Source organism: Pinus tabuliformis, chromosome 7 (assembly GCF_031772625.1).
Source record: "Pinus tabuliformis cultivar Carrire ecotype Pingquan chromosome 7, CPIR1, whole genome shotgun sequence".
NCBI classification, from domain to species: domain Eukaryota; kingdom Viridiplantae; phylum Streptophyta; class Pinopsida; order Pinales; family Pinaceae; genus Pinus; species Pinus tabuliformis.
This window is the reverse complement of record NC_142293.1, coordinates 1,389,350,352-1,390,503,784: the sequence shown is the minus strand read 5'-3', so window position 1 is coordinate 1,390,503,784 and position 1,153,433 is coordinate 1,389,350,352. Positions and strand designations below refer to the sequence as shown.

Here is a 1,153,433-nt window from a genome sequence, read left to right as displayed (position 1 = left end):
AGCCAAGAATTTTGCAAAAACCTGTGTTTTCTTCTAAAAAGATAGCTCATTGCCCCTCTTGTAAACTTGTTATTGCTCCTGGAATTTTCGTGTTTTTCACAACAACAACTTCCAATTTTTTCTCTCTTCAAACTTTTCCAACCTGAATTTGCTACTTAGTTTTTTGAAAAGAAATCAATTTTTTTTTTTTTTTTTGACAAAACAGAGACCAAATAACATAGTTTTTTTCCTTCTAGAAAGTGGTCAGTCTTGCAAATTCATTCTTTCACACAAGCCTAGTTCCTATGGTTGCATCTCTCTTGTCAGAAGAAGGTGAGAAGGAAGAAGCCAGGCTTCGAATGCAGAGGAAAAAAGTACTGTGTAGAACTCAGAAAATATGCAAGCAGACTTTTCACATTTTTTCAATGTGCAGGCAGACTTTTCCTCTCATTTTTAAAATTTAATTCCAGGTTCAATTCACCATTTTGCACCAACAAATCATGCACAATGAAGCTTCCCCACTCCTACCTTGTTTGGAGCTTGAAATTCGCCGAAAATCCCAGGTTTTCTTTTTGCATGGTTGTTTTCTGCGTTTCGTGTAGAAGACTTCTTGTAGAAACGCCTGTAGGGTGTCTCTGCGCCTTTGAATGATCTTGGTATGCGGGAGAATTTTTAACAAGCTGAAAGACTTGGCGAAGGACGTCCGTTTAATAGAATTCAGAGGCAGAGGATTCAGCTGAAGAGGTTTGCAAGTGTAAATGAATCAGCAGTTAACGTGAGTCTTCAGCCAAGCATTCCTTTAATTACTACGTGATTTGTGGTGAGGTGGCAGAGACATGTGCTGCTCATGCAAACGGTTGGTCCCCTGCAGTGCCATCTGCCTGTAATCCCTTACCATTAGTGGCACTGGAGTTTAAAATATCCACAACTGTCTGTGTTTTTTCAAATTTCACGTGAGTTGTCTAACACATACGTTGCATGATTCTTGGCTGATTGATAGAGAATTGGACAAGGAATTATCGGCTTAATCCGGCTATATTCGTGGCTCAATTCCACCATTCCATTCATTCATGCAGTTTTTAAATTAGATTTGTGCAATAGAAGAACGAGTTTCAGTCACGTACCTGAAGTCAAATGGTTGCTGTGAGGTGCCGAGGCTAGTCATTGCTGCATGCATTGGTTTCTTTGGTTGCATGAGGGCTTGGCTGATGATTTTTGGTTGTTTTCCTTGTGCAGGTGTCCTCTAGCCGGATGCATGCTGCAGGAGTTCATTTCCATGCTCAGATCTGCACCTTCAAGCTGCTGCTGCTGAATTTTCACCGGACCAGAACTTGTTTTTGCCATTGCTCCCAAACGATAGATCGGATCGATCTGAAAATTTCTGAGCATGTTCCTATCATCATGATGCACCTCCCATAGAAAAATCGTGATCAATGGATGCACAGATTTCGAGAAAAATGGAAAATGGCTGAAGATTTCAGAGATCAATTTCTTGGAAACCGTGCATCGGAATCGGCTGAAACTACTTGGGTAGGCTACTATCACCCATGTGCATATCCCCATGAAACAGGTTTTGAAACGGATGCACGGATATGGAGAAAATGCAAAAATGGCTGATGGTGATGGAGGCGAATTTCTTGGAAACCGTGCATCGGAATCGCCTGAAACTACTCGAGCATGTTGCCATCATCCCTATACAATTCCCTATAAAACGGTTTTTCAAATGGATGCATGGTTTTCAAGTTAGGGCAAAAACAAATTCTGTTCTAGGTATTTTTGCTTCAAGGCATTTTGCAGTTTTGTTGCATGGTAAGAAAAATGAACTTGGGCTGTGATGCAGGTATGGAGATGATGGAGGAGGAGTTTTAAGATTGCAGGAGGACTTCTGAACCCTTGAGGAAGCTACCATGTTCGCCAAACCGCCTTTTTGAAATCCATTTCTAGCTTCCTACAATTTCTACAGGAACTTCCTGTAGAAGCACAATGAAGAAGCACAACGAGGTGGAAAAGATGATGGAAAAGGGTGAGGAATGGGAACATGGATGCTTGCAGGCATAACCAATGGATTCCAAGCTTTAGATCCCCTTCCAAAATCGAATCTGGCTCGCTTGAAGGTTCTACAGGATGTTTCCTGTAGAAATATAGAACTTCCTCTAGAAGGCACAAAAACTCCTTTGTCTTTGTTTTGAGTGATCCTCCTGACCTACAATGTCATTACTGCAACCTGAAATTATTCAATGGAAATTAGATTTATTTTTCTTTTTCTTTTTCTCTTTTTTTTTTTTTGAAAAACAACTAGGGCGCCTCATGGAGGTTTTCACCATAATTGCCTGCCCTGGGCGCCTCCAAGGGAGGTTTTCACCCAGAGATCTTATTCTCTTTTCTCTTTTTTCCCAACCCATTGACCGCCTCACGGAGGTTTTCAATCAATGAGCCAATCTAAGGCGCCTCTGAGGAGGTTTTCACCTTAGATTTTTATTCTCTTCTTATTTTCATTTTTTTTTCTCTTTTTTCTTTTTTTTCTACCCTACCCTACTTGAAAAACAAAATCATTCTCAAGTATAAGAATACTTCCAATGGAGCCATGTGCACATCAAGATTAGAGACAAAATGATGTGAAGGCTCGAAATGCATGCTTTGACAGGTATCCGGATTTCAGAGACCAAATGATCTGACTTTGAAGGGATCAAACATAGCTGAGGAAGAGAGTACTGCTGCAACTTAGTGACTGTCTGGAACCATGTCTCAATATAGCTTTGATATCCTTGGTCCTTTTGCTGATCTGGATCATTCTTCATGTCACCTTCTATCATGACCTTCTCATCTTCCTCTTTTTGCTGATCTTTCTCTTGAGTACATGGAGGATTTGATAGTAACCATGAGGGAACTCTCTCGATCTCTGATTTTGATCTCTTCTCTTCATCAAGTGCAACCCATGGTTCTTTGATCTCCTCTCTTGAATCTTCTTTTGCTGGATGTGATCCTTCAGTGCTTTCAATATAGTCTCTTTTTTGCAATACTCTTCCTGAGCTATGGTGAAGATCATTGAGCTCAAGAGGAGTTGTTCGGACATGTTGTGCCTCAGCTTTGCAATTAGGTTGAGATATTCCAATGTGCGGGTTTGGAAATGGTGGTATGGGTAGCTGAGTGGGGGTGTATATTTGAGATTGATGTGGATGAGGTTGTGGTTGGGTAGGCATTTAGGGTTGCCTTAGTGGAGTAGGAGGTGATGGTTGTGGTTGAGCAGGTGGTGGAGGAAAAGAAGTGGGAGGAGTGTTGTATTGGGGCCTCCACCCCTGATGAGGTGCATTCCACTGAGGCTGTGGCTGAGCATAAGAGTGAAACGAATGAGCAGCTGGTTGGGCATAATATGGATCTGTGAAGGAACAAGGAGGAGGTGTGAACCGGGAAGGATGAGCAGGGGGACCCCAAGAAGGCATGAAAGTGGCTTGATAGGGGTCATAATAGGTTTCGTGTGTCCCTTGCAGTTCCTGCTGGTAAGATCTAGGTCCATGTGGCCTCCTTTGGTTCATATAATAGAGTGGTTCAGTGGCTCCTTTGGCTCTCTGATATGCACCTTTAATTCCGGGCAAGGAAGGGCACTGATCTGTAGGATGGTATTCTTCACAGATGAAACACACTTCTAGGGAGTGCATTGGACATTCGTTCCTAGGATGCTTTCTAGTGCACCTGGGACAAAAGATGACCAAAGCCCTCTTGGCTCCCTCTTGCTTCTTTTGGATCCACAGGGTATCGAATTGCATGGCAAGAAACTGCCTCATATCACTCTTGAAATCTTCTATCTGATCTTCAAATTCGCCTTTGGACAAGGGACTGCTCCCAACATTTCTGCTTGTAGCCATTTGCTCCAGAGGAATGGTTCCTTCTTCTTCTTCCCTTAAGGTTCTTCAAATATGTCTTGCTGTCCACCTAAGGGTTCTTTAATCACAGCCATCGAAGAAGAGAGAATGTTGGCTGTGTGAAGCAGTGGGGGTGTTGTGCAATCATTTTTGTAACTTATCTCTTCTCCTACAAGGCATGAAAGGAAATATTTTTGGTTGTTTTTTATTTTTTTTTTGCTTGTACCTGTAAAAACTAAAATAGATTGAACTGCAACTAACTATACCTGCAAAAACTAAAATAGATTGAACTGCAACTAACTATCTTGCTGAAATGAAAATGTGGAATTGAAATGAAAGTAGGAAAGGACTAATCTATTTTGCTCAAATGAAATTGCAGGAATGAAATGCTAGGCTATGCTTGCGGAATTGAAATGCTAATCTATGAAAGCGAGAAATGCTAATCTACGTTTCCAGAAACGAAATTGCATAATGGAAATGAAATAAAGTACTTAGCAGAAGATTGTAGTGGAAAATAGAAGAAAAGTGGCAATCACCACTACTCTGACGCTTCCCCGGCAACGGCGCCAAAAATATGGTGAGCCCTAGTATTGCAGCAATAATGCTGCAACTCCTGAGACTCCCTTCTTTAATTTTATCAACCCGGTTGTTCGTAACAAACTTGGAAGCGACGGTGCTGTATGCACAAGTACTAGCTCTTGCCGCAGCTGTCACTTGGTCAGCTAGCACAAGTCCGCTAGGGGCTTAAGCCAACTTCTATGAGCTCTTAGAAGAAGCTTTTTAACTGATGGATGAAAGCTAACTCAAAGGAAGCTAATCTACTTGCGGAAAGAAACTGAAAGCCAAAAAGAAATGCAAACCCTAACAAACCCTAATTCTACCAGCTAGTCCTACTGATGCAAAGATGGGAATGCAAACTACTGAAAAAGATGCCATTACTTCTATGAAGGTAAGATACATGTGTCTAGACTACCTCTACCTGAAGAAAACATCTTTTTGTATTTTTGAATGAGTTATTAGAATTATCATGCATGTGCTTTTAACTGGCTTTTGACTGTGCAGAGGTGGATCAAGGAGGAGAAATGCTTGGAAGAGGTCGGGAAGGTTCAGAGAGGGTCTAAGGAGTCCCCAACACCCTTCCAGAGAGTTTCACAAAGTTTGGCTGCCAAGAAACCGCGTTTATGAGCTTCTACAAGAAGTTTGCAGGGGTTCTACAAGATGTTCTAGGATTTCTACAGGATGTTCTGCAATTTTTCTACGGGATGTTCAGAAATGGGGTTTTGAGGAATGGATGGAGGGAAAAAGGTGGAGGAATGAGTATGGAGGTGAAATAGGGGTGTAGGGGAGTTCAAGACTTGGAGGATGGAGTTGAGGAGTGGCGTAGATGGTGAGATTTGTTCAAGGAGGGATGAAACGATGTTGCACAAGAAGATGAGAATCATGGAAAAGTAAGCGAATGAGGCAAATGTAAGGTAAGGGTTCTGAGTGAAGGGTGAAGCAGGTAGGTTGGATGGAGTATGGGTAGGTAAGGAAGGATAACAGGTACTCTGCAAGGGGTTTTTCGAACTGAACAAACAAACACTTATAAAACCTATGACCTAGTTACTTCACTCTAATCTGACCTAACAGCAAAAGGAAATGAACGGAAGTTTATTCGAAATGAAATACGTGAAATAACTATGCAACTAAGCAATCATAAACTGAAGCATGCAATCAAAACTGATATCAAGTTCGACAACTAAAAATCCGACACTACTAATTGCATGGTGAAGCAAAAAGCCAGTGTTTTTGTTGGCAGCAAAGTCACATTGGTCCCAGCTCATGATTCCACTGAGGGAGAGGTGAGATCCAAAGTACTTGGTAGCCTTTTTCTAAATATATTCCCTGTGATTAACCAATCAAGTAAATCTGAACATGAAGAACCTTTTTAATCATCAAGAGCAACTTAAATAACAACACAACAGTTAAATCTAAATAGCAGATTTTATTCTAAGAATGCAGCAAAAACACATAAAGATAAACAAAGGAGGTATTGGGCACTTGAGATGGGCCCAACCCCAAGAGCTATAGCCTCCTAAGAGAGATTTAGAGCTGGTGCAAAGCTGGTTTCATCGTTATTGAGCAGGAAAAGAATGTTACATTCCAAAAACTGTCCACAAGGAGAACTTGAAAATGTGCTGAAAGCAAAGCTAATCTACTGCCTAAAAATCGAACTACAAAATGACTACAAAATGAATACAAAATGACTAACTACTGGCTACAAAATGACTAACCACTAGCTAACCCAAATGAGGCCCTAAGCCTTCTTATTTATACAAATTGAGGACCCCAACAGTCCTCCTAAACTTTAGGGACTCAGCTGCCCAAAACTTGTAGTTAACAGCAGTCCTACTTGACATGCTTGGCTGCCCTTGTGCTAATTGATTTGGTGGCCCTTGAACTCCAAGATGATGGTGGAGAATTCGAGGTAAGGGCCCATAAATGAAGGGGACACCTTCCTACAAATCCTCTCCCTTGTTCTCCCACGAATTTGGCTGCCAAGTGCTCATTAAGACCTTCAATTTTGTCTCCAAATTGACCAAAAAGGCTACACAAAGCACCCATTAGACTTGTCGGCATAATGACTAACCCAATTCACTCTATTAGCATAAATATAATAAAAAACATGCAATAAACTAATGAGAATGGTGGATTAAGTCGAATTAGGAGGTTGAATGAGCCCAAATAATCATCCATTTTTGGGGCTCATCACCAACCAACCCCTAAAACATTGTTTGAGGAGGTATTTATAAGAAAAATATCTACAAAACAGATCTGATAAAAGATCTCAGGAAATAACTGCGATTAACCTAACTTCTACTGCAAGTAAAGCAAAAATATCTATTTTGAGCTGCGTTGGAGGCAGTTGCATCGAAACATGAGTTAATATGCATCCTTTTGGCTCTATGCTGTTCATTCTACAATAATTGCTTCTTGATCTCTGATCCGCTGCTCTTAGGTGGCTTCAATGTGCATTAACCTCGATCTGATGAGCCTTCAATGGCTTTAACTCTCCACTGATACTCTTTGACTTGCTGCGATCTTCTTTAATGCTCATCTGCTTTGGCATTAAATCTTCCACTGATACTCTTTGACTTGGATCAAGGCTCTTTATTGCTTATCTGCTTTCGCTTTAACTCTTCCATGGATACTCTTTATCTGATACACTTTTCGGCTGCTCTGATACACTTTTCGCTGCTAAAACGCCCCTGCTTACCACTTTTTGGCACAAAAGAAATGTTGCGGTGCTTTCTGCGGGCTTCAGAATTGTTTCGGCACTGAATGATATCAAAAAGAGGAGGATGCATACTGGCAACTTTGGCTGAGAGCGAGCTCATTGTCCAGAGCTATTCTGGGCTGAGGCGATCAAAAATGGGTGAAGAATGGCCATGCTTCCTTTGAACTGGAAGTGCACGCAAGCACAAACTAAATAATATGTGAAAATAGCCCTTTTTCCCTTTATAAGGTAAAAACACTAAAAGCGGGAGATTTGATGAAAATAGAGGGCGGAAGTGACACTGAAGCAAAGAACATATCAAGGTCATTGGATCTAGTGAGGGCAGATCCAACGACTGTGATTAAATTGCAATATAGCATCGGGGGTGTGCAATGGGGCAGAGGCTTTTATATACATGTGGCTTGCGATATAGCGATCGCGATATCGCATCGGCGATCAGATATCAGGGGAGGAATGGGCGATGGCCTTTGAACAATAGCGATGAGTGATAGCGAAATATATATGATGGGCAATGCGATAAAATATGGAGCGTTACATGGGTGGGGGTTTGATCGGACGGCTGACGCGCAATCACAATATCGCGTCGGCGAGTTTCCATCGGGGCACAATGCAAAGGGGCCAACACTACTGTTGCGATCTCAGACAGTGATATCGGGTCGGAGGGGGGTCTAATGGAATCGAAGGAGGGTTTATCAGGTCGGAGAAGGGTTCTTACTAAGTTTCAAGTAAACTTAGTAATTCCCGAAAGACAATACTTATGGTTATATTTCAACCAATGGCGGGGATATGTAAATATTGGGGATCTTTATCATATTTTTAATAAGGGGAGGGAAATAACATGGGATTTATATAATAGAGTTAGAAATTAATATGAATTTTGATCAGAAAGCGCTAAGCATAGAAATATTAGGCTACAAAGGAGAAATAGGACTTGTAGAAGAAATATGAGCACCCTTAAGCAAAGCAGATCTTTACTTAGGCAAATGCTATGGAATATGATGAATTTTTGAGATATTAAGCAGATCTTAACATCTTTAGGGGAAATTAGTGAATGATTTGGGGAAAAGGATGAAGGGGAAGTTAGTCATGCCTCACTTGAGCTGCTCCAAGGGAAAATTGCCTTGCACTTGTGATCTAAGTAGATTTAACACTTGGAAACACAAAATTGATCACAACTCTTCATTCTACAACCTCAAAACTGCCTACCCAGCCTACTTACCTAACATTTTTTCTTCTTTTTGTTTGGGTGCACTTAGACTAGCAAACCCAACTTTTCTTCTTTTCTTTTGGCTATCCTCCTATCTAAATCTATCCTTATTTCTTCCTGGGGCTCAGATTAAGCTGTTGAGCACCCTTGATTCTCTACCTATCTACTAATCTGCCAAGATTAAACAGTTTGGATAGATCTTCGTTCTCTATCTCTAGAACAAGCAATTTAAACCTAGGGAGGCCAAGATTAACCTGTATGGGCTTCCCTTAACTGTGACAAAATTACTGATTGCATAATTTTGAAGTTCTTCAAATATGGAACTTTTGCAGCATGGGAAAGATGAACATATTTGGCACTTCCACTGTCAATCATGAAATATGAAACCTATTGTATAGGAGGCTAACAGTGGCTCCACTTGGGGATGGCTTTTCCTTGTGAAAAGTCAAGAACAGCAGGTCAGATGGCCTTATCTTCAACTATTTGCTGTAAACTGAAAACTTCCCTTTGCTGGTTGCCTTATTTATGAACATGACAGCATACTTGAGGAGCTTAGGGCCTTCTCTTCGGGCTTCAACTGCAGCAAGTTGCTATCCAAACAAAAAACCAAAAATCCTACCTACTTACTCTATTTTATTGAAAACCAGGCTGAGTTAAACAACACAAAAGTGCCAATAAAGCCAATCAAGCAATTGCAGAAACAAATGAACTACTTGACTGACAGTCAGTGAAATCAGAAACATTATTCGATCATGTGCCCTCATAAACAAAATTGTGACATAGCAAGGCCACTGTTGATGTATTTGGTCCTCATAGAGAAAACATGTTAAAGATTTTGAGTTGAGAAGAAGCTCTATGTAATCTACTATAGGATCAACAAAAGCGTAATGTGTGATAGTTTCTTCTGGGCCTTCTTGGTTTGATTGAATAGCTGTATCCTTAGTAATAAACATTGCAATTAATTTTTCAGTCTTTGTCTTGAAAGCATGATTATCCTCAATCTATAAGTCAGAAGGTAGTACAATTTCCTCATGACTTGGAGAAGGAAGATTTTGTAAGAATTCTTTAGGATCGTGAAAATCATATGACTGAATTTGAGAATGCAAGAGTTCAATCTCATTTTCATATTTTTCAACAACTAAATCAAGAAAATACATTTTGACTTTATGAGGGACTTCTGCAATTTTGACCGCTAACAACATCAATCCTAAAAATTCCTCATTAAGCTCAAATTTGGATAACCCCTCCCTGGATTCATCTAAATCTTCATCAAATGAAAGATCTTCCACAAACCCAGTCATTCTGTCTGACTATTAATTCTTTGGAATATGGACTATTTGGTTGTAGAATTGCTCTGCAACTTAAAGATTTCTCTTTCAGGTTCGTTCCTCTAGTGGAGTCTTGATTGTAAAAATGATGTGGAGTCACCAGGTGGATGATTTAACCTTTGGTGTGTCTAATCCCTGTCCACCAACACAGATCAGATCTAAACGTGAAATAATTCTGAAGAAAAGGAGCACTTTCTCCAGGAAACAAGATATTTTCGAGATTTTTATGATTATTTTGATTTTTTTTTTTGTGATTTTTTCAAAAACGATTGTATTTCAGTCAAGGAACTAATCAAGTCTTTGGATTTGGAGTAATAAACAAATGATTCAGATCCCCAGTGGAGTCGTCAATGATGTTATGGAATATGGCCGAGGTAACCACAAACCAATCTTAGGATTGCAGGTCCTAGCCTACCTAAAATCAGAGAGGGCTCTCTCTTTAAAATTTAGCTTTGTTTTGGGGTGATTTTAGGCTAGTTATGATATTCATGAGTTTGTTTTGAGTTTGGCGGGATGGGTGATGTTTTCAAATAGAGATGGCATGCAAAGTGTGAGAATTTCAGACCATTGGGCATGGAGTCAATGAATATGAATTGCCCGGGTGTGTTTTCTTTGGTAAAAGAGAGGAACACAGAGCAGGATAGCTAAACATGGAACAATCTTCAAAGCTGGAATTAAGATGAAATGGAGGTCAGGGAATGAAAGGCAATTAAGAATCTTTCATTCAGCTAACAGAGGGAAAGTGAATGAATAATATCTAGGAGCAATGAAGGATTCCTAAATAGCATTCAGAAATGAGGGAACTAGCGTAAACATGATCAATGAAGTATACATATTCATGACTAATTCTGAAGAAAACATAGAGAAATCACAGAAATTGAGCACATAGTACACAGAAGTAAAGTCTGAGCTATTCTTTCTTTCTGCAACTTAGATCATGGTACATAGATGATATAGACACATAGAAACTGAAAACAGAGGTAAGAAAGACTTATTGAACCATGAGGAAGCACGAGAATTCCATATTTTGCTCTTCAGCCATTAAAACCACAACCAGCCAGTTCAAAAGCAAACATTCCAGCAATCTTTGATCATAAAAGTTCCCAGGCTTACAACGCAAGTCTAGAATGACTTAATCAACCAACCAACCAACCCTTAAAACATTGTTTGGGGAGGTATTTATAAGAAAAATATCTACAAAACAGATCTGATAAAAGATCTCAGGAAATAACTGCGATTAACCTAACTTCTACTGCAAGTAAAGCAAAAATATCTATTTTGAGCTGCGCTGGAGGCAGCTCCATCGAAACATGAGTTAATATGCGTCCTTTTGGCTCTGTGCTATTCATTCTGCAATAACTGCTTCTTGATCTCTGATCCGCTGCTCTTAGGTGGCTTCAATGTGCATTAACCTCGATCTGATAAGCCTTTAATGGCTTTAACTCTCCACTGATACTCTTTGACTTGCTGCGATCTTCCTTAATGCTCATCTGCTTTGGCATTAAATCTTCCACTGATACTCTTTGACTTGGATTGAGGCTCTTTATTGCTTATCTTCTTTGGCTTTAACTCTTCCACGGATACTCTTTATCTGATACACTTTTCGGCTGCTCTGATACACTTTTCGGTGCTAAAACGCCATGCTTACCACTTTTTGGCACAAAAGAAATGCTGCGGTGCTTTCTGCGGGCTTCAGAATTGTTTCGGCATTGAATGATATCAAAAAGAGGAGGATGCATACTAGAAACTTTGGCTGAGAGCGAGCTCGTTGTCTGGAGCTATTCTGGGCCGAGGCGATCAAAAATGGGTGAAGAATGGCCATGCTTCCTTTGAACTAGAAGTGCGCGCGGGCACAGACTGAATAATATGTGAAAATAGCCCTTTTTCCCTTTATAAGGCAAAAACACTAGAGCGTCTTAAATAAATGAAAAAAAACGATGGAGCTAGGGTTTACTCTGTGCAAGAACGATTTACTGGATGCGGCCGCCATGCCCCTGCCTGCTGTTGGCCTGTGGGGCTGCCATGGAGGCCAGGAATCTTGGCGGCATTGGGGGTTTCTCTACCACATGAGTGCATTGTTAACGAGTAATCTACCTGGCGCACATGGGCTCTCGGAGTTTTGCCCTCACCGGATGCCCTGTTTCTTGTTGAAACAGACGGGTTTGGGGGCACAAAGGAGGCAGTGGGTATCTCGCCATAGTTTGAATCATGCACAGGAATCAGGACTAGGAGACTATATACCCAATAGCGTTTCAAGGCCTGAATGGGGACTTTTGCTCGCCCAAGGTATACAGCAGGGGGTTGCGACGGGAACTCCCGGAGGCTTTTCGAGCCCAGGGATGGTCGCTGGACGGACTCCCTTTCTAATCGTCTCACTTGCCGTCATGGGCATTGATGCTATCTATCTGTTGGTTGCTGAGAACCTCGCAGATACAGGGGAGGTGATTTTTAGTATTCTTTTGAACCAGATTAGATATAGGAATACCATGAAGCAACAGACCTGCACATTGAACTTGGCAATGGAGGCTTGGTTGCAAAATCTCTTGCATAACAATAACTGTTCAGTGCGGCCCTCGGCGGTTCATGCCCTTTCCTTTGGCGCGCGCCCTGGGGGTCACAAGCGTGAGGAAGACACCAGAGCCCAGGCTGTTCATGGTACCGATTTAGAGCTATACTCTGTATCGACAACCTGGAACTCATCTGGTCAGCGAAACCCCAGCAAAGTAGTAAGGGGACGGCCCACAGCGGCTACTTCTGCGTTGAGAGCAGAGACTGGGAATAATACAAATGAGGCGCATAAAAACAGGGGAGATAAGGGAATGACACAGATCACATATAACCCTCAGAAGCTCACCCACAAGGCGGCTGAATGCTACCAGGAGGAAAACAGGATTCAAATATTTATAAAATCTACTGGGGAAGGCCATCGATGCATGCGACTTCGTATGGACACAACCATACAAGAGCTTAAGAAAGAAATACAGCAACAGCTTGGAATACCATTGAATCAACAGAACCTGATCTGCGCTGGACGATGTCTACAGGACCAGCATACTATTCAGGAATATGGGATCAGTCAAGATACAACCATACTTCTCAACCTAAGGTTGCGTGGTGGAAGCAAGGGCTCTGGTTCAAAGGCACCAGCTTCATTTCGTGACGCAGTCAAGGGCAAAGAAAAAATGCAGAACAAACCAGAGACACTAACAGAGCTACCAGGCCCATATATAGTAGATAAAAAACTGGAATCCCCAAGGCTCCAAGTTTCAATGCCAGAGGTAACAGCTCTACACTCTGCTTTCACTAAAACTGCTATAATATGTAGATTCAATGGCTTCTGGCCAAAATCTGATGCATTACATCAGTGGATTTATTCCAATTGGACTACAGAATGCGATATACATCTATGCTCAAAAGGCTTCTTCATTGTTGGCTTCCATACAGAAGAAGAAAGGGATAGTATCATTACTGATGGGCCTTGGTTTTGGGGTAATGCTGGTCTTTTTGTTACCCCTTGGTTCGCTGATTTTGATGCAAACACTATGAAAATCACAACTATGCCGGTTTGGGTGCGGCTTCATAATCTCCCACTACATTTCTGGCATCACTTAGCTTTAGCAGCCATTGGGAATACCTTAGGGAAATTCATAAAAATGGACGAGGACAGATTAAGCAGAGGTATCTTCTCTTTCGCCAGAATCTGCGTTGAAGTGGATATGAGTCAGGGACTGCCTGAACATATCACACTGAACTTCAATAACTCTCAGCGGGTTCAGCCCCTTGACTATGAAAATACCGCTTTCAGATGTCACAGCTGCAGGCAAACTGGACACCTCCATCTTGACTGCCCCCTGGTTAAAAAGAATCCCAAAGGAAACAAGAACAGAAAAAAAAAGCCCAATGGTTGGCAACACACGGAACCGCTGGAAGAAGAGGACATACCTTCAGAACAGGCAGTCAACCAAGAGGAATTGGACACAAATATGGAACAGCAGGCTACACATAAGGATATCACCCCTAATCCTCATCCGGAACCGCCCCAATTTCAACCACAGCAAAATCCCCAGCTGGATGTAGGGGGCATCAAAAGAACTCATGGTTCGGAAGGCTCTAAATCCGACAAGGATTCACCAGTGAACAATCTGGAATCCACGCGGGCTCTCATTGTTTCCTCCCCTGACACACAAGGTTGGCGTAGAGTGGAGAAGAAAAAGGGCCGCAAAGATTAGCATTGCGGCTATTTGTAAAATATTTTCTTTTTTTTGTATCTGTCCTCCTCATGGACGGCTTTTTGCATATGCTACTAGCATCTACAACATGTAATTTTCTTCATTTTATGAATAAAATTACGAACTCTATTTTCCCCGGAAAAAAGAAGAAGGCAAAAACACTAAAAGCGGGAGATTTGATGAAAATAGAGGGTGGAAGCGACACTGAAGCATAGAACATATCAGGGCCATTGGATCTAGCGAGGGAAGATCCAATGGCTGTGATTAAATCACAATATAGCATCGGGGGTGTGCAATGGGGCGGAGGCTTTTATATACATGTGGCTTGCGATATAGCGGTCGCGATATCGCATCGGTGATCGGATATCGGGGGAGGAATGGGTGATGGCCTTTGAACAATAGCGATGAGTGATAGCGAAATGTATATAATGGGCGATGCGATAAAATATGTAGCGTTACATGGGTGGGGGTTTGATCGAATGGCTGACGCGCAATCGCAATATCGCGTCGGCGGGTTTCCATCGGGGCACAATGCAAAGGAGCCAACACTACTGCTGCGATCTCCGATAGCGATATCGCATCGGAGGGGGGTCTAATGGAATCAGAGGAGGGTTTATCAGGTCGGAGAAGGGTTCTTACTAAGTTTCAAGTAAACTTAGTAATTCCCGAAAAATAATACTTATGGTTATATTTCAACCAAAGGCGGGGATATGTAAATATTGGGGCTCTTTATCATATTTTTAATAAGGGGAGGGAAATAACATGGGATTTGTATAATAGAGTTAGAAATTAATATGAATTTTGATCAGAAAGTGCTAAGCATAGAAATCTTAGGCTACAAAGGAGAAATAGGACTTATAGAAGAAATATGATCACCCTTAAGCAAAGCAGATCTTTACTTAGGAAAATGTTATGGAATATAATGAATTTTTGAGATATTAAGCAGATCTTAACATCTTTAGGGGAAATTAGTGAATGATTTGGGGAAAAGGATGAAGGGGAAGTTAGTCATGCCTCACTTGAGCTGCTCCAAGGGAAAATTGCCTTGCACTTGTGATCTGAGTAGATTTAACACTTGGAAACACAAAATTGATCACAACTCTTCGTTCTGCAACCTCAAAATTGCCTACCCAGCCTACTTACCTAACATTTTCTCTTCTTTTTGTTTGGGTGCACTTAGACTAGCAAACCCATATTTTCTTCTTTTCTTTTGGCTATCCTTATTTCTTCCTGGGGCTCAGATTAAGCTGTTGAGCACCCTTGATTCTCTACCTATCTACTAATTTGCCAAGATTAAATAGTTTGGACATATCTTCATTCTCTATCTCTAAAAAAAGCAATTTAAACCTAGGGAGGCCAAGATTAAGCTGTTTGGCCTTCCCTTAACTGTGACAAAATTACTAATTGCATAATTTTGAAGTTCTTCAAATATGGAACTTTTGCAGCATGGGAAAGATGAAAATATTTTGCACTTCCACTGCCAATCATGAAATATGAAACCTATTATATAGGAGCCTAACAGTGGCTCCAATTAGGGATGGCTTTTCCTTGTGAAAAGTCAAGAACAGCAGGTCAGATGGCCTTATCTTCAACTATTTGCTGTAAACTGAAAACTTCCCTTTGCTGGTTGCCTTATTTATGAACATGACAGCATACTTGAGGAGCTTAGGGCCTTCTCTTCGGGCTTCAACTGTAGCAAGTTTCTATCCAAACAAAAAACCAAAAATCCTACCTACAAAACCAGGCTGAGTTAAACAACACAAAACTGCCAATAAAGCCAATCAAGCAATTGTAGAAACAAATGAACTGCTTGACTGACAGTCAGTGAAATCAGAAACATTATTCGATCATGTGCCCTCATAAACAAAATTGTGACATAGCAAGGCCACTGCTGATGTATTTGGTCCTCATAGAGAAAACATCTTAAAGATTTTGAGTTGAGAAGATGCTCTATGTAATCTGTTATAGGATCAACAAAAGCGTAATATGTGATAGTTTCTTCTGGGCCTTCTTGGTCTGATTGAATAGCTGTATCCTTAGTAATAAACACTGCAATTAATTTTTCAGTCTTTGTCTTGAAAGCATGATTATCCTCAATCTGTAAGTCAGAAGGTAGTACAATTTCCTCATGACTTGGAGAAGGAAGATTTTGTAAGAATTCTTTAGGATCGCGAAAATCATATGACTGAATTTGAGAATGCAAGAGTTCAATTTCATTTTCATATTTTTCAACAACTAAATCAAGAAAATACATTTTGACTTTATGAGGGACTTCTGCAATTTTGACCGCTAACAACATCAATCCTAAAAATTCCTCATCAAGCTCAAATTTGGATAACCCCTCCCTGGATTCATCTAAAGCTTCATCAAATGAAAGATCTTCCACAAACCTAGTCATTCTGTCTGACTATTAATTCTTTGGAATATGGACTATTTGGTTGTAGAATCGCTCTGCAACTTAAAGATTTCTCTTTCAGGTTCGTTCCTCCAGTGGAGTCTTGATTATAAAAATGATGTGGAGTCGCCAGGTGGATGATTTAACCTTTGGTGTGTCTAACCCCTGTCCACCGATGCAGATCAGATCTAAACGTGAAATAATTCTGAAGAAAAGGAGCACTTTCTCGAGGAAACAAGATATTTTCGAGATTTTTATGATTATTTTGAATTTTTTTAATTTTTTTTGCGATTTTTTCAAAAACGATTGTCTTTCAGTCAAGGAACTGATCAAGTCTTTGGATTTGGAGTAATAAACAAATGATTTAGATCCCCAGTGGAGTCGCCAATGATGTTATCACTCAGGTTGTTCCCTTTGACTCCTAAGGGAATACGGCCGAGGTAACCACAAACCAATCTTTGGATTGCAGGTCCTAGTCTACCTGCAATTAGAGAGGGCTCTCTCTTTAAAATTTAGCTTTGTTTTGGGGTGATTTTAGGCTAGTTATGATATGCATGAGTTTGTTTTGAGTTTGGTGGGATGGGTGATGTTTTCAAACAGTGATGGCATGCAAAGTGTGAGAAGTTCAGACCATTGGGCATGCAATGAATGAATATGAACTGCCCAGGTGTGTTTTCTTTGGTAAAAGAGAGGAATACAGAGCAAGATAGCTAAACATGGAACAATCTTCAAAGCTGGAAAGATGAAATGGAGGTCAGGGAATGAAAGGCAATTAAGAATCTTTCATTCAGCTAACAGAGGGAAAGTGAACGAATAATATCTAGGAGCAATGAAGGATTCCTAAATGGCATTCAGAAATGAGGGAACTAGCGTAAACATGATCAATGAAGTATACATATTCATGACTAATTCTGAAGAAAACATAGAGAAATCACAGAAATTGAGCACATAGTACATAGAAGTAAAGTCTGAGCTATTCTTTCTTTCTGCAACTTAAATCATGGTACATAGATGATATAGACACATAGAAACTGAGAACAGAGGTAAGAAAGACTTATTGAACCATGAGGAAGCATGAGAATTCCATATTTTGCTCTTCAGCCATTAAAACCACAACCAGCCAGTTCAAAAGCAAACATTCCAACAATCTTTGATCATAAAAGTTCCCAGGCTTACAGCGCATGTCTAGAATGACTTAATCAACCAACCAACCAACCCCTAAAACATTGTTTGGGGAGGTATTTATAAGAAAAATATCTATAAAACAGATCTAATAAAAGATTTCAGGAAATAACTGCAATTAACCTAACTTCTATTGCAAGTAAAGCAAAAATATCTATTTTGAGCTACGCTGGAGGCAGCTGCATCGAAACATGAGTTAATATGCGTCCTTTTGGCTCTGTGTTGTTCATTTTGCAATAACTACTTCTTGATCTCTGATCCGCTGCTCTTAGGTGGCTTCAATGTGCACTAACCTCGATCTTATGAGCCTTTAATGGCTTTAACTCCCCACTGATACTCTTTGACTTGCTGCGATCTTCTTTAATGCTCATCTGTTTTGGCATTAAATCTTCCAATGATACTCTTTGACATGGATCGAGGCTCTCTATTGCTTATCTGCTTTGGCTTTAACTCTTCCACGGATACTCTTTATCTGATACACTTTTCGGCTGCTCTGATACACTTTTCGCTGCTAAAACGCCCTTGCTTACCACTTTTTGGCACAAAAGAAATGCTGCGGTGCTTTCTGCGGGCTTCCGAATTTTTTCGGCACTGAATGATATCAAAAAGAGGAAGATGCATACTGGCAACTTTGGCTGAGAGCGAGCTCGTTGTCCAGAGCTATTCTGGGCCGAGGCGATCAAAAATGGGTGAAGAATGGCCATGCTTCCTTTGAGCTGGAAGCGCGCGCGGGCGCAGACTGAATAATATGTGAAAATAGCCCTTTTTCCCTTTATAAGGCAAAAACACTAAAAGCGGGAGATTTGATGAAAATAGAGGGTGGAAGTGACACTGAAGCAAAGAACATATCAGGGTCGTTGGATCTAGCGCGGGTAGATCCAATGGCTGCGATTAAATCACAATATAGCATCGGGGGTGTGCAATGGGGCGGAGGCTTTTATATACATGTGGCTTGCGATATAGCGAACGCGATATCGCATCGGAGATCGGATATCAGGGGAGGAATGGGTGATGGCCTTTGAACAATAGCGATGAGTGATAGTGAAATGTATATAATGGGTGATGCGATAAAATATGGAGCGTTAGATGGGCGGGGGTTTGATCGGACGGCTGATGCGCAATCGCAATATCGCGTCGGTGGGTTTCCATCGGGGCACAATGCAAAGGGGCCAACACTACTGCTGCAACCTCTGACAACAATATCGCGTCGGAGGGGGGTCTAATGGAATCAGAGGAGGGTTTATCAGGTCGGAGAAGGGTTCTTACTAACTTTCAAGTAAACTTAGTAATTCCCGAAAAACAATACTTATGCTTATATTTCAACCAAAGGTGGGGATATGTAAATATTGGGGCTCTTCATCATATTTTTAATAAGGGAAGGGAAATAACATGGGATTTATATAATAGAGTTAGAAATTAATATGAATTTTGATCAGAAAGCGCTAAGCATAGAAATCTTAGGCTATAAAGGAGAAATAGGACTTATAGAAGAAATATGAGCACCCTTAAGCAAAGCAGATCTTTACTTAGGCAAATGTTATGGAATATGATGAATTTTTGAGATATTAAGCAGATCTTAACATCTTTAGGGAAAATTAGTGAATGATTTGGGGAAAAGGATGAAGGGGAAGTTAGTCATGCCTCGCTTGAGCTGCTCCAAGGGAAAATTGCCTTGCACTTGTGATCTGAGTAGATTTAACACTTGGAAACACAAAATTGATCACAACTCTTCATTCTGCAACCTCAAAACTGCCTACCCAGCCTACTTACCTAACATTTTTTCTTCTTTTTGTTTGGGTGCACTTAGACTAGAAAACCCATCTTTTCTTCTTTTCTTTTGGCTATCCTCCTATCTAAATCTATCCTTATTTCTTCCTGGGGCTCAGATTAAGCTGTTGAGCACCCTTGATTCTCTACCTATCTACTAATCTGCCAAGATTAAATAGTTTGGACAGATCTTCATTCTCTATCTCTAAAACAAGAAATTTAAACCTAGGGAGGCCAAGATTAAGCTGTTTGGCCTTCCCTTAACTGTGACAAAATTACTGATTGCATAATTTTGAAGTTCTTCAAATATGGAACTTTTGCAGCATGGGAAAGATGAACATATTTGGCACTTCCACTGTCAATCATGAAATATGAAACCTATTGTATAGGAGGCTAACACTTAACACATACTTAAAATACCTTAAATACAAAATTTCTGAACCTCAAAACCCTAAGATGCATCAGACACACACACAGACGCATCATTCAAAAATAATTATCTCTAGTTCAAGAATCTTGGGTATAAATATAAATTTAGTTAAAATCCAAATGGTTCTCTTATCTCAAGTGGTGTTTGGTATAATTGGGCCCTCATAGTAAAGAGAATCCTTATGACTATTTCTAGGTCATTTATCCCCATAAAAATATCTACAGAATAATCCAAGGAACATGAAAATATCTTAAGAAACTAAGTTAATACATGAAATGGGGAAAGATAAAACTATTGTATATTATAGAAGCAAAATCATTCATAGAATATTACAATATATAGACATAATTCATCCATAAAGATTGGTGAGAAAATGGCTTCTCAGTATCAGTCATGAAGAATAAATTTCTCTTACAACATACTTAAAATCCCTCAAATACAAAATATGTCAACCTAGATACCTTAAGACACAATACACACACACATAGTTCCAAAATAATTTCGTTTTGTTCTAGATTCCATGACTAATCATGAATATAAATTTGGTTCCTAGATCTCACATCTGGATAATAATAAAAACCTCAACAATCCAAAAGAAGTGGAGTAGTAGTGTTGCACATGATAGACATGTGTTATCTCACTAGCTTTCTCATGGTAGTTTGATTTCCTTCACATGAGGAGGGAGTGTAAGACTCATGGCCACTTTTCACCTCACAATGTCTTGACGAATCATATCGGGTTCCTTTTGGCTTTCTTTTAAGAATATCAAGTAGATAATTATTTTGTTCTCTATCTTTGGTATTATGGTTTTCACTTTCCCTCCTTACTAGTATTTTACTCTTTCTCAAGTTACCTCCACAATTGCTTCTATTCCTCCTACCTTTATCACTTGGTAAAAAAGTAGTGATTAGATTGTATAAATTTTGTGATTAATAGAGAATCCAAATTATTTGACTAAGTACAAAGTATGATAGGGATAACACTTGTAATTTAGATCAAAATTATTTTTCTTCCAATGATGATTAAAGGATTCTTTGGATTTGAATATGAGATTAAGGAAACATATCATACTAGGGGCCATGCAAGATACAAATCACTGATTATAGTTATGCCATTTAAGTTGGAGCCATGCAACTTTTCAAGTATAATATTCACCCCATCTCAAGTTACACTAAAGATATTTCAATGTAACATATCTCAATATCAGAGTCCTGCAAATATTCATCCATGCCTCTTTTCCCATTATAGAGCCACTAAAATCCCATGTTGTGATTTTCTCTTCGAATTAGGGATATAAGGGGTATATGTTCTAAGGTCCCTCATACCCTTCATATGTGGGTCTGAGGCTAGAGATTATACCATGGCGTGAGGCAATAATATCTTGTAGCCTATTTTGTACTCTATAGTGTAATACATGATCTTATAATTCTTCCCATCTTTATTAACTTGACACAAGTTCCATTACCACAACTTAAGCTTGTTCATCGGTTTACCTAGAAGAATATTCAAGTTAGCTGTAAATTTCCTATAGTGGTTGGGCATTTCAAGGGAAAATATTGTTGAACCAGTGTATGTAGACATAGTAAAGTGTATTCTCTCATATATTAATGAACATTTGAGGTGAGGAGTGAACCAATATGGAGGCTAGTTAAAAAATTATAGGTTTAACTAGTATCCTATCTAACAAGTATGTCACTTTCTGAATCTCCTAACCTTACTATATTTCCTTATAAATTTTCATGTGAAGGGAGGCTTTAATATTTACACTCTTGAATATTTGAACATTACCTGATGATCAATGGGAGGATTTGATTGTGTGAGTTATCTCTTTCATAAATGTTCTTGGCATAGGTATCTAGTTTCCTCAAACACTACTAAGGTAACCTTATCTCATGGAAACACCTACCTCATGGGAGATGACCTTGATGAATGTGGGATAAGGATTTTCATGCAACCAAAGATATTTTGGGTCTTTGTTTCACTTTGTTAATGTAGGGCTTACATTACTACAACATATGGCGAGAATGTAAATAAATATATCACTGGGCGAATGTGTCCTGGACACACTACATGAGATAAAAAAAATGTGAAAGTGTAATTTGTGTCATTGATATCCCTTATACATGTGGATGGTGTCACCGACATGTCATAAAGAAGTCATATGAGAATGTAGGTACTATAATGACAATGGGGATTAGAAGCCACATGCACATTCAAAGGATTATAACACGAAGAGAATCACATATTGTTGGTGATGAGGTAGGATATGGTTCACTTAAAAGATAAAATACATAAGAGGAGGACAAGGGTATGAAAGAAAAAAGAGAGAAATGTAAATTGGGCACTCTGATTGTGAAAAACACTAGAAGGCATACATATGCATGACTAATGATTATATGAATGACATCAATTGATAATGGTTTTCCCAACCTTTGGGGTTTCATAGGGCATACACATGGATTTGTTTCATGATATGGAACTTAGACAAGCTAGGAATTTCGATTCTAAACCATGGAAGATCACTCAATAGTGAGAATATCATCAACCATACATATGGACAATTAGAGGGGAATTAAACAAAAGGGCTCTTTGGAGGAAAATAGAGGCACATAAGGTGAATTCTTGTAGAAATATCCATCATCCAAACATATGGATGACTAGAAATGATTCATGGATAAGGGTGTTGAAAGACCGACAATTGTTTTGAAGTGGAACATGTGATAGTGGAAGCTGAACCAACCATCTAGGTGGATGATTGATGGTGAAACGATGGATGGAGAAATTTAAGAATTAAGTGCACTTGGAGAGAGGAATGATAGAGAAAGTGCCACTAACCCTACACATTGACAATCAAAGAAAATTTGGAGTATTGGTAGTTTGAACACTTGATAGGGACTTAAGGAAAGGTATGCATATAGGCAAATACTACTAGGTTAACAAGTGAATGGTTAGAAAAGATACAAAAATAATTTTTTAGATAATAAGTATCTATCATTACTTATACTTTAGAGAACTCAGATATGGAAAAAGACAAAATTAAGTGGAAAAGGTCCACAAAAATGGCATAATAACACATTACAAATAACACATTAAGAGCATGTTAGTCAGTTAACAAAACAAATGAAAATCATAAACAAAATAGGTACCTTAGAAAAAATCAAAGTGGCATATATTTATTTATTGTATTAATGTTTCAACACATCTATCTATTCCTAATTTATAAATGAAAAATTACCTTCCTGCAGCTTTAACTCTGAAAAATGTGTATGCAATAATCTCTATCAAAATTATGCATATTCTAGAAACTAGGATATAAGTCATTCTTCATCTTAATCAATGAAGGACATGGATGGATTGAACCAAATTATAATCCATCAAATACCTTTACAAGGACTATACCCTTTCCTCTTTCTGATTTCTAAGATGAAAGATATCCTTTATGGAAATCGACAATGTTTTCCTTCTCTACTCCTATCAAACAAGCACAATTAATCTTAGAGGCCAACTTCTATTACTTATAGAAGAAAACCTATCAGAGATTAGTTTCTTTTATATAGGGAATATATAGTACTAATAATTGTGAGAATATATGAACCTTAAAATTACAAATTTGATGCTCTCATCAATTTGTGTATAAATCTAGAATTATGAACTTTGCTATTTTCCCATTTTCTACATATTGCTTTAAGAATATTGGATGTATTCTAATTGAGAATTTCTAGAAGAATTTCACTAAGATTCTTTTTTTTGGAATGATGATTAGGGAAAATGTGGATTAAATAAAATTTTGTAGTTTCGGGAAACAGGTCACATTTCATGCTCTCAAAATTTTAAAAATCCCTCGAAAGTGGCCTAGAATAGTAGATTTTGTTATGTCTTTGACACCCCAACTCAAGACCTCTCTCACATTCACCAAACCATTGCTATGTATTTTCATGTGTTCTTTTTGGATTAGCTATAAAAATTGATCTTCATGTGGCTCTTTGCCAATGAAAATTTTAGGGGCTAATATTTGCAGGTGGGTTAGGGGCTAATTTATCTTCATGTGGCTCTTCATCAACAAAAATTTTACAATTTGCATGTTAGATACTAATAAGATCCGCCAAGGTTTCTAAGCCTGAAGATAAACTTCCATCCTTGAAATTTTCCCTAGTCTATATCACTACGTGAGATGTGGTTCATGAAAATCCATTAATTTGGATATTTTATAAATTTTAAGAAACATTAGGAAATAGCCCTCACTTGTGCTTTTATTTTTGTAAAATTTGTCGACTTAACTCCAAATTGCCATCTAATTTTAATGTGATCTACCCATGTTATGCCCAAAACATGTTTTTAGCTTTGGCATTTTTTAATAAAACAATCATTTTATTGATATGGAAATTTAGCTAATGTACTATAGAAGTCCAATTTTCAGTCCCTAATTTAACAGTTTCTTCACCCCTATCAATAAGCCAAAAAAATCTCTTATAAATGATCATTAAATTCCACCATCGATGATTAATGGAAACATTTACATGTGGCCTCTAAAATATTTCCTTTATCATACCTTTTGGCCAATATGCGATGGACATTAGGAATTAGCCAAACCCATGGAAAAACGATGTTAAATGCATGAAATAACCCAATCATGCATGGTTTACCACCATCATTTTTGGGAAAACACCATTGGTGAAGAAAGAAACACTACTTTCCAAGCACAAATGCCATTGGACCTCATCTTCAACCATTGAAGTTGCCATCACATTTTTGTGAAGTATTGTTGGATTGACATGTGTCATGTCCTTGTCGTCATCCATAGAACTATGTCACCATCACTACCTTGGCTTGTGGCTATGTCCCATCATGGTTGTACTGCCACATCATCACCATGTGTACTACCACTTGAACCTTACCATATATTTATTTGTACAAATTGGAAGAAACCATGTTGAACACTGAAAAAGAGAATTCATTGAGCATTGACATAATCCTTCATCATCCGATTGATGATTTCAATGAAAGTATTCATTAACGATTTTAATTAAAACTTCCAATTGACTATTTCATTAGAAGTCTTCATCAACTATTTTTACTAAAAGTCACCATTGGTGATTTCTATTGATGTTTACACGTGTGATTTCCATTGAAAGTCCTTCATTCATGATCAACCCATTTCTTTCATTGACAAACTTAGGAGTTCCTCCTTTGTAGCTGTAGAAATTTTGAATAATTTAACACATATTCATAGAGATTATCCTGATCATACAATTATAAGCGGAACATGTATAATACATAATCTCCTCTACGTTGATCATCAATTTACAGAAGCAAAAACATTCACAGGCGCACATAGAAGCATCAATCACACATATCAACACAGTGTTTTCCCAAGGAAAGCATCTCGCTAAAAACCCCAACTATCAGTATATTATAGTGATTGAATCATGTAACATTACAAAGTACAATGCTTATCACAAGCAATCCAGTACCAGCTCCACCTGTTACACACAATACAGCTCAGATCTGACCTCCAAATCTATTCCACTGCTTGCCTGCCTCCACTGCTCAATACCTGCTCAAGAACTGATGAGAATAGCTTCCCAAACTCGTTTTTCACCTGCAAAATAGTCACTCACTCTTTGTGGACGTGAGAAAAGGCTAAAATGTGGGCCAAATACGTGAGCAAACTCATTGGCATACTCAATCCCTTGATTGTGCAAGATCTGGTGCACAACTATAGTCACAACTGATAGCAATCTGATTCTCTACCACTTGTCCCTGTTGAACTGAACATGCACTGACATGCAACTGAGTTAACTGATGTATTCTTTAGTTGTATTATGAGTTAATAATTAGTTTAACAACTCATCATTAGTCTATCTGCAGTTAGACTAACTACAACTAGTTTAACTAAGTCAAACTGAACACAACTCCATCAACTGTACCTCCAGTCCACTAAACTCAACTCACTTGAGTTCTAACTGAAGTCATGCATGCAACAACTCAACTGACTCATAAGAAAAGCGTATTTCCTTCTGACAGCTGCATGTGCCACTTCTGTAGCTCAAACTGAAGTGCTCCAAGAGAATAAGATTAAGTTTATAGTCCAAATATTATTGTGAGATGATAATATTTGACTTTTCTATTTTTGACAGCCAGTCTAGAAATAGACTTTGATCACTCACACTGTGATCACTCACACTTTCATCAAAAATAGAAGTCCATCTATTTTTCCCAACTTGATCAATCATCCATAAACATAGACATGATCCATATGTCTAAAAATAGACATAGTCTAAAAATAGACTTGCGCCAAAAATAGCCTGCGGGCCCACTTAGTGAAGGCGACTCTTTTCACTAAGCTCCATCATCTTGTTGTATTCTCAACAAGCATTTCTTGTTGCACACTTTTCAACACTCCCTCTCAACAAGAAAGGCTTCCTCTCAAACCCGATCCTGTAACTCTGGAATGTTCTCCATGCAGCACATCTGGCTGGTCCACTTGCTCTGTCATCAAAGTCTCTGACTGCTATTGCCTCTGTCGATTGAAACTCTGCATCTCTGTGCTCTTCAGTATCTGACTACTCTAGCCTCTGTCACTTTGATCTCTGACTGCATCCGTGCTGCTGCTGGTTCTATCTCCCAGCATTGCATCCGCACTGCACCTCCCAACTGACCTCCCTGTTGGGATAGAAACACCCTCTGATGCTGAAGCTCTACCTGCTGCTTACAAGTGCTCCCTCTCTGACATCTGCGCTACTGCAACATCTCCATGCATCTCGCACCATTGCACACTTCTCTGTACCACCTAGCACTGTGCAAAACACTTGCGCCTCTCGCATTGCTACAGCCTGCTAGCTATGCGCTGTCCTGGGATTCCCTGCATTGTCGCTCTCTCTGCCGCTCCATCCGCATCTGTCTCTACCCAATCAGTTAGTTCCTGCTACTACACATCGGGGCTCCCGTAGCAAGGTCTCATCCAAGAGGTTGGGTACCTCAAGGATCCTGCCCCTCCTCCTTGGGACAATCAATCCACATCACCCCACCTCCTACCTGGAGGTATGGCTGCATGCGATCCCTCAGCCCACCTGGCTTGAAGTTTCCCCCTACTGGAGGTCTCTGGATGAGTAGATGTCTCTACTCGATCTCCTCTCAGCTTCCCCTGTTTTGGCTGCTCCACAACCTCTTGAAGCTGCTGCACGAATCGTGGCTCCTCCACAATCGTCTGAGACTTCTTCTGGCTCTGCACGTTGAGAAGTAATATACGCTCCCTCTCAACCACCAAGTCTCCATCATGACAACGAAATCATTTCACCTTCGACTTGTCAACCTTCTTCCCATCACTGGAAGAACAAGATTCGGAAAGAGAAACCTTCTCCTTCCCCTTCTTCACCTTACTCGCTAAGGCACAGTTCTCCTCATCCTGCATGGATGAAGAACCGTCTCTGGTGCTCTGTCTAATCTCCTCCTGCACAAGATCCGACCAAAGTCTCTCCCATCCTGGCAGTTTCTCCCTTCCATTCATCGAGTCCTGGTAGCTATGCCAACTCTTAGGAAGGTCAAGGAGTGCTAGACTCGCCATCCTCATCCGACAGTCACCCCCACACTTCCTAGCTCATCCCGGCATTGGGTGAACTTCGTGAGATACTGGGGCATACTGTCTCCATTCTCACACTGAATGTTTCTGAGTTTTATCTCTTGCTTTGGAATTAAATTCGAATTCCACCAGCTCAAAAACTCAACCACTTCCGATCTAGAATTCGTGAGAACAAAGTATTTCTTGTACAGAGATCGACTGTATGGGCATTCACCGGATATCTCACCTTCCAAAAGAAGGATGAATCCAGAGGCTACCTGGCCCGATTACAGACTCTGCCTGAAGAAATAAATTGTAAACACTTTCTGAATAGTAGATCTGATGATCAATCCTCGCTTGATATCCTGTAAAAATTTCTTCTACAAATCAAGCAGCTTCGATACCATGTAGAAACTTTTTCTACAATTATCTAGCTCGCTCCGATACCATGTAGAAAATTTTTCTATAATTATCTAGCTCTGATATCATGTAGAAATTTTGAATAATTTAACACATATTCATAGAGATTATCCTGATCATACAATTATAAGCGGAACATGTATAATACATAATCTCCTCTACGTTGATCATCAATTTACAGAAGCAGAAACATTCACAGGCGCACATAGAAGCATCAATCACACATATCAACACAGTATTTTCTCGGGGAAAGCATCTCGCTAAAAACCCCAACTATCAGTATATTATAGTGATTGAATCATGTAACATTACAAAGTACAATGCTTATCACAAGCAATCCAGTACCAGCTCCACCTGTTACACACAATACAGCTCAGATCTGATCTCCAAATCTATTCCACTGCTTGCCTGCCTCCACTGCTCAATACCTGCTCAAGAAATGATGAGAATAGCTTCCCAAACTCGTTTTTCACCTGAAAAATTTTTACTCACTCTTTGTGGACATGAGAAAAGGCTAAAATGTGGGCCAAATACGTGAGCAAACTCATTGGCATACTCAATCCCTTGATTGTGCAAGATCTGATGCACAACTATAGTCACAACTGATAGCAATCTGATTCTCTACCACTTGTCCCTGTTGAACTGAACATGCACTGACATGCAACTGAGTTAATTGATGTATTCTTTAGTTGTATTATGAGTTAATAATTAGTTTAACAACTCATCATTAGTCTATCTGCAGTTAGACTAACTACAACTAGTTTAACTAAGTCAAACTGAACACAACTCCATCAACTGTACCTCCAGTCCACTAAACTCAACTCACTTGAGTTCTAACTGAAGTCATGCATGCAACAACTCAACTGACTCATAAGAAAAGTGTATTTCCTTCTGACAGCTGCATGTGGCACTTCTGTAGCTCAAACTGAAGTGCTCCAAGAGAATAAGATTAAGTTTATAGTCCAAATATTATTGTGAGATGATAATATTTGACTTTTCTATTTTTGACAACCAGTCTAAAAATAGACTTTGATCACTCACACTGTGATCACTCACTCTTTCATAAAAAATAGAAGTCCATCTATTTTTCCCAACTTGATCAATCATCCATAAACATAGACATGATCCATATGTCTAAAAATAGACATAGTCTAAAAATAGACTTGCGCCAAAAATAGCCTGCGGGCCCACTTAGTGAAGGCGACTCTTTTCACTAAGCTCCATCATCTTGTTGTATTCTCAACAAGCATTTCTTGTTGCACACTTTTCAACACTCCCTCTCAACAAGAAAGGCTTCCTCTCAAACCCGATCCTGTAACTCTGGAATGTTCTCCATGCAACACATCTGGCTGGTCCACTTGCTCTGTCATCAAAGTCTCTGACTGCTATTGCCTCTGTCGACTGAAACTCTGCATCTTTGTGCTCTTCAGTATCTAACTACTCTAGCCTCTGTCACTTTGATCTCTGACTGCATCCGTGCTGCTGGTGGTTCTATCTCCCAGCATTGCATCCGCACTGCACCTCCCAACTGACCTCCCTGTTGGGATAGAAACACCCTCTGATGTTGAAGCTCTACCTGCTGCTTACAAGTGCTCCCTCTCTGACATCTGCGCTACTGCAACATCTCCATGCATCTCGCACCATTGCACACTTCTCTGTGCCACCTAGCACTGTGCAAAACACTTGTGCCTCTCGCATTGCTACAGCCTGCTAGCTATGCGCTGTCCTGGGATTCCCTGCATTGTCGCTCTCTCTGCCGCTCCATTCGCATCTGTCTCTACCCAATCAGTCAGTTCCTGCTACTACACATCGGGGCTCCCGTAGCAAGGTCTCATCCAAGAGGTTGGGTACCTCAAGGATCCTGCCCCTCCTCCTTTGGACAATCAATCAACATCACCCCACCTCCTACCTGGAGGTATGGCTGCATGCGATCCCTCAGCCCACCTGGCTTGAAGTTTCCCCCTACTGGAGGTCTTAGGATGAGTAGATGTCTCTACTCGATCTCCTCTCAGCTTCCCCTGTTTTGGCTGCTCCACAACCTCTTGAAGCTGCTGCACGAATCGTGGCTCCTCCACAATCGTCTGAGACTTCTTCTGGCTCTGCATGTTGAGAAGTAATATACGCTCCCTCTCAACCACCAAGTCTCCATCATGACAACGAAAGCATTTCACCTTCGACTTGTCAACCTTCTTCCCATCACTGGAAGAACAAGATTCGGAAAGAGAAACCTTCTCCTTCCCCTTCTTCACCTTACTCGCTAAGGCACAGTTCTCCTCATCCTGCATGGATGAAGAACCGTCTCTGGTGCTCTGTCTAATCTCCTCCTGCACAAGATCCGACCAAAGTCTCTCCCATCCTGGCAGTTTCTCCCTTCCATTCATCGAGTCCTGGTAGCTATGCCAACTCTTAGGAAGGTCAAGGAGTGCTAGACTCACCATCCTCATCCGACAGTCACCCCCACACTTCCCAGCTCATCCCGGCATTGGGTGAACTTCGTGAGATACTGGGGCATACTGTCTCCATTCTCACACTGAATGTTTCTGAGTTTTATCTCTTGCTTTGGAATTAAATTCGAATTCCACCAGCTCAAAAACTCAACCACTTCCGATCTAGAATTCGTGAGAACAAAGTATTTCTTGTACAGAGATCGACTGTATGGGCATTCACCGGATATCTCACCTTCAAAAAGAAGGATGAATCCAGAGGCTACCTAGCCCGATTACAGACTCTGCCTGAAGAAATAAATTGTAAACACTTTCTGAATAGTAGATCTGATGATCAATCCTCGCTTGATATCCTGTAAAAATCTCTTCTACAAATCAAGCAGCTCCGATACCATGTAGAAACTTTTTCTACAATTATCTAGCTCGCTCCGATACCATGTAGAAATTTTTTCTATAATTATCTAGCTCTGATACCATGTAGAAATTTTGAATAATTTAACACATATTCACAGAGATTATCCTGATTATACAATTATAAGTGGAACATGTATAATACATAATCTCCTCTACGTTGATCATCAATTTATAGAAGCAGAAACATTCACAGGCGCACATAGAAGCATCAATCACACATATCAACACAGTATTTTCCCGGGGAAAGCATCTCGCTAAAAACCCCAACTATCAGTATATTATAGTGATTGAATCATGTAACATTACAAAGTACAATGCTTATCACAAGCAATCCAGTACCAGCTCCACCTGTTACACACAATACAGCTCAGATCTGATCTCCAAATCTATTCCACTGCTTGCCTGCCTCCACCGCTCAATACCTGCTCAAGAACTAATGAGAATAGCTTCCCAAACTCGTTTTTCACCTGCAAAATAGTCACTCACTCTTTGTGGACGTGAGCAAAGGCTAAAATGTGGGCCAAATACGTGAGCAAACTCATTGGCACACTCAATCCCTTGATTGTACAAGATCTGATGCACAACTATAGTCACAACTGATAGCAATCTGATTCTCTACCACTTGTCCCTGTTGAACTGAACATGCACTGACATGCAACTGAGTTAACTGATGTATTCTTTAGTTGTATTATGAGTTAATAATTAGTTTAACAACTCATCATTAGTCTATCTGCAGTTAGACTAACTACAACTAGTTTAACTAAGTCAAACTGAACACAACTCCATCAACTGTACCTCCAGTCCACTAAACTCAACTCACTTGAGTTCTAACTGAAGTCATGCATGCAACAACTCAACTGACTCATAAGAAAAGCGTATTTCCTTCTGACAGCTGCATGTGCCACTTCTGTAGCTCAAACTGAAGTGCTCCAAGAGAATAAGATTAAGTTTATAGTCCAAATATTATTGTGAGATAATAATATTTGACTTTTCTATTTTTGACAGCCAGTCTAAAAATAGACTTTGATCACTCACACTGTGATCACTCACACTTTCATCAAAAATAGAAGTCCATCTATTTTTCCCAACTTGATCAATCATCCATAAACATAGACATGATCCATATGTCTAAAAATAGACATAGTCTAAAAATAGACTTGCGCCAAAAATAGCCTGCGGGCCCACTTAGTGAAGGCGACTCTTTTCACTAAGCTCCATCATCTTGTTGTATTCTCAACAAGCATTTCTTGTTGCACACTTTTCAACTGTAGCCAATGCCAAAAAATACTTTCTATCATTTCAGTGAACTCTTCTTTAATCATTCTCAATTGTTTGATCCAAACTTTCAACTAGTCATAGTTGTTAGGGTTTGAAATTTCATAATCACTATAAATTGATAGAAATTTAACCTCTCAAGTCAAAACTATGTGGCAAAGCAATTATTAAATTCATGTATGTCTTTAGAGTCTAGTGTTGAAACATAACACTAACACCAGCCTATAACACACCCAACTTACTTATTTGGCACTGCTACTAATAAATGAAACCCCTTGTAGCAATTTTAAATGTAAATATATGGATAGCATACCACTCATATGTAAACATAGACAATGGTTTTTGTCATTGTTAATGCAATTGACAAAACATGCATAGTATAATCAAATGCACAAAATAAAAATTAATCATTCAACCTAATGTTTGCACAATAAAGAATGTTGAGAATATATAACTTGTCTTTTAAATGATTTACACAAAGAACTACAAATGTTGGACATTCCACACAATTGTAGACTATGATCTCTAATTCTCTTAGCAACGAGTCATCCTTGGAACGGAGACTATGAGTGCACATACATACAAGATCCTAAGAAAGTCTATTGTCTACTTTTAAAGCCTAATACCTTGTAAAAACCCATCAGTGTGACTACAACCATTCTAATTCCCTAATTTTACTCTGCATTAGTTTGCACAAAACATGGGATGAGATTTCCTTCTCTACAGCATAATCCCTTATACAATCTTCATCTCCTTCAGAGTTCAATCACTAGATTAGTTAAGAATTCGTGAGTTAGGGAACTCCAATTCAAACCATTATAGAAATGCTCATAAAAACTTTACATAGCCTCCAAAAAGAAAAAAAAAAAAAAAGCTCTCACAAATATACCAACCTAGTTATCAACTTAATTACCAACTTCCACAAATTATCCTAGACAGATAATCATGCCTTCCTAAATTTTTCGTTTACACTCATTTGTTTTCCTCCCTGGTTACTATACACCCCTCAAAAAACTTCCTTCTCGTTAGACCTGAATTTTCCTTTTTCTCATGCATAATTGCCTTACTCTCAATTTTATCAAAAAGTGATTGTGTAATTACTCATGATGCAATAATTAGCTGAAATACTCTTCCACCTATGTCACATGCAATAAATGATTAGTATTTAATAAGTTAAATTGGAATTACATGTTAATCTCAGTTAATTTGTAAATTGGGATTACACGGTAATCTCAGTTAATTTGGAAACATATCATAGAAATGTGGACACGTGGATTTGTCTGTTAGAAACTTAGAACCCACTTTGAAGGCCATCATTTGTGAAATCACAGCCCGCCATAACTGAGTCTATGCCAGTGTTGCTGGTTGTGGTGTAATTCATTTTATTATTTTCAATATACAATATTTAACCTTTGGCTATTCAAAATATATACAATTTATATATTGTTAATCCGGTACCAAAACTGAGTGTTACAAAATCAATAGATTTAGAGCGAACAGAACTGCCAAATTGCTGGGTGAGGAGACCTCTTTGGAAGGTGTGATCTGTATTGCAAAGAGTTTAGGCATCTGCTAGAATAGAAGCTAACCTCATCAATGTATATGGACGGCCAGATGATATCTTTCAAGAACTACACTAGTGTTGTTGCTGATTCGTCAACTTAAAAAATACACAACTTAGAAAGAAGATTCAGAAAAAGCATCCTTTGCCACTACCGACAATTACATAAAAATTTCTGTGGCATTCAATTGAACGACATTGTTGTTTTCTCGTTTTTCATCTGCCAACGAGAGAGTTATATTCGCTTCTGCAATTAATGCCTATTTATATAATAGGTTTGGTCGAGCTAAAAAGGGTTTATGATTAAAATTAGACATTATAAAAGGGTTTATAATGTCTTGCATAAAAGTGTGGTATGAGATAATGAAATTAATAAAAACAATACCGAATTGTTTATGAATTCACGTCGAAGATTCTTAGCGTTATCGAAGATTTTGTCATTAGCAGATCTTAATATCGCAAATAAAAGAACAAATCCCTAAACCGTATCCCTGTCAATCGTTGACTATTTATAATATTAGAAATTTCAGTAACCCATTTTTTGCATCTTTCTTTTCGGCACTTCACTTCTAGGAATTGCAGACACCAATTCTCGCACACAGACAGTGGAATACGTCTCTTATCCAGTTCACTAACCTATCAAGTTCATTACTTTATTGATATTGATATCACTTTATTGATATTGATATTATGTTAGTAGGTTTGTTTATTTTGGACGAGAGGTTTTCAAATTTTAGTTTAATTATGTTAATTATTAGGTGGATGGTAAATACTTAAAAATATTCACAAATCAATTGTGGAGATTCATCTCACAATCAGTGATGTTTTTTTTTAGTTAATTTAAAAAAAGGTCACGTGAACCAACTTTATATGAAATGAGTTATGGTTCTTTTGGTCATTCTACAACTTAGTATCATGTGCAACTCTCTTAGTCACCTGACTTGAAATTTTGTTAGTGTCTGTCAAAATAAAATTTTAAAAAAATATATAAAAGAAAATTAGCTATACAAAACATTTAAATAATGTCTACTCATAAAAAAAAATTGCACATGAAGAAAATGGATCCCTCTAGGCTCATGTAAGATCCATATTTAAGATAGATTTATGGTGGTATTGTAACAAAGGCTATTTACTGATTAGGGATTTCCACATTATAATGAAGTGAATCTCCATGGTTAAGAATCTTGCTATATGTTCTTTTTAAATATATATATGTTTAGTTTATATATTGATTATTTCTTATAATTAATAATAATAATATTGTTTTTAATTGAAAATTATATTGCTCCTAGGGGAAATCGAACCCTATTCACTATCCAACCAAATGCTTACTCAAAAGAAAAAAAACCATAATATTGACAGTACCCATACATATACTACTATCTTGGTAAAGGAGCCTCGGAATTATCTTGAATCTTTCCAAGAATATATTTTTCCTTTTCTCTTAAGGACATGAATTTTTTCCAAGGAGTTATCAAGAACTTATGTATATGATACAACGGTTGCATTTCCTCGAATCATATCCTATTTCAGGGGGCCAAAAGTTATAGTTTCTTATTTATCACTATTGGAGTGATCTAATTAATGGAAACATTTGTACTCATTCATTGATGAAGCTAATACCACAATTGTGTCTTGTGTGTCTCAGTTGGGGTAAGTCACGGGCTCTAAAGGATGAGATGGATCTGTATGTGGTTGATTTGAGGTAGAAGGACTCGGTTTAGATGTAGAGATTTTTTTTATGTTGAATGTTATCTAGTTGGTTTGCTATACTACTCGAAATTTTGGATCTTGCCAACCTTAAGGCTTATCCTTGTTATTAGGAGGAGAAGTGTGTCCTTGAGAAGAAAGGTAGATGTTCTAAATATTATCAGGATATTTACATATAGTACAATAGAAACTTGTATTTTCATAGTCCACTTGCTACGAAAGAACAATGCCCCTCCAGTTGAGGACGATTTTATCTAGCAGTGCTCTAGTGAGGTCTATCTCAACGCACATGTGAGGAAATGTTACAATTCCTTTATTGAGAAAGTCTGTGTCTACCTTGATGAAATGGAAAAGTGATTTTTCCACATCAGCTAAGATGTTTGGATGAAGCATGTAGAGACACATATTCAACATTCTAACTCAACCATGAGTGGGAAGAGAAGAGGGTTAGAACAAGTAAACCAAGGCTTCATGGATATCTTACATCTACCCCAAAACTAGTGTATTTGTTCTAAAACCCTATGATAACACTAATGATATTTAAAGTGTCTGATGTACCCATTCCAAAAATGTAGAAGCTGAAGGCCAAAACACATTAAAATGACATATAAGGGAAGTCTAGAAATAATCACTATAGGAAGTGTCGTATTGTGAATGATCCCCTTTGATAATTGGAATCTCTTCAACCTGACCCATGATGAAGGTTGGCCCTGAGAGCTCTTAAGGATTTGGAAGAAAAAATTGGCTTAAGGGAATCCTTAAAGGACATATCCTGAGAAGAAGGGAGTGCACCCCAAACTTTGGCCCCACCATTTAATCTTGAAATGTGGGAGATGGTAGCATTCTTATTTTTTCATAATCTTCGAGTAAATTTCCTTCACGAGTTATCCTACCATCATGAAGGAGATGCATAAAAATGGAAGGGATTCATGTATAATCTCGCATTTTACTAGCGAACGTTGATACTAGATCAAATGATTTTACCTAAATACAAAATTTTCCACTAGAGATTGGCCTCATGAAGACTAATAAAGCCAAGATATTTGGAGAAAATCCCTCAATAGGGATGCAAGGATAACACCATGACAAAAGGAAATTACCCTCATTAACCAAATAATTTTTCCACTTGTGAGAATTGGAAGAAGTGGAGGATTACGTAAGAGCATCAGAGACATAACCATTGGTCATGGTGGTAGCGATAAAGGTTAGCTCAAATATGTCATTAGTACAGGTAGAGTTTTCCATCAACATCAAAGAATATTAATAGTAATTTAAAATAAAGTATAATTTAGTAATTTTTATGATTTTATAAATTTTAGCAATGTGAGATGTATCATAAAAAAAAGTGTTTTGATTTTTATCATAAATTAATTCCTATTGAAATCTTCTAGTCATTTATAATTTATATGGCTGCATTAGTCTAAAGAGAATCATGTAATAAATTTATGTGGTTATTTTAATGAAAATCATGTAATTTGAAACAATCCATCATCAATAATATGTAAGGGAGAAAACTTTTCATCTAGAACTCAAGCCATTAATCTATCTAGATTTTGAGTTATTAACCTATCTTTACATCCAAAGAACATGATCTAAGCCAAGCAGAAGAAATTTTGAACCAAATTACACAACTATATTTTATATTAATATAGATACATCTTATTCCGTAATATCATTAGAAAAAATATTTTATTTAACAAACAATGATTTTTCAAGTCATATTTCAAAGTGTTACATAAATAAAATGAGGATTTCTTTAATATTTTTTAATATTTTGAATAAAATTAAATAAAAAAAATACATATTTTGATGTATATATATAATGAGGATGACTATTATTGAAGTTTATTTATATTAATTTGGTTTATTTAATCTTAACCAATGTAATGGTTTTCTTAATTTGTTTTACAATTTTATATTCGTGTTTAAGGAAATATTTTTAAATCGTAGGGTTGGTATTATAATAAATATTTTTAAATTTGTATTTTTTGTCAAGTTACACACAACATATCAAGAGAATTCATTCTTATTATTCTGATTTATATTTGTGTTTAAGGAAACATTTTTAAATCATAGGGTTGGTATTATAATAAATATTTTTAAATTTGTATTTATTGTCAAGTTACACATAACATATCAAGAGAATTCATTCTTATTATTCTGATGCTAATGATTTTCTTCTTTAGTCTAGTTAAAATAGAGAGATATTTTTGTTTTTCTAGATTAGAATTGATGAACTGAAGGTATAATATTTTAATTTTCTGTCGTCCTATATTTTTTTATGACACCACAATTATCCTTTAATTTATATGTAATAATATTCTCAATACTACTGTTATTTTTTAAAGTGCCCTCTTCCTTTGATTCCATAATGATTTAGCCAAGCCTTGGCATCTTTATGTCAACCCAGATTGAGCTATGTGTGATTAACCTAAACCTTTTAAGCAATTGTAGGAATCCTATTTCCTTACATGATAGAGACAATGCAACCATAAAATCTACAATCATATAAGTTAATATGACTGATGAGATTCTCAAGGTTGAATTTATTTTTATATGAAATCCATAGGACCACTAAATTAAACTATTTACAATACTATAATAAACTTTCTACCCTTCATTTATCCTTTTCTCAATGCTATATTTCCAGTTAAACTTGTAATATAAATGCATTATGAGATATTTGTATGAATTTAGTTCCTCAAAATTATTTTTGTCATACTTGGAATTCATGTGAGAGTTCTTTTTTGATTTATCAAAACCTTTGTTTTCATAATGCAATCAACCAAATCCTTATTAGGGTAAAATTCCTTGAGAACATTTGGTAACTTGCCAAGGTCACAGGGATTGTTTTCCAAAAGTAAAATGTCATCAACATAAAGATGAAGATGATTGTACAAGCTAGAGTTGTGATGGCACAACCTAACTATTTCAAACAGATATCTAACCTGTAGATGTGTATGCGAAAAATTCTAGGGGATATGACAAACCATTAACCCCCATTTTACCATTAATTTCTTCTAACCATATCTTAGTGTCCCTAAAGATATAAATGATATGTCCATATAACATTAATGTAACAACTCTCAACATGCACATATTTTTAAGCTTGTATATTTTTTCCAAAGGCTATGTGTTGACACTATGTGAAGTATTGTTTTAAAGTCAATGAAGTGACACAAGAGATTCATATTCTTATTTTAATGCTCCTCAAATAGTATCCTAACCACAACAAGGTGGTCCATAGTTGAATGATAGCTCCAAAATCTACCTTGGCCTTTAGCTCTCTTTTGGTAGCTTTCCAATCATACAATTATCCTCTATTAAAAGTAATTTCATATTACTTGGATTAAAAAGGAATATTCATAATGATATTATAATTTTATGGATTGGTTTTATCCTTTCCTTTAAAAATAGGAAGAATGAGGCTTCAAATCAAAGGTCTAGGAAAACGTGCTTAATTTCCAAACTGAAGAGCTTGTGGATGTGAAGGATAGGAATATGCCTTCCAATTTTAAAATTTTCTATATGATAGCCTTGGATATCCTTACCTTTCCCTTTGAGAGAAACTTATCCCAAAATTCTATCTCTTCGAAAGAAACACTTCGTCCTATTTATAAAAGGTATTGAATGTTTTCCATGATGTTAGGGAATCCATAAATACTTTTAAGGTAGGAATTCTAGTCACTTGAAGAAATAATTTTGTTTTCTAATGGTTTACAAGTTATAGTCTACCTCCAAAATTTCTGAGGATCTAGCTTAGAGATATGTTAAATATCCTCTCATCTTTTTATTTATATAGTACCTTTTCTGATTTAGGGTTTTATACCTATTTATATTTTTATATTTCAAGGACTCTTGAGAAGGATTTCTAATGGATTTTGTAGCAACCACACTCTTTCTCATACTAAATGATAGTTATTATATTCCCTTTGCTACACAACATCCCAATTCAAAGCTTGTTAGTGGAAGTTAAGAGGGCCTTCATGAAATTATAATATAGGTCTTCAATATTGTCCTTATTTTAATAGGATATTTAAGTCATTATCTAAACCATTAAAATAATATCAACATCTTTTTTGTCAAAAATCGTGTACTTTGGGCTACGAAAATTATCTTCTATGGGTTTCTTGGGCATGCCAAAGCCTTAGATTTAGGGTTAAAATTCTACTATTAGAGAAGGTAATGGTTGCTTAATATGTTAATATTTACGATTTTTTTGTATATGAGGATGTTATATGTCACATAATGTATGGTACTATTTATAATTCCATGAATATAAGTAATCTATTTGGATTTCAAGAAATTTAATAGACCATGGAAATTTATTAGATATTAACAATTGTAGATATTGAATAACTTTGTATTGAACACATTATGAGCGATATATTCTAATATATTCAATATAAATACACATAAAAAAGTGAAAATACAATCATATATTCCATAGATAATAGTTATGAGAACAATGTTAACAAGATCCAAAGTAGAATACTTTTATTATTAAGACAACACTATTCGCTTTCCTCTTTAAAGGGGAAGTCTCCAGTAAAGTAAAACTAAATGACAATAATTCTACAATTAATACTTTATGAGGATTCTATTTCATTGTAACTAGTTTATAGCCAATAAGAACATACATGACCTTCCACTTTATAAGTGTTTTCTACTTAAGGCCACAGATGTGAATTTGCTACAGGGTAAAATCGACTCTCATACACCATCCCTAAGTTTTTTATCCTTCCATTGGATTAAAACTTCCTAAATTGTGCACTGATAAAAATGACACTCATGACATCCAAGTTCAAATTTTTGCAATACCCATATGAATACTTTTTTCATCTAGTTCTTTCGTATTAGTTTGAACTCGGCAATTCCATCCAATCACTTTCTTTAGATAGGAGACACGGAAAATGAGATGGATCTTAGAGTTCCTAGGAAGTGATAATTTGTAAGTCACGGGCCCAATGCACTTGAGGATTGTATGGGGGGCATAAAATTTTGGAGAAAGCTTTTATTGTAGGCCTTATATGAGGGAGATTTACATATATGATTGCTAATGAAGAAAGACTTGGTCCACTTCAGAAAAATGGTGTTCATAGTGATGTTCATTATCTTTTTGGTTCATTCTATTATGAGCCTTGGACAAATCATTATGTGTAAAAAGTTGGCCTAAACTATATGAGTTTTTTGAACACCCTATAACTTGGATATGTTAAATAAATATGACAATATTGATTGTTTTTACTAGTGATACATTGCCTTAATTGAACACATGTCACTAGCACCATCATAAGTTATATTAAGCCACCATCCAACAAGGGCTAACAACTTAACCCACTAAGATAGTATTTCAGATGCAAAGCACAACACATAAGCTTCCAAAAACTTGTTGACAATCTTTGTCTCACCATTAATATGGAGATCATATGCAGTAATAAGGTGAAATTGGTACAATAGATTTATAATTTGTTTTACTAGGATTTATTAGAATAAATGGGATCTCAATTTATGACATTGATTGTGGTGTACCATGAAGTTTGAATATATGATGAAAGATAACTTGGCCCATAATGGAATATTTAAATAAACGTTGGAGAGAATATAAATGCACATATTTGGAAATGCTATCAACCATCACCATGATGATGATTTACTGCGAAATTTAGGTAAGTTGGAAATGAATTCCATAGATATATTTTTCCATAATGTAAGAGGAATATAAAGAGGTTGTAATGCTCATGGATTTTCCATTGTTTCTTCCTTGGAAGTGTTATTAACCACAAAGGTGCATATATCCTTATCCATTCATTAGGGGAATTTTGATGCTAAAATTGGGTCTCAAAACAAAGAATCTACTAATAGAATTAATCATAAAGGAATCAACAGGATTCAAGGTAAAGATGTTGTTCCTATGGTTACATATTTTTGGAGAAAAATAAATGAAATGCTATTTTTTAATGCATTTGAACTTATCTCCTTATAGATTTACTCACATGTTAATATTTGACATACATTGGATGCATAATTAATTTTTTCATTTACTGAGTACCCACTTTGGATATCTTTGAGTAGAACCATGTGAAAAAATGGAAATACATGAATAAAATGCGTCTACATACAACACGTGGCTACAATTGACATTTGAGTAAACCTATACGAAGATAAGATAAAAATACAATTAAAAATATATTTTTTTTCCTTTTAATTAATTAATTAATAATGCTTATTTCATTATTTTCCTTACGAGGACAATTTTAGACCTAAAAACTCTTCCTCCTTTCATATGGTTTACAAAATATAGAATGCCATTGTATGGGAAAGGGATGGAATTAAAAAACATAGTGGATTTAAAACTAGATCATGGAATAAAATACAAATCACATTTACATTGGAGCTACTCATTTTTTAAATGGTAGCCTAGATGTGCCTAAGAATCCTACTAAAGTTGGAGTATTAGGTTAAATGTCTTTGAATCTTGCAACCATTCATGACGAATCACATTAAGGAAATTGAATACAATAGACGGAAGTGGAGAAATGTAACCTTCCACTTCATATATTCTAGAAATTGAATAACCTACCCCATTCTATTTCCCCTTTCTTACAACTCTATGATAATATATTAAGTCCCTAGTAAGTTTTAAATATTAGTTTATTATTTATGATTAGATCAAGGTAGTTGTAGGTTACGTCATACCACTTTATATCATATTTATAATATAGGAGATTCAATCTTCATATATAGTCCTATAGGTTGGATTTATAGCATAAGGACATTTTATCTTCAGGTAAGATTGTATTCATAATTTTTTTGTCATTTTCAAGGAATTTGGTTCATAACATTAGGTATAATAGCTATGGTCATGTGGTTTTTTTTTATCGAATGAAGACATCTTGGAATTTTTAGTGTGACATTTGTAGAATACGAATTTTGAGTATAGTGAGGAGAAATATCAAGGTATAGTTCATGAAATTTTCAAGTTCTAATCTCTATTCACTTGGAGATATAATATATGGATTATAGTGGTGTTTTTTTTTTCTCGCTAAAAAACTAATCTATTATATACAGTAACAGGAAAGACATTACAATCATAGAGTTTCATCCCCAGAGGCCAAACCTTGGCACTCTGGACTGTAAGAGATCAAAAGAGCCACCTTCGCAGAGGTGCCATAACTAACCAAAACATCCCACGCAGGGGTTCCTTGTCCTTCAAAAAAGAGCAACCAGTTCGAACTAGATAGCCCGCTCAGGGGCAGCAGATAGCCAACAACATTTTCCCACGCAGGGGCCCCAAAAAACATGACACGAACAAGCATTAAGACCAAATAACATAAACCGAAAGCCGAAGCAAAACCTGAGTGTTGCTGGAGTGGGTAATGCTGCGCGGAAGGCCAGCTACTCCTCCGGCTCCTCTTCGACGATCGGGCACCACCCAAATTTTTCCATTTCCTCCACAGAAGGGAAGGGGTCCAGGTTGATGTCGTCCTTCTTGGACGTGGGCGCTTCCTGAGGCTGGGGAAGGCTGGGGGCCTGTTCTGCATCCTTCCCAGGCATGGCCTGGACAAATTCTGACCTTTCGCCCTGTTGCATCCCTTTGCCGCGGAGCTCTTCGCTGTCGGATTGTGCTTCCTCCAGAAAAAGTACCGAAACATGGGCATTGATACGGGGTCTGTCCATCGAGCTGCTAAAGGTAAAAATGGTTGAACCAAAGGCTGGCGAAGGAGCTGAGTCAGGGTCTGGGCTGCTAGAGTCCATGAATTGTCTGGATTGGATAGGATTGGCTGCAGTAAAGCGATGGCATCGGCAGCAACAAAAATGGGAGTGAGGATCATCAACAGGAGGCCGAGAGGACCCTCCGTGCGTAGAGCCTCGACGGCTGAGCAATCGCTGTCGAGGCCTGACCATTTTTGCAGGAGCGCCGAGGGAAATGAGCAGAGCGGGGTGGGGAGGTGGAATTGACAAAGAGGCGAGCGGGCGGCAGGTATTGACACAGAGGCGGGATTGACACCGAGGCCCTTCAAACTTGAGATTGCATACAGTAAACAGAGGGACTACACGTATTGTCTCCCAGAGAGCCAAAGACCAGGGGAGGGCCTGAACAGTGAATGCCAAACGCTGAGCATGAAGCAGCTTATGCTGAGCCCCCCCATCAATCCTCGAATGCCATAACTACTCGTTGCAGTCGAGCCCACAGCTTGAACGGAGCAATGAATGCAAACCTGCGATAAACCTTACCATATATTCCTTGGCGGCGATCGGGCATTGAATGCCAACCTTACACCTGAGGCAGCACATGTCTGGCATGTGGCTCCTCGTAGCTTACCGTCGTGTCACCCGCATCCGGGGATATGGATTATAGTGTTATGATAAATCCTTAAATAATTTTCTTTATTAAAGTCATCCTAGAATTGTTTCTATAAATTTATTTTTGGCAAGTTTGTAATAGGAAAATTTTGTGGAGACGAAAGAAAAAGATCATACCACATATGAAAATAATTTTGTTTTCCAATTAATTATGCTTTCAAATATATGATATGTGGAATATATGTTTTGTCACTAATCCTAAAATTATCTTTAAAAAAATATGGGATTCACTATAATTTTTTTTTATGCCATTTCAAATTCTAAAATTACTAGAATCCTAGGGTGACTAGCGATTTATATGTGTAAAAGTTTTGAAAATCTAAATCATTTTATCTTATGATACATATATGGTGGAATTTTGGTTTCTTTTACTAGTTATTTTCTAATTATTTTATAATTTTTTCTGTGGTTAGTAAGCTCATTTTCTCAAAAGCAATTGGAGACGTGTTCCAAAATATTTTAATTTAACATAATGATATTTAATTTGGTAGGTAAAACAATGGTTGGGGAAGAATACACACAACAATTGCACATGCTTTCATCTAGTTGGAAACTCCTATAACCCTTGTTGTTACCCCTTCAAGTAGTACAACATCAAATAATGTTTGTATACAAAATATCACTTCCATGTGTTTTTTAGTATGTAAACCCATACTTATACCTAAAACCATATTTAGATAAACTAATTGACCTTCTTTTTCTATAGTACACTGAGAAAAACACTTGGGTAGGTCACTCTTTAGTATTTGGAAAGCTTGTAGTATGACAAAGGGTACGATTGAGCCTCCTTAGTTAGTTCCTTAAGATATTTGGTTGTCTACTACTATTGGAGCCTACAAATATATTAGAAAACTATAACACTTGACAATTTGTTGTGATGGGGAGCTAGTATCCTTTTCCAGCAAGCTCACGTAGAAAGGTGAACCATCCAAATAGTCTCAAAAGTATGTTTTAAAAGTATACAAGTTACAAGTGGCATTAATTTTGATTCAAATATCTATTGGTGGTGATGAAAAGATTTTTATAACGAGATAAAGTGAATTATTATTATTTCTATATATATGGCTTGAGACGCAGCTCTAAGAGTTACGTCACCAATTAATACTTCAAAAATATCATCAATGGTGTTTGATGAAAATAAAGATTAATAATATTATATATCCAAATTGGACAAGAAAATTAACAAATTAAATGATAGGTTAGCAAACAAATTGATTTAATAAGTATACAAACAAAAGAGAATGAAATATTGGTAAAAGGATAGAACAATTGAAATAGAAGATAGATGAAAAGTTGAAATAGATGGAATATAATATTATAGAATCCCTAAATTGGATGCTCCATAAAATTGATATTGTGACTAAAGGAACTCAAGGAAATAAATATATTACTTAGCTTGAGCAACTTACTAACAATGAATTGCTCCAAACAGACGCCAATTTGAGCCTCCTATCACCCTTATATTTAACCTTATGTGATTAACACTTTTTTAAATAACACATTTTCTTCATGCTATGATTTTTCTTTTCTTACTAGATATTTTCCATAAACTAAAAGAATGTTGAGGGTTGGATCCATTAATTAAACCACATAAATTTTGAAGATTTCATCATTTTTGTCCTTTTCTAGTTCTTTTCCAATATTTTGATAGAGATTGGATGTCCAAAGAATATAGAATTTTGAAATTCATTTTATTTATAAATTTAAAAAACGTTTGAATATTGATGGCAGAATCTTCAAAATTTTGGATGTCATAAAATTAATCTAGATATCAGAAAATGAGGATTATATTTTGGAATCTTTTCTTGTTAAGGGATGCAATTAATACATTATTTTGAGGCCAAATAGGAAAATCAAGTTTTTTTATTTATTAATCCTTTCGAGTAACCTAGATGTGGAAATAACTTTAAGTATCTAGCATTCTAGAAGTCATCTCTCTAAGTCTAGATGTCCAGTCGTCCTCTATTTATTAAAGTATAGAAGTTTGGAGCTCCTCAATTTATATAAATCTTGATGTCTATAAGGCTAGAATCCTAAACATATTTTTAATGTAACTTCTAGAAAATCCATACATTCATATCTAGATTCCTTTCTAAAACTCTGGATTGCTATGGAACTCCTAATTCAAATTAGTAGAGATTTAAAGTTTTATGAAAGTGAAATTTATGAAAAAAATCGGTGCTTGAAGTTTGAATTGTCTAGAGGGGTAGCACCCTTCCCTAATTAACGCTTCACCTATGCACATATCCTATGTTTTTAGTTATGAGATGGGTGATGGAGGGAATTAGGGAAAACTTTAAGGATGGAAATTTATCCTAAAGTGTAGAAACCTTGGAGAGTCTTAGTGGTCATTAGTCTGCACACTGTAAAATGTTTGGTGATGTTTTTGTAAAAATATTCAAATTTATAAGTGTTTTATATAGTATCTATGGAATCTTGGTGAATTTTAAGCTAAAATAATTTGATCCTATAATATTTGGGTGTGATATTTAAAAAAAAAAATGAAATTAGAGAATCTTTTAATGGGAAAAGATGCAAAATTATCCCATGTATGAAATTTAACCCCTAAATTGTTCCCTAGAGGAAATGGATACATTTGGCTTAATGTTTGTGTAATGAATCAACCCTACTTCGCAACTGAGTTAACTCAGCCACCTATGTTTTCACTCACAATACTTTCCCAAATATATACAATTTATATAAATTCGAAAGAAATTCATGAAATACACACAAAGACAATCCACACTGTATATATAAGAATAATCTACAAATTGAATTAAACAGAAATTTTTTCACAGAAAAAATAGTATGTGATCATATGTTGTATTCATTAACACTCTACAAACATGTCCTCTAGATACGCATTTTTTCTTTCTCTCAATCTCCTAATCCTTCTCCTTCTCCTTGTTTTAAGTTTGAAAAAATATGAGGAATCGATTCGACCCCTAGGATGACCACCTCCTATCCTCCAATATTATAGAAAAGATAACAAATGTCCTATATATCCCTAAAATAACTTACCACTTCTAAATAATTACTAATATGATCATATTTGGTTACATTATGTGGAAATGATAGAAAATTTTTATGTTTTAATAAACATGCAAAAACCTCTAGAAATATTGAAAACTTAGGAAGATGCAAATTAAAATGATGTTTCTACATCAGAGTGCCAAGGATATGAGACATTTTCATGGGCTACTAGTCATGGGTTCTCCAATATAATTTCTAAATTGAGAAATTTCTACTTTTATCATCCATATGGCATGTTCAAGTGGTTCTTTCCTCCACTTGATTATGTACTAAAATTACTCTTTTCCTTTTGTATTATTTATGTCTTTACATCTAATATTGATGAAATCTATCTTTGAGATGCGCTAGGTAGATATTTCTTTGATATTACAATGTGAAGTTCATCCTTTTAGGTGCATGTATTGAAATTCTATTTGCTCTATTGTAGGGATACACATATGAAACATTAAAAATTGGAAATATCCCAATATTAATTTGAAGCTTTATTTCATATGCATTTAAGGAAACATCTCAAAATTTTTCATGGTTCAATTTTTTAAGTTTCATTTTATTGTACTCTTCATTGGGAAATATTTATTTCCTTACATCTTCTAATACCAAATCCTAAACTTCAAAACTTATCTCTCTTCTATTCAAGTGTTCCCTCTATTTTTAATCTCTCTACTTGTTTCCTGAAGCTATTACTTAACTTTATCAAGTAATTTTTGCATAACTATTACAAAATTTTCACCATCTACACTTCTTGTCTCCTTCTTTACAAAACATGTCAACTCATAAATTACTCTTAGATGTATTATACATGTAATCAAGAATGGAGTCAATCTAAAGGTTCTATTAGGTGAATCATTATATGAAAATTTATCTTTTTCAAAAACGTCATCCCATTGTTTGGATTTTTCACTTACCAAACTCCTTAATATATTTCCATGACTCAGATGAACACCTTTGTTTATCCATCAGTGTGAGAAATTTATGAGAATTTGAAATTGAGATTGGTTCTTCAATTTTTGCATGTGGTTGTTCAAATATTACCAACAAATTTCTTATCTCCATCAAAAATAATATTTCTTGGTAACCATATAACATGAATACTACATTAAAGAACAAGTTTGAAATGTTAGTTGTATCATATTTCTTACTACAAGGTATAAAATGGTGCATTTTAGAGAATCTATCGATGACAACAAAAATGGAATCATCACCTTTTCGAGCTTTAGGAAATCCTAATAAACATTTTGTACACATTGAATCACATTTATTACTAGGAATCAACAATAACTCATGCAATCCAAGATTCTAGATTATTCCTTTTTCATATTGACGTACCTTCCAACTTTCAACAAACATCATTGCATCATCTTATGTTTAAAGTTTACATCTATTTAAAAGTATTTAATTTGTAGTCCTTTTGAATAAACTTAAAATCCAAGTTTATGAAGGTAACAAAATAAAATATGTATTACTAACCAAAAACATAGATATACAAAGATAGAAATACTTGTATTAGATAATGGAAAATTTTTAAAACCGTATATAAGTACAATCAAAGAAAACTAGCTTATATGATTCTAGCTTATCTCTAAGAAGAGATGTGATAGCTATGTGCCTTTCTAAATTGTATTACAATGAGGCTCCAAGATAATTTTATCATGAATAATAAATCATAAAACCTACACATCAAAAAACCTAACCCTAGGAGATGAAATGCCAAAGGCTTACAAGCCTCGATGGGGTAACCGAGAACATCAACTTCAAGGGGTCATAACTTTGGTATTTGATATTTGTATGGAACACATAACAACCTATTGAAAAGGTCTATATAAGGAGTACAATTTATGATTCCCAACAAATAATATGACTGTAATTTCCACATTTCCCAAAAAACACCATGTATTGCCTCAAAATGGATCTACAAATTCAGGACCTGAAAACTGCCAAAAATAGAATTTTTCAAAATAGGAAATTATGGTCCAAAATAGGAAACTATGATGTGATACAATTGGAATAGGTGGATGGAAATGGATAACCACTTGGATGAGTCCTCCCCCCTTAGGAGGTAATTGTATCCACTGCATTGAGTGGGTCATTACATCGAGAAACTTAGGTTGAAATTGGTACGTAGTGAGCCCCAGTTGCCTTGGTGTAGGTGCTAGCCTACTTTGGAAACATGATACAGTCATGGCCTCTATTTCTGAGTGATTTTAAGCTATGTGTCCATGATCTGATGAACTTTGGCCTATTCATTACAATCTTGGTTTATCTCTATCAGTGTCAACTTCTTTTCCATTTATAATGTCTCCAACAATGATGGAGAGTATGGATGAAGGTGATCCACGTCAAACATCTAGTGTAGGAAAAGAAAGGGGGGAATAATTATTTATAAAGTGTTATATCCCACAAGCTTGGTGATGGTGTATGTTCCATACAGGAGAGGTCAAAGCTTCCGATGGGCCCCTACAAGACATTCCTTCTGCAAACATAATCAAACCTTGCTTCCCACCTCAAACTTATGTGGCACCGGATGCTAATCATGGAAATGTTTGTACTTAACATTAGATTTTCCCATGATATCATGGACCTACAGGTGGATGTGCTCAATTCATTCAATAAAATTGGTATCTTTCTTGGATTTATATTAAACATGTGTGTATTCAACTTGTGCAGTAACAAAGGGTAGCGCGACATTGATGCTACATAATGGTTGAAATCCCATGCCCACCGGAAAAGGGTTGTGGCCAGTTGAGATATGGAGGGATCTATTGTATATGTTCCAAATGTAAGGGAGACACTCACCCCATGTGTCTTGAATGCTTGGAGTTTTACATATGCAAACATGCATGTTCATCCTATTAACGACCTTTGTCTAGGCATTCATCTGGAGGTCGAAGGAAGTTTATTTGGTGATATGGGTGTTTAATAAAGACAAGAGTCTCAACTAGAATTTTCTTAGAACCCTGTTATACCATTTTGATATTATTTTCTTAAGGATCGCAAAATTTACCTATACCATTTCGAAGAAAAGTGTTATGCAACAACCTCACAAAATAGAAGAAAAGATAGATCAACGACTTAAAAATTATCCTCTTTGAGGGGTAAACCTCATTTACATTACATAAATGAACAATTCTTGGATTATACAAATTAAAATACCTCCTTTGCATATATAGGAATCTAAGGCATCATAAGATAATTAGAGCCTACATAACAATAATAATGTAAGGGCACAATAACAACAATAAATGAGCTACACTAACAATAACAATAAGGGTGCTACACTAGTATTATAGGGACCTAACATGCTCCTGTCCTTCAAAAAAGTTTTTTCCTCAATGCTTGAATAGTTTTGGATGCTTATGCATAAAATTCTCATCCTCTCTTAAGGAATCTGTAGCGGGTAAGTTCTTTCACTTAATGAGATGCTCTGAAATTGATTTATTTCATAGTTGTCGTGATCTTGTTTTCGTGACTGCTTCGGGCTAAAATAGGATTTTTCCTTCTTTTTCAAGTTCTAAAAGCACTGTTTGAACTATAATCTTGTCACCGATAACTATCTTTAAGCATGGAACATGGAAAACTTGGTGTACTCTAGAAGATCGAGGCAACTCCAATTTGTGTGCCATAGTACCAATATTTTGCAACACCTTGTAAGGGCCATAGTACTCTGCTGATAAGTTATCATCCTTCTAGCTATCCTGAGAGACATTTGTTTGTAAGTTTGTGGCCATAATAAAATCCAGTCACCTACATCAAAACTTCTTTCATTGTGATGCTAATATGCCTATTGTTTCATTCCATTCTGCCCCAGAGTGCGGTTATCCTTTAAGAGTTGGAGAACTTGTTGTTCATGCTCGATGTGATCTTCCACTACTTGAAACTTAGAATTTTCTCTTAAAGATGTTTTGATGGATGGTTGATGATATCCATAAAGTGCCAAAATGGGGTCATTTTTGCTGCAGTATGGAAGGAAGTGTTATACCAGCATTCAACTAGAGGTAACCAGTTAACCCATTGTGTTTGTTAATCAGATACAAAGCAACAAAGATATCCTTTCAAACATTCAGTCACTATCTTATCTTTGACATTAGATTGAGGATGATAAGATGAGATATGAGCTAATTGAGTACCAAGACAAGAAAATAATTTTGTCCAAAAATTTCTAGTGAAAATGGGATCATTGTCACTTACTATAATCTTTAGGTTTCTGTGAAGCTTTTGAATTATTTCCATAAATGCAGTAGAAAATGTACATTCTTTAAAAGGATGAGATAATTCACAAATGTCTGCATACTTGGTAAGTCTATTTACTACCACCACGATGACACATTTTCCTTCAGACTTTGGTAAACCTGTGATAAAATCCATTTACACCTCCTCCCAACGCTGACTTGGAATACATAAATGTTGTAAGGGACCTGGGGTCTTAATTGTCTCAACCTTAATTTGTTGGCAAACCAAACATTGTCCCACAAACTTTTGAATATCTTATTTAAGGCCATCCGAAAAAATTCTTTCTTGACTGTATGGTAAGTTTTTAAAAATCTTGAGTGTGGTCCTAAGGGAGATAAGTGTAATTCTAAAATAATATTTTTCTTGAGCTGGGAATTCTTACAAATATATAAGCAATATTTGTACCATAATGAATCATTTTTCCAGCTAAATGTATCATATGTATTGAGATCTTGCTGCAACTTTTGAATGAGTTTTCACACCTCTTCATTATTCTTCCATTCATCCTTTTCTTTAGTTATCCACTCAAGTTGGATAATAGAAATGACACAAAGAAATGCTTCCACATCCTCATCCTTTCTTGAGAGTGCATCTGCAACAACATCTTTCTTCCCTTTTTTGTAGATTATTTCAAATTCATAACCCAAGGCCTTTTTCACCCATTTTTTCTACACTTCTGAAGACAATAGTTGTTCCAAAAAGTATTTAAGGCTATCATAATTTGTTTTTACATTGAAGTGTCATCACATTAGCTAATGTTGCCATTGCTTTAGTGCATGTAGTATTTCAAACATTTCTTTCTCATAAATAGGTTTGTGTAAATACTTTCCTTTGATTGCATGACTTTGAAAAGAAATGGGTATTCCTTCTTGCATTAAAACAAAACGAATTCCATTTCCTGAGGAATCACATTCCACAATAAAAAATAAAATAAAATTGAAGTGTGGCATAACTAATACTAATGCTTGGCACATTTGCTCTTTAATATGTTAAAAGGAATTAGTTTCTTCTAGAGTCTGAGAAAACTCATCTTTCTTCAGTACTGATGTTGGAGGTGCCACTATTCTCCCATAATTCCTAACAAACTTGCGATAATACACTGTCAACCCAAGAAATCCTCGAATATGCTTTATGTTTGTGCGGATTTTCCAATCCTTAATGGTTTTAATTTTGTTAAGGTCTACCTTAACACCCCGTGTTACATAAAAATATCGTCACCATGATTATTTGCAGTAAGTATGGGTCTATCATCACCTGTACTGTCCTCCTAAGCAAGTCTAAGACCTCAGCTCTTCAAATCAAGCTTTAGAAGTGGGAGAAAGACATTAAATATCAATGTAACTCCGGTTCTGCACTTTCTCTCATGGTCACCTGCGGTCCCGCACCTTCTGTGTACAAAAGCTGCATACCTACCTGCTCTGTTCCTAACGGTGTAGGTGCGGACCCCTGTGAAAGTAAAAAGGCGCAAGTTTTATCTTAAAAAACTCACTTTGGGTTAATTCTAGAGTTTTCTAGAAGGAATTTTGACGTGGATTGTTCGCTCTGAGGTGGTTCATGCATCCCAAAAGAGAAGGAGCTAATCCCTTGACTAAAGGAGCTATCCCTTTGAAGGAGGACCTAGTAACTTCCCTCCATTGCGCTATAAATACAAGCATTGGGGTGAGGACTAGGGAGGTTAGAAGCTGAACATTTTGAGGGTAAATGCTGGTGAAATTGAGACTCTTTGGTTGAGCTTGAGAGGAGAGATCACATACCTCTTGGTTCCATTGGAGAGTGAGTGAAACTTGTCAAAGTAGAGGAGACATCTTGTTGGACCCTGGGAGGAGCTTGTATAGCATCAAGGCAAAGGTTGTAAGGTTCTTCTTCTTTTGAATTAATACAATCAAACTCATTTTTCTCAACAAGTATCTTATGTTATTTGTTTCATGGACTCCTTGACTTTCATGTTAAATATGTTTTATGAAATTGGCTTTTCAGGTGCTATTTAATTTGTTTTCCTTGTTTGTGTTTGTAGATTCGCGAAAAGGAGCTCATTTGGATCAAAGGAGCGAGGGCATCCACAAGCTTGCGTTGGACCAAAGGTAGGACCTAAAAACACTTGTTTGCTATTGTTTATTGAAGCATATTTGGAGAAAGATAGTGTCTGGTTGGTTTGCTTGTCGTTAGGTCTTCTTTAGATTCTAGGAAGGTCTATCTTGTCCGCAAGATCGACTCATTCCATGCGACAAAATGGCGACTCCGCTGGGGACTTGATTGTTTTCTTTGTCTATACTTTGACCTGAGAAACTGTATTTTTTGTTTCTGTTTTTGACTTGATGATTGTGGGATTGGGTGAATTTAGTTAATTTTGAGTTAGTTTTCATTTTTCATAATTTTGGGAGAGGTACGCACCCTCTGAGTTAAGCACAGTGCGTACTTGTACGCACTTTTGCTTTGTGCACAGAGCGTAGACGCACCTGTGTAAACAAGTTGCCTGCGTACCCTATCAAAAATTTGAAAATTTTTAAATTTTTCTCTTTTTTATCAGTTTAGAATTTGTTTATAGGTTTTAGCCATTGCCCAGACCTGCTTGTTCCCTGTCAAAAACTTTCCTTGGTTTAATTTCATTAGCATTAGGGTTTTAGGTGGAATTCCTAGGAATTTTGCTTGTTGGGTTTGTTTTTCGTTTTTGGTTGTGTAGTGGCTCTGAGCTTAGAAGCCGTAGGGACCTCAGATTACCTTGGTGTCTACCAGTCTTCTTATGAGTTTGACCATTGATGAAATCTCCCCTTGTTGAGGAATTCGCTTTGAGTTTTCTCATTTCAAAATTGCGAAAAGCTTGTAGTTGAAAGTTTGGAATTTTCATTTTTAAAAAAAAGAAAACGAAAGATTGGTTGTTTTTTGACTAATTGTGATTTTGCATAAATTAGTCCTTAGCTCACGTATCGCTAAGTAAAACATCCTTCAAAAGACTTTTAGTAGGCTTTGACTTCAAGTAGTTTTTTACAGTTTGTAGCTCTCAAAGTTAGTCATTTTCATCAGTTTTGAGTGTTTTATTTACAAATATAAAAAACAAAATCTCTTTTGGAAAAGTTTGTCTTTTGTAGTGATTGAGCGCTTTGAAAAGAAAAGGGAAAATTGTGTGAAATAGCTAGTTGTCTCGTCGTTGAGTGCTTTGGAAAGGAAAATCTCTTCTTTTAATTTGTTTAATTGAGAAAGATTTGTGTTTACAAAGTATTTGCATTCTCAAACTCTTTCTTAGTTTAGAAGTTCATCGAAGAGAAAAGATTGTTTAAATCATCTTAGGTGCATCTTTTTAGTGATTTCGAGTCGAGTCTTTACACCACGAGTTTCATCTCCGCCACCTCTTGACTTAAGCAACAACCACTAAATTAACGCTTAAAGTAAAATTCACCTAGTAACATTTTATTTCTAGGTCTCTGATACACCAACTTAGCTTAGACTAGTGTCTTGGAGTAGGAGAGTGATTAACTCTCCAAGACAGTAAAAACAAACAAGTAGCTGTATCTTGTGGTAGGAAGAAATCCAATTATTGCATTTATGCTCTGGGAAAGCTCCTCTTAAAGGAGAAGCACGAGATCGTGTCCGAACCAGTGTGGGAATCAATCCTTCCTCATTGGGAACAACGCCAGATATTCACGTATTAAAAACGGTAAACCTCAGATTAACCATTGTCGAGGAGCCTGGGGTCACTTGTTGGTAAACCTTGGATTATGTCAAGGAGCCTTCAAGGGGATTGAGCTTGCTACTCTGCCCTTGCGTGCGTATCGGATCGTAGACTATTCCCCCAGGTGTATTTGTCTCAGTTGGTAGCCTTAGTGACCATATTCTTTAGGATTCTTCCTAAGGTGACAGTGGTGGGAAGATCCCACTGTACCTGGAGCAGATGTCGGCTAGACTCACTTGGATTTTCTGGGGGGTTCACTTCACTCGAGACGGTTAAGTGGAGGAACTTGGTCCAGTCTATTCATTAAGCAGGTTGCTGGGGTAACTGTTCCAACCGCCATTTGTGTACTGAATTCTGCGACGTTGGATTTCATCACCAACTAGTGTTTTCGGTCCGGAAAGTTACTGTTTGTGTGTGTTTGATCTCTAGATTCTTTAGGCGTGTGATTCAAATTTGTTTGGTTCTTTAGAGGTTTTAGGTGTTTTTCATTGAGATTTTACTTTGTTTGCATGTGAAGTAGTTAAAAGTTTTTAACTGTGGCTGAATTACCAAGACAGTCCCGTAGACCTCGGGGCCAGTCTCCTGAGTTTGTAACCGTGGCTGATTTATTGAGGAAGTCCCGTAGACTTCGGGGCCAACCTCCTGAAGAAGTTCCGAGCCATCTTGAAGGCTTGAAAGTTCTCGTAACTCCTAGTGGCAGTAAAGTTGGTTCACCTGAAGAAGGAGAGTCTTCGTTGGTTGTACATCCTGATTACCAAACTCTAGAAACAGGTTATAATCCTCAACCTATTTCGGTTTCCGAATTTGCTTGTAGCTTTTCATCTACTAGTGATATAGGTGAAGAACCTGAGATATCTGAACCTGTTACTCCAACATCGGGGTTGGTCTCTCCAACTTCTAGTGGTCCTAATTCACCTAGGGTAGAAAGAGTAATCACCGAAAATCTTCCTTCTGGTTTGATAGCTATTGAAGAACTTGCTCCGGAAGAAGAAGTAGGCATCCCTATCCCTGAAAATCAACCTGTTATTGATCTAAGGGAGCGTGAATCAATTTTTTACAGTCCACCTAGAAGTACTACTTGGTATCTTTCTTTGACTAATTATTTGGAAAACCCAGCGTTAAGTTTTTCACCACCTCGTGCTCCTTATCATCCTAGAGGTTTTTATACTCCCGTAAATATGTCAGGTCAGTCGTCCATGTTTACTCAATCGCCTGAATCTTTTTTGTACGGCGGTCCTTCTGTTCCCTCTGGGTATCAGTCACTTTCTGGTACTTTTTCGGGAGCATCTCCTCAACCCATTGAACAAGGGTTATTCACTGGAAGCAATGGTGCAAAGCCATTGAGCGTAGAAGACATTCTTATGATGTCAGGTTCTATTCCCAATTCTCAACCTCAAGGTGGCCAGTTACCGCCTGGGGGGCAGCCTCAATTAATGCCTGGGGGGCAACCTCAAGGTACACAATTTGCATCTGGGGGGCAACCTCAAGGACAGTATGTACCTACGGTACAATACGTTCCTCAAGGTCAACCCCAGACTCAATATGTACCCCAAGGTCAACCCCAGTATCAATTTATACCTCAAGGTCAACCCCAGTATCAGTACGCGCCTCAGGGGTATCTACCCCAAGGTCAGTACTCGAACCAAGGTTTCCAACCACCCCAAGGTCAATCTTATGTTCAAGGAACAGGAAATGTACCTTTCAATTATCAATCCTACCCTCAACCTGGTTATGGTCCTCAATATCCTCAACCTGTTATGGGTCAGTACCCCAGAATGAACATAGTGTGGGATCCATCGCAAACTCAACAGGTGTTGCAGCCAAATGTACAGTTGTCATCTCAAACTGGACAACCCTTAGTTTATGGTTCACCCCAGCAACCAGTCCAGTCTAATATTCAAACTTTTGTACCTTCGGTAGTTTCTCAGTCTGGGCCTACTGCGCCTCGTACTCCATCTCAAACGACTGCTGCAACTGCCGCAACATCTGTTCAATCTACCCCACCTACTTCTGGAGTATCGACAGCTCCGGTTTCTACTGTTCCTGTATCTACTCCTCAAACATCTTTACCACCGTCTGGATCCACGATTCAAACTACTGTTCAGATGTCTGTAGGACAACCTGGTTTAAGTACGGTTGTCACAAGTCAACCACAATTCACCTATCAACCGTACCAGGGACAGTACCAATTCGGTCCTCCTCTCCAACAGCCAGTTTATCAGTATCAACCGTATCCTGGGTACACTTATCAACAACCTCAACAACCCCAGTACGGTCCGGTTAATCCTGGTTTTTCGGGAGGATACAATATCCCAAACGCAATTCCTATTCCTAGTTATCCTGGATATCCTCCTCCTGGGGCTGGTCTCATGACCCAGAGTTTTAGGGATCCTAATCGGCAGTTACCGTTTATCGCAACTTTGGACTTACCAGACTTGTCGCGCCTAATGAATGATCCAATTAATTATCTTCCGTTTTGGCCGCCAATGCCGAATAAGTTGCCCAGTGACATTCCCAAGTTCGAAGGTAAATCTGGAGAGGACCCGTCGAACCATGTGATGACTTACCACCTCTGGTGTGCGTCTAAGTCCATCACAGATGATTCGATCCATCTTAGACTTTTCCAGCGCACTCTAATTGGTCTCGCGGCCAAGTGGTACATTGAGTTACCGCGAGGCACTTTTTATAATTTTAGTCAGTTAGCTACCTCGTTTTTAACTCATTTCCAGTTGCCAGTCCGATATGACAATGGCACGGAATTGTTAACTTCGCTAAAAAAATCAACATCCACGTATATTTCAGATCATATTCATGAGTGGAGACGTCGACGACGTTTAGTGAAGGTATTTATTCCGGATCAAATCTTGGCTGAGTGGTTTGTAAAATCTTTGTTTCCAAGGATCACTGAAGATGTTGCTAAAGCCAAAGTTGTTACTGAGGAGCAAGTGATTGCTCAAGCACAATACCTTGACTTGGTCTATACTCAGTCAGGTACGTTACACGAAAAGATCCCCGATCTTCCCAAGTCAAATCAAATCACTGCAGCTCCTTCGGGATCTCATGCCGCTGACGGTATGATTGGTACGGTTAACACTAAAAGTAAGAAGAAGTCTTCCAAGAATTCTTCTCCTATCATAACCTTACCTGATTCCCCAACAGGAGATTCTTCTGCAGAGGTTTCCGCCGATATCCACGTTGTAGAGTCATCTATGGCTAAATCAAAATCCGGTGGGAAGAAGAAAGGAAAGAAGAAGAATAAAACGGACAAAAGTTCAAAGGAGAAACCTGAAAAGGTGGAATCCAATGATGAAAAGCGCAAACCTCGTTATCCATGTCTCATTTGTGACGAAGAACATTTTACAAGAGACTGCCCTCATCGAGCAGAGGTTGCAAAGATCGTCAAAGGTTCCCAAACTCCTGCTGTCTTGAAGGATCCATTTCCAAGTCAAGACAGTAAGATGATAGGTTCTTCCTCGAGTGCCAATGAAGAACCCATATTGATGATGTCCCATGTAAGGATTGCGACTCGATCGCAAGATTATGGTAGTAAAAGTCCTGTTGATGGCAAAGAAGCAGAATCTTCTCATTCTAATCCATCAACCTCAGCTCTCGGTTCCGATCCACTACAGATCGAGAAACCTAATCCAGACTTAGTAATCAAACCACCCGCCAAGGGTATACTTCGAAAGTCAGCTTTCAATCCACATGCGAGAGCGGCTCAGAATTATAACATTGTTGAAGATTTAGCTGTTTCACCCTCAGCAATGTCGGCTTTGGAAGTGCTGCAATCATGCCCAACACAGCGTAAATTACTTTTGTCGGCTATAGGAGCTGTTGATGTTCAGGACCCGAACCAAATAATCTTTGATCTAGAAAATAGTACACCGCGTTTGCCTCATCAAATGGCTTTCCAGATCCCAGCGATAGTAAAAAATAGGCCTATTCATCAGACTGTAATTGATGAGGGAGCTTCAACGTGTATTATGTCGATACAGTGTTGGAGATCGCTTGGTTCTCCTTCACTGAATCAATCCCTGACAATTCTTAAGGCCTTTGATGGCCGTGGGTTTCATCCTTTTGGCATTCTACAGGATTCCCCTATAGGGGTTGAAGGAAAAACTGTTAGTCTAGATGTGGAGGTGGTTGATTCCCCTCTAGACTACAACCTTCTCCTGGGTTGAAGTTGGTCTTACGCTATGACAGCGGCCGTTTCATCGGTCTTTAGAGTAATAAAGTTTCCACATAATGGAAAGATCGTAACAATAGACCAGCTGGCTTACTTTTCATCCGACCCAGCCTCTTCGGAGAGTATTCAGCATGTCGGTAAAATGACTATCCCATATAAGGATGTTGGAGTAGGATTAGTTAAAGATGCTGGTTTACTGGGAACTTTTCCTTTTCCTCCAATCAACGCATCATCTTCATTTGCAACCATTCATATGATTACATCAGACACTATTTTTTATGACGATCCTTGGATCGTTCCTTCTGAATCTGAAATAGACTCATTTGGTAATTCCATGCCTTTGAGTCCATATGAAATTGCCTATGAATCCGTGCAGTCTTTTGCCGACCCGTGTTCAACCGAAAATGACTTAATGAATGTGGTCCGTGAGGAATCACTTTTCACATCAACCTCGGATTTAACTACGTTTTCTGAATTTGTTCACTCTGATGAGCAAATTCGTAAAATCCTATGTGTAGATGATTTACCATGGGAAGATCTCCATCACAGATCTTTGTTTTTACCTGAGGATGATCATTTTGAAAATGATTTCTCATCAATCTTTATGACTGAATATGTCAAGGAACCTCAGAATCCAATGAAACATCCCGATTCAGAGTTAAACTTGGGAAACATCTCTCGAACTATTCCCATTGACATTTCGTTTAAACTCGGAATTGTTGAGAACATTCATATAGGTGCCTCGTGTACAGATGACGAAATTCAATTATATAAGGCCCTATTTCAAGAATTCCGCGACGTGTTTGCCTGGTCCTATGAGGAAATGCCAGGAATCGATCCCGCGATTGTTGTTCATGAGATCAAGACTTACCCGGACACTAAACCCGTCCGGCAACGTTTGCGTCAAATTCACCCACGAAAAGCTGCTGCAATTAAAGCAGAAGTTGAAAAATTGTTGAAAGCAAGTTTCATCTATCCGATCCCGTTAACGGATTGGGTATCGAATATTGTTCCGGTTAACAAAAAACAGGGGACAATAAGAATATGCATCGACTATAGGGACATTAATCGAGCCTGTCCAAAGGACAATTATCCAACTCCCTATATCGATCAAATCATTGATGATTGTGCCGGCAGCGAAATATTTTCCTTTATGGATGGTTTTTCCGGATACAATCAAATCAACATTCTACCTGCCGATCAACCAAAAACGGCTTTCATTTGTCCATGGGGGACGTTTGCTTATTGCAAATTACCTTTTGGGCTTAAGAATGCCGGAGCAACTTTTCAGAGGGCGATGTCTTATGCGTTTCATGACATCAAGCACATTGTGCAACCCTATCTCGATGACTTGCCTGCTCATTCATTACATCGAGCTGATCACCTCGTCCATTTACGAGCAATCTTTATGAGGTGTAGGCATTATCGTATTCGGTTGAACCCACACAAATGTGTCTTCTGTATAGAAACAGGTCGATTGCTGGGATTTGTAGTTTCGAAAGCCGGCATTCGCGTTGATCCCTCGAAGGTCGAAGCTATCATCAATTTGCCTCCTCCTTCGAGTCTTCGCCAACTCCAAAGTTTGAAGGGGAAAGCAAACTTTTTACGATGATTCATTCCTAACTACGCCGAGGTTACAAAGGGTTTTACATGGTTGTTGAAACAAAACACTCAATTTTCTTGGGATGAGATAGCTCAGAAATATTTTGATGCACTCAAACATGCGTTGACCCATGCACCGTTGTTGCATCCTCCCAACTACAACCAGGATTACTTCTTGTATCTCGCCGCCTCCCATTCCACCATTGGAATGGTCTTAGTTCAGGAAGATGAATTCGGAACGGAACATGTGATATATTACCTTAGTCAGACGTTAAATCCAACTGAGCTAAAATACTCACATGTGGAGAAATTGGCATTGGCACCCGTTCAAGCTGTCCAACGTTTTCGTCACTACATTTTACTACGTAAAACTACGGTAATTTCAGATTTCAACCCTATGATCTACATTTTGACCAAACAATTGCTAGGGGGCAAGTACTCTAAATGGATTGTTATCCTGCAGGAGTTCGACTTGGAGTTTGAGAAATCTAAGTCTAAGAAATCTTTAGTTTTTGCAGAGTTAATGTGTGACTTCCCGCGTGCTGACACAGAAACTGTGGCAGAGGAGCCTATTGTGGACGAATCTTTGTTTCTAATCAGCACTTTAGATCCGTGGTATGGGGATATCATCGTCTATCTCCAAACCCAATCCTTTCGGCCAAAAATTTCAAGGTCGGAACGTCGGAAAATTCTCTTCCAGTCCCAACAATTGAAAATTATTGGAGATACTCTTTATCGCCGTGGGGCGGACTCTATTTTTCGACGTTGCTTAACTCACGAAGAAGCTGAAAGGGTTCTAAATGACTGTCACTCTGGAGCATGTGGCGGTCATATGTCTGGGTATGCCACAGCCCAAAAGATATTGCGCGCTGGCTATTTCTGGCCGTCCTTGTTTAAAGATTGTATTACGGCGGTCCGAAAATGCCACAACTGCCAGATTTTTGATCGTAAGATGCGCACTACACCTACTCCTCTCCACCCTATAATTCCCGTCGGTCCTTTTGCCAAATGGGGTATCGATTTTATTACATGTAACCCTCACTCGGCTGGGGGGCATGCGTATATCATCCTTGCGGTAGATTATTTTACTAAGTGGGCCGAGGCGATGCCTACATTCGAGGCAGACGGCAAAACAGCTGCAATTTTCGTGTTCAATCATATAATTGCTAGGTTTGGTGTCCCATAAGTGATAATCACTGATCATGGGCGTCATTTTCGAAACATTATGATGACCGAACTTACAGGCCAGCTTGGTTTACGTCATGATAGTTCAACTCCTTATTATCCACAAGCAAATGGTCTGGTTGAGTCCATCAACAAAGTTTTAGTTGTCATGATCCGACGAATCATTGGGATTCATCGGTCGAATTGGCACAACATGCTATTTTTAGTGCTTTGGGCGTACCGAACTTCAGTAAAAACATCAACAGGGTTCACTCCTTTCCAACCAGTCTATGGTTTGGAAGCTGTGTTACCCATTGAGTGCGAAATCCCGTCACTGCAAATGGCCATCGAGTTACTTCCAGCTACTTCCGAAGAGGAAAAGTGTTTGTTATACTTAGCTCAATTAGATGAGAATCGACGTGATGCTGCATTGGCGATCGAGACTCACGCAAAACGTATGAAAGCTCAGTATGATCGGAATGTGACCCCTCGAAATTTTTCGGAAGGAGACCTAGTGTTATTGTATGATCAAGCTAATGATAAATTAGGCGCTGGGAAATTCGTTCCTATGTGGCATGGTCCCTATATTGTTAAGCGAAAGCTAGCAAAAGGGGCCTATGAATTGGTAGACTTTGATGGGGACTCTTTGGGTAAACCCAGAAATGGCCTTTACTTGAAGAGGTACTATGCTTAAAAGAATGGGGTATGGAGATTTTAGTTAGGATAGTTTTTCTTTCTAGCTGGTGTGTTTTAGTTTACAAAGTGTGCTTAGTTTAGAGAGTGTTTTTTCCGTCATTATTCCTGCTCATCTTGGTTTTACTCTTGATATTGCAGATGTCGATGCCTCTCCAAAAATACATTGGATTTGCTGATGGTGCTTGTCGTAATACACGAAACACCTCTTCCGCAGCTTGGGTTATCTATTCGCCCTCTGACGAGTTAGTTTCTATGCATGGGGTAAGCCTCGGTCAAACAACAAACAACATTGCAGAGTATAGTGCAGTGATTGAGTTATTATCTGAATCTATTTCATTTGGGATTCGGAGTTTGATAGTGAGGTTGGATTCTGAACTCGTTGTATTACAGCTTAATAGAGTGTACGCCATTAGAAATCCAGTGTTATTAAGATTATTTTTGAGAGTGCGTCTCTTGGAACGTGAGTTTGATTACATTGAATATCAGCATATTCCAAGGTCTTTAAATACATTAGCAGATGCAATTGCTTCTCGAATGTTAAATAGACATTTGCAATAATCATACATGTAAATTTAAAACCATTCCATAACATGATTTACAAGATAAGTCGGTAATAGTGATATATATATATATATAGGAGTGTGTCAAAAAATACATCGTCTTCGATCATAGGTTGAAAAACACCTTATGATCGGCAAAAATGATAAGTACAAAAAACAAAAATGTCACATGTGCCCACAAAAGGCGATCATCCTATCACTGGTGATGATCTCTATAAGAAACCACTGCCCGAGCCACCTTGCAAAGGAACCTCCTAAAAGGTCCCGGGACTCCAATCACATAGCGCTGAAGTCGACGAGGAATGTCGTCTATAGTGGTCTCAGGAATATCCCCTGTCAAGCGCTCAAGATGACCCTCCAACTCGGCCAAAACCTCTGCTGATTCGTCCTGTGGGGCTGGCGCGGGTGCAACTGGTTGCCTCCTCTCGAAAGGCCGGAGAGCGGCTGGTCGCTGTGGACCCACATCTGCATTTGAAATTTTTACTATTAGTTTTGAGACGATGAAAAATATAAAAAAAAATATTAAAATAGGAAAAGTTGAAAAGGATTTTACCTGACTCGTCCCACTGCTCTCCTGGTGGAAGAGCCATGTCTGGGTCACCACGGAAATCTATCCCAGCGTAAGGGAAATCCTGAATGGAAAAGACCTGGTTTTCCAACCATTGGAAATACTCAGGTTTGAACCGAGCAACTTCTGTCCTCTCGTCTGGGTGACGGGCCATGACTGCGACCCATCGCATCAGTTTGGGCTCTCGAGGAAGCCCAGCTCCAACAGTAAGGTGTTGTGGGATCAGCATAGGAACCCTCTCCAGGCCAAAACTCACGACCAAAGCCCCATAACCAAAGGTCTTTAGTCGTCCGCTCTTGGCCCTGGTTAGTTGGCCTTTCACATTGGCCAGCACAGCATTGCACCAGTTGAAGATGGTGCCTCGAAAGCAATCAACTGCCATACGCATCTGGGATCCGGTGGCAACATGTAATGCGGCAGCTCCGCAAAGTCTGGTGATGGTAAACGCAATCACCATGAGCTCAGGACGGGATATGGTCTTTATGTCTATCCCTTTGTCTTTAGCCTGGCTGTTGTAGTACTCTAGCTGGAGGCTATCGACAGACTGGCCACCTGGCCTAGTCCCAAATAGAGTCAAGTCTTCGCCTCTCTTAGGCAAACCAGTCAAGAAATAAATGTCCTCTGGCTCGATTTCGAGCCGGTGCCCGCTAATGAAGAAGCACTGGTCCTGTATGCTCCATCTGTCAACCAGCCACTGCAAAAAATCTACCTGAGCCCTCATGCCAGGAATGGTCCAGAATTTGTACAGTCCACATGCCCTCAAAGCATCAAGTGAAGGCTGATGATTCCATGCGGCAGTATCCACGTCCTCATGCTCCCGTTCATGCCAATCTAGCATGATATACTCTCTGCATCAAGTATAAAGATTAATTAGATTGCTAGAAAACATTTTGATTGGTCCATTTTTGAGAAATTTTGGGTTCAAAACCCTTGCTGCGGGGTACGCACCCTCCACGTTAGACACAGTGCGTGGGTCCGCACTTTGTCTACACGGAAGATGCGGACCTCGAGCTTTTTCCCAATGGAGAAAAAGTCGGGGTCCGCGGGTCCGCAATGGTAAACCTGCGGACCCCCGCGCGCGGGTTTTGCGCCTAAAAACCCTCCCAAAAAATGAAATGAGGGACTAAATCAAAAAACTAAATGGTTGAAAATGAAGAGTAGGATGATGTGGATTACCTGGAGAAGACGGCGCTCGATTCCGACGGTTGGATTTTCCACAATCTTCACGGGAAGTTTTCTAAGCAAAAGCACTATTTTCTCACCCAAACTCGAACGGTAAAAATGAATTGACAAAGGCCCTTTTTATAAGTTTTTTGAGTAAATAAATCGCAAATTTGTTTATGTTTCACTTTGAAAAGTTATTTTGCAACGCTTTTATCCATTTCAAACATGTATGAGTAATGTTTGTGTTTCTGTGCAGAATAAAGGATTATTCAGGCGAAATCTATCATTTTCAACGAAAAAACAAGTAGAGTCATCTTTAAGCCCTTTTCTGACTCCTAAAATATGAAAAGATTGCCGAGCGTTTCTTTTACACTCGTTAAAACGGAATTAAAAGACGGTCCACTTACATCTCTTTTCCGACCGTAAAAACATGAAAAGATTGCCGGATTTTTTTCGTTTCGAATTCGATATTGGTTATAAAACGACGTCTCGTTGATCGCTTTTTTACTTTTTCGGATTAGTGACACTAATAACGAAAAGTACTCCTTGGTCGTAAAAGATCAAGCGGTTCTCTCAAGTATTATTTTATACTTTTTCGGGCTTGGGAGACACAAATTTACGAAAAAGGTCAACCCTGGAGTCTTCTTAAGTTTTTTCAGACTCTCTAAAATTGAAAAATGCCGAGTTTCTCCTATACTGGACTCGTTAATATTTCACAGTAAAGGACCTGTTCAATTACAAACAGGAACGAACCACTCCTTCTTAGGGTTCGAATCTAAACTAAGTTGGACTCATCCGAAGGATGAGCTTATAATCAAGCAAATGTTATCCTCCTCAAGCTTGTCAAAAATAAAGAGGTACTTGCCAGAAATGGTGGGGGAAAAGAGAGAAAAATAAGTCTGTTTGTCATACCTTGTAACCACTCTTGAACACGACACTTTTATTCACCTGGGTTGGGAAATCCTTTGCCTAAAAGTTGATCAAACCACATTGAAAGTCTTCAGCCAGTTTCTGGGTATTAACTTTGGGTCAATTGTCACCAAGCCATCTGTCGTGTCGTTATGTGTTCAAGAGGTCACTGCCAATAAGCCATTCATCTGAAAAATATCTGTCATCCATCTTGACCATCCCTGAGTCAGTCCTTGCAACTAAATTTCTTCAACTTGATCTATGATTTCGTGTTGTGGGCTTGCCTACGACGGATCACTTTCTATCGACATCAGCTCATTATCTAGAAAGATGATCTAGAAATCGTCAGTACCTTGAGATCTGCATGCCTCAATGGCAGGTTTCTCGCCTTTGACGACAGTTTACATCATTGACTTTCGATTGAAGGATTCCGAGATATGTTCGACATCAACACATTTATTCACATCTCATGGATTGTACTGGGTACTTTGAGAGCCATTGACATCACTGGTGGTTTCTCTCACACTTGTTAACAGTTTACATCATTGACTGGTAATCAAGTGGTTTCTACCATGTTCGACATCAACACATTTATTCGCATGGATAGAATCGTACTATTTCGGGAAGTAGAAATGAAGACCCTGGATCTAGCCATCCGTTGTGGACTATTTATCTACATATGGCTGCGTCCATACTGTGTTCACACGAGTCTATACTTATGATGTTACAAGATCATTCCTATATCAGAGCAGTAGATAGTTTTCTAGTTAGTTTTGATCTGAGTATGGGAATGCCTACCTCAGCGATGATATGATCTCATATATATATCTTGCATTGAATGTTTTTACAGGTTCCGACCAGGCTCTCCACAAGATGATCCTCGAAATGATAAAGTACTTCACTCTTCCTATATGATAAATGAAATCCTCATCTACTACAGACTTCGCACTTTAGGGGGCAATCTGTTACATAAAAATATCGTCACCATGATTATTTGCAGTCAGTATGGGTCTATCATCACCTGTACTGTCCTCCTAAGCAAGTCTAAGACCTCAGCTCTTCAAATCAAGCTTTAGAAGTGGGAGAAAGACATTAAATATCAATGTAACTCTGGTTCCGCACTTTCTCTCATGGTCACCTGCGGTCCCGCACCTTCTGTGTACAAAAGCTGCGTACCTACCCACTCTGTTCCTAACGGTGTAGGTGCGGACCCCTGTGAAAGTCAAAAGGCGCAAGTTTTATCTTAAAAAACTCACTTTGGGTTAATTCTAGAGTTTTCTAGAAGGAATTTTGACGTGGATTGTTCGCTCTGAGGTGGTTCATGCATCCCAAAAGAGAAGGAGCTAATCCCTTGACTAAAGGAGCTATCCCTTTGAAGGAGGGCTTTATCCCTTTGAAGGAGGACCTAGTAACTTCCCTCCATTGCACTATAAATACAGGCATTGGGGTGAGGACTAGGGAGGTTAGAAGCTGAACATTTTGAGGGTAAATGCTGGTGAAATTGAGACTCTTTGGTTGAGCTTGAGAGGAGAGATCACATACCTCTTGGTTCCATTGGAGAGTGAGTGAAACTTGTCAAAGTAGAGGAGACATCTTGTTGGACCCTAGGAGGAGCTTGTACAGCGTCAAGGCAAAGGTTGTAAGGTTCTTCTTCTTTTGAATTAATACAATCAAACTCATTTTTCTCAACAAGTATCTTATGTTATTTGTTTCATGGACTCCTTGACTTTCATGTTAAATATGTTTTATGCAATTGGATTTTCAGGTGCTATTTAATTTGTTTGCCTTGTTTGTGTTTGCAGATTCACGAAAAGGAGCTCATTTGGATCAAAGGAGTGAGGGCATCCACAAGCTTGCGTTGGACCAAAGGTAGGCCCTAAAAACACTTGTTTGCTATTGTTTATTGAAGCATATTTAGAGAAAGATAGTGTCTGGTTGGTTTGCTTGTCGTTAGGTCTTCTTTAGATTCTAGGAAGGTCTATCTTGTCCGCAAGATCGACTCATTCCGTGCGACACCCCCATGAGATACAATATGGCCCAAATATTCCAGCTCATGTACTCCAAAGAAACACTTGGAGGTTTTAGCATATAATTATTTGTCCTCCAATAATTTTAGAAACTTTTCAACATGTTGAAAATCATACTTCCAATACTTGTTGTAGATTAGTATATCATTGAAAAATACTAACAGAAATTTTATAAGGAAGGGTTTGAAAATGGAATTCATCAAACCTTGAAATGTGGAAGGTGCATTAGTAAGGACAAAAGGCATGACCAAAAATTCATAATGACCCTCATGAGTTATGAATGTTTTTTATAGAGTATCTTTAGTCCCCATTCTATTTTGATGATATCCTGAATGAAGATCCAACTTGGTGAAGTAAACTTCTCCATGTAATTCATCAAACAATTCATCAATGATAAGAATGGTAAATTTATCTTTAATAGTGAGCTTGTTGAGCTCCCTATAATACAAACACATATGCCATGATCCATCCTTCTTGTACAACAATACTATTGGGGAAGAGAAAGAAGTTTGACTAGCTTGAATTATACCAACCTCTAACATTTATGCAACCATACATTCAATTTCACTCTTTTGGGCATAAGGATATCTGTAAGGCCTGATGTTTGGAGGAAAACTTCTTGGAATAAAATGAATAGCATGATCACGATTGCAAATAGGTTGTATGTCTTTGGGAGTCTCAAACACCTTGGAATGAGTGTCCAAGACTTTTGGAGATCTGTATAGATAGATGATTTTGATGTTTGAACCTCTAGTGAGGATAATTGTGCAATTGCGCCCAAGTTTTCTTTATTCACAAGTTTTTTCATGCCATTAGAGTTGATTATATTTCCTAGTTTCCCTACAATACCCCTTAATTCAAATGCCTTTCCTTCCAAAAAAAATTCAAGAAAAGTTCTTGAAAATTTAAAGCTATCATCCCCAAATATTGTAACCATTGGACTCCTAGTACAAAATTAGCACCACCCATTGGAATGGAAAGTATTGGACCATTCAATACATATTGCCACATGGTTATCTTGATATTATGGCACTTTCCTAAGAAATTTATAGTTCCTCCATTTGTAACCATCACTTGATGCTCTAGTGCTAGATATAAAAAAAAATTCAATTCCTTGGTTATCTTACAATGAATAAATTGTGGGTGCTAACCCGAATTAATCAACACTATTAGCTTTTTATTCTTTATATATCCTTCTATCTTTAGAGTTTGAGGAGTGGAAATTCCTTCCAATGCATTACAAGATATTGTTAGATTCATTTCTTCTTTCTTTGGTGTTGGTTCTTGGTGTATATCCTCCACTTTTGATATGTCTTGTTCCTTTTCTTCCTCCTCTTCACAATCTATGTAGAATAATTACTTCACAACACACTTACGACCTTTAGTGTATTTTCTATCACAATTGTAACAAAGTCCTTTTGTTATTTTTTCCTCCAACTTTTATGGTTTCAATCTTATAGGTTGTGGAAGAGTATGAGCAAAAACACCTCCATATTTATAGTTGTGAGGGGTAGACCTATTTGTCACCATATTTTTGCTCCGATACAAAATGTTATGTAACCAACTCACAAAATAGAAGAAAAGCTAGATAAAAGACCTAAAAGTTATCTTCTTCAGTGGGGAAACCATTTTTACATTACATCAATGAACAATTATTGAATTATACAAATGAAAAAACCTCCTTTGTATATATAGGAGTCTGAGGGGTGACAATATAATTAGAGCCTACATAACAATAATAATGTAAGGGCACAACAATAACAATAATGGGCTTCTATGGGGTAGACCAATAACAATATGGGGGCTACATGGGCAAAAAAATAACAATAAGGGGCTACACTAACAATAAAAATAATGGGGCTACACTAGTATTATAGGGACCTAACAAAAATATTGGTAGTTTCATCTACTATGATACTCTTCTTGCATGCAGTCAGAATGGTTATCTTGGAAAAATTATCAAAGACCACAAACACATATTCATTAACATGCTTGATATTAGGAAGGCTAGACATGTATTCTATCAAGATCAATTCCCAAGGTTGATTAGGTGTATATAGAGGGATGTACAAGACTTACTTCTTAATGGTTGGTTTGGTAATGATGCAGGTGGTGTAGTATTGATATACTTTCCAACATACTGTTAAATTTTTTGCCAATAAAAATACTTTGTAGCAGTGCAACTATTTTCTCGACACAAAATTTCCCTACTACATGACCATAATATACTTCTTATATTAGCTTAGCATGCTTGCTTGAAGGAACAATAGGTGTCCTAGGTAGAATACCAGTGCATAATGGCGGTGTAAGTGTATAACTTACTTTCCTTTTATCGACATATGCTATGTGGTAGCCAATTTTGAGTAATTGTTGTATAGTTGTGGCTAGCTAGAGGTCTTGTGTCAACAAGAGTTGAGAACTATGGTCAGTGCCATAATTGATGGTTGACTAAGGAAGTATGTGACATGATAGATGTTATGCTTCTTGTATTTTATGTTTAAATGATTTTTTTTACATAGGTGGACGATTTTTGATGATGTTCATTGTCTGACCTCCCTTATGTCTACATAAATTGAATATGCCTATGATCGTTGTGGATGGTCATCTTCTACCCCATAATATAAAGTTTCCATTACTAACAAGCTTGCTTAACGGAATACATCTTTATAGGTGGCATATGTCTAGACAATGTCAGAGAGTGTTTCACTATGATAAGCCACCATGTGTCTATGCTAATTGAGTTTTTCACCAATAACATAGTCATAGGAATTTATCTCGATATAAATGAGTTGTTTTAGGTATAAGTATTTCAGGAATAGCATAGACTAATTGCAATATTTCATCTCATCAAATTCCTCATATTATGATTTAGACCAAGGAAAAAATGTATTTTCTCTACCCTTGGTTACTTGACTTAAGGTTCAAACTATATAAGAGAACCCTAATATGAACCTTTCGAAGAGGCTAATGTGGTCTAAGAAGTTGTAAAGCTCTTCTAGATTCATGGGAGTTGGCCAATCACGAATGAGTTTGATATATGTTCGATCCACATGAACTCCTTTCTCATCAATAATGTAGCCCAAATATTGTACATTGTTTATGTCGAAAGAGAATTTTTCCAAATGAAGATATAGCTTTTGGTTTCATAAAGTGTGGAGGACCTGTTGAATATGCTACAATTTTCCTTCCAAACTCCTTTTAAAAATGAGGATATCATCTAGATATACAAACACAAACAAGTTAGTGAAAGGTCACAACATATCACCCATCATCTTCATGAAAATTCTTGGGGCATTTTGCAGACCAAAAGACATGACCAACCATTCAAAAAGGCCCTCATTGGACTTGAAAGTAGTCTTCCACATATTATCTAGTTCTATTAGGACTTAGTGGTAGTCATAATTCAAATCAATATTACTAAAATAGTTGGCCCCCTTAATCTAGTCAATAAGTTTGTTAATTTAGGGAATCCGGTATTGGTTCCACACAACAATTTTTTTCATGGCCTCATAATCAATGGAGAGTCACCAAGTCCCATGTTTCTTTTTCGCAAGTATAATTAGGATTCTACAAGGTGAGGAATTCAATTGGATGTTCCCTTTTTAGAGTAGCTCTTTAATCAATTACTTGATTTCCTCATTCTTGAGGAGAGAGAAATGGTATATTGACCCATTTGGTAGTGATGTATCATTAGTTAAGTTGATTAAATGCTTGACTTGACAATGCAGAAGTACCCCTGTGGGTGACGAGAACATGTCTCTATACTCTTCCATGATATCATTAACTTATCGTTGCTACTTACAGGAGACTTGTGCGGAGTGCATGGATGCCACGACAATCTTCCCATTGCTTTGAAAAGGAACCAAGAGGAAGAAAAAAAATCCCAGTCTCGTAAATGTTCTTACCGCATTGATGATCATAGATCAATGAAATGATAGTAGGCATGGATATCGATGGTATTTTGTATAGTTTGCTACCCAAATTAATAACAACACTGTGAGGTATAAACTCATAGAGAACATGCCACTTCCATAAATATGGTTGGCCTAACATAACATCACAAAATTCAAGATGAGAAACATCACACAATACCTTTTCCATGGAAATATTAATGATTTAGCATAGGTGAAGTTTTTGGCTAACACATATATGTTTCCCTTGGTGGAAACAACCGATGGTGTATGGCTATGGGTGTGGAGTTTTTGATAGGTGAAACTGCTTAATAAGATCTATTGAGATGAGGTTCGCTTGACTCTCTCTATCAACAATGAAACAAGGTAGAGAACCCTTCACCCACATTTTTTGGTGGAATAATTCACCTTCCTCTAGATATTAAAGCTCACTCTATTATACTTTGGTAGTGGAAATGGTGGCACTAGGTTCTACATCAATGAAATGTAATCCCTTGTCTAGTTCGGGTTCAAGGACATAATTTGTATCTAATTTTGAAGTTATTAGCTCAAGCACTAGTGATTTCTTTGTGTAACTTTCATTAGTGTTATGAGTGGGGCTGTTGTGGTCTCTCACACCACATTTCCATGTCTTTCTTAATGCTCCTAGTACCATTGTTTATTTGTGGCTTTAATGGGTTCCCTTTTGGTTGCATAGCCCAACTCTATCTCTTGTTATGTTGTTTTGGGATGCCCTTGCCATTCTTATGCTATGAAGGGTTCATAAATCCAAAGTATCTCTTCTTTTATTTAAATTTTTGCTCAATCTTGACAAAATAATCGTATGTTCACTAAGCAAGGAGATTTATAGGAACTACACCTTTGTCTATATGTACCTATGCCAACAATAATGGTACTTAATTTCTATATGTCACTCAGTGTATTTGATACCTATCTCAGTGCATAATGTATGAATGATATTTTTGAACTATCACACTACTTAGTCCCTTTCCTTCCACAATGTGGTCCATCTCACGTACTCGTCCTCATAACTTCTAACAAGGTAATATTGTTTCTTATAAACATCTTCAAAAGAGTACCAAGTGGGTGAAATTACAAATAATGGCGATTCCTCCCTGGTTCTTTGCTCACAGTAAGTTTTCCACTAATACTTGACGTGGGGAGTGGCCTTAAGGGGTGCAAAGGTGATATTTTCTTCGTAAGAAAAAATATCAACTAAAAAATATGCTTCTGGCATATTTAAACAATTCTCTAGAGCATATGCATCTATCTTAACTTCAAATATGGGAATATCAGAATTATGTTCTACCTTGAAGGGGATGGTTTCTCTAAGGCAACCACTTCATTGAGATTTGTCACCCATTGTCATCTATCGAAAGATCTAGAAAAATTTATTTATCATATTGTTCCTTTGTTGCTTAAGGGATTCTTTGAAAAATAGTTTAATGTGATCTCCTTATCCCTCTTCTTTCCTTTATTCTTCCATGAGAGGATATTTGGGTCCATGAGGATGGTCCTGTAAGGGATAAAGAAGTTCAATTCTAACTCCTTATGTGTCGACCTTGTTGGGGACATGCATAAAAAGAGAGAGAGAGAGAGAGAGAGAGAGAGAGAGAGAGAGAGAGAGAGAGAGAGAGAGAGAGAAGACCACTCTAATACCACTAATTCTAGTTTATGAATGGAATAAAATGAAATATATATTAATAAAAAAAATACAGAGATACAATGAAACTTGAATTTAATTAACTGGAAAAAAATGTTGAAAATTGTATACAAGTAGAATGAAAGAAAGGTAGCTTGAATGGTGTTATTTTTTCTCCCAGAAGAGATGTGACATGTACATGCCTTCCGAATATATATTACAATGAAGATCCAAGGTCTTTTTATCATGAAGAATCAATTAAAAAAAAAGAAAAACATAGAAAACCCTAACTCTAAGATATGAATATCCAATGGATTGTGGACCCCGATGGGGTAAGTTAGAATGTCAACTTCGCAGGGTCGTAACTTTGGCATATGATCTTTGTTTGGCATGCATGATAACGTGTTATAAAGGTATATTTGAGGAGTGTAATTTCTGACTACCAAAAGAGTATACAATTTTTGTTGGCCTCTTTACCCAAAAAATGTCATTGAGGGCCTCAAAAAATCTCTAAATGTTCATGATAAAATAAAATCCAAATATAGGAAGCTTCCCAAATATTAAACGATGCTATTGACCAAGTGGAATAGGTGGGTGGCAACTTATATCCACCTAGATCGAACTTTCCTCTTAAATTTTTGCTATTATATTCCATCTATTAATCTTTCCTTTCTCTTTGTTTGTTCACTATACTTGCACTCCATCCCACCGTAGTGATGTGTGGCCCTTCAATCCATTCACAAAAAACTTTAATTTATTATCATTCTCTACATTTTCATAGTTAAAATAATTGTATAAAGCATTGATTTATTCAACCAACTCTTCAATATTAAAGTACCTTAATAAAGAAATACTTTCATTTTTGGTCAAGAACTTCCTTCCATAGCTACCCTGATTAGTCTCTATTTAGCATTTTCTTCTTTAGACTCTACTTCTTCAACATCATGCTCTATCTAAGGTTCTCTCTCTCTTCATCATTGAGAGTATTTCTTTTAGGTTGACTTAACTCCACTAGTGGAGTTACTTATGGATGTTCTAAAAAGGGTATAAAACTTCCCAACATTAAATTCAATAAGTTTGATGGAACAAATGTTTTTCATGTGTAAAAAAAATAGAGAAATGTTTTGAGTTATGCAACATTATGGATGATAAGAAAATGATTTACATAGAATCTTTGTACATTGTTATAAATCCCAATCACTCGTAGCCATGGATGGTTAAAAGGAAGTCCCATTCATATTACTATACTTTTGGTTTGTTTACAAGAGATTTAGAAGCACAATATGAGAAAGTTTGGAAACAAGATAGACCATGAGAGCCTAAAGTACTTTTTGGAATAAATATTATGATTAGAAAAGGAAATATTTATTTGGAGTAAAAATTAAAGGGTTTGATTTTGAAATAATCTACAATGATGGAAAGGTTGAATGTAGTAGTAAATCATCCTTCAACAATATAATCCTAGAATGCATATGTTATGACATTTTGTATTCCTATATGGAAAGAAGAAGCTCACCAAATTTGAAAAAATGACAATAGTACTAGATAGAAAGTACAATGTATAAAATAGTATATTGAAAATGGAAGGAATATATAAGTTGGTACATTCAAGGTTCCTTAAATCATATGAAAGGATAAAAAATAAAAAATAAAAAGTGAAAGAATAAAGAAATATTTTTGAATTCCTATAAGAGAATGTCTGTTTTTCCAAAGAAATAAAGGGGAGAAAGTAAAATATTGAGCGTTACTTTAGTCATTCCACATGCCTAATCAAGAATTGAAAGAGATATTAGTCACGATTTCATCACTCGTTTACAAAAATAAAAAGGTAAGGATGATATTTTTGTGGTCATTTATACACTAATAAAATATGCATATTTTTGTGAAATTCAAAGACCATATACAACAAGAAAAGTGGAAGCAATTTTCATGAAGGAACTTTATAGAACTCATAAATTTCCTCAAGTAATTGTAAGTGATAAAGCTAAAAAATCAACGTGAATTTTTTGGAAATAATGGTGTAAAATGTATAAAACTAGTTATGAGTTTAGTAGATCATTCACAAATAGATGGTCAAACAGAAATAGTTAGCAAATGTCTACAGGGTTATCTATGATGTTATTGTTTAGTCAATCAATCTCAATGGGCGAAATCGATTTCTCTGATAGAATATTCTAATACCATCTATCACATATGTACTAAAATACACCCATTTGGGGACATTTAAGGATAGTTTTCTCCTATATCACATACTTTTTGTAGGATAAATAAAAAATACAAGTAATAGAGGCATATATGTAGAAGATTAAAAAATCACTTACCATTCTTAAATAAAACCATTAAATAACACAAAACATGATGAAGTACTAAGGAAATAAACATCATACTCAAAGACAATTTGAGGAGGGTGTCTAGACAGTTTTGATACTACAATCTTATAAGCAATGTACACTCAAGCAAAACAAGGAGCATAAATTCGCTCCAAAAATTTATGAACACTACAAGATTATTGAGAAGAATCGACAAGTAGCTTATTAGTTACATTTTCCTTGTTATGATGTTCATAATGAACAAAGTTACCAAGTTAACAAGAATTTGACCCAAAAGTAAGAACTCTATCCTCGAAAATCCATGCTTTTGAATAAAAAAATGAAAAAACACAGTTCAATAGAAAACTTAAGTTATTGGTTGCATCAGTTTATTTTATGGATGAAATTCCAACATTTTGAACCATGGAATTAGAAATTGAATATCATGACTATGGAAAATCATAAAATTCTATCATTTGTCTACTATAACATTAAAAATCAAATATTATAACCATGGGAAAAATTGAAAATCAATGCCTAAAACAATAAGTGGTTATATCAAGAGAAAAATTTTTAAGCTTGAAATTATAGCTCAACTGAAATCTCAGCCTAAGAAAACTTGGACCATTATAACCTAAATTTTAAAATCAATCATTTAATTGAAATGCGCTACTAATAGTAAAAAATCAGTAATGACCCTTTTCAATTGGACATTAAAATTATAACATTCTCTCACTATGATCTAATAAATCATCATTGGTGTAAGCAAAAAAAAATAAAAAAAAAAAAAATAAACTAAACCGACATCCTTTTTAGAAAAACAATTACAATGACACAATTTTTGAAAAATTTGAAATAATTAAAAATATATAATTTGGATAAAATATAAAATGACCTATTGAAGAAAATAACAACCTTTTCAAAATAAAATAAAAATAAAAAATAATTAAAAAACATTTTTTCTAGCCATTTACAACTGAAATTTTTATAGAAAATGAAAATAAATAAATCAAATGTTAGAAAAAATCAAATTAAATGAAAAATAACTTAAAAATTAAAGACAAATTAATGATAATAAAAATTATATTTTTAAAGCCCGAAGGAGTTGGATCATATGGTGGAAAGTGAGGAGCTTGTGACCATTGGATGATGTTCAATTCCCATCAGAGCTTTCCTCAAGCTATGGGGGTGCCTTAAAATAGTGGTTGAACATGTGGTTGTAACCAAAGAGACCATATTAAATGGTTTCATGACATGTGCACACGTAAATGGATCAAAGTCCACCCACATCTCCTTTATAAAGTCACGATTTCATTGCCTGTGCACACATAAGTGGATGAAAGTACATCCCATGTCCTTCTTTAGAAAGTCATGGATTCATGTCCTATGCACATATAACTAGATGAAACTCCACCCTGATTTCCTTCTTTATAAAGGCAACAGATCTTAACTCGATTGGTTTGGTCAACAATTCATTTCCCTAGATATGTGGGGTTATGTCTCCATAGACATGTTGTAATTGACTAGTTTGTGGAATTTATGAAATAGTTGTATTTGGTGTAATGGAAACATTTGATCTTTCCAAGTTACCTATTATGTGGATCAAAGTCCACCCTTATGTCCTTGTTTATAGACTAATGGTTTTATGACCTGTGAACAGATAAGTGGATCAAAATCCACCTTCATGTCATTCTTTATAATCTCAAAGGATCTTAGCTCTAGTGCTTTCATGAACAATTCATCTCTTTAGTTATGTGGGTTCAAGTCTATAAATACATGTTGTAACTAACCAATTTATGGTAGTTATGAAATAGTTTAATTTCGTGTAATACTGGCAACTAATCTTTGAAAACTACCTATTCTCTAGAAATTCTCCTTCGAGTTAAAATAAAACTAAATTTAAATGATGATAATAATAATAATAATAACTAATATCTAAAAATAAATAAAAGTTATATTGTAAAAATAAAACATAAACAAAATTTTCTATATAAAAAAGGTCATTTTTGTGTGTGGTGTGTTTCCTTCGATTCCACTTCCTTAAGGTGACTTAGGAGGTTGAATCCCAATATAGTGGTATCTCGTCACATATTTACCCTCGTTGAGAAGTTACTTGGGTAGATGTGGGATGAGGGTTTTATAAAAGTACTAGATTATATATGGTATTTATGGTTGTTGTATCCTCATTATTTCTTTTGTTTATATGTTGGTTATGAATATGTTTTACGACAATGAATATGTATGCTTCTCATCATGTTTTGATTTGTAAATGATTGAGAAATGAATCTATGATCTAATAGATGATAATAAAGCTAATGTCATAAGGCATCAATGCTTCCTTACGAATCTCAGATAAGTATGAGACCCATATGCTCAGATCTATTATTACGACTTGTAGGTTACCTGTGCATGATGTGTTTGAGAAAATGTCTGTCATGGTTAGGCTTTTTTAGGTCAATTTCTTGATCAAGTTTGTAGTTAAAGGTGTTGTCTTAGTGTCATTATTTGTCTTAGAAGGTATCATCAAGTTCTAGGAAGTGGTATGGAGACTAGCCTTGAAAAAGTGTCTCAAATATCGCAATCTCTAGCGCAGAGATCGTTGAAAAAGGTTGTGGTCTCTCCCTTGCAGGTATTGTGGGAGCGACTGGAGGGTCCCAATCACATCCATGCTCATGTAATGGGAGCGAATGGGGGTTTAATTCATTGAAAGGATAGGTTAAATCATGGGTTGGGAACCTAGAGTGGTATATTATCTCTTGGGGGTCCTGTAGCACCTAAGGGAGGTTTGTAACATGTTAGTTCATTGGTTCCACTTCTTTAACTGCACTTAGGGAGTTGAATCATATCATAGTAGCTCTTCATCACATGTTTACCTTAGTGGACCAGTTAGCTTGGGTAAATGTGGGATGGGGTGTTAGAGAGTGGTATAAAAACATAGTTCAACAATTGGACTAGATGTGCAGAATCTGTTTTTCATGCATGCATGTAGGTTGTATATGTGCTTATTATGTATGCATGGTAGTAGTCATTGTTGTAGTTTTGTTTTCATGTAGAAGTTGATGATGTTGTTATTGAGATGAGTTGGTCATGAACGCATGTCGGCTATATATGGATTTGTTATGCATGTCAATGTCTATGTGTTGTTATGCATGCATTTTCATGGTTAGCATTGTTGTCCATGAGGTCATTGTATGAATTTTAGGTCATAATGATGCTATTGGTATGTTATGATGTTGATGTGTTGGTTGAGATGGAGCAAGAGATGGAGATCATCAAAGAAATGTTGTAGCACTAGACTTTGGGGTAAGAGAACACCGTCATGCATGTATTCTACATTTGGCATGTAGGTATGTTAGTTAATGGATTTTTATATGTACTAGGGTTATATACATGTTTGCCATTTTATTTCTGTTATGGTTACATGCATGTTAGATGCTAGTGAAACAGTGTGGTCATATGCACTTGTCGAATAGTCATGCATGCTAGTAGCTTGGTGTTATATGCATTGTTGTTGTTGTTGTTTTATGTTAGTTAACTTGATAATTATGTTATATGTTAACTTGTTGATTGTTATATGATAGTTAACTTGATCATTATCTTATATGTTGTTGATGAGTATGTTATATGATACCTTGTTGTTGTTATATGCTAGCTAACTTGATGATTAGGGTTATTTAATTAAGATCTTGATGTTGTATATATTTCATTGATCTGGATTGGTCTACCTACATGGTTATGGTTATGACATTCAGGTATGAGATGATATATTTGTGATATTGCAATGTACTAATCTAGACCAACTGTGTATATGTGATTGTGATGCATGAATGACAATTTTTTATGAACTTATGAGATGAACATCTTAGCTAGTTATTGTTAGGGATATGATGAACTTCTTTATGTTTATGTTGATATGTTGTGAAGTTATATCATGCTAAACTATATTGATTGTGCAAAAAATATAGCCTCCCTTGACATACATCAAGGTATGAATTTGATTATGTCATTTATCTAGTGTTTAAGTGTCTAGTTGATTTATTTAACATGGTATGTTTGCAAATTATTTGAATGTTTACTTAATTGCATGATATGAGTATGTGTCTATAAAATTGCATGAACGAATGATATTGTTTTAAGATGGTTGTACTAATACATATATGTTGAGAGAACTGATATGTACTTCAATGTAAGTAGCTGATAGTTGTAACATTATGTATTATGAACAATGAAAGTGAGTTGATTTTTTCTTATGACATGGTTGTCATAATCTTACTCATATAGGTATTGTATGTTTGACATGTAGGTATGTTAGTTAATGGATTTTTATATGAATTAGGGTTATATAAATGTTTGTGATTTTATTTTTGTTGTGGTTACATGTATGTAGATGCTAGTGAATCAGTGTGGTCATATGCACATGTGTCGAATAGTCATGAATGATAGTAATTTGATGTTATATGCATCATCGTTGTTGTTTTATGTTAGGTAACTTGATCATTATTTTATATGTTAACTTGTTGATTGTTATATGATAGTTAACTGGATGATTATGTTATATGTTTTTGATGAGTATGTTATATGATAACTTGTTGTTGTTATATGTTAGTTAACTTGATGATTAGGGTTATTTCATTAAGATCTTGATGGTGTATGTATTGTGTTGACATGGACGGGTCTGTGTAGATGGTTATGGTTATGACATTTAGGTAGGAGATGATATCTTTGTGATATTACATTGTACTAATCTAGACTAACTATGCATATGTGATTGTTATGCATGAATGGCAATTGTTTATGAATTTATGAGGTGAAAATGTTAGCTAGTTACTGTTAGGGATATCACGAACTTATATATGTTTAAGTTGATATGTTGTGAAGCTATATCATGCTAAACTAGATTGATTGTCCAGAAAAGGTTGCCTCCCCTGAGATACATCAATGTATGAGTTTTATTATGTCGTATATTTGGTGTTTGAGTGTGTGATTATTACATCTAGTTGATTTATTTAACATGGTATGTTTGTAAATTGTTTGAATATTTGATTAATTGCATTATATGAGTATGTTTCTATAAGATTTCATAAAGGAATGATCTTGTTTTAAGATGGTTGTACTAATACATATGTGTTGAGATAGATGATATGTACTTGAGTGTAAGTATGTGACAGTTGTAGCATTATATATTATCAACGATGAGTGTGAATTGATTGTTGATTATGACATGGTTGTGAGACATGGTAAAGGCTAATTTGAAATTAATATATATGTTGTCTTAATCTTTCGAACATGTGATGGACATGTGTGGCAAGTTAAAGGGTAATATGCTTGGTATTAACATGACAAGGTGACAATTAATATGTTTACATAACTAATAGTTGGGTGATGTGATAGTACATAGTAAGACTCAATTGCAACAAGGGAAGCAAAAAGTAAGAATGTGAAAATTGGTTGGGTAGTTGGGTCCATTGGACAGTGGCAGGACAATCATGAGAGAGGTGACATAAAAGGTTAAGAAAAAATATTTGAAGCGTTGGATTCCTTAGTTATGTTGGGAATTATTGTTCTCGATGTTATGAATGTGTTTCACAGATAAAGGGAGTTCTCTTAACCTAGACCTTATGATATCTAGTAATTATGTTGTGACCATGATTATGCTAATGTCTATATATGCATACACGTATGTATGTATGTCATTGTTTGATAGGTTCATCGGAAATCATGATTGTTTAATGATTATATTTATATGTATATATGTATGTATGTATGTATGTATGTATGTATTTATGTCATTCTTTGACAGGGTTTTCAGGGATCATTCTGTGGAGGAATGATTGCTTATGTAGTTGAAAGGCATGAAACAGGTTCCTGGTCTTATGGGGAATCAAGTGGGAAGAGTAGCCTCAAAAAATATATGAGGTTAGTATCATGTGGATATGAATTTATATTATGTGATTATATTATGTATATGTTATGGAAGGTAATTGTAAGGGGTACATCAAAAGAATGAAAATAGTGTGAACTACAACATGGATGGTGGAAAGATACTTGAAATAAGGTTTACTATTTGAGACAGCGTGGTCCCCGAATTCGTGGTACTACTGTTGTGCATATGTTGTATATGTTGTACATGTTGCATTTATGATGTTGTGTGCATGCAATGTTGCATATATATAGTGTGTGTATGATCTGAATGGAAAATGGCATCAACCCATGGTATTCGTCCACCTTTGTTGTTCATCCACCCATGGAATTTACCCATGATATTGTAAGTGGAATCCACCCATGGAATTTACCCATGGTATTGTAAGTGGCATCCACCCATGGAATTTACCCATGGTATCGTAAGTGGCATCCACCCATGGTATTTATTCACCCATGGTATTGTAAGTGACATCGACCCATGGTATTCATTCACCCATGTAATTGACCCATGCTATTGTGACATCCACCCATGGTATTCATTCACCGATGAAATTGACTAGTGGTATTGTGACATCCACCCATGATATTCATTCACCCATGGAATTGACCCATGGTATTGTAACTGAAAAATACTATAAGTAACAAGTCACATTTTGTAAAAGGACAGTTTGTCTGCCACAATGTAGCTTTTACAATTATTCCCTATTTTAATAACAAATTCTTTGTGGTTTTGTTTATTGGTCATTCTCTTATTTTTCTTCTGGCATTTCAATTTTTTAGACCTTGGGGGCCTCTCCCCCAAGATCTGTTTCAATCTTTTAGATCTTGGGGGCCTCCTCCCAACGTCCGAATCAATGTACATGTTGTTTATGCAACCTTATGTATAGGCTAGTATATATAGTGTTGTGTGTATATTGCATATGTAGTGCTATGTATAGATGGTTTTATGTACATGTTGGATATGCGGTGTTGTGTACATATTATACTATGCACATGATGGATATGTAGTGTTGTGTGCATATGGTGTTGTGTGCATCTTGGATATGCGGTGCTGTGTACATATGGTGCTATATACATGTTCTATATGTAGTGCTATGTACATATGGTGTTTTTCCCATGACTGTACATGTGGTGTTGTGTGCATGTGGTGATGTGTACATGTTGTACATGTGGTGTTGTGTGCAGGTGGTGTTGCATACATGTGATGCAAGTGGTGTTGTGTACATGTAATACTGTGTACATGTTGTACATATGGTACTAATGTACATGTGGTATTATGTGCATGTCATACATGTTGTGTTGCAAACATGTGACACTATGTATGTGCATTGTGTAGTTGTGCTATTGTGACATGTGTACTCGTTGTGTTGTATTGTGTGTAGTACATGTATTGCATTGTGGTGTACATCAAGTGTAGGTGTATGTGTCGTGTTGTACACCGCGTGTAGGTATATATGTTGTGATGTACATTGTGTATGTGTATGTGATTGAGGAAATGAAATCGCACTACGTGTCGTAACCGATTTGATGTGCATACGGAAAGGAAAAATGAAAAAGGTAGAAGTAAAGGACCAATTAAAGGATAAGTATCAATATTTTATTTTAGTTTTATTATGCGTGTGATCTCTGATTATGATTTATGATGGTTACATGTGATATATTATGGTTTATGATTATTGCATTAGATTCATGAATTTGATCCATGATGGTTGTGTTTTGAGCTAATCGGATGTGTTATGTTTATACATAATGATTTGATCAAAGATGATAGTATGACTTGTTGTGAAAGGGAGTAAACAAGATTTCAAGTGTCCCATAATGAGGTATGATGTGAATTTATTTTAATTTATTTTAAATCTAATGGAAGTTATGTGCTTCGTACAGGAAACACATAAATTCTGGGTTGGGCAGTTGAAATTGACTGTAAGGATTAGCGATGGTAAGAAAAGGAATTCGAACAGGCAGCAATATGCTCATAAAGTACTTCAGAAGTAGGGTCATTATGGGACATTGGTGCCCAATAGTGTCCATTTATTTCCATGAGCATACTATGACCGTTATGATGGTTTTTAGGCAGGTATATGCCTTGGCTATTTGAACTTTCGATGCGAGGAAACATTGCCAAGGGATGGATCACCTGGGATGGGGGATGTTGGGGAACATGGAAGGGGGTGACCATATTTTCTGAGGGACTATGTACTAGAGAAAGGAAGGTCAGGGATGGATTTTTTTGTCTATAACATTGCCATATGGAATCAAATGCACATTGGGAGTGTGCCCTAGAACAATGATTCAGTATTTGTTCACTGAGGGGACATGTAGAGCAGGATGGCGGCACTAGACATTGGAAGAAGATTTCATTTGGATTTTGGACTTCCTAGGAAGGAGGTGAATATTGGTACTACTTTTGAGGGTGGTGGTGTAAGTCCATTGATTCCCTTATTGTAGATGCAAACATCGTATCCTTTCATTTTCTGGATGAGAATATGTGCATATGTGTATATGTGTATATTATTTTAAATATTGTATCGATCTATATTTACAAATATCCATAGAGAGTATGATTATTTGTTGGTTGAAGCAAATGTGCATAAGTATATGTGTTTCTATTGTAAGTATGGTAAGGATTTGTGTTATAAAGCTCCAGTAAATAGTATGTTCGTCATTATTTTCAGCAGTTATTCACTGTAAATACTGCAACAAGCTCTGTTATAAAGACTCAGGGGAAGTATGTTTTTATTTCAGAAATATTGTTGGTTGTAAGTGTTATTGAACATGGAGGACAGTGTTCCCCCAAGGGGGAGGATTTTGTAACAACCCTGGTTAAAAATTCATGGAAAAAAAAATATAAGACCAGGGTCATGGGACACATATTTCAAGCTAAATGGTGGAAAAGCATCCCAGTGTATGCTTATTTGGTTTATTATGGCTAAGGAAATCGACAAAGGAAATGGATAAGGCATGGGAAAGGAAAGAGGAATTAATTGGCATTTTATTTATGAGAATAATGGAAATTAGGAGAAAAGGAAGGTGAAAGGTCACAAGTTGCATGTGAGGAAGAAAATGAAGGAAAATAATGGAAATTGAAGAAAATAGAGGCCTCTGTTGGGTATCAAATCGGGCTATCTTTCTGTTGCATTTCCATCACCCTTTTTGACCTCTTTTCACTTATTTACCTATGTTTACTATGCTAAATCTACAAGGTAATTACCCCCTTTTTTGTCTATTGGAATATTTTATTAATGAAGTAAAGTCACAGGGTTTGCATATTCGCAGCGCTAAAACGTATGTTTGATCGTAGCTTCTGGAGAACAAGAACTAATGCTTCAGCATCCCACATCAACTTCGCAATTCACAACAATGACCAGCCATAAGGAGGCCGCACACCTAGAGTGGCAAATCCCTAAACCATTCTTGGGCCTTTCACTGATCTTGTCTATCTGGTGTTGGTGTCGTTCCAAACTAATGTACATTTCTAGGTGTATGATTACTAGGTTTTGGGGAAAGATGTTGTTCCCCCTCACCGTGTATAAAGGACAGGTTATTCCTATAAATGGGGGACTCCCCATCGATATTGTAATAGCCCTTTATAGATTAATAAAATATCATCTCTTCTACTGCTCCATTCTCCGCTGTGATTGACGTAGCCCTGATCAGGGAGCTGGGTCCGCTCTCCTAATCAGGTGTTGCATCCTTTTGTGTGTGTTATTTGTTATTTTATGCTTGTTATTACAGTTCGTTAATCCTTGTAATTGCTTTACTAGAGTTTTTTATTTAGTTTAGTTTTATAGCTATGTTTTGAATCTTAATCGTAAACCCTTGGTTGGAACGGACTGTACTCTTGCCCCTGCATATACCTTGCCTGTTGCCTTGAAAGGATACACACCCGGATTGATAAATTAATGTAGGAAAAGGGTGAATAGATTGTTCATTCCTGGACCCCAACATTTTGGTGCCATTTCTGGGGAGGCTAACAAGGTGCAAGACAATGATCCGGACCAACCAGAGGGTCAATCTCTCATCTTGGGGAGAGAACGAGTTTTCTCACTCTGCTTTAGGTCCTGAGCATGGGTGTTCTTTCCGCTTGTTTTTTTTCATTTTGCTTTTCTGTTTGATTTGGACCACTCTGTTTTCCTGGGGAGGGAGGAGTCTTTTGACGCCCTACTTCAGGCCTTGAGTTAGATTTATTTCTTTCAAACCCTTGTGTGTTTTAATTTTGGGAAACCCTAGCATTTACCCTGGGGAGGGAGGAGTATTTTGACGCCTTGCTTCAAATCTAGAAGTATTAGGTCTTCTCGGAGGTGTGTGTTTGTTCCTGGTTCTTGTCCTGGGGAGGGAGGAGTCCTTTGACACCCTACTCTGGGCCTTGAACCATAGATTCCTATTTTTTAGCTGTCTCTCTTTTTGTAAGTTCTTTCGTCTTGGGGAAGGAATGGTCCTTTGACACCTTACTTCAAGACTAAAGCATTGTAGGTTGATACCAAGACCTTCCGTCATATCAACATTTGTATGAACAGAGAACCAAATAAGAGTGGCAAAGGAAGAGCCCCAAAGAGGGGAGGACTGGACTTGGGAAGAAAGACTTATATCCAGCAAATTATAGCAAAGGCAAAATCAGAAGCATCCTCTCACGCAGCCGTGAGACCAGGTGCATGGAGAGTAAAGTTCGAGGGACAATCAATAGATCAACCAGTGCTATCTACAACATTCTTTGGTGATTTGACACAACAGGTCCCTCCAGCAGTTCAAGAAACATCCAGTAGTATACCTGACCAAGGAAACCTTATGCTGGTAATAGAAGGGGAAGAGTTCACAAGCAGAAAATCGACAGGGTCGGACCACTCTAGTAAGGGAAAGGAGGCTATAGCTGAGGGTTCAAGTCATCAGGATGGAGGAGAAGGAAACGAAGGGGTACTTGCATCACCAAGGGACTGGGGAAGTGTTGTTAAAGCAACTCGAATCCGAGTGGTAAGGAATCCTCAACCATCTTCCACAGAGCCTGTTGAAATACCTAGTGGTTATTGGAGGATATTTATGGCTCCCACAATCTCCACCATCAATTTTCTGATTGGGGATCTAGGAGTTGGTGTGCCCACAAATCCTATTCCATTAGCAACCTTACCAAGCTTTCATGGGCTTGTTTCGGAAGACCCCAACACATTTTTATTCAAATTTGACATAGTGTGCCAAGGGTATGACTACATGATGGATGCTAAGAAGTTAAAACTTTTCCCTGCTACATTGAAAGGGATGGCTCTGCGATGGTTCATGGGCCTTGGAGGAAGCTCCATTTCCACATGGGATGATATGTAGACAACTTTTCTGGAAAAATACTAGGATTACTGCAAATCCTGGAACATAAAGGAGGACCTTTTAAGTTCACACAAGAAGAAGATGAGAGCTTGGAAGATTGTGTGGAACGATTTAAGTACACCTTACAGAGGTCAGGTCACTCCAAATTGGATAAGGAAATTTTAAAAATTATCCTCCTCCAAGAATTTTGTGAGGACTCCTTGGAACTGTTGAACATCATAGGAAAGGGAGACATCTCCAAGGAAAGCTTCGAAGTTATTTGCGGACTATGCATTCAGTGCTCAAGAGGGCTCGCAAGAAACAGACAAGGGATTTTCTCAACAAAGGTGTCTGGCGGGGTGTTATGAAGGCAGAAATCGGAAACCTACTAGACAACTTAAGAATGGATATCCTCAGTACTCTGTCAGCATAGATGGATATGCTACAAGTAAAACAAAAGCAGCTGGAATTGGACAGGACCATGGCTATATTCTGCCCAAAGTGTAGAAAGAAGCATCCAGAGAGGGAATGTCCATTAAACTCCATAGAGAAATGTGCAATCTGCGAGTTAAATCATGCGACAAGTTCATGTCCCTCCTTGCCAGGCCTGAAAGCAGTGTTTCAAGGGAAAGGAGAAGACATGGAGCAACTGTACCTCATGGGGTCTAGAAAACCATGACAGCCTCGACCACCAATGGTAAATCAAGGTATGTACTTAGATCCATCTCAATATTTCAATAATTTGAATATGAATCCACAGTCCATGCCCTATCCTCCCATGTGGCCACAACACCAGTTTCCACCTTGGCAACAATGGAACCCTCAAGCCAATTCGAGCTCCCCATGGGCTCCAACTTGCCAAGGATCCTCTCCCAGAGGGTTTCCTCAACTGATGCAACAACAGTGACTCTAACTGCCCTCTAATGTGCCTCTTGGTAATCAACCTACCCATCCTTAGCTTCCAATCTAACCCATCTCGAATCCCAATAATAAGGGAGTCCATCAAACCAACACTCTTAACCTACCTTCATATAGCATTTCTACTGTAGAGTTGTATGAAATGAATTTGAGATCAGGGCGGATAGTCAATGTTCAACCTCTTCTAGTTATCATTGAACAAATTGATAGTGAAGGTAAGGAATCAGAATTAAATAATGAAGAACCAAAACATGTTGATAGAAACCAGCCACCTCCTGCAAAACAATATCAATCTGAACCACCTTATCCCGAGAGACTAACTTTGAGTAAACCAAGCTCTTAAGCTTAATTCGATTTATGAGGTGAATTAAAAAACTTATTTGTCAAAATTCCCCTATTACAAGCTATGAAGTATGTGTTGAAATATGCAAAGACTCTCAGGGAATACGGTTCAAAGAAACCTGCAAAGAAATCCAAAGACCCCCTTACTATTCATGTTATGGGAAAATTGTTAGATTTCATGATGGGAAAGTCAATGCCTCTAAAGTATGGAGATCTAGGGAACCCAATTCTAACAGTACAAATTAATGGGGTAGAGATTCTGAATGTACTCGTAGATCTGGGTGTTGCCATTAACGTTATCACCATTGAAAATATGCATATATTAGGTCTTCATAACTTGAAACATACACCTACAGTGTTGGAATTGGCAAACCGATCTACAGTAAAACCTATAGGGAAGTTGGAAGATGTAACAATTTCAATGGATTCATGGCACTATCCCATAGATTTCCTTGTTTTACATACGCAATCTTTGGTGGGCGGCCATCCTTTGATTTTGGGCAGACCATGGCTGGCTACTGCGGATGCTTACATTGGGTGTCGTTCAAGGCACATGGTTATTTCAAATGGGCACAACACTAAGAATCTAGTGTTATACCCACCTACAGATCCAAACCCATCCATAAAACCAATAGGTAGCAAGAAAATTTCATCTAGGAAAGAGTCTGAAAGGGAAAATGAGGAATTGAGACTGGTCCTCACTATTGGACAGGCCCTTTAGTTAAAAATGGGATCAGAGGATGATGTAATCACCTATTTCATGGTTGATCCTTGCTCCGTTTCAGAGCCAATTCAACAAATCCTAGAACCTATCCTAAGCTGTGAGACACAAGAAACTATTGAAAAAGCAGAAGGACCAGAGGAGCTACTTGCTGATGCACCCCATGGAAGCATCCCAATGGAATTAGTACCAAGAAAAACCCTGAATATTAATCCAAACCTGTTAGAATCCCAGAAGAAGCAGCTTGTAGATGTCCTTTGGAAACATAAAGAAGGCTTCACTTGGAATTACTCAGACATGAAGGGGATTCCTGTTGATTTATGTACCCATCATATATATATTAAGGAAGATTTTCGTCCTATAAGGCAACCTCAGAGAAGAATGAATCCCGCATTGAAAAATGTTGTGAAAGAAGAACTTCATAAATTACTGGACGTAGCTTTTATTTACCCCATTTCAGATAGCTAATGGGTTTTTCCATTAGTAATGGTCCCCAAGAAAAATGGTAAATGGCGGATATGCGTGGATTATAGAGAATTAAATAAGGCAACGTAGAAAGATCATTTTCCTTTACCGTTTATTGACCATGTTTTGGACACACTGGCTGGCAAAAGGTTGTTCTCCTTCCTAGACAGATTTAGTGGGTATAACCAGATCCAGATAGTTCCTGAAGATTAGGACAAAACCACTTTCACATGCCCCTGGGGAACATTCACATACCGGGTACTTCCTTTTGGCCTTTGTAATGCACCTGCAATGTTCCAGAGAGCAATTTTGGGGATCTTCTCTGATTTGGTGGATGATAGTGTTGAAATTTACATGGATGACTTTAGTCCATATGGGGATTCATTTGTAGAAGGGCTGAAAAATTTAGAGAAAGTTCTTGAAAGGTGTATACATGCACGTGTCTCCTTAAGTACAATAAAATGCGATATGATGATGGAGGAAGGAATTGTTTTGGGACATTTTCTCTCGGCTAAAGGAATCCAAATGGACCTATCTAAGATAAAGGTAATTCTGCATTTCCTGACACCCAAAACGCCCACACAGGTACGCAGATTTATTGGTTGTGCTGGTTATTATAGGTGTTTTATAGAAAATTTTGTGAAAGCAGCACATCCAATTTTTCAATTGCTAACAAAAGATTCATATTTTGTGTGCACAGGTGACTGTGATACAGCCTTTATGAAAATAAAGGAATTAGTCTGTAGCGCTCTGATCCTTAGAGGGCCGGACTAGGAATTACCTTTCCATATTCACACGGATGCTTCCCAAATAGTGATTGGTGTAGTATTAGGACAACAAGAGGATATGATACCATATGCAATTTAGTATGTTAGTAAGAATTTGGCTCCTGCTGAATTAAACTACACAGTGACTGAAAAAGAGTTCCTTGCTGTCATCTACACCATCAACAAATTCTGGCACTACATTACTAGGTATCCTACCTTTGTACATACTGATCATGCAGCTATCAGGTATTTAATGAATAAACATGTTACCCCTAGTCGCATTACAAGATGGCTATTGCTACTACAGGAATTTGACATTACTATAGTAGATAAACCAGGGAAGGACAATGTGGTTGCAGATTTCTTGTCTAGGATAGAAAATGATGGTAAGAATACATCAATTGACGATAATTTTCTAGATGAACATCTTTTTGCAGTTTTTGCTAACACTCAGTGGTATGCAGATATTGCTAATTATCTTTGCTATAGGGAAGGTGCCTCCTCATCTGTCGTATAAGGAGCAAAGGAAAATTACTCATCAGAGTACCCGATATTCATGGATGGCAGGATATCTCTTTCATACAGGGGTTGACCAACAGATTTTGTGTTGTGTGGCAGAAGAAGATATCTATGAGATATTAAAGGCTGCACATGATGGACCTTGTGGAGGACATTTTGTAGATAAAAGAACAGGTCACAAAGTGCTGCAAATGGGATATTACTAGCCTTCCATCCTTCATGATGCTTAGGATTATGTCTGAAGGTGTGATAGTTGTTAATGGATGGCACAACCTTGGAAAACATATGAGATTCCTCTACAGCCCCAGATAGTCCTTGAACCATTTGTTTGGCAATTTAATTGCTTAAATTGCTTTCATTAAATTATCAACGAGGGATACTCATAAGCTTGTGATGATGCCAGCAAAATATATGCAGGAGTAGGCAACTAACTCTATGTCTAACTAAATGATTTTTGATTCAATATAATATGCAAGGGAAGAGGCTCCTAATTGAGGAGGTCCTGGTTGTCCTTCCCTACAGTATTATAGATTGAAAAGAAATCATTGATTACATAAAGCCAGAAACTTGAAATAAAGACAAGAGAATGAATTTTAATTGTTGTTCAGATTCAAATAGAGGCAGAAACTAACTTAGTCCCTTGATTTTCCCCTCGTATACTGATCCAAACTAAACTAAGATTCATTCATAAGCATAAGAAATGAAATAACTTGAAACTTAAAATCAAAAGAATGAATTTCAATTATCACGCAAATCAAATAGAGAGAGAGCCTAACTTAGACCCTTGGTTGTCCCCTCATATGCTGATAAGATTTTAATTTAAAACCCATTCATCGATCACAAACAAATACTCAAACATCTAAGCAAATAAATGAAATAAGATCTATTATGAAATAAAATGTTTCTTTGATCTTTTCAGAGTGAGCTCAATTCTCTTAAGAACAAAGTGACAAGATATTCCATAAATTTATATACTACATTAACACAATTTATATCTAAAACTATAGAAAGAAAATTTATGTGGAATGAAGCTTTATTCTATTCCATCATAAGTTGGATACATGCTCCAAGGGTCCTCCTATTTATACAAAAATTTAAGCAACTAACTCATTAATGGGGATCCACTAATCCCTCATATGGTTACAACCAATATGAGACACATATTCCTTTATCTACGATTTTTTTCCATGAGATATGCTTGACCCCTATCCCAAATCTCTTTCAAATCTTCAAGAGAATTCGAATTTGAGTCTTGGAGGCCACATGAGAGTATCTTGGAACCTTTCAAATCACCTACACATGTCACCAAACTCATTCCACCTTTAGGTATAAGCAAATACATGTTATTTTTCTAACTTTTAATCATAAATTCACCTTAAATACTTGAAATTAATAACTTTGGAAAATGAAAATATAAACCCATATGGTAATGGAAATATAGGGTTATGTAATGATAATGTAATGAAATGAGGTGACAAAATGAGGATAAAGGTGAAAATGGAGTGAAAATGTATGTTATTTTGGTAGCCCAACATACCCCCCAACTTAAGTTATTGCATATCCTCATGCAATCTATTACATTGATCATGATTTGATCTAGTACAACAAGGAGCAAGGAGTAAGAAACTGAGAATTGGTACTAATGAAACAAATTCTTGAAAGAAAATCCAAAAGAATTTTTACCTGTCTCAAAACTAGTGCCTCATTTTACCTGTTATGTCTTGTCAGCAATTTCTTCATTCTTGAATTGATTCATTCTTGAAAATGTATGTTAATTTGGTGGCCCAACACCATTCGAGAAATGGGTCATAGATTTTGTTGGACCCTTCAACCCAACTTCTCATCAGAAAGCTTACATCTTGGTCTGCACCGATTATCTGACCAAATGGGTGGAAGCCAGAGTGGTCACAAGAGCAATAATGAAAGTGGTGGCAGACATTCTCTTTGAAGAACTCTTTGCCTGATACGATACTCCAAGGGAAATTGTGTGAGATGGAGGATTTCAATTCACATCTCATATGATAGGGAAGTCGATGCAAAAATATGGGGTCAAACATAGAGTGACAACCCCTTATCATCCTCGGGCGAATGGACAAGTAGAAAGCACAAACAAGTTATTGGAAAATATCTTGATAAAACCAGTAGTAAGTCATCGCTAGGACTGGGCACAGAAACTTCCAGAAGCTTTATGGGCATATAGAACAACATGGCGGAACACAACTGGGTTTTCTCCATTTGAGTTAGTCTATGGGAAATCCCCCTTGTTTCCAGTGGAATTTGAGATCAGTATGCTCAGAACAGCTTTAGAAGTAGGTCTAGACCTGTCAAAGGCACACAAACACTGACTAGAATAGCTGAATGAGTTGGATGAAATTCGATCAGTAGCTATCTAGAAGACTACTGCTGTTCAAAAGTAGAGAATGGAATGGCATGACAAATTTATCAAAAGTAAGGTGTTTCATGTGGGGGATTGGGCATTACTTTATGACTCCCAATTTAAGGACTTTAAAGGCAAGCTTCGCACTCGCTGGATGGGACCATATGAAGTGGATGCAGTGTTCAACAATGGAACGGTTAAACTAGTTACAATAGATGAGAATCATACCTCGTTCTTAGTAAATGGACACCGTCTAAAACTATACCACTGTCTAGCTTCTAAAGATGCCTTTGTCAAACACCTTTCTGATTCATCTAATTTAATGGTTGTTGGAATAAAGGACACTCTCACTCTGCTCTAATATATAAATATATATATTATTATTACTTACTTGTTTGTATTTTGCAGGAATAATAAAGGAATATGGCCAGGAGAAATGTAACACTCAGCACTGTTACACCACCAGTGCTACTATTAAACTGTTGTTGTTACTCCGCCAGTGTTGTTATTTCGTAATTGTCGTTACTCCACTGGTGGTGTTACTCTGCAACTATTGTTACTCTACCAATGCTGTTATTCCGCAACTGCTATTACTCCACTGGTGTTGTTACTACACAACTACTGTTACTCTGCCAGTGCTATTACTCCGCAACTGCTGTTACTCTGTTGGTGCTATTACTCCGCAACTACTGTTACTCCACTAGTGTTGTTACTCCGCAACTGTTGTTACTCCACTGATGATGTTACTCTGTAACTGCTATTACTCTGTCGGTTTTGTTACTTCGTAACTGCTATTACTCCGCCGGTGCTGTTACTCCACCGTTGCCATTACTCCCTGTTGCTATTACTCCCTGCTGCTGTTACTCCCTTTTCTATTAATCCATCAGGCATGTCATTGTTACTCCATCAGACATGTTGTTGTTACTCCATCAGACATGTTTCTGTTACTCCGTCAGACATGTTGTTGTTACTCCGTCAGACATTTTGTTGTTACTCCACCACAAGGTATGTCCCCAGGTACGTCTCCGATGACTTTTACGGATATAATTAAAATATTCCAAAAATAAATTAATATGTGTCATGGATGGCTGTAATTAAGTTGGGGGGAACAGTCATAAGAAACGACGGCGTACCACGAAAATGCATTCATGACACATGATTCATACTAAACTAAATCTAATAATTATGGTACTCCGTAATCACTACCTCGACGCATTGGAATGCGTATTCATACGCGAAGAGTCATAACCAGTCACCTCACCAACACGCTGAATTAAACCACTGAAATATCCAACAGTACCGCCATAACCCGCCATCATTCCCAAACGTACTAGTACTATTTTCATTTGTTTCCCTAAAGCGACCATGATGTTATTACAGCTGCCAATGGTTTGGGTCCCTGTCATTCTCCCCTACCAACTAACTGTATTTGTCGTGCTGATCCCGCCTCTACAGCGATGGGTGGACCATCTGTGCGGCATGAGCCAGAAGATACAACGAGAGTTCAAAACAGTCAGGAGGTATGGCAGGTCTTTGAAAACGCAGGATGGAATGTCTACTTTGACAGGTTGAGGGGGTTGAATGAGGAAATTGCAGCAAAATTTGCACTCAACCTGGGAGAAGAAAGCTCTCAGGTCCATGGGATAGAAGTCCCTGTTACAGAAGAATCCATTGCAGAAGTTAGCGGGCTCCCTCAAAATGGATAGTGATGGTTCTCAAGAAGGACTTCCCTTCCGGAGTTTCCTGAAGCCTTTTTGCAGGCGGGAGAAAGCATCATGCAGAAGGGTCGGGGATATGACCGAAACTCGCTACCGCATCCATGGGGAGGAGTAGTAGAGTTTGTCATAAAATATATAACCTGTGAGGGGAGATGCTCCACCATATTCAAACACCATCTCCGAATATTAGCTCACATCCAATTTCCCCAAGCAGATGATTTTTCACTAAATATGCCTTATTTCTTACTAAGAAGTCTCCATCTGATGACACATTTAACTCAAGGGTTGCAACAGGTGTTAGCAGTCATTACCCACCATGGGTTGATCTAGCTGTTGCTGATGAATGCCATCAAACGAATCCTGATTCCGTGGAAACTGTTTCAGGATTCCACAGAGGAAGAGATAGTAGCCGCTGTGGCCGCCAGGGAAGATGAACCAGAAGCCATGGAGGAAGAAAATGCAGGAGAAGATGATTATGTTGACCAGGAGGAGACAGAAGAGATGGAGTTGGAAGATGAAGAATTTGAAGAAGAGGTTGCTCCCCAAGAGCAAGCCAAAACCATGGAACGAATGGAAGATGCAGGGGTCGACACAGAAAGGCCCACTAGTACCATGGCCGAGGCTGACCCACAAGAACCAGCCTCGACTGTGGAACTAGCAGAGCAAATAGATAGCATGACAATAATAGAGGCAGTACCACAACAAGCAAGGATGGGTGAATTGGTCGATATTGGGACCGAGGATACCCCACAAAGGCCTCCTACCACCATGGAGCCGATGGAAGAGGATAACCCGAATGAAGAAGAGGTCATGACCACCCCGACCATAGAACTGATGGAAGAGGAGGAACTAGGGCATGAGGCTAGCACTGCCCCACAAGAACTAGCATCAACCTCGAGACTGAATGTTGAAGATCCCTGCCAGTTTTCTTTTTTCTCCTCTATCCCAAGGGGAGTAAGGGTAACTCATTTCCCTCGGTGCACAAAATAATATCTCGCCATTCCTCTTGATTTAAATGTGTCACAAAGACCACAACTGTGTGGGGTGGATGCTACTCAGGTGATAGGCACTTTGGAGCCTAAAAGGAGAGAAGAGGCAGAGGTTCCAGAGGTAGGGGAACCCGGAAGGGTTCCAGTAGACACATTAACAAGTGAGCATCTCACAAGGGCACCACCAGTCGCAGTAAGCACACAACAAGGGGAAGTAGCCACTGGGGAAGAGGAGGGACCAAGCAAAGCAGTCCCAACGAATGAGCCAGTGGAAATGCCAGGCAAAAAGGTTGTGAATCAAGAATTAATCGAAGAAGAAAGAGCAGTGGAGGAGAACCTGATAGTCAGCATGGCATAAGCTGTCACGGGGGATTTGCCTCCAACTACTGAAACTAAGAATGTTTTGGTTAAGCAAGAATTGGTAGAGCTGTGTGAATAGCGAAAACTCCCCATCAAGCAAAAAAACTAGCTGCAATTTAAAGAGACAATGCGGCTTAAGATGGAGGTCAGAAAACTAAGGAAGAAGGTACACAACATGTAGAAGCGGATGAAGAAATACCAGTGACAAGCCAAAAATTCCAAAGCCATAGGAGTAGAAGCAGAGACTCAGGTGGACAAGATAGCCACAACCTCTGCTGCCACTCAAACAGACCCGGTTGAGTGATTGTTTGAAGACCGTGAGTATGCCTTAACGGCCAAAGTGCAGACTTGGAAATCTACTGCATCTCGGTATCAAAATGAGGTCATAAGAACTTAGGAATGAGCCTCCACAACCATTTTTGAATATGTGGAGTGCATAGATGTCATGAAATTGAGGCATGTGAAGCAGCAGCTCAAGATGGAGTAGCTGGAAAAGCAAGTGGCAGAGCTGAAGACTGATAAGGAGCAGATGTTTAACTTGGTGCAAGAGGTGATGGCATGTCATCCCCCTGCTTCTTGTTATTCTCTATTCTTGCATGAATGTTTTCATTTATTATGCATGGAGAGCATTAAGAATGAAATTAGTCATGAAATAAAGGATGGTGTACAATTCCTCCACATAATGAGGAGCCATGATGTGCCAACTCAACATTTGATGTGTGAGTTTTACCTGCATGGGTATCTACTGCACATGGACAAAGAATTTAACCCAGCCCCATATGTGGGGGACATTCATTTAAGGGACCTCACCTCTTATACTTTTAATCAGATCAGCTGGCAGAAGGCCTTTAACACATTTGAGTCCAAACAGGTCATAGAGCCATTTATAGTAAGAGGAGAACATGAAAGGTCAATCACCATGTCCAATAAACACAACACCTTTTTGGGAATCAAGGGGAACAGGGAAAGAATGTTGACGACACAGAATTGGTGCCTTGATCTTTGTGTCAAACAATTGGTCACATTTCAAGATGAGGCCCTTGATTGCTATCAGAAAAGGTGGATGATGTCACCTATAGCTGTCCGGAATGGGGAACCTTTTGGGGCACCAAATTTTGCACGAGTGCTCCCCAAAGTGCCCAGGTATGTGGCATGTGTCTGAACATGCGGGGTTTGGTGGATGGGGATCTGGTTTCAATTACCCACTATCTGGTTGCCAGTAGACGATTAATCCCCAGCATATAGTGTTTTGGGCAATTGGTGGAAGGAAGTTCTCCTCTCAGATGGTTTTAAAGTTCCAGGGATAGAGATGGCCGAAGAGTACGATCTCGCCCAGCTCGAGGAGGCCAACAGTCTACAAAACCTAGACCTGCAGAGACAGTGAATTGCATGAGGGCATGCAAAAGGCTAGTTGGGGGGAGATGTTTGGTACCAAATTGGGCTATCTTTCTGTTGCATTTCTGTCACCCTTTTTGACCTCTTTGCACTTATTTACCTATGTTTACCATGCTAAATCCGCAAGGTAATTACCCACTTTTTCTGTCTATTAGAATATTTTATTAATGAAGTAAAGTCACGAGGTTTGCCTATTCACAACACTAAAATGTTGTTTGACCGCAGCTTCTGGAGAAAAGGAACCAATGCTTCAGCATCCCGCAACAGCTCTGTAATTCACAGTGATGACCAGCCATAAGAAGGTCGTGCAGCTGGAGTCATAGATCCCTAAACCATTCTCGGTCCTTTCATTCATCTTGTCTATCTAGTGTTGGTGCCGCTCCAAACTAATGTACATTTCTAGGTATACGATTACTAGGTTTTGTGGAAGGATGTTGTTCTCCCTCGCTGTGTATAAAAGATAGGTTATTCCTATAAATGGGGAACTCCCCATCGATATTGTAATAGCCCTTTACAGATTAATAAAATATCATCTCTTCTGCTACTCCATTCTTCATTATGATTAACACAGCCCTGATCAAGTGCTGCGTCTTTCTGTGTGTGTTATTTTTTATTTTATGTTTGTTGTTATAGTTCGTTAATCGTTGTAATTTCTTTTCTGGAGTTTTGTATTTAGTTCAATTTTATAGCTATGTTTTGAATCTTAATCACGAACCCTTGGTTGGAACAGACTATACTCTTGCCCTTGCATATACCTTACGTGTTGTATTGAAAGGATATGCACCTGGGTTGATAAATTAATGTAGGAAAAGGTTAAATAGATTGTTTATACATGGAACCCAACAGCCTCATTAATCAAAATGCTTCTTAAGATCATTTGATAGCTTTTGTGGAGAATTTTTTCAGTTTAGTTTTGGAGCTCTCTCAATATTTTGTCTCTCTCACACTCTTAGACACCTGGATTTTTCTTGGAGAACTTCAAAATTGGATCAAAGAAAGAAAATAAGGAAAGACGAAGAAAATATCAAAGAAGGAAGAGCAGGATCTAGCAACTACCTTGAGATTATTTGTAGATATCAATTGACATGTGTGATTTCCTTGATAGATTTAGCATGCATGGTTATGTGTGTGTTCTTAGTTCTCTTATTGTCATGGGCATGGGTTTTTATAGGTGTGATAGTGTTTCAGCCTAGCCTTACCATTTCTGGATAGAAATGGTGTGGTGGGTTCTTTTGTATGTGGTTGAGCTAGTTTTTCGAATGGACTAGAAGCCGAGTTGGGTGGTCCTAGCATTATTCACCATGCCTAAGAATCCCAAGATGGGATACATGGTAAATAATGAATGTGAACATCTCAATTGAGCCTAGGAATCCCTTAATTGGTAATGGTAGGATACATGGTAAAGCTCAATGGTGACTACCCTTAATTGGGCCTAGGAATCTTGTGATGGGATACACGGTAAATCTCAGAGGGTGGAGACCTCATAGCCCTAGGAATCCCTTAAACACTAATGTCAGGATACACCGTAAGGCCAAGAGTTTGGGATGGAAAAATTCCTCACGGTGTAGGTTGAGAGATCTAGTGCCATCAATGCTTGTTTTGGCCTAGTGATTTGGTGACGATTGTGGTAAAGCATGGTATTATATGTTTATTATTTATGGCCAAGTGATTTAGTGGGGATTGTGGTAAAGTTTGGTTCTATTTTTGAGAGTGAGGTGATGTAGCCTCAAGAAGCCATGGTTGATTTTGGTTATAGTACCGAAATTCATATTTGGAATATGGCACGATGGTGATTGGTTAAAGAGAGATTTCACTCAGCCAATCTATGGTCAAGTGGATGTGGTAGTCCCATACCAGGTTTTCTTCTACATTCATTAATAAGAGTTACTTTCCTTGGTATTTTCTATGTAAAAGTATTGGATTATATGTGGAATTAATGGTGGTTGTATCCTTATTATTTCTGTTGTTTATATGCTTGTTATGAATATGTTTTATGACAGTGAAAATGTATGGTTCTCATCTTGTTTTCAGTTATAAATGATTGAGCAATGAATCTATTACCTAATAGATGATAACAGCTAGTGTGATAAGGTATCAATGCTTCCTTACGAATCTCAGATAAGTATGATACCCCTATGCTCAAATATGTTGTTATGGCCTATAGGTTATGTGTGCATGATGTGTTCAACAAAATGTCTGTCATGGTTATGCTTGGTTAGGTCAAGTCCTTGATCAAGATTTATGTTAGAGGATTTATGTTAGTGTCATTTATTGTCTTAGAAAGCCTCATCAAGTTCCAGGAAGTTGTATGGGGACTAGCCCTGAAAAAGTGGCTTAAATATCATAGTCTCTAGCAAAAAACTAGCTAAAAGAAACTGCATTTTCTCCCTCACAAGCATTGTGGGAGAGACTAGAGGGTCTTAGTCACATGCATTCCCGTGTCATGGAAAATACTAGTGGTTTCATTCATTGAAATGATAATGTTAACTCAAGGTTTGGGCACTTGGAGTGGTAGATTAGCTCTTGGGGGTCTTATAGCACTTGAGGGAGGTCTGTAAGGTGTTGGTTCATCAATTGCACTTCCCTAACTATACTTAGGGAGTTTAATCATATCATAGTAATTATTCGTTACGTGTTTACCTTGGTAGACCAGTTAGCTTGGTTAAATGTGGGAGGAGGGTGTTACACTCTTTCTCAAGTGACCACCTCAGTTTCGTATATTCCTCCTACTTTTATCACTCGGTAAAAAAACAATGATTATATTGTATAAAATTCTATGATTAATATAGAATCAAAATTAGTTGACTATGTATGAATTATGAGAGGGAAAACAATTGTAATTTAGATCAAAAATAATTTTCTTCTAATGTTGATAAAAGGTTGCTTTGGATTTGAATATGAGATTAAGGCAAAAGATCATACTAGGGGACACTCAAGAGAAATCTTAGCAAGATTGATCCAAATTACTCATTATAGTTATTCCATTTAAGTTGAAGCCATGCAACTTTTCAAGTATAATATGCACCCCATATAAAGTTACACTAGGAGATATTTCAATGTAACTTATGTCACTATTAGAGTTGTGCAAATATTCATCCATGCCTCTTATCCCATTGTGGGATCTCTAAAATACCATGTTGTGACTTTCTCTTCAAATTAGGGATATTAGTGGTATAGGTTCTTAGGTCCCTCATACCATTCATTTCTCGGTATGAGGGTGGAGATTCTACGATGGGGTGAGGTAATAATATCTCATAGCCTATTTTGTACTCTATAGTGGCATACATGATCTTATAATTCTTCTCATCTCTACTAACCTCACACAAATGCCATTACCACTACTTAAGCGTGTTCATGGGTTTACCTAGAAGAATATTTGGGTTAGTTGTAAATCACCTATAGTGGCTTGACATTTTTGGGGAAAAGATTGTGGAACTTGTGTAGATAGACATAGTAAAGTGTATTCTCTCATCTATTAAGGAACATTTGAGGTGAGAAAAGAACCAATATGGAGGCTAGTTGAAAATTTATAGGTTTAATATCTTATCTAACAACTATGTCACTTTTTGAATCTCCTAACCTTGTTATATTTCATCATAAATTTTCATGTGAAGGGATACTTTATTGTTTACACTCTTGATTATTTGAACCTTATTTGATGATCAAAGGAAGAAATTGATTGTGTGATTTCTCTCTTTCATAAATGTTCTTGGCACAGGTATCTAGTTCCCTCAAAAACTACCATGGTAACCTTATATTATGGAAATGTCTACTTCATGGGAGATGGCCTTAATGAATGTGGGATAGGGATTGTTCTACCACAAAATATATTTTGGGTCTTTGGGTCACTTGGATAATGTAGGGCTTACATTACTAGTACATATGGCGAAGAATTTAAAGAATATATCGTTGGGTGTATGTGCCATGGACACACTACATGAGATCAAAAAGCGTTAAAGTGTAATTCATGTGATTGATATTTGCTAGACATGGCGATGGTGTCAGCAACATGTCATATAGAAGTCATATGAGAATGGAGGCACTAGGACAATGATGGGGATTAGAAGCCACATTGCACATTGAAAGGATTAGAACACGAAGAGACTCACATATCGTTTGTGATGAGGTAAGATATGATTCAATTAAAGGAGAAAATACATAAGATGAGGACAAGTGTATCAAAGAAGAAAGAGAGAAAGGTAAATTAGGTACTCTGGTTGCAAAAAACACTAGAAACCATACATGTGCATGCCTAATGATTATATGACTGACTTCAATTGATAATGTTCTACCCATCGTTTGGGATTTCATCAACTATATACATGGATTTATTTCATGATATGAAACTTAGAGATGTTGGGAATTTCCACTCTAAACCATGGAGGATCACTCAGTAGTGAGAGTGTCATCAACTATACATGTGGAAAGTTAGAGGAGAATGAAATAAAAGGGATCTTTGGATGCAAATTGATGCACATAAGGTGAATGATTCTAGAAAGCTTCATCATCCAAACATATGGACGACTAGAAATGAGTCATGGATAAGGGTGTTGAAAGACCGAGAATTGGTTGGAAGTGGAACATGTGATAGTGGAAGCTCCACCAACCATCTAGGTGGATGACTGATGGCAAAACGATGGATGGAACAATCAAATAATTAAGTGCACTTGGAGAGAGGAATGATAGAGGAAGTGCCACTAACCCTACACATTGACAATAAAAGAGAATTTTGAGTATTAGGAGTTTGAACACTTGATAGCGACTTAAGGAAAGGTAGGAATATTATGAAATACTACTAGGTTAAGAAGTGAATGGTTGAAAAATAAACATACATAAATTTGGAGAGAATAAGTATCTATTGTTACTTCCACTATAGAGAACTTGGAGATGGAAAAAGACAAAAGTAAATCGAATAGGTCCACAAAAATGGCTTAATAACACAATAGAAATGACACATTAAGAGCATAATAGTCAATTACTGAAACCAATGAAAATCACAAACAAAATAGCTAGATGAGAAAAAAATGAAAGTGGCATATATTTCTTTATTGTATTAATGTTTCAACACATCTCTTGATGAGCCCCGAATTGGGTAACTTATTGGGCTCATTTTGCCTAATTGTCCTTGATCAATCCACCATTTTTCAAATATTATGCATGTTTTTTGAGTATGTTTATGTTATTTGAACGAATAAGGGTGGTCACTTTACCAAGGAGGCTAATACGTGGTTATTTCAGGCTTTTTGGACAAATTTTGGAGCAAAGACAAGCAATAATGAGCTAGGTGACAGCCAAGCTTGAGAAAGCAAGGGTGAGGATTCATAGGGAGGTTGTCTCTTGCATTGAAAGGCCCTTCCTAAAAATCTCCACCCTCAGCTCGGAGCTCAGCAGGCCACCAAAATGAATCCTAAAGGCAGCCGAGTAGCTTTGGGAAGAGTGACTATTTACTGGCAGTTTGAACAGCCGAGTCCCTTGAGTTAAGGAGGGCTGCTAGGCTCCTCGTAGTCTATGAATAGGAATGCCTCAGCCTTCGTAGTTTACTTTTGGAAATGTTGGGTTTTGCACTATAGTGCTCTCATTGTCTCAGCTCGTTTTTGTAGCTACTGCTGTATAACTTTCTTGTGACATGATTATTTTTGGGTAATGAAAAGCAGCTCTATTTGGCATCAGCTCTGAGTTCTTTATAGGAGCCTGTAGCTCTTGGGGTTGGGCCCAACCCAAGTGCCAAGGCTTCCTTATGTACTGTTATTTTCTTTTTATGTCTTTGCAAAATAATTTATGTTAAGTAGATTAAAATCTTGCTGATTATCTAGGTCACTGTTGATGATTAGAAAGACTTTTGTTGTTTAGATTGAGTTGATAGGTTATTAACAGGGACAAGCCTCAGAAAAAGGCCATCAAGCACCTCTGATTTCACCTCTCCCTCAGTGGGATCAGGAGCTGGGATCAAGGTGACCTTGCTGCCAACAAAAACACTGTCTTTGCTTTGCCATGCAATCATTAGTGTTCGATTTTTTTATTTCCAGAAGTTGGTTACATGTTCAGATTCTTGATTGCTTCGTTGCATAGTTAGTATACATGGTTTCATTGCAATTAAACTTCTGTTCATTCTCTTTACTGTTAGCTAGATCAGATTAGGTTAACGTAACTAGGTCTCTGATTTTCCAAGTCTTCGTTGGTTCAGTTGAAGAAACAACTTGCAGAGCACCCGTACCACTTCTCTATCTGCCCATACTCCATCAATCCCATCTGCTCCATCCCCTAATGTGGATTCTTGCCTCACGTTTTCCATTTGCTCACATAACCCTAATTTTTGTGCAACATTGCTGCACTCCTCCTTGAACAAATCCAGCCATCTTCATCTCTCCCCAGCTCCATCCACCAAGTCTTGGACCTCCTCACACCCTTGCCCTACCTCCATACTCACTCCTTCACCTTTCTCTCTCCATCCATTCTCCAAAATCCCATTTCTGAGCATCCTGTAGAAAATTACAGGCATCCTGTAGAAATTCCAGAACATCCTGTAGAACCCCTGCAGACTTCCTGTAGAAGCTCACGAATGAGGCTTCTTGATAGCCAAACTTTGTGAAACTCTTTGGAAGGGTGTTGGGGACCCCTTAGGCCCTCTCTAAACCTTCCCGACCTCCTCCAAGCATTTCCTCTTGCCAATCCACCTCTGCAAAGTCAAAAACAGTTAAATCGCATGCATGATAATTCTGACAACTTATTCAAAAATATAAAAAGATGTTTATTTCAGATGTTACTGCAGAAGTAGCTTAGACACATGCATTTTACCTTCCTAGAATTCAATGGAATCTCTTTCAGTAGCTTCCATCCTATTTCTTGCATCAGTAGGGCTAGCTGGTAAAATTATGGTTTGCTAGGGTTTACGTTTCCTTTCAGCTTTCCAGTTTCTTTCTGCAAATAGATTAGCCTTCTTTGAGTTAGCTTTCATCCATCAGTTAAAAAGCTTCTTCTAAGAGCTCATAGAAGTTGGCTTAAGCTCCTAGCGGACTTGTGCCAGCTGACCAAGTGACAGCCGCGGCAAGAGCTAGTACTTGTGCATACAGCACCGTCGCTTCCAAGTTTGTTACGAACTACCGGGTTGATAAAAGTAAAGAAGGGAGTCCCAGGAGTTGTAGCATTATTGCTGCAATACTGGAGCCCACCATTCTTTTTGGCACCGTTACCGGGGACGCATCAGAGTATTCGTGATTGTTGCTTTTCTTCTATTTTTTCTACTCCAACCTTCTACTAAGTAGTTTATTTCAGTTCCATTCTGCAATTTCATTTTTGTAAAAGTAAATTAGACATTTCCTGATTTCATAGATTAGCCTTTCAATTCCTCAATTTCAATTCTGTAAGCATAGAATAGCATTTCAATTCTGCCAGTGTAGTCTAGCATTTCATTCCTGCAATTTGATTTCAGCAAAATAGATTAGTCCTTTCCTGCTTTCATTTCAATTCCGCATTTTCATTTCCACAAGATAGATTTTAGTTATTTGCAATTCCATTTGTTTTAGTTTTGAAAGTACAAGCAGAAAAAAAAGCAAAAGCAACCAAAAATCTTTTCACGCCTCGTAGGAACAGAGATAATACTGGAAAATTCCTACCCAACACCCCCACTACTTCACTGAGTCACCCTTCTCTCTTGTTTGGCGGAAGTGACCCAGAAGAACCTATAGATGAACGTCTTGAGATATACGAAGATCCTATAATAGAAGAAGAGCAAGAAAACATTCCTTTTGAGACCATGGTTGAAAACAAAAATGGTAGAGAAGATGATGAGAGAATAGAAGATACCTTCCCCATCCGAGAGACCAATGGGGACATGAAAATGAAGAACATAAGTCCCTCAGCCTTACCTCATTTCCATGGATTGACCACTGAAGACCTTGATACCTTCCTGTTTGAGCTTGTTGTCCTTTGCCAAACTTATGACTATGCTGAGGACAAGCAAAAGTTGAAGCTCTTTCCTTCTACCCTCAAGGATGCAGCACTCCACTAGTTCATGGGGTTACCTGGAAACAGTATCACCACTTGGGCTCAGATGCAGCAAGCCTTTAACAACAAATACCGGGACTACTGTAGGTCCAAGGAAACAAAGGGAGAGATCTTCCAGATGACCATGGGAAATGACAAATCTTTAGAAGACTACGAGGAAAGGTTCCAACTCAGTTATAAACGGGCTAGGTGCACACTTGACCCTGAATCTCTAAAGCTGGTTCTACTCTGAGGAGTCCCTGAAGACCTTCTAGATACCCTTCACATGCTAGCTGGAGGAGATGTTAACACCCAGGTTGTTCCCTTTGACTCTAAGGGAATATGGCCGAGGTAACCACTAACCAATCTTTGGATTACAGTGCCTAGCCAAACTGTAATCAGAGAGGGCTCTCTCTTTATAATTTGTCTCTGTTCTGTGGAGATTTTAGGCTAGCTATGAAATGAGTGTGTTTAGTTTTATGCTTTGGTTGAGGGATGTCTTTCTGTACTTGAAGTGTGAAACTCTGCAGATGATTTTATTTCATTGGGCAATGGATTCTGTGGCTACAAGTGTTTAGAAATCTTGAGATGATTTACTAAAATTACAGGGCCATTTAAATACTTCATATAACAAAGTTAGATTATGATGGTGACATGTGAACAACCAGTGAAAAGCATTCAAGAATTTTCCACTAAGCTGGGGTGTGGGAAAGAGATAGATGCCTCAGGAGCAAACTTGAATTCCTGAAAATATTTATCACAGTGAGAGATATAGCTTGAAAGTGAAGCAATTAAGAATTACACCTTATTTACTCTATCTGGAAGAAAACATTTATAACGCCTTAGATTGAGTTCAGGGTAATCTGTGATTAAATCCTGGAACTATTCTTTTGCTTTGCCATTAAGTGTAAAACTAACAAACATGAAAGAAGATGAAAGACTAGAAAACATATAACACAGAGTTTTAAAGAAGACTTATTGTGCTATGAAACATGCAGGAATCCTGTAACATTCAACCAGCCACCACAGTGCATCAAGGAACACAGAGCTTTGGAAATTCCATCCACCTTTTGTATTATTTCTCTGAGAGTTGTACAGCAACAGAACTATAGAAATGAAATCAACAACAACCCTTTGCAAAATCATGCGAAGGGGACTTTATAGAAATGTTTATACAAAATATCTCAGGCATTGAGTCATCTGAGAGAGAAATATCTTCATTACTTCGTACAAAAAAGTAGAAAAGAAGTTATTACAGCTTTGAATACAACATAACTGCTCTTTAAGTCTGTCAGAGGATATTTTGACCTTTGGAGGTCACTGAGTCGGTTGGAACGCTTTGCTTTAATGCTGGAGAATGTGCCTTTACGTTTGCTGCGCTGTATTTTCTCGGCCCTGCCACCTGTGACTTTTCATCTTGCTTTGTTGGCTGTAGGTTCTGCTGAGTTGGCTCAGCTTTCATCTTTAATGCATGATGATTTTATTAAACTGTGCTGTGCATGACAATTCATATTTTTATGAACAAAATTTGGTGAATGGCTCACTGTTTACAAAATCTTTTGTATTGCCTTGGTCCACCAGTCCTGTGTAGGTAATTGATGCCTGAGGATTGCATCCATAGTCTCCTCCGCCTCTGTATACTTATAAAAATTTGGAGCTACTGCAAACAAGTGTTCGATTTCATTCATTATAAAAAATAAACTTTCCACTTTGTTGTAGAGAGTTTTCCCTGTAGCTGGCCCTGTTTCTTCTGAGGTGCTGGGCTTCTCATTGATCTGACTTGTGGCAAATGCATTCACCCTTTTGGCATACTGTTCATGTGTGAACAATTTCCCTGCGCTGTTCAGTAAGCTAGGGAGCCCTCTGTTTTCTAACACCTGGAACTTCTCCATAAACCTGTTCACCTCAGTCTGCATGTCTTGAGTTCTTCTCTCTAATGTCTGCACTAGATTTCTCAGAGTAAGAACCCTCTTGATCAATTGAATGGTCTTAGTCCTATTGGGAATTCCCATGGTAGCTAACTGAGAACTTGTCTTATGATTAAGCACATTAATCATTCTGGTGGCAACTTTAGGCATATTGCTCAGGGCATTCCTTGATCTGTGAATCTCAGCGTGTGCCTTTGGAATGAGCTCTAGCTGCTCATGGATGGTTTCAATATACGGCCATTGGTCAGTAATAGACTGGCCAATATTAGCCCACAACACTGTTCTAAGCTTAGCCACAATTTTATCTAACTTGAGCTCATTTTCCAGCTCTTTGATCTTATCTTTGAGGGCTTTTACTTCCCTGCCCTTTTCTGCCACAGCCTGCTTTGATTTGTCATATCTATCATTGACTTTGGCCAATTTCTCCCTGGTCTCATTTAATTATGTCATTTGAGCTTCCAGGGCTTGAATCTCAGTCCTTAGCTTCTGCATATCCAGGCTTTGGGCCTGTTCTATTGTTGGTGGTGCTGAAGTAGAAGGTGCTGCTTGATCAGTCTGCTGAGGAGGAGTAGTAGTAATGGGAGCAGTTTCCTCAAGATTAATGATTTGAGGAGGAGGCTGAGAGGTCTGGCATTCTTCTCTTTGATTCAAGGTCGCCTGTAATGCTGCCTGTGCAGCCTCTGATTCTCCCAACTTTTCTTGTACCTGGATAAGCTGCTTATAGAGAGTCACCAGCAGAGATGTGGCATCTTTATCATGCCTTTGTTGAGCTACTTCATCTGTTTGAGGGTGAATCGTGGCTGGGAGTTTGATCTTTCTCCTTAGAGCTGCCATATCAGCATCCCTCAATTTCAATATTTCCTATATTCCCTTGATATCTTTAGGATCATGCCCAATCTCAATAATTATATCCTCTAAGGACCTTATTCTGTTGTCCTTTGCCTGGGATGATGCTCTCTCCAACTCTAGTTGAGAGGCTGTATTATTAAGGCTACTTTGTAGCCTGTAGTTGTCCAATGTTTGGTCTGCCAGGGAAGCATACACCATCTCACCTGTCTGCTTGTGCAATTCAATTTTATCCATTGGGTGAATGTCCTTCGCAAGGACCTCAAGATTGGTCCTTAAGTAATCAGCATGGGACTGTGGATGCAATGTAGTTGGCATGAAGTGGCTCATGATCATCTTGCCCTCACTAACATCAAATGCAGACATTAAGCGTTGCTGGTTGGTGGGAGCCATTTTCAACAGATGGTTATATAGCTGTATTTTTATTGGCTCACTCCTCTTCTTAATTTCAATGAACTGCTATTTGATGCTCAGTTCACCCTCCCTCTGCTGGCTAGAGGAGCTGACTTCTCCTCCCATAGTTATGTTCTGTTCCTCTTGGAAGGAACTTGCAGATGCTTCCTTGCTTGGTGGACCCATGCCTAATGACTGCCTTATTATCATATCCTCCTCAGAAAAATCATTCAATCTTTGCCTTTTTTCTCCCTGATTTATAGAAGATGTTAGGGGAGTCTCTCTGTCTCTCTTTCTGCTTACATCCTTCTTTTGTGGAGTTTGGAGGATTGATGCATCAACTGATGTTTCTTGCCTTGGAGGCACAGTTTGCTGTGGCTGTTGCTCAGTGGATTTTGGGGCTTCTACTGTTTGTTCTGGCTGCACAGGCTGTTCCTGCCTTTGTTCTTCCTGTTGTTGCCGTTGTTGCTATTCTTCTTGTTGCAGCACTTCTCCCTGCTGCTCCATCTCTTTATCTGTTTGTTCTTGAGTCATAGGAGGTAGCTGTTCCTCCTCCACATGCTTTCCTTTGTCTTTGCTGGATGGTTGCTGAGTTTTCATGGCCGCTTGCTGATGTGTTGTTGAAGATGAGGCAGCTTCTCCAAGTTGCCTTTGGTATGAGAAAGAGACCTGTCCACAAGTTTCCAAGTCAGCCTCCTTTTGTAGATTTCTAGCTTCAATCTCTAGCATCTGCTCTTTACTAATTGGCTCTTCTAGAGTGCCTTCTTTCCAGCTCAAGGCATTAGCATACTTCTCAATATGGGGCAACTTCAGATGTGAATATGTGCCTAGTTTGTGTTTTATTCTCCTGAGGGAAATAAAGTGATTACGGTCATAAGGTGACCATCTGAAGCTGGTTTGAAATCTGAGGCTCTCTAGGATTCTATCTGCCTCCCTCCATCCCTCTTCTCTTTTGTTATATAAGAAAGGACCTAGCTGGCTCCTTACCTTCAGTTGCACCTTCTTGTTTTTACTTTTGAAATGGATGTAGTCAGTATTTCCAAACTGTCTGAAGTATTCTAGGGCAAAGAGCCTCATGGGGACATACCTTGGAAGCCTAAAAGGGTCCAATTCACAGCCATAAATTCTGATTACTGTGTGGTGTTGGTAGAAGTACCAATCACCAATGCTGTAGGCTTTAGAGAGGTGGAGGACTCTTTGCATCTCATCAGTTAGCCTTGGAGGAGGTACACCATATAGCAAGGTCATTACTGGAAAAATGAACAAGTCTATGAACTCACAGTATGTGTATGGTGAGAGAGAAGCACAATGAAAAACTGAACACCAAAAGACAACTGATCTTGGAATTCCCTGAGCATTTAGTTTCTTGAGGGGAACAGGGAAGCTGTCTGGTTGATAGAACAAGAACAGATGGTAGATGTATGAAGTGAATCTGAACACTCTTTCCCTTGGTAGATTCATTAGCTGCTCATGAATCTTTTCTGCAATATAGGTAGCATAGTCATAGTGTACAGCAGGAGGCATTCCCGGGGAAAATATGGACAGCATTGCCATTATGGTGTCATCAACATCTTCAATTCCTTTATACCCCAGGACATAACTGATCAAGTCCACTAGCATTCTGCCCAAGTCATTCAGGTACTCATATCCAATAGGAGGAGTTCTTACAGTTTCAGAACCTGAATCTACAAACAACTGGTTGATCTTGACAATCTGGGCATGTGACAAATTAGTTCCCTTCTTTACTAAATCCAGCATGGACAAGGGAGTCAATGGTCTTGCAGTGTGGAAGTGGAGCATCTCATTAATGGTTTCTGGAGTGATGTAGAACAACACTGAACCTGTAGGAGTAAGAACAACTCTTTGGCAAGGATCATAGCACTCCTGGCACTTGTGGATCAAGTCTGGAAGGGGATTGACTTGAGGGAGGTTGTAAATGGGAAAATTTGAATCCCAAATTCCTAAAATATCAGCCCCACTAAGGTGCTGGGCTTTTATTTGATTGATCATATCAATATTATACTTGGAGCCCATTGGAAACCAATCTAACATTTGATAATCCAGGTCCCCCAGGGGTTTCCAATTTATCTCCTTTTGAGGGGCATTCAGAGGTTGGATGTTTAGAGCTATTGGTGTCTCCATGACTACTGAGGCTCTTGATTTGTATGTAAACCGGTTCCAATTGAACAGAACGACACAGAGGAGAGTTTCTTTGCAAGGGAGGTGAAATATAAGAAGCAGAAGGCAAATTGAGTAAAACAGCAATTGAAATATTGTTTAAAGGACTTATAAAACAGTAGCAGGACTGAGCAAAGTGTTTTCTGTGGTGAATTTGGTCAGTTAAGGTTCCTAGTTCACGACTGCGCGAACTAGCTGTGAATTTCAACTCAATTTGTCAAATGCAGCCCTGCCGGAGTTAAATGGCTTCACTAGCTGGATATAAGTGCAGGTCACTGGTGTTTAACGGTGAAAACAGAGTTTTAACGTCTGTTAACAGTTCATTCGCGGAATTATGGATAAAACCAAGCTTATGGGATGATTTTGAAGAATACCTGGTGAATTCGTCGGCAAGAGTTGCGAATGCAGGTGCAATGGAGGCTCTGGCGGTCTCGGAATCGACTTTAGCAGGCTGGTGCTGGTTTGGACGTGAGCAGCATGCAAAAATAACAGTAGTGTCTTTTGCCAAAAGTGGAAAAAACACGAGATTTTGGCCTAAAAATAGATTTTTGGCAATATTGGCGCGTTTTTGGGATGACGTCAGCATGACGTCATCGGGTGGGGTCGGAGTCGGATGACGTCAGCATGACGTCACCGGGTGATGTGGCAGGTCCTGGTTGGTCCACGGATATGCTGAAGTGGCGGACATGTCAGCGAAGGGACGGACGAATGAGGTGATGCGACGGCGGGGTGGCAGCGACGTGGCTCTGACGCAGAGATGACATAAGCCCGGCAAAACTGGCGGTAATCAACGAAGGCGGTAATGGTTTTCTCGGACCGCCTACGATACGGCGGTGGTTTTGTCAGAGGGCAACCCGAGAGACTGAGAAGGTGACGCGTGGCCGAGGACTGACGTAACCCTTCGTCAGTTTCTCGGGTACTAACTGTCGGGCGTCGGGACCAACCCGATACGTATAAGGGCCGTCCGATCAGAGGCGCTCGATTGGACGGCTGACGGGTTGATGAAGTGATCGAGCAATACGGAAGGGGGGCGGGATTTAAAAAATATATTCTTTGGGATGCGCGCTTATCGGAAGAACATTGGGGTATGGAGGATTTCGATGGTTTTTTAATATATTTTCAATAAAACCAATATAGCGCCCGAACCATTGGATAACATAAAATGGGTTTTTTATGAATATTTTTGTAAAAATACGCCCGGTGCTTAGACTTTGGGTAAAGGAGAAAAGTGGGTTTTTAGAGTATTTTTGCAAATGAAGCGGGTTAAAGGGAAAAGCGGGTTTTTAGTAAGGTTTTTTGGGGATTTTTTTTTTTTGGGTTTTTCTGAGCAGAGGGAAGGTGAGAGCTTAGGGGAAAGGTTGTTGCTCATAACCAGAGGTTAGAGCAGCCCCAGGACAGGGTTAACCACAGCCCCAGGTGGACTAAAGTTTCCCTTTAGACAGACATATTTAGCTATAATGCTAAAAGGAGGATATTTATAGAATGCTTGGGGTTTATACACCATGGTGTTAATAATACTAGGGAAAGGGTAACATAGGGGAATTACATAATAGAGTTAGAGTTAATATGGGGGAAAATGTGAATGAGGGGGGAAATCACTAAGTTTATTTGAAACTTACTTAGTTTAGGGAGTAGATCAAAATGAAAAGAATTTTTAGACAAGAAATGTGGCTTCTAAAAAGATTAAGAACCACCATGAAACCATAATTTCTTCCATGAATCTCAACTGATGAGGGAGTGTTAGTAATGAAATGGAAAAAAGGGGAAGAAGGGAGGTTAGACATGTTTCTTTGCTTGCTGCAACTTGATGAAGAATAACACCTTCTCAATTCATTGATTTTTGCTTTGGTAAACAAAGTTAGCACACATGCAACTTATAAGAAATGACCTTTCTGCAACCCCAACTGCCTACCCATCTATTTGCCTAGCATTTTTTATTTCTTCTTAGAGGGTGCATTTAGGCTTGCAGAACCTTACTTGCCTTTTCTTTTCTTTGGCTTTTTCTTTTTTTTTTTCTATCTACTTCTACCCTTATTTCTTTCAAGGTCCCAGATTAAGCTGTTGGGAGCCTTTTCTTCTCTACCTGAACTACTTGTCTGCCAAGATTAAACAGTTTGGACAGACTTCGTTCTCTATTCTACAACTGAAAATTCAAAACATGGCATGATCCAGGTTAGACTGTTGGACCATCCATCAAAATTTGAGTCCATATCAAGCTATAAGCACAGATTGTATTCTCTTGGAAATATGTGATCTTTGAATCATCAAAGCAGAGCATATTTGGACCTTTTCATTGCCAATCATGAAATATGAAACCTATTGGTATAGGTAGCTAACAGTGGCTCCACATGGGGATGGTTTTTCATTTGAAAGACCAAGAACAACAGGTCAGATTTCCTTGCTCCTTGACTGCTCTTGCCAACCTTGAAGTTTGCTGCTTTGAAATGCCAAAATTGTGTGCTTCTCTTCTTGGTAGACCTCTGATTCTATTTACCTTTTGCTGGCAGTTTTAAGAAAACTTTGAGAAATTGCATCTTCACATGTTGACAGAAAATGATATATACATCTGGATATGTACAAGGGAAAATTCAGGCTGCACTTATGGGTGGTAGTCAAAATAGTGCTTCAGCATACTGCCATTCACAGGACCTTCATCCAAATCAGTTTCATTAAGACTCTTAAGGAAATAAGTGTTGTTTCCTTGTACTGCTTGGACAGCAAATGGTCCTCTCCAAAGGGAATCAAATTTTCCATGCTTTCCCTTATCCTCTCTTCTTGAATCCCACTTGAGGACTTTGTCACCAATGTTGAAATCTTCTGCCTTAGTTCTCCTATCAAAGGCCTTCTTTAATTTTTCTTGTAGAACTTGAACTCTGCTGAAAACTTGGTCTCTCGTTTGCTGTAAACATATGATTTGATTGATTCTTCTTTGCATATCATTTGGTTCAGCTTGGCTTTCTTGAAGAAGTTTCATAACAGGTACCCCTAATGATGAGGGAAATTTGGCTTCTAATCCATAAACCAACTCATATGGGCTGGTCCCAATTGATCTTTTGGTTGTCAGTCTATCTTCCCATAGAGCATTTATAAGCTTCTTATGCCAATTCTTTTTGTTCTCTTCTAGCACTTTCTTTATGATGTTCACCAGACTTTTATTTGATGACTCAGCAAGGCCATTTCCTTGGGGATAGTATGCAGTAGAATGGCCCAAGGTGATGTGAAATTTATGGCAGAAATTCACCATCTTCTTGGATCTGAAAGCAGTAGCATTGTCTGTTATTATTTTATCAGGACAGCCAAATCTAGCCAATATGTTGTTCTCCAAAAACTGAATGATAGTGGAATCATTTGCTTGTCTGCATGGAACAGCTTCAATCCACTTGGTGAAGTAGTCTGTGGCTATTAAGATCCATCTATGTTGGCCTGAAGATGATGGATGAATTTCCCCAATGAAATCCAAGCCCCATTGTTGAAAAGGTCTCTCTGTTGCAATAGGCCTCAAGGGAAGTGGCAGCAACTGTCTCTTTCCCTCAAACACCTGACATTTGTGACATGAGGTAGTGAATTTCTTGACATTAGAGAACATGTTGGGCCAGTAGTAACCAACCCTTAGTATTTTATCCACAGTGGACTTCCAGTACAAGTGTCCACCACAGTCACCTGCATGAAATTCCTTTATGATATTGTCAGTTTCATTCTCAACTAGGCAGTTTAGCAATATGCCTTCATGGTTTTTCCACAATAGATTTCCATCCATAACACAGAATTTAGAAGCTTTCATTTTTAAGAACCTACATTTAGGTCTGGACAATCCTGGGGGAGCACACAGGTTTTGCAATACATAACATATATCAGAGTACCAAGGGGATTGTTCAAAGGCTACATTGATCTTTGGAGTCGCCAGCTCCGGTTCACTGTCCAGCTGGTTGATGTCTAAGGCTTGGAAATTTGATTCTGTCATTAATTTGGCCAAGCCTTGCCCTTTTATTAGTTTTGTAGGTTTTATCTCAATATCAAATTCCAAGATGTTGGCAATCCACTTTCCTCTTCTGCCCTCTAAATTTTCTTGGGTGAGAATGTCTTTGACAATAGGACTTGGCACGTATGCTATAACATGGGAATAAAGGATATACATCCTAAAGTCTTTAATGGCTTTGACCAAAGCATAAGCTTGCTTTTCCATGATTTGATACTTTAAAGGTGCATCTCTAAGAGCTCTGCTAAAGAAAGCGATTGGCTTCTCATTTCCTTGGTCATCTTTTTGCAACAAAACAGCAGCAATAGTATGCTGGGAGGCAAAAGAGAAAATGATAAATTCTCTGTCAAACTGAGGATTGGTCAACACTGGGGTTTGGGTAAGGGCCAGTTTTATACCTTCAAAGGCTTGATTGGCTTCAACAGTCCATTTGACTTTTGAATCTTTCTTTAGCATGTTATTTAATAATCTGATTAGTTCTGCTAAGTTTGGGATAAACCTTCTCAAGAAATTGATTTTTCCCAAGAATCCTTGCAACTCTTTGACATTTCTTGGGTGGGGCATTTTTAGGATAGCCTGTATCCTATCTGGGTCAATTCTAATGCCATCTTTAGAAATGATGTGGCCCAATAGATTACCTTCTTCTAAACCAAACAGGGATTTCTTGGGATTCAAGGAAATTCCATATTTTCTACATTTTAGGAAGATCTGTCTCAAATGTTTTATATGTTCTTGGTCTGATTTTGAGAAAGGTGTAAGGTCATCTAGGTAAATGACAAGGAAGTCATGAATCTCTTTGGAAAAAGCAATATCCATTGCTCTTTGAAAAGTTGCCCCTGCATTTTTCAATCCAAAAGGCATCTTTACATATTTGAAAGTTCCCCGTGGGGTAGTGAATGTTGTTTTGTCTTGATCATCAGGGTGCACCAGGATTTGATTGAAGCCTAAAAATCCATCCAGTAATGAGATCCTTGAGGCCCCTACCACTCTTTGGAGAATGTGATCCATCTTGGGTAAGGGATAGTTGTCTTTGAGGGATACTTGGTTCAGATTTCTTAAGTCCACACACAGCCTAATTTCACCAGTCTTCTTTCTTGTAGGGACTAAGTTGGAGATCCATTCAGAGAATTTGATTGGTGCTATGATGCCTGCCTTGAACATTTTCTGTACTTCTTGTTCCACTGCTGGGAGAAGCATAGGATTGATTCTCCTCAACTTTTGTTTAAAGGGCTTTTGATCAGGTTTGAGAGGGATTGTATGCTGGATAACAGAGGTGTCATAGGACTTTAGGTCCTCATAACTCCATGCAAAGACATCCTGGAACTCTTTAAAGAGGTCAATGTATTTAGGCTTTTGGTCAGGAGGTAAAGAAGCAGACAATTTAATTATTTTGGGTTTGTCAATTGTACCTATGTTGCATTCTTCAATGGTTGCATTTAAGGGCTGCATTTTTGGTTTTCTGGGAATATCATTTGAATCAAAGATGTCCTCTAGTGGAGTTAGGCCTGTTGGTAGAAAATTGTCTTTCAGCTCTATGATGTCAGTTTCAGCATTGGCCACTTCCTCACAATTGATTGATTGAATTTGCTGAATGTTGTCCTTGTTGAAAATAGTTGGATTTAGGATTTGTTTTGCTGTTCTAGGTGATATTGGGTGAGTAATTGGTTGAAACTGTATTTGTGATGGACTTGCTCTTTCAAGTATTTGTGATTGACTTGCTGTATCAAGTATTTGTGATTGACTTGCTGTATCAAGTATTTGTGATTGACTTGCTGTATCAAGTATTTGTGATTGACTTGCTGCATCAGTGTCAATATTTAATCCTGCAAATTCTTGCTGCAGAGTTAAAAAATGGTTTATTTGCTTGTCATCCTCAAATACTTGCCAATCATTAACATTGTTTGGAATGGAGGGTCTGTGTTTTACCTCAGCTGTAAAACAATGATGGGGCTCAAAAGGCAACTTGCATGTACTTGCAAATGTGGCTAAACTATGAGCATGCAGATTGTGGGTTCTAGGAATTTTAGTGATTTGGAATTCAGAGAAAAAGTTTAGTACCTCAGCAAGAGCAGACCTATAAGTCCTTAGTCTTTTGTCATTGGTGACAAAATTTCCCTTCACTTGTTGGATAACCAAATCTAAATCACCCATGATTGAAACCCTGGCAGCTTGCATGTACTTTACTAACTTGAGGCCTAGTAAAAGAGCTTCATATTCTGCCATATTATTAGTACATCTGAAGTTTAATCTATAGGCTCTGCCTTCTGCATGACTATTTTCTTTGTTGTGTACCCAAACTCCAGCTCCTGCCCCTAACTTGTTGACTGAGCCATCAAATTCAAGGAACCATAGAATATCTTGTTGTGAAGGAGATTTAACAATCTGTTCATGGGCTGGCAAAGTAAGTTGAAGTTGTGGTTTTTCATTTGGCTTGTATTTTAGGACAGTCTCATCATTTGATTGGATATTCTTAACAACTAGGGCAGCAGCAGCATCTAGTGTTTGATTGACTATCGCTTCAATTGAGTCTTCCTCCTGTATGAGTATCTTGGTTTCAACCTCACCTTTTGAGGGAGTTGTGCTGTCATTGAAGAGAATGTATGAGTCTATGTCTGAATGGACAGCATATATGGGAAAGTTTTGAGGCTTTTCTTCACTGTTGACCATGTATTTCATGAGTGTTTCTCTGTACAGTCTTTTTGGTTGCCCAAAAACAGAGATGGTGGCATATGACATGTCTAATTGTAGGGAACCTTGGAGTTTAGCTCCCCAAGATCTTGATAACAGCATCCCATGCTTAGGTGGAATATCAGCAACTACCACATCCATTAGGATTGTCTTGTTTGGGTATTGAACCAGGGACACACATAAATCTTTTATGAGACCCAGACACTTGACTTGGCTGGAGTCAAAGGAAAACAGGTCCTTGTATGGTCTTGTTATGTCTAGATTCAATCTCTCCATGACTGCTTTTGGCATGAGATTGTGGGAGGCTCCTGAGTCAAACATTGCATTATGTAATATTTTATCATGAATATGCAAGCTGACATAGAAAGGTAATACCCCTGTGACTACCATTTTTCCATCCACTTCTGGGCCGAACAGTAATTCTGGGGTGTCATCCAGCACATTGACATCATCTTTGTTGCTAGTGAGTTGAAGGGACTTCTTGATCTGTAGTTTATAGATGTCATGCTTGGCTAGTTCTGAGAGAGGGATTGCTATTTTTAGTTTGCCAATTTCAGTTTCTAGATCAAAGGGTTTTTCAGATTGGGTCTTGGGGTTATGGATAACAGTCCTTTCCTTGTTCATTAAATCTTCTTCTTGATTTTTATCTTGACTTTGGGACTTGCCTCTTTTACTCATCTCTTGGGGAGTAACATTCAAATTAGGTTGAGAAGGTGAAGTGGCCACAGGCTGCTATTTTAAGGACAGTGGTTCAGTGATCTCTTCAATAATCACTTCTTCTGCAGTTGAATTTGTTTTGTCATTAGGCTCTGTGACTATGACTCTTTCAACCTGCTGATTATCCTTTATCTTATCAGGCTTATTTACATTCACAGTTCTGCTCCTTAGCTTGTATTGTTTATGGACTTCATAGACAGCAGTGTCATAGCCTTGTTTAAAGTCAAAGGATTCACCTGATTTAGTTTGGAACAGTTTGATTTCATCATCCTCATGATCTTCTTGTGTTAAGAAAACTTGACTTTCACCATCTAGACCCATTAAATTAATTTCAGGATCTTCATTGGGCTCTGTTGATGTGGAAGTTTCTGCATAATTTTCTTGGAAAGGGCGTCTTATGTCTTGATCAGCACTGGCTTTGCCAATGCCCGGGTTTTGACTTCTCCTAAAATTTGGATTCCTAGGAGGGTTGTTTTGTGGTGCTTCCCATGATGATTTTCTTTCAAACGATTCCACTCTATCACCCAATCTTTTCATTCCAGTGAGAATTGCATCTAGCTTTTGATCAAAGGCAGAGGGTTCCTCTTTGAAAACAGTCCTATTTTCAAACCTTGCCCTGTTTCTTTTGGAAATTAGGTTGGCTTCCACTGTAACAACAACCCTTTGGGCCTCTGCAAGGGATTGAGGATCTCTTTCCTTCAACTGATAGGCCATGTCAGGGTCAAAACCATCAGGGAATTTGTACAAAGCTAAATCAGGAGGAGGTCTTAAATTTTGTGGGATCGCATTATATACATTGTTAAATCTTGCACAATATTCCAAAACAGTCTCTTAGGGACCTCTTTTGATAGTGTCATATTCCCCCAGTATGTGCAGAGGATCCTTCTTCTTCTCCCATCTGCTAGTAAAGGCTTGATACAGTTCATCAGGAGTTGTGATGGAATTTGCATTCAGGGACCTAAACCAAGTTCTTACATCCCCAGTTAGGCTTTGAATAAACATCCTCATTCTGACACTGTCATCATCTATTTCATAGGTCTCAAAATGGTCTTGCATCCTCTTAGCATGCTGAACAGCTGTCAGAGGGCCATTGGAGTCAAAATATGAGATTTTGGTTTGGTAATCTTGGGGTAGAGCTGTAGCATTAGCTGGTATCTGTAAGGGTGCATATCTGTTAGCCATATTTACAGGGTTTAGAGGATTAACAGGGGTAGCTGGGATAATAGGAACAGTGGGTACCACTGGGGTGATAAGTAAGGGTGAACCTAGAGTGTTGGTCAAGGGGATATGTGCAGTGGATGAGGATGTGAGAGGAGGACTTTGAGATGTGGATGGTGAACTAGGGGAACTAGGGGTAGACCGGAAAAGGACCTTGCATGGGGTAGAGATAAGGCTGGGATGATCTGAATCTGAGGTTAAATCAGCAGGTTGCTCCTGCCTTTGCTGCCTCTTAATGTTTCTAGGGATGGTATTTGGATTATCAACAATGATGGGTGGATTAGGGTCAGGATTTGCCCTAGTATGCCATGGATCTTTCTTGGGAGCCAGCTTCTAACTGTTTTTTAGGATTTTATAGGAAATTTTTATATCTGCAAGGACTGGATGAAGATTTTGAAATGGCTATATATGTTTCAAAGCTAAGAAGATTGACTGAAGCAGCTCTTCCCTAAAGCTGTTAATGTAACACAGAAACAGTTTTGAAGGCTTCCTGACTGATATACAGGCTTGATCTATAGCTTTGGGAGATAGATAAAAATTGGAAAATCCTAAATAGTCCCCAGTGGAGTCGCCAATTATGTTAACACCCAGGTTGTTCCCTTTGACTCTAAGGGAATACGGCCGGGGTAACCACTAAAAAATCTTTGGATTACAGTGCCTAGCCAAACTGTAATCAGAGAGGGCTCTCTCTTTATAATTTGTCTCTGTTCTGTGGAGATTTTAGGCTAGCTATGAAATGAGGGTGTTTAGTTTTATGCTTTGGTTGAGGGATGTCTTTCTGTACTTGAAGTGTGAAACTCTGCAGATGAGTTTATTTCATTGGGCAATGGAGTCTGTGGCTACAAGTGTTTAGAAATCTTGAGATGATTTACTGAAATTACAGGGCCATTTAAATACTTCATATAACAAAGTTAGATTATGATGGTGACATGTGAACAACCAGTGAAAAGCATTCAAGAATTTTCCAATAAGCTGGGGTGTGGGAAAGAGATAGATGCCTCAGGAGCAAACTTGAATTCCTGAAAATATTTATCACAGTGAGAGATATAGCTTGAAAGTGTAGCAATTAAGAATTACACCTTATTTACTCTATCTGGAAGAAAACATTTATAACAGCTTAGATTGAGTTCAGGGTAATCTATGATTAAATCCTGGAACTATTCTTTTGCTTTGCCATTAAGTGTAAAACTCAGAAACATGAAAGAAGATGAAAGACTAGAAAACATATAACGCAGAGTTTTAAAGAAGACTTATTGTGCTATGAAACATGCAGGAATCCTGTAACATTCAGCCAGCCACCATAGTGCATCAAGGAACACAGAGCTTTGGAAATTCCATCCACCTTTTGTATTATTTCTCTGAGAGTTGTACAGCAACAGAACTATAGAAATGAAATCAACAACAACCCTTTGCAAACTCATGCGAAGGGGACTTTATAGAAATGTTTATACAAAATATCTCAGGCATTGAGTCATCTGAGAGAGAAATATCTTCATTACTTCATACAAAAAAGTAGAAAAGAAGTTATTACAGCTTTGAATACAACATAACTGCTCTTTAAGTCTGTCAGAGGATATTTTGACCTTTGGAGGTCACTGAGTCGGTTGGAACGCTTTGCTTTAATGCTAGAGAATGTGCCTTTACGTTTGCTGCGCTGTATTTTCTCGGCCCTGCCACCTGTAGCTTTTCATCTTGCTATGTTGGCTGTAGGTTCTACTGAGTTGGCTCAGATTTCATCTTTAATGCATGATTATTTTATTAAACTGTGTTGTGCATGACAATTCATATTTTTATGAACAAAATTTGGTGAATGGCTCACTGTTTACAAAATCTTTTATATTTCCTTAGTCCACCAGTCCTGTGTAGGTAATTGATGCCTGAGGATTGCATCCATAGTCTCCTCCGCCTCTGTATACTTATAAAAATTTGGAGCTACTGCAAACAAGTGTTCGATTTCATTCATTATAAAAAATAAACTTTCCACTTTGTTGTAGAGAGTCTGCCCTGTAGCTGGCCCTGTTTCTTCTGAGGTGCTGGGCTTCTCATTGATCTGACTTGTGGCAAATGCATTCACCCTTTTGGCATATTTTTCATGTGTGAACAATTTCCCTGCGCTGTTCAGTAAGCTAGGGAGCCCTCTGTTTTCTAACACCTGGAACTTCTCCATAAACCTGTTCACCTCAGTCTGCATGTCTTGGGTTCTTCTCTGTAATGTCTGCACTAGATTTCTCAGAGTAAGAACCCTCTTGATCAATTGAATGGTCTCAGTCCTGTTGGGAATTCCCATGGTAGCTAACTGAGAACTTGTCTTATGATTAAGCACATTAATCATTCTGGTGGCAACTTCAGGCATATTGCTCAGGGCATTCGTTGATCTGTGAATCTCAGCGTGTGCCTTTGGAATGAACTCTAGCTGCTCATGGATGGTTTCAATATACGGCCATTGGTCAGTAATAGACTGGCCAATATTAGCCCACAGCACTGTTCTAAGCTCAGCCACAATTTTATCTAACTTGAGCTCATTTTCCAGCTCTTTGATCTTATCTTTGAGGGCTTTTACTTCCCTGCCCTTTTCTGCCACAGTCTACTTTGATTTGTCATATCTATCATTGACTTTGGCCAATTTCTCCCTGGTCTCATTTAATTCTGTCATTTGAGCTTCCAGGGCTTGAATCTCAGTCCTTAGCTTCTGCATATCCAGGCTTTGGACCTATTCTATTGTTGGTGGTGCTGAAGTAGAAGGTGCTGCTTGATCAGTCTGCTAAGGAGGAGGAGTAGTAATGGGAGCAGTTTCCTCAAGATTAATGATTTGAGGAGGAGGCTGAGAGGTCTGGCCTTCTTCTCTTTGTTTCAAGGTCGCCTGTAATGCTGCCTGTGCAGCCTCTGATTCTCCCAGCTTTTCTTGTACCTGGATAAGCTGCTTATAGAGAGTCACCAGCAGAGCTGTGGCATCTTTATCATGCCTTTGTTGAGCTACTTCATCTGTTTGAGGGTGAATCGTGGCTGGGAGTTTGATCTTTCTCCTTAGAGCTGCCATATCAGCATCCCTCAATTTCAATATTTCCTGTATTCCCTTGATATCTTTAGGATCATGCCCAATCTCAATAATTATATCCTCTAAGGACCTTATTCTATTGTCCTTTGCCTGGGATGATGCTCTCTCCAACTCTAGTTGAGAGGCTGTATTATTAAGGCTACTTTGTAGCCTGTAGTTGTCCAATGTTTGGTCTGCCAGGGAAGCATACACCATCTCACCTGTCTGCTTGTGCAATTCAATTTTATCCATTGGGTGAATGTCCTTGGCAAGGACCTCAAGATTGGTCCTTAAGTAATCAGCATGGGACTGTGGCTGCAATGTAGTTGGCATGAAGTGGCTCATGATCATCTTGCCCTCACTAACATCAAATGCAGACATTAAGCGCTGCTGGTTGGTGGGAGCCATTTTCAACAGATGGTTATACAGCTGTATTTTTATTGGCTCACTCCTCTTCTTAATTTCAATGAACTGCTGCTTGATGCTCAGTTCACCCTCCCTCTGCTGGCTAGAGGAGCTGACTTCTCCTCCCAGAGTTCTGTTCTGTTCCTCTTGGAAGGAACTTGTGGATGCTTCCCTGCTTGGTGGACCCATGCCTAATGACTGCCTTATTATCATATCCTCCTCAGAAAAATCATTCAATCTTTGCCTTTTTTCTCCCTGATTTATAGAAGATGTTAGGGGAGTCTCTCTGTCTCTCTTTCTGCTTACATTCTCCTTTTGTGGAGTTTGGAGGATTGATGCATCAACTGATGTTTCTTGCCTTGGAGGCACAGTTTGCTGTGGCTGTTGCTCAGTGGATTTTGGGGCTTCTACTATTTGTTCTGGCTGCACAGGCTGTTCCTGCATTTGTTCTTCCTGTTGTTGCTGTTGTTGCTGTTCTTCTTGCTGCTGCACTTCTCCCTGTTGCTCCATCTCTTTATCTGTTTGTTCTTAAGTCATAGGAGGTAGTTGTTCCTCCTCCACATGCTTTCCTTTGTCTTTGCTGGATGCTTGCTGAGTTTTCATGGCCGCTTGCTGATGTGTTGTTGAAGATGAGGCAGCTTCTCCAAGTTGCCTTTGGTATGAGAAAGAGACCTGTCCACAAGTTTCCAAGTCAGCCTCCTTTTGTAGATTTCTAGCTTCATTCTCTAGCATCTGCTCTTTACTAATTGGCTCTTCTAGAGTGCCTTCTTTCCAGCTCAAGGCTAATGCATACTTCTGAATATGGGGCAACTTCAGATGTGAATATGTGCCTAATTTGTGTTTTATTCTCCTGAGGGAAATAAAGTGATTACGGTCATAAGGTGACCATCTGAAGCTGGTTTGAAATCTGAGGCTCTCTAGGATTCTATCTACCTCCCTCCATCCCTCTTCTCTTTTGTTATATAAGAAAGGACCTAGCTGGCTCCTTACCTTCAGTTGCACCTTCTTGTTTTTACTTTGGAAATGGATGTAGTCAGTATCTCCAAATTGTCTGAAGTATTCTAGGGCAAAGAGCCTCATGGGGACATACCTTGGAAGCCTAAAAGGGTCCAATTCACAGCCATAAATTCTAATTACTGTGTGGTGTTGGTAGAAGTACCAATCACCAATGTTGTAGGCTTTAGAGAGGTGGAGGACTCTTTGCATCTCATCAGTTAGCCTTGGAGGAGGTACACCATATAGCAAGGTCATTGCTGGAAAAATGAATAAGTCTATGAACTCACAGTATGTGTATGGTGAGAGAGAAGCACAATGAAAAACTGAAGACCAAAAGACAACTAATCTTGGAATTCCCTGAGCATTTAGTTTCTTGAGGGGAACAGGGAAGCTGTCTGGTTGATAGAACAAGAACAGATGGTAGATGTATGAAGTGAATCTGAACACTCTTTCCCTTGGTAGATTCATTAGCTGCTCATGAATCTTTTCTGCAATATAGGTAGCATAGTCATAGTGTACAGCAGGAGACATTCCCGGGGAAAATATGGACAGCATTGCCATTATGGTATCATCAACATCTTCAATTCCTTTATACCCCAGGACATAACTGATCAAGTCCACTAGCATTCTGCCCAAGTCATTCAGGTACTCATATCCAATAGGAGGAGTTCTTACAGTTTCAGAACCTGAATCTATAAACAACTGGTTGATCTTGACAATCTGGGCATGTGACAAATTAGTTCCCTTCTTTACTAAATCCAGCATGGACAAGGGAGTCAATGGTCTTGCAGTGTGGAAGTGGAGCATCTCATTAATGGTTTCTGGAGTGATGTAGAACAACACTGAACCTGTAGGAGTAAGAACAGCTCTTTGGCAAGGATCATAGCACTCCTGGCACTTGTGGATCAAGTCTGGAAGGGGATTGACTTGAGGGAGGTTGTAAATGGGCAAATTTGAATCCCAAATTCCTAAAATATCAGCCCCACTAAGGTGCTGGGCTTTTATTTGATTGATCATATCAATATTATACTTGGAGCCCATTGGAAACCAATCTAACATTTGATAATCCAGGTCCCCCAGGGGTTTCAAATTTATCTCCTTTTGAGGGGCATTCAGAGGCTGGATGTTTAGAGCTATTGGTGTCTCCATGACTACTGAGGCTCTTGATTTGTATGTAAACCGGTTCCAATTGAACAGAATAACACAGAGGAGAGTTTCTTTGCAAGGGAGGTGAAATATAAGAAGCAGAAGGCAAATTGAGTAAAATAGCAATTGAAATACTGTTTAAAGGACTTATAAAACAGTAGCAAGACTGAGCAAAGTGTTTTCTGTGGTGAATTTGGTCAGTTAAGGTTCCTAGTTCACGACTGCGCGAACTAGCTGTGAATTTCAACTCAATTTGTCAAATGCGGCCCTGCCGGAGTTAAATGGCTTCACTAGCTGGATATAAGTGCAGGTCACTGGTGTTTAACGGTGAAAACAGAGTTTTAACGTCTGTTAACAGTTCATTCGCGGAATTATGGATAAAACCAGGCTTATGGGATGATTTTGAAGAATACCTGGTGAATTCGTCGGCAAGAGTTGCGAATGCAGGTGCAATGGAGGCTCTGGCGGTCTCGGAATCGACTTTAGCAGGCTGGTGCTGGTTTGGACGTGAGCAGCATGCAAAAATAACAGTAGTGTCTTTTGCCAAAAGTGGAAAAAACACGAGATTTTGGCCTAAAAATAGATTTTTGGGAATATTGGCGCGTTTTTGGGATGACGTTAGCATGACGTCATCGGGTGGGGTCGGAGTCGGATGACGTCAGCATGACGTCACCGGGTGATGTGGCAGGTCCTGGTTGGTCCACGGATATGCTGAAGTGGTGGACATGTCAGCGAAGGGACGGACGAATGAGGTGATGCGACGGCGGGGTGGCAGCGATGTGGCTCTGACGCAGAGATGACATAAGCCCGACAAAACTGGCGGTAATCAACGAAGGCGGTAATGGTTTTCTCGGACCGCCTACGATACGGCGGTGGTTTTGTCAGAGGGCAACCCGAGAGACTGAGAAGGTGACGCGTGGCCGAGGACTGACGTAACCCTTCGTCATTTTCTCGGGTAGTAACTGTCGGGTGTCGGGACCAACCCGATACGTATAAGGGCCGTCCGATCAGAGGTGCTCGATCGGACGGCTGACGGGTTGATGAAGTGATCGGGCAATACGGAAGGGGGGCAGGATTTAAAAAATATATTCTTTGGGATGCGCGCTTATCAGAAGAACATTGGGGTATGGAGGATTTCGATGGTTTTTTAATATATTTTCAATAAAACCAATATAGCGCCCGAACCATTGGATAACATAAAAATGGGTCTTTTATGAATATTTTTGTAAAAATGCGCCCGGTGCTTAGACTTTGGATAAAGGAGAAAAGTGGGTTTTTAGATTATTTTTGCAAATGAAGCGGGTTAAAGGGAAAAAGGGGTTTTTAGTAAGGTTTTTTGGGGATTTTTTTTTTTTGGGTTTTTCTGAGCAGAGGGAAGGTGAGAGCTTAGGGGAAAGGTTGTTGCCCATAACCAGAGGTTAGAGTAGCCCCAGGACAGGGTTAACCACAGCCCCAGGTGGACTAAAGTCTCCCTTTAGACAGACATATTTAGCTATAATGCTAAAAGGAGGATATTTATAGAATGCTTGGGGGTTTATACACCATGGTGTTAATAATACTAGGGAAAGGGTAACATAGGGGAATTACATAATAGAGTTAGAGTTAATATGGGGGAAAATGTGAATGAGGGGGGAACATCACAAAGTTTATTTGAAACTTACTTAGTTTAGGGAGTAGATCAAAATGAAAAGAATTTTTAGACAAGAAATGTGGCTTCTAAAAAGATTAAGAACCACCATGAAACCATAATTTCTTCCATGAATCTCAACTGATGAGGGAGTGTTAGTAATGAAATGGAAAAAAGGGGAAGAAGGGAGGTTAGACATGCTTCTTTGCTTGCTGCAACTTGATGAAGAATAACACCTTCTCAATTCATTGATTTTTGCTTTGGTAAACAAAGTTAGCACACATGCAACTTATAAGAAATGACCTTTCTGCAACCCCAACTGCCTACCCATCTATTTTCCTAGCATTTTTTATTTCTTCTTGGAGGGTGCATTTAGGCTTGCAGACCCTTACTTGCCTTTTCTTTTCTTTGGCCTTTTCTTTTGTTTTTCTATCTACTTCTACCCTTATTTCTTTGAAGGTCCCAGATTAAGCTGTTGGGAGCCTTTTCTTCTCTACCTGAACTACTTGTCTGCCAAGATTAAACAGTTTGGACAGACTTCGTTCTCTATTCTACAACTGAAAATTCAAAACATGGCATGATCCAGGTTAGACTGTTGGACCATCCATCAAAATTTGAGTCCATATCAAGCTATAAGCACAGATTGTATTCTCTTGGAAATATATGATCTTTGAATCATCAAAGCAGAGCATATTTGGACCTTTTCATTGCCAATCATGAAATATGAAACCTATTGGTATAGGTAGCTAACAGGAGACATCTACCAACTACCTTATGAGGACATAAAGACTGTGTTTAGAAACCACTCTAGGGCAGCCTGGAAAAGAGGTAGGGGGAATCCACTTTCCGCTAGTACCACCTTCTCCAAGCATGAGTTTGCTAATCAAATGGAAGACCTCAAAAGTGAGATGAGACAGACCATTGCCATGCAACTTAATACTTTCTGAATCCAACAAAAGAAGGAGGAAGGTGAGAGGGCTTTGGCCATTTTTTGTCCTAGATGTACGCGGAAGCACCCTAAGAATGAGTGTCCATTGCACTCAGTAGAGGTATGTTTCGTTTGTGAGTAAAACCACCCCACAAACCAATGCCCAACCTTGCCCGGATTTAAAGCCCTGTACCAAGGGACTGAGGCAACCACTGAACCTCTCTACTTCCTCAACCAAAGGAGGTCGCATGGGCCCAGACCTTACCAGCAGGGGATACAAGGGACATCCCAAGCTTATTATAGCCCCAACCAATCTGCTCACATACCTTCTTGGGGTCCCCCTGCTCATCCTTCCTGGTCCGCACCTCCTCCGTGGTCTTATCCATCTCAATAACATACTCAACCCACTGCTCATTCGTTTCACTCACATGTCCAGCCACAACCTCAGTGGAATGCACCTCAACCAGGGTGGAGGCCCCAATACAACTCTCCTCCCGCCATTCTGCCTCCACCACCGGCTTAGCCACAACCATTACCTCCTGCTCCTCCAAGACAACCCCAGATTCCTACTCAACTGAACTCGAATCCCAACAACCGACAGGCCCAGCAGGTATACACTGAGGAGACAACATGCCCTACCTATGCTGTGGAGATCCAGGAGATCAACCTGTGATCTGGGAAGACCCTTCCAGATCACCAACCTCCTCCCCTAGAGGACGAGGAAGAGAAACAGGAAAGTGAACCCAAAGCCATTCCACCCTTTCCTGAGCGACTAACAGTAGCCACGCAACCAAACCCAGAGGAGACTGAACTTCTGGGAGAACTTAAACAATTTTGTGTGAAAATACTACTTCTCCAGGCCATAAAAGATGTACCAATATACAAGAAATTGATTAAGGAGAAGTGTTTCAGGCATCCATGTAGGAAAAAGAGAGATTCCTCAACTATCATTGTCATAGGACAACTGTCCGATCTAATGTTGGGGTAAGTAATTTTTCCAAAGTATTTGGACCCTGGGAGTCCTGTAGTTGATGTCCACATCAATGGCACTATAATCCCCCATACCTTGATTGATCTAGGGGCTGCCATTAATGTGATGAACAGGGACACCATGCTTAAACTCAACCTTCAGAGTTCCTTAAGGAAGACCTTGACAGTCCTACAGTTAGCAAATTGCTCCACCGTGACTCCCGAAGGGATTGTGGAAGATGTCTTGGTCTCTGTTGACTCTTGGGAGTACCCTGCAGACTTCTTGGTCCTTCAGCCAAAGGAAAAGCTCACTGGATACCCCCTCATTTTGGGAAGGCTGTGGTTAGCCACTGCATATGCTTACATCAATTGTCGAGCTGGAAGCATGCCCATCAAGAATGGGCCTATGTCTAAGCAGCTAGTCCTATACCCTCCTGCCCAACCTCTACTAGAACATGACTTACCACTCTGGTTGGAAGAGGGAGATGAGGATGAGGTCTACTCTGCACCATTGTGCACAGTAGAAACCACTAGGGGAGGCCCTCAAACCGAGGATGACTTGTTTTAGAATTTGATTCAAAATCCACCCCCCAGTGCACTATCCTTAGAGGAGTTGGTGGAAGACACCCAAGCCAGCACTTTAGTGGACCTCTGTGTGACTGATCCGACCTTTCCCAGAGTTAAGAATGTAGAATTTGGCCCCGAAAGAACCTTAAAGATCAGCTCCTCCCTATCTCCCTCCCAGGAGGAGCTATGTAGCTTACTAAAAAATCATCTGGATTCTTTCGCCTGGAGCTATAAGGAAATAAAAGGAGTCCACCCTTCGGTCTGTACCCATCACATTTACATTAAAGAAGATTGTAAACCAGTCAGGTAGCCTCAGAGGAGAATGAACCCAGCCCTTAAAGACATTGTCAAAGAAGAATTGCAAAAATTATTGGATGCAGGATTCATCTATCCCATCTCCGATAGTGAGTGGGTCTCACCTCTAGTGCTTGTGCCCAAGAAGAATGGGAAGTGGAGAATCTGTGTAGATTACTGAGAACTTAACAAAGCCACCAAGAAAGACGATTTCCCTGTGCCTTTCATAGATCAAGTGTTGGATGGACTGGCAGAGAAGAAGTTCTTCTATTTCCTAGATGGGTTCAATGGGTATAACCATATCCAAATAAGCTCGGAGGACTAAGATAAAACCACCTTCACTTGTCCATGGGATACCTTTGCCTATCGAGTCCTTCCCTTTGGGCTATGCAACGCTCCTGCCACTTTCCAGAGAGCAGTATTGAGCATATTTTCTGAGTTGGTCCATGATTCGGTAGAAATCTATATGGATGACTTTACTGCTTATCGGTCCAACTTCCAAGAAGCATTGACTAATCTAGGAAAAGTTCTAACCAAGTGCATTGAGATGAACCTGTCCCTCAGTCCTAAAAAATGTGAATTCCTGATGACTAAAGGGACCGTGCTAGGTCATACCATTTCTCGGCAAGGATTACAGGTGGATCCTAACAAGATTGCTATCATCCAGAAGGTCCCACCTCCTCAAAAGGTGAGAGATGTTCGGAGTTTCCTAGGCTTAGCAGGATATTATAGAAGATTCATTAAAGATTTCAGTAAGCTAGCGTCGCCATTTTTTGGCCTCTTAGGGAAAGATGTTGAGTTTAAATGGACTGACAACTGTCAAGGGGCTCTGGATGAGTTGAAAGATAAGCTGGTGTCCGCCCCGATCTTAAGAGGTCCAAACTAGGCCCTACCTTTCCACATCCACACTGATGCATCGAACAAAGCCATAGGGGCAGCCTTAGGACAAGTTGAGGAGAAACTACCATATGCCATATACCTCATCAGCAAAAACCTGTCCAAGGCAGAAATGAACTATATTGTAACCGAGAAAGAGTTCCTAGCTATAGTCCATTCCCTAAACAAGTTCAGACACTACATCACTGGTTACCAAACATTCGTACACACTGATCATGCTGGAATTAGATACTTAATGAATAAGCCTGATGTAAATGCTGATATCATTAGATGGTTACTTTTGTTGCAGCAATTTGATTTGACTATTGTCGACAAGCCAGGTAAAGAAACTGTTGTTGCTGACTTCTTGTCTAGATTGGATTTGCCTGCAGGTGAAGAAGGGATAGTGGATGACAAGATGCCAGATGAACACCTATTTTCTATCTCAGTACTCTCTCCATGGTTTTCTAATATAGATTTTGAATTACAGCGCAATTCATGGGGAGGGGGTGAGGTGGCCAGGCCGATCCATTATCCAACGTCACGGCCATCATTCCTCTGCGTGTCTCTGACCGCCATTACCTTTCCTACGCCATTAACCGCCGCCACCACTGCCAATCCCGCCGATTCTCCCCGATTGGACACTTCCCACGTGTCGGCTACACATCTCTTTGGTGAATTCAAACGTAACCGAGCTCGTTCGGATCCCATGAGGCCATTCGACTAACTGTGGGTGGTTAGTTGACTAGCCACCAAATTCGTTCAATCCGAACCATTCACAGACATGCAATTTTCGAAATATAGTCTATGCAATTTGAAGAATAAGGTTAGACACTTACCTGTGTGGCCGTGGACGTGTTCTACAGGCTTCGGGACTTGGAACAATGGCTTAGCTCGCTGCTGCTTCGTGCACAGGTGTTGGAACTCCTTCTTTCATTGGTTAACGCTGTATGCATGGCTTTGGGACCCGATCCTTTGGTTGTAAATGTTACACACACAGGTTCTGTCTGGTTTCAGCTGTCGAGGATGTGTTCATCTCCAAGCAGAGCTTTTTACATGTCCCCTGTGTTGATTTCAGCTGCTACTGACTCTAGAGTATGTGCTCCAGACGGATCAGCTGCTACAGGATTCCTGTAGGATATCCTATAGCTGCTTCTCCTCCTGGGATGCATGCTTAAACGAGCAGGGTTTTATTTGCTGATGAAGAGTCCTAATGGAGCTTTGACAGGTAGAGTGTGCAAGCCTTTGTGTGCTTGATTTGTCACTTGGGAAAAAAAATTCAATCTGAGGAAAACAGTATTTCTTGCATGACTGCAGGAACACATAACCAGATGGTTGCAATGGCGGTGGAAAGAGATGAAACAGGTGATGGATGGAAGAGAGGGGTGGCTGCAGGCCTAATCAATAGACTTCAAGCTTCAAATCCCCTTCCAAAATCGAATTTGGCCTACCCGAAGGCTCTACAGGATGTTTCCTGTAGAAATGCAGAACTTCATGTAGAAAGCCCCAAAACTTCCTGTAGAAAGCCCAGAACTTCCTGTAGGAGGTGGAATCTCGACCCGAATGTGTTCACATCTTGGGAAAAGTGAGTGGCTATGGAGGGAGTGTCTGTAAGGATGTCCTATACCTTGGTATGGAACCCTGTCCTTATTTTGCGCGACCTTCGTTAACTCCAATGTATTCCCTGCAACCTGCAATAATTTTCCAGAGATTAGACCTGTTTCTTTTTCTTTTTTCTTTTTTCTTTTTTCTTTTTTCTCTTTTCTCTTTTTTTCTTCCTCTTTTTTTTTTTTTTGAGAGAGAGAGACAGCAAGGGCACCTCCATGAGGTTTTCACCCCCACTATCTGCCCTGGGCGCCTCAGAGAGGTTTCACCCAAGGATCTTTTTTTATTCCATTTCTTTATTTTCTGAGAGATAGCTGGGGCGGCTCCATGAGGTTTTCACCCTCATTGTCTACCCTGGGCACCTCAGAGAGGTTTTCGCCCAGGGATCTTTTTTATTCCTCTTTTTTGTTTTTTTATTTATTTTTGATGATCAAGGTGTGGGCGGAATAGAGGCAGAACCCTGCTCCACTACCAGCACTGATTTTTCCAAAGTTTCAATGAACTCCTGCCTCGAAAGGGGTTTCCTGTAGATTTTCAATTGATGCCCATTGACAATCATGGGGATGGCTTCTTCATCAATGGTCCTGATAAGGACTGGACCATTGTCATTGCATTTCTCCACTATATATGGTCCTAACCATCTTGTCCTCAGCTTTCCTTTGAAATCCTTGTATCTTGAGTCATACAGCAGTGCCCAATCTCCCTGCTAGAATTGCTTTTCATTAAGGTGTCGGTCATGCCATATCTTCCTCTGGAGTTGAACTACTTCTAAGTGGAGGAGGGCCTGCATTCGCTGTTCATCTAATCCATTCAGTTGCAGTAATCTTTCACGTTGAGCATGGCTGAGATCTAAGTCCAGATAGGCTGCCACCCTCAATGTATTGTACTCGAACTCTATGGACAATAAAGCTTTCTTCCCGTAGACCAGCTCATAAGGTGTGAAACCTGTCGTAGTCTTCCAAGTGGTGTTGTAGGCCCAGGTGGCCTCAACCAGGCGATCTGCCTAATCCTTTCTGCTGCTGCTCACTACCTTAGTCAAAATCCCTTTCAATGCTCTATTAGTGACTTCCACCTGCCCATTTTCTTGAGGATGATATGGGGTGGAAGTCCTGTGCTTGATCTTGTGATGAGCGAGCAAGTCTTCAATCAGGTTGGAGGTGAATTGGCTTCCTTGATTGGTGACTAACTCTCTTGGGTAGCCAAACTTGTAGAAGATATTTTCCCTTAAAAACTCAGCCACCTTTTCTTCTGTTGATGCTTTGATTGCCTTTGTTTCTGCCCACTTTGTCAGATAATCGGTGCACACAATGATGTAAGACCTTTGCTTTGAAGGAGGGTTGATAGGACCCACAAAATCCATGCCCCACTTCTCAAATGGTTCAAAGGTCACTTGAGGTTGGAGAGGCATTTCATCCCTTGGAGTCGGTTTCCCCATCATCTGACATCGGTCACACTGGCTGATGTATCTTTTGACATCTTGGTGAAGAGTAGGCCAATAGTAGCCTGCCTATAGAATTTTGAAGGCCGTCCTTTTTGCTGCAAAGTGGCCTCCACAAGGTCAGTCATGACAGGTTAGGAGGATGTCAAAGACTTCCTCCTCCCTAACACAACGCCTCAAGATATAATCTGGGCCAAGTTTAAACATGTTGCCCCTGATCCAAGTGAATGGGGCGCTCTTCCTTACAATTTTTCTCTTCTCCTTTGAGGATAGATGCGGAGGGAACTGCGCTGAGACTAAGAAATTTGTTGCTCGGCCGAAGAACTCACATTAACCGTTGTCATTTACACTTGCAACCGTTCGTAGTGAAGTACGCGTCCTCGTCCTCCACAGTCTATTAGCCCAAGCTTCTCAGCCTGTTTCAAAATCCTCCCGCATCCCAGGCTCGTTTAGAAGCGCCGTGACATCCTCCAAAAGACGGCAAAGTATTCTACAGGAAGAGGCTCTACAGGAAATATAGAATAGCCTTCTGGAGCAGAGCAAATGGATTTTTCTTCGACAAATTTGGAGTCCCGAAAGAGGTAGGCTCGAAAACCACTCTTCCCTGCATGGTATATTTCGAAAGGTGGTGAATTGAACTGTCTGGAGTAGGAGAATTAGAGACAAGTCTGCCTGTTGGTCAAGAATAGTAGTTTTCCTGTGTGTTACATGGAAATTTTCAATTGGTTCTGTGTCAAATTCTCCTCCACAGTTCTTGTTAAGAAATTCCTCCGCTAGAAATGATAAACCACTATGAGGGCTAACTTGTGCATGAAGAATGTGAATTTTACATGGTTATATGTATGTTGGAGGGTGAAAATTGAGATCTATGCCCTATCTGTGAAAACCTGATTCTTCCTTTTACATTCGGACAGCCGAGTTTTAGGCAGCGAGATTTTAGAACCAGGGAATTGGTGCAGGTTAAAAATTTAAACACCCGAGAGATCTTTCCTTGAAGATTCAGGGAGGAAACCATAAACAGAATTCCCCTTACTGATCAGAGCACAAACCAAAACAGAGCACTCTCACCATGCCAGGAGGGTTTATCAGAAAGGAACCCTCGGATTCCAGAAAATTGCGTGAAACTCCCGAGGTGGTGAACCTATTCACCCGTGCCAATTGGATGACCTTTTGTGACAGAATTCAAGGTCATGACGATGAGGTAACAGAAGAATTCTTAATGTCCCTACAGCCTAAATCAAAGACACTGGCCACTGTGAATTTCAGAGGGTTGACCCTAAAGCTTACCCCACAACTCATTAGTTGAGTTACTGATCTGCCATTAGGGATACCCTGGAGCAAAGAGGAGAGGGCATTGGGCCAAAAAGCCAAGAAAGAATTCTTCCTACCAGAGGAACAGTTTTTAGAAGATAAGAATGGGGTCTGGAGAGCCAGCCTACATCCTTTTTGGAGCGAGGTCAGCCTTCAGATCATGAAATACATTACCTGTGAGGGGCGGTTCAGTATTGTCTACGGTTATCACTTCCGGTTGCTAAGTGAACTCAGACATGGGATGGATTTACCCCCAGAACAGAAGTTAAGCATCCCCTATTTCCTCCTACAATCATTAATTGAGTGTCGCACAAAATTGAAGGAAGGGAGACCAGATCAGCTAGCCCATCATGGGCTTATCAAGCTTCTAGTGGAAGATGCCCTCCATACCTACACTGTCCCTCTCTCCTGGGAGATTTTCCGCAACATGTCCAAGGACGATGATATTCGAATTCTGGCTGAGGAACTCACTTCATCAAGCAGTGAAGAAAGGGAGCACATTGAGGAAGAAGAGAAAGCCAAGTGTAAGGAAACCCACGACAGACCACCACAGAAAGAACAAGAAGAGAAACGAGGGAAAGGCTAAGCTACTGAGCCCAAAATTGTGGGTGGAACAAAGGAAAAAAAACCAAGGGAGAAACGATTACAGAGCAGGGCAGAGAGGACTGAAAAAGTCCAAGCAAGTGAGGACACAACCAAGACAACCACACCAAAATTGAAAGGGAAGGCACCCCCAGCTAAGCAGACCAAAAGAGTGAAAATAGTTTCTACAGGAAGCTAGAAAACAATGTCTACAGGAAGCCAAAAAACAGTTTCTACAGGAAGCCAGAAAACAGTCACCACAGGACTTTCTACAGGAAGCATGGAGATAGGGTAACAAAACGAAAAATCACCTAAGATTTTAGCCAGGGAGGCAGCAGCTGTGCTGGCCACCCTAAGCACATCTCCAAAGCAAAAAGGGAAGTGAAAGAGGGAGCCTTCCATGTATTTTAAGGAAAGAAGGAGCATGAGGATAAAGACTAGCAGACCCCAGCCACGTCAAAAGATCCAATCACGATTTTAGACACCCCAGCTACACAAAAGGAGAGGTCTCCCTTAAAGCCATCCATCACCTATGAACGGGGAAGCCCGAAGACATCCACCTGGAGAGAAAGAACGAAAATGTTGGACACAAAGGCCTCTCTATAGGATGTTGAGACTGTTCTACAGGAAACACTGGCTAGGCTAAAGGAGACCGAAGAAATGGAAGGAGAGGCAGCTAAATCACCATAGGAGGAAGAAAAACTGGAGAACATTATGGAACCTAGTCCCCAGCCCAGTTTGGGCTCCTACTATAACTTCTTAGAGGCCGGAAAGATCATTCCCCAAAAATTCACAGTGCCACTTTTCCTTGCACTAGAGGAAGAGAGAGTGAGGACCCACACTTGGATGAAGATCGCTAAGTCCAAGGGTGTGGCAGATATAGGTCCCCTGGAGGAACAATTCAAAGAGGCGAGAAAGGAATTGGCTATGGTACAGCATGTGGAGAGCAGCCAGTGGGCCAAGCTACAGGAAAAAAATGAGCTGCTTAAACAATAGTTATAGCTATAGGGACAGAAGAAGGAAGACATGCCTCACATCTTGGGAGAACAACAACAACAGGAGGAGCCCACAACAGACAAAGAAACCCCTGATGAATAGCAGAAGAGAGATGGGTTGCAGGCTGAAATTGAGACACTAAATAGACAGCTACAGGAGAAGGAATTGCAAGCAGGCCAAGAGATACAGTCTCTGAAACAGCAGGTACAAGAAAAGGACGCCCAACTAGCCTACATGGCCAGCTAGGCGATGGAAGCTCTGTAGTATAGGCAGTCGGCCAAATCATACGCCCTATACCTTAAGGATTAGTGGTTGCAGTTTCAGATCAACACCTTGGCCCAAAGGGGCATCACTCCATTTCAAAATTATCATCAATTTGCAGCTTTATGTGGCAGTAGTTCATCAGAGGATAGGGCCAAATTATCAGAGTTTTATTTGCAAAACTTAGCCCTTCCAAACATGAATGCATGGGGTCCCAACACTGTGATAGGAGATGTCCAACTTATGGCCATGGCCTCTTGGATGAATCATGAGAAAAAGAGAGCAGCAGAGGTCCGCAGTGTTATGAGCAGAGAACTCAGTGAGCCAATAATGATCAGAGCAGAGCAAGATGACCCCTCAGCAGTGATAAGCGCCCACTAGCACTTAGCCAATAGCCCTCAGGATTTACCAGAATACATTGAGCAACAGGCTCAAGCTATTGCCCACTTTGAGGACATGGAGAGACTGTTGGGGGAAAAATGCCTGCATGCCTGCACAAGGAGGTGCAACACCCTGACTCACAGCTTGAGGATAAGAGAATACCACTCTCCGACTAGGATGAGGGAGGCCTTGGCAAGGGTACCTCTCTACAAACAGTTGATGAAAAATCTACAGGCCAATTGGATTGGCCCGAAATTCAGTCCTCCTTTTCTTTGGGATTGCTAGAAGGAGTTAAGGAAGAGGAGGAAGATAGACAGTGGGAGGAAGTGGAAAAGAAAGCAGGATTTCATGACCGAGAAGAAGATATCACCGCGGAGGCCTGGGACGTGAGGGAGGCAGTCAAAGCTATAAAGGATGATGAGCTAGACTAGTTGCTCAGAGGATGAGCAACCCACTTAGCAGAGGGGTGATGATGAGCCCCGAATTGGGTAACTTTTTGGGCTCATTTTGCCTAATTGTCCTTGATCAATCCACCATTTTTCATAGATTATGCATGTTTTTTGAGTATGTTTATGTTATTTGAACGAATAAGGGTGGTCACTTTACCAAGGAGGCTAATACGTGGTTATTTCAGGTTTTTTGGACAAATTTTGGAGCAAAGCCAAGAAATAATGAGCCAGGTGACAGCCAAGCTTGAGGAAGCAAGGGTGAGGATTCATAGGGAGGTTGTCTCTTGCATTAAATGGCCCTTCCTTGAAATATCCACCATCAACTCGGAGCTCAGTAGGCCACCAAAACGAATCCTAAAGGCATCCGAGCAGCTTTGGGAAGAGTGACTGTTTACTGGCAGTTTGAACAGTTGAGTCCCTTGAGTTAAGGAGGGCTGCTAGGCCCCTCGTAGTGTATAAATAGGAAGGCCTCAGCATTCGTAGTTTACTTTTGGAACTGTTGGGTTTTGCACTATAGTGCTCTCATTGTCTCAGCTCGTTTTTGTAGCTACTGTTGTATAACTTTCTTGTGACATGATTATTTCTGGGTAATGAAAAGCAGCTCTATTTGACATCAGCTCTGAGTTCTTTATAGGAGCCTGTAGCTCTTGGGGTTGGGCCCAACCCAAGTGCCAAGACTTCCTTATGTACTGTTATTTTCTTTTTATGTCTTTGCAAAATATTTTCTGTTAAGTAGATTAAAATCTTGCTGATTATCTAGGTCACTGTTGATGATTAGAAAGACTTATGTTGTTCAGATTGAGTTGATAGGTTATTAACAGGGACAAGCCTTAGAAAAAGGCCATCAAGCACCTCTGATTTCACCTCTCCCTCGGTGGGATCAGGAGCTGGGATCAAGGTGACCTTGCTGCCAACAAAAACATTGTCTTTGCTTTGCCATGCAATCATTAGTGTTCGATTTTTTTATTTCCAGAAGTTGGTTACATGTTCCGATTCTTGATTGCTTCATTGTATATTTAGTATACATGGTTTCATTGCAATTAAACTTCTGTTCATTCTCTTTACTGTTAGCTAGATCAGATTAGGTTAACATAACTAGGTCTCTGATTTTCCAAGTCTTCGTTGGTTCAGTTGAAGAAACAACTTGCAGAGCACCTGTACCACTTCTCTATCTGCCCATACTCCATCAATCCCATCTGCTCCATCCCCTAACGTGGATTCTTGCCTCACGTTTGCCATTTGCTCACATAACCCTAATTTTTGTGCAACATTGCTGCACTCCTCCTTGAACAAATCTAACCATATTCATCTCTCCCCAGCCCCATCCACCAAGTCTTGGACCTTCTCACACCCTTCCCCTACCTCCATACTCACTCCTTCACCTTTCTCTCTCCATCCATTCTCCAAAATCCCATTTCTGAGCATCCTGTAGAAAATTATAGGCATCCTGTAGAAATTCCAGAACATCCTGTAGAACCCCTGCAGACTTCCTGTAGAAGCTCACGAATGAGGCTTCTTGATAGCCAAACTTTGTGAAACTCTCTAGAAGGGTGTTAGGGACCCCTTAGGCCCTCTCTGAACCTTCCCGACCTCCTCCAAGCATTTCCTCTCGCCAATCCACCTCTGCACAGTCAAAAACAGTTAAATCGCATGCATGATAATTCTGACAACTTATTCAAAAATACAAAAAGATGTTTTTTTCAGATGTTACTGTAGAAGTAGCTTAGACACATGCATTTTACCTTCCTAGAAGTCAATGGCATCTCTTTCAGTAGCTTGCATCCTCTTTCTTGCATCAGTAGGGCTAGCTGGTAAAATTAGGGTTTCCTAGGGTTTACGTTTCCTTTCAGCTTTCCAGTTTCTTTCTGCAAATAGATTAGCCTTCCTTGAGTTAGCTTTCATCCATCAGTTAAAAAGCTTCTTCTAAGAGCTCATAGAAGTTGGCTTAAGCTCCTAGCGGACTTGTGCCAGCTGACCAAGTGACAGCCGCGGCAAGAGCTAGTACTTGTGCATACAGCACCGTCGCTTCCAAGTTTGTTACAAACTACTGGGTTGATAAAAGTAAAGAAGGGAGTCCCAAGAGTTGCAACATTATTTCTGCAATAATGGAGCCCACCATCTCTCTATTCTTAATTTATAAATGAAGAATTTCCTTCCTACACCTCTAACTCTAAAAACTGTGCATGCAACAATCACTATTAAAGTTATGCATATTCTGGAAACCAGGTTATAGGTCATTCTTCATCCTAAACAATGAAGAAACATGGATGGATTGAGCCAAATTATAATCCATCAACTACCTTTACAAGGAGTATACCCTTGCCTTATTCTGAGTTCTAAGATGAAAGACATCCTTCATGGAAATCAACAATGTTTTCCTTCTCTACTGCTATTAAACAAGCACAATAAATCTTGGAGGCCAACTTCTATTATTTATAGGAGAAAACCCATCAGAGGTTAGTCTCAAGCTTCAAGTTCAAAATGTGACACTCCAATCAATTTGTGTATAAATCTACAATTGTGAACTTTGCTATTTTCCCATTTTCTACATATCTCTTTAAGAATATTGGTTGTCTTCTGATCGCAAATTTCAAGAAAACATTCACCAAGATTATTTTTTTTAGATTGATGATTAGGGAAAATGTGGAGTAAATAACGATTCAAAATTAAACAAGAACACAACAAAATACACATATAAGCACAAATGCATAGATGGTGCACAAATAACACTCCATTTCATTAATACCAAAGAACTAAAATATTCTTACAAACAAAATGGAAATAAACTAGCTCGGGTGATGGTAGCTTATCTCTGAGCAGAGATGTGGCAGCTACATGCTTCTAAATTGTGTTACAACCATCATGCAAGGCCTATTTCTTATTGAGAAATAATGGAAAACCTAAAAAATCGAAAAACCTAACCCTAGGGGATGAAGCGCCAAAACTGTGGGCCCTGTTTGGGCAAATTGGTACATCAATTTCCCGGGGTTGTAACTTTGGAATACAATCTCCATTTGACACGAAAAATAGCTCGTTAGAAATATGTATCTGAGGACTACAACTTCCAATAGTAGACATGATTCTAAGATTCATGGTTGTCACTTTTTCAAAATGACGTCACTTTGGGCCTCAAAACGGCTCTAGAAGTTCACAACCCGAAAAAGTGCCAAAAATAGTAAACTATGCTACAATTAAGGAAATTGAAAAACTAAAAGAAATAGTGGTGGGTGTCGAAGTGGAATAAGTAGGTGGCCACAAATATCCACCTGGATTAGTCCTCCCCCCTTAGGAAGCGATGATCCCCATTGCATTGAGAGCCTCCGTGAGATGGGGAAACATCTGTTGAACTTGGTCCCTGATGAGCTAATTGCCTTGGTGTCGAAGTTGGCCAGATTTAGTAATCCGATACAGTTGGATCTTCTATTAGTGATTGTTCTTGATCTGTTTGTCCATGATTCAATCAACTGTGGCTTGTACCATGTAGTGTCGGTTTAACTATGTTTGTGTGATATGTTCTGCAATGTCTCATGTGTTTAGTGATGGCGGAAGGTATGGTTGATGGTGGTCCACATGGAACATTGAGTGTAGCCTTAGGATAATGTAATGCCAATATCAAAGAGGGAAAAAGTTGTGGTGGGGCCTAGAGAGGCATTCCTTCAGTAAATGTGGCCAAACTTTGTCATCCGCATGCAACTTCTATGGCACATGATGCTGGTCATCATGCTACTTATACTTAGCATTGGATTTGTCCAATATATCATGGACTTGTTGATGGATGTGCTGGATGTTATCAATGAAGTTGTTAGCCCTGTTTGCCTCAAACTAGACATGGGCTGAAGTTGCATGAGTAGCTACAAATGGTATGGCCACATCAATGGGAGGTAGTGGCTGGAATACCAACCCCATCTGAAAGGCGTTGTGGCCAGTTGAGCTATGGAGAGCTCTGTTGCAGCTGTGTTGGAAATAGGGGAGGCTTTCATCCCATGTGCATGGATGCTTCAAGTTGTACATGCACAAAATGTGTACGTTCATCTTGTTGACAACCTCTATTTGGATATCAGTTTGGAGGTGGAATATCGTGGAATTAGTGGAATTACTTAAGAACCTATTGTCCTGATATAAGATAATGAACTGTGGGATGCCAAATTTTACCCATACTTGTTCAAAGAAGAGCTTAGCAGTGGCTTCTGTTGTGATACTCTTCTTGCAGGCTGCCGTAATGGCCATCTTAGAGAATTTGTCAATGACCACGAAAATGCAATCGTTCCCATGCATAGTAGAAGGGAGGCCCGACATGTGTTCCATGGAGATGTATTCCCAAGTTCAACTAGGAGTAGGCAAATGAGTGTATAGGCCTTGCTTCTTGATGGTCAGTTTGGAAATGGTGCAGGCAGTGTAGGATCTGATGTACTTCCCAACATCTTATCGAAGGTTTGAATAATAAAAATACTTTTGCAACACTGCCACTATTTTCTCTACTTCCAAGTGTCCAGCAACCCGATTGTAGTGTGCCTCCCAAATCATCTTGGCACGCTCTCTTGAAGGAACGCAAAGATGTCCCATGTGACATAACAATGTATCCCAGACGTGAAAATTTGGAACTTGCTTCCCTTGTAGGAGGATATGGTATGCGTTACTGAATTCTGGATCGCTCTTGTATAAATTTGGTTACCTCGAAGTCTCGTGCCCACAAGAGTCAAGCAGAGTGGCCAGCCCCAAGACTGGTGGTCGCCTGAGGTAGTTTGCAACATTATTGGTATTTCCCTTCTTGTGCTTGATGTTCGAATGGAATTTTTACAGGTATGTGGACCATTTATGATGGCCATCGTTCTATAACTTCCCTTGTTTTTTTATGAACTATATGGGTTGATGGTCTGTGTAGATAACTATTACCTTCCCCAGAATGTAATGCTTCCATTATCGATAGGCCAACACAATGGAATACATATCTTTGTCATAGGTGGGATACTTTAGGACTGTGTCTGAAAGTGGATCACTATGGTATGCCACTAGATGCCCCTGCTGAGTAAAAATTGCACCAATAGCGTAGTCGGAGGCATCTGTGTCAATATCAAATGGTTGATGCAGGTATATTAATATGAGAACTAGTGCAGAGAAGAGGCGATGCCTCAACTTGGAAAATGACTTCTTTTGGGTTTCAGACCAAAAGAATTTTTCTTTTGCTCTTCCCTTGGTGACTTAACTCAAAGGCCAAGTGATATGATAGAACCCCAACATGAACCTGTGGTAGAAATTGGCAAGACTCAGAAATCTGCAGAACTCCGATAGAGTGGTTGGGGCTCACCAATCCCGAATGACTTGTATCTTGGTTGTTTCCACATAAGCACCCAGTTCATCAATGATGTACCCTAGATATTCAACTTGGGTCATACAAAAATTTAATCTCTCCAAATTGGCACACAACTTATGTTGTTGTAGAGTTTGGAGGACTTGTCGAATATGGAAAAGGTGCTCTTCCCAACTCTAGCTGAAGATCACGATGTCGTCCAAATAAACCACCACGAATGAGTTGGTGAAGGGTGACAATATGTCATCCATAAAACTCATGAAAGTTGTGGGCATTCATCAACCCAAAAGGAATGACCAACCATTCGAAAAGGCCCTCCTTGGATTTGAAGGCAGTCTTCCACAGATCATAGGATTTGATTGTTACCTGGTGATACCTAGACTTCAAGTCAATCTTGTTGAAATATTGGTTGTCTTGAGATGGTCTAGAAATTCATCAATCTGTGGGATTGGATACCTATTCCAGACCTCACACGAAGATGCCATCAATGGTTGGTGATACCTATTCCAAGTGGGTTAGACTGAGAATAGTGAGGGTTCACTCTCGTCCCTCTTCTCATAGTAGGTTTCCCATCATTCCTTGCAGTGCAAAAGTAGTCTTTTCCCAGTTGGAAAAGTCATGAATAGATAAATATCCTTCTAAAAAATTTAACCATTATTCTACAATATTTGCATCAATCTGACCTTCAAATATGGGGATGTCAATATTAACTTGTACCTTAAATGGATTGGTGCTCCTAGAGTGGTTGTTGAAAGAAGATGTGTCACCCGTGGCTAGCCTTCGAAGGATCTCAGAAAAGTTGTCAATCACTAGGTTTCTTTGTTGCTCGAGGGCTTCTTCGAGCAATGTTTTGAAAGGATCTCTTGCTTCCTCATCTTTCTTTTCTTCCCCCATGGGAAGTTGTCAGGGTTTACTAGACTAGTTTTTCAAGGGTTCAACTAGTTCGAGTCATAACTCCTTATATCCCAACTTGATTGGGGACATGTAAAGAAAAACAAAGAATGAGACAACCGCTCTCATACCATTCATTCGAACTTAAACATGAATGAAAAAAATATAGATATAACCACAAATTCAGAGATGAAGTAGGAATAACACTTCATTTCATTAATACCAAAGAGCTAAAATATGCTTACAAACAAAATGGAAATAAATTAGCTCGAGCGATGGTAGCTTACCTCTAAGAAGAGATGTGGTGGCTACATGCCTATGAACTATGTTATAATGAGGCTCAAAGGCCTATTTATTGGTGATAAACAATGGAAAACCCTAGACATCCAAAAACCTAATCCTAGGGGATGTAGTGATAAAATTGTGGACCTCGATTGGGTAAATTGGTAAATCAACTTCCTGGGTTGTAAATTTGACATACGAGCTTTGTTTGACGTGCACAATACCTTGTTAGAAATATCTATTCGAGGACTAAAAATTTTGACTAAAAACATGCATCAAACTTTCACGTTCTCCCACCTTCCAAAAAAACGTCGTTTAGGGCCTCAAACCAGCTCCAGAAGTTCAGGACCCTAAAAATTGCCAAAAATAGTAAAGCATGCTACAATTAAGGAAATTGAAAAATTGAAGAAACAGTGGTGGGGGTACAAGTGGAATAGGTATGTGGCAACCAATATCCACCTAAATCAAATAAAATGTTTTCGTTTCAAGAAATAGGTAGCATTTAATGCTCTAGAAATCTTAAAAATCCCATGAAAGTGGCCAAAAATAGTAGATTTTGTTCTATTTTTTACACGCCAACTCAAGACCTCTCTAATTTTCAGCAAACCATTTCTAAGTATTTTCATGCGTTCTTTTTGTATTAGCTATAAATATTTATCATCACGTGGGTCTTTGTCACTGCGTAATATGTGGTTCATGAAAAGCCATTAATTTGGATATTTTAGAAATTTCATGAAACATTAGGAAATGACCCTCACTTGTACTTTTCTTGTCCTAAATTTTGTTGACTTAACTCCAAATTGTCATCCAGTTTTAAAGTAATCCACCCTTGTTATGCCCAAAACATGTCTTATGCTCTCGTATTTTTTAATAAAACAATCATTTTATTGACATGGAAATTTAACTAATGTAGTATAGGAGTACACTTTTTAGTCCCTAATCTACCTATTTCTTCACAAAAAAAATCTTACCAAAGCTCATTAAATTCCGCCATCTATGATTAATGGAAACATTTACATGTCGCCTCTAGAATGTTTCCTTTGTCATGCCTTTTGGCCAATATGCGATGGTCAATAGGCATTAGCCAAACCCATGGTGAAATGATGTTAAATACATGACATAACCCAATCATGTGTGGTTTACAAAAATCATTTTTTGGAAAACACCATTGGTGAAGAAAGAAAGCACTACTTGCCAAACAAAAATGCCATTGTACCTCATCTTCAACCATTAAGGTTAACATCATGTTTTTTTGAAGTATTGTTGGATTTACATGTGTCATGACCTTGTCATCATCCATAAAACTATGTCACCATTACTACCTTGGCATCATGGTTGTACTGCCACCTCATCACCATTTGTACTACCACCTAAACTAACCACAAATTATTTGTAGAACCTGGATGAAACCATGTTGAACAGTGAAAATGAGAATTCAATGAGCATTGTCATAATCCTTCATCATCACATTGATGATTTCAATGAAAGTATTCATTGACTGTTTTCATTAAAACTTCCCATTCATTATATCATTAGAAGTCTTCATCAACAAATTTTACTAAAAGTCCCCATTTGTGATTTCTATTGATGTTTACATGTGTGAATTCCATTGAATGTAGTTCATCAGTGATCAACCAATTTCTTTCATTGACAAATTTAGGAGTTCCTCTTTGTAGCCAACCCCAAAAAATACTCTATCATTTTAATGCACTCTTTAATCATTCTCAATTGTTTGATCCAAACTTTAAACTAATCTTAGTTGTTAGAATCTGGAACTTCATAGTCACTATAAATTGATAGAAATATAACCTTTCAAGTCAAATTCAACTTTGCAACCTCCATTTGATTTTGCAAGCAAATTCACCATGAATTTACTTAAAATTTTGGGGATTTTTCTGCATCTGCACCAAATTGAATGAAAATCAGAAGAACTATGTAACAAAAAAATGATTAAATTCATGTATGTCTCTAGTTAAGATCAGTCTAATGTTGAAACATAGCACTGACACCCTGTAACACACCCAACATACTTGTGTGGCCATGTTACCAATAAAAGCAACCTCTTGTAGTAATCATAAATGCAAATATATTCATAGCATGCCACTCATATGCAAACACAGACAATGGTTTTTATCTTTGTTAATGCAATTAACAAAACATGCATAGTAGAATCAAATGAACAAAATAAAAATCAAACATTCAACCTAATGTTTAGACAAAAAAGAATGCTAAGAATATATGACATGTCTTTTAAATGACTTACACAAAGAACTACCAATGTTGGACATTCGACACAGTTGTAAACTCTGATCTCTAATTCTTTTAGCAATGAGTCATCCTTTGAATGGAGAATATGAGTGCACAAAGACATACAAGCTCCTAGGAAAGTCTATTGTCTATTTTTAAAGCCTAGTACATAGTAAAAACTCAATAGTGTGACTCCAACCATTCTATTTGCCTAATTCTATCCTGCATTAATTTGCACAAACCATTAAACGAGATTTCCTTCTCTACACCATAGTCCTTTATACAATCTTCATCTCCTTCAAAATTTGAGCACAAGATTAATTAAGAGTTCCTCAACTAGGATACCCAAATCCAACCATTCATTATAAAATGCTCATAAAAACTTTACATACACTCAGAAAAAGCTCTCGCAAATATACAACCTAGTTATCAACTTAATTACTAACTTCCCCAAATTATCCTTGACATATAATCATGACTTCCTACATTTTTCCTTCACACTCATTTGTTTTCCTCACTTGTTTCTATGAAAGATAACTTACACCCTCTTAAAACAAGCTTCCTTAAGTATCTTTGCCACTATACGCCACTTAAAGAAGATTCAGAAAAAGCCAACGTGAGTATGCTTTGACACTACCGGCATTTACATAAAAAATTATTTGGCATTTGGCATTCAATTGAACGACATTGTTGTTTTCTCGTTTTTCATCTGCCCACGGTCAAGAGAGTTATTTCGCTTCTGCAATTAATGATTAAAAAGAGAGCCATAAAAAGGGTTTATGATTAAAGTACAACAATGGCTTTGCATAAAAGTGTGGTATGAGACGATGAAATTAATAAAAACAATACCGAATAGTTTATGAATTCACGTCGAAGATTCTTCGCGTTATCTAACTGCGCATAAGATTTTGTCATTAGCAGATCTTAATATCGAAAAGAAAAGAACAAACTCCAAAACCGTGTCCCGGTCATCGTTGAGTATTTATAACATTACAAATTTCAGTAACCCATTTTTTGCATTTTTTTTGGACACTTTACGTTTAGGAATTGCAGACACCAATTCTCGAACACCGACCGTTGAATGCCTCTGTTTTCCACTTCAATACAAATTCTGAGTCAAATCGAAATAAGGACGAAACACTTTATGTTATCCACATGGTCTGCGAAAATAATTACTGTTTTTGTTAGAAAGTCGGGTTAGCTTATCTGAAAAATATTGAATTACAAAAGTTAAAAACAAAAAATTAATAGTCTCATAAACTATGAACATTAAAATATCATTCATTTTGATTTAAAATATCATTCATTTTGATTTAAAAATAGCTATTAGAAATTCTCTTTGTAATTATGTTTGGTAAGTATTATAATAGTTCATTTCGATATTTAGGAGTGACCTTGAACATTTCAAATTTAAAACGAGGAGACGGAGTTTTTTGTTTTAATTATGTCGTCGATTTCTTATGTGTGAATTTTCCCACGCAATCTGGTCACTGCTCGTTGAATTTGAACAGGAACGTAAAACACTGCGAAAAGAATGGCTAATGCTTATCATTGTAAATCTTTATTGGCGTACCTACCTTTAAATGTCTGCGAAAATGAAATGGTACGCCCATGAAATATTCCTCTGGATTGTGCAAATGAAACACATCGCTAGAAGATACTGGGGGATGGGCTTCACCACCGAAGCGGTGACAACAGCACTTAAAATGGGATTCAAAGAATTGCAGGGAGTGAAGAGAATTGAAGCTCTTGTGCTCCCTGAAAACGTGGCGTCGGCGCGAGCTCTGGAGAAGGCCGGATTTGTTAAGGAATCTTTCCTTCGTAACTACGTCCACCTGAAAGGAACCGATATTCACAACTGCCGAGCTGAAATGGGTTACGCCATCGCTAGAATATACTGGGGGATGGGCTTCACCACCGAAGCGGTGACAGCAGCACTTAAAATGGGATTCAAAGAATTGCACGGAGTGAAAAGAATTGAAGCCTTTGTGCTCCCAGAAAACGTGGCGTCCGCGAGAGTTCTGGAGAAGGCGGGATTTGTTAAGGAAAGTTTCCTTCGTAATTACGTCCATGTGAAAGGGGCCGTTGGAGACTGTCTGCTCTTTAGTTATGTTGTTTAATTATCGATAACAATCTGAGAGTGATTTCGATTCCTGTAATCCATCAAGCATGTTTCGAAGAGTATAGGTGCCTTGCAGGTTACGAGAGTTATATAATAAAAATAAGTAGATTCTAATGGTTTTAAATAATAAAGGATTGCTTTAAAGAAATCATTTGTTATATAAAATCTCAAAGATGTGTAGTTGAAATTAATTGTAAAATGGTATAGAAAAGTTTGAAAGTGTATTTTATGTTGAATAATTTATATGAAGAGAAATCTCATGTGAAATTATTAATAGGGAGTATGTTTATTATTCTTATATAATATAATATAAATTTATTAATAGGGAGAGTTATTATTGATTGTTATTTATTAATGTATATTTATTATTATTGTTATTGATATTGATATTTACATTATGTTAATAGGCTTGTTTATTTTGGATTAGGGGTTTTGAAAATTTAGTTTAATTATTGTTAATTATTAGGTGGATGGTAAGGACTTAAAAATATTAGCAAATTAAAGGTGGAGATTCATCTCAACTAGTTATGTCTTTTCCTTTTTTAATTTTAATTAAATTAGTTAATTAAAAAAAATGTCATGTGAACAAATCTCATATGAAATGAGTTATGATTTTTTTGCCATGTCTTCATGAAAAGCATGGTTGAGCCAAGAGCCTCATTGTACAACCAAGTATCATGTGTAACTATGTCTATCCATCATCAAAGTTGAAATTTTGCTCATGTCGGCCAAAATAAGAATTTTAAAAAATCTAAAAAAAATTAGCTATACAAAACATTTAAATAATGTCAGCTCATAAAAAAATTTCACATGAAGAAATTGGATCCCTCTCGGCTCATGTTAGATCCATATTTAAGATGGATCTATGCTGGTATTGTAACAAAGGTTATTTACATATTAGGAATTTCCACATTATAATGAAGTGAATCTCCATGGCTAAGAATCTTGCTATATGTTCATTTTAAATGTATATATGTTTAGTTTATATATTAATTATTTTTTATGATTAATAATAATAACATTGTTTTTAATAGAAAATTAGATTGCTTTCTCATGAATCAAGGAGCAAGCCAGGAAATTGGCTTGGTCAGTCTTAAGGGAAATCTAACCCTATTCACTATCCAACCAAAAGCCCAGTCAAAAACCAAGAAATCATAAGATTGACATTACCCACACATATACCACTATCTTGGTAAAGGAGCCTACGAATTATCTTGAATCTTTCCAAGAACACATTTTTCCTTTCCTCTTACAGACATCAATCTGTTCCAAGGAGTTATCAAGAACATATGCATATGATACAATGGTTGCATTTCCTTGAATCAATTCCAATTTCATGGGGTCAAAAGTTATAGTTGCTTATTTATCACTATTGGAGTGATCTAATTAATGGAAACATTTCTGCTCATTCATTCATGAAGCTAATACCACAATTGTGTCTTGTGTGTCCCCGTTCAGGGGGTATGTCATGGGCTTTGGAGGATGAGATGTATCTGCATGTAATTGATTTGAGGTATAAGGACTCAGTTTAGATATAGAGATTCTTTTATGTTGAATGTTATCTGGTTGGTTTACTAAATATTTCTTAGATACTACTTGAAATTTTGGATCTTGCCAACCTTACGACTTATCCTTGGCATCAGGAGGAGGAGTGTGTCCTTGATAAGAATGGTAGACATTTTAAATATTATCGGGATATTTATAGATACTGCAACAAAAAAATGTATTTTCCTAGTCCACTTGTTGTGAAAGAACAATGCCCCTCTAGTTGAGGAGGATTTTATCTAGCAGCGCATTAGTGAGGTCTATCTCAACACATATATGAGGAAATGTTACAATTACTTTGTTGAGCCTGTCTATGTCTACCTTGATGAAATGGAAAAGTGATTTTCCACATCTGCTAAGATGTTTGGATGAAGCATATGGAGAGGCATATCCAACATTCTAATGCAAACTTGAGTGGGCAGAGAAGAGGGTTAAAACTAGTAAACCAAGGCTTCATGGATATCTTAGATCTACCCCAAAACTAGTGTCTTTGTTCTAAAATCCTATGATAACCATCATGATATTTAAAGTGTACCACAAAAAAACCTTTCGAGCAAAAAAAAAAAATTCTGCATTTGGGGTTTAAACGTGATGCACCCATTCCCAGAATGTAGAAGCCAAATGCCAAAATCCATTAAAATGACAAATAAGGGAATTCTAAAAATAATCACTACAGAAAATGTCATATTATGTATGATCCACGTTGAAAGTTGGAATCTCTTCAGCATGACCCATGATGAAGGTTGGTCCTAAGAGCTCTTAAGGATTTGGATGAAAAAATTGGCTTAAGGGAATCCTTAAAGGACATATCCTGAAAAGCAGGGAGTGCACCCAAAATTTTGGCCCTGTCATTTAATCTTGAAATGAGGGAGATGGTAGTGTTCTTATTTTTTTCATAATCTTCGAGTAAGTTTCCTTCCTAAATTATCCTACTGTCGTGAAGGAGCTACATAAAAATGGAAGGGATTCATGTCCAATATCACATTTTAGTAGTGGCCGTTGATACTAGATCGAATGATTTTACCTAAATACAAAAAATTCCACTAGAGAATGGCCTCATGAAGACTAAGAAAGCCAACATATTTGGAGAAAATCCCTCAATAGGGATGGAGGGAGAGCCCCACGACCAATGTAAATTCTCCTCATTAACCAAATAATTTTTCGACTTGTGAGAATTGGAAGAAGTGGAGGGTTGCATAAGAGCATCAGAGAGATATCCATTGGTGTTGGTGGTAGTGACATAGGTTGGCTCAAATATGTCAGTGGAAGAGGTACTTTTTTCCATCAACATTAAAGAATATTAATAATAATTTAAAATAAAGTGTAGTTTACTATTTTTTTTTATGATTTTTTAAATTTTAGCAATCTAAGTTGTATCATAAAGAAAGTGTTTTTTATTTTTACCATAAATTAATTCCTATTGGAATATTCTAGTCATTTATAATTTATGTGATTGTATTAGTCTAAGGAAAATAATGTAATAAATTTATGTGCCTGTTTTAGCGAAAATCATGTAATTTGAAATAATCCATCAGTAGTACGTAAGAGAGAAAACTTTTCATCTAGAACTCAAGCCATTAATCTATCTAGATTTTGAGTTACTAATCTATCTTTACATCCAAGGAACATGAGCTCTAAGGCAAGCAAAAGAAATTTTGGACCAAATTACACAACTATATTTTATATTAAAAAGAAATTTTAGACCAAATTACACAACTATGTTTTATATTAATATAGATACATCTTCGTTCGTAATATGATTAGAATACATATTTTATTTAACAAACAATGCTTTTTCAAGTAATATTTCAAAGTGTTACCTAAACAAAATAGGAATTTTTTCAATATTTTTTAATATTTTGAATAAAATTAAATAAAATAAATACATATTTTCATGTATATATATATATAATGAAGATGACTATTATTGAAGTTTATTTATATTAAATTGGTTTATTTAATGTTAACAAATGTAATGAATTTCTTAATTTGTTTTACAATTTTATATTTGTGTTTAAGGAAACATTTTTAAATTATAGAGCTAGTATTATAATAAATATTTTTGAATTTTTATTTATTGTGAGGTTACACACAACATATCAAGAGAATTCATTGTTATTATTCTAATACTAATGATTTTCTTCTTTGGTCTACTTAAAATAGAGAGATACTTTTGTTTTTCTAGATCAGAATTGGAAAGTGAAGATATAATATGTTAATTTTCTCTCATCCTGTATTTATTTATCACACCACAATTATCCTTTAATTTATATGTAATAATATTCTCAATACTATTGTTATTTTTTAAATCAGCCTCTTCCTTTGATTCCCTAATGATTTAGCGAAGCCTTGGCATATTTATGTCAACCCACATTGAGCTATGTGTGATTTAACCTAAACCTTTTAAGAAATTGTAGGAAACCTATTTCCTTCCACGAAAGAGATAATGCAACCACAAAATTTACAATCATATAAGTTAATATGAGTGACGAGATTCTCAAACCTGAGTTTATTTTTATCTGAAATCCATAGGACCACTCAATTAAACTTTTTACAATTCTATAAACATTCTACCGTCCATTTATCCCTTTTTCAATGCTATATTTCTAGTTAAACTTGTAATACAAATGCATTATGCGATATTTGTATGAATTCAGTTCCTAAAAATTGTTCTTTTCATACCTGGAATTAATGTATGAGTTCTTTTTGGATTTATCAAAACCTTTGTTTTGATAATGCAAAAAATAAAATCCATATTAGGGTAAAATTCTTTGAGAACTTTTCGTAACTTGTCAAGATCACAGGGACTCCTTTCCATAAGGAAAACATCATCAACATAAAGAAGAATATGATTTTACATGCTAGATTTGTGATGACACAATCTAATTATTTCAAACATATGTCTAACTTGTAGATGTGTATGCCAAAAATTGTAGGGGATCTGACAAACCATTAACCCCTATTTTAGCATTACTTTATTCTAACTAAATATTATTGTCCCTAAATCTATAATGATATGCCCATATAACATTAATGTAACAACTCTCAACATGCAAGGATTTTTAAGCTTGTATAGTTTTTTCCAAAGGCTATGTGTTGACAGTATGTCAAGTATTGTTTTAAAGTCAATGAAGCAACACAAGAGATTCATATAATTATTTTAATACTCATTAAATGTTATCCTAACCATAACAAGGTGGTCCATAGTTGAATGATAGCTCCAAAATCTACCTTGGCCTTTAGCTCTTTTTGGTAGCTTTCCAATCATACAATCATCCTCTATTACTTGGATTAAAAAGGAATATTCATAATGATATTATAATTTTATGGACTGGTTTTATCCTTGCCTTTAAAAATAGGAAGAATGAGGCTTCAAATCAAAGGTTTAGGAAATCCATGCTTGATTTCCAAACTGAAGAGCTTGTGGATGTGAGGGATAGGAATATGCCTTCCAATTTTAAAAGTTTCTATATGATAGCCTTGGATATCCTTACCTTTCCCTTTGAGAGCAACTTATCCCAAAATTCTATTTCTTCGAAAGAAACACTTCCTCCTATTTATAAAAGGTATTGAATGTTGTCCATGATGTTAGGGAATCCATAAATACTTTTAAGTTAGGAATTCTAGTCCTTGAATAAACAATATTGTTTTCTAATGGTTTACAAGTTATAGTCTACCTCCAAAATTTCTTAGGATCTAGCTTAGAGATATGTGAAATATCCTCTCGCTTTTTTATTTATATAGTACCTTTTTTTTTTTAGGGTTTTATACCTATTTATATTTTCATATTTGAATGACTCTTGAGAAGGATTTCTAATGGATTTTGTAGCAACCAGACTCTTTCTCATACTAAATGTTAGTTATTATATTCTCTTTTCTACACAACATCCCAATTCAAATATTGTTAGTGGAAGTTTAGAGGGCCTTCACAAAATTATGATATAGGCCTTCAATGTTGTCCTTATTTTCATAGGATATTTAATTCATTATTTAAACCATTAAAGTAATGTCAACATTTCTTTTGTCAAAGATCATGTACTTTGGGCTACCAAAATTTTCTTCTATGAATTTTTTGTGCATGCGAAAGCCTTAGATTTATAGCTAAAGGTCTACGATTAGAAAAGGTAATGGTTTATTAATATGTTAATATTTACCTTTTTCTTGTATATGAGGATGTTATATGTCACATAATGTATGGTAGTATTGATAATTCCATGAATACAAGTAATATAATTGGAATTCAAGAAATTTATTAGACCATGTGAATTTATTAGATATTAACAATTGTAGATATTGAATAACTTTGTATTGAACACATTATCAGCCATATATTCTAATATATTCAATATAAATACACATAACAAAAGTGAAAATACAATCATATATTCCATATATAATAGATATGAGCACAATGTTAAAAAGATCCAAAGTAGAATACTTTTATTATTAAGAGCACACTATTCACTTTCCTCTTTGAAGGGGAAATCTCCAATAAAGTAAAACTAAATTACACTAATTCTACAAGAAATATTTTACAAGGATTCTATTTCATTGTAACTAATTTCTACCCAGTAAGAACATATATGCCCTTCCACTTTAACAATATTTGTGTACTGAAGGCCTCAGATGTGAAATTTCTATAGAGTGAAACCGACTATCATACACCATCCCTACGTTTTTTATCCTTTCATTGGATTAAAACTTCCTAAATTGTGCACTAATAAAAATGACACTCATGGCATCCAAGTTCAACCTTTTGTAATAACCATATGAATACCTTTTCATCTAGTTCTTGCATACTAGTTTGAACTGGGAAATTCCATGCAATCACTTTCTTTACACAAGAGACATGGAAAATGAGATCGATCTTAGAGTTCCTAGGAAGTGCTAATTTGTAATTCACAGGCCTAATGCACTTGAGTATTGTATGGGGGGACATAAAATTTTAGAGCTAGCTTCTATTATAGGCCTTATACAAGGCACATTTCTATATATGACTACTGATGAAGAAACACTTGATCCACTTCAGAAAAATGGTGTTCATAGTGATGTTCATTATATTTTTAGTTCATTCTATTATGAGCCTTGGACAAATAATTATGTGTAAAATGTTGGCCTAAGCTATAGGAGATTTTTGAACAACCTATAACTTGGAGATATCAAATAAGTATGAAAATATTAATGGTTTTTACTAGTGATACATTGCCTTAACCAAAGACATGATACTAGCACCATCATAAGTTATATTACGCCACCAGCCAACAAGGGCTAACAACTTAAACCACTAAGATAGTATTTCAAATGCAAAGAACAACAAATAAGCTTCCAAAACATTGATGACAACCTTTGTCTGGCCTTTAATATGGAGATCATATGCAGTAATAAGGTGCAATTGGTATCGTAGATTTATAATTTGTTTCACTAAAATTTATTAGAAAAAATGGGATCTCAATTTATGACAATTGATTGTGGTGTACCATGAAGTTTGAATATATGGTGAAAGAGTACTTGACCCATAATGGAATATTTAAATAGACGTTGGAGAGAATATAAATGCACATATTTGGAAAGCCTATCAACCATCACCATGATGAAGATTTATTTCCAAATTTAGGTAAGTTGGAAATGAAGTCCATAGATATATTTTTCCATAATGTAAGAGGAATATGAAGAGGTTGTAATGCTTGTGAATTTTCCATCATTTCTTCCTTGGAAGTGTTATTAGCCACAAAGGTGGATATATCCTTATCCATTCATTAGGGGAATTTTGATGCTAAAATTGGGTCTCAAAACAAAGAATGTACTAATAGAATCAACGATAAAAGAACGAATAGGATTCAAGGTAACTATTTTGTTCCTAGGGGTACTTTTTTTTGTAGAAAAGAAGATACAATGCTACTTTTTAATGCATTTTGAACTTATCTCCTTATAGATTTACTCACATGTTAATATTTGAAATCCATTGGATGCATAATTAAATTTTTCATCTAGCAAGTACCCACCTTGGATATCTCTGAGTAGGACCATATGAAAAAAAATGGAAATACATGAATAAAAAGCATCTACATCCAACACGTGGCTAGAATTGACATTTGAGTAAACCTATACGAAGATAAGATAAAAATACAATTAAAAATATATATATTTTTCCTTTTAATTAATTAATTAATAATGATTAGTTCATTATTTTCCTTACGAGGACAATTTTAGACCTAAAAATTCTTCCTCCTTTCATACGGTTTACATAATATAGAATTTCATGGTATGGGAAAGGGTTGGAATTAAAAAAACATAGTGGATTTAAAACTAGATTATGGAATCAAATACAAATGACATTTACAGTGGAGCTACTCATTTTTGCAATGGTAGCCTAGATGTGCCTAAGAATCCTACTAAAGTTGGATTATTAAGTTAAATTTCTTTGAATCTTGCAAGCATTCATGACGAATCACATTCAACAAATTGATTACAATAGAGGACAGTGGAGAAACATAACCTTCCGCTTCATATCTTCTAGAAATTGAATAAGCTACCACATTATATTTCCCCTTCCTTACAACTCTATGATACTATGGTAAGCCCCTAGAAAGTGTTAAATATTAGTTTATTATTTATGATTAGGTCAAGCTAGTTGTAGGTTACATCATACCACTTTATCTCCTATTTATAATACAGGAGATTCAATCTTCACATATAGTCCTATATGTTGGATTTATAGCATAAGGACATTTTATCTTCAGGTAAGATTGTATTCATAAACTTTTTGTCATTTTCAAGGAATTTGGTCATAACATTAGGTATAAGAGATATGATCACATGGTTTTTTTTTATTGAATGAAGACATTTTGGAATTTTCACTGTCACATTTGTAGAATATGAATTTGGAGTATAGTGAGGAGAAATATCAAGGTCCAGTTGATGAAATTTTCAAGCTCGAATCTCTATTCACTTGGAGATATAACATATGGATTATAGTGTTATGATTAATCCTCAAATAATTTCCTTTATACAAGTCATCGTAGAATTGTTTCTATAAATTTATTTTTGGCAAGTTTCTAATAGGAAAATTTTATGGAGGCTAAAGAAAAAGATCATACCACATATGACAATAATTTTGTTTTCTAGTTCACTATGCTTTCAAAGATATGATATGTGGAATATATGTTTTGTTACTAATACTAAAATTAGCTTTACAAAAATGATCTTGGGATTCACTATAATTTTTTTTTTATGTCATTTCGAAGTCTGAAACTTCTAGAATCCTACGGTGACTAACAAGTTATATGTGTAAAAGTTTTAAAAATGTAAATCATTTTATCTTATCATACATATATTGTGGAATTTTTGTTTTTTTGACTAGTTATTTTCTAATTATTTTAATAATTTTTTCTATGGTTAGTAAACTCATTTTTTTAGAACAAATTAGAGACGTGTTCCAAGATATTTTAACTTAACACAATGATATTTAATTTGGTAGGTAAAACAATGGTTGGGGAAGAAAACACACAACAAATGCACATGCTTTCACCTAGTTGGAAACTCCTATAACCTTGTTGTTACCCCTTCAAGTAGTACAACATCAAATAATAGTTGTATACAAAATATCACTTCCATGTGTTTTTTAGTATGTATACCCATATTTATACCTAAAACCATATTTAGATGAACTAATCGACCCTCTTTTTTCTATAGTGCACTGAGAAAAACACTTGGGTAGGTCACTCTTTAGTATTTGGAAAGTTTGTAGTATGACAAAGGGTACGATTAAACCTCCTGAGTTAGCTCCTTAAGATATTTGGTTGTCTACTACTATTGGAGCCTACAAGTATATTAGAAATATATAACACCTGAGAATTTCTTATGATGAGGAGCTAGTATCCTTTTCTAGTGAGCTCACACAGAAAGGTGAACCACCCAAATAGTCTCAAAAGTATGTTTTAAAGGTACACAAGTTATAAGTGGCATAAATTTTGATGCAAATATCTATTGGTGGTGCTCAAAAGATTTTGACAGCGAGGTCAACTAGAATTATTATTATTTCCCTATATGCCTTGAGAGGGAGCTCTAAGAGTTACGTCACCAATTCATCCTTCAAAAATATCATCAATGGTGTTTGAAGAAAATAAAGATTTATAATATTATATGTCCAAATTAGACAAGAAAATTAACAAATTAAATGACAGGTCAGTAAACAAGATTGATTTAATAAGTATACAAACAAAACATAATGAAATCTAGGAAAAAGTATAGAACAATTGAAATAGAAGATACATGGAAAGTTGAAATAGATGGAATATAATATTATAAAATCCTTAAATTGGATGCTCCATAAAATTGATGGTGTGACTCAAGGAACTCAAGAAAATAAATATATTATTTAGCTTGAGAAACTTACTAACAATGAATTGATCCAAAACGGATGCCAATTTGAACCTCGTATCACCTTTATATTTAACCTTTTGCGATTAAAACTTTTTTTAAATAGCACATTTTCTTCATCCTATGATTTTTCTTTCCTCACTAGATATTTTCCATACACTAAAATAATATTGAGGGCTGGATCCATTAATTAAACAACATATTTTTTTAAGATTTCATCATTTTTGTCCTTTTCTAGTTCTTTTCCAATATTTTGATAGAGATTGGATGTCCAAAGAAGATATAATTTGGTAATTCATTTTATTTATAAATGAAAAAAACGTTTGAATATTGATGGTAGAAACTTCAAAATTTTGGGTGTCAAAAAATTAATCTAGATATCAAAAAATCAGGTTTAGAGTTTGGAATCTTTTCTTGTTAAGGGGTGGAATTAATACATTATTTTGAGGCCAAATAGGAAAAAATAAAGTTTTTTTATTTATTAATCCTTGGGATTAACCTAGATGTGGAACTAACCTTAAGCATCTACAAGTCTAGAAGTCTTCTCTCTATCTAAGTCTGGATGTCTAGACGTCCTTTATTTATTAAAGTATAGAAGCTTGGAACTCCTCTATTTATATGAATCTTGATGTTTATAACTTTAGAATCCTGAACTTATTTTTAATGTAACTACTAGAAAATATATATATTCATATATGGATTCCTTTCCAAAAATCTTGATTTCTATGGAACTCCTAATTCAAATTAGCAGAGATTCAAAGTTTGATCAAAGTGAAATTTACAAAAATAATCGATGCTTGAAGTTTGAATTGTCGAGAAGGGTAGCACCCATCCCTAATTAACGCTTCACCTATGCACACATTTTATGTTTTTTTGTTATGAGTTGGATAATGGAGGGAATTAGGGAAAACTTTAAAGATGGAAATTTATCTTAAGGTGTAGAAACCTTGGAGAATCTTATTGGTCATTAGTCTGCAAAATGTAAAATGTTTAGTGATATTTTTGTAAAAATATTCAAATTTATAAGGGTTTTATATAGTATCTATGAATTTTTTTGTGAATTTTAAGCGAAAATAATTTGATCCTATAATATTTGGGTGTGATATTTTTATAAAAAAATGAAAATAGAGAATCTTTTAGTGGGAAAAGATGTAAAATTATCCCATCTATAAAATTTAGCCCCTAAATGTTTCCCTAGAGAAAATGGATACATGTGACTTAATGTTTTTATAATGAATCAACCCTACTTTGCAACTCAGTTAACTCATCCACCTATGTTTTCACTCAGAAGACTTTCCCAAATACGCACAATTTATATAAATTCCAAAAGAAATTCATGAAATACACACAAAGACAATCCACACTATCTATATAGGAATAATCTACAAATTGAATTAAATAGAAGATTTTTCACAGAAAAATTAGTATGCAATCATATGTTGTATTCATTAACACTCTACAAACATGTCCTCTAGATAGACATTTTTTCTTTGCCTCAATCTCCTAAACTTTCTGATTCTCCTTGTTTTAAGTTTCAAAAAATATGAGGAATCGAATCAACCCCTAGGATGACCACCTCATATCGTCCAATATTATAGAAAATATAACAAATGTCCTATATATCCCTAGAATAACTTACCACTTCTAAATACTTACTAACATAATCATATTTCGTTACATTACGTGGAGATGATAGAAAAAACTTCTCTTTTAATAAACATGCAAAAACCTCTAGAAATATTGGAAGCTTAGGAATATGAAAATTAAAATGATGTTTCTACATTAGACTACCAAAGATATAAGACATTTTCATCGGTTACTAGTCATGGGTTCTCCAATATAATTGCTATATTGAGAAATTCCTACTTTTATCATCCATATGGTAGGTTCAAGTGGTTCATTCCTCCACTTGATTAAGTACTAAAATTACTCTTTTCCCTTGGTATTATTACATATTTACATCCAATATTGATGAAATCTATCTTTGAGATGTGCTAGATAGATATTTCATCAATTTTACAATGTGAAGTTCATCCTTTTAGGTGCATATATTGAAATTTCGTTTTTTCTTTTGTAATTATACAGATATGAAACATTAAAAATTGGAAATATCCCAATATTAATTTGAAGCTTTATTTCACATGCATTTAAGGAAAAACACCTCAAAATTTTACATGGTTCAATCTTTTCAAGTTTCATTTTATTGTACGCTTCATTGGGAAATATTTCTTTCCTTGTGTCTTCTAATACCAAATCCTAAACTTAAAATCTTATCTCTCTTCTATTTAAGCATTCCCACTATTTTCACTCTCTCTACTTGTTTCATGAAGCTATTACTTGACTCTCTCAAGTAATTTTTGCATAACTATTACAAAATCTTCACCATCTACACTTCTTGTCTCCTTCTTTACAAAACTTGTCAACTCATAAATTACTCTTAGATGCCTTCTATATGTAGTCAGGAATGGAGTTAATATGAAGTTTCTACTAGGTGAATCGTTATATGAAAATTGATCTTGTTCAGATACTTCATCCCATTGTTTGGGTTTTTCACTTACCAAACTCCTTAATATATTTCCATGACTCATGTTCAACACCTCTGTTTATCCATCGGTGTGAGATTTTTATGAGAATTTGAAATTGAGATTGATTCCTGATTTTTTGCATTGGGTTCTTCAAATATAACCAACAAATTTCTTATCTCCATAAAAAAACAATATTTCTTGGTAACCATGTAACAAGAAAACTACATTAAAAGAAAAGTTTGAAATGTTAGTTGTATCATATTTCTTACTACAAGGTATAAAATGGAGCATTTTAGAGAATCTATTAATGGCAACAAAAATGGAATCATCACCTTTTTGAGCTTTAGGAAATCCTAATAAAACTCACATTCAATCACATTACTTACTAGGAATCGACAATGACTCATGCAATCCAAGATTCTAGATTCTTCCTTTTGCATGTTGACATACCTTGCAACTTCCAACCAACATTAGTGCATCGTCTTATGTTTAATATTTTACATCTATTTAAAAATATTTAATTTGTAGTCCTTTTGAATAAACATAAAATCCAAGTTTATAAAGGTAACAAAATAAAATATGTATTACTAAACAAAAACACAAATATACAAAAAAGAAAATTCTTCTATTAAATAATGGACATTGAAAACCTATATAAGTACAATAAAAGAAAACTAGCTTAAATGATTCTAGCTTATCTCTAAGAATAGATGTGACATCTATGTGCCTTTCTGAATTGTATTACAATGAGGCTCAAAGGTAATTTTATCCTGAATAGTCAATAATAAAACCTAAATATCCGAAAACCTAACCCTAGAAGATGAAATGCCAAAGGCTTATAAGCCTCGATGGGGTAACCTGGAACATCAACTTCTAGGGGTCGTAACATTTGCATTTGATATTTATCTGGCACACATAACAGCCTATTGAAAAGGTCTAACTAAGGAGTAAAAGTTATGATTCCCAACAAATACCATGACCATAATTTCCCCATTTCCCAAAAGAGCACCATTTATTACGTCAAAATGGATCTACAATTTCAGGACCTGACAACTGCCAAAAATAGATTTTTTTCCAAAATAGGAAGACGTGGTCCAAAATAGGAAACTGTGATGTGATAAATTGGAATGGGTGGATGGAAATGGATAACCACTTGGATTAGTACCCCCCCCCACCCCCTTAGGAGGCAATGGTATCCACTGTGTTTAGTGCCTTCATTACATCAGGAAACTTAGGGTGAACTTGGTACATATTGAGCCCCACTTGCCTTAGTGCAAGGGCTAGACTGCTTTGAAAACATGTTACAGTTGTAGCCTCTATTTTTGAGTGATATTAAGCTATGTGTCCATGATATGATTAAATTTTTCCTATTCATTACAATCTACATTTATCTCTATGAGTGCCAACTTCTTTTCCATTTATAATGTGTCCAACAATTATGGAGAGTATGGACGAAGGTGATCCACATCGAACATCTAGTGTAGGAAATGGAAGGGGGGAATAAATATTTTGAAAGTGTTGTCTCCCACAACCTTGGAGATGGTGCAAGGTCCATACAAGAGAGGTCGAAGCTTCCGATGGACCCCTACAAGGCATTTCTTCTGCAAACATAATCAAACCTTGCCTCCCACCTCAAACTTATGTGGCACCCGATGCTAATCATGGAAATATTTGTACTTAGCATTGGATTTTTCCATGACATCATGGACCTACAGGTGGATGTGCTGAATTCATTCAATAAAATTAGTATCTTTCTTGGATTTATATTAAACATGTGCATATTCAACTTGTGTAGTAACAAAGGGTAGCGCGACATTGATGCTACATAATGGTTGAAATCCCATGCCCACTGGAAAAGGGTTGTGGCCAGTTGAGATATGGAGGGATATATTGTATATGTTGTAAATGTAAGGGAGACTTCATCCCATGTGTTTCGATGCTTGAAGTTTTACATGTGCAAAATATGCATGTTCATCCTATTAACTACTTTTGTCTGGGAATTTGTCTAGAGGCGGAAGGAAGTTTATTTGGTGATATGAGTGTCTAACAAAGACAAGAGGATCAAATAGAATGTTCTTAGAACCCTGTTATACCATTTTGATATGTTTTTCTTCAGGATCCCAAAGTTTATCTATACCATTTCAAAGAAAAGTGGTATGCAACCAGCTCACAAAATAGAAGAGAAGATAGAGCAATGACTTAAAAATTATCCTCCTTGAGGGGTAAACCTCCTTTAAATTACATAAAGGAACAATTCTTTGGTTACACAAATGAAAATACCTCCTTTGTATATATAGGAGTTTAAGTGATCACAAGATAATCAGAGCCTAAATAAAAATAATATTGTAAGGGAACAAAAATAACAATAAAGGGGCTACACTGACAATAACAATAAGGGCACTAGTATTATAGGGACCTAACATGCCCCTCTCATTCAAAAACATTTTGTCCTTAATGCTTGAGTAGTTTTGGATTCTTCTATATAAAATTCTCATCCTCTCTTAAGGAATCTTGAGCAGGTAAGTTCCTTCACTTAATGAGATACTCTGAAACTGATCGATTTCGTAGGTGTCATGATCTTGTTTTCATGACTTCTTCAGGCACAAATAATATTTTTCCTTCTTTGTCAAGTTTTGGAAACATTGTTTGAACTAGAAGCTTGTCACCGATAACCATCTTTAAGCATGGAAAACTTGGTGTACTTGAGAAGATCGAGGAAACTCCAATTTGTATGCCATAGTACCAATATTTTGCAACACCTTGTAAGGACCATAATACTCTGGCGATAATTTATCATCCTTCTTAGCTTTCCTAATATACATTTTTTTGTAATTTTCTCACCATAATAACATGCAATCACCTATGTCAAAACTTCTTTCATTGCGATGCTAATATGCCTGTTGTTTCATTCCATTATGCGCCAGAGTGAGGTTATCCTTTAAGATTTGGAGAACTTATTATTCATGCTCGATGTGATCTTCCACTGCTTGAAACTTAGAATTTTCTATTAAATATGATGTGGTGGACAGTTGATGATATCCATAAAGTGCCATAAATGGGTCCATTTTTTCTGCAGTATGGAAGGAAGTGTTATAGCACCATTCAACTAAAGGTAACCAATTGACCCATTGTGTTTGTTTAACAGATACAAAGAAACGAAGATATCCTGCCAAACATTTGGTCACTATCTTAGCTTTCACATTAAATTGAGGATGATAAGATGAGCTATGATCTAATTGATTACCAAGATAAGAAAATAATTTTGTCCAAAAATTTCTAGTGAAAATGTGGTCATTGTCACTTACTATAATATTTAGCTTTTTGTGAAGCTTTTGAATTGTTTCCATAAATGTAGTAGAAAATTTACTTGCTTTAAAACGATGGGATAATGCAAAAATGTGTGCATACTTGGTAATTTTATTTACTACCACGATGATGACACTCTTTCCTTCAAACTTGGGTAAACCTATGATAAAATCCATTGAGACCTCCTCCAAATGCTCAATTGGAATGGATAAAGGTTGTAACAGACCTGGGGTCTTAATTGTCTCAACCTTACTTTGTTGGAAAACCAAACATTCTCCCACAAACTTATAAATACATGATTTAATGCCATCCCAAAAAAATTCCTTCTTGACCCTATGGTAAGTTTTTAAAAATCTTGAGTGCCCTCCTAAGGGAGATGTGTGTAATTCTAAAATAATATTTTGTTTGAGATGGGAATTCTTATAAAGATATAAGCGATATTTGTACCATAATGAATCATTTTTCTGGCTAAATGTATCATATGTATTGGGATATTGCTGCAACTTTTCAATGAGTTTCCACACCTCTTCATTATTCTTACATTCATCCCTTGCTTCCATTATCGACTGTAGTTGGATAATAGAAATGACACAAAGCAATGCTTTTACATCCTCATCCTTTCTTGAGAGTGCATCTGCAACAACATTTTTCTTCCCTTTTTTGTAGATGATTGCAAAGTCATAACCCAAGAGCTTTGCACCCATTTTTTCTACTCTTTTGAAGATAATAGTTGTTCTGAAAAGTATTTTAGGCTATCATGATCTGTTTGTCCCTTGAAGTGTCTTCCCATTAGTTAAGGTCATCATTGCTTTAGTGGATGTAGTATTTCCAACATTTCTTTCTCATAAATAGGTTTGTGTAAATTCTTTCATTTGATTTCATGACTTTCAAAATAAATGGGTATTCCTCCTTGCATTAAAACAACACCAATTCCATTTCCTAAGACATCACATTCCACAATAAACGTTTTTGTGAAGTCTCGCATAGCTAAGACCAGTGCTTGGCACCTTTCCTCTTTAAGATGTTAAAAGGCCTTAGTTTCTTTTGAAGTCCAAGAAAACTCATCTTTCTTCAGTAGTGATTTCAGAGGTGCCACTATTCTCCCATAATTCTTAACAAACTTGCGATAATACCGTGTCAACCCAAGAAATCCTCAAATATGCTTTATGTTTGTGGGGATTTTCCATTCCTTAATGGCTTTAATTTTGTTAAGGTCTACCTTAACACCCTCATGAGATACAATATGGCCCAAATATTCCAGCTCATGTACTCCAAAGAAATATTTGGAGGTTTTTGCATATAATTATTTCTCCTCAAATAGTTTGAGCACCTTTTCAACATGTTCAACATGATCCTTCTAATACGTGTTGTAGATTAGTATATCATTGAAAAATACTAACATAAAATTTTCTAAAGTAGGGTTTGAAAATGGAACTCATCAATCCTTGAAATGTGGAAGGTGCATTAGTAAGGACAAAAGGCATGACCAAAAATTCATAATGACCCTCATGAGTTCTGAATGTTGTTTTCAGAATGCCTTTAGTCTACATTTTATTTTGATGATATCTTGAATGAAGATCCAGCTTGGTGAAGTAAACTGTTCCATGTAATTCATCCAACAATTCATCAATGACAAGTATTGGAAATTTATCTTTAATAGTGAGCTTGTTGAGCTCCCTATAAAATTAACACATACACCATGATCCATCCTTCTTGTGTAGCAATACTACTCGGGCATAGAAAGAACTTTGAGTAGGTTGAATTATACCAGCCTCTATAATTTATGAAACCATGCATTCAATTTCACTCTTTTGGGCATAAGGATATTTGTAAGGCCTGATGTTTGGAGGGACACTTTCTGGAATGAAGTGAATCGCATGATAATTATCATGAAGAGGTGGGATTCCTTTGGGAGTCTCAAAAACCTTGGAATGAGTGTCCAATATTTTTGGATATCTGTAGAAAAAGATGATTTTGATGTTTGAACCTCTAGCGAGCATTATTGTGCAATTACGCCCAATTTTTCTTTCTTTAGATTTTTTTTCATGCCATTAGAGTTGCTTTTATTTCCCAATTTCCCTGCAATACCCCTTAATTCAAATTCCTTTCCTTCCCAAAAATATTCAAGAAAAATTTTTGAAAAATGAAATCTATTGTCCCCAAAGATTGTAACCATTGGACTCCTAGTACAAAATCAACAACACCCATTGGAATGGAAATTATTGGACGATTCAGTACATATTCCCCCATGGTTATCTTGATATTATGGCACTTTCCTGAGAAATTTAGAGTTCCTCCATTTGTAACCATCACTTGACACTCTAGTGCTAGATATCAGAAGCAATTCAATTCCTTGGTTATCTTACAATGAATAAATTATGGGTGCTACCCGAATTAATCAACACTATTACCTTTTTCTTCTCTATATATCCTTCTATATTTAGAGTTTGAGGAGTGGAAATTCCTTCCAATGCATTACAAGATATTGTTAGGTTCATTTCTTCTTTCTCTGGTGTTGGTTCTTGGTGTATATCCTCCTCTTTTGATGTTTCTTGTTCCTTTTCTTCCTCCTCTTCACAATCTATGTAGAATAATTTCTTCTCAACACACTTACGACATTTAGTGTACTTTTTATCGCAACTGTAACAAATTCCTTTTCTTCTTTCCTTATATGTTGTGGAAGAGTAGGAGCAACAACACCTCCATATTTATAGTTGTGAGTGGTAAACTTATTTTTTGCCATAATTTTGCTCTGATACAAAATGTTACACAACCAACTCATAGAATAGAAGAAAAGCTAGATCAACAACTTAAAAATTACCTTCCTCGATGGGGGAACCTATTTTACATTACATCAATGAACAATTCTTGGATGATACAAATGACAAGACCTCCTTTGTATACATAGGAGTCTAAGGGGTCGCAATATAATTAGAGCCTACATAACAATAATAATGTAAGGGCACAAAAATAACAATAGTGGGCTTATATGGGGCACACCAATAATAATATGGGGGCTACATGGGAACAACAATAATAATAAGCGGCTACACTAACAATAAAAATAAGGTGGAGACACTAGTATTATAAGGACACAACAAAAATATTTGTAGTGGCGTCTACTATGATAATCTTCTTGCAGGGAGTCAAAATGGCCATCTTGGAAAAATTATCAATGACCACAAACACATATTCATTAACATGCTTGATATTAGGAAGGCTACACATGTATTCCATCAAGATCAATTCCCAAGGTTGACTAGGAGTATATAGAGGGATGTACAATACTTACTTCTTTATGGTCGGTTTGGCAATGATGCAGGTGGTGTGGTACTGATATACTTGCCAACATCCTGTCAAAGTTTTGGCCAGTAAAAATACTTTTGTAGCACTACCACTATTTTCTCCACACAAAATTTCCCTACTACATGATCATAATATGACTCTTATATTAGCTTGGCATGCTCTCTTGAAGGAACAATATATGTCCTAGGTAGAATACCAGTTCATAATGGAGGTGGAAGTGTATAACTTACTTTCCTTTTATCGACATATGATATGTGGTAACCAATTTTAAGTCATTGTTGTATAGTTGTGGCTAGTTAGAGGTGTTGTGCCAACAAGAGTTGAGAACTGTGTTCATTGTCATAATTAATGGTTGGCTAAGGAAGTATGTGACATGATAGATGTTATCCTTATTGTCTTTTATGTTAAAATGATTTTTTTAAATAGGTGGACCATTTCTGATGGTGGTCATTGTCTAACCTCCCTTGTGTCTACATAAATTGAATATGCCTATGATCGGTGTGGATGGTCATCTTATGCCCCATAATATAAAGTTTCTATTACTGACAAGATTGGATAATGGAATACATCTCCATAAGTGGCATATGTCTAGACAATGTTAGAGAGTGTTTCACTATGATAAGCCACCATGTGTCCATGCTAAATGCGTTTTTTACCAATAGCATAGTGAGAGGAATTTGTCTCGATATAAATTAGTTTTTTTAGATATAAGTATTTAAGGAATAGCATAGATCAAAGGCAATATTTGATCTCATTGAATTCCTTATCTTATGATTCAGACCAAGAAAAATTTGTCATTTCTCTACCCTTGGTTATTTGACTTAAGGTTCAGTACTATAAGAGAAACCTAATATGAACCTTTGGAAGAGGTTAATCAGGCCTAAGAAGTTGTGAAGATCTTCTAGATTCATGTGATTTGGCCAATTCAAAATGAATTGGTTCTATGTTCGGTACACATGCACTTCTTTCTCATCAATAATGTAGCCCAAATATTTTACATTGTCTATGTCGAAAGAGAATTTTTCCAGATAAAGGCATAGATTTTGGTTCCCTAAAGTTTGGAGGACATGTTGAATATGCTACAACTATTCGTATGAAAATTTAAAAAAAAAGAGGATATCATCTAGATATACAAACACAAACAAGTTAGTGAAAGGTCACAACATATCACCCATCATCTTCATGAAAATTCTTGGGACATTTTGCAGACCAAAATACATGAACAACCATTCGAAAAGACCCTCATTGGAATTGAAAGTAGCCTTCCACACATTAGCTAGTTCTATTAGGACTCAGTGGTAGTCATAATTAAAATCAATATTACTAAAATAGTTGCCCCACTTAATCTAGTCAATAAGTTTGTTAATTTAGGGAATCAGGTATTGGTTTCACAATGATTTTTTTCAGGGCCTCATAATCAATGGAGAGTCAGGAGGTCCCATGTTTCTTTTTCACAAGTACAATTGGGATTCTACAAGGTTAGGAACTCAATTGTATGTTCCATTTTTGTTGTATATTTTCAATCAATCACTTGATTTCCTCATTCTTGATGAGAGCGCGATGGTAGATTGACCCATTCGGTAGTGATGTATCGTTGGTCAAGTTAATTTAATGGTTGACATGACAGTGTAAAGGCACACCTGTGGGTGACGAGAATATGTCTGTGTACTCTTCCATGATATCATTCACTCATCGTTTCTACTTGGAGGAGCCTTTTTTGGAGTCCATGGATGTCACCACAATCTTCCCATTGCTTTGAGAAGGAATTAAGAGGAAGAAAAAAAGCCTAGTCTGAGAGATGATCTTACTGCATTGATGATCAGAGAAAAACGAAATGATAGTAGGCATGGCTATCTGGCCTAACATAGCATCGCAAACTTCAAGATGAGCAACATCACACAATACTTCTTCCATGAAAATATTAATGATTTAGGGTAGGTGAAATTGTTGGCTAACACATAGATGTTTCCCTTGGCGGAGCCATCCGATGGTGTATGGCTGTGGGTGTGGATTTTTCATAGGCGCAACCACTTAATGATCTCTATTCAGATGAGGTTCTTTTGACTCTCGCTATAAAAATTAAACATAATAGAGCACTCTTCACCCACATTTGTGGGTGGAGGAATTCACCTTCCTCTAGATATTCAAGCTCACTGTGTTATACCTTGGAACTGGAAATGGTGGCACCGGGTTTTACATCAATGAAATGTAATCCCTTGCTTAGTTCGAGTTCAAGGACATAACTTATGTCTAATTTTGAAGCTATTAGCTCAATGGCTAGTGGCTTCTTTGTGTATCATTCATTAGTGTTATGAGTGGATCTATTGTGGACTCTCACACCACTTTTCCTTGTCTTTCTTAATGTTCCCAGTAACATTGTTTGTTGGTTCCTTTAATGGGTTCCCTATAGGTTGCATTGTTATGAAACCAGCTCACAAAAAGATAGAAAATATAGATCAACACCTTCGAAATAAGCCTCTTCTAGGGGGAAACCTCCTTTACATTACACAATTGAACAATTCTTGGATGATACAAATGAGAAGACCTCCTTTCTATATATAGGACTCTAACGGGTCATAATATAATCAGAGCGGACATAACACTAATAATGTAAGGACACAATAATAACAATAGTGGGATTCTATGGGGCACAATAATAACAATATGGGGATGACATGGGCACAACAATATAATAAGGGGGTTGTACTATTAACAATAAGGGGTTACACTAGTAGTATAGGGACCTAACATGCCCCTCTCCCTCGAAAAGTGTTGTCCTCAACGCTTTAGTAGTTCTTGATGCTTTTGTATAAAATTCTTGTCCTCCCATGTGGAATCCTCAGTGGGTAAGTTCTTCCAGTTGATGAGATACTCTAAAATTGATCGATTTGGTAGCTATCAAGTTCTTGTTTCTATCGTTGCTGTAGGTTCCAATATGATTTTTCCTTCCTCGTCAAGTTTTGGAAATATTGTTTGAACTGGGATCTTCTGCAACTTTTGAATGAGTGGCCACACTTCTTCTTCCCTCTTCCATTGATCCCTTGCATCATTTATCCAATCTGGTTGGATAATAGAAATAGCACAAAACAATTCTTCCACGTCCTCATCCTTTTTTGAGAGTGCATCTGTAACAAAATTTTTCTTCCCCTTTTTGTAGATGATTTCAAATTCATAACCCAACATATTTGTGACCCATTTTCTTTGTTCTTCTAAAGATACTCTTTGTTCTAAAAATTATTTAAGGCTATCATGATCCATTTTTACCTTGAAGGGTCTTCCCATTAGGTAAGGTCGCCATTTCCTAAATGCATGTAGTATTTCCAACATTTCCTTCTCATAAATAACTTGCTTGGGACGTAGCCATAAAAATACCCAATCGCCTACGTCAAAACTTCTTTCACTGCGATGTTGATCTCCCAGTTGTTTCATTCGATTCTGCACCAAAGTGGCGTTATCCTTTAAAATTTGGAGAACTTGTTGTTGATGCTCGATGTGATCTTTCACTGCATGAATCTTTTTCTTCTTGATATGTCCTTCTATTTGGAGAGTTTGAAGAGTGGTAATTTCTTCCAATGCATTACAAGATATGGTTAGATTCATTTCTTAATGCTTGATGTGATCTTTCACTTCTTGAACATTTTTCTTCTTGATATGTCCTTCTATCTTGATAGTTGGAGGAGTGGTAATTCCATCCAATGCATTATAAGATATGGTCGAATTCATTTCTTATTTCTTGATGTGATCTTTCACGTCTTGAACCTTTTTCTTCTTGATATGTCCTTCTATCTTGAGAGTTTGAGGAGTGGTAATTCTTGCCAATGTTTTACAAGATATGGTCGGATTAATTTATTCTTTCTCTGGGGTTGGTTCCCAGTGTATATCCTCTTCTTTTGATGTTTCTTGATCCTTTTCTTCCTCCTCTTCAGAATTAATTTAAAATAATTTCTTCTCAGCACACTTATGACCTTTAATGTATTTGTTATCACAATTGTAACAAAGTCCTTTTTCTCTTTTTTCTTCCAATTGTTGTGGTGTCAACCTTGTAGGTTGTGGAATACTAGGAGAAACAAAACTTCCATCTTTATAGTTGTGAGGGGTAGACTTCCTTGTTGCCATAATTTTTCTTTCCACTTTTCTTGCCAACCTCAATGCCTTCTCCTATGAATCAGGTTCACAAAGATGAACCTCATGTTGAATGTTATCCTTTAAAGTCCCTATGGAGACATCAATCCTTTGCTTCTCTCGAATATCATTTTCCTTCATTTTCAATTTTTGAAAGCCCTCAATGTGCTCTACCATTAAACACTTTTTTTTGAGATTTATCAATTGGCTAAAGAAGGTGCTTCTCTTTGTATCATCATAATGGGCTATCATTTCCTTTGTGAAAATTGACGACGTAACAAGTGGTTTACAAGAAAAAAGGCCTTTATACCATAAAAATTGATCCGGTTCTAAATATGAAGATTCAATATGTACCTTTTGTAACAGTTGTACCTCATGTAGATCAAAATATTGCTCCATTTGTAGTATCCAATTTACCGAATCCTTGCCATCAAACTTCCTAACATCGCATTTTCTTGATTTTAGGAGCTCGCTCCTGAAACAACTGTAACTTAGTAATTTCAGATCTTCTAGTTCTGAAATCGGGACCTGCAGTAGCCCTATGTGTCCTCTTTCCAATTCCACTAGTTTGATTGAAATTGGATTCTCCAAGAAAGAGTTATGCACAATCTCCCAAGATGACTTGATTATATACCTTGTCAAAATAGAAAAATTGTATGAAGTTCCACGTGTCACTTTTTTGACCTTTGGATCTGAAAAATATATACAGAAAGCTACAGTCCGTATTATTTCTATAACTTCTGATGAACTTTCAATCTGATGCTCAGAGAGATAGTTATGACGATTTTTCCTAGGTCACCTATTTTGGATGTAATTCGGGAGCCTACAGGAACCCTAAATGTCTTGGATGGTATCTTTGAAATTATAGTGAAGCAAGATTTGAAATTTGGGCCCAAGATTCCCCACAATTTTGGCTCAAATGGGTTTTAATTTTAGAGTCTTAAGCTTTGCAGAAAACAAATTATAGTGAAAATTCCATGATGGCCTGTTGGCGATGAAATTTTGGAGCTTTCCAAAACCCTAACTTCCTCAAATCATATCTCTGAAACTATAGTGAGACAAGATCTGAAATTTGGTCCCAACGTGCAGAACGATTTTTTCTCAAATGGGATTTTGTTTTAGCTTCTGAAACTTCGTAGCAAAAAAGTTATAGTGAAACTTCCACGATGACCTGTTTGGAGTAGAGAAACCCTAGAATCCAAAGCTCTGATACCAAATGTTATGAAATCACCTCACAAAAAGATAGAAAAGATAAATCAATGCATCAAAAATAAGCCTCTTCAAGGGGGAAACCTCATTTACATTACGCAATTCAGTAATTCTTGGATTATATAAATGACACAACCTCCTTTCTATATATGAGAGTCTAACGGGTCATAATATAATCAAAACCGACATAACAATAATAATGTAAGGGCACAATAATAACAATAGTTGGCTTCTATGGGGCACAATAATAACAATATGGGGACTACATGGGCACAACAATACAATAAGGGAGTTCTACTAATAACAATAAGGGGTTACACTAGTAGTATAGGGACCTAACATGCATAGACCAACTCTATCTCTTGTTCTTTTGTTTGGGGATTCCCTTTCCTTTCTTCTGCTATGAACAATTCATAAATCCAATGTATCTCTTCTTCTATTTAAATTTTTTCTCAATTTTGACAAAATACTGGTATCTACACTAACCAAGGATATTTCTAGGAACTGCACTTTTGTTTGTATGTACCTATGCCAAAAATAATGGTACCTAATTTCTATATGTCACTAAGAGTATTTGATACCTAACTCTGTGCATAAGGTATGAATGATGTTTTTGAACTATCACACTACTTAGTCCCTTTCCTTCCACAATGTGGTCCATCTCATGTACATGTCTTCATAGCTTCAAACAAGGTAATATTGTTTCTTATAAACATCTTCAAAAGTGTCCCAAGTGAGTGAAATTATAAATAGTGGGGATTCCCCCATGGCTCTTTTCTCACAGTAAGTTTGCCACCAATACTTGATATAGGGAGTGCCCTTAAGGAGTTGAAAGGTGCTATTTTCATTATAAAAAAAAAATCTCGACTAAAAAATACGCTTCTAGCATATTTAACGATTTCGCTAGAGCATCTACATCTATCTTAACTTCAAATATGGGAATATCAAAATTAAATTTTTACCTTGAAGGGGATGGTTCCTCTAACACAACCACTTGATTGAGATGTATCACCCATTGGCATTCGTCGAAGGATCTAGAAAAAAATATTTATCATCCCGTTCCTTTGTCACTCAATGGATTATTTGAGAAATAGTTTAATAGGATCTCCTTATCCCTCTTCTTTCCTTTCTTCTTCCATGAGAGGCTATTGGGGTTCGTGAGGATGGTCTTGTAAGGGATCAAGAAGTTCAAGTCTAACTCCTTATATGTCAACCTTGTTGGGGACATGCATACAAAAATAGAGCGAGAGAGAGAGAGAATACCACCTTAATACCACCAATTCGATTTTATGGATGCAACAAAATGAAATGCAGATTAATAACAAAAAACATAGAGATTCAATGAAACTTGACTTTACTTAAGTAACAAAATTTTTTGAAAATTGTGTACAAGTAGAATGAAAGAAAGATAGCTTGAATGGTGGTAGATTTTCTCTTAGAATAGATCTGACATATACATGCCTTCCTAGGATATGTTAAAATGATTCTCTAAGGACTTTTTATCATGAAGAATCAATAAAAAAAAAGTAAAACATAGAAAAACCTAACTCTAGGAGATGAAGCTCCAATGGATTGTGAGCCCCAATGCGGTAAGTTGGAACATCAACTTCATGGGGTCGTAACTTTCGCATATGATCTTTGTTTGGCATGCATAATAGCATGTTAGAAAGGTATATCTAAGGAGAATAATTTCTGATTACCAAAAGAGTATACAAATAAAAATTGGCCTCTTTACCAAGAGAATGTCATTGAGGGCCTCAAAATAGCTTTGAATGTTCACGATAAAAAATAAATCCATATATAGGAATTTGCCCAAATATTAAACTATGCTATCGATAGGTAAAATAAATGGGTGGAAATTAATATCCAACTACATCAAACTTTCCTCTTAAATTTTTTTCTATTATATTCCATCTATTAATCTTTCCTTTCTCCTTGTTTATTCATTGTACTTGCATTCCATCCAACCATAGTGATGTGTGACGCTTCAATCCATTCACAAAAAACTTTAATTTATTATCATTCTCTACATTTTCATAGTTAAAATAATTGTATAAAGAATTGGTTTATTCAACCAACTCTTCAATATTAAACTACCTTAATAAATCAATACTTTCATTTTTTGTCAAGAACTTCCTTCCAGAGCTTCTCTGATTAGTCTCTATTTAGCATTTTATTTTTTAGACTCTACTTCTTCAACATCATGCTCTATCTAAGGTTCTCCCTCTCTTCATCATTGAGACTATTTCATTGGAACCTTTTCTTTGTGCAATATCAATGCATTACATTTATACAGAAACTTTCCTCAATTCTTCAAGTAGGAATTTATATACAAACATTCCTCCTAGTTTGAAATTTTAGAAGTGCTTTATTTATTCATGTTTGGAATCCTGAAAATCAAATATATATAACTTATTTTTAATTTCAATTTTGGAAAAATTCAAATATATGGATCTCGATTCCTTTCAAAAAATCTAGACATTAAAACCATGCTTTGGAGCTTTTGATGTAAAATTTGTCCTAGTCTCCAATTAGAAAAACCTTTCTGTGGAACTCTTGATCAGGATTAATAGATATCTAAAGTTTCCTAAAAATATATTTTATGAAAAAATTGGATGCTTGATGTTTGAATTGCCTAGAGGGATAGTAGCCATTAATTTTGAGATAATTAATGATCCTACATAACTCATGATTTATGCATGGATCCATGATTTGTTTTATTAGTTGGATGTTATGGGGAATAGATATTCATGACTTAACATACATCTATGCAATAATCACCTCTCCTTCACCACAAAACTTAATTAATTCATACACCTAAAACTTCATTGTCTAAATTCATCCAAATATGAACAATTTAGGGAAATTCCAAAGGGTTTCATGAAAAAATAGATAGAAGCATTCCATGCTCTATATATAGGAATGATATTCTAGTTGAACTAGAAAAGATAATTTTCATATAGAAAATGAGTTTTTAATCATATATTGTATTCTCTAACACTTTGAAAACATCTCCTCTACATCTTTTCTTACTTTCAATCTCCCTAACTTCTCCTTCTCCATGTTTTCAGTCTAAAAATGATTTATTTATAGAATATGAGGAATTGACTTGAGCCCTAAAATGATAAATTCATATCCTCCAAGTTTAATGAAAATAAAAGAGAGAAACCAAATTCTCTCTTCATAGACACACTGAAAACCTTTACAACTATTACAAACTTAATGAAATACAAATTAAAACAATGCTCCTACATTACTTTCCAGTAATATTTTTCTTTTCGGTTGACTTAACTCCAATAGTGGAGTTACTTATGGATGTTCTAAAAAGCATATAAAACTTCTAAACGTTAAATTCAAGAAGTTTAACTGAACAAATGTTTTTCATGTGTAAAAAAAATAGATGAATGTTTTTTATGCAAAATTATGGATGATAAGAAAAGGCTTTACATAGAAACTGTGCACATTGTTATAAAGCCCAATCACTTGTAGCCATGGATGGCTAAAAGAAATCCCCATTGATATTACTATACTTTTGGTTTGTTTACAAGAGACTTAGAATCACAATATGAGAAAGTTTGGAAACAAGATATACTATGATAGCCTAAAGTAATTTTTGGAATAAATGTTATGATTAGAAAAATAAATATTTATGTGGAGTAAAAATTAAAGGGCTTGATTTTGAAATAATCTACAAGGATGGAAAGATTGAATGTAGTAGTAAATCACCCTTCAACAATATAAGCCTAGAATGCATATGTGATGACATCTTGTATTCCTATATGGCAAGAAGAAGCTCACCAAAGTTGAAAAAATGACAATAGTACTAGACATAAAGTACAATGTATAAAATAATATATTGAAAATGGAAGGTATATAGAAGTTGGTACATTCAAGGCTCCTTAAATCATATCAAAGGATAAAAAAATAATTGTGAAAGAATAAAGAAATATTTTTGAAATTTTGTAAGAGAATGTCAGTTTTTCCAAAGAAATAAAGGGGAGAAAGTAAAATATTGAGCGTTACTGTAGCCATTTCATAAGCCTCATCAAGGATTGGAAGAGATATCAGTCACGACTTCATTACTAGTTTACAAAAATAAAATGGTAAGGATGAGATTTTTGTGGTCATTTATACACTCATAAAATATGCATGTTTTTGTGAAATTAAAAGTACACATACAACAAGAAAAGTGGAAGAAGTTTTCATGAAGGAAATTTATAGAATTCATTACTTTCCTCAAGTAATTGTAAGTGACCAAGCTAAAAAAATTAATATGATTTTTTTGGAAATAATGGTGTAAAATGAATAACACTAGCTATGAGTTTAGTAGATCATTCAAAAATAGATGGTCAAATAGAAATAATTAGCAAATGCCTATAGGGTTATCTATGGTGTCATTCTTTATTCAATCAATCTCAATGTGTGAAATTGATTTCTTTGATAGAATATTCTAATACCATCTCTCACATATGTACTGAAATATACCCTTTTGGGGACATTTTTGGATATTTTTCTCCTATGTCACATACGTTTTGCAAGATAAATCCAAAATACAAGTAATAGAGGCATATATGGAGAAGATTAAAAAAAAACTTACCATTCTTAAATAAAACCATTAAATAACGCAAATCATGATGAAGTACTAAGAAAATAAACATCATAGTGAAAGACAATTTGAGGAGGGTGTCTAGAGAGTTTTGAGAATACAATCTTATATGCAATCTACACTCAATCAAAACAAGAAGCAGAAATTGGCTCCAAATATTAATGGATAGTACAAGATTATTGAGAAGACTAGACAAGTAGCTTATTAGTTACATTTTCCTTGTTTTGATGTTCATTATGAAAAAGTTACAAACTTAACAAGAATTTTGACCCAAAAGTAAGAACTCTTTCCTCGAAAATCCATGGTTTTGCATAAAAAACATGAAAAAACACAGTTCAATAGAAAACTTAAGTTATTGGTTGCATCAATTTATTTTATGCATGAAATTCCAACATTTTCAACCATGGAATTAAAAATTGAATATCATGAGTATGGAAAATCATAAAATTCTATCATTTGTGTACTATAACATTAAAAATGAAATATTATAACTATGAGAAAACTTAAAAATCAATGCTATCCAGAGTAATTTTTTTAAGCTTGAAATTATAGCTCAATTGAAATCGTAGCCTAAGAGAACTTGCACCATTATAACCTAAAATTTAAAATCAATCATCTAATTGAAATGTACTACTAATAGTAAAAAATTAGTAATGGCCCCTTTTGAATTCGACATTAAAATTCTAACATTGTTTGACTACGGTCTAAGAAATCATCATTGGTGTAAGAAAATAAAATAAAAAATAAAAAACTAAACTAAAAAAATATTCTTTTTAGAAAAACAGTTACAATGACACATTTTTGAAAATTTTGAAATAATTAAAAATATATAATTTGAAGAAAATATCAAATGACCTATTGAAGAGAAGAACAACCTTTTCAAAATAAAATAAAAATAAAAAATAATTAAAAAACATTTTTTCTAGCCATTTACAACTACACCTTTTATAAAAAAATGAAAATAAATCAATCAAATGTTAGAAATAATCAAATTAAATGAAAAATAATTTTAAAAATTAAAGAAAAAAAATAATAATAAAATTTATATTTTTAAAGCCTGAAGGAGTTGGAGCCTATGGTGGAAAGTGAGGAGCTTGTGAGCATTGCAAAATGTTCAATTCCTGTCAGAGCTTTTCTAAAGCTATGGGGGTGCCTTCAAATAGTGGTTTAACATGTGTTTGTAACCAAAGACACCATATTAAATGGTTTCATGGCATGTGCACACGTAAGCGGATCAAAGTCCACCCACATCTCCTTTACAAAGTCACAATTTCATGGCCTGAGCACACGTAAGTGGATGAAAGTACATCCCATGTCCTTCTTTAGAAAGTCATGGATTCATGTCCTATGAACACACTACTAGATGAAACTCCACCCCAATTTCCTTCTTTATAAAGTCAACAGATGTTAACTCGATTGGTTTGGTGAACAATTCGTTTCCCCAGCTATGTGGGCTTATGTCTCCATAGACATGTTGTAACTGACTTGTTTGTGGAATTTATGAAATAGTTATATTTGTTGTAATGGAAACATCTGATCTTTCCAAGTTACCTATTATGTGGATCAAAGTCCACCCTTATGTCCTTGTATATAGAGTAACGGTTTCATGAATTCTGCACACATAAGTTGATCAAAATCCACCTCCATGTCTTTCTTTATAATCTCAAAGGAACTTAGCTCTAGTGGTTTGGTGAACAATTCATCTCTTTATTTATGTAGGTTCATGTCTCTAGAGACATGTTGTAACTAACCAATTTATGGCATTTATGAAACAGTTCAATTTGGTGTAACACTAGCAGCTAATCTTTGAAAATTACCCATTCTTTAGATATTCTCGTTCGAATTAAAAGAAAAATAAATTTAAATGATAATAATAATAACTGATATCTAAAAGAAAAATTAAAAGATATATTGCAAAAGTAAAACATAAACAAAATTTTCTATATAAAAAAATCATTTTTCGAATAAACCAAAAAAAAAAACAACTAAAAAATGCATGTAAAACAAGTATATATATATATATATATATATATATATATATATATATATATATATAACTATTACTATATAATTCTATTTTTATTTGTTTCTTAATTATTTTTAATAGATTTTGTCTATTTATAAATTTTCATATTTTATAGTTTCTTTAATATTTTTACTAACTTTATTTTAGTTTAATAATTCACTTTTAATTTTACTGATATATTTTTTAAATTATTTTTATTTTTTTATATTTTTTTCGAAATTATGTAATTTCTTTTATTTTTTAATTTAGTTTTATTTCTTCTTATTTTTATTTTTATTTAATTAACTAATTATAACTTATATTTGTTATATTTTAGAGTGAAATATTCTATTCTTTTTTTCCTTTTCTCTGTCTTTTATTTTTTTGTTTAATAAATTTTAAGGTGTTTGGAAAAAAAAATGTGTTTTTTTATTAGTTAATTTTCTTCCCTCTTTAAAAAGATATATTTGTTAATTTGATAATTTCACTCCATTTTTTGGTAATTCAAAGAGTTTATTTTATATCAAAATGTAACCGGCCTCAGTTTTGCTAGATTGATTAGCCAATAGGTAAAAACCAAAACTTATAGTGAGTTTTCATTCAAATCTTATTAACTAGAACTGAAAAGGAAAGTGAAACCAAAAGACATTCAAAATCAAAATGCATCCGACAACCATTAAGGATCATAAGAGTTGTCTGATGCAGGATTCTCTATTCTAGAGACAAGTTATGAAGGAGGTATGAAGTCACAATGGACATGTCTTTCAATATTTGCAAGCTTTCCTTCCAGGTGTTTTACTTTCTCATATATTCTCGTTTGACATGTCTGCAAGTATAAGACCCTCCTCTCACATCGACCCAATAGGGGTAAACATGTGGTGAGAAGTCACTATGATATGACTCAACCTCCTAATTCACCTTAAGGGAGTGGAACTAATGGAAACACACCATACAAACCTTCCACATCAAGAACAAGACTCTTAGGAACCATCCCAACCTCTCAGGTAACTGACCCATGGGTCCCACTAATTTTTTTACCATTAAAATCCCAAATGATCCCTTGATATGGGCATGCATGCGTCCAGAGGGCTTTGGATGCTCCCATTGCATGGTAGCCCAACGTTCAGAGGATTTTTTGCCCAACATTGTGCCTGTGTCCCGGAGGTCTAGGCCACTTTTTTAGACCAATACCCTAGGTCACTACCCAAAATGATACCTTCAAAAGAAAAAGATAACAATGGAATGATGATACAAAGAAAATTACTTAAACAATCCCTTGACTAGACCCCTACTGGCCATGACAGGCATTTCATCAGACATATCACAAATATGTAATCTACAGGTGTAAACAATAGATCTAAGCATAGGGGTCTCATACTGATCTAAAAATCACTAAGGATCATTGAGGCCTCAACACATTAGTTGTAGTTTCATCCATTAGGCCATACATACATTGCTCATTCATTTAAAGTTAAAAACATGATGAGAGCCATACATAGTTATTGTCATAATACATGTTCATAACTAATATAATAGAAACGGAAATACCAAGGAAACAAAAACCATATAATCGACATATGAACAAGTATAATACTCATGAAATAAAAAGGAGAAATAAACGCATATTAATCATACAAAGGCCAACTAGTTGTGTGACTTCCATGAACCAATTGACCATTGACATGGCTGAGCAAAAACTCTCTTCAACCAGTCACCCTCATTCCATATTCCAAGAATGAATTTGGGATCTCACAAAACACATCAATGCAAAAACGTCTAGGGATTCCATAGGCCAAACCACCTCAACCCATCAAATAATGATTCCACCTCATTTTCGGACATCTCAAAACCACCATAATATCGGTCTCTACCAAGTCTTCCAGGGCTCCAGAGTGTTTGTTTAAACCAAGGATTCCAGGACTACTAACTCAATCCCTAGCTGCCACCGCATTTCCAGAGCATTTTTCCAACTAGCACTTCTATGAGTAGTAACTCAACCCACCAAGGGTTTCCAGAGAATTTGCCCAACCAAGGCTTCTAGGACTAGTAACTCAATCCAAGTTGTTATAGGGATTCCAACATGTTTTTCGAACCAAAACTTCTAGGAACTACTAACTCAAGTCAAGCTAAAGGAAACATGACAACCAACTAGAAAAACAAAGAAATGAACCAATGACACCATGATTATCAACGAAACGGAAAGGCTAGGGAAATCCATTGTCAATCTAGGCAATCCTCCATGATAGTGATGACTCATAACCACTAAACCACATTCATATGCCATGCATGCCGAAACTAGTGAGGAAAACATACATGCAACTCGGTTACCTACAAGAAAAACTCATTGTAGTTGTTGATCTCGATGTCCTCTTATGCTTTCCTACTCTTCCTTTTCATTCATTCTCCAAAACTCCAAGTATGCCACACTCTCCAAGAGTTCTCCAAGAAAACTCTAAGTATCCAAGAGTATGAGAGAGAGAGAATAGAGAGAGAGATCCAAAATTGAACTGACAAAAGTTTGTGTACGGATCCTCAAAGGCCTTTCTATTATCAAGGCCTCTATTTTCTTCATTTTCCATTATTTTCCTTTAATTTCCTCGTCACATGACATGTGACCTTTTATCTCCCTTTTCTCCTACACTCCGTTATTTTCATAAATAAAATGCTAATAAATTCCACTTTTCCATTGCCTTTGCCATCTTCCTTAGCCATTAATGAATCACCAATGATCCCCATCACTATGCTTTTAGCCAAAATTCAACTTGGAATAAGTGTCCCATGAATCATGGTTATTATTTTTCCTTTGTTAAATTTAGAGAATAGTCTTTCGAATTAATCACATCGCAAGGATTGGGTTGACATTTTGAACCTTGTCCTGAGGATGAACCACATTAGTTGGTTCAAAATGTCGACCCAATCCTTGCGATGTGATTAATCCGAAAGACTATTCTCTAAATTATGGATCACAAAAGTCTTAGATCTAACTTTATTAAATTTATTACATGGAATTTTCACCAGGGTTGTTATAGAATCCTCCCCCTTGGGGAAACAACATCCTTGATGTTCAACAACACCTATAACCAATGAATTTTTTGTAAGAAAAACATACTTCCCATGGAGCATTATAACTTAGCTCATCACAGTATTTACAATCATCCTGTTGCTGAGAAGAAAACCAATGTGACAACATAATAATTATAACATCATAATGAAATGACACCCATACCACTTATTGAAGCTTTATAATATAGCTCATGGTGGTATTTACGTCCATATTCATATCTACATATACCAAAACATCACCAAAGAATGTACCAAAAACATATAGCAAAACATCTGCTCAACCAACAAATAAGGATACATAGCCTGCATCTGATCTTCCATATCCCATGTATCTTCATCAGGCCCAACGTGCTTTCATTGCACCTTAACCTGCTCGATTGCTCAGTTCCAGAGCATGAGCATCTTTCTCTGCAATATACACTATGGTTTTGTCTAGAATTCTCCTTCAAGCTCCACCTGCAAAAGAGACCAATCAATCACATGATCAACATCTTTAACATACTTCTTAAGCAATAACACATGGAAAACATCATGGAATTCTACTATCATAGGAAGTGCAAGTCAATAGGCTACTAGCCCAATCCTCTGAATAATCCTGAAAGGACGACAAAACCATGGTGCCAGCTTGGAACACGATCCAATCCACAAAGGATCTCTTATTTGGTTTGATGTGAAAGTACACTTGTTCTCCAACATCAAACTCCTTGAACAATTTGTTCTAATCTGCATAGCTCTTCTGCCTATCTTGTGCTACTTTCAAAATATTCTGTACTACCTGCATTTCCCACTCAGTGTCTTCCAACATGTTCAGTCCAATGAACACCCTATTAATAGGATCGCTCCAACTGATGGGAGTATTACAAATCCATATGGATAATGCCTCAAATGGACTTATCTTCAAATATTCTTGATACCCTTTATTCTAAGTGAACTCTACCATTTGAAGGTACTCTTCCCACTTCCATTGTTGATGCATCACATACATCCTCAACAATTCCTCCAATATCCTGTTGACTCTCTCTATTTGTCCATCTGTCTACAAATGATAAGTTGTATTAAGTTCAACTTTGTGCCCCAACCTAAAAATAATACCTTCCAAAACTTGGAAGTGAATTTCACATCCCTGTCTGACATAATGTTCTTTGGAACACCATGCAATCTAACCATGTCCCCAATGAAGACCTGTCCTACATCATTAGCTGAGAATGTAGACTTCACTGGAATGAAATGTGCTACCTTTTTGAATTTGTTCACCACTACCATGATAGACTCATGCTGTCTGACTGTCCTTGGCAAACCTGTAATGAATTCCATGGAAATGACCCCCTATTTCTACTCTGCAATCGAAATCGGCTGCAGCAATCCACCTGGATTCTTACACTCTACCTTCACCTACTGACAATCCAAGTACCTAGCCACAAACTCTATGACATCTATCTTCAAATTTGGACAATAATAGAATTTATTCATTATTGTCAGTGTGTTCTAATATCCTCGGTGACATGAATATAGTTTCACATGAAGCTCCCTCAAGATCACCTTCTTGAGTTCACTACTCTCTAGCACATATATCTTGTCCCTAAATCTAACTAATCCATCTGTCGTGAGACAATAGTCTACATGTTGTGCACCTACACATGTACCTGTACCACCACCGTTACCTGTACATGTACTTGTACCACCAGATGTACCACCACGTGTATGTGTACCTATACCATTACAGCACCTGTACCTGTACAACTATCAGAACTCTATTGCAACCTATGCACAATCTCCATATACCTAACATCCTACTAACCTGCCTGCAAGATCCTATCTTTTAAGTATGTCCTAAAGGAGCTCATAGTTGTTATGTGATTTACCTATATCTGTCTGTTGAGAGCATATGATGCCCTGTTCTCTTTACCTTTGATATACTTGATCTAACAGTCCAATTCACTAATCATGGAAAACCACCAAGCCTACCTGCCATTCAAATTCAATTGGTCAAATAGATATTGCAAACCATTGTGATCACTCATCAATATAAACCTCCTTCCAAGAACATAGTGCATCCATATTTTCAATGCATGTATAATATTTGTCAACTAAAGATCATGTGTGCGGTAGTTATGCTCATGCTCATTTATCTTCTGTGACTCATAGCATACCACCTATCCATCCTTCATAAGAACTCCACCAAGTCCTCTCTTGAAAGCATATGTACATACTACAAACTCTTTGTCTGGATCTGCAAACTTTAACACTAATGCATGTGTCAAGAAATGCTTAAGCTACTCAAAAATGGCCTCACACTCCTCTGGCCATTCAAACTTCTTACCTTTCCTCTACAATGTGGTGATAGGAAAAGCAATCTGCGATAAGTTCCTGATGAACCTCTTTTAATAACCTGCTAACCCCATGAATGATCTCACCTCATCCACATTCCTTGGAGCTACCCACTCCATGATATCTCTTACCATTTCTAGGTCCACTGTTATAACATCCATGGAAACCACATTTCCTAAGTAGTGTACCTCAGTCTAAAAGAAACTACACTTGTTGAGCTTAACATACAACTGATTCCCTCTCAATAATCTCAACATTGTTACTAAGTTCTTGGCATGCTCTTCATTTTTAGAATATACCAATATATCATCAATGAACACAATACAAAACTTGTCCAAGTATGGTCACAACACAATATTCATCAAGCACAATAGGTAGTTGTAGCATTAGTTAAATGAAATGGAACTATAACAAACTCATAATGCCCATACCTGGTCCAGAAAATTGTCTTGTAGATGTCCTCTTCTTTAACACGTATGAATGATATTTGGATCTTAGATCAATATTCGAGAACATCACTTCTCCCTTCAATTGATCGAATAATTCATCAATCCTTAGTAACAGATACCTTTTCTTGATCCTCACTTTGTTCAATTGCATGTAGTTAATGCATAATATGAGATTACCATGTTTCTTCTTCATAAACATTACCGGTGCACCCCATGGTGATACACTTGGCCTAATGTATCCTTTTTCCAACATTTCTTTCAACTGTAGCTTCAACTCTACCAATTTAGGTGTACTCATCCCGTAGGTGCTTTTGATTCTGAAGTTGTCCATGGCACCAACTCAATAGAAAATTCAACTTCCATGTGAGGTGGAAACTCTGAAATATCATCAAGAAATACATCCTAAAATAGTTGTAGAACTGGGTATTTTCTCAAAGCATATGCATCGTTAACTTCCTTACATTTGTCACTAACACACACCTTTCCCGACAACTACGCTTGGCCTACATCGCTGTCACCATTCTATCTGATGTTGATTTCTTCTTACCTCACAAGACTCTTGGTTCTCCATTGTCATCCAAGCACTAAATAAATTTTTCCTAACAATCCACCTTGGTTCTAAGAAGGTACAACCAATCCATGCCCAAAAACATATTGTATGATCCCAATGGTAATACATTTAAATATGTTGAGGTAGGCATACCATTCAAATCAAATGCACAATCTCTTAACCAATGATGAACTCACTTCTTTGTACATGTACACAACTACACTAACCAAGGCTCTGCATGCACTACTTTATTCAAACCATACTTATCCACCAAGTCAAGACTAACATAACTATAATTAGATCCAATATAAATAAAAAAATAGAAAGAACTTCATCACAAAGATTACCATCCATCTCAATGATGGATGCCTGATGGTCTTCTTATCTATTATCTAGTGCTTCATCGATCCTAGGAATACTCTTCCGAACATCCCCAATAGTCTACGCCTCATGTGCACAATATATTTGTGGCCTACCACCCTGATCCTACAGAGAATCTCTCCTGCGGTGATCTTTGAGATAAGTCCAATACTCTATAGGCTTCCATTCGACATCCTTACTCTACTCCTTAGATAAATGTCCCTATCCTCTATCAGATGCATTGAAATTATTTGATGGCATTCCATTCTCTTTATTAAAAGTGCCCTAGGGTCTCACTCCTTTCTTGTCCCCCTTTCCTTTTTTCTTTTCATTACCTTTCTAATCCAACTTAATCTCAGACCCACACTTCTATTGTTCATAGAAATGCTTTAGATTCCAGATTTCCTCCTCTAATGATCTAGGATCATCAAACTCAATTTGATATTTGAATGTAATTAGTAATCCACTTATGAATCCCTGAATCTTGGCCTTCTCCTCCTTGAGGTAAGGCACATGCCTTAGTAGCTCCAAGAACATGTTAGTGTGCTCTTCATCTGTCATTGATCACATCTTTAGCTCATAGAATTCTTGTTCCCTGTCATCAAAGTATCTCTCTGATAGGTACTTCTTCTTGAATAGTCTCTCGAACTCATTCAAAGTCAAGTCCTCATCATGAATGCCTCTAACATTCTTCACATAATCCCACCAAATATATGCTTTACCTTTGAGACTGAATGTAGCTATTTTGGCTTTCATGTTCTCTAAATAATCATGCAACCTGAAGAACCTCCTCATACCAAGAAACAATCCCTCTACATCTTGTTATTTATTCATCTCTCTATCAGAAGTATGTAGCTTTCCTTTCTTAAACTCATCTAGAAAATATCCCCTATTACTCCTCCTGTAAGGATGATAATGATGACGATCAAAATGCCTATCTGAGCCAGAACTATAGTAGTACTTATGTCCATCGCCTCTCCTATCCGAAGTATCCAATAACCTTCCATATCTCACTATTTCATCCCTATCTGACCTATGACCACCACAATACCTATACCATATGCCCCATTAGTTATGTCCTTTTTCTCATGACTCATCCAAAGTGGTTGTTGTCACTGCAAATCTGAAAAACTCTAAAGTACCACCACATTTACCTCTTCTTGTTTCTCCTATGCCTCTACGATTCTATCATTGTCTGACTTACAACTTCTTATTTCCACCTGTAAGCTTCTGAATGTTTCTACCAATTCAAAAGAACATCCAATGCCATGCTGTTGATCTGATCCACAAGGAGATTCTTGGGAACTATAGTCTACCATCTTACTAGTCATCTTTGATATTCTTCCACCGAGGTATATCATGTTAGCTAAACCAAATCACAATAAACCAACATACCTTAGCATAATTCGGGGAGGATACCTCGTCCGCAAGTTAAAAAAATAAGTGTAATAAATGTATAACATAATCATGACAACATATAGAAATATAACACATAACCATATAACCATCATTCTAGCTAGAGTCTAGTCATCAATGCATGACCTTATCAACAACACATACCATGACCTCATGTATGGAAAAAACCACTACATTATTCTACACTTGACCACATGTGGATACTAATGTGCATAAACAATGCATAAGCAACCATACACTTATGATGGCATAATCCACAAAAGTACCATCGACTTCCCATGGCGACATCTCTACAACCATGACCCATATCATACAAATGCAACAAGCACGTGGTCCTACAACACAAGAGATGAATATGCAACTGAAATGAATGCATGACCAACACACAAATCATCCAGTACATGTTGAGAATGCAACAAGATGATGGAGCTTAGTGGAAAGGAGTCGCCTTCACTAAGTGGGCTCGCAGGCAAATTATGGCGCAAAGTCTATTTTTAGACTATGTCTATTTTTAGACATATGGATCATGGTCTATGAGTTACAGGATGTTGTTTATGGATGATTGGTCATGTTGGGAAAAATAGATGGACTTCTATTTTTGGATCACAACAGGAGTGATCAGAGTCTATTTTTAGACTGCTAGTCAAAAATGGAAAAGTTAAATATTATTGTCTCAAAATAATATTTAGACTATAAACTTTATCTTATCCTCTTGGAGCACTTTTGATTGAGCTACAGTTGTGGCACATGCAGCTGTCAGAAGGAAATACACTTTTCTTATGAGTTAGTTGAGCTATTGCATGCAGGACATCAGTTAGTACTCATGCATGTGAGTTCTGTGGAGTTGGATGTGGAGTTGATGGAGTTGTGTTTAGTTTGACTTGGTTAAACTAGTTGTAATTAGTCTAACTGCAAATAGACTAGTGATGAGTTGTGTGAATTAATTGATTAAATTAATTCACTAATTATTAACTCATAATGCAACTAAAGAATACATCAGTTAACACAGTGCATGTACAGTTCAATGGAGACAAGTGTTAGAGGTTGAGATTGCTATCAATTGTGACCATAGCTGTGCATGAGATCTTGCACAAGCAATGTATTGAGTATGCCCATGATGATTGCCCAGTATATGCTCAGTGATATAGTCTGTGCTCACGTGATTTCCAGGGTGAGTGATTTTCACTTGGTATTGTGCAATAGAGGCAGGCAAAGCAGCGGAGGAGATTTGAACCTATGACTTGTTCGGATCTGAGCTAGTTTTGTGTGTAACAGGTGGAGATAGTGCTGGATACCTGTGAGGAGTATTGTACTATGTAATGTTACATGTTCTCAATCATTAATATACAGATAGTGTGGGGTTTTCAGCTGTAAGCTTTCCCCGGGTTACATATTGTGTTAATGTGTGCATGATTGATGTTTCATTGTTTTTGATGCTGCTAAATTGATGATCAATGTAGAGGAGGTTATGTATTATGCATGTATTCCGCGATAGTGTATAATCGGGATAATCTTTGTTGAATAAGTGTTTATTATTCAAAATTTCTACAGTAAAAGGGTTGAATCATGCTATGATACCACTCTGTAACACCCTCCTCTAGCATCCACCCAAGTAATCATCCAATCAGAGTAAACATGTCACGAGTTGTTCCTATGATATTACTCAACCTCCTAAGTCACCTTGAGGAAGTCAAACTAACGAAAACACACCTTACAGACCTTCCGCATTAGCAACAAGACTCTAAGGAGCCATCCCAATGTCTTAGTTAACCATCCTATAGGTCCCACTAATTCTTTTGACAATTAAACTCCTGGAAGATCCCTTGATATGGGCATGCATGCATCTAGAGTGATCTGGACACTCCCACACCATGGTGTGCCAATGTCTAGGGACGTTTCTGCCCATTGTTGTGCCTTTGTCCCCAGGATTTGAGTAACTTTTTAAGGATGAGAGCCTAGGTCACTACCCGTAACTAAATGACACCTTCAAAACTGAATGATAACAATGGAATAATGATACAAATGCAATCACTTGAACAACCCCTTGACTAGACTGCTACTAGGCATGGTAGACATTTCATCAAACATATCATAAATATTTAATATATAGGTTATTGGCTAAGGTGGGCTAGACCCAGGTTCAAAGTGTGATGTGCACCAAAAAAACCCTCAACCACTGGCCCTCTTGGCAATGACCTACAAGTAGATCACTGTCTCACTTCAGGTGATTATGGGAGGTTGCAAAACTAGGTTTCTGCAGCCTAAGGGATACTGTGCTATGGCACCATTATATTCCTTTTATGCTTTAATTCTTATGGAAAACTTTTCCTCAATAAATTATTTCTTACTTATACATTACTTTCCATAATTACATTCACCACTGAAGCATAACATAGACATTCATAAACTATACACACTGAAATATAGTGCAGACAATAAGCAAATGGACACTGAGACATAGATTTTACCGTGGTTCATCCCAATGTGGGAATACGTCCACAAGAACTGTGGCTTATGATATGAATTTGGTAGAACAAATAGTTCTTTAGTGCGCACATCAGTGTAGGGTCTTTTCGCACTAAGTTACAGATGGTCTGCGCATGAAGCTGCAGAACTATGCCTCTACACACGTAGCTATGGAGCCTTGCCCATCCTCCAAAATATAGACCCCAAAACTACCACATAAACATAGATCTGATCCAGTACATCATTATATCCCTTCCTTCTTTATTATTCATCCCTATATATACTATTACATCAGGGATTTACATCCTTATAGTACCATGGACCCAATACCATGGTTTCCAAAATACAAGGGGTTATGGCACAAAACCAACAAGTTTACAATATTTTAATGCTTTTACAAAAAGGAAGGGGCTTCGACGCGAAGACCCGATGCTACACAGTGACTTTGCTATGTTGTCTTCATCGTGCTTTGATTCTCTGATACATGGTTCACTTTGTACTCTGCGACATCCTTTCTATTGTGTGCTTCCACAAAAGTTGGATTTCTTCCGAAAATTTGCCCAAAATATGGCCAAATTGGGCTACACCCAATAGTCCCCCAACACTCACATGTGACTCGTCTTGAGCTACTCAGTTGTTGTGCCCCAAATATTTTCTTCTATGATCATGTAGATGACATTATATTGTTGAAGTATTTCTGCTATATTCTTCTCCTCTAGGTGCACTTCTTCAAATAGTGCCTCTGTTGTTGATCTAACAATCTTCTACAACACTTCTTTCTCCCTCTATCATAGCTCCTTGAGCCTATCTTCTACTACCTATGAAAGTTGGAGGGCCACATCCTGCCACGGCTGAATCCTCTCTTTCAAAATCTATTCTTTTCTATGAAGGTCTTCAATCTACTTTTGAAGAGTTTGTCATTTAGTGATTCTGGTGAGCCTCTGCGAGACTGTTAAGGTCTTCATAGGTTTCTAGAGTTCTTCCAACTTTTTCTACTTTGTCTAGAGCTCCTCTTTAATACTCTAAATAGTTGGATCCTCCTCAAGTGAGGTCCAAATATGCATAGTTTCATCTAGTAGTTTACCAAAGTATGCCACTGTGTTGGAGATGCCTTTCAATGCATATTTTAGATCTATTTCCCTTCTCTCACATACTTCTGGTGGCGTGACTGGTTGCAGCCTCATTTTATTCTCATTAGTCTTTACTTCATACTCAGACTTCATTTCTACAATATTATTCCTTAAGTCCCTTATTACGAGGCTAAGTGTAACACCCTTCTCCCACATCTACCTATGCAACTAGCCAGTCAAGGTAAACATGTGACGAGAACCCACTATGATAAGATTAAACCTCCTTGGTGACTTTAAGAAAATGGAATCAATGGAACATCGCACACAATCATCCAATATCATCAACAAAACCTTCAAGAGACAAGTCAACCACTCAGACAGCCTACCCCTAGGTTTGACTACAGTTTTAGAATCTTAGGGTAGGGTAATGCTCCCTAGACACTTCCAACGCAAGTTATAACACTCCCTAGACACTGGTAAGGCTACCTATAACATTCACTAGAAATTGTCCAGGCAAGTTAGTCTCTAAACTAATTCTCCGTTTTGCTAGAATTCTGAGATTTGAGCCACCTTTTTTGGCCCAGAGCCTAGGACACTGCCCAAAGTGGAATGATCACTTAAAATTGGTAAGAATACAAGGAAAAAAGGATGAAAAAGCAATAAACTAAATAAGACGATAACCAGAACACTACTAACCATGATAAGCATTTCATCAAGCATATCATCGACATGTAATCTACAACTGTAAATAACAAAACTAAGTGTATGGATCTCATACTTATCTAATTATCACTATGAACCATTTTTCCCTCACGCAATTTGCTGGATTATCCTCATTAATTCATATACACATTATCAATTCACATACAAGTAAAAACATGCTAAGAGCCATATATAGTTGTTGTTATAAAATGTGCATATAACAAGCATAATAGGAACAAAAATACAATAAACATATCGGCCATCAAATCCATTAATACATCATTACCTTTACACATGAAAATAAAGGGAATGGATTTCTTATTAATGAATGCAATGAACCAACCATAGATGGGACTATCATGTTCCTCCTAACCATAGAACGGCTGAAGCAAACATCTCTTTAGCCATTCACCCTCGTGCCATATTCCAAGCATGAATGTGGGATCTCATAGAACACATCAATCAAAACTCATCTAGGGCTTCCAGAGGCCATCCACCTCAACCCATCAAATAGTCATTCCACCTCATGGTCGGACATCACCAAAAACTATCATCAGATTGGTCTCCATCCAAGCCTTCTAGGGCTTCTAGAGTGTTTGTCCAACCAAGACTTCCAAAACTAGTAACCCAACCCACAAATTATATAGGGCTTCTAGAGCGTTTGTCCAACCGAGGCTTCAAGGACTAGTTACTCAACCGAGCAAGGGCTTCCACAAAATTTTTACAACCAAGGCTTCTAGGACTAGTAACGTAGCCCAAGATGTTATAGGGCTTCCAAACCGTTCGTTCAACCAGGGCTTCCAAGACTAATAACTTAACCCAAGCAAAGAAAAAATGAGAACCAACCAAAAACAAAACAAGGAAATAAACCCAAAATCACCATGGCTATCTAGGAAATGGAAAGGCTAGGAAATTCAATGTCGATCTAGGTAATCCTCCATGCCAATGACATATCACAACCATGAATCCACATGCATATCCCATGAATGCCAAAAATAGTGAAGAAATCATACATGTGACTCGGTACCTACAAGAAAATCTCATGTAGTTGCTGATGCTGATGCATTCTTACACTTTCCTTCTCTTCCTTTGCCTTCTTGATCCAAGAATCCAAGTATTCCACACCCTCCAAGAGTTCTCCAAGAAAACTCTAAGTATCTAAGAGTATGAGAGAGAGAAAGAATAATGAGAGAGAGAGATCCAACATTGAACTGACTTAAGGTTACCAACTGATCCTCATAAGCCGTTTTATGAATGAGGCCTCTATTTTTTTCATTTTCCATTATTTTCCTTCATTTTACTCCTCACATGTAGCCTATGACATTTCACTTCCTTTTTCTCCTAATTTCCATTATTTTTGTAAATAAATGTGCCAAAATTCTTTTTTAATGCCTTAGCCATTTCCTTTTCCAATTTCCATAGCCATAAAGAACCAAATGAACACCCCCTACGATGTCTTGCCCAACATTCAGCTTGGAATAAGTGTCCCATTCATCTATGGTTATTGTTTTTAACATTTATTAAATGGAATTTTCACCAGGTCTATTACAGAACCCTGCACCCCTTCGGGAACAATGTCGTCGGTGTCTAAGCATACATATACCTCAGTAACCTTCTAAAATAAGACATATTGCTCATGGATCTTTATAACCCATCTCGATGCAGTATTTACAAAGAAAGATTTGCTCAATGCAAACTCATATGTCATCATAACATCATGATAATATAACCACATGATAGTGTAATAATGTAACAACCATACCGCATAGTGGATCTTTATAACATAGCTTGTTATGGTATTTACATCCATATATGGGTGTAATTATAACAACATCATCAAAATATATATACCAAAACATATGCCAAATCATATACAAACATATATCAAACAAACACTAACATTAGATAGCATATATAAAAACATCATATAGCATGTATCAACCAACATAAAGCATATATCGATCACCCTAAAGCATTTACCAAACCAACATAAAGCAAATACTAAACCACCATAAAGCATATATCAAGCCATCATAACAAAATACTAAACCACCAGAAAGAAACTACCAAATCACCATAAGCAACTACCAAGCAACCATAAGAAATCACTAAACCACCATATCAAAGATTCTTTTCCTCAACCGACAAACAAGGAAGGATACATGGCCCTGATCGGATCCGCCATCTCCCATGTATTTTCATTGGGTCCAAATTTCTTCCATTGCACTTTAACTTGCTCTATTTCTCAGTTCCAGAGCATGAGCTCCTTTTTCTGCAATATATAATGAGGCTCCGGCTGGAATTCTCCATCTCGTTCCACCTGCAATACAAATCAGTCAATCACATGATCAACATCCTTAACATACTTCTTAAGAAAATATACATGGAAAACATCATGGACTTTCACTGTCAGAGGTAGTGAAGGTTGATAGGCTATTGGCCCAATCCTTGCAATGATACTGAAGGGTCCACAAAACCATGGTGCCCACTTGGCACATGAGCCAATCCATAGGAAGCTCTTCTTCGGTTTGATGCATAAGTACACCTATTCTCTAACCTGAAACTCCTTGAACAACCTGGTCCTATCAACATAGCTCTTCTTCCTATCGTATGTTTCCTTAAGAATTTTATTGATCACCTACATCTCCTATTCCATGTCTGCTAATATATTTATTCCAATCAATACTCAGTTAACTGGATCACTCCAGCTAATGGGAGTGTTACAACCCCAACCATACAACTCCTCAAAGGGACTCATCCTTAGTGAGTCCTAAAAACCATTGTTGTATGCAAACTCAGCAAAAGGGAGATACTCTTCCCACTTCCTCTTCTGATGCATCACATACATCCTCCACATGTCCTCCAATATCTTATTGACCCTCTATGTCTATCCATCCATTTCTGGATGATAAGTTGTGTTGAAGGCGAACTATGTCCCCAAAACTGCAAATAACTCCTTCCAAAATTTGGAAGTAAACTTCGCATCCCTTTTTAAGACAATCTTCTTCAGAACACCATGTAGGCTAACCACATCTTGGATGAATACCCGTGACACATCACTAGCTAAGAACATAGACTTCACTGGAATAAAGTGTGCAACCTTTGTTAACATGTCCACAATGACAATGATGGAATAATGTTGTTTCACTATCTTTGGAAACCCTGATATGAAATCCATGGAAATGACCTTGCATTTCCACTCTAGAATCGTGATCGGATATAGTAATCCACCTTGATGTTTACACTCTGCCTTCACTAACTGACAATCGAAACATCTTGCCACAAACTTTGCTACATCCCTTTTCAGAGTTAGCCAATAGTAATATCTCTTCACCACTATGAGTGTCTTCTAATAACCAGGGTGACCCAAATATGATTTTGCATGAAATTCCATCAAGATCACCTTCTTGAGTTCACTGATATCTGGTACATATATCTTGTCTCGAATCCTAACCAACCCATCTGCTGTAAGGCAATGATCCAAGTCCTGTGCACCTTCACCTGTACTTGTACCCCTACCTATACCTGTACATGTGTCATCAATTGTATCTATACATGTAGTATCACTTGTACCTATACTTGTACTATCACCTATACCTGTACTTTGTCACAACCTATGCACAATCTCCATATATCTAACATCCTATTGTCCTGCCCATAAGATCATGTCCTGTAAATCTGTCCCATATGATCTCATAGGTGCCAAGTGATGTATCTATATCCATCTACTAAGAGCATCTGCCACTATGTTTTCCTTGCCTTTGATGTACCTAATATCAAAGTCAAACTCGCTGATTGTGGCCAACCATCTAGCTTGCCTAGCATTCAGATTCGGCTGGTCAAACAAATACCTCAACCTAATGTCAACACTCATAAGCACAAACTCCCTCCCAAGAAGATAATGTCTCCACATATTCGATGCATGTATAATCACAACCAACTTGAGATCATGTGTGGGATAGTTCTGTTCATGCTCGTTTGTTTTCTAGGGCTCATAACATACTACTTTTCCATCCCGCATAAGGACACCACCAATCCCTCTCTTGCAAGCATCTATACATACTACGAAATCTTTGTCTAGATCTTCAATTTGTAGCAATGTTGCATGTGTCAGTAACTCCTTAAGTTGCTCAAATCTAGTCTCACACTCTACGGTACATTCAGGTTTCTTACCTTTCCTCTACATTAATGTAATAATATAGAAAATCTACGAGAAGTTCCTAATGAACCTCCTATAATAGCCTGCCATACCCATGAAAGATCTCATCTCATCCACATTCTTAAGATCTACCCACTCCATGATGGCCCTAATCTTCTTTGGATCTACTGCAATACCTTCCTGTTGAGGGCCCCGAGGTCGGGTCAACAACAAGGGGGATACCCACCCGGTACGAAACCTGGTTGGCGGCTCCTTGCCCGTTTGGAGTAGCGGGTCCGACTGGGGGTAATGGGACCAGTTTCCCAATGTGATGGGTGTGTGTGTGTGCGTAGAGTCTGATGGTATTAATCTAAGGAAGGGGGGAAGGATTCTTCTAATCTGGTCTTAATTCTAACTGCTAAATTAACTCTATGCTAATGTAATCTAATGAAGAAAAATACATCTAATCTACGCTAACCCGGGGTGTTTTTCTTTTGTTATGCGATCTAGAAAGATTTCTAACAGCAGCCGGTAATAAAGATCATTCAACTGATATCAGAATATAAATCAATAAAGATAAACTATTCTGCATAAGAAGTTAGGCAGAGTAGTTGTGAACAGTATATCGCATAATCACTTTTCTATATGTTAAACATAAATAAATGACCCCACCGTACAGAAGTGCCAAATGGTAATACAGACATTCATGCAATAACATACAAAGAACTCAGTCACATATCACTTTAGGAATACTAGCAGAATCTAGCCAAGAGATAAAAGTACCATTTATGACTAAGTTCACTAATAAACTTCAAGTAACAATGATTTATTTCGACTTGTTCTAACATCTGCTAAGAGTACAAAGTGCAACATCAGTAACAGATATTAAAATGCAAACATAAATAAATCTTGATCCATCCATTCATCAAAAACCTCCTCTGAGGGTGCAGAAGTGCATGTTCTGAGGATAAGTTTTTTGACAGATTTCCGGACCCTTCTCCAAAAACCATGAGAAGGGTTAAATACTACTAACTAATCAATATTAATTACATGAAATTAGCGAATCGGCCTCAAATGACCGCCCTTTTACTAAAGACAACTTTATTTCTTAAACTTAAAATCTAATTTCTGACCGTTTCTGTATATTCTCTTTAGTGCTGTCAACAGTGTAATGCTTTTCTGGGAAGAGTCGGCTAGCCGCCTTCTTGTTTCGCTCGGGAGATAAAAGTGGAAATAGCAGGAGCTGGCACTTCCTTCCGGCAGACCAGAAGATATTTTCGAAAACCTTTCTCTAGCTGGGTGTATTCGCCGCGTGTATACTTAGCGTGTCCCAGTTTCTTCTCGAACTGATTTTGCTGTTGCCGTTTTCAGTTTCTGGTCGTGCGAATGACTGAGTGGGTTAAGAGTCGTGCTGCATGGGCAACTCCCTGTGTCGAGCATTTCTTCCATTCTTTGTTCCAGGTTTCCCTGAAGCGTTCTCATTCTCATGCGCTTCTTTCTCTGCTTCACTAAGTCTTAGCTTCAGGATCTTTTCTGAATATGCTGCTTTTGTGCGCCTTTGACTCTGAGTCCCGGATAGTCTAATTTCATCAGTGCCGGTTGGCTGATAGCCTGGAATCCGCGGTTCTGCTGCATGCGGCATCCATTTTGCGAAAGCATTCTCTCTTTGTTGATTGGCGCTTTCCTCTTTCCTTCAGATGTTTCCTGCATATAAACTTATATCAGTTGCGTGTCTTGCAGTCTACGCAAAGGAGAAGTGAAATGAAAAGACTTGACGTGAAAGCATTAATCTCTAATGAATACATAATTCTGACATCCATCATCACTTGACTTTTCGATAAATGTAACGCAATCATTCCTAGATACTTAAGCATGCGGTTATTAAATTCTTTCAAGGCGCGCGCTTAATGCATGGGTCTATCGTGTGGTAAGTCTTTTCAGATCGCAGGTCGCAGATCGCAGATTGCTGCCATCGCAGATCGCAGATCGCAAATCGCAAATATCGCAAGTTCTCATTTAATGGTTACGTCGTATAACGTAATGCTTGCGATTTGCGATATCGCAAATCGGCGATCGCATTGCTCGAAGGTTTTTCTTTTAAGGGGTGCGTGCGAGGTGTGCGATGCGATGAACTTCGCATCGCAATTTCGCAGTATTTGTTTTTTGCGCTCGAGTTATGCTTCGGCCTTTCTTTGCGATGCGATTTGAGCCTTAGGGAGAGAAATACAAAAAAAACTTTAGAAAAATATATTTTTGGGGATTTTCGTTCAGGGTCCCCTCTTCGCTTGACATTATTGCTAATGTCAGATGAAGAAAGGGGGGTTGTTGGTGACCACAACAATGGCGATTCACTGTGAAGAACTAGTTATCTCTTCTTGTTCTATTGCATTTTCACTTCCAAAACAGAAAAAGTTTTCTTATGCCTGAATTTTGTTATGGACAGATAGAGTATTACCTTTTATCCTGTCAATAATGCTTCGTCACAACTTCTTATTTGATTCTGATTGTTTGTTTCCCCTGGGTTATTTTTTTGTATTCATACCTAGTTATTACTCAGTCTCCTCAAAGACAAAATAAGGTCTTCTCTGCGTACTGGCTTTGTAAAGTATGCTCATTTGTCGCAGGTAGAGCCTCTGCTGCCCGCAGGCGTCCATAGCCTCGACAGGGTTACCATGTTATCCAGCAATGATCCTTTTTCCTGCTTGAGGTCATTTACAACATTCCAGAGAAAAATCCTTTTGACATTTTTTCTTTCTTTTTTGGATTTTTATTCTCTAAAGAACAATGTCTTGGTTTGGTGGCCAAATTATGACACAGTCATTCACTTGATTTATACTTTTTGCTGAACAAGCTGGCTCGTGATGAGACCCCTTGTCTTTCGATTGCACAATCTTGAGTCGTTGCCTTGTTTTGGTAGACAGTAGTGGCAAAGTCAGCAAGTTATAATATCTGTGATCATGATAAGCCGGCTCGTGATGAGACCTCTTATTCTTTGAGATATAGTGTTTTCTTGGATTGTCTCTCTGGATGCTGCGATTTTCCTTAGCAGGGAGGAAGTCATTGTTTTTCCTTAAGAAATCTCTGGATGACAATAATAGAGTTTTAAGAACAGCAGTTTTGCAGAGAATACCTATTTTGCTATCGATGATACCTTTCATAGCATTGGCATAAAACAATTTTTTGCCAAAAGTTACTCTCATCCCAGGTTTCTTTGTGAAGTTTGAAACTAACATCATATTCAGGTTAAAGCTAACTCTATTTGTCAATAATAAAAGTCAGATTTTTCGAAAAGTTTTGCTATTTATACAAGTGAAATCAAAATTTGATACAGAAATGGTATGTTTCTTCATGAATACTATTTATGATCATTTACAACCAGCCCTATCTATGAAAAATGAAAACTAACATGAAAATTTAAAACTATCCTACAAAAACAGAAGGATGACCTTCTATGGGAAATACATTTTGAGGATTTGTCTGTTTACAGGCAGAGAATCTCTTCTGCCTGTCAAGTCCTGCAACACAAAAGTCGATGGGCCTATGACTTCTACGATTTGAAAAGGACCAAGCCATAGCTTCTGGAATTTCGTATGTTTGCCCTTTTCTTCGTGAGCCTTATCCCACTTCAAAACTAGATCACCCATCTGGAAGTTTTTTCTGGTCTTTATGTTCGAGTCAAAAGAGGATTTTATCAACGCTTGGTGGTGAGCATGGGTTTTCTTGGCCTGTTCTCGTCATTCTTCTAACTTGATTATCTCCATTTTCCTTAGTTGTAAAGGAGAAGTAGGTACTTCATCAATGTGTTGTACTAAGGACAAAGAGGGAATGAGTAAGTGGGTAGGAAGAACTGCTTCTCTCCCGTAAACCAAATTAAAGGGAGAAGTCCCGATAGAGGCTTTCTTGGTAATTTTGTCTGCCCATAAGGCGTTTACCAGCGCTTTGTGCCAATTCTTTTGGTTTTGGTCAACTGTCTTTTTGATAATCCTGATTAGGTTCTTGTTTGTTGATTCAGCCAACCCATTACCTTGCGGATAGTAGTTGGCAGAATACTTCAGTTTGAACCCTCTTTTGAGCGCGAACTCAGTCATGGTATTTCCAGAAAAATATGAAGCATTATCAAATATTAAGGCCGTCGGCAATCCATACCTAGTAATGATAAACTGATCTATGAATTCAACAATGTTTTCAGAATTAGCTGTCTTGAGCGGAACTGCCTCTACCCATTTAGTAAAATAGTCGGTTGCAGTGAGGATATACCTATGCTGTTTAGAGGAGTGAGGAACGATCTCACCTATTATGTCCAGGCCCCATTGGCTGAACGGCTGTTCGATATTAACTGGCTGCAGTGGCATGGATGACTTCTTTTGTTTTCCTGCAGCAGTTTGGCAGACTTGGCATTTTCTCACGTGATTGTACGAGTCTTTGAACAGCGTGGGCCAGTAGTATCCTGCACGTAAGATCTTGTGTGCGGTTGTTTCTCCAGCATAGTGTCCACCTGCTGGTCCATCGTGGAGTTCCTGCAAAACCTTTTCGGCTTCAGTTTTCTCAAGACATCTAAGAAGCACAGAATCATAGTTTCTTTTAAATAAGACATCATTTACGAGCTGGTATTGTTTAGCTTTTAACCTCAGGGCTCTCTTTTTTATATGATCCAGGTGAAATGGAGCATATCCGTTCCGGGATTTGCGATGCTCCAGCTAACATCTTGCAGAAGCCTTGGCCTCTTACGATGTGTGCCGGCTTGATTTCCAGGTCGTATTCTTGTAAGGCGGTGATCCAATTCGCTCTCTTTTCGCCCACGTCTTTCTGAATCAGGAGGTTTCTTACCGCCGGGAATGGTACTATGACCTTGGTATGGGCCTTTAGCAAGAAGGGTCTAAAATATTTGACTGCTTTAAAGACGGCATATGCCTGTTTTTCTACGTCCGAATATTTCAGCTCAGCACCTTGTAAGTTTGAGCTAAAGAATGCGATTGGGGCTTCTGCCTTTTCTTTGTTTGCCTGGGTCAAGATCGCAGCATAAGAATGCTCTGAGGCAAACGTGTATAAGACAAATGGTTCTGAAAAATTTGGGGTTGTTAGGGATGGGGCGTCGATGATGGCTTGTTTGATTAAGTTAAACGCTTCGTGCTCGTCTAGACCCCATTTAAAGTTTGAATTCTTTTTTATCATTTTTTGTAAAGGAGAAATAATACGTGAAAAATCTGGGACAAATCTTTTCACAAAATTGATCTATCCTAGGAAAGATTGCATGGTATTTTTGTTATGGGGCATGGATATCTCGGAAATTTCTTTGATTCTGGAAGATTCGATGTGAATGCCCGATTTGGACACTATGAATCCTAGCAATTTTCCTTCACTCAACGCGAAAAAAGACTTCTTCGGGTTAAGCGAGATTCCATACCTTAAACATCTTTGAAAGATTTGCTTCAAATCTCTGAGATGGTCGCTTCGTTTTTTGGAGTACACAGTTATATCATCCAGGTAAATCACTACTGATTTATTGATTAACCCTTTGAACGCAATATCCATAGCTCTTTGAAAAGTAGCGCCGGCGTTGATCAGACCGAATGGCATCTTTCGATACGCGTAGGTACCCCATTTAGTTCGGAAGGTGGTTTTTAGTTGATCGTCTGGGTGTACCAACACTTGATTATACCCTGAAAATCCATCCAGGAAAGACATCAATTCTGAGCCTGCTACAGCCTGTAATATTTGCTCCATAGGTGGAAGGGGAAAATTGTCCTTCTGACAGGCTTTGTTGAGATTCCGGAAGTCAATGCAGATTCTAATATCTCTGTTTTTCTTCCTAACAGGTACCATATTGGACACCCATTTGGAATGTCTGACCGGGAAAATTATTCTGGCTCTCAACAACTTATTCAGCTCAGTTTTTATCTGATTTTCCAGGTTGGGGTGGATTTTTCTGAGCTTTTGTTGGACGGGTTTCTCGTTATCGATCATAGGGATAGTGTGCTGAATGATAGAAGTGTTATAAGTTTTCAGCTCATCGTAGTTCCAGGCAAAGACGTTTTTGTACTGTCGTAGAAGACGGATGTATGCTGATTTTTCTTCAGGAGCTAGGCCTTGGCCTAGATTGACGTTTTGGGGTTTCTCGTCGGTTCCTAAGTTCACTGATTCGTAGTTCAGAGTTGAACTGTAAAGTTTGGCATTAGCTGACCTTTTGAACCGACTTTTTAAGTCATACAAATCTTCTAATTTGACCACTGATTTGGGTATAGCGTTATCAGTGCTACTTTGTTGTATTTGGTGGTCATGACAGTCCTCGTCGATTATCTGGTTTGAGTAGGATCCTTCGGAGGTAAGGAAACTTACGATGTCTGGGTCGTCATTGAATACTCTCCAGTTGGTGATGTTGTCAGGAATAGATGGTTTAAAAATTAATTCTATCGAAAACCTATCTGGACTAAAGTCTTCGGAGGGAATGAGTCTGGAGGCTACGTTTGCTAGCAGGTCTGCGCTTGCATTGTGAAGTCTTGGGATTGATGAAATATTAAATGCTGTAAAATGCGCAGTGAGATCTTGCACTAAAGATTGGTAGTGCTTTAAATGACTAGACAGGCAATGTATGGTGTTACGTACCTGTTTGACGACGATCTCGGAATCTCCAAAGACTTGAAGATATTTGACGTTGGAGCCGATTGCTTTGTATAGACCTTGCACCAAGGCTTCGTATTCCGCTGTGTTGTTCGTGCAATCGAACTCCAGTCTGCATGTGAGCATGGTCTTATTTCCGTCTGGGCTAATCAAGACGCATCCTGCTCCCGCTCCCTCGTTGGACTTAGAGCCATCAAAATATAATTTCCAAAATAAAGAAGTATTTACAGGGTTATCTAAGAAACTAACACATTTTGAATCATCAGTCTGGGAAAAGTTTTCTACTTGGGACATGACTGAATTTTCTAAATATGGTGATATGTGAGCATTGAAATTTCCAAGGAAAGAGTCTACCGAATAGTTGCCTATGATGCTGTTGTTGTATGCTATGGCTTCGTTCTCTCCCTCTAGGTCCGTCACTATGTACTTTTGGTGCAGTTCTCGTTCAACCTTTATTTGATTTGGCTTCCCGTTGAAGGGTAACCACATGTGCGACCAGTCAGTCGAAAAATATCCGTGGAGCTTCTTGGACCAATCCCTGCTAAGAATTAGACCATAAAATTCAGGGATGTTAGCAACTAGAATATCAATGACCTGGCACACCTTGGGGTTGGACGATAGTCTTATGTTCACTTGATTTAGTTCGCCTATCACTTCGACTTGTGATCGATCAAGTTGAACTATGCGTACTGCGGATTTTTGCGGTTGAACATTAAGTTTGGCACATATTGACTTGGGTAGAATATTGGTTGAAGCACCAGAATCAACCAAGTAGTTATGCACGTTTCTGTTAAATATCTCATAAGTGAGGAGGAAAGGGGGAGTGTGAGATCTAGACCTCCCTCCAATCAAGGCGATGTCATTTGGATTGGTTTTATTGATCGCGTTGATTGGGGGTCTTCCTATATTATGAGAAGCTATAGCTGTAGGTAGAGGCGCAGTAGGTACGGCGTGTAACTCTTTCATCATGATCTTCTGTTGGTGTTTCAATTTGCTCAGCTCGTATAGGGTGATATTAGCCCTAGTCTTCTTCATGTCGTCTATGATGTTATACTCCATTTCATCCGACACTATTAGTGTCTTTGATGGAGGCGATTGCTCTGATTGGACTGGGCTAAATGAGGTCGCTTTAGGGGTTGTCTTCTTTGTTGCGGCCTTTTCTTTTGCTGGAGGGCTTGCGCCCTTCTGTTTTGGGGTAGTCTGGGGAGGATCAAGTTGATTTCTGCTTCTTGTACTAACCGGAAGTGCTTCTTGATCTTCCTCTTGTGGGAGGATGAAATCCCACATTCCTTGCAGTTCCACCACTTCTTCATCGTCGGTATGTGTTTCAGCGGTGTTCTCTTCTTCTTCTTCTTCAGATTCGACGTTAGAGACCACGCTAGGTGGCTTCGTCTCCATAGGAGGATTTCTCTTAAAACTCCTAAAAGGCTTTCTTGGGGACGATTCTGCTACTTGTTTCCTGATATCAATCATCTCATTTGACATGGCCTTTAATACCTTTTGTAATCCTTCCATGTCGAAAGGATCCTTCGTTTGCTTCTTCTTGGTTTCTTCTTTGAAAGAGATTTTCTTAGATTTACGCTCTTCGATTGTAGATCTCTTTTCTAGGGCTACTACGCGTCTTTCGACCGCTAATGCCTCAGCCAAATTTTCGACTAAGGTTGTCTTGCTTGCCCTATCCACGAAGATGGCCAAGTTTGAAGGTAAGGCGGTGATGTACCATTCGCATCTTACTTCCTCGCTGGGTTGGGAAGCAGCGGGGATTTTATTGAGGATCTTGTTGAACCGTAAGTTAAAATCTTTAATGGGTTCCCGAGCCTCAGCTTTAAGATTGGACAGATCATTGATCAGTGTCGCTGTCGATCTATCATCGCCAAATTTAGTGAGAAATTGATTTTGAAAAATATCCCAGCTGGTGATAGATCCAGAGGGTAACGAGAAGTACCATGACCCGGCCGTACCTTGCATTGTATAGGGGAAGAGTCAGACCACGGCGTCTTCGTTGGTAACTCCGTTGAGATTAACCGAAAGCATGAAATTATTGATATGTTCTTCAGCTAGCATTCCAGTTTCTGGATTGAACTTTGGTAACCATTTCTCGGGATGGGCAGGTATTGGACTCAGGGGTGGAGGCATTAGAACCGCCCCAGGGTTGTTCCATGGAGATTGTGCCATCGCTGAGTTGCTGGTTAGTAAAAGTGTAGAAGATGATCTTTGAGGTTGAGAAGATAGAGATGTTATGATTTTTGACGATTGTGGAGGAAGAGTTGCGGAAGATGGATGAGTGATTTGAGGTGGAGATGTGGGTGGTCGACTTCGCGGAGAGGGAGTTGAGATGGATGAGGTGGATGAAAGAGTCTCTCTGTCAGACTCTTGAAATGTTTTCCTTGCTCTTTTCCTAGTGGGGAGAGGGATTTCAATTGGCTGAATGCCAAACTTTTCACTCTTCAATCGGGTCAGGGGATGAGCAGGGTTGTATTGCGAAGTCAAGCTGCTTTTAGATTTATCAGATTTCTGGTTAAAAATAGAGAATCCCTGGAGTTTACGGATCAAGGTTTGAACTTCAGGGGGATCGACCATAAATTGTTCTGATGTATCGGGATGTATAGCAGCGGTGGATGTCCGAGCGACTTCCAGTTCCGAGTTTAGTCGTATTGGGGAAGTCGGGGAAGTTGGTGAGGGTGATTTGCTCTTAGAATGGTATTTGGGTTTTGAGTTATGTGCCATTCATAGCTGTGGCCCTCCTTCTAGTGCCAGAAATGTTGAGGGCCCCGAGGTCGGGTCAACAACAAGGGGTATACCCACCCGGTCCGGAACCTGGTTGGCGGCTCCTTGCCCATTTGGAGTAGCGGGTCCGACTGGGGGTAATGGGACCAGTTTCCCAATGTGATGGGTGTGTGTGTGTGCGTAGAGTCTGATGTTATTAATCTAAGGAAGGGGGGAAGGATTCTTCTAATCTAGTCTTAATTCTAACTGCTAAATTAACTCTATGCTAATGTAATCTAATGAAGAAAAATACATCTAATCTACGCTAACCCGGGGTGTTTTTCTTTTGTTATGCGATCTAGAAAGATTTCTAACAGCAGCCGGTAATAAAGATCATTCAACTGATATCAGAATATAAATCAATAAAGATAAACTATTCTGCATAAGAAGTTAGGCAGAGTAGTTGTGAACAGTATATCGCATAATCAGTTTTCTATATGTTAAACATAAATAAATGACCCCACCGTACAGAAGTGCCAAATGGTAATACAAACATTCATGCAATAACATACAAAGAACTCAGTCACATATCACTTTAGGAATACTAGCAGAATCTAGCCAAGAGATAAAAGTACCATTTATGACTAAGTTCACTAATAAACTTCAAGTAACAATGATTTATTTCTACTTGTTCTAACATCTGCTAAGAGTACAGAAGTGCAACATCAATAACAGATATTAAAATGCAAACATAAATAAATCTCGATCCATCCATTCATCAAAAACCTCCTCTGAGGGTGCAGAAGTGCATGTTCTGAGGATAAGTTTTTTGACAGAATTCCGGACCCTTCTCCAAAAACCATGAGAAGGGTTAAATACTACTAACTAATCAATATTAATTACATGAAATTAGGGAATCGGCCTCAAATGACCGCCCTTTTACTAAAGGCAACTTTATTTCTTAAACTTAAAATCTAATTTCTGACCGTTTCTGTATATTCTCTTTAGTGTTGTCAACAGTGTAATGCTTTTCTGGGAAGAGTCGGCTAGCCGCCTTCTTGTTTCGCTCGGGAGATAAAAGTGGAAATAGCAGGAGCTGGCACTTCCTTCCGGCAGACCAGAAGATATTTTCGAAAACCTTTCTCTAGCTGGGTGTATTCGCCGTGTGTATACTTAGCGTGTCCCAGTTTCTTCTCGAACTGATTTTGCTGTTGCCGTTTTCGGTTTCTGGTCGTGCGAATGACTGAGTGGGTTAAGAGTCGTGCTGCATGGGCAACTCCCTGTGTCGAGAATTTCTTCCGTTCTTTGTTCCAGATTTCCCTGAAGCGTTCTCCTTCTCATGCGCTTCTTTCTCTGCTTCACTAAGTCTTAGCTTCAGGATCTTTTCTGAATATGCTGCTTTTGTGCGCCTTTGACTTTGAGTCCCGGATAGTCTAATTTCATCAGTGTCGGTTGGCTGATAGCCTGGAATCCGCGGTTCTGCTGCATGCGGCATCCATTTTGCGAAAGCATTCTCTCTTTGCTGATTGGCGCTTTCCTCTTTCCTTCAGATGTTTCCTGCATATAAACTTATATCAGTTGCGTGTCTTGCAGTCTACGCAAAGGAGAAGTGAAATGAAAAGACTTGACGTGAAAGCATTAATCTCTAATGAATACATAATTCTGACATCCATCATCACTTTACTTTTCGATAAATGTAACGCAATCATTCCTAGATACTTAAGCATGCGGTTATTAAATTCTTTCAAGGCGCGCGCTTAATGCATGGGTCTATCGTGTGGTAAGTCTTTTCAGATCGCAGGTCGCAGATCGCAGATTGCTGCCATCGCAGATCGCAGATCGCAAATCGCAAATATCGCAAGTTCTCGTTTAATGGTTACGTCGTATAACGTAATGCTTGCGATTTGCGATATCGCAAATCGGCGATCGCATTGCTCGAAGGTTTTTCTTTTAAGGGGCGCGTGCGAGGTGTGCGATGTGATGAACTTCGCATCGCAATTTCGCAGTATTTGTTTTTTGCGCTCGAGTTATGCTTCGGCCTTTCTTTGCGATGCGATTTGAGCCTTAGGGAGAGAAATACAAAAAAAACTTTAGAAAAATATATTTTTTGGGATTTTCGTTCAGGGTCCCCTCTTCGCTTGACATTATTTCTAATGTCAGATGAAGAAAGGGGGGTTGTTGGTGACCACAACACTTCCTTGGAGACAACATGTCCCAAGTAGTGTACCTCAGTCTGAAAGAAACTACACTTGCTTAGCTTAACATATAATTGATGTTCTCTCAACAACCTCAATACTACTGCTAAATGCTCGGCATGCTCCTCCTCATTTTTAGAATATAATAGTATGTCATAGATGAACACAATAACAACCTTATCCAAATATGGAAGCAACACACTATTCATCAAACACATGAATGTAGCTCAAGAATTAGTTAAGCCAAATGGAACAACAACAAACTCATAATGCTCATACCTGGTCCTCAATGCAGTATTGTATATGTCCTCCTCTTTGATGTGTATCTGATGGTATCCAGATCTCAGATCAATCTTCGAGAACACTACTACTCCCTTCAGTTGATTGAACAAGTCACCAATCCTTAGCAAGGGTATATGTTCTTGATAGTCACTTTGTTCAACTGCATTTAGTTAATACATAATCTCAGGATACCATCTTTCTTTCTCACAAACAAGACTGGTGCACCCCAAGGTGATACACCTAGCCTAATGTACCCCTTGTCGAACATCTCCTTCAGCTGCAACTTTAATTCAACTAACTTAGGTGTGCTCATCCTATAAGGTGCTTTCAATGCTGGAACTGCCCCTAGCATGAACCTGATAGAAAATTCTACCTCCTTATGAGGTGGAAACTCTATAATGTCCTCAGGAAATACATCCCTAAACTGCTATAAAACCGGGTACTTGTTCAAGACATATGCATCCTCAACTTCCTTACCCTTATCACTAGAAATATGCATTGCAAATAGCTTGCACCCTTTCCTGCAACTATGCTTTTCTTGCATAACTGTCACCATCCTAATTGATATGGTTTTCCTCTTACCACGCAAAACCCTTGTTCCCCATTGTCATCAACACATTCAATAGATTTTTCATAATAGTCAACCTTGGTTCTATGTAGATACAACCAATACATGCCCAACAACATACTATATGAACCCAGTGGTAAAACATTTAAATGTGCTGCAATAGGAATACCATTCAAATCAAATGTGGAAGCTCTTACCCAATGATGAACTCGCTTCGTAGCCAACTGAACTAACCAAGACTCTGCATGCAATTCCTTACTCAAACCACACTTATCCACCAAGTTAGGATTAACATATTTATAATTAGATTCAGGGTATATCAAAATAGAAATAACTTGATCACAAAGATTACCCTCCATCTCAATGATAAATGCTTGGTGTTCCTCCTACCCATTGTCCATGGCTGTGTAGATATGAGGAATAATCTAGCCAACATCTCCAACAGTCTATGCGTCCTATGCACTATATATTTGGGGTCTACCACCCTGATTATATGGACAATATCTCATGTGATGGTCTTTGCCACAAGTCCAACACTCTATGGGCTTCCAGCCTCCATCCTTATTCTTCTCTTCATATATATGTCATTGTCCTCTATCTTATGCATTGAATCTCTTAGGTGGTTCAACATTCTCCTCATTATCTGTACTTTGTGACCTTTCCCACTTTTTATCCCATTGTCCTTTGTTCCTTTTATTACCTCTCCAAATTGGCTTAGTCTCAATTGTGCACTTTGATTTCTCATATCAATTCTTTATCTTTCGAATGTCCTCCTCCAATGATCTAGGCTCATCGAATTCAATCCTATGTTTCAATGCAACTAGTAACCCAATAGAAAATCTTTGAATCTTAGTTTTCTCCGCCTTGAGGTAAGGCACATACCTCAATAGTTCCAAGAACATACTGGTGTACTCATCATCTATCATGGATCCCATATTTAGGTCATAAAATTATTTTTCTCTGTCATTAGAGTACCTTTTAGACAAATACTTCTTCTTGAATAGCCGCTCAAATTCACTCCAAGTCAAATCTTCCTCATCTATGTCTTCGACATTCTTCACATCTTCCAACTAGATATCTGCTTTGCCTTTAAGACTGATAGTAGCCACTCTAGCTTTCATGTTCTCTAAATAATCATGCAACCTGCAGAATTTCCTCATGCCAAGAAACCATGCCTCTGCATCCTATGATCTCTTTATCTCTCCATCAAAATTAGGTGGCTTTGACTTCTTAAATTCATTCGGCAAATTCCCCCTATCAATCCTCCTATAAGGATGATATCAATGACGATCATACTGCCTATGTGAATCATAACTAGAATCATACTTGTGCCTATCCCTTCTACTCTCTGGAGTTTCCAACAATATTCCATCCTAGATTCTGTCATCTCTATCTGATCGGTGAATACCATGTGATTTACATCCATATGCTCCATTTGTTTTATCTTCCTGCTCATGACTAATCCATAGTGTTCCTTGTCACTCAAAATCTGACAAGCTCTAAAGTATTACTAGATTCACCTCTACTAACTTTTCCCATGATTGTATGAGTCTATCATTATCTACTTACAACTCCTAATCTCCTCCTTTAAAATTCTCAATGTAACTACCAAGTCAGAGGGGTTCCCAACACCATATTGTTCTTCGGATTCGTAGGGAGAGTCTCTATAGTCAACCATCTTCTTAGCCATTTGATATTTCTTCCTACAAGGCATAATATGTTAGGTAAACCAAATCACAACAAACTAGCATACCTTAGTATAGCTCGGGGAGGGTACTTGTCTACAAGATTACCAAATTATTGTGATACATGTAAAACATAATCATAATAGCATATCAAGATATGCAAGTAAATGTATCAACTCATAAACATCACTCTTACTAGGGTCTAGTCACTAATGCAATGCCATATCAACAATGCATTCTCTAACCTTGTGCATGACAACACCATTGCCCCATCATACACATTTCCACATGTAACCAGTAATATGCATAAGAAATTCCAACACAACTACTGATACACATAACCGCATTTAGTTGAACATAATCGATTAGTTCTTGTAATCAACCTAGAAAATTGATGTATGTAATCAAAATATTTAAAAAAATGTAATCTAACATACAAGGATGTAAGTAGGTATCATGAAATCAACATGTAAGCGACATATAATCCATAGACAATCAGCCACATTCTCATTTCAAATATATTTCATGAAATCAATATCAAATTCTCCATGACAACCATACTACAACCCTACTCCATCATCAAGAAAATGCAACAAGTATATAAGTGTAAAATACACACATAGAACTAACATGCATGCATGACCAACACACATTCAACCCATTCAGTCCAAGAGTTGAACCATGCTCTGATACCACTTTGTAACACCCTCCTCCCACATCTACCTAAGCAACCGACCAGTTGGGGTAAACATGCAACGAGAGGACACTATGATAAGATTCAACCTCCTTGGTGACTTTAAGGAAATGGAATTGAGGGAACATCACACACAGTCATCCAGTGTCATCAACAGAACCTTCAGGAGACAAGTTAGCCACTCAGAGAGCCTGTCCCTAGGTCCCGCTACTGTTTCAGAACCTTATGGTAGGCTAACACTCCCAATATAATGCCCATGCGAGTTATAACACTCCCCAAACACTACCCAGGTGAGTTAGTCTCTAAACTAGCACTCTTTTTTGCTAGCATTCCAGGATTTGAGCCACCTTTTTCGGCCCAAAGCCCGGGACACTACCCAAAATGGAATGATCACTTAAAATTGGTAAGAGTACAAGGAAATAAGGATGCAAAAGTAATAAAATAAACAAGACCATAACCATAACCCTACTAGCCATGACGTGTGTTTTGTCATGCCATTTTCTATATTATCCTCCATTAATTCATAGACACATTATCAATTTGCATACAAGTAAAAACATGGTGAGAGCCATACATAGTTGATGTCATAAAATGTGCATATAAAAAACATAATAGGAACAAAAATACAATAAACATATCAGCCATCAAATCCATAAATACATCAATACCTTTACACATGAAAATCAATGGAATGAATTTCTCATTAACGAATGCAATGAACCAACCAAAGATGGGACTACCATGTTCCACCTGGCCATAGAATGGTCGAGCCAAATCTCTCTTCAGGCATTCACCCCCGTGCCATATTCCAAGCATGAATGTGGGATCTCGTAGAGCACATCAATCAAAATTCATCTTGGTCTTCCAAAGGACATCCACCTTAAGCCATCAAATAGTGATTCCACCTCATGGTCGGACATCACCAAAAACCATCATCATATTGGTCTCTATCCATGCCTTTGAGGGCTTCCAGAGTGTTTCTCCAACCAAGGCTTCCATAACTAGTAACCCAACCCATAGCTTATACAGGTCTTCCAGAGTGTTTGTCCAACCAAGGCTTCGAAGAGTAGTAACTCAACCCACCAAGGGCTTCTAGAATGTTTGTCCAATGAGGGCTTCCAAGATCAGTAACTCAACCCAAGTTGTTACAGGGCTTCCAGAGAGTTTGTTCAACTAGGGCTTCCAAGACTAATAACTCAACCCAATCTAAGGAAACATGAGAACCAACCAAAAATTCAACAAGGAAATAAATCCACAATCACCATGGCTATCCAGGAAATAGAAAGGCTAGGAAATCCACTGTCAATCTAAGCAATCCTCCATGCCAATGACAGATCACAACCAAGAAACCACATGCATATTCCATGCATGCCAAAAATTCTGAAGAAATCATACATGCAACTTGGTGCCTGCAAGAAACTCTGATGTAGCTTCTGATGCTAATGCCTTCTAGTGCTTTACTTCTCTTCCTTTGCCTTCTTTCTCCAAGAATCCAAGTATGCCGCACCCTCCAAGAGTGCTCCAAGAAAACTCTAAGTATCCAAAAGTATGAGAAAGAGAGAGAATAATGAGAGAGGGCTCTAACACTAAATTGACTAAAGGTTACCAACTGATCCTCAAAAGCCTTCTTATGAATGAGCCATCTAGTCTCTTCACTTTCTATTATTTTCCTTCATTATCCTCCTCACATGCAACCTATGACATTTCACCTCCTTTTTCTCCTAATTTCCATTATTTTCATAAATAAATGTGCCAAAATTCTTTTTTAATGCCTTATCCATTTCCTTTGCCAATTTCCTTAGCCATAAATAACCAAATGAACACCCCTTAGGATGTCTTGCCTAACAGTTAGCTTGGAATAGGTGTCCCAGTCATTTGTGGTTATTGTTTTTAACATTTATTACATAGAATTTTCACCAGGGTTGTTACACTAAGCTTCACAACCTTCTCTATTGGTGACTCGTCTTCGCGGCCCATTACATCTGGAACTGTACTATAAGTTTTTGTGATGACTTCCTCTAGATGTTGATATTGTTGTCATGCTCCATCCCTTTCCTTAATCACCTAGTCGAGCTCCTTCTTCAGGGAAGCTCTTTCCTTCTCCACCTAAATATTTAACAGTGAAGTGCATTGTTCTCGCTCTTGTAGTTCATGTCTTATGCCTTGGTGGAACTCGTGCAATATCTGAGTTGATATTGTGGGGATGTTCATATTCACATTGTCTCCCCCTTTTTCTCTCTCTTACTCTTTGTTTGACTCAAATTGTAATGCTCTAGCTAGTATTTGCAGAATCCTTAACCCAAATGTCGTTTCTATCTATCGCTCTAGCTGTAGTGGTTGTCCCATCGGTTTTGGTTGTGTAGTTTTCTACACCAGTGCCTTTAACGCTAGAATACCCTGTTGAACATCTGCAAAGAGTTCTCTATAGAGATTATCAATATTTTCCCATGTTTCTGATGTTACTTCCTGGACTTTGTCTCCAATTTCATCGATTTCGCCATCAGTTAGGACAAGTGGTATTACACCCTTAGATTTGTCTGCCTTCTGTTTCTTCCTTGCGCTCACTATAGGCACTATAGGTATCCTTTTCTTGATGATGAATAATGATTCCTCTTCTACCTCTTCATCGCTGAGAGGGTCCTCGGTATCATGTTTCTTCTTTGGCTCTATCTCTTCTGTGTCTTTTCCTTAATCCTTTCCACTTGGACTCGCATTCAGTGCAGTGTCCTTCATTGATCCAACATCTTCTATGGCAGGAATCATCCACTCTTCTAACTAGTGTTGTATTATCCTGATAAGGTCTTCTTCAGTGACCAAATATGGTAGAGGATGCCATGTCTCCATCGGATCCTTCAGAGCCTTCACGTACACCCTGTGAAATTCTGCCTTAAACTTTGCTATATCGTGATATTGATCATACAAACATGCTGATAGCTTGTGATGTTGGCTCACCACCATGTGCAAGTCCATGTCCAACAATACAAGGAAGATCTTGTTCTCTTCTGTCCGTGATGGCTCCCTTGTATGTCAGAGTGAGACATACAGCGTGACTTCACATACATCTTCTTCTACTAGAGGAAACTATGAATCCTTTAGCTCCTTCCATGCTAACAATGTGATGATCAAGATCAGCCATGCATAGTGAAATGTTTTACACTTTTCTTGAGCTTCCCGATAGTCCTACAAAAATTCCTTGCATAAATACCTGGACTAGTTGAACTGAACCTCGCTGTTGCACCGGGTGGCTAGGGAAACAACGACTACAGGGACTTTTTTGCTCTACACTTCATCATTATTATTTTGGTTAAGATGTGTGAGGCAAAGCACACCCGTTGGTCGATGATGTAGTTAATCTCATAACCTCATGACTTTTTTATTAGCCCGTACTTGTCCTTCATGATTTGTGCTACTGCCTTGTCTTGGTTTTTGCTAATGAACTATTCGGCAGGGTCCTTTCCTTGGTAAAAAAATCCAGTAATACTTTGTATCAAAATATTATCAATCGAGATCCTCTTCCCCAGCAAGAGGCATCCCTGATGCACTAATACTAGTAAAAATTTCAAACACAGGCTACGTTAGACGTGGTTCTACTAAATTGTGGCACATTTAACATGTTCAACAAGCCCGATATTTCTAATCCCTTAGTCCAATGGTATGGCTCTAGCCTTGTAACTCAACTTTCTGGATAATATACCCGCTGTAGGTACTTTCTCGGCTTGTACTGGGGATACGTACTTCCCAATCCTCCACCTTCAATTGCAAAACTTTTCCCAACAATTCTCTTTCAAATGGCACTTTTTCCAGTAGCAAAGATGTGAAAGTGTTGAGTTTTGTGTCTTTGGGATCTTTAAATGGTTTGGTATTTGATTTCCTTGGTGAAATATATGGTGGCAGCACTTTCACGCCCTTTGTCCCCATTGGTGCATTTTAAATTCTTCCTCACTATCATGGATTTGTTCTAGTTCTTTCTATTCCACTGGTTTCTTCATCTTCTCCACAAGTTTCTTACCCTGCTTGGTCTTTGTCCGCTACTCTTTTACTACCTTCTTACTTAGGCATGTCCTTATCTCTACTCCAGAGGCTTTGACTAGTCTCTTTTCTTGTCTTCTTTGTTGTTGTTCTCCCATGTATACTTGATTTCACACTGACTTCATGTGCAATGGGGCCACGGGTACACTTGATGGTGCGGATTTACCAGTCTGGCCTTCCATGATGCCTGCTAGCCCTTTTTCTGCAGACTCTCTAATAATCTCTTCGAAACTTCTCTCATACATACAACAACACACATGTCTCACACTTGGTTGCAAATTCAAACTGAATTCTCCAAATAGAAAAGTGTGAAATGTGGAGTGGTACATGGATTTTATAGTGAATTTGAATTTTGAACCCCATGATTATCTTAGATCTTGCTCATTCAATAGAGATATGGTGCTAGATCTGGCGAGTTGTGCATAATAAATGTAGTTCTTCTGCACCTTTTACTGACAAGCTTCTTTTAATGGAAAATTTTTCCTCCCAATGGTCATCTTTATGGCGAACTTTGAGGAACCTTCCCTTGTGGCGCAATAATCCTTCCTTTGTCACGGTTCTTTCAGAGTTTGACATACTCCTAAATATCGTGCAATAAGCTTCCTTTGGTAAAGTTCACTTCTACAGAGTAGTTTATAGTCCAATGCCCACTTTCATCTGCAGGTGGCACTAAGACTCTTCTCCTTTCGTCTTTTAGTGTGAAGCTCTAGGGACAGAGCCATCCATGTATACCTTTAATATGCTACCATTAAGTCGTTTTGGAATCAACTGAACATTTAAATTCACAAGTTGAATTGCACCACCATCAGAGATGTTCTTAATGATCTACGGTGCTAACCAATGTGTTTTAAATTTTCCTGGGAACTTCGTGAATTTCATATCATATAAAAGCAAAAGATATCCTTCCTGAAATGTCTTATGATTGATGTGCCTATCATGCGAGGCTTTCTCCCTTGCTTTTTACACTTGATAATGAAACACATGCTATAAACTTGTCTTCGTCTACAGCAAGTAATTATGCCAGCCTTTCTTCGATTATATCGGATTCTCCCATATTTGTGAAGGCTGCAATTATCAAAATTGGCATAATGTATTCCATCGTCATGATTTCTTCTTGTCCATATACCAACCTAAAAGGTGTCTATCCTATCAGTTTCTTGCATGTTTTCCTATATGCCCACAACACCGTTGGAATCCTTAGATCCCAATCATTTCTGTTTGCATTGCATACTTTTGTGGGTGCATTCTCCATAATCTTATTGAATTCTTGCATAGTTCCCTTTTCCTGAGGATGATAACGAGTTCTTTTTTGGTGGTAACCTTGAAATTCCTAAGTTAATGCTTCAATGTTTTGATTCAAGAAATGTGACTCTTGATCACTCATCAATATATGTGGACACCCAAATTTAGACAAAATATAATCAAGTATGAACTTCACACTAGTTTTTGCACTACAATCCTTCATAGGTTGTGCTTCAGCTCATCTAGTTAGATAATTGGCCATTGTGATTATATACTGCACACCAGTCTTTTTCCTTGGTGGATTGATCAGTTCGATAAAACCAATAGCCTAATTGTCAAAAGCCTGCAATGCTACTTGTGGTACTAGTGGAATTTCATCTCTTCCTGAAGGTTTTCCTATTCTATGGTAGATACCACAAGCTAGACAATATTCCTTTGTATCTTTTTGTAATGCAAGCCATCATAGTCCTACTCTTAAAATTTTATGCGTAGTGGATTTCCCCGTGTAATGTCCACCAGTTATGCCACTATGAGATTCTGTCAGAATTATCTGCCTTTCATGCTCAGGAACATATTTGTGTAGTATTTCATCTTGTCCTAATTTATACAAATTCCTTCTATTAGTGAAACATATCCTGCCTTAACCACCATCTCTTTCTTCTACTGCATAATGTATTTTCAAGGGGCCATTCCTATGGTTAAGAAGTGAATAATATCAGTGAAGTGCTCATCTCATACTTTGATAAAAAATGGTTATGCATTGGGAAGATTATCCTCTATATTTGTTGGTTCTTCTCCTATTTCTATTCTTGACAAATGATTAGGTCTAGCATTTAGTATTCCTGGCTTAATAATAACTTCAAAGTCATACTCTTGAAATAGTAATAGCCACTTGCAAATTTTTCCTCCTAAAAGAGACTTGTTTACAAAATATTTTAGTGCAGAGTGATCTATGAATATATTGAAATTTGATCCCAACAAATAATATATAAACTTCTATAATGCATATATCATAGCTAAACCTTCCCTTTCTATAGTATAATAGTTCCTCTCTTCTTTAGAAAATTTCCTACTTGCAAAATCTATGGGGTGATCTATTTCTCCTGCACTAGGTTGTGCCAATACCACTCCTAAATCTATTCATGAAACATCCACATGAACATGAAATTCCTTTTTCCATTATGGGAAAACCAAAATAGGCACAGTTACCATCTTTTCCTTTAGTGTGTTGAGGCCCTTTTAAGACTCTTCATTCCATATGAATGTTACATCTTTCTTCAAAAAATATCCATCGGTGTAGTGATCTGTTGTTACACTGTACAATCCCTCTTGCAAATAAGAGTGATCTCCCTAGATCCTAAATGGAAACTAGAAACAAACATGACAAATGAACTGGCTCTTTCCCCAAGTTGAACTTGTTCGAATTATAAGCAATATAGCTAATGGATAGACCTCTTACCGATTTCATGAATGCTTGATGAATATCCTTGGTTGTGACTTGATGCAGCTCTTCAATGCTTGATAAGACCTACAAACATAAACCATAAAAGGATCAAAAGCACATGTGATATAATAATTCAAATAACTTAGCCTAATGATCAAGGAAATTAGGGATTGAAGTTTCCTTAATGAACATAATAAACAACTGTAAACTATTCATCATTCACAAAAGACAAAATCAATAGGAGAAAGTGATCATTTGTATTAATCAAAAGATAAGAGGAGCCTTATAACCTTCACCTTGGTGTCATGAGGTCCCTCCCAAATGCCTTCAATCTCCTCCTCAGATAACAAGCTCTTCAATATCAAACTAACAACATAAGTTTGTATTATCTGAATTTTGACCTCCTTCATCCGTCAACCCTCTAGTCCTTTTATAGATCAAATAGGGGGAAGATTCAGATCCTTAACAAGAGGATGAACCTCGTTTAATGAAGGATTAGGCTACCATGAGAAAAGGGATGGAAATGCATCTTATGGGGGTTATAGTTCTAATAGTCATCACATGGAATCTTTTAGTCAGGAAATATTCCACCAACTATGTTTCTAGAATGTACTTTTTATTTTTACTTTCTAGAATTCACCTGCGCGGGTTTATAGTTACAGATAGAGCACAACTCTGCACTTTTCAAAGAGTCAATTTCAACGCATGTGCAGGAAACGCTATAGAAATCGGCATAGGTGGAACTTAACAATGTGTAAGAGCTATTTGACCAAAATTTCTCATGTACTTCAACGTATATTGAGTTGTTTGACTTCTAAGGGAGCTGGTTTCAACATGTTCATAGATGGTAAAAATATCCATAGACTAATCAAGTGTCATGGTGAAAAATTGACGTGTAACATCTGCGCATAGCGTTTGGTAGAATTTCTGTAATATCATGTCTATCCAAGTGTGGTGCAAAGCTGCCCAATTGTCTTCAATGGAGGTAAATTCACAATGATAGCAATCTTCACAGGATCCACCATTAATCTTTGCTTGCAAACAATGTGTCCTAGAAATATACTAAAAGGTACACATAATATACACTTCTTGATATTCAGATAAATTTGATACTGTCTGCATGTGTTGAGCATTAGTGTTAAGCTTGCACCATGTTTCTTCAATAACCCAAACATTGTCCAGTCATCGAAGTATACATCCAAAAACTTGTGAATATACTCTTTGAAAGTTTCAACCACTACTCTTGAAAATATGGCAGGGACATTCCCCAACCTAGAAGGTATCACTATATACTGATATGATCCACATTCTATAGCGAATGTGGTCTTATTTTGATCCTCTACTGCAATTCTAATCTGATGATATCCTAAAAATCCATCTGTAAATTAATAGGCTTCCTGACCTCCTACATTGTCCAGTACTTCGTTAGTGACAGGAGTGGGGAATCGGTCATGTAGAAATGCATCATTTATCTTCCTTCAATCAACACAAATCCTGATTTCACCCTGTGTCTTCGTTTCTTGTACTACCACTCCAATTCTTCCACAAGTTCAATGATTCTAGTTGCTATCATTTTCTCAAGTTCTCTCTTAACTTTTTCTTTGTATTTTGGATTCAGTGTATAAGGTCTTTTCTTAATAGGCTTCGCATCAAGCTTCAAAGGAATCTTCATAACTCCCAAGCCTCATACTATGCCTTTAATATCTAAGAACTTAGTGGGGAATAAATCTTGGTATTCATGTAAAATATATGTCACTTTGTTGTCTGTTTATTCATCCCAGTAATCTCCTATGGTTACAAACTTCAAATCTTCTTATGGCCCTATATTTATTTTATTTGTCTTCAATGGATTTGTTATATCAGACATTTCTAACTCAATTCCATTCACTTCATGGTAAGCTTTAGATTCTGCTATGTCAATATTGCAAGGGTCTTCATTTTCTTCTGCAACAATGTTCTAGAATTATAGTACATTTTGTAGTTGCGCAACCCAATCAGGCTACCAAGTTAGTGGAATTTCATTCTCAAAAATCTTATTTTTAACTATCTAAAGGGCTAAATCTATGTATGGATAGTCATCTTCAAAGCTAAATGTCAATATAAACCCATCAACCATTTCTACCCAACTCACAGTACCATGTCGAAGTTCTATTTCCAAATACTAGTTTTGAGGAATTGTCTCTAATGTATGGATGCACCCATGCAACCATTATTCTCATGGAATCTACTTCCATGTTGTCATGCAAAGATAAATGTGCTCTCTAGGATCAATTTGACCATCATATTTATCTGTTAGCTCTGTTTCTACTTGACCAAACCTTACCCATATCAACCTTCGACATTATTTCCAAGTTTCTATGTTCTTCTTATCTGTACCCCACCATCTAGTAGGAGTAGCTCTTAGTGCTATATCGAGGGCTACAAATCCTTGACATTCTGGTACCCATTCTTCATATTCTTTAAGAAAGTATTTATATCACCCAAGCCATCATAGTAAGGAAAATTACATACCTCAAAAGTTATACAATGAAGTGATTTAGTCACTCTTTCACATCGTCTTGTAGACACTTCATGTAACCTGTTTTTCCAATTTTCTAATTCTCCTTCGTAATATGAAGCACTAGAACTATTATGTTCCCAACTCAGCTTTCCATCTATAGTAGGGTTGATCCATTCTTCTTCTTTGGCTGTCACTTTATATATTTTATCTATATAAGCTGCGTTGTACTCCTCTTTAACTACCTCAGCATATCTTTCTCCTTCTGATGGATCCAAGGGAATGATCACTCTCATATTGTTGCTTTCAAATATCATTTTACTCTTCTTCAAGTTGATTATAGCCATGTTAGATTATCCCCAATCCAATATAAGTAATGTGGGATAGGGGTTATTGTCATCCACAATTTTGATTACCTCAAAATATGTAGTAGTGCACAACCCTTCAATATCCACTGTAATGCCTGATAATTTTCCTAGAGGAACAATCTTCTGTTGATTTGCCATTCTCCACTAAATAGGTGACCATTGAAACTTTCCTTTACCGATTAGTTCCCATGTTTTATTCATCAAGACTTTAGCTTCAGATCCCAAAACGAAAATAACTTGGTCCATGTCATATTCTCCTATTTGTGCACTAAGCCTCATTTCCTTTCTAGTTCTCTTTTTTCTATATAAATTTTTTACTTCCCACATTTCACTCTGCGGTACTTCCCTAGATATGAAAGAGTTTATCAATTCCTGTAGTCCTTCTACAACTTTCTATTTTCTCAACAACTTCATACAAGTTTGTATGAAGGATTTTAAAATACCTGGATCCGTATCTTATGTTGCAGCTTCTATTATGTCATTGTTATTCTTCTGCTTCGGCTGCGCACTACATGTCAAAGCTTCTATGTCCATAAAGCTTCGCCTTGCTTCCATAAAGACTTCCTTTTCATTGTGAATATTGAACATCTGTGATTTTTCTGTGGTCTTTCTAACCCATGTGCCTTCAACTACCTTCTTCCCATCTACTTTATGAATTCCCATCACAGTTCCACTCATTATTACAATATTGATGTAAGGTTCATTTGTCCTTGGTTCCACAATCATCATCTAAATTTTCTAGGTTAGATGCGGATTCTTATTTTCTTAAATTTTCTCTACAAGTACCAAACACCCTTCAATGACATTATCAAATCCTTTACAATACTTACAGGCCATAATCAAATTCTAACTATCTGTTGCAAAGTGACCTACCTAGCCATAGTTATATCAAGTAATATGACCTCGAACTCAACCAACTCTACAACCTCAATCTCATCCTGTATATTCACCATGGCCATGGCCATATACACTTCATCTATGTCCTTATTCTTCTTCTTGCATTCTATATGTATGAGAACCATGATCCATCATCAATTCGTAGGCTCAACAATTATTTTCATCACGCCCCACTGATTTATAGAACTTGGAAAATAAGTTCTTCATAGTCAACACATATTTTTGTAACAAATAGAAATTGTCAAAGTGATGTTCACCTCTACTTCTACATATCTCGCACCATAAACTAGATCCAACATTCAAAGGATTAGGTGCTCCACTAGCTATGTAATTTTTGAAAATATGACATTTCTCTTTAGAGTGACCTTCTTCTTTGCATTTTGTACACCAGACCTCTTCACGAACTTCTTTACTCTTCTTCATGTCCTGTAACTACAGAGTCAAATTCACTAGATGACACTACATCTGTTGCATCCCTGCATTTGTATCACCTATGGATGAAGCTTCTAACTTCATTTCCAGCCCCAAAGCTTTAGCTTGAGTCTCTATCTTATGTTGTGTCAAAGGTAATCTGATCTATGGAAGAAGCACAACTATAAATAATTCCTCGTGTTGTTGCGGAGCTATATCGAAGCTCACGTGATCCAAAAATACCTTCAACATTTGATCAAATTCCCATACTGAATTAGTCGGCCTTTGTTTGATTTCATTTGGTTTTGTGATGCATTGCGACTTGGATTTTGGTTTCTTGAATTATTTTACCAATGTTGATTTAATGTCTATGTAAGACCTAATCTGGTTGCTGTAACATTTCATATACCAATTTATTTCTCAATCTCTAAATGTTGGGGAGAGTTGTGCCTTTTTTACATTTTCATCATGGAATTACTTCGTGGTCGATACTGATTCGCACAAGAACTAGAGCTGCTTCTGATCCTCTGATCGAGTTCCTTTAATTATCGACAACTTAATATCATCGACCATCGTTCTTTTCATGGGGGAGGGGGAGGGGGAGGGGGGTAGGGGGGTCGGGGGTAGGGAAAACAAAAATTTGTCTAATGCTGGCTAGATTCAGGCTTCGATGCACTTTCACGCTGAAAGGGTCAATACTGTGGAGTTCCTTCAAGATTCTCACAGGGGTTTCCTTTACCTTCGGATTCACTCAGTAGAGGGCTATAATAATTCTCTATGAAAAGCTTCAGATCTTGGCCACGAGATCTCTTCTTAGTTTCTACCCTATAACTTTTTACACTTCACGTTGTTCCAGTCTCTTCTTCATATCTTTTTCCAAACATAATCTACTAATTTCCTATATTTGAAGAATTTGCTTTTCACACAGAAGCATATTAATCAAGAATTTCAAAGATATTAATTACTTACCTCGTGGTCCCTTGAAAATTTTTCATTCATATTCACTGCAAGACATATTCGAATCTACCATGAACTCAGTAATAAATCCTCCTAAAATGATCTCATCCCATAAATCAACAACTCTTGAAATTTTGTTATCGGTGTTCTTGAGTTGTTGTACCAACTCTGGAGTCCAATGCATAGGTTGGTCTACTTTAAAACAATTATTTCTCTCTGTCAATCTTGAGATCCACTCATATATCTCGAAGTGAAACAAACCGAAGAAGATTATGTACTGATCTTCAAAGATATACTTCTCCAGCCACCTTTTATATGATATTTTAGTGTTTATGTTCTCCTGATCTACAAATTTGTGTTCCTTCTTTTCTACCCATTGTTGAATTTCTTTCTTCAATGGATGCCAAAACATATCTCTCAAACAGATCCAAGTCCTGACAAAGAAAAAATTTGTTGGCTTAGGTGGGTTGGACCCAGGTTCAATGTGTGTTGTTAATAAACAAAACCCTCAACCATTGGCCCTCTCGGAAATGACCTAAGCATATCGTAGTCTCAACCAAAGTGATTATGGGAGGTTCCATAACTAGGTATCTATAGCCTAAGGGATACTGTGCTATGGCAACATTGTATTCTTTTTATGCTTTAATTCTTAAAAACAACTTTGCCTCAACAAATTACTTTATACTTATACATTACTTTGCATAATTAAATTCATCACCAAAGAATAACATAAAAATTCATAAACTATACAGTATTGAAATAAAGTGCAAATAAAGGCTGAGACACATATTTTACCATGGCTCATCCCAATGTGGGACTAAATATACAAGAACTATTGCTTATGATAAGAATTTAGTAAAACAAATAGTTCTTCCCTGCACACATAGCTGCAGGGTGTCTGCGCACTAAGATGCAGACGGTGTGCGCACTAAGCTACAAACCTAGGCCTCCGCACATACAACCATGGAGCCTTTCCCGTCCTCCAAAATACATACTACAAAAGTATAATATAAACATAGATCTGATCCAATACATCATTATATTCCTTTCCTCTTTATCATTCATCCCTATATATACTGTTACATGAGGGATTTACATCATTATATTACCATGGACCTAATACCATGGTTTTTGGAATACAAGGGGCTATGGCCTAAAACAAACAAATTTACAATATTTTAATGCTTTTATAGAAAGGAAGTGGCTTCATCGTGAGGCCCTGATGCTTTGTAGTGACATTGTTGTGCAGTTTTTGTCATGCTTCGTTACTCTAATGCATAGTTCACTTCATACTCTGTGACATGCTTTCTACTATGCACTTCCACAAAACTTGGAATTCTTCCCAAAATTTGGCCAAAATCCACCCAAGTTGGGATTCTCCCAACACAGATGTAAATAATAGATCTAACCATAGGGGTATCATACTCATCTGAGAATCACTAAGAAGAATTGATGCCTCAACACATTAGTTGCAATTTCATCCATTAGGGCATAGATACATTGTTCGTTCATTTACAATTAAAAACATGATGAGAGCCAAACATAGCAAATATCATAATACATGTTCATAACTAGCATAAAAGAAACAAAAATACCAAGGAAACAATAGTGATATAATCCACATATAAACCAGTATAATACTCTTGAAATAACAAGGATAAATAACCTGATACTAATGATATAAAGGCCAACTAGTTGTGGGACTTCCATGAACCACCCGACCATCGACATGGATGAGCCAAAAATCTCTTCATCCAGTCACCCCCGTGCCATATTCCAAGCATCAATGTGGTGTCTCATAAAACACATCATTCCAAAACCATCTAGGGCTTCCATAGGCCAAACCACTTCAACCCAACAAATAGTAATTCCACCTCATGGTCTAACATCACAAAACCATCATCAAATCAGTCTCTATCCAGGCCTTCTAGGGCTCCATAGTGTTTGTTCCAACCAAGGCTTCTAGGGCTAGTAACTCAACCCACAGCTGTCATCAGACTTCCAGAGTATTTGTCCAGTCAGGGCTTCCAAGATTAGTATCTCAACCCACCAAGGTGTTCTAGAGAATTTTTCCAACCAAGACTTCCAGGACTAGTAGCTCAACCCAAGTTGTTATAGGACTTCTAAAGAGTTTTCCAATCAGGGATTCTAGGAACAACTAAATCAACCCAAGCTAAAGGAAACATGAGAACCTACTAGAAAAACAAAGAAATAAACCCAGAACACCATGGCTATCGAGGAAATGGCAAGGCTAGGAAAGTCCACTGTCAATCTAGGAAATCCTCTATGCCAGTGATAGATCATGAGCAATAAACCACATGCATATGGCATGCATGTCAAAAATAGTGAGTAAAACATACATGCAACTCGGTACCTACAAGAAAAACCCATTGTAGCTGTTGATATTGATGTCCCACTTTTCTTTCCTGCTCTTCCTTTTCCTTCTTGCTCCAAAACTCCAAGTATGACACTCTCCAAGAGTGCTCCAAGAAAAATCTAAGTGTCGAAGAGTATGAGAGAGAGAAAATAGAGAGAGAGCTCCAAAATTGAACTCAAAAAATTCTATGTACTAATCCTTTGAAGCCTTTTTATTAATGAGGCCTCTATTTTCTTCATTTTCCATTATTTTCCTTCAATTTCCTCCTCACATGCAACATGTTACATTTCACCTCCATTTTCTTCTAATTTCCGTTATTTTCATAGCTAAAATACCAATAAGTGCCACTTTGCCTTTCGAAATCCTTTTCCATTGCCTTTGCCATTTTCCTTAGCCATTAATCAAACAAAAATGATCCCCATCACTATGATTTTACCTAAAATTCATCTTGGAATAAGTGTCCCATCAACAGTGGTTATTATTTTTCTTTATTAACTTTTATTACATGGAATTTTCATGAGGGTTTTTACATCAAGGTGTCTAGATGGTATTGCATTTGCCACTAATTACATTGTAGGTTGTTCTTGATTTTGATGACTGTAGTCATGTGATCATGGAAGTCCCTGTTGAGATGCTCTAGGAGGAGGGTCACATTTTTTATTCAAATTTCAAATATGTCCAAAAGGGGCGGTGGGCGGGGTGACAATTCCATAATTCTAGGTGACTGTGTTACGTTAGGGTTGATAGTCTTGCGAAGGCCATGTTCTCTTTTATCACCCAAAAAATGTTCACCTAGCCATTTCTTATTAGGTTGATCGAAATACAACATGTAGGATAATTTTTGCCATGGTAAAACCCACATTCACCATAGAAAATAATTTAGTGAACCATTTTCATAAATTACTTCTCATTAAAATCCAAAAACCCCATGAGAGTAATTAAATAAATCATTATTTATTTATTATTCCATATTTATCACCTATTTTCCTTATGAGATAATTATTAAATCATTGTTTAATAATTATTTCAAATTCATATTTGTCTTAATCCTCACAAAGTGATTAATATATTATTTTTATTTGTTAATTACTTTAATCACATTCTAAATAAAGACATTTTACCATTTTGAATAGCTTGCCCATCTCAAAAAATATAATAAAATATTCAAGACAGCTAGATTAAGATTTAGTCAATAAAATTTTATTATTTTCTAATTATCAATCTATCTCAATATTTTTTTATAAATAGAGGGTTTTCTCTGCATTCATCACCATGAAAATTTTCATCATCCCCATTATCGTCTCATAGCATTTCAGCTCCCACTTGAGTTCAAGCATCTTTTGTTTTCTTTTTTTCCCATTGCATACCAGATATTGAGAGATAAGCATAGTGATGAAGCACAAGGTCAAGAAGGACCCATCCCATAAAGGGGGATATACAGAACCAATTTTGTGATCACTCCTCATCAGGTGTATTTTTCTTGATTAATAAAATTGATCATTAATATTCTCCATTGGGTTGTTCTACTTATATTTCTACTATTATATGTTTCTATTTTCATGCTATATTTTTCTGTATGGTTTTTCTAACATTTTGTTACAAATATGAAGCACAGAAACAACCACCTTTTGTTGTTAGGGTTATAAGTCACCTATGAATTAAGTAAGGGATTTTGGTACACTTTTCAAAAAAAATTACACTAACATTCTCTAAAAATGCTCCCTCCATTTTCACCCCTCTCTCTTATACCTCTTCTAACCAACCCATGTTTGAAATACATAGTCCACTGAGATGGGCTGAAAGATACCTTGCAAGGAAATATAAACGTCTTATATCAAATGATATAAGAGTGGTAGGTGATTTATTAATGGTTGGAGAACCTAAATATTTCCAACAAGAAATCAACATAATTCACGTAGAAGCTCCTTCATCAACAACTGTGCGAAATACTCATCTAGTATTAACAAAAAACTAGAATTTGAATTGTGAGTTGATGAGGGAGTCTTGGAATATGACTCTCAAGATCAAAGATAATTAAGTTAGAATTATGTTGATCAATAGATCCCATAGATGAAAATAAAATCTTTCATTGTGCCATGAATGTTTTCAATACATCCAGAGCTGACATTGTGGAAGGAGACATAGTGAGGTCATCAACAATGTTATAATTTTGCACAACTCCAGCTAGTGGGTTGAAAGCTGATTTCCGAAGTACACCTTTCGAAGCTGGTTGGATCGTCATATTAGGATTTTTTGTCCTAATCTCTAATGATTCAGAACAAGAAGTAGGAATTAAATTGGAAGCTTGGCCAGACAGACTAGCTTCATTTACATTTTTGACATGACACTTAGACCCGTAATATTCGGATCTTGTAACTACCAAAAGTTCTTGCGAAGACATCATCAGGATATGTTGCAATGTGGAAGAGGAAGATGTGTTATGAGAAACCATTTTGTTGTCTTGAGAAGGGAATGGATCCTTCAAAATGGATGGATTTTGAGAACCTTCAATGAATTTAGAAACCTATGTCTGATGTGGGCATTACTTTGTATAGTGATCCTCATTGAAAATAAGGAAAGGATAGCGAGGTTTCCATTTTTCATCAGTAGGCTCAGTTTTAGGAATTTTCTCCTTTGGAGTAGCATTTTGCTTTGATTTACATTTCCCCTTCTTCTTATTTTCGATTAATTTGGTCTTGCCAATAAATGATTCTACAATATTGATCTCAGAAATAGTTTCTCAAGGAAGTATTTCAGACCGTGTATCTTGTATGGTAAAATTCTGAGTATTTTTAGAATTTTATTTTTTTGTTAGATTGTTGGCTAACAGAACCTATAATTCCATGAATGAGATTAGATCTTCATCCTGTAGGAGATATAATAATGGGTTAACCATAGGGTGTGGTAAATTTGAGGTATCCTTCTAGAAAGTGCCATATTGAGTGTAGACCAAGTCTAGGTACTGGGCACGAGAAATTAATTTCTCTTCCATGATGAAACCTCCCTTGGAAACATCTTCCATGATAACATGAAGAAGATACTTTGTAAACTATTCAGCTAAAATTTGATCTAGAATGAAAACTTTGACAAAGTAATGTCTACGTCTTCATTCATGGATATCATCAGAGATGTGACTCGACTTCGATTTTTTTAAAGGATTCAATTGTTCAGTACCAATATCATAATGGATTGGTAGTTGAACGTGTGTTAAAAAAGTTGTTGCTAGGGAGTTAAAGTTATGGAAAGAGGCATGACGTGGCTCAATGTACCATTTAGTTTCTGAACTAGTTAAAGATCATTGGAAAATACTTAGACAGATGGAATCATCAATAAATAATTCAATGCACACCAAAGATGATATGTCATTACAACATTCGATGGATAGTCTCCTTATTTCCCTTCAGATTTAGGTATGTAACTTGGTAACTTGGTAGGAATCATCGACCAAAAAAGATAGTAATAAATAGGATAAATAGTTAACCAGGATAAATCTAGTAGATCTAGCATTGTAATAAATGGTAACTATCAAATAGCATCTTGCATTAAAGTTTGATAACCTTGAGGGTTAAGACCAACCCCTGGAGGTAGATATCCAGGATGTCCAAGAATAGCGTGAGCAGTTGGAATTGGAATTCCACTAGGGTAACCAGGATGAAACATGTCAAGTTGAGGTTCAATAGGGACTTGATAAGTATGATTGGGGTACGATTGACTCTGGAAAGGTTGAGCTTGACGCATTTGACGTAAGAAATATTTCCCGTACACAGGTTGTGCTTGCAAAGGTGGACCTTGAACATGTTGACTTTGAATAAATTGACCTTGAAAAGGTCAGTTTTGGAAAGTTTGGCCTTGATAAGGCATATTTTGAAAAAATTGTCCTTGAAAAGGTGGAATGTGATAGGCTTGAACTTGAAAATTTGGGCTTTGGAAAGCTTGACCTTGAAAAGGTGTTTTCCCCATTACAATAATGGGTTGCCCGATAGGAATCTATGGTATAGACTGGACCATAGGAATAGTTTGATAAGAAGAAGCCTACAGAATTTCCTGAGTAGTCTAAGGAATAGATATTTGAGGGGTTACTGGAAAGATCATTTGTGATACTCCTAGAATAGGTGTTCAAGGAGAACTAGGAAACGACTATGAAAATGTTGTTTGAACAAGATTATGTGGTGAAATATGAATAGGTCATTGAATCAGTTGTTGAATAGGTGTTTGGGGAATTCCTTAATAGCTTGTTGAATAATTGTTTGAGGAATTCCTTGAACAAGTTGCTTGACAAGTACAACAATATCTAGAACATATGTGTATTTGAGGTATAGCTTTTCTAATAGGCTGAACAGGTTGATAAAGTGGAACTTGTAGAACACGTAGACCATACTGTTGATTAAAGGTAGGATTCCAAATTGTGTTCATCCCAAGATGAGGAGTACCAATTAAAGGTTGATATGTAGCAGGTTTACCAAGGTCAGGATGAGGTATATGACCATAGGTTCTGGTAAAAGATTGACCCCCAACCATAGGTTATCCTCTTGATGGAGGATAAGTTGATTTCCACCTAGGTTGGTAATAAACACTAGTCAGGGTTACCTGAGGGTTACTTGAATTACGAGACACCATGTCAATATGTTGATCTCATGTCATAAATGCTTCAGGCATGGAATTCATGCTCTGATTAGTAGACGTAGTTAAACCAAATGACCAAGTAGAAGATCAAGGAGAAGAAGCAACACCTGAAAATGTTCCACCAAGTGATTGGTACCCAAGTGGAACTGATGGACCACCATACAATAGTGATTCCAGGGAGCTGGTAAACATAGATGAATCAATAGGTTCACTCCCAATGGGATTTTTGGACATAGGTACCTGTCATGAATAAAACAAAATGCGTGGCAGTGACAAACTCTGACCTAAAAAATTCAAAGTTGTAGAATACCAAGGGTGAGCTCAAAAAGGAGAGAAAGGAACTCTTGGGTCAAAATTTTCAGTACCGGTAAATGGAGAATGAGGTTTCTATGTTTCTTCATTAACGTCTTAAATACTAATAAACCAAGGAGGTTCATCTAAGGCTTTTGATCCTATTCACTTTGACCTTTCTATTTTTATTTTTTCCAACTAACTTAGTGTATATATAGGAGGTTGACCTCGTATTCTACGTGATTGTCTTGGTGATTTAGTGAGGATTAAAAATTATCACAAAATTAAATGATATTCACAATCCAATCCTAAGGTCCCTAAAAGGTAAAAACAGAAAATTAACACACAGTACAATATCTAAGGATTCAAATGATGAAAACAAGCTTTTCATAGTAAAACCACTATTTGCTAATGAAATCCAATGTCACAGAAATTATAGAGAAAATTTGATGTAGATATGAGCGAGTGGAACCAGTTACCCTAACAACCTGCTTAATGAGACGATTGCGTGCAAGTAACTTCACTTATGCCATCTCTAGCGAAGATTACCCTCCAAAACATCCAAGTGATTCTAGTCAATGTTTTTTCTAGGTACAACAGGACCTTCGCTTGGCTATCACCTCGGGTAATAGCCCTAGGATTATAGTCACTAAGGATAGAAACTACAATAATTCTACTTAGGGGAAAATCATAAATCGGACGTACACCCAAGGGAAGAGTAACAAAGCTCAATCCCGTTGAAAGTTCCTCAACATGGTTAATTGGATGTTTACTTTCAAGAAACCCCAAGTACCTTTCATCACCATTGTAATACGTAGAAATCACTCTACCATAGCCAATGAAGTGGGTGCGATCACTTCACTAGGCATGATATGATCTCGTGCTTGAATCTTTTGTAAGTGGAGCTTTCTAGAGAAAATTTAAAATAACTGAATTTATCTCCCTATCACAAGATTCTAGTGGTTGTCTACAATTTTGGAAAGTTTACTCACTTCCTTGTTCCAAATCTCTACACTTAATCTACTATAGGTGGTAAAGGGCCCTAAGAATAAAAATTTCTAGATTGATTTTAATTAGTGTTGATTTTAATAGTTGTTGTTACCCAAAGGTAATGGATATGAAACTTGATGAAAATTATGACTTGATGTAATCCTATTGCAATTGAAAATGATGATATGATTTTTTTGTTTCAATGAAAATCTATCTAGGGTAGGGAAAGATTTTTTCACTTTTTCAACTAAAATAGAAAGAGAAACTCAAAATCCCAGTAGAATCTTTTCCTTGAAATGTAGCTAATCAATTACAAATCACCCAAATATTGAAAATAATTTCAAATATTCACTTTCCCCAGTAATAAAAGTAAATAAAAAAAATCTCCCTTTTCATACAAGAACTCAAAACTCAAAAAATGCAACAAGAAACAGATGATGACTAAAAGCAAACTTTCCCCTAGTTGAATGCTATAACTTTTCTTTTAGTCACTAATTCAAGTCATAAACACTATCAACAAATAGACGAAAAATGTTTTTTCATTGCAAAATTAGCATATGATGTATTTTCACAAACTAAAACTAATCTCGTAAATCGTTCACTTTGACATTCAAAAATAAATTTTGTAAAACAATAATCTAGACTAAAAACTTGATTTAATTGACAAAATAAAGATAGACAATCAACTCAATAGGAACACCAAATATTTATCTTGATACGTCAACCGTTCATAAGGCAAGTCTCAACCCTAATTTGCAAAATAAGACCAATCACAAGAAAAATACCAAAATAACATTCAATCAGACTGAAAAATACCCACAAAAGGTTATAACAGGTGTAAAATAATAGGAAAAAACAAAAAATTAGGATTTGAAGAGGAAATGGGTGATTTTTTCAAAAGTTTCAGGCATGTGTGAGGGCTCTGGAGTTAACCAGTGCACATGCACTCTGTTGCTAAAGGTTAAGTGTGGACATATGCATAATGTGCCTAAAGTAAAAGTGCACACATAAGGTAAATTCAAGAAAAAATAAAGATAAACCAAATCCAACCCAAAATCCAAGTTTTAAACTTTCCGAATACTCAAGTAAGGCTTGTGCAGAAGGTTGAAAAGATCAGACAAGGAAAAGACAGAGTTTAAAATTATCCCCAACAGAGTTGACAATTTTTTATGAGGATAAATCCCTCTTGTGGACAAGAAATCTCCCTAGGCTTCTAAGAACACTAGTGACAAACACATAGTAATTGCTACCTTTCTCTAAGTTCTAATCATTTGAAAGCAATAGAATGAAAGATGCCTCTTATCGGTTTAATGAACTGATTGATGAAGTCCCTCAAATATTTTGATCACACACTCTTTTATCCTCCAAATGTCTTCTTGTTGCTCCCAACAGCTTCTCCACAATGTTACGAAAGAGGTACACAAAGACAAAGACAAGTAAGAGATCAAAGAATACATGATATAATCAAAGATATAATGGACCAATTAACCAATTATAGAATGCAAACTAATCAATTATGCAACCAAAACTCATGTAAGTGATCAAGGAATCCTAGAAATCAAATCAATATAGATTTCACTGAGAAAGAACAGTTGCTTATATTCATAAAACTGGAGAAAATACTTACAACCATGTAGCCTTAATGTAGCAAGCCCTTTATGCAATCTCCAACCCGCTTTGTTGTAACACAAGCCCTCCAATGTAATCTCAACAACATAAACCTACTTCCAAAAATCCTCCCTTAGACCCCAAACCTCTAATAGCTTTATAGGCCAAGGATGAGAATTTATGGATCCATTCTCCAAGGGATGAGATCTACATTAGTGAGATAGAGGTACCATAAAGGAAGGGGAGTTACTCCATGATGGGAGGGATCAACATTGACTAAGCAATCATTCAAAGATTGTTGGTTGGTATAAATGCTACCAACAATGCTTCTAGACTTTAATTTTATTTTTACGTACTTCAAGTCATGTTCATGGGTCATAGTGGAAGACAGTGCACACTTATGTGCATATAATAATGGTCTTCCTTTCCTATCTGTAGGAAGTGACTAGGAAACTGTGAACATAGCAAAAATCATGGTTTTGTACCATAGGATCTACAAATTCCACCTTCTTTGGCATGATTTAGTTTCAAATTTTGTAGGGTAATGCTCCGGAATAATTGTGTGAATAACGAGAGATCCAAATCGATAGTCATTTTCCTAATGGGACAAAATGACATGTAATCGTATGAAAAACATCCAAAATTAGATGAAGAAATTAAATTGATACTTGAACCTAAAAATTGTGGATCAATTGTCTCTATCTCTTCAGAATAGAACAATTATGGATTATCTAATCAAGTGGAAGAAGATTTCTCTAGAAAAATCTACGTAGGAAATAAGTAGTTTCTAAAGAAACATCCTCAATTAAATGTTCAAAAGGAGAATCATTTTTAAATATGTGGGATAGGTAGGTGTTGGGTCTCCAAAATATAATTCTTTTTCACTCTCTTTTCTTTCACTTTCCTTCAATATCTACCATATTCTACAACTCCATGTTTAACACTAAGACCATTTTTATGATCATATATGGGTTTATACTTATTATTTTCCAAAACATTTGTTTTAGTATTTTGAGTCAATTTACAGTTAAATATTAAGAAAATAACAGGCGTTCACTTAAATCTAAACTTTGGATGAGGTTTGTGATATTTGTAGGCATATTGTTAGACTTAAGCAAAGTCATATTTGGCCTCCAAGTCTGAAATCAAAATTTCATCTTCAAAAACTTCAATATTTGAGGAATATTTAAGATCATTGATCAAGCACATTTCATGGAGAAGAATCATGGAAATTTTCATATGTTTCTTCTATCAAATATTCTATAGATTTGTGAGAGGATATGAAGAGATGTTACATGATAGATGTTAACACATGGTTATATCAAGATGAGATATTTGTGGATCTAGGAGAGAGATGTGGATCTAAGAGACATTTGTGGATCTACATTTATTAAGTTGTTATATTAGGTTTGGTATAAATAAGAGTGCCTTCTCCATTCAAAGGTGTGTTAAGTTTTGAAATGCTAAGGATTGGCTATGCCTATAATTGATGTTATGAATACCATTGAAGTTCACCTTAGTTAATACAATCCTTTGATATGGTTGTGCCTTTATGATGAGATCTCAACTTTCATCAATGGTTTCCTGAACTTTCCACCTCTCATGCACTTCAGGAAGGCCACCTAATGTGTATGAGTGTATTTCAATGTTTCATTTCTACAAGATAGATTAGTTTCTTTTATGCTCATTTTCTAAAAGGTTTATTTCAAGTCTTTTGATTAGATGCTTTGTTTCTCATTCCATTTTATGTTATTTTATATATCAATCACTTGAATTACATCTAAAATACCAAAAATATTTACTTCTTTATCTTCTTCTTTGCATAATAATTTCCATTGCATTCGTAGACATATCATAGATTGTTTTGTAGCATAGTTTCCTACACAAGCATTCATAGGCATATCATGGTTTTAATTTAAGAATGAACTGTAAGCTTTGAAAAAAAACTAAATTTTAGAATGTATTTAAATTATTCAATGCTTTCATAGACTAAATTTCAATTGTTTTCATATATTAAGATTTCATGCTTTGATAGATTAAGTTTGAATGCTTTCATTAGATTAAAAGTTTATTATAATATATTTCCTTGTTTTCATTATTTTAGAAAAACTTATTTTCTTTTACTGCCTTCAATTATAATCATTTCATGGCTTTCATCAAAGTTAATTATTTCTTTGTGCCTTGACTAGATTTCATATTATAGGATTCCCTTGCATTTACAGTCTTTAAAATTCAATTGTTTTTTTATATTAAGATTTCATTTTCACTTCATCACATTATTTTGATTCATATCGATAGATTCAACATTCATTTCTTGCTATTGATAAATTATAATTATTTTAGAATTAAAATTGAAAGGTGATTTCGTAGCACATATATTGTAGTGTACTTCACAAGTATATGAACCTTGATTTATAATTAATGATAAAAAACTTAACTAATAATTAAAGTACCCAACATTTTGGTGACGTTGTCTAGGAAGTATACAAAGTTGTTATCTTTCAATATAGAATTTATTTTATTTTACACAACTCTATTTAGGATGAGCATTAAGAGGATAGGTAATAACAAACACATTATGATTATGGGGTTGTTCCTAACCAAAGTTGTTGTAGTTGCATCTCATTTTAGTTGCATTCATTTTTATATGCATAGTTAAAATTCATGTTAAAAATAATTTAAGATGCGTGAATTTCAACCAATTTTGGTACTATAAGAGCTTTGATACTAATCCATTTCTGGAAAAGAGATCTAGAATGATGATCAAGAATTTCTTGGACAAAAAGGACTACATTTAAGACTGCTTTAAAAAAGTGACATGGTCACAACATTCTTGAATTCTTCAACAAATCTTGGCTCCGAATATAGATGTACAGTTGGTTTCTCATATCCTAGTGGACATTGAGGTATATTTTTCGAAATTGAATATCAGCAAACTATGAATCTTGATCCATAAATGGCTTCACTAGAAATTCTCCTACACTTAAGAAAATGTTTTATTTTTCAAAGTAGAGTAGGATAGAATAAAGAACTAAAACCAAGCTTGGTGATGTTTTTGAGTTTTTTCTTTTGAAGTTTGATTTCATTTATTTCTTATAAAATTGCATTTGGTGGTGCAGTAAGAACCTGGCACCTTGTTCACTAATTATTGGAAGGAATATCTACAAGAGAAGGGATGTTTTTCGAGAAGGAGAACAAGTAGAGTTTCGAGAGCTAAAATTTGAGGTCTAAGACCAATTCTTATTATTTTGTTTTTAAAATTTCATATTTCAAATAAAGAAGAATTTATAAAATTTCAAAGCATGCTCTCTTTCCGCTCCTTGCTATGACCTGGAAGATTATTAAGGAAACTTTGGATAAGTTATCCTTGAAATTTTGCAATAAAATTCAAAGATCTAAAAAAAATGACTAAGGGATTTAAATTTACTATTGATTTTAAAAATTGGCTCAGTTTTTGATTTCTAAGTTACAATTAAGATTTTTCTCAAAAAAATTCTAAAATGATTTCTTGTTTTATTTTTTCATCATTAAATTAGAAAAAATAAACAAATAAGGCCTAATTAGATTTTTTTTTTTAAATTTTCTAAACTAGGTTCTTTATTTTTAAATAAAACATTTAATTAAAATAAAAAATTAAATTAAAAATAAAACAACTAAAAAGAAAAATAATAAAAAAAATATGAAAAGCAAACATAATAATAAAACGAAAAGAAAAAACAAAAAAACAATTACATAAAACAAAACAATAAAAACATATATAAGAAACATCCACATTAAACCCCCTTACATGTAAAAACAATTTATAAAAAATACATACATAAAAATCAAATCCATATAGGTTAAAAATTAGACAATTAAAAACAAATCGCATGTAACAAAAACTTATAAAAAAAAAGGTGTATGAAATCTTTGGTTGAAAACCAACGATATGTAGATCAAACCTACTCTATAATAAAATAGGGTCAAGAGAAAACAATGTTATTCAACCTACATGCAATGTCAAATCAGGGTTATTCGACACTCAAGTAGTCTCAAAGCCATTTTATTTTCATTGGACTTATTCAATCTTCAACCTGCAAATATTTTTTTTTCCCTCATACACATTTCATCAAACAAGATCTTTGTATAAAGTAACAAATGTTACATAAGATTTTGGCTTAATGGTTGTTAATTTGATGGTCAAATCCATGTTTGAGGTGAATAGGAAGAATTTGGATTGAAATTAAAATATTTACGTGGTTGTTAACAAACATTTTTTGTGGCATAATGGATGGGTTGTTTGTACTATTTGTTGGCTGGAGATCGCGGGTCAATCCTAGTCCCCATTCTATTTTCTTTTAAAACTCAAAAACTAATTCTTATTTTACTGGTTATTTTTTTTGTATGTGGTGAGGAGGTCGTGAGTTCAAATATTATTAGCTTTGTTAAAATGATGTTAAACAAATTTTGGGCAAAACGAGGTTGCCATATGGAAGCCCACGATTAGCCTTCATGGTAACCATCCATTGGACAACTTATTAGCCTAGTCATTAGCCACATCAACATACAGACATATCAGATGCCGCATCATCACGTAGTCACTACCACATCACCATCTACTTAATAAAATATCCCTGCCCGATTAGTTGTTGAGTTAGTAGCCTACCCAGTTAGATGCAACACCATTGTCTAGTCAATAGCCCAGCTAACAACTTGCTCAACTGCCACATCAACGTTAATCATTTGCCTAGTCAAAGTCTGTGTAGTCCATGTGGCACTCCTTGGTGTTGCCATAGGTACCTGCCACATTTTTTCAACTTTTTCCCAAAAAATTTAGATGGTAATAACTTTCTCATACGATTTGAGGTGATTCAAGCATCATTGGAAAGATTTCAATGATCTCTACATAATGTACTCATTTTCATCAGCATTTGAGACGATAAAAAAATAATCATTGTTTTTACTTTTACAACAATTGGACTTGGAAAAATCATCAAATCATTATAGGCATGTTTCATATGTGAATTTTCATTAACCTGGATTTTGAATCACTCAAATTAGAAATCAAATGAAGAATTTATGAATGAAATACTGACAAATAGTCCAAGATGCTCACTTCCCGACAAGTAAAAAACGGATTTCATTTTTATTTAGCTTCCTTTGATTTATTTTATTAACACTATTTTAGAATTTTTTTTGTATATATCAGATGAAGAGAGATTGATCACCTCTCTCCGTTGATAATATTACGTTTTATTGTATATTAGTGCTAATTTTTTGTAGATTCTAGGATGATCAAAGAAGATCAATCCATGCACAAGTGATTTTCAAAGACCAATTTCTTTATTAGAAAGAAAATGAATAAGTAAAGTCCATATCATATGATATCCCTCTTGTCATTGCTACTCATTCAAGGTTGGATGAGGCTTGAATTGGCTAAGTGTTGGCTAGAGCAGGATAGGAAGAAGTAGAAAACTTTTACAGTGTTGGGTGTGCTTTAGAGTTGAAGCAAGACATTGTAATTATTTCTCTTTCTCATCTCAATTAATGCAAATAAGAGGAGTGGTTTTTCCCAGTCGGGTTCCCATATAAAATAATTGTGTTCCTTGTGTTTTGATGGTTTCATGTCATTGCATTTTTTTCTATCATGTGTATTCCTTTCCACATAATAGTAGAACAAATTTATGTCTCTTGATTTCAATTTGATTTCATTAGCAGTAGGAAATTTATTTCCATCTCAAATGGTATCAGAGCATCAAAAGACTACATAGAAACCTTGTTCCAAATCCTCTCTTAGAGAAATTTTGATTTGCATAGTTTTTGGTGCATATTCTCCTTAGTGCAGGAAAAATGTCTTTCAATAGATTGAGATTGGAGTATGCATTGGAGGGCACCTCGAATTTTTGTTCTTGGAAACACATGATGGAAGTTTTCATATATGATAATGGAGTATGCTAACATACATAATCTAATATTCAAAAATCAACAACATCGGATGCACAGGCACTTTCTCAGTGGAAGAAAGACACAAAAAGATCTAGTAGGATTATTCTAGTGGGTGTTAGAGATCACATGGTTTTGAACTTGCATTGAAAGGAGACTCCTTTCTCAATGTGGAAAACTTTCACAGAAACATTCTAGAGTAGCAATGATACTAGGAAATTGGAATTGAGAGACAAGCTTAGGAACATTAGCATGAAAAAAAATGAACCCATTCGCTAGTACCTATCCAGATTCACTCCATACTAAGGAGAACATGGTAGTGTTGAGTATAGAGTAGGAGGCTCTCTAGCAGATTCAGTAGCAATGTAGATTTTTTAGTAAAAAGTGTAGAGACTAGTAGCAGTTAGATTCTCAGGAGATAGTTTCAGCAAAGAAACACATTTGATTCAGTATTTTCGATTCTTCTCAGTGGCATTTGTTACAGTAGGAACAAAAATAGCAAGAGGGAATTTTGTTACAGTACATTCCACTAGAAAAACATTGGTATTGTGCGAAATCATTTCCTTGCTAATAGGGAGTGTTGAAATTGTAGCAAGAGAAGACTTCATTTGACTTGTGACTTAGTGAAATCGAGAAAATTTGATTTTCCACATCAGCAGGATGACTTGGATTGCAGTTAGCTAGAGTGACATGGCCTTTCCTACTAGTTAAGTCTATAAATTCAAGTTTGTAGCGTAGAGGTAGAGCTGTGCATGAGTTGATTGCTAAGATGTAGCAATCTAGTTGTGATATTTCTAGTTGAACTCAGTTAACTAAGTTTTATTCATTTGTTGAGTCGGTTGAAAGACCGTGGAATAGTTAAGACTATTGTTTACTCACTGATCTCTAACTTAACTAGTCAATCAACTAAAAATATGCTCATTCATGCATGGAATTCAAATTTCCTATTTGAGTGGATGGAAAAGGAATATTTGTATTTATAATTGTATATCGTTGAGTGTAGTGTGCTTTTGCATTGAGAAGGAAATAAATTCCCTTTGGATTTGCGCAAGGAAATAGGGAATGTCCCTATTATTTAGAAGCTTGGTTCCTACTAGATTGTGCAAGGAAATAGGAGGTTGGCTGAGGTTTGAATTGGCTAAGTCTTGGCTAGAGTAGGTTAGAAAGTAGGAGAACAATTTTATAGTGCAGGGTGTACTTCAGAGTTAGAGAACAACATAATGATTGTTTCTCTTTCTCATCTAAATTAATGCAAAGGAGATAAGATTTTTTCCTAGTTGGGTTCCTTGTAAAATCATTGTGTTGCTTGTGTTTTGATGGTTGCATGTTGCTGCATGTGTTTCTATCATCTTTTTCCCTTTATGCAAAAAAAAAGAGGAATTTTTTATCTCTTCATTGCAGTTTGATATCATTAACAGTAAAAAATTTCTTTCCATTTCTACACAGACTCCCTTCTCCATCTTATCATTTATAGATGCAAGAGAAGTGATTTCTCTTTCAACTGACAACCCTTAAGGAAAGGCAACCACATAAGTCAAGGCAAGTTCAATATTTCGTGGAAATTTTTCAAAGTTCTAATTTCTTAGATAAACATTTGTTGTGTGAGTTTTACTTGCATGATCTCTCTTATTTTAGGTATAAATCTTTTAATTTGACATCTTCTATGGGGGGGGTGTTTAATTGAGATATTTTGTGTCTTTTTTTGAGAACCAAGAAGGCTAGAAAGTTTCATATGTCATCGTAACAACTAATGAGGGACGAGTGAAGTTGGTAATCATAAATGAGCTTGGATCTATGGATGTTCTTGCTAGGTCGCACAATCCGATGTGTAAATATTCAGCCACCACAACATTAGTAATGGAGCATTGGAAATTTTTTTTGCATAGATGCCTTAGGAGTATTCAAGGGATAGAAGAAAGTGCATTAGAAGGGAGTAAGTTGAGATGGAATGTCTATCAATAAGATTTGAGGGAAGAGGAGCCCTATTGTTATAAAAAATTTAGGCAAGCTCTTTCTAGGGTTCCTCGATATGTGGACTGTATTAGGAGAAATGGCCCAGGATGGATTGGACATAGGTTTAAATTTCCTCTTGTCTAGCTTCTGACTTATCTGTATCAACACCCATATAATTTTGTTGATAATCTCTAGGAAATAGTGTTGGCCTTTTCCCAAGGATATAGAGGCAGAGCAGAGGATTTCCCTGGATTCTACAATCTCTCAGGACTACTCTCTCAACATGTTATGAATCAGTCACAAGGGTCTGCATGAGCACATATAGATGCTTAAGCTAGGAGAAGGTTTTTGGTCATGGAATTGCTACAACATTTCACACATTTTCCTATTCCTTTTTCTCCCTTTTTGATCAATAATACTACATTTCACCACTGTAACAACCATTATTCACTTAAGCATGTCATTTTCCTTATGTCACTTTATTAGTATAAGCCTACTTGTAATATGACATAGGAAATACCATCTTAAGAAATTTTTGTTATAAACTTGACATATGGGTTGTTTCAGGTTTGATTGGTCTATTGAAGTAGTTGTTATAGGATCTCACTTCGAGTTTCCTTTATTAATTTGGATAAAGAATCTAAGAAATGTTCTTGATATACAAATTTTTTTCATTATGCATGCTTTTCTTATTTAATTTGTTACATGGACTAGATCTAGGAGTGTATCAAGTCAAAGACATTTAAACTACCAAGAGATACTCATGAAATATACATCTTGAGTAGTTGAAATTTTCTACAAATACCATTGTAATTAAAGGAAACTGTTACAGATTTACCATTACCATGGAAACTTTATGAATTAGAGATATGTATTATTATTTTGAGATCACATGAGAATAAAAATATTCTCATGATGATCTTCTTGTTGTAATCGAAAATTATAAAGAGGAGAGTTATTTCCCCACGTGGGAGATGAAGATAACTACACATATAGGATTGAGAAAAGCACCAAGCTCTATAATCTTGATCTTTTCATTAATGCAAATATCAAACTTGTGGCACTATATATTCCTCTGATTAGTTGGTGTGCTATTTAGTGCACCAACCCCTACAGGGGAGGAAGGGACCTCCTTCTTAGTAGGGATCACTGGTTAAGTAGGATACACTAATTAATTTTATTAATTCTTATCAGTTATGTGACTTTTGATATTAGCCATTTTATTTGTAGGTTAAATGACTGTAGAGAGCTTTGGAATGGTGTGATAATATAGTATTGGACTGGTGCCTCTTGTTAGTGTAGCAATAAGTCATTTAATTACTGTTACAAATTGGATTGAACTTTTTTGAATGAGTGTGTTGAACATTTATTGATCAATCGAAAGGTTTGCAAATTTATTGTTTTGGTTGTGTAATATAGTGGTTTATTTTACAATTGGGTCTCTCTTTTAGTTGAGTTGAAGAGTAAAACAATTTGAATGTTTGCTAAGAGTGAGTTTGCAATGACCTTGGTTTGAGATTTATTTCGCTAGTTATCATTTCCCTTGTATAGAATTTGGATGATATCCTTAATTATAGCCTACCTGGATTGATAATGAATGTGGACTTGATGCTCTAATTTAAAGGAACAATTGTGCCACCTAACAAGTGCTAGATAGGCGAGTAGTGAATTTCCCCTAAGAAATTCCTTCGATCCAATTACGAATCCTGATGAATTTACTTGCTTAGGTCATCAAAACAATGTGAGAGACTTTCCTCCTATATATATCACACAGAGAGACTCCCAAGTATAAAAACCTGAATATGACAATTAAACTACAATATATTTCCTAAACCCTTAATGACATAATAAATATTTAAATATATTGTCATTTTTAACACCATTGCTAGGGAGGAACTCAAAAGATTCAAAAATTTTCATGTAACTAGGATAAAAGATATAATGTGAGATTAAAATCTCTTATTAATGATATTCATTGTGCCTAAAAGGAAAACTAAGTGGTGAGTATGTGTAGACTATCCAGAGTTAAATAAGTCTACCTAGAAAAATTATTTCCCTTTACCATTCATTAACAAGGTCTTTGATACTGTAGTTCAGAAGAAATGTTTCTCTTTTCTTGGTGGATATAGTGGATATAATTATACTCAAGTTTCCCCTATAGATCAAGAAAAGGAGACATTCACATGTCCTTGGGGAACATATGCTTACTGAATTCTCACATTCGGCTTATGTAACTCTCCTCCTACATTTTAGAGTGTTGTTGTTTTATATTTACTAACCTTGCAAATGAATGTGTTGAAATCTACCTCGATGATTTCATTGTATACAAAAATAATTTGAGGAGGCTCTACGTAATCGTTAAAAGGTTTTAGTGAGGTGCGAGGAAGCTAACCTTTCCCTTAGCAATGAAAAGTGTCAAATTCTTCTTACTAGGGGCATAGTTTTAGGACATCATGTTTCTTGTGAAGGAATAAAAGTCGACCATCCTAAAATAGAGGTTATTTGTATTCCTACAACTCCAACTTGTCAAAGGGATGTTTGGAGAGTTTTGGGATATGTAGGCTACTATCCTCATTTTATCAAAATTTTTACTAAGGTGGTGTTGATGGTGTTAAACCAACCAACATTTAGGGGATCTGCCCGATGTGAGGTCCCAACTATACCTCACATCGTTAGGAGTAGGAGTCCCAGCAGTGGGGTGTTAATGATATGCCTTTATTGTGAATACACATAGAGTGGTGCTTGACGTATTTGGTGAGAACAAATGTGTGACCCTACGGAAGGTCAAGTGCAATGCATGAAGGATCCAACACACGAATGGAAAAGGAAGTGAGCCCCTCGGAAACATGTAATAGTGCAAAGATTGAGAGGAAAACATGAGCATAATGACATCACAACATAACATGTGGAATAGTCCACAAGTTAATAATGACGAATTAATACAACAACACACATTCAATAAGATTCATACAAATGAAAACAAAATAGTTCATAAGCATAAGCGTAAGTCAAATAACGTACATTCAAAATACAACAAGAATAGTCCTACTATATTCCAAAATATGCATGACAATGTGTTGGCTTTGAGTTTTTATTAAAAGTGAAAGTTTGAATCATACATACACCATTAACGAACCACTAGCCCTAATGGTGGAGCATGAAGTCAACAACACCTTCTCCTCTAAAGAAGTATACTACCTCTCTACTACAGAGAAGCCAAGGATCTCACAAAAGTCCCAAGCTCTTTTTAAGCCTAATCCTAGCCAAAATCTTGGCTCCCAAAAATACCTTTACATGAGTTATGAGGTTTTATTTATAAAAAGAGGGGTTTACCTTGAACTCCCCTTTGTGAATTTTGGACTACCCTCATGACTCTTCAACTTTACAAAATAACTCATTACATTACATAATGACTCTTCACATTCCAATATTAGCACTTGGAATTCCACTTGCAATTTAATTACAAATAATATTAAATTTACACTCGTACCCATATAAGACAAAATAGGGTAGAAACAACTTTCACTTGATATTTGCCAGTCATGTAAAAATGCCAAGCCTGGTACTGTGTGATGACATCCCCAAACTGTGTGATGGTGTTTGGCTGGAAGTACACTCTAGCATCCATGGAATTTTGGTACAATGATTTGGAACATATTTCTACTTCCCTTTGACGCATGGTCAACATTGTCTGCACTTGGAAAGGACCCACAATGTAGTTGTCTATGTTCTATCTATTCACCTCCAAGTCCTTTTTGGTGGAAATTTATCTTAGCTGCTACAAGTATTCCTTTACCTCCTTTCTGACCTAGTTCTTAGGTTTGGCTTCAATGAGTAAGCCAACTGATGGGATCTTGTGGGTCTTGACCAAGTAATTGATACTATTGTATATTTTTGCATATGAGACTTCAATGTTACCAATGAATGAGGCAAGTTGTTTGCTGATATGGATCAACATCAAAACTCTTTCTTTCTCCACATTTGTCTATGGATTTATTTTCTTACCCAAGTAAAGTGGTGCCCCTTTGTATCACATTGTCCATTCATTCATGACAATAATTGTCTCGCACATTTCTGAGAGTTTTTTAAAAGTATTTACACCGTTGATGCAAAGCCAAGCACACAAAAAATTTCCTTATGCACAGTACCCAACTCTTCACATAGATCTCACATGGTCTCCCCAAGTGTCAATACTTCATTAAGTATTGTTGGCTTCATTTCCTCCAAGTGGACCTATGTGGAAGCTACATTTTGAGTTGTTCCATGGAGGTGTTCAACCTCTTTCCTATCAGCCTGCAATATCTTTGCAAATTGCTTATTCTTAGCCATCAAACACTGATTTTTTGACTTTTCTACACCTTCAAAGGCCAAGATGGCTAAGGAAATGGCTTCTAGATCTCTCCTTGTGTCGGACACAATCACCCTCTCTCATAAAAGTAGGAGATGTGAGATCATCTAGAAAATTATTCTTACACACTTGTAAAATATTTTTCGCGAGTTCATCTTATGAAATATTGTACGTGTCCATAACCGAATCATCCTCAAGAGGAACAACTCCCCCTTCCTAACGGGGAGTTGAATCTACTGCTGGAGGTGGCAGGGGTTGAATAGAGACCTATTGTGTGCTAGGCATTAGGTTGACATCCTGATTCGAAGGCTCTGGTTCCACCTTCGTATCATCAATCTGTATCATTTTTTAAATCTATTGAGAAATCTCATGATCCTACATTTGTCTTCCCTCCTCTTCTATTGGCTGTTGGTTTTTCTCTTGATATTCAACTTGTTTCCACACTATTTATTCTACGAATGTTCATTTCCTTCTTGTTCTTGCTTCTACTTCTCTTTCTATCCTTTCTTCCGCTTTTCTTCCTCCAATCTCCTTCATAGTTCTTATTTCCTCTGCCATTATGCTCTCTGAATCCTCCTTTTCCTCATTACCTCAATTTCTAAAGCTGTTTTGCATAATAGCTTGATCTGCTTTCATCTTGTGGGTTCTTTCTTGCCCTCGACTCTGAGAAACCTTTCCCTTTCCTTTATCCTACACGAGGTTTGCTGATTTGGATCAACATCCACACTCTTTATCTCTCTAACTCTTCCTGTGGCTTCATTTTCTTACCTAAGTCAAGTGGTTCCCATTTGTTTTTCATTCTCCATTCATGCACGGTAGCAATTACAGATTGCACATTTCTTAGAGTTTTGACAAAGTATTTACACTACTACTTCAAGCCAAGCACATGGACAACTACCTTATGCATGTTAACCAACTCTTCATAAAGATCTTGCATGGTCTCTCCAAGTGCTGATATTTCATTATGTATTGTTGCCTTCATTTCCTCCAAGTGAACATGTCCGGAAGCTACATTATGAGAAGTTGCGTGGAGTTGTTCAACCCCTTTCCTGACATCCTAAAAGTTGTTTACCAATTGATTATTCTTGGCAATCAAACACTAAGTGTTTGAATTTTCTACACCTATGATGACCAATTTGGCTAAGGCAATGGCTTCAGAATCTCTCCTAGTGTTGACCACAATCACCCTTTCTCTCATAAAATCAAGAGATTTGAGATCATCCAGAAAATTCTTCTTATGCACTTGTACAATCTTCTTCTAAATTTTATCGTATGACACATTGTATGTGTCCATAACCAGATCATCATCAAGAGGATCAACTTCCCCTTCCTTGCCTAGAGGTGACTCTGCTAGTGGAGGTTGTGGAGACTCAATAGTGACCTATTTTGTGCTAGGCATGATGTCGACATCCCGATTTTTCAGCTCTGGTTCTGCCTCTTTATCATCACTCTCTATCATTTGTCCAATTTGATGAGAAAGCTCTTGATCCTACATATGTCATCCCTCCTCTTCTGTTGGTTATTGGTTTTGTTGTTTCTATTCAATATGTTTCCGTACTATTTCTTCTATGACTACGCATCGCCTTTCTTCTTCTTCTTTCTTATGCTTCTATTTTTGTTCTTGCTTATGCTTTTCTTCCTCCATTCTCCTCTACTTCTCTTCTCTCTTCGTTTCTTCTTCTCTTTGTATCTTATGTTTCCTCATTGCATCAATTTCTAAAGCTTCTTTCATAATAGTTGGATCTGCTCTCATCTTGTAGCTTATTTCTCCCCGTGGACTATGATAAAAATTTATGTTTCCTTTATATTGCACATGCTTTCTCCCTTCTACTAACACTGCTTCAGAAGCTGCGGCCTTTCATGGAGTGACTGGAGAAGTTCCTGCAAAATTTACCGACTCATGGGCCTTGGATGCATTATATAAATTCTTCCATGGATCCTCCTCCTGCTAATCAAATGTCCCGCTGAGCCACTGAAATTGAATTCTCGCATAGTGGTTCTTGTAAATAACAAAGGAATCATATAAATTAAAGTCTCAAGTACCAAATGAAAACTTATCTATCTCCTTTCCTTCGATATCCTTGAATTTTAAGTTCTTTATCTTGTAGAATCCAATTTTCATAGGAAGAGTTGGCCAAGGTGCTTCCTTCTTCCTGTTCAACTCTACTGACAACCCTGTGGCAAGATGATATGACACTTCTCTCTGTCAAACACTCTAAGCAAGGTTCCATTCGGTGAAGAAAACCAATCTGTGATCTCTAATATTTCCTCCATTGTTGCAGGTGACCCACATGTTGATTCCTTCTCAAAGATCATCCCGTATAGAGGAGTGAGGAAGTGGTTAATTATCTTCTCCATAACTCCTCAATGGTTGCAATCTGAGAGCAGCTTGCAGTGGATGTGGACGACAGGTTCTCTAGGTGACCAAGCCTAGTTCATACCAGGGAATACATGATGTGCATAGATTACATCTAGTAAATATGCATACATATATAATCTCACTTTCCCACCCTTGGGAGGATTTAAGGTGTTACCTACATGCATCCTTAATTATTGAGCCAACAAATACGACCAGTTGAGTGGGTTCCCATTATTCACTACCTGGTTCAGAAGGACTTCCCACACTTCTGGAAAGGTCTCTCTACTCTGCTGACCGTGGATTCTACAAGCTAAGATGATCAATCGATGATAGGACCTCCATAGAGACCTTGTGTTTTATGTGTTGGTGGGTGTCCGTGGAAACTTTGGTGCCTTCTTCACCCAACTCTTAACAACATCCCTCAGGACAAAATAGCTGTAGGTGGAACATAAGAGTGAATACATGTGTGTTTTTGGCTCAAGAAAATGGTACATACATCAATAATCTGCTGCCAAAAAAGTTGAAAGCCTTCATCCGTTGTCACTACTCAAATGTACTTGTACTAGTACATGTACTAGTAGCCTTCATCTGGTCCAACTTGTACTACACACTACATAATATCAAAGGCTAAGCCTCAGTTTTTGCTTCAGAATTATGTAATTCCTAGCTGGGCACTATGAATAACAGCCAAGGTAAAATGTGGATCTTCCTGGTGGAAGTGTGGGAAGCAAGTAGATCTAAGTAATGATGTGACTTTGAGTGTATATATGGCTAAGTATAGATGAATCAATGTAAATCAAGTGCAAAAAATTAACAAACAAAAGGATAAATAAATGTGTGAGGAAATTCGTTGAAATGACGATTGCTGGTGTGAAAAAACAAAAAAATCAATGTGACACTTATGAAATTCAAAAATAAAATTGAAGCAACACTTGTAAAAGCTAATACAAGTTAAAATTCTAGCAACTGTGAAGAGAAGAAACCAAAACAACGCACATTGAAGTGAAATAACAAAAGGTGAGAGAGAAAGTGGCAAAAGATGAGAAAAGAAAAACTCACCTAGAAAAGCGATAATAATGGCATTGAAGGTTCCTTGATCTTCTCGGGAATGATAGAGATCCAATATAAAATGTACAAATGAGCTCTAGAGCCATATATTAAATAGATTTGAGAGAATTAAGGTTTATGACGCACACTCCTAAAATCAAGGAAAAATGACACTTGGTGGAAATTTCTAAAAATAGGGACTATGCCAGCTTTGGGAAAGTAATGATGAATCCCTATCTTCTAGGGATTTCCTTTTTATTTTTTATTTTTATACTTTTTTCAGGAAACTTGCCATGCACATTGTCGACAACGATTGCGCAATTTTGGGGAACTAGGAAATTTTTCAACTGAGTGCATTGCTAAATTTCTTAGCTTAGTGATGGATTACATAATTTTTGGGCTTAATGTTAAGCTGCCTTACAGGAATGTGCAGTTTTTTAGCTCAAGGCATAATTTCCAGTCGGGATTGCGCAATTCCAATCATCAAAGTTGGCTTGCCCTCATGGATTTCACACTTTCTTGAGGCAAGCCTAGAACTGTTGTAAGGCCAAGTCATGAGGTTAGCTTATGATTTAGAAAGATAAAGTATGTGTAAAAACAAGAAAATGCAAGAAAAGGTGAAAGGGATAAGTCTTAGTCAAAACATGAATACTTGAGGAAAAATAAAGGTAAACTCATGTCAAAAAAAAGCAAGGGTCCAAAAACAAAGCATATGAAATTTTTTTGAGGGTGGTTTTACCCAATACAACATGTAGCATCACCCATATTCCATTTTTTAAATAAAGATGAAGAATTATATTGGAATGATAAATGTTAATCAACCTTCGAAGCTTTAAAGGAAAAAATTTCTAAAACAATTATCTTATGGGGACTTAATTGGTCCTTTCGCTTCCTTATCTCTACTAACACTTTTGATACAACTATTGGGGATATGTTAGGATAAAAGGATGACCAATAACCCTATGCCATTTATTATAGTAGTAAACACCTTACCTCGACTGAATACAATTATTTTGTAACTAAAAACGAATTTCTCAATATCATGCATGCCATTAATAAATTTTGTCATTATATCACCAGATACCTAGTATTTGTACACATTTTTCATTGTTATCTTATGAAAAAACCTATCACTAATGGTAGAGTCACCAAGTGGATTCTTCTTCTCCAAGAATTTGATGTTACTATTTTAGATAGACCTTGAAAGGAAAACATTGTAACTAACTTCCTCTCTAGATTGAATGGTAAGGCGAAAGAAGTTCTAGTAGAAGATTTATTTTGTAATGAGCATTTGTTTGCATTATCTACTAATACACGTTGGTATGGAAATATTTCTAATTATTTGGTTGTAAGAAATATTCTGCAATGTTTTCCACCGATAAAAAGTCAAAAACTTGTTCAACATAGTTCTATGTATTCCCGGGCTTAAGGGTACCTATTTTAGAACTTGGTTGAATCTTGTGATCTGATGTTGCATGGGGAAGGATGAGATTTATAACATTTTTAAGACATGTAACTATGGAAAATATGGAGGACACTTTACAGATAAAAGGGCTACAAATAAGGTTATGTGACTGGGATAGTACTAGCGAACCGTTCTTAGGGATGCTAGGAAGTATCTCTATTGTGTGATAAGTGTCAACAAATTGGAAGGAATGTATAGATATAAAAAATTCCACTATAATCAAAGGTCATGATCAAGCCTTTTGAGGAATGGGTCCTCATTTTTATAGGTCCCATGAACTCATCACCAAGACATAAGACATATTGATTAGTATGCACAAACTATGTAACAAAGTGGGTTGAGGAAAATGTCCTATTGATGGAAACATAACACACATACATTCAAGAGCAGCTTCAAGACCCTCAGGAACCAATACAACACTTCAAACAACTTGCCCTTAGGTCCCACTAAACTTTTGGACATCTACAACCTCAGTCACTCTCATGTTATAGGGATGAAAACATCCCAAAACCTAGTCTCACTCTCATAGGCTTGCCTGTCAGTGTCCAGAGACCCAATTTTCCAGTGTTATGCCAACATCCCCGGGATTTGAGCCACTTTTTCAGCCCGAACACCCAGGTCATTGCCCAAAAGGGAATTATAACATTGGAGGAATAAAAGAACAGGGAAATGATGATGCAAAAGAAATATGTTAAACAAGACCTCAATCAGAGCCCTGCTAGCCATGACAAGCATTTCGTCAAACATGTCAAAAGCATGTAATCTACAGGTGTAACCAACAGAATTAAACTTAGGGATATTGTACTTATTTGGGAATCGCTAAGGACCATTTTTCAATCATGTCATTTATTAAATTACCATCTATTAGACCATAGATACATTATCCATTCATTTACGAGTAAAAACATGCTGAGAGCCATACATAACTATTGTCATAAAACACTCATATAAACAACATAATAACAACATAAATACTAATGAAAGTACAACCATATAGACCACATATAATCCATGAAAATTCTCATAGAAATACAAGGAGAAATAACCTTTCATTAACCATAGAATGGCTGAGCTAAATCCCTCTTCATCCATTCACCCCTGTGCCATATTCTAAACATGAATGTGCGACTCAAACCAACAGAACCAACCAGGGCATACCAAGGCTAAAACACCTCACCCTCATCGATAGAAATTAGGCTTTACCATAATCTATCCTGGATCACTAGGACAACACAATGAACACATCATAGCAAGATTTAACATGATATCCATGCAATCACTAGGACAAACAAGCATGGATTCCACCAGATTTCTCCACCTACACCGTGAGGAATTTTCCTACCTCCTAGTCTTTCAAGCTCTACCGTAATCCAAACCTAGATTACTATGCCCTAAACTGAGACCCACTCTAGAGGCTTTACTGAATATCCCAAACCCAGGATTACGAGTCCTGACAGAGAGAAATCCACCTCTTGTATTTACCATATATCTTTCCCTTCATCGGCAAGGATTCCTAGGCCCACCGAGGCAATGTAATCCTTGATTTACTGCAATCCACAGTCTGCCTTAGGGGTCACTAGGCCAGTGGCTTTACTGTGATCCATAATCTAGTTAAGGGACCACTAGGCCATGTTCTCTACCATTCAGACGCCCACCCCACTCAACTTCGAATCCATCTGGTAATATAGCTAAAAAAAACATGAGAACCCCATCAAAACATGGCTACCCAGAAATGGAAAAGCTAGAATGAAAACACTATTAGACCTGGAAAAACCCATGCCACAATAACAAAGAACCACATGAAATACCATGCATGCCAAATATAGCAAGGAAAATACACATCCAAATTGATACTTGCAATGAATCCTATTGTAGCTTCTTGATCCTGCCTTTCCCTCCTTGATCTTTGCTTCCTCTTGCCTTCTTTTCCTTTCTTGATCCAATGCCAAAACGCTCCAAGAAAACTCTAAGAGTCCAAGAGTGAGAGAGAGAGAATAATGAGAGAGCTCCAAAACTCACGTAACAAAAGGTTACCAACTAATCATCAAAAGACTTTTTATGAATGGCACCTCTATTTTCTTCATTTTCAATTATTTTCCTTCATTTTCCTCTTCAGATGTAACCTATGACCTTTCACCTCTTTTTTCTCCTAACTTCCATTATTTTCATAAATAAATGTTCCAAAAATTCCATTTTTCCTCTCTAAAGCCTTACCCATTTCCTTTACCAATTTCCTTAGCCATAAACAACCAAATGAGCACCCCGTAGGATGTCTTCCCCAACGTTCGGCTTGGAATAAGTGTCCCATCAACTGTGGTTATTATTTTTTCCTTTATTGACGTTTATTACATGGAATTTTCACTAGGGCTGTTATAGAGGAGATATTTGTTGGTTATGTCATTCCAAGAGAAATTGTTATAGATAAAGGGACCTCGTTGAGTTTTTGTTTGATTAAGTCCATTACTGAATAGTTAAGATCAAGCATCAATTGTCCAATCTATATCATCCACAGGTGAGTAGAAAGGTGTAAGTCACTAATAAAGTGTTAGAATCCATTCTAACAAAGATGATTCAGAAACACCATAAGGATTGTGCCAAAAAATTACTAGAGGAACTTTAGGCTTACTGAATCACTTGGAGGAGTACTACAAGCCTTACCCATTATAATCTTGTGTATGGGAAACAATTGGTATTTCTGATTGAATTTGAAATCAAAACTCTGAAGATGACACTTCAAGTTCGGATGATCTTATGGAAGCACAACAACATCAACTATATTAGCTTAATGAGCATGACGAAGTTCGTCGGGATTCCCTTCAACAGATAATTCTTGTTTGACAATAATGGGAAAAAAGGCAAGATGGATTCATCTAAGAAATTTATTTCAAAGAGGGTGATTGGGCTCTTTTATTCGATCCCAAATATAATTATTTTAATAATAAATTTCACTCTAATTGGTCTGGGCCATATGAGGTTGACACATTGTACAATAATGGTTCCATTATATTGTGCACCATTGATAATGATTGGATTATGTTGATGGATAATAGACGATGATTAAGGTTTTATGAGAAGCCTCAAAGAAAATAGGAATTCATGTAAGCCCTAGAGAAATATGTTGATATGCATATTATCAATATGGTGGCTTCGCTACCTAATTTTGTATCCCTTTGAACCTTCTTTGTTTGTAAGTGAAAGAAAAATAAATGACCTCATAGTGGAAACCTATTTTTGGCTCCTTTCGACACTTTGTGATATTGGAAAACTAGTTTTTTGGCCAAATCACTAGGAATAAAGATATTTTATAATGTGAAAACCTTCTTGGAATGTGAAATTCCACAAAATTATTCCATAAAAGAAGGTTATCTACTTCCAAGGTCTTCAGAGAGAGGGAGAGAGAGAAGATATATATATATATATATATATATAAAATAAAGTTTCTCTAAGTTTTTCATACCTGTCTTATCTACAAGAAGCACTAAATGAAGATTGTTTTCATTTGGCAATAAAATCATGTACAAAACATTCAAAATATATGTCAACCAAATGCAACAATGTTTCATCTCTCCCTACAACTCAGATTCTTTCTTTAATAGTCCCTTGATTTTGTTTCTTTAGTAAATATTTTAAATAATTTTATGAGTGACAATGCATACATGAATTCATCTCCATCATTCCATTTATTATTTAATTTGTTTTTCCTTTTTGATATGCTCTAAGTATTCTTCAGTTGATCCTCATAAGAAAAAGAAAATTATCATTAAAAAATTTCCCTATCCGACCCTTATCTTCATTCCTAATCTTATTCTTTTTTTAAAGGATTAAAATTTTATATATTGAAAGAGGTGGTGTGTGTGGGGGGTGGGGGGAACACTTAATTTAATCCCTATATAAATTTTTATTTCGACCTTTCATATATAATATATCCCATGACCTATCTAAAAGTTCTATCCAACTATATATATTTGTAATTTTAGTCCTAATGTTTATTTGACTGCATACTACTCAACCACATACTTTATAATTATGTTCTTGTGCATGAAGGTGGAACATTTTATTTCCCCTTGGGAAAATGTATCACCTTACAAATGGGATAACAACATGACGTCCTAACTTTCTCACTACCAAATAGCTGACACATCAGACCTTGAGACAACACAACACACTAGGTTTATACCATGATCTGTATAGTTATCGAGACATGAGGACACACTTCATGTCCTAGTAGTTGCATTAACAACCAATCAACAATAGTGGGGCAAAAAATGATGTGTAATAATGGAACAATCCATGAGCTTATGGTCGCATTATTTTGAAACGTGCAAGAAATATTCAGCAACCCAAGGAAACTTGTGCCATTATTTTGATTTGATTACTCCAAACGATTATCAAACAAGGGTTACAGTTGCAAGGATTGAGGTCAAGTTACAGGAACAATTAGATGCCATGGGGGGAGAAATAAATATGGTGGAGCCAAATAATATATATTCCATATATATAAAATAAGAGGTTTGGAATATTTTCGTAAAAGTAGGATGGGTCAAGTTTCTTAGCTAGTTTCAAGGACATCACGTAGCCATATCCATGGAGTTCCCCTTGAAATTTAATCAGGCTCAAGATATTGTGAGATAAATTACAATAATGGTGAAGGAGGCTATTATTTATGCTATCAATGACATCTTGTGGGATGGGCATGCTTTGTCTAAGAAATTTAAAATTGACAATGAATGTTGGTCTCCTTTCTTATGGACATTATCTTTGCTACCATATTCCAGGAAGAGTACTTGGTGTGAAGCCCTCATTACCCTATGGAAGGATGTCATGTTTGGGATTCACAATTTTGTCACTTGCGAAGGGAGGTACAGTATGGTGTATGATTATCATGTTCACATCCTTATGCACTTAGAAGGAATAAACCCCTCAACATGCCAAATGATTTGGTCAAATATATAAAAATGATGGCGACATTGGTAAGAGGAAATAAGAATAACCTTGAGGTAGGGTTGTGCCATTATGGATTAATCAAGATGTTAATTTATGCAAAGTTGCATAGGTTAGAGATACCTTAGGGCTTTTTTGTTCTATGAATTCAAAGAAAACCCCAAGTGAGGCTTTTTCCATGAAGAAGAGAGATAAGTTATGAAACCCCCTCTACATAAGAATGATGATATTTAATTAGGAGATTAAAAACCATGCAAACTTAGAAATATATAGGACCTATGCACAACTATGAGACCTTAGGGTTTGTGGAAGAACTAATACCACTGAATGATGTACATTCTAGTATGCTAGAGGTGAACATAGAGGGGATTGTCAATTTTACAAGAGAAGAAGATACCAAGCCTATAGCTCCATTATAGAAATTATATGCCACAAAGACTTTTGTTGAATATCCACCATCGAATTTCATAATTTGTACCAACAATGTCAAGCTCAAGAAGGATAACCATAGTAAAGGTAACACCCAAGGTCCAATTTTATTTCAAATTTTGCAGCCTGAGTTACGAGGCTTTCCTTAAGTTTTTTTTTTTTTCATAATGAGAAACTTAAATCCATTCTAGGTCAAAAAAATACTAAACTTGACAACTTAGGGGACCTCCTTGATGCCATACAGTGAGAATAAGACCCCAAATCTAGGGCCAAAATGATCTCAAAAGGACATACAAAAGAATCCTACCATATTGTTAATGTTATTTTAGATTATATTCTTACACATACTTAAGATTTCCTATAGTTAATACTACATATGCCATAATACAAGACTAAATATTACCTCTTTGACATGAGTATAATCAAAAAAGAGATTCACTCACAAGTTATAGGAAAATTAAATCCTATGTGGTTTTCCATGTACTTAAATCAATAATAGAAATGGATAAGTCATATTACTAAATAGAAGGACCATTACCAAATATAACAAAGGATTCTAAAAATAACGTGTGAAATTAGTACAGAAGACTTCACTTGTTGGGTTCCCTCTAGAGTATATCATGTCTATATGTTTTACCTATGGACTTCCTTTTGACCTAGGTGTATCTTAAATAAGACCAACCTTATGAGATCAGTCAACCATAAGATTTCAAAAAATGATATCACAACTCATATACAACATACCAAAACTGATTGTATTTTTTTTTATTTTTTCTTACAAGATAATTCTCAATGGAATCCTAACCGCTTTATTAGGGATCTCTAGTTATGGGCCTTTATGTGATCCGGATTTAAACAGGAACGCAATAGATTACAGAGATAACCATAAATACAGAGATGCGATAACCATATACACAAAGATGCAGCGGAAATAACACTTCATTTCATTACTGTAAAATACTGAAATATGCTTACAAACAGAAATGGAAAGAAACCAGCTAGGGCGATGGTAGCTTATCTCTGAGAAGAGATGTGGCGGCTACATGCCTCTGAACTGTTCCGAACTGTGTTACAATGAGGCTCAAAGGCCTATTTATTGTTGAGAAACAATGGAAAACCCTTCACATCGCGAAACCTAACCCTAGAAGATGAAACGCCAAATTGTGGGCCCCGTTTGGGTAAATTGGATCTCTATCCGAGAACTACCACTTTGGGAGGCAAAAATAGGGCAAAAAAAACGTCGTTTAGGGCCTCAAAACGGCTCCGGAAGTTCAGGACCGAAAAACTGCGTGCTACAATTAAGGAAACTGAAAATACTGAAAGAGACAGTTGTGGGGGTCCTGGGTGGCCACCAACATCCACCTGGATCATTATGCCTTACCCAACTAATTCCCTGCTGAGATTTTTCCCTCTCATCCTTCTTCTTTTGTTGTTCGCCTACAAAATGAACGAAGAGAAGTGGAATAAATTAGAGAATTTCTTGATAATGTTGTTTCTTCACATGTCCAAGACATGGATTGGCCTAGTATTGGAACCTATCTAGTGAATAAATATAATAGAGAGGAGTTAGTAGATATGGCATTCCCAACATTGTTCCCCACTGGTGATTTTGATTGGTTGCAATGCATACTAGATTAAGTGTCAAGTTGAATTGACTGACATGATTACTCAGTTGGGATGTCCATCTTTATCTTTTACTTTGAGTGGAGCTCACTTAAAGTGGCCAGAGTTGCATAACCTCATGGCCATACATTCACATTCTCATTCTTTAAATGAGCGTTGTATGACAATTGAGAATGTTATTCAGTACCCTCATATTATTGCCACATTTATGCACCATATATTCAATATTTTTGTAGAGGAATTTATCCAAAAATATCTCAAAGCTAAAGACTTATGGTCAAAGTTTGTGTTGTTGAATTTATTTTCTATACTTTGTCAATCTTTTATTATGATTCTATTTATATTTTTTGTAGTAACTATATCTTCATTTTCTTGAGATTTGACTGGCAACATAGAGGTTCAACACATATCCATGGTTTCCTATGGTTGGAAGGCACTCCTAACATGGAAATACTTGATTGGTCAAATGGTTTTGATGTACAACTTGCAAGGAGATTCTTTGACAAGTATGTAACTTCATAGAATATACACGACATACATAGTTGCAACATAATGGTTCCGCGAAGCCTCAATGATGACCCTTCCCTGTTGAATATTTATCATATTTTCTCTTGCAATCCTCATAATGATTATGAATAATTAGTAAGCCGTGTCCAAAGGCACACAAAGTGTAGTTTAGATTCTTGTTTGTGCAAAAAAAGCACTATTCTGACATGTCAGTACGATGCTCCATGGGATACTTGTGATGAATCAATATTGTTCATATATGATAAAGGAAGAAACAAATATGAGGTAGCAAGAAATGATGGCAGGCTCAATGTACATAACATTGACCTTCTAACAATGTGGCGTGAAAATGTTAGTTGCCAACCAGTGCTTTCTCGCTATGCTCTCTTGAAATATATTGCTATGTATGCATCAAAAGCAGAAAAAAGGTCTGAAAGCTATCATCATATGCTAACTAGAATTTCAAATTCTATTGCCTTTGAGGATCATTCTTTATGTGCATACAGAAGGTTTCTTGCAGAAACGATTGTTGACTGTGACATTGGATCACAAGAAACGTGCCATATGTTGCTTAAGCTACCTCTTGTTGTTTGTAGTTGGAAATTTGTTTACTTAAATGTTGGAATAATGGTTTTCAGGAAAATATCAAGGGATTTCTTGTAATGTTCATCTTAGAATACTTTTTTTCAACATTATTAGAAGAGACTTTTTTTACTTGAACATCTATCTTTGGTAGAAACAACAAGATCTTGGAGATTTCATAGCAAGCGTAAAAAAGATCCATGGAATCCTAGAGATGTTAAATCTATTGTTAGGGTTTTGCCATGGTTTTATTCTATTCTTGGTGAGGCTTCAGATGAATTTCAAACATTTTGTTGCATAGAGTTTCTCTTGTACAAACCATTTTGTGACATTCCTACAAAAATTGGCCTTTCAATTGAAATTATTATTGAAAATTGGAGGAATTTCTAATATCGAGCATGGCATGTTGATCGAAATCCACCAATTGTTGAAAATATTGAAGATGAAGACGATGGTTATTTTTCTAACCAGGAAATGAATCTTGAAGATGATTTCCAAGAATGGCAGATTTTGTCTCGCTTGGTTCCACCAAATGATGTGAATGTTTATGATCTTCACACCCTTGGTCAAAGGGACTTTGATATATCCTTTGACTCAGAAAGTACAACTATTTCTGATGGTGTTTCATAAGAGGCTACTAATTTTATAAGGAATTCAAAATCAAGGGGTGATATTGTTGACCTTTCAAACAGAAGATTTTCATTCCCATATTCATTGTCAGAAAAACAGCGACTTGCTTTTGAAATTGTTTCAAGGCACTTTGCTGAATATGATATTCGTGAAGCTCTTCATATGATTGTTTAGGGCACTGCAAGCACTCGGAAGTCTTTCTTTATCCATTGTATTTTTCAAGCTCTTTCTAATTTGTCAAGTAATGGAAGAAGCCCTTTCCTTCTTCTTGCCCCAACATGAATAACTTCTTTTAATATACATGCAAAAATAATACACTCAACTCTAAAAATTCCAATTAAAGATATGCAGCCACTAAGGGGGCAATCACTAGTAGCATTCCAAGAAGAAATGAGACATATTAGATATATATTGATTGATGAAATGATATTTCTAGGATCAAGGTTGTTTATGCAAATATATGCTCGATTACGAGAAGCATTTCTAGAGAAAAATAATTGTACTTTTGGTAGCAGATCCATCATCCTTGTGGGAGACCTTGGCGAACTGCCTCTTGTGAGAGATAAGCCTTTGTATGTAGGTAATATAGTAGGAAAAGTCTTGTGGAAAAAATTCAACATTGTTGTCACTCTTGACACAATATTTTGCAAAAAAGGGAATACTGAGAAACAATCTTGTTTTCGTAGAGTCCTCAATTACAAAAGAAATGTAGAACCTATTCTCGAAGATTGGTAGTTTCTTATGTCGTAGGCTGATATGACATTGCATCCTAGAGAGAGGGATTTATTTAATGAAATAGTTCGCATGTTTCCAACAAATAATTTGGTATCCTTCCATAACAGGCATATGTTAAAATCACTAAATTATTCAATTGCACGATGTATTGCTGAGCATTCAAGGCATTCATAAATCATTGTTGTTGATGATGATCAATTGGACCATGAAGTTTTGTTGTGTCATGGATAGCATGTTATGTTGACATGTAATTTGTGGGTTGAATTTGAATTGGTTAATGGAGCAATTGGTTATGATATGGATATATTTTATACGCCTACCTCTAAGCCACGTCAGCTTCCAATGTTCACAACTATTGTTTTTTATAAGTATGTTGGTGTTCCATTTGATGCAAGCAATCCAAACACTGTGCCTATCACACAAGTGATAAGAGGAAATAAAAAACAAATTCCTTTCAAGATGGCATGGGCTCTTACAATCCACAAATCACAGGTATTAACTTTAGAACATGCATCAGTTGATATCAGGAATAAGAGCAACAAGGCCTTACCTTCACAACCATATCAAGAATGAAATCAATAGATGGTTTATGCATTGCGCCACCTTTCTATTTTTAGTGTTATGCCAAGATGGAAGATAGTACATATGTTACAATTAGGAAGAAATAAGAGGAGTGATTGAAGTCCATATGGCTATGACATACACCTAATAACATTGCAACCCTTTTTATAGTATGTTTTTTGAATTGCTTTTATTTTCCTCTTGATTTAATTTTAATATAATAATTCATATATTTATGAGATTAATACATTCATCATATTCATAGTAATATTTGAGAAATTTGTTTACATCATTTTTCATGTTGTTCAATTTACCTATTTTTTTTCTAAGTGCCTATTGTTCTTTTCCTTACAACAAAGCATTCAGACGTAAATAACGAGTTATATGAACCAATCATTCAAAACCAATGTTGTAAATGGTTCATATTGATATTAATATTTTGGATTCATATTACATCATGAAATGAAAAAATGGAGGTTTTGAATATTGGCCAATGTTTTATTCTATTTCCACGATTTTTTCCATTGTATTGTGAAATCAGGTTTATATTTGTAGAATTTTTTATATCATTTGGTTCATCTAACGTTATATTATTTTATGGCATGGGTTTTATAAGATTAAGTTTTTTAACATAAATAAAAATGTGGTGTCATGTTTTATGTATATATATCTATATATGTGTATGCTTATTTGTTTGTGTGTGTCTGTATTAATTTTGATTTTGTTTTCTTGTCTTTCAAATGCAGATATGGGAAATTAGATGTCATATATTATTCCAGAATAGTGCACAATATTGCTGGAGCGATAAGTTTTCTTTTGTATCTTCAAAACAAGTTTGATAGAAAACATGGGTTTCATCTTGCTTTTATTGATGAGCATGTTCGTGTGCTAGATGGAATCAAAACACATGTAAAATACTTGTCACATGTGCATTGGAGGGAGTTTGGGAGGAGAACAAAAATTATTTGGTTGGAAAGCGTTAAGTATCGTGATCATTATCTTGTTGATTTGAATTGGTGTTGCTTTTGTCATTGTTCTGGTTGTGTTTTGGAAGAGGTTATTCCATAGATGACTTTTGATGGAGTGTTTCGAGTTCAATTTTGTAGTGGAATTATTTGATGTAAAGAAAACAAAAAATATGTGTTAAGACTCAATGTTCTTTCTGTGGCTGCAGTGTCGGTGAAATTAATTTTTATTTCTCATTCTTGTTGTTATGTAGAAAATTCTATATCTCTAGTCTTAAAATGTCCTATCATGTTGTTGTTCTTTAAATCTAATGTGTTCAATTTAGATGTGTCTTTTGCATTTATGTTCCAATTGTGGTGTTACTATTTTATTCTTTTCTCTTTCATTTGTAATTGTTTAAGTCTTTTGTATGAGTCCCTTCACTTTGTTCATGTCTTTCATAAATGAAAATATTATTGATGTTTATAATAATATTGTTGGGTCTTCATGTTTTTATTGTTTATATCAATATTCTTGAGATTTGTACTATTAATATATTCTTGTATTCATATTAATGTATTTATGCTTTAAAATTTATTTATTGTTTATAATGTAGTGATATAAATGTGGTTTTCTTCCAAAGAAAAAATCAATCTTTTTATTAAGGCAATAAAAAGTTATAGAGTATATGCATTTAAGCATTTAGTAAAACTGTATGAATTTTGTTCAAAGCATACAGCTGTTCTGAAATGGTAAGTTTGAGTATCCTCTTACTCTACCATCTCATTTTGCAAAAGCAGAATCATTGAAACTATTATCTCGGGCCTCCTCATTGAGGAAAACAACCCAAAGAGGGTATTAATCAGCTTTCAATATATCAAAAAACCAAAAATCAACAGGAGTTGATATCTGAAATAGTTTATGTATCAAAATGAAGCTCTAAACCTATTCCCAGACCTCCTCATAGAGAAAAACAATGCAAACATGAGGATGGTCATCTTTTAGTTAAACAAGTATATATTCACAAATCATTATCTATTTCCAAAGACCATTTTTTGCATAAAAAAAGTTTGTGTTGCTGATAAACAAAAAAACTAATACATAATAACAGTGAGGTCAAACATCATAGGCCTAAGTTTTGTAGTGATATAAATGTGTTATTATTAATGTGTTGATGATTTATCATGTTTTAATGCTTTATAGTGTATTGTTATTAATGCTTTCATATTAATTTGTTGTATTTATGTCTTAATGGTTTACACTGTGGTTCTTATATTGATTGTGGTTTACATTTATAATATTGATGCCATGGATTTAGGTCTTAGGGTTTTTAAAATATTTAATATGACATATATTCTCTCATTTTCAAATCAAATCATCATGAGCATTGTTGAACATTGTGTTATAATGAATATTGTCTTCAGATAAAAACCATAATCAACCAGGGTGAATCATGGTCAACCATGGTCCAACGTCACATTGTAATAAATATTGTCTCAATATGAAAATCACTGATGGTTAAGGATGGTCATTGATATTTATTTTTCGATTTGTAATATTTACCACAGGGTTTAAACATCTTGGGTTTATAATATTAATCCATTGGGGTTAAAATATCAATCCATTGGGTTTACTAATCATTTTTTTCTAATATTAATGCCTCAGGTTTATAATATTAAAAATGCATTGGGTTTATTCATCCCTTGTATTTATAATGTTAATAATCCCTTGGATTTATAATAATAACAATCCCTTCAGTTTATTAAACCCCAATATTAAGAATTTAATATATATTGTCAATAATGTTTATCCTTTTAGTTTATTTGTTCTTGGGTTTATAATAATAACAATCTCTAAGGTTTATTGATCACTTAGGTTTATAATATTAATAATCATGCGAGTTTATCAATCCTTTGTTTTTAGAATATTAATTCCTAGGCTTTATTAATCTCTTGTGTTTGTAATATCGATCCCTTATCCATCTTGATCCCTTAGGCTTTTAATATTTATCCCCTGGGTTCATTAATTCCTTGGGTTTATAATATTAAATGGTTGGGTTTGTTAGTTCCTTGAGTTTATAATATTAGTAATCACTATGGTTTATTAATCCCTTGAGTTTAAAATATTAATTCTTGGGGTTTATTGGTTTCTTAGGTTTATTAATCGCTTGGATTTATTAATCCTTTGTGATTATAATATTATTTTGTTGGGTTTACTATTTCCCTTGGGTTTACTATTACCTTGGGTTTATAATATTAAATGCTTAGGTTTATTTGTTCTTAAGTTTGTAATATTAATAGTTCCTTGGGTTAATCATTTAATCACTTGGGTTTATTAATCCCCAATATTAAGGTTTAAATAATAGTCCTAAGGTTTAATATTAGTCACTTAAGTTTACAATGTTTATCCCTTAAGTTTATTAACTTGTTCGATTTATAATATTAACGATCCCTAGGGTTTATTGATCCCTTGGGTTTATTAATTCCTTGGGTTTCTAATATCAAATGCTTGGGTTTTTTTCATTCCTCAAGTTTATGATATTAACAATTCCTTTCGTTTATCATTTAATCCCTTGCTTTTGTTAATCCCCCGAGCTAAAAAATATTAATTCCTAAGGTTTATTAATCATTTGGGTTTCTAATATTAGTTCGTTGAGTTTATTGATTCCTTGGGTATATTGATCCCTTGCATTTATTAATCATTCACTTTTATAATATTAAAGCATTGGGTTTATAGCATTAATAATGCCTTGGGTTTATTGATCTCTTGTATTTATAATATTAATAATCCCTTGGTTTTATAAAACCCCAATATTAAGGGTTAAATATTTGTCCAACTATTTATGATTATGTCAATATCACAATAGATTAATCTAATATGGAAATGAAACATGGTCAACCGTCTTTATTTTAGGGTTTATAATAGTCATGTTAGGGTTTATATGAATTGGGTTTATAATTTTTATCCCTTAGGTTTATTATTCCCTTGGGTTGATAATATCAATCCCTTGGGTTTATCGATCAAAGGGTTCGTATTCCTAGGGTTTAATATTATTCAGCCATAGTCAACAATAAGCAACCATGTTCAACCATTGTCAACCATGGTCCAACATTGCATTGTGCCAATGATTGTATCAATATAAAAATAAATCGTGCTCAACCATGCTTATTTTAGTATTTTTAATATTTATCGAAGGGTTTTTATACCTTGGGTTTATAATATTACTCCCTTGGGTTTAATATTATTCCTTGGGTTCAAAATCCCTTGGGGTTCTAGTATTAATCCCTTATGTCTATTATTCCTTTGGCTTTATAATATCAAACCCTTGGGTTTATTATTCCTTTAGATTTCTAATATTAATCATGATCAACCATTGTCAATCTTAGCCAACCATGATCAACCGTGGTTGGATGTCGCATGGTGACAAGGATTGTCTCACGATCAAAATAAACCATGTTTATTTTAGTGTTTGTAATATTTATATTAGGGTTTTCGAATGCTTGGTTTATAATATTAGTCCCTTGGGTTTAATATTATTCCCTTCGGTTCATAATCCCTTAGGGTTTTAGTATTAATTCCTTGGGCTTATGTTTCCTTCGGTTCATAATATCAATCCCTTGGGTTTATAATATCAATCATGGTCAAACATGGTCAACCATAACCAACCATGCTCAACTGTGGTCAATCACGATTAGATCATGCACTATGAAAAAAATTTCCCCATATAAATATCATATCATGGACAATCATGGTCAACCATGGTCAGTCATGGTTGATGATGGTCAAACATGTTTTATAGAATCAAACATGGTCAACCATGGTCAATCGTGGTCAAACATGTTTCAACGTTGTGTTGTGACAAAACTTGTCTCGATATGAAATTCAACCATGATCAACCATGGTCCAATGTCGCATTGTGACAAAGATTGTCTGCTTATGTAACTTGACCACAGTCAACCATGGTCCAATGTCACATTGTGACAAAGATTGTCTGCTTATGAAATGTAACCACAGTCAACCATGGTCCAACATGGCATTGCGATAAGGATTGTCTCAATATGAAAATCAACCATGATCAACCATGGTCCAACGTAGCATTATGACAAAGATTGTCTGGATACGAAAATTAACCATGGTCAACTATGGTCCAACATGGCATTGTGATAAGGATTGTCTCAATATCAAAATCAACCATGATAAATCATGTTTATTTTAGTGTTTATAATACTTATCTTAGGGTTTATATATGTTGGGTTTTTAATATTAGTCCCTTGGGTTTATTCTTATTCCATTGGGTTCATAATCCCTTGGGATTTTAGTATTAATCCCTTAGATTAGTTATTCCATTGGGTTTATAATATCAATCCATTGGGTTTATAAATATTAATCATGGTAAAACATCGACAATCATAGCCAACCATGTTCAACCATGGTCAAATTATATGGATATGGAAATGAACCATGGTCAAGCATGGTCCAATGTTGTGTTATGACAAAGATTGTCTTGATATGAAAATCAATCATGGTCAACCATGGTTAACCATGGTCCAACATTGCATTGTGACAATGATTGTCTCTATATGAAAATCAACCCTTGGGGTTTTAGTATTAATCCCTTGGGTTCATTGTTCCTTTGGGTTTATAATGTCAAACTCTTGGGTTTGTTACTCCCTACTCAACCATGGTTTATTATTATTTCAACCATGGTTCAACATCGAGTTATGAGAGGGATTGTCTCAATATGAAAATCAATGATGGTCAATGATTTTTATTTTAGTGTTTATAATATTTATCTTAGTGTTTATATACGTTGGGTTTATAATATTAGTCCCTTGGGTTTAATATTAGTCCCTTGGGTTCATATTCCCTTGGGGTTTTAGTATTAATCCCTTTAGTTTATAACATCAATCCATTGGGTTTATAATATTAATCATTGTCAACCACGGTCAATCATAACCAGCCATATTCAACCATGCTCAAACAAGGCTAGATATGAAAATCAACCATGGTCAACCATGGTCTAATGTTATGTTCTAACAAAGATTGTCTCAATATGAAAATCAGATCTCCTCAACCATGCTTATTTTAGTACTTTTAATATTTATCTTAGGGTTTTTATACCTTGGGTTTATAATATTACTCTATTTAGTTTAATATTATTCCCTTGGGTTCATAATTCCTTGGAGTTTTGGTATTAATCCCATGGGCTTATTATTCCTTTCAGTTTATAATATCAATCCATTAGGTTTAATATTCCCTTAGGTTTATAATATCAATCATGGTCAACCATTGTCAACCATGGTCAATCATGGGGTTTTACTTTTAATCCCTTGGGTTCATAATATCAATCCCTATGGTTTATTCTTAACTTAGTTTTATACTGTCAATCATGGACAACCATGGTCAACCATAACCAACCATGGTCAACCATGGTGGGATGTTGCATTGTGACATAAATTGTCTCCATATAAAAATCATGGACAATCATGGTCAACCATGGTCAGGCATGGTTGATCATGGTCAACCATGTTTGATAGAATCAAACATTGTCAACCATGGTAAATCTTGGGTTTTTAGTATTAATCCTAGTGGTTTGTTATTCCTTTAGGTCAACAATGGTCAATCATAGCCAACCATGGTCAACCATGCTCAAATGTCGCTTTGAGACAAAGATTGTCTCGATATGAAATTCAACTAGGGTCAACCATGATCCAACGTCACATTGTGACAAAAACTTAATTATTATTATTAAATATTAACATTATTAATTATTATAATATAAAATTGAATTAATTATTTTTTTTAATTAATTAATATCCATATTATTATTATTATTATTGACGAATATTTAGTTAAAAAAATATTATTATTGTTTAACAATAATTAACTATTTAACTATTATTTATTATTATTATTATTATTATAACTTATAAAATACAAATATTTATATCTTTTATGAAAAAATAGTAAAATTTATTTAATTTTAATAAAATAAGTAATTATTTATTTAGATTTTTTATAAAATGAGTAATAAATTATTATTATTATTATTAATTAGTATTACTAATAGTATTATCAGTTACTATTATTATTATTATTATTATTATTATTTTATTACTATTATTATTATTATTATATTATTATAATAATATAATATAATTATTTTATTATAATAATTATATAATATTATTATTATAATACTATAATACTATAATATTATTACCATGGGCTACTACCATGGGCCATCAATACCATGGGCCGAGAGGCGCTCTAGAGCCCAGTATATGGGGGAGATGTTGTAACGTTATGTAATGTTACATTAAAAAATATTAAAAAAATATGAGGGAGATGTTGTCACGTAACATAACATTACATTAACACAAAAATATGAGAGAGATGTTGTCACATAACCTAACGTTACATTAAAACAAAAATATGAGCGAGATGTTGTCACGTAACATGACATTACATTAAAGCAAAAATATTAAAAATATATGTAAATATGTGTCGGCTAATATATATTGTATATGCTGAAGATATGTGTAACATTACTTTAAAACAAAATAAAATTAATTAAAATAAAATTACTAAAAGAAACAAAATTGTCAGCTAATATTAACAAACTCAATTTTAAAAATGATATATATACAATTTAAAAAGAGATCGATTATCTTATTTATTGAATAACAAAGAAAATTAGGCAAAGGAAGCAAAGGATTCAATCGGGCATATCCTATAATAATAACAATGTAAATTTCGTGGCGTTCCCATATTCTATAATAATAACAAGGTATGAAATTATAAATATTATTCAAAAAACGTAGTTTTATGTGCTCTCTTTAGTTTTCTTTTTTTAGAAGTGAACAAATTATAAATTATTCCAGCCCATTAATGAAAATAATTTAAGAGAGAAAAATTTATATACTCCAATTACTTTAATTTAAGAGGTTGAAAATAGATTTAAGAGTTAAGTATATTTCATAAAGAGTTTATTATATTATATACAAATTTTTTAATCATGAATATTTACCATGGATATTATTAACTTCTAAGTAGGTTTTTTTACGATACCATGGGCCAATACCATGGCTTATCAATACCACATGCAAAAAAACAATAACTTATAACTTTTGAGGTATATCTAAACCCTCCATCCTCATGACTACTAACAATATTTTCATAGAGATTAAATGGAGGTTCTAGTAAATTTAAAAATGAGAATACTTTTATATATACATATGTGAAATTTATATAATATAAATAATATTATAATGAACTAGGATAGATGCATCTTAACCAAGGATCCAAGTGAAGTGAGAAAGCAAAGTGATTAACGATGATAGAGGAAATATAGTGCATGATTTTTTTAATTTTTTTATTATTGTATTTTATTTAACATGATTGATCTAAAATATACATTTAATATTTTACAACCAATTATGTTTTTTATTAATTTAGATACTTTCTTAAATACAATACAATGGGATGATATTTAAGAAAGAGAGAGATGGAACAAGGAATAGAGTGTGGGAGATAGAGATAGAGGTGCGAGACACAGTGATAGAGAGAAAGGAAGAGAGAGAGGATGGGGAGAGGGAGGGAGAGAGATCGATTTGGAGGGGGGAAAGAGAGGGAGTGACAAGGGATAGATGAAGATGGAATGAGGGAGAGGGAAGGCGAGGGACAAGAGAGAAAAGGATAGGATAAAGACAGCGAAAGAAGGGGAAGAGAGAGATAGGGAGACATAGATATGGAGGGGGAGAGAGGGGGAGAGAGAGAAGCGGTGAGGGAGGGAGATTGTGACAGAGTTGGAAGGTGGAGAGAGAGTGTGTGTATGATGGGGGGAGAGACGGAGGGAGGTGGGAGAGAAGGGGAGAGAGAGGAAGGAAAAAGAGAGAGGATTTGAGAGAGAGGAGAGAGGGGGCAGAAAGAGATGGATTTGGAAGCGGAAGAAAGAAATAGAGAGAGAAAGGTGGAGAGGGAGTAGCAAGGGAGAGAAGGAGAGTCAGAGAGAGAGAGAGAGAGAGAGAGAGAGAGAGAGAGATAGATAGATATATATAGAGAGAGAGTGTATGTTTCTTGGGTGAGAAGGAGAGATAATGGGAGATAGAGATATAGATGAGGCGAGGGAGTGGGTAGAAGAGAGAGGCAAAGAGAGGGGGGGTGGGGAATTGGGATAGATGGGAGATAGAGATATAGATAGAGAGGGGAGAGAGAGAGAGATAGAGAGAGAGATGGAAAGGAAGAGGGAGAGATAGATGGATAGATAGATAGATATAGGGAGAGAGAGAGAGCATGACATATGTTTAGGGGGTTGAGATAGAGATACAAATAAGGAGAGATGGAGGGAGGTATAAATATAGATGGAAGGGGGAGAGAGGAAAGAAGAAAAAGATAGAGAAATATGGAGGGGTAGATAGAGTGAGGTGTGGGAGAGAGGGAGGGAAAGAGAGAGAAGGAGAAGGGGACATAGACAGACACAGAAGGGAAGGTAGAGAGAGAGGGAAGAAGAAAGAGTCTCATAGAGACAAATACAGACATAGAAGCAAGATCTAGAAAGTCATGAATGTTTTAGATTTTCACTAGAATAGATGTATTGATTTCAATGTAGATGTCCATTTATAATTCTATTTAATATCTTACACTAGATGCATTGATTTCAATGTCGATGTTGATTTCTACTCCTATTTGATCGCTTGCACATGATGCATTGGTTTTAGTGTAGATATTGATTTCTAATGCTATTTGGTTTCTTTCACTAGATGCATTGATTTTATTGTAGATGTCAATTTCTAATCATATTTAATACCTTACAATAGATGCATTGATTTCAGCATAGATGTTGATTTCTACTCATATTTGATAACTTGCATTAGATGCATTGGTTTCAATGTAGATATTGATTTCTACTCATATTTGATTGCTTGCACAGGATGCATTGGTTTCAATGTAGATGTTGATTTCTAATCTTATTTAATCGCTTGCACTAGATGCATTGATTTCAATGCAGATGTCGATTTCTAATCATATTTAATACCTTACACTAGATGCATTGATTTTAACGTAGATGTTGATTTCTACTCATATTTGATTTCTTGCATTAGATGCATTGGTGTCAATGTAGATATTGATTTCTAATCCTATTTGATTTCTTGCACCAGATGTGTTGATTTTAGTATAGATGTTGATTTCTAATCCTATTTGATTGTTTGCACTAGATGCATTGATTTTAGTGTAGATGTTGATTTATGATTAGATGCAACAAGATGTATGATGTGCATTAATTTCAAAGTAATTAGATTAATAATGTGCATCGATTTCAGTGTGAGCACATCTCTACCTCCTCCATTTATATCTCTATCTCCCATTGTCTCTCCTTTGCTATCTCTTTATCTCAGCCTCTAAACATACACTCTCTCTATATATCTATCTATCTATCTCTCCCTACCTCCCTTTCCCCTCCCTCTCTCTCTCTTTAACATTTATCTCTCCATATATATATATATATATATATATATATATATATATATATATATATCTTCCTCCCTCTCCCCACCCCATCTATATCTCTATCTCCCCTTGTATCTCATTCCCACCCCCAAAACACACACACACTCTCTCAATGTAAGCACATAAAAATTACTCAACAATAAATACAATACTTAATTTTCATCCTAAATAAAACACTTGCTTACCCCAAATATTTACTTTTTGAAACTATAAACTATTTGTAATTGTGTACATTCTTATTATGACCATTTTCCGTCATTCAACATTGTTAATTACTTTGCATTCAAATGCAGTAATAGAAAATAAATACCATTGAAAATTATTTGTGGTTTAACACTCCATAAGTCACAATGATTGACTTTGGAAAGAACAACTATTAATATTGGAGAGCAACAGAGACAAGGTATGATATTTACTACAGTTGCTCGAGTTAAATATTTGAATGGTTTATGATTCCAACTACTCTTTTCATATGATAAATATGAGAAAATGGAAAAAATATTAGGTGTGACAATAGGAACAATTAAAGAAAATAGTTTCAGATTGAGGTGTGAAAATAGGAACAGTAGAAGAAGAAAATAGTTTTAGATTGATTGCAATGAAGATTGTTTGTAATTGATTGTATTCTTAGTACTCAAATTTTCTATCTATCAGAATTGTTACATTGACACTTTGCACTCAAAATTTATATTTCATCATTTTTCATCATTCAAGTTACTAACAATCTCTCTCATCTCAACAAACAGAGGCAACTAAGAAAATTTTAAATTAAATTGACCAAATTAATCTTGGACATATTTAGCATATTTAAAATGATCAAAATAATTAGATGTTCAACAAATTTTGTATGAACGCAGATGACCAAAACCATCCTAGATCCATCTTAACACCGGATATATGAAGCACTGAGAGGGATCAAATCTCCCGAGGTGCAAACCTTTCCTCAAGTCTCGAACTCAAAAAATAGCTTTGCACTTCGAGAGATTTGATCCCTCTCGGTGCTTGATAGATCTAGTGTTAAGATGGATCTAGGCTATTAATATTAGTAATACTAATTAATAATAATAATAATATTATTATTATTATTATTATTATAATCATTGATATATAAATATATAAGAATATGGTTGTTATTATTTATATAGTTATTAATAATTATAAAGAGTTAGTTTTAATAAAATACATATACTACGTGTTAATGTTGTTGATATACGCCTATTCACTTATATCAACCACATAAAAAAATATGATTGTATATATGTTTCATATACACCTATTGACAGATATCAACAACATTAGTAAATGTGGTTGTCCTAGTATATTATATGACATATGTTAGATTTCTTCTAATCATATAACTAAATATTTCTAGTACAATCTTTTGAATGTTAAGCCTAAATGGTGCACCATTTGTGAAGATAATACACACTCAATACAAGAATATCCACTTAATGCAAAAAACAAGCCAAATTATCATGTTGTATACCATACACAGGCCGACACCATCATACAAGGACGAGGGAATGGTCCATGAGGTTATGCTGGTTGATGAGTTGGATACAATAGCAGAGCTCGAGGTCAAGGTCGTGGAGTTTCTGCATGATAACAGGTTTCGTAAAGAGGAGTCTCTTATAGCTGTATTGAATGTCATTAACGAATTTGACAAGTTCAATTGTCTTGTTTATCATATGCTTGGTAATCATTGTCTTTATCATCTCCTTGGCAGTGATTTAATTAGCCTATTAAATATACCTTCCCCAAATGGCAATGCATTTTATGATTTTAGCCCCGTAACATATTACAAATTTGTTTTGCTAGATCGATACGACATAAACGTTGTTGTGTGGCCTCATAATCATCCCCACAACTTTGAGGAAGCTAGATATCTCGAAACCAAGAACCCCAATAAGGATAAAAATAGTCCCAGGGGGCTAACTGGAAATGAGAGGAGGTTTGTTATGTTCAATGGTGGAGTTGGAAGGGAATAGTTATCATGGCTTGATAGAATACTCCAAGATGCAACTGCTTGTAAACAGAAAGTCATTATTTGTTGTCATCTCCCTTTGGACTCTACTAAAACATCTCCTGAATCATTACCATGGGATTAAAATGACGTGATGTATGTTATTCAGATATACAATTGTGTTAAGGCTTGCCTAGTGGGCCATACCCGTAAAGGTGGATATCTTATGGAATCTCATGGAATTCATCATAGGGTTTTGGAAGTTGTGCTCGAGTGCCCTCTCTAGAATATGAAATGTCTTCTTTAATCAAACCGATAAGCCAACATAATTATGAAGGAAAACACAACAAAAGAAAAATTAAGAAATAAACCACAGTCACTATGTGAGCTCAAACCTGTTGTAAATCTCATATATCGAATTAAACCATTAGATACATTGTTATATAGTAAAATTATTACTAATATGATTATCAATTAAGTTTGAAATAAATCTACCTACACTACCAATCTTCTCAAAGCTAATTTGGAGCACTAACCACCCTAATAATGTGCTGCAATAATTTTGCACAGAGAACACAAAATCTGCTGACTATTTTGTCAGCCATTTCATAAAAAGATTAAGCATTATTGCCAACAATCCCCCTTAATGACTAATGAGGGTTTACTATCTTATCTCGTAGTGCCAAAAACTAATATTTTGCAACTTCTTTGGTGAAGATATCTGCTAGTTAATCCTGAGTATTTATATGCTTCAATTCAATATCCTTCTTCTGCACCAAATCTCGAATGAAGTGATATTTCATGTCAAAATTCTTTGTCTTGTTGTGATGAACCGGGTTTTTTCTAACTTGATGGCACTTACATTATCACAATAAATCACTGTAGGCTAATTTTTTTTCTCCAATTTCTTCCAAAACTTTTCTGAGCCAAAGAGCTTGTGTACCTGCTGAGGTAATTGCAACATACTCCGCTTTTGTGGATGAGAGGGCAATAATGCTTTTTTTTTAGCTCCATGTATTCAAACCAAAACCAAAAGAGAAACAATTTCCAGATGTGGACTTATGATAATCAATACTACCTCCCCAATCTGGATCATTAAATCAAACAAGATTGAACATTTTAGAAGAGTAGTAATGAATACCAAAATTTAGAGTGCTTTTCACATACCTTAAAATCCTCTTGGCTTCCTTCATATGTATTTCAGATGGATTTTTCATATACCTTGAAACAAGTGAAATTGAATATGTACTATCAGGCCTTGTGTGGGTAAGAAATATAAAGCTCCCCACAATACTTTTGTAAGTTTTCTCATCAACTAAATTAGTGACATCATCTCTACATAACACATCTCCATGAGCACTTAGAGTAGGGGATGGATTACAATCAAGCATATAAAATTTATTTAGCATATCCTATGCATTGTCTGACAAATGAAATTATCATCCTTACTTTCATAAGCCTCCATTCCTAGAAAATATTTCATGATGCCTAGATCCTTCATCTCAAATTCATTCATCATAGCAACTTTCAATTTATCATTCATCTTAGAACTACTACTGATATACAATAGATCATCAGCATACAAACTTATGATTAGAATATCAATACCTTCTTGTTTTTAGTAAAGGGTAGGATCGTTCTTACTTCTTTGGAATCCATTTTCCTGAAAGTATCGATCAATCCTAGCATACCATGCTCTTGGTGCTTGATTGAGACCATACAAAGCCTTCTTAAACTTGCAGACATTATTCTCCTTTCCTTCCACTTCAAAACCTTGTGGTTGCTCCACATATACTTCCTCTTCTAAATACCCATTCAAGAAGGAAGTTTCTCATTCATATGATGTATGCTCCACTTTTTATGAGCTGCTAATGAAATCAACATTCTAATGGCCTTCTGTCTTGCTTCTAGTGCAAATGTCTCTTCATAATCAATTACATACTTCTGTGTGAATCCTTTAGGAACTAATCTTGCTTTGTGTCTTTCGACACTCCCATCACTATTAAATTTAGTCTTATAGACCCATTTGGTGCCAATATTTTTCTTGTCATGTGGAAGCTCTATCAACTTTCGAGTGTCATTCCTTTGCATGGAATCCATCTCTTCTTGCATGACTTGCATCCAAACCTGATTAGTACTTGTATATTCAAAACATGATGGTTCAAAACCAGCCTTGGCTAATAAAGCGAAATTGACTATCTCACCTATTGGGCTTTCTTGATGTGCTGGATTTGCACTCCTTTGATAAATATCACTCAATGTTCTTACCTTCCTTGTAGAACTTGGAGAATACTTTGGACTTGAACTTGATATTGAAGAAATTGATGAAGGGCTTCTTGGTGGAGTTAACCCACTAGTTACAAAAACATTAGCTGTCTACTCATGATCAATATCAACAATTATACCATCATTCAAAATAGATTTTTTCTTCTCAACATGGCCTTCTCGATGATCATAAACTCCCCCTTCATAAAAAAATACATCTCTTGAGAGAATAAGCTTGTTAGTTAGAGGATTATACAATTTATAAGCCTTGCTTGTCTCACTATACCCAATAAAAATACATAACTCACTCTTTGCATCTAACTTTTTTCTATTCTTATCAAATACATGCACATAAGCCAAGCAACCAAAAACTTCCAGATGATTAACATTAGGCCTTTTTCCATACCAAGATTCATAAAGAGTCTTCTTTTCAAGTGCACTCGTGGGGCTATGGTTGAGGATGTACATTGTTGTAGCAACTGCATCTCCCTAATAATAATTTCTCAATCTGTTAGTTTGTAACATGCATGTTTCCATTTCAACCAAAGTATGATTCTTCCTTTTAGCTATTCCACTCTGTTGGGGTGTGTATGTCATAGTATGCTGCCTCTTGATGCCATTCATATCATAATAACTCTGGAAAGCTTTTCAGTAGAATTCTCCTCCATAGTTAGACCACAAACATTTGATCTTGCACCCTTTCTCATTTTCTACGAGGGGTATGAGCTTCTTTAATGTATCCAGAGCCTCACTTTTGGCCTTCAAAAAATATACCCAACAATTTCTTGAGTAATCATGAATAAAGGTGATGAAATATGATGACTTACCCAAACTTTTAGTCAGCATAGGACCACATATTTCTGAATGAAAAATTTGAAGTCAGTGATGAGCCCTCCATGCAGTGCCCTTTGGAAACATTTCACTTCCATGCTTTTCTTTAGCACATCCTTCACAAACCTCCTTATGCTCGTCTACCTTGGGAAAACCAGAAACTAATGCATGTGAGGTTGGAAACTTCAAACTGTGAAAATTGAAATCCATACCTAAGATGCCATAACCAACTTGAATCCTCATAAGCCATATTCGCAAGATTGTTGTTATGTTCATCAAACCTCAAGGGAAACATCCTATTTCTTGTCATAGGCACAACAATGATCACCCTATTTCCCTTATTCTTATCATAGATAGTACATGTATTATTTTCAAAGATTACTTTATATTTTTTCTCACAAATTATGCTTCAATTGTGGAGTATAGTAAATGTCATGAATACTCTTTATACCTTCTTTTGTTTCGACCTCCATAGCTCCTTTGGAAGCAACCTCTAATGGTTTATCATCACCAAGCTAGATCTTGGAATTGAAACTTCCATCCTTTGCTAAAAGAAACTTCTCATTCCCTGTCATATGGTTAGAGCATCCGTAATCTAGGTACCAAACATCTTTAATAGTATTTTCACCTTTGGCATAAGATAAAAATAAGTGATCTCGAGGATACTCACCACTTTCTTGAGCATATTTATCGTTTTTACCTTCTTTAAATCTATATTCTCTTTGAAAGTGGCCATACCTATTACAATAGTAACATTAAACATTTCTCTTATCAAATCTACCTCTACCTCTTCCTTTGAAACTACCTCTTCCTATTGAGCCACTTCTTCCTCTACCTCTTCATGAATTTTGGCTTTGCCATTTACCTTGACCTTGATTTCTTTTGGCACAGCCGCTGCTTGCATATTCATTCTTTGTAATTTGTAATTTAGAGGAAAATGCTTCCTCTACACCTTCAAAAGTGTCCTTCAGTCTTGCCTCATGAGACATCAAGGATCCAACCAATTGATCAAACTATAGTTTTGTCAAATCCTTACTTTCTTCCATGATTATGGCAACATGATTCCATCTATGTGTTAAAGATCTCAATACCTTTTTAATTAAAACTTCATTACTTATAGTTTCTCCAAGTGTAGCCATTTTATTGACCACATATTTGACTCTCACGCAATAGTCATTAACACTTTCCCAACACTAATTTTCTGCCCTAATTTTTCACAGAGAACATTAATTTGTTAGGAATTTACATAACAAGATTAAGCATTATTCCCAACTCCCTGCACACTCAAATTCATTTGGCTATATAGATGTCTACCCTGGTCGACTTTTAGTAAATGGAATTGACTATGGAAATTGCTGAAATGATATTTGATTTGGAAAAAATATCAACCCAGACAACCGGTTGGACAATCTCAAGTATACTATCAAATGCCCATGCCAAACATATAGAACAACTATACAATATAGGCATCTGTATTCCCAATTCTTTATTCAGTGATCAGGACTCAACCAATTTTTTCTATTCTCTCCTGCATGTAAATATGGACAATGACAGTTTTTCTTTTTTATATTGAGGTTAACTACACCATTTTGTATCTAGATATGCTAAACCTATAAGTATGTCTTCATTTACGAACATCTTTTGAAATCATTTAAAATACTTATTGTTTTTCTACATTGTTGCGAAGCTAGTCTTAGGCATAGTATGCACAAAAGCTCTAGGAAGTTAACAAGCCTTTTGGTGCATGAACTTCAGGATTCAGGATTAGTTATTGCTTTTATTTTGTAGTAATGATCAAATTCAAGTTTTTTTGTTTACAGTTTTGTTGGAAATTGTTCATTGCCATGTGTCATTGTATGGCGATTCTTTTCACTTACATCTGACTGTTGGAGGAGCCATTTTTTTAAGGAAAACAAAATAGATTTTTTATTATTTTACAGATACATATAGGGATAGGCTATACCTTGTAGGACCCTGTAAGATCTTTTTTCTCTTATACAGTCTTTTTGGACTACTGCATGCAACCTCAAAATTTATAAAAATATTTATAACTACTTTTCTAAGGCGAGGCTCTATATTTTTATATCTAAATCTTAGATTTTACAAATTACCCAACAAAGTGGCTATACTATCTTAACTATAATTGGATGGGTGCTTCTATCCCCGGGGCTATCCATACCTGTTACACCGGTATACTGATGACCACATTTATTAAAGAAACTTTGGTATTGTATACAGACTCTCATTGGTAGGGACTCTTGAATTATGAATTGAAAATCACTAGAATTTCATAATCCATTGCTGGAGAAACGATTTTAGCCATCTGGATGGATTTGTTTTCTTCATTGCAATCTAGGATCACAGTTTTGGATGACATCTCCAAAATTGTTATGCACTTGTACTAGTAGTTGTCTTTTGCTAAGAAAATTGTTGAGCACTTGTTAAAACTTGATAAAGGTTTCAGCCTTATCTTAATGCCCACAGGAAAAGATATTCATGTAACATATATCTTAATTGACTAAAATAACAAAACCAAGGTAAATAGATCAAAATTTTCACTATGTCAGCGTAGTTAACTTACTGCTTGTATTCTTCAATGGAATGGGAGGCTTGCTGGTCTTCGTCTATGTCACTATTGTGAATTGTTCTTATTAGGGTCATCCGAAAGCACCATCTTCGAGTTTTCTTTGAGGTGACTAAGTCTTCTAGATTTGACTTCCTACATGCTTTATAATTATTTATTTATTTCCATCTTTACTATTTTAATGACTTTCCATCATTTGAATTTCAGTATTATCACATAACAAGATACCATACTAAGATACCACACAAAAGAATGTGGAAGTTCTCTAAAAGTATGTTTGAAGTATTCTATTTAAAGGAATACATTTGGAAAATAAAATTGAACAATAATCATTTCAATTATTTTAGTTGATTTCGATAGTAATTAAATGATGGATGGTATTTTTTGGGGATAGAATATTATTCTCTCTCTATACTAGCTAAACCTAGTAAATTTATGAACCGAATCAACTATCTCACTGCCACCTCAGTATCGATGAAGAATCCACATTTTCTTACAATTTCCCTTTCATCCCTGGAAATTTCATATTGGGCAGGTTTTCGTGTGTGAGAATGGTAAAGCCTCTAGAACACTTCATTGACATTGTTACCACAGACTTGAGAACCAGACTAAGTTTAAGATGGAAAGAATTGATTCAAAAAGTGGGTGTGAAAGGTAAGAAATGCTAAAGAGACATGATGGAAAATGGAAAAAATGAAAGAAGGTGTTAGAAAAATTTTACTAGACAGAGGAGAGGATTCTATCTCAAAATTTGGTTGCGGAAAAGTCAACTTCAGTTGTGGCAAGGACATCACAATCACATAGGGACTTAATTAAAACATAAATTTTATGCACAACAAAACAGAGTAAACTGTAAAGGGTTGCGGTAAATTTAATCATGGATGTTTAAGGCCACATCGCAACATAACATACTCTTGATTATAATATAAAACAAAGGAAAATGCATTCTCGTGATAAATGGGGGCTACAACTCCAAGTGAAAATACAAAAGACTTACTTTGATTTACGCATCACTGGGGTTGCAGAGTAAATGTCTGTAAAACTAGTTTTCAGGCACCCACCAATATTTCCTCCACAATTTTCTCCTCACTACCTCATAGACTCCCACTCTCTAACTTGTCCAACGTTACAAATGACTTTTACATTCATATTTATTTCAACATACAAATTTTGACATTAATGCAAGACAAAAAATAATTAATACGTAACATGGGCGATTTGACATAATAATTGGTTTTCTGATCTTGCAGGTGTTGTGGAGTGTGGGCAACAGTCATGGAGTAAATGTTTGCTCATATCTATTTACCAAAATTTATTAAATACCTTAAACTCTCTACTATGTTGCGGAATGGTGAGTGTTGTACTTCTGCTCTGACTTCAGTCCTTTCGCCTGCAAACAAAATCACAACTGTGCAGTAGTTGACTTGGCAAGCATGGTGTTTGTTAGTTTGTTTAAGGTGGTGGTTGGGATTATTATTTCCAATAATCCCCGTTAATCACAACTGCTACCATTGACAATTCCCAAACACTCTCTCAGATAAAAAAAACTTTCACGTGTTAACGGCTTTATGAAAATATCAACAAATTGTTCCCGTGACCTACAATGGTGCAACACAATTTCATAATTGTTAATCAACTCTCTAATAAAATTATAATTAGCATCAATATGCTTGGTCCTCTTCTGAAAAATAAAATTCTTTGATAATGAAATTATTGACGTGTTGTTGCGGAAAATAGTTTTCCTTCCCTCTTGGTCGTGGCGAAGATCCCTCAGCATCCCTCTCATCCAAACTGCCTCACACACAGTTGCTATTGTGACAACATATTCAACTTGTGCTATTGACAATGATACTATTGGTTTCTTCTTGGATTCCCATGAAATGGCTCTAGAACCCAACTGAAAATCATATCCTGAAGTGCTCTTTCTTTCATCGACACTTCCTGCCCAATCACTATTAGTGTAACCAACCAACCTGAAATCACTTGTTGCAGTGTACAAAATACTATACTGTTTTGTCCCATTGACATACCTTAGAATCCTTTTCGTTGCTTGTCAATGTTTCTCCTTGGGTGCCACCATGAACCTCAACACCAGACTCAATGCATACATTATATCTAGCCTAGTGGCAGTCAAATACATTAAGGTGCCTATCATACTTTTGTATAATGTTGAATTGATATTGTTGTTTCAATATTCTTTGCTCAACTTCAACCCCATGATAGTTGGAGTCGGTGCGGGCTTGATGTTCTGTATATTAAACCTCTCCAAAATGTCTGCTACATGCTTTGCTTGAGAGGTAAAAATGCCATTTTTTGTTTTCCTCACTTCTATGCCCAAAAAATACCTTAACAACTCTAGGTCAGTCATTTCAAACTCATTCTTCATGACTTGTTTAAAATTAGCGATGACGAAATAATCACTGCCCGTAAAAATCAAATCATCTACATATAAGACGACAATAAGAATCTTACCATCTCTCCTTGATGTAGAGAGTAGGCTCACCGTCACAATTGTGGAAACCATTTTTCAACAAGTAGGCATCTATCTCACTGTACCATGCACATGGTGCTTGCTTCAGCCCATAAAGAGCTTTCCTCAACTGATACACTTTGTCTTCTTTTTCTTCTACCTCATAACCAGGTGGTTGTGCAACATATACTTCCTCTTTCAGCACTCCATTTAAGAACGGTGTTTTTACGTCCATTTGATACACTTTCCATTTATATTGCACAGAAATCACCATAACCATGCACACTATCTCCATCCTCGCGACTGGCGTGAACATCTCCACATAATCTCTTCCATGTCGCTGATTGTATCCTTTGACAACTAGCCTTGCTTTGCACCTTTCAATCTTACCGTCAACATTTCTCTTGGTCTTATAGACCCATTTCACTCCAATGACTTCTTTTCCTTGAAAAAGGTTCACTAACTCCCATGTGTCATTCTTTTCTATTGCTTCTATTTCTTCCTCCATTGTCGCAACCCATTTTTCGTCTTTGGCTACATCTTCAAAATGGATTGGATCATCTACATGACAAACTAATGCAAATAAGGAATTCAGACCAGTGTTATTATCAACTTCATCTTGCTCATAGATCTCATTTAAATTTTTGAATTTTGGTCTTCTTGTGTTTGCTGAAGATGGGCTTGACATGTCACTTGGTGTTACACTTTGTCGCATGCTTGGAGAAGCACTTGATTGACTACGTGACGTTGTCCTATTATTTTTTTATGGTGTTCCTTGCTGCCTGCTTTGTTGCGCTTGAATATGTGTAGAGGGCACTTGAATAGGTGTAGAGGGAGTCACTATTGAGGAATTGCTTGTTGCTATCAATTCCTCTTTGTCCTCATGTGGTATACATGCTTTGACATTGATTGTCTTCTCTAAAATTCCATCACATTCTTCCTCTTCGATGAACTGAACATCTCTACTGATTATGACCTTCTTGGTTAATGGATTGTAGATTTTGTGTGCCTTGGATTCATCACTGTATCCAACAAATATACATTTCTCCCCCTTGCTATCCAATTTCTTCCTCAACTCATCTAGGACATGTGCATATGCCACACATCCAAAGACTCTCATGCAAGTGACACTATGCTTTCTTCCACTCCATGCCTCTTCAAAAACCACGTTCTAGATGATTTTGGTTGGACATCTATTCAAGATATATGTTGCACATGCGATAGCTTCATCCCAATAATCATTTCAAAAATGCTTTGCCTTCAACATACTCCTTTCCATTTCCATAATGGTCCTATTCTTCCTTTCCACCACACCATTTTTCTGAGGTGTATACCTTGTTGTAAATTTCTTGTGAATTCCATGCTCCCTCCAAAATCAAAGGAAGTCATTTGAGAATTATTCGCCACCTCTGTCAGTCCTGATGACTTTGATGTAGTGTCCACTTTGCTTCTCAACAAGAGACTTGTACTAGCGAAAGCGCTCAAACACTTCACTTTTCTGTTTGAGGAGATAGACCCATGTCTTCCTTGTGTAGTCATCTATGAAGGGAAATAAATAGTGGCTTCCACCAATTGATGGTCTCTGCAGTGGTCCACATAAATCTGAGTGGACGATCTCCAAAGGTACCTTTTCCCTTACTGACCTTCTTGCTGGAAATGTCTCTCTATGTTGCTTCCCCAAGATGCATCCTTCACATAGGTTGTCTAGTTTCTCTATGAGTGGTAATCTCTTCACCATGGCTTTCTTATGTAGCAAATTCAAACCTCCAAAGTTGAGATGACCAAATCTCAAATGCCATAACCAATTTTCATCTTTAACTTCTGCTTGAAAGTTTACTTGTGTGACAGCTGCATCTTTTCTTCCATCCTCTTGTGAGTTCATTGATAGTTGTGCTTGTGCACCTTCTTCTTTCAAATCTGATCTTATCTTTAGGGGAAACATTCTATTGTTTGTCATCTGCACCTTTGCAATCAGCTATCTTCTTGGAGGCCTATCCAAAATTGTTCATACATCATTCTTGAAAAAAAATTGTAGCCCTTTTGCATTAGTTGTCCAATGCTTATGAGGTTATGCTTCAGATCGGGGACAAAGTAAACATTTGAGATGTACTTCTTCTCCCCCTTCTTAGTTAGGATATCAACTCTTCCTTTTCCCATGACAAAGACTTTGCTATCAGTCCCTAATGTCACTTTAGACTTCACCCTTTCATCTAGATTGGAAAACATTTCTATGTTTCCCGACATGTGATTGCTACAACCTGAATCTAGATACCATATATCACTTTGTTTTTCTTGTGCTACATTACAGGCTAAAAACATTCTATCATGGTTCTAATTTTCTTTTCTGAAATTTACACTTGGTTTGTTACTAATGTCATATTTCTTCTTTCTACATTCATTTGCATAATGACCATGCTTCTTACAGTAATGACATTAATATTGAGATTTATCATACCTCTGAACTTGTGATTGATTTTGGCTTGGGCTTTGACTTGGATTTTGATTGCTACCCCTTCCACATGATCTTGAACGGCTGCTTCTTCCACCTATGTGCGGGCCTCTTCCTCTTCTAGTATGTGATCTTGCTCTGCCTTAACCTTGATGAAAGGAAACTTGTGTCTTGAATGCATGATCCAATGAGGAGCTAGCTGCTCTATTTAGTATATGTTCATGAGAAATCAGTGATGCATGAATCTCATCCATTGAGAACTATGAGAGATCCTTTGTCTCTTCTATGGCCACAACAATGGCATCAAACTTTGCTCACAAACTTCTCAAAACTTTCTCGAGTATTCTCCTTTCTTCAAGTATCTCACCATGAGACCTGATTTGAGTAACCAACCCAATTACATGTGTAGAAAACAAGTCTACATTCTGAGACTCTTTCATACAAAGTGTTTCAAAATCTCTTCTCAACATTTGCAGTTTTGTTGTCTTGACTTTTTCCATTCCTTGGTAGGTTGTCTCGAGGGTGTCCCATGCTTTCTTGGACTTCATTGCTGCTGCAACCCTTGGGAAGATACTTTCATGAAATGCTTGGAAAATATAGAACAATGCTTTTGAATCCTTCTTCCTGTTGTCCCTTGACAAATCTCTTTCTGCTTGACATAAGCCATTGTATGCTGCTGCATCTGCTGGTTGTTGAAAACCATTTTCCACCAAATCCCAAATGTCTTGAGATGAAAATAGGGCCTTCATTGTAACAACCCAATAATCATAATTTTTTCCATTAAACTGAGGTATATGAGGATTAATCAAGATTTTGCATGATGTTTCCATTTCTGAGTGTAAAAAAAATAAATTCTACCTATTGGTAAATTCACTAAAAAACAATTTTCCCTCAAAACAATTTTAACTGCTAGTAAAAACAATTAGTTTTACACTAACAAAGTTTAACCTTCTCTGATACCATGTTAGAAAAATTTTATGGGGCAGAGGAGAGGAGTCTATCTCAAAATTCGGTTGCGGAAAAGTCAACTGCAAGGATATCGCAACCACACAGGGACTTAATTAAAACAAAAAAATTTACGCACAATAAAACAGAGTAAATGAGAAAGGGTTGTGGTAAATTTACTCATGGATTTTTAAGGCCACATCGAAACATAACATACTCTTTCTTATAATATAAAACATAGGAAAATACATTCGTGTGATAAATGGAGGTTGCAGCTCCAAGTGAAAATACAAAAGACTTATTGCAATTTACGCATCACTGGGGTTGCGGAGTAAATGTCTGTAAAACTCAGTAAAATTGGTTTTCATGCACCCACGAATATTTCCTCCACGATTTCCTCCTCATTACCTCACAGACTCTCGCTCTCTAACTTGCCAAACATTACAAATGACTTTGACATCCATATTTATCTCAACATACAAATTTTGACATTAATACATGACAACAAATAATTAATACGGAACATGGTCGATTTTACATAATAATTGGTTTTCTGATCTTACAGGTGTTGTGGAGTGTGGGAAACAGTCACAGAGTAAGTGTTTGCCCATATCTATTTACCAAAATTTATTAAATGCCTTAAACTTTCTGTTGTGTTGCGGAATGGTCAGTGTTGTACTTCTGCTTTGACTTCAGTCCCTTCACCTGCAAATAAAATCATAACTGTGTAGTAGTTGACTAGGAAAGCATGGTGTTTCTGAGTGTGTTTAAGACAGTGGTTGGGATTATTATTTCCAACAAAAGGAAGATAAAAAATACAGGACCGAAGAAAAACCTAAATAATGATGGATGAAGAGAATGCAAATTTCCGAGCAAAATGGATTGTTCCACATCCAAGAATAGTTAAGTTATTTTAATTATTAAAATTATTTGGATACTTATTGAAAGTGATGTTTAAATACTCATTTAAAGTGAATTTTCGGGGCAAAAGATACCATACAAAAGTATGTCGAAGTGTTCTCAAAGTATGTTTGAAGTATTTGATTTAGAGGAATACATTAGGAAAAATAAACTCTAACATATTTTGGTTATTTTAGTTGATTTGTTTAGTAATTAAATTATGGATGGTATTTTTTTTGGGATAGGATATTATTTTAGTTAATGGTGAATTATGATTATTTAATAATAATAATAATTTAATTTAATTTTTAAGGTTATGGTGAAATTAGTTGTTAAATTGTTGTATGAAACTTTATTGTTCGTGGAAGAAGAGACTTGTTTTATGTAACGATTTTGATTATTGAAATTTATGGAGGTGTATATATTTTATCTTTTTTGGTTTGAACATGTTTAAAAAGACACACATGCTTTTAACCATGTTTCTAACCATTAGAGGCAATCAAACTATTTATAATAAATGTAATTTTATTTTGATCACTTGTGGACTTTTCTTAGATGTAATTATTATCTATATGACATTTTTAACAATTGTAAGTCTTACTACCACCATGGCATGTGTCACGTTCAGGATTTGGTTACATATTGATCACGTTTGGGATATAAGTTTAAAAAAAAAATTAAAGTACTAAAATAAGTTTGTACCTCTTAACTACAAAACTCTCCTTCCTTCCCAACTAAATTGACATTGAATCTTTTGAATTAAATTGACATTGAATAAAGATACTAGAAATATTTTTGAAACAAAATTAATATAATTGTATAAAATATTTTCATCTCTTAACTCCATTCTAAATTGAAAAAATTTTAAGTGGAACAACTTTATTTCTTTAAAATATGTATTTAAAAATGTATGGGAATAGTCTCAATCATTATATTGTCATATTGTATGGAAGCTTCTTTGTTTGAATATAAAGAATGTCCTTTAGATATGTTGTATCCTTTTAAAATGTTTTTGTGTAATATAAGACATTTTCAATCATTTGGATTGATTTATTAATATATGGATTGATTTGTTAATGGTAAATTTTTTTTTTTTTTTTTTTTTAAATAACATAAATTTTATTTTCAATTTTAAAATTTTATAAATATAATTCTATAAAAATTCTAAATTAAGAAATTTATTTTAAAAAATACCACTTTAATTAATTTAATTATTTTTTTAATTTACACTTCTATAATCTATATCGTATAAATTGAAATTCTTTCCGTAAAAATAAAAATGGCATCTTTTATGACATTTTTGTAGCTGTGTTTGGAATCATCCAAGGTGGTTTATTGTCGCGACAAAGATGGAAAATATCATATAAACAATAAATTAAATAGTGAAGGCTATGTACAACACTCATAAAAAATATACTACAAAATAAAATAATGTTATAAATATTAAGTTAAAAAAATTAATATAAAAAATGAAAATAAATAGAAATAATAAAAATATAATGATTAAATCAAAGAAAACATACCACTCCATGTTTAAGGTATATATATATATATATATATATATATATATATATATAAAGTCAATGAACATAAGAAAATAACAATAAAAACTAATCAAACTTAATTGAAAATCTAGAAATGGCAAAAATTAAAAATATTAAAAACAATTTTTAATAAAATTTGAAAAATAATAAATAATAAATAATAAACTAACTAAATCAAAACATACAAAGACTAAAAAAATTGAAAAATAACATAAAATAACTATATAAAATTAAAATATAAAAAAAAAAAAAAAAAAAAAACAATAAAAATAATTAAATTAAGAATATAAAAAAAATTAATTAAATAAAACATATAAAAAATAAAAAATAATCAAAATAGAACCTGGCCATTCAAACAAAAGTCAAACATTATAGGACAAAAAAAAATTGCTTTTACAAATTGTTATGTTCTATTTTTATGTTATGTTTGAATTTTTCTTGAATGGTCATCTTCTATTTGGATTGATATTTCTTTTTTCTTTTTCTTTTTCTTTTTTATGTTCATAGTTTATTTTTAATTGTTACTTTATTTTATTTCAATTTTATTTTTTTTATTAATTTATTTTAGGTTAATTTTCATTTTTTTTTGCTCTGGTATGTTTTGATTTAGTATATCTTTATTTTTTAAAATTTATTCAAAATTGTTTTTAATATTTTCAATCTTCATCATTTCTCGATTTTCAATTATGTTTGATTAGTTTTTATTGCTATTTTCTTATGTTTATATCTATAATATATATATATATATATATATATATACTTTGAACATGTAGTTTTATATTTGAACTGATTTAGCCATTATATTTTTATTATTTCTATTTTATTTTCGTTCTTTATATTAATTATTTTAACTCAATATTATTATGGTATTCTTGAAAGTTGTTTTACTTTCTAGTATATTTTTTACGACCATTTTATTTCAATTGTTTGACTCTATTCTTTGTACATCACTTTCATTATTGAGTCTCTTACCCAGATCAAACTTTTCATTTTTGTCCTGACGACGAACTACACTAGATGGTTTGAAACCTATAGACACAAAAATGCCATTCTGATTTTTACCAAAATAATTTTAATTTACATAATTTTATTAAACATAATGCTTTAAATGGAAAAATTACTTATATAACTTTTATTCAATTACTTCATTAACGTTATAATTTCAAATAAAAAACATAACTAATTCGTATCCTTAACAATCAAATGCTAGTAATAAATCCAACGGACTGTTATAGCACTAGCAATAAACCCTAAGATTAATTTTATAAAACTTGGGATTAATATTATAAACACGAGGGATTAAACCCTAGGATTAATATTATAAACCCTATGAATAATATTAAATTCCAGCAATATGAGCCCTTATATTAATAAATCTAAGGGATTGATATCATATACTTAAAGGACTAATAAACTCAGCTGAATGATAAACCCCAAGGTTAACATTATAAGCCCTTCAATTAATATGTCAACCATGGTTTATCAAAATCAATGATGGTCAACCATGGTTAATCATGGCCAACAATAGTCAACCATCACATTGTGACAAGGATTGTTTCAATATGAAAATCAACCATGGTCAATCATGGTCCAACGTTGCATTGTGAAAAGCTGGTCTCGATATGAAAATAATTCATAATGAACCATGGTCAACCATTCTCCAACATCGCATTGTGACAAGTATTGTCTCAATACGAAAATCAATCATGGTCAGCCATGTTTATTTGAGGATATATAATATTTATCTTAGGGCTTATATACCTTCACTTTATAATATTAATGCCTTGGGTTTAATATTTTTCTATTGGGTTCATAATCCCTTGGAGTTTTTGTATTAATCCCTTGGGTTTATTAATCAAAGGGTTCATATTCCTAGGGTTTAATAATATTACCCCAGATTTATAATATTAATCCCTTGGGTTTACTAATATAAGGGTTCATATTCCTAGGGTTTGATATTAATCTCTTGTGTTTAATATTATTCCTTTGGTCTTATAATCTGTTGGGTCTTTAGTATTAATCCCTTGAGTTTATTATTTGATTTAGTTTATAATATGAATCATGGTTAGTCATGGTGAGTCAGGGTCAACCATGTTTTATAAAACCAATCATGGTCAACCATGGTCCAACTTAACATTGTGACAAAGATTGTCTCAATATGAGAATCAATCATTGTTAAGCATGGTCAAGCATGGTCCAACATTACATTGTGACAATATAAGGGTTTAATAATCTAAAGGGTTCAACCATGGTCGAGCGCGGTCCAACGTCACATTGTTATAAAGGTTGTCTCAATATAAAATTTAAGCATGGTCAAGCATCGTTGACCATATTTATCTAAGGGTTTATAATATTTATCGTAGGGTTAATATTATTCCCTTGGATTTAATATTTTTCCCTTGGGTTTATAATCTCTTCGGTTTTTAGTATTTATCCTTTGGGTTTATTATTACCTTGCATTTATAATATCAATCATGGTTGACCATGGTCAACCATAGTCGACCATGGTTATTCATGGTCAACGATGGCCAACCATGGTCAACCCTATTTTATATAATAAATCATGGTCAACCATGTTTGTTTTAGCGTTTATAACATTTATCTTAGGGTTTATGTAACTTAGCTTTATAATACTAGTCCCTTGGGTTTAATATTACTCCACTGGATTCATAATCTCTTGGGGTTTGAGTATTAACCCCTTAGGTTTATAATATCAATCCATTGGGTTTATTAATCTAAGGGTTCAACCATGGTCGAGCATGGTCCAAAGTCACATTGTGACAAAAATTATCTCAATATCAAAATCAACCATGGTCAACCATGTTCTACCATGTTTATTTAAAGGTTTATAATATCTATCCTATGCTTTACATACCTTTGGTTTATATTAATCCCTTGGGTTTAATATTATTCCCTTGTGTTTATAATGTCAACCATGGTCAATCATGGTCAACCATGGTTAACAATGGTTTATCAAAATAAATTATGCTTAACCATGGTCAATCATGGTCGACCATTGTACAACGTCGCTTTTTGACAAAGACTGTTTCAATATGAAAATAAACCATGGTCAACCATGTTTATTGTAGGGTTTATAATATTTATTTGAGGGTTTATATACCATGGGTTTATAATATTAATCCCTTTGGTTTAACATTATTCCATTGGGTTCATAATCCCTTGGGGTTTTAATATTAATGCCTTGGGTTTATTATTCCCTTGGGTTTATAATATCAATCTATTGGGTTTAATAATATAGGGCTTCATATTCCTAAGGTTTAATATTTTTCCATTGAGTTTATTGTTCCCTTAGGTTTATAATATCAATTATGGCCAACCATAGTGAACCATTGTCAATCATGGTCAACAATGGGAAACCATGTCAACCGTATTCTCTAAAATCAATTATGGCTAACGATGGTAAAACATGTTTATTTTAGTGCTTATAATATTTATCTTATGGTTTATATAATTCGGTTTTATAATAATAGTCCCTTGGGTTTAATATTATTCCCTTGTGTTCATAATCCATTATGGTTTTAGTATTATTCCATTGGGTTTATTATGGGCCCTTAGGTTTATCATATCAATCCCTTGGACTTATTAATCTAAGACTTCAACCATGGTAGAGCATGGTCCAATGTTGCATTGTGACATGAATTGTCTCAATATGAATATCAACCATGCTCAACCATGTTTATTTTAGGTTTTTTAATATTTATCCTGGGATTTATATACCTTGGGTTTATAATATTAGTCTGTTAGGTTTAATATTATTCTATTATGTTCGTAATCTCTTGGGGTCTTACTATTAATCCCTTAGGTTTATAATATCAATCCCTTACGTTTTTTAATCTAAGGGTTCATATTCCTAGGGTTTATTATTATTCCCTTGGGTTTATAATCCCTTGGTGTTTAGTATTAATCCCAGGCTTGGTTTTATTATTCAATTGGGGTTATAATATCAATCATGGTCAACCATGGAAAATCGTGGTAAAGCATGGTTAACCACTGTCCAAGAATTGTGACAAATATAGCCTTGATATGAAAATCAATCATGGTCAACCATGGTCCAATGTTACATTGTCTCAATATGAAAATCAACGATTGTCAAACATGTGAATAATATTAATCCATAATGTATAATAATATATTAGCGTATATAATCTTGGTGTTTTCAGGATTAATACTAAAAAATAAAGGGATTATAAACCCAAGGGAATAATATTAAACCCTAAGAATATTAATGCTCAGGATTGTAATATTAATAATCTAATAGGTTTTTAATATTAATCCTAAGGGTTTTTAATATTAATGCATTGGGTTTATCAAATTCTTAGGTTTGTAATATTAATAATCCCTTTGGTTTTTAATATTAATTCCTTTGGTTTATTATTATTCCCTTCGATTTTCAATATTTATTCCATGGGTTTATTAATTCCTTTGTTTATTGATCCTTTTGGTTTATAATATTAATCCTATTGGGTTATTAATTCCTTGGGTTTATACTTCCTTAACTTTATAATCTTAGAGTATTTTTATATTAATCTTAAATTTCATATAATAATATATTAATATATATTATTAAGTTTATAATATAACATATATTAAGTTGACGGCTATGACGTATATCAACCATATTTATTAAAGTGGTTGTGCTAGTTTTACTTATATATTAGAAATTTTCATATTCATAACAATTATTTCGAATGCGTGTTCGTGTCCATTTATGAGTGCTTAGTTCTTCCTTCATAGAATTCAAAGGTGTATAGAAAATACTCAAGCTTTATCATACCATAGTAGCATAGAAAATATGTGACTAAACTTGTGGCTTCTTTGCATGGTAGTATACAACTAGAATGCCATACGAACATTATAGCGGAGACAAAAAATTGTTCAATTGGATGTCAAATATGTATAGCAAATAATCTGTCCAATATGTATAGCAAATAATCTATCTAGATGTCCATGTTTCGTACCATGTTTTACATGTGAATTACATGGAAATCATGATCCTCATTAACAAATCTTACGTCTTCATTTCATCACAACATATGACTAGAATGTCAAGTGAATATCAAGGTTGAGATGAAATTATATCTTCATTGTATCACAATATATGGCCATAATGACATGTCAACATTAGAGATAAGCTCCTCACACTTTTGTAAAACTTGATATTTTCTTTTTATGTTTATTTTATGCATTAATCGGTATTATTAGTCCTTGCCTCACAGCTGGGACTATAGTAATTAGATTGATGGCTTTAGCATTAGTCCTTCCCATAATTAACCAAAGTTTTTAGGCCCTCAAATTTTATCAACCTATAAAATTTATGAACTAATTTTCGGAAGCCAATAGCATTTTTCTCGGTCTTATTTGGCCTCTTCCCAAGGTGGGGAGGCCATAAGCATGCATAATATGGTATATATTTCATTCACGTTGGCGGAGTGTGAACTAATGCTAACATTAGTTTCTGGAATTAAATGTTAAATGTTATTTAGTTACTTCAAGCAATCATATATACAGGCACACCTATCATGTAACCACATGGCTAATGTCATTTGGTCCCTTACTACTTGTTTAGCAACCACATGGATATGTCATGTACTCTGGCCACCTGTCACTACCTACATAAAAATAATTTATCACACCTATTCATGAACCGCCTTCATGAATGTTTGTCTATTTCGGTGTTTGCCTATTTTCATTTTGTTTGTTCAGAATGGTTGGCGCCTTGCCGCTACCTTTAATGAAAATTTTCGATGAAAAATAATGGAAATGGTCAACACCCCTACGAGATGGTGGACGTTCAATGATTTTGCATCACTAAAAGCCCTACATCTTAGCTTGAAAATGCTACATCCTGGCTTGAAAACCCTGCATCCTAGCTAGGAGGATGGTTTGACAGTGCTGCATCCTAGCTTGAAAGCCCTACATCCTGGCTAGGAGGATGGTTTGAAAGCCCTGCATTCTGATAGATTTTCATTTCGTATGGAATGTTGACACAAAGCATTAATTCCCGGGTATGGAAAAGACAATTCACCTTCTTTGCAAGTAGTGGAATAACCCCTGTATATTTTGTTTGATTTGTTTGAGGAAGAGACATCCCATGTGACTTCTGATGTGCTTGGAATTTTTTTGTCACTCCTTGCTGATACTCCTTTACAATGTTTCCTGCTTCATTTTCATCCATAATAATGAAATTATGACCCATTAATCTCATGAAAGGTTGTGTTGTAGGCTGCTCCTTTCATGAGCTTTGTACTTCTGGGTAAGTTTTCTCCAAGACCGGAGATTTCTGCTTATGTTCTCCATTATATCCAGACTCGATATTTGAATGCATACAAGCTATCAGAGTTGAGCTTGTATCGGTTTTTCTAACTGATGAACCAGTAGTTCTAATTTGTGAATTTCCAACATATTCGCTCTGCATTTGACCAAGTGCAGAAGATTGTGCTAACCCCACCTTGTCACGTTTTGACTGATTATTTCTAGGTGCTGAGTGCTAGTGGCAACAGTCAGCTTGTTTGCAGAGACTAGAAGAATTCTGCTGGGATGGGTCGTTCAAATTACATAAAACAGAGTCACCACATATCTTAAGTATCCTTCCATCTGCAGAAATATTATTCGAGAAATGCATGCTTTCTACAAATTTGAAGTCTGGAAGCCTCTTTGAACAATATGCAACTAAAAGCTCCTTACCATATAACCATAATCAAAGTGTCTACTTTGAATGAAAACATTTGGGAGATCCCTTGCTTTTTCAGGTAATGGTGCTACCACATGATTTAATTTTGTATTATCAAAGGGAATTTTCATGCCAACAAAACCTATTTCGATATCCCCAAATGAAAATGTTGCTTTCCCTACCACAACACCATTCAATTTAGGAATACATTTATCCAGTGAAAGGCATCTATTCCCACCATGTTAATCCCTGTGGACTGGAAACAATGTCTGAATAGAAGCTGATTTTCCAAATCTTGCATTTGAAAGTGTAGCATTCATAACAAAATTAGTTTCATTGTGGACTGCCTCATTCATTCTAGTGGAGCTAATGAAACACACTTTAGAATCTCTAGGAAGAACGCAGATCTTTTGGTAGAGATTTAATCATGTATTTTTTGTGGGGCCCTCTGTTACGTTTCTGGATTCTGAGGCTATTGTTTCCTTTTGAAAAGAATGCAAAGCCATTGAGTTGGCTCTTGTCCTATCCACACTTCGCAGGAACACACTGTTACCCACATCATCCAGATTATAGTTTGCATACACATGTTGGCCTGACTCCTCTTCAGTTGGATGGGTGAATTTGATTCTATAATTAGTTGTTACACAATGGGATGAAACGTTTTCCCTTATCAGAGGATCCTCAGTCAAACAAATTACAGAAGGTTTTGAACAAGAACTAATTCCACCCTCCTCATTCAATTCTTTAGACCCCACCATATTTCTAGGGTTGATAGTTGAAGTCCCCATGTAACCCATTGCAATGTCAACTGAATTGTCATTTGCTATGTAGATTTCAACAGCCCTATAATCTACGACATCATTTTCAGATATCTCTTTCTTCTTACCATATGTTTCATGAAAAATTTCTCTCTTACGTTTATTTAACATCTGCCCTCTTAATATCAAATCGTACCTCTATGATGGACTTTGTGCATAACCTTCGTGCCTTTGTGGAAGCCATTTACCATGAAATTCCTTTGTCTCTAGGTCAGATGCTTTTCTCAAACTTGTCCTTCGATCACTTGGGCATTTAATCTCTGGGGACACAAGATTCACAGCATGAGGTACAATTCCTTTGTTATGGTTGATCACACATATGGTTCAGTAAATGAAGGACTTTAGAATTCAATAATGCTCTTGGTGATTTTACTTGCGATAGTTGCCGTTGGTGATGGGGAAGCCAACGTCCCATCCAGAATCGCTTCTGAAAGGTTTTCAACTACCAAATGCATCACATTAACATAATCATGTGGTAAGGATGTCGAATCATCCACCATATGTTCATTTTCGATGCATACGGTATCATTAGAAATGAAAAACCAGGCACAGTTCACATTGCTTCTCTATTTTCCGGTGAAACAAAGCTGTTTCCTATTTCCACCATGCAAAATGAATTGTCGGTGCCAAAGACGTCAGGTGGAATGATAACTTCAGTTGCATCTTCTCCTTGTCTTGTAAAAATTCTCTTGTCTTGGAAATAATAGTGAAAGTAGCTCGGTCAACTAACTAGAGATCTTTATGCCCTATAGAGGATCTATATGTGACAACAAGAACTTCCTTTACTTCTTTTGCTTCTTACGATAAAACACCTACTAGTGTTTTGACTGGTGTTACTTATATTCCTGCTTGCTATGAAACTAGTTGTTAGGCTTTATAGTTTTACATTTAATAACATCACAATCTTTTTAGTTTTACATTGTTTTAAATAATTTTCATTTGTCAATAAATTTAACTAGAAGCGAAATGATCTAGATCACATTAAGAACTCTCTAATCAAGGGGACCATTTGATGAATATCACTGTATTAATTGGATAAGGCTTAACAGCCTGGCCCCAAGTGTTTAATTAACTCATTCATCAACAGTTAACAAATTTATGCAGAATTTCACTCCAGCTTTCTTGATCTCTTCCATGTCTTGTGTGCATTCGTCGTTCTCCTTTGTGATTTCTGTTATTCTATTAGCTTCCTATGGATCACTTGAGTAAGAATTACAGTGACCTCGGGTCAGCGGCTGGAACCCCTACTATTTTCACGATGGATGACCAATTAGGTACTTCTTATGAATACAGTAGATTATCTACTGGTGAATCTGTTCGAGGCAGCAAAGTAACTTGTGCTTGCTTCCGCTCACTAGCAACCAAGATGGGACACCCAAACCTCAGTAGCAGGAAACATTGTCTAGACAATAGTAGATTGCATGATTCATATTATCTTCTAATTTAGTTTCCACCATTTGGTCTCAGATGGTAAAAGACCAAATCATAAAAGAGTAGTTAGTAGCGGACCTTGAGCTATTCTCATTCCTTGTACTCCAGATTTTGGGTTTATCTCTCCCTAGTCTGTGTTGCTACTCTCATTCCTTGTACTCCAGATTTTGGTTTTATCTTTCCCTAGTCTGTGTTTTTATATATAAGAGTTATATTTACATCTTATATCAGGGCATTACCTCACTTTATTTCTCTTACTTCTTTCTTCTTGCTTGAAAATAAGGTTGGGTAATGCAAGACCCCTTCTTCGAGGCACTAGTGATGTTTATCACCACACCCAAGCCAAACAAGGCCAAACAAAACCACGTAATGAATGCCTACCCTGCACTAGGCATATACTCCTCTTTGGTCAACCTGCTCTTTGGTCAATAATAATAAAAGGCATAGATGATGAGGGCACATGTACAATCCTTGGGATTGGCGATTAGTGAGCAGCACTTCTTATGGGTCATTCATCCAGACCTTGTTGAAGGTAAATGACATTCAACATGCCTCACTATACTTTTTTTTCTTCCCACCTCCTTAAAGCAGGGACTTGCTGCCCTGCAGCTCTCCTTGTTATATATGTATATGAATTCCTTCCAAATGATTAATTTTAGTATATAAACATTGGAAACTTCAATAGACTCATAAATTTGTGGTGAATTTATAATTTTTTTTATTTTAGTAATCATAATAATGTATAAGAATAATTAATATAACCAAAATAATAGATTAGAGGTGTTTCTTTGAGGGCTATATTTGAGACTAGCCCACACATTACAATTTTGTACTGTAATTGAGGTGTACGATTTCATACACAAGATCATTCATTTATATGGTTTCACATCTTGACACGTTGCAGGAATATAAGGGGTATATGTTAAACAATAATATTTATATCACTTTCTAACCATTCTTCGATGATTATGATCTAGTTCTTGCAATTAGTATGTGTGGTGACTTTCAATTTAGCTATCCTTTTAGCACAAATCAAAATGGTTGGGGTGACCCGAATTTTTAGTTTAAGTGTGTTCGACGTCATGATCATAATTATGAATCTACTCCTTTGGCTCAATTTTAGTGGAGATATAAATCACATATATGAGCCCTCTTTAATCATTATCATTATCGAAAAAATGACAGGGAATAGATGCAATGTTTTAGGTAATAATACTTTATCATCATGATATGATTATAATGCCTTTGGCGAAAGGATACAAAAATGTAACATTTTGGATGGACCATGATTACAGTTATGAGAAGAATGTTGAATTCTCAAAATTACTTAAGTTATGTTCATGTGTCAATATTTGGTATTTCATTTTCAATTATGAAATATACTTGAAGGAGACAAAAATATATATGATGCATCTTCAATTACCACTTAAATAGAAGGTTCTCTATCTAATTAATACTTTTAATAGTCAAATGTTTCCCATACAAGGATTAAAGAAAACATGGCAAGTGGATTGAATTGAGGAACTAAGCTATGATGGTTATATGTTGGAGCAATGTCAGTTGTAGGTATGACCTTTTGAAACTTGTATGGTTTCTTTGGAAGCAATTATTAAATGAATTAAGTGAAAAAAATAGACCTAAACTATCCAATATAACCATAAGGATGCACAAACTCTATTAGACATAGAAACCATATATGTTGTTGGTTTATTTGACTCATTAGAGGTTAGATTTTACCCTTGAAATGGATTTCCACAAAACGGTTAGAAGTATTGGCGCTACGTATAAATACATGGTATTCCCATGTCAAACTTATAGCTCAAAGATATATGTCATTTCCAAATTTGAGATATTATAAATGCATACTTTCTCCTTCAATATATATTCATGCAAAAATATGTAAGATTGAATATCTCCAAATTAGTTTTAGAATATAGTAGCTTTTTTCTTTGTTTAGTATTACTATGAAGCTTGTTCTCCTTCAAAATTATCTCTCTCGTGTAGCATGGACAAGCATATAGAAGACTATTGCTTATCACTTTATTAGGATTGGAATTTTTATTTGGGAATAATGTTGAAAAATGATTGTTGAATTAGACCTTTTCTCCTGTCCCTGTACAACTAGAATGACCAAAATTAATATATGGATTTTATTTAAATCTCAACAAATCGAGGTAGAGAATAAATGTACATGGATCTATTTTATTATGTTAATAAATGAGTTTCATTACTAGAATAGGAATAGGGGTTTAGTTCTTTGGAGTATCCCATTGATTTCCTAAGCCTTTAAACTTTATTTCTAGCATCTACATGAATAATACCAACTTGTTGTCCCCACTATGTGTAGTTACATGAATAAATGATTAAATGTTTGATACATTTATTAGTTCATGAAAAAACGAAAATGAGCATGCATTTATGATTTTAAAAATGAAATATCTCCAAATGAAAATGACATTAGGAAGTAAATACAAAGATGAAATTATACTTTCTCTCAAATAAACCATTGGATTAAGGCAAAATGGAATTTGTAGCTTTAGGGACAGTTCCAAGTTCTCTAGTAGTATAACTAATAGTATAGCCTAGAACTTCATCAAGAACATGAACATGGACAATATAATATTGAACAATAATAAGAGAAGGAAGGAAAAACATCATTCACTAGATACAATCCTGTAAAGTGTCCATGAAGTTACCATGTGGAATGTGGTTTGTATAATGTGAATGGATGTTTCTAAGTGGAAGGTGGCGTAGGAAGTGTTAGCATCAACTAAAATATTAGATATCTTGAAATATTAGCCTTTATTGTTCTTATTAGAACGATGTCAGATCCTTCAAAAAAATCATCAAAGCCTTCATATTGGTTGATAAAGATTTTTTTCTATGTGATTACTTAATAAATTTGATAATCAACTGATGTAGGAGCATCAACCCACCCCACGTCAAATTGAATTTTTCAAACCTTCAAGAAGTTAACGTGGCCTAAAAGACAATATTTTTGTTAAATCGATAAGGTTTGTTGTAATTTAGTTGAGTGATCTTAGCGATTTTATGAGGAAAGATCAGATCTGGAATGATCCAATCCTCTATTTCTCCATTGTTATAAAATAGAGTCTTTGTGTATTTGTAGAGGAGGCCCAGTATCGATGTAAGACCTGGAAGAGGGCCACCACTCCATGGGGCATATGTAATAATTTTTCTCTAATTTCTATTTTATTGAATAAATGATTAAGTGTGGCGTTGCATATTATTCGTTGTGTGAAATTCATTTGTATCTATGTATCGGCATTCTGGACCCTATTCGGTTATGTATTTAACACGTGGGTAGTATTCAGAAAGTGGGAAGTGGTATCTCACGCAGACAAAACCTAGTAAATGGTATTTCTATGATTTCACGCGATTAACCTTAGCGGTCGACATGTAGCATGGAAAAACTACTTTTCTCGCGCGCTCTCGACCTAATATTGGTCATGCAAGATTTCATGCAAGATTGTGTGATAGCCGTTGGATCGCGCAGGATTGATCGACAGTGGAGATTGGCCATGTTGGTTGGTGAGAAGACGATGTGATAGTCGTTGGATCGAATGGGATAGATCGACGGTGGAGATTGGGAGGGCCAAAAGTCAAGTGTTAAAATGAATATGTCACTTGTGCAACACACGCTTGATGGCGATTGGTCAGGTTTATTATGAAGTTCGCTGATTGAAATGCTTCCAATTTATACGTGGGCCCATAACCCATAGGTCCATGTGGGAATTATGTAAAGTTGTAGCTTTTCTGCATCAAAGTGGTATTAGAGTAGAAGAAGATTTTGCATGCAAAAGGAGGTGAAAATATGTTTTGATTTGGAAAGTTTGTGGTCTTTGTATTGTCATACAGGTAGCAACAGAAGAAGTTGAGAACATTGTAGCAGCATAGATCCAGAAGTGCTCAAATGGTTCCAAAGAAGAGAGAACCAGAGAGATGCTAAAAGACTGAGCTCAAAGGAGAGAAGCTTGGTGAGGTATCATGTAGTAGGGAGGACTTGTTACTACAAAGGTTTTGTTGCAGCTCACGGAAAGATCATAAAGGAAATTCCATAGAGGATGTGGGTAGAATTGCTAAGGGATGAAGGAGACATATGACCAGGAGGTCATAAAAGTTTTGTACCTCGGGAGACTAATGTAGGAGCATCAACCTACCCCACGCCAATTCAATTTTTCAAACCTTCGAGAAGTCGACGTTGCGTATTATTCCTGGTGTGAAATTCATTTTTATCTGTGTATCAACATTCTGGACCATAATTGGTTATGTATCTAGCACATGGGTAGAATTCAGAATGTGGGAAGTGGTATCTCATGTGGACAAAACCTGGTAAATGGTATTTCTACGATTTCACGTAATTAACCTTAGCGGTCAACATGTAGCATGGGAGAACCACTTTTCTCGCGCACTCTCAACCTGATATCAGTCGTGCAAGATTTCAGGCGGGATTGCGTGATAGCCATTGGATCACGTGGGATTGATCGATAGTGGAGATCAGCCAAGATGGTTGGCAAAAGGACGACGTGATAGCCATTGGATCAGATGGGATAGATTGACGATGGAGATTGGGAGCACCAAAAGTCAAGTGTTAAAATGAATACGTTAGTTGTGCGACACATGCTTGACGGTGATTGGTCAGGTTTGCTGTGAAGTTCATTGATTGAAATGCTTTTGATGTATACGTCAGCCCATAACCCACAGGTCCATGCATGAATTATGTAAATTTGTAGCTTTGCTACATCATTAACTAAGAAGAGTTCCCATACTTGGTGGATTTTTGTCAAGTCATATGCAATTGAAGAGATAGAAAATCTAATATTTGAAATTTCAAAATGTTATCACCAAAAAATTGATCATCTAGCCTAATTTACTAGATGAATCGAAGTACTCCATGTAAAACCAATTTTACCATAGTAAAATTTATTTCACTGTGAGAAATTACTTAATAAACCACCTTTGTTAAGTGATTTATAATTAAACCCATGAAGAATAATTAAATAAATCACTCTTTATTTGATTTTCTTCTAGGAATAATTAATTAAACCATTGGTCAATTATTATTCCTTGTCATATATGACCCAATCATGAAAAATAAATAGGTAAATCATTAATTATCTTATTTTTCTACAAGAATAATTAATTATTATTCTTTGTTAAATATGACTAAATCCCATAGGAATAATTAAATAAATCATTATCTATTTATTATTCCTTAACTAATTCCTTGAGATGATAAATGAATCATTTATTTATTTATTATTTCTAAATAAAAGTTTAAATATTTCTTCCCTTCTAAACAAATATAATAAAACATTCCAGGTGGTTATTCGAAGAATGGGATCAATAATATTTTATTATTTCTCATTATTCAAGGATAAATCAATATTTTATTATAAATAGAATGGCTTTCCATTCATTATTTAGTTTTGATTATTTTCGTTGTTGCACTCATTGTTGTAACTCTGATTATTTTCATTGTCACACACCATATTTTTGTTGGGTTTATACATTATAGAGGAGAGAGACTCTACACAAGCTGAAGACGTTTGAGGATAGCCAAGAACCCATGTCATAGAGGGGAACTGGTAACATCTATTTGTTCCCTTTATAGGTGTTATAATAAAATTACTCTTTGTATATCTGGTTTCCATTGGATGATTGGAGTTATTACTCTTTCTTTTTGTTGTTTAACTATGATTATGGCATAGAGCCAGACTTTGGCAGGTTTTGTTTCTATCAGTTGCTGTAGATCTACAATGTTTAGCAACCATTTATATTCTTGAGATTGTTTGTCATCCACAATCTTAAGTGGGTTCTTTTCGTACATCTTTCAGAAGAAAACACTACAACAAAATTGGTGACTCCACTAGGGATTTTCGGATTGTTTCCAATCACAAGAATTGGCAACTCCACTAGGTTTTATACTTCAGATCCAGAAACGTGGGTGACCTTCAGTTTTCAGCTTAGGGATTCTTGTTTTTTCAATTATATTAATGTTTCTTAGTTTTTGAACCTTAGATATGTTAAATTTCTGTCTTCCGCAAGCTTTCTGGTCATTTCCGCACATCACAGGAACCAACGGCGACAAAGGCGACACTTTTTTTCGATATTTGTTGACCATGATCCACAGAGCAGAAATCACACTTTTTGGCCCAAAAAGTGCAATCTGGAGGTTAGAGAACACTTATTAGCCCAAAGAGTGTGATACCTACTAGAAAACAAGTCAGTACCTATGATTTCTTAGTTTTAGGGTTTTTCTAAGATCTGTTTCTAGGTTTTGTAGAGAGTTGTTTGCTTGGTTGTCTAACCTTTTTCTCATCCCACATAGGCCTTGATCCACTCTGATTTACTCGTCGAAGTCAAATTGAACCTCCCCTAGGGCTTCTAGTATGCTTCCACCTTTCTAGGAGGAGTTTAGCTAAGTGAGTAGTCTGAGTTTCTGCAATGCTTGCAGCCACATTTTCCAGATCCCTACCCTTTTGTTTCAAATTTGTAAAGATAGGTGGTTACCATCCGTAGTTTCACATTTAAACTTTTTTCGTCATTTTCATTGGGGTCCCATCGGTTGCCCTAAGTGTTTCACCCATCTCCCTATCTGTTGGCAGCGATCTTCATCTCTGGTTTTTTGTTGTTGCTGCACGACTTTCCAGCATCTTAATGTCACTTGATCCCAACCACATAGAAATTTAGATCTCTTGATCATTTTAGTGTATTTTCCATCAATTTAGCCACCAACCAGCATAATGTTCGCAAACCTAGTTTGGGTAGGGTTTAGCTAATTGTTTTTCTGTTCATTTCTGTTATTAATTTCAATTCATTTCAACAAGCTTTTTTCCTTTTTGACAAACACAATCTAGGCTTAATCAATTAATACACTTGCACACAGAAGCACACCTTAAGCGAAGGGTTCTTTGTTTACACTGTCGAGCCGAGACTTAACATAATAAATTATCTCCCGTCATTGAGACAAAGCCATATTGTTGATATTCCTTCACCATTTCTATGTCATATGTGTCTTACCACCATTGTGCCACCAAGGCATTTGTCACGGAGACTATTAGGCCTTCACCCCCAGTTTTCGCTTGGTCATATTACTCCTCCTCACCAAGTCTGAGTTCTTAGCCCTCAGAGTCCCCACACCGATTTTTTTACCGATTCACCTGATTCCTCATCTGAGTCTGAGCCTCCTTCACTACATATCACCACCATGTCTGGACCCACCGCTGGTGCAGGAACCCAACTTTGTGTTGGCTCCAGTTCTATCCTGGTTGTCACATCTAGTAGAATAGTCTGAGTAACCATTACGACAGCCCCTATGCTAATCCAAATAGAAAATGGCATCAACCCATGGCATTCATCCACCAATGTTATTCATCCACCCATGGAATTTACCCATGGTATTGTAAGTGGCATCCACCCATGGTATTTATCTACCCATTGTATTGTAAGTGACATCCATCCATGGTATTCACTCACCCATGGTATTTGCCCATGGTATTGTGACATCCACCCATGGAATTGACCCATGGTATTGTAACTGAAAAATACTATAAGAAGCAAGTCACATTTTGTAAAAGGATAGTTTGTCCGCCACAATGTAGCTTTTACAGTAATTCTCTGTTTTAATAAAAAAAATTGTGGTTTTGTTTATTGGGCATTCTCTTCTTTTTCTTTTGTCATTTCAATTTTTTCAGATCTTAGGGGCCTCTCCGCCAAAATCCATTTCAATTATTTTAGATATTGTGGGTGTCCCCCCAAGATCCGGATTAGTGGTATCAGAGCAGGTTATGATTCCATGGGAATGTGGGTTTGATCCATATTTCAGTTTCAAATTTTGTAGCAATATTCAACAAACTTCAGGCATGTGCTACGTCCTCCACAGAGCATTTTGTTCAGCCAAGCGGGAAGAATTTTTCTTTTTTAATTTTTTTGCAGGAATGTTTTTGGGTGGCAAGTTTGCAGATCAGATCTGAAATTTTGGTGAAAATTTTACAAAAAAAAATAACAGCTCTCGATTCCTTGCAAAAAATACCCAAGTAAAAAAAAAAAAATTGACCGAATTAAAGATTGGATGAGCGAGATATCGCTGATTTAAAAACAACTATGTTACAAAATGTTTATGACGACAATTCATGGACGACGGTTCTCCTATATTTTTTTGCAATTTTGGTGCATAATTTTGGAAAAATTATTGTATATTTGAGTGCCTCTCGAAAATTATCTCAATTGAAAAAAAAATGGGTTGAATCAGAGTTCGGATGTGGGAGATATCGCTGATTTAAAATCAGCTATTTTTTCAAAACTTTTGTGACAATGGAAACATTGCAGTGTGAATCTCATATTCTAGAGTGCGCAGATAAGGATTTCCAACACATGGGAAGATACAAAATGGTCCTTCCACTTCCAAAAACAGGTTATAATAAATATTCTAAGTTATATTGACTGAGTTATGTTCATTTTAATTCTAGAGCAGCAATTGAAGCGGGTTCCCTTTGGAGACATGGCCTTCCACCCTGCTTTAGTAGGCAATTGCTTCACATTCATCAGTTTCATCATAGCATCATTTGACTTCGGTTTTTTGGAGATGTGCCCTCCCACCCTAGGCTATGTAGGCACCTACTACTTCATCAATAACCAACATCACGGTTATGCATCAACCGCACAAAATCTTGTCATCGAAGTCCATTTGCTAGGTAGCACATTGTTAGTGTCACAGTTGGTCACAAGCATTATAGGGTATCTCTATCCTTGGATCTTCATTTTTCATGGTTACGAGTCATCCACAAACCCACACTTCATCGAAGTCCATTTTCTAGGCCGCACACTGTTAGTATCATAGTTGGTCACAATCATTACAAGGTATCTCTATCATCTGATCTTCGTTCATCATGGTTATGGGTCATCCACAAACCCACAATTCATTGAAGTCAATTTTCTAGGCCACACACTGTCAGTATCATAGTTGGTCACAAACATTACAGGGTATCTCTATCCTTGGATCTTCATTCATCATGGCTATGGGTTAACCACATAAAACCCTTCTCTTCAGTGGCTCTTCATATTCAACAAAGGCTTGACAAGAGGGAACTTCATGCAATCGGGACCATTTCTTCCTAAGGAGGGAGGAATGATTCGAATAGAAAATGGCTTCAACCCATGGAATTCATCCACCCATGGAATTGTAAGTGGCATCTACCCATGGTATTGTAAGTGACATCTACCCGTGGTATTCATTCACCCATGGTATTTTCCCATGGTATTGTGACATCCACCAATGGTATCCATTCACCCATGGAATTGACCCGTGGTATTGTAACTGAAAATACTATAATAAACAAGTCACATTTTGTAAAAAGATAGTTTGTCCGGCACAATGTAGCTTTTACAGTAATTCTTTGTTTTAATAAAAAAATTATTTGTGGTTTTGTTTATTGGGCATTCTCTTATTTTTCTTCTAGCATTCCAATCTTTCAAATCTTAGGAGCCTTTCCCCTAAAATCCATTTCAATTCGTTTAGATCTTGGGGGCCTCCCCCCGGGATCCGGATCACATCCTCCCATTTATGGCTGGGTTAAGTCCAACGGATTTTAACCAGTTGATAAACGACACCATACACGATTATGCTAGTTTACTCGCTATGCCAACTAAGCTTCGCTTGGACATCCCGAAGTTTCATAGTAATGTTGGAGATGATCCTACCAACTGTGTTCGATCCTTCCATATGTGGTGTTCGTCCAATTCCATAACCAGTGACTCCATTCGTCTTCAGCTATTCCAATGCATGTTCACTGGAGACACTGCAAAATGGTATGTAGACCAGCCCTCCGTATCTCATTCTATTTTCGTGATGCTTGCTAGAGCATTCCTTTCATAATTCCAGGTACCTCTCTGGTAAAACTCTGGTACAGAGCTATTAACCTCATTCCGTTAGTCTTCCGCCACTCACCTTTCAAACCATGTTCAAGAGTGGCATCGAAGGAGGAGCACATGTCATACCCCACCCTTCCAGGACCGTGTCTATCTAGATTGACTTCTTAGGAGCCTCTTAGCCCCCATTGGAAAAGATGTCACATCCAATTTTCCTCAGGCCAAGGAAGAAGCTCTCCAAACCTCTTTGAGATATGACCTATTTTATGCGTAATTCGGTTATGTATAACTGTCATTCCAGACCTCCCTTGTCTAGGAAGTGCTAATGCACTAGGGGAATCTCACACTACCGACGGTATTGTTGGTCCATTTAACACCCTTCGCGATATACTCATCAAAGTTATGGATACCCATAGGGGGACACCAGTTCCTCCAATGCTTATGTCGCTCCTGCTAGCAACATGTTTTCAAGACCCTAACCCGTCTACCAAAATCTTGCTCCCCCCTATGCATAGCTTAGTGATCCAGCACCTCAAGCATTGGTGTCATAGCCACCCATGCATCCTTAGCCCCAACAGCCACCACCCCTTCAGGACCAAGTGTTTGTGTAGAATATTGTGACCAATCCCCAAAATTCCAAGAAAAAGAATAAGGGGAAGGGTAACAAGGGTAACCAGGGTAATCAAGGTAACTAGCCTAGTGAACCCCAGGGGAAACAACCTAACACCAACAAACAACAACAGAGCAGCCAACCCAAGAAGAATAAGGCCATTCTTATGAATAATCCTTGTGCATGTTGTGGTGTACATGGTCATTATACACATGAGTGTCCTCTCTTACCCCAGATCGCCAAGTGTGGGAAGCTCAATCAGATTTTGGAGGTCAACGATCACCTCAGAGTCCAACGCCATTTCAACTGGAAGTGATCACAAATCCTTTCCCTCAGCAAGGGTTTGTTGTTGCTCAACCTGAGCTAGGTCAAGCATCCCATCCCCCCCAACCTTCTAGTCCTGGTGACTATCAGATCCTTGTGATGAACCATGATGAGGTTAACCACTCCAATATCAACCTGCAAGCTCGGTCACGTCAATAGGACAAGCCCTCAACTTCGTCTGCCACTGAGTCCAAAACCAAAGTATCTATTAAGCCTCTTACGACACCAAATGGTCCTTTACAGATCCCTCAACCTAAGGTCAAGGCCATTCCTAAGATCCCAAAGGGACCATTACGTCGTAATGTGGCTTCTAGAAGAGTTTCCCATACATATAATATAGTAGACGAATTGGCGAAATCACCTGATGCCATGTCGATGATGGAAGTCCTCCAATTGTGCCCATCTCAAAAGAAAGCTCTACTAATTGCATTGGGTGCAGTGGATCCTTCTGATGATCGTTTCATTGTCTTCCCGATTGATACATCGAGGCATCCCTCATTTCCTTCATTTGCTGTTTTTCAAATACTAGTTAGAGTCCATAATGCCATCATCTCCTGATACATTATTGACTAAGGTGCTTCCATGCGTGTGATGTCCATTGTTGCTTGGAAACAACTTAAGTCACTTGAGTTGTCCCCCTCCACCATCACTTTGCATGCTTCAGATGGACACTACTCCCAACACCTTCACATGTACCACAACTATCGAGTGACCCTTGCAGGCAAGACTCCCCATGTTGACATTGAAGTCATTGATATGCATTTAGATTACAACATTCTCTTAGGTCATAGTTACACATATTCCACTTCAGCCGTCACGTCTGTAGCGTTTCGCGATATGTGCTTCCCCCATGAAGGGAAGAATGTTACCATTGATCAGTTGACTTACTATGAGCCGACATCCATGACCTCCCCCGAGTCCATTATCTCATCAATGTCTGATAAACAGTATTCAACTCCTTCCACCAGTGTTTCACTTGGAGTCTATAAAGATTCCTTATTATTGGGTGCTTTCCCTGCTCCCCCCCCTCCCATCTCAGAGTCTAACTCTATGAGTGTTTGCATGTTACAAGCATCACGGACTAACCTTAAGCAATCTGGTACACTTGAACAAAGCCAGCTCCTCAGCACCCTATTGTTTCCCTCCCAATTGATCCCTCTAGATGCACCCCCTGAAGACCTCCTCCTTTTCTGGGTCCCTCTCCTATGTTTCCTCCAGGAAATATTCCTCGAGGTCTCAACCATCCAGGAGCTATTCCACCAGGACATTACCCTACAGGCTAGATACCTTTCTTATTACCCCTACTGGAGTATTTTATGCCCTTTTCATGGCTTCACTGGTCCTTCCTAACATGACTTTTGGGATCCCAGTATGGTACATCGATCCCCTTACAAGCATTTCACCTGGTCAGCTAAGACCTTATCATTCTTTAACCCTAGTTCAACTGGTCCCCATGACCCCTATCACTACATCAGTTCCATCACAACCTCAACCAGAACCAGCTCATGTTGTGAAAGCATCTAGATAGGGGGGGAAATCCAAGAGGAAACAACCTAAGGACAAGGCTCCCCAAGCTCCTCCTGCCCATAAGGCCCCAAAGCCGACACCCCTGTGTGCTTTGTGTAAAGTTGTTTAGCACACCACCAAGAATTTTTCTGAAATTTCTCGACTTAAACCTTTGGTTCATGAAGCATTCCCTGAGTCAAATATCCTAGAAGTCCATATTAACGTACCAGACCCACCCAAGAAGCTCAAAATGTAGCGCACAAACCACCCTTGTGCCCTGTGTGATCATCATGGTCACTATTCCCATTGTTTCCCTCATCTCGATGGATTTCACGATTGCCTTGGGAAGATTCACGAATACGATGACGCTCTTAGTGGATCATATACTCCTCCGCTAGTGGATTCTACTACCATTAGTCAACCAGAATAAGGAGACTTTGGTCCCAACATCGTGATCCCTCCCCCTGATGTCGAGATGACGAACACTGTAGGCCACATCCTTTACTTTTCATCGTCCTTTATTTCCTCACAAGAAAACCTTTTTGAGGTTTCTGCATGTGTTTCAATTGAACCTCTTTTGACAGAATCATAGGTCTTAACATCCGTAGATCCTCCATCTACTAGCTCGGCATCTACCATTTCAGATGATGCGTATGTGAACTTTCTTTCTTAGGTTGATGCACCATGTAATGTCACTGCATCATGTAGTCAGTCTTCCTCCCATCCGCCCATCTTCCAGCCTGATGAGGACATCATGGAGGCTATGTGTACCCCTGATTACCCTTGAACTTAGGCAAGGGTAAATTCCTTTGGAGGATTTTGAAGGCCATTTCCTTCCTAATTCTCCTCATGTGCTCTACCTCAGGAATTTTTCCGGATAGAACATCCCTTTGATTTCCATGTCTTTATTTCTAACACATATATAGGTAGATTGCATCATCTCACCGATTGTCTTTTTCACCTTTCAGATGGATCCATCATCCACACTGTATATTGGTCTTGCTGACTGTATTAATAGCTCTGTTAGTCGATGCCCTCGCTCATCGCATCCTTCATCTTCATGTTCATTTAGATTCCTTGCTACTCATCATGCAATTCAATGGTGTGTATCATGTGCATAACCAAGTCCTATTTAGAAAATATCTACGAGTTAAGTTGTTGGTACGTGAATTTGAAACTCTTATATTTAGTCATGTGCCTAAAGCCGAAAATCACTATGTTCATACCATTGAAAAAAACATTCTAGATTGGCATTTATCACATCTATACCACATAAGATAGCCATAAACAAAAAAAATGGTGAACCATCATCTTCATGTAAAATGCATAATCATATTATGTATCATAAAAGCATTTCGAGCGATAGCTCTAAGTACATCCGACATGCCCATAGCATGTTACAAAAATAACAAACAATGGGACCCACATGTCCTTACATCTAGTCACTGTCCAGCGGATCTCAACCAAAGGCTCTGCTCTGCATGCATGTGGATTATGTACTGCCTAACCATCCATCACCATGCATCACATGATAGCTCGTCACTCTGAGGAAAGACTGGTGCACTCATCTGTGTATCGATCCTCTAAGTCATGACATCATGCTATGAACTCCAGTCAAGATTACATCAAACCTATGATGCAAATCATCAAGTAGCATAGTACCCTCTAGACCTTGATGTGATGATCATGTCCCCTGATCTGAAGCCCCAGGCGCTGTGGCTCGGCCCTGCATATCCTATCGGCTTTACTAGTGTTATGTCTACATACGACATATTTGAAACTTAGTACCATATACATGTGATAATAATATGAAATGCGCCATAAGAATAGCAACTTAATACTTACCATCTGGTCCCCATGTTTGCTCGGGCAGAAGTGGCAAGTCAGGATCTCCTTGATAGTTCATCCAGCTATAAGGGTAATCGTCAATGTAAAGGGGCATCTAATCCCAATGTGTGAAAAAATCATGTCAGAACACCCATCTGACTCCCACGCTTCCTCCTGTCCATAGAAACTACCCCCAGCGGTGTATCCTAGGCTCCTATAACCCCCCATTTTGGATCTGTACATGAGGATGGATAGTGGGTATCTTCTCAAAGAAGAACGCACATAGTACTCTATCAAAAATGTAGTCAGGGTTCACCTTCCTCCTACAAAGATTCAACTGTCGTTTCACTGATGACATCATCATCTGGGCCCACCCATTATAGGCCCTAGCCAAAACACTCTCAACCAACATCATTTTCCCACCAGTGATGTGGTGGAATGCCTGGATGCCCAAGATCTGTAGCACAGCTGCGGCCAAAACCTATTTCTCTAGCCTCTCTAGATCAGCAAGAGAGATAGCCATGCCCTTGACACAAATTCCCCATTGAAAATGGCACTCCACAAACTCAGTAATGTTCATGCCACGAGGTAACACTGGATGAATATCCCCCACCACTCCGCTGGGATGCAGTTTGGTCAAGAAGTAAATATCCTGTAATCAGAGCTTGATCTTGTGACCCTGTACAACAAAGACCTCCTGGTATGGATCCCAATACCTCACAAATCTCGATATAAAGGGTTCACTTGCCCTCATTAGTGGGTTCTCTACCAACTTGAGAACCTCATAACAAGCCAATGCACCTAGAACCACTTGAGCCCCTTGGATCTCAGATCGAAGAGTATCAAAGTCTTGTTCATTCTAGTTGATTTTCAGCTCTTCCATACTTGCAACACACCACATGTCTTGTTAGTTTAGAGAAGAAAACAATGGTCTACACTGATCAACCTACAAAACCCACCAGGCTAGCAGACCAACCCTCTCTTGAGACCCAAATCACAGTTTTCAGCCGAGAAAGTGTGAGCTCGTAGGTTTCCAGCTACTTCCTACAAGCTAGATCACACTTATGGGCCCAAAAAGTGTGATGCGACCATGACCAAGGGCATGGGTCTCTCAGGCAGCTTCTAGGTGCCAAAAATTAGGAAATAAACCACTGAAAATTGAAGAGATGAGTAAGGCCACCTACCTGAAAGTTGCAGACCATGATTCTAATCGTCAGTTTGTCTACTATGATCTCCACAAGATTTAGGGCCTTTTCCTCCTCTACAAATTCACCACAGCTCACTTAGAAAATGAATCGAAATTGGAGGGAAAACATCCTTTCATAGAAAATTCCCCAATTTTTTTATCGCCCATTGCGACTAGATCGTAGCTTATTTTGACAAACCATCAGCACCATTGGAAAGATCTCTCAAAGCTCTATAATGGGTCTTCCTCAGTTGTTGATTATTTGACACTTGACCATAAAGCATTCTTTCCAAGAAAAGCCACTTTGTCACCTCTCAAAATTGAATTTTGTCACAAAGAAACACTTGTACTTTGACATCCACCTCCTCTTAATACTTTTCATACCATATGTCGACTTTCTTCATGAGCAACCATCATTTACTAATGTTATGATGGTCCCCACTCGGCCTAGTCTGTGTGGTAGCGTCATCGAGTCACCCTTGTTCAGAGCATATGCAATGAGTCACCCTTGCATCCTTGGAGTCTGTTTCATATCGTGTTCTATCATGTCATAGTATTCCATCCATATTTTCATACCATTCAGCCTGTGTTTCTCATTTTGACCTCTAGTCATACTATCCCCATCCCCTCCAGAGTTGAGTCAGTTGCTGCCAGGTGAACCATGCACTTTATTCTCTAACTAGGGTAGTCATCTGTTTGTCCTTGAGTCCCACTTTTTTGGCATTATCCTTGGTGTCATTCCATCAGTCACATTACTATTTTCCCTCATTCTTTAGTTGAGGATCCTCATTGCCTCATCTATTGCAGGCCCTATTCTATCAACAACAGCTCCTTTATTCCAAAAGAATGGCCTAGAGGGCAGTGTATTTGGTTCCATCTTCCATTCTTGTTTGGCACCTTGGATCAAGTAGAGGGTCTAATTATTGACCTTTTACTTGGTTGTTTCATGTTTTTGATCCATAGAATTGATGGTCGAATGATGCAACAAATTGTACCAATGATTCTCAGGTATGTGTGAGATGTTTCAGACCTCTTGAGGCGGTGGCCCTTTAGGTAGCCCCCCACATGCCCAGATTCATACCTATTATGATGCAACCTTAGATGTAGTTTTGTAGAGTTGACGGATTTAGTTCCTACCGATTACAGTGTTCATAGCATGCACGTCTCTTCCAAATGATCCATTCAGATTTGTAGAGCCCTTCCTTGTTCAACAGTGCTTCTCTAGTTTGTTCTACCCTCCCTCCCACCGAGTTTTTGAGGGAAGGGGATTTGTATCTCATTTACTTATATATTATTGTATCTAGTCCTACCTCATGGTTTTTCTAGGTAAATTATGTATACGGGACACATTGTATTATTTTATGGCTCTGTTATGCGAGCATGTCATGTACCATTCAACATGTACTTCACTGCTCAGTTTTATATTTCTGGGTGAACCATTATTTTTGTACTAAGTTATCTCGGCGGGTATGGGTATGCCTCCCCCACCTCAGTGAGGTCTGGTACCACAACATAAAAGGGGACTTGCATTAGTGTCGCCCCCTCTATCCCTATCCTCTTTCAATTCAGCTTCATCAGTCTCTCTCTCTCTCTCTCTCTCTCTCTCTCTCTCTCTCTCTCTCTCTCTCTCTCTCTCTCTCTTGACTCCCCTGTGTTGTCTAGTGATTATATCTTTACAACGTCCTTCAGTCATACTTTTTGTTCCTAATACTTGTATGATGGGGGGGAATCTATTATCTCAAAAAAATTGATCATCTAGCCTAATTTACTAGATGGATCGAAGTACACCATGTAAAGCCAATTTTACCTTAGTAAAATTGCTTTCACTGTCAGAAATTACATAATAAACCACCTTTGTTAAGTAATTTATAGTTAAACCCATGAAGAATAATTAAATAAATCACCATTTATCTTATTTTCTTCCAGGAATAATTAATTAAACCATTGTTCAATTATTATTCCTTGTCATATTTGACTCAATCATGAAAAACAAACACATAAATCATTAATTATCTTATTTTTCTACAAGAATGATTAATTAATCACTAATTAATTATTATTCTTTGTTAAATTTGACTAAATCCCTTAGCAATAATTAAATAAATCCTTATTTATTTATTATTCCTTAACTAATTCCTTCAGATGATAAATAATTCATTTTTTTTATTTACTATTCCTAAATAAAAGTTTAAATACTTTTTCCCTCCTAAACAAATATAATAAAATATTCCAAGTGGTTATTCCAAGAATGGGATCAATAATATTTTATCATTGCTCATTTTTTGATGATAACTCAATATTTTGTTATAAATATAAGGGTTTTCCATTAATTATTCACTTTTGATTATTTTCATTGTTGCACTCACTATTGTAAGTTTGATTAATTTCATTGTCGCACACCATATTTTTATTGGGTTTACACATTATAGAGGAGAGAGACTCTACATAGGCTGAAGACATTTGAGGATAGCCAAGAACCCATCCCATAGAGGGGGACTCGTAACATCTATGTGTTCCCTTCACAGGTGTTATAATAAAATTATTCTTTGTATATCTAGTTTCCATTGGATGATTGGAGTTATTACTCTTTCTTTTTGTTGTTTAACTATGATTGTGGCATAGATCCGGACTTTGGAAGGTTTTGTTTCTATCAGTTGTTGCAAATCTACAATGTTTAGCAGCCATTTATATTGTTAAGATTGTTTGTCATCCACAATCCTAAGTGGGTTCTTTTCATACATCTTTGAGAATAAAACACTGCAACAAAAAAATGTGAAGGTTTGATGATAAAGTAGGAAAGTTTTTCCTGTAAAAAATATTGTTTGATGCCTCAAAATGGACTTGGAAAGTTTTAGACTACAATTATCCAACGTAGGACCCATCATTAAAGTGACCACACAAGCTTATTCCTTCAACCTGTTCCACTTTGAAAGTACAAAGACAAATGCAAAAGACACAATGATCTAATTCACATCAATAATGTGGCCCAAATATTGTTTTTTATTTTATTTTAGAAAGGGAATTTTCTTCGTTTAACATACAATTGGGTGTTTTCTCAACACTTACAACACAATCCTAAAATGTTGCTTATATTTTTCCTTTGTTTTCAATAGATATAAATATCATCCAAAATCACAATAAGAAACTTATCTAGGTTATCTATAAACACTCTATTAATTAAGCACAAAAAAATAGTAAACACATTTGTGGACACAATGGCACCACCAGAAACTCATAATGACCATAACTTCTTTAAAATCTAGTCTTACTAGTATATTTTTATTTCATTTTTTTTACTTAATGGTACCTTGAGTTCAAGTCAATTTGGAAAATATCTTTGCTCTTTTTAGCTAATCAAAAATCTCGTCAATTCTTTGCTCTTTTTAGCTAATAAAAAATCTCTTCAATTATTTGCAATGGATTCTTTCTCTTTATCATCAATTTGTTTTATTGTTTAATGTAAATACACAAGCTAATAATTTCATCCTTTACAAAAAGAAATGGGGCACCCTAATGAAATATTCTTTGTTGTATGTACTCCATATCCAACAAATTTTCTAATTGGATTTACAGTTTCTTAATTTAATATAGAACTGAGCATTCTCGCAACACTTGTATCACCATCCTCAAATGTGGCTCATACTCCTCATTTGTTTTGGATAGAGAAGAATATGATCCAAAAAGAGTACAAAACTTTTTTAGGTAATATTTAAGCACTGAATTAGTTATGCACACAAAAGTAGTTGGCACATTTGTTGACACAAATGGAAGAACCACAAACTCATAATTACCATACCTTGTTAAAAATATATCATTGCTAGTATCTTCTGGTTTGATTTTAACTTGATAGTAATGTGACATTAAGTCAATATTGGAAAAAATATTTTATCATTCCAAATGATAAAAAATGGCATGAATTATTTTCAAGGGATTCTTATTCTTTATGGTCACTTTCTTTGTTGTCTAAAGTTAATACATAAACTCATAGTTTCATACTTTTTCTTTTCAAAGTGTAGCGGGGAACCCCAATGAAAAATATTTGGTTATATGTTCTACTTCATCAACAACAATTCTAATTTCATATGTAATTCTTTCATATCAAGTATTGTCATTCTATAGGTAGTCTTGGACATTAGAGTAACTATAGCAAAAAAGTTAATCAAGAAATCATTTTTACTCATTGGTGGTAATTCTAGCAATAAAAAAAGCATATATTCATTTTCTTTCAAGATTTGTTATCCCTCAGTACTTGCATATTCATCCTTGGTTGGGTTTTCTAAGTGTGATGCATATATCTGACAACCTTTTCTAAAACATATTTTCAATTACAATGTTGAAATATCATTGATGGATATAGGACTTCGAATATTATAACCATGGTTGAATTCCCTTCATCATCAAGGTATGTGAAATCCTTATTGTAAGAATCAAGAAAAAATTAATGCTTGTCCAAGTAATCTATAGAAATAAATCAATATGTGACCCAAGTGGTACAATCGAATCTACCTTAGTAATGACCCTATTTATTTTTACTAAGAAATATTTGACAAGATCACTAATTATTCTCTTTTGATGGCTAGTTCGATGAACAATGAATCTATATACTTACCTATTCTATGTTTAAATCCTCTATTCATATTACTATCTATATATTTGTGACTAACTTTGGAATCAATCGAAATATTTGTGAGATGATTATGAATCTCACCGTCCACTTCAATCATGATATGGGTTTTACAAGGTATGAAATGAAATCGAGGAAAGTGATTGAAATGCACACACATGGATATATAATAGAAACCAAAATAATATGGTGAAACCTAAATTTATATTTATAAATTAAATGGTAGAATATCGAAGAACACAAATTGGCTATAATGTTAGTAGTTGTCCCTAAAGAGAGAGAGAGAGAGAGACGATGGCTACATGGATTTACAAATATATTAAAAGGATGAAACAGTGGCCTTTTAGTGTAAAGAAATAACAGTAGATTCCAACACCTTAAATCTAAAGAATAATAGGAAAGTATTTGTTGGCCTTGAGGAGTTTAGCTGGTACATCAACTTCCCGAGGGTGAAATTTTTTGCATAAAATACTTGTTTCGAGAGCTCAATATCAAATTAGAAAGAACTATCTAGGGAATAAAACGTTTCACTAGGTCTAGGGAATTTCATGGAAACCCATGCCCCCCAAAACTATAAAAATAAATTGTTTAGGGCCTTCAAACAACTTCAAATATGTAGGACCCAAAAAAACATTTAAAACCCTCCAAGAAGATAGAGAAACATTAAGTCAATGGAAGACGTGGGTGTCCATTCATATTGACCTAGACTAGAACTCCCCCTTTAGTAGGAAATGTTATCCATTTCATCAAATTCCCTCATTAGATGCAAAAATGTCTATTTCATTTGGCTCTTGGTGAGTCATTTTCCTTCGTGAAGATGGTTCCCATGTTGGACAACCCAATAGATTTATGTGTGTTGCTAGTGGGTTTCCTTTAGTTTGATTCCCATGATCCAATCTACTGTATCACTTTTAAGTGTAGTCATGATTGATTTATATTCAGGCCATTTTATCAAATGCGTCTAAGGTTTCCAACAAAGGTGGAAAATATGGTCAAAGTACCTCCACATTAAATAATAAGTGAAAGCCAAGGAAAGGGGGAATACTTAATTCAACATAATTTTCACCCATAGCCTTCAAGATTGTGGAACACCCATATTGAAGTGGTGTGATATTCTTAGGATGGTATGTGAGGTGCTCTTTCTGTGAGTGCAACCACACCATATCACCAAACTAAGACTTCTGCAAAAGCTCATGCTAGTCATGTCACTACTTGTACTCGACATTGGACTTCTACATGATATCATTGACTTATAGTTGGAGGTATTAGATCCATTTAATAAATTTTTTGGCTTAATGTTTGTCCACTTGGGCATGGGAGGATGTTGTTTACGAAGATGCAATGTCCATAGCTACATCAATTGGGCCAATGGTTAGAATCTCAACAACACCTAAAATAGACTATGGTCAACAGATCCATGGAGGGATCTATTATAGCTATGATAAAGATATGGTAGTATTTCATCCAATATACATTGATTCTTGGTGTTGCACACGTGTAAGTTATGCACAATCATCCCATTGACCACTCATTTTTTCCCATTTATTTGGGGATGAAAGGCAGTCGATTTGGTTAAATTGGTATACATTACATACCATAGGCTAGACAATAAGGTATTGAGGATCCTCCTATCGCTATTTAATCTAATTATCTAAGGTAGCCTAAAATGAACCTTAACATGGTCAAGTAATATTTTAGTAATGGCTTCAACTACTATACTCTCCTGGAATGATTACAAAATGTTCATATTAGGCAATCAATAAAAACCCATAAATGTACAATAATTACTAAGCTCGGTGGAGGGAAAATTTGACATGTAATCCTGTAGATTGAATCCTATGACTTGACTAGGGTAGATAGAGGAATGAAAAATCCTTTCTTATTGATGAATGGTTTATTAATGTCATAGGTATTACATGATTATATATATTGGTGGGAATCCTATCGATGCTCATTGTAGTAGAAATACTTATTTTAAGTATTTATACTATCTTGTCAACACCAAATTACACTACCACTTGATTGTAATGTCCCTCCTTGATCACGTTGGCATTCTCACTTGAAGGAATGCAAAGGTCACCCAAGTAGCATAAGAGTGATTCCTAGAGGTGGAAGATTGGAAATCATTTTCCTATAATCAACATCAAGATTTTGACAATGAATTTATAATCATTGTTGTATAACTATGAACATCGAAAGGTCTCATGTGCACATGAGTTAGGAAATATGGTTAGCACAACAATTAGGGGCTGACGGAGGCATTATGTAACATTATTGGTGTTACCCTTCTTGTATTTGATGTTCAAGTGGAATTATTGTAGGTGTGTAGACCATGTTTTATGGTGGTGATTATGTAATTTTCCGTTTCTCTTCCTCAATTATAGAGGCCTATGATTAGTATGGATGATGTTCTCCTCGAAAATATAATTCTTCCATGATCAACATTCCTACATGATAGAGTACATCTCCTTTTCATAGCTAGGGAAAGGTATCTTAAGATAGTATCATAGAGTGTTCATAGTGATAGGACATCATGTGTCCCTTCTATGTGAGGATTGCAACAATAACATAGGCAGAGGAATCAATCTCAATCTCAAATGGTTGTTATAGGGTTGGAAGGGTGATAAATGGTGTAGAGAAAAGGTGGTGTTTTCTTATCCTCGAATGGTTTCTTTTATGACTTTGACTGGATTTTTTTTTTCTTTTTCTCCATCATTTGTCAATTATATTAAGGGCCAAGAGATATGAGAGAACACGAACACAAAACCCCAGTATAAGTTATCAATGACCAAGAAGATACTGAGCTTTGGTAGAGTCGGCGATGCAAGCCAATATTAGATGACTTTGATTATGGTTGGGTCCACATGCATGCCATGTTCATCAACAATTTTTCAAAAATATTAAAATACCTGGGTGCCAAATGAGCATTTTTATAGATTGACATACAATTTATGTTGCACATTGCACTCAATACCTTTCAAAAGTGTTGCAAGTCTTTTGCTAAGGTACTATTGAAGATGAAGATGTCATCTAAATTCATGACCAGAAAAGAGTAAGAGAACAACCACGAGATATCATCCAACATCCTTATGAACAATGTTGGAGTGTTAATCAAGCCAAAGGGCATGAAAAAACACACAAAAAGGCCTTGTCTAGATTTGAAATATGTCTTGCATACATCATTGATTTCAATTGAAATTTGGCGGTAAAATAAATTCAAACCCTTAATATGATCAAGAATATAATAAATATATGGGATCAAGGGTCTATTCTTGAGAGTGATATATTTTAGGGCTTTATAATCAATATAAAGTCCCCATGACCCATCCTTATTCTATGCCAACACAACTAGAGTGTTTCTAGGTGAGGAGGTTGGTCAAACTTGGCCATTTTAGATCATCTCCTGAGTATGATATTTTATTTCCTCATTATTTAAGAGAGGTCATCTATATATTTTTTCATTAAGTGGATGATCACTAAGCATCAAGTTAGTTGAGAATTTTTCCTTACAATGTAGAGGCACCCCAAAAGGTGGAGAAAACATATGTTTGTAGTTAACTATTTTCCACCTACATCTACTATAAAAAGAGGACCCATGATGAGGATGTAGTAGTAGTAGTGACCTTTATTTCACCTTATAACTAGACCATGAAGAGGAAAAACTTTGTTGTCCAAGGGATTATATTATGACACTATTTTTCTACAATAAATGAAATTGCAGTAGTTGGAACTACCTCTGGTTCCCTTTAGAGGTGACCTCGTAAAGTAGTAATGAAACTATGTTGATGAGACTCATAAATAGCATGATGTGTCCAAATATAAGGTTTTCCTAAAATAATATCACAAAATTTGAGTGTGGAAACATCACACAATTCGTCATATTTGAATGGCTTAATATTATAGGATAAGAAACATTATTGGCAGACACAAATGTCTCCTTAATGGCTCAAGAAACCAATGGTGTAGGATTGGGGGTGTGGCATTTTTAGCATATTTAGTTTCTTGATGAGATCGAGCAAGATAAATATATTCAGGATCCTTATATTAACAATGAAATATAGTGGGGTCCCCTTCATCCACATATGTGAAATGAAGTGGCACTTTTGCTATTCTATATCCTCTAGATCTTCTAGTTAGATATTTATGTTCGTGGTGGCAAGAATGGGTTTTGCATCAATGATATTTTTTAACTTATCATGTTTTAAATCTGAATTGGATCAAGAGTATGCTTCCTTTTCTTTAAGCTCCACCAAAAATGATTATTTTAGGGCATTAATTAGGATACTGCTAGGGGATTTTATCGAAATCAAACCACTTTCTAACTTCCTTCTTCAATTTCACATTATCCTTATTTTTTTGGGACTTGGGATGTTCTCCTTGAGCTTGGGGGTCCTTACTATGTCCCTTGTGAAATTTGGACCACCTTTTCTAGGATCTTATCATACTGGATTTGTAGATTCGAACTCTTGCATATATCTCTACTTCAATATCTATTTAAATTTTGATATAATATCAATACGAAGCTTCCATTAAGGAGATTTCAAAGAAATCCATTTGTATTTGAATGTACCTATGTAGAACACTATAGTACTTCAAAACCAAGTGCACCTTAGATATTTTTATACCTAGCTTGGAGTATAGGGTATGGAAAATATTGATGTACTCCAAAATAATATGGTCTCTTTCCTATTTTACATTTTTACATCTCATGTAATTATCATCATAGTTCCCTATAGGGAATGATTATTCTTTAACGGAATCAACAAAACATTCTGAAGATGGTGATGCCTTATATATTGTAGACTTATATTCATTTTGTCTATCTCAATAACCTTCCCACTAATCTTTGACATGCAAAAGTGATCTCAAGAGTGCAATGGTGATATTTTGATTGCGAGAAAAATATTTGGAAAAGTAAGAGACATCTAACATATTTAATCATTTCCCCAAGTCTTTTGCATATATCTAGTCTTCAAAGTATGGGATATAAAATTTAACTTGTACCTTTAAAAATGTCTCACCTCGAAACCTACTAATGGTTGATAGTGTCGAAGCCAATGTTGGAAGTCATTGAACGATTTGGGAAGAAAAATCCATCATTTTATTACTCTATTTTTCAAGTTCTTCCTCAAGAAAAAAATTAATCAGATCTCCTAATATATCATCTATCTTTTATTATTCCATGATAAGCTTCTTAGATTAGTGATAGAAATAATTCCCAAGTGGAACTAGCTTGAGATCCAAGTGTTTGTACTGTGACCTTGTTAGGGACATGCACCATGAAAAAAAGGAGAATATTTATATGATACCATTGATCTAGGTTATAAAGGAATTAATGAAAGGCATGAAATTGAAACACAAAAACATAAATAAGTATAATAAAAATCAATGTAATATGGAAAAAAACTAACTTCTTTTAATAAATAGAAAAATCTTATAGAACACAAAATAGCTAGAATGGTGGTAGTTACCTTTGAGGATATAGAGAGGTGTATTGAGAAAAATTAACAAATTCTATTACAGGTGGCCAAAATAATGGCATATTAATATAAATAAAGTAACCTAGAGTTCAAAAATCACAACCTTAGAAGAGGATATGCCAATAGGTTTGCAAGCCACGATGTGGTTATTTGGCACAAAACATTATTGAGAACATAACGTTTTCATACAATATCCTTTTGTAGTGCATAGAAACTGACTAAAAAATAAATATCTAGGGAATACAAATTTAACTAAGACATGGGAATGTGATGGGAACTCTCGGCCCTCGAAATTACCAAAAAATAATTTTTTTGGGCCTCAAAATGGTCCCATAAGTTTGGGACCCACAAATTTGTAGAAAAAAATCAGGAAGATAGAGAGCCATTAAGTGAAAGAGGTGGGTGACCACCAATATCCACTTGGACCAATCTTGTGGGATTGATAGCCTACTTGTTTATTCTTCGATGTCTATAAATGCTTGGTATGTTTCATTTCATATCATCCACTATATATGCTTCCTAGATATTGTCTACAATATTCATTCCACATCCATTATGAGGAGAATATTTTTGTTTCCCTAACATCCCTAACATTCTATGGACTGTTATCCTCACATGTTACCTGAGGAATATATCAGTTTGGGTTCATTTAATGGATGATATCTTTGTTTATATGATTGAAATATATCTTGAATGAAGGTTATCTCAAACCATTCCCTTGTCTAATATATCCTTCCTTTCATCCTATCATCCAATGATTCCTAAAAAGATGTCATGGATTTATTCTATTTATATAAATACATTTCTTTCTTTGTGGCCTCCTTGAAAGTACCTATCTCATCAATTTGGATTTTTTCCTTATAGGTTAATGGCATCCCACTCAAAAAAATATGAATTTCCACCTTTTCAATGTCGATGAAATCATCATACCTAAAGAGTTCCAAAATCATCCTCCCATACTCTTCCATGTTCATGCTTTAGAACTTCAGTGCAAAAAACTCTTGCATATTTTTCTCATAGTAATTCAATGTCAACACTACTACCCCAACATGTGGCTATGTATTTTCATGTTCATACTTACATTTCATCACCATTTGTACTACCACATCATCATTTGTATTTTTGGGAAGAAACCATGTTGAATGTTGAAAATTATAGGTCATTTGGCATTAGCGTGATCTTTCATTAAATAGTCAACATTTTTGTCAAATCAATTTATAGATTATTTTGATTGGAGGTTCCCATCAATTATTTCACTGAAGGATTTATTAACCCATTGATAATTCCACCAAATTTCTTCATCAACAATTTTTCCTAAAGGTCCAAAATAAATGTTTTAGTAAAGTCTTCACTTGTGATCTTGGCCAAATCTCTTTCATCGATGGTCAACCAATTTATTCCATTTACAAACTCAAAATATTTTTATTTTTGGATGATCTCTAAAAATCCCTTCAATCAATTCATTAAACTCTTCTTCTACCAATCTCATTTGTTCAATCAGAATTTTAAATTAATCTTCACGATGACATCTTCAAACTACATTATCACCATATATTCATGAAATTTGTCCTTCCAGGCAAATTCAACTTTGCAACTTGCATATTGACAATATTTATCATCTTTTTAATGATTTTAGAGACATTCACCATGAATTTGCACAAAATTTTCCGTATTTTATGCTATTTGCATAATTTTTCCCAATTTCAGCATAGATTATCACAATGGATTTGTCAAATTTGTGCAAATATCTATCCCATATCACTTTAGTTTTCGAAACCATAGCTATACCACCCTATAATACACCCAATTTCATTGTTGGGACATGTTACTATTTAAAAACACCTTTTGTAGCAATTTTAAATGGAACATATCCATATCGTGACATTTATATGCATGTGCACCTAATAGTAATTTATGAAATCATGAATTCAATTGACTAAACATGCAGAACAAAGTCAAATGGAGGAAATAAAATTCACACTCAACATTTAACATAACATTTTTGTAATTTAAATGATATAGAGAATAATTCAGTTATCCTTTCAATAATTTACACAATCAACTATCGACATTAAATGTTTCACCAAATGTAGACTTTGATGTTCCAATTCTCTCGACAAAAAGTTTCCAATGAGTTATGGCTATGAGTGCATAAGGATGAAATATATCTTATGGGTGTTAATTGTCAACTCTTAGCCTGAATACCTAATAAAAGTATAGTTGTGTGGCTCCTGCAACCATTCCAACCATCCGTCTCTATTCTCCATCCATCTACAAAATCTAAGATATAAGGTTGTGTTCTTTGCACCGTAGTTTCTCAAACAATTTGCATTCCCTCTAGCTTTCCAATGCAATTCTCATAAGGAATTTCTTAGTTAAGGCCTCTATGAACTCTGACTACTATAGGATCACTCACATAGCCTGATCACATGCTCTTGGGTAGTTTCTTAATGATAAAATCTCCCATGCATACCAACCTATTTCTTAGCTTAATTACGAGCTTCTAGATGATGTATTTAACAAACATTGATGGCTTCCTACATTTTTCAACGCACTTCTCTATTTCCCCTCCTCTTGCTATTGTAAAAACTACCTTACACCTTACTAAAATTAAGTTTCTTTACGATTTTTCTTTAGTGAGACTTTTTGGAAGCTCTTCTGGTGGGTTTTTTTAGTCTAATTTCCATACAATCCGGTAGGAATTTATTCAAATCACAAGCTTGATGGGTAAACCCTGCACAACAGAGGTGCTCTAGGGGTTTTTAGGGTGTTGAATCCATATATACAGTCAAAAAACTAGTTTAAATAACAAAAATGAAGACTTCACCTCAAAATTTTCCACCAGATTCTAGCACCAGAAAGTCCAAAAAGTTTCACTAAAGACAACTCCCTTACTTTATCTCTTTATAAGGATCATTTCACTAAGCTCCATGCTCTCATAAGTTGGTGGATTAACTCTCACAAATCTCTTTTATGATTTTATATATCCTATGCATCAATATTTAGTTAAGATGACTCTGTAATGAGTGAAATAGAAATTTTATGGTAATGGAAATTAATTTGGGAAAAGGATATGGGATTATATGCATGTAGTTTTCTCCATGACATACCCCTTTCATACCCCTCTCTTTCCCCTACAACTCAATTATGTAAAACAAATAATAGTGTATTTGATTTTATGATTTTCAATATAAAATATTTACCTATTGTGTTAATTACTTTTATTATTTTAAAAATACAATATCTACTATCTACATCACATTAGTTAACGTAAACTATTTATTGAGGTGATAAGTTCTCTAGAACCCAGTATAGGGTATATTAGTAGGTGTAATGTAAGTATCTAAATAAATTTAAATATTCGCTCAACTAAAAAATAATAAAAAGTTGAAAGTGATATGAATGTAAACATTTAAATGTTGGCTCAACTAATAATAAAAAATTAAAAGTAATAAACAAAAAGTTAAAATTAGTAAATAAAATGTTAAAGTAATATAAATCCCAATATCAAACGAGTGTAAACATTTAAATGTTGTCTTAATTAATAATAGTATGCTAAATTAATAAAAATAATAGAATTCATTTTTTTTTGTTATTAACTTGTTAATGGGTTTTGTTACAATATCATGGATTATCAATAACACATGCCCAAGAACCATAACTTATTTCACAATAAAAATATTCTATAATAACATGGAAAGATTCTTAACCATGGATACTCACCCTAACTTTACCATGGATAATATTAACTTGTAAATATGATTTGTTACAATAACATGGGCCAATACCACGGATTACCAATAACACATGCCCAAAAAACATAACTTATTCTACAATCAAAATATTTATTACAAGATTCTTAATCATGGATATTCACCCCCACATTGTCATTCATATCATGAACTTGTGAATAGGATTGGTTACAATACCATGGCTTATGAATATCACATGTCCCAAAATCATAACTTATTTCACAACCAAAATATTTTATAACAACATGACAAGATTCTATTTTTAAAAGTGAGAATACTTTTATATATAAAGATGTGAAATTTATATAATATAAATAATATTATTAAGATTTACCATATATCCATCTTAACTAAGGATCCAAGTGATGAGAGCAAACAAAGTAAAATATAGTGGAAAGATAGTGCATCATTCTTTTAAGTTTTTCATTATTGTATTTTATTTTACATGATTGATCCAAAATATAGGTTTAATATTTGACAACCATTTCAGTTTTTTCAGTTTAAATACTTTCTTAAAAATAATACAATGGGATCAAATTTAAGAGAGAGGGGGTGGGAGATAGTGAAAGAGTGGGAGGGAGGAAAGAGAGGGTGATGGGGGGAGAGAGAGAGAAGTGGGAGAGAGAGGGAGAGAGAGGAGGGGATAGAGAGAGGACGGGAGAGAGAGGGAAAAAAAAACAAAGACATAGGGAGATCAAGGTTGTGACAATGGAGATATGGAGGGACAGTAAGGGAGAGAGGAGTGGAGAGAAGAGAATGAAGAGGAGAGGAGTGATATAGGGAGAGAAGGGAAATGGAGAGAGAGGGAGACATAGAGAAGGAAGGGAGAGAGAGAAGGGGAGTGGGAGTGAGATAGTGAGAGAGTTGGAGGGAAGACACAGAGAGAGAATGTCAAGGGAAATAGAGGGAGGTGGTTGAGAAAGGGAGATAAAGGTCTGAAGAGAGAGAAGAATAGAGGGAGAGGGAGAGAGTGAGGAAACGAGAGAGAAAGAAAGAGAGAGCAGGGGAGAGAGATGGAGTTGGAGTGGAAGAGAGAGGGAGGGAAGAAAAGAGAGATAGAGGAAGAAAGGTGGAGAGAGAGAGGAAGTGACAAGGGAGAGATAGAGAGAGAGTGAGGGAGAGAGGAGAGCGGGAGGGAAGAGAGAGAGAAGGAGAGAGAGAGAGGGAGATAAGGGGAAGAGATAGAGAGAAGCGGAAGAGAGGGAGAGGGAGAGGAAGAGGGAGGGAGAGAGATATGGATAGATATGGAGAGAGAACATATATGTTTTGTGGGTGAGTTAGAGATAGGTAATAATAAAGAGATCTGTATAACTAGCTTAGATCCATCTTATCAAGTGTGAGGGATCAAATCTCTAGAGGTGCAAATGTTTTCTCCAATTTTACATTAAAAAAAAAAATGCACCTCCAAAGATTTAATACCTTTGGACACTTGATAGATCCAGAGTTAAGATACGTCTAAGCTATTAATATATACAAATTATGCATTATTAATTGGTAGAGAAAAGCTCCGATGTTTCAAAATCAGTGGGTTTAAGCAAAGCAACATTGCTTTCTTGGTTAGCATATCTCTTTATACAGAGCGATCTGTATAACTACAACCATTAACGATCTTTTTGAATAAGAAACAACATCGCTTTGCTAGAATATAATATAAGCTAACCACATCAACATATTTTCGCGGAAGTCCGTTGATACATTTTGAGAACTATGGTGTTGTTTGTTGTTTCATCAACTTAAAATAAATGGAGGGAAAATCAGCGAGAGGATCCATTGCAATGGGTGACATTTACCTAAACATTCTCAACACTAGTTTTTTGGTAATCTTAGGTGGGTAGTTGGATCCAACGCCACTCCTGCAATAGGCCTTGACTCACTCACAGGCTTGATTGGCTCTCATATCCTATCACCTAGTCTCATCATTCGCTTAAATAACATGGGTTTATTTGTGATCAAAGATTTAGCAAATACAACCCTATCAAATCCTTTCTATACTCATTGGAAAGAGCATCTACAGTCTGAACTTTTGGAGGTGTTGTTACCAGAATGGCAAAATTACATAACCAATCTAAAACTGTCTGGGATAGTCCTCCTTCCAAAAGTAGATAGGTTGATCTCGTTTGATGGCTCACAGCGGGGGCGGGTTATTTTCATGGAAAATTTTAGGGGCTAATGTTCGACCAATGGGCTAATTTTGCATGAATTTTCCACAAAAAGATTCGCCAATTTCCAATTTTTATAAAAGATGATTCGCATAAATTTTAGAATATAAAATTATTTTAGCTTAAAAATCGCCAAAATTATATAGAGACTATACATACAATCATTATAAATTTGAATAATTTTACAAATATATCAATAAACATTTTATAGTTTGCATATTAGGGATTAGTGAGATTCGCCAATGTTTTTAAACTTAAGAAAATTTTCCATACTTAAAATTTTCCTTGGTTATTTTCAATGAAGCATACAATATAATCTCCATGCCCATGAGACAAATGTGAGTTTACCCTTGGTTGGTGAGGGTTTGGAAACGGAATTTTCCCCTCAAATTGAAATGCTTCTCTTGGCTTATTGTCCACAACCACATTCTCACATGGGAAATTTTATGCAAGAAGGGTTCCGAGGGTCCGGGTAGACGTAGTCACTGCCTCTCATCTAGAGAGGACACATTTCACCTCCTCATTTTTTGCCCCTTTGCCTCTTATGTTTGGAATCGGGTAGTCCACATGATGAGATACTCTATTGCCTAGGAAGGTCCGAGCATTATCACTTGTCTTGGTCGATGGTCTTTGGAACACAAATTGCATCGTTCACTGGCCTTCTTCATCATCTGGGGCATCTGGAAGTCTAGAAATGCCTTCATCTTCGACCATGCTCCACTGAACATTTGGAGAACATGCTGTGGTATCCTCCCATATTACTTTGAATTTTTGGTTCCCTTGCCCTCCATTGACTCTCTTTGCTCCCCTCCTAGAAACCTTTGTTCCTCTTATCTTTTAGTGTTTTTCGATGGTGCATCTTCTTCTAACTCCTGTGGATGTGGGATGGTCATTCATATCAAACCTGACCTCTTTTATATGTTTTATTGGCATTGTGGCTTGGGATCTAATACTCAAGTTGAACTTCAAGCACTTTAGGGGGTCCTCCATTATGCCCATTGGCTTGACATTCGGTCTCTCTTTGTCTTTGGTTACTCTAAATCTATTATTAACTGGGCTAACCACAGGGGTTCCCTAAATTCTCCTGCTCTCGAGACTTGGAAATCTCGAATCAGAGATCTTACAGTGGTTTTTATTCATCTTCCCATTTTGCACATCTACCAATCTCAAAATAGTGAAGCAGATCGATTATCAAAATTGGGTTGTTGCTCTGTTTCAGATCACATCATCTTCCAACAGTTCTGCTCTAGCTCTTTGACAGGGGAAGGTTCCATCCCATTATAACATGGGTCTTCGACTGCAAGGTTCTTTGTGAGGGCCCTCTGTCTCGAGCGAATTCTGTTTTTACACTGTGTTGGATTTATCATAGTTTTCTGACTATGTCCTCTGATTCACAAATGTTATGGCCCGACTAAATATATTTTCTCTATTTTTCTCTATGGCGATTTGTGCCAGCAAATAAATGATGGTTTGAACATATCTATGGTGATTGAAATTTACTTTCACTCATATATGTACTTTCTTTTCCATAATAGTAAGACTGCTTTTTTCTTTGGCATTGTCGCTTTCTCACTTTTGATCTGCTAAAAGAAATGCATTGTAGAGCTGGTAATGCATTGCATGCTCAGTTCTTGGTACACGTGGGCACAATAATTTTTCTTTTTAAACAATTTCATAGCAACCCCGGAATTTCCGGGGCAAGAGAATTATTGGCTGGATCATCCTAAGTTTATAAAATATAGTATTGCTTTGCATGAAGGTCTACTACGAGATAATGAAGTTAATAAAAGCGATACCAATTTGGGGCAAGAGAATTATTGGCTGGATCCATGCTAAGTTTATAAAATATAGTATTGCTTTGCATGAAAGTCTACTACGAGATAATGAAGTTAATAAAAGCGATACCATTTTGTCTATGAATTCGCGTGGATGATTCTTCTTCTTGTGTAACTGTGCATAGGTCATCAGCAGATCTTAACATCCATAAGAAAAGCACAAAGTCCAAAACAATGTCCCTCTCAATCATTTATTATTTAGAATATTTAAAGTTTCAGTAAAGCATTTGGTGAATCTTTCTTTTCGACCCTCTACTTTTAGGACGTGCAGATCAGATTCTCGCACACAGCCATGAAATCCATCTTTTCTCCACTTCATCAACACATCACAACAATCATTACTTCGGATTTTAAAACATATTCTAGTTGACATTGGAATAAGGACAAGACACTATATATTTCCGGATCCTGTGGGCAATAGATATACCATGGTTGGTGCGACGCATATTCAGCATTTGAGCGTTAATTTGTGCCAAAAGAAAATGCTTTTAGGTAGTCATTGCAAATCGTTTAAATATAATTTTTTTATGATGGAAATCTTGACGTTCACCACTATAATCTAGATTTCTTCTTATCAAAATCTTTACCAAAAATTCCATTATTTTCTTTAGACTACTCTATTACCTGCTGCAAGTCCACAAACTGGGATGACTAAAGAAGGAATTCATTGCCGGCCTCCACATTTCATTATTGGCATGTACCGCATTAGTTGGTATGTGATACCGTTTTGGGTATTTATAGATTCGCCCATCTTTACCTCGTCATTAATATAACTTCAGTGTTGTTGCAGTCCTGCAGACTCATTGCTCATACTGTTCGTTCAAATTACCTAATCCGTTGTGAATAGCTGAGCCACAACTCAGCATTTGAGAGAATCAAAGATCGAAAGAATGGAAGCTAACAGTAGCGTGAGTAACAAAAGTAACAGTTTTAGGGTTGGGCAAGTCGAACTGAGGAACTTCTGCCCGGCGGATTTGGAAGACTTGTACGAATGGGCTAGCGACGAAGAAGTGACCAAGTTCATGACATGGGAAGCTTTTAAATCCAAAGAGAAGCTGAGTGAATTTCTGCTAAAGGTGGTGATTCCTCATCCATGGTTCAAGGCAATATGTTTCAAAGGGAAGCCTATTGGTCATGTCATGCTCAAGCAAGCAACCGGTATTCACAACTGCCGAGCTGAGATGGGGTACGCAATCGCCAGAAGATACTGGGGGATGGGCTTCGCCACCGAAGCCGTGACTACAGCACTGGAAACGGGATTCAGAGAATTCCAGGGAATCAAGAGAATTGAAGCCCTTGTGCTCCCTGAAAACATGGCGTCGGCAAGAGTTCTGGAGAAAGTTTCCTTCGTAACTACGTCCATGTGAAAGGTGCCGTTAGAGATTGTCTACTCTTTAGTTATGCTGTTTAAGTATCAGAAACAATTTCAGTGTGACTTCCGTTCCTGAAATCCATCAAGCATGTTTCAGAGTGTACGGTGGGCTTCCATGATACTAAGAGTTATCTAATAAACATCAATTAAATACATTCTAATGGTTTGAGTATTGGCATTTCTATTAATATTAACATACATTTTAATTTCCGATAAGCGAAAACATGTTTTAAATAAGAAGGGATTGTTTTAAAAGCGGGCATCTCTTAAATAATAACTTAATGAATAGTATTGTCTGACCACGATTAGTATCAGTCTCTGTACTTTGTTGAATCTTCTACGTTAACGATAATATTTCTGTAATGCTGGTTTATTTCGGACAGTCTGTTTTATAAGTGAATTACTACTGTAAGATTCACAGGTGCTAGAACGACTTTTTCGTAAAAATGCTTTGGAATAATTTTTTGTATTATAAACTGTATGCATCATTTCATTTCCTTTTGAATAACAAAGTATAAACGTAACGAATAGTAGCTGAAATAAATAATAATGTGAATTTCCGCTTTAATAAAAACTAGAGAAATGCTCGCGAGATCAATCGTGAAAAATGGTAATGGTAACTGGTATATAAAGAGTTTGAAAAGTGCATTCTATGTTAATATAGGTACATCTCAATTGCCCATATGTCTTCCAGGGAGAGACGTTTTACAGCTTTAAATGGTGGTGATCAAAATGTTATATTAAAATAGTTTAATATTTATATAAAATTAAGTAAAGATATAATATATATGTCAATTAGGATTAGTTTGGCAGCTTGAGAGGAAGGAATAGTTCAATTCCCACAACTAATATGATGGACATTGACAGTGCAGGTATATTCTACATAACTTTGTGCATGTGAAAATAATAATAATTATTATTACTATAAAACATTAGGGTTATTATCGATATTTATTTAGATTAATTAGTTTCATTCATCTTAATAAAGATAAGGAATTGTTTAATAGTTTTTATAATTTTATGTTTGTACATCCAATATTTTGAGAGAAAGTGATTTTTATCTTACACATCTAAATGTTCAATGTCTCATTTCACTTTGTAGCCCATGAAAGTTTATTCTCCTTTTATTCTTTATGCTAGTTAAAACAGGGAGAAACTTTTGATCTTTTAGATAAAGTTTATTAACTCTTGATAATTTATTAATTTTCTCTTAAGCTCTAATTATATATCATAACACTATTTCTCCTAAAAATTACTTGTAATAATAACTGTTACTTGATTCCCAAATGATTCTCCAATGATTTAGCCCAGCCTTGGCATCTTTATGTCAGTGTTTATTGAATTGCTTGCAGTTTTGACTAGAGTTTGAAGCAATTTGTCTTTCATGTTTTTTATCTTGTTGTAGCATATTCAATACCTAATCATGGTCATGCCCTCAATTGGTCAAAGACTTCCTCTTATGAGGAGATGTTGAAATCATAACTAGGTTCAATCCTCATAATGTATATTTGATCATTATGATTTTGTAAAGAGTTAAAAAGAACTTAGTTAAGTCAAAAGAAAATTTGTTTTTCTCATGTCCCATTTGGACATTTTAAAGGTAAAAGATTTGAATTTTTAAAAATATAATTTTGTGTCGCAGAGTTGACCAAGTCCACCCTCTAGAAGACAAGTTGGTTCAGCCTTTAGAGGCACCTTTTCAGATGAGGGAAACATTATATATTGGCATCAGTACACCACCATTTGGAAACCAATTCACACATCCTCTGTAGAGAGGAAATTCAGAGCTATCTAAGGTAATATTCTTTTGTGAAAAACAAGTTTATGCCACATTCTTTTGTGGTTAAGTGAGTTTTTTGATGTAGAAATTAGGTTGTGGATTTCCAACTACTCATGAAGTTTTAATCGAAATCACTAGACACAAACCTACACTACTTCCTTGCGAACATTAATTGACAATTTAGAACAAAAATCTTAGACATGCAGGAAGAAATAACACATATGCAGCAAGTAATTTTATCTGGGGAAATAAATCTGGTAAAAACCCAATGCCTTCTTGGATTAATCAAATGAATAGAGATGTATTACAAATGCTTGGCTCAATTGAGCTCACCCAACAAGTGCAAAACCTATCTCTCTTCTCATTGCATCTCTCTGACCCAGATTTAGTCAAATTTTACCTTGGCTTGAGTACCTATTTCCTTGCATTGTTCCTAGAGGAATTGGCCCATATTAATTAGGAAATTCCTCTTATTGAATTGCAAAATTCCTTAGGTTGATAATCTAACTTCACACAACACTTATACACTGAAGACTAGTCTAAAATTGATATTACACTTCTGGGAATATCCACCTCAACTTGGTAGGTATTTTAGGTTGATTGATCAGTCAACTGGATGATCACTGAGTTTGACTAATTGACTTTCCACTTGTTCCTCCAAAATTTGGAACTAGTTTAACTGAAAGCAACATCAGATAATTGTCCTTGATTGCTACAAATTAGCGGTCACATAGGTAGAACTGAACTCTAACTCTGCCAACTTGAATTTACTGAGTAAACTAGATGACACAAGGCATGTCACACAAGTTAATATCATCCAATTTGTCTAATGATGTGGAAATTCAAATTTTCTCAATTTAATCAAGGCGAAATGAAATTGAGAATTTCTTGCTACAATTTTCAACACTCCCTCTCAGCAAGAAAGGGATTATCGACCACCCGTATCCTAAACCTATGGAACTGAAAATTTCCTCTTGATAAGGCCTTTGTCAAAATATCAAAATCTTATTCCTTTGTCAGAATGTACTGCAACAACATTATCTGCCTTCGCACATAATCTAGTAAATGGTGATAGCAAATATCTATATTCTTGGATCGATCAGGAAAAACATGCTCTTCGGAGACCCTCATGCAACTATGAATATCACAGTAGATCACAATTGGATCTTTCAAAGAGATTCATGCAACTATGATTATCACAGTAGATCACAATTGGATCCATCATCTAACCAAATAATCCAACAAGTATCTTTCTCATCCAGATTGCCTCAGAAGCTTCTTGACTAAAAACCATGTATTCTACTTCCATCGAGCTGCCATGATTTTATAATCACCCTATCAGTGACCTCAGTGAAAGATTTATTAAACAGAAAGGTATTACAGACTCGTGTGATGGTGTGTGTTCTGTGTTATTGAAACAATGGATCGATCAGATTGCCAATACACAGAAAATAAGTGGAAAGACAGCAGAGAAATACAGTAAGCAACACAAAGACACAAACAATTTTTAATAAGGAGTTCACTCTATTCTCCAGGGCTACGTCTCCGATCTAGATTCAGTGGTGGCCTTGTTTTATTGTCTCTTTCAGTAGAGAAATTACAATACATGGACTCAATGTGAGTTCTCCTAAAGCAAATTTTGCTTGGCAGGGTGGTTCTTGGATTTCCCAAGCCACTCGGAGTACACAGACTCTTGTTCTTCCTACCAGCTCTATGACCCTTGGTCTACAGTGGAAAGAGCCAACTTTGATGCTCAATCCGGATAGATTCCTCTATGGGAAGGGTTGAATCTTCAAGCTCTCTGGTGCTCAATGATGCCTGTGGTCAACTCGACCCTCTGTCTCCTCTACTTGGCTTTACTGCTCTCTGTGCTCAGTCTTCCTCTCAGGGTTCACTGTTCACTGTCTCTCTTGGTCGCTTGGACTCTTTGCTCTCTCTGAATCCCCATTCGGCTGTCTCTGTTCATGGATTTATCCTTTCGACCTCCATGCCTGTTTGGTTCCTCTCCCTCCTGTGTCGATTCGCCTGCTCTGCATGCTTGGAGTTCCCTGTGCAGTGTCAGTATGAACGCTCAGGAAGTAGCCACGTGTCCTCATTGGAACAGTGCCAGCCTGCTCATCGATTCATTTCTTTCGTTGTGTGGTGGATACGTTCTTTCTCCACCGTGGCGGTCAACGGATTCCAAATCCCCTTAAATCACGGCTTAATTCCCTGTCGATTCCACTTCTGTCTATCAGGCGCAATTTCAGCCATCCAATCTGGGCTCCTCTAGATCCAACATCATACACACGTCAAGTGCGATTGACTTGCTCGATCGATAACACACGATCACAACGATTTTTCTCTCACCTCTGCTGCCACGCATCGATCGCTGAGTGTGATCGCTCTATTTTCTCCAAAACCTCTTACTGTTCAAGGGTGCCCCGATCAAACCGCCAGTTTCCAGGTCGTGAGTCCCACCTTCATACGATGGTGCTTCTGATTTCTCCGCCCATAGTCCTCTAGCTCCCAACGTGACCGAGTGCTTAAGGCTCTACCATTTCATCCCTATTCGCCGAGCGATGTGCGATTAGCGCACTAATCGCACATCGAAAATCAACTCCTTTCCCATTCCAGGGCTCCCAGGGGCTACATTTACCTCCTGCGTAGTCTCCATGGGCCTCGGTCAGCGGGCTTTGACTGAGGTCCTCGTCGTTCCAAGCCAGCTACCATGGCCACTGGTTCAGGGTGTTTTCGATTGCTATTTTGGATTTCATTCGAGATTTGTTCGACTTCATTTAGTCACGGTTCTTGACAGTCATTTATGGATCCGATTTGGATCACGACCTCCCTACTTAAAAGCTTTTGGACCACCAAAAGTTGGTTTTCTTGAAGCATCGACTAAGTGAGGAAACTGTTGTCTCACTTGTCCAATCTCAATCCACTTCGCACTGCTCGGCTTCGAACCTTTAAGCCCAATCCTCAGGTATTCCACCTGTCCACTGCACGTCATCCTTACCTTCCTGTCTAGCACTATGTCTTCCTGCAACTCATTAACATATTCAAGTAGCAGGTCATCAACAGAAGGCAATTGACTCTGCTCTTCAGGGTCCTCAATCATTGAAGGTTCAAACAACCTCAAGTAATCTGCGTTCATGACTAAGTAGATGTGAATGTAAGATGGCAGATCAAGGCGAAAAGCATTTTCACCAATCTTCTCAAGTATCCTAAAGGGTCCATACCTGATAGGTTTTAGCTTCTTGCCTTCACCTTACATCTTGTCCTTGTTGATATACAGCCAAACTTGGTCTCCAACTTGAAAACTATGATCCACCAGATGATTGTCATGCCTAGCCTTGTACTTGGCCTGGCTCTTTTCCAGCTGTTCTTGTACTGCCTGGTGGATCTCCTGGATCTGTTCAATGAACCTAGTTGCCCTGTCCACATCATTGTGTCCATCAACCATGGTATCTTTACCATAGATAAAATCCAAGGGAGACCTTGGTATGAAACCAAAGCAGGCCTCAAAAGGAGATCTCTGGGTAGAAGAGTGTTTAGCTCTGTTGTAAGCATGATGCACATAACATAAGTGTTCATCCCAAAGCTTAGGGTGTTTGCTGCAATATTCTCTCAGTAACTGGATCACTGTCCTATTAACTACTTCTGTTTGGCCATCCGTTTGTGGATGAAAAGTTGTGCTCTTCTTCAATTTGGTGTCCATTAGTTCCCATAGACTAGACCAAAACTTTCCCAGAAATTGGGTGTCTCGATCAGATATAATAGAAGTGGGTAATCCAAAATGAACCCATACATGTTCAAAGAATAATTTTGCAGTTTTTTCAGCTGTAATCCGTTTACTATAGGGTATCAAAATACACATTTTTCTTAACCTATCCACAAAAACATATAGATAATCATGACCTTTCCTAGATTTAGGCAGTCCTCCAACAAAATCCATGGAAATGCTTTCCCAAGGGTGAGAAGGAACTGGCAATGGAGTGTACAAGCCTAGTTTTTTGTTGTTGGGCTTGCTTTTAGCACACATAGCACACCCCTTTTCATATCTAGAAACTGTCTCACTCATTTTTGGCCAATAGAAAAACCTTTGCAGCTGTGCAACTGTTTTACTTACCCCAAAGTGACCTGATATCAAAGAAGTGTGTGCTTCCCTAATTATCTTTGCTCTCTGAGTTTGTGGAAAGCAGAGTTTCCCACAACGATATAAGAGTCAGTCCTTCACATGATAGTCCAATTCTTCTACACTTTTTCCTTGACTCAAAGTTGCATATACATCTTTAAAGTCCATGTCCTGAGCATACTGTTCTATGTAGCTTTCATGCAGCGCAGAATTATGCTTAAGTATGGTAGATGCATTTATAATGGGTCTAGATAACATGTCTGCAACCTTGTTATGTATGCCCTTTTTATATCTGATGACTAAATGAAACTGTTGTAGAAAACCCATCCATCTGTAATGTCTTGATTGTTGCAACTTAGTTTGGGAGTGTAGGTATTGAAGTGGCAGATGATCAGTATGTATTACTGTTTCTTTGCCCATTAAGTAATGTTTCCACTTTTTCACACTCTGAACTAATGCATACAATTCCTTATCATATGTAGGATAGTTGACTACTGCAGGATTAAAAGTCTCAGAATGATAACATATGGGTTTGCCATGCTGTGTCAACACTACTCCCATGGCATAGTCACTGGTATCAGTTTGGATCTCAAATGGTCTTTGTAGATCTGGCAGTGTTAGTACAGGTGTTGTACTAATTTTTTCTTTCAAGGTGTCAAAGACTTTCTGCTATTTGCCTCCCCACCGAAATGCCTTGTTCAATCCTGTCAAAACATGGAAGGGAGCTGCAATTGAGGAAAAAATTGAAATGAACTTCCTCCAATACTATGCTGCTCCTAAGAAGCTTCTCACTTCTGTAACAAACTTGGGTTTAGGCAAGTTTACAATGACTACCACTTTAGAGGGATCTATTTTCAATTCACCTCCCCCTACTATATGACCCAAATAATTTAGAGAGGTTTTGCCAAATTCACATTTGGAGAGTTTAACATAAAGTTTTTCTCTTTTCAAAACATCTAATGTCTGCTTAACATGCTTTAAATGTTCTTCCCACATTTTACTAAAAATCAGAATGTCATCCAGATACACAATAACAAAATCATCAAGAAAAGGTCTGATTACATCATTCATTAATCTCATGAAAGTAGCAGGGGCATTGGTCAAGCCAAAAGGCATAACCATCCATTCATACAATCCCTGCTTTGTTTTGAAAGCAGTCTTCCATGCATCTTGCTCTGCAACTCTGACCTGATGGTATCCACAGTGCAAATCCAGCTTGGTGAAATAAATAGTTTCCTTCAATTGATCTAAAAGATCATCTATGCGAGGAAGGGGATAATGATTTTTTATTGTTATCTTATTTAGTGCTTGATAATCAATGCGCATTCTCCATGAGCCATCTTTCTTTCTCACCAAAACGATTGGTGACCCACATGGTGATGTGCTAGGCCTGATGAACCCTTTCTTGAGTAACTCCTACACCTGTTTCTTGATTTCAACATTCTCTAAAGCAGATAACCTATACATCCCAATGTTTAGCAAAGGAACATCTTGCTGCAAAATAATATCATGTACTATTCCCTTTTTGGGTGGCAGACCTTGAGGTTCTTGAAATAAGACATCATACTCAGAAACAATCTTTTCTATATCAGCTTGCTGATTAGAATTACAGCCCTCAAATAAATTGGTTTTATCAGTTTTCTTTTCCTTTACAACCATCAGTAAGAACTGTTTGCATGAATTTATCATTCTTTTCATCTGTCCTGAGTTTATGAGAGTATAATTATTCTTGAGCTTATGAGCTCTTACAAAGTATTCGATTCCATCTTTAACCAGTAGATACTTGTTCTTGGCTCTATAGAAAATAGCCTTTCTATCATACAAGTAAGGACTTCCTAAAACAATTCCACATATATCCAAAGGAATTACATCTAACTCAACCTCATCTACAAATGCTGACCCAAAAGAAAAATTGTGTTTGCACTGTCTAGTCACTTGTAGTTGTGCTTTATCATTCAACCATCCTAATGGGCATGGCTTCTTATGAGGTGTAGTTTCTAATCCTAATTTCTTTACAATTGCTTCAGAAACCAGATTTACTTGTGAGCCACTATCAAACAAAGTATCAATCTTTTGATTTTTGGAAACAACTCGAATATGGAAAAGCTCATGCCTTTTTCTCTCATGTTCTTCATCAATAACAGATTGAGTAGAATTACTAGTAGATGCTTCAGAATTCTTACCTTTTATACCTGTGGCTGCAATGATTGTTTCATCTCCTGAGTCTGACCCCAAATCTTTCTGAATAGCTGCAGCAATCTTCTTCTTCTTGCCCTCGGACTTCTTAGGTCTCAGCTCTAGATGCAGAATCCAACAGTGCTCATCATCATGCCCCTCCTTTTTACAGTGAGTGCATGAGGCTTTGTCTTTCTATGCAATGTTAGCCTTCCTTCCTTTCCACTTCTGCTTTCTTTTCTCCTTTCTCTTGCTTACAGTGGGTTGGGATGGTCCCCCAACTTCTGGATTTCCATTGTTTCCTCTAGCTTCTAGATGAGTAGCTTGTACAGATACCTCATCTATACTAGTGGGATTAAACATGAGGATGGTATGCCTCAGGTAGCTGTGTAGACCACCAATGTACTTCAAAAGAGTTTCTGGTGAGTCTAATGAAATACCCAACATCCATGCTCTCTTTTGAAACTCTTGAGTATACCCTTGTACACTTTTCCCTTTCAACTGCCAAAGAGTTTTCCAACTCATCATGGCTTGTTGCATGTAGGCCAATGGATAGAACTGTTTTTTGATTGCAGTAACAAATTCACTCCAGACAGAGGTGGTCTTACCATGCTTCCTCATATCAGCATGGGTTCTGCCTTCCCACCAAACCAAGGCAGTGCCCCCTAGGCGAAGGCTTGCCAGCTAAATCTTGCTCTTGTCTGAGTCTATATTTTGTACTCTACAATACACATCAACTTGTCTAATCCAATTGTCCAACTTTTCAGCATTTAGCTCTCCATCATATATAGGCAAATCAAATTTAACATCTAACTTAATCAAAGATGCTTTCTTATTATGCACAGGGCTACTAGGAGGTGTAGGGAAGCTTTCTTCCTTTCCCTTTCCTTTGGAGTGGTCATGGGAATGAGATTCATCTTCTTCTTTATCTTGCTTAGAGCCTCATGAATCTTCACCCTTATGCTTTCTAAAGACCCTATACATTTCTTCTACCATAGACTTTATAGCTAGGAAACTTTCTATGAATTGAGGGTCTAGCCCTATAGAACCTTCTTCTAACATTGTCTTCTGAGAATAGACTCTCCCAATTTTAGGATTAGTTTCCACCAACTCTCCTTCTCCGAATTTGAGCTTTGATCTAGTGAGCATTCACAGCTAAATCAACACAAGCTTGTCCAACCTTACAACCTAGAGCTCTGATACCACTTGATCTGATAATCACCCTATGAATGACCTCAGTGAAAGATTTATTAAATAGAAAGGTATTACATACTCATGTGATGGTGTGTGTTCTGTGTTATTGAAACAACGGATCAATCAGATTGCCAATACACAGAAAATAAGTGGAAAGACAGTAGAGAAATACAGTAAGAAACACAAAGACACAAGCAATTTTTAATAAGGAGCTCACCCTATTCTCCAGGGCTACATCTCCGGTCCAGCTTTAGTGGTGGCCTTGTTTTATTGTGTCTTTCAGCAGAGAAATTACAATATAGGGACTCAATGTGAGTTCTCCTGAAGCATATTTTGCTTGGCAGGGTGGTTCTTGGATTCCCCAAGCCACTCAAAGTACACAGACTCTTGTTCTTCCTACCAACTCTGTGACCCTTGGTCTACAGTGGAAAAATCCAACTGTGATGCTCAATCCGGACATATTCATCTATGGGAAGGCTTGATTCTTCAAAGCTCTCTGGTGTTCAATGCTGCCTGTGGTCTGCTCGGCCCTTTGTCTCCTCTGCTTGGCTTTACTGCTCTCTGTGCTCAGTCCTCCTCTCACGGTTCACTGTTCACTGTCTCTCTTGGTCGCTTGGACTCTTCACTCTCTCTGAATACCCATTCAGCTATCTCTATTCATGGCTTTTGCCATTCGTCCTCCATGACTGTTCGGTACCTCTCCCGCCTGCGTCGATTCGCCTACCGCCTGCGTGCTTGGAGTTCCTTGTTCAGCGTTAGCATGAACGCTCAGGAAGTAGCCACGTGTCCTCATTGGAGTAGCGCCAACCTGCTCGTCAGTTCATTTCTTCCATTATGTCATGGATACGTTCTTTCTCCACCCTGGTGGTCAACGGATTCCAAATCCCCTTAAATCGTGGCTTAATTCCATATTGATTCCGCTTCTGTATATCAGGCGCAATCTCAGCCATCAGATCTGAGATCCTCCAGATCCAATGTCATACGCACGTCGGCTAACTTGACGACGGTTTTTCTCTCACCTCCACTGCCACGCGTCGATCGCTGAGTGTGATCGCTCGATTTTCTCCAAAACCTCTTATCGTTCAAGGGCGCCCTAATCAAAACACCGGTTTCCAGGTCGTGGGTCTCACCTTCGTACGATGGCGCTTTTCGTTCTTCTGCCCACAGTCCTCTGGCTCCCAACATGACCGAGTGCTTAAGGCTCTACCATTTCAACCCTGTTTGCCTAGCGATGCACGATAAGCTCCTTTTCCCATTCTGGGGCTCCCAGGGGCTACATCGACCTCCTGCGTAATCTCCATGGGCCTCGGTCAGTGTGCTTTGACCGTGGTCCTCGTCATTCCACGCTGACTGCCATGGCCACTGGTTCAGGGTGTTTTCGATTGTTGTTTTGGATTTCATTCGAGATTTGTTCGACTTAATTTAGTCACAGTTCTTGACAGTCCTTTATGGATCCTATTCGGATCATGCAACATATATTTTCTTCATGTTGTACTAGGAAAAAACTGCAGACCCAACATGGAAAATTTCACTTGATGCACATTTTTGGTGAGATGGACTCCCCAACCAATCTGCATATGTGAAGCTACAAAACTTCAATCCCTCTATCTGTTTGTACCATATTCCAAACTAGTAGTTCCTTTGAGGTATTGTATAACATGCTTAGCTTCCCTCCAAAATAACTTAGTTGGCCTAACAATAACTTGGCTCAATTGGTTGATTGCATAGCACATATCTAGTTGTATGGTTACAGGATACATTACTGACCCCACCAACTACTGGTAAATTGTAGCATCCACTTCCTCACCTGAATTGGCATACTCTTTCCCCTAGTTGATTGCTAGAGGTGCCTCCATGGGTTTGCAATTATCCATGGATAACCTCTGAAGTATCTCTTTGAAATACTTTCCCTCAGAGACAAACAATTCTTTGTCACCTTTCCATACTTCCAATCCGAGGAAGTAGTGCATGAGACCCGTTTCCTTCATTTCAAACTCTCTTGCAAGGTCCTCCTTGCAAGATTTGATCTGCTGCTCATCACCAATTAAAATCAAGTCATCAAATTATAAGACAACAATCAACAATTTATGTTCTACTAAGATATGATATAGTTTTGCATCTATTTCACTTTTGGTGAAGCCCAAACAGATAAGATAGCTATCAATATTGTTGTACCAACCACAAGGTGGTTGCCTAAGACCGTACAATGCTCACTTGAGTCTACACACATGAGACTCCTAATCAAAAGTCTCAAATCCTTCGTCTTGATCGATCTACACCTCCTCCTCAATAAATCCATAAGGAATGTTGTTTTCACATCCATTTGGTGGATCTTCCACCCCATTTGTGCAACCAAAGCAAGAATTGATCTAATGGATGAGTACATTGCTAGAGAAGCAAAGGTCTCTTCATAGTCAATCACCTCAACTTAAGAGAACCCCTTGGCCAAAAATATAGCCTTGTAATTTTCTATGCTTCCATCTGCTGCATGTTCTACCTTGAGTATCCATCTCAAACCCATCGTTGATTTATCTGCTGGTCTCGGGACCACTTCCCAAACACTGTTCTTTATAATGGATTCATATTCCTCCATCATTTCATCAACCCACACAGGTTTCTCTACTACTTCATCCAAAGAGGATGGCTCAGTCTCTACAAACTCAGTCATTAGAGCCATGTAGCCAGTGTATCGATCCTCTGACATTCTCTACCTGCACTGATTTCAAGGACCACCCGCATTCTCCCCCACATCGTGCAAAAGTATCTTAGCTTCCCTGACCCTCTTCCTTCCTTCTCTAGATGGTTCTTCTTGAGTGGTTGTCTCCACTCTCTACTCCTCAACTTGTGTCTTCTCCAAAACTTCTTGAAGTTCCTCCTTTGGAGTCAAAATCTCCTCTTCTAGTGAGACATGATGCTCCCTCTCAAGGGAGCACCACATCACTTTAGCTTCATCAAATTTTACATCCCTTCGTACAACTGTCATTCTAAGGGATGGAAATCACACACAGTAGTTATGGGGAGTTTCTATGTAACCCACAAACACCCTCAATTTCATTGTCGGCTCTAGCTTCTTCCTTGATTTTTTGGAGACATGGAAGTAAACATACGCTCCAAAAAGTTTGAAATGTGACAAATTAGACTTTCTCCTTGAGAAATCCTCCTCCGACGTAATCATGCCAACAATATGATGAGGACTCTAGTTATGGAAATAAAATGTTGTGTTTCATGCCTCAGCAAACAAATGCAAAGTTAGGCCTTGATCATGCAACATTTCCTACGCTACCCACACAATGCTACAGTTATTTCTCTCAGCCACCCTATTATGCTGTGGGTTGCGGGGTGTTGTCAACTCTCATCGAATGCCTTCTTTTTCATATAAATTTTTAAATTAATTCAACACATACTCACATCCATTATCACTGCTAAGAGCCTTCACCTTCTTGCATGCTTCTTTCTCAACCAGTTCCTTGACTTCTACAAGCTTGGATAATGTCTCATCCTTCTTTTGCATGAAAAACATCGAGCACTTCCTTAAGAAGTCATCAATAAAAATTAAAAAATAATTGTGCCTAGTAGTGGCGGCTATCGAGAAAGGTCCATAGACATTAGAGTTGATCCTTTCAGGGACTGCATGTGCTTTTCTATCCCAATCTGGAGTGTTTATTTTGTGTACTTTTCTAATGTACATCCTTTGTATACATCTTGTTGCTCAAGTGCTCCTTTGGGGAGGCCTTTGGTTCTCTGCTACATGATATTCAAAGTTTCATGATGCAAATGGCCAAGTATTCTATGCCAAAGTTCACTGACATCGCAGCTCTACACCTTCTTTGCCTTTGTGCTCAATGCAACACAATCCTCCACATCTATCTTGTACAAGTTTTTCACACATACTCCAATCTGCTTCACCTACCCCATGGCTATGTGTCTAAGGAATTCCTTTCCTTTGGTGAAGATCACATCATAACCACACTCTTCTAAAACTGCGACAAAGACGAGATTTTTCTTTAGGCCCGAAAGAAACATGACATACTTCATCATGAGGGGGGAGCCTGGCTCCCTACAAAAGGTGACTATACCAATATTTATCACTGCACCTACAAATCTTTCTCCTCCAGGTCACTAAAAAAATCTCTATTTCTCGACATGTGGATGATCCAAAATTAAACCAGAATGAAAAGTTTATAGATATAACCATAAGTATAGAGACACAACAAGAAAAACACTTCATTTAATTAATATAAAATACTAAAATATGCTTACAAAGAGAATGGAAATGAGACCAGCTCGGGTGATTGTAGCTTATCTCTGAGAAGGGATGTGCTACATGCCTTTAAACTTTGTTGCAATAAGGCATTAGGGCCTATTTATTATTGAGAAACAATGGAGAACCCTAAAAATCCAAAAACATAACCCTAGGAGATGAAGCACCAAAACAATGGGCCCTGTTTGGGTAAATTGGTACATCAACTTCCCAGGGTCATAACTTTGGCATATGATATATGTTTGATGCGCAAAATACCTTGTTAGAAAGATCTATCCAAGAACTACAACTTCCGAGGGGACATTATTAATAGTAAAATAATTATGGCCCTGGTTTTCCCCAAAAAATGTCATTTAGAGACTCAAAACGACTCCAGAAGTTTAGGACCCGAAAAACTGCCAAAAATAGTAAATTGTGCTATAATTAAGGAAACTGAAAACTGAAAGAGACAGTGGTGGGGGTCCAAGTCGAATAAGAAAGTGGGTACCAAAATCCACCTATATTAACCCTCCCCCCTTAGGAATAAATGGTCCCCATTGTGTTGAGTGCCTCCATGAGATGGGGAAGCTTCTGTTGAACTTGGTCCCTAGTGAGCCACTTGCTTTGGTGCAAGAGTCAGCTAGCTTTGACAACATGATATAGTTGGATATTCTGCTAGTGAGTGTTCTTGACCTGTGTGTCCACAATTTGATTAGTTGTGTCTTGTTCCATGTACTATGGGATTAAATCCGTTGGTGTGAGATGTTCTACAATGCCTGATGTGTCTAGTAATGGTGGGAAGTATGGTTGAAGGTGGTACACATTAAACACTAGGTGCAGGCCAAGGAATGGGGGAATGTTGAGCTCAAAATCATTGCCTCACAGAACCTTGGTAGTGGTGTAAGGACCATATCGTAGTGGTCTGAGCTTTCAATGGGCCCTTGTAAGGGGTTCTTTATGCAAATGTAACCAAACTTTGCCACCCACCTGAAATTTCTGTGGCACCCGATGTTGATAAGGTAACTACCTATACTTGGCCTTTGAGTTCTCCAAGATGTCATGAACTTACTAGTAGATTTGTTAGATGCATTCAATAAATCTAGTCACTTTATCAACCTGATACAATACATTTTTGGTTTCTATTTTTGTAGTCACATGAGAGATGGCAACATGAATCAGACACAATGGTTGAAATCCAAGACCCACTTGAAAGGGACTGCGACTAGTCGAGCTATTGAGAGATCTATTATAATTGTTCTACACATAGAGAATACTCTCATCCTAGGTTTGTGGATGCTTGGATTTGTAAATGTTGATTATGTGCACTATCGTCCTATTGACGATCTTCGTCTGGCCATTAGTCTGGGGATGGAAGGAAGTCAACTTGGTGAGCTTGGTGTCAAATAGTGTCCAGAGGCATGACCAAAATATCCTTAGGAACCTGCTACCCCAATCTGATATAATGGTTTGGGGGATCCAAAAATGTACCCATACACGTTCAAAGAACAATTTGGCATTTTCCTCTACTATGATACTCTTCTTGCAAGCCACCAATATAGCCATCTTAGCAAATATTTCCACGAACATAAATATAGTCATTACCATGCTTGGTAGAAGGGAGGCCAAGCATATAATCCATGGAGATGGATTCCCACCGCTGGCTAGGTGTAGGCAGAGGAGTGTCTAGACTAAAGTGTCATGGGACCCAACTGTAGTGCACCTCCCAAATTAACTTGGCACACTCACTTGAAGGAACATAAAGGTGGCCTAGGTAGCATAATAATGCGTCTTAAAGGTGGAAATCAGGAAATTTCTTTCCATCTGCTAGCATTTGGTATGCGGAGGTGAAATCTGATTCATTTTTGTATAGTTACAGCCATCTAGAGGTATCATGGCGATAAGAGTTGAGAACAGTAGTCAGTGCCACAACTAGGATTTAGGTGAGGAACTCTGCAACATTATTGATACTACCCTTTTTGTATATAATGTTCAAGTTGAATTGTTGTAGATATGTAGACCACTTCTGAGGCCGATCGTTCAACAACTTCCCTTGTCTTTGTATAAACTGAACAAGTTGGTGATCAGTGTGGATGACCATCTCCTTCCCCAGAATGTAATGCTTCCATTACCAGAAAACCTACACGATGGAATACATATGCTTATCATAGTTGGGGTACCTTTGAATTGTATAAGAAATTGTATCCATGATAGGCCACTAGACGGTCGTGTTGGGTGAGGACTGCACCAATAAAATATGTTGAGGCATGTGTCTTGATTTCAAATGGCTACTATAGGTCTGACAATGTGAGTACTAGTGTAGAGAATAGTGTTTTCTTCAACTCAATGAATTCCTTTCATTGGGACTTAGACCAGGAAAAATTTAATCTCACCCCACCCTTAATAATCTGAATCAAAGGTCAAGTGATATCGGCGAATCCCAAGAGAAACCTATGTTAAAAACTTGCAAGGCCTAAAAAGTTGTGAAGCTCCATTAGAGTTGTTGAGGCTGGCCAATTCTTAATGACCTAGATCTTAGTCGTATCCACATGCACGCCACACTCATCGATGATGTAACCCAAATATTAGCCTTGGTTAATGCCAAAGGTGCATTTCTCCAAGTTGGAAAACATTTTGTACTGTCGAAGGGTTTGAAGGACTTGCTGAATGTGTTGCAAGTGTCCTTCCCAAATCTTGTTGAAGATGAGGATGTCATCCAGATAAACAACCAAGAATGAGTTTGTGACAGGCCACAAGATGTCATCCATTAGCCTCATAAAAGTAATAGGGGCATTTGTCTACCTGAATGTCATAACCAACCATTCAAAGAGGCCCTCCTTGGATTTGAGGGTGGTCTTCCATACATTTGTGGGCTTTATTATAACCTGGTGATACCCAGACTTGAGATTGACATTGCTAAAATACTTGGCCCCCTTCAGTTGGTCCAAAAGGTCATTAATCCATGGGATTGGATACCTATTCCTGACATTGATTTTGTTTAGTGCTTGATAATCAATGCAGAGCCTCAAGGTCCCATCCTTCTTCTGTACAAGTACAATCGAGCTCCCACAAGGAGAAGAACGTGGATGGATGTGCACTTTTTGTAGTAAATCCTAGATTTGCCACTTAATCTCTTAATTTTCCATAATGGAGCAACGACGTATCGGCCCGTTGGGTAGAGGCGCTCCGAGAGTCATATTGATGGAATGTGTGACCTGATAGTGGAAGGGTACGCCTATGGGTGAAGACAAGATGTCCTTGTATTCTTTCATGATTGTATCCACCCACTTCTACTACCTGGAGGAACCCTTCTTGGGGGCCATGGATGTGGCTATGATCTTCCCCTTACTTTGAGAGTGAATACAAAAGAAAATGAATTTCTCAGTCTCGGAGATGAACTTACTTCATTCCTTGGCAGAGATCAAAGAGATGCTGATAGGCAGGGCTACCTCTGGTATCCCCTATGACTTATTACCCAAATAAATAATAATGGAGCAGGTTCTAAACTGATATACAACATACCACTTCCGTAAGTATGGCTTTCCTAATAATACATCACAAACTTCAAGAGGAGAAACATCACACAGTACCTCATTTATGAAGTGCTTGATGCTATAAGGATGGCGACAGTGCTGGCTAATGCAGAGATCTCATCCTCGGTGAAGCCACTTGGTGGTGTACGACTGCGGATGTGTTGTAGTCGGTAGGCCTAGCTGCTTCATGACATGCTGAAATGAGGTTCTTTTGGCTCCCACTATCGAAAATGAACTGCAATGGAGAACCCTTCACCCACATCTATGAGTGGAATAGGCATTCCCCCTCCTCTAGACCTTCAAGCTCACTCTTTTGGATCTTGGTGGTGGCCACAGTCGCACTAGGCTTTGCGTCAATCATCTACTTCCCTTTGTCATTCCCCTTGTCGAGTTTTGACTCACAATTGGAACATGCGTCTAACTCAAAAGCCTTCAGCTCAACCACTAGTGACTACTTGGCCCAACACTCACTTCTGTTGTGAGTGGATCTCTTATGAAACTCACACCACTTTCCCATGTCCTTCTTTCCCTTTGTGGTGTTTTTCTTTGATTTTGGCTTCCATGGGTTATCCTGGGTCACCCCACCTTAGCTTTTCCCTTTGCTCTACACTTTGGTGGTGCCTTTTTCTTGCTTTGGATTCGCAAATCCAAAGTCTCATTTTTTGTGTTTAAACTTCTGCTCAATCTTGATAGTGTACCAGTACACCGTGTCGATCAAGGAGCTGTCCAAGAACTCCATCTCATCCTGTATGTACCTGTGTAGGCAGCCACACTAATTGAGAACCAAATGTTTCTTAGAATCCTTGATAGCCAAATTTATGTGAAGGGTATGCAAAAAATTGGTAGACTTCAACACATCTTGGTCCCTTCCCTATCGCAGTGTGGTCATGTTTATGTATTTATCCTCATAGCTCCCGACAGGGTAGTACTGCTCCTTGATGGCATCTTAGAATGAATTCCAAGTGGGTGCAGCCGAAAATAGTGAGGGTGTACTTCCATCTTCTCACAATAGGTTTCCCACTAGTCCTTGACATGGGGGTCATCTTTGAGACGTGAAAAAGTAATATTTTCCTGCCTGGAAAAATCATGAAAAGAAAAATATCCTTCTAGCATATTTAACCATTTATTTATGATATCTACATCTATGTGACCCTCAAATATGTGGATGTCAATGTTAACTTGCACCTTAAAGGGTTTGGTGCTTCCAGAGTAGTTGTTGGAAGGAGATGCGTCGCCCTTGGGCAGTCGCTAAAGGATTTGGGCAAAGTTGTCCATCATCGCGTTCCTCTGTCGCTCGACAGCTTATTCAAGCAATATTTTGAAAGGATCTCATAGCCCCTAATCTTTATTTTCTTATGCCATGGGAGGCCTTCAAGATTTGTGAGGTTGGTCTTACGAAGTTTCAACCAGTTCGAGCCCTAACTCCTTATATCCCGACCTCATTGGGGATATGCAAGGAAAAACAGAGAGAGAATACCGCTCTAATACCACTAATCTGAACTTAAACACGATTGTAACAAATTACAAATATAACCAAAAATACTGAGATGCATTAGGAATAACACTTCATTTCATTAATATCCAATACTAAAATATGCTTACAAACAGAATGGAAATAAGACTAGCTCGGGCAATTGTAGCTTATCTTTGACATGAGATGTTGTGGTTACATTCCTCTGAACTCTATTACAAAGAGGCTATGAGGCCTATTTATTATTGAGAAACAATGTAAAACCATAAACATCCAAAAACCTAACCCTAGGAGCTGAAGCGCCAAAACTATGGGCCTCGTTTGGGTAAAATGGTACATCAACTTCCCTGGGTCGTAACTTTGGCATTCGATATCCGTTTGACGTGCAAAATACCTGTTAGAAAGATCTATCTAAGGAATAAAACTTTTGAGTATATAATATCACACATTGGGTTGTGTTGGGCTTGGTTTTCCAAAAAAATGTTATTTAGGGCCTCAAAATGGCTTCGGAAGTTCAGGACCCAAAAAACTGCCAAAAATTGTAAACTATGCTACAATTAAGGAAACTAAAAAACTAAAAGAGATAGTGGTGGAGGTCTAAGTGGAGTAGGTGGGTGGCGACCAACATCAAACTAGGTCAGTCCTCCCCACTTAGGAAGAAATGGTCCCCATTGCATTGAGTGTCTCCATGAGATGGGGAAACTTCTACTGAACTTGGTCCCTGGTGAGCCACTTGCCTTGGTGTAGGAGTTGGTCAACTTTGACAACTTGATATAGTTGGATATTTTTTTGGTGAGTGTTCTTGACTTGTGTGCCTGTAATATGATCCATTGTGGCCTGTTCCATGCAGTCTGAGTTTAACTTTGTTGGTGTGAGATGTTCTACAATGTCTGATGTGTCTAGTAATGGTGGGAAGTATGGTCGAAGGCGGTCCACATTGAACACTGGTCTAGGCCAAGGAATTGGGGAATGATGAGCTCAAAAAAATTGTCTCCCATGACCTTGTTAATGGTTTAAGTATAATATTAGAGTGGTTTGAGCTTCCGATGAGCTCTGGTAACACTTTCTTTCTACAAATGAAACCAATTTTTTTCGCCCACATGAAACTTGTGTGGCACCTGATGCTGATCATGTCGTTGCTTGTACTTGGCATTTGAATTCTCCAAGATCTCATGACCCTTCTGGTGAATGTGTTGGATGTGTTCCATAAATCTAGTCACTTTATCAGCCTCAGAAAATACATGTATGGATTATGTTTGTGTAGTCGAATGAGGCATGACAACATCAATCAGACACAATGTTTGAAATCCTTGATCCACTTGAAAGGGACTATGACCAGTTGAGCTATGGAGAGCTCTATTTTAACTTTTCTACAGATAGGGAAGACTCTCATCCTAGGTTCATGGATTCTTGGAGTTGTACATGGAGAGTATGTACAATATCATCCTATTGACAACCTCCATTTGTCCATCAGTTTCGAGATGGAAGGTAGTCGAATTGGTGAGATTGCTTCCAATAGTGTCAAGAGGCTTGACTAGAATGTGCTCAGGAACCTACTATCTGATTTGATATAATGGTCTCCGAGATCCCATAATGTACCCATACATGTTCAAAAAATATTTTGGTAGTTTCCTCTACTGTGATACTCTTCTTGAAGGCCACAAATATAGCCATCTTAGAAAATTTATCCATGACCACAAATACACATTCATTACCATGCTTGGTAGAAGGCAGGCTAGACATATAGTCCACAGAGATGGATTCTCATGGCTATCTAGGAGTAAGCATAGGAGTGTACAACCCTTGCTTCTTGATGGTTGGCTTGGTGATCACACAGTAAATGCAACATCTGATATATTTCCCAACATCCAATCAGAGTTTGGGCCAATAAAACTACTTTTGTAGTACAACCATAGTTTTCTCCACACCAAAGTGTCTTGCGACCAGACTGTACTACGCCTCCCAAGTTAGCTTGGCACACTCGCTTAAAGGAACACAAAGGTGGCCTTGGTAGCATAATAATGCGTCGTGGAGGTGGAAATGAGGAACTTTATTTGCATCTACTAGTATCTTGCATGTGGAGATGAACTCTAGATCATTTTTGTATAGTTGTGGTGATCCAGAGGTCTCGTGGCCATAAGAGTTGAGAACAGTAGTCAGTGTTGCAACAGGGGGTCCACTAAGGAAGTCAACCTTGTTGGTGCTGCCCTTTTTCTATTTCATTTTCAAGTGGAATTGTTGTAGATATGTAAACCACTTCTGATGGCAATTGTTCAACAACTTCCCTTGTGTCTCTATAAACTGAAGAGTCAGTGGTCGATGTGGATGACCGTCTCCTTCCCCAAAATGTAATGCTTTCATTGCCAAAAATCCTAAACAATGGAATACATCTCTTTTCCATAGGTGGGGTACTTTTGAACTGTATCAGAAAATGACTCACTATGATAGGCCACTATATGTTCGTGTTGGGGGGAGACTGCACCAATACCATAGGCTGAGGCATCTGCCTCAATTTCAAATGGATGTTATAGGTCTGGCAGTGTGAGTACTGGTATAGAGAAATGTTAGTGCTTCAACTCCACGAACACATTCTGTTGGGACTTGGACCAAGAAAACTTTGTTTCTTCCCTGTCCTTAGTAATCTGATTCAAAGACGAAGTGATATGGGAGAATCCCAACAGGAACCTCTAATAAAAATTTGCAAGGCTCAAAACGCTGCGAAGCTTTGTCAGAGTGGTCGAGGCTGACCAATTCTGAATGACTTGGATCTTAGTCAGATCCACATGCACACCATGCTCATCTATGATGTAACCTAGATACTAGACATTGTTCATTGCAAAGGTGCATTTCTCCGAGTTGGCACACAGTTTGTTTGGTCAAAGGTTTTGAAGGACCTACCAAATGTGTTGTAAGTGTTCATCCCAACTCTTGCTGAAGATAAGGATTTCGTCCAGATAAACAACCATGAAAGAGTTGGTGAAGGGCCGAAATATGTCATCCATTAGCCTCATAAAAGTAGCAGGGGCATTTGTCAACCTAAAAGGCATAACCAACCATTCAAAAAGGCCTTCCTTGGATTTGAAGGCGATCTTCCATACATCTCTGGGATCTATTGGAACCTAGTGATAACCAAACTTTAGGTCGATCTTTCTGAAATACTTAGCCCCCTTGATTTTGTCCAGAAGATCATCAATCCATGGGATTGGATGCGTGTTTGTGACAGTAATTTTTTGAGTGCCCAATAATCAATGCAAAGCCTCCAAGTCACATCCTTCTTCTCTACAAGCACAATCGGGCTCCCACAGGGTGAGGAACTTTGTCACATATGCCCTTTTTGTAGTAACTCCTAGATTTTTTGCCTGAACTATCCATTTTCCATAACGGAGAGGTGATATATTAGCCCATTAGGTAGAGTACCTTCAGGAGTCAGATCGATCAAATTCTTCACCTAACAGTGAAAGGATACCCCTGTGAGTGAGGAGAAGGTGTCCTTGTATTCTTCCATGATCGTATCCACCTTCTTCTGCTATGTGTAGGGACCCTTCTCGACTGCCATGGATGTGGCTACGATCTTCCCATTACTTTGAGAGCAAATCAAAAAGAAAACAAAGTTCCTAGTGTGGGAGATGATCCTACTGCATTTCTTAGTAGAGATCAAAAATATGGTGGTAGGCGGGGCTACCTCCAGTATCCTATATAGCTTACTACCCAAAGAAATAATAACAGAGTTGGGTCTAGAGTCATATACAACATGCCACTTCCACAATTATGGTTTTCCTAATAATACATCACAAACTTCAAGAGGACGAACATCACACAGTACCTCATCCGTGAAGGGATTTATGCTCTACGCAAGGCAACACTACTGACTAACATTGAGATCTCATCCTTGGGGAAGCCACCCAAAGGTGTGCGACTGTTGATGTGTTGTAGTTAGTAGGCCCAGCCGCTTCATGACCTCTATTGACATGAGTATCTTTTGGCTCCCGCTATCAATAGTGAGTGTCAGCAGAGAACCCTTCACCTACATCTATGAGTGGAATCTGCGTTCCTCCTCCTTTGGATCTTTAGGATCACTCATTTCGATCTTGGTGGTGTCCATAGTGGCACTAGGCTATGTGTCACTCATCTGATTCATTTTGTCCTTTCCCTTGTCGGGTTGTGACTCTTAGTCAAAACATGTGTCTGACTCGAAAGACTTCAGCTCAGCCAACAGTGACTACTTGGCCCAATACTCACTTGTGTTGTGAGTGAGCTCTTATGGAACTCACACCACTTTCCTGTGTTTTTCTTTGTCTTTGTGGTGTTGTAATCCTCTAGTGGCTTTAGCGAGTTGTCTTGGGTCACCCCACCTTGGATTTTCCATTTTCTCTTCAGTTTAGGGGCACCTTTCACTTGCTTTGGATTCATAGATCCAAAGTCCTGATTTTTCTATTTAGACTGTTACTAAATCTTGACAGGTATCGGTACGTCATGCCAAACGAGGAGCTGTCTAGGAACTCCATCTCATCCTAGATGTACCTATGTAGGCAATCGTGGTACTTGAGTACCAAATTTTTCTCAGTATCCTTGATACCCAACATCGTGTCAAGGGTATGGAAAATATTGGTGAACTTTGACATGTCTTGGTCCCTTCCAAGCCACAGTGTTTTCCACTTTATGTGTTTATCCTCATATCTCCTGACAGGGTAGTACTGCTCGTTGATGGCATCCTAGAACAAATTCCAAGTGGGTGTGTGTTGTGGGGGAAAGTATCCAACTCGGAATGACCCTAACCCACTCTAAGGGTGACAGTTCCTTAGCAACAGCTGAAAGCAAAGCTATCTAAAGTTTCTTCTTTATGACATGCAAGAGATAAAAGGAAGAGATCCACTTACCGATGTCTTGCGCAAATGGTCGATCCAAACTCCTTTGATTGCTGCTTGCTCCCAGCTCCAAGTCTTTTCACGGGCCCAGCTACACGAGATCCTGCAAACAAGACAAAGAAAGGAGACTACAAGACTCATGCATGCATAACTGATTCAAGGATTAGCATAAATCAAATACGCAAGTAAGACAATACATCATTGAAACACATGCGAATAGAAGAACCTCAAATGCTTTATTAATATATGGAAGTAAGGTTCAGGCGGTGATACAACCATGAGAGGTCCAATCCAGCATCACCTTCCCGACGGAGAGAAATCTCTTCTTCACCTCCCTCAAGCAATCACCCAATGCTCACAACTGTAAACCAACAACAATTCTTTGCACTAAATTCCGGCCTCTAGATCCCATGGGATGAGATCCTTATATAGAGTTTTGGAGTGAAGATAAGTCAGCTTGATGTGTGACTTGTTGTCCTCTTCAACTCCAGTTGTTCTTCAGTTCTTCACTCGGAGTTTCTGTCTTCCACTTGGAGTTTTAGAACCTCTTAACTCATCATTAGGCGAATCTTATCATCAAGTGTCTTTTTAGAAGCTTCCTGGGCACTGGCACTTTGAGAAAAAGATTCCTCCACATGTCCAAGTACGCCCAACGCAGGTAGCCTTTTTTCTACTTGCTATGCAACGCAGGTAGCCTTTGTTGTACCTGCTATGCAGCGCAGATGCCTAGTGGAGCAGCTGCAATGATCCAAAACTGACCTGTTTTTGAGTGTTTTTCAGTGGAGAACTGACTTGCAGTGCTGTGGTTTGCTGACCTTGTTCCTCTAAGGGTAAGAACAACTTGTTTAGGGACTTTGGATCCCTTAGATTATTGACATTTCATGCTCTATGTTGTAAGGCACAAAAATGTCTATAACAGTTGCCCCCTAAAGTATGAGGTCGTTTATCGGGTGAAATGCTTTATTAGGAGGATCCGAAGTTCATTCAATCGCCGGGAGGTGACCTGTAACAAAATACAATACAATACATTATCTTTTCATACTTTCTTTTCATGATCTAGCTGATGCGGGCATTTCTCATGCTCAGCTTTATAAATACATTTGCTGTACATAAACAGACGATCGTCTGATAGTAGACTGATAATTCTCTGCTTTTAATTATCATCCTTTTAGTAGGATGATCATTTGCTGTACATGTCTATGTTTTTATCTCCTGAATATATATCGCAGCCCGGATGGATGAAACTAGATCCGGGGTCTTCAAACTTCCGATCTTCACACTAAGTACAAGTCGATCCATGTGAGAATTTCTTGGAGTCGAACATGGAAAGACATCGCTTGATTACCAGTCAATAATGTAAATTGTTAACAAGCGCGAGAGGAATCACCGATAATGATGATGACCCTCAAGGTACTGCAGCACAATTCACGTGGCGTGAATATAGGATCTGACATCGAACACCATGCAAAGTCTCCCGGTCGAAGGTCATTAATGTATACCTATCGCCGGAAGTGAGAAACTTGCCATTGAGGCATGCAAGCTTCAAAGTACTGAGGGGGTGTTCCTAGATCAACTTCTTGGATAGTGAGCTGATGTCGACAAGAAGCGATCCGTCAAAGGAGGGCCTTAATGAATCCCACATCAGTGACACGGAACAAAACTAGTGATGATGGTGAAAACGATCTGTGAAATATGATCCAGGGTGGCGGTCATGGAAGGATGAAAGATGATGTATGGTAGTGGATGGGACCCGGTTGACACTTTCTGAATGACATCTCTTGAACATATCTCGACACTGATGTGATGGATCGGTAGCATTACCCCATTTGGATGGTATGGCGAGACCATGGTGAAGGGACCGGTGAATGATAATAACCCAACCCGATATTTACGGAGGCAAAAGTGTCATGTTCAAGAGCGACTTGCTACCATTAAGCTTTGAGGTTCTTCCCAATTTTTCCCCAGTCATTTCTGACCAGTACCTCTTTATTTTTGTCAAGCTTGAGGAGGATAACATATGCTTGTTCTATAACCTGCCCTTCGGGCAAGCCCATCGCTATGTTTTAACGAGCCTAGCGATAGGGAAACTCGTTCTTGTCTAAAGACAATTTTGTCGCTATCTAATATTTTTAACGAGCCCAGCGACAAAGACAACTCGGTCCTTTTCATTTTTAGAGAGTCTGAAAAGTGTACATAAAGTAGACTCCAGGGGTCCTTTTTCGTCATCTAATCCCTTAAGTCCGAAAAAGTATAAAACAATACAGAAGGGATGAATGTTCGATATCTTTATCGAGCCGAACTAGACAAGCGCTCGTTCTTTTTGTGTAATAATCCCTCAGGTCCAAAAAGATTAAAATCTAGAGGAGGGATAGCTCTTCCCGTTCTTTTAACGAGCTGGAAGGCCAAAACTTGGCAAACTTTTCATATTTTACGAGTCATTTGAAAAGAGCTCAAAGAAGACTCGTGTTCTGAGGAACGAGTGATAAACAGGGATAGCAGCAGATTCCAGGTACAGGTTGGAATTTTCCAATCACGGTAGTGTTACAAGGATGGCTAAGTGGGATCACTCTTCGCAGCTATTCCTCAAAACAGGTAAACAATCAAGTGGATGTGAATGATCGGCCAACTGCAGAGTGGAGGTGATGGTGCACAAACACGACCAAGGCTTTTATGGCTGATGAATTTACGGTCTCAAATGGTTATTTACTGGTTCATTTTTTCTGAATGAGCTTGAACACTGGGGGAAAGCCTGCTCACAAGCTTATGTTTATTTTTTTTTTAACGAGCATGAATTTCTGCATTAAACTGCTCGGATCTTGCGTTTATTTTTTAACGAGCATGAACTTTGCCAAAACTGCACGTTTTTACCAGTCATAAAGTAGGAAGGTCTCGTGTGAGATAGCTATTTTTTATGGAGCTTTATCTCACGAAGCTATGCTCCATATCCTCTCTTTATGCAAGCTGGGTATCGGCTAATCCTACGAGTTTAACGGGTTAGACATAAAAAACTAAAAAACAAAATAGCCGCCCGTGCTTGCATTCCAAGAGGTTTGCATGCCCCCAGGTGTAAGTCTAATTTCAAGGTTACCCCTCAATTTGCAGGTAAAACATTTGTTTTACCGGGAGAGGGCTACCTCTTTCTGGTTACCCAAAGATTGTCCCGTTAATTCTTTTAAACAGAAACTTTCTTCGGCGATGTCTATCATTAGGTTATCCAAAGATGGTTACAATCTGTGGCAACAACAGCGTCTCTATCTTTGGGGGCTGCCCCTACTTATCCTTTAAAACATTTGTTTTAATGGGTGAGGCTGGCCTTTTACCCAAAGCCGGTACCTACTTGCTGCCACAAACGGATCCCCTTCTTTGGTAGAGCCTACTTATTTAGACAAAGGTGAATGACGGCGCTTCCGCCACACACTTAACTTTAACAAAAGAATCTTTTTCTAGAACAACCCCATTCCTAACAGCCCCTTCTGAGATTCCCAGTCTCTCTTCGTCTTCTTGTCCTTCTTCTCCACGAAGATGGCTCAGAGAAAGATTCACAAAGATGAAGGAGGTGACGGGGTACGGACTAGTCATATTCTCCCGCGGAAATTCTACTTTACACCCAAGGTTTTTTCTGCCTCCAGAGCAGACCAGGATGCATGCCCCCTGGGCTCCTGCGTTCCTTTCCCGAATCACTCGCATTCATCAGGAAGAAGAACCGGGGGTAGAGACCTTTCTTGATCGAAAATACCATTGAGGATAGGTATGTGACTACTTGCGATGTGTGACCCCGGAAGCGAAAGTTGGTCTACGAGCTTGACCATTCTTCCTTCGTATGGAAAACACATTATTCGAAAGAGTGAGGAGACTATTGCTTCCATGCAATATATGTAGTCTCGTCCAAGGAGTAGGTTATAATCCAAGGGTCCTTGGACGACCATCAAATTCATCTTGACAGCCTTCCCTTTCAAGGTAATAGGCACATTAGGTAGAATCCCTAATGGTCGACTGGTTCCCCTGTCAAAACCCGAGAGGCGCCTTGTCTCGGGCAAAAGCGCTGGGCAACCCAGTGCTTTCCAAGCAATAGAGGACAGGATACTCACAGATGCCCCTTCATCAATGATAGTTCCAGCCATCACCATTTTGTATATTTGGACTATAATTCTAAATGGTATGCTGGCTGGTAACCGGGGTCTGCCTAGTTGGTTCCAATCAAAGGACACAACTAGGTTGCTTGGTGGTGGGACCGAATATACGGCCGGATATGATCCTGACGATGCTCCTTCCTGCGATAAAGGAGTGGGCGCTTTGCCCAGATGCTCATCAGAATCGGTGTTGACGAAAAGAATATGGACGGTGTCATCCTTATTAGCTTGTGGGGGAAAGTATCCAACTCGGAATGACACTAACCCACTCTAAGGGTGACAGTTCCTTAGCAACAGCTGAAAGCAAAGCTATCTAAAGTTTCTTCTTTATGACATGCAAGAGATAAAAGGAAGAGATCCACTTACCGATGTCTTGCGCAAATGGTCGATCCAATCTCCTTTGATTGCTGCTTGCTCCCAGCTCCAAGTCTTTTCACGGGCCCAGCTACACGAGATCCTGCAAACAAGACAAAGAAAGGAGACTACAAGAAGCATGCATGCATAACTGATTCAAGGATTAGCATAAATCAAATACGCAAGTAAGACAATACATCATTGAAACACATGCGAATAGAAGAACCTCAAATGCTTTATTAATATATGGAAGTAAGGTTCAGGCGGTGATACAACCATGAGAGGTCCAATCCAGCATCACCTTCCCGACGGAGAGAAATCTCTTCTTCACCTCCCTCAAGCAATCACCCAATGCTCACAACTGTAAACCAACAGCAATTCTTTGCACTAAATTCCGACCTCTAGATCCCATGGGATGAGATCCTTATATAGAGTTTTGGAGTGAAGATAAGTCAGCTTCATGTGTGACTTGTTGTCCTCTTCAACTCCAGTTGTTCTTCAGTTCTTCACTCGGAGTTTCTGTCTTCCACTTGGAGTTTTAGAAGCTCTTAACTCATCATTAGGCGAATCTTATCATCAAGTGTCTTTTTAGAAGCTTCCTAGGCACTGGCACTTTGAGAAAAAGATTCCTCCACATGTCCAAGTACGCCCAACGCAGGTAGCCTTTGTTCTACTTGCTATGCAACGCAGGTAGCCTTTGTTGTACCTGCTATGCAGCGCAGATACCTAGTGGAGCAGCTGCAATGATCCAAAACTGACCTGTTTTTGAGTGTTTTTCAGTGGAGAACTGACTTGCAGTGCTGTGGTTTGCTGACCTTGTTCCTCTAAGGGTAAGAACAACTTGTTTAGGGACTTTGGATCCCTTAGATTATTGACATTTCATGCTCTATGTTGTAAGGCACAAAAACGTCTGTAACAGTTGCCCCCTAAAGTATGTGGTCGTTTATCGGGTGAAATGCTTTATTAGGAGGATCCGAAGTTCATTCAATCGCCGGGAGGTGACCTGTAACAAAATACAATACAATACATTATCTTTTCATACTTTCTTTTCATGATCTCGCTGATGCGGGCATTTCCCATGCTCAGCTTTATAAATACATTTGCTGTACATAAACAGACGATCGTCTGATAGTAGACTGATAATTCTACGCTTTTAATTATCATCCTTTTAGTACGATGATCATCTGCTGTACATGTCTATGTTTTTATCTCCTGAATATATATCGCAGCCCGGATGGATGAAACTAGATCCGGGGTCTTCAAACTTCCGATCTTCACACTAAGTACAAGTCGATCCATGTGAGAATTTATTGGAGTCGAACATGGAAAGACATCGCTTGATTACCAGTCAATAATGTAAATTGTTAACAAGCGCGAGAGGAATCACCGATAATGATGATGACCCTCAAGGTACTGCAGCACAATTCACGTGGCGTGAATATAGGATCTGACGTCGAACACCACGCAAAGTCTCCTGGTCGAAGGTCATTAATGTATACCTATCGCCGGAAGTGAGAAACTTGCCATTGAGGCATGCAAGCTTCAAAGTACTGAGGGGGTGTTCCTACATCAACTTCTTGGATAGTGAGCTGATGTCGACAAGAAGCGATCCGTCAAAGGAGGGCCTTAATGAATCCCACATCAGTGACATGGAACGGAACTAGTGATGATGGTGAAAACGATCTGTGAAATATGATCCAGGGTGGCGGTGATGGAACGATGAAAGATGATGTATGGTAGTGGATGGGACCCGGTTGACACTTTCTGAATGACATCTCTTGAACATATCTCGACACTGATGTGATGGATCGGTAGCATTACCCCATTTGGATGGTATGGCGAGACCATGGTGAAGGGATCGGTGAATGATAATAACCCAACCCGATATTTACGGAGGCAAAAGTGTCATGTTCAAGAGCGACTTGCTACCATTAAGCTTTGAGGTTCTTCCCAATTTTTCCCAGTCATTTCTGACCAGTACCTCTTTATTTTTTTCAAGCTTGAGGAGGATAACATATGCTTGTTCTATAACTTGCCCTTCGGGCAAGCCCATCGCTATGTTTTAACGAGCCTAGCGATAGGGAAACTCGTTCTTGTCTAAAGACAAGTTTGTCGCTATCTAATATTTTTAACGAGCCCAACGACAAAGACAACTCGGTCCTTTTCATTTTTAGAGAGTCTGAAAAGTGTACATAAAGTAGACTCCAGGGGTCCTTTTTCGTCATCTAATCCCTTAAGTCCGAAAAAGTATAAAACAATACAGAAGGGATGAATGTTCGATATCTTTATCGAGCCGAACTAGACAAGCGCTCGATCTTTTTGTGTAATAATCCCTCAGGTCCAAAAACATTAAAATCTAGAGGAGGGATAGCTCTTCCCATTCTTTTAACGAGCTGGAAGGCCAAAACTCGGCAAACTTTTCATATTTTACGAGTCATTTGAAAAGAGCTCAAAGAAGAGTCGTGTTCTGAGGAACGAGTGATAAACAGGGATAGCAGCAGATTCCAGGTACAGGTTGGAATTTTCCAATCACGGCAGTGTTACAAGGATGGCTAAGTGGGATCACTCTTCGCAGCTATTCCTCAAAACAGGTAAACAATCAAGTGGATGTGAATGATCAGCCAACTGCAGAGTGGAGGTGATGGTGCACAAACACGACCAAGGCTTTTATGGCTGATGAATTTACGGTCTCAAATGGTTATTTACCGGTTCATTTTTTCTGAATGAGCTTGAACACTGGGGGAAAGCCTGCTCACAAGCTTATGTTTATTTTTTTTTTTAACGAGCATGAATTTCCGCATTAAAACTGCTCGGATCTTGCGTTTATTTTTTAACGAGCATGAACTTTGCCAAAACTGCTCGTTTTTACCAGTCATAAAGTAGGAAGGTCTCGTGTGAGATAGCTATTTTTTATGGAGCTTTATCTCACGAAGCTATGCTCCATATCCTCTCTTTATGCAAGCTGGGTATCGGCTAATCCTACGAGTTTAACGGGTTAGACCTACAGGTTTAAAGGGAGGACCTAAAAAACTAAAAAACTAAATAGCCGCCCGTGCTTGCATTCCAAGAGGTTTGCATGCCCCCAGGTGTAAGTCTAATTTCAAGGTTACCCCTCAATTTGCAGGTAAAACATTTGTTTTACCGGGAGAGGCCTACCTCTTTCTGGTTACCCAAAGATTGTCCCGTTAATTCTTTTAAACAGAAACTTTCTTCGGCGATGTCTATCATTAGGTTATCCAAAGATGGTTACAATCTGTGGCAACAACAGCGTCTCTATCTTTGGGGGCTGCCCCTACTTATCCTTTAAAACATTTGTTTTAATGGGTGAGGCTGGCCTTTTACCCAAAGCCGGTACCTACTTGCTGCCACAAACGGATCCCCTTCTTTGGTAGAGCCTACTTATTTAGACAAAGGTGAATGACGGCGCTTCCGCCACACACTTAACTTTAACAAAAGAATCTTTTTCTAGACCAACCCCATTCCTAACAGCCCCTTCTGAGATTCCCAGTCTCTCTTCGTCTTCTTGTCCTTCTTCTCCACGAAGATGGCTCAGAGGAAGATTCACAAAGATGAAGGAGGGGACGGGGTACGGACTAGTCATATTCTCCCGCGGAAATTCTAATTTACACCCAAGGTTTTTTCTGCCTCCAGAGCAGACCAGGATGCATGCCCCCTGGGCTCCTGCATTCCTTTCCCGAATCACTCGCATTCATCAGGAAGAAGAAGCGGGGGAAGAGACCTTTCTTGATCGAAAAGACCATTGAGGATAGGTATGTGACTACTTGCGATGTGTGATCCCGAAAGCGAAAGTTGGTCTACGAGCTTGACCATTCTTCCTTCGTATGGAAAACACATTATTCGAAAGAGTGAGGAGACTATTGCTTCCATGCAATATATGTAGTCTCGTCCAAGGAGTAGGTTATAATCCAAGGGTCCTTGGACGACCATCAAATTCATCTTGACAGCCTTCCCTTTCAAGGTAATAGGCACATTAGGTAGAATCCCTAATGGTCGACTGGTTCCCCTGTCAAAACCCGAGAGACGCCTTGTCTCGGGCAAAAGCGCCGGGCAACCCAGTGCTTTCCAAGCAATAGAGGACAGGATACTCACAGATGCCCCTTCATCAATGATAGTTCCAGCCATCACCATTTTGTATATTTGGACTATAATTCTAAATGGTATGCTGGCTGGTAACCGGGGTCTGCCTAGTTGGTTCCAATCAAATGACACAACTAGGTTGCTTGGTGGTGGGACCGAATATACGGCCGGATATGATCCTGACGATGCTCCTTCCTGCGATAAAGGAGTGGGCGCTTTGTCCAGATGCTCATCAGAATCGGTGTTGACGAAAAGAATATGGACGGTGTCATCCTTATTAGCTTGTGGGGGAAAGTATCCAACTGGGAATGACCCTAACCCACTCTAAGGGTGACAGTTCCTTAGCAACAGCTGAAAGCAAAGCTATCTAAAGTTTCTTCTTTATGACATGCAAGAGATAAAAGGAAGAGATCCACTTACCGATGTCTTGCGAAAATGGTCGATCCAATCTCCTTTGATTGCTGCTTGCTCCCAGCTCCAAGTCTTTTCACGGGTCCAGCTACACGAGATCCTGCAAACAAGACAAAGAAAGGAAACTACAAGAAGCATGCATGCATAACTGATTCAAGGATTAGCATAAATCAAATACGCAAGTAAGACAATACATCATTGAAACACATGCGAATAGAAGAACCTCGAATGCTTTATTAATATATGGAAGTAAGGTTCAGGCAGTGATACAACCATGAGAGGTCCAATCCAGCATCACCTTCCCGACGGAGAGAAATCTCTTCTTCACCTACCTCAAGCAATCACCCAATGCTCACAACTGTAAACCAACAGCAATTCTTTGCACTAAATTCCGGCCTCTAGATCCCATGGGATGAGATCCTTATATAGAGTTTTGGAGTGAAGATAAGTCAGCTTGATGTGTGACTTGTTGTCCTCTTCAACTCCAGTTGTTCTTCAGTTCTTCACTCGGAGTTTCTGTCTTCCACTTGGAGTTTTAGAACCTCTTAACTCATCATTAGGCGAATCTTATCATCAAGTGTCTTTTTAGAAGCTTCCTAGGCACTGGCACTTTGAGAAAAAGATTCCTCCACATGTCCAAGTACGCCCAACGCAGGTAGCCTTTGTTCTACTTGCTATGCAACGCAGGTAGCCTTTGTTGTACCTGCTATGCAGCGCAGATGCCTAGTGGAGCAGCTGCAATGATCCAAAACTGACCTGTTTTTGAGTGTTTTTCAGTGGAGAACTGACTTGCAGTGCTGTGGTTTGCTGACCTTGTTCCTCTAAGGGTAAGAACAACTTGTTTAGGGACTTTGGATCCCTTAGATTATTGACATTTCATGCTCTATTCTGTAAGGCACAAAAATGTCTATAACAGTTGCCCCCTAAAGTATGAGGTCATTTATCGGGTGAAATGCTTTATTAGGAGGATCCGAAGTTCATTCAATCGCCGGGAGGTGACCTGTAACAAAATACAATACAATACATTATCTTTTCATACTTTCTTTTCATGATCTAGCTGATGCGGGCATTTCCCATGCTCAGCTTTATAAATACATTTGCTGTACATAAACAGACCATCGTCTGATAGTAGACTGATAATTCTCTACTTTTAATTATCATCCTTTTAGTAGGATGATCATCTGCTGTACATGTCTATGTTTTTATCTCCTGAATATATATCGCAGCCCGGATGGATGAAACTAGATCCGGGGTCTTCAAACTTCCGATCTTCACACTAAGTACAAGTCGATCCATGTGAGAATTTCTTGGAGTCGAACATGGAAAGACATCGCTTGATTACCAGTCAATAATGTAAACTGTTAACAAGCGCGAGAGGAATCACCGATAATGATGATGACCCTCAAGGTACTGCAGCACAATTCACGTGGCGTGAATATAGGATCTGACGTCGATCACCACGCAAAGTCTCCCGGTCGAAGGTCATTAATGTATACCTATCGCCAGAAGTGAGAAACTTGCCATTGAGGCATGCAAGCTTCAAAGTACTGAGGGGGTGTTCCTAGATCAACTTCTTGGATAGTGAGCTGATGTCGACAAGAAGCGATCCGTCAAAGGAGGGCCTTAATGAATCCCACATCAGTGACACGTAACGGAACTAGTGATGATGGTGAAAACGATCTGTGAAATATGATCCAGGGTGGCGGTCATGGAACGATGAAAGATGATGTATGGTAGTGGATGGGACCCGGTTGACACTTTCTGAATGACATCTCTTGAACATATCTCGACACTGATGTGATGGATCGGTAGCATTACCCCATTTGGATGGTATGGCGAGACCATGGTGAAGGGACTGGTGAATGATAATAACCCAACCTGATATTTACGGAGGCAAAAGTGTCATGTTGAAGAGCGACTTGCTACCATTAAGCTTTGAGGTTCTTCCCAATTTTTCCCCAGTCATTTCTGACCAGTACCTCTTTATTTTTGTCAAGCTTGAGGAGGATAACATATGCTTGTTCTATAACCTGCCTTTCGGGCAAGCCCATCGCTATGTTTTAACGAGCCTAGCGATAGGGAAACTCGTTCTTGTCTAAAGACAAGTTTGTCGCTATCTAATATTTTTAACGAGCCCAGCGACAAAGACAACTCGGTCCTTTTCATTTTTAGAGAGTCTGAAAAGTGTACATAAAGTAGACTCCAGGGGTCCTTTTTCGTCATCTAATCCCTTAAGTCCGAAAAAGTATAAAACAATACAGAAGGGATGAATGTTCGCTATCTTTATCGAGCTGAACTAGACAAGCGCTCGATCTTTCTGTGTAATAATCCCTCAGGTCCAAAAAGATTAAAATCTAGAGGAGGGATAGCTCTTCCCATTCTTTTAACGAGCTGGAAGGCCAAAACTCACGGCAGTGTTACAAGGATGGCTAAGTGGGATCACTCTTCGCAGCTGTTCCTCAAAACAGGTAAACAATCAAGTGGATGTGAATGATCGGCCAACTGCAGAGTGGAGGTGATGGTGCACAAACACAACCAAGGCTTTTATGGCTTATGAATTTACGGTCTCAAATGGTTATTTACCGGTTCATTTTTTCTGAATGAGCTTGAACACTGGGGGAAAGCCTGCTCACAAGCTTATGTTTATTTATTTTTTTAACGAGCATGAATTTCCGCATTAAAACTGCTCGGATCTTGCATTTATTTTTTAACGAGCATGAACTTTGACAAAACTGCTCGTTTTTACCAGTCATAAAGTAGGAAGGTCTCGTGTGAGATAGCTATTTTGTATGGAGCTTTATCTCACGAAGCTATGCTCCATATCCTCTCTTTATGCAAGCTGGGTATCGGCTAATCCTACGAGTTTAACGGGTTAGACCTACAGGTTTAAAGGGAGGACCTAAAAAACTAAAAAACAAAATAGCCGCCCGTGCTTGCATTCCAAGAGGTTTGCATGCCCCCAGGTGTAAGTCTAATTTCAAGGTTACCCGTCAATTTGCAGGTAAAACATTTGTTTTACCAGGAGAGGCCTACCTCTTTCTGGTTACCCAAAGATTATCCCGTTAATTCTTTTAAACAGAAACTTTCTTCGGCGATGTCTATCATTAGGTTATCCAAAGATGGTTACAATCTGTGGCAACAACATCGTCTCTATCTTTGGGGGCTGCCCCTACTTATCCTTTAAAACATTTGTTTTAATGGGTGAGGCTGGCCTTTTACCCAAAGCCGGTACCTACTTGCTGCCACAAACGGATCCCCTTCTTTGGTAGAGCCTACTTATTTAGACAAAGGTGAATGACGGCGCTTCCGCCACACACTTAACTTTAACAAAAGAATATTTTTCTAGAACAACCCCATTCCTAACAGTCTCTCTTCGTCTTCTTGTCCTTCTTCTCCACGAAGATGGCTCAGAGGAAGATTCACAAAGATGAAGGAGGGGACGGGGTACGGACTAGTCATATTCTCCCGCGGAAATTCTACTTTACACCCAAGGTTTTTTCTGCCTCCAGAGCAGACCAGGATGCATGCCCCCTGGGCTCCTGCGTTCCTTTCCCGAATCACTCGCATTCATCAGGAAGAAGAACCGGGGGAAGAGACCTTTCTTGATCGAAAAGACCATTGAGGATAGGTATGTGACTACTTGCGATGTGTGATCCCGGAAGCGAAAGTTGGTCTACGAGCTTGACCATTCTTCCTTCGTATGGAAAACACATTATTCGAAAGAGTGAGGAGACTATTGCTTCCATGCAATATATGTAGTCTCGTCCAAGGAGTAGGTTATAATCCAAGGGTCCTTGGATGACCATCAAATTCATCTTGACAGCCTTCCCTTTCAAGGTAATAGGCACATTAGGTAGAATCCCTAATGGTCGACTGGTTCCCCTGTCAAAACCCGAGAGACGCCTTGTCTCGGGCAAAAGCACCGGGCAACCCAGTGCTTTCCAAGCAATAGAGGACAGGATACTCACAGATGCCCCTTCATCAATGATAGTTCCAGCCATCACCATTTTGTATATTTGGACTATAATTCTAAATGGTATGCTGGCTGGTAACCGGGGTCTGCCTAGTTGGTTCCAATCAAAGGACACAACTAGGTTGCTTGGTGGTGGGACCGAATATACGGCCGGATATGATCCTGACGATGCTCCTTCCTGCGATAAAGGAGTGGGCGCTTCGCCCAGATGCTCATCAGAATCGGTGTTGACGAAAAGAATATGGACGGTGTCATCCTTATTCTCTTTGGCGGGGGTGTCAGCTGAAGATGAATCCTCAGTGACTGTGGTGTTTGAAGATGAAACTTCTGAAGGGAGAACCGGGTCAACTGCCGTTTCGACCTTTGGACTTTCGTCCGGTCCGGATTCAGTAGGTTCACTTTCAGTGACTGACACTTCAGCTGGCCCTCTGAGCAAGACAGCTGTATTTTCAACCAACGAAGGACCTGGCGTGAGTTTTTGATATCCAGGAGGAAGTAGCACCGGTGCCACCGGTTGATCTTCCAAAACTCTCTTTGCCTCGTCTAAAAAGGGACAACGGCGAAGGGTGTGATCGCCTTCACACAGTTCGCAGGGGAATCTCATCCCTCTTCGTCGTCTGCGACCTTCACTTTCGTTGGTCGACGGTAAGCATTCAACCTGGTTGTCAGAGGTTGACGCTTCCGAATCGTGCAAATGAGGGGACCAGTCCCTTAGTATCCGGAGAATACTGGGACAATCACGGTGGAGGTGGTCTCCTCTACATATGACACATGGCGATTTGGGCCCGGTCCGTGCTGTGTGTGGGTTTTCGTTAGATGCCTTTTGCTTGCCCCCAGGCACCTTCGGCTCCTTCTGCTTCTTTTCTTTCTTCTTCTTTTCCTTCTTCTTTTCTATGGGAGCTCCGCTTTTGGCGGCTTGACCTTTCGAAGAAGAAGGATCGGAGGAAGGTGTATAAGAAGTGGAAGGCTGGAGGGTAGCTCTAGACTGGTCTAACTGTCGATTCAACTGTTCAGGAACCGTGGTGGTCTGAACTACAGCGGTTGAGAATAGCCAAACTGGCAGGCCAATTGTCAGTCCTGGAGGCGACATTGTGGCCATGTGGGGCGCACCAATTTCTCCCCAAGAGGAGAAAGGGCTAGGGGTCCCATGCTGTGGAATCCCTTGGTTGGTGTGTTCCATGTTCTCAACCTTAAGATCAACGTAGGAATAAGGGGTGATTATGTTCCGTTTAGAATGAATTTTATATGACGACGCTTTTTAAGACACAACTTGCTTTTTCACTTTTTAAGAGTCAAGAAAAAGCTAAAGATGACTCTAGTCTCCTTCGATGTATTAACGAGCCCGAAGTGACAAATGCTCGGATGGACTTTTTCAGTTATAGATTTTGAAAAAGGCCAAAAGAAACTACTCTGGAGTTCTAGGCAAGGGTGTGCCAAACCTTTCGCGAAACCACAGAATACGTTTTACGGTACGAGTGGTCGATCTTCGTGAATGTTGTGTTCACTGCATCGCGATCAGTAGGGCGGCCGACACGGCTTCCTATGGATAAAGGCTTTGTTCCTATAGGGGTCCCCCAATATACGCGACGGTACGTGGGGGCACAAGTCCGTATTAGTGCTATCGTCCCTCAGGAGGAATCACCCACCTTCGTAGAGATCAACAGTCACTATGTTTAACGACGTCGGTTCACGTCTCTACCTAGACCTCTACTGTGTTTCGTTATGTTTCAAAGCGTTGTTAGATAAATTCAGTTCTTTTTAGGTTGATCTTGCTTAGCAGTTTGCCTTTCTGGATCACCACGTGATGTATGATACAACTCCTAAATGCAGTCTAAGAATGATAAGCAAGCTTTTTCAATTCTTTCAACTTATGAAAACCTTAACTACTGAAGGAAAAGAAAGACATCATCTTTTCAAACAGATCATAGAGCACACACTGATGCACTTTTCCTAAATCGACATGCAAACTGTCAAAATGCACATGCACAATGTAAGTATTTCTTTTCTTCTTTCTTAATGTTGATGTATTACAAAAAGAAAGCTGTTGTATAATTTCAAATTCAATTTCAAGTGAAAGAAAACAAGTTTTTGTCCAGTAATCAAAAGAACACCTTAAGATTCACTCATTTCAACACAAGAAATACTGAAATTCGAACCATATAATGAAAGCAAGTGCTCAAGCAGCTATGAACAGCAATAAACTAACTCTTAGAATCACAACGACACTTTCTCACAGGTCTAGATTCAAGAGGTCATAGCAAGACTAGTTCACTTTCGCTATGGGAAACTGTGAATGACAGCAAGAAATACCATAAGAACAATCACGGTTTCTTCATACAACTGAGGCGGAATGAAGGCAAAGAGAAGTGGTTTCAGCTGGGTATACAGGTTGACAACTGGCTGCAAAAACAATACTGAAAACTGGGCAACAGACAGTGGAGAATCCAAGTTGCACAAGGCAAAACTGGATCAACGCAGGTGCTACACTGTCAATCTGAGATGCAGCGCAAGTAGCCCCTTCAGGACCTGCGTTGCAGTGCAGGTAGCCTTTGTTGCAGCTGCACTGATGAGACAACTCTCGTCTCTCTCAGATTCCAGCTCACAGTTTGCTAAAAAATGAACGTTTTTTGGCAAAATCAGTTGCTATCAGTCAAGTATACTCTAGAGGATGATTAAAGGAAGATGAACACTCTCACAAAGAGCTAAAAAGAGTCCTTGCGGATCTGCTCTTCAAATCATAAACATGCCCAGCACTGGGCTAGAGTAGCCGCCCTCTACTTTGCATTCAAAGGACTCGCATGCAGTTCGATTCGGTACTCCTTTGTTTAAGAAATGAATAGCAAGAAACACAAGCTACCAACAAGACACGATCCCCAGCGGAGTCGCCAGTCTGTTTTGGGGGAAAGTATCCAACTCGGAATGACCCTAACCCACTCTAAGGGTGACAGTTCCTTAGCAACAGCTGAAAGCAAAGCTATCTAAAGTTTCTTCTTTATGACATGCAAGAGATAAAAGGAAGAGATCCACTTACCGATGTCTTGCGCAAATGGTCACTCCAATCTCCTTTGATTGCTGCTTGCTCCCAGCTCCAAGTCTTTTCACGGGCCCAACTACACGAGATCCTGCAAACAAGACAAAGAAAGGAGACTACAAGAAGCATGCATGCATAACTGATTCAAGGATTAGCATAAATCAAATACGCAAGTAAGACAATACATCATTGAAACACATGCGAATAGAAGAACCTCAAATGCTTTATTAATATATGGAAGTAAGGTTCAGGCGGGGATACAACCATGAGAGGTCCAATCCAGCATCACCTTCCCGACGGAGAGAAATCTCTTCTTCACCTCTCTCAAGCAATCACCCAATGCTCACAACTGTAAACCAACAGCAATTCTTTGCACTAAATTCCGGCCTCTAGATCCCATGGGATGAGATCCTTATATAGAGTTTTGGAGTGAAGATAATTCAGCTTGATGTGTGACTTGTTGTCCTCTTCAACTCCAGTTGTTCTTCAGTTCTTCACTCGGAGTTTCTGTCTTCCACTTGGAGTTTTAGAACCTCTTAACTCATCATTAGGCGAATCTTATCATCAAGTGTCTTTTTAGAAGCTTCCTGGGCACTGGCACTTTGAGAAAAAGATTCCTCCACATGTCCAAGTACGCCCAACGCAGGTAGCCTTTGTTCTACTTGTTATGCAACGCAGGTAGCCTTTGTTGTACCTGCTATGCAACGCAGATGCCTAGTGGAGCAGCTGCAATGATCCAAAACTGACCTGTTTTTGAGTCTTTTTCAGTGGAGAACTGACTTGCAGTGCTGTGGTTTGCTGACCTTGATCCTCTAAGGGTAAGAACAACTTGTTTAGGGACTTTGGATCCCTTAGATTATTGACATTTCATGCTCTATGCTGTAAGGCACAAAAATGTCTATGACAGTGTGACCAAATATAGTGAGGGTGTACTTTCTTCCTTCTTCTCACAATAGGTTTCCCACTAGTCCTTGACGTGGGGGTGGCTTTGAGAAGTGCAAAAGTAACCTTTTCCCGATTGGAAAAATCATGAATAAAAAAATATACTTCTAGTAGATTTAACCATTTATCTACAAGATCTGCATCTATCTGACCCCCAAATATGGGTATTTCAATGTTAACCTATACCTTAAAGGGTGTGGTGCTTCTGTAGTAGCCACTGGAAGGAGATGTGTCATCCTTGGGTAGTCGCTGAAGGATCTGGGCAAAGTTATCGATCATCACATTCCTCTGTCGCTCAAGGGCTTCTTCAAGTAATATTTTCAAAGGATCTCATACCCCCTCGTATTTCTTCTCTTTCGCCATGGGAAGCCATGAGGATTTTCAAGGATGGTATTGCAAAGCTTTGACTAGTTCAAGCACTAACTCCCTATATCTCGACCTTGTTGGGGACATGAAAAGAAAAATAGAGAAAGAGCAGACTGCTCTGATACCACTGATCTGAAATTAAATAGGAAAGCAACAAATTACTTATATAACCATAAATACATAGATACAGTAGGAATACCACTTCATTTCATTCATATCAAATAATGAAATATGATTACAAACAAAATGGAAATAAGAATAGCTCAGGCGATTGTAGCTTATCTTTAAGAAGAGATGTGGTGGCTACATACCTATGAACTATGTTACAATAAGGCTTTGAGACATATTTATTATTGAGAAATAATGTAAAAACCTAAACATTAGAAAAACTAACCCTAGGAGATGAAGCGCCAAAACTATGGGCCCTGTTTGGGTATATCGGTACATCAACTTCCTCGGGTAGTAACTTTAGCATACAATCTATGTTTGACACATACAATACCTCGTTAGAAAGATATGTCCGAGGAATACAACTTTCAAGTGGCCAAAATTGGGTAGAGTCCCATGTTGGCCCCAGTTTTACCAAAAAGACTTAGTTTAGGGCCTCAAAACAGCTCTGGAAGTTCAGGATATAAAAAATTGCCAAAAATAGTAAATTGTGCTACAATTAAGGAAATTGAAAAACTAAAAGAGATAGTGGTGGAGGTGAAAGTGGAATAGGCAGGTGGCCACCAACATCCACTTGGATCAGTGGAACAATGCACCTGATGTAATATTCCTTTGTTTCTGTAATGTTGTCTCTTTGTTCAAACTGAATGATGGTAGTAGGAATGGCGGTAAATCCAAGAAGTACTTTGAAATGTTTATGTAAATAAATAAATAAAGGGAATTGAGGTACTTGGGAATGAAACACTTGAATATGAGATTCTTGCAAATGAAATAAAAACAAAAATCTCATTGGTAAATGAGATTGGGATAATCGTTTCATGATAAGAATTCTAGATGAAATTCTAGATAAGTTTAATGGATGGAAGAGAAAAATCCATTAAATCTCTTAGCTAGGGAAATATGCTAATCTTGGATAAGCATAAAGAATCGGGGAGAGAAAGGAATGCTTTTATGGAAAAGCCTAAGAAAGTGGATAAAAAGGTCCACAAAAGCAAGAGGCCGCTAGAGGAAACTTTATCATGAAAGAAATGTATAAAATACCTATTAAAGGGATCAATAGGGGTGGTTGACAAGGGGCAAGACAAACTCATCTCGGGGGTGAACTAGAGTACCTCAGTTCTAGGATGGGTGGGAAAAGAGCACGATTCCCAAGTGTCTTTCCAACAAGTTCACGGTTAGATATTTTGTTATGTAAATTTATATGTTAGTTATTATATACAGAAGATAGGAATTAAATGACTGCTGGTTAAATTAATTTTTATGTGAATGCTTATATCCTGAACGTAGGAATTGAATTGTTGTTGGTTAAATCATTTATATGCAAGTGTTTATGTATAAATGATATGAAGAAGACTTTTATATATTATTATAACGTGCGGAAATTTATATGTGAATATGATGGAAAATAAAATAGAAAGAAATCACAGTACGATATAGAGTAATAGTATTTAATGTTTGACATGTTACAATATGTAATATAAGAGTCGATGTAGTATGTAGGAGTGATATTCCTTTAGAGAGTTAAATTCATCTCATATTGGTTTGCACAACACTAATTGGGAATGTTAGTACGCTGTAAAATGATATAGTTTTATGTATACTTACATATTCAATAATTAACTACATGAAACAAAATGGGACGAATTAGAAAGGGAAAGCGAGGAGGTGAGATAAAAATCAAAGATAATCTATACTGGGTGATTAGCCCCTTCTTAACTATACCTTTATAAGTAAAAGAAAATCACATAAATTATTTTTTATTGAATTAGAGCATAATACTGCTAAAAGAAAACCATATAGTCAAGACTTTAACAAACTAACGCATCTCATTCCTAGAGAATGGAAGTATATTTTTTAAAAGGAATTGTATTAAATACCTATATACGAATTATACTATATCTAAATGGAATATATAAACCAATTATACTATATGGTTACGCTTACTGATATAGGTGCACAGTAAGAGTATACATCACTGTGTAGAGTAAAATATGGACGCACAGATGTAATTACTGAAATATCATTATAATAGAACAATAATAGAGTTGGGTGTAATGAAAGAATTCAATTAATCATTATCTTTCCACAAAAAACCAAGTTCATTCAAAACCTAAAATAAAAGGAACTAAATATGATGGACTTTAATAAATTTCAGAACCTAAGTATTGGGAAATAACGAAGAACAACCAAACAGGTAAAAGTAATACATTAGATTCAATAGGAGGAAGTAAAAATATGCTAGGCCGAAGCTCTAGAACACTAGAATGGAATTGTAACAAAAGAAATAAGATGATATAGAGGAGAAAAGCCATGCTACAGGTGAAAACTTTAAGTAAAATATATAAAAGTGTACAACCCAGAAATAAAATCCATAATTGATCAAATTAACCATCGACACATTATTGAAGGATTATCAAACATAACGAGTGCATAACAAAAGTGAACGTAACTCCCAAGAATCAAAGAAAGGACGTGGGGAACACCAAAGCTAAAGGTAAGTGGAAACCCTTATTCTTAGTTTCATAAAGAAACTAAACATTCCCATCGACGCAGGCGTACCTGTAGAGTAAAGAAAAAATGAGTAAGAAGAGTTCACTATGAAAATAAGCAACGAAGTAGTGTTAAAAAAATAACAGGTTATTTTCATACCCGTTTTTCGAACATATATGTGTTTGGTCCAACTTTTGCCCAAATAAAACCAAACCAGTTGGAGGTATAATATGCCAATCAATAAAGAAAAAAACTATTGAATGAAACTCAAAGGAAACAAGAGTGATGGTAATAGTTTAAGAAACATGGCACAACCATGGACCACGCAGTGCGATGTGACTTGAACCTTGTTCAGTGCTGGAGTGCATCCCTTAAAAAAATGTGTACAATGTGTATATTATCTCGAGACATATATAGAGCAAACAAATGAGCGAAATCCCTTTCTACGATTAGTAATGATGTCAATTCACCATAGAATTTGAAATAAAAACCGAGTACTATTGTGCACCTAGAGTTACTCCTTGACTTCCATCCAAGCTACAAAGATGCTCAGGTGGTGAAATTGATCTCCATTACTGTCCATTCTAGACCTTGACGAGAAGGAAACAAAAAGAGTTAAAGAAAAATATAACAAAACAAAACCCTCGTCTGGCAGCGTATTCTAAAATGGAGTAGTAAAAAGAAGGAAAAAAAATAAGTTGAAGGACAATTCATATAGCTGAGTTGATAACTGATTTAGAGGAGAAAATACCCATCTGATTTTTTCCATAACCCTAACAAACTTGGTCGAATTAGATTATACAAAAATCTTACCATCAAGGAGAGAATGAGGACTATTTCAATGAAGTCAGAGCCATGGTTTGCGTTAGTTTTTGACCTGAATAAAAAAAAAAACAGAGAATGTAGATGGGGTCAATACCCAATATAGTCTAGCACCAAGGAAACAATCAAAACGAAAAAAAATAAAAAAATGAGATAGAGTGATAGTGCTAAAAATCGCGAGTATTACCTCAAAATCTTGGCTACGAATCTTGAAAAGGACGGGAGAAATTAAATTCTTGATACAGTACTGAAAATGTAAGCATCAATCTGAAAATACCATGACTAAGATAACCATTGGGTGAAGCATGAAGACTGGGTTGTTTTGGTTACAGTCCAGTAATCTACATAGAGGAAGGAAAAACGACACCACACCACTGGAAAATAATAAATCCCTTACCTATGGGATGTCGTGATGAACACGTGGAGTAGGCATTTCTCTCACGGTTGGTGCATGTTTAGAAAAGGCTAGAGGCCATGGTTGGGTAGCCACCGATGTAAAGGGGTTCCAAGTGGAGAAGGCGATAAGGGAAGATGAACACATTAACCAACCTTTTCGAACCAAACTAGGGTTAAGGTTCGGTATTACAATCCTAACTGTTGGATACCATAACCATCCAAACCTTGCCATGATAATCAAATGTCGCCTATGTGACTCATGTCAACGTGGCAAGATTCGATTGATGGGAAATTATCTCGAGAACAATGTAGTAGGTGGCCTCGTAATACACTATGGGTATCAATCAAAATTATGTTATATAACGTGTAGGAAAATTTTTTGTTCATTCACATAGGTACACCATAAAAACCCCATGCAAAGGAGCACATAAGGTTTAAAATGCATAAGTTACATGGTAGTAAGGCAAATAACATCTATCCAAGCTTTATAATGTTGTGACTATGTATAATCAAAAAAATACCAAAATCATGTATGAGCGATGGTGACATTCACATCGAAGCATTAGGTGTCCTAAGTGATACATGAAATAACATGTGTATATATATTAAGAATTTGTGTATCCTGCACTTGAAGCAAAAGTATAAAATAAAGTATTTAACCATTTTCCATTCGAAGACTTAGGATTCGAACAAGTAGATTTAGTTGTGTTTGCATAGCGCGCGTGTGCGCATATATATATATATATATATATAATTACTTGCAAATAGGGTTGTGATAGATGGTATTAGAGCCCTAGGTTCAACCCTCGGACCTAACAAGCTCCATTGTGAAACTAAGTATAATTGCATGCACTCCTAAAAAATGAGAAATTAAAGACTAGGTGACTAAAAAAGTTAGTCACGACAACTTTTAAAAGTGAAATACTACCAAAAATGAGCAATATCAAGTGACCCAACTAAAACCGACTAACATAAATGACTAATTTAGTCTTAGGTTAAAATAAATGACTAGATAATAAGTAATACAACTAAAAATTACTAACATAAATTACTAATTTACTTTAGGAACAAAAATACAACTACCTAACAAATACTACAATAATACAAATTAGTTGTTTATGTTAGTCATTTTAATTGTGTTACTTTAGCAGTCTAAACTTACAAGTGATATAGGATTCAAAGTCTATTATAGATTGGTTGAAAGGTTATACTTCATTAAACACATCTTTATTGGATCAGTGGATGAGTCGAGTTATGGAGCTTATTAGAATCTCGAGGGTTATATCCTATGATCACATTTAGAGGAAATTAAATTCAAAGTTTGACAGGTTATCCAAAATGGGAGTGGGAATACAGTGGGACCAAATAAATTATGAAGAATAATTACAATGAGAAGTGTTGGTTAATTAATAGATGACCAATTTCTTTAGTTGAATACTTAAATTTTCATATGTATCTACTTTTTTTATTATCAGGGTCATATCCATTGAACTTGGATACTAGTTTTTAACTCGTATACTAAGTTTTTTATCACTAGTACAAAATGGCTAATTAGTTACTAAAAAATGACTAAAATTTGCATATAAATGACCATTTTTCAATCGATGACTAGTAGTAGCTAATTTACAGTATCTTATAACATGACCAATTTTTAATAATTTTTAGCTTAGTCATTAATTGGTTGTTTCAATTTTATCATCTAGTAGTACATTTCGCCATAAATTTAGTCATTGATTTAGTCATTAATTGCCACAATTAATGATGAAATATACAACAAAATATATTACTATATAATAACGTGAGAAAACTAATTAATGACCAAAGAAATATGATCAAAATTTTGGTCGTGTTATAAGATACTGCAAATTAGCTACCAATAGTCACATATATGCAAATTTTAGTCATTGTTTGAAACCAATTAATGACCAAATAAATATGACTAAATTTTGGTCATGTTAAAAGATATCGTAAATTAGCTACTACTAGTTGTATATATGCAAAATTTGGTCGCCATTTGTAATCACAAATTTATCATTTCCAGTAGTCATTTTGTTTGGTAGTTTCATATTCATTATATAAATGACTAATTTAGTAGTCTATATTCATTTCATTTAATTTCAGTAATACTCATTGTAAATTACTAATTTAATTTGTGTTTATGATTAATCAATATAAACTACTAATTTAGTATTTTTAGATTTATTTTATGTGTTCATTATTAATCAACATAAATTAATTAGTATGATTTTTCCACTAAATTAAAAAAATGTCATAAAATGTGCATGTTCATCTAATATGAAAACACAAAGTTACATATGTTAATTATAATACTAAATAATATCAAGTGCAACTATAAATAATTTCAACCACATAAATTATATTATATTAAATTTCAAGTATTACAATACGAGCTTTCAACTTAGTATTGGTTGGACTACAATTTACATGTGAAATATTGTTTCAACACTTCAAAATATTATCATTCTATTGTCAACGCATTGCAGGTGAATTCACCATCTCTAAATACTTGACCATCAGTCTCTGTGTGTCTGAAATGGGATATTGGCTCTAACGGTATCACTAGACTGATTCTTTTCTTTCTCTCTTTTTGCATTTGTCACTCCAGTGTTATTGTTCTCTTCTTTCTTCATTTCTTCCTTCTCACCATTAATACTGAGTTCCTTTTCTGAAAAAAAAAAAGGATGAAATGTAGAGTCTAAGACATGAAAGATGACGAAAACTAGAATATAAAATAAAGTAGACTATAAAGGATTTATACAACAAAAGAAAAAATGCATTAAACTCCAAACATCACAATCAATGAATCCATTAAAATCCCTATATGGCATGAGAAAGAATGTAAATTAGATGAGATGAATTTTAAGGCACTACCTCTATTAAAATCATAACTGAAAGAGGGTTATAGTGGCTATGTGATCATTTTTCATGAACTACAAATGTTTAGATTATATTATTCCATTATTAACTTCACAATAGTTGAAATAACATAAATCCTATATTTTTTTGGAATCAAGAATGTGTTTCAAATCTAATATAAATTATCATGATCGATATGTTATAAGAAATTAAGAATAGACACACAATTCATGGCCACATTTTCATGACATTAAGAAAATAAGTGTAAATGATGTAAAATTATAGATATCTAATATTATAGCCTCACCTCAAAAGTTATATTTTGATACACATAAACATGTGTTGAGCCAAAAGGATTATTTCGTTGAACCTTGTGTTTGAATTGCAAATCGACCACCATCTCAAAAGAGTTCCTGCAAGCAAGTACAATAAACATTAAATTTCCCATAGCAAAAAAACCTATCATGAACCAACGCATGATTTCCTTAGCTCCGTAGAGTCAAAATATAGACTTTCAAATTTCTACATTCCACACTCTCAATATAAATCAATCTATTTCTTTCTTTATCCTGGAAACCAATACTACTTTAATGGCAATCAATATGGATACTTGAATCAGACTTGTTAGACTTGCACATATTTTTGCATGAAAGTGTTCATAAATGTTAAACACATACATGGCAAAGACAAATAGGAAAGATAAACAAAAGAGTACATCTATTACTTGACAATGATATACATTTATAGTACATTCGCGTGACCATTGGGTTTGACATCCCAAGGTCTCTTGGACTCTCATGGTTGTTCGGCTTCCACACCAACCCTTAGAGGATTAGGTGTCCAACATTCCCCCCCTTAATCCGAAGGGTTATGTATGAGTCCAAGAACAGAGCTGTAATACAAAATGTGCAAAAATGCATGGTAGTACTAGGCTAAATGTGCTCTCTGAAATGTTGGTATAAAGGGTGGAGGTTTAAGGATGACCACCAACACTAGAACGCTTAGTGCAGTGCCTAGAACTCTTCCAAGTCTGGCATGAAGCTCAAGTCTTCCACTATAGGAAGTGCTCGTGATGTTTTGAAGAGTGAAACCTTCAACCATGAAAGGGAGGTCTCACCCCACATGAAAGGGAGAACCTCAACCTGAAAAGGGAGGTCTCAACCTGTGATGGTTTAAGGATGACCAACAACTCTACAATGCTTAATGCAATTCTTGGAACTCTTTCAAAACTGGCAAAAAGCTAAAGTCTTCTATTAGAGGAAGTGCCCCCAATTCTTTAAAGAGGTATCACTAACTGAGGGCATGCTCAGTGGCATCTTTGTCTCTAGCTACAACTCTGAATCTCGTATGGCAGGTTGTGGCTCAAGCTAGCTTGATGTGGATTTGAAGCTTGTAGATGACCATCTTGTATCTTTGTCAGATAAAATATGTGCTGATTGAGAAAAATCAACTGCAAGATTCTTCAATACTCTAGAACAAGTTCTAACATATGACTGGAATATCTTCTTAGCTGTTGATGCCCATTGTGAAGAAGTGATCCATCCAAGATGAATCTTTGTTCTTGCAGGAGGTTTGTTTCTGAAGCATCTGTTTGAAGAATGATTGGCTTTATGACATTGCTTACATGGATGAAGATCAAAACAATTATCTTTAAGATGGCCAACTCAGTCACAGTGTTGGCATTTCACAATCTGTTGCTGTGGAAGAGAGGTAGAATCCATAACAACTAGAGGTGAACTGTTATGAGGAGTAAGTGAAGATGAACCGTCATGTAGAAATCTAGCACTTTGAAATTGGATTGGTTTGGAGTAGTTTGGAATATAAAAGGACACGTCCTTGTCATATCCAAGACCAGTTTTGTGCTTTTTGTGGACAAGCTCTTCCCAAGGTCTGATGACAGACTTGGGAAGTGCAGGCTGAATTTCTGCTTTTGCATGAAAATCTGTTGTTACATTAGGCACTGAATCTGAATTTGCATTATCAACTTGCTATTTATGGGAGTCTGTTTCATTGTTCTGAACAGAAAAAGGTTCAGGTTCAAAATGATGACTCCAGTTTTGTAATTTTTCTTGCTGTAGCTGAGATTCAAGCTCCAGAAATTCTACCTTTTCTTGTGTATACTACAGATAGGTTTTAATATAACAGAGAGTGTTCTTGCTAATTTTCATTGTATCATGATCAATAGAATGCATCAAAGTTTTCAAGAATTCTAATACTTCAATAATTTGAGTCATTTTCTCTAATGTCAAACTTACACTTTAAAATTTGTTCACAGCTATGAACCAATGTCACTATAAGAATTGATTGGCGTACAACTTTGTCTTCAAAAAATATTCAAGTATGTAGGCTCTCAATATACCTCCATATACCATGCAATTTCATACCATATGACATTTTTTTGCCATGAACATATTGTGCCCAAAATTACATAGAAAAAAACGTCTTAGCCAACAAATTGTAATGAAGAAGTAGCTGGGAAGCAAAGAACCTGGTTACATGATGAGATGGAGACAACATATCTCTTCCGAAATCTAAATCAGTAGATGACAACCCAACCATTAGTAGAAATCTATGCAGCTAGACTTGAATTTTAAACCCCTTCAAATAGTGTAGATGGATGGAATTGGTAGCCAAATACTTCATGCAAGATGGTCTACTAATAATTATCACCAATAGGTACTCTCTGTCACTAACCCTTCACAGTAAGCACGCAACAATCTCTGCGCAGACCATCAATCCATTGTTTGTAAACTCTAGTTGGTTTATTGAGGATGAAATGTGAATGGCACACGTGCTAGGCACTGAAGTGAAACTACATCTGGCAGCCCCTCAATCAAAGCAGACATCCTACAATTCCTAGAAATAAAAAATCATATGATTTTTGCAACAACGTAAATCTAGATATCAATTATTAGCTTCTTCCAAACACCAAAAAGCCTTTAGAAACATGACTATATATAATTGCTTATTAGATTTGGAGGAAAATACAGAAAATCATAAATGTGTCATCAACAAATCACTAAGACCATCAGCAAGCATGAACAAGTTCTACGATCGATGTGGAATGATAGTAACCAATGTTCACATTCAGTAAATCGCTCAACCTATTGCTCTCCCATACAATCGATCCAATGTGGCATACTTTTCCCTTCCCATACGTTATACTTGCACCACATTGTGTTTTACATTGGCCACACTCTGCAAAAGCATTGAATCTAGTTTGGTGAACCCATAATTGTCAGTTCCTCTCCCTTGAGCCTCTCACATAAGTTTACATTGTTTTTGATATGTTTTGGGCATCCCTATGTATCAAGCCTCTTTTGACTAGATTCCAAATTTGGAAGGTTCCTGAATGCTGAAATCTTGCCATGATTGTGGTCTATAAATTTTCAGTGAAATCTATGAGAATGTTTCTATAGAGAATCTAGTAGATTTTGCAGGATTTCTTCTTAAAAAAACAAAAAAAAAAACAAAAAGATTTGAATTGAGCGTTATGGGTTTTGGCATCGAAGCATTGTGCTGAAGACCATGAAGTTACAATGGTGTCCATTTTTGAAGAGATTTCAAAATAATTGATATTGTTTGTATCATATTCTGCGTTGAAGAATGAACTCGGAGAGGAGGTGTAGTCCGTTCTCCAGCTTTGTGTCATATGCGATGTGACGACCTAGCCAGAGTTGGCCTTCAGTTTATGAATGTCCCTGCGGGATATAATCTAAACGATATTCTTCTCCAAAAGTCATTCAAATCCCAGTGAAATGTTGTGTCCTCAACGAACAAGCATTAGGCCTTGAGTCTCCATACAGAAATATGTAATTGGGTGCTCCAGAGGAAGAATGGGAAGAATTCACTCCATTGCTATTATTACTATTGACCATTGACATTGGGACAGTGATCCCAATTTTTTCAAGCAGCCTGAGCCATGGTATACAAAAGAGTACATCTATTACTTGAAAATGATATACATTTATAGTACATTCGTGTGACCGTTGGGTTCCACATCCCAAGGTCTCTTGGACTCTCATGGCTATTCAACGTCCACACCAACCCTTAGAGGATTAGGTGTCCAACAATAACATTTTTCCACTAGGATTTGGGGCATCCATTGGACCTTCATAGCCAACACCACTACATATCCCCAACTTCAAAATATTTACAAAGACCACAACTTCTCCAAATGGTGCTTGATCAATACCTATCTATTCTATTCTTGGAGTCAATGTTAGACCTTATGAAGAATATATGAAATCTAAGACTTGAATACGAAATGTACGATTATTTTGGGTCATGCAATCCACACAACTCTTAAACAATATTTTTAAGTCATACATAATAGTTCTATTCCAATTTTATTGTTTATATTCCTTTGAAATGACAAAAATAAAACCCCAAAGCAACAACATTATAAATTCCAACCATCCTACAAAGTTTGTTAGACCTAGGCAAGGACAAACATGTAATATTAGACCTTGGTGATTTTACAAAATTTAAGGTATTATTAGATCTTCCAATAGTTATTTTATGTAGGAGAGAGGCTAAGAGATATTTATATGCCAAGAAATAGTCATTGATAAAAGAATACCTTAATGCTTGAGAATTCATTTCTAATTCTTAAATACCAACTCAGAAAATATTCTTATTGTAGTTAGGAACATATTACTTTAACTTTTACAAACATGAAAAAACACTATTTTATATATTCCATTGGTGGGTAAGGTTGAATTTTACTTTATTATTTCAATTGATACTCATTTCAGTTTTAGGAACAAATTCACACAATGTTAAAAAGTCATTGGAGTTGGGGCCATTCCAATAATTGTCATAGGATATGATAGATAAAGAAAAAATCAAGTGAAAGGTTGAGAATAGGTACCTTGTGTATCTAACATAATAATGAAAAAGCCATTTTGAAATGTGATCTTATTGATGTTATACCTATCAATGTCAATCTCCAAATTTCTCAAGGATATTTTTATGTTTTCACATCATTTTCATATGATGCCTCCCATAATTGAAGACATGCTTACCTATTTAGTGAGCCAAGAGCAGACTATCAATGGGTTATGAAGCACAAAACAAACACCTTAGTCATATGAAAATTCATTATGACATAGTAGTCACAATCCACTACTATGAAAAATGAGTTGTTTTTATTTTCCAAAAACTATCATCAATGTAAGGTCTTGGATGGCTAATATGATGATTAAATTTACCTCAAACAATTGCCATAATGCCACCTAATAAAGGTTTTCATATAGCAGTAACTAGGTAAATTTAATTTATTCTTCAATACACTATTTTCAAAGACAAAACGAGAGGAAAATTTTTAAGACCTGTTATCTCTACAAAATAACTACAAGAAATTAGCCTAATATCACTTGCTAATTACTCTTCCCTTTGAACTGGTGCCTTTACAGTCACAAGGGGTTGTCCTTAGTGATGGTATGTTGTCAAAAACTTAAGAAAAATGTGTAAAAACACAAAGTGATCAGCACATGAAATATTTGTCATCGAGATGCATGCAAGGAACCAAGGGCATAGGAAAACTCAGTCAAATAATATGAGGGAGATTCAATTTCATTAGTGAACTACAACTATGAATGATGAAAAGGAAACCAAAATTCACCTTAAATGAATTTAGAATCAAAATAAAGCATTACGAGCACCCATACCACTATAAAAAAACATAGTTATTCAACAACAAGACTGAAAGAGCTATAAAGACATGGCATAATCAAACCTTATTTGTATATTAATGAAAATATTGTTTGCATCGTAGTGATGAATATGACATTAGCTGCATAAATAACATTGCATGTAGTGATTGAAACAACGGAAATTCTTGGAAAAGGATGAATAACAATTATGGGCACCCAGAGCACTGTAACAAGACACAACTATTCAACCACGAGACTCAAAGAGCTATAAATATTGTTGTCATCTCACTGTTTTGACCTCAATATGGTGGAAAACATTCTTATTATTAGTTCCTTAACTCAAAGATTATTGTTTAGATGGTACACCTACTATATAGGATGAAAATAAGCTACTACAACACTTGATCACTAAAAGTTTTTGTTTCTCACTGATAATTATGTACATAAGCTGCTAATTAAAATCCATTACAACACTTCTCCTCTCACTAGTTCAGGAATACACCCAAGTATATGAAATAACATGCTCTAACATCCCTACACTTAGCTGTTGATTGGACTCCACGAAACTCACATCTAGAAGATGCCAATAAACCAAGTTGATTGTTTGAGGTTAGAAAAGTTGCATGCATATTTCAAATGCTAGTTTCACTCTCTAAATTCATGTTGCTAAGAATAAAACAACCCATTGACCTGTTGGCATTATGACATAGGTTTGGCTCAGTGACATAAGTGTTGTCCTTGATGGAAACTCACTGAAATAGCAAATCACAAGTTCAGGCTCTCAAAATAGTAGAAAATGAGATACCCACAGGTTCCTGTTCACAAAGCCACAGACATACGTAGGTGTGCCGAACAAAAGCTGCGGACATGTACACAGGTACTCCAAACAAAAAGCGTGGACGTAAAGTACACGCACTTTCATGCAGAGAAATTTGCACACGTGGGAAATGTTATGGTTGGTCCATCGTATTTAGTCTGACATTTTTGATCCTATGGTTTTGGTCTGTGGTTTTGCATCTAAGGTATTGAACCCAGGTTTTGGGTACCTAGTATTGGATCTCTATGGTTTTGGTCCATGGTTTTGCATCTAAGGTATTGAACCCAGGTTTTGGGTCCCTAGTATTGGATCTCTATGGTTTTGGACCATGGTTTGAGTAAAGCCTTGACTATAAAAAGGAAAGGAGATCATTTGGCTGGAGCAACTAATGTGTTGAATATCTTGAGAGGAGCAAGATCTAAAATACTGGTGATCAGTTGGTGAGTTATAGCTAGACCTGAATCAAGGAGAAACCTGAGCATTACGAGACAGATCTACTGATGGGTCAAGATCTCTTTGGCGCATGATCAGATATGTAAATCTGATAATCTGGTTATAATTGAAGTCTAATAAATTTCTATACCCGCAGGCTCAACACAGCGTAGGCGCGGATACCCGCAAGCTCGACACAGCACAGGCACGGATACCTGCAGTCTCGACACAGCGTAGGTGCGGATACCGCAGGTTCGACACAAAGGAGGCACAGATACCCGCAGTCCCGGCAGAGCATAGGTGCGAATACTGCAAGTTCAACATAGAGGAGGTGCAGATACCCGCAGGGTAAATAAGGGAATACTGCGGACGTACGCAGGTTTCTATTGGTGAAGTTGAGGACTTTTTCCTTGAAATATGTTTTAGTTGCTTTTTTCTATTTCCGCAGTGTTCAGGGTTCTGAATTGGTGTTTGGTTCTGAGAAGTTATTGATTCAGTATTTGTACAAGGAAGTTGGTTGATTGCAAATCTATTTTATGTTTGATTGATATTCATGGATTCAGTTTGAAAATTTATGAAATGTGGTCCTTGGAAGAAAAGGGAAGTCTTCTGTAGGTCAGCACCTACGTACTAGTACCTCGGCTAGTATAAGAGCTAAGGGGGTTGTAGCTCCCTTCCAGAAGAATCTGGAGAATGAGAGAAGGTTGTAGCCTTCAGCAGGTTGAAGCCTACATACTGGTATAAGACTGCACTAGTACAAAATCATTGTAAAAGGAAGTTTCTAATTAAAAGGAAGATAGAGACATATTGCAGCAGGTGGTTTTCACCCACATTGGGTTTCCACCTTATATCTTGTGTTCCTTGGTGTGACTGTCTGCTCTACTTTTTTGTTCTTGCTTACTATTACATGATTTTGACGCATAGATTAATGATCAACATCTGAAGAATAAATTAAATTATAAGTCTGGAAGGTATTCACAAGTTTCATTAGGCAGATTTGCTAATCTTTATATAAGTTGAAAAAGAATTTAATAATACTGATTCACCCCCTCCTCTCAGTATTATTTTCAACAATTGGTATCAGAGCAGGTCCTTCAGGAAAAGCTTGATCACTTGAAGGAAGATCTATCATCATGACCAACTACGAAAAAGAAGCATCTATCAGGCCACCGATTTTTGATGGAAGCAACTTCGTCTATTGGAAGGTAACAATCACTGCTTATCTTCAATCTCTTGGTACAGAAGTTTGGGATATTGTGGAAACTGGATACACATTTCCATCAGCAACTCCTACAGATGCAGCTGGTAAGAAGCAGTATGAAACAAATGCAAAAGCTTTCAATACTCTATTAGGAAGTCTATCTCAATCAGAATTCGTCAAGGTTATGCAGCTCAAAAACGCAAAAGAAATATGGGACAAGATCATTCTGAGATATGAAGGAGATGAACAAGTAAAACGAGAAAAATTACAAACTCTCAGAATTCAATATGAAAGTCTCAGAATGCATAATGATGAAAGTGTGGCTAGATATTTCCTACGTATAGATGAGATTGTAAATTGTATGAAAAACTTGGTTGAAGAAATAAAAGAAGTTGTTTTGGTTGAAAAAGTTCTAAGATCTTTGTCTCCCAAGTTTGATTCAAAATTTTCTACCATAGAAGAAAAGCAGAATCTACAGAGCCTTACCATGTAACAACTGCACGGAATTCTAACCGCTTACGAGATGAGAAAAGGAGGACAGGAGAGAAGCTGCATTCAAGGCTTCAGGAAAAGGAGATTACTATGAGGCAGGACATATGTCAGAAGAAGAGGAAGAATCAAATTTTGTCAGGAACCTTCAATGGGGAACTGGAAGATTCAGAGGTAAGCTGCCTTTCAAATGATTTGCTTGTGGAAGAGTCAGTCATTATGCTGCAAAATGTCCTCATAAGGATAAACTAGACAAAGGTAAGGAACCTGTTAGATGGAATAGAAAACAGAATGTAAATAAGAAGAGCTATTACATGCATGAAGACAGTGATGGATTGTCAAATAGTGATGACGATGAACAAGGTAATGATGATAGACTTTTGATGGCTTTTGAAGATGTTGATTTCTTGGATGCTATAAATGCAGAAGGTATTTATGAAGAAATTTCGAAACTTAAAGTTTGTTTAGAGGAAAAGAATATGATTATAGATACTCTAACATTCCAACTTTCTGAAAAGGATAAACACAATGAAGATTTAGAATGTGAAATTGTGGGACTTAGAAAAGAAATTGAGAAAACAAAAGCCCTTAATCTCAGATTTGCTAAAGGATCAAAAACTCTAGATGAGATTATCAAAGTGCAGCGTTCTCCTCTAGTCAAGATTGGTCTCGGATATTCCGAAGAAGCATCTCAAGCTCAGAAGCAAGCGTAGAAGCCATCCACCTCCAAAAGTTATCTTGATGCAGCAAGGAGAAGTGAACAAGTTGACAATCGACAGCAAAAGCATAATGCAGATCACCAGGTAAATCAGGGACAATTTGCTTCAAGAATGATCAAAGATTATAAAGTAAATCGAGGGCAATCTACATCAAGGATGAACAGAAGCCTCAATCGACCACAGGTAAATCATACTCATATTGGCTCAAGAATGGATGGAAACTACAATCATATGGTTGGTAGATTTGGTAATCACAGGAATTTCTTCAATGTCCAATGTTTCTCTTGTCATAACTTTGGTCATAAAGCTGCTCAATGTGTTGTCTACAAGACCATCATGACTAGGGAAGCTCAAAAACAAAGGGGTATGACGGGAATCATGAAAAGAACCTACAATAACTTCTCTGCTCTTGAAAATGAAATAGAATGTTCTATTTGTATCAAATTCAGTCATGAAGATCCTGAATACAGAAGCAGGTTTCGGCAAACAACTCAAAAGGAGCAAGCCTCATTGAGTTCCAAAACATGGAAAAATAAAGAAATGCAACCGGAAAGATGTGGGATAGCCTTATATGCGGAAGGATAGGAAAATCAATGGTGCATCGACAGTGGATGCTCGAAACATATGACAGGTAATAATGAAAAACTTCAGTCATATAGTGCCTTAGAAAAGGAAGAGAAGGTCTCATTAGGAAATGACACCCCTGCATTCATAAAAGGTAAAGGCTCTGTTCATTTGAAAGAAAAGGTCAAGGCTGGTAATGTTATGTATGTTGATGGCTTAAAACATAATCTATTGAGTGTCAGTCAGATGTGTGATCAAGGAACTGAGGTAATATTTCGATCAAATGGATGTATTGTTCATGAGCTTGATATAGGAAAGACAGTGACCAGAGGCATAAGAACTCCAAATAACTTATATGTACTCAAGGGAGAACAACAACAATGCTATTTAAGCAAGAATGATGAACATTGGCTATGGCACATAAGACTGGGGCATCTTAGCTTCTCTCAGATAAGGAAAGCATGCAAATATCAAGCAGTTCATGATCTCCCTGACATCAGAATTCCAGACAATACAGTATGCAAGTCATGTCAATTTGGTAAGAAAACCAGAACTAATTTCCATGAGAAGGAAGGATCAACTAGCAGGCCACTTGAACTTGTTCGCACTGATATATGTGGTCCAACTAGGAAGAGGTCACCTCGAGGAGAAGAGTATTTCATATTGTTCATTGATAACTTTTAAAGGATGTGTTGGATAGGACTCATGAAGTATAAAGATGAAGCTTTCGAAAAGTTCAAGTCATTCAAAGCCTTGGTTGAAAATGAATCAGATCGCAGAATCAAATGCCTCAGATCTGATCGAGGAGGGGAATTTACCTCAGATGAATTTTTCAATTTTTGTGAAGAACATGGAATAAGAAGGAAATTTTCTACTACAAGGACTCCTCAGCAAAATGGAGTAGTGGAAAGGATGAACAGAACGGTTCAACAAATGGCTCGTGCTATGCTTGATGAGTCTGGAACTCCCGCAACCTTCTGGGGTGAAGCCGCATTTTCCGCTGTTACTATTCTCAACAAGACAAACGTCCGGGTAAACAACACTCAGACTCCTCATGAACTTTGGTACGGTAAGACTCCCACGGTAAAATACTTCAAAATTTTTGGAAGCAAATGCTACATTAAAAGAACTGATGAAAATCTTGGCAAGTTTGAACCTAGAGCAGATGAAGGCATTTTACTTGGCTACTCTCCCCACAACAAAGCTTACAAATGTTACAGTAAAATACTTGGTAAAATTGTTCAAAGTATTGATGTAGTGGTTGATGAAGAAGGAAACACTCCTAGGCAGGTAAAATCTGAAGATCTCTAATATGGCGAAGACTATCCGTCAACATCAAATCAGATTCATGATGAAGAAGAAACCCATGAGGCACCAGAAGTACAGATAAGGATAGAAGAAAAGACTCCATCCAGATACGTTCAGAAGAGTCATCCAGAGTCTCAAATTTTGGGGCAAAAAGACGCAGGTGTACAGACAAGAAGAACCATTTCAGAAGCTTCAAGCTATCTAGCATTTCTCTCCTCCACTGAACCACAGAATGTAAGAGAGGCTTGCAAAGATGAATGCTGGGTCAAATCCATGGAAGAAGAACTCGAGTAGATTGAAAAGAATAATACTTGGGAGTTGGTTCCTAGACCAAAAGATAAGAATGTCATAGGAACAAAATGGATTTTCAAAAATAAGCTGAATGAAAATGGTGATGTGGTTAGAAACAAGGCAAGACTTGTTTGTAAAGGATATGTGTAACAAGAAGGAATAGACTTTGAAGAAACTTTTGCTCCAGTTGCCAGACTTGAGGCCATAAGAATGTTCCTTGCTCTCTCTAGCTTTCAGAAGTTCAAAGTATTTCAGATGGACGTAAAATCTGCCTTTCTGAATGGAGACTTAAATGAAGAAGTATATATTGAACAACCAGATGGGTTTATTCTTGGAAATGATCCAAAACTTGTATGCAAACTCAAAAAGGCTCTCTATGGCCTTAAACAGGCTCCAAGGGCATGGTATTATCGGTTGGATAAGTACCTCCATCAACAAGGTTTTATAAAAGGATCAACTGATAGTAATATATATATAAAAATTGACAATGATAAGTTGCTGATACTTGTTGTGTATGTTGATGATATCATCTTTGGTAGCAATGAAGAAGACTTGAGTCAAAATTTTGCCTTGGTAATGCAAAAACAGTTTGAAATGTCCATTCTTGGTGAGCTCACATATTTTCTTGGTTTACAAGTCCAACAAAACAAAGATGGCATTTTTCTATCACAAACCAAATATATCAAGCAGATCTTGAAGAAATATGGGATGGAGGATTCGAAACCAGTATGTACCCCTATGGTTACAGGATGCAGCCTCAGTGCAAATGATGAATCGGCAGTTGTAGATCAACCAACCTATAGATCCATGATTGGTAGTCTGCTCTATCTAACAGGTACCCGATCAGACATTATGCATGTAGTGGGAATAGTTGGAAGGTTTCAGGCAAATCCAAAGGAAACTCATCTTCAGGTAGTTAAGAGAATCTTCAAGTATCTTCAAGGAACTAAAAACAATGGCTTACGGTATCCTAGAGGCACAGATCTCACACTTCATGCATATACTGATGCGGATTGGGTAGGAAGCATGGATGACAGGAAAATCACGAGTGGTGGTGCATTCTTCATGGGTCCTAGATTAGTATCTTGGTTCAGCAAGAAACAAAACCATATTGCATTATCTATAGCTGAAGAAGAATGTGTAGCTGTTGCATCTTGCTGCACACAACTCCTTTGGATGATGCAAACATTGCAAGATCTTCAAATCACCTGCACTCCACCTATCTCTATTTTCTATGACAATACAAGTGCAATCAGTATTTCAAAGAATCCTGTCATGCATTCAAAGACTAAGCACATACCGATCAAGTATCATTTTCTCCGAGAACAAGTGCTTGAACAAAAGGTCAAATTGGAGTATGTTCTTTCTAACGAACAAGTTGCTGATATTCTCACCAAACCACTGCCTAGGGAGACCTTTGAATACCTCAGAAAAATGTTGGGGGTAGTTGATGCATCATCTTGTTGTTGAATCTTGTCTATTTCAGAAATTGTTGGTTGTACGCGAGTTTCATATGGGGTATACGGGTACATTCACTGGTTTATATGGAAAAGCAAGGATGAGAAGAGTTCGCTATGGATTTGTCAGAGACCAGCTGGCACAGGTTCAAGGGGAGCATATATTCTTCTAATAATGCATTGTTTGCATTATTGTAGAAGATCTTGGAGGATCAAGTACAGAAGGAGAACATGGATGCTGATCTGAATAATGATTGACAGATGCTGCTTTGTCTCTATGTCTTATATTTCTTTTGTCAAGGTCATGTAACGGCCTATCTTGGTTGCCCCACTATGCCTGGGATGCATAATGTAATGTGCTTATCATGTATCCCCATTTGGTTGGGTGAATGAGTCCATAGTATATTCACACTTGGTTGGGAATTATATGTATGATCCATTGGTGATAGGAAGGTCTATTATGGTGTATAATGTCATACTTCTTTTGTAGAATATCTTCTTGCAGATCTTGCCTATATGTCACGGGGAGCTTGGACAACACAGCAGAAGCAGAGATTTCATCATTTACTCAGGGGGAGCATAACCCTTTGCCCTTGATGTCAATGGGGGAGGAAAGACCTTGAGTGACTTTGGGTTGCCATCAAGTCCAAAGAGGGAGATTGTTGGCATTACGACATAGGTTTGGCTTAGTGACATAAGTGTTGTCCTTGATGGAAACTCACTCAAATAGAAGATCATAAGTTCAGGCTTTCAAAATAGTATAAAATGAGATACCCGCGGGTTCCTGTTCACAATGCCGCGGACATACGCAGGTGCGTCGAACAAAAGTTGCGGACATGTACGCAGGTGCTCCGAACAAAAAGTGCAGACGTAAAGTACACGCACTTTCATGTAGAGAAATTCGCGCATGTGGGAAATCTTATGGTTGGTCCATGGTATTTAGTTCGACATTTTTGATCCTATGGTTTTGGTCCGTGGTTTTTCATCTAAGGTATTGAACCCAGGTTTTGGGTCCCTAGTATTGAATCTCTATGGTTTTGGACCATCGTTTGAGTAAATCCTTGACTATAAAAAGGAAAGGAGATCATTTGGCTGGAGCAAATAATGTGTTGAATATCCTGGGAGGAGCAATATCTGAAATACTGGTGATTGTTTGGTGAGTTATAGCTGGACCTAAATCAAGGATAAACATGAGCATTACAAGACGGATCTACTGATGGGTCGAGATCTCTTTGGTGCATGATCAGATCTGTAAATATGATAATTTGGGTATAATTGAAGTCCGATAAATTTCTATACCCGCAGGCTCAACACAGCATAGGCGTGGATACCCGCAGGCTCGACACAGTGCAGGCACGAATACCCGCAGTCTCGACACAGCATAGGTGCGGATACCGCAAGTTCGACACAGAGGAGGTGCGGATACCTGCAGTCCCGGCAGAGCGCAGGTGCAAATACCACAGGTTCAACACAGAGGAGGTGTGGATAACTACAGGGTAAAGAAGGGAATACCACGGACGTACGCAAGTTTCTATTGGTGAAGTTGCAGACTTTTTTCTTGAAATATGTTTTAGATGCTTTTGTCTATTTCTGCAGTGTTCAGGGTTCTGAATTGGTGTCTGGTTCTAAGAAGTTATTGATTCAGTATTTGTACAAGGAAGTTGGTTGATTGCAAATCTATTTGATGTTTGATTGATATTCATGGATCGAGTTTGAAAATTTATGAAACGTGGTCCCTGGAAGAAAAGAGAAGTATTTTGTAGGTCAGCACCTATGTACTAGTACCTCAGCTAGTACAAGAGCTAAGGGGGCTGTAGCTCCCTTCTAGAAGAATCTGGAGAACGAGAGAAGGTTGTAGCCTTCTGCAAGTTGAAGCCTGCGTACTGGTATAAGACTGCACCAGTACAGAATCATTGTACAAGGAAGTTTCTAATTAAAAGGAAGATAGAGACATATTGCAGCAGGTGGTTTTCACCCACATTGGGTTTCTGCCTTATATCTTGTGTTCCTTGGTGTGACTGTCTGCTCTACATTTCTGTTCCTGCTTACTGTTATATGATTTTGACACATAGATTAATGATCAACATCTGAAGAATAAATTAAATTATAAGTCTGGAAGGTATTCACAAGTTTCATTAGTTAGATCTGCTAATCTTTATATAAGTTGAAAAAGAATTTAATAATACTGATTCACCCCCCCTCTTAGTATTATTTTCAACATGACCTCCCTTGAATGATTGTGCCTCATGAAAACTTTCAACCAAAATTTTAAATATAAATAAGATCGATCTAAGTCTTTTAATGACAGTATGATCCAGGATCTTTTTGCTATAGATGCATTATTAAATTACATATAACATAGCACTTAAAAAACATGGAACATAAGAATACAAAATGAAGATAATGGAGACATAATCACACATGAGATTAAGAAACAGAGAATTGATTATGGAGTTCATCCATTTTGGACTACATCTCCGGGCCCTGTTCAATATTGGGGAGGCCTTCATTCATCAAATGGCATGAAAAGCGAAGAAGTACAAGTAGATTTTACATAAAGACCCTTATACCTCCTATTTAGAATATAGATGAAAAATGGAGAGCCCAGCTGTAGAGACAGATAGTACCACTGAAATCCTGGCGAAAAATATTGCAAAATCGCCTATCCAAGCACCCAATTCGAAGAAATGAAGATTTTGCACCCTCTTAGAACCTCCCTTCTACTCAAGGTAAGGTTCTGGTGTACTCCCAGGTCGGGTTACTATTGTACGTAATGTTTTCTCTAAATTCCTATGCCAGTCCATGCCTTTTTCCTATGCGCACAGTCCATTATATATGCTAGTGGCTAACTCCTCAATCTCAGGCAGTTCCTAACAATGGACAAGTATAGTAGGTGGGTGGTTTCTTCAAAAAGAATCTTAGACCCTGATAGCACGTAGGTAAAAACATGCCAAACATAGCGAAACCTCTTAAGTTATTTACTGCACATTAATCATAGAGAATCAGTGCTTTCAATTGGTGAACAGAGCTGGCCTTTGTGAGAAGTGACCTGCGATAAAGGCAGACTCGATAGATTAAACTATTTTATATAATATATTGGGTCTAGAAGAAGTTCACAAATTGCAAATCAGCAGACCCGAGGGTGATTCTCCATGCGACCACTTCCCCTTATGATCTACAATTGTGATATCGCAAATCACAACTTAACTCTATGTGGGGCCAATTCCTTAACCGCTTTCCTTGCGATTTGCAATTGGGATATATTGCATCGCACTCTAGCTTGCTCCGAGGCTGATTCTTTACCACTGACCTACCTCTGATCTGCAATTATGATATCGCAAATCACAACCTGGTAGTGCTGGGGGCCGATTCTTTACCTGTAGGCTTCTGCCATTGCGATCAGAGAATTGTAACCCACCACTTGGAATTTCCTCATTTGCCGAAGAGTCCTGCCACGTCATCTTCTCCTGCCACCTGTCCAAGTGAAACTTGAACTTTGACCTGCTCTAAATTCTTCATATGAGCTCAGATTCGAGTGTTGTTTGCATCGTTGGGATCAGGATGATGAGCACTTCGATTTGATGCTAAGTTTATCTAGATTCTTCCACTTTGAGTTTTGAGCATTTTTACCATGTGACTATTACTTTAGACTTCCACCTAGATCAATCCTCCTAGATCTTCCTTGATTAATTCTCTTGGATCCTCCTAGATCAATCCTCTTGGATCCTACTGGATCAATCCTACCCACTGAAAAAATCTTTTGGTCCTCCAAAAGCATTAAATAATCTGCAACTACTCTGTACATTGTCCGCACCATAAGTTTCCTAACTGGTCATCCTTCCTTCCCCTTCACCTTTTTCCTTTGGAGCCATCAGTAATGAGCCAACACCTGCATCCCCTACAAACTTGTCATACAATATCTTGCAAATTACATGTTCCACTATATGACCAAAAATGAGCCAGGCATCCCATACTTTCCACGAGTTTATAACACATACTCTCTAGTCAAGTTTACATAAAAATGGAAACAATACTCCAGCTATCAATAAAAGGCCAAACATCATTATTGCTTCAATAAGTGATGGAAAACACATCATTATTGCAACACATGATTTACAAAAATAAGGCAAAACACTATTGTTGCTTCAACAAGCGATGGAAACACATCATCACTTTCAAAGTTTAAAATGCAACAAAAAATAAGGCCAATCATCATTATTGTTTCAACAAGTGATGGAAAACATATCATGACTTTTTATAGTTTAAAATGCAACACATGATTGGAAAGAATAAAACCATGACATTCTACCACACCTAGAATAACCATCTTTCACTTATCAACGTGAATGGGTCGTTTCCTTGTGGCCCATTTGCTGGTCAAACAACTATTTCACTTGGTTCATGTACGGATGCTTTTTCCTTGTGACGCTCATGTAGATGGAGCCTCCAACACGTGGCTCTTTGATGACCACCTTTGTTGCAATGACTACAATAAGCCTTCTTCCTCCAGATCTGATTTACCTTCTTCTTTTCTTGTTGTTGAGAGGGTGTTTCACACCTCATCTTTTTTTATGCTTCTATTCTTTTCCAACATTCAGCAAACACATGGTTATGCAATCCACAAAAAATACAAGTTCTTCTATGCCATGACTTTTGTTCATTATTAACAATATGGTTGTAATCAAAATGAACATTAGAATACCGAGACCGTTATACCTTTCTTGTTTGTCTCTAGAATGATCATGGAAATGAGAGCTTGCCTCAACTCTTTCTCCACAATGCATACAGCCATAGGTTGATGGTGATGTGTTCCCATCATCCTATTTCCTTGGTAGTTTCAATAATGTCATGAAAGCTTCTGCCATCTTTGAGCACTGTCCTTTAGTGCACCCCAACCTTGTGAGTCGAGGTCTTTACTAAGCCTCCAATGGCTGAGTTATGCCTTGGCTATTAACGCCATGTCCTTCTTCCTCCTTATACCTCATCACTGCAAGGAGTCTCATGTTTTTCCCTATAATGGGTACATCTACAGTTCCAACAAAAATTATATCATGCGAAGATGAAACTGAAGAGAAATCAACATCTTTTACCTCCACTGTCGATTTCGAAAGAACTAATGAGGGCTTCTCATCATCTATCCTTGGTGGTTCACTGGTTGTTTTGGCGCATTCCCCAACCTCCTTCCTTACATGCCCAAGTCCTGCCTAATGGGGTAATTCATCTACTTTGATGGTGTTTATGATGCCTTGGCCATTGCTTCTGAGGCCCTTTCCTTCATACCCCGTTCTCCTTAACAGTTTGGAGCCGATTCTTGTGGTTTGGTTTTCAAAAATGGTGAAATCATCATCACGAAAAATACACGGAGTCAAAGAATTACAGTTTACCTCACGAGGATCACACGACATCTTTTCCAAGTCCTTGTCCTTTGCTTGCAATTGGCATAGCAACGTCTGTTTCTCCTCTTTCTCTTCCTATAAAAGCCTCCTTAATTCAGAAAGATCTGCTTGAAGACTCTGGTCGTTACTCTTCAACTCTTCCAAGGCATCATCCCTGGTTCACAACTGATGCTCCAATCGTTGATTGTCCTCTTTCTCCTCTCACAGCAGCCTTCTTAATCAGTGTTCTCTTCTTCAAGTCTCTAGTTAATCTACTCATTCGAGGAAGGTGAGGAATAAAATGCATAAGCACCACAATATGTGCATGACGCAATGCTATCTCATCTCTCTATCTCCTCCTATATTCTCTTCTCATATGCTTCATACATGATGTCCATGATTTTTGACATTCACAGGAAGGTCTTCTACATTTATTTATCATTCTCCATGCCTGCACACTTGGTCATTCACATTTTCAACTCATAACAAAAACAAGACCACTTCTCTTCCCAATGAGCTTCAACATTCGCCATGTCTCATCTTCATGATGCACATCCTTTAAGGCTTATTTATGGTTAGTGTACTCAGGAAATTTGCATCAACTAAGCCCTACTCTGATACCACTTAATCCAGGAAATTTTTGCTATGGATGTGTTATTAAATTACGTATAACAGAGCACTTAAAAACCATGGAACATAAGAGTATAAAATGAAGATAAAAGAGACATAATCACGCATGAGATCAAGAAATAGAGAATTGATTATGGAGTTCATCAAATTTGGACTACCTCTCTGGGGCTTGCTCAATAGTGGGGAGGCCTTCATTGATTAAATGGCATGAAAATAGAAGAACTGTAACAAGATTTTACATAAACACCCTTATACCTCCTATCTGGAAGATAGATGAGAAATGGAGAGCCCAACTCTAGAGACATATAGTTCCACTAAAGCCTTAGCGAAAAATCATCCAGAATTGCCTATCCGAACACCCAATTTGGAGAAATGAAGCTTCTGCACCATCTCGTAACGTCCCTACTGCTCAAGGCAAGGTTCCAGCCTACTGCCAGGTCGAGTTACTACTATACACAATGTTTTGTTGAATTCCTATGTCAATCCCTACCTTTTTCCTATGCTAACAATCCATTATATATGTTAGTGGTGTTGGGTGTGGAGCCTGATTATCTTTTTTATTTAGAGGTATCACCACATTGGACACCAGTTCATAATGTGGAGGCAACGCCACTTGTAAAATATTCGTTGCAGGGAGGGTCTAGGGGGGATCAGGGGTAGCGCCCCTAAAGCTAAAAATAGATGTAAAATTGCCTTGTAAAATGTTGTAATTTCATAGTCAATCTAGGCCGTTCATTAGGTGGAGATCCGACGATAGAAATTATCTTTAATTTAGGGTATTTTTCCCTATAAGGAAACCCCTCACTATATATGAAGGAATTGTATTGAGTCTACATAGATCTTTATTTTGACAGAGAAGAGAGAGGAGATTGAGTGAAAGAGAAGAGGGAATTACAACGGATCTGCTGTAGGTTGTATCTCTTTAGTTTGCTAGATAATATAAAAGGAAGGATTGACTATTTCTCCATGGATGTAGCCCAAATTGGGTGAACCATGTATGTCTATGTCTCTCTTGTTTTATGCGTTTAATGTGTTTATATTTTTGCAAAATTTTATGTGTTCCATTGCTCTGTAATATATAATTTGCTAACAACTAGTATCAAAGCTGAAGGTCTATTTGGCTGATGAAATTGCTAGAGAGAAGGGTTCCTGGTTTGAGTGGGAGCAATGGAGGAAGATGGTAGGTTTAGGGTCAAAAAATTTAACAGCCGAAACTACTAGTTGTGGAATATGCAAATGAAAGATTATCTGTGTCAAAGAGATCTGTACAAACCATTGAGCAAAAAGGCAAAGAAGCTGACGAGTATGATAGACACAGAATGAGATATTCTCAAGAGAAAGGCACTTTGAACAATATGGCTATGCCTAGCGGCGTCGATAGCGTTTAATATTTCAAAGGAAATGACAACAGAGGATTTAATGTCGACATTGGCCAAACTATACGAAAAACCCTCGACCTCAGATAATGTATTTCTTATGAAGCATTTATTTAAAAATTGTCAGAAGGTGGATCTGTTGTTGATCATTTAAATGAATTTAATACAGTTACCAGTCAGTTAGATAAGTTCTGTAGGGGTAACTTTTGGTGATGAAGTTAGGGTTCTGTTATTTCTGTGCTCATTTCTAGAAAGTTGGAATGGTTTAGTTATGGCCATTAGTAACTTTGTCTTTGGATCTAGTACTTCAATATATGATGATGTTGTCGGTGCAATCCTTAGCGAGGAAATGCGACGGAAAATCTTTGGTGAGACATCAGGTAATGCTTTGACTGCAGAGACTAGGGGAACAAAAATGGAAAGAGGAAAGAGCCCAGGATATCACAGTAATTCAAGGAAACGTAGATCCAAATCTAGATCAAGGATAGTGTGCTAGAAATGTGGGAAGAAAGGACACCTGAAGAAAGTCCACAAGTCTCGGAAAGGAAACGCAGGAGATGCACAACAAGAAAATAATAATGAAGCTAATGTAACAAGTGATGTGTTGCGAGATGCTTTGATTCTTTCATTAGAAAATGTTATCGATGCCTTGGTGGTAGGTTCAGGGGCCTCATTGTATGCCACACCTGATAGGAAACATTTCCATGAGTATGCTCAAGGAGATTTTGGATAGGTTCGATTGGGTGAGGATAAACCCTGTAAAATCATTGGAATGGGTACAGTTTTCAGAAAACAACTGAATGGAAATCAATGGCTATTGAAGGAGGTAAGTCATGTTCCATATCTGAAGAAAAATCTAATTTCAACAGGGAATTTGGGAGGTGAAGGTTGCATAACTACTTTCACAGATCAAACATGGAAGGTCACTAAAGGAGCCCTCATAATAGCAAAAAGAGAAAAGGTTGGTACATTGTATTTATGCAATGGTATTTCTAATTTTTTTAATTCTTTAACCTCTACAAGAAAAGATATGGCATTGTGGCATCATAGGCTTGGGCACATGTGTGAGAATGGGATGCAGATCCTTCACTCAAGAAATTTGTTGCCAGCTGTTATCACTCAGATTTTCCTTGAAGTTGTTAGAAGAAGGAAAGGGTTCTGAGGTAACCAGAAACCAATCTTCTAAGTACAGAATCTAGCCAATCTATACTCAGAGAGGGCTCTCTCTTTATCATTTAACTTTGTTTATGGGATATTAGGCTAGTTATGAAAGCTTGGGGGTTTTGATTTTGTTTCGTGGTGGAATTCATGAGCAGATGGATAGAACAAGGTATTTTAGGCCATTGGGATATGGAGTCAATTGAAGATGGCTTAATTGGATCAGGTTGATTTAACAAAGGAGAGTTTCACAGGGCAAGATAGCTAAACAAAAGACAAATGATAGCTTAAAAGGGTGAAATGGTCTTGAAAAGGAAAGAAGGGCAATTAAGAATCCTTCAACAAAGTTAAAGATGAGGGAAAGTGGGTGCTCACTAACAAAAAGCAATTAAGTATTCTTTGTTAAATGGTCACAGTGATAAACTATGAAAGCAAGGAGCAATTAATAACTCCCTACCTATAATATCTTGGAAGAAAACATTAAAAAAATAAACGATTTTAAAGACAGGATGCAGTAAAGCTCTTTCTGAAATATAACTTTTTGTTTATCATTTAGATATGAAACACATATGAATATTTATTAAACCAGAAAAACTGTAAAAACACAAGATATAGAATACTTATTTGTTTCTCGTTTGACACAGGTATCCTGTAAAAGTCCTTTGCTTGATTACTTTGTTCTAGCCAGCCATACAAAAGTTGTTCAACAACACTTCAATTCCAAAAGTAAATTGTCTATAGAAATGTCTAAGAATCCACCCTCAGTACTTCGAATATGGAAGTACTTATACAAAATTTACATTAAAATATCTCCTAACTAAGAGAGATACATTCTAGGAAAACTAAATATCTTTTACATGAATATAGAGACAGATGGTCTCGAAAGTAGAAACTGAATGTGAACTGCTTGTTTGTTGTCCCTGTTTTTGTTGAAGGAGCTGGAGGCAGGTCCTATGAATATGCATCTTGCTATCTTGCTCGTAATTCTGTGCTGGATGATTGATTTTAGCTTTTCACTGATACTCTTTTACCTGTGACTGATACTCTTTACCTGTTTTACCATCATTCATCCTTTTTTACCAAATTTGACTATGGTAAATACTTCAATTTACTTCACTTTTTACCATGGTAAATCATAAGATGTCTGTCATGCTGGTCCACCAATCATCTCTCGGTATTCTTTTCCTTGTCATTTTTCTGTAGATTTCATCTACTTCTGTATATTTTACAAAATTTGGTTGCACTGGAAATAAGTGCTTCACTTCATGCTCAATGTAAAAAAGGTTCTCCAAACTATCATAGAGAACTCTCCCTGTGGGAAATGCCTTGACTGCAGATGAACTGGCCTGACTGTTAGCTTGCTGATGTAATTTGTTGATATAATCATTCTGAAACATTAGCTTGTCATTGATGACTAAAGGACTTGGAAGTCCTTTACTTTGTAAGATGCCAAATTTCTCCATAAACTCATCTATGTCTTCCTGCATATTTTGACATTTGCATTCTAGGCCTTGCATTAGACTCCTTTTGGTCAATACTTTCTTTATTTCGAGGATGGTAGCAGTCCTATGCTCAATGTTTAACTGTTCCAACTGATGCCTATTTCTACTGTCTAGAAAGTTTATTAATCTGATAGTTTCTTCAGGTTTCCTTCCTAGTTCTTCCTTGGTTTTTTCAATTTCTTGAAGAGCAACTTTCACTAAGTCAATTTGTTCAAAACTGACTTGAATTGATGACCAAATCTCATTGATTGAATCAATGATATTGGTCCATAATATCTTTTTGATATATGTCAAAGGCTTTTCAAATGTAAGATCTTTTTCTAGTGTTTTAATTTGTTGAGTCAGGCCCTTGTTTTTTCTCATCTCTTTGGCAAAATTGAATTTTGATACATCATATTTTTGCTCTAAAGTAATGAATTTATCTTTTACTTTTTGCAGTTCAGTGACTTCGAGCTTGATTTCCTCTATGGACTTGATCAACTCTTCTCTACTCTGATTTGAGGTTCCTGCATGTGATGTAGCTGTACCTATTACTTCTATAGATGCAGTTGTTGCCAAAGGGACATTTGGTGCTAATGAAATTTCCAATGTAGAAGGGACTACTGTAGAAACCACTGGCACTACATTTTGAGGCTGTGTGGTCAACTAACTCTGCCTACTTTGTAGTGTTTTCTCTAATTCTTGCTCTATTTCTTTTAGTTGCTCATTTAGCTTAAGGACCAACTCCATAAGCTCTTCTTCATTTTTCTTCTCAATCACTTCAGCAGTCTGTGGGTGAATGAGTGGTGGCAATTTCAACGGCTTTCTTAGTGCAGCTATATCTTCATTATTTTTCTTTATTAGGCTCTCTACAACCTTGATATCCTTTGGGTTATGGCCCAACTCAATAATCAATTCCTCTAATGATTTGATTCTGTTGTCCTTTTCTTGTGAGGAGGCCTTTTCTAGTTGCAATTGGGTAGTAGTGTTGTTCAGTGAATTTTGCAACCTATGTGCCATCATTTCCTTGCTTGTCAGTGTAGAAAAAACCATCTCCCCTGTTTGCTTATGTAGCTCTATCTGATCTATGGGGTGGATGTCTTTAGCTAAGACGTCAAAATCAGTCTTGAGGTAGTCTACAAATGACTTGGGCTGCTGTACTGTGGGCTTTAGAAAGCTCATATGCATTTTTCCTTCTTTGATGTCATAAGATGACATCAATCTGGTTTGATTTGTAGGGGCCATCTTCAAGTATTGAACATAGGTTTGGGCCTTCAGCTGCTCATTCTTGGTCTTTATCTTCTTGAATTTTCCTTTTATGTCTATGATCTTCTCAGATGAAGATCTAAAAGATGAAACTTTGACTCTGATGTCTTTCAAGATCTTGTCTTTGTGAAGTGGAAGGTGTCCCACATATTGGGAATGTATGTAGACTGTCTCCACCTTCTTTCCTCAAACTCCCTATTGTTTCCTCAAAGAATTCTTCCTCTGAATATGGATTTAGCCTGTGCCTCTTAGCACCAGGCTGGTCTAAAGGACCACTGGTAGGGGTAGCTACTTCCCTGTCTCTTTTCAAGTTCTTTTCCTCATTCAAAGGAGTCTGCACAACCGGGGGATTTCCCATATTAACCTGAGCTGGATGAGGTTGTGGTGGAGCTTGTTCTTCAGAGATTTCAGGCTGCTTTGACATCTCTGGTTGTTTTGATGCTGGAGTACTTGTTCCCTGGTCTTGTTCCTATGGTGGTTCTCCTGGGGGAGCAATAGTTTCTTATGTGTGCCACCATTAAGAAGTCTCTGTTGTAGAGGCACTAGGCTTTGGTGTTTGCCTTTGAGTAGATTCAACTGGTACCTATTCACAAGAGTCCATGTCAAGTCTTTTTTCTAAGTCTTTCATCACATTCTCTACCTCAACTTGATCACTATCCATTTCAACTAAAGTTCCTTCCCTCCATTCATCCATATTTGCATATTGTTCTATCTCAAGGATTCTGTGATGGATATATGGTGACAACTTATGTTTCATTCTCCTATCACAAATGAAACCGTGTGGATCATATCTCCAAGAAATGCTTTTCTTTAGTCTCATTTTTTCTATGATTTCTTCTACTCTTTTCCTTGCTTCTCTATTGTTGCACACAAATGGGCCTAAGTGGTCTTTAATCCTCAATTGGGCTTTCTTCTTTGCCTTGGTGAAATGAATTTGATCAGAGTTTAACATTTGCCTATAATATTCAGGGCCAAACAATCTCATAGGAACATACTTAAGCAGTTTGAATGGAGGGAGTTCACAACCATAGATTCAGATCTCAGTGTGATTCTAGTATAAGTACCTATCACCTATCTTGTACTGCTTTGACATTTGAAGGATTCTCTTGATTGCATCACTAATCCTAGGAGGAGGACTTCCTGTCAGCATGGCGGTCATAGGGTCAACAAACAAGTCAATGAATTCATTGTATGAATAGGGACAAGTATATGAATAGTGGAAGATGGAAGTCCAAAAAATGACTGATCTGGGATTACCCTTTGTATCAAGTTTATTTATAGAGAATGGAAACTTGTCAGACTGATAGTAAAGGAAAAGGTGATATATGACTATAGAATACTTGAATACCTTTTCATTTTCTAGCCTCATGAACTGGTCATGGATTTTCTCAGCAATGAAAGCAGCATAGTTATATTTGACAGCAGGAGGCTGACCAGGGGTAAAAATGGACATTAAAACTAGAGTCAATTCATCCACATATTCACTAGTATTGAAACCCATGACTGCAGCTATCATATTGACTATATTTTTGCCTATCTCTATGAAGAAAGATGCCACATAGGGAGGAGGATCTTTGGGTTGATGTTGTTTATCCATAAAAATCTGGCAAAGGTGACTGAGTTCAGACTGGGACATTTTAGATGCTTTCTCTAGTAATTCCCCAAGGGAAATGGGGGTGAGGTCTTGACCGGGCTGAAACTGTAGCATTTCATTGATTGAATCTGTAGTAATTTTGAAGAGAATAGTTTGATTGGGGAACGTTATTGCTCTGAGGGTGGGATTATAAGTGGCTTGACATTGATGGATAATCTCAGGGAAAATGTGCACAGAGGGGAGCATGTACCTTGGGAGATTTGATTCCCAAAGTCCTATGGTATCAGAGCCATTCATGTAATTGTCCCGGCATTGACAAAATACTTTTAAGGAGCTTTTATCAGCTTCAAGGTCTTTTATTTGAAAATCTTTATCTGCTAAGGGCAGATAATCCAAATCTCTATGAGTAGTGATAGGAGGTATATTGAGGGCCACAGGGGTTTCCATTTCTGTTTCTTATGGATTCAGATTTCAAAATGGGGTTTCCAAGTAGAGTTGGTGAAAACAGAGTGTCTTGGGAGTCTTCAATTCTAAATTCCACACTGAATTATAATGAATTTTGGGTTTTCCAAAGTAATCATAGAGGAAATCAAGTATTTACAGGGTTTCTGGAAGGAAACTGGTAAATACCTATTTTTAATGACGAGTAATGGAGTTCAGGTTCACTAGGTGCAAATGGTGGACTGGAGTGGCGTCGAACTGCAAGTTTCAAGGTGGCTGACGGTTGGAGTACGAGCTGGTCAACTTCTATGTTCAGGTTGCATGCATGAGTTTTTAGAATAAGGACAAAAAACTGTTTTAACTTTGTTTTTATGCAAAGTCAAAGCTTTTGGCGAGTTCGTGATATGGACAGGTGGCGTCAGTGGGGAGGCGATTTGACGTTTTGTCTTTAGCAGGAGGTAGTAAGCGGTCTTCATCACACTGCTAGTGGAGGGTAAGTGGCATTTGGGTGAGACCGTGCGATTCCATACACTTCTTGACACGTGGAAATGGTACAATTCATGAAACTGATCACCATCGCACGCTAAAAGTTGACCATAGAGGTCCGTGAAAAATGCGCGATGACCGTCGGATCTGTGGGATCCGATTTGACGGTCGTCGGGGAGCTGATGCGACTGGCAGATACGGAGGGCGGGCCCAATATAAATTAAAGAGATTAGTCATATCGAGGGTGATTCAATTGGTTATAGAGTTATTAATTAGTCCAAATGACGTAATTAATCCTCATTAAATGGCGGCGGGGTTGGGTTCTTAATTAACTATGGATTAGTTGATTAATCTCATTTATTTATCTGTTTTATGGTTATATTTAACCGAGAGGTGGGATATATAATGATGTGGGGTTCTGTATAATAATATAATATGGGCGGGGGTAATTTTGTTTTATAGGGGAATTATATAATAAACATTAGTGGTTAATATGACAAAAGTGAATGGTAAAGTGCTAAGCCCAATGTTTTCCAAAAATGTTTCATCATATAACATATTACTTAGGCTAATGTTTACAAAAGGGTTTTTATGTAGATTTGTTTCAATTTCCCTAAGTAAGATAGGATTTTACTTAGGAAAAGTTTTATCAAAGGAATGAGTGATCTTATGGGGGGGGAAAATGTTGATGAAAGGGGCTTAAGTACTTTAGGCATTCTCAATTATTAGGCCGAGGTTCCAGTCCCTCCAAAAGTCAGAGAAATGCTCTGAGCCCCTCTAACTTTGGTAATTACCTTTAGTACTTAGGGAATTAGTGAATATTTTTAGGGGAATGGGTAGGGAAGTTAATTATTTTGACTTTGAATGTTGAATTGCCTTTCCATGTGATACATGCCTTTACCTAGTGATGAAAGTAAAAGATTTAAACAATTAAACTTATCATTCACCACACATTTATTCTGCAACCATTATCTACTTACCCTACCTACTTTACCCTAGCATTTTCACTTCTTTATTAGGGTGCACTTAGACTGGCAAACTCTTATCAAACTTTCTTTTCTTTTACATAGCGATATCTATCTAAATCTACACTTATTACATCCAAGGGCTTACATTAAACTGTTGAGCTCCTTTTATTTACTCTACCTATCTACTTATCTTCCAAGATTACACTGTTTGGTCAGATCTTTATTCTCTATTTCTAAAACATGAAATTGAAAATATGAACTAGTCAAGCTTAAACTATTTGACTATTCATGAATTGTGGCATAGGTGACAAGCTGCACACAATTTTTTTATTATACAAAAGTAAAAAAAGTAGTGGCATTTAGAATTGCACACTTTTCATGGTCTTTCATTTTTGTTGGGGTTCATTTTCTTTCGTTTTTTGACCTCTTTTTTATTATTTTCACCCTTTTATTCTTTTTCTATGGTATACCCTCTTTACATTTTTTTATTTTTTTATTTTTCTACAAATGTGGAAAACCTTTGCAACATGCAAAGGTATGAACGTATTTTAGAGTTAAACCAAGTCAATCATGATATATGACACCTATTGGTATAGGGGCATAATAGTGGCTCCACTTGGGGATGTCTTTTCCTATTGGAAAGTCAAGAACAGTAGATTAGTGGCCTCTGAATGACTGTGACTATGCCCTGCAATCTTCCTCTTACCTGCTGCTTTATGTATATGTATGACAGTAATACTTCTGGAGCTTAGGGCCTTCTCTTCGGGCTTCAACCCCAAAATCTTACTGTCCAATCAAGACTTTGACATTACAAAACATATAATATGTATTATGAAGAATATGGTAAAATTAGTAACTAGGATCAAAGTAATGCTTCAACATCTGACCATTGACTGGTCCTTCTTCTACTTTTGTACCATCTAACTCTTTAAGAAAATATGCACTGTTTCCTCTAAAAGCATAGATGATGTATGGTCCTTTCCACAGGAAGTCAAACCTCCCATGTTTCCCCTTGTTCTCTCTTCTTGAATCCCATATTAACACTTTATCTCCAAGGTAGAAATCTTCTGCCTTGGTTCTTCTGTCAAATATCTTCTTAAGTTTCTCCTGCAACACTTGGGATCTTTGGTACACCTCCTCCCTGGTTTTCTGCAAATTGATAGTCTGGTTTATCCTTCTTTGAATATCATTAGGTTCTACTTGAGTTTCTTGGAGTATTTTCATGACAGGAACCCCTAATGATGAAAGAAAAATAGCCTCCATGCCATATACTAACTCATAGGGACTGGTTCCAATGGATTTTTTGGTTGTAAGCCAATCTGCCCACAAAGCATTGACCAATTTTTTGTTCCAAGTTTTCTTATTTTCTTCCAGTAGTTTTTTGATGATATTAATTTGACTCTTGTTGGAAGATTCTGCCAGTCCATTCCCTTGAGGGTAGTAGGTTATGGAATGGCCCAATGTAATGTGATACTTGTTAGAGAAATTAATCATTTTCTCTAACTTGAAGGCTGCAGCATTATCAGTAATGATTTTAGTGGGACAACCAAATCTGGACAAAATATTGGTCTCTAGGAAACTTGTGATCATGGTGTCATTGGCTTTTTTGGAGGGAATGGCTTCTATCCATTTAGTAAAATAGTCAGTGGCAGTGAGTATCCATTTGTGTTGGCCAAAAGAGGGCGGATGAATTTCTCCAATGAAGTCAAGACCCCATTGTTGAAAACATTTCTCGATGGAAATGGGTTTTAAGGGTAAAGGTAACAATTTTCTTTTGCCTTCAAAGATTTGACGTTTATGGCAAGAAATTACAAATCGCTTCACATCTACAAACAAGGTTAGCCAATAGAATCTAGCCCTTAGGATCTTGTCTGTTGTTAACTTCCAATAGAGATGTCCACCACAGTCTCTTGCATGAAATTCTTGGAGAGACTTGTTAGCTTCATCCTTTAATAAACAAGTTAATAAAATTCCTTCATGATTCTTCCAAAAAAGAGTATTATCTAAGATGCAAAAATTTGAATATTTCATTTTCAAAAACCTATTCTTGGTTCTGAATAACCCTGGAGGAGCATGCAATTTTTGTAAAACATAAATTATATTAGCATACCAAGGTGAATTTGAAAAATCTTGGCTAATTTGTGGAGTCGCCATCTCCTGCTCGTTATCTAGTTTATTTATGTCTAGGGCTTGACAATTAGTTTTTGCCATGAGTTTGGCCAATCCCTGACCTTTTATTAGCTTGGTAGGTTTTATCTCTATATCATACTCTAAGATAGTATCTATCCATTTTCTTCTTTTACCATCAACTCCATCCTAAGTTAGGATGTCTTTGACTACTGCATTAGGAACATAAGCTATTACATGAGAGTATAATATGTAGACTCTGAAATCTTTAATAGCTTTTACCAGTGCAAAAGCTTGTTTCTCCATTATTTTGTATTTTAATGATGCATCTTTGAGTGCTTTACTAAAAAAGGCTATAGGTTTTTCACATCCCTGATCATCCTTTTGTAATAAAATTGTAGCTATGGTGTGTTTTGATGCAAAAGAAAAAATGATGAAGTCTCTATCAAATTGTGGACTCGTGAGGACTGGTGTTCTGGTTAAGGCCATTTTGATTTCTTCAAATGATTGCTTGGCCTCTACTATCCATTTGATACTTGAATCCTTTTTTAGCATGTTATTTAGTAATCTAATGAGTTCAGCTAAGTTAGAAATAAATTGTCTTAAAAAATTTATCTTCCCTAGGAAAGCCTGAAGTTCTTTAATACTTCTTGGATGGGGTATCTGTAAAATAGCTTTGATCCTGGAAGGGTCAATTCGAATGCCATCTTTGGAAATAATGTGACCTAAAATTTTACCCTCCTCCAGATCGAACAAGGACTTCTTTGGATTCAATGAAATGCCATATTTTCTGCATTTTAAAAAGACTTGCCTGAGATGGTCGAAGTGTTGTTGATCTAATTTAGAAAAAACAATTAGATCATCTAGATATATAGCAAGAAAATCATGAATTTTTTTGGCCAAGGCAATGTCCATTGATCTTTGGAAGGTTGCTCCTGTGTTTTTTAGTCCAAATGGCATTTTGATGTATATGAAAGTACCCCATGGTGTTGTAAAAGCAGTTTTATCTTGGTCATTAGGATGAACCAAGATTCGGTTATATCCTGGAAACCCATCTAAAAGTGAAATTTTGGAATAACCCACTACCCTTTGCAAAATATGATCCATTTTGGGTAAAGGATAGTTATCTTTAAGAGAGACCTTATTTACATTTCTCAGATCAACACATAACCTTATTTCCCCAGTTTTCTTCCTAGTAGGTACCAAGTTAGACACCCAATCTGAAAATCTAATCGGGGCAATAATCCCTTCTTCATACATGTGTTTGATTTCTTTCTCAATTGATGATAATAGAACAGGGTTAATTCTTCTGAGTTTCTGTTTAATAGTGTGCTGAATGATAGAGGTGTCATAGGATTTCAAATCTTCGTAACTCCAGGAAAAGACATCCTGGAATTGCCTCATAAGTTCAACATACTTTAGCTTTTGATCAGGAGTAAAGATTTTGACAATTTTATCATTTTTGGATTATCCCGTGTTCCTAAGTTGTATTCTTAGATATTTGCTTTTAATGGCTCCATTTTAGGTTTCTTGGGAATGTCATTGGAGTCAAACAAATCTTCTAGAGGAGTCAATCCTTCGGGTAAATGATTGTCCTTTAGGTTGATAACCTCAGTTTCTTTTTCAATTATTTCATCTAGGTCCATTTGTTTCAGGTCTTGAATTTCTTTTTGTGTGAATTTTGTGGGATGAAGCATATTTATTGAATTTTCTTCTGAAATGTTAATTTCTACCTCATTTATTTGATTAGAACTAATAACTATATCAATATCTATGTTAATGTTAGAAAACTCTTCATCTAAAGTTAAACAATTATATATCTTCTTATCACTATCAAAAACCTGCCAGTTCTTTAGATTATTAGGGATGGCTGGTCTGTGCCTAATCTTAGCAGTATATTGATGATTAGGTTGAAAAGGTAATTTGTAGGTGCTGGAAAACATGGCCAGACTGTGGGCTTGCATGTTGTGTTTTCTAGGGATAGTTGCAAGCTGGGTTTCCAAAAAAGTGTTGAGAATTTCTATGACTGTTCCTCTATAATATCCTAGTCTAGGATCCCTAGTTGAATAAGTTCCTTTAATCTGTTTAATTATTAATTCTGAATCTCCTATGACAGACACCTTGATTGCTCCTAGTTTTTTAACAAGTTTAAGACCCAATAAGAGGGCCTCATATTTTGCCATATTATCGGTGCATCTAAAATTTAATCTGTAGGCATGGCCTTCAGCATGATCATTTTCCAAATTGTACACCCAAACTCCTACTCTTGCTCCTAGTTTATTGACTGATCCATCAAATTCTAAATGCCAAAGGATTTTGTGCTCATAATTTGTGTCTCGGGTAGTAGGAACTTGTTTAACCGTGGGATCTAGGTTTTCATTTTCATCTGACTTTTCTTTGTTATCTGCTATTTCCTAAATATGAACAGTTGATTTTTCTTTTTCAATTTCTTTTGGTTCTGCTACTAAAACCTCTAAAGTATTGGAAGGACTGGTTTCAGCATTGTAAAGAATGAACGAATCCATATCAGAGTGTACTGAGTAGATGGAGAAATTTTGGGGTCTTTCCTGACTACTTACTACGTATTTCATCAATGTTTCTCTGTATAGTTTCTTTGGTTGTCCAAAACTTGATATAGTGGCATATGACATATCCAATTGGAGAGATCCCTGAAGCTTAGCACCCCAAGATCTGGACAATAACATGCCATATTTGGGTGGTATATCTGCTACCACTATGTCCATTAAAATTGTTTTTGTAGGCTATTGAACCAATGAAACACACAAGTCTTTTATCAGTCCTAAACATCTCACCTGACTAGAATCAAAAGAAAACAAATCTTTGTATGGTCTAGTGATGTGTAGGTCTAGCTTTTCCATTACAGACTCAGGCATGAGATTATGAGATGCACCAGAGTCAAACATGGCATTGTGAAGAATCTTATCATGTATGTTTAAGCTCACATAGAAGGGAGGAATTCCTCCTTCCAATGGTTTTCCATTCACTTTTGGGCCAAAGATTAATTCGGGCTGGTCATCAAAAAGATTCACTGAGTCTTCAGCTCCTGTAATTTTCAGTGATCTATTGATTTGAGTTCGGTAGGCATCATGTTTAGCTAATTCAGATAAGGGGACAAATTTTTTTAGCTTCCCTACTTTTGTTTCTAGATTAAAGGGTTTTTCTATTTGGGCCTTTGGATTTATAGCAATAGTATTCTCTCTGTTTTTTGTGTTTTCTATGTTTTTCTCCTTTTCAGGAGTAGAATCATGATTTTCTGATTCTCCTAGATCAACCTTTGGAGGTTCTTCCATAGTTTCCTTGGAAGGAAGGGAAGTGGAGGGTTGTTTATTGTTTGGTTGATTATCAGAGACATCTTCAATTATGGGGTTAGAAGGATTAGTGTTTGATCTAGAAAGAATTTGTATAGGTCTGATTACTGTCTTACCTTTTTTGGGTTGATTTGGAACCATTTGCTTGTTCGTTTCAGGGACATCAATTCTCCTACTTCTTAGATTGTATTGCTTGTGCACCTCAAAGATGGCTGAGTCATATCCTTCTCTAAAGTCAAACGATTCCCCTGATTGGGTTTGGAACTGTTTAAGTATGTGGGCCTCTTGATCATCTTGGGATAAGAAAACTTCTCCTTCATCATCAAGCCCCATCAAATTAATTCGAGTATCTTCTTCTCGACCTTCAGAGTGGGAAGCTTCTGCATAGTTCTCCTATAAAGGGGGTCTAATTTTTTGGTCAGGATCATTCTTTCCAGTGTTTGGGTTTTGATTTTTCCTGAAATTAGGATTTCTCCCTGTATTGTTTTGCTAGCTACCCCAAGGAGATTTCCTTTCAATTGTATCCACTCTATCTCCTAGTCTATCCATTCCTTTAATTATGGCATCTAGCTTTTGTTCAAAGGGTGAGATTTCTTCCTTTAATGGTATCCTCCTTTCACTCCTAGCCTTGGCTCTTTTAGATAGCAGGTTGGCTTCAACACTGACTGCTATGCTTTGCATATCTTCCAAAGTAGGGGGGTTTCATTCTCTCAGCTGGAAAGCCATATCAGAATCAAATCCATCTGGGAATTTGATTAAGGCTAAACTAGGTGGGGGTCTAAGATCTAGTGGGATGGCATTATACACACTGTTGAATCTAGTGCAATAGTCCTGCACAGTTTCTTGTGGTCCTCTTCTTAGGTTTTCGTATTCAGATAGAATCTGAAGGGGGTCTTTCCTTTTCTCCCACCTGTTTAGGAATTGCTGATAGAGAGTTCTTAGGCTATCTATACTATTTTCTGTTAAGGCTCTGAACCAGGTTCTAACTTCCCTAGATAAACTTTGAACGAATATTCTCATTTGCACATCAGTAGTATCTATTTCATAAATTTCAAAATAATTAGTCATCTTCTTGGTGTGTTGTTGGGCTGTATAGGTTCCAATGCCATCAAAAGTAGTGATCTTACTTTGGTAGTCCTGGGGCATGGCACCTAAGTTTGTTGGTAGTACCAAGGGGGCATATCTATTGGCCATTGCTATTGGTAATGGTGAAACAAAAGTTGGGGTTGGAATAATAGTGGATGTTTGAGTTGTGGATGGAGAGATGGAGGTGATGGTTAGATGTGGAGTGGTTTGAGGTTGAGAGATATGAGGGAATGATAATGAGCTTGCAGAAATAGAAGTGATTACAGAGGGATTAGGGGTTCCTTCAGTGGTAAGATCAGATTGTGGTGAGTTCTGCAAATGTCTATCAATTGACAAATTGGCTGCTTGGATTTCTAGTTCTCAGATGAACTCTGGGTCTTGGACTAGGTCTGCTAATTTAGAATCAGATGAAGTCCTAAACAAAGATGTTCCAAAGTATTCATCAAATGGTAGGTCTTCAAGATAAATCCACTTAACAGGACAAGATTAGGATCTGAATGTGGGTCGAGGACTAACAGAACTTTCTTATCCTCTAAGAATTCTGGGGATCCGATTGGGGTTTTCAAACACTTGTGATGGATTGGGATCAGGATTAGTTCTAGTGTAATGACTCCTTTCTGAAGCCAGATTTTTGGGTTTTGTTTTTGGTTTTCTTAACGAATATCAAAACAACTTCTATGATTTCTTTAAGATGCTTTTAGATTTAAAGTTTAAATTTTCTTAAAGGTTTGTTTTGATTGAGGAATTGTCCTTCCCTAGTGGAGTCGCCACTATGTTATCGCTCAGATTTTCCTTGAAGTTGTTAGAAGAAGGAAAGGGGTCCGAGGTAACCACAAACCATTCTTTTAATTACAGAATCTAGCCAATCTGTACTCAAAGATGGTTGTCTCTTTATGATTGAGGTTTGTTTATGGGATATTAGGCTAGTTATGAAAGCTTGCGGGGTTTTGATTTTGTTTGGTGGTGGAATTCATGAGCAGATGGATAGAATGAGGTATTTCAGGCCATTGGGCTATGGAGTCAACTGAAGATGGCTTAACTAGATTAGGTTGATTTAACAGAGGAGAGTTTCATAGGGAAATATAGCTAAACAAAAGACAAATGATAGCTTAAAAGGGTGAAATGGTCTTGAAAAGGGAGGAAGGGAAATTAAGAATCCTTCAACAAAGTTCAAGATGAGGGAAAGTGGGTGCTCATTAACAAAAAGAAATTAAGTATTCTTTGTTAAATGGTCACAGTGATAAACTATGAAAGCAGGGAGCAGTTAAGAATTCCCTACCTATAATAGCTTGGAAGAAAACATTAAGAAAATAAACGATTTTAAAGACAAAATGCAGTAAAGCTCTTTCTGAAATATAACTTTTCATTTATCATTCAGATATGAAACACATATGAATATTTATTAAACCAGAAAAATTTTAAAAACACAAGATATAGAATACTTATTTGTTTCTCGTTTGACACAGGTATCCTGTAAAAGTCCTTTGCTTGATTACTTTGTTCCAGCCAGCCATACAAAAGTTGTTCAACAACACTTCAATTCCAAAAGTAAATTGTCTACAGAGATGTCTAAGAATCCACCCTCAGTACTTCGAATATGGAAGTACTTATACAAAATTTACATTAAAATACCTCCTAACTAAGAGAGATACATTCTAGGAAAACTAAATATCTTTTACAAGAATATAGAGACATGTGGTCTCGAAAGTAGAAACTGAATGTGAACTGCTTGTTTGTTGTCCCAGTTTTTGTTGAAGAAGCTGGAGGCAAGTCCTATGAATATGCATCTTTCTATCTTGCTCGTAATTCTATGCTGGATGATCGATTTTAGCTTTTCACTGATACTCTTTTACCTGTGACTGATACTTTTTACCTGTTTTACCATCATTCATCATTTTTTACCAAATTTGACTATGGTAAATACTTCAATTTACTTCACTTTTTACCATGGTAGATGATAAGATGTCTGTCATGTTGGTCCACGAATCATCTCTCAATATTCTTGTCCTTGTCAGTTTTCTGTAGATTTCATCTGCTTCTGTATATTTTACAAAATTTGTTTGCACTGGAAATAAGTGCTTCACTTCATGCTCAATGTAAAAAAGGTTCTCCAAACTATCATAGAGAACTATCCCTATGGGAAAGGCCTTGACTGTAGATGAACTGGCCTAACTGTTATCTTGCTGATGTAATTTGTTGATATAATCATTCTAAAACATTAGCTTGTCATTGATGACTAAAGGACTTGGAAGTCCTTTACTTTGTAAGATGCCAAATTTCTCCATAAACTCATCTATGTCTTCCTGCATATTTTGACATTTGTGTTCCAGGCCTTGCATTAGACTCCTTTTGGTCAATACTTTCTTTATTTTGAGGATGGTAGCAGTCCTATCCTCAATGTTTAACTGTTCCAACTGATGCTTGTTTCTACTGTTTAGAAAGTTTATTAATCTGATAGCTTCTTGAGGTTTCCTTCCTAGTTCTTCCTTGGTTTTTTCAATTTCTTGAAGAGAAACTTTCACTTAGTTAATTTGTTCAAAAATGACTTGAATTGATGACCAAATATCATTGATTGAATCAATGATATTGGTCCATAATATCATTTTGATATCAGTCAAAGGCTTTTCAAATGTAAGATATTTTTCCAGTGTTTTAATTTGTTGAGTCAAGCCCTTGTTTTTTCTCATCTCTTCAGCAAAATTGAATTTTGATACATCATATTTTTGCTCTAAAGTAATGAATTTCTCTTCTACTTTTTGTAGTTCAGTGACTTGGAGCTTCATTTCCTCCATAGACATGATCAACTCTTTTGTGCTCTGATTTGAGGTTCTTGCCTGTGATGTAGCTGTACTTGTTACTTCTATAGCTGTAGTTATTGCCAAAGGGACATCTGGTGCTAAAGCAGTTGCCAATGTAGAAGGGATTGCTGTAGAAACCACTGGCACTACATTTTGAGGCTGTGTGGTAGACTCACTCTGCCTTATTTGTAGTGTTTTCTCTAATTATTGCTCTGTCTCTTTCAGTTGCTCATTTAGCTTAAGGACCAAGTCCATAAGCTCTTCTTCATTTTTCTTCTCAATCACTTCAGCAGTTTGAGGGTGAATAAGTGGTGGCAATTTCAACTGCTTTCTCAGTGCAACTATATCTTCATTCTTTTTCTTTATTAGGCTCTCTGCAACCTTGATATCCTTTAGGTTATGGCCCAACTTAATAATCAATTCCTCCAACGATTTGATTCTATTGTCATTTGCCTGTGAGGAGGCCTTTTCTAGTTGTAATTGGGCAGTAGTGTTGTTCATTGAATTTTGCAACCTATGTGCCATCATTGCCTTGCTTGTCAGTGTAGAATAAACCATCACCCCTATTTTCTTATGTAGTTCTATCTGATCTATGGGGTGGATGTCTTTAGCTAAGACCTCAAAATCAGTCTTGAGGTAGTCTGCAAATGACTTGGGCTGCTGTACTATGGACTTTAAAAAGCTCATTTGCATTTTGCCTTCTTTGATGTCATAAGCTGACATCAATCTGGTTTGATTTGTAGGGGCCATCTTCAAGTATTGAGCATAGGTTTGGGCCTTCAGCTTCTCATTCTTGGTCTTTATCTCCTTGAATTTTTCTTTTATGTCTATGATCCTCTCAGATGAAGATCTAAAAGATGAAACTTCGACACTCTGTTGTCTTTCAAGCTCTTGTCTTTGTGAAGTGGAAGGTGTCCCACCTGTTGGGAATGTATGTAGACTGTCTCCACCTTCTTTCCTCAAACTCCCTGTTGTTTCCTCAAAGAATTGTTCCTCTGAATATGGATTTAGCTTGTGCCTCTTAGCACTAGGCTGGTGTGAAGGACCACTGGCAGGGGTAGTTATTTCCCTGTCTCTTTTCAAGTTCTTTTCCTCATTCAGAGGAGTCTGCACAACCAGGGGATTTCCCATATTAACTTGAGCTGGATGAGGTTGTGGTGGAGCTTGTTCTTTAGAGATTTCAGGCTGCTCTGACATCTCTGGTTGTTCTGATGCTGGAGTACTTGTTCCTTGGTCTTATTCCTGTGGTGGTTTTGCTGGGGAGCAATAGTTTCCTATGTGTGCCTTTGAGAAGTCTCTGTTGTAGAGGCACTAGGCTTTGGTGTTGGCCTTTGAGTAGATTCAACTGGTACCTGTTCACAAGAGTCTAGTTCAAGTCTCTTTTCTAAGTCTTTCATCACATTCTCTACCTCAACTTGATCACTATCCATTTCAACTAGAGTTCCTTAACTCCATTCATCCATATTTGCATACTGTTCTATCTCAGGGATTCTGTGATGGATATATGGTGATGGCTTGTGTTTCATTGTCCTATCGCAAATGAAACCTTGTGGATCATATCTCCAAGCAAAGATTTTCTTTAGTCTCATTTTTTCTATGATTTCTTCTGCTCTTTTCCCTACTTCTCTATTGTTGAACACAAATGGGCCTAAGTGGTCTTTAATCCTCAATTGGGCTTTCTTCTTTGCCTTGGTGAAATGAATTTGATCAAAGTTTAACATTTTCCTATAATATTCCAGGGCAAACAATCTCATAGGAACATACTTAGGCAGTTTGAACAGAGGGAGTTCACAACCATAGATTCGGATCTCAGTGTGATTCTGGTATAAGTACCAGTCACCTATCTTGTACTGCTTTGACAGTTGAAGGATTCTCTTGATTTCATCACTAATCCTAGGAGGAGGACTTCCTGTCAGCATGGTGGTCACAGGGTGGACAAACTGGTTAATGAATTCATTGTATGAATAGAGACAAGTATATGAATAGTGGAAGATGGAAGTCCAAAAAATGACTGATCTAGGATTACTCTTTGTATCAAGTTTATTCACAGAAAATGGAAACTTGTCAAACTAATAGTAAATGAAAAGGTGATATATGACTGTAGAAAACTTGAATACCTTTTCATTTTCTAGCCACATGAGCTGGTCATGGATTTTCTTCGCAATGAAAGCAGCATAGGTATATTTGACAGTAGGAGGTTGACCAGGGGTAAAAATGGACAGTAAAACTAGAGTCAATTCATCCACATATTCACTAGTATCGAAACCCATGACTGCAACTAACATATTGAGTAGTTATATCTTCCGGATCCATCGCATTTTGTTGTTTTATGCATCGACGTTTTGAACCATCCTCTGTGGTTCATCATCAGGATTTAGATTTGTGAAGAAGTCAGAGAAAGATGAGGATAAATAAATAAAGGTTATGGTAGGTAGTGTAAAGGGCCAACATGTTTTGATGAAGGTGAGGTTTTTAATTAATTTAATTTTGTTTAAATTTAAATCTAAATTGAATTATGATTTTTGTTTTAATTTAATATGTTTTTATTAAATTAATTTAATATAATTTAATTTAATTTAATTTTAATTTGATTAAAAAAAAAATTATTATGAAGTTTAATTTTATTTTGTTTTTATTTTTATTATTTTTTTTTAATATGATGTAATTTAATTTAATATAATTTAATTAATTTTAGTTTGATTTAGTTTTAATTTCTATTTTTAATTTTATTCCATTTAATTTTCATTTAATTTTATTCTAATTTTATTTTCATTTTTAATTTTATTTTTATACTATAGTTAGGTTAACTAAATCAGATTAGAAGATTTAATTTATTTTAATTTTAATTTAATTTAATTTCAATTATATTTTTTATATAATTTATTTTAAATTAAATTAAATTAAATTAGATTTTTAATTTTTATTTTAAATTTATTTTATTTTAATTTTGTTTAATTTAATCATGATTTATTTTAATTTATCTAGTTATGATTTTAATTTTAATTTTAATTTAATTTAATTATGGTTTTAATTTAGTTTAATTAAATTAAATTTTGATAGTGAATGAGTTTAATCTTACTAAAGATTTTAAGGAGTGAAACAGGAGGACCAAGAAGCAAAGGGGTCAGGATTTGTCTAGGATGTGGTGGAATCCCCTGTTAGCGTGGGAATCCAGTTATCACTTATTTTCCAACCGTCATCACGATTTAGGTTATTGGGGTGTTTTCTTATTTCGATAGCTTCTCTAAATTTCCTATGGTGGTAATGCTCTATTTTGGCCATAACACAGGAGTTTTTGATGCAAATGTGATGATTGGTTTTACTAGAGTGCTCAGCCAAAGTTAAGGATTTGGAATGGTTATGGTTGATGTCAGCAGCGTGTTCTTGAATCCTAGTTAATATAGATTGGCCGGCTTCACCAATGTATGTCTTACCACATGAACAAGGGACCAAATAGACTCCTTTGTGGTGTTTAGGGTCAATAGGATCTTTTACTGATTTAAGACATCTGTTAATTGTTTTCATGGGTTTGAAAGTGGTCTTTATGCTGTTCTTTCTTAAGATGTGTGAAATCTTATCAGGGGTGCCTAGAATGTAGGGAAGGTGAACTTTACCAGCATAATCATCCCTGTGTTGTTTTTTTCTGGTATTCCCAACTTTATTGAAGGCATTGATTCCTTGGTGTCTCTTCTACCCATTCTTTTTGAAAACATCCAGGAGGTGGTTCTTTTCCTGCTCAAAATTATCATGATCTGAAATACATATCACTTTCAGATCATGATAATTTTGAGCAGGAAAAGAACCACCTCCTGGATGTTTTCAAAAACCAATCATCACATTTGCATCGAAAACTCCTGTGTTATGGCCAAAGTAGAGCATTACCACCATAGGAAATTTAGAGAAGCTATCGAAATAAGAAAACACCCCAATAACCTAAATCGTGATGACGGTTGGAAAATAAGTGATAACTGGATTCCCACACTAATAGGGGATTCCACCACATCCTAGACAAATCTCGACCCCTTTGCTTCTTGGTCCTCCAGTTTCACTCCTTAAAATCTTTAATAAGATTAAACTCATTCCCTATCAAAATTTAATTAAATTAAACTAAATTATAACCATAATTAAATTAAATTAATTAAATTAAATTAAAATTAAAATTAAAATCATCACTAAATAAATTAAAATAAATCATGATTAAATTAAACAAAATTAAAATTAAAATAAAATAAATTTAAAATAAAAAATAAAAATCTAATTTAATTTAATTTAAAAAAAAATTATATTAAAAATATAATTGAAATTAAATTAAATTAAAATTAAAATTAAAATTAAAATAAATTAAATTAAATCTTCTAATCCAATTTAGTTAACCTAACTATAGTATAAAAATAAAATTAAAAAATAAAACAAAATTAGAATAAAATTAAATTAAAATTAAATAGAATAAAATTAAAAATAGAAATTAAAATTAAATCAAACTAAAATTAGTTAAATTATATTAAATTAAATTAAATTGAATTGAATTACATTACATTATATTAAAAAAAATAAAAAATTAACACAAAATAAAATTGAACTTGATAATAAAATTTTTATTTAATCAAATTAAAATTAAATTAAATTGATTCAAATTAAATTAAATTATATTAAATTAATTTAATAAAAACATATTAAATTAAAGCAAAAATCATAATTAAATTTAGATTTAAATTTAAACAAAATTAAATTAATTATAAATTAATTAAAAACCTCACCTTCATCAAAACACGTCGGCCCTTTACACTACCTACCATAACCTTTATTTATGTATCCTCATCTTTCTCTAACTTCTTCACAAATCTAAATCCTGATCATGAACCACAGAGGATGGTTCGAAACATTGATGCATAAAACAACAAAATGCGATGGATCCGGAAGATATAACTACTCATGATGGAGATTGCAGAAGTCTCAAATCCATTAACTATCATATTGACTATATTTTTTCCTATCTTTGTGAAGAAAGATGCCACATAGGGAGGAGGATATTTGGGTTGATGTTGTTTATCCATAAAAATCTGGCAAAGGCGACTGAGCTCAGACTGGGACATTCTAGATGCTTTATCTAGTAATTCCCCAAGGGAAATGGGGGTGAGGTCTTGACCGGGCTGAAACTGTAGCATTTCATTAATTGAATCTATAGTAATTGTGAAGAGAACAGTTTTATTGGGGGACATTATTGCTCTGAGGGTGGGATTATAATTGGCTTGACATTGATGGATAATGTCAGGGAAAACGCGCACAGAGGGGAGCATGTACCTTGAGAGATTTGATTCCCAAAGTCTTATGGTATCAAAGCCATTCATGTAATTGTCCTGACATTGACAAAATACTTTCAAGGAGCTTTTATCAGTTTCAAGGTCTTTTATTTGGAAATCTTTATCTTCTAAGGGTAGATAATCAAAATCTCTATGAGGATTAGTGATAGGAGGCATATTGAAGGCCACGAGGGTTTCCATTTCTGGTTCTTGTGGATTCAGATAGGAAAATGGGGTTTTCAAGTAGAGTTGGTGAAAACAGAGGGTCCTGGGAGTCATCAATTCTAAATTCTGCAACTGAATTATAATGAATTTTGTGTTTTTCAAAGTAATCACAGAGAAAATCAATTATTTACAGGGTTTTTGGAAGGAAACTGGTAAATACCTGTTTTTAAGTGACGGGCAATGGAGTGCAGGTTCACTGGGTGCAAATGGTGAACTGGAGCGGCGTCGAACTGCAAGTTTCACGGTGGCTGACGGTTGGAGTATGAGCTAGTCAACTTCTACATTCAAGTTGCATGCATGAGTTTTTAGAATAAGGATGAAAAATTGTTTTAACTTTGTTTTTATGCAAACTCAACGCTTTTGGCAGGTTCATGATATGGATAGGTGGCGTCAACGGGGAGGCGGCTTGATGTTTTGTCTTTAGCGGGAGGTGGTAAGTGGGTTTCATCGCACCACTAATGGAGGGTAAGTGGTATTTTGCTGAGACCGTGGGATTCCATACGTTGCTTGACATGTAGCAACAGTACAATTCATGAAACTGCTCACCATCGAACACTAAAGGTCGACCATAGAGGTTTGTGCGAAATGCGTGATGACTATCGGATCTGCGGGATCCAATTGGACGGTCGTCGGGGAGATGAAGTGACTGGTAGATACGGAGGGCGGGCCCGATATAAATTAAAGAGATTAATATCGAGGGTGATTTGATTGGTTATTGAGCTATTAATTAGTCCAAATGACGTAATTAATCCTCATTAAATGGTGGCGGGATTGGGTTCTTAATTAACTATGGATTAGTTAATTAATCCCATTTATTTATTTGTTTTATGGTTATATTTAACTGAGGGGCGGGATATATAATGATGTGGGGTTCTATATAATAATATAATACGGGTGAGGGTAATTTTGTTTTATAGGGGAATTATATAATAAACATTAGTGGTTAATATGACAAAAGTGAATGGTAAAGCGCTAAGTCCAATGTTTTCCAAAAATGTTTCATCGTATAACATATTACTTAGGCTAAAGTGTACAAAAGGGTTTTTATGCAGATTTGTTTCAATTTCCCTAAGTAAGATAGGATTTTACTTAGGAAAGGTTTTATCAAAGGAATGAGTGATCTTATGGGGGGGGCAATGTTGATGAAAGCTGCTTAAGTACTTTAGGCATTTCTAATTATTGGGCCGAGAGTCCGCTCCCTCCAAAAGTCTGAGAAATGCACTGAGCCCCTCCAACTTTGGTAATTACCTTTAGTACTTTGGGAATTAGTGAATATTTCTAGGGGAATGGGTAGGGAAGTTAATTATTTTGACTTTGAATGTTGAAGTGCCTTTCCATGTGATACATGCCTTTTCCTAGTGATGAAAGTAAAAGATTTAAACATTTAAACTTATCATTCACCACACATTTATTCTGCAACCATCATCTACTTACCCTACCTACTTTACCCTAGCATTTTCACTTCTTTATTAGGGTGCACTTAGACTGGCAAACCCTTATCAAACTTTCTTTTCTTTTACATAGTGATATCTATCTAAATCTACACTTATTATATCCAAGGGCTCAGATTAAACTGTTGAGCTTCTTTTATTTAGTCTACCTATCTGCTTATCTACCAAGATTACATTGTTTGGTCAGATCTTTATTCTTTATTTCTAAAACATGAAATTGAAAATATGAACTAGTCAAGCTTAAACTATTTGACTACTCATGAATTTTGGCATAGGTGACAAGTTGCACACAATTTTTTTATTATACAAAGGTAAAAAAAGTAGTGGCATTTATACTTGCACACTTTCCTGGTCTTTAATTTTTTTGGGGGCTCATTTTCTTTCATTTTTTGACCTCTTTTTTATTCTTTTCACCCTTTTATTCTTTTTCTAGGGTAAACCCTCTTTACATTTTTTAATTTTTTGATTTTTTTACAAATGTGGAAAACCTTTGCAACAAGCAAAGGTATGAACATATTTCACAGTTAAACTAAGTCAATCATGATATATGACACCTATTGGTATAGGGGCATAACACCAGGTTTGAAGCATGTTGATTTGGAATTCTGTGAAAATTGTGTTTATGGAAAACAGAAGAGAGTCAGATTTTTCAAAGTTGGGAAAGAAAAGAAAAACAAAAAATTAGAGCTTGTGCATACAGATATATGAGGACCTGCTTAGATATAATCTCTCAGTGGATCTCACTATTATGTTACTTTTATTGATGATGTAAACAAAAAAACTTGGATTTATTGTATTCGAAATAAATCTAATGTATTTGATACTTTCAAGAAATGGAAATCTTTGGTCGAAAATGAGACAGGAAAAGGATTGATGTGTCTCAGATCAGACATTGGAGGTGAGTATTGCAGCAAAGAGTTTCATAGGTACTATTCAGAAAATGGAATTCGTAGAGAGAAGATAGTTCCAGGAACACCACAACAAAATGGTGTGTCAGAAAGGATGTATGGGACAATCATGGAGCGTGTAAGGTGCATGAGATTGCATGCACGATTGCCTTTACAATTTTGGGTAGATGTTGTAGATATTATTGTTTATCTAATAAATAGAGGGCCTTCAAGTTCCTTGGATGGTGGTATTCTAGAGGAGGCATGGGCAGGTAAAAAGGTAAACTACTCTTTTTTAAAGACTTTTGGTTGTGAAGCCTTTGTCCACATTAATAAAGAAAATAGAACAAAGCTTGAGGCAAAATCAAAGAAATGTACCTTTATTAGATATGTTGTTATTGATTTTGGTTATCACTTTTATGATTATGAAAAACAAAAAATGATTAGGAGTAGAGATGTCATATTCAATGAAAAGTTTTTGTATAAAGAACAGCTACAGGAAAAGAAACAAGAAAAAGAAAACAGAGAATACACAATGCTTGATGAGATCACAGAAAAAGTGATGGTGCCTGAAAATCATAATGATCAACGACCAGAACAACAACCACAACAACAACAAGAACCTCAAACACCTAAAAGTGGTGTTATAACATCTACCCGGATAAGTAGACCCCCTGAACGATACTCTCCTTCATTATATTATGTATTGTTGACTAATTCTGGTGAACCAGAATGTTATGAAGAAGCAGTGCAGGTAGAAACCATGAAGAAGTGGGAGCAAGCCATGAAAGAAGAGATGGACTCCTTAGCACATAACCAGACTTGGGACTTAGTCAAGTTACCTGCACGTAAAACAACATTGTAGAATAAATGGGTTTACAAGTTGAAGGAAGAAGATGGAGGTAGAAAAAGGTATAAATCTAGACTTGTGGTGAAAGGGTTTGCAAAAAAAAGGGTATAAACTTTGATCAGATATTTTCTCCTATTGTTAAAATGACTTCAATCAGAACTATTTTAAGTCTAGCAGCAGCTGAAGGTTTGCATCTTGAGCAGTTAGATGTAAAGACAACCTTTCTCCATGGGGATTTGGAGGAAGAGATATATATGCATCAGCCACAAGGATATGAGGTAAAAGGGAAGGAGAAACTAGTGTGCATGTTGAAGAAGAGCTTGTATGGATTAAAACACGATCCAAGGAAGTGGTATCTAAAATTTGACAAGTTTATGTTTGAACAAGGTTATACTAGATGTCACTCTGATCATTGTGTTTATCTCAAAAGGAAAAATGATGGCAGCTATATTATATTGTTATTGTATGTAGATGACATGCTTGTTGCAGGTTCTAACATGCAGGAAATAAATGTGCTCAAAAGAAAATTGGCGAACTCATTCGCAATGAAGGATTTGGGTGCTGCAAAACAAATCCTTGGTATGAGAATAGCTAGAGATAGGAAGAATCGGACATTAACATTGTCTCAAAGTGAGTACATAGAAAAGGTGTTGAAAAGGTTTAATATGAAGAATGCAAAACTAATTAGTATACCTTTGGCCAGCCATTTCAAATTAAGTAAGGTGGAGTGTCCCAAGACTTAGGAAGAAATGAATCATATGTCTAAAGTTCCATATGCATCAGCAGTTGGAAGCTTAATTATGCAATGGTCTGCACATGGCCTGATATTGCACATGCAGTGGGAGTTGCAAGTAGGTACATGAGAAATCCAGGAGAAGAACAATGGATGATGGTGAAGTGGATTCTCAAGTATTTGAGAGGTACCAGAAATCAAGCATTATGCTTTGGTGGTTCAAACATTTCTCTACACGGATATGTTGATGCGGATATGGTAGGTGATAGAGATAACAGGAGGAGCACAACTGGATATGTTTTTACTATAGGTGGAACATCTACCAGTTGGGTCTCAAAGATGCAAAGTGTTGTTGCACTCTCAACAATGGAAGCAAAGTATGTTGCTCCTATAGAGGCTAGTAAAGAAATGATTTGGTTACAAAGGTTTCTGGATGAATTGGGTAAGAAGCAGGAGTTGGGCAGGTTATATAGTGACAGCCAAAGTGCCATACATCTTGCAAAGAACTCTACATTTCATTCCAAGACTAAACATTTACAGCTCAAGTACCATTTCATACGGTCAGCGTTGGAAGATGGACACTTGAAGCTGGAAAAGATACACACTAGCCAGAATCCTGCAGATATGTTTAAAAAAGTTGTAACCAGGGAGAAACTGAGAATCTGCTCAGATTTAATTGGTCCTCAAGTGTAATCTAGAAGATGAGAAATAGCCAGGTCCAAAGTGGTGTCATTGTCAAACAAATGAAGTAGTGGTGGAGTTGCTATAATCAGTCTCCAAGTGGGACATTGTTGGGTGTGGAGCCTGATTATCTTCTTTATTTATTGGTATCACCACATTGGAACCCAGTTCATAATGTGGCAGCAACACCACCCATAAAATATTTGCTGCAGGGGGGGTCTAGGGGGGATCAGGAGCAGTGCCCCCGAAGCTAAAAATATATGTAAAATTGCCTTGTAAAATGTTGTAATTTCATAGTTAATCTGGGTCATTCATTAAGCGGAGATCTGACGGTAGAAATTATGTTTAATTTAGGGTTTTTTTCCCTAGAAGGAAACCCCTCGCTATATATGAGGGAATTGTATTGCGTCTATGTAGATCTGTATTCCAAGTGAGAAGAGAGAGGATATTGAGCGAGAGAGAAGAGGGAATTACGGTGGATCTGATGTAGGTTGTATCTCTTCAGTTTGTTGGATAATATGAAAGGAAGGATTGGCTGTTTCTCCATGGACGTAGCCCAAATTGGGTGAACCATGTGTATCTGTGTCTCTCTTGTTTTATGTGTTTTATGTGTTTATATTTCTATAATATTTTATGCGTTCCATTCCTCTATAATATATAATTTGCTAACAAGTGGCTAACTCCTCAATCCCAGGAAGTTCCTATCAAAGGATAAGTATAGTAGGCGGGTGGTTTCATCACCAAGAATATCGAACCCTAATAGCATGCAGGCAACAACCTACCAAACATAGTGAAACCTCTTAACTTCTTAACCGCACATTAATCATAGAGAATCGACGCTTTCAATCGACAGACATACCTAGCCTTTGTGACAAGTGGCCTACGATAAAGGCAGACCCGACAGACTATTAAACTACAATATATAATATATTGGGCCTGGAAGAACTTCACAAATTGCAAATCGACGGACCCGAGGGCGATTCTCCATACAACCGCTTCCCTTTGCAATCTCCAATTATGATATCACAAATCACAACCTAACTCTGTTGGGGGTCAATTCCTTATTTTCTTTCCTTACGATTTGCTATTATGATATATCGCATCACACTCTGGCTTGCTCCGGGGCCAATTCTTTACTGTCAGCCCACTTACGATCTACGATTGCGATATCGCAAATCGCAACCCGATAGTGCTAGGGTTCGATTCTTTACCCTCGAGCTTATGTGATTGTGATCACCAAACTGCAGCCCACCACTTGGTGTTTCCTCATTCACTGAAAATTCCTTCCATCTCATCTTCTCTTACCAATTGTCCAAGTCAAACCTGAACTTTGACTTGATCTAACTTCTTCATATGATATCATATTTAAGTGTCATTCACATCATTGGAATCAAGATGATGATACTTCAATCTGATGCTAAGTTTATCCAGATTCTGCCACTTTGAGTTTTGAGCCTTTTACCATGCCACTAGTACTTCATAGATCCAACTAGATCAATCCTCCTAGATCCTCCTAGATCAATCCTCTTGGATCCTCCTAGATCAATCCGCTTGGATCCTCCTGGATCATAGTACATGTCAAACTTGGGTTTTAGTTAGCCAAATATGGCAAGTCAATTTACAGTTTTAGTTGGCCAAAATTGGTAAAGGATCATCTACTAGTAAATTTATAACTCAAACCATGAGAAGAGGATATAGATTAAGTTGGAAAAACATACCAAACTACCAAATATACCAAAGGAGGTCAAATTAGGGTTTGGAGGTTGAGATGCTTAGCATGCCTCAAGTGACAACCCTCTCAATTGTTAACATATGTCACACAAAGAACACCTCCACTTGCACAATTACTGCACATTGGAACCATGAGACTAGAACCCATACCTACCACAACGAGAAATGCTAAATATAACCATGTCAAAAATAACATCATGAATCCTAAAAGATAGGAAAGATGGAAAATGAAGGTAACTCCTACCGTGCTATGAGACTGCTACCAACTAGAGCATACCTAGAAATAGCAACATCTTGGATGTTGATAAAAATAGTCTCATTGGACTCACTACAACAAACCCAAATATATGCTCAAGATCAGCATGCAAGCCCTAAAACTAGAACTGCTAAAATCCTAAAAATAGCAATGTCATGAAAATTTTGGCATGTCCTAGAAAAATCTCATTTGCAATGTGAGCTCACAAAGACCAATGATACATGGTCAACTATCACAAGTAGGCCTTGGAACTGTGGCTCCTAGAAAATAAGTAAATTACTAGTAATAGCATTTTCCTCAAAATTTGGTGAACATGCCTCTGAAATGAACTCTAACCACCATGAAACCTGATGCACCTATCACTGAAAATCCACCTGATGAAAATGAAATGGATCTTAACCCTCCAATTGCACAAGCTAATCTGGAGGTTAACAAAACCTAGTCATTCCCCTCTTTTCAAACATCTTAAGACAATATACCACCCTTCAACTTAGGGTAAGGATTGGTACAATTCATTTAACTTCATCAAATATATAAAGCAAGAAAATCTCCATGTTGAATGCAAAAAGCAAAGGAATGGGATAAGTGTGGAAAGGCCTATATGTTGATTAATAGATACCAACATAGATACATGGTATTGATATAGGTTGGTGTGTATGTGCATTTCTTTTTTCCAAGTGTAATGTAGCCAACATGTAATTTATTTTAGTGATTATTTTTCATTTCTTTTTGTTGTCATGTACATAGTCATACATTATGTAACAACATCTCCCCCTGTACTGGGTGGTAAAGAACCTCTCAGTGCAACAAGTACTACCAAAATTGTGACTCAAACCCATGATAATCCGAGTTTGAAACAAATTTCCAAGTCAACGAGTTTTTCCTACTCATGTGAGACAAACATTCCCATTGATAGTTTAACTCAGTCAACATGAGTTTTACTAGCAAGTAAGAGTATGACTTGGTTGACTGAGTCAAACTCCACTTAACCAAGTTAAACTTGCTTGACAACCTACATAGACCCTTCATTACCCCAAATTTGGTCACTGTTTGGTCATTTTTATCTCTGTTGGGAAATTTTATACTGTGAAAATTCAACAGACCAAAAAAAGACCAAGATCAAAATATTCTCAAGACATTTTATTTTTGTTAAAATATTTGTATATCTTTATTTTTGCACTTTCCTAGTTTTTCCTAATTTTTTACCAAATTGAGTCAAACTCAACTCTTTTGCATCACCAAGTTTTGCCCAATTCCAAGTCTAGTAACTTTATGGATACATCAAAAATCTAACAGTGAATTCATAAAGTTATGTAGTTTTTTCCTGCATGCAAATGAACTGGGGTAGCATTGTTCACAAATATACTAGTTGTGGCAGGAATAAAGGCACAAGTTGGACAAAAGGTAGACAAAACCCACTACAGATTCATTTTATTTTCATTCATCTAGATCTTGTAACATGCTCAATAATATGCATATATAAATCCAAACTTCATTTTCTCAGGACTACAAAAATATAAAAACAAGGATTTAGATAAAATGTGTCCTACATACCGGTCTGCATGGAAATTTTCAACTCCAAGATCCTCATCCCAAAGGAAAATGTATTTGTAGTCAGCAACTACATCTGGATGCAGGAAATGATTTGAAAACCACCTACATGAGAAGTAATCTATTGACTTAACATGAAATATTTTGCAGTATGTATCCATAAAGAAGACAAATATATTTAACAGTATCATTACCACTTGGTTTGATTGATTGCCACTATATGAATAGTCTATTTCTCCACTCCAAATCACTCCATTTATCTGTGACACCATCATAATGGAACAACATCACTGTGAAGTTCTTTAAAGGAAACTAGAAAAAAAATCCCATGTAACACAACCATTAATTAGTCCAAAAAGAAAATGTAACACATAGATAACCACCTAAATAATGCATTACAACACACCAATTATTAACTAAACTCACTGAGAAAATACCTTCTAAACAATTTGGTCTACATTCTCCTTTTGTTTTATTCCAATTGCAATGGAAAGAAAGTTCTACGGACTCTTTACTCGTGATTGTAGACATAGAAAAGGTACAAATAAAAATGATAATCATGAGTTATATTAATGAAAAAACATTCAAATATTGATGCACAAAGTATCCACATTTGTTTAAATCCAAATGTGTGCTTCCCATACATAGATGAAAATAGTTTATGCTATAAGGGAGAAAGTAATAAACAATGTGTATCATAAATTAACATGCGTAGGTACTAAAAAAATACCATAATATTAAACCATGATTGAGAAATAAATTGTGACTAAATCAAAAGAGAGTGGAGGGGTCTTCTTAGCCTGGTAGTCCATGAAGAATGCATAGTAATCCCTAGCACATACATCCTCACAAAAATCCAAAATGTAATCTTCCCAGCCATAGATGAACGAATAGATGTTATAAGGGAGAAACAAAGAAAATAGTGTGCATCAGAAAGTAGCCTAGATAAGGTACTAGAAATTTTTGTTAAGAAGATGCCCTAAGAGAGCGACAAACTAGGGCCAAAATAGAATAGAGTAGAGAAGTCTTCTAAATATGGTAGTTCTTGAATAATGTACTTTGTCTACTAATGCTTAACACATATAAACACATAAACATCCCAACAATAGCTTGAATGAGTCGATGCTTTGAGGGAGCAACAAAAAATTGCATGCATAAGAAATTAACTGTAGTAGGAACTATAAACATAGATAGGAGTAAACCCTGAAAAGAAACAAATTTATGCCAAAATAGAATAGAGTACAAGAGTATTTTTAACCTGGAAGTCCATGAAGACTAGATTCCTTACAAATGGAGGAGTAAACCTTGATTAAGAAAAAAATTGAGGCCAAAACAAGAGTCTTTTTAACCTGAAAATCCATGAAGACTAGATTCCTTACAAATGGACATGCACACCCAAAAGAAAAACCAAAATTATGTTGTGGGATTGGTTACCAAAAAGGGGTATCGAGAAGATTCAAAATTCATAGAAGTTGCTCCAAGACACCACAAGATAAGATTATTTGATTGTTTCATGCACACCCACACAACATATCCCACAAAGGAGGGAGAAGGCCAACCAAAAAAACATACTCAAACCGCAACTGATTAACCATTATATTAGTAGGGGACACCACATATGTTGGGATTTATAGATGAGGTCACAGGAAAATTTTGTCAATTAGGAAGCCATCTCATCCATTTTTGGGGGTAATTTTGGATTCCCAATATATTTCTTACTACAACAATTTACAATTCAATGTTGGGAATGACTTATTGTTACTTGGATTATTCGTTTCCTCAACCTCCTTCTACTCTTCTTCCAAATTTTTTCCCTTAACATGGTGGCTTGCCACTTCTTCTGGTGGGAATAGGACCTTATTGATGCCCTGAATGGAGATTTTTTTATCAACGTGAATATCATGATCATACAAGTGGGCATTAATCTGTCCATGCACAAACATAACAGTCCCATCTACTTCTTGAGTGACTATCTTATGATGGACCCTATGAGTATCATACTTGACCTTACCAAACCTCCTCACAGTAGTATAAAAACTCTCCTCACTCTGATTCTCTGGGATAATGTGATAATACACAATCTGCCCCAGAGCACCCGGTTTGCTCAGTTGATCTATTGTTAGTCTCCCCATTGTCTCATCATTGGGTGCCAAGACAGTGATGCGGTAACCCTCTAAAATGAGCTTGGCCATATTAGACGCTAAGGAGGTCAAGTTCACCAAGATATTAGACATCTCATTGTAGCCACCATAAAGCATCAATGTGTGAATGAAGTCATTCATTTGGCTCTCCCCATCAAACCAAATGGCGGGTAGAAGAAGAATTTTTTTAAACTATTATATATCTTGTCAATTAACTTGGGAAGTCGCTTTTCTTGCAATCATAAAATTTCCACTTTGTAGACACTTTCCTTTTTATGAATTTTAAATACAACTTTTAGCCTTTGCAAGCATTCCAAAGTCATAGTTTGATACTTTTGATCTAAATTGTATCGGGTTTATAGACGCATATCGAGTACTCATACAACAATGACATGATTTGAATTGGAACTAAATATTCATATCATACAATGATCTGAAATTACCCCTAGGTGACCTCAGGAAATTAATGAAGGTATTACAGACTCATGTGCTAGTGTGTGTGTCTTTGTTATCTTGTCCAACGGATCGATAAGATTGTAAAATACATAGACACTTGAAACATTAAGAGATCACAGTAAGCAAACATAAACACAACAAAATTTAATAAGGAGTTCACCCAATCCTCTTGGGCTACGCCTCTTGGTCCAACCTTTAGTGGTGGCCTTTTTATTATGTTTTCAAAGCAGAGTCTTACAATAAGGAGCTCAATCTGAGTCTCACTTGATAGAGTATGATCAGTAGGATGGCAGTTGGAATTCCCAAGTCCTTAGAGTTCACAAACTCCCCTTACCGAATTTTGACCTCAATTGGTCTCTGTCTGCTCGATGCTACCCTTACTCTGATGGTCAGCTCGGTTTCTCTGCCCTCTTCAACTTTGCCTCTCTTTATGTGTCTCTCAGCCTTCGGCTTCTTCACTGCTCCTCTGCCTCACTGTCCCCCTACATCCTGTCAGCTCATGGCTTTAAATCCAGTTCATTCCTCCGACTGTTCGCTTCTACTTCTGGCTCTCTAAATCGCCTGCCTCTATCTACTGGGACTCCTCTACCCTACGTCATCATCCTTGTGTACGCTTCAGAGAGAGGTGGCCACCTGTCTCTTTGCGAACTGAGTTTCAGTTCTTCTTGAATGGTCATTTTTTCCGTTATTTCCCAGATGCCTGTGAAACAGATCCTTCTATCAATTCATTGGTCAAATTGGACTTCAAATCTTATGCACCGTAGTTTATTTCTCCCTCAAGTTCGATCATCCATCGGGTTGAACCTTCACCGTTGATCTGTAGCCCCTAGATCCTACAGTCTTCGCTTATATCGCACGGTTGAGTTGCTCGACCATTAGTCCATGATGTAAGCAGTTTCTCTCTCTCCCCACCAGACACGCGTCGCTCAGTGTGTGGAATCGCTCGGTTCTCGGCCAAATCTGCTAACCATTTGAAATGCCTCTGATATTCCGCCAATTTTGAGTGCAAGACCCACCTTGTCGGTTTTAGCGCTTTTCCACGGTTTTCTGGTTTCCCTTGTGACCGAGTGCTCAGGGCTTTTCCTTCTCGAGGGGTTTTTCCCAGTGATACACGATTAGTGCTTTGTGCTAATCGTGTATCAGAAAAAACCTCCATTTCCAGATCTAAGCTTCCCAATTTCCATTTTTGCACCATGCGTGGTCTCCATGGGCCAACGGTCAGTGTGCTTTGATCGAAGGTCCTCGTTGCTTCGTGATGGCTGCAAATTGCCATTATTCAGAGGTTATTTATGATAGCTATAAGATTTCTTGAAGTTTGTCATTCATTCTTACCAATCATGGAATTGTTTGAGGATCCAATTCGAATCACAACCTTCCCACTGAAAAATATTTTGGACCACCAAAAGTTGGTTTTGAAGCATCAACTATGTGAGGATACAACTTTATCACTTGTCAAATCTCTATCCATTTTGCACTACTTGGCTTTGAACCCCTGAGCCCAATGCTGAGGTACTCAACATCTCCCCTGTGCGTCATTCTCACCTTCTTGTCCAGAATTGTGTCTTCCTGCAATTCATTAACATATTCAGGTAGCAGGTCATCAATAAAAGGCAATTGACTCTGCTCTTTAGGATCTTCAATTAACGAAGGTTCAAATAGTCTCAAGCTGTCTGCATTGACGACTGAGTAGATGTGCATATAAGCTAGCAAATCAAGGTGAAAAGCATTCTCACCAATTTTCTCAAGGATCCTAAAAGGTCCATACCTTATTGGTTTTAGCTTTTTACCTTCACCTTGCATCCTATCCTTGTTGATATATAGCCAGACTTGATCACCAACTTGAAAACTATGCTCCATCCAATGCTTGTCATGCCTTGCCTTGTATTTGGCTTGGCTCTCTTCCAGCTATTCATGTATTGCCTGATGGATCTCTTTGATTTGTTCAATGAACCTAGTTGCCTTGTCCACATTGCTGTGTGCCTCAACTGTTGTGTCCTTACCAAAGACAAAATCCAAGGGAGACCTTGGTGTGAAACCAAAACAGGTCTCAAAAGGAGATCTCTATGTGGAAGAACGTTTGGCTGGGTTGTAAGCATGCTACACATAACACAAATGTTCATCCCGAAGCTTGGGATGTTTGCTGCAATATCCCCTGAGAAACTAGATCACCGTCCTATTGACTACTTATGTCCGGCCATTGATTTGTGGATGGAAAGATGTGATTTTCTTCAGTTTGGTGTCCATCAGTTCCCACAGACTTGACCAAAACTTGCCCACAAATCTAGTGTCTCGATCAGATATAATGGAAGTGGGTAATCGAAAATGAACCCATACATGTTGAAAGAACAGTTTTGCAGTTTGTTCAGCCGTAATCTGTTTATTACAAGGTATCAAAATACACATTTCGCTGAACCTATCCACAACAAAATACAGATAATCATGACCCTTCCTAGATTTAGGCAGTCCTCCAACAAAGTCCATGGAAACACTTTCCCAAGGATGAGAAGGAACTGGAAATGGAGTGTACAAGCCTAGTTTCCTACTGCTGGGCTTGCTTTTAGCACACCTAGTACACCCGCTTACATATCTGGAAACTGTCTCATTCATTTTTGGCCAATAACAAAATCTTTGCAGCTGTGCAACTATTTTGCTTACCCCAAAGTGACTTGATATTAGAGAAGTGTGTGCTTCTCTAATTATCTTTACTCTTTCAGTTTGTGGAATGTATAGCTTCCCACAATGATACAAGTGTTGGTCCTTAATATGATAATCCATTTCTTCTACTCATTTGCCTTTACTTAAAGTTGCATATACATCTTTAAATTCTATATCTTGAGCATATTGTTCAATGTAACTTTCATGTAATACAAAATTATGCTTAAGTATAGTAGATGCATTTATAATGGGTCTAGATAACATATCTGCAACTTTATTATGTATACCCTTTTTATATCTGATGACTAAATGAAACTGCTGTAGGAACCCCATCCACTTGTACTGTCTTGATTACTGCAACATAGTTTGGGACTGTAGATATTGAAGTGGTTGATGATCAGTATGGATAACTGTTTCTTTGCCCATTAAGTAATGTTTCCACTTTTTCACACTATGTACTAATGTATACAATTCCTTATCATATGTGGGATAGTTAACTACTGCAGAGTTAAACGTCTCAGAATGATAACATATGGGTTTACCGTCCTGTATCAACACTGCTCCCATGGCATAGTCACTGGCATCTTTTTGGATCTCAAATGGTCTTTGAAGATCTAGTAGTGCTAGCATTGGTGCTGTACTAATCTTTTCTTTTAAGGTGTTGAAGGCTTTTTGTTGTTTGCCTCCCCACTGAAACATCTTGTTCAATCCTATTAAAGCATGTAAGGGAGCTGCAATTAAGGAAAAGTTAGAAATGAACTTTCTCCAATATTGTGTTGCTCATAAGAAGCTTCTAACTTCTGTAGCAGATTTGGGTTTAGGCCAATTTACAATGACTGCCTCCTTAGAGGCATCTATCTTCAATTCACCACCCCCTACTATATGTCCCAAATAATTCAAAGATGTTTTGCCAAATTCACATTTTGAGAGTTTAACATAAATTTTTTCTCTTTTCAAAACATCTAATGTCTACTTAACATGCTTTAAATGTTCTTCCCATGTTTTGCTAAATATAAGAATGTCATCTAGATATACAATAACAAAATCATCAAGAAAAGGTCTGAGCACATCATTCATTATTCTCATGAAAGTAGCAGGAGCATTAGTTAAGCCAAAAGGCATAACCAACCACTCATACAATCCCTGCTTTGTTTGAAAGTAGTCTTCCATGCATCATGTTCTGCAACTCTGACCTAATGATATCCACTATGCAAGTCTAACTTGGAAAAATAAACAACTTCATTTAACTGATCTAATAGATCATCTATGCGAGGATGGGGATAACGATTTTTTATTGTTATTTTATTTAGTGCTCGATAATCAATGCACATTATCCACAAGCCATCTTTCTTTCTCACCAAAACGATTGGTGACCCACATGGTGATGTGCTAGGTCTGATGAACCCCTTCTTGATTTCTGCATTCTCTAAAGTGGACAACCTATACATCCCAATGTTAAGCAATGGAGGATCTTGCTGCAAGTTAATATCATGCACTATTTCCTTTTTGGGTGGCAGACCTTTAGGTTCTTCAAACAAGATATCATACTCTGAAACAACTTTCCCTAAATCAGCTTGTTGTTTAGCATCACAGCCCTCAAATACATTGGTTTTATTAGGTTTCTTTTCCTTTACAACCATCAGTAAAAATTGTTTGCATGAATTTACAATTCGTTTCATTTGCCCCGAGTTTATGAGAGTATAATTATTCTTGAGCTTATGAGCTCTTACAAAGTATTAGATTCCATCTTTAACGAGTAGATACTTGTTCTCAGCTCTATAGAAAATAGCTTTTCTGTCATACAAGTAAGGACTTCCTAAAACAATTCCTCATATATCTAAAGGAATTATATTTAACTCAACCTCATCTACAAATGCTGACCCAAAAGAAAACTTGAGTTTGCATTGTCTAGTCACTTGTAGTTGTGCTTTTTCACTTAACCAACTTAATGGGTATGGTTTCTTGTGAGGTGTAGTCAGTAATCCAAACTTCTTCACAATTGCTTCAAAAATTAAATTTACTTGTGCACCACTATCAAACAAAGTATCAATCTTTTAATGTTTGGAAATAACTCAAATATGGAAAAGCTCACATCTTTTTCTCTCATTTTCTTCATCAATAGTAGATTGTGTAGAATTACTAGTAGATGCTTCAGAATTCTTACCTTTTATACCTGTAGCTGCAATGGTTGTTTCATCTCCTAAGTCTGACCCCAAATCTTTCTGAATAGTTGCAGCAGTGTTCTTCTTCTCACCCTCGAACTTCTTAGGTCTCAGCTCTGGATGCAGAATCAAACAGTGCTCATCATCATGGCCATCCTTCTTATAGTGGGTGCATGAAGACTTGCTTTTCTGTGCAGCGTTGGCCTTCCTCTCTTTCCATTTCTGTTTTCTTTTCTCCTTATTCTTGCCTACAATGGACTTGGATGATCCTCCAACCTCTGGGTTCCCATTCTTTCCTCTATCTTCTAGATGCGTAGCTTGAACAAATACCTCATCTATACTAGTGGGATTAAACATGAGGATAGTGTGCCTCATGTAGCAGTGTAGACCACTGATGTACTTCAACAGAGTCTCAAGTGATTCTAATGAGATTCCTAGAATAAAAGCTCTCTTCCTAAATTCTTGGGTGTAACCTTTTACACTTTGCCCTTTCAATTGGCGAAGAGTTTGCCAACTCATCATGGCTTGCTGCATGTAGGCCAATGGATAGAACTGCTTTTTGATTATATAAACAAATTTACTCCAGACAGAAAGAGTCTTACCATGTCTCTTCATGTCATATTGGGTCCTGCCTTCCCACCAAACCAAGGCAGTGCCCCCAAGGCATAGGCTAGCCAGCTGAATCTTGCTCTTGTCTGAGTCGATACTCTGCACTCTGCAATAAACATCAATTTGTCTGATCCAATTGTCCAGTTTTTCTGCATTCAACTCTCCATCATATATTGGTAAATCAAATTTAACATCTTGTTTAATCAAAGATGTCTTCTTTTTATGTTCAAGGCTATTAGGAGGTGTGAGAAAGTTTTCTTCTTTCCCTTTGCCTTTTGAGTGGTCATGGAGGAGAGACTCTTCTTCTCCTTTATCTTGTTTGGAGCCTGATGATTCCTCATCTTTATGTTTTCTAAAGTCCTTATACATTTCCTCTACCATGGATCTCATGGCCAGGAAAGTATCTATAAATTGAGTGTTTGTGCCCATCGAACCCTCCTCCGACATTGTCCCTTGATGGTAGACTCTTCCAATTTTAGGACTAGTTTCGACCAACTCTCCTTATCCTAATTTGAGCTTCGATCTAGTTAGCATTCAACAGCTAAATCGAGCATAAGCTTGTCTAACCTTAACAACCTATAGCTCTGATACCACTTGATCTGAAATCACCCCTAGGTGATCTCAGGAAATTAATGAAGGTATTACAGACTCATGTGCTAGTGTGTGTGTCTATGTTATCTTGTGCAACAGATCAATAAGATTGCAAAATACACATACACTTGAAATAGTAAGAGATCACAGTAAGCAAACATAAACACAACAAAATTTAATAAGGATTTCACCCAATCCTCCTGGGCTACGTCTCCTAGTCTAGCCTTCAGTGGTGGCCTTTTTATTATGTTTTTAAAGTAGAGTCTTACAATAAGGAGCTCAATCTGAGTCTCACTTGACAGAGGATGATCAGTAGGATGGCACTTGGAATTCCCAAGTCCTTAGAGTTCACAAACTCCCCTTACCAAATTTCAACCTCAATTGGTCTCTGTCTACTCGATGCTGCCCTTACTCTGATGGTCAGCTCGGCTTCTCTGCCCTCTGCAACTTTGCCTCTCTTTCTGTGTCTCTCGGCCTTCAGCTTCTTCACTGCTTCTCTGCCTCACTGTCCCCCTGCTTCCTGTTATCTGGTGGCTTTAAAGCTAGTTCGTTCCTCTGACTGTTCATTTCGGCTTCCGACTCTCTGAATCACCTGCCTCTGTCCTCTGGGACTGCTCTGCCCTGCGTCATCATCGCTAAGTAACACTTCGTAGAGAGGTGGCCACCTGTCTCTTTGTGAACTAACTGTCAGTTCTTCCTGAAAAGTTGTTTTTTCCATTATTTCCTAGATGACTGTGAAACGGATCCTTTTATCGATTCATTGGTCAAATCGGACTTCAAATCTTATGCACCATAGTTTATTTCTCCCTTGTTTCTGGTCATCCATCAGGTTGAACCTTTGCCATTGATCTAGAGCCCCCAAATCCTACGATCTTCACTTATATCGCGTGATTGAGTTGCTCGACCGTTAGTCCTCGATGTAAGTGGTTTCTCTCTCTCCCCACCAGACACGTGTCGCTCAGTGTATGGAATCGCTGGGTCCTCGGCCAAATCCACTTACCACCCGAAATGCCTCCGATAATCCGCCGGTTTTGAGCGTGGGACCCGCCTTGTCGGTTTTACCGCTTTTCCACAGTTTTCTAGTTTCCCTTATGACCGAGCTCTCGGGGGTTTTCCTTCTCAAGGGGTTTTGCCTAGCGATATGCGATTTGTGCTAATCGTGTATCAGAAACAGCCTCCATTTCTGGATCTGAGCTTCCCAATTGCCATTTTTGCACCATGCGTGGTATCCATGGGCCAACAGTCAGTACGCTTTAACCGAAGGTCCTTGTTGCTCCATGTCGGCTGCAAATTGCCATTATTCAGAGGTTATTTCTGATAGCTATAAGATTGCTTGAAGTCTGTCATTCATTCTTACTAATCATGGAATTGTTTGAGGATCCAATTCGGATCATACAACCTAATTCAATTTAGATTCTCGAATACTTACAAATGATACTTGATATAAATTTTTGCTCTACACAGACTCCATCAAAGTGAGTTGCCAACTAACAAATCTATCATGGCATAATGAACATCCCTAAGCCACAGCTAACAAATTCACCAATTATGTCACATGAAGGAAGTGGAAATAAAATAAAATTCTATGGAATCAATAAGAAAAGAAACTTTTGACAATAACGCAGTCTTCCATATTACCCCTGATTAGATTAGGTAAGTAATTGTGTGTTCTTTAGGACCTCCATTGGATTCCATAGAAAAACAAATTCCCTTAACTTTGTCTAAGGTAAGAAGCCACCAAATAAAATGGATCCACTGGATAATGAAGAAACTAAATGACATCACTAATAGTGTATCAAATTATCAATAAGAAGCAGAGTTTTTCCATAATGGAAAATATTGTACCCTCTAACCAAATGGCCAACTTTATATATGACCACCACCATAATCATTATCTAAGTATAAAAGTAGGGATGTAGATAATTTACCATGCATATTTTGTACAACACCCATAGGAGGCATTTTAACAAATGTGATATATGGTACTTAATGGGATAGGACTTTAGATTTTGCATTGAATTTTCCAAACTAACCTTGCCAACAAAAAATAAAAAGACATGAAAATAATGTTAAAGAAAAGATTAGCCCATAGGGATTTGGATTGATGGTGAATGGGTGCATTGTTAAGTCACTCGTTGCGATAGGTCACTCGTTCAAATCCCCCATGGGTGCTTACCTACAAAAAAATACATATATTTATATTAAAGAAAAGATTCTTTGAAAACCCTCAAATTCTACTTTTCATCATCCAGAAGTAAACCAACTGGGCCTCCCTGGGACTTACAACAAAGAAAATTCAATCTGAACTACCATCCATTACAAATGGAAAAAAAAATTCAGGTCTTGTTCAATCAGGAAAGCTTCTACCGCTACATGGTACAGACAAACAATAATTAAATGTGAGACTCCAAAGTCAAATCAAGGGCCACTCATGTATCTTTTATATTGTTCAAGTAGTGCAGACTCCAATATGCACAACTTTAATACCTAGAAGACATGAAGATTCCCAATATCCCAACTCAGCTCATCATCTATGTCAAGTAGAATGTGGACATTGAATAAACAATAGGAATGTAAGGCCACTAATCAAAAGAATCAAATGAGGCTACATTTCCCTCATTTGTCAACCTCTACAATCAATAACACTATCTTTTCATTCATATAATAATTATTGACTTATGCCACTAACATATGAAGGCACTGCATAACAATGGTTTTAAATGGATTCATATAATCACAAAATACAACATAGCTACAATGAAAATCTAGTCAATCCACTCAATAATGAGTAGAAAATTGTAAGCACCTATGCTAACCAAAAAATTGGCACTTAAAAATGACAAAACCCATTGCACATTAAGTGTTTTGCATAGAAATCAACTCTTCGTATCTCCACAAGCAAGAATAAAAAGGAGGGCTAGCTACCAAGGTGTTTCGACCCTCCTTACGTCATTTGCTAGTGTGTTGTATAATGAAGTTCAACAAATATGGCCAATTGTTGCAAAAGGCCACTGCTTAGGCATGCAGGCCTTTGTATAAATTTTCTCTATAATTGTGTTTTAGTGATCACTACAGCATGAAATATGGTCTTTGAAGGCCTTCCAACCAAGATTTAAACAAGAGAGGTGTGTGTGTGTGACCCAAGTAGTCCTTGCAATTACTAAAGCCTTTTGTCAGGTAGTTCTCCATGTTTTTGAGGTTAGAGCAGCCTTTTTCTGAAATCTTTATTCTGCATTTCGTTCATGAATAAATAAAAATCCTTCAGTAGCTAAATAAAATAACTTTTGCCCAACTTAGAACAATTCTTTCCAAGAAAAAGGCTGTAGCATATGAACCCAACAACAAAATATAATTTAAATTGCCATTAATCTGGCTACATTATATGAGACTGGAAAATAATTGAATGACTACCTAAGTTGTAAGAATTTTCACAAGCAATGTACAGAAGAGAACATTGCCCAATCAAATTGTAGAAATGCAGCTTTTATCAGATGTAAATACAACTTAGATAACCTCAAAAAACTCAATGTATAGTGTCAGGAAGTTGTAGAGTTCAAATACTGTTAACATGCCTCCATGAAATGAAGACCACTACTATGATTGACTTTAAAGTACACCAGCACTTGCAAAAATAGTGGGAGTCCTGTGCATCTCCATTCCAAGACAAAAATCTCTTTGATAGCTCCTAAGATTTTACACTGAATTAAGGATGGTGTCTTTTTTTGGAAGCTTCTTTTAGAAACATGCACCTAGGCCAGAAGCTAAACCACAAAACATAGACTTCCTTCAACATAGGTGCCAGGATTGATCGGTAACTATTTCAACAAAATCAATCAGACTTGCTCCAAGCCTCCTCCCTTTTTGAGACATAACACTTGGGTAGGGCAGATCAGATCAAGAATGCAATCCCCGGTAGATAGATTAAGGCTCTAACTACCTCAACATTGAACCAAGGCATGGTTGGGATTCACAAATAGTGTTTCAAAAACTAGACATAGAAGAAGGTAAAACACAAAGTAAAATGTGTGATTTCTTCCAACAAACTAGAACATGTATTTAAGGTCATTTTGGCCATTCTAGACAACATGAGTCAGGACAATGAAATGTACAAACTCATCACGCAAATGACTCCATTCAAAAACTTAGTACTTAGAAGTAAGAACCTTCAAAAAGGAGTGACATCAGAAGCAACATACTATTGTAGTTATAATAAAACATGAATCACATAATCCAAGGCATCGATGAGCCTCTGACCTTGTTTCACAAAATATGTTCCTTTACCTTACATATAAATACTAGATAGAAACCAATATCTCCCTAGTGGCTCTGGAACTTGTTAAAAGCACATCTCTACCATCTCCCCCAAACCCACCCCTGGTTTGTTAATCACCTCACTGCAGTATTCATATTGTATTTGATCACCATAAAAGCAAGTATTTAACCATGGCATGAAAATTATATAAACCTGTTCAAAATCTTATCAGGAGAACATCACCTGCTACTTTCAAGGAACAAATGCTCCAACATCCTCAAAATTCTTTTCGCCACAAATATTGTCAGATCAGGAAGTAAAGGAAGTTTTCACTCATTTTACTCCACTTCCTTCAACAAGGTGCACTAATAGAGCTTGGATTCATAAATAATGGTCTACCATAACCACTTTTAATATTTAATAGAACATATCTAGTAGTGGGAATCTACACTGAAGTTGTAATTTGTAAGTGAAAAGCATATACACATGCAGGTTGGCCATTGTTCATGCAATCAGATGCAGAGCTCTCCTGCTGGGAAGAGAAAAAAGTTAGACAACATTATAAGGAAAGTAGACCACAAGAGATTCAATTATATGGTAAGACCATATAGCTTGAGGCCAACCATAGTAGTGGAATGATGGCTATTATATGTTGAAACAAAATATCACTTTATGACAAACAAAGCAACCGAGATTCAACAGATTTTCCAAAACAATTGAATGCTATAATGGAATATATGCACAAAAAGGATTTATATACTCATCAAAAATATCTTTTGTTGATTTTGAATATGAACTTCCTTGTGATAAATGTTTTTAGATATGTCAATATTGCAAAAGGAGGAGTATTTTCCATATTTACACACCTGTCCAACTTTGTTTTTAGGACTTTCCATCACCATTACTTCTTGATTGTTTTTCTGCTTGCCATGATTCTTTCTAGGAATGAACTCTAGGGATCCAACTATTGCTGAGTATGAACGTACGTATAAAAATGCATCAATCAAGTGTCCCCACTACTTTTTCAAAGTTGCACTGTTTCCCATCAACCAAAACCACAAAGATTCTTCACTTCTACGTTTGATTTTCTGAAATAAAAGCCTTTTGGCTCATACTTAGAGCTATATCTATCTCTGATGGGAGCTATGTATAATCTAATGGTCACTCATCTAGCCTCTAAACCTCAATCTCCTCCTCCCTTAGAACATAAGTAATATTTGCATCCAGGAAATCATTCTCGAAGAGATCCCATACCTGGTTACGATAGGAGTGAAGTTATGGATGTTTAGTTTGACATTTGTTCATTAGTTGCACTTTTCTTCCTTGGGAAAAATAAATATAGTAGTACATAGGAGAGTGATGTAACCCCTCATTCCACTATGCGAAGTCCCTTACCCCTACCTTCCTCCTATGGGGATATCAGATAGTGAGTTATTAAAGCCCTATTGAGATGAAGGGGTAAGGGTAGATTGGATGAGCGGAGTGTGAGGGTGTCAGCTATAATTATAACAGGGGAGGCCTTCCTTCGATTTATACCACTTTCCATATCGTAAGATACAAGATTGAAATTTGTATGACAAGCCAGGGTCTGCCTTTCTTTAACCCCGATATTGAGCATTTCTAGATCCTCATAAAATGAATATGGGACTGGATATGCTCCTACTGCTAGCAGAGATGTTGGGCGATATAGTGAAAAAGGGTAAACTTAAGAAAATACAACCACTACTAAATGTGTTGGTTTTTCATCTCGATATGATGGATCTCCCACCTCAACTTCTCTTTCCTTTATATAGATTATTTATACTACTGACTTCCATACATGGATCCTTGCATTGAATTATGTTGTTCCTATAATTAAAAGCCTTGATATCCCATGTTGAAAAACCCATGAAAATGACATGAGTGCATCATGAAATAAGATCATTATATATTTTCTCTCTGTAACTAACTGGATGAGCCATATGTATTGATCTTAGCTCAGATACCTCGGTGTTATACGTGTTCCCAATGCCTTAATGTCTATACTTTGATTGGCTTACAAGTGGCTGGGTCAGGTCATCAAGTAAGAGAATTTATGTCCTATTCCTATCAGATTGGCTTATACTGTTCTTTATCATATAATAAATATATATGATGCAGACAAAATGAATCAATCTATACATCAATTAAGTTCTTACTAGCCTTAGTCTAAGTAACCAATCTTTCCTTGTTGGTCCATAGATAAACTAGCCTTAAGAGATAAGCATATTATATTAGTCCAGTTTGTCGCACCTAGTGATCACATGCCACCTTTTATCTAGCTAATTTACCAGTTCTCAGAAGGTCACACATTTTGTTGTATCACTCCTTCACAAAACCTCGTATACCCTCAAACATTGATCTGCAACTGCTCCCAAAAATAGCATTGTTTGTGACTTGAACAATGCAGAAAATTTTGAAACCCTAAACCTTTTTTCTCTCCAACATCCATAGCTCGAAATATCAACCACTAATATCAACTACCTCCTTTGTTGTATTTTATTCCAAACTTTATTAACAAATGACAGAACTGATCGTTTCCAAGATAAATGTTATTAGATATGTTAATATTGGAAAGGGAGGAATATTTTCTAGATTTACACAGTTGTCTAGATATGTTTTCAAGACTTTCCATCACCATTACTTCTTGATTCTTCTTCTACTTCCTAGGATTGTTTCTAGGAATGAACTCTAGGAATCCAACTATTCCTGAGTATGAAGGTATATATAAAAATGCATCAATCAAGTGTCCTAACTATTTTTTCAAAGCTACATTGTTACCCATCAACCAAAACCACAAGGATTCTTCATTTCTACATTTAATGTTCTATATCCCTTTCAACACAAATTTCCATTGCATTGTTCATTCACAAAACCTCGTATACCCTCAAACCTTTACCCGCAATAGATCTCAACAATAGGACTGTTTGTGTCTTGAACAATGCAAAAAACTCTAAAACCCTAAACCTTTTACTATCCAACATCCATAACTCGGAATATCAACCACTAATATCAACCACCTCCTTTGTTGTATTCAATTCCAAACTTTGTTAACAAATGACATAACTAATCGTTTCAATGTTTAACAATTAAGAGTTGCATCTTACCATGCACTACCTCCTTTACCAGAGAAGCTTTTGGGAGTTGACCCCTTGGGAAGGATGGGTTTATCAAATTTCCCATTCCCTGCTATTCCTAAATTTTGTGAGGAAGCACCAACCTTCAAATCTCTCTCTCTGTGCCTCAGCTCCCTCACTGCCTCTTTTACTAGAGATTCTTGTGTGAGTAAACTGCTTGGGAAGGATGGGCTTATGGGATTTCCCATTCCTTGTCATTCCTAGATTCAAAGAGGAAGAACCAACTTGCAGATATCTCTCTTCATGCCTCACCTCCCTCTCTAAACCTCCAATGTCTATTGAGACATTTTGTCAAACATTTTCCATGCAAACTACTTCATTTCAAACTTTTGAGTATGGCATGCATACGAGGATGCTACGAGCCAGAATCCAAGGGGTTGGTGGGTCACATTTATCGAGAAGGAGAGATGGAGAATAGCCTGGATGCTAGGGAACTGGGACCCCTTCTCCTCCTTCAGTCTACTTAGATACTCGTGTACCATGAACAAGGAGTGAAAAATGGGAACTGGGCATTTGATTGAATGAAGCCCACTACCAAACACACAAAGCCCACGCTCTGTTGGGTATCATTATATCCCCATGAATGATCTTGCATTTACCACATAAAGAAAGATAGTTGGGTACCAAGGTTCAATTCATGTCCAATAGTAGTCAAATCATAGGGGAAACCCCACCAAGCAAAGCATCCTATTGAAGCTCACATGGTGCTACAATAGACTATGCATAAAACTGTTATAAACTATGCATAAAACTATTATATGCTAGCATATCCCTGAAACGGGGAAAGAGAACATCGAAGGGGTTAAATTTTGAGTATGGTTAATAATATAAATTACGAAAAAGTTTTTTTTACCAATTAATATAAATGTATTGAATATAAAATTAGTATTATATTTAAAAACAATGAAATAAACAATATATTAAAAATATAGTTATGTTTGTTAATTATATAATTGAGATTTGAGAAAGTATTTATAATAGGTATAATCAATGATGTAAAATCTAAATAAATTTAATTTTTTCTTTTGAATATTCATAAATTGTAATGGTCAATCTCTATAATTAAAAATCTTTTCATATGTTTTTTTTAATATATATATACCAATATGTTATTTATTTTTATAATTATTATTAATAATAATTAAAAATAAAGTTATCCCCCGATGGAGGTGTGCATCTAACTGTACACCTGGAATGTGATTGGCCATCTAGGTGTGCCTCCCACCCATGTGCACATTAACTGCACGACATTGAGAAGACCTGACCATTACTCCACTGTTGCCTCACTCCTCCTCAAGCCGTCTGCAGATATAAGTGAAGTCAAGTGCATGTCTTGGCTCAATTCAACATTTTGGGTAATGAGTTTGGGTGGTAAGGAGTTGGATAGAGGTCAAGTTTTTGTCTATGGCACCTCACAAGGGCTCTGGCCTTGGTTGAGGAAGGCAGATGATACCTGCAATAGCCTGAACTAGTTTGGTATGTGTATGATGGTCTGCCCTTGGGACCCCAGTACGCAGATAGTTCCAGTCTGGTCCTACTCCCTCACCTTTGGTGGAAATAAGGACTTTTCATTTCTCTACCAGTTCTTGGATCCTCTCCCGCTAGAGTAGACCACTACAAGTTTTTATAGTTGTGTGGGTTTTTATGTGGTTTTTGGTAATTTATGTTTGGAGGTTGGGTCCCACGTTTGGCCCGAAGGAATTCATAATATGTTGGTTGTCTTTTTGGGATGGGGGTCTTGTTCACTGTTGGGCTAATTTATTAACACAAACTAACACAGGTATTCATTATCAATCCGGGTTTGTAAAACTTGGAGGCAAGTCCACAGTGTATGGATATCAGATGTAGCCAATCTTATAAGATAAACTTTGAAGAGTTAAGGAAGTACATATTACAAATATAAACCTATTTTAACAATTTCCAATTTACTTATGTAATATGTGAGGGATGAGGCTCCTAACTTAGGAGAACCAGGTTGTCCTTCCCTACAATACTATTTTCATGAAGATAAATCCAAATCACTAATTAACAATGGTTTATGATGCAGAAGATGTAAAAGAAGAGGCTCCTAACTAAGGAGGACCAGATTGTCCTTCTTCACAATTCTACTATATCATAATCACCATTGCTTCAAACTAGAAATGCAGACTTAACTTCAAATAAGAAAAGGAGAATGAAATTCAGTTTTAGTTCAAGATCAAATAGAAGGGGAACTTAAATTCCTATGTGTCCCTTCATATGTAGATTAGAATTAAAGAAATATTCATTCAGCAATCATCACACATCTAAATACATTTGAAACAAGAACTAATTTATGAAAACTATGAAAATTTAACCAAGAAGTGCACTTAGCTTGGTGTGGGGGCCCTCCACCCTTGCCTTGCACACTCGAAGAAATCTCAGCTATAGAAACTTCAGTAAATCAACCAAGCATGAACAACAAATTTAAATGAAATAGGTTCTTCAATTATCTTTCACTCTTCAAAGAGTCTCAAAATCAAATTACATAAATTCTACATTAATTCTACATGCCATAAGCCTTCAAAGTTTTGGCTTAAATAGAAGATCATGAAACAAACTATTATAAAGTATCTCTAACAACTATATCTATCCATATCCACCTATCCAAGTTGAATCCATCCAGTCTATCACTAAAAGTATGGAAAATTCCATGAAATCATAAAACTGCCCTATTTCCTAGGGATTTTTTGGATGACTAGTCATGTTTGAACGACCTTGATTGGGCTTGATTTAGCTTGTTTTGACCGAACCAATTGGAATTAGTTTAGTCCTAGTTCTGAAGCTTTCCACCCATGTATCTAGCTCGAGCCCAAGTGTCTTGCAAATATGTCATCGACATAGTCATTACGGAAATATTTTATTCTGTCCAAAAACACTCTTAAAACCCAATTTTTGCAAAAATATCTAAAAATTGAAAAACATAATTTATTTTCTTGAATATGCATAATAAGGTCAAAATAAAGTGTATATGGATGGTATATGGTGGAAAATGAAGGAATTTAGGTGGATTTTAATAAGCAAAATTTGATCAAAAACGAGGGCCAACATCTCCCCCTTGCTTACTCTCAAGCATGTCTTCATGCTTGCCTTTGTCTCCTTGACCTTTTGCTTCTATATGTTGACTAGCCTGCTGATGTACCTATGGCTCTGACCCTTGAAGATAAATATTTCTCTCGAGCTACTTGTAAAAGGATATCTATACCTTCATGTACTTTTTATCCTTCCTTGTAGATGACATTATTTACTTTTTTCTCCTTTCCTTTCCTCTGTTTTTCTAAAAGGAAATTTCATCATTTCTCTTTGAAGTGTTGCTCTTTGTAATATTTTTCACCTATCAGTGGAATTTTTTTTTGCTTGGGCTATGTATTCCGGAGTGATGGGAACAAGAATGTCTCTGATGTGTGATGAGGTTTCACCACCAACACACAAATACAACAACTTTACATTATTCTTCCTCTCATGATAAAACACCAGAAATAACACCAATAAATCATTTTGGATGAGCAGCTTCAAAGAAGACAACAAATAAAACTTGAATTTTGTAATACATTCTGACACAGGATTCATGTCCCTCTCAAATTAGCAATATCAACAACTTCACTTAAAGGAGCCAATATCCATTTACCCTCACATCTTCACTAAAACAAGCCAACCTTGCAATGTCACACAGTCGCAGAGAAAACACTAATAAAAAAAAAATTAAAGCTTCTTTCACTTGTGCAGGGGGTTTTCTTCTTGTATAATTCCACTACAATAGAGGGTTTTATCCTTGTATAATTCCACTACAAAATAAGTTGTGCCAATCCTTTTTATGACTAGGCATTCACTTTCAATTTAGCAACTGTTTTACCCATGCAATCATCAAAATACGGGTCGAAAGAACCATAAAAATATCCCAACTAGCAATGAATATGAGAAAACTATCTGCATGGAGAATAACTAGGCTCAATGTTATGAAATCAACTCACAAAAAGATAGAAAAGATAGATCAATGCCTTAGAATTCAGCCTCTTCGAGGGGGTAACCTCCTTTACATTACACAAATGAATGATTCTTTTATGATACAAATGACAAGACCTCCTTTCTATATATAGGAGTCTAAGGAGTCATAATATAATCAGAGCCTACATAACAATAATACTGTAAGGGCACAATAATAATAATAGTGGGCTTCTATGGGGCACAATAGTAACAATATGGGGACTACATGGGTACACAAATATAATAAGGGGTTTGTACTAATAACAATAACGGGTTACACTAGTAGTATAGGGGCCTAACATGCCCCTCTCCTTCAAAAAGTTTTGTCCTCAACACTTGAGCAGTTCTTGATGCTTCTGTAGAATATTCTTGTCCTCCCATGTGAAATCTTCAGTGGGTAAGTTCTTCCACTTGATGAGATACTCTGAAATTGATTGATTTCGTAGCTGTCGAGTTCTTGTTTCGGTGACTGCTCCAACTTCCAATATGATTTTTCCTTCCTCGTCAAGTTCTCGCAATATTGTTTGAACTGGGATCTTGTCACCTATAACCTTCTTTAAACATGAAACATGGAAAATTGGGTGCAATTGAGAAGCTACAGGAAGCTCCAATTTGTATGCCATAGTACCAATCTTTTGCAACACCTTGTACGGACCATAATACTTTGGTGATAATTTATTATCCTTCTTAGCTTTCTTGAGGGATATTTGCTTATGTGGTTGTAGCCATATGAATACCCAATCACCTACATCAAAACTTCTTTCACTGCGATGTTGATCTTCCTGTTGTTTCATTCTATTCTGTGCCAACACGAGGTTATCCTTTAAGAGTTGGAGGACTTGTTATTTATGTTCGATGTGATGTTCCACTGCTTGAGCCTTAGAATTTTCTCTTAAATATGATGTGATGGATGGTGGCTAATATCCATAGAGTGCCATAAATGGAGTCATTTTTGTTGCTGTATGGAAGGAAGTGTTATACCACCATTCAACCAGAGGAAACCATTTGACCCATTGTGTCTGTTTATCAGATACAAAGCAATGAAGATATCCTTCCAAACATTTGTTTACTATCACAGTTTTCCCATCAGATTGAGGATGATAAGATGAGCTATGAACTAATTGATTACCAAGACAAGAAAATAATTCTGTCCAAAAATTTGCAGTGAAAATGGGATCTTTGTCACTTACAATAATCTTTGGGTTTGCATGTAGCTTTTGAATTGTTTCCATAGATGCAGTAGAAACTGTACTTGCTTTAAATGGATGTGATAATGCACAAAAGTGTGCATACTTGCTAAGTCTGTCAACTACCACCATGATGACACACTTTCCCTCAGACTTGGGTAAACCTGTGATAAAATCTATTGAAACCTCCACCCAATGTTGGCTTGGGATGGATAAAGGTTGTAATAGACCCAGTGTCTTAATTGTTTCAACTTTATTTTGTTGGAAAACCAAACATTTCACTGCAAACTTTTGAATATCTAATTTAAGGCCATCCCAAAAAAATTCCTTCTTAACCCGGTGGTAAGTTTTTAAAAATCCTGAGTGCCCTCGTAAGGGAGAAGTGTGCAATTCCATAAGAATCTTTTGTTTTAGTTGGGAATTCTTACAGAAGTATAAGCGATCTTTGTACCATAATGAATCATTTTGCTAGCTAAATGTACCAAAAGTACTGGAATCTTGTTGTAACTTTCAAATAAGTGCCCACAGTTCTTCGTCATTCTTCCATTCCTCCCTTGCTTCGTTTATCCAATCTAGTTGGATAATAGAAATGGCACACAACAATGTTTCCACATCCGCATCCTTTCCTGAGAGTGCAACTGCTACCACATTTTGCTTCCTTTTTTTGTAGATGATTTCAAAGTCCTAACCCAACATCTTTGTGACCCACTTTTGTTTCTCTTCAGAGGATAATCTTTGTTCTAAAAAGTATTTAAGGCTATCATGATCGGTAGGGTCACCATTTCTTAAGTGCATGGAGTATTGCCAACATTTCCTTCTCATAAATAGCTTTGTGTAAAAATTTCCCTTGATTGGATGACTTTCGAAAGCAATGGGTCTTTCATCTTGCATTAAAATAGCACCAATTCCATTTCCTGAAGCATCACATTCCACAATAAAGGTTTTTGTGAAGTCCGGTGCAGCTAAGACCGGTGATTGGCACATTGCCTCTTTAAGATGTTCGAAGGCCTTTGTTGCTTCTAGAGTCCATGAAAATGCATCTTTCTTCAATAATGATGTTAGAGGTGCTGCTATTCTCCCATAATTCTTAACAAACTTGCGATAATACCCTGTCAACCTGAGAAATCCTCACAGATGCTTTATGGATGTGTGGATTTTCCATTCCTTAATGGCTTTAATTTTGCTAGGGTCTACCTTAACTCCTTCGTGAGATACAATATGACCCAAATATTCCACCTCTTGTACTCCAAAGAAACATTTATATCTTTTTGCATATAATTGTTTCTCCTCCAATAGTTGTAGAACCCTGTCAACATGTTCAACATGATCCTTCCAAGACTTGTTGCAGATTAGTATATCATCAAAAAATACTAACACAAATTTTCTAAGGAATGGTTTGAAAATGGAATTCATCAAACGTTGAAATGTTGAAGGTGCATTGGTAAGGCCAAAAGGCATGAACAAAAATTCATAATGACCCTCATGAGTTCTAAATGCTATTTTCGGAATGTTTTTAGTCTTCATTCTGATCTGATGATATCCTGAACGAAGATCCAACTTGGTGAAGTAAATTGATCCATGCAATTCATCCAATAATTCATCAATGACAGGAATGGGAAACTTATCTTTAATAGTGAGCTTGTTGAGCTCCCTATAATCCAGACACATGCGCCATGATCCATCCTTCTTGTGCACCAATAATACTGTAGCAGAGAAAGAACTTTGATTCAGTTGAATTATACCAGCCTCTAGCATTTCTGCAACCATATGTTCAATTTCACTCTTTTGGGCGTAGGGATATCTGTACGGCCTGATGTTTGGAGGAACACATCCTGGAATCAAATGAATAGCATGATCATGATCATGAATAGGTGGGAGACCTTTCGGAGTCTCAAATACCTTGGAATGATTGTCCAAGACTTTTTATAGATCTGGAGAAATAGATGATTCCACTGTGGAAACATCTAACGAACATAATTGTGCAATTACACCTCTTTGTTCCCTTTTTAGAAGCTTTGTCATACCGTTAGAGCTGATTATCTTTCTTGGTTTCCCTTCAATACCCCTTAATTCAACTTACTTTCCTTCCACAGAAAATTTCATGAAAAGTTCTTGAAAATTAAAAGCTATTGTACCCAAGGATTGTAGCCATTGGACTCCTAGTACAATATCAGCACCTCCCATTGGAATGGAAAGCATTGGGTTAGTCAATACATATTCTCCCATGGATAGCTTGATATTATGGCACTTTCCAGAGTAATTTATTGTTCCTCCATTTGCAACCATCACTTGACACTCTGGTGCTGGATATAAGAAGCAATTCAATTCTTTTGCTACCTTACAATGAATAAAATTGTGGGTACTTCCTGAATCAATCAACACTATTACCGTTTTCTTCTTGATTTGTCCTTCTATCTTGATGGTTTTAGGAGTGGTAATTCTGGCCAATGCATTACAAGATATGGTTGGATTAATTTCTTCTTTCTCGATGTGATCTTTCACTTCTTGAACCTTTTTCTTCTTGATATGTCCTTCTATCTTGAGAGTTTGAGGAGTGGTAATTCTTCCCAATGCTTTACAAGATATGCTCGGATTCATTTCTTCTTTCTCTGGGGTTGGTTCTTGGTGTATATACTCTTCTTTTGATGTTTCTTGAGTCTTTTCTTCTTCCTCTTCATAATCTATGTAAAATAATTTCTTCTCAACACACTTATGACCTTTAGTGCATTTGCTATCACAATTGTAACAAATCCCTTTTTCTCTTTTTTCTTCCAATTGTTGTGGTGTCACCCTTGTAGGTTGTGGAAGGCTAGGAGAAGAAAAACTTCCATAATTATAGTCGTGAGTGGTTGGATTCCTTCTTTCCATAATTTCACTTTCAATTTTTCTTGCCCACTTGAATGCCTTCTCCAATGAATCAGGTTCCCAAAGACAAAGCTCATGTTGAATGTTATCCTTTAAAGTACCTATGAAGACATCAATCCTTTGCTTCTCTAGAATATCATTTACCCTTATATTCAATTTTTGATATTCCTCAATATGTTCTTCCATTGAACACTTTTGTTTGAGATTTATCAATTGGCTAAACAAGGTGTTTCTCTTTGTATCCTCATAATGTGCTATCATTTCCTCCATGAAAATTGACCACGTAACAAGCGGTTTACGAGAACAAAGCCCTTTATACCATAAAAATTGATCCAATTATAAATATAAAGATGCAATACATACATTTTGTAACAGTGGTACACCATGTAGATCAAAATATTTCTCCAACTGTAGTATCCAATTTACAGGATCCTTGCCATCAAACTTCCTCATCTCGCTTTTTCTTGATTTTAGGAGCTCGATCTTGAAATGACTATAACTCTGTAATTTCAAATCTTCCAGTTCTGAAATTGCAACCTACAGTATTCCTCTTTGTTCTGAAATCTCCCACAGTGTCCTGATTATAGACTACTTCAGTAGAGCGAACTTGTACAATGCGCCAGAAGTCATTGTTTTGACCTATGGCTCTTAAAAATATATACAAGAAACTAAAATCTGTCCTCTTTCTCTACCTTCTTACGAAATTTCAATCTGATGCTCAGAGAGAAAGTTATGATGGCTTTTCCCAAGTCACCTGTTTGGAATGTAATTCAAGAGTCTGCAAAAGGACCAACTTCCTCAGATCATATCTCCACAAATATAGTATGAAAAGATCTGAAATGTAGACATGAGATTCAACGCAACTTCTTCTCAAATGGGTTTTTTTTTAGCTTCTGAAATGTCACAGAAAAAAAGTTATAGCAAAAATGCCGCGATGACTTGTTTGGAGCAGCGAAACCCTAGAATCCAAAGCTCTAATACCAAATGTTATGAAACCAGCTCACAAAAAGATAGAAAAGATAGATCAACGCCTTAGAATTCAACCTCTTCGAGGGGGCAACCTCCTTTACATTACACAAATGAATTATTCTTTTATGATACAAATGACAAGACTTCCTTTATATATATAGGAGTCTAAGGAGTCCTAATTTAATCAGAGCCGACATAACAATAATAATGTAAGGGCACAATAATAACAATAGTGGGCTTCTATGGGGCACAATAGTAACAATATGGGGACTACATGGGTACACAAATATAATAAGGGGGTTGTACTAATAACAATAAGGGGTTACACTAGTAGTATGGGGGCCTAACACTCATTCTGAAGAAAACTCATTTTTTCATTTTTTCAAATTTCATTTTATTTTGCTCAGAAAAAGCAACGAAAAATAGTGGCCTTTAAAAATCGAAATGCAATTCTGGGACTGAATAAAATTTCATGATCATAAAATTTTAAATCAATTTCTCTCTTCAAATGCTTCTCCAGTATATACTTACCTCTTTTCTGATGCCCTTGACAAAGAGATGAAACCAATCCTCAAAAATATGAACTTGCTACTTCCGTAAACACAAAATTTTGTTATAGAAAGATTATAAAACCACAATAAACATGTTTTTATTAATCTATTTCTTATATTCTATGCTCTGTTTCATCAAAAAAAAATTAAAAACTCCTTTGTCTCTGATGTAGAATTCTCTGTTTTTGAATTGGCTGTGTAGAAAAATTAATTTTTTATGTCACAATATCTTTTTGTTCTTCGAATTCTCACATAATTCCGTCTCTCTTTAAGACAAAATCACCATGCAGTCATTCTACAATGATCTAAGCTCATTGTGTGCAAATTTTTTCAGAGAATAGCTCACTACATATATGTCAACACTCATCAAATAACTCATTAAATGGATTCACTGCGTATATAAAATTTGTGAATTGCATTTTTTTTTAAATATGAATGAGGACACCATTTTTTTAAGATACCTGAGCTGCAACAAAATCAATTAAACCCTTTGTCTTTCTCTCCAACAATTAAATGCTCAGAATCTGAAATTTGGAAAAAACTCTCTACTCTTTCAGAAATTGAAATTGATTTATACTTTGTCTTTTTAGAACTCAAAAATCAATTCTGGGAATGATTAACTCTCTCTTTGCCTTGAATTTTGAGTCTTCTGCTGTAAATAATACAAACACAAGGTTTTCTGCCCATAAATCTGAATGAAGAAGAGAAAAATGCTGGTTGTGTAAAGACCCAAAACACACAAGAAAAACCTTCACTGTAAATATCTTCTCTGTTCTGCAATTCGGTTTTTAATTCTCTTTGTTTTGCAAATTTCATTTATGCAAAGTACGAGAAAGAAAGGGAAATTATGCTTGCTGTAACTTTCACTGTGCAACACGTTTGTTAAATTGTGCATGAGGAAATCGAGAATTGATACTTGAACTGGAAGAGGACTCTTGAAAAACTCCGTGTTAATTATGCCTCTTCCTGTTAGTCATATAGTTCCATTAAAACTAATTCCCCGGCATTTCACGAAGTTGTTGATTCTTACAAGTGGCAGAGGATTTTAAAAAAAAATATCTGGAACTAGAGTCTTATTTCAACAAATCCCAGGGTTTGATTTTCAAAATCATTTTTTTAGATTGTTGAGGATCGATGCTTTCCTTCAGTGGAGTTTACTGCGCAATTCAAGGGATTTGATGCATAATTTATGGGTTTTTCTGGAGCTTAGCACAAAATCCTCCACTTTTAAATATTTCTTCAACTTCCCATGCTGATCACTGCTTCTTTTCTTCTTTACATAGCACAGAGCCTTACGCTGCTTCCTACGCAATTTTCTCACAGCTATTTCCTCATGGTTTTTATTTTTTTTACGGCTTTTCTATGGCTGAGTAGCTCTGTGTTTTATTTCTCTGACCATGGCTTCCTCAGTTCAGGTTCTTGTTTACACAACCCTTTCTTTTATGTTTTTCCTGCTTATTTTCTCCTTCTACGAGGGTGCTACACGCATGCATATAAGTGCACAATGTTCTCCTGAGCTTAAATCTAGCTGTGATGGTGGAAGAAAGACTTAACACAGAGCTCGGTTGGTGTTGGAATGGTGAATGAAGGAAATAACATTACATAGAGTTTCTTTGAATGCATTTTGTTTTACCATTCCAACTCATATGTCGACTTGCACACCCATGGCTGCCCATGTGTCTCTACTTTGACTGCATTCATTTCATTGCATGCCCACTTTTTATATATATGCAATGATATATACGTCTTCATTCTTTGGTTATGACTTCACTCATTTAGTTGCATTCCCAGCTTTGTTTATATATGCAATTATACATATGTCCTTTCATCCTCTCTGCTTTCATATATTGCATATATAGTTTTGCATTTTGATTTTTGTACATTAGTCTTTGTCATTTTTTATATGCTCACTTCTTAATTTGTTTTTGAAATGACCATAGGATAGGTCATTTTAAAATCAAATTTCTTATAATGACATTAACTCTTTATCATTTTGTAGGAAAACAAAAATTCTTATGACAAAAATATTAAGTCCTCAATCTTTGATAAAAAATGCTTATAGGATGATGTATATGAAATTATGGTAGGAAACTTATATGGGTTAATTTAGGATTATGGAATTTTTTTTTTAATGTAGGATGTATGGTAGGGTAATGGATATAAATAGGATTATGATGAGGGTAGGATGAATTTAATGGATTACAGATAGGAAAAATATAAGATGATGAATGTAGGTAGGTTAAATGTAATGGATGCATATTCAAGTTAAACTATTTCTAACAATTCGAGAATTTTTTTTGAAAAATCAAAGGTTCTAAGAGAAATTTTTACACTTATTGTACTTATACTCCCATAATGCTTGATGTCGATGCTAATTGATGATGTCCTTTGCTAGTTCATTTTTGACTCATGATGATGGTTCTTCCAAGATAGATTCTAATGAAATGTAGAGACTTATTTTTGCTTTCATGTTTTCACATCTGATATTGATTCAGGATCTTCAAATGTTGATGTTGTTCAAGTCCCTTCTGCAATTTGTAAATGATGTTTCAGGTCCCCTCTATCATGTAATTTAGGTCCCTTCAATATAGTTGCTCGAACTATTTGCATAGTTTTATTACGAATCTTCCCCCTTGTGTATTCTGAGACTTGTCCCCAAGTCTTGCTTATTCTGGAGGATGATTCCTATAAAATCAACCTGAAGAAATGGTAAAACAAAATAGAGAATTCATATTGGCCAAACAAGTTGGTTTTCCGATATGAATTCGAGTTTGTGTTATGCAGTTTCCTGGATTTTCATAGCCAAACTCCTTTATTATTTTTTATATTTTCCTATTTTTTTATTCTTTTCTTTTTAGGATGCAGGTGGGGTGTAATGGAGTAGGGAAGTATGAAAATCTTATGAAAACAGGTTATATTGAATTCATGATTTAGTAGTCAATGGATAAATAATAAGTCTGGACTTCAATGTGCATGATCGCGGAGCTTAACATACAATATGGATGATGGACGAAATCATGAACAATATGGCTTATGCAAGACTTCCTTGGAAATGGATGTGACATTTCATGGTAAAAAGAAACTTGACTTCTTCTTCTGATGATTAGCTTTATGTCTTTTTGCCTCGATCTCGATCATGTTGTAGGGTTTGTTGTTGTTGTTGGTCAATAACTAAATACAAGCTTCAAGAGTTTGAGTTTCATTCGATGAAATCAACATCAAGTGAATTTTCAATTTACTTTGACTTGAACATTTGTATTCATATTCTTAAATATGAATTTAAAATTGACTTTGAAAAGTACTTTATCCATGGAGTTCACTCTTTCATTCTTCCTATGACCTGCAAAAACATACCACTTGCCTACAATACAATATTAGATGATGGAGGAAGAGAGGTATATAGTCTCTCTTCTTCCAAGAAATATGTAAATCATTACAAGAATTTCTTAGAAAACAAGTCCAAATATGATATACAAAGAAAATGCATTTGTTTACCCCTTGAGGAATGGTGGGCAACCTAGACCTCCTAGCGGTATTTTGTTTACAAAATATTAGTTTTATATCCAATTAGAGTGATTCCAAAACCAAGTTCAAGTGAATTCATATGGCTACCTCCATTATAAACAATATTTCAAAATGGTTTAAAATGATATGGTAAAAATTATAAGGAGTGTCATGTCTGATAGAGTAGCTTGTGAATTTTTTACTAGACCAACAATCACTATTTGGAGTGTAAATTTTTCGTTAATATTGGATTGATATGATTACTCTTGGAGATTAAAGTAGATTCATTTTTTCTTTTCCAGTAGAAATATGTTTTAAAAATCATTAGGTTTGATATCACAAAATTGGTGATGAACAGACCTAGGAGGTAGAGTTTTACTATGCTGATTTGAAGACATGCAATCACTAAATGTGGCATAACATTTTCATTTGACCTCCAAATGGGATGACTCAAATTGTATCTTAAAATAGACTTGAATATATATCTCCCATATAAAAATATTTTGAAAAGAAGATGATTTGTTATGCCAAATATGCGGATGAACAATCAAGGCCTATAATTGTCACCATGCAGATTTTTCGACAACCAGTTAGTATTTTAAGAATAACTTTTTCATATGACACCGGATTGAGATGATTAAAATTTATTTGAAAGCTAAATTCCAAGGGATATATTCCCTATGGATTTCAGGTAAAAATGTTTCCATTAGGCACCTCAAATCAAGGTTGTACTAACTTTGTCCTCGACATTTCACTTGAGACCTAGTTTTGATTTTGATCACATTTTTATTTGTGATATAAATTGAAATTTTAAAAATGGATTTAAAAACTAGATTTCAAGAGATACCTTGTTTTAAAACATGCTTTTAAAATTATCCTACATGTTGCCATTAAATCTTTCCAAACGAATGTTTAACGATGATTTGAAGAAATATTCATGAGAGTTTGAAACAAAATTATTATGGAAGTCTAATTGTGAATTCATTCTACTTGTTTATTTATTCTATTCTATCCTATTTTATTTTAGAAAAATAATTCATTCTCTCAAGTATAAGAGAATTTCCAATGCATCCATTTTAGTAACAAGATCATAAGTAAACTCATATCCAAATTTGAAAAATATACTTTAATGAGTGTTTGGACATGAAAATTTATCTAATCATAAAGATTTGATGAGAAAGAATGTTAAAAAATAGAGTGGTGTTGTGACCTAATGACTAGTTGAAAGCAAGTTTTAAGATGATATTTATTTGCTTGTCTCTCATTAATTGTCATAGTACAAAACTCTTCTTGTGGTAATTTTTCAAAATCTTGTATGCACAAGGGATCTTGTGATATACATGCTAGAAATTCTTCAATTTTTGGCTCTAATGTTTGATATTCATTGCATGTGATCCTTGACTCATTCACCTCCTCACAAAGATAGCTAGAAGAAAGTTCTAAATTCTCTTCCTGTGGATCATCTTTATGGATGCTTTGTTGCTCTTCTATCGTTTGACATAAAGATTCATCCCTAGTGAGCATTCTAAATTTAGGACAAGGAATTGAGAATAGTTTTGTGGTGGCATACTCTCCTTCTCTAAATGATTTATTTAACATCATTTTTTAGATCTTGTCTTCCAAATGGAATTTGTAGTTATTTTTTATTTATTTATTTATTTTTGTTGGGGGTTTTGTTTTGGGAATCTACTTTTAGGATCTCTATTTCTAGGCATAAAGAAACATAACTAAGAGAAATGTATCTTAACTAAATTTTTTAAATTTTTAGTGTTTTTGTTTATCTTCTATTTTATTATGCTAATAATTGCCTCCCCGGCAATGGCACCAAAATGTTGGGCTAATTTATTAACACAAATTAACACAAGTATTCATTATCAATCCGGGTTTGTAAAACTTGGAGGCAAGTCCATAGTGTATGGATATCAGATGTAGCCAAGCTTAGAAGATAAAATTTGAAGAGTTAAGGAAGTACATATTACAAATATAAACCTGTTTTACAATTTCTAATTCACTTATGTAATATGTGAGGGATGAGGCTCCTAACTTAGGATAACCAGGTTGTCCTTCCCTACAATACTACTTTCATGAAGATAAATCCAAATCACTAATTAACAATGGTTTATGATGTAGAAGATGTAAAAGAAGAGGTTCCTAACTAAGGAGGACCAGATTGTCCTTCTTCACAATTCTACTATATCATAATCACCATTACTTCAAACCAGAAATGCAGAAATAACTTCAAATAAGAAAAGGAGAATGAATATCCTTTTCAGGAATACTTGGAGACATCTGGGCAGCTCTTCGTCGGAGAACAAAGGGGTCCTGTTTATGGAAAATTTAAAGAGACTTAAAAAAGTGACCATAGAATGGGCAAAGGCTAGGAAGAGCTCTCAGAATGAGGAGCTTGCCAAAATCGATGCTGATATTCGAGCTATGGAGGATCCTGAGGCAGAAGGGTATGAAAATCAGGGGTCAAAAGATAAGATCCTGATGCTTGAAAAACAGAGAAGCAAGATCTTATTAGACAGAGAAGAAGAGTGGAGACTAAAGAGCAGGGCGATATGGCTGAAAGCTGGCGATGAGAACACAAATTGTTTTCATAACTATGCTAAAGGCAGGAAAAATGCAAACACCATTTCGAAGCTAAAGGACCAGGATGGAAGAGAAGCTTCCTCCTTCGAGGACCTCTCAAGAATGGGAACGAATCACTTCCAGAATCTGTTTACTGAACAAGAAGGGATCACTTTAGCAGAGGTAATCAGAACAGCCCAATGTTTCCCACGCTTTGTTGAAGAGGAAGAAGCAGAAGATTTAGTTGGAAATGTGACAAACGAGGAAGTAGAAAATATTGTAAAATCAATGGCAAAAGACAAAAGCCCAGGACCGGACGGTTGGACTATTGAACTCTTCAGCCATTTCTTTGATACGATTGGAGAAGAACTTACTAAGGTTGTGGAGGAATCAAGAAATAAGGGTGAGATATATCCCCCTTTCAATGCTACCTTTATAGCTCTCATTCCAAAAAAGGAGGACCCGGACTCTTTTGAATATTTCAAACCAATATCCCTTTGCAATTGTGTTTACAAAATTATAGCTAAACTTATTGCGGTGCGCCTGAAACCAGTCCTTTCAAGAAGTATTTCAAGTGAGCAATTTGGTTTTCTGGATGGCCGTCAAATACATGAAGCCATAGGGGTTGCTCAGGAGACAATCCACAGCATAAGACAGACTAACAAGAAAGGGGCGGTGGTTAAAATAGATTTGTCGAAAGCATATGATAGGATCAGTTGGACCTACCTCAGGATGTTGCTGACCCACCTGGGTTTTAAGATGGAATTCATAAATTGGGTAATGGGATGTGTAACCAGCGTAAGTTTCGTTGTTTTAATAAATGGGGCATCGTCCCAATTCTTCAAGGGACATAGGGGTCTGAGGCAAGGATGCCCCCTATCACCACTTCTTTTCCTCCTAGTGGCAGAGGGTCTTAGCAGGTTGATCTTGGAAGCAAGAAGAACAGGTTTGATAAAAGGTTTGGAAGTAGCTGTAAACCTTTTCATTACCCATCTCCTTTTTGTTGACGATATATTATTATTCACAAATGGGTGTCTGAATGAATTGAAAGAACTAAAAAGTATCCTTGATCTGTTTATGAAAGCCACAGGAATGCAAATAAATTTCAAGAAATCTCAGTTAATAATGGAAGGTTTCAGCAGAAACGAATATTCCCAGATCACTGCTATTCTGCCTTTTGAGGTCTTCAATATGGAGACTTCGTTCAAGTACCTGGGTTTCTGGCTAAAGCCAAATTCTTACAAAAAGCAAGACTGGAACTGGCTGGTGGTCAAAATTGAAGCAAAAATTTCTCACTGGAGTTTCAAGTGGTTATCTAGAGCAGGAAGGTTGACCTTGGTAAATTCAGTGTTGCAAGCCATGCCAGTTTTTTGGGCAGCATTGACATGGATTCCAAAAGGGATCCTCCATAAGATAAACAAGATCTGCAGTAGGTTTTTGTGGTCCGGGTCAAAGGAGGAATCGGTTCTACCTTGGGTAGCCTGGGATAAGATAGCTAGACCAAAAGAATGGGGTGGCTGGGGTATAAAGAATCTTTACGATTTCAGTATTTCGCTGGCAGCAAAATCCGGATGGAGACTCATCAACGCTGATAACTTGTGGACAAGAGTAGTGAAGCGAAAGTATATAGATCCAGTTCCTTTGGAAGAATGGATCCATACCCCCAATAAGAAAGGTAGAAATGTTTTAGTGATATGGAAGGCTACCACCGAGGCATTTAAAATCATCGAGCAAGGCCTGGCATGGCAGGTAGGGAATGGAGAAAATGTGAGGATTGGCAGGGATCCCTGGGTGGGATGCAATGAACTCTTTGCCTTGTCTCCAGGTCTCATCAGACACCTGGAATCCAAAGGCATTGTTCATTTACATCAGATTGAAAAAATAGGACAGTCTTCCATATGGGGGCAAGCGTGGAAATCAGTAGAAGACCTTGAGATTAGACCTCTATGGTGGAACGAGTGGCAGACTTTCATTCAGGAGCTATCAAGATCTAACGTAAGACTAAGAGATAGGCCTGATCAGTTGGTCTGGGCCCATGCTGATTCAGGATCCTATTCCCCAAAAGCAGGTTACTGTTTCTTAATGGCAAAAAAAGGATGGGAAGATCCAGGATGGTGGGCGAAGTCTCTGTGGAAACTAAAATGTCCTAAAAAAGCCAGGCTGTTTTTCTGGTGTGTACTGAAAAAGAAGATTCCAACCTGGGATGTCCTTCAAGTAAGATATAAACAAGGCCCTGGAAGATGCCCACTATGTAAAGATGACTCGGAGACCATCTCCCATCTGTTCTTGGGATGCCCTTTCACCAGAAAGGTGTGGGAGGAGGTTCAAAAATTGTTAAAAAAACAGCTAAGATGGGAAGGGGAAAACTTATCGGGTGCTTGGGAGCAGTGGTGGAACAATTGTTCATATGGGAAAATGAGGAACCTCCCTCCCCTCATTTGCTGGGGAGTTTGGATAGCAAGAAACAGAAGCATCTTTAATGACAGGACTCTCCCAGCAGAATCTATTGCCATTCAAAGCTCAGCTATCCTAGCCAGTATTCCTGATCCTGAGGAGTCTAGAAAAAATTCTCAGAATAGGGAGGAACAAATAAAAACAGGTATCCCGTGGGCTTACTTTGATGGTGCCTCACAGAATAACGCAGCTGGGGCAGGGATAATCATTCACTTAAATGAATCACACTCTTTACTGGCCTCAGTGGGCATCGGTTCTGGAACAAATAACTTTGCTGAGCTAACAGCCCTGAAACTTCTCCTTTGTTGGCTTCTTCACAGGCATATCTTTGCAATTCAGATCTTTGGGGACTCTCTGAATGTGGTGAAGTGGGTAAATGGTAAAAGTAGATGTCTTAGTTATATGTTGAGGCCGCTGCTAGAAGAGATCATGACTTTAAAACAATCCTTTAATGTATTTTCAATTGATCATATCTACAGGGTCCGAAATGAAGCCGCGGATAAACTCTCAAAGGATGGTTTGCAGCAAGCTGTGGGCATCTGGAAAGTATCTGAAAAAATTCATGAACAGATCCATGAGTCGGATCATCCTCCTTATGCTTAAAGATATTTCTGTTCTCTGCTGTTGCAAAATCTTGTTTTTATATATAACCGCATGTTCCTCCTTCACTGTTTTTGTAAATGGACTTGTTATAACTCGGGCCGTATGAGCGGTCAGCCCAAGATATGCGGGAGTATGTTTTTTGTGGGTGGGTCGTTTTCCTTTCAAGGAGGCCCACGGATTTATGTTTTTTCTTTTTGCTGTTCAAAGTTTTTTGAACGCACACAGAAGTTTGAGGCCACTGTATGGGCCGTATAGGGATAAACCTGTCTCAGACACAGGGGAACAGATCTGTTTGGATGTATATGGAAAAAGTTTTCAGAGAAGATTATCCTTCTCTGCGTCTGTTGAGGAGAAAGACCTCACAGATTCTGAATGTTATGCATCTACTTGTAACTTTTTATCTATTTTATATAAAAAGTTCGCTTTTTTCCCCAGAAAAAAAAAGAAAAGGAGAATGAAATCCATTTTTAGTTCAAGATCAAATAGAAGGGGAATTTAACTTTAATTCCTCTGTGTCACTTCATATGTAGATTACAATTAAACCAATATTGATTCAGCAATCATCACACATCTAAATACATTTGAAACAGGAACTAATTTATGAAAACTATGAATATTTAACCAAGAAGTGCACTTAGCTCGGTGTGGGGGCCCTTCACCCTTGCCTTACACACTTGAAGAAATATAAACTACATCAACTTCAGTAAATCAACCAAGCATGAACAAAAAATTGAAATGAAACAAGTTCTTCAATTATCTTTCAGTCTTCAAAGAGTCTCAAAATCAAGTTACATAAACTGTACATGAATTCTACATGCCATAAGCCTTCAAATTTTTGGCTTAAATAGAAGATAATGAAACAAACTTATCTAAATTATCGCTAACAACAATATCTATCCATATCCACCTATCCAAGTTGAATCCATCCAATCTATCACTAAAAATATGGAAAATTCCATGAAATCATAAAACTGCCCTATTTCCTAGGGATTTTCTCGATGACTAGTCATGTTTGACCAGCCTTGACCCGGCCTAATCTAGCTTGTTTTGACCAAACCAATTGGAATTAGTTCAGTCCTAGTTCCCAAGCTTTCCATTCATGTATCTAGCTTGAGCCCAAGTGTACTGTAAATATGTCATCCACATAGCTAATTTATTAACACAAATTAACACAAGTATTCATAATCAATCTGGGTCTGTAAAACTTGGAGGCAAGTCCACAGTGTATGGATATCAGATGTAGCCAAGCTTAGAAGATAAAATTTGAAGAGTTAAGGAAGTACATATTACAAATATAAACCTATTTTAACAATTTCTAATTCACTTATGTAATATGTGAGGGATGAGACTCCTAACGTAGGAGAACCAAGTTGTCCTTCCCTACAATACTACTTTCATGAAGATAAATCCAAATCACTAATTAACAATGGTTTATGATGGAGAAGATGTAAAAGAAGAGGCTCCTAACTAAGGAGGACCAGATTGCCCTTCTTCACAATTCTACTATATCATAATCACCATTACTTCAAACCAGAAATGAAGAAATAACTTCAAATAAGAAAAGGAGAATGAAATTCAGTGTTATTTCAAGATCAAATAGAAGGGGAATTTAATTTAAATTCCTGTGTGTCCCTTCATATGTAGATTACAATTAAACCAATATTCATTCAGAAATCATCACACATCTAAATACATTTGAAATAAGAACTAATTTATGAAAACTATGAAAATTTAACCAAGAAGTGCACTTAGCTTGGTGTGGGGGCCCTCCACCCTTGCCTTGCACACTTGAACAAATATCAGCTACAGAAACTTCAGTAAATCAATCAAGGATGAACAACAAATTGAAATGAAACAGGTTCTTCAGTTATCTTTCAGTCTTCAAAGAGTCTCAAAATCAAATTACATAAACTCTCCATTAATCCTACATGCCACAAACCTTCAAAGTTTTGGCTTAAATAGAAGATCATGAAACAAACTGATCTAAAGTGTCTCTAACAACTATATCTATCCATATCCACCTATCGAAGTTGAATCCATCCAATCTATCACTAAAAATGTGGAAAATCCCATGAAATCATAGAACTGTCCCATTTCCTAGGGATTTTTTGGATGACTAGTCATGTTTGACGAACCTTGACCGAGCCTGATTTAGCTTGCTTTGACCGAACCAATTGGAATTAGTTCAGTCCTAGTTCCCAAGCTTTCCATTCATGTATCTAGCTCGAGCCCAAGTGTCCTACAAATATGTCATCCATATAGTCATTACAAGAATTTCTAATTCCGTCCAAAAATATTCTTAAAACCCAATTTTTTAAAAAATATCTAAAAATTGAAAAACATAATTTATTTGCTTGAATATGCATAATAAGGTCAAAATAAGGTGTATATGGATGGTATATGGTTGAAAATGATGGAAATTAGGTGGATTTTAATAAGCAAAAATTTGATAAAAAAACGAGGGCCAACATTCACATGCAACAATTTGTTGGTGTCTCAAAGGTTCTCCATTCCATCACCTGGACTATGTAGTATGGAGCCTCTCTTGTTGTCATGGTAGTAGCATTAGGATCATGGCTCATTCTTTCTTGGGACTATGGGTCTGCGAGTCGGGCGTTTACTATTTTCTTTGTAGCTATTTGACAATTTTCTCTGTGGGCTCCCCCTATTGCGAGCCGCCACAATCTAGGAAGAGTAAAATTCCTCTTCAGGAGGGATGGCATCACCGTGGATGGGGGAAATATGCCTAAGAAGGTTTCCATGTACTAGGAAATCACTTATCCTCCGCTACATCTTCCAGTTAGGAAACAAAGGAAGACGAGGCACTTCCCCCTGTTAAATTGCCAAGCCGCCTAGTAGCTCCTGCTTCTATGGAATTGATCGTTGAGTAGTTGTGGCACATTCATAAAGACATCTAAATTATCTAGAACCATAGGTATGAATACCACAATGAAATTATTTCCTATCTCACTGAAATTCGATATATCTAGAACACCATCCTATAGCAGTTGGAAAACCTATGGCGTAGCCAACATCGCACAAATGACCACCTTCAAGGCATACTATATGCACTTTCATTCTCCATAAACCTCCTTCTTCGGGTGGAGTGCCCCACACCTCCTTTAATATGGGTTGGTTGCCACCATTGTGAGTTTAATACAATGTTAAAATATAAAAATAAACATGAAAAATATAGTTTTGGTTATTGCATTTTCTATATGTTTTTATAATCTTTCTAGAGACGAATAAATCATTTTGGTTTTAGCGCGCGCACACACACACACACACAGATATATATATATATATATATATATATATATATATATATATATATATATATATATATATATATATATATATATATATATATATATATATATATATATATATATATATACCTTCCTAAGGTCCAATAAATATCAAGGAGCAGTCAGAAATAAAGAGGAAGGAAGATGAATTACTTATATCTCTGGCTCACAGTGCCTTCAAAAATGGATGATGAAAGTACTGTTTTTTTACTTCATTTAGGGACAACAAAAACCTTGGATTCCCCCCTAGCAAGTTGATTTATCACCCCCTATACTATTAACAGTCATTAATAGAGCATATTCCCCACTTATTTCCCCCACATCCCAGTGGATCACAATCATGCTATCTCCTTCCCCTCCATGTCATAAAGGTTGCCTACATGAACGCTACCCATGAGTTTCGAGCAATGGATGTTATAGGAAAAAGCCTATTTATCCCATTTTAGTGGACATTAATTGTCATACACCCTAGTGGATCACAATCACCCTATTTCCTTCCCCTGTCTATCATAGAGGTTGCGTCCACAAATGCTACCCATGAACTTTGAATAATGGATGTTTCACGCAGAAGCCTAGTTTTCCTTTTCTAGTGGAAATTAATCATCATACACCCTAGCGGATCATAGCCACCCTATTTCCTTCCACTCTCTATCATAGTTATCCATGAGTTTCGAGTAATGATGTTGCAGGTGAAATCCTAGTTTGCCCCACTTGAATGGACATTAGTCTCTCTCTCTCTCTCTCTCTCTCTCACACACACACACACACACACACACACCTATGGGTCAACCCATCTAATCTATTTGATGGAAGATATTTCCCCAAAGTGGCTTCCATCCTCAACCTATCCCCATGAGGTTTGAACTTGAGAGAGGTTGGGGACTAAACCCCACTTAACCAAGTGATCTACACCTTATGGGTATATATATATATATATATATATATATATATATATATATATATATATATATATATATATATATATAGACACACACAATTTCATTACATAAAAAAATTGTAATCTCAAAATCTTAATGTAAATAAATACATTCTTCAATATTCCAAAGAGATTCAAATTCCATTTTGTCGAACCAAATCCCATTTATCATAATGTGAAGAGTTGAAGAACAAATTTGATATCTTAACTTATTTTAAACTTAACCTACTTTGGTTCAAAATAAAGGTGATTGACTTAATTTTAATTCATAGATATCCTTGACTTGTGGTTTAGATTAATATTTAAATTTAAAGGTAAAATTGCTATTTATAGTGAAAGAAATGTGAAAGGTTGGATTAAAGCCAGGAGAAAATATGATACCTAACTCAACTGGATAGAATTACATCTCAGTTGGCCTAATTCTACCCATATGCCATTAAAGATGTCAATTAATATTAACAATGAAAGATTAAATTGCCATGACTAAGACATAGCTAATATAATAATTAAAAATAAAGTATATAACTAATATAATAATTTAAAATAGATTACTTTGATAAAAATATTAATAGCAATTAGATAAAAAAATTCTACACAATACATTTATTTATTTTTAATTATATTATATAATTTTATTTAAATTAGTTCAATTTTTTATAATTATATTTTAAAATTTTGTCATTTAAACTACATTATTAATTTAAGGATACCACAATGAAATGTGTTTCATTACATTACCCTATCACCATTGTGTCCAAATATATTGGCATATTTTCATATGATTTATACCATTATTCAACAATGGTCGAACCCTACCGAAAGATGGATGTCTTGGCTGGTTGAAAATAGTCTAGCAAATGCGTTCTTACTGAACATTGCTGTCTAGCACATTATTCTTGTATGCTGCACCAGACCCAAAAAAAAAAATTAATTCAGTAGAGCTCTAAAAACCCATTTCCCTAATGAAATTTCCACATTGTTGGCTTTTAGAGTGAGCCAATAGTGAAAAAGTATGATATGATTAACATATTGTCCCCACTGCAACATTGACTATTAGGTAATAGGTAACAATCTTAATTAATTACTAGAGAGATGAAAAGGACATGAGTGAATGCGAAAAGATATATGTGTACCTTCCCATTCATATTCCAAAGCGACAATGTGGATGCACATATTATTGCGACCAAAGATCTAGTTGAACCTACTAGACTTCCTTTCAACCCCTTTGATTCCGAGAATATAGTTACTTTCCTTTTCTTAATCCTCTTTCCAAAACATTTACTATATCCTTTCTTCGTATCCCATAAAAAAGAAACCAAATCACAGTGGCATAACACATCATTTTTTGACTTCTCCTCAACTTCTTGATCCAATGCTTCACGCCCCAGCTATATCTCAGTTTTGAAACCCCCTTAAGGCTCCTCAAACTAAGTGTAAGCGCTCTCGTAGGGTTATTTCCAAGTTGAAACAATCAATATTACCTCCTCATTCTCCGACGCCCTCCTCCTCATCGATTGCAATAGATTCAAGAGTCTAGACTCCTGTGTACAGTCCTACTTCACAAGTTTCCATTCTTGGGAACCTATAAAATGTAAATTTCCCACAAGTCTATTATTTGTTGAATGTTTTTATTCATAGGTGGGTTGTTTTGGACCTATGAATGATCGAAAAAGTTCAAACATGTGGCATATTTCTATAGGGTTTGGACATATAAGGAAAGTGTCGAGAGCAACCTCCCCTTAAAAAAATGCCTTCCGCGTAATTATAAACTATTATATATTGTAATAAACCAATGGTAATGAGAAGAAGGACTAGCATAAAACTATTATATACGGCAAAAGGGAAATAAAACTATTATATATTGTAATATTATAAATTATATATGGTATATTGTATAAAACTATTATAATTTTAGCATCATAAATGGATTTTTAGACTTTTCTAAAGGGTCATTGAATTCACCTATCTAAATTTGAACACTAGATGGATTTAGAGACCCATTTTCTCTAATATTAATGTTGCAAATTGATTCAGAGACCATGGGATCTCTGAATCCATTTGCAATGTTAAAATTTACTGAAATCTAACACTTTGTTAAGATTTGGAATGTTCTATGCTAGAGAAATTTATTTAAATTTTCACAGTTAGCAATCACATCAGCATTAAAATAAACTACAGATAGAACACAAATATAAATCGTAGAAGACAAGCCAAGACAATAGGACACAAGATGTGGCGCGAGCCAGAGACAAACCCCACAATGTGTGGGGAAACCCTTTGATCAAATCTTCTTTTATCTTCAAAGTTCAGCAGAGAAAGAGAGAGAGAGATAGTACAATTACAACAGAATTCAACACTTTGACTTGTCTAGATCTAAGCATAGATCATCTCCTATCACGATGAGATCAATTGAAGACATTCTGCTTCAACTGATACCTATCATCGTGCTGCATCTGGTCCTCTAGTTGCACTATTGCATACTACACCATGCTACTGTCCATGTCCATGATATTATCCATCATAATGCTGCTCTGCTATGATGAGAGGATTATACACCATGACTGTTCCTAGAGGCTGAGATGATCTTAGTACCTTGAGATCATAACTGCACCTTACTGTATTCTAAGATTATGATCCTGCCTCTTACCTTTGGTGAGAATGACATATTGGTGCATCATTTAATACTTTAAGTCACAACTGTACAGGTTGTATGTCACTATGATCTATATACTGAGATCTTCTTTTCAACGTGAAATAGCACATCAAGACCGTTCTTAGATGTGCGCAGATTACATATCATGTACAATGTATATAGTTTCCATGATCTCTGTATAAAGTCCTTTAATGATTTGTGCATGTGTCATCATGTACAGCGTACATAAGCTTCCATTATCTGCATATAAATGTCATCAATGATCTGCGTATAAAGTCCTTTATGAACAATGTATAAAGACCTGAATGAACAACATATAAAGAAGTCTCCATGATCTGTACATAAGTATTTTTATGACCTGCAGCTAGGGCATGTTTGTACAGCTGCTTACATGTCTCTATAACTGCATTTTACATGAAAGCTTTGACTGCGTTTGAGTGTCACTATTGACTTCGTATGAGTCTTCATGACCTACATAGAATCTTCATGATCTGCGTATAAGTATCATTATGTACAACGTATATGAGTCTCCCTGATCTGCGTATGAGAGTATAGGGTTTTCCATAAACAACGTATCAGGTTTCCATGCACAGCATATAGAGATTCACCATGAACCGCGTATAGGTTTGCATACATGACTGTAATTTAGGGTTGTGTTTAATGCCTCCATTTACTATGGATAGGGACCTTCATTTTCTGCGGATGGATACCTTCATGATTGCAGCTAACCCAGCCTATACGTGACCTTGATTGTGGCTTTGATTAGACTACAGTTCTCTGCAATTTCATACCTTCGTTGCGGCTTCGATACATAGACTACTGCGTCCTCATCCTGAGATTAGAATATGACTGCGCCTAATACAAACTTGCTCCTCCATGTGTGAGTTCTATTCCTCTTCTTAGGCTGCGTCAACATAAACAAGTCTCTTTTGATTTGCATGATAGGACTGCGTTTAGGCTTGAACAAGTAGCGTGTTAAAAGCTCCTTCTTTGGGAGCGTATAACAACGTATTAGACCCTCCATCTTTTGACTGCGTATAAGTGCTATTGGACAGTGTATTATATTTCCATACAAGCCTGCGGCTTACTGCTGCTAGGGCATCATGTGGCTGTAGTTTAGGGCTGCGTTTAATAACTTTTCCTTTACTGCATTTAATACCTTCTTCTTCAAGACTTGTAGGCCAGCATATTCTTTTTGTTCTCTCCTTCTCCAAAAACCCAAGACGTGGAGAGGAGATCACCTCAAGAAATGTATATGAAATGACTTCAAGTCCTCACCTATTTATACTAAAATATATATGATGAATAGTCATGATGTTTGGCCTTCCCGAGCCTACGTAAGAGCTGGTCGGCTAGATAATAAAACCATAATCTAAATAAATTCATATCTCCATAAATACATATTGGAATCAGATGATCTTTGGATCAATCCTACACCTCTCGATGAGAGAGATCCAATAAAAATATTAGCTGCCATAAATAAGCTTACCCACTTGGATTTTTTCCCTAGTTTCCAATTTAACACTCCCTCTCAACTAGGGAGAACTCCATCCGCTGATCCATATGTCCGACTGTACTATCTCTATCATCAGTGCCCTGCACTGCTCCGCCTAGCTCTATTTGCTCTGCTCAGCTCTGCTAGCTCTACTCTACTCTGCTCAGCTCTGTTGGCTCTACTTTGCTCTGCTCAGCTCTGCTGGCTCTGCTGTGCCCTTCTTAGCTCTGCTGGCTCTGCTCTCCTCTACTTATCTCTGCTGGATCTGCTCTGCTCTGTTCAGCTCTGCTGGATCTGCTCTGCTCTATTCATCTCTGCTAGCTCGACTCTGCTCTATTTAGCTCTGCTGGCTCTGCTCAGCTCTGCTAGCTCTGCTTAGCTCTACTGGCTCTGCTCTATTTTGCTCAGCTCTGCTGGCTCTACTCTGCTCAGCTCTGCTGGCTCTGCTCTGCTCAACTTAGCTCTGCTGAAATATGAAGAAGAAGAATTGATCGAGAATGTCTCATACCATTCTCCACTAACTTGAAGTCAGTCTCAGAGTGCATACCACTGGTCCCAGACTAGTCTCGACCAACCCAAAGTCAACTTCATAGTAAGTACCACTCCCATTGGTCCCAGACCAGTACTGCACTGACATGAAGTCAGTCTTAGAGTATGTACCACTGGTCCTAGACCAGTCTCAACCGACCCGAAGTCAGTGTCATAGTATGGTACAACTCCTACCACTGGTCCCAGACCAGCATCGCAGGCTCAGAGAGTGTACTACTGGTCCCAGACCAGTCTCAACCAACCCGAAGTCAGCGTCATAGTATGTACGACTCTCACTGGTCCCAGACCAGTCCTACACTGACACGAAGTCAATCTGGGAGTATGTACTACTGATCCCAGACCAGTCTCAGCCGACCCGAAGTCAGCGTCATAGTATGTACAACTCCTACCACTGATCCCAAACCAGTATCATTGATCCCATATCAATGGAGGACATCCTAGCGTAGGGAGTATGGTAGATACAATGATGCATCCATCGGTACTACTATGGTCCCTAACTTCATTTCCCTGCTCATTGATGAGATGAGAGGTACTTCCCATGAGTCCCAGACTACATGGGTAGGATGCCTCAACAAGAGAACTTAATCAATCTTGTCCTCACAGGAGAACACATCAATCCTGCTACAATCGCCATGGAGAACACATCAATCCAGGCCTCACAGGAGAACACATCAATCCTGCTACAATCGCCATGGAGAACATATCAATCCAAGCCTCAGAGGAGAACACATCGATCCTCCTACATAGGAGAGCAAATCATCCTGTTCCACAAGAGAGCGAATCATCTTGTCGTACAAGAGAAGGAATCATCTTGTTCCAATGTGTACCACGAGGGGAGGGTGAGTCACCCTGTGGTCGTATGTTGCTCCAGTAAGAACCGCAAGCCCCTCAGAGCTCCTAGAGCTCAATGTATGCAACATGCAGGACCCTTTTACAAAGGTCTCTCGATGACTCCAAGTCGTTCGGGAAAATCAGAAATTTGACCTTTCCCCGGGGCTTTAGCGACCTATACATCATCTCAGTGCGATGGAGCCTCCTTGCTCATTGACTTTCCATATCCCAGATAAGGTAGTATTGGATGTTTGTCTGCTGGAGCAATTGTCGAATACAGGATTCCTCAATAATTGAATCCTACCTCTGGTTGTCACAGAGAAAAACAGCTCACTTAAGAGCTTTTGCAACCATGCAGCTTCATACAAGATCATACTCGTAGCCATGTATCCAGTCTTGGCGGTGCTTATAGCGACCGACTTCTGCTTCCTGCATCGTAGTAGAATCTAAAGAGAACCAATACTAAAAAGTGCTCTAGTGATCCTCCACATTGCTTGCCCATTCAGCATTCGAATAATAATGCAATTTCATCTTTCCGGAAGTGTATCTCAATCCATGAGAGATTGTGCCCTGAAGATATCTCAGAAGATTCTTGGCACCAATCCAGTGAGCCTCAACCAAATATGAGCTCACCATGCTAACTGCAAAACATATGTCCGGACAGAGGTTCACCAAGAACATCAATGCAAATGAGTTTATGAAACTCAGAGGCATTCCCAAATCAAGTCCGTCATATAACCTCTAAAAGTTAAGATCTTTGAGGTAGTCATAATCTAGCATTTTATCTTTCCACATTTGAAATCCAACTCCCTCTGTCTTCTACAAATGAGAGGGTCTGCACCTATCAGACATAGGTGTGGGTATGAGAGGTATGTCATCCACAACCTTTAGATGGTTTGGATAGATTTCATTCCTAGTGAATCTCAGCTTCATCATACAGTTGTTGATCCTCTCATACTATGCTTGGGGTGTCTTGCTTGAAGCCATAGAGGGCTTTCTTCCACCAGCATACATGACATTCCTGATCATCAATCTCAAACTGGGTTGTTCCAAACCTGTGGACCTGCTGCATGACGAGAATGGTCCCCTTATAATATTTTCCTTCGGTACATTTCAAACATGTACCTTCATGCTCCTTTTTGAATTCAGGCATCCTAGTCACTATCTGACTCATAGACCTCCGGTGCTGAGTCAATGGACATGGTCCCTAGGGGACTTCCTGCAACTTGATACAACTCTAAACTCAAAAACATCTTTGAAAGATCTATTTTCAAACACATACCTTTCCATCGATAAGTGCCACCCTGTAACCTTTGACTTCCATTTTCGAGATGGACACCAGGTTCTTCTTGTGATCAGGTACATAAAAGAGATTCTGGGGTTCCTTGCTTTCGTGGAAGAGTCGACCATTTCCTTGATGACCTGCATTACCAATCATTCCTTTGATCATTGAAAATGTCCTAGGAATGATTGTTATCTTCATCAAGAGATGTGTCTCTACCATTCGGACACTCCTTCGCATAATGGACGAACTTATTTTAACAAGGCATCTGCCTTTCCTTCCACCCTTAGATCTGAACTTCCCAATGAAGTGATCTTTAGATGGGCCATCAGAAACTTCCACAACGCCATTCTAATAACATTCTCTGCTTCCCTTAGCCAATGAGAAGCGGGATAATGATCTCATTGATCATTTTGTCTTGTCTCAACTGACTTTGGTGATTGCTCTTTCACTCTTTCTTGGGCATTGTCTTCACCTCAGGTCTAATTCCATGTTAAGATTTGGAATGTTCTATTCTAGAGAAATTTATTTAAATTTTCACAGTTATCAATCACATCAGCATTAAAATAAACTGCAGATAGAACACAAATATAAATCACAGAAGACAAGCCAAGACAAGAGGACACAAGATGTGGCGCGAGCCAGGGACAAACCCCACAATGTGTGGGGAAACCCTTTGATCAAATCTTCTTTTATCTTCAAAGTTCAGCAGAGAAAGAGAGAGAGAGAGATAGTACAATTACAACATAATTCAACACTTTTACTTGTCTAGATCTAAACATAGATCATCTCCTATAACGATGAGATCAGTTGAAGACATTCTGCTTCAACTGATACCTATCATCATGCTGCATCTGGTCCTCTAGTTGCACTATTGCATACTACACCATGCTGTTGTCCATGTCCATGATCTTATCCATCATAATGCTACTCTGCTATGATGAGAGGATTATACACCATGACTGTTCCTAGAGGCTGAGATAATCTTAGTACCTTGAGATCATAAGTGCACATTACTATATTCTAAGATTATGATCCTGCCTCTTACCTTTGGTGAGAATGACATATTGGTGCATCATTTAATACTTTAAGTCACAACTGTACAGGTTGTATGTCACTATGATCTATATACCGAGATCTTCTTTTCAACGTGAAATAGCACATCAAGACCGTTCTTAGATGTGTGCAGATTACATATCATATACAATGTATATAGTTTCCATGATCTCTGTATAAAGTCCTTTAATGATCTATGCATGTGTCATCATGTACAGCGTACATAAGCTTCCATTATCTGCATATAAATGTCATCAATGATATGCATATAAAGTCCTTTATGAACAATGTATAAAGACCTGATTGAACAGCGTATAAAGAAGTCTCCATGATCTGTACATAAGTATTTTTATGACCTGCAGCTAGGGCATGTTTGTACAGCTGCTTACATGTCTCTATAACTGCATTTTACATGATAGCTTTGACTGTGTTTGAGTGTGACTATTGACTTCGTATGAGTCTTCATGACCTACATAGAATCTTCATGATCTGCGTATAAGTATCATTATGTACAGCGTATATGAGTCTCCCTGATCTGCGTATGAGCGTATAGGGTTTTCCATAAATAACGTACCAGGTTTCCATGCACAGCATATAGAGATTCACCATGAAGCGCGTATAGGTTTGCATACATGACTGTAATTTAGGGTTGTGTTTAATGCCTCCATTTACTGTGGATAGGGACCTTCATTTTCCGCGGATGGATACCTTCATGACTGCGGCTAACCCAGCATATACATGACCTTGACTGTGGCTTTGATTAGACTGCGGTTCTCTGCAACTTCATACCTTTGTTGCGGCTTCGATACATAGGCTACTGCGTCCTCATCCTGAGATCAGAATATGACTGCACCTAATACAAACTTGCTCCTCCATGTGTGAGTTCTGTTCTTCTTCTTAGGCTGCGTCAACATAAACAAGTCTGTATTGATTTGCATGATAGGACTGAGTTTAGGCTTCAACAAGCAGCGTGTTAAAGGCTCCCTCTTTGGTAGCATATAACAACGTATTAGAGCCTCCATCTTTTGACTATGTATAAGTGTTATTGGACAGTGTATTATATTTCCATATACGCCTACGGCTTACTACTGCTAGGGCATCACGTGGCTGTAGTTTAGGGTTGCGTTTAATACCTTTTCCTTTACTACATTTAATACCTTCTTCTTCAAGACTTGTAGGCCAACATATTCTTTTTGTTCTCTCCTTCTCCAAAATCCCAAGACGTGGAGAGGAGACCACCTCAAGAATACGTATATGAAATGACTTCAAGTCCTCACCTATTTATATTAAAATATATATGATGAATAGTCATGACGTTTGGGCTTCCTGAGCCTACGTAAGAGCTGGTCGGCTAGATAATAAAACCATAATCTAAATAAATTCATATCTCCATAAATACATATCGGAATCGGATGATCTTTGGATCAATCCTACACCTCTCGACGAGAGAAATCCAATAAAAATATCAGCTGCCAGAAATAAGCTTACCCACATGAATTTTGGCCCTAGTTGTCAATTTAACACACTTCAATATCAAAATTGCAAATTTTCATTTCCAGAGTAACACAATTAAAAATGACTGTCATAAATGACTAATTCATACACTTGTTGTACTTGTTAGTTGGTCATATTTTTATTCTTGGACTATAGTAGTCATTTTCATTAATCATTTTTAATTTTCTCACTTATTATCTGGTCATATATTTTAGTCTTGGACTAAACTAGTCATTCAATTTAGTCGCTTTTAGTTGTGTCACTTTTTATCCAGTCATATATTTTATCCTAATCTAAATTAGTCATTTAAATGAGTCATTTTTAGTTGGGTCACTAAAAATTGCTCAAATTTAGTAGTGATTCACTTGAAATAATTGTGGTGACTAATGTTTTTAGTTGCATAGTCACTAATCTCTCATTTTGTACTAGTATATCTATTTTGAATGTTAATTATGAGCATAGGAAACAATGCAAACATTTAGAGGTAGTGGTTGAATGTGCAATACACACATAACACAACCCTTTCCCACATATATATGGACCAAATTTGACCCATGGTCTCCTCAACATCTACCAAATGACATAGCTTAATACCTTAAGGTATCCAGGGGTACCCTAGTAGTGTGTGAGGCACACATAACATTGATTGCACATAGAAATCTGGATTAAAGTCTACACATGTTATCCTTAAGGCCCACCAAAATTAGGGAGGATTATGATATAATCAATAGGTAATGTCATTATTCTTGCATGGGAGATGTGTAAGGTTCAAATCTCTCCCCCATGTTCTTTCAACATTGAAATGATTACTACAACTAAGGCCATAATTATTTGGTATTAGAAATATTATGGCCACATCCACGGCCCATCAATTTATTTTAGCTAAGATTTGAATCCAACCTTTAACAAAAGCAAACAAGAGCATGCATTTCTGGACTGAGACTTGAACCCATGTCATTCATTAAGGTAAACACTCAAACTTATAAGTAGACCACAACTCAACAAATATCCCCTTCCCATATTAAGTGGGTGCTTCCAAAGTCATTGCTCTTGCAAGTGACAGGTACAAGGTTCAATTTTCTCCCCCTTTCCCATTTTTTCTCTTCAATAAAATGGTCATTGCAACTAAACTGCGATAAAAAAATTCACCATATCCATGCATTGGAAATTTATTTTAGGACTTTTGTTATCACTCTAGAATATCCCTAAGGTTGTCATGCTGTATTTAAAGAAATTATAGAGGTAACCACAAACCTACTTTTGACATCAGGATCTAGCCTTCCTAATGCTCAGAGAGGGCTCTCTCTTAATGATTTAACTTTGTTGAGTTAATTGATTTCAGGCTAGTTATTGAATCTTGATTGGATTTTTATTTGATTTGGTTGTGGAATCACTGATTCAGATGGATAGATAAGTGTCTTTTTACCTTTGGGCCATGGAGTCCAAATATCAAGAAAACAAGACTAAATCAAGTTCTAAAGATAGTGTTCACAGGGCAAGGTAGCTGAGTAAATTTAGATCTTTTAGGCTAGATGGTGAAGTGGTTTTTCAATCGGGATCAAGGAGCAGTTCATGATTCCTCAAACTGGATAATCAGGGAAGTGAAACAGGTCAATCAAAACTAGGGAGCAATGAATAATTCCCTACTCAGGATATCAGAAGAAAATTTCAAAATGAATAAATGTTCAAGACAGATTATACTTAAACAAATTATGTAGTAACATTTCAGTTATTTCATTCAAATTGGAAAACTTGTATGTCTGTGAAATAATTAAGAAAATAACAATTTAACAAATGAAAGATACTTCACTAAAGTGGCCCAACACATGAATCCCGTAATGCAATGCCTTTATTACTCAGTCCAATCTGCTTACTTGAAAATGTTACAATAAACCCTCAAGTTTTAGATCAATATAACTATAGAAATGTTCAGCAATCCACACCCAATACTTTGAGTTGTGAAGTATTTATAAAAAAAAATTATTTCAAGGAATTATTCAAGGAAAAAGAAATATCTTCATGCAAGAAGATAGAGACAGATATGTAACGGATGCAAGCTGTCTCTCTTTTACTGTTTGTTGTTTTGATCTTTTGTTGCTTTCTCTCTTTGGCTATTTCTCTATGCTGGTTGTTCCTATACTCTTCCTTTGACTTTTAAACTTTGTCTTTTACCTAATACTCTTTGACTTAGCTGATCTATTAGTCTCTGTTGTTTTTCCTTGGCTTCCCTTGACTACTCTGTTTTACATTTCATCTTCATAGTAAATCATTTAACTTTTCCCAAGACTCTGCATCTGGTAACTTAATATTTACCATTCTTCTATAGATTTCATCATTTTCGATGTATTTTGCAAAGGTAGGCTTGTTTATGAAGAGATGTTTTACCTCATGTTGGAGGTAAAAGAGGTTCTCAAAAGTCTGATAGAGCACTTTTCCTATAGGAATCCCTTTCATGGAGGAACTATTGGCTTGTTCCTTTTCCACTTCTCTGATTCTCTTATCATAGTCTTCATGTGGCATTAACCTGTCATTAATCACTAATGGATTAGGTAGACCTTTCTGCCTCAAAGCATCAAATTTAACCATGAACCTGGCTATTTCCAGCTCCATTGTTTAGCACTTCTCCTCAAGTTGTATCATCAGGTTCCTCTTGGTGATTACCTTATTTACCTCTAGTATGGTCTCAGTTCTGTCAGCTATTCCAAGCTCCTGCAATTCATACTTGTTCTTTGAGTTAAGGAACTGGATTATTCTTGAGGCTTCTTCTAGCATATTTCCAAGTTCGACTCTAACCCTTTGAATTCCCTCACCAGCCTCTTTGACCAAATCATTTTGCTCAAATATCACCTGTATAGATGGCCAAATGTCATTGACTGAGTCAATGATATTGGCCCATAAAAGTTTTTTTTCTTGACCTAGTGGCTCTTTCAATGTTAGTTCTTTCTCCAACTTATGTATCCTTTCATTCATTCTTTTTTACTTTTGAACTTCATTCTTATGCATGATTTGAGCCAGTTTCTTTTCATCCTCTAGACTTTTTATTTGTTCTTTAAGTCTATTTATTTCATTTGTTTAGATGGACATATCTTCCATGGCTTTGATCAGTTTACTTGCTTCATCACTAGGATGAGTTGTTGTTGTTTTTTAACTTTTTGTTGATGTAGTTGTTGATACAGTTGGAAGTATTGTAGCTACTAGAGCTGTTGTGGCCAATGAAGCTGCCAAAGTAGAAGGAACTGTTGTAGTAACTATAGGAACAAAAGTGGCAGTAGCTGCTTCAATGCTGGCCTGTTTCTCCTGTACTAACTTATCCATCTCATTCTCCATTTCTTTTAATTCAGCATTTAACTGAAGAATGAGGTCCATCATCTCACCTCTCTAGATTTGGCTCTCAAGAACTTCCTTGTGTTGGCATTGTGGCACTGATTTAGAGCTATGGCACAGGTGTTGTCCTTGATGGCAACTCACTTTGGTGACAGATCTCAGTACAGGCTCTCAGAATGAAAGAAAAAGATATATACGCAGGTTCACCTAGACGAAGGTGCGTATACATGTGGGTTAGACGTTACAAAGGCGCGTATGCGTATACACGCACTTTCACGCAAGGAAAAGCGCGTATATGTTGGAGAACTTACTTTTGGTCTGTGGTAGTTACTCCTTGCTATTTGAACCTATGGTTTTGGACCATGTATCTCGTCAGAAGTGTTGATCCCAAGTATTGGGTCCATGGTATTGTTTTATTATGGTTTTGGACCGTGGTATTGTGAAAGGCCTAAGACTATAAAAGAGGAAGGAGATCATTTGGCAAATAATTATCTGAATTAATTGAATATCTAATAAGTGTTAGATCTGAAATATTGGTGATTGGGGTTATGGTGTAGATCTGGATCTGAATGAAGGAGGAACCTTAGTGCAAAGAGAAGGATAAGTTCTATTGATGGCTCATAATCTTTAGGCTTGAATGATAGTATCTTTGTATGATTTTGATCTGTTATATGTGGCGCATGCTTGATCTATAAATCTGATAATCTGGGTTAATTAGTGTCTGAATATTTGAAAGAGTGAATTATCCTTTATAGATATGTATGCATGTTCAGTGAAGTGAAGGCACATATACACGCTGGTTCAGTGAATAAAAACAACGTATACGCAGGTTTCTCCAAACACAGAAGTGTATGCTCGCAGGTTTCAGGTTATTGAAGTAGCGTATATCTTTTGAGTTGTGATCTAGCTGCTTCTGTTTATTGCTGCAGTGTTCTGGGTTCAGAATTTGTTGTGTGGTTACTATTACTGTGTTTTGGGTACAGCTGTCAGAGAAGTATCTACTTGATTCAGTTCTAATTGGTGAAAAGGAGATTGTTTGATGCAGAAATTCTTGATGATTGATTGATGTTCATGGATCCAGTCTGAAAATTTATGAAATGTGGTCCCTGGAAGAAAGAGAAGGTTGTAGCCTTCTCTAGGCTAGCACCTACGTACTAGTATCTTGGCTAGTGCAAGAGCTAAGGGGGTTGTAGCTCCCTTCCAGGAGAAGCTGGAGAACGAGAGAGGGTTGTATCTCTCTGCAGGTTGCAGCCTGTGTACTGGTAAAGGACTGCACCAGTACATTGTAAAAAGAAGTTTCTAATTAAAAGAACATAGAGACGAATTGCAGCAGGTGGTTTTCACCCACATTGGGTTTCCACCTTATATCTTATGTTCTTGTGTGTGTGATTGTCTTCAGATCTGTTTTACTGTTTCTGGTTACTGTTTATTTGATCCTAATACATAGATTAATGATCAACATCAGTAAGATAAATTAAATTATAAGTTTGCATTGCATACGTGGGTTTCCTTCTCTGTAGTTGCTTATATACGTGGTTTTATCTAACTGAAGTAGCCTATATGATCTGGGTTTGAAAAAGAAAATAAGTGACTTGATAATACTGATTCACCCCCCCTCTCAGTATTATTTCCAGCAATTGGTATCAGAGCAGGTCCTTCTGAAGAAGCTTGATCGCTTGAAGGAAGATCCATCATCATGAGCAACTACGAGAAAGAAGCATCAATCAGGCCACCAATTTTTGATGGGACCAACTTCGTCTATTGGAAGGTAAGAGTTACAGCCTATCTTCAATCTCTTGGTACTGAAGTCTGGGATATCATAGATACAGGGTACACTTTTCCTTCAGCAACTCCTACAGTTCCGGCTGGTAAGAAGCAATATGAAACAAATGCAAAGGCTGTCAATACTCTATTAGGATGTCTATCTCAATTAGAATTCATCAAGGTTATGCAGTATAAATCCGCAAAAGAAATATGGGACAAGATTGTTCTGAGCTATGAAGGAGATGAACAGGTAAAACGAGCAAAACTTCAAACCCTCATAATTCAGTATGAAAATCTCAGAATGCACAATGATGAAAGTGTGGCTAACTATTTCCTTCGTATAGATGAGATTGTTAATTGTATGAAAAACATGGGTGAAGAAATAAAAGAGGTTGTTGTGGTTGAAAAGGTTCTAAGATCTTTGTCCCCTAGGTTTGAATCTAAAGTTTCTGCAATAGAAGAAAAAGAGAATCTACGAAACCTTACCATGTCACAGCTGCATGGAATTCTGACTGCTTATGAAATGAGGAAAGGAGGACCATCAGATAGGAGAGAAGCTAGTTTCAAGGCTTCAGGCAAAGGAGATTACTATGAGTCAGGACATGTGTCAGAAGAAGAGGAAGAATCAAATTTTGTCAAGAACCTTCAACAGGGTGCTGGAAGATTCAGAGGTAAGTTACCTTTCAAATGCTTTGCTTGTTGAAGAGTCAGTCACTATGCTGCCAAATGCCCTCATAAGGATAAGATTGACAAGGGTAAGGAACCTATTAGATGGAACAAGAAATAGAATGTAAATAAGAAAAGCTATTACACTCATGAAGATAGTGATGGACTTTCAAATAGTGACGAAGATGAACAAAGTAATAAATATAAACTTTTAATGGCTTTTGAAGATGATGATTTTGTGGATGCTATAGATGAAGAAAGTCTTTATGAAGAGATTTCTAGACTCAAAATTTGTTTACAAGAGAAGAATGTGATCATAGATACTCTACAATTCCAACTTGCTGAAAAGGAAAAACATCATGAAAAGTTAGAATGTGAAATTGTGGGACTAAGAAAAGAGATTGAGAAAAAAAAAGCTCTTAATCTTAGATTTTTTAAAGGATCTGACATGTTACATGAGATTATCAAAGTGCAGCGCTCTCCACTAATCAAGACAGGTCCGGGATATAATGAAGAAACAACTCAAGCGCAGAAACCATCGACCTCCAAGAGTTATCTAGATGCTGCAAGGAGAAGTGAACAAAGACCCAATGGAAATCACCAGGTAAATCAAGGACAATTTACCTCAAGAATGAACAAAGACTACCAGGTAAATTGAGGGCAATCTACTTTAAGGACAAACAGAAGCTACAACCAGCCACAGGTAAAACCTTCTCAATTTGCCTGAAGAATGGATGTCAATAGGAACTACAATCATTTGGCTGGTAGATTTGATAATCACAGGAGTTTCTTCAATGGCCAATGTTTTTCATGTCATAACTTTGGTCACAAAGCAGCTCAATGTGTTGCCTATAAGACAATCATGACTAGAGAAGCTCATAAACAGAGGAGTATGATTGGGATCATGAAAAGGACTTACAACAACTTCTCTGCTCTTGAAAATGAAATAGAATGTTCTATTTGTAACAATTTCGGTCATGAAGATTCTGAATGCAGGAGCAGGTTTCAGCAGACAACTCAGAAGGAGCAAGCCTCAAGTGCCAAATCATGGAGAATAAAAGAACCCCAACCAGAAAGATGTGGTATAGCCTTATATGCAGAAGGGCAGGAAAATCAATGGTACATCAACAATGGATGTTCGAAACATATGACAGGTGATAAAGAAAAGCTTCAGTCATATAGTGCCTTAGAGAAGGAGAAGAAGGTTTCTTTTGGAAATGACACCCCTGCTCTAATAAAAGGTAAAGGTTCTATTCAGCTGAAAGAAAGGGTCAAAGCTGGAAATGTCATGTATGTTGATGGCTTAAAGCATAATCTATTAAGTGTCAACCAGATGTGTGATCAAGGAACTGAGGTAATATTTCGATCAAAGGGATGTAGTGTTCGTGATCTTGATACAGGAAAAACAGTGGTCAAAGGCGTAAGGAATCCAAATAATTTATACATATTCAAAGAAGGACAACATCAATGCTATCTGAGCAAGAATGATGAACACTGGCTATGGAACAGAAGATTGGGGCATCTTAGTTTCTCACAGATAAGGAAAGCATGCAAATACCAGGCAGTTCGTGGTCTTCCAGACATCAAGATCCCAGACAATACAATATGCAAATCATGTCAGTTTGGTAAGCAAACCAGAACTAACTTCCCTGAGAAGGAAGGATTAGCCAGCAGGCCGCTTGAACTTGTCCATACTGATGTATGTGGTCCAACTAGGAAAAGGTGACCTCGAGGAGAAGAATACTTTATATTATTCATTGATGACTATTCCAGGATGTGTTGGATAGGACTTATGAAGCACAAAGATGAAGCCTTTGAAAAGTTCAAATCATTCAAAGCCTTGGTGGAGAACAAATCAGATCTCAGAATCAAATGCCTCAGGTCTGATCGAGGAGGAGAATTTACCTCGAATGAATTTTTCGATTTTTGTGAAGAACATGGAATAAGAAGGGAATTCTCTATAGCTAGGACTCCTCAGCAAAATGGAGTAGTGGAAAGGATGAACAGAACGGTTCAACAAATGGCTCGTGCAATGCTTGATGAATCTGGAACTCCCGCAACTTTCTGGGGTGAAGCTGCATTTGCTGCAGTTGTTATTCTCAACAAGACAAATGTTCGGGTGAACAACACTCAAACTCCTCATGAGCTCTGGTATGGTGAGACTCCTTCGGTAAAACATTTCAAAATTTTTGGAAGCAAATGCTATATTAAAAATAATGATGAAAATCTTGGCAAGTTTGAACCTAGAGCAGATGAAGGCATTCTCCTTGGTTATTCTCCCCACAGAAAAGCATATAAGTGTTACAACAAAAGACTTGGAAGAATTGTTGACAGCATTGATGTAGTGGTTGATGAAGAAGGAAACATTCCTAGGCAAGTGAATTCCGAAGATTTCGAAGATGATGAGGACTATCCTTCAACATCAAATCAGAACTATGATGAAGAAGAAGCTCAATAGGCACCAGAAGAACAGATAAGGATAGAAGATAAGATTCCATCCAGGTACGTTCAGAAGAATCATCTGGAATCTCAAATTTTGGGGCAAAAAGAGGCAGGTATACAAACAAGAATAACAATTGCAGAAGCCTCAAGCTATTTGTCTTTGCTCTCCTCCACTGAACCACAAAATGCAAAAGAGGCATGCAAAGATGAATGCTGGGTCAATGCAATGGATGAAGAACTTGAGCAGATCGAAAAGAATAACACTTGGGAGTTGGTTCCTAGACCAAAAGATAAGAATGTCATAGGGACAAAATGGATCTTTAAAAACAAGTTGAATGAAAATGGGCAAGTGATTAGAAACAAGGCCAGACTTGTCTGTAAAGGGTATGCTCAACAAGAAGGAATAGACTTTGAAGAAACTTTTGCTCCCGTTGCTAGACTTGAGGCCATTAGAATGTTCCTTGCTCTCTCTAGCTTTCAGAAGTTCAAAGTATTTCAAATGGACGTGAAATCAGCCTTTCTGAATGGAGACTTAGAAGAAGAAGTGTACATTGAGCAACCAGATGGTTTCATTCTTGGCAATGATCCAAATATTGTATGAAAACTAAAAAAGGCTCTCTATGGTCTTAAATAGGCTCCAAGGGCTTGGTACTACCATTTGGACAAATATCTTCATCAACAAGGTTTCTCAAAAGGATCAGCGGATAGAAATCTTTATATAAAAATTGAAAATGACAAATTTCTAATACTTGTTGTGTATGTAGATGATATTATCTTTGGCAGCAATGAAGAAGCTATGAGTCAAAGCTTTGCCTTGGTGATGCAGAAAGAATTTGAAATGTCTTTGCTTGGAGATTTGACATATTTTCTTGGATTGCAAATCCAACAAAATGAAGGTAGTATCTTTTTGTCTCAAACCAAGTATCTCAAGCAGATCTTGAAGAAATATGGCATGGAAGATGCAAAACCAGTATGTAACCCCATGGTTACAGGATGCAACCTCAGTGCAAATGATGAATCAGCAGAAGTGCATCAACCAACCTATAGATCCATGATTGCAAGTCTACTTTATTTGACAGGTACCTGACCAGACATCATGCATGCAGTGGGAATAGTTGGAAGATTTCAGGCAAATCCTAAGGAAACCCATCTTCAGGTAGTAAAGAGAATTTTCAAGTATCTTCAAGGAACTCAAAACTATGGCTTGTGGTGTCCAAGAGATACAGATCTCACTCTTCATGCTTATGCAGATGCAGATTGGGCTAGAAGCGTGGATGACAGAAAAAGCACAAGTGGTGGTGCATTCTTTATGGGTTCCAGATTAGTATCTTGATTCAGCAAGAAACAGAGTTCGATTGCTCTATCTAAAGCTAAAGCAGAATATATGGCTGCCGCATCTTGTTGCACACAACTCCTTTGGATGATGCAAACTTTGCAGGATTTTCAAATCACTTGTACTCCACCTATCTCCATCTTGTGTGATAATACAAGTGCTATCAGTATCTTAAAGAATCCTGTCATGCACTCAAAGACTAAGCACATACCGATCAAGTATCATTTTCTCCGGGAACAAGTGTTGGAACAAAAGGTCAAATTGGAGTATGTTCCCTCTAAGGAACAAGTTGCTGATATTCTCACCAAACCACTGCCCAGGGAAACTTTTGAATACCTCAGACAGAAGCTGGGAGTAGTTGATGCATCATCTTGCTATTGAAACTTGTCTGTTTCAAAGAAAAATGGGTGTACGCGAGTTGGATGAAGAGGATCTGCATACATACGCTGTTTTATACAAATATTATCGCGTATATGGAGGCTTGATGGATATCAGTAGGGACAGGCTCTGGTTGAAGATAGTCTGATATGGGTCTGACAGAGACCATTTGGCACAGGTTCAGGGGGAGCGGATAAACTTCTAATGATGCATTGTTGGCATTATCTCAGAAGCTTTTGGTTCTAGTTCACAACTGTTGTTGGTTTTAGGTGGAACAAAGGTAGAGGGAGAATAGAAGGAAATCTTGGTTGCTGATCTGAATGGTGATTGACAGATGTTGCTGATATCAGTTATTGGTGACTTTCATAAGTCTTGCTCTAGATTTTTCGTCTCTATGTCATGTATCTCTTTTTTGGTGTCAAGGTCATGTAACAACCTATTTTTGTTTCCCCACTATGCCTGGGATGAAGATGTAATGTACTTGGTTGTCATATGTAAATTTCTATTGTATCCCCACTTGGTTGGGTGGATGATCCCCACTTGGTTGGGTGATGGATGTATGTATTGAGTCTTTTGGTGATATGAAGGTATTTTATGATGTATAAGTCATGGCTCTTCTTGAAGAAAATCCTTTTGCAGATCTTGCCTACAGTCAGGGGGTGCATGGTCAGCACAGCAGGGCAGAGATTTCAGCATGTACTCAGGGGGAGCACAACCCTTTGCCCTTGATGAAAAAGGGGGAGAATGACTTTGAGGATCTTGGGGTTGCCATCAAGTCCAAAGGGGGAGATTGTTGGCATTGTGGCACTGATTTAGAGCTATGGCACAGGTGTTTTCCTTGATGGCAACTCACTTTGGTGACAGATCTTAGTACAGGCTCTCAGAATGAAAGAAAAAGATATATATGCAGGTTCACCTAGACGAAGTCGCGTATACACGTGGGTTAGACATTACAAAGGCACGTATGCATATACACGCACTTTCACACAAGGAAAAGCGCATATATGTTGGAGAACTTACTTTTGGTCCGTGGTAGTTAGTCCTTGCTATTTGAGCCTATGGTTTTGGACCATGGTATCTCGTCAGAAGTGCTGATCCCAAGTATTGGGTCCATGGTATTGTTTTATTATGGTTTTGGACCGTGGTATTGTGAAAGGCCTAAGACTATAAAAGAGGAAGGAGATCATTTGGAAAAGAATTATCTGAATTAATTGAATATCTAATAAGTGCTAGATCTGAAATATTGGTGATTGGGGTTATGGTGCATATCTGGATCTGAATGAAGGAGGAACCTTAGCGCAAAGAGAAGGATAAGTTCTATCGATGGGCCATAATCTTTAGGCTTGAATGATAGTATCTTTGTATGATTTTGATCTGTTTTATGTGGCGCATGCTTGATCTATAAATCTGATAATCTGGGTTAATTAGTGTCTGAATATTTGAAAGAGTGAATTATCCTTTATAGATCTGTACGTAGGTTCAGTGAAGCGAAGGCGCGTATACACGTTGGTTCAGTGAATAAAAACAACGTATATGCATGTTTCTCCAAACAAAAAAGCGTATGCTCGCAGGTTTCAGGTTATTGAAGTAGCGTATATCTTTTGAGTTGTGATCTAGCTGCTTCTGTTTATTGCTGCAGTGTTCTGGGTTGAGAATTTGGTGTGTGGTTACTGTTACTGTGTTTTGGGTACAGCTGTCAGAGAAGTATCTACTTGATTCAGTTCTAATTGGTGAAAGGGAGATTGTTTGATGCAGAAATTCTTGATGATTGATTGATGTTCATGGATCTAGTCTGAAAATTTATGAAACGTGGTCCCTGGAAGAAAGAGAAGGTTGTAGCCTTCTGTAGGCCAGCACCTACGTACTAGTATCTTGGCTAGTGCAAGAGCTAAGGGGATTGTAGCTCCCTTCCAGGAGAAGCTGGAGAACGAGAGAGGGTTGTAGCTCTCTGCAGGTTGTAGCCTGTGTACTGGTAAAGGACTGCATCAGTACATTGTAAAAAGAAGTTTCTAATTAAAAGAAGATAGAGACGAATTGCAGCAGGTGGTTTTCACCCACATTGGGTTTCCACCTTATTTCTTGTGTTCTTGTGTGTGTGATTGTCTTCAGATCTGTTTCACTGTTTCTGGTTACTGTTTATTTGATCCTAATACACAGATTAATGATAAACATCAGTAAGATAAATTAAATTATAAGTCTGCATTGCATACGTGGGTTTCCTTCTCTGTAGTTGCGTATATACGCGGTTTTATCTAACTGAAGTAGCGTATATGATCTGGGTTTGAAAAAGAAAATAAGTGACTTGATAATACTGATTCACCCCCCCCTCTCAGTATTATTTCCAACACCTTGGTCTATGGATGTTCAAAAGCAGGAAATTTTAGTTTCTTCTTCAATGCAGTAATGTCTTCATTCTTCTTTTTTATGAGCTTTTCTGCTATGTTGATGTCATTTGGATTATAGCCAACCTCAATAACCAAGTCTTATAGTGATTTTATTATGTTATCCTTTGCTTGTAAGGATGCCTTCTCTAGTTTAAACTGTGATGTGATATTCTCTAGAGAATTTTGATTTTTTTTTTACACTCATTGCCTTGTTGGTCATTGTTGAGAATATCATTTCTCCTGCTTTCTTATGAAATTCAGTATGATCTATAGGATGAACATTCTTGGCCAAAACTTCAAATTATGTCTTGTTGTAATCTGTTGATGACTTACGTTGTTGTATTATGGGCTACAAAAAGGTCATTTTCATTTTCCCTATTTTAATGTCAAAATATGAAAGTAACCTATTCTGATTGCTAGGAGTCTGTTTGAAATATTGGGCATAGCTTTCAGCTTTCAATGCCTCATTTCTCAACCTGATTTCTTTATACTTCTCCTTTATATATTTTTCTTTATCCACTGGTTTGATGGATGAAGAGACTTCAATAATAAGATGTTTGTGAATAATCTAAGTATTAGAGGTTGAAGGCTGATGAGTTTCCTCTGAAACTGCTGGAGCTGTACTTTCTCTGACCACTGTATCTGTAATAATGATTTGAACTATCTCAACTGTCTCTTCTTGATCATTTATAGGATTTAGCTTGGGATTCTTCCTATACATGATTTCAATCCCATCATCTGTTGTATCCTTGTTTGAGCAAGAACCTTCTTCCCTAGTCCTTTTATCAGTTCTATCCTGTAGGGCTGGTGTATGCAGAATGGAACTAGTATCTATCTGTTTCTCCATATCTATCAAGGTGTTTTCCAGCCACTCTAACTGGTTGGCATATTTTTCAATGTATGTCCTGGACTCATGCATGAAAGGGCTCAATTTAAACTTGAGTCTTAGTTTTTTTATGACTCTTAAAGGGTCATACTGCCATTTAAAACTGCTACTGAACTTCATTTCCTGTAAACATTTTTTTGCTTCTTCTCCAGCCTCCCTATTATTGCAGATAAAAGGACCAAGCTAGTTTTTTATTTTGAATTTTGTTTTCTTCCCGGCTGATAGAAAATTTACATCATCTAAATTTATAATCTACCTGATATACTCTAATGAAAATATCCTCATGGGGAGATATTTGGGAAGCTTATAGGGAGTGAGTTGGCATCCATATATCCTAATTTCAGTGTGCTCCTGGTATAAATACCAGTCTCCTATTCTATTGTGCTTGGACAACTATAAATCTTTCTTTATCTCATCACTGATCCTGGGTTGATTCCTACTACTTAGCATGTTAACCACTGGGTGAACAAATGAATTAATGAACTCCTTGTAGCTGGAAACAATGGAATATTTTTGGATTAAGGATGTCCAAAAGATAATAGACCTAGGATTTCCCTTAGTGTCTAGCTTTTGGATGTTAACTGGAAACCTTTCTGATTGAAAATATAGGAACATATGGAACAATACTGAAGAGTATTTCAATACTCTTTCATTTGGCAATATGATCAATTGATCATGGATTCTATCTGCTAAGAACTGGGCAAAATTGAAAACTGCAGCTAGAGGCTTGCCTGGGCAAAAAATATAAAGGAAAGCAAGTATAGTCTCATCGACATGCTCATCAGTGGTATATCCTAGAATACAAGACAACATGGTTACAATCTATTTGGCCCTCTCAGAGAAAATGGTGGTGTTGTATGGAGGACTGTCTGTAGGAATATGAGCCTCTTCTAGGATGAAAGTTTGAAAATTTTGAGGTCACTTGGGAAGGTCTAGCTTTAGATACAGCTCAAGTAGGTGTTCAATAGAAAATGGGGTTTCATTGGGCTTTGGCTGGATCTACAACATCTCATTTATTGACTCTACAGTGATTATGAAGAAAACCTGTTGGTTAGGAGAGACTATCGGTCTTTGAGTTGGGATATAGTAGAGTTGGAATAGGTGGATGATTTCAGGGAACTAGTATACCTATGGGAACAAGTATTTGGGAAAATTAGACTCCCATAACTGAATATCATCATTGTGGTTGTGGAATTTGTCTTTACTCCAGTAGTGGAGTTCTAATAGATTGCTAGGGGAGGGTGTGTCTTTGATTTGGAAATCTTTGTCGGCAAATGGGAGGTGGTCAATGTCCAGGTGAGGGGTTTCTAGGGGTTTTGCATTCAAAATTCTCTAGGAAGAAATAGTTTTGTTTATTTTATAATCACTCTCTGGCTTAATGAGTAGGGTTAGGACCTCTGGAATAGCGTGAGAGGTGAATATAGTCTGCAACAAAGGGTTTCTAGATGCACACTAGGTTTCTTTAGTTTGGCAAGGTTTTTAATTAATTCAATTGATTAACCATTTATAAACACTATGCAGAGCTTAAGTACAGGGCCTTTCTAGTACTTTCAAGAATACCTGGAAAATGAAGATTTGGTGTGTAGTCAGGGTTCTGTGGGAGCAGTGGAGGCTTTCTGAGGCTTCAATTTTCTTTATGCTCCTTCAAATTGGTGTTTGTAGCGTCTTCTAGTCGAAAAATGGGTTAAAACAGTTGAGAAAAGTGTATGGGGTTTAGAATTGGTCGATAGAGGTTCTTGGCAAGGGAATAAAAATGAAAAGGGTAAAAAGGGTACCTTTTTGGTTTTTAACCAACAGTGGTTAAATTTGGGCGCAAAGCTAATGTTTAAACAGTAGCCAGTTTCATCCTACATGGGGAGGCAGTATTATGGCTTATTGCACCTCTTTTGAGTGTATTGTGGTATTCTTTCTGAGCACGCGATATAATGTGAGGCTGCCATGTAGACAAAAGGTGATCGGGCAAAACTGCGTATCTCATGTGCTTTTGAGATCTTAACAGTCTGACGATGGGAGCACATGATATGGGTATGAGCCGTTGGATCTGGAAGTGGGTGATCGGAGGGCTATTGTGTGGTGAAGTTGCAAGGGTTGAGTCAGGGTGTGGGGATGAGTTTTATTAAAATCAAATGTAATTAATTAAAAATAATTACAGGATTTAATATATGCGATGAGGGTTAATAAAATGCGGGACCCGAGAAGAGATATGCTAGGGGTAAGAGTTAAAAGGGTATCGGGAAGGGTTTTTCAATGGGGCCCGATACATTATTTAAACTTAGGATTAGGGGGTTTTAGTGGGTCTAAATGGAAGAGGGAAATTTATAAGGGGAGAATTATTTTTAAAGGCATATGTCTAGGGAAAGGTGTGAAATAAAGGGCAAAAGGGTTAAAATGAAGGGAAAGGGTTTTTTCAATGGAAAAGTGTTAGAATAAGAGGGAATGAAAAGGGAAGGGTCCTTTGGAATCAAGAAGGGGAAATTAGTGAATGAAAAGTAATGAAGGGGTAAATGAGGGGAAATTAATAAATTAGACATGTAAAGGATTTAGTGAAATGAGGGGACATTAGTGAATGAGCTTTAGTACTTGGGCCTAAAATCATATAGAACTTTTTAGTGTAAATACCCAAAGTAATATAAAACTTTTTTGAATGTCCTCTTTCTTTGATAATTCTTACTACACATGAAACATAGGATTAAGCATGATGAAGGTGCATTTGATCTAGCAACCTTATGCATTCCAAAACCTATTTTACCTACCCTTTATTTACCCTAGCATTTTCTCTTCATTTATTGGGTGCATTTGAGTTTGTTGACCCTTTATTTGTTTTTCTTTGATAAGAAAACTCTCTAATTCTAATGTTATAACGTCCAATGTCTCAGATTAAATTAATGAGCTCCTTATTATTTTCTACCTAACTACTGATCTGCCAAGATTAAACAGTTTGGCTAGATCTTTCTTCTCTATCTATCAACATGAAACTTAAAGCATGAATGAATCAAGATTAAACTATTTGACCATCATGGATTATGGCATTTTGACAAGCTGCACACAATCTTATTTTGCAAGGAAAAGTAAAAAGTAGTGGCATTTGAATTTGCATCACTTTGAGAATCTATTTTTTATCTATTTTTGGTGGGGTTCATATTTTATTTTATTTTTTTATCATTTTCTTTTAGTCCTTTTATTTTTCTTTTAGGACTTACCCTCTTTACATTTTTTATTTTTAATATGGTAACATTTTGCAAAAAGAAAAAATATGTACAATATTACAAGACTAATCATAGCCAATTCAAATTTATGAATCCTACTATTATAGGACCCCAACAACTTCCACCTACTGTTGAATATGTCCACATAAGAGCACGCTTTTTGAAGTCATGACTTAAACTTGGGCAATCATTATAATAAGTTTTCCAAATTTCTACAAAACCATAACATGACAAACTTCTCCCCTCAATGTTAAAGTGGGTTTTCATAATGGATCAATGTAGATTATTATTCTTAACTTATTAGAGATCAAACCAAAGTGATGATTGAAAATAATGATTGATTACTTTATATCTATCAAAGATTGAACTCTAGCCATTTATGTCATATTTAAATAACATGCATAATGCATAAATTTATAGCCACAATTTAGGATGGAATTCAATCATGGATTATTATTACATATGGATCATAGTTTTTCTCATGGCCCTACCATTATTAAAAGTGTTTAAGGATCTTTAATTGGATTTAAAACCTAAAAAAAGCATGAATAATGTTAGATTAATCAAAGCCTTAAATTTTATTTTTCTCGAAAAAATTGGATTAAAATATATGCATTTTGTCTATTAGATAGACAATATTGCGATTTATTTTTCAACTATTATTTGGATAGCCTATATTTGTAGTTGAGTTTCAACATTATACTAACTTTAAAAGGTCATATATTCAAATCTTAAAAAACGAAGAAAAACACTACTAAACCAACATAGAAGTTTCCCATCATTTTAATAAAAATATTAACATGGTCAATATCCTTGGTATATATATATATATATATATTTCTTTCTTTATTTCTTCTCCAGAATTATCACGACGACCACATTTTCACCATAATTTAGTATACATAGATATCGAATGAGAAGAGATGTATATCAATATGTAATAAAGACTTGAAAAATAGGAAGTGGTGTTTTTGGCTATTAACATTTGGTGTTGGTGAAGAGGTAAGAAAACCCTCTTTGTTACCTTGCATTTTATCGGGCCTTATTTTTACCTCTTTTCAGTGATCACTAAGTTTTCTTTATTTTTCCTTTTATATTTCACTCCATGAATTTATTGATTTGGTGGGAGGGAGATTTAACATTTCAAAATCCTTTTATATTTCCCTCGACACATTTGGTGGGAATTTAAGACTTTTGTTGTTTTTCCTAGGAGAAAAAGTAGCCATATGAATTTGTCTTGTACCACCCTAATGTAAATATTATCATCCCAAATATTGGTTTAATGGATTTCAGTGGGGTTACTGATGATTTTATTTGTGAAATAACTTTGCAACCATTGGAATTTTTATTTTTATTTTTGTTGTCATTATGGTACAGGTGTTGTCCTTGATGGAAACTCACATATATGATACCCATAAATGATTCAGTGATGTATGGTGGCAGTTCACAGTGCAATAGGTCAAATTCAAAGGTAACAACAAAGGATTATAGATCAAATTCCATAAATTGAAGAAAGAGAATGTTTTAAGAAGTATTCACTATTTATCTTAGCCCAAGTCACGTATACACATGTCTACACAGAACAAAAGGAGAACATACGTATGCACGCACTTTCACAAGAAGGAAAGTGTGTATGGGATGGAAAACTAATATTAAAGAATACCAGACATTCCTACCATTGTATTGACCGATGGTAATAAGCACAACAAATAATATTGATACCATCACAGAATACCAGCATCATAACTATGGTTTTAGTCTGAGTTATTGAAAAAGGCTCTAAGTATATAAAAAGGAGAAGATCAAAGGGCTAATTGTGCAAGTAATGAATATCTTATGAAGTGCTAGATCAAAAGAAAATATTCATGTTATGGGTTTTAGATGTTGTGCTTGATATGAACTAAGTATGAACCTGAGTGTTTGGTGATGGATGACATCTAATGATGGATCAGGATCATAAGACTTGAAATGACTTATCATTATGTGATATGATAATGGATAGGCTAAATCAGAGTGCTAACAAATGTTTTATCTTTTTAATTTTATGGTTTCAGTATGTCTGAAGTCTGGAATAGCTACGAAGTTATAAGTTATTATCTGGAGATCTATACATTGGTTCGCCTTGGTAAAGGCGCATATACATGCTGGTTCGACACTTCTAAGTAGCGTATACGTTCTGACATATGATTTTTTAATTTGCAGTTGGTTCTGGTTGTTGATGCAAAGTTCAAGGTTCATCTTTGTGTTCTGGTAATAGCAATCTAATGGCTCAAATTGATTGATTGTGATTTGCTTCAAATTTGATGGATTTTAGTGATTGGTTGTATTGTAGTGGCAATTGATTTTGAGATTCAATGTTACTGATGGGTTTGGTATGAAAAATTGATGAAACACGGCCTACATATTGTATTGTTGTTTACCAGGAGTATCCAGTCTGAAAATTTATGAAACGTGGTCCCTCGAGGAAGAGTAAAGGTAGTAGCCTTCTGTAGGCTGGTGCCTACGTACTGGTAAACATATCTGCCAATACAAGAGCTAGGGGGTTGGAGATCCCTTCCAGTAGCACCTGAAGAATGAGTGAAGGCAGTAGCCTTCTGTAGGCCGACGCCTATGTATTGGTAAAAATATCAACCAATACAAGAAGAAGGGGGTAGTAGCTCCCTTCCATTAGAAGATGGAGAACGAAAGAAGGTTGTAGAATTCTGTAGGTGGGTGCCTATGTATTGGTATGAGTCTGCACCAGTACAATATTGTAAAAAAACTTTCTTTATATTAAAAGAAGACAGAGACAACAATAGCAGGTGGCTTTTCTCCCGCATTGGGTTTCCACCTTAAATCTTGGTGTTGATGTGTGTTTCTTATGTGGGATGGTTTATTCTGTTATTGTTGCACCTAGCTACTATTTATCTAATGGTTAATAAAGTAATAATGCATTGGCTGAAGGAAAACATATGATGGATTAACTGAATTATAAGTTCACTAGATATACGCTAGTTGTATTAAGAACAGTCGCATGCACACACAGGTTTGATTCAGTAATGTCGCGTATAGAGATCACAATATGAAATGGAAAAGTTATTGATGATTTGTAAATACTGATTCACCCCCCCCTCTTAGTATGTTTCCCAAAAATTGGTATCAAAGAAGGTCCTTTGGTAGAAGCTTGATCACTTGAAGGAGATCCGTCGATAAAATGGGAAAGAAGAAAAAGAAGAAAGCACCTTAGAAAAACAAGACATCTCAAAGGAATAGTGAGAGTAGGAGAGACAATTGGCCATTAGGTGGAAGCAAGTATTCAAATTGAGAATCACCTTAGATTGAAATGAACAAGCAAAAGAAGTATCAGGTACTAATTTTTGGTCTACTAGTGATACTTTTTGTGTTCATTCAATGTTGAAGATATTGAAAGTGAAACAACTGAATTTTCTCTTATGGGTGAAAGTGAAAGAAATATAGAGGTAGAAGTTAAAAGACTCACAGATAAAATTAGAGATCAACAAGATCTATTTGACAAAAAGGAGTGTACCTTCAAAGAAGAAGTTACTAGATTAAAATCTTAGTTGGAGGAAGGAAACAAAGTAAGGAAGCATTACAAGGAAAAGGAATATCAATGTCAAAGGTTGCAAGATGAAGTGACATCATTAAGAAATAAAATAAATGAAAAGGATACAACAATAAAGAGACTCAAAGATAGATATAGCTACTATGAAAGTCTTGAAGCTGAGGTCATCTCTCTAAAAGAACTTTAAAATTCAAATAAGCTGAATGAAGAACTACCTCAAGCAGATGAAAAAAAAAGTAAATGATATACTCAAATTAAGAAAACAAGCGGAAGAAGTAAGAAAAGTTGAAGAAATCATGAAGAAGCAATATCTAGAAAGGGAAGAGCAATATCAGGTTGAGGTAAATATCTTAAAAGGTAAATTAGAAGAAAAGGATAAACTGTTATGATTTCAAGATACTACTAAGATTTTAAATAATATTCTTAGAAGTCAAAGGTATCCTACCATCAAATCGGGTCTTTGTTTTCATGAAACTATTAAAGGTGAATCTATCTCACAAGATGAGGCAAGGAACTCTAATTAAAAATCTGAAATGCTCAATCACGAGATAAGAGGTCAACCCCATCAACAACCAAGGAAAGAAAGTATTCGAAGAAAATAATTTACTCCTAAATATGGAAGTGTTAATCAATTCTTTGCTCTGATGAATAATTTTGAATGCTTTAGATGTCATAATTTTGGACATGTTGCGGCCATATGTAGAAGTAGAATGTTTCAAGCTAATAACCATCTCACAGAAAGCTCATCAACTTCCAGGTACTTTAAGGGATATTGTTTTTCTTACAATATGTTTGGTCGCAAAGAAATTGATTACTATAGAACGAATATGAAACATATAAGATATTATGGTTGTAGCAAGTTTAGGCATATGGCAAAAGAATGCAGGAGAAGATTTCGACCAACATACTAAAAGGAGGAAACATCATCACACTCCAAGGTATGGAAGAAGAAGGAATTACAATCAAAAAGATGTAGCATAGCTCAGTATATAGACAAAAATGGACTCAGGAGGAAATAAAAGTAATAAATTTCAGTTTTCTAATTCTCATACGCAGTTATCATGAAGACAAGTCACGTATATATGTGAGTTAGAAACTTCACAGTCGTGTATATGTTGGTTTGAAGTAGAAGTAATGAGGCAGACTCAAGAAAAGAAGTCTGATATGGTTCAGACAATTATCAATTGTCTTTTTTGTTTTGATTGATGATGATTACAGCCTATTTATGGTACGTAGAAATTCTTTTGGCCCTCATAAGTTGTTAATGACTTGATGAATACCTGGTTGATGATGATGTCCTGATGATTCTTATTTAAAAATGCTATGATTAGATCTGAGAGTGAAGAGTTGGCACAAGTTCAGGGGGAGCATATGCTATGCTTCTAATAATGCATTGTTGGCATTATTTTTTTCTTTAGAAGACCTTGGTACATAAAGATACTTATATTTCTTCAGCCACATAGTTGTTTTGATTTAGATCACTCTCTTGATAATGAACATATATAGGTTGTTATTCTTGATGTTGTTGTCAGATGCTTATGATGCAGATCATATATGATGTATGATAGTTGCTGATAAATATCATGGTCTTGTCTAAGTCCTTGGTCTTTGATGTCATGAATATCATTTGATGTAAAGGTCATGTAAAGACCTATGATGTAATTTGTAACCCCACTATGCATGGGAAGGATGATGTAATAATTGCAATTTTTCAGTAATGTATGAAAATTTGGTATATCCCCACTTGGTTGGGTGATTGATGTATGTATGAGTCATTAGTGATAGGAAGGTCATACTCACATATTTGAATTATAGAGCCATCTTATTCTTTTAAAAAATATCTCTACAGACTTTACACGTGCTCAGTGGGAGGATGGACAACATAGTGCATCTCTAGGGGGGAATATCTTGGTCCACCCTTTGCACTTGATGTCAAAGGGGGAGAATATCTTAGTGTTGTTTGATATATCTAACAAGTTCTACAGCTTGACGTAATAAACACCAATATGGTTGCCATCAAGTGCAAAGGAGGAGATTGTTGGCATTATGGTACATGTGTTGTCCTTGATGGAAACTCACATATATGATACCCAAAAATGATTCAGTGATGTATGATGGCAGTTCATAGTGAAACAGGTCAATTCAGAGGTAACAACAAAGGATTACATATCAAACTCCAGAAATTGAAGAAAGAGAATGTTTTAAGAAGTATACATTGTTTATCCTAGTCTGAGTTACGTATACATGCAGGTACACGAAACAAAAGGAGCATATACGTATGCACGCACTTTCACAAGAAGGAAAGCGCGTATGGGATGGAAAACTAAGATTAAAGAATACGAGGGGTTCCTACCATGGTATTGATCCATGCTAATGAGCATGGAAAAGAATATTGATATCATCAAAGAATACCAACAGCATAACATCGGTTTTGGTTCGAGGTATTTAAAAAGGCTCTAAGTATATAAGAGGGAGAAGCTCAAAGGGTTAAGTGTGAAAGTAATGAATATCTTATGAAGAGTTAGATCAAAAGAAAATATGCATGTTATGGGTTTTAGATGTTATGCTTGATCTGAAATAAGTATACACCTAAGTGTTTGATGATGGATGAGATCTAATGATGGATCGGGAACATAAGACCTAAAATGACTTATCATTATGTGATCTCATAATGGATAGGCTATATCAAAGTGCTAACAAATGTTTTATTCTTGAAATGTTATGATCTAGGTATGTCTAATGTCTGGAATAGTTGTGAAGTTATAAGTTATTATCTAAAGATCTATACACTGGTTCGGCACTTGTACATAGCGTATACATTCTGACATATGATTTTTGAAGGTGCAATTGGTTTTGGTTGTTGATGCAGAGTTTTGGGTTCAACTCTATGTTCTAGTGATAGTGATCTGATGGTTTAGATTGATTGATTGTGATTTTCTTCAGAGTTGATGGATTTCAGTGATTGGTTGTATTGTAGTGGTGATTTATTTTGAGCTTCAATGCTACTGATGTGTCCAATATGAAAATTTGATGAAACATGGCCTATACATTGTATTGTTGTGTATTAGGAGTATCTAGTTTGAAAATTTATGAAACGTAGTCCCTGCAGGAAGAGTGAAGGTAGTAGCCTTCTCTAGGCCGATGCCTATGTACTGGTAAACATATCTACCAATAAAAGAGCTAGGGGTTAGAGCCCCCTCCCAGTAGTAGTAGGATAAAGAGTGAAGGTGGTAGACTTCTATATGTCGATACATACATATTGGTAAAGATATCAGCCAGTACAAGAGCCAAGGGGTTGTAGCTCCCTTCCAGTAGAAACTGGAGAATAAGAGAAGGTTGTATCCTTCTTTAGGTGGGTTCCTGTGTACTGGTATGAGTTTACACCATTAAAAGGTTGTAAACACATTTTCTTTATATTAAAACAATACAAAGACGATAAAAGTAGGTGGTTTTTCTCCCACATTGGGTTTCCACCTTAAATCTTGGTCTTCATGTGTGTTGCTTATGTGTGATGGTTTATTATGTTATTGCCACACCTGGTTACTGTTTATGTAATGGTTAATAAAGCACTAATGCACTAGTTGAATACAAACATATGATGGATTAACTAGTTGTCTTAAGAACAGTCGCATGCACACACAGGTTAGATTCAGTAAAGCCGTGTATATAAATCTGAATATGAAATGGAAAATTTATTGATGATTTGTAAATACTAATTCACCCCCCCTCTTAGTATTTTTCCCAGCAATTTTTACTGAGCAAGGTTGTGAAGTGGAGGAACATGGAAAAGTGGGGGCACTGAAGAGTGGAATGGGTCCAGCTATGACATGGAAATAACCTCATGTCACTCAATCTCTTCAATCTCAAATATTGAGTGTTGGAAGGGTGCATGGAGATGTTTTAGGTGACAATGAGCACTCGAGTAATCCATTTCCTTAGAATTCCACTAGAGCAGTGAGTCATCATTTGATGAAGCATAATTAAATAAGAAATCCTTCTAGTACCATCCCTACTTCTACTTCTACTCCTCTTCTTGCCTTGTCCCCTTCATCCTCATCACTTAGAAGGTTTCAACGAAACGATGCACTATCGTATGCCAATATAATGTGATCGACAAATAAGTTTGTAAATTCACTTTGTCTCTATGGTGTTGGGTTTTGTTATATTCTTTCCATGACTAGCTCCCCTAGTTAAACCGAGGGGTTAGAGGGGGGGACAAACCCCCCCTTCATTGCACTGATTGTGCAACAGGTAGGGTGAGAGGGGGTTTGAGGGAGAGAGTTAGCCTCCATCTACGGGTTTGAGGCAGCGCCCCAGGGAAATTGTTTTGGGACCCTATATTAGGTGGTCGGACCTATCTATGGTCTTGTGCATGGTTTTCGCACATGATTTTGGGTGCGATGGTTTTTGGTCCATGGTATTTTGTAGATCTCATCAAGGGAACTACGGTTATGTTCTAATCTAGGGTTAATGGATTCGGGTTATGGATTCTTTGGCATGTATATATATGTATTGTAACATTGAAAGGAACATAATGAAAAATCAAGCTGGTAGTCCCGGTTTTGGGATCTGGGGGAAAATCTCTGTGTATATGTGTTTTATGTGTTATGCTATCATATTGTCTATTTTCTGTTCTTAGAATTTATATGCAGGTAATTTCTGTATGGCGTTAAATCCTACACATGGAATTATTCTGGAAACAGAGCCTACCAATCTCGATGCAAATGTCTCCAAATGGAAGGTCTCTTTCTGAAGGAATTTGAATGCTTTGATGAAGTTATTGTGCTTGATCCCCATAATGCTTGTGCTCCCACGCACTGTGGATTTTTGTACAAGGATGAAGGGAACCTATTAGATGAAATAGAGGTTTTTTTTTCAAATATGACATTGTTTTGAATATTTTTATTTTTAATTTTTTCTTGTCTATATTTTTTTTTGCTTTTATTGTGTTTTCAAGCTTATGCATAATAGTAGTTGTTTTATAATGGAGTGGGTTGAACAAGAGGTGTAACTACATAAACATTTTCGGGGTAGGGAGAGTCTATTTGATTTCTAAGGAAATCACCATCTTGTTGGGAGTGCCAATAATCATGACAGGTGAAGTAATAATAGTCAAGGATTGTATGTCCTTTCTTAACCCCTCGAACCTCATTTGCATTGTCTACTAAGATTTTTAATAGTGTCATACTGTCATCATGATGTGATGTGCTAGTAGCTTTTGTACATGCTGAGGGATTTAGTGGGCTACACTAGATGTTGCATCCTTCAAGTGGATCCTCAATGAAGTCAACCTTGTCCGTAAACATTTTATCATTTGGGGGGGCATGGGAAAAATAGGGTTGCAATGGAGAGCGAGCATGGAGATGCTTAGGCCATAGGAACTAGGCCTATTGGCCTTGTAGGAATTTGATTCTACCACATTTCTTTGAGATCTTCTCGAACACTAGCACCAGAGCTAACACTTTTCTCATTGTACATAAGTGTTAATGATTTCTTTCATCTTTTATAGCATATATATAAGAGAAATCAGAAATATGATGAGTATTGGGTAACTATCTGCAAATATAGACCAAATCAAAGTAGAAATGGAATTATTGTTTATCTCATGCTCTTTGAGACTTCTCACCATCTCTGCTAAGTGGACATGTATTAAATAATTGTTTCAATCTAAATGGTCTCCCACATCTGCATTATTGTTCCCTTGCACATTGTAAACTCATGTGTTAAATGAGTCTACCTTTTTAGTTCACTTCTAATAGGCATCAGAGTGAGGACTTGGATTTTGTTTTGAAAACTCTATTATCCCTTAACTAGATACTCTACACCATCCTTAAGCTATTGGATTATGCCTTCTTCCCTCACAATACTTTTCTTCCTTCACACACTCTATCTCCTTCACTTATAGCTACTTCGAATTGAAGCTTTCTACACATTGCACTTCACCTTCTCAAGGTGTCTGACTTTTGTTCAGCTCATCATTCTACTTCAATTTTATTCAGACCACAGAGAAGAAAAAAATCCATTTTTCATAGGATATTTTCTCTTCATATTGTTTTGATTTTCTTCTGCTGTCAATTTTTTGGGGGGGGGGTTTTAAAACATTCGTTTGATTAGAAAAACAATGGACTCCTAATCTATGATTCACTTGGAGAAATATATTCAACACTTGGTGATTCTTTTGGAAAATCACTTCAGGAGAGACATTAAGAAGATAGTTTGACTGTGACGTGCATGACTTCCAACCCACCTAAGAGATTCCAAGAAGAGTCAGTACTCATAAAAAGTAGCTTTAGTCAACAACTGAACAAGAATGAGGCATTGACATTCAATTGTGAAGACATTTTGATTCTAGAGCATGGCCCTAATGGAGTTTCTTTAATGGCCTCTTTCTAAAATTAATATCATTCCTTCCATAGACATTGCAATTATATATACCTAATGTTGGAATCACGATTGTTGTTACACCAAAACTCATTGGTGTTAGAAAGTGGATGCATCGCCAAAGTCAATGGATTAACGATAGGTGGTTAAGCACATATACCGAAACACATGGGGAGAGATAGTTTATCCAATGTCCAAAAATATACCACCCATCACGATTCGAGTGCGATTCGAACTCGAGACCTTTGGCTTTGATTCCACTTGTTGGAATCACCATTTCCTTTCCAGTAAAACCTACAAGTGTTAGTAAACGGATGCATTGCTAGAGTTAATTGATCCACGATATGTAGTTAAGAACATGTCATGAAAGACATGGGCAGCATTGGTTTGTCTAGTGTCCAATACCTAAGGTGGACCACAAACTAAACTAAACCCCTCCATCTTCGAGGCTCTAATGGTGAGGAAGAGAGAAAGCCTTCTTTTCATTTTGGCTCAACCATGTTGAAGACCCCGCAAATCAACCGGTTGGCCTTGAACAGATTTTCAACTATTCAATGGCAAAAAATTGCACATTTAAAAGCATAATTTGGAGCATAGATGTTGGCAACCCCTAACATATGTCCATCGAGTTGTAACAAAACCCTGGCCAATATTTTGATAGGATATGTGCTCCAATATGTAACATAGATAGCAAGTGTGTTGGAAAACAACATTACTAAAGCAATTTTCCATTCTTGGGCTCAGATCTATATGCCTTGGCATTGGATAAAATTAAATTAATTAACAAATTACCATTTAAGTGCAACATATATAACGAATACGGAAATTTTGCAAAAGATTGTGAAAATAACCTATGGGAAACTCAACAAGAGGTGGACAAGATTGAATAATGGTAAGCAATAAGGAGGAAAAAATGATTACACAAAACCTATATTTGTGGGGAAATAAACCAATATCAAATATTCTTGGATCACAAAAGGCACCAAAAAAATGGTTAAACAAAAACAACAAGGTGAACCAACTAATCAAATAGTAAGATAAGAGAGGAAGAACCTGGTAATGGAGTTTCATTAACCCAACATTTTGGATTTCCAGGTGAGTCCATCTTCAGGGGATACGCTAATAACATATCCCCTGAAGATGGACTCACTTGGAAGATTGAAACGTTGGGTTAATTAAACTCCATTAACATATTATTCCTCTCTTATCTTAAAATTTTCCCCACTTGTACGAATTCATTATATAGAAATAATTAAATATTTTCAAATTGGCCAAGAGGGGAAGAAAGTGGGAAACAATATCCTTAGCATAACCAAGGAGGTAACTCATGTAACATGTCTAATAGGTATGACGTTGTTGTAGCAACTACAACCACCCACCAAAATTTTGGCATGCACCAATTTCGGAGCCTCCCTTGGAGATTTTCACTTGATGACTACACACACTTGGGTTCACTCCATGAGCGCGTGTGAGTATTTACATTCATCTTGCTTATTTATTGCACTAAAGTATTTTCATGTTGATGTCTAAGTCATGCTTGTGACCATGTTCTAGTTATGCTCAAAGTATTTGCTTCGTATGTGTTTGTTGTGTTTGCCATAAAAGCATTTGTCGCACTCACACACGAAGTCACAATCACTGTCACGCAAGCATCATCTTGATCATGAAATATCAATCACAAGTGTCATGCTTGTTGCTTACACCATCGATAAGTCATGTTAAACATAATATGTGTCTGAGTTATTTGCTTGTTTCATCATCAAGTCATACGAGTGTGTGTTTGTATGATCACCTATGAACCTTTCGACTGTTCACACACTTAGTCATTTTTGCTAAAGTTTTGATGACCAGACTCCTCAATGACAGCCGGACTATCACCCTACTTTGGATTCGATCTACTATTAACCAGAACATCGCAGAAGCACCAATCTAGTCCTTTCAAGTTGTGTTGCCCACAAGAAATTCAATCAGCTCTCATGTTGTCCACCTGGATAGTCGACCGACTGTTCAGCTCAGAAATTGTGCAGTGCTCATGAGCAGGGCTCCCACTGACCATCAGTTAACTCAGCTTAGAAATTGTGCAGAGATGATCAGTAGGCCAGCCTCCCAGCCTTAATGAAATTTTCCCGTCCAAGAACAAACTACCTATTCCCTCCAGGAATTACACAATTTTTGTTGCCACTAACCTGAGCAGTCAACTGGAATTTCCATTTGGGAAATGCGTAGATCTGGCTATCAATGACCCCAACAGCCAACTGGTAGCTCCCTCTGGGAATTACACAGATTTGGCTGCTAGTGACCCTAGACGCCCACTGGTAGTTCCCTCTAGGAACTGTACATATCTGGCTACCAGTGACCCGAGCAGCCAACTAGCAGTACCCTCTTGGCAATTGCGTAGATCTGGCTACCAGTCTCCCGAGTAGTTCCCCAAAAAAATTGTGCAATCCTTGCCTACTGACCCTTCCTATAGCCTGACCCATTCCTCTGGAAAATTGCACAAATCTGACTGTCTAGACTCGGCTGACTTTTCATTCCAGAAAATGCACAGAGCATGCCTACTTTTCCTTCCATCACCTTGGACTGTTCCTCCCAAAATTTTTGTAATTTTTCCTCCCAGTCGAGCCAGACCTTGCAGACAGTCAGTGTTGACTCATATTGCATGTCTCCATATCTCAGTGACTCTTACACAGTTTTCATCAGCAATTGCCCAAAGCCATCATCCCTCATCACAACCCTGTTTCCTCTCCCAGTCACTTGCATTTGAATGATCATGTGTTATGGTAGACTAGGAGGTTTTGGATTTGATGTCATCTTATCATGAGTGGCTATAGATGTAGGTACACCAACAAACATGTCAAGACGATGAATGGGATGAACAAAGGGAGAACATGCAGATGGACAGGTTCACCAATAGACGAAGGAGTGAAGCATGCGAAGCAGACGAATGCAATGAACATGCACCTTCACGAACAAGTGAGCCTGTTAAGCCTTTCTGCATGAAAGCAAGGAACAACATGCTAAAGCTTCATCAAGTGATCCAAGGACGATCAAAGACTTCGCACACTTCTCCATGCGGAGATGAAGCTATGACACACCATGAAGACATCCATCACTCAACAACACTCTAGCTCGACAGGCACTCCAGAAGCAGCATGAATGTACTAGCATTGTCATGTCAAGTCATGTTGAGTCAAGTGATGAGTCATGTTGCCCACATCTCCACTATGGGCTTGTTGTCAATCAATGTGATATAACGTGGAAGTCCAATAGACCCACTTGTTGAACATAGAGTCATGTTAGTCAGAAATTCATGGAAGTCAAATGGTCATGAGGGTAGTCAAATAGCCACAAGGGTCAGTTTCACCCTTTTCTATAAATACCTCCCTCATTTGTGCAGGAAATGAATTTTCACCTCAGCTCCTCCGACATAGCCAAGAGAGTTTGTCATATTTTCTTTGAGGAGTAAGTAGTGGCTCCAATGTCATGCTGACAGGGTTAGTGATGTATTGTGTAACGATGTCTCTTGGAACTTTCGCTTAATTCATAAGCCTGTCAATAGGCCAGCACGTTTTCACACATGTATTGTATTTGTTGTAAGACTGAGCTATAACACTTGTAATTCATGTTGCTTTAACCATGTGTTCTATATCTGAACTGATTCATTTGTTGTAATGCATAATCTATTAATGGAAATGTGTTATATATGTTGTTAATGTTGTCCCGTCCATGTCGACTGCTCTGTCAGAGATCAAACAAACCTTTCACATGAACCTTGATGTAACAACCATTGCACTCATCTCAGACTTATCCTTGAGTGTTTTACATGTTATCTTACCTTGTATATTGTGATTGCCGCATTCGAGAGGAATTCTCCACTAGAAGCTATGTATGTCCTTTGTGTTGTGTGTTCCTAGCCATGTTGGGACTAATCCCTTTCAACCTTGAACTCACCTTCACCGTTTTCCCCTCATAGTGAAAGAATCATTAACACCAGTACACCTACACTCACCAGGCACGCGAACCTCACTTCTCAAAGACAAAGCGAACCACTCTCCTGTGCTTACAACCAAGAGTTGAGGTAGATCCTTAAGATAATGGCAACCGGGCCATCATAACAAATGGGACTCCTACACCAAACGGTGTGAGGTCTAGTTGGGACTTCATACTAGGGTGATCCCCTAAATGTTGGTAGGTCCAGCATCATCAACATTTCTAGCACTAGAAGGAGGGAAACCAATTGTACATTGCTGAAATTCCCCTCACACTCACTCATCAACCATCTGGTTCCAAGCAGTAACTCACAACCCCTCTCTCATGACTCTACAGTTGGTTACTCCTCACCTCCCAAAATTGAACATGAAATTTCATATCAACACCTTCACTCCATCTATCCCATCACTCACCAGTTCATGAAAGCAGTTGGACTTACCCCAGGCATACAATACCTTCCACACACATCTAAGAAGCCAAAGGCCACTCCCATAGGAGTGGTTGTATCATCAGTGGAAGAAGTAGTCCTTGCTACTCTTGAAGGTTTGGAAGAAGCTATTGAAGATGGAGAGGAACCTCCAATATTCTTTGAAGACGAACAAGGCAATCTTGTGGTCTTGGGATCAGACTACGATATAGGAGGTGGAGGGGAAGGAAATGGAGTAAGTGGAGGCAGAGACGAACCGACAGACTCAGATCCAGAACCATCAGATTCTGAAGGAGAGGAAGAAGACGAAGAGGACGAAGAGGATGAAGAGATGGCTGACCCAAATCTTAAATGGATGACTCAGGGACCATTGCCTCTCCCAGATGTTTTTCACAATATGTCGAAGTGAGCGAAGAGAATGAACTTCAAGTTTAACCCTGATAGTGTAGTGAAGGCAGAAGACAACTTAGAGAGCTTCTACCTACAGCTGCAGACCCTTGAGGTATGTTATGATGACGTAAGATGTAGATGTTTCCATGTACCTTGGATGGTCAGGCAACTGCTTGGTATCACATCCTTCCTCCGAACCCTATACAGAATTGGGGTTCTTATAAATGAATGTTCGTTTAAAAGTTTGCTGATGACAAAACTCCATCCATGCTACTCAAAGAATTGGGAAGCCTCAAGATGGAGGGAAAAGAGAAAGTGAAACATTTGAATCAGAGGTTTACGAGTATCTTGAACAAGTTTGAAGCACACACCAAACCTCATGACTCCATCAATGTCGACTATTACACATCTGCACTACCAACCACCATTGTGCAGTTCATCAAGCGAGCTAGGAAGCCAACACTGTTAGAAAGCTACGAAGGGGCTATTGTTGTTGAGAGAGACTTGCGTGCCATTGGAGTCATCAAGGATGATAAATTGACAAAAGACTCCAGGGATGCGAATAGAAAGCCCCAAGCAATGGTGAGTAAAGATAGAGACAATGAAGGAACTAACATTGAAACCCTCACTCGCCTTGTCAAGAACTTGACCACCGAAATGTCCAAACTCAAGCAACGAAAGACAGACACATTCACGAATAGTCATCCACCCAGATAGAGATAGGCAAGTTGTTCATTAACCGGCTCATCAGGCAATAACCAGTTTGGTTCCAAAGTTGTGCAAAAGCTTATGTTCCAACTCCATCAATGTGCTAATCCTAAGTATTGTTCCTTCCATGAAGAATTTCATCCCGAGAACTCTTATTCAGATTGGAAGTGATTTGTTACCTCTGTCTGTACTCATACACTCGATGTGGATGGCAACATACAATAGCAACCAAAAGACACTGATGATAATGAAGAGGTTGCACCTAATGAAGCACCAACTTCTGGGCATGTGGTGAACGCATATCAGTGATTGCAAGTAGTCTCAAAGATGAACACTGAGAAGAAGCCCCAAAAAAAAATGATCACTACAATCTTAGGAGTAAAGGGGCTCCCTCGACAGTTGAGGAGATGCAAGAGAAAGTGATATGACTAATAAAGGAGGCTGATCCACCAGCTACCTCAAAGAAACAAACATAAAGCAAGTCTGGGAAGACAATGACGGATAAGAACACATCCGTGAGCAGCAAGTTACAGAATAGTCCACTAGACAATGCAAGCATCCGTTCCACCCTAGACACCTCGGTGAGTCTACCACCTCTAGATTACAACATATTCGATGACATGAAGAAAACTCAAGCGAACATCAGTTTGTTCAAGTTAGCCAAAGTCCAGAGCCAACAAGATATCCTGCTGCGTGCATTGGGACAAACAGAAATAGACAATGCGACCTCTACCAGTAAGGGAGCATGCACACCTCCCAGATCACTATCCACTGTGCTCAATACACTCGGATGGAAGAAGAAAACTTAGTTTATCCCCCATTCCTGCTTTCATTCGACGGTTTCAACTACAATGTACACAACTTTTTCATTAATTCTCGCACGGCAGCCAATGTCATGCTGCTCTCCATTGGTAAGAAGATCAATACATAATGGAGCGAAACATGCACGAGAATCATCCAACTTGATAGAACATCAATACCAGCCATTGGTGAACTACAAGACATGATCATCTGACTATCCGATGACAGTCGAGTCCACCAATGTATCAACATAATTGTTGTGGACATACTGGAAGCATATGGTCTGCTACTCACCAGAGACTTGTCCAGCGAGCTATATGGATATATTGCTACAAATTGGTCTCACCTATGGCTTCCGTACAAGGGAAAATGAAACACAATGTCACTCCCGTGAGAATGAACCATTGGCCTTCACAAAACTCATGTTTGACAACTGCTTTCTTGAAAAGACATTGGATTGTTACCTTACACAACCAACCCCAACCTCATCAGATAAGTAGTTGGGACTCCTTCCTCACCAAATTGATGATAATGAAACTTGTACAGTTTGTTTTTCTGTTAGTAGCAGTAGTAGCAACATCGATAGTATCAACAGTACTAGAACACTGAACGGTCCATGTATAGACAAGTTGTGGACCATGAGTCTTGATAAATTAGGAACGCATGATGACTCAAGGACTGAGTGGATCTTAGTCATCAAAAACAATTAACTATGCATGATTTCAAGATGTTTAAAGTTAAGAGTCACAAATAATGATGTTGAAGCACTTATGTTGAACACACGAAAGATGAAAACTATGAAAAAACAGAGCAACTTGGGGATCCACCATGATCTGAAGATGGCTAATGGCGTTCCAAGTTACACACTACAACAGTGACCAATTGTTGAACGCTTGATCGAATAGTACCAGGATGGGCCTGCACGAGTAGATGATGACCTGAGTACCCACTACATGCAAACAATCCAACATGATATTCTAGGTAAAGGAGAAGAGAATCCATTACAACAAAGAATAGGTAACACATACATGTTGTTTGTACTCATTTCACTGAATAGATTGATTAACATTTTAAGTGTTTGGATTACTTGCAAAGTTCGTCATCACACTTGGTTTTCTTATTTAAATCCTCCACATAAGAAATATGGGAAGATCCGCTTACACATTGACTTCAGAGACTTGAACCCTTCCCGGAGTAAAAACAACTGCCCCGTGCCATCATCCGAGCCCATGTTGCATATAGTACCTGAGACAGTAGTGTTGTCTTCACTCGAATGTTTTCTGGGATGACACCAGGTTCCAGTAGCAGAGCCCAGTGGACTGGTACTAGTCCATGAGAAAATTTGCTCACACACCTATCATTTGCAATCACTCGATGAGAGGATTGATAATGTTCCTGTCAAACAGCCAAGTCCTCAAACATTAGTTCGGTAGGTAGGGCCGCGTCTGTGCCTTGTACATAGTCTGCTTGCTGCTTGTTGTTTCATTTGGATTGTTTTGCTTATTATCTTTTCTTTTTCTTTGTTTTATTCTAATTACTAGTTTTGTTCACGTGCATTTTGTTTGTTTCATATATTACTATTTTTGTTTCCGGAAATAAGTGCTACCAACTACTACGTTCTAGTTTTTCAATAGAGTATGTCGCTGAAAATTGAAGAGACTTGTGACACTGCAACACTTGGCTAGTCTTGTGTCCATTTTCTCTGTGCTTAGTTACAACCTTCGGCCAATGAAGTCCTGAAAAAAATATGAAACATCTATAAGGGAAGCCTTGGTCCAACCGTGAACGTGTGTCCACACTGGGAAGCCACATGCCTATTCTTAGCCTTCTCCTCTGTGTGTTGAAGCTAATCCAGTTAGTAGAGACAAAGAAGGGGAAAAATCTAAATGAGAAAACCTATGTCAGAGGTCTTACATGCTTTTCTGAAAGAACAACCTCTTCTTCTCTCAATAAGTTGGGATCCCTCTTCCATCCCAAAAATAAATAAGTGCCTATGCACAGTTCTTTGAAAAAATGCAAAGGCGAAAAAAGGGAAAGGCTTCTTGCGCAAAGAGGTGAAGCATGAAACTCCACCAGGGTACTAACCATGATTGTTGGGAGTGGAGCAATGTTTTTGTTCCTGTGTGACTCCATCAGGGTACTATCCATGCCTACTGGCAATGAGGCAACACCAGACATGAAAACTTGTACTTTGGAAATCTTCAACTCATGAACTAAACTACCCTTCCTGGATTCAAAACATTGAGATCTAAGTTGAACTTTTGATTGTGTTTGACTGAGTTCGCAAAGGGTGAACCCTGTATGTCCATGGGGTAAGTGGGGAAACTGAAGTAACATGCACAACGATTCAATACTTCCTAAAATACCAAGGCCCTGTGCTAGCAATCAACCGAAATAGAGAAGCTGGAGTTCTACCAGTGTGTCGCCAAGTGTTGTAGCGACTACAACCACCCTCCAAAATTTTGGCCTGCACCAATTTTGGAGCCTCCCTTGGAGAGTTTCACTTGATGACTGCACACAGTCGGGTTCACTTCGTGAGATCATGTGAGTCTTTACATTTGCCTTGCTTGTTTTTTGCACTTAAGTCTCTGCATGTTGATGTCTAAGTCATGCTTGCGACCGTGTTCTAGTTATGATCAGAGTCTTTTCTCCGTATGTGTTTGTTGTGTTTTCCATGAAAGCATATGTCGCACTCACACACAGAATCACATTCACTATCGAGCAAGCATCATCTTGATCATGAAAGATCAATCACGTGTGTCACACTTGTCACTTGCACCGTCTGTCAGTCATGTTAAACATGTGTGTCTTGGTGGTTTGGTTGTTTCATCATCAAGTCATGCGAGTATGTGTCCGTATGATCACCTATGCATGTTTCAACTACTCACACACTTAGTCATTTTTGTTAAATTTTTTACCACCAGACTCCTCACTGTTAGCGGACCATCACCCTACTTTTGACTCGATCAACTGTTAACCAGAGCAGTGCAGAAGCACCAAGCTAGTCCTTTCAAGCTATGTTTCCCACAAGTAATTCAATCGGCTCTCATGTTGGCCACTTAGATAGTCGACCAACTATTCATCTCAAAAATTGCACAATGCTCACGAGCAGGCCTCTGGCTGGTCATCTATCAGCTTAGCTCACAAATTGCGTAGAGATGAACAACAGGCCAACCTCATGACTTAATGAAATTTTCCCAGCTAGTATCTCCCAGTAGAAGACTGTCTATTCCCTCCAAGAATTGTGCAGTTTCTACTGCCAATGACATGAGCGGCGAACCGATAGTTCCATCTGGGAATTGTGCAGATCTAGTTGCCAATGACCCCAGCAGCCAACTCGTAGTTCCCTCCTAGAATTGCACAGATCTGGCTACCAGTGACCCCAACAGCCAGCTGGCAGTTCCCTCTAGGAATTGCATAGATCTAGCTACCAGTGACCCCAACAGCAAAATGGTAGTTCCCTCTTGGGAATTACGTACATCTGGCTGCCAGTCTCCTGGGTAGTTCCCCAGTAAAACTGCCCAATCCCTACCTGCTGACCCTTCCTACAGCCGGACTTGTTCCTCTTGAAAATTGCACAAATCTAGTTGTCTAGCCCCAGCTGACTATTCATTCCAAAAAATGCACAGACCATGCTTGCTTTGCCTTCCAGTAGCCCAGACTGTTCCTCCCAAAATTTGCATAATTTTTCGTCCCAGCCAAGCCAGACCTTGAAGATAGTCATTGTCGACTCAGATCGCCTGTCTCCATCTCTCAATGACTCTTGTGCAGTATTCATCAATAGTTGCCTGGAGCCATCATCCCGCATCATAGCCCTACTGCCTCTCCCGGTCACTTGCGTTAAAATGATCATGTGTTATGGTAGACTAGGAGGTTGTGGATTTGATGTCATCTCATCATGAGTGACTGTAGGTACAGGTACACCAACAAACATGTCAAGATGACTAACGGGATGAACGAAGGCAACACATGCAGATGAACAGGTTCACCAACGAACGAACGAGCGAAGCATGTGAAGTGGACAAACATCACGAACATGCACCTTCACAAACAAGTGAGCTTGTCAAGCCTTCCACCATGAAAGAAAGGAACAACATGTTAAAGCTTCATCAAGCAAAGAAAGGACCATCGAAGACTCCGCACACTTATCCATGCAGAGGTGAAGCTATGGTACACCATGAAGACATCCATCACTTAGCAACACTCTAGCTCAACATGCACTCCAACAGTAACATGAATGTACCATCATTGTCATGTCAAGTCATGTTGAGTCAGGTCATGAGTCATGTTGCCCACATCTCCACTATGGGCTTGTTGTCAATCAATGTGACGTAATGTGGAAGTCCAAGAGACCCACTTGTTGAACATAAAGTCATGTAAGTCGAAAATCCATGGAAGTCGAACAGTCATGAAGGCAGTCGAACAACCGCAAGGGTCAGTTTCACCCTTGGCTATAAATACCACCCTCATTTGTACATGAAAGGAATTTTCACCTTAGCTCCTCCCACATAGCCAAGAGATTTTGTAATCTCTTCTTTGAGGAGTAAGTAGTGGCTCCAATGTTCCGCTGACGGGGTTAGTGATGTATGGTGTAACGATGTGTCTTGGAACTTTCGCTTAATTCAAAAGCCTATCAAAAGGCAAACACGTTTTCACACATGTATTGTATTTGTTGTACGACTAATCTTTAAAACTTGTCATGTATGTTTCTTTAACCATGTGTTCTACATCTGAACTAATTCATTTGTTGTAATGCATAATCTATTAATGGAAATGTGTTGTGTATGTTGTTAATGTTTTCTCGTGTGTGTCCACTGCTCTCCCAACATCAAACAAACCTTTCACATGAACCTTGTTGTAACAACCGTTGCACTCATCTGAGACTAATTTGTGAGTGTTGTACGTGTTATCTTACCTTGTATGTTGTGATTTCCGCATCCGAGTGGACTTGCCCACCAGAAGCTTTGTATGTCCTTTGTGTTGTGTGTTCCTAGCCGAGTTGGGACTGATCCCTTTCAAGCTAGAACTCACCTTCACCTTTTTCCCCTCACAGTGAAAGAACCATTGACACAAGTACACTTACACTCACCAGGCATGCAAGCCTCACTTCTCGAAGACAAAGTTAACCACTCTCCTGTGCTAACAAGCAAGAGTTGAGGCAGATCGTTAAGACAATGGCAACCGAGCCATCATACTGGATGGGACTCCCACACCAAATGCTATGAGGTCTAGTTGGGACTTCATACCAAGGTGATCCCATGAATGTTCGCCAGTCCAACACCATCAAAAAACGTATTATCACAATTTGAACCAATTTTTTATGAAAGTAGTAGTGATTTCTATTATCACTCTAGTTCGACCAACCATTCAAATCTCAAGTTTCGAAGAACTAGGATTGGTTCTCAATGAGGAAAGAAGAAGTAACTTGCTACATCTAGGAAAAGGAGATAGATTGAAAACCTATTCTAGCACATTCCACTCCAAGAATGGTAACAAGGGGAAAATCACAATAACAAGTAGGGGAGGAAGAAAGGGAGAAGAAAGGAAGGAGGATAAACAAGTCAAAAATATTGGGAAAAGCCTACTAAGAAAAAATAAAAAGAAGTAATGGATAAAGAGGAAAAATTGGGTACCTAGAAAACTATTGAAAATTCCATGGTAGCAAGTGCTAATCTTGTCAAGCAACCATAAACCAATAGTCCCTGCATAGGTTGTGGTATCCAAACCCTAAAGTGAATAGTCATTGTTGTCTCTTGGAATTTTAGGAGTATGGGTCACTAATCAAAGATGGAACCAATAAGAAGCTTAACCATTCAAGAAAAACCAATTATACTCTTAATCTAGGAGACCAAGATTGAAGAGAAGGAAGTTCTAGAAGAATCTACAAATCACTGGAAAGCCTATGGGGTGGAAATAATAAGCTCCAAAGGTTCTTATGGAGGAGGAGGAAAAATTTGAAATAATAGCATTCTAATACTAGGCTCTTGCTCAAAATCACAACATTGGCTCTTGATGGGGTTATAAATGTGGCCTAGAAATTGGATATTGTCACTCTATATGTCAAATTTCTATGGGGAAAAGGTTGACTATTAGGATCGTTTGCAATATTTAATAAACACACAGATTGAGCAAGAAAACATTTTGAGCTAGATCTCTTAATGCCACCCTTAGCCACAAATAAAATCATCGGGGAAATGTTGTTTGAGACCATTTTTTAGAGCAACTGGAATATCTAATATTGGAATTGGATTTACTAGATGTTAAACCTATGAAAGGAAAATACACCTAGACAAATAGGAGAGCTAGCCTTAGATTTAAAACCACATGACTAGACCACTTTCTTATCAGAAGTGACTTTCTTCCAAATAATTTCATAATCTCCTCAATTTTTTTGCCGTTGGTGGGCTTAGACTACAAACCATATGGTCTTAATCCTGCTACAATTTTTAAACTATGAGCCCATCCCTTTTAGATTCAAGCCCATTTGGTTGTAGAAGGAATAAGAAATGAATATTATTTTAGAGACCTAATGCACATGAATCAAATGATATCTCGTGTATGTATGGGAGAAAAAGTTGAGGGATATCAAACTAGTGCTCAAAAAATGGGCCATGAATAATTATCCATTGTTGGAGTAGGATAAAGTGGAATTGAAAAGTAGATGGGAAAAAAACTGGGAAATGGAAAATGAATATATGCCGACAATATAATTAGTGAGGAAAGTCATTTGTATTATTCTATTAGATATACCATCAAGTTCTCAAGAAAGAGGAGACATGGAGACTAATATTTAGAAGCTTGTGGCATAAAGTAAGAGACTATAATACAACATTCCTTCATAATCAACCCAAAGAAAGGTTCTTTCAGAATAATGTCAAAGAATTTGCCACAATAATTCAGTTGAGGAATCGAAATGTTGACCATTCTTTGAGAGGAATACCATGGTAAATTCTTTGACATTGTTTTGAAACAACCTTGCCTTGGGTTGATTATAAAATAATGTTGTATTATAGTTCCTACTTTATGCCACAAGCTTCTAAATATTAGTCTCCATGTCTCCTCTTTCTTGAGAACTTGATGGTATTTCTAATACAAAAGACTTTCCTCACTAATTATATAGTTTGCATATATTCATTTTCCATTTGCCATTTTTCCTTTTCAATTTCACCTTCTTCTACTCCAAAAATGGCTAATTCTTCATGGCCCATTTTTTGAGAACTTATTTGATAGCCCTGCAATCAAACAATCAATCCTACAAAATCTTAAATATCTCATTAATATCAAAGAAATTATGCTACATAATGGTATTACTCTTCAAAATATTACAGTGATCAAGGATGTAGGAAACTCCCATTGTGAAGGGAAATACACAAAAATAGAGGGGGTTGAACTAAGTATGATGATGAAGATGCTTGAGAATATCCCAAGCTTGCTCTATCAAGAGAAAAAGAAAATAAAAGATGTAATAAAGGAAATTAGAAAGGAGAAAATCCATTTAGCACTTGAGAGTTTAGAGCCAAACTTGGATGGATTTTCAATTCATTTATTTAGAGCTTGTTGGAACACAATCAAAACCAACCTAAAGAAAATGCTTCAATGCATCCAAAAAACTTGCAGAGTGGGTTGCAACATGAACTTAACCTTTCTCACCTACGTTGCAAAGGAAAGTATTCCCTATTTCCTTATGTAATGGCTCGTAAAATCTTTATAGCAAGGTAATTGAAAATAGATTGAAAAGTAATCTGTCAAAGGTAATTTTGGAAAATTGAAGAGGTTTTATGTAGAAAGGCATATTATGGACTAATTTTTTTAGTCAAAAAGGCCATCCACATTAGTCAGGAAAATGAAGAACAAGGTGTGATTGTAAACTTAGATATGTTATATATAGCTAATGCTTTTAATAGAGTGAAACATTATTTTCTCTTTAATGTCATGCATAGGTTTGGGTTTTATTCTTCTTTTATTCATGGATCTCCATATGCGTATGGAATCCCTAGATTACCCTTCATGTCAATGGAAACCCATCAAATTTCTTGAAAGGAAGTAGAGGGCTACACTAAGGCTTCCCCCTCACAGATTTTATACAACATCTCCAAGTGGCCTCTCAGACATTACATGGGTTGGGATCATAGGGACCCTCTAATTCATCTACAATTGCTTTTAATATCCCTCTTAGGATCTCTTCAAGATCGCACCCCTAACGACTGCTCCTTCTACAATACTAACGATCTAATGAATACAATGCTAAACATGGATATCATCATCATATAGATTCTCCTTTTCAATTATAGAAGTCTACCATATGACGTTCAATATGGAACCCTAAGTGTCTTCCCAAAGTTAACTTATTTTTTGGATTGTTGTTGCAAGTGAAGGTTTTAATTACCTAAAAATTAGCTATATGTGGAGCCCATTGACCCTCCCAATGTTCATAGTGTTTATAAGATGTTGAAATGATTTAACAGTTGTTTTTTGAATGCATTTTCACTTGACAAGTGTGGAAAAAAACATTCCAAGATCTCCAATACCTTATGAGAATTATTTCATCATGGAATGAGACATTTACTCATTGGATTCCTAACTATAAGGGAAACATGAAAAAAAGGAGTATATTTAAATGTTATGGGTTAAACTACCCAAATATATGAGTTGGAAGATTTGGATTTTTCATAACAAAGTGATCTTCAAGAAAGAGCAAGTTAATCCAAGTTGAACAACAATCAAGGCAATATTCCTCCTATATCATCCCCTGTTAACCGAGGTCAGAGGCTCTTGATAATCGTAGGTTTTAGATCAAGAAGAAAAGAATTGGTTTTGACAATTTCATATTCTTGGGTCAACATTCCAAGACTCAAAAGGCAGGAAAAATCCTATATCAAATTGGCAACTTTAACTACTAGAGTATGACTTTCAACTTTGGAGATCATCTCAATAGTTTTATTTCTTGTTCTTGGACTCTACCTCAAAGGGAAATCTGGGGATGGAAAGTGCAAGGGGAATCCTTCATGAAGGAAAAAAGGAATTGAAATATGCTTTGAGTATTAGATTTTGCATTAATAATCAAGCGAAGGCCTAAAATTTTCTCCATGGTTTGAAATTGGCTCTAGCTCATCAATTTTTTTATTATTATTACGACTGAAGACACTTTATTTGTTATTACCGTTATTCACAAAACTACCAAGACAAAAAATTGTAAGTTTACCTTGATCCTTTTAAAAATAGAGTAAGAGATGGCATGATTTCAAAAAATCAAATTCCTTCAAGACCAAAGAGAAGAAAATGTGGAATCCAACAAGTTGTCCAATGATTCCCCAAGAGGAACAATTGGGGTGTTAAGGATCAATGGATCAAGATATTATCAAGCTATACATTAAAAACATTGAATCAATCATCCACTTAGAAAATCAAATCATTCACCAGTTAATACTTCAAGTTTATGAGGCCACCTGTCCAACATAATGTTGGCACAGTTGGCATTTATGCCAAAGGTTTGTATGGCAGAGAATATTAATGTCAAAAGTTGTTTCAAGGTGTCTTCATTTGATGAGAAAGGTGGTGTGATTGTTCCTTTAATAAAATTTCTCCCCAGCAAGGAAATTTTTGTAGGATTTTTCCTCATTACCTCTTGATCAAATGGAACATGAACAAGCTTTTCAAGTAGTTAGTAAATTGAATTCTAGCTGGGAGAAAAATGTTGTTAAAAATTCTTGGTTACAAAATTTCTAGATATCTTAATGCCCTTTGAATTTTCAATCAGTCCCTTCAAAATGTAATATTGGCCTAGAAATTTACTAATGATTTGAATGGTTACAAAGGGAGTGAAGCCCAATGGTTAATATCATTTTTGACCCAATGAGCTAGGTCACTTTTTAGCTCATGTTCCAATTATTGAACAACCAGTGAATTGTTAAAGTATTTACGATTGTAGCTAGTTGCATCAGATTTTAAAGGAAGATATGCAAATTATTTGTTTTCAAGATGGGAATTATGTTATGCCATTACAATAGAGGGATAAATAATTGCTAGGTTCAAACTACTCAGGAGCGTAAATCTATAGGTGTTGAAGTGAATTGGGGTGTACAGTAAAATAAAAGCTGCAAATGTTTAACACTTTATTATGAATCTGAGTAGGGATGCTTCATTGAATTTGCAAGATGTTTCTATGCAAGGTTGTACATTCATGCTTAAGGTGAAGAAAATAAAGAAACGTGCAGGCGACCTTGCCAATTTATGGAACTTGTGACAATCTCAATCATTCTGCTATGATGCCTTCTACTAAAGATAATATGGATATCTTTTTGAGGATTAGTCGACAATTTTTTGCATCATTGAACTTGAATGCTAGAGAGGTGAGGGGTATTGGCCTATGGGTGTAATGACCAAAATCTGTAGAATCATATAATTAAGGTGTTGGGAAGAATTACCTGAAGCTATGTCTCACTTTGACATCAAAGGTGACATCACAACAATCAGTCTTTAACTCAAAAATCCCATGACTAAAAAATCACCTAATGGACAAGACAATGTTGAAGAGAGTCATGTTGTAAGGAAGGAATTTATAAGTTCCGAGGGTGAAGTTGTTAGTGTCTTTATGTATGATTCTTGAAGCTATTGAGGGAGAAAGTTGTCAAGACTTGTTAGATCAATGTATATAGAAGACCCATGTCAAGTATATTTCCATATTTGTGTTTTGTAGAAGAAGCATAAGATTTTTACCTTCCATCCTTTATTAAGGGTGGAATTTATTTTCGAGAAGAGTATGAGAAGAGGGAAGAGCAACAATGAATTACACATAAATTAAGCAAGTATAGTCGACATAAACATAAATCTGGTCTAGAAAATGTAGTGGTTGGTTGGGCAGAGCAACAATGGATCATGGATACTTCATGGAGTGTGAAAGAAAAGGATGATGAAGGATTTCCTTCATTTTCCCTTGTAAACAAAGCTATAGGCTAGGCATTGATTTATGGATGTGCAAAGATTACCTTAGGTCCTTACCAACCTGATGATTTGAAAGAGGTTGTGCTTTTCACCCAAAGTGCTGATATGCGTAATGGGTATCATTGTATATGATATGATCCTTCTCCTTAATAGTATTTAGTACAAATCTCCTACCAGGAACGTACCCAACACCTTCATCTCCGAAGATAAAATTTAATATATTTCCTTTATTTGTGGATGTCATCTATCCACTACAAGGAAAACATGTATTTGTCTATTGATCTCAATCCAACTCCACCCAGGAGTATTTTTTATTCCTCTATCTTTCATCATTTTTCGTTACCCTTTCAATGTTAATCCACCTTTTAGCTGCAACATAAATATTTGAGTGAAGAACCTAAGGCGCTGGATTGCTAGGTTCCAGCTCAAAAAATGAATTTTTCCAGACATTGTGCTAGCTTCATATTATTATGTATTTTACATGCACCAAGCAAAAAACTCCATACAATTACATCAGGTTTTATTGGCCTTTTATCGATAAAGTATTGTTCTTCATAAAAACGCCCAACTCAACCAAGAATTTCAACCATACATATATAGTTCTCCATCGCAGGTGTGATATGATAACTTTCTCTCATGCAGTTAAACTATTTATAACCTTCATAAACTAGACCTACATGACTGCATTCAGATAAAATACCAAGGAATGTGTTAATTGAATACAACATGGATATAAATTTACATAAAGATTTTTTTTGCTCGCATTGGTGAGGTAATGTAGGATGCAAAATTTGTCATTTTGAAATGAAATACTTTTCTATTTTAAATTTTTGTCCTGGTAGTGCACATATACATAGATATTCAGAGCAAGTGATAAGAGGTAGAAATTCTAGTATTAACGCATAGTGTAATTTAATGGAATCCATTATATTTTTCTTCTATCATTTTTCATGAAGGCTTAATATTATTGTCTTTGTCCGAGGGTTGTATTGTGTTTTATTATTTTTTTACTTTGAGATTTGTTTAAAGCACACTAAAACAAAAAAGATCCCTTTTAGATATTAACCCTCAAATCCTTATGTCCTCATCCTGGATGAATAATATTAGTGCCAATTACCATGCAGATTAATGAACATACATGTAATAATCATTGATTTTGGCTTTTCAAGGATGAATTAGAGAGCAGATCAAAATTGTGATAATTAGACGCTTGAGGACTTTTCTATAGTACACTATGGTCTACTATTTTTTCTTCATATTCATGTTAGGTTCCTAAAATGTACATCCACACAAATTCATATTGTCATTCCTTAAGAATTTATCAAAAGCTTGATGTCCACAAGACAATGAAGTACCCTTGCTTTTTTCTAGCTTTGTCAACCATTGCACTAATGATATCTTTTTGATTGAGTGTATGTTTATAAAACTTGCCACATAGCTCCTCTAATATGATTGTTTGTCAGTTTTCTATCCAGTATTGTTTGAAATTTTCTATGATTTTATGGGTTTTTTTTGTTGTCAGGTTTTATCTAAGGGTGGACTTGACTTATATTTCTCATTCACTTCTACTGTTGTAAAAACTTGGTTTTAAATATTACGTTTGATACATATCTGATAATTTTAAGTGTTTAGTTGTAGATTTAGACACTTTTCAAGGGACTTTCATCATTATTTGCTTAAGGTGATTTTGTTTTGGTTGTACTAGGATGAAAGAAACATCAAAGGGGTTTGTCCAAAACAATGGTTACCAATTTTATGAGTAAGTATTTTGGATGGTCATCTAGGTGTAGTTAGCATGTTTTCATTATATCTGGTAATGTTTTTACTCTTAATTCAAATGCTTGGGAGTATATTTATGCATGCATTTTTTTTATCACCTAATTTTAATGGAGGAATAATCCCATGCCCGTTAAGATGTGTTGAGTGCTTGGAATTGGTGGACTAGCCTTTTTTTGGAAAAATGCATCAAATACCTTATGTTTCATATAAACTGATATTTTCACATTTAGGAGCCAGAGAGTAGTCACGCAAGACCCCCCTTTCACCATAAACAAGGATATCATGTCTTATTTGGTTACAACTTGAAGAGAACCAATATCTTTTCTAAAGATGGCATTCCTAACTAAAATATAGATTGTCAAATTTGATGGAAATGCTAAAACTTCTCTCATATTGATATGAATATTGCTCTCATGAAAAGTTTCTTGACAATTTTATCTTGAGAAGACAGAGTTGCCTATCAAGAAAGAGATGCTTGTAAACTTGATCACATCCCACATAGAGTAGCCTCTTGTTGGATCATCCATTTGATCCCTGAAAGAATCAATTTTTAGTAAAGGGGAGAAACAAAAGAACATGAGCCTAAAATGTAAGGCCAAGTTTGAAATCTGATGTTACATGCGTAACAATATTTTTTTTGACAAGGCATGCAACACCAATCTATTAGTGTAGTAGGATGAAGTTGACCCTTTACTGTTGGGTTGTTTTGAATGACCAACCACCTAAGTACTGTCTCCAAAGAAGAGGACTTCCAGATACCTTGAAACCTCCTTATATGTAGTATTTTTCAAAGTGTATGATCCGTTTTTCATTTCTTAAATGTAGACATGTAGAATTCTAGTTCAACAACATTTTAAGTTGCAAAATGTGAATTTGCAGTTCATGAAATCCTGTTACTAGTTTATGTTCAAGAAGACGTGGGATGTCATTTCTTGAAATTTTGATGTGGGTTGAAGTATCTGAACTATTTGCATTGGCATCTCTAATCATTGTAAAAATCAATACAGTTGTGTTGTTAATCCTCATCTCTGTATAATCATGTGACCTCAATAAAATTTAAAACCTATATTAGCATTTTTCTACATATGCACATTTGATTTGTTAATTTCTTCAATGTTGTGCATTTCTCTTGTCATTTGTGTAGTTGATTTATAATAATGTCCCTTCTTTATCTTGTTCTTGTTTCTATAGTTTTTACTGGCACTTGATATGTTCAATACAAGTCCTTTGAATAGATTTACCTGTCTAGCAGACAGGTAAATGAACCTTGCTCATAGGTCCTGCTCTTAGAAACAATATTAGCATGTCCTCTGGTAGATTTCTAGTTCATATTTGTGTATGAATATTGAAACAACTCAGTGGCATTGATATAGTTGTAAAGATGTCCAAAAGTAGTGGGAAGTGATAATTAGAAACAACATACTTGGTTTAGGCCTGACGATCCAAGAACCACTAGTTTTACTGTTAAAACTACACAACACTAGAAATCCCATATTCTATCATGTAATATGTTTTGAGATTATAAAGATATTAGAAAATCTTGTCTTCTCTTTTTCAAGTTTGGGGTTGTTATTTTGAACATATGTTGTAATGCATATGTGAAGTTTAATATTTTTTAATTTCAAAGAGAATTATGATAGTTTTAAATTCTAAAATTTAGAGATGGCCTTGACTAATATTGACTCATTGAAAGTATTTAGGTAGTCCTATTGAGATATTATAATTACAAACTATATGGAAAAAAGTAAATGAATTTTTATGATCAATCAATCCTGCACTGAAGAGTGTGTCTTTTTCAAATAATTGATGCAGTTGATACATTCTCAACTATAAATTCTATCAAATCTGGGACTCATAGTAGCACATTTGTGTTTCTTAAATTATAAACTTGGGAGACTGATTGAAGCTATAATGCAAGCCCAAGGGATCACCTTGCACCTTATATCAGAGATTTTTGATTTGGAAAATATGTCTGTCCAATATAATGTGGATATTGAATCACATATTTATCTTAGTGAGTGACCAAATCTGATGGATGCTCCAAGTTTACCCGATTAGCAGGTTGCAGGGAGTAGCCGAAGCTGTAGTTTTAGAAACATAGGAAGTCAAATAGCATTGTAACAAATTTTGATATAGTAATTGATTATGGATGCACTTCTGAAGATAAAATGGTTATTGACTGGAACCCAATTTCATATGTTCAGTCAACTTCAAGGTGTGAAAGGAAAATGGTGGAATCACATGTCCTTCATTCTGAAAGCACGTCTGTGGATGCCCTCAACAACCAAGTCATGGATGATCATCCACATCTCCATTCAAGTTGTAACTATGGAACTACTTCTGGTGGTAATAATTTTAACTTTCGCACCAATCAGATAACAGTTGTGAATGAAGGGAAACCATTCATGGATTTAAGTTGTTGTCCTCACCCAATTCAATTCGTTTGATCAGAAAATTAACAATTGGCCGTTTCTTGTAGCAGTGTGGCTGGATGTATGGTAGATTCTAGAGAACAAAAAAGGACGCGCCAATCATCCTATGCATGGAAGATGAGGATCCTATAAAACAAAGACTGTGAAAGCATTTCATGTCCATCATATTTAGATGTCATCCCATGTTCTTCACACTGGGATGATGGCCACCTCTGCCTTAAAGCTCCTAGATGGCACACCATCAGTAGCAACCTAAATATTCATGTCACCACTGCAACAATTCCTATTGTTAGGCCTGTAGAAGAACTAACCATACCAAGGGATAGTGTGGGTGATGTGGGTCCATATTTTAGAGGCTTATACATGGCTCAGTAATTAGAAGCTCCCCAGAGAGTCGTTCAAGTAAGATACAACCCTCCACATTAATAGGAACAAAGTGTACCTCAAATATGGCCATCTAGAAATGTTGGAAGGTATATAATTGACTTGCAGCCAAATTCTTCACATTCCAGGAGATTGTTTTCAGCTGACCACTTTGCAGACATAGGTTAGATGGAGATGGCGACCTCCCCCCTTTGATGTCATTGGAGAAATCCATGGAATATTTTTAAAATTTGGGTGTTTTTTTAATCCTCTTGCTCAAAAATTTGAAACCAGTCATATCCAGGTAATAGATTGCTCAAAATATACTTACTCCCAAATGTGTGATTTTAATTTTTTACATATCAAATTTGATTTTGAATATTGATTTGTGTTCTTTCCAAGATGGGTCATGCAAGCAGCAACAAAGCTTACGATTTCTATCACCTTAACATAATCAGGTAGTAATGTACCAAATTTTGGAGTCTCTTCTACTGCTTCATATGATAATGTTGCTAATGAGGTGCAGACAACATTTAGCCTTGATGAGGATGGAGTTCTTCATCAGTTGTGTGCTACTCTCATACAAGCATGAGATGCTCCTCCTATTAAGTTACATTACTTAAAAGTGTTGGGTGCATATTTTATGTTGTTAAAAGGTTGAGCATTGCATTATAAGTCACTCTAAAACCTCAATGTTTCTATATATAATGAGTCCTTTGCAAGCTCAATGTTTAATTCCTTGATGTTGGGTCACTTTTAGGCTTGAAATGTTGAGGTTTCAAAGAAATAATGCAGTTCTCCACCTTTTAACATGTTTTTTGTTTAACATATTTGAATACTTTCTATTCAAATTGTATTCTTTGTATCTATAATTATTGTGTGTTGAATTCTATCTTGAATGTAGCTCCACAACCCCATCTTTACTAGGCCTTTAACATCTGAAAGAGAAACCTTTCAATCTTCTTATTCAAGAATGTTTGGATGTCATGACTGAGCATCAAAGGTTGCATGCACTGATGAAAAGAGAGTGGGTTAAGGGGTTGTTACCATAAAGTAGTGTTCATGTAGATTACACAGTACAATGGATTAAAGGTAAAAGCATATTTAGGTTTAATTTTGAGTAATACCAGTCTGGGATGCTAACTTTTTCAATCAAGTGTTAACTTCCTAGGTACAATTCTAATTTTTATGGGGAAATGTGCAGAACTTGTAGAAGGAATCTGTCTGAAGAAGTACGATTTTGAAGGAAAAGGGGAATTTTATGATAAAGTAAACAAAATATCTTCTCTAGAATTTCCCACGGAATCACACCTTCTTCTTTATATTTTTTTCCACTTTTGGAGCATCTGTAGTGGATGCTGCAAGTGGAACCTAGTTCTTATCTAAGTACACAGTCAAGCAATAATCCTTTATTTGTCAGTATCTTGCTTCCCAAAGAAATATTTAAGGAGAAATATGTTGCAGATTTGTCCTTTCTTCCTATTATTTCTCACCCCGGAGCATGTGTACTAGTAGTGGGAAAGTAGAGTCCCCCTATTTTTGTACTATACTAGAATAAAGGGTTGCAATTTTCTCTTCATGTACGTTCGCCAAAATTGAATTATCTAGTTTGAATGAGATCAATTCACTCACATAATTTTAATAGAAAATAGAAAATATGCCCAAAAAAGCTCCACAACATATAATAGGTAGACAATGGCTTGTATATATAGGGTGAAGGTAAAACAATCGGCAATGATGTTAAGGTTCTTGTGTGAAACTACGACACAATGATTTTGATTGAGCAACAAATGATAAATGGATGCAATTTTCATCTTTTCTTTATTATTTGTATCATTTATGTTTTTCAGTTAAATAGAAGCATTGAATTTGAGCCTAAGTACAAATTCAAGGGACCAAAGATAATGTACATTTCTATGTATGATACATATGAAACAACAATATAGAATTTAATGAAAAAATAAATGTATAATATTTGCAAAATATGAGTGAACAAGGAGTCTCCTCATGTAGACTCGTTTAAAGATGGCTTCCACAAAGGGAAAAAGGCAACATGATCACTCTTCAACCACAAAGAAATACACCCATCCTCTAAATGCATCTCCAATTTGAATCATGTTTAAGTAGAATGGCTCTTGCACAATGAAATTTGTTATCACTAGGGATATGAAACAAAAGTCCCCCTTCCCTAACTCTAGTAACCCACTTCAAATGGCTCTCGTTTCTCTCCACACGAGAAGCACTCTCATATACTACATTATTAACTAACCCCATGCCAGACTCACCTTCAACCATACACCTCTCCTCGAACTCTCTCCCTCTGAAGCATACGCTGGTGAATCCAATAATATCCATAGATGATCTACAAAGTTCTTAAATCTTTCTATGAAATCAGGAGACAAACGGTCTATATCATTATCACTCAAGAACAACACTTGGGGATTTAGGTACTTTATGAATTTGATGAACATGTCACTAGGGGGGACTAATTTTAACTAACTGTCTTTGCCTTCATTTTTGTCTAAGCCCTCCCCTAAGAGTTGATGAATATGAAAGTGTGCACAGATAACTAATGCCTCGTCTTCTTTGACCTCTAAGGACTTCCCTGGTAAGGGAATCAAGGGGTTGTGCAATGACATTAACTTCCATATTAAGGTTCAAAGTCTTTGCATACCCTTCAAATGGTTTGCAAAGACATTGGAAGGAGTTCCAGCTAAAAAGGGTGCCCCAAGGGTGTCTGTTATGATAGTTAGCCTTTGCAGACTAGGAGGCTTAGTTGACCTTCTAGCCAGTTCCTCCATGAATGTGGTCCATTGTATTCCATGAAAAACACCAATGTCTATTACATGAACAACTTTATTGGTCTGGTCTTTAGAGGCTTCGAACAAATATTTATTGGCTATGGTGTACAAGAACTGATACCATGGACTTGCCTCATGAAACTTGATGAAAGCCCTATGAAACAACTTTTGATCTGCAGAGAGGAATTCCAAACAAGGAAGAGATGTGTCAGGATGCCTTATCTTGCTAGTGAAGGCTCTTAACCCATGTGTTGCAACCCTATTGTTTTCATTACCTGAGATTGATGCAATATCATGCAGGACCCATATGAGATGTTGAATGAGAGCAATGTTATTTGTTTTTATAGCTACTGCACACAGGTTTAGTCATTTCTCAACCCATCTCGATTCCTTGGGAAGTTTAGGTGGACTAGTCTAGAATCCACCTGATCTGCCTTTGTTGTTTCTATTATTACCGTTGTTGTTATTATTATTGTTGTTGTTGTTTCATGTTGCATCCAAATCTAATTGTTTGTCTGATTTTTCTCCATGCATAGAACTTAGTTTCTAGGGCCATGCAGTGGTTTCCATGATTCAAACTCTCGCATGTGTGGGTGAGGCTGCATTGTTTTCAAAGACATTCTAGAGTTTTTCCTTTAATAGATTCACTTGAGACTCTAGCTCTTTTTCTCTTCTTGGTTATCTTGTAGAATCCTCCACATCATTCTGCATTCAAAAAAGAAACATATTAATCATTTTTCATTTTATAAGAAAATGCACATAAGAAATCTATCTGGTCAAAGTTGTGGAATGAACAACAAAATTGGTAGTAGAAATATCAGTAGTGCCTTCTTCTCCATCACCTACCTAGAATAGTATAATCCATAACATAGATATTTAAGATGAGGGGAATTGGAAGGGAAAAGAGAAAAATATGTCATTTCAAATTATAATGATTTGCTCAGAATCAGAAAATAATCATTCAAGATCAACATAAATAATAGAAATAACAAGAGGGTAAATCTACTCCATTGTTATAATTGTTTACTTCATATCCTTTTCCATAGAATGAGCCTCTCAATTGAAATATAGTAAAATAAATTTCATAAGTAGTTCAGAGAGTTGGTGTCTTCTCTAGTGGTCCACTTCCAGGAAAGACAATTGTCTCATGTGTCATAATTTGCATGGAGGTGGATGTGACTAAAGATCTCCCAACTAAAATTTTATAATTGTTTGCTTTAGAGCCTATTCTATAGCATGAGCCTCTCATATGAAAAATAGTAAAAGAAATTTCCTAAACAGTTTAGAGAGTTTGTGTCTTATCTAATGGTCCTATTTAAGGAAAGGTGATTGTACCATGTGCTAGAATTTGCATGAAGATGGATGTGAGTAAATATATCCCCACTAAAATGACATTAACTTTAGATGAATTTAGTTGGACCCAACAAAGCTCTTGACTGTTAAAACTTGAATTTTCAGCGATTTTTTTTCATGAATTGGGGCATCCCCCTCCCTCCTTTCTTAAAGTTGGAAATGCATGATTATAGGAAAAATATGATGTTAATTGGACTATGGTCTAGTAGTTGAGACAACACATGGTGGACGAGGTGGAATTAAAGAGTCAAATTTGAACCTCGAATGAATGACATAAGAATTTCAGAAAGTATGGGAGCCACCCAAAATATGTATATATTTGGTTATAGTAGCAACTAAAATATCATTATAACTGGATATTTGCATAAGAATTATTACAGTGATGAGAAATTATGCCCCAGACATATGACATGAACCTCAAAGAAAAGAGCCAAGGTACAATTCCCAGGTGAGTTTGGAAAATACATACCATTCATGATGACTTTCAGAGGGACCAAAATGGGTTAAAGTCCTACGAAATTTCAGCAAAAATGGACTTCCATTATGAATTTCGAAGGAAAAAATAGAAACACAACGATGGGTGCAAGTCCTAGTCAACTTCAACAAAAGGTGCTTCCCTTATGAATTTCAAAGGAAAAAAAAATTACACACCCCTCATGACTTATAGATGCATAAGGGCAGGTACAAGTCTTGGGAAATTTCAACAAAATGAGAATTCCTCACAAATTTCGATGGGAAAAGACCTAATGCATCTTCCCTTGGAAATTTTGGCAAAATAGTTACCCTTCTCATGTGGCATGTTAACCTCTGATTTTAGAGTCCACTATTTGTGTTACAACTTCATGGGTTGCTTCATATTATCCTAACAACACTTCTAGCATTCATGGGACTAATAGATTCACTTTGAATATATTACCTATTGCTTCAAAGAACTACATGCATATGAAATTCAATGGCACAATTGCTACGCATCTAACATAATTTTCAAAATAAATAAAATACACATAAAGAATAGAGTAATAGAAACTCAAAATTAAAATAATTCAATTTGATACACCAAAAACCTACCAACAAAACAAATATTCAATGGGGTATACACATTGCATATACTACCAGAAATACATAATTGAAAAAAATCAACAGTCATATCCATACAAAAACATATTACGAGAGGTTCTACCCAAAATCTCTCTACATCGCCCTTTTAGGAAGCTGGGGTAACTGAATCATTGTTGCCAAAATATGGTTCCATAATAAACCAGGTCTTAGGATGGATGTCCATGGTAGGAAGTTCAACTTCCTAGAAGTCCTCATGCTCTTGTTTTGCGATGGAGTAGTCCCCATTAATGAGCTCTCATCACCAATGTCCAACCAGTCCAGTAGAGACCCATATCCCCCATTGCACCCCTAACCTTCTGCCATGATCAGAGTCTACGTTTGGCCTGTTGATATCTATTTCTATTGATCTTCATTTATGAATTCGAGCAGAAAAAAATGGCCAATTCAAGTTGAATATGCAGATGGATTGCTTGGAAGTTGAGTCTTCCCTTCCCCTCTCACACTATTTATATCATAAAAGAAAATGAAAAATGTTGACCTGCACACCAACTCCATGAGGTTATATGCTTAACTCATGTAAATTATCATGAGCTCACTTTTCATTCATGGTTCATTGAGAGATTGACTTGGCTACAACCTTAAATCATCATGGCAGATCAACTAGTCTAAGATAATTTTTCATTTAGGGATGACTAGGGCCTAATTTTTTGACCAATGCAACTTTCCTCTGACCCAAATGCACCACACCTACCTCATGAGTCCATGATTTTCTATAATGAATCATATGTCCACCTTCAAAGCTTTAAATATACCACGTGCTCTTTTGACTTCAACAACATCATGCATGTGCATGTATTTCAAAATTTGGTCTTTCCTTTTTTATATTTTTATGTTATTTTAATATGATTTAATTTCTTTTTTATTTTTATGTTATTTTTTAAATCAATAAAATGATTTTATATTGGTCTCATCAATTTTTTATATTTATTATTTATTATATGTTGTCTTTTTCTTTCCATTTGTTTTCATAGGTTATCTACAACCTTAGATTTTTAGCATATAAATCAGCTCACATGATTGTGCCTAAGATTTTCCTGAAGATTGAATACTAAGTTCCTAAGGTGTTCTTTTTTATCGTGACATTTTATTTTCCTTTTTTACAAGTCATCTGGCCACATAGCAGCCATTATCACCCAACTATAGGAAGCTTGTTTGAGTTTTTTCTTTTCTGGGGGAAAATAACATTGACATTATTGATGTTGAGGTATATGTCGTATAAATTATTTATAGTCCACTTTAATTTATATTCCATTGTTCATCATCTTTCATGTCTTATACTCAACATTGTATATTCTTTCATTTTTAGAAAATGAACCCAGTATTGATGGTAAGAATCATGAATTGAAGAAAGAGGAGAACAATAACATTGGGGTGACAAATGAATAAAAAGAGAGAGAAGAGAACCAGTCTAGTGATACCTTTAAGGCCAATATTCCACATGAGAAACACACATACAGACTAATGGTCAAGTATTTAGAGTTGGTGAATTCACTTGCAATGCCTTGGAAATGCAATGATAATGTTTTGAAGTGATGAAACAATATTTCATGTGTAAATTGTAGTCCAACCAATATTAAGTTGGAAAATCATATTGTGACATTTCATATAACACAATTTATGTGGTTGAAATTATTTATGGCTGTAATTGATATTATTTAATTACAATATGTAACAAATGTTTTCATATTATATGAACATGCACATTGTATGACATTTTTTTAATTTATTTACAAAATCATATTAATTAATTTATATTGTTTAATAATGAACACATAAAATTATTAGTAGTTTATATTAATCAATGATGAACACAAATAAAATGAATACACAATGACTAAATTAGTTGTTTATAATGATTATTAATGAAAGAAAATTAAATGGATATAAATTACTAAATCAATAATTTATATAATGAATATGAAACTACCAAAAAAATAAACGACTACTACAAACGATAAATTTGTGATTACAAATGACGACAAAATTTTGCGTATATATGACTATTAGTAGCTAATTTGTAGTATCTTATAACACGAACAAATTTAGCCATATTTCTTTGGTCATTAATTGGTTTCAAATGATGACTAAAATTTGCATATATATGACTATTAGTAGCTAATTTACAATATCTTATAACATGACCAACATTTTAGTCATATTTCTTTAGTCATTAATTGGTTTTCTCGGGCGATCATATAGTAATATATTTTGTTGTATATTTGGTCATTAATTGTGGCAATTAATGACTAAATCAATGATTAAATTAATGACAAAACTATGACTAAATATACTACTAGAGGATGAAATTGAAATAACCAATTAATGACTAAGGTAAAAATGACTAAAAATTGGTCACGTTATAAGATACTGTATACTAGCTACTACTGGTCACTGATAGAAAAATAGTCTTTTATAGTCAAACTTAAGTCATTTTTTTAGTAACTAACTAGCCATTTTGTAGTAGTGAATAACATACATGATTACATGTAACATAATAATTCATTTATACATGATCTAAATGATAAGTGATTTAACACATGATTTAAAACATGTGTTAAATGATACATGATTTAACACAACATAATGATTACGATTGACAAATGTTTTATCACAATTGTATTTCTCATTATATTTAAAACTTAGTTAAGGTAACTTATCTAAGAACAAGTCAAATACGAATAAGAATCATTGTTGAATGGAATGGGTCACTAGTCTCTACATCTAGCTATTGCATGAAAGAATAAGTACGAACCATAGGAATGTCACTATCTGAATCAAAATAATTTTATTTCTCAAACATACTCAATTACATGCCAACCAAATTTATATGGCATATCGAACAATAGTTTTTCTAGCAACAATAACAAATTTGGTAGCTAAATTTGTGAGCAACAAAGGATGATCACAGGTGGTATCAAGCAATACAAAATGCAGATAGCAGTACCATTAGATTATTGATATTCCATAACGAAGAGTGGCATGATTACCTCAGTAATGATGATTTCACTCATTTATATGATGGCATCAAGTGATACTATATGACTTCAAGAATCCACAATACTTCTAAGAGGTGAACATGTCCAATGTAATAGGGAAAACCTAATTACATTCATAAGAAAAATCTCTACAGCAAAATCAATATGAATTTTTAGTGAGAAATATTCCTAACAGAATATTCCATGAACTGGGCATTGGATTAATTATTCAATAGAAATCATTTTTTCCACGCAGACATCAGTGTCAATGACAAGCAAAATATTTCTGAAATCATACTAGGAAATGGGAAAACAGATAGTAGAATGTTGCCTAAACCTGAAAAATTCAGAAAAAGACACAATAATACAAGGCACCATGCTAAAATTAAAACTAAAATTAAAAGGAATAATTAAAAAAAAGAAAGTGCTTTGAGATGTCCAAAAATGTTTAAAAATAATGAACATTTGTGGCATGATAAGGCACCTATTTGGGTAGAAGAGGTGGAGGTGTGACATCAAGAAAAATTCTAATGTTTGAAGTACATAGAATAGACAGAGGTTCAAAATGTTGTCGGTATTAAAAGGGTGACATCTTGGCTCTCTTCTCGCCCTTCTCATTGGGGAGATCCATAGATACCATTGAGACTAGTTTAATGATGTTGAATCATACATCAGTTTCAGAGGTTCTTAGAGCACCAGAGGGAGCAACTCCATACAGTTCTAGAGCAAGGTGCTCTTGACATGTCTGGCTACATCCCAATCCCATAAGAGTTCCTAGAGACCTATCATTGTCTCTTCCTTTTGACCATAGATGCTAGGAGTATCCCTTGCTCATATAACCCCCAAGAATCATACGATTGGATCCACTGTTGACTCAGGGGACTTTGATAGTGCACCTGTACTCAATTTACCTTCCTTTCCATAAATCATTAGTCTTAGGAGCCCCTGACATATCTAGCTCCATTGAAATACCTTACCATATCGCTCGTGCATTTCATTTTACAAGCCATTGAGTAATTTTTATTATACCATGGTCTCTAATATACATGTTGCAACAACATTATCATTGATTTATTTCTCTCTATATGTTATTTTTAGCATTTTTTTTAGGATATGCACTTGCACTTTTATATTGTAGTCATATTGACTGCACGCTTCTTCAGTCCCACTGACCTACTTTTATGATTATCAATAGTAAATTAATAAATTTACTTATAGGATTCAGTGACCACAATTGTAGGTAACATTTAAATGCCCAACAGTGGTGTCGCTTGTAGGGATATGGAAGTAAAGATTGTCCAAACTATCCCTAACATTGGCAGTGTGCAAGAAGCACCCAAAAGAGTGATGTGAATCTAATAATGGGTCGCTGGAATGTTTTGGATTCTCTCAAAGCCATTAGTGGAAATTTCAAAACATCTCATTACTGCTCTGAGGCCCATGGGTATGGGTCCCCTGAAACCTGTAAGTAGTTCTTATGTAATCATGGTTGTAAGTTTGTAATCCACAATTTTCTTACATTTTGTAGGAAGTACAATAGATATATCCAATTATAAATTTTATTTTCCACAGTTTCCTTAAATTAGGCCCTCCAATTGTAGGGGTGATAGTATTAAAATTTAATTAGATATGATAGATGTTATCCTCCATGCATGTGTGGAATGATTTCATAATTTCCTTACATAAATTCTACTTGTGGATATATATGTTAATATCTACACTTGGTCATGAGTTCATACATTAGTGTGTCACTCTCTTATATCACTTTATAGTGTATCATGTGGATTATGCACTGAGGATGATGTTGCATAGTGGGACTTGTCCCTACTTCTGGGATGAATCCTCTCAATTTTCCCCTCCTTGGGGATTGCAAGGGGAAAGTCCCTATTTTGAATGAGACATCTCTGAGGATGTGTGATACTCTCCCACATTCTCTAAATGATCCTTCCAATAAAATGGGATGTTTGGGAGACATCTTATAATGGTTTTGGGGACTTATCCACGATCCTCTAGATGGTTGTTGCCAAAAACAGGGAGTTTTAGGAGATCTGTTGGGATGGTTTTGAGGACATTTGAACACCGAGTACCAAAACTAGTGCCCATTTGGTACTAGTTATCAAATAAAAATATTCACCAAGCTATTCTACATTCAAACCTGGAGAAAGGTTATCTATGCATTGCATGCTTGACTACCATGTAGTATGTTTTTGCAATGAGGGCTAATTTCCTTCACAGTTTTAACTCCCATGTTTGGTAGGTTTGTGTATCCTTTATCAACTCTTTCTTTCGGGAGGTTTATAATATATATGTAAATAGGATCTTTTGGATCTATTATCTAAGAGTTATTACTTTTATTAAGTTACATTAGATCTATTATCTATGACATTTACTTTTATTGACTTATATTATAGCACTATGTTCTAGAATATTTGTTTTTTTTTTTCTTTTTCATTTTTTGGTTGTCCCATTGAAATTTGGGGTTAAATTATATCCATACTTGAAACCCTTCCCCTTGCCCCTATCCCTCAAACACCATGCAAAATAGCCCAAATTGTTCACAAGTTGTAGGATTTTTTATGTAGTGTATTAATTTCTTTTGAAATTAGAGATTTGCCCCTTTTTCGCACTAATCATTCGAAAGTTGACATCATTTTACTTTCCTCCCTTGGTTTTCTCCTTTTGATCACCATGAAAAATTGCTTTAGTTACTAATTTACCTCGCATCTTCCTTACCCCCTTATATTCCATTCATTCATTTTTTCAAAGCTGTAAAGTATAAGAAAAGGGTTATGGAATTGTAACTCAAATTCTATTAAAATTGCCATCTTATTTTATGAGTTTTCTATTTTCACTTAAAACCTTCAATAAATGGAAGCACACCTCAATAAAATATGTAGGATCAAACTTTGAGGCTTTTTGAAAATGAACCATTTATTTATTCTTTATATATCTTGGAGTTTGATGGATTGGGATAGTGGTGGACCATGTTTCTATGCTTTTCCATTTAAGTTGTCTATTTGTCCTGTTGTTCCCATGCATTCATTTTCCCAAAGTTATAAAGGATAAGAAAATTGTATCTTGGGTGCTATTATAACTGCCATCTTATTTTCCGAGTTTTCGATTTTCACATAAGACCTTCAATAGATGGAAGCACATCTCAATACAATATGCAGGATCAAACTTTGATGCTTTGTGAAAATGTTCCAATTATTTATTCTTTATATTTATTGAAGTTTAATGGATTGGGTCATAATGGTGTACCATGTTTCGATGCTTTTCTATTTGTATGTTTTGCAAGTGGTGGTAGAATACTGAAACTACAAGTTGTTATATGGTTTCTAGATAGTTAGCTCAGGATTGAATTTTTTCAATCAAATTACTTAAGATGGTAGTTTGCTGATTCATCATAAAACTAATTCATATGATGTTGATGTATAGGGAGATGTTTTGTACCTACTCCTTGAGACAAAGAATGATATCACAATGTTAGGAGACATTTGTGTGGAACAAAACATTAATCAAGAGCCACCAAGCAACATTTAGGCATTACTTGAAGAGTTTCATCTTTCTTATCCTTATGTTTTTCACTATGATAGGTAGGTGAGGAAATATATATCTTATTAATGTGATTTTGTAAACATATGTTTGGAAGTGAAGGATGTTTCATTGGGGTTCTTTTTAAAAAGAACTAAAAGTTGACTTCTTGAAATCTAGGTAACTTCTATACAATTATGATATCACTTTAAGTATAAGATTCTTATTGATACATGCATTTCTTACAACATTTGTCTACATTTTCTCTTCTATGTTATTGATATTTACATGCTCAATGAGTCAATACCTAAATGGGTAGGACCTGCACTCTCCTCAGAGTACGTATATGTCAGTTAATGGGGTTTTACCATTCACCCTCCCCATTGTGATCATGGAAAAGACCCAGGTCATGGTGATTTCAATATAGAGTTCTCTAAGTGATTGGCATGAACCTCATAATCCATGATGAGAACATGGGTGTGTAATACACATAGAATTATGCTGAAGATGCCAGTCTCACCAACTCCAAATAAAATCAATTTTCACTTTTAAAACTTCATCTTGTGAAATATAAATGAGACAATTTGTTTATTAAATGGTTTTGTGAAAATTTTGAACGACATAAGGATTAATTGGTAAACTTTTATAGCAGAAAATTGTGATAAGGTGAAAGAACAAATGCATTCCTCGAGATTTTGATTAATGCATATTTGCTTTGTAAAGAAGGTTGTTAATATTGAAAGAATGTTTATGGAGCCTAGAAAGATCAACATTATTTTCTTGCTTGTTTTAAATTTATTAGTTTGAAATCATGTGCATTTCTCCCTTTATCATCCTCTTCAGGGTAAAATTTAAAATAGAAACACTTTTTACTAACAACAACTTCATGATGTTTAGGAGCACTGTTATGAACAAAATGGTAATAATGGTGGTATTTATCTTTTGTAAATCTTGAGAGGTGTTTATGATTTTTGCCTCACTTTTTCCTTATGCAAATAAATCAAGTTTCTCAATTTTCATTCATTTTTCTCATTATGTCATCATTGTCATCTATTTCAATTTTATAGATTTTTTTTTTGCACGCATTCTTTTTACACTGTTGTTTTGTATCTGCAGATATGCATGATTCGTGAGAGTAGCCAGAAAATGGCTCTTCATCTTTACCGAGCATTGAATTTTACTCTTGAGTGGAGAATGGAGAAGGTGCTTCTTAAGAAGTTGATTGTAGAAACTTTCTTGATCCACTATAATGAAAATTATTAGCTTTTTGGATTAGATGTTAATGAGTTTGGTGCAATAAAAAATGGAGAGCTAGAAATATGGTATGTTAATTCACCACATGGCCCTTAAAACATGTAACTTAGTTTGCATGATTATGCCTAAGATTTTCTATGAAGGTTGAATACTAAATTCTTAAAGTGTTCTTTTCTATTTTGACGTTTTATTTTCTTTCTTTATACGGGTCATCTCCACATGGTGGCCACTATCTCCCAACTGAAGAAAACTTGTCTGAGTTTCTAGTAGGGATTCCTATGGTTTTTAATGTTGTGATTCTTTCACCTCATGGTTATTTTTGGCAGGAAAATGTTTTAGGAATGCCAGACAAGACACCAGTGGATAGGTAAACAATTTTTTTTATAATTGGAATTTCCATTCCATGATATCATCTCTTTATTGTTTGATTGTATTTTGAATGTTTCTTTTGATTTTATTGTGTTTTAACTATGAAATTGAAATATTTGGTATCATATCCATTTAAACAAACAAAAATTGAAGATGAAATTAGCATTACACTTAATTTATTAAAATCCTTTTAGTTGTTTTGTGTTCAAATATTCTCATGACTATTAGAAAAGTTTAATTTCATGTTTTTATTTGAGCACATGTTGTTTATATACTTATCCAAGATCGCGCATTAGAGAATGAAATGTTGTTGCGAATAAAACGACAAGGATTAGACATCAAACCTCAAATTATTTGTTTTCACAAGTTCTCTACAGCCTGAGCTTTTTAGCATGTAACTTAGTTGACATGATTTTGCCTAAGCTTTACATGAATATTAAATACTAAGTTACTAAGATATTCTTTTCTATGGTAACGTTTTATTTTCTATGTTTATATAGGTCATCTAACAACATAGTGACCATTATTGCCCAACCAAAGAAAAATTGTTCCCATTTTTTGCTTTTATGGAGAAAAATGACTTTGACATTGTTGATGTTGAGGTATATATCGAATAAATCCTTTATAGTCTACTTTAGTTAATATTCTAGTGTTCATCGTCTTTCATGTCTTATACTCTGCATTGTATCTTATTTTGTTTTTAGAAACAAAACTAAATATTGATGGTAAGAAGCACGAATTGAAGAAAGAGGAGAACAATAACACTAGAACATCAAATGAAAAAAGAGAGAGAGAAGAGAACCAGTCTAGTGGTACACTTAGAGCCAATATCCCGCAAAGGCACACACATAGAGACAAATGGTCAAGTCTTCAAAGTTGGTGAATTCACATGCATTGCCTTGGCAACACAGTGATAATGTTTTGAAGTGATGAAACAATATTTCATGTGTAAATTGTGGTCCAACCAATGTTAAGTTGGAAATTCATATTGTAATACTTGACATTTCATATAATGTAATTTTTGTTGTTGAAATTATTTATAGTTGCACCTGATAATGTTTAATATTGTAATTAACATATGTAACTTTGTATGAAATTGTTTTAATTTGGTTGCAAAATGATACTAATTAATTTTCATTGATTAACAATCAACACAAAATAAATCTATAACTACTAAATTAGTAGTTTATATTGATTAATGATGAACATAAGTTAAATGAATATACGACTAAATTAGTCATCTATAATGATTATTAAGGAAAATAAATGAAATGAATATAAACTACTAAATTAGTTATTTATATAGTGAATATGAAACTACCAAGAAAAGATAAATGACTACTGAAAATGATAAATTTGTGATTACAAATGATGACTAAATTCTACATATATATGACTATTAGTAGTTAATTTATAGTATCTTATAACATGACTCAAATTTAGTCATATTGCTTTAGTCATTAATTGGTTTCAATTGATGACTAAATTTTGCATATATATGACCATTAGTAGATAATTTATAGTATCTTATAACATGACAAACATTTTGGTCATATTTCTTTGGTCATTATTTGGTTTTCTAGGGTGATAATATAATAATATATTTTGTTGTATATTTGGCTATTAATTTTGAGAATTAAATGATCAAATATATTACTAGACGATGAAATTGAGACAACCAATTAACGACTAAGTTAAAAACGACTAAAAGTTTGTCACGTTATAAGATACTATAAATTAGCTACTATTGGTCATCTACTGAAAGTAGTTGTTTATATGCAAATTTTAGTCGTTTTTTTAGTAACTAATTAGCCATTTTGTATTAGTGTATGATCTCTATAAAATATAGGTCCTAAGATTTTTGAGCTCTCCTTGAAAGCCATCCAATTCAATCCTCCTTTGTTTTATTATGGGAGACAAAAAAAAATTATTATTTGAGCCTAGGAATATATGAGCTTTTCTCGTTGAAGACATAGTTGAATTATTACATCTATTAACACACTATAAGTGCTTAGGCCCTCTATAAATAACCCTCATTTCAAGAGATCCATAATTTCTTTCTTGTTCTACATTAGCTATGTGTCCACTATTGGATTCATTACCAATTTTCCTCTATTGTTCATACCATGTCGTAATAAATTGTTAAATTTATTTTGTTCCTCTTGAGATATTATCAACCTTGCACTATCCACTCCATAGCTTTGGACATCATTTCATAGACTCTTAATTATTTCAATCAATGTTAATGAGAACAATTAAATTTCCATCAAATATTAAAGTTAAATTGTTGTGTCTTTCCACTATCAACAACCACCTCACCATTTAGTGAATTGGTCCATGGGACACTTCTTTTAAATGTATCGAATTCGAGCCAACTCTGGTTAGAGTTTCCCATATTTGGAAGATGGCAGCTACAAGGTTCCAAACAAGATTATGCTAGTATATTATCATCATCTTCAAATGAAGATAATAAAAATTGCAGTATCTTGTTGAGTCTAGATCAAAATTTGATGGCCTTAGATCTATCATACCTCTACTCCATATCAATGGATTTGAACATTCAACCAATAAATCGGTAGATCCACAAATAGATACACAATATCATGCTTGAAACAAATTCCACAATGTCACAGATGAAGACCTCTCAGCTTTGTAATCTCCAAGCCCTCACATGCCTCCAATAATGAAAACTTTGACCATGCAGTAGGATACAAATCTTACTGTTGTAGCCCCTGTAGTTTGCTTCCTCGCTTGATTCCAGGTATTTCAATGGTTCGAAGGAGGAACTTGAAGGTGTTGCAAAGTTTTTCATGGAGTTTAGTGTGCATGATGTGTTTACTAGTAGGGGGTGGTCACCTATAGTGGTGGTGCCATAGTCTTAGATGGATCAACCCTTTCAATAACATTTGTATTAGAAATGATAGGTAATGCGTAAATTTTCAAATACTAGAAGTACAATAACCAATATTTCATGCAACATTATCATCAAAATTCCCTTAACCTATAGAGTTTTCAAGTAGATAGAAATCACTCAAGAGTTTTCAAAAAAAGATTTCAGAAAATCAAATCATCCAGGCAAAAAATGAGACTGCTCTTATACCATGGAATTATGAAAAATATATAGAAATGCCTTCTATTTTATAACAATGGAAGAGGTCTTGAGTTAGCTAAAAATATCTATAAAAATTAGCAGATGAGAACTCATAAATGAGTTTTTAACTACTACATTTGCTTCATAAGGAATTAAATATAAACTATAGAACTCTACATACTACATGATCACTCTCATAGCCTTTACACAGGATCTTGGGTATTTTTTTATGGAGAACTTCTCTCATGCATACCAACCTACCTCTTAGCTAAATTACTATCTTCTACCAATTATTTTATAGATACAACCATGAATTCTCATCTCTCTCCAATGCATACAAACCTACTTCTTAAATAAATTTCTATCTTCTACCAATTATTTTGCACATAAAATCATGGATTCCCATCTTTGTTTTATAGTAATTCTCTATTTTCCTTCCTTCTTGTTGCTGTATAAGTCACCTTACATCCCTCCGCATTTTCCCTTTCTAATAAATGGTTGCTCATTCTCACTTTCTCTCAATGATGATTTTACGTTTCCTATGCTATCATAATTAATTAAGTTGACTCCTTCATCAACCTCTTATATTAGTGTAGATACCGCACATATTTCAATAACCGACTTCGTAAGTAATCCTTAGTGTGTGAAGTAAAAAATTATATAATAAAGCCAATTAATTTGGGAAATTATAAAATTATTTTCATGTAAATTGTCTAACATTTTTCACAACCCTCACAGCTCCCCTATGACTCAGTATGTGCCTGTATTGCAACTAGTTATATATTTCATTCCATTATTCTATATGTACAATATTTTCATGCTTCTATTATTTCAACATACAATATCTACATATTATATATACAATACTAAGTCGGGGACCAGAACTAGGCCTCTACAAAATCAATGGGTTAAAACCAAAGTAACTTTGCTTGGCGAGTAGACCTCTACTCCTCACAGTGATCTGTATTACTAAGAGCATATATTTCCTAAAAAAGAATATAAAATTGCATCAATGTATATCCGCAGCAAGTCCGTTGATGGCTTTGGAGAAATACGGTGTTCTTGTTGCTTCATCAAATAGCTTTGGAGAAAGAGAGGGTTGTTGTTGCTCCATCAACTTAAAAAGAAAATATGAGTGCCAGGATTCATTGCAACTACAGGCATTTACCTACTAGCACAACCACATTTACCAATGTAGTTGATAAATGCCGACAGGCGTATATGAAACAAATATACAACCACATATATTATTATTATGAATTATTATTATGAATTATTATTATTATGAATTATTATTATTATATAATATAATATTATTATTATAATAATATAATAATAAATATAATATTTTATTTATAATTGTTATTATTATTTTTATAATTTTATATTATTATTATAATAATATAATAATAACTATATTATTATATATTTTTAATAATATAATGATAATCTAATATTATTATGAGCTATTCTTATTATTAATTAATATTACTAATATTATTAGGAGTTTATATTATTATTACAATATTAATATAATATTCATATAATAATATATATATAAATCATTTTCCAATGTGATTGATATACGCCGATAGGCTTATATCAACTACATTAATAATTATTATGGATATCAACCACATTAATAATTATTATGGGTATTTTTTTGAACACCAACTAATTAGGATTATTAATAACTATATAAATATTAACAACGAGTTTATTTATATATATTATTATATGAATATTATGTTAATATTATAATAATAATATAAACTCCTAATAATATTAGTAATATTAATTAATAATAAGAATAGCTCCTAATAATATTAGATTATCATTATATTATTAAAAATATAATAATATAGTTATTATTATAATAATAATATAAAATTATAAATATAATAATAACAATTATAAATATAATAATATATTTATTATTATATTATCATAATAATACTATTATATTATATAATAATAATAATTCATAATAATAATATCTCATTATAATATTATAATAATATTATATTATCATTATATTATTATAATAATATACAAATATAATTATTATTGATGATGATGATGATGATGATGGTTAATGTCGACTGAGACCAAACTTTGGTCTATCGGACCTAAAGAAACAAATTATTTAGATTGATTTAAGATTTTATTCCTATGCTCAAAAAGCTTGGAGAGAAGCCTTCCGGGCTCACTATAATTTTGACATTGTAAAAGGCTAGGAAGGTCAGTATTGTGACAGAAATTATGAAACTGAGATCTAATGTGGTTGTACGCAAGGCACTCTAAGAGGAAGTGGTTTTCATCCTCGATGTTCCTATTCTCACAGAGATGGTAGATCCTTTCCATCCATGGTGTTTTAGGGACTGCCCAACAACCTGTTTCATTATGGAGCTCATGAGAGTTCATTCTAATTTTCACTATATTAATTTTCTTCTTTGAGCTAGTTAAAACAAAGGGATACTTTTGATCTTCTAGGGTGGGGATGATGACCTTATTATAATAACTTAATTTTCTTTTAGCTGCTAAATCTTTCTCACACCACATTTCTTCTTTGAAGTTAGAAGTAACAATATTTTTAATGTTGTTAATGTTTTGCAATCCATCACTCTCGTTGATCTCCCAATGGTTAAACCAGGCCCTCGTGTCTTTATACCACCCCCGCTTGAGCCTTAGGTGGTTTTGGCTGGAAGTTAAAGCTAGCTTAGGAAGTCTATGATCTCCTATGTTATTGAGTTTGTGCTTTTACACCAGAAGCCTAGTCATAGCTAGGCTCTCGATAGGGGAAATATCTACTTCTATAAGGAGAATAGGATAGGGTGTATTGCTTTTAATTTTTAGGTTATATGTTATAAAACGCTTTTGGATTTGCTCAATCTTTCTCCACAATTCTCTAGAGATGCTGCAACCCCAGACCTCACATCCATATTAGATAACAGGAGTGACTAAAGTTTCAAAGAGGAACTTCTTTTTATCCCACATTACGAGGTTTTCCGTTTTACAATTATTTTCAAGACCAAAATAAGCTTTCCATCCTCCATTAATCCTTTTCTCAATGCTATAGTTCCAGTTGAGCTTGTGATGAATATCAATTCCTAGGTACTTGTAAGAATACACTTCCTCCAAGTTATTATTGTCATACATAAAATTAGCATAAGTGTCCTTCTTGGATTTGATAATCATAACTTTTTTTTTGTGAGTGTTAACAGTCATACCCATGGTATAGCAGAAATCCTTAAGAAGCCTAAGTTGCTTATCAAAATCAGATGGGCACCTTGCGAGAAGAACAATATCATCAGCATAGAAAAGAAGGATGATGACTATCCCAGCTAAGATTGTGCCAGCACATCCTACTTCCTCTAAATAACCTTCAAGCTTATTGATGTAAATGCCAAATAGGGTAGGGGTGAGGGGGCAAACTTGTTTAACTCTGATATTACATTTAATATCTTTCGACCACCCCTCATTGCTTTTTAGCTTGGCAATTACATTCTCGTATAACCTTATAGCGGTAGCTCTCAACTCGAAAGGAACCTTTAGCTCTTCTAATCTATTCCAAAGGTTGTTTCTAGGAACCGTATGGAAAGCCTTTGTAAAGTCCACAAAGCAACAAAAGAGGTTGGATTTATCATTACCGCATTCCTCCACGATGATCCTAAGCATAATTATATTATTATTATATTATAATAATAATATAATTAATATTAGTAAATATATTATTATTATAATAATAATATAATAGCTATTATATTAATACTAATAATAATTACTATTATATTATTTTATTATTATATATTATGATTATATTATATTATTATACCAATAATATAAAATAATAATAATAATAATCACAATTATACTGAATTATTATTATAATAATAATATTAGCTCATAATAGCAACCATGATCCATAATAATTAGAATTGTGATAAGTGAATTATTATGTATAATTTTTTAAAGACCAACTATTTATGATAATTAATAACTATATAAATAATAACAATAATAATCTTATATATTTATATATTTGTGATTATTATATTAATATTATTATAATCATATAAACCCATAATAATATTAGTAATATTAATTAATAATAATAATTATTATTAATAATATTATCATTATTATTCTTAGGCTTTATTAATTCAACCATGTTTATTTGAGTATTTTTAATATTTATCTTAGGGTTTGTATACATTGGGTTTATAACCCAATTTATACATTGGTTTTATTACCCAAGGGATTAATACTAAAACCCAAGGGATTATGAACCAACGGGAATAATATTAAACAAAAGGGAATAATATTATAAACCCAAGGAACTAATAAACCCAACCATTTAATATTATAAACCCACGGAATTAGTGAACCCAACAGATAGATATTAAAAACCTAAGGGATCAAGAAGCGCAAGGAATTGATATTACAAACACAAAAGATTAATAAAGATGACCATGATTGATTTTATAAACCCAAGTTAATAATAAACCCAAAGGATTAATACTAAAATCCCAAGGGATTATGTACCCAAGGAAATAATATTAAACCCAAGGGACTAATATTATAAACCCAAAATTGGTAAACCCTAATATAAATATTAGAAAGATTAAAATAAACATGGTTTATTTTCATGGTGAGACTATTTTTGTCACAATGTGACATTCAACCATGGTTGACCATGGTTGGTTATGATTGACAATGGTTGACCATGATCGATATTATAAACCTAAGGGAATAATAAACCCAAGGGATTGATATTATAAACCAAAAGGAATAATAAAACTAAGGGATTAATACTAAAATCCCAAGGGATTATGACCCCAAGGGAATAATATTAAACCCATGTGACTAATATTATAAACCCAACATTGTCAAACCGAAATATAAACACTACAAACACTAAAATAAACATGGTTTCTTTTGATTGTGAGACAATTGTTGTGACAATGCGACATTCAAACATGGTTGACCATGGTTTGCTATGATTGGCAATGGTTGACCATGATTGGTATTCTTGCCCCAAAAGAATAATAAAACGAAGGGATTAATACTAAAACCCCAAGGGATTATGAGCCGAAAGGAATAATATTAAGCCCATGGGACTAATATTATAAACCCAACATTGGTAAACCCAAATATAAATACTACAAACACTAAAATAAACATAGTTTATTTTGATGGTGAGACAATCCTTGTCACAATGCGACATTCAACCATGGCACTAATTTATATTATAAACCTAAGGGAATAAAAAACCTAAGGGATTGATATTATAAACCTAAATGAATAATAAACCCAAGGGATTAATACTAAAACCCCAAGGGATTATGAACCCAAGAAAATAATATTAAAACCAAGGGACTAATATTATAAACCCAACATTCGTAAACCCAAATATAAATATTACAAACACTAAAAATAAACATGGTTTATTTTCATGGTGAGACAATCTTTGTCAAAATGCGACATTCAACCATGGCACTAATATTATAGACCCAAAATCGGTAAACCCAAATATAAATACTACAAACACTAAAATAAAAATGGTTTATTTTGATGGTGAGACAATTCTTGTCCCAATGGCACATTCAACCATGGTTGACCATGTTTGCCTATGATTGACAATGTTTTACCATGATTGATATTATAAACTAGAGGGAATAATAAACCCAAGGGAATAATATCAAACCCAAGGGACTAATATTATAAACCCAACATTTGTAAAACCAAATATAAATATTACAAAGTCTAAAATAAACATGATTTATTTTCATGGTGAGACAATCCTTGTCGCAAGGGACAAATATTATAAACATTAAAATAAATATGATCGACCATCATTGATTTTTCTATTGAGACAACCCTTATCACAATTCCATGTTGGATCATGGTCGACATCATAATAAACCATGTTTAACTCGAGAATAATAAACCCAAGCGATTGATATTATAAACCCAAGGGATTAATACTAAAACCCCAAGGGATTACGAATGAAAGGGAATACTATTAAACAAAATGGACTAATAATATGAACCTAAGGGAATAATAAACCCAAGGGATTGATATTATAAATCAAAATGAATAATAAACCCAAGGGATTATGAACCCAAGTGAATAATATTAAGCCCAAGGCACTAATATTATAAACCCAACATTCGTAAAATCGAATATAAATATTACAAAGTCTAAAATAAACATGATTTATTTTCATGGTGAGACACTCCTTGTTACAATGTGACATTCAACCACGTTTGACCATGGTTGACCATGATTGAAATTATAAACCTAAGGGAATAATAAACCCAAGGGATTGATATTAAAACCCAAATGAATAATAAACCCAAGGGATTAATACTAAAACCCCAAGGGATTATGAACCCAAGGGAATAATATTAAACCCAAGGGACTAATATTATAGATCTAACATTCGTAAACCCAAATGTAAATATTACAAAGAGCAAAATAAACATGATTTATTTTCATGGTGAGACAATATTTGTCAAAATGTGACATTCAACCATGGGACTAATATGGTAAACCCAAATATAAATATTACAAACACTATAATAAACATAGTTTATTTTCATCATGAGACAATCTTTGTCAAAATATGACATCCAACCATGGGACTAATGTTATAAACCCAACATTGGTAAACTGAAATATGAATACTACAAACACTAAATAAACATGATTTTATTTTGATGGTGGGACAATCCTTGTCAAAATGCGACATTCAGCCATGGTTGACCATGATTCATATTATAAACCTTAGGGAATAATAAACCCAAGCATTGCAAATACATGCATTTATCTAAAATGTGTAGCAAGAAACAATGAAATTAATAAAGACAATACCAATTTATCCATCAATTCATGTGGCTGATTCTCTGTCTTACGTAACTGCACGTAAGTACATGTCATTATCGGATCTTAACATTCCTAACTAAAACACAAATTCCAAAACAGTGTCCCTGTCAATCATGTCCTATTTAGTCCACACCAATGTCCCAGTCAATCATTATTTAGAAAAGTAAAAATTTCACCCTCTACATTTAGGAACGTGGATCAAATTCTCACCGACAGGCCATGAAATCCCTCCTTTCTCCACTTTAGTAATACATCATGTTCATTAATCTGAAATTAAAACCTATTCAGGGCCAGACAGGAATAAGGAAAATACATGGCTGCTGCTAGGCATATTTGGAAGTGTTGGAAAGATTTCTTCCAAAAACTTTGTTGGGCTAATTTATTGACTAAATTAACATAAGTATTTAATTACCAAACCGGGTTTGTAAAACTTGGAGGCAAGTCCACTATATATGGATTTCAGATGTAGCCAAGCTTAGAAGATAAAATTTGAAGAGTGAAGGAAGTACATATTACAAATATAAACCTATTTTAACAATTTCTAATTCACTTATGTAATATGTGAGGGATGTGGCTCCTAACTTAGGAGAACCAGGTTGTCCTTCCCTGCAATACTACTTTCATGAAGAGAAATCTAAAAGCACTAATTAACAATGGTCTATGATGCAGAAGATGAAAAAGAAGAGGCTCCTAATTAAGGAGGACTAGATTGTCCTTCTTCACAATTCTACTCTATCATAATCACCATTGCTTAAAACCAAGAATGCATAAATAACTTCAAATAAGAAAAAGAGAATGAAATTCAATTTTAGTTCAAGATCAAATAGAAGGGGACTTTAACTTAAATTCCTGTGTTTCCCTTCATATGTAGATTAGAATTAAACTAATATCCATTCAAAAATCATCACACATTAATTCAAATAAGAAAATCTGAAACAAAACAAGTAAACAAATCTAAAGCAACTAATTCATGAAAATTAAGTTAGTTTAACAATGAAGTGTACTTAGCTTAGAGTGGGGTCCCTCCACCCTTGCCTTGCACACTTGAGGCTTCTATCAAATGCTGAAACTTCAGTCACTTATTCACACTAATGAACAACAAAATGAAAGTAGAACAAGTTCTTCTAATTAATCTCCAATACTCAAATGTCTCAGCATAAAGTTATATAAAAATTACATCTTACAAGCCTTCAAAGTCTTGGCTTAAATAGAAGTTTATGAAACAAACTGATCTAAAGTATCTCTAACAATCATATGTATTCATATCCATCTATCTATGTATAATTCATTCAATCCATCCCAAGAAATATGGACAATCCCATGAAATCACAAAACTGCCCTATTTCCTAGGGATTTTCTGGGTGACTAGTAATGTTTGACCAACCTTGACCAGGCCTAATAAAGCTTGTTTTAACCGAACCAAGTGGAATTAGTTCAATCCTAGTTCCCAAGATTTCCATTCATGCATCCAGCTCGAGCCCAAGTGTCTTGCAAATATGTCATCCACATAGCTACTACGGGAATTTCTGATTCTGTCCAAAATTGCACTTGAAACTCAATTTTCATAAAAACTTCTAGAAATTGTAAAATTAAAATTAAACACCTGAATATGCATAAAATACATCAAAATGAGATGGATGTGATGGAAAATGGATGGAAAATATAAGCATTAAGTAAGTTTCCTCAAGCAAAAATAGACCAAAACTGAGGGCCAACATCTCCCCCTTGCTTATTCTCAAGCATGTCCTCATGCTTGCGTTTGTCCTTGACCTTTTGCCTCTATATGCTGACTTGCTTGTGTATATGTGGCTCTGACCCTTGAAGATGAAGCTTCCTCTTGAGCTACCTGTAAAAGGATATCTATGCCTTCATGTACTTCTTCTCTCTTTTTTTTAGATGACATTCTTTACTTTTTCTCCTTTTCTTCCCTCTGTTTTTCTAAAAAAAAAAATCATTTGCAATATTCTTCACCTATCAGTGGAAAAATTATGGCTTGGGCTATGTATTCTGGAGTGATGGGAACAAGAATGTCTCTGATGTGTTTCACCATCAACATAAAAATTTTACACTATTCCTCCTCAGATGATAAAATGCCAATATATCATTCTTGATGAGCAGCTTCAGAGAAGACAACAAATAAAACTTGAATTTTGTAATACATTCTGACACAAGATTCATGTCCCTCTCAAATTAGCAATATCAACAATTTTAATTAAAGGAGCCAATATCTAGTTGCCCTTACATCTCACTAAAAGAAGCCAATTTTTTTATGACTAGGCATTCACTTTTAATTTAGCAACTGTTTTACCCACGCAATCATCCAATTAGGGGTCGAAAGAACCATAAAAATATCCCAAATAGAAATGATTTTGAGAAAATTGCTCACTTAGAGCCTAATTAGGCTCGTTATGAAGAAAACCCATGTTTCTGTTTTTCAAATTTTATTTTATTTTGCTCAGAAAATGCAACGAAAAATAGTGTCCTTTAAAAATCGAAATGCATTTCTGGGACTGAATAAAATTTCATGATCATCAAATTTGAAATCAATTTCTCTCTTCAAATGCTTCTTCAGTATCCTTCTTACCTCTTTCCTGATTCCCTTGACAAAGAGATGAAACCAATCCTCAAAAATATGAACTCACTGCTTCCGCAAACACAAAATTTTGATATAGAAAGATTATAAAAACATAATAAACATGTTTTTATTAATCTATTTCTTATATTCTATCCTCTGTAAAATTTAAGAAAACTCCTTTGTCTCTCTCTGCAGTAATACTGTCCTTGTTTCAACACTTTGCTTTGTTCATGCAATCAAACATCCTTCTTTATACACACCTCTGTAAAAAAAAAATTGAACTTTGTTTTGAAATAGAAATATATGAAGAAAACAAAAATCATGTCATAATTTTTGTGTTTCTTAATGTAATCTTTGAATACTGTTCTTCTTCTCTGAGTTCGAATTGAGGTTGTCTATATAATCACCACGCAAGCCAAGATTCAATAACTAATCTTCAACACTTATATAATTGTGACCCTTCATCATTTAATGGTCAGTTTACAATGCTATTTCAGTTATATAATCATCATAAAGAAACTTCTCTGCTCACTATTCAATGGTTCGTATAAACCCCTGCACTATTGGTGTAATCAAATGCGCGCAATATAGACCCAAATGCTTAAACTCAAACTTAATACTCTGTTTTTTGTATTGTCCATTTTTTATGCATCGAACTAAGATTTGAATAATGATCAAACTACCTAATCATATGTACAGGTGTAGTTGACTATTTGTTTCACATAGGCTACGTGTATCAATCCTATTCAAAGTCCTTAGTTCATGCAACCAATATTTATTAACAGACTCTTCGTGGAAGATGCAGAAAATGTTTATCTCCAGCTATACCATAGTTTCATTAACTCACTGTTTGTACATTTGAACTTGCATTTATAAACCTCTATCTAACTGAAGTCATGGCGATTTTTCTAAGTATACCTGGCTGCTTGTAGAAGGATTGTGAATACTTGACTCGTGGACCTCTTAGCTGCGCTCCATATTACCCTTATCTCATTCAATCTGCATTTTGAATGCCTCAGCTTGTTGACTGGTGGCAAAAATAGAGAAAAAGTCATTAAATGACAGGCAGTCTTTAACAAAAAGTTCAGCGACCAGGATCCTGACTTTACCTCTACGATCCCCTTCAAAATAGAATCAAATCAAATCACATCTTACCTGAAATTTCGCACGAGATTCTGGGCAACCCACTGGCGCTATCTCCGTTGATTTATCCTACTTATCTCTCCACAGACTCAGCATGTTATTTCTACCCTTACCTCCACTGTCAAAACGTTTTGCTTCTCTCAACTACTTGCCAATGGCATCTACCATCTTTCCTGAGCCTCAAATGGCTGTGATGGTAAAGAAAATTCAAGGTTCTGAGGTCTGTTGTTTCAAAAATGGTGGAGCTCTCACTTGTTAAATGCACAGGCTTTTCTCTGTTGTTTTAAAAAAAATGCTTTTGACCATTTTTCTATTTGGTTGCTGTCCTTTGACCGGATGCCATGCATATACCATCAAATTGCATACTAAATCGATATTATTTCAACCCTGCTGTCGACAATATGGTTCATTATTTCTGCATTTGAATTCAAAATTTTTTTATTATGATTTTAGCTCAGCTTATATACCTTGGCTTACATTTGATTCATTTGTAGCCGTCCTCCAATCCATTCGTGGATGTCCTGCATATCAACTCACACTACTGTGACTTAACCTTGACTGTCATATATGCATTGCTTTTTTGATTGCATTAATCATTATCGTGTCTTCCACCTTCGCCGGTTTATTCATTCATTGCCCATTTCATTGAGTTTGCATTGTATTACCACTGTGGGAGGATTATGATAACCTTTACACCCATCGTATTACCATATTGCCAATAGTATTACTTTTTTTATGCGCCATGATAGCTTCAATACGTAAATCATTTCGATTTGGTTGATTTGATTATTTCTCATAATGCACCTATTCCATATGTATTGCAATATATCTCTTTAATTTTAAAATGACCATCTTAGGTCATGTTTAACATTAACTCCATAATACTAATGTTTTATGTGCAGGCTTTGACTGATTAAATCCTCACTTTGATCCCTTTTTCCTTATGGAAAAATACTTAGGGTTAGGGTTATGAAATGTTAGGGTTATGGAATGAATATGAAATATATGAATGGGATATAGAATATAAATATAGGATTAGGTCTAAGATAATGAGTATAGGATGAGGAAAATGTAATGAATATAAAATTTGCATTCAGGTATTAACTTAATTTTAACAATTTCTAAAAATTCAAATTTGCAAGAGCAAAATTTTGTACTCACAATACTTGTACTTCCCTGACAATATTGGATGATGTATTTTGCTCCTTGACAATATTGGATGATGTCCTCTGATCAAATATTTTAGATAGATTGAACTATAGAATTTATTTCTGCCTTCTTCTCTAGCATCCTTCATTGATTCTGGTCCATTGATTATCGATGTCGTTTAGGTCCCTCTGTAATTGATTCATAATAACTTAGGTCCCTTCTGTCATGTACATTTTTATGCAATATATATATATATATGTTTTTGCTAACATTTCAGGTCCCTCTGCAATTGATTTAAAAAATATTTCAGGTCCCAACTTCCAACAATACAAGTTCCGTTGTCAATTCAGCTGCACAACTAAGCTTCTTTTTGCGAACCTTCCCCCCTTGCTAATGGGAAGACTTGTCCCCAAGTCTTCTTTATTCTGGGGGATGATTCTTGCAAACTCAAACTGAAGAAATGGTAAAACAAAATAGAGAATTCATATTGGCCAAGCAAGTTGGTTTTCCTATATGAATTCGAATTTGTATTGTGCTACTTTCGTGGATTTTCACAACCAAACTCCTTTATTATTTTTTATCTTTTTCTATATATTTTTTTATTTTTTCCTTTTCTGGATGGAGGTGGGGTGTAATGGAGTAGGAAAGTATGAAAAGCTTATGAAAATGGGTTATATTGAAGTCATGATTTAGTAGTAAATGGATAGATAATAAGTCTGGACTTCAACATGCATGGTCGTGGAGCTTAACATACAATATGGATGATGGATGAAATCATGAAAAATATAGCTTATGAAAGGCTTCTTTGGAGATTAATGTGACTTGAAATGGTGCAGAACTTGACTGCTTCTTTTGATGATTAGCTTCAAGTACTTTTGCCTTGATCTCAATAATGTTGTAGGGTTTGTTGGTGTTGTTAGTCAATGACCAAAGACAAGCTTCAAGAATTTGAGTTTCATCGGATGAACTCAACATCAGGTGAATTTTCACTTTGCTTTGTCTTGACATTTGTATTCATATTCTGGGATATGAATTCGAATTTGACTTTGAAAAGTACTTCATCCATGGAGTTCACTCCTTCATTCTTCCTATGACCTGTAAAAACATAGCACTTGCCTGCAATACAACATTAGATGATGGAGAAAGAGAGGTGTACAATCTCTCTTCTTCCAATAAACATGTAAATCATTACAAGCATTGCTTAGAAAACAAGTACAAAGATGATATACAAAAAAAATGCATTTATTTACCCCTTGAGGAATTGTGGCCAGCCTAGACCTCCTAACGGTATTTTGTTTACAAAATATTCATTTTATATATAACTAGAGTGATTCCAAAGCCAAGTTGAAGTGAATTCATATGGCTACCTCCTGTATAAATTGGTTTTCAAAATGGTTTAAAATGATATGGTAAAAATTATAAGGAGTGCCATGTTTGATAGTGCTGCTTGTTAATTTTTTTAATTAGACCAACAGTCACTATTTGAAGTGTAACTTCTTCGATAAAGATAGGATCAATGTGATTCCACTTGGAAATTGAAGTAGATTCATTTTTGTCTTTCCAGTAGAAACAGGTTTTAAAAATTCTTAGGCTTGATATCACAAAATTGGTGATGAACAGACCTAGGAGGCAGAGTTTTACTATGCTGCTTTGAAGACATGTAGTCACTAAATGTGCCATAACGTTGTCATTTCACCTCCAAATGGTATGATTCAAATTGTGTCTTAAACTAGACTTGAATATATATCTTCCATATAAACATTTTTTGAAAATAAGATGATTTGGTATGTCAAATATGCCAATGAACAGTCAAGACCTAGAATTGTTACCATGCAGATTTTTCAACAAGCAGTTAGTATTTCAAGAATAACATTTTCATATGATACCTGATTGAAGTGATTCTAACTGATTTGGAAACTAGATTCCAAGGCCTATCTTCCCTATGAATTTCGGATAAAAATGTTTCCATTAGACAACTCAAATATAGGTTGTACTAACTCTGTCCTCAACATTTCACTTGAGACCTAGTTTTGATTTTGATCACATTTTTATTTGTGATATAAATTGAAAACTTCAAAATGGATTCCAAAACTAGATTTCAAGAGATATGTAAAAAAACCATGATTTCAGAATGATCATATATGGTTACCCAAAATAGGCTTGTTCTTACTGCATTTTGCCATGTAGTCCTTTCAAATGAATATTGAACAATGATTTGAAGAAATAGTTTGAAACAAATTTATTATGGAAGTCTTATTGTGAATTCATTTGACTTGTTTATTTATTCTATTCTATCCTATTCTATTTTAGAAAAATAATTCATTCTCTCAAGTATAAGAGAATTTCCAGTGCATCCATTTTCATAACAAGATCATCAGTAAACTCATATCCAAATTTGAAAAATATACTTTAGTGAAATTTTGGACATGAAAATTTATTTGATCATAAAGATTTGATGAGAAAGAATGTTGAAAAATGGAGTAGTGTTGTAACCTATTATTTAACATCATTTTTTAGATCTTGTCGTTGAAAATGGATTTTGTAGTTATTTTATTTTTTATTTTTTATTTTATTTTTTTGTTGGGGGTTTTGTTTTGGGAATCTACTTTTAGGATCTCTATTTCTAGGCATAAAGAAACATAACTAAGAGAAATGTATACTAACTAAATTTTTAGTGTTTTTGTTTATCTTCTATTTTACTATGCTAATAATTGCCTCCACAGCAACGATGCCAAAATGTTGGGCTAATTTATTGACTAAATTAACACAAGTATTTAATTATCAATCCAGGTTTGTAAAACTTGGAGGCAAGTCCACTATATATGGATATCATATGTAGCCAAGCTTAGAAGATAAAATTTGAAGAGTTAAGGAAGTACATATTACAAATATAAACCTATTTTAACAATTTCTAATTCACTTATGTAATATGCGAGGGATGTGGCTCCTAACTTAGGAGAGCCAGGTTGTCCTTCCCTACAATACTACTTTCATGAAGAGAAATCTAAAAGCACTAATTAACAATGGTTTATGATTCAGAATATGTAAAAGAAGAGAATCCTAATTAAGGAGGACCAGATTGTCCTTCTTCACAATTCTATTCTATCATAATCACCATTGCTTCAAACCAAGAATGCATAAATAACTTCAAATAAGAAAAGGAAAATGAAATTCAGTTTTAGTTCAAGATCAAATAGAAGGGGAATTTAACTTAGATTTCTATGTGTCCCTTCATATGTAGATTAGAATTAAACTAATATCCATTCAACAATCATCACACATTAATTCAAATAAACAAATCTAAAGCAACTAATTCATGAAAATTAAGCTAGTTTAATAATGAAGTGTACTTACCTTAGAGTGGGGGCCCTCCACTCTTGCCTTGCACACTTGGGGCTTCTATAAAATGCTAAAACTTCAATCACTCATTCACACTAATGAAAAACAAAATGAAATTAGAATAAGTTCTTCTAATTAATCTCTAATACTCAAATGTCTCAGCATAAAGTTATATAAAAATTACATCTCACAAGCCTTCAAAGTCTTGGCTTAAATAGAAGTTTATGAAACAAACTGATCTAAAGTCTCTCTAAAAATCATATCTATTCATATCCATCTATGTAAGCAAATTAATTCAATCCATCCCAAGAAATATGGACTATCCCATGAAATCACAAAACTGCCATATTTCCTAGGGATTTTCTGGGTGACTAGTCATGTTTGACCAGCCTTGACCGGGCCTAACAAAGCTTGTTTTGACCAAACCAAGTGGAATTAATTCAGTCATAGTTCCCAAACTTTCTATTCATGCATCCAGTTCAAGCCCAAGTGTCCTGCAAATATAACATCCACATAGCTATTACGGGAATTTCTGATTCTGTCCAAAATTGCACTTAAAACTCAATTTTCATAAAAACTTCTAGAAATTGAAAGATTAAAATTAAACACCTGAATATGCATAAAATACATCAAAATGAGATGGATGTGATGGAAAATGGATGGAAAATATAAGCATTAAGTAAGTTTCCTCAAGCAAAAATAGACCAAAACTGAGGGCCAACAAACTTCCGCCAACATTGTACATTTACAAGATTATAGACTACCAATTTCTCACTTTAATTTTAAATTAGCTATTAGAAAATATATTTGTAAGCATATTTTGGAAGTGTTCTAATTGTATATTTGGACCTATGTATGTAACTTTGAATATTTATGATATTTAAAGTAACAATTGTTGTAAATTTCAGAACACAAACTAAGAGCTTATTTATATATTTCTTTTTGAAAACTATACGATCGATGCGATTAAAAAATCATGTGGTATGTATAAGTAGGCGTTTTCATATACACCTGTCGTTGGATTTAAACATGATTTCAAGCACCAACCAAAAATAGATACTTGAACTTAGCCAGCCCTCAAGAGTTTTTAACATCAACCCACAACACTACCAAAACACACCTAAACTTGTCATTCAGATACCTATTTAAGTGGCTTGGAATATCTTATAGAAAATGAAATGGTAGGTTACTTATATATTTAGCAGATGAAACACGTGCCTCGTCAGGAATCCGCAGATGCAGTTTCTCATCAGAGCACATACTTTATTCATTTTTGTCCACACATAGTTTCAAAGTGTCTAAATTGTAAAAGGAGATGAGGGAACCCTCTGCACTTCTGCGGAATTCATCTCTAAATATTATGATTATTTTTCCCTATAATTTATTTATTTAACACTGTCAACCTCTGCTACACAATTTATTTTCATATCAGACTGACTGAGAGATTCTATCTTGCTAGATTATCATATTGCCATCGAATTTTGTACCTACCAGAAGTCAGCATTCAATAGGAATTTATTGCCGACCTCCACATTACATTAATTGGCATGTGACTCAGGTTTGGGTGTTTATAAATTCGGTCATCTTCACCTCATCATTCATCCAACTCCAGTACTGTTGCAGTACTGCAAACTCATAGCACATATTGTTCCTTTAGATTACAGATTCCCTCGTGAATTGCTGAGCCACAATTGGGCATTTGAGAGAGTGATTGAAAGAATGGTAGCTAAGCGTGGTAGTTTTAGTGTTCGATAAGTCGAATCGAGGAACTTCTGTCTGACAGATTTGGAAGACTTGTATGATTGGGCTAGCCACGAAGAAGTGACCAAGTTCATAACATGGGAACCCTTTAAATCATTCCTCACCCATGGCTCAAGGCAATATGTTTCAAAGGGAGGCCTATTGATCACGTGATGCTCAAGCAAGGAAACAGTGTTCAGAACTGCCGAGCTGAGATGGGGTACCCCATCGCTAGAAGATACTGGGGATGGGCTTCACCATCAAAGCGGTGACTACAACGCTCAAAATGGGATTCAAAGAATTGCAGGGAGTCAAGAGAATTGAAGCCCATGTGCTCCCTCAGAACGTGGCATCTACAAGAGTTTTGGAGAAAGCCAAATTTGTTAAGAAAAGTTTCCTTCGTAGCTGTGTCCATGTGAAAGGGGCTGTTAGAGACTGTCTACTCGTTAGCTATGTTGTTTAAGAATCAATACATGCTAAAATCCTCGGAGCATGGTTCAGAATGTATAGCTGACCCGCATGATACTAGAGTTATATAATAAACATTAGTTGCATACATTCTAAGGGTTTGAATATCGGCAACGTTATAGATTTTCATGGACTTCGGTTGTAAATTTTTAATTGTTAATATGGTTGAAACTCACATAGATCTATTTTTATTCTAGATCTACCAAGTATCTATTAAGAGAGGATCAAATCTTTTCTCACCTTGTGCTAGTTTGGATATCAAGATATTTGATCGCCTGGTAGACACTTGGTAGATCCAAAGCAAATATGGATATACACTGGTTTAATTCCCCACTTTAAATAGGCTACATTCTACTTGAATGCGACGGGACAATACCATTGGTCCTCAATACTTTGGGTCAATGCCGTGTGTCATCTTTACTTTTATTAATATTAATATTAGGGTTAATAATTTCTATATTTGTTGTTGATTTATTTTTCATTAGAGTTTATTTTTTTATTCTTTATGTTTTTTTATGTATTTTATCATTTTATTTGTTCTTAACTCCTTTTAGTATTTTTTTATTTGTTTAATGGGCCTCAACACCATATTTTATCGTTGACCCCGTTTTACTTATTGATTACTTTTTTTTATATATATGTTTCTATTTTTGTTTATATATATATATATATATATATATATATATATATATATATATACATATACATATACATATACATATACATATATATTTATTTTGGCTTGTGTATATTTTTGTTTTATTTTATTTATTTTTCCATTAGTTATTTTTAATTTAGTTTATTTTCATTAATTATTTATCAAATGATATTTGTCAATTGACTTGTTTTTATAATTTTTGACTCCCCTCTTTTAAAGTTTAACTTCGATTTTATCTTTTTTAATAAATTAATATTTGTTTTTAATAAAGTGATAAAATAATATCACAATTTAAATATTATTTTTCAAAAACTAGGCGTTTAATATAGCCGTTACATATTAATATTTTTAACAAATTAATAAACTCATAACATTATTTAAATATTATTTATCAAAACTAGTAATATTTGGTTTTAATAAATTAATTTAAATATTATTTTTCGAAAACTGGTCATTTAATACTCTCGTTACCTATTAATATTTTTAATGAATAAATAATATCATTATTTAAATATTTTTTTCAAACTACATGTTTAATATAGTCATTACTAAATAATATTTGTTTTTAATATATTAATAAATTAATATTATAATTTAAATATTATTGTTCAAATACTTGAAATTATGTCTCTACATTGCTCTCTATTTAAGCCTTTGCCATGGTCTGCCTCTTCATCTGGTCCAATGATGAACCACACCTGATTGATGGTTGGAAACACGTTGGTCAAAAATTGGTCAAATTTCTCTTATGTGATTTCTACCGAAAGACTTTGCTTAATTAGGGTTAATAATGTTTTTTCATTTTTGAGTGTTCCTAAATATAAATTGAATTATGGAATAAATATAATAAAATGTTTTATTTATTTACCATACTTCTCGTTTATTTATATTTTTATTAATTTACCATATCTCTTCTATAAATATGGTATTTGGCCTATGGTATTTAATTCATGGTATTAAAATGGTATTTGGCCCATAGGTTTCACCTAAATAAAACCTCTTTTTTGAATCTTCATTATATTTTTATTTACTTACCATCCTTTTGGAGTAAGTATAAAAAGAGGTTTTATTTTTCCATACCTCCATTTTATTTATATTTTTATTTATCTACCATATCTATTTTTTTAGTGTTCATAAACCTCTTTATATTTTAAATTTATATTGTGTTTATACATAATAATAATTAGATTGATTTCTAAATAAGGCTCACAATAGATTAAAAATATTAGATGTTAAATATTATATGTTAAATGTTAAACATTATATGTTAAATGTTTACATTTAAGTTTACATTTACATTTACATTTACATGTTTATGTAGTGTTCATAAACCTCTTTATAGTTTAAATTTATATTGTGTTTATACATAGTAATAATTAGATTGATTTATAATTAGGGCTCACAATAGATTCAAAGTATTAAATGTTAAACATTACATGTTAAATGTTTACATTTACGTTTACATTTACATTTACATTTTTATGTGAGATCGCAACAATTACATTTACATTTACATTTACATTTTCATTTACATTTACATGTGAGATCTACCCCCATACTGGGTTGTATTACATTTACGTGTACATTTACATTTGCATTTACATTTACATGTGAGATCTACCCCATATTGGGTTGTAGAGCGCAATAAACATTACATTTACATTTACATGTTTATGTAAGATGTACCCATACTAGAGTGCCTCTGGGCACAACAATTACATTTACGTTTTAAATTACATTTATGTTTACATTTACATTTACATTTACATCTACATGTTTATGTGAAATCTACCCATACTGGGTTGTAGATTGTGCCTCGGGGCAATAAATATTTTAGTTAAAAGAAATAATAATATCGGGAAGAATTGGTTTAAAAATAAATAGAACAAATTATTTCATCATTTTTAATATTTTTATAAAATTAAATAAAAAAGATAATGTATATTTTATGTATATATTGATAGTAATTATTATTAATGTTGATTACTTTTGATTAAAAATATTATAGAACATTAATAATAAAATCAATTATTGATATTATGATTGAGTAGGAAGGAGATGCTATAGTTTATGAGTTTTTATGAATTTGTCAAAGCATATTTTCTAGCCAATTTCTTCAATATCCATAGGATATTTGTTAAAATTAAAATTTATGATTGTGAAATTTGCACAATCCAAATGCTTTATGATTTTTTTGGATATTGAATCCGTTTATATAAGGAAAGACATATTTTGAAAAACCAATGATCAAAATCTCTCTCACAATTGTATGACTTATTTCAATCCAAAAACCCAAGCCATAGAATAGTTAAAGAATGCCAAGAAAATATAGTGGAAATATTTCTCTCTCACTCTCAACTAGAAATAAAATATATAAGTATAAAAAAGTTAAATATTATAATGTTAAAATGACAAGTAATTAAAAGTAAAAAATATTTTATATTTGGAATTTCAAATATAAGAAAAATATATAATTCTTATATTTTTAAAAATATATTACAATATGGTACTTAAGTAATTTCTTTTAATATCTATGTTAACTATTTTATATAACATTAAGATGAGGTGAAGTAATTAAAAGTATATATATATATATGTATATATGACTTTCCAACAAGAAAAATATATAATTCTTATAATTTTTGAAAAGTATTACAATATAATACTTAAATAATTTCTTTTAATATCCATATTAACTATTTCAAGATGTATAGATACAAATAAAGTAAGAAAAATAGGGTTAATGTTGACCACAATAAAATATTTCATCGTTTTTTTAATATAAAATCATAAAATTGATATGTAATATTTACAAAATTTAATAATAACAAAAGAATTCAATGTGGATTGTAAATAAAATATATCATTGTCCATGTTAAGTAAAATTTCAAGGCCAGCTATGGTTAAAGAAAAAAAAATTGTATTATATAAACTAATTGAAAAAACCAATTTTTATGATTAAAATATTTAAAGTAGTCACCTTATTCTACATTTTGGCCTCTTCTTAGATATAATTTTAGTTCAACTTTATGTGGAATCTAGAAAATATTTATTAGAATTATAAGTTTAAGTTGTATAGTGTACAAGATCCAACTCTCTAAGGGACTTTCAAGGCATTGTATCCATTTTTACATTTAAAAATGCAATTTAAACAATGAAAAAAATATAGATATATAAATCACTAATGGACTGTAATATACCTAGAACTATGAATCTACACATAGGAATTTGCAATGATAGATTTACCATGATTAATATGCCTAAAAAAGAATGATATCAACAGTTTATTAGATTTTTCAAACATCTCGAACTTACCTTAAGATTCATTAATAGCAAAGGGTAATAACAATTTACCGTAAGGGTTTGAACTTGATGATTTAATAAGGTGAATATGGTGGTCATTTATATGTTAGAATTTACTTCTTTTTTTCAGAAGATTATTATTATTTACCATGAAGTCAGCTAGGGTTTATTTGGTTGAAAATCTAAGAGTTATGTATCGAATCTTGAAGTCAGTTAGGGTTGATTTGGTTGCAAACCTAACAGTGTGTATCGAAATGTATGGAATTATTTCCTTCCAGAGAGGAATGCTCAAGCCTTTCGTCGAACCTGGACCAATAACTTCCATAGAGTGAGTATTCTATTGATTCCAAGAAAAGTGTTTCACGAAGGGCTTGAGAGGTACCTTTTCCACCACTTCCTTTAGGAGAGCGTGCATCCAATTGTGTAGATGGATCTCTATGGTGAATACGGGGGTTTGATCTCTATCTACGGCTTGGTCATATGCAAGGAAAACAAGAAACCCTTCTTCTCCTGTTAGAGAGGCATGGGAGGCAAATGGGTGAGTAGTTTGGTTGTAATAGAGAGGGACATACTGTAACTTATCTTTTAAACAAATTTTCTCCAGGTCTAATTTCTATGAGTTTGATAGGAATAATTTCAAGGAAGAGTGAAATTTCTTGCGAATGCAAATTTCTTTGGCATTGCATAGAACTTGTTTCCTGCTCCGTATTTTGCATTATTTCATCTCAACATTTCTGAATGGTTGGCACATTACTCGGGTCATTATGGTTAGCGTGTTCACAAACTTCAAATGCAGCACATCCTTCAGTGGTATAATAATCAAGTGGTGGCATTCTTTGGACTCGGGTGGCTATGATGGGCTTCGTTGTAAAGGCTGTGTGCCCCAATTACTGAAAATACAAGAAAAGTGCCGACCTTTTGAGGCTTAAGTACCTATGATATTTTCTCAAAAGCGTAGGTGTTGATACATGCATTAGTAATAGCTAATTTGCTTGATTAAATATGTTTATGCACAAGGTAATAGTTAACGTTTTAGTTGTTTCAATTAGGGTATGTGCTAATTACATGCACGTAGCTACTTTCTTAATTTATTATTTTCTATTTTTATTTTATAGGAGTTAAAAGAAAATTACACTATACTTTATCTTTTGATGTTAAGCTCTATGATAATTTTTTCGAACATACAATGTTGAGTTTGTTGTAACGTCTTTTGTTAAAAATTTATGTAAAAATGTATAAGGCTAGGGTTAATGGGACACATATTCTAAGTTGAATGGTAGGAAAAACATCCTAGTCGTGTTCATTTAGGTTATTATGGCTAAAAGAAATTTACAAAGACAATGGAAAAAACTTTGGAAAAACAAAATGGTATTTTTGGCACATTTATTTATGAAAATAATGGAAATTAGGAGAAAAGGAAGGTGAAAGGTCATAGGTTGCATGCGAGGAGAAAAATAAAGGAAAATAATAAAAAATGAAGAAAATAGAGGCCTGGTTGATAAAAAAGAGTTATGAGGATCAGTTGGAAGGCTTTTGCTCAGGTTTTGCATTGGATCAAGAAAGGAAAAGAAGACAAGAGGAAGGAAGGAGTAAGCAAGGAAGAACATGATCAAGGAGCTACACCAGGATTCTTTGTAGGTATCGGTTTGCATGTATGTTTTCCCTGCTAGATTTGGCATGCATGGTATTGCATGTGGCTCTTTTGTTATTGTGGCATGGGTATTGTGAGGTATAATAGTGTTTTCAGCCTAGCCTTGTCATTTACGAATAGTCATTACGTGATGGGGTTCTCATGTTTCGGTTGAGCTGGATTCCCGAATGGATTCGAAGCTAAGTGAGGTGGATCTCCAAATGATAGAACACATGGCCTAGTAACCCCTAAACCGGATTGTAGGTTGCAGTAAAGATTAATTTTGTGTTGTCTCAATGGGCCTACGAATCCTTGCCTTTCAATGGCAGGATATACGGTAAAGCCAAGAGGTGGTTTTCTTTCCATTGGGCCCAGTAACCTCGAGTTTGGATATGTTGTAAATCCTAGAGAGTAGGTCTCACTTTAGTGCCTAATGATCCAGTGTGGATTGCAGTAAATCTTGAGAGACTAAGAGACAGGGAAACTCCTCATGGTGTAGTTGGAGAAATCTAATGGCATCCATACGTGTTTGTCTTAGTGATCGGGTGGAGATCATGGTAAATCTTGTTATTACTTGTTCATTGTGTTGGCCTAGTGATCCAGGATGGATTACGGTAGAGCCTAGTTTCTATTGATGAGGGTGAGGTGGTTAGCCTCACGATAACCTACTTGGTTCTTTTGGTTTGAGACTCCAATTAATGCTTGGAATATGACACGGGGGTGAATGGTTGAAGAGATATTTATCTTAGCCATTCTCTAGTCAGGTAGAATGTGGTAGTCCCATCTCAGGTTTGTATTTTGCATCATCAATATGAGGTTATTTTTCTTTGTATTCCTATGAGTATTATATAGGTTTATATGTGGATCGTATCACTGTGTTTTCCTTTGTATTTTTGTTGCTATTGTGTGGGTTATGTATGTGCTTTATGGCAGTGGCTATGTATGGCTCTCATCATGTTTTTACTTGTAAATTAATGGACAATGTATCTATCACCTAATAGATGATAATGAAACAAATGATGAGAGAACAATGGGTTTTAGAGATTCTCAGATAAGTATGAGATACCTATGCCTAGATCTATTGTTTATAGTTGTAGATTACATATTTTTGATATATTTGACGAAATGCCTATCATGGCTAGTCAGGTTCCTGTTGAGGGATTTTTCAAGTATTTACTTTTGCATCATTGTTTTCCTATTATCTTATTATTCTGAAGGTTCATTCAATTATGGGTAGTGACATTGGCTCTGGGCCTGAAAAAGTGGCTCAAATCCCGGGGACACTGGCACAACACTGAGCAAAATAGTCCCTAGATGCCGGCATGCCTTGTCATAAGAGCATCCAGAGCCTCCTAGACACTGGTAGGCCTATAGCATGAGAGCGTGTAGAGGTCAAGTGTTCATAAAATTCAGTGAGACCAAGGGGCTAGCTACCCAAGTGCTTGGAAATGTTCCTGGGAGTCCTGTAGTTGGTGTGGAAGGTCTGTATGTTGTGGTTTCATCGATTCCACTTCCTTAAGGTCACATAGGAGGTTGAATCCAATCATAGTAGCCTCTTGTCACATGTTTACCCTGGTTGGTCGCTTACCTGGGTAGATGTAGGAGGTGGGTGTTACACAGTGGTATCAGAGCAGGTTGTGCTCTCTTTGGGTCATATCTGATACGATAGAGTGGTATCAGAGTATGGTTCACCCCTTAGACTAGATGGGAACTGTGTTGGTCATGCATTCATGTCGGTTGCATATGTGTTCCTTATGCTTGTCATGCATGTGCTTATTGCATTTGTGTAGTGTTGATCATGATTGTAGTGATGTCACCATGTGAAAGTTGATGGTGTTGTTGTGGAATGTGTCATCATGAGTGTATGGTTGTATATCCATTTGTTATGCATATCAATGTCCATATGTTATTATGCATGCATTATTAGTGTTATAATTATGCATGCATAATTGATCAAGCATGCATTGTGAGATCATTTTATGCAATTAGGTCATCATGATGATATTGGTATGTTATGATGCTAATGTGTTGGTTGAGACAGAGGAAGATATGCATATAATCAAATCGAAGTTGCAGGATTGGACCTCAAGGCAAGAGCATGTCGTGATACATGTTTGTATGTTGGGCATGCAGGTATATATGTTAAGGATTGTTATATGCATTATGGTTATGTGTATTCCATTCATTATATTGACGTTATGGTTGCATGCATGATAGATGCCAGTTGATTACTGTAGACATATGCACGTGTCAGACAATCATGAGTGGTAGCAACTTGTGGTTGTATGCATTGCTATTGTTGTTTTATGTTAGATGACTTGATGATTATGTTATATGTTATTGATGAACATGATATATAACCTCTTGTTTTCATGTGCTAGTAACTTGATGATTAGAGTTATTAAATTAAGATCTTGATGTTATATGTATCATACTAAGTTGGATTGGTCTATGCAAATGGTTAGGGTTGTGACATTCAGGTATGAATTAATGTGTTGTCATATTATGTCATACTAATCTAGATTGACTATGAAAATGTGATTATTACGTATTAATGACAATTGTTTATGAGTTTATGATGTGAACATGTTTGCTAGTGACTATTATGGATATCATGACCTTATTTATGTTTGATTTGATATGTCGTGAAGTTATATCATGTTAATTTGGATTTTGAGATACATTAAGGTATGAGATTGCTTATGTTGTCTACTTTGTGCCTGAATGTTTGAATATGTCATCTATTTTGGTTTGAGATTTGGCTTCTATTATGTCGTCTATCTGTTGTTGAATGTTTTATGAATAGCACAATATGAGTATGTATTCAAATGATCTTGTTTTAAGTTGATTGTACTAACACATATGTGTTGAGAAAGCTGGTATGTACTTGAGTGTAGTAGGTGACATTTGTAGGACTATGTCTAATAACTATGAGTAGACTATGGATGATGACATGATTGTTAGTCTTCGTAAAGATTGATTTCAAATTGATAGCCATGTCATGATATTTGGAACATGTGTTTGACATGTGTAAAAAGTGTAGGAAACATGCTTAGCATTAGGATGACAAGGTAATAGTTGATGTGTTTATATAACTAGCAGTTGGGTCATGTGACAGTGCATAGTAACACTCAATTGTAGCAAGGAAAAGGCCAAAGAAAGGAGTTGGGAAAGAATTATTTTTTCTATGTTGAAAAATCTACTTCCAAACGAATGAGAGTTTTTCATGCGGGAATTCTTCTTAGCCTTAATTTTGTCTAACATTATGTGGATATGTGCTAGATTCATGAACTTGTATTTGACAGGTATATTAACTAGTCTCTAGTTACAGGTGGATATGTCAATGGAATTAGAGTCCCTTGAGAGATGGCATGGATGTGTTCAGTTGCAAGAAACGTGCTTGGAACAATAAAGTAAGGTAACCAGTGTATTGTTATTTTTATTTAAGCACTGACAATTATGTGTTGATGGTAGTATGATGCAAGAGATTGCATGGAAAGGAAACTGCCATGAGATTTTGTAGAAGGCTCAGGTTGAGCTTTCCCTTGGAAGAATGGGGAACCATGGGGATTGATTCAAGGTGTTTGTTGTTATTATGATTCTTTCGATATTTTGTGATTTATTGTGAATGATTGTGGTTTTGTTTGTGTCTTGTGCATGGCCGTGCGACTTTGGTTGTCATTTCATATTGTTTTTTGTTTGCCATGGTTTTCTTCTTCTTTGTTTCTTGTCTTGCCTTTTATGTTTTGGTTCTGGGGAATTGGTTGGGAAAGAGGCAAGTTAATGGAGCCGAGAAAGAGCTGAATGAAACCCAACGGGTGATGTAAGGCCTGGATGAGACTTAGTGCATGTATAAGGGAAACTGAAGGAAAACGTATAAGAGCTAGTTGGATTGGTTAATTCCATTGTTGTAAATGGATGATGGCAGGACAAATTATGAGAAAAGTAATCGAGAAAGTTAATGTAAATATATTTGAGGGGTCATATGCCTTAGCTACATTGGGAATTTTTGTTCTCAATCTTATACGTGTGTTGCATAGATAAAAGAAGTTTTCTTAACCTTGACCTTATGATATCTAGTAATTATGTTGCGATCATGATTGTGTCTATGTATATATATGTGTATACATGTATGTATGTAGGTATGTCATTTTCTGACGAGTTCATGACTATTTTGTGTTAATATTATATATATGTATTTATCTATGTATCTATGTCACTTTCCAATAGGGTCATCAGGGATCATTCTTGTGGAAGAACGATTTCTTATGTAGGTGAATGGCATGAAGAGGTTCCTGGTCTTATGGGGAATCAAGTGGGAAGAGCAGCCTCGAAAAATATATAAGGTCAGTATCATGTGGTTATGACTTGATATTATGTGATTTTACTATGTCTATATTTATGCTATGACACATAACACTGAAGGATACATCAGTGAAATTAAAACAGCATGATGCGCGACATACTAAGATAAGCATGGATGTCAAAAAGACAATGGAAGCAAGGTTGCTTGGTAGAGATATTGTGGTTTTGGATGTGTGGTACTACTATTTTGCAGCTGTGATGTTATGTGCATACAGTGTTGTGTATATATAGTATGTGCACATGTTGTTTATGCAATGTTATGAACAAGGTGGTACATATAATGTTTTGTGAATATTGCATACGTAGTGCTAGGTATAAATGTTTCTATGTAAATGTTGGATATACAATGTTGTGTACATATTTTACAGTGCGCATGACGGATATGCGATGTTGTGTGTATATGGTGCTATGTCCATGTTGGATATGTAGTGTTGTGTACATAGGGTGCTATATACATGCTGTATATGTAGTGCTATGTACATATGGTGTTGTGTGTATGTTATACATGTGGTGCTATGTATATATGGTGTTGTGTGCATGATTGTACAAGTGGTGTTGTGAACATGTGGTGCCGTGTACATATTTTACATATTGTGTTCTGTGTAGATGGTGTTGTGTACTTGTCATGAATATGATTTTGTGTACATGTCATGTCATGTGCATGTTGTGCATGCATTGTTGTGTACGTCTATCATTGTGTATACATTGTATAGGGGGTACGATGTACATGTGGCATTCTGTACATCTTGTGCAGGTGGTTTCATGTACATGTAATGTTGTGCACACATTGTGTAGGTGGTTCTTTGTACATATGGTAATGTGTACATGTTATACATATAGTTCTGGTGTATATGTGGTATTGTCTGCATGTCATACATATTGTGTTACGAGCATGCAGTGTGATGTATGTGAATTGTGTAATTGTGGTATCATGACATGTGTATTCGTTGTGTGGTACTTTGTGTATGTACATGTATTGTATGGTGTTATACATCAGTTATAGATGTATGTATTGTGTTGTGGTGTACATAGGATGTATGTATTGTGTTGTACACTAGGTGTAGGTGTATGCATTGAACGTCAGGTGTAGGTACATGTATTGCATGGTGTTGTATGTGTGTGATGCACACTGTGTAGGTGCACATGGTTGAGGAGAAGACACTGGGTGTGTTTTAGGTGTGGCAACCAATCCTGAGTGCATATGGATTAAAGATAAAGCTAGAAGCTAGGGATTGATTAAAGGATAAATATCAAAATTTTATTTCATTTTTATTATGCGTGTGAATTATGATTCTGGTTTATGATGGTTAAATGTGATTTATGATTTTGATCTATGATCGTTGTGTTTCGAGCAAACCTAATGTGATATGTTTATACATGATGGTTTGGTCAAAGATGCTAGTTTGATGTTTTGTGACAGGAATAAAATAGGATTTCAAGTGTGTGTTGTTGACGGGCCACTAATGAGGTATCATTTCAAGTTATTTAAATTTATTTTAAATCTAAAGGAAGTTATGTGCTTGCTACAAGAAGCATGGAAATTCCTGGTTGGGTTGTTGAAACCTACTACAAGCATCAACAACAACGACAAAAGGAATTGGAACATGCATCAATATGCTGGTAAAGCACTTCAAGAGAAGGGTCATTGTGGGACATTGGTACCCATTAGTGTCGATTGATTTCCATGAGTATGTTATGACTGGAATGATGGTTTTGAGATAGGTATATGACTTGATTGTTGACCTTTCGATGCGAGGAAGCCTTGCCAAGGGATGGATCACCCAGGATAGGGAGGTCGGGGAACATGGAAGGTGAGTGACTGCATGGAAGTGTTGATAGGGTTCCTCTAGGGACTATATAGCAGATAAGGGAAGGCTATGGATATATTTTTTTTGGTCATTATCATTCCCAGATGGAATCAAATGGACATTGGGAGTGTGTTATGGAACAATGAGATAGTAACTATTCACGGAGAGGACAAGTGGCGTGTGATTGTAGTGCTAGACATTGGATGCAGTTTGACTTTGATAATGGATTCTGGACTTCTTGGGAAGGAAGTGAATCCTAGCACTATTTTGGAGGGTGGAGGTGTGAGCTTGTGAATTCCCTTGTTGATTGATACATGCATTGTCTCCTTTTATTTTCTTCTTGAGGAAATCTGCAAATCTGTATATGTGTATATTATTGTAAATGTTGTATCGAGCTAGATTTATAAATCTCCACAGAAAGTATGGTTATTTGTTGGTTGAACCAAATGGTCTTAAGTATATGTGGTTGTTATTGTAAATACCATAATGAGTTGTGTTATAAACCTCCAGTAAATGGTATGCTTTTCATGTTTTAGAAGATGGTCATTATAAATAGTGCAACGAGTTGTGTTATAAAGCCCCATAGGAAGTATGTTTTATGTTCATCAGTCTTGTTGGTTGTAGGTGTCATTGAAAACTAAGCATGATGTTCCTCCAAGGGGAAGGGTTCTGTAACAACCCTGGTTAAAAATCCATGTAAAAATATATAAGACCATGGTTGATAGGACACATATTCTAAGCTAAATGATGGGAAAAACATCATAATGGGTGTTCATTTCGGTCATTATTGCTCAAGGAAATTGGAAAATGCAATGGAAAAGTCTTTGGAAAGGAAAAATGGCATTTGTGCACATTTATTTATGAAAATAATGGAAATTAGGAGAAAAGGAAGGTGAAAAATCAGAGGTTGCATGTGAGGAGGAAAATAATGGAAAATGATAGAGGCCCCATTGATAAAAGGACTTTTGAGGATAACTTGGTAGGACTTTTCTCAGGTTTTGCATTAGATCAAGAAACGCAAAGAAGGCAAGGGGAAGGAAGGAATAAGCAAGGAAGAAAAAGATCAAACAACTACAACAAGATTCTTTTGTAGGTATCGATTTTCATGTATGTTTTCCTTGCTAGATTTTTCCTTTATGGTATTGCATGTGGTTCTTTTGTTGTTATGGCATGGGTTTTGTGAGCTGTGACCATGTTTTCAACCTAGCCTTGCCATTTTCGGATAGCCATCGCGTGATGGGGTTCTCATATTTTGCTTGAGATGGATTGCCGAATGGATTCAAACCTAAGTGAGGTGGATCTTCCAATGATAGAAAATGTGGACTACTAACCCCCAAACTAAACTGTGGGTTGCGGTAAAGCCATATTTTTTGTTGAATCGGTGGGCTGAGGAATCTTTTCTAGTGAATGGCAGGATATATGCTAAATCCAAGAGGTGGTTTTCTCTCTGTTGGGCCTACTAATCTCAGGTTGGGGTATGTGGTAAAGCCTGAAGAGTGGTTCTAGTTTTAGGGCCTAGTGATCGAGTGTGGATTGTGGTAAAGCCTGAGAGACTAGGAGACATGGAAATTCCTCACAGTGTGGGTGGAGAAATCTGGTGGCATCCATGGTTGTGTGGCCTAGTGACTGGGTGGAGATCATAGTAAATCATGTTATTACCACTAGTAAAAAATGACTAATTAGTTACTAAAAAAATGGCTAAAATTTGCATATAAATGGCCATTTTTTAGTCAGTGACCAATAGTAACTAATTTACAGTATCTTATAACGTGACCAAATTTTAGTCATTTTTAGCTTAGTCATTAATTGGTTGTCTAAATTTTATCATTTGGTAGTAAATTTAGGCATAAATTTGGTTATTAACTCAGTCATTGATTTAGTCATTAATTGCCACAATTAATGACCAAATATACAACAAAATATATTACTACATGATGACGTGAGAAAATCAATTAATGACCAAAGAAATATGACCAAAATGTTGGTCGTGTTATAATATATTGTAAATTAGCTACTAATTGTCATATATATGAAAATCGTTTGGAACCAATTAATGACTAAAGAAATACAACTAAATTTCAGTCGTGTTATAAGACACTATAAATTAACTAATAATAGTTGTATATATACAAAATTTAGTCATTTCTGTAATCACAAATTTATCATTTGCAGTAGTCATTTATCTTTTTATGGTAGTTTCATATTCATTATATAAATGACTGATTTAGTAGTTTATATTCATTTCATTTACTTTCATTAATAATCATTATAAATGATTAATTTATTCATGTATTCAATTTATTTGTGTTCATCGTTAATCAATATAAACTTCTAATTTGGTAGTTTTAGAGTGATTTTATGTATTCATTATTAATAAACATAAATTAATTAGTATGATTTTCTGACTAAATTATAAAAAAATGTCATACAATGTGCATGTTCATATAACATGAAAACCCAAAGTTATATATGTTAATTACAATACTAAATAATATAAAGTGCAACTATAAATAATTTCAACCACAATTTATATTATATAAAATATCAACTGTTACAATATGAGTGTCCAAATTAATATTAGTTGGACTACAATTTACACATGAAATATTGTTTCATCACTTCAAAACATTATCACACTGTTGCCAAGGCATTGCAAGTGAATTCACCAACTTTCAAAACTTTACCATTAGTCTCTATGTGTGTGTCTTATGCAGGAGATTGTCTCCAAGAGTATCACTAGACCGGTTTTCTTCTCTCTCCCTTTTCGCATTTGTCGCTACAATGTTATTGTTATCATCTTTCCTCAATTCCTGCTTCTTACCATCAATATTAAGTTCCTCTCCTGAAAAAAAATTAAGATACAATGAATAGTATAAGAAATAAAATATGATGAATATTGGAATATAAACTAAATTAGACTATTAAATATTTATATGTCATATGAGTCAACATCAATAATGTCAATGCCATTTTTTCCAATAAAAGGAAGAAACTCGAACAAGTTTTCTTCAGCTGAGTGATAGCGGCCACTATGTGGCTAGATGACCTATATAAACAAAGAAAATAAAACATTAACATAGGAAAGAACACCTTAATAACTTAGTATTTAAGCTTCAGAGAAAGCTTAAATACAATTATGCCAACTAAGTTACATGCTAAAAAACTCAGGATGTAGATAACTTGTGAAAACCAATAATTTGAGGTGTGTTGTCTAATCCTTGTCATTCTATTCGCAATAACATTTCATTCTCTAACACATGAACTTGGTCATGTATATAGAAAACATGTGCTCAAATAACAACATGAAAGTAAACATTTATAATTGTTATGAAATATTTTAACCCAAAACAACAAAAAGTATTTCAATTAATATTGTGTAATACTAATATCATCTTCCAGCTTTGGATGTTGTTTAAATGGAAATGATACCAATTATTTTCAATTTCATAGTTAAAATACAAAACAAAATCAATGGAAACATTCAAAATAAAATCAACTAAAAAAGAGAGGATATCATGGAATGGACATTGCAATTATAAAAAATATGTTTACCTATCCACCAATGTCTTTTTTAGCATTCCTAAAACATTTGCTTGCCTAAAATAACCATGAGGTGAAAGAATCACAACATTAAAAACCATAGCAATCCCTACTTGTAATATTCCCAAAGTCAATGGCTCAAGTGCCTCAAACCCTCTTGTACTGGAAAATCATATGATGTAAAAAGTGAACTGACATAATCTATTTTTTCTAGCAAATCCTTCATAGTTGAATTTGGAGGTAGTTCTTGCACAGTTATCTATTTAACAACAATAATCAATCCTTTATTCATGAAATTGATATGATGGTAGAAATTTAAAACAACATAAATAAAAAGTTATGTAAAAGATTAGCAAATGAATTTCAAAATAAGCAGATTAGTAAATGAATTCATATTGTGTTTCCGAGGCATTTTTCTCCTCTTTCTTCAATTCTTCCTTCTTCCCATCAATGTTGAGTTCCACTCTAAAAATGAAAGAAGATACAATGAAAAGTATAAGATATGAAAGACAATGAACACTAGAATGTAATTTAGAGAAGACTGTATATATTTTATAATAGCAAATTTTCCAAAAAATTATAAAGATAAAAATAGTCAAAAAATTAAAAAAAATCTTATTTATATGTGAGTCCTATTTTTTAATAGCCTTGCATTTTACAATTTCCAAAATTAACCTTATATGTTATTTCGCTACTCAAAAACTGAAAACAATAAACTTAGTGTTATATTTAGTAAGAGTTTCCAACTTATGGCTAAATTCCACTAAAATTATCGAAAAGTTCTTCCCTACTTTATTACAAATGCTTCCACACTTGGGGGTTGAATTCTTCCATGATATATATCTTATTTTCGTCATCTGTAGAGCATGGTGGTAGTTATGTAGGTTTTATTTGTACATAAATGAACAAAAGATGCCAAAAATGCTTGAAAATAACTAACTTGCAAGGTATTTTTCACATCATTAAATATTATAATTGGTTTTATTTATTATTATTTTTCTTTCTTTTTATAAACAAATGCATAATCAACAATTAGGGGGATTGGAAATAACCCTATACGTTGGAAAGAGAAATATGTGCTTTGGAAATATTTCTAGTAGTTTTTGAGGCATTTCTAAGGTGTTTTGGTTTACATTTCTAATGGTGAAATATTGGTGGGGAAGGAGTTTCTCACTACTTAGATTTTGAACAATGCATACCTCCTATCTTAGAGTTTTTATTATCTAAGGTTGCTTGGAAGGAATGTGTTGACTTGTTAGTAATATTTTCTAAAGTCTTCCTTTTACGAAAGTTGCACATAACATGCATACACAAAATCATTGTAGAGTGTGTGTCTGTGAGACCATGTCTGAAAATTTCTGGAAGGAGGTTGGAGGAAATTGACCATGACTCTCTTGACATTCAAGATAAATAAAAGAGCTTAATGATCACATATTGCTTCCTTGGTGGAGGGTAGTGGTGGGGCAAGCTACTATCTTGTGCCAAGAGTTGTGGAGAGATGCGTTTCACAGTTTTAATGATCTATATTTGGAAATATATGAGGTATTTTTCAAAGAGAAAAGTATATAAAGCATGATAAGAGATACTCATCCTCATCATAGACAGACACTCTCAAAGTCACAATAGAAAAATAGTGTAAGTGGAGGAGGAAGTTGAAGGCATCTATTCCAGGCCACCATTGACATATAAGGAGGAAATACATATTAGGGACGTGCTTTTTCAGGTTGAGAAGACTATCAACAAAAATATCTTGGCTTGGAGCTATTATTGTCTCTTGAATTAGAATAATATCATTTTCACTTAGATTTGTAGAACGTTGTACTTCTCCTTTGATTAACACTTCCACAAATGTAAGAAAGATATCTCAACTCCCAAAACTCTTCACATTCAACTCATCCCATAGGGACACTAAGATTACCATTGTTACTTGTAATTTATATTTTCTCACTTTTCTCCTTAGCACACACTCTACATGGGGTATTGCAATTTTGAAAGAATTATATTCCAATGAAATTATCACAAGCAGTTTGAAATTTCTTTGTAAAGAAACTCTACCATTTACCATTTATGTGTAATTATGGATTTAACTCAAAATTCAAATTCAAAACATATTGCAAGTTTCAATAAAATCCATATATTTGAGAATAAATGCTAACAATACATTTTCTATTTATTGTTGATATCGATTTATTCTTACATATTCATAGTGACATCCCACAAAAGTGGGGTGGCATCAAAATTTTAGTGAAAGGGCCCTAGCCAATAATTGAAACTTGAGATAGAGCCAATGCTCCATGCAAGTATTAATACAGCTTCCAGCATCCAGTCTATGATCTTTCTCTTTTAAAATTAGACAAAATACCCAAAAAAATTACTAAAACTAAACAAGGATGAAACACCCGTCAAAATTGCTAAAAATAAACTAGAACAAAACACCCATCAAAATTGTTAGCAGAACACTACTCAGGTAAAGATGGTGCTGCAAAAAACGATGAAAATGCACAAAAGCTTTAGTGATTCTTTGCTTTACGATTTGTTCCAACATTCAATACAGCCGGGCTTCAAGAAAAAACATAAATCAAATGCATTTGGAATTTTTAAATCACTAAAACTCCATCATCAATGTTTTAGCAATTTTATTGAGAGAAACTTCAATATAACTTCAAAGAGTTCATGGAAAATATAGAGAAAAAATTGAATAAACTTCAATGTGACTGCAAAGAGTCCATGGATAATTTACATTAAAAAAATTGGGAATTTATATTGAGACAGTGGAGTAATAATGGTGAAGCTGACTTCCAAATTTTGCTGAGCAGCCTACTAGGGAAAGAAATGCATAGCGGAGGAGTTTAGCCAAGAATTTTATGCCTTACATTTCATCTGTGTAGGGGTCAATTTACAAAAGTATATCACTTAAATATATGTGATGTGTATTTGTTAAACTTAAATACACTAGCGGATGTAGAGGAGTTACATATAATAATTACATGGCACATTGAACTATTAAGGCAATTTCCAAAAGAAACAAATTGTCAAAAATATTTTTTGAACTTAAATGATTTGTGATCTATGATGGAAATTCAATCATATTAACCATATTTGATGGTCTAGATGCATTTTTCCAAGATATTTTCTTCTCATTCCTTCCATTAATGGTGCTTTACTTGACACTTATAGAGGTATTAAAAATCTCACTATTGAGAATTATAGCTCAGACATGAAATTTTGCATAGGTTTAGTGTCAATATAAGAAGTAGTTTGAGATAATTTTGGTAAAGCAATTATATTTTGTAATTCATTTTAGTAAAAAAGTGAAATTATTATGTTTAGCACTTGAGCCTAAGATTGTATCTCATGCATAACTTAAACTACGAGGAATCTTAAAAATAGATTCTCTCCTAAAAGTATATAGATAGGGCAAGGTAGAGGCTTTCAACACACTTGGCAAGTTGAGTAGGTTGAGCAAGATAGATGGAGAAAGAGAGAAGGTAACTAGGAAAGAGATGTTTCCAACAACACCTAGTCCCATATGGTCACATGGATAGCATGATACAGATTTGTATAGTCATATAGACAATATTATTCATATCCATACAATTATATAGACATTCCATACATGTGCCCATATGGTTTGTATGGGAAAGCCAAACATCTATATAAAAGTTGTTTTTCTAAGTCTAATGTGTGCTTGGTATCCATACATATGTTTGTACATTTCGTATGTGAAAGACAAACATCTATATAGCATCTATTTTTCTCAGTCTAAGGTGTTTTTGTATCCATGCATTATTGTTTTATGGGAAGCGTGTGGAGGTCAATTTCTTGGACCCAAATCTTTCTAAGGTATCACAAGACCCAACATACATTTTTTGAGTTTCTACAAATTATTTTTACATTTCCTCTTGTCTATTATTTTTTCCAAGTATAAAGGAGGATTATGTATTCTATGAGGTCAATTTTACTGATGCTTCCAATGGAAATCCCAAAGGAATAGGATGACGAAGAAGAACCTTTAGAAATAAGAGGAGGAATGTGGGATCATTCTAAGAGAGTCCTCATCTAATGAGAAAAATTCAAGATCTAATTATTTTCTTAAAAGTTTGATTAGATGTTGAGGAGCAAACATATACCATCTAGGACTCGAACCGAGGACTTTCAAAATACCACTGAAGGGAGTCTACCAACTGAACTACTAACCCACACATTTGAGCATATTTCCAAATGGTAGCTTGACTACCAACACCTAGGAGAATATGGAAAGCAGGAAAGTTGATGTTTGAATAGTTGCACTGGGATAATTTGAACTATCCATGAGAATGGTATTTTTCTACATGATTAGTCTAGACTTTCTCAACATCGTAGAGCAGCATGGTTACTTCTCTCTTTTGCATGGAAGCGATTGGAAAATAAAGGTTTTCAAACATGAGATAGTATGCGGGACAAGCGAATGAAACAATACATATCCTTCCAGGATTTTAATTGTTATCATCAAATTTTTAGGTTGTTGACATGTCTGTTTCTACTGAACCGTAACAGTTCATTATGAAAGTCTGTTGGTTTAAGAATAGTAGAAAGATTCAAATACAAATACAAATACTAGGGTAGATCCATCTTAACTATGGATCTATCAAGCACCAAGAGGGATAAAACAATTTATTGGTTACAATTATAAGTGGAATATGAAATATCCACAATTCCAAGTTAAAGTGGGTCAGGAAGTGTCAAGGCATCTGCAAGCCTTATTGTTAAAACACAAGTACTAACCTTTAGGGTGGTTGGTTCTTCATAAATTTTACCAAATCAAGAGTCAAGGATCTCTTTCACTTTATCAGATTCACTGATGGATGTTGTTGGATCTACCACAAACTTGAAACAATAATCTATGTATCGTAGACTTGTTAAGTTGCCAGGTCATTTTGGGACTAGATTGTGCAAGTATAATTTTCTTTTTATTTGTCCCATAGGGTTGTCTTTGGACTCTTGGAGATAAGTGAATGGTATGATGAGCTAGCATGAGCACATAATATGTGATCCAATTGACAGTCTTATTTACCCTATGGAAAAACCATTGTTGCACAACCTTTCATGAGATGACAATTTCAACTAGCCTCCAAGAATTTCTAAATTTTAATTATATTTTTCTCTCCAAATTTCTGCTAGAGTTGAATGTTTAGGAAATATATATTATCTTCCACATGCAGCCAAACTAAATATTCTAACATTCCTCTCTTTAGTGGGATGGAGGTTCTTGATGTGAATGTATATTGGTTTTTGATGAAATATAAGTTGTGTTTTCAACAAATGTGTGTGTTTTTATTATTCAGTTTGTCTAATAACTAGAATAATTACTATAAAAACTATTAGTATTTGTGAGTAAGATATTAAAAATGTATTACCATTAACCAATAATAGAATAGCTCTTGATGAACATACAAAATATTCTTACCTTCACTTCTCTACGATTCATACATTCCTGGTAAGAATAAAATTTTCTCTTCATTTTCTTAACAGAAACCTGGAAGAACATAGATTCAGTTTTTAAAATCCATATAATTACCAAACATAAAAAGATATCATAACCAACAAGAGTAATACAGATTCCTTACTGACAGAATGTCATCAAAGCCTCATCAATTTTATTAGAAAGACCCATATAGCATAAAATACTTACTATTTCATTGGTCTACCTATTAAAGCCTTCCAAACAATTCCATAGGTACCATCGCCCAATTTCCTGATGATATTATGCCTAGAAAAGAATAAATTACAAAATGTAGTGATGTTTACATATCATATAATTTGTCATCTTATATCTTTATAAGAAAAAAAAAGATCCTAAACCATGAAATTGACTAGAATGTCCTTCAAGCAATAAATAAATAAAACACAGGAATGCTAAGAAGTTTGTATTTGATGTAAGTAGAAGAATTTTCCCCAAAAGCATGAATTTTCTTGCATTAAAATTAAATGCATTGCCAATGTAATGCCAGTATTAACAAACTACTCATTACCTTGAATGATTACTTACCGCTCCATTTGTGGTTAGAAAAGGGTAATGTAATGGACTTCAGAAATAAAAACTCAAATATTTCTTATTCTATTGAATATTGTCCATGTCACAAATAGGAAGATCCAAATAGTTCCGTTATTTGTCTCTCCATTCTTGGATTATGCACAAATCTAACAAATCTACTACTGAAGAGGCAATGGGATATTCACCAAGTGGCTGTAGAATAATAGCCATGAACATCCAACCAGAAAAACACATTTGGCTCTAAAACCAATCATAATGAAGATATTTTGTCAACCACTACAAAATATTTACTGACTTGTTAGACATCAAAAGAGTTTCTTAAGTCTTTGTCCTAGCCTGGGAAACAAAGCACATCAAGTTGAATTCTGAATACTGCTTTCACAACCCTCATACCACCTTCATTTCCACTACCCTTTTATTGCAAGAACAAGAGCCCACTATAACAACAACATAGCAGAAATCATTATTGCACTTTGTTCAACCATGCTTCAGGATATCAATAGATCAACACCTTCCTCAATTGTTCTTCATTCATTTCTTTTTATCACAATGGAAAACATTGTATTATTTCTAAAGTAAACAAATTTACCACAACCATGTTTGGATGTAGATCAACATGCACACAAGGGAAGGTTCTAGCTAGAAATTTAAACCCCTGCAATCATCAAGAAATAGAAACTGCTTCAAATTAGATATGTTTACAAAGAGTTGTAATGTTATACTCAAAACAGTAAGAAAAGTAGCCTCCAACCTACCATCAAACACATCAAAATGACTAGATTAAATCCTTAGAGGAAGGATGGTAGGTTTTTTACGAAATTTTCCATGTACAAGGGATTTACACCTTGAAGACTTTAAAGATATTTCAAAGTACAAAAGGAAATTGTTGGACACCTAATCTTCTATAGGTTAGTATGGAATGTGAACAACCACCAGAGTCTAAGAGACCACTTGGAATATGAATGCAAGGGTCAACCCAATGTACTATAAATGTATATCCTGTCAATAAAAATGTATTCAATGTTTATCTTTCATATACGATGTTTACATTCCATGTCAGTTTTACATGGTATTAGAGCTATAGGAGAATTTTGGCCCTGCTCTAATTTGAGCTACTTGTTTTGTGGACCCTCTAGATGGTTATGCCTTCCTTAATTGGTAATTTGCATACCTACACCAGACCATTTCAAAATTTGTGAGATTCTACACTTGCACCACTCTTAGGAATCGGTCAATTTCGCCTCTCTCGAATTTTTCATTTCGGTCCTGCATCCATTTAACAATTGTTTCTCTATACCGCTACTAGATATCTCTAGCTATCACACTATTTATCGGTTTCCTACCAGAAATAGTTGTTTGTCTTTGTCATTTTTTGGCCCTAGCAAAAATGCCTTTACATCTTTGTTTGTCTCTCCAGGGTTTTGTGCCTGGATTCCATGTTCCATTGTATTTCTTCACACTTTGACCCAGATACAGAGCTAGTAAGCTCTAGAGGAATAGTTGAATAGCCTAATACGCTTGTTTTTACCAAGACATCACGGTCATGAAAATTCAGGTTGATTTTGGCAGCCAACACATCCAGATATGAATCATCCATAAATCTCAAGAGGAGACACGATTTTCCAACTCCAGAATATCCAATCAAGTAATCATATTCAGGATTCATAGTGGAATTATATGAAGTCGAGAAAGATGTCCCACACCGAGATAATCCAAGATAAATCAAGATGGGCTTTGGGACCAATGGTGGGTTACGAGATCAAAGCACGACATAACGAAATATTCTTTAGGGTCCCTCTAGAGATATTTGTTTCATGGAAGAGGAGTTGTAATTGGATTTGTAAGCTCCTATGGAATTGAGAAAATATAGGGAAATTGTGTAATCATAGTACAAACATTTTGTCAAGTAATTTTCCTAGAAATTCAAGTGCTTTGCCGATGATCTTACATTGGTTCTTGCATTTTTCTGTGTGTTCGTGTTTGAAGGATTTTGATGCATTTGGTGTCTCAGAAATCAATTTTATATATATCATAGTTGATTCAATTGCTTGGTTGGTTTGACTGTTTTGTGGTTTAAGGAACTCTGAGAAGTGAATTGTGTTGGATTTGGATTGGCTCGATGAACACCTTTTGTTGTTGTTGCATGGAGCTTTCCCACACAATGTTTTGCAGACTTGCAATGAATCTGGTCATATCATAAATCTTATCAAACTATCTGTTTGGTTTCTTTTCCTAGAAAGGTTCTAATACTTGGATGTTCCACCCAGATTCTTCCTCATAAACCAGCTCTCTCTCTTGCCTTTGCTAGGAAGCCGATGGGTATATATATTTGGAGTGAAAGAGAATGAGATCCTCTTGGGAGAGGTTTAACATATTTCACTCTTTTCTTAGGCTATAGCCTCTTGACGTATGTTCTCTGGAATTATTGACAATATCTTGGTGACATTGCTGGCACCAAAGACTTTATGTACCGTATGAAAATTGGTTGATCCCTCTCCGTCAAAACTAAAATAAGGTGCAAATATACAGTCTTTAGTACATTTCCTCCTCAATTGTTTACAGGCTCCACAAGGAGAACCTCTGCTCACACAACCCTCAGCTAGTTTTCCTTTTCTCCTGTTTACAGTATCCACTTCTACAATCTATGTGGCCTATCTTTTATCACCCACGGTCCCTAAGAGTTCCATTAGGCTTCTGACTGACCAGGCGTAATTGTTGAAGACATAAAAGTAAAAGATAGAGATAGATAAATTGTGTGATTGTTGTTCTATATTGGATTTGGCGCTAATCTCTTCCAAGGAACTCATGGAGTATATGCACATATTTAAGCTAAGAGGTTAGTTTTTCAATAGAGCTTGTCAACTTGTCTCGTTCTTTAGCAGCCTCCTCTAGGGCCTTAGTGATGCTTCAAAGGATGCAATAATCATCGTTCTTGTAGAGATCTTTGCATGAAGAGAATTCTGCTATGTGCTTGCTTAGAAAGGGCATTAAAACTAGTGCCTTGTCAAAGTATTGATTTGTTCATTCACAACAGTCCCCATTATTTAAGAAAATAGCATTGCATTCAACAATATGATTCTTGTTTGCTTCATTTTTTGAATGCTAAAACACCTGCTACTACTCGCTACACCTTGATTCAAGCAAATAAACTAAAAGGGGAATTCTTCATTCAGTCCTGATGCAAGTTTTCATGGTGTCATTTTCATGAGCCATGTTTGTAATAGTAAGGGGATATTTTAAGCAAGGAATTCTGGAGGAAGGATCTACTGTAGATATTGATGAATAGTTTTCTGATGTGAGTAGATTGTGAACGCATTAAAACCATTATTACTTGTTGGTTGGATAATTAAGTCGATGTGTTGAAGTCCTGCTATGTAAAGTGAATATAGATATTGCACATTGGTTGTTTGGTGCACATTTACGAAGGATATTTCTACTGTGAGTGGGTGCTACATTTTGTCATTGGGTCATAGTTTTGATCAGTTTCAAAAAAAAAAAGGAGAGTGTAATTTTAACAATGGAGAAAATGGCTCGAATTGCTGAAGTATTAGAGTTAATGAAAACTATGTTACATTTTACTGTTCATGATACAATAAAAATCAACAAGGAAACTTTTTTTGACATGCAAACTTGTCTACAAAATGTACAAGACAAAAATGATTTTTTGCAGCTTGAATCACAGCTACAGCAAGATGAGCTTCAGTAGATTTGTCATTCAAAATTATTTTCTACCCAAAACAATCCTCTATTCAATGATAATCAACAATCAACAAGTGATGAAATTAGTAAGACTGAGGTTGATTAATATCTAGTGCCCAATGAAGCAGCAAAATTGCATGCGGATGTAGAAATTCATCCTACAATTCCCAAGCCAATTATCATACCTTGGGAAGAACTTGTCCATAACAAGCACATAAAAGGTCTTGGATATGATAAGGAGGTGTCCTTTCATATTCCAAACTACTCCAATCCCATTCAGTTTTAGAGTGTTGGATTCCTTTATGAGAGTACACCTTCAAATGTTTCAGTTATCACTCCTCTTCCACAACAACAACAACATAATGTTAAATGCCAACACTGTGACCGAGTTGGCCATATGAAAGATCATTGTTTTGATCTTCATCCATGTGAGCACTGTCATAAAACCACTCATTCTTCAAGAATATGGTTAAAAAACAAGCCTCCTGCAAGAACAAAGATTCATATTAGATGGATCACTTCTTGGAAATGGGTTTCAACAACCAAGAATATATTTCACTCATACAAAAAGATTTGTTCTCGAGTATTGAAAAGTCTTGCAGTTGAGTTTTTTCTATCTTCTCACCTTGTATCTGATGGGGGGGAATGATGGTCATTTACAACTTTCAAAGCCACATCAAGCGAGCCTGAGCCACGACTTGCCCAGATTCATAGTTGTAGCCAGAGATAGAGATGTCGCTAAGCATGCCATTGGTTGGTGGTCATCCTTAAACCATCTATGTGGGTTGAGACATCTCTTCAAAGAATTATGGACACTTCCTCTAGAAAAATACTTTAGCTTCTTTCCAGTTTTGGAAGAGTTCAAGGAATTTCATTAACCATTCCAAAGTTGGTGGTCCTCCTTAAACCATCACAAGTTGAGACCTCCCTTTTCAGGTTGAGGTCCTCCCTTTTTATGTGGGGTGAAACCTCCCTTTCAAGGTCTAAGGTTTCCCTCTTCAAAACATGAGGAGCACTACCTCTAGTAGAAGACCTGAGCTTCATGCCAGATTTGGAAGAGTTCCAGGAACTACACTAAGCGTTCTAGTGTTGGTGGTGATTCTAGTGTTGCCATGCATTTTTGCACATTTTGTATTACAACTCTCTTCTTGGACTCATACATACCCCTTCAGATTAAGGGGGGGAATGTTGGACTCCTCATCCTCTATGGGTTGGTGTGGAATGTGAACAGCCACTGGAGTCGAAGAGACCACTTGGAATATGAATCCAAGGGTCACACAAATGTACTATAAATGTATATCATGTCAATAACAATGTATTCAATGTTTATCTTTCATATACAATGTTTACATTCCATGTGAGTTTGACATAAACAATTATCCAAGGTAATATTCTTCAACTTCATGGATGGTCAACATAATGATGAAGCCCTTAGCAAAGGAGAAGTTAGAGGACACAAAAGGAGAGATTTGATTTTGTCAATACCACTTTCTTCACAAAGAGGGAGTGTTATTTTTTCAATATTACATCATATACTTCTCTCTCCCATGATGGCATAGAAATGATATTTAGTAGAAAAGGCACAACAACAAGAAGCACAATAGAGTGGATTTACATAAGGTACTCATGTAGTCATGATAAGGGTGTAGTTGAGGAGAATGAGGATGCAACACTAAAGTGTCTAGGGTACTGCAATGTAGTTATGTAGGAGATATACTGATAGGGCACATGGATGCTAGAACTTTTCCCATTGCATTAGTTATTTTTCTCTTCTATAATGGCATAGCAGTCAACCAACAAAGGCACGCCAACAACAACCACAATAGTTTGGATTCCCATGTAGGGTACTTGTGTTGTCATAATAAGGGTGCAACTGAGGAAAATGGGGGTGCAACATTAGATTGTATGTGATGCTAAACTTTAATAATGTAAGAGAATATTGAGAGTACACATGCATGCCTTCCAGCATGCATGCACCAACCTCACCCACTTCTAGTTTTATGGTTGTTTTACCAGATTTAGCATTCCAATTTTAGAATAGATGCTTTTCTTCTTTTGGAATTTGAAATCCAAATTTAGAAGTAGGTTGTTTTTAGCTTCAATTAGCTTTTTTTCTAAGGTAGATTAAGCACATGAGTCGAGGAAACTTCAAATTTTAGGGACATCATACTTCCCTAGACAGATTTATATAATGGTTTTTCTTTTCTAATTTTTACCACCCATGGGGATGGGCTAGTTTTCCTTCTCCTCTGGCCTTCCTCATCTATATTATATAACGAAGCCAGGGGGGAGGTGGTTATTTTTTAATGATTTTAAGCATGAGATTGAGTTGTGCTAGTGATTCTGATAGTAATTTTGAGCTGTAGCAGTGTGTCATTTTTCCAGATTGAATAAAAAATAGATTGCAGTTTTGGAAGTTCAACTTTGTATAGTCTATCCTATATTTTCAGTATGATGTGTTAGTAGATTACATATACAGAATTTGTAGTTTTGATAGCCCTTAAAGTTTTATTTTTTAGCTACTTGGGTGTTTTTATTGCAGACTCTGCCTACCATGGTCTGAAAATTTTAACAAGACCTACATAATATTATGTCATCCACCACAGTTTAATTATCCTAGTGGTCTACACCAACCAGATGGAATGAATCTTAAAGGAATGAGACTGAGTGAAAACCTTGGGAAGGTTGGAGGACGTTTGATCTATATAGTGCAACCCTTGACCTTGGAATTTGTTTCTCAAAGTACTTCCAACAAAGCAATAAAATATGAAGTTACAAAAAACTTCATCTTATGCTAGCCTGCGAATTCTCAAGCTAGGAGTCTTATTTCATTTATTTGGTGTTGTTAATATGTTATGAATGGATATTATCCTGGAAAAATACAATTTTTTTCCATGGGAAAAAACTTTATGTTCTAGGAGGAAATAAAAAATATACATTATCCTTGGCCTTTTGAGCCCATAAAATATGCTATTGTTGTCAATAGCATCTCCCAAATATTTCTTATTGTAGTTCTCCAACAGAGTCATTTAGATAAACATTAGAGCATCACAAAACTTACCTTGAATACTTAGTACTCCTGAACCATTAATAACACTACCAATATATTTTTATAAGAAAAATAGAGAAACATCATCTTCCTTACTATTTAAAAAGGAAGCTTGCTGAAACCAAGGGTCCATCTCTAAATTCTTGAATTTTGATGATTGCTTCCTGCAAAGACAACGCATCCTTTGAGAATTGTTCCACCTTTATATTAAATTCCCAATATATGTGAAGAAAAAAGCTAGACTCAAACCTTCTTTTAATCTCCACAACTTTGCTCATGACTGAGCTCAAAACCAAATTTTCTATCATATTTTTCCCATTAGCCCAATCTATTAATAATTTAGAATCTCCCAATACTTAAAGTTTGAGAATTCCCCTATTTGCAACATATTTCATCAAAAGAAACAAGGCATAGAGCTCAACTCAATTCTTAGTTCCATGTCCAGCCTAATATTTTATATTAATTTAATGGGAAAGTGATAGAAATAAAATGCACCCAGAACAAAAATGATATGGGGTCCCCTATCAAGCCCAATTAAAATAGCCGCAAGGCACTAAATAGTCAACCACGGGTTCAATTAAAACCCTTGCAGCTTTGGGAGTTGAAATTTTCCTGTTTCCCCATAATCACTCCTGATTTGATGGACCACTTGCTTTGATGTGTATTTATTCCCTAGGTGCTTTGTCCCTTGATAGCTATATCCCCCATAGAACAATGCAAGGCCAAGCCTTGTGACTCACAATAGAATTGTCATGACACCAAAGTTCATAACACTTCCCCAGGAAATCCTTATCCCATTGATTTTTTCATGACTAGTCAATTGTGATATTTCTTTCCAAACTAAATTAACTAAAGGGGAAAGAGAAAAAAAGGATCCATTGTTTCAATAACACACATAAAACCCTTGGAAAATGTACTTCATGTGATTCTAAGCTATCAAAACTTAGCTCAACACAGATGCTACCAAGTGAGCCATCCTTCCTTACATAATAATAACTAGGACTAAAGGCTTAACGACTGCAAGAATGCCCACCCCTCTCTATTCCTTAGTAGGTCGTTGCTGGCTTCTTACTAATGAGGGGTCGAATCCATTACTTCATTTAGGAATGTAACAAAATGGATATCCATATATTTATAGGGTGAAAACTTTAGGGCCCTTGAACCCCTTTGGTGGGGCTCCCAGTTGTCTCGAAATGAAGCATCCCGCCCTCTTGATGCTTGGGAACCTATTTGACCCATTTCAAAAGGATCAAATTTGAAGGAATGAATAATGAGTGTTTATAGGAATTCACCACTTCATTCCATGGTTAGATACATCAGTTACTCCCAAAGAAAAGTCCAAGGGTGAGTTCTTAGGTTACTACTAAGTCACACTAGGGCCTACTAGGTCCTACCTATACCGAGGCAAGGTGGCTTCTCCTGTTCAAAATACATCCCGAATTATGAGTTGAGCTCATGTACATTAGTTAAGGGATTTAATCACAATCGATTTTTTGTCCCTTCTTGGTACCTAGGATATTGGATATGGTCTAAGCAACAAAAGTGGTGATTAAATCTTGAGATTTTGTTGCTTGTCCTTTATATGAATAGGGGAAAGCTTTGATGAAAAAAGGGCGGGGAATAAGATGGATTGGTTGGGAAATGGATATTAAGTAGTAGGATGGAAAAAGAAACACGATCAAAATTATAATAATTTATAGGCTTAAATAAGAATTGGGTGCAGGTACACACTTATCAGTGAGGATGAATCTTCATGCAACAATGCTTAACTCGAAAGGTGTAATATCCTAGGTGTGATGTACATGCAAAAATCGTCTGAATAATAATAGGGGAAATCAAAAAGAATAGCTGGAGAGTGCTTTTCCAGTTTCTCAGAGGCACTGATGGTACTGATTTCATCATGTCGATCCACCAAATCTTCATGGTGTACTTGATCTGGGAAGGCCTCCACCATCCTATCGAATACCCAGAAGATATTCTTATCAAAATTTTCAATACCTTCATGATCTTATTGAATACCCTGAATTGAGTGCTTTACTAGTAGGTGGGTGAACACATTTTGAGATCAAGATCAAGATCCAGAGCCAGAATAATTAGTTTTTGCACCATCATCAATTGAAGCAACATTTGAATAAGCTTCTGAGCCAAGAGCAGTTGATGGCCTTGAGCCAATGGATCCTGTAGAGAAAGTGTAAAAGCCTCTTGCAAGGGATACAATAGTTAACCTTGTAATGAGGGTAGAGGTGGCCATCACCAAGGAAAGAAATGGCTAAAACATAAGTGGAAGTAGGAGAGGAAAGAAGAATTTTGTTTCCATTCATCATTAGATATCCGGTCCCAGCAATAGAGGCGGAGTTAGAAACAGTGTTTACGGTTCCAGTCCTAGTTGATTCAACAACAAATCAAGGAAGAAAGACACTAGTAGTTTCTCTTGTTGAATGAGAGACAAAACCCACATGCCCGACCCTCTTGGCATAAATTGTTATTAATCCTCAAATGTTAGGAGGTTTCCATTGGCCAAAAGGCAGTGACCAATCAGGCACTTCATTTACTAGGAAAGAGAAGGAATGGGTGATCCCCTGCCCCCCTACTATTCATAAAAGGGTTCTGGTGACTTCAACTCAATTCCCAGTGTTCTAAAGAAATTACTTTCTAATCACTCTTTTCTCGGAGGATGGGATGATTCCTGAGCGAATGTTGCAACCGATGGAGTGGAGAGAATGGGTAGAGGTAACATGCAATCTGATTTCCAAGATATAGTGGACCATAGAAACAGATACAGGAATGGGGAAGGAAATTTCGGAAAGAACTCAATTGTAGGCCATGCAATCGATGACAAAACATCAAGGAAATAGCCTAAAGCACTCCAGAATGAGAGCCAACCAACCTTCCAAACATATTATTTATTAGTATTTCATCCTAACCCTGGTCTCACTAGCATTAACCCGTTGACCCCTTCTCCACTTTCATCGATCCTTCAATATCGGGACATGATTCATCGGGACTTGAAAAATTGGGCCGTACATCAACCTTCTAGTTGAGTTCTTCTCTATTTAGTTACCGAAAGAAAGGTCGTTATATATGTAATTATGCTATCAAATTGAGTAATTCCAATAATCTCTGAGGTTCACTATTCCTTTGCTAGCTTTTAGGTTGGTAATCAAATCATCTCATCGTATTATTTACGAGCATGTAAGCATGAAAAACTTGGATCAACTAAATGGAAAGGAAACATATATGCTAAAATACCATTTTCCCACTAATGCCCTTACCTTGGGGGTGAGCCATGATCGAGGTGGGCGTGCGTGGCGAGCTATATTCCCTTCAAACGTATAGGAAATAACCCATATCGAAGGTAAAGACACGGAAAGGGCCCACCACTCTAAATCGTTATAGAGATAGATTGAATTGTATAAAGGATCCATTCACTAACACTTGCATGCTAAGACTCTAATAGTAAGCTCTCATTACATTAGTTGAGAGGATTTTTATGTAAAGTAAAATGTCAACTGAGGATGTTTTTGAAGATCTATTCCAAGCCAACTTTACACCTGCCCCAAACTCATTCAGCAGTTATTAATCAAATCGTTGAACAAAATTGGCTATATGCTCGCAAGTAAACAACATGATGGTTTAATATCCTCCCGTCTGTTGTTAGCAACTTGGCTGGAATGGGTGAATTTGTTGGGGAATGGGTGCAACCGCCTCATGATGGGGAACATTATATCTAATGTCTGGTGGAACATCATGATGGGAACTCTCAAATAGAAGTCGTTGTTTGAATCACTGCATGAAGTTGTTCACTGAAGCTGTTTCACTGCATGCACGAAGCCCCATCTCCTAGCCCCCCGGTTTGAAAGGAGTTGAACACGTTGTTGCAGGGAAGAATGGGTATGCAACAAAAGATAACCTCTTCAAATAGAAAATTGAAACTTATATGCGCAATATACTTATTTTTATTTATTTACTGAATATCTATATTTCACGGCCATGAACAGAAACAATTCATTAAGACGTTCCGTGTCACCCGCACTACAGAAGTCATTCACTGCAGCATGACCCCAGCCCCGGGATTCACAACGATCAAAGCACTAAACAAACAGATGATTCCATCTCGCCCGGGAAACCTTTGTGAAATGGCCTATTTCAGTCAAAATAAAATCCATTTCTGTGCCCGAATTGGGAGGATTTGTCGGCCTTACTAAAACGAGGTTTTTCTTGATATTTTTCAAGTAGCGAATGAGAACGTTTGTAAACAGCATGGCTCCAATGTATTCTGGTGGTTTTGTTGATCCTCAATCAGAAACTTGGATTTCTTTGAGCCAAATTCTTCTTTCCTTTATTTGACATGTCTTCTTTTCTCGTTTGGAACCGATCATGATCTTACAATTCACCTGTTTTAAGAAGTTGATAAGACAATTTTGTATAATAACATCTATAACACAAACTCATAAGCTAACCCATAGGGATAAGTGTTACCAACAACTGCTCTATCATACAAGAGAGAGTCATCCCCCTCATTCACATACAGATCATGTAACCTCCCCTATCACGGAAAACTCTCCATCTTCCGGGGCAGGCTTCAACCTTATTCTTTGAAGTCATGCAAAATAAAACTTAGTTTGTGAACCATAAAATTTCATTACTTCCTCTAGATTCTAATTTTTTTTCCTTGTTATCCTAGAGTTCTGCAACACCACCTTTAACAATAGTATGGCCATAATTCAATCTAAAATAAAGATTTTTTGAGATCATTGGACCTAATTTTTTGTGATATATAAATTCAAAATTTGTTGAACATTTGCAGAATAGAGATTTAAGTAATTGGTAAGTATAAAAACCTGGATGATGAAGAACAAAATTTTTGTCATGAGGAGTAAGATCCACACATCATAGACATTTATGGCTATTGCTAGAAGCATTGTAATTGGAACAGTAATAACTTTCTTCATTCTTCACCCTTCCTCCCGATCTTGCTTGTTTTAGGACACCAAAAAATTCATTTACTCAACCATTGCAAAGCCCTGCATCTAAGAAATATAGTTAAAACAATGACACTTTTGAGAAGCATCCAAAGATAATAATCTAGATTCAATCTTTTTTCCTAGTGTGTTATTCAATCCCTGCTCTTATTTTTCCTTTTTATATAAATATTGAGAGAGAAAAGATATGAGGAAATTTCATTTGACATTGCCTTTTGGGCATGATGGATAAAGTTCCAGGAAACATGGAATTGGACCCAAATGTAAATATGAGAGCCCCTGCAGATCTGAAGAATTCCCGCTAATTTTTTACCTCTTAGTGAGATTTTTGTATTTATTTCCATTTTCCTTTTTTCGATGACTCAGAGAAAGTTTCAAAAGTCAAATCATGCATGCTTGTCTAATCCTTGTCGCTACTTTTATATCCCATCCATATGGGAGGGGAGGCTAGGATTTGATTGGGGTCTCATCTGTAGAGGGCACCAACTTACTCTAATAGTCGAATGCGAAAATGACAGTGTAGATGTCCGAGCGGTTTTTCTATTTATTGCCTTTTTCATTTTTTCGATGACTTGGAGAGAGTTTCAAAAACTAAATCATGCGTGCCTGGATAAGATTTGCCACTTATTTTATATCCAATCTAGATGGGAGGTGAGGCTAGGGTTTGATTGGGGTCTCATCTGCAGACGACGCCAACTTACCCTAACCGTCATATGCCCAAATGACAGTGTAGACGCTCTCAGAGCTTAATAACATCATTTGGCATTGATGGTGTCTCATGTCTTGAAGAAAGGGCACCAAATTCATGACTTAATGCAACGTCAAGGGTCCTTTGCTAGATTTTCCTTCGACCTTGTCAACACATGCAACCGCTGGTTTTCAGTCCACCTCATTTGTAAAAAAAATTGTTTCTTGTTATTACGAACCAATAAGTTTAATGTTGGGTAAATTTGAGCCCCAAGCTAGTTCAGCACACAACACGGCAGGACGTGGATAACGTATCATTTGGCATTGATGGTGTCTCATGTCTTGAAGAAAGGGCACCAAATTCATGACTTAATGCAACGTCAAGGATCCTTTGCTAGATTTTCCTTCGACCTTGTCAACACATCCAATGTCTTGAAGAAAGGGCACCAAATTCATGACTTAATGCAACGTCAAGGATCCTTTGCTAGATTTTCCTTCGACCTTGTCAACACATCCAACCGCTGGTTTTCAGTCCACCTCATTTGTAAAAAAAATTGTTTCTTGCTATTACGAACCAATCAAGTTTAATGTTAGGTAAATTTGAGCCCCACGCTAGTTCAGCACACAACACGGCAGGACGTGGATAACGTCCCCTTTCAAACTAGAGCATGTACAATCCACAAAAAGTTGCAATGAACCCCACGGAATGGGCTAAGCATTCATTGAACATCCCATTTTATTATTTATTCTTTTCTCCCCTAGTAATTTTTCATTCATGTAATTTGTTCAAAATTTGTATTTTATTTCTGTAAAAACAAAATTAAACGAGGTTAAGTGGTTTTGGAATGGACTTAGGTAATAAAAGTGATAATTCCATTGTTTAATATCAACAAATTTATCATTAGTTTGTTTTTCTATTAAATGGCATTTTTTATTAAACAATACAATTTTTTTTTCTTTGGGATAAGGTAACTTGAGATGATGGGTACACTTAAGCAATCAAAATCACTAAGAGATCACAATTTCCCCAGCCACACTAGCCTTTAGTATCTCTGGACTTTTTCCCATAGAGTTTCTAAGTTATGACCTTTTCACCCTCTTTTAGTACGACGGGACTTTCGCCCACAGAGTGTCGTAAGGGAGCACCTATCACCATAACGCTTATCACCATCTATTCCACACCCAGTAACAAATTCATCTTAATTTAAATTTATTGAAAAATCGTAATTATGGAGAAACCCTATAGGCCCATGGAAAAATTGTAGGTGACGAAAGGTGTGTGGAGTCTTTGACTAGAATGAGTCACAGTTTTGAAGAAGAGTAGACGGGCTCTCGACAATGTCATGCTCTGATATCCTTGTCAAAATGAAAAATAAGATTAAATGAAAACCATGATATTTTTATTCACTTGATGTATATTTTTGAGGTACAGAGATTGTCGCCATGATAAACCCTTTAAAGAGTACACACAACTACTCATCAAATATGTTTTTCAGATGAGATGCTGGTTTCTTACTATAAGACCCACATGAAGGAGGAGGATTTGCTAGATTATGCATTGGAGGAGGGGCTTTTCAACAAATTTGGGCTAGCGCAAGGATGTTATCCATTCACATTTGGAGGTTAGATCGAAAGGTCGCCATGCATGCCTTAGATTTTGGGCCTACCAGGTATTTAGAAAAAAAAAGTTAATAATTTGATAGGGCACACATCTAGCGATTCAGAGGCCTTAACCCCTACTCCAATTGTGCACTGTTCAGGTCCTCTAGTTTTGGCTAGCCCATGACTCAAGGTCATTTGTGAGGGGACACAAAACTCTTCTTGTTGTTGTTAAGCTTTGAGTGTGGTTTCCCTCTCATCATAGAGATCAGAGAAAGACATGCAATGTATTATGACTTTCTTATGGTTTTCATACGTTTCAGAAATTATGACTTTCTCCAGTTTGTTTCTTGGATTGTCCTTCATCTCAAGCGCCAATGGCCTTTCCCTCCTTAGATGAACTAGTGAAGGACAGTCTTTCCCCAACGACGAAGGAAGGTCAAATTGATGTCGAGAATATCTGAATCCATCAGTAGTGTTAAAATTTAGAGACAAAAGGGTATTTAGAATTTTAACACTCTAGATGGATTCAACGACCCCTTTGTATTTAAATTTTAACACTGGAGATGGATTCAGAGACCCTTGTAGTGAAATGAAACACTTCAATATCAAAATTGAAAGTTTCCATTTCCAGAGTGACACAATTAAAAATTACTAACATAAATGACTAATTCATACACTTGTTGTATTTATTATTTGGTCATATTTTTATTCTTTGACTATGGTAGTCGTTTATAGTAATCATTATTAATTTTCTCACATATTACCTTGTCATATATTTTAGTCATGGACTAAATTAGTCATTTTACTTAGTCACTTTTAGTTTGGTCATTTATTATCTAGTCATATATTATATCCCTAAACTAAATTAGTCATTTAAGTTAGTCATGTTTAGTTCGGTCACTTAAAATTTCTCAAATTTAGTAGCAACTCACTTGAAATAATTGTGGTGAGTAACTTTTTTAGTCACCTAGTCACTAATTTCATCATCTTCTACTAGTGTACATGTTCATTGTGTTGGCCTAGTGATCCGTGGTGGATTACAATAAATCTTAGTTTCTATTGATGATGGTGAGGTGGTTTAGCCTCACGATGCCCTGGTTGGTTCTTTTGGTTTGAGTCCCACATTCATGCTTGGAATATGGCACGGGAGTGAATGGCTAAAGAGATATTTTTCTCATCCACTCTATGGTCATGTGTAACATGGTAGTCCCATCCCGGGTTTAGATTTTGCATCGTCAATATGAGGTTATTTCTCTTTGTATTCCTATGAGTATTATACTGGTTTATATGTGGATAATATGGTTGTGATTTCCTTGGTATTATGTTGCTATTGTGTTGGTTATGTATGTGTTTTATGGTAGTGGCTATGTATGGTTCTCATCATGTTTTTACTTGTAAATGAATGAGCAATGTATCTATTACCTAATAGATGATAATGTAGCAAATGATATCAAGGAAAAATGGTTCTTAGTGATTCTCAGATAAGTATGAGAACCCTATGGATAATTTGTTTTTTACACCTGTAGATTATGTATTTATGATATATTTGATGAAATGCCTATGATGGCTAGTTGGGATCCGCTTAAGGGATTGTTCAAGTATTTACTTTTGCATCATTTTTTCCCTGTTAACTTAGTGTTCTAAATGTGTCATTTAGTTCTGGACAGTGACCTCGGCTTTGGGCCTGAAAAAGTGGCTCAAATCCTAGGTTCACTAGCGGAACACTGAGAAAAATATTTCCTTGACACTAGCATGCCTTGTCATTGGAGCATCTGTAGAAATTCCCACTGTAGATCAACTGATTATGCAATATACTAAAACAAAATACAAGATCTACTTCTACAACACTTTGCGGAAGCTTAATCGAATTGAGCAAGATCAAGAGAACACATATAACTGAGAATGAGAAATTAATCACACATAACAGAGAAGAAATATCATGGGGAAAGCCTTAGTCTAAAACCCCAACTCTGTATTATCATACAAGTGGAAATCTTTTTCAAGTTATAAAAAAGAATCAGCTCTCAAGCTATCCTTCTCTCTCTGCAATCAAACAATACAACTCACAGACTGAATAGACATAGTATATGTCCTCCTCAAGCCCTCCAAGCCTCCTATTTCCTTGCACAATTTTTCTTGGGGTCCAATGATGTCACATGTGTGAATTGGCCTCATTACACTCACTAAACCTGAAGAAGTAACTGCGCAATCCTCAAGGAAAGAATTCCTTCTGCATGCAAGTAATATTCACAATGGAATATTCTAGCAACTGATAGTACACTACCCCTCCATCTAATCTCAACTGGATCTCTTTCTGAACTGACATGCATGAGTTATTTATGAGAGAATACTAAGTTATCTGAAGTGCAGTAGTTACATGCATGCAAGAATTAACTAACTGAACTTACATTAATTCAACAAATTGTTTGAATTAATCTAACTGGACTTGACTCAGTTAACTAAGTCAACTAATTACAACTCATCCTTATCTCTTTAACTGATGGATAAATTCCTCAATTAATGGAGAAACTGTTGCATGTCCCCACATAGACTTCAAGTTTGATTTTCCTTAACTAATTAACTCAAGATGAATTAATTAATTATTTTACAAAATGCTGCTAATATCAAATTCGAATGTTACTTCACTATTTTAGTTTAGGCGCTGACTAAAATAGGAAGGTATCCTAAAATTCTATTTATAGAATGTTATTTTTAGCACTTCCATTTTTCCATCCATTGTTGCTAAGATCAACACTGGCTGAACTACTTTTTATAGCAGTGATATTTTTAGCAATTTTATTTTTAGCATTTCTTGTTGCTATTTTGAACATTCCCTCTCAACAAGAAAGGATTATCAGTAACCCCAATCCTGTCTCTATGGAACTCGAACTTACATCTTGACAATGCCTTAGTCAAGATAACTGCATCATGTTCCTCGGTCGAAACATACAGTAACAACATGATCCTCTTGACCACACAGTCTCGAAGATGGTGATACTAGATATCAATGTGCTTAGACATGTCATGAAAAACTAGATTCTCTGAGTGTTTGATACAACTATGGTTATCGCAGTAGATCACTATAGGATCCATCATCTGACCAAACAATCCCACTAGAATCTTTCGCATCCAAATGGCCTCACATGAACCCTGACTAGTAGCCATGTATTCAGCCTTTGCTGAGCTAAGTACAACTGACCTCTGTTTCCTGTTGTACCAGGAAATTGTCGTTGAACAAAGGTTGAAGATTCCTCCAAAAGTGCTCTTTCGATCTGATGAACTCTCTGCCTAATCTGCATCTATAGAGCCTTGAAGCTTCACTCCCTCTATCCGTTTATACCACAATCCGAACTGAGATGTGCCTCTGAGGTATCTCAGCACATGCTTCGCTAGCTTCCAAAATAGCTTGGTAGGCTAAACCATAGCTTGACTAAGCTAGTTCACTGCAAAGCATAAGTCGAGTCATGTGTTCACCAGATACATAAGTGAACCCACCAGCTGTCGATAAATAGTAGCAGCTACTACCTCACTTGAGGTAGCATCCTCCTTCCTCCATTTCCCAGCTAGAGGAGTTTGCATGGGCTTGTACTTCTCCATGTGAAAGTGCCTGAGTATCTCATTGGCATACTTGCCTCGAGACACAAATACTTCCCTATCTTTCCGCCACACCTCCATGCTTAGAAAGTAGTGAATAAGGCCCATGTCCTTCATCTCGAACTCTCTTTCAAGGTTCTCCTTACAAGACTGTATCAGCTGATCATCACCTGTCAAAATTAGATCATTGACATAAAGAACAATGATCAATGGTTTACCTTCTACCATGATGTGATAAAGGTTCACATCTGCTTCACTCTTGGTGAAGCCTAAACCGGTGAAATAGTTGTCGATCCTAGTGTACCAAGCACGGGCTGCTTGCTTCAGCCCATACAGAGCCCTCTTGAGTCTGCACACATTCATGATCGAAGGTTTCAAAACCCTCTGGCTGCTCAATGTACACCTCCTCCTCAATCTTTCCATTGAGGAATGTTGTCTTCACATCCATCTGGTGGATCTTCCACCCCATATGACCTTATAGTGCCAACATCGATCTAATCGATGAGTACCTTGCTACAGGAGAAAAATTCTCATCGTAGTCGATCCCCTCGACCTGTGAGAAACCCCAGGCAACAAACCTTGCGTTATGTTTCTCAACACTGCCATCAGCTGCCTGCTTTACCTTGTAAAGCCATCTAGAACTCACCACTGACTTGCCCTGCGGCCTTAGGACAACATCCCACATACTGTTTTGAATGATAGAGTCATACTCCTTTACCATTGCATCAACCCAGACTGGTTACTACACTACCTCCTCGAATGAAGAAGGTTCGGTATCTACACACTCCCCAACCAGGGCCATGTACTTAGTGTACCGCTCAGGTGACCTCCTCTGTCTGCGCTGAGAAGATGGTTGTCCCACATTCTCCCGTGCATCCAACATCAACTTGTCAGCTTCCCTTGAGCATTTCTGCCCATCTCTGGAAGTATCAGCATGAGTGGATGTCTCCACTCCCGAATCCTCTACATGCAGCTGCTCCGCATGAATCTGACGCTCCTTATACTTAGGAACTGAAAGTTCCTCATTTGCATGCAACTCAAGCTCCCTCTCAAGTGATAAGCACATGGATTTCTACTCGTCGAACTTCAGATCCCTGCATACCACAGTCCTCTGAGTGCAAGGAAGGTACACTTGATAGTTGTGGGGTGTATCTGTGTACTCCACAAGTATTCCCAACTCAGCTGTTCGGTCTAGCTTCTTCCTAGCATCTTTGGTCACATGACAGTAAACTAATGATCTGAAGATTCAGAAGTGACTTACATCAGGTTGCTTCCCAGAATAGGCCTCCATAGGTGTCTTCATCCCCAGTATACGGTGCGGGCTTCTGTTCTCCAAGTGTACTGTTGTATTGCATGCCTTAGCCCACAAATGAAGTGGTAGGCTTTGGTAATTGAACATTGCTTGAGTTGCTCCCACAATCGATCTATTCTTCCTTTTAGCCACCCCATTCTTCTATGGGTTATGGGGTGCCGTCAATTCCCATTTAATACATTTTGCAGCACATAAGTATTTAAACTATTGGGAGACATACTGTCCACAACTGTCGCTATGCAAGGCTTTTAATTTCTTTCCAGATTCTTTCTCTGCCAAGGCTTTAAACTCACAAAACCTCAAGAAGGTCTGATCCTTCTTTTCCATAAAGTAGATCTAGCATCTATGAGAAAAATCATCAATAAAAATATCATAGTACCTTTGTTTAGTGGTGGAGGCTATAGAGAAGGTCCCACAAACATTTGAGTGAACTTGCTCCAGGATTGCTCCAGCTCTACTGTCTCGATCCAGAAAGGAAGATTTCACATACTTACCCAAGGTACAACCTTTGCATGTAGTCGTCTACTCAAGTTTTCCCTTGGGTAATCTGGTAGAAATCTGTTGCATGATCTTCAGGGCTCCATGGTGCAAGTAGCCCAGTCTTCTATGCCATAGCTCGCCAACATCTTGGCTCTACACCATCTCAACTTTGGAACTCAAAGAAACACATTCGTCTACCTCTAGTTTGTAGAGATTATTGACTCAAATCCCTATTCGCTTTGTCTGTCTAGTACCGATATGCCTCAAGAATACCTTTCCTTGACTAAAGACTACATAACCTTTATCTTCTAGCATAGCGACAGACACAAGATTCTTCTTCAGACCTGGTACATACTTTACATTATTCAGGGTGAGGGGAGCTCCATGCTCCCTCTGAAACACAACTGTACCTTCACCTAAAACACGGTACATTCCATCATTGCCCATCTTGATCTGCATCTGGAGATCCTTCTCCTCCAAGGTACTGAAAATATTCTTGTCACCTGACATGTAGAAGGAAGTTCCACTGTCCAGGTATCACACACATCCCACCATGGATGAAACCATGCATGTGATAAGCGAGAAATCTAGCTCAAACTGTGAGGTCAGTGCCTCACCATCAGATCCATTTGAGGAACCCTTCTTGGATTTCTTCTGTGGATAATTTGTAGCATAATGGCCCACTTCATGACAATGAAAGCATGGCACTTTTGATTTGTCAATCCTCTTCACACCATGGGAAGAACCGGATTTGGGATGGGATGCCTTCCCTTTCCCTTTCCTCACCTTACTCACTAAGGCTAGATTTTCCTCATCATCTTGCTTCGATGACGATCCATCTCTGGTGCTTCTTCTTATTTCCTCCTACATCAGATTTGACCAAAGTTGTTCCCAATCTAGCAGTTTTTCTCTTCCATTAACCGAGTGCTGGTAGCTATGGCAGCTCTTAGGAAGACCGAGGAGTGCAAGACTCACCATGTCATCATCAGCGGTAGTGATCCCTACACTTCCAAGCTCATCCCTACAGGTGGTGAGCTTGTTCAGATATGTAGAGAGCGTGTCGTCCTTTTCACACTTGATCTTACGAAGCTTGTCTTTTAGTGCCAACTTCATCTGATCACTATTTTTCTGATATAAATCTTTCAATGTTTTCCACATCGAAAATGGCGTCTCCTTCCCATGGAGGCTCAAGACAATGTGGTATCGAACTCCCTCCAGGAGGATTCTCCTTGCTCTAGCCACACATTTCTTCCATTCTGCTAGTTGAGTATCATCAGTCGGCTTGGGGACTTCTTTATCAATGAAGTCCTTTAGACTGTTATCCTCTAATACTTGCTTCATGTGATCCTTCCATGCTATATAATTCAAGCTACCATCAAGGGCATACTCGAGTCTTAAACCATTGAACGCCATAAGCAAAATAGAGATGTGATAAGAACTCGATTTCTATATTCAAGAACCAAACTTTGAACTTCTCCTTCTTGTATACTGTTCTTCGCCTTGATCACCTTTGCTCCGATACCATGTAGAAATTCCCACTGTAGATCAAATGAGTATGCAATATACTAAAACACCATACAAGATCTACTTCTAGAACACTTTGCAGAAGCTTAATTGAATTGATCAAGATCAAGAGAACACATATAACTGAGAATGAGAAATTAATCACACATAACATAGAAGAAATATCATGGGGAAAGCCTCAGCCTAAAACCCAAACTTTGTATTATCATAAAAGTTGAAATCTTGTTCATGTTACAAAAAGAATCAGCTCTCAAGCTATCCTACTCTCTCTGCAATCAAACAATACAGCTCATAGACTGAATAGACATAGTATATGTCCACCTCAAGCCCTTCAAGACTTCTATTTCCTTGCGCAATTTTTCTTGGGGTCCAATGATGTCACATGTGTGAATTGACCTCATCACACTCACTAAACCTGAAGAGGTAATTGCGCAATCCTCAAGGAAAGAATTCCTTCTGCTTGCAAGGAATATTCACAATGGAATATTCTAGCAACTGATAGTACACTGCCCCTCCATCTGATCTGAACTAGGTCTCTATCTGAACTAACATGCATGAGTTATTTATGAGAGAATACTCAGTTATCTGAAGTGCAGTCGTTACATGCATGCAAGCATTAACTAACTGAACTTACATTAATTCGACAAACTGTTTGAATTAATCTAACTGGACTTGACTCAGTTAACTAAGTCAACTAATTAAAAATCAATATTATAACTCATCCTTATCTCTTTAACTGATGGATAAATTCCCCAATTAATGGAGAAACTGTTGCATGTCCCCAAATAGACTTCAAGTTTGATTTTCCTTAACTAATTAACTCAAAATGAATTAATTAATTATTTTACAAACTACTGCTAATATCAAATTCGAATTTTACTTCACTATTTTAGTTTAGGGACTGACTAAAATAGGAAGGTATCCTGAAATTCTATTTATAGAATGCTATTTTTAGCACTTCCATTTTTCCATCCATTATTGCTAAGATCAACACTAGCTGAACTGCTGTTTATAACAACGCTATTTTTAGCAATTCTATTTTTAGCATTTCTTATTGCTATTTTCAACAGCGTCCAGAGCCTCCTGGACGCTGGCACACTTATAGCATGAGAGTGTACAGAGGTCAAGTGGTCAAAAACATAAGTGGTTCCCAGGGGCTACCTACCTGAGTGGTTGGAAAGGTTCTTATTAGTCTTCTAGGTGATTTGGAAGGTTTATATGTTGTGTTTAGGTCGATTCCACTTCCTTAATGTCACATAGGTGGTTAATTCCGATCATATTAGCATCTCGTCACATGTTTACCCTAGTTGGATAGTTACTTGGGTAGATGTGGGAGGAGGATGTTACATCTATTCTCTTGATTGTCGAAGAAATAGTATAACCAGCACAGTCGAAAGTACATGTACTAGTAGAAAAGAGAAGTTGACATTTCTGAAGATTTGTTCACATATAGCCAAGTTAACTGGAAGAGGAGTTATAAATATATGTGTGAGGTCATGTTATATAAATGGCCCTTTCCTACTTGGGATAAGGAAGTGGATCTATAAATTTTAAGCCAAGTAAAGAAGAGAAATAAAAATAATTCAAGGTCAAACCAATGTTAGAATTTTAGGTGTGGGGTGTTTTGCATCAATTGTCAAAGGAATATAAGGGAAATGATTTCTTAAATAAATTTGTATAGGTGGGAGACTATTAAAATAAACTTATAACTTTCGATAAAATTGAAAAGAGAAAATTTACTAATTCCTATGTGGTTTTAGGTGCCCTCTTCTCTTCAATGGTGGTATTTCAAAAATATTTGACAAATTATAATTTCCATAAAAAGATGAATGTTTATACACAAAAAGTAAATAATGGCTAATATATTAGCTTTTTAAATGAGAATATGTGTTTTTACACACAAATAATAACGCTATATTAGTATTTATGAAAAAGATAAATGTTAATGACATGCGTAGAAGTAATAGCCATTATGTTACCTTTCTCTTGGAAAAATATAATATGTGTGTGTGTGTGTGTGCTTCGGAAAAACAACTATAGAGTTGTATGTAATTGCATGCCCCATTGTGTTAGGTTTATGGAAATGAACATGTGGACATAAGTAACAATTACACTATAGTTATTTTGAAAGAACATGTGCACATACATAATAGTAGTTTTCTTGGAAAAGGGATTTGTGCGCATAAATAATAACTATTGTATTAGTTGCTTGGAAAGGAATTTTTTTTCACACAAATAATAAATATTGTAATATTTCTTTGAAAAGGATGTGTTGTGTTAGTTCTCTTTAAAAGGATAATTAGTGTGTTAGAATCGTTGTGTATAGAATTGACATTAGCGATTGTATTAATTTCCTTTTGGAAAAGAAGTATGACTAATGATGGTAGAATTATAGGGAAATAAATGTGTTGCATGCATGAAATAATAGTTGAGTGAGATAGATTTCTTGAAAGGAGATAAGTTATTCACATGGAAAAAATAGAAATATTATATTTGATATTTCTTGAAAAGAAATATGTTTCTTGCATGAATAATAGAAATACTATGTTTGATCTCTTGAAAGAAAATATGAGCTTTGCATGCATCAAAATTACAACTATGATGTTGGATTCTTTGAAAAGAAATATGCATGGACAGAATATAATTATTATGTTAGACATTGGAAGAGAAATCATTAATTGTGTGCCATAAATGCATTAGCTTTCCTTTGGAAAACATACATATATCTACACACAAGAAATGATAACTAACACAATAGTTTTCTTTTAGGAAAAACCATGTATGTGCATGTACAATAGACTTTATAAATAGCTCTATCTTGGGAAATATGCTTTTGAGAAAGGGGTCTGCATTTGCATGCACGATAAATATCTATTATGTTAGCTTTCATTTAGAAGGGGACATACATTTGCATGCATAATAATAATAATAATAATAATAATAATATCTACTGTATTGGAAAGATTACTTAGTTATATGAACAAAGAAAAAAATTTGAGGGGCTAACTTTCTTTGAATAAGTTTTATCTAATTACATCCACGAAAATCAAAGCTAAGATGCTAGTATCCTTAAAATGAAAATTGATGGTTAGAGTGGTTTTCCTTTGGAAAATAATGTATGTTTGTGCAAGAGTGATCATAGCAATGTGGTATTGATTTTGACATTCTTTAATAATTATTTGTAGAAATTATGGTGTATAATTGCAATTGCTCATGAAATTTTAATCTAAATCACAAGACACAATCCTACACGACTGCTCTGCAGAATTCAATTCACAATTTAGATCATAGATCACATACATGCAATAAGAAACAAAAAACATGCACAAAATTTTTCTAGGGGAAAACAATCTACTGAAAACCACTTATGCCTACTTGCATTAATCTGATGAATAGATGTGTATTACATTTTCCTGCTCAATCTGATCTCAACTTGCAATCTCTTTCCTCAATCACAAGCTCTATCTCAGACTTAGTCAATTTATACCTCAGATTGAGACCCTATTTCCTTGTACAATTCCTGAGGAAATAAGGACCCTATTATTTAGGAATTTCCTCCAAAATGCTTTCACAATTCCCAATGTTGATCATCTGACTGCATGCAACACCTGTGCACTCAAGGCTAGTCTACAACTGATGTTACACAACCTTAATCTCCACCATAGTAAGGGAACTCAAATTATATGAATGCACTAGCTATTTAGGGCTGATTTATTAGTTAACTGGATGATCACTGAGTTATATTGTTGTCCCATTGCAAAACTGACCTTCCATTAGTTCCTCCAACAATTAGAACTAGTTTAAGAGAAACTAACTTGAAATCACTGACCTTCATGCTACAAATTAGTAATCACACATGTTTAGATGAACTCCAACTCCTCTTAATCAAATTTACTGAGCTAGCTGAGTGTCTAGAGCCATGTCACACAAGATAACTACCTCCAAGTTGTTTTCTGGTATGGAAATTCGATTTTTCCCAATTTTACCAAGGAAAAATCAAATTGAGACTTTCTTACTACATTTTTTAACATTAATTTCTTATAATTAATGCATGAGAAGTGTTGTTAGAAGAAGCATGTTGTGACATTTTATTTATATTTCATGTATTCCCATGAATGAATGTTGAATAATTACTATTAAATATTGATTATTGGTTGATTAATACTTTATTTAATCATGATATCAAAGTTTGGTTATAACAGTAATGGCAGGAATGGATGGTGACTTGTGCATATGATAGATTATGTTTAACATTGTCGCAGGTAAAGAAATAATGGTCCATGAAGATGAGTGCGAGCTGCAAGATGGTCTACTAATGGAACAACGAGGCCATAAAGATATAAAGATTGAATATTTGTGGGTAAATGATATCATGATGATTGTAATAGATTTTAGCTAGATATGTTTTATTTAAATGATATTTCCTTGCAAGATTTTATGACAATGGTTGAGGGATGGAATCCCTTCTAAGCCATTGAATGAGGGGTCAACACCCTCATTAGTGTTTAATAATAAAATTAAACGTTTGTTGGTTTTCACCCTACTGGGTTTCCAGGGTATATGAGTGTCTAATGATGTGGTTATTTTTTATTAACTAATCTAGTTAAAGGAATCATGAAAATGATGCAAGGTTACATCAAAAAGTTTATGTTAATATCCTACAATAGTAGTTGTTAATGTTTATGTAACTTACTATTCTTTTACTAAAGTTGCTCTATGTAATGAAGAAAATTTTATCTAATGGGTAATGAGGGATGTCGAATAGTAATTTGGATAGTTACCCATATGTTAATTGTGTAAAATATTTTTTACTCCATGCATTTTCATGTGAGGTTACCAGGGGATGTTAGAAGTGGTACCAGAGCTAAAGGTTGCAGCACTAGCATCTTTTGGGAATTGGTAAGCAAAAAGGAATTCAAGGTATGATATTAGTGGGCATCAAGTTAGGTATGATTCTAACAAACTACATATCGAAACATGCAGTAGACTACTTTTGACATGAGATGCATGATGCATGTTTATAGACGCATTGAATAGTAGTAAGTAATAAAGTTTTTTGCAAAAATATGTTCATGAAATTTAAATCCAGTTGAGGATAAAATAAAATAAAACCTATGTTGCACCTATTGGCATTATTATACAACTGTTGTCCTTGATGGTAACTCACTCACTGATCAATTCAAATTTGATAAAAGGAAACTCACATTGTAACAAGTCAATTCAGAGGTAACAGGGCAACGGTACAAAATAAGAGGAAGTTGGAACAAAGGAGTACAAATCATAATCAAGAAGTTGAAGAAAAGTGATGTTTTAAGTCAGTTTAAGTTGTATACGCAAGTTCACCTTTTCCAAGCAACGTATACACACTGTTTCACAGAACAAAAAGAGTGTATATGTATGCACGCAGTTTCACAAGAGGAAAAGCGCATACAAGTTGGAAAATCAAGGAAATTCAAGTTTAAAGAATACCAAGGGTGAATACCATGGTATTAGCCCACAATATTGAGTGGAGTAATGACTATTTGATCCTATCCAAGAATACCATAGGCTCTAAGTGTTGTTTTGGTCTGAGGTATTGAGGAAGGCCAAAAACTATATAATGAGGAGAAAATCAAAGGACCAAGTCTGAAAGTAAAAGGGTTTCTCAGGAATACTTCTATTTGAAGTATATTTTATGTTTTATGTTGTAGGGGCTATTATTATGATATGATCTGAAATATTTTTGGCACCTTGGATACAATGTGGGATCAGGGTCATGAGACCTCAAATGACTTATCATTCTATGATCTGATATTGGTTGGGCTAGATATGATTGCTTACACATGTTTTATTATTTAAATGTCATGATCTGGGTAGTTCTGAAGTCTAGAATAGCAGAAAAGTTGTAAGTTAATACTTGCAGATCTATATGTTGGTTTCTTTAATCATAGTAGCGTGCACACACAAGTTCACTTCACTGAAGTAGTGTATATAAATCTGATTGGGAAATTAAGGTTTATTGAATTATAAATATTGATTCACCCCCCCTCTCAGTATTAGTTCCAATAATTGGTATCAGAGCAAGTCCTTGAGAAGAAGCTTGATCACTTGAAAGGAGATCTTTCAAGATGAACAATCACGAAGGCATGCGATCTATCAGACCACCAATCTTCAATGGGAAAAACTTGGTATATTAGAAAATAAGAACCAGAGCCTATCTTCAGTCACTTCGAGCTGATGTTTGGGAAATTGTGGAAGGAGGATACAAATTTCCAGCAGTAATACCTATAGATACAACAGCTAGGAAGTTATAGAAAACGAATTCCAAAGAAGTCAATACTTTATTGGGAAGTCTGTCATAATCAAAATTTGTCAAAGTCATGCAACTAAAGACAACCAAAGAGGGATAAAAAAAATCATTCAGAGCTAGGAAGGAGACTCCCATGTAAAACGTGCTAAGCTCCAAACTCTCAGAATTTAGTATGAAACTATTAAGATGCATAGTGATGAAATTATTGCTAGTTACTTTTTTCATCTAGATGAGATTGTTAATTGTATGAAGAATCTGGGTGAACAAATAAAGGAGTCCACTTTAGTAGAGAAAATTTTGATATCCTTGTCTTCTAAATTTGAGTCAAAAGTATCTGCCATATAAGAAAAGCAGGATCTTCAATTGATTACTATGGTTCAACTTCATGGAATTCTAACTGCCTTTGAAATGAGGAAAGGAGGTCCATCAAATATGAGAGAAGCCACTTTGAAAGCTTCAACTAAAGGAAAAGAAAAGGAAGAGCACAATGAATCAGGATATATTTCAAAAGAAGAAGATGAGGTAAACTTTATCAAGAAGCTTCAACGGGGCTCCAGAAGATTCATAGGTAAGCAACCATTCAAATGCTTTGCTTGTGGTAGAGTTTTCCATTATGCTACAAAATGTCCTCATAAAGATAATCATCAAAAAGGAAAGGAATTTGAAAAAGGCTATAGAAAACAAGTTGTTAATAGAAGAAATTACTATACTCATGAAGATAGTGATGGATTATCAAATAGTGATGAATATGAAACTGAACAAGATTATAAACTACTCATGGCTTGTCACAATGATGATCTTTTGGATGCATTAGAAGAGGAAGACTTTCTTCAATAAATCACTAAACTTAAAATCTATTTGGAATAAAAGAATATGATCATAGTTACGTTGACACATCAACTCACTAAAATAGAAAAGCACAATGAAAAACTAGAATGTGAAGTTATGGGTCTAAGAAAAGAACTTGAGAAGACAAAATCTCTTAACCATAAATTTTCTAAAGGATCAGAAACTTTAAATGAAATCATCAAGGTTCAACATTATCCTTTCATAAATATAGGTCTTGGATATACTGAAGAATCATCCCAATCATAAAATCCATCAACCTCCACCAAAAGCTATCTTGATGAAACAAAGACTAGTGAATAGTATGTCAATCATCAGAAAATGCCTAAAAGTACTCATCAAGTAAATCATGATCAATTTACTCCAAGGATGAACATCAATAGAAGCATCAACCAAAAGGTAAACAATAACAAAAGATTCTATGATCATATAAACTTCTTTAATGGACAATGTTTTGCATGTGATAGCATTGGGCATAAGGCTACTCAATGTGTTTCTTACAAAAATATCATGAATAGAGAAGCACGGAATCAAAGGAGCATAACAGGAATCAAGAAAAGTTATTATAATAACTTTTCTCCTCTTGAAGATGAAATTGAATGTTCATTTTGTAATAACTTTAGTCATGAAGAATCTTAATGCAGGAGAAAATTTTGGCCAACACTTCAAAAGGAGCAAACATCATCATATTCCAAGGTATGAAGAAAAAAGGAATTTCAATCAGAAAGATGTGGCATAGCTCTATTTGCATAAGGACAAGAAAACCAGTGGTACATTGACAGTGGATGCTCTAAACACATGGCAGGAGATAAAGAGAAACTTCATCCATATAATGCTTTAGAAAAGGAAAAGAATGTCTCCTTTGGAAATGAGACACCAGCTCTCATTAAAGGTAAAGGTTTTGTTTATTTGAAAGAAAAGGTTAAAACTGGAAATGTCATGTATGTTGATGGTTTAAAACATAACTTGTTTAGTGTCAGTCAAATGTGTGATAAAGGAAATGAAGTTGTGTTTCAATCAAACAGATGTGTGGCTCATAATATTGATACAGGAAAGACCATAATCAAAGGTACAAGAACTCCAAACAATCTATACATATTGGAAGGAGGACAAAAACAATGCTATCTAAGAAAAACAAATGGAAAATGGTTATGGCACAGAAGATTGGGGCATCGAAGATTTTCTCAAATAATAAAAACATGCAGGCTCAAGGCGGTTCACGATCTTGCAGATAGCATCATCCTAGAAAATACCATATGCAAACCATGTCAAGTTGGTAAGAAAACCAGAGTTCGTTTTAGTGAAATGGAAGGATCAGCAAGTAAGCCTCCTGAACTCATCCATACTGATTTGTGTGGACAAACAAGGAAAAAGTCACCTCATGGAGAAGAATACTTTATTTTATTAATTGATGATTTCTCTGGAATGTGTCGGATAGGTCTACTAAAGAATAAAGATGAAGCATTTGAAAACTTTAAAGCCTTCAAAGCTTTAGTTGAAAATGAATAAGATAAAAAAAAAAATCAAATTTCTCAGATCTGATCGAGGGGGGGAATTCATATTAGATGATTTTTTTTATTTTTGTCAACAACATGGAATAAAAAGGTAGTTCTCTGTTGCCAAAACTCCTCAACAAAATGCTTAGTGGAAAGAATGAATAAAACAGTACAACAAATGGCTCGAGATATGCTTGGTCAATCTGGAACACCTACCACCTTTTGGGGTGAATATGCATTTACTGCCATGACTATTCTCAACAAAGCTAATGTTCAGGTAAATAGTGAAAAAACTCATATGAACTTTGGTATGGTAATCCTCCTACTGTAAAACAATTTAGAGTTTTTGGAAGAAAATGTTTCATCAAAAGGACTGATGAAAAACTTTGTAAGTTTGAACCCAGAGCAAACGAAGGAATTATTTTTGGTTATTCATCCAGAAGTAAAGGATACAAATGTTATAACAAGAGACTTTGGAAAATTGTTGAATGCATTGATATACTAATTGATGAAGCATGGAGAAATCTGGAATAGACAAAGGATGATGACAATGAGGAAGATAGTGAATGCTTTCTTGTATCAAATCAAAATGATATAAAGGAAGAAACCAATGAAGCATCAGAAGAAGATAGAACTGACAGGGAAAAGACTCCATCCAAGTATGTTGAAAAGAGTCATCTAGAATCTCAAATTCTAGGAGAAAAACGGTCTGGAGTATAGACAAGAAGAACTCTTGTGGGAACTTCTAGTTATCTAGCATTAATATTCTCCATAGAACCACATAATGTTAATGAAGCTATCAAAGATGAATGGTGGGTTAAGGCAATGAATGAAGAACTTGAGAAAATTGGAAAGAATGATACTTGGTAACTAGTTCCTAGACCTCTTGATAAAAATGTTATAGGAACAAAATGGATATTCAAGAATAAATTGAATGAAAATGGAGAGGTTATTAGAAAAAAAACAAGACTTGTATGTAAAGGGTATGCTCAACAAGAAGGTATAGAATTTGAAGAAACATTTGCACCTGTTGCGAGACTTGAAGCCATAAGAATGTTTCTTTCTCTTTCAAGTTTTCAGAAATTCAAAGTGCATAAAATGGATGTAAAATCTGCATTTCTTAATAGAGAGTTAGAAGAAGAAGTCTATATTGAACAACCAGAAGGATTTATTCTAGGAAATCATACAAAGTTTGTATGCAAGCTCAAAAATGCTCTTTATGGACTGAAACATGCTCCAAGGGCTTGGTATTATCACCTTGACAAATATCTACAACAACAAGGGTTCAGAAAAGGATTTGCGAACAACAACTTATACACCAAGATTGAGAATGATAGACTACTAATTATTGTTGTTTATGTTGACGATATCATCTTTGGCAGCAATGAAGAATCTATGGGTCAAATCTTTGCTTCAATTATGCAGCAAGAATGTGAAATTTCCTTACTTGATCAACTTACTTATTTTCTTGGTCTACAAGTATAATAAACAAAAGATGGTATTTTTTTTCACAAACCAAATATCTCAGGCAGATTCTGAAGAAATATGGAATGGAAGATTTTAAACTAGTATGTACTACAATGGTAATAGAATGTGTTCTCAACTCTAACGATGAATCACCTAGAGTGACTCAACCAGCATACAGATCTATGATTGGAAGTATGCTCTATCTAACAGGTACCAGACCTGATATCATGCATGCAGTAGGAATCGTTGGAAGGTTCCAAGAAAATCCAAAGGAATCACATCTTCATGCTATAAAAATAATATTCAAATATCTTTAAGAAACTCAAGACTTTGGTCTATGGTATCATAAAGATACAGATCCTACTCTTCATGAATATATAGATGTTGATTGGGTAGGAAATTTTGATGATCAAAAAAGAACCAGTGGAGGTGCGTTTTAAATGGGATCACAGTTAGTATCCTGGTTCCGCAAGAAACAAAGTTTGTTTTCCTTATCTAGAACTGAAGCAAAATATGTGGTTGTTGCATCTTGTTGCACACAATTACTTTGGATGATGAAAACATTGTAAGACATTCAAATCACATGTTCTCCACCCATCTCCATTTTATGTGATAATATGAGTGCCATCAGTGTTTCAAAATATCTTGTCATGCACTCCAAGACCAAGCACATACCCATTAAGTACCATTTTTATGAGAACAAGTGCTTGAACAAAAGGTTAAATTGGAGTATGTTCCCTCCAAAGAACATGTTGCTAATATATTTACCAAACCTCTTCCCAGAGAAACATTTCAATATCTCAGACAAAAATTGGGAGTAGTTTTTGCATCATCCTGTTGTTAAATCTAGTTTTCAAAAGAAGGTTCCTATACATGGGTTTCATGAAGGATAGTCACGTATGTATGCGAGCTTTTGTGGCTGAAGGAGCGTATACATTTTTCTTATAGAAAAACAATGGGTCAGACTCTGACATGGGTGCTCAGTCTGATATTGATGATTATTATCTTTTGATATGCTTTGTTCATTGATTTTTATCTGAGTGATGAAGATGATGAATGGTTTGTTGACAATGCACAGGTAGCATAGGTTCAGGGGGACCATTAGCCTTCAAAAACATTCTACATTGTTGGCATTATGGTTTTTGATTTCACCTATGGTTTTAGAAATTCATTATTGCATAGGCCATGTAAAGATCTAGGGTGTAATATGTCACATTCTATCATAGTATATTTTCGAACGAGTCCTATTGGACATATGATGTAATTTGTTTCCCCATTATGCATGGGAATGATGATGTAATAATTGTTATATTTTAGTCATGTATAAACAATGATATATCCCCACTTGGTTGGGTGGATGAGTCAAATTTGGTGTATCCCCACTTGGTTGGGTGATTGATGTATGTATGAGTAATTGGTGATAGGAAGGTCATACTCACATAGTTGAGTTAGAGAGTCATGTTATTCTTTTGAAAAATATCTCTGGAGACTCTTCATGTACTTAGGGGGATCATGGACAGCATAGTTTATCTCAAAGGGGGAATATCTTGGTCCACCCTTTGCCCTTGATGTAAAATGGGAAGACTATTTTTTTGTTGCTTGACATCTCTAACTATTTCTACAGCTTGCAGCAATCAACACCAATATGATTGCCATCAAGTCCAAAGGGGGGGATTGTTGGCATTATGATAAAAGTGTTGTCCTTGATGGCAATTCACTTAATGATCAGTTCAGATTTGATAAAAGGAAACTCACATTGTAATAGGTCAATTCAGAGGTAACAAGGCAATGGTACAGAAGAACAAGAAGTTGGAACAAAGGACTACAAACCAGAATCAAGAAGTTGAAGAAAAGGATGTTTTAATTCAGATTAAGATATATACGTAGGTTCACCTTATTCAAGAAGTGTATACACGTTGTTCCACAGAAAAGAAAAAAAAAAAAACAGTGTATACGTGTGCACACACTTTCACAAGAGGAAAAGTGTGTACGGGTTGGAAAATTAAGGAAATTCAAGTTTAAAGAATACCAAGGGTCAATACCATGGTATTAGCCCACAATATTGATTCGAGTAACAAATATTTGATTTCATCCAAGAATACCACAGGCTCTAAGTGTTTTTTTGGTCTAAGGTATTGACGAAGGCTAGAAAATATATAAGGAAGAGAAAATCAAAGGACCAGGTGTGCTAGTGAAAGGGTTTCTCAGGAATACTTATATTTGAAGTATATTTTATGTTGCAAGCGCTATGATTATGATATGGTCTGAAATATTTTGTGCACCTTGGATACAATGTTGGATCAGGATCATGAGACCTGAAATGACTTATCATTGTATGATCTTATATTGGTTGGGCTAGATCTGATTTCTTACACATGTTTTATTCTTTGAATGTCATGATCTAGGTATGTTTGAAGTCTAGAATAGCAGCAAAGTTGTAAGTTAATATTTTCAGATCTATATGTTGGGTTCTTTAATGACAGTAGCATGAACATGCAAGTTCACTTCACTAAAGTAGCGCATATAAATCTAATTGTTAAATGAAAGTTTATTGAATTGTAAATATTGATTCACCCCGCATCTTAGTATTATTTCTAGCAACACCTATGAACAATATTGAGTACTTACTGGTGAAAGTGAAATTTGACTACCAACCTTTGCATATATGACAATATTATTGATACATTTAAATGAACATGACTAAAGCTACAATGCTCTACTTATAGATAATAAATGCATGAATCTAAAATATGGGAAATTCCCTTGAAGAGGATGATATAGTGTTTTAAAAATACATTAGAAGAAGCCCTTTAGATGTTCAAAATAAACAATGAGTCGAGTAGTGAGACTTGATTGTAATAGCTAGTTGTCGATTGAGTCCTGTCATAGTTGCATTAAGATGGTTGGTAGCATTAATTAGATAGTGTTGCATGAATAACTATTAAAACTTATATGCATGAAATGGTTTTGATTTAAGATTATTACAGGTTGTAAATAAGTGCTTATGATAGCTACTTCATGTGTCGAACTGTTGGTAACAATACACTATGGGAATTGGAAATGGTTGGATTATTACCCTAACTATTATTGGCTCGAGATATGCTTGGTCAATCTGGAACACCTACCACCTTCTAGGGTGAATATGCATTTACTGCCATGACTATTCTCAACAAAGCTAATGTTCAGGTAAATAGTGAAAAAACTCCATATGAACTTTGGTATGGTAATCCTCCTACTGTAAAACAGTTTAGAGTTTTTGGAAGAAAATGTTTCATCAAAAGGACTGTTGAAAAACTTGGTAAGTTTGAACCCAGAGAAGACGAAGGAATTATTTTTGGTTATTCATGAAGAAGTAAAGGATACAAATGTTATAACAAGAGACTTTGGAAAATTGCTGAATGCATTGATGTACTAATTGATGAAGCATGCAGAAATCTGGAATAGACAAAGGATGATGACAATGAGGAAGACAGTGAATGCTTTCTTGTATCAAATCAAAATGATAAAAAGGAAGAAACCAGTGAAGCATCAGAAGAAGATAGAACTGACAGGGAAAAGACTCCATCCAAGTATGTTGAAAAGAGTCATCTAGAATCTCAAATTCTAGGAGAAAAACGGTCTGGAGTATAGACAAGAAGAACTCTTGTGGGAACTTCTAGTTATCTAGCATTACTATTCTCCATAGAACCACATAATGTTAATGAAGCTAGCAAAGATGAATGGTGGGTTAAGGCAATGAATGAAGAACTAGACCAAATTGAAAAGAATGATACTTGGTAACTAGTTCCTAGACCTCTTGATAAAAATGATATAGGAACAAAATGGATATTCAAGAATAAATTGAATGAAAATGGAGAGGTTATTAGAAACAAAACAAGACTTGTATGTAAAGGGTATGCTCAACAAGAAGGTATATAATTTGAAGAAACATTTGCACCTGTTGCCAGACTTGAAGCCATAAGAATGTTTCTTTCTCTTTCAAGTTTTCAGAAATTCAAAGTGTATAAAATGGATGTAAAATCTGCATTTCTTAATGGAGAGTTAGAAGAAGAAGTCTATATTGAACAACCAGAAGGATTTATTCTAGGAAATGATACAAAGTTTGTATGCAAGCTCAAAAATGCTCTTTATGGACTGAAACATGCTCCAAGGGCTTGGTATTATCACCTTGACAAATATCTACAACAACAAGGGTTCAGAAAAGGATTTGTGGACAACAACTTATACACCAAGATTGAGAATGATAGCCTACTAATTATTGTTGTTTATGTCGACGATATCATCTTTGGCAGCAATGAAGAATCTATGGGTCAAAGCTTTGCTTCAGTTATGCAGCAAGAATATGAAATTTCCTTACTTGATGAACTTACTTATTTTCTTGGTCTACAAGTATAATAAACAAAAGATGGTATTTTTTTTTCACAAACAAAATATCTCAGGCAAATTTTGAAAGAATATGGAATGGAAGATTTTAAACTAGTATGTACTGCAATGGTAATAGAATGTATTTCAGCTCTAACGATGAATCACCTAGAGTGACTCAACCGGCATATAGATCTATGATTGGAAGTATGCTCTATCTAACAGGTACTAGACCTGATATCAGGCATGCAGTAAGAATCGTTGGAAGGTTCCAAGCAAATCCAAAGGAATCACATCTTCATTCTATAAAACGAATATTCAAATATCTTTAAGGAACTCAAGACTTTGGTCTATGGTATCATAAAGATACAGATCCTACTCTTCATGAATATACAGATGTTGATTGGGTAGGAAATTTTGATGATCAAAAAGAACCAGTGGAGGTGCGTTTTATATGGGATCACAGTTAGTATACTGGTTCAGCAAGAAACAAAGTTTGTTTTCCTTATCTACAACTAGAGCAAAATATGTGGTTGTTGCATCTTGTTGCACACAATTACTCTGGATGATGAAAACATTGCAAGACATTCAAATCACATGTTCTCCACCCATCTCCATTTTATGTGATAATATGAGTGCCATCAGTGTTCCAAAATATCTTGTCATGCACTCCAAGAGCAAGCACATACCCATTAAGTACCATTTTTTACGAGAACAAGTGCTTGAACAAAAGGTTAAATTTGGGTATGTTCCCTCCAATGAACATGTTGCTAATATATTTACCAAACCTCTTCCCAAAGAAACATTTCAATATCTCAGACAAAAACTGGGAGTAGTTTCTGCATCATCCTCTTGTTAAATCTAGTTTTCAAAAGAAGGTTCCTATACGTGGGTTTCATGAAGGATAGTCGCGTATGTATGCGAGTTTTTATGGCTGAAGGAGCATATATGTTTTTCTTATATAAAAACAATGGGTCAGACTCTGACATGGGTGCTCAGTCTGATATTGATGATTATTATCTGTTGATATGCTTTGTTCATTGATTTTTATCTGAGTGATGAAGATGATGAATGGTTTGTTGACAATGCACAGGTAGCATAGGTTAAGGGGGACCATTAGCCTTCACAAACATTCTACATTGTTGGAATTATGGTTGTGGATTTCACCTATGGTTTCAGAAATTCTTTATTGCATAGGTCATGTAAAGATCTAGGGTGTAATATGTCACATTCTATCATAGTCTGTTTTCGAAAGAGTCCTATTGGACATATGATGTAATTTGTTTCCCCACTATGCATGGCAATGATGATGTAATAATTGTTATATTTTAGTCATGTATAAACAATGATATATCCCCACTTGGTTGGGTGGATGAGTCAAATTTGGTGTATCCCCACTTGGTTGGGTGATTGATGTATGTATGAGTAATTGGTGATAGGAAGGTCATACTCACATAGTTGAGTTATAGAGTCATGTTATTCTTTTGAAAAATATCGCTGTAGACTCTTCATGTACTTAGGGGGATCATGGACAGCAGAGTGTATCTCAAAGGGGGAATATCTTGGTCCACCCTTTGCCCTTGATGTAAAATGAGGAGACTATCTTGTTGTTGCTTGACATCTCTAACTATTTCTACAACTTGCAGCAATCAACACCAATATGGTTGCCATCAAGTCCAAATGAGGAGATTGTTGGCATTAGGATAAAAGTGTTGTCCTTGATGGAAATTCACTTAATGATCAGTTCAGATTTGTTAAAAGGAAACTCACATTGTAATAGGTCAATTCAGAGGTAACAAGGCAATGGTATAGAAGAACAAGAAGTTGGAACAAAGGACTACAAATCAGAATCAAGAAGTTGAAGAAAAGGATGTTTTAATTTAGTTTAAGATATATACGTAGGTTCACCTTATTCAAGCAGCGTATACATGTTGTTCCACAGAAAAAAAAAAAAAAAAAAAAAAAGTGTATACGTGTGCACGCACTTTCACAAGAGGAAAAGCGTGTACGGGTTGGAAAATCAAGGAAATTCAAGTTTAAAGAATACCAAGGGTCAATACCATGGTATTAGCCCACAATATTGATTGGAGTAACAAATATTTGATTTCGTCCAAGAATACCACAGGCTCTAAGTGTTTTTTTGGTCTAAGGTATTGAGGAAGGCTAAAAAGTATATAAGGAAGAGAAAATCAAAGGACCAGGTGTGCAAGTGAAAGGCTTTCTCAGGAATACTTCTATTTGAAGTATATTTTATGTTGTAGGGGCTATGATTATGATATGGTCTGAAATATTTTGTGGACCTTGGATACAATGTTGGATCAGGATCATGAGACCTGAAATGACTTATCATTGTATGATCTGATATTGGTTGGGCTAGATCTGATTTCTTACACATGTTTTATTCTTTGAATGTCATGACCTAGGTATGTCTGAAGTCTGGAATAGCAACAAATTTGTAAGTTAATATTTTCAGATCTATACGTTGGTTTCTTTAATGACAGTAGCATGCACATGCAAGTTCACTTCACTGAAGTAGCGCATATAAATCTAATTGTTAAATGAAAGTTTATTTAATTGTAAATATTGATTCACCCTTCCTCTTAGTATTGTTTCCAGCAACACCTATGAACAATATTGAGTACTTACTGTTGAAAGTGAAATTTGACTACCAACCTTTGCATATATGACAATATTATTGATACATTTAAATGAGTGTAACTAAAGCTACAATGCGCTACTTATAGATAATAAATGCATGAATCTAAAATATGGGAAATTTCCTTGAAGAGGATGATATAGTGTTTTAAAAATACATTAGAAGAACCTCTTTGGATGTTGAAAATAAACAATGACTCGAGTAGCGAGACTTGATTGTAATAGCTAGTTGTCGATTGAGTCTTGTCATAGTTGCATTAAGATGGTTGGTAGCATTAATTAGATAGTGTTGCACAAATAACTATTAAAACTTATATGCATGAAATGGTTTTGATTTAATCTTATTGCAAGTTGTAAATAAGTGCTTATGATAGCTACTTCATGTGTCGAACTATTGGTAACAATACACTATTGGAATTGGAAATGGTTGGATTATTACCCTAACAATTGGCTCGAGATATGCTTGGTCAATCTGGAACACCTACCACCTTCTGGGGTAAACATGCATTTACTGCCATGACTATTCTCAACAAAGCTAATGTTCAGGTAAATAGTGAAAAAACTCCATATGAACTTTGGTATGGTAATCCTCCTACTGTAAAACAGTTTAGAGTTTTTGGAAGAAAATGTTTCATCAAAAGGACTGATGAAAAACTTGGTAAGTTTGAACCCAGAGCTGATGAAGGAATTATTTTTGGTTATTCATCTAGAAGTAAAGCGTACAAATGTTATAACAAGAGACTTTGGAAAAATGTTGAATGCATTGATGTACTAATTGATGAAGCATGCAGAAATATGGAATAGACAAAGGATGATGACAATGAGGAAGACACTGAATGCTTTCTTGTATCAAATCAAAATGATGTAAAGGAAGAAACCAATGAAGCATCAGAAGAAGATAGGACTGACAGGGAAAATACTCCATCCAAGTATGTTGAAAAGAGTCATCTAGAATCTCAAATTCTAGGAGAAAAACAGTCTAGAGTATAGACAAGAAGAACTCTTGTGGGAACTTTTACTTATCTAGCATTACTATTCTCCATAGAACCACATAATGTTAATGAAGCTAGCAAAGATGAATGGTGGGTTATGGCAATGAATGAAGAACTTGACCAAATTGAAAAGAATGATACTTGGTAACTAGTTCCTAGACCTCTTGATAAAAATGTTATAGGAACAAAATGGATATTCAAGAATAAATTGAATGAAAATGGAGAGGTTATTAGAAACAAAACAAGACTTGTATGTAAAGGGTATGCTCAACAAGAAGGTATAGAATTTGAAGAAACATTTGCACCGGTTGCGACACTTGAAGCCATACGAATGTTTCTTTCTCTTTCAAGTTTTAAGAAATTCAAAGTGTATAAAATGGATGTAAAATCTGCATTTCTTAATGGAGAGTTAGAAAAGAAGTCTATATTGAACAACCAGAAGGATTTATTCTAGGAAATCATACAAAGTTTGTATGCAAGCTCAAAAATGCTCTTTATGGACTGAAACGTGCTCCAAGGGCTTGGTATTATCACCTTGACAAATATCTACAACAACAAGGGTTCAGAAAAGGATTTGCGGACAACAACTTATACACCAAGATTGAGAATGATAGACTACTAATTATTGTTGTTTATGTTGACGATATCATCTTTGGCAGCAATGAAGAATCTATAGGTCAAAGCTTTGCTTCAGTTATGCAGCAAGAATATGAAATTTCCTTACTTGATGAACTTACTTATTTTCTTGGTCTACAAGTATAATAAACAAAAGATGGTATTTTTTTTTCACAAACCAAATATCTCAGGCAGATTCTGAAGAAATATGGAATGGGAGATTTTAAACTAGTATGTACTGCAATGGTAATAGAATGTATTCTCAGCTCTAACGATGAATCACCTAGATTGACTCAACCAGCATACAGATCTATGATTGGAAGTATGTCTATCTAACAGGTACCACACCTGATATCATGCATGCAGTAGGAATCGTTGGAAGGTTCCAAGCAAATCCAAAGGAATAACATCTTCATGCTATAAAAAGAATATTCAAATATCTTTAAGGAACTCAAGACTTTGGTCTATGGTATCATAAAGATACAGATCCTACTCTTCATGAATATACAGATGTTGATTGGGTAGGAAATTTTGATGATCAAAAAAGAACCAGTGGAGGTGTGTTTCATATGGGATCACAGTTAGTATCCTGGTTCAGCAAGAAACAAAGTTTGTTTTCCTTATCTAGAAATGAAGCAAAATATGTGGTTTTTGCATCTTGTTGCACACAATTACTCTGGATGATGAAAACATTGCAAGACATTCAAATCACATGTTCTCCACCCATCTCCATTATATGTGATAACATGAGTGCCATCAGTGTTTCAAAATATCTTGTCATGCACTCCAAGACCAAGCACATACACATTAAGTACCATTTTTTACGAGAACAAGTGCTTGAACAAAAGGTTAAATTCGAGTATGTTCCCTCCAAAGAACATGTTGCTAATATATTTACCAAACCTCTTCCAAGAGAAACATTTCAATATCTTAGACAAAAACTGGGAGTAGTTTCTGCATCATCCTGTTGTTAAATCTAGTTTTCAGAAGAAGGTTCCTATACGTGGGTTTCATGAAGGATAGTCGCGTATGTATGCGAGTTTTTGTGGCTAAAGGAGCGTATACATTTTTCTTATAGAAAAACAATGGGTCAGACTCTGACATGGGTGCTCGGTCTGATATTGATGATTATTATCTGTTGATATGCATTGTTCTTTTATTTTTACCTAAGTGATGAAGATGATGAATGGTTTGTTGACAATGCACAGGTAGCATAGGTTCAGGGGGACCATTAGCCTTCACAAACATTCTACATTGTTGGCATTATGGTTCTTGATTTCACCTATGGTTTCAGAAATTCATTATTGCATAGGTCATGTAAAGATCTAGGGTGTAATATGTCACATTCTATCATAGTCTATTTTCAAAAGAGTCCTATTGGACATATGATGTAATTTGTTTTCCCACTATGCATGGGAATGATGATGTAATAATTGTTATATTTTAGTCATGTATAAACAATGATATATCCCCACTTGGTTGGGTGGATGAGTCAAATTTGGTGTATCCCCACTTGGTTGGGTGATTGACGTATGTATGAGTAATTGGTGATAGGAAGGTCATACTCACATAGTTGAGTTATAGAGTCATGTTATTCCTTTGAAAAATATCTCTGCAGACTCTTCATGTACTTAGCGGGATAATGGACAGCATACTGTATCTCAAAGGGGGAGTATCTTGGTCCACCCTTTGCCCTTGATGTAAAATGGGGAGACTATTTTGTTGTTGCTTGACATCTCTAACTATTTCTACAGCTTGCAGCAATCAACACCAATATGGTTGCCATCAAGTCCAAAGGGGGAGATTGTTGGCATTATTATAAAAGTGTTGTCGTTGATGGCAATTCACTTAATGATCAGTTCAGATTTGATAAAAGGAAACTCACATTGTAATATGTCAATTCAGAGGTAACAAGGCAATGGTACAGAAGAACAAGAAGTTGGAACAAAGGACTACAAATCAGAATCAAGAAGTTGAAGAAAAGGATGTTTTAATTCAGTTTAAGATATATACGTAGGTTCACCTTATTCAAGCAGCGTATACACATTGTTCCACAGAAAAAAAAGAAAGAAAAAAAAAAAAAGAAAAAAAGAAGAAAACGAAAAAAGAAAAAAAGAGTGTATACGTGTGCACGCACTTTCACAAGAGGAAAAGTGTGTACGGGTTGGAAAATCAAGGAAATTGAAGTTTAAACAATACCAAGGGTCAATACCATGGTATTAGCCCACAATATTGACTGGAGTAACAAATATTTGATTTCGTCCAAGAATACCACAGTCTCTAAGTGTTTTTTTGGTCTAAGGTATTGAGGAAGGCTAAAAAATATATAAGGAAGAGAAAATCAAAGGACCAGGTGTGCAAGTGAAAGGGTTTGTCAGGAATACTTCTATTTAAAGTATATTATATGTTGCCGGGGCTATGATTATGATATGGTCTGAAATATTTTGTGCACCTTCGATACAATGTTGGATCAGGATCATGAGACCTGAAATGACTTATCATTGTATGATCTGATATTGGTTGGGCTAGATCTGATTTCTTACACATGTTTTATTCTTTAAATGTCATGATCTAGGTATGTTTGAAGTCTGGAATAGCAACAAAGTTGTAAGTTAATATTTTCAGATCTATACGTTGGTTTCTTTAATGACAGTAGCATGCACATGCATGTTCACTTCATTGAAGTAGCGCATATAAATCTAATTGTTAAATGAAATCTTATTGAATTGTAAATATTGATTCACCCCGCCTCTTAGTATTATTTCCAGCAACACCTATGAACAATATTGAGTACTTACTGGTGAAAGTGAAATTTGACTACCAACCTTTGCATATATGACAATATTATTGATACATTTAAATGAACATAACTAAAGCTACAATGCGCTACTTATAGATAATAAATGCATGAATCTAAAATATGGGAAATTCCCTTGAAGAGGATGATATAGTGTTTTAAAAATACATTAGAAGAACCCCTTTAGATGTTCAAAATAAACAATGAGTCGAGTAGTGAGACTTGATTGTAATAGCTAGTTGTCGATTGAGTCTTGTCATAGTTGCATTAGGATGGTTGGTAGCATTAATTAGATAGTGTTGCACGAATAACTATTAAAACTTATATGCATGAAATGGTTTTGATTTAAGCTTATTGCAAGTTGTAAATAAGTGCTTATGATAGCTACTTCATGTGTCGAACTGTTGGTAACAATACACTATGGGAATTGGAAATGGTTGGATTATTACCCTAACTATTATTGGCTCGAGATATGCTTGGTCAATCTGGAACACCTACCACCTTCTGGGGTGAATATGCATTTACTACCATGACTATTCTCAACAAAGCTAATGTTCAGGTAAATAGTGAAAAAACTCCATATGAACTTTGGTATGGTAATCCTCCTACAGTAAAACAGTTTAGAGTTTTTGGAAGAAAATGTTTCATCAAAAGGACTGATGAAAAACTTGGTAAGTTTGAACCCAGAGAAGACAAAGGAATTATTTTTGGTTATTTATCAAGAAGTAAAGGATACAAATGTTATAACAAGAGACTTTGGAAAATTGTTGAATGAATTGATGTGCTAATTGATGAAGCATGCAGAAATATGGAATAGACAAAGGATGATGACAATGAGGAAGACAGTGAATGCTTTCTTGTATCAAATCAAAATGATATAAAGGAAGAAACCAATGAAGCATCAGAGGAAGATAGAACTGACAGGTAAAAGACTCCATCCAAGTATGTTGAAAAGAGTCATCTAGAATCTCAAATTCTAGGAGAAAAACGGTCTGGAGTATAGACAAGAAGAATTCTTGTGGGAACTTCTAGTTATCTAGCATTATTATTCTCCATAGAACCACATAATGTTAATGAAGCTAGCAAAGATGAATGGTGGGTTAAGGCAATGAGTGAAAAACTTGAACAAATTGAAAAGAATGATACTTGGTAACTAGTTCCTAGACCTCTTGATAAAAATGTTATAGGAACAAAATGGATATTCAAGAATAAATTGAATGAAAATGGAGAGGTTATTAGAAACAAAACAAGACTTGTATGTAAAGGGTATGCTCAACAAGAAGGTATAGAATTTGAAGAAACATTTGCACCTGTTGCAAGACTTGAAGCCATAAGAATGTTTCTTTCTCTTTCAAGTTTTCAGAAATTCAACGTGTATAAAATGGATGTAAAATCTGCATTTCTTAATGGAGAGTTAGAAGAAGAAGTCTATATTGAACAACCAGAAGGATTTATTCTAGGAAATGATTCAAAGTTTGTATGCAAGCTCAAAAATGCTCTTTATGGATTGAAACATGCTCCAAGGGCTTGGTGTTATCACCTTGACAAATATCTACAACAACAAGGGTTCAGAAAAGGATTTGCGGACAACAACTTATACACCAATATTGAGAATGACAAACTACTAATTATTGTTGTTTATGTTGACGATATCATCTTTGGCAGCAATGAAGAATCTATGGGTCAAAGCTTTGCTTCAGTTATGTAGCAAGAATATGAAATTTCCTTACTTGATGAACTTACTTATTTTCTTGGTCTACAAGTATAATAAACAAAAGATGGTATTTCTTTTTCACAAACCAAATATCTCAGGCAGATTCTGAAGAAATATGGAATGGAAGATTTTAAACTAGTATGTACTACAATGGTAATAGAATGTATTCTCAGCTCTAACGATGAATCACCTAGAGTGACTCAACCAGCATACAGATCTATGATTGGAAGTATGCTCTATCTAAGAGGTACCAGACCTAATATCATGCATGTAGTAGGAATCGTTGGAAGGTTCTAAGCAAATCCAAAGCAATCACATCTTCATGCTATAAAAAGAATATTCAAATATCTTTAAGGAACTCAAGACTTTGGTCTATGGTATCATAAAGATACAGATCCTACTCTTCATGAATATACAGATGTTGATTGGGTAGGAAATTTTGATGATCAAAAAAGAACCAGTGGAGGTGCATTTTATATGGGATCACGGTTAGTATCCTGGTTCAGCAAGAAACAAAGTTTGTTTTCCTTATCTAGAACTGAAGCAAAATATGTGGTTGTTGCATCTTGTTGCACACAATTAGTCTGGATGATGAAAAAACTGCATGACATGCAAATCACATGTTCTCCACCCATCTCCATTTTATGTGATAATATGAGTGCCATCAGTGTTTCAAAATATCTTGTCATGCACTCCAAGACCAAGCACATACCCATTAAGTACCATTTTTTACGAGAACAAGTGCTTGAACAGAATGTTAAATTGGAGTATGTTCCCTCCAAAGAACATGTTGCTAACATATTTATCAAACCTCTTCCCAGAGAAACATTTCAATATTTGAGACAAAAACTGGGTGTAGTTTCTGCATCATCCTGTTGTTAAATCTAGTTTTCAGAAGAAGGTTCCTATACATGGGTTTCATGAAGGATAGTCGCGTATGTATGCGAGTTTTTGTGGCTGAAGGATCGTATATGCTTTTCTTATATAAAAACAATGGGTCAGACTCTAACATGGGTGCTCAGTCTGATATTGATGATTATTATCTTTTGATATGCTTTGTTCATTGATTTTTATCTGAGTGATGAAGATTATGAATGGTTTGCTGACAATGCACAGGTAGCATAGGTTCAGGGGGACCATTAGCCTTCACAAACATTCAACATTGCTGGAATTATGGTTGTCGATTTCACCTATGGTTTCATATATTCATTATTGCATAGGTCATGTAAAGATCTAGGGTGTAATATGTCACATTCTATCATAGTCTATTTTTGAAAGAGTCCTATTGGACATATGATGTAAGTTGTTTCCCCACTATGCATGGGAACGATAATGTAATAATTGTTATATTTTAGTCATGTATAAACAATGATATATCCCCACTTGGTTGGGTGGATGAGTCAAATTTGGTGTATCCCCACTTGGTTGGGTGATTGATGTATGTATGAGTAATTGGTGATAGGAAGGTCATACTCACATAGTTGAGTTATAGAGTCATGTTATTCCTTTGAAAAATATCTCTGCAGACTCTTCATGTACTTAGAGGGATCATGGACAGCATAGTGTATCTCAAAGGGGGAATATCTTGGTCCACCCTTTGCACTTGATGTAAAATGGGGAGACTATTTTGTTGTTGCTTGACATCTCTAACTATTTCTACAGCTTGCAGCAATCAACACCAATATGGTTGCCATCAAGTCCAAAGGGGGAGATTGTTGGCATTATGATAAAAGTGTTGTCCTTGATGGCAATTCACTTAATGATCAGTTCAGATTTGATAAAAGGAAACTCACATTGTAATAGGTCAATTCAGAGGTAACAAGGCAATGGTACAGAAGAACAAGAAGTTGGAACAAAGGACTACAAATCAGAATTAAGAAGTTGAAGAAAAGGATGTTTTAATTTAGTTTAAGATATATACGTAGGTTCACCTTATTCAAGAAGCGTATACACGTTGTTCCACAGAAGAAAAAAAAAAAAGGAAAAGAGAAAAAAAGAGTGTATACATGTGCACGCACTTTCACAAGAGGAAAAGCGCGTACGGGTTGGAAAATCAAGGAAATTCAAGTTTAAAGAATACCAAGGGTCAATACCATGGTATTAGCCCACGATATTGATTAGAGTAACAAATATTTGATTTCGTCCAAGAATACCACAGACTCTAAGTGTTTTTTTGGTCTAAGGTATTGAGGAAGGCTAAAAAATATATAAGGAAGAGAAAATCTAAGGACCAGGTGTGCAAGTGAAAGGCTTTCTTAGGAATACTTCTATTTGAAGTATATTTTATGTTGCAGGGGCTATGATTATGATATGGTCTGAAATATTTTGTGCACCTTGTATACAATGTTGGATCAGGATCATGAGACCTGAAATGACTTATCATTGTATGATCTGATATTGGTTGGGCTAGATCTGATTTCTTACACATGTTTTATTCTTTAAATGTCATGATCTAGGTATGTCTGAAGTTTGGAATAGCAATAAAGTTGTAAGTTAATATTTTCAGATCTATACGTTGGTTTCTTTAATGACAGTAGCATGCACATGCAAGTTCACTTCACTGAAGTAGCGCATATAAATCTAATTGTTAAATGAAAGTTTATTGAATTGTAAATATTGATTCACCCCACATCTTAGTATTATTTCCAGCAACACCTATGAACAATATTGAGTACTTACTGGTGAAAGTGAAATTTGACTACCAACCTTTGCATATATGACAATATTATTGATACATTTAAATGAACATAACTAAAGCTACAATGCGCTACTTATAGATAATAAATGCATGAATCTAAAATATGGGAAATTCCCTTGAAGAGGATGACATAGTGTTTTAAAAATACATTAGAAGAACCCATTTAGATGTTCAAAATAAACAATGAGTCGAGTAGTGAGACTTGATTGTAATAGCTAGTTGTCGATTGAGTCTTGTCATAGTTGCATTAAGATGGTTGGTAGCATTAATTAGATAGTGTTGCACGAATAACTATTAAAACTTATATGCATGAAATGGTTTTGATTTAAGCTTATTGAAAGTTGTAAATAAGTGCTTATGATAGCTACTTCATGTGTCGAACTGTTGGTAACAATACACTATGGGAATTGGAAATGGTTGGATTATTACCCTAAGTATTATTGACTTTTAGACATTAATGAATATTTATATATAATTTTAGCACGACACTATTGTATGCATGAAACTAAAATGATTGTGAAAGTGAATACTTATTTAAGAAATGCATATTTATGACTAATGTTGATGATGGGATTAAGCAGGGGTAGCTTAATGGAAACATGAGAGCATGTGAAGGTAAAATGTTCCAATGTGAATTGTAACCATAAATGAGAAAGTATAATTTTATGATATGCATGATTGTGTAATTTGCAAAATCATAATGTATGCCACATGTATGTCAATTATGTTTCTTGTCAATATAGATATTGTAGACCCATGTTGAGCGTCAAATATGAATGAATGATATACATAAATGTTTGTTTTGTTTTAATGATAATGTGCATATGGATCGTTATCGAAATTATAGCGGCAAAGAGTGTTAAAAGAGAATTTCACATGCCAGACAGTTGTGGATAGTTGTGAAAGGCCAAGAGGCGTTGGGTTGATGGTGGTTGTCTACATAGAGGGGTTTATGGTGCTTGCCTTCCCAGAGGGGTTGATGGCGCTTTCCTCCCTGGATTTCCTCTTCGTAGAGATAAATTATCTAAGTAATGGAAAAGATATGGCCAAGATGGTGAAAGGGGGAAAAGCCTATGGAAAATCTATTTATTTTGGAGCTTGTTGGGGGAGGCCCAAAATTCCTCATAAATAGGATGTTGTTGGAGGAATAGGTAGGACACTACTAAGAGGAATATTCGATTGGACCCTATGTGCTCATTGGAATTCTTGAGATCATCGGCTAGTGGAATTCTAGAATAAACCTGATATGGTCTTGGTTAGAGAACTCTGTGGATGTGAAAATGGCTCAATATCGTAGTGGAAACCAGTTCCCATTGGTTTGAAGGAGAATTATTTTGCTAGTGTGGTTCTCATAGAAGAACAAGTTAACTAATGAGAAAAATGATGTGTTAAAATTGAATCTCTATATAATTGCGTAAATATTTTATGGACATCTTTCTAGTAAGGGAGCCTAGTGCTAAAAAAAAAAAACTCAAAATGTAAGTTCCTTTATTGTATTACCAATATTGTGAATGTCTTTAGTAGGAGCTAAGGAAATAGGAACTTGATGTAGTTCTCAATCTTTTTGATGATTAGAGAGATATGTGCTTTGTGCATACTTGAGGAAGTATTGTGATTAAATATCATTTGGCATTACATAATAATTAATGATTGGAAATGGTAAAATTGATGCGATTATGTTGGATTTTTTTGTTATATGCTATGGGGTGCTTGCATGGATGATATGAAACCACCCAATGTGTTTTTGTTTTCGCTGATAAACGACTCTCCAAGTGTTTTCCAAGGTGTTAACGATGTTGGACCTATCAACATTCATGGGATCCCCCTGGTATGAAGTCCCAATTAGGCCTCACACCATTTGGTGTAGGAGTCCTATCTGGTATAAAGGCTCGGTTGCTAAATTGTTAAAGATTTCCCTTGGCTCTAATTGTTAGAAAGAGAGAGGGATGCGATGGTTCCTTCAAAAAGCAAGAAGGTGTGCCTAGTGAATGTTCACATGTAAATGTGCTAAGGTTATTCAACTGCGCAGAGGGGAGAAAAGTGAGGCTCTACATGAAAGGTAGTACTACCACCTAATAATATACACACATTAACTGAAAGGATCCGTTTCACATCCAATGGAATAGTCCACAGAGGATGCGATGGTCATTACAACTGAAAAAGGAAGAAAGGTCTGTCTAATATCCTGTAGAATAGTTCACAAGGATGGGATAGAAATAAAACCCGTTAAAACAAATTCTCAGAAACATAATTACTAAAACAACTCAAATAGTGCAACTATCTTAGCATATGTCAAAGGAAACATTAAGTACCAACATCCGCATAATAGTCTTACAAACATTCATAATCCATGCATGAAAAACATGTTGGCCTTGAAGGCTTCTGTTTCTAAGTTGAAGTACCATGACACATGTTTACAATGTACATCACTAGCAATAGTAGTGGAACATTGGATCCACTCCTTGCTGCGCAAAGAACTAGCTTATCTCTCTAATGCTTTGTGGGAGGAGCCAAGGTGAAAACGTCCCTTTCTCATACAATGAGGGAATATATATAACTAAGGGGTGATGCTTCCACCTCCTTGTGACTCTTTGAATACCCTCATGAATGTTTTAATTCATATGACTTTTCAAGTTTACATGATTCTTCGTATTCCAAACAAATCCTTTGGGCTTTCACTTTACAATACATTTATGAAACATATGTTACAACATTGGCCACAAGGTGTGGCATGTGACTACTCATGACATGACATTACCTAACACTACTGACATGGACTGCATGATGAGGTGGCAAATTTCAGTCACTTCTGCAGCTAAGTATTGAGTGCCTACTTCTTCTTTTCATGTCCATATGACTTTGGTGATAAGTTATCTTCAATGATCTTAAGTCTTGAGTTTCATCACAAACTGATGTCCCTTTGCTTTTCTTGATTGATAAATTTTTTTGTTTAGCTACCAAAGTGTCTTTGAGCATGCTTCCCTCCTTCATCTCCTTCCTCATCATCTTTCCATGGTATGATAGAGTACTTGCATATGCAATTCACTCATGACCAGGTGACATCAGTATGAAAATGTCTTAGTCTAAGATAGTGCATTTTGATCCATTAAGTGAGTTGGAACGAGGTGACAATTTAGGATAGTAGGCTCAATGACTACAAAGTGTGCAGTTCCAGCAGCCAAGGGTGAGGCTTGAGCTCTAAGACTATGCAATCCGTAGTTCAGGTAGGACTGAAGGAAAATACTACGTAGTTTTGAGAGTCAGTGGGATAGGCTAAGGGGATGAGCTTGAGAGGACACACTACGTAGTTTTGGGAGGCAAGGGAGGAGAGCATACTATGAAATTTTGTAGCTCATATTCTCAGGGGATGAGCTTGAGTCTTTTTATTTCACAGTGCGCAATGAAAGCTGAGCTAGAAGGAATGATTGTGCATATCTAGAGGCCAAGGTCAGAGCTTGAGCACTGTAACTACATAGTGCAACAGTCCTAGGAGACAAGAATTGAGCATTTCGTAGTATCAAGGGGCAAGGTCTTAGCTATAGGGTTGGAACTATGCAATGCATGGTTCAGGGAGGGCAAGTGAAGCCAAGTTTCTTAGTCGGGAAGCCTTATCAGAAATGGATAAGGCTAAGAATGGTTAGACTAATGTGAACAATGATAAGACTTTGAATGTGATCTCACACTTAGAGTACTTAATGACAAAACAAAATAGATCACCCAAGAGACATGAAAATGCACTTCCCTTTTACTGACAACTTTTTGACCATTTACAACAAGTGAGACACTTAAGATAGACTTTGGGGTGATTGTGACTACACTTAGGTGACATTGCTCAGGACTTTGTGAATGAGTGTGACAAATGCTTACATAGTTATAACAACTCATATACATAAATATAAACCTTGAAACCATCATAATAGGATTGTACACATTGTGCAACAACCAATCATGCCAAAATATGACAGTTTTCCCAACATGTAAAAGGGGACAAAATACTTCAAGAAAACTCATGAAATAAGCTTCAATTTTTGCAACAACAATTTACAAGACCAAAGAAGGCTCTGAAATTGATTGTGAGCCAAATTTTTGGAAGGTGTTGTAATAGCTACACACTGGTACGATTCCAACTTCTCTACCTCCGTTAACTTATTCTATGGAGGGCCTTGGTTCTTCAGGGAGGATTGATTCATCATGAAGATTACTTTGGTCTTCCCACTTACCCCATCAACAAACACGGTCCCCTTTATTCCTTCTTAGTTGAACACAACAAAATATTCAACGATATCACAATGTTCTAACTTCGGAAGGGTAGTGTAGCTCACGAGCTTAAGAATTTTAGAGTATAATTTTTCATCTCTAGTGTTGCTCTGCTACTATTAAGCTTGGATAGTACCATGATGGAGTCACGAAGGAACACAAACATTGCTCTGTTGCGAGCAAGCCTTGACAGTACCTCGATGGAGTTTCTTGCTTCACCTCTCTACGCGGGAATTCCTTCTCTTCTTTTTCTTTCATTTATTTACCTTCAAGACAAATATGCATCGATAATTATTTATTTGGGAGCAGAAGAGGGATCCTGACTTGTTTAGAGCATAAGAGGTTGTTCCATTAGTGAAGCATATAGAGACATCTAATATATCTTTCCTCGTTTAGATTTTTCTCCTTCTCCACTTCTACCTATTGGATAAGCATGAAAACATCGAAACATAAAACCAATTGTGGGAATACGATTTCCTGAATAGATGTAGATTTATGGTTGGACCAAAATTCTCCTTAGGGAAAAATCATGTTTTCCATCAGAACTTCATCAGCCAAAAGATATAACCAACACAAGGAATATGGATAGAAGGTTAACCAAACACTGAAGTGTCATAAGGCTATTAAGCGTTCATCCACACACATACTAAGAAGCCACAACATGTTCATGAACAACACTTATTCACATGATAGAAACAAAACAAAATTCAAACAAACAAGAAATAAAAGAATATGTACATAATGTAGGGCACAACCCCAGATATTTGCTGGAAGTAGTGTTTTATGTCTTGGCTATTGGCAGGGAGAGATTCAATCTTCCCATCATGTGCTTGAATGTGATAAGTGTGATGGCCATTCTTTTCATGGACAGTGAATTGCCAAATCCACATGGATTGAAACTTAGTGTGTTTACCTTTGTCCTCATGGTGTTTGTCCCACTTGAACACTAAGTCACCCGTACTGAAATTTTTCTTCCCTACAAACTTCTTATCAAACCACCTCTTGATATGATTCTGATGAATTCAAAATTTTTCTTTTGCTTTCAACCTTTCTTCCTGTAATTTGTGAAGCATATCCATTTTACACTACACGAATAAGCATGGATTGCCTTGCGATTCTTGTGAAAGTTGGAGTGCAAGCAATCAAATTTTGGGTGGGAGGATGACTTCTTTTCCATATACCAAGAAGTAAGGGGAGGTTTTCATAGAGGGATTTGGCATGACTGGGTATGGCCATAAAGCATTTACCAAAGCAAAGTGTCAGTTTTGTTGCTAACACAATGTTGTATTTTTTATGATGTGAATTAGGTTCTTATTTGTGGATTCAGCAAGACCATTCCCCTACGGATAATAGTTAGCTAAATGCTTCAATATAATACCATTTTCCAATGAAAAATCATAAATTATTAGTAATGAAAATTATGTTGCATGGTCGAAAAGAAGTGAATTAGGAATGTCAAACCTGGAAATGTTGTTCTACTAAAGGAAATTTCTGACTTCCTAATCATTCACTTGTTTGAGCGAAACTGCTTCTGCCCATCGTGTGAAATAATCTGTAGCAGTGAGAATATAATGGTGCTACTTTGATGCATGCGAAAATATTTCTCCAATGATATCCAAACCCCACTGTTGAAAAGGTTCTTCCACTGCAATAGGCTGCAATGGGATGACTGACTTCTTGTTCCTGCTGACACACCTCTGATAGACTAGACACTTGCAAGCGTAGGCATGAGAATATTTGAATAATGTAGGCCAGTAAAAACCGACCCGTATGAATTTATGTGTTGTTTTGTTACCTACAAAATGTCCCCTGGTTGGTCCATCGTGAAGATCAGGTAGTACTTTCTCTGAATCATGTGCTTCCATACACCCGAGTAGTACTCCATTATGGTGCTTTCTCAAAAGTACCCCTTGCACCAACTCCTAAGATAATGCTTTGATTCCGAGTGCCGTTTTTTTCCATGTGGATAGATGGGATACCGTGGTGCCATGCTAAATGTATTAGCAAACATTTGTGTACCAAGAGTTCATGAAAGTAGTGGGGAAAGCTCACTCGACATTATACTTTTTGATTTCTTGATCCTACCCTAAGATATCTTCTTCTTCCTTTGTGTGCTTCTGCTGCTAGTCGACATAGACTATGTCCCTTGATTGTGTGAAATAGTTTGAATTATAAATCATATTCCTGTAGACCAGTCATCGATTTTTCTCTCCTCTCACCCAACTCTTGTTGTACAAACAATGATCTGACTTATGGGTAGGGAACAAACGTTATACAGTGATTTTTTAGAAGATAGGGTTGAAAATGCATCACCACCTTTTATACTATATAAGCCCTCCTTCTTAATGGCAGGATAATTGAGTTCATGTACTTGAAGACTAGCACACATGAAATATATAGGTCACTCATTATTTTGGTCATCCTTTTGTGTGAGGACAACAACAAGTGAAGTGTTAGAAGCGAAGGTGTAGAGAAAAAAATATTTGCTGAATTTTGGGCTATATAATGCAGATGCTTCTACAATAGCTTCTTTGATATCAGAAAATTCATCCTTTCCCTTCTGTCCCATCTACATAATACATCTTTATTTGTCATCTCATGCGTTTGTTTAAGAATATAAGCATAATCTGAAATGAACTTGCACACAAAATTAGTTTTCCCCAGCAAGGACTGCATAGATTTTTTATTCGCTGGGATGCGAATCTGCATGATTTCTTTGACCCTCTTGGGGTCCACTTTAATCCAACTCTTAGACATGATGTGGCCCAAGAGGTTACCCTCGAACACTGCAAAGATACTCTTGGGATTAAGGGATATCTCGTACTTTCGACATCACTCAAAAAATTTCTTCAAGTGGCATATGTGATCTCATCTTTGTTTGGAAAACATTATAACATCATCAAGATAGACCACTATGCTCTATCGAATCAATCCACAGAATGTAATGTCTGTGGCATGTTGAAATGTAGCACCAGTGTTAATGAACCCAAACAACATTCACTTGAATCTGGAAGTGCCCGAATTCGTGTGAAAGGTTGTTTCAATTATGTCAGGCTCTGAGACCAGAACCCTGTTGTATCCTAAGTATATGTCCAAGTGAGAAAAAATTTCTGACCCCGATATTGTTTCCAATATTTTCTCTATGGACGGCATGTGGTAATTATCTTTATCTGAGGGGCAGTTAAGATTTCAGAAATGAACACAGAAGTAAATTTCCCGAGACTTATTTCTTCTCATGACAAATTTTGATACCCAGGTGGAGTGTCACACTTTATATATGATCTGATCATCCATGGATTTCCTTAACTCTTTTCGAATGATGGGTTCAAGCATCGGATGTACCTTTCGTAGCTTTTTTTGGACTAGCTTAGCCCCTTCTTTACCCAGAATCACATGATGGATAATTCGTGTGTCATAAGTTTTCAACTCATCATACATCCACGTAAATACATATCAGTACTACCTGAACAAGCAGATAAAGGCTTTCCACTCTAATTGTGTACACCAAGTACTAAGATTTAAAAAATTCAAATCATTTTCTATTCACAAATTGATCTACTCATGCGACATCGTGGAACTATGCGTTCTAGCATTAACATCTCCCTGGAAGCAGTTCTGCAGGTCATACAAATTTTCCAGTGATACCATGCCTTTCGACATGATATTTCCTTTTCTTAAGCTAGTTGTATCGTGAAAGGTCCTTTCATGCTCGTCTTCAACAATGGATGCGTCATTGAAAACATCAACATTTTCCATGAATTGTAGTATCTGCTGGTCATTATTGAAAACATGTAGATTAGTGATATTATCACGAATGGATGGCTTATAAATAATTTCAACAGAACAATCATCCCTTAACGGTGACAACCTAGAAGTAGCATTTGCCAATGCATTGGCAATTGTGTTATGTATTCTAGGAACAAAAATGATATTAAAAGCTTCGAATTGTGAAACCAAATTCCATAGCTCTTTTTGATAGCTTTTAAGATGAGGTGAAACACAGTGTATGGTATCATGTACCTGTCACACAAAAATTTCTAAGTCACCTACAACTTTTAGGATCACAACATTGAGGTCAATGTCTCTTTCACAGCTCAAGCTGAGTGCCTCGTATTCTGCAGTGTTTTTCGTGCACTCAAATTCCAAGCGACTAGAGATTAGATGATTTCTCTGTAGTGGGTCTATTAAAACGAAATGAGCTCCAAAGCCCTTCTGTGTTTGGAATCATCAAATTACAAAGTCCACATATCATATGTACAAGGACAGGAAACTATGCTAGTACTATTATTACTATTAGTAACTGCACAAATGTCACTTTCACTAGTTGGACAAGGAAGGAGTTCCAACTGTGTATTTGGTAGGATAGGGATGGATGTGCAAGATAGCACCCCAATTGGGTTTCCAGGAAGAAATTCCCAAATATAAGTTATGTGAAAGACATTGGTTAATTCTATCCATTCAAGGGAGTAACAATATGTTTCATGTATCTCTCTAAATTCACTCGGATATAATTATTTCTTTCCTTGCACAAAAGCCATAAATGTGACCAGTCCATTGAAAAATACCCTTGTAGCTTGATGTACCAATCTCTGCTAAAAAACACTCCATGCACTTCCATAATGTCCACAATCACTATGTTGATACATTGGTGGACTCGCTCATAGGATGATAAATGGATAATCATATCTTTGAGTTTATCAACTGCATGGATAAGAGTTATGTCCAACTGAATAATTTGTGCATCTATTTTGTCCCACTTTGTATTGATTTTCTTAGTGACAGATAATTGCATTACATTGACCAATGTACCAGAATCAACCAAGCAATTTTGTACATTGAAATTGAATATGTCAAAAATTAACAGAAAAGGAGGGTAGAGTGTATTTGCATCCATTGTTAAACAATTAAGTATGGATTCGAGGGAACCAGAGGACATACCAAATACCTTGTTAGAAGAAGCACCGTTACCTACAGTGGACTGTCCAAGTGTGCATAAGAGGATGTCCCAATGGCTTGTGATGTTTTGTTAGTTTGAATATGAGATGTTCGCAAAAACCTTCTTCATGTCGCCAACTATGTTGTAATCTACAACAGGAAGGATTGTCAAAGTGTATGGGAGCGTGACTTGGTTTGTGACTTCCAGAAATTTGGTCTTACTATTACTACTTATGAAAGAAATTTTTTGTTGTAGCTACATTACTAGACTTGATCTAAGTGTTTTATGCTGAGATAATGGGTGGATTGATCTTTCTTAATAGATTTTCTTTGATTTTTTGCTTCATTAACTCTAGTCTAGTGGCCGACCCTTGGCTTCTCATATTGTATCGATTGGTTTGATTATGGGTTGGACCATCACTCGAAGGTTCTTTTTCGGTTGTACTCTTTTGGGCTATGAGTAAGAAATTTAACATGTTTACTCCATGCCCCACACTAAGAGTCTCTTCACTTGTAGCAACTTCTCGCTTTTCTTCTGCAAGCTCGGTCTACTCCTCAAGCATTACTACATCAACAATATGCATAGAAATAATTCTCATGGCATGATTCCATTGTGGGCATGTTTTCCTAGAATGCTATTATTGATGGTACGAAAAATATTGGTCTATGCCCATGCTTTCAATATTAAATAAAACATTTGAGCTTTGTGTAGACTTAACTAGTTCATTACTACCACTGCCAGAATTTGTAGTCCTTCTGAATAGGTTGAATTTAGGAGACTTTCTTCTCATGGTAGTCTCACGTGACCCTTGTTTTAGCTCTGCTAATTCGTTCGAAAGAGTCTTGACAATACGGTTCAAACTCTTAATATCAATAGTTTCTTTCTCTTTGGCCTTACTTACAAATGTGTGAGACCTTTTACCTGTGTCTTTGGAGTATTTAGATGGTTCATCGTCTGCAATGACTCCAATCACACGCAAGTCTTTTTCAACCGTGATTTCCTCTTCATAATTTTCGGTCAAAGTTTGTTTCGTAATTCTCTTTACAAACTGCACAATGTTGGTCAGAAAGGAAGAAGTGTAATAATTGATGGTGATGGAGTCATGAGGTTTAGTATTTGTTGAGAATATATTCTGAATGTGGTTAAACCTCTTATTGAAATCTTTCACTTTCTCCATTTTCTCCATCTTGAGACTGTTGAGCTCTTTTAATAACGTAGACATGGTCTTCTCATTAGCAAATTTCTCAAGGAAAATTTTCTTCAACCCCCTCCAGTTCTGGATGGAATTCAGAGGAATACTATGATACCACACAACTACCCTACTATCCAAGTTACACGAAAACAATCTACATCTAACATCATCATAACGTACCTCAAGTGTTTGTAGATGTAGGTAGAAGTTTTCTAGATTATCCTCCACCTTTACTGCTCTATCAGGGTCATACTTCGTTAGGATATTTTTCGGATGCCTTGGCATCTTATGTAACACCTGGTAGTGCAAGTGGGCCCTGACACATCCAATCCAGATCTTGGTCTGCCATGTCTTCTTTGTTCCCTTCCCCTTCTTCTTCAAAATCTGATTAGTCTTCTTCTTCTTCCACACCCAACCCATGGAAAGTGTCTTCTGAGAGCACTTCATTATCATTGTCACCACCGTTGAACATTGGAGGTTGTTCTAGTATTTCTTTATTTTCTTGAGAGTCTAATAACTCTTCAAGGGTGGTGAGAACCAACTCTTCAACTGTTGATACCACTATCACAGTAGGGGTGGTTTGGTTCTTCTTCAAAAAATATGGAAGATATTCTATTCAAAGTATCAATCCAATAGCCCTTGCAATCTTTCGGATGATGGGGCGAATATCCCAGTGCTATTCATATGTGAGTTCAGAAGGTTGTGCAGTTTCAGGCTCAGAAGAATTACCATATTTAGGAATGCGCGTAGGGGAGTTGCTAGGAATGTTACTGCCTTGACCAAAGGAAGTAATATTGGGGTTGGTGGTGTTATCAACCATAAAAGTTTGGCTTCCCTCCTTCTAGCACTAGAAATGTTGATGATGTTGGGCCCGCCAACATTCATGGTATATCGTCGATATGAAGTCCCAATTAGACCTCACACCATTTGGTGTAGGAGTCCCATCTAGTATAAAGGCTCAGTTTGTGAATCCTTAAATAATTCTCTTGGCTCTAAGTGTCAGCAAGAGAAAGGGATGCAATGGTGCCTTCAAAAAGCAATAAGGTGTTCCTAGTGAGTGTTTATTTATAAATGTGTCAAGGATATTCTACTCTGGAGAGGGAGAAAAGTGAGCCTTTAAGTGAGAGGTAGTAGTACCACCAAAGAAGAGACACACATGAACCAAAAGGATCCATCTAACATCCAGCAGAATAGTCCACAGAGGATGTGATGGTCGTTACAACCGACAAATGAAGAAAGGTTTGTCTAATATCCTGTGAAGTAGTCCACAAGGATGGGACAACAATATAAACCATTACAACACATTCTCAATAAGATAAGTACTAAAACAACATAAATAGTTCAGCTACCTTAGCACATGTCAAAGCAAGCATGAAGTACAAACATCTGCATAATAGTCTTACAAACATTCATAATCCATGCATGAAGAATGTTGTAGCCTTGAAGTCTTATGTTATTAAGTAAAAGTTCCAAGACACATGTTTACAATGTACACCACTACTTCCACTAGTGGAGCATTGGATCCACTCCTTACTTCCCAAATAACTATATTATCTCTCTAATGATTTGCAGGAGGAGACAAGGTGAAAAATTCGCTTGCTCATATAATGAGGGAGTATCTATAACCAAGGGGTGATGTGTCCCCTTCCTTGTGACTCTTTGAATACCCTCATGATTGTTTGACTTCCTGTGACTTTTCAACTTTACATGACTCCTTGTATTCCACACATGTCCTTTACACTTTCACTTTGCAATAAATTTTTGAAACATATGTTACATCATTGGCCATAAGGTCTAGCATGTGACTACTCTTGACATGACATGACATGGCACTGCTAACATGGACTGCATGATGATGTGGCAATGTCAAGCCACTACTATTGCTAAGTGTTGAGTCTCTACTTATTATTTTCACCTCTGTATGGATTTAGTGATAATTAATATTCAATTATCTTAAGTCTTGAGTTACAACCACAAATTGATGTCCCTTTACTTTTCTTGAATGATCAACCTGTTTGTTCAACTATGAGATGACATCAGTCTGAAAACCCCTAGTCTAAGATAGTTCATTTTAATCCATTAATTGAGTCATAACTAGGTGATATGATAGGAGATAGGGCTCAATGACTGTGTAGTGCATAGTTCCAACAACCATGGGTGAGGCTTGATCTCTCAGACTACACAGTGTGTAGTTCAAATAGGACTGAAGGACAAGACTATGCAGTTTTGAGAACTAGTGGGACAGGCTGAGGGGATGAGCTTGAGAGGACACACTGAGGTGAGGGAGGTGGGGCTACTATGAAATTTCTCAGTTCATCGGCTTAGGGGATGATATTGAGGCTTGTGATTGTGAAGTGTGCAGTGAAAGTGAGACTGGGAGGAATGATTGTGAAATTCTGGAGGCCAAGGTTGTTGGTTGAGGGCCAAAACTGCACAATGCAATAGTCCTACGAGACAGGAACTGCGCATTGTGTATTTTCAAGGGGCAAGGTATCATTTCGAGGGTTGGAACTTTATAGTGCGTAGTTCAGGGAGGCTACATGAAGACAAGTAATTTATCTGAGAAGCCTTCTCAAAAATGACTAACTCTAAGACTAATTAGATTGATGTGAATAGTGATAAGACTTTGATTGTGATCTCACACTTAGAATACTTTATGACACAACAACATAGATCACCCAGGACATATGAACAATTCATTTCCCTCTTTGTTACCACTTTATGACCATTTACAACAAGTGTGACACTTAAGATAGACTTTGGGGTGACCGCAATGACACTTGTGCAACAGTCCTCAGAACTTTGTGAATGAGTGTGATAGATGTTTACATAGTTAGAAAATATCGTATACACAAATATAGGCCATTGAAATCATCATAATGGGCTTGTACACATTATGCGACAACCAATCATGCCAAGAGACGACAGTTTACCCAACATGGAAAAGGGAGCAAAATACTTCAAGAAAGCTCATGAAATAAGCTTTGATGTTTGCGAAAACAATGAACAATACTAAGGAAGTCTCTGAAATGGAGTGTAAGATAAAATTTTGTAGGGTGTTGTAGCATCTATAACACATGGCTGATAAACCACATGAAAATTAAAATTATTACATTACGTGATCATGGTTTCCAAGAGTAATTAGAAAGTGACAATAAGTTGATATAGAGACTTTATTTGGTTCTATGAAATTGGATAAAGGCCAAATGATGGCGAGTAGAAATTGCAAATATTACTGCTATAAATACTTATGCCTATTGATAAAACATTACTGTTTTTGCTTATTTTTATTCTTGGAGATGAAATCCTTAATTTTGAAGCGGGAAAGGATCCCTTTTTCAGTTGTTTATATTATTATATCATGAGTAAAAATTTAAGTCCCACGGATAGATGAACGTTGAGGATGGTGTTCTCTTAATGAAGGTGAATATGTAATATCCCTATAACTATGAATCTACCGGTACGAATTTGCAGCAAAAAAATTAATATTATATTTACCATTATTAATGTGTCTAAAGAAGGTTGATAGCAAGAATTCATTATATTTTTCAAACAGCTCGAAATTTCCTTAAAATCCATTTATAAAAAAGGGTAATAACAGTTTCCCTTACGGGTTTGAAATTCATGATTTAATAAGGTGAAATATCGTGGCAATTTATATGTTTCATTTAACTATTTCTTTTCGAAAGATTATTATTATTTACCATGAAGTCAATTAGGGTTGATTTGGTTGCAAATCTACCGGTTATGTACCAATTTATTTCCTTCGAGAGAGTAATTCTCAAGCATTTTGTCGAACCTAGAACAATAACTACCATACAGTAACTATTCTATCGATTTCAAGAAAAAAAATTCACCCTCCTTTTAGACTCTCAAGAAAATAAAGAAAGACCAGAACAACCTCCAACGTTCTAACGGTAGGGAAAACAAGAACCCCTTCTCCTGTTAGAGATGTATGGTAGGGAAATGAGTGAGTATTTTGGTTGTAAAAGAGAGGGACATACTCTAACTTATCTTATCCACATATTTTCTCTAGCTCTAAGTTCTATGAGTCTGATAGGAATAATTTTAAGGAAGAGTGAAAGTTCTTCTAAATGCAAATTTTGTTGGCATGACATAAAACTTTTTCTCGGTTCTTCTTTTTGCGTTATTGTACCTCAACATTTATGAATGGATGGCACATTACTCGGACTAGTATCGTTAGTGTCTTCTGAAACTTCAAATGCAACACACCATTGAGTGGTATAATAATCACGTGGTGGAATTGTTTGGAGTCGAGGAGGCTGTGATGGGCTTCGTTGCAAAGGTTGTGTGTGTCCCATCTATGGAAAATACCAGAAAAGAACCGACCATTTGAGAGATAAGTACCTATGATATTTTCTTAAAAGCGTAGGTATTTATACATGCAATAGTAATATCTAATTTTCTTGATTAAAATATATGATTATTCAACCGAACGTACAAGTAGTAGTAGAATAATGAAGTTGACATTTCTAAATATTTTTTGACATATAGCCAAGTTATTTGGAAGTGGAGTTATAAATAGATACGTGAGGACAAGTTATATAAATGGACCTTTCTGACTTTGGATAATAAAGTCGATATATAAATTTTAAGCAAATTAAAATAGAGGAAGAAAAATAATTCAAGGTCAAACCAACGTTAGAATTTTAGGTGTTTCGTGTTTTGCATCGATTTCCAAAGGAATATAAGGGAAAATATTTCTTAACTAGATTTCTATAGCTCGGGGACTCTGAAAAAAAGAGTTATAACTTTCGTTAAAATGGAAAAGAGAAAATTTACTAATCACCATGGGGATTTTAGGTGATCTCTTCTCTTGAGCACCAATATTTGGAGAATATTAGATGAATTATACTTTCCGTAAAAGAATGAATGTTTATGCACAAAAATAAAATAATGGATAATACGTTAGATTTGTGGAAGGAGAATATTTATTTTTACACAAAAAAAAAATAATAACACTATTTTAGTATTCGTGAAAAGGATAAATGTTAATGACGTGCATAGAAGTAATATCCATTATGTGACCTATCTCTTGGAAGAAATATATATATATCTGTGTGTGTTGGGGGGTGAGGGGACGGGGGACAACTATAAATTTGTGTGCAATTACATGCCCCATTGTGTTAGGTTTCTGGAAAAGAACATGTGCACATACATAATAATAGTTTTCTTGGAAAAATGATTTGTGTAATATATATGTGTGTGTGTGGGCGGGGGGAAACTATAAATTTTTGTGCAATTACATGGTCCATTATGTTAGGTTTCCAGAAAAGAACATGTGCATATAAGTAACAATTATGTTATATTTTACTTGAAAGAACATGTGCACATACATAATAATAGTTTTATTGGAAAATGGATTTGTACACATAAATAATAACTATTGTATTAGTTGCATGGAAAGGAATATTTTGCACACAAATCATAACTATTGCATTAGTTCTTTTGGAAATAATGTGTTGTGTTAGTTCTCTCTAAAATAATAATTAGTGTGTTAGAATCCTATAAAGACATTAGTCATTATATTAATTTTCTTTTGGAAAAGAAGTATGACTACTACAAGGAAAAGACCTTCTAGCAGAGGTTTTTGCTGATACCCCTATAAAAATAGCCCAAAATTCTATTTGTAACAGAGGTGGGTGGGAGAATGTTTTAGTGAATGTTTCTTTGACGATGTGTCTAAATTATTCAAGCACACTAGTGCTTTATTATCAATAAACACATGAGGGCTTCATATAACATGGTGCACCATATAAATTCTTTTTTTGAAAAATAAAAAACCATGTTGTGCTAAATACCCAAACACACTCGTGCTTGAAAATTTGCTAACACCATACTCCTTCATATATTAAAACGTACTGATGTTATTAGACAATGGTGTCTCGGGTTGGTAAATGTATAACAATGCCCTGGGTCTTCTTATAAAGTGTAGCGATAAACATATTCTAATTTCTAAAAAAAGAACGATGTTATTATAAAACCATAGTGCCAGTGTGTTACCCATAATGTAAAGCCCCAGTGCATCTTGATAAATAAATGCGATAATTTTAAATAAAAAAGGAAAAAAAAATGGTTCTTTTGGTTATAGCTCTCCCTGGTGCACTTCGTGAAATGCACTGGAGGAGGGTTAAATAAAGAAAACCCTCCTAGTCCTAATTTTCATTTTCACAATCTATAATGCGAGAGACCTTTGAAGCACCGGTGCCATTCTTTCGACATGCAAGTGCCTTGAATTTGGTGCTTCTCTTGCTCACCGCCTTTTGTTATCGTGCTCAGTGTTTGAGTTTCAAATTTTTTCAAATGGTGTGAAAATTTGTTTTTCTCCATTACATCTCCACAATGCCTCCCCGATGACCAAGTGTCGAGGTAATCTCTATGTTTATTTCTAATTTATGTTTTTGGTCAATTAGAATTGCAGAATAGGTTGAATTTGACATTGTTTTTCAAAAAAATAAATTTGGATTTGTGGTGTGCTCGATATGTTTGGCTGACACTGAGCATGGTGCGCCATGTAAATTTACACGCTACACCACAATTTGGTGCATTAACATAAAAAATTATCATTTTGTAAATAACATAACAAAATCTAAGAGAGGGGAGGATTTTCCCTGTTTCCCTAATTCCCCCATGGTGTTGCAACTGAGAGTCATCTTGCATACACTCTGAGATATGTTGGGCCTCACGCGGTCTATCCATCAGATTTTCAGGTATGTGGTGGACAACTACAAATTTCTTCTTTTACTACAAAGTAGGCTAGATGACTCTCATTATTAGTCAATGCCAATTCACATTATTGTAGTGATGGGCATTACATAAGGTGACCTCTCTTTTATTAAGTTGACTCTTTGATTCAGGGTCCATGTTACATCAGATGGTCTGCCATTCTTTTGAAGTAGTTTTTCATGACTTTAGATAGATGTCATGAGTTATCGATATAGGGGAGGGAGACTTTTCCTTTTGTTTTCGATCTTTTTTGTTTATTTCTTGAAAATTTTCCAGAGGGGAGGCCTAATTTTTATCCTCACCCTCCTGGGCCGATCACTGAGGCCCAAATGCATGTGTGGCAAATGATGCCCAAGAGGGCCATGCCAAATTTTCTAGTCAAGATTTTAGACGAGGCAATAGAGCTACTGCCCAGTGTGGATGACCATATGTTTATCATGTTGGGGTATCCATATGTAGGAATTGAATGGGGAGAGTGTCCAAACATCTTCTTCACAACAAATGAGCCTCCAGATGATAGATGTAATATTAGTGTTTTCCTTAAATTAATCTAGTTTCATTTTTTTATTTTAATGAATTTGAATAAAATTTATTTTAGTATGTCCTTTAACTTGTTTTATTAAATTGTTTAATGAAATTGTCTAATTATTTTTTTGTACTATATATTTTTGTAGACGTCGACTCATATGATGAGGACATGCCTCCTCCCCCACCACTGAATGGAGGAGATGAGGAGATTGGTGAGGCCCAAGAAGTTGAGGGTGAGGCACATCCTCAGGGGGGTGTGGGCACCCAGAGACGAAGGTCTGTTATGCGATGTTAGATGGACTACTATGATAGATTAGTTAGAGTTTTGGTTCGACAGGGAGTCCGCCTTGTGAGGCCTTGTGATATCAGCTTGGATTCGATGTTCATGGATCTATACAGGACTTGCCCACGAGATTTAATGTCTGTTATTCAACATGTCTTCAGAGCTAGTAGGGCAATGGAAGCAATGAGGGCTACAGGGCATCATACAACAACACATCAATCACATGATGAGGGTGGTCATGAAAATGATTAGGGTGATGATGGTGATCATGATGATGAGGGTGATCATGATCATGATCATAATGATGAGAATGGTGATGATGATTCTTCTAGTGGTGCCACCCTATCGGATCATGGCCTTCAAGGTGTCAATGATCCTTCTGGTAGTACACCTCCTTGCGAGTCGCCTGATGAGGTCAATATTCTAGAGCTAGAGGATGTGCCATATGTTTTTCCTAATAGAGCAGACCGACCACCTTATACGAAAGACCAGTCATGTCCTTCTACTATAGACCAACCACCTCTTAGTTGTACTCCAACTGAGCTGAGTTCAAAAAATGTACTTGATCATTGAGTAGTTGACAATCCATTGTCTTCTAATGTAGACCAAGCTACAGCCATTGCTACTTCTGTTTTATCAGATATTTGATTGCACTTATTTGGCATAGTTATTTGACTTCTTTATATATATATATGATGCATTTTTTCATGTTTATGTACTTAATTTATATGTTGGTGTTGTTGTGTATATTTTTAGGTCATGTTAGATATGTTCATTTAATGTGCTTGCAGATAGATCTGTACGTGATCGTAGTTATTTGACATGAGATTTATATTAATTTTGATGATGTGTATGGTGATGATGTTAGATTACAATACTTGTGTTTTGTTAGATGTGATCACGATGATGATTCCCTATTAGATTATTAGATTTGTGTACTAGCTAATGACGTTTATACGTGTTACTAAAAGTGTATATAACTAGATGATGGTAGTGAATTTGAATGTGTATCTTAGATGATGTTTATGTTTGTTATATGATTATCGTTATGATGTTTATTTTTATGACATAATGTTTATTATAGATTATGTATTGGGGAATTTATATAAAACTTTTGTATATGAATTGCATGTAAAACAACTTACTTTAAAAAAAATGCAAAGATATTTTTATAAATTACAAAGTTTAGTATGTTTGAAACTATGATTGTAAAATTACGATAAATATTCTTCTATTGCTTATAGTTCATTAACATTCAATCTTAATTAATAAAATATGTCAATACTCACAACGATAAAATAATTAAAGGTAAAATAATTTAGTTAGTTCTTAAAAAGATGAAAATGTGTAACTCATTCAATTTTTAATATAAAATATTATTAATAATAAATTATTCAAAAATACAATTTAACTCATTTAATATTGGTTTATAAAATCTAGTCTATTGTTCCATTAAAAAAACTTAGGTTAGAATTTTTTTACAACGTGCAACCTAGATCCATCTTGACTCTGGATCTACCAAGCACCAAGAGGGATCAAATCTCTAGAGATGCAAACATCTTTTTTATTGAAAAGATATTTGATCCCTCTAGGCACTTGATGTATCTAGGAAGCTAGTTTGTTAATATATTTGTAGTTTATATTGACATATTGTATTTATAATTCACATTCTCCATATTAAAACGTTAAAATATGCCCCCTCATATTTTTTGTCTGTATGTATACATTAATTATTTTTATTATTAATATTTTATAAATTAATATTACATATTAAATCCATATTAAACAATGAAAATTTTACAAATATCCCTCATACATTGAATTAGAAAACAACTTTTAATGGAATAAGGATTCTCTCAATCTTTCTCACTAAAGTGAAAATATAAGAAAATTTTCAATTTAAATTACTTTATTTTTCTTTATATAGAGTATCTATAAAATTATGTTATTTAATATGGATGTTGAAATATTTTACTTATGGTTGTTAATAAAATAGTTTTTGTTATAAACACATTTTTGTTTTAAATATCAGATGTAAATGGAATATAGAATGAATTACACATAATGTAATACCAATAATTATGTTTCTTGTCATGTGAAAAATTACAATTTTTCCTTGTAGTAAAAAATAAATTATATTTTTTTACTCATTTCATTTTTTCCTCATAATAAAAGCTATTTTTTTTTTCAGTTTTGGTTACATTATATCTCTATATAAAGTTATATAAGGTTAAGGTGTAAATTGAAGTATTGTAATTATGGCCAACATTAATTTCTTTTCTTATTACTATTTTTAATATGTTAATTTCAATTATTATTGTACTACTTTTAAATGTAACATTATCTGACAACATCTCTCCCATACTAAGTTGTAGAGCGCCTCTCGGCACAATTAATTTAGATATAATACAACTTAAAAAATTATATTTTTATAAAATTTATTTGATTGCTAAAGTTATGAGATTTTCAAAAAAAATAACTTTAACCTTTATAGCAACTCTTACCAATTTAAATAAAAAAATTCCTTGTCTAAAAATACGGATAAAGAAATGTAAAATAAGGCTTCTGATCAAGTTACTTGTACTTGGGGGTTTTCTCTATTGGAAGTTCTCCCTTAAAGAGGCAAGTGAATGTTTTTCTAGTAATAAAGATATAACTTTTTTATGCTATTTTTGTTCTTTATTTTCTATTGTACTCATTTAAATTTAAATCCTTTTAATAATAAACACGAGTTGAATAATACAATTGAAATAATAAAAATTAAATTATCACGACATATTCACCAAAATTCATGTTTTTCAAATTTCTCCTAGCTACTATCACATCATGTTCACAATGATAAAGACATGTCTACTTTAAATAATTTAGTTACAAATACATAAAAAATATATATTTATTTTACATAATCTAAACAAGAACAAAATTGCATCACCAAGTCTATATGAAATTCAAACAAATCCCTATTAATCACCATAAAAAATGCAGTGTGTTTGGTAAGTTTCGATTGCACCGGTGCTATCATATTTACCCAATGCACCTCCTAAATAATATTTAAAAATATAGCTATATATCAGTGCATTAGATAATGTGAACGTTTCATCCCGATGCAAAAATGTTATACGTGCGCAACAGTGCATACATGTGACACGTCGCTATAAAAATTTAAATTTGTGAACCAACAGTGGTGCGTCATAGTTATGTGCATACCATCTATGATGTGGTTGTGTTTGAGAAAGATTTGGAGCCGGTGCATTACCGTGTTTTTGGTGCACTGAAAATGTTTTTGTTTTTTAGTTGAAATTTATGTTTCCATATTAATATATACATCTTTCATTTAATAAAAAAAAATGTATTTTATGTATGAGGTTGATTTATTTTATATGTCAATCATGCTATCAAGATTTCATCAAATGGAACAACAAAAATTGGAAATACTTAGCAAAATAATGAAAATAAAAGCATACAACAATAGTATAAATGATGAAATAACACAAGTAAATATCACCCTCCATTGTCATCACCTTGATTACCTTCCTCAATGCTTAGCATAACAATATTTTTTTTATCAAAAGCATGTTTTGATCTAGGGTCATATCTGAATATGAACCACCAATCCCCATCTAACACATCTAGGTAAAAAAACACCTGGTTGCAGTGTTTTGACAAAACATAAGGCTCCCTAGCTTCATTCCACATCCTTCTAGAGTTGATAGATATGAATCCGCTATCACGATCTTCCTTTACACTATTCCGGTCAAAGGGGTCCCACCACTTGCTCCTAAAAATAACACATTGGAATGAAGAGAAGTCCATTTGAATGATCTCTTGTATCTTTGTAACCTAATATCCCTTATGTTAAGTTTTGATCATGGTGGCTAGCATGAATAGATTGGTCCAACTCGACTTCCACTCCAGATTCTTATGTCGTGTGTCCATCATCGCCATCCTCCATGCAAAAATGATGTCCATATGTCCACGTAGATGGGAGTAAATGCACCTATAGAAATGTGAAAAAATCACAATGTCATGTGTCTAATAACCCAAAAATAATTAAAAATAATATGTGTGTGTGTCTGTGTGTGTGTGTGTGCACGTTAAAATTCAAAGGTGCAATATGAACTTAAGAGATTCATTAGAGGAAATTTCATCCTAAAAGTGCCCACGAAATTTTCACATAAGCTCAATCTCATAATATGTAAGCCAATCAAAAGTCTTTAAATTTAAAAAGAGGTACATGTAAATATTTTGGAGGGAAAATAAGAAAAGTACTTTTTTAATTGTATTTTTGGCTTATCTCCTTATAGGTTCACTCAAATCTCAAGCGTAGACACTTGTTTGATGTGAAATTAAATTCCACATCCAACGAGTACCCATATGCATACTTTATATAAGACTCACATCGATAAAAATTGAAGATGCATTAAAAACGTGTGTTGAACATGCTTTTTTAATGTATCTTCAATTTTTATCAATGTGGGTCTTCTCAAAAGTATGCATAATGGGTACGCATTGGATGTTGAATTTAATTCTGCATACAACGATTGTCTGCACTTGAAATTTGATTAAACCTATAAGGAGATAAGCCAAAGATACAAGTTAAAAAAGTAGTTTTCTTCTTTTCCATACAACGTAAAACTCCTATCTCTTGTTATGGGTCATGATACATCGTACACATGTATCCCTTCCCATAATTCCTTAAATTCACCTACCAATGATTGTAGTAGACATCCATATACTTCACGTATCTTCTACTAGGGACTATTACAGCCAACATAACATGTTCATTCTTCACGGAAAACCATGCGGGGATATTGTTATTGATCACTACTACAGGCCAAAACAAATAGTTGGTGTTTTGGAGGGAATGTGTGTTGACGCCATCCCTGGATATGTTGATTTGTAAACATCTGAATTCATCCTTAAATTTTTCAAGCCATGTATCCTCTATATTCTCATGGATATTGAATGTGTTGGGATTCACATAACTCCTGAATAACTTTCGTGTGAGGCATGCCATCCCTACAACATAGATAATTCTTTCTAATGAAAGAGTATTTGAATTCTTAGGATTATAGGCATGTGCCTCAATATCTTATGAGGATGACCATGCGATTTTTCTCATCTTTTTAATTATGGTACCTATCATGCCCACATTTTAGACATATCTCTTTGTCTACATATCTCCTCTAAATAGATTATAATCATTCAGAGATGCGTGATATGATATATACTCAACACCCAACATTTTCACCAACTTCTTTGCCTCTTCGGAGCTACCTAAGAAGACATTATCACTCAAAATAACCTTACCTTTGAGTATCCTGCAGTTGGTGGGGAATATGATTGTACAATGTCAATATTTAACATTCATAAAATTGACGATTTTTAAATTTGATTGCTTGACAAAATATAAGACGAAATATAAGGAACTTGATTGATCATGGAAGTCAATTACCTCAATATTTTCAAGAAACGTGCATTGAACATGCCAAACTTTGCTTTCACATTGTATAAAAATATCGTTTTTCCCCAGTTGAGTAGACTTTGACTTGTCATCAGGTCCAAAGAGAGGGGCAGTGGAAGCATATTTCAGGCTTTTAAATAAGGTATGAGTGATATGAGCATCATCCCCTAGCTCATAATTCTAAAATGAAAATAAAAACATGACCTCCATGGAAGTCATATCCCATAAGTAATCATCCATACAAACCTCCATTTGATTGCCCCCATTGCCAACTTTTGATGAAGAACTACTATTGTTGCAGTCATTCATAATTGGTGAGTCTGGACAAAGTGGGAATTGAATAAGTGGTTGATTCAACCTTTCTTTGTATGCTTCCTCTTCGATTCTTTCTCTTAATGTTGGCTTCTCTCGATTGGATGTTATAGTGGGGTGCATCAAAAGGTGGTAGGTGGGTCACTCATCATCACTAGAATCCTAATTTCAAAAAATATTGAACATCATAGTACAGTGTTAGATCTAATACTTTTGTGACCCATAATGTAGATATAAGTATTTCGGATTAATCACATTATTAGGATTTGGTCAACGTTTCAAACCAACTAATGTGGTTCATCCTTGGGACATGGTGAGAAACCAATCAATATGTAGGTATAAATAGCATGCATTCATCATTGCGTGGAATTAGCCGTTCGTAAATTAGTTAAAAAATTATTTATGAATTGGTGGTAGGGAAATATCTGTTAAAGTATTATATAATTAATTAAAAACTAGTTGTTATGAAATAATTAGATATAAAATATTATCTTTCAAATTTATTTATTTATATAAAATAATTATTTAATAATATCACTTTATATAGTATTATTTGTTAGGGTTGACTTATTCCCATTAAATCAAAAATATATTTAGTTGAAAACTAATTGTTGGGAATAATTCAATTTAAAATATTTTATTTCAATATATTTTAATAATTATTTATTAATATTATTATTATCAATTTTATAGGATCATTGTTTGTTAGAGGATGGCTTATTTCCCTTAATTAGAAATATAGCAATTTTAAATTATATAGAACTAGAGTTATAGGTTAAGAATTGTTACTAGAAAAATATTAATAATCTATAAAATAAAAATAAAAAGGAGGTTCCATCATGTTATATTTTTAATTATATTAACAAATCTAGTAATATTGCAACAAATAAATTTAGAAAGAGGAAGGTCAAGAGGGAAAATAAAATAAGAACTAAAACCTAAGGGGTCTCAAAAACCATAATTTAAAAAGGGGGGTGCTCAAGAGAAAAGAATAATTTAGAGAGAGGTTGCCAAAAAATATACTTATTATGTTAAACATGTTATACTCCTATACCAATAGGTTTCATATTTCATGATTGACTTGTTGAACTCTGTAATATGTTCATTCCTTTCCATGTTGCAAAGGTTTCCATATTATCAAAAATGTCAAAAAATGTAAAAAATCTAAAGAGGGTATACCCTAAAAGAAAAATCAAAGGGTGAAAATAAATAAAATGGTCAAAAAAGTGAAAGAAATGAACCCTAAAAAAAGAAAGACCAGGAATGTGTGCAAATCCAAAATGACACTACATTTTATTTTCTGTAATAAGCATTGTGTGCAACTTGCTAATTCATGCCACAATTGATGAAGAGTCAAACAGCTTAAACTTGGCTCATTCATATTTTGAATTTCATGTTTTAGAGATAGAGAATAAAATCTGACCAAACTGTTTAATCTTGGCAGATGAGTAGATAGGTAGAGAAGCAAAGGAGCTCAACAGTTTAATCTGAGCCCTTGGAAGTAATAAGTGCAGAATTAGGTAGGCTTGCCATGCAAAGAAAAGAAAATTTAGATAAGGGTTTGCCAGTCCAAGTGCAACCAAATAAAGAAGGAAGAAATGCTAGGCCCAAGTAGGCACGGTAGGTAGATTGGTGTTGCAGAATGATACTAGTGATAGATTATGTCTCTAAAAGTCTTAATATTTATCTCTATCACAGGTGCAAGGCAGACATTACACTTAAAGCAGCTCAAGCAAGACAATATTCAATAACTAACTCCCCTTCATACTTTCCCCTAAAGATTTCACTAATTTCCCCAAAGTATTAAGATCTGTTCTTAATAACATTCATAAACCACTTCATCTCATTTTATAAATATTTTTCAAGTAAATTCCTACTTTACTTAGGAAAATGCATAATATCACTTAAGAAACCCCCTTTTCCCACTCTTAGCCTAAGTTTCTATGTGAAATTCTTAACATTTGAACTTAGCACTCTTTATTTTATTTCACATCAACTTTAACTTATTATATAAATCCCGAACATTTTAATCAAATGCCGTATTATATAAATATAGTAAAAAACCCTAAATAATATATATCCCGCCCCGATGGTATATAACCATTATAAAAGTTAATAGGCATTAATAAACTTATTTGGAGTTTGTTAATAACCATTTCCTGCCTCGCACAATGGAATTGATTAACCATCCGGGTTAATTAATAACCATAACCCTAGCTAATCAAATTACGCCTGAAACGATTAAAACACGACTTATTACACCCGGGCCTGCTGCATTAACTCCCCGCCATCTCCAGCACCCGTCAGCCGTCCAATCTCAGCCTTTTCATCCGACGGTTGATAACTATATCGCGACCCCCCTAACCTCCACCTTATAACGCGTGATCGGCCGACGATTTTCCGTCGTACCTCTGCCACGCATTGTCCATCCAGTGTGCTCGCTCCTTCCCGGCCCGAAACCGCTCAGCCCCAAAAGCGGTGTGGGCAAAACCGCTTACCACCTACTGCTAACGTCAGGTCTGGTACTACTGACGTCGCCCACCATGTCACCCTCCACATCATTTGCCACGTCATCCACCGTACTGCTTATGTCATTCATCCAATCAAATCAAAAAGTCCCGCCAAACCTTCATTTTGTCAGATAAAACCAAAGAAAATGCCATTTTCACTGTAATGCACTGCACACCGCGCTCTTATGCCAGCAACAACCGAGTCCAGTTTTCAACTGCCGCCCAACCAGAAAGACTACAGTACAAGCTTTGCAACCTACCATTCAACCTGCTATTGTACAGTTTCCTTGTTTAAAGCAGGTATTTATCCAGTTTTCCCTGCAAAATTGTAATTTTGTTTTCCGCTAAGAATTCTACCTGAGAAGGTCAAATGCAAGTTTCCGAGCAGTCCGTAACTACCATAAGAAGACCCCAAATCAGCTGTTGGTCTATTTTTCCACAGAAGGCCCGAATTCTAGTTTGGAAATACAAAGAAACTAAAGAAACCCCTTTTTCTGCCCCTCAATGCTCCTCACACCTGAGGAAACTTCAGAAGAATGCATTGTCAGAGAAAAGTGGTGGGAAAACATTAGCAGTTTTGTAAAGTTACCCTTGGGAAAAGGAGAATTTTGGGGAAATTAACCACAAAAGAGTAAACAAAGATGAACAGAGCAAAACAGGTCGAAGAGTATCAGGTCAGAGTTAAAGAGTATCAATAAAAGACAGGACAGCCAACATAGAGTTACCGAAGAAGATAGCTCCAAGCCAAATCCTAGGGCCTGCCTCCAGCACATTCAACAAAAACAGGACCAGCACAACATCAGTTCATCTTTTCCCTATTTTCAAGGCTAGCTGTTTCTATTTCTTGTAAACTATTTTTAGTCATCCTAGATATTATCTCACTCTGTTATGAGATATTTGTTTTATAATTTTCTGCATAAATACCCCATCAAATGGAGTATTGGGGGTGGATTCCTAGACTTTGTTGTAATATTGAATTTTTGGAATAAAGAGCTATTGGAATCAACTATTGCATGGCTTACTGGATGAAGAATTGAAGCAAAGGACTTGTCACAGACTTCTTGAATCAACCACTGGATCAATAAGTCCTCTATATCTTGTGTTTTAAAGTTTTCCTTGTTTATTATACCATCTGTGTTTCATAACCTGAATGATAAAGAAAGATTAATTTCAGAATTTTCTTGATTGCACTCTGTTTTCAGTCATTATTGTTCTTTGTGTTTTCTTCAGAATTATGATAAACAGTGAAATCTTAATTGCTCATGTTTCCCTAATTCTTTCATGTTGATTATTTGTTAAAGAATAATTAACTGCTCCTTATCAGTAATCATCCAATTTCCTTCTTTAAATAGGTTGAAGGATTCTCATCTGCCCTTCACCCCATTTGAGCCCATTCCATCTGTTTCCAATCTTTATTTGCTCCTTGTTTGACTATCTTGCTCTGTGAAAACATCCTATGTTAAGAAACCAAATCCAGAAAGCCATCTTCTTTGACTCCATTAGCCCAATGGACTGAACTACTCTGTCTTACCTCTCTATTCTATTGAATCTCACCACTCAAACTCAAACAAAACTCCAGAACTTCATAACTAGCCTAATACCATTAAAAACAAAGCTAAATCATAAAGAGAGAGCCCTCTCTGGATACAGATTGGCTAGATTCTGTATCTAAAAGATTGGTCTATGGTTACCTCAGCCTCCTTTCCCTTTCTTACAACTTTTGGGAAAACCTGAGTGATAACATCAATGGCGACTCGACTAGGGAATTGAATAATTTGTTTGTTACTACTGTTTTCTGTATAAGCTACAGACGGAGCCTGAAGCTAGCTAGGTAGCCTTTGAAATGCTTTTGCTTTGGAATTGTAGAAGTAAATGAATGCTACTTCAATCTATCTCTGGTCTAGCTTATAGATTGGATAGTTGGTTTCAAATACTTGATCAGTTCCTCTTTTCAAATAAGTCTTTAGGAAAGTTCAAAATTCCCACATCTAAAACCTCCTAGAAGAGACCGTTAAAGTTGTATTGTCAAATCTACTTCAAGAACAAACTAAAAATACACCTAGAAACCTGGCTTTAGAAAGGATTCATTACACCGGATCAAATCCTGATCCTAATCCCCCACCTGGGTTTGAAAATCCTAATCTGTTTCCTAGGATTCTTAGAAGACAAGAGAGCCAAGAAAATTCTGCTAGTTCTCAGCCTCTATACAGATCAAAATCCTGTCCTGTGAAGTGGATCTACCCTGAGGATGAAACTTTTGATGAGTATTTTGAAAACTATTTATTTGAGACCTTTTCAGAATCTAGGTTAACCCACACAGTTCAAGATCCAATATTCATTGAAAATTTGCAGATTGAAGTTGTTACTTCACACCTTGATAGATATTTGCAGAACTCCATTCAATCTGAGCTTACCTCTGAAAGAACACCAATCCTTTCTGTGATTACTACAGCTTCTCCAAGTTCACCATCAACCACCCCTTCCACTCCTCCATCTACAACACACATTCCCATTGTTATCCCTACTCCTCCAGTTGTCATATCTATTTCTGCAACCATGGAAAACCGATATACTCCCCTGCACTTACCTTCCAATCCAGGGGTTATGCCCCAAGACTATCAAAGTAAAATCACTTCTTTTGAAGGTACTGGCACTTACACAGCTCAACAACATACCAAGAAAATGACTGACTATTTTGAAATATATGAGGTTGATGCTAACAATGTTAGAATGAATGTATTTGTTCAAAGCTCAACTGGGGATGTTAGAACATGATTTAGAGCCCTCCCTACAGACAGTATCAATGACCCACAAGCTCTTTACTAGACCTTCTTGAACAGATGAGAAAAGAAGAAAGATCCTCTCCACATTTTATCAGAATATGAGAAACTAAGAAGAGGCACATAAGAAACTGTCCAAGATTATTGTACCAGATTCAATAATGTCTACAATGCTATTCCTCAAAATCTCAGACCTCCTCCAGATTTGGCCTTGATAAAATTCCCTGATGCATTTGATTCTGATATGGCATACCAACTTAGGGAAAGAGCTCCTCGAAACATAGAAGAGATGCAAAGTATAGCTGTCAGTGTTGAGGCCAACCTGATATCCAAACGATCTAGAGCGAGAGCTGAAAGGAGGACACCTTTCAAAGAAGAACCTTTTGCCTTTGAACAAAAATTAGATGCCATTATTAAAGGAATGGATAGACTTGGAGATAGAGTAGAAACAATCGAGACAAAATCCTCTTGGGATGGTCAACCAAGCAATACTGGGAGAAATCCAAATTTCAAGAAGAACCAAAATCCTAACACTGGAAAGACAGGGCCTGACCAAAATATTAGGTCCCCATTTCAAGAAAATTATGCCGAAGCTTCAACTTCTGATAAACCAATAGAAGACACTCAAACTAATTTGATGGGACTCAACAATGAACAACAAGTTTTCTTGACCTAAGAGGATCAAGAAGCTCAAATTCTTAAACAATTCCAAACTCAGTCAGGTGAATCATTTGACTTTAGGGAGGGATATGATACAACCATTTATGAAGTCCACAAACAATACAATCTGAGGAGCAGAAGAATAGATGTCCCTGAAACCAGTAAACAGAAAGATACCAAGCGGCCTAACAAAGGTAAGATTAGTACCCCCCCTATACATATTCTTTCTAGAACAGGTCTTAACCCTAATAACCCAATTGTTGAAGATGTTGGATAATCAACCACCTAATAGACAACCTTCCACTTCTATTCCTTCTAAAGGAAACGTAGAAGAGCCTCTAGAACTTGATTTGGAAACAACTTCAGCCCATAATCCCACTCCTGAACAGGAGAGGAACGCAGAAAATCGAGCTGTCCGAAATACAAGAACTCAAAACGAAAAACCTTTTAATCTTGAGACAGAAGTAGGAAAACTAAAGATAGCTGTTCCATTATCAGAATTAGCTAGACATGATGTCTACAGAAGTCAAATCAACAGATCACTCAAAATTTTTGTGAATGAAGATTCAGTTAATGTTTTTGATGACCAGCCTGAATTAATATTTGGTCCTAGAGTAAATGGAAAAATAGTAGAGGGAGAAGTTCCTCCTTTCTATGTAAGTTTGAACATACATGATAAAATACTTCATAATGCCATGTTTAATTCTGGTGCTTCCCATAACTTAATGCTTAAATCTGTAATGGAGAGACTAGACCTTGACATCACCAGGCCATATAAAGACCTTTTCTCTTTTGATTCAAGTCAGGTCAAATGTTTAGGTTTAATCAAAGACTTATGTGTGTCACTAGTCCAATATCCTGCCAAAACCATCTTAATGGACATAGTAGTAGCTGATATTCCACCAAAGTATGGCATGTTATTGTCTAGATCTTGGGGTGCAAAGCTTCAAGGATCTCTACAGTTAGACATGTCTTACGCTACTATTTCAGTGTTTGGTCAACCCAAGAAACTATACAGAGAAACCTTAATGAAGTATGTAGTAAGTAGTCAAGAGAAACCTCAAAATTTCCCTATCTACTCAGTACATTTAGATATGGATTCTTTTATCCTTTACAATGTTGAAATTGATCCCCCACATGAAATAAAAGTTTTAGCAGATGAAACAGAAAAAATTGCAAATGAAAAGTCTAGTGTCTGAATACAAGAAATTGCTGAAAATCATGAAACATCAGATAAACCAGAAGAAACTGAAAAACCAGATCTCCCTATTAAACAGATCCCTGAAACTCCAGATACTAATTGTGAACATGAAATCCTTTGGTACTTAGAATTTGATGGTTCTGTGAACAAATTAGGAGCAGGGGTAGGAGTCTGGGTGCACAATCTTGAAAATAATCATGCTGAAGGCCATGCCTACAGATTAAACTTTAGGTTCACTAATAATATGGCTGAATATTGAGCTCTATTGCTAGGTCTTAAACTGGTCAAGAAATTGGGAGCAACTAGAGTCTCAGTCCTAGGAGATTCTGATTTAATCATTCAACAGATAAAAGGGAAGTTCTTAGAAAATGATCCCAGATTAAGAGAGTACAGAGGAACAACTATAGAGATCCTCAATACATTTCTAGAAACTCAGCTTGCCAAAATCCTGAGAAAACATAACTTGCAAGCTCATAGCCTGGCAATGTTTTCCAGCACCTGTAAATTACCATTTGAAACAAATCATCAATTCGCAGCTAAAATTAGACACAGGCCAACCATACCTGATAATGTAAAGAACTGGCAAGTGTTTGACAATGATAATCAGATCAACAATTTTTTAACCCTAGAAGAAGAATTCTCTAGCACTAACATAGATGTAGATACAATTAGTGAGTTTGATCCAACAAATCAGATAGAAACAAACATTTCAGTAGAAAATGCAACTCAAATGCTTCATCCAACGAAATTTACCAAAAAGGAAATATAGGATCTTAAAGAAATAGATGTTGTTGAAATTATTGAAGGAGAGTCTGAAGTTATCAATTTGAAAGACAATCATTTGCCCAAAGGATTAACTCTTTTGGAAGATCTCTTTGATTTCAATGATATTCCAAAGAAACCCAAGATGGAACCCCTAAAAGTAGACATTGAACACTATAACATAGGAACCAAAGAAAAGCCAAAAATGGTAAAATTATCCAAATCTTTTCCCCCTGATCAAAAACTTAAGTATGTTAAACTAATCAAAGAATTCCAGAATGTTTTTTCCTGGAGCTATGAAGACTTGCAGTCTTATGACACCTCTGTAATTCAACATATAATACCCCTCAAGGAAAATAAAAAACCACTCAAACAAAAGCCCAGAAGAATTAACCATGTACTGCTTCCTTCAATTGAAAAAAAAATCAAACGAATGCATGATGCAGGGATAATGCTCCAATCAGATTTTCAGAGTGGGTGTCTAATTTAGTGCCTACCAGGAAGAAAACAGGAGAAATTAGATTATGTGTTGACTTAAGAAATGTAAACAAGGTTTCTTTGAAAGACAATTACCCTTTACCTAAGATGGATCATATTTTACAAAGGGTAGTAGGTGCTTCTAGGATTTCACTTTTGGATGGGTTTTCAGGCTATAATCAGATTCTGGTTCATCGTGATGACCATGAAATGACTGCATTTACAACACCATGGGGTACATTCAAATATGTTAAAATTCCATTCGAACTTAAGAATGCAGGGGAAACCTTTCAACGAGCAATGGACATAGCTTTTGCAAAAGAAATTCATGATTTTCTGGTTATATATCTAGATGACCTGACTGTATTTTCCGAATCAGATCAACAACATTTAGATCATCTCAAACAAGTGTTTTTAAAATGCAGAAAGTATGGTATTTCATTAAATCCTAAAAAATCCTTGTTTGGTTTAGAGGAAGGCAAACTGTTAGGCCATATCATCTCCAAAGATGGCATCATAATTGATCTTGCTAGAATAGAAGCTATTCTGCAAATACCCCACCCCAGAAATGTCAAAGAACTTCAAGCTTTCCTAGGAAAGAGATTCATATCTAATTTGGCTGAATTAATCAGATTGCTGAACAATATGTTAAAAAGGGATTCAAAGGTTAAATGGACAGTAGAAGCCAAACAAGCATTTGAAGAAATTAAAATGGCTTTAACCAGAACACCAGTCCTTACAAGTCCAAAGTTCGATAGAGACTTCATAATTTTTTCATTTGCATCAGAACACACTATAGCAGTTGTTTTACTGCAAAAAGATGATCAAGGATGTGAAAAGCCCATAGCCTCTTTCAGTAAATCGCTTAGAGATGCACCTCTAAATTACAAAATCATAGGAAAACAGGCTTTTGCACTTGTGAAAGATGTTAAAGACTTCAAATTCTATATATTGTACTCACATGTAATAGCTTATGTACCCAATGTTGTTGTCAAAGACATCCTGACTCAGGATGGAATTGAAGGAAAACGAAGTAAATGGATAGCTAATATATTGGAGTATGATATTGAGATAAAACCAACAAAGCTTATAAAAGGACAGGGATTGGCTAAACTCATGACTAAAACAAACTTTCAAGCCCTGGATATTAATGAACTGGATAATGAACAGGAGATGGCAACTCCACAAATCAGCCAGGCCTTCTTAGAATCACCTTGGTATGCTGATATAACTCATGTATTATTAAACCTGTAGGCTCCTCCAGGGTTATCCAAAACAAAGAAAAGGTTTTTAAAGATGAAAGCTTCAAAATTCTGTATTTTAGATAATGCTCTCTTTTGGAAAAATCATGAAGGTATTCTATTGAATTGTTTAATAAAAGAAGAAGCTGACAAGGTTCTCAAAGAATTTCATGCAGGGGACTGCGGTGGACCCCTTTATTGGAAATCAACTGCGGACAAAATCCTAAGGGCTGGATTTTCCTGACCAACCTTGTTCGCTGATGTAAAGAAATTTGTCACTGCTTGCCATAAATGCCAAATTTTTTAAGGCAAAAGGAAACTGTTACCCTTACCCTCGAGACCAATTTCCACTGAAAAGCCCTTTCAACAATGGGGTTTGGACTTCATTGGAGAAATCCATCCTCCCTCTTCTGGCCAACACAAGTGGATCCTCACTGCCATAGACTATTTCACCAAATGGATAGAAGCCATTCCTTCTAGACAAGCCAATGATACAGTGGTTATAGGATTCTTAGAAACCAACATATTGTCTAGATTTGCCTATCCTGAAAAGAACATAACCAATAATGCTGCTACCTTCAAGTCCAAGAAAATGATAAATTTCTGTAACAAATACCATATCACTTTAGGCCATTCCACAGCCTATTACCCTCAAGGTAATGGTCTAGCTGAGTCTTCTAATAAAACCCTGATTAATATTATTAAGAAATTGTTGGAAGAGAACAAGAAAAACTAGCACAACAAACTTAAAAATGCACTATGGGAAGACAGACTTACTACAAAGAGATCTATTGGAACTAGCCCTTATGAGTTAGTTTATGGCATGGATGCTATATTTCCTTCATTTTTAGGAGTTCCTGTAATGAAATTACTGCAAGAATCTCAGGTGGAATCCAATGACATTCAAAGGAGAATAAATCAAACTAACCATTTGCAGCAGACCGGAGAAGAAGTACATTAAAGATCCCAAGTGTTACAAGAAAAACTCAAGAAAATATTTGATAAAAGGACCAAAGCAGAAGACTTCTATCTTGGAGACAAAGTTCTAAGATGGGATTCCAGGAGAGAAGACAAAGGAAAACATGGGAAGTTTGACTTCTTGTGGAAAGGGCCATTTATCATCCAGGCATTGCAAGGGAACAATAATTACTTTCTAAAGAGCCTGGATGGTACAGAAACAAAAGAAGGTCCAGTGAATGGTCAAATGCTAAAACATTACTTTGATCCAGTTTTTTAATGTATTATGACTCTAACATGTACATACTATATCCTTAATAATGTCACAGTTCGGATTGGATAGTAACTTGTTGCAATTGAAGCCCGAAGAGAAGGCCCTAAGCTTCACAAGTGTGTTGTCATATATACAATAAAGTAACCAGATGAACGAGATTTCAGAGCACAGTAAAAGTTATTTAGAAGGCCATCTGACCTGTTGTTCTTGACTTTCCACCAGGGAAAGCCATCCCCAAGTGGAGCCACTGTTATACTCCTATACCAATAGGTGTCATATTTCATGATTGACTTGTTGAGCTCTGTGATATGTTCATTCCTTTCCATGTTGCAAAGGTTTCCATATTATCAAAAATTTCAAAAAATGTAAAAAAATGTAAAGAGGGTATACCCTAAAAGAAAAATCAAAGGGTGAAAATAAATAAAATGGTCAAAAAAGTGAAAGAAATGAACCCCAAACAAATAAAGACCAGGAAAGTGTGCAAGTCCAAAATGCCACTACTTTTTATTTTCTATAATAAGTATTGTGTGCAACTTCTTAATTCATGCCACAATTGATGAAGAGTCAAACAGCTTAAACTTGGTTCATTCATATTTTGAATTTCATGTTTTAGAGATAGATAATAAAATCTGACCAAACTGTTTAATCTTGGCAGATGAGTAGATGGGTAGAGAATCAAAGGAGCTCAACAGTTTAATTTGAGCCCTTGGAAGTAATAAGTGCAGACTTAGGTAGGCTTGCCATGCAAAGAAAAGAAAAGTTAGATAAGGGTTTGTCAGTCCAAGTGCACCCAAATAAAGAAGGAAGAAATGCTAGGCCCAAGTAGGCAGGGTAGGTAGATTGGTGTTGCAGAATGATACCAGTGATATATTATGTCTCTAAAAGTGTTAATCTTTATCTCTATCACAAGTGCAAGGCGGACATTACACTTAAAGCAGCTCAAGAAAGACGAGATTCAATAACTAACTCCCCTTCATACTTTCCCCTAAAGATTTCACTAATTTCCCCAAAGTATTAAGATCTATTCTTAATAACATTCATAAACCACTTCATCTCATTTTATATAGATTTCTCAAGTAAATTCCTACTTTACTTAGGAAAATGCATAATATCACTTAAGAAACCCCCTTTTCCCACTCTTAGCCTAAGTTTCTATGTGAAATTCTTAACATTTGAACTTAGCGCTCTTCATTTTATTCCACATTAACTTTAACTTATTATATAAATCCCGAACATTTTAACCAAATCCCGTATTATATAAATATAGTAAAAAACCCTAAATAATATATATCCTGCCCCGATGGTATATAACCATTATAAAAGTTAATAGGCATTAATAAACTTATTTGGAGTTTGTTAATAACCATTTCCCGCCTCGCTTAATAGAATTGATTAACCATCTAGGCTAATTAATAACCATAAGCCTAGCCAATCAAATTACGGCTGAAACGATTAAAACACGACTTATTACATCCGAGCCCACTGCATTAACTCCCCACCATCTCCAACACCCGTCAGCCGTCCGATCTCAACCTTTTCATCCGATGGTTGATAACTATATCGCGACCCCCCTAACCTCCGCCTTTTAATGCGCGATCGGCCGGTGGTTTTCCACCGTACCTCTACCACGCGTCGCCCATCCAGTGTGCTCACTCCCTCCCGACCCGAAACCGCTCAGCCCCAAAAGCGGTGCAGGAAAAACTGCTTACCACCTACTACTGACATCATTCGCTAACGTGAGGTCTAGTACTACTGACTTCAGGTCTGGTACTACTGACGTCACCCGCCATGTCATCTGCCATGTCATCCGCTGTACCGCTTATGTCATTCGTCCAATCAAATCAAAAAGTCCCGCCAAACCTTCATTTTGTCAAATAAAACAAAAAAAACGCCATTTTCGTTGTAATGCACTGCATACTGCGCTCTTATGCTAGCAAAGCCCGAGTCCAGTTTTCAACTACTGCCTGACCAGAAAGACTACAGTACAAGCTTTGTAGCCTACCATTCAACCTGCTATTGTATGGTTTCCTTATTTAACGTAGGTATTTATCCAGTTTGCCATGCAAAACTGTAATTTAGTTTTCTGCTAAGAATTCTACCAGAGAAGGTGAAATACAAGTTTCCGAACAGTCCGTAACTTCCATAAGCAGACCCCAAATTAGCTGTTGGTCTATTTTTCCACAGAAGACCCAAATTCTAGTTTGAAAATACAAAGAAACTAAAGAAACCCCTTTTTCCACCCCTCGACACTCCTCACACCTAAGGAAACTTCAGAATCATGCATTGTCAGAGAAAAGTGGTGGGAAAACATTAGCAGTTTTGTAAAGTTACCCTTGGGAAAAGGAGAATTTTGGGGCAATTAACCACAGAAAGATAAACAAAGATGAACAAAGCAAAATAGGTCGAAGAGTATCAGGTCAGAGTTAAAGAGTATCAGTAAAAGACAGGGCAGCCAACACAGAGTTACCGAAGAAGACAACTGCAAGCCAAATCCTAGGGCCTGCCTCCAACACATTCAACAAAAATAGGACCAGCACAATATCAGTTCATCTTTTCCCTATTTTCAAGGCTAGCTGTTTCTATTTCTTGTAAACTATTTTTAGTCATCCTAGATATTATCTCACTATGTTATGAGATATTTGTTTTATAATTTTCTGCACAAATACCCCCTCAAATGGAGTATTGGGGGTGGATTCCTAGACTTTGCTGTAATATTGAATTTTTGGAATAAAGAGCTGTTGGAAATCAACGGTTGCATGGCTTACTGAATGAAGAATTGAAGCAGAGGATTTGTCACAGACTTCTTGAATCAACCACTGGATCAATAAGTCCTCTATATCTTGTGTTTTAAAGTTTTCCTTGTTTATTATACCATCTGTGTTTCATAACCTGAATGATAAAGAAAGATTAATTTTAGAATTTGCTTGATTGCACTCTATTTTCAGTCATTATTGTTCTCTACGTTTTCTTCAGAATTAGGATAAACAGTGAAATCTTAATTGCTCCTATTTCCCTAATTCTTTCATGTTGATTATTTGTTAAAGAATACTTAACTGCTCCTTATCAGTAATCATCCAATTTCCTTCTTTAAATAGGCTGAAGGATTCTCAACTTCCCTTCACCCCATTTGAGCCCATTCCATCTGTTTCCAATCTTTATTTGCTCCCTATTTGACTATCTTGCTCTGTGAAAGCATCCTCTGTTAAGAAACCAAATCTAGAAAGCCATTTATTTTGACTCCATTAGCCCAATGGACTGAACTACTCTATCTTACCTCTCTATTTTATTGAATCTCACCACCCAAACTCAAACAAAACTCTAGAACTTCATAACTAGCCTAATACCATTAAAAACAAAGCTAAATCATAAAGAGATAGCCTTCTCTAGATACAGATTGGCTAGATTTTGTATCTAAAATATTGGTATGTGGTTACCTCGGCCTCCTTTCCCTTTCTTACAACTTTTGGGAAAACCTGAGTGACAACAAAACACATGAAATTAAAGAATATTAAAAAAGAAATTAAGAGATGAATGATGAAACTAGAAGATAATAAAGGTAAATCAGAAAGAATAAAAAAGATAAAGGATTGAAAAGAGAAAGGGGAAGAAAGGGAGGCATAATCATGAAGAGAGAGCAAGAATCCAACTCTTACTCAATTTCTAACCACCATCCCTATTAATATTTCTAACATGCCTCTCAATCTCAAACGCTTCCCTAAGCTTCCTATGGTGGAAGTGATCAACCCTCGTAGTGACTTTGGATTCTTCAATGCAGACGTGGTGTTTCGATTTCTTTGCATGCTTGACTAGGGCTAATGGACGGGATCAATTGTATCTAATGTTTGTTGCATGCTCACTGATCCTCTGCTTAATAGACCTAAATGTTTCCCCAATATAGGGGATACCACAGGAGAAGGGAACAAGGTAGACCCCCTTTGTGTCCTTAGGGTCAATAGGGTTTTTAACATATCTAAGAGAATTTTTAATGGTGTTGAGAGTTTTGAGCGAAGAAGAGACATTAATATTCCTAAGGATATGGGCAATCATATCCGTGGTTCCTTGGATATACGAGAGATGAACCTTAATGATAGGATCAACGCAAGAAGGTTTAACTCTGGGTGCTTTGCAGGCTTTATGAAAGGCCTTGAGGTTTTGAGATCTTCTATACCCATTATTTTTAAAAACTTCAAGAAGATGATATTTCTCCTTCTCAAGGTAGCTGTCATCAGAGATTCTTAGAGGACAGGTAACAAGAGTGTTGAGAACCTTGAATTTCTAAGTAGGGAAATGATGAGAACTCACATCGAGACTCTGTTCCATGTGAGTTTTCTTTTGAAAAACTTGGTGACCAACAGAACCATCATCCATTTTAGAAAGGGAAGGTGCCCATTCACCTCCACTTCCATTGTGAACTTGATGGAGACTGAATGTGAATTAAGGTGGTTCAAAAAAAGATCCAGCTTCTCCTGACCATGAGGCCATAAGACAAAAGTATCATCAACAAACCTATTCCATTTCTTACGGAAAAATTGAGCTGAGGGTAAGGCCTTGGTCTCAAAATATTACATAAACAAGTTTGTGATGATAGGGGAAAGAGGGGAGCCCATCACAACACCGCAAGTTTTCTCATAGAACTCACCCTGGAAACTAAAGAAAGTCGAGGTGAGGCAGAGGCCAACTAACTTGGCAGTGTCTTTGTCAGTGATATGATTTATGTTATCAATGGCCTCTTGGATGGGGATTTTGGTGTATAAGGATACAACATCAAAAATCAATAATAAATCTACAGGATCTAATTTGATATCTCTCCACTATTGAATAGAGGAGTCAGAGTCTTTGACAAAAGAATCAATGTGATGAAAAAGAGGTTTAAGATTTTGAGCTAAGAATTTAGCAAGAGGATAGGTGGGTTTGCCTATTGTGTTAACAATAGGTTTTAAGGGAGCCCCAGATTTATGAATCTTTGGAAGGCCATAGATTTTAGGGGTGAGGGGATTTCTCTCAATGAGATTTCGGGAAAGAGGGTTAACATACGGATTTGATTTAATAGCAGTTTCTACTTCCTTAGAAATGGACTTAATTGGATTTTCCTTAAGCTTGATGTAACTCCCACTATTATAATGATGGTCTACCATTTTGTGGACATAGTCAAACTTATCAAGAACTAACTATATAATATTTTAACAGATATTTCGCTACCACCAATTCTTAAATATTTTTTTAACTAATTTATCAACAACTAATTTTTAATGGCTAACTCTGGGCAATGAGGTATACATGCTATTTATACCTACAGATCTATTGATTTCTCACCTTGTCTTGAGGACGAACCACATTAGTTGGTTCGAAATGTCGACCAAATCTTTAAAATGTGATTAATCTGAAAAACTTATATTTGTCATAGTACAATAACATTGATATTAGTAAGCATCACAATGCAATTTCTTTAATGAAATTTCATTATAGCAGTCAATTATTACCATCATTGATCCAAGATTTTGACTAGAAGATGCCATGTTTCAATTGGCGGGGTGAAGAGGCTACCCTTTTTCATCTACCAACTACTTGCGATATTCTACTCCTAATAAGAGCTTCTGACATTTTTGAAAATAATATGGATTAATATTTTATGCATTTGAACTCAATTTTGAATGTAGATCCTACAAATAATTTGCATACATTTTTATTCAAATTGACATGGATTCAAAAAAATAAATTCAATTGGATAATCAAAATATAAATAAAATTTGAACTTACTCAAGATGGAAAGGGAGAACTTCGTGAAGGACTTTGATCAACAATATGGAATGAGCTGGAATTTGAAGAATTGACCATTTGATATTATTGAGATTTTATCCCTGTATTTGAGAAAAATCAGAAATAAAATTTTGTGTGAATATCTAAAATTAATCTCGAGAACCATATAACCACAATATGAATTTCAATATAGTTTTGAAACCATTTTTCAAGAACAAGGCAACTTTAAGCTGAAAATGTATACTATGAACTATTGTAATTCATGTGGATGTATCCTAAAACAGAATTGAAATTAACATGTCATTTTATGCGAAAATAAAATTTAAGATAGCTTTTAAACCTTATCTGGACGCTACTAAAAATAAACTGCACCGGTCTATTTAAATATAAAGAGCACTTGAGTGTTTAAATTATACTCGCATCGGTTTCTAGCTTTCCAAAAAATTAAAAAATAATTTATAATATCAGTTCTCTTTGACATAAAAACGCACCAGTATGTTTAAATAAAAAACAACGCAATTTTTTCCCGAATTTAGAAAAAAATATGAATTCAACCGTTTTGGTGTTCTTTTAAATACATACCACATTTTTTTGTTAAAAACATTAATCGCATCATTTCAGGATTTCAAAAATGAAAAAAAAATGAATCATGTGGGTGTGTTTTTTATATAACCACACCAATGCCCCAATGTATTGAAAGCATCAATGTGCGGAGAAATTCAATAAAACAATTGTGTTTTTTTTCATTTCTTTAAATTAAAAAATGAGTGCCAATTGATTTTTTGAAATATAATTTCCTAAAGTCTTTTAAAAAGTAAAAATTTATTCACCATTTCATTATTTTACCCAAAATTTCAAGGAACTGATTTGCGAGAGAGATATACCAGGAGCACTGTGCAACAACAGTGAATTACTTTGGAGTAGCATAACTATTTAGAAGATTAGAAGCTAAAAGACAAGGTGATTCATTCAAAAACTTTGATAGTAAGTTTTAAATGTTATTTTTTTATTTTACTAATAAAAAAAGTTACATTTTCTATTACGATGTAATTAAAAGAGAGAGCATTTGCAAGAAAAGATCAGATCAGAGATGCAAAATATTTTGGATCCATCAAAAGATCAAAAGTTGAAAGGTATGGTGTTTCACTAATTACCCTAGATAGCATGAATCTTAAATTTTATTGTTAAAATATTTTACAATTTATATTAGATTTATTCACAATTTACAAAAAATAAAATAAAATACCCTATATAATAAAAAAATTACTATAGATTTTCCTAGTAATTTTCTTATGATCTCTATTCCTATTTAAATTTTATTAAAATTTAGAAAAAAAAAGAACAAATTCAATACTTGCCTTAAATCCTTGCATCTTCTTGAAAAAATTCACATTAGGGTTTAACATTCTCTACCACTGCATAATTAGGATTTTTGAATTTAGAAATTTTAGATTTAATGGGTTTATGTACTTACTAAATATAGGATGTTTGACATATAAAATAGGGGAATCACTTATTGAATTAGATCCAAACCTTGTCGGGCCAGTCCATTTTTTTGAGAAATGGCTATAGGTTGCATGGTGCATCATCTGTAACATAACACACTAGTGCTACAAGAGTAATACAACACACTGACATATTATAACACTTTCGGTTCTATCTATTCTGTTCATCATTTCTCATGGTGTAATATAATGTACTAAGGTGCCTCTTCCTAATAGCACCGCTGAATCATTGTGGTGTGTTGAGCCTTACAAATTGTGTCGTTAACCCTCTCTAATTTTGAGAAGCGACTATATGTTTCACATTGCACCATATATTATAACAAAACACACGAGTATATTATAACACTTGGGATTCTTTCCAGTATTTTCATCATTGCTCCCAGTGTAATATAACGCACTAGCGCGCATGTTCCTAATAGTATTGTTAAATCATTTTATTGTGTATAGCCTTACAAATCACATTGTCAACCCTCTCCTTTCTTTTTAAAAATGGTTATATGTTACGTGGTGTTCCCTATGTGATATAACACACTGGGGCTACCTGAGTATTTTAACACACTGGTATATTATAACAATTTCGATTATGTCTAGTATGTTCATCGTTGCTCCAAATTTAATATAACACACTGATCTGCCTGTTCCTAATATCACTGTTAAATCAGTGCAGTGCATTTAGCATTACAAATTGCACGATCCTAATCTAATTATTTTAAAAATTTAATTTTCGAGGACAGTGATGAATAATTAAAATCTTGGTGTGTTTAATCTCATAAACCCACTCGTGCATTTATTTAGATAAACACATTGGTTACCAAAGCTTTTTTTTAGAAAAATATTTTATTTATTTGTAATGTATATCTAATGGCTTCTCTATTAATTGGTGCAAGTTTTATATTCATATAAAATGTCTACGAAGGTATCAAGTAACAAAAATACTGATCGGCACAACCACAACACATTAAAAAAATCAAAGAATGCAAGTTTTTTTTAATTATTTAAAAATCAATATGTTTGAACTATATGTAAGTTTAATCTCATAAATGCACTGGTGCATTTATTTAGATAAACACACTCATTACTAGAGATTTTTTTTTTTAGAAAAATATTTGATTAATTTGTAAAGTATGTCTAATGGCTTTTGTATTAAATGGTACAAGTTTTATATTGATAAAAATTGTCTCATAAGGCCTCAAGTAACCAAAATTTTGATCCGCACAATCACAACACATCAAAAAAATCAAAGAAGGCAAGTTCTTTGTAAATTATTTACAAAATTAATATGTATAAACTATATGTACGTTTAACTAATATTATTAGTTGCTCTGTGTGATTTAGATCCACAAAATGAAGAAGGTTCATAGATTATTTCTAATCGAATTGCAAAAGACCATAGAAGCAAGATAGAGAAATTGCAAAATGATGAATCAGGTGAATGAAAAAAATACTATTCAATATGTTATTTTTTTCATTAATGATATACTTAAGAATATTAGATAACATGTTTCAAACAATCTATTAATTCATATATGTTTAATGTTCTACATGGATCAACAACAGAAGAAGATATCAATGTCGTTCTAAGAAAAGAAAAAATATGGAACATGTAAATAATGATGAATTGGTCCTTAGCTCATTTGGAGTAGTGTTGGAGGTTAATGAAAGGGATAATTTTTCTTACAGAACGATGAGGTATCTAGTGGAATGAACGTACAAACTTACTTTCCACTTACAACAAAAAAATCAATGGAATGATTCTACGAACAAAATTATATCTAAACTAGAGGAAGCATTTCAAGAGAAATTCTCAAGGACACATGTCATACTCACAATAGAAAAAAAATACAAAAAAAAAGAATAATCATTCAAAAGGTGATGTCCCTAATTGTATAAAATGATTTTCTAGAATTATATGTATATATTACTACAAACCATTAATTTATTAACATTCTTTTTTTGATATTTAGTTTTCATATATCCTTATAAAAACAGTTTATTAATTTTTTCAAGAAGATTATGAAAATCCCAAATGATCAATGTGCTAATATACAAAACATGCCAGTAGGAATATCCAAAAAGTGTATAAGGAGATGGCCAAAGAAATGAACATAATTGTGTCACAGGACGAGTCATCTCAAAAACAACGTGCTTCAAATTTATGTAATCATGATTGACATTGTACATATAAAAAAAATATTTATCATTAAATATTTATTTTCAAGTATTTTCTTGCAAAAAATAAAACAAGATGGAACTCATTTAGCTCATAAAACGTGACGACAAGGAAGAAAATTGTTAATTTTAAAGTTTGTGAGTATTTGTTAATATTTCATTATATCAAACCAAGTTTTCATTTTTGTATATTTTAAGTTATTTTACAACAACCATCATTGAATGTCTTCAAATAGGTGCTAACATACAAAGAAGAGCCATCAGAAGAATTGATTGACATTGGGTTAAATAATGGTTGTGAGTATATGTTGGCATATCAAAAATTAATTGTGGAATTTGTAAGTATCTATGTTGTTTGACCTCTCTCACTTTATAATTAATAGAACAAAAAAATCCTTGATATTAAATATATGATCTAGTATGGGGTATAAAATTTGCAGAAAACAAAGTATGGAACTACATCAATAGAAAAGTTGTCGAAAGAAGGCATGAGATTTGATTTAGAAAGAATGTGTATAATTCACTAGTCACTTCTTGCTATGGTACATTTTTTTTCGGTTTACATTGATGTATATTATTTATTTCAATTTGCATTATTATCAACAATGTAGATACACTCATCACAATTTATTTTTATGTTTGTAGATGGAACAAGATCAAGAAGATGAAAACAATCGACACAATCAATAAAACATTCTCCTCCAAATAACCCAAGTCATGGAAGTATCTCAAGCATTGAAAACATTTTCAGCGAATAATGATGTCCTATTTGGATAACAATGCAACATGTTGTATTTTTTGAAATAATTGTATGTGAAAATAAGACATTTTGTTTAATGTAATAATGGACATAGTGTCCCAATCGAAAGACAAGGGGTTGCCAATAACAATCCCATTTTGTATGAAAAAGAACCTCTTATTGATATATAATAAAATGCATTTTCATTCATTCTTTTGTGTTATCCAATGACGTTGTGAACACTGATTAAATATATGGATGATTAAATATTATAATGAACAAATGTGAAATTTGATAATATAACAAATTAATCCAAACATCATATACAAATGCACTAATCAAATATTAATTTATATAAATATTTTTATAATATATATGTTGATTTATCAATGAATAACAGATTTAAAAAATTAAAATAATTTCATTTTCACAGATCGATGTCTCAAAAAAAGAGAAAATGTCATCTAAAAACATTGGTGCGTCCATAACATAAAAACGCATTGGTACCTTTTAGGAAAATGACAACATCGGGGCCTTCATGTCTTTAAGTAGTAATATTGTTTCAAATTAATGCTCCATTACATTGTAACTCCGAGCACACCAATGATTTTATAAAGCTAACACACCCTAGCTCTACAAAATATTATTTCCATTCTTGTTGCACTATTAAAATTAATAACACTAGGCCCCTTATATAATAAACTCACTAGTTCGTTTATATAAAAAATATGTTTCAGTTTTTCTTGTTTAAGAGAAAGTACTAGAACTGTAATTATTTTTTGCATGCCTCGGAATCATTCGTTCAACGAAGGACTGGGGTTTTTTTTTTACATAAGAATCGACACGGTATATGTTTCAAGGTTCAGTGCTCTTTGAGTTGAACTCACCGAGATTTTTTGTTGTTGTAAGCACTGGGGTGCTATACATTTTAGGTTATCACGCTCTTTCTGTTAAATGCCTCAGTGTGTTTACTTATGTATGAATATCGGTGCATTTCTATAAGTAGCGCACTAGGGCTTCTTTTTCCATAACGAGTACTAAAAAAAATCATATACTAAACATTCAACCGCCCAAATTTTTTCAGTTGTGATGAAGTTCCATTATAAGCTCTGCTAAAACATCCATTCCAACGAACGTATGATTTAGCAAATGTTTTTCTGAAAATTTTGCCCAATTTATAAGACTAAAAGCTTCGTTATAACCTCCACTAGAAGGTCTTTTAGTTGCTGTGGGCTAATGATGGTATAATTCTAGAGAAATAAATATGTGTTGCCTACACCAAAATAATAGTTGAGCGAGATAGATTTATTGAAAGGAGATAATTTATTTTCATGCCAAACATAAAACTATTATGTTTCATATTTCTTGAAAATAAATGTTTTATTTGCTTGCATGAAAAATAGAAACATTGTGTTTGATCCCTTGAAAGGAAATATGATCTTTGCATGCATGAAAAGTACAACTATGATGTTGGATTATTTGAAAAGAATGTTGGTATTATGGCTAATGTGTTGCCCTTGATGGCAACCTCCTTGACAAAGATGTACTTGATGTCAATATGATGGTGATGGTACTAATACAACCATCAAGAATATTGGTATAGATGTTATAGTGGATATGGATAGAGAAATAGAAGATCAGTTATAGATGGATGAAAAAAGTTAAGTTTGGGAATGTATATGCGGTTCCTATGAATAAGAGTCACGTACATATGGAGATCCTGTGAGCAAAAGTCACGTACATAATCTGAACCATGGAAATTTGGATACTAGGTGTCATTCCCATGGTATTTACCATAGTAATTGGAGCGGAAACGTTCATTTGATACCATCAACAAATACTAACAACTATACCAAAACATTTACCTAAGGTATTGGATAAGGAAAAAAATATATAAGGAGATGGAGATCAAGGTAATAAGTGTGTAAGTAATGGGTTATTCATGTGTGATCTTATCTTGAATAGGTGTGCATCAGCGAGCAAGGAGAAGACTCAGATATGAAAGATCTAAAGATATGTTGATATATATTCTTTATTGATTTACTTGTTGCAAATATGTAAGTAGCTAATAATGATGGATCTGTGACTATAATAATGTTATGATCTGAATGATTTTTCAAAAGTCTGTAGTTTTGATATTGAATTTTTCAGAATGTAAGTTGTGTTTGCAATGAAGGTATTTTTCAGTAATTCAGTATTTCCATGTTGGCTTTCTTATGGATAGTAGTGTACATAACCAGATTTTTCTCTATTGAGTCGCGTATATATTATGAGATTTGTTTTCAGAATGTTGAGATATGTACACAGGTGTTGCACACTATACGAGCATATAAATGCAGGTTTGTTGAATAATTGTCGCATATATATTCTAAGTTAGATCTGGTGAGGGTTTGCAATGGTTGCTTGATGATGTATGTACTATTTTTTGTTGTCTATCAATGATGTCTTCATAAGTATAGTTTGTATCTCGTAGTGTTGATTGAGTTGTTTTTGGATTGGAATATTGCTTAGTTATAATTCCTACATCAGTGTAACTGGGTATGGTTAAATAACCCATGAATGGTTCAATAGCTTCTTCAGTGGTTGGTTCAAAGTTACGGTGATTCAGTTAGTTAAATGGTTCAGTGTTCATTGATCTGAGATCTATATGTAGGTTTTATATAGAGGAAATGCATATATATACAGGTTTTCTTCATAATAGTTGCGTGTACATTGTAAAGTAAATCTGACAAAGGTTTGTACTGACTGTGTTGATGACAATGTGGTCATAATATTTATTCATGACTGGTTACTAAGTGGATTCATTTATGACTTGGTATATTGATGGATGGATATGAAATGGTATAATCTGGTTATGGTGATTCAGTATTGATTCTATATTCTATGATGGTATCTTGGTTTGATTAGTATTGATGATTTCATTCAGTATTTGTTTCCAGAGTTGTTAATTAGTATTGAGCATAATGTTAGGTGTGGGTTGTAGCTCCCTTCCAATGGGTGCTAGAGAATGAGTGGAGGTTGTAGCCTCTCGCAGGTAGTTGCCTTTGTGTTGTTAAGAGCCTGCACCAGTACAAGATGTAATGAAGTTTTTATTTATAATAAAAGAAGAAGACAGAGACAACGAAAACAATGGTTTTGTCCCACATTAGGTTTCCACTTAAAATCCTGGTGTTGTATGTGCGTTTCTTATGCTTTGAGATTTTTTTTGTTATTTAATGTGTACTGATGGTTAATGAATCAATAATGCAATGGTCAAAGGTAACTCACTAATGTGATTTATGATCAAATAAGTAAACTGGGTATACAATGTTTTCCTTCATTGTAGTTGCGTAGACACGTTGGTTGCATAATGAACAATAGCCTACATAATTCAGAATACAAAACAAAAGTTAATGTGAATTAAAATACTGACTCACCCCCCCACAGATGTCTTAGTATTTTTCCTAAAAATTGGTATTGGAGCAGGTGGATTCAACAGAAGCTTAACCGCTTAAGAGTGGATCGGGGATAATGGAAGAGAACAAAAAGAAGAAGGAAACCTAAAGGAAGAAGTTAGTTCAAGAAAATTGTGGTAGTGAAAGTGATATATCAAATACAGTGATTGTTATAGATGTCAGAAAATATTTAGCTAGTAGAAAAACCCTCTTTCTATTGACCAAGAATGAAGAATATAGAAACAAAGAATTATTAGGCACTAGGCCTTGTTTTAATTGTCGTCCATTTCCTTGTTTATGTAATAATGATAGTAAAGATGAAAATATATCAACTGAAATTTCTATGGACTATAAAGGAATCCTTATGCTTAGTGATTCTAACTATCAGGAATGGAATGAAAAGACGAACTATAAGTTAATGAACCTTAGATATGATGTTTGGAATTTACTATGTAATGGTTGCACTAAAACTCCTCCATCAAGTGAAGAATTGCAAGATAATAATGCGGCATTGAATGAAATCCTTGGTAACATACGTGATTCATCATTAGTAAAGGTTTTTCATTATGTAATTCCAAAGTAATTACGAGATAATGTCGAGACAATCCATGAAGGAAAAATAAATGAAGATTGTTCATGAGGAGAACCAACAAGTACTATTGTTTCTCAAGGAAATAATGATGTGTCAAAAGATGAGTATTATATGTCAGATGGAGTTACTATTTTAGAAGATGACAGGTTAGAGAAAGCTCTTAATCTTAGAACAAAACTTGTTTTTCTTTGAAAAAGGTTAACAATATTAAGAATAAGTTGAAGGCATATGAGAACAGGGACAATGATAAATTGGAAAATACTGTAGCAAAATCTAAACAACATTTTGAAGGACTTGAAGCCGAGATCATCTCTCTAAGATCAAATATCGAGAAGTCAAACAAATGAAATGAAGTGCTACTCCACGTATTTAAAGAACAAGAGAATTGGTTGAGGGAAGAGGTTATCGAATTAAAAGAACAATAGGAAGAAGGAAGACAGGTTGAAGAAGGGATGAGGAAGCAATGTTTGGAAAAGGAAGAAGAGTGTCAAAGACTAGAGGTTGGGGTAAACATTATAAAAGGTAAATTATAAGAAAAGGATAAACATTTAAGATTTCAAGATAGTATTAATATTTTGGATAGCATTATTAGTAGTTAAATGTATCCCTCCATTAAGTCTGGCCTTGGTATTCATGAAATTGTAAAAGGAGAATCTAACTCACAAGCTAATAAATCAAACTCCAAAATTCCAAATAAAGAGATAAGAATTCAACCAGATCAACATCCAAGGAAAATGAATTTTTAAGGGACATCATTTTTTCCCAATACTAGAAACATTAATTGATTCTCTGGTCTAATCAACAATGTTCAATGTTTTATTTTCCATAACTTTGGACACTTTTCAGCCAATTGTAGAAGCAGATTCACAGGAAGATCATCAACTCCCAAGTACTCAGGTTTCTTTAATGGATATTTTTTTTCTTGAAACATATTTAGTCACAAAGTTATTGATTCCAATTGGAGGAATATGAAATAGAAATATTATGATTCCTCTGCCCCCTTTTTTGGTGATGTAAGATGTTAAACTTATAACAAGTTTGGGCATGTAGAAAAAAATGTAGGAACATGTCAATGGATTCACACAGACAACAAGTTGATTTCCTCCAAGGCAAGAAAATAGACAAGAATATTGTTACCAAAAGTCTTGAGAAATATGGATCCACCAGCACTACTCAGCAAAAGGATTAAGAAAAGGTGGCCTTTCTCTGTGTTCATTTGAAGATGAAGATGAATGGCACATAGACAACAGATGCTCTCATCACATGTCTAGAGGTAAGATTAAGTTTGATTTTTCAAGAAAAACAAAGATGGTAAAGTTACCCTTGGAAATCATGCTCCATCAAAGGTTCTAGGAAAAGGTAGAGCGAAAATGGATAAGTATACAAAATTTGTTGATGCACTATTAGTTCAAGGGCTAAAGCAGAATATTCTAAGTGTAGGTGAAATAGCTGATAAAGGACATATAATTTTGTTTACATCAGCTAAATCCAAATTCATATAAGAAGGCACTTGAAATATTATAGCAACAGGATTCAGAAATGTGGACAAATTATATGTGTTAGTAAAGAATAATTCAGATAGAAACAAGAGGTATATTTCCTCTTCTTCAGATTCAGAGTAAAGGGAAGATTGAGCTTACTGCAACCCATTTCTCTTAAAAATAATTCTTCTAACAGAGACTACAAAAGTAAGTGATAGGTATATAGCCTCATGGAGAACAAGCCATGATTATCAGGTCCAAAGGATTGGTGATGTATCATCTCAGGGGGAGCTATTCATATTTATATTGATGAATCCATATGTTGTTTTGATATTATTTTGATGATGTTTATGTTACTGGCATTGAATCTGATGAAGTAGCACTGAAGAGGAATATGAATGTCTCATATTCAAGGGGGGTTGTGGCTATGAAAATAAGTATTTTACATTTTGTAAGCATTTATCATGAAGGATATTCGTGTGTATATTTAGTTTTTTATCTACACAGTCGTGTATTCTTCTTTGTGAGGAAAAATAAGTCACACATATTTAGGCGAGCTTTTGATATGCTTCCATAAGTTAATTCTTGGTATTCTTGTTGTGATGTTAATTTATTGCATATTGTTAATAATGCCCATATGTTTCTTAGGAATGATGTTGGTTCATGATGATTTTATGAGTTGTTGCAAAGTCTTATATTGATGACGTTGTGGATGCATTTGTTGATTGATGGGATGGATATGCATTAGAGGAAATTTTAGCCTAAAAGTGCACATGAAATTTTCATGTAATTTCGATGTCGTAATATGTAAATAAATAAAAATCCTTTAAATTATAAAAGAGGCACATGTAAATATTTTGGAAGCGAAAAAAAGAAAAACTACTTTTTTTAATTGTATTTTTGGCTTATCTCCTTATAGGTTTACTCAAATTTCAATTGTAGACACTCGTTGGATGTGGAATTAAATTCCACATCCAATGAGTACCGATTATGAATAATTTTGAGAAGAACCACATTGATAAAAATTTAAGATACATTAAAAAAAACTTTTTCAACAAGATTTTCTAATGTATCATCAAATTTTTATCAATGTGGGTCTTCTTATAAGTACGCATAATGAGAGTGTCTACAATTAAAATTTGAGTAAACCTATAAGGAGATAAGCCAAAAATACAATTAAAAAATGTAGTTTTCTTCTTTTCCCTCTAAAATACATTACTCTTATTTTATTATTTCATCTATTATTTTATTATTTTTCCTTAGGAGGTCACTTTAGGCTGAAGTTTCCTCTAATGATCAGAATTGATGATGTAGAGTTGACACAGGTTCAAGGGGAGCATCCTCTATGATTCCAATAATTCATTGTTGGCATTATGGTCTCTTATTAGGCACTATATATCTGAAACTGGTTGATGATGACGAGTTCTTAATTTACTCATTGTTTGTTGGCATCTTTCATTAATGAAAGGACATATATGTTGTTTTCATTATGTAATAAGTTATCATGGATCACATGTGGTATTTGGTGAAGTTGTCAATGGTACACTTGATAAGAAAAATATGTGTGCTATGACCTCTGAAGATATTGATTGATGATCAGTTCAATTGTATTTAATGGCTCATGATGTTGGAGGCACTCTTTATTTTCTCACATGTTGTTGATGCATGTATATGATACCTATGGTGTTGCGATTCAAAATATTGATGTTTGTGGATTATGTCTCTTCCTATATGTGGAGAGAGAATGTTGGCCATGATGATATGCGGTCAAAGGGATGTTTATATATATACATTTATTGCACAATCTTATGCTTCTGCTACAATTTCCTGATGATTCTTAGAAACATTACACATTTGTTCACATGTTGATGATATTGAAGAGATTGATTCTACATTGTCTTACCTTCTTATTACTTCTCGATGATGAGGACATTCATGTTGCTATTATGTTGCTAATGTCAAATGATTATGTTGCAAATTCCTATATTACACATGGTGTTTGTTGCTAATTACCATAGTTTAAATCCTTGATTATGATTACTAATGTCATGTATGTCTCTTAATGTAAAGGTCATGGAAAGACCTTTGTCGTAATCATTATAACATTTAGTCATGTATGGGCTATTGGGATCAAGTCATGTCATGTATGTAATCGAATTATCTTGGGTAATTGATGTAAAGATGGGTCCAATATGTAAACCAATTATGTTAGGTGATTCATGTAATCATGGGAGCATAGAGCCATTGGTGATAGGAAAGGTCATATTTATTTGATTCATAAATACTTGTACTTTTATTTGAATATATTTATAAGGTCGACCATATGCTCAGGGGAAGCATGGTTAGTATGTAGATTGTAGATTTCATATTAGCAAATCAAACTTACAACATTGAGCACTACAAGGGTAGTATTTCATTTAGCATGGTTCGTCCCTTTTCTCTTGATGTTAAAGGGGGAGAGAAGACTTGGTGTTTGGAGAGATGTTTAGAGATAAGACTTGTTATTTTTTAGGTGTATTTGCAAGTGTTTTTAGTTTGTTTACAAACAAAAACGTGGTTGCCATCAAGGCCAGATGGGGATATTGTTGGAATTATGGCTAATGTGTTGTCCTTGATGGCAACATGTTTGAAAAAGATGTACCTGATGTCAATATGATGGTCATGGAACTCATAAAACTATCAGGAATATTGGTATAGATGTTATAGTGGATATGGATAGAGAAATGACAGATTAGTTACAGATTGATAACAAGGGTGAAGTTTGAGAAAGTATATGCAGTTCCTATGAAGAAGAATCATGTACATATGCAAGTATTGTGAGAAACACTTGTGTACATAATCCAAACCATAGAAATCTAGATACCAAGGGTCATTCCCATGGTATTTGTACATAGTAATTGAAGCACCAAAGTTAATTCGATCTCATCAACAAATACTAATGAGTTTATCAAAGGATTTACCTAACATATTGGCTAAGGAAAAAACTATATAAGGAGATGGATATCAAGGTGTTAAGTGTGCAAGGAATGGGTTATTCATGTGTGAAATGATATGGAACAAGTGTAAACCAGGGAGCAAGGAGAAAACTAAGATCTGAAAGATCTGAAGAAATGTTGATATATATGCTTGACTGATTTACTTGTTGTAAATGTCTAAGTAGATATTAATGATGGATCTGTGATTATAGTAATGATGTGATCTGAATCAGTTTTGATAGAATCTGTAGTTTTGACAATAAAGTTTATGGAATATGAGTTTTGTTTACATTGAAGTTAAGTTTCACTAATTCAAGATCTGTACATTGGTTTACATCTAAATAGCCGTGTACATACACAGATCTGTATCTATTAAGTCACATATATATTCTTATATTTGTTTTCAGTATGTTGAGATATGTAGGCAAGTGTTGCACATTATAAGAGCATATATATGTAGGTCTACTAAATAACTATCGTGCATATATTCTGAGTTAGATCTATTCAGGGTTTACAGTTTATGCTTGAATATGACAGTTGATGATGTCTTCTCTATTTGATATTGTTTTTCAATGATGTCATGATAAGCATATTGTTTATCTGGCATGGTTGATTGAGTTAATTGTGGATTGGAATATTGGTTAGTTATAATGCTCGCATAAATGTAACTCGGTATGGTTGAATGATATGTGAATGGATCAGTACTTGATTCTGTGGTTTGTTCAAATTTACAGTGATTTAGTTAACTAAATGTTTCAGTGTTCATTGATCTGAGAAATGTACACAGGTTGTATGCAAAGGAAACTCATATATACGCAAGTTTTATTCAGAACAGTCGTGTATACATTCTAAAGTAAATCTGATAAGGGTTGTACCGACTATGTTGATGACAATGTGGTCATTATCTTTATTCATGACTCGTTACTAAGTTGATTGATTTGTGGCTTGGTATATTGATGGATTGATATGAAATGGTATCATATAGTTATGGTGATTTAGTATTGATTCAGTATTACATCATGGTATCTTGGTTTGATCAGTGATTGATGATTTGATTCAGCATTTGGTTTTAGAGTTGTTAATTAGTATTAAGCATAATGTTGGGTGTGGGTCTAGTTTGAAAATATGTTGAAAGGTGGCCTACATGTTTTCTTTTGTATTTGAGACAAGTTGATTGAGTATGAAATATTATGAAACATGGTCCATGAAGGATGTTGAGGGTTGGAGCCTTCAGTGAGGGAGTCATACCTTCCTTCTAGTGGTAGCTAGTAAAAAATTTCAAGGGGTAAGTGCTCCCTTTCGTTATGATCTAGTAAATGAGATCAGGGGGTTGTAGCTCCCTTCCAGTGGGTGCTACAGAATGAGTGGAGGTTGTAGTCTCCTGAATTTGGGTTCCTTCTTGTTGGTAAGATTCTATTCTAGTAAAAGATGTAATTAAGTTTTTCTTTATAATAAAAGAAGAAGACAGATACTGATGATATCGGTATTTCTTTCCCACATTTGGCTTCCATGGAAAATCCTGGTGTTCTATGTGTTTTTCTTACGTGTTGTGATTTATCTGTTATTTATTGTATACTGGATGGTTAATGAATCAAAAATACAACGGTTAAAGTTAACTCACTAATGTGATTTATGATCAAATAAGTAAACTGGGTATATGTTGTTTTCCTTCACTAAAGTCGTGTACACATATTGGTTGCATAATGAATAATGGCATACAAAATTTAGAATATGAAATGAAAAGTTAAAGTGAATTAAAATACTAATTCAAACTCCCACCTAGTATTTTTGTTAGTAAAGAAATATGTATGGAAAGAATATAATTATTATGCTAGACATTGGAAGAGGAACAAGTAATTGCATGCAATAAATGCATTAGATTTCCTTTGAAAAAAATACATATATCCGAACGCAAGAAATAATAACTAACACATTAGTTTTATTTTAGAACAGAGCATGTATGTGTGTGTACAATAGACTTTGTAAAGAGCTATCTCTTGGGAAATAAGCTTTTGAAAAAGTGACTTGCATTTTCATGCACAATAATAGTATCTATTATGTTATCCTTCCCTTAGAAGGGGGCGAGCAATTGCATGCATCATAATAATAATAATAATATCTATTGCATTGGAAAAATTACTTAGTTACATGAACAAAGAAAAAAAGTTGAGGGGCTAACTTTCTTTGAATATTTTTTATCTAATTACATCCACAAAAATAAATGCTAAGATTCTAGTATCATTTAAATGAAAATGGATGGTTATAGTGGTTTTCCTTTGGAAAATAATGAGTTCTTATGCGAGAAGGATCATAACAATGTGGTATTTATTTTGACATGATTTGATAATTATTTTCTTATATTTAATGCATGAGAAGTGTAGTTAGAATAATCATGTTGCAACATTTTATGAACATTTCATGTATGCCAAAGAATAGATGTTGAAGAATTACTATTAAAGATTGATTATTGGTTGATTAATAGTTTATGTAAGCATGATATCAAAGTTTTCTAACAACAGTAATGGAAGGAAATGAAGGTGATTTTGCAAAGGATATATTATGTTTAACATTGTGGTAGGCAAATAAATAATGGTCCATGTAGATGAGTGTGAGCTGCAAGATGGTCCAGTGATGGAACATCTAGAAAACAAAGATATAAAGATTGAAGATTTGTTGGTAAATGATATCATGATAATTGTAATAGTTTTTAGCTATTTATGTTTTATTTAAATGATATTTCCTTGTAATATTTTATAATAATGGTTAAGGGATGGAATCCCTTACAAGCCATTGAATGGGGGGTGAACACCGTCACGAGCATTTAATAATAAAATTAAACGTTTGCTAATTTTCACTGTATGAGGTTTCTAGGTTATATGAGTGTCTAATGAAGTTGTTTCCTATTCTGCTACATTCTTATGTGGATTCCTTGAATGAGTTGACATTTATAATATCAAGTATCTGATTAACTAATCTAGGTAAAGGAATCATGAAAATGATGGCTGGTTACTTCAGAAAATTTATGTTTATATGCTACAACAATGTTCGTTAATGGTTATGTAACTCACTATTCCTTTACTAAAGTCACTCTATGTAATGATGAATATTTTGTCTAATGGTTAAGCAGGAATCTGGAATAGTAATTTGGATAGTTACCCATGGGTTAATTGTGTAAAAAGTTTCTAACTCTATGCATTTTCATGCGATTTTACTAGGGAATATTACAGAGATTTATAAAAAATCAAGAGGGATCATATTTTTGGTGGTGCAAACATTTTTCAAACATTTCACTCTAAAATAAATTTACACCACAAGTTTCAAGTTTTGCACTACAAAAAAAATTTACACCTCAAGATATTTAATCCCTCTAAGTGTTTGCTAGATCGATTGTTAAGATGGATCTATGCTCATTTTAGCAATATTGATTTTATGCTTTATGCTAGTTAAGATAGAGATATATGTTTCATATTATAGATAAGATTTGATTATATCTTTATAATATCTTAATTCTCCCTTGTCCTTTGATTTTTTATCACATCGCAAATTCTCCTTAAATTTAGATGTAACAATATTCTTAACATTATTGTTATTTTGTTAATTAACCTCTTGGAATATGTATCGTAGTATTGACTAAGTTGTATGTGCTTTTGATTAGAGATTAAAGGAATCTTAGGAAGTTTCTCATCTTTCATGTTATCTAGTTCCAATAGATTAGGTACCCAGTCATCGACATGATCAATGGGGAAGACTTGGTTGTATGAGGAGGATATGATAGGCTATATTCCATTTAATTTTAACTTCATAAGATATAAAAAACTTTTAAATTTTGTCTATGTTACTTCACTAATTTCTAGAAATGTTGCAACCTCCAATTCATAACTATATAATATAACATAAACAATGAGACTCTTAAAGATATTTTTATTCTTATCTCAAAGCCATAGGTTCACTAATTTACAATTACTTTCAAGACCATAATAATATTTTCACCACGCATTAATTATCCTTTTCTGCAATCTATATTTCTAGTTAATGTTGTGATAAATATTAATTGTATGATGTGTACTATAAAAACCCTTTTATTTCACCCCTATGTTTGTAAAAATAGCTAGGTACTGTGAGTGTGAGAGCCACAGATGGTTGAAGGAAACATTTTGAACACTTAAAAATTAAATGTTGATTTAATGTTGTCTTGAATGGAGTGACACCATAGATCAATTATCTAAGGAGGAAAGCTTGTTGTGTGTCCTGAAAAGCTAGCAATCATTTGAGTTAATATCTAAGGTTGGTTCTAACCGAATTGACCAACTTCTCTAACATAAATTCATGAGATGTGATTGAGGAGTGTGATCACACAGCACACCCATTCCTATCCCCATTATGGATCAAGGACAAGGAAAACAACGTCATAATAAGGAAGAGTGAAAGGCTAAGATGTTGTAGATGTAAAGAGAAGAGAAACTATGAGTGAAAAATGCAAAGCAATAGAGAATAGTGTGGAAGAAAGGAATATATAACAAGGGGGTTTAGAGAGTCTCTCATATTTTCTTCAATGGATATTGATCATCTCCCCTTTCGTATATGGGTAGAATTCATTATATCTTCCAACAAAGTGCATGGAGTCAATGGAGTGATGAAAACTATAATCAGGCATCGCTGGAGTTAATTATCAATGGGTGTTATTCCATATTTGTTTGATGCCACTGGATTATGTGTCTATGTCTGATTGGTCAATGAGAGGCTTAGTGGATGATTGAGTCACTATGGTTCTTGTTGTATATAGAGTAAATGACATAAATAGGGAAATCTAAGGCATTTTGGTGCTTGTTGGAGAGCTTATAAACTACCTAGACATTAGATTGTAGACCCCTATGGTGCTTGCTATGAAAAGATACATGATAAGCCACTTAGATTGTGGATTTAACCTCCTAGTCTAGGAAATACCCCATCTAGACCTTGGGGGAAGCCCTATAAATGAACTCTAAGAGTGAGTGAGTCACTATTATGTTCACTTCCAAAGTGTAGTTAACAAAAAAAACCAGGAAAGTGGACTCCATCTCCTAAGTGTACAATCAAGCCATTAATGTGGGATTTCCCTGAGTAAGAATCCCCTTAAAATTTAGATCTAACTTAGGGGTGTTCAACTCCAAGAAAGTTGTAGTGTAATTAGCCTATGGTCAGGTGGAGAGTGTAAATCCCTCCTTTAGTTTCCAACGCTTCAAAAACACTGAGATAAGTGTAATAGTTTATACATATCTAGATTATAGGCAATTACCATTTTGGTTACGTTATTATCTATGGCATGGTCATCTATATTCATGAATAAATGCTAAAGGGTTAACTATTATATTTGTTATAGACAATTATGTTAATATGTCGATAGTTAAAATGAATTCTTGAACTCGGAAGTTCACTAACATATTAATGGTTTGTAGGTTATCTTGTATGTTGTGAACTAAATGAATTTCTTGCATTGTACTAATAAATACTCTTTCATTAATAGTGTGATAATATATGCCTTTATGATCCCTCTTTCCATCCCTTGATAATAATGTCCTTGGATAAAGAGATCAACCTATTCAATGTACTTGCGATGTCTAAAGACATATCACAACTATCCTTATGTAGTTATTCAATTATGTGTATTCCACATATTTATGATTAGTAGATATATGGTTATAAAAATGAATTTAACCAGCCTACAAGAGGTTCTAGAGTTGTCTTGATGAAGAATAATTTCCCAGTGAGGTTATATTGAAAATTCATGAAATTTGGTGTTGGTGTTCTTCCCCCTTCATCCTGTTGAAATCGCATACTAGGTGTCAAAACATTTTTCTTTGATTACTTGTTATGAGGTAGAATATGAGGTTAAAGGCTAAGGACCCTTGTCCCTTAAAACCCATAAATTTTGGCATTTAGGTTGCTACCAAATTTCCGTGGAAAATTTTCCCCTTCATCACTTTTTCTTTCTCTCATTATCGAAATTTTGGAATCCAGAATGTTGGGGGGTTCACAAGGGCCAGTGCCTTTGTGCAAGGCTGAATTTATCTTATGCTAGATTACGTTCAAGCTAAATTGTATCTAAGGATTAGTGGGTGGCAAAGGAAACACACATTTTCAGGTCTCCTATGCATCCTAGGGTCAAATAAAGTCTTTTTAGTCTTCATATGGGACCTACATCACATAATAATTATTGGGCATTATGTTGGTTATATTATGTGGGGATTAGATCCATGGATATATTCTTTCATGTTGGTGAAGGGCGTATATCTTTCAATAACCCAGATACAATTTTAATTCGAAGGAATTTTAATTGCTAGTGGTTTGGCACACTAATGGAAACTTTTTCATGGTGAATAATTTCCACTAGGCCATCTAGTAGATCAGGGATTCAAGAGTTGTAAAGGACTTATCTGAATGTGTGAGCCCAAATTTAACTATATTTAGATTCACATGTGATGTATCAAGGGACCATGTGGACATCATGTGTTGTGGGAATTAAAGTGACATGGGGGCCAAGTAGGGGTCATGTGTATGCAACATGGAGGCATAATGATGGTGTAGCCTAGCTTAATGCGTGGCACTCTTAAAGGGCATAAATTTCAATCTAGGAGTTAGATTGAGGTGAAATTTATATTACCAAAAAGATCTCAAAGAGATCAATGTAAACATGGTATTAGAATTAAGTTCTACAACCTTTTAAAAATGAGTTTATCCTATCCCCATCTTTCTAACAATATTTGGAGTTTGGGTTATAGTAAATAGGTAAATCCTCCCATAACTCGAGACTACATAGAGTGGATTAAAGGGTGGTTATCGATTGGTATGAAGGCATTGGATCAAACACTTGGCTTAGAGGGCCAGAAATACACCATGTTCACAAATTAGGGCTTTTTTGTAGATTCATATCAAAGCTCAAGCTCAACACTTTGACTAGATGAACCCTAGAAGTTCAGTAAGTCCCTCTTCCTCCTCCTTGATTACTAAAAATGAGATAGAATGTTTGCTAGAGGAAATGAAGATTAATATATTACACACCTTTTCTATGCAAATGGATATACTACAAATCAATAGGAAACAAGAATCATAAATAAATTAGCTATATTTTTTGCTAAATGTTCTAAACCACATCCTAGGAATGAGTGTCCTTTCGATGTCAAAGAAATATATTATGTAGCTAAAGAAAATCAGTCCACTGAAAGATGTCCATCTTTGTCAGGTTTGAAAGTTGTATACAAAGGACCAGAAGGGTGTATGCAGAAGCTGTGCTCTACCAATCAAGAAAGGCGACAAGCCCCCAAGTAGTTTCAACTATGTATGAACTACACCTCTCCATTCAATACAAATTATGATGCACATTATCAACCTTGGTGTCCTCCTAACCATTCACCCTAGTCTATGGCCACTCCATGGCTCTATTATCCCCAAAATCCTATGCCTAATTTTCAGCCATATTCACATCAACCTCCTTGATGGGGTAATCCAACTTCAGGATGGAGGCCTTAGGAAGCCAAAACATCTGCCTTGATGCCTCCTCCTCCTCAACCACAAGTACCCTAAATAAACAAAAATACCAACAATAAGTAGGCTCAAACAATCTATAGTGGAGAAAATGCTTATCTATGTTATGTTGTAGATATTCAAAAGATCAACCTTAGGTCTAGGAAGGTCCTTGTGGATTCTCACCCACCTTCTCTAGTAGAAATCCTAGAGAAAGAAAAGTAGGATCACATACCTGAAGTCACTTAAACAAAGCCTCCCTATCCTAAAACATTGACCACCAAAAAAGCACACACCCCAAAAGAAGTTGAAATTCTAGGAGAATTGAAGAATTTGTGTGTCAAAATCCATCTACTTTGAGCCATCAAGGATGTTCCTATCTACAATAAGTTCATTAAAGAGGAATTTATTAGAAGAACAAGGGGAGGAAAAGATATGACCCTACTAACATTTTCATAGGGAAGCTAGATAATCTAATGCTTGGGAGAGTCATCATCCCTAAGTAATTAGATCTTGCGAGCTCGATAGTAGATGTCCACATTAATTATATGTAGATCCTAACACTCTCATTGACTTGAGAGCCACAATAAATGTCATAAATAAGGATATTATGCTTAGATTCAATCTCCAAATATCTCTAAGTAAGACCACCATAACTACAACTTGTTGATAGATCCATAGTAGCACCTAAAAGTAGCATTGAAGATGTTATAATCTATATTTCTTCTGGAAGTATCCCATAAACTTCCATGTCCTTCAACCCAAGACCACATTTAATGTATATCCTCTCATTTTAGTAAGAACTTGGCTAGGCAATGTAGATGCCTACAATAGTTGTAGGGCTGGAAATATGACTATTAACAATGGGAAATCTAAAAAACAACTTGTATTATTCCCACCTATTCAACCCTTCATTGAGCATTAATTTCCTATTTAGGTACAAGAAGAAGAACAATATGACTCTTGTATAACATCATGATATCGTATATGTACATTAAAAATCACCATTGGAAGCAGACAAACTGATGAAGATAATCTAATTGATAATTTTTTGGAAAAAAAATACCTTACTACCAACAATATTGATGGCTTAGTAGATGAATCTATAGCAAAACCTAGTTGTTCTCAAGACAATTCATGGGAAGTTTTGATAATTGTTGGTTTTGAGAAAAATAATGTGAAAACCATAGAAATAACCTTTCAAAACCCTTGAAAATAATTTGATTTCTCTTGTATAATCAAGAATATCAACTGCTCATTGTCTACAAAGAGAACATTGATGGATTGGCATGGGACTATAAAGAAATAAAGGGAGTTCATCCTTATGTGTGCACTCACCATATATGTATATCAAGGAGGATCATCAGCATATTCACTAGCAACAAAGGTGAACTAAGCCTTATTTAAAATTCATTGTGAAAGATGAATTATAGAAATTATTGTATGTAAGATTCATCTATTTGATCTCAGATAGTGAATTTTTGTTTCTTATAGTCATTGTCCCTAAGAATAATGGAAAATGGAGAATATGCTTTGGTTATAGAGAACTCAACCAATCCAATAGAAATGATCATTTTCCATTTCCCTTTATTGATCGAGTTCTCGATGTCGTCGTAGGGAAAATGTTCTTCTCCATTTTGGTTGGGCTCAGTGCGTACAACCAAATCCAAATAATCCCTAAATATCAGGATAAAACCACCTTCAAATGTCCATGGGCAACATTTTCTTATAGAGTTCTCCCCATTTGTTTGTGCAATGACCCATGACCTTAGAGTTATGTGTTGAGTATATTCTTTGATATTGTTCATGATTTGGTGGAAATCTACATGGATGATTTAATTCTCTACAAGGATGATTTCCGAGAGGTTCTTTAACACCTATGAAAATTATTGCGAATGTGTAATGAAATGAACCTATCCATAAGCCCTAATAAATGCTTATTTTTAATGAATGAAGGTATTTTATTAAGGCACTTTACCTCTTCCAAAGGAATCCAAGTGGAACCTAACAAACTAGACATCATAAGAGAGGATCATTTTCCTCAAAGAAAAAAAAAAAGATGTTTTCTAGGCGTTTCGAGATATCATCAACGATTCATGAAAGATTTTAGGAAGATTTCTTCTCCTTTATTTTCATTACTAATAAAACATGGAGAGTGTTGTTGGACAAATTTATCTCAAGAAACATTTGTGGAAGTAAAAGAGAAACTAATGTTTGCACCTATCCTCAAAGGTCCAAATTGGACTCAAGCCTTCCATATCCATACTAATCCATCTAATAAAGAATTTGGGGCAGTGGACAACTTGAAAGTAAAATTCCCTATGTAATTTATTTTATTAGAAAAAGAATTCCAAGGCTTAACTTAACTATACAATTACAAAAGCATAACTACTTTATATTTTACATTCTTTGAACAAATTTAGGCATACTGGCTATCAGGCCATTATACATGTTTGCCATGCAACAATCAAATACTTAATGAAAAAATTGGACGTGAATGCTCGCATAATTAGGTGTTTATTTTTGTTGCGACAAATTGATTTGACAATTGTTGACAAACCTAGGAAAGAGAATGTTGTTGCAAATTTTCTTTCAAGACTAACCTTGTCTACAAATGATGAACTCATGGATGAGAAACTTCTTGACGAGCATATTTTTTCCATATCGCTTCTATCTACATGGCTCGGCGACATTGAAAACTTCCTACCTTCCAGTCAACATCGTCCTCACTTATCTTCGATGGAGAAAAGTAATATTGTTACAATAATCGCTTCCTGCACTTGAATTGGAGGAACCCTCTTTAAGTTAGGACCATATCAGATCCTTGGAAGATATGTGAGGGATGGTGAAGTTTGTGACATCCTGTTAGATCATCATGATGGAACCTATGTGGTCCATTTTTCTTGTAAGAGGATAGCCTACAAGATCATGCAAGTGGTATGCTATTGGAAAACCCTCCACAAATATTCCCAAAGATACACTACAGTGTGATTAATGCTAAAGGATGGAGAAACTCACTCAAAAGGACGAAATTCCTCTACAAAATCAAATTTATTTTTAGCCATTTGAAAAGTGTGGCATGGACTTAATTAGTCCTATTAATCCCTCATACAAGTAGAAAAGATACATTATCATGTACACTGATGATCTAGATTTAAATAGGAATGCAACAAATTACAGAGATAACCATAAACACATAGATGCAGCAGAAATAATAGTTCATTTCATTAATGTAAAATACTGAAATATGCTTACAAACTGAAATGGAAATAAACCAGCTAGGGCGATGGTAGCTTATATCTGAGAAGAGATGTGGTGGCTACATGCCTCTGAACTTTGTTACAATGAAGCTTGAAGGCCTATTTATTGTTGAGAAATAATGGAAACCCCTTAACATTCCAAAACCTAACCCTAGAAGATGAAACACCAAATTGTGGGCCCTGTTTTGGGTAGGTTGGTACATCAACTTCCTGGGGTCATAACTTTGGCACCCGATCTTCGTTTGATGCATACAATAGCTCGTTATAAAGACCTATTCGAGCACTACAACTTTGGGAAGAGCACATCAGTTCATGTTGCTCCCAGATTTCCCAAAAAAACGTTGTTTAGGGCCTCAAAACGGCTCCGGAAGTTTAGGACCCGAAAAACTGCTAAAAATAGTGAATTGTGCTACAATTACAGACACTAAAAAACTGAAAGAGATAGTTGTGGGGGTCCAAGTGGGATAGGTGGGTGGCCACCAACATCGACCTGGATCATTCCTGCCGCCTTACGAAGCAATCGTCCCCATTGTGTTGAGTTCCTCCATCTGTTGAACTTGGTCCCTGGTGAGCTGTTCTATAATCTCGGATGTGTCCAGTAATGGTGGGAACATGGTCAAGTGCGGTACACATTGAACACTTGGTGTAGGAGAAGGAATGGAGGAATGTTGTGATCCAAAGAATTATTTCCCACAGCCTTGGTAATGGTGTAAATACCATGTTGGCGTGCTCAGGGCTTCTGATGGGCTCTTGTAAGGCATTCTTTCTGCAGATGCAACCAGACTTTGGTGCCCACCTGAAGCTTGTGTGGTACCCCTGTGGGTGAGGAAAAGTTGTTCCTGTGTTCTGTCATGACGGTATCCCTTTGTTGATGCTGCTACGTGGAGAAACCCTTCGCGGGGGTCATCAACGTGGTGACGATCTTCCCCTTACTTTGGGAGCAAACCAGACAGAAAATGAATTTCCTAGTCTGGGAGACGATCTTGCTACATTTCTTAGCAGAGATCAAAGAGGTGGCAGTAGGTGGGGCTACCTCCGGTATCCTGTATAATGAATTACCCAAAGTAATAATAACAGCGTGAGGCCTTGTCTCATACATAGCATGTCGCCTTCACAAGTATGGCTAGCCAAATAGTACATCACAAACATCCAGAGGTGCAACATCACACAATACCTTGTCTGTGAAGGGCTTGATGTTGTAGGGAAGGTGACACTGCTGTCAAACTCAGAGATCTCGTCCTTGGTGAAGCCACCCAATACTGTATGGCTGCATGTGTGGTGTAGTTGGTAGGCCAAACTGCTTCACGACCTCTACTGAAATTAGATTTTTTTGGCTACCACTATCGACAATGAATTGCATCGATGAACAATTCACCCACATTTGTGAGTGGAAAAGACGCTCCCCCTCCTCTCGATCTTCGGGCTCATTCTTTTGGATATTAGTAGTGGAAATAGTGACGCTGGGCTCCGCATCAATGATCTACTTCCCTTTGCCATTCCCCTCGTCGGGTTTTGACTCAGGGTCGGAACATGCATCTGATTCTGAAGCCTTCAACTTGGCCAACAACGACTACTTGGTCTGACACTCACTTGTGTTGTGAGTGGGGCTCTTGTGGAACTCACACCACTTTCCTGTGTCCTTCTTCGACTTCATGGTGTTGTTCTTTTCTTGTGGCTTCGACATGTTGTCTTGGGTCACCCCACCTTAGCTTTGTCCTTTCGTCTTCGAATTCACAGATCCAAAGTCTTTCTTCTTCTGTTTGAACTTTTACTGGATTTTAACAGCATATCGGTACGCTGTTCCAAGCGAGGAGATGTTAAGGAACTCCATCTCTTCCTGGATGTACATGTGTAGGCAGCTGTGGTATTTGAGTACCAGATGCAACTCAGAATCTTTGATACCCATCTGTGTGCGAAGGGTATGAAAAAAGTTTGTGAACTCCATCACATCTTAGTCCCTTCCCTGTCGCAGCGTGGTCCAGTTTATGTATTTGTCCTCATAGCTTTTGACAGGGTAGTACTGCTCCTTGATGGCATCCCGAAATGAATTCCAAGTGGGTGCAACTGAAAATAGTGAGCCTGTACTTTCATCCTTCTGCTCGCAGTAGGTTTCCCACCAGTCCTTGACGTGGGGGGTTGCTTTGAGAAGAGAAAAAACAATATTTCCCAACTCGAAAATTCATGAACAGAAAAATACCCATCTAGCAAATTTAACCATTTATCTACGACATCTACATCTATTTGACCCTCAAAGATGGGGATTTCAAAATTAACTTGTACCTTAAAGGGTGTGGCATTTCCAGAGTAGCTGTTGGAAGCTGATGCATCGCCTCTGGGTAGCCGCTGAAGGATCTGCGCAAGTTGTCCATCATTGCGTTCCTTTGTCACTTTAGGGCTTCTTCGAGCAAGATTTTGATAGGATCTCCTGCCCCCTCATCTTTCTTTTCATCCACCACGCGAGGCCGTTGGGATTTGCGAGGCTGGTCTTGCAAAGGTTTGACCAGTTCAAGCCCTAACTCCTTATATCTTGACCTCGTTGGGGACATGCAAAGAAAAATAGAGAAAAAGAAGACTACTCTGATACCACTGATTCGGATTTAAATAGGAATGCAACAGATTACAGAGATAACCATAAACACAGAGATTCAGTGGAAATAATAGTTCATTTCATTAATGTAAAATACTAAAATATTCTTACAAACATAAATGGAAATAAACTAGCTAGGGCGATGGTAGCTTATCTCTGAGAATAGATGTGGTGGCTACATGCCTCTGAACTCTGTTACAATGAGGCTCGAAGGCCTATCTATTGTTGAGAAACAATGGAAAACCCTTAACATCCCAAAACCTAACCCTAGAAGATGAAACACCAAATTATGGGCCCCGTTTCGGGTAAGTTGGTACCTCAACTTCCCCGGGTCATAACTTTGACACCCAATCTTCGTTTGACGCATACAATAGCTCGTTAGAATGATCTATCCAAGCACTACAACTTTGGTAAGAGAAACAATGGTTTATGGCCCCATGTTGCTCCCATATTTCCCAAAAAACGTCATTTAGGGCATCAAAACGGCTCTGGAATTTCAAGACCTGAAAAAAATGCTAAAAATAGTAAATTGTGCTACAATTATGGAAACTAAAAAACTGAAAGAGATAGTTGTGGGGGTCCAAGTGGGATAGGTAGGTGGCCACCAACGTCCACCTCGATCATTTAAATAGGAACGGAACAAATTATAGAGATAACCATAAACACAGAGATGTAGTGGAAATAATACTTCATTTCATTAATGTAAAATATTGAAATATGCTTACAAACAGAAATGGAAATAAACCAGCTAGGGCGATGGTAGTTTATCTCTTAGAAGAGATGTGGTAGCTACATGCCTCTAAAATGTGTTGCAATCAGGCTCGAAGGCCTATTTATTGTTGAGAAACAATGGAAAACTCTTAACATCCCAAAACCTAATCCTAGAAGATGAAATGCCAAATTGTGGGCCCTTTTTTGGGTAAGTTGGTACATCAGCTTCCTGGGATTGTAACTTTGGTACCCGATCTTCGTTTGACGTGTACAATAGCTCTTTAGAAAGATCTATCCAAGCACTACAACTTTGGGAAGAGAAACATTGATCCATGGACCCATGTTTTTCCCATATTTCCCAAAAAACGTCGTTTAGGGCCTCAAAATGGCTCCGGAAGTTCAGGACCAGAAAAACTGCTAAAAATAGTAAATTGTGCTACAATTATGGAAACTGAAAGACACAGTTGTGGGGGTCCAAGTCGGATAGGTGGGTGGCCACCAAATTACAGAAACACAACAAATTACAGAGATAACCATAAACACAGAGGTGCAGCGGAAATAATACTTCATTTCATTAATGTAAAATACTAAAATATGCTTACAAACAGAAATGGAAATAAACTAGCTAAGGCAATGGTAGCTTATCTCTGAGAAGAGATGTGGTGGCTACATGCCTCTAAATTATGTTACAATGAGGCTCGAAGGCCTATTTATTGTTGAGAAACAATGGAAAACCCTTAACATCCCAAAACCTAACCCTAGAAGATGAAACGCCAAATTGTGGGCCCCATTTTGGGTAAGTTGGTACATCAACTTCCCGGGGTCGTAACTTTGGCACCCGATCTTCGTTTGACATGTACAATACCTCGTTAGAAAAATCTATCTGAGCACTACAACTTTGGGAAGAGCAACATCGGTACAAGGACCCAACATCGGTCCAAGGACTCATGTTGCTCCCACATTTCCCAAAAAAACGTCCTCTAGGGCCTCAAAATGGCTACGGAAGTTCAGGACCTGAAAAAATGCTAAAAATAGTAAATTGTGCTACAATTACAGAAACTAAAAAGATGAAAGAGACAATTGTGGGGGTCCAAATGGGATAGGTGGGTGGCCACCAACATCCATCTGGATCATTCCTCCCCCTTTAGGAAGCAATGGTCCCCATTGCGTTGATTTCCTCCATCTGTTGAACTTGGTCCCTGGTGAGCTGTTCTGCAATCTCCGTTGTGTCCACTAATGGTGGGAAGCATGGTCGAGGACGGTACACATTGAACACTTGGTGCAGGCGAAGGAATGTAGGGATACTGTGCTCCAAAGCATTGTTTCCCACAGCCTTGGTAATGCTGTAAGGACCATGTCTGAGTGCTCTGAGCTTCTAATGGGTTCTGGCAGGGCATTATTTCTGTCGATGCAACCAAACATTGTTGCCCACCTGAAACTTGTGTGGTACCCCTATGGGTGAGGAGAAGTTGTTCCTGTGTTCTTTCATGGCCGTATCCCTCTATTGTTGTTGCTGCATGGAGGAACCCTTCACAGGGATCATGGATGTGGCAACGATCTTCCCCTTACTTTGGGAGTGAACCAGACAGAAAATGAATTTCCTAGTCTGGGAGACAATCTTGCCACATTTCTTAGCAGAGATCAAAGAGGTGGCAGTAGGTGGGGCTACCTCTAGTATCCTATATAATTAATTACCCAAAGTAAAAATAGCAACGCTAGGCCTTGACTCATACACAACATGTCGCCTCCACAAGTATGGCTGGCCAAATAGTACATCAAAAACATCCAGAGGTGTAACATCACACAATACCTCGTCTATGAAGGGTTTGATTCTGTAAGGAAGGCGGCACTGCTGGAAAACTCGGAGATCTCGTCCTTGGTGAAGCCACCCAATATTGTACAGCTACAGGTGTGGTGTAGTCGGTAGGCCCAACCACTTCACGACCTCTGCTAAAATGAGGTTCTTTTGGCTCCCACTGTCAACAATGAATTTTAGCGGTGAACCCATCACCCACATCTCTGAGTGGAAAAGACGCTCCCCATCCTCTGGATCTTCGGGCTCATTCTTCTGGATCTTAGCAGTGGCTATAGTGGTGTCGAGCTCCATGTCAATGATTTTCTTCCCTTTGCGATTCCCCCTGTCGGGTTCTGACTCAAGGTCTGAACATGCATCTTATCTGGAAGCCTTCAACTCAGCCACCAGCGACTTCTTGGTCCAACACTCACTTGTGTTTTGAGTGGGGCTCTTGTGGAACTCACACCACTTTCCTGTGTCCTTCTTCGACTTTGTGGTGTTTTTCTTTTCTTGTGACTTCAACGGGTTGTCTTAGGTCAACCCACCTTGGCTTTGTCCTTTGGTCTTCGAATTCGCAGATCCAAAGTCTCGCTTCTTCTGTTTAAACTTCTACTTGATTTTGACATCCTATAGGTATGCCGTGCCGAGCAAGGAGATGTTCAGGAACTCCATCTCTTCCTGGATGTACCTGTGTAGGAAGCCACAATATTTGAGTACCAGATGCAGCTCAGAATCCTTGATACCCAACTGTGCGCAAAGGGTATGAAAAATGTTTGTGAACTCTGGCACATCTTGGTCCCTTCCCTGCCACAGTGTGGTCCACTTTATGTATTTTTCCTCATAGCTTTTGATAGGGTAATACTGCTCCCTGATGGCGTCGTGGAAGGAGTCCTAAGTGGGTGCGGCTAGAAATAGTGAGCCTGTACTTTCATCCTTCTGCTCGCAGTAGGTTTCCCATCAGTCCTTAACGTGGGGGGCTGCTTTGAGAAGAGTGAAAATAATATTTTCCCGACTAGAAAAATCATGAACAGAAAAATAACCCTCTAGTAGATTTAACCATTTATCGATGGAATTTGCATCTATTTGACCCTCGAATATGGGGATTTCAAAATTAACTTGTACCTTAAATGGTGTGGCATTTCTAGAGTATCTCTTGGAAGATGATGCGTCACCCCTAGGTAGCCATTGAAGGATCTGGGCAAAGTTGTCCATCATCGCGTTCATTTGTTGCTCAAGGGCTTCTTCGAGCAAGATTTTGATAGGATATCCTACTCCCTCATCTTTCTTCTCATCTGTCATGGGAGGTCGTTGGGATTTGCGAGGCTAGTCTTGCAAGGGTTCAACCAGTTCAAGCCCTAACTCCTTATATCCCGACCTCGTTGGGGACATGCAAAGAAAAACAGAGAAAAAGAAGACCGCTCCGATGCCACTGATCATCATGATGGAACCTATGTCATCCATTTTTCTTGTAAGAGGATAGCCTACAAAATCTTGCAAGTGGGATACTATTGGAAAACCCTCCACAAATATTCCCAGAGATACACTATAGTTTGATGAACGCCAAAGGATGGAGAAATTCACTCAAAAGGACGAAATTCCTCTACAAAATAAAATTTATTTTTAGCCATTTGAAATGTGTGGCATGGACTTAATTAGTCCTATTAATCCCTCATACAAGTAGAAAAGATACATTATTGTGTGCATTGACTACCTGACTAAGTGGGATGAGGTGAAAGAAGTAAAAGTAACAACCTAGAAGAAGGTGGTTGAATTATTGAGGGGAAACTTATTTTACAAGTTTAGCTGTCTAAGAGAATTGGTGATAGACAAAGTTCCCAATTCACCTTTAATATGAAAGAAGGGATAACCAATAAATGCTACATTTTGTGCTAGAAATCCACTGCCTATTACCCATAATAAAATGGGTAAGTGGTATTCACTAACCGAGCATTGGAGAATACGTTAACCAAAGTGATCAACAAAATTAAAAAGGATTGTGAAGAAAGACTTGTTGAGGACACCTACGCCTATAACACCACTTGGAAAACCACCACTAGGCTTACCACCCATGAGTTAGTATATGGAAATAAGGCCCTATTATCTATTGAGTTCGAGTACAACATATTGAGGATGAAATTCATACTTGACGTGGATATCACTAAACCACATGATGAAAGGTTGCAGAAATTAAACAACTTGATGAATATAGAATTCATGGCTTATTGTAGAGTGAACTGGTCCAGATGCAAAGAAAAATATAACATGACAAGCATATTGACAACAAAGCCTTCTAGGAGTGTGATTGGGCCCTCTTGTATGATTTAAGGTTGAAGGATTTTGAATGGAATCTCATGACAAGATGGTTAGGGCCTTATTTCGTCAAAAATTTCTATGATAATGTCTCAATTAGGATCAGAACTATAGATGAAGAGTAGATTCCACTTTTGGTAAATGCCTATTAGTTGAAATTCTAAATGAAGACCCTCTTCAGGGATAAATTTACTGATTCAATAAGTAAGAAGTTTTGATTTGAGAGCATCATAACTCCCAATCCTTTTAGCCTCTAGTTAGAAAGAAATAAAAGAAAAGAAAAATCTGAAGCAAAAACCTCCTTTGAGAGGCATCATAATACCTAGCTATTCCATCAATATGCATTACATCTTAGGTTTTCCTCCACTATTCACCATTTCCAATTCTGTTATAGCTCAATTTTTTTTTTTTTCTATCATAGCCACAATCAAAAGGCTCTCCATCACCATCATCATCTCCTCCTTGAATTATCATTACCCCTTGATGTTTGAAAAGATTATTTTGATGACAATGAGGGATCTCTCTGACTGTTATAGGAGACTTCACATTCCTTTAGCAACTTGTAGAAATCTTAAATGCCCTAGTCTCTAACATTGTTGAGAAAGATCACAACATGCAATAGATTCCTACATTTGTAGATCAACATTAGCAGTGTAGGCTTCGCTTCCAACTCTAGAAATGGGTCGGAGCAATTGCACGATTTCCTATAAAATAATAACAGATTATATATTCATCATAAGCATCAAGAGAACACATCAAATAAACCTATTGCATCAAAGAAAGGTTAAACATCAGGTTTGAGGATCTGTTACACATACCCATCAAATTCATTTGAAGCATGAGGAAACTCTACGAGTGCAAAACTTGAATGGTTTTATAGCCAAATAAACTATTAGAGGTCTCAGACAAATTCAGTAGAAAATTCCACTCTGTATAAAAGTTGTTCCCATAAGTGAGGAGGTGAATAAGCCAAAATAGAGAGATAAAGAAAAAGTAAGTCGTTGTATCCTACTAAGACAAGGTAAAGTGGGAGTATGAGAATGTTAATATGGAAAAAGGTAGGTGCGGTCAAACTCAACTAATGCATGATCATTTTTCTCTCATCCATCGCCCAACCTTATCTCCACTTAACCTCAAGATCAAATTGATCTCAACACATATTCTCAATCCAAATTCCACATGTGTAAGATCCCAAATGGCTAATTAATCAAAAGATTTGTAATATTTTGATGTTCTAATTGAAATACTATATAACACAAGGGATATAAAAATAAGATTCAACCCTTATTTATATTATTAACTGAAGAAAATAATACATTCCCATACAATAATATCATAGCCACTGCAATAGCGTGCATAGTTTCTCATCAAAAGATAAAACAAAGAAACTAAAGCAAAATCATGGACCCTTGATGGATCCACCAAACAAATTACATCCATGGGGTTTTCTTCATTGGGATCCAACTAGAAGTGGAATTGCCAAGTTCTCAACAGAGACAAAATAGATGGACAACTGAGGATAATGCAAATGCCTAGCTCCAATTCCCTTTTATAAGCTTGATGGACTCTCTAGAAACCCTATTTTATTATTCTCCCTAGAAAAATGAAGGAAAATACCATGGAAAGATACCATTGGAAAATACCACAGTAAATACCATGGGTGAATTCCATCCATTTTGACCATATAAAGAAAAGGGAATATTACAAATCTTCCTGCCCCAAGATTGCTTACCCTCAAGCAATCCTCATCTAGCCATAGCAGATACATTTGTATACTGATATGAAGATCCCATACAAGCCATTGTGCTACGCTATGCTTCCATGTTAATAAGACATGAATGGATCCTTCGATACCTGGATCCTAAACAATCCTCTGACCAATCACACCATCAATAGATCCACATGGATCCTAATGCCACCCAACTTTTGGGACCTATGGGTTATGATACCACCTCGACCATCCATCATTTCTATGTCTAAGGTCCAATGTTGTGATATTCCCTTGGCTAAGAGTATCCTCCTAAGAAGCATCCCATAAATAGAGTACCAACTCATAATATGTCATCAATCCATCCCATAGGAAAGATGAATTCCTACACATGGAACAAATATACTATTTTTATGCTTCTTGATTCCTAACACATGTCGCTCCACTTGGTCACTCAATATGATCCATTTGGAAATCCCTCCCCTTCTCTCCCTAATGTATAAAGTTGGGTTGATAGTGCTGCAAGCCCTATCTATGTATTCATGTAGAGGATTGATATGGAACCCCCAACCATACTCCTCTTTCTTCCTTGTGAGGGATTTGAGTCATTCCTCTTCACTGGACAACTTAAGTGCTAACTTCACACATACTCTTACGAACTCCTCAATTTTCTTGTTCTCATGTAAGACACTTCCTCAGACTATTTGAATCCTTTGCTTCAACACCATAAGATGTGTCATGAAATTCTTAATCCTTTCCCGACAGTCCTCTCCTAGAAATTTTGGTGCTATGTTAAATGTACCTGCATCTTTCTACACCAGATACCCAACTATCACAACTTCAACTTGAGCCTTTTATCGGATCTCTGAAAATGGCTCATCTTGCATACTATGTTTGTCATGGTTCCCCTCATGATCATATTCATCATGTCAGTTCACTACTACCGGCTCCTCACTTAATTTTCATTGAATGTCTTCTCCTTGGCCTTCTCCACCTATGGGGACAATCTATTATTCATCCTCTTTGGTTGTCAAACATGGATGCATTATTGGACTGCTATGTAGACTTGATTAATCATATTATTCATGGATGTCCTCCGAGAGATCTATGGACTCATATGTACAATATTCTACGATATCATTAGGAATAATTTCCTCCTTCCCTTACCAATGTACTTCTAAGTGCCTGTTAGGCTAGATGATTATCATTGGCTTGTCATGCAAGTCTCTCTAAACAACATTGTGTTGTTGCTCACCATTTATACTTGCATGATTAGATTTTTCATGGGTGCTCTCCTAAAAACCAATGCACACAACTATAGATGAATCCCCATGATATGAATGATTCCTTAACTGTTTTTCCCTTGTTGCCTCCTTCCTATCACCTGGGAATGAATGGCTAGGTGCCCAAGATCCATTGTAGATAAAGCATAATCCACTCCTTCTTAGTTTATTCTTGCTATAGATTTTATTTTCTTTGTTCTTTCTTCCTCCATCAATCCTCTTGAGATCCTTAGTCGGCACCCTTCTGAGCAATTTTATGTTTTTCATGACCAATTTTTTTTCTAGATCATAGGAATCTAGTGATTTAACTAGTTCCTTTCTCAAATGGTGAATAGTTTGGTTCATAGTATTTTGCATATGTCAACATTTGCTTCTAAGAACAAGGAGACAATCTTTTACATGCTTGTTTTGACCCAGTCGGGATGAGCTGATGTAATGCTAGTGAAAAAGTTTCATAGAAACTGAAAGATTAAGTTGTCATATTCCAAATTTAGCATAAAGGTGCCAAAGTTGAACTCTGACATGAGTTCTAAAATTTTGAGATGCTTCTGAAAGGTAGGATGTGTTGTTCAACCCTTGAAGGGTTTCCACTATCAACTGCAATATCTCCCTCATGAGATCATTATTGTAAGGTGGTAGAGGCAATGTTAAAGAAATGATCCTTGTGAGAAAAGAGACAACTATGAGATTGAATTGTTCACAAGGATGCTCCCAAGAGATTGACTTGTATCAATGCAAGCATGGATATTGGTTTGAGAGCGAAATTGAGTTTCTTCCATTCTAGCTTCCCCACCCTGGACAAACACGTGTCTAATTCCTCCAACTAATGAAGGTCTATCACTGACTTTGTTCATTGCAATTCAGATCCAAGTATGAAGAGCTTAGCCCGTCTTCCATGTCCTTCCTCCGCTTACCATGGGTACTTCTATTGTAAAACGACATGGACTCTTTTCAAGAATGGTATGCTCCTTTGACCATGGTCTAAGGAGGTATTGGTGCTTAAATGACTACATATTTTGACTAAGTCATCAAGAAGTTTCTGGTTGTTCTCTAAGATCTCTTCATGCCTCTTTAACTTTTCGCTATGTTGAAGATTCACTAGCAAATAAATTTGTGTGATTCAATATGGAAAAATTATGCCAAATTTTTTAACACCCAACCTTTAATATTATTTTATTTTATTTGCAACTAATATAATCACCGTACTTTATTTTAATAAACCTCCAACACATAAACTAGTGCACCACAATATAAAAAAGGTCATGAAATTTATTTATTTTCACCACACTAACTCACCTTTGACTCTTGATAAAATATAATTTACTAGAATTTAAGAGCTTTGAATGGGTATGTGATGAAGAACTTTTGCGCCAGATGAAAGATCGACCTTGGTTGAGTCATTTCGGCCCTCACAACATAGCAACTCGCTCGATAGGTTAACGCAGGATGGCTCCACGGAAACTAGGGTTGTGTGAGCAATCTTCATTTGGCGAGATCAGTATATTTGTGGCCTCTCAGAATTGTTAGCCTACGGTTTTGAATATTCACAGGTGGAAAATTATGATTCTGTAGGAAGCACCGAAAATGGAACCAATCCATAGTCGATATTTGACAAGGAGGATGGTCTCTTGGCATTCCAAACAAGTCGACACTGTCGGCGGTTCTTACGTACCATGATGATAAAATCAAATCGTTTCTCTCTGTTGGATCTTCAGTAAATGCGAATTTATGCCACGATAAATCCTAAGATAAGCTCGGCCCCAACTCGACCCTGGTATGGCTTATCAGCCATGTGCCACTCGCAGCAGAGTTTATGACCTCTCAACCTGACTTGTATATACATGCCAACCCAAATGTTATTGAAATAAAGTTTGCACATATCGAGTAATACTGGCCATATTTACGGAGGCATCACTCTTATTATAATCATTGGTGGTACCAGTCCGTGCGGGCCACAATAACCTTTAGACTTGTGACAGAGAATATGGGGTCTCTTTGCCTCTTTTAGAATCTATAAGACCGCATGTGAGGCCCAGCACATCGTTTAATCTTCAACACTTCTTCTTCAACTGCTTATCGCCAAACGACCTTATACGTATGACTCAATGGTTTTACCCTACTAGGCGATGATATGTGTCCCTTGGCACCGATATGTATGGCCTCTTGACCTCTGATTCTGCGTACTGAATACTGTGTCCTCTCAGCGTAACAATCTTTGACACAATGACTACGTATGATCTTCGTTCCTTGGTGCCGATAATGGTTGCTCGCTCTTCAATCTTTAACACGATACCTATATGGCTACTCGACCCTTCCTCGATCCTTGGCGCTAATATGTGATCTCTTGGTCTCCACGTGACAGATGTATCATTGCTCAGCCCTCCACAGAGCTGAGGAAATGCATTTCAGGCAAATATATTTTTCCATAAGTTAGGTGATGAAGAATTTAATAAGAATAGTTATCTTGCGATCTGTGTTATTCTTCAACGATACCCCGAGCGGCTCCTTATAATCGTCATGGATGTGCAAGGATATGGCCTCTTGTCCCCTGCTGCTGCGATCGTGGCAACTCTCCTCCCTTACAGCCATCCTATGCTACACATAGTCACCACGTTGTCGATTGATCCTCTTCGTCGTCACAGTCCACTGCCCACGAATGGTCAATCATTCCAGCGAACGGTCTGTCCTCTAGCGTTCCATAACTGTGCAGATCCACGATGTCAGTTCTACCTCTTGCAACCGTCTAGAATTGCCTCTGCGCTCTCAATACAACCACTTTGTGTTGTCAGCAGGTGGACCGACCCAATGTATTGCTGTAACAATATTCCCACTATTGAAATATCTAATTCCTACTTGTCTCTAGTTGTGATTCTTACTAAGTAAAGGAGTCTATTCCTAGTAGTTAAGATATATTTCCTACATTGGTGTTCGGTTGAGATATTCTCTCAACCAACAAATTTTGTGTGCATGTATATATGTAATTACATTTCATTAATGAAGACATAGACATTATCAAAGTTTATCATGGTGTCAGATCTCTAGGTCAGAGGCCTATGTGTTGTGTGGTTGCCTCTGCTGTGAAGAGATCGTAGCAGCCCTTCAAGGAGATCGGAAGCAGTTCTTTTGTAAATCAGCATTTTCTTTTGAGACCTTTTCTGAAGTAAGACCTCGGTGCACTAGAAGTTGAGAATCGAGACTATTTCAACGAGACATATCTAAATAATCTATTTGGCATCTTCTGCATTGGCAGTGTGGAGTTGCCTTCAACCTAGCTGTGAAGGAGGCAGGATCAGATCAAAAGCAGTGGATCTGTGTAGCACATCGTGGCGGTGAATGCTGATTGCCCGGGAAGAGTGGAGATCCCGGATCGGTGATGAGGTAGATCGCACCTCTTCTATTTGCTTAAAGCTGAGATTGCCTGTGGTGTAGCAAATTCTGCATGGATCCTTTCAGCAGTGGATCAACACCAGCATTTCTCAGCGTGGATTGTGGAACTTGTGCCCAGGATGCGTGCATGCTGCTCTGTCAATGATCTCTAGGATTAGTGCCTGAGGAGTCAAACCCTGATTGCAATTTGTGGTTTGGCATAAGAGCCTGAGGGATCGCACACCACTCCAACATGACTGAGACTGACATTTTTTTTAAGGTGAAGCGCTGTGGCCTGCGCCTGGTTGAAGTGTGGTCCCCCGCTGTGGGTTGTATTGGTCAAGTGGCTTATGTGCATAGTTCAAATCCCTGGAAAAAACTAGGAAAAGGGAATCACGGGCAAGGCAAAGGCAACAATATGTCATATGAGCAGAAACAAAATCGGTGAAGCCCGTGCTGTTGTCGAAGATTCACATTTAGATTCAGCGAGCAGAGGAATTTGATCCCTTATTCTTTTTCGATCAGTGAAGCCCGCGCGATCTGGGCCTGTCTCCCAGAGTGAAAGCTGTGGAGGAAGCCGTGATCATTGTGCTGTGTGAGCCGTGCAGGAGGCTGCTGTAGTTTCAAACAATAGTGAAAGAGAACAGGAGACTTCCCTGGAAGCCGAGATCCTGAGAGGCCTGTAGCCTGATCCGTTGCCACTGGAGTGTGGTTGCCTACTCACTGTGGCCACTGAGATCTGCAGCTGTGGAGTGGATCCGTGGTGGTTGCATAGGTGGCTTGGAAGCTGCGTGGGCGCTGCAAAAATCCGTGGATCTATTTTGGCATTGCATTTTGCAGCATGCAAAAGGCTGCAAGATCACCACAGAGAGGAGCTCGCACCTGCTTGAGGGAGGCTCTGTCATTTGACAGAGTGGAGGTCAATAGAGGCTACATGGAGACAGTGAACGTGGAGCACAGGTCTGATCCCACAGTCTATGAAGAAAAAAAGGGGCGATATGCTGTTTGTGTAAGTGTGTTGTCTATTGTTTGGGATTGGTGACATCATGGCTGCTCAGCTACAGCCAAAAACGTTGAGAACTCATCTATAGTGAGTGAAGGAGAAGAATGGACACCGTATTGGGTGTCTCTCATGATAGTCCTAACTGATGCTGCTATAACATTAAAAATTTAGGGAGTACTTTGAATAGAGATACTGCCAAGGTTGTGCCTCGAATGCTGCAAAGATTCGGCGACTGAGAGGTGATTGGCTGTTTCACTTTGTTGATCGTCGCTGGATCTGGTGGCTTCTCCATGTAAGATAAACGCTCCAGGTTAAACGTCAAATATCTAGTAATTGAAAGCTGGATGGTGTCAAAAATCTGTAAGCCTGGAAGGCCGTGAGCAGCCACATTAGAACTAGTTGATTAGAGACTATCTGATCTGTCTGTGGAGCCATAGAGGCGGTGGAGATATTTGCTGGTGGGAAATTTGACTGTGGTGCAGGGGAACAGTCTGAGCCTTTGTGGCATTGTTGGTGTTTGACCGCACCAGTTATCAACATGTCTATATTTTTAGATATTTTTTATTCTAATGATGATGATTTTCTCATGTGGGCATTTGGAAGTATTAGTATGAGTAGTATGTTTGAATCAGAAGAAATTTCAGAAAAACAATGTCATTCTGTTGATGACCTCGAGAATCAAGAGGCACAGTCTGTTGTGCAAGATTCACGAGCTGATCTTCAAGAAGGGTGTGAAGAGGAACAAAGTGTTGAAGATCAATGGGACGAGCCACATGAAGCTGATTACAAAGACGTGGCAGAAGAAGACAAAGCTAGAGAGAATTTAAATTTAAATTGTGATGATCTCATTAATATTTCTATGTGCGCAGAATTTCAGATGGTTGACACCAGAAATAGTGAGAGGGAAAATTCTCCTATCCAGCCTGTCATAGTCTTGAAAAGGGTGAGAATAAGAAGTCAAGCTTTCCATCACTGAGGAAGAAATGAGGTGAAGAGATACCACTATCTCATGGCAAGGAAAAAAAAGATGAAGCCTCGACTCAAGATGAACAAGTATGGGCTCTACTGCAAGAAGACAAAAATGAAAACCTCTGTTACCAAGTCGTTTCATGTTTTAATTGTAAGCCTAGCTGAGACTGAGACCAACAGGCATATGTTATTGTTCAGTACCCTTTCTCCATTAAGCGAGAGTATTGGAATTAATGGAGAAAGCTAAACTTAGATTACTGTTATAAGGATAGGATTGAGACTCTAATCTTAGATCTCAGATCCTGTTATCTAGGGAGTGGTTGAAACCATCCTCATTGTGAGAAAGCTTATATGTACTGGGTTGTTCTCTTGATTGAGGAATGTAGTGTATTGTGTGTAGTGCTTGGGCACTCACCAGGTTTCTCACCTGGAGAGCCATTTAAGTAATACATTATCAATTTTTATCAATGTCTATGTCTTCATTAATCAAATGTAATTACATATATACATGCACACACAATCTGTTGGTTGAGAGAATATCTCAACCACACACCAATGTAGGAAATATATCCTAACTACTAATAAGAGACTCCTTTACTTAGTAAGAATCACAACTAGAGACAAGTAGGAATTAGATATTCCAACACTCCCCCTTAATGAGTACTTGTCTCCATATCAATCTACAAAATCTAGTTGTAGTCAAATATACCAAAAAAAATATGTTGATGTCCATATAAAGGAGCAACCATCCACCGGAATGCATGGGTACTAACCGCTACAACCACCAATCTTGTAGGATGTCCTTCGCATACATGGTTCTTCTAACCATTATAGTTGTACACCTGTACCTATACCTGTAAATCCCCCTCCAATATCATCATGGGTTTTATCAGATTACCCGTAACCATGCTATGGGTTTTATCAGATCACCCTCAACCATGCCACCAAGGGCTCTTAGCCACCAAGGCTAAACTCAGCCATGAAGGCTCAACATAGCCACAAAGGTTGAACTCAATCACGAAGGCACTCCAGCCACAACCTTGCCACTAGGGCACTCCAACCACTAAGGCTCACCAAAGACCCGACTCAACCAGGCCAAGGGTTTTCTCGGCTAACCCTAAACCATGCCAATAGGAATCTCTGTCCCACTTCACTTTTACATGTGGTTTCTGGCTTACCACAAACCGACACTGCAAATACAGAGTGGTTTTTAGATAACCACGAACTGTATGGGGATACACATGCCTTACAAGGCTTACGTTTGACTCCAACTTTTGGAGTTACCAGGTACATACATTACAAAATACCACTACAAAACATCCTAGATTTGCTTACATTACAATTGTGATTCACATTACAACATAATAGAGTCTATTCCACAAACACAAACAAACTCACACTTTCACCTCGTTGTCCATCATAGTTTAATCGTTGTTGTTGCACGTTTCACATCTTGGGCATCTTTTTCTTTTTCAATTAAATCTTGGAACTCCATGATTAACCTGTCGTCATTTGTTAGAGTCGTGAATTCTAACAAAATAACTTTACCTAAATTGAGTTAGCTAGGCTCAATAAGGCACAATAATTTTATCCATAATTCCAAAAAACAAAAAATAACTTTCATATTAACCAAACATCAAATTTCTCTATCTCTGCAGTCTGATAAATTCTGAAGCCCAAGTGCAACATTGAACACCATTCCAGCTCTAAGGACTTTGTCATTCCTCGCATTCAAGCTCAATCCGGATTCCCATAACTCGATTTTGATCCCTGTTCCTGCAAATTTTGTCAAATGGGGAAGAAAATCTGGTCCATCTCTCTGAACAACTTCCACCGCAGCCTTATAAGCAGCGCTCACAGGATTTCCTGGCTTGAGCACATTAATCGCCGCTTCCTAGGCCTTCAACAACCCCTGATACACCTTCTCCTGAATAGGCTCTGCATCGATCAAATAAGTTCTAGATATGTTCGAACAATACAATTACATCGAGCAAGGAAGACATGTTTCTATGCTCTATAGGTGGATCCTTAGTGAAAGTCATTGATGCCCATCCTTCTTTGCCATATGCATAGAAAATTGGAAATTCCAATTGTTCCTTTGATGCACCAAGATTTGCAAACAAATCAAAAACCATACTCTCCACCTCTCCACATCGATCTTCAGAGACTGAAGGTCAGTCTAGTTTGTTTAACATGAGAACTGGACAAATCCCATATTTTAGGGCTTTTGCGACAACAAATTTTGTTTGTGCAAGGGGGCCTTCACCAACATCTACCACTAAAACTGCTCCTTCCACCATGCCAACAACCCTCTCTACCTCGCCTCCAAAATCTGCAAGACTAGGCGTATCAACCATGTTTAGATCATTTCCATTCCATGGAATTGAAGTAACCTTGGAGGCAATGGTTATACCCCTCTCACGTTCCAAATTGATGGAGTCGAGCGCACGCTCATATGGGACATCTGCACCGCATTGCTGTAGTAATATGTCCATGAGAGCAGTTTTTCCATGGTCGACATGAGCTATGACAGCAACATTTTGAATTTTGGCAGGATCCACCACACTGTCTGGATGATCGATGGCTGGGGCGGCCACAGAGAAGCCTCTCCTGGTGAACCAGGAGCTAGAGCCAGTCTGGTCGAATATACTATTATAATATTTTGGATTTGTCTTTGGCGATGGTAAAACCCTACGCTGAATGGATCTCTAGGGTCTCGTTCAAGGGATTGTTCACCACTTTGTATCCTCCATAGAAGAAACGCACTCCCACCAGCTTCTGATTGCAGAGGGTCCTGGGGAACTTCTCCCCAAAGTCGCATTCACCTCTCCAGTGCTTGGGAACGGGGCCTATGTCTTGAACGTTGAAGCTCTGCCGTTCCGGCCAGGTGCTGAAGTCCAGGAAACCGATCACCACATCAGAGCCATATTTGGATTTCCCCTACAGGCCTTTTCCATCAAGCGTATCGACGGACAAACAAGAAACTAAAAAAAATATACTATTTTATTTCCCTACGCCCAAGAGGGGCCAAGCCCACGAGGGGCCGGGCCCTCAGGGGCTTTGATACCATGATAAAAATTGATAATGTATTAACTAAATGGCTCTCCAGGTGAGATACCTAGAGAGTGCCCAAGCACTACACACAATACACTACATTCCTCAATCAGGGGAACAACCCAGTACATATAGGCTTTCTCACAATGAGGATAGTTTCAACCACTCCCTAGATAATAGGATCTGAGATCTAAGATTAGAGTCTCAATCATATCCTCATAACAGTAATCTAAGTTTAGCTTTCTCCATTAATTCCAACACTCCCGGTTAATGGAGAAAAGGTAGTGAACAATAACATATGCCTGCTCGCAGCAGAGTTTATGACCTCTCAACCTAACTTGTATATACATGCCAACCCAAATGTTATTGAAATAAAGTTTGCACACATCGAGTAATACTGTCCATATTTACGGAGGCATCACTCTTATTATAATCATTGGTGGTACCAGTCCCTGCGGGCCACAATAACCTCTAGACTTGTGACGGAGAATATGGTCTCTCTTTGCCTCTTTTAGAATCTATAATACCGCATGTGAGGCCCACCACATCGTTCGATCTTCAACACTTCTTCGACTGCTTATGGCCGAACGACCTTATACGTATGACTCCGTGGTTTTACCCTACTAGGCGATGATATGTGTCCCTTGGCACCGATATGTATGGCCTCTTGACCTCTGATTCTGCGTACTGAATACTGTGTCCTCTCAGCGTAACAATCTTTGACACAATGACTACGTATGATCTTCGTTTCTTGGTGCCGATAATGGTTGCTCGCTCTTCAATCTTCAACACGATACCTATATGGCTACTCGACCCTTCCTCGATCCTTGGCGCTAATATGTGATCTCTTGGTCTCCACGTGATAGATGTATCATTGCTCAGTCCTCCACAGAGCTGAGGAAATGCATTTCACGCAAATATATTCTTCCATAAGTTAGGTGATGAAGAATTTAATAAAAATAGTTATCTTGCGATCTGTGTTATTCTTCCACGATACCCCGAGTCCCCGAGTGGCTCCTTATAATCCTTATGGATGTGAAAGGATATGGCCTCTTGTCCCTCGCTGCTGCGATCGTGGCAACTCTCCTCCCTTACAGCCATCCTATGCCGCACATAGTCACCACGTTGTCCATTGATCCTCTTCGTCGTCACGGTCCACTGCCCGCGAATGGTCAATCATTCCAGCGAACGGTCTGTCCTCTAGCGCTCCATAACTGTGCAGATCCACGATGTCAGTTCTACCTCTTGCAACCTGCTAGAACAGCCTCTGCGCTCTCACTACAACCACTTTGTGTTGTCAGCAGGTGGACCGACCCAATGTATTGCTGTAACAAGATTCCCACGGCCCTAGTGTCTGATTTATTTGGCAACCGCGACACTTTACCCCTATGTTCAGTGATTGCCCCTGTTAGACATGATATGATGGTCTCGTGGACTTCAATAGTGCGCTCCCTCTACTGATGCTTCTCGACACCAGGAAAAACTGAGATCTACTACCTTTACATGTAACCCCGCGCCCTTGCTGCAGTATGGTCAGTTTTTCCATAGCGGTGAGCTTAAGTCTATTGCAGATTCCCCGAATATGCCGGAATATCGACTGACATGGGCACAGTTAATTTTTTTGACCGCCCCCAGTCCGTGGGATTCCCGAATATTCAAGAAATCTGCAGTCGACTTAAAATGGCCCTTGCATAGAGCAATGGTAATTTTATAACCTGCAGACCCTCAGCTTCATGGTTGTACAAATTAGTGTATGTCTACTTTCAGCCTCTACAACTAGTGAAAAAACATTCGGCCTACACAACACTATTGTGGGGTGATCCCTTCGTTTACAATATTGCCCATGCAGCTTCAATCCTATGCCCTTTCGCTGTGGTGGGTTATAGACGCTCATCACTCTGACTAGTGCGGATTTACAACGTTCGAGCCACTATTCTTGTTTCCTGCACGGTGTATAAATAGCTCGACAAACTTACAATGATACGCAGTTAGGGTTCATTCGAGTGATCTCAATACCGTCAGTGACCTGCTAACAAAAATGGATCGGCCCTTCAGGTTTCAATGCCAGCTGAGGATTCTAGATCTCAGCCTCCCAATGATCAGATTCTGCAAAGCACGCCCAGATCTAATGCCTTTCTGGAATGGCCTCTTGGCCCGTCTGCTGCACGATGATAAATGGGCCCTCGTCTTGTGGTTGATCATCTTCATAAGTGAGCGAGCTACTTGGAGGTTTATATGCAATGGCATGATTCATTCGTTAAATTAATTCATTATTGACAGATCCTTTACAATATTAATCGCCTTCTATTTTCACGGCCAATTTATTCTGCAATAAAAATAATAACCCTCGAACCAATGTAGAAAAAACTCCTTTCAATCAACAGAAAAATTAAACCAACTAGGGCGATACATAATACACCACCGAAGGTGTAAATACCGGTTAGGGTGAGAATAAATATCGCTGAAGTTCCCTACATAAAACTTTGAGGTAACACAAGAGATCTAAAAAGAAGATGCAGCCCTTATTTATATTCCTAGCAAAAGAAAATACTACATGACCATACAATAATATCAGAGCTCTTATAATGGCATGCACTATTGCTCATCAAAAGAGAAAACAAAGACAATGAAGCACGATTGTAGACTCTGTATGGATGCATGAGACAAATGACATCATATGTCCCTGTGATCAAACTAGAACTGGTCTTGTCAAGTTCTCAACAAAGACATAATAGATATAAAGCTTACGATGATGAAATTCCTAGTTCTTATTCCCTTTTATAGGTTTGATAGACTCTCTAGAAAATATATTTCCAGGGCAAATACCATACACACATACCATGGGAAAATACCATGGGCACATTCCATCCATTTTGACCATACCAAGAAAAGGAAATATTACAACATGTACCCAAGTATTAAAAAACCTCAATAAAGTCTTCCACTACTACAAGAGATGGATATGGAGTCCAAAATCTCTGAGCTATAGGAACTAGTCTGTAACAAGCTACATGATATAGAGTGTTTTGCTACATCACACAAAACATCATGAAAAATGCTCATAGATGCCTCAAATAAGATGAGAAAGGGAGGCCTCCTAGAAATATTGTAATTATAACATCTTTTGATTACCTTACTCACATTTGGCACCGAGATTGCTGCTTGATTACTTGAATTTATGAGTCATTAGGGTTTGTATGTCAAGGATCTGAATTAACAGAGGAATAGTCAGTTAGTCTTTTGTCTCAAAATATGTAGAATGATTCAATATATGTAGTGATAAGTTGTTTTATATAGAATTGGTGAACCTATGTCTTTTCCTTAGCTACAAAATTCCTTGCTTCCACAGGAGATCGCTAATTCATGTAACAACACAAAAACAATATTTCCTTGCAAAACTATTTTGTCCAAAATTATGCAAGTTGTTATACAATGGAGGGAGGATTCAACACGAGAGAACCAATTGATACCACTTAGATTCATTAGAATCTTGAGATGATGGCCATCCTAGAAAACTGTCACTAGCTAGGGTTCTTTGAGGAACTTACAAGGCATGATGATGAAGTTTCCTTGGAGTTTGGCTTGAGCTTTCAACATCTTGAAGATCAAAATCTAGTCACCATTATCAAATGGATAGTAATATATATTGATGAGAACTCCCTGAATAGGAGTGCCACTCTTCCAATAGGGATTCAGTGGAGTAAAGAGGAAATATAGGAAGACATTACTACCTGTTGAAAAGTGTGCAACAAGAAATGCTTGTTGAGAGTGCAACAAGATGATGGAGCTTAGTGAAAAGAGTCGCCTTCACTAAGTGGGCCCGCAGGCTATTTTTGGCGCAAGTCTATTTTTAGACTATGTCTATTTTTAGACATATGGATCATGTCTATGGATGATTGATCAAGTTGGGAAAAATAGATGGACTTCTATTTTTGATGAAAGTGTGAGTGATCACAGTGTGAGTGATTACAGTGTGAGTGATCACAGTGTGAGTGATCAAAGTCAAAAATAGAAAAGTCAAATATTATTATCTCACAATAATATTTGGACTATAAACTTAATCTTATTCTCTTGGAGCACTTCAGTTTGAGCTACGGAAGTGGCACATGCAGCTGTCAGAAGGAAATTCGTTTTTCTTATGAGTCAGTTGAGTTGTTGCATGCATGACTTCAGTTAGAACTCAAGTGAGTTGAGTTTAGTGGACTGGAGGTACAGTTGATGGAGTTGTGTTCAGTTTAGCTTTGTTAAACTGGTTGTATTTAGTCTAACTGATCAATAGACTAAAGATGAGTTGGGTGAATTAGTTATTAATTAATTCACAAGTTATTAACTCATAATGCAACTATAGAATACATCAGTTAACTCAGTTGCATGTCAGTGCATGTTCAGTTCAGCAGGGACAGGTGTTAGAGGATCAGATTGCTATCAGTTGTGACTATAACTGTGCATGATGATTTGCACAATCAAAGGATTGAGTATGCCAATGAGTTTGCTCACGTATCTTCATGATATTATAGCTGTTGCTCACGTCCAACATAGTGTGGGTGACTATTTTGCAGTGTAAAATCGAGTTTGGGAAGCTATTCTCATCAGTTCTCGAGCAGGTTTGAGCAGTGGAGGCAGGCAAGCAGCGGGAGAGATTTGGAGATCAAATCTGAGCTGTATTGTGTGTAACAGGTGGAGATACTTGTGAGAAGTATTATGCTTTGTATTGTTACATGATTCAATCAATATAATATACAGATAGTGTGGGGTTTTTAGCGAGATGCTTTCCCCGGGATACATACTGTGTTTATGAGTTTGATTGATACTTCTATGTGTGCCTGTGGATGTTTCTGCTTCTGTAATTTGATGATCAACGTAGAGGAGATTATGTATTATACATGTTCCGCTTAAATTGTATGATCAGGATAATCTCTGTTGAATATGTGTCATATTATTCAAAATTTCTACATGGTATCAGAGCTAGATAATTGTAGAAAAAGTTTCTACATGGTATCGGAGTTGCTTGATTTGTAGAAGAGATTTTTACAGGATATCAAGCGAGGATTGATCATCGGATCTATTATTCAGAAAGTGTTTACATTTTATTTCTTCAGGCAGAGTCTGTAATCGGGCCAGGTAGCCTCTGGATTCATCCTTCTTTTGGAAGGTGAGATATCCGGTGAATGCCCATACAGTCGATCTCTGTACAAGAAATACTTTGTTCTCACGAATTCTAGATCGGAAGCAGTTGAGTTTTGTGCTGGTGGAATTCGAATTTAATTCCAAAGCAAGAGATAAAACTCAGAAACATTTAGTTCGAGAATGGAGATAGTATGCCCCAGTATCTCACGAGGTTCACTCAGTGTCGAGATGAGCTGGGAAGTGTGGGGGTTACTGTTGATGATGAGGATGGTGAGTCTAGGACTCCTTGACCTTCCTAAGAGTTGGCATAGCTACCAGGACTCGGTGAATGGAAGGGAGAAACTGCCAAATTGGGAACGACCATGGTCGGATTTGATGCAGGAGGAGATTAGACGAAGCACCAGAGACGGTTCTTCATCCATGCAGGATGAGGAGAACTGTGCCTTAGCGAGTAAGGCGAAGAAGGGGAAGGAGAAGGTTTATCTTTCCGAATCTTGTTCTTCCAGTGATGGGAAGAAGGTTGACAAGTCGAAGGTGAGATGCTTTCGTTGTCATGAGATTGGTTCAAGGGTCAGGAACCTGTATGCTCTTGAGGTTCAAGATGCATGCAAAGCCTTGAGCAGCAAGGCAACTGATGGAGACTTGGTGGTTGAGAGGGAGCGTATATTACCTCTCAACATGCAGAGCCAGAAGAAGTCTCAGACGATTGTGGAGGAGCCACGATTGGTGCAGCAGCTTCAGGAGGTTGTGGAGCAGCCACAACAAGGGAAGCTGAGAGGAGATCGAGTAGAGACATCTACTCATCCAGAGACCTCCAGTAGGGGGAAACTTCAAGCCAGGTGGGCTGAGGGATCGCATGCATCCATACCTCCAGGTAGGAGGTGGGGTGATGTGGATTGATTGTCCCAAGGAGGAGGGGCAAGATCCTTGAGGTACCCAACCTCTTGGATGAGACCTTGCTACGGGAGCCCCGATGCGTAGTAGCAGGAACTGACTGATTGGGTAGAGACAGATGCGGATGGAGCGGCAGAGAGAGCAACAGTGCAGGGAATCCCAGGACAGCGCATAGCTAGCAGGCTGTAGCAATGCAAGAGGCACAAGTGTTTTGCACAGTGCTAGGTGGCACAGAGAGGTGTGCAATGGTGCGAGATGCATGGAGATGTTGCAGTAGCGCAGATGTCAGAGAGGGAGCACTTGTCAGCAGCAGGTAGAGCTTCAGCATCAGAGGATGTTTCTATCCCAACAGGGAGGTCAGTTGGGAGGTGCAGTGCTGATGCAATGCTGGGAGATAGAACCAGCAGCAGCACGGATGCAGTCAGAGATCAAAGTGACAGAGGCTAGAGCAGTCAGATACTGAAGAGCACAGAGATGCAGAGTTTCAGTTGACAGAGGCAATAGCAGTCAGAGACTTTGATGACAGAGCAAGTGGACCGGCAAATGTGTTGCATGGAGAACATTCCAGAGTTACAGGATCGGGTTTGAGAGGAAGCCTTTCTTGTTGAGAGGGAGTGTTGAAAAGTGTGCAACAAGAAATGCTTGTTGAGAGTGCAACAAGATGATGGAGCTTAGTGAAAAGAGTCGCCTTCACTAAGTGGGCCCGCAGGCTATTTTTGGCGCAAGTCTATTTTTAGACTATGTCTATTTTTAGACATATGGATCATGTCTATGGATGATTGATCAAGTTGGGAAAAATAGATGGACTTCTATTTTTGATGAAAGTGTGAGTGATCACAGTGTGAGTGATTACAGTGTGAGTGATCACAGTGTGAGTGATCAAAGTCAAAAATAGAAAAGTCAAATATTATTATCTCACAATAATATTTGGACTATAAACTTAATCTTATTCTCTTGGAGCACTTTAGTTTGAGCTACGGAAGTGGCACATGCAGCTGTCAGAAGGAAATTCATTTTTCTTATGAGTCAGTTGAGTTGTTGCATGCATGACTTCAGTTAGAACTCAAGTGAGTTGAGTTTAGTGGACTGGAGGTACAGTTGATGGAGTTGTGTTCAGTTTAGCTTTGTTAAACTGGTTGTATTTAGTCTAACTGATCAATAGACTAAAGATGAGTTGGGTGAATTAGTTATTAATTAATTCACAAGTTATTAACTCATAATGCAACTATAGAATACATCAGTTAACTCAGTTGCATGTCAGTGCATGTTCAGTTCAGCAGGGACAGGTGTTAGAGGATCAGATTGCTATCAGTTGTGACTATAACTGTGCATGATGATTTGCACAATCAAAGGATTGAGTATGCCAATGAGTTTGCTCACGTGTCTTCATGATATTATAGCTGTTGCTCACGTCCAACATAGTGTGGGTGACTATTTTGCAGTGTAAAATCGAGTTTGGGAAGCTATTCTCATCAGTTCTCGAGCAGGTTTGAGCAGTGGAGGCAGGCAAGCAGCGGGAGAGATTTGGAGATCAAATCTGAGCTGTATTGTGTGTAACAGGTGGAGATACTTGTGAGAAGTATTATGCTTTGTATTGTTACATGATTCAATCAATATAATATACAGATAGTGTGGGGTTTTTAGCGAGATGCTTTACCCGGGATACATACCGTGTTTATGAGTTTGATTGATGCTTCTATGTGTGCCTGTGGATGTTTCTGCTTCTGTAATTTGATGATCAACGTAGAGGAGATTATGTATTATACATGTTCCGCTTAAATTGTATGATCAGGATAATCTCTGTTGAATATGTGTCATATTATTCAAAATTTCTACACTACCAACATAGGATTTTTCCTCCCTAATGATCAATTAGATGAAGACAAAAATGGGATTAGAAGTGAAATCCTACCATACCCATGGGATGAAATAGCTTATCATTGCCTCAAGTACATTTCACATGAGGGAAGGCTAGGAATAGTATATGCTTACCAATTTAGACACTTTTAGCAATTAACATTCCAAGTCGAAATACCTATTCATGAGAGGCTAAGTATCCCACATTTCCTCCTCCAATCCCTAAAAGAGATAAGCATCAAGTTGTACAAGGGTTAAAAAAATTACCCGACCCATAATGACCTGATTAATTAATAGTCATGGATGCAATAAAACATCTTCAATACACTATTCCCTTGGTTGAATTTATTGATATCGATAGGTAGGCCTTCTTAGAGGTTTAGAACACATTGGAAGAACCGAAAATAGAGTTGGTAGAACCCCATGTTTAATTGGCAGAAACTCATGTAGAGTTTGCAAAACCTTAGATAGAGTTGATAGAACCTCACGAAAAATCAACAAAACTAGAGGTAGAGGTTGAAAAACTACAAAAGAGGACAACTTAAAAGAGGAAACAACATTTAGCGGAAAGAGTAGGAGAAGAACCCTTGGAAGAGGAAGAAAAGGAAATTGCAACTACATTGGTAGCACTCCCAGAAAGCCAAATATAAATATACTTTCTCAATATGTTGCTTATATGAGGAGGAAAAAAAACACTAAAGTATGGTATAGTGTCAAGCCAAGAATTGCTTCTCCCACTCATATAATAATTGAAGAAACCCCTCACCCAAAAAAATAAAAGTTTCAAGATGTAAAGGAGTAGAAACTTAAGTCACCATAAGTACAACCAATATAAATACAAAAACCTTTCGAGGAAATCATGTAGAAAATACATTAACCAGGGAAATATTCTTGGCTACAACAATAGGCTTCTGTGCCACAAGAATAATGTGAAAAATTATAGTATATTGAAAGGAAAAAAAAAAGCAATAAACTCTAAGGACAATCACCTACTTTTATTCTTTTATTGAGGGAGAAAAAACACATCCTATGCACCTACCATAACAACTATTACTCTCAGTAGAGCAAGAGAAATTTACAACTCACTCATGGAAGAGGATCACCTAATATAAAGGTATCACTAATATATCCAAAATAGAAGATGCGATGAAGAGAATGAGAGAAGAAATGGTGATCCTAAGGTTTGATGAAGCAACTAGAAGGGAGCTCATGGAGAAAGAAAATGAGAAGCTAAAAAACTAATTGCAACAGACACATCGATTGCTACAAGAAAGGGACACTTAGGTTGCAACCTTGGAAAAGTATTTGGGCACCATGGGACAACTCACTTTAGAGGAATTCAATTGCAGGAACCCATCAAATACCTACTCCTTATTCCTCAAGGAGAAATGGTTTGGGTTTTAAAGAAACATGCTTGTGCAAAATGAGCCTCTCCCTCTACAAGAAGTGAGCGACTTCATTGACTTCTTCCTGCAATATAGTGTATAAGACAAGGCCAGATTTGTAAAATTTTACCTTCACAACCTTGTGCTTCCATATCTAACCATATGGGATCCAAACCCATATTTGGAAGTTGCACAAGTATTAGCTTCCCTACCATCTTGGCTAAAGAATGAGGAAGTAAGAGTTGTAGAAGTGAAACAGACCATGATGGAGAGGTGAAGGAACCACTATGGATTAGACCTAAATACCCAAATCCATCCATCCTCACTTCCACTCATGCACTCCTAGCAGAGGATCCTAAAGTGATAGAAGTTTTTAAACAGATGCAAGTGGAGGCAGTCTTCAACTTTGAAAACACATTTAGGTTGTTGGTAGAAGAAAACTCATAGGATTTCTAAAGGATATGGCACTACCTCATAACATGGGAATTAGAGAATATCATTCCCCTGACATATTACAAGGTGCACTTGCCAAGAAACCTTTGTATAAGAGGATCATTTAGAGGCTTAGGTTCCAATGGATAAGACATAGATTCATTCCAACCTCATTGTTAGGAATTAAGGAGCATCGAAGTCAGGAAAGGGAGTAAAGGGAGTGGAATTACACACTACTACACATGAGGGGTGTTTAAGACAATAGTTGAGACAATATTTGAGTAAATTGCCTCAACTTGAGACAAAAACAAACTTTTGTATTGTCTTAAATATTTTCTTTAAGTGGGTGTCTCAAATTAATTGTCTCAAAAAGTTGTGTATCAAATTAATTGTCTTTAAAAGTTGTCTCTATAAAGACAATATATAACACAAACATTATTGTCTCTTAGGGGACAATTTCATTTTCGTCTCTCCAAAGACAATAGTTGGGATTAAAGACATTGTCTTTATAGAGACAATAAGTCTTTAATCCTAGCTATTGTCTCTCTAGAGACAATAAAAAATTATATTTAAAAGCAATACAATATCACTTTTGTCTCTTAAGAGACAATATAAAACAATGAATCTAGAAAAATATCTCACCATTGAAATAAATCAATATACAAAATATCTAATTTAAAAATAAAACACAATATCATTCATTAATTCATGTTAGGGCATAGTGGAATCGAACCACCAACCTCCTACTTATAAGGCAGGTGCTTTTCCATTCAGCTAGTACCCTTTCGAAAATTATGTGAGTTATAACAGTCCTTGAAATTGCATATATAGGCATGATTTTTTTTTTTAAATGCTCAACACAACACAATATTTATTAAATCTATAATCATGCAGCACCTATTTTGAACTTAATAAAAAATAACTGAATCGAGATACCTAAATTTCACACCCTTATAGCGTGACCCACACAACAAGCTAATAATACACAATAATCCACAAACAATTTAATCTACCCCTACAAAGAAAAGTAAATAGAATTAGAAGAATCTATTAATATCTTGCCACAACAATTAACTTTCATATTGTTTTCTACATCAGATTTTGTCAATAAAGAAATACAAAAAGGGTCCCAAAAAGGCTTTAAATTGCTTCATTGACACCATTACCACATGGTTTGATTGATTGCACCAAAATGAATATTTATTTTAACCTATTTGAACACTCATGTCTATATGAAAACCTCATTTAGCAAACTGAATAGCTCATTTATCCCAACCTATGCTCCTCCCTGCCACGTCTATATATGAAAACCTTGATTTTGAATATCTATCAACTAATTTTAACATAAAAATGAAAAGAGTGAAAAGTCTCATACATGATCTTAGATCCAAATTAATTTAATTAAATTCTTTAGAAGAAATAATAATTTCATCTTAATTAATTTTCTTAAACAACCCCTTGTGTAGTAGTGCGTAAATTTTGCATTTCTATCATTGGAACTATTGAGAAGTATGGGGATGGGTGCAAAACAATTTGTGAGTTCTATGTATATCTATTATTCGCAGCTCAAGTGTAATCCGCATCATGAAAACTTCAGGATTGAAATGATCTAAAAATCTAATTTTGTTGCTCCTGGTGATGCGAGGATCCAAAAACCCCTGGTGATGCGAGTATCTAGACATCACATCTCCGATGATAATTAAATAAAGAATCATAATCCCTGCATTGTTTACAATAATACCAATCTCTGATAAAACCCTTGCAGAGTACCCACAAATAGATTCAACAGTTTCACCATAATTAGAAGCCTTTAGGTGAACAGAAAACTTGACCAGTAACTCAATGCTTATTTCCGAGAGAAGACCCATCACGATTATCACTACAAGGCATAATGGCAGACCCAGAACTTTCATCGTTGCACGTAGTGCCATAATTCTTGCAATAATTATAGTTGTTTCCAGATTGAAAACTCCACTAAGGATACTAGATCCAGACTCCATTTCTATTATCCCTTATTTTTCTGTTGTCAATAGCGAGAAATCGTCACTGTCTTCATAAGGCAATGCCTTTGAGCTAACCCCGTTGACATACTTCTTGATCTCTTCCCCGTGGTATAGCGATATGTCCTGCATTTGTAGCTCGATGAATGAGTGCTTTATTGAGCCCTGCATTGTGTACCTGATTGAAAATTCCTGAGAGATATTGAGAATTGTTTTGATTACTTGCTTTGTAGGAAAAATAGAAAATTATCTTTTTGCCTCCTCTGTTTGATGATATTTGCTATTGATTAGGAAAATGAATGATAAGATCTACCACTGTTTAAAGTCTTAAGTCTTCTCCTTCTACTGCAAGGAGGATGAAAAGAATGAAGAGGGATGAAGCGTTTAAATTGTCATCAAATTTGGCTAAGTTAGCTAGTTATCCAATATTTTACCTTCTCTAAATTCATATGTTGCAAGTTATGAAGCCCCCTAACTGATGGACCGGTGGTGGTTTCTGAAACACTCTGTCTTGCAGTGATTGTTGCTCTTTCACTTTGGCCTCTAGCCGTGCCTCGAGATCCTTTACTTGAATGACATGTAAAATTAGCCAAAGCCTTAAGACTATACAACATAAAAAATAAATATCACTAGCAGATGAGACTATAGTGCATTGAACTCAAAGGTAAATTTAATCTGAAAAGAGAATATAAAGTTTCGGCATTACCTTCTCTTGAAGATTTCTACACATGTTCTTTTCCTTTAAGCTTTTCTAGATATTGCAATCTCTCCTTCTCTGCTTGTTGTCCCTGCTCTTTGAGCCTTGTTTCAAGTTTTCTTGTAGTTCTTTTTCTATCTGTAATTATTTCCATTTCACTTTGGCCTCAAGTTGTACTTCAAGATCCATTACCTGCATGACTAGTAATATTAGGCAAAATCTTACTTTAATACACTAAACCAAACAAATGAAAGCTTTAGCACTTAAAAAGAAACTTAAATAAAAAATGAAGACAAGCATTACCATCTCTTGAAGATTATATCCAGGGCTGCTTACATTCTAAGAATTTGCAAGTTAAAAGAAATAAAAGGGACAAGCCTATGCCATACCTTTTCTAAGAACATTTCATCCTTGATAACCTTTACTTGAAGTATTTCAACCTCTTTGATCAGTTCTCGAGCATTATAATTTCAGCCCTTAAGTTTCACATCCAAGTTCTGCATGTTCTCGTCCATCTTCTGCATCATGTCATCCTTTACCTTTCCTTTTTGTTTGGCATTCTCAAACTACACAAAGGCATTCACACTTTTAGGAATAGCCTAACCAACCTAACGTATAGGGAATGTTTTGAATTCAATAACAATACTCATTGAAAATATGCATGCAAAATTATTCTAATTGTATGCTAACTAGCAATGTAAAATCAATTTATTTGAAAGTACCATTTGTTTATACTTCAAAAGCTCACAGGAATCAAATTGTTTCCATGCTGGACCTAGTTCTATGCCCCTCACTCTAGTGGAAAAGTTCAATGAACTTAAAGGAAAAAGCACATGAAGAAAAAAGGTATTGGAATGGCACCTAATGAATCTTGGAGCAAATTTGTAAGCTTAGAATTAATAAAATCACCAAAAACAATAGTCATGTCATTATTAAATCTAATTTTGAAAAGAGATAGCATATGCAAAAGGAAGTGGCAAATGAATAATAGTGAAACTCTTTTGAACCCTTCAAATAGTTGCAATGCAACAAACCTATAGGGTATGTGGTTGTTTTTGGTTTCTAACGCTGATATAACATCACCAAGAACAGAAAGAGATTTGATAATAGATTGAGCTTCCATAACGCACTCTCATTGAACATCTGTTTTTGCTATTCTCTCACTTTTTTCTAGATCAACGAGCCACAACTTTCTCTTGGTACATTCCCCGCTGATTAAGTTTTCTCCCTTTACCATCACAGAAAGTACATTGTGCATGGTAACATTGAAATCAAAAACTTTCAATAACTCGTTACCAGAGCAAACAACAAAAACAAATCAGAACCGCCTCACTGGTTGATATTGTTATATAAATCAAGTAATTCTCACATGCAAAAATAAAATACTATGATTTTGTTCTATTGGTTCTTAAACTATTCAGATAAGTACTTTCTCTCACATAAACTATTAGATAAATTTTGATAATTTCTTCAAGCAGGTTATTAGCTATTTTACAAATAGGTATTGTTCGGCTCAATTTAGTCAATCTTTTTTATTCAACAAAACTGCCCAATAAGTTGTAGCATAGGGGAAAGTTATTATATGTTCTTCGTTGAATTTATCCTGATTTATCCATTTTATATAGTAGTATGAAGTTAGCCATGATGAAAGAATGTGCAACAATGAGAACAACTAGTATTTTTGTTAGAATTGGTAGAGCCAATGGCCCTTGCACTCCTTCCAGTTTGGAAAACATCCCAAATCTCATTCATAGTGTGTACTAGTACTTCAACAAGGCATGGAACATTATGGGCACCTTCTGCTACCTTGCTTTACTTCAAGCCTAATGACAGACCACAGAGTCATTCTCAATTCAATATACTAAAAGTGTTTTATAGAATAGAACAGTATATGTATCAAATCTATCTCATCTTTGTTCAGGAAACTAGAAATGAACTTAAACACCAAGCAAAATAGAAGTTACTTTTTAACAGTATGCCCTGGATGAGTTGGGGATGCAAGCAGATCATGAATCTACTCCTCATTGTAAACTTCCAATACGCTTACTGAGATATCATATTTAAATAATCGATTTCTCTCATTAGCTACATGAAAGAGCTCCTCCAATGTTCGATAGTTTACTCCCCTATTGTCATGTGTTCCCTCCATGGTAAATGTCTTCCCAGTTCCATTTTTCCCATACGAAAAGATACACACATTATTCCCATCCAAAAATGACATGACAACTGGTGTCGTATCGACAAAAACAACCACTGGCCATGGAAATAGATCTAATGAATGAATTTGTGTACTTATTAAAAATAAATTTCATATCCAAAACATATTATTCTGTACATCTTACCTTGATTTTCTTGATTAATAAATACTAAAAACATGATCAAATTTGAACACTTTCTTTGAAGAACAATTAACAGGATGCTCAGTTCATTGTCTCTACTTGTTTCAAATTCTGCCACTGTAGAAGTACTCGTTAATGTCTCTCCAGCACTCAATGGACAACACCTATAGAATTCTCTGATATTTCCTGAAAAAGACCAGAAAATCACATTATCTAACCTGTTAATCCTTGTGTAATGCATAAAAAGAATGCAATTACCAAGTTGTCTGTAAGATTCAACACATTATTTAAATCTTTTTCATTTACATTGTCTCTTTTTCCAAATTCTTCTTGAGTTATTCAAACTGCATAACTTAACAACTTCATAAAAATTAATAAAACATTAGCAACGATTTTCTCAGAAACAAAATATTTATCACTTACCTAGAGATTGCACAATAGATGTCATCCCAGAAATGTTAGGTATAGCACTCACACATTTATGTTCCTCTTCCGAAAGGTAATCATAATCTCACTTTAGTATTGTGTACCAAATATTTGACAAGATTATTAATAGAATATCAAACGAGCTGCAGTACAGAAAGAAGACTCAACTTGTCTTGATCTGAGAAGCCCAAAAAAAATTATGCCTTTGGTATGTGTCTTGAAGCTCCCTTGATTAAGAAGTTTGGCCTTCTATACCTTGATCTGTAACAAGGAAATTATTGCATCAGATAATTCCAATTCGTTGGCTTATCAATAATAAGAAAAAAAAGATCAATTTGTTACACCTAGACATTCAACATGAAATGACATGTTATCAAGTTCAGTCCTTAGGTTTTCATTTTGATGATTAGGGTCATTAAGGGACATGCAGGCCTCGTGGCATTCATTTTTCTTCAATTCATATTCCCTAGTAAGCTCTTCAATCTTCCTTTCATATTTCGCTATACATTTGGGAGTTTTCCTTCTAATCTACAAACTAATCAATAGAACTAATGTTAATCCATCTCAAGGGTATTTAAAATAAGTACAAGGATGGCTTTGCCAACATCTCTCAATACGTTGTGTTCCCAATTTTCGTCACTCCTAGCTATCTGGAATTGAGCATTCAAAAATCCTCCATTTACATTGCGTGTAGCCACATGAAAAACTACTTTTGAGTCAGTCAGAACTTCCTACCATCTGCGATTTCATTTCTGGACCGCATCATCAAATTACAATAACTGAGCATATTAGATCAATTTACCCATATGATAAAATCTATAATGGTAGTAAGGTTCAGTTGGATCTCCCCAAGAAAAGGAAAACATTGCATTGTTGTTTGAGCTTTTCAAGAACTGAGAAATCAAGTTCTTTTAAAAAATTCTAGCCAATTGGAGTTATGTTATAAACAAATTCTGATTTCAATGGTGCAAATCTAGAATATAACGTGAAAAGTTGCAATAAGGATGTTTTGGTTCCTATATCCCATCTTCTTTAGTTCCTAAAACAGACAATATGTCACTGAATTGGATACACAAGCTGCCTGCAATCCTTTGCTCTCTGAAAATACGCATCTACATGACCAGAACGTGAATCCTCCTAAGTAAGTGAATACAAAGCTAGAGGAAGATCCTCATTCCAACGAGGAGTAAGATGCTCATTCCACTTTTTCCTCAACTGCGAGTGAAAAATCAATCAAAGATTCTAAGGGAAAGTCTGCAAGTGCTCCTTCTGGAGTTGTTTTCACCTTTGGATGTAATGAGAGAGTGAAACGTGAAGTGTTTTTCACAAAATTAGAGGAAAAATTGAATGCAAAGGAAGCGAAGAAAAACCAATTGCAAGTTAAACCAAAGGAGCTACAAGAAGCTAAGATAAAGATGATTAGGAAAAGTTTGACATTTACAAATTCTCCCATGCCATCATTCTATCGTGAAGCAACTCCACCGAAGGTTGAGCTATAGAAGATACCTCTTACCCACCCAAAATACCCCAAGTTAGGGTAGAGAAAGAGTTATGCTGGTGTAGAATCTAAAAGTGGTCCAAATCAAGTTTTGTAGAACATCTCTCTTTAATTTGAACCAGAAAAAGAGCAATAAGTATGTGTAGACATGAAGACAACTATAGATAAGGACATGGCTGGAAAGAGAACTGTTGGGAGATCATTGAAAAAGGCATCTACTGAAAAATATTTACCGTAAAAGTCCAGTGAAAGACCTTTTAGCCTCAAACAAGAAACTTCAAACAATCCAAAAGATTGACCTGTTGATTAATCTACCAAGGATGGTAATTAAATCACAAGCACTGATTCAAAAAATTCTTCTATTAGAAGTGACATAAATGGATTAACTATGCAAAAATTTGAAGTTGTTGAAGATCAAAAGGAAACCATACCTTTAGATGGGAACATTGGAATTGAAAACACCACCAATGATAGAGACGGTGAAACTTTGCTGAATTCTGAAGTTGTTGAAGAAAAACCAAATGGAACTGAATCTGTAAGTAGGAAGAATGAAATTGCAAAGACTACTGAAGTGAGCCTAACTGTGTAGAATTATTAAGTTGTTGAAGAACTGATTGAAACTAAAATATTACAAGGGAAGGATGAGATGCTAGAGACTAAGGTTCAGGATGACATATTGGAGAATTTAGGTTCTTTTATTGAACTTTTGAAGGTGTGACATATTGGAGGATTCAGGGTTTGTTACAGGGGTGTTAGCTAAAAATTTGCAGGTTACAGATGGCTTGCATCTGGAAAGTTAATCACACTCCCATGTTAATCCATGTAAGGGGTGGATCCAAGCAACAAAAATGATATGAAACAAATGGACACCAACTCTGTTCAATCATCTCAACATGGTTCAACTCAAGGAATGAATGGGAAAAAAAATACATCTTAAATCTATTACGCCCTACTTCAAGAATTCAAAGAGAGAGAATGGCAAAACTACCCCTTCAAAGAAAATAAACAAAGGAAAAAATAATATGATTTGAACTATGAACAATCGTGATTTGAGTTCTAGGTTGCTCTTATAAGATATCTACCTATATTTTGGAGTGAGTGGAGGTTTTTCCCTAAATGTCATTCTTGCAGTCCTTGTCAAGGACGTCTTCCAATGGTTTCAATGTTGATAATAAAAGACTTTTTACTGCATTTCTACTACAATGTTTATTTTTGTATTGATAAAGTTTGTAGTTCTGCAGGTTGAAAGAAAACAACAATAATCGGTAATGTGAGAGTGTGTGTACCTCTTTTTTCAAATTCCTTATGGAGAGCAGCATAGTTGAAAAAAAAAAAACTTTGAAGCACTGACTTTGTTGAGGGGCTAGCTCTATATATATATATATATATATATATATATATACTTATAATATATATATATATATATATATATATATATATATATATATATATATATATATATATATATATATATATATATATATATATATATATATATATATATATATATAGATATATATATATATATATATATCTATATATATATATATATATCTATATATATATATATATAGAGAGAGAGAGAGAGAGAGAGAGAGATACACACACACACACACACACACAGATATATATATATATATATATATATATCATACTTGTAATTACACAACTTTGTTTCATAGGTTCAATTGCTAGGTAATTTTGATCTACTATACTTGTTAAACAGTATAAAACATTGATTCTACTTCCATTATTAACTAAAAAGGATGCTTTGGTTCTTGGTGTAGTACACACTGGCTAGCAAAGTCCTATCATTGAGATTTTGTTAGTTCTAGTGACATCGAAAATTCTCCAAACTTTCTCCCAGCAGAAATGACTTTGAAAGTGGTTTTTGTTGGAAGGTTTCCCATCATGAGATAAGCATGTTAACCAAGTGAAAATAATGGGGTCAATTTTCAACATGGTATAAGAGCAAGGTCTAGAAATTGATTGGAAGTGACTAGAAGATCTAAGCCAACGTGAGGCTTGAAGAGAGGTGTTGAATCATCACAACATTAGCCCCTAAATAACAGTCAAAGGCCCCTAAATGTCTCAAAATCCCCATGGTTCTGAAATAAAATTCACAGACCACCTTCTTCCAGTTTTCAACTTCATTAAACCTTAAAAGCCATAAAAAAATGAACAAATAACCAATAATGAAAATAATGAAAGGCTTTCATTTCAATTACCAATTAAGAATTGTCCACATGGGGTAGCTCAAGTGGCAGTGGCTGTGGAAATGAAGTCTCACCGAACCGGAAGTCTTGGGTTCAAATCTTGGGCTACCCTTCCCCCGTAGTGGAGTGTGTAATGGACATGAAAATAGGAGAGTCCTACCAATCTTACCAAAAAAAAAATTACCAATTGAGAATTATTCCTCCATTCTTCAAAAATCTTGACCTTCCTTCATCGATCTTGGCCAGGACATCCTTAGGATCAATTCCATCCACCATGCAACTGACAAAGAGGCCTTGTGCTTCAACAAGTCCTACAACATGATGGACACCTTCCGCTACATTTGTTTACTTCAAGCCTAATGACAAACCACTGAGGTCAATTAAATGTACTAAAACTATTTTGTAGAATAGAACAGTATATGTATCAAATCTATCTCATCTTTTCTCAGGAAACTAGAAATGAACTTAAACAAAAAGAAAGGTAGAGCTACTTTTTAACAGTATAACCTGGCTAAATTGGGGATGCAAGTAGATCATGAATATGCTCATTGTTAACTTCCAATACTCTTACTGAGATATCGTATTTAAATAATCCATTTCTCTCATTAGCTACATGTAAGAGCTCCTCCAATGTTTGATAGTTTACTCACATATCATCATGTGTTCCCTCCATGGAAAATGTCTTCCCAATTCTATTTTTCCCATACGCAAAGATACACACATTATCCCCATCCATAACTGACATGACAATTGGTGCAGTATCAGAAAAATAACCACTGCTCATAGAAATAGCTCTAATCAATGAATTTGTGAACTTATTATTAATAAATTTCAGATCCAAAAGATATTATTCTGTACATCTTACCTTGATTTTCTTGATTAGTAAATACTAAATAGTAAAAACATGATCAAATTTGAACACTTTCTTTGAAGAACCATTAACAAGATGCTCAGTTCATTGTCTCTATTTGTATCAAATTCTACCACTGGAGAAGCTCCTGCTGATATTTATCCATCACTCAATGGACAACATCTACACAATGCTATGATGTTTCCTGAAAAAGACAAGAAAATCACGTTATCTAATGTGCTAATCCTTGTGTAATGCATAAAAAGAATGCAATCAGTAAGTTTCCTATAAGATCCAACACTTTATTTTAAAGTTTTTTCCTTTACATTATCTCTTTGTTGAACTTCTTCTTGAGATCTTCAAACTACAAAACTTAACAACTTCATAAAAATTAACAAAACGTTATCTCAAAAACAGAATATTTATCACACTTACCCAGAGATTTCACAATAGATGTCACCCCAGCTATAAATGTCACAATAGATGTCACAATAGATGTGCCTCTTCTGAAAGGTTATCATAATCTCTCTTTATTATTTGCTACCAAGTATTCAACAAGATTATTCATAGAATATCTGACGAGGTGCAATACGGGAAGAAGACTCAACTTAAATTTGTATGTTAGTATTATTCAATACCAAAGTTATCTGAATTTTAGCCTTCATGTCTTCAAATGATGAAGCCCAAAAAAAATTATGCCTTTGATATGTGTCTTGAAGCTCCCTTAATTGAGAAGTTTAGCCTTCTATAGCTTGATATGTAACAAGGAAATTTTTGCATCAGATAATTCCAATTTGTTGGCTTATCAGTAATAAAAAAAGAAAGATCAATTTGTTCCACCTAGACATTCAACATGAAATGACATGTTATCGAGTTCAGCCCTCAGGTTTTCATTTGGACAATTAGGGTCATTAAGGGACATCAAGGCCTCGTCGCATTCATTTTTCTTCAATTCATACTCCCTAGCAAGCTCTTCAATCTTCCTTTCATAGTCTGCTATACATTTGGTAGTTTTCCTTCTAATCTACAAACCGATCAACAGAACTAATGTTAATACATCTCAGGAGTATTTAAAAGAAGTACAAGGATGTTTCTGCCAATATCTCTCAATACGTTGTGTTCCTAGTTTTCATCAGTCCTAGCTATCTAGAATTGAGCATTCAAAAATCCTCCATTTGCATTGCTTGTGGCCATATGAAGACTACTTTTGAGACAGTCAAGACTTCCTACCATCTGCGATTTGATTTTTGGACTGCATCACGAAACTACAATAACTGAGCATATTAGATCAATTTACCCAAATGATAAAATCTATAATGGCAGTAAGTTTTAGTTGGATCTCCCCAAGAGAACGAAATCATTGCGATGTTGTTTGAGTTTTTCAAGAATTAAGAAATCAAGTTCTTTTAAAAAATTCTACCCAATTGGCGATATCTTATAAATAGATTCTAATTTCAATAGTGAAAATCTAGAATATAATGTGAACAATTGCAATAAGGATTTTTTGGTTCCTATGCCCCATCTTCTTTAATTTCTAAAACGGGAATGTCAGTGAACTAGATACACAAGCTGCCTGCAATCCTTTGCTCTCTGAAAATACGCATCTACATGACCATAATGTGAATCCTCCCAATCAAGTGAATACAAAGCTAGAGGAATATGCTCATTCCAACCAGAAGGAAGATGCTCATTCCGCGTTTTCCTCAACTGCAAGTGTAAATCCTATCAAAGATTATGAGTACAAGTCTAGCAGTGCTCCTTTTGGAGTTGTTTTCAGCTTTAGATGTAATGAGAGAACTGATAGAAGTAAAGTGTTTTTCACAAAATTAGAGGAAAAATTGAATGAAAACGAAGCGAAGAAAAACCAATTTTAGGTTAAACCAAAGGAGCTACAAGAAGTTAAGATAAAGATGCTTAGGAAAAGTTTGACATTTAAAGCATCTCCCATGCCATCATTCTATCATGAAGCAGCTCCACCAAAGTTTGAGATAAAGAAGATACCTCTTACCCACCCAAAATACCCCAAGTTAGGGTAGAGAAAGAGCTATGCTGGTGTAGAATCTGAAAGTGATCCAAATCAATTTTGTAGAACATCTCGCTTTAATTTGGACCATAAAAAGAGAAATGGGTACGTGCAGACATGAAGGCAACTACAGATAAGGACATGGCTGGAAAGAGAATTGCCGAGAGATCATTGAAAAAGGCATCTTCCGAACAATATTTACCGTAAAATTCCAGTGAAAGAAAATTTAGCCTCAAACAAGAAATTTCAAACAATCCAAAAGATTGACCTATTGATGAATCTCCCAAGGAGGGTAATTAAATCACAAGCACCGATTCAAAAAATTCTTCTTGAAAAATTGATATGAATGGATTAACTATGCATAAATTTGAAGTTGTTTAAGATCAAAAGGAAACCAAACCTTTAGATGGAAAGATTGGAATTTGAAACACCACTAATGATAGAGAGAGTGAAACTTTGCTGAATTATGAAGTTGTTGAAGAACCAAATGGGACTGAACTTGTAAGTAGGAAGAATCAGATTGCAAAGACTACTGAAGTGAGCCTAACTATGTAGAAGTATGAAGATGTTGAAGAACTGATTATTACAAGGGAAGGATGAGATTCTAGAAACAAAGGTTCAGGGTGAGATATTGGAGGATTCAGGTTCTCTAATTGAAACTTCTAAAGGTGGCAACATCACATCAGGCTTTGTTACAGGGGTGTTAGCTGAAAATGTGTAGGTTACAGATGGCTTGCATCTAGAATGTGAATCACACTCATATGTTAATCCACATAAGAGGCGAATCCAAGGTAACAAACCTGATATGAAACAAATGGAACCCAACTCTATTCAATCATCTCAACATGGTTCAACTGAAGAAATGAATGGGATGGGAATTAAGAATCCTAAAAAAGAACAACTTAAAGCTATGATGCCCTACTTCAAGAACTCAAAGAGAGAGAATGGTAGAAATACTCCTTCAAATAAGATAAACAAATGAAATGATAATATGATTTTAACTATGTACAGTCGTGATTTGAGTTCTCTGTTGCTCTTAAAAAATATCTACCTATATTTTGGAGTGAGTCAAGGTTGTTCTTTAAATGTCCTTCTTGCACTCCTTGTCAAGGACGTCTATGTTAAAATTGGAAACTAGGGCCAAATCCCACTTTGGACAGCTCCTTTAATGAAGATAATTGTGGCAATGAATTCCTCTTTTCAAGAGGACCAAAATCGACCTAAAGATCATCAAATTTGGTTAAGGAGAAGTGTGATTTTGAATTTATGTAAAATTAACAAGGTCTGCCTCCTATATGTCTACTCAATAAACCCCAAGAGTCGCGTCTCTTCAACCACATCGAATTGTATATATAAAGGGGCCTTCTCCATCATTTTGGACACAACAACTCGCTAGAAAATATGTATGTGGTAGCGGAGGTCTGAGGAAGGATTATTTGTGGGTTATCTTCTTCTCTAGAGTCGAGTCTCTCCAAGTAGGACAATCACAGGTCTGAGGAAGATTTGTTTCTGAGTTATTCTGTTCATAAGGGATGACTTCCCTAAGATAAGCAGCCACATGGTTTTTAGGACTAATTTTATGGGTATCTTTGTGTCTCCATCAAGGTCACTTAAGAGAAGCTTTGTTTAATGTTTTGGGCTCATTATGTTTGGGTATCTCTATCCTTCAATAGGTCGCAACCCTAGTTGTGTGCTCCACAAGAGTCACAAGCCTTGTCAAGCTTAGACAAGGGTTTGAAATGATGATAAGAGGCCATAGGAATAAATTTCTTGGACAAGGGACACTATCATTTCCCATTCCAACAGCTAGTTATAGGAAAGGTGTTAAAATGAAGGTCGACGTGTGAAGGAGGAACCCTCATCAATTATCATTCCTACACTAGCCATTGAAGTTTATACATGTGAAGATCTTCCTGAGAAAGGAAGGTTGCAGCTAAAGAAAGGATCCATGAGAAATGGAGGAAGGATGTGACCATTTTCCATCAAACCCTCTCCAGGACTCCAGAACACAGAAATTTCATCATCAATATTTGTCTTTCCAAAATTGCACCTTTCGGCACAGTTATGAATCTAAGTGCAGTATCATGAGATCTTCTCATTGGCAAGTCATTTTGACCTTAAAAGTATTGTACTCTCCCTTTACTGAAAATTTGATATTAATAATGGAAGAATTGATTAAGGGTTTTTCCCTTGCTTGAGCCATATTTGTGTGTACTCTTGTCTTGGCTTGTCCTCTGCATCTATATTTTATATTTTTTATTCAGTTACTGTCAATGTGAAATTATGATATTATGATATTATGATAAGAAATGAATTGATAATCGAGCTAATGTGGAAAATTGAAGTAATCATCTCATGCAAAGAACATGTTAACCAAACTTAACATGGTATTAGAGCACAGGTAAGGACAAGCCCAAGCAAGGAGCAATCACTAAAAGAAGGTTTTTGACAAGTCTCCACGCATTCGTTCCCTGCAAATCTAAAGGTAAGGATTTAAGAAGATCTCTCAAATTAACTATACATGAAGTGAAGGATGAAATTTATGTACCTGTGGGAGAAATTGACGAAAAGCCAATTAAATCTCTGTTAAGGCAACACTCAGGCTCCTTTAACTTTATTTTGTGTGAGGGATTTTCGCTAAGCATTAATTCTTGTTGGCTAGTATCTACATACCTATCTAAACAAGAATTTGTTGCTAAAATTGGGTATTGTTGGAAGGACATTTCCAAGTTCCCAAGGAGGAAGCTTAGTTCTCTGTTAAGGCAAAATTCTGCAACTTGGCAAGTTCCCTGTGATCATGAAGTAATTTTCTGTGGCAGCGTGTGTTATCCTACTCTAGGTATTTCAGGCCTCCAAAGGATAGACCTCAGACCTACTCTTAGTTTCCTAGGTTTGGATTTGTCAGGAGTAGATTTAAGAACAAAGATAGTCGTCGAAGATATCTATTCATCCCTCTAAGAAACCTTGTGCAAGACTAGGTTATATCCAGGGCTGCTTACATTATAAGAATATGCAAGTTAAAAGTAATAAAATGGACAAGCATCTGTCAGAACTTTTCTAAGAACATTTCAACCTTCATAACCTTTACTTGAAGTATTTCAGCCTCTTTGATAAGTTCTCGAGGATTATAATTTCAGCCCTTAAAGAAGAAAACCAGAGGCTCATTGATCATTTGTGGTATCTCTTAAGATCCACTGTCACATCAAGGCACTCTTGTATTTTTTTTACAACATAGTCATTATCTAAATACTTTCATTGAGGAAGCACCCAGATCAATTCGACCCTCCTAATCCTATGAGTTATTTAATAGCAACGTTAGACCATTGATATCATGTGAAAATAGAAATCTGTTTAGTGGCCGAAATTAATCCTGTGACATTTTTTTTTATTCATACTCAAAGGATCCCCTTCATACTGAAAATAATTATTAAATGAAGATCTAATCAGAGACTTCGACCTAAGAATTTAATGTCCAAGCATGCTCTTTGATCGTCAACCTTTGAAGAACTGAATGAATATGGTTCAATATTGATTCTAAGAGACCAGTATGTGCAGAACTATGTGAAAGGCATTTGGTAGAGATAGTATTTGCTTAATATTAATGAATACCTTGAATAGAGAGGACCCATTTGTTAACAGACCTCATCATGGCCTTTGTTTGTGTTTTGTATGCGACTGTCTTTTAAAATAATAATGTGATAGAAAAATTTAGGCTGCTAACTCCATTTTCTATCAAGTGAAAGATCAGTTGCTTATATAGATAGTCCAGAAAGGCCCATCAATATACATATACCATTGCGAGAGATCTTAAAGACTAGAAATTAGAAGCTGGACAAAAGGACGTCAATTGGAGCCCTATGAAGTTGGTGGCCAATCTTCATCAGAAAATTTCTTCCACATTACAGATCAACACCATGAAAGGTAGAATAAAACAAAAATAACCCAAGACATATGAGCATCATTATTTGAAGGAACGATTATCTACTAACACTATGGGATCATTAGTTAAGGATCTAGTGATCAATAACAAATCTATGTTCTAACCAATTGTACATTTCTCTTTCACTTTCTTGTTCTTGTCCATAAGTTTGTGCACAATGACACCAAGGAACTTCTTCAAATTATTCACCAGCTACAGGTTTGGGATGAATATTTATCAAAATTTGAAAAAAAAGGGGCGGTGAAATTACTCACTATCCTTTGCAAAAAGGAATCTTCAATTTAGCAACTACTCGGCCCCAATATTGTAAAGGCCATCAATTATACCCATGAAGGGATTATATTTCAAGGATTCTTATGGAAAGTAAGACAGTGCGCCTACATACCCTTATGTGTGGTCTATTGTCAAACAAATATCTTACTAACAATGGATCTTGCGATCATGTGAAATAGTGCCAATTTCAATGATGAAGCGAGTGACCGAGTAAAGTATGAACTGTGATTGATCTTGGGCTATATGGTTGTGATCTTAATGACATCAACTTAGTACACCTGAAGCATGGTTGTCATAACATCTTAGTAAAAATTGCAATAGAAAGAGAGCATATTAATTCAAGGTCAAAACTTAACCTGAATCTCCTAAGGAGGAATAATCTTCCAGAAAGTATGAAGACCTAGAGTTGTTAGTCCAAGATAGAACTGTGTAAACATTCTTGGTTACCTTCACTATGTGTGGCTCTGTCTTGCATATTATATCAGCATCGTTTCTGCTCTCCTTTCAGTCCAGTATTTTTAACAATTTTGTTACATTCTTGTAGCTATGGTTTTGTTCACAATTGAAGTTGTGAACAAGACCGATTATCTTTTGGAAAGTTTCCTATTAAGAAGAAGCTTTAGTGATTGATCCGGGTCCGGGTGTGACAAACGACCCTTCCAAGACCTTTTACTTTGGTGATTTGTTAAATTTCAATTTTAAAAGAACATAAATGAATAAATCTGAATGTTGTAAAGAAGAGGAATATGACATTCATCAACACATGAAACATAAGCCATTGATAACGAAGTTCATCGAGGAGGGACTAAGTCTCCGAGCCCCGGTGTCAAGATGGTGTAGGCTGCTGCATTAAGTGCTGTCAATAGTGATGATGTACATAAGTGATGACGTTATCATACAAGGAAAATACCCTCATGTAGGAGTGGCTCCAAGAGACGTTCCGCTACAGGAATTCTCAGTCAAAAATGACTCCTATCAGTATGACATAAACCCATGCATGATGATAATGAACATCCCATCAACATGGCATAAAAGGGATCTCAATGCAAACATACATGGCGACACATGAGTATCCCATCAACATAACGACAAAGGGATCTCAAATGAAAAATGACAAATCATGACAACAAGTACATCCCATAAATGATTCTGGGTCACATCAAGAAGGAATCATGAAACAAGTAAGAAAACAAGATCCCACATCAAACATCAAAAAGGGATCTGTGCAGCACAATGCATCAAAAAAAGAAGTACATGAACATATTGCATATACGTCACATCCAGCGGCCATCTGAAGGAAAGGATGTCAAACTGCTGAAGCTGGTCGCACCATCAATCTCGCGGCATCGAATCTCATGGAATGGCTTCTCTCACATGAGTGATGACACCTACACTCCACTTAGAAAAGTGGCCGAAAAATGAAATGATCAAATGGGAAATCTGAATACACCATCAAATTTGTGGCGTCGAATAGTGCAAAATCGACTGTCAAATTTCTGAATTATGAGAAATGGAATTCTGGGGCTCAAGGAATCTTTTAGATTCCCCCTAGATTCCTCAAAGATTCCCTCCTCCGAGTCCTCTGCAAATCTGCTGCTTAGATCAGGAAACTGACTATGCCATCGGGTTCGTGTCACTGAGAGGTGTAAGATCGACATAAAATTTGTCCAATTTGGACACTGCAAAAATTTCACCCTCCTGGAAATTTCGCTCAATCATGGTTCTACCTGCAATAAATTAATTAAAAAATTATCGCCTCGATTTCCATGCGTGCTCATGCTCCTCCATGCTTGGGCGCACTGGGAAAATACTGGTTTTATATGTCAAAATTTGGGTGGAGTTTACAAAAGCATCATTAGTGGACTGGTTATGGATCTGTTTCTTATGGAGGAGGTCGGGCGGTCAAACCCTACCCCCTCCCATTTTACATAACCAAACATTAATTTTGGGAGGGAGGTCACATTGGGCCCACCTTGGGTGGCCAACCCACCTCACGTGTCCCTTATCCTACGGTGGCCCATACTTAATAATCGGTGGTTTGAGGTTGGGTCTGTGCCCCAAGGGCCAACCCACCTTTCCGCGTACGTAACGGTTGTTGCTCGCCCAAAAACAACGGGGTTCTAAGTATGGGGAGAGGGGTCGGGGGTAGTGGCCCACCCTTCCTAATTTTACCATGTTGATACGGACTAGGGTGGCAGGGTTGGTGGCCCGCCACCCTTTTCTTTAATAATTTTTTGTTTTAATATAACAACATGCCCATTTCGAAAATCCAGAATTTCGACCGAAGGAGAATTTTTAACGAGGCGACAATTTTGCCCGGAATCTAGCTGGAGTTGACCGAATTCCATCCGCTGGAAAAAAATCCAAATTGTGTCCCCATTAATCCTGCCATGTCAGCGAAAGTCAACCAAAACTTTGATTGCCTCTATCTTCCTCATCCGGACTCGGATTGACGAACCGTTCACACCATCGCGATCACGACGACAAGATATTTAACGTGAGTTTGGTTCGATCATAATACAAGCACTTTTATTTTTGACCCTTCGCTAGTCCTTCTAGACTTGTACATGTCTCTGGAGCCACCTGGATCAATCCTCCCCACTGAGGAGCTTTTGGTCCTCCAAAAGCATGAAAAATAACCTGCAACTTCTCTATACCTTGTCTGCATCACAAGCGTCCTGACAGGTCTCGCTTCCATCTCCTTCACCTTTGTTCTTTGGAGCCTTAAGCAACGAGCCAACACCTGCAACCTCTGCAACCTGTAGTACATTGTTTCTCAAATTACTTGCTTGACTTACATGACCAAATAATGACCCAAGCATCCCATACTTGCCACGAGTTTATAACACATACTAGGTGGTCAAGTTTACATAAAAAACGGAAACAATACCCCAGCTACAAAAATAAGGCTAGCATATCATTGTTACTTCAAAAAGTGATGGAAAACTCGTCATCACTACAACACATGATTTAGAAAAGTAAAGCCAGACACTACTGTTTTGACAATTGATGGAAACACGATATCACTTTCACCGTTTATCGTGCAACTCAAAGTAAGACTAGGCATCATTGTTTCTAAACAAGTGATGGAAAACACATCATCACTTTTACATTTTAAAATGCAACAAATGATTTACAAAAGCACGACCACGAAACACTAACATATCTAGAAACCATTTTTCACTTATCAAGGTAAATGGGTCACCTCCTTATGGCGCATTTGATGGTTCAACAATTGCTTCACCTGGTTCATGCACCAACACTTTGTCTTTAAGGCGCTACTCTGGATGGAGCCTACAACATGTGGCTCTTTGATGGCCACTTCCGTCGCAATGACTGCAATACATCTTCTTCCTCCAGATCTTCTTAACATGTTTCTTTACCTGCTGTTGAGAGGGTCTTTCATGCGTCATCCTTTTGTGTGTTGCCATTCTTTTCCAACACTTAGAAAATGTATGGTTATGTAATCCAAAAAAGGTACATGTTTTTCGATGCCATCTTTTATGTCCATCTTTAACAACATGAGTATAATCAAAATGAACATTCGAATGTGAAGAGTGTTTATACCTTTCCTTTCCATCTCTGATGTAAGTATGGCGATGAGAGCTTGCCTCAGCTCTTTCCTTGTAATGGGAACTGCATGGGATGATGAGGATGTATTCCTGTCATTCTCTTTCCTCGACGATTTCAATGATGTCTCGAAAGAATCTGACACCTTCAAGCATTCTCCTTCAGTTTATATCAAGCATGCAAATTGAGGTCTCTACACAACCTCCAATGGTTGAGTTATACCTTGGTTATTAACACCAAGTTCTTTTTCCTCTTCATGCCTCATCCTGGTAAGGAGCCTCATGTTTGTCCCTGTAATTGGGATCTCCAAATCTCCAACAGAAATCATACTATGTGAAGACGAAACTGAAAGGAAATCAACATCTTTTACCTCCATTGTCGAGTTGGAAAGATCTGATGATGGCTTCTCATCATCTGTTGTTGTTGGTTCACTAGCTGTCTCGACGCATTCCCCAACTTCCTTTTTGACATACCCAAGTCCTGCTTGACGGGGTAATTCTTCTACTTTGATGGGATTGACAATGCCTTTGCCATTAACACCCAAGCCTTTTCCTTCATAACCCATTTCCTTCAACAGTTTGGAGCCAATTCCTGTGGCATGATTTTCAAAAACACCGAAATCATCATCAGGAAACACACATGAAGATGGAGAACTATTTTTTACCTCACATGGATCACACTGTAGCTTTTCCAAGGCCTCGTCCTTAGCTTGCAGCTGTCATAGAAAAATTTGTTTCTCCTCTTTCTCTTCATGTAGAAGCATCTTCAATTCAGTGTTATTTTTTTGAAGACTTTGGTTGTTGTGCTTTAGTTCTTCCAGGGCCTCTTCCATGGCTCGCAGCTGAAGCTGCAATCGCTCATTTTCCTCTATCTCTTTCTGTAGAGCTTCATACATTATTTCCACCCTTTTGGAAATTTTGAGCATGGTCTTGTACATCACTTTGTCATCCTCTGTCACTGCATGTTCCATTGTTTATACATGCAATTCACAACCACAAAAAGATTGCTCTGATACCACTTGATCTGGGTTCGGGTGTGACAAGGACCCTTCCAAGACCTTTTACATTGGTGATGTGTTAAATTGCAATTTCAGAAGAACATAAATGAATACATCTAAATGTTGTAAAGAAGAGGAGCATGACATTCATCAACACATGAAACATAAGCTGTTGATAATGGAGTTCGTCCAGGAGGGACTACGTCTCTAGGCTCTAGTGTTAAGATGGTGTAGGCCGCTGCATTAAGCATGGTCAATAGTGATGATGTACATAAGTGATGAGGTTATCATACAAGGAAAATGCCCTCACGCAGGAGTGGCTCCAAGAGATGTTCTACTACAGGAACTCTTAGTCAAAAAGGACTCCTATGAGAATGACATAAACTCATGCATGATGATAATGAACATCCCGCCAACATGGCATAAAAAGGATCTCAACGGAAACATTCATGGTGGCACATGAGTATCCTGTCAACATAACGCCAAAGGGATCTCAAAAAAAACATGATGAATCATGACAACAAGTACATCCCATAAATGGTTCTGTGTCACATCAAGCAAGAATCATGAAACAAGTAAGAAAATAAGATCCCACATCAAACATTAAATAGGGATCTATGCAGCACAATGCATCGCAAAAGGAAGTACATGAACATACTGCATATACCTCACATCTAGGGGCCATCTGAAGAAAAGGATGTCAAACTTCTGAAGCTGGTCACACCATCAATCTTGCGGCATCGAATCTCATGGAATGGTTGCTCTCACATGAATGTTGACACCTGCATTCCACTTTGAAAAGTGGCCGAAAAATGAAATGATCAAATGGGAAATCTGAATACACACTATCAGATTTGTGGCGTCGAATAGTACAAAATTGAATGCCAAATTTCTGAATTCTGAGAAATGGAATTCTGGGGCTCAAGGAATCTTTCAGATTCCCTAGATTCCTCAAAGATTCCCTCCTCTGGGACCTCTGCAAATTTTCTTCTCAGATCAAGAAACTGACTGTGCCATCGGGTTCGTGTCACTGAGAGGTGTAAGATCGACATAAAATTTGTCCAATTTGGACACTGCAAAAATTTCACCCTCCTAGAAGTTTTGCTCAATCATGGTTCCACCTGCAATAAATTAATTAAAAAATTATCGCCTCGATTTCCATGCGCGCTCCTGCTCCTCCATGCTTGGGTGCACTGGGCAAATACTAGGTTTATAATTCAAAAGTTAGGCGGAGTTTACAAAAGCACCGTTGGTGGAGTGGTTATGGATCCATTTGTTATGGAGGAGGTCAGGCGGTCAAACCCCACCCCCTCCCATTTTACATAACCAAACATTAATTTTGGGACGGAGGTTGGGTTGGGCCTGCCTTGGGCGGCCTGCCCACCTCGCTTGTCCCTTATCCTACGGCGGGCCATACTTAACGAGCGGTGGTTTGAGGTTGGGTCTGTGCCCCAAGGGTCGGTCCACCTTTCCGCGTACGTGACAATCGTTGCTCGCCCAAAAACAATGGGGTTCCAAGTATGGGGGGAGGGGTCAGGGGTAGTGGCCCACCCCTCCTAATTTTACCATGTTGATATAGATTCCCTTTTTTTTAATAATTTTTTTGTTTTAATATAACAACATGCCCATTTTCAAAATCTGGAATTTGGACTAAAGGAGAATTTTCAACTAGGCAACAATTTCACCTAGAAGCTAGCCAGAGTTTGCTGGATTCCATCTGTCGGAAAAATTCCAAATTGTGTCTCCATTAATCTTGTCGAGTGAGCAAAAGTCAGCCAAAACTTTGACTGCCTCTATATTCCTCATCTGGACTCGGATTGATGAATCGTTCACACCACGGCGATCACGATGACGAGATATTTAACATGAACCTAGTTTGAGCATAATCCAAATAATTTGATTTTTGACCCTTCCTGAGTCCTCCTAGACTTCTGCATGTGTCTGGAGCCACCTGGATCAGTGATATACCAGAAATAGATATTGCAGCACCTTAAATAAGGGGTACAGCTCCCCTAAAATTGTAACCTCATGATATGTCTCAACTCTCATTTGAGCAAATCATTAGAATATCACCTTAAGAAGGAGTCATAAAGTCCCCGAATTAATATCAGATATGCACATTCTTAATATTCAAAGGATCTATACAGCTATTGATGTTGCCTCTCATTTATAGACTATATGCCTTGATTTAAAGACATTTCATGGACAAATTCTCATGAAAATAATATGATCCGTAATTCATCACAGGAATTTGTTGGGTTGATAATATGGGCACATCCAAGTGGTGTATATCTTAAGGTCCTCCTTTATATCTACAAAGTAGATGGATCTCATGATGAGAAGGTTGTCAAATGGATACATTGCACTTTGGAAAGACAAGCTTAGGCTTGTGATCTCCCTGAGCAAGGAGTAATCAATATGTTTATTAGAAGATATATGTTTCTGGGTAAAGCTATGAGGCTTCCATTGATGATCATGTCATCAATATCATCACCTAGATCTAGTCTTATTTTTCAGAAAGCAGCCTAGCTCTAACCCGTTTATGAAGGGATCTTTGGATAAGATGGAACATTGAGCTCTGGGGGCTCCTGAATACTTGGGGTACTTATTGAACTATGTGCGACCATAAGGTGAGTGGTTCACCTTCCCCTATAGGTGCACAGTGAACAGGGTGAGTGGTTCACCTTCCCCTGTGACAAATGACATGTGTGTAGGGTAAGTGGTTCACCTTCCCCTACTATTGATGGCATATGCATACGATGAGTGGTTCACATTCTCTTATGGCATATGAGCAGGATGAGTAGTTCACCTTCCGCTATGGCATATGAGCATGATGAGTGGTTCACCTTCTCCTGCAGATACCCCAGTGAGATATGCATATAGGCATCTGTTGACATGTTGGTGGGACGTGGTTCATCCTTTCCCCACATGTAGGATGCTCATTCCCTACAATTATTGGTTTACATGTCAGTGGGATGTGGTTGATCCTTTCCCCATGTGTAGGATCCTTCCTACCATTTTTGGTTTGCATGCATGTAGGACGTGGTTCATCCTTTCCCTTCTCTTAGTGTTTGGAATGTGTGTGGGATGTGGTTCGTCCTTTCCCTATGTATGATTGTGATGTGTGATTGTAGTATGTGGTTCGTCCTTTCCCTACATGTGGTTGTGAGCAGAATGTGATATATTCTTTCCCTACTATTGATTCAATATCATCCTACCCATGTAGTCCGAGACACATGGGAAGTACCTCTCACGTGGCCAATGAGTTGGAAAAAGTGCTTAGGGACCATAGCACTACTGATGGATGCATCGGGTATTATCGTACTCCCTATGAATAGGATGCTTGGTGTTCTTCAACCTGATCTGGGATCAAGTCTCATTGAGGTTTTACTTCTGGACTAACCTTTTGTCAGTGGAGAGTGCTAAGGTATTGTGACTCACTCTTGATAGATTCTTCTTTATTATTTGTATCAATGTTCAACAGAGCAAAGCATAGCAAAGTCAAGATACTAAGATGATTCATGGTGGCATGATGATCAGTGACATAGTTGTTGGTTTGGTAGGTGTGATTCTCCCTAGTTGAGACGGTGTGCTAAAATTGGCAGCTAGGGCCAAATCCCAATTTGGACAACTCCTTTGAGGAAGATAATTGTGGAATTTAATTCCTCTTTTTGAGAGGACTAAAATCGACCTAAAGATCATCAAATTTGGTTAAGGAGAAGTGTGATTTTGAATTTATGTAAAATTAACAAGGTCAGCCTCCTATATGTTGGCTCAATAAACCCAAGAGTCACGTCTCTTCAACCACATTGAATTGTATATATAAACGAGCCTTCTCCCTCATTTTGGACATAACAACTCACTAAAAAATATGTCTGAGGAAGCCACAGGTCTGAGGAAGGATTATTTGTGGGTTATCTTCTACTCTAGGGACAAGTCTCTCCAAGTAGGACAACCACAGGTCTGAGGAAGGTTTGTTTCTAAGTTATTCTCTGCATAAGGGTCGAGTTCCCTCAGATAATCAGCCACAGAGTTTTCAGGACTATTTGTATGGGTATCTTTGTGTCTCCATCAAGGTCAAATCACAGCAGGGAGGAAGCCACACTTCAGAGGAGCTTTGTTTAACATTTTGGGCTCATTATGTTTGGGTATCTCTATCCTTCAATAGGCCGCAACCCTAGCTGTGTGCTCCAGGGGAACCGCTGACCTTGTCAATCTTAGATAGGGGTTTGGAAGTTTGATAAAAGGTTGCAGGACTTAATTTCTTGGATAGGGGACAATATCATTGCCCATTCTAGTAGCTAATCAGAGGAAAGGTGTTAGAAGGAAGGTCGTTGTGTGAAGGAGGAACCCTCATCAATTATCATTCCTACACCAGCCATTGAAGTTTATACATGTGTAGATATGCCTGAGAAAGGAAGGCCATAGCTGAAGAAAGGATCCATGACAAATGGAAGAAGGATGTGACCATTTTCCAGCAAACCCTCTCCAGGACTCCAGAACGTAGAAATTTCATCATCAATATTTATCTTTCCAAAATTTTTGCACCTTTTGGCACAACTATGCATCTAAATGTAGTATCATGAGATCTTCTCATTGGCAAGTCATTTTGAACTTAAAATTATTGTAGTCTCCCTCTGCTGAACATTTGATATTAATAATGGAAGAATTGACTAAGGGTTTTCGCCATCTTCGGATTTTTCCCTGGCTTGAGCCATATCTATGTGTACCCTTGCCTTGGCTTGTCCTTTCCATCTATCTTTTATGTTCTTTCTTTAGTTACTCACAATGTGATATTATGATATTATGATAAGAAATGAATTGATAATCGGGCTAATGTGGAAAATTGAAGTAACTATCCCATGCAAAGAACATGTTAACCAAACTTAATAGTCTACCAATGGTTTCAATGTTGATAAAAGACTTTTTAATGCATTTCTACTACAATATTTATTTTTGTATTGATAAGGTTTGTAGTTGTGTAGGTTGAAAGAAAACAACAATAATCGGTAATGTGAGAGTGTGTTTACCTTCTGTTTCGAATTCCTTATGGGAGCAACATAGTCAGAAAATTACAAATAAACAAAAAAACAAAAAAAATTGAAGCACTATGTTTGTTGTGGGGCTAGCTCTATATATATATACACATATACATATGCATATACATATGCATATACATATACATATACATATACATATACATGTACATGTACATGTACATGTACATGTACATGTACATGTACATGTACATGTACATGTATATGTATATGTATATATATATATATATATATATATATATATATATATATATATATATATATATATATATATATATATATATATATTACTTGTAATTACACAACTTTGTTTCATAGGTTCGATTACTTGAGTATTTTGATCTACTATACTTGTTATATTGTATAAAACATTGATTCTACTTCCATTACTAGCTAAAAAAATATGTTTTGGTTCCTGACGTGGTACACGCTCGCTAGAAAACTCCTATCAGTGATATTTTGTTAGTCATAGCGACACGAAACATTCTCCTCCCAGCAGAAATGACTTGGAAAGTGGTTTTTGTTGGAAGGATTCCCATCATGAGATAAGCATGCAAACCAAGTGCAAATACTGGGGTCAATTTTCAACATGGTGTAAGAGCAAGGACCGAAATTGATTTGCAGTGATGAGGAGATCTAAGCCAAACTGAGGCTTGAAAGGAGGTGTTGGATCATTGCAACATTAGCCCCTAAATGATATTCACATGCCACTAAATGTCTCAAAATCCTCATGGTTCTCAAAGAAAATTCACATACCACCTTCTTCCAAGTTTTCAACTTCATTAAACCTTAAAAACCCTAAACAAATGAACAAATATGAAACAATAAAAATAACGAAAGGATTTCATTTCAATTACGAATTGAGAATTCTTCCCTCATTCTTCACAAATCTCGACCTCTCCTTCGTTGATCTCGGTCTACACATTTTTAGGATCAATTCCATCCACCATGCAGCTAACAGAGAGGCATGTGCCCAGAATCTCCTTTGTCGTCCCTGACTAATCCTTTGCCATGGGCCTCGACCTCATAACCCTAGCGATTTCAATGAGCTTCATCATTGAAAGCTTGTCTTGCCACCTTGATCCTCTCTTGATGAGGGATGTAACGCAGATCATAGGAATGTTTGTTCCTTGTCTATGCTTCTAATGACTTCAACCGATGAACCCTACTCTCTAATATGTGCCCTTATGTGCTAGATTTATTTGTTCCACCCCATGATTTATTACTAATGAAAGCCACTACCAAAGATACTTGTTATCATTATGCTTCCACTACCACTTGGCCCATGAATTCACTATTTAAACCAAAGGAAAACCACCTTACGATTCTTCCACTACCACCTGGCCCATGAATTCACTAGTTAAACCAGAGGAAAAACACCTTGTGATTCATAGGGAGTGGGAAATATTCCTTGTACAACCATAGTTTTAAAGATCGGACTCAGCATTTGACTCTTCCACCTATCAACCTGAGTTTCGACTTGGTTTTTTGAAGAAATACATAAAATAATTAAATTTTGAATGAAAAAAATATTTTTGAGATTCAAAACCATTAGAGACAAAATATGCAAAGCTTGCTCATCTATATACTATGTGAGGCCGAATATATCAAAATGGCACCAAGTACATATCAAAATACATTCATCGAGTTGAAGACAAATTCACTCAACTACTGCAAAGCATTTGCTTCACTATTTGAAGGGAACATTTCATTATCTGTTAAGGTATGTTTAGGATGTAAAATTGATGTTGCATGGTTTTGTGGATTCAAAATATCAAGGTGATGCTAGTGCTAGGAAGAGCACTTCAAGGTTTTCTTTCAACTTTGGGTCCCAAGTATGATATCCTAGATCAATTGGAAGCAAGCAACAATGGAATTCATGTGATGGAATTGATGGTTTTAAGTATTATGACAATCAAAGTTGCTCAAATCTCTACAAATACATTACTTCACGATCACTCTGAGAATATCGACATTTGGTACCATTTCCTGGAAGATAAGTTCAAGAAGGGAGCAGTGGTTCTTGAGTATGTTCCCTTGAATTTGCAAGTTGTACACATTTTAACTAAGTCACTATCAAAGGGGAAGATCGAGATGTTTAAGGAGAGACTAGGCTTAGTGGAGAGCAACTTTTCACAAAGAGGTGGTGTTACACATCCTTACCTTATTTTCTCAGAAGTTAATTCTCCTTCCTCATAGCATAAGAATGATAGTATGTCGATACCAGGGAGCACAAAATCCTTACCATTTAGATGTAAGCAGAGCATTGATGGTCGATGGATTTAGGCACACCACTAGTTTACTTTGGAACAAGTGTTGTTGTCTAAGTTGCATGGTATAGTGAAACATAAATGCATACATCTGAAACAACAATGTCTTAGAAACATGACCCCAAAAAAATCTGGATATATATATATATATATATATATATATATATATATATATATATATATAACTTTGAAAGTATTTAGAATATAGATAGAGATTCATAAATAATTGAGCAAGTGCTAAGACCCAAGGCCCAACAAAAACATTCTACAACAAGTACCTACATATCATTGAAATCATCAATATCAAACTCTAAGCATATTTCAATTACCTACATAATAGTCTATTTCAATTACTATTATTGTTTAATCATATTCACATACTACAGTTAGTAGTCTACCATTGAGAGCAACTCATCTCCAACAAACTTAGACTTCTCTAACTGCGAGACATATGAGAGCTTTCCACCAGGTAACCTTAACAAAAAAGATCTTCTAGAAGTATCTGATGAAATTCCTTCAATAATGAAACTTGAGTTCTCATTAACAGGACTCAAAACAACCAACCTCTCCACAACACCATTATCTCCAACAAATGAAAGGCATAGATTAGAAGAAGGTAGAAAAGTCAGGATCAAATAACCTCTAGAGTAGATTAAAATAGGAAGGAAAACTACACGCTATTGAATATATCAACTATTGTACATCACAATTCAAATGCTCAAAAACAAAAATCAATGCATTGAACCTCGTACAAAATATGAACTAGACTGACAACCTAATAAATATCATCCTTTCTTTAACCATCAGGATTTTCATATAAGGATAGATTTCTTGAATATACGAGTGCTTATTCCAGGCTGTTTCTTCTTAACATACCTTTCTGTTGGATGACAGGCAATACATATACTAGTAAGAAAAATGAATAGGATGTGAATAGCTCAATGCAGCAGAATCAACATGGAAAACGTGGACTTGGCATCTCTGAACCAAAGGTTCAGTTGGCATGAAATGATCTCAACCTCTATGGTGATCTTAAATGCCACACGGGAAACAAATAAAAATGTACAAGCAAGTGCACATATGAAAGGGCATTGAAAGTTTAGCTGTGATGAACTTAACTCTATAATAATAAAAAATACTAAAATTGTTAATTTTAGGTATGTTCTATGTTGAGAGAAATTTACTTCAATTTTTCACATTAAATCAATATCAATTCCAGATTAGCAATCACATTTAGCATCATAGTAAAATGCAGATAGAACATAAACATAAATCGCAAAATACAAGCCAAGACAAGAGGACACAAGATGTGGTGCTAGCTAGGGACAAACCCCAATGTGGGGAACCCTTGATCAATTATTCTTATGTTCTTCAATAGTTCAGTAGAGAGAGAGAGATAGTACATATACATCAGAAGTCAACACTTTGAATTGTCAAAATAAGAGCAGAGATCTTCTCTAAGAAGATGACACATGAGTTAACAGATCTGAACTCAAGTGATTCCATCACCATATTGTACCTCTCATCGTGCTGCACCATGCTGCACCCATCATCACTGTGTTGCACCATGTTGCACCATCACACCATGTCAAACATCACTGTGTTGCACCATGATGCACCATCACTTTGCTACACCTCATCATCATGTTGCACCTGACACTGTGTTGAACCCAATCACTAAGCTTCTCTCATCACTATGTTTCTACCATCATTAAGCAGTACCTCATCATCATGTTGTACCGATCATCAACAAGTCGTTGCAATGCATCATGATGCTGCTATACATCCATGCCTATCATCACCATGTTGTACCATCGTGCCGCACCATACTGCACCATCTTGCACCATGTTGCACCCATCCACACTGTCAAATATGTTGCAAACTACAATACATCATGTTGTTGTAATACTAATACTCTTACTGCAAATGCATACCAGCTTTAGCTGCTTGTTATGGCTTTCAGCCTAGCAGAGAAGTTAGGTTATAATTTGTTGCTTAGCCCTCTAATCTAATGATAGCTACTCCCAACTGAACCTCATCCAAGCTTAGAACAGAAGTCTAGATGTGATAGATGATGAGGGCATATTCACGTCTGATATTGGGGCCTCTTTAGGCCTCCTTACTGTGGCTTCTAGACCTTCCTTTTCATGTTGTCCCTGTCATGTCAAATTAGGCATCATATAGTTGTGGTATGACTATGGCTAGGGAACTCTTGGATACACTTCCTTTTGAATGCGTCTAGAGCTATTTAAGACCTCCTCTTTCTAGTGTACATGAATCCATCTCAACTTATTAGAACCCTTAGTGACTGCGGATTCTATCTCCTAGGAGGCCTGTGGTTAGGACAGCCTATAGCCCTTCTTTTACTGTGAAATAAGGCCAACATTTAGAGTGCTACACAAAACTGTGGTTAGGTATCTTTTAGAACAACGTGCAGACCTCTCTTTACACTACATTAGGTCTGTCCTCCTTCATGACTTCGTTAGGCCTTTTGATGATTGTGATAACGTCATCTCCATAGGGACATTAGGCTTGTATTGATCCACAACCATGACTCTTCTAGGACAAAGCTTAGGTCTCTCTCCGTTTAGGTCATGACAACATTAGCACCCTTGTTCCATGACTATGTTGAGGAGGCTTCATTGTTAGGGCTTTATTTCCATTCTAGCGTAGGTGTTTCTCCATCATAACAATAAGGCTTCTTCCATGGTTGCATTAGGCTTCTCCATTACGGCAATGTAGAGCCTTCTCCATCACAGCTTCTAGTGTATCTCCTATTAGGGCAGTGTATCACCTAGGGCACTCCCTCTAGATATCATCTTCATCAAACCCAAAACAGAATGAAGAGAGATCACAAGAGTGTGTGTGTGACAAATGAATTAAAGTCCTCTTCTGTTTATACTAAAACGTGTAGGATAAGTGGGGGCAATTTGGTTGCTGACTAACCTTGATGAATTGTCCCATAACACAAATAAATTCATATCTCCATGAATACATGTCAGAATTAGATGATATTTAGATCAATCCTACACCTCTCGATGAGAGGAATCCATGAAAAATATCAACTTCCATAAATAAGAAGACCCACATGGAGTTTGGCCGTGGTTGCCAATTCTAACAAACATCCTGCTAGACATGGGGCTAAACTGTGACCAAGGGTAGTAACTAGTCTCATGTATGGGGCTAAGACTAGATTCTACTTGAAAGCTCATGATCCCACCGTTGTAGCCTCAATAATGATAGTAGAATATAATAGCTTTCTTGAAAATATTAACTTGGTTGAAACCACCTTTTGGTCTTGGAGCATGAACTAAAACTTTCTTTGATTGGCTAGGAGCTTATTTTTTTTCAAATGTAAGGAAACAAATTAACAAACCAAAACTCAAAGGCATTTGGAAAATGTGGGAATCTATCCCCTTACAAACAACTAATGGATTATTTCATGTGACCAACTTGTCTGCACAAGATGATGTTGTTGCACGAAAAGGTCTTCAGATTGTATCATACATAAAATGTTTTTATTTTATATAATTTTGTAACTATGATATCAAATTAAAACTAGAAAATCAATCCATGTGTTAATCACATCATAACATTTTACATATACTAGCAACCTCATTACCTCAGTACATTGGGTAATGTGTCCCTTGGAGAGTGGGAAGAGACTCGAGAGCCAAGGTAATCATTCCAAGGCATTCCATTCATGCCCTAATGAGCGTACAATGCTTTTATTTTATATAGTAACTATGATATCAAATTAAAACTAGCAAATCAATTCATGAGTTAATCACATCATCACATTTTTCATATACCAGCAACCTCATTAACTCAGTCCATTGGGTAATGTGTCCCTTGGCTAGTGGGATGAGATCCAAGGTATGTTTCCAATCATTCCAAGACATTCCATCCATGCACTAATGAGCAAGGCATTGTGGCAATGGCAACCATTCTAGTAATGTCAACATTCAATAGAAAGAAGTTGTAAGGATACATATGAAATATTGCATAGGTAAATATATATGAATCACCATATGAAACAATTCTTAGAACCAAAGTTGAAATTAATTAATAAATGACAATTGCATTGAACAACAAATTAACTGGCCAAACCTTATCGAATTGGTGTGGATACTAATTAAACACGTCGATTTTGAAACTTGATCCTTGAAATATACCAAACACAGTGACTTAAGCTACAAAGGGACCCCATGTACCATGAGTAAGGAGAAACCTACATCCTCTCCAACATGTCCACACTACTCTCAACAATCTCAGGGTTTGGGAGGCTAACCTCATCTCTAGGCTAGAAAAGCTATAAAAGAAAAGGGGTGGGAAATCACTGGCTCCCTAACAAGCAACCATTTGGCTCCAACATTGATGGCTAGGAGTCAATCATTATTAACCCAAAGCTTGATGTTACTAGCTAGGGCCAATTTATAGAAACCATGATGATCTAGCATACAACGTTGTCCTCTACTCATCACTGCCAAATTTTTCCCGCCATATGTTTATTCTTAGGACAATATATTTATGGTACATTATTTTTGTATTAAATACATGCACTCGAGGGGTTAGATCAAACAATTTCTGCCAATGTTATTGAGTATTCGACTATCCAAGAAAGTCCCTAATTCGACTCCCCCTAGGTAAGTTTCACTAGTCTGTTAACAAGTTTACTATGGATGTCATGCGTAAGTGTTGTGAAGCATCCTATGGGTTTCCTTGTGATTTTTTCCTTGAAAACAAGGAAAAAATAATATATACATACATACATACATACATACATACATACATACATACATACATACATACATACATACATACATACATACATATATATATATATATATATATATATATATATATGGAATCAACACTCAGAAATTTCACTTTATAGCTACTCCATGATGATATACAACACTAAATGACAACCTTCCCACACACTTCTTTGTCGCACATATACAGGGACATGAACAAGGTAGCAGATGGCCTTTCAAAGAGGCATTGGGACTGGAGCAGGGTGTTTGGACCATTTCAGTTTCTCAGCATGGGCATACAAATGATTTCATTAATGAACCTTAACTATAAAATTATCTACAGACAGATACTATGACCTCTACAATGATGTATTTTTGTTTTTTTAAGCCATGAAAATTCTATTTTCTGTTGTAGATATAGCTCACAGGTTCTTTGATAGCCGACAACTTTCAGAGCCTACTTTTGGAAGGTCTAATATATGTCCTTTTAATTCAAGTAACAACTTTTTATTTTTTTAATTATCTCACTGATATGTGAGCCATGTATTCAAAGTTGTCATGAGCCAAATGTGAGACCTCTAAACCAAAGTGAGGGAGGTTACATATTCAACTATCTTGATCCCCTGGAAGTTAAGTACCCTAATTAGGGCCATTTCTTTATAGAATTTACCATTCATGGATCGTGGAAAAGTAATTGAATGGTTTTCCATGAGGTGTTCTCCTAAGAAAAAAATACTCATGAGGTTTCTTTGGAAACAATGGTTGAACCCATGTGGTTGTATAAAATGAAGCATGTGGCTAACAAGAGCAGATAGAAGTATAATACTAGATTCATTAGCTGAAGATTCTCAAAAAGAGAGGTTACCTGTAGTATTTTGTGAATAACAAACCTCATATTTGCTTTTTTATTTATATAAATACATTGATCCAATTCAAGTCAAATTCAGTCAACTACCGTAAAGCATTTGCTTCACTATTTGAAGGACACATTTCATTATCGGTTAAGGTATGTTCAGGATGAAAAATTGATGTTTCATACCTTTGTGGAATCAAAATAGCAAGGTGATGCTAAGACTAGGAATAGCACTTCAAGGTTTTGTTTCAACTTGGGGTCCCAGGTATGATATCCTAGATCAGTTGGAAGCAAGCAACAGTGGAATTCATGTGTTGGAGCTGATGGATTTAAGCATTGTGACAATCAAAGTTGCTCAACTCTCTACAAATTTAGTACTTCATGACCACTCTGAGCATATTGACATTTGGTACCATTTCCTGGAAGATAAGTTCAAGTAGGGAGTATGTTCTCTTGAATTTGCAGGTTTTTGACTAAGCTCCTATCAGAGGTGAAGGTTGAGATGTTGAGGGACAGACTAGGCTTAGTGGAGAACACCTTCTCACAAAGAGGTAGTGTTACACATTTTTACCTTTTTATCTCAGTAGTTAATTCTCCTTCCTCATGCCATAATAATTATAGTATGTACATATCTGGGAGCAACAAATCCTTACTATTAGATGTGAGTGGAGCATTGATGGTCGATGGAGTTATTCACAACACTAGTTTACTTTGGGACAAGTGTTGTTGTCTAAGTTACATGGTATAGTGAAACATGAATGCATACATCTGGAACAAGAACGTGCTAGAAACATGACCCCTAAAAAATCATGAAACAGGGGAATATATATATATATATATATATATATATATGCCCCTATTTCATGAATTTTTAGGGGTCATGTTTCCAGCACGTTCTTGTTTCAGAATATAGATACATATTCATAAATAATTGGGCAAGTGCTAAGTCCCAAGGCCCAACAAAAACATGCTACAACAAATACCTATATATCATCGAAATCATCAATATCACACTCTAAGCATATTTCAATTACCTATATGCCAATTTATTTCAATTACTAATATTGTTTAATTATATTCTTATACTACAATTATAACCATATACTACAATTAGTAGTCTACCTTTGAGAGAAACTCATATCCAACCAACTTAGAATTCTCCGACTGCCAGAAATATCGGAGGTTGCCACTAGGTAACCTTAACAAAAAATATCTTCCAGAAGTATTTGATGAAATCCATTCAATAACGACACTTGAGTTCTCATTACCAGGACTCAAAACAACGAGCCTCTCCACAACACCATCATCTCCAACAAATGAAAGGTGTGGATTAGAAGAAGGTAGCAAAGTCAGGCTCAAATAACCTCCGCAACAGAGTAAAATAGGAAGGAAATCCTCAGTACATGTTATTAAAGATATTAGTTATTATACATCACAATTCAAATGCTCAAAAACCAAAGTTTTGAGCATTGAGCTTCTTACAAACTATGAACCAGACTGACAGCCTAATAAATATCATCCTCTCTCTAACCATCAGGATTTTCATATAAGGCTAGATTTCAAACCTGGCAGCCATAGATTCAAACCTAATAGACGTAGATTTTGGGCTCTGAACATATGAGCAGGTGTAGGGTTTAAACCATCCCACTGAAGCCGAGTCTTGAAATCGACCCTTCCATAAATGTAGTACATCTCATCAGTGGATTTCGAAGTGAACATACTCCATCCAGCGCCTACCATAACTTTGGTGAACTTATCAATGTTATATATGAATTCCTTTTTCAGCTTCAGGCTCAAAGACCCAAACCCAATCTTTATCCCCCTCCCAAAATTTAAATAAGAATTACATGGGGAAGTTGGATGCTAAGGTTTTCAACTCTCGAGGAACCCTCCGTTAAATTGTGTTAAGCCATGTCATTCCTAAAACTGCGCATCCGTGAGATGAGGAAGATGCAGTTGTAGAGTCGAGATAGTGTGCCCTAATGTCAAGCGAAGTCTAGAGGCATGACAGAGAGACTAAAATGTCCATGACCTGCAAACGGTGGCGATGATAGGCCTGTCCCTGTAATTAAAGAGTGAAAAACATACAACCACACTTTGGTCAGAGATCGACTAATCTACGTCTCACTTCTCTTTCTTCTGAACTGTCCCAACATTTACCTTAGCCTGCACGGTTTTCTCTTGACCCTCAATTCATTGTGTTTGCTTCCCTTGCTATGCGCAGTTTCTCAGAAGTTGACACCCCATCGGATTCATTTAATAAATTATAACTGAAACACATTTCTCTTAAAAATTTACACAATTTGTAAATGTGAGCATTAGTTTCATTTTTTTACTAAAGGAGAAAATAAATATAAAATATTTTGATAAAATTTTAGTAGTCATTTTCTATATATATATATAATATGAAAATAACATTAATACAAATATGGTCCTAAAAGAAAGATTGTTACTCAAAGTATTTCTCACTCTCAATTAATTACAAAATTTTAATAATTATCTTCTTTATAAATATTATTAAAGTAAACAATTTACATTAAACAAAGGAAAAGCAAAACTATTTTTTAATGATGTAAAACCAATTGGTATAGATTAGCCTTAAGCTTTCATCATAACAAAAGTGTATCACATTGTAGGGATGATTTCTTTCCCAACCCATGTAAACAGTAAGAAACCAATAATGCTATTTATGAAGGGCTCCAACTCAATGAGAATATTGAGTGGCTCACTCACCTAAGCCTCAACTCAACAAGAAACACTTTTTCACGAGTAATTATAATAGTTGCTACTATGACATTGATACCAATAATTGTGTAGTGAGGGGGCTCTAGTTGCAACTCCATATTTCAGGCCTCTAATTTCAACACCTCTCCAACTTAATACAAAAACCCACAAGAATTCTTCTTCTTATAGGATCTTCAATTGACGAATTCGAAGACCTATATCCTTGACCAATATCCCCTCCAAGACAAAGTCAAAGCCTTCTCCTTGATGTTCTTCCCTTTCACAAAGTCTACTTTAGTCAAACTCACTTTATAATGGAAGTAATTTCTCCTTCAACCTCTTTCTTGGCCCTGAAACTTCTTATCTACACCTCAGCCTTATTGGAGAAACCCTGGGCCACAAGTGTGAGTGAGAATATGGAGAAAGTGTCCTCTTTTATTCTTTGTTTAGTGGGATACTTCCTATTTAGCAATTCAGCCTACAATATGAACTCTTTGTCACCCAAATTCAGTCCTCTTATAATGTGTGATATTTTGGTCTTCTTGTTGTAGAGAGATGCCCTAATCTTTGCACGTGTGAAGGAATTTTTTCCCTAAAACTGATAAAAAAACTCTTCGATCTTCCTTATTCCTCATTTGTTGGGTATTAGGTTCCTCCTTGTCTCTAGATCAAACTTCTGTTATGCTTGAGTGAGTCCTTTTTAGAGAGGTTGAGTCCTCATTTATATAGGTGTTGTTTGGCTCCAAAATAGGTCTAATTCACTAGTAGGATGACCTGATAATGCATATAGGGCAACTTGACTTGTTGCCTGTATATTTGGTCTTGGAACGGTTTCCTTGACAATCTTTAGACTCAAATAATTTTCTTACAATATGTAGCATGCCCAGATGGGTCATTTATACATGACAATGACTCATAAACCCTAGAATCTCTCAATGGGAGGTTGAAATATAAAATAAATTCCTCTTCAGCATGAAACCCATGCTTCAAGGAAACAATAACAAATTTATTTTTCTTTTTACATCGATTACATAAAAACATTATTACATATGTCATTATGAAGACTGAACCTAGTTACATATTTCAACACTCCCTCTTAACTAGGGAGGTATTCATAATCCATAAGAGGTACTTGGACATTCTTAATATGAAGAATTCTCATAAGAAGAGTCTTATTGGTAACCCATCTATTTAGCATCATATCCTCCAACATTGTCACATAGCAAGGCCTTGACTAACGACTCTATCTTTCCACAAGATCATAGCACAATACTAGAGAGACCAATGATTAATACAAACCATCATCATTGTCTCTCTCAGAACATATCCCACTTGGGTTCTCTAATAGTATATTCCACCAAGAATATTCTTGTCTTGGATTCCTAGTCCTCAAAGAATATCAATCATTTACAACTACTCTTATCTTGGATTCCCTAACACATCCTCAAAGAGTGTTAGATGCTAGATGCTTACCCAAACTTCCTTTATTTCTTCCCAAGTGGAGACAAGAATTATGTGTCTATCTCTCCCTCTCAACCATGGAGGATATACCCATTCCAATGAAGGAATGTACCCAAGCTCCCTCTTAACTAGGGAATTTCTTACAACAACTCTTTAGGTGGAGATCATGGAATAGTCAACTACTTGTAGGGCTCCCTCTTTCGATGTCATTAATTTCATCTTGTTTGATATGGAGCCTTCATATTTCGTACTTCTTCATAGGCCATAAACCATCCATCACTTTCATTCATGAACCATGTCAGTCATGCCATCCTTTCTTTCATCAGAAAGTGATCCACTAGTTCATATACAACCTTCCTTCATACCTTGCTAACTTCTTCACATCATGTTTCCTTCAGGATATTTCATCCATCACATGAGTACTAGTTGTAGGTAACATCCACACCTCATCTTTTGGTAGCCCTGTATTAACCTATCCAGATATTTTTCAAAAATGAAAATCAAATTAACATTACCTCTGTGATGGTATTTACATCATGGCATCTACTTGTTTGCATCAACATCCTGCATACATACTGACACCTCTCCAAACATATATTAAATGTCAAGGGTCTCCTTATTTTCCAGACTTCAAAAGAATCTTCATATATTTTCCATGGAGATGTCATGGTCAATTCTTCTATTCATCGAATGTTGATTTCCTTTTCCATGTGGCCATAGTTGCATTTTTCATGATCTCTTCTTCCTTTCTACACATATTAACCCCCAGGAACTTTCATCCTTAGTTCCTCCTTTATTATCAACACCTCATATTCCATATGAGGAAATATTATGTTGATTTCATCTAATCAATATGTGAACCATACCTTCATGCATCCTTCCAAATGAGGATATCCCTTTCTCTTGATCATTCTTATGAGGTAGAGAATTTGTCCCTGCAATGATATGACATGACTCAATTTTATCAAATACATCCATACATACCTCATTTCTTCCTTTTCATCATCTACACTTGCTTCGGTAGATTTCTAGATTGAAAGTTATTCAATCACCTTGACCTTCTTTACTCTCTTGTCATCATACCATCATCCCATGAATCTCTCACAAGGTGGAATTCCTGGTGAGACATTTGCCTTTTCCAATGGGTGAATCTTCCATTGAAGATTCCAATAGAGCATCTTGATTATCTTTATCTTGCAAATGCTTCTTTTGAATGATGTATGACGAGCTATGTACTAGATGAATTTCTTCTATCCATAAGTACTACTTAAGCTTTCAATTAGGTTACAAAGAGCTAGTTTCCAGTATAGGTGACTACCATAGACTTCTACTTTAGCTCTTTTGCAAGCTTCTTATGATGTCCCGAGCTCTTTATTTATATTGTATGCTTCTTATGATGCCATCTCCTAACATGATCAATACTATCATGTCTCTAAGGTTTCCTACCATGATAGCTATACAAGAACTAGGTGAAGAAGATCATCTCAATCATAATAGAGATCCTTTACTTCTTCCTTCTTTGACATCTTCCTTTTAGCTTCTTCCACTTCTTCAGTCATATGGGCTTCTTCCCTTCCTCTTTTGTTGTTATCCTTCTTGAGCTTTGTACAATATCTCTTGTAGTTACCATATTCATGACATCCATAGCATTGAACTGTCAACATGTTCTTCTTCTTTTTCTAAGGACCAAGATTCCCTTTTCTTCTATCCATGCTAGCAAATGCTTGAGATTTCTTGCTAGATCCTACATCGATTTTTTCCTTCAACCTCGTTTCTTCGATTTTTCATAATGACTATAGCTCATTGAATGGAGTAGCTTCCTTCTTCCCATAGACGCTTGATGTGAAGTTGCTCCATTCCTCTGGTAGTGCATTGAGCACTATGATAGTCATTTTCTTGTGAGACATTATTTCTCCCAACTCATGGAGTTGGTCTCTTATTTCTAACACCCTCATAAAGTAGAGGTTATTCCTTCTTCTTTTGATATCTTAATCTTGCATATTTCCTGCCTTAACGAGATCACTTCTCCTACAGTTCTTACGGAGAACAATTCTACAAGTTTATTTATTTTGTATATTTATTTTGATGTTTCTAGTTTTGATACATAGGGAATGAGGGGATCCTTGATGGATTATATTAGAATCCTTTTACACCTTACTTCCCCTTTCATGTACATTTTAAAAGCTTGATATTATTATTTTGGAGGTTTTGTGATGGAGCCCTTAACATGTTCCACAACTTCATTTCATATGAGGATTAAATCTGTCATCTTCTTCCATGCAAGAAAGTTTGATGACCCAACCAACTCATTGCTCTCCTTTCAAAAATACGTCTTGATAGATTCAAATGTGGGCATAAATATAATTACTTGTGAAGATACTCCTTTATGACAATATCTTCAATCTTCTTCCTTCTTGCTTATATGATAATAGAATATTTCTTCTTGAAGAAGATGTATTCCTTCAAGTAGTGATCCTTGTCTTTGAGGGAGATCACATTGACTTCTTGATGATGTTAACAACTCCTTTCTTTCTTATTTTGGATGAGTATACTTCAAGATATTTTGATCTTCTATTTGAGTAGAGATAAGGGTCTTTTGACATCTTCTTCCTTGAGATGATGATTTGAGCGAGGTTCCTAAGAATGCTTCTAGTGTGGTCTTATTCTTTGATCGATATAGGTTTTTCACACTTCCTTCAAGATGATGATGAAATCCTTATCTTCGAAATGCCTTGGAGATGAGAGGATCTTCTTGATGCTTTGAAGCCCTTGATATTATTATAGAAATTTGGTTCTTGAGTGTCCTTTATTGAACTTCCCTTCCTTAACTTATCACCTTAGCTTTGATACCATGGAGAAATAGGGGCAATGAAGGGTGATTTCTCTTCTTGATAACTTCTTGTGATGTGTTTTTAATTTCACTTTTTTAGCTTATTCTTGTACTTATTATTATTGATGTTTTTCTATTATCAAAAAGTTACCAAAACATATAGAAAAATGAGACAATAAGACACAATATGTAGGCTATCATCCAGGGCAAAAACCTCTCCAACTTGAGAGGAAAACCTATAATAATTCGTCTTCTTATAGAACCTTCAATTGATGAATTCCAAGGGCTTGAACCTTGACCAATATCCCCTCCAAGACCAAGTCAAAGCCTTCTCCTTGATGTGCTTCCCTTTCACAAAGTCAACTTTAGTCAAACTCGCTTTCTAATGGAAGTAGTTGCTCCTTTGACCTCTATATCTACCCTACAACTTCTTGACTACAACGCATCCTTACTACAAAAACCCTATGCCACATGTGAATAAAATTGTCCTCTTTTCTTCTTCGCTTGGTAAGATACTTCCTCTTCAATAGTTCGTCCTACAATATGAACTCTTTGTCACCCAAATTCAGTCCTCTTAGAGTGACTATAATTGTTTTGGTCTTCTTACTGTAGAGATATGCCCTAATCTTCGCACATGTGAAGGAATTTTTCCCTAAAACTAATCAGTAAAATCTGTGCTCTTCCTTCTTCCTCCTTTTCTAGGTATTAGGCTCCTCCTTATCTCTACTTGTGTGATGATTGAGAGAGTCCCTTTGAGAGAGTTCGAGTCCTCCTTTATATAGATGCTGCTGAGCTCCAAAATAGGCTGAATTCACTGGCAAGCCAACTTGATAATGGATATAGGCCGACTTGACTTGTAGCTTTTATATTTGGTCTTGGAGGGGTTTCCTTGAAAATAATTAGACTCAAAAAAAATTATTACAATATGTAACATCCCCAAATACATCATTTATACATGGCAATAAGTCATAAACCCTAGAAGCTCTGAATGGGAGCTTGACCTATAAAATAAATCCCTCTTGACTGTGAAACCCACGCCTCAAGAAAACAATAGCAAATTTATTTTTCTTTTTACATTAAATACATAAAAACATGATTACATATGTCATTATGAAGACTGAACCTAGTTACATATTTCAACACAAAGACAATTGAAGAACCATATTTTCCAAAGGTAGATACAGATGTACCACTAACAAAGGCAGGTGTATCTATAGGTTGACTTTTGATTTCTACAGTTGAGGTGAAGGTAAATAAGGTAGGGTGACTGGTTTGGAAAACAAACGTTTTGTCCAATAGAAGTGTTTACTAAGGGTGATTTGGCATGTATATTGACATTAGTCTCTTTGGATTGGTTAAGGGATATTCTAATGGAGAGGGATATGCCTACAATTTATAGTTTCAGAGGTGATGATGATGCTAGTAGATAGGAGGACAAGCCATTAAAAGATATAATTGAAAGCACAAGAGAGGTCACAGAGACATTATCTCTTTTTCCACCAACCTTGGAGAAACTAGGTAGAGTGGTAATGCCATTTTGGTTAGTGACTAGATGTAGAGAGTATACATAGCTTAGGGATAAAATTGATTAGGATCACACTATGATGGATGAGACAAAATATAGGCTAGGAGAGGGCCATCCAATTACAAACTATCTATGCATCTCATATGTAGTTAGTATAGGTAATGTCATATTGGAATCTTAGTAGACACAAATTTGTGTTCCCACTGGGAAAGATGACACCTACACTAGAGGATGTAGACTAGATCATGGGTATTCATGTATATGGTGCCATCATAGAGGCTAAGGTGTTTGACTAAGAATAATAGATTTCATGTGAATTAGAGGTAATCTATTAAATCTCTCCACCCATAGAAAATGATAACTCTTCTCATTTTATAGCTCACCTTGAAACCCTATGGTGACTAGGTTAAGACTTGAAAAATCCTCTGGTGGAACACCATCTCTATGGAATTTGTGAAGTCTGAGCTTATGATAAAGTCCAAGTCTGATTTGTGATGAAGTTTCAGCCCATTCTGAGGGTGAATTTCAAGCCTTGTCAATGATAATATCTGAGCCCATTCAGAGTTGAAATCAGATTCTATTATGTGGTGAAGACCAAGATTTTTGGGATAGTAAAGAAAGCCTAAATTTGGTCCTATTACAATTCTAAGTCAAGACTTTGATCAAGTTCATTGTGGATAATTGAAAGATAATTTGTGGACAACTTTGGAGGGTTGACTTGGTATTTTTTGGGCACTTGTCTATCTCACATTATGAGAGAGAAGGAAGTTATGTGTGTCTTGCATGTTATATATTTTCATGCAACATCCTATTAAATGTTTCAACATGTTATTTTGACACGCATAAAATGTAGATTGCTTATCATTCTCTTAAGAAGGGTATGATGTCTTACATCCTTATAAGTGTAGAGCTTTTCATTGGAATGTGGCTAGGGAAATGGAACAAACTTCTACTTTGTAGAAGTCCTTTTGTTCCATCTTCTACTTTGTAGAAGTTCTCTTTCCCAAGCCACTTGGACTCGTTAGATTTGTAGAATTTCCAAACTTTAGTGATACGATATTTCACTAGTATTCTCTAAAAATGACCAATGTTAGGATTATCACTTATTTATCCTTTGACCTCTTCACCTAGTATTCTAGAAATTTATTCATTTATCGACCTCACCATTATTGAAAGTGAAATTTTACATCACTCGTCTTCATCTTTTTCATACAAATTTCACTAGATTCCATGAGAGGTGTCTGTAAAAGGATGACAAGGACCAAATCTGAATTTCTTCATGTTTGAAACACCCAATTATGTTCATAACATTATTTTTTCAATGAAATTTTATTCCATCTTGCTTCACATGCGTTAATATGACAACCCAACAGATTCAAAAGGCTCATTCCAGTTAAGGGAATTATATGGAATTGATCCATAAATTGTTTTTGAAATGTTATTGTCCCATTTGAGAAGAAGCCTTGACCAATCTAAGGCTCATTCCAGTTAAGGTAATTGTATGGAATTGAGCCATAATTTTATTTTTTTGAAATGTAATTGTCCCATTTTAAATGAAGCCTTGACCACTCTACCTTAGAATTGCTTCTCATATAGGTTTCATTCCTGCTAAGGGAATTCCTAGCTTGTTGAAACCTATGTTTCTTCTTAGCTTGTTGAAACTTGCATTGCTTCCACTAGACATTATCAATCTTTGTGCAATGTAACTTAGATATTTTTTACTTAATAATCCTCCTTATCAAATTACTTCAACTATCCAAGTTGCATGATGGCTAATGAACAATGTAACACGTGCAAATTCCAGATTTTACATGTGTCCCATTTCTGAAGCTTATGAAGTTGATCTGAGCTAATGAGGAAAATCACATGGAATTTTTGAGAAGTTGGAATGTGACCAAGGATATATTGTGTATGGATGAAAAACATGACCTGAGTCTGATCATTGAGAAATAATTGGATCCAACATGGATGGCAACTCGCTTGAAATTTGATACATAAATATTGTTTTTAATGATCACTTCAAATTCAAAAGATTTATAGAAGCATTTATGTGGACTCATATTGTATCAAGCTTTGCATCCACATATTTCTATAGATCACAGTCATTGCCCTATATTAATTACTTATTTTGGTTCTCTAATAGAATGGAAAAAGTTTATGGGGTTGTCAATTTTGGTTAATTGCAATATCATTCCAATAAACAAGGTAAAAACTTGAATCTATGATCTTTTCATCTTTGAGATACTTCACAATGGTATATTTTATTGTAGATTTGATTTAATGGCCTTGGCCATCATCTTCTTTCCATTGAAATTATGGACATTGGATTACATAGTAAGGTTTTGTCCTACTTTGTGGACCTTTTATGATACTATGAAATTGTATCATAAGAATATCCCAAAACCTAAAATTAGAGAATGTAGGATACTGATCATAGTTGGATAAAACAATGATAGTCGAAATGAAAAATTAGAAGTGCCTTTAAATATTATATTATAGGATAAATGACTCTTATCCATAGCTCATTGGTTAAATCTTATCTTCATTCTTCTTAATTAACTTATGTCTTGTCTAGTTGCAAGAAAGAGGACAATGAAGTAAATGGATTCAAGGTAGCTTAATACTTCAAGGAATATATTTCAAGAGAATTTTCATTACTTTTTATTGGTTAGATTTGATGGAATGGGGCATTTCTAAGATACATTTAGATGATTGGAAAAAAGGAAAAGGACCTTATAGTATCATTTGGTTTATACCTATTTCTTCCTATAGAGAAGAAAGTATAAATCTACATTCAAATGAGGACTCCACCAACTGATACAATTTGGAGAGAGTATGCCATATTAGCTACACATGAGACCATCGATGTAATAATTGATGAAATCATGTTGAATATTTAATGTAATATCAGATGCATTATAATCAAAATAAACGGAACATCCAACACCATGGTTAAAAGTGCTTTCTCCACATGGAACATATTGTAACATAATTTGCTTCTTTATGTCACTTTCCTTTATACCAAATTCTACTTCCAGGGTCTTCCATGCTTCCTAGGAAGATGTAGCTTTTGCTATCTTGCACAAGGAATTATCATCCAATGCATGTTTTATAAGATCCAATACTAAGGCATCACATACTTCATCATATGGGTTATTAGACCAATACTCATTCAACTTTTTACATCGAAGGAAAGTTTTCATTTTGACAGTTCCCAAAAATTAAAATTTTTACTTGTAAATTTCGAAAGTGTTAGAAGATATATCTTGATCCATTCATCCTCAAATTGTTCTACTTCATCTACTTGTCTTTTAGATGCCCTGATTATTGTGATAACCTCTATGATCTCTTTGAAAAACTTTGGCTCTTCCTTTCAATTTCTTTTCTCAGTTTGCTCTAGTCTTGCTTTGTGACCCATGATTGTCGTCTTTCTTTGGTATTTTTTCTTCTTTCCTTATTGTGTTAGCCTTCTAGAAATGAAGGTCACATACACTTGATTATATTTAAAACTAAGCATTTTAACCTTCACTTTAACAATGGCTCCCAACAACTACTAGCAACTTTGCTAAGCTCTTCTATGCAGATTATTATGGAGGCTCATGGCTACAACTTACAGTGGAGACTCCTTCTTTGGTCAGTGGTGGTGGCTCTTTCCTCTTGATATGGTTGTGGCTCTGTAGGCTATTCACCCTAATCTTTTAGTAGTTTGGTTTACAAACTCTCAATGAGCTCTAGTTTATACTTATGGACCAATGGATGCAAACTTCGATTTGCAGGCTACTAACAATAGCCAAGGCTCTTAGTGGAAGTAGCTCATGACCTTCTTAACTCCTTTGGTTCTTTGAAACCTTGATCTGATACCAATTGTTATTTAGAGACATAGATAAACATGCAAAAACTAGATAAATAAGTACACAAGCTTCTGCTTAAATAAATAAGTTCTATTCATTAATTATTCTCTAATATACATCCACCGAGTTACTGTAACTATCTCTTCTTACTTCACATTACAATGACCCAACCATGAGTATATAAGTACTAAAATTTCTAAATATGGAATCATGCAAACTATGACTTGACACTTTAACTAAACCTTTCTAACTTCACTTTAACATAAATCGACATTTTTCTTTTTCTTAACTTAAATTTTCTTGAAAAGGCATTAACTTTTTATCCCTGACTCACTTGACTTCTAATATTAGACTTAACTTTCTTTTCTTCACTTAACTTAACTCTGCATACATTGCATGCATATGAGAGTACTTACTATTTCTATCAAGTGAAACATTTTTTATCTATGACAAAGTTGTGATCAATGACAGTAAATCAAAGAGGAAATTTGGGGATATGTTTGTATGAATTGTGTGTTCTTATAATTTTTGAATTTCTATATGAGACTAGATTTCACTTGGTTGTAACACGTTTGAATATTTGGCAACTATTAGGCCAGTTGAGTAGTTGATTCTCTAAGACTACTTTCATTCATATCATTTGCATATTGGTTATGTTAAGGCATAATTGTATGGAATGATTATCTACATACTTCAATAAGTGTTAAACTTATGAGTTTTAATAATCATTAAATATAAAAAGTGTGGTGTAGTAAGGAATCATGCAGTTTCAAACTGAGAAAATTGATGAGTGAAATGAGTCAAGATGCACCACAAACCTATAGTGATGGGTCATCTAGTTGCGCTAAGTCAACCTCCGATGTGGGTGACTATAGGGGCATGACAATGACTTTTTAGGTTAAATTAAAGTTTATGCTAGAGGTACTCTTTCAACCTCCTTCATAATTCTTTTATATATATCTCTATTAAGTGAGGAAGATAAATCACATAGTTTTTATTTCCTAGTTTGAAATTATAGCAATTACTAACATTACTTGGTTTCTTAATAATACATTCATGGTTTTCTAATTAATAGATGAAAATCTTTACCAAAATCTTAATACCTAACAATAAATTAATATAAAAAAATACTAAACTATATATATATATATATATATATTTTACAATATGAAGGTTTAACATGCATATATAGATGAATTTGTATATATATATATATATATATATATATATATATATAAATTATGGTTATATTGTACATAATTTCTTACAAATTTATATCAAAGTTTTAGTTGAAGTAGTTTAAATATTTTCATATATTAAAAAATAAAATAAAACTAGCTTATAGAGTGTTTGAGAATCACCTTGTTATGATGTATTATGTAAAAACATGAGATTGGAAGTTCAAATCCTTGTAAATTAGGCCAACCAGAAAATAATAATTTTAATCTATTTATTTATTATATTTTTAGAATGTGGTATGTATATTGTAATTTTTTTGAAATTAAATTATCTTCAATTTATTACTTTATGTAATTTTTAATATAATTTTCTCTCATATATATATATAAATAATTAAATAGCTAAAAATTAAAAATTAGTTAAAAATATTCTAAATTTCGAAATGTTATAATTTAATTAAAAAATAATATGATTAGCATATTCTAATTTTATATTTAATTAAAAATGATTAATGAGAAAAAAAATAATATAAAAGAAATAAATTGATATGATTAAATTTCATGTTGTTTGAATATCTATTTTCAAAAATAAAAAATATAATTATCCCTTATCCACTCATGGAATCTTTGTGCAAACTTTCTGAATGCAACGATAAACAAGTTCTCTCATATTGTATCACCAGAGGTTGAAGGGACAAAAGAGGAATTGATGTCAGGAAAATCTTGCCACGAAAAGTTGTTGCGTTCTTCAGAGTTGGCTACCCCCACAAAATGAAGAGCCCAAAAAATCACTTCTTTATATAAGATAGCATGAATGGTAAGTGAAAAAGAAACCTCAGTATAAGCGCGAGACAACTAACAGTCATCATCAATTTTGCAGGTGTTAGATAATATTGTCTTAAATTATATGGTTTTTCTTAATTGTTAAATGTTTTAAATGGGTTTCATCTTAATTTCCATTGTCTTAAGTGGCCATTGTCTTAAATATAAAGTTTTGTCTTAAAATATCTCAAGCTATTTTTGTCTTCAAATATTTTTCTCTTAAAGTGTTTCTGTCTTAAATATAAAGTTTTGTCTCAAACTATTTTTGTCTTAAAATATTTTTGTCTCAAATTGTTTTTGTCTTAAATATAAATTTTGCCTTCAAATATTTTTGTCTCAAAATTTTGTTTTAAATATAAAGTTTTGTCTTAAAATATATTTTATATTTAAGACAATTTAATTGATATTAAATTTTAATGTAAAATAACTAAAATAAAAAGTAACTTTTCAATAATATTATTTAACTGTTTAATAATATTGAGAAAAGTAATTCCCCTCCACATCTTTCAATATTAACATATTACTCACGCTATTAAAAATACATATATATGTCTTCCATTTTATAATAATGGAAGATGGCCTCAGTTACCTAAAATTACCTATGAAAATTAGTAGGTGAGAACTCCAGTTAATTTATAATTCACTAGATTTGACTCATCTGAAAAAGGAGAGTTATAAAACACCATCACTAACACCGTGAGAGGCTCCAACACCATAATGATAATAAAGAGTTATAAAACACCGTGAGAGGCTCCAACACCATAATGGTAATAAATTTCTTGAATAAGGCCTCTAGGATATCTACCTACCACAAGATCACTTACACAGGCTCCCAAGTAGTTTCCTATATAGAGCTTCTCCCATGCATATCAACCTACTTCTTAACTTAATTACTATCTTCTGGTACTCATTTTAAACCTACATTCATGGCTTCCCATTTTTTTCATAGCACTTCTCTATTTTCCTCCCTTATTTTTTTCATTGCACTTCTCTATTTTCCTCCCTTTTGGCTGCTATATAAACTAGCTTACACCCTCCTAAAAGAAACTGTCTACCTCTTCTCTTGGAGTTTCCCATTTCTAATACATGGTTGTTTACTCCCAATTTTTCCAATGATGTCTTTGCTCAGCCCATGCTGTCGTGATGGTTTTGCCCAGCCCATGCTGTCATAATTAATTAGGTTGACTCCTGTACGAACCTTTTACCTCTTCTCTTGGAGTTTCCCATTTCTAATATATGGTGGTTTACTGTCACTTTTTCCAATGATGGTTTTGCTCAGCCCAAGCTGTCATAATTAATTGGGTTGACTCCTTTACGAACTTCTTATATGAGTGTACCAACTAGCTGAGACTATCGTATTCAATAACTGATCTTTAGTGAGTCACATACAGAATATATGATAACATCAACTGATTTGGGAAAATGATATGGGATTATAGTTATGTGAATTTACCAACCCTTTTATCAGAGCTCTAATCTGTGAAATCATAACTCCCCTATCACTCAGTGTATCAGTGTATGCCTATGTTGCAATTAATGACACATTTCAAATCATTATTTTCATTATACGGTATTTAGATATAAGAACAGTTACTTTTATTATTTTCAACATACAAATCTACATATTATATATACAGTACTAATGCGTGGACCACAACTAGGCTGTTAGAAAATCAATGGGTTGAAACCAAAGTCACTTTACTTGGCTAGTACACCTTTCCGCACAGAGTGATCTGTATTACTAAGAGTTCAGATATTTGCTAGAATAGAATATAACCTAACCACATCAATGTATTTCCGCGGCAAATCCGTTAATAGCTTTGCAGAAATACAGTGTTGTTGCTGCCTCATCAAATAGCTTTGGAAAAATACAATGTTGTCGCTGCTTCATCAACATAAAAGGAAAATATCAGCGGGAGGATTCATTCCAACTACAGGCATTTACCTTAAAAAAGTTGACATTTAATTGAACAGCACTGTTGTTTTCTCATTGTTCATATGCTAAAAGAAATTCAGGATTTCACTGCATTATAGAACGGGTAATGCATTGCATGGTCAGTTCTTCACACTCTTCAAAGCATTTGTCTCTCTTTTAGAACAATTTCATAGAAACATCGGAATTTCCAGGACAAGAGAGTTCTCTGACGCATATACGTGAATGGGTTCATGGATGCTGAACCCATGCTAAGTTTATAATATATAGCATCTCTATGCTCAAAAGTATAGAAAGAGACCATGAAGTTAATAAAGACATGAATACCAAGCTGGTTATGAATTCACGTGAAGGATTATTCGTCTTACGTGATTGAGCTTAAGTATACGTCATTAACAAACATCCCTAAGAAAGCACAAAGTCCGAAAGTGTCGCTGTCAATCACTTAGTATTTAGAATATTTAAAATTCAGTTACCCACTTTTTGCATCTTTCTTTTCGACCTTCTACTTTTTAGAAAGTGCAGATATCAATTCTCGGATACAGACAATGAAATTAATTTTTTCTCCACTTATCAATACATCACGTTCATTAATTTGAACTTCAAAACATATTCTGGGTCATATTGGAATAAAGAAAAGACACAATAGCTGGTGCTAGGCATATTCGGAAGTGCTGGAACTTTATTTCTTCCAAAAACGTTTGCGAATATTTCACATTTACAAGATTTTCGAGTACCAATTTATCACTTTACTTTTAAATTAGCTGTTAGAAAGTCTCTCTGTAAGCATATTTTGGAAGTGTCAATATGTTATATTTGGATATCTGTATGCCAATTTGAACATTTATCATATTTCGAATAACAATTGCTTCAAATTTCAGAACAGCAGACTAAAAGCTTGTTTATTTATTTATTTTTAAAAGCTATAAGATCAATGCGATCAAAGAATCATGTCGTATGTCTCGTATATAAGTAGGTATTTACATATTCACCTGTCGTCAGATTTGAACATGATTAATAACACGAACCAAAAATAGATACTGAAACTTAGCCAGCCCTCAAGAGATTTCAACGTCAATCCACAACAATGCCAAAACACGCCTAAAACTTGTCATTCTAAATCTTTTACCTTTAAGTGCCTTCGAATATGTTATAGAAAATGAAATGGTAGGTTACTTAAATATTGGGCACATGAAACACATGCCTCGTTAGGAATTCGTCGATGCAGTTTTTCACTGGGGCACAAGGCATATTTATTTTTGTCACCTAAACCTTTGCCCCTCTGGGGAAATCATCCGAAAATATTATGACTATTTTTCCCTATAATCTCTTTATTTCACTCTGCCGACCTCCGCTACAACTATTCATCTTCATGTCAGACTGACTGAAAGATTCTATATTGCTAGATTATTACGTTGCAATCGAATTTTGTACCTACTAGAAGTTAGCATTCGATAGGAATTCATTGCGGACCTCCAGATTACATTAATTGGCAGGTGATGCAGTTTTGGGTGTTTATAAATTCGGCTATCTTGATTTACTCATTCATCCAACTCCAGTACTGTTGCGGTACTGCAAACTCATAGCTCATCTTGTTCATTGATATTACAGATTCCATTGTGAATCGCTGAGTCACAACTGAACATTTGAGAGAGTCGAAGATCGAAAGAATGGAAGCTAAGCGTGGAAGTTTTAGTGTTGGGCAAGTCCAATTGAGGAACTTCTGCGCGGCAGACTTGGAAGACTTGTACGAATGGGCTAGCGACGAAGAGGTGACCAAGTTTATGACATGGGAAGCTTTTAAATCCAAAGAGAAGCTCAGGGAGTTTCTGCTGAATGTGGTGATTCCTCACCCATGGTTCAACGCAATATGTTTCAGAGGGAAGCCTATTGGTCACGTCATGCTCAAGCAAGGAACCGGCATTCACAGCTGCCGAGCAGAGGTGGGGTACGCCATCGCTAGAAGATACTGGGGGATGGGCTTCACCACCGAAGCGGTGACAGCAGCACTTAAAATGGGATTCAAAGAACTGCACGGAGTCAAAAGAATTGAAGCCCTTGTGCTGCCTGAAAACGTGGCGTCAGCGAGAGTTCTGGAGAAGGTTGGATTCGTTAAGGAAACATTCCTTCGTAACTATGTCCACCTGAAAGGAGCCATTAGACACTGTCTACTTTTTAGCTATGTTGTTTAACTACCAATAAAAATCTCAGTGTGACTTACTGAAATCCTTCCAGCATGTTTCCGAATGTGTAGCGGGCTTGCATGACAGTAGAGATATATAATAAACATTCATCAAATATATTCTCATGCTTTAAGTATCGGCAATGACATGAACTTTCATGGACTCCTGTTTCTATTACTACAAATATACACTTCAATTGCTGGCAAATAAAAAGCTGTTTTCAATAAGAAATGATTGATTTAAAAGCGACCACCGTTTAAGTAATATATTAAAGAAAAGCAACTGAAAAAAACCGGAAAGAAGTGGTAACGCTAACTGGTACAGAAAGTGATTGAAAGTGTATTAAATGTTAATTCGTTTATATAGGAAGTGAGGTTGGGTCGACGAATTTTAATTATTTAAAATATAAAAAATAGGGAGTAGGTTAGATTTAATTATATGAGAATATTTTGAATCATATACATGATTTATGAGATAGAAATAAAGGTTTTTCAATAGTTTTAAAGTAATATTGGTTTTACAAATTTTTATATTTACAAGTGACAAATAATTATTTATTAATAATTATATTAGCACAATCACATTAATAAATATGGTTGATATAATGAATAAATTTATATCAATCACAAACACAATCATATTATTAAATAAACAGTAAAGAAGTGGTAATGCTAACGGGAACAGAACAGAAAGTGATTGAAAGTATATTAAATAAACAGTAAAGAAGTGGTAATGCTAACGGGAACAGAAAGTGATTGAAAGTATATTTAATGTTAATTAGTTTATATCACGTTTTGAATAAGAAATGATTGTTTTAAAAACAACCATCTTTTAAATAATATATTAAAGAAAAGCAACTGAAAAAAACCGGAAAGAAGTGGTAACGCTAACTGGTACAGAAAGTGATTGAAAGTGTATTAAATGTTAATTCGTTTATATAGGAAGTGAGGTTGGGTCGACGAATTTTAATTATTTAAAATATAAAAAATAGGGAGTAGGTTAGATTTAATTGTATGAGAATATTTTGAATCATATACATTATTTATTAGATAGAATTAAAGGTTTTTAAATTGTTTTAAAGTAAGGTTGGTTTTACAAATTTTTATATTTACAAGTGACAAATAATTATTTATTAATAATTATATTAGCACAATCACATTAATAAACGTGATTGATATAAGTCAATAAGTTTATATCAATCACAAACACAATTATATTATTAAATGTAGTTGATACACGCATAAAGATTAAAATATATAAATTTAATATTAACAATAATATTGATATTAATAAATATATAAATATAATAATTAATACTATAATACTTATTATATTATAAAATATTATTATTATTATATTATGAATATGATAACTATTATAGAAATTATAATGACAATTTATAATAATAATTATTATATTATTATATTATAATAATATGATAATATTATTGATATTATCAATCATATAATAATTTTTCTTATTATTAACCAAAGGGATTATTAATAATATAAACCCAAGGCATTATAAACCTCGAGAAATTATATTAAACACAAATGATTAATAATATTATAAACCTAGGATATCAAAGAGATTTAGAACAGACGGTGAAGGAGCGCGCTATTAAGGCGCTCCGTAAGCAAAGGTCACAGGTTCTAGTCTCGCCGATACCAAAAAATCTAGCATGGTTTCCGCTGGTGCGGCTCAGGCTGGGTGCAATCCCCGGGTGACTTTGACGGCTTAGATGCCCCTGAGTCATGGCCTCTCAGCCACAGGGTAAGAGTGATTTTCAGGATTCACCCACTTATCAACCAAAAAAAAAATATTATAAATCTAGGAGATTATTATTATAAACCCAAGGGATTAATCGGGCAAGCCTGTATATACACTTTGTGGAAATTGGCCTTTAACTTCGCAACAGAGCTATACAGCTCGTATAAGCTTGGCAAAAGGTGAGGATGATGGTTTAATAACATATGTAGGTCGATATGATATAATACAAATAACATCATGTTCTCATATGCTCGCGACTTTTTAGTGGTATACCACAGCGAGGCATACCGCGTGACTTCACAAACATTTGAAGCAACTGGAGGGAACTGTGAATCCTCCGACTCTCTCTATGCAACCATCACAATTATTAAAATCAACAATGCATAATGAAATGTGGTACCTTTCTCCTGAACCTTGGGGTAGTTGTTTAGAAACTCCTGGCACAGATATGCGGCCTAGTTATACTAAACTCCATTAGCGTACTGTGCAGCTAATGAAACCACCGATGTAGGGACTTCATTAGACCGACACTTCCTCATGATCTTCCCAGCCAATATATGTGTTGCGAAGTGAACTCCCTAGTCATTGATTGAGTTTATGTCATACCCTCACTTCGCTTTTGTTAGTCTGAAATTCTTCTCCATGATTTCGGGTATGGCGCGGTCCTAATATTTTCTAACAAATTCTTCTGTAGTGTTCCACCCTTGATACGGTAGTCTTGTGATTCTCCATATGAGAATTTGGTCTATAGGGATCATCTTCCCCATCAATAGGCATCCATCATGCACCAACACAAGTAGTTGTCTCACACAGGTTGTACTCCATGGACTTATGTCGATGTGTGACACATTTAGTATGTTTAATATCCTCGACTGCACCAACCCAGGCATCCAATGATGCGACTCTAACCTTCTCACACCACTTTCATGGTAGTGCACCCACTTTAAGTATCTATCTTGTGTGAAATGGGGATATTTCTTCCTCTCGTTGAAATCATAGTTCGCAAAATTCAGCTACGGAATTTTCCCAAGGATTTCTCCAATAAATGGCACTTATTCTAGCAATGGTGGTGCGAAGGTGTCATACTTTGCATCCTTCAATTCTTTTACTCGTTTTGCATTCAGTTTTCTAGGTGGGATATATGGTGGTAGAGGCGATGGAAATGTTGCGCCATCTATTTCCATTTCCACTTGCTCTGCTTCTTCCTCACTGTCTCTGACTTGTTCAAATTCTTTTTGAGTCTCGATAGGTTTTTTATCTTGTTTCTTCTTCGTTCTCTACTCTTTAGTCAGTTTCTTCAGTAGAGATCTCTGTTGCGTGGGTAATGATGCTGCTACAAGCATCTTAGATGATTCTTCCATGATTCCAGGTAAGCCTTTCTCATGAAATATATGAATAATTTCTTCCCAAGTACGCTCAGATGACATACAACAACGAAACTTTCTGCCACTTCTCTGCAATAAAAACATGCGAAGTCTCAATTCATAAAAGTGCTAAATCTAGGCAGGAGGTGAATTTTTATAACAATTTTGATTTTCTAACCGCATCATTAGCTCATATTTTGTTCAAATTGTGCTCAGATTGTGTTCACTAATTGCATATCTATCCTTAGATCTTGTCAATTTGTCTTCATAAATGCAACTTTCTACATGTTTTAACATTAATTTTCCCTTTTAGAGGTCATATTTTTCCAGTGAACTTTCGATGCATCCCATATTGTAGCGAACACCACTTCTTACATCAATGCTCCTATGAACTTCGACATAATCTATACTGTAGAGAAGTAACTTCCTACATCAAAGCTCTCTGCAATGTATTTTATAGTCCAATGCCCACTTTCAATTGCAGGTGGCACTAAGAATTTTCTCCTTTTTTCTTCAGAGAAAAGTTGTAGGGGTAGGATTGTCCCTCTATAGATTCAACCTACTGCCATTTACTCTTCCCTTAATCAATTCTCCATTTAACTTCGCTAATTGAACTCTTCCTCCATCAGTAATATGCTTGATAATATATGGGCCCAACCAATGCATCTTGAATTTTCCTGGAAATTTCACAAACTTACTGTCATAGAGAAGAAAACGGTCTCCTACCTGGAACTTCTCCTGCTTAATATGTCTATGATTCCAGGATTTTTCTCTTGCTTTCTATACCTGCTGATGGAATCCTGCTATAAATATATCTTCCTCCAAAGCAAGAAACTATGAAATTCTTTCCTCCATCATATCAGGGTCTGCCATATCTGTAAAAGTTGCAATCCTCAAACTAGGCATGATGTACTCCATGGGCATCACAAATTCTTTCCCATAAACTAACCTGAAGGGTGTCTGACCTGTCAACTTTTTACATGTGGTCCTATAAACCCATAAAATTGTTGGAATTCTAAGGTCCCAGTCATCTCTATTCACATTTCATATCTTAGTAAGTACAGTCTCCAAAAGCTTATTAAATGCTTCTATTGTTCCATTGGCTTGCGGGTGATAAGGGGTACTCTTTTGATGATAAACTTGGAAATCCTTAGTCAATGCTTCAATAGTCTTATTCAGGAAGTGTGAACCAAATATTCAGACATCCAAATCTAGAGAATATGTACTCAAAAATAAACTTCAAAACAGTCTCTGTGTTGTAGTCCCTTACTAGTTGTGCTTCGGCCCATCTTCTCAGATAATCAATCACTGTAATTATGTACCTCACACTAGTCCTCCTTCCAGGTGGGTTGATGGGTCCAACAAAATCAATAGCCCATTTGTCAAAGGCCTGCAATGTAACTTGTGGTACCAATGCGATTTCATCGCTTCTTGAAGGCTTTCCTATTCTTTGACACATGCCACATTATCGACAATATTCCTTTACATATTTGTATAGTGTAGGCCACTAAAATCCTCCTCTCAAAATATTTTGCTCAGTAACTTTTCCTACATAGTGTCCACTAGTTGCGCCCCCATGAGCCTCTCCTATAATCTTCTATCTTTCATGTTCAAGAACATATTTGGGGAGTATCTCATCTGGTCCCATCTTATATAAATGTCTTGTTGTTAATGAAAAGACAGCTGCCTTAACCACTAATTCTTTCTTTTGTTGCATAGTATACTCTGAAGGAGCCATTCTTGTGGTAAAAAACTGAATGATATCTACGAAATGGTCATCTGCAACTCTGATTTCAAATAACTACACATCAGGGAGATTATCCTCTATGTTGGTTGGTTATTCCCTTGCTTCTAGTCATGACAGATAGTCAGGTCATGCATTCAATCTCCCTGGTTTAAAAATGATCTCAAAGTCATATTCTTGAAATAACAGTAACCATGTGCGAATATTTCCTCCTAAGACAGGCTTATTAACCAAGTACTTCAGTATAGAATAGTTTGTAAACATTTTAATGTGTGATCCCAGCAAATAGTGTCTAAACTTCTGCAAAGCATACACCTTGGCGAGTCCTTCCCTTTCTGTAGTGGTGTAATTATTTTCTTCTTTAGATAACTTTCTACTTGCAAAAGCTATAGGATGATCAACCTCTTTTGCACCAGGTTGTGCTAGTACCACTCCAAAAGCTATACAAGAGGCATCCACATGGACATGGTATTCTTTATTCCAATCAGGGAACACTAGCATAGGTGCAGTTATCATTTTTTCTTTCAATATGTTGAGGCTCTTTCGACATTCTCCATCCCACTAAAAAGTTATATCCTTTTTCAATAATTTCTCCATAGGAGCAGTAATTTGCGCATACCCCTTGATGAACTTGTTGTAATACCCATTATGTCCCAATGTAGTGTGAAGCTGTCTTAGTTTCTTAGGTGGAGACAAGTTCACAATGATATAATCTTAGCAGGGTCCACCATTAGTCCTTTCTTACAAAAAATGTGTCCTAACTATATGCCAAAAGCTACACAAAATATGCACTTCTTTAAGTTCAAAGAGGTCTGATATTGTCTAAGTGTGTCAAGCATAAGTATTAAATTTCCAACATGTTTCCTCAACAATCCAAATATTTTCCAATCATCAAAATATATCTCTAAAAATTTGTGGATGTATTCCTTAAAATATGCGACCACCACCCTAGAAAATATAGTAGGGCCATTTTTTAATCCAAAAGGCATTACTATGTATTGATATGAGCCCCATTCTATAGCAAATGTGGTCTTATGTCGACCTTCAGGTGCAATTCTAATTTAATGATAACCTGAAAATCCATCTGCAAATGAGTAAGTTTCTTGACCTCCTACACTGTCTAGAACTTCATCTATGAAAGGGGTAGGGAAGGGATCATGTAAACATGCACCATTCAACTTTCTCAAATCAACATAGATCCTAATTTCTCCTTGAGTATTCTTCTCTTGTACCACCATAGGACTCACCCATTTGATTCTTCTATTGGTTCAATAATTCCTGTTGTTGTCATCTAATCAAGATCTATCTTTACGTTCTCCTTATACTTCGGGTTCAACCTGTAAGGTATTTTTTTTACTGGCTTTGTATTAGGCTTAAGGGGAATCTTCATGACTCCTATAACTCCTATTATACACTTCATCTCTAAAAACGTAGTGGGGAACAATTCTTGATATTCATCAAGTAACTATGTAACTTTACTGACTGTCTCCTCATCCTAGTAGTCTCCTATTGTTGCAAACTTGCGTTCCTTCTCTAATCCTATGTTCACCTTCTTGGTCTTTAGTGGCTTTGTTATATTTGGTATTTCTGACTTAGGTCCAATTACTTCACGGTATCCTTCTGATTATGTTATGTCGATGTTGCAAGGATATTCTTCTTTATCTGCAGTGAAGTTATAACACTCTAGTGCATTTTCTATCTATGCAACCCAATCAATTAGTTTCCATGTCCGTGGGGTTACATTCTCAAGGATCCTCTTCCTGACTGTCTAAAGGGCCAAATCTATGTGTGGACAATCATCCTCAAAATTGAATGTTAATATGAAGCCATCAACCATGTTTACCTAGTTTACTATTGCATATCGAAGTCTGTTTCTAGCTACGAGTTCTTAGGGATTGTGTCTAATTTGTAAATGAATCCATGTACCCATTCTTGTTGTGGAATCTCCTTCCATGCTATAGTGCATAGTTGAATATGATTCCTAGGATTAGTTTCACTATCATATTTTATCTCTATCTCTATTTCTGTTTGTCCAAAACTTATCCACATCAATCTTCAACATTTTTTCTAACCTCCTATATTCTTCTTATGTACATTCCACCATCTAGCATGTGTAGCTTTCAGGGCTATATCCAAGGTTTGAAACCTTTGATTTTCTAGAGCTTGCTCTTCATAATAATTAAGCAAAGTATTTACATCACCTAAGCCATCATAAGAAGGCATGTTACATACCTCGGATATCATACAACAAACTGATTTAGTAATTCTTTCACAACGCCTTGTGGATACTTAATGCAGCCTATTCTACCAATTTTCCAATTCCTCTTCTGAGTCTGAGGTACAAGAACTATCATGCTCCCAACTAAACTTACCCTCTGCAGTAGGGTCAACAAAATCATGTTCCTTTTCTACCATTTGATAGATATTATATATATCAGTTGCGCAATATTCTTGTTTGACTAGTTCTCTATGTCTTGCTCCTTCTGATGGATCCAATGAAACAATTACTCTCATATTATTTCCTTCAAATATCATTTGTCTCTTCATCAAATTAATTATGGCCATATTGTCAAATGCCCAGTCAATTCCGAGAAATGTAGGATAAGGGTTATTGTCATCGATGATCTCTATTACCTAAAAATCAACAATAGTGTGAACTCCTTCAATATCCACTGTGACACCCGATAGTCTTTCTAGAGGGAAAATATTTTGCTAATTTTCCATCCTTAACTGAATAGGTGACCACTGTAACTTCATCTTACCCATTAATTCCCATGTTTGTTTCGTCAAGACATTAGCATCAGATATCAGATCAAGAATAACTTGATCAATCTCATATACTCCTATATGTGAACTAAGACTCATATTTCTTCCGATTCTCTTTTGTTGATGCAAATTATTGACTGCGTGCATATCACTTAGTGGTGTTTCTTTAGATTCACAAGAATATATCAACTCCTAAAGCCCTTCTACAACCTTTTTATCTCTTAACAATTTCATACAAGTCTACAGAAAAGACTTTAAAATTCCTTCTTGATTTGATGAATCCTAGTCTTGTGTCGGAGCTTGATCCTGTGTCAAATATGATGTCATGTTGCAGTTACTTTTCTGATGGAGCTTTGGCTATGCACTAGATGTCGAAGCTCCAACATCCATAATGCTTCGCTTCGCTTCCATAAATACTCTTTTTTCTTTCGGAATATAAAAAACAAGGAATTTCTCAGTAGTTTTTCTAAGCCATGTACTTTTAGATTATTTCTTTTCATTCACTTTATCACTGTCGGTCGCAGCTCCACATCTAGTGATAATACTAATTTGAGGTTTGTCTGTCCTCCTTTCAGCAGTCATCATTTTAATATTTTGTGTCGGCTTCTGATTCCTTTTTCTTGCATATTCTCCATAAGTATAGGGCATTATTCAATTACATGGTCAAATGATTTACAATACTTACATGTTGTTCTAGGATTATGAGAATCTCTCACAAAATGACCTGGATGGCTGCAGTTGTAGCAAATAATTTGTGCATGTCCTCGACCAACTCCACCACCTCGACCTATTCCTTGGTAACCTCCTTGACTACCACATTATCCATTGTCCTCTCATCCATGCTCTTCTTCTTTAATTCTATAAGTGTCAGCACTGTGCTCCATCATTAGTTCGTAAGCCTAACAATTATTTTCATCATGTCCTACTAATTTACATAATTTTCAATATAGATTCCTCGGAGTCTGTACTTATTTTTGTAACAAGTAATACTCTTTTGAACAATGATCACCTCTAGCCTAACATATTTCACACCATGGTCTGGATCTTGCGTTCAAGGGATTCGATGCCCCACTAGCCATATAATTATTGAATATAGGGCACTCTTCTTTAGAATGGCACTCTGATTTGCACTTCGTACACCATACGACTTCTCTAACTTCTTTTCTTTTCTTGATGTCTTGTAATTGTAGGGTTAGGTTTTCTAGCTAACTTTGAATCTGTTGCATGCCTACATTAGTATCTCGTATAGGTGAAGCTTCCAATTTCATCATAATTTTTAGAGCTTCGGCTTAAATTCCTACCTTTTATTGCATTAATGGCAATCTGATATGCGGTAGCAACACAACCATAAACCATTCTTTATGTTGTTACGGAGCTATTTTTAAGCTTACTTGATCCAATAACACCTTAAATCTTTGATCAAACTCCCAAATAGACTTATTAGTTTCTGTTTGATCTCTTTCAACTCGGTGATGCACTATGACTCAGACTTTGGTTTCTTAAACTCTCTTATCAGTGTTTTTTTAATATATGCAAACGATATGTTCATATTATTTGAATACTTCATATACCATGTCAATCCTCTATCTCAAAACATTGTAACGAGTTGCACTTTCTTTACATTCTCATCGTTGATCTACTTCGATGTCCATAGTGCTTCACATAAAAACCAAAATTGTTTGGGATCCTCCAATCCAGTTCCTTTGAAAATGGGTAGCTTAATATCGTAAGCCACTCTTCTTATTGGAGGGGGAATGGGATAGTTAAGTGGAGGGGTATGGGGGGTAGGAGGGGTAGAGGGAGGGTTAGGGGGAGGTGGAGAGCCAAAAACACCCTAGTTATTACTAGATTCTGGCTTCAACAAATTCTCAGGCTGTAAGGGTGAATACCGCAAAGTTACCTGAGGGTTCTTAGGGAGTCTTTCTTCACTTTCATATTCACTAAAAATAGGGTTATATTCATTCTCTATACAATTCTTCGAGTCTTGTCTACGACATCTCTCTCTGGTATCTACTCTATATCTCTTTCCACTTTGTGTTGTTCGGATTTCTTGCTCATATTTATTCCCTCTTCTTCTAGACATAAGTAAACTAGCAATCTCATTACATCTATAAATCTCCATTTTAACACAAAATCATCTTAATCCACAGTTTTAGAGATTTCAAATACTTACCTCGCGGTCCCTTGAAGAATTGACGATCCTCTTCACTATAGGACACAGTCAAATCTACCGTGAAATCAGTAATGAATCCTCCCAAGATGTTATCAATACAAAAATCGACAACCCTTGAAATCCTATTAGAATTGCTCTTGAGTTGTTGTATTAGCTCAGGAGTCCACACCGTAGGTTCGTCACCCTTAAAACAATCATTTCTTTCGATCAAACTCGATATCCACTCATATAGCTCAGGAAGAGAAGAAGCAAAGAAAAATTCATATTGATCTATAAAAATATACTTCTGCAATCAAGATTTATATGTTAGACGAGGCTTTTTGTTCTCTTGATCTGCAAATTCTCGCTCTTTCAACTCTATCCAGTCTTGAATTTTTTTTCCTCAATGGGTGCCACATCCACATATCATTCAAATAGATCCTGGTCCCAAAAATGGAACCATTTGTTGGCTTGGTTTGGGCTGACCCGAGATCGATCTATACTACGCACCAACAAAAACCCTCAATCATTGGCCCTTTCGACAATGACCTGGAAGCAAATCGCAGCCTCACCTGAAGTGACTATTGGAGGATGCAAAACTAGGTTTCTGCAGCCTTGAAGGATGTATAGATGTGGTATTATTATGTTATTTTATTCTTAACATTCATAAATCACTTCTCCACATTACATTAATCACTTAAGCATATCATATCAAATCATAAATGATCATTGTGTTGAGAACAAATGCAACTGTAATAACTACAACTCTAAAACATATAATAAGAAAATATACACATGAAGACACCAAATTACTGTGGTTCACCCCATTTGAACTATCTCAACAAGAATTGTTTCTTAATATAATAAATCTACGTACACCAAACAATTCTTGGCTTACGCACTAAGTTGCAGGTTGTCTATGCACTCTGCTGCAGACTCAAGCCTCTACACACTCACCTACAGAGCCTCCTATTCGCCAAAAATTTATAGATAAAAAATATACAACCATAACACTAATCTGAATTAATTTGATGATTCTCTTATTTATTACTTTACCCTATATACACTATTACATCCAGTGTTACATCATCAAATACCATGGTCCAAATACCATGGAATCTCTAAAAAAACTACTATGGTCCGAAAACCATTGATCCCTTACAAAATTGTGCTCTTACAAAAAGGAGGGGTTTCAACCCACCCCAAAGCCCTTATACTGCACAATAGATTCCAACTTCTCGACTTTGCGGTCCATTTTGTGTTCCACTGCTCTACTGCATGCTCTACTATGCGCTCTGCTCCACAAAATGCAAAGTTTTTTCCAAAATATAGGCTAAGTTGGATTGCACCCAATAGTTGGGTCAGTAGTTTGTGATAAGAGCGGAATCCCTTTGGTTTTGATTCTGTGAAGTAACACATATCCCACGAACCCTGAATAAACCATGGCTACCAATCTAGTTTTAAATATTCCCTTCCTTATGTGCTTACAATGCAGAAAACTATTCAATCCTTCAGGAACGTATACTTGCTATGGTTTTTAATGCACTAAAATGATCGATACGATAGGTTTAATTATCTCCTCTCCTCATAGAATACTAACACAAAATTATAGATATTAAGCACACATTGAACAAAGAATGTGATTCAAACTGACATTGAAATACACAGAATGAAGAAATCACACAATTCTTTTATTCTTTCCATTCATTACAAAACCCTGATAACTACTGAGGACACTAGATTTTCTCTTCTTCCCACTTTCTTCTCAACCTCCTTGGCCTAAATAAAATATCTCTAATACAAAACGAAGGTTATAACTATTGTCCCTCTCATATTCCTACATCTATTCCTCTTCTAGAAGCTAATGTCACTCCACCTATTATAAATTTTTCATGTGTCTCTTAAGGATACTTTTGTTAGAAATCTGCTATTAGAAACAGAAAATGGTTGTTTCTAATCTTAAACTGCAAATGTTGTTTCTACTTTTAACGTTATGCAGTTTCTAATCTTAATGTGACCCGATAGATCATTCTATAATTAAAGCATTAGATCTGTGATTAATCTTAAGCGTTGAATTGGTATATGATGGACATACCAGATTAGAGTTAAATGATATATAAAGGATTGGGTCCTCTCTCTCCCCCCCAAGAGTCGCATTCTTCTCCATCAAGAAGCGCATAACGAAACAGGGCTAGAAAGAGAAACCGAATTCTGAGAAGAAGAGTAACCGTCAGGAGTCAGAAGAAAGAAGATGGCAGCCATTACATCTTCCGCTGTTAATCAAGGTATGTCATCTTAAACAATAGATCATATTAAGTTCTGTTTGTGAAATATTCGGTATTGATGATCTTTGGGCTGTTAATTGGAACTTTTTACATTTGGTATCAGAGCCACCAATCAATAACTGAATATTTCCTATGATTGCAATTGATCTGTTCTGTGCTTTACTCATGTGATTGAGCCTTCGGGAAATTGTGGGGGTTTCATGACATGATCACGAAACAAATCCACCGCAAGAAAATTCTGCATAACGGAGTTGAAGAAGCAAGTGTTGCCAATATTCCTGAGTCCTTTGACTATGCGCCTATTGACCCCTGTTTGCATCCTTTCGTTGTTCTTCTTTCCTACGCATGCTTCACAAAAAGGGAAACCATTGAATGATGAACAGGCCCGTCCAGGTCACCTAGAGATGCCATATAATGATGGATCCATAAGGCTTAATAAAATTTGGGATCCCTGTGATATAGAATTCCTGCATATATGAATCTCACAATTTATTTATTCACCATATCATTGTGTGTTCGCTGTGTATGTTGGAATGAATGTATTAAAATGCGGTGAATATAAGTTATTGAATCCTGGTAGATAGTCGAATTTGTGCACTGTAAGAAGACTAACAAAGCAATCATTTTTAGTACAGAGTTGAGTAGAACTCCTGTAGGAAAGTTACAGTTTCGATTGACGTTTGAAATTTGGGCATAAAAGTAATTGTTCTGTGACTGATTGTTTTGCATAAAGTATGTGTTATAAATCATTTATGCACATGAGATTTATGATTTTGTTAATCACCAATGTGGTCAAAATCAGAATAATCATTTAGTGCATAAGTGACATAATGATTATTGATAGAAATTGCCAGTTATAATAATACCAATTAAAACTGGCGTCACTAATGATAGAACCTGAGAACTTACCCAAAGGAAAGTCTTGTTCTATATCTAGTTGACATGATGAGGTTTAATAGATATTTTGATTAAATAAATATTGATCATCCAAAGATGTCAGTTCTATTTAATTGAACATATTTGTTACCTACTTATGTTTTGGTATTTAATTATGTTAAGTATAGGATAGTATCTACCCAAAGGAGTGCTATATTATACTATTATGTCTACATCTGAATCGCGTTAGTTATGAGCTTATAGCTATTTCATTTTTAATTTGCAGGAGTTCCCATGAATACACATCCTTCATCTGTTACATTGTTCACTGGTGTTAATTTTTCTGAATGGAGAGAACAAGTCAATTTCCATTTAGGTGTTCAGGATCTTGACTTGGCACTCCTTGAGGATAAACCTGCTGCTCTTACAAAAGATAGTACTGAGGCAGAAAAATCACACCATAAAGCATGGGAACGCAGTAACAGATTGAGCCTTATGTTTATTAAGATGACTGTTGCTAACAACATCAAGTCAACAATTCCACAAACAGAAAGTGCTAAGGAATATATGCAGTCTGTGGAAGAGCGTTTTCATTCAGCTGATAAGTCACTCGCTGGTACTCTTATGGCAGAACTCATGACCATGAAGTTTGATGGGTCGCGAACTATGCAAGAGCACATTATAGAGATGACTAATCTTGCAGCAAGGTTAAACTCCCTGGGACTTACAGTAGAGGATTCTTTTCTTGTCCAGTTCATCCTGAACTCGCTACCTTCTGAATATGGACCTTTTCAGATTAACTATAACACTATAAAGGATAAGTGGAATGTTAATGAATTGGCCAGTAGACTTGTTCAGGAAGAAGGACGTTTGAAAAATCAAGTGAATCACTCAGTAAGTTTTGTGAGTAATAAAGCTGGTAAAGAAAAGAAAGGAAAATCAAGTCATTTCAAGAAGAAAAAGGTACCTGCTAAGAATGGGCAGGATAAGGAAAAGAAGGAACTAAAGGATGTTCAATGTCATTTCTGTAAAAAGAAAGGACATTATCAAAGTGACTGTCCGAAAAGGAAAGCTTGGTTCGAAAAGAAAGGTGATTATCTATCTTTCGTATGTTTTGAATCAAATTTAGTTGAAGTTCCTATGAATACATGGTGGCTTGATACTGGTGCTACAACTCATGTTTCCAATAATATGCAGGGATTTCTTACGATCCGAACCATAAATCCAAATGAAGATCGTTTTCTCTTTATGGGAAACGGAATGAAATCTTCAATTGAAGGCATTGGGACTTATCGTCTAATTCTAGAAAGTGGATATGTATTAGACTTATACAGTACCCTTTATGTACCTTCATTATCTAGAAACCTTATTTCCGTAAGTAAATTGGATATTTATGGTTTTAGATGTATGATTGGATCTGGTTGTTTTGATTTATATAAGAATACTGATAATGTTGGTTCTGGTATTCTAATTGATGGATTATATAAATTGAAACTGAATGACACTTATGCGAATTCCTTGTTGAATGTAGTAAATAATGTTGGATGTAAATGTAGCATGTTGAATGAAAATTCTGCTTTCTTGTGGCATAAACGACTAGGTCATATATCCAAAGAAAGAATGATGAGATTAGTAAGTAATGAAATTTTGTCAAATTTGGACTTTAGTGATCTAGAATTATGTGTGGATTGTATTAAAGGTAAAAAAACCAAACATAATAAGAAAGGAGCCACTAGAAGCAGCCAGCTTCTTGAAATAATACACACTGATATTTGCGGACCTATGGACACTTCAGCCTTTAATGGAGAAAAGTATTTCATCACTTTTATTGACGATTTTTCCCGTTATGGTTATGTCTATTTGCTTCATGAAAAATCTCAATCTTTGAATGTCCTTGAGACGTTTGTAAAGGAAGTTGAGAGGCAATTAGATAAAAAGGTGAAAATCATAAGGTCTGATAGAGGTGGTGAATATTATGGTAAATATAATGAGTCAGGCCAGTGTCCAGGTCCGTTTGCAAAATTCCTCGAAAGTCATGGCATATGTGCGCAATACACAATGCCAGGTACACCACAGCAAAATGGTGTAGCAGAAAGGCGCAATAGGACGTTAATAGATATGATTAGGAGTATGATGTTAGATTCTACACTACCTAAGATTTTGTGGTCGTATGCTCTCAAAACTGCTAATTATTTGTTGAATAGGGTTCCTAGTAAAGCTGTTCAAAAGACTCCTTTTGAGTTATGGACTAACAGGAAACCTAGCTTAAGACACCTGCATGTTTGGGGTTGTCCAGCGGAAGCGAGAATTTATAATCCACATGAAAAGAAATTAGATTCTCGAACGATCAGTGGGTATTTTTTAGGTTACCCTGAGAAATCTAAAGGGTATGTGTTTTACTGTCCTAATCATAGTCCAAGAATTGTAGAAACTGGTAATGCAAGATTCATTGAGAATGGTGAAGTCAGTGGGAGTACAAGAAGAGAAATAGTAGAAATAAAGGAAACAAGGGTAAATGTTACATTGCCTAGAATAGTTCCTCCATCTACTATTACTCCAAATGTTGTTCCAGCTGTTGTAGAACATCATGATGATAATGAACAACATATAAATGAAGAAGTACTTCCTGAAGGAAATGACTTACATAATGCTGATATGCATGAACCACAACAAGTAGCATTAAGAAGACCTCAAAGAAATCGTAGGTCAGCTATTTCTAATGATTATGTGGTTTATATGCAAGAATCAGATTATGATATTGGAATCAATAAGGATCCAGTTTCGTTTTCACATGCTGTAGAAAGTAAAGAGTCAAAGGAATGGATTAATGCCATGAAAGAAGAAATGAAATCCATGCAACATAATGAAGTTTGGGATCTCGTTGAGTTACCACATGGCTGTAAAAGAGTCGGATGCAAATGGGTTTTTAAAACCAAACACGACTCTAGTGGTAATATCGAACGGTATAAAGCTAGACTTGTTGCTAAGGGTTACACTCAGAAAGATGGTGTTGATTACAAGGAGACATTTTCTCCTATTTCGAAAAAGGACTCACTAAGAATAATAATGGCATTAGTAGCTCATTATGATTTGGAGTTGCATCAAATGGATGTGAAAACAGCCTTTCTGAATGGAGATCTTGATGAGGATGTTTATATGGATCAACCTGAGGGTTTTTCTGTAGAAGGTAAAGAACAATTGGTGTGTAAACTTAAGAAGTCAATATATGGGCTTAAACAAGCATCCCGGCAATGGTATATTAAGTTCAATACCATTATTACATCTTTTGGCTTTAAGGAAAATACGGTTGATCACTGTATATACCAAAAGATCAGTGGGAGCAAGTTTATTTATCTGGTCCTTTATGTTGATGACATCTTGCTTGCTGCAAATAATTTAAGTATATTGCATGAGACTAAGGAATTTCTCTCAACGAACTTTGAAATGAAAGATATGGGAGAGGCATCCTATGTGATTGGAATAGAAATATTCCGTGATCGATCACAAGGAATATCGGGATTGTCTCAGAAAGGATATGTCGAAAGGATTCTAGAGAGATTTGGAATGAGTAAGTGTTCACCTGGAACAGTTCCTGTACAGAAAGGTGATAAATTCAATCTCATGCAATGTCCTAAGAATGATGTTGAACGAAAGGAAATGGAATCAATTCCATATGCATCTGTTGTTGGTAGCCTAATGTATGCTCAAACCTGTACTAGACCGGATATCAACTTTGCGGTCGGTATGTTAGGGAGGTATCAAAGTAATCCAGGAAGAGAACATTGGCAAGCTGCAAAGAAAGTTTTGAGGTACTTACAAGGCACGCAAGATTACATGCTCATGTATAGAAGATCCAATGAAGCGGAGGTGATTGGATATAGCGATTCAGATTTTGCTGGATGTATCGATACTAGAAAATCGACTTTTGGTTACCTGTTTATGTTTGCTCAAGGTGCCATATCATGGAAAAGTGTGAAACAGACTATCGTTGCTTCATCCACTATGGAGGCAGAATTTGTGGCACGTTTTGAAGCCACAATTCATGCATTATGGTTGCGGAACTTTATTTCAGGACTTGCGGTTGTCGACACCATTAGCAAGCCGCTGAAAATTTATTGTGATAACTCTGCAGCAGTATTTTTCTCAAAGAACGACAAGTACTCTAAAGGTGCCAAACATATAGAACTGAAGTATCTTGTTGTGAAAGATGAGGTTCAGAAACAAAGAGTGTCAATCATGCACATCAGGACAAAACTTATGATTGCAGACCCTTTGACGAAAGGGTTACAACCAAGACAATTTAAGGAACATGTTCAAAGAATGGGTCTTGGTTGTATTAATAATAATTGATGTGTGACATTCTGAGCTCTTTTATGTGTTTCTGATATACAATTATGTGTCTCTTGTTTTAATGTAGTAGTACGTATTTTATGTAATTTTAAACAAGAAAGAGTCTTATAAAGATATTATGTTTAATCATTATGATATAAGACATTATGTGGACCATTATGCTGTTGTATATAAATTATGAGTATGAATTGATGGATTGCTGGTATTGTAGTATATGGAAGGGAATGCATTGAATTAATAGTGCACAACCGCCATAACTCTCAGCAATTTATCATAGTATGATGTTCAACACTTAATATTATGAATAGTCAGGTCAAGTGGGAGAATGTTAGAAATCTGCTATTAGAAACAGCAAATGGCTGTTTCTAATCTTAAACTGCAAATGTTGTTTCTACTTTTAACGTTATGCAGTTTCTAATCTTAATGTGACCCGATAGATCATTCTATAATTAAAGCATTAGATCTGTGATTAATCTTAAGCGTTGAATTGGTATATGATGGACATACCAGATTAGAGTTAAATAATATATAAAGGATTGGGTCCTCTCTCTCCCCCCCAAGAGTCGCATTCTTCTCCATCAAGAAGCGCATAACGAAATAGGGCTAGAAAGAGAAACCGAATTCTGAGAAGAAGAGTAACCGTTAGGAGTCAGAAGAAAGAGGATGGCAGCCATTACATCTTCCGCTGTTAATCAAGGTATGTCATCTTAAACAATAGATCATATTAAGTTCTGTTTGTGAAATATTCGGTATTGATGATCTTTGGGCTGTTAATTGGAACTTTTTACAACTTCACCATAACCTCGAAACTAATGCATATTCTCCTAGACTAAATGTCACGATTTACATAAGATATAATAAAGAGAATAATTCATTTGGATGAAATAATTTTCTCTTAGCATCACAATTTTTCTTTTCTTTTCTTCTAAATATGGAATAACCACCAAATTGAATACAAATGTTATAAGCATTTGTGATGCCCTAAAACATTCAAACTCGGGTGGCATAACAAAGACTAGATCAAGTTGGCATTATTGATTTTGGCTCATAGATATGTCTGACATGGTTTCCAAATGGATTTTTGAACTGTAAGAACTATTCCCAAATCCCAAACGCAAGTTGAATCCCAAAGGGAAGGCTGTCTAAAGGCCATGGTTGAACGTGCTTCTTTCTGATGTTAAAAACCCTTAACATCATCGAAAACAACAAATGCACATTTATAGAAATCAAATAATCTATTTTTTTTCCAAAATACCATAGCAAGCTAGACTTTTCAAGTGGATTTGGGAACATCCATAGGTAAGCTTCAAACAAAAAGCATTCAAAATTAACATAAAGTAGTTAAATCATAGTGGTTAATAGCCCAATTCTTAAGAGAGTGATTAAATTTCCACCAAAATATTAGAGGTAAATTATAGTGTCAGTCCACTATCAAGAACCACCTTCCTATACCAAGGATCATTCCATGGGACATTTATTTTCAAAGTATCCAGTTCTGTCGAACTCTAGTTAGAGTTTCCCATAGGTGAAAGATGGTAGTTATAGTGTGGCAACTAAGATCATCTTCTTCGAATGAAGATAATACAAAAAGCGGTATCTGCTTTAATCCACATTGAAAGTTTGATGGTATTAGATATGTCAAATATATACTAGGTATCACTGGAATCAAGCATTTAACCAATTGATCCATAAATAAAGCTACAAAATCAAGACAAAAACAAATTCCATAATACCACAGATCAAGTCTTTTCAACTTCATAATCTTCAAGCCCTTGGATGGTTGCAACAAAAACAACTCCGACGATGTAATAGGTTGCATAGTGTTTTGTTGTAGGACCCACAATTATCTTCCTCACTTGATTTCAGGTGTTTCAATGGTCTCAAGGAGGAGCATGAGGGTGTTGTGAATATTTTCATGGAGTTCGGCCTATCAAATTCCTTGGCTAGTGGTGGGGTGGTCACCTATAACATGGTATCAGATCTTAGCCTACATAAGACTCCAAGGAGAGCAAAATTTGAAATTTCTAGCAAAAGACGAGATAGGAGCTCTAACACTGAACATTGAAGTCGTGGAGAAGCGATTGCAAGCTATCCATTTTTTATTTTTTTATTTTTGACTGACCAAGACACTTATCTAGAGAAACAAAGTGTAATGAAAGGGTAAATCTTATGAAACATCCAAATTTTGTGACTCATCGCACCAAACCTCTGTCAAAAAATGCAATGATACCACACTTGTGTGTAAAAAAAATGCGATGATAGGAGCACACAATGAAGCACGAATTTTACTGCCAACACCTAGTCAATTTGGAGCATGAGGCACCAAGGGTGCATGGAATTTATTGGGAGCTCTAGGCACACGAAGCCTATTGGAAGCACTATGCCAAAAAGTCAACAAGACTATTTATAATGCACAAACCTTCCATTTCCAACACTTTGGTAAATTGTTTCTAAACTTTTACAAAGGTTTATATCATTCTAAAAAGGAGTTCGGGGCATTGCTTCATTTAATTATTATTTTTTTAAATCTAAAGGACCGCATGAAATATACTTTGAAGCATGAAGCGCAAACTAGATTTTGAAAGGTACATGACATCATTTGGGTCATTTTCTAGTTACCTTGAAAGAACAAAGCTTTAAAGATATTATGCTATTTTAAAAGGTTATGTACTTTGGAAAAAAAGGAATTATGATTTATTTAAAAAAGGGTGAGTTTTGTTATTTAAAATAAATGGGTTTCTGTGAGGGGCTTATCTGATTTTCAAAAGGCTTTATTTTAAAAACAAAACAAAAAATGCCATTTCTCATATTTGAAGGTTCTTTTCAAAACAAACAATGATTTATTTAAAATAAGGTGTTATCTAGATTAGTTGTGAGCATTGAAATATTGTTTGAAAAGAAACATTTTGTAAAGTTTTTGTAAATGCTTCACCCTTGTAGATAATTTGTAGACTTGTCTCTTTTGTAGAAACTAAGCATAAAAGAAGTTACCATAGAGACACAACCACAGACAACCTCTATGTCTTCAAGTTAATTTGCTTGTTGAGCCATAGTCAACAAGCAGTCAATAAATGGGAAAAGCCAAGAAGGTACGAAAGTGGAAGCAACAAAAAGAGATCTATGAATATGTTTTGAAAGATTTGGAAGTGAAAAGGAAAAAGAATTCCTTCACATTGAAATGCATAAAATAATGCGTAGATGACAACATTCTTCCCCTCATTGCAGATGCAAAGACAACCAAGGAGGTCTGGGATACTGTTGAGAGGAATTTTGGTGTAAGGGAAAGCATTTAATTTGAAGATGAAGGTGGAAATATAGAAACATATCTGCAACGAGATGAGTATTTTGGTGAATCCCACTTCAAAGTGGATGACGATGATGACATTTTGTTACCAGTTGTAGAGAAAGGGCACATAGATGCTCATGAATCCAACTGTGCACATCCACAAGTGGATGACAATTTGGTGAATCCAACAACAATTCTTGTTGATGAGAATGAAGTTGCCATTGAAGCAGTAGATGTTTTGGTGAATCCAACAATGAAATTTTTTGATGTTAAGTTTGATCAAGAATAATTACCTAATGATGAATGGTTGCAGAACAAAAAAAACATATCGACATGATGTTATTTGGTGAGAGAAACCCACTTGAGAATGAATAGTAGGTTGAAGAAAACCTATTTACAACAAAAGAGGTTAGTAAAGAAGTGGAAGTGACAATGATAGAGATAGAGAAGGAAACGCTAGAGGAGAAATCTCTCATTATAGAGCAAAAAGAACAGAACCAATGTGGTTTTGCAGATGTCTTTTAAACCTAACATTGTTTTTGAATGTGTAGATGTTAGGAGCAACGAAAAAGAAGCAACAAAATTTGAAGAAGAATTAAAATTCCTTGAAGCATGGCTTGCAACACCATCTCTTGATAAAATCTGCATTGATGTTGTAGAAATGAATATTGAAGGCAACTTGGTTGATCAAAACATTAATGAAATCTTGATGTATTGGAGTCGCTAAGAGATAAAATTGTATTCTCATCTTATGATGGAGAAAATTGATGTTCAAAAAATTCATGATGGAGAGCACACTACAAAAGATAACATGTGCAAGCATACCACATACAAGAAAATGTTTAAAGAAATATATAACATCCATGGACAACCTGAAGAAATAATGGAAGAGTTGCACAAGGAAATGAAGAAACTAAATTTTGAATTGTTAAAATAAAAGACAAAGTTGAAGAAATTTAGAGGATACAAGACCTGGAAGAAAAGAAAATGAAAAGGAAACCCAACTGATAGTCTAGGTGAGACACATACCACTAGACATCTTAGTTTAAATTTTCGGGGTTGTAATTAAAGGGAGTGTTGGAGAAACTATTTCCAACCACTTGATAGGTGCCATAACTGTTAGTCCAAGTGCCATAATAACTTTGAGTTTAATCCAATTCGGGTAAGTTTAGTTGAGAGTTTCACTCGAGTCATTAATTATTGTTGTCTCTTGTGTACTCTTATTTAATTGTTTGATAATATTGAGAAGAGTAATTCCACTCCACATCTTTCAAAATTAACATATTACTCACGCTATTAAAAATACATATTGTTAGGTCCCTATACTACTAGTATAACCCCTATTGTTATTAGTGCAACCCCCTTATTATATTGTTGTGCCCATGTAGTCTCCATATTGTTATTATTGTGGCTCATAGGAGCCCACTATTGTTATTGGTGTACCCTTATATTATTATTGTTATGTCTGCTTTGATTATATTATGACCCCTTAGACTCCTATATATAGAAAGGAGGCCTTGAGATTTGTATCATCCAAGAATTGTTCATTTGTGTAATGTAAAGGAGGTTGCCCCCTCGAAGAGGATGAATTCTAAGGCGTTTATCTTTCTTTCCTATCTTTTTGTGAGCTGGTTTCATAACATTTGGTATCAGAGCTTGGGATTCTAGGGTTTCACTACTCCAAAAAGGTCATCATGGAATTTTCGCTATAAAGTTTTCGATACGAAGTTTCAGAAGCTAAAACAAAAACCCATTTGATAAGAAATCATTCTAAACCTCGGGTCCGAATTTCAAATCTTGTCTCGCTATATTTCAAAGATATGATCTAAGGAAGTTAGGGTTTTTGCAAGATCCATAACTTCATGTCAAATAGATCATCGTGAAATTGTCGCTATAATTTCTTTTCAACGAAGGATCAGACTCTGAAATTAAAACCCATTTGAGCCGAAATCTTGGTGAAGCTTGGGTACAAATTCCAGAGCTTGTGTCACTATATTTTTTGAGATATAATATGAGGAAGTTAGGGTTTTTGCAGAATCCCGAATCACATTATAAATAGGTGACCTTGGGAAAATCATCATAACTTTCTCTTTGAGCATCAGATTGAAATTTCATAAGAAGTTATAAAAAGAGGACGGACGGTAGTTTTCTGTGTATATTTTTTAGATCTGAAGGTCGAAACAGTGACACGTGGAATGTCGTACAAGTTCGCTCTACTGAAACATTATATAATCAGGCCATCTTAGGAGATTGGGAATAACTCTTCCTTGGAGAATCCAATTTTCATAAGACTAGTGGCATTGGAAAGAGGACTTAGAGGACTACCGTAGGAAGTAATTTCAGATCTTGGAGATATGCAATTACAGAGGTACAGCAAATTCAATATCGAGCTCTTACAAAGTGAAAAAAGAGGAAGAAATGCAACATGATATATCAAAACTACAAGACCAAGTGTAACAAAATTCATTCTCAAAAACAGTAACACAAGCTAAGATGGATGGTTTAAAGAAAGACATGGAAGATAAAATGGATGGTTTAAAGAAATACATGGAAGCTAAGATGAATGCCATGGAAGCTAAGATGGATGGTTTGGAAGCTAAGATGGAAGGAAAAATGGATGATTTGAAGACAAATTTGACAAAGTTGCTACAAGAAATGTTTACGAACGGAGAAAAAGTAGTAAAGGAAACTCATGATGACAACAAAATAAATGTTAATCATGATTTCATAGACTCTAACGTTGGATTGAAGACCCACCATGTTCCAAAGATCGATATGAGGAAGTTTGATGGCAAGGATCTCAGAACATGGATACTACAGATGGAGCAATTTTTCGATCTACATAATGTGAAAAACACACAAAAGGTACATATTGCAACTTTATACTTGGAACCAATCAATTTGTATTGTATCGATGGCTTTGCTCTCGTAAACAAATTGTCACTTGGGCAATTTTTACAGAAGAAATGATAACACATTATGAGGATACAAAAAGCAACACCTTTTTTAGCCAATTGATAAAGCTCAAACAAAAGGGTCCAATGATGGAGCACATTGAGGACTTCCAAAAGTGGAACATAAGGGTAAAAGATATTCCATAGGAGCATAGAATTGATTTGTTCATAGGGACTTTAAAAGATAACATCCAACATGAGGTTTGCCTTTGGGAACCTGATCCATTAGAGAAGGCATTTAGGTTGGCAAGAAAAATAGAAAAACAAATTATGGCAACAAGGAAGCCTACCACTCACAACTATGGAAGTGTTGTTGCCCCTAGCCTTCCACAACCTACAAGGTTGACATCACAACAATTGGAAGAAAAAGGAGAAAAAGGGATTTGTTAGAGTTGTGATAGAAAATACACTAAAGGTCATAAGTGCGCTGAGAAGAAATTAATTTACATAGATTGTGAAGAGGAAGAAGAAAAGGAACAAGAAATGTCAAAAGAAGAGGATATACACCAGGAACGAACCCTAGAGAAGGAAGAAATGAATCCGACCATATCTTGTAATGCATTGGCCAGAATTACCACTCCTCAAACTATCAAGATAGGACATATCAAGAAGAAAAAGGTGATAGTCTTGATTGATTCGGGCAATACCCATAGTTTTATTCACTGTAAGATAGTCAAGGAATTGAATTGCTTCCTATATCTAGCACCAGAGTGTCAAGTGATGGTTGCAAGTAGAGGAACCATAAATTGCTATGGAAAGTGCCATAATATTTAGCTATCCATGGGAGAATATGTATTGAATAGCTCAATGCTTTCCATTCCAATGGGTGGTGCTGATGTTGTACTAGGAGTCCAATGGCTTCAATCCTTGGGTACAATAACTTTTAATTTTCAAGAACTTTTCATGAAATTTTCTTCGGAAGGAAAGGAAGTTGAATTAAGGGGTATCACAGGGAAATCGGGAAAGATAATCAGTTCTAATGGAATGACAAATCTTCTAAAGAAAGAACAAAGAGGCGTAATTGCACAATTATGTTCGATAGAGGTTCCCACATCAAAATCATCTATTTCTCCAGATCTTCAAAAATTCTTGGACAATCATTCCAAGGTATTTGAGACTCTCAAAGGCCTCCCACCTATTCATGATCATGATGATGTTATTCATTTGATTACAGGAAGTGTTCCTCCAAAAATCAGGCCTTACAGATATCCATATGCCCAAAGGAGTGAAATTGAACGTATGGTTGTAGAAATGCTAGAGGTTGGTAAAATTATTCACCAAATTCGATAAACGAAGCAAGGGATTAGTGGAAGAATGACGAAGCAGGGTGGGAACTCATTCAAAAGTTGCAGAAGATCCCAGTTCAAACAATATTTTCAGAACTTGACAAGGAATTAAAAATCATATTGGAACTTGAAGCAGTCACAGAACAAAGAAATCAACAGCTACATAATCGATCAATTTTAGAGTATCTTATCAAATGGAAGAACTTACCTGCTGAAGATTCCACATGGATGGATGATAACTTTATACAGAAGAATCCAAAACTACTCAGGCATTGAGGACAACAAATTTTGAAGGAGAGGGGCATGTTACATCCCTATACTACTAGTGTAACCCCTATTGTTATTAGTGCAACCCCCTTATTATATTGTTGTGCCTATGTAGTCTCCATATTGTTAGTATTGTGCCCCATAGAAGCCCACTATTGTTCTTGTTGTGCCCTTATATTATTATTGTTATGTCGGCTCTAATTATATTATGACCCCTCAGACTTCTATATATAGAAAGGAGGTCTTGTCATTTGTATCATCCAAGAAATTTTCATTTGTTTAATGTAAAGGAGGTTGCCCCCTCGAAGGGGCTGAATTCTAAGGCATTTATCTTTCTTTCCTATCTTTTTGTGAACTAGTTTCATAACACATATAGATGTCTTCCATTTTATAATAATGGAAGATGGCCTAAGTTGCCTAAAATTACCTATGAAAATTAGTAGGTGAGAACTTCTAATGAATTTATAATTCACTAAATTTGGCTCATTTGAAAAAGGAGAGTTAAAAAAGGGCAACAATAAAATCATACTAATAATAAATTTCTTGAATAAGGCCTCTAGGATATTTACCTACCAGAAGGTCACTTATACAAGCTCTACAATAGTTTCCTATATAGAACTTCTCCCATGCATATCAACCTACTTCTTAACTTAATTACTATCTTCTACTAACTTACTTCTTAACTTCATTACTATCTTCTGCAACTCATTTTAAACCAACCTTGATGGCTTCCCATTTTTTTCATCCCACTTCTATATAAACTACCTTACAAGCTCTGCAATAGTTTCCTATATATAACTTCTCCCATGCATATCAACCTACTTCTTAACTTAATTACTATCTTCTACTAACTTACTTCTTAACTTCATTACTATCTTCTGCAACTCATTTTAAACCAACCTTGATGGCTTCCCATTTTTTTCATCCCACTTCTATATAAACTACCTTACACCTGTGAAAATAATGCAGAAATAGATTTAGTTATGAAGCAGTTGAACAGAATTAGTTATGAGCAGTTGAACAAGAATTAGTTGTGAGTGGTTAGGAATTGGTTGCATAAGTTTTCCTATATAAGTGTGATGTAATTAAGCAATTGAATTGATGAAGTTGTGTGAGCTTTGTCTCACTTTTGCTGGTGTTTCTGCCTGTGTCTTTGTTATAGTTTGTGTTGTATTTGTTTTAATTTGGTATCAGAGCCACTCTGCCATTAGAGTGTGCCACTGTTTTCTGAAGTCGTCGTTTGAAGGAAATAACGCAGAGAATGACACAGTTGCCACAGTAAGCCGTGAGGTGAAATTTGCATATCGCACAAGCCGTGAGGTGAAATTTGCATATCGCACAGTTTCCCGGGTCCACAGCCAATTGCCAGAAGCCAGCGGCATTCCATTTGGTGAGTTTTCTGTGCGGTGAAGAGCCACAAACCCGTGGAGATAAACGTGGATTGAAGAGTGGTCTGTCTGCGGTGAAGAGCCACAAACCCGTGGTGATATTTAACTGTTAAATATATGCTGGTCTGTCTGGTTATGATTAAAAGGCGTGTCTGTATCTGTTCGTGTTTATTAAATTGTGTGGACTCTGTTATTGTTTGTATTAGCGTATGTGCTGTTGTTGGATACCAACACTAGTTTTCTGTTTCTGTCAACTCTGAAAGTGATTATACTCTCTGAAAACATATTTCGGTCAGAATATTTCAAGGATAAATTTTGCAGAATCTTGTAATTTCAAGCTTCTTGATAGCAGAGTTCAGAAATGGCTAATCCCCTTGCAGATTCATATTTAAATGAGTCTTCAAGACTTGATGGAGAAAACTATGTAAATTGGAAATTTAAGATCATCACAGTACTGGAGGCATACAATCTCTGGCCGATTGTCAAAGGTGACGAGACCAAGCCTCCACCTCCTACTAATACTCAAGATTGGGAGAAGCGTGAAATGAAAGCAAGGGTGCTGCTTCGCATGTCAGTGAAGGACAATATTATTCCTCACATTCGGGACTGTGAAACTTCGAAGGCGACATGGGACACTCTCAAAGGTTTGTATGAGACTTCTAATGCAAACCGTATTTTATTTTTAAAAACAAAGCTGCTATCTATCAAAATGGATACCAATGAAAGCATTAGCAACTTTGTTTCCCGAATTAAAGACTTTAGTGATAAGCTTGGTGATATTGGTGAAAAGGTTTCTAGTACAGACTTGGTAACTGTTACTTTAAAGGGGTTAGTCCCAAACTATAAAGTCTTTATTTCAGCTCTCTCAGCTCGACCGACACCTCCTACATTTGAAGAATTGGCTGGAATTCTTCTTCAAGAAGAAGAGCGCATGAAAACTTTTGAACTGGAGTCAAATGGTTCTGATTTGGCTTTGACTGCAAGAGGCCAAAGACCATTCCGAGGGAGACCATGGGACAGAAACAGAGGCCGTTTTCAAGCAAAGCAGAAAGGTATGGCACCTCCTGATTCTTATGTTAAAAGGAACATTGAATGTCATTATTGTGGAAAACTTGGACATCTGGCTAAAGATTGCTATAGGAGAAAGAATAATGAATCAAATCAAAGACATCGCAGGCATAATGGAAATTACATAAACAGAGACACCTCAGTGAATGATGGATTTAAAAATCTTAAGTTATTTCTTTCTAATGTTGCATTGTCTGCTGAAACTGATGATGAGAATGCTTGGTTTATAGATTCTGGTGCATCAGCACACATGACTTGTAATAAAGAATGGTATGATAAATATTATGAGAAATCTGATGGTACACACATTTACCTAGGAGATGATAGGTCACTTAAAGTTCAAGGCTATGGCATAATAAATGTGTACTTACCTAATGGACAAATGCGACAGATTCATAATGTGATGTATGTACCTGCTCTTAAAAAGAATTTGCTATCTGTTTCCACTATCACTGATAATCATTTAAAAGTAGAATTTGGTAAGTTGGGGTGTCTAGTGAAAGATGTTCAGGACCACTACAAGGTTGTTTCTACAGGTACCAGGGTTGGAGGATTATACAGATTGGATGTGACAGTCAAGCGCCATTTTGCATTGACATCCTAAGAGACATCGACAACAGAATTATGGCATCACAGGTATGGGCACCTAAATTACAATGATTTATCGTTGTTACAAAGGAAATCAATGGTTGAAGGTCTTCCTGTTATGAAGTGTGAACATTTACCATGTGAAGCTTGTGCACTTAGTAAGCAGCATAGAGAAGAGTTTCCTGTTCATACTGAGAAACAGAAGTATGATATTCTTGAATTAATTCACACTGATGTATGCGGACCTATGCAAACTAGGTCTCTTGGTGGTGCTTCATACTTTGTTATTTTTATTGATGATAGATCTAGATATACCTGGGTCTATTTCATTAGAAGGAAAAGTGACATATTTGAGTATTTTAAAGAGTTTCGAAATATGGTTGAAAAACAAACAGGAAAGTGCATCAAAATACTCAGATCTGATCAAGGGGGTGAATATAAGTCAAAAGCATTTAACACCTATTGTAAATCTAATGGAATTCAACAACAGTTCACAGTGCCACATACCCCTCAGCAAAATGGTGTTGCTGAGCGATGGAATAGAACCTTGGTGGAATCTGCTCGTAGTATGCTGCAAGGTAAGAACATCTCTAATGGTTTCTGGGCAGAAGCCATTAACACTGCTGTTTATCTGAAGAATCGATGTCCCACTAAGAAATTAGTTTTTCAAACTCCTTTTGAGGTTCTTTATGGTTATAAACCTGATGTGAGTCATTTCAAAGTCTTTGGATGTACTGCTTTTGCTCATATTCCTAAGGCTAACAGAAGCAAACTTGATGCCAAGTCCATCAAGTGTGTTTTCATTGGATATTGTACGGATCAGAAAGCCTATAAATTGTTTGATCCAAGTTCCCATAAACTATTTGCAAGTCGTGATGTATTGTTTCATGAGCAGACTGATAAAAGTAACACAAAGAATGATACATGGCATATTTCTAATGATGCACATCTCAAGCTTGATACTTTGATTAAGCAGGAACAGGAACAGGTACAGGTACAGGATCAGGATGATAGCAGCAGTATGAGCACGTCTAGCAGCAGTGAGTCATCACAAGGAGGTGATACACCTCAAAGCCAACGAATCATGGATGGAACACCCACACCAAGAAGGTCATCCCGACAGACTCGGCTTCCTGAAAGGTATAGAGACTATGCCTTAATGTCTAATATAATGAATGTTGAAGAACCAATTGATTATGAACAGGCTAAACAACATGAACCATGGATTAATGCTATGAATGATGAGTATGCTTCTATTATGAAAAATCAAACATGGGAATTAGTGGAACTTCCTGAAAATAAAGTTCCAATTGGAAGCAAATGGTTGTACAAAACAAAATTTAAAGCAGATGGTACAATTGATAAATTTAAGGCAAGATTAGTAGCAAAAGGATATGCTCAACAGGAGGGAATTGATTATGAAGACACTTTTGCACTTGTAGCTAAGTTGAATACAATTAGATTACTGATTGCCTTAGCCACAAAACATAATTGGAATATACATCAAATGGATGTCAAATCTGCTTTTCTAAATGGTGATTTACAGGAAGAAGTTTATTTGGTTCAACCTGAAGGGTTTGTCAAACAGGGACAGGAGCATCTGGTTTGCAGGTTAAGAAAGGCATTGTATGGTTTGAAACAGGCACCAAGATCATGGTATGTAAAGATTGATACTTTCTTTCTTCAGAATGGGTTTGTGAAAAGCAACAATGATCCTAACTTGTATGTTAAGAAAGATGAAAAAGGAAATGTTGCTTTAATATCTTTATATGTGGATGATCTCATTATAACACGCAGTGCTCACAAGTTAATTGAAGAAATTAAAGTTCAGTTGTCACAGGTTTTTGAAATGAAAGATTTGGGTGAAATGCATTACTGTTTAGGCATTGAGGTATGGAGAGAAACTGGTAAAACTTTGATCACTCAAAGCAAATATACAAAGGAGATTCTTCAAAAGTTCAATATGACAGATTGTAAAGCTATGTCAACTCCCTTAGAACAGAATGCAAAGTTGTACAAAGAAGATGGTTCGAAAGAGGCAGATGGAACATTATATCGTCAGTTAGTGGGAAGTTTGAACTATCTCACCACTACCGGGCCAGACATTGCATACTCAGTCAGTATCCTTAGTCAATTCATGGCTAAGCCTTCAGGAAATCACTGGAATGCTGCAAACAAAGTTCTTCGATACTTAAAGGGAACAGTGAATCTTGGTATTATGTATACTGATGTATCTGATGTTGCACTGACAGGTTTTTCTGATTCAGATTGGGCAGGAAATCCAGATGACAGACGATCTACCTCTGGCTATGCATTTCATATTGGATCAGGGGTCGTATCTTGGAGTAGTAAGAAACAGCCAACTGTTTCTTTATCATCAACAGAATCAGAGTACAAAGCTTTGACCAATGCCACCTGTGAAGCTATTTGGTTGCGGAGAATTCTTGCAGATCTTGAAGAAGCGCAAAGTGGTGCAACATGTATCAATTGTGATAATCAGAGTGCTATCAAATTAGCACATAATCCAATTTACCATGCTAGAACAAAACACGTTGAGTTACAGTACCACTTTGTACGTGAGAAAATTGAGTCAAAAGAAATTGGATTGATATTTTGTAACACCAAGGATAATGTGGCTGATATATTTACTAAGCCCCTTGGTAAAATCAAATTTGAAGTTTTTAGAAGTCAGTTAGGTATTGTAGAGAATCCATTTCTCCATTAAGGGAGGATGTGAAAATAATGCAGAAATAGATTTAGTTATGAAGCAGTTGAACAGAATTAGTTATGAGCAGTTGAACAAGAATTAGTTGTGAGTGGTTAGGAATTGGTTGCATAAGTTTTCCTATATAAGTGTGATGTAATTAAGCAATTGAATTGATGAAGTTGTGTGAGCTTTGTCTCACTTTTGCTGGTGTTTCTGCCTGTGTCTTTGTTATAGTTTGTGTTGTATTTGTTTTAATTACACCCTCCTAAAAGAAATTGTCTACCTCTTCTCTTGGAGTTTCCCATTTCTAATACATGGTTGTTTACTCTCAATTTTTCCAATGATGTCTTTACTCAGCCCATGCTGTCATGATGGTTTTGCTCAACCCATGCTGTCATAATTTATTAGGTTGACTCTTTGTCTACCTCTTCTCTTGGAGTTTCCCATTTCTAATACATGGTTGTTTACTCTCAATTTTTCCAATGATGTCTTTGCTCAGCCCATGCTGTCATGATGGTTTTGCTCAACCCATGCTGTCATAATTTATTAGGTTGACTCCTTTACGAACCTTTTACCTCTTCTGTTGGAGTTTCCCATTTATAATACATGGTTGTTTACGGTCACTTTTTCCAATGATGGTTTTGCTCAGCCCATGTTGTCATAATTAATTGGATTGACTCCTTTACGAACTTCTTATATGAGTGTAGATACCCTATTCTTCTGAGACTACCGTATTCAATAACTGATCTTTAGTGAGTCACATACAGAATATATGATAACATCAATTAATTTGGGAAAATGATATGGGATTATAGTTATGTGAATTTACCCACCCTTTTATCAGAGCTCTAATCTGTGAAATCATAACTCCCCTATGACTCAGTATATCAGTGTATGCCTATGTTGCAATTAATGATACATTTCATTTCATTATTTTCGTTATACAGAATTTAGATATAAGAAAGTTACTTTTATTATTTTCAACATACAATATCTACATATTATATATACAGTACTAATCCGGGGACCACAACTAGGCTGTTAGAAAATCAATGGGTTGGAACCAAAGTCACTTTGCTTGGCTAGTACTCCTTTCCGCACAGAGTGATCTGTATTACTAAGAGTTCAGATATTTGCTAGAATAGAATATAAGTTAACCACATCAATGTATTTCGGCGGCAAGTCCGCTAAAAGCTTTGCAGAAATACAGTGTTGTTGCTGCCTCATCAAATAGCTTTGGAAAAATACAATGTTGTCGCTGCTTCATCAACATAAAAGGAAAATATCAGCGGGAGGATGCATTCCAACTACAGGCATTTACCTTAAAAAAGTTGACATTTAATTGAACAGCACTGTTTTTTTCTCATTGTTCATCTGCTAAAAGAAATTCAGGATTTCACTGCATTATAGAACGCGTAATGCATTGCATGGTCAGTTCTTCACACTCTTCAAAGCATTTGTCTCTTTTTTAGAACAGCTTCATAGAAACATCGGAATTTCGAGGACAAGAGAGTTCTTAGCTAATAAAATTAATGCTTGACCATAGGTTTGGTCTAGCTTGAAAGAGTTTAGCTTAAAGGAAGTTGATTTTTTCCCTCTCCGACGCATATACGTCAATGGGTTCACGGACGCTGAACCCATACTAAGTTTATAATATATAGCATCTCTATGCGCAAAAGTATAGCAAGAGACCATGAAGTTAATAAAGACATGAATACCAAGCTGGTTATGAATTCACGTGAAGGATTCTTCGTCTTACGTGGTTGAGCTTAAGTATACGTCATTAACAAACATCCCTAAGAAAGCACAAAGTCCAAAAGTGTCGCTGTCAATCACTTAGTATTTAGAATATTTAAAATTTCAGTAACCCACTTTTTGCATCTTTCTTTTCGACCTTCTACCTTTTAGGAAGTGCAGATATCAATTCTCGGATACAGACAATGAAATTAATTTTTCCTCCACTTATCAATACATCACGTTCATTAATCTGAACTTCAAAAGATATTCTGGGTCATATTGGAATAAAGAAAAGACACCATGGCTGGTGCTAGGCATATTCGGAAGTGCTGGAACTTTATTTCTTCCAAAACCGTCTTCGAATATTTCACATTTACAATATTTTCCAGTACCAATTTATCACTTTACTTTTAAATTAGCGGTCAGAAAGTCTCTCTGTAAGCATATTTTGGAAGTGTCATTATGGTATATTTGGATATCTGTATGCCAATTTGAACATTTATCATATTTCGAATAACAATTGCTTCAAATTTCAGAACAGCAGACTAAAAGCTTGTTTATTTATTTATTTTTAAAAACTATAAGATTAATGCGATCAAAGAATCATGTCGTATGTCTCGTATATAAGTAGGTATTTACATAATCACCTGTCGTCAGATTTGAACATGATTAATAACACGAACCAAAAATAGATACTGGAACTTCAAGCGATTTCAACGTCAATCCACAACAATGCCAAAACACGCCTAAAACTTGTCATTCTAAATCTTTTACCTTTAAGTGCCTTCGAATATGTTATAGAAAATGAAATGGTAGGTTACCTAAATATTGGGCACATGAAACACATGCCTCGTTAGGAATTCGTCGATGCAGTTTTTCATTGGGGCACAAGGCATATTTATTTTTGTCCACACATACTTTCAAACTGTCCAAAGTGTAAAAGGAAATGAAAGAAACCTAAACCTTTGCCCCTCTGGGGAACTCATCCGAAAATATTATGACTATTTTTCCCTATAATCTATTTATTTCACTCTGCCGACCTCCGCTACAACTATTCATCTTCATGTTAGACTGACTGAGACATTCTATATTGCTAGATTATTACGTTGCAATCGACTTTTGTACCTACTAGAAGTCAGCATTCGATAGGAATTCATTGCGGACCTCCAGATTACATTAATTGGCAGGTGATGCAGTTTTGGTGTTTATAAATTCGGCTATCTTGATTTACTCATTCATCCAACTCCAGTACTGTTGCGGTACTGCAAACTCATAGCTCATCTTGTTCATTGAAATTACAGATTCCATTGTGAATCGCTGAGTCACGACTGAACATTTGAGAGAGTCGAAGATCGAAAGAATGGAAGCTAAGCGTGGAAGTTTCAGTATTGGGCAAGTCCAATTGAGGAACTTCTGCCCGGCAGACTTGGAAGATTTGTACGAATGGGCTAGCGACGAAGAGGTGACCAAGTTCATGACATGGGAAGCTTTTAAATCCAAAGAGAAGCTCAGGGAGTTTCTGCTGAATGTGGTGATTCCTCACCCATGGTTCAAGGCTGTATGTTTCAGAGGGAAGCCTATTGGTCATGTCATGCTCAAGCAAGGAACCGGCCTTCACAGCTGCCGAGCCGAGATAGGGTACGCCATCGCTAGAAGATACTGGGGGATGGGCTTCACCACCGAAGCAGTGACAGCAGCACTTAAAATGGGATTCAAAGAATTGCAGGGAGTCAAAAGAATTGAAGCCCTTGTGCTCCCTGGAAACGTGGCGTCAGCCAGAGTTCTGGAGAAGGTCGGATTCGTTAAGGAAACTTTCCTTCGTAACTACGTCCACCTGAAGGGAGCCATTAGACACTGTCTACTTTTTAGCTATGTTGTTTAACTACCAATAACAATCTCGGTGTGACTTACTGAAATCATCTAGCATGTTTCCGAATGTGTAGCGGGCTTTCATGATACTGGAGATATATAATAAACATTCATCAAATATATTCTCATGGTTTGAGTATCGGCCATGACATGGACTTTCCTGGACCCTCGTTTCTATTATTATAAATATAGACTTTAATTGCTGGCAAGTAAAAAGCTGTTTTGAATAAGAAATGATTGGTTTAAAGGCAACCATCTTTTAAATAATATATTAAAGAAAAGCACCTGAAATAAACCGTAAAGAAGTGGTAATTCTAACTGGTACAGAAAGTGATTGAAAGTATATTCAATGTTAATTAGTTTATATCACGTTTTGAATAAGAAATGATTGTTTTAGAAACAACAATCTTTTAAATAATATATTAAGGAAAAGCAGATGAAATAAACCGGAAAGAAGTGGTAACGCTAACTGGTACAGAATGTTATTGAAAATGTATTAAATGTTAATTCGTTTATATAGGAAGTAAGGTTGGGTGACGAATTTTAATTATTTAAAATATAAAAAATAGTGAGTAGGTTAGATTTAATTATGTGAGAATATTTTGAATCATATACCTGATTTATGGGGTGAAATTAAAGGTTTTTAAATAGTTTGATTTATGGGGTAAAATTAAAGGTTTTTAAATAGTTTTAAAGTAAGGTTGGTTTTACAAATTTTTACATTTACAAGTGACAAATATTTATATTAGCACAACTACATTAATAAATGTGGTTGATATAAGCATAAACATTAAAATATCTGGATTTTATATTAATATTAATATTGATATTAATAAATATATAAATATAATAATTCATACGATAATACTAATTATATTATAAAATATCATTATTATTATATTATGAATATGATAACCATTATAGAAATTATAATGATAATTTATAATAATAATTATTATATTATAGTAATATGGTAATATTATTGATATTATCAATAATATAATAAATATTTTTATTATTAACCAAAGGGATTATTAATAATATAAACACAAGGCATTATAAACCTTGAGAAATTATATTAAACACAAAGGATTAATATTATAAATCTAGGAGATTATTATTATAAACTCAAGGAATTTATATTATAAACTCAATAGATTATAAACCTGAGGGATTTATATTAAACCCTAGGATTAATATTTAGAAACCTTATAAATAATATTATACCCTAGGAATATGAACCCTTATACTAATAAATCCAGCGGATTGATATTATAAACCGAAGGCACTACTAATCCCAAGGGATTAATACAATAAACCCAAGGGATTAGTATTGTAAAGGCAAGGTATATAAACACTAAGATAAATATTAGAAATCCTAAAACAAACATGGCTAACCATGGTTGATTTTCATATTCAGTCAATCTTTATCAGAATCCAATGTTGGACCATGGTTGACCATGATTGATTTTTATATTGAGAGAATCTTTGTCACGATGCGAAGTTGGACCATCGTTGACCATGATTGATGTTCATATTGAGACAATCTTTGTCACAATGCAACATTGGATAATGGTTGACCATGTATGAACATGGTTGTCAGAATTTGACGTTAGACCATGAGACAGTCTTTGTCACAATGTGACAATGGTTATTGACCATGGTTGACCATGGTTTATTTTCATATTGAGACAATATTTTTCACAATGCAACAGTGTACCATGGTTGACCATGATTGACCATGGTTGACCATGGTTCACGATGGTTGACCATGGTTGATTTTCATTTTGAGACAACCTTTGTCACAATGTGACGTTCGACCATGGCTGATCATGGTTGACCATCATTGTCACAATGTAACATTGGACCATGCAATAATATTTCTCACCATGGTTAACCATGATTGATCTTTATATTGAGACAATCTTTGTTACAATGCAAGGTTGGACCATGGTTGACCATGGTTGACCACGCTTGATTTTCATATTGAGACAATTTTTCTCACAAGGTGACATTGGACCATGGTTGAGCATGATTGACCATGGCAGATGATGGTTGATCATGGTTGATTTTCATATAGAGACGATCTTTGTCACATTGTGACATTGGACCATGGTTGACCATGATTATAAACCCATGGGATTATTAAACCCTAGTATTAATATTATAAACACTATGAATAATATTATACCGTAGGAATATGAACCCTTCGATTAATAAACCCAAGGGATTGAAATTATAAAATCAAAGGAATAATAAACCCAAGGGATTATAAACCCAATGGAATAATATTATACCCAAGGGATCAAAATTATAAACCCAAGGTATATAAAACCTAAAATAAACATGGTTGACCATGGTTTATTTTCATATATTAAAAATCCTTGTCACAATGGGACATTGGACAATGGTTGACTATGATTGATTTTCATATCAAGATTATCTTTATCACAATGTGATGTTGGACCATGGTTCAGCATGCTTGATTTACATATTGGGACAATCTTTGTCACAATACGATGTCGTACCATGGTTTGCCATGGTTGACCATGATTGATTTTCATATTGAGACACCTTTTGTCATAATGTGACATTGGACCATACTTGATCATCATCGACTATGGTTGACCATAATTAACCATGGTTGACCATGGTTTATTTTCATTTTGAGAGAATCTTTGTCACAATGTGACGTTGGACCATGGTTAACCGTGATTGATCGTCGTTGACAATGGTTGATGATGTTTCACCATGGTTGAATTTCATATTTAGAAAATCTTTGTCACAATGTGATGTTGGACCATGGTTGCCCATAATTGCGCCGATAGGCGCATTCTACAACCTAGTATGACCTTGATGTGTAAGTATGTCATATCCTCAAAATATAATATAAATAATTTTTATTAATGTTGACCAAAACATTAGCTTGAATCTTAAATCATATATAATTGGAATCTTTAGATTATATATAACTTTTTAATCTTCTTTAATGTATTAAGATTAACTATTAAATATAACTATATATTATTATATATAATTTGAATGGATAGTAATTTATCTCATGTGTTTAATACTTTATTTTATCAAAGAAGTGAATTTGAATGGATGATAAATTTACGTTTAACAAAAAGTTTACCACATTAAAATTCCAAATTAGGTAAAATATTAAACATCTTTACTCAGATTTACTAAAGCCAATACCATCTCTTAAATCAAAGGAAAAAAATTAATTCAACACAAAGAATAGTTTACCACATTAAAATTCCAAATTAGGTAAGATATTAAACATATTTACTCAGATTTACTAAAGCTAATACCATCTCTTAAATCAAAGGGAAAAAATTAATTCAACACAAAGAATCGGAAATCTTGCTCCAAAATCTTTTATTATTTCTTTTAATTAAATATTTGTAAAATGAATTTTTAAAGGAAAACAAACATATCCTATGGACATATTAAATTCTTTAAAGACATAAATATTTCCACATCAAAATTATAATATTTGAAAATATTAATTTGATGTAGGTTTATTACAATTTTATTATCATGCCATAAAAAAACTTATTAAATCTAATGTTAATATTATTAAGTTTAATAACTTTGGATTAATACAATATTAAATTTAATATGATATTAAATTTGTTATATATATATATATATATATATATATATATATATATATATATATATATATATGGAAGAACAAATACATAAATTGATAGAGGTGGAGAAATAGAGGGAGTGACAAGAGAGAGAAGGAGATCAAATGAAGGAGAGGGGAGAGGAGGAATGAAGAGAGAGAGAAAAATATGTGAGTGAGAGAGGGACAGAAGGGTGAGAGAGAGAGAGAGATGGGGGAGAGAGAGGGAGGTAAGAGAGAAAATGAGAGAGGGGAAGGACTAGAGAGAGGACTTGACAGAGAGGGGGAGAGAGGGAGTGAAAAAGAAAGACATTGAGAGAGAAAAGTGGAGAGAGAGAGAGAGAGGGAATGACAAGGGAGAGATGGAGAGAGAGTGTGTATGTTTTTGTGTGAGATAGAGAGACAAAGAAGGAGAGATAGAAGGAAGGGGGAGAGAAGGAGAGAGAAGGAGAGAGGGAGGGAGATAGTGACAAAGTTGGTGGGTGAAGAGAGAGAGATAGGTGGGAGAGAGATAGAGGGAGGTGAGAGAGAAAGGGAGAGAGAGAAATGAAGAGAGAGAGAAATTGAGAGAGAGGAGAGGGGGAGGGAGACAGAGATAGAGTTGGAGGGAAAGAGAGAAGGAGGTAAGAAGAAATACATAGAGAGAGAAAGGTGGAGAGAGAGAGGGACTAATATGGGCGATAGAAAGAGAGGGAGAGAGGAGAGCAAGAGGGAAGAGAGATAGAAGGGAGAGAGACAAAGGGTGAATGGGAAGAGAGAGGGAGAGGAAGAAGTTGGGAGAGATATATAGATATGGAAAAAGAGTGTGTTTGTTTGGCGGTGATATAAAGAGACAAATGAGAGGAAAAGAGGTTAGAGATATAGATGGGAGGTGAAGGGAGTGAAGAAGAGAGAGATAGAGAGAGGGAGGGAGACATATATAGATATGGAGAGAGAGTGTGTGTGTGTTTGGGGTGGGGGAGATAGAGAGACAAAGAAGGTGAAATGGAGGGATATATAGATATAGATGGAGGGGGGGAGAGGGAAGAATATTTCTTGTACTATATGCATTGATTTCAGTGCAGATGATGATTTATAATCCTATTTGATTTTCTGCACTAGATGCATTGATTTCAGTGCATATGTTGATTTCTAATTATATTTGATTGCTTGCACTAGATGCACTGACTTCAGTTTAGATTTTGATTTCTAATCGTATTTGATTTCTTGATATAGATGCATTGATTTCAGTGTAGATGGTGATTTTTAATCTTATTTGATTGCTTGCACTAGATGCATTGCTTTTAGTGTAGATTTTGATTTCTAATATATATTTTATTGCTTGCACTAGATGCATTGATTTTAGTGTAGATGTTGGTTTCTAATAGTATTTGATTGTTGCATTATGTGCATTGATTTACTATAGATGCTGTTTTCTAATCCTATTTTATTTCTTGCTTAGATGTTGTTAATCTTGACACTATAAATTATTAAAAATATTTTTCAAGATTAGATAGAGGGGGGAGAGAGGGAAAACAAATTCTTGCACTAGATGCATTAATTTCAATGTAGATGATGATGTCTAAGCCTCCTTGATTGGTTTCACTAGATGCATTGATTTCATTGTAGATGTTGATTTCTAATTATATTTGATTGCTTGCAACAAATGCGTTGATTTCAATGTAGATGTGGATTTCTAATCCTATTGCTTGCACTACAAAAATGGATTTCATTGTAGATGTCGATTTATAATCCTATTTGATTTATTTCACTAGATGCATGGATTTCAATGTAGATATGAATTTCTAATCCTATTTGATTTCTTGCACTATATGTATTGATATCAGTGTAGATGATGATTTCTAATCTCATTTGATTGCTTGCATTAGAGGCATTGATTTCAGCGTAGATGTTGTTTTCTAACCCTATTTAATTGTTTGCATTAGATTTTAATATTGAGGCTTTAGATTATTTTAAAAAGTATTTTTCAAGATATATTTAGTAATAGGTAGAAGAACACTATTAAAATATAATTAGCTGTCTAAAGTTGCGATACCTAGAATTAAAATGAAAAAGATGTGCATAATCAATCCTCCTACAAAGTACAAATTAATCCTTGAAAAGATCATCTCCATTCTTCATCCCCAACTAATTACTAATAGACAATTAAATATATTCAAAATATATTCAAAATTGCATATATTAAAAGATACTAATAGAGTAATTGCATACAACAATCTATTCAAAATATTTATAAGAGGAAAATGTGTATTTATAAACATCAAAACAAATCAAACTATTCTCAAAGGAGATGCGATAATTGTTTGGAGAAACAAATAACATAAATATTTTACAAATTTGGCCACTCATTTAAAAAATTCAAAAATACATTATTTCTTAACTTTGCAAAATATACTATAGATAAAAAAATCATCAAAATATTCTTGAAGGAAATAAATTATTTCAGATGTAAACAAAGAAACAAATTATTTCAAGAGTAATATTGACCAAGTTTATTATTAAAACTAATCTTCAAGATTTATTTTGTAATATTTGGAGGAACACTATTTAGAATTACTTAGTTGTCAAAAATTATGATACCTAAAATTAAATGAAATAGATGTGCAATATCAATCTTCCTGCAAACTTTTGATAACATTGTCTCCCTTCTTCATCACCAACTAATTGCTAATAAACGATTACATACACATATAAAAATATAGCACAACAATTGTAACATTCACAAACATTACCATCCAAATCCAAACATATAAAGACACAAACCACTCAAAGAATCCAAACAAAGACGTACAAACCATTCAAGGAACGCAACACAAGCAAAAATAAAGAAGAGAATAATATGGTCATGCCAGGCAAAGAAATCATAACGTGAATTTTGAATTTTATCTCAAACATATACATAGTAATGATAATCTAAAAATGTGACATTGTTTCCCTCAACTGGATCCAACTTAGGTCCATCTAAAACTGGATCTATCATGCACACAGAGGGATCAAATCCAACGAGGTGCAAACCTTTCCTCAAGTTATACACACCAAAAAGAAGTTTTTCATCTCGAGGGATTTCATCCCTATCGTTGCATGATAGATCTGGTGTTATATGGATCTAAATTGGTTATAAACCCAAATGACTCATATTAAATCCTAGGATTAATATTATAAACCCTATGAATAATATTATATCAGAAAAACCCAAGGGATGAATACTAAAAACCCAGGGGAATAATATTAAACCCAAGGGATTAATATTATAAACTCAATGTTTATAAACCCTAAGATAAACATTATAAATGGTAAAGTAAACATGGTTGACCATAATTGACCATGGTTTACCATGGTTTATTTTCATATTGAGACGGTCTTTGTCACAATGTGATGTTAGACCATGGTTAAAAATGAATAAATTTCATACTGAGATAATATTTGTCATAATGTGACATTAGACCATGGTTGACAATGATTGAAAATAGTTGACCATGGTTTATTTTCATATTGAGACAATCTTTGTCACAATGTGACGTTGGACCATGGTTGACCATGTGATTAATATTATAAACCATATGAATAATATTATACCTTAGTCCCGAATGCGGGTGTTTGATCGTGTCTTAAATGTGAAGGGACATGGGTGTGGTGAGGTAGATCGACACCTGCCCACTCAGTACAGAAGGTTTAAGAGTTGTATGGTGGTTGGTTCTTGGCATTTGCACAGAGTAGGGCTCATCTGCTCTCACTCCAACGGCTTCGATTCACACATCATGTCTACAGTTCTGGTTCCTCCCTCCGCACGCTCTGGCCTGTACCAGAAGGCGACGTTCTTCAATGCCATAGTTATGGAAGGAGCATCTCGAGGCGCGCCAGAGGAGGATAAGGCAAGGTTCAGTCTCGGGTATGCGGTGAATTCGTCTTCGCTGTTTCATTCGATTTATTCTCTCGCCTCTGGCCTCATTTCTGATCTCTGGCTGTTTGATGCTGACTCTGTCACTCCTGAGGCCTCTCGGGACTTGCTGGGGAAGGATAATCTGGTGCTTGGCTCTGTTCTCTGGGTGGAGCGGCTTCAGTTTCTCCTCTCGTTCCTTTCCTGGGTCTCGAGCTATTGTTTCGAAATCTTTGTTTCGTTGATTCACTCGCTTCATTCTCTTGTCTCTGGCCTCATTTCTGATCTCAGGTTGTTTGATGTTGGCTCTGTCATTCCTGAGGCCTCTCGGGACTTGATAGGAAGGGATAATTCAGCGCTTGGCTCTGTTCTCTTGGCGGAGTAGCTTTAGTTTTTCCTCTGGCTCCTTTCTTGGGCCTTGGGCCTCTGCTGTGAAGTTTTTCTGATTCGTTGGCAAAGCTGTAGCCATCTCCTGGTCCACGCTATTGCTCTGCCCACCTGGTATCCCGCTGCTGCTCTCTCCCTGCTGCCTCGCTTGCGCCATAGAATGAGGTGCCGAAGAGGCCAACCCCGGTGTGTGCCTTCCAATCCGTCCTCTGATTCGCGCTCCCTTTCCAGTGACTTGTTTGCAGGCCACTACCCCAGCACCCGTAGTGGGAGAGGGCGGCTCCATTCCTCTAGCTACCACCTTGGACCTCCTCCCACGTTTGGCTCTGCAATTTTCACCTTTAACAGCTCTCTGAATCGCCCAAGGATAACAGCTCATATCTCGGTGGTTTTCCATGAGGCAGACCAGACAGAGGACCCTGGATCTCGTTCGGGAGGTTTGGGGTAGTCTCTGGTCCATCTTCAACCCTCCAGCTGGGAATTGGAAATGCACCTCAGTAGGCTCTGGATGCACAGGTTTGCAGCGCTCAGGATGTGGTGATGGCGCCGATTGACCTTGGTCCCTCCGATCAGAATGCGGCTCAAGCAAGGGATTTACCTGATTTTGGATGGTGCCACATTGAGGAAGAGTCTCCATATGACTAGTTCGCTCATCTCTGCTTCGTCTACATGCAGTGCGGCCCTTACAACTAGGAAAGTTTTTAGTGTAAACAGTTTTGTGGTTTTCTGGTGTATTTTTGCATTTTTGTTTTTTTTGCATTATCAAGAGAATCTTAACCTGGTCCCCTGCATGGGTCCTGAAAACTGGCTCAAGAATGAGCTCACTACCTACCGTCAGTCTTCTCATCTGCTTTTCTTGACAGTTCTGCCTCTCTTCAGAGCAGAGTTTTGACTTTGGTCACGTTGTAATTGTACCCCCTTACTTTGTTAATAGATTAATCTTATTTAGAAAAAAAAAAAAAAAAAAATATTATACCTTAGGAATATAAACCCCTAGATTAATAAATCCAAGGTATTAATGATTAAAACCCAAGGGAATAAAATTAAATTCAATGGATTAATATTATAAACCCAAGGTAAATAAACCTTAAGATAAATATTATGTTATGAAACCAGCTCAAGAAAAGATAGAAAAGAAAGATCAACGCCTTAGAATTCAGCCTCTTCGAGGGGGCAACCTCCTTTACATTACATAAATGAACAATTCTTGGATGATACAAATGACAAAACCTCCTTTCTATATATAGGAGTCTAAGGAGTCACAATATAATCCAGCCGACCTAACAATAATAATATAAAGCCACAAAAATAACAATAGAGGGATTCTATGGGGCACAGAAATAACAATATGGGGGTAATAGGGGCACAACAATATAAATAAGGGGTATAACTACAATAGTAATGGGGTAATCACTAGTATTATAGGGACCCAACATGCCCCTCTCCTTCAAAAAAGTGTTGTCCTCAACGCTTGAGCAGTTCTGGATACTTCTGCATAAAATTCTCATCCTCCCATGTGGAATCTTCAGCGGATAAGTTCTTCCACTTGATAAGATACTCTGAAATTGATCGATTTCGTAGCTGTCGAGTTCTTGTTTCTGTGACTGCTTCCGGTTCCAATATAATTTTTCCTTCCTCGTCAAGTTCTGGCAATATTGTTTGAACTGGGAGCTTGTCGCCTATAACCTTCTTTAAACATGAAACATGGAAAACTGGGTGCAATCGAGAAGCTGCAGGAAGCTCCAATTTGTATGCCATAGTACCAATCTTTTGCAACACCTTGTACGGACCATAATACTTTGGTGATAATTTATTATCCTTCTTAGCTTGCTTTAGGGACATTTGCTTATATGGTTGTAGCCGTAGGAATACCCAATCACCTACATCAAAACTTCTTTCACTGCGATGTTGATCTGCCTGTTGTTTCATTCTATTTTGTGCCAACACGAGGTTATCCTTTAAGAGTTGGAGGACTTGTTGTTGATGTTCGATGTGATGTTCCACTGCCTGAACCTTAGAATTTTCTCTTAAATATGATGTGATGGATGGTGGTTGATACCCATAAAGTGCCATAAATGGGGTCATTTTTGTTGCTGTATGGAAGGAAGTGTTATACCACCATTCAGCCAGAGGCAACCATTTGACCCATTGTGTCTGTTTATCAGATACAAAGCAACGAAGATATCCTTCCAAACATTTGTTTACTATCTCAGTTTGCCCATCAGATTGAGGATGATAAGATGAGCTATGAGCTAACTGAGTACCAAGACAAGAAAATAATTCTGTCCAAAAATTTCCAGTGAAAATGGGATCTCTGTCACTTACAATAATCTTTGGGTTTCCATGTAGCTTTTGAACTGTTTCCATAAATGCAGTAGAAACTGTACTGGCTTTAAATGGATGTGATAGAAACTGTACCACCATGATGACACTCTTTCCCTCAGACTTGGGTAAACCTGTGATAAAATCCATTGAAACCTCCTCCCAACGTTGGCTTGGAATGGATAAAGGTTGTAATAGACCCGGTGTCTTAATTGTTTCAACTTTATTTTGTTGGCAAACCAAACATTCCGCCACAAACTTTTGAATATCTGATTTAAGGCCATCCCAAAAAAATTCCTTCTTAACCCTGTGGTAAGTTTTTAAAAATCCTGAGTGCCCTCCTAAGGGAGAAGTGTGCAATTCCATAAGAATCTTTTGTTTTAGCTGGGAATTCTTACAGAGGTATAAGCGATCTTTGTACCATAACGAATCATTTTGCCAGCTAAATGTATCAGAAGTACTGGAATCTTGTTGTAGCTTTCGAATAAGTGCCCACACTTCTTCGTCATTCTTCCATTCCTCCTTTGCTTCGTTTATCCAATCTGGTTGGATAATAGAAATGGCACACAACAATGCTTCCACATCCTCATCCTTTCTTGAGAGTGCATCTGCCACCACATTTTGCTTCCCTTTTTTGTAGATGATTTCAAAGTCATAACCCAACATCTTTGTGACCCACTTTTGTTGCTCTTCAGAGGATAATCTTTGTTCTAAAAAGTATTTAAGGCTATCATGATCCGTTTTTACCTTGAAGTGTCTTCCCATTAGGTAGGGTCGCCATTTCTTAAGTGCATGGAGTATTGCCAACATTTCCTTCTCATAAATAGCTTTGCTTAAAAACTTTCCCTTGATTGGACGACTTTCAAAAGCAATGGGTCTTTCATCTTGCATTAGAACAGCACCAATTCCATTTCCTGAAGCATCACATTCCACAATAAAGGTTTTTGTGAAGTCCGGTGTAGCTAAGACCGGTGCTTGGCACATTGCCTCTTTAAGATGTTCAAAGGCCTTTGTTGCTTCCGGAGTCCATGAAAATGAATCTTTCTTCAATAATGTTGTTAGAGGTGCTGCTATTCTCCCATAATTCTTAACAAACTTGCGATAATACCCTGTCAACCCAAGAAATCCTCGCAGATGCTTTATGGATGTGGGGATTTTCCATTCCTTAATGGCTTTAATTTTGCTAGGGTCTACCTTAACTCCTTCATGAGATACAATATGACCCAAATATTCCACCTCCTGGACTCCAAAGAAACATTTGGATCTTTTTGCATATAATTGTTTCTCCTCCAATAGTTGTAGCACCTTGTCAACATGTTCAACATGATCCTTCCAAGACTTGCTGTAGATTAGTATATCATCAAAAAATACTAACACAAATTTTCTAAGGAATGGTTTGAAAATTGAATTCATCAAACCTTGAAATGTTGAAGGTGCATTGGTAAGGCCAAAAGGCATGACCAAAAATTCATAATGACCCTCATGAGTTCTAAATGCCGTTTTCGGAATGTCTTCAATCTTCATTCTGATTTGATGATATCCCGAACGAAGATCCAACTTGGTGAAGTAAATTGATCCATGCAATTCATCCAGTAATTCATCAATGACAGGAATGGGGAACTTATCTTTAATAGTGAGCTTGTTGAGCTCCCTATAATCTGGACACATGCGCCATGATCCATCCTTCTTGTGCACCAATACTACTGGAGCTGAGAAAGAACTTTGACTCGGTTGAATTATACCAGCCTCTAGCATTTCTGCAACCATACGTTCAATTTCACTTTTTTGGACATAGGGATATCTGTACGGCCTGATGTTTGGAGGAACACTTCCTGGAATCAGATGAATAGCATGATCATGATCACGCATAGGTGGGAGACCTTTGGGAGTCTCAAATACCTTGGAATGATTGTCCAGGACTTTTTGGAGATCTGGAGAAATAGATGATTCCAATGTGGAAACATCTAGCGAACATAATTGTGCAATTACACCTCTTTGCTCCTTTTTTAGAAGCTTTGTCATGCCATTAGAGCTGATTATCTTTCCTGGTTTCCCTGCAATACCCCTTAATTCAACTTCCTTTCCTTCCACAGAAAATTTCATGAAAAGTTCTTGAAAATTAAAAGCTATTGTACCCAAGGATTGTAGCCATTGGACTCCTAGTACAACATCAGCACCTCCCATTGGAATGGAAAGCATTGGGCTAGTCAATACATATTCTCCCATGGATAGCTTGATATTATGGCACTTTCCAGAACAATTTATTGTTCCTCCATTTGCAATCATCACTTGACACTCTGGTGCTGGATATAGGAAGCAATTCAATTCTTTTGCTACCCTACAATGAATAAAATTGTGGGTGCTTCCTGAATCAATCAACACTATTACCTTTTTCTTCTTGATTTGTCCTTCTATCTTGATGGTTTGAGGAGTGGTAATTCCCGCCAATGCATTACAAGATATGGTCGGATTTATTTGTTCTTCATCTAGGCTTTGTTCCTGGAATATATCCTCTTCTTTTGACCTTTCTTGCTCCTTTTCTTCTTCCTCTTCACAATCTATGTAGAATAATTTCTTCTCAGCACACTTATGACCTTTTGTGTATTTGCTATCACAATTGTAACAAAGCCCTTTTGCTCTTTTTTCTTCCAATTGTTGTGGTGTCAACCTTGTAGGTTGTGGAAGACTATGGGCAACAACACTTCCGTCTTTATAGTTGTGAATGGTATGCTTCCTAGTTGCCATAATTTTGCTTTCCATTTTTCTTGCTAACCTGAATGCCTTCTCTAATGAATCAGGTTCCCAAAGGCGCACATCATGTTGGATATTATCCTTTAAAGACCCTATGAACACATCAATCCTATGCTCCTCTGGAATATCTTTTACCCTTATGTTCAATTTTTGGAACTCCTCAATGTGCTCCATTATTGAACCCTTTTGTTTGAGACTTATCAATTGGCTAAAAAAAGTGTTGCTTTTTGTATCCTCATAATGTGCTATCAATTCTTCCGTAAAAATTGCCCAAGTGATAAATTGTTTACGAGAACAAAGCCATTGATACCATACAAACTGATTTGGTTCCAAATATAAAGTTGCCATACGTACCTTTTGTGTGTTTTGCACATTATTGAGATCGAAGAATTGCTCCATCTGTAATATCCATGTGGCGGGATCCTTGCCATCAAACTTCCTCATATCGATTTTTGGAACATGGTGAGTCTTCGATCCAACATTAGAGTCTATGGAATCATGATTAACATTTCTTTTGTTCTCATCATGAGTTTCCTTTAGTACTCTTTCACCATTAGTGACTATTTCTTGTAGCAACTTATCCATCTTATCATCCATGCCATCAATTTTAGCGTCCATGCCATTCACCTTAGCTTCCATGCCATCCATCTTAGCTTCTACACCTTTCTTTAAACCATCCATCTTAGCTTCTACATCTTTCCTTAAACCATCCATTTTAGATTCTGTTGCTTTTTGTGCAGGTGACATTTGTTGCACTTGTTCTTGTAATTTTGATATATCATGTAGCATTTCTTCTTCTTTTTCATGAGTCATGCTAGAGCTTTCAGGTTCCTTACTAGGTGTTTGCATTTTCTTTCCTCGTGGCATCAGTTACCGATAATAATTCTCTACTATGCCCTTTGAATTCCTTCAAAATAAAATTTCAAACCAAGCTTAAGCAAAAATTAAAGAAAATCTACACACCTTTTTTCACTTTGTAGGAGCTCGATATTTCCTCTGATGTATCTCTGTACTTTCTGATTATCTAGTTCTGAATTTGTGACCTGTAGTAGCCCTCTGTGTCCTCTTTCCAATGCCACAAGTCTGACCCAAATTGGATTCTCCAAGGAAGAGTTATGCGAAATCTCCCACAGTGACTTGATTATAGACTAGTTCAGTAGAGCGAACTTGTACGACGTGCCACATGTCACTGTTTCAACCTTTGACTCTAAAAATATATAAAATAAAACTACAGTCCGTCCTCTTTCTGTACCTTCTTACGAAATTTCAATCCGATGCTCAGAAAGAAAGTTATGACGATTTTCCCCAGGTCACCTGTTTTGAATGTAATTCAGGAGTCTGCAAAAAGACCAACTTCCTCAGATCATATCTCCGAAAATATCCCGCGAAAAACTCTGAAATTCGGACCCAAGGTTCAGCGCGATTTCTTCTCAAATGGGTTTTTTTTGAGACTTCTGAAACGTCACAGAAAAAAAGTTATAGCGAAAATGCCACGATGACCTGTTTGGAGCAGCGAAACCCTAGAATCCAAAGCTCTGATACCAAATGTTATGAAACCAGCTCAAGAAAAGATAGAAAAGAAAGATCAACGCCTTAGAATTCAGCCTCTTCGAGGGGGCAACCTCCTTTACATTACATAAATGAACAATTCTTGGATGATACAAATGACAAAACCTCCTTTCTATATATAGGAGTCTAAGGAGTCACAATATAATCCAGCCGACCTAACAATAATAATATAAAGCCACAAAAATAATAATAGAGGGATTCTATGGGGCACAGAAATAACAATATGTGGGTAATAGGGGCACAACAATATAAATAAGGGGTATAACTACAATAGTAATGGGGTAATCACTAGTATTAAAGGGACCCAACATATTATAAACCCTAAAATAAGCATGGTTGACCATGCTTTACAATGGTTGATTTTCGTATTGAGATAATCTTTGTCAAAATACGACATTGGACCATGGTTGACCATTATTGATTTTCATATCAAGACAATATTTGTCACAACAAGACATTGGACCATGGTCGATTTTCATATTTACACAATCGTTGTCACAATGTGACCATGGTTGACCAATATTGATTTTCATATTGAGACAATCTTTCCCACAATGTGATGTTGGACCATGGTGGACCATGGTTGATTTTCATATTGAGACAATCTTTGTCACAAAAATGTGTTGGACCATGCTTGACCATAACTGACCATGGTTAACCATGTTTGACAAACGCTGACTATGGTTCATTTCCATATTGAGAAAATATTTGTCACAAACCCAAGGGATTAATATTATAATACCAAAGGATATAAACCCTAAAATAAACATTAAACCCTAGCATTAATATTATAAACCTCAAGATTAATATTATAAGCCCAAAGAATTAATAAACCTAAGGGATTAATATTAAAAACCTGAGGGAATAATCATATTAAACCATTGGAATATATACCCTAAGAGTAATAAACCCAATGGACTATTATTATAAACCTAAGGGATTATAAACTAAAGGGATTTATATTAAACCCTAAGATTAATATTATAAACCCTAGGCTTAATACTAAACCCTATGATCAATAATTAGAAACCCTAGGATCAATATTAGAAATCCAAGCAATTAATAAACCCATTGGATTAATATTAAAAACCCAAGAAATTATAAGTATAAGAGAATGACATTGAACCCTAGGATTAATATTAAACCTTAAGAATATAACCCATAAGATTAATATTATAAATCCAATGGATTATAAACTAAGGGGAAAAATATTAAATCCAATGGATTAATATTATAAATCTAAGGGATTGATAAACTCATGGGATTAATATTATAAATAAAAGGAATAAAAAAACCAAGTGATTATTAATATTATAAATCCGGGTGATTATTAATATTATAAACCCAAGTGATTAATATTAAAAACCTAATTGACTATACTATAAATTCTAACCATTAATCAATTGAAGGGATTAATATTAAACCCGAGAATTAATATTATAAACCCTAGGAATATAAACTCTAAGATTAATAAACCCAAGGGATTGTAAACCCTAGGGATTAATATTAAACCCTATGATCAATATTATAAACTCTAATATTATTAACCCAATATTAAATAATGATGAAATTATTATTAAATAATTAATAATACAGTTCATCCTTAATTATTAACTATTATTAATAATACGGTTAATCATGGTTGATTATGTTTCATCATGGTTGACTAAACTCAAACTATGGTTGAGCAAATTCAACCAAAGAGGCCTTGATCATGGTTGACTAGATTCAACCATGGTTAATCATAGGTAACCATTGTTAACCATGGTTCATAGAGAACAATATAAAAAATTGATGTTATCTTTTTTACAATTATCTATATTTTATAATTCTATTTCTTTTACAATAACCTATAATTTATTATTTCTATCATTAACCATATAACAATTCTCACTATATTAAGAAGTTTATATTTAAAAGAAAAAAAAATAATACAATTCAACGTATACTCTCAATTCCTTCTGGTACATTGGTACATTATAGTTTATTTTATTACATATTTATTTCCTTCTAATACATCTTAATATTGTATTATAAACTTAATTTCATAAAAAAATAATTATTTAATATGTAAAATATTTTTTATAACATAATTTAATTACATTATAATTTTTTTCCTATCATAGTGACCACTAACTCTTAATATCAATAATATTAAGCTTTTATTCTTATTAATATTTTCCGATTTTTAATTCTTATATTATTTGATAGAGAAGCTTTTTATAACTTTATTTTTCTCAATTTCAAAAAATAATGAATTCAAACACAACGTCACATTTTTTTTTACATAAAAATGAAAAAAACCATATAAACATTTAATCTTACTATTATTTACAATATTATCCATTAAACTAAATTTGAATACATATATAATATATCATGTTACATTCCTTTTATTATTTAAATTTACATGTTAATTAATATTCCAATTATTAAAAGTTACGGATAACATTGAATCTTCCTTCCGTCTCCGATTCTGCTTCATCATCAGTGACAATTGTAAACCAAAATATAAAAACACTTTGTATACTCGATTTTTTTATCTACATTATTATGGCAATGAAAAAATTATCATTTAAATTTACATGTTAATTAATATTCTAATTATTAAAAGTTATAGATAACATTGAATCTTCCTCCCTTCTCCGATTCTGCTTCTCATCGGTAACAATTGTAAAACCAAAATATAAAAACACTTTGTATACTCTTTTATCTACATTATTATTGGAATGAAAAAATAAAATTTTAATATAGTATATAATTAAAGTTATTAAATAATGGTTAAAAATAAGAATTTTGAATGTAATGCACAACATAAATATATAGTATTCTACGTTCAAAATAGAAAACATAATACGTTTTATATAATTAAAAAAATATAAAACATTTCACTATTAAAAATAACTAATATGTTTTAAATAAGTATTTGTATTCATATTTATAGTATCAGAATAATAAAAGTATGTATTACATTTAATGGGAAGAAAACTATAATAATTTAATAATGATTTTCTTTATAAAATAATGAAGTTTAGTTTGAAACATAAAATCTAGTGGGAGAAGCCTTTTCAATTTTAAAGAAGTTTCAAGAGAATTAAATTGAATTTCACAATTACGATAAAATATGTTCGTAATAAACCAATTATAAAGAATATAATAAATATATAAAAATTATGAAGAAGTTTAAGGTATCTATGGGATGATATTAAATAAAATAAGATACTCATAATTAAAATAATAAATAGATTATTTTACTGAAATATTTTAAAAGAAAATATAAGAAGATTAAAATTGTATTTATCTCATTTAAAAATATAATAGCATTAGTATTGTAATTCTCTTTGTTATTTTGCGGAAGATCTATTGGAATGAAACTCAATCCTTATGGAACAGTCTAAAGGGTTGACAAAATACCCTTTGTGTTTGGCGTGCTCGCCACGAGTGAGGCCCCTCTGACGAACTCATCCACCCCATCAACACGAGTGGGCCCCGTCTCTTATATGGACTTTTCTCTATCATTGTTGACATCTTAACTCTCTGTCTCCATCCATAGAAATTGCTTCTATTGTTGTCACCATCGCGTAACTCACACAACTAAACCCAGAAATAAATTAATGGGGGATTTTGTAATATTCTAGTGAGCCTTCCTTTCTTGCCTTCTATTTTCTAAATTCTATTTGCTCCCTATTCATTTTGAAACACCTACACCCTCACATGGAATCGTCAACTTCAAAGCACTTTTTTTTTATTTTCAAATCCCCTGCACCCTAAGAGGTAATGCAATTTCCCTAGCTAGGTTTGATGTCATCCATTTGAACGTGCCTATAGCTCGAGAAAGAAATTTTGGCGTCACTCAGATTGTAAGTTCAAAATCGAGCTAGTGTTTACGTTGTTTGTTCATGTAGAAAATTTCAAACATGAATTTTTTGCTTATATTTAAATTTCTTTAGCAGGCTTAAACTGATCCACCAAGTGGTGCACCATTAACTATGGTATTTCAAGGCTCATAAACCTTTACTTAACTTGTATTTATCATCCTTTCCTATCATACCTACGTAGGTTCCAACTCTGGTTAGGAGCATAATGTTGTTTTTATACATATCAATTCCCACTATTCATTGTAAGACCATCATTAATACTTGGTCAAAACCCAATTTGTAACACCCTTACACCTATAGGAACTCATATTGGTTCTCATCAAATCAAATTTCCTTGCATTTATGAGAAAAAATACAACAACGAGGCATTCACCTTATTATTAATATCAACTATCTAGCTTCATCCTCCACATTACTAATTTATATTCCTCCAATAAATCTTAGTATATATTTTTGTGGTTATATATAGATTATGATGTATGAAAGTATAACTAATATATAATTAGCATTAACTATTCTAGAAAGAAAATGTCGTTCTCAGTTTATTTTTTAATTTATGCAGACAATATTATATTGTTTGATTGATTCCCTAGGAGAAAGAGGAAAGCAGACAACTGGTTGTTGTTTGTCAAGGGTTAAAGAGAAGGAAACTTGATTATGAAAAATCCATTGGTTCACTATTGTAGCAACAAACTGTTTTACCGTTGTGGCAACTCTTTGGTTTTCTATTCTAGTAACTTGCTGGTTTTTTGTTGTGGCAACACACTCATTGATTGGTGCAGCAACTCGCTGGTTAAACGTTGCAGAAACTCGTTGTTTAATCATTGTGGAAACTCATTGATTGACTGTTGCGGTAGATCGCACGTTTACAATTGCTAGAATTACTGGTTGACCATTACAATAACTCACTAGTTCAACTTTGCAGCAACTTAGTGATTCACAATTGTTGAAACTTGTTGGGTCACCATTATGGCAACTCAATGGGTCACCGTGGCAACACTTTTCTAGGTTACCATTGCATCAACTCCCTGGGTCACAAAATGGTAAAGCAAGTCAAATGGGAAATAATCATTTCCCTTCTAGTGCAAGCTCCCTAAAGAAAAGATCATCTTTTCTAGAAAGGATTTAGATTGGTTTGAAGTACATTGAAATAACATCGATATTTATAGGATTGCAAAAATCCCTTAAGCTAGAATTGGATACTTTATTAGAGGATAGGAAATGAACCTATATGCTCCATGTTCTTTCACTTGGGTAAAAAATAAATGTCGAGCCTCAAGGCCTACTGCTTCCTTGCAATATGAAGTGTAAGGTTTTTAGAGATGCAATGTTTAGATGTTGGTAGTAATAGTGCTAGATCATTTTTCATATGTACTGACTTTTCAAACATTTTTATGCACCGCTTCTTATTCATATGGCCCTGAGGATAGAAGAGGAAAAAATTAAAGGAAGTGAAGATACTCATTTGTGAAAAGGAGGAGTTTCCAATGCCATTTCATTGTAAAAGTTATGATTCAAATCCCCGACATATCGATAATAACATATAACATGTATGAGCATGAAGATAGCCAAAGATCGCCTTTTCATGACCAACATGACACTTCGGTTGATGCTAGGTCCCTACATTAACTAAATTTATCAAGGGACATTGTTTCTTATGTAGAGAGTTGTTTCTTCTTGGAAATACTGATTGATTCAGTTTGCAAAATGCATGTTAAAAAATATGTTGACGTGGATACCACAACTCGAGATAAAGATATTTTTTGTGTAGGAAAGATGTTAACATCTATAATCACATAATGAAAGGAAAGTAACAATTCCATAAGAAGGATTAAATGAGTGTGAACCCTTGGTCTAAGAAACACCAAAATGGTTTTTTCTTTTTTCAAAAGATCAAGGGTGGAGAGATCCCTTTTATAGTTTGAATTCAGACGAAGTGGATGTTGGAGACCATGGTGAAGCTATAAAATAATAGCTTAATAGCCATGGATTTAACATTCATCACAAATAAATATGGGATGAGTATATTAAGAAAGACTGATCTAGTACAATAATTTGTTTTGTAATGATTGATAATGATTAATGAGTTGAAGTTGACTTCATATTTTTTTTGAATGTGATAATATCAGTTTTACACACTCATGGTGTTTTATGATCAACAAAGAGGGTTCCATTTGCAATGGTGGTGGCATCATATAATAAAACACATGACATTTCACTATGGTTGGAGCACCTCATGTATAGGTGTCACCAATTTGATCATAATTGGAAAGTTAATGCCTTCATGGATGATGATGCATTGGTTGAAATCAATTATTTAAGGTAACACCAATATTCTTATTTTATAGTACAAATTGTATTTATTATAAATAGAATGAGCTTGAAATGAATTGAACATGGTAGGAGAATCACAAGATGAAATTTTATCTTGTGTGTTTGGAACATATGTCGAGAATGGCTAAAAATGTGAATCGATTGGCCAATAGTTGAGAAATAGGAAAAGAGATGTTTAGTCATTTGTGTTTGATTATGAAATATTGTTCTAGTGATGAAGTGAGCAATGCAGTTAATGATTTCTTCAACAAATTTTCTAATGAGGAGTAGTTGCTAGACTATTTCAATAAGAATTGGGATGTCGGTGACAAGATTGGTAAGTTGAGAAAGTCTTTCTTACAATTCTCTTCTTTATCTTCACATGGATAAAATATATTCATTAACCCAACTTTTCTCTAATTAGAGATGTGGGTAAAAGGTTGTTGAGATTTTCCCCATGCAAATCAGGAGAAAAACAATGTAAAATAAGCCTTGTAAAATCAAACCCAACTATGGCCTGGTGTAACCATAAGCAAGCATAATCAAATATTAATTTAAAACGCCATTCTAAGTTGAATGATAACCAAAATGTTATATCTAGGGTTTTAACCAATATACGCCAATATCTAAATTTACACAGAAATAATTCAAAATGCAAGAAATTGTATTTCTTTACGAAAACATTAACTCACCAATTGAACAAGAAAACCTTTTCCGAGAGCAGATCTCCACCGAGAGCCATTGCAACCAAAGAAATATTAGAAGTTATAGTATAACTTCACCATTGAAACTTTATACAAGTCAAATTAAGGGCTACGTTTAAAACCCTTGTTTAAATGACCATATAAAACCTTGTACAGAGAAATAAAATGAAATATGCATATATATGCAATAGTTCACCTCAGGAAAAACAAGATGAGGAAAAGTAATTGTTGTAAGTAGTTTAATTAAGCATGCGATCCAAGTACTATATATTTACATTTGTAAGTAACAAAACCCTAGATAAATCTCCAAAACCCTAGGGAAAATAGTCCCTATGAATCTTTAAAAACAAGGAGAATGGATGGTTAAATTTAATAAAAATAAAATCATTAATATTATAAATAAAAATAAACACAACCCTATAAATCAACCTCATAATTGCAACATGCCTAATTGACCGTTGGAACTACAACACATTTCCACTCAAAGAGACTAAACATGTTCTCGAGAGGGAATAGGGATACAATTACTTCAGGTTCACAATGAATGGTGGAGTTAATATGCGTAGCAGAGTAGAGCAACGATTTGTCTAAAAACCCAAGGGAAAACACTAAAAAATGATGTATAGAAAACAAAGTCATTACAATCAAAACATAAACCATTGACCAACCAAAATCTCACTGTAACCATCATTTCTAGGGTTCACACATATTTCCATGTTACACTACGTGAATGAAAGTGGAACCATCATCGTTTCCTAATGAAATTATTCCACAAATATAAAGGGGACCATGTATAAACTTGCTTTGTTTGTGACATCCAACGTAGAGCGAGGTTCTACATATGTGTAAGCGTGTCCATAAACATTAAACCAATAGTTATATATAAAATACAAAGAATTAAATGTTAGTGCAATAGATACGTATTAAAATTACATAGGTAGGAATTTTTTAAAATGAATAATGATGTCCCTCAAGTGTTTGGGATTGACCTAAACACTTGAAAGTTTATAGACCATATGCGTGGATACGTTAAACATGCAAAAAACCCACACTTCTAGAAAGACAATAGCAACATCTTTTAAAAAACTAAGCCTTATTATAAAATGTGAAGGATAAGGGGTTAAAACCCATAAGGTCTTGTCATGACCACAATTATATATATATATAAACCAATGTGGGAACATTCTTGGAATATAAACATATATATTTAATCACTTAATATAGTAATTTTAAGGAATTTAAGAAAATATATAAGTTTAATCAAATACATTGACATTTATAATAAATGCATAGATTAATGTGAACTAGAAGACTCTATAATGAGTCTAATATTAAGAGTAACTTATTATGTCATTTGTACCCTTATTGATTAAAGACCATACTCAAAAGGGATAAGAGTAAATAAAAAAAATGAGTGAAATACAATGAACAAAACCATTGTGTTTAAAAGTTGAGACTTGATGAGCAAGTGTGTACTATAAAAGAATAGTAGACAGTGTAAAGAAAAATTGTGGAAAATTATTGAAGTATATATAAAGATAATACTATATAGATATTGTAACTAAATAATATATATATATATATATATATATATAGAGAGAGAGAGAGAGAGAAGAGGGGGGGTGGGTACATTAAAAAAGTTTCGAAGACCTTGGGGCATGGGGTCACTTCACTTATGACCATTGCGTCCCCAAGTTGAGATTTGAGAATATATTATATACATTGAGGGTTGTTATTAGGGGCATTCACATTAGTTTCTAACCCTCTTGATAGATAATGTGGAAGAGATATACATTGTATGAGACTAGTCCTTGATGACATCAGTCCACAATATGTTGTGCGGGCCACCATGCTCTATTATCTTAATATTGAGTATGGGTATTCCTAGCTCAAGGATGTACTTCTTTATGTATATATGTGTAATTTAAGTTTTTGCATGTCTTCTATCTATGGTTACTCTCTCCACTTTACTCACTAATCCATTTATTGTAATGTATTTTGGCAATCAGTTTCTCTTTTCCCTCCTACATTAGGGGGAATCTGTTATAGCTCATAAAACCAACCCCTAGGGTTTAATAGAAGGAAACAACCCTTGCCAAGTTAAACAGTAAAATTTTGCTTATTGGATACCTCCAAGAAAGTGGATTTTGAGGCATCAAAACTTTTATGTAATGTAAACTATAAAATACTAGGCCTATCAATGCCATTTTCCAAAGTAATGGGTGAAACAATAGCTTAGTAACAACCTTTTTCCACAAAGATCAAGAAGCAGAGAAAAAGATCTAATGGATAAGCATTGATTTATTCATTATTTATCAATTCATGATTGATTTGGTAATGTTTAATCAAAACCTTTGATACGGTTAAGAATGTGTATAGGTTCACAGTGGCCAATGTCAAGAGAAAATTATATAAACTAATCTCTCTTCAAAGGAAAAAAATAGAAAGTGACAACTTATGCCAAAATGTTGTTGGAATTCTCTTCCAATAAGGATTGTATTCAAAAGCCTTGATGCTAGTGAGTGTAGGCTAGATAGATATCCATATGGAGGCTACAACTACTTCAACTATGTACATTCTCCAATGGAATTAATGTAGAGTGAATAAACTTTCCCCATAATTCCATTGTGTAATTTCATTATATGTTGCATATTGGATTTTGGTTCACGCACTATTCATGTGATTGTAGGGAAGAAACATATCTATTCTCTCTCTATTGTGTGTAGGTTTTAGGAAAGGAGTAGGAGTCAAGCTCTAGAAGATGTTCTTTCATGATGGTTGCATCAACAAAGATAAGGATTTCATGATAGACCTGATAACTCCCATTATTCTTTTTTTCCAATTCTCGTGTGCATAATTTGATTGTTTCTTTTTGTATTGTTTCACTTTGTACATACACACATTCTCGGTAGACTCTGGGAAAAGTTTACTGAGTTAAAAGTAGCTTGTTAATCTAAGCCAAATTTTCCTGTAACAACCCCAAAGCCAATCCCCAACGAAAGAGATTGTCTACATGCCAAGGTTCACCATGCTTCATTGTGCTCTTAACAAATCCTAACCATAGTGGACAACAAGAAATTCACAATTAAAAAAATCAAATAGTCTAAAATATATTCCAAAAAACCATAGTCAGCCAAACTTTTCAAGTCGGTTAGGGAACATCCATAAGTAAGCATGAAACAACAAAAAAACTAAAATTACAAAAAAATACTCAAAGTAGAGTGGTTAATAGTCAATGTATTATGAGAACAATTAAATTGCCACCAAAAAATTAGAGCTAAATTGTTATGTCAATCTGTTCTTAAGATGTACCTCAACATATAATGGATCAATCGATGGGACATATCTTTTGAAAGTTTCCATTTAAGGCCATCTCCATTCATATTTTCTTGTAGGTTAATGATGGTAGCCACGGGGCTACAAACAAGATCCCACTAGTATATTATCGTCATCTTCGAATGAAGATAATAGAAATAACTATATCCACATTAATCCATAGAAAAATTTAATCCCCTTACATATGTCAGATCTACACTCCATATCTGTGGATTTGAGCATTCCACCAATCAATCCGTAGATCAAAAATAGATAAAAAAAAAAAAATGGAAATGAATGTGGCAATTCCCTAGATCAAGACCTCCCGGATTTGAAATCTTCCTACCACAAAGGCAACTCTAACCATGTAATAAGTTGTATATTTTTCTGTTATAGCCCTAAAAAAAAATTCTTCATCGCTTGATTTCAAGTACTTCAATCGTTCGAAGGAGGAACATGAGGGTATTTTGAATATTTTCACAAACTTTAACCTGAACAATGTCATGGCTAGTGGGGTACGGTCACCTATAATGTCGTTGTCATAGTGTTAGATGGATGAACCCTTTTAACGTTGTTCATATTACTAATAAAACCTAACCCATAGATTTGCAAATGAAAGAAGTATAATAACCAATGCTTCCCATAACATGATCATCAAAATGCCCTCTATATCCATATCACTCAAGTAGATGGGAATTGCATAGAAATATTTGTAAATCTATAAAAGAAAAATGATGAGAAACCCCATACCAATATGGGAGAAAAAAATAGAAAAGATTTAAGAAAACCATATCAATAAGGAAAACAAGGATGGCTCTCATATCATTGAAGAGCATTAAATATATTACTCATGGAATCAAAATATACATAGAGATGTATTTAATTTTACAACAATGGAAGACGCCTTGATTTAGCTAAAAATAACCTTCATAATCAGAAGATGAGAACTCGTATGTGAGTTTATCACTTACTACATGATGCATGAGCATTGCTCAGCTTTCTATTTTCTTAAGAAATTTTCCTATGTAAATAATTTTAGAGTTTTTCTTATGCGTCCCTTGAGGACGATGATAAAAAATATATTTTTTTTATTAATAGACGTGGCTTTTTATGGGACAATTATTCTCTTAATGAATTTAGGCTTCTGTGATCCATATCAATTTTGAGAAGAATCTTTGGCGAAAATCGCATAGAGAAATTTTTGTCGACGCGTTTCAAACCAACCAGTGTGGTTCATCGTCAAGACAAGTTGAGTGAGCAGATCTTGCTATGCCTTATAAATAGATTGGGTAGAATATCCAAATTTCCAGATCAGGTAACGGCTAAAATGATAACAACTAGATTTGACCAGGAAAGGGCTAGTTTGACTATGAAGGGTATAAACATAATTTATTCAAATAAGTTAATTCAGTTAATAATTTTCTTATTAAAATATACATAAATGGACAATAAATATATATTAGAATAAGCGAGTTAATATATTATAATCATAAAATAATTAAAGTAATAGAGAATAGTTAATTATATTTTAAATAAAATATAAATTATATTTTAATTAAAATATAAGTTAAAGGGACATTTAAATCTTAATTTAAATTAAGTAAATAAATAAATTAATTAGTTATCAAAGATGTTATATAAATATTAGTTAGTTGTATAAGTTAAAAATAGAATAATCTATAAATAGCTAATTCTATTTTAAAATATAAGCTAATAGGACATATATTTATAAATATATATTAAAATAAATAGATTGGTTTCATATTCATAGTCAAAGAGTATCCCGATATAAAAATATTAGAGAATTACAATATTAATTAATAATTTATTAAGGGTAAAAATTAGTATATTAGTTTTAAATTAATTAAAAAATAATATATATATATATATATATATATATATATATATATATATATATATATTTTATAGTCAAAGAGTTTAAATATATAAATATTAGAGAATTCAAGTATTAGAAAAAATTACCATCTTAAAAAAAAAAAAGATTACTTAAGGGAGAAAACGACTAGGAGGAGAGGGCTGGGACCCAGCAACTACTGATCTTCCAGCCATCCTCTCTATTGAGATTGTTCGACCTTTTTTCAATCTCAAGGGCTTCCCTAAATTTCCGGCAATGGAATTGCGACACTCCACATGCTCTGCTAAAACGGAAGACTTGGTTCTCATATGCTTAAGGTTAGCTGCGTGTTCACTAATCCTTTGGTTAATGAAGCGACTAGTCTCACCGATATAGGGGGTCCCACAAGAACAAGGAATAATATAAACACCCTTCGTGTCCTTGGGGTAAATAAGATCCTTCACAGATCTGAGGGACTTACGAATGGTGTTAAGAGGTCTAAAGGTTGCGGGGACATTATGCTTCTTAAGGATCCTCACAATCCTATCCGTGGTCCCTTGAACATACGGAAGATGGACACCAAGAATCCGTTCCTTAGGTTCTCTTTTGGATAACGAATTCTTAGTTTCTTTGAGGAAAGCCTTTTGTCCCAAATGTCTGCTATAACCGTTCTCAACAAAGACATTAAGGAGATGGGACTTCTCCTCCTCGAAGCTCCTTTCATCAGAGATCCTTAAGGCACGAGTCACCAGGGTGTTGAGAACCCCCAACTTCTGGGCTGGGAAATGGTGGGAACTAGCATGAAGATACTGCTCCATATGAGTTTTCTTGTGAAACACTCGGTGGGAGAGGGAACCATCCTTATTCTTAGAGATAAGAATATCAAGGAACGGGAGGCAACCATCGACTTCTTGTTCCTTAGTGAACTTGATGGCCGAGGATTGATTATTGAGATGATCAAAGAAGAGATCTAATTCCTCTTGGCCATGAGACCAGATGACATTAGTGTCATCCACATATCTCTTCCAAAGTTTGGGCAGGAGATGGGCTGAGTTTAGAGCCCTGGATTCAAAATTCTCCATAAAAAGATTAGCAACAACAAGGGATAGGGGTGAGCCCATGGCAACTCTATAGGTTTGCTCAAAGAACCCACCTTCAAAACTGAAAAAGGTCTAAGTGAGGCAGATCTCGACTAACCAAGCGGTATCAGGATCAGTTAGACGGTTGATCACTTCCATGGCCTCATTTATAAGGATGCAAGTGTAGAGGGAAACAACATCAAAACTGACAAGAATGTCTCCAAAGTCTAGCTTGGTGTCCTTGAGCTCCTCAATAAAGGAAGCCGAATCTTTAACGAAGGACCCTGTGCGACCAACTAAGGGTTTAAGCTTCAAGGCAAGGAACTTAGCAAGAAGATAGGCCGGACCTCCAATGGTGTTGACAATGGGCCCAAGGGGAGCTCCTTCCTTATGAATTTTAGGGAGCCCATAGATTCTAGGGTGATCGGATTGCAATCAATGAGTTTATGGTGCGAGGGACTCGCAGAGTTATAGGATTTAATGGCAAGGGCCACAATCCTAGAGATCTTCTTCAACGGGTTTTTGGAAAGCTTCTTATAACTTCCACTATTATGAAGATGATCTAACATTTTATTGTGGTAGTCCTCCCTATTAAGAATGACAGCAGCCCCACCTTTGTCAGCTTTTAGAACAACAATATCTTTGTTCTGATTTAAGGATTTTAGGGCTTCAAATTCATCCTTGCTAAGGTTGCTCTTGGGAGGCTTAGCCTTCCTTAGGATGACAACACAATCCTGCTTAATAGTGTTTTTAATACTATCAGGTAAACCACAGATCCCAAATTCTATGTCAAAAATAATGTCATCCACAGGGATCTTCTTAGGGGCCAAGGCAAAGTTTAGACCTTTGCTTAAAACTTTTAAAATAGGAGGGGAAAAGGAGAAACCAGATAAATTGATAACTTTATTATTAATATGAGAGGAAGGGGGAGGATTAATATCATTTATATGACTCTTCCTAGATTTAGAGTTATTGCTCATATGTAAGTCAAGCATTGTTAACTTCTTATTATTGTTAATTATTCTCCTATTCCTAGAACAATAATTATTTACTCCCTCCTTATTATTTACAATATTAATAAAATTATTATCAATATTCTTATTTTTAATAGCGTTATTATTTTTGTTACTAACAAAGAAATTAATCCTACTATTCTTACTATAACTATTAATAACATTATTATTATTATTATTTATAATGTTATTATTATTAATAATATTGAAATATTATTATTATTATAATTTATAATATTATTATTATAATCACAATTATTAATACTATTGCAAATATTATTACTATTATAATTTATAATATTATTATTATAATTGTTATTTCTAAAAATACTAAATTCAACATTAAAATTGTGCTCCGCCTCACTTATTACCAAATCATTACGATCATTAACTAGATTACCAAACATACCAGAGAGGTCAATGGAAGAGCTAGCCTTACCTGCGCAGGAGCTGTTAGAAGACACCTGATAGAGCTCGCAGGAAATTGGATCCGGTTCATGATAGTCCACCCGGGTGTTAGATTCGGTGGAGGGGACCTGGGGATCAACGCTCAAGGAAACCTATGTGCTGGTCAGCGGATACAAGCTTCTGAAACCTGGATCTAATGAGGGATGACTGGACTGCATTAAAGGATCAGTATTATCAATTGCGCAGTTACATGGACTGGCTGAGTTGGAAGAACTAAGAACAGAGTCGACTGCTACAGGGATCGAATGTGAGCAGGCTACCCCATCTGAATTACAAGGATCCACGGGCGAGTTTGCTTAGCCATTATGAAGAACCTAGCTCCGCAGCACTATCCTTTGATTAGTAGACAACCGACCATCAGAGACATAATCAGCTGAAGAGACTGGGTCGCTGAAAGAGGTAGATTTTTGAGTCAACCGCTGAAATTTAGAAGCCAATCTCTACATCCATTGATCTTCCATGCACATGAATTTTAGAGCTGAACAAGCATCAACCCTCACCCATAGGGAGGCTGAAAATGAGCCAGAAAGCTCCAAATGCAAATCAAGAAGATTCCTAGAGAACTGATCTAGGGTTTTTCGAATCCTGTTAATCTCAGACCTCAATAATGCTAAGCTAGCATTTAGGAAGACTTGATGGTTTTGAGGATCTCCAGGATTGTGGCCCTTGCCATTAAATCCTGTAACTTTGTGAGTCCCTTGCACCATAAACTCATTGAGAGTAATCCGATCACCACTAGAATCTATGGGCACCCTAAAATTCATAAGGAAGGAGCTCCCCTTAGGCCCATTTTCAACACCATTGGAGGTCCGCCCTATCTTCTTGCTAAGTTCTTTGCCTTGAAGCTTAAACCCTTAGTTGGTCGCACAGGGTCCTTCGTTAAAGACTCAGCTTCCTTTATTGAGGAGCTCAAGGATATCAAGCTAGACTTTGGAGACATTCTTGTCAGTTTTGATATTGTTTCCCTCTACACTTGCATCCCTATAAATGAGGCCATGGAAGTGATCAACCATCTAACTGATATTGATACCGCTCGGTTAGTCGAGATCTGCTTCACTTCGATCTTTTTCAGTTTTTAAGGTGAGTTCTTTGAGAAAACCTGTGGAGTTGCCATGGGCTCACCCCTATCCTCTGTTGTTGTTAATCTTTTTATGGAGGATTTTGAATCCAAGGCTTTGAACTCAGCTCATCTCCTGCACAAACTTTGGAAGAGATATGTGGATGACACTAATGTCATCTGCTCTCACGGGAAAGAGGAGTTAGATCTCTTCTTTGATCATCTCAATAATCAATCCTCGGCCATCAAGTTCACTAAGGAACAAGAGGTCGACGGTTGCCTCACGTTCCTTAATATTCTTATCTCTAAGAATAAGGATGGTTCCCTCTCCCACCGAGTGTTTCGCAAGAAAACTCATACGGAGCAGTATCTTCATGCTAGTTCCCACCATTCCCAAGCCCAGAAGTTGGGGGTTCTCAACACCCTGGCGACTCGTGCCTTAAGGATCTCTGATGAAAGGAGCTTCGAAGAGGAGAAGTCCCATCTCCTTAATGTCTTTGTTGAGAATGGTTATAGCAGACATTTGGGATAAAAGCCTTTCCTCAAAGCAACTAAGAATTCGTTATCCAAAAAAGAACCTAAGGAACGGATTCCTGGTGTCCATCTTCCATATGTTCAAGGGACCACAGATAGGATTGCGAGGATTCTTAAGAAGGATAATGTCCCCGCAACCTTTAGACCTCTTAACACCATTCGTAAGTCCCTCAAATCTGTGAAGGATCCTATTGACCCCAAGGACATGAAAGGTGTTTATATTATTCCTTGTTCTTGTGGGACCCCTTATATCGGTGAGACTAGTTGCTCCATTAACCAAAGAATTAGTGAGCATGCAGCTGACCTTAAGCATATGAGAACCAAGTCTTCCGCTTTGGCAGAACATGTGGAGCAAACCAATCATCATGTCTGCATCGAAAAAGCTAGTGTGATTGCTAGAGTGTCGCAATTCCATCACCGGAAATTTAGGGAAGCCCTTGAGATTGAAAAAAGGCCGAACAATCTCAATAGAGAGGATGGCTGGAAGATCAGTAGTTGCTGGGTCCCAGCCCTCTCCTCCTAGTCGTTTTCTCCCTTGAGTAATCTATTTTTTTTTATTTTTTTTTTAAATATGGTAATTTTTTCTAATACTTGAATTCTCTAATATTTATATATTTAAACTCTTTGACTATTAAATTAAAATTAATATTTTATTTTATTTTATTTTTATTTATTTATTTTTATTAAATTTTTTCTAATACTTGAATTCTCTAATATTTATATATTTAAACTCTTTGACTATAAAATTAAAATTAATATATATATAGATATTATTTAAATTTTTTTTTTTTTCTTTTTCTTTTAAATTAATTTAAAACTAATATACTAATTTTTACCCTTAATAAACTATTAATTAATATTGTATTTCTCTAATATTTTTATATCGGGATACTCTTTGACTATGAATATGAAACTAATCTATTTATTTTAATATATATTTATAAATATATGTCCTGTTAGCTTATATTTAAAAATAGAATTAACTATTTATAGATTATTCTATTTTTAACTTATACAACTAACTAGTAATTATATAACATCTTTGATAACTAATTAATTTATTTATTTACTTAATTTAAATTAATATTTAAATGTCCCTTTAACTTATATTTTAATTAAAATATAATTTATATTTTATTTAAAATATAATTAACTATTCTCTATTACTTTAATTATTTTATGATTATAGTATATTAACTCGCTTATTCTAATATATATTTATTGTCCATTTATGTTTATTTTAATAAGAAAATTATTAACCGAATTAACTTATTTGAATAAATTATGTTAATACCCTTCATAGTCAAACTAGCCGTTTCTTGGTCAAATCTAGCTGTTATCATTTTAGCTATTACCTGATCCGGAAATTTGGATATTCTGTCCAATCTATTTATAATGCATAGCAAGATCTACTCATTCAACTTGTCCTGACCATGAACCACACTGGTTGGTTCAAAACGTGTCGGCAAAAATTCCTCTATGTGATTTTCGCGAAAGATTCTTCTCAAAATTATTCTCTTTATTAAAAAGGGGCTTCTAGAAATAGGCCTAGTTGTTGATTTAGGAGAAGTTGTTAGCATCCTATCTATGTTCATTCTTCGATATTTTCTCTTTCCAGATTGTATATATATATATATATATATATGCTTGAAGGCCTCGCGGGTGGAGGGACGACGAAAAGTAATGAATGACTTTATTTGTGTCTTTGATGGTTTTGATTCAAATCCTATTACTGCCAAATTCTTGTTTTAACATTCTCTATGTTTTATATTCTTTTTCAGTTGTGAAGCTCTACGTTAAAGGAATTACCATGAAGTGAATTTGTATGGCAGCCTAGCCCCTTATCAATCACTGAATAACGGTCAATGTGTGCACAAGAATGAACCGTTGATTAAAGGAAGAATTCAAAGTCTTCGTTATAAAGAAAAAAAAAAACTCGTGGACAAATCGAGTTCCATCAACAAGTAACTCTCTATTTAGTCGCATAATTTGAAGAGATGGCCATTAGTCAGAATTGATCTCTTTGACCTGTCTTTTGTTCCATGGAATTGCCTGTACAGTATAACCCTGATCTCACGTGTGGATTTTCCAGATAGTTGATAGTCAGGCTATTAGTGTAGATCTTCGCAAGTAGTGGAGCAAGACAATCTCGACCTGTAGTCAGGTCCGACTCTTCCAACCTGCGTGGTCATTCAATACAGTCAGACGACGTTTCCTTCGAAAAATGTTCCTGACTCCGACCTGGCAGTGACCCCGACTTGTCTTGGAAATCGTGCAAGCTTTTGGAGATTATGCATGGAATGTTCGTCTGAAGGTTTGGTTTAATTTTTTATAAAGAAATAAAAGAGTGGGTAAGAAGAAGAGCTTGTTCTACGCAGAAACCGTGGAAAAAGGATGCTCGGGGAAATTGTATATATATATATATATATATCATGGGCCTAAAGGAAAATAAAAGAATTTAACCACGCACTGTTGCATTATTTGTGGTATCAGAGTATGTCTCTGAGTTATCAAAAACCCTGTCGTTATAAACAAAATCTGAAGAGCCGAAAAGATTTGTGTTTCTTGTATGTCCCCAAGGAGAGGAGGCGAGATTAATGATACCTGAATATTGGGGTTGAGACATATCTAGGAAAGAATGGAGGCCATAAAAACTGTCCAGAGATAAGAACCTAATGTAGGAGATATTAATGAGATAGAGGGACATATGGGAAGATAGTAGCATGAAGAGAAATTGATTAAGCTTCTTACCAAGTTTAGGTCCAAACCAAAGATAAAAGAACTGCTATATGATGGAAGCTTGAATGTGGAAGAGCTGTCAAAGGAACCAGCACTTTAGATAACTATTTTGATTATGAGGATGTTGAGGAGGACCAGAAGGTCAAGTATGCTGTGACCTAGTTAAGAGGACATGCAACACTATAGTGGGATAAGTTATAGGAAAACCAAAGAAAAAAAAAGGTAAAGAGAAGATTAAAAGATGGTATAGGATGCCGACAAAGTTTAAGAGAAAGTTCATGCCCAAGGATTATGAGCTAAATTTATTCAGGAAGCTACATAATTTCAGGAAGAAATCCATGACAATCAAAGAATACAAGGAGGAATTTTGCAAGTTGAATATAAGAGTAGGTCACATCGAGGAGGATCTGGATAAAGTGGCCTCATACATAAATGACTTGAGGTTTTAAATTCAATATTAAATTATCCTATTATCCTTAAAGACTATGGAGGATCCCTATTAGGCAACACTGAGGGCACAAGAAATGTTGGCTAGGAAGCAGAACCAACACAACAGAGGAAGGAGTCTAGCTACAGGGAAGGGATCAACCAACACGGGCAAAATCCAGAATCCAAGAGAGGAAAAAAGGAGTTCAACCAGTCAGTCTCCAAGAGGAGGAGAGTCAAGGGGAGGGATATTTTTTCCAAGAGGCAGAGGAAAAGGCATGGAAGTTAGAAAAATGTTGCAAAGTAATTATTGTTAGTCGCAGCACTAATACCTTGATTTCTATAGAAATGGTGGAGAAATTAGGGTTGGAAAGGATGACACACCCCACTCCTTATTAAGTGACATGGATGCAAAATGGACATTAGATTTTAGTCAACGGATAGAGAAAGGTGGTATTCCAAATCGAGAGTTATAAGGACGAGGTGTTTTACCACATCATGCTTATGGATTTTTTCAATAATGTACTAGGGAGGTTGTGGAAGTATGACCGAGGAGCTATCAACCATGAGAGGAAAAATGCATACTCTTTTTAGAAAGAATATTGAAGGCATATGTTTCTTTTATTGGAAGAGAAAGGAGTCAAAGGGGACCCATGCCCAAGTGTATTAATGACGACTGGGAAGGAGATGCTACAATAGGTCGAGCAAGAAGAGGATATACAATTTGTTGTAATTGGTAATACTTGAAATGTCCTTACACACACAAATATGAATGAGTTTCCTACTAAAATTCAATTAATGTTAGATGAATTTGTTGATGTTATCATGGATGAGTTTCCCAATGCTTTTCCACCTGTAAGGAGCATTAGTCATCATATCAATTTAATTCTAGGAGCTAGTCTACCTAACAAGGAAGCTTATAGAATGACCCCTAAAGAAAATAAGGAAATTTGGAACCAAGTCCAAGAGATGTTGGAAAAAGGGTTCATTAGAGAGAGCTTGAGCCCTTGTGTTGTGCCAATTACCATGAGTACAAAATGATATGGAGGTTGGAGAGTGTGCATTGATTCCAAGGCTCTTAATAAGATAACCAATAGGTATAGATTTCCTTTGCCCGACATGGATGATATAATGGATTGTCTTAGTTGTGCTAGTTATTTTTCAAAAACAGATGTAAAGATTAGGTATCATCATATTCGAATGAGAGAAGGGGACGAGTGGAAGATAACCTTCAAAACTAATGATGGCTTGTATGAGTGGCTAGTTATGGCTTTTGTCTTGACCAACACACCTAATACTTTCAAGAGGCTCATGAATGAATTCCCAAAGGAAATCATTCGAAAGTTTGCAATTGTTTATTTAGATGATATCCTTATCTATGGAAGAACCAAGGAGGAACATATCATATTTTTAAGAATGGTATTAAAAAAATTGCAGCCGGAGAAACTATTAAAAAATTTGAATAAGTGTTATTTTCTTAAAACTTAGTTTGGTTTATTTAGGATCTATAATTTCTTCTAAAGGGATAAAAATGGAACCTAAGAAGGTGAAATATATTAAACATTGGCCTTCTCCAATAAGTATCCATCAAGTGAGTCTAAGCTTCCACGGATTGGCTAGCTTTGCAGAACATTTATTCAAAATTTCAACCACATTTGTCACCTATAGTGGGGCCTATTAAAAAGGAACACCATACTTTTATATGGAAAAATTTTTGTAGAAGAAACATTCCAATTGCTGAAGAAGAAAATCACCGAGCAACCAATTTTAGTTTTGCCTGATTTTCAGAAGCCTTTTCAGGTAGAATATGATGTCAATGGAATATTGATTAGAGTTTTCCTTAGTTAGGATGACAAACCAGTTATGTATTTCACCAAGAAATTGAATGAGGCCAAATAGAGGTATTCTACTTATGATAAATATTTTATGTTGTAATTTAATCCCTCAAGAAGTAGAGTCATTACCTTATGCCCGGGAATTTATTTTCTCAGATATAACCATGCATTGTAATTTATAAGAAAACAAGACAAGCTAAACTAAAGACATGCAAAATGGGTTGAGTATATGCAAACATTTTCTTTGTTTCCAAGCATATTAATGGAAGTGGTAATAGAGTTGATGATTTGAGTAGGAAATGCTTAATTTTGTAGGAATTCCAAGTTAACACTTCAGGATATCAGCATCCCCAAGAATTATATAAGGAATATTTCGACTTCAAGGAAATCTATGAAGCTTGTGAAAATCCCATGATCTGAGATCAAAGCCCATGTCTTGAGTGTTTGGTTCAAGAAGGATTTTTGTTTAAGGGGAGAAAGTTATGCCTTCCTCGAGGATCAATGAGGGATAACTTGCTCAGTGGAGGACTTGTTGATCACTTTGGGCAGGACAAGACATATGCATAATTAAGCTTTTTTTTATTTTTATTTTCCAGGCATGAGAGAAGATGTCAAAATGTTTGCGGATAGATGTAGAATTTTCCAACATGCTAAAGGGAGGCAGTAGAATGAAAGGCTATATTAGCCACTTCCCATACCCAACAAACCATTGGAATCCATTAGTATGGATTTTGTTATGGGATTTCTGAGAACTCAGAGAAAAAATTACACAATTTTTGTACTAGTGGAAAGGTTTTCTAAAATGGCTCACTTCATACCTTGTTCGAAAACAAATGATGCTTCCCACATTGCAAATCTATTTTTCTAGGAAGTGGTGAGACTACATGGACTTACTAAGACTATTGTCTCACATCATAGCACTAAGTTTGTTGGACATTTCTGGATAAATTTATGGTGGAAATTGGGGACAAACATAACCTACAATTCATCCTATCATCCCCAAATAGATGGGTAGACAAAAGTAGTTAACATAAGTCTCGAAAATTTATTAAAGTGTCTATGTCATGAGAATAATAGACAATGAGATCAAGTTATCCTACAAGCCGAATTTTGAATTTTCCTATAGCGATTCTCCTAATGGGAGCATAAGAAAATCTTCTTTTTAGATTTTGTATGACATGCATCCGAGGGCTAATTCTAAACTTAGGAATTTGGGGAGAGAAGAGAATCGAAGTTATGATGCGGAAGAGATAACTATAGCAATGCAATGGATTTATGAACATGTTAAAGGGTAACTACATGAAACCAGTGTTAAATATGAGTAGAGAGTTGATATCAAGCAGAGAGAGGTGAATTTTGAAGTTTGGGATCTAGTTTTAGCACATTTAAGGAAGGAAATATACCCAAAGCATGAGTACAATAAGCTGAAGTTGAAAAAGATTGATCCCTATAAAGTCTTAAGGAAGTTTTCAACAAATGATTATGAGATTGAATTGATCCCTATAAAGTCCTAAGGAAGTTTTCAACAAATGATTATGACATTGAATTTCCTCCCGAGATAGGAATTTCTCCTATATTTAATGTTGTAGATCTTTATCCTTATCGGGAACCTCAAGAAGAGGCACACAATGAACAATAGTACAAACAGTGGGAGACATAATTAACTACACCTGAGAAGCTACAAATGGAGAGAATCCTTAACCAAAAACTCATCAAAAGAACTAAAAACAATAATTACTATGAGGACTTGGTTAAATGGAAGGCTCTTCCAGTTGAAGAAGCAATCTCCGTGGATGAAGCAGAGATTTTGAAGCTTGGAAGCATTGTTGTAAATCTCGTGGATAGGATTCCTTGAGACCTTTTGTTCTGCACAAGTTTGATCTCCACTTTTGTATTTCTTAAGAAAAATTCCCTTGTAAATGCCTATATAATTTTTCTTATGTGTCCCTTGAGAGACAACTATACAAAACATGTTTTTCTATTAATAGATGTGTCCCTTTTATGAGAAAACCATTTTGATGGTTAGCAATGTGCTTCTCGAAATAGGCCCAGTTGTCAATTTAGGAGAAGCTACTGTTAGCAGCCTACTTGTGTTCGTTGATGGATATTTTGTGTTTTTAGATTGTATATATCTGTATGCTTGAAGGTTTAGCAGGAGGAGGGATGGAGAAAAGTAATAAACAACTTTATTTGTGTCTTGGATGGTTTTGCTTCAAGTTCTATGACTTTCAAATTCTCCTTTTAAGATTGTCTACGTGTTTTTTATTCTTTCTTTGTTGTGAAGCTTTACACGAAGGAATTATCGTGAAGTGAATTTGTATGGCACCTTAGTCCGTTATCAATCGTTTAATAGTGGTCAGCATATGCGTGAGAATGAACAGGTACTATAATCAACTATTCGAGTTAAAGTCTTATTGAAGGAAGAATTCATAGTTTTCATTACAAAGGAATAAAAAACCTTTCGGATGAATCGACTTCCATCGACAGACAACTTTCTTTTCATTCACGTAATTTGAACCGATGCCCATTAATCGGAAGTCGTCTATCTGACCTTTCTTTACTCCACAAAATTGCGAGCACAGTCCAACCACGATCTCGTGTGTGGATCCACCGGATAGTCAATAGTCGGGCTATCAGCATAGAGCTTGGCGAGTAGGGGAGCAAGCCAACCCTGGCCTCTAGTTAGATTTGACTCCCCCGACCTACGTAATCATTCAATATTTTCTAACGATGTTTCCTTCGACGAATGTTCCTGACTCTGACCTAACAGTGACCCCGACTTGTCTTGGAAATCGTGCAATCTTTATTTAATTCTTAACTACCCCATAAGCTTGGTCGAGCTTCAAAGAATTTAGATTAAAGGAAATTGATTTTTTTCCTCTTACGCATATCCATCAATGGTTCCATGGACGCTGGACCCATTTATAACACTTCTTTGCACAAAATTCCAGTAAGAGACAATGAAGTTAATAAAGACAATACCAATTTGTCTATGAATTCACGTGGAGATTCTTATTTGTCTATGAAAAGCACAATACCCACTTTTTGCATCTTTCTTTTCGACCGGCTACATATACGAAATGCGGGTCAAATTCTCCAGCACAGGCCATGAAAATACCTCTTTTCTCCATTTCACAAAATACATCGCGTTCATTTTTCTGAACTTTAAAACATATTCTTGGTCACAGTGGAATAAGGAAAAGGCAACAAAGCTGCTGCTAGGCATATTCGGAAGTGCTGGAAATATTTCTTCCAAAAACTTCTGCGAACATTGCACATTTACAAGATTTTAGATTACCAATTTCTCAATTTAGTTTAAATTAGCTTTTAAAAGATATTTTTGTAAGAATTTTTGGAAGTGTTCTTATGGTATGTTTGGATATATGTATGTAACTCTGAATATTTAAAGTAAAAGTTGCTTCAAACTACGTAACAACAAACTAAGTAAGTTTGTTTATTTATTTATAAAACCTCTACGATCTATGCGATCAAAGAATCCTATACTAGTTCTCTAGTCTAAGTAGGTATTTACATAGTCACCTGTCGTCAAATTTGAACACCAACCAAACATCGATATTGAAACTTAGTCATCCCTCCAGGGATTTCAACATCAATCCACAACCCTCCCAAAACACAACTAAAACTTCTCATTCTAAATCTTTTATTGGAAACCTACCTTTAAGTCCCTTCAAATATCTTCTACAAAGTGAAATTGTAGGTTACTTAAATATTGGGCAGATGAAGCACATGCCTCGTTAGGAATCCGCCCATGCGGTTTTTCATCGGGGCACAAAGCATATTTATTTCTGTCCCTTTCAAACTGTCCAAACTGTAAAAGGAAATCAAGGAAACCTTTGCGCCTCTGCGGAACTCATCTGAAAATATTATGATTATTATTCCCTATAATCTCTTTATTGAACTCTGCCGACCTCTGCAACACTATGCATCTTCATATTAGATTGACTGAGAGATTGTACCTTACTAGACCATTGCGCTCTAATCGACTTTTATACCTACCAGAAGTCAGCATTGGATAGGAATTCATTGCCGACCTCGACATTACATTTATCGGCATGTGACGCAGTTCAGCATTCATCCAACTCGAGTAGTGTTGCAGTACTGCAAACTCATAGCGCATATTATTAATTTAAATTACAGATTCCATTGTGAACGCTGAGCCACAACTGAGAATTTGAGAGAGTCGAAGATCGAAAGAATGGAAGCTAAGCGTGGCAGTTTTAGTTTTGGGCAAGTCGAATTGAGGAACTTCTGCCCGGCAGACTTGGAAGACTTGTACGAATGGGCTAGTGACGAAGAAGTGACCAAGTTCATGACACGGGAAGCTTTTAAATCCAAGGAGAAGCTCAGGGAGTTTCTGCTGAAGGTGGTGATTCTTCACCCATGGTTGAAGGCAATATGTTCAGCGGGAAGCCTATTGATCACGTCATGCTCAAGCAAGGAACCGATATTCACAACTGCCCAGCTGAGATGGGGTACGCCATTGCTAGAAGATACTGGGGGATAGCCTTCACCACCGAAGCGGTGACAGCAGCACTTAAAATGGGATTCAAAGAATTGCAGGGAGTGGAGAGGATTGAAGCTCTTGTGCTCCCTGAAAACGTGGCTTCGGTGAGAGTTCTGGAAAAGGCCGGATTTGTTAAGGAAACTTTTCTTGGTAACTACGTCCAGCTGAAAGGAGCCGTTAGACACTGTCTACTCTTTGTTGAAATATTAATTTGCAACTGCCGCATTTAATTCCACAAAACTGCTGGTATTTTCCCCGCACCACCTTTCACGCTGGCTGGTATTTCGTGGGGAGGCTCCGATCACACCGACCAACCGACGCGTGTCCACAGTACGGTTTCAAAACCACCAATTCTCCATCCGGTAAATTTCGTTTGGTTCAACTGACACCAACCGACGCGTGTCCACAATACGGTTTCAAAACCACCAATTCTCCATCCGGTAAATTTCGTTTGGTTCAACTGACCGGTAACCGTTCGATTAAAGTGAAGGCTTGACACCGTTGATTGAAGTCAAAGATGCATACAGGCCTGAATAAGGAGTTGGCGTGAAAGTTTTTGTTTGACCGCCCACGTGAAGCAATTAATGTGATTTACGTTGGTTCGTAGATTGTAGGTGAAATGTTTCAATTTTAATGTTTTTTTTATGCACGGAAGTATGGCAAATTAAAAGAAAGGTATGGTCATTTTTTTTGTTAAAAAATATACGCAATGTAATATGTAAAAAATAGAAAAGCTCGTGTGTCATTTTTTTTTGGTTGTTGTTGTTTAAGGAGATACAGGGGAAGCACACAGCAGTGTAAAGGGGCGAGGGTTCTTCATTGCATATGTAATGCAAAGTGAAATGCACAGCAGTGCTAATGTGAGGTGCGAAAATGCTGCAGTAAATGTAATGTTTTTTTTAATCTCAATGTATGAAATGTAATATGCGCAGCAGCGCGAGAAGAAGTTTTTTTTTGGAGATTGAAATAAAAAAAAAAGTCACCGTGAATGAAATGAGTAGAAAAAGAATTTTTTTACAGCAGTAAATGTAAGTTTTATTTTTACACACAGTAGTGTAAAAATAAATTTTGGAGCTGAAACAGAGTAATTTGTTTTTTGTGGAAGTTCTTGGTGAATCCCTCTGTTAAGAGGATGAAGTTTGTATCAGGCAGTTTATTAATGAATATAAAATTTTTATGTGTGTGAAAAACTCTGAGCTTCTCCAGCAATCTATTTTAAGCTTCCCTGTGTTAAAGATCCTGTGGCAAAAACAGAGTATTACTCTCTATTCAGTGATTTTGTTTTGGAATTTACCAGAAAATTCCCAACAGTGGTATCAAAGCTTGTCCAGGCTCTTTGAAGGTGTCAAAGACGCTGAAGGAAGGTTCTTTTGCTGCAGCAACTTCTCCAGCAGAGTGAAGACTCAGTCAAGAAAGGATCCAGGTATTTCTCAAAGTTTTTTGTGTAGCTGTTGAAGACAGTCAGTGATTTTTAAATACACAGTCAAATATTTGAAGCATAGTTGAAAGTGCAAGGAATGGCTGGCTCCAGCACCAGCACTAGCATGGGTATTTTTAATACTCAGTTCCCACAGTTTAATGGGAAAAACTATGACTATTGGGCAATAACCATGAGAGCTCTGTCTACCTCACAAGATTTATGGGAACTTGTTGAATATGGGTTTGAAGAACCAAGAGATGAAGATGAGTTTAATAGATTAACTCAGGCAAAGAAAGATTTGTTGAAGAGAAATAAGAAGAAGGATTCAAAAGCCCTCGTATTTTTATATCAAGCAGTGCATGAGAGTGTGTTTCCAACGATAGCAGCAGCCAAGACATCCAAAGAAGCATGACAAACTTTCAAGACAACCTATCAAGGCATGGAGAAAGTGAAGACAGCAAAACTACAGTTGCTGAGGAGAGATTTTGAGAATCTATGCATGAAGGAGTCAGACAATATTGACTCATTCTTCACACATGTGATTGGTCTGGTCACACAAATAAGGACTCATGGAGAAACTCTTGAAGAAAGGAGGATTGTGGAGAAACTGTTGAGGGTCCTACCCTCAAAGTTCGATGTGATTGTCACCACCATAGAAGAGACAAAGGATCTCACAAACTTTTCAGTTGATGAACTTCATGCATCACTGATAACACATGAGCAGAGGTTGAGTAGAAATGAAAACTCATCTCTAGAACAAGCCTTTAAGACCCAGATGTCCTTTGGGAGAGGAAGAGGAAACAAGAGAAGAAGAGGTAGAAGCCAAAACAGAGGTGGAAGGAACAGTCGAGCAAATGCTCAAGGAAGAGGTAGCAATCCAAATCAGAACTAAGGCAGTAGTGAACAAAGTGGACAACATCGTGCTCAAGGACAAAGGTATGAAAAATCCAATGTCCAATGTTATTATTGTAAAAAATATGGGCATTATGCAAATGAATGTAGGAAGAAGCAGCATGATATGAGTAATAGATCTAGTGCAAATATCACTAGAGAAAATATGAGCCAAGATAATGTGCTCTTAGCTTGTAATATGGCTGAAACAAAGAATGATGATATATGGTTTCTAGACTCCGGTTGCAGTAACCATATGACAGGAAACATAGCCTTGTTTTCAAATTTAGATCAGAGTGTGAAGTCACAAGTCACACTTGGCACTGATAGTAAAGTTTCTGTTATGGGAAAAGGAGAAGTAAAAATATTTACAAAGAAAGGTGAAAAGAAAACCATAGTAGATGTCTATTATGTTCCTGGAATGAAGTGTAACTTTTTTAGTATTGGAAAGCTTGTTCAAAAGGGGTACAATGTTTTCATTGTGAATGATGTATGCACCATCATGGATAGAGCACCCAGCAAACGATGTATTGCTGAAGTGAAGATGACAAGGAACAAGATGTTCCCTCTTAGAATAAAGGCAGATTTAAAAAATAAAGAATTAATTGCAGCAGTTACACAAGAGGCTTTCCAAAGCGAATCAAAGGATGAAAATTGGTTGTGGCACTTGAGATTTGGACATCTCTGTTGGACACAGATCGTCATTGATGTCAATATGGCAATATTCAAGAAGAGGAGACAGAGCATATCGGAGCCGAGAGGATCAAAGGAGCCACATATATCGGAGCAAGAGGAGCCATATCGGAGGAGTGTCAGAGCAAGAGGAGCCATCGGAGGAGCTACAGGAGCAAACAGAGTGGACCAAGAGGAGCAGATGGAGCAAGAGGAGCCAAGAGGAGCAATATATATGGAGCAAATGGAGAAAATGGACCGAGAGGAGCAGATGGAGCAAGAGGAGCCAAGAGGAGCCATATATATATTACAAGCAAATAGGGCCATCGGAGTCATCGGAGAGCCATATCGAAGGAGTGTCAGAGAAAAGGAGCCATATCGAAGACAATACTTCATATATATATAGTTGTGTTTAAAGCCAAACTTTCATCAAAGCGGGAGAATACATAGGAGCCGTTTGATCTGCCAGATCAATGGTCCAGATGAAATCGCAGAGGAGCAGAGAATCCTTATCACATCGGCGAAAGTCCCTTGGAGGTGTCGGAACTGTTCAAGGTGCAAGCTCCGAAATCCGGAGCCGAAACTCTTATCAAGCAAAATAGAAAGCATATCGGGTCCGCGGAGCAGAGAATCCTTATCGCATCAGCGATATCCGGAGCCGAACCATTATAAAGGGGAGCATAAAGTAATGTCGGGTCCGTAAAGGCTTGCGATGGACGCGATATGCGATTTAGCGCTGACCGTCCGATCTGAAAGAATAATGAACGGCGGAGATCTAATCGGCAATCGGCATATCGGAGCGATCGCGTCGGAAGGATCGGGGGAAGCGATATGTGACATCGCCGATAATTGGAGCCGAAATATTATAAAACAGAGCCTAAAGGAGCGTCGGGTCCGCAGACCCATTACATTGCAAATCTGCCGATAGGGACCTGCCGAAAAGCCGGACCCGAAATCATTAAGAAGCAGAGTATAGAGGGCCGTCGGGTCCGCAGAACTATTGCATCGCAAGAGGCCGCGATGACCCCGACATCCCGGACCCGAAGTCATTTTAGGAAGAAATGTAAGGAGGCATCGGGTCCGCGTTACATCGGAGGAATGGGTCTATTGTTCACAGCGAACGCCGATGTTCATCGGACCCGAAACAATATTAAAGGGAGTCTAAAGACATATCAGGTCCGCACCTCGTCGGAGGTCTGGGCTTAAGAGTTATTGCGACCGCCAAAATCTGGACCCGCCGATAATTGTAAAGGCGGGTGCATAATAATTGAAGTCCGGCATTTGAATTAGAGCGGGGGTTTATAATGTTTTCCGTGTATTATATGATACATGGCCGCGGGGTTAAGGTATATATTAAAACCTGTGCGATGGTTGATAAAGCCTGTGTGATGGTTGATTAATGGCTCGGGTGGTGGCTTCCGATGGGTGATAAAACGCTCGGGTGGTGGCTTCCGATAGTACTAAAGCGCCAATAAAAGGTGGCTTTTGATGGGTGATTAAAGTGCTTGAGCGGTGGTCTCTGATAAACATAAAAGCAGCGCTGTTACAGTCTTATAAATATAGTCCTCTGCGTTGACTCAATGCTTGCCATTGATACAACGCGTCCTGCGAATATTGGAACACTTGTATAGACAGAAGAAGCAAAGGAATGGGAAGCCGAAGTGCCAAGCGATCAAGTGAGTCAGAGGAAACGATAGCCACTGAGGAGGAAGCCAAAGAGCCAGCATGTAAGAGGAAACGAATGGACAGGGGCATGGAAGTATATAAAAGCAGCAAAAACAGAGAACCCAGGTGGTTGTTCGTGGACGGTATAACCTGAGCATGAGATAGTGGAAGCAGCAGAAGAAAAGGGGGCAGCAGAAGCAGTGGAAGCTGAAAAGAGCGCAGCAGCACACCAGTGTATACCAAAGAGGTTGGAGCCTCAGAATAGAACAGGATTGAAGTCCTTGGGAGTTGGTGCTCCTAAGTCCAAGATTGGTGTCTTGGCAAAATAGAGTTGGTGCTCAGGAGGTTGGAGCCTCACCAAAGTCCAAGTTGGAGCTTGGCAACCAATTGTGACAATCTATTTATTGTATTTATTTTACTGCACAGTTATATTAATAAAAGCATTTATTCCTGCTGTTCATTTTGTGTTCTGAACATATATGTTTTAACTAGTAAAACAATAGTGAGAAAAAGAAATACTGATTCACCCCCCCTCTCAGTATTTCCAACAATTGGTATCAGAGCGGGCTTCTTCATTCTAGCCTAAAAGCTTGAAGAAGGATCAACAGCCATGATGAGAAATCATGAAGCATCAGGAAAACCTCCTCTGTTCGATGGCACTAACTTTGGGTTCTGGAAGAAAAGAATGACTTACTACTTAATGTCCCTTGGACCTGAAGTCTGGCATTTTTGTCAAACTGAATACCAAGCGACTTCCACTCTTCCAACAGACCAAGACGAGAGGAAAGCCTACATTGCAAATGCAAAGGCCATGAACTCCATCACTAGTGGAATCACTGATTCCGAGTTTACAAAAATCATGCACTGTAACTCTGCCAAAGAAATGTGGGAGAAGCTAGTTGGCTTGTACGATGGAGACTCAAAAGTCAAAAAGGCAAAGCTTCAAACTCACAGAAGGCAATTTGAAAGCTTGAAGATGGAAGATGAAGAAGACATTGCAGCATACCTCCTCCGAGTAGCTGAAGTGGTAAATTCCCTGAAAGGATTGGACGAAAAAGTCGAAGAAAGTACTATTGTACAAAAGGTATTAAGGTCCCTTCCAGAAAGATTTGACTCCAAAATAAGTGCTATAGAAGAATCAAAGGATCTTGACACCCTCAAAATGGATGAACTCCATGGAATTCTCACTGCCTATGAAATGAGGAAAGGTGGACCGAGCTCCAAAGATGCAGCATTCAAGGCCTCAAAGTCAAAGAAAGGGAAAGAAAGGAATGACTGTAGTGATGAGTCAGATGTGGAATCTGAATTGGCTCAATATGTACGAAAGATGAAGAGAGGATCTAAGCTTAAAGGCAAGTATCCTCTTATCTGTTTTAAATGTGGTAAAATAGGTCATTATGCAGCAAAATGTCCTCATAAACAAGACAGTGATGATGAAAGAAATTCTAAAAGAATGACAAACAAAAAGAAAGGGTTCAATAAGAAAAACCTTCTCTCCAACCAAGGTGAGTCTGATGAGGATGAGTTTATGGTCATCAAAAAGAAATCAGATGAGGAAAGCGATCATGATGAAAGCCAAGAAGCATTATTCATGGCACTCACAGATGATGATGACTTGGGGCCAGAAGGAAATGTGGATGAACTGTTAATAAGTGCCATTGAAGAGAACGAGAAACTACGGAACAAAATTATCTCTCAAAGTGGAAAACGAGGAAATAAGAAGGAGAGAAGATCTCTTGGAAACAAAGCTTAAGGAAAAAGAAGAGACTTGTGAAGAACGTGAGGCCGAAGTAGTATCTCTGAGAAAGGAGTTGGAGCAAATTAAAAAGGGTTGTAAAAGCTCTCAAATACTTGATACTATTCTGAAAAATCAAAAACCTCAACATGATAAGTCTGGAATAGGTTTCAAGGGAGAATCCTCAAGCACTAAGAATAGTGCGAAAAGCTATGCCGATGCACTTTCCTGCAACCCAAAAGATGAAAAAGTATCTTATCAAAAGTGCATCCCAGATTCCAAGAATAAAGAAAGAGTTACTCCAAAGAAGAATGTGGAGTCGAATCATGGACACTACAGCAAATACAAATCTGTACCCCACCAAGGGCCCATCAAAAATCCGAAGGACGAGGGAGGAGTAATTCTCAGAAAGGAAAGCGAATTAAACCGTGGTTATTCAAAACCATATTTCTTGGACATTGTTTTCACTGTAAAAACTTTGGTCACCAAGCTAGACATTGTATGGCTCGCAGAAGTGAAAAGACAACGCAAAAGGACCGAGTAATCAACTCATATGCTCCCAAAAGACAGCGACAAATCAAAACCTTCAATTCATTCGATCCCTTGACTAAATTTGATCTGACTTGCTCTTTTTGCTACAATAATGGACACTATGAACAAAACTGCCCACTCAAAGGAAGAAAGACGAGCGACAAGATCTCTACAATGGACAAATGCGGCCTGGCTCTATTTGCGCAAAATAATGGAAACCAGTGGTTTGTGGATAGTGGGTGTTCCAGACACATGACAGGAGACAAAAGGAAGTTTATCTCACTGAGCAAAAAGGAAGGGAATGTGTCCTTTGGAAGCGGAACTGGAAAAATTGCAGGAAAAGGAACAGTTACTCTGATAAATGGAAAAGGAAAAGCTCAAGATGCTCTGCTAGTTGACGGACTCAAACACAACCTTCTGAGTGTTAGCCAAATCTGTGATTAAGGACATAAGGTTGTTTTCAGCACCAAAGACTGTGAGATAAGGAACTCTGCCTCAGGGAAACTTGTGGCAAAAGGGGTAAGAACACCAGACAATATTTACGTTCTGAACAAGATCCAGGAAAATAAATGCTACTTGAGTCAGGCAGATGAGAGTTGGTTGTGGCACAAGAGACTTGGACATACCAGCTTCGAAAATCTGGTCAATATCAGCAAGATCAAAGCTGTACAAGACATCCCAAGGTTGTCCAAACCAAATCAAGCAGTGTGTGGTCCATGTCAACATGGAAAACAGACCAGAACTAACCACAAGACAAAGGAACACTATACATCAAAGCCCTTGGAGATCATACATGCTGATGTGTGTGGGCCAACTAGAAATCAAGCACTCCAAGGAGAAAGGAACTTTGTATTATTTGTTGATAATTATACTAGAATGATGTGGATATATTTCATAAAGTATAAATCTGAAACTTTTGAGTGTTTTAAGAATCTAAAAGCCCTTGTAGAAAATGAAAAAGATTCAAAAATTAAGTGTCTCAGAACAGACAGAGGAGGAGAATTCACATCAAACGAGTTCAGAGAGTTCTGCAATATTCATGGAATTAAAAGGGAATACTCGGTTGCCAGAACACCTCAGCAAAATGGGGTAGTTGAAAGACGAAACCGAACTGTCCAAGAAATGGCAAGAACCATACTGTTAGCAGCAGACCTACAACCTAAATTTTGGAGGGAAGCAGTAGGGACAACTGTCTATACATTGAATCGGACTCAATTAAGACCAAATTGTGACAAAACTCCTTATGAGCTATGGAAAGGGAGACCTGCTTCAGTGAGGTATTTCAAAATATTTGGAAGCAAGTGCTTCATAAAAATAAATGATGGTTCACCTGGAAAATTTGACTCTCGGGTTGATGAGGGGATATTTCTTGGATATTCTCCATGGAGCAAGGCTTACAAGTGCTACAATTTTTGACTGAAGAAAATAGTGGAAAGCATCGATGTAAAGGTTGATGAAAATCTTCTAGAAAAGGAAATTGAAGAACAAGAAGATGACTTTCTCATTGAAGAAGAAGAACCTAAAGAAGAAGAGATAGATGATGAAGAAGAAGAAGAGGAAAGAGAACCACCTCATACCCCTTCAAAGATGAAGTATGTAGAAAGATACCATCCAGAAGAACAGATCATTGGCGATAAAGATGAAGGTGTGCAGACCAGAAGAAGGATAACAACCTCACCCAAGAGAAAAGCCATTGCCCTCCTATCTATGATAGAACCAGAAACATTCACAGAAGCAAGTAAGGATCCTCATTGGGTAAAAGCAATGGAAGAAGAAATGTCCCAAATTGAGAAGAACAAGACATGGGAGCTGGTACCTCATCCGAAGGACAAAAACATAATAGGAACCAAATGGGTGTTCAAAAATAAAATGAATGAGGAAGGACAGGTTATCAGAAACAAGGCAAGACTTGTTTGCAAAGGCTATTTGCAAATTGAAGGAGTTGACTTTGAAGAGACGTTTGCACCAGTGGCCCGTATGGAAGCTATCATGATGTTTTTAGCATTTGCTTGCTCGAAAGGATTCAAAATCTATCAAATGGATGTGAAATCAGCATTTCTAAATGGGGAACTCAAGGAGGAAGTCTACATGGAGCAGCGAGAAGGTTTTGATCTGACAGCAGGAAAGGATCTAGTCTGTAAGTTGAAAAAGGCTTTGTATGGGTTGAAACAAGCTCCTAGAGCTTGGTATGCAAGACTGGATAACTATCTCCAACAACAAGGCTTCAAAAAGGGAGTGGCTGGAAGCAATCTATACATAAAGACAGATCAAGGTAAGTTACTAGTTGCTCTTGTTTATGTCGATGATCTGATTTTTGCTAGTAATAATGATGAAATGAGCCATGAATTTTCTCAAAGCATGGCAAAAGAATTTGAGATGTCGATGATAGGAGAAATGTCCCACTTCCTTGGACTTCAAATATCTCAAACCAGAGCAGGATTGTGTATATCTCAAGAAAAATATCTAAAATACATGCTCAAAAAATATGGAATGGAGGACTGTGCACCCATGAGCACTCCCATGACCACAAACTGCAAACTGAGCAAAGATGATGACTCCCCTCTAGTAGATGCAACTCATTACAGGTCAATGATTGGAGCCCTCCTATACTTAACAGCTACACGACCGGACATAATGCAAGTAGTAGGAATGGTGGGAAGATTTCAATCGGCTCCCAAACAATCCCATTTATTAGCCGTAAAAAGAATCCTCAGATATCTGAAGGGAACTTCATATTTCAGTCTTTGGTACCCAAGGAACTCAACACTGATTGTAACTGCATACACCGATGCTGATTGGGCTAGAAATATAGATGATCGGAAAAGTACTAGTGGAAATGCATTCTTCCTAGGAGACTGTTTGGTATCCTGGCTCAGCAAAAAACAATCATCCATATCATTATCCACAACCGAAGCCGAGTATATTGCTGCAGCAGACTGTTGTACTTAGATACTATGGATGAAGGAAGCGCTAAAGGATGTCAACATATGTACAGATCAACCAATTACTATTTATTGTGACAACACTAGTGCTATCAGTCTCAGTAAAAATCCAGTGATGCACTCAAGAACCAAACATATACATTTCAAGTATCATTTCCTCCATGAGCAAGTAGCTGAACAAAACATCGCTCTGGAATATATAAGTACTAAGGAGCAGATAGCTGATATTTTCACTAAACCTCTTCCTCGGGAAGCATTCGAACACCTGCGACAAAAGATGGGGGTTATTTCTTTATCATCACTCAAGTTTATTCATAAAGATGCAGCAGGACAGGGGGAGCAGCTTGACAGGGGGAGTTCGTATGCATTCCTTTGCCATTGATGTCAAAGGGGGAGAAGGTAGAAGAATATTGCCATCAATAACAAAGGGGGAGATTGTTGGACACAGATTGTCATTGATGTCAATATGGCAATATTCAAGAAGAGGAGACAGAGCATATCGGAGCCGAGAGGATCAAAGGAGCCACATATATCGGAGCAAGAGGAGCCATATCAGAGGAGTGTCAGAGCAAGAGGAGCCATCGGAGGAGCTACAGGAGCAAACAGAGTGGACCGAGAGGAGCAGATGGAGCAAGAGGAGCCAAGAGGAGCAATATATATGGAGCAAATGGAGAAAATGGACCGAGAGGAGCAGATGGAGCAAGAGGAGCCAAGAGGAGCCATATATATATTACAAGCAAATAGGGCCATCGGAGTCATTGGAGAGCCATATCGAAGGAGTGTCAGAGCAGAGGAGCCATATTGAAGACAATACTTCATATATATATGGTTGTGTTTAAAACCAGACTTTCATCAAAGCGGGAGAAGACATAGGAGCCTCATAATAGAACAGGATTGAAGTCCTTGGGAGTTGGTGCTCCTAAGTCCAAGATTGGTGTCTTGGCAAAATAAAGTTGGTGCTCAGGAGGTTGGAGCCTCATCAAAGTCGAAGTTGGAGCTTGGCAACCAATTGTGACAATCTATTTATTGTATTTATTTTACTGCACAATTATATTAATAAAAGCATTTATTCCTGCTGTTCATTTTGTGTTCTGAACATATATGTTTTAACTAGTAAAACAATAGTGAGAAAAAGAAATACTGATTCACCCCCCCTCTCAGTGTTTCCAACAATCTCAACTTTGGAGGTCTTAACTTGTTGAGTAGAAAATGAATGGTAAGAGGATTACCATTGATAGAGAAACCGGACAGCCTTTGTGAAGGTTGTATCTTGGGGAAACAACACAGAGAAAGTTTTCCATCAGGGAAAAGCATAAGGGCAAAGGCACCCTTAGAGATTGTCCACTCAGACTTCTGTGGACCGATGCAAACTCCATCACTCGCAGGCAGCCAATATTTTCTAACATTCTTTGATGATTTCACCATAAAAACTTGGGTTTATTTCCTAAAGAACAAAAGTGAAGTGTTTGAAAAATTTCGAAATTTCAAAGCACTTGTAGAAAATCAAAGCGGGCTGCATATCAAAGTTTTAAGAACTGACAGAGGAGGTGAGTATATCTCCAAAGAATTCCTATGGTTTTGTAGAGAAAATGGAATTCATAAGCAATTTACAGCTAGGTACACCCCGCAGCAAAATGGAGTAGCTGAAAGAAAGAATAGGACCATCATGGATATGGCGAGGAGTATGTTAAAGGCAAAGCATTTGCCAAATGATTATTGAGCTGAAGCTGTACACTGTGCAGTATACATTTTGAATAGGTGCCCCACAAAAGCAGTGATGAAAAAAGTGCCGGAAGAAGCATGGAGTGGGAGAAAGCAAGGAGTCACCCACATGAAAGTTTTTGGATGTGTGGCTTATGCACACATTCCAGATCAGCTAAGGAGGAAGTTGGACAGCAAAGGGGAGAAATGTATTTTCATTGGATACAGTGAGGAATCCAAAGCTTACAGGTTGTATATCCCATCTACCAAGAAGTTTTTTGTGAGTAGAGATGTTCAGTTCATTGAGGAGGAAGCTTGGGATGAAAGCATAGAGAAAACAGTGAATGTTAAAAACTATTTGTCTCATGATGAAGATGATGAGGAGATGGCTAAAATACATCCCCAAACAACAGCATCAACACAAGGACAGCAAGGGACACCCTTGAGGAGAAATGAAAGTGCTTCTCCAAGCACACCACAAGGAGGAAATTCAAGTGCGTCTTTAAGCACTTGTACACCAAATGAAAGAGGTAAGAAATTCAGAAATTTAAGTGACATTTATGATGAAGGTATGAATTCTTTTATATTGTCATGTTGATGACCCTATTCATTTCGAAGATGCAATTAAGGATAGGAAATAGATAGAAGCTATGGATGAGGAGATCAATGCCATAGAGAGAAACAAGACATGGGATTTGGTTGAACTACCAAAAGGAAAAGAAGTCATTGGAGTTAAATGGGTCTACAAGACCAAGAGTAATGCTGAAGGCAAAATAGAAAGACACAAAGTAAGGCTGGTTGTCAAAGGATATAAGCAGCAGTATGGGAGAGACTATGAGGAAACTTTTGCACCGGTTGCAAGAATGGAAACAGTGAGAGCAGTGTTGTCCATAGCCGCAAAAAACAAGTGGAAAGTTTACCAAATGGACGTGAAGTCAACATTCCTAAATGGAGTGTTAATGGAAGAGGTCTACATTGAACAACCTCTAGGCTATGAAAAGAAAGGCCAAGAGCACAAAGTGTGCATATTGAAGAAAGCTCTTTATGGGCTAAAGCAAGCACCGAGAGTGTGGTACAGTAGGATAGATTCCTATCTACTGGAGAATGGATTTGAAAAATGTGAGGGAGAACCCACCCTATACATCAAAGAAAAGAATGGTAAAATACTAATTGTTGTGTTATATGTTGATGATGTTATTTTCACAGGTAATGATGACTACCTTATTGAAAACTTCAAAACAATCATGAAAGAAGAATTTGAAATGACTGACATGGGTTTGCTTAGATACTTCTTAGGAATAGAAGTAGATCAAAATGAAAATGGAATTTTTATTTCACAAGAAAAATATGTTAATGAAGTATTGGAAAGATTTAACATGCAGGACAGCAAAACAACAATCACTCCCACAGTGATGGGATTAAAACTCAGCAAAGAGGACAACAGCAAGGATTTTGATCCTAGTTTGTCCAAGAGCATATTTGGCAGCCTCATGTATTTGACTGCAATTAGGCCGGATATAATGTTTGCTGTTAGTTTAATTTCCAGATTCATGGACAGGCCAAAAGAAGCACATTGGCAGGCAGCAAAAAGGATTTTGAGGTATGTTAAAGGTACAAAAAGGTTTGGCATTTTATATACTACTTTAGAATGTTCAGAGTTAATTGGATACACTGATAGTGATTGGGCTGGAAGTGTAGATGATCGGAAAATCACATCCGGTTATGTTTTTCACATGGGTTCAGGAGCCATTTCATGGGCTTCTAAAAAACAGCTTATTGTAGCATTGTCTACAGCAGAGGCAGAGTATGTGGTAGCTACAACAGCAGCATGTCAAGAAGTTTGGATGGGAAGGATGTTAAGGAGCTTATGCCAAGAGCAAGAAAAGGGAACAGTGTTTTTTGTGACAAAAGCTCAACTATTGCATTATCCAAGAATTCTGTGTTTCATAAGAGAACGAAGCACATTGATACAAGGTTCCACTACATCAGGGAATTGGTAAGCAATGGAGAAATTGTTTTAAAACATTGCAGGACTCAGGAGCAGGTTGCTGATATTCTAACCAAACCATTGGGATAGAAAAGTTTTGAATTTTTGAGGAAATGTCTGGGTATGACTGATAACCCAGCAGTTGAAATTAAAGGGGAGTGTTGAAATATTAATTTGCAACTGCCGCATTTAATTCCACAAAACCGCCGGTATTTTCCCCGCACCACCTTTCACGCTGGCTGGTATTTCGTGGGGAGGCTCCGATCACACCGACCAACCGACGCGTGTCCACAGTACGGTTTCAAAACCACCAATCCCCCGGCCGGTAAATTTCGTTTGGTTCAACTGAGCGATAACCGTTCGATTAAAGTGAAGGCTTGACACCGTTGATTGAAGTCAAAGATGCATACATGCCTGAATAAGGAGTTGGCGTGAAAGTTTTTGTTTGACCACCCACGTGAAGCAATTAATGTGATTTACATTGGTTTGTAGATTGTAGGTGAAATGTTTCAATTTTAATTTTTTTTTTATGCACGGAAGTATGGCAAATTAAAAGAAAGGTATGGTGATTTTTTTTTGTTAAAAAATATACGCAATGTAATATGTAAAAAATAGAAAATCTTGTGTGTCATTTTTTTTGGTTGTTGTTGTTTAAGGAGATACAGAGGAAGCACACATCAGTGTAAAGGGGCGAGGGTTCTTCATTGCATATGTAATGCAAAGTGAAATGCACAACAATGCTAATGTGAGGTGCGAAAATGCTGCAGTAAATGTAATGTTTTTTTTTAATCTCAATGTATGAAATGTAATATGCGCAGCAGTGTGAGAAGAAGTTTTTTTTTGGAGATTGAAATAAAAAAAAAATCACCATGAATGAAATGAGTAGAAAAAGATTTTTTTTTACAGCAGTAAATGTAAGTTTTATTTTTACACACAGTAGTGTAAAAATAAATTTTGGAGCTGAAACAGAGTAATTTGTTTTTTGTGGAAGTTCTTGGTGAATCCCTCTGTTAAGAGGATGAAGTTTGTATCAGGCAGTTTATTAATGAATATAAAGTTTTTATGTGTGTGAAAAACTCTGAGCTTCTCCAGCAATCTATTTTAAGTTTCCCTGTGTTAAAGATCCTGTGGCAAAAACAGAGTATTACTCTCTATTCAGTGATTTTGTTTTGGAATTTGCCAAAAAATTCCCAACACTCTTTAGCTATGTTGTTTAGATATCAGTAACAATATCAATGTGACTTCCATTTCTGAAATGCATATTTCGGAATGTGGAGCCGACTTGCATGATACTAGAGATATATGATAAACATTCATCAAATATATTATAATGGTTTTGGTGTCGGCAATGATATGGATTTTCATGGACTACTGTTTCTATTAATATTAATATACACTTTAATTGACCGAAAATAAAATGTAATTTTGAATAAGAAATAATTGTTGAATTGAGACTTCTGTGATCCATAACAGTTATAAGTAGAGCTTCGGTGTAAATCACATATAGAAAGACCTTTGTCGACGCGTTTCGAACCAACTAGTGTGGTTCATCGTCAGGACAACTTGTCCTGACGATGAACCACACTAGTTGGTTCGAAACGCGTCGACAAAGGTCTTTCTATATGTGATTTACGCCGAAGCTCTACTTATAAGAAATAATTGTTTTAAAAACAACCATCTTTTAAATAATATATTAATGAAAAGGACGTCAAATAAACTGTAAAGAAATGGTAGTGATAACTATGACAGAAAGTGATTGAATGTTAATTAAGCCGATAAGATTTGTTTATAGATATGGGAAAATTCTTTAAAATATAAAAAATAAAATATGTTGTTTTGAATAAGAAATTATTGTTTTAAAAATAGCGATCTGTTAAATAATATATTAAGAAAATGACCTGAAATAAAACGTGAAGTGGTAATGACAACTGGTACAGAAAGTAATTGAATGCTAATTAACCCGATAAGCTTTGTTTATATACATGGGAAAAATATTTAAAATATAGCAAATAATAAATGTTGTCCAAAAAAATCAATGAAGGATGTAGATATAATAATGCCAGAATATTTTTAGTCTTATATCCGATTTAAAATTGTTGAGCCCTAATCATAGGGATTGGGTGAACAACTGTAAATAATGTAAATAAATAATGGAGAAAATGGAAAGTCATCCGGAGATGAAACTCAATAGTCACTTTGTCTTGTATATAATAATGAACAACCTAAATGAATTAAACAATCCATTTTTGAGGAGTTTCCTCCTGCCCTGACATGGTATCAGAGCCAGCTCCATTTTTGGCATTCTAGTCTGCCCTTGTAACTCCCTTCTGTCTATGTTTTTCCTATTTTGCAGAACTGACACATCTGCCATGCTCCTGAGGCCTGAACCCACCTTCCATACACTGTCATATACGTTTTTTATTCCAAGCCTGAGGCTGCCTGAATGTTGGCCCGAACGTTGTTGGTCTAAACCTCCATACCTAGGATACTCCAACATATTTTGGCAGCTGCATATGCATTGGTACTACCAGGACAATGACCAAACAACTATTGGGACTTCTTGGGCTTCCATTACGCCTCTCCAAAACTGTGCAACAACTGCTACAAATGAGCTTGAAGCTCCTGTACGGTCCTTCAAATTTTGAATCATCTTTTCACTGAAATGTAAAGTTGAGATTTCCAGTTTTGTTTCCTTTGATTTGATGGGTTTCTGGATAAGAATGTTTGCTTTTTAACTCTATATGCTGCGTCGTTTGGCTATACTACATTGTTTAGTTCACACCCTTCCATCTCTCTTATCAAAGAATAGCTTACTGCTGACCTTCTGAACTACAATGTCCCATGAATAGACAGACCGCAGAGCACAAATCAATGTAGCCAGGATTGCATCAGTAGAAAATACAGTGGCCTTATCCTCACTTGCGAGTCGCCTGATAACGGGATAGTCAATAGTGGTTACCTTGAAGAAGTTCCGGTTCTTGAAACGCTGCATACAATTCTCCCTCCCTCCATATGCTTCTCTCTCCCATACGTAGACCTCCCTTGACTGCATTTATCACTACTCATATCCAACACTCATATACGCACAGTGCTCAACCTCCCTTGACTGCATTTATCATTGCTCATACACAACACTCATATACGCAGCTTGTTTGAAACTGCTCCCTCCATACGCTGCTCCATTATGGTTTTATGGGGTTTTGAACAGAACCTCTAAGCTACAGGAGTCCTTTAAAGCCACAGAAGATGGAGTCCTTTAAAGCCATGCTAGAAGATGATTTTTTTTTACCAGAACTACATTTTTATTAGTAATTCATTTTTGACCAGAACTACATTCTTGAATAGAATTGCACTTTTTTTCTTAAAAATATTGCTATTACAGTGCAGAAGTGAAAATATTTTATATATTGGCCGCATAGCTATTTTTTTTTTACAGTTCACAGTTTTTTAAAAAATGCACTCATTAATATCTATTGTGGGAGTGGTCCTCAATGGGAAGAAAAATTATCCTATGTGGTCTCAGAAAATCAAACACACTCTCATTTTTAATGAGTTATGGAAAGGAGTGTGTGTTCGAGACGGAGACAAAGATCCAGAATAGCCTACCTCAGACAAGGAATTCACCATTTGGGAAAATAAGAACAACAAGGCTTATGCATTGATTGCAACAACAATAAATGAAGAGGTGAGTCGCCATATTTTGCCATTTTCAAATGCTTTCGAAGCCTTACAAAAACTGAAATAACTCTATCACTCACACTCTTCACTTGAAGTTGTTCAACTCATGATTAAATTGTTCACCCTTGAATTACAAAATGATGATCCTCTTACTCTTGCATCTGAAGTAAAATCTATTATGCATGATATCAAAATCACTAATGTTGAACTAGACATTCCTCTGATAGCTTTTGTCAAGGCACTTTATCCCACTTACTCAAATTATTTTGAGTAATTGCAAGCAAATGGAAACCTAAAAGATATTACCTTTGAATCCCTTGTGAAAAAAATTGCTGAAAGAGAGAAAGCTTTTGGGAAGAAGATAGCTCCTCAGTCTTCTGAAGAGGTTGTGTGTCTTGTAGATAGAGGAAAGATTCTTCCAGAGGAAGAGGTGGTCAAAGAGGAAGAGGTAGAAATTTTAGAGGTAGGGGGGGCAGACACTCTCAAGGAGAAAAGTTAGATTTGCATTGCATACGCTACAAAAGAGATGGATCACATGATGCATCCACATGCAAGTTGGCTTGGGACAGAATTGAGCAGGAAAGAAACCAAGCCAAAGGTAAAACCAATGACAAAGAGAAAGGTAAAACATCTGAATCCGCTCACTATGTTGTGGCACACTGTAATATTGGAGTAAATGAAGACTTATTTAATGCTTCACTTGCTTCTTGGACAAATGATTGGTTGCTTGATTCAGGAGAAACTTGCCACGTGACTTTTAGAAGAGATTTTTTTGAAGAATTTACTCACAATGTTGATGGAGTAGTATACTTTGTAGACAAATCAAAACTCAAGTCATTAGGGCTTGGCACAATCAATCTTAAATTGCCTGGTCTTCCAGACTTTCTTTTGCATCATGTTTTATATCTCCCACAGCTGAGGAGAAATTTGTTGTCCTTGGTCCACATCCGCCAGCAAGGACACTCCATTCATATGTTTGATGGCAAGGTTGAGGTGAGAAAAGCACAAGACCACTCACTTGTCATGATAGGGATAGAAGAAGAAAGGCTTCTCAAGCTGCAGGGTACCTCTGCTCACGCACAAAATTTTTCATACAATTCTCATTATGAAGAAGGTACATTTCCATCAAGTTTATTATGGCATGCTAGACTTGGACACTTCAACTAATACAACCTCCGCTTGTTGAAGAAAAATGGTGTTATTGGTTTCCCTACAATTCCTAGGAAACTTAAGCAATTTGATGCTTGCATTCTAGGAAAGTACAACAAATAGCCTTTTCATGATTCACATTCTAGAGCACATAGAAAACTTGAACTCATTCATTCTAATCTATGTGGTCCAATGCCTATTCCTTCTGCAAATGGAAATAAATATATGATCACATTTATTGATGACTACACTTGAATGTGTTGGGTTTATTTATTGAAGAACAAATCTGATGCTTTTCAAACATTCAAGAACTTTCATACATGGATTGAAAATGATGCACAATTTCATATTGGCTCTATTCGCACTGATAATGGAAAAGAATACACTTCAAATGAATTTGAAAACTATCTTCACCAACATGGGATCAGACATCAAACAACTGTGCCTTATAATCCCCAACAGAATGGAGTAGCTAAAAGAATGAATAGGACAATCTTAAATATGATGCACTCCATGATGTTTTTCAAGAATGTAAAATTGATGTTTTAGGCGGATGCAGTTCTATGTGTTGTATATGTAAAGAATAGATGTCCATCTAATGCTATTAGAAACAAGACTCCTTATGAAATGTGGCATGGCCACATTCCTTTGGTAAAACATCTCAGGGTCTTTGGTTCCACATGTTATGCCTTGATACCAAAAGTACATAGAAACAAACTTGGTGCAAGAAGTCGTAAGTGTATCTTTCTGGGGTATTCAAACACCTCCAAAGCATACCGTCTCTATGATGAAGTCAATAAAAAGCTTGTTGTATCCAGAGATGTAATCTTTCTTGAATCTTCCAAAACTGACAATGTTGTTGAGCGACAACTTGATCACTTGGATAGATTTGCAAATGCAAAATCATTTCAAGAATTTGATAATGAGATTCCACATCTTCAAGGGGGGATTCCTATACTAGATCAACCTGTGAAATATTCTTCTGAAGCACTCACTCCTCCGCATGAAACTCCAACAACAGATGATACTTTGAGTGATGTGACTGAGAGAGTTGGGAGACTCAATCTTGATTCAGTCCCAACTCAATCAATGGAGCAGCCTGGACCATATCAGAAAGGTCCCCCAAAGTGGCTGACAAAGACACTTGAAAGTGTTCATCCTGATGAGGTCGGAAAGACAGGAACTAGAAATGCAACCCAACAAAAATGGAGGTGATGTAGATGATTATGATTCACCTGTTGATATGAATGTTTCTTATGATTGTGAATTGAATTTGTCTACAAACTTTGAACCAACTTCTTTCAAAGAAGTTGCTTCTCATGATGAATGGAAAGAAGCGATGCAAAAGGAGTATGATGCCTTGATAAAGAATGACACTTGGAAGCTGGCTGATCCTCCATTGGGAACCAAACCAATTGGCTGTAAGTGGGTCTACAAGAACAAGTATAAAGCTGATGGCTCACTTGACAAGCACAAAGCCAGGCTTGTGGCAAAAAGTTTTGCATAGAAGGAAGGGGTCGATAATGAGGAAAATTTCCCCCCCATAGCAAAATGGGCTACCATCCGGACACTCTTTGCCCTGGCAACTCAGAATGGTTGGAAAGTCCATCAAATGGAGGTCTAAAAGAGAATGTTTTTATGTCCCAACCTGAAGGATTTGCTGTGAAAGGAAATGAACATAAAGTATGCAAACTTGTGAAATCCTTGTATGGCCTCAAATAAGCACTGTGACCCTAGTATGAAAAACTAACTGAGCATCTTCTGAAACTCAATTTCAAACATTATGATCTTGATGATGCAACTTTGTCTGTTAAGAAGGTTGGAAAAACAATTGTATATCTTCTGGTATATGTAGATGATCTTTCGATGGCAGGGAACAATGAGAGCTACATTGCATCCATAAAGAAGGAATTGAGGAAAGGTTTTGAAATGATTGATTTGGGCTATGTTCATTACTATCTTGGTATTAAAGTAACTCAACATCCGAAGTCCATATTCCTTTCTCAAAAGAAGTACATTGGAGATCTGTTGAACAGGTTTGGCATGACTAAATGTAATCCTCTGACTACTCCAATGGAAAAAAACTTAAATCTCACATCCATTGAAGGAAAAGAATTTGAGGATGCAACAACGTATAGACAACTTGTAGGAAGTCTCAACTACATGACTACTACCAGACCAGACATTTTGTTTGCTCTTGGAATCCTCTCCAGGTTTATGCAAAAGCCTTGCGAGGGACATTGGTTTGCTGCAAAAAGAGTTCTAAAGTACTTGAAGGGAACTGAAGACTTTGGACTCAAGTATACACAATTGGGCGACTTCAGCTTGATTGGATACTCTGATTTAGATTTCGATGGAGACAAAGAAACTGGGGTATATACTTCGGGTTATGCTATGAGTCTTGGATCAGGAGTTGTCTCCTGGAGATCACATAAACAATCATTTCTAGCAGATTCCACAACAGAGGCAGAATATGTGGCAGCAGCTGAGGCAACAAAAGAAATTGTGTGGCTCAGGAAAATTCTGGAAGATTTGCAGGTAAAACAAGTACAATCGACTCCACTCGTGATTGAAAATACCTCGGCAATAAAGTTGGCCAAGAACCCAAAGTTCCATGATCGAACAACGCACATCAATACAAAATATCATTTGATTCGACATCATGTTGAGGCCAAAACAATCCATCTTCATCATTGTTCCACTAATGAGTAGATTGTAGACATCTTCACCAAAGCGCTTGGAAGAGAAAAGCTTGAAAGATTCAGAACGATGCTTGGACTCACCAACATCGCTTCAGATTAGGGGGGGGGAATGTTGACACCTAATCATAGGAATTGGGTGAACAACTGTAAATAGTGGAAATAAATAATAGAGAAAATGGAGAGTCATCGGGAGATGAAACTCAACGGTCACTCCCTCTTGTATATAATAATGAAGAGCCTAAATGAATAAAACAATCCATTTTTGAGGAGTTGCCTCCTGGCCTGACAAAAATATTAAATGAAAGATTTATAAACAATTTTTTATTTTTAAAGTATTTTGGGTTTACATATTTTTACATTTATAAATGGAAAATAATTATTTTATTAATAATAATATCTATCATATTTACTAATTTGGTTGTGATAATAACTATAATAATTAGTCTAGTGCGAGTTTGCATAAAGGAGTTAGATCAAGTCAAGTTAGTTTGATGATTCCATATTTAGTCATTCTTATGTGTGAAAACTAAGCCCACAATTTTGTGGATGTGTATGTGAAAATGATTAATGAATATAAGTTTTGTTTGTGTAGCAGTTGTTGGAAACACAAAGGAGGATAGTTACAATTTTCACACACACAATAACTCGATTTGTGGCTCTTCTATTGATCACACCAAACTTGATGATTACAATGAACCCAGTGAAGGGTATTTAACCTTTTCGACTAGTGACTCACTGAAATTAACTTTGACATGCAACCACACTCTAAATTCGACTTTAGCTAAAATAAAAATTAGCTCGACTTGAATAAATTAACTGACTCTCTAATCTTAGATAACTCTCCATGTGGGAGTAAGTAGCAATCTTTATCCTTCCCCCTTAATTACGACTGCTAAACTAAGGCATAACTCATGATAAATAAAAATGTATGCATGTTGGTCTATGTCTTAGCTAGGATTACAACTCCCAAGTTTTTCTATGAAAATCAAATACATCTTTGCTAATGGCTTAGTGAATATATAAACCAATTGATAACTCGATTTACAAGGCATCAAGTGGACTTCTCCATTGCACATAAGTTCTCTAATAATATGATATCTAGTATCAATATGCTTGCTCTTTTGATGAAACACAATTTTATTGGATAGTGCAATGTTTGAGGTGTTATCACAATATGTTGTTGTTGATCCTTATTGTTTCTACTTGATTCCATCAAATACTCTTCTTAACCACTCTGCTTGACATGTTGATGATGTTGTTGCTACATATTTTGCTCCTGCTAATGAAAGTTTCAGAATAGGTTGCTTCTTAGATGCTCATGAAATCACACTTGAACCAAGATGGCACACATAACCAAAAGTCTTATTCCTTTCATACAAATTTTGTGAAAAATAACTATCTATATATCCAATCAAATCCTTCTTCTCTATTCTTGTATACATTACGCCACAATATGTAGTTCCTGCAATGTATCTAAGAATTATTTTTCCCGCTCTCCAATGTGAGTCTTTTGGAGTCTACATAAACCAAGAAATCAAACTAAATCCTTGCATAATATTTAGTCTTGTAGCTGTGAGATACATGAGATTTTCAACCAATCATTTGAATAGAGTTGGATTGACATCTGATCCTTCACCATCATTAACTTTATACCTATTGCAAGTAGTGTTGGGGCAGGTTTACAATTTTTCATCATGAGTTTTTTTAGCAAACCTTTAGCATATTTATTTTGAAAAATAAAATTTCCCTTCTCGGATTTCTCAACTTCTATGCCAAGAAAATGTTTCACAAGACCAAGACCTATCATCTCAAAATTCTTCTTCATGGCTGCGTTAAATTCATATAAATCAAGATCACAAACATAAATCATTTCATCCACATACAAGCAAACAATGAAAATCTATCCATGCTCATTTACCTTTGTGTACAAGGTAGGCTTAATGTTACTTCTACAAAATCCATTCTTGATAATGTAACTGTCAATTCTGCTATACCAAGCACTTGGTGCTTACTTGAGTCCATAGAGAGCTTTCTTCAACCTGTAAACCCTGTCTTCTTTACCTTCAACTTTATAACCTGGAGGTTACTCAACATAGATTTTTTCTTCTAGAATTCCATTCAAGAAGCTTGATTCCACATCCATATGATATAATTTCCACTTGTTCTTAGTTGTTATGGCTAAGACTGCTCTTACAATATCTAATTTTGTTACTGGAGCAAACACTTCTCTAAAGTCTATTTCCAGTTACTAGAATAATCCTTTTGCTACAAGTTTTGCTTTAAATATGTCAATTTCTCCTTTCTCATTCAACTTGTCTTATACATCCATTCAAAAAAATGAGGTTTTTATCCTTTAGAAAATCAACCAAATCCCATGTATCATTCTTTTCAATAGCTTCACTTTCTTCATCCATGGCTTGCACCCAATTTTCATCTCTGGTAGCTTATTCAAACGAAGAAGGTTGGAAGAAAAACAATGCAAAATTTAAACTAACATATAAATCATCATAAATATCTTTCAGACTTCTCATTTTTCTCTTACCATTGCTTAATTCAACACTTGACTGATTACTGGGAGAATTTTGATTTGTTGATCAGCTTGAAGATCCACGTTGTTCGAAAAAAATTGGAGTCCTTGCTAGCGTGACTATGTTTAGTGTCTTCTATTATGATTCTTATTGCTCATTTTTCTGCTACATCCTCTTCTTCCATTAGTGCCACTCTTGCATCAACTGTTTTATCTACAATCCCATTCCATGACTCGTGTTTTTTGAACACAACATCCCTCCGAACTATAGTCTTCTTGGTGACACGGTTATGGAATCTGTAAGATTTTGACTATTCACTATGTTAGGTTCCTATACCAATAGGAGTCATAATTTTGAATTGACTATGGTTAGTATTGTAATATTGTACATACCTTTGCTTTTTGCAAATGTTTTCCATATTAAAAATTAAAAAAATGTAAATGGGCTATGTCCTAAAAGAAATATTGAAGGACAAAAAGAATAAGAGAAGGTCAAAAAATGAAAATATATGAACCCCCAAAAAAAAAGAGACCATGAAAGTGCACAAGTCTAAATGCCACTCCTATTGACTTTATGCATAATAATGATTGTGTGCAGCTTGTTATTCATGCCACAATCCATGGTAACCAAATTGTTTAATCTTGGTTATTTCATGATTTGAATTTTATGTTTATAGTTAGAGAATAAAATCTGACCAAACAATTTAATATTGATAGATCATTAGATATAAGGTTAGAATTAGATAGATTACTTTTCAAAATAAAAATGAATGATAAGGGTTTGCTACTCTAAATGCACCCAAATAAAATGAAGAAAAAATGTTAGGGTAAGTAATGGGTAAGTAGAAGAAAGGTCACTGAAGTATAAAGTTGATGGGATAAAAACAAATTTATCATGTTAATCATATCTTTCAAATGTGCATGAGAAGGTAAAAAAGAAAAAACAATGGTTACAAGTTAATGTGATTAACTCCCCTTCATTCATTTTTCCTTTTACTTAGTAATTTCCTATTCACAAGTATGTTCTAAGTACTTTAAATCCTTCAAGTCAAAGAGGCTCAGAGCATTTCTCTGACTTTTGGTGGGAACCGACCCTCGGCTTAATGACTTATGGACATCAAGTGTTATAATCCCCTTCATAAAAGTCACCCCCCTTCATTTCCCTAATAAAACCCCTTTTCCCAAGGTTAAACACCATTTGCCTATAAAAAGTAAAACTCCCATGTTAAGTCTCATTTTCACTCAAAAACCCACAAAAAGGCTTTATTCTAAGTAGAAGTGTTAAATGATTATGTGGGGCATCACAATGAACAAATCACACCTACAAATCTTATTTTACACTATGCCTAGTGTATTTTACATTCCCGCACATTCATTTCATATTAACATGCTAACCTAATGTATTACCTCCCTCATATACATTTTTCCCGTATTAAATAAATCGTCCATATATAATATCCCAACCCATAGTTTAATTATAAACTATAGTTTTACCCTCTATTTCACACCTTCCCGACAAACCCCTCTTAACTCACTAACCCTTGGTAATGTTAAGAAAATCCCTCCGTTTAAACCCATGGTCCCACTTCATTAAAACCCTTCTGATCAATTTAATCCTGTATCTAACCTATAATTAATCACAAACCACTTGTGATTTGTAGGTTTTAACCCTGTACAGAAATTACCTGCATACGAATTCTAAAACACACAAAATAAACAATGCGAGAGCATAACACATAAAACACATATACACAGAGATTTTCCCCTAGATCCCAAAACCGGGACTACCAGCTTGATTTTTGATTATATTCCTTTCAATGTTACAATACATATTTATACATGCCGAAGCATCCAATACCATGGACCGAAAACCATAGGTAGGTTCGCCCAATCTAATATAGGGTCCAAAATTTTTTTTCCCGGGGGGCTACCCCGGACCCTGTAGAGGGGTCTACCCACCCCCCTCAAACCCCCCGGACAGGGGGGGCTGCCCCCCCCCCCCTATGACCCCCCTGTTGTGCAATCGGCGCAACGAAGGGGGGGCTTCGCCCCCCCTCTAACCCCCCGGTTCACTACATGGGTTAGTCGTGGAAAGAATATAACACAACCTAACAATCTCCCACTTGTTGTTTTCTTTCCACACGGGGCCACACGAGAACTTAGTCATCTTTCCAGCCCTAAAATGCCCATTGTTTCTCTACACCAAGAGAACTTCTCAAAGCTCATAGATTTTGTCAATGCATCTGCAGTATTCTTCAAAGTGTCCACCTTTACCAGCAACACCTTTTTGTCTTCTATCATATCCCTCACAAAGTGATACTGAACATCAATGTGCTTTGTATTTGAATGATAAGCAGGGTTCTTTGGCAAGAAAATTGCACTTTGGCTGTCACAGTCTATTCTTATAGCTCCCTCTACTAACCCCATACTTGAACACAATCTCTGCAACCAAATTGCTTCCTTGCTTGCATGAGTGGCCACCATGTATTCTGCCTCTGTAGTTGATAGTGCCACTATAGATTGTTTCTTACTCATCCAACTGACTGCACCTCCAAATATGTTAAACACATACCCACTTGTAGATCTTCTCTGATCCAGATCTCCAGCCCAGTCTGCATCAACAAAGCCATGAATATCCAACACTCTGTCCAATCCTAGTCTTCCTTGGTAGCACAAACCATAATCACTAGTGCCACGCAAATACCTGAAAACCCGCTTCACTACTGTCTAGTGCACCTTCCCTGGTTTTGACATAAACCTGCTCAATACTCCCACTGCATGTGCAATGTCTGGTCTAGTATAGACCATTGCATACATCAGGCTACCGACTGCACTTGCTTATGGAACACGGGACATGTCCTCTTCCTCTTCTTGTGTCTTGGGACACTGTTCAGCAGATAACCTCACACCTATAGGAATAGGAACCTTCATCGGTTTACTATCCTGCATATTAAACCTCTGCAGTATTGTCTCGACATACTTCCTCTGGTTTAACCAGAGCTTCCTCTTTGCCTGATCTCTTTTAATTTCCATGCCCAAAATATAGTTAGCAGCACCAAGATCTTTCATGTCGAATTTGGAGGACAATTGGGTCTTCAAATCCTGGATAATTTCTTTGTCATTTCCAACCAGCAACATATCATCCACATACAAGACCAAATAAATAACACGGTCACCAATTAATTTAAAATACACATAGTGATCTGCTTTGCTTCTGGTGAAGCCAAGTCCCCGTATAAATGTATCAAATTCTGATACCACATCCTTGGTGACTGTTTTAACCCATACATAGACTTCTTTAACTTGCATACCAGTTCTTTCTTACCCTTCACCGCAAAGCCTTCAGGTTGCTTCATGTAGATTTCCTCTTCCAAATCCCCGTGAAGAAATGTTGTCTTCACATCCATCTGTTCTACCTCAAAATCAAAAGTAGCAGCAACAGATAAAAGTAACCTAATAGAAGTTACCTTGGCAACAGGAGAAAAAATATCACCAAAATCAATTCCCGGCACCTGGGAATAACCTTTTGCTACCAACCGAGCTTTGTATTTCTCCACCTTCCCTTCTGCATTTGTCTTCTTTTTGAACACCCATTTGCTGCCAATGGGTTTCCTTCTAGCCGGCAACTCCACCAGATCCCAAGCCTCATTTTTGTGCAAAGATGCCATTTCATCAACCATGGCCTCTTTCCAGAGTTTTCCATCCTCTGAATCTACTACTTCCTTCACAGTTCTGGGATCATCATCAGTAATAGACAAAGCAAAATTTGAACAGAAAGCAGAAGGACTATACCTTTCTGGCTGCCTTCTTTCTCGAACTGATCTTCTCACAGCCAGAGTTTGTGGCTCTTCATCTTCTGATTCCTCCTCTGCTGCAGAGTCTGATTCTTCCTCCTTTAGCTCAAACTCTATCTTCTCAGGTTCCTTTGGTTGGACTTCATGTTTAATAACATCTTTTACCTCTCTGAACACCACATCTCGGCTATACACAACCTTCCGTGTAACTGGGTTCCAAAGCTTATAACCCTTTAAACCATCCTTATACCCAAAAAAGATGCACCTTTCAGATTTACTATCCAACTTGGTTCGTTTCTCCTTTGGAACATGTACATATGCATTACATCCAAATACCCTCAGATGTAAAAGAGAGGGTTTCTTACCAGTCCATACTTCTTGTGGAGTCTTATCCTCCAACACTGATGAAGGTGACCTGTTGACCAAGTAACATGCAGTATCCACCGCCTCTGCCCAGAATTCCTGTCCTAACCCGGCACCACTGAGCATGCTTCTTGCCCTTTCCATCAACGTCTTGTTCATTCTTTCTGCGACTCCATTTTTCTGAGGTGTATATGGAGTAGTCTTCTGCCATGCTATACCACACTTCTTACAGAATTCTTCAAATTCCTTGCTGCAAAACTCTCCACCATTATCTGTCCTCAGCACCTTTATCTTCTTCTCTGTCTGATTTTCCACCAGAGCCTTAAATTCTTTAAACCTGTCAAAGACTTCAGATTTCTTCTTAAGGAAATATATCCATGTATTCCTTGAGAAGTCATCTATAAATGATACATAGTACACAGACTTACCCAGTGATGGAACCTTCACAGGTCCAAACACATCACTGTGCACAAGCTCTAATATCTGTTTCGCCCTCTTAGCACCAGAGGGGAAACTCACCCGATTCTGCTTCCCATATACACAATTTTCACAGAAATCAAAATCCAGAGAGCTATTACTCATACCTTCTACCATATCTTTACCATGAAGTATTCGAAGGCCCTTCTCTCCAATATGTCCAAGCCTTTGATGCCACAGTATGGTCTTCTCTCCAGAGACCACTAGATTTTCAGCTCCACTTTTAGGAACCACAGAACTGTTGCACCCATCAACAACAGTGCTACCTTGCAGCTTGTACAGAGTTCCAGTCCGAACTCCCCGCATCAATACCGGTGCTCCTCGAACCATCTTGCAGGTATCCTTCTCGAACACTGTTTTTACACCTGCATCATCCAACTTGCTTATAGAAATCAGATTTCTGGCCAATGCAGGAATATGCAGAACACCCGAAAGTGTTCTAACCCTTCCACCTTGCAACTTCAACTTTACTTTTCCGCGACCAATGATTCTAGCCTTCCTATCATCTCCTAAGAAGACATCACCACCATCGTATTTCTCATACTCACAGAACCACTCTCTATGGGGAGTGAAGTGAAAGGATGCACCTAAGTCAATCAACCATGCCTCATGATCTACATGTGTACTTGAAGAAGCCAAGTACACATCCCCACCTTCATCTGAGGTGGTTTTCGCCTCTGTAGAAGGAGCATCATCAGATCCCTTTCCTTTATCAGGAGCTTTAGATTTACAGTCCCTTTTGAAGTGCCCTTCCTTTCCGCATTTCCAGCACACCACCTTTATAGGTTTTCCTGGAGATTTAGATCTCCCTCTAGATTTAGATCTCCCACTCGATGACTTATTTTTGTTTCTATTATGGGATCATCCTCGTACAGACAAGGCATCACCATTTTGGCTCTCCATATTTTTCCGTCTCATCTCCTTCGTCAGCAAGGCTGAGACTATTTCATCAAACTGCAAAGCAGTTGCATTGCTACCTATTGCAATAACCAGACTATCCCACGAATCTGGTAGAGAACACAACAAATTGATGCACTTATCTTCATCTGAAATTTTAATATCAACAGACACTAACTGAATTACCACAGTATTAAATGCGTTCAGATGCTCTGTCACCGAGTCTTCATCTTTCATCCTTAGGTTATACAGCTTTTTCCACAGGAACAGTTTATTCACCAGAGACTTAGATTCATACAAAGTCCCTAACTTGTCCCACAAAGCCTTCGCCGTAGCTTCCCCTGATAAATTCAACAATACTGAATCTGAGACACACAATAGTATTGTGCTCTTTGCCTTCTGATCCAACTTCTTTCATTCTTCATCAGTCACTCCCGTTGGTTTAGTACCTGGATCTACTGCGATCCACTGATCTTTATCCAACAACAGATCCTCCATCTTGAGTTTCCACAACTCAAAACTCTGACCATTAAACTTCTCGATCTCTATCTTTCCGCTGCTCGCCATCTTCTTTCACCACTAGAATCGATCTGACAGATCTCCCACTGAACAGGGTCTACCACAGGCCCGAGCGAAATCCCTCAGCAACAAAGGCGTCCCCTTGAAGCCAAAACAGCTTTGATACCAAATGTAGGTTTTAACCCTGTACATAAATTACCTACATACGAATTCTAAAACACAGAAAATAAACAATGCGAGAGCATAACAAATAAAACACATATACACAGAGATTTTCCCCTGGATCCCAAAACTGGGACTACCAGCTTGATTTTTCATTATATTCTTTTCAATGTTACAATACATATTTATACATGCCGAAGCATCCAATACCATGGACCGAAAACCATCATGTCCAAAACCATGGACCAAAAACCATAGGTAGGTTCGCCCAACCTAATATAGGGTCCAATTTTTTTTTTCCGGGTTGCTGCCCTGGACCTCGTAGAGGGGGGCTACCCGCCCCCCTCAAACCCCCCAGATAGGGGGGTTGCCACCCCCCCTGTGACCCCACGCTACGCAATCAACACAATGAAGGGGGGGCTTTGCCCCCCCTCTAACCCCCCGGTTCACTACGTGGGTTAGTCGTGGAAAGAATATAAAACAACCCAACATGATTAAAGCCTCAAGCCCCCTAAACGTTTTCCCCATCCCGTCCATGCTAGTTTACCACCCGACTGCCATCTGATTGTCAGCACCCAAATCCAACGATCCACAGCCATATCGCCCGCGCCCAATGGTCGATCGTTACCCACCCGATAAAGCAATTTTCCCCGAACACTAAATGCTACATGTCAAGCGCGGGGGTAGATTGGGTGACCCCTCCTTAATACCACCTTCGCCACAAAAGCAGTGCGATGGCCTAGGAAACTGCCTCCTCGCTGAACTCGATAGACCATCACTATTCACTTAACTAATCCCGTGCGAAATTTAAAAAGTTTCCCGTTAAAACCCTGAAAACTCTCATTTTCATTCGTTTTTCCCCGTTTCACAGTAAAACCTATCAAACCCTTCCAGCGCCACCCTCAACCTCTACAACACAATTCGACCTTTGATTACTTTCAAAACATTGCCACGACCCCTTCCCAGACATCCCTATGTAATAAATCCATCAATTGCCTTCCCTGCCAACCTATGTTTTCTTAATGATTGTTGTATTTTGCAGGTAATTAGTAGAAGAACAAAACCTTGGATAAACAATTTTGATACTAGTCACAAAACTTGTTTACTCCAAGAATCATATGGAAATCTATTTAAAAATCTTCATTCAGAAGAAGAAAACAATTATACATAGAACAGAGAAAGAAATCATTCACACAGAGACATTGATTGTTAAAACAAAGGAACCAGACAGAGCATACAGTCAAAAGACAAATAGATCAAACATACAGAAAGTTGATCAATATCCTTTACCTTATGTTGATACATATAAAAAACTAAATGATTTACTATTGAAATACACAGTAAAAAGTTAAAATGTACAGTAAAAGTAAAAACACAGTAAAGGATATTGACAACTCATCAAAGTAAAAGTGTATCAGATGAAAGAGTTTCAGTAAAAGTGTATCAGATTGAAAAATCGAAGTGAAAAAAGATGAAATCAGAACAGAAATGGTACATTTTCCAGAAATTTCCTGTTTAAGTCATAATTTTGAAAAAACTATAGTGGTCAATCCAAGATGGATTTTGAGAAATGGGAGGAGGTTTGTGTTTCTAAAAGGCCAATCTACAAAAACCTATCTCAAGTTTTACACAATTATTTCAAAAAAGGAGATAAATGCATATCTTTACAGACTATTTTTCGGACTATGAAAGTCCTGTTTTTGACATCTTTTTGTAGAGAATATTGTGAACAACGGGAGTTGAATTTTTGGAAACTAAAATATGTTTATCTCAATAACATACATCTCTAAAATAACCTATTTCACTTTTTACATATCTATCTCGGATTGAGATATACAAAGGTATCACTGGACCCTAATTTTGCTGAATTTCTGGGGCAAAATGCATAAAGGAGGGATGTAGTTAGTGACTTGAAAGCCTCATCATCAATTAAGAGTTGCTATCAAGTTTGAATTTCTCTTCTTTGTTACCACTAATCCATAAATATAGTGCCAAATATATTCATTAGTTTTGAGTGTCCTTTATTTAAGTTCTATTAATGTAAAACAGTTTGAGATATTTGTAAAACCAATCTTGATATTTTTTCAAGATATTTCAGTTTAGAATTTGTATAAATACTTCTTCATTTGAAGTATTTGGGGTGGATTCTTAGACATTTCTATAGACTTCTTGATCAAAATATTGTAAAGCCATTGGAGCATTGACTGAGCCAGCAAGCTGGATTGATGAATAAAGACTAGATATTTCAAAGGATTCATGTGTTGAGCGAAGTGCAGACAAGTATTTTCTCACGTTGTTGTTATCTTTCTTAAAGTTTTTCCATAATGTATATTTGAATCTGAATGCTATAATTGGAGTATTATCTCAGAATTTTTTTAATTACACTCTGTTTTAACAGTTAGGCAAATACATGTTTTCTACTGATATCTAAGTTAAGGAATTCTTAATTGCTCTTTAGTTTAGTCTGTTTCTTTATAATCTATAGCAAAGGATTCTTAATTTCCCTTTGTTTCCGATTACCCTTTGTTCCTCGTTTCAATCCCAGTTTGAGAATTCTTAATTGCTCTCTCACCTTGGTTAAAACCTTTTCACCCCTTGTAGAGCCTCTACTTTACACCTTATCATCCATCATTACCCACTGTTTTCCATCACTTTTCTCCCTCTTTTGCCTCATTTTCCACCCAGATCATTACATTAGTTGTCATTAAACATGATCAAGTGAGCTTTGCTAATGGGTGACTGTTGTGTTTAGTTTTTGACATTTTTGCAGAGATTCCGCAGCTGTCTGGCAATTCCGCAGCCATTCAGCGATTCCGCAGCCATCTGATGATCCCGCAGCCATTTTGTTGATCTCAAGGTTACACGTGCCATTTTGCAGAACGAGCCACATGGGCATGTTGGAATATATGTGCTCGAGGTTCCTGTGCCATCAGTTCAGCCAGCCACGTCACCTGTACCTCCGGTCAAAGGGGGTCAAGTTTCGGTCAAATAAAGGCAGCTTAACGCTGATGCGTAAGCTGTTAGGATACGTCGGTGGAAAAGGTGACTTGTCCGTGTTTTGCAAGCCGTGGGGAACATGATCCAATGTTGGATTCATTGCCCATAACGACCAGGACCTCCAGCTCGACCATGAAGCATATGACGTGTTCACTGCACCTTTAATACGCATGATATTCAGTTTATTTTCTGTTTTATGTTTTACACATTAGGCCATCTTGCAGATGCCTATAAATACTTGCGTCTGCGTACGCTTATGTTAACGTTTTAGCTGTTGTAGTTTATGAACTTGTGAGAATTTTAGCGTATTTCTGAACTCTGTTTTTATAGAGCTGTTCCAACACTTTTGACTATGTATTTCTGCATGTGAAGTAATGGAAACAGTACTGTTTTGAAGTTTTAAAGCATCTGAGTTTTCTGTGGGTTGTATGGATTGAGGGCCCCCGTTCATGACTGCCCTTGTATAAGTATTTCATGTTTATACTTCTGCAATTTCTTTATTTCACATACAGCATTTCCTTTTCTTGAGTTATGTACAGCTTGATTTCTTTTCATTGCTGCAACCTTTATTTTCACTGATCAGATTTGCTTCTTTGCAGGTTTTGACCTGGGATTGAGTGTGTTGTATTTGCTTTAATATCTAATGGTAGTTGCAGTTGTCTTATTCGTAATGCTCCCCTTTTTACTCTGTTTTCTAGATTAGTTTTAGCTTAGTTTTACAAGTTGGATGCTAACTAATTTATGCTCTCTTTATCATGAATGGTTTATCTTTCAAGAGAACAGAACACTAATTAATTGCAGCTTGTTTTTAAGTAGTCTTGGTTTGTGGCACTAATACTTTTTCCACTTGTTACACATAATCACACATGTAGGAAGCAGTATGATGGAAAAGGCTTAGTAGTGTTATAATTTGTCATTTAGAGTTTTTATCAATTCTTGGATTTGTTTTCAGCTACTTCCTAATCGTGTTTTACGCAGTACTATGTGGTAGAAGCAGGGAGTTAGGAAGAGATAACCATTATCATCAGTCCTTGAAGTGATTTTCTTGTTTCTTTTATTTGCAGCAATATGGGTAGAGACTAATGCCATTAGAACGTGGTCATTTGCTTTCAAGTCATTTCAAGTTATTCATTTCTTTCAAGTTCTTTTCCTTTACAAATTCAGCAAGTAATTAGAAATCACCAATCACACACTTTCACTCATCTAGAACTCACTTTTCACACACTTGCACTCATCTGTCTATAATCACCACTCCATTTTAGGAAGATAAATCAACCACAAACAACACCCCCAAATGACAAAAACTCTAAGAGGTTGCTTAAGTACATATAGTACACCTTCACTTCATCAGCTTACGAGCCCCGGGTTGACAATTAATGACATCAATTTAGGAACACTAAATTGACTAAACATTTTGGCGCCGTTGCCGGGGAAGTGAAATTAAGTAGCCATACTTAGATAAAAAAAAAAAAAACATAAAAATTTCAAGGAAAGAGGTTAATAACCTATCCAAGTATGCTCTCCTCTTGCACTTCAAAGTGATCTGGAGGATCAGAAAAGAGAAAGTTATTGATTTGGTAGTTTCTTGAGTATGCTCTCTTCTTGCACCTAGAGTGAACTGGAAGATCAGAAAAAGAACTATTAACTTGACTTGAAGAAAAAATAAAAAATGACATGCATAGAGCTAGAGATTCTAGAGGACGGTTTTTAGCTAGAGCTCAAAGTTCAATTTTTACAAGTCCATCTGCTTCAAGGGATAGACAAGAGACACCCCCCTTATCTCCAACCGAAACTCCTAGTCCTAGAATTCCTGGAATTCAAGAGCCAAGAGTTGACTCTCCTACACCTTCTATTGAGTTTGAACCAGGAAGAGACTCTTCTCTTTCTCCTACAGGAAGACCAATTGTAATTGAGGAATTGGAATCATCTGAAGAAGAAGGAGAAATCTCTTCTCATTCACCTTTTGTAGAGGAACCAGAAGATTTTGAAATCCCTAGGAGAATCATCATGGCAGAAGAAGAAGGAGGAGGTAGAGGTAGAGGTAGAGGAGGAGGAGGAAATAACAATAACAATAATGGAGGTAGAGGTCCCATTGGAGGAGGAAATAGAAATGGGGATAATTCATTTGGGTTTCCCATTGTTAATGAGGATTCCCGAGCCACCATGAAAAACATATCACCATCTGTCCTCCCTAACTTCCATGGGTTAAGGACTGAGGACCCTGAAACATTCTTATTTGAGTTTGAAGTGGTGTGTCGAACTTATGACTACCTGGATGACTCTCAGAAACTCAAGTTGTTCCCTTCAACACTGAAGGATCAAGCCTTGAAATGGTTCATGGGGTTACTCACTCAATCCATTGGGACTTGGGATGAGATGAAACAGACATTTTTGGATAGGTATTTAGACTATTGCATGCCTACTAATCACAAGGACGAGGTTTTTAAAATGATACAAAAAGAAGATGAGAGTCTAGAAGATTTACTTGAAAGGTTTCAATATAACTTGAAAAGAGCAAAAATGAATACCTTGGATGAAAAGACCTTAAAAGCCCTCTTATTGAAAGCCATTAGGGATGAATGGATAGACATCTTAAACATGATGGGGAAAGGGGATATTTCTCAACTTTCTCTCAATGACATAGCAGAACTTTGTATCCATCTCTCAAGGGGCAAATCAAAAACTCAAAAAGGGCCTAGAGATCCTTCTCTCCTTAGGGCGAATAAATCTGCAACAGGATCAGTGAGTAGGGCTGAAATCGGCAATATGCTTGATGAATTTAAAACTGACATCTTAGGGAGTCTTAGTGAACAACTTGATACCCTTAAGATTCACAATAAACAAAAAGCAGAAGCCGAGGCTTTGGCTATCTTTTGCCCGAAATGTAGAAAGAAACATGCTTTAAGGGAATGTCCCTTAGATGCACACGTTGTAGAAACATGTGTAATTTGCTCAGAAACTCATGAGACCAAGGATTGTCCCTCAATTCCTGGCCTCAAAGCAGTCTTTCAAGAGGATCCAGATACACTTGAATCTCTCTGTTTTATTGCAAGGAGACCTTGGCAAGGACAACAGAATCAAGGGTTTAACAACTCTATGAATTCTCAATCCCAACCAAGTTGGAATCCTTGGCAACAACCTTGGCCTCAACCTCAAAATGCTTTCCAAGCATGGATGCAAAGCATGCAAAATCCTTATGCAATACTTGCTCAATTCTATCAATATCCTCCATCATTTCAGAATCAGCAAGCTCCACAACTTCCAAACGAAGGTCAACAACTATCATTGCCATACCCTCAACAACAACAACCTCCTCCACAAAATCAAAATTCTCAACTCTCGCTTCAATCCCAGCAGAAATCCAATCAACTTCCCTCTCAGCCATTACCAAATCCAAATAATAGGAACCCTCAAAATGCTTACATGATGGAAGGTCAACCATTCCCTACCTATATGGTTGTTCCTCTCAATGAAGTACAACTTAGATCGGGTAGAGTCTTAGATCAACCTTCTACAAGTGTTCAACAACCAAGCATTTCTGAGGAGGAATCTCTCAAAGTCAATAAAGGTTCTGAAGTATCACTTCAAAACCAAAACATCCAAAAAGAAAAAGAAAAAGAATCAACTTCTACAACTCCCATAGTTGAGCAACCTACACCTGCAGCTACACCTCCCTTTCCTGAAAGATTGCAAATTGACAAAGGGGTGGAAAAGCAGATATGGGTGCCTGACTATAGCTTCCTAGATGAATTGAAGAATGTATGTATCAAGATTCCCTTGTTACAAGCCATTAAGGAAATTCTCATTCTAGCGAAGACAATAAAGGAGTTGAGTTTGAAGAAAACAGTAAAAAGAACCAGAGATACCAAAAGGATACATCTAGTTGGAAAAATTGCAGACATAATGATGGGTAAGATTACCATGCAAAAATATGTAGATCCTGGTAGCCCCATTGTCAAAACTCATATTAATGGGGTTGAAATCCCAAATACTCTGATTGACTTAGAAGCCGCGATCAACATCATGAGTAGACAGACCATGGATCAGTTAAAGCTTCCTAACCTTCTCTTTACACCTACTTTGCTGCAACTTGCAGATAGATCAATCATTAAACCTGATGGTGTATTGGAAGATATTCCAGTCTCTCTAGATTCTTGGGAGTATCCAGTTGATTTTATGATTTTAACTCCCAAGAATAATCTAGGAGGACATCCTCTTATTTTAGGAAGACCTTGGCTGGCCACAGCTAATGCTTTCATAAGCTGTAGGTCTGGAGACATGTATATATCAGATGGTAATTCCACCAAGAAGTTCAACTTGTATTCCCTAGCAAAAGCTATAACAAAAATAGGAGAAGATGAATGGGTAGAGGATGAAGATACTATTCAACCTGTTCTAACCATCTCTGAGATCAGTGAGGATAGTCAAATTCTAAATACATTAGAAAATTTTGAAGTATCTTTAGAATATGACTCTGAACATTTTCAGATAGATGCAGACATTGAATATCTCTCCTCTAGACAAATGTCTCTCTTCTCAATGGAAGAGTTTGGTAGTTCTACAGTTAAAATCCTCCCAGGAAAAACATTAAACATTAACAAAAACTTGGGAAGACCACAACAAGAAGAATTAACTAAACTGTTGCAAAAACATTCCACTGCCTTTGCATGGGAATACACTGACATGAAAGGAATCGATCCTAAGACTTGTATTCATCACATCTACATTGAAGAGAATAGCAGACCTATTAGGCAACCACAAAGAAGGATGAATCCAAACCTTAGGGAAATCGTGAAAGAAGAACTCCAGAAATTGCTCAAGGTAAACTTCATTTACCCCATTTCAGATAGCCAATGGGTTTCTCCCTTGGTTATAGTGCCCAAAAAGAATGGTAAATGGAGAGCTTGCATTGATTATCGAGAATTGAACAAGGCAACCTTAAAGGATCATTTTCCTTTACCTTTTATTGATCAGGTACTAGACACCCTAGACGGTAAAAAGTATTTCTCATTCTTGGATGGTTTTAGTGGGTACAATCAAATTCAGGTAGCACCTGAAGATCAAGACAAAACCACATTTACTTGTCCTTGGGGAACTTTTGCCTACCGAGTACTTCCTTTTGGATTGTGCAATGCACCTGCTACATTTCAAAGGGCTGTATTAGGAATCTTTTCAGATCTGATTCATGATTGTGTAGAGGTATACATGGACGATTTCACAGTTTATGGTAATACATTTGAAGAAGCTTTGGAAAATTTGGAAAAAGTACTGGTAAGATGTAAGGAAACAAATCTTTCTTTAAGTCATGAAAAGTGTTTTAGGATGTTTACTGAAGGGATTGTTTTAGGACATCATATTTCAGGAGATGGGATCAAGGTTGATAAATCCAAAGTTGAAGTCATCTCTAAGTTACCTGTTCCAAATTGCCAGAAGGATGTTAGAAGTTTTCTTGGGTTTACTGGGTATTACAGAAGATTTATTGAAAACCTCACTAGGATAACATCTCCTCTTTTCAAATTTCTTACCAAAGACTGTGAGTTTAAATGGGATCCTGAGTGTCAATCTGCCTTTGAAGCTTTAAAGTATAGAATATCTGAAGCACCCATCTTAAGGGGGCCAAATTGGAAACTCCCTTTCCACATCTCTACTGATGCTTCAGATACAGCTCTAGGAGCTGTTTTGGGACAAAAGGATTTGATCCCTTATGCCATTTATTACACAAGTAAGAATTTGACTCCTACTGAGTTAAATTATACTGTTACAGAAAAAGAGTTCTTAGTTGTGGTGCATGCAATCAACAAGTTTAGACACTACATAACCGGCTATGAAACCTTTGTCCATACTGATCACTCTGCCATAAGATACTTAATGAACAAACCTGTCACTAATGGTAGAGTTACAAGATGGCTTTTACTCTTACAAGAATTCAACATTACTGTGTTAGATAGACCTGGAAAGCAAAACACAGTAGCTGATTTCTTGTCTAGAATCCAAAACACTAATGAGGATTCTCCAGTAGAAGATAAGTTTCCAGATGAATACTTGTTTGCAGTGACTACCAAGACTCCTTGGTATGCAGATATGGCTAATTATCTTGTTACAGGGAAGCTTCCTCTACACTTATTTCCTAATGAGAAAAGGAAAATCATTCGGGAGAGTTCACATTATTCTTGGATTTCTAATGAATTGTTCAAAACAGGGCCAGATTGTATAATCAGAAGGTGTGTTCGGGAAGATGAAATGCCTGACATCCTTAAGGCATGTCATGATGAACCTTGCGGCGGGCACTTTGCTGACAAGAGGACAGCCTATAAAATACTTTCTCTAGGATATTATTGGCCTTCTCTCTTTAAAGATGCAAAGCAGTATGTTAGAAGGTGCGACAGCTGCCAAAGAGTTGGGAAACCAACTCCTTCAAATGAAATGCCTCTACAGCCTCAGGTATGCATCAAACCCTTTGAGAAATGGGCTCTAGATTTCGTTGGACCAATTAATCCACCATCAAAGCAAAAGAAGTATATACTGGTTTGTATTGATTATGTTACTAAGTGGGTAGAAGCAAAAGCATTGCCTTCTGCCACTGAAAATTCAGTTGTTCAATTTCTTTTTGAGGATATTTTCACTCGTTTTGGTGTCCCAAGGGAAATTGTGACAGATCAAGGCAGCCAGTTTACATCTAATTTGATGGGGAAGCTGATGGAGGAATATAAGATCAAGCACAGAACATCTACTCCCTACCATCCGCAATCCAATGGTCAAGTGGAATCTACCAATAAAGTTCTTGAAGGCATTATCACCAAGACTGTTCATCTTCATAGAAGAGATTGGGCGGAAAGGCTCCCTGAAGCCTTATGGGCCTATAGAACCACATGGAAGAACACAACAGGACATTCTCCCTATGAACTTGTTTATGGGAAGGAAGTCCTGCTTCCTATTGAGTTCCAAATCAAGACCTTCAAGATGGCAGTCCAATTGGGAATGAGCCTCTCAGAAGCTCAAAGACACAGAATGGACCAGCTAAATGAACTAGATGAAATAAGACAAGATGCAATTCTAAGGACCGATCTAGTTCAGCATCAAAGATCTAAATGGCATGATCGTCATATCAAAGAAAGAAAGTTTCAGAAAGGAGATTGGGCTCTATTGTTTGATTCAAAATTCAAAGACTTCAAAGGAAAGTTTCAAACTCATTGGCTTGGGCCATATGAGATTGATGAAGTCTTTAGCAATGGAGCAGTTCGAGTAAAAACTATTGATGAATTTCATACTCCTCTTATTGTGAATGGCCACCGCTTGAAAGTCTACCAGAAGCCATTCTCAAAAGAAGAATTTGTCAAATTGTTCAAAGAAGATTCTGCAATCAGGTTGGTGGAGAAGGATTCTTCTCCTCCATCAGCCTAATCTTTGGTTTTTGAAAAAAAAAAAAAAAAAAAAGAAAAAAGAAAAAAGAAAAAAAAGAATAAATGTATGAGCCTGAAAACCAATCTCTGATTGGCAGTCTCATACAGAAAACCTGAGGTGAAAATTAGGGTCACCTGACACCTCATGTTTTCCAAAAAAAAAAAAATCTCTTTCTCTCCTTATTTCATTTCATTTCATCATCACCACCATTTCATCCACCATTTCATTCATTTTCACTCCACCTCATTTTTTTTTCATTCATCCATCCACTCACTACATTCCATTCCATCAATAAAGTCATTTTTAGATAGTTAAAAGTTGTTTTTGTGCAGTCGGAGGCTACTACTGCAGATTCTGCAGCCATCTAAAGATTCTGCAGCCATCTAACGATTCCGCAGCTCTCTGCACCTGCATAAAAAAAAAAAAACACAGTCTGTTTGAAATTTCTTTACAGCTCAGTAGTCATCAATAATAAATGGAAAATAGTCATGCAACAGCTAAAAATCAGTGAAGGGTTAGTGGCAAGTCATCAAAGGAAAATCTAAGCGGGAATCTGAGGTATGGTTTAAATCCTAAACTTTCAGTTATTTCATTATGCAAAGTTTTCTAGGTTATGTTTCTTGTCACTAAATGTAATGATTACCAGTCATGCGACCATATACCCACGTATCTCCCAAATCTATCAGTCCTTGATTACCACGATTTTGAATTCCACTTACGGCTGCTTCTTCCATTAAGATTTCGTACTTAGGTGACGTAACCTAATGTACTACGTCTCTATATGACATTAACTCACGCAGCCAAGTGTAACTCTGAAACCGAAATCTAAGGACATAGCCGTTTCCATTCATTATTCCATAACCCTTCTACCCTCTTACGCTCATATCATTCCACTTCCGCTGTTCCATTTCCACTCACTGTTTCATTCCATTTACGCTGTGCAATACGCTGCTACTATACTCTGTTTTTCCTCTACGCTAATTCTATCACCAGTGAAGGTCTGTTACGGCCGTATCCAGAGCTAAAGCCATAGTCCACTATGTTGAGGCCGTAAATCCACTGAGTCAAAGCCGTTTTGAAGCCGTGTTCCAAAACAGAGCCGTGAATTGACTGTGTAAAGCCATTTTGAAGCCGTGTTCCAAAACAGAGCCGTGAGTTTACTGTGTAAAGCCATCCTTAAAGCCGTGTTTTAGAACAGAGCCATAAGAGCTAATGGGGAAGCTCTTAAGGGAAGAACCGGAGGGTTCAAAGTTTCTGGAGGGTTATCCTCAGGTTAAAGAGGCATTGCAAAAGGCAAACTGGTTACAATGCATACAGAAGTTCAGAGGCTACCATAAGGAGGTTACGAAGGCCTTTGCAAGGTCCTTCAGAGAAAAAGATAATCACGTGGAGATAGGGGACTTACAATTCACAGTCACTGAGAGCAGCATAGCACAAGCTACCTCACTTCCACAGACTGGAGAAAGGTGGTTTAAGAACCGGTCAGTTCAAGATCAGCAGTGGAAACAAATCTTAAAAAACCCAGGTATGGATACCAGCATCTTCACAAAAGGGATTCCTGTTTCTTATGTTAAGGAGGAATGGACAACTTTACTCTTATTAGTACAAAAATTTTTCACTTGTGAGGGAAGATTTGGGGTCTTATATGTTTATCATGCAAAGGTTATGATGCATTTTCTAGGAGATGATATTAACCTCCCATACTTTCTGCTTTCAAGTCTTAAGAAAATGTGTGCAAGTGTCCAAAGGAACCCCAGAAATATTGAAGCACATCTATATCATCACGGTCTTGTTAAATTGCTAGTTGAGGAACAATTAAGACACATGGGAGAGGTTTCTCATAAGAAACCATTTTCAAGAGTTGGGAGAAACTTCTGGAGGGTCCCCTCAAGTACCAAAAAGAAGTAGAAGAAAAAGAGGAGAGGGGGTTAACCAAGAAACTACTGCCCAAACAGAAACTATTGTTCCTGATACCACTATTCCTGAAACAACTGCCCAAGAGGAAACTGTTCAAGAACAGTTTGATGAGGAAACTAATATACAGCATCCTGAATAGGAAATTGATCCTGGATTTACTGAAGATGATAACCAAGCAGCCCAAGGAATTATCACTAAAACTCTTTCAGAACTTGCTCAAGAAATTGCTCAGAAAAGAAAAGAAGGGAGAAAGAAACAAAAGCAAGATAAAGGTAAATCTGTAGTCCAAGAAACTTACCTCACTCCTGAGAATTCTAGTGAGGAAGACACTCAGCCCTTAGCTCAAAGAATGGCCAAACTTCATGAAACTGCCCTCTCTAAAAAGGTGGAAAAACATAAGCAAAAAGTGCAAAAAGAAAAACAGAGTACCACCTCTGTAAGAAGGAGCAGCAGATTACAAAACAGAAAGGTAGGGGCCACAAAGGGTAAACAGTCATTCTTCATTGACTTAAGCTCACCTCAAAAAGGTGCTACAAGTCCTGACTTGGAGAAAAGTCCTCCACACGCTGAGCATATTGAGACTAGTCCTCCACGTGAGGAAAGTCCTTTTGAACATGAACTTGAGCATGAACACGGATCTGAATTTGATTATGAACCAAGTCCCAAAAAGTCACCTGAGGTTTACCCGGAACAGCAGAAAGTGTATAATTATCTGGAGACATTGGAGCAAGCAACTGCTGGCCCAAGCACTGTTCAACCTTTAGAGCAACAAGTCCATTCCTTAAAACAGGAAATTTTTGAGATTGAGGTTCTAAATCGCCACATTATGCAAGAAAATGAAAAGTTGAAAGAGCAAGCCAAATTGGATAAGATGATTCAAGATAACACCATGCTTCATATGAGCCTGTGGCAAAAGGAAAACAAAAAGCTCAAGAAAAGGTGCAAGAAATTAAACAGAGCTTTGATCAATCTAAAATCCAGGTGTTTGATGAAAAGACCAAGAGTCAATGTGTCTACACAGAGAAAGAAGAGGAGATTGGATGTCTTAGCAGAGGCATCACAGCAGGTTGATTAATCAGTGTTTTTGCATGAGGACATGCAATTCCCTCGTAGTGGGGGTATGTAGAGCCTCTACTTTACACCTTATCATCCATCATTACCCCCTGTTTTCCATCACTTTTCTCCCTCTTTTGCCTCATTTTCCACCCAGATCATTACATTAGTTGTCATTAAACATGATCAAGTGAGCTTTGCTAATGGGTGACTGTTGTGTTTAGTTTTTGACATTTTTGCAGAGATACCGCAGCTGTCTGGCAATTCCGCAGCCATCTGATGATCCCGCAGCCATTTTGTTGATCTCAAGGTTACACGTGCCATTTTGCAGAACGAGCCACATGGGCATGTTGGAATATATGTGCTCGAGGTTCCTGCGCCATCAGTTCAGCCAGCCACGTCACCTGTACCTCCGGTCAAAGGGGGTCAAGTTTCGGTCAAATAAAGGCAGCTTAACGCTGATGCGTAAGCTGTTAGGATACATCGGTGGAAAAGGTGACTTGTCCGTGTTTTGCAAGCCGTGGGGAACATGATCCAATGTTGGATTCATTGCCCATAACGACCAGGACCTCCAGCTCGACCATGAAGCATATGACGTGTTCACTGCACCTTTAATACGCATGATATTGAGTTTATTTTCTGTTTTATGTTTTACGCATTAGGCCATCTTGCAGATGCCTATAAAAACTTGCGTCTGCGTATGCTTATGTTAACTTTTTAGCTGTTGTAGTTTATGAACTTGTGAGAATTTTAGCGTATTTCTGAACTCTGTTTTTATAGAGCTGTTCCAGCACTTTTGACTATGTATTTCTGCATGTGAAGTAATGGAAACAGTACTGTTTTGAAGTTTTAAAGCATCTGAGTTTTCTGTGGGTTGTATGGATGGAGGGCCCCCGTTCATGACTGCCCTTGTATATGTAGGAATTTACAGGGTAAGTTCCACAGAAAGAATACCAAAAGGACACCGCTCACAACCAGATCTCAAATCAATACACCAGTATTTTTGACGTGGTTAAAACCCTCAGAGTGCAAGGAGGGAAACAGTCCACGGCCTGTCCCAACGTGGGTACTACAGGCAATTTATTAATCAAAGAATGAAAATTTACATAAGCTTCTCTCATGCACGGATTACCCGAACAATGACCCTCCATGCGCTTTAAATAGAACTCATGGACCAATCGGGTGTCAAGCCACGGATCAAGTGTCGGTAATACCGAGGTGAGAGTGAACCGTCAGATCACTACATATCGTGACCGTCGGATTGTAAGTTACAAAATGTACAACGGTAAAGAAACACACTTTACCTAACTCTAACCTAACTCTATACTAGACCAAGTTGAACTTAACTATATCCTATGTGTCGGAATATCCTAACATCCCCCCTTAAGAACAACTTGGGATAGGATTGAAGGATTTACAAATATGACACAATAGGAGAAGGAAGGAGGCACTAGAGCCTATCCCCCCTTAGTGACAACTTCCTGAACTCCAAGCATATATCGAAGTTTAGTGAACTTCGCCTCTGTGAGAGCCTTTGTGAAGATGTCTGCAACCTGATCATCTGTTGGACAATATTGCACTTCAAGAACATGGTCATGAATGAGCTTTCTGATGAAGTGCATGTGTAGTTCAATGTGTTTGCTGCGCTGATGCTGGACTGGATCTTTGCATAGCTGAATGGCACTTTGATTATCACACCAAAGTGTGGTTGAATGCTGCTGCTCAAAGCCAAACTCTGATAGGATCTGACGAAGCCACAAGGCTTCCTTACTAGCTTCCACGGCACCACGATACTCTGCTTCTGCTGACGAAAGAGAAATGGCAGCCTGTTTCTTACAAGCCCATGTAATAGGTCCTGAACCAAGAGTGAAGACATAACCGGCAGTAGACTTCCGATCATCAGGGTCACCAGCCCAATCAGAATCAGTGAAACCAACTAACAGAGGAGCTGCTTTGGCACTGTAATGAATCCCAAACTGTACTGTACCTCGAACATAACGAAGTATTCTTTTAGCTGCTTTCCAATGACTTTCACGGGGGTTTTGCATAAAACGAGCAACAAGGCCAACAGCAAAGGAAAGATCAGGACGAGTATGGGTTAAATACAAGAGTTTTCCGACAAGTTGACGGTATAAGGTAGCATCAACTTCAGGAGAAGTACAAGAGACTGAAAGTTTGACTCCAGACTGAAAGGGAGAAGGGGCTGGCTTACAGTCTTCCATGTGAAAATGACGAAGAATATCACAAGCATACTTGGACTGGGAAAGGAAAATACCCTCTTGGGATTGCAAGACTTGAAGACCGAGAAAATAGTGTAAGTGTCCTAAGTCTGTCATTTCAAATTTCTTTTTAAGGCTAGACTTCACATGGTTTATAAGGTTGGGATCACTACCAGTAAGAATAAGATCATCAACATAAAGAACAAGGATGATAAGAGAGTTGCCCACTTTCTTGGTGTAGACAGTATTGTCAGAATGACACCTAGAAAAGCCAGATTCTAAAAGAAAGCTATCCATTTTGGCATACCAAGCCCGAGGAGCTTGCTTGAGGCCATAAAGGGATTTCTTAAGTCGACAAACAAGGCTGGAGTCTGTTTGTATGAAGCCAATGGGTTGTTCCATATAGATTTCTTCCTGCAAGTCCCCATGCAAGAAGGCAGATTTAACATCCATCTGATGGACTTCCCATTTTAAAGAGGCAGCAAGGGAAAGAACAAGGCGGATAGAGTTCATTTTGGCAACAGGAGAAAAGGTTTCAGTGTAGTCAATGCCTTCAACCTGTGAAAAGCCCTTAGCAACGAGACGAGCTTTATGTTTATCAACTTTCCCATCTGGTCCATACTTGGTTCTGTAAACCCATTTACATCTAACAAGTTTGCGTCCCTTTGGTAGAGGAACAAGATCCCATGTATCATTTGTCATCAATGAATGATATTCTTCATTCATAGCTGCTTCCCAATGTGGATGGCCTGAAGCTTCTGCAAAAGTGTCAGGATCATGATTTACTGGAGCTTGAGCCAGTAAAGAAGAGGCTCTTTCAAACTGAGAACGTGTACGTCGCTGATCTGTAGGATCACCAGCAAGATCACCTGCTGCATCCCGAGTAGCACGGACCCATCTTGGAAGTTGAGGATCCTGAGAAGGTGGGGGAGGATTATCATCCTCGCTTTCATCATCTGAAGAAGAAATGTTTTCAAAGATAGAAGAGATAGGAAGAGGTGGCACATCCGCCGGACTAGGCTCGCAGGCCGATTTATTTTCATCAAATTTTACATCTCTTCTAATGATAACATTTTTGGACTTAAATGGAATAAGTCTATAACCTTTTACATCTTCAGAATATCCAACAAAAGTACATTTCTCACTCTTAGGTTCTAAAGCTTTATGCTTTTCATCTGGAATATGGGCCCATGCTTCACTTCCAAACACACGAAAGTGACTTACATCTGGTTTAATGGAACTCCAAGCTTCTTCTGGAGTGATATTCTCTAGAACCTTAGTAGGAGTGCGATTGATTATATAATTTGCACAATTAATTGCTTCGGCCCAAAAACTAAGACTGAGTCCTTTAGATTGCAGCATACAATTAGCCATTTCCTTTAAGGTGCGATTTTTCCTTTCAGCTACACCATTTTGTTGTGGAGTGTATGGAACAGTATGTTGCATTTGAATTCCATTTTCGGTGCAAAAGTTGATGAATGTGTTTTTAACATATTCTCCACCATTATCAGTTCTTAGCTTAAGAATTTGATGTCCAGATTGTTTTTCAACAAATGCTTTGAAGGCCAAAAAAGTGGTAAATACTTCGCTCTTGAGTTTTAAGAAGTATACCCAAGTGCGTCTGGAGAAATCATCAATGAAAGTTAAGAAGTACTTGCAGCCAGAGAATGAAGCAACAGGAAGAGGACCACATAAATCACTGTGCACAAGCTGTAAAGGGGCTGAGGCGTGCCAAGAGGCACGTTTGTCAAAACTGTCCCGATGATGTTTTCCGAGTACACATCCGGAACAAACACCATCTCTGCAAGATACCATAGGAAGACCTGTCACCATATTTTCTTTACATAGATGCTGAAGGGAGCGATAGTTTAAGTGACCAAATCGCTCATGCCAAAGTTTGCTCACTTCATCATTATGAGCAACAAATACTGAGGGAAGATTGGATGACCCAAAGTTGTGAAACTTATACAACCTTTTGGAATCATCAGCAAGACCAGTAGCTAGAATCTGTTTAGGATCTTTTAGATCCTTGATTACAACATCATGAGGTGAAAATTCAACAATTTTACCTTCACCTGAATGAGTTATCTGATAGACAGATAGAAGGTTGCAGGATAAGGTTGGAACACATAATACATCATTAAACTGACCATTGTCTAGATGAACAGTTCCAGTCCCTACAACATTAAGAGATCTATCATCACCAATATATATATTTTTGGTGTTACAATCATTTAAAGAAGAAAACATGGCTTGGTTTTTGGCCATGTGACAAGAGGCTCCAGAATCAATGAGCCACTCATGAGAATGAGAAGAAGAAGAAGATACATTTAATGCATAACCAGACTGAGATGATTGACAATGACATGCAGAAAGTGCCATTCTGGAAGTTGAAGTTGAAGTAGGCTCCACATGGATGTTATGTTTCTTCATTGCGGCTTCCAAGGCTTCCATCTTCTTAAAGCATTTAGATTCTAAGTGGCCATCTCGATTACAAAAGTTACAATGTCTATCAGTCTTCTTCCATTTGTTTTTATTGGTCTTATCATTTTGCTGAAATGATCTTTCATTTTGAGGCTGAAATGGTTTAGGACCATTCTTTTGAGGATATGACTTCTTAGGATTCTTTGAATTTGGTTGCTGCTGGGCGGCTAACGCTTTCGTGGAAGAGTTTCCAAGATTAAGAAGACCAAGGTGTAAGAGTTTTTCTTGTTCTCTTATTAAGGAATCACAAAAGGAGTCAAAGGAAGGGGCTTGTAGTCTTGTCCTTGACAAATGAAAGCTTCTCTTGTAGAATGGAAAGTGGAAACAAATACAGAGTAGGCTGGTCCCAACTTAGTAAGGATGGAATAAATAAGGTTACCATCGTCTTTCTTAACTTTAACACCTTCCAAGAGATATCTAAGGTTCTTGAATTTGGACAAGAAATCTTCAATGCAAGAAAAATTATTAGGATCCAAAGTAAGCAGCTCATTTTCAAGTTGATGGGCTCTAATTTCATTTTTAATCCCAAAAACTTTAGCAAGTTTTTCTAATGCTTCATGAGGAGTCTCAAGTTCCGCAATGTGGAATCTAAGATCAGGAGAAATAGACATCCCTATCAAACCACGTGCTTGATCTTGTCTATTTTCCCATTTTGCCGCCTTGTCTTCATCTTTTGGTTTCTTCTCTTGGTCTGTGGCTATTCTGAAGAGACCTTTACTTCTAAGTAAATCTTCGATGTAGGCTACCCATTGGAAGTAGTTAGTGCTGTCAAGAATGACTTGGCATGGACTTTCCATTTTTAAAAAAAAACTGAAGCTGAAGATGCTGAAAGTAGGTGTTCCAATGGATAGATCTCGAAAAAATAGGCGGTTTTAAAAAAAACGGCTCTGAAAAAGGCTTCCGGATGAAGAAGTTATGGCTTTTTGAAAAAAAATTGTTGAAGTTGCCGGCAAAGTGCGCGAATGTGCGGGAATGAAAAAATCCGCCCCCACAAAATGGAGACTTGAACCCAAGACCTCTACTCTCTTAAAATAGCTTTGAACCAATTGATCTATACAAAAAATTTGAGAGAGAGAGAGAGAGAGAGAGAGAGAGAGAGGGGGGGGGGGGCCTCGGTTTGCGTGCTTGCCTTGAGAAAGCTCTTTTTCCCTACAAAACACAAAACACAAAACCCAACACGAATATGCAAAGAAAAACGAACCTTGCGGCTCGAAGTTAGCTTTAGCCAAAAAACTAGAAATTTTAAAAAAATCTCAAAGTTAGCTTTAGCCGAAAAACTAAATATTTTTCTCAATGTTTCTGATTTTCCGAGATCACACTAAGGTGCAGGGAAAAGAGCATACGCATGAGAAAAATCCTTCCTTTCTGTTTTTGATTTGCCCAGATCGCACAGAGTCGCAGGGAAAAGAGCATACGCAGAAATGAAAGGTATAGATCCGGTTAAAAAAAAAGGCTAAATAAACTGAGACCGAAATAAGCAGAGAGAAAATAACAGTAAACTGCAAAAAAACACTGTATACCTCCCGATCTGAAAAATGACGCAGCTAGGGCTACCGGAAACCTTTTCGCGTGAAACGAAAGGGGTTCCTCACTGGAACAGATGCTCCGAACGCAACAGAGCAGTCCTCTCGGCCCGAAAGCAGTCAGAAACAGCAGATCTAGGAAACGACAGCCGCATGCAGTTCTACCGGCTTCAGATTTGGATCACCAACGGACGCGGCCCTCAAATGGCTCTGATACCATGTAGGAATTTACAGGGTAAGTTCCACAGAAAGAATACCAAAAGGACACCGCTCACAACCAGATCTCAAATCAATACACCAGTATTTTTGACGTGGTTAAAACCCTCAGAGTGCAAGGAGGGAAACAGTCCACGACCTGTCCCAACGTGGGTACTACAGGCAATTTATTAATCAAAGAATGAAAATTTACATAAGCTTCTCTCATGCACGGATTACCCGAACAATGACCCTCCATGCGCTTTAAATAGAACTCATGGACCAATCGGGTGTCAAGCCACGGATCAAGTGTCGGTAATACCGAGGTGAGAGTGAACCGTCGGATCACTACATATCGTGACCGTCGGATTGTAAGTTACAAAATGTACAACGGTAAAGAAACACACTTTACCTAACTCTAACCTAACTCTATACTAGACCAAGTTGAACTTAACTATATCCTATGTGTCGGAATATCCTAACAGTATAAGTATTTCATGTTTATACTTCTGCAATTTCTTTATTTCACATACAACATTTCCTTTTCTTGAGTTATGTACAGCTTGATTTCTTTTCATTGTTGCAGCCTTTATTTTCACTGATCAGATTTGCTTCTTTGCAGGTTTTGACCCGGGATTGAGTGTGTTGTATTTGCTTTAATATCTAATGGTAATTGCAGTTGTCTTATTCGTAATGCTGCCCTTTTTACTCTGTTTTCTAGATTAGTTTTAGCTTAGTTTTACAAGTTGGATGCTAACTAATTTATGCTCTCTTTATCATGAATGGTTTATCTTTCAAGAGAACAGAACACTAATTAATTGCAGCTTGTTTTTAAGTAGTCTTGGCTTGTGGCACTAATACTTTTTCCACTTGTTACACATAATCACATATGTAGGAAGCAATATGATGGAAAAGGCTTAGTAGTGTTATAATTTGTCATTTAGAGTTTTTATCAATTCTTGGATTTGTTTTCAGCTACTTCCTAATCGTGTTTTACGCAGTACTATGTGGTAGAAGCAGGGAGTTAGGAAGAGATAACCATTATCATCAGTCCTTGAAGTGATTTTCTTGTTTCTTTTATTTGCAGCAATATGGGTAGAGACTAATGCCATTAGAACGTGGTCATTTGCTTTCAAGTCATTTCAAGTTATTCATTTCTTTCAAGTTCTTTTCCTTTACAAATTCAGCAAGTAATTAGAAATCACCAATCACACACTTTCACTCACCTAGAACTCACTTTTCACACACTTGCACTCATCTGTCTATAATCACCACTCCATTTTAGGAAGATAAATCAACCACAAACAACACCCCCAAACAACAAAAGCTCTAAGAGGTTGCTTAAGTACATATAGTACACCTTCACTTCATCAGCTTACGAGCCCTGGGTTGACAATTAATGACATCAATTTAGGAACACTAAATTGACTAAACACCCCTCTGGCCCAAAGACCTGCACTCTACTCTGCTATCTTGCCCTTTGAACATTCCCTTTAGTGAGTTGATCTAGTTCTGCTGCCCTTCTATTGACTCCATAGCCCAATGGTCTAGAGACATCATTCTATCCATCTGTTTAAAGAACCCCACCACCCAATCTTCAATACAAATAAAAAACCCCCTGAACATTCATAACTAGCCTAAAATTCAAACAAACAAAGCTAAATCATATAGAGAGAGCCCTCTCTGAGCCTAGGTTGGCTAGAGCCTATGCTCCAAAAGTGGTTTGTGGTTACCTCAGTGACTTCTTTCTTTAACCTTGGGAAATTACTGAGTGATAACATAGTGGCGACCATACTGGGGAAGACTAACATTTTCTTCAGAAATCTTTTACAGGTTTAGATCTGATCTATGATGGTGGACAGTGATCAGACACACAAAGGTTAAAATCATCCACCTGGTGACTCCAAATCAATTTCACAATCAAGACTCCACTGGAGGAATGAACCTAAAAGAACAATATGAAAAGATCAGGCTTTTAACTTGGATTGTTATCCAAGACATTATGTTCTTTCTCATCAATAAAGTTTTTCAATGTATATTGTATTTTAGAGAAGATTTTAGATTAATTTTTGATTATTTCCCTTTGAAAATTGTAGATATAAAGTCTCCTCACACATTTGAGCAGCATTCTTATAACTCTTATGAAGCTCATTTTCCAGTTGTGGAGCATCAAATAATCAATACTAATGATATAGTCCTTGTACATATTCATGTACCTTATAAAGTTCCTAATATATATAAGACACTCATCTTACCTCCTACACTCCATGATTTCCCTAACAATTATTACGAGTATCTCCCTAGGTTTGGTGGAGAGAATGGTATCACTGCCCAAAAACACATTCAAGGTTATGAGAATTATCTGGACTTATTTGAGATTGATGAAGATGATGTTAGAATCATACTTTTTGCTCTCTCTTTGCAAAGTAGAGTAAAGAGTTGGTTCAAGAATCTACCTATTGCAAGCATCTCAAATTTCCAACAATTTGTCAAAATTTTCCTTGATAGATGGATAATCAAAGTCAATCTTTTTTTGATCATAGAAGAATATAATCAGTTAAAAAGACAGCCAAATGAAACAATACAACAATTTTCTGATAGATTTAATCAAATCTATTATTCAATGCCATCAAATATAAGACCTCCTCCTGATTCAGCTCTCTTGCATTATCCAAAAGAATTTGATCCAGAGATAGAATTTTAGCTAAGAGAAAGAAACCCCTCAATGCTGGAATAGATGTAGAACATTGCAATAGATGTAGAAGTTAATCTGCAAATTAGAAGAGAAAAATTGAAAGCAGAAGCAGAGAAGAACAACATTGTAGAGGTAAAACTCGACATTTTGGTAAGAAAAATAGAGGAAAGGATATAGAAGATCACCATGAAAGATAAATTTTTTGTTCAAAATCACCATGACACATTTATTTCACAAAAAAAAGAGGTTGATAGCCATGAAAAAATTACTGCTAATTCCAACTACCATAGATCAGAAGATAGATTTATAGAGAAATATGTGGAGAGGCAATCTCCTGATCTAATGTGTGTTTGATGACTTTACTTCTTTTAATGATTTTCCTAAATATGATCAGTATGATGATAATTATGATATTCAAATCCAAACTAACTTTACGGAGCAATTAGAAACTAGTTTGGGAAATAAATAAATTTAGTTTCGACAGCTTGAAAACAGTGATCATCTTATTCATATCAATTATGAAAGTGAGGAAGAAAGTGCAGAAAAATTTGGAAATAAGTGAAGCTTCTTTGCCTCTTTGTTTTGCTTCATTTCAGTTCATCAGAGAAAAATTTAAAGCAATAAAAAATCTGCAGTATTTAGGTATTGACATTAACAACAAAGAAGACAATAAAATTCTTGATCAAGATCCTTCGTTTCACAATTACAGTTGTCAAATTCCATTGAAACACATTATCAAATAATACAGGAAAGTTCTATACCACTATGTTTTGCACGATTTCAATTTTTAAAAGAAATGTGGTATGAAAAATCTAAAGAAAAGGATGAGCATCTTGTAGAAATTTGTGAAGTCGCATTCGAACCTATGAGTAATAAGTTGCAACAATCCTTCCAAGTTTTTCATGATCCCATAACTGATGGGTTGGATAGTGAATGCAATCAAAATTTTTCTTCAATAACTAACAATTAGATTCAGGATCAAAATGATAAAGGTTTCATCAGTCAAACATTTCAATCAGAGGAAATATCATCACAAAGCTTCTTTGAAAATATGTAGGGTGATAAAGGTGAAAGTAATATTTCAGTTTCATGGTCTGGAGGCCATCCACAACAAATGTATAGTTGCTTAAATCAGTTAAAAAATAGTGTGTTTATTTTGGAAGATCCTTTTGTACAATTCCTAGAGTCAACAAAGGAAATCAAGTATATCCTTATCTTCTCATTTGTTGAGGAGGTTATAATTGGCTTTAGAATCTCAGTTTTAATCACAAACAAGCACAAGAAGCAAAATTCACCAATGTATATGATGCTTGGATGGTTGCATTGGCTGTTTCATTTTACCTAACCAGTAGTTGGACAATTGATTAGAGTAAGTAGGTAGGATTTCAGTTTGGATAAATTCAGTTTTTCAGCAACAAGTTTATTTCAGATTAGATTTCAGTACAACATGTGTCAGATTTCAGTTTGCAGAAAAGTCTATGATTTCAGTTCAAGATTTTCAGTCACAGAGATTATACAATAAGGCAGAAATTATAGAAGCATAGTTACAAGGTAAACATAATCTTAAGTCAAAGGCCACTGATCTTCATTAGTTCTTGACATCCTTTCAAAAGATGCCATCCCCAAGTGGACCCATTGTTAGGTTCCCATACCAATAAGTCATAATTTTGAATTGACTATGGCCAGTATTGTAATATTGTACATACCTTTGCTTTCTGCAAATGTTTTCCATATGAAAAATTAAAAAATGTAAAGAGGGTATGTCCTAAAAGAAATATTAAAGGACAAAAAGAATAAGAGAAGGTCAAAAAATGAAAATATATGAACCCCAAAAACCAAAAGAGATCATGAAAGAGTGCAAGTCTAAATGCCACTCCTATTTACTTTATGCATAATAATGATTGTGTACAGCTTGTTATTCATGCCACAATCCATGGTAATCAAATTTTTTAATCTTGGTTATTTCATGATTTGAATTTTATGTTTATAGTTAGAAAATAAAATCTGACCAAACAGTTTAATCTTGACAGATCATTAGATAGGTAGAGAAAATAAAAGGAGCTCATCAGTTTAATCTGAGCCATTGGATCATATAAGGTTAGAATTAGATAGATTACTTTTCAAAAGAAAAATGAATGGTAAGGGTTTTCTAGTCTAAATGCACCCAAATAAAATGAATAAAAAATGTTAGGGTAAGTAATGGGTAAGTAGAAGAAAGGTCGATGAAGTATAAAGTTGATCAGATAAAAACACATTTATCATGCTTAATCACATCTTTCAAATGCGCATGAGCAGTTAAGAAAGAAAAAGCAATGGTTACATGTTAATGTGATTAACTCCCCCTCATTCATTTTTCCCTTTACTTAGTAATTTCCTATCCACAAGTATGTTCTAAGTACTTTAAATCCTTCAAGTCAAAGAGGCTTAGAGCATTTCTCTGACTTTTGGTGGGACTGGACCCTCAGCTTAACGACTTATGGACATCAAGTGTTAGAATCCCCTCCATAAAAGTCATCCCCCTTCATTTCCCTAATAAAACCCCTTTTTCCAAGGTTAAACACCATTTGCCTATGAAAAGTAAAACTCCCATGTTAAGTCCCATTTTCACTCAAAAACCTACAAAAAGGCTTTATCCTGGGTAGAAGTGTTAAATGATTATGCGGGGCATCACAATGAACAAATCACACCTAAAAATCTTATTTAACACTATGCCCAGTGTATTTTACATTCCCACACATTCATTTCATATTAACATGCTAACCTAATGTATTACCTCATTGATATACTTTTTTCCCGTATTAAATAAATCCTCCATATATAATATCCCAACCCATAGTTTAATTATAAACTATAGTTTTACCCTGTATTTCATACCTTCTCGATGAACCCCTCTTAACTCACCAACCCTTGGTAAAGTTAAGAAAATCCGTTCATTTAAACCCATGATCCCACTTCATTAAAACCCTTTCAATCAATTTAATCCCATATTTAACCTATAATTAATCACAAACCACTTGTGATTAAAGCCTTGAGCCCCCTAAACGTTTTCCCCATCCCATCTGTGCTATTTCACCACCTGACTGTTGTTCGATTGTTAGCGCTAAAATCTGACGATCCACAACCATATCGGCTGCGTCGGATGGCCAATCATTACCCGCCCAATAAAACAGTGTTCCCTCAAACCCCAAATGCTACATGTCAGGCATGGTGGTAGATCGGGTGACCCCTCCACAATACCACCTTTTCCAGAAAAGCAGTGCGATGGCCTAGGAAACCGCCTCCCCGCTTAACCCGATAGACCATCACTATTCACTTAACTAGTCCTGCGCCAAGTTTAAAAACTTGCCTGTTAAAACCCTGAAAACCCTCATTTTCATTCCTTTTAACCGTTTCACAGTAAAACCTATCAAACCCTTTCGACGCCACCCTGAACCTCTGTAACATAATTCGACCTTCGATTACTTTCAAAACATTGCCACGACCCCTTCCCTAGACATCCCTGTGCAATAAAGCCATCAATTTCCTTTCCTGCCAACCTATGTTTTCTTAATGATTGTTGTATTTTGCTGGTAATTAGCAGAAGACCAGACCTTGGATAAACAGTTTTGATACTAGTCACAAAACTTGTTTACTCCAAGAATCAGATGGAAATCTTTTTAAAAACATTCATTCAGAAGAAGAAAACATTTATAAATAGAACAAATAAAGAAATCATTCACACAGAGACATTGACTGTTAAAACAAAGGAATCAGACAGAGCAAATAGTCAAAAGACAAACGGATCAAACATACAGAAAGTTGATCCATATCCTTTACCTTATGTTGATACATATAAAAAACTAAATGATTTACTGTTGAAATACACAGTAAAAAGTTAAAATGTACAGTAAAAGTAAGAAAAAAGTAAAGGATATTGACAGGTCATGAAATTAAAAGTGTATCAGATGAAAGAGTATCAGTAAAAGTGTATCAGATTGAAAAATCAAAGTGAGAAAGATGAAATCGGAATAGAAATGGTACATTTTCTAGAAATTTCCTGTCTAAGTCATAATGTTGCAGAAACTATTGTGGCCAATCCAAGATGCATTTTAAGAAACGGGAGGAGGTTTGTGTTCCTACAAGGCAAATATACAAAAACCTATCTCACGTTTTACACAAGTATTACAAAATGCGAGATAAATGCATATCTTCACAACCTATTTTTCAGACTGTGCAAAGTCCTGTTTTTGACATCTTTTTGCAAAGAATATTGTGAATAGGAGGAGATGAATTTTTGGAAACTGAAAGAGGTTTACCTCAATAACATACCTGTATACAATAACCTCTTTCACTTTTTACATATCGATCTCATATTGAGATATAAAAAGGTATCACTGGAACCTAATTTTGCAGAATTTCTGTGGCAGAATTCACAAAGGAGGGATGTAGTTAGTGACTTGAAATCCCCATCATCAATTAAGAGTTGCTATCAAATTAGAATTTCTCTTCTTTGTTAACATCAATCCACAAATATAGTTCCAAATATATTAATTAGTTTTGAGTGTCCTTTATTTAAGTTCTATTAATGTAAAACAGTTTGAGATATTTGTAAAACCATTCTTGATATTTTTTTCAAGATATTTCAGTTTAGAATTTGTATAAATACTTCTTCATTTGAAGTATTTGCGGTGTATTTTTAGAAATTTCTATAGACTTCTTGATCAAAAGACTGTAAATCCATTGGATCTTTGACTGAGCCAACAAGCTGGATTGATGAATACAGACCAGATATTTCAAAGGATTCGTGTGTTGAGCGAAGTGCAGACAACTATTTTCTCACGTTGTTGTTATCTTTCATAAAGTTTTTCCATAATGTATATCTGAATCTAAATGCTATAACTAGAGTATGATCTCAGAATTTGTTTAGTTACACTCTGTTTTAACAGTTAGGAAAATACATGTTTTCTACTAATATCTAAGTTAAGGAATTCTTAATTTCTCCTTAGTTAGGTTGTTTCTTTATAATCTATAGCAAAGGCTTCTTAATTTCCCTTTGTTTTCGATTACGCTTGTTCCTCATTTCAATCGCGGTCTGACAATTCTTAATTGCTCTCTCACTCTGGTTAAAACCTTTTCACCCCTCTAGCCTAAAGACCTGCACTCTACTCTACTATCTTGCCCTCTCAACATTCCCTTTATTGAGTTGATCTAGTTCTGTTGCCCTTCTGTTGTCTCCATAGCCCAATGGTATAGAGACACCATTCTATCCATCTTTTTAAAGAACCCCACCACCCAATCTTCAATACAAATAAAAAACCACCTGAACATTCATAACTAGCCTAAAATTCAAACAAACAAAGCTAAATCATATAGAGGGAGCCCTCTCCGAGCCTAGTTTGGCTAGAGCCTATGCTCCAAAAGTGGTTTGTGGTTACCTCGGTGACTTCTTTCTTTAACCTTGGGAAATTACTGAGTTGTAACACACTGTAACTAGTAAATATTAATTTTTTTACTTTTATCATCCAAATTTCCTCTTAGCTGCTTAGGAACATGTGCATAAACTACACATCCAAACACTTTGAGATGATATATAATACAAGACATACCTGACCATGATTCTTTTATTGCTCTGTTCATCACGCTCTTTGTAGGAGGTTTGTTTATCACATAAATAACACATGCAATGGCTTCTCCCGAATACTTGGTAGACACGTTTCTTCCTTTCAACGTGTTCCTTGCCATATTCATAATGGTTTTTTTATTTCTCTCTTATACGCCATTCTGCTGCAGTGTGTATTCGGTTGTAAACTTCCTTGTGATTTGATATTGTTTTCAGTAATCATGGAATGCCTTTGAATCATATTCTCCACCATGATCTGACCTCAATACCTTGATCTATCAATTACTTTGGTTCACTGGTATGGCTTTGAATTCTTTGAAATTTGAAAAAGTATCATACTTATGCTTCAGGAATTAAACCCAAGTATTTCTAATATAATGATCAATGAAAGTGAGGAAGTAGAAACTTCCACCAATCGATTATGTCCACATACGTCAACACAGTTTTGCGTGAACCAGCTCTAGTGGTTGCCTTGTTCTGAATGCAAATCCTTTCGGAAAAATTTTGTAGTGTTTCTTTCCCAAAATGCAACACTCATAAGTGCTAGAAGGTTCCTTGATGGGAGGAATCCTCTAACCATTTTCCTCTGCTGCAACAATATTAAACCAGATAAGTGAAAGTGTCCAAATCAAAAGTGTTATAACTAGTAATTTGTTGTGTTGTACAACAACCCCCCATTTCAATTTTTTTAATATAAAATCATAATATGAAATGGGTCCCTTTTAAAATAAAACTTAGATGTGTGAATAAATTGGTATTAACCCATCATAAGAAAAACCTTTATCAAAAGACTTAAGGTAAATGAACTATTGTTGAATAAAAATAAAGTGGGTCTTTAAAAAATTATAAAATTCTTCGTTATTGCAATAAAGCGATCGCAAGATCGCATATCGCAATAACAAAGGAAGCATGCACAAAGATACATTCATTCTCTCCGATCCGAAAAGCATATTGCAATCAGATATTGGGGAAGTCAAATGACAAAGCACGATGTAATAGAACCCCTTTAATTTCTCCGATGCGATAAAGCATATCGCCATCGGCAATCGGCAATAACAGTCAACACATGATTAAAGGCACACTCGAATCCTCCGATGCGATAAGGCATATCGCAATCGGCGATCGGCGAAATCACAGTGGCACGGCAATAAAGCCCGAATCCATTCCCCGATTGCGATGCATTAATAAGGCGCATATCTCGAGAACATATTTAAAAGGCTTGCATGCATTGTATCACCTTTCGGTGATCGGAAGATGTTTAAGACAAATATTAAAGCCTTTCCTTTCACGTTACCGATCGCCGATTGCGATTTACTTTTGATTATCCGTCAAAGAAATCTAAGCCACGCTTCAATGAATCATTTGGCATATAAACGACATGATGGGCATTTAAAACCTCCTTTACCATGATTGATAGGTTAAACAGCTAATCAATGAAGCAGTTAAGGGAAGATTTTCCTTTAGATTTTATCCGCGGCAATTTCACTATAATCCATTATCACCTGCTGATCGACGTAATTCTTTCATATTAGTCTATAGTAGCATTTCTCTGTATCACGTTTTTCTCATCGCTTGTGCAGAACTCTGCTGAAATAAGGAATTTGAAACAAATGGGAAAGAGATCAAAGAAATCCGCAGCAGCAGCGGCTCCTACAGCAACAGTGCAGCCAGCCAAGGATCCAGGGCCAAGAAAAAAAGGGTTAATCTCAGACACTACGTGCCTCGGCCTTGGAAATACTAGTTGGGAGAGCATTTACAATTTAATTGAAGCAGAGGAGCCTGAGGAAATATCAGAAGAAGCCACGACTGACTCAACTAGCAAATCGGAAGCATCCCTCAGAGATTTAGCTTGTTCATATTTGCACAGAATAGCAGCACGAGAAAAAATTCTTCCATACACTGACGTAGTGAGATGGGTGGTAGAAGAAATTCCAGTTTCAAACAGAACATTTTGCACAGTTGACGGGAGGATTTTTGGCTCGTTTCAACCTGAAGATCTAAGGAAAATGTATCACTTGCCTGAGCCTGAAAAGAGGTACAACAAAGCCTTCCTTGAAAAATTTGCAAATGAAAATGAGACAGAATCGGCCCCGATTAAGCAGTGGAGACAGAATCCTGAGAAGCACAAACACGAATCATCAGGTAAGTACTCTGTAGAATCATTGGCTTCTCCTTACTGTTATGCCGGGGCTATGATGTGTAGAATGTGGGGGATACATGACTCTGCTAAATTCACTATTGAAATGGTCCCTTTAATGGAAGCAACAGTCAATAGTTATGTGATGGATTGGGCAAACATCTTGTCTGACAAATTAGCCACAACAATTCTTGAATTTAGATCAAATTCACACAAAACTACCAGGACCATTCCCCCTTTTTATTATAGTGCTTATATTATGGATACTCTCTGTTTTAATTCTAAATATCTGATACTCGAATGGAGATGGACTCCCGAAGACCCTAAGCTAATCCACATTTATCATCAAATATTATGGAAAGCTCACTACAAAGATCATTAGTACAAAATTTGTAATGGTTTTATGTTACCTATCTACTATGCCATTTTTGATAAGCCCGGCCCTAGGATTTCCAAGGAAGCAGGGATCGATTTGACTGCAGTAGGAAATTGGTTCAGAGAAGACAAATTCACCTATATAAGGCTTTTTGGTAGCCTTACAAAACCCCATGTTCTTCCCTTATATGTGCCCGATAAGCTGTTAGCTCGGGAATTGGCCTATCAGATAACAACAGAAGGGACATCCAAAACCCTTAAAAATTCTAAGAAGCAGGTATGGCCTTCATTTCCTTTGAGATGTGGTGTTTACACTCTCCATGATTACAAACATGCAGAGAAGGAAACAGAGAAAATAAAAATGCTCAATCTTGCAACAATTCCCAACAGACAATATGATCCAAGAAAAGTTGTCTATAATGTTCTTGAGCAGGCCAAACTTGCAAAGTTTGATCATGAGAAGGATGACTTTGATGACCTATTTTCCTCAGCAGAATCATTGTTTCAGGTAAAAACATTGGCCAGGATCAAGTATCAAGATGAAGGGATGGAAGTGTTTAATAGGCTTAGAGAATAGAGGTTGCAAACTCTGCCTCTAGACTTATTAGTCACCACCCCGACAATCCAGTCAAGTGAGCCTGAACAACAAACTGTTGACAAATCTCCTACTATGGAAAAAATTCCTGAGAAAGGAAAAGAGCCAGCTCAGGAGAAAGAATAGGAAAAGGGCAGTGAACACGTGGATATAGATACTCAGATTGATCCCAAGCTCCTTAAAGAATGGCAACAGTTCGATTCCATTATAAGAAATCCTGAAAGTTCACAAGGTTTCAGCATGCCTGAAGTGAAAATTGGTCACAAGACAGCAACAGGTTCCAATTGAAGGAACCAGCGGCCTACCCATAAGTAAAGATGTACAGATAATTCCTAAGGATCCATCAGATGAAATTGTTTTGCATATAGAAGACATATCACCTTTAGATGTCTTTTACAGCCCTAAGCATAGGGCTATAGTAAAAAGACAAAGGAAAAAGAGAAGGCTTGATCAATCTTCCCTTTTACCTGCACAAACAAAGATGGCTAATGTGGTATGGAAAGAAGAATTCAATCCTTCTGAAGACCTCACAAAACTCTCTCAATATGCTAGAGCATATTCGGCAGCTACTATGGATAAAGCATCAGAGGTTAGAAATTTACTAAAAGAAAAAGATCAAACAATTGTTTCATTGGAGGCACAGGTATCCGAAAGACAACAGAGGATAGACCAATTAGAACAACAGTTAGCCACACAACAGCAAGTAAACAACCAACTAAACGAGTAGTTGCTCAAAGCAAGGCAGAGGAGAGACCAAAGCGTAGTGCATAAACAAAAGGAATTATCCACAACATTGGCCAAGCTGAAGACAATAAATGAACACATGAGTAAAACAAAAGATGAGCAAATCGCTCAATTATCACAACAGATAGAAAGGTTCAAAAGTTTTCCTTAACTAGCAGAGTTCAGGTCCGAAGCCCTTCAGATCAATAAGGCATTAATTAAATAGTTAAATTTACTATGTCATAATATTTCCCTTGCCGAGCCCCTCTGTGAAATTGCTTCATCAATGATTGACAAATCATTTGATGCAAGGCAGAATTTAGAACAAGCCGATGAGACATTAACAAACTTTCTTGCCCGACAAGAAACCAGTGAAGGGCAAGCTGCAAATCTTTCTAGAATTCTAGAATCCTAGAAGGAAATTCTTTTCCTAGAATGGCAATCACAATTGATGAAAGCAGAAAGGGAAAATTCAAGATGTAGATCAGCAACCGGTAATTTAATTGAGTTAATTAATGATACTCTTTATCTGTCTAATTTGATTTCACAGTGCACTCTAGGTAAATTTCCATCAGCCAAGGCATTGGAACAGACATGCAATCAAGAATTAGAAAATAAGGAGAGATTAATTGCAGGCATCCAAAGTTTAACTTGGGACACCTTTTGGTTCTTCCTAGTTAAACCATACAGTCAAAGGGAAGCACTCAAATGTTTAATCGATGTGATCGATTATATGATTCCCGAAATTCATGATGCTACGTATTCAGCCCAACTGCATTCTCATCTGAGTCACCCTCCAGAATTGCAACCAATGCTTGCTATCTGCCAGCTCAAACCAAAGGATGATCGGCCGAAACAGTGAATCATTCTACTGACTGCAAATAGGCCTATTTCAAGGAGATTCTCATGATTTGGTTATACCACCTAATAGCTTTTTTATTTCATAATCAGTTAGCTTAGATAGTATTTATAGACCCTTTCATGTCTTTAGAAAGGGTCCTCAATTTTTGTATCAAACTTGGATCGGAAGTCACACTATTGTGCTTCTGATATATATATTTTTTATGAAGACTGGGCCTATATTCTGAATTTTAATGAAGGATGCTTTGACGAGATATGCACTACTGCTTTTTGTGAGAGTATTTCTAAGTTAGAAGGCAGAATCTGAATGCGATTGATATTGGGAGTGATCCAAATAACATATGGTACTATTATCTATGCTTTTTGCTCCATTCTTTTATATGAATCAACATTTATTCAATCTTGCTATCATTGGATATATGTATGTGTTTTAACAGCAGTCCTTATACTTATCACTATTGAATGTTTAAGGAATGTTATTCTTTCAAGCATATTTATGTCAATGACATATGAAGAATAGTGTAATAATGTTTTAAATTATTACTTTTTTCAACTACTTGAACAAAATAATTATCATATGAATAAACATCTTTTTTTATCAATGGAGTCATCTATATGCCTATTTGTAGATAAAGATCATCAAAAGTTACACTAAAGTGGAAATTTCTCGGGATAGATTAGTTGTTTATAATCTTGCATTTTAGAATAAATCCTCCATCATTATCATTAGATAATATATAATCAACCACTTATCCACCCTATTTACAAACCATTTGGAAACTGGTCCCATTATATCCAGTCGAAGCCACCACACCAAATGGAAAAGGAGCTGCCTTTAACGTCCGGATCGGGTGGTTTTCCCCGATGTTGATGCAGCAATTTTCAAGGCATCAACATAATCATTAGTGCATCCAAATATAAAAAAATTGACCTAATAATTTTAATCCATGATTAGAGGAAAGAGTTTGTATCTCATCATCCACAACTTTCCTATCAGCTGCTTGTTGGGGGACTTGTCAGATATAACACACTCTTGTCATTGAAAAATAACTCTACATCTCTTTTGAATCAATTGACTAGCACATATCAAATTATGTTTGAGACCAAGGACATAATATCCCTCTGAGATTGTCTTTGAATTCCCTTTCTTAATTAGAATGTTGATCACTCCTTTTCCATCTCCATCTACTATAACACCATCCTCCCACATCTACCCATGTAACCGGCCAACAAGGGTAAACATGTTATGAGAAGTTACTATGATATGATTCAATCTCCTAAGTCACATTAAGGAAGTGGGACCTATGGAAACACACCATACAGACCTTTCGCATTAGTAAGAAGACTCCCAGAAACCATCCCAACCTCTCAAGTATCCAACGCTTCGGTCCCACTAAGATTTTAGGTCATTACAGTCTCATACGCTCCCTTGGTATCGGCATGCATGCATCCAGAGGGCTCTAGAAGCTCCCACAACATGGTATGCTAGTGTCAAGGGAATTTTCTACCCAGCGTTGTGCTTGCATCCCCACGATTTGAGCCACATTTTTAGGCCCAAAGCCTAGGTCACTACACCGAACTAAATGATACCTTCAGAACACAAAGATAAAAATGGAATTATGGTACAAATGAAATTACTTAAACAAGTGCTTGACTAGACCCCTACTAGTCGTGATAGAAAATTCATCAAACATATCACAAATATGTAATCTAGAGGTGTAAACAATAGATCTAAGAATATGGGTCTCATAATCATCATAGAATCGCTAAGAATCATTTATGTCTCAACACATTAGCAATAGTTTCATCCATTAGGCCATAGATACATTGTTCTTCATTTACAAGTAAAAACAAGATGAGATCCATACATAGCCACTGTCATAATAGATGTTCATATTCAACATAATAGCAACAGAAATAACAAGGAAATCAAAGCCATATAATCGACATGTAGCTAGTATAATACTCATGAAATAACAAGGATAAATAACCTCATATTAATGATGTAAAGGCCAGCTAGTTGTGGGACTTCCATGAACCAACCAACCATACACATGGCTGAGTCAAATCTCTCTTCATCTAGTCACCCCCGTGCCATATTCCAAGAATGAATGTGGTACAACATAAAACACATCAATCCAAAACCATCCATGGTTTCCAGAGGCCAACCACCTTAACCCATCAAACAATGATTCCACCTCGCATTTGAACATCACAAAACCATCACCAGATTGGTGACTACCCAACCCTTCTAGGGCTCAAGAGCATGTGCTCCAACCAAGGCTTCCAGCTTCAGTAACTCAACCCACAATTGTCACTGGGTTTCCAGAGTGTTTGTCCAACCAAGCCTTCTAGGACTAGTAACCCAACCCACTAAGGGCTTTTAGAATGTTTGTCTAACTAGGACTTCTAGGACTTGTAACTCAACCCAAGCTGTTACAAGGCTTCTAGGAACTAGTAACTCAACCCAAGCTAAATGAAACATGAGAACCAACCAAAAAAATAAAATAAAAGAACCCACAACACCATGACTATCTAGGAAATGGAAAAGCTAGGAAAATCCACTGTCAATCTAGGCAATCCTCCATGCCATTGACAGATCATGACCAATAAACCACATGCATGCCAAAACTAGTTAGGAAAACATACATGTAACTCAGTACCTGCAAGAAAAACCCATTGTAGCTGCCTTCTTTCTTTGAAATTCTAAGTATGCCACACTCCTCAAAGATTACTACTAGAAAATCTAAGTGTCCAAGAGTATGAGACAGAGAGAGAGAGAGAGAGCTCCAAAACGGAACTAACAATAGTATGTGAATTGATCCTCATAAGCCTTTTTATTAATGAGGCCTCTATTTTCTTCATTTTCCATTATTTTCCTTCATTTTCCTCCTCACATACAACCTATGACCTTTCACGTCCCTTTTCTCCTAATTTCCATTATTTTCATAAATAAATGTGCCAAAATGTCATTTTTCCTTTCCAAAGCCTTTGCCATTTCCTTTGCTAATTTCCTTAGCAATTAATCAATGACCAGTGATCCCCATCACTATGCTTTTTCCCAACATTCGTGTTGGAATAAGTGTCCCATTAACCATGGTTCTTATTTTTCCATTGCTAACTTTTATTACATGGAATGTTCACCAGCGCTATTATAGAACCCTCCCCATTGGGGGAACACCACCCACAATGTTCAAAAACACCTACAACCGACAAGGTTGCTATAAGAAAAATATACTGTCCATGGAGCTTTATAACTTAGCTCGTTGCAGTATTTATAATGATGATGCTGCTGAGAAGAAACCCAACATGACAACATAACAAGTATAACATCATAATGACATGACACCCATACCAATTATTGGAACCTTATAACATAGATCATTGCATAATTTACATCCATATACATATGTACATATACCAAACATCACCAAAACATGTACCAAAAACACATACCAAAACATCCATTAACCAACGAATAAGGAAGGATACATAGCCCACATTTGATCTACCATCTCCCATGTAGCCTCATTGGGCCAAAAGTGCTTCAATTGCACTTTAACCTGATCGATTTCTCAGTTCCGAAGCATGAGCATCTTTCTCTGCAATATACACTGTGATTCTAGCTGAAATTATCCCTTTGGCTCCACTTGAAATACAAACCAGTCAATCACATGAACGACATCTTTAACATACTTCTTAAGAAATGACACATGGAAAACATCATGGAATATCATTGTCGGAGGCAATGCAAGTAAATAGGTTACTAGCCCAATCCTCTCAATAATCGTGAAAGGTCGACAAAACAGGGGTACTCGCTTGGCACATGATCCAATCTGCAAGAAGCTCTTCTTCTGTTTGATACACAAGTACACCTATTCCCTAACCTAGAATTCCTTGAACAATCTATTATAATCTACATAGCTCTTCCACTTATCCTGTGCTACTTTCAAATTCTTCTTGATTACCTACATTTCCCACTCCCTGTCTACCAACATGTCTGGTCCAATCACCACCTTTTTAACTCGATCACTCCAACTGATTGGAGTATTAAAACTTCGCCCATACAATGCCTCAAATAGACTCATCTTCAATTATTCATGATACCCATTGTTATAAGAAAACACTACTAGTGGAAGACACTATTTCCACTTTCGTTGTTGATTCATCATTTACATCCTCAACATGTCCTCCAATATCTTGTTGAACCTCTCTATCTATCCATCTATCTGTGGATGATAATCTATGCTGAAGGCCAACTCTATGTCTAAACCTGTAAACAACTCCTTCCAAAACTTGGAAGTGAACTTCATATCCCTGTCTGACACAATCTTCTTCAGAACTCCATGCAATCTAACCACGTCCCTAATGAATACTTGTGCTACATCACTCATTTATAATGTAGACATTACTAGAATGAATTGGCTAACTTTGTCAACCTGTCCACCACTACCATGATGGAATCATGTTTTCTCACTATTCTCGGCAAACCTGTGATAAATTCCATGGAAATGACCTCCTATTTCCACTATGGAATCACAATCAGTTGTAGCAGTCCACCTAGATGCCTACACTCTTCCTTCACCTATTGATGATCCAAGCACCTAGCGACAAACCTTGCTACATCTCTCTTCAAATTCAGCCAATAATAGAATTTCTTAACTATTGTGAGCATCTTCTGATAACTTGGGTGAGCTAAATATCGTTTCACATGAAACTCCCTCAATATCACCCTCCTGAAATCACTACTATCCACCACATATATCCTATCTCTAAATCTAACCAGTTTTTATTACATGAGACGATAGTCCACATGCTGTGCACCTGCATATGTACTTGTACCTATACCACTACCTGTACATGTACTTGTACCATAACCTATACATGTACTTGTACCCCTACCTATACTTGTACTTATACCACCTCCTAAACTCTGCTGTGACCTGTGCACAATCTCCATATACCTGACATCCTACTGACTTCCTTGCAAGATCTTATCGTGTAAGTCAGTCTTATAGGAGCCCATAATTGCTAGGTGATTTACTTGTATGCATATGCTAAGAGAATCTTCCACACTGTTCTCTTTACTTTTGATGTACCTGATCTGAAAGTTGAACTCACTCATCATGACCAACCATCGAGCATGCCTGCCATTCAGATTTGGTTGGTCAAATATATACTACAAACCACTATGATCACTCATCAATACAAATCTCCTACACAAAAGATAGTGCCTCCACATCTTCAATGCATGTATGATCACTTCCAACTCAAGATCATGTGTGGGGTAGTTCTGCTCATGCTCATTTAGCTTCCGCGACTCACAACATACGACCTATCCATCTTGGATAAGGACTCCACCAAGTCCTCCCTTGTAAGCATCTATACATATTACAAAATATTTACCTGGATCTACAATATTTAACACAAATGCATGTCTCAAGAATTGTTTGAGCTTCTAAAAACTAGCCACACACTCCTTTGCCAATTCAAACTTCTTACCTTTCTTCTGCAATGATGTGATAGGATAAACAATCTATGAGAAGTTCCTGATGAACCTCTTTTAATAACCTTCTAACCCTATGAAAGATCTCACCTCATCCACATTCCTGGGAGCTACCCACTCCATAATAGCTTTTACCTTTTCTAGATCCACTACTATGCCATCCTTGGAACCCACATTTCCCAAGTAGTGTACCTTAGGCTAAAAGAAATTGCACTTACTGATTTTATCATACAATTTATGCTCTCTCAACAATCTTAACATTGCTACTAAATTCTCGACATCTTGTTCCTCATTTTTTAGAATATACCAATTTATCATCAATGAAAACAATAACAAACTTCTTCAAGTAAGGATGCAACACACTATTCATCAAACACATAAAGGAAGCTGGAGCATTAGTTAAACAAAATGGAGATACAAGAAACTCATAATGGCCATAACTAGTCCAGAAAGTTATCTTGTAGATGTGTTCTTATTTAATGCGTACTTGATGATACCAGAGCTCAGATCAATCTTCGAGAAAACTGCTGCTCCCTTCAATAGGTTGAGGAAGTCATTAGTCCTCAGTAATGGATACCTGTTCTAGATGGTCACTTTGTTCAACTACCTGTAGCCAATGCACAACCTAAGAGTTCCATCCTTCTTCTTCACAAACAATACTGGTGCGCCCCATGGTGATACACTTGGCCTAATGTATCCCTTCTCCAACATTTTCTTCATTTGTAACATCAAATCTACCAACTCTAGTGTACTCATCCTCTAAGTTTCCTTTGATGCTGGATCTGCTGCTGCTTCCAACTCTAAAAAAAAGTCTACTTCCCTATCAAGTGGAAACTCTGAAATTTCCTCAATAAATACATCCTGAAACTATTATAGAACTGGTACCTTCTCAAAACATCTGCATCCTCAACTTCCTTACCTTTGTCACTAGAAATGTGCACCACAAATAACACACACCCTTTCCTGTGACTACGCTTGGCCTGCATAGCTTTCACCATTCTAACTGATGTTTCTTTCATCTTACCTTGCAAAACTCTTGGTTCTCCATTATCATCCAAGCACTAAATGGCTTTGTCATAAAATTCCACCTCTGTTCTATGAAGGTACAACCAATCCATGCCCAACAACATACTATATGATCCCAACGATAATACATTCAAGTGTTCTGCAGTATGAATAACACTCAAATCAAATGCAAAAGCTCTTACCCAATGATTAACTCGTTTCTTTGTACCGTTAGCCAATTGCACTAACTAAGACTCAACATGCACTTCTTTTTTCAAACCAAACTTATCCGCCAAGTTAGGATTAACATAAAATAATAATATATAGTCTCAATCAAAATATAAACAACTTGATCACAAATCTTATCGTCTATCTCAATGATAGATGCCTGGTGATCTACATGCCTTTTATCCAGTGCTGCAACGATCCTAGGAATACTCTTCCCACCATCTCCTACTATATGTGCCTTCTGATAATTGTAGATCTATGGTCTACCACCTTGATGTTGTGGTCAATTTCTCCTACGATGATATTTCCCACAAGTTCAACACTTTGTAGGCTTCCAACCTACATACTTATTTTGTTCCTCAGATCGATGTCATTGTCCTCTTTCATATGCATTAAACTTATTTTATGGCACAACATTCTCTTTATTACCTATACCCTAAGGTCTTGCTCGCTTCTTATCCCATTTTCCTTTGTTGTTTTCATTACCTTCCCAGTATGATTTAGTCTCATATCTACACTTCGATTTCTCATAGAAATGCTTTAGCTTCCTGATGGTCTCCTCCAATGATCTAGGCTCATTGAACTCAATCCTATCTTTTAATGCAATTGGTAATCCACTAATGAATCTTCAAATATTGGCCTTCTCCTCCTTGAGGTAAGGCCCATCCTCAATAGCTTCGAGAACCGTGTAGTGTACTCCTCATCTGTCATCGATCGCATCTTTAGCTCATTGTGTTAGGCCCCTATACTACTAGTGTAACCCCTTATTGTCATTAGTACAACCCCCTTATTATATTGTTGTACCCATGTAGTCCCCATATTGTTACCATTGTGCCCCATAGAAGCCCACTATTGTTATTATTGTGCCTTTACATTATTATTGTTATGTCGGCTCTGATTATATTATGACCATTAGACTCCTATATAAAGAATGGAGGTCTTTTCATTTGTATCATCCAAGAATTTTTCATTTGTGTAATGTAAAGGAGGTTGCCCCCTCGAAGAGGCTGAATTCTAAGGCGTTCATCTATCTTTTCTATCTTTTTGTGAGCTAGTTTCATAACATTTGGTATCGGAGCCAAGTTCCAACAATATTGCCAGAACTTGAAGAGGAAGGAAAAAAGCATATTGGAACCTGAAGCATTTACAAAACTGAGAAGTCGACAACTATGAAATCGATCAATTTCAAAGCATCTCATTAAGTGGAAGACAAGAATTTTATACAAAAGCATCAATAACTACTCAAGCGTTGAGGACAACACTTTTTGAACGAGAGGGGCATGTTAGGCCCCTATACTACTGGTGTAACCCCTTATTGTTATTAGTAAAACCCCCTTATTATATTTTTGTACCCATGTAGTCCCCATATTGTTACCATTGTGCCCCATAGAAGCCCACTATTGTTATTATTGTGCCCTTACATTATTATTGTTATGCCAGCTCTGATTATATTATGACCCCTTAGATTCCTATATATAGAAAGGAGGTCTTGTCATTTGTATCATCCAAGAATTGTTCATTTGTGTAATGTAAAGGAGGATGCCTGATCGAAGAGGCTAAATTCTAAGGTGTTCATCCATCTTTTCTATCTTTTTGTGAGATGGTTTCATAACACATTGAATTATTTTTCCCTGTCATCAAAGTATCTCTCTGATAGGTATTTATTCTTGAATAGTCTCTTGAACTCATTCCAAGTCAATTCCTCCTCATGAATACCTATGAAAATCTTCACATCTTCCCACATAATATCTTATTTACCTTTGAGAGTGGATGTAACTATTATGGATCTCATGTTCTCTGAATAATCACGCAACCTGAAGAGCTTTTTCACACCACTCTGTAACCACTCTGTAACCACTCTGTAACACTTTCCTCCCACATATACCCAGCTAACAAACCAATCCAGGTAAACATGTGATGAGAAGTTACTATGATATGATTTGACCTCCTAATTCATGTTAAGGAAGTGGAGCCGATGGAAACATACCATACAAACCTTCCAAATCAGCAACAACACTCCTACGAACTGTAAGGTCCCACCTTACCAACCATCAATATTATACTAATGTTGACTCAAAATGTGATTTAAGTTTAAGTTTTTAAGACGTAAAAGTTAATGCAAGGTCATATATCTATACTTTTACTTTTATTTTTATTGGTATTCTTTACACTACACACTAATTTCTACTAGCTAACTAACCCATGGTAACATTAAACTTCTCATTAAAGCTACAGGGTCATGGTTCCTCAAGATCCAAAACTTACAACCATAAGTCTTGAAATCACATTTAAATGATAGAGTCTTCAGTGGGATAAACAATATCAATCTTTACAAACCATAATTTCCAATAAGCTAATTGTTCATTCTATTGCAATTAAAAGTGTTTAACAATGACTAATTTGATTTTGTTCTAGATAATACGCCCATGAATTCTTTGGTAAAACAAAGGGAACAAAAAGAAGATAATTAAAATTCTAAAGGAGCGGTTTCCAATTATTATGAACTTAAATGTGAGCTAACAATTACAACAATTCACCTACCCAATTTGCCTTCCATGGATTTTTAACTCAATGGAATCGTCATGCTTATTCTTAGAGATATTTCCAAAAATACCTTGGTTGCAAATCCTAAATTCACTTAGTCATATTTATAGACAATTCATAGATGTAATTAGCTACAACCATTGAAGCATTATGTAAAACAGTTTGCAACCATGAAATGTACAACCATTGAGGAATTTTGTCAAATACTTACAACCGTAACCCTTCAAGCGATTTCACCAAAATTAACTCACATGAATCTAAGAATACATAACTTATTTGTTACTGTTAGTAATGCCAATAAGTGAACCTAATACATAAGTAGAACTGCCTCCATCTTGATTGTTGCATATACAAAAATTTAGGCACATAATGACTATAAATATTTAAGAATTTTTACAAATAGCTCGCAGTGATGTAGCTAAAGCCATTGGAGAATTTTGAACAACTGTTAGTAGTCACAAAACAAGCTACTAGCTATTAAACTATCAAATAAGTAGTCACAAGTTATTTAAAATACCAATGTATTAACCATTGAGACTTTAAAATCAGAATTCTAAGTTTATATAACAGATTGGTTTCATAAAAAGAGATTACCTAGTAAATCACAGGAAGACAAACCACCAGGGAGCAACAACATATATGTAAAATATAGCAGATTACAAAACCATATTCTAAAACTCTGTTTTTTGAAATCAAAGTTGAGTGACATGGCCAAAAGGTACAGATACCCCCTGAAGTTAAAATGAATCGAAACATAAACACCCTGAAATGCAATTATTTAAAACCATAACCAAAAACAAATTCCTACTATCTCATTTATCCCTTTTGTCAAACATATAATGTGCAAACTTATCTATAGCTGTAAAAAGAGAAGGAAAAACCAAATTTATGCTATTAACATGTTTTCATAAAACTCATGGCAGCCTGACTGCTTCAACCATTAAGACATGATGTAAATCAACTTGCAATGAAACTGTACAAAAAACTTACATAAAATAAACTACAGTTATTGCAAAATTCCTTCAACTTTTAGTGTGCAACATTTGATACACATCTAAGTTTCTGTCAACAACCAAATAAGAAGAAACCATGTAATGATCTACAGAAAAAAAACATGATATAATGTTCTCAACATACCTGCAGTGAATTTATACAACTCAAAAAAATGGGAGTATGCTCCAGATCCAATATCCTTACCAACTCATTGTGAACCACCCGGTTTTCCTCCCAACCATATCCAGAAAGAACTTCTCCCCCTGGAACCCCCGAGCTGAAAAAGCTCACAAGCAGTACCAAAAGGCAATGGTTGAGAGATTTTCAAGTCAACTAAGGAAGAAAATTTTCACTTCCTCTCAATACCACTCATGGCCAACCTCAATAGCTAGAGATCTTAGGATTTTAATAAGAATTTCAGATTTATTATGGAAGCAATTGGCTACTCTCCATATCTCTCCCTCTCACTATTTTCCTCAAGTCACTTCCACTCTTGGCATCCTAATCCACCCCAAGTGAGAATACATGAGACTCATGTATAGAAGGAGCAACCAATTCTTGTCATAAAGGAGGAGTAATGTGCATGCATTGGATTCCATTTAGAGGGGTGTAACTTATGCCATTAAGGAGAGGTATGCATGCCTTAGTTAAGTAGAGTGTAACATATTCATTAAAGAGAGTGTAAAAGGAATATTTTATGACATATTTTTAATGAGTGAAAAGGAATATGCCATTCTTTGATGAGTGCATAAAATAGAGTATAATGAATTATTTAAAAGAGAGAGAGAGAGTTACATGGAGCCATGAGAGTCATGAAGGAGATGTGTGAATTGATTGAAAAGATAAAATTGACTTGTAATTCCTTTTTAATAATAATACCATAGTCTCATAAAAGCTAATAATAATATTAATAATATTGAGGATTCAATCAAGATTGAAGTATTAGGATTGATTAATTATAAATTAAGTCATTTTTCTTCAACTCCTCTTAATTACCAATTTATGCAAGGTGATTTACTATTTTTGGAAAGTCATGCTTGAGATGGTGGACATGACTTTCGATTTTTAGAGAGTCATTCTAGAATTGTGAGAATGAAATTTTATTTAAGGAAATTCATCCATGAGTGGTATTTTTCTTCTGGAGAATAGGGATTTCGCACCCCTGTTTCATGCATCTCTGTGCCTCAGTAGATTGAGGACTTCGTGCCCTCATCTACTCCAAATATCCAATATTCCACAACTTGATCTTTTAAATATTCAAGACTTCGTGCCCTAAATATACAAGACTTCGCATCTTTATCTTTCTTGGATTTAGGACTCCACGCCCTAATTTCCATGACCTCTCATCTACTGTGCATTGAAACTTTTTGTTTCTCCTTATGGTACTAATTGTGAGCTTTTACCCATCCAATGGTTCACTGGTAAGGCCTTGTTCCAAGACATGCACACATTACAATGTCATAGATCAAAGGAATCAAATGAATTTCATAATGAAATTAACTTAATAAAATTTTACCCATAATGATGCACGACTTCCACAGTCATTTTTATTTTGAGGAAATGACTTCCACCATCATTCATAATTGAACATCCTTGTTGGAAAATGACTAGGTACCCTACCACATCCTGCTTAGTACAATATTAGACATATATAATCACACAACTCCTGTACCATCCATAAATCATAATTAAACATCTATTCTGCATAAACATGAGCATCCATCACTCTATGTGTCTCAATCTTGGTTCACCATCCATGTCATCCACCTGCTTCATAAATCAAATACAAAAAGAAAAACATATGTATAACATTTACTTGACCAAAACCATCTAATACAGATAACTAATGATGCCACATATAAGAGTAAATATAACTATATAAAACATTGTTCCCCAATCCAGTGATCAATCTTCCATACATAAACATAAAAGGAAATATAACTATGTATATAAAAAATTATTCCTCAATCAAGTGATCAACCTGTCATATATATAACTCGTCAAAAATCACCGTTGATAGGAGTGACAAAACTATACTGGGAAAAAAATAGGACACTACATACTCCCCCTCTTGGAGTAAACTTGGCCCAAAGTTTAAGTAAAGAGAAAAGGAAACTCAAGATGCATAGAATATGCATCTTCCCAAGTGGCAGAACTAGGACTGTACGGGTCCCATTGGACCTTTACTTAGTCCACCATGTGACATCAGAGCTATCGAGTATGATGGTACAAAATCCAAACTGGCTCTGCCTTAAGAGTCCCTTCATCCGTTAACTATAATTGATGCCAATCTAAAATGTGAGAAGGATCATGAACATACTTATGTAGTACCGAAATATGAAATATATCATGCATATGATGAAAAACCAGTGGTAAAGCAAGACGATATGCCACAGGTCCAACCCTTTCAATGATCTCAAAAGGTCCAACAAATTGAGGAGAGAGCTTATATCCTTTCCCAAACCTAATAGAGCTTTTCTGAGGTCTTACTCGAAGAAAAACAAATTCCCCTTGTTTAAAACTACGATCCATTCTATGCATATCAGCATATCTCTTATGTCTATCATGCACCTGCTTTAATCTTTGTCTTATACGACACACTTTTTCTTCCATTTCTTGAAGCATTTCTGGACCTACCGAGATTCTGTGCTCTAATCTATCCCAACTTAAAGGTGTTCTACATGGTCTTCCATAAAATAACTCATAAGTTTCCATAATAAGGGAGTGGTGGTAAATGTTATTATAAGCAAACTCCACTAGAGGAAGATAATATTCCCACTTATATAGTTGATCCATTACATACATTCTACGCATTTCCTCTAACACTTGATTTACTCTTTCAGTTTGTCCATCAGTCTCCGGATAATAAGCTATACTGAAATTTAATTGTGTCTGAAGGGCTCCCTGGAAACTAGTCCAAAATCTTCCTATAAATATAGATGCCCTATCTCATACGATTTTCTTAGGAAAACCATGAAGTCTAACCACCTCCTTCATAAATACTTGTGCTATTTCAAATGCTTTGTAAGTAGCTCTAATAGGTATAAAATGGACACTGTTAGTAAGTTTATCTACCACCACCAAAATGGAGTTATGCCTTTTGGTTGTTTCAGGTAATTCAACAATAAATTCCATAGATATTGCTTCCCGTTTGGACTCAGAAATGTTATGCGGCTGCAGCAACCTTGCTGAATGACCATGTTCTGCTTTAACTAGCTAACATTCCAAACATTTTTCCACAAAATTTGCTACATCCTTCTTCATGCCTGCCCAAAAGAATTTTTTCTTTAAATCGTCATACATCTTTTGGACTCCCACATGAGCCATATATGTTGCACAGTGAGCTTCTTTCAAAATGAACTCACGAAGCCCATCTTGATCTGGAACTACAATCTTTTACATGATTCTCACCATACTGTCGTCATCACAAGAATACCCTTCTACCTTTTTTTTCTTAGCGCCCTCCCTAGAAAGAGAAACTTTAACTTCCTTGCACCATTCATCTACATCTTGTGCCTTCAAGATGCACTCTCGTAAATCAATATTCAATGGAATTACTGAAAAGATTCGTGGTCTTTGATTGAGTGCATCAGCTACTTTGTTTAATGTACCCTTAATGTAAGTTATGTCAAAATCATATTCACTTAGGATTTTTGAACACCTTCTTTGCCTAGCATTTAGATTACATTGAGTAAATATATGTTGCATACCTCTGTGATCTATTTTCAATTCAAATTTCTTTCCCATTAGATATTGTCGTCAAAGTCGTAAGACATGAGCTATAGCTGCTAGTTCTAGATCATGGGTTGCATAGTTTTCCTCATGCGTCCATAACTTCTTAGAGGCATATGCAATCACCCTACTATCTTGCGATAATACCACACCCAATCCATCTTTTGATGCATCGGTACATACTATGAATGGTCTATCCATATATGGAACCTTAAGTATCAGAGTTGTAGTCAAACATTGTTTGAGCTTGGAAACTGCTTGCTCACACTCATTTGTCCAATTAAATCATACTCCTTTCCTAAGCAATGTAGTGATAGGGCTAGCAATTTTTGAAAACCCCTCCACAAATCTCCGATAGTATCGTGTCATACCCATGAAGCTATGCACTTCATGCACATTAGAGGGTGTTGGCCATTTTGAAATTGCATCGATCTCTGTTGGGTCAACACCAATGCCTTCACTAGAGATAATGTGTCCAAGATAATGGATTTTTGATTAGAAAAAAGAACATTTGGACATATTTTCATAAAGTTTATTTTCTCTTAAGAATTGTAACACCAATCTCAGGTGTTTCTCATGCTCTTCTAGGGATTTTGAATAGATTAGGATGTCATCGAGGAACACTTGTACAAATTTGTCCAAGTAATTTCGAAATACACCATTCATTAGGCTCATAAACACTCTTAGGGCATTAGATAACCCAAAACAAACAACCACAAACTCATAATGACCAAAACTAGTTCGAAAAGTAGTTTTGGAAATATCCTCTTCTTTAACTTTGAGCTGATGATATCCAGATCGAAGATCGATCTTGGAGAATATGGTGGCTCACTTCATTTGATCAAATAGATCATCAATGCGAGGCAAAGAATATTAATTTCAAATAGTTACTCAATTCAATTTCTTGTAGTCAACACAGAGCCAAATGGATCCATCCTTCTTCTTTACAAATACCATTGGAGCTCCCCAAGGTGAAACACTAGGTCTAATCATACCCCTGTCCAATAACTCTTGAAGTTTCACTTGAAACTCACGAAGTTCAATAATAGACATTCGGTAGGGAGATTTGGATATAGGTTCGGTACTAGGGTTTAGCTCTATGGAGAAGTCAATCTCTCACTTTGTACGTAAACCAGACAACTCCTCTGGAAAGACATCAGAGAATTTTGAAAGGAAAGGATATTATTCAAAGGATGAAAGCTCTCCCTCATTTAAAGTCATTACAACATACATTTGACATATTTTCCTAAGACTTCTCTTCATCTACAAGAATGAGATAAGTCTTAAAGAAACATGTCTCCTTTCCCCATGAATAACCATAGATTAGCCCTCATCACTCAAAAAATCAAGGGTTTTGCTTCAACAACTAAGCACAGCCCAATGGGCTTCAAGCCAGTCCATCCCAATTATCACATCATAGTGACCAAGTGGCGTCACATAAAGATTCACATTTGTGACACACACTCCCAAGTCTAAAGGGCACTCTTGCACTAAGCATTCAACCTTTTGAGATCGCCCTGAGGCCATCTCAACCTGATCAAAATCATTTTGCTCTATTGCCACCAATTTACATTTCAATAAAGCATTAGGAGAAATAAAACTTTTGGTTGCATTGGGATCAATCAAAATAGTAACTACCATACCATTTAGCTTACCTGATTCTTCAAGAACTGTAGACTAATGCTGTACCTGGCGATTTTGCACAACTGCATGAATCTTGTGGCCTCTGTCCATATCTTTAACAGTGGCTTATTACTACTCTAATTATGCTTTAGTCTTCTTTTCAGGGAAATCTCACTCAGAATGATGTCCTCCATAAGTCCAACATCCATTAGTGGTAGAAGTTTTCATAAATTTGACCCTTTTATTAGGTGATTCTTGAGTGTGAGCATTACTTTGTTGAAGATGTTGCCTTGGGTTATTCCTTTGGTTCTCAAAAGTATGATTATTTTGAAATCCCTGATCATGTGAACCACTTGACTTATGTCTTACATATTGGCCTCCCCTTCGAGGAGGTTTCCCATGGAATGATAGATTTGGGGTTTTATCCCCACTTTTGTTCCCTAATAATTCTTCCCCCGCTATAATTTATTGTTGCACTACGTCATGCAACGTAGTAGGCCTCAAAATGTGCACCTTTTCCTTTATAATAGGATTCAATCCATACAAAAAATTGTTTACCTTGAGGGCTTCAGTATTTAGATGGGTAGCATATCTAAGCAACTCCATGAATCACGCTTCATATTCAAGGATTGTCTTAGTTCCTTGCTTAAGATCATGGAACTCATTCAATTTCCTCTCCAAGTATTCAACAGAAAGGTACTTTGCTCGAAATTCCTCTTCAAATCATTCCCATGTCAAGGTAGACATGGAGTATCCCAATTGGGATTTTATGTTCCTCCACCATAATAGTGCACTCTCCTTAAGTTGGTATATAGCCAACTTTGTCTTTTGGTTGCTAGAATAGTTTCGCAACTCAAAACATAGGTGCATGTTTTCCAACCAAGCTTTTGTTACCTCCCATTTTGTGGTACCCTTAAAGATAGGAAGCTTAACTTTTTCCAACTCTCTATGTACATCTCTATCAGATGGTATTTCTTGCATCTCTGCTTGAGATGAAGAACCAGGCACTGAAGGATTTCCCCCAACCCTACTAATCAAGACTTCAATCATCTTTTGTAAAGATAACATCATATCTCTTACTTTCATGATGGATATTTGCTCAGATTCTTTACCTTAGGGAGGTGGAGATGAGACTCCCTTCCTCCTCCTTGATGTTCTCTCCATGATTACTTAACCTGACCAAGGAAAAATTTAGGTAAGTAAATAAATATTAGCAGGCAAGCCCTAGGTCCTAGAGTTTTAACTTGGCTCTGATACCATATGTAAGGTCCCACCTTACAAACCATCAGTATTATACTAAGGCTGACTCAAAATGCGATTTAAGTTTAAGTTTTTAAGACATAAAAGTTAATACAAGGTCATATACCTATATTTTTATTTTTATTTTTATTGGTATTCTTTACACTACACACTAATTTCTACTAACTAACTAACCCATGGTAATATTAAACTTCTCACTAAAGCTACAGGTTCATGGTTCCTCAAGATCCAAAACTTAAAACCAAAGTCTTAAAATCACATTTAAATGACAAAGCCTTTAGTGGGATAAACAATATCAATCTTTACAAACCACAATTTCCAATAAGCTAATTGTTCATTCTATTGCAATTAAAAGTGTGTAAGAGTGACTAATTTGATTTTGTTCTAGATAAAATGCCTATGCATTATTTGGTAAAATAAAGGGAAAAAAACAAGATAATTCAACTTCTAAAGGAGTGGTTTCCAATTATTATGAATTCATATGTGAGCTAACGATTACAACAATTCACCTACCCAATTTGCCTTCCATGGATTTTTAATTCAATCGAATCATCATGCTTATTCTTTGAGATATTTCCAGAAACACCTTGGTTGCGAATCCTAAATTCACTTTTTCATATTTATATACAATTCATAGATGTAATTAGTTACAACCATTGAAGCATTATGCCAAAAAGTTTGCAAGCATGAAATGCATAGCCATTGAGGCATTTTGTAAAACACTTACAACCATAACCCTTAAGGCGATTTCAACAAAATTAACTAACATGAATCTAAGAATACATAACTTCTTTTTCATTGTCAATAATGCCAACAAGTGAACCTAATACATAAGTAGAATTGTCATCCATCTTGATTGCTACATATGCAAAAATTTAAGCACATAATGACTATAAATATTTAGGAATTTTTACAAATAGCTGGTAGCAATGTAGCTACAACCATTGGAGAATTTTGAGCAACGGTTAGTAGTCACAAAACAAGCTGCTAGCTATTAAACTACCAACAAGTAGTCACAAGTAATTTAAACTATCAATGTATTAACCATTGAGACTTTAAAATAAGAATTCCAAGTTTATATATCAGATTGGTTTCATAAAAATAGATTACCAGGTAAATCACAGCTAAAAAAAGATAGCAAGATAAACCACCAGGAAGCAACAGCTAATCTGTAAAATATAGCAGATTACAGAACCAGATTTTGAAACTCCAGTTTTTGAAATCAAAGTTTGGGTGACATGGTCAAATGGTACAAATACCCCCTGAAGTTAAAATGAATCATAACATAAACACCCCAAAATGCAATTATTTAAAACCATAACGAAAAACAAATTCCTACTATCTCATTTATCCCTTTTGTCAAACATATAATGTGAAAAATTATCTACAGATGTAAAAAGAGAAGGAAAAACCAAATTTATGCTATTAACATGTTTTCATAAAACTCATGACAGCCTGAAGGCTTCAACCATTAAGACATGATGTAAATCAACTTGCAATGAAACTGTACAAAAAAACTTACATAAAATAAACTACACTTATTGCAAAATTCCTTCAACATTTACTGTGAAACATTTGATATACATCTAAGTTTCATTCAAAAACCAAATAAGAAAAAACCATTTAATGGACTACAAAAAAAAAACATGATATAATGCTATCAACATACCTGGTAGTGAATTTATACAACTCAAAAAAATGGGAGTATGCTCCAACTCCAATATACTTACCAACTCATTGTGAACCACCCGATTTTCCTCCCAACCATATCCATAAATAACTTCTCAACTTGGAACCCCTGAGCTGCAAAAGCTCACAAGAAGTACCAAAAGACAACAGTAGAGAGATTTGCAAGACAATCTAAGGAAGCAAATTTCACTTCCTCTCAATACCACTCATGGCCAACCTCAATAGCTAGAGATCTTAGGATTTTGATAAGAATTTCAGATTTATTATGGAAGCAATTGGTTACACTCCATATCTCTCCCTCTCACTATTTTCCTCAGGTCTCTTCCACTCTTCACATCCTAATCCACCCCAAGAGAGAATACATAAGACTCATATATGGGAGGAGAAACCAATTCTTGTCATAAAGGAGGAGTAATGTGCATGCAATGGATTCCATTTAGAGGAGTGTAACTTATGCCATTAAGGAGAGGTATGCATGCCTTAGTTAAGGAGAGTGTAACATATGCATTAAAGAGAGCGTAAGAGGAATATTTTATGACATATTTTTAATGAGTGAAAATGAATATGCCATTCTTTGATGAGTGCATAAAATATAGTATAATGAATTATTTAAAAGAGAGAGAGAGAGTTACATAGAGCCATGAGAGTCATGAAGGAGATGTGTGAATTGATTGAGGAGATAAAATTGACTTGTAATTCCCTTTTAATAATAATATCATAGTCTCATAAAAGATAATAATAATATTAATAATATTGAGGATTCAATCAAGATTGAACTATTAGGATTGATTAATGATAAGTTAAGTCATTTTTCTTCAACTCCGCTTGATTACCAATTTATGCAAGGTGATTTACTATTTTTGGAAAGTCATGCTTGAGATGCTGGACATGACTTTCTATTTTTAGAAAGTCATTCCAGAATTGTGAGAATGAAATTTTATTTAAGGAAATTCATCCATGAGTGGTATTTTTCTTCTGGAGAATAGGGATTCCGCACCCCTGTGTCATGCATCTTTGTGCCTTAGTAGATTGAGGACTCTATGCTCTCATCTACTCCAAAGATCCAAAATTCCACAACTTGATCTTTTAAATATTCAGGACTTTGCACCTTAAATATAAAAGATTCCACGTATTTTTCTTTCTTGGATTTAGGACTCCACGCCCTAATTTCCATGACCTCTCATCTACTATTCTTTGAAACTTTGCGTTTCTCCTTATTGTACTGATTGTGAGCTTTTACCCATTTGATGGTTTGCTGGTAAGGCCTTGCTCAAAGACCTACACACATTTACATAGTCATTTTGGTTTTGAAGAAATGACTTCCACAGTCATTCATAATTGAACATCCTTGTTGGAAAGTGACCAGGTACCCTACCACATCCTTCTTAGTACAATATTAAACATATATAATCACACAAACCATCTATCATCCATAAGTCATAATTAACCATCTATTCCGCATAACCATGAGCATCCATGGGTCTATGTGTCTTAATATTGGACCACCATCCATGTCATACACCTTGTTAATTCCTTAAAGTAAATCACACCTTCAGAACAAAAAGATAACAATGGAATGATGATACAAATGCAATTACTTAAACAAGGGCTTTACTGGACCCCTACTAGCCATCACAGGCATTTCGTAAAAAATATCACAAAGATTTAATCTACAAGTGTAAACAACAGATCTAAGAATAGGGGTATCATATTCTTCTTAGAATCACTAAGAAGCGTTGATGCCTCAACACATTAGCTGCGATTTCATCCATTAGGCCATTGATACATTATTCATTCATTTACAAGTAAAGACATGATGAGGGCCATACATAGCCACTGTCATAATACATGTTCATAACCAACATAATAAATACCAAGGAAATCACATCCATATAATCCACATATAAACAAATATAATACTCATGAAATTACAAAGATAAATAACCTCATATTAATGATGCAAAGGCCAACAGGTTGTGGGACTTCCATTGATCTGAAATTGATTTAAGACAATTAATAAGGTATTACAGACACATGTGCATGGATGTGCCTATGTTATTTTATGCAATGGATCGATAAGATTTTGAAATACACAAGCAATGAAGCAGTTAAAGAAAACATAACAGGAAACACATATAAACACAACAAGTTTAATAAGGAGTTCACCCAATACTCCTGGGCTACGTCTCCTGGTCCAGCCTTCAGTGGTGGCCTCCCTATTATGTTTTCAAGCAGATTTTTTACAACAGTGAGCTCAATTTCAGTCTCACATAATAGATATAAATCAACAAGACTGTACTTGGAGCCCCCAAGTCTCTGGAGTACACAGACTCTCCTTATTGACTCTCATCCTCTATTGGTCACAGTAGTATGAGCCTAATCTGAGACTCATACATGACAGGTATTAAGCAGAAGTGCGCTTGAACCTCTCAAGCCTTCTCTGGAGTGCACAGACTCTCTGACTCTCTCTGTCTCTATCTTAATCCTAGCTTGATGTTGTCTTTTCTTCTGTAGGTCAGCTCAGCTTCTTGTCTTTGCTTTTGGCTTACTACCTACTGCTCTCTACTCTTACCTTACTTCTCTCTCTGTCAGTTTGTGGCTTTAAAGCCAATCTGCTTCCTGACTATTCGTTTCCACTTCCTCACTTTCCGGTTCCCCTTCTTTTGTCCATTTGAATCCCTCTGTCCTACGTAATCAATCATTGTATAATGCCTCATAGGGAGGTGGCCATGTATTTCATAACGGATGAGTGTCAATTCTCTTGGACATATTTGAAACGATTGTTTTTCAGTTAACTCCAAGAATACCCGCGAAACACGACCTTCTGCCAATGCATCGTCCATATTGGATTTCAAATCCCATGTAACCTTACTTCATAGTCTTGTCAAATACAGTCATCCATCGGAACGCGTCTCCGCCATTGATTTGGCGGCCCCAGATTCAATGGTCATTGTTCATATTGGGCGGCTAAGTAGCATGATGTTTACCCATCCGATGTGAGCGATTTCTCTCTCTCTCCACTGGGACATGTGGCGATCGTTGTGTGGCATCGGGCGAAACTCAGTCGAAACCACTTACCGCTCGAAGCCCGTCCGATATCCTGCCGGTTTTGTGGAATCCCACGCCATCGAAACCGAATCAATATTTTCCACGTTTTATAATTATTTCGGGTCCGGGTGCTCGGGGCTTCTCTTCACTGAGAGGTTTTCCCTGTGATATATGATATGTGCTAATCGCATATCAGAAACTACCTCTGCTACTTAAATTTGTCCTTGCATTTGTTGGTTGGTGTCAGTGCGCGTTACCATGGTCCATCGTTCTGCGCGCTAGTTTGACAACCCTCGTTGATCCACGCCGATCGCCATCGTAATTGTCTAAGGATTCCCTCCGATAGCTTGATCCTTATAAGACTTTGAATCTTTGGCATGATTTTTAAAGAGTTCATGAAAATTTAGAGAGTGTTATAGGATCCATTTTGGATCACGACTTTCCACTGAAAAAGCTTTTGGACCACCAAAAGTTGATTTTTAAGCATCAATCAAGTGAGGATATAGATTCCTCACTTTCCCATTTCTATCTATCTTGCACTACTTAGTTTTGAACCTTTGAGTCTGATTCTGAGGTACTCAACATCCCCTTTGCACATAGTTCTCACCTTCTTGTCCAGAACTGTGTCTTCCTACAATTCATTGCGATATTCAGGCAACAGATCATCAATAGAAGGCAATTGACTCTGCTCTTTGGGATCTTCAATCAATGAAGGTTCAAATAGTCTCAAGATTTCTGCATTAACTACTGAATAGATGTGTATGTACACTGGCAAATCAAGGCGAAAAGCATTCTCATCGATTTTCTCAAGTATCTTGAAAGGTCCATACCTTATCGGCTTCAACTTCTTACCTTCACCTTGCATTCTATCTTTGCTGATATACAGCCAGACTTGATCACCAACTTGGAAACTATGCTCAGTCCGATGCTTATCATGCCTTGCCTTGTACTTGGCTTGGCTCTTTTCTAGTTGTTCCTATACTTCTTGGTGAATCTCTTGGATTTGTTTAATGAACTTGGTTGCCTTGTCCACATCACTGTGTCCATCAACTGCTATGTCTTTACCAAAGACAAAATCCAAGGGAGACCTTTGTGTGAAACCAAAACAGGTCTCAAAAGTAGATCTCTGTGTAGAAGAATGTTTAGCCTGGTTGTAAGCATGTTGCACATAACAAAAATGTTCATCCCAAAGCTTGGGATGCTTGCTGCAATAGCTTCTGAGCAACTGGATCACTGTCCTATTGACCACCTCTGTTTGGCCATCTATTTGTGGATGAAAGGTTGTGCTCTTCTTTAGTCTTGTGTCCATCAATTCCCACAGACTAGACCAAAATTTCCCAACAAATCGAGAATCTCGATCAGATACAATGGAAGTGGGTAATCCAAAATGAACCCATACATGTTGAAAGAACAACTTTGCTATTTGTTCAGCTATAATTTGTTTGTTACAGGGTATTGAAATACACATTTTGTTGAACCTATCCACAATAACATATAAATAGTCATGACCTTTTCTAGATTTAGTCAATCCCCCAACAAAGTCCATTGAAATACTTTCCCAAGGATGAGAAGGAACTGGTAGTGGAGTGTACAAGCATAGTTTTCTATTGCTGGGCTTGCTTTTAGCACACATGGTACACCCTCTTATATATCTAGAAACTGTCTCATTCATTTTTGGCCAATACCAAAATCTTTGTAGCTATGCAACTGTTTTACTTACACCATAGTGACCTGATATTAGAGAAGTGTGTGCCTCTCGAATTATCTTTACTCTTTCGGTTTGAGGAATGCATAACTTTCCCAAATGATATAAGAGTTGGTCCTTAACATGATAATCCAATTTTTCTACTTATTTTCCATGACTTAAAGTTGCATATACATATTTGAAATCTATATCTTGAGCATATTGTTCAATGTAGCTTCCATGCAATACTGAATTATGCTTAAGTATAGTAGATGCATTTATGATTGGTCTAGACAACATATCTGCAACTTTATTGTGTATGCCCTTTTTATATCTAATGACAAGATGAAACTGTTGTAGAAAACCTGTCCACCTATAGTGTCTTGATTGCTGCAACTTAGTTTGTGAGTGTAAATATTGAAGTGGTTGATGATCAGTATGTATAACTGTCTCTTTACCCATTAGATAATGTTTCCACTTTTTCACACTTTGTACTAATGCATACAATTCTTTATCATATGTGGGATAATTAACTACTGCAGAATTAAATGTCTCAGAATGATAACATATGGGTTTACCATGTTGCATCAACACTGCTCCCATGGCATAATCACTGGCATCCGTTTCAATCTAAAAGGGTCTTTGAAGATCGGGCAGTGCTAGTACTGGTGTTGTACTAATCTTTTCTTTCAAGGTGTCGAAGGTTTTCTGCTATTTGCCTCCCCACTGAAACACCTTGTTCAACCTTGTTAAAGCATGCAAGGGAGCTGCAATCAAGAAAAAGTTAGAAATAAACTTTCTCCAATACTGTGCTGCTCCTAGGAAGCTTCTAACTTCTGTAGCAGATTTGGGTTTAGGCCAATTTACAATGACTACAACCTTAGAGGGATTTTTCTTCAATTCACCACCCCCTACAATATGACCCAAATAAGTCAAAGATGTTTTGCAAAATTTACATTTTGATAGCTTAACATAAATATTTTCTCTTTTCAAAACATCTAGAGTCTGCTTTACATGCTTCAAATGTTCTTCCCATGTTTTACTAAATACAAGAATGTCATCTAGATATACAATGACAAAATCATCAATAAAAGGCTTGAGTACATCATTCATTACTCTCATGAAAGTAGCAGGAGCATTAGTTAAGCCAAAAGGCATAACCAACCACTCATACAATCCCTTCTTTGTTTTGAAAGCAGTCTTCCATGCATCTTGCTCTGCAACTCTGACCTGATGGTAGCCACTATGCAAGTCCAACTTGGAAAAGTAAACAACTTCTTTCAACTGATCTAATAGATCATCTATGCGAGGAAGAGGATAACGATTTTTGATCATTATCTTATTCAGTGCTCAGTAATCAATGCACATTCTCCATGAGCCATCTCTCTTTCTCACCAAGACAATTGGAGACCCACATGGTGATGTGCTAGGTCTTATGAACCCTTTCTCGAGTAGCTCCTGTACCTACTTCGTGATTTCTGCATTCTCTAAAGAAGACAACCTGTACATTCCAATGTTAGGCAATGGAGCGTCTCGCTGCAAATTAATATCATGTACTATTTCCTTTTTGGGTGGCAGACCTTTAGGTTCTAGAAATAACATATCATATTCTGAAACAACTTTTTCTAAATCAGCTTGCTGTTTAGCATTACAGCCTTCAAATACATTGGATTTATTAGGTTTCTTTTCCTTTACAACCATCAGTAAAAATTGTTTGAATGAATTTACAATTCTTTTCATCTGCCTTGAGTTTATGAGAGTATAATTATTCTTGAGTTTATGACCTCTTACAATATATTCAATTCCATCTTTAACGAGTTGATACTTGTTTTCAGTTCTATAGAAAATGGCTTTTCTATCATACAAGTAAGGACTTCCTAAAACAATTCCACATATATCCAAGGGAACAATATCTAACTCAACCTCATCTACAAATGCTGACCCAAAAGAAAACCTAAGTTTGCATAGTCTAGTCACTTATAGCTTTGCTTTGTCACATAACCAACCCAATGGATATGGTTTCTTGTGAGGTGTGGTTAGTAATCCCAGTTTCTTTACAATTGCTTCAGAAATTAAGTTTACTTGTGAGCCACTATCAAACAAAGTATCAATCTTTTGATGCTTGGAAATGACTCTAATATTAAAAAGCTCATGGATTTTCCTCTCATTTTCTTCATTATCAGTGGATTGTGCAGAATTACTAGTAGATGCTTCAAAATTTTACCTTTTATACCTGTGGCTATGATTGTTGTTTCATCCCCTGAGTCTAACCCCAAATCCTTCTGAATAGTTGTAGCAGTCTTCTTCTTTTTTCCATCGTACTTCTTGGGCCTCAGCTCCAGATGCAGAATCCAACAGTGTTCATCATCATGCCCATCCTTCTTGCAGTGAGTGCATGAAGGTTTGGTCTTTTGTACAGCATTTGTCTTCCTCTCTTTCCATTTCTGCTTTCTCTTTTCCTTGTTCTTGCTTGCAGTGGGTTTTGATGATCCCCCAACTTCTGGGTTCACATTCTTTCCTCTAGCCTCTAGATGTGTAGCTTGAACAGATACCTCATCTATGCTAGTAGGATTAAACATGAGAATGGTGTGCTTTAAATAGCTGTGTAGACCACCTATATACTTTAGCAGAGTTTTAGGTGAGTCTAAAGAAATGCCTAGAATCAAAGCTCTTTTTTTGAATTCTTGGGTGTAGCTTTGTACACTTTCCCCTTTTAATTGGCGAAGAGTTTTCCAACTCATCATAGCTTGCTGCATATAAGCTAGTGGATAGAATTGTTTTTTAATGGCAGAAACAAATTCATTCTAGGCAGAAAGAATTTTACCATGCTTCTTCAAGTCAGCTTGTGTTCTACCTTCCCACCCTACCAAGGCAGTTCCTCCAAGGCATAGGCTAGCCAGCTGAATCTTTCTCCTTTCTGAATCGATGTTCTGCACTCTCCAATATACGTCAATCTATCTAATCCAGTTATCTAGCTTTTGTGCATTCAATTCTCCGTAATAAACTGACAAATCAAACTTCACATCTAATGTAATCAAAGAATGTTTCTTCTTTTTCTTTTCAGGGCTTTCTTTATATGAAGAAGATGATGATGAAGGTGATGATGGGGGAGATGGTGGAGAGAGCTTCTCTTCTTTTCCTTTGCCTTCTGGGTGGGCAACTAGAAGAGGTTCTTCTACTCCTTTATCTTGTTTGGAGGTTGATGACTCTTCACCTCTACCTCTCTTAAATTCTCTATACATTTCTTCTACCATGGCTCTCATGGTCATGAAACTGTCCGTGAACTGGGAGACTGATTCCAAGGGACTTTCTTCTACCATTTTCCTCCTAGGATAGACTCTTCCAATTTCTGGGTTAGCTTCAACCAACTCTCCTTCTCCTAATTTAAGCTTTGTCCTAGTTAGCATTCAACAAAAAAAGAATCCAACACACGCTTGTGTAACCTTAGCAACCTAGAGCTATGATACCACTTGATCTGATATTGATCCAACACAATTAATAAGTTATTACAGACTCATGTGCATGGATGTGCCTATGTTATTTTATGCAACGGATTGATAAGATTGCGAAATACACAGGCAATGAAGCAGTTAAAGAAAACATAACAGGCAACACATATAAACACAACAAGTTTAATAAGGAGTTCACACAATACTCCTGGGCTACTTCTCCAGGTCCAGCCTTCAGTGGTGGCCTCTCTATTATGTTTTCAAGTAGAGTTTTTACAGCAGTGAGCTCAATTTGAGTCTCACACAACAGATATAAATCAACAAGACTATACTTGGATCCCCCAAGTCTCTGGAGTACACAGACTCTCCTTACTGACTCTCGACCTCTATTGGTCACAGTAGTATGAGCCCAATATAAGACTCATACATGACATGTATTACAGAGGAGTGTGCTTGAACCTCTCAATCCTTCTCTGGAGTGCACAGACTCTCTGACTCTCTTTGTCTCTGTCTTAGTCCTGGCTCGATGCTGCCTTTTCTTCTATAGGTTAGCTCGGCTTCTTCTCTCTACCTTTGGCTTACTACCTATTGCTCTCTGCTCTTAGCTTACTTCTCTCTCTGTCAGTTTGTGGCTTTAAAGCCAATCTGCTTCCTGACTATTTGTTTCCACTTCCTGGCGTTCTAGTTCCCCTGCTTCTGTCTGTTTGAATCCCTCTGTCCTGCGTAATCAATCACTATATAATGCCTCACAGGGAGGTGGCCACCTATTTCATAATGGGTGAGTGTCATTTCTTTTGGACATATTTGAAATGACCGTTTTTTTCCATTAACTCCAAGAATACCGCAAAACACGACCTTCTGCCAATGCATCGTCCATATCGGACTTCAAATCCTATGTGACCTTACTTCATAGTCTTGTCAAATCCAATCATCCATCAGAACATGTCTTCGCCATTGATCTGGGGGCCCCAGATCCAATGGTCATCATTCAAATCGGGCGGCTAAGTAACATGATGTTTACCTGTCCAATGTGAGCAGTTTCAATCTCTCTCCGCCAGGACGCGTGGCGATCGCTGTGTGGCATCGGGCAGAACCTGGTCGAAACCACTTACTGCTTGAAGCCCGTCCGATATCCTGCCAGTTTTATGGAATCTTGCACTGTCAAAATCGAAGAAATATTTTCTGCGTTTTATAATTATTTTGGGTCCGGGTGCTTGGGGCTTCTCTTCATTGAGAGGGTCGGAAACTACCTCCGCTGCTTAAACTTGTCCCTGCATTTGCTAGTTGGTGTCAGTGTGCATTACCATGGTCCGTCATTCTGCGCGCTAGATCGACAGCCCTCATTGATCCACACTAATCGCCATTGCAATTGTTTGAGGATTCCCTCCGACAGCTTGATCCTTATAAGACTTTGAATCTTTGGCATGATTTTTTAATAGTTCTTGAAAACATAGAGAGTGTTCTAGGATCCATTTTGGATCATCCACAAACCACTCTATTGTAGACATGGATGAGTCAAATATCTCTTCATCTAGACAACCCCTTTCCATATTCCAAGAATAAATGTGGTATCTCATAAAGACATCAATCCAAAACCATTCAGGGCTTCCATAGGCCAACCACCTCAACCCATCAAACAATGATTCCACCTCACCATTGGACACCAAAAAAACATCACCAGATTGGTCTCTACCTAAGCCTTCGAGGGCTCAAGAACATTTTTTCCAACCACGGCTTCTAGGACTTGTAACTTGACCCACAACTATCATCGGGTTTCCATCAAAACACAGTGGACGGCTTGCTAGTCAATTTGGTCAGGACAGACATATGCACAATTCAGTTTTTTTAAATTATTCTTCAGGCACAAGAGAAGATGTCAAAATGTTCATGGATAGATATATATTTTTTCAACATGCTAAAGGGAGGTAGTAGAATGAAAGGTTATATCATCCACTACCCTTACCTTAGGAAGCCATTAGTATGGATTTTGTTCTGGGTTTGTTGAGAACTCAGAGAAAAAATGACTCAATTTTTGTAGAAGTGAAAAGGTTTTCTAAAATGGCTCACTTCATACATTTTTTGAAAAAAAAATGATGCTTCCCACATTGCAAATCTGTTTTTCTGGGAAGTGGTGAGACTACATGGACTCCCTAAAATCATTGTCTCAGATCATAACACCAAGTTTGTTGGACATTTCTAAAGAAATTGGTGGTAGAAATTTGGGACAAACTTAACCTACAATTCATCCTATCATCCCCAAACAGATGGGTAGACAAAAGTAGTTAATATAAGTCTCCTAAATTTATTAAGGTGTCTATGTCATGAGCATAATAGACAATGGGATAAAGTTGTCCCACAAGCTGAATTTTCCTATAATGATTCTCCTAATGGGAGCTCAAGAAAATGCTATTTCTAGATTGTGTATGGCATACATCCGAGGGGTAATTCTTAACTTAGAAATTTGGGGAGAGAAGAGAATAGAAGTTTTGATGCAGTAGAAATCGCTACAACAATGCAATGGATTTATGAACAGGTCAAAGAGTAACTACACAAAACCAGTCTTAAATATAAGAAAAGAGGTGATCTCAAATAGAGAGAGGTTACTTTTGAAGTTGGGGATCTGGTTTTACCCCTTTTAAGGAAGAAAATATACCGAAAGCATAAGTACAATAAGCTAAAGTTGAAAAAAATTGGCCCCTATAAAGTGCCGAGGAAGTTTTGAACAAATGCTTATGAGATTGAATTTCCTCGGGATATAGGAATTTCTCATATATTTAATGTTGTAGATCTTTATCCTTATCGGGAACCTGGAGAAGAGGCACACAATGAAAAAGAGTAGATTCAGTGGGAGACACAATTACCTACAACTAAGAAGCTACAGATGGAGAGAATCCTTAACCAAAATTTCATCAAAAGAACTAGAAACAATAATTAATACGAGGACTTGGTTAAATTGAAGGCTCTTCCAGTTGAAGAGGAAATCTCGGTGAATGAAGGAGAGATTTTGAATTTTGGAAGCACTATTTCAAACCTCATGGATAGGATTACATGAGACCTTTTTTTCTGCACAAGTTTAATGCAAAAGCATCTCTCCACTTTCTTCTCATGTAAGAAAATTTCATATGTAAATGTCTATATAATTTAGGGACAATTATACAAAATGTGCTTTTTATATTAATAGACGTGTCCCTTTTATGGGACAACTGTTTTTCTTATTAGTGATGGGCTTCTTGAAATAGGCCTAGTTCTCACTTTAGGAGAAGCTATTGTTAGCAACCTATCAGTGTTCGTTGATGGATATTTTCTCATTTTAGGTTGTATATATATGTATGATTGAAGGTTTCGCAGGACGAGGGATGGAGAAAAGTAATGCACAAATTTATTTATGTCTTGGATGGTTTTGATTCAAGTTCTATTCCTTTCAAATTCTCATTATAATATTCTGTGTTTCTTACTCTTTCTTTGTTGTGAAGCTTTACACTAAACGAATTATCGTGAAGTGAATTTGTATGTCAGCTTAGTCCCTTATCAATCATTGAATAATGCACGATCATTGAATAATGCTTAATGCGTGCATGAGAATGAACAAGTGCTATAATAAAATATTCGAGTTAACGACTTATTGAATTAATAATTCAGAGTTTTAATTACAAAAGAAAAATAATGTTGCAGACGAATTGACTTCCATCAACATACAATTTTATGTTTATTCATGTAATTTGAAGTGATGCCCATTAATCAGAATTTGGCTCTCTAACCTTTCTTTGTTCCACAAAATTGTGAGTATAGTCTGACCACGATCTCGTGTGTGGATCCAACGGATAGTCGATAGTTGGGCTATCAACATAGAGCTTGGTGAGTAGGGGAGGAATCCATCCCCGACCTCTAGTCAGGTTTAACCCCTCCGACCTACCCAATCATTCAACCTAGTCTAACAATATTTCCTTCGACGAAATTTCCTAACTCCGGCTCTTGGACATCGTGACCATGTTTCCTTCGACCATGACTTCTCTTGGCCATCGTGCAATATTTTAGTGATTGTGCATAGACCGATTCCTTGAAGGTTTGATTTAAAGTTTTCCAAATAAATAAAAGAGTGGGTCTGAAAAAGTGTTAGTTCCATGTGGAAACTGTGGAACAAGGACACTTTGGGGTATTTCATAATTATATATATCGTTGTTCCAAAGAAAAATAAAATAATTTAACCATACACTGTTGCATTGCTACATTTGTCTCTTCAGAAAAGGAGCATTGGAAAATACCAACACTAACACCCTCCATGGCTCAACACAATATTGCTAAGTAATTTCTTAAATAGGTTCTCTAGGAACTCTAACTACTACAAGATCACTCACATATCCTTCGCACACACTCTTGGATAGCATCTTGTCCATAACTTCTCCCGTGCATACCAATTGACTTCTTATCATGACCTCCCATCTTTATTTCATAGCACTTCTCTCTTTTTCTCCCTTTTTGATACCGTAAAAACTAAAAACTATTATACAGCCTCCTAAAAATTTTGTACCACCAACATCGAAAATTCACTGATTTTTCTCATTTTCTCCAATGATAAGCCTCTGCTATCATAAATAATGTGGTTGAGTCCCTCGCCCCTCTTATATGACTGTAAATACCCCATGCTTTAATAACTAGTTAACACTACCTTTTAACAATCTCATGCATGTATTCATTAACTAATATTTAACAAATTAAATAAAAAATATATAATAATGCCACTTAATTTAGCGAAATCCTATAGGATTATAATCACGTGATTTTCACAACCTTTTCAGACCCCTTGTGGAGTCATCCCTCCCTTGTAACTTAATGTGTGCCTATATTGCAACTAATGATATATTTCATGTTATTATTTTCATTATGCAATATTTGCATATCAGAACATCAGTAGTTTTAATTATTTTTGACACGCACTATCTGCATATTGTATAATATATATGCAGTACTAATTTGGGGGACAAGAACTAGGCGGTTACAAAGAAAAAAGGGTTGGGTTGAAACCGAAGTCGCATTGCTTAGTGATTAGACCTATCCACACAGAGTGATTTGTATTGCTAAGAGTTCAGATATTTGCTAGAATAGAATATAAGCTAACCGCGTCAGCGTATGGAGAAATACAATGTTATTGCTGCTTCATCAACTAGCTTTGGAGAAATAGAGTGTTATTGCTGTTTTATTAACTTAAAACAAACACGAAAAATATCGAGGATTTATTACAGCTACAGTCATTTACCTAAAACTTTCTTTGACATTCGATAGAACGCCCCTGTTGTTTTCTCAATTTTAATCTCCTAAAAGAAACTCCACAGTCCACTGCATTGTATAACGGGTAATGCATTGCATTGCATGATCAGTACTTCATACTCTTGAAAGAATTTATCTTTTTTCTCAAAAATAAAAAATAAAAAGACAGTTTGATAAAATCCTTGGAATATTTTGGCAAGAAGTTTATTTTACAATGTGGTAGGAAAACAATGTGTAATTTAGTATCTACTCAATAAAAGAATATTATAGATTATAATAAAAGGTTTATAATTTTAATCTGATCTTAATGGTTGTTGAAAATAAATAAAAAATTTCAATACCTATATTAAATAGTATAATTTTCAATAAATAAAATAATAAAAATTAAAAAAAAAAATTAATTATCTTATAAATATTTCAATGTAGAACATACATAAACTATTGTAATCTCCATATTAACTTTTATATATATATATATAGATATATAATAATTTGTGTTAATGTTATAGTAAAAATTTTCAATCATAAAAGCAAAAAAAATAATTAAAGGAAAAAGAATTTGAAAATAGGTAACTCATTCAATTTTTAATATAAAATTTTAATAATAATAAATTATTCAAAAATACAATTTAAACAATGAAAAATTACAAAGGTGTATATATAGATAATACAAAAAATCAGGATAAATTTTGATTTATCAAACACTTAAAATAAATTTGCAAAAAATGATATTTGATCTCTAGACTTTTAGTAAATCCGTGATTAAGATGAATCTAGTAGGCAGTAAATTTAATGCTTAACTATACCATAAGCTTGGTCCAGCTTGAAAGAATTTAGATTAAAGTAAGTTGATTTTTTTCCTCTGTTGCACATATACATCAATGGTTCAATCCTTCCATGCACAATCGTTTCCCATTTACGGCAATATTTGAGGTGTGGATCCAATACCCAGAAAAATCCCTATAACACTTAGATTATACAGGGCTTACCTATCAAGCTTGTGATTTCAATAAATTCTTACTAAATTTGAGAGAAATTAAACTGGAAAAACCTACTAAAAAAATTCCAAAAAATCTCACTAAAAACAACTCTTTTATGGCGCTGCTCTACACAAAATTCCAGTAAAAGGCAATGAATTTAATAAAGACAATACCAATTTGTCCATGAAATCACGTGGAGATTGTTATTGGTCTATGAAAACACAAAGTCCAAAACAGTGTCCCTGTCAATCGTTTATTATTTAGAATATTAAAAATTTCAGTAACCCACTTTTTGCATCTTTCTTTTCGACCTACTTTTTGCATCTTTCTTTGTTATTTGTCTATGAAATGCGGATGAAATTCTCGAGCACAGGCCACGGAAATCCCTCTTTTCTCCACTTCACAAAATACTTCGCATTCATTAGTCTGAACTTTAAAACATATTCCGGGTCCGAGTGGAATAAGGAAAAGACACCATAGCTGCTGGTAGGCATATTCGGAAGCGTTGGAAATATTTCTTCAAAAACTTCTGCGAACATTGCACATTTACAAGATTTTAGAGTACCAATTTCTCACTTTAGTTTTAAATCAGCTTTTAAGAAAACTTTTTGTAAGAATGTTTTCGAAGTGTTCTTATCGTATGTTTGGATATATGTATGTAACTCTGAATATTTAGAGTAAAAGTGCTTCAAATTACAGAACAACAGACTAAGTTTATTTATATAACCTATACGATCTTTGCGATCAAAGAATCCTATGCTATTTCTCTTATCTACGTAGGTATTTACATAGTCACCTGTCGTCAAATTTGAACACCAACCAAACATGGATATCGAAACTTAGTCAGCCCTCGAGGGATTTCAACATCAATCCACAAATCTCCCAAAACACAACTAAAACTTCTCATTATAATTCTTTTATTCGATACCTACCTTTATGTCCCTTCGAATATCTTCTACAAAGTGGAATTGTAGGTTACTTAGATATTGGGCAGATGAAACACATGCCTCCTTAGGAATCCGCCCATGCAGTTTTTCATCGGAGCACAAGGTATATTTATTTCTGTCCGTTTCAAACTGTCCAAACTGTAAAAGCAAATGAAGGAAATCTTTGGGCCTCTGCGGAACTCATCTGAAAATGTTATGATTATTTTTCCCTATAATCTCCTTATTTAACTCTGCCGACCTCTGCAACACTATCCATCTGCAATCGGCTTTTGTACCTACCAGAAGTCAGCATTCGGTAGGAATTCATTGCCGACCTCCACATTACATTTATCGGCATGTGACGCAGTTTTGGGTGTTTATAAATTCCGCCATCTTCACCTCAGCATTCATCGAACTCGAGTAGTGTTGCGGTACTGCAAACTCATAGGAGATATTGTCCAATTAAATTACAGATTCCATTGTGAATCGCTGAGCCACAGCTGAGCATTTGAGAGAGTCGAAGATCGAAAGAATGGAAGCTAAGCGTGGCAGTTTTAGTGTTGGGCAAGTCCAATTGAGGAACTTCTGCGCGGCAGACTTGGAAGACTTTTACGAATGGGCTAGTGACGAAGAAGTGACCAAGTTTATGACATGGGAAGCTTTTAAATCCAAGGAGAATCTCAGGGAGTTTCTGCTGAACGTGGTGATTCCTCACCCATGGTTCAAGGCTATATGTTTCAGAGGGAAGCCTATTGGTCACGTCATGCTCAAGCAAGGAACCGGTATTCACAGCTGCCGAGCTGAGATGGGGTACGCCATGGCTAGAAGATACTGGGGGATGGGCTTCACCACCGAAGCGGTGACAGCAGCACTTAAAATGGGATTCAAAGAATTGCAGGGAGTGAAGAGAATTGAAGCTCTTGTGCTCCCTGAAAACGTGGCATCGGTGCGAGTTCTGGAGAAGGCCGGATTTGTTAAGGAAACTTTCCTCCGTAACTACGTCCACCTGAAAGGAGCCGTTAGACACTGTCTACTGTTTAGCTATGTTCTTTAGACATCAGTAACAATATCATTGCGACTTCCATTCCTGAAATCCATCCAGCATATTTCGGAATGGGTAGCGGGCTTCCATGATACTAGAGATATATAATAAACATTCATCAAATATATTATAATCGTTTTAGTATCGGTAATGATATGAATTTTCATGGACTCCTGTTTCTATTAATATTCATCAAATATATTATAGTAGTCTTAGTACCGGCAATGATATGGATTTTCATGGACTCCTGCTACTATTAATATTAATACGCTTTAATTGCCCGCAAATAAAATGTTGTTTTGAGTAAGAGATGATTGTTTTAAAAACAACCATCTTTTAAATAATATATGAAAGAAAAGGACCTGAAATAAACGGTAAAGAAAGGGTAATGATAACTGTTACATAAAGTGATTGAATGTCAATTAAGCTGATAAGCTTGGTTTATATATGGGAAAATTCTTTAAAATATAAGGAACAAAATGTTGTTTTGAATAAGAAATGGTTGTTTTAAAACAACGATCTTTTAAATAATATGTTGAGAAAATGACCTGAAATAAACTATAAAGAAGTGGTAATGATAACTGTTACAGAAAGTGATTGAATGTTAACTAAGCCGATAAGTTTGGTATATGTTTGGTTTATATATATATATATGAAAATTCTTTAAAATATAACAAATAATGAATGAATGGTGTAAAAAAAATAATAATGGATGATCTAGATTTACTAATATAAAGATATTTTTAGTCTTATACATGATTTTAAAAGATGAAATGGAAGATTTAGAAATATTTTTTTACTTTTAAAATATGTTGAGTTTATAAATTTCTATATTTACAAATGGAAAATAACTATTTTACTAATAGCCATATTAACCACATTTACCAATGTTGTAGTGATAATAACTATATTAATTATTTTATTTGGCTTTCCAAAATGGTTGGTATTAGAAATAGTAAGTCAAATATTGGAAGTGTAGTGTGAGCTTACATAACACAGTTAGCTAGGAAAATGTCAATCCAAATTAGTTTGGTGATTCCATATTTAGTCATTGTTATGTGTGAAAACCAAGAGCACAACTCTATGGATCTGTATCTCAGAATGATTATGAATATAAGTTTTGTTTGTCTATTATTTGTTAGAAAGCAAAGGAGGATATGTACAAATGTCACATACACAATAACACGAGTTCCGAGTTTTCTATTGATCACTCAAAACTTGACGATTACAATGAACCCGTTGAACGATATTTAACCTTTTTGACTAGTGACTCCCTCAATGTAACTTTGACATGCAACCACACTCTAAATTCAACTTTGCCTAAAATAAGACTTAACTCGACTTGACTCAACTTGACTTAGCTAATTGACTCTCCAATCTTAGATAATTTTGCATGCTGAAGTAATTAGCAAGTTTGAACACCCCCCCTTAATTACGACTGCTAAACTAAGAAATAACTCATGACAACTCAAACATGTCTGTTGGTCTATGTCTTAGCTAGGATTACAACACCCAAGTTTCCTCTATGAAAATCAAATACATCTTTCGCTAATGGTTTAGTGAATATATCAGCTAATTGATCACTCGATTTATAAGGCATGAAGTAAAATTATCCATTTCTCAGAAGTTATCTAATAAAATGATATCTAGTATCAATATGCTTATTCTTTTGATGAAACACACTATTCTTGGATAGTGCAATGGTTGAGGTGTTGTCACAATATATTTTTGTTGAACCATGTTTTTTCTACTTGAGTCATCCAATACTCTTCTTAACCACAGTTCTTGACATGTTGTTGATGTTTCTACTAAATATCTTGCTCCTCCTGACGTAAGTGTCACAATATGTTGCTTCTTATATGCCCATCAAATCAAACCTGAACCAAGATGGAAGACATAATCGAAAGCGTTCTTTGTGTCATCCAAACTGTGTGCAAAATCACTCTCTATATATCCAATCAAATCCTTCTTCTCTGTCCTTGCATACATTATGCTACAATTTGTCGTTCCTGCTATGTATGTTAGAATTCTCTTTCCCACTCTCCAATGTGAGTGTTTCGGAGTCTCCATAAACATGGAAATCAAACTAAATTCTTTCATAATACCGAGCCTTGTAGTTGTGAGATACGTGAGGCTTCTAACCAATATTTTGAATAGAGTTGGATTGACATTTGATCCTCCATCATCCTTAATTTTATACCTATTGCGACTAGTGTAGGGGCAGGTTTACAATTTTCCATCCTGAATATTTTCAGCAAACCTTTAGCATATTTATTTTGACAAATAAAAATTCCCTTCTCGAATTTTTCAACTTCTATGCCAAGAGAATATTTCATAACACCAAGATCTATCATCTCAATTTTTTTCTTCATGACTACTTTAAATTAATTTAACTCAAGATCACCAGTATAAATCATGTCATCCACATACAAACAAACAATCAAAATTTGTCCATGCTCATTACTTCCAAGCGAACAATAAAAATATGCCCATTCTCATTTACCTTTGTGTACAAGGTAGGCTTAATGTTTCTTCTAAATAATCCATTCTTGATCATGTAACTTTCAATTATGCTATTCCAAGCCCTTCGTGCTTACTTAGCTTACTTATGAATTTTTTTATCCCCCATATGTTTTCCATCTGTCCCATCACGTAAATGATGTAAAATATCACCATACCTTTCTTAACTATCGTGTCATCTGCAAACACCAAGTCCTCCGAGAATTGTTTCATGTCTTTGGACAGAGCAGGGTAGAGGCTCAATGCCTTGCAGAGATAGGGATGCAAATAATGCATCTGTTTCAACTCCTCTTTATTGAAACAAACAGTTGGATCATTATTACCTTCTAGTTCCTTTCTTTCTTCTAAAATGCTATAAATCTCCTCCACGATTTTATCTTCAACGTGACGATTTTGAAGGAGAAACCAAAAAAACCATGAGAATTCTACAGATGTTGTGTCACGGCCAAGAAAACTAAAATTTAAACAAACATATCACAATGACATTTCAGAATACAAGAACCCATGCTTATCTTAATATCTCATGAACAAAAACCTTCTGATCAGATCTAGAGGCACTTACAAATTCTTTCCTCCATGAGGAAATGATGTCCATAACAATCTCATCGATGATATTTAAGGCATCTTGGAGTTTGACATCGATGCCTACCCCTAAGCATCTCATGAATCTCCTCGCAAACTTGGGCGACACAAATCTAAGCATAGTTGCCTCTGCCACAACATCTATTTCCTTCACAAAGGGAATGACCACAATACTTGGACTCAAGCAACAGGTCTCCAAGAAAAATACCCTATTGCATATATTATGAAAAGTAAAACGCATGAATACGTCTTGAATATTAATTATTTTGCATTTGTAACAGGCACCGTCCATTCTCAAAATCAATCTCCCTGACACAGACTCTTGTATGTATACCAAGTTAGCGCCTTGATATAGTTATCCTAAGATACATGCCATTGGTTTGGGTGATTTAATTCCAACACTGAGAGCCAGTGCTATCCCCATATCTGATTGATCCAGGTCCCTAATTTGGTTCAAGAATTCAATTTTGTGAGAAGCATGGAATGTGATTAGGTGGGGAGGGGGAATGTGGTTGTTTCAACAACTTGACCATGGGTCGATGCCAATTTGGACCCTGGTCCTTGATCCTATATGCCAAGCTAATATAGATACAATAATCGGGAAAGACTTAAGGACCACTTTCTATATGGTATAGGTATTCGATCTTGATTTATTTGGGATCCAAATCCAATCCTCAATCGATAAGGGGTGTATATATTTATGTTGAACCACATTAGTGCACAAGTTGTGCATGGAAATTAGTCTCCAACACATCTTGGTAGCCAGATCTTGTGAGAAGCAGTTAAGGTTCTTTAATTCCCATCCTCCCCATGATTTCGAGAGGGAAATCTTGTCCCATATTTCCCATCCAAATGTGCATCCTTCCTTTTCCTCTCGCCAGAGAAAGCCACAAAAGAGATTTTGTATAAGATAAAGTATGCCTTTAGGGATCCAAGTAGAGATATACAGAATACTGGGGTGGCCTCAATGACAGATTTGATAAGTACTAGCCTATCGTCTCTCGACCACAACTTGTGACACCATGACTTGGATTTCAGATGAAATCCCAAATATTTTATCCCCTCCTCGAGATTCAAAGGTTGAAAACAAATATATGAACATTTTATATAATAATATATAATAATGTATTATTTAATAATACAATATGTAATAATAATATATTATAAAATTTAAGTCATAGGTTTTAAACTTTTATATATTAAACCTTAAGGTTTATGAATTCATTAGGTATATTAATCACTTGTGTTTTAAAAATTGATCCCAATGTTATACAAGATCTATGATTTTGGACAAAAGTATCTCCCCTAGGTCGGTGGCTAACCTAGAACAACAAAAAAACAAGGAACCCAATGCTTTTCCTTAAAGTAAATATATAATGGAGTGACGCCTACATGGAATCCTTCATGCTCTTCACTCCTTCTTTATCTTGGAAGCCCCAATTCCAACTCTTATTGCCAAAATTAGAACCTACACAGTCATATAACACAAGCCAAGAAACTATGAGATATATGCAGTATCATCTAATTACTTCATTTAATAGATCAACATGGTATTGAAATATATGAAACAACATCACATATAGGAAATAGTGAATTCATTGCATTACTATAAATGGAAGGAGATTACAACCATAAGAAGTAATTGATCTTGTAGAAGATATCCTCCAAGTTGTTGAATTTGCCTTTCCTTTTCACAATATGAACCTCTAATCACCCTAAATGCATGTAATTATGACCACTCACTGCAACAACATAAGGGAAAAATTGTTCTCCAAACTCAAACCCCCAACCTCACAGCAGGTTGTAAATATATAGAGAAGCAAGTTAAGATAGGAGTTCTTATCGAATTACCATTCTAAGGTAAGAGATCCAGCTTTGATTGAGGGATAGCATCAACGGATAAGTGGGGAAAACTCCATTGTAGAGATGGATAGGATCTAAATGATTTATCCAAGGTAAGTAGTTCTAACAACTTCCAGAAAATGATAGAAGGTGAAGCTTCTGAAATACCAATCATTCTCCCGTATTTTTAGAACCAACGCGGGTGAAAAGGGGAGAAACCTGCTGGTGATCAACACAGGCCACAGTGGAGCAACCTATTGGTGAATGCACCCCAGTAGGCTTAAAGTGAGCATTGGTCCTCATAATAGCTTAGATGATGCAGTTTAGGGCTTAAATTCTCAGAAATGAAAGGTACCTGCTTAGGGATTTTGCAAGATGGTGAAATGGTAAAATAGGATGTTGATTGATCCCATTAGGAGGCTCAGTGATCAAATATCACAAAATGGCCTATAACAACTTGACCCCTAAAGCATAAAGTCAGATATGATGACTGATGAGTGAAGAACTATACCTTGTGACAAGTAGGGATCAAGGACAACCGAAGAACTTCATCTATTACAGTACATTTAGAACTTGAAATCTTTGTATGCTGAGGGAGGCATACCCTGATTCAGCTCATAAGCTAACATAACATGTATAATGACCAAATGACGTGTCCACAGATGGAACTAGTAGACCCATGACTCGATGACTGTCAATATGATCATGATCACCATACATTGTGATCTATATATAATCCTGAAATCGCAACCCAGATAGATAAAACTAGATCTAGGGTCTTCTATCTCGTTCATGCAACCAACCAATGTACGAGTCTAACCATGTGAATCAATGAGATGGTGTCAAACATGGTAGACAACATATGATTATCAACCAATGATGTAATTCATTAACATATGCGAGAGAAACCACCCATGATGTTAATGGCTCTCAAGGTACCATAGTAAAATCTGTATGGTGTGAATAAATGAGTTGATGTCAAACACCGCACAAAATATTTTGATCGAAGGCCACTGATGTAAACTTGTCACCGAGAGCAAGGAAACTTGAGATTGATGTATGAAAGTACCAAGGTACCAACGGGTGTTTCAAAGTCAACTTCCTAGATGATGTGTTGATGTCAATAGGAAGCGACTTGTCGCAAGAAGGCGTTGATGTATCCCGCATCACTGAAACGAAATGGGTATGATGATTGAGACAGAATGATCAGAATGATGCTGATATGGAATTGGAGCAGGAAGGGAAGACATGAAATGAAGGCTTAAGAATATTTTAGAATAGATGAACTAAATAACTTCTCTTGAACACGCTGGCAACACTGAATGGAGTTGGCAACATTGAACCAAAACTGAAATGGAGGTTCTGAAAATGACATGATAACCAAAAGACAAGTAGATTACCCAACCCAACAACGACGAAGATCAAGTGGAAGAGTGTCATGTTCAAGAGTGACTCGCTACCATTAGAAAAATGGAATCCCTCGTTTTCCCAATTTCCCCAACCATACTAGTGAGGATCTCTTTATTTTTTAACAAGCTTGAGTAGGATAACATATGCTTGATCTGTAAGTCCATCCTTCAGATGAATCCCTCTGAGTATATTTAATGATCCTTGAGAAGGAGTGGTTATACCTTGTCATGTTCGACAATTCCATCATTGTTTGATGTTTTAACGAGTCCAGTGAAGGGAAAAATCGATATCTTTTTCTTGTTTAAAGAGTTTGAAAAAGAGGTGAAAAAAAAACTCTAGATGTCCCTTTTCCTAGGTAGTCCCCTAGGTCCAAAAAGGTAGAAACAAATACCCAAGAGAACCTCTTATCCATGTTTGACTAAGGTATTCCTTTTTCGTAAATAGTCTATCTCAGTCTGGAAAATAGTTAAACTTATATTGAATAGATGGATTTTCATTTAATTTAGTGAGCTTGGAAAGACAAGTGCTCGACAATCTTTTCATCTTTTGGGAGTCTGAAAAGAGGTGAAAGAGTACTCCTCCTAGAGGAACGAGTGGTATAAAGGGTAGGAACTAGTTTTGGTCATGATGGAATTGCTCAAAACATGCAAAGGTCAATAGGTTGGCTAATAAGACCACTCATCATAGTTGTTCCTTGGGAAAGGATAAGAAACCAAGTGAAAGTGTATGATTGACCAACTTGATGTTGACGATGAAATGAGAAAACCAAGGCTAATATGGCATAAATAGGATGATAAAAATGGAAATCACGAGTGATGAAAGGGGAATGGTTTCATTTTTATAGAAGATTGAAACATGGGAAACTATGCTTGAAATTGGTTTCATTTTTACAAAATCTCGAAACAGAGGAAATATTATGCTTCAAATTTGTTTTATTTTTACACAAGCTTGAAACATAGGAAAAACTATGCTTGAAATAATTTTGTACACCCTCAACATAATGAGTCAATTCAAGATACATGCTCCCCAGCTTCATTTCATGCACCTTAGTAGACTACGAGGTACTAATGAGTGGATGGAATAAAGGTTCACTTACGAGATCAAGTGAAGGACTCAATAGGAAATTTACGAGCTCTAATCATAGACTTGAATGAAAAGGGGATTTGTTTCATTTTTTAACGAGATTGACACAGGAAAAGAACTATTATCATAGGAACGTATTTCATTTTTTAACGAGGTTGACATCGTAAAAGAAATATCCCCATAGGAGCTTGTTTCATTTTTTAATAAGCTTGATACAGGAAAAAAAACTTTGATCAAAGGAACCTATTTCATTTTTAATGAGGTTTACATTGTAAAATAACTATCCTCATAAGAGCTTGTTTCATTTTTTAATGAGCTTGACACAAGAAAAGGAACTATGCTCTAGGATCAGATCATATCCTCCAAGAGACAACAGCTTCCAAGAGGTTTCCATCGAATGGGGGAGGAAAGATCTAGAAGGGATCAAAGGATCCAATGGAAATATCATACTCCAATGCCCCTAGTAAATGATGCACTACATCACCTACTAGATCATTAGCAGACGCGGGCAGTGAAGAAGTTGCCACATAATTAATATATGGAGGGGGAGATACCACTTGCATATAAGGACCATTTAGGGAAGATGGTAGATTAAGAGTCAAATTAGGACCAACGAGTGAAAGATATTTAATAGTCACAATTCTTCCTTCATGTGGGAAACACATCACATGAAAGAGTGAAGAGACAAGAGCTCCCATGACATAAACATAGTCACTCCCAAGGAGTAAATTAAAATCCAAAGGGCATTAAACTACCATAACAATTATATATATAATTTTTCCTCCTAAAGTAGAAGGAAACTTAGGAAGGATCCCTAATGGTTGACTGGTTCCTTTGTTAAAAGCCAAAAAAATCTAGGTGACGGGAACAAGTTGCAGAGAACCTAAATCTTTCCAAGTAGTTGAGGACATAATACTAACATACGAACCTTCATCTATGATTGTGTTAGGCACTATCACATTATAAGCTTATACTATGATCTAGAAGGGCACGTAAGGAGGAAGGAGATATCCTACCAGTGAACTTCAATAAAAAGAAGTGACCATGCTACTTGGAGGCGGTGTCATGGGAACGAGAGAACTACCCCCTTGTGCTATGGGAATGGGAGAACTGGTTTCCAGTGTTGTGGGAATGAGATAACCTCTCCCCAGTGTTGTGTGAGTGGGATGATTCCCCCTTGTTCCATTGAAACGAGAGGATTGCTCCCCAGTTCATTGCAATCTCAAGAAATGAGAAGAACCTGAGCAGTATGAAGTTCACTCTCCATGGGAAAGGTACAATTAACTGAAGGTCGAATCGAGTCAGCCATTTCCTCAACCAATGGTTGCTCAAAAATGGACTCATGGGATTCACGTTCAGAGAGAGTGAGATTGATTGGATTTTGATTCTGATCAATCAGTGCATCAACTAGTGGAGGATTGGGAGAAAGCTTTCGGTAACCAACTGGAAGTCATGATTAAGATGATTCCCTTCACATAACTTATAGGGAAATTGTAGAAATTCTCACTCTAGATTAAACTGATTATGCAATGTACTAAAGTAAAATACATAATCTATTTCTACAATCAAACTTGTAGAAGCTTAATCAATTTTGAGAAAGATCAAATAGAAAAAATATAACAGAGAAGAAGAATCAATCACACACGAAACATAGAAGAATACTCTGGGGAAAGCCTCAGCTAAAAACCCTGCTATCTGTATTATCATACAAGTGGAAATATCTCAGGCTTACATAAAGCTTTAGCTCTCAATATATCTAGCTCTCAGTACAATCCCTCACTGCTGCTCATAGACATAATAGACAACACATATGCCTGCTCCTTTGTCCTCCAAGCCTTCTATTTCCTTATGTAGTTTTTCCTGGGTCCTCTAGCTATAACCTATGTGATTCTCACCTCACACACCACTCTAACCTCTGTAGTAACTGCACAATCCTCAAGGAATGAATTCCTTCTACATGCAAGAGATATTCACATGGGAATATTCTAGCAACTAATAGTACACTGTCCCTACCTTTAATCTCAACTATGTCTTTATCTGAACTGAAATGCATGAGTTATTTATGAGAGAATATTCAGTTATCTGGAGAACACTAGTTTCATGCATGCATGCATTAACTGACTGAACTCACAATTAGTTCCACAAACTGTTTGGAACAAATCTAACTAGACTTAACTTAATTATCTGAGCTAACTAATTACAACTCATCCTTATCTCCTTAATTAAGGGATAACTTCCTCAATCAAAGGGATAACTGTTGCATGACTTCACAAAGACTTCATGTTTGAATTTCTCCAACTAATTAACTAAAGATGAATTAATTAATTATTTTTTCAAACAGCTGGTGAGACTAAATTCAAATTTTAATTCTCAATTTTAATTCAAGGACAAATTAAAATTGGAATATATCCTGAAATGCTATCTTTAGCAAAGCTATTTTTAGCATTTCTTGTTGCTATTTTCAACACTCCCTCTCAACAAGAAAGGAATTCAACTCGATCCTGATCCTGAACCTTTGGAATGTTCTGCATGCAACACTTCTATTAAGTGTTGTTGCTCCAACAAAAAATATCCAACCTGAATCAGAATGATGGCTCTGTCATCAAAGTCTTTGACTTCTATTGCCTTTGTCGACTGAAAAACTCTGCACCTCTATGCGCTTTAGTATCTAACTTCTCTAGCCTCTGTCACTTTGATCTCTGACTGCATCAATCACACTGATTCCTCCTGCTGCATCCATGCTGATGCTGGTCCTTTCTCCCAGCACTGCATCCGCACTGCACCTCCTCTCATCATGTTGCATCATGCCGCCCACTGTTGCACTGAAACTCAGTTACTGAGAAGTAAGTAACTGATCTCCCAACTGACCTCCTTGTTGTGCTAGAAACACCCTCTGATGCTGAAGCTCCCTCTGCCACTCCATCCGCATCTGTCTCTACCCACTCGGCTAGTTCTATTGCTCCTCGTCAGGGCTCCAGTAGCAAGGTTTAATCAAAGAGGTTGGGTACCTGTTGAGGGCCAAAAATTTTGGCCTCAACATTGGGGGATAACCACCCGGTCCGGACCTTAAAGAAACTCCTTCTCTTCTTGGAGTAGTGGCCCCGACTGGTTTGACTAGGTCCAGTTACCTTTTCCCTATCGCTATTGGTTTACAATGTATCTTTAACTACCAATAGACATGGATATCAAATCACTTCTTCTTGCTGATCGGGCAAGAGAAGGACACTTAAGCTGATTTTGGTTCAGCCAAGCCACAACTAATTTTTTTTCCTCTTTGAGAAGAGGACTTAAAATAATGTAGAACTTAATCTAAATGCAAAATTATTCTATAATGCAAGAAAAAGAAACTAATCATAATCCTATCTCAATTAGGCAGATATAGATCTAACCCAACTAAGAGCAAGATAATTAAATGATAGGGATCTAAATATGTCTCGCGTTTAATTAATATCAAGCTAAATAAGTAGTTCAATTAACTGACATTTGTGAATACTGAAACACATCCTATTGAGACCTCTTAACTGAAATAATAAACCAACAATACTCAGGGAGTAGTTCTCAAAAAATGATATTGATTATCAAATCAGTAAATCCAATAATTAAACAATAATATGCAGAAATAGTTCACAACACATCGCTATTTAATAAATCAGTTTTATAAGACAGATTTCTAAGTAAATAGTTACTCAAAAATCAAAATTTAATCCATAAGAGTAGAGATACATAATAACAACATTGAGACAAATTAGCCATATTGACAAAAGTGCACAAACATAAATAAAATGACACATTCTTGTTATCATAAAATGAAACTAATATTTGAAACAACAGTATTAGAAATACCAATTTATTGAATCCATTTCTGTGACCTTGCTCTCCAACAGTCTTTTACATTGCTTGAACTTTTACCTTCAAAACTAGAGCTTCAATAGTGCAAACTCTGCCATCATACATAATTCAAGATACATAGGAAAAATCGTCAACAATCCTCAGATCCAAGATTTTCTCTCCTCCCTCCTACAACTCTAAATTCCTATTGTAGAGGAGAGCAGCCACTACTACATTCTGCAATCTGTTATTTATAATATTTCCAAAGGTATTTTTGAGAAGAAAATTTGTTCAAGAATAAATCTGCCCAATCAATTTTATTTTCTCAAAATTCCAATCTTTAATTGCTGTAGCATTCTCATTGATTGAGATCCTTTTCACCATATCTCTTTTACTATTTTCCTGCAAAAAGAAATAAAAATAAATTAAGATGCAAAAGTAAAATCAAAATGCCATTTCTGGCATTAAAACAAATCTAATCAAATGCAATTAATTAACTTGAAAAGGAAATTTGAGCTTTCTATTGATGCATATGATGATTTTAATTGGCCAAGGATATTATTGACGAATGAATTTGCACTTAGAAGAGGCTTGGGCAAATGAAAATGAAAAAAATAAAACTCAAAAAATTGATTTTGTTTAAAAATTCGGAGCTTGATCTTCTGCCTGATTTTATACCTAATAAATGACTAAATCTGTTAGTGAAACCTGCTCAGAAATTTTCTCCTTGACTTTATCTTTCCAATGAGCTGTCCTAGGCCTCATTTGGCCAAGTAAAACTCAATCTATGAGCCTCCAAAGTTGATGAGTCAAATGTGGCACAATTCTGGAAATTCTGTTGCTGGGCTAAAAGGTCAATTTTTTTAATTAAATTCTAATCCCAAATTAGATTTTAATTATCTGATAATTAATTTTAATTTAACTATAAAACAAATTAACTATTTATAAACTAATTAAATAATTAATATTAATCTAATTAATAATTAATTTTAATTTAATTAATTTTAATTTTAGACTTCTGTTTTTTGATCATGATATTAGTTCTTAGTTCAATTCAAACCCAAATCCATCATCAGGACAAATAGAAATTAATATTAAATATTTAAATTAATATTAAAGTAATCTAACCAAACATATTGATTCATACGTGAATGAATCCAAGTTTGAAAATCGAATTCCAAGGATTAAAATGAGACTTTGTATTTTCCCTTTTGTCTTTTCGCAATCGGGAGAATGAAGTGTATCTGGGTTTTTTAAAATTGTTTCATTGAGAACTTGGGATGCGATGGAGCGATCGTGTTATAAAATTTTATTATATATATATATATATATATATATATATATATATATATATATATTATTTTATTTGTGGTCCAAATTTAATAAAGTTTTTTAAAATGAAATTAAGTGGGATCTATTTATAGTTAGATTTCCTGTTATAAACTATAGTCATTTTTGGTATTTGATAATCTTAAAAATGAACTACAATTTGGCTTAGTTATTTAGAGAAAAATCAAAAAATTAATAAAGATTCAACTAAAGACTAATATTTACAATAAATGTATTTTTTTAACTTAGACGACACAATTGATTAAACTTCAAAGGAGTGTCATTTACAAACCAGTTGACCAAATGAGGTAAAACAAGTATCAATGGAAAGCTTATAAAAAATCGATCTCAACAAAGCAATCAAAACAAGAATCTAAAGAAAATGAAAAATTAAGAAAATCGTAGGATAATAAAAGTCCTAAAATGCATTTAGCTAAAAACTTTGTAGAAAGGGTCCCCATTGTTTGAAGTAAACAAGTCAATAATGGGGGGGTTGTGTTTTACTACAACAATGGCGACACACGGGAGAAGAACCAGTTATCTCTGTTTGATATGAATGATATTTTCCTAGAATCAAAGTAAAAATAATTAAAGAAGAGAGAATTATTTTTGAAATGTTTGACTAGGTTCATTAGTCTGAATAAAAGCAAGAATCATCTTACTGTAATTTTTTTTAAAATTCCTCATAAATTAAAATATTTCAAAACTCTATATCAGTCCTTAATTAGTTGTAAAGATAAAGCAGGGGTCACTTTACAACTTAGCTTTCAAAATATACTCATTTGTCACAGGTAGAGCCACTGCTGCCAGCAAACATCTATAATCTTGACAGGGTTACCTTTTAATCATCAATGATTCAGAATCCCATCTATTTAAGAATTATTGACCTAGAGATAAATCCATTTATATATGTTTATATTTCTTTGTATTTGTTTTTTATTTTTTAGTTCTTAAAAGCCATTGTCCTGATTTGGTAACTAGATAGTTGACAATGACATTCACTGGTTATAATTGGACTGAACAAGCTAGCTCGAGATGAGACCCCTTGTCTTATAATTGTTTGCAATCATAAGCCATTATCTTAGTTTGTTTAGTAGTGTTGGTAATGTCAGCCTATTTTTCCCCTATGTTCATGGTAAGCAGGCTCATGATGAGACCTTTTATCTTTTAAGTTTAAATATATTTTTGGATTACACTCTAAAAAAAAAAAAACTTTTTTGGACAGGGAGAATTATTGACTCCTTAAGATTTAAAAATGACAATTTTAGAGTTAAAGTTGCTTTGCTGTAAAGTGTCTTTACTTGGTTAAAAATAACTTTTCTTGACTGATAATATAATTTTGAAAGATCTTAATAAAATATTGAAATCTCAAAATAATTACAATTTTGATGACAAAGAAATTTCTCAGATTTTATGATACTTTGTCAACTTCTCTTGTTTTGTAATCTCTTCCCTAAGTATGTCTACCTTTATAATAAGAAAAATAAACTTTATTAAGAGATTTAAGAAAAATCCAATGGTTGACTATTAATCATTCTTTTTCTGCGTATGCCAACCATTGTTAGGTAACAAAAAGGCCTTTCATATAAATTATGGTAGAGTCACCAAAATCAGAACTAAAAAATAAAAATAAAAAAGGAAAAGAATTCCTAATTTGAAAAAAGAAATCAACAAACAAAAATAAAAAATGAAAAAAAATGTAAGAGCAGAAAGGAAAATCCAAGTTTTGAAAGATAAACTCTAACAAGAATGTTTATACCAATGTCTCAACAAAATTAAGTAAAAGAAAATAATCATGTAATCATTCCTTCTTATGTAGAGATTCAGATAAATTATACCTTGCAGGGTTGTAGGTGTTTTAGGCTTTAGATAGAAGTGATGATAAAATTCAGCCACAATGAAAAAAATTTGTCTGATGTCAATCTTCTTGTTTCAAAGCATCATCTTAATCATTTTCTAATAAAAAGAATGCTTAAAGAAATAAACTAAAGGTTCAAAAACTTCCTAGTGTAGCTGTTTCAACGAAGATTATCGCTGCTTCTTGAAATAAAACTAGGAAAAGAGTATAGGACTTCAAAATCTGATATGGTGGAGGATTGAAAGCTTTTATGAAGAGCTGCAAAATAGATTTATATATCAATAGAATTTAAAAACAAAACTGAAACTAAAGTAATGAAATGGAAATTAATGAAAGTGGGTATATGAATCTTACCATTGGATAACTGAATTTGATCTTACCTGAGAGGTATCAATTTCTCCAATACTAATTGACTTCTTCTTTTAGTTAACATTAAAAACATGAAGAAGTCAAACTAACCAAAATTCTATAACCCAAAAGAATTATTTATTTTATTTAAACTAAAGCAAGTAGTAAAATGTAAAAAAGGGAATGCTTTGTGTTCAAGGGAATCAAAATTAAAACAAATGCATCATAAATGAGAATGAAAATATGCAGTGATGAATGTTCTAAAAATATTATAAGTTTCATATAAACTCCATGATTTTTATATTGTCCAGAATTAAGACCAAATCCAAGATAATGAAATTTAAATGTGAAGATAGAGAGGTCTTTAATTTCATATTAATTATGGAATTATATATTTAAAACTAAAATATATGAGAAATCGAAATGATTTAAATATGCTGCAAATGTGTTACCAATTGCTTTAGCACCATAGTGGTTACCCAAGATTGCTTTAAAATATTTCATACAACACAACGCCTTATTGGATGATTCGCATTGCATGTTTCTTCACCATGCTTAAAGTTCAATCTGCAAAATTTCACCTTTGTTGATATGCCATATATCGATTAAATGTTAATGGCATAGAGGCATGCATTGGAGTCTATTGCATCAGAAAATATTAAGATAAGGTTTCATTTTAATTTTGCGATGCGATATATTTGTTGCAATGGCAAATTTGCAATATGAGAACATGCGATGAGAATATATGCGATGAGATGGAGCGATCACAATATTGAAGAATTATTATATCAAGGATTAGGGAATAGTCACATCGTGCTTTGTACTTCGCACATCACACATCGTACATCAAACATTGCACATCGTAGATTCAGAATTGTGATATGAGCATAAATAAAAATGTGAAGGAGCAATTTTGATATCAGCATATTGGAATATTGGAAAATAGTCATGTCGAAAATGCCAATATTATTCTTGCGATAGCGAGAATGCGATGGATGATGTCGCTCTTAGGTGGGACCGGTGATCAACAAACTTAAATACAGGATGTAATATTTTTGATACGCTGATATGCAATGAAGAATGGACCCGATAAATTTATTATGAGAATTTTAATATCATATTGGCTTCGGGTCATCAGTACTTTTAAACTTATGACCCTACCATTATTGCGACTGAATGGACGCGATATTTTTTATGAACTTGATTTAAATTTCATATCGGGTCCAGAATTGTGGGAACATCACAATATTGGTAAAGTCATTTTATTGGAGAATGATCGAAAAGGAACATCGAAGATGTATGGACTTTGTAGTATCGGCGATATGAAATGTTCCAATATGAATTTTCCGATACTGTTTTAAATTTCTATTGGGTTTTCTAATGAATGAAAGCAAAGTTAAAGAATGCTCAAATTCTAATGAACAACAAATAAAATTTCCCTGAACCTCTTGCAAATTTGAAATGGGTTTGCTGCTTACTTCAAGTTTCAAAAACAAATGAAAACCTGCAAATGAAATAAAACAAGAATCAGAAATAAACTAAGGAAAAGGGAAACTAAATGAAGATGAACTTGAAAATGCGTACCTGGAAGGAAATTGTCTGTAAATTTTACCTCATGAATTTCCAAATTCTTCTTTGGATTTATCAAAATTCTGAATTTTTTTCAAAATCATCTCATTATTTATTCTAAATTAGAGTGCGAAATCAAGCTAAAGGATATCAATTATTCATGTTCAGAAAATTTGAAATTCATAGAATTCACCAGAAACGTAAATGAGAATATGCTCCCTTTTGAATTGCAACAACAATTTATTACCTCTGCTCATTTCGAATTAACTTGAGAAAAATTTGTATTGTTATAGTGACTGTTCAATAATGCCTTTAGTAAATAAATATGATGCGTATTGCAACATCAGATAATAATCTAAAGATGATAATAGGATAAAGCCATTCATTATGAAAGAATATAATTATAGATTCAAATGTGTGCACATAATAGCATGGACACCCTTAAGATCATTTTAACCAATTTCGAGGAAAATAACATAAACTTCATGTGATTATAGTGAAAATTTAGACTGATTAATAATAATCAAATTGGTATTAAGCTTTTGAGCTTAGACAATTATATTTTTCACAGGATAATGATGTCAAGAATCTTTGTATCATCAAAACCTTCGATATATAAATTTCAAAAGAAAATCTTAGATGGAAATCTCAAAATGAAGAAAAGTGGCTTTTAGGTGATCGGTGCCAACTGCAAACCCAATTGAATTTAGTCAAGACATTATTCAAAATAGGCAGAGATATAGTCATATGTAGAGGTATTGTTGCAATAGATTTTTTATTTAAAAATGGGAAGCAAGAATAAAAAGGTTTCCGATGAGAAGAAAATGTTTCACTGAACATGTATGAGAAGGGCTGATTGATTTTCTTTATTTTTTATATGCAGAACTATTAAGAATAAATAAACTACATAAAACAAACTAACTAAATTAATTCTACTATTATTCTAACCATATACATGAAAATGACTAGGTATAGTCATATTTCTAGTGTAACCATTCTCTTATTTTAATTTCTTCATATATATATAGTTCAAATGTTAGTAATAAAAATACAAATCTAATTGAACTAAGAAAATTAAATCTGTAAGTAGAATTCACATTTATTGTTAGTAACTTAATTTGTTTACACCTAATCATCAGGATTGGGTGAATAAATACAATTGATGTAAATAAATAATAAGAAATATGAACAGTCATCGGGAGATGAAGTGAACAGTCTCCCTCATGTATATAATAAAGACCAACCTGAAGGAATAATATGAATTGAATTTTGTGGAGTTACTACCTGGCCTGACATGGTATCAGAGCCAGTCCTATTTTTAGTATTCCTACCCTTGTAACTCCATTTTCTGCCTATTTTCCTGTTCTGCCCATATTTCAGAACTAACACCTCTAAACTGGCAATAGTGTTCCATTGCAGAGGGCAGTTTTCGAAAAGCGTTCTTCCCTTGATTGAACGTCCTCAGCTGAAATCCTATGCTCATCTCTGTACAGTCTACCACCTTTGATCTTCAAACTCTTGAAGTGTGAGGGAGTGTTGTGCACCATACCTACATGAAGGAACGCTACTGTGTGAGTGTGCTATGTAACGTTGTTGCGTGAAGGAATGCTGCTGCGAGAGTGTGTTGTTGAAGTGTGAGGGAGTGTAGCGCACCATATCTGCGTGAGTGGAATGTTGCTGCGTGAATGGTGTGTGAAACGTGAGGGCACTGCTCCGATAGGACCATCATACATGCTGCTGTGTGAAGGACCACCATATGTGTTGGTATCAAAGCGTTGTGGCATGAAGTGTTGTGAACGCTATGGTCTCATGCTACATGATATATACCTCTGATATGTGGCGCCATTAATGATTTATCCAAGCCTCGGTTGAAATCTGAGATGATGCCATTGGCATAACCGATGCAGCTTTCATTATCGAGATTTCTCTAAACTAATCATCAAAGGTGTGCAGCCTAAAGGTCCTACATTCTATATTAGAAATTTTCTCGCTCCCAATTCATACATTTTCTTGAACTGATCTGCAAACCTTTTAAGGAGCAGCTGTTGATATTCGGCAATGCTATATTGACACTGCTACAGCTTCTGCTTCCCATTTTTACTACATTAAGCATTGACCACTTAATGTTATTGCTGCATTTTTTTTTAATATAACTGTGGTATAATCTAGCATACCACAGTCCTTTGCCATGAGGTTTGTATTAAACATTCAACACATTTTGCCAGCAAATTTTTTTTGTTACAGTATGCATTCAATCATATCCATTGTGGGAATAGTTCTCATTGGCAAGGAGAACTATCCTGAGTGGTCCCGGATGATAAAACACACCCTCATTTTCAATGAGTTGTGGAAAGGTGTGTGCATTGGAGATGGAGACAAAGAGCCAGAACAACCTAACTCATACAAAGAGATCGCCATTTGGGAAAATAAGAACAACAAAGCTTATGCATTAATCACAACATCTGTAAATGAAGAGGTGAGTCGCCATATTTCACCATTTTCAACTGCTTTTGAAGCCTTACAAAAGCTTAAAGAAGTCTATGACTCACATTCTGCACTTGAAGTTTTTCAACTCATGATTAAACTCTTCACTCTTGAATTGCAAAATAATGATCCTCTTGCTCTTGCATCCGAAGTAAAGTCTATAATGCATGATATCAAAGTCACTAACATCGAATTGGATATTCCTCTTATCGCTTTTCTCAAGGCACTTTATCCTACTTACTCCAATTATCTTGAGTCATTGCAAGCAAATGGAAATCTGATAGATATCACCTTTGACTCTCTTGTGAAAAAATTTGCTGAAAGAGAGAAAGCTTTTGGAAAGAAGACAGCCCTTGAATCTTCTAAAGAGGCTGTGTGCCTTGCTCATAAAGAAAATAATGCTGCTCAAGATTCTTCCAGAGGAAGAGGTGGTCAAAGAGGAAGAGGAAGATACTTCATAGGTAGGGGGGCATTCACTCTGAAGGAGAAAAGGCAGATTTGCACTGCATACGCTACAAAAGAAATGGATCACATGATGCCTCTACATGCAAAATACCTTGGGACAAAATTGAGCAACAAATAAATCAACCCAAAGGTAAAACTAATGACACAGACAATGGTAAAGCACTTGAATCTGCTTATTATGTGGTGGCACAATGTAATATTGGAGTAAATGAAGATTTATTTAATGCTTCACTTGCTTCTTGGAAAAATGATTGGTTGCTTGATTCAGGAGCAACTTGCCACATGACTCATAGAAAAGATTTTTTTGAAGAATTTACTGACAATGTTGATGGAGCAGTATACTTTGTAGACCAATCAAAAATCAAGCCATTAGGGCTGGGCACAATCAAGCTTAAATTTCCCGGTCTTCCAGACTTTATTTTGCATCATGTTCTATATCTCACACAGCTGAAGAGAAACTTGTTGTCCTTGGTCCACATCCACCAGCAAGGTCACTCCATTCATATGTTTGATGGCAAGCTTGAGGTGAGAAAAGCATCTGACCACTCACTTGTCATGAGGGGAATAGAAGAAGAAAGGCTTCTCAAGCTGCAAGGTACCTCTGCTCGTGCACAACATTTCTCATACAATTCTCATTATGAAGAAGGTACACTTCCATCAAGTTTATTATGGCATGCTAAATTTGGACATTTGAACTATGATAGCCTCCGCTTGTTAAAGAAAAATGGTGTTGCTAGTTTGTCTACAATTCCTAGGAAATTTAAGCAATGTGATTCTTGCATTCTAGGAAAGCATAGCAAACAGTCTTTTCATGATTCAAATTCAAGAGCACATAGAAAACTTGAACTCATTCATTCAGATTTATGTGGTCCAATGCTTGTTTCTTCTGCAAATGGAAATAAATATATAATGGCATTTATTGATGACTACACTAGAATGTGTTGGGTTTACTTATTGAAGAACAAATCTGATGCTTTTCAAACATTCAAGAACTTTCATAAATGGATTGAAAATGATGCATAATCTCATATTGGGTCTATTCACACTGATAATGGAAAACAATACACATCAAATGAATTTGAAAACTATCTTCACCAACATTGGATCAAACATCAAACGACTGTACCTTATAATCCCCAACAAAATGGTGTAGCTGAAAGAATGAATAGGACAATCTTAAATATGGTACGCTCCATGCTCTTCTTCAAAAATGTAAAAATAATGTTTTGGGCTAATGCTGATCTATGTGCTGCATATATAAAGAATAGATGTCCATTTAATGCTATCAAAAACAAGACTCCCTATGATATGTGGTATGGGCACATTCCTTCGGTAAAGCATCTCAGGGTCTTTGGTTCCACCTGTTATGCCTTGATACCAAAGGTACATAGAAATAAACTTGGTGTAAGAAGTCATAAGTGTATCTTCTTGGGGTATTCAAACACCTCCAAAGCATACTATCTCTATGATGAAGTCAATAAAAAGTTTGTTGTATCTAGAGATGTAATTTTTCTTGAATCATCCAAAACTGACAATGTTATTGAGCGGCAACTTGAATGCTTGGATAGATTTTCAAATACAAAATCATTTCAAGAATTTGATAATCAGATTCCACATCTTGAAGGAGGGATTCCTATACTAGATCAACATGTGGAATCTTCTTCTGAAGAACTCTCTCCCCCGCATGAAACTCCAACAACAGATGATGCTTTAAGTGATGTGATTGATAGAATTGGGAGACTCAATCTTGATTCAGTCCCAACTCAATCAACAGAGCAGCTTGGACCATCTGAGAAAGGTCCCCCAAAGTGGTTGACAAAGACACTTGAAAGTGTTCATCCTGATGAGGTTGGAAAGACAGGAACTAGAAATTCAAACCGGAAAAATGGAGGTGATGTAGATGAATCTAATTCACTTGTTGATATGGATGTTTCTTATGATTGTGAATTGAACTTGTCCACAGATTTCGAACCAACTTCCTTCAAAGAAGCTACTTCTCATGATGAATGGAAAGAAGCATTGCAAAAGGATTATGATGCTCTCATAAACAATGAAACTTGGAAGCTGGTTGATCCTCCATTAGAAACCAAACCAATTGGCTGCAAGTGGGTCTACAAGAACAAGTATAAAGCTGATGGCTCACTTGACAAGAGCAAACCCAGGGTTGTGGAAAATGGTTTTGCACAGAAGGAAGGGGTCGATTATGAGGATACTTTTTCCCCCACAACAAAATGGGCTACCATCTGGACACTCTTTGCCCTAGCTGCTTAGAATGATTGGAAAGTTCATCAAATGGATGTAAAAACTACTTTCTTGAACGGAGATGTAAAAGAGAATGTTTTTATGTCCTAGCCTGAAGGATTTGCTATGAAAGGACATCAACATAAGGTATGCAAACTTGTGAAATCCTTGTATGGCCTCAAACAAGCACCGTGAGCTTGCTATGAAAAACTAACTGAGCATCTTCTGAAACTCAATTTCAAACATTATGATCTTGATGATGCAACTTTATTTGTCAAGAAAGTTGGAAAAACAGTTATATATCTTGTGGTATATGTAGATGATCTTTTGATGACAGGGAACAATGAAAGATACATTGCATCCATAAAGAAGGAATTAGGGAAAAGTTTTGAAATGACTTACTTGGGCTATGTTCATTACTATCTTGGTATTGAAGTAACTCAACATCCGAAATCCATATTTCTTTCTCAAAAGAAATACATTGGAGATCTATTGAACAGGTTTGGTATGATAGAATGCAATCCTCTTACTACTCCAATGGAGGAAAAACTTAAAGCTCACATCTATTGAAGGAAATGAATTTGAGGATGCAACAAAGTATAGACAGCTTGTAGGAAGTCTCAACTACCTAAGTACTACCAGACCAGACATTTCATTTGCTGTTGGAATCCTCTCCAGGTTTATGCAAAAGCTTTGTGAAGGACATTGGTCTTCTACAAAAATAGTTCTAAGGTACTTCAAGGGAACTCAAGACTTTGGAATCAAGTATACAAAGGTGGACGACTTTAGTTTGATTGGATACTCTGATTCAGACTTCGATGGAGACAAAGAAACTGGGGTATCTACTTCAGGATATGTTAAGAGTCTTGGATCAGGAGTTGTCTCATGGAGATCATGTAAATAATGAGTTCCATCAGATTCCACAACAGAAGCAGAATACATGGCAGCAGCTGAGGCAACAAAAGAAATTGTGTGGCTCAGGAAAATTCTTGAAGATTTGTAGGTAAAACAAGTACAATCGACTCCACTCATGATTGACAATACCTTTGCAATAAAGTTGGCCAAGAACCCAAAGTTCCATGATCGAACGAAGCATATCAATACTAAATAACATCTGATTGAACATCATGTTGAGGCCAAGACAATCCATCTTTGTCATTGTTCCACTAATGAGAAAATTGCAGACATCTTCACCAAAGCACTTGGAAGAGAAAAGCTTGAATGATTTAGAATGATGCTTGGACTCACTAACATCCCTTAAGATTAAGGGGGGTAATGTTGACACCTAATCATCAAGATTGGGTGAATAAATACAATTGATGTAAATAAATAATAAGAAATATGAACAGTCATCGGGAGATGAAGTCAATAGTCTCCCCCATGTATGTAATAAAGACCAACCTAAAGGAATAATATGAATTGAATTTTGTGGAGTTACTACCTAGCCTAACATAATTAAAATCTCCTTCTCTTGAAATTTCCTTTCTAGTTGAATACCAATTGGATCATAGAAATTTGGATGGATTTCTATTAATGATTGGAAAGGTTTGAAAAGAGAAGATAATAGGCTAGATTGTGGAAATGATCTTTTAGATCCAAAGGCTTGAAAAGAATTGTTAGTGTTATTTGCAAATGTTAAACTGTTAACAATCTTCCGTGAAGGAAAAATTTCCAAATAGTTCTCAAACATGCCAATGAAAAATGGATGGAAATCTGTTAAATAAAATGGAAAATTATTAATTCGATTAGATTGTTAGCCGGGTTGTAAAAATGCACTCTCTTGATGACACTGCCTTTGAGAAGAAAGACGCAATTTATAAGAGATGAACATTGATAGAAATTGAAATATGGATCCCTGTTGGGATTTGAAACGTTGACAAAAAATGGTTTTTATTGTGGGTTCTCTGGTAACTAAGTCAAAAAAAAAATATTAATAGCTTTTGATGTTCATGGTTATAATATGAAACTTCAATTTCCCAATATCGCAATGCATCAATTGAGTGTTCAATAATAAAGTGCTCAATATGCCAGCGTAAAGTGTCAAAAGTTTGAAAAATAAAATTAGAAAATAAATCTAAATTTAAACAAAATAAGTGAGAAAGAATAAATAAAATGAAATCACTATTGATACACCTAATGTTACAACACAATTGGTATTGTTTTGAAATAATTTCTTTTTCACAAGGATTGGCTAGAATAATGGAATTTGAATAATTTCCAATTCCAACTTGTGAATTAGAAAGAGAACTATGATTATGAGTAGGAATGAGAGCCTGATCATGACATGAATCATAAATTGGAATGTTTTCTCGAATGATGAAATCATGAAGATAATTTGCTGCTCTAAAATGAGGATTGGTTGGAATAATTTCTAAATTGAAACGCTTCTCATTCTCAGATGTTATTTGAATTTTCTGACGAGGATTCACTTGAGAAGAATGGCAATCAACATCCTTAATTTTAGAGTAATTATCATAAACGACTTCACAATATTCTCTAGAATTCCCTTCGATCTCGTCCAATATATCAAAACAAGGAGGAATAAAAATTTCATGTTCATTAATAGCAAAAGAATGATCAACCTCTTTATTTTTTGAAATATTATTTCTAACAAGATGGGGAAAATTACCATGAGTAAAAATATCAGGATAAAGGGAAAAATGTGAATATGAAATAACACATTTAAAAATGTCTTTGTTTGAGAACTCTTGTACATTATGCTCATTGTAAATTTCAGATTGTAGATCATTCCTTTGTCTACTCATGCTTTCTTGAAGAATTATGCTTTGCTTCTTTGAATTTGGCATTTGCTCATCATGAAAAAATTCAGAAATTTGTACAGCTATTTGCATGTTATTATTTACTTTGATTGCTGCTTGTACTTGTTGATTTACGATTTGATTTTTTGAATTCAATGTAGAGTAATTTTCATATTTTAAGGCAGCTCTTTCTCCAAAATTTCTGCTATTGACTTCTTGCATTTGGATAGAAATATTTTCCAAGCTTTGTGAGACCACTTCATCATAATTTATTTTCACATCCATATTGGAATTATCGTTTATGTTGGAAGGGGATGGAACAAAGCTTGAACTAATTTCATATGGATTATGAATGGGAGGAAGAGAAAAAATATGTTCAAACCAATCTAATTATTCTTCTTCCGAAAGTTTATCTTCGACTTTAAATTTTAAACACTTCAAACGAAATCGAATATTAAAATCTCTAATAGACTCATTTTCAAACCTTCGTAGATATTCAATTTCATCACATACCTGTTCATAATCATAGCCGTCAAATTTACAAATGAAAATTGTAACAAATTGATCCCAGCTGTGAATTGGGGCAACTGGAAAAGTTCTACACCAGTTTCTGGCTTTTGCCGCGAATGTAAGAGTAGAAATTCTGCATAAAATGCCTTCATCAATTCCTTGAAAATCAGAATTAGAAACATTTTGAATAAATTGAAAGACATGATAAAAAGCAGAAGAATTTCTCTTACCATTAAACTTTACCTAAGACAAGAGTCTTACCACTTCGGGTGGAGTATTAGAAGATGCACGTCAATAGATACAACTCCAAATTGGAAGTTTGGGAGGAATCATCATGATTAAACCAAAGGTAAAAATTCAAAAAACTCTAATAGACAATGGAGGTTCAGGCCCTCTTTCTAGCGCCAAAAATGTTGAGGGCCAAAAATGTCGGCCTCAACATTAGGGGATAACCACCTGATCCAGATTTTAAAGTAGCTCCTTCTCTGTTTGGAGTAGTGGCTCCGACTGGTTTGACTAGGTCCAGTTACCTTTTCCCTATCGCTATTGGTTTACGATGTATCTTTAACTACCAATAGACAGGGATATCAGATCACTTCTTCTTGCTGATCGGGCAAGAGAATTACCCTTAAACTAATTTTGGTTTAGCCAAGCTACAACTAAAATAAGTTTTCATTTAGATTAAGTTCTACATTCTTTTAAGTCCTCTTCTCAAAGAGGCAAAATTTTAGTTGTGACTTGGCTGAACCAAAATCAGCTTAAAGGTAATTCTCTTGCCCAATCAACAAGAAGATGTGATCTGATATCCCTGTCTATTAGTAGTTAAAGATACATTGTAAACCAATAGCGATAGGGAAAAGGTAAGTGGACCTAGTCAAACCAGTCGGAGCCACTACTCCAAAAGGAGAAGGAGCTACTTTAAGGTCCGGAGTGGGTGGTTATCCCCCAATGTTGAGGCCAACATTTTTGGCCCTCAACAGTACCTCAAGTATCCTATCCCTATTTCAGCCTTCTTGGGACTATCACTTCACATCGCCCCACCTCTCACCAGGAGGTATGGCTGCATGTGATCACTCTACTGACTTGGCTTGAAATTCCCCCCTAGTGGAGGTCTCTGCATGAGTGGATGCCTCCACTCGGTCTCCTCTTGGCTTCTCTAATTATGGTTGCTCCACAATTGTCTGAGACTTCTTCTGGCGCTGCATGTTGAGAGGTAATGTACTCTCCCTCTCAACCACCAAGTCTCCAACATTTGCCTTGCTCCTCAAGGCTTTGCATGTATATTGAACCTCAGGAGCATACAGGTTCTTGACTCGTGAACCGATCTGCTTCACCTGTCCCATGGTGATGTGTTTAAGGAAAAACTTTCCCTTACTAAAGACTACATCATAACCTTTGTCTTCCAACATCGCGACCAATACCAAGATTTTCTTCAGTCTAGGCACATACTTTACATTGTCAAGGTAATAAGAGCTCTATGCTTCCTCTAAAAAGCAACTATGCCCACTCCTGAAACACTATACTTTTCATAATTACTTATCTATATGAGTATCTTAAGGTCTTTCTCCTCCAAGGTACTAAACAAACTCTTATCGTCGGTCATGTGGAATGAGGCTCCACTATCAAGAAACCAACCACAACCCATCATCAATGAAACCATGCATGCGATGAGGGTGAAATCCAATTCGAACTGAGAGGCTAGGGCCTAACCTTTAGATCCTTATGAGGATCCCTTCTTGGATTTCTTCAATAGACAATTAGTTGCATAATGGCCCACCTCATGACAATTAAAGCATCTCACTTTAGATTTGTCAATCTTATTCCCACCATGAGAAGAACTCGATTTGGGATGAGAATTCTTCTCCTTCCTTTTCCGTGCCTTACTTGCTAAGGCTAGATTTTCTTCATCATCATGCTTTGATGAAGAACCATCTCTGGTGCTCCTTCTGATCTCCTCCTGCATCAGATTCGACCATAGTCATTCCCAATCTGGCAGTTTCTCTCTTCCATTCACTGAGTCCTGGTAGCTATGCCAGCTCTTAGGATGACCGAGGAGAGAAAGACTCACCATATCATCATCGGCTATCATGATTCCTACTCTTCAAAGATAATCTTTGCAGGTGATGAGCTTGTTCAAATATGTAGAGATCGTGTCGCCCTTTTCACACTTGATTTTCTGAAGCTTGTCCTTTAGCGCCAGCTTCCTCTAGTCATTGTTGTTCTGATATAGGTCCTTCAATGTCTTCCACATTGAAAACAAATTCTCTGTCCCATGGAGACTCGAGACAATATGGTCTTGAACTCCCTCTAGAATAATCCTCCTCGCTCTCGCCACACATTTCTTCCATTCTGCTAATTCTTGGGCATTAGCTATTGTTGGCTTGGGGACTTCTTGATCAATGAAGTCCTTCAGACCATTACCCTCTAATACCACTTCCATGGGATCCTTCCATGCTATGTAATTTGAGCTGCCATCTAGGGCATACTAGAGTCTCAAGCCATTGAATGCCATTGGTGAACTTTGAGATGTGATAAGAAATCGATTTATGTACCTTCAATCAAGAACTTCAAACTTTGAAGTTATCCCTTCTTTGTATACTGTTCTCCACTTTGATCACCTTTGCTCCGATATCATGTAGAAATTATCACTGTAAATTAAACTGATTATGCAATGTACTAAATCAAAATACTTAGTCTACTTCTACAATCAAACTTGTAGAATCTTAATCGATTTTGAGCAAGATCAAATAGAACACATATAGTAGAGAAGAAGACTCAATCACACATGAAACACAAAATAATACTCTGCAAAAAGCCTCAGCTAAAAACCCCGCTATCTGTATTATCATACAAGTGGAAATATCTCAGGATTACACAAATCTTTAGCTCTCAAACTATCCAGCTCCCAGTACAATCCCTCACTGTTGCTCATAGATAGAATAGACAACACATATGCCTGATCATCTGTCCTCCAAGCCTCCTATTTCCTTGCGCAGTTTCTCCTGCGTACTCCAGCTCTAAATTGTGTGATTCTCACTGTTTTGGAGAATTTAACATCTACGAATAAATACTAATTCACTAGACAGGTAGTTGTGCCTAGAACAATAGTTTAAAGTGTTTTAGACTTTTCCTATAAGCAATAGATAAGAAGAGAGGATAGAAGGCCTACTTGTAGTTCTGCTTTCCTCTCGTCTCCCTTGTATTGATTCCGTTGCTCCTTCCCATACTTAATCTGCTTGAAAAGTACCCCGTAAGCACAACAAAAGACGAAAACCGATCAAAGCATACGATCCATTGAATATAAATGAAAGGAATCAGAAGAAATTCATACATATAATCATTATGAAAGAACACATCATATGGAAAAAAGGTTCAAACACTTTATTAGATAGAAGAAGGAATTACAACCATCTGTGTCTGATCCAAAGTCATTCCTTCAGTTTGGATCCCATCCACATCACACCAAAAGCAAGACAAGCTTGTGGCATCACATCATTTGCTCCAAAGTCATGTCTCATAGCAACATTAACTCCTTACAATTCAACATAGTCCATCCCGCCTGCCAACCTACTAGCCTCTGATCACTTAGATGAGTGGTCAATTTATGGAAAGAAGAAGGAGGTTTTGTCATAAATGGTGGCATTAAATGGCCTTCCATACTTAGAGTTAGTTCCATGGAGGAAGGGATGAGAGGATAAGATGCACCTTAACTCATTCCTCATCCATTTTTGAGCTCATAGGAGTAGATAACTGAGGGAAGCTTCTAGATGACTCCAAGAGATAAGAATATTCCCCAAACCCCAATTGAATTTCATTCAAATTCACCCAGCATAGCCTAAAGAGGGCTTAGGTGCTCTGTAGAGCACCCTGATTGTGTATCTACCTGCACTGCAGAGCACCCTGGTAGTGTATCTACCTGCGCTGGTTCCTTTAGAGACCATTTCTGGATGTCTTAGGTCATGAAACTTTCTAGGAAGGAGGCATTCAAAGGGGTGACTTATTTAGGGCATGTAGCAACTAAAATTAAGGTTTGATGAGCCTTAAAACACTGATTTGGATGATGGGATTGATGTGCCCAAATGGATCTATAATAGCTGCCCCCTAAAGCATGAAGTCGAAAAAATGCCAATGTCGAATGAAATGCTTTACGATGTGATGAGGAGGTATCAAAGTGGAAGGTGACCTGCACCAATTACAATACATATATCATGATATTTGATTTTACATGAATTGCTGAGGGAAGGCATACCCATGCTTATCTTATAAACTTTCATTACATGTACATAAACAGTCGTCTACAGATATAGACCCATGATCGGAATGAACATCAATGTAAAGCCATTGTACATATGATTTAGTACTCCTGAAATCGCAGCCCGGATGGATGAAACTAGATCCGGGGTCTTCAATATCGTTCAACCGTTCGCTCAAGTACGAGTCTAACCATGTGAATATGTGATATGAAGTCAAACATGGGAAGACACCATCTGATTACCAGCCAATGATGTAAGTTGTTAAGATATGCAAGAGAAATCACCAATAATGATAATGATCCTCAATGTACTACAGTACATTATGTATGGTGTGAATAGATAATTTTATGTCGAACACCATACAAAGTCTTTCGGTCGAAGACCATTGACGTATGCCTATCACCGGAAGTGAGAAACCTCCCATTGATGTATGCAAGCCTCAAGGTACTGGAAGGGTGTTTCTAAGTCAACTTCTTGGATAATGTGCTGATGTCAACAAGAAGTGACTCCTCGCAGAAGGGCCTTGATGTATCCCACATCAATGACAAAAAACAAGTGTAGTGAATTTGAAGATGGAATTTGACTGACGAAACAAGGTTTAGGAATGGCGATCATGAAAATGAAGGTTTATGGTACTATAAAGGATGACTTCTCTTGAACATATCGGTGACAATAAAGTGAATTGGTAGCATTGACCCAAAACAAAGTGATGGACATAATGATAGACCAACGGTGTGATAACCATCAAGCTAATAACCCAACCCAAATAGTCTGAATGAGTTGGCAGCATTGACCCAAAACAAAAGTGGTGGATGGTGTGATAGACCATAGGTATGATAACCATCAAGTAGATAACCCAACCCAAATAGTCACAGAGATGAAGTGAATGTGTCATGTTTAAGAGTGACCTGCTACCATAAAGTGGTTTTCCCCTTTTCCCATTTTCCCAGTCATTGCTGACTAGTACCTCTTTATTTTTACCAAGCTTGAGGAGGATAACATATGCTTATTGCATAATTTCACCCTTTGGGTGAATCCATCACTATTTGATGTTTTAAAGAGTCTAGCGAAGGTGAAGCTTGGTCTTGTCTAGATGGACAAGTTTGTCGCTATGTGATGTTTTAATGAGTTTAACAACAAAGATAACTCAGTCCTTTTCATGTTTAGAGAGTTTGAAAAGGGACAAAAAGAAAACTCCACAAGTTCTTTTTCGTAAATTAATCTCTCAAGTCTAAAAAAGCGTAAAATAATACTAGAGAGATATTGTTTCCAATCCGTTAACGAATTGGAAAGGACAAGTGCTCAGCAATCTTTTCATGTTTAGAGAGTCTGAAAATAGCTTAAAGAGGACTCCACTTTGAGGAACGAGTGGTGTCTATGATAGCGACTGGTTCTTGTGATGTTGGAGCTTTTCAAAACATGTTGATTTCTGTGAAGAGGGTGGCTAATAAGACCACTCATTGCAATTGTTCCTGAAAAAATGGTAAAACAACCAAGTGAAAGCTTATGATCGGCCAAAGGGATGGTGGCGATGGGATGAAAACAACTAAGGCTCATCTGATGAAAGAGGCTGATAGAATGGTAATAACAAGGGTTAAAAATGGAAATGGGTTCATTTTTACACAAGCTTGAACCATAGGGAGCTATGCTTGGATTCAGTTTCATTTTTACACAAGCTTAAAACGAAAAACTATGCTTTAATTCAATTTCATTTTTACAGAAGCTTGAAATGAAAAACTATGCTTGAGATTGGTTTACATGTCCCCGGCATGATGAAAGGGAGAGTCTCATGTAAACAGATGGAAGTCATTGCGATGAAGCAAGACAGTTGTCCAACACCTTTTTGGTTTCGTCCAGATAGGGACAACGGTGAATGGGGTGATTCCCTTCACATAACCTACAAGGAAGCTTAACTTTACCATGAGGTGCATGCCCCCAAGCTTCATTACATTCACCTAAGTAGACTACTCATGGTTATTAGGTGGATGGAATGAAGGTTCTTTTATGAGATCAAGTGAAAGACACAACTGGGATTTTACGAGATCTAATCAAAGACTCGACTTAGAACTTGGGACCTTGTTTCATTTTTTAATGAGATTGACACAAGACAGGGAACTCTGCTTAGATTCCTTGTTTCATTTTTTAACGAGCTTGACACAAGACAAGGAACTATGCTCAAATTCCTTGTTTCATTTTTTAACGAGCTTGACACAAGACAACGAACTCTCCTCATTGGCCTGTTTCATTTTTTAACAAGGTTGACACAGTAAAAGAACTATCCTCATATTCCTTGTTTCATTTTTTAATGAGGTTGACACAAGACAAGGAACTGTCCTCATAGACCTATTTCATTTTTTAATGAGGTTTACATAGTAAAAGAACTATCCTCATATTCCTTGTTCCATTTTTTAACGAGGTTGACACAAGACAACGAACTATCCTCATGGGAGCTGGTTTTTCACGACCTATGATAGGAGGTCATGACTTCCAAGAGGTTCTCATCTAATGGGAGAACAATGCTTTGGAAGGAGAGATCTGGTTCCAATGTCCCTAGTACGTAATGTACAACATCACTGAATTGATCGTCAGTTGATGTAGGTATGAAATGGGTTGCCACATAATTAACCTGTGGTAGGGATGATACCATTGGTACAAAAGTACCACTTATGGAAGATGGTTGACTAGAAGCCATATTTGGATCGGGAAATGAAAGCTGGTCAACGGTGATAATTCTACCTTCATGCGAGAAACAAATCACTTGAAAGAGTGTGGAAACAATACCTCCGATGTCATAAACATAGTCACGCCCAAGAAGTAAATTGTTATCTAAAGGACCTGGGAATATCATCACATTTAGATAAATGATTTTTCCTCCCAAAGTAATAGGTAACTGAGGAAGGATCCCTGATGGTTGATTGGTTCCTCTGTTAAAAGGCAATGGATTCTAGGTAACAGGAACAAGTGGCAGCAAACTGAGCGCTTGCCAAGTAGTGGAGGAAAGGATACTCATAGATGCACCTTCATCTATAATAGTGCCAGATACAATCATATTACAAACTTGTATTATGATCTGGAAAGGCACATAAGAAGGAAGACAAAATCCTGCCAGTCGATTCCAATTAAAGGAAGTGACTAGACTACTTGGAGGGGGTACTGTAGGAATGGGAGAATTAACCCCTTGAGTTACGAGAACGGGATGATTTTCCTCCTGTCTTGATGGAACAGGAGGATTTCCCAAGCTCATTGGAATCTGAAAAAATAAAAAGAACCTTAGTGGTATCATATTCACTCTCCTTGGGAAAGGTACGATTAGCTGAAGGTGAAATTGGGTCAACTGTTACCTTGACCTGTTGATTTTGGTCGGGTATAGACTCATAGGATTCACTTTCAGAGAGAGTGGGTTTGACCGACGGTTGATTTTGGTCATTCAATTCATCAACTAGTGAACGATTTAGGGAAAGTTTCCTGTAACCAGATGGAAGTCGCAATGGTGAAGCAGGACGGTTATCCAACACTTTTTTGGCTTCATCCAGATAGGGAGAAAGGTGAATGGGGTGATTCCCTTCACATAACCTATAGGGAAACTTAAATTTACCCTTCTTTCCATGAACTTTACTACCACTAGTTGATGGTGTGTCACCAGCATGATTTCCAGAAGTTGATGACATAGGATGATGTGAACGGGAAGACCATTCTTCAAAGATTTGAGGAATACTAGAACAATTTCGAAGAAGATGGTCTCCCGCACAAAGTTTGCATAGATATCAAAGTTTGTGAGGATTGACAGATGGTTTCTCATCAGATGCTGCATTTAAAGCAATGGTTGCTTGGTTTCCCCTTGCTAAATTTGCTTCTTCTTCTACTTCTTCTTCCTTTTCTTCTTCTTAGCCACCTAGTTACTAGTACCAATACTTTCACCAGGCGAAGAGGAAGAAGGGGAGGAAGAAACAACCGAGGAAGAAGGCAAAGGGTCAACTTTAGGATCAAATGGATGTTGATTTTGTCCAATTGGAGGTGTACTCAATTACAGAGAAATCATGACATTTTGAACCAAGGAGGTTGAAAACAACCATACTGGCAAGCCAATGGTAAATCCCGGTAGGGATAATGTAGCCATATAAGGAGCACCAATATTTATGAAAGGAGGAAAAGAACTAGGATTCCCATCAAAAGGAATTCCTTGATCAGTGTACTCTGGATTTGTCGCCATATGTTTCAACCTAAGATCAACTAAGGAGTGAGCATGCAGAATGTTATCCGCGGTCAATTAATTTTATTTTAATCAAAGTAACATAACAAAATACCAAGCAATTGTGAACTGCAGAATACCTCCAGGCGAACCGAGAAGTATGGGCAGGCAATCTCCACGAATGTTTTGTTCCGTGTATCACAATTTACAAGGCAGCTGACTCGGTTACTTAAGGATGGATAGCAACCTAGTTTTTTCCTACCATATATACCTGAAAGTATGTGGAGGCCCAATCCATATAAGCATTGTCTAATGCAAAACTGCACAGTGAGAGAATTCCCACATACTTTACGTATTGTAACACCGCCCTATATAGGTGAAGGTACATGGATAAGCTACGATATGCTCATGTACGTGGAATGAGGTATCACACTCGGGATGTATTGCAGACACGTTAGCGACAATTGCTTTGTTTTACGATTCTAGAACACGTCTCTAGCCTAGAACCACTAAATGTTTTTCGTTAGGTGACAATGCTCCATTAGGTAAATTTAGATAAGTTTTAAGTTGATCTTATTTAGAATTCACCTTTCAAGGTTCACCACATGATGTATGTTTGTAATTCCTAAAATGCAACTAATATGATAAGCATTATTTTCATTCAATTGAACAATGAAAACCTTAGCTAGTAGGGATAGAGCAATCAAATCTTTGACAAAGAGAAAAGAGCACATCTAATGCAATTTCCCTAGTTATTCATTCCAAGCATTCACAAACTACAATATGAACGATGCAAGTTTTTCTTTTCGAATCACTTAATGTTATGATGAACAAAAAGGAAATATGCACATACAATCAATCAATGTTTAACAAGAACGAAGACTTTTACGACAGTTGTGTTTCGAAGGAAAAGAAGACTTTACGACACTTTCTTTCGAACAAAGATTAATCAACTATATTCGAACTTTGACTATACACTGATAATGAAAAAGAAAACATTTAAGAAACATTAATCAATCGAGTCGAAGTAGGGCTAGACAAGGAGATAGAAACTTGTTCTCTGAGACATGACATTCATTGATCAATCAACAAACAAAGAAAAAGAGAAAAGTTGGCAAAAACACATTCCAAAGGTGAAAATTTTCCCTAAGGTGGATCAGCGAAGGTCAAAGAGGGCCTAATTGTGCTACAGAGTACTGTCTCTCACTCAAGGGTACTCTACAGAGCACTGTTCCTTGACCAAGCCTGCGGTGATTCTTGAGAGGCCACTCAAGAGTCATCTAACCTCAATTTTTGACCAAAATTCAATGCAAAGGAGCTAAAATGTAGTCAATGAACATAATTAGGGTCTGCAAGAATGTCCTAGGAGGTGGATAAGCTACTAGTAAAGGTGATAGCTCCCCAGCGGAGTTGCCAATTTGTTTTGGAGAATTTAGCATCTACAGACAAATACTAATTCACTAGACAAGTAGCTGTGCCTAGAACAACATTTTAAAGTGTTTTAGACTTTTCCTATAAGCAATAGATAAGAAGAGACGATAGAAGTCCTACCTATAGTTTTGCATTCCTCTCGTCTCCCTTGTATTGATTCCATTGCTCCTTCCCATACTTAATCCGCTTGAAAGGTACCCTATAGACACAACAGAAGATGAAAATCAATCAAAGCATATGATCCATTGAATATAAATGAAAGGAATTAGAAGAAATTCATACATATAAGCATTATGAAAGAACACATCATATGGAAAAAAGGTTCAAACACTTAATTAGATACAAGAAGGAATTACAACCATCCGTGTCTGATCCAAAGTCATTCCTTCAACTTGGATCCCATCCACACCACATCAAAAGCAAGAAAAGGTTGTGGCATCACATCATTTCCTCCAAAGTCAAGTCTCATAGCAGCATTATCTCCTTATAATTCAACATAGTCCAGCTCACCTGCTAGCCCGCCAACCTCTAATTACTTAGATGAGTGGTCAATTTATAGGAAGAAGAAGGAGTTTTTGCCACAAATGGTGGCATTGAATGGCCTTCCATACTTAGAATTAGTTCCATGGAGGAAGGGATGAGAGGATAGGATGCACCTTAACTCATTCCTCATCCATTTTCAAGCTCAGAGGAGTAGATAACTGAGGGAAGCTTCTAGATGACTCCAAGAGATAAGAATATTCCCCAAACCCCAATTGAATTTTTATCAAATTCACTTAGTGCAGCCTAAAGAGGGCTTAGGTTCTCTGTAGAGCACCATGATAGTGTATCTACCTGCGCTGCAGAGCACCTTGGCAGTGTATCTACCTATGCTGGTCCCTTTAGAGACCATTTCTAGATGTATTAGGTCATGAAACTTTCTGGGAAGGAGGCATTCAAAGGGGTGACTTGTTTAGGGCATGTAGCAACTAAAATTAGGGTTTGATGAGCCCTAAAACACTGATCTGGATGTTGGGATTGATGTGCCCAAAGGAGGTGGATAAGCTACTAGGAAAGGTGATAGTTCCCTAGTATGGTCGCCAATTTGTTTTGGAGAATTTAGTATGTACGGATAAACAATAACTCCCTAGATAAGTAGCCATATCTGGAACAATATTTTAAATCACTTTAACCTCTTCCTATAAGCAATAGATAAGACAAAGAGGATTAGAAAACCTACTTGTAGTTTTGCTTTCCTCTTGTCTCCTTTGTATCAATTTTGTCGCTCCTTCTCATACTTAACACACTTGAGAAGTACCTGTAAACATCAACAGAAGACAAAGAACCAATCAAAGCAAAAGATCTATTGAATACAAGTAAATGGAATCAGATTCATTTCACACATATAAGCATCATAAAACAATACAAACATATGGGAGAAAGGTTCAAATACTTTATTGAATAGAAGAAGGAATTACAACCATTGTGTCTAATTCAAAGTCATTCCTCCAGCTTGGATCCCATCCACATCACATCAAAAGCATGACAAACTTGTAGCATCACAATACTTGCTTCAAAGCCAATTCTCATAGCAACATTATCTCCTTACAATTCAGCATAGTCCAGCCAGCCTGCCAGCCCCTGATCACTTAGATGAGTGGTCAATTTATAGGAAGAAGAAGGAGGTTTTGTCATAAATGGTGGAATTGAATGGCCTTCCATACTTAGAATTAGTTCCATGGAGGAAGGGATGAGAGGATAGGATGCACCTGAACTCATTCCTCATCCATTTTCGAGCTCATAGGAGTAGATAACTGAGGGAAACTTCTAGATGACTCCAAGAGATAAGAATATTCCCCAAACCCCAATTGAATTTCGCTCAAATTTTCCCAGCGTAGCCTCAAGAGGGCTTAGGTGCTATGCAAAGCACCATGATAGTCTATCTACCTGTGCTGCAGAGCACCCTGGTAATGTATCTACCTATGCTGGTCCCTTTAGAGACCATTTCTGGATGTCTTAGGTCATGAAACTTTCTGGGAAGGAGGCATTCAAAGGGGTGACTTATTTAGGGCATGTAGCAACTGAAATTAGGGTTTGATGAGCCCTAAAACACTGATCTAGATGATGGGATCGATGTGCCCAAATGGATTTGTAACGCTCACCTCACACACTGCTCTGATCTCTGTAGTAACTGCACAATCCTCAAGGAATGAATTCCTTTTGCATGCAAGAGATATTCACATGGGAATATTCTAGCAACTGATAGTACACTATCCCTGCCTTTAATCTCAACTGGGTCTTTGTCTGAACTGACATGCATGAGTTATTTATGAGAGAATATTTAGTTATCCATAGAACACTAGTTTCATGCATGCATGCATTAACTGACTGAACTCACAATTAGTTTCACAAACTGTTTGGAACTAATCTAACTGGACTTAACTCAGTTACTTGATCTAACTAATTACAACTCAAATAAAACTCATTCTTATCTCCTTAATTAAGGGATAACTTCCTCAATCAAAGGGATAACTGTTGCATGAATTCACAAAGACTTCATGTTTGAATTTCTCCAACTAATTAAGTCAAGATGAATTAATTAATTATTTTTTCAAACAACTGGTGAGACTAAATTATAATTTTAATGCTCAATTTTCATTCAAGGACAAATTAAAATTGTAATATATCATGAAATGCTATCTTTACCAAAGCTATTTTTAGCATTTCTTGTTGCTATTTTCAACAGAAATTTAAGTTTACCCTTTTTCCCATGGACCTTACATTCACTAGTTGAAGATTTGTCACCAGCATGATCTTTAGAAGCTGACAACAAAGGCCAATTTGAGCCTATGGACAAAACTTGTAATACCTTGGGAATACAAGGACAATCTCTAAGAAGGTAGTCACCCTTACATAAGATGCAAGGGAATTTAACTTTGTGAGGTTGATTGGATGGTTTCTCCGTACTAGTTGCATCCATAGCAATGGCTGCTTGGTTGCACCCTTGCTTATTTTGATTCTTCTTCTTCATCATTTTCTTCTTCTTCTTAGCTTCGTAGTTACTAGAATTAAAACTTTCACCAATTGAAGAGGAATAAAGGAATCAAGAAACAATAGGTGAAGAAGGAAAAGGGTCAACTTTAGGATCAACATGAGGTTGATGTTGTTCAGGTGGAGTAAAACCCGATTGAGAAGCAGTTTGTATATTCAGAACCAAAGGGGTTGAAAACAACCAAACTAGAAAACCAATAGTAAATCTAGGAAGGGCTAACGTTGGATTATAAGGAGCACCAATATTTCCAAAAGAAGGAAAAGGACCAGGATTCCCGTAAGAGGGGTTTCCTTGATTGGTAGAGTCAGGAACTGTTGCCATTATTCTCAACCTAAGATCTACTAAGGAGTATTTCCATAGGAAGGATGTCGCTCCTCAGTCAATTAATTTATTTTAGAAATTAAAGACAAAAACATAACAAGGAAGGGTAACTAGGCAAAATGGTTTACCAAGCAACCATGAACTACAATATAAATCTTGGTAAACAAAGGACTTAACGTACATGAAGGAAATCTACCCGAATGTTACGTTCGTTCTGTCACCGTATGAAAGGTGACCAATTCAATTACCTATGGATGGATCTAAACCTATAGAGGACTCCTGAAATATACTCGACGATACATGGGAGTAAAGTCAGTAGTAGTTTCTTCTAATGTATAATTGTTTGATGAGAGCGTTCCTTTATACTTTTCATTCATGGAGTGTCATCATATATACCCAATAGTACATGGAGAATGTTCCTATACACTTATGTATGTGGAACTGGATTTCACCCAAGGGATGCAACACTGGAAAAGAACAACAACTCCTACATTTAACGATGCTCGAACACATCTGTAGCCTAGACCTCTAGATGTTTGCATTAATATTACAAATGCTCCTTAGGTTAATTGAGATGAATTTTAAAGTTCATCTTGAATTATGTTTCAGTTTCAAGACTCAAAAATCAATGTCGCCTGAACACACTTATGATGCAACTAATATGAAAAAAGAATTATTTTCATTTTCCTTTTAACAATTAATGGCCTAACTAAGTAGGGGAAGAAGAAATCAATCAACAATGCAACAAACAAGTGATGCAACAATCGATCTCTATAACTTCAATTTTCCAATCAAAATCAAAGCCCTATATGCAATGCATGATGCATAAGATTTTTCTTTTGGATTCCTCTTAATTTACAAATGAAAACTAAGATATTTTTCTAATCATTGATAAAATAAAACTATTCTGAATGATGACTAAAACAAAAATTATTTCTAGCACTCAATGACTAAACAATTTAATTTGGTAATGACCTAATGACAAGGACAAAGGAATATCTAAAAAAATTCTTATCAAAGGCACTTGAAAACAAAAGAAAACCAAATGGAGGCTTATGAGAGACCAAGATGCATCGAGGGACATAAGGAGGACCAAACAGAACAAAGTTAATTAGAGAGAAAATCACAAAAAGGAATTTTTTTGCATCAAACAGGGACCATAGCAGGTGTTGAAAGGGCCAAGGTGCACTGCAACGTAGGAGAAAATAAGGCTAGTTTGAGTTGAAATGTAGTTCCTCTAGACCACAAGTTGTGGTGATTAAGGAAAGACAAGTTCTAACACAGAAAATGCAATTAAATATCAGTGAAAGGTCATCCTATGTCTGATCAAGACTGAGTGAGACTATGAATGTCTAAATAAGTGGTAATACAAGCAAAATGGACAAGTAAACCACCAATGGAATACTCAGTTCCCTAGTATGGCCGCCAATTTATTATACAAGATCTATGATTGTGGAAAAAAGTATCTTCCCTAGGTCAGTGGCTAACCTAGAGCAACAAAGAGACAAGGAACCCAATGGTTTTCCTTAAAGTAAATAGATAATGGAGTGATGCCTACGTGTAATCCTTCATGCACTTCGCTCCTTTCTTAGATTGGAAGCCAAATGTCATCTCTGATTACCAAAATTAGAACCTACACAGTTAGATAACACAAGCCAAGAAACTACGAGATGTATGGAGTATCATCCAAGTACTTCATTCAATAGATCAACATGGTATTGAAATATATGAAACAACATCACATAAAGGAAAAGAGTGAATTCGTTGCATTACTATAAATGGAAGGAGATAACAACCATAAGTAGCAGTTGATCTTGTAGAAGAGCTCCTCCAAGTTGTTGACTTGCCATTTCCTTGTCACAATATGCACCTCCGGATACCCTAAATTCCTGGAATAATGGCCACTCACTACAACAAAATAAGGGTAGAATTGTTCTCCAAAATCCAACCCCCAAACTCATAGCATGGTGGAAATAGATAGAGAAGTAAGGTTATGAGTTCTTATCCAATTACCATTCTAGGGTAAGAGATCCACCTTTGATGGATAGATAGGATCAAAGGATAAGCGGTGAAAACTCAAATGTATGGATGGATACGATCCAAATGATTTATCCAAGGTTAGTAGTTCTAACAACTTCTTGAAACTCCTAGAAGGTGAAGCTATCAAAATCCCGATCATTCTCCAATATTTCTAGAAAAAATGTAGGTGAAAAGGGGAGAAACCTGTTGATGACCAATGCATGCCACTCTTGAACAACCTCTTGGTGAACGCACCCCAATAGGATTATAGGGAGCGTTGGTCCTAAAACTGGTGTAGATGGTGCAGTTTAATCATCAAATTCTTAGAAATGAAAGGTACATGCTAAGGGATTTTTGCAAGATGGTGACAAGGGGGAATAGGATGTTGATTGATCCCATTAGGAGGCTCACTGATCAGATGTGACAAAATTTCCTATAACACCCAAGATATTAATAACTCATAAGAATTAATATTTTAAGCTCAACGGATTAATAAACCGAGGGGATTAAATTATAAACCCAAGGAATTATTAATATTATAAACTAAATCGAATAGTAAGCCTAAGGGTTTAATATTATAAGCCTAATGAATTAGTAAATGAAAGGGATCAATATTAGAAACCAATGGGATTAATAAACCCAAGGAACTAATATTAAAAACACATGGTATTAATAAAACCTAACAATTAATGTTTTAAAATCAAGGGATTAATAAACTTTGAGAATTGATATTTTAAAATCAAAGGATTAATAAAACCAATATTTAATTAAAACCCAAAGGAATTATTAATATTATAAACTCGAGGGATTAGCAAACACAAATGTTTAATATTATAAACCCAAAAACTTAGTGAACCCAAGGGGTAAATATTTTAAACCTAAGCGATCAAGAAACCAAAGGGATCAATATAAAAACACAAGGGATTTATAAACTGAGGAATTAATATTTTAAACCCAAGCGATTGGTATTTTAAACCCAAGGAATTCATAAACCAACATAATTATTAATATTATAAATCCAAGGGATTAATAGATCCTAGGGATTAATAAACCCTAGGGATTGTTAATATTATAAACCCAACGACATTAGTAAATGTGGATGAATGTCGTTCGGATTAATCACATCATTAAGATTTGGTCGATGTTTCAAACCAACTAATGTGGTTGGATGAACCACATTAGTTGGTTTGAAATGTCGACCATGTTGCAATGATGTGATTAATCTGAAAGACATTCATCTACAATATGGATCACAAAAGTCTCAGATCTAACATTAGTAAATGTGGTTGAAAAATGCCGATAAGCGTTAATGGTATAAATCTAATATTAATCATAAAATTGTTATTCATATTGATAAATATATAATATTAAAAATAATAATATTATTAAAACATAACTATTATAATAAAATTATTATTATTATTATTATCAATGATTAATTGTATTAATAATTAGTTATAATGTTAATAAATTATTGTTAATATTATTATTATTAATTATTAGTTAATATTATTATTTTTATTCCTAATTAAATTTAATATCAGTATTTTCTAGGGGCTTGTGGATACATAGTGATCAGGTGATATGTTAAGGAACTAAATGATGTGAATTCACCAATTCAATTCTCCACCCTGATTAGGATGATATATTGCACATGATCAAGATGTAGTTCCACCAACCTTACAAAAAGATCATTATTAATTAATAAATATTAATAATAATAATTAATAATTAATTAACAATAATCTCATAATAATAATAATAATAATTTATTAATAAAATAATATATATTATTTTATTTATATTATTAATAATAATAACAATAATATTGTTAATTTAATAATAATTAATTAATTTACAATTATTAAATAAGAGTAAAAAATAATTAAATAATAATAGCTATTAATTAATTCATTTTTAATTAATATTAATTAATTAATTAACTAACATTATATAATTATTATTATTATTATTATTATTAAACCCAAGGGATTTATATGAAACCTAAGGATTAATATTATCGATCCTAGGAATAATATAACACCCTAGGAATATGAACCTTTAGATTAGTAAACCCAATGGATTATTATTATAAACCCAAGGGATCAATACTAAAAATGCAAGGGATTATAAACCGAGGGGAATAATATTACATCCAAGGCATGTATATTATAAACCCAAGGTATATAAACCACAAGATAAATATTGTAACCCCTAGAATTATCATGGTTGACCATGGTTGAAAATGGTTGATTTTCATATTTAGACAATCATTGTGATAATGCGACGTTGCAACATGGTTTTCCATGATTGATTTTCATCTGTATAAAATCTTTGTCGCAATGCAACATTGGACCATGGTTAATTTTCACATTGAGAAAATATTTGTACAATATGATGTTGGACCATGGCTTTCCATGATTATAAACCAACGGGATTTATATTAGACGTGAGGATTAATATTATAAACCATGTGAATAATATTAAACCCTAGGAATAAGAACCATTAGATTAATAATCTGAATGGATGGATATTATAAAACCAAAAGAATAATAAACCAAAGGGATTAATACTAAAAAACTAAGTGATTATTAAATCTAAGAGACTAACAAATCAAAAGGATTAATACTAAAAAACCGAAGGGATTATAAACCCAAGGGAATACTATTAAACTCAAGGGATTTAAATATTATAAACCCAAGGTAAATATTATAAACCCTAAAATAAGCATGGTTAACCATAGTTCACCATGGTTGATTTTCATATTGAGACATTCATTTTCACAATGTGACGCAGGATGATGGTGACCATGTTTGACCATTATTGATTGCCATATCAACACAATCTTTGATAGAATATGATCTTGGACCGTGAAAACCCTATGAATAATATTAGACCCTAGGAATAAGAACCCTCAAATTAATAAATGTAAGGGATTGGCATTATAAATCCAAGGCACTAATAAACCAAAAGGATTAATACTAAAAACCATAGGGAATAATATTTAACCCAAGGGATAAATATTATAAACATAAGGTATATAAACCCCAAGATAAATATTAAAAACCCTAAAATAAAGATGGTTTACCATGCTTAAATATGGTTTATTTTCATATTGGGACAATCGTTGTTACAGTGTGATGAAGGAAAATGAGCGATCATGTTTAACCATTATTGATTGCCATATCGACACAATCTTTGTCATAATGTGACATTGTGGAAACCCTATGGATAATATTATACCCTACGAATAATAACCCTTAGATTAATAAACTAAAGGGATTGACATTATAAACCCAAGGGACAAATAAACCAAAAGGATTAATACAAAAACCCAAAGGAATAATAATAGACGCAAGGGACAAATATTATAAACCTAATGTATATAAACCCCAAGATAAATATTATAAACCATAAAATAAAAATGGTTGACCATGGTTTACCATCTCTTATTTTCATATTGAGACAATCCTTATCACAATGTGACCTATGACGATGGGCGATGATGTTTGACCATTATTGATTGCCATATCGACACAATCTTTGTCACAATGCGACATTGGACCATGGGAACCCTATGATTAATATTATATCCTAGGATTAAGAACCCTTAGATTAATAAACCGAAGGGGCTAATAAACCAAAAGGATCAATACTAAAAATCTAAGGGATTATAAATCTAATGCAATAATATTCAACACAAGGGATAAATATTATAAAAACAGAAGTGATTATAAACACAAGGGATTATAAACCCAAAGGATTAATATCAAAAATGTAAGGGACTATAAACCCAAGGGAATAATACTACACCCAAGGGATTAATATTATAAACCCAAGGTATATAAACCATAATATAAATATTGTAAACCCTAGTATTATCATGGTTGACCATGGTTGATTTTCATATTCAGAACATTACTATGATAACGTGACATTGCACACTAGTTGATCATGGTTGACCATGTTTTTTTCATATGTAGAAAATATTTGTCACAATGCAACATTGGACCATTGTTGATTTTCATATTGAGACAATATTTGTCACAATGTGATGTTGGACCATGGTTTTCTATCATTATAAACCAAGGGGATTTATACTAGACTCAAGGATTAATATTATAAAGCCTATGAATAATATTAAACCCTAGGAATCAGAACACTTAGATTAATAAACCCAAGGGATTGATATTATAAACCCAAGGGAATAATAAACCAAAGGGATTAATACTATAAAACTAAGGGATTAGAAAATCTAAGGGACTAATAAACCAAAAGGATTAATACTAAAAACCCAATGGATTATAAACCCAAGGGAATATTATTAAACCCAAGGGATAAATATTATAAGTCTAGGGTATATAAACCCCAAGATAAATATTATAAAGCCTAAAATAACCATGGTTGAGCATAGTTTACCATTGTTGATTTTCATATTGAGACAACCCTTTTCACAATGCAACGTAGGATGATGGGTGACCATGCTTAACCATTATTGATTTCCATATCAACACAATGTTTGACATAATGTGATCTTGGATGTGAAAACCAAATCAATAGTATGATACCCATGGAATAAGAACCCTTAAGTTAATAAACCTAGTCGATTGACATTATAAACCCAAGGGACTAATAAAGCAAAAGGATTAATACTAACAACCCAAGGGATAAATATTATAAACCTAAGGTATATAAACCACAAGAAAAATATTATAAGCCCTAAAATAAACATGGTTGGCCATGGTTTACCATGGTTGATTTCCATATTGGGACCATCCTTGTCACAATGTGACATAGGACAATAGGTTACCATGCTTGACCATTCTTTATTGCCATATTGACACAATGTTTGTCACAATGCAACATTGGACCATGGTAACCCTACGAATAATATTATGGCCAAAGAATAATGACCCTTATATTAATAAACCAAAGGGATTGACATTATAAACCCAAGGGACTAATAAACCAAAAGGATTAATACAAAAAATCCAAGGGAATAATAGTAGACCCAAGGTGTAAATATTATAAACCCAAGGTATATAAAATCCAAGATAAATATTATAAACGATAAATTAAATATTGTTGACCATGGTTTACCATGTTTTATTTTCATACTGAGACAATCCTTGTCACAATGCGATGTATGCTGATGGGTGACCATGTTTGACCATTATTAATTTCCATATTGACAAAATCATTGTCACAATGCGACGTTGGACCATGGAAACACTATGATTAATATTATATCCTAGGATTAAGATCCCTTATATTAATAAACCCAAGGGACTAATAAACCATAGGGAAAGATACTAAAAACGCAAGGGATTATAAACCCAATGGAATAATATTACACCCAAGGGATTAATATTATAAACCAAATGTATATAAACCATCAGATAAATATGGTAAGCTGTAGAATTATTATGGTTGACCATGGTCAATTTTCATATTGAGGAAATCATTGTGATAATGCAACGTTGCACCTTGGTTGACCATGGTTTACCATGATTAATTTTCATCTGTATAAAATCTTTGTCACAATGCAACGTTGGACCATGGTTGATTTCCATATTGAGAAAAGCTTTGTCACAATGTGATGTTGAACCATGGTTTTTCATGATTATAAACCTAGGGGATTTATAATATACCCAAGGATTCATATTATAAACACTATGAATGATATTAAACCCTAGGAATAAGAACCCTTAGATTGATAAACCCAAGGAATTGATATTATAAACCCAAGGGAATAATAAACTAAAGGGATTAATACTAAAAAATTAAAGGATTATAAACTCTAAGGGACTAATTAACCAAAAGGATTAATACTAAAAACCCAAGCGATTATAAACCCAAGGGAATAAAATTAAACCAAAGGGATAACCATTATAAACCCCAAGTATATAAACTCCAAGATAAATATTATAAACCCTAAAATAGACATTCTTGACCATAGTTTACCATAGTTTATTTTCATATTGAGGCAATCCTTATCACAATGTGACGTAGGATGATGGGCGACCATGTTTTACCATTATTGATTGCAATATCAACATAATCATTGACATAATGTGATCTTGGACCATGAAAACCCTATGAATAATATTATACCCTAGGAATAAGAAGCCCTAAGTTAATAAACATAATAGATTGCCATTATAAATCTAAGGGACTAATAAACAGAAATTATTAATACTAAAAGCCCAAGGGATTATAAACTGAAGGGATAACTATTATAAACCCAACGTATATAAACTCCAAGATAAATATTATAAAGCCTAAAATAAACATTCTTGGCGATAATTTACCATGGTTTATTTTCATATTGAGACAATCCTTATCACAATGCGATGTAGGATAATGGGTGACCATGTTTTAGCATTATTGATTTCAATATCAGCATAATCTTTGACACAATGTCATCTTGGACCGTGAAAACCCTATGAATAATATTATACCATAGGAATAAGAACCCTTAAGTTAATAAACATAACAGATTGGCATTATAAATCCAAGGGACCAATAAACAAAAATGATTAATATTAAAAACCCGAGGGAATAATAGACACAACGATTAATATAAAGGGATTAATACTAAAAACCCAAGGGAATGATATTAAACCAAAGGGATAAATATTATAAAGCAAAGGTATATAAACCCCAAGATAAATATTATAAACCATAAAATAAACATGGTCGACTGTGGTTTACCATGGTTGATTTTCATATTGGGACAATCGTTGTCACAATGTGATGAAGGACAACATGCGACTATGTTTGACCATTATTGATTACCATATCGACACAATCTTTGTCACAATGGGACAATGCACCGTGGACACACTATGAATGATATTATACCCTAAGAATAATAAACCTTACATTAGTAAACCAAATGGATTGACAGTATAAACCCAACGGACTAATATACCAAAAGGATTAATACAAAAAACTCAAGGGAATAATTGTAGACCCAAGGGTTAAATATTATAAACCCAAGGTATATAAACCCCAAGATAAATACTCTAAACCATAAAATAAACACAGTTTACCATTGTTTACCATGGTTTATTTTCATATTGAGAGAATCCTTATCACATTGCGACATATGATGATGGGCAACCATGTTTTACCATTATTGATTGCCATATCGAAACAATCTTTGTCACAATGAAACTTTGGATCATGGAAACCCGATGATTAATATTATATCCTATGAATAAGAAGCCTTATGTTAATAAAGCCAAGGGACTAACAAACTAAAAGGATTAATACTAGAAACTAAAGGGATTATAAACCCAAGGGAATAATATTAAACATAAGGGATAAATATTATAAAAGTGCAAATGATTACAAATGTAAGGGATTATAAACCCAAAGGATTAATACTAAAATTGCAAAGCATTATAAACCCAAGGGATTGATATTATAAACCCGAGGTATATAAACCTTAAGATAAATATTGTAAACCCTACAATTATCATGGTTGACCATGGTTGATTTTCATATTGAGACAATCACCATGATAATGTGACGTTGCACTATGGTTTACCATCGTTGACCATGATTGATTTTCATCGGTAGAAAATATTTGCCACAGTGCAACATTGGACGATGGTTGATTTTCATATTGAGAATATCTTTGTCACAATGTGATGGTGGAACATGGTTTTCCATGATTATAAACGAAGGGAATTTATATTATACCCAAGGATTAATATTATAAACCTTATGAATAATATTTGACCCTCGGAATATGAACCCTTAGATTAATAAACCCAAGGGAATAATAAACTAAAGGGATTAATACCAGGAAACAAAGAGATTATAAAATCTAAGTGACTTTAATTATTAAATGTTTCTAGTTAATTATATCTAATAATAGATTTAATAATCACCATATTATTGCTTGATTTTAGACTTTTGTGATTCATACTGATTTTGATAAATTCTTTCGGATTAATCACATCATGAGTTTTTGGTCGACGTTTCGAACCATATAAGGTGGTTCATCCGTAGGACAAAAGTTCGAAATGTCTACCAAAAACTCATCATGTGATTAATCCGAAAGAATTTATCAAAATCACCATATTATTATTAATTATAATAAATCTAACTTACATAAATGCTGAAATTAATATTTATTAAACCACTTTGGTCAAACATGCCACTTGATATAGTATATGAAAATCACAACCCCATTTACTAATGATTTAACCATATTATAATGATCATTATTGATAACCCAATATATGTTGATAACCTATTATTTGCTGATAGCCACGTTATATTGGGTTAATGGCATCACAAATATTAATTTTTAAACATTGTTAATATTGTATGAATGATGTTATTAAGAGCATTATTTTCAATATTAATTTGAATGTTATTCTTATTATTAAGTATGTTTATGAATACTGTATTTTTTAATAATTAATATTATATAATAAACATTAATAATATCTAATATTAATATCAATAATATATAATAATAATACTATTATTAATTATTATTGGAATATAAACATTAAAATTATTATATAAAATTATATTACTTAATCCAAAACTTGTTTTAATAAAAAAAATTAAAATAAATAATATGTTTATTAAAATTCAATATGAAAATTTAACATAAAAAACCATATTTATTAAAACCTAAATGTGAAAGCTAATATTATTCTTAAATGTAATATAAAACATAATCTAATATTAAATTATAAAATTTAATATCAAAACCTGATATTCTTAAAACCATTTTATAACCTATAAATTTATCCTTTTTATTAAAATTTTAAAGTATAAAAATATAATAACCTTTGTATAACAATTAAAATTTATCCTTTTTATTAAAATTTAATATTTAAATTTAAAATAAAATAATATTATTTATTTAAAACATTTGCGATTGAAATGAATTTAAAAATCAGAAGATTCAAACATTTCCTCAAGAAAAAAACTCATGCAGAGTGAGATTATTGAAATTTAAAATTTAACATTAAAACTAGAAACCTAATATTATAATATTATATTAATATAAAGTGAACTCATGCAGAGTGAGATTATTGAAATTTAAAATTTAACATTAAAACTAGAAACCTAATATTATAATATTATATTAATATAAAGTGAAATATGTATGATTGAAACATGTTCAAGTGAGAATAAATATGGTGATATAAAATATTTGTTTGAACAATATCATGGTATAACAAATTTATTTGCTACTAGGTAAAGAGGGATTCAACCAAAATGACTTCAAAGCCTAAATAAAGGGGCATGCGGGCTTTGCATTATTGGAATTTTTCCTCAGAGCATTTCATAGTCTACCCATGAAAGCAGCTCATAGTTTACCTACTTTTTATTAAAAAAGATCTGTTATATATATATTGAAAGAGAGAGAGTATGTCATAGTCTACCTAAACTTTATTAAAATACGCACACACAGAGACATATATGGTTGATTTTGAATCAAACAATTTTATTTGAAATTTAGTAAAAAAAAAGAGTAAGGGCCAAGACAGATCCTGAAGAGGAAAAACATAGTGATTAAGAAGAAATGACACTTTAACATATTAAAATTTATTTTAAAACTAATTATTTATATTAATTTTAATACTAATATCGAATATTATATTTACCCCATAAGGTGTTCCCCTGAAATATATTTAATTAACGATTAGTTAATTAATTAATTAAATTTTGGTTACCCCTTACCTTTGTAGTGCCCACACCAATAGCCAGGTTTGTTGTAGAGGAAGGGGAAGGCGCGAATAACTTGTTTGTTGTAGGAGGAGGGTAGCTTTTCCTGTAGGATTAGGAGGGCTAAGAGGAGGATTACTCAATTGCTAGCTTTCCCCTGCATCCAAATTTGGCGGCCTCTACATCAGAACCGGTTATGGCCCAGTTATGGCTTGGTAGTTATTAGTTATTAGGTATGGTATACATTCTAGGTTTTGGCTTGCTGCTTATCACTCCTTGAATGTAGCTCTCATCTCATACTAGTCTCTGAGATTCGCAACCTTCACATACAACCTTCTGCAGATTCGCAGCCTTCACATACAACCTTCTGCAGATTCGCAGCCTTCACATAAGCTTCTGCCTCTTAGGTTAGTTAATTTAGCTGTTGTTTCCTCCTACAATTTTTATGTCTCCCTATCTTTTTTCCTGGTGTTCTGTCGAGTATTGTTCTGCGCAGTGTTTGTTGCCGCAACTGTTGTTGTTTGCTATTGGCTATATTTTTATTTCACTCTCTGATTCAATAAAACCTATTTTGTGGATCATCACCAATGAGTTTAGTATCCACAGACAGATGGGCTTTTTGTCTGGGTTTTAACGCGTCTGTGCTGGGAGTTGGAAGAAATCCCCCGTCACCACAAGCTGCAACCCACCCCACACCATCCCACTGATAAACCTATTTTGTGGATCATCACCAATGAGTTTAGTATCCACAGACAGATGGGCTTTTTGTCTGGGTTTTAACGCGTCTGTGCTGGGAGTTGGAAGAAATCCCCCGTCACCACAAGCTGCAACCCACCCCACACCATCCCACTGTTTACTGCTGTAGCTGCTGCGGTTTGCTGTAAAAATGATTTTATATCTCTCTATAGATCCCTCATCTTTCCTCATCCCACACACACTTAGTTGCCACTACCTTTGTTGCTCTTATTCTACAACACTCTCTGCACTTCAGTACCATCCTTGTTGTGTTTCACCATTCACCAACAGGTCATTTATGTGCGATTGAATAAGACGAACATGAACTTGAATCGATAAAATGCACTTTTCAATAGGGGAGAAAACACTTTTTGCTTCGAACACACAGTGATTTATCGCTTATTCTACTTATTTGAAAACAATTTTTCATTCATAGCTAAGAACTTAACATTGGTTTTTTTTTTTTTCAGTTCTTCCATCTGACATCGCTATAATAATTTTTTAGAAGCACCCTTATCTAGAGCCATGCGATACATCGCTTCTCTATTCCTCCTATCTGTAGGTTTACCTGGTAAGTTAATTTTTCTCAATTTGTTTTTACCTTCAGTTGAGGTTAATTCACCCTGGCTCCAATGTTTGCGCACTACGGTTATTTGAATATTTGAATATGAGTTTTACAGGGGAATTAACCGTTGAGTAGTGCAACATTAAATTTTTTTGGATGTGGAATACCTACCTCTTATCTGTCGGTGTATATACAAGACATATTCCAATTAAAGTTGTTCTTCCGAGTGGTTATTGTTTTCATCTATACTGAGGTCTGATTGAGGTTGCATATCTCAAATTCCACTATTTCTGTAATGTGCACCATTGTTGTTTGGATTTGATAGATAGAATCACATATAAAGGTCGATTCTTCAAAACTTAACATTTTTCAGAACTAACACATTTCTCTATTGATATTGTATAAACTTTAGCTGAAGTTTTTTTATTGATAGTCAGTGCACTTCAGTGATTCACATTCTTCATCAAAATCTTGACGGGAACATGGATTACTAATATGCCTTTAAACATGTATATGACGGATGCTTGCCCAGTGTTAGGTTTCAAATATACAATCTGAATTTAATAGCTTCCCGCATTTTGGATTGATTTGATTTTGATTTTGAGTTCGTGGGATTTAAGGCTCAAATGTAGCAGATGATCCCTTGCGAGGTCTAGATAAAAACTTTCAAGGGAACCCTCATGGTGATTACAATAGATGTCAGTTGCTATAAGTCCTCTATTTAGCCCTGTTGATCTTTATGACCCGAAAATTCTTCAAACCAAACACAAATTCCTTTTCTTATTTGTTAGATGAATGGATTCCTGGTGAGACAGATCTCAAATGTACACTCTAAGCTTATTAGGTTCCCACATTCTATATTGTTTTGGCTCAAACGCAGCAAGTTTACAGGTTATCTCCATGACTTGGATGTCTACTCAGATTAAAAAAAACATATACTAATATTGTCAATGCAATACAAATTGTCTTTGTCATGCATATCAACACAATCATAATATTTTTAGAGGCCATCAAACTTACCAATAATTGAAGAACATTTATGCAAATTACAGTTTGGTAACTTCCACAACAAGTGTTCCTTCATAACATCATATGATGTCCCCAAACTTTTCTTAAAAAATAGAATGAAGAATAACATAGATTTGTAGTCTAGTAACAATTAAACTGAAAGACCACCCACCTACACCTTGCAAATCACTAATCCTATTCAATGAGCAAAAAAAGGCAGTATGGAATCAAACATGGAGAACAAACCTGAATAATCACACTTCCCTCCTGTTCACCCAGTCATGCATGGTAATCTTCATTAAACTGCCTATAACTAAAGCAATTAGATCTTTCCACAAAAGGGAGAAGACTATTGTTTATACATTTCCAGTTCCATTTTTGCAAGCAACTTAAATTCCCCTTCAAACTAGACATGTTGAAGTAGTTTGTTCCATCGGTCATGGAAAAGGCCTCCTTTACGCCACATGATTTGGATATTGGCCCTGTACTCCCATTGAATCTCATTGTTGACCCTGTGTTGGTTCTATAGAAGGCATGCAATCTCTTCTATCTCCTGATACTGAGCCTCCTCCTTCCACTGGTGGTATGTAGTCTTGTTCTTGACCTCGCATCCAACCTCTTCCTTCCATAGATGGCCCGTAGTCTGGCTAGCCTCCCAAGATCGGGTCTCTTGAATCCACTGGTGGCCTGTAGTCTTGTCGGTCCCCCGATACCGATATTAGGGCTCGTGCATCTACAGGGGACCTATAATCTTGTCAGACTCTTGACATTGAGCCTCTTCCATTCGAAGGTGGCCCATAGGCTTGCTGGTTTCCAGACAATGGGCCCCTTGTATCCACAGGTGGCCTATAGTCTTATTGATATCATGGCATTGGACCTCTTGAATCCACATGTGGTTTATAGTATTGTTGATATCCGGTCGGTGGACCCCTTATATCCACAGGTGGCCTATAGTATTGTTGATATCTCAGTATTAGACCCCTTCCATCCATAGGTGGCCTATAGTCTTGTCGATATCCTGACATTGGATCCATTGCATCCACAAATTGGTTTGTTGTCTTATCGATCTCTCGGTAGTGGAACCCTTGCATCCACAGGCAGCCTGTAGTCTGGTTGATCTCCTCCCACTGGGGCTCTTCCATCCATAGGTCTATAGACCCTTTGACCCCCTTGCATGTTGTCCCTACTTTCTGTTGGCCTAAAATCCCGTTGGTCACCATGCACACTATTTCCTTGTATGGTGCCTCTGGATGTTTATACATCTCTCCACTCAATAGGAATTGAATCTCTTCTTCAATTTCGGGTTCTATCCCTCCAATTGGCCTATGATAGATCCTTGTATCAGGTATGATTACTCCATTTATGTACTTGTCCCCATCTGTAAGAGAAAGAGAATATAGCTATTGATTGCCAAAGCCAATCCCTTAAGAAAACCACAAAAATGAAATTAATTTCACCCCAAGAAAACACATAGCTTATTTTCTTACCGCCATTCTCCTTCTTTATGGGGTCGACTCAGGAATCTGGCAACACCCATACAACTCCAGGCTCCTTTGAAACCAATCAGAGAATTTATTTTAATGATAGGAGACTACTAAAAGTGTGAAACCTAAAGCTACCCAAATTCACACAAATATTTGAAACAACTAAAAATTTGAATAATTAAAACCCCAAAACAAAAGATATCTAAATCTAAACAAAAATTAGATGATGGAATAATATATATTTGCACCATAATAAGGCATCTAAAATAAGCTAAAACTCAATCAATCAGGTCTGCATACATACTGGTGAGGATAATTTCCAATGGCTAAAGCCCTCTATTTACCCTTGGTTATCCCACTGACCTGAGAATTCTTTACAGTACTTTGTCTGGCAGAAGCGTTCTTGCATATTCACTTAACCAGGCATGCCCTGTAACTCTCACATAAAAATTTTCTCATCGTTTTGAGATCGTGAAACTTGCGGTTGAAATGTATGACATACAAATGCCAATATTCTACCATAAGTTGAAGGATTCACATCTGGCATTTAGGTCTAGACATCCATGTGAATTAAGAATTTCTTCAAAAAGACACGAAAACCTTTTCAAGTATTGACTTGATTCAGCTATGCATTATTGTTGAAACGTATCTGACTCTGTTAAATTATTCATCTAAGTAGGTATGTTTCATGTGTCCTACAATAACAGAAGAGCATCCTATAGAAAACCTCCTAGAAATTTTCTTTAGTTTTCCTAAAAGAATATCCAGTCACTTTATTTGACCTGCCTTAGTTCTAAAAAATCCATCAGTTCTATATTGGATTTGATAGATACGATAACATATAAAGGTCGATCCCTGGAGAATTACATTCACAATCAAATATATTTCAGATTGGTTTTTACCGTTTTTGCCATGAACTTGAATGATTTCTATCTGGTTTTATTGTTGTATTTTAATCAAATAGGATTGATGTTGCTATTAGGTTTAGCTACTGGGATGGGATGGTTACTCAGTTACTCGGTTGAGCTTGGTTAATCAAACATTTCTTCTTTGGATACTCTGCTTTGATTTGCTTATTCGAAATGGATGGCTGCTGCGCTACTTGAATCGGCTTGGTTACTCAGCTTGGTTACCGGGATTCTCAATTGTGGCTTGGATAATCGTCTCGGATAAACCTGATAATATTGGTTTGGCTGACCCCAACAATCATATGATAGATCATAGACCATTAGCAAAACCATGAGGTTAACAATATAAAACTAGCTACTAGATTAGATTATTTGTGAGTATATACGACTATGATTTTTACAATGTAGGGTAGGATAAGATACTATATTTTGAAACAACTATTTGTTAATTTATTTTTTTCAAGTAATTTCATTCTGTTAGCAAGTTAAATCTATTTTGGAAAACATAAGGCTTGACGTAGATTCTTGGATCTCAAATTTGTTGCAAATAATGAGATTAGTCAAGGTGATATTGAATTTAGATCCCGTTCTGAGTTTACAGATGATGGGAATTTCTGATAATTCCAAGCAAAATGAAACTGAATAGAACAAAGAATAATGCTCTATTTTTAACACAGGAAACAGAGATTTTTGAGGCACCAAAAAAAACTTTTCATTCATTAACAATGCTCACTGTTACAAAAGAAATTCTTCCTCACACAGAGGGATTTCACCAACAGAACTGCTTCACATGTAGTTAAAAAAAAACTTCACTGTCTCCCTGGAAATTACTTCGTCTCTGCACTGCTGTGCATTTCAAAAATAAAAAATACTTTGTCTCTTCATAAACGCTGGTGCACTCATTTCATATTCTCAACAAAAAACTTTGTTTCTATGCTGTTGGGTATTACATTCTCTAGAACAACAAAAAAAACATTCGCACTGGTGCACACACTTTTTTTCTTTTTGCATTACATTCTCAACAAAAACAGGGCATAACAATTTGTTTCACTTTTGCCATGAAAACAAAACCTACTCTCGTGAATACAAAAAAAAACAATAAAATTAAAAACCTTTACCAACTGCTGTATGTTTATATTAATTACATTAATTTCTCATATGCGAACTGGATATGGATTTTCAATCAGTGTACTTCAATGTACATTGCAGTAAATAAAAATGAAACGTGTTGCCGCAACCATAACCGTAGATCTGCCCCAAGTTAATCGGACCACTGACGGCAATATCGCACAGCCAAACCAAACGATCTTTACGCGCCGAGGAATGGTAGTTTTGGCAAGGACTGCTTAGACATATGTCCATCGTTGATTGTGATCGCTGCCCTTTGGAAATTACCAACGTTCGTTGAAAAGCGGTGCGGGGAAGTCTGACGGTTTTGGCATCGCTATTAAAAGGTAGGTTCCGGCAAACACACCAGTTGGAATTAGTATTTCAACACTCCCCTTTAATTTCAACTGCTGGGTTATCAGTCATATCCAGACATTTCCTTAAAAACTCAAAACTTTTCTGCCCCAATGGTTTGGTCAGAATATTAGCAACCTGCTCCTGAGTCCTGCAGTGTACTAAAACAATTTCTCCATTGTTTACCAATTCCCTGATGTAATGAAACTTTGTGTCAATGTGTTTCGTTCTCTTATGAAACACAACATTCTTGGATAATGCAATAGCTGAGCTATTGTCACAAAAAATCACAGTTCCTTTTGCTTGTTCTTGGCATAAGCTCCTTAACATCCTTCTCATCCAAACTGCTTGACATGCTGCTGTTGTAGCTGCCACATATTCTGCCTCTGCTGTAGACAATGCTACAATAGGCTATTTTTTAGAAGCCCATGAAATGACTCTTGAACCCATGTGAAAAACATAACCGGATGTGCTTTTCCGATCATCTACACTTCCAGCCCAATCACTATCAGTGTATCCAATTAAATCTGAACATTTTGAAGTAGTATATAAAATGCCAAACCTTTTAGTACCTTTAACATACCTCAGAATCCTTTTTGCTGCCTGCCAATGTGCTTCTTTTGGTCTCTCCATGAATCTGAAAATTAAACTAACAGCATACATTATATCCGGCCTAGTTGCAGTCAAATACATGAGGCTCCCAACTATGCTCTTGTACAAACTAGGATCAAAATCCTCGTTGTTGTCTTCTTTGCTGAGTTTTAATCCCATCACTGTGGGAGTTATCGCTGCTTTGCTTTCCTGCATATTAAATCTTTCCAACACTTCATTAACATATTTCGCTTGTGAGATCAAAATCCCATTTTCATTTTGTTCTACTTCTATTCCTAAGAAGTATCTCAGCAAACCCATGTCAGTCATTTCAAATTCTTCTTTCATGACTGTTTTGAAATTTTCAATAAGATAATCATCATTACCTGTGAAAATAACATCATCAACATAAACACAACAATTAGTATTTTACCATCCTTTTCTTTCATGTAGAGGGTGGGTTCTCCCTCACACTTTTCAAATCAATTTTCCAGTAGATAGGAATCTATCCTACTGTACCACGCTCTTGGTGCTTGCTTCAACCCATAAAGAGCTTTCTTCAATCTGCACACTTTGTGCTCTTGGCCTTTCTTTTCATAGCCTAGAGGTTGTTCAATGTAAACCTCTTCCATTAACACTCCATTTAGGAATGCTGACTTCACATCCATTTGGTAAACATTCCACTTGTTTTGTGCTGCTATGGACAACACTGCTGTCACTGTTTCCATTCTAGCAACCGGTGCGAAAGTTTCCTCATAGTCTCTCCCATACTGCTGTTTATATCCTTTGACAACCAGTCTTGCCTTGTGTCTTTCTATTTTGCCTTCAGCATTACTCTTGGTCTTGTAGACCCATTTAACTCCAATGAATTCTTTTCCTTTTGGTAGTTCAACTAAATCCCATGTCTTGTTTCTTTCTATGGCATTGATCTCCTCATCCATATCTTCTATCCATTTCCTATCCTTAATTGCTTCTTTGAAATGAACAGGGTCATCAACATGACAATATAAAGAAAACAAAGAGTTCACACCTTCATTTGCTACCTCTTGTTCATAAATGTCACTTAAATTTCTGAACTTCTTACCTCTTTCATTTTGCATACAAGTTCTTGAAGAAGCACTTGAATTTCCTCCTTGTGGTGTGCTTGGAGAAGCACTTTCATTTCTCCTCAAGGGTGTCTCTTGCTACCCTTTTGTTGGTGCTGCTGTTTGGGGATGTATTTCAGCCATCTCCTCATCATCTTCATCATGAGACAAAGATATTTTAGCATTCACTGTTTTCTCTATGCTTCCATCCCAAGATGAACTGAACATCTCTACTCACAATAAGCTTCTTGGTGGATGGGTTATACAACTTATAAGCTTTGGATTCCTCACTGTATCCAATGAAAATACATTTCTCTCCTTTGTTGTCCAACTTCTTCCTTAGTTGATCTGGAATGTGTGCATAAGCCACACATCCAAAAACTTTCATGTGGCTGACTCCTTGCTTTGTCCCACTCCATGCTTCCTTCAGCACTCTGTTCATGACTGCTTTTATAGGGAATCTATTCAAAATGTACGCTACACTGTGTACAGCTTCAGCCCAATAATCATTTGGAAAATACTTTGCCTTTAACATACTCCTCGCCATATCCATGATTGTCCTATTCTTCCTTTCGGCAACTCCATTTTGCTGCGGAGTGTACCTAGTGGTAAACTGCTTATGAATTCCATTTTCTCTACAAAAACGTAAAAATTCTTTGGAGATATACTCACCTCCTCTATCAGTTCTTAGGACTTTGATATGCAGCCCACTTTGGTTTTCTACAAGTGCTTTGAAATTGCAAAATCTTTCAAACACTTCACTTTTGTTCTTAAGGAAATAAACCCAAGTTTTTCTAGTAAAATCATCAATAAATGTTAGTATATAGTGGCTGCCTGCAAGTGATGGAGTTTGCATCGGTCCACATAAATCTGAGTGGACAATCTCTAACGGTGCTTTTGCCCTTATGCTTTTCCCAGATGGAAAACTTTCTCTGTGTTGTTTCCCCAAGATACAACCTTCACAAAGGCTGTTTGGTTTCTCTATCAATGGTAATTCTCTTACCATTCCTTTTCTATTCAACAAATTAAGACGTACAAAGTTGAGATGTCCAAATCTCAAGTGCCACAACCAATTTTCATCTTTTGGTTCGCTTTGGAAAGCCTCCTGTGTCACTATTGCTATTTCTTCTCCATTTTTTAAATCTGCTTTCATTCTGAGAGGGAACATCCTGTTCCTTGTCATCTTCACTTCAGCAATACATTGTTTGCTGGGTGTTTTATTGATGATGGTGCATACATCATCCACAAAGAAAACATTGTACCCCTTTTGAATAATCTATCAAATACTTAAGAGGTTACATTTCATTCCAGGAACATAATAAACATCTGCTATGGTTTTCTTTTCACCTTTCTTTGTTAAGACATTTACTTCTCCTTTTTCCATAACAGAAACTTTATTATCAGTCCCTAGTGTGACTTGTGACTTCACACTCTGATCTAACATAGAAAATAGGGCTATGTTTCATATCATATGGTTACTGCAACCGGAGTCTAGAAACCATACATCTTCACTCTTTTCTTCAGCTATATTACAGGCTAAAAACAAATTATCTTGGCTGATATTTTCTCTAGTAAAATTTATACTAGTTCTATTATTCATATCATGCTGCTTCTTCCTACATTCATTTGCATAATGCCCATATTTTTTAAAATAGTGATATTGGACATTGGATTTATCATACCTTTGTCCTTGAGCATGATGTTGTCCACTTTGTTGGTTGTTGCCTTGACCTTGGTTATAGTTTGGATTGCTGCCTCTTCCTTGAGCATTTGTTGGACTGTTTCTTCCACCTCTGTTTTGGCTTCTGCCTCTTCCTCTCTTGTTTCCTCTGCCTTGACCTCTTCCTCTTCCAAAGAACATATGTGTCTTAAAGGCATGTTCTAGAGATGAGTTTTCATTTCTACTCAATCTCTGCTCATGTGTTATCAGTGATGCATGTAGTTCATAAACTGAGAAGTTTGTGAGATCCTTTGTCTCTTCTATGGTGGTGACAATCACATCAGACCTTGAGGGTAGGATCCTCAATAGTTTCTCCACAATCCTCCTTTCTTCAAGAATCTCTCCATGAGACCTTATCTGTGTGATCAGACCAATCACATGTGTGAAGAATGAGTCAATATTATCTGACTCCTTCATGTAGAGAGTCTCAAAATCTCTCCTCAGCAACTGTAGTTTTGTTGTCTTCACTTTCTCCATGCCTTGATAGGCTATCTTGAGAGTTTCCCATGCTTCTTTGGATCTCTTAGCTGCCGCCATCCTTGGAAACACATTCTCATGCACTACTTGATATAAAAAGTATAGGGCTTTAGAATCCTTTTTCTTATTGCTCTTCAACAGATCTTTCTCTGCCTGAGTTAAATTATTAAACTCATTTTCATCTGCTAGTTCTTCAAAGCCATCCTCAACAAATTCCCATAAGTCTTGGGAAGCAAGCAAAGCTTTCATAGTTATTGCCCAATAGTCATAGTTTTTTCCATTAAATTGTGGGAGCTGAGTATTATAGATACCCATGCTAGTGCTAGCTCCAGCCATTCTAGCACTCTTAACTATCTTTCAAAATACTTGATTGTGTATTTTAAAATAGCTGACTATCCTTAGCAGTAACACAAAAACTAACTTGAGAAATACCTTGGATTCTTTCTTCACTGAGTCTTCACTTTGCTGGAGAAGCTGCAGCAGTAAGAAATCCTTCCTTCAGCTTCTTTGACACCTTCAAAGAGCCTAGACAAGCTCTGATACCATGTTGGGAATTTTTGATAATTCCTTACAAAATGAAACTGAACAGAACAGAGAATAGTGCTCTGTTTTTAACACAGGAAACATAGATTTTTGAGGCACCAAAAAAAACTTTTCATTCATTAACAATGCTAACTGTTACAAAAGAAATTCTTCCTCACACAGAGGGATTTCACCAACATAACTACTTCAGATGCAGTTAAAAAAAAAAACTTCACTGTCTCCCTGGAAATTACTCTGTCTCTACACTGTTGTGCATTTCAAAAATAAAAAATACTCTATCTCTTCATACGCGCTGCTGCACTCATTTCATATTCTCAACAAAAAACTTTGTTTCTAGGCTATTGGGTATTACGTTCTCCAGAACAACAAAAAGAACATTCACGCTGCTGCACACACTTTTTTTCTTTTTGCATTACATTCTCAACAAAAACAGGGCATAACAATTTGTTTCACTTTTGCCATAAAAACAAAACCTACTCTCGTGAATACAAAAAAAAAACAATAAAATTAAAAACCTTTACCAACTGTCGTATGTTTATATTAATTACATTAATTCCTCATCTACGAACTGGATATGGATTTTCAATCTACGTACTTCAATGTACATTGTAGCAAAAAAAAATGAAACGTGCTACCGCAACCATAACCGTAGATCTGCCCCAAGTTAATTGGACCACTGACGGCAATATCGCATAGCCAAACCAAACGATCTTTACGCACCGGGGAATGGTAGTTTTGGCAAGGACTGCTCAGACACGTGTCCATCATTGATTGTGATCACTGCCCTTTCAAAATTACCAGCGTTCGTTGAAAAGTGGTGCGGGGAAGTCTGGCAGTTTTGGCATCGCTGTTAAAAGGTGGGTTCCGACAAACACAGCAGTTGGAATTAGTATTTCAACAACCGAAACCAAACCTAAGTATTCCAAATGCATAATTTTTCCTCTATTTGGACTTGCCATATGGAAATTGCAAGGAAGCCTCGGAGCAACAATTTTATGAAGGTATGGTTGATTACATGGGTTCCCATTTTCCTAAGCTATGATAGTTGAAGCCAACCCACTTTTCCTCACGGGGTGAAACATTCTACTAGTCATCAAGAGATAATAACTTTGAGGATGAGATTCCCCTTTTTTTAGTAGCCCCTGATTCAGTGTTTCGTCTTCCCTCGTGATCCATTAGGTCAATTTTTTTATATGTTCACGCAAGGATTAATGACATGCTCCATGTTTTATAATACTTTTGAATATGAGAAAAGTTGTTTAGAAAAGGTCTCGATCCTTATGGTTTAAGAAAGTTTAAACATCACAAATAATAAATCTATTTTAGTAAGAAGGAGTTCCTTTTCTAACATTGCCTCCTTTTTCTAAATTCCTTTGAAGGTGTCATCCATGCAAGATTATTTCTCCTAAACTACAAGAACTATCATAGAAATACACCGATGTTGTGTTCCTCAAGCTTGACTGCAACCAACAGAACAAGGTCTGTTGATTTTCTTGACGTACTTCATGACTTAAGTTCATCATATTTCTTCTTCTATGACATCACATTTTGTCTACCAAATATTTATTATGCTCCTATTCACTTGTCTCTTTAATGGATAAAGTGGCAGTGCCTGGAAACTCTGTTTTTTCTCATGCTTTTTCTCAAATCCATATTTGAATTGCTTGTTTAATATTTACTTTGTTAGATCTATGACTATTGTGATCCATAATGTAGATATCAGTCTTTCATAATAATCACATCATTAGGATTTGGTCAATTTTTTGAACCAAATAATGTGGTTCATCCTCAAGACAAGGTGAGAAATCGATCGATCAGAGTGAATAAACAGGAGGGATGCATCGTTGCCCAGAGTTAGCCGTTGAAAAATAGTTGTTAAGTAGTTGAAAAATAGTCGTTAATTAGTTGAATTGTTTAATAATTTAGTTAGAAACTAGCTGTTATATAGTAGTTAAATATTTATTATTTATTATATTTCGATAATATAAATTTATTATTAAATAATATCAAATTTTATATTATCTAGAATAATTAATTTTTATAGTTTGTTAGGGTTTGACTAATCAAATGGTTTAATATTTAGTATGATACTAGCCGTTATGTAGTAATTAAATGTTTTATTATGATATCATCAATTGATTATTTAATAATAATAATATTATCTGTAAATAATTAGTTTCGATATCATAAATTGATTATCTAATAATACCAATATTATTTATAAATAATTAATTTATGAGATATAATTTGTTAGGGTCGGATTAATTCAAGTTAAATTAGGTTAAAGGCTTAATGTTTGGAATAATTTAGATTAAAATATTTTAATATTATTATAATTTAATATTAATAAATATTAGAGGAAAACCTATCTATCTTAGATGAATTTAAAGGTTTACTAGATAAGAGGATTAATACAGATAAAAGGGGGACTTAATGTTTGGACTAATTTAGATTAAAATATTTAGAGGAGAACCTATCTCCCTTAGATAAATTTAAAGGATTATGAGATAAGAATCAAGATTAGTTAAGCTTACCATTTTGAAGTTAAAGAGAAATAATATAGATAAAAGGGGAAAAGAAGCCCAAGGGAAATGAAGTGTTTTGATTTTTAAGATGAAATGATACTATTTCTTAAATTGGGATGGAATGTTTCCCTTTTCTTGGTCATCTAATGATAAATAATTTTGTGATTAATGTTTGTACCATACGAATACAAGAGTAAAGATAAAATATAATACCCCTTCTATATTTTCAATCAATGGGTATTTCTCTATGCTACACAAATCCCATGTTTAGGGACAATATTACCTATTTATTGTCACGTACCTCCATGGTTTACCCGGAAATAAGCCCTAATTTCCCAGTGATTAAAATTTTTCCTTTGTTATAATTAAGATTTCCTTGGTTATACTTTCGTTGCCTACATTAATGATCTTAATTAACTCCCCTATCATGATCATCCATCATGATTATAGTCTTTCTTTTATCATGCATGACTAAAATAATATACCATTAACTCCTTATATTGCATGCAGGAGCATTTAATTTCATTATGCACGATATTAACCATAGTGAACCTTTTGATAATACTAAGGAAAACATTCCTCCATAATTATTCCACATGCATGAAAATCTGCAAAATACTAAAGCATGCTACCATTTCTAAACTAGCCTCCTTGAATACACATGTAATAGTTAATAGAACTATCATGGACTATACCATGAAATGCATGCATCTATGTCATGTGCCCATTATCTGCCGAGCTATATATATCAAAGACATAATATAACATTAAATACAACTATGTTCCTTAAACATAATGATGATTAGAGTTAGATTCACTAAACATTTTACTCATCCACATGCATAAGAGTGAAATCAATTACAGAAACACAGATAGTATCATCAACAATAAAAGTTTCAATATGACTATTTATCTTAACAAGGGATTGGATATACCAATACTACCTAAGATCTACACATTGATCCTTTAACAACTTAACTTATAATTTCATTTCTACGCCCAAAATTGTCACATGCATCCATATAACATTATCTCATAAATGTTGTGAATATAGGTAAAGCTACTCATCTATAACAGTCACATATAATTCCTTCAATCATTCTCATTGCTAGAAAATTCATACAATTTCTTTCGTAAGCTAAATGCATTTAAAACAGAAAGGGAAGAAAACATCATACACACATTCCCTGCATATGACACCGACTAAATATCACTTGGGGGAGGAGCACCACCACCCAGCCATGAATCACCTTTGATTCCCGCAGAGCCAAAGATCTTGCCATGGATCAACTGTCCTCAATTGATTGATGCACTGGTATTTAATACCCTCTTTCATGATTTAGTTACCATTAGTGGCATCCCGCTTTATGGATTTTTCCATTTGCCTAGGTCTTATCCGGAAAATTTCATCTTTACCACACACGATGCTTTTCCACATAAAATCTTGCCTTTATCTCCCGCAAAATTTTTATGTCCGATGGATCTTTATCTCCCATCCATCAGATGGATATCCAATCCATCCAAGCTTATATAGAATCACATCTAGAAGCTTATCAAGAAAGAATCATCTTTATCCCATTCCTCGTGGGATTTGGAAAGCATCTCCTCTCTCTTGGTGCCCCACCCTCCAAGTGATTTATTTTACTAATTTATTTAATAATACATTTGATTTTCATATTACATATCACCTAGCTTTCCAAAGCTTAGGTGTAGAATAGTTTAACCCACAAAGGAGGGTATCAAACTTAGCTTTCCTAAGCTTATCTCTACAACCTTTAACACACAAGGGAGGATATCATACCTAGCTTTAACTTAGCATAGGTTTACAATAATGTAGTACACAGGGTAGGGGTGTTACATTTATAAATCATCTACTATGTGTTTTGGATTACTCAAATATATGGAATGAATAAATGAATTATTTTAACATTCTTGAAAGTCCATAATATTGATATGTTATACATTCTGGATTAATTAGATACATGGAATAATGAATAAATTAATTTTAAAAGTCTTCAAAGTCTAGAATTGTTGAACATTTAGAAAATGGTTTCTTCAATTTAGGCTTTAAAGTTTTGGAAATGCCCTGAAGTGGGTATGAATATCTGCTAATGTAGGGCTTGAGCTGCATGAAGGTACTTCTGGAAAACTGTCAGTGTTTTGGAGGAAAAATATAGACTCTGTCCTAGTGCCCCACAACATGGAGATCAAGATGAAATCCTATGGGAGTGATAGTGCCTCAGTAAGAATTGAGATTTGCATTATTAATGATGACTGTAGAGTCTTGAATTTTTAGGAAAGAGTTGATTTTCATTATTTTAACACTGGGATGTGATGTATCTCCTTAAAAAACTTATTTTGGTATCTGTTGTTCAATTTGTTAATATGGAATTAACTCATCCCTCAAACATAATTGGAATGAGAAAAACCCTAATTACAAATTTGGAGCCCCCGATTCTGTGGACACGTGTGAATAACATGAGAAGAGTTGAATACACAAATTTCCTTTGGAATTATTAGTGTTGGGCGTGGAACTTGATTATCTTCTTTATTCAAAGGTATCGCCGCATTGGACCTCGTTTCGTAATGTGGCCAAAAAGCTGCCCGTTTATGCGCGCCATCAAGGAGGCCCAGTAGGCCAAAAATTTAACGGTAGAAGTTATGTTTAATTTAGGGGTTTTTTTTCTCTAGAAGGCAACCCCTTGCTATATATGAGGGAATTGTATTGCGGCTATGTAGGTGTGCATTTTGAAAGAGAAAAAGAGAGAATATTGTGTGAGAGTGAAGAGGGAATTACATTGGATCTATTGTAGGTTATATCTTTTCATTTTTCTAGATAATATAAAAGGAAGGACTGGTTGTTTCTCCATGGATGTAGCCCAAATTGGGCAAACCATGTATATCTATGTCTCTCTTGTTTTATGCATTTTCTGTGTTTATATTTATGCAATATATTCTATGTGTTCCATTTCTCTGTAATATATAATTTTCTAACAATTAGAGTATTGCTCGCATGATTCATTGTGACTGCATTTGCTCTACTTGCTCATGAACCTATGTCTAGAAATGATTTATATGTATATTATGTTACAAAATGATAGCTAAAATTACCCCTTTAAGATGTTGGTATGATAGCTTGTTTTGTCTCAAGAATCTTGCGCTAATCCTTAAGAATCGAAATTATGTGTTGATACAACTATGTGCATGAGTTTACAGGCATGGAAATATAATTGATTTCCATGACCACAATTTTTTTCCTTCCAGAGTGATAATAGACTTGTGGTATAGTGGTGAGGTCTTGAGTTTATAATAGAAAGAGTTAAACTAACAACCTTGAATAGCTAGAGTTAAGTTCCATGGGTTTAGTCAGAGTGATGGTTGACTGTGTGACAATTTTGCAAATAGATGACTCTAATTTATTTAACTGTTTAAGTAATTGGAAACTATATGGGACATAAGCTCGAAAATAATTTTGGAATGAGAAGTATCTCAAGTGTTTGCTCAAGGAGGTGCGTGAGAACTACTTAAAGGATATTACAATGACTTCACAGAGTATGTATTACAGTACAATCAAGTATTTGAGATCTATGAGAACTTTTCTCTGAAGTTGACTCATGAGGCTTTCACTTAGAGCTCTTTGAACTGTGACATTTTCAAATCAGTTTACAATACGTAGGGTTGCAATGACATTTGAATTTTTCTCTAGACATTGTTTATATTTTATCCTATTGGTAATTTTCTCTTAAAGACTAATAAATCAATGAGTTTGATGTATAATAAAATATGAAAAGATTTGTTTTTCATATTTGAAATTACCATCCAGGAATTCCTAATATAGATGTGATACATAATTGAGTTAAATTCTTGGATATATAATGATTAGGTACCTTGTTATTCTTGGACATGACCATCATGTACATTCAGCTCCCTAATGCAACATGCATTCATAGTGTTCGAAAAATTATTTGAAACCACCCAACATGTTGGTAGAATGATTCTTCTGGGTTGGATTGTGTATGGTGTATTTTATTTTACCAGCCGAATTTGAGTACAAAATTATGATACAGTCATAACATATTTAAAAAAAAGAGAATAATAAACCTTTGTGTGGATGTAAAACAAGTTTCATTGGAAGTTTAAGGGTGGCATTTTTACCTTGTTGATAGTTCTTTTGAACAAGTGTTTGTATTACAAGTAATATTTTAGAAGTTGGAGGAATAAATTTATTTTGTTGTTTGGATGAGAAAATATGTATGGACTGAGTAAATAATACACTTTTTACACATTCTTGACATGAGGCATGGGAAGGATTGTTTGCAAAAAGATATGTCATTTGTTGAAAGAAAGAAAAATATTATTCAAAACCAACAACATTACAACTGTGAAGTATGAATTTGTGCCTTTTCTCCTCTAATGGGCACTCACTTATGTTGATACCTTCAGAATTGGGCATTGATGATTGATGGTTGTACTTAAAATAAGGGAATTTTGACTGTTCAAGGAAACCTCTGAAGGCTAATGAAAATGGTTAATGGTAACCACTCATATCCAAGACAATTTGTTGAAATGGAAATGCTCTTTGAAATTTTTGTCTTTATTGTTGTCTTGAGAAAGCATAAATATTTTGGTGTTTTAAGTGCTAGTTTGAAAACAAGAATGTACATTCCAGGTGTCAATCAATGAGAAATGAACAAGAGAGAGTTCACTATGTTGTTCGATAATGCTGTTTATTGCACAAGGGAATGGTTTTGATGGCTTTGAATGCAGAATGAAAATGATGGCCTGTATTTGGTATTTGTTTTTTAATGATGAGTTATGTCACTAGTTGTGTCCTTGTAGGAAAATATCGAGTTAGATGAGAATTATGTTCTTGTTTGTATCTAGGTATATATAAAATACAGTCATCTGTTTCTTAGTATTGATGATGTAACAAGGAGTCTCTACCTTGAACTGTTATCTAGTCAATTGTGGTGTTTGACCAGAGCACTCAGTGATGATTACCTTGGACAAAGATATAATTGGGTTAATTGGCATGAATTGGAATCTAAAATGGATATTTTAGATGTTTCCATTATAATAGGAAGGGAAGGCCAATCATGCACCATGGCTTGCAAGTCTAAGGGGAAGTCTTGTGTATCAAACAGGTCCTTGGCACTAAATAACTGTGGAGCTCTACAAAAATATATGAGTTGTAAAGGAGCATGCAAAGCTAACATAGGGTTAGATCAACCATTAGAAGTTTCGATAATGCCCCAATATATCTGATATTGTGGGCATGGATATTTCCATACAGAATGGCATCCCTGTTAGTGTATGCAATTTTTTTCTATGGGCTTTTGTTCAGTGTCCTAGGGCATGCATGTATAACAAAAATTGGTCTATTTTGTCTTGTGATGGTTCTCATCCACATGCCCGCAGGATTTGTCCATGTGCATAGCTTACAGATTTATTATAGTTTGTTTTTAGAAGGTGTCCAAAATGATTCTACTCATTAGTTCCATCCTACTAGAAGATTAAGAAAAGAAATAAAGCTGGATTTGAGCTCCTTTATATTATTTGAGGGATGCATCCTCAATGTATTTCCACTCTTATGGTTAGATCAATATAATTATTCATGACTCACTCGATATCATAATTCCATCATAATGAAAACCTTTTTAATGTTGCATCTCATGAGTTGAATTTTCTTTCAACATGATAGAAGTCTACTAAACCTTACCATTACTTGTGTTAAATTTCTTTTGCATAAATAGAGTTTCTTGCATGAATTAGGTATGAGAGATTGTGGAAATCCTGGTTTTGCTTGATTCCATATTATAGTATACACATTTTAGGGATCCCATTGTTTGTTTGGGTTAAAGGATACTATAGAAAATTTAAGAAATTGTTAAATAGCGTAATGATCACGGGTCAATTACAGATGAATGTGAATGGCATAATTTTTGCTAACTTGAGACTGCCTATAGGTCTTGAGAATCAGTCTCTTTGTGTATGTAAAAAATTTAAGAATGTGATGCACGCTAATGTAACATGTAACTCCTTCACTAATTCTATGAGACTGTAGATACCAACCTTGATAAGAGGGTCAAACGTTTCTAAAAATAATTTAAACAACTAATTTTTATGGTAGATATGATCTCAGAAAAGAGGTCGATTATCATTATTTTGCTTGCATGAATTTAACATTTTCCTTTGCAGGATGATAGAAACTCTGCAAGGAAATAGAGCTTCAATCCCGACGTAATTCCTTGAATTTTCACAAAAGGAAGACTCAAGATTAACAAACAGAGTATGTGGCTTGAAATATGAGGTTAGAATCCAAACTCAAAGTTCTACACACTTTCATAGTAGTGAAGCGCAAAAATATTGTTAAAGAAGTGACATGAGCAAATTAAATGATCTGGTATACGCTGCTGAGACTGTAATATCAAGTCCGTAGATTTACAAATTGGTTGGCTTCCTTCATTTATAGATTTTGTAAATTGATATCCTATCACTAAAGTGCTTTGTGTTTGAACATGAGATGATACTATTTCTCAAATTGGGTTGGCATGTTGCTCTGCTCTTGGTCATCTTGTGAGCAAGCATTTTGTATTTATTGTTTGTATCCTATGGATACAAAAGTAAAGATAAAATACAATTTGTTTGTAATTTCGGGAACATATTTGAACTTTTTGAAACCTTGAAAAAAGTAAATAACAAAATTTATCGATATCTAGACTATAAATTCATCAATCCAAACATTGATTTCAAACATATTGGGAGGTTTACCAAGTGAAAAGTAAATAGAAAAACTGGAGAAGATGAGTAGGCTACTTATGTAAATGCATTTACACTATCCTTCTCCTTCTTTGGCTTAGATTTTCTAGGTATCATAATCTTAGTAGGTTGATGTGTAGGCTTTTCTTTTTAGTGTACATAGGATAAACAGTAATATTTCTTTGAAAGAGAGTCTTTAGTAAAGAAAAAAATTGCACAATGTTTTTACATTTTTATTCTATGCTATTGTTTCCTATGCCTCCACCTTACGACATTTCTTTTTCAACATGTGGTGCAAATGCTACCATGTATTATATTAACAATACTAAAACCTAATATTATATAAAAGATGTTAATATTTAAAACCTAAAATCTAAAAGTACTATTATAACTTAAAACCATAAACTCCTATCATAAAACCATGTTAATGTTTTCTCTTAATGAAGAGTCAAGGTCAATGAATCCAACAGAGAAATATCTAGACCATCAAGAGTTTTGAAATGAACACTTTTAAAAATGTAATGCACAACAATGTGAAGCCACGTTTCAATAATATAAAAGTTTTAATATATATTTTTTTAATTATTTCTCTAATCTTCATACTTGACAAATAACTTGTACAATAAATTTTTAGTTGTGATTTGTAAAAAAATAATTTAAGTAAAGTTTAAACATATGATTTAGATATGCAATAAAGTTAGTGGGGCGAATTCTATCCATTGATGCAGTGGAAACTACAAGAATATACTAGCATCTTTAAGTTTACACATATAATTTAAGTAAGCTTTAAACATATGATTTAGATATGCAAGAAAGTTAGTTGTGTGAATTCCATCCATTGATTTAGTGGCGACTACCAAAATATATTGACATATTTTACATTTATACCATCCGATAAAAATAAATTAATTAAGAAAATGATTAAAGTGATAATTTCCAATAAGGGAAGGCCTATCGGTTTAATTATATATGTCGTACTAATTTGGGGACTAGAACTAGGTGGTTACAAAATCAATGGGTTAGGTTGAAACCAAAGTTGCATTGCTTAGTGATTAGACCTCTCCACACAGAGTGATATGTATTTCTAAGAGTTTTGATATTTGATAGAGTAGAATATAAGATAATTGCATCAACTTATGTCCATAGAAAGTTCATTAATAGCTTTGGAGAAATACAATGTTATTGTTTCTTCATCAACTAGCTTTGGAAAAATACAATGTTATAATTGTTTATAAACTTAAAAGAAACACCGAAAATATCGAGGATTTATTAAACCTACAGTCTGTTAGCACTCCTCAGTATCCCAAGGCTGAGAAAGGAGACCAACAGAGGTAACATCAAACCAATCTTTAGATTTGGTAGCTAGCCCTACCAAATCAGAGAGGCCTCTCTCAAGAATATCACATCTAATGAAGTGACTGGAGGCGAAATCAGATGTTAGGCTAGATATTAAGCTCACTAGGGTTTGATTTTAGGGTTTTCTGGATGAGGCTCGTAGATTTAGGAACTAGGCTAGGGTTTCAAATGATCAATTGTAGAGATATAATGGGGCAAGGTAGGTATTCTTAGTGATAGATTTAAGTTTTCATTGTGGTGTAGGGATGAAAAGATAGAGGATCAAAATGAGAATGTAACCATGAGTTCACTCATCAGAATAAATAAAACACTAGTATGAAAATCTCATCAAAACAGAGCATATAACTTATGAATTTTGTTAAACACCTTTGAGATGATCACAAGAAAGCATAGATATGGTAATAAGGAGAAATAAATATTCAAATTGATGATAAAACTGAGAAAAAACATTGTCAATAAAGCATACCACAAGAATCCCAAGATAATAGCTATAATTTCCTGTTGTATTACTGCAAAAGATGGTACACTAGCTCCAAGCTATGATTCTCAAACATCCAACTCTCTTTATGACTTAGATCAGGCTACATATAGGCCAAAAACCACATTTCTCCCTCTCAGGGGTCGAATCTATCATGATAGGAACTATTTACATCAATCTCTCTAACCAAACATAAAACTAGGGAGGTTATAAACCAACTCCCTCTTTAGACATAACTGATTCACTTTGACGCATAAATGAGCATGAATTTATATCAATTTGACATTTACTAGCTCCATTACAATTAATTACATCATGTAAAAACCTAGGAAGATAAAATACATCATGAAATGTTGACCTGAAGTGATAAAACTAAAAAAATTGACCTCGTGGCAAAAGCACAACGAAATTTCTTAGAGGCACAGTGTGAGAGACAAATGCGCAATGCGCTACTTGTGGAGGCTTTTTTAGGGGTTTTCCTTGATCTTTTTTCTGAACTGAAGGTATGTGAAGATATCATAGGATGTATAAAAGACCAATGAACTTTTAAATCTACACAACTCTTTCTCCAAGGCACCTAAAAACCATTTCTCCCAAGACTACTCTAGAAGCGCAGTGAGGGGTCCAAAAAGGAGGCAAAAACATGAAAATTGACATGCTTTTCGACCTTTTCTCCAAAATTATGTGCTGACATGCAAAACCAGGTGTATAGCTGCAAATTATCGGTTAGGAGCTATCCAAATATGAAATCCATTTAACATTTGGAGGCTTTGAGAAGAAGCACAGTGTGAGCTCGTTGTGCTTTTGCACAACTAAATTGCGAGAATTCACCAAAAAATCCAAAATTGACCAAAATTGGCTGAAACTTTATCTTTAATTTCTATGAGTGGTTGCCTAGACAACTAGAGAGGCCTTAGCAAGAAATCTAAGTTATGCTTCTTCTTTAGCTTGATTAGTGTTTTCTTAAGTTTCCCTTTCATGCTTCTAACCCTAATTTTACAAATCTGGTTCCTGATGAAGTAATGCCTTTCCATGTTTCTCTGAAGGTTTGTGGCTTTGTTTACCTTCCTCAGGAGCTTCTCCAACTACTCATTTACCTTCTCAATAAAATATTCTCTATCCTTATCACTCCTTGCAACAGTAGGGTCAATAGGGTCCTTTTATAGTGATAAAGGAAATGGCTCCTTGTCCTCAAACTGCTCCTCTAAACCAATCACTATTTTACCTTTGTCCTTTGCCTAGCTAGATGATGGATGACCTTGTGAGGTATTATGTTGCATTAATATCACTTTCAAAACTATGTTTTCTTGGGTCAAAAAGGCCACCATGTGGTTTGCCTTTGCTAAATCATCTTTGAGTGCTTGGATTTGTGCTTGCTATTCCTTGATAACATCTGGATCTAATTTCTCTGCATGGTCCAAGATTTCTTGTTCATGTGGAATTTCCTCCTCAATTGCTGCATGGGTGAGTCATTTTCATGCCTAGGTGACCGCTCCATTTCTCCTTGAACTAGCTCAGTTGTAGTTTCCTTAGGTAACTGTCTAGTTTTAACCTAGTCAGAGTTATAGGTACAGACCCATATTTAGTGATCTCAGGGGAAAAAACCACTCTTTTCCCATTCTGGTAGGTCTGTGATACCTTTGCCCTAGGTGAATTTCTTTTGGATGAATCAACCTCCTTTGGCCTTGATGGTGCTGATGAAGTGCTTTGACTGGTAGGTTGACTAGTGGTAGGCAAAAAGACGGTTGATTTCATGAAGGTCTCCCACGATATATTAACCTATGAAAGATGATGAAGAACAATAAATTTGACCAAGCCATGGTGAAATAGGTTTTCTTGGTGATCTTTCCCTTTACTCTGTACCTTCTCTGTCATCTTGACAAGACTTCTCTATAAGTAGTGAGGCAGGTTCAGTGGATCAATGGCAGTGAAATGCATTAGTAGCCTTATGTGATACTCGTACAACCTTGAAAATCTCCCCTCACAGGTAAAGTACTTCATGATCATCTTCATTAAAGGAGCATACCTGTCAAGAAATTGTCTGAAGGGAAATATGTGTATAGGAGAATCTTTATAATATGAATTTAGGAAAACTTTATAATTCTCGATGTCCAAATCCATCCCTTTAAACCAGATCTCTCCTTGGTTAGGGATACCTGTGACTGAATCTATGGCTTCTGCTGATATGATGAAGTCAATCCCCACTATTTTGGTATTATTTGTGCGGATATTTGTGGCAAAGAGGCTTTTCAACTTGGCATGGAAACCTACGTCATGAATTCTTTCACAAAACCCTAGGCAGCCAACATCTTGAAAGGAATTCTTGATGAAAGATGAGGCCATGATTTCTTGGACATGAGTGGGCTCATACCTAGAAATTTTCCCTCCTTTGATGTATGTTTTCATCTCACTACCCATGGTTTCAGTCTTCATAATAAAACCCTAGGTTTTGTAGGAGAAAGGGTAGGGTAGTATTGGGAAAACAGGGAAAATGGGACATCTGTGTTAAGGGAAGGGAATGAAGGGGTTAACGATTAGGTAAATTTACAGAAAATTCTAGGGGGTATGGATAGGTGTTAGGGAGTGTAGGGAGGTGGAATTTCCTGAAAATAGTAAGGGGAAGTAGGGAAAAAGGACAAAACATAGTCTTAGCCTAGGATTTATGCAAAAGTGCAGCGTGGGGCTAGGATTTTGGGGAAAACTATGGGAATGAGGGAGAGGAATGTGGGAAAGGGTTGAGGGAAGTGTATGAGTTGTGTTCGGGGGTTTTAAGGAAAGAAAATAGGAGTTTTAACCTTGAACTGAAGGAAAAACCAAAAGACAACAAAAGCCCGATGAAAACCCTAGGATAGGGAATTCACCACTTGCTGAAGAAATTATTTGTATAAAAGTTGACGTGAAGTTGTACTTACTTGTTTTGAAGGCTCTGGATCATGTACATTGATGAAATCACCTTGTTGTAGATTCCTTTTGCCTCCTTTTCTAAAAGTGCAGCGAAATGGCCAGAAGTGCAACAAAAGTGCCGGAAGGGCAGTGAAACTGCGAAAGAAAGGGTTTTAATGAGGAATTTTGATGCTCGGGTGGCTGGGATGATGCTCGATGGTAGAAATATACTCAATGAAGGTAAAATGAGTAATTATAATTCTTGGATGGTCTTTTTATAGGCTATAATTTGATTTTTTGATGATGGCATGACATCATATGTCCTTTTTGAGAAATGATCAAATATGGTAGTGTACTACAAAATAATTACTTCACTAAGGATTGTTACATCTTCACAAGGAGGAAAATAAACCTTTGAAAACTCTTTGAAAATTTTTCCCTAATTACTACTCCCATAATGGTGGCATGAGGTGTTGACATGACCCCTATATGACTCTTTGATGATATGACCGAACAATGACAACAAATGGACATCTGAGACCATGATTTGGACCTTTAGACCTTTGCATTATAAGTGACCATGAAATGATGAACACGATACCCTTTGGTCACCCATCCCAAGATGTGATGACAAGACCATGACAGTATTTATTGACCTTGAGAATGGAGGGAGTAGTAATGCCCTAGAACTAACCAATGATCAAATTTTATTTGAAAATATAATAATTTTACCTAGAACCCTATCAACTATATTGAAAGATTACATTTGATCATTGGTGATTGATAGACACTAGAATGATTAACTGAAAAAACATAGCATAAACTGAAACTGACTTAATTTTCAAAACAACAGTTGATCAAAAAAGCCTTATGGCCTTCTTGTCGGGCTTCAAACTTTCATGAAAACTCCTTCACACTTTGGCAGAAAAACAAATTCATATGTATAATGGAAATGAGAAATACCTGAAGAAATCAAGTGAGGCAATGCTTGAGGAATCGACCATTGAATGGTCCTCCTGGTAGTGCTTATCCATCAAGTTCTTCTAACAAATCAACATTATGCCCTCTCACAACTGAAATCTTGTATGGTCCTTTCCACAAGTTATCAAACTTCTGATTCTTACCTTTCTCCTCATTTCAAGCATCCCATCGGAGAACAACATCTCCCAAACTAAAATTATCTGTTTTGGTTTTTCTATCATATATCTTCTTGATTTTTTCCTGAAGCTTCAAAGTATTCTGAAGTAGTTCCTCTCTAGACTGCTACAAATGAATCATCTAATTGATTCTCCATTGAATACCATTAGGTTCATTGGCAACATCCTACAAAATTTTCATCACCAGGAAAGCAAGAGAAGTCGGAAAAACAATGTCCACTCCATATACCATCTAAAAAGGTGACATACATATGGACTTCTTAGTGCTCACTCTATCTAGCCACAGGGCATTGATCAGCTTTTTCTGCCAATTATTTTTGTTTTCTTCCAACAACTTCTTGATGATATTTACCAATGATTTATTTGATGATTCAGCCAGTCCATTACCTTGTGGGTAATATGTCGTTGAATGCCCGAGTTTGATGTGGTACTTGTCACAGAAATCAATCATCTTCTTCAACTTGAAGGCTGCTGCATTATCAGTGATAATTTTCTGTGGACAACCAAATTGGGACAAAATATTAGACTCAAGAAATTGAATTATTACTGCATCCGTAGCTTGTCTAGTGGGGATGGCCTTGATCCACTTCATGAAATAGTCGGTGGCTGTTAAAATCCACTTGTGATGAGTTGAAGATGAAGGTTGAATCTCGCCAATGAATTCATGACCCACTGCTGAAAAGGTGCTTGGATAGAAATGGACTACAAGGGTAGAGGTAAAAAATTTCTCTTTCCTTGAAAGATTTGACACTCATGACAACTCATTATAGTTTTGTAAACACTAGAAAATAAACTTGGCCAATCAAAGATAACTCTCAACATATTGTTTGTTGTGGTATTCCAGTAAATGTGACCACCATAATCACCATTTTCAAATTCATTCATTACTTCCTTTGCTTCTCTTTCAACTAGACAATTCAACAAAATTCCTCTCGGATCCTTCCAGAATAGAGGATTTTCCAAAATACAATATTTTAGAGATTTTAACCTGAATGATCTAGCTTTACTTTTCGACACCCCTAGTGGAGAATTCAAATTCCGAAGCACATAAACAATATCTGAATACCAAGGAGATGAGGTAAAAATATGTGATACCTAAGTAGATGAATCAACCACTTCTTCTTTGGACATTGTAGCAATGATATTGATGTCCAAAACATGTAAATTGGACTCTTTCATAAGCTTCGCCAAACCTTTTCCTTTGATCATCTTTGTAGGTTTAATTTCGAGTTCATATTCCAACATTTTAGCAATCCATTTACCTCGGCTGCATTTAGGATCATTCTGCATCAAAACATCCTTGACTGTAGCATTTGGAACATAGGAAACAATATGCGAACGGACAATGTACATTCGGAAGTCCTTCAAATCCTTTACTAGGGCCAAAGCCTATTTCTCAATGGTATTATACCTTAATGTCGAATCCCTTATGGTTCTACTGAAAAATGCAATTGGTTTGTCTATTTTTTGGTCTTTTTTCTTGATTAGGACAACAACCAATGTGTGCTCAGAAGAAAATGAAAAAACGATAAAATCCATGGTGTAATGAGGGCCAATTAAGATAGGAGCGCAAGATAATGCAATTTTGACTTGGTTGAAATATTTCCTTGCATCCTTGGACCAATTGACTTCGTTGTCCCTTTTCAACATGTTAGTTATTTCTCTTAGATGCTTAGCAAGGTTAGGAATAAACCTTCTCAAGAAGTTGATCTTACTGTTAAAAGACTGAATTTCCTTCTTGTTTCTCAGGTAATCCAATTGTTGGATTGCCTCAATTCTTGCAAGATCTATGCAGATGCAATATTTTGATATGATATGACCAAGTAATTTGCCCCATTCTATGGCAAACAAACTCATCTTTGGATTCAGCGATATGCCAAATTTCCTGCACCTATGGAAGACTATCCTCAAATGTTGCAAATTCTCTTCATTTGTTTGGGAGAAAACTGTGATATCATCGAGGTAAATAGCTAAAAACAAATCTTTTTCATCAATGAAAGTGATATCCATCACTTGCTGAAATGTAGCTCCTGCATTTTTTAGCCCAAAAGGCATCTTGGGGTACATGAAATTACCAAAAGGTGTAGTGAAGTTTGTCTTCACTTGGTCATCGAGATGGAACAAGATTTGATTATACCTTGAATAGCCATCAAGTAAAGGCATTCTAGAAGAACCCACTACCCTTTGTAGAATGTGATCCATCTTTTGGATGGGGTGATTGTCTTTCAAGGACACTTTGTTCAGATTTTGGAAATCAATGCATAAACGAATTTCACCTGTCTTTTTCCTAACTAAAACCAGATTTTACATCCACTCAGAAAAGAGAAGAGGAACAATGATACCAACTTTATACAATTTGTTTACCTCTTTCTCTATAGATGGTAGCAGCTTTGGATTGATCCTTTTGAGCTTTTGGTGAAAAGGATTTTGATTAGGCTTGATAGGAATAGTATGTTGAATTATATTTTTATCATAAACCTTCAAATATGAATACTCCCATGCAAACACATCAGAAAACTTAGCCAAAAGTGCTACATATTTACCTTTCATTTATGGGGTTAAGGACTTTGACAACTTCACCATCTTTGGCTTCTCAGTTGTGCCAATATTGATGTCTTCAACTCCTATTTCAGTAGGGACCATTGTCGGCTTCTGTGCTACATCATCATGATCAAAGAGCTCTTCCAAGGGTACAAGACCTCTTGGAATGGAATTGTCCTTCAACTGTAATACTTCCAATTATGTAGCTTAGATATCCTGATCATCTTCATAAAATACATCATCAATGTAAGAGGTGGTGAATTCTTCCTCCATTTGTAGAATATTATTCACTTACTTATATCCTGAAACACTTGACAATACTCGAGATTATCAGGGATAGTAGAGCAATGTTTAACATTAATTTCAAATTTCTTATTCAAATGTATTGGGATTGTAAACATGATTGCAGCGGTGGCAAGAGAATCAACCATGAAATTATGGTTTCTTAGAATTAGAGACAATGTATACCTAGGAAAAGTTTTGAGGATATCTAAGTTTCTAACACAACATTACAATATGCTGGCATCGTGGAATTTTTGGCCTGGTATTTCCCCTTTACTTGTTTGATTACCAATTTGAAGTCAACATAAAGTGAAATCCCTTTTTCACCTAGCTTCTTAAGAATCTTAAGACCGATAATCAAGTCCTCATATTCCGCTTCAATATTAGAAAAATCAAAAGCTAGTTCGTATGAACATACTATGGCATTATGAGGAATTTTACTTGAATGATTAATTGGAGTATGAATCCAAATTCTGATTCCAACTCCTTCCTTTCCCATGGCTTCATCAAAATCCATGGTCCAAAGAGAATTTTCCTCATTAGGAAGCTGAAATTTAGAAGACTGATCTTTATTTTCTGTTGGAAGATGATCTATTGTCACAACATAGTCTATCTCCTTCACTTAATTCATTGTCCTTTCAATGGATATATTAGGCTGAAAACCATTTAATCCATTTTCTCGATTTTCTGCAAGTGGAACTACTCCAAAACTATCTGAAACTTCTGAAATTTGTGAAACTTCCTCAATTGGACTTTCTAATTCAACTGAACTATTATCTGTGTACAAAATAAAATATTCTAGGTCGGTATGTACAACATCTATAGGGTGATTATCCAGCTTCTCTTTGCTAGTAATCATATATTTCATCTTGGTTTCCCGGTATAATTTCCTAAGTTGAACGAACATCAGTATAGTAGCATAAGCAAAATCAAGCTGCAAATTTCCTTTGAGTTTTTCTCCCCATGATAGGGAGAGGAGCATTCCATACCTTGGAGGAATGTCAGCAACAACCACATCCATCAGAACATTCTTTGCCGGAATATGATCTAAAGATACTACGAAGTCTTTGATGAGACCAAGACACTTAACTCTTTCGAAGGAAAAGGAGTAAAGGTCATGATATGATCGGGTAATATCCAGTCGCAACTTGTCCATGATGGCTTTTGCCATGAGATTGCAAGAAGCTTTAGAATCTGGCATGGTGTTGTGAAGGATGCAATCATGGATCCTAATACTAACGTAAAATGGTAGGACTTCACTATCTTCTAAATTTCCATCTACGGTAGGGCCAAGCAAAATATCAGGGTGGTCATCACTAACATTCACAATTTATGACATTTGATCAAACTTTAGCATTTTGGCTATATGGAATTTAGGTTGATCATTCTTAACTAATTCAGTCAAAGGAATGGAAACTTTCAGTTTAGAAATCTCATTCTCAAGACTAAATGAGTTAGGATGTTTTTCTACCTCTTTGGAAGTCATATCCTTCTTTTCTGGTTGTTCTTTGGCGGGAATCTCCTTTCTCTATCCTCCATTTTTTGTTTCTTCATTGCTCTTTCCCTAACTAGTGGTAGAAGGCTCCTTTTCTTTGTTATGATTTGTAGAGGTTGATTCTTTGGTATGAGTATCGTTTTGAGAAGTTGGCTTCTTTGGATTTGAAGTAAGTTTCACATTGTTGTTCCCCAAATTATACTCCCTTTGAACTTAGCTAACAACATTTTGGTTACCCCTTTGATAATCTTCTATTTGGACTGCCAACACATCATCATTTTAAAGAACAAATCTTTGTTCATCAGGTGCATATGGTTACTCAAAAAAGTTATCTTCTATTGTGAGGAAAATAGGTTGTTTATCCTTCACAAAAAAGTAATTCTCTCCTGCAAGATCTTCTTCATCATCAAGTCCGTGTGCATAATTCTACTGGAGTGTAGTACGGATTTGTTGTTGTGCTGGTTGATCCTGACCCCTGTTCTCTCTTTGTTTGATTTTAAATTGAGGTTGTTGCTATTGACCTCGGTAATTAGGATCCTGACCTTATTTCCTAATATTGTTAACTTATCCATCATTTTCTCCATGGTTTTTATTATAGTGTCAAGCTTAACATCTGATGAAGCAGAGGGATTATCTTTAATTGTGACCTTCTTTTATGTTTTCATCTTAGATTTCTTAATCAGCAAGTTTACTTCAACACTCATGACATTACTCTGCATTTCTTCAAGAGTTGTAGGATTCCTCTCTCTCAATTGATAGCCCATGTCAATCTCAAAAGCATCAGGATAGTGAATAAATGCCAAGTGAAGAGGAGGTTTGATGTTGTCTGGGATAGAATTGTAGAGCTTATTGAATCTGACAGTAAAGTCTTGCACAAATTCATTTGGATCTCTTTTCAATGAATTGTATTCGCCAAAAAATTGGAGGGGGCTCTTTTCCTCTTCCTGTCTGGCCAAGAATAGGATTGTCAACTATTGGGGATTGGATATTGAAGCAGCTCTCAAAGCACAAAACCATTTCTTCACTTCACCTGAAAAACCTTGAGCTATGAGGCACATTTTGGCATCATCTTCATCGACTTCTTCAGGGTCAATGAAATTGACTATATTATCAATATGTTTCCTTGTTGTGATCTCGGTTGTGCCATCAAAAAGGGGCAATATTTGACCATATTTTTGAGTTAATGCAGAAAGTTGCATGGGAAAAACCAAAGGGCCAAATCTTTCCATAAAGGCTGTAGAAGGTAGTATAATAGTTACAATAGGAGGTATAGATGGAGGAGCTATTTTAGAAGAAGATGGTTTGGGAGGAGATGATCGTTTTGTGGTGGAAAATTATGGGGTAGTTGTATAAGGGGGTGTAACAGATAATGAAATAGTGGGGAAAGCCTCTTACTAATATAAGGTATAAGCCTTTTCTGAAGTTATTCTAAGCTCATCAACTAAATTCTGGAGTTTATAAAAATTTTACCAAAATTTATTGTCAAGCTTAGAAAATGAAGCCTCAAAAGGTTGCACACATGAGTCAAACTTAACAGGGTCAAAAAGTGTCTCTGAAAGGGAAGACTTACACTTGGACTTAAATAATGATAACTCAAAGTTAAGATCAAAAGACAAATCTTCAAGAGCAATCAATTGTTCAGGTAAAGATGTAGTTTTTAGCAATGGAGATGTAACTGTTTCAGATTCTAAAGGCTGAGACTTCAATGTTCTCAAGAGAGTTTTAGGATTGTCAACTATTGTTGGAGGGTTGGGATCAGGATTAGACCTTTTATATATTTTAGAAGCCAGTGTTTTCCTCAATCTGCACTTTAGCTCAACTACCGAATCAACCTCCTTTGAAATCTAGAACCTGTCACCCACATGCCTAGATATCGATGAACTCATGAGAAAAATCTTGTGGAAGATTTGACACTTCATTCCCGAGTATGGTCGCCAAAAACATTAGCACTCCTCAGTGTCCCAAGGCTGAGAAAGGAGACCGATGGAGGTAACCTCAAATCAATCTTTAGATTTGGTAGCTAGCCATACCAAATCAGGGAAGGCTCTCTCAAGAATCTCACAACCAAAGAAATGACTCGAGATGAAATTATATGTTAGGCTAGATATTAAGCTCACTAGGGTTTTCTTTTAGGGTTTGCTTGTTGAAGCTCATTGATCTAGGAACTAGGCTAGGGTTTCAAATGATCAATTTCAAAGATATAATGGGGAAATTTAGGTATGCTCAGTGACACAAGTAGGTTGTCATTGTGGTCTATTGATGAAAATATAGAGGATCAGAATGAGCATGTAACCATGAATTCACTCATTAGAAGAAATAAAACAATAGTATGAAAATCTCATCAAAACAGAACATATAACTTATGAGTTATGTTAAACACCTATGATATGATCACAAGACAACATAGATTTGGTAATAAGGAGAAATAAATATTAAAATTGATAATAAAAATGAGAAAAAACATTGTCAATAAAGCATAACACAAGAATCTCAAGATAATAGTAGTAATTTCCTATTATACTACTGCAAAAAAGTCTACACTAGCTCCAAGCTATGATTCTCAAACATCTAACCCTCTATATGACTTAGATCGGACTACATATCGACCAAAAACTGCATCCCCCCTATCAGGGGTAGAATCAATAATGATAGGAACTATTTACATCAATCTCTCTAACCAAACCTAAAACTAGGGAGGTTAGAAACCAACTCCCTGTTTAGACTTAACTGATTTACTTTGACTTTACAAGCATAAATGAGCATGAATTTACATCAATTTGACATTTACCAACTCCATTACAATTAATTACATCATGTAAAAACCAAATAAGACAAAATACATCATGAAACATTGACCTGAACTGATAAAACTAGAAAATTTGACCTCTTGCAAAAAGCACAATGAAATTTCTCAGAAGCGTAGCGTGAGAGACAAAAGGGTAGCGTGCTGCTTGTGGAGGATTTTTGAGGGGTTTTCCTTGATCTTTTTTCTGAACTGAAGGTATGTGAAGATATCCTAGGATGTTTAGAAGACCACTGAACCTTTAAACCTACAAAACTCCTTCTCCAAGGCACCTAAAAACCATTTCCCCAAGACTACTCCAGAAGCGCAGTGAGGGGTCCAAAAATGGGTCCAAAAATCATTATTTTTTAGCTTGATTAGGGTTTTCTTAAGTTTCCTTTTCATGCTTTTAACACTAATTTTACAAATCTGGTTCCTGATGAAGTAATGCCTTTCCATGTGTCACTGAAGGTTTGTGGCTTGGTTTGCCTTCCTTAGGAGCTTCTCCAAGTGCTCATTTACCTTATCAAGAAAATATTCTATATCCTTATCAATGCTTGTAGCAGTAGGGTCAACATGGTCTTTTTGTATTGATGAAGGAAATGGCTCCTTGTCCTCAACCTGCTCTTCTAAACCAATCTTTCTTTTACCTTTGTCCTTTTCCTGCCTGGCTGATGGAGGACCTTGTGAGGTATTGTGTTGCATCAAGCTCACCTTCAAAAGTCTATTTTCTTGTCTCAAAAGGGCCACCATGTGGTTTTCCTTTGCCAAATCATCTTTGAGTGCTTGGATTTGTGCTTGTTGTTCCTTGATAACATTTGCATTTGATTTCTCTGCATGGTCCAAGATTTCTTGTTCATCATATATTTCCTCTTGATATTGTTGCAAGGTTGATTCAGTTGCATGCCTAGGTGACTGCTCCATTTCTCCTTGAATTATCTCAACTGTTGTTTCCTTAGGCAACTATCTAGTTTGTAACCTAGTCAGAGTTCTAGGTGCAATCCCATCTTTAGTGATCTCAAGGGAAAAAAAACCATTGTTTTCCCCTTTTGGTAGGTCTATGAAACCTCTTCCCTAGGTGCCTTTCTACTAGATGAGCCAACCTCCTTTGGCCTTGATGATGCTGATGAAGTGCTTTGACTAGTAGGTTGACTAGTGGTAGGCAAAAGGACAGTTGATTGCATGAAGGTCAACCATGATATATCAACTAGTGAAAGTTGATAAATAACAATATCTTTGATGAAGGAATGGTGAAATAGGTTTGCTTGGTGATATTTCCCTTTGCTCTATGCCTTCTCTTTCATCTTGAAAAGACTTATGTATAAGTAGTGAGGCAGGTTTAGTGGTTTGATGGAAGTGAAATGCATTAGTAGCCTTATGTGATACTGGTACAGCCTTGAAGATCTCCCCTCACAGGTAAAGTACTTCATGATCATCTTCATTAAAGGAACATACCTATCAAGAAATTGTCTGAAGGGAAAGATGTATGTAGGAGCATCTCTGTAATAGGACTTTAGGAAAACATTGTAATTCTCAATGTCCAAATCCATCCCTTTAAACCAGATCTCTCCTTGGTTAGGGATACCTGTGGCTGAAGCTATGTCTTCTCCGGATATGATGAAGTAAATCCCTCCTATTGTGGTCTTATCCCTCCTCATATTTGTGGCAAAGGGTCTTGTCAACTTGGCATGGAAACCTACCTCCTAAATTCTTTCACAAAACCCTTGACAAACAACATCTTGAAAGGATTTCTTGATGAAAGACGAGCCCATGATTTCTTGAACCTTAGTGGGCTCATACCTAGAAAATTTCCCTCCTTTGTTGTAAATTTTCTTCTCATTTTCCATGGTTTCAATGTGCATGATAAAACCCTAGGTTTGGTAGGAGGAAAGGGTAGGGTAATATTGGGAAAACAGGGAAAATGGGACAATTGCGTTGAGGGAAGGAAATGAAGGGGTTAGCGGTTAGGTAAATTTATGGGAAAATTCTAGCGGATAGGGAGAGGTGTTAGGGAGTGTAGGGAGGTGGAATTTCCTGAAAACAGTGAGGGAAAGTACGGAATTAGGACAAAACACAATCGTAACCTAGGATTTCTACAAAAGCGCAATGTGGGGCTAAGAGTTTGGGGAAAATGATGGGAATGAGGGAGAGGAGTGTGGGAAAAGTTTGAGAGAAGTCTATGAGGTGTGTTCATTTGTATTAGGGAAAGAAACTAGGAGTTTTAACCTTGAAATAAAATAAAATAAAATATATTTTTGATATGTAAAATATAATAATATTAATGATAAAATTTGAAAACTAAAATTTAGTGTAAAGAATGAAATTTTACATATCAAAAATAAATCTCAAATAATTTCTAAATGTTAAAAAAGTAATCTTTTAAACATTAAACAAATCTATATAATATATATATATATATATATATTTTCTTTTCTTTCTTTCAGTACGAAAAAAGCTAGACTGTATTAAAAATAGATAAAAACCATTACATTATGAATAGACTGAAATATGAGTTAATTCGTTTACTTTTCAGACTAATAGAAGTATCAATTCTATACTTATATATTATTAAATACATTTAAAACATTAAAATTATGTAACTATCCCATTTAAATTTATTTAACAGTAATATGAAATCAATAAACTAGTGGTAAATCGCTGAAAATGAATCAACGCTTACCATAAGGGCTCGACAATGGCTTTTGCTCAATTTTTAACACAACATTAACACAACATTTGGTCAATTTTAACACAACACAACATTTGGCCAATTTTAACACAACAAAACATTTGGTCAACCTGATATTGACGTACCGTATCAAATGTTATCGTATTAATCTATAGGTACCGTATAAAAACTTGTGAGGTTTTTTGGAATTTGGTAGCTATGCTTCAAATTACCAAACAACAGCCTAAAGTTTATTTATTTATAAAACCTATACGATCTATGCGATCAAAGAATCCTTTGCTATTTCTTTTATCTAAGCAGGTATTTACATAGTCAGCTGTCGTCAAATTTGAACACCAACTAAACGTCGATATTGAAACTTAGTTAGCCTTCTTGGGATTTCAACATCAACCCACAACACCCAAAACACAACTAAAACTTCTCATTCTAAATCTTTTATTGGATACCTACCTTTAAGTCCCTTCGAATATCTTAAGTATTGGGCAGATGAAACACATGCCTCGTTAGGAATCCGCCCATGCAGTGTTTATCCCTGTCCCTTTAAAACTGTCCAAATTGTAAAAGGAAATGAAGGAACCTTTTGCGCCTTCGTGGAAGTTATCTGAAAATATTATGATTATTTTTCCCTATAATCTCTTTATTTAACTCTGTCGACCTCTGCAACACTGTGTATCTTCATATTAGATTGACTTGTTAAGCTCCTTCTCCAGGCTGTTAAGCTCCCTCTTCCAACGGCCACCGATAATCTGGAAATCAACTGCAGTCATTTCCTTAAATTACGGAAATCAAATGTAGTTATTTCCTTCAATTACGGAAACTATCTTCACTTAATTAATTTCTTGTTGGGAGCTTTTGGAGTGGTCTATTACTCCCTCTGCAGTTCTCTACCATGATCTGTGGAACACTTGACACATAGTCAACAGAAGATTGATGGAAGCTTAGCTATAAATACTTTTGTTTGGTCCCCAAGCTCACTAACTCAATCCTCTTCAGCTTTACACCATGAAGTTAGAGTGAGCTGAGCTTGGAAGTTTCACAAAGATGAGAGTTTTGGGTGAATTTTTGTAAATCTAAGGGTTTTGTAGTTTTCGCTCTTTTTTTTATCCGACCATAGGCTTTTTTGTGTTGCTGCTTCCAAGTGTTTGTTTTCATTGGGAAGCATTAGTTTTATGTTTGGTGGGTTGATTCTTCATGCATGGGAAGGGACACTGTTGCCGCCATCCCTCTTCTTTTTCCTACAATCTGTTATTATAGTGTTTAAAAAATTAAAATAGAGGAAAACTTACACAGGCAATTTAGCTCTTCCGAACACATGCATGCAATAGCAGAGGTCAGGAATAATTCTAACAACATCCTGAGTTCGAATTCTGGGCGACCACGTCAAGTTATTTTGGGAAATCAAGCTTTGAATGATTCAACCAACAGTATTTGTTTGTCCGTGACTTGCATAGTGGATCAGGTGCTAAAAAACTGAATCAATCCACCATGTGATTGCGCAATGGTAATTAGAGAATTTTTGTGGGTGTTCATGATATGAACGTATTTAAGTGTAAGTAGCAACAATTGCTGGAGGTATGATTTATTGGGCATTAAAGTTTTTGATTCTTTTTAAGTGTTTATTCCGCATTATAGAATCATTTTTATGCTTGAACCAAATTTTATCTCTGCCTTGATGTTTATAGACATGCTTTATTTGGCTCAATGCCATATTTAGAGGATTTTCTGAATTAAGTCATTTATTTGGAAATATGTCTAATTTTGCTCAATTTTTATGCTTATAATATTTGGTTTAATTATATGCAATCTGTTTAATTGTTGTGCAAATTTATAATTATGATCATATTTAGTTTGCATGAATTGATTATTTAAGCTCTAATTAATACATGCTATTTTGGATGAGTATACGAAACCCATCGTTGAATGTTATGCATGAATATTTTAGTTTTATTTATGCAATTTATAATTATTCTTATATCAAGCTAGTTTTAATGCATAAAAGAAATAATGTCTAAGTAATCTATATAATTTTTAATTGAATAGAAAATAGCCACAACATCTCTAGTTAAATAATATTATATATCGTGATTGATTAGGATCACATAAAGAATATTTAGACATTAACTGTAATTAATTATACTAAATATAATAAACTTTATCCTACTGGAATTTTTATTATATTTATATAATTAATTAGGATAAAAAATTCATAACTTACACACAAGAATTATGAATTAATAATATTATCATAAAGTTTAAATCTAAGATAGAATTTATATTAAATTATAATCATAATATACCCTTTAGAATTATGAATTAAGTGAATAAAAAGATCAATTATATCATAGAGAATAATTGAATCTGCTTGAACTGAAAATTTAGTCTACAGACAATTTTTATGTCATTAGATTCAATTTTAAGCATGATTTACATTGGTAAAGCATGAAATTTTATTTAGGCCTCAATTTTATCATAAGCATGTGATCTTTAATTTTATGCAGTTGTACAACCTGCAAATTTCTCTGAAATTCGTTGTGATATCCCTAAACTTAAGGGAGATAACTATAAGGTTTGGAAGGAGAGGGTTCTCCTTCATTTAAGGTGGATGGAAATAGACTATGCTATTAGGAAAGGTGAACCACCGACACTCAACTAATACCAGCACTACAGCGGACATCACGCTTTATGAACAATGGGAACATTCTAATTGCCTAAGCATGATGTTCATTAAGACTAAAATTTCAGCTAGTATTCATGGTTCCATTGATCAGCATGAAAAGGTCCGAGACTTGCTGAAATCCATTGATGATCAATTCATTACTTCAAACAAAGCACTAGAAAGCACCCTTATCATGAAGTTCTCATCCCTATGGCTCACTGGTGTGAAAGGTGTGCGCGAGCACATCATGCAAATGAGGGACACTGTGGCTCAATTGAAGAAACTTGAGGTCAAAATATCGGAGTCCTTCCTAGTGCACTACATCCTGAACACCCTTATGCAACAATACAGACTCTTCAAAATCTCATACAACACACAGAAGGATAAATGGTCAATTAATGAACTCATGACCATGTGTGTTCAAGAGGAAGGGAGACTAGTGATGGAACTAGGAGAAAGTGCAATGCTGGCAATGTGAGGAAAGGGAAAATCTCAAGCCAATCAGAAAGGGAAAGGTAAAGTACCTCTCGAATCAGATCTCAAGAAGGATTCCAAGTGTTTCTTCTATAAAAAGAAGAGACACATGAAGAAGGAATGCGCCAAATTTCAGAAATGGCTTGTGGACAAAGGTAATCCAATCTTGTTTGTTTGTTATGAATCTAATATTGTTAATGTCAATATTAACATCTACTGGATTGATTCTGGATCAACAATTCACATTTCAAATTCCTTGCAGGGTTTGCAAAACCTAAGGAAGCCAGTGGGAAGTGAGCAAAGCATCTTATCAGGAAACAAGATGGGCTCGCATGTGGAAGCTATAGGAACATGCTATTTAACTTTAAGTAGTGGCTCTCTTTTAGAATTAGAAAAGACATTTTATGTTCCAAGTTTTTCTAGAAACTTGATTTCAGTTTCAAGGCTTGTACCTTTTGGATATTCCTTTAACTTTTCAGAAACATCTTTCAGTTTATTTTATAAATCTGATTGTGTTGGGAATGCTATTTTGTCTAATGGTCTTTACTGCATTAATTTACAAAAAAATGTCACTTATGATTCAATGCATGTTCACACTGGCACTAAAAGATGTGTTATTAATGAAGATTCCTCTAAATTATGGCACCGAAGATTAGGTCATATCTCCATAGAAAGAATTAAAAGATTAGTAAATGAAGGGATACTTAATACCTTGGATTTTACTGATTTTGAGAATTGTGTGAATTGCATAAAGGGAAAGTAGACCAACAAGTCAAAGAAATGTGCCAATAAGAGTTCAGACATATTAGAGATCATACATACTGATATATGTAGTCCAGACATGGACTCACATGATCAGAGGTAATTCATCTCTTTTAGAGATGATTACTCACGATATATGTATCACTACATGCTTCATAGCAAGAGCGAAGCATTACATGCCTTTAAGATCTTTAACGCTGAAGTAGAGAAACAATGTGGCAAGCAAATTAAGATAGTGAGACCAAATAGAGGTGGAGCATATTATGGTATATACACAGAAGATGGACAAGCACCTGGGCCATTCACAAAATTTCTTCAAGAGCATGGGATTGTTGCCCAATAAACCATGCCTAGTTCACCTAACCAGAATGGTGTAGCAGAAAGAAGAAACTGAACATTATTGGACATGGTGCAGAGTACGCTTAGCAGCTCTAATCTTCCTAAATCCTTGTGGACTGAAGCACTTAAGATGGAAGTGTATATATTAAACCGAGTTCCAACCAAGGTTGTTCCTAAAACGCCATTTGAATTATGGAAAGGTTGGAAACCGAGTTTGCGACATATGCACGTTTGGGGATGCCCATGTGAAGTGAGAAAATATAATCCATAAAAGAAGAAGCTGGACCCAAGGACCATTAGTGGGTATTTCATTGGATATGCTAAAAGGTTTAAAGCTTACAAATTTTATTTTCCATCTCACAGCACTAGGATTGTGGAATCAAGAAATACAAAATTTCTTGAAAATGCCTTGAACAGTGGGAGTGATCAAACTAGGAACGTAGCTTCTGAGAAGGATCATTCATAATCTCAACCTTCCACCTCAACTGATAGATTGGTTATTGTTCACAGCACCCCTCAAGTAAAAAGTGGTGTTGAACAACCAATTGTTGAAGTTCCATAAGTTGCTGAAAACATTCCAGTAGATCAGGTGGTTCAAGAGTTACCAAGAACCTTTGAACAATGATTTGAACCACATACTTCTCAGGAAGATGATGGTACAACATTAAGAAGATCTATTAGACCAAAGAGATCAGCGATTCCTGATGATTATGTTGTGTATCTGCAAGAATCTGACTATAACATTGGAGCCGAAAATGATCCTGAGTCTTTTTCACAAGCCATGAGTTGCAAAGAATCAGAATTATTGTATGATGCCATAAAGGAAGAGATGAATTCTATAAAGAGTAACGAAGTCTGGGATCTTGTTGAGTTGCCTAATGGTGCAAAATCCATTGGATGTAAATGGGTCTTTAAGACAAAGAAAGACTCATTGGGAAACATTGAGAGATATAAGGCAAGACTTGTTGCTAAGGGATTCACTCAGAAAGAAGGAATTGACTACACGGAGACTTTCTCTCCTCTATCTAAGAAAGATTCCTTGTGCATTGTTATGGCATTAGTAGCCCATTTTGACTTGGAGTTGAAACAAATGGATGTGAAAACGGATTTTCTAAATGGACATCTACAGGAGGAGGTTTACATGAAACAACCTGAAGGATTCCCCTCTAGTGATGGTGAGCAATTGGTTTGCAAGCTCAAAAAATCCTTATACGGTTTAAGACAAGCATCCAGCCAATGGTATTTGAAATTCCATAATGTAATTTCTTCTTTTGGTTTTGTAGAAAACATTATGGATCAATGTATATACCTGAAAGTCAGTGGGAGTAAAATATGTTTTGTTGTTTTATATGTGGATGACATTTTGCTAGCAACCAATAATAAGGGTTTGTTACATGAGGTGAAACAATTCCTCTCTAAAAAATTTGATATGAAGGATATGGGTGAGGCATCTTATGTCATTGGCATTAAGATCCATAGAGACAGATTTCAAGGTATCTTCGGTCTGTCTCAGGAAACCTATATTAATAAAATTTTAAAGAGATTTTGGATGAAGGATTGTTCACCAAGTGTAGCTCCCATTGTGAAGAGTGATAGGTTCAATTTGAACCAATGCCCGAAGAATGACTTTGAAGGGGAACAAATGAAGAACATTCCATATGTTTCTGTTATCGGAAGTCTAATGTATGCTCAGGTCTACACAATACCTGACATTGCATTTGTTGTGGGAATATTCAGACGATATCAGAGTGATCCAGGTTTAGACCACTGGAGAGCTGCAAAGAAAGTAATGAGGTACCTTCAATGAACCAAAAACTACATGCTTATGTATAGACGGACAGACAATTTGGAAGTAATTGGCTACTCAGATTCTAACTTTACTGGATGTGTTGATTCACGCAAATCAACATCACGATACATTTTTATGATGGCCAGTGGAGTTGTATCATGGAGGAGTGCCAAGCAGACCTTGATTGCCACTTCCACTATGGAAGCCGAGTTTGTCTCCTGATTTGAGGCTACTTTACATGGTCTATGGCTTAAGAGTTTCATTTCTGGGCTTAGAATTATGGATTCTATCTCTAAGCCATTGAGAATGTATTGTGACAATTCAACTATTATTTTTATGGCTAAAAACAAGAAAAGTGGGAGTCGAAATAAACACATCAACATTAAGTATTTAGCTATAAGGGAACGTGTTAAAGAAAAGAAAGTGGTCATTGAGCATGCCAGCACTGAGTTGATGATCGCTGATCCTTTAACTAAGGGCATGCCACCGTTGAAATTCAAGGATCGTGTAGTGAATATGGGATTTGGTTCCATTATGTAGTTTCTCATTGTATGGACAATGTTATTTTAATGAAATCCTTAATTATTGTGATGTTTTCCTCATATTTATGTGCATCTTAATTTGATTTGAGAGAATTCATCTGTGTAGAAGCAAGAATAAACATAAGGTTTATTCATTAAGAAATTGTTGCCACATAAATTTTAATGGAAATAAATATATAGTAATACATGGAAAATAATACTCGTCAGTAGAGGACTTATCGCCATGATTCATGTATCTATTACTTAACACAGATTATCAATGGGTTTTAAGATGAGACATTAAGATTGAAAGTATGAACCAAGTGGGAGAATGTTAAGCTCCCTCTCCCAACAACCACTGATAATCTGGAAATAACTACAGTCATTTCCTTAAATTACGGAAACCAACTGCAATTATTTCCTTCAATTACGGAAACTATCTTCAGTTAATTAATTTCTTGTTGGGAGCTTCTGGAGTGGTCCATCATTCCCTCTACACTTCTCTACCATGATCTGTGGAACACTTGACACATAGCCAACAGAAGCTTGATGGAAGCTTGGCTATAAATACTTCTGTTTGGTCCCCAAGCTCACTAACACAATCCCCTTTAGCTTTACACCATGAAGTTAGAGTGAGCAGAGCTTGGAAGTTCCACATAGATGAGAGTTTTAGGTGAATTTTTGTAAATCTAAGGGATTTGTAGTTTTCGCTCTATTTTCTTATCCAACTATAGGCTTTTTTTCGCTACTGCTTTCAGGCATTTGTTTTCATTGGGAAGCATTAGTTTTATGTTTGGTGGGCTGATTCTTCATGCATGGGAAGGGACACTGTTGTCACCATCCCTCTTCCTTTTCCTGCAATATGTTACTATAGTGTTTAAAAAATTAAAAGAGAGGAAAACTTGCACAGACAATTTAGCTCTACCGAACACATGCATGCAATAGCAGAGGTCAGGAATAATTCTAACAATGTCTTGAGTTCGAATTCTGGGCAGCCACGTCAACTTATTTTGGGAAATCAAGCTTTGAACGATTCAACTGACAGAGTCTTTGTCTGTCCGTGACTTGCATAGTGGGTCGAGCAGTGGAAAACTGAATCAATCCACCATGCGATTGTGCACTGGTAATTAGAGAATTTTTGTGGGTGTTCGTGATTTGAATGCATCTGAGTGTGAGTAGCATCAATAGCTGGAGGTATGATTTATTGGGCATTAAAGTTTCAATTCTTTTTAAGTGTTTATTCCGCATTATAGAATCGTTTTTATGCTTACATGACTAAGAGATTCTATGTTGCTAGACTTTTGCATTGCAATTGACTTTTGTACCTACCAGAAGTCAGCATTCGATAGGAATTTATTTCCGACCTCCACATTACATATATAGGCATGTGACAAGGTTTTGGGTGTTTATAAATTGTGCCATCTTCACCTTAGCATTCATCCAACTCGAGTAGTGTTGCGGTACTGCAAACTGATAGCTCATATTGCTTATTTAAATTACAGATTCCATTGTGAATCTTGAGCCACAACTGAGCCTTTGAGAGTGTCAAAGATCGAAAGAATGGAAGCTAAGCATGGTAGTTTTAGTGTTGGGCAAGTCCAATTGAGGAACTTCTTCCTGGTAGACTTGGAAGACCTGTACGAATGGGATAGTGATGAAGAAGTGACCAAGTTTATGACATGGGAAGCTTTTAAATCCAAGGAGAATCTCAGGGCGTTTCTGCTGAAGATGGTGATTCCTCACCCATGGTTCAACGCAATATGTTTAAGAGGGAAGCCTATTGGTCATGTCATGCTTAAGCAAGGAACCAATATTCACAACTGTCGAGCTGAGATGGGTTATGCCATCGCTAAAAGATACTGGGGGGTGGGCTTCACCACCGAAGCAGTGACAACAACACTTAAAATGGGATTCAAAGAATTGCAGGGAGTGAAGAGAATTGAAGCTCTTGTGCTCCCTCAAAATGTAGGGTCGGCCAGAGTTTTGGAGAAGCTCGGATTTGTTAAGGAAAATTTCCTACGTAACTACGTCCACCTGAAAGGAGCCGTTAGACACTGTCTACTCTTTAGCTATGTTTTTTAGGCATCAGTAAGGGTTTAACAGTAAGTTTCGCTGGGTGAAACCCACGAGATGAGGGCTCAAATCTCATTGAGTATATATATGACCTCTTGTGTCTTGGCTATAAGAGTAGGCGACCCCATAGCGGACATCTCGGCTCTTGTAGAGGCATAAGTTTCCTGTTATTGTGCGGCTTGCAAGCTGTTGCACGTAGCCTAGGTTTATAGTGGCAGCCAGTTAGATTTGATCCTGGGTCTATTCAAGATAACTCTCACTAGTTACTGATTATCCTAGATTTAAAAAAAAATAAAACAATATCAATGTGACTTCCATTCCCTAAGTCCATCAAGCATATTTCGGAATGTGTAGCGGGCTTGCATGATACTAGAGATATATAATGAACATTCATCAAATATATTATAATGGTTTTAGTACCAGCAATGATATGGATTTTCATGGATATACACTTTAATTGACCGCAAATAAAATGTTGTTTTGAATAAAAATGATTGTTTTAAAAACAACCATCTTTTAAATAATATATTAAAGAAAAGACCTGAAATAAATCGGAAAGAAATGGTAATGATAATTGGTACAAAAAGTGATTGAACGTTAATTAAACCGATAAGCTTGGTTTATCTATATATATATATATATTCTTTAAAATATAAGCGGTGTAAAAAATAAATAATGAATGATCTAAGTCTAATGGGAGATTTATTTTAATCTTATACATAAAAGATGAAATGAAATATTTACAAGCAATTTTTTACTTTTAAAGTATGATGGGTTTACAAATTTTTACATTTACAAATGGAAAACAATTATTTTATTAATAATGATATCAACCAGTTATTAATGTGGTTGTGATAGTAACTATAATAATTATTTTATTCGTCTTTTGAAAATGGTTGTTGTTAGAAATAGTAAGTCCAATATTGGAAATCTAGTGTGAGTTTGCATAAAGCATTAGCTAGAAAAAATTCAAGCCAAGTTAGTTTAATGATTCCACATTTAGTCATTGTTATGGGTGATAACCAAGAACACAACTTTGTGGATGTCTATGTGGTAATGATTAATGAATATAAGTTTTGTTTGTCTAGTTGTTGTTGGAAAGGCATATGAGGATAGGTACAAATTTCACACACACAATAACACGTGTTGCAGCTCTTCTATTGATCACACAAAACTTATGATTACAATGAACCCGTTGAAGCATATTTAACCTTTTCGATTAGTGACTCTCTCAAAATAACTTTGACATGCAACCACACTCTAAATTTGACTTTAACTAAAATAAGACTTAACTCAACTTGACTCAAATTGATTTAGTTAACTGACTCTCCAATCTTAGATAACTCTCAATGTGAGAGTAATTATAAATTTTTAACACTCCCCCATAATTAAGACCGCTAAACTAAGAAATAACTCATGACAACTCAAACATGTCTGTTGGTTTATGTCTTAGCTAGGATTAAAACACCCAAGTTTCCTCTATGAAACTCAAAGACATCTTTCACTAATGGCTTAGTGAATATATGAGCCAATTGATCAATCGATTTACAAGGCATCAAATAAGCTTCTCCATTGCTCAGAAGTTATATAATAAAATTATATCTAGTACAAATATGCTTGTTCTTTTGAAGAAACACACTATTCTTGGATGGTGCAATGCTTGAGGTGTTGTCAAAATATATTGTTGTTGATCCTTGTTGTTTCTACTTGAGTCCATCCAATATTGTTCTTAACCACATTGCTTGACATGTTGTTGATGCTGCTACTACATATCCTGCTCCTGCTAATGAAAGTGTCACAATAGGATGCTTCTTATATGCCCATGAAATCACTCTTGAACAAGGATGGAAGACATAACCAAAAGAGTTCTTCGTGTCATCCAAATTGTGTGAAAAATCACTATCTATATATCTAATTAATTCCTTCTTCTCTGTCCTTGCATACATTATGCTACCATGTATGTTATAATTATTTTTCCTGCTCTCCAATGTGAGTGTTTTCAAGTCTCCATAAACTTAGAAATCAAACTAAATCCTTGCATAATATCAGGTCTTGTAGTTGTGAGATACATGAGCCCGCCAACCAATATTTTGAATAGAGTTGGATTGACATTTGATCCTTCATCATCCTTAACTGTGTACCTGTTGCAACTGGTGTAGGGGTAGGTTTACAATTTTTCATCCTCAATGTTTTTATCAAATATTTGGCATATTTATTTTGACAAATAAAAATTCCCTTCTCGAATTTCTCAACTTCTATGCCATGAAAATATTTCATAAGACCAAGATTTGTCATCTCAATTTTTTCTTCATTGTTGCTTTCAATTAATCTAACTCGAGATCACTAGTATAAATCATGTCATTAACATACAAGCAAACAATCAAAATCTATCCATGCTCATTAAATACAAGAAAATAATCACAATTTTTCCATGCTCATCTACCTTTTTGTACAAGGTAGGCTTAATGTTTCCTCTACAAAATCCATTCTTGATCATGTAATTGTCAATTCTGCTATACCAAGCCCTCGGTGCTTACTTAGCTTACTTATTAAGTCTGATATCCCCCATATTCTTTCCATCTGTCCCAGCATGTAAATGATCTAAAATATGATCGTACCTTTCTTAATTGTTGTGTCGTCTAGCAACACCACGTCCTCCGAGAATTGTTTCATGTCTATGGGAAGAGGAGGTTAGAGGCTCAACGCCTTAGAGAGATAGGCATTTAGATAATGTATCTGTTTCAACTCCTCTTGACTGAAACAAACAGTTGGATCATTATTACATTATAATTACTTTATTTCTTCTAAAATTCTATAAATCTCCTCCATGATTTTATCTTCGACGTGGGGATTTTGAAGGAGAAGCCAAAAAAACCATGACAGTTCTATAGACGTTGTGTCACAACCAACAAAAAAAAATGAATTAAATAAATGTCTTGCAATGACTTTTTGGAATACAAGAACCCATGCTTGTCTCGAGATCTCATGAAAACAAATAATAAGTCCTCATGCACCTTCTAATCAAATACAGCGGGGCTGCTAAATTGTTTCCTCCATGAGGAAATGATGTCCATAACAAACTCATTCATGATCTTTAAGGCATATTCGTGTTTGACGTCGATGCCTAACCCTAAGAGTCTCATGAATCTCCGTGCAAACTTGGGCGTCATGAATCTAAGCGTAGCTACCTCCGCCGCAACCTTTATTTCCTTGGTAAAGGGAACATCGACAAGACTTGGACTCAAGCAATAGGGCTCCACACCAAATTCCATGTTATAGATATTACCAAAAGTAAACACATGAATACATATTGAAGATTAATTATTCTGCAGCTTGAACAAGCTTCAACCAATATCAAAATCAATTGCTCGTGGACTCTTATAGGTATACCAAGTCAACGCCCTGATATAGTTATCCTATGATACATGTCATTGATTTGGGAGATTTAATTCCAACACTGAGAGCCAGTGTTGTCCCCATATGTCTAATCGATCTGGGTCCCCAATTTGGTTCAAGAATTTAATTCTATGAGAAGCAAGGAATGAGATTAGGCCAGGAGGGAGAATGTGGTTGTTTCCATAACCCGACCATGGATCGATGCCAATTCAGACCCCGGTTCCTGATCCTATATGCCAAGCTAATCTAGATTCAATAATCAGGAAAGACTTAAAGACCACTTTCCATATGGTAGAGATATTCGATCTTTATTTATTAGGGAGTTGAATCCAATACTTAATTAATAAAGGATGTATATATTTTTGTTGAATCACATTAGTCCACAAGTCGTGCGTGGAAATTTGTCTACATCACACCATGGTAGTGAGAGCTTGTGAGAAGCAGTTAAGGTCCTTTAATTCCCATCCACCCATCCTCCCACAATATCGGGAGGGAAATCATGTCCCATATGACCCATGCAAATGTGCATCCTTCCTTTTCCCCTCATTAGAGAAAGCCACAACAAATATTTTGTATAAGATAAAGTATGCCTTTAGGGATCAAGGATAGAGATATCCAAAATAACGGGGTGGCCTCAATGACATATTTGATAAGTACCAACCTACCGGTTCTATAAAATAACTTGTGACACCATGATTTTATTTTCCTTTCCAGTTTACCTATCAGCCACATCCAGTATTCCTTGGTATAGTCATTTGGTTTCATATGAAATCCCAAATATTTTATCCCCTCCTTGAGATTCAAAGGTTGAAAAGGAATATAAGAACATTTTATATAATAATATACAATAATGTATTATTTAATAATATAATATTTAATAATAATATATTACAAAATTTAAATCTAGAACAACAGACAGACAAGGAACCCAATGCTTTTCCTTAAAGTAAATAGATAATGGAGTGAGGCCTACCTAGAATCCTTCATGCTCTTCACTCCTTCTTTATCTTCGAAGCCCCAATTCCAGCTTATAACCTGCACAGTTAGATAACACAAACCAAGAGACTACGAGATGTATGTAGTGTTTCATTCAATAGATCAATAGGGTATTGAAATATATGAAACACCATCACATATAGGAAAATAATGAATTCATTGCATTACTATAAATCGAAGGAGATTACAACCATAAGTAGCAATTGATCTTGTACAAGAGCTCCTCCAAGTTGTTGACTTTTCCTTTCCTTGTCACAATATGCACCTCCAATCACCCTAAATGCATGGAATTATGACCAATCACTACCTAAATATAAGGGGAAAATTATTCTCCAAAAGTTGACCCCCAACCACATAGCAGGCTGGAAATATATAGAGAAGCAAGGTAAGTTAGGAGTTCTTATCCAATTACCATTCTAGGGTAAGATATCTACCATTTATGGAGGGATAGGATCAAAGGATAAATGGTGAAAAATCCAATGTAGGGATGGATAGGATCCGAATGATTTATCCAAGGTAAGTAGCTCTAACAAATTCTAGAAAATCTTAGAAGGTGAAGCTTCTGGAATACTGATCATTCTCCTATATTTCTGGAACCAATATAGGTGCAAAGGGGAGAAACCTACTAGCGATCAATGCATGGAACAATGGAGAAACCTACCATTAAATGCACCCCAATAGGCTTACAAGGAGCGTTGGTCCTCAAATTGGCTTAGATGATGCAATTTAAGGCTAAAATTCTTGGAAATGAAAGGTACTTGCTTAGGGATTTGTGCAAAATGGTGAAAGGGGGCAATAAGATGTTGATTGATCCCATTAGGAGGCTCATTGATCAGATGTGACAAAATGGCCTATAACAAAATTCTCCCTAAAGTGCAAAGTCAGAGAGGATGACTGATGACTCAAGTGATTTACCTTGTGAAAAGTAGGGATTAAGGACAATGAGCGAGCTTCATCTGTTACAATAAATTTACAACATGATATATTTGTATGCTAAGGGAGACATACCCATACTGAGCTCATAAAATAACATAAGATGTACAATGACCAAATGATGCGTCCGTAGATGCAACTGGTGGACCCATAACTAGATGATTGTTAATATGATCACAACCCCCATGCATTGTGATCTATGTATAATCCTAAAATCATAGCCCGGATGGATGAAACTAGATCTGGGGTCTTTTATCTTGTTCACATGACCAACCAATGTATGAGTCTAACCATGTGAATAAATGAGATGGAGTTAAACATGGTAGACACCATCTAATTATCGGTCAGTGATGTAAGTGGTTAACATATGCGAGAGGAACCACCAATGATGTTAATGGCTCTCAAGGTACCATAGTACAATCTATATGGTGTGAATAAATGAGTTGATGTCAAACACCACACAAAATCTGTCGGTCGAAGGCCATTGATGTAAACTTTATGGCCGAGAGCTAAGAAACTTGAGATTGATGTTTGCAAGCACCAAGGTACGAAGGGGTGTTTCGAAGTCAACTTCCTTGATGATGTGTTGATGTTAATAGGAAGTGACATGTCGCATGAGGGTCTTGATGTATCCCCCATCAACGAAACATAATGGGTATGATGATTAAGACTGAATAATAATAATGATTTTGATATGGAAAGGGATCAGGAAAGGAAGACATAAAATGAAGGCTTAAGAGTATTGTAGCAGATATCAACAAAATGAATTATCTTGAACACACTAGTGATACTGAATGGAGTTGGCAACATTGACCCAAAACCAAAATGTAGGTTCTAAAAATGACATGATAACCAAAAGACAAGAGTATCACCTAACCCAACAGTTATGATGACGAAGTGGAAGAGTGTCATGTTCAAGAGTGACTCACTGCCATTAGCAAAATGGAATCCCTTGTTTTCCCAATTTCCCCAACCATACTAGTCAGTACCTCTTTATTTTTTCATAAGGTTGAGGAGGATAACATATGCTTGATCTCTATGTCCATCCTTCAGATGAATCCCTCTAAGTATATTTAATCAACCTTGAGAAGGAGTAGTTGGGCCTTGTCATGTTCGATATGTCCATCACTGTTTGATGTTATAACAAGTCTAGTGAAGGTAAAACTAGACATCATTTTCATGTTTAGAGAGTTTGAAAAAGAGGAGAAAAAGAAAACTCCAGATGTCCCTTTTCACAAGTAGTACCCTAGGTCTGAAAAGGTAGAAAAAAATACCCAATAGAACCTCTTATCCATGTTCAAATAAGGTATTATTTTGTTCATAGCTAGTCTATCTCAGTCTAGAAAAGGGTTAAACTTACACTGAGTAGACACCTTTTCATTTAATTTAATGAGCTTGAAAAGACAAGTGCTCGAAAATGTTTTCATATTTTGGGAGTTTGAAAAGAGCTAAAAGAGGACTCCTCCTAGAGGAATGAGTGGTACAAATTGATAGGAACTAGTTTCAATCATGATGGAACTGCTCAAAGCACACGGAGGTTGGCTAATAAGACCACTTATCACAACGGTTCCTACAGAAAGGGTAAGAAACCAAGTGCAAGTGTATGATCGAACAAGAAGATGGTGATGATGGAATGAGAAAAGCAAGGCTCATATGGCATAAATAGGATGATAAAATGGGAATGGTTTCATTTCTACAGAAGCTTAAAACATGGGAAACTATGCTTGAAACTGGTTTCATTTTAAAACAAGCTTTAAATAGAGGAAAAACTATGCTTGAAATTGGTTTCATTTTTACTCAAGCTTGAAACAGAGAAAAAACTATCCTTGAAATAAGTTTTCATGCCCCCAACATAATGACCCAATTCAAGGTACATGCCCCCTAGCTTCATTTCATGCACCTAAGTAGACTACTAGGTACTAACGAGTCGATGGAATGAAGGTTTGTTTATGAGATCAAGTGAAAGACGCAACTAATAATTTAAAAGATCTAATAAAAGAATCAAATTAAAAGTGGATTTGTTTCAATTTTTAATGAGCTTGAAATAGGAAAATAACTCTACTCATGGGAACCTATTTCATTTTTTAATGAGGTTGGCATAGTAAAAGAACTATCCCCATAAGAGATTGTTTCATTTTTTAACGAGCTTGACAAAAGAAAATATACTCTGCTATGGGATCAGATCATATCCTCTAAGAGACCATGGCTTCCAAGTGGATTTCATCAAATGGTAGAACAATGCCTTGGAAGGGATCAAAGGTTTCCAATGGAAAGATCATAATCCAATGCCCCTACTAAATGATGCATTAAATCACCTACCAGATCATCAGTAGACATGGGCATGGAACAAGTTGCCACATAATTAATCTGTGGTGGGGTACATACCACTTTCACATAAGGACCATTTTGGGAAGATGGTTGATTAGGAGTCAAATTATGACGAATGAATGAAAGCTAGTCAATAGTCACGATTCTTCCTTGATGTGAGAAACACATCACACAAAAGAATGAAGATACAAGAGCTCACATGACTTAAACATAGTCACTCCCAAGGAGTAAATTAAAATCAAAAGGGCCTTGACTACCATCACATTGACATAGAAGTTTTTTCCTCCCAAAAGTAATAGGAAATTTAAGAAGGATCCCTAATGGTTGACTGGTTCCTCTGTTAAAATACAATAAATTCTGGGTGACGGGCACAAGATGCAAAGAACCTAAGCTTTCGAAGTAGTTGAGGAAAAAATACTAATAGATGCACCTTCATCTATGATTGGGCTAGGCATGATCACATTATAAGCTTGTACTTTGATCTAGAAGGAAAAGTAAGGAGGAAGACAATATCGTGCTAGTCGACTCCAATTAAAAGAAGTGGCCATGCTACTTGGAGGGGGTTGCATGGGAATAGGATAATTTCCCCCTTTTTCTATGGGAATGGGAGAACTGGTATCAATTGTTGTGGGAACAAGAGAACTACTCTCCATGGTTGTGGGAATGGGAGGATTTCCCCTCTATGCCATTGAAACAGGAGGACTACCCCCCAGTTCATTGGAATCTGAAGAAACTAGAAGAGCCTTAGTAGTATGAAGTTCATTCTTTGTGGGAAATGTATGAACTAATGAAGGTGGAAACAAATCAGCCATTTACTCAACCAATGGTTGGTTAGGAACGGACTCATGGGATTCACGTTCAGAGAGAGCAGGATTGATTGGATTTGGATTCTGATCAACCACTGCATCAAGTAGTGGAGGATTAGGAGAAATATTTTGGTAACCAACTGGAAGTCATGGCTGAGAAGTTGTAAGGTTTTCCAACATTTTTCATCCTTCGTTCATATAAGGAAAAAGGTGAATAGGATGATTCCCTTCACATAAATTATAGGGAAATTTGACATTGCCATTTTTCCCATGGACCTTACTATCACTACTTGAAGGATTGTCACCAACATGATCTCCAAAAGCTGATGATAAAGGCCAATGTGACCTTGTGGACCAAACTTCTAATACCGTGGGAATACCAGGACAATCTCTAAGAAGGTAGTCACCCTTACATAACATGTAAGGGAATTTAGCTTTGCGTGGATGATTGGATGGTTTCTCCATACTAGTTACATCCATAGCATTGGCTACTTGGTTTCCCACTTGCTTATTTCACTTCTTCTTCATCATAATTTTCTTCTTCTTCATAGCTTCTTGGTTACTGGAATCAAGACTTTCACTAGGCGAAGAGGAAGAAATGGATGAAGAAACAATAGGTGAAGAAGACAAAGGGTCAACTTTAGGATCAACATGAGGTTGATGTTGTTCAGGTGGAGGAGAACCTAGTTGAGAATTAGTTTGTATATTCAGAACCAGAGGGGTCGAAAACAACCAAAACTAGAGAACCAATGGTAAATCCAGGAAGGGACAACATTTCCATATAAGGAGCAGTAATATTTCCAAAAGAAGGGAAAGGACCAGGATTCTTGTAAGAGGGGTTTCCTTGATTGGTAGACTTAGGAACTATTTCCATTAGTCTCAACCTAAGATCTACTAAGGAGTATTTCCATAGGAAGGATGTTGTTCCTCGGTCAATTAATTGATTTTAGAAATTAAAGACGAAAACAAAACAATGAGGGGTAACTAGGAAAAAGGGTTTACCAAGAAACCATGATCTACAACCTTGGCGAACCAAGGACTTAACGTACGTGTAGGCAATATGCCCTAAGGTTGTGTTCAATGTATCATGGTTTGCAAGGAGACCGAATCGGTTACCTATGGATAGAAACCTATGTAGGACTCCCAAAATATAGTCGATGGTACGTGGGAGTGTAGTTGGTAGTAGTGTTGTCTAATGCATAACCATTCGATGAGAGTGTTCCTTTATACATTTCATGCGTGGAGCGTCATCCTATATACCCAAAGGTACATGCAAATTTTTCATATACACTTATGTACGTGGAACGATATTTCACCCTTGGGATGCAATGCTGGCAAACAAAAAAAGCTCCTACATTTAATGATGCCAGAACATGTGCTTAGCCTAGACCTCTAGATGTTTGGGTTAATGTTACAAATGCTCCTTAGGTTAATTGAGATGAATTTTAAAGTTGATCTTGAATTATGTTTCAGTTTCAAGGCTCAAAAATTGATGTCACCTAAACACACCTACGATGCAACTAATATGAAAAAAATAACTCTTTTCATTTTTGTTTTAACAATGAAAAGCATAACTAAGTATGGGAAGAAGAAATCAATCAACAATGCAACAAATAAGTCATGAAAAAATTGATCTCTATGACTTCACTTTTCCAATAAAAATTAAATCCATATATGAAATGCATGATGCATAAGATTTTTCTTTTGGATTCTACTTAATTTTCAGATGAAACGTAAGATATTTGTCTAATCACTAATAAAATAAAACTATTCAGAATGATGACTAAAACACCAATTATTTCAAGCACTCAATCATTAAAAAATTTAGTTTGTTAATGACCTAATGACAAGAGAAAAGGAAAATATAGACAAATTCTTATCAAAGGCACTCAAAAACAAAAACAAACCAAATGAAGGCTTAGACAGACTAAGACACACTCAGGGACACAAGAAGAACCAACCAGAACAAAGTTAATCACAGAGAAAATCACAAAAAAGTGATTTTTTTGCGTCAAACGAGGATCGTAGCAGGTGTTGAAAGGGCTAGGGTGCACTACAACGTAGGTAAATAGAAGGCTAGGGTTCACTTCAATGCATTGTCTCTAGAACATAGGGTGTGGTGATCAAGGAAAGACAAGTTCTAACACAAAAAATGCAACTAAATCTCAATGAAAGGTCATCCTAGGTTTGTCAAGACTGAGTGAGCCTATGGAGGTCTGAAGAAGAGGTAATACAAGTTCAATTGACAAGGAAACCACCAAGGGAATAGTATGTTCTCCAATATGGTCACAAAGTTTTTATATGGGATCTACACCTGCAGACAAAAGTATCTCCCCTAGGTCGGTAGCTAACCTAGAACAACAAAGAGATAAGGAACCCAATGCTTTTCCTTAAAGTAAATATATAATGGAGTGAAGCATAGCTAGAATCCTTCGCACGCTTTGCTCCTTATTTAGCTTGGAAGCCCCAATTCCATCTCTGACTGCCAAAAATTGAACCTGCATAGTCAGATAACACAAGCCAATAAAGTATGAGATGTATGCAGTATCATATAAGTACTTCATTTATTAGATCAACATGGTATTGAAATATATGAAACAACATCACATATAGGAAACCAATGAATTCATTACAATATTATAAATGGAAGGAGATTACAACTATAAGTAGCAGTTGACCTTGTAGAAGATCTCCTCCAATTTGTTTACTTTTCCTTTCCTTGTCATATTATGTACCTCCAATCACCCTAAATGCATGGAATGATAACCACTCACTACAACAACATAAGGGTAGAATTATTCTTCTAAAGCCAACCCCCAACCTCATAGTAGGGTGGGAATATAAAAAAAAGCAAGATTAGGAGTTTTTATCCAATTAACATTATAGGGTAAGAGATCCACCTTTGATGGAGGGATAGGATCAATGGATAAGTGGTGAAAACTCCAATGTAGGGATGTATAGGATCTGAATGATTTATCCAAGGTAAGTAGTTCTAACAATTTCTGGAAACTCCTAGAAGGTGAAGCTTTCAAAATCCTAATCATTCTCCCAAATTTAAAGAACCAATGCAGGTGCAAATGGGAGGAACCTGTTGATGACCAACATAGGCCACAACGGAGTAACCTACTTGTGAACGTACCCCACTAGGCTTACAGGGAGTGTTGGTCCTAAAACTAGCATAGATGGTGTAGTTTAGGGATCAAATTCTCGGATATGAAAGGTACATACTTAGGTATTTTTACAAGATGGTGACAAGGGGGAATACGATGTTGATTGATCCCATTAGGAGGCTCACTGATAAGATGTGACAAAATTGCCTATAAGACCCAAGATATTAATAACTCCTAGAAATTAATATTTTGAACCCAACAGATTAATAAACCGAAGGGATTAAATTATAAACCTAAGGAATTATTAATACTATCAACTAAATTGACTAATAAACCCAAGGGTTTAATATTATAAACCCAATGAATTAATAAACCCAAGGGATAAATATTATAAACCTATAGGATTAATAAACCCAAGGAATCAATATTAAAAACACATGGGATGAATAAACCCTAACAATTAACGTTTTAAACTCAAGGGATTAATAAACCATGAGAATTCATATTTTAAACTCATAGGATTAATAAAACCAACATAGTTAATTAAAAAACCAAGGAATTATTAATATTAAAAACCTGAGGGACTAATAAACATGAATGTTTAATATTATAAACCCAAAAAAATAGGGAACCCAAGGGATAAATATTTTAAACCTAAGGGATCAAGAAACCCAAGGGATCAATATTAAAAACATAAGGGATTTATAAACGGTCTAATTGATATTTTAAACCCAAGCTATTGATATTTTAAACCCAAGGAATTCATAAACCCGCGTGATTATTAATATTATAAATCTAAGGGATTAATAAACCATGGGGATTGTTAATATTATAAACCTGACCACATTAGTAAATATGGTTGAAAAATGCCGATAAGAGTTAATGTTATAAATCTAATATTAATCATAAAATTGATATTCATATTGATAAATATATAATATTAAAAATAATAATATTATTAAAAAATAACTATTATAATAAAAATATTATTATTATTATTATCAACCGTAATTATTAATTTATATTAATAATTAGTTATAATGTTAATATTATTATTAATTATTACTATTATTATTATTTAATATCATTATTTTATTCTTAATTAAATTTAATATCATTATTGTCAACTAGGTTGTGGATACAATGTGTTCAGGTGTTCTTTTAAGGCACTAAACGATGTGAATTTGCCAATTCAATTCCCTACCCCAATTGGTGATATATTGGACATGATAAAGATGGAGTCCCAACAACCTTACAAAAAAAAAATATCATTATTAATTAATAAATATTAATAATAATTAAATAATAATATTAATTAACAATAATTTCATAATTATTATTATTAAAAAAATAATATATATATTTTTAATTTATGTTATTTATTATTAACAATAATATTGTTAATTTTTTTTTTTGTAAGCTATGGGAGGATCTTTTCTATTATATACGACCAAAATAAAATTATATAGAGTCAGTAGTTACCTCAACCTGCCCCGGAGGGAAACCGGGTCTATTGGTCACCAAGAGTGAGAGAATGTCAACTTATCAGCTATGCAAGTGCATCAACAGGTTTAAAACCAAAGCAATACCCTATCTACATACTATTTCTATATGCCTATCAACGATTACAGTTCAAAAAACTTGCCCACAAAAACTGATTCTCTTAAGCCTAGATGAGAAATCAAATGAAAACAGAGAAAAATTGTCAATCTACCATGAGTTCCTACTTGATTTCCTCCTCGCGCTGCGTGGTGGTTATCTCTTTCAGCATGATTTAGATTTCCTCCAGTCTGCTGTACTGCTTCAGGAGTGTGAGTTGTAGATTATTCATCTCCTTTTTCAAATTCGGTAAACCTTGAGCTATCTCCGTCATCTCTTCAGCGACCTGCTCCATGGCTTTAGCTAATAGATGTTTAACAAACCAATACATATGCAATGCTTGCTTATACAGCGGTAAGCGCCCCCTTGTATTCCAAGGGTCCGGAATAAGAATGCTCCATTCCTCCATTTCTAGATCAGAGGCCTCCTCCAGGACGTTATTTTCCATGACATCAATAATCCTTCTGATCTCCTCATTGGTCCCTTTGATGTATGCTCTCTCTGGTTCCTGAGCTATCTACTCTGTGGATCGACGTCCTCTTTTCTGTTGGTTTGAAGCCAGTGTCTCAGTTTCATAACGATCCGCTTGCCAAGTTCTCCCGCGACCCCTGCGCCTCCTGCCTTTACCTCTTCTGGAAGGTCTGCCTCTAGTGTTACCCCTACTACCTTGCCCCACCTCGAAAGTCCCCTTCGCCATGCACTCTTCCTTCCCGGTCTCCATTTCCCCTTCCCTGCGATTTCCTTCTTCTTCCTCCGTCAGCTCCTGCTCCCTCCATTTGTTCCTCACCTCTCCTTCCTTGGACAAACTTTCCTTCCTACCTCCCTCCGCCATAACTTCCTGCCTTCTTCTGAGACGATACCCAGGGTTTCTCTGCCAGACTGCCTCAAGCTTCGCCACCTTTCCAATCTTCGATTTGTCAGTTTCACTATCTTCTCCTGCTCCTGTAGATATATCGTCACCTATCCTTTTCTGCACCGACTGAGCGCCGCCGTTCTTCTCCCCTGCCTTTTCCATAATTCTCCTGGTTCCTTGTCATGGTTTTCGGTCTCTCCTGCATGTCGTCATTACAACCCTTAATATGATTACCTTGAGAGGTGGCTTTTGCTGCCATGCACTGCACCCCATCATTTCCTTGTGCAATTCTCTTTTCTCCACCCCGATCGGGGTAACAATAATATTGTTAATTTAATTATTATTAAATAAGAATAAAAATTAATTAAATAATAATAACTATTTATTAATTAATATTAATTAATTAATTAACAATATTCAATTTAATTTTCTTATTATATATATATATATATATATATATATATATGTATATATATATATATATATATATATATATATATATATATATATATATATATATATATATATATATATATATATATATATATATATATATATATATATATATATATATATATATATATATATATATATATATATATATATATATATATATATATTATTGTTAATTAAATAAACCCAAGGGATTTATATGAAACCTAAGGATTAATATTATAAATCCCAGGAATAATATAACACCCTAGGAATATGAACTTTTAGATTAAAAAACCCAATGGATTGATATTATAAACCCAAGGGAATAATATTACACCCAAGGAATGTATATTATAAACCCAAGGTATATAAACCACAAGATAAATATTGTAAACCCTAGAATTATAATGGTTGACCATGGTTGGTGATGGTTGATTTTCATATTGAGACAATCATTGTGATAATGCGACATTGTACCATGGTTGTACATGATTGATTTTCATTTCTATAAAATCTTTATCACAATGCAACATTGGACCATGGTTACTTTTCATATTGAGAAATATTTCTCATAATATGATATTCGACCATGGCTTTCCATGATTATAAAGCAAGGGGATTTGTATTAGACCCAAAGATTAATATTATAAACCCTATGAATAATATTAAACCCTAGGAATATAAACTCCTATATTAATGAACCCAGCGTATTGATATTATAAACCCAAGGGAATAATAAAGAAAAGGGATTAATACTAAAAATCTAAGGGATTGTAAAATCTAAGGGACTAATAAACAAAAAGGATAAATACTAAAAAAACTATGGATTATAAATCTAAGGGAATAATATTTTTTTTTCTAAGCAACACTACCTACTTTTGTATTAATATTTACAGCTGAAACTTTACATTCGAGATTTCTTGCTACCCATGTCCATTTGTGGCTCCATGGGCAGCTGTGACATAGTCCAAAAACCAATTACACCTAGTAATGTATCCAGTTTTAACCAGTGCAACCACCAACAAAAAGTCCCTAAACATCTCTGTAAAACCCACGCAGGGGTAGAGTTTGCCAATTGGATTACTCAGACATCTACAGGGCATGTGGTTATGGCCCAAAACAAAAAAGCTACTATCCATATCAGAAGAGAAAACAAGTAACAGCAGTAGACACATGAGACCCAGTAACATCATTGAACAAAAAACACTAGAAAGACACAAGACAACAGGAGAGATAACAGAACCGTCCACGATCCCACACGCGTCCAGGCAGAATGCGAGAGAGCCACCTGGGCCTAGTCCTCGGTTGCATATTCCTCCGGCTCGTCCTCTGGCTCAGCCTCACGAATCCAAGCCCATCCATGTCCCTTTGGTAAGCCGTCCATGAAGGCTGGCAATTCAGGTTCGCGCATATGGCTGGATGGGTGGTGGTGCTCCCGCGATGCAGTGCCCCTTGAGCTTGAAGCCTCACCCTGTGGCCGCTTACCTTTGTCAACCACCCAACATTCTTCCGCCAGAGCCTGTGGCAATCTTCCTTCTTGCTCCAGGGGAATTCCCCCCTCGTTGTCCAAGGGATTTTCCATTGCAGGTGGCCGAGGCAAGCCATCCTCATTCTCCTCAGGGATCCTGGTGAATAACACAGATATGTGGGCATTGATACCCAAATTTTCTCTGGAATTGCCCAGTGTGAAAATGACCGAGCCAAATGTAGGTAGCCTTGGCTCGCCATTGTTTGACCCTCCAGCTTCCACAAATTGGCTAGCCTGCACAGGAGGAGCTCCCACACGTCGATGGCAGTAACAGCAGTAGCAGTGGTGATGTGAATCAGGTGCAGGCCCGCGAGAGGATCTGGCTCGCCCTGAACCTCTGCCTCTTCGACATGGCATTCTTTCCCGCAACATTCTTCCAGTAACTTCTTCCTCAGACAGAGTTCCCTTCCAATTCGGCTCCGGGTAGCACACAAATGAACGCAGGCAAGAACCAGGGAGGACCAGCAGTCGGCCAGCCTCCCCCAAATCAACAATAACCCCGTAATTCTCAGAGTTCTGAGCATGAACACCATCGCTTTGGGTATCAACTGCCCCCAAATCGCAATTCTTATCGTCCCCCTCATTCTTTCGAAGTTCTTCCGCATTGAATGCAGCCATCAACCTCAGCTATGGTCCCTGCGCCTTCATTAAGGCTGGTATGCTGCATTGCTTGGCGAAGGGAGGTGGCGGCGAGGAGCCTTAATGAGCTCCGTCCATCGCGTGTCCTATCGTGCGTGGCAAGTGGCTCTTTCTGGCTATGCGAGGTGGCACCCGCATCCGGGGTAAGGGAATAATATTAAGCCTAGGGGATTTAAATATTATAAACCCGAGGTATATAAATCTTAAGGTAAATATTATAAACCCTAAAATAAGTATGGTTAATCACAATTTACCATGGTTTATTTCATATTGATACATTCCTTGTCACAATCCGACGTAGGATGATGGTGACCATGTTTAACCATTATTGATTTCCATATTAGCAGAATCTTTGAAAGAATACAATCTTGGACCGTGAAAACCCCATGAATAATATTATATCCTAGCAATAAGAACCATTCAGCTAATAAATCTAAAGGATTGGCATTATAAATCCAAGGAACTAATAAACCAAAAGGATTAATACTAAAAACCCAAGGGATAAATATTTTAAACCTAAGGTATATAAACCCCAAGACAAATATTATAAACCCTAAAATAAAAATGGTTGACCATGGTTTACCATGTTTGATTTCCATATTGGGACAATCCTTCTTACAATGTGACGTAGGACAATGGGAGACCATGTTTGACGATTATTGATTTCCATATTGACACAATATTTGTCACAATGCGACCTTGGACCATGGAAACCCTATGAATAATATTATAGCCTAATAGTAATAACCCTTATATTAATAAACCAAAGGGATTGACATTATAAACCTAAGGGACTAATAAACCAAAAGTGTTAATACAAAAAACCCAAGGGATTATAAACCCCGGGGAATAATAGTAGACCCAAGGTATAAATATTATAAACCCAAGGTATATAAACCCCAAGATTAATATTATAAAGCATAAAATAAAGATACTTGACCATGGTTTACCATGGTTTATTTTCATATTGAGACAATCCTTGTCACAATGCGACGTATGATGATGGGCGACCATGTTTGACCATTATTGATTGCCATATTGACACAATCTTTGTCACAATGTGATGTTGGACAATGGAAAACCTATCATTAATATGGTATCCTAGGGATAAAATCCATTAGATTAATAAAACCAAATGGAAAAATACAAAAAACTCAAGGGATTATAAACCCAAAGTATTAATACTAAAAATGCAAGGGATTATAAACCCAAGGGAATAATATTACACACAAGGGATTAATATTATAAACCAAATTTATATAAACCATAAGATAAACAACATAAACCAATGAGCCCCAGTATTGCAAAAAGGATGTTACAACTCATAGGGCGACCAACTTTACTTTATCAACCTGGGGTTTGTACAAGCTTGGAGGTTATAGTGCTATATGAACAACAGTTGAAAAACTCTATTCTTTTCACTTCTCAACTAGGTCGATAGATCACTAGGGATTTTCAAACTAGTCTTCTATTGACTAGAAGGAGGCTGAATACTGACAATGAATGTAAAACTATCTTTAATGCAGAAACTAAATTCTTGGCTATGTTAAAGAAATGGAAGTGCTGAATAGAAAGTGCTATGAAATCACATGAAATCTCTAGCTAGAAATTAACACACATGACTTGCAGAAGAGACCTAATTAACCTTACATTCTATCATCTAATTTTCTGGACTAAGTAAGCATGGAAATGATACTAACCTTTCTAAGATTGATGTATGCATGCACTAGCTAAATATTGCAGAAAAGAGTCTTTTTGTTTTCAATTTCGAAATGTAAATGTTAAGCTAAATGAGCTGATCTTTTGTATGGGAGAAAGTTATGGGAAAACTACTCAAATGTGGCATTGAGGAGTATGGAGGTCAAGTTGAAAGCCTACCCTAGGATATAATCATTATTTCTTCCCAAAACATTCTAAAACGGGATGATAAAGGGTTTCCTATATTTGCTACAGGAGTTCTTGTAGTTACTACAAGATGTCATGGTTTACTTTAGGAAATATAGTTGAAACATGTAAGAAGGTAGGGAAGGTGAAAGGAAGTGCTAGTAAGGTGTATGATGGTGAAATAAGATATGAGGTAGGTGCACACTTTCCAAGGATCATCCCGGCTCTTCAGGATGGCTGGATTTCCTCAAGGTGACTACCCACAGTGGCTACAAAATAGAAATCTAAAGTGATGTTTGGTAGGGTTTGGTGAGAGGTGAATAAGACTTAAATGTGGCTGGTGGAATGAGATCCTCCCTGCAGATCAACAACTCCTGCATCAACACCTATTCATTTCTTCATTTATGCACAACTTTATGTAAATGTGGAAATGATGAGCTGAATTTGAGAAATTGATTTATTGATGGCTAGTGCATCCAATGTTTGGAATGGAATGGTTTCCAATCTACATAAAACTTAAGGAAACAAAATGGAAATTGCAAGTGCTTCTAAGAAATCATTAATAATGATCTACTCAACAAGAAATCCTAAGCTATGTTTCTCTGTTTTTGGGGCTGTGAGAGTGGGGCCCTCAAATCATCATCCCATGAGGGAGATGAGGATGAGGCCATTGTCACAAGATTTTCTAAAATATTTTCTTTCACTACTTAAACATTGATCTAGTTCTCCAACTAATGGAAGAAAAACTAACCAATCATTGAAAGACTTCTAAGTTAAACAAAACATAAATAACTTCACCAGCTAATCTATGATTCTAATCTAAGGATACATGTACAAAAGGAAGAGGAGCCTCTGCTGCTAGGCTTGGGCCCTAACCCAAGTTCTTCAACCCTCTTAGTCAACTCAGTGTTGGATCAAAGAAACCCTTTTCATTATCACCAAAAAGTCAAAAGTAACATGAGAATGACAGTCACAATATCCTAAGCTCTAAATTTCCTCTTCTCTACAATAAAAATTCGAATCCTAATCAGGCCATAGGCCTTCTTATTTACACAACTGATTACCAACAACTTCCTTAAAATTAGGGAGTCTTGGCTCCCATACTCAAGATTGATTTGTCTTCAACTATCACTCACTTGGCTGCCAATGACCTTAGTGGGCTTGGCTACTTGTAACTCTGAGATGATGAGATCTGGTGTAGGAGTCTTCAAGTGATTAAGGAGTTAAGGAGGGGGACCCAATCTCCTAAAATTCCTCTTGCTTGTCTACTTCGATTTTGTGCACTTAAATTATCCCAAAAATACTCCAAATCCTATAATTAATGGACATCATGCCACATGACATATCATCTCACCTTTACCCTTCTCACCAAGAAAAATATAATAAAATATGTAAAGAAATGTGAGAAACATTGAATTTAATAAGCTTGAGAGTCAAATTAAGGCCCATATAATTTGCCTATTGATGAGCCTCATCATAAACTGTAGAATTTTCATGGTTGACCATGGTTGTCCATGGTTGATTTTCATATTCATAAAATCATTGTGATAATGCAACGTTGCATCTTGGTTGACAATGGTTGACCATTATTAATTTTCATCTGTATAAAATCTTTGACAAAATGCAACATTGGACCATGGTTGATTTTCATATTGTGAAATGTTTGTCACATTGTGAGGTTGGACCATGGTTTTCCATGATTATAAACCAACGGGATTTATATTGGACCAACAGATTAATATTATAAACCCTATGAATAATATTAAACCCTAGGAATAAGAACCCTTGGATTAATAAACCCAAGGGATTGATATGCTAAACATAAGGGAGTAATAAACCAAAGGGATTAATACTAAAATACTGAGGGATTATAAACTCTAAGGGACTAATAAGCAAAAACGATTAATACTAAAAACCCAAGGGAATAATATTAAACCCAAGGGATAAATATTATAAACCCAAAGTACATAAGCTCCAAGATAAATATTATAAACCCTAAAATAAACATGGTTGACCATATTTTACCATGGTTTATTTTCATATTGAGAAAATCCTTATGACAATGCGACGTATGATGATGGGCAACCATGTTTTACCATTATTGATTGAAACATCATCATAATATTTGACACAATATGATCTCGGTCCTTGAAAATCCTATGAATAATATTATATCATAGGAATAAGAACTGTTAAGTTAATAACTCTAATAGATTTGCATTATAAATCCAAGGGACCGATAAACAAAAATGATTAATACTAAAAACTCAAGGGTTTATAAACCCGAGGGAAGAATAGACCCAACGATTAATATACAAGGATTAATACAAAAGACCCAAAGGAATACTAATAAAAACCCAAGAGAATACTAAAAAGGATTAATAGTAAAAACCCAAGGGAATAATATTAAACCCACGGGATAAATATGATAAACCTAAGGTATATAAACCCTAAGATAAATATTATAAACCGTAAAATAAACATGGATGACCATGTTTGACCATGGTTGATTTTCATATAGGTATAATCGTTGTCACAATGTGACAAAGGAAAACATGTGACCATGTTTGACCATTATTGATTGCCATATCGACACAATATTTGTCATAATATGACAATGGACCGTGGAAACCCTATGAATAATATTATACCCGAAGAATAGTAACCCTTACATTAATAAACCAAATGGATTGACATTATAATCCCAATGGACTAATAAAACAAAAGGATTGTCACAGAAAACCCAAGGGAATAATAATAGACCCAAGGGATAAATATTATAAACCTAAGGTATATAAACCCCAAGATAAATATTATAAACCATAAAATAAACATTTTTCACCATTGCTTACCAGGGTTTATTTCCATATTGAGACAATTTTTGTCACATTCCTATGTATGACAATGAGTGACCATGTTTGACCATTAGTGATTGTCATATCGACACAATCTTTGTCACAATGCAATGTTGGACCATGGATACCGAATGACAAATATTATATCCTAGGAATAGGAACCCTTATATTAATAAACCCAAAGTACTAACAAACAAAAAAGATTAATACTAAAAACCAAAGGGATTATAAACACAAGGGAATGATATTGAACATAAGGGATAACTAATATAAAAGTACAAGTGATTAAAAATGCAAGGGATTATAAACCCAAAGGATTAATACTAAAAACACAAAGGAAAATAAACACAAGGGAATAATATTAAACCCAAGGGATTATTATTATAACCCCAAGGTATAATAACCATAACATAAATATTGTAAACCCTAGAATTATCATGGTTGACCATGGTTGATTTTCATATTGAGACAATCACCGTGATAAGGTGACATTTGGCCATGGTTGACCATCATTGACCATGATTTATTTTCATCTGTAGAAAATGTTTGCCACAATGCAACATTGGACCATGGTTTATTTTCATATTGAGAAAATATTTGTCACAATCTGATGTTAGACCATGGTTTTCCATGATTATAAACCTAGGGGATTTATATTATACCCAAGGATTAATATTATAAACCCTATGAATAATATTAAACCCTAAGAATAAGAACCCTTATATTAATAAAACAAATGGATTGATATTATAAACCCAAGGGAATAATAAACTAAAGGGATTAATACTAAAAAACTAAGAGATTATAAACTCTAATGGAATAATAAACCAAAAGGATTAAGACAAAAAACCCAAGGAATTATAAATTTAAGGGAATAATATTAAACCCAAGGGATAAATATTATAAACCAAATATAAATAAACCCCAAGATAAATATTATAAACCCTAACATAAACATGGATGACCATATGTTACCATGGTTGATTTTCATATTGAGACATCCTTGTCAAAATGTGACACAGGACGATGGGTGACGTTGTTTGACCATTATCGGCTATCATATCAACACAACATTTGACACAATGTGATCATGGACATGAAATCCCTATGAATAACATTATACCCAAGGAATACGAAACCTTAAGTTAATAAACCTAACGAATTGACATTACAAATCCAAGGGACTAATAAACCAAATGGATTATTACTAAAACCCAAGGGATTATAAAGTCAAGGGAATAATATTAAATCCAAGGGATAAATATTATAAATCTAAGGTATATAAATACCATGAAAAATATTATAAACCCTAAAATAAAAATGGTTGGCCATGGCTTGGCATGGTTGATTTTCATATTGGGACAATCATTGCGACAATGTGATGTGGGACAATGGGCGACCACGTTTAACATTTATTGATTACCATATCAATACAATATTTGTCACAATGAAATGTTGGACCGTGGAAACACTACGTATAATATTATACCCTAAAAATAATAACTGTTACATTAATAAACCAAATGGATTGACATTATAAACCCAAAGGACTAATAAACCAAAATGATTAATACAAAAAACTAAGGGATTATAAACCCAAGGGAATAATAGTAGCCGAAAGGGATAAATATTATAAACCCAAGCTATATAAACCCCAATATGAATTTTATAAACCATAAAATAAACATGGTTGACCATGGTTTATTTTCATATTGAGACAATCCTCGTGACAATGTGATGTATGACTATCGACACAATATTTGTCACAATGCGACGCTGCACCATGGAAAACCTATGATTAATATTATATCTTAGGAATATGAACCCTTAGATTAATAAACCCAAGGGACTAATAAACCAGAAGGATTAATACGAAAAACCCAAGGGAATAATATTAAACAAAAGGGATAAATATTATAAAAATGCAAGGGATTATAAACCCGAAGGATTAATACCAAAATTGCAAGTGATTATAAAACCAAGAGAATAACATTACACCCAAGGGATTAATATTATAAACCCAAGGTATATAAACGATAAGATAAATATTGTAAACCCTAGAATTATCATGCTTGACCATGGTTGACCATGATTGATTTTCATATTAAGAAAATAACTATGATAATGAAATGTTGCACCATGGTTGACCATGGTTGACCATGATTAATTTTCATATGTATAAAATCCTTGTCACAAAGAAACGTTGGACCATGGTTGATTTTCATATTGAAAAATATTTTTTCACAATGTGATGTTCAACCACGGTTTTCCATGATTATAAACTAAGGGGATTTATATTAGACCCAAGGAGTAATATTATAAACCTTATGAATCATATTAAACCCTAGGAATAAGAAATCTTGTATTAATAAACACAAGGGATTGATATTTTAAACACAAGGGAATAACAAACCAAAGGTATTAATACTAAAAAATTAAGGTATTATAAACTCTAAGAGAATAATAAAACAAAATGATTAATACTAAAAATCCAAGGGATTATAGACTCAAGGGAATAATATTAAATGTAAGGGATAAATATTATAAACCCAAAGTATATAAACCCCAAGTTAAATACTATAAACCCTAAAATAAGCATAGTTGACAATATTTTACCATGTTTGATTTTGATTTTGAGATAATCCTTATCACAATGCGACATACAACAATTAGTGACCATGTTTTACCATTATTGATTGTCATATTAGCACAATATTTGGCACAATGTGACCTTGGACCGTGAAAACCTTATGAATAATATTATACCCTAGGAATAAGAACCCTTGAGTTAATAAACCCTGCAGTTTTTCATTATAAATCCAAGGGACTAATAAACCAAAAGGATTAATACTAGAGACCTAAGGGATTATAAACCCAAGAGAATGATATTAAACCCAATGGATAAATATTATAAACCTAAGGTATATATACCGCAAGAAAAATATTATAAACCCTAAAATAAATATGCTTGACCATGGGTTACCATGGTTGATTTTCATATTAGGACAATTGTTGTCACAATGTGACATAGGACAATGGGTGACTATGATTGACCATTACTGATTTCCATATCAACACAATATTTTTCATAGTGCGACGTTGGATTATGGAAACTGTGTGAATAATATTATACCATAAGAATAATAACCCTTAGATCAATAAACCAAAGGTATTGACATTACAAACCTAAGGGAATAGTATTAAACATAAGGGATAAATATTATAAACCAAGGGAATATAAAACCCAAGATAATGATTATAAGCCCTAAAATATACGTGGTTGACCATGGTTTACCATGGTTGATTGTCATATTGAGACAATCCTTGTCACAATGAAACGTAGGACGATGGGGACTATGTTTGATCATTATTGATTATCATATCGATACAATCTTTTTCATAATCTAGTATTTGACGGTGGAAAACCTATGAATAATATTATACCCTAGGAATAATAAACCCTTAGATCAATAAACCTAAGGGATTGACATTATAAATACAAGGGACTAATAAACCAAATGGATTAATACTAAAAACCCAAGGGAATAATATTAGACTCAAGGGATAAAAATTATAAACCTAAGGTATATAAACCCCTAGATAAATATTATAAACCCTAAAATAAACATGGTTGACCATGATTTACCATGGATAATTTTCATATTGAGTCAATCCTTGTCACCATGCGGCGCTGGATGATGATTGACCATGTTTGACCTTATTGATTACCATATCGACATAATCTTTGTCACAATGTGACATTGGACCGTCGTTGACCAAGGTTGATTTTCATATTGCTAGAATATTTGTCACCATGTGACATTGGACCATGGTTGACCATGATTTATTTCACATAGGACAGCTAACCATGGTTGACCATGGTTGGCCAATATTGACCATGGCTGACAAAGATTAACCTTTGTTGACCATGATTTATATTAAACCGTAATGTTAAACTAAATATTATAAACCCTAACATCGTAACCCCAATATTGTATAATCCCTAAGATTAATATTATAAACTCGAAGACAAATATATTAAATTGTAAGTTTAATATACTAAACTCTAGGATTATAACCCCTAGCATTAATATTATAAACCCAAGGGATTAATATTATAAATACTTGTAATTAATAATCCCTAGGATTGATAACATAAACCCCACAATTATAAACCTTAATACTATAAACTCTAAACCCAGTCTTAAAAATAACATAAACACTAAATCCTAAACCCAATATTATAAACCATAATATTATCCCCAATTTATTCACTATCGTCATGGAACATTGAATAAATTTCAATGTAATGCATAAATGCCAATATTCTAAACCCAATATTAAAAACCATAATATTGTAAACCCTGGTATTAAACCAAATTTGGTAATTTCGCATTGTAATGTCAAATAATTTTTTATGCAATGTAACATTGCAACAATCATTGTTTGATTGTTTGTCACATTGTAAGAATGTTTGTCACAATACGACATTGCTCATATTCCTCTACTATTTCAACATCACAATATTAAACCCTAATATTAAATTGAATATTACAAACTCTAACATCATAAAAATTATATAATAAACCCTAAGATAAATATATTAAACTTAAGATTATAAACCCTAACATTAGTGTTATAAATCGAAGGAATTAATATTAATAAACCAAAGAGATTAATATTATAAACCCCTATGATTAATAAACACACGGTATTTATATTACGAATCCAAGGAATTAATATTAAAAGCTCAAGGGATTAATGTTATACATTCTTGGGATTAATATTATATACTCAAGGGGTTAATATTATAAACCCAAGGGATTAAACAATTGGGTTTATAATATTAATCCCAAGGGTTTATAATATTAATCAAATATGGGGAGAATTTTTGTTAATATTAAATATTTTTTAAACTAGCAATATTATTAATATTAATGTTACAATACAATGTTATTAATGATTTTGATGTTATTTTGTTAATAATATTAAATGTTAATAAATTTTTAAAAAATTACGATTAATAATGTTATTAAGATTATTTTTTAAACGAGATTAATATTGTATTAACAATATTATTTTTTAACACTATTACTAATAATATTGTTTTTAATATTAATTTTAATGTTATCATTAATCATCGCTTTTATTTATATTTTCTTTAAGAGATATTCTTTATTTATTATAATAACTATTCTAAACTTAAAAAAAAAAAACTTATTATAAATTATTTATAAACTTATTTAAAACCCTAATAATAATATTATAAACCCAAATAATTAATATTATAATTTTTTGGGATTAATATTATATGTGTGATGGATTAACATTATAAATCTAATGGATTAAACCCTTTGTTTTTCATATTAATCCCTTGGGTTTATATTATTAATCCCAAATATTTATAATATTAATCAAATAGGGAATGCCTTGGACTAATATTTGCTATTTAATATTTATAATACAAAATATTAAATATATATTTTTCAATGTTCAATATTATTAATATTAATGTTACCATTTAAATAATATTAACAATTTATTGTTATTATGATGATAACATTAAATGTTAATAATTTCCAATAATTATTATGATTAATAATATTAATAATAGATATCATTTTTTTGGATTCAAGTGTGTTAAGGAAGTCATTAACGCATGACCATTTTCATGATAGGTAGTCGTAACTGACTAATTTTTCATGATTTTTGAATAGTCCACTTAGCACCCATTGCATCGGGTGATGCTCATAGGGGTGAGGAAGTGGGATTGAAACTAGTGAATGAATCACATAGCGTCAATCATCACTTCTGAGGTTTGCACCCAGTAACCAGGACTTCCCGGGAGGTAACCCATCCTAGATCGACTCTGGCTCAAGCGTGCTTAACTGTGGAGTTTTCCCCACAATGAAGCCCACTTAGCTTGCTACCCGATTTGCAAAACCTTAGCAAGTATTGTGCCTCATGAACCATTCAAGTAGTGCTCCCTTGACTCTTTTGAATTTAAGTATTATGGGGTTTTCGCAGTGCATTATATTAGATTTCATTTTTTGGGATTCAACTGCATTAAGGAAGTCATTAACATAGAACAATTTTCATGAGAGGTAGTTGTAACTGACTAATTTCTCATGATTTTGGAATAGTCCAGTTAGCACTCATTGCATCAGGTGATGCTCATAGGGGTGAAGATGTGGGATTGAAACTAGTGAATGAATCACATAGCATCAATCATCACTTCCAGGGCTTGCACCCGGTAACCAAGACTTCTCGGGAGGTCACCCACCCCAGATTGACTTTGGCTTGAGCATGCTTAACTGTGGAGTTTTTCCCACAATGAAGCCCACTTAGCTTGCTACCCCATTTGCAAAACCTTAGCAAGTATCGTGCCTCATGAACCATTCAAGTAGAGTTCCCTTCACTCTTTCGAATTTAAGTACTAAGGGGTTTTCACAGCGCATTATATTAGATATCATTTTTTGGGATTCAACTGCGTTAAGGAAGTCATTAACGTATGAAAAATTTTATGAGAGGTAGTCACAACTGACTAATTTCTCATGATTTTTGAATAGTCCACTTAACACTCATTGCATCGGGTGATGCTCATAGGGGTGAAGAAGTGGGATTGGAACTAGTGAATGAAACCCCAAAAGTGATGATTGACGCTATGTGATTCATTCACTAGTTTCAATCCCACTTCTTCACCCCTGTGAACATCACCCGATGCAATGATTGCTAAGTGGACTATTCAAAAATCATGAGAAATTAGTCAGTTACAATTACCTATCATGAATATGGTCATACGCTAATGACTTCCTTAATGCAGTTGAATCCCAAAAAATGATATCTAATATAATGCACTCCGAGAACCCCTTAATACTTAAATTCAAAAGAGTGAAGGGAACTCTACTTGAATGGTTCATGAGGCACAATACTTGCTAAGGTTTTGCAAATGGGGTAGCAAGGAAAGTCAGCTTCATTGTGGGGAAAACTCCACAGTTAAGCGCACTTGAGCCAGAGGTGATCTGGGATGGGTGACATCTCAAGAAGTCCCGGTTACCAGGTGCAAGCCCCGTAAGTGATGATTGACGCTATGTGATTCATTCACTAGTTTCAATTCCACTTCTTCACCCCTGTGAGCATCACCTGATGCAATGAGTGCTAAGTGAACTATTCAAAAATAATGAGAAATTAGTTAGTTACGACTACCTCTCATGAAAATGGTCATACATTAATGACTTCCTTAACGCAGTTGAATCCCAAAAAATGATATCTAATATAATGCACTGCAAAAACCCCTTAATAGTTAAATATTAATAATATTATTTTTTAAAACCTAATTAGTATTGTATTAATGATTTTAGGAATAATCACATTTAATTATTAAATGTTGTGAATTAATTATATTTAATAATCGATTTACAAATCACCATATTATTATTAATTATAATAAATGTAAACTTACATAAATGCTTACATTAATATTTATTAAACCACCTTGGCCAACCATACCACTTAATATATAGTATATGCAAATCGCAACCTCATTTACTAATGATTTAACAATATTAGACTAATCATTATTGATAACCGAATATATGTTGATAACCTAGTATTTATTGATAGCCACATTATATTGAATTGATGGCATCGCAAATATTAGTTTTTAAACATTGGTAATAATGTAAGAATGATGTTATTAATAACATTATTTTTAATATTAATTTGAATGTTATTGTTATTATTAATTATATTTAAGAATATTGTGTCTTTTAATAATTAAGATTATTGTTATATAACAAACATGGATAATATCTAATATTAACATCAATAATATATAATAATAATGTTAATAATTATTTTTTGAATATAAACATTAAAAATATTATATAAAAATATATTACTTAATGTATAACTTCTTTTATTAAAAAATAATTAAAATAAATAATACATTTATTAAAATTTAATATGAAAATTTAACATTAAAAACTATATTTATTAAAACCTAAATGTAAAAAAAAATATTATTCTTAAATGTCCTATTAAAAACATAATCTAATATTAAATCATAAAATTTAATATCAAAACTTAATATTCTTAAAACCTGTGTATAACATATAAATTTATCTTTTTATTAAAAATGTAAAGCAATTTCTTTTTTTAATAAAAAAATTAAAACAAATAATATATTTATTAAAATTTAATACTTGAATTTAAAATAAAATAACTTTATTTATTTTAGACATTTTTTATTGAAACAAATTTAAAAATTGGAAGATTTAAACACTTTCTCAAGAAAAAAAACTCATCCATTGGGAGCTCATTGAAATTTAAAAGTTAACATTAAAACCATAAACTTAATATTATAATATTTATAATATCATATTAATGTAAAGTGAAATATGTATGATTGAAGCAAGTTCAAGTAAAAATAAATACGGTAATATAAAATATTCATTTGAAGAATATAATAATATAACAAATTAATTTGCCACTTAGTAAATAGTGGTTCAACCAAATTAATGAATTTGAAGCCTGAATAAAAGGGCATGAGGGCTTTACATTATTTGAATTTTTCCAAGACAGTCTTTCATAGTCTACCCCAAGAGAGCATCTCATAGTTTACTTAGTTTTTATTAAGAAAATTCTATTATATATATTTATATATAGAAAAACATGTCATAATCTACCTATTTTTTATTAAAAAATTATATATATATATATATATATATATATATATATATATATATATATATATATATATATAGATAGATAGATAGATATTCTGGTTGATTTTAAATCAAACAAATTTATTTCAAATTTAGTAAAAGCTGAATGGAGGGCGAAGACAAATCTTGAAAAGGAAAAACATAGTGATTAAGAGGAAAGGTCATTTAACATATTAAAATTTATTACTAAAACCAATTATGTATATTAAATTTAATACTAATATCTAATATTTTATTGAGAATATTATATTATATATTATATTAACAATACTAAAATTTAATCTTATATAAATTATGTTAATATTTAAAACCTAAAATCTAATAATACTATGCTAACTTAAAACTATTAATTCTGGTTATAAAACCATGTTAATGTTTTCACAGTTGGTTGACACTAGAATTAATGAACAGTCAAGACCAATGAATAACCCACACATTGAATAACTAACACTTTTAAAAATGTAACTCACAACAATGTGCAGCGAAGTTTCAATAATACAAATGTTTTAATATTTTTATTTTTAATTTTATTTCTCTAAACTTCATACTTGTTGATAAATAACTTGTAAAGTAACCTTTTCATTGTGCTTTGTAGAAAGTTAATTTAAGTAAGGTTGAAACATATGATTTAGATATGCAAGAACGTTAATTGTGTGAACTCCATCCATTGATCTAGTGGGATTACAATAATATACTGGCATCTTTCACTACTACATGTAGGGGGGTTTTAAGACAATATTTAAGACAATACTTGAGTCAATTGTCTTAAATTAAGACAAAAAGAAACTTGTGTATTGTCTTAAATATATTCTTTAAGAGGGTGTCTCAAAATTTAATGTCTCAAAAATTTGTGTCTATAAAGACAATATAGAACACGTATTATTATTGTCTCTATAAAGACAGGAATTATTGTCTATTAAGAGACAATTTCATTTGTCTCTCTAGAGACAATTTCATTTGTCTCTGTAGAGACACTTCCATTTTTGTCTCTTTAGAGACAATTACATTTTTGTCTTTTCAGAGACAATAGTTGAGATTAAAAACTTGTTGTCTCCATAGAGACTATATGTCCATAATTCAAACTATTGCCTCTCTAGAGACAATATTAAAAAATATTAAAAAATAATAAATAAAATCATTTTAAATGTTCTTTTAAGGTGGTTTCAACATTCAAAGTTCCCAAATAGTGATTTTAATTACCTTAAATATCTTTTGTTTATGGATACCAATAGAATAAAAAATAAATAAATCCATTAGTTTTAAAGCTAACAGAAAATTCATTTTAAATCTAAATGAAAAAACAATTCTCGAAAGCAACATTGAAAATAATAAGGCAACACACTTATATTTTCTGAAAATGCATTCATGTCAATTGAACATGCAGGATTCTCAGTTGGAACTTCATTTTAAGACATATTGTGAGGCAAAAAAAAATGTTCTAGGTATCTCCTTTCTGCAAGAGGGCTTACTCTCTAACATATAAATTCAAAGTTTCAGTCACATTAAGTGGTGGAAATTAAATTCATATCCAGTTGTTAAACCACAATTTCAAGACCCTTGTATAATTGGAATTGGCTTCCTTGATAAAAAAGAATTGTAATAATGTATATGCATTTGAATCTATAATTGATTGGCAATTCCGTCTTCATGAAGGTTTTACAAAATATGGAAAATTGACACAGGTCCTGGCAACATGATATAGGCCAATTCTCAATATATTGATGACCTACAAAATTATCTTCTCCACTACTAGCTTTCACAATTCGCATTGGCTCCATCTCCTGTTTGCGGCCCAAGAATTGCTGCAATTGGTATCCAAATTGGTGGTGATATAGTTCCTAAGGAAGCTTCACATCCAATGAATCTAATACATGTAATGAACTATTATGATCGAATTCATAGCAAGCTGAAGTTACAGAGAAGTCTCTATCACTAGATTTTTTCTGGGGAGTTAATCATTTCTTAGAGGCACACCAAACCACCCATCCTTCTTCATGTTAAGAATAAAATAATAAATTCATGTAAGGCAAGTTTTATACCATTTCTCAACCATTTCCAAGAGAGCTACTTACTCAAATAAAATAAAATAAATGTATTGCGTACCTGAAAGAAAAATGTGTGCACTCTTAGTATTTCTTGATTATCATTTTCCTTGCCTTCCCTGATTCCCCGAAGCACCTGCAAATGCAATAGTAGATCATTTTAATTTTTTTATAATAAAAATCCCTACCATCTTTATAATAATTAATAATTGAAATGAAATTAAAATTTTGAAAACTTATTAAACTCTCAATATAAAAATGGCTCAAAAACAAAATCAATCTACTCTTTAATATAAACATAATTTTTAATGATGATACCATCTCTATTTTTGGTTGGTATCACTGTTTGTTCTGACTCAAAGCCCAAAAATGTCATAAATACTAGTGAAAATACAAAGTAAGTTTCAAACCCTTTTAAAAGGAAAGTAAAGCACATATTTTTCTCTACAATGGGATGGAAAGTCTTTGGAAAAATCTTCTTAGAATAGTTTTTTATCAAGAAAATGATCATGTTATGTTTGAAAACATAGATAATGGTGCACGTCAAATCTTTGATCTTGATATCGATCTTTAGATCGCATCACCGAGGTGGATTAAATACATGATCTGAATGCGACTAAAATTGAAAGTGAATATATTCTTGGTTTTTTATTCGACTCTTTCATAATTCTTTGAATCTATTATACCTTTGAATTCATTGTTTTAGGTTCGTAGATACAGTGGTTGGTTGGAGCTAAGGTTAATTTTTCGATTCACTGTAGTTTAACTTCAAAGCCATATTTCACTGTAGTAATAATGATCTCTCAGAGTCTACTAAATCAAAATTACTGATATATGTAATTTGCGAGTTTTGGAAATATTTCAATAGTATCATAATAGCCTGTTTAAAGATATTTTTTTTTTTAATTGATATATGTAATTTCAATAGCCTAAGTTATTAATAAATTGTATATCTAAATATATAATAAGTGAAACAGCTACCATGACCTTCCCTCTACTTCCATAAAATTGATTTTATGGAACCCGTTTTCCTTTACTCCATCTCACATGTTACATACCTATAACAAGGATCATAAGGGTAACATAATTTATACTCGAGTAGGGTGAAAAATAATTTATACTCAGGCTGTTGCTATCCCTCACCGAGATTTAAATTTCCAAAAGACATGTTCAACATACCCATGTATACGGGCTAGGCTATATGTTCTAGTTAGAGCCAAATACATATCCTATGGAAATAGATATCTACAATAACAGTTGCTTATCCAACACTTAATAGTTTTCAGAACATCACATTCACTCTTCTTACCTAGGAATTAGTCCTGTACTCAACTGAAAAGTAAAAATGGTCAAATTCTTTAATGAAATCATTCACTACTATACCTAATACATGAACATGCTTTTGGTTGTTTAATATTCCCCTTTGTAAAAACCTCTAAATAAACTAAATGAATTCATGAATCGTTAGAGAACTGGAAAAAAGGAAAAACATATATGATAAGCAGGATAGACTTACAATATCTTCAATATAACATAAGTCCATGCCTATTTGAGTTGCAAGGAATGTAACAATCTATTCCTACAACAAAATCGCTATGGTACAAAGTATATTCGCTACTCTTACTTGAGAAGATCACCCTTTCCGTGTCAGACTTGTACATGTCTAGAATGACATCTCTATGTACAAAGCACAAACCTCTTGATACACCAAAAATGAATTCATGAATGGTTAGAGAAATGGTATAAAGAAGGAAAAACAGTTATGTTCAACAAGAGAGGCTTACAGTATCTTCTTTATTTATAATATTTTGAATGCAATAAATTATTCTTATACCACAGATAATACCCATGTGCTCATACCTGAAGCGGAAATATGCTTAACGAATCTTCTTGAAATACATGTTTAAAGCACCAGTCACATCTTTACTCTTGGTCATCTTTAAGGTATCAAGAGCTCCAAAGACTTACCAAATACAAAGGAAAGACTGTCATTATGTCAACACAAAAACAAAGGAAAGATTTTCAGCACAAAAACAAAGACTTTCAACACAAAATCCATTTAGCAATAGATCAATAGAATGATTACCTCTGCCAGATCCAGCACTCTAGCCATGTGACTTGTAAAGCTCTCTTCGCTTAACCATATATGGATATTTCCATAAGGTCAACTGGTTCTCGCTAAATCCATGTGAGCAGATAATACCCCTGTGCTCATTCCTAAAGGAGGAAAATCTTCTTAACAAATATGCTTGAAATACATGTTAAAAACACCATCCACATCTTTACTCTTGGTCTTGTTTAAGGTATTAGGAGATCCAAAGACTTGCCAAAACATAAGAGTCTCATGTCCTACAGCCGATGCAACAGTGTACACAGTTGGACTCTGAAAATACAAAACAAATGAAACATTGTAAGCAAAAAGGCTAAGTCTGTCCAAACAAACCCATTTAGCAATAGATCAATATCATGAATACCTCTACCAGATGCAGTACTCTAGATGTGTGACTAGTAAGCTCTTATATCTTAACCATAGATGGATATTTCCATAAGGTCAGTTGGTTCTCACTAAATCCATGTGAAATTAGTAGCACACGCTCATGCTTATTCCATAATAATGAGCAAAATTGAAAGTGAGTGTCAACGGTATTTAGGAAAGCTCCTATATGAGTATTCCAAAACTTAATGCAACGGTCAGCGCTACCTCCACTAGATGCCAAAAGATTGCTCTGGAAAGGGATCCATGCCAAGTTTTACTGTAACACAATGCTCATCAAGTCGATGAAGATACTGAGTTCCAGCATTAGAGGATGACATGCTCGTGTCCCATACATGAAGTAAATTATCATTCCCCGCACTTGTAAGTTGTTGGCCAGACATAGACCATTTTAAACCACAAACTTCTTGCACATGTCCTTTGTATGTTTGAACAACGGAATCACGGATGCGGACATCATGATTAAATATTAAACCATCAAGGTCACTAGTTGTAAGAATATGACCATTCCAAGCAAGTGCACATACACGGGATTGGTGACCTTTTAAGGCTCTCAACTGTGTTCATTGAAAAACATTACTAGGTGAATGAGATTTCATCTAGAAACAAATAATGAAACTGAAAATATGAGAACAAAAACTAATTTAATCTACCTATCTATTCGATGAAGAATCCCATAGCTGTACAATATAATTACTCAAGACAACACCAATATGTCTTCCATCAGGTGCCCATTTAACACTGGTTATTTGACCAACATCATCATCGACTGTCAAGAGCTCAGAAGTTGTGCTCTCAGAGGCATACCATAAATACACCGTATTGCTGAGGGCTATTGATAAAACATTATTGAAACTCCAGTCCAACAGATTCAAGTAATAATCATCCACAAGCTCAGGGGCATCCAAAGTTCACTTCGCATACCCTAAATAAGGATATGAAAGTTAAAAATAAAATACAAATGTTAAAATCAGCAACTGCCACTTTTTAATTACTAGGTAACATCCTAACATCCCACAGGAGTGTGGTCCTGGGGCAAGCAGTGAGGTACTTAGGGCTTGGGCTTGAATTAAGGTGAAGACCAGTGTTCCACGGCTGAGGCCAGTTGCAAGTCATAAATGATTGACAAAATAGATACATCCTAGTGAAACAACTTTTCTATAAGCATTATTTCTTAAAAGAAAAATTAGCCAGGTGACAAAAATGCAGAACCCCTATGGAGATAGATATAGAAGTGGATCTCAATAATCTTGACTCCAACAGAAACCCATTTAGAGACAAGGGAGGATTTGTAACTTGTCCAATTCTCAATCCCAACCTGGGCCACTTGCTCAAATATCAAAATCTATCCATTACAAGCATTAAGAGACAAAAAACCCAAAAACAAGACATGAAAATAACATGGAAGTGTAACATTGTAAGTTCAATATACAAAGACAAAGTCGTAAACTAGGGTTGGCTGAAGGATTTATCCAACATTGAACAATTTTCAGAACATCACACTCACTCTTCTTACCTGAGAAGTAGTCCTTTACTCAACTGAAAAGAAAACATGGTCAAATTCTAAATTGCAATCCTTCACTACTATACCTAATACATGAACATGCTTTTGGTCGTTTAATCTGCCCCTCTAAATAAACCAAATGAATTCATGAACGGTTAGAGTACTGGAATAAAAAGGAAAAACAGATATGATAAGCAAGATAGACTTACAACATCTTCAATATAACATAAGTACATGCCTATTTGAATTGCAAGGAATGTTACAATTTACTCCTACAACAAAATCACTATGGTACAGAGAATATCCGCTACTCTTACCTGAGAAGATTACCCTTTCCATGTAAGACTTGTACATGTCCAGAACGACATCTCAATGTACAAATTAGAAACCTCTTGATACACTAAAAATGAATTCATGAATGGTTAGAGAACTGGTATAAAGAAGGAGAAAGAGTTATGTTAAACAATATAGGCTTATAGTATCTTCTTTATTTATAATAATTTGAATGCAAGAAATTATTATTATACTGCAGATAATACCCATGTCCTCACTACCGAAGAGGAAAATCTTATTAACAAATCTACTTGAAATACATGTTTAAAGCGCCAGCTGCATCTTTACTCTTGGTCCTATTTAAGGTATCAAGAGCTCCAAAGACTTAACAAATACAAAGGAAATACTATCATTGTGTCAACATAAAAACAAAGGAAAGACTATTGGCACAAAAACAAAGACTTTCAACACAAAATCCATTTAGCGATAGATCAATAGAATGAATACCTCTGGCAGATGCAGCACTCTAGATGAGTGACATGTAAAGCTTTGTTATCTTAACCATATATGGACATTTCCATAAGGTCAACTGGTTCTGGCTAAATCCATGTGTGCAGATAATACTGACTTTCCCATTCCTGAAGGAGGAAAATCTTCTTAATGGATATGCGTGAGATACATGTTAAAAGTAGCAGCTGTATCTTTACTCTTGGTCCTCTTTAAGGTATCAGGAGCTCCAAAGACTTGCCAAAACATAGGAGTCTCATCTCCTGTAGCCGATGCAACAATGTACCCATCTAGACTCTGAAAATACAAAACAAAGTAAAGACTATCAGCATAAACCCATTTAGCGATAAACAAAGATAATTGAACAATCTAGGAATACATGTGAAACAATCCTCCACATAAGATTTCTAGCATTTAAAAAGGAACAGAAATTTAAAAAAAACAATTAGTTGATGGAACATTGATTTATTGGAGAAGCCCTTGGTAACTATCCTTAGAAGTTCCAAACCATTTGGTTGGGGGAAATTCAGGTAGATTGTACCCTTAAAACAAAAAATAAGAAAAACATTAGTTTTCTACACAACCAAAAGCCTATGATAATCTACACATAGTAGCCTCAGATTTTACTTTTCAAGAATACACAGGAAATACATTCTAAAAATTGCATCTACATTCTCTGAAACTTTTGATTGCATAAAAATGAGAATCTTGAAACAAACCCTAGAAATTAAACCCAGAAATTACCAAGCAAAATAAAAAAAATCTAGAATTGGAGATTTCAAATATTATTTATAATAACCCCTTGAAACTTGAAAATATCGGGAGAATCAGGTTCTGAAGCAGGTTGGGGCAATTTAGGAAAATTAGTAAACACTCAAGATAGCAAATGAGAAAAACATTATTTTTCCATACAACCAAAAGCCTATCATAGTCGACACTTTGAATCCTCAAATTTTTCTCTTCAAGAATACACAAAAAAATCACTCTCAAAAAATGCATATACATTTTCTAATCATTTTTCTTTCATAAGAGCAAGAATCTCAAAACAAAACCTAGAAATTAAACTCACAAATTAGCCAAGAAAATAAAATTAGAATTGGACAGCTAAAAAACTAATGCTAATAATCCCTCGAAACATTAATTGTCCCCTCACCCAAAATATACCTGGAAACTAAACCCATAGAAACAACATAAGTTTCGATTGGGAACCTGAAAAATTAGTTCTCATAACCCCTCGAAACTAGAAGCCCTTGACCATATGCACTAAAATATTTATAGTAAAACCTTTAAGATAAATTCATCAGGCAAAGATTTTAGTAATACTAAACTGCCAAACCCTACGAAGGACCTAAGAAGACAATGAAAACAAAACCTATTTGACTACAAATGTACCCTGAAAATCATCAATTAAATTAAAAGAAGACCATATAATTTGGGTATGCGCGAAAATAATTAAATTAACCATTAAACTTGAAAAACAGAAAGTCCAAACTTTAAATACAATCGAATTGAGCATATTGTCTTGGATATGGAAACCTTAACCAGACCCCAAAAAATTTCATTAAAAATATGTCCTTCAACAATATGCAGAAGACTAGAAGTTAAAAGAGGAGAAATGGAATAAGAGAACTATAATTTTTGACGAAATTAGGCCCAAAACTAAGCAAATACCAAAAATAAAGAAGCCCTAAATTGGGTGAACGAAATATACCAATGAAGAAAACACTCGAACCTAGTATCAAAAAAGAAAAACTTCAAAAATCTTTTAATGCAATCACTCAAAGAAGGCACCTCTTAAAAATCTGTCCAAATTGATTACAAGAAACCTTGAAAATTTTCATAAAAGTCTGAAATTGCATGCCCCAAAATATCCATCAAAATAAGCTCAAGATTAATGAAAAATTCCAAGATTTCAAAAACTGTGAGATAAAATGCGTCACTCAGGCCAATCATCCACAAACCCTACAAACGGTCCCAGAAAACCCCAACCACAGGTCCACAAAAGAAAATATAGAAGGTAAACATAGAGAAAATTGAAAACCCTAATTAAATGGGTTTCTTGAGAGATAGAAAGCCATTGAATCCTTACGAAAGGACCGAAACCCTAATAATTTTCGTACCAAATCCTTAATAAAATGAAGTTCTTTGATAAAGTAATGGCCCGTCGAAACCATAATTAAATCAGGCTTTCAAAGAATACCAAACCATCAAATCCTTAATTAAATAAGGGTTTTTGACAGAATACTAGGATAAGGTCGCACAAAGTGGCCTCATCGACTTTAACAAATTCTTGATCCCAAGTCTTGATTTGACTTTAACTCTAGATAACTAAATGTGATCATCAATTGTTTGAATGGATGAGTGATCGTTGTTTGTATTAGATGATTAGAATGGTAGAACTTGATCTCTGTAAGATAATGGATTTGTTGTGGAGGTAACTCATGTTTCTGGAGGTTGTATGTGTGAAAAATCAATTTCATTGTTGAATTGATTTGTATCTATCCATGGTGGAGTAATGGTATAGGAAGAAAGCACAATTATACAGTTCAATTGTGGAATGGGGAGTATGGAATGGAATAATCGATTTGTGGAGTTGGCATGTAGGGCAACAAGCACGAGGGCTTAAAGGTTGATTTTCCAAAGTATATGGTCAAGAAATCTTTTCATATTCCGTTGAAAGGAAGTTAATTGACCATACGGTCAATCTAGTAGGAAATCGTTACATGGAGAAGGAGACCTTACCTAGTTAGAAAAAAGCACAGATCTCTCGTTTTTAGAGGTTGATTATTATTCGAAGAAGGGTGATTTAAATCTTTGGGTGAAGAAAAAATACATTGAATGAGCCATGTCATTCCAAATTTCTGGAAGTGGAGATGTTGCAAAGTGACTTTAAGAATCAAAGTTAGTGGATAGTATATGTTTGATTGAAATGGAATAGCAAAGAGTTCCTATGAGAATAGTTCAAATTCATGATCAAAAGTGAACAAAGCAAAGTGTTGACAAAGTTGCTACAAAATCATTTGGCAGCATAGGAAAAGAAGGTTTGGAATGGGCACTACATAATCTATGTGTGGCATGACAACATTAAATAATTTAAAGATTGTAGAAAGAAGATGTGAGTAGAGTATTGATGGCATAAAGTGCCACTTAGATCAGGACAAAACTGACTATCAGAGCAAGCACCTAAAGGGTGCATCACATTATCATATAGATTATAAAAGTCAATAAAAAAAATCAATAATGAATAGTTTTGCCTTAAAAATCAATAATTTCTGCTAATGCCAACACTGAACAATTTTTCAGAACATCACTTTTTCATAACACAAATAGGTGGAGTTATGAATCATCTTTTTACCAAAAAATCACTTCCCAAATAGACAATGTTGCCAATAGGAGGGCAAGATTTTGTTCTGTAGTTGATAGTTGACAGTGGACTCAGAAAAGCACTACTTATTTTCACTATGTTATGGTTCAACTCCACTCCTTTCATGACCAGAGTTGCCTTATGTTTGTTGGATATCATATCTTTCAATCACTTTCTTTGCTTTTATCGTACATGACAGAATATGTTGCAATAGAATAATAAACATAGAAACATAGTAACTATATAATACGTCATTCCTCCTCTATCTAGAAACATATTAACCACAGACACAACTGATCTTAACTGAATTAAATCGGTTGAACACGACAGCTAATGCTGACGATGCTCCCATTCTGTATAATGATAAAACCCTATGTGTTGAACGATTACCATTGGTCAGTGTAATTTTTTTTTTATGTTAAGTCTATAAGCCACAATGTAGACACCTTGCAACTACTTAAACCCACTAAAATTTTGATAATGAGCTAAATTATTTCTTCTCATATAGTTTTTAAGAAATGATAACTCACAGTAAATATAATCCGAAACATTTTTATTTTTAACGTACCACGTGGAACGACACAATGTAACATGGGAGAAACGACTTACCTGCGATGCTACTGAAGAGTATTTGGACATGGAAGAACACACCCTAAACAACGTTCTTCCTTACCAATGTTCACCATGTCCACTCCTCCAATTTCCTACACTTCAGCGTTTGGAATCCTCCCATCTCTTCATCTGCCAATCATATAAATTTAAGTGTTAACATATTTGGACAAAAGAAAAGTTGTTAGGCATCATTTTGAAGCTAAATTGTTACTAGAATGATGATTAATTCATTGTCATGACCACTTAGAATTTTATTGTCATAAGTTAATTTTAAAGGCTTAGTATAATAATTGTGACATAATTATAGAATTGGGTGTTGGGTTCTAATTCAAGCCTAATGGAAGTTGAGAAATTTGAATGTTAAGGGGCAGAGAAATATATGGACTTGTTTCTACATAGTTGTCTATGAGATGGATATCCTATAAATTACTAGAGCCTAAAAAAAAATAGAGAATACTTCAAAATTACCTAAAGTGCTTCATATTTTACCCTCCAGAAATTGAGGTGATTGCTTAGAAGATCCCACGTTGCTAGCATTATCTGTATGAACCAAGGGATATCAATAATGGAAAATTTTCCCAAAGGGATAGAAGCTTGGTGGATCCATTGAACTCTAAAATGAAAAAAAACAACCAGAGAAAACCCTAGTAGCCAGAGAAGGAGATACAAATTATATACATGGATATATAAAGCATGTAAGGGAATGAATACTATTGAAAATAACCAAGAAACAACTAAAACGAAGAAAGTAAAACAATAGCAAATAGTGTGTTACCTAAATATATAAGGACTACGATGAGGTGTACTGATTGACCCCACGAATTCCACGTATGCAGAGGTTTCAGAAAAAAGGGCATGTTTGTGGCTTTTTGTCTTGTAGCGGTGAAACCCAAAAATCACATTAATAAGTAATAATGCTAATGAAGGTTGTAGACGCAGTAAAAAAAAGGAAATAATAAACAAAATGAATCCCTCCCTAACATGATAATTGGGCTATCTCTCGAAAACAGAAACAACAAGAATTTCATTAGAATCCCTCCCTAACATGATGGTTGGGCTTCCTCTTGGAAACACAAACACAACAGCAAGCATTAAATTCAAAACAAGTCTGATCTAAAATATAATTCTCAACAAAAAAATATTCAATTATGAACTATCATAAGTGTACAAAGTCGTATAGTCCAGAAGATTGTTGTAGGAGTGCAATTGAAGGAAAATATTGCTAACCTAAAGTCTCAATATATTCAATTCATCATGTAGAGTCAAGGCATTGGTTTTTTTGTGACACTCACATAAAAAATAGTGCTGCAGGAAAACAAAGTACCTTCAAAAAACAAGGTACCTACAAAAACATTTTTGTTCCACAAAGTTCAAAAAACAAAGTATCTTCAAAATTGGTTTTGTTGCACACAAAATTAGTTTATGTTTGGATCCTCACAACCTAGTGCACTCCTTAGAAGCTAGAGCGATGCACGTTCAATTTATTAAAATTTAACACATATCAATCCTTTTTGTCCTCTTTTTGTGAGTCGACACATTAATTATGGGTGTGGAATGCTCATCACATTGAACACCCTCCTCATTATTTCTATCTCCCATTCACTGAAATTCAACAATGGTTTCCTGCCAAGGTTTAGGAATCACAATTTAATGATTGTGTGCAACAAACGAATCATCATGTGCTTGTATCTCCTCCCCATGCTCACTCCCATATTTTTCACCTGATTCCTATACACAACACACTTGAACTTGTTAGAATAAAATTATACCTCCAATTGAATTATTACAATATTCATAAAATATTATAAACAACTAACCTCGGATCCATAACCAATAATTAATTTTTCCCCTCGATTTATCATGTGTTGGTGAAGACCTTGGGAACCATGTAATAAATCATATTTTAAGTCTTCCTCTGAAGCTTCCTTTCGAAACGGGTGAACCTAGATTAAAAAATATAATCATATTTATAAGGTAAAATAACTAATAAGATACAATTAACTCAATGTGACCATGGTTATTTTACCTAAAATAGAAAATATAATAGATGAAAATATCACATACCATGCCACCACGAATACTATTATATCCTCTAGAGCCTAATTTGTGAGATCCAATTTTTAACCCCCCATCTTGGGTTACGTTTCTTGTATCTTGGAGATGACCCTTAGCTCCTCCTTGTGCAAATGGCATATAGTTTGGATTTTTGCAGACTTTTTTTAAACTTGGCATTTTTCATAAGTTCATCCCACATCACTTGGTCTGTGATCCAAGCTGGACGTGGATACATAAAGTTTTTTGTCAACTTTGACCTTAAATTGGACCTCTTTGAGTGAATGTATTTACTTGCAATCTCTAAAAAAAGTTCCTTATCAAATGCAGGATACCAACGTCCATTACTACATCTTTAAATAGTTCTTCTTTTTTTGCATTGGTTTGTTTCCTCCAATCCATTTGGATGGTATTTCCAAATAATTGTTCTACACGACGAAAAATAAAGTGATAAAATTTCAACCCCATTTCATCCTTCAAGACATTTCCTTCTAATGTGAGCAAGATTGTAACATTTTGCATTCCTTCTGTGGTCACCAGTGATATTGTTGTAGTCTTGGGGATTGAGGAAGATGCCCTTATAGGTACATTAGGCATTTTGTCACTTACTTCCTGCATTTACAATGAAATTTTGGAACTATTAAGAACCCAACCAAAATATGAAACTATTTTTCATTTCTAAAATAATTATTCTAAACATAACAAATGAAATTATTAAAAAAAAAAAGAAGAAAAAATTACTTGTTGATCTCTTGCAGGAGCTACACTCTCCAATAATGGCATTTCCCATAACTGAATTTGTTCAATTATTTCTTGTCTGATTTGAACATTTTCAGGAATAGCAGGTAGGAGCCTTAACATTCTTGTTTGTGAGTTTGTAAGACTCCTCAAAGAAACTTGTTCCAGTCCTATTGGGAGAATTATGACTGAACCCATATTTGATGTAAGGGCATGTTATGGGGTTCTGGTCCAGGTGTAGATGGCATAACATGACCCTCTATACCAACAAATTGTATACTTGTTGGAGTCACCCTAGAAGCATCCCGCAAGGAACAAATATAAATAATAAGATGGAATAATAGATGAATAGTGTTGAAATATGTAACTAGGTTCGGTCTTCATAATGACATATGTAATCACAATTCTATGTAGTTTATGTAAGAAAAGGAAAAATAAGATTATTTTTGCTATGCTTGAGGCATGGGTTTCATGCTCAAGGAATTGTATTCTAGATCAAGCTCCCATTGTGAGCTATTAGGATTGGTCATTGAGTCGTTGTTATAAAGACCCATTTGGGCATGTTACATATTGCACATAGTTTTTTGTTTGAGTCAAATAGAATCAAATGACCCTCCAGGACCAAGTCGAATGTTCCATAAGCAACCACACTATAACATGATGGAACACATGAATAAGAAAGTCCCATTATAGAATGACAATATCTCAGAAGACTCATTAAAAGAAGGTCATGAGGATGGAAAATGATCAATGAAATGTATAGTATTGTTGTAAATAATCATGGCAACCAAAATAATAAGCACTATAGATATGTGTCCATGAGGTATGTATAATAATTTTCTTTTAAAGGGTCCATCATAGGATGTATTAGGGTTAAATTTATGGGTTTATATTCTAAGAAAACCCTAGTATTTAGAAACCTTAATCTTAAGGTATTTGTTCCCTATGATTTGATTTCTAGGGCATCGGATAAGCTCTAGAATGACATAAAGGGCAAAGAGTATGATCTAAGTTTTGAATTTAAGAAACCCTAAAATGACCTCTTGATTACATAAAAACCCTAGAAAAGTAACTTGACATCATGTTTTGGAATAATATATTGCTTGGGTTGCTTGGTAAAATAGTATTGCAGGTACAAGAAGTAAAAAATGACTGGGGTGATCCATTGAAAGGCATGATGTAGCTCTTGGTAACCTCATAAATCATGGAGTCGTTGTGAAAAAACTTTATTAAATATATGCCTTAGATTTCTCAACAAATAACATAATGAAACTCATGCAAATAGATGGTTGAATCTTACATTTTACATAACATTTGATGTATATGGGGGCATTAACGATCCCTGAATGCCAACATTGGGTGTATTGAGGGGCATAAATGAATCCTACATGCCAACAAAATGCATGCTTGGAAAAAACACAAATATTAATAAAGAGATATAGTGAAATAAGTTAATTAAATGCATACAAATATTGATCAAGTTTTACCACTAGCATTACCTTAGATGTATTAAAAGGTGTTATAGGGGTTGGAACGCCTTTAGAGATTTCCTGAATTCCACAAACATAAATTAGCATAATATAATAAGGAACATAAGATAATTGAACCTATAAAATACAATATTCAAGCTTACCTCATCCATCATCATAGCAGCATCTTTCCCTCATGCATTTTTTAACACTTGCATAAAAGTAGTTATGATCATTGAATCCCCCAGAGTAGCATTGGTAACACCCATGGGCACATTCTTTAAAAACACATAATAACATAAAAATAAGAAAACCTTGATCAAGAAACCGATAAGAAAATAGAATCGGTAACACCAAATATATATGTCTTCCACGTAAAACCTTAAACATTCAAATTACTTGATGTTCATTACAATTAAAAACTCATTACCTAACTTGTAAAGAAAAATTATATTGTACTGAATCGTTACAACTATGTTAAAGTAAACATAGTGATCGAAAAATGTCATCCTCAGAAGTAAAATATTAAACATTCAAATTACTTAATGTTCATTGCAATTAAAAACTCAATGCTTAACTTGTAAAGAAAAAATATATTGTATTGAATCCTTAAAACTATCTTAAAGTAAACATAGTGATAAAAAAATGTCATCCTTGCATGAAATCTCCTCATCCGATGGCATATATACCACATCATTAATAGAACCTAAATCCACAAATAAATTAATACCATCATTTTCATAGTCTTCATCACCTTCAACTATAGGTAAATTAAAATCAATGAATTCATCATCTTCATGGATTTGATGCCCATGTGGTTTCTCATGTCCTTCAGAAACTTCAATAAACTCGTCCTCGTCTTCATCTTGGTGATATGCATCATTGACAATAAATTCTTCATCATATCCATCTTGGCCATCTATGTCTTTAGGGGGGACTTCTACATCTTCAAGGAAATCATTGTCCTCTACATCTTGAACAAATGTTACTCTTCGTCCTCTTGGATTGTAATAAATCACAAATGACCAACGAGGTTGTTATAAGTTTGGAATGAGAAAAATTTGGTCACATTGACTTGGAAACACATAAGGTTCAGAACTGGCTTCAAACCTAGATGTATTGATCATATGGAATACATTATTATGGAGTAATATAGTTTTTTCTTCTCCCACTTCGATAAGCTTGTACCATTCAACACGAAAAATAAATTTCTTGAAATACATAAAATCAAGCTCTATAATGTCCTCCAAAACTCCATAGTAGCGAAGTGTTCTTGTGAGTGGTTGTTTATCATTTCCACGTGAATGATATTCCACCTCAAATGATGTTGAAACTCCACAGTCATAATTTTTTCTCTTTTCATCAACTTTTCTGATGCAAAAATGATGACCAAAATTCCACATTCCTTTGTAATATCTTACCTAAATTCATATAAATATCAACTAATTAGATTCAAGGATATGAAATCTAACAAAAACTTTATTAAATATATGCAATATATTAATATATATCACCTCCCCATTGATATATCCTTTAATGAAATTCAACTGTTGTTGTGTTACTATATCATTCCCTTTTGTTGCCTCGTGTTCACTATTGGTCTTTATCCAATTCCATGAGCATCTCTCTGGCCACTTTCTTTTATGGCTTGTAGGCAATCCTCGAGTAGTGTTTTCACCATGTCTATTATATATATCAGCCCATGCATTTTCATCTTCTACTTTCTTTTTTTTAGCCTACTTCTCCATCCATTCCAACATAAAGTCAGAATTGTATGCAACATACAAATGTAATGCCTCCCTCTCCTTAGCATCTACAATGAAAAATGCATTTTTTCAATGAATTAATAATTATTTAAAGCCATGTAATATAAAACTTAAGATAAAATTAACTCCTAATATTTTTTTATAACTTTTATCCTATTTGAAGTCCCTTCACCCTTTATTTTTCCTCCTTCAAATGATTGAAATTGGTTATAATTCCATAATCGCGGAGCTTCAAGGTGAAATTGAGGTAAATACTCACTCAAATGAACCATGCCCTGGAAAACCATGTACCCCTCAACTATGGACCTTTCTGGTCAACCCTTTTGCCTCACAAATTGTTTTAAGACCTTCATATATCTCTCCACGAGCCACATTGTTCGAATATTAATAGGACCACACTATTCAATCTCTTCTACTAGGTGTACAAGGTAGTGCTCTTGAGAATTAGAGAAGCTTGGAGGGAAGCACATTTCAATATCACACATCAAAAGTGAAACATTCCTCTTCCAATACTTCAAGTCATCTTGATGTATCTATTTAGATGAGACCCACCTACAAGTATTACAATAAAGACTTGTTATTTCTTGTAAACTAAAAGTAGAAACTCATATAAAGGTAGAAACAATGATGTGCTTCAAATGATAAGTGTAATGGAAGAGTATGCATGATGGATTGAAAAATACCTCAAATATTTACATAATTTGTAAATAGTCAAAGTGACATTGTGGTCAAAAGTACTTGGTATTGCTGCAGGCAACACATACTGCATCACCATTAACAAATAACCATGTTCAAATATGCATGAACTGATTTTATCACTATACTAGCATGACTATTAAAAAATAACCATGTTCAAATATGCATCAACTAATATTATCACTAGGATATGCAATTTTTGAATTAAGTTTCCAACAATATAAAATTTGACAATGTTACCTTTATTAAATTGTGCCAATCATGTATTTTTAGGCCTAAAAACTCTGATCCATCTCTTGTGAATATGTTTTTTAATGTTGCACCAAAGCCAGAAGGAAATATTATGCTTTTCATAGTAGAAATTATGTTTTCTTTCTCATTTGGTGTAAATGTCCATGGAGCATGAATATATGAGTTGTCTTCGTGCAACCACATGTTCAACATGATATTGGCAACTCAAAGGTCCTTTCTTAACTTTATTTGTGCTTCAATGTTATTTCCATTTAGATGTTTCCATAAGAACTCTGCCACATTTTCCCTATGTACATAGTATCAAATAGGTGGGCTATTGGCAAGCTCTCATAATATTCTAATTTGTTGAAAATATAGAGTCTTTTCATTGCTAGGGGAAAACCTAGCCCTTCTTTTTTTTCATACATCACTTTCCACCTAGCAGGGTTCATCTTTATTAGCATCCTCATTTCCACTTCCTTTCCACTTCCTTTCCATTGAACTTATGTTTATCACGGACTCGATAATGATGATTTTGTGGTAAGAATTTTCGATACTCATTATAGACAGTTTTATTGAGATCCCTTGACTGCCTATGCAACAATTTTGGCCCACGTGATGGAAAGTCATGTTTCCCCTTTGTTTGTAGTCCTAAAATAATATTGGAAACCATATTTAGTAAATGCTAAAATGAACACAATAATTATAAATGTAATTGATATTATATTACCACAACAAATAGAGAGCCCCGGGGCATCATGAATTGTCTAGATAATAATCACATAAAATAGGAAGTTTCTATCATTGATAGGTCTTGATACATCAAACATATTTACACCATCCCATAATTCACGAAGCTCATCAATGAGGGGCTCCATGTATACATCCATATCCTTTACCTGATATTTCCGTAAGTGAACAAAGAGTTCTTTATTAGGATTAATTGAATTGAAATATTTTTATATAATCTTCAAGAAAGCATTGCCTTGATATGTTCTAGTACCTGGTATGATAAGATTTAACATTGCATGTTCCTTTTTCATTTCCATCCAAGGGGGAAGATGGTTGTTTATAATTAACATTGTCCAAATATAATATGTTGTTCTAAGATCTCCAAAAGGATTGACGCCATCCATTTCTAGAGAAATTCTTGCATTCCTTTGCTCATTTATTAAATGTGGCCATTTTACCTCAATCTCTTTCTAATATTTACTATCCGCAACCATACGCATGACAGCATCTTGGCTCCTCCCTTGTGAATGATGATCCATATATTTTGCCAACTCCTTGCATTTGAACATTCTCTCAAACCTTGGCTTTATTGGAATGTGTCATAATACTTTGTAAGGAACCTTATCGCAACTTGATCTTGACGATACCTATTTGTGTGACACATTGGGCATTATTGTAAATTTGCATTATTTCCATAGTACAATATATGGTCATTTGGACATGAATCATATGTCTTCTACTCCATTCCAATGTCTTTCATTATTGAACATACTTCTCTATGAGAATGAGGAAACTTATTATCCTTTGGAAGTATTTTGTTTGCCAAAAGTCTGCGTGCAACAAATGATTTTTATAAGTATACACAATATTCAAAACTTTTAAGACATCTAGAGAATTAATTTATAGGAATATCAATCCAACATTAATATATTAGTAAATCATGTGTTTGTCAATCCATGTGTAACCTTCAATTTCAACAACAACATAAGTGTCACCAATATAGAAGATTCAGCATTTGCATAAAGAGTTGTCCTAGCCAAATGAGCTAGGGATGAATCAACAACTTCTTCAAAAGATGTGTAGAAGTCTTGGGCGTTAAGAGCAGCCCCATATCTCTACGAAGTGGCTTCATCCATAAATGTGTCTTTTCCTTCATATTGAGAGTCATTATTATCAATATCATCCGTTGGTTCTTCGAGAATATTGGGAACTGGATGTGGCTTTTCATAAATAAAAAAATCGAATAAAATGATCAATAATAATGTATTAAATAATGTGCATATTTATTTATTATAAGAATAATAAATTGTTGGTGAATACTTGGCGGAGAAGCTGGGAAACGGAACAACGAAGGCAAACTTCAATGGTTTCAGAGAGTTGCAGATAGTGTTCCTCATGGAGGGTTGCAGAGGAGGAAGTGCCACTCCCTCCTACAAGGAGGCCATTGCTAGTAGAGGTAAGAAACCTATAGAAAATGCTAGAGGTACTTTAGAGGAAGGGAAAAGAAATATGGAAGAGGAGACAATAGGAGTCAATACTAAGGAAAATAATGGCACAAAGGACAAGGAGGTAGAAGACAAAAAACAGGGAACTAAAGAGAAGAAACAAAAGGGACCCTGCAAACCCAAAGCTGAGATCACACCTAGAGTTATTTTAAATGATCCTACTCTGCAGGTGCACAAGGATCACATGCGGACATATGGTATTATCTGTAAGTTCATGGGACTATGGCCCACTGAAAAATCATTACAGACATGGATCAAATATCACTGGAAACCTAAAGGTAGCATTGACCTTCACCTTGGGTCAAAGGGATTCTTCATTGTGGTGTTCACGAACATTGAAGACAAGGGAAAATTATTTGAAGGAGGACACTACTTCTATGCAGCAACTGGACTCTACATGAGGCCATGGATGATGAATTTTGTACCAGAACATGAGACTTTTACTTTGGTACTAGTCTGGGTAAGACTCTATTCTTTACCTCTTGATTACTGGCAAAATGAATCGTTAACAACCATAGGCAATAAATTAAGTCGTTTTTTCAAAGCTTTTGAAGCCACAAGAAGAGGGAAATACACTTCCTTAGCTAGGATATGTGTGGAAATGGATCTATCAGGAGTTCTACCAGACGAAGTGATCTTGGAAGTTTTTGATGAAGAATGGGTGCAAATAGTAGACTATGAGCATATTCCATTTAGATTCCGTAGATGTCATGAACATGGGCATCTATTTAGAGACTGTCCACTTGGTAAAGTGGTAAATAACAGCAAGGCTAACACAGCGAAGGAAATAGATAGCTTCCAGAAAGTGGTGAATCGAGGAAAAGGCAGCAAAAGAGGACCAAAGAAACATCAAGATGAAGGGAAAAAGGTTAGTCAAAATAAGTTCCAATTTCTTGAGGAAGATGAAGAGATCACAAAGGAAGATCATGCAATGGAAGGAAATCGTGGGGAAAAGAAGAAAGAAGAAGAACGTGAACAAACTCAGGAAACTGATTATCAGAAAGAAACCATGATGAGTGAAATAGAACTTGATATGGATCAGGAAATGACCTAGAGTGAAATGAACCTGGAGGACCATGAGCTACAGGATATTCTTGATAAAGAAAACCTAGATCTGGAAGGGTTCTTGATTCAGGGAACTACGGGAGGAGTGGATTCCGTACCTCAAGAAGAGCTCAATAGAATACAACAGTTGTTTTTATGGAAAATGTAGGCTAATGCGTTGGAGAAAGGAAAAAATATAGATAAGCAAGATAACAGAGGGGTGAAGACAATGAAAACAACTCTGGGACTAGCAACAAGAAACCCAGGTAAGAAAAGAGGCAGGAAAAAGCAAAATGAACTCTTGATGGAGTGTGGCAAGCTAATGATAGATTCAGGTAAGATGAAAGATCTAGCCAGCTACTCCTTTACAAATCTTTAATTATGAAGTTTACATCTTGGAATATCAGAGGTCTAGGGAGTAAGAGAAAGCAGAGATTGCTTAGTAATAGGATGAAACAAGAAATGTTGGACATAATCTTTATCCAAGAAATGAAATGTTCCATTCAAAAATCAAGACGAATCCATAGCAAATGGCTCAGTAGATTTGAGTTTCTAGAAGTTAAAGCAGAGGATACAGTGGAGGGAATTCTCACTGTTTAGAACCCTCAAAAAATTAGCATAATAGATGCTGAGGCAACCAGGAACTATATATCAATCATTATTCAACCTGTAGGAGACACATACACCTATATGGTCACAAATGTATATGGCCCTCAAAGAATAGACGACAAACTTAGGTTTCTAGACTCACTGGTGGATATCAGGGATAGACATGCAGGAATACCTTGGATCATTGGAGGGGATTTCAACATGAACAAATCTCTTTCGAAGAAAAAAGGAGAAATCAGAACTCTAAGTAAAGACTCTTTAGAGTTTCAAACCTTTATACACAATATGAACCTTGTTGATACTGAAACGAATACTGGCCTCTTTACTTGGAACAATAAAAGAGGAGGAGAGTCTTAGGTAGCCTCAAAGTTAGACAGATTCATTATCTCAGAGGATCTGATGCTAACAAATAAGGAAGTAATAGTGGAGGTGCTCCCCTTTGGAGGCTCAGATCACTGGCCAGTTCAACTGGAGATCAAAGGTATGGGTACTCTCAGAAATAGACCTTTCAGATTTGAAAATATCTAGCTCTCCCACCGAGATTTCTTCAACAATATTAAAAAATGGTGGTTAGAATATTTACAAATTCAGGGAACAAGAATGTTTCTCCTTCATAAAAGATTAAAGCATATCAAACTATAACTAAAGGACTGGAACAGAAATGATTTTGGCAATATTTTTGTGGAAAAAAATCCGTTGAAAACAAAATGAAGGTTCTCAAACAAGCTCTGATCAAGGATGGATTTGATACAAGCAAAAGTAACCAAGTGGACAAATATCATCAAGAATGGGATAATCTGTGTAAACAAGAGGAAATTTTTTGGAGACGAAAGTCTAGGGTGCAATGGCTAAAAGAAGGGGAGCGTAACACAAAAAATTTTCACAAGTCCACCATGGTGAATAGAATGCACAATAGAATATCTTCAATTAAGAACGAAGACGGAAATCTTCTCACCTACCATGAGAATATTGAAGCTATGTTAGTTTAGCACTTTCGAAGAATTACTCAGGAAAATAATTCAGATAGAAAACAATCCATCAGTGATGTTACTAGAAACATACCAAAGCTAATATCCAGAGACGACAATTTCAATCTAAATAGGCCAGTTTCTGAAAAGGAGGTAGATGATGTCCTCAAAGAAATGCAGAATGGAAAAGCACCAGGACCAGATGGTTTTAATGTGGATTTTTTTAAATCTTGCTAGAATATTGTTAAACAGGATATCTTGAATGTAGTGGAGGATTCCAGGTTGAACAGAACCATTTTGAAAGTGCTCAATACCTCCTTTATCTCCCTTATCCCTAAGCAAGACATTGCTCAAACACCAGATAAGTTTATACCCATAGCTCTATGCAATGTGGTTTACAAGATAATATCCAAAGTAGTGGCTAATAGACTTAAACCTCTGCTTCCTACCCTAGTTTCAGGGAACAATCTAGTTATGTGGAAGGCAGATAAATTTTAGACAATATCATTCAAGCCCAAGAGGTAGTTCACTCGTTAAGTAGCAAAAGGCAGGCTGGAATGATCATGCAATTAGATATAGCCAAAGCTTATGATAAGGTAAACTAGACCTATATGAAGAGGGTACTTATTGCTTTTGGTTTTGATCATAATTGGGTCAGGTGGGTGATGGCCTTAGTTACTTCCTCCAGCTTCTCTATTTTGGTGAATGGCTCTCCCTCTGAGATTTTTAGTCCTTCTAGAGGCCTCAGACAGGGAGACCCACTCTCTCCATTTCTTTTCATTCTCATGATGGAAGGACTTGGTAGGTCCATCAAGAATGCTAAAGTAACATGTAAGATTAATGGACTTCAACTAACTAAGAATGGTCAGGCTCTAACTCATCAACAATTTGTAGATGACACAATGCTACAAGGAGTCCCCACAGTCAAAGAAGCTACAACATATAAACAAATCCTGAACGTATTTTCCATGGCCATAGGTATGGAAGTTAATCTCTCCAAATCAAAAATCTTTTTCTTCAATACCAATATTGTGATTCAAAGAAATATTTCCAAAATTCTAGGCTTTCAAAGGGATTCCCTACCCTCAAAATATTTGGGAGTTCCTCTAACTACTAAACCAATGCTCAAAAGCATTTGGGAACCCTTGATCAATAAGTTGCGGGATAAATTTAGTAAATGGACCTTCAGATCTTTAAATCTTGCAAGCAGGTTGGTTCTTACAAAAGTTGTTCTACAAGCCATCCCTATTTTTATGTTATCTACCCTCCCAGCTCCAAAAGGAGTCCTTCAGCAATTCAGAAATATACAAAGAAACTTCCTTTGGGGTAAGGAGGAGAGAAGGAAGAAATGGGCCTTAGTGTCTTGGGAAAAAATTTGTAGACCCAAAAACCATGGAGGACTTGGCTTGGACGATCAGGAAATTCTCAGCAAGGTTTTAGGGGCCAAACTATGGTGGCGCTAGGTTCAGAATCCAGAGACTCAATGGGAAAATATCTAGAAAGAAAAATATGCAAGATCCTGGCAAACTAGTGATCTCATAAGAATGTCAAGTAATATTAAGGGCTCATACATCTGGAACAAAGCCTAGGAAAATAGAAGATTAGTTCAAGAAAATAGTTTCTGGGAAATCAGAGAAGGGGATCTTGCTCTTTTTTGGGAAGATAAGTGGCAACAAGAACCAATATTGTTAAAAGAAGACTTCCTTGACCTTAAACATGAGATATATGTCCAAGGATTAATTGAAGTAAAGGAATTCTGGGATAACACTCAGTAGATGGAGAAATGGAGAATCTGGAGAAACATTGATTGCAGAAATAACAACCCCTTGAAAACAAAAGCAGAGGAGCTAATGAAAATGGTGGAACAAAGGATGATCTTAGTTTCAGGGGGGCAAGACCAACTAAGATGTGACAATAATAAAGAGGGCACATTAAATCTTAAAGAAGAAAACGACATTCTCCTTGAGTTGGATCCCCAGGTTCCAGACAAAATCTGGCAGAAACTTTGGAGGCACCAAGGGTGAATGAAAATCAAACTCTTCATGTGGTTGATTTACCACAAGAAAATATTGACTTGGGACAACATCAGGAAGAGGGGTGTTTTGGGGCCTTCTAGGTGCCTACTCTGTGGGGAGCAAGAAGAAACAATGGAGCATCTACTCAACAACTGCATTTTCACCTCCTGGCTATGGGACATATTTGCCAAAATATTTCAGCAATCCGACAGGGACAGATGGAGCATCATTAATACACTCAATAGTTGGAGAGGAAATTTTTCAGACTACGAAATTCTCAACTCTGCCTAGGCCCTTACACCAAGTTTCATTATATGGAATGTTTGGAAGGAGAGGAACAACAGAATATTCAAGGAGGAAAAGATCCCCCATATCGCCTATTTGAGATAATCCTGAGACAACGTAAGGAGACAGTGGGTACCACTGTTTGCAACCACCCTAAAAATCCTCCCTCAAATAAGGATGGGAAAATTCTCAGGCAGCTGGGGCTACAGGGACTCACTACTCAAGGTCTTAATAGGAAGGTTACAGCAAGGGACATAGAGAAGGATTTCTGGCATCCTCCCCCAGAAGGATATCTGAAATACAACATTGATGGAGCATCTAAAGGAAACCATGTCTAAAGGAAACCCAAGAACTGCTAGGTATGGAGGAGTCCTTAGGGACACCAAGGGAAGTATTATCTTCATCTTTCATTGTCACCTAGGAACAAGTACCAATAACATGGCTAAACTAATGGCTTTGGAGCAATGCCTGGATTCTCTAAGTCAGGATAATTGCTGCAATGTGATAGTAGAAGCAGACTTTGAACTAATAACTAACTCAGCGAAAAGAATAAATAGTGGATCAGTGCCAGAGAAAGTCTCCAAACACTGGAAATTAATCAGGGTTTTCCAGAGAATTCAGGATCACCTACAAAACCTACGCACTGTCAGTTTCCATCATGTTCGAAGAAAGGCCAACAAGCTGGCCGATCTTCTTGCCAATTAGTGGGTCAGTAGTATAGAGGTCATGGTTTCGATAGGATGGTAGGAGTTGAGACAAAGCAGACTGAGAACTCTATGCTGTGAGCAAGAGGAAGAGGATAGGAGAGTGTTTAGACACAAAGCCATGGAGGCAAGCTCCTAACCTTTAGGCCTTCGTATGTGTCATCAGTTTTTAGCAAACTGGTCTTTGGTGGGGGGATGATCACAGATGGTGGCTAATTTCCCTAGAGTCAGTGAGATGGTCATCACTGTTCATCGGGGGAAGCGCAGTGGTTACCATAGTTCCTTAATTAATGGTGAGCCTCTCTTCTTTTCTGGGATCCAAGTTCAGGCAAGAAAGTCGAGCAGGCGTGGAAGGAATCCTTATTTTACCAGTAGTATGAATATTCAGATTTTCGGGCCTCGGAGAGGAAAACCGCTTCCTTGGCGATATTTAGATGATCGCACTGCTCTAAAGTGGGAAATAGTTTTAGTGATTTTGCAGCGATCCCATCCAACAACCTACACATGGCAGAGTGAGGGTTTCGAAAACTACCCTCCATCACACACTAACATCTAGTTAACTTGTGTGGTGCGATATGATTCTCCACCGTTGGATCTCTCTATGTGGAACAACAGTTACGATGGTTCATGCAACTTGGAGGGGCGACCCGTTAAACTTTGGTCATCTTTGCTGTACGATATTATCCTTGGCCGTTGGTTTAGAAGCCATAATAAACGACTCAGATCAAAAGTACTCTTCCGGAGTCTGATTGGCGGAAGATATCGCGGTCTTCTGGGGGCGGGTTGGAATTTTGGGTTATCTGGATTTCAGGTCAGAATCCACTGTTATCTTCTGTGCATATTAAGCCTTAAGGTCCGAATCGGTGGATTTTGGGTGGATCACATGCATGATGTTTATTCCACCATTCGGACCCGAAATCTGTTTAGTATGGTTTCTATATTTTCATCGGGTCTGATTTTGGAATCACAGAATATACCTTTTTTGGTTCCGATATGCGGCTCATCTAGCAGATCTCTTCAAACAATTGGGTGGTTTAGGAATTGGTATGTTTTTTGATGGTCTCGCAGTTAAGTTTGTGGGCCCATGGTCCATTTATCAATCTTTTGGCTTAGTACCCAAGCCCTGAGTAGATAGCAGATTCTATGCCCCTCAGGTCTCTTTGGGTAGTTGTATTATATGTAATTGGTTTCTTTGTTTACAATGAATAGAAGGTACAACTCTTGCTTTAGAAAAAAATAAGAATAACAAATTGTTAATTATAATGTACCTCTTCTATATAAACTCCATGGTCCAATCTATGGATACCAACAAGCCTTCGCTTCTTTAGTTTCCTATTTTGGCATGTTTTTCAACTGCAATATATCATTTCATTGAAGTTTTCATCTCTACCTAGAGTAGGTCTTGTTTCCCATTCATATGAATATTCATATGACGATGTGCTATTTCCCTAAATGCACCATGCTTTTTCAACATTAAGACTGCAATTTTTAACTTGAGTATTACTTATTTTTCAAGAGAACATGACCAGTGAATAAACCTAGGGAGTGAATCTATGAATATGTAGTGTTTCAATGTATTTTTTTGCTCTTTGATCACTTGATTGTTTTCACTTTTTTATTTTGTTGTTTCAAGCTAGTGTTTAGTGCTTCTGTAGGAATTATATGTGAAAAAAATTGAGATCTAGGTTCAAAACCCTGAACAAAACTCTACGAATGTGTTGAGTGAGCATTGAAGATCTGTCCAACACTTTGAAGTAGGCATATCAGAGTGTTCCAAAAAGCATCTAAATAGACAAAAAAAAACTTTTGAAGTATCGTTTTAGAGTTATTTCTAAAAATAAATCCAACTTCTAACTAAATCAACAACATAAATACTACAAATACGAAAAGCAACATAAATACCTGGTCTTCCATTTTGTATAGAATAATGTAATAGAAATATGCGAAGAAAGACTTGTGGACACTAGTTAGGATCATTAAATAAATAAATGTTGAAATATATGACAATGTGTAAAACCATAAAATTACTCTAAAATATGTTGGTTTAAACTTTTATGCATGTAATACTAATTTCATTGAGGTAGTTCATTGATTGAAATGCATGTAGTGAATGTAAACCAATTCAAACTTTACAAGCTACTAAATTCACATGATGTAATCTTACTAAATTTACTAATATATCTATAATATTTCTCAAAAACTTATATAATACATAAGTACATTCTTTATTTTATTTTAATGTACAATTTTGTTTATCATATTTCCATACTATATAGACTCATATCTATAATAATACAAACTAATATATGACTAATACTAGACTTTAGTCTATTCCTTTAATTAAATTTAAATATATTTCATGACCAGACACTTATATCTCAATATTCATATATATTAGTGAAAAGGTACCTACATGCTACTTACTGTTACTGACAATTGATCTTTGAAAAATCTGATTGTGAAAAATCAAATTCTAAACCATCTCATATTTTTTATTTTTATGGACAATTGATCTTTGATAATGCCATCTCAATGAGTTCATTACATTCCACTTAAAGAAAGTCCCCTCTATTTTTTTTGGTGAGCACCCGTTTTATGATGTAGGCAGAGAACAAGAACATGTTGCAGATTTGGAAAGGGGATTCAAAATTGAAAAAAATAATGAAGACTATTGAGGATGAAGTTTAATCATATCCCTAACTAAAGTTGTGATAGGAATGAAGAATACTTGTGTTGTCATGAGAGAGATGCAAACTGAGACATGTTCTCTAGAATCATGGAAACGTTGATCCTGATATTACTCAAACAATTGTCTAAAATTGAAGAAGTTTATAATGATCAAGATCCCTGATAGGCGTTGCAGTTTGTATGTCACAATTCGGCCTCTGTCAAATTATTTCATGAATTTGATGAGCAAGACAACCTTAAAAATCTAGCAAGTGTTAGCAGAGGTACACTACATCCCTCTGATGCACAAGAAGTTTAGTTATCAAATGATCAATGAAGGTGGTGTTAAAGTTGTTGCCCAGTTTTATATTCTAGCGTCCACTTAAAGAATGAATGGGAATATGCCTTTGATGGCAAGGGCTATATGCTCCCTAGCTTTACAAAAGAAGAGGGAATACTAAAGGCCCTGAAGACAGAGTAACACCTATCCCTCAGAATTTATGATATATCCTTTGAGACGTGGTGTGATCAACACTATTGCCAAGTGAGGGTTGAGACGTGGCGTGACAATGATTGACACCATAATCTTCCCAAGAGTATAAATCATATGATGGAGAATTTTGCATGACAAACAGTATCAGGGAAAACTCTTTGTGTGCTTTTGTTTAGGATGTATATAACAACATTCAGAAGTTGGATTAAAATGAGAGATTGTAGAAAATTAAATGAAAGTATGGTTGGTTGAATCTCTATAATTATGGATTGAAAGTATTACACAATGGAGATCCATATTTAAAAGAGAATTAATCATGCCCATCTCACTGAGCGAAATGAATATTGGGAGGACTAGGGTTTCTCTAGTTGGAGTCATCCTCATGGCCTTTTTGGTGGTGCTAGTTGTCTTCTTGAGTAGCCCAGATACATGATTGACTATGCCTTTTAATCGTGCTTTTGAATATGCCTTTGATGGAAAGGGATATATGCTCCATAGATTTACAAAAGAAGAGGGCATACTAAAGGCCCTGAAGACAGAGTAACACCTATCCCTCAGCATTTATGATATATCCTTTGAGACATGGTGTGATCAACACTGTTTCCAATTGAGGGTTGAGACGTGGTGTGACAGTTATTGACACCATTCTCTTCCCAGGACTCTAAATCATATGATGGAGAATTCTTCATGAGCAACAGTATTAGGGAAAACTCTCCCTGTGATTTTGTTTAGGATTTATATGATAACATTTAGAAGTTGGATTAAAGTGAGAGATTGCAGAAAATTAAATGAAATTCTGGTTGGTTGACTCTCTGCAATTATGGATTGAAAATATTACACAACTGAGATCCATATTTAAAAGAGTCATCCTTGTGGGCTTTTTGGTGGTGCTAGTTGTCTTCTTGAGTAGCCCAGGTACATGATTGACTTTTCCTTTTAATCATGCTCTTGAATATGCCTTTGATGGCAAGGGCTAGATGCTCCCTAGCTTTACAAAAGAAGAGGGCATACTAAAGGCCCTGAAGATAGAGTAACACCTATCCCTCAACATTTATGATATATCCTTTGAGATGTGGTGTGATCAGCACTATTTCCAATTGAGGGTTGAGACGTGGTGTGATAGTGATTGAAACCATTCTCTTCCCAGGACTCTAAATCATATAATGGATGATTCTGCATGAGCAACAATATCAAGGCAAGATCTCCCTGTTCTTTTGTTTAGGATTTATATAGAAACAATCAGAAGTTGGATTAAAGTGAGAGATTGCACTAAATTTAATGAAATTCTAGTTGGTTGACTCTCTGCAATTATGCATTGAAAATATTACACAACTGAGATCCATATTTAAAATAGAATTAATCATGTCGAGTTCATTGAGCGAAATGAAGATTGGGAGGAATAGAGTTGCTTTAGCTGGATTCATCCTTGTGGGAATTTTGGTGGTGCTAGATGTCTTCTTAAGTAGCCCAGGTACATGATTGACTCTGCCTTTTAATCATGCTCTTGAATATGCCTTTGATTGCAAGGGCTAGATGCTCCCTAGCTTTACAAAAGAAGAGGGCATACTAAAGGCCCTGAAGACAAGGTAACACCTATATAAAGGCCCTGACGGCAGAGTAACACCTATCTAAAGGCCCTAAAGGCTAGAAACTTTTCTCTAGTAGATAAGAAATGTATATCTAAAGTAGAGATCAAAGAGTTAGAAAAAGAGGAAGAAATCATTCACCCTACTAAATGGAATCCTCATGAACTATCCAGTAATGATTTATATAAGAATAATATTATTCATCTCTTAAGGAATAAGGTTTTGTTAAAGCAAGTAGAAGTAAAAATCGATGTGTTTGGACCTGCTACTCAAATAGTTGCCCTTAGTATTTTTCACTAATGAAGATATACAAAAATTTCAAAAATATGTCCAAGAAAAAAGGTAATCCTATCTCCATTTTGGAGGTATAAGAATAGGGTTGGAACCCCTTTTCTGAAGAGGAATTAATACTCCTTGCATGGTTGAATTGTTTGATATATGTCATAAGGAATATGAACATGTAAGAATAGGTACAATAATGGGAAATCTAGCTACCAGTTCTCTATATGGTACTATATATCCAGACTATGTCATTACCTTAACAAATAAGCATATTAAGCATACATGGAAACTACTAATCAGATTCCAAGGAATTATTATGGTTGATGAATCTGAATATCTTTCACTAATGGTACAAACTTCATTCTAGCTTAATGATACTGCTCATCCAAAACTAAAACATCATGCGTTAAAAGATTGCATAACAACTGGTACTTCAAATACTGAGGTAGAGGGAGTTGGTTATGAAGAAGGTTGTCTTCCTTCCGACTGGTATTTTCAATATCAATCTTTAGAGGGTTAGAAAAAATGAGAAAAATATCCAAGAAAAATTGTGACTAGGAATGGTCAAATATAGTTTCTACAAGATAAGCAAGAAATTCCAAAAACAATCATTAAGCCACCAAGATATAGTTTTTCTGATCATATGAATAAAGCCCAAATATTAAATATAGAAGCATCATCTAGTAATAGTGAGTCCAAGTTGTATATTCTAGAAGACAAGGGTTTGTATGTTCTAGATGAAAAATCATTTTTGGCTAAGGCTTTCAGGATCAGCTCAATACAAATTGTAGATGAACCAAACGTTCCAAAACATTATAAATATTTACTTGGTTCATTAAAAGAAGATAGTTGTCCATTAAAATCGTTTCAAATTCTAAATTCATCTAAAGCTGCATCATAAGAATGGAATTATAAGAATCATAAATTTTCCCATGGTTGAAAATGGCCTCCCAAAACAAAATATAGTACTACAAGTTCAACAAACTATAAACAAACAACTACAAGAGTTGATTGTGCTCCAATGATAGAAAATATGTCAATGATCCAAAGGATCTTAATGAACTTTATCAAATCAACAATAACATAGCCAATTGGTGTCATCATGCCAAAAGTGCAATAGATGATTTGGGATCACAAGGAGACTTAATATTGCAGAATTTAAAGCTAATTCATGATGAACAAACTCAAGCCAAAATAGAAAAAGAAGAATGAACAAGAATCAGAGAAGAAAAGAAAAAGAAAAAATAAGAAATATCAAAGTTTGATAACCTAATATATTTCACAATAATGACATATGACTCTAAAGATGATAGTGAATCATCTTGTTTCTTAAAGAAAGAACGAGAAAAATACCTTTCACTTTCAAAGGGGGAAAGTAGTAGAAGGAAGGAAAAAGGAACTAAATTTGAAATTAAACCAGAATTAAAAAAGAGTGAGTTGAGTATGACTAAACCTACAAATTTGTGTCTTGATTTTATAAGACCCAGACTCAACAAAGCCCACATTTTTCAATATGTTCCTAAATACCCAAAAGTCAAAGAAAGTCTGATGGAAGCCAACAATAATGGCTATATTTTAGACTTAGATGAAACAGATAATCCAACAGATGCAATAAGGGTATGGATCGGTCCATTATGGAAAATGAAATATACAACTAAATTAGATAACAATGCCATATTTTGGATAGCTGAAAAAAGAATGACTGGAATAGTATATGATTGGTGGATGTCTCCATATCAAGAACAAAGAGATGCAGTCATCTCAACAGGGTTAGATATATTAGAAAAACTGCTCAAAACACAATTTTGTGTTGAACCACATGATACAAAGAAACAAGCCATGTCTGATTTGTCCAGAATGGAAATCAGCGATTCCAGAAAACTAGAAAGATTTTCCCAAGAATATTTTAGAGTGGTAATGAAAGAAAATCTTCAAGATGATTTCATGACTAGAGTTACATTTTGTTATAAACTACCTCATAATATATGTGAACTAGTTATGAAAGATCTAGAAAAAGAAGGCAAAAACTTGAGTTCAATTTATTGGGTTGATTTAATCCACTTATGCAAAGAAAAGTTAAAATATCTTTGTTGGCAAAAGAATGCTCAAAATACTGCTATAAATCCTTCTCAAGAATGTTGTAGAGAAGTTCTTCCATGGATGCCAATGAAGAAGAAAAATCATAAGAAAACATATGGCAAATACAAGATCAAGAAGATACCTAATCTTAGAAATTTTTTACTTCATATGTAAAGAAAAAGGTCATTTTGCGGAGAAATGTCCAAAAAGAAAGTATTCAAAGCTAAAAAATTGTACAAAAATAGATGAATTTGTAGATAATTGTCCAATTATCAAGTCAGAAGATGAATTTCTTGATGTATATATGTTAACATAATCTGAGGAAGAAGAAGAAAAGGAAATTGAAGTGCATAACAGTTTAAAAATGAATAAATATGATTCATATTTTTTTGAATGTGAAGAATGTGAATATGAAATTACAAAAGGAAGAGAAGAAAATTCTGAAGAAAGTGAAATAGATTCTCAATAAATAGAAAGCTCAGAAGAAGAAAAAAAATAGAAAAGAAAACTAATATTTTTTCTCTAGCTCCTAGTTTGTGTCCAAGGACAAAACAAATTGAATTTTCATCTACTATTGTTCCCAATTAAAACGATGAAGTTGCAAAGTCAAATTTCTTAAAGGAAATTGTTAGGATAAATAATCTTCTATATATACCTATTGAAATTTAAGTTGGAAAACTATGGTTGCAGTTGGATGAATTTATTGATACAAGTGGTTCTAATAATTTGGCTTGTCCTAGCTTATTCAAAAAAAAAGGAAACCATTATTGAATATTCTCACCTTTGAGACTATTGGAGGAAAGATTACTCTTACACATAATGTTGATGATATCAATATGAAGTTGGGGAGACAACTCATAAATATTAGTGCAATTCAACATTATGATTCAACTAGCAGACTATTATTGGGTATGCTTTTTATCTCTTATGTACTATCAACAACAATTTCAGAAGATAGAATTATTTTCAACATCAAGAAAAAAGTTGTTAGTGTAAAAAGGCTAACATTAGTATATTTTTGAAGTTAAGGGAAAAAGAATAAATCAAAATAAAAGGAGTTCAACAAGAAATACTGAAAATGATTCCATAGATTGGAAAGAAGTTTTACAAAAATATGAAGAAAGAGTCACTCGTAGAAATAGAGCTTTAAAAGATGAAGCTTGGTTTGTTGAATAAAAATAAGTATATAATGAATTAAAAAAATTATGTTCACAAAATCCTCAAGAATTTTGAGATACGGCAAGCCCATAACAAGAAATCGATACTCTACATGATAATGGAGTTAAAGGAAAACTCATACCTTATACACCTCGATATGAACAGGAGATTAGAAAACAAGTGAAAGAATTAATAGATCTAAACTTGATATATGTATCCAAATCTCATTATTGTTGTTCCACATTTGTGGTTAGAAATCATGTAGAAATGGTAAGGGGAAAAGTAAGAATGGTGATAAATTGGCTTCCATTAAATGTTATCACAAAATATCTTAATTATCCATTACCCACGCAAGAATTCATTATAAAAGAGATTCATAATAGTCAAAACTTCTCAAATTTTGATATGAAATCAGGCTATTATCAAATTCAAATTAAACTAGAAGACAAACACAAGACTGCATTCACCTGTCCAACCAAACCAATACCAATGCCTTCACCTATGCAAGGGAAATAGATCAAGTTGAAAGGAAAATACCTGTGGAAAATAAATCCTTTGCTGTGTTCCTTCAAACTTCTATTTCAACTTCCAGTTCCTTTGCAAAATCATAATGAAAGCCCTAACATATAAAAACTAAAACAATTTTACACGAAAATGATTTTCGGTCTCTACACCAAAACAATTTCAGTGCTTTCAGCTAGCTTGTTTCCATTTTAATCTGGCCTGTTTCCATTTTCAGCCGGCCTAGCCATTGTTTCCTGTTGTTTCCCACTCAGTCGACGCCCTTATCTCTGACATTTCCTAAGAATTAGGGTCTTAATATCTATCTCCCGCCACCCACCAATGAAGGATTATGTGCTCTACTGCCCTGAATGCTCATAAGGGGTATAACCATTGGGCCTGCTGTCCTGAATGTTCATCAGAGAAACCCTCATCTTGTGGTTCTCAAAGCCTAAGCGGCTCTCAAACCCTCATCTCGTGGCTCTCAATCCCTAAGTGGCTCTCAAACGATCGTTTCGTGGCTCTCAAACATTGGTGTTGTCTCTCCTTTTTCTCGACAAACCCTCCATTGCAATCAGGCAAACAAGGCCCTCCTTCCATGCATAATTTCTGATACTCCTCTAGCACTGACGTTCTAATCCTCAGTTTAATAGACCAAGAGAACTTTCAGCATTAGTTGTGGGAAAAATCTCCATGGTTCCAAATGCCATTGTGATAAATGCCATGGTTCACAAGAGATGGATCAGTATGATGACTTCATGTCAAGATATGATGTTGTTTGGGTTGTCATGGAATCAGAAATAACACCTACATTTACCTCAGCTTCCACTGCACACACCTCAGAATATTGAGAACTAATTCTCTATTACTTACTATGTCTCTATACCTTTGCATGTTGATATCGGCTTCTATGACCCTCTCATCCATTATGTTGATTTGACCTAATTCAAATCTCAGTGTAGAATTTACAGAACCCTCGAATAATGTAGAGATGGAATTCAATCCGACACAGGCCACCACCATTCGCTGCGCATATAAGTTTTGGTGTGGGCAAATATTGATTTAAAGTGGTATTATATATGATTTTTTGAGATTTGTTGTGATTTAACGGTTTTTATAGCCGACTATGGTTAAATCACTGATAATTATATATTTGAAACATTTCCATCATAGAACGACTGACATTCTTTTTTTCACAAGAGAGACCGACATCCTATTGATTGTTCATCCATTTAACAAGGAAAATGGATTCATCAAATACCTAAACACTTTGGAAATATTTGTTAGAATCTACCTTTGAAAAAACTCTCGAGGCCATAAACTCTCCATAATTTCCTATAGCAAGTCCCACCATTGCGTATAGCAATTCTCATCAGGTGAAACTTATTTATTAGTAACTGGCCAATCTATTTTCTAGCACTTGAAATTTTTTGCAATGAAGATACCTACCTAGAGCATTTTGTCTATGCTAGATACCCCATATGATTACAAATTACAAATTGTATATTTCTACCCATTGTTTTTCATGTTTTTTAATAATATTATAATATATTTTATAACTAATTCATTCATATAAATTAAATGATTGGTAAAGTGGGATAGACATTAATTTATAATAAACATAAAATTTCATGATACATTTCACACTACTAAAATTAAAAAATTCATAAAATCTAAACTAACCTACATCCACAAAAGAGATACATGAACACCACAAATGATCAGTGGTGATATGTGTCATGTGATTAGCTACTGGATTTCCATCAAAATTTGGGATATTCAAAAGAAATTTAATAGGCATGGGTGACCAACTGGGGTTATAGCATATGTGATGATTGATTAGCTTATCCAAATCCAATATATCAAGAAACCCTAAAAATTGCAACTAATTTTGATGAAATGGATCTAGGAAAATGATGCCCATCACATGGACTTTATCATTTCCCCATAAATCGAATTTTAGAGATTGAATCAATACCAAAGGGATTATTATTCCTATGGTTCTAAGGTCTTGGGAAAAAAATAATAGAAAAAGGATTATTTCACCTAGGTGGGTTTTTCTTATGGACAAAGGATCTTTGAAAGGCATCACTACCAATGGTAACATATCGATCTTTAAGAGTATAACTCCCCAGAACCAAAACACCCCTATTTGTAGGGAACATCGAGACTAAAAGTTACTAGTAAGAACATTAACCCCAAATTTATGGGCACTCCTAAAGATGTTAAGGCCTTGAGGGAATATAATTCCTCCTAATGACTATTGTCCCCATTGCAACAAGGAACACATTTACCATATTTGTGTGAATACTAGGTTGTGTGCACTACATAATTGTGGAGTGGGGGGGCTTCTGAAATCCCCATGTTCTAAGCTTACCCTTGTAATGATAATTTTTACTGTAACACCATTGTGGAGAACCATGAATGAATGGAACTCTAATTAAACATATGCAAATTATCATTTAAAACAAATTAATTAACGCAACTAAGGAAGGGACAAACTTACAGATGTTTGGTTTAAGTGAAGCTTACCCTCTTGTGTATTTTGACAGCCACACCCAACCAAATTTAATACCTAAATCCACTTACTTTCTCACCTAGAAATGACCCATACCTAGCTGAATTAAATGTAGAAGTTTCTTGTAGCCAAAATAAGCCATGGTGTGATATATTTGATGTGATGCAATTGCATTTGAATGAAGTTGGAAAATTTCACTAACATTCTTGATGAGATTGGAGTAAGGTGGTTGAGGGTAAGAAGTTCCCATTTTCAATGTTATCTCTCACCGATCGAGGAGACAACCCTAGAGGAGAAGGCATTGAAGAGCTAAGGCAGTGCTCTCTTGGTTGTGCCAAGAGAGAGAGGAGAAATTTTACATATACACACATTAGAAATGAATTTTTTAGTGGTTTGTTTGCTTAACGAGAGGGTACTAGATTAGTAGTTCACTAATCAAATATTTCAGTGGAACTGGATTCTTTCCCCCGTTCTAAAATTATGGGGCTCCATGACCTTGAGCTAGTACCCTATGTGTTTATGTGCTAAGTATCTTGAATGTGATTGAGGCCATTGAAATCCTTGTGTGAGCCTATGTTGCCAATGTGTTGTTTAAAGGATTGGAAATTTTGCCACCAAGATTTATCTAGTTGGCTAATGAACCACCTTTGTAGTTGATTTGATCCTTTAAAACTTAGAAAAACTGAGCAACATACCTATTCCTTAAATTTGGGTGAAGCCCTATGTTTTGAAGCTCAAAGGGTAAGAAAATCACTATGGTGCTTACTGCCATAAATAAGTTGATGAACCACCTCCATCTCATGAGTTTTTGACCAATCCAGTGGTGCACATTTCTCCTTATGCAAGCATCCCCTCAAACATTGATCCAACTAAAGGTTGGTCAGTTACACGAAGGATTATAGTGTAGTTAGCCTTCTGGGTGCTTGAAAATCCCCCATCCTTCTGAATTTTATCACAGAACTAAAATCAATCAGCTATATATATTGAATTAAAATAAATTTGGGGGAAAGTTAATGAATGTGAAAAAATGAACGACAAATCTCTCCAAGCATAAGATCAACGATTTTGATGTTCTTATCACATTCATTCATGTCGCAACTTTAACATGTCACCAAAAGACCGATGAGCTTAACCATCATTCAATTTACATAGAATTAGCCATATGATCCTCGATCTAACAATTGAGCCTTCAATGTCACGCTTCAATTAGCACATAGGCTAACCACGGTCCTCCCCTCCAATGGATCTCCACCATCACCTTCAAGTTAATGGGACGATTGCTGGGTGTCATCACATCAGAACTTGCGCGAATGTTACAGCCCTTATTCTGGGCGAGTGGATCCTCCATTTGGAATAGGGCTAAAGACAACCGGGCACTGAATGAGGACCATGGTTTTTTGGAGATAAAAAATGACAGTAAACTTAGATTTTTGGAGGAGGCCTTGATGCAGCACCTCAAACTTAATCTAGAGGAAATTCTATGCGATATTCAAGCCATTACCACCCATTTAGGTGCGGAGAAAGTAAGATATTTTTGGTAAGACTCCAATGCATTGACAAAGTGGAGATTTTGGATGTCTTTGAATCATTGTCCAGTGTGGGACTCGCCCCTAGATTGGGAAGACCTCACCGTGATTCTGCATAAGCATCCTATTCTAATCAAAGGAAAACCAGACAAACTTCAGTTGGGGCACCTTTCAAAAGGTATGTTCTCTCTTAAAGACTCTTATTTGACACTTTCTTCCTCATCTAACCAGGTTCTAGACCCATTATAGAAACAAATCTGGTATTCAAAATTTTCGACCAAGATTTCATCTTTTCTTTGACTCATCGGGCATGGAAAGATCCTTACGTGGGATAAAATTAGGAAAAAGGGCTTCTGTGGCCCCTCTCAGAGCCCCTATTTCATCTTGTGTAGTTTCAGTCCGAGTTGGGTGGGAACTAGTTTTTTCTGGAACAAATGAGTAGTAGTGGTCCTCTTCGGTCCATTTATAGGCTTCTTGGTTGTTGGGTGGAGCCATTAGAGCGAAAATCTCAAGCTTTGGTTCATGCATCTCGTGGGTGGCCACTTTAGGTGAGGTGCATATTTCTGGCTCATGGTAGGTGGTTGTTTTTTCCATATTGCATGTACTCGGCACCATGGGGAATGGAGGTTTAGTCGAGGCTAGTGGTGTCTCCTTCTGTGTGGGAAGTTTGAGAAGTATCGGGAGGGTGGTATTTTGTTCATTCTAGTGGATTTGCAAAAGCCATCCATGCACCTTGTTCGTCGCTCGAGGTATAAATGTTTCCTTCAATGTTGAAAATGAAGTCATCCAAGAAAGGATTACATAATCTTATATCCTAGGTACAAGTGTGCATGTTGGGTCCCGACTAATCACACATGAAATTGATGAATAGACATGAGGATTTTGTTAAATATTATCACCATGTTCATATGGATCCAAACATATTTCCACCAAGATATTATGTCATCCATAACCAAAATATCATCCACATAGATACACAAGGTTAGTTATTGATATGGAGTTATGTACTCTATGGTATGTACAAGTATTATTACACCTGAATGTCACAACTAATCATCAACGGACTTAGTTTACCAAGGTCCCTTAAGGTTGTGGTAAAAACATAGCGGGAAGAACTAAAGTGGAACTTCAAAGTTTAATTTTGTGTTACTATGACTAGGTTAGGTGTAACTAGGTTATGTAGGAGGTGCCATCTGAGATCCTGATAGCAATATCAACAGATTTTACCAAGTGACTATCTCTTTCACTAGGTTTCTCAATTGAGGCGCTAAATTTCGTCAAGGTCTGCTCACATTGCTTAGAAAAACATAATATGCCATCCTCAAAATCCTCCACCTCCTCAAGTTAAAAAATAATATTAGGGGATGGAAAAATTATTTTGAATCCTAACACACAAATAGGATTTTTGCTACTTGTTTTATCAAGAAATATAATTCTATTAATGAAACAAGATGACTATGCAATCAACAAATGTTAACGCTCAAAATAATTTTGTGAAAGATTTCCATCACCTACGGAGAACATATAGATGAAGAAGATACTAAAGACGAGGCTCCCATAATAGGGACAACTTAACCTCCACCCATCAATATCCAATTCTAATAGTTTGAGTTAATTTGATTGTCCCTCCTTAATGCATCCATCACTACAACACATGAACTCTTGAAGCCTAATATTTTCATATATTGAAAAGTCTTGGTTGATGCAATCGCTCTACTCTAGTACTTCTCACATCGATACGTTGTCAATATATTTTGTGTAAACTTAAGATAATTTGTGATCCCATTTTTAGTATCATGAATTAAATATCCCCATCGATTCTCTACTTTTTTTTGTATAAACATGAGAAGGAGACATGAAAACTTGACTTACTAGTGACATGACTTCTAAATAATCCACAACATCATAAGATGATCCATAGAAACATCACTAAAATTCAACCCATATTAAATAGTTATCAATTTAATAATTCATTATATAGTTTACTATATGTTATTTTCTAAATAAACCATGGTTGATAATAATTTTGTTAACAATAACAAAAATGTTATATAATAGAATATGTTTGTGTTTTTTTGTTAGCAAAAACAAAGTTTATCATATTTCTATTCGATTTGTAAAAAATACACATAGTAAATACTTATAGCATTCACAAGGAATTGAGGTCATTATATTCTCGTTACAAATTTCTATCGCAATATTTGAAATTCCAACAAAAATATTAAGAAGCCCATAACCCTTTATAAAATTTATTGAAACATCTAGTATTTTAAATATTTATAATTAAATTGTACCATGATAAAAGTTTAATTACTTCCAATAAGGAAACGATGTACTCTATCGTCACCTAGAATATAGTATTCTCGCAAAGGTCTATGCAGATATGACATTCTATTCACTCAAGATTGATTATTGCAAAAAATATTTGGAGTTCTACTCTTCACCTATCCATAGACTTTATTGCTCCAGATATTTCAAAAACAAGTTATGCATGATCCATCAATCCATTACTATGTTGTCTCTTCTTAGCCTTGTCCTCAATTACACAAGCAAAAGTGATGCCATCTTCTCCTTCTTCTCCCTCCTTATATAGAATACATTGATGGCAAGGAACCCCACCCCTATGGTCCACCTATCATTATATAATTATTCCTTTGTCTTAACATTTTCCATTCACATAAACCTACATTATATATTATTCTTCCTTTGTCTTTCATTTTGTAATAATCAATATATTTATTAATTAGCAAAATTTATACTTGTTACAAATTTCCAATTTATGAATGGAATCTCAAGAAAAGGTATCATGTCGAAATTGAACATTGCATGTCTTAAATCAATATAGAATTTTCATATCTTTAAAAATTGCACCACTAAAAGCTGCACCAATGCTTCTTTTGCACATACCAAAAAATATTTTAGAAGGAGACGAAAATGCAAGATGAACACCACCAGCGTAGAAATTTAATTTGAAAATCCAAGAAACCCAACTTTCCCATTCAATAAGAAAACGATAGATAGGAAATGTAGCTGAAAATGTTGAAAAGCATAATCACATGGTTCTTTCTCATAACTTTTCTTGATGGATGAAAATAGTGTATTCCTCTGTAGAAAATTATGAGCTTTGAAATGTTCCATGATAATTGCATATTCTTGGGGCTTGGTTTTCAAGGCAAAGTCCAACGTTCACTCTAAACTAACTATGATCATCAATAACCACTTGGTGAATGCTAGTAGTCAACTAGTAAACCAACCACACTAGAATTTGAAACCGAATAGGTAAAAATGAAAATTAAGTATGTTAACATAAGAGTTCAATAAGAACTTGAATTTGGTTACTCATGCCTACTAGGGAGATATTTCCATTAAAGAAAATCCTAACACAAGCAAAAATACAACAAAGTATAAGTGATCTGAATGATGATGTTACCAAAGATGTAAGTGAAGGACTGGGAAATTTATGGTGATGATGGGAATGACAGATCTTGAAGACAACATGATGATGTTATTGGAGAGGGACATATCATTGTGGAGGTATGAATTTATTTTCTAAAAGGGTCTCAACTCAATCTACCCAATTGGATGGGTTGTTTATCTCAGATACAGTGAGATTGGTTAAATTCAGCTTATTAGGTTCCTAATGGTAGGAGAGAGAGGTGAAATAGGGATGGGAAGCTTAACAGTCCTCCAAAAGGAAAATATATGCTTGCATCTAAAGGTAAATGGAATTCTAGGGGGGTAATATTATGCAAATAAAGGGAAAATTATTCCTCTCTGAATGCACATCATCAGACCATGTTTAAGATTTGCCATTCTGAAGCTGCGAGAAGACTAGAGTGTAAGCACAAGAGAGAAGCTAAACATATTGTGAGGTGAGAAGAGGGCCAAGGAAGTTTCTGGTTCTTCCTCTTTTAGATTGGAGACACAATATTTAAGAGTGTTTACAAGGTAGATAGTAAAGATGAGATGGATTTTCAAGCATATGCTGGCAAGGGTGTTGTTGGACTGTCACAGTGGAAAAAATGATCTAATGGATAAAATGAATGCCTTCTTCCAAAGAAAATTTCAATGTTGAGGAGCAACTTGGGAGGGGTAGCTGATGCTTCCCTAAGCTAGGTCAAGTGCTTGCAATGGATTAAAGATCAATTGTTGCTACAAAGTCTCACGAGGAATATGATTATACAACAAATGCACATGAAAAATTGGAAGCCAAAGTCTAGGATTCATTACGATGAAGCGGTTCAAACAGTCACCACTAAGCTTTCAATGGGATGTAAAATTTGACTTTCTCAAAATTGAATGAAGTTGGAACCCCTCTGAAACAACCCTAAAAAATTAATGTTAATATTCAAAATTTAAGTAAAAGTTGACATTATCCTTATCTTTCCTTTTGAAAAAGGAAAGATAAGGAGAATATCAAATTTTACTTTAATTTTAAAAATTAAATATTACCGTTAATTACTCGGGTTAGGTTTTGCAGGGCCCTAGGGTTAATATTTTTTTTTCCTTTTAAGTAATTTTTTTTAAATTAATATTTAGTGGTCATTAGCTATGTTATGCTACATTCTTCAGAATTTGTCAGTTTAGTAGAGAACTAGTCACTTTAGTGTTTTAAGGTCTATTCAATACAAGACCAGCCTTAGCCAATCTGAACCACCAAACTAGACTAGTACAACTCTAAAAGCATTGGGACCAACAAATTCCACTAGTCCTAGGCTAGTTCCAATAATAGTGACCCCTTCTCATCTTCCTCTCAAGTCATTTTGTTGGATCCTTTCAGGAATGGTGATTTGGAGAGTGCCATAAACTATCGGACTATTGTGAGCACCTAAGATCATAAGTAGTTATCCTTGACAAACATAAATTTGCAAGGAACAAGTAGAGACATCCCAAAACATATTTAGTGAGGACGTGCATTCAAGAAACTATTATAGACCTCCCAAGATACTTAGTGAGGACGTGCATGACCAAAAAGCATTAGAAAAAATTATCCACCCTCAAAAACCCTACCCAAAAAATTGAAGTGTGGTGCAAAACAAATTTCTAGTAGGCTATTAATGCTACCAACAATCATTCCCTCTCCAATTTTACAAGAAGATCCTACTTAAGCTACCTCCTCCACTATGGTTATAGTAAGTTCTTGCAACTATGTGAGCTATAAGAAATTAAAACTGCCTTGGAATATCCACCAATCTTAGGGAACTCGACCTCTTTGCATGCCCCAACTATTTTGGGTTGATTGATCAGTTAACTGGATGATCACTGGTTTGACTGAAGTCCCAATGCTTAAATTAACTTCTACTAGTTCCTCCAAAAGTTAGAACTAATTTAACTCACAACAATCTGAGATAATTGACCTTTATTGCTACAAATTAGCAATTGCATATGAAGAATTGAACTCTAACTCCTCCAACTCAAATTTATTGAGTAAAGTAGGTGACACAAGCCATGTCACATAATTTAACATCGTCCAAGTTGTCTGTTGATGTGGAAATTCAATTTTTTTCATTTTAATCAAGGAAAAATAAAACTGAGAATTTCTTGGTGCATTTTTCAACACATAGTTCACTGGAATGTATTAATTTCACTATGAACTTGGCATAGTTCACATGTTAAGTTAATAAGGTTTTGGGCTGATGTGGTTCTATCTGTTGTGTATATAAAGAATAGGTGTCCATCTCTTGCTATTAGAAACAAGACTCCCTATGAAATGTGGTATGGCCACATCCCTTTGTTGAGGCATCTCAGGGTTTTTGGTTCCTCCTGTTATGCCTTTATACCTAGGGAACAAAAAAAAAAACTCAGTGCAAGGAGTCACAAATGTATCATCTTTGGGTACTCATACCTCTAAATCATACCATATCTATGATGAAGTGAATAAGAAGTTTATAATATCTAGAGATTGACAATGTTGTTGAGTGGCATCTTAATCATTTGGATAGATTCAAACATGCAAAGTATTTTCAAGAGTTTGATAGTGATATTACAAATCTCCTTCTCTTAGCTCTATACTTTCTACGAAGAACCTTGAAGAAATAAGGTTGAAGGAAATTCCTTCCCTTACTTTGTCAGGAAAGAGCTAAGAAACTACTAGCAACAGGTAGCCAAATCTGATAAGCAGTGAGGTTACACGCAAGATACAAAGTAAGGATTAATGCAAAGGAGTGTACTGACTATATACATATCATCAAACATATTTCATCCCACTTAGGATGCCTTGCATCATGCCTGGTTAGTCATAAGATCATGTTGGTCACAACCTCTGTAGCTTAAATAAACAAGTGGTATTGCTCTTCATCTTCTAAGCTATGTAATAAACAAGTGAAAGGGAGCAAGACACGTAGAGGAAAAACATGAAATTACTTTCAGTTCTTGCAACCATGCATGTCGTTGAAGACAGAATGACACGATAATGATAAGCAAACTTTTAAGCTATAGTAAGAGGTGTATTTCAAAAGATGTACTTTATTTTCCATACCTAGCCTCTAAAGGGTTATGCATCAGATGGATTCTTCATGCGGTCCGGATATTCTATCATACCTTGGGTTCCTTGGTCTGCTTATTTTTGTCTTCGGCTCCTTGAGAGTCATCTATCATGTCATCTTTCTTCATGGCCCCTGAGAAACATACATGTAGTTTCAATGAGCAGTGACTATTGCGGGATGAGGCCCTGGGAGAACAAATTTACACAGTTTTAGCTGGATGAAAGGCACTACTTTGGGATGAGGCCCTGGGAGGAAACATCTACCCAATTCCAGGATGCAAGGCAGACTAGGTAGTCATGGGACAAAACTGCACAATTTTTGGAGACATTGGATTTCGACTGAGAGAAGGAAATTGGAGGAGACCGAAACACAGGTTTGAATTCTAAGGGAGGTTGGGGTTTTTGCGCATTTCACAATTCCAATAGGCAAGGGAAAATCTTGAGGGTTACTTATGTGATGTGCAGAGTTCAGGAAAGTTGGATGAGCCTAGGTTGATAAGAAAACTTCAAAATTTGGCTAAGTGTGGGATCAGTGGAACTGATGTGAACAATGATAAAACTTGACTACGATCACACACTTTAAAACTTAGTGATACAACATAGACCATCGAGAACGTATAACACATACTTCACTTAATGCAACAACCTTTGTGGCATGTTATGGCAAGTGCGGCTCCGATGATAGACTTTGGGAGGATAAAGGCACCACTTGTGTAAGAGAGTGTGAAATGAGTGTGAAACATGTTTATGTGGTGAGGACAACCCATTCTCATAAAGATTTCCCCTTGAATCAAAACAAACCTTCCTTTGCATGACAAGTGATAACCCACATGCCTAAAGATGACACATTTTATGTAAAAATAAAAAGCATGGACAACTCTTAAGATTGAAAAGGGGAGCATGAGATCATCAACTTACCAATAAGTGACTAAGGAACGATGGATCACAATATCCATAATAGGCTCTGAAATTTAAATGCAGGCCAAAATTTTTGATGGTGTTGCAGCCACTAGAACAGAGCCTTCACCTTTTCGCTAGCTTCTTTTTCAACCAGTTTCTTGAATTCTACGAACCTAGAGAATGTCTCATCTTTCTTCCACATGAAGAAGATCCAAAACTTCCGTGAGAAGTCATCAATAAAAATGACAAAATATTTGTGTCTAATAGTGTAGGTTGTCGAGAGAGGTCCATAAACATCATAGTGGATCCTTTCTAGGACTGCATGTGCTTTGTTGTCCCGATCATGGAATGTAGATTTTATGTACTTACGCAACATACATCCTTTGCATACATCCTATTCCTTAAGTGCTCCTTTAGGGAGGCTAGTGGTTATTTGTTGTATAATATTTGAGGTACCATGATGCAAATGACCAAGTATTTTGTGCCAAAGTTCATCGACATCGTGACCTGCACTTTCATTGCCTTAATGCTTAATGCCACATAGTCTTCCACATCTAGCTTATACATGTTCTTCACATGAACCCCGATCTACTTCACTTGTCCTTTGTTGAATATCACTTCACAACCATGGTAAAGCAACCACTTGGTGAATGCTAGTAGACAGACCCCTAATCCTTTAGCTTTACCTGTTTTTACCAGCACCTGGTATTGAAAATTCGAAGACAAAGTATTTAATTTCTCTTAAAAAATTGTCTTAAAATCCTCTTCTGTGTAGTAGTGACGAATGTAATGATAGACAAGTTGTCTCTAATCGTATCATCAAATATGAAAGGGATAGAAGAGGAATCGATGTCCAAGAAATCTTGTCAGTAAAAGTTGTCGTGTTCTTCTTAGTCGACTACCCCCACAAAAAAAAGAGCCCAACAAATCGTTGTCTTTATATAAGATAACGTGAATGGTAAGTAAAATAACAACCTCGGTATAGGCGCAAGACAATAGTTGCATGCAACCTGGCGGACTTAGGGGACACTATCAGAGTCAATTTTGCAGTTGTTAGATAATATTGCGTTAAATTGATATGTTTGTGTCTTAATTGTTAATTGTATTAAATAGGTTTCATCTAAAGTGACCATTATAAAGTTTTTCCTTAAAATATTTTTGTCTGTTTTTGTCTTAAATATAAAGTTTTGTCTTTAAATATTTGTCTCAAACTACTTTTTTCTTAAATATAAAGTTTTGTTTCAAAATATTTTATCTTAAATTGATATAAAGTTGTCTTAAAATATTTTTGTCTCAAATTGCTTTTGGCTTAAAATATTTTTGTCTTAAACTACTTTTGTCTTAAAATATTTTTGCCTCTCACTGTTTTCGTCTTAAAGTTTATATTTAAGACAATTCAATTGATATTAAATTTTAATGTAAAATAACTAAAATAAAAAGTGAATTTTCAAGACAAAATATATCTTTTGTCTTAAAAAAATGTCTTCAAAGTGCCATTGGTGTAGTAGTGTTGTAAATTGAAACCATCACATCGAAAAAAATAAATTAAGAAAAAGATTAAAGTAGCCAATTCCAGTAGAGAAAATCTATGGACCTAATTATATAGATAGTACTAATTTAATGACCAGAGCTAGACAGTTACAAAATCAATGGGTTAGGTTGAAAACAAAGTTGCATTGCTTAGTGATTAGACCTCTCCACACACAGAGTAATCTGTATTTCTAAGAGTTCAGATATTTGCTAGAATAAAATATAAGATGATCGCATCAACGTATTTTTAGGGCAAGTCGTTGATAGCTTTGGAGAAATAAAATGTTACTACTGCTTCATCAAATAGCTTTGGAGCATTACAATGTTATTTATATTTTATCAAGTTAAAACAAACACCGAAAATATCGAGGATTTATTACAATTACAGTTATTTACCTTGAAATTTCTTGGACATTCGATAGAACGCCCCTGTTGCAGTTTTCTGATTTTTCATCTCCTACAAGAAATTCCGGAGTGCACTGCATTGTAAAATGAGTAATGCATTGCGTGATCAGTGCTTCATACTCTTCAAAGCAATAATATTTTTTCTTTAAAAAACAGTTTCATAGAAACATTGGAATATTTTGGGAAAGAGATTTTTTTAGGGGAAGGCGTTTATATATATATATATTACAAAATAAATATATTATAATTAAAAAATATACCATTTATTTTAATATGATGACAATGTATAACTTAGTCTTTATTCAACTTAGAATTGATACATATTTTTAAAAAAATAGTTTAAATGAATGAACGTTACTTTAATCTAAAAAACTTGTAAATTATAATAAAAGATTTATAGTCTTAATCTCATCGTCCTCATTGTTGAAAATAAATAAAATTTTCAATATTTATATTAAATAATATAATTTTACATAGATCAAATAATAAAAATTAAAAAACATTTCTAATTAACTTATAAATATTTCAATGTAGAAAATAGACAAATTATTGGGATATCTATATTAACTATAATATATATATATATATATATATATATGTTATTGTTTATCTTCCTAAAATATGTTAATTATAAATGCAAAAATGTAATTAAAGTAAAAATAATTTGAAAATGTGTAACTCATTCAATTTTCAATATAAAATATTAATAGTAATCAATTATCCAAAAATATAATTTTTAATATAAAATATTAATAATAATCAATTATCTAAAAATACAATTTAAACAATAAAAAATTACTGATGGTCCATGTATAAAAAACAGAGAAAATCAAGATAGGATATTAAAGATTTATCAACTACTGAAAAAAGATTTACAAAAAATGAGATTTGATCTCCAAACTTTAGTAAATCAATAATTAAAATGAATCTTATACCCGTAATGAGTAAATTTAATTCTTAACTATACCATAAACTTGGTGGAGCTTCAAAGAACTTAGATTAAAAAAATTTGAATTCCAGTAAGACAATGAACTTAATAATGAAAAAATACACGTGGAGATTCTTCGTCTTACGTGGTGATACTTCGTCTTACGTGACTCTGCGTAAGTGTACGTCACTGGCAGATCTTAACACCATTGAGAATCAAGGACAGCAAGGAACACCATTGAGAATCAATGAGAGTGCTTCTCCAAGCACACCACAAGGAGGAAATTCAAGTGCATCTTCAAGCACTTGCACACCAAGTGAACGAGGTAAGAAGTTTAGAAATCTAAGTGACATTTATGATGAAGGAATGAATTCCTTATTTGCCTTGTATTGTCATGTTGATGATCCTATTCATTTCGAGGATGCAATCAAAGATAGGAAATGGATAGAAGCTATGGATGAGGAAATTAATGCCATAGAGAGAAACAAAACATGGGATTTGGTAGAGCTACCGAAAGGCAAAGAAGTCATTGGTGTGAAATGGGTTTACAAGACGAAGTGCAATGCTGAAGGCAAGATAGAAAGGCACAAGGCAAGGCTGGTTGTCAAAGGGTACAAGCAGCAGTATGGGAGAGATTATGAGGAGACCTTCGCCCCGGTTGCAAGGATGGAAACCGTGAGAGCAGTGCTGTCCATAGCAGCACAAAACAAATTGAAAGTCTACCAAATGGATGTGAAATCAGCATTCCTAAATGGAGTATTAATGGAAGAGGTCTATGTGGAACAGCCTCTCGGATATGAGAAGAAAGGTGAAGAGCACAAAGTGTGCAAATTGAAGAAATCTCTTTATGGGCTGAAGCAAGCGCCAAGAGCATGGTATAGCAGGATAGATTCATATCTATTAGATAATGAATTTGACAAATGTGAAGGAGAACCCACAGTCTACATCAAGGAAAAGGATGGTAAAATTTTAATTGTTGTCTTGTATGTAGATGATGTTATTTTCACTGGAAATGATATTTATCTTATTGAGAATTTTAAATCAGTCATGAAGGATGAATTTGAAATGACTGATATGGGTCTCTTGAGATACTTCTTAGGCATAGAAGTAGAGCAAAATGAAAAAGGAATTTTTATATCTCAAGCAAGATATGTAAATCAAATTTTGAGCAGATTTAAGATGGAAGAATGCAAGGCAGCAATCACTCCCACAGTGATGGGATTAAAGCTCAGCAGAGAGGACAGCAGCAAGGATTTTGATCCTAGCTTGTATAAAAGTATTGTTGGCAACCTTATGTATTTAACAGCTACTAGGTCTGATTTAATGTATGCTGTTAGTTTAATTTCCAGGTTTATGGAGAGGCCGAAGGAGGCACATTGGCAGGAAGCAAAGAGAATTTTGAGGTATGTCAAAGGTACCAAAATGTTTGGAATTTTGTATCATGCCTCAGAACATTCAGATTTGGTTGGATACACAGATAGCGATTGGGCTGGAAGTGTAGATGATCGGAAGAGCACTTCCGGTTATGTTTTTAATATGGGTTCAGGAGCCATCTCATGGGCTTCTAAGAAGCAGTCCATTGTAGCATTGTCTACAGCAGAGGCGGAATATGTGGCAGCTACAGCAGCAGCATGTCAAGCAGTGTGGATGAGAAGAATGTTGAGAAGCTTAGGCCAAGAGCAGGCAAAAGCGACAGTGATCTTTTGTGACAATAGCTCAGCTATTGCATTGTCAAAGAATTCAGTGTTTCATAAGAGAACGAAACACATTGATACAAGGTTTCACTACATCAGAGAATTGGTGAACAATGGAGAAATCGTCTTAGAACATTGCAGGACTCAAGAACAGGTTGCGGACATCTTGACAAAGCCTTTGGATCAGAAAAGCTTTGAATTTTTGAGGAAGTGTCTCGGTATGACCGAATGCCCAGCTGTTGAAATTAAAGGGGAGTGTTGAAATCTAATTTCAACGCTGCCGTACGCTATCAACCAAAACCGCCTGCAAAACCACAAAACCGCCCAGAAGCATATCGCACCGCCTTCCCATGAAAAGTTGTTTCCGTATTCTTGGCTCCGATGCGATTTGGTGAAGACGCGTGGATCTCACCTGACATCAGCCAACGTAATTTATCGGAAGATAAAGTTCTGTAGCATGAGGTCTTCCGATATCTTTCTCCACCGTCGGATCTACTCCTGTGTTCTCCGCCGTTGATCGATTGAAGCTGCATACCAACAAACGTCAAATCAATGCATTGCGTGGATTAAACTTTTGGTTGACCGCCGTAGGTAAAAGAATTTAATGGTGGTACGAAGATTTTGGTGAGGCTCGTTTTAATATGGGTATGGGCGCATATGCTCTTTAGTTAAGTTTTTTAAATATGGGTATGGACACAATTTATTATATGTTTTTATATATATTTTTCATATACGGCATGTATTAAAGTTTAAAGTCGTATGTAATAAGTTTTATGTTTGAGGGTGTTGACTTTTTATTAAAATGCATAGCACACGGGAAGAAAATAGAGGTGTGTATTCACAGCAGTGAAAAATGATGATGGTGCGGTAAAAGAAGAAGAAGAACCAGAGGATGTATGAAAATAGAGGTGTGTATTCACAGCAGTGAAAAATGATGGTGCGGTAAAAGAAGAAGAAGAACCAGAGGATGTATGCACAGCAGTGCACGAATACATTTAGTAATGTTTTGTGAGGTATTTTTAAAAAAAAAATAGAAGTAGCGAAAAACCATGTGTGGTTTTGCACGAAGCGAGTTTGTGTAAGTTTTGTTTTTACAGCAGTATGCAAAATTGTTTTACACCAGTGAATGTAAATGGAGGCTTTACAGTAAGTTGTTTTTCACAGCAGTGAATATAAAAGGGATTCTACAGTGGTAAATCCTTGCATCAGGTTTTAATGAATAGAATGTTTTTATGGTGGTGAAATACTCTGTTTCTCTGTGAAATTTTTTTTTAAGCTGTCTGTGCATAAAAAATCCTGTGGAGGTAAAACAGAGCATTGCCTCTGTGTTTAGTTTGAATCTTGGTTTTGGTATTTTCCCCATTGAAAAACACCAACACTATGGTCTCAAAAGTGTAAAGAGAGGCGGATACGATTATTAAATTAAATTATGAAAATTTGAAAAACAATTTCAATATTATAAAAGTTCAACACTATTTCAAAAAAAAAACAAAAATGAAAAGTGTAATTTCAATCTATTAATCTAAATAGAAAGGTAACACAATAGAATATAGTGAAATTTTTTCAAATAAATAAAAAATTAATCCACAATATTATAATAATAATAAAATAAAATAAAAAAATTAATCCACAATAATAAAATTAAAAAAAAAAAAAAAAAAAATCCATAAATTTACAGATTTTATAATTTAATAAACTTATTTTAACCATAATTTTAAATTTTATAATTACATTTAAATTAAATAAAAAAAAAATTAAAAATTGTAATTTAATCGCTTACCATTAAAACTTCTTAGGGAGCACATGTTTCCGAATTCCACGTGAACCTACAAAATCCCCAATGGTGACCAACATGATAAACAGCTCCACGAGAAAACTTCAAAGAGCACAATACGTTTAATCCTGTAAGTCAAAGGCACATCGACCAACTACAGCAAATGCCAGGATTTTTTATGGTTTTATTTATTCTCTTTGGCTTCTGTCGGTCAGAGATTTAATTTCTGGTGTTTCTGGGATGAATATGTTAATAATATTCGCCTCTCTGTCCCTTGAGTTTATCTCGATTGTTGATTCGCTTAATATTTGGGCGATCAACTCATATCTTTCTGATTGCAGAATTCGAGATGAAAATACCCGTTCATATATATTATATTTATGTTAAAGTGATATCCGGTGAGAAATCACATTAAATTAGAACTATACAGAAAAAATAGCTTCATATATCTGTTCTGGCCGTATATATTATATTTATGTTCAGGTGATCTTATTTGAGAAATCAGAAAAAATTGGAACCATGCAAAAAAGGGATTAGCTTCGTAACTTTTTTATCTTTATATCACCCTTTTCCTGCAACCCTATTCCAGCATAGGCTATTATATTAGATTCCTTACATAGTACTGAAATCTTTTTCTCTAACTGATGTAGCGTAAAAGTTAATATAACAATATTCTTATTTATACGGTCAAAGAATTAATCTTGGATGTAATTTCAGGTTGTTTTACATTCTTCAATAATGTAGTTTTAGATGAATAAAGTATTACCCTTTCAGAAAAAAATGGGGAACAAATTTAAATAAAGGAACATCCACAAAACTATCTTAAAGTTACAACATTATGTTTAAAATTCTAAATTGAGTTAGAATACAATGTCTCAATATTATTTCTTTAAAAGATGAAGTATTGTATGTTTGAGCTGTTCTTTCTTTGACGGTTAACACGTTCGGGATTTTGCTAGGGATGAATGTATTATCTGTTCGAACTGTTGCTCTTTTCGGTTTTATTGGTTTGGAGATCTCTTTCTCCAGTTTTCTTTCTCAAGTTTTCTTAAACGTTGTTCTACCATTCAATTTGGCTCGTTATGGATTCTTCTATTTTCACTTCTGGTTCATGTAAATTTTGTGGGGTTCACTTTGGTTCGTTCTCAATGTGCTCGGTTGGCTTGATAAATCCTTTTATGAATTTTGGAGATTTTTTTGGTTTGATATTTATTTTTCACTGTTGATATTATACACAGCAGACACTTTGGAATTAAGAATATAATTGTTTTTTTATTAAAATTTTAATCAGTAATATTATAGTTGTTATAAGTCAGAGTGTTATGATATTATAGTTGTTATAAGTGACAGTGTTATGATGATGCACATACAGGTGGTGTCAGAGTGATTAGGATATGATGTTACAGGCCTTGATGGTTTGTAAAAGAGATTTAAATGTTTGAATCTTTAGAAAATGAAATTATTTAGAAAAATGAATGAACTTTCAAATATTTAAAACGGAAATTTATGATAGTGGAGATATGACCTTTGATACTATATTCATTTGATACACTTTACAGCATATTATTTGAAGGAATATTATATTTAGTTTTGAATTGATTAGGATAAATAAATTTTATATTATTTAAAAATTTAAAGGTGCAAATAATTTTTTAAATTGTAGCATATCATCCATTGTGGGAATTTGGTCCGAGACCAGGAGGTGGTGACAAGACAAAAAAGTGGGATCAATTTAAGCCTATCAAAAAATAAACCTGCAAAATATGGGATGATGGAATTATCCTAGCCTCAAAATTGCAGAAAGCAGAATTTCTTGACATTTAGTGAAAAATCAATGTTCTTGGTATAGGCATGTGAAGAATAACTGGAGAAAAATAATATTTTGCTTAATAATATGAAGGCGAACAAGTGAGTTGATAGTCAATAGAATTCCGCTCAGAATTCCTCAGCACAAGGCTTCTTAGGTCTCTCAGTTGAAACCTTTATATTTAACTTCTGAGAAATACAAGGAATCTGAAAACCCTGCAAGTACGGAACATGCTTACTGGTTTTGTTGGGAAAACACTGCAAATAACACTTAAACCATGATGAACTTGCTTCTTTCAATAGCTAAGAGTAGTGGCGCAACTTTCAAGCCACATAACCGCATAAACTAACCGCCCACGATAAAAAGACGCAACATCATGGCATAAAACAACAACCCACGTAGTGACTTAACTTTAAAGACATATCATTCCATAAACAACGCATGATAATTAAATCATGTAACAGATGTCAAATGTGGTCAAAAAAGATAGACGAAAATGCAAAGGGAACTGATTGAAATGAAAGCGTTATCAGCCTAACTAATAAATATAAAATATTAATATACACTTTAATTGATTGCAAATAAAATGTATTTTTGAATAAGAAATGATTGTTTTAAAAACGGCAACAAATAACTGGCTTGCTATCGGCCATTTAAAGCTTCCCGATAGCGCCCATTCACCGTACATATCAATGCAGAGACCGTATGTTCGAATATCGTAATATATCGTACCTGTTTATCGATATTTCATATTTCCCCGCGTCCCATCTCCCGAACTGGCTATCAGTGTTGTTGCGGTGTTCAGCCTCCTGTAGCGTCGTGTGCATTTGCAATTGCCAAACATCCTGCGTACCATCTCATATCATAGGTGCCCATATCATCCATGCATCATCCATTTTAAATTTGTAATTGGGAGCGCTTGAATTTTTGAAATTTATCCGGCGTCTTTCAGCCCATCCCAATTAGAGTGGGATATTATGTTTTGTAGAGAGGCAGAGTAGGTCTTCGATCAAAATTATATATTTTTCGTGGCAATGTTGGGCATATTTTTGGGGATTCACATACTATAAAATATTGGGTATATTCTTAATCATTAACATAGTAATAGGTTAGAAATTGTAATTACTTAAGAGTTCACTAAAATTAGAGAGTTAGTTAACTGAATGTTGAGTGTTGAGTCAAGTTAAGTGATGGATAAAGAGTTAAGTGCATTCTATATTTAGAGTATGGTTAACTGAATTAAGTGTGTGTGTGCATGTCAAGATATTTTAAGCAAATCATTAATTGGAAAAGTTTAAATACCCTTCACTTCACGAGGTTCATTGTAAAAATCATGTTTTGTATGATCAATAAGAAAACAACACCTCATATATTTTGTGTGAATTTGTATTTTGATTCCTCTAACTTTACAACAAATTAAAGTGAGTTACTCTACCTTTACAACAAATTGGTATCGGAACAGTTACAAAGAGAAAGAAAAAAAAAAAAAAAAACCACGAGTCAACAATAATCCGTGAAATAGAAGACAGAAATAATTTTGCCTGCAACACTCCTCTTGTTTGACCTATAACACTCCTTACAATGGTATTCAGAGTATTATAATGCTCTTGGGCTTATCATAGAGCCACGTTAAAGATGAAAAACTTACTGCATACGCAGGTTATCGTTACCGTATAGAGCATTCGCAGGTCTCAACCAGTCATGGCCGCGTTAAGCAAGTCAAGAAAATTTGTTTACACTGTCACGTGATCACAGCTGACTCCTAAAAATTTGTCAAGGAGTCACTTAATACGAAAAGGTATTAAAGGAGTGTGGCCCACGGAAGGGTTTTTTTAAAAGTTCGGTGGATTCTTTTTACCCATATTAATGTTGGAATTTAATTCCAACTGCAACAATGAATAGCTGGATTTGCAGTAAATACTCCAGCCTGTTCGATGCCTTAAAGTCAAGCCCGATATTTTTGCACATTAATATGCATTAAAGTTTCAATTGAATTCCCCTGCAGACAGCCGACTTGTTTTTTGATAGAAGCATCACCGCCTTGCTGCATTAAATACAGAGATAAACATTAGAAGATATTTTGTAATATTTTATTGTTTTAATCAGATATGTTTTAGCATATAAATATCACACAGCAGTTCTGTTTTAATGTTAGCTGAAGAATGATACAATGTTAGCAGCAGATTGATAGAGAGCAGAGGAGAGCACGCAGCAGCGTGAAGATAATACTTGCCAGATAGTGAAACGCACAGCAGTGCACAGCAGGAGTAGATGCAACAACGCAGCAGAGAGCAGAAAGGGAAAAATGCACAGCAGTGCAGATATTTGAATGAAATTTGTTTAACAGATGTTTATTTGTGTGGAACAGAAGCGTTCCTTGGTGAATCTGTTTTGTAATAGAAGTTGTGAAATTCCCTCAGTATGAGGAAGACAAATCTGTAACAATTAGTTTATTTTTAATAAACGCAAGTTAATTTTTTCCTGTTGCTATTACACCGTCACCGTTGCTGTTACACCGTAACTCAAAAAATACTTGACGTCAAAAATTTACGTTGCTGCAACACAACGAACAGCGTTGCTGCAACACAAGTTACAGCAACTGAAAAAAACTGTGTTGCTGAAACACCATTTCCAGCAAGTGATTTTCTGTTTTTCTGTGCAAAAATAGAGTGCAAAAACAGAGCAATTTTTGTCTGTCTGTTATGGAATTTATCAGAAAATTCCAACATGGTATCAGAGCTAGTCTAGGCACTCAGTGAGTCAAAAACAGAGATTGTTTTTCACTGTAGGAGCTGTAAAAAGTTTGTTGAGCAGAATTTTTTCCAGCAGAGAAAGATTTTGCTTGTTTTCATTTTACAGTCAGTATCTCTTCTTTACCAATACAGGTTAAGATGGCAGATGCTGGAACAAGTTTGACAAATTCCCAACTGCCACAGTTTAATGGGAAAAATCACAGTTATTGGTCCATAACAATGAAAGCATTGTTTGCTTCTCAAAGAATATGGGAGCTGGTTGAAAATGGCTATGCTGAACCTGCAGATGCAATAGCACTGGCTGCTTTGACAGTAGCAGAAAGAGACCAGTTGAAGGGTGACAGAAAGAAGGATGCCAAAGCCCTCTTTTTCCTCTTCCAATCAGTACATGAAAGTGTTTTTCCGCGGATTGCAGCAGCAACAAAATCTAAGGAGGCATGGGATATTCTCAAAACTGCCTATCAAGGCATGGAGAAGGTGAAGACTGCAAAGTTGCAGATGTTGAGGAGAGACTTTGAAAATCTCAGCATGAAGGAATCTGATACAATAGATTCATTCTTCACTCAGGTTATTAGCTTGATAACCCAGATAAGATCTCATGGTGAGATTCTTGAAGATAGAAGGATTGTAGAGAAAATATTGAGATGTTTACCCTCAAGGTTTGAATCTATTGTGGTGGCAATAGAAGAAACAAAAGATCTCTCACAGTTCACGGTAGATGAGCTAAGTGCTTCTCTTTTGTCTCATGAACACAGACTGAGTAGAGAAACAGATTCCTCTTTTGAGCAAGCATTCAAGACTCAGATGTCTTTTGGCCAAAGAAGGGGTAGAGGCAGAGCAAATAACAGAGGTCGTGGAAGAAGCCAAAACAGAGGCAGAAATTACCCTGCTAGCACAAGCGGAAGGAGCTACAATCAGAACCAAGCTGAAGGTTCGAGCAAACAGCAAGCTCATGGACAAAGATATGACAAATCCCAAGTCCAATGTCATTATTGTAAAAAAATTGGGCACTACGCGAATGAATGCAAGAAAAAACAAAATGACATGAATAATAGGCAGAATGCTAACTTTGCAAATGAAGAAGATAAGAACCCAAAGAACGTGCTCTTAACATGTAACATAGCACAAGACAAACAAGAAGATTTTTGGTTCTTAGACTCAGGTTGTAGTAATCACATGACTGGAAATATTGCAATATTTGCCAATCTGGATGAAAATGTGAAATCTGAGGTAACAACAGGGACTGATGATAAGATAACTGTCAAGGGTAAGGGCAAAGTCAGTATTCGAGCAAAAAATGGACAACAGATGATTGTGCCAGAGGTATACTATGTACCTGGTCTGAAATGTAATCTTTTGAGCATTGGACAACTCATAAACAAAGGTTACAACGTGTTCTTCAAAGATGATTTGTGTACTATCAGAGACATACCTCCAAGTAAGAAGATCATTGCACAGGTGCAGATGACCAGCAATAGAATGTTTCCTCTCAAACTCAGGGCAGATTTGAAGGAAGGTAGAACTATTGCGGTTGTAACACAAGAAGTCTTTCAGGAACAGGTGAAAGATGTGAATTGGTTGTGGCATTTGAGATTTGGACATCTCAATTTCAGAGGCCTGAATCTGTTGCACAGAAAGGGAATGGTAAAGGGATTGCCGTTGATTGAGAAACCGGACAGCCTTTGTGAAGGCCGCATCTTGGGCAAGCAACACAAAGAAAGCTTTCCAGCAGGAAAGAGTATAAGGGCGAAAGCACCCTTGGAAATTGTTCACTCTGATGTGTGCGGACCAATGCAAATACCATCATTTGCCGGAAATAAATATGTTCTAACCTTCATTGATAATTACACCAGAAAAACATGGGTGTATATGCTGAAACAGAAGAGTGAAGTGTTTGAGAAATTCCGCCACTTCAAAACTCTTGTTGAAAAGCAGTGTGGGCATTATATCAAAGTGCTCAAAACAGATAGAGGAGGAGAGTACATCTCCCAAGACTTTCTACGTTTTTGCAGAGAGAATGGCATACAAAAGCAGTTCACCACAAGGTATACACCTCAGTAAAACGGTGTTGCTGAAAGAAAGAATAGGACCATTCTTGACATGGTCAGAAGTATGCTGAAGGCAAAACACTTGCCGCATGAGTATTGGGCAGAAGTTGTTACTTGCGCAGTTTACATCTTGAATAGATGCCCAACTAAAGCTGTCATGAACAGAATACCAGAAGAGGCATGGAGTGGTCAAAAGCAAACTGTCACTCACATGAGAGTATTCGGTTGTGTGGCATATGCACATGTACCGGATCAACTAAGGAAAAAGCTTGATAGTAAGGGGGAGAAGTGTGTCTTTGTTGGCTATTGTGATGAGTCAAAAGCATACAAACTCTATAATCCATCCACCAAGAAGTTAATAGTAAGTAGAGACGTGCAATTCATTGAAGATGAAGCTTGGGATGGAAGCTTGGAAAAAATAGTGAATGTGAAGACAATTGTGTCTCATGAAGAAGAAGAGGAAGGGACAGCAGCAGATAATCCTTTCTTGGTGGCTCCTCCTACACCACAGCAAGTTCAACAAACCACACCACAAGCTGGAATTCGAACAGCCTTGAGAAGTCAAGGAAGAACAGTTGCTGTTACACCACAAACAGTTGTTGCTGAAACACCACAGGGATCAGATATACCCTCAAGTTTGGATGGAACTCCAAGTACACCAAGAAGACCAAGATTCAGAAATCTGAGTGAGATTTATGAACAAGGAGAGGTAAGTAACAATATCGGTCTGAATTCATTATTCACTTTGTATTGTCATATTGATGACCCAATCCATTTTGAAGATGCTGTAAATGAAGATAAATGGATTGAAGCAATGAATGAAGAAATTGGTGCAATTGAGAAGAGTAAAACATGGGAGTTAGTGGACCTCCCTGAAGGCAAGGATGCCATTGGAGTTAAGTGGGTCTATAAGACCAAAAGCAATGCTGAAGGTAAGATTGACAAGGACAAAGCAAGACTTGTTGTGAAAGGCTACAAGCAGCAACAAGGCAAAGACTATGATGAAACCTTTGCACCAGTAGCAAGGATGGAAACAGTGAGAACAGTGTTGTCTATTGCAGCACAACACAAATGGAAGATTTATCAGATGGATGTTAAATCTGCATTCCTAAATGGAGTGTTAAAAGAAGAGGTTTATGTTGATCAACCTCCGGGTTATGAAGTTGAAGGCCAAGAGCATAAAGTTTGTAAACTGAAGAAGGCTCTTTATGCACTGAAGCAAGCTCCAAGAGCATGGTACAGCAGAATAGATGCTTATCTGATTGAGAATGAGTTTGATAAGTGTGATGGTGAACCCACACTCTACACAAAACAGAATGACGATAAGATTATTATTGTTGTTTTATATGTAGATGATCTGATTTTTACTAGCAATGATGCTTCTCTCATTGCTGATTTTAAAGCAGTCATGAAAAGTGAATTTGAAATGACTGACTTAGGCTTCTTAAGATATTTTCTTGGAATTGAAGTAGACCAAAGTGAAAATGGTGTTTTCATTTCTCAAGATAAATATGTAGAAGCAGTGTTGAAGAGATTTAACATGCAGAACAGCAAAGCAGCTGTGACTCCAACTGTAGTGGGGTTGAAATTAACCAAAGAAGACAGCAGCAAATATTTTGATCCAAAACTGTACAAGAGCATAGTTGGCAGCCTTATGTACTTGACTGCAACTAGGCCGGACATTATGCACGCTGTGAGTTTAATCTCCAGATTTATGGAAAGACCGAAAGAGACTCATTGGCAGGCAGCCAAGAGGATTCTAAGGTATGTGAATGGAACGAAGGGGTTTGGTATTTTATACTCTTCTTCTGAAAGTTTCATGTTGACAGGTTTCACTGACAGTGATTGGGCTGGAAGTGTTGATGATAGGAAAAGCACATCGGGATATGTGTTTCATATGGGATCGGGAGCCATCTCATGGGCTTCCAAGAAGCAACCAGTTGTGGCTTTGTCAACAGCAGAGGCAGAGTATGTGGCAGCAACAGCAGCAGCATGCCAAGCAGTATGGCTGAGAAGAGTTCTCAAAGATTTGTTTCATCAACAAGAAAAGGGCACAACCATTTACTGTGACAATAGCTCAACAATAGCATTGTCTAAAAACTCTGTTTTTCATAAAAGAACAAAGCACATAGACACCAAATTTCACTTCATACGTGAATTGGTTAACAATGGTGAGATTGTTTTGCAGCACTGCAGAACAGAGGATCAACTTGCTGACATCTTGACAAAACCATTAGCAAAGAAAGGTTTTGATCATTTCAGGAAATGTCTGGGTATGCAACAGTTGAAATTAAGGGGGAGTGTTGGAATTTAATTCCAACTGCAACAATGAACAGCTGGATTTGCAGTAAATACTCCAGCCTGTTCGATGCCTTAAAGTCAAGCCCGATATTTTTGCACATTAATATGCATTAAAGTTTCAATTGAATTCCCCTGCATACAGCCGACTTGTTTCTTGATAGAAGCATCACCGCCTTGCTGCATTAAATACAGAGATAAACATTAGAAGATATTTTGTAATATTTTATTGTTTGAATCAGATATGTTTTAGCATATAAATATCATACAGGAGTTATGTTTTAATGTTAGCTGAAGAATGATACAATGTTAGCAGCAGATTGATAGAGAGCAGAGGAGAGCACGCCGCAGCGTGAAGATAATACTTGCCAGAAAGTGAAACGCATAGCAGTGCACAGCAGGAGTAGATGCAACAGCGCAACAGAGAGCAGAAAGGGAAAAATGCACAACAGTGCAGATATTTGAATGAAATTTGTTTAACAGATGTTTATTTGTGTGGAACAGAAGCGTTCCTTGGTGAATCTGTTTTGTAATAGAAGTTGTGAAATTCCCTCAGTATGAGGAAGACAAATCTATAACAATTAGTTTATTTTTAATAAACGCAAGTTATTTTTTTCCTGTTGCTGTTACACCGTCACCGTTGCTGTTACACCGTAACTCAAAAAATACTTGACGTAAAAAATTTACGTTGCTGCAACACAACGAACAGCGTTGCTGCAACACAAGTTACAGCTACTGAAAAAAACTGTGTTGCTGAAACACCGTTTCCAGCGAGCGATTTTCTGTTTTTCTATGCAAAAACAGAGTGCAAAAACAGAGCAATTTTTGTCTGTCTGTTATGGAATTTATCAGAAAATTCCAACAATTAAAGTGTTAGGGTTTTTTGAAGGATGGATTTATTAAAAGTTTATGGGTTATTCCCATGATAAATGTTTATAAAATATGAAATTTTTGCCATAATGTTTGAAGGATTTTAACATAAAAGGTACTAGAAGGTTTTTAAAATCATTTTTTGATATACTGAAAAGTTCAAGTTTATAAAGGTTTTTGTTTTTTTTTATATATAAAGTTATTTTATAAAAAGATTTTCTTTGGATATAAAAAATCATTAAGGGATTTTATGAAAGAGTGTATAAAAAAATTTATTCGCAATAGAATTTACGGCTTTGTAAAATTTGTCAGTTATTTGGATTTTTGTAAGTATGACAATGTTTTGCTGAAGATTGTGCCTTATGGGGGCACATATTGAAAACAATATTTTTTGGGGGGACGATATGGAAGATACGCTCAAGCAATCAAGAAAACATCTATAAAAAAAAGGAACGGCATCAGTTATGGGTCATAAATTGCAACGGAAGCACATTAAAAAAGGAATTGGAAACAAGAGGTAGAGACTGTTGCCATGGTTAGCAAGGTTCAGGCCGTAGCCGAGGAACTAAGAAGTCTAGCAGAAGATAAAGAAGAAATCGAGGGTGATTGTTGTAGATTTGATTTGCTACCACCTCCTATGTTTACAGGTGAATATTTTCATCATTGGGTTATAAAGATGTTAACTTTTCTTTGAGCTAGAGAGTTTGTTGAGTACGAGTCTAATAACCCATATGATGCAGTATGTGATGTTTTAACATTGAATTTTATAAAACAAGCATTGGATGAGAAGTGTTTGTGCAAGGTAGGAAAAGCTACAACTTCCAAGGAAGCATGGGAGTTCCTGGAAGCAGAGTTTGGTGCAAGGTGTAGTGACATGCAACATCAGGTTATGTCACAAGAAAAGAAGTCAATTGCAGATCTGAGAGTAGATGAGCTGAGACTCTGAGAGGAAAACAAAGCTTGGAGAATCCCACTGAAAAGTGGACTATGGTTTTCAAGACCATAAAATTGAAATCCATTATGCAAACATGCATATGGATGAAGAATATGCAACAAAGATTCCAAAGATAGAAGAAAAATTATTTGTATGTGAAGCAAAGAAAGAGCATATAAATGCTCAAGGAATCCATTGTAACGTGAATGATATAGATGATTGTGAATCCCACTGTGATGAGACACATGTGGATGATGACTGCAAAGTGAAATGTGAATTGGTGAATCCAGCCGATGGATTTTGTGAAGTCGAAATTGTCAATGAAATTGACAATGAACATATGCATGCTCGGATATCCCACCATAGTGTAGATGAAAATTATGTTGATGATATGTGTGGTTTATTTTTTGAAACAAAGATTAATTGTGGCAATATGGTAAGTGCAATATTTGATGAAGAATTGAAGGTTGAAGTTGCCAATGTAGTAGCAAGATATGAAGTAGTTGTAACTGCTCATCAAGCAATATGTGATCTAGCAACAGTTGATGATCAAGAACATGATAAAGTGATTGAATAGTTTTTTATGAGAATATCCACTAACCACATAATAGTAGAATATAGTTTTAGTGAAGTTGAAAAGAAGGCAGAGAATGAAGAGGTAGAGCAAGAAGTTGTCACTGAAGAGCATAATGTAGATGCTTTTAACATTGTTTTTGAATATGCAGCTGTTTAGAATAGCATGAGGGAAAATATTTAAAACAAGGTTGTTAATAAATTTGATGCATATTTGAAACTCATTGAAGAATGGATTCAAAAACCAATAAAACAAATTGATTCGAGTCTTAAAGCAGCAACAGGAATAAAAGAATTGAATGAAATGTTGAATAATGATCTTGAGTGTGCAGATTACAGGAAAAAAGCAGCAGTACTTGATGATGGAAGTGAAAAGAATGATAAGGATGCTTTTGAAGACAAAGATGAATGCGTAGAAACCATTTTTCAGCAATGAAATCATGAAGATATAAGATTATGGTATCCAGAAATATGGAAGAAAGAAAATCAGGAATATGAAACACAAGAACAAAGTAAAGATGACAGTTTGAAGATCCAATGTTTTGGCAACAGTCCATAGTTGAAAAAATATTTGAAGAGGAAGGTGTCAAAGACACGATCTAGTTGTTTCTCAGAACAAGCTCAAGACAAGTCAAAGAAAAATTGCAGTAGCAACAAGTGAATAAAGCTTACAATAAGAAAGCGCAAGAGAGAGTGAAGGATTTTCGAGGATTTAAAATTTGGAAGAAGCAAAAAAAATGCAAAATTGTGAAAGTCTTCAGTCATTGTAAGATTTAAAATTTGGGAGAAGCGAAAAAAAAAATGCAAAATTATGAAAGTATTGAGTCATTGTAAGCCTATCTGAGACATAAACCAGCAGGCATGTTTGAGTGATAATTGAATCAATTTCTATTGTAATCCTTGCAAGGAAAGTTGAGTTATGTTTGAGTTATGTTGAGTCATATGGTCGTAATTAAGGGGGAGTGTTAGAAATTGTAATTACTCCCGCATGAGGAGTTGATTAAAATTAGGGAGTCAGTTAACTTAGTGTTGAGTGTTGAATGGTGAGTCAAGTTGAGTGATGGATAAAGAGTTAAGTGTAGTCCATATTTAGAGTATGAGTTAACTGTGTTAAGTGTGCATGCATGTCAAGATATTTTAGGAAATTCACTAGTTCGAAAAGGTTAAATACCCTTCACCGGGTTCATTGTTAGAATCATGTTTTTTGTGATACATAAAAGAGCTGCATCTCATGTGTTATGTGTGTGAATTTGTGTTTTGACTCTTCTGCCTTTACAATATAATATTCTCCAGCTTCTGAATCAATGGGAAATGCAATATGTATTATGTGAATTTGATCTTTTTGTTAAATGTATTGAAATGAATACCAGGTATTGCGGACAAAGAATGGCACTATTGAATAACTACCCTCAGCCGGGAGGGAAGGAATAACACCAGTGATCGATGGAAGAAAACATATTATAATCAAATCATATAAATCAACTCACCCATACAAATCAACTCACAAACATTTCACAAAAATATTATAATAATATAATACATTTTCACCCATATAAATAAAGTCACAAACATGTCACAAAAATATTATGATACATTTTTTACCAGTTATAATTTTTTTTTTACAACCAATAATGTCATAATATTCAAAACCAAAAACGGTGATACATGCCCGGAAATTTCTATAGATAAAGAGAAAATTAAATATAAATAATGGACCAGTGACTTGCAACACCAATAAAATTTGTGGCTCCTATTCACAATTAAATGGAGAGAAAGGAATTAATGAGAATTGTTTGAATATGGAATAGACTCAATTCACATATTCAAAGAATGTGCGTTGTTCGAATACGAAATATAGGGTTCTATTTATATATTCAAAGAATGGCACTTCCAATCAAAAGAAGAGAATGATAGTATTAAGCCCAAACAAATTGCTAATACTTAAATTAACATCTCCCGTAAGAATTGTGATTTCAATCACAAGAAGAGAATGATAGTATTAAGCTGAAACAAATGGCTAATACTTAAATTAACATCTTTACAAAAAAGGCAAAGAAAGAACTATGCAACACACAAAAAAATTGAATCCCCTCTGTAGGCACAATTCTTGGGAGATGATATAATTGGAAATTGATTATATAACCATAAAAACAACGAAATTTTTAAATATTTGTTTTCTCGTCATCGCAAAACTGTTGCAATTTGGTAACAAGATTTATTGATGTTCAGGCATTCTAAACATCTTTACTTTAATATGCCTTTAATGATATAGATACAACCATTAAAAAAATTAACAACCCCATTTTACACAAATAAACAATATTGAAGATGGTTTATTCCTTGCACCAAATCAAAGAATGATCTCCAGATATCACTACTTGAAAATAAAAAATTATTTAATCTTTAATTCTCAATTCCACATCCAGAGGATCCTTCAGAACTTCACAGCTCACAAAAATAATTGCTATTGAAAACACCACCTTCACTGACAACAACTCTACAAAGCCAATTTATATACCACTTCCAAATCTTCCCCTCAACACGACGGAAGGGTCTGGATTTGACTAACCAGTCCTTCAGAGATTCATAAATTGAGAAATTCAGCACCGTAATAATCATTGAATATAAAATGACCAACACACACAGATATTGCACTCTACCTTGAGGACGACAAGGAACTCTTGCAAAAGAACAACACCTCACAGAGTCTGCCCGAACTCAGAAGTAGCATGGACCCTATAGTCGAACTGCCATTGAGCACTGGTGTTATTGCTTCCCTCACGGCTAAGAGTAGTCAGTCAATCGTGTGATTCTTTGTCCACAATACCTGGTCAAGGAAGATTCAATTTTGATGTCTCCTTTAACCCTTGTTATGGTAGTTTCCACCTCAATATCTGATTAATCCTTTGCAATGGGTTCATGGACTAACATACCCTTTATTTTTTATAAAGTTACAATCGCACTTCAACTCAAATCTATAAAATATCACTTGCAACACCAACCTTGCTACTAGCTTCTTTCCCTACACATTCATTCACAAACTATTAAACAAAAATTGGGTTACACAAATTATAGTCACAACGAAATAACCATCTTATTCATTATCGCCCTTAATAGTTGTTAAGTCTTCACCTATCCAATTTCCATTTCAAGATGCATATACACTTTATCTACATGATAGGGTTCCCCAACTCATTGATCTTCAACTGGCATTACCTTCACAGCTTTATCCTCCTGCTATTATGCCTTTGTCCTTGACACTTCATTTCTTCCTCAAACTTTTGGACTTTCTCAATGTTGTAACTCCTTTAATAATTGTCTGCACCTCCTCTTGAAGGGAATTCTATAACTTCAAGGCATTAAGACCCATTTACTATATAACTATGTATATACAACACTGAGATTATATACCGCACTGAATGGTCTCGAGTTTGTGATGCTACTCATTTCATAGGTGGTGCAACTCAATTCCAATTATGAAGTATATTATACCTAACATGTGTCCACTAAAGGATGCATGAACCATGCTATGTATCATGGTCAAGTTTTGCAACTAAAAAGGAAAGATTTGTCTAGCTCATTTTGATGGTGGGATGTGGTTTGAACTGGCATAACAAACTTGAATGTGATAAGGAGCAAGAGAAAAGAAATCCAAAACACAAGTCAAAAGGAGAGTGTCCTTTAGAAGCATAAGTGGCTAGATTTTTGTTGTGTTGCAAAATATCAACTACTGATACTGCTACCCATTTTGCTAATGAGAAAGTTTTTTAAAGGCATGATTGCAAAATATCCAACTACTGATACCGCTACCCATTTTGCTAATGAGAAAGTCTTTTAAAGGCATGATTGGTTTTGTTGTAGTTGTGCTGAAAAATATGCAAGTAATAATTCGACTCTTTCTTCTACTAGCAGTAGATGTAAAGAGAATGAACCAAGGTTTTGTTCACTACCTTAATTCGAGCAATAGTCCATGGTTGAAATAGAGTGGAAAACCAAATCTAACAACCGAAGCGATGATAATAGCACTTAAAATGGGATTCCTAAGAATTGCAGGGATGAAGAGAATTGAAGCTCTTGTGCTCCCTGAAAACGTGGCCTCGGCGCGAGTTCTGGAGAAGGCCAGATTTGTTAAGGAAACTTTCCTTCGTAACTACTGTTGAAATAATAATTTCAGCTGCAGGTTTATTTTATTTGCGATGCGATCCATCGCATATCGCAAATCGCAAACTCACCTTGTCACCCTCCGTTATGTGCTGTGTTTTCTGGCGATTGCGATGGTGCGATGCGATCCGATCGCATATCGCAGATCGCACCATATGTGTGTGGTCCATTTTTGTGTTCTGCCAAAAGCCATTTCTACGATGCGATCTAAATGAAGTCAACGATTGAGTACAGGCCTGCAGCATGAATTTTATGTGAAGTGAAAGTTACATTTATTGACCACCAGTAAATGTCAGTAAAACAATAAATGCAATTTACTGTGGGTTGGTAAGTTTTGGTGAAGTTTTTAATTTTATTTCAGCGGGAGTATGGGCTCAAGTAATAGTTGGTAAAACCATTTAATTTTTATTGTTTTCTTTTACGGAAGCATGGCAAGTGAAAACGTGAAGTAATTTCTTTTGTTGTCATATATATATATATATATATATATATATATGTAATGTTTTTTTTTGTGAGTTAATGAGTGAAGAGGGAAGAACGCAGCAGCGCGTATGAAAATATACATAGCAGTGTAAATGAGTATTGTAATGCACAGCAATGCGAAGTAAAAAAAATAGAACGCAACAGCGTGAGAAAGATTGATGTGTAATTTCCACAAAGCAGTGTGTTGATCTCTTTAGCAGAGACAAAAGTTCTTTTTGTAATGCAATGTAAATCTTTTTTCAAAAGGAGAGACAGAGTAATTTTTGTGTGGAACTGAAGTGTTTATGTGTAATCCCTCTGAGAGAGGAAGAAGTTTGTAAGCAGCAGTTGCCTTTATTAATGAATAGAAATTTGTTGGTGTGTGAGAACTCTGTCAGCTGCAAATAATTTTTTTTTAAGTTTCCGCTGTGTTAAAGATCCTGTGTGTGAAAAACAGAGCATTGTTCTCTGTTCTTTTGAGTTTGAAATCACCTTAAATTTCCAACAGTAGTATCAGAGCAGGTTTAGGGTCTTTGAAGGTGTTCAAGAAGCTGAAGAAAGGAGTTCTTTTGCTGCAACAGCTTCTCCAGCAGAGTGAAGACTCAGTCAAGAAAAGAATCCAAGGTATTTCTCAAGTTTTTTTTGTGTTGCTGTTGAAGACAGTCTGTTATTTTAAATACACAGTGAAGTATTTGAAGCATAGTCAAGTAGTGCAAGAATGGCTGGCACAAGCACCAGCAATAGCATGGGTATGCAGCTCCCACTATTTGATGGCAAAAACTATGATTATTGGGAAATAACCATGAAAGTCTTGTTTGCCTCACAAGATATATGGGAAATAGTTGAAGATGGTTTTAGAGAACCAGCAGATGAAAATGAGTTCAATGCATTAACTCGGGGAGAGAAAGATATGTTAAAGAGCTACAAGAAGAAGGATTCAAAAGCCCTCTTCTTCTTGTATCAAGCAGTGCATGGAAGCGTGTTTCCAAGGTTAGCAGCAGCTAAGACATCCAAAGAAGCATGGCAAACCCTCAAGACAACCTATCAAGGCATGGAGAAAGTGAAGACAGCAAAACTACAGTTGCTGAGGAAAGATTTTGAGAATCTGAGCATGAAGGAGTCAGACAACATTGACTCATTCTTCACACATGTGATTGGATTGGTCACACAGATAAGGACTCATGGAGAAACCCTTGAAGAAAGGAGGATTGTGGAGAAAATATTGAGAGTTTTACCCTCAAAGTTTGATGTGATTGTCACCACCATAGAGGAGACAAAGGATCTCTCAAACTTTTCAGTTGATGAGCTTCATGCATCACTGATAACACATGAGCAGAGGTTGAGTAGAAATGAAAACTCATCTCTAGAGCAAGCCTTCAAGACCCAGATGTCCTTTGGAAGAGGAAGAGGTCAAGGCAGAGGAAACAAGAGAGGAAGAGGCAGAAGCCAAAACAGAGGTGGAAGGAACAGCCCAGCAAATGCTCAAGGAAGAGGCAGCAATCCAAATTAGAACCAAGGCCAAGGTAGTAGCCAACAAAGAGGACATCATCATGCTCAAGGACAAAGGTATGAAAAATCCAATGTCCAATGTTATTACTGTAAAAAATATGGGCATTATGCCAGTGAATGTAAGAAAAAGCAGCATGATATAAGTAATAGACCAAATGCAAATGTCACTAGAGAAAACATCAGCCAAGATAATGTGTTGTTAGCTTGTAACATGGCTGAAACAAACAGTGAAGACATATGGTTTTTAGACTCAGGTTGCAGCAACCATATGACAGGAAACATAGCCCTCTTTTCTGCCCTAGATAAAAATGTGAAATCAGAAGTCACACTAGGAACTGATAGCAAAATTTCTGTTATGGGAAAAGGAGAGGTAAAAATATTTACAAAGAAAGGTGAAAAGAAAACCATAGCAGATGTCTACTATGTCCCTGGAATGAGATGTAACCTCTTGAGTATTGGACAGCTTGTCCATAAGGGGTACATTGTTTTCTTTGAAGATGATGTATGCACCATCATGGATATTGCACCCAGCAAAAGATGTATTGCTGAAGTGAGGATGACGAGGAACTGAATGTTCCCTCTCAGAATAAGAGCAGATTTGAAAAACAAAGAAGAAATTGCAGCAGTTACCCAAGAGGCTTTCCAAAGCCAACCAAAAGATGAAAATTGGTTGTGGCACTTGAGATTTGGACATCTCAACTTTGGAGGTCTTAACTTGTTGAGCAGAAAAGGAATGGTAAGAGGATTACCATTGATAGAGAAACCGGACAGCCTTTGTGAAGGCTGCATATTGGGAAAACAACACAGAGAAAGTTTTCCATCAGGGAAAAGCATAAGGGCAAAAGCACCCTTAGAGATTGTCCACTTAGATTTATGTGGACCGATGCAAAATCAATCTTTAGTAGGCAGCCAATATTTTCTAACATTTATTGATGATTTTACAAGAAAAACTTGGGTTTATTTCTTAAAGAACAAATCGGAAGTGTTTGAAAAATTCCGAAATTTCAAAGCACTCGTGGAAAATCAAAGTGGGCTGCGCATCAAAGTTTTGAGAACAGACAGAGGAGGTGAGTATATCTCCAAGGAATTCCTACGGTTTTGCAGAGAAAATGGAATTCATAAACAGTTTACAGCTAGGTACACCCCACAGCAAAATGGAGTTGCTGAAAGGAAGAACAGGACCATTATGGATATGGTGAGGAGCATGTTGAAGGCAAAGCATTTTCCAAATGATTATTGGGCTGAAGCCATAAACTGTGCTGTATATATCTTGAATAGGTTTACTACAAAAGCTGTGATGAACAAAGTGCCTGAAGAGGCATGGAGTGGGAGAAAGCAAGGAGTCACCCACATGAGAGTTTTTGGATGTGTGGCTTATGCACACATTCCAGATCAGCTAAGGAAGAAGTTGGACAGCAAAGGGGAGAAATGTATCTTCATTGGATACAGAGAGGAATCCAAAGCTTACAGGCTGTATATCCCATCCACCAAGAAATTTTTTGTCAGCAGAGACGTTCAGTTCATTGAGGAGGAAGCTTGGGATGGAAGCATAGAGAAAACAGTTAATGTTAAAAACTTTTTGTCTCATGATGAAGATGATGAGGAGATGGTAGAAATACATCCCCAAACAGTAGCGCCAACACAAGGACAACAAGGAACACCCTTGAGGAGAAATGAGAGTGCTTCTCCAAGCACACCACAAGGAGGAAATTCAAGTGCGTCCTCAAGCACTTGCACACCAAATGAAAGAGGTAAGAAGTTCAGAAACTTGAGTGACATTTATAATGAAGGAATGAATTCCTTATTTGCTTTGTATTGTCATGTTGATGACCCTATTCATTTCGAAGATGCTATTAAAGATAGGAAATTGATAGAAGCTATGGATGAGGAGATGAAAGCCATAGAAAGAAAAAAGAAATGGGATTTGGTTGAGTTACCAAAAGGTAAAGAAGTCATTGGAGTTAAATGGGTCTATAAGACCAAGTGCAATGCTGAAGGCAAAATTGAAAGACACAAGGCAAGGCTAGTTGTCAAGGGATACAAGCAGTAGTATGGGAGAGATTATGAGGAAACTTTCGCACCGGTTGCAAGAATGGAAACCGTGAGAGCAGTGTTGTCCATAGCAGCACAAAACAAATGGAAAGTTTACCAAATGGATGTGAAGTCGGCATTCCTAAACGGAGTCTTAAAGGAGGAGGTTTACATTGAACAGCCACTAGGCTATGAGAAGAAAGGCCAAGAGCACAAAATGTGCAGATTGAAGAAAGCTCTTTATGGGCTGAAGCAAGCTCCAAGAGCGTGGTACAGTAGAATAGATTCCTATCTACTGGAAAATGAATTTGACAAATGTGAAGGAGAACCCACCGTCTATATCAAAGAAAAGGATGGTAAGATTTTAATTGTAGTCTTGTATGTTGATGATGTGATTTTTACAGGTAATGATGGCTACCTCATTGAAAATTTTAAATCAGTCATGAAAGAAGAATTTGAGATGACTGACATGGGTTTGCTGAAATACTTCTTAGGAATAGAAGTAGATCAAAATGAAAATGGAATTTTTATCTCTCAAGCAAGATATGTAAATGAGGTGTTGAGCAGGTTTAATATGCAAGAGTGCAAAGCAGCAATCACTCCCACAGTAATGGGATTAAAACTCAGCAAAGAGGACAGCAGCAAAGATTTTGATCCTAGCTTGTATAAGAGCATAGTTGGCTGCCTTATGTATTTAACTGCAACTAGGCCTGACATAATGTTTGTTGTTAGTTTGATTTCCAGATTCATGGAGAGGCCAAAGGAAGCACATTGGCAAGCAGCAAAAAGAATTCTGAGGTATGTCAAAGGTACTAAAATGTTTGGAATTTTATATAATGTCTCAGAATATTCAGATTTAATTGGATACACTGAGAGTGATTGGGCTGGAAGTGTAGATGATCGGAAAAGTACTTCTGGTTATGTTTTTCACATGGGTTCAGGAGCCATTTCATGGGCTTCTAAGAAGCAGTCTATTGTAGCGTTGTCTACAGCAGAGGCTGAATATGTGGCAGCTATAGCAGCAGCATGTCAAGCGGTTTGGATGAGAAGAATGTTGAGGAGCTTAGGCCAAGAGCAGGCAAAAGAAACAGTGATTTTTTGTGACAATATCTCAGCTATCGCATTGTCAAATAATTCAGTGTTTCATAAGAGAACGAAACATATTGATACAAGGTTTCACTACATCAGGGAATTAGTGAACAATGGAGAAATCAGTTTACAACATTGCAGCACTCAGGAACAGGTCGCAGACATCTTGGCAAAGCCACTGGATTAGAAGAGCTTTGAATTTTTGAGGAAATGTTTGGGTATGATTGAATACCCAGCAGTTGAAATTAAAGGGGAGTGTTGAAATAATAATTTCAACTGTAGGTTTATTTTATTTGCGATGCGATCCATCGCATATCGCAAATCGCAAACTCACCTTGTCACCCTCCGTTATGTGTTGTTTTTTCTGGCGATTGCGATGGTGCGATGCGATGCGATCGCATATCGCAGATCGTACCATATGTGTGTGGTCCATTTTTGTGTTCTGCCAAAAGCCATTTCTGCGATGCGATCTAAATGAAGTCAACGATTGAGTACAGGCCTGCAGCATGAATTTTACGTGAAGTGAAAGTTACATTTATTGACCGCCAGTAAATGTCAGTAAAACAGTAAATGCAATTTACTGTGGGTTGGTAAGTTTTGGTGAAGTTTTTAATTTTATTTCAGCGGGAGTATGGGCTCAAGTAATAGTTGGTAAAACCATTTAATTTTTATTGTTTTCTTTTACGGAAGCATGGCAAGTGAAAACGTGAAGTAATTTCTTTTGTTGTCATATATATATATATATATATATATATATATATATATATATATATGTGTGTGTGTGTAATGGTTTTTTTTGTGAGTTAATGAGTGAAGAGGGAAGAACGTAGCAGCTCGTATGAAAATATACACAGCAGTGTAAATGAGTATTGTAATACACAGCAGTGTAAATGAGTATTGTAATGCACAGCAGTGCGAAGTAAAAAAAATAGAACGCAGCAGCATGAGAAAGATTGATGTGTAATTTCCACACAGCAGTGTGTTGATCTCTTTAGCAGAGACAAAAGTTCTTTTTGTAATGCAGTGTAAATCCTTTTTCAAAAGGAGAGACAGAGTAATTTTTGTGTGGAACTGAAGTGTTCGTGTGTAATCCCTCTGAGGGAGGAAGAAGTTTGTAAGCAGCAGTTGCCTTTATTAATGAATAGAAATTTGTTGGTGTGTGAGAACTCTGTCAGCTGCAAATAATTTTTTTTTAATTTTCTGCTGTGTTAAAGATCCTGTGTGTGAAAAACAGAGCATTGTTATCTGTTCTTTTGAGTTTGAAATCACCTTAAATTTCCAACAACTACATCCACCTGAAAGGACGTTAGACACTGTCTACTCTTTAGCTATGTTGTTTAGACATCACTAGCAGTATCAATGTGACTTCCATTCCTGAAATCGACCGAGTATATTTCGGAATGTGTACCTTATATACTAGAAATATATAATAAACATTCATCAAATATATTATAATGGTTTTAGTACCGGCAATGATATGGATTTTCATGAACTCTTGTTTTTATTATCAGCGATGGTCTCAAAAGTGAAAAGAGAGGCAGATACGATTATTAAATTGTGAAAATTTGAAAAGCAATTTCAATATTATAAAAGTTCAACACTATTTCATAAAAAAAACAAAAATGAAAAATGAAAAGCTTAATTTCAATCTATTAATAGATTAATTTTACAATATTAATAGAAATATAACACAATAGAATATAGTGAAATTTCTTCAAATAAATAAAAAACCTAATCCACAATAATAAAATTAAAAAAAAATCCATATATTTACAGATTTTATATATTTAATAAACTTATTTTAACATTAATTTAAAATTTTATAATTACGATTAGATTAAATAAAAAAATAAAGAAATTGTAATTTGATAGCTTACCATTAAAACTTCTTAGGGAGCACATGTTTCCCAATCCCACGTGAACCTACAAAATCCCCAATGGTGACCAACATGATAACCGGCTCCACCAGAAAAAGTCTGCAGTGAACGGTCTGTTTATTTGGAAGAAAAAACTTCAAAGAGCACAATACGTTAAGACAAAGGCACAACGACCGACTACAGCAAATGCCAGGATTTTTTAGGGTTATATTTATTCTCTTTGGCTTCTGTCGATCCGAGATTTAATTTCTGGAGTTTCTGGGATAAATATGTTAATAATATTCCCTGCTCTGTCCCTTGAATTTATCTCGATTGTTGATTCGCTTAATATTTGGGCCATTAACTCATATCTCTTTGATTGCAGAATTCGAGATAATTGAAGTGATCTCTTATGAGAAATCACATAAAATTGGAACTATACCGAAAAAAATAGCTTCATATACCTGTTCTGGCCGTATATATTATATTTATGTTCAGGTGATCTCCTGTCAGAAATCAGAAAAAAATTTGGAACTATGCAAAAAAGGATTAGCTTCGTAACTTTTTTATCTTTATATCACCCTTTTGCTGCAACCCTATCCCAGCATAGGCTATTATATCAGATTCCTTAGATAGTAATGAAATCTTTTTCTCTAACTGATCTAGAGTAAAAGTTAATATAACAATATTGTTAGTTATACGGTCAAAGAATTAATCTTGGATGTAATTTCAGGTTGTTTTACATTCTTTAATAATGTAGTTTTAGATGAATAAATTATTACCCTTTTAGAAAAAAAAATGGGGAACAAATTTAAATTAAGGAACATCCAGAAAACTATGTTCAAGTTACAGCATTATGTTTAAAATTCTAAATTGAGTTAGAATACAGTGTCTTAATATTATTTCTTTAAAAGATGAAGTATTGTATGTTTGAGTTGTTCTTTCTTTGACGGTTAACCCATTCGGGATTTTGCTAGGGATGAATGTATTATCTGTTTGAACTGTTGCTCTTTTCGGTTTTATTAGTTTGGAGATCACTTTCTCCAGTTTTCTTAAACGTTGTTCTGCCATTCAATTTGGCTCGTTATGGATTGTTCTATTTTCACTTCTGGTTCATGTAAATTTTGTGGGGTTCACTTTGGTTCGTTTTCAATGTGCTCGATTGGCTTGATAAATGCTTTTATGAATTTTGGAGATTTTGATTTGGTTTGATATTTATTTTTAATTGTTGATATTATACACAGCAGACACTTTGGAATTAAGAATATAATTGGTTTTTTATTAAATTTATAATCAGTAATATTATAGTTGCTATAAGTGAGAGTGTTATGATATTATAGTTGTTCTTCCGAATTAAGAATATAATTGTTTTTTTATTAAACTTGTTATCAGTAGTATTATAGTTGTTATAAGTGACAGTGTTATGATGATGCACAGATAGGTGATGTCAGAGTGTTTAGGAGATGATGTTACAGGACTTGATGGTTTGTAAAAGAGATTTGAATGTTTGAATCTTTAGAAAATGAAATGATTTAGAAAAATAATGAATTTTTAAATATTAAAAATAGAAATTTATAATAGTGGAGATATGATTTTTGATAGTTTATTCATTTCATACTCATTACAACAGATTATTTGAAGCAATATTATATTTAGTTTTGAATTGATTATGTAAAAGAAATTTTATATTATTTAAAAATTTAAAGGTGTAAATATTTTTTTAAATTGTAGCAGATCATCCATTGTGGGAATTTGGTCTGAGACCAGGAGGTGGTGGCAAGCCAAAAAAGTGGGATCAATTTAAGTCTTTAAGAAACTAAACCTGCAAAATATGGGATGATGGAATTATCCTGGCCTCAAAATTGGAGAAAGCAGAATTCCTTAACATTTAGTGAAAATTCAATGTTCTTGGTAGAGGCATGTGAAGAGTAACTCGAGGAAAAGAATATTTTGCCTAATATTGTGAATGAGAACAAATGTGAGTTGATAGTCAATGGAAAGGTCCAATACAGAAATCAACTCAGTAAAATAAATGTAAAATCAACAAAAACGACCACAATTAGTTGGATTCTTTAGCTTATTGCATCTCCAGAAGTCCACATCTCTATACAGTATGTTATAGCATTCAAATCATTGTGATCAAATTCGTGATTTAAATGCCATAATTGATGAACATATTTCAAGACTGAATGCATGGTTTTCCTTGTATAATTTGAATAGATGCAAAGAAGGAAATGTGAACCTTCACAATGTGGCATTTTCCAAAGGGTAAAGGGTAAATGCTTTAGCTCAAGAAACAGAAGGGAGTTTGAAACATAATATTGCAAAACCGTTGAGAGTTATTAAATGCCAAACATGACAAAAAAACACCTCTCAACTCAAAAAGGTCATGAACAAGTAAGGAAATTTATCCCTTCCCAAAGAAGAGTCTGAAATCCTTCAGAACCAGAATTGATGATTCTAGCAACAGAAGTGTCCTTCTACCTGAAATGTAAATAAAACTGACCTCAGCTATCCTCCACCGTACTATAACTAAATTACAATGAAATTGAATCAAATGTTTTGTGCAATCTCCCCGATGTAAGGAGAACATTTAGGAAGTCGTTGAACACGCAAAAGGAAATTAAGTGCACAGAAAGTCAAAGTCTAGCATGCATCCATCACTTTTGGCATCAGCTCAAAAATTCGCTCACAATTCCTCCATGCAGCGCAAGGCTTCTTAGGTTTTTCAGTTGAAACCTTTATATTTAACTTCTAAGACATACAAGGAATCTGAAAAACGTTCAAGTAAGAAAACCTAACACTCTAGACTTCATAATCCTCCATGAACCTGTGTATTGGTTTTCCTCTGAAAACACGCCAAATAAAAAATTACTATGAAAACCATGACGAACTTAACTTCTTTCAATAGTTAAGAGTAGTGGCGCAACTTTCAAGCCACATCATTGCATAAACAAACATCCCACGATAAAAGGACGCAACATCATGGCATAAAACAACAACCCATGTATTGACTTAACTTTAAAGCCATATCATTCCATAAACAAAGTAGGATAATTAAATCATGTAACAGAGGTCAAATCTGGCAAAAAAACGTAGACGAAAATGTAAAGGGAACTGATTCGAAAGAAAGGGTATCATCCTAACTAATAAATAATATTAATATACACTTTAATTGGCTGCAAATAAAATGTATTTTTTTAATAAGAAAGGATTGTTTTAAAAACTACAACAAATAACGGGCTCGCTATCGGCCATTTAAAGCGCCCGATAGCGCCCATTCACCATACATATCCATTCTATTCATGCAGAGGCCGTATGTTCGACGTTTCAGATTTCCCCGCGTCCCATCTCCAGAACTAGTTATCCGTGTTGTTGCGGTTTTCAGCCGCCAGTAGTGTCGTCTTCGTTTGCAGTTGCCAAGCTTCCTGTGTCCCATCTCATATCATAGGCGGCGCATCCATACCATCCATGCATCATCCTTTTCAAATTTGTAACTAGGCGCACTTGAATTTTGAAATCTATCCTGCATCTTTCAGCACATCCTAATTAGAGTGGGATATTATGTTCTGTAGAAAGGCAAAGTAGGTCTTCGATCAAAATAATATATTTTTTAGCGCAATGTTCGGCACATTCTTAGGGATTCACATACTAGAAAATATTGGCCATATTCTTAGTCATTAACACAGTAATATTCTCCGTCTTCTGAATCAATGGGAAATGCAATATGTAATATGTGGATTTGATCTTTTTGTTGAATGTACTGAAATGAATACCAGTTATTGCGGACAAAGAATCACACGATTGACTGACTACTCTCAGCTGCGAGGGAAGCAATAACACCAGTGCTCGATGGAAGAAAACATATTATAATACGTTTTCACCCATATAAATAAACACAAACATTTCACAAAAATATTATAACGAATTTTTTTTCAGTTAAATTTATTTTTTTAAACAAATAATGTCATAATATTCAAAACCGAAAACGGTGATACATGCCCGAAAATTTCTATACATAAAGAGAAAATTAAATATAAATAATAGACCAGTGACTTGCAACATCTAAAAAGATTGTGGGTCCTATTCAGAATTAAATGGAGAGAAAGTAATTACTGAGAATTGTTTGAATAAGGAATAGACTCCATTTAGATGTTCAAATAATGTGCGTTGTTTGAATATGAAATATAGCGTTCTATTTATATATTCAAAGAATGGCGCTTCCAATCACAAGAAGAGAACGATAGTATTAAGCCCAATCAAATTGCTAATACTTAAATTAACATCTTCAACAAGAATGGTGATTCCAATCACAAGAAGAGAATGATGGTATTAGGAGAACGATTGAATCGCCTCTGTAGGCACAATGCTTGGGAGACGATATAATTGGAAATTGACTATATAACCATAAAACAACGAAAAATTTAAATATTTATTTTCTCGGCATAGCAAAACTGTTGGAATTTGCTACCTCCAATATTTCAGTCACAAGATTTATTTATGTTCGAGCATTCTAAACTTCTGCACTTTAATAATTGGATATAATTTCAATGATATAGATATAACGATTAAAAAAATTAACAGCCCCATTTTACACAAATAAACAATAATGAAGATGGTTTATTCCTTGCACCAAATAAAAGAATGATCTTCACATATCACTACTTGAAAATAAAAAAAAAATTAATCTTTAATTCTCAATTCCACATCCAGAAGATCATTCATAACTTCAAAGCTCACAAAAGCAATTTCTATTGATAGCATCACCTTCACTAACAACAACTCCACAAAGCCAATTTATATACCACTTCTAAATGTTCCGCTCAACAAGACCGAATGGTCTGGATTTGACTAACCAGTCCTTCAGAGATTCGTAAATTGAGAAATTCAACACCGTAATAATCATTGAAAATAAATGACCAACACACACAGAAAATATTGCGCTCTACCTTGAGGATGACAAGGAACTCTATCAAAAGAGCAACACCTCACAGAGTCTTCCCGAACTGATAAGTAGCGTTGATCCTGTAATCGAGATGCCATTGAGCACTGGTGTTATTTCTTCCCTCACGGCTTAGAGTAGTCAGCCAATCGTGTGATTCTTTGTCCACAATACCTGGTCAAGGAAGATTCAATTTTGATGTCTCCTTTAACCCTTTTTATGGTAGTTTCCACCTCAATATCTGACTCATCCTCTGCAATCCATTCATGGAGTAACATACCCTTCATTTTTTATAACGTAACAGTCTCCTTTCAAATCAAATATGTAAAATATCACTTGCAACACCAACCTTGCTACTAGCTGCTTTCTCTACACATTCATTCACAAACTATTAAACAAAAATTGGGTTACACAAATTATAGTCCCAACACCATAAACATCTTATTCATTATCCCCCTCAATAGTTGTTAATATCCAATTTCCATTTCAACATAAATATATACTTTATCTACATGATAGGATTCCCCAACTCATCGTCCTCCCCAACTCATGAATATATACCTTCACAGCTTTATCCTCCGACTATTGTGCCTTTGTCCTTGACACTTCATTTTTTCCTCATCGTTTTGGGCTTTCTCCAATGTTGTATCTCCTTTAAATAATTGTTTGCACCTCCTCTGGGAGGGCATTCTACAACTCCAAGGCATCAAAAACCATTTACTATATAACGAAGTATATACAATACTGAGCTTATATACCACACTGAATGGTCTTGAGTTTGTGATGCTACTCATTTTTTATATTTGTGCTTATCCAAATGTAGTCAAACTCAATCACAAACCTAAAATGGTGGAGCAACTCAATTCCAATTATGAAGTATACTATACCTAACATATGTGCATTGAAGGATGAATTAACCATGCTATGTATCATGGCCAAGTTCTGCATCAAAAAAGGAAATATTTGTCTATCTCATTTTGATGGTGGGATGTGGTTTGAACTCGGAGAACAACTTGAATGGCATAAGGAGAAAGAGAAAGAAAATCCAAAACATAGGTCAAAAGGAGAGTGTCATGTAGAAGCATAAGTTGCTAGATTGTTGGTGTGTTGAAAAATATCCAACTACTGATACCACTACCAATTTTGCTAATGAGAAAGTTTTATAAAGACTTGATTGGTTTTGTTGTAGTTGTGCCGCAAAATATGCAAGTAATAATTCGACTCTTTCTTCTACTAGAGGTAGATGTAAAGAACATGAACCACTATCTTGATTTGAGTAGCATCCTATGGTTGAAATGGAGTGGAAAAAAAAAATCTAACAACCTAAAAGCTTCACAAAGATTTTCAAAGGTGGCTAAAAATCTAGATTCACAATAAAAAATGATGGTCATTGGTAATCTAAAATGGCTCCAAACACATTGGAAGAAAAGTACTATAGTTGTAGATGAAACAATAGTTTTGTTGAATGCTCTGAAATGTTAAAACTATCATCGTGGAAAATCTGCATATTGCCACAAATATGCAATCATGTTTCCATTGCATACTTGTTAAACCACTAACAAAATCCATGGTGAGGCATTCTTAAGCCCCATTCTCAACATTTTTGGATGTAATTTTCCACTTGCTTCCACGTGAAAAGCCAATAGAAGTACCTCTCCAAATGCAACAAAGTATTTTTCAGAAAAAGAATCCCTCCATAATATGAGCGTGCATAATCTTAATAAGAAGATAATAATCAAGATGATCTAGCTAGAACACTCATCTGATTTAGCTTGTAAAGAATGCAACTGTGGACTGCGTAATCTAGGAAGAGTGTTAGTTAACCATAGTAGATTGTTGGGTGGATTTTATCATTAGACTAAAGCCCATAAAATATTGGGATTTTCAATTCCCATAGGCGGAAAATATAAAGTGACGTTGTTACCTTCATGTTCAAAATCGCTAGTAAGTTGAAGAGAACTCAATATACCTAGTGTGTCATTTCTTTTTCAATTTTTCAATCTTTCATTTTCCTTTTAGGTTTTATAATTGATGGATTTTTTTTTGTGGGTTTGGGCCAGGACAAGGTTTCGGACTTTAAAATGAAGTTAATGGACATTGACAGTCAACATCTAGGAGTTCAAGAATTAGAGTAGCATGCCATTGTGAGGATGTCATCTCAATAATTTGCTCGCATCTGCAAGGATCTCAGCTCCATTAGGGACACTGGTGAGTAGAAATCATGCTACTGAGTTTTTGAAAAAAAATCTCTCACTTTGCGTGGCCTGGGATTTGAACATAGGCCAACTAATGTTCATTGGAGTGAAGCTCATTTTTCTTGGCCTAGGATTTGAACCTAGGCCAGGTAATGTCGGTTGGAGTGAGTCCACTAGTTCTGTTGAGCCATAACCCAACCAAGGTAATACCAGGTATTGGGAAGATGGGATGGGCTTAGCATATCCATGCTACTATAAGGATAAAATCCATGTAACATTGGATTAGGTACATATCATACTTGAGTAACATGAACAAATCTAGGCCCTGGCCATGTGCATATTAACCTAGGGCCTATATGGGTTTGGTATATCAAATGCATCAATGTGCTATTACACATGCACATTTTTGCTAATTCCAATCCAAATCTGACTGGAATAGAGGAGAGAGAGCCATGATATCACCACTCACCCCATGGAGAATCCTAATGCTGATTGCCCTTATCGCTTTTGGGTACAGAGGAATCATCTTCAAACTTTGTTCAATATCGCTTATCGTCTTTCCCTGGTCAAGAAAATCCTCCATGATTTTATCCTTCACCCACAAACAAAAATATTAATTGTAGAAAAATTCAAGAATGCTTCTTTATGTTAATGGAGGGAAATTTTTGTAAACCTGACTACTTGAGGATTCTATTGAGTACCTATTAGTATGAATCTAACCAAACACATAACAAAATTGGCTAGAAGTTGAAGTAATCCCTGTGTTGGGAACAGATCCCATGGGGGTTAATTTTGGGGTTAAAAACCCAAGTTTTGGGGCAGAAGGCCGAATGTTTGTATAAGAGAAATGTAAAGTCTCCACATTTTGTGGTCATGAAGCGCACAGATATCTAAAGTCAAAGAGGGTTTTGTACCCTTAATCTAGATAGGTTTTGTCAATTTTGGAGATCCACCTTGGTCCGCGAACCATGGGATTGTATAAAAAGGAGAGTCTTAGAGAGTCTAAGGTAGTTCAGTAGTCATGAGTCATTGATGTAATAGGTTTGTGAGATGTAAGAAAGAGATTCTTAGCAGAGTAGGAGGCTCTGCAACTGAGTGCGCAGAGGCCTAGTGTAGAAGTCCGCAACTGAGTGCGCGGACCCCTGCAACTGTGTGCGCAGGGCGGTTAGAGTTCGTATTGGAAATCTGAATCATCAATAAAGAGAAGTGTTCTGAACTTACTGTGTACCTTCCATCTGTGTAAGTATTATTTTACTTATGTTATAATTGTTGCAATTATGCTATGTTGAATGTTGGGTTTAAGATATAATGTTAAGTTGATGTGCGAAAATATATGTTTCCATCTGTTACATAAACTCAAGTAATAATATATGTCTACGCGAGGATAATCCTAATTGAATGGTAAAGTTTTCTAATACTTATGATAATTTGGGAAACAAGACAATAACATAGTTAGAGAGGCACGTAAGTTCTTGAATCACCAGCTAGGGTTCTGTGAGGGATAGTCGGATACCTTCACAAAGGTTTTGAAGGACAAAAGAAGAAGTACATCAATAAGCTTAAAGGCTTATCGATCTACGTGAAGACAGCGGTTAGGGTATAATATTGACATCACAACCATGTTAGGGTGCAGAAACTTGGTCCCTACATCCCCCGACACTGCTTCGGGTGAGACTTCAGTCCGCGCTCTGCAGATTGTTGCTGAAAGGGCCAGTGGTGTAGGGATTTGCTTGGATTCTTAACGTTGGACCTGGGTCAGGGCCCATTAAGACAACAAATGGTTCCGATGGCGGGACCGGGATCTGCATAATGAGATGTGTGATGTCATATCACTGGAATCCAACTAAGAAAGAGATCGAAAACTGGTTGGATAGAAAGATCCACGAATTCGCGACGCAAGAGAACAAGAATCCGTGTTTGATGAAGGAACGGTGGTTGGAAAAATATCTGCACACAGAAATACATGAAATCTTCTTTTGTTCCTTCCCAGTTGAGTTATATGAGTGGATCGTGAAGTTGGCAGACGACTGAGGAAGGTGGAGGCTTGAGAGTCTGATTGTTTGGACACCGGAGTTAGTAAAAAGATTGGAAGCCTCTGAAGATAAATCATGCGCGCTATCGACCATTGGCTTGACCGCATCAAAGGAAGATTTGTGACAGAGTTCACGATCGATACATCTGTCAGTTACAGTGAAGCAGAGCGTCGCTTCCTTAAAGGACCACGTGGTAAGTATTTGAAGTCACTAAATACTTGGATTAAGATGCTCTTGTGTGAAAAGCGGGTCATGTTGCTACCTTGATGTTTGTAGCTATGCGAAGGGGAAGGTATTTCAAGGATAGAGGAAGAAAAGGTCTTGAGTATAGCCCGTTGATCGAGGCTCCTTTGAGTGACGACGAAAGAGCAGTGCAATCTTCTCCACTAAGTGTTGTTCAGCTATTAAGACAAGGGTTCCCGCAAATACCTACACCACCTCCATCCTCGTCTCATCCATCCACACCATCTCCATCCTCACCCCCACAACTCACCCCATCACCCACACCACCCCCACGTCAACCACTGCTCAACATGGCTAACACCGTAAGGCTACCTGTATTCAAGGGCGTAGGAAATGAAGATCCAAACTAGTTTCGGTTCGTCGTGAAGGATGTATGGGAAGCTCAAGGTATCATGGATGACCAAATGAAGAAAGCCACGCTGGTTAGTGATTTGCAGTGTCATGCACTAACGTGGTACATTAAGTATAGTACTGATAACCCAACATCTGCGTTGGCAGATATCTGGGTCACGTTGAATAGAGAATTCAGTACACCTAAGTCTCAAGCGTAACTGATTGTGGGATTCAAGGAGATCATGATGAAGCCTGGGGAGACAGTGTGGATTTGGATCAAAGATTGAAGTGTACGATCCATGAAGCCAACACGAACCTAACTGATGGAAAGCACCACGAATGGTTCATGGCCTCACTCCTACCCCACCTAATGGTTGCGCTATCACAACAAAAGATTGGGACCTAGGGAGAAGCTCTGGAAATCCCGATGAGGCTACATGAGACACCAATTCAGGATGCTCATCTAGGGGTTCAACAAATTCATGCATAGTTGCAAAACCTTTCTCTCGAAATGCAAAGTCCGAAGAAGGATAGAACAGCTCAGCCAGAGGCACGCAAAGAAGTTTGGTGCCTAAAATGCAAAGGTCAGGGGCATGACAAGGATCATTGCCTAGTCTTCGTGAACTATGTTGCAGCAAGGGGACCAATCCCTCTACAGCCAGAGGCTACGGAAGGGCCAAGTGCAGGGCCCGCTCTATGGTACGCTATATACGAGGTGGTTGGGAAACATGCAGCCAACAATTGCCATTTGTTGCAGAAATTCATACATAGACCACAACAACTATTCTACAATTTATGTCAATTAATAGGTCATGACGAGCGCAATTGCCGTAGTTATGAATTAATGATGGAAAGGACACCTGCATACAAGGTGCAGGTAGAAACACAACCTCTAGACCAAGGCATTGGGGGAACGTGACATGAGTATCAGGGGCATGGCCAAGGCCGAGGTAGAGGAGGGCCTAGCAGAGGCCGAGTGCCGCTTATTTGTTATAATTGTGGAGGACTAGGACAATAAGCAAGGGATTGTCCAAATCCAATGCAACTGTCATGCTGCTACTGTGCTCAGTTTGACCATACGGCTGAGGATTGCCCTATATTGTTGGCTAAGATTCACAAAAGGGGGGCATAGCCTCTGTAGATGACACAGAACCTCTAGATGATATGGGCTGAGCCTCATGAAGAAGATCCTAAGGTAAACATTATGCTGCGAAGTAGAACTACGACTAGGTAGGATAAAGGCAAGCAACCTGCAAAAGGCTAATGGGTCTGCAAAGCACTAGAAAAGGAGACTGGGTTTGATTTGGAGCACACAAAAGAAAAATTTATGGAAGCAAGGACAAGCTTCATTGAGGCTTCTACCTCAGGAAGTCAAGAAAAACCAGTTGAAGAAATGGACTCATCCATGATTACCACATTCTTGGAGACCTGCATGAAACTGCTCCGCGATAGTAAGGCTATGAAGGGCCTACAAGAACTGATTAATCGGTGCACGGGAAAGGATGGCACTATTGGCAAACTGCATGTCGTAAAAAAGATTGGCAAGCATAAGGTAAGGACTGGGTGTGACATGAGACTCACCACGCAGATAGGGGAATACAAAATGGACCAAGTTATCTTGGATCTAGGGTCTGACGCGAATGTTTTGCCAAAGCAAACATGGGAAAGAATTGGGACACATGCACTCCAATGGTCTCCAATCCAGTTAAGGATGGCGAATCAACAAAAAATTATCACGATGGGGAGGTTGCAAAGGGTAATAGTTGACATCGAAGGCACGAGTGCACTCATGGATTTTGAGGTAGAGATTGTGGAAGATAGAAATCCCTACACTGCACTCCTTGGAATTGATTGGGCCACTAACATGAATGGGTTAATCAACCTGAAGAAGAAAAGAAGTCACTTCGTGTGGTGGTGCTGCTGGATCCTGCAAAAGGACCGTGCTATACAGAACTAGTGCATGATTATGAAAGTGATGACAATTTGGACCATATTTACAAGATAACAACGCGAGACCAGGATTGGGTAAATCTGACAATATATGGGCATATTGCATGGGACCACGAGAGCTCATGCACATCATATTCAGACGAAGAATTAGAGAACTACAGAACGGGTTGCATGAAGTATCTACACTGCATTGTAATATGATGACCAAGTCATTGCCCTACGTGTCATCAAAAGTAAGGGATCTACCTCAATATGATCGGTTAATTGATGTTGACCACTTTTTGCATGCATTTGAGAGAGAAGTGTCAGAGAAACATCTCTTCTAGGCCTTAGACTTGGTACTATGCACTAGCCTGCAAGATGGTGGGGTACACAGAAGGATAATTTCAGTGATTGCCGCAAGTATAGGAGGAGGATGAGAATACGTTTTGGACAACCAGAAGTGCGAATGACAAACAAGTATGATGGAATGGATGATTCACATGATCACTTGGCCAAATGGACTAAGGCTTATGGAGCGGAGCCCCAGCCTTAATGGGTGCATCTGTTTTGTCGTAGCTTGGATTTCATACCAATGAATTGGTACTTGGAAATAGAGCTCCACCATGGCACTGAAAAATGGGACATCTTGAGCCAGGGGTTTATAACAACGTTCATCTTTGAGGATGGGTTTGACTCTATTGATGCAGTGCTACAGGAGGTTAAAATAACAATCTTTAGGATACCACAAGATCATTTAGACCTGATTCAACCTAATTGGACTACCTAGCTGAACCACACGTTGGAATGCTATAACATGACCATTGAAGAAGAAGAGGAGGATCCCAAAAATATTAATATTCTGAAACTGAGGGTCACCGCGAGGTTGAAGATCCATAGATAGAGGATCTAGACATAACCGCATCACTAAAAACTAGGCAGGCCAACATTAGCACAAAGGCCAAACCTAAATTTGCAAATATTGGGGACAATTGGGACAATACGACAGTAG

At 36.1% G+C, this 1,153,433-nt stretch overlaps 1 protein-coding gene and 4 pseudogenes across 1 annotated transcript; 2 read left to right on the top strand and 3 right to left on the bottom strand.

The window, feature by feature from the left end:
* The first annotated feature begins 270,554 nt into the window (after positions 1–270,554).
* On the top strand, positions 270,555–275,711 carry LOC149252842 (manganese-dependent ADP-ribose/CDP-alcohol diphosphatase-like; annotated as a pseudogene).
* A 182,325-nt stretch (positions 275,712–458,036) lies between these two features.
* On the top strand, positions 458,037–461,408 carry LOC149252841 (uncharacterized). The gene has a single exon (XM_089454290.1). The coding sequence runs from the start codon at positions 458,037–458,039 to the stop codon at positions 461,406–461,408; it is 3,372 nt and encodes a 1,123-aa protein (XP_089310416.1).
* Positions 461,409–525,175: 63,767 nt separating this feature from the next.
* Positions 525,176–526,436, bottom strand: LOC149252840 (protein NODULATION SIGNALING PATHWAY 1-like; annotated as a pseudogene).
* Positions 526,437–720,808: 194,372 nt separating this feature from the next.
* On the bottom strand, positions 720,809–723,125 carry LOC149252839 (kinesin-like protein KIN-14R; annotated as a pseudogene).
* Positions 723,126–994,757: 271,632 nt separating this feature from the next.
* Positions 994,758–996,333, bottom strand: LOC149252838 (uncharacterized; annotated as a pseudogene).
* Positions 996,334–1,153,433: the final 157,100 nt, after the last annotated feature.

Coding starts and splice junctions, on each gene's coding strand:
- LOC149252841 (XM_089454290.1), top strand. CDS start 458,037: ATGAATATCCTTTTCAGGAATACTTGGAGACATCTGGGCAGCTCTTCG.